Source organism: Sus scrofa, chromosome 18 (assembly GCF_054392235.1).
Source record: "Sus scrofa isolate SSC_HxYL_T2T_F1_AM1 chromosome 18, Sscrofa_HxYL_maternal_Yorkshire_Landrace_v2.0, whole genome shotgun sequence".
Classification (NCBI taxonomy): domain Eukaryota; kingdom Metazoa; phylum Chordata; class Mammalia; order Artiodactyla; family Suidae; genus Sus; species Sus scrofa.
Window position 1 is genome coordinate 41,971,578 of NC_139400.1, and position 932,765 is coordinate 42,904,342.

The following is a 932,765-nucleotide window of genomic DNA, read 5'->3' on the forward strand; positions in this document are numbered from 1 at the left end:
CCCTGGCCTCACTTGGTGGGTTAAGGATCTGGGTTTCTGTGAGCTGTGGTGAAGGTCATATACATGGCTGGGATCCTGCATTGCTGTGGCTGTGGTGTAGGCTGGCAGCTATAGCTCTGATTCAACCCCTAGCCTGGGAACCTCCATATGCCATGGTGTGGCCCTAAAAAAGCAAAAAAAGAAAAAACAAGTAATTAGAGAGCCTTACCATCCCATTCAAAATTCCCTTGTTTTTCCTAAGGCATCAGCCAATTCTAGGTCAGGACCTTTCTGAGGAATTGAATAAGTAAACTTGAGTGAAAAGTGTGTCTGAAGTTCAATAATGAAGACTTACAGTGGTTGGTGGGGAGAGGGGACACAGGTAAATATTCAGGCGAGTACTGCCACCAGGATATGCGTAGAGAGTAAACTTCGTGTGTGTCTATGTTAGTTAGAATTAGGCATAGCTATAAGAAATGTAAATGTAAAATTATAGTGACTTTAAAATGTTAAGAGGAGTTCCCGTCGTGGCGCAGTGGTTAAAGAATCCAACTAGGAACCATGAGGGTGCGGGTTCGGTCCCTGCCCTTGCTCAGTGGGTTAACGACCTGGCGTTGCCGTGAGCTGTGGTGTAGGTTGCAGACGCGGCTCGGATCCCGAGTTGCTGTGGCTCTGGCTTAGGCTGGTGGCTACAGCTCCGATTCGACCCCTAGCCTGGGAACCTCCATATGCCGCGGGAGTAGCCCAAAGAAATAGCAAAAAGACAAAAATAAATAAATAAATAAATAAATAAATAAATAAATAAATAAATAAAATAAAATGTTAAGATTTTACTTCTTTCCCTCTTAAAGCCTGAAGGTAAACTATCCAGAGCTGAATGGTGGCTCCACAACCACAAGTCTCCTGTCCTATTGCTCCACTGAACTCAAGACATAGATGCCACCTCACGGTCCAGGATGACTGCTGAGCTCCCATCCCAATCAACAGGAGGAAGTAATGTGAGAAGGACATACTCCCTCTCTTTAAGGAAACTTCCTGAAGTTGCACCTAACACTTCCGTATACATAGCATTGACTAGACCTGGTTATATGACCACAGTCACCGCCTAAAGAGGCCAGAGAAATTAGTCTTTATTCTAGACCGTCCTGTGCCCAGTTATAAACTGGGAGCTTTATTACTAAGTAACAAGGGAATAACATATATTGAGGTAGTTAACTCACATTCTTACTATGCTATGAGACTTTTCTCAAGATTCTCTAATTCTCTGCAATATAGAGACACCATGGCAACATGAAAATAAAAGGGGAAAAATCAATATGTTTGCTTGTCATGGGGTTTTAAGAAGCTTTCCCTTATAGGCTGGGATTTTCTATGAGCTTCTGGAGCAGGGAGAGGTCATTCCCAAGGAAACACATCCAAATCAGATGGGAGAGGACCACAGAGAGGAAGAGAAGCGTGGAACTTTATGTGTATCACAATGCTACCAAGGTTAGGGTTCTTTCTGGTAAGAGGTGAGGACACATGAGTAAATACATTTAATGTGTGGCTAAATGTACTGACAGAAATGTAAACAGTGTGCTTTGGTGGAGGGGCTTGAAGAGAGTCAGCCCTGCCTGGGTCCTTTCCTTGCATAGACACTCTCCCTGCAGCTGGAGCCATGCTCAGGCCCTCCCTCAATCAATAGAAGATTATCTTGGATCCAGAGGTTTTCTCATAAAAATGTTGAGATCTATGTCAGTATTCAAAGTCTTATTAGCATAGAGGTATTATTGGGATAAATAAGGAATGAGCGGCTATGTAGTGCAGTAGTTAAGAGCACAGATTCTAGAGCCATATACCTGGATTTGAATCTTCAATTCTCCAGCCACGTCAGCTTAGGCAAGTCACTAATGTCTGCATGTTTCAGTTTCTTCATCTCTAAAATGGGATTATTTAAGAGGGCATCACACATTCTTTGAATCTATTTGGCTCCTGAATTAAGATAGGAAGGCAAACTCTAGCATCTCCCTCATGGGGTTGTGGTGTGGAGTTAACAGGTTAATTGCACATATGATATTATTTACGCCTAGAACACAGTAAGAGCTATGCGAGTGTTTGCTGTTATTCTTAACTGTGTTTTACTCAGTGGATGAGATCTCAGCTCTCCAACATGCAGCTGCCCTCCAGCGTCTGTCTGCTGCCCGGGGGAGCAGGAAGAGCCCACATCATGCACCTGCCTAGCTGACTGTCTTACTGCTATTAACTGGGTCATGCTCGTTGGGTTTGTCTCTGAAAGGCCACTAAAGACAGAGAATACGGAGCTCCTGTTGTGGCTCAGTGGTAACAAACCCAACGAGGAACCATGAGTTGAAGGTTTGATCCCTGGCCTCGCTCAATGGTTGAGGATTCAGCGTTGCCATGACTGTGGTGTAGGTGGCAGACACGGCTTGGATCCCTCATTGCTGACATGCTGCCAGTGAAGTGAGGCCCTGAAAAAAATAAAAACAGACTCCTGCTGTACCCAAACACATTAATGGTTCAGACAGGAAGTCCCTTTTGGGGCAGGGCCCATATCTCTTCAGTTTACCCAGAAAGTAGCAGGAGGGCTGCCTGACACAGAGTAAACCCTCAACACAGGCATAACTTAAAAAGTCTCAGCAGTTTCCTTCAACGCCAGGATTTAAGTCCCAAAGAAGTGAGTAAAAACTTCAGGCTATATTCCTGAGCTTTCCCAAGTCCAGTCTGCTGCCAAGAAAGTACAGAGAAGCCTCCTCTCCAGCCTCTCACACACTAGCCTCTCTTCAGAGGAACATTCATGAACGGCAGAGATTCGCTTGGAATTCTTTGACCCTCTTCCTCGGAAACTAACTTTTTCATTTAGATTTTCTTTTCAAATGTGAAATATACTTTAATACATTTCAAAATACGATAGCTCATTCTCCGCGTGTCAACCATTTTTTCTTAGTCTTCCAGTTTTAGCAGCATAGCGTTGGTTTGTTTTTTCTTTTTTTTTTTTTTTTTTTTGGTCTACAATAACATGACTAAAGTTCAAAAAAAAAAAGATAATCCATTCTTAATAATCCTAGGGACAAAGAGTTGTTTTGAAATCTTAAAATATGTATGAAATTTTGATGTGGAGATACTGCAGAATGCTTTTAATGAAAGATTTGATGCCAGGATGCAGACAGACCATCTAGCTTAGGTCAGCCTTGCAGAACGGGGCTTCTGTGAAACAGTACAGAAAGCTACCAATTTCAGGGGATTTATTTTAGTTTCAAATCCTTAAATCAGATGAGAAGGACCCCCACACACACATTTTTAAATTGAGGTTTCTGACCTAAGTAAAAATCCATCAAAAAGCAATTTTTATACTAAAGAGAAAATAGACATATTCCATATTAAAATTTAGAACAGGGAACATCAAGCCAGCCTATATTTTAGTTCTGTCCTATATTCAGTTAAGGTAGAATGTAACAGATGAGAGAGAGAGAGAAAAAAAAAAAAGTAAAATCTAGGTAGATGAAAGTAGGTAGATGAAAATTTGGTATTCATCATATGCTGAAAGGACAAAAGTTGAATGGACTTCCCAGTATCATTTTAAGTCATCTCTAACCTCAGAAAATCCAACCTTTTTGAAATTATTTTTATTTTTCTAATTTTAAACTGAAAAACAGGATTTATACAATCTGTAACCATTGAGGGAAAAATAAACTTTAATAATATTAATAACATTACCTAAGAGGTTTCCATTTGGATCCCACAAAAATTCTGAATCTTTTGTCAAAGAATCAGCAAAAGATTTCCAAACATTATTCCAGTTGAAGTTCTAACTACACCCTCATAGCAATATTTGAACTCTAATATCTCTTTCTACATCATTTCTTCTGCTCCTTTTAGTATTATTGTAGATCATTGTAGACCATTTCTTCCTTAAATTTGGCAACATGATGTTATAAAAAATTTTTGACTCATTCATCAAAGAAGCTATATAGTAGCTCAAATTTATAAACTATAGATACACTTATTTTGATAGATAAATCTTAAACAATGTGTTAGCAAAACCAGTTTGCAGAAAGATACACACCATTGGATCCAATTATATAAAGTTTGAAATGTAGTAAACAGAAAAGCATGATAAATATATAGTTTAGGATAGTTTTTTCTCATGAATGATATATAAGGAACTTTATAGCTGAAATATTTTATTTCTTAAGGCAAATTTGGCAAAATATTAAGATGTGTCTGAGTTGTATGAAGAATATAGACATATCCTCTAAACTTATTTGTTTGCTTGATACAATTTATAATTTTAAGGAAAAAATGAATAAGTTAATTTCTCAGATCAAGTAGCTAGAAAAACAATAATAAACTATCTTCAGAGAAAGAAGAAAAGAGAATTCATAAAGATTAAAAAGAATGAAATAGAAAACAAAGTCAAAAAATTGATCAATAAAATCAAAATAAGCACTTTGAAAAGTCCCAGAAAATAAATAACAGCTTTGAATCTTTTGCTTAGAATAAATGAAAAAAAAATAAACAACATTCATAATCAGAAAAGAGATGTATCTACAAATACAGAGATTGTTATACTTTAAAAGAATACTGAACTTTCTAATAAGAATTAATTTGAAAATATAGATTAAATTGTTTTCTCTTAAAAATATAGCTTACCAGAGTTCCCACTGTGGTGCAGTGGGATTGGTAGTGTTTCTGCAGTGCCAGGATGCAGGTTAGATCCCCAGGTTAAAGTATCCAGCATTGTCATAGCCGAGATGTAGGTCGCAACTGCAGCTCTGATCTGACCCCTGGCCTGGGAATTTCCATAGGCCACAGGGAGGCCAAAAAAGAAAAAAAAAAAGAGGAAAAAAAATATAGATCACCAAACTGAACCGGAAAGAAGTAAAAAGTGTGAATATAGCAATAACTATAAAAAAAATAATTGCAAGAGTTGTCAAAGCTCTCTCCTAAAAATAGGCTCTAGTCCCAGATGGTTTTATAAATTGTACTAAACCTATAAAAGGTAGGTAATTACTATGTTATATAAACTCTTTCAGAGCATAGAAAGCATGAAAATCTTCACATTATCATTCTATAAGAACAGCCTAACTTCATATAAAAAATAAATAAGGGTGGCTCAAAAGTAGAATGCTATAGATAATCTCATTTAAAAACATTGATGTAACAATCCTAAATAAAATATTATCTAACAGAAACCAACAGTTTATTTTTAACACATCAGAACTATCAGGGACATTTAGTCATTCTTCTGGGTGACTTGTACCTGACAGTCTGTCCTTTGTTTAGGGAATTCCCAATCTCCCATCAAAATGATTCCCATGCCAACATATTTTCTTTCCCAATTTCCCTCAAAGCTAAAGTGAAAGGTACATGACCTGGGCTTTGCCCATCTGATACCACTCCAGATTTTGAGTTAGAAGCACCTGACATGAAAAGCAGGGACTGCTCAGAATCCATTGGTTGGACAGCAGAGGCTGCATCCAAGCACAAAGATGTTGGGGCAAGAGGGAGTATCTGCTGACCAGGTTAGGTGATAAAAGTCATGACATCGCTGTTCTGCAGTTTCTGCAGTGTAGCTCTGCCGGGCCAGTTCTATGAAATAATGTGAGGCTATGTTCTGGACTCTGTAGCCTACAAGCCTAATTCTTTTAACTTCCCAGATACTCCAGGAGTTCTCTGATTGCTTTCTATAAGTTGCTTTTCTGTTCAACTTAGCATGAGTGGATTTTGTTCCTTGCAACTAAAAACAACTAATATGCTAACAAAGGAGAGTTTAATGCAAGGATAACTTAACACTAATAAATCCATCGATGTGATTCACTACAAGAACAGATTTAAAAAAAAAAAAAAAAGAGGAGTCATTGATTATACAGCCCAAGATTATCTGGTAAAGTTCCACACCTCTTTCTGACTAAAAATAATTTAAAATAAAATCTTATCGGAGTTCCCGTTGTGGCGCAGTAGTTGACGAATCCGACTAGGAACCATGAGGTTGCGGGTTCGGTCCCTGCCCTTGCTCAGTGGGTTGACGATCCGGCGTTGCCGTGAGCTGTGGTGTAGGTTGCAGACGCGGCTCGGATCCCGCGTTGCTGTGGCTCTGGCGTAGGCTGGTGGCCACGGCTCCGATTCGACCCCTAGCCTGGGAACCTCCATATGCCGCGGGAGCAGCCCAAGAAATAGCAAAAAGACAAAAAAAAAAAAAAAAAATCTTATCAAGTAGGAAATTTTCTTAATTCATAAAGGATATCTACCAAAAAGAGACAACAAATATCATACCCACTGTGAACACAGTGAAAATAATTCCACTTGATGTCATGAATAGGACAAAAATGTCCACTCTTACCAGGGCTATTCAACCATGTACCTGAGATCATGCCCAACACAATTACATAATTAAATAAATGAGATTATAGAAAAGTGATCAAACTCATTATTTACAAAGAATTATGGTTGCTTAGCTAGAAAATCAAGAGAAATCTATTAAAAAAAACTTAGTTTTTTTAAAGCGTTTAATAACATAGGCATATATAAGTATTAAAAACATCTATAACATTGTGATGTACTAATCAGTAATTTTAATACAATATAAAAGCTACCATTTATAACACAAAAGAAACATAAAATATATAGGAAGACACCTATAAAAATGTTCAAAAAGTATAAAAAGAAAACTAGAAAACTCAACGGAAGGACATAAAATTATATTCGAATAAATACAGAGGCCCACCTTGTTCTTAATGGTTTTCTCCAAGTGCATTGCTATTAATTTAATTCATGTAATTTTATTCAAAATCCCAACAAGACATTTGTTGTGTATGTAATTTAACAAGCTGACTCTAAAGTTCATCCAAAAGAAAAAAATACTCAATTATATCTGGAAATGTTTGCAAATACAAAGGATAAAAGAGAAACTACCCTAACATTTATTCAAATACACTATGAAACCCCAATAATAAAGCGTTGAATTTGTTGGCACAGAGCCATATAAACACAGATCAGTGAAAGAGACTAGGGAGTTGAGAAACTGCCCTTTAGATAACTCCATGGTATTCCATTTCCATAATGAAATATGTGGTGAAGTTGATGTTTAATATCTATATGGAAAGAGGGACTTTTCTAAACACAATATGACAAATAATTATACCTTAGAGTTGGGGGAGAATTCAATCCCTTCTCTGCACCAAACATAAAATTAAATATCTAAGCATAAAAGAATTTGAAAAAAAAATGAGGAAAGATTTAAAATCTTTGGATGGGAAGGGTCTCTCTAAGCAAGACACAAAACCAAGAAACCATAGAGAAAAAGTCTAAGAAACTGGACTACGCAAAAACATGAACAAGGTAAAAGGTATCACAAAGAAAGGTGTTTTTTTGTTTGTTTGTTTTGGTTTTTTTGTCTTTAGGGCCACACCCGTGGCATATGGAGGTTCCCAGGCTAGAGGTCTAATCAGAGTTGCAGTCACCAGCCTACACCAGAGCCACAGCAACACAGGATCCAAGCCGCATCTTTGACCTACGCTACAGCTCACGGCAATGCCGGATCCTTAACCCACTGAGCGAGGACAGGGATCGAACCCACAACTTCATGGTTTCTAGTTCGATTCGTTAACCACTGAGCCACGACAGGAACTCGAAGATAGTTTTAGAAGAGGAGAGGGAGGAGAGAGTAGCAGAAAATATTCAAAAATAACAGACAAGTGTTTGTATCCATAATACATGAAAAGAACATACTCATAAAAACAAAGTTTTGGTTTTTCATTTGTTACTCCAAGTACTTCTGTATCGTCTGACTATTCAACAAGAATTTTTTCATACACTCTTTTTAAGATTAAAAAGCGCAAAAGGAGTTCCCGTCATGGCGCAGTGGTTAACAAATCCAACCAGGAACCATGAGGTTGCGGGTTCGATCCCTGCCCTTGCTCAGTGGGTTAACGATCCGGAGTTGCCTGAGCTGTGGTGGAGGTCGCAGACGAGGCTCGGATCCCGCGTTGCTGTGGCTCTGGTGTAGACCAGCAGCTATAGCTCCAATTGGACCCCTAGCCTGGGAATCTCCACATGCTGCGGGAGCAGCCCAAGAAATGGCAAAAAGACAAAAAAAATAAAAATAAAAATAAAATAAAAAGCACAAAAGAATTTTGAATGTGGAAAGTAACATCATTCTTCCCAGTTTTCTACTGAAAAATATTTCAAGTTCAAGACCTCAAAGTATATAAAAAATATGGCTCCCTCTACTCAGTTCTTTAAACTTAAAATAATCTTACTTGGGGAGTTCCTTTGTGGCTCAATGAATTAAGGATCCAGCATTGTCACTGCTGTAGTTCAGGTTGCTGCTATGGCATGGATTGGATCCCTGGCCTGGGAACTTCCACATGCCACAGGTGCAGCCAAAAAATAAAAAGTAAAATAAAATAATCTTACTTAGAAGGAGGAAGCAATGCATCATATGTCTGTGTTCTGTTGCAGCAATTAATAAAGAAAAATAACATTGCCATTATTTCCAGTCAAGATAAATTTGCACCTTGAGCTGCTTTAATATTCTTATACTAGAATTGATGAATGCTTGATAAATGGTTTTGTAAACAGTGGTGCCACAGCATCAAAATAATTTAGGATACCTGAAATAAATTGTCGCCTTGCCTCTTGTTACTATGACTGCTTAACTACCACAGTGACAATTTTGGGAAAAAATTTCCACAAACTTGGTGGCTCAAAACAACTGAATTATATTCTCTCATAGTTCTGGAGGCCAGAGTCTGAAATCAAGGTGATTTCAGGGTTGGTTTTTTTCTGGAGGTTCCAAGGGAGAATCTTTTCCATGTTTCTTCTATATTTGGGTGGCTACTGGCCATCCTTGGTATTCCTTGGTTTAACTTGTGGCTACTGTCCACTCGCCATCTTCTTCTTCATATGGCCTTTTCCTCTTTTTTTTTAGACACACACTGTGTTTGTGTGTCTCTGGGTCCTCTCCTTTTCTATCAGTTGTAAGAATAGTTGTCATTGGATTTAAGGTCTACCCCAAATCTAGAATGATCCCATCTCTAGGTCCTTACCTTAATTAAGTCTTCAAGATCCTATTCCCAAATAAGGTCACATTCATAGGTCCAGGTTTAGGACTTAAATTTGCATTTTAAGGATACGTATTTTAGCACACTATAGGCATCAAGGCAGGGGAAGCCCCTGGGCTGAGAAGACTGACGAAGGCTGAATGGAGGAGGTTGCACCTCATGTGGTCCTTGAAGTATGTCCAAGAGTTTGAGAATTAAGAGGAGCACACAGAAATTTACATGGTAGGGAAACATTAGAAAAGGTGGGCCTGGAGTCCCCGTCATGGCGCAGTGGTTAACAAATCCGACTAGGAACCATGAGGTTGCGGGTTCAATCCCTGGCCTTGCTCAGTGGGTTAAGGATCCAGCGTTGCCAGTGAGCTGTGGTGTAGGTCGCAGACGTGGCTTGGATCCTGCGTTGCTGTGGCTCTGCAGTAGGCCAGAGGCTATAGCTCCGATTGAACCCCTAGCCTGGGAATCTCCATATGCCGCGGGAGCGGCCCTAGAAAAGGCAAAAAGACAGGAAAAAAAGAAAGAAAGAAAGAAAGAAATGGTGGGCTTGGGAGTTCCCATTGTGGCGCAGAGCAAATGAATCTCACTAGTAACCATGAGGTTCGCTGCTCAGTGGGTTAGGGATCCGGCACTGCCATGAGCCGTGGTGTAGGTCACAGACACAGCTCAGATCTGGCATTGCTGTGGGTGTGGCAGAGGCCAGCAACTACAACTCTGACTCGACCCCCCAGCCTGGGAACCTCCATATTCCACCAGCACAGCCCTAAAAAAAAAAAAAAGAAAGAAAAAAAAAAGAAAGAAATGGTGGGTCTGAGTGAAGGGCAGAGTCAGGACATAGTCTTCCTTGCAGGGCAACATGGAGACTCCACTAGCTTATGAAGAATGTGCCAAATTATGTTTGGATATTTACTGAGAAGTGAGGAAGATTTTCTAAAAAACAGGATTGACTAGCTGTATCCTTTAAAATAAAGTTATCTGTTTCTAGAAATAACAAACTCTCCACATGAGAAGGCTTTTTTCTTGAAATGTTTTTTTCTATAAATTATTTTAACATATTTTAGATAGTTATTAGAGGGAAAAATCAATTCCCATGGAATAGTGAAGAAAAACCCCTGGCCCTGGAAGTGCATCACTTGAGCAGTTAGGCTCGTATATTGCAAAGCTGCACTGGAATAGCTTGCACAACCGACAACTCCATGTCATTAGCAGGTGCAGCCTAGCCGATGACCTTTTGGTAACTGGCACTGGGAAAGAATGTCAGCTCTTGCATCTGTGGGAGGCACTGAAGGTGATAGTTAAGGATAACAGTTATTACACAGCCTTGCTTCAAATCCAAGTTCTACTCTTGTCCCTTTAGCAACTATATAATTTTGAGCAAATAACTCCATTTCCTAGTCTGTAAAATGAGGTCACTGGTATTATCTAACTCATGTTTATTGAGAGGATTAAATATGATGCTATGTTAGTTTCCTAGGGCTGCCAGCAAAGGACCACAAACTAGGTGGCTTAAAATAAATGTATTGTCTTGAAGTTCTGGAAGCTGGAAGCCCAAAATTAAGGTTTTTGTGGGACCATGCTCCCCTCAAAACCAATAAGGGAGAATCCATCTTGCCTCTTCCAGCTTCTAGTGTTGGCTGGCAGTCCTCAGTGTCCCTTTGCTTATAGACACATCACTCCGATCTCTGCCTCTGTCATCACACAACCATCTTCTGCCTGTATCTTTCTCTTCTCTTCTTCTAAGAACAATGGTAAGGTGGATTAAGGGCCCACCTTACTCCAATATAAACTCATCTTAGCTAATTTCGTCTGCAACCACCCTGTTTCACGCACACACACACACACACACAAACACACACACACACACACAAACACACACACACACACACACACACACACACAAAGTCACATTTTGAGATCCTGGGGGTTAGGATTTCAAGATATGTGTTTGGGGGGGGGTACACAATTCAACCCATAAGAAATGGTATCTGAAAATCTGTTGGCACTCAATAAACATTTGCCTCTATCACAAAGACAGGAAAAGGCAAAAATTATGATCCAGGCTGACAGTGTATTATCTCGCATTTAGCAAGCACTTAGGTTGTTGATATGATGATTTTGTATGTACTTTTAGATGTCTCTGTGTGTGTGTGTTGTGTAATTTGGGGAGGGGGTATTCCCAGGCCAGGGATTGAACCCACACCACAGCAGTGACCTGAGCCACAGCAGTGACAATGCCAGATCCTTAACCCTCTGAGCTACCAGAAAACTCCAGCATTTATGTGTTTATGCTAGGAATTTAAATAAGTTCTTTGCAAAATTAGAAACAATATCCTTAAGTACAAGAAGCATGTTCTCTACTTCTCTCACATGGCCCAGAATTTACTAAGATGTAAGAATTTAAATGTCAGATGAATAAACACACCTTTATAACCACAGCTCTGTAGTTTCAAATGGATTCACAGCATCATTAAAAGTGTTATTAAACTTGTTTAATTTATGTTTAGAAGCAAAGTTAGACAGCCCTACCTTCCTTGAGGTGAGGTTAGGCTTCATCTTTTTCAGTGGCAGAACCCTCCTAACACATAGAATTTAGTATGATTTTTACAGTCCTGACAGGTTCCTTCCCTAAGACATAGCCCTCCTTATGTTGCTAATAACTTAGAATTGCTCATCTTCTATCTCCCAAAATGAAAAGGAGAAAAATGTGTTTCTTTATAAACATTTTGATAGTGATTTAAGACTACAGAAGATTGACGGGAAGGGTACCAAAATTGAATGAAATCATAAGGTTTATCAAGATGAAAATATTCCATTCAGAACCAAAAGATTTTAGGGGCTATGGAATCTGCTGTAACTAGAAAATCAGTTCAATTATCAGACTGGGAAATATACATGAAGAAACACTTCTTACTGAACTCTTATATTTCCTTAAATGTAGTTTTAAAAGTTACTCCTGGGACAAACTGCAATATTGTATCTCTAATGTCTTTCAAAATCAATCCATGACAAAAACAGACTGCAAACATTTAGGAGAGGAGCATTAATAAAGGAAATGTTAAATATGCCAATTTAACCATAATATGCTTTTTTTCTGTTTTATTTGTCTATTCTTTTGCCTATGCCACTGTGTCTTTATCTTATGATTTTTATTTTTTCCATTATAGTTGATTTACAGTATTCTGTCAATTTCTACTGTACAGCAAAGTGACCCAGTCATATACATTCTTTTTCTAACATTATCCTCCATCATGTTCTATCATAAGTGACTGAGTATAGTTCCTTGTGCTATACAGCAGGATCTCATTGCTTATCCATTCCAAATGCAGTAGTTCGAATATATTAACCCAGACTCCCAGTCCATCCACTCCTCCACCCCTTCCCTCCAACTTGGCAACTGCCAGTCTGTTCTCCAAGTCCATGAGTTTTTTTTTTTTTTTTCTTCTGTGGAAAGGATCATTTGTGCTATATGTTAGATTCCAGATATAAGTGATATCATGATATCATATGGTATTTGTCTTTCTCTTTCAATGAAACTGGAACACCCTCTCACACCATGCACAAAAATAAACTCAAAATGGCTCAAAGACTTAAACCTAAGACAAGACACCATCAAACTCCTGGCAGAGAACATAGGCAAAACATTCTCTGACAACCTTACAAATGTTTTCTTAGGTCAGTCTCCCAAGGCAACAGAAATAAAAGCAAAAACAAACCAATGGGACCCAATCAAACTGACAAATTTTGCACAGCAAAAGAAACCATAAGAAAAACAAAAAGCCAACCTAGAGAATGGGAGAAAATAGTTTCAAACAATGCAACTGACAAGGGCTTAATCTCTAAAATATATAAGCAACTTATACAACTCAACAACAAAAAAGCCAACAACCCAATTGAAAAACAGGCAAAAGACCTGAATAGACATTTCTCCAAAGTAGATATACAGATGGCCAACAAACATATGAAAAAATGCTCAACATCACTGATTAGAGAAATGCAAATCAAAACAACTATGAGGTATCACTTCATACCTGTCAGAATGGCCATCATTAACAAGTCAACAAATAACAGATGCTGGAGAGGATGTGGAGAAAAGGGAAGCTTCGTACACTGTTGGTAGGAATATAAATTTGTACAACCACTATGGAAAACAGTATGTAGGAACCTCAGAAAACTAACTATAGAACTACCAAATGACCCAGCTATCCCACTGTTGGCCATATATCTGGACAAAAGTTTCCCTGAAAAAATACATGCACCCATATGTTCACTGGAGCACTATTCACAATGGCCAAGACATGGAAATAACCTAAATGTTCATCAACAGATGAATGCATTAATAAGATGTGGTACATATATACAATGGAATACTACTTAGCCATAAAAAAGACCAAAATAATGCCATTTCCAGCAACATGGATGGAACTAGAGACTCTCATACTAAGTGAAGTATATGTTATTTTTAAGTAAATATATAATGGAAAGAAAGTACAGAGCATAGATGGAAGTGAATGTGAAAAAGAAGAAAGCATTACTGTTTCCATATGGGAAAAAAACAGGCTTAAGAATTTAAGTAGAGAAGGATGACCAAGACAGGTCTGGGAGAATTTTTAGCCAGCAAGATATCTTCCACAGAATGGGAATTTTAGGAAGGTTAAAAGGCAGAAGCCAGGGAGAAGATGCTGGAAAATGAGAAAAGAGGGGAAAATTTTACACTAAAGTACTTATATTCACTGTTGCTAGCTATTGTTAAAATACCAAGGTCAGTTAGAAAAACAAAAGCTTAAAATAAAAATGATTGAGGTCCATTAAAAGGTAGAGGGCAACTTACCCAAATATGTACACATATTTATCTTTCTTCAAACCTTGGTCTTCAATGGAAGTTATTGAGAGAAAGCAGAATGCCCTTTAACTAGAGATATGGCAGATATGGCTTATAGGCTTGATTCTGCCTCTTTTTGTCTCTCTCTCCTTGGGTAAGCCACAAAAGCCCTCTGGTTTCCAAATGTTGCCAATGATCATTTGTTTCTCTTGGTGTGGTTCAGAGTAAGTATATAGCTCTAAAATCTAAAATTATATGATTCTGAGTTAATGGATATAATATTTTTATAGAGATAGATGGATAGATGTATAATGTTGTGAATATACATATACAGGAATGATATTTAAAATATTCCACAATCAGTGCAACATCAGTTAGTCATGACAGAAGATGGCTGCAGCCAGTAGAGTCATACCAACACATGTCTCTTGGATATCAGCTGTGCAAGGAAAAACATATATAAATAGATGGACTGATTTGAGTGTAATGATGGCTATACATATTTTCATTGAACCAAATCGATATTCACATCATAAAAATGAAATCTGTGTGCTACTGTTCCACTGTTCACCTGGTAGTAATATTCCCACATTGTAGACCTAGTGAGTAGGAGAATATATACAGCTTCCATTAAGGAAGGGAGGGAGGGAAGAAAGGAGAGAGAAAGGGAGGGAGGGAAGGAGAGAGAGGAGACAGCCTACCCAAGGGAGCCAGAATTGTTCCCCATTCCCATCAAGATATCAACTTTCCCAATTCAGAAGAACAAACTGTTAGAAGAATAACTTTATAATGATTTAAAACTGCAACTATCACCACCTGGAACAGGTTGAAGAACTGGCTTGGGGATGATGCCAGGGTTGAGAAAACAAGAACCACCTGTAGAACAACTGAGGATGTGTGGAGCTGCCCAGAGTCCAAGTTGAATTCCAAGCCCAAGATTGTCACAGAAAAAGGGCTGGATTAAGTGCAGAAGTTAGAAGTTGGAAATAGGGCTAAGGTCAAAAAGAATCAGGTGCCAGATCATCATTCAGAAACAACACAGGAGTTAGCTGACCAACCCTAAAGGTATACTGGCCTGTTGGCTCCCCCAGGTGGTGGAGCCACTCAAAAAACAGCCCCATGAAAAGGGTCCATTTCATGACATAGGACTTAACTTGCCCTAGAGGATTGGGAAGAGGGAAGGAGCTTGCAGAAGGTCACTTTTAAAAGATTGGAGAAATAAAATGCTTAACTTTGGTTCAGAAGTTGATTATTTTGAGTTTTTTTTTTCCAATGTCATGCATTGATATAAAAATAATGTTAATATAGCCCAAAACCACTACTTTCAATGGTTTAAAACATCATAAACAAGTTCTTAAAATCAGTCATTCAACTAGAAACACATGTATGCTTTTATCAAGAGTTAAATACACAATTTGGAGTGAGGATATGTGGCCATAAGATATAATCACGAAAACTATTTTAGTGTGTATGAGAGGATTCTCTTTTGTTTCAGAAATGTAAAAAATCAGCATCTTCATTTTTTTCTGGTTTACTCTGTAGCCTTATGTGTTAATGAGTTTACATATAAAAGCAGTTGCCTTGGTGGCCAGGGACCTCCTTCTAAGTAGATGACACATGAGTATTAATGTTTTGGACCCATTGTTGTCAACTCTGTACCTTCTATATGTCTCTTGCCCATTAATATTACAGCATTAAGATGATCCGCAACACACTTAAACTCTTTGCTCTGACTATCAAGATGACTCAGCCACCCTGTCCTATAAATAATAAGGTTTCGACATATACATATTACTCCTGTCAACTAAAAGTGGTTAAAGTGAAAATTACCCAGTCCTGGCAGACATTCATGTGACCTAAGGTTTGGGCCTTTTCTTGGGATTTATAACCATGACAGTTAATTTTGTGAGCCTCTTTTTTAAAGCCTGTCATTTAGCACAAATTGACATTTAAGCAGCTTTTTAAAACTCCGAGTATAAAAATGTTAAAACAGCCTGGGTTTTTTCCTATTAACATTGCCTATTATTTATTTTTGTAGTCAGAGAAGTGAATCATCAATTTTCCCCTTTCAACATTTTTTCAGGAATTGGAGGCAGTGGAGAATATAGAACACCCTCAGTCAATTTTATGTCCTTCTTCAAAAAGAAAAAAAAAGCTACTTAGACAAACATTAATAACTTGTTACCACAAAAGACACTATAGAATGAAGACAAGCCACCAGCTGAGAGCTATAAAATACATTAAACAATAAAGAGTTGGCTATCACTAAAAAGACAAGAGGTAATAAGTGTTGGCAAGAATGTGGAGTGAGAGAAATTCTTGTGCACTGTTGGTAGGAATGAAAATTGGTGTAACCACTGTGGAAAACAGAATGGAGTTTACTCAAAAGAATTTTTTAAACTACCATATGATCCAGCAATCCCACATCTGGGTATTTATTCAAAGGAAACAAAACACCAATTCAGGAGTTCCCGTTGTGGCTCAGTGGTTAACAAATCCGACTAGGAACCATTAGGTTGCAGGTTCAATCCCTGGCCTTGCTCAGTGGGTTAAAGATTTGGCGTTGCCATGAGCTGTGGTATAGGTCGCAGATGAGGCTCAGATCTGGTATTGCTGTGGCTGTGGTGTAGGCCAGTGGCTACAGCTCCAATTAGGCCCCTGGCCTGGGGAACCTCCATATGGGCATGGGTGCAGCCCTAGAAAAGACTAAAAAACAAACAAAAAAAACAAAACAAAAAACCCGCTAATTCAAAAAGACCTGCAGGAGTTCCTGTCATAGCACAGTGGAAAAGAATCAGACTAGGAACCATGAGGTTTTGGGTTTGATCCCTGGCCTCACTCAGTAGGTTAAGGATCCAGTGTTGCTGTGACCTGTGGTGTAGGTCGCAGACGTGGCTAGGATCCTGAGTTGCTGTGGATGTGGCATAGGCCAGCAGCTGTAGCTCCAATTCCACCCCGAGCCTGGGAAACTCCATATGCTGCCAGTGTGGCCCTAAAAATAAAAAAATAAATTAAATTAAAAAAAGAGAGAGAGAACTGCACCCGCATATTCATAACAGCTTTATTTACAATAGCCAAGACATGGAAACAACCTGAGTGTTCATGGATAGATGAATGGATAAAGAAAATGTGATATACATACATATACAATGGAATATTATTCAGCCATAAAAAAGGAAATCCTGTCATTTGTAACAATATGGATCGGCCTTGAGTCCATTAAGATAAGTGGGATAAGTCAGAGAGAGAAAGACAGATACTATATGGTGACACGTGCAGAATCAATCAAAAAACTTACAAGAAGAAAGATCAGATTTGTGGTTATCAAAGGCAGGGGGAGGAGAATGGGGAAACTGGATAAAGGTGATCAAAAGATACAATCTTCCAATTATAAAATAAATAAGTACTCGATATGTAATATACAACATGACTGTAGTTAACCCTGCTATGTGGTATATTTGAAAGTTGCCAAGAGAATAAATCCAAAATTTCTCATCACGGGGAAATAAAAAAGCACTTTCTTTTTTTTTTTTTTTTGTATGTATGTGAAGTGATAGATGTTAACTAAATTTATTGTGGCGACCATTTCAGAATATATTTCAGTCAAGTCATTATGCTGTACACCTTAAACTCATACAGGGCTGTATGTCAATTACATATCGATAAAACAAAGAAAAAATCAACAACAAAGGGTTAGTCCAGAACATATAGTTATATTTATAGAATTACAAACTATTAGAAAAAATTTAACAAGCCAAAAGAAAATGGAAGGGAGAGTATCAGTTTTTAAAAGAGAGAGTGTAATTATATAAAAAGATGCTCAATCCTACTAATAATTAAAGAAAGTCAAATTAACACGATGAAGTGCCATTTTATGCTCATTAAGACTGGTGAACATTCAAGAGTCTGAGAGAGGAAGGTGGTGGTTAGAACTGGTCTCTATGCTCTCCTATTCACTGGCTCTCTCCTCGATCTTACAGCCATACCACTTTCCAGCCAAATGTCTCCTGGGGTTACAGGGTGTAACCCCAGGCAGGCTGCAGATCTGGCCAGTCTTCTTCTTCTTCTTTTTTTTTTTTTTAAGTTGTATTCAAGTATAGTTGATTTATAATGTTGTGCTAATTTCTGATGTACAACCAACAAAGTGATTCAGTTATACATATACACACATCCATTCTCTTTCAGATTCTTTTCCCACATAGATTATCGCAGAATATTGGGTAAAGCTCTCTGTGCTATACATTAGTTTCCCATTTTTGTTTGTTTTTCTAATGTTTCAAGCATTATTTTATTTCATTATTTTTTTGGCCACCCCATGGCATATAGAGTTCCCCTGCCAGAGATCAAATCTGAGCCACATTTGCAACCTACACCACAGCTGCAGCAATGTTCTGGATTGTCCCAGAACCTGTGTCCCATTGCTCCAGAGACACCACTGATCCCATTGCACCACAGCAGGAACTCCTGGCCACTCTGAAGGAGAGAAATGAATCCCAGAAACAGCCAGGACCAGCAGCAAAATGGCTTAGGGGAAAGAGTAGACCAGGCTGAGGATTCTAGGGAAAGCTTGGCCTGGGGAGATCCTTGCTCCCCTGGATGAAGGCTGCTGTTCTTTCTATCCCCTGAGGAACTACAGAGGAACCAGACACGTGTACAAGTCTTCCCTGTCTTGAAAGATGGAAGGCTGACACCCTTTGCTACTAGCATTTTGCTTTTTTTAGGGATTGTATTTTATTTTTTTAAACTCCAAAAACACGGAGTTAACTTGTAGGGATGCCCATCACAAAGGGCCAGACAGGAACACTGCAGAGGGACTGCAGTCGGCATAGAACCATCATCTGGGAAAGAAAAGAATTAAGTCTGGTTGACAAAGAGTGGGGAAATAGAAAAGAACTCACTATATGTAGATCCCTCTTGCTATTGTCATGTACAAAATATCATCAAGGCTGCGACACTGGTCTTTCATTACAGGATGAAGTCCATATGTGCTTTCTTCTCCATTAACGTCGTCATTTATGAAAATGGGTCTCTTCTCGAAATCTGAAATTGCTCAGGTGAAAAACAGATCCACAAGGTTGGGATAAGGTTGGACCATTACTTTTTCAATATCTCAAGCTCAGAAAGATGAGTTAACTCCTGTATTGAATTCAGCTGCTTCAATTTTAAAAGGCTCACTGGTTAAAAACAAAGATACCAGCAAAGTTTTGGATAGTATCTGTGTTCAACAAAGGAACAGTTCAGTGGGCAGATCAACAATGTCTGGGAGCTGCCCAGCTACAGAAACAATGAGATGCCGAACCCTGCTTACTGCATGTTTGTGATATTTAAAGGGCACAACTGAAATCATCTATTAAAATACAGATGTGAAGGTAAAATAAAGGCATTTTGAGACATTCAAAACCATTTCTAAGCAATTCATGCATTAAAGAAAAAAATCACATCTAAAATTACTGATAAAATGATTTTATCATTTTCTCCAGTATGGCACACAGCCACAGCATCAGCAGAAATGTACATTCTTAAGTGTATGTATTAGAAAACAAAACAGAAAATGAACACATTAAGCTTTAACTCTCAATGATAGAAGAAAAACAAACCAAACCAAAAAATTAGGAAGGAATTTAAAAAAGATGAAAACAAATAAATTAAATAGAAAACAGGCAGACTAGATTAATTAAGTATGGTTAGTTCCTTGAAAAGGGTAATAAAAATTCATAAGCCTCGGGTAATTCTGATGATAGAGAGGGAGAGAAAGAAATAACGCCAGAAATAAGTTAAAACATAGCCAAAGATACAGATTATACTTGCAAAATCAAGAGAGAATTATATCTAATACTTAAACCAATAAATTTAAAATTTTAGAGGAAAGAATTGTTTGGGACATATATATTATCAAAATAATATCAGAGAGGATGTAAAACTGAATAAATATCCACAGGAAAAAAATTAAAAACATAATTTTTAAAAAATCTACCATTTAAAAAAGGCAACAGTTCCAGACTGTTTTATGAGCAAGTTCTACAAAACTGTGAAAGAACAGATTGTTTTTTCATGTTTTATTTGAATTGTTTCAGAGCACATAACAAATATGAAACTCCCTTACTTGTTCTATAGGGCTAGCATATTACCAAATTGAGCAAAAACTGCCCCAAATAGCCTTTTCTAAATCTCATATATAATTATAAAACTAAAAGTCTTTTTTAAAAATTACAAGTCAAAACTATCGGAATTTTCTAAGAATAATATATCATGACCAAGTAGGACCTTTTATAGGCATGAAAGTGTGGTTAAATGTTAAACAATGTGATATGTATAATTCCTTGTATAAATAGAAAAGCAGAGAAATTCTATATGATCTTGTAATAGATGCTGAAAAGGAATTTAAAAAAAAAAATCCTAAACCTATTCCTGAAATAAACTATTACTTAGGAATAGGATGAGACTAGGATACCCTGTAAAAAATTAATCTAAGTTTTTTTCCCACTCCTTTAGACTGATTAATTAAGAATAAGAGAAAGCATTACCCCTTCCCGGGAGGATAGCTAAATTATGGTCTAGGTTCTCCCTAACCCCAGCTGGAATGGAGTTTTTAAGTTTCCAGGCGAGTAGAGGGAAGTGAGCACTCAAGCACTGGCTGTCCTGGAGATAATCAGGCTCTGGGATTAGAAGATCTTGTTCCCCGAGGCTATTGAAACTAGATTATCCAGGAGGCAGGCAGAAAGAAAAGGGCTTTGACTTGGTGGAATTTGAAAAGAATAAAAGCTCCACTGAGAAACCAAATGAAGAAAACCCTGCCATTTTCATAGATGTGGTGACTTGAAGGGCAAGGGATGACCAGAGCCAAGTGTCATGTTGCTCTGGCTCTGAGTTCGAAATATCAAGGCCATATAGAAACCAAGCCAGCAAGTCTGAGACCCTGGATGCCTGGTGAGGTTCTGTGTGCTCTGCAGCAAACTGTGCCTGCTCATGGATGCTTGTGTACGTATGTGTGTCCTTTGTGTGTGCATACGGTACACATACGTTTGTGTGTTTGTACATACTCATGTGTGATGTTCCGGATTTGGCCTATCAGTTATCACCATGAATATGTAACACTTGTGAAACATTTTAAAACCATGAGAACCAACAGAAGAATTTTTTTCAGATGGCCAAATATAAGATCAACACATGAATGGGACTTCCTGTTCCACATGCTGGCACTAACAAACCTGCAGAGTAATGCAGGAAATATTCACTCACATGAGCAACAAAACCTATAAAACACCTTGGAAAGAACATCACAAGATGTGTGTCAAACCTATGAGAAAAAAATCGTAAAACTTTACTGAAGGAAATATTTAAACACTTGATTAAGTGAAGTGACATATTGTGTTTCTGTATACACTATTTTTCTACTTGGATAAGTAAATTATTTAACCTATCTGTGTCTTCTTTCCCTTGTGGGTTAGACAAAAATGAATCTACTTTATTGGGTTATTAGGAGAATTAAATGTATTAATTTATGTAAAGTATAATATAATCATGATTATTAGTAATAGTAAAAACATGTCCATTTTCAAAGTAACCCATAATTTTAAACTATATAGAAACATGAAAATAATCTCATCCTGACAATAAGTAAGTAAATGAATAAAATATAGATTCATGATATTGGCACCCAGAATAATCAAAATGCAGATTATTAAATGAAAAATCAAGTAAGAGAACAATGCACCCGAATGTTCATTTCAGTACTACTCACAATAGCCAAGACATGGAATCAACCCAAATGTCCCCTGATAGATGATTGGATCAGGAAGATGTGGTATATACACACAATGGAATACTACTCGACCATAAAAAAGAACAAAATAATGCCATTTCCAGCAACATGGATGGAACTAGAGACTCTCATCCTGAGTGACGTAAGTCAGAACAAGAAAGGCAAATACCATGTGATATCACTTATATCTGGAATCTAACATACGGCACAAAGGAAACTTTTCACAGAAAAGAAAATCAAGGATTTGGAAAATAGACTTGTGGTTGCCAAGGGGGAGGGGGAGGGACTGGGAGGTACTGGGAGTTTGGGGTAAATAGAGGCAGAATGTTGCCTTCAGGATGGATCAGCAGTGGGATCCTGCTGTGTAGCTCTGGGAGCTCTGTCTAGTCACTTATGATGGAACATGTAATGTGAGAAAAAATACTGTATACATGTATGTGTAACTGGGTCACCAAGCTGTACAGTAGAAAAAATATATGTATATATGTATATGTATAAATAAATGATAAAAAAATAAATAAATAGGATCTTACTATATGAAACTGGTAAACCATATCATTAACATTCTTCCATTTTTGGGAAAGGGACTTTTAACTAGATACATTTGTTATTGACTATGGCTGTGGAACTAGGGCTGATTTTTACCTTCTTTTCTGTATTTTCCAGATTTCCTACAACAAACATTAGTTTTATAATAACTGTTACCTTTTTAATAGTCAACACCAATTCAGTCATCACTAGTTCGCTCAACTTTGCTCAACTTTGCTCAACTTTATACTTCAAGACAGCTACAAGATTAATAAATTGTATCTGTTACTGAGTTTATCATTTAATCCAAAAGGGGAATGATGTACTATTATTGATAGAATGTGGTTCTCTTCTTCTGCTGTTTATAAATGTTTGCCTCACAATAACTTTTTAAAATCTCATTCATTTAGCAGCATTTATTATGTATCTATTACATACTTAGCATCGTAATTGGCCAAGTTTGTAATAGATGGCCCTTCCTTGACTCACAATCTACTGAAGGGTAAAAGACCTGTGGTGGAATGTATACTGTAATTCCCTAGGATAAACAACAGCATGTGAATTAAGTGTGAGTGCATCTTGTAAGGAAGCCTCCCTCCTGCCTAGAGAAATGGGGAATGTTTCATGAAAAGGTAACATTTGAAATAGCTCCTGAAGAAATCATATCGCAATGCAGCTGATGGTAATTGTGATACCAGGAAATGAGATCTTTACTCACCCATTAAAGAATATGAACACATAGCTTAAGCTCAGTTTGCAATTTTTTTTTTTTTTTTTTTTTTTAGGGCCACACTTGCGGCATATGGAGGTTCCCAGGCTAGGGGTCTAATTGGAGCTACAGCAGCCTGCCTACCCCACAACCACCTCAATGCCAGATCCTTAACCCACTGAGTGAGGCCAAGGATCAAATCCGCAACTTCATGGTTCCTAGTCAGATTTGTTTCCATTGCATCATGACAGGAACTCTTGCAATTTGATTTTTAAACCAAATGATTATACAAATGTCCAACATATCAGAGAAACTTGGTCTGTGAGGAGACAGAGGGATACATGTGACTGAGCTGAGTGGGGTCTCTAGAACAGGTATTATTGCAAGTTGGGGGTTATCTAGGTGAATACAATTCTAACTCTTAAAAAGTAAGTCATGTGAAACAGATGTTCTTGTCAAAGTAAGGTAGGCAATAATCTTGGGATTAAGTTTTGAGACTTAAGTTCCTTTTGTCCTGTTTTTGTGGTTTTGGGGGGTTGTTTGTTCGTTCGTTGTGGTTTTTTTTTTTTTTTGTTTTTCAGTTTTTTTGTTTTTCTTTTTTTTTTTTTTTTTGGTCATTTTGCTATTTCTTGGGCCGCTCCCACGGCATATGGAGGTTCCCAGGCTAGGGGTCGAATCGGAGCTGTTGCTGCCAGCCTACACCACAGCTCACAGCAACACTGGATCCTTAACCCACTGAGCAAGACCAGAGATCAAACCCGAAACCTCATGGTTCCTAGTCGGATTCGTTAACCACTGCACCATAACAGAAACTCTCTGTTCGTTGTCTTTTTAGGGCTACACCCGCGGCATATGGAGGTTCCCAGGCTACGGGTTGAATTGGAGTTACAGCTGTCAACCTACGCCACAGCCACAGCAATGGGAGACTCTGAGCTGTGTCTGCCACCTACACCATAGCTCACGGCAATGCTGGATCCTTAACCCACGGAGCAAGACCAGGGATTGAACCTGTGTCCTCGTGGATCCTAGTCAGATTCATTTCCACTGAGCCACAGTGGGAACTCTGAGACTTAAGGTCCTTTGATTCAAAGTGAAAATTTCTGGTTGCTGCTGTGTCCACTCTTCATTACCCCAACAGAGATTTGAGAGTGAAGGTTAAATCAGTAGATCTCAAAATGTGGGCCTCAGATGAGAAACATCAGCATCACCTCAGAACTGGTAAGAGACGCAAATTCTCAGTACCCACTCCAGAGCTACTGAATCAGAAGCCTCAGGGGTGGAGTCCAGCAACCTGTGTTTTTACAAGCTTTTCAGGTGATTCTGATGTGCATTGTACACTCGAGCTTGAGACTCACCATGCTAACCTAAGTTCTCAATCATTGACATACAACCACAGGCTGGCTTTCATTTAACTAGCTACCTTTTCTTTACATAGCACTAGGAAGGAGGAAGCATGGACAGAATGATGAATCGAAGAAGGAAACATTTTGTTCTTTCTCTCAAATACATGTATGAAAATAATATTTAGCGGGTGCTTGAGTAAAAATAAATTTGATTTTAGAGAAAGCCCTACAAGTGGTGGGATGGCTACTTCAGTCTCTATTGTTCTTGGGCTTCAGCGAACCAGTGGAAGCTGCATCAGGACCAGTCTTTACGATGATAAAGCAGGCCATCTTGGATGTATTGTGACTTGGGGAAGCCAGGAAGATGCCCCTTGTCTCAAACACTTATCCAACCAGAGGCCATGTGACTAAAAGTCCACTATCAAAGACTCATTATTTTTCCTCTTAAGCTAAGCATTTCCCTGAGTATTGGCTTTTAAAAATTCAAATCCCTTCTTTACATTGTGACCAGTCTGATTCAATCATGAATTCATTAATCATAACCTTTTCTTCTGAAATGAGAGGTCCCAGAATTGTACACCGTAAGGCCCTGGTTTGTTGGGGTTGAATGACTCAGATAAGGGAGGTAGGTCATTAGTCACTGGAAAGAAATTTCCACTTTTTCACCCACAATAGACTTAGATTCTATGGTCTAATTCCAGCCTAACTTTAGATAAGCCCTCAATCTCTTCAATGCCTCAGATTCTAAGCTGTTAAAAGTCTCACAAGTTTAGTGCTTTAAAAATACTTGGCAGTCCTTGAGTATTAAATATGAGAAGAGAGGCATTCCTGTCGTGGTGCAGTGGTAATGAATTGGAGTAGTATCCATGAGGACGTGGGTTTTATCCCTGGCCTTTCTCAGTGGGTTAAGGATCCAGCATCATCATGAGCTATGGTATAGGTCAGAGACGCAGCTTGGATCTGGCATTGCAGTGGCTGCAGTATAGGCTGGCACCTACAACTCCAGTTTGACCCCTAGCCTGGGAACTTCTATATGCCATGGGTGTGGCCCTAAAAAGCTAAAAAATAAAATAAAATAAAAATTTTAATTTTAAAAAAATATGTGAAGAGAAAAAATATTCACATCAGTGTATAATAGACAATCATTTTGGCTAACTTTACTCATTACTCTTATTCCTAGTGCCAATCTAAAGACCATTGTGAGTTCTTGATGAAATCCGGGAAGTCACTTGTCTGGCACCCAAATACTATCTCCTGACAACAACTTATTTCACCCCAGTGAGTGAAAGGATGATTAAATTAAAACCAAATGTTAATGGATGCTCAAAGCCTTGACTTAATCTTGCGGAGACTGAGCTGTGGCAAAGATACAAGTACTATTTTTCAGTAACCTACGCAGGTATATGGCTCATTTTCTATATTTTGCTTTTTTCCCTCCTCTTCTAAGATGGAGAGAAAAAATCCCTATACTTCAGTATAGAACAGAGCTGAGTGGTTAATTAATAACTTAGACAAGGACTTTAAACCACTTCCCTGCTGCCTAATGAAGAATAAGATGTCTCAGGATTTTCTTTCTATTCCTGGCAGCAGAGTTGCTGAAGAGATAAACAACCAGAGCTGCTCGCATAAATCACTCTCGAGGAGATACGCTGCTTGACCTTTGGGGGAGCGAGTTACACTTGTATAACATTGAAACCTGAGGCGCTCAAAACTCTTGGGGAAAGTTATTGGGCATGGGCATTTTCACGTATTTACTCTTGCCGTTCCTTAAGAAAGAGATCCAAAGAGTTTGGAATATACTTTCCTGGCCCTACACACCCCAGCAGGGAGAGATCAAAGAAAGCCCCAATCTTCTCATATCCTGGTTCTGTATCTGTCAAGTCCCAGGCACTGCTCTGGGCCTCTTTGGGGCTGCCTTGCACTCCTCTGCTGAAAGTGAATGGAACACAATTTTAATCATAAAAATATGCCCGTTCACTGCCACTGGAAGAAACGCCTCACTTGAAGTGCTCAGGTGATGTCACTCATTTGTGACATGGGTGTTGCTACCGGGGCTCCCAAGGGTGCCGCTAAAAAGCACAACCTTTTCATCAAAGGTTATAGATAAACAAATCACAAAGCGACTTCCCTGAGGATAGTGGAGGAGAAGCGCCTTTACAGATATGTAAGCGTAAGGAGATAGGGTTCAAGGCCCAGGTCTGCTGTTTACAACATATGTAATTTGGGGCAAGTTACTTTATCCCTCTGTGCACCAGTTATACATCTTTTTCTTAGTTATTTATTTTTAGGGCCGCACCCACAGCATATAGAAGTTCCCAGGCCAGGGATCGCATCAGAGCTGCAGCTGCCGGCCTGCACCACAGCCACAGCAACACCAGATACGAGTGGCATCTGCGACTTAGACCACAGCTCATGGCAACACCGGATCCTTAGCCCACTGATTGAGGCCAGGGATTGAACCTGTCTCCTCATGGATTCATAGTCAGATTCATTTCCGCTGAGCCACGACGGGAAGTCCTATACCTCTTTTAAAGACAGTATCATTAATAACTTTCCTGCTTACCTCATCGAGTTATAACCATCAATGAAACAGGGCAGCTAAGAACACTCTGCGTCCTGAATATACATGTGGTTTAGGATTATAAACCCGCACGTGCTCATCTACACAGAAAGGATTACAACCAATGTTACATGGTTTATGAATTATAGTTGCCACTTAGGGGCCGTTACCTCATGTTCATTGCAAACGATTCCTCCCTAGAAGAGTAGCTGAATGTTTCCAAATACATTTGTTTGAAATAGATTTCCCCAACACAACCTCATTTCTGGAGACTCTTCCTCGATCTGTCCCTAGGCATGGGTCCCCTACCTAAAGAAGGAGTCCCAAGCATTGGAATTGTCCATCAGCAGCAGCAATGACTCCTTTCTAAAAAGAAACTAAACTCAGAACCCAGACCAACCTTCAGTTATGGCTGCAACAACATGCTTAGTGAACTAAAACTCCCCCAGCTATTACTTTCTGAAACTAAATTTTAGCCACCAGTGATGATACCAGTCAGAGAAAAACTGACACACTGAATCCCCAGTGTGAGTGCAGTATGTAGAGAGACAGGCCAGGATAGGTCACTCTGATGGAACCGTCTATGTGGATAATTGTTAGGCCTCTCTGGATGCACTGTAGATACTCATTATCAATGAACTTCTCGACCAGCATAGTTTTCCAAGCTATGGATTTAATAAAGGGGAGAGAAGAAAGTGCCATCTTAAAATTCTAAATGACTTCTTGACAAATATTCCTAGACAAAACCAAACTGTATTTTTTTAAAGCTTTCTTTTGACTCTCTTGCCTTAAAGGCTAAATCTGGTGTTCTTATGTCTTTCTAGTTCAAAGTCATTTGTATTTCATCAATTATTAGGTACCTATTTCATTTGACAATTTCTTGAGGCCCCTTCTTAATTATTTAAACACTCAGGATTATAAACTAAATAGGCCTGTGTGAACCTTGAGCTTTAAAAGACTTTTAACAATTTTTCTCAGATGGGCAGTTTTAAGAACTAGACCACAAAGGGGTTGGATATGTGTAAGGAGGACAAGAGTCTGTAAAGGAAAAAATGAAAGGTAGTTCCAGTTTAGGAACTACTAGGTATTAGGAATCACCCTCCCTTCTATCTTACAATGCTCAAGTCCATCCTCTGTGACCTCACTCCTAAACCTTGCAGAGTTCGTTTCTTAAGACACTTCTGAGTGACCAGAGTGTATAAGGAGATTCTTCGTGAAAGAAGAAGGTAGCTTCAGAATCAAGGATCTTAGCATCTACTGCTGGCTGCTGCCCCATCATAGTTCTGTAGGTGGTTTCAGAGCTTGTCTCTGAATTCAAGGTTTGCATCCAATCCGGAGCCTGTGTTGGGTGGCTGTTAATATAAACATTCAGAAAGAGTCCCAATTCCTACGAGGCCCAGAATTAAATAAGTGTGGTTTTGTATGTGTGTGTTTTTAAGAAAGTAGGACAATAGGTTTAACTAGAAACAAAGAACCGTGGATCTCCACTATCTGTGTCCTCCTGGCTTCTGCATTCTTTCTAGTTTGACTTATTGCCTTGCTTCAAACTCAAGCTTCAGGATGTGCCCAGATATAGAACCCAACCTCACTGTGACCCGCTGGGACAGCTCATCTCGTACCAGCCCTTAGCCATCCGTAGCCATCATCCCCTGGGCACTTTCCTGGCCTCACCCCTCTCCTAAGTGTCCACTCTTCTTTATATATTTTGCTATAGCTTTTGCTTTTGGTCCCAAGGCCAATATGCACATCCATAGTTCAACCATACATGCTGATCTTTAATCCAATTCTTATGATCCTACTCATTATCAAAACAACTTTCTCTCACCAATTAGAAATACATTATCCTTGGAGTTCCCATTGTGGCTCAGCCATAACGAACTTGAGTAGTATCCATGAGGATGCGGGTTCAGTCACTGGCCTCGCTCAGTGGTTTAAAGGATCTGGCATTGCAGTGAGCTGTGGTGGAGTTCACAGACACAACATGGATACTGCATTGTTGTGGCTGTGGTCTAGGCTGGCAGCTGCAGCTCCAATTTGACCCCTAGTCTGGGAAGCTCCATATGCCACGGGTGTGGCTTTAAAAAGGAAAAAAAAAAAGAAGTACATTATCCTTAACAGATCCCCTTTACTTGACACTCAATTCTATTAAAGATATATAATATCGCTATTATATATAAACCTTTATATGTAAAGTACAAGAACTTAAAGTACTTTGATACAATGTGATGGCTGGCTGTGGAACTGGAAAGGACTTTTCACTAAATGTTTGTGGTTTTAAACATAGCATAAGCCAATCAGAACAGGAGTTCTCTATTAGTATCTTGGTCCATAAATGAATTCTTAATTCTCAAGCAACAGACAGAGGAAAGAATGAGTTCTCAGGACTGGCAGATAACTACTTGGAAATTTCTAGCAAATTTCATCATTGGAGTGAGCATTTAGATGATCTGAAAGTCCTGCCTGTAGAGAAGAGCTGTTTCATTCAAAATTCAAGAAGTATACCTTTAAACTTGGTAAAAGATCTTACATCTTTGTACCCTAATTTCTGGCTTATGTATAATCTACAAAAGATATTATACACCATCACAACTAGCATTTTTCCTGAGGATAGAGCCATATTATTAGCCAATTAAAATTGAATGATATACATTGCATATATAATATAGATCTCATATACTTATAAATTATAATTGTCTTAAAATTTAATGATATCCCTGTCTATTTTAGCCAGAATGGTAAGATGGATTCCCATGATTCCTATTCCCTAGTTATTCAGTTGAACACTAATCTATGCACTGCTACAACAGAATTTTTTTTTGTCTTTTCAGGGCTGCACCATAAAAAATTTTATGCACAATTGCTGGCCTTCAAAATAGAGAGGGCACCATGCAAGAACCAGAGAGCCACCTGTAAGAGCTAAGAAGACCCCAAGCAACAGCCAGTAAAGAAATGGCAACCTCTCTCCCACCACTGCAAGAAACTGAATTCTACTAATAACCTGAATGAGTGTGACTCTGTCCAGAGCCTCCATATAAGAACTGCCCCCTCTCACAAGGCTTGATTTTTGCCTTGTGAAACCCAGAGAACTCAGCTCAGCCCCTACTACAGGTCTGTGAGCTAATAAATGAGAGGTAAGCCACTAACTCTGTGGTAATTTTCCAGATAGAAATAGATAACTAATCCACTATCCTTCTATAAACTTATATGTCATGCTTCTTTTGTATCTAATGTTTTCTTGCAGCTTTTACAAAATTCAAAATCTGAGCCACATGGAGAAACAGAGATGCCATCAGCTGACCATCGGAAAAGTTCTGTTGACCACTGTGAAAATCATTTGTTTAGTGACAATGAGCTATAAGAAGAAAATGACTCACTTAGCTACCATAGCATGCCTAAAGAGAAGAATCAGCAGAACCATCTACCCAAAATGATTTTAACCAACATTTTCAAGACTGAGATGCTTATTAGGAAGTTTTAGCAGAGGTCTCTGATGAAGTTAAATGCTTATTTTAGAACAACAATTTTCCAACAAAAGCAAGTGGTTGTGAAATCAAAGAAGCAGAACTATATTAGATGATTCCATGGAAACACACAAGTAGATTCATACCTACAGATGTGCAAAAGTAGGTTTCAACATTCTGCTACCAGCATCTCTCAACATTGCTCAGCTGTGCTTACCTTTCCCCAAGTTTCTGCTTCCCTCTCAACAGAATAAATATAATTGGAGGGTGAGGAAATTGGTAGCCCACAGGGACCACAGAGCAAGTGCATTAATCAGAATTCTCCTGGGAAAGCAGTACCGTGCTGCCTCCACTCATAGCGTGGAAATAGCTCAGCATGATTCTTCGATTAAAAATTAATCAAGTGAATAAGACCCTGCAATACAAAACTGTAAAAGAAAATTAAACATCTCCCCAGGGGAAAGCCTACAATTCATAAAAAATTAAAACATAAAATTGAATATTTACAAATATCATTTACAAACTTCAGACTGTTGATGACTCATGCTCATGGAAAGATCACAAGTGCTCAGGGACATTCAAGACTTTTCAGGGACCAAGCAAAGCTCCTGGTTGAGGGTGCCCCAGGATTGCCACCTGGGCCTTGGTAGGGGAAGATTCTTGGAACCCAGCCCCAGAGGTGCTGACTCACAATTTCTGGGAGGCAGAAGACCTGGTTTAGGTAATTGTAACAAGTTATCTGAAGGGATACTGATGGACGTCTAATCTGGGCAGCCCTGTAGAATCAGTTTCCTCCCAGCTGTGTCACACACCTAATGCCCTCACAAGGCAACATGCTGGCTATTGTTCTCCTGCTTATTCAGGACCTAAACTGTATTTGCAAACTATTCAAGCACTTTGCAATGCAATTTTCTCTCAGAGTTAACAAATGAGATCATCCTAAGCAGAACTAACTTGAGGCTAAACATGGGTGAGTAAAACTTTTCCCATGGCTATTTCCTTCATTCATTTATTAATTCAACAGAAAATGAGAAGCTATTATATGCCAACCCTGGCTAAGGTCCTGGAGATTTCATGATAAATAAATAGCCCTTCCTCTCAGGATGTTCACAGCATAATATCACTACTAAGCAAATATATATGGTGAGTGGCAGGAGGAGAAAAAAATACAAAAAGCAGAAAGAGTGTTCCTGGAAGCAGGAACCACATGTACAAAACTTAAGAGTTAAGAAGGAAGCTTAGTATGGTGGAGTGGAGTCTGTCTGTCTGCACTACAGGTGTTGGGAGGGAATAATGAAAGATGAGATAGAAGAGAAAATGGGGACCAAACTACTCCTCCTTAAAGGTAATCTCCTCTTGGCAAAAGGCACTGGTAACCTTGACAAGAGCCATTATTCACTGAACTCTGTTCACATGAAGACAAAGCTAATAAGCCTGGATACTATAATAAAGTGTGTTTTTAAGACTCAAAAATCTTCCAACAGCATGACACTTCCTGTTAGGGCAATTCCTGTGTAAATTCAGAAAGATGTATGACTTTTCTTCTTTTCCCCATCCGCCTGATGGGTTTTAGGAGAGGTTGGTACAGCAGATAGTGACCTAAAAGACAAATATTGTGTACTTTGGTATGCTACCAATATCATCATGCTTCTAACTCATCATATTCATAGACTTCAGAAGTCACGGTCCGACTGTCCACCTAAGGCATTTCTTCTTAAATTTGGGAGAAGCCACTCCATGGGAATGGAGAGAGAAGAATCAGATAGAACCTCCATTCCCATGTAGTGGCTTCTCCCAAATTTAAGAAGCCATGCTCATCCAGTTTAAGATAAAGCTTTTCTGGACTGGAATGGAAATTTGAGCTATACTTCTAGAAATAAATGACCTGGGGTGGATAAAATGTAGGGGAGATCATCCAGCATGTACCATAGGAAAAAAAAAAAAGAGGAAGTGTGAGAGTAAAAGAAACATTTGTCAAGACGGAAATAATGGGTGGCATTCAAAAGGAGTGACATTATCTGGGCCAATAAAAATTAACTGACTCCAAATGAATTGATGTAGGCCATAAACATTAGACTTAGCCTGTGAACTGCGTGTATTCACTTACTCTTCCAGAGCAAATTCACTCTCAGTGCCTCTCTTCTCTGCTTTGTGTTCTGGGGGCTGATGTGTATGAAGTGCATCAATCAGTTGTGTTGTCTTCTGGTTTCCAGCTGGGTCCATCCAATGGGAGACACTAGTACAAAGTGAGAGAGAGGTGAGTGAGACTAGGTATCTGTTCCTTTGACCTTGGTGACTCTTTCTATCTACCAAAGACCACAACACCTGCCAGACAAGATCCTCCACCTGCTTTCTCTCTCTGGGTTCTGGTGACTGCTCCCTTGTCTTGCTGCTTCAGACCTAGGAAGATGAGACCTCCCTGCAATTGCTAGTTCTGTGTATGTCATCATTCCCTGCTGATTGACTGTGACATTGACTACCTTACCTGCATCTTTGTAGCAGGCCTTTCACTAAGCTCTCCTCTATTACTTGGTTTAAGGAAATCATTTTTTTTTCTTTTTTTGTCTTTTTAGGGCTGCACTCACAGCAATATGGAGGTTCCCAGGCTAGGAGTCCAATCAGAGCTGTAGCCACCAGGCTACACCAGAGCCACAGCACACCAGATCAAAGCCATGTCTGCAACCTACACCACAGTCCACAGCAATGCCGGATCCTTAATCCGCTGAGCAAGGCCAGGGACTGAACCTGAGTCCTCATGGACACTAGTTGGTTTTGCTAACCACTGAGCAATTTATTTTTTTGTCTGCAGCCAGACTGGTAGGACCTGCCATGCTTCTTACAAGGGCAACATAGAGTTAGCCTGATAGTTAAAACAATCAGAAATTGCTATTCACTAAGTTGTCTATTTTCTCATTCTTTATTCATTACTATTAAAACTCAGACCTCGCCTGCTCTACTGAAGTAATAATTATACATAACGAAAGCAAATGTCGATATTTACTACCATATTCTTAAGAATTCCTGAACCCAAATGTTGTATAGTCTTTTAAAGTTGAATAAATTAAAGCCTCATTATATAAATTGGCTCTACGTCCTTCATCTGGGCTCCAAGTACTTTGAATTAGCTAATAGTCATTTTTTAAGCTTTCATTTCTATTGGGAAATTTCTAAGGGCAAATTGTCAGAAGAGGCAGGGTTATGAATCAGAAATTAATCATGAGCTGGTAGATATGTAAGACCATATTTTACATTGATATTTGAATCAATTAAGAATAGAAGTCTGACAAACCAGTTGTTTAGTGCCATATAGATAAATGACTGTATTAAGTGTTTTCCCTATTTTTAACCACATATTTCTTCTTTATTTGGACACAACCCAAATCTCTTTACTATGTCAGTAAAAAAAAAAAATACATAGAACAATTTTTTAATGCAAACATTTGTGATTCTAAACAGAGAAGGACAAAGAGGAAACATCTCTAGAATAAACCTGATAACCAACTTCATAGGATACTGAATTCCCAAAATAAGTAATTCCATAATGATTGTACACAAAATGGAGTTAAGAAAGATGTGAAAATGTAACCTAATATTTGAGCAGATAGTCTGTGCCTTTATAGTAAAGACGTTGTTGAAGGTTTAGAAGAAAGATTCTTGTGGTAAGAGCCAGGGAGTTTGGTGGCCCTCTAAGGTAAAAGGAAGTAGATTGGACAAAGAACTCAACTGGGATTACTTCTGCAAAGCTGGAACTTCCCCCACCTCAACCCTTTATACACAGAAAACCAGAGGGCCTGAATCATTGAATATCCAAAAATGTAAAATCTAGATTTTTTTTCTGATATATGGTATCAAATATAAAATAACCCCACCACCACCAAAAAAATAACAGACACAATAAAGACCCCATCTCCTTTTAGTAAAGAAACCATCATCATTGGAAGGATATCCAGGTGTACAAGAAATCTATGGTATAATGACTAAACGTAAGACAGAACCTCAACTTGAATGACTTGCCCCAAATTTAACAATCCAAACTCATATGGTTCAAGATAAGGTTTTTCTAACCAAGCTCATCCAGTTTGAGATAAAGCTTTTCTAGCCTAGAAGAGAGAAGTAATTTGAGGGTAGGGAGAAGAGGCAAAAATCATCCAATATATATGCACAATATGTACAACGGAAAGAAGAGAAAGTATGAGATTAAAAAGAAACATTTGATTTTCAATAAGGAAGTAATCTGTGACATTTAAGTGTACGGCTTAGTAGGGGGGAGATTATGTACCAAAAAGTCATAATGAGTGGAAAGGAAGTGAAGATAGTAATCAGAGTCCATGAAAAGAAGAAATGAAAAGAGGGAAAACAATCACTATGGTGGTTGATCTACATAACACTCTAAGCTGGTTTGGAAGATTTTTATCCCTAAGTGATTTGTCATTATAAAATATGGTCCTAGATCTATCTGCCTGCTCATGATTAATTTCTAATATTTCAGAAAGTTTGCTTATGAAAAGGGAAGAACTTGTTCTTGTGCTGCTCTGTAGCCCTAGGACTCAGTAGCTAATGCCTGTTAAATGGATGCCCAGACTCATATCCCAGGTCAGTCACTAGTTCAACCAATGATTAAAAAGGGTTCAAAGACCAAGGGAAACTTTCTTCACATTAGAAGAGGGCTGTGTATTTTTGAAGGCAAAGAAGATGAAGCCAATGGAGGGATGAAACAGTTCATTTTAAAAGGAAGACCTTGATTAAAGAGAAACATGGAAAAAAGTTCTTAGTGGTGATGGTCAAAGACATGACAAAAACCTTACCAGACCTCTCCCCACTGTTTCTAGGAATTGTGTCTGTGCCTCCTTTTCTCATCCCAATCAATCTTCCTTTCCCCTCAACTTCCTAGTCCTTATTTTCATTTCTGCTTTTCATTTCCTCTTTGCCTCTCCTCACTTCTCTCTCTCCCATCTAGCTGTAATATAGAAGCAAAATAAAAATGTTAGCTTTTACAAAATTATATTAAGTTTTATGACTGTCCTTAAGCTAAAAATAGGTGAATTGAATGTCTTATATTTATCTCTCTTTTTTTGTATGTAGCTCTAGAATAAATAGTTTTCCTTTAAATAAAAGACATTATAAAGAAAAGCCTCTCCCCAAATTAGACTCTTGGAAAAAGAAATTGATTTTTGGAGAGAGGGGTTAGTGTGTGACAGGAAGCATTATGTTACAATCATAATTTAAAGCACAGTATCCAGGGTTAAGCAGACCAAAGTTGAAATTACAAATCCACCATTTACCAGCTATGGGATTTTGGCAAATTTCGTCTATGAAGGGGTGCCATTATATTCCTTACAGAGTGATTTAAGTTGTAAATGCAGGGATGGTAGAGCTTTAGCCTAGTACCTAGCATAAACACTCAATAATGGTAGTCATTGCCATTATTAGCTGCTTTACACATCCTAAATTCACTGAACAGAAGAATTAAGCCAAGAAAATATTCTTCTAGACATTTAATTTTTCATGGCCCCAGTTTGGACTGGTAAATTTACCAATGCCACTATTCACATTATCCTCATCTTGTTTAAAAAGAAAGAAAGAAAGAATTGAAATCAAATCCAGTCTCTTGCTAAAATGCACAGAAATAACTACTGGTTGCAGCCAACTGCCCCAAGATGTAGCATTGCTGAAAAAGCAAAAGATGCATGTATTGACTTGACAGTTCAAGAGACAAATAAGCATAACAACTTTAATTTAACTCCCCAAGCTAGCTAGCTGTCATTCAAGATCACTTGTTCTACCAATTATCTGGCATTAAATACTGTTATGATTTCTGATATCAAATCCATGGTAAAACCTTATCTTAGAGTGACAGTTCAGTGGAAAATTCCCAGTACTTCCCCTCTGCAATCTGGGCTGGTGAGGTTTAATTAAAAAAGCCAAATTACAAGCTGCCTCAGAAGATTTTTTAGCAGAATTGCTGGCTGGCCTTTGGTGATAATGGTGCTACAGACCACTGCTTACTGTCACATGTGCTTGCCTAGATATGAAAGGATCGGCCATCGATTCAGTAATAGAAGCCGAGACTTTTTATTGCTGTCATTTCTGCTGCATTTAATGACAATGAAAGTAGGAAATTGAAAAGTCTCAGTTGTTCTTTTAAATATGTCCAGTCATGGAAAAGCAAAGGGAAGGGCTGATATTTTAAAGGTCAGGCATCTGAAAATCTGTTGAAGGCTAAATCATGTAAAATCTTAAGGACTTTGAACTCTTATTTCAGACACTAACAGGAAAACACAGTTTGGTCTGAGCTCAGGCAGGTCATTGTTGAGCCCTCCTGCCCCTGTTTTCCTCTGCAACTCAGGCGGAATGATTCAGGACAGAGAAAGAGGCCATCCCAAGCTTCTGTTCTGTTGAGTGGGGATGTAAATAGGGCATCAAGCTTTTTGCCTCAGCAACAGCTTATTCCCCTGTGAGCACCCTGGAATTTTCTAGCAGAGAAACCTCTCATAGGATAGTATTATTCCTCTCATCCTAGTGACATTAGCTCGCAATCTTGCTAATTAATATACACCCTTCAGCACCTTTATTGTCCTTTACACACCTCTATCTGTCTTTAGAGGCTTTGATCCATTTTTTCAAGCTAACCTCAATACTCTTCTCTCCTAATCTGCTCAGACTAGCTGCCTAGACATCAACCAAATAGCCCAGCTCCACCCTTCTTCATTTCTCTAGTTGTTATGCTAGCATCTTCCTACAGCTTGGAAACTGCATATATTTATAAAATATATGATTAAGCAATCTCCAATTCAGGTCAAAGTGTGAGAAATGAGCAAAGAAATCATATTTCTTTGCACTGTAATAAATGTATTTAATGCAACTCCCTTGGAAATATAATATATGAAAGTGGAAACTCCCATTGTTAACACTCGGGAATGTTTAAGATGGCATTATATACTTCTATTTACTCTTTTGTGGGACCTCCTCTCTTTCAAATACTTAGAATCAAACTGTGAGAGAAAAATATATTAACAGTATATCACCATACTCCTTGTTTTTAAAAAATACGTAAATATAACAGGGAGAATTGTCATAATGTCTATAAAGAGAAATTTTAGCACAAGAATCTGAAGTACTAGTGCCAAAACTTTCACCCAGTATCTAGTAAGAGTCATTCAATTATTCAGGCAGTATATGTGAAAAGATCTTTGATTGACAATGGAGAGTAAATTACCATAAAACTTTTACCCATTAGTAAAATAGTTGTCCATTTGGAGTTTCATCACCAAACATTATCCCTGTATCACTTTCTCCCCTAGTCATAAACAGATCACAGAGACAGCTCTGGAGCTGGGCTGCCTGGGGTTGAACTTGCCACTTCCTGTTAACTGTGTGACCATAGGCAAGTTTCTTAACTTCTCTGACCCTCAGATTCTTTATCTGTAAAATGAGGATGAATAATAACAGCACCAACCATAAAGGCACTTGTGGAGATTAAACAAGTCAATATGTGTAAGGCACTAGAACTCTGCCAGGCGCCTACTAAGCACTCATCAGCCCTGACTCTCTAGGTGGGAGTGCCACAAGGGTAGGAACTTAGGTTCCACTGTGTCTCTAGCTGCAGTCCTGGGATAGCACAGAGTATGCGCTCCGTAAATAGTTGCTAAGTGAAGGAACCAGAACATTTATTATAAAAGCAGGTTTCAAAATCATTTTTCATCATTTTTTCATTTATTCACTTGATATTTATTAAACCCCTTTGTACAGTTCCCAGATAAGTTTCTGTTAGTGAAATCCATAGAAACAAGAAAAGAAAGTAATGAAAATATGGACTCTACCAACTTTGGGTAATATGACAAATTGTAAATTCTGCCAGCATCTATTAATTCTATAAGAAAACTTGGTCTTTAAGCAATTTCCTATGGCTCCAAGTTGTAGACCTAATTAACTGAAAATTTTTAAAATGTATTCAAGGTTTTCCTCACAGACGCAGCTCATGTTGTGTGGCTGTAGCATAGGCCGGCAGCTGTAGCTCAGTTCGACCCTTAGCCTGGAAACGTCCATGTGCTCCGGGTGTAGCCCTAAAAAGTGAAAATAAATAAATAAACAAACAAATAAATAAAATTCTCTAAAAGAATGTATTCAAGGTTTTCCTTCCCAGTAACTACAACCTAAATGCATTTCCCCTCTATTCATCCTTGAAATACACATGTAATAGATTATTTCTATCGTAAGAATTTCCCCCAGATTTATTGAGAAGTAATTGACAAATATCACTGTAGAAGCTTAATGTGTAGAGCATGATGGTTTAATTTATATATATTCTGAAATGATTACAATAGATTTAGTTAACATCCATCTTCTCATATACATACACTAAAAGGAAAGAAAGAAAAAAGGAAAAACATTTCTTTCTGATGAGAATTAGGATTTACTCTCTTAATAACTTTCTTCTATATCATTAGCCATAGTCATCATATTGTATATTACATCCTTAGTACTTATTTATCTTATAGCTGAAAGTTTGTACATTTGACTTCCTTCTTCCAATTTTCCCTACCCCTACTCTTCATCTCTGGTAAACACAAGTCTGACTCTTTTTCTATTAGTTTGATTTTTGTTTGGTTTGCTTTGCTTTGTTTTTAGATTCCACATATAAGTGAGATAATACAGTATTTGGCTTTCTCTGTCCGACAAACCACTTAGCATAATGCCTTCAAGATCCATCAAAGTTGTTGCAAATGCTAGGATTTCCTTATTTTTTATGGCTGAGTAATATGCCATGAGTTCATTATCCATTCATCCACTGATGGACAATAAGTTTGTCTTGGCTCTTATAAATAATGCTACTATGAACATTGTATTACAGATATCTCTGAGTTAGTGTTTTTGCTTCCTTTGTTTATAGTCTCAGAGGTGGAATTGCTAGATCATATGGTAGTTTCATTTTTAATTTTTTGAAGAATCTCCATAATGTTTTCCATAGTTGCTGTGCCAATTTACAATTCCACCAACAGTGCACTGGATTTCCCTTTTCTCCACATCCATGTCAGCATTTGTTATCTCTTGTCTTTTTTTTTTTTTTTTTTTCCTCATTTGGCCACCTTGCGGCATATGGAGTTCCTGGGCTAGGAATCAGATCCGAGCCACAGCTGCAATCAGCACTGCTGTTGCGGCAACACTGAATCCTTTAACCGACTGTGCCAGGCCAGGAATCGAACCTGAATCCTGGTGCTACAGAGACATTGTCGATCCCCTTGCACCACATCACGAACTCCTCTCTTAACTTTTTGATAATGGCCATTCTAAGATGTATGAAGTGACACCTTATTGTGGTTTTAATTTGCATTTCCCTAGTAACTAGTGATATTGAGCATCTTTTCATGTACCTGTTGGATATCTTATTTGGAGAAATATCTATTCATGTCCTTTGTCCATTTTTAAATTTGATTATTTGTCTTTTTGCTGTTCAATCATATCACAAGATCTTTGGATATAACATCTGGTTGGTACACCATGATTTAACTAGACTCGTGGGTATTTCTGCATCCATATTTAAATAAGTAAACAATGGTTATGGTATTTGCTGATCATGTATGGTTGGCTTAGAAAATACACACCAGTCAGAAAGCCCTTAATTATACATAGCAGGTTAATTTAAATAGGCATTTTAATTACATATAGTTTGAGCCACAAAAAAATGGCAATGTCTCTCTAAACCATCAATGTTTTCTATCCCTCAAAAATGTGTGGATAATTTGTTATATTTTATTCACTCATTATAGAAAATATTTCTTAAGCACTCATGATGAGGCAGTTACATATTGGGGGCAAAAGACAGATATGACCTGTGCTTACAATCTAGAACATTATAATGCTCATATTATAGAGATAATTTTATATTTGTATTCCAGATTTTATAATTTTAGCTCATAGTATTATATATAATTTGATTTACCTTCTATTGTCCTAAGAATAGTAAAATAAACCTTAACTTAAACTTCAATTTACCCAACTGTCATTTAATCATTTAAAGTCACTTGAAATTATCACGAGCCTAAGGAAACTACTAGTTTTAGTAACTCACAAGCTTGAATATCTGTGTCAAAATATTATCTTACATATTTTTATATTTATGGTTTTGGGAGAAAAGAAAAACTTAAAATTAATTAACCGTAATAATCTACACTAAGTGGAAGTACATATGAGGCTTATAGCATAAGGTGCTATAGTCACATTGCTGACTGGCAGGGGAATGAAGTAGGGCTGCAGTTCTTAGTGTTTATGAGTTCTTTAGAAAATAAATAATCATTTTCCATTAACATATTCATTGGTACTGTTCAAATACTCTAAATATGGTTTTCCAAATTCTTCTGAAAATGGCTTATTGGACTAAGGGACTTCATTCAAATAATCTGTTCATTTCCTTTGTTTACATGATTAATATTCATATCAAACACATTTTTCTTAATGCAAAGATATAAAAATTCTGACTACAGGGCAGAATTATCATCAATTCCAATGAAGTCTGTTAATGAGGTGTTTGTTTTTGTGTAGCGTACTATTCAAACAATTATTAATGTACATCCCAAGTAGTTCATGTTGACTTTTTTTTATTATGCAATCAAGCATATTCACAGGGACAACTTGCCCTTGTCTGTTTACCATGTCTCTTTGTTTATTTATTCATTGATTTATGAAGGACAGTATGGTGCAAAGGCTCTCAGTAATTATGGGAAATTACTAAAGTTCCTCTGTATAGTATTTCTCATTATAAGATTTCACAGAAAATGAAATTATGTAAACTAAAGATAAACGTTTGCATCCAAATGATGACAAAAACCTTGGTAAATCCAGTCCCACTTTCAATTAATTCAGAAAAAAAAATCACTCAATGCATGATCGATCATGTAGGCCAGTGGTTGGTAAATTTTCAGAGGTTCAAAGACCACTTTGAGAATTTAATGAAAGTTTTGGATTCTCCTTCCAGAAAATCTAGACCAGGTGAAGAACTTTTGGCTGAGGAAAAAAACAAAACAGTAGTTTCTTGTGGAAATCATGGATGCAGTACAGAAACGAGAAAAAAGATTGAAAACAAATGGAGAGAGTCTCAGAGAACTCTGGGACAACGTTAAATGCACCAATTTCCATGTTATAGGGGTGCCAGAAGAAGAAGAGAGAGAGAAGGGGACAGAAAAAATATTCGAAGAGATAATAGCCAAAAACTTCCCTAACATAGGAAAGGAACCACTCACTCAAATCCAGGAAGCACAATGAGTACCATATAAAATAAACCCAAGAAGGAATACCCCCAGACACATATTAATCAAGCTGACCAAAATTAAAGACAAAGAGAAAATCTTGAAAGCAGCTAGGGAAAAGAAACGAATAACATACAAGGGAACCGCAATAAGGTTATTGGCAGATTTTTTTCAGCAGAAACTCTGCAGGCCAGAAGGGAGTGGCATGATATATTTAACGTGATGAAAGGAAAAAATCTCCAACCAAGATTACTTTAGCCAGGAAGGCTCTCATTCAGATTTGAAGGAGAAATCAAAAGCTTCACAGATAAGCAAAAGCTAAGAGAATTCAGCAAGACTAAACCAGTTTTACAAGAAATACTAAAGGAACTTCTCTCTAGACAGGAAAGAAAAGGCCACAACAGGAAACAAAAATACCAAAAATGACAAGGCTCACCAGGAAAGGCATATATAGAGTAAAGACATGAAATCATCCATGCACAATTATGCCACCAAAATCAGAAATCGTGAGAAGTGGAGGGTACAAATGCAGGACACTGAAGATGAACTTGCAATTAAGAGACCAACAACTTAAAACAATCTCATGTGTGTATATAAATATATATACTCCTATATCAAAACTTCAGAATAACTGCAAACCAAAAAGCTACAATTGATACACAAACAAATAAGAAAAATCAATTCAAATACAACACTAAAGATAGCCATCAAACTACAAGAAGAGAGAACAAGAGAAGGGAAGAAAAAAGAGCAACAAAAAAAAAAATCCAAAGCAACTAATAAAATGGCAATAAGAACATACATATCAGAGTTCCCCCTGTGGCACAGTGGAAACAAATCCAACTAGGAACCATGAGGTTGCAGGTTCCGATCCCTGTCCTTGCTCAGTGGGTTAAGAATCCAGTGTTGCTGTGAGCTGTGGTGTAGTTCACAGACACAGCTCAGATCTGGCATTACTGTGGCTCTGGCGTAGGCCAGCAGCAACAGCTCCAATTCAACCCCTAGCCTGGGACTCTCCACATGCCATGGGTGTGGACCTCAAAAGACAAAAGACAAAAAAAAAAAAAGTATATACATGTCAATAATTACCTTAAATGTTAATGGACTAAACACCCCAACCAAAAGATATAGACCAGATGAATGGATAAAAAAACAAGACCCATATATATGCTGTCTTCAAGAGAGCCACTTCACTTCTAGGAACACATACAAATTGAAAGTAAGAGGATGGAAGAAAATACTCCATGCAAATGGGAAGCAAAAGAAAGCTGGAGTAGCAATAGTCATTCAGACAAAATAGACTTTAAAATGAAGAATATTTTAAGAGACAAGGAAGGACACTACATAATAATCAAAGGATCAATCCAAAAAGAAGATATAACAATTTTAAATTTCTATGCACCCAACATAGGTTCACCACAATATATAAGACAACTGCTAACAACCTTAAAAGAACAAATTGACATCATAGTGGGGGACTTTAACACCCCATTTACAGAAATGGACAGATCATCCAGACAGAAAATCAATAAAGAAACATAGGCTCAGAATGAAGCATTAGACCAGATGGACTTAATAGATACTTATAGAACATTCCCTCCAAAAGCAACAGATTACACATTCAGAATGTGTATATGACAAACCCACAGCTAACATCATTCTCAATGGTGAAAAGCTGAAAAAATTCCCACTGAGATCAGGAACAAGACAAGGATCTCTGCTCTCACCACTACCATTCAACATAGTTTTGGAAGTCCTAGCCATAGCAATCAGAGAGGTAAAAGAAATAAAAGGCATCAAAATTGGAAAGGAAAAAGTAAAATTATCACTATTTGCAGATGACATGGTACTATACCTACAGAATCCTAAGGACTCTACCAGAAAACTGTTAGAGCTCACCCATGAATTTGGCAAAGTCACAGGATACAAAATACACAGAAATCAACTGCATTTCTACATACTAACAATGAAAGATCAGAAAGAGAAATTATGGAAGCAATCCCATTTACCACTGCATCCAAAAAATAAAATACCTAGGAGTAAACCTACCTAAAGAGACAAAAGACCTGTACTCTGAAAATTATGACACTGATGAAAGAAATCAAAGATGACACAAATAAATGGAAAGATATACCATGCTCTTGGATTGGAAGAGTCAATATTATCAAAATGACTATACTACCCAAGGCAATCTACAGATTCAATGCAAATCCCTATCAAATTACCAAGGACATTTTTCACAGAACTTGAACAAAATATTTTAAAGTTTGTTTGGAAGCACAAAAGACTCAGAATAGCCAAAGACATCCTGAAAAAGAAAAATGGAGCTGGAGGAATCAGCTCCCTGACTGCAGACTATACTACAAAGCAATAGTCATCAAAACAGTATGGTACTGTCACAAAGACAGAAATATAGATCAGTGGAACAGAATAGAAAGCCCAGAATTAAGAGTTCCCATCATGGCTCAGTGGTTAACAAATCCAACTAGGAACAATGAGGTTGTGGGTTTGATCCCTGACCTTGCTCAGTGGGTTAAAGATCCGGCATTGCCATGAGCTGTGGTGTGGATTGCAGATGTGGCTCAGATCCCATGTAGCTGTGGCTCTGGTGTAGGCCAGCAGCTACAGCTCCAATTAGACCCCTAGCCTTGGAACCTCCATATGCCACGGGAGCAGCCCCAGAAAAGGCAAAAAGACAAAAAAAAAGAAAAGAAAAAAAAAAAAGAAAGCCAAAAATTAAACCCACGCACCTACAGCCAACTAATCTATGACAAAGGAGGCAGGAATATACAATGGAGAAAAGACAGCTTGTTCAATAGGCGGTGCTGGGAAAACTGGACAGCCACATGGAAAAGAATGAAATTAGAACACTCCCTAACACCATGCACAAAAATAAACTCAAAATGGATTAAAGACCTAGATATAAGACCAGACACTATAAATCTCTTAGAGGAAAACATAGGCCAAACACTCTCTGACATAAACAACAGCAACATCTTCTCAGATCCACCACTTAGAGTAATGACAGTAAAAACAAAAATAAACAAATTGGACCTAATTAAACTTAAAAGTTTTGGCACAGCAAAGGAAACCCTAAACAGAATGAAAAGACAACCCACAGAATGGGAGAAGATATTTGCAAATGAATTGACTGTAAAAGGAATAATCTCCAAAATTTATAAATACCTACCACTCAATACCAAAAAAAAAAAAAAAAAAGACCGCATCAAAAATGAGCAGAAGATCTAAACAGAGAACTCTTCAAAGAAGACATATAGATGGCCGAGAAACACATGAATAGATATTCAACATCACTCATTATTAGAGAAATGAAAATCAAAACCACGAGGAGGTACCACCTTACACCAGCCAGAATGGCCATCATCACAAAGTCTACAAACAAGAAGTGCTGGAGAAGGTGTGGAGAAAAAGGAACCCTCGTACACCATTGGCGGGATTGTAAATTGGTGCAACCACTGTGGAAAACAGTATGGAGATTCCTCAGAAAACTAAACAGAGAACTACCATTTGATCCAGCAATCCCATTCCTGGGCATCTATCCAGAGAAAACCATGACTTGAAAAGACACATGTACTCCAATGTTCATTGCAGCACTATTTACAATAGCCAAGACATGGAAACAACCTCAATGTCCATCGACAGAGGAGTGGATCAAGAAGATGTGGTACATATACACAATGGAATATTACTCAGCCATTAAAAGGAATGAAATACTGGCATTTTTAGCAACATGGATGGACCTAGAAATTATCATGCTGAGTGAAGTCAGTCAGACAATGAGACACCAACATCAAATGCTATCACTGACATGTAGAATCTTAAAAAAAGGGACACAATGAACTTCTTTGCAGAGCAGATACTGATGCACAGACTTTGAAAAACTTATGGTTTCCAAATAAGTTTGGAAACAGGTTGGGGGGTGGGGGGATGCACTGGGGGTGTGGGATAGAAATACTATAAAATTGGATTGTGATGATCATTGTACAACTATAAATGTAATAAATTCATTGAGTAATAAAAATAATAATAATGATTTTAAAAATAGCAGTTTCTTTTATTTATCGTCCAGTTATTGTATATTATTAGATGGTGTCCTGCTAATGCCTTATCATTTTCTGAGCTCTGAAAATTTCTACCAGCATATTTATTAAACAAGCTCTACATGAACCACAAGTTCATAATTATAAATTGAAAATAAGTTCATGCCATAGAAGCTTGCTATATTCCTACTCTTACCTAAAATCTCCACAATTCTAAAATTTAGAAAAACAAGTCTCATAGGATGTTTAATCACTGAGGTAAGTATCAAGACCCTTTGGCCCTCTCAGAGTGCCAACTTCATACCCAAGATACTATCTCTTCCCTTTTGAAAGTCCAACACTCTTCCATGGTCATCAGCTTCCCCTCTCTGCTCAGTACATCCCTGAATCTGACCCAGTCCTCCCTTCCACCTGTTCTTCTTGAATTTTCTATAATTCCTCAGCAATAAATACTGTAACTTCAATGTCTTCTCTGAACATTCTCTTCTCTTTGCCTTAAGTGAAACCAGTCTATCTCCTAACAGCACTGCTTCCTCTGCAATCTTCTCAAGTAGAGGCTTTATTTTTTTCCCTTCTCACATCTCACGTGCCAAAGGGTTATAAGGAAATTATCCTCCATGCTTTCCATTGCAACCTCGAATCATTTTCCCCTTCCTTTTGCCTTCGCAGCTCATTCCAGCCAGCTATACTAGCTGCTCCACCTCCCCATGGCTGTCCTCTTCTTATCTCCCAGTTACTGCCCTCCTTTGACAGGGTTAGATCCTAGACCTTAGAGTCTTCCTCATCCCTCCTTCTGTCATCATTCTTGGTGATGACAACATCCACCTGGATGACCCATTATACACTGTAGTGTCTCAATTTCTCAACCACCTGAATTGCAGGGACCTTTTTCTCCACCCTATCTCAGCCAGCCACTCCCATGACCACTCCCTTCCATACTCTGTTTCAAACATTCCATTCCTAGCCCCCACCTTCTATTTATTTGAGATCATTTATTCTATTAACAACCTCCTCCACTGCCACAATTTTTGATATTGATCTTCTATCTATTGCTAACACACCCATCTTCTATCTTTTTTGTAACCATCAAGACTATCACTGCTCTGATGCTCTCTTCTTTGAGTGTGCTTATCCTAACAAAACACTGGACTGGTTCATTGAACCTGAATATCCACTCTTCCTCTATCATAATGATGCTAGAGCTCATCATTTCTATTTATGAACACAAATCTCAAATGGGCATATAACACATCCTGGAACATCTACAATGTTTCTCTGATAAGTTCACTTTCCCTCAAAAAAAATTATTTCATACCTCCTCCTCCCTCAAAAAAACCTTCTATACCCCCTTCCCTTTTCATTCTCCATTGATGCTCTTGACTCATACTTCCTAAGATAACAGACATCAATAGATGGGAATGCCCTCACTTTTTCACGTATATATGTGAAACCTGCCTGTATCAATACCAGTTTCTCTATCTTTCCTCCTGTTACTGTTGAAGATATGTCCCTCTGCCCTTAAAAGCTCATCTTTCCCTTAAACTCCAGTCCCCAGACCATCACTCTTTCAAGTTGGACAGGCTCCCCTCTCACAAATCTCACAGACTGGTGAGGATGCCTACAGGCTCATGAATCCTAAATGCCAGAAGAAGCAATGCCCCAATCCAAACCCTACTAAGCCCCCAATCCAAACCCTACTCACTCCCTGAAGGATCTTGTTTGGCTCTAATTATGGAGGCATACTGAGAAACAATCTGTGTGTCCCAGTCATGTGGCAAATCTGAATCTTTGCCGTGATTACCTTATTTTCCCCATCTTCAGACAGGTACCCATTTTGTACAGAAATGAACAAGGGAGCCCAGCATCTCCTGTGATATGGGGGCTAAGGTACCAGTCTTTTCTCCTTGCGAGGTGATGTAAAGATTTTGACAACTCTTACATTTTTTAATTCATTTTGTAGGGAGACAACCTGTCCATGTACTTTTGAAATTCTTTCAACACTTGTTAGACTAAAGAATTTTAGCATGGGTGAGGATATCAGAGACTATTCATTTAACTGCCATTTAAAGCCTCAACAAAGCGAAGTGTCTAAGCTAACGTCACACGTTAGGTAGTGGTGAACACAGTATTAGAATCATATTCTTCAGACAGAAGCTATTTCTACTGTGCTCTTTATGATCATGAGCTCCGTGGAATAAAATGCCCTTAAAGGAGTTCTCGTCATGGCGCAGTGGTCAACGAATCCGACTAGGAACCATGAGGTTGTGGGTTCTGTCCCTGCCCTTGCTCAGCAGGTTGGGGATCCGGCGTTGCTGTGAGCTGTGGTGTAGGTTGCAGACGTGCCTTGGATCCCGAGTTGCTGTGGCTCTGGCGTAGACCGGTGGCTACAGCTCCGATTGGACCCCCTAGCCTGGGAACCTCCATGTGCTGCCGGAGTGGCCCAAGAAATAGCAAAAAGACAAAAAAAAAATTTAAATAAATAAAATGCCCTTAAAGTATGATTATGTGAGCACCTGACTGAAAGAATATGAGATGGATTTATAGATTCACCTAGTGGATTCCATGTGGAGACCCAAAAGACATCCATAGTTACAGACTGGAAACCACTCACCAGTGTGTAAAAGTAACAAATTCTAGGAGTGAAACAACTGGTTAACTATTTTGTATATGACTTCTCCTGAATAGTAACCTCAACGATGGCCTTATTATGAAAGGACAATTCTAAAGAACTCTGGGAGTTCCCATTGTGGCTCAGCAGGTTAAGAACCAGACATAGTGTCCATGAGGATGCAGGTTCAACCCCTGGCCTCGCTCAGTGGGTTAAGGATCTAGAATTGCCACAAGCTTCAGCGTATGTCACAGATGTGGCTGGATTTGGCATTGCCATGGCTATGGTGTGGGCCAGCAGCTCCAGCTCTGATTCAGCGTCCAGCCCAGGAACTTCTATATGTTGCAAAGCAGCCATAAAAAAAATAAATGCATAAATAAAGAACTCTGGACTCGGAAGCTGCCTTTAGACAGCTGGACACATCTGGAGATGGTCACCCTCAATCTCCAAAGAATTGTAAAAAAATTTTTTTAATTTTATAATTCATCAACCAGTCCCCATTAAACAGCCACACAAAAAGTACGTGCTATTGTCAGAAAGTGCACTAGACTCTGGGTATAGAGAGACAACCTTGAGGCACCTCCAGCTCTTAGGGACCCATGATCCTGCAGAGGGGCACCCATAGCACATCCATGTAGTATAACCACTTCAAAGGACAAGCACGAGTGATTTGCTCTTCCTAACAAAGCACTGAAGTTGGTGAATGGATTCACTTATCCTCATAATAACTTGGTACTCATTTGCTGGCATCATGATACAAATTCTTGAGTAGGAATAAAAGGGATGGAGTTACAATTCACAAAATGCAGATAATCCATGTCCTTTGCTGCAGTTCATCATTTGGATAAGTCCAGGGGGTGTATCAGCAAACAAAAATCACTATCACGTGTCAAAGTAGAAAACATTGCTGACAAGCTCTAGCCTAGCGTTCTAGCGAGAGAGGGAGACATGCAGAAATGACTACAGGAGAGCCTATTAGCACAATCATAGGCACCTGGTGTGCACACAGGAAGCCTTGGGCAGGCGGAGAAAGAGTCAGAGAAAACTGTGCCAATAAGAGGGGGTACAGTCAGGATTAGAGGAAACTGTGCCACAACATAGCTAAAGTGGCATAAGGCTGATCAGGAGCACAGAACCAGGAGCTGGTTTGGGACAACTTGGGGAGTGCACAGATTATGGATCTTGGTCCCACCAGTCTCACATCAAAGCAGAGTTGAGAGTGTGGGTTGAACTGGAGAGACCTGGCAAGGTTCACAGTCCAGCACATAGGCTGCAGTCAGCTTCCAGACATACAAGTCCAACCGTGGCCAGGCGTGGTACACAGCACAGCCAAAATCTTGGTGGCATGAGTCAGAGTTCAAATTCAGATTCCGCCTTTGGAAAGATAATCTGGAAAAAGGCCCTCTGCAACCATCAGAACACATAGGACCATATAACAGCAGGGGCAGGGGATGAGGTAAACCAAGACAGAACTGTTTGATCTCTCTTCTAAAGCTTCAATTTCAGTATGTGGGAGGGGATGGGCCAGTAGCTGTCAAGCAGTGTCAAGCTGGGAAAAGATGCAGAAGGAAAAAAAAGATAGCATTATCTTTGCCAGTGAAAAACTCTCAATCTAAAAAGAGAGGACAAAACACAAGAGCAAACCAACTCTAGAGATGCTATGATAGAAGTTTGTATGCAAGGTACAGAATGGAACGCAAAAGCCAGAGCGGTCAGGTCAGCCTGGGAAGCTTGGGTAAAGGTATTGAAATGGAGGTGACTGGTGATTAGACTTGGAAGCAGCATTTGGATTTAAGCACATTGACAGTGAGGGGTCTGAGGGCTGGCAAGGGGAGTGGTTTGGCAGGTAGCTGGATAGAAGTCCCTGAGGTAGTAGTTCAACTGTCTGTTTCAAATATTTAAACTACAAAGAAGCTCAGGATTTGCTATTTCAAATGCCTAGAATGTGCCATCCTGTTTGCCCTTTATCATAGTAAATGGAGTTTGAAATTAGGAAATCGGTCCAGATATTCAATCAAAAGTAATTTGGGGGAGGTGTTTAGTTAAAAAAAAAAAAAAAATAGGAGTTCCATAAGGACACGGGTTGGATCCCTGGCCTTGCTCGTGGGTTAAAGATCTGGCTTTGCCCAGAGCTGTGGTGTAGGTCGCAGACGCACCTCGAATCCTGCATTGCTGTGGCTCTGGTGTAGGCCGACAGCTACAGCTCTGATTGGACCCCTAGCCTGGGAACCCCCATATGCTGTGGGTGAGGCCCTAAAAATAAAATAAAATAAAATAAAATAAAATAAAATAAAATAAAATAATAGCTATGCGTTCCCCCAGTTCTGTTCTTTGCTGGTGATTATGCCCTCTTTCAGAATTCAAATCTAATCATGGACTTTCCCCAAACCTGAATTCATTCGTTCATTTAGTCATTCATTCGAAAGAAATGTACCGAGTGCCAGGTTCTGTTCAGGTGCTCAAGATGACAAAATACATGTGGCCTCTGCCCCTCCATGGAGTCATCTCCATGGTTTTTCTCACTCAAAAGCTATTCATTTTTTTCTGGGAAAGGCAATCATTTAGTATCTGGAAATTGAAATAGGAATATTTTATTTCATGTGTCAAATAATTTTCTAATAACTGTTTAAACCACGTTAGAAAAGCACTTAAATTGTTGGCAGTTCTCTTAGGATATTAAACTTTACGAACAGCATTGAAAAAAATGGTTAAAACAGTTTAACTCGCCAAAGGATATGTTTTTAATTTAATTTTCTAAAGCAAGATAAGAATTTAAAAGCCTGGTTTAAAAGTGGAAATTCAGAATAAATGTTAACACAAGACTATAAATAGTGCAGCACTGCTTGCCCTGGCTCAAAAAGAAAAAGAAAAAATAGAGGGGTGACAATACTGATGTTTGCAAGGTTTTTTGGCAAGAAAAATCTTACTAACATCAAATTGATGGTGCAGCTTTGGTGATAAAAATGAATAAAACCCTAGATTAGCCCACTAACACCTTTTTAACCAAAGAGTAATTGCATTTGCTAAATTGTTATTGAAGTATAATTTACATACAACAAAACAGACTAATTGTGAGTATACAATGTGATGAGTTTTGACAGATGTATACAGCAGCGTATTCTTCAACACAATGAGCATACAGAGCAGCGCTGTCCAATAGAATTTTTGGTAACGATGAAAATGTTCTATATCTGCCCAATAAGGGAGCCATTCACCACACTGGTTACTTGAAATGTGGGCTTGGAGACCGAGGAACTGAATTATTGATTTTAATTAATTTAAATCTTAATTTAAACAGCTGCATGTGATGCAGGGGTACTGTATTAGATAGGGAATAGCATTTCTATCATCCCAAAAATTTCCTCTTGTGATCATCTTGCGATGTTACCCTAGTGCCCTCTATCGGCAGATCTTGGCATTACACTAACTGGCAAAGGTTGCAACTCTGCTACTAAAAAACGTGGCCTAGAAGGTTGGGTTTGGAACTCAGAGAAAACAGATGATTAATCCAATTGGTGTATGGTTAAACTTGACGGATTTCAATTTTCGGTATTTTTTTCTTCGTGCTTTTTGTGTTGTGCCTTAGAAATCTTTGACTAATGGATCATCATAAATGTTTCCTTCTATGTTTCCTTTTAGAATTGTATAGTTTTAACCTGTGTTAAAAACTTTATATGGGGAGTTCCTTTCGTTGGCTCTGTGGTTAACGACTCCGACTACGAACCATGAGGTTGCAGGTTCGATCCCTGGCCTTGCTCAGTGGGTTAAGGATCCAGCATTGCCGTGAGCTGTGGTGTAGGTTGCAGATGCGGCTCGGATCCCTTGTTGCTGTGGCTCTGCCTAAGCCGGTGGCTAGGCTCCGATTCGACCCCTAGCCTGGGAACCTCCATATGCCACCGGAACGGCCCAAGAAATGGCAAAAAAAAAAAAATCTTTATATGGTTTGAGGTTAAGATGGACTTTACTGTTTTGCATATGGGTGTTCAATAGCTTTAACATTTGTTGAAAAAATATCTTTTCTTCCCCTTATTGAATTATATTAGCACATTTGTCCAAAATCACTTGACCATATGTATAGGTCAATTTCTGGACTCTCTAGTTTATGTCTATCCTTATGCTGATTAAACTATCTTGATTACAGTTGTTTTAATAGTTAATCTTCAAATAAAGTAGAATGAGTCCTTCAACTTTTTTCATTTTCTCACTCAAAACCTATCCAATTTTGCTCACTCAAAACTGTTTCAGTTATTCTAGGTAATATACTTTCATAGAAATTTTAGAATCAGCTTATCAATTTATATTTTTAAATGCCCACTGAGATATTTGATTGGGATTTTATTAAATCTAGAAGTTAAATTTATTCTTACATAATTTATTATCTTTGCTGCTTTTATAAAAGAGTTTGGGTTTTTTTGTGGGGTTTTTTTGTTTGTTTGTTTGTTTGTTTGTCTTTTTGTCTTTATAGGGCCACACCCGCGTCATTTGGAGGTTCCCAGGTTAGGGGTCTAATCGGAGCTGCAGCCACCGGCCTACACCAGAGCCACAGCAACGCCAGATCCCAGCCACATCTGCGACCTACACCACAGCTCACGGCAATGCCGGATCCTTAACCCACTGAGCAAAGCCAGGGATCAAACCCGCAACCTTACAATTCCTAGTTGGATTCATTTCCACTGTGCCATGACGGGAACTCTGGGGGTTTTTTATATAGCCACACCCATGGCATATGGAAGTTCCTGGGCCAGGGACTGAATCCAAGTCAGAGCTTCAACCGGTGCCGGATCCTTTAACCTGTGCCTCTACAGTGATCCCTGCTGCTACAGTCAGATTCTTAACCCACTGCACCACAGAGAGGACCCCAGTAGATGCATTTTCTTTTTAAGTTTCTCTTTTAGATTGTCCATTGTTAGTGTACAGGAACACAGCTGATTTTTGCTGATTTTGTATCCTGCAACTTTACTGAATTCATTTCTTAGTTCTAAAGGTTTTTAGACGAAGTCTTTAGGATTTTCTATAGCACTGGCAAACACAGATAATTTTACTTTTCTTTTTTGATTTGGATGATTTTATTACTTTTTCTTGTCTAATTGCTCTGGCTAAAAACTCAGTATCATGTTGAATAGTTGAATATGATGTTGGCCTTTGGTTTGCAATAAAATAATTCGTAACACATGCACTTCTTTTTCACTTTGTTATATCATTGCCTACTTTTGTGTTGTTTCTGTTTTTATGTGGTGATCAAAGGGAAATTTTAACTTGGAAAAAATTACTCTCATGAAATTTTCTAAAATGTTGCTCAGAAATAGTTTCTTTTAGTCAGCATTTACAGAGTACCTACTGGAAAACAGGCAACACTTTAGGTATTGGGGAAATATTTTGATTTAAAAAAAGCTTTCAAAATCTATTCTATGATAGACTATCTCTGGAAACATAAGAAACTGTTAACAGGTTTCCCTCTGGGGAGGAGACTTAATTTTTATAGTACACCATTTTTTATTTTTTGGATTTTGTAGTCTACATATTACTTAAAAAGTTTGATTTCTAAAATCCTATAAACTTTATAATCCTCTAAAAAATTATTTTTTTAGAAAATAATTTTTAACATATTCTGTTACAAATGAGACTCGTTTCCTGTAATGAGTTTTTATATCTCATTGAAAGCCATTCCACATTGTAGCAAGTTAACAAATGCTGAAACACTTTTCTGGTCTCTTGTCTTAATTTTTTTCTAAAGAAAGGAGCCTGTCGTTGACCTCAATTTGCCAACCAGCACAGGTTGTTGTTGCTAACAGAGGATCATATGACCTTTAACCTGTTCTTAATTAACTCTGGTAGCACCATGGGGAGGATTCTAATATGTAGCATTCATCTCTACTTGAAAATCAGCCTATCTGTATTTACCACCAGCTCTTCCAAAGCTCTCCCATGACTCTCCACTAGGTCCTCCTTCTCATGGTAAGGTAGCATCTCAATCCCTGTGCTGATAGAGATTATGAGACCATTTTTCATCTAATTCCCTTGCCCCACAGCACTCATCTCCATCAATGAGAGCTGTAGCTGGGAGGAACTCAGCAGGATGCCAAGGAAAGCTGAAATGAATCCCCTGTGAATACTAAACATATCAAGACTAAGCTCTGGAAGAATGGCTGATTACCTACTATTTCAGTTGCTTAAAATGAAATAAAAGGTTTATCACACTGGGATTCCAGAAGAAAAGCAAAGAGGGGTAAAGTGTTACATGAAACATTGCTTTGAGGGTCTATAAAGGATTAGTCTGACACAGAAGGGTAAATGCCAAAGTGTGCCAGTTGGAGAGGATTGAAAGAGACAAAATGGAGCAGAGAGAGCATTTAGAGGACTGGATTACTGTAGGAAGAGTGGGGTAGAAAGAATAGGCCAAATATATCACCCATTAGGAAGAAAGATCTAAAATATAACAGCCAGGTAGAATCAGTCAGACCTGAGAACTGACTGGCAATTAAAATGGAGGGGACTAAAAGGAGGACTCTGAAAGCAGTGAATTCTGGCTCATAGTATTAATAATTACGGCTTAGCAAAAACCAACAGAAATAGCAGCCAGTGGTATTATTGTAATATTAATTGGGAAGAGTGAGAGAAAGGAATGGTTCCCAGGTTTCTAGGTTACATGACTGGTAAACAGACATGTCATTCACTGGGCTGGAAATACAGAAGGAAAAACAGGTTTGGGTGAGAGGAAGGAAAGATGAAAAAGATGCTCATTTAGAGGCGCTTGGGAAACAGCCAGTGGGGAAACGCATATATGTTATGTATGTTGCACATGTGAAAACTGGCCAGGAGAAGGGTTGAGGTCTAGAAATGTAGATCTGTGAGTGGTCACACATAATTGTTATTTTGACTCCATCGGTATAAATGAGAATGAGAGAACCAAGAGAAACATGTACAATGTCAAAATGGGGAAGTGTGGTGAGAAGGAAGACCAGAAAACTTGCAGAGAAACGGGGGTGGGGATGGGGGTGGTGGGAGACAGTGACACAGAAGAAGGAGGGGAGAGTTTGAGAAAAAGACCTGATTGGGTGTTCCTCCCTTATCAGATCAACCAAAGCAAAGTTCTGTCTAGAAATGAACAAGATTTGAGGTCTTGTCTAGAACCTCAGGCCCAAGCATCCAAGAGTATCCAGCCCATGGGGTGCAGCCTTCCTAAAATCTCCCATGACAACAAAGGCCCAGGACAGAAGAGGCCTCTGCACTTATATCTCACAGCAGCCAGAAGCCCTGTGGCTTCCACAAAGCAGAGAGAAGCATTTGTCCCATGGTTCAGCAGCTGACCCATAGTAGCTTCAGGTCAGTGGGAAAATTTTAGAAAGCATGGAACCATGGGAGGCAGACAAAACAACCTGCCTATTTTTTAAAAAAATTTTACCAAAGTATATAATTGATTTACAATGTTGTGTCAATTTCTACTGTACAGCAAAGTGACCCAGTTTTATATATATACTATTCTTTTTCTCATATTATCTTCCATCATGTTCTACCACAAGAGACTGAACATAGTTCCCTGTGCTATACAGTAGGACCTCATTACTTATCCATTCCAAATACAATAGTTTGAATCTACTAACTCCAAACTCCCAATCCCTCCCACTCCCTCCCTTGCCTTTTAGCAAATAAGTTAGAGATTACAGTTTTGTTGCAAGTATAAATTCAGTACCCTCAAATTCCTCTATGTCATTGTAGCACAAAAATGCCTATATTTGTATAAGTGAATTTTCTAGATAACGTTCACTATTTTAGGAACAAAACCTTTAATTTTAGCCACATTTTATGTCAGTCTCACTAAAACTTCCCTACCTTCCTAAAATACAGTACAATAGACATAATATAATCTTGCGGAGTTCCTGTCGTGGCACAGTGGTTAACGAATCCGAGTAGGAAGCATGAGGTTGCGGATTCGATCCCTGCCCTTGCTCAGTGGGTTAACGATCCGGTGTTGCCGTGAGCTGTGGTGTAGATTGCAGACGCGGCTCGGATCCCGCGTTGCTGTGGCTCCGGCGTAGGCTGGCAGCTACAGCTCTGATTGGACCCCTAGCCTGGGAACCTCCATATGCCGCAGGAGCGGCCCAAAGAAATAGCAAAAAGACAAAAAAAAAATATATATATATATATATATGTATATATAATCTTGCTTGCAAAGTCAGGGTCACCATTATAATCATTATTTATTATAGTAAAAGATGCATAGGATGAGAAGTAACATTTATTATGCTTCTCCTATGTGCCTGATACATAACACTTAACTTCTTCACTCATCCCATACACTAGGCACTAGCTCCATTCTACAGAGAAAGACGCTGAGATTTAGAAAGATGGACTTGTTCAAAATCAAACATGTCTTTAGCCAGAATTTATATCTAGTTGTGTCTGATTCCAAAGCCTTCCTCTTTTCCTTCCCATCCTTCCCCCGCCCCTTTTATTTTTGCTTTTTTTAGGGCCACACCCAGGGGCACATGGAGATTCCCAGGCTAGGGGTCAAATCAGAGCTACAGCTGCCAGTATATGCCACAGCCACAGCCACAGCCACTCAAGAGCTAAGCCACATCTGCGACATAAGCCACAGCTCACAGCAATACCAGATCCTTAACCCACTGAGCGAGGCCAGGGATTGAACCTGCAATGTCATGGCTCCTAGTCAGATTCGTTTCCCCTGAGCCACTGCAGGAACTCCTCCCCTCCCCTTTTGAAAGTTGCTTTTATAGCTCTTTCTTTCTGGGGGTTCCCTCAGGGACTGTTCACTCTACAACTAAACAGGCCAGGTTTCTGAGCCCTTACAAGATGATTTACCTCTTCCCTCCCTTGGTACCAATAAATACTTTCAGTATATCGGCTTCAGCAGTCACCTTCCCTGCTCCTAATATCTTTTTTTCTGAAACCTAGGCACCTTGCCAGGGAAAACCAAATTACCAATTTCATTAAATGAATAACTTAATTTAACACAGTATTTAACAATATCTTCTCACCTCTCTTGTGAAGATTGTTTTCATCCCTTCTTAGAGATGTTCTTACTGTCAGATGTATCACTGCATTCAAGAAGGTTAAGGTTAACCAAAGTCTAAATGTTAGATAAATGACTCTCTGTTTGCCCAGCAAGGCTTCCTCCCAGTCACCTGCCCATATGTGGGCCACAGCAACTGGTCCAGAGGAGGACATATACCCAAGTCAAGCAATCAGAGCCTTTCTTGGGGATTTCTCCGGATGGTGCTAGCAGGAAGAATATGCTCTCATCATTGGAGCTACCACAAGATGAGTTCAGAGCGTTCCACAGGTCTTTGCAGACAGCCCATTGCTATAGTGAGAATGAACGCCACTTACAGAGAGGGCAGAGACAAGAGATGGAGAAAAAGGGAATCAAGAGAGCTTTCATTTCTGGATCCAATTATTCCTAGCTCTGCAACCACCATGATCTTATAAACTTATAAGTCTTTCTCTTCATTATTTTTTAAGCTAGTTGGGTTTCTGTTGCTCATCACTAAAATACTCTTGGCCAACAAATGTAGGCATTGATCAAGAATAGTAATTCTCAGCTTTGGCTGCACATTAGAAGCATCAGGGGAATTTTTAAAGGTCTTGATGCCCAGGCTGCATCCCAGACCAATTAGACCAGAATCTCTAGAGGCTGGGACCAGGCATCAGTATTTTTATAAAACTCCCCAGGGGAGTCCAGTGTGCATCCAGGATAAGAATCACTGCTCTGGAACAGCTTTAAGTTTTCTATCAAAGACCAACAGCAAAGGATAAATCTTTGGAAACATTCTCATTGAAGTAAAAACTAGGAGAACAATTGCCACTATTTCCTGTACTATTCAAGGTATACTGAAAGTCATAATTGATTCAGGAACACTGAGAAATGTTGTATGAAGTTTTAAAACAGGATGTGGAGAGACAATGCTGTAATCTTTCAGAGAAAATACGGTTGTCCATGTAGATATCCTAGAGATTATATAGACAAATTATTAGAATCAGTGTTAGAAAGACAGCTGGATGTTTGTAGCAACATGGATGGACCTAGAGATTCTCATACTAAGTGAAGTAAATCAGAAAGAGAAAGACAAATACCATATAATATCACTTTTATGTGGAATCTACAATATGGTATAAATGAACTTATTCGCAAAAGAGAAACAGACTCACAGACCTAAGAGAAAAAAACTTATAGTTACCTAAGTGGAAAGGGGGTGGGATAGGGATATATTAGGAGTTTAGGAATAGCAGATACAAAGTATCGAATGTAAAATAGATAAACAACAAGGTCTTACTTATTACCAAATATTGAATATAATAAAAAAATGTTACTTCTCATCCTATGCATCTTTTACCATAATAAATAATGATTATAATGGTGACCCTGACTTTGCAAAAAATCCAGTTAACATTATTCTTAATAGTGATCTACTTGATACTTTCAGAATAACATAAAATTGTCCACTCTTGCCACTTCTATGAAATATTGTGCTGTAGGTTCTGGACAAGGAAATCAGGCAAGAAAATGAAATAAAGGCATCTAGACTGGAAATTAAGTAGCAAACCTATATTTACCAACAGAATAATCTTATGTATAGAAAATCCTAAGAAATCAATTAAAATCAATTAGGACCAATACACAAGTTCAGCAATACTGCAGAATATTCATAGACAAAAATTAGTTGTTATATACACTTACAATGAAAAATATGATAATTAAATTAACAAAACAATTCAAATTACAAAGCATCAAAAAGAATAAAACAATAATGAATAAACATAACAAAAAAGTACAAAACTTATCATCTGAACACAATAAGGTATTGTTGAAAGAGGTTTTTAAAGATCTAAATAGAGAAACATCCCTGCATTTGGAGGCTGGAAGGTTTGACATTGTTAAGATGATGGAGCTCCCAAATTGATCTAGAGCCTTAGTATTTATTAGCATTTCAGGTGACATCTTTGTAGAAATTAATAAGCTTATTCTTTTTTTTTTTTTTTTTTTCTTTTCAGGGCCGAACCCATGGCATATGGAAGTTCTCAGTCTAGGGTTCAAATCAGATCTATAGTTGCTGGCCTATGCCACCACCACAGCCACAGTCACATCAGATCCAAGCCACTTCTGTGACCTACACCACAGCTCACGGCAATGCTGGATCCTTAATCCACTGAGGAAAGCCAGGGATTGAACCCACAACCTCATGGTTCCTAGTCGGATTCATTTCCAGCTGCACCACAACAGGAACTCTGACAAACTTGTTCTTAAAGGCACACTGACTAGCAAGGAACCAGAAAAGCCAAAACTATTTTAAAGAGAAGAACAAAGGAGGACTCACACTTCCTGATTTCAAAGCTTGCTACAAAAAAGTAATCAAGACAGTGTAGTACTGGCACAAGGGCAGATAAATACATCAATGGAATAGAACTGAGTCTTGAAATAAATCCATATCTCTATAGTCAGTTGATTTTTGGCTAGGGTGCCAAGATTATTCAATAGGAAAAGAATGATCTTTTCAACAAATGGTGCTGAGACAGCAAAATAGCCACATGCACAAGAATTATGTTGGACCCTTACCTGACACCAAATTTAAAAATTAATTCAATATGGATCAAAGACATATTTATGAGACCATAAACCCTTAGAGGACTACATAGAGGGAAGTCTTTATAATCCTGAGTTATACAACAGATTCTTAGATTCAACACCAAAGTATGAGAAAAAAGAGGTAACTAAACTTCATCAAAACTAAAAATGTGCTTCAAAGGATACCATGAAGAAAGTGAAAAGACAATTGACACAATGTGAGAAAATATTTGCAAATCATATATTTGATAAGGGACTTGTATCCAGATCTATATAAAGTACATCCATTAGAATGGCTGACATTAAAAAGTCAGACAATAAGAAAAGATAAAAAAAAAAAAAAATACAACCAAGAGTTCCCGTTGTGGCTCAGTGGTTAACGAATCCGATTAGGAACCACAGGTTGTGGGTTCGATCCCTGGCCTCACTGAATAGGTTAAGGATCCAACACTGTAAGGATCATACATCACAGCATTGCTGTGAGCTGTGGTGTAGGTCACAGACGCGGCTCGGATCCCGCGTTGCTGTGGCTCTGGTGTAGGCCGGTGGCTACGGCTCCAATTAGACCCCTAGCCTGGGAACCTCCATATGCCGTGGGTGTTGCCCTAGAAAAGACTAAAAAAAAAAAAAAAAAAGTCAGACAATAGCAGGTGTTAAGATTTTGGAAAAACAAGAATTCTCATTCACTACTGATGGAAATGGGAAATGGCACAGATGCTTTTATAATCTGGTGATTCTTCAAAAGGTTAAATGTGAAGTTAACATATGACCCAGAAATTCCACTCTTAGGTATATACTCAAGAGAAATGAAAACATATGTCCACACAAAAACTGGTTCACAAATGTTTACAGCAGCATTATTTATAATAACCCAAAGAGAGAAACAACTTAAATGTCCATCAGGGATGAATAAATAAAATGTGGTTTAGCCACACACTCTCATATTATTTGGCCATAAAAAAAGGAATTAAGTACTGGCACATGGCACAATATTGATGAACCTTGAAAACTAGGCTAAATGAAAGAAGCCAGTCACAAAAGACCACATATTATATAGCTTCATTCCTGTAAAATGTTCATAATGGAAAAACCTAAGACACATAAAATATATTAATGGTTGCTTAGGATTGGGGTCAGGGCAGAAGGGTGGCAGAAAGTTCGTGGGCACAGGTTTTCTTTTTTTAGATGATGAAAACGTTCATCTTCTAAAAATCACGGCGATGGTGTGTGTGTCTGCAGATATGCTAGAATCCATTGCATTGTACACTGCCATTGGGTGAATTATATGGTACGATGAGTTATATCTCAATAAAGCTGCTAGTGAGTTAAATAATATGTAGGATATGACATTTATACTATATTTATATATAATATCATTTCCTTAAAGTTTACAAAAAAATAATGTTTGTGGATACAAATACAGTATCTTCTTAAAAGTAATTTAAGCAGGAAAACATACACATTTCCAAACAATGGATTAGCTTTGGGAAAGATTAAAAAAAAAGCGGGGGGGGTAAAATTACAAAGGGTACAAAGGGGGCTTCAATCATATCTGTAATATTAAAATATTAAAGCAAAAGCAAAATAATTATAGTAGTTTTCTTTTAAAATTTTAATGAATCTTTCTTATTGGCTCTAGTAAGGGCCAAATTGAAACAAGCCACAATTATCCTAACTGCTAAATCTATGTTTCCAAAAAACATAGAAATGATGTTTCTACGATACCCTTCTTTGTTTATTTTGAACAGAAAGAAGGACCTGGGTCTATGCATAATGAGGGCTTGCTGTATTTTACATCTTTTGACCTTCTTAGTCTCTTTTCAAAATTCTTTTCACTTTCTATTCTATTTTACTAAAGTGCTTTGACCAAAAATAAGCATAATATAACTTAATAAGTGTCTGACTAATGGAAGGATTTTGCATATGATATAGGCTCAATGTCAGCCTTCAGGTCACTCACTGTGTTGATATTTAGCCACAAAAACAACCCTGGGTATCAGCACATAAAATATCCTGACCTGTCTACTCTAAGACTCAGCATTTGCTTTGCTAGATTTCTTGTTGCCACAATATGAGAATTATAACCCTTCTAGAGTATTTGAAATGCCTCTTGTAAACAGAGTTAAAAAATCTACTCCCTGAGCCCCTGATATTTTAGCTCAGTAATTTCAATTCAGGAAACATCAAGACTTTTCTTTTTTTCTTTTTATGGAGGCACCTGTGGCACATGAAATTTCCCAGGCTAGGGGTCGAATCGGAGCTGTAGCTGCTGGTCTACGCCACAGTCACAGCCATGCCAGACCCAAGCTGCATCTGCCACCTGCACCACATCTGCCACCTGCACCACAGTTCACAGCAACACCAGATCCTTAACCCACTGAGCAAGGACAGGGATTGAACCCTCATCCTCATGGATGCTAGTCAGATTTGTTTCCACTGAGCCACAACCGGAACTCCAAGACTTCTTTTCCTTTTTCTCTGTCTCTTTCTCTCCCTCTGTTTCCGTTCCCCCTTCCCCATGTTTACCACGGTTCTCAGATGCCACAGAGCCCTGGCAGAAGAGACTCTCAACGCATGGTAGAGAATGACTTAAATGTGTTCATAATAAATACTCCTAGTTTTAGACCCAAAAAAATGAGGGGGAACAAAAGCACAATTTTCGTTTTAGGGTGCTGGCTTCCCAGACAGAAACCACAGCTTTGCTAAATGACAATTATTTAGAAGATAATTTTGCATGTAATGAACAAGATTTAAAACTCTCTTTTACAGTGACACTAAAGTATTTTAAAGTGGGCTGGTTTTGTTTGTTTGTTTGTTTCATGGCCAGTTTGCACTCTGCATGATGGAGCCCATTGTTCTTTCAGTGACTAGAAATGTACTCCCTGGTCAGTCGGGACACACAGAAGACAATCATCTGGGAAGATTTAAAGTCACCACAAATATAACAGATGTGAAATATCTCCCACCCTCCAAAAGGAATATTTCAAAATAGATCTGACTTGAGCCCACTCCTCCCCAGCACTCAACAAGATTGAAAAGAAATTAGATATTTGTGGATTTTGAAGGACATCACCTCCTGTCTTTGGATCATCCAAGAATCCCAGGCCATGGACACAAGATCTAGAAGAATGAGGAGAGGGATTTGACTCTCAGACCACGTGGGTAGGGGCCCAGGCCCCTGGAAAGGAACTGACTTCGTTGGCAACTCCACGCCCTCCATCCCACGCTTGACCAAGGAAACCTGCACCACCATCCACAGAGCCAAGTCTTCATGGGCAGCTCTCTCCGGGACCTTTCTCAGGCCTTGCAACTTCGCAAGGTGGCAGCTCTCCTCTTCTGGGCCCAGATGTTTTCCCCTGGGAGAAAAGGAAACCCTCCATTTCCCTTCTCCATCTGGAAAGCAGGTAGGTGGTTTGCAAATTTCCCTTTCAGCACTTCAACCTCCAGGGTTCAAACTTCCTACACAAAAGCTTGGTTTTTTGTTTGTTTTTTGTTTGTTTGTTTTTGTTTTGTTTGTTTGTTTGTTTGGCCACCCTGCAGCATATGGATTTCCTGGGCCAAGGATCACATCTGAGCTGCAGCTGCCACCTAAACCGCATGTGTGGCGACATTGGATCCTTAACCACTGTGCCAGGCTGGGGATCGACCCTGAGTCCCAGCACTCTCAAGATGCCACACATCCCATTGTGCCACAGGGGGAGCTCCAAGCCCATCTTGATTTGTCTTCAGGAAGGTTCACCACCCTCTGCCAAGTCTCCTCCTTCTAAGACACCCAAAGACAGATCACATCCCCTCTCCCTCATCATATCGCCCTCCAAGGATCCCTTTTTGGAGAAGTAGAGAAGGGGACAACAAAGGAATTATTTTTCTCTGGTGAGTCAACAATATGAAGCAGAGAAAAAAATTTAATAAATTTCAGTTTTAAGATACAGACTCCCCCACATCACCAAACAGCCTGAATTTTGATCCAATTCTTTCACTCGTAAATCCAGTGCTTTTAATGACAGCACTGTCTGCAGAAGGGCAGAATGCATTCATTTGCTCATTCAAAGGAGCAGCTTTAAGGATAAAGACAAAGAGTCCAGTTGGGAATAAGTTAATTTGAGGTGCTGAGTGGTGATGTGCAAGTAGGCAATTAAATAACCTGGACATAGAGACAAGCTTGGACATCTTCTCCTAGTGTGTAGAGCTATGGGCACGAATGACAGGCTATGGATTAAGAGAAGATGGCCTTGAACCCAGGCCCGAGTCACCCACCAGCAAAGCTATCTGAAAAGGAAAGTCCTCAGGGGCAAAATGGAAAGTAACTCTGTGGCCACAGAGGGCCAGAAAGACTGAGCTTCTAGAAGCAAATATGAACAGATGTTTCAAATGCAGCTGGTTAAACATGCCCTTTGGGGAATGGGAGAAAGGGTTTGGGAGCAAGCTCTTCCCCATTAAGAATTTAGCCACCATCAGAGTTCCTGTCATGGCTCAGTGGAAAGGAATCTAACTAGCATCCATGAGGACGCAGGTTCGATCCCTGACCTTGTTCAGTGGGTTAAGGATCTGGTATTGTTGTGAACTGTGGTGCAGGTTGCAAACAGGGCTCAGATCCCGCATTGCTGTGGCTCTGGTGTAGGCTGGTGGCTACAGCTCCAATTCGACTCCTAGCCTGGGAACCTCCATATGTCGCAGGTGCGGCCCTAAAAAGGCAAAAGCCAAAAAAAAGAAAAGAATTTAGCCACCATTATCACATCGAAGCAGGTTACTTCAGCAGATTATAGCTAAAGCTATTGCGAATAAATGAGACCTGAGGGAACTGGATGACATGAGTATAATTTGATGAAAGGAGCAAGGGAAAGAATGCTCTGGAACAAGCCCTGAGTGTAGACAGCCCTGGGTGGACATTCATCTACCCCCACCCCTCTTTTATCTTTCTTTATGGAAAAATGACAGTCTGGCTGTCCCGCCTTTCCCCACTCCCTGATTGGTTGTCACACGCACACGACTTCCACAGCAACTCCCAGAGGTTTCCACTGTAGTAAGGTACCAAGCCCAGAACTTAGGCTGCAGGAGTCTCTGGCTCTTCTCTTTTTTAAATTTTATTTATTTTTTAATAACTGCACCCAATGTATATGGAAGTTTCCAGCTGGGGGGCGGGGGTCAGAGATCAAACCTCAGCAGTGACCCTGTCCGCTGCAAGGGATTCCTAACCTACTGCGCCACAGCGGGAACTCTCTAAAAATTTTAAACGTTAGCAAGGTTATGGAACATCACCTGGAAACTCCCTTATACTGGTGGTGAAACTGCAAATTAGTAAATTTAGAAAAGAGTTTGGTGTTATTTTTTTTTTTAAGTCCAAACAGCCATCCTTATGACCGAACAAATACACTCCTAGGTATATACCCAACAGAAATGTTTGCACCAGAATGTTAACTGTAATACCTAATATCCCTAAATTGGAAACAATTCCAAAGTCAATTATTAGCAGAATAGATCATTTGAGGTGCATTCATACAATGGACTCTTCTGAAGCAATGAAAATGAACTGTAAGTGTACATAAGAACAGGAAAGAATTTAACAATATTGAGCAAAAGGCAGACACAAAAGAACACATACTCCAATTTACTTACATTAGACAGACAGACAAACAGACAAAGCCAGTACATGGGGTGAGAAGTCAGGAGGGCTGTGACTTTTGGACGAGAAGGTGGGGGCACATGTGAGGTTCTATGAGAAGAGTCTACTTCGCTGGCAAGGTTTTAATTTTTTGCCTGAAGCCATTAGCCACTATTAGCCAGCAGAAGTCTCCTGTGAGAGAAGAGACAACAGCCGCAAGAGCTGGAAGGAACAGGTAGGAGAGTCTTCGGTGAGCAATGCCAAGACCTGCAAAGAACACAGCGCCCTGGCCCCTCTTCCTGAAGACACAACTTCCAGATCTTAAGAGCTCTACTGAAATATTTCTTGATTTAAAAATTAAAACAAAGGAGCTCCCATAGTGGCTCAGCAGTAACGAACCTATTATCCACGAGGATGCAGGTTCGATCCCTGACCTTGCTCAGTGGGTTAAGGATCCAGCACTGGCGTGAGCTGTGGTGTAGGTCACAGATATGGCTTGGATCCCACGTTGCTGTGGCTGTGGCGTAGGCTGGCAGCTGTAGCTCCAATTCTACCCCTAGCCTGGGAACTTCCATATGCTGCAGATGCAACCCTAAAGAAAAAAAAAAAAAAACCTCAAAAAAAATGAAGATTAATGTATATATATGATATAAGTAAGTAAATAGGCCCAGAACTTCTAATGAAAAAGAAGGGTCTCTCACTAGACCACTCTGATCCCCAGTCCTGTTCCACAGAGACCACCACTTGAAACCACTTGCGGTTTGAGTTCTCTGGCTGATTACCTCCATACCTTTAAAGAATGTGTTCATACCACTATTTCTTGATTTATCAACTTTAGGCCACATGTATTTGTTGATTTTCTGCCACAGCTGGTAAGGATTCAGCTCATACCGTGGCCCACCTTCTCTTCCTCCTATCTCCTCATTTTTTATATTTAGACAACTATATTTAATCCATCCACTGCTTACCCTTATAATTTGAAATAATTTATTAAACTACCATCAACTTTCAACACAATCACTTGACTCCAGAGTTTCTAAAAGAAGGCTATTACCACCCCTACCCTGACTCCATCCTCACCATCCCCCTTCCCTTCCCACCTCTGGACAGCTCGCTCTTCCACTCCCATTTTCAAAGTTGATACCATGTATTTTGTGTTCTGTATTCACAACTGCGTGTTCCACACTCTCGAAACACAGGTTTCTTTAAATGGTTTCAAAATCAGCATGTTAGGTCAGAATCAATTTGCAATTATTTGGGTTTAGAGACATACTCTGATGTAGTCATTTGGATGGAGCATCATCAAAATGTAAAAATCTCTATTTTTTTAAGCAAGAATTAGAAAAGAAAAAGAGAAAGAAAGAAAGAAAGAAAGAAAGAGAAAAGAAAAAGAAAAGAGAAATGAATGCAACAGTCTTCCCTAAGTCCCAGCCCACGCCTGAGCCTAAGACAGTGCGAGAGGATTGAGAGTGTCTATGGCATACATATCTTGCCTGATTTTAAGAGAAATGCTTAGAGGTGTACATATTAGGCTGCCTCAACGTGCCATGTACCTTCTGTCCTCCCTGTACTCATTTTATCAAGGCCTATTTCCAGAAGAAATTATTGGAAAACTCAATTATCTCCTGAATGTGGGACAGGCTAGGCAGCCAATCTGCAAAGAATAATAGCAAAACCTCACAAGAGAGCACATGTGACAATGCAAACAGCCCTATGGGGAAATGTAGCAAAATTACGAAGAAACATGCTTTATCAAAATGACGTCTTGTCTGAAAAAGCCAGTGCTAAATCTCTTCAATAAAACATAAAACTGCGAAAATAAAATACTATAAACACTCGTTCGTCTTCGATCTTCCAAGAAGGCTGTAAAAGAGCCACTGTTCTCTTTTTACACCTATTAGCCCACCATTAATTTAAGCGAGTTCCCTAAAACTATAGCAGGGGTGCTAGAGGGTTACCACTGTAACCCAGTCTCACACAGCTTGAAAACTGTTATAAGACAAAAGTTAGTCTTGGACTCTGTACTTTAATTCTCAAATCTAAAAAATAAAAAAAAATCACTTCACTTTATTTTAATGATCCATAATTCCTTGACATACCTCCCAAAGCCAAGTCTGTGTTACAGCAAGCCTTCAGAATATTTGACAATTCACTAAGTCTGCAAATATTCAGTACTGTATTAACTAACACCTTAGTTTCGGGAGTTCCCATTGTGGCTCAGTGGAAACAAATCCGACTAGTATCCATGAGGATGCAGGTTCCATCCCTGGCCTGGCTCAGTGGATTAAGGATCCGGCGTTGCAGTGAGCTGTGGTATGTTGCAGATGCGGCTCAGATCCCATGTTGCTGTGGCATACGCTGGCAGCTGCAGCTCCAATTCCATCCCTAGCCTGGAAACTTCCATATGCCTCAGGTGTAGCGCTAAAATGAAAAAAAAAAAAAAATTAGTTTCTCTTCAGACGTGGAAGAGACTGGAAACCCCTTAGTGCAGACACCCCTCATATATAAGTTGCCAGGATATTTTTGAAAGAGAGCAGAAAAGAAAAAAGAAAACGATGAGCGCAGGAGTTGTAAAAAATAAATGAATAAATGTTTCAATTGTGATTGATTTCTAGACAAGTATTTGAGTCTGAAAATTTGGGTAAGACCTCTAAAACAGAGCCTCCTTCTGCTTCTGCTCAATCTTAAAATAAAATTTCTTCAAAATAAAAAAAACCACTTGACTAAAAAATGAGCAGAAGATCTAAATAGACTTTTTTTAAAGACAGGCAGATGGCTAACGGGCACATGAAAAGATGTTCAACATCACTAATTATTAGGGAAATAAAAATGAAAACCACAATGAGAAATCACCTCACATCCATCAGAACGGCCGTCGTCCAAAAGACAAGAAATAGCAAATGTTGGAGAGGATGTACACTGCTGAAAACGGCATGGAGATTCCTCAAAAAATTGAGTTGAACTACCACATGACCCACCTCTTCCACTTCTTAGTATTTATCCAAAGAACACAAAAACACTCATTCAAAAAGATACATGCACCCCTATGTTCACTGCAGCATTATTTACAATAGCTAAGACATGGAAACAATTAAATACTCACCAATGGATGAATGAATAAAGATGTGGTTTATATGTGTGTCTGTGTGTATATACACACACACCTACACAATGGAATATTACTCAGCCACAATAAAAGAATAAAATCCTGTCATTTGCCTTCCTTTCCATTTTCTTTTTAGTACCCACAAAGAGTGGATTTATTAAAAAGATTCAGAGATCTTGCATAGAAACCAAGGGCAGAAAGGCAGACTCAAGAAGAACTTGGAACAAATAAAAAACAAAAACACCAATTCAAAAAGATACACGTGGTGTTCCTGTCGTGGCTCGGCGGTAATGAATCTGACTATTGTCTCTGAGGATGCAGGTTCAATCCCTGACCTGGATCAGTGGGTTAAGGATCTGGTGTTGCCGTGAGCTGCGGTGCAGGTCGCAGACACAGCTCAGATCCCATGTTGCTGTGGCTGTGGTGTAGTCCAACAGCTGTAGCTCCAATTCAACCCCCAGCCTGGGAACTTTCCTATGCAGTGGATGTAGCCCTAAAAAAACAAAACAAACAAACAAAAAAAAAAGATACATGCACCTCAATGTCCATAGCGGCATTATTTATAATTGCCAAGATTTTGTCCATTATCATCAGATGAATGGATAAAGAAGTTATTGTGTGTACGTGTACACACACACACACACACACACACACACAGAATGCTACTCAGCCATAGCCATAAAAAAGAATAAGATGCTTGGACTTGGAAGGCATTATGCTAAGTCAGACAGAGAAAGACAAATATTGTATCATATCACTTACACGTGGAATCTAAAAAATATAACAAACTAGTGAATGTGAGAAACAAGAAGCAGATTCATGAATATAGAGAACAAACTAATGGTTACCAGTGAGGAGGAGGAGCAATAAAGGGGTGGGAGATCAAGAGGTACAAACTCTTGGGGATAAAGTCAACTATAAGGATATAATATACAACAGGGAATAAAGCACATTTTTTTTTGGTTTGTAAAGAGTAAGTAAACTTCAATAATATAACAAAATGTATTTCCACAAGATGTATAATTCATTTAAAATTCATTAAAATAAATATAATATTTCAAAACATCCTGCACAAAATAGCAATGTCCGGATTACATTTTCCTAATAAAATGCATGAATATAAAAATGCTTTTAATTTAAGAACATACTACAGGAGTTCCCTTGTGGATCAGCGGGTTAAGGCTATGGTATTGTCACTGCAGCGGGGCCTGGGTTGCTGCCGTGGCATGAGTTCAATCCTTGGCCTGGGAAATTTGACATGCTGCGGCACAGCCAAAAAAAAAAAAAAAAGAAGAAGAACCTACTACAAAAAAATTTTCAAAACCAAAGCAAAAAACATCAGGTAGATCACTGATTGGCATATGACATGATGATCTTACATAGGCAACACCACGGCAGATTTTTCGTCTAAGTTTCATTGAAGTGGAGTTGATTTACGAGGTTGCAATCATTTCTGCTGTACAGCAAAGTGACTCAGCCACACATATACACACACATCCATTCTCTTTCAGATTACTTTCCTACATAGATTATCTCAGACTACTGGGAAGAGTTCTCTGTACAGCACGTATTTTGCAAGAACCATAAATGGATTCCCCTTTATAAAAATTATAAATCATTGTATTGTACACCTATAACCTGTATAATGTTGTACGGCAACTATGCTTCAATTAAAATGAGGGAGTTCCCAGCGTGGTGCAGCGGAAACCAATCCGACTAGGAACCATAAGGTTGTGGGTTTGATCCCTGGCCTCACTCAGTGGGTTAAGGATCCTGCGTGAGCTGTGGTATAGGTCGCAGATGCATCTCAGATCCTACATTGCTGTGGCTGTGACGCAGGCTGGGAGTTGTAGCTCTGATTAGACCCCTAACCTGGGAACCTTCATATGTCATGGGTGTGGCCCTAAAAAGCAAAATAAATAAATAAAAAATAAAAATGAAAGACCAGGCACCAGGAACAGGGAAGTCATCAGAACTCCTGCTCTCCCTCCTTTCTGATTCTTTGTATCTGCTTTGCTCTTCCTTCTCAGAGGAGATGCATGCTCTCTGTTGTCTGGTCCACATGGAGGGTATGGCCACCCCACAGATAAACCCAAGTTCATGTGTCTCATAGACTACATCACTGGCTTTGATTCTTCTCACCACCCACCACTCACCCCTCAGGCCCCATATCCATGCAACATGCCTCATGACTGCAGTTCTACCAAGGCGCAGTGTCTTTAGCTTTGTCCTTTTTGTCACTGTTGTTGATTTTTTATCCTTCATGGTCCTTTAAAATATATGAACTGAAAGTGGTTTTTCCCTCCCCATGGAAGAAATCTGGGCAGACCCCAGGAATTTTCTGGTGGTTTTAAGTAGTAGAAAGTCCTAGAGTCACATTAAGCTCCAAATAGTCTCAACTCAGAAAATAGAATACCCAGTGTCCAACAATCCTCAAAACTTTTTTTTTATTGAAGTATAGTTGATTTACAATGTTGTACCAATTTCTGCTCTACAGCAATGTATAGCAGTCACATATATTCTTTTTCTCTTATTACTTTCTATCATATTCTATCCCAGGGGAGTGGATATATTTCCCTGTGCTATATATAGTAGGATCCCACTGCTTATCCATTCTAAATGGCTGGGTTCAACCTGTGACTTACTAGGCAAACAGAACAAGGCAGAAGTGAAAGCACGCTACTTCTAAACCCAGGCTCTAAAGGCCTGCCTCTCCACATATACCCTTGTGCTCTGCCATTGCCATGTGTCCTAGTCTGTTCAGGCTGCTGTAACAACATGCCATAAACTAAGTGGCTTATAAACAACACAAGTTTATTTCTCACAGTTTTGGGCTGGGAAGCCCAAGATCAAGGCACCAGCAGATTCAGTCTCTGGTGAGAGATTGCTTCATGGTTCAAAGACAGTATCTTTTCACTCTGTCCTTACATAGTGGCGGGGGCCAGGGATCTAGCGGGGTTGCTTTCATGAGGGCACTAATCATATTCATGAGGGCTTCACTCTCATGACTTAATCACCTTCCCACCTCCTTATACCACCCCCTTAGGAGTTAGGATTTCAACATATGAATATGAGGGTGCAGGACCATTCAGACCACAGCACCATGAGAACAGCCCAGCCTGGGCCACTGGTTCCAGGATGAGGATAAAAGGTACACAGAGCAGAGCTGCTCACTTGGGCCCAGACTAGATCAGCCAAACCCCTGGCAAGCCCAGGCACGTGAGCATGTATAAATACTGATGGTTGTATGACCCTGGGATATGCAGTTGTTTGCTTTGTGACATTATGGTTCCTAGAGTTAACTGATACCTGTGCAGTCACTGTGACTCATGGAGACTAAGTATCTGTATCTGAATCCTAAACTTACTTTCTGAAGAGAGAGACTAAGTAGATTAAGTTTGAGTCAAGCATCAAGCCCTACAGCCAGAGGAGGTAGGCAAGACTCTAAGTATAAACGTACCTAACAAAGGGTGGGGAAAAAATGTAAATGTAATGTGTACATGTAAGGATAACTTGATCCCCTTGCTGTACAGTGGGAAAATAAAAATAAATAAATAAATAAACGTAGCTACCCTACAGATCAGGGGACAGTTCCCAAATGAAGGCAGAGGTAGGGTAGTTACTGTGAGCTGAGCAGGTACCCCAAAGGAGTCCACTTCTACTTGGTTACAAAGTGCTCCCTGGAAAAAGAACTGCCTGAAGGCAAAAATTGTTTCCTGTGAGAAAATTGTCTCTGGCAAGAGAGTTCTGAATTTCAGAGGCAATTTAACTTGGAAGGATGAGAAGGAGAAGAAGAAGAAAGTGGAGGAGAAGAAAAGAAGAGGGAGGGGGAGGAGGAGAGAAAAAGAAGAGGGAGGGGGAGGAGGAGAAGAAAAAGAAGAGGAAGAGTAGGGAGAAGGAGAAGAAAAACAGCCACATTCTTTAAAAAGGGATGGTAGAAAGGAAGTGGAGATAGGATTTGGGTAGAATTTCATCAACAGTTCACAAAGAAATCAAGTGCAGATTAGGAGGGATAGCAAGTAATTTCAGCACTCAGTCTTCTGAGAATCTAGAATCTAGAAGCATCAGCTTCTCCTGGTCACTTCTTGAAACTGGCCATCAGGCACAGATCTGCGCCCAATAGGAATGAAAAATTGTCTCTTGATGAAGAAAATGGTCAAAGGCAGAAACAAGAAGTTGACATAATCACAACTATTTCAAATGTGAATACACAGGTGATGTTAATCCTTTAGTTGAATGATAAATTTTAAACCAGAGTTACTGCAAGGTAAAAAGAAAAAAATATATGTATATATATATGTGTGTGTGTGTGTGTGTGTATTCAAATTAGCTTCATGGTAACAAGAAAAATTGATAAGATTCTAAGTTGCTTTTTGCCTTAAACAGAAGATTCTCTTTCCTCTAATCACACTTTGAAGAGATATGATGAGACTGTCTGGATTTTTGAACGTTCGAATAGAAAGAAATGTTTGCAATAGTGCACATTTGCATCTAATTTTTAAATAACTCTGATTTCCGAGCCATATCTCAAAATACTAACACAAGGATAGAGATTACATTTTTCCTTTACATGTCACTTCTAAAGAAGAAATGACTGATTATGTCATTTATCTACTTATATAAAGACAAGCAAATATCCATAAATACATATTTGAAATACCATGATTATTACAGTCTCTATGCTGAAAATTTAAATTGAATAAATAACATCATATAATAAATCATGGCCAAATGGACTATAAACAGTTCTTTGAATAACTGATATAATTTTGAAAGCAAAGCACAATACTTGCCAAGGAGCAATGCTTTCTGAAAGATTCTATTTGGAAGCAATTAATTAATGTCACTAATGCTAATGAGGGTATTTGGGAGGTACGTGATGTCCCACCAATTATTTGCCAGGCAAGCAATAAAATTTTCAACAAAGAATCTAATTTAAAGAGAGAGTTACAAGAAAAATGAGAAGAAATAGAAAGCCGTTCCAAATATAAGAAATCACATTGGGACTCAAGTCAGCTAACAGACCAGTTCTTCAGTGGGTTTATGTTTTAAGGCAAAATGGAAAGAGCTGGTCTTCAGGGTTGGGTCTGTACCTAGCCAAAAATCCCAGAGGAAAGGAAATGGCTGCTACCTGCCCTGAAGGCAGGACAGGTCCATGCATCACCTCAGACCTACTGAATCTGATATCCCAAACTAGACTATGACTCTATATTTTTAATATGTTTCCTGGGTGGTTCTGTTGAGCAACCAGGTTTGGAAACAACTGCTCTGGGGGAAAAAATATCAAGCTAATGTTAACATTTTTGGGATCTCTGGTAACACTAAAGCAGGCCTTCAGAACAGTCAGGAACCACATAGTCAGAAATCGTCACTTTGGTTTAACACTCCACACTTCTCCCCTCCCTCATAGGAATTAACAATCTCCCTTTCTTGAACGCTCCTACACTGCTGGTTGCAATGTAAATTGGTGCAACCACTAGGGAGAACAGTATGATGGTTCATTAAAAAACTAAATATGGAACTGCTATATGATCCATCAATCCCACTCCTGGGCACCTATCCAGAGAAAACCATAATTTGAAAAGATACATGCATGGAACATTCTCAAGAATTGATCACATATTGGGGCACAAAGCTAACCTCAACAAATTTAGGAGCATAGAAATTATTTCAAGTATCTTCTCTGACCACAATGGCATGAAACTAGAAATTGACTACAGGAAAAGAAATGAGAAAAAACCTACTACATGGAGACTAAACAACATGCTACTAAAAAACCAATGGGTCAATGAGAAAATCAAGAAGGAAATTAAAAATACCTCAAGACAAATGATAATGAAGGCACAACTTCTCAAAACCTATGGGATGCCGCAAAAGCAGTGCTCAGAGGGAAATTCATAGTAATACAGGCCTTCCTTAAAAAAGAAGAAAGATCTCAAATTGACAACCTAAGCCACCACCTAAATGAATTAGAAAAAGAAGAACAAAAAAGACCTAAAGTCAGCAGAAGGAAGGAAATCATAAAGATCAAAGAGGAAATCAATAAAATAGAGATTCAAAAAACAACAGAGAAAATTAATAAAACCAAGAGGTGGTTCTTTGAAAAGGTAAACAAACCTGACAAACCTCCAGCTAGACTCACTAAGAAGAGGAGAAAAAGAACCCAAATAAACAAAATTAGAAATGAAAAAGGAGAAATCACAATGGATAATGCAGAAATGCAAAAAACCATAAGAGAATACTATGAACAACTATATGCCAACAAATTTGACAATCTGGAAGAAATGGACAACTTTCTAGAATCTTACAGCCTGCCAAAACTGAATCAAGAAGAAATAGACCAACTGAACAGACCAATCACTGGAAATGAAATTGAATACATCATAAAAACACTCCCTACAAATAAAAGCCCAGGACCCGATGGCTTCACAGGCGAATTCTACCAAACATACAAAGAGGACCTGGTGCCCATCCCCCTTAAACTTTTTCAAAAGGTTGAAGAAGAAGGAACACTCCCAAAGACATTCAATGATGCCACCATCACCCTAATTCCAAAAATAGACAAAGATACCACCAAAAAAGAAAACTATTGGCCAATATCTTTGATGAATATAGATGCAAAAATTCTCAACAAAATTTTAGCCAACCAAATCCAACAACACATCAAAAAGATAGTGCACCATGGGTTCACCCTAGGTTCACAAGGATGGTTCAACATACACAAATCAATCAACATCGGAGTTCCCGTCGTGGCACAATGGTTAACAAGTCCAACTAGGAAACATGAGGTTGCAGGTTCAATCCCTGGCCTTGCTCAGTGGGTTAAGGATCCGGCATTGCCATGAGCTGTGGTGTAGGTCACAGACGCGGCTCGTATCCCATGCTGCTGTAGCTTGGGCCGGGGGCTACAGCTCTGATTAGACCCCTAGCCTGGGAATCTCCACATGCCACAGGAGTGGCCCCAGAAGGGCAAAAAGCCAAAAAAAAGACAAGAAAAAAAAATCAACATCATACACCACATCAACAAAAGAAAAGTCAAAAACCATATGATCATCTCAATAGATGCAGAAAAAGCATTTGACAAAGTACAACATCCATTTATGATTAAAAACTCTCATCAAAGTGGGTATAGAGGGAACGCTCCTTAACATAATCAAATCCATTTATGACAAACCCACAGCAAATATATTACTCAAATATATATTTGAGCCTTCTCACTCAAATCTGCAACAAGGCAGGGATGCCCTCTCTCACCACTGCTATTCAGCATAGTATTGGAAGTCCTAGCCACAGCAATTAGAAACAAAGAAATAAAAGGCATCCAAATAGGAAGAGAAGAGATAAAGTTGTCACTGTATGCAGATGGCATGATACTATACATAGAAAACCCTAAGGACTCAACCCAAAAACTTCTTGAACTGATTAATAAATTCAGCAATGTAGCAGGATATGAACGTTCAGAAATCAGTCGCATTTCTGTATACTAACAATGAAATATTAGAAAAAGGAATACAAAAATACAATACCTTTTAAAATTGCACCTCAAAAAATCAAATACCTTGGAATACACCTGACCAAGGAGGTTAAAGGACTTGTATGCTGAGAACTATAAAACATTAATCAAGCAAATTAAAGAAGACGTAAAGAAATGGAAAGATATTCCATGTTCCTGGATTGGAAAAACTAATATTGTAAAAATGGCCACACTACTCAAAGCAATCTACAGATTCAATGCAACCCCTATCAAATTACCCATGACATTTTTCACAGAACTAGAACAAACAATCCAAAAATTTATATAGAACCACAAAAGACCCAGAATTGCCGAAGCAATTCTGAAGAACAATAAACCAAGCAGGAGGCATAACTCTCCCAGACTTCCGGCAAAATTACAAAGCCACGGTCATCAAGACAGTGTGGTACTGGTACCAAAACAGACATACAGACCAATGGAACAGAATAGAGAACCCAGAAATAAACCCTGACACCTATGGTCAATTAATCTTTGACAAAGGAGGCAAGAGCATAAAATGGGGGAAAGAAAGTCTATTCAGCAAGAACTTCTGGGAAAACTGGACAGCTGCATGCAAATCAGTGAAACTAAAACCCACCCTCACACCATGCATGAAAATAAACTCAAAATGGCTGAAAGACTTAAATATAGGACAAGACACCATCAAACTCCTGGAAGAGAACATAGGCAAAATACTCTCTGACATCAACCTCATGAATATTTTCTCTGGTCATTCTCCCAAGGCAACAGAAATAAGAGCAAAAATAAACCAATGGGACCTAATCAAACTGACAAGCGTTTGCACAGCAAAGGAAACCAAAAAAGAAAGAAAAAAGACAACTTACAGAATGCGAGAAAATAATTTCAAATGATGTAACCAACAAGGGCTTAATCTCTAGAATATACAAGCAACTTACACAACTCAACAGCAAAAAAGCCAACAACCCAATGGAAAAATAGGCAAAAGACCTGAATATACTGTTCTCCAAGAAAGATATACAGATGGCCAACAAGCACATGAAAAAATGCTCAACATCCCTGATTATTAGAGAAATGCAAATCGAAACTACCTTGAGATACCACCTCACACCAGTCAGAATGGCCATCATTAATACATCCACAAATAACAAGTGCTGGAGGGGCTGTGGAGAAAAGGGAACCCTCCTGCACTGTTGGTGGATGTTGGATGTTGGTGAATGTAAGCTGGTACAACCACTATGGAGAACAGTATGGAAGTACCTTAGAAAACTATACATAGAACTACCATATGACCCAGCAATCCCGCTCTTGGGCATATATCCAGACAAAACTTTCCTTGAAAAAGACATATATACCTGCATGTTCATTGCAGCTCTATTCACAATAGCCAAGACATGGAAACAACCCAAATGTCCATCAACAGACAATTGGATTAGGAAGATGTGGTATATATACACAATGAAATACCTCTCAGCCATAAAAAAAAAATGACATAATGCCATTTACAGCAACATGGATGGAACTAGAGACTCTCATACTGAGTGAAATAAGTCAGAAAGAGAAAGACAAATACCATATGATATCACTTATAACTGGAATCTAATATACAGCATAAATGAACCTTTCCACAGAAAAGAAAATCATAGACTTGGAGAATAGACTTGTGGCTGCCCAGGGGGAGGGAGGGAGTGGGAGGGATGGGGAGCTTGGGGTTAACGGATGCAAACTATTGCTCTTGGAATGGATTTACAATAAGATCCTGTAGCATTGAGATCTATGTCTAGATACTTACATCACAATACAATGGGAGGAAAAAGTTTGTATACATGTATGTGTAACTTGGTCCCCATGATGTACAGTGGAGAAAGAAAGAAAGAAAGAGGGAGGGAAGGAAGGAAGGAAGGAGGGAAGTAAACGAAGGAAGGAAAGGAAGGAAGGAAGGATACATGCACCCCAATGTTCACTGCAGTACTGTTTACAACAACCAACACATGGAAACAACCTAAAATATCTATCAACAGAGGAATGGATAAAGAAGTTTGGTACATATATACAATGGAATATCACGCAGCCATTAAACAAATGAACTTATCTGGAGTTCCCACTGTGGCGCAGTGGAAACGAGTCTGACTAGGAACCATGAGGTTATGGGTTCGATCCCTGGCCTCGCTCAGTGGGTTAAGGATCTGGCATTGCTGTGAGCTGTACTTGCAGATGCAGCTCGGATCTGGCATTGCTGTGGCTCTGGTGTAGGCTGGCAGCAACAGCTCTAAGTAGACCCCCTAGCATGGGAACCTCCACATGCCGCAAGTGTGGCCCTATAAAGACAAAAGGACCAAAAAAAAAAAAAGTGAAATAATATCATTTGCAGCAACATGGACGGACTTAGAAATCATTCATACCAAGTGAAATCAGGCAGAAAAAGACAAATATAATATGAGATCACTAATACATGGACACTAAAAAAAATGATACAAAAGAACTTATTCATAAAACAGAAACAGACTCAAAGATTTAAAAAGCAAAATTTTGGTTACCAAAGGGGAAATATGGGGGGAGGAATAAATTAGGAGGTTGGGATTAACATACACACACTACTCTACATAAAATAGGTAAGTAACAAGGACCTACTGTATAGCACAGGGAAATCTACTCATTACTGTGTAATCATCTATATGGGAAAAGAATCTGAAAAAAATAACGGATATATGTATGTGTATAACTGACTCACTTTGCTATACACTTGAAACTAACAAACATTGTAAATCAAATATACTTCAGTTAAAAAATTATTTAATCTTTTTTTTTTTTTTTTTGGTCTTTTTATGGTATATGGAAGTTCCCAGGCTAGGGGCTGAATTGGAGCTGCAGCTGCCAGCCTACAACAGAGCCAGAGCAATACAGGCTTCAAGCAGTGTCTGTGACCTACCCCACAGCTCACAGCAACTCCCTCTGGATCCTTAATCCACTGAGCGAGGCCAAGGATGGAACCCGAATCCTCATGGATACTAGTCGGGTTCATTACCACTGAGCCATGCCAGGAACTCCTAAATCTCCGTTTCTTTAGCTAGAGTAGATATATAATAGCGGACGTTTCTATCAGCTTCTATAGTAGAAAACTGTAAGTTTCTTTAATTGTTGAAAAAAATCTCAAGTTAAAATCAGATCCATTCGGTGACATGATTTGGGATTAAACTGGCACAGGACCATGACAACAGAATCTCTGAATTATTCAGGACTGTGATACAAAGAGAAACAACTGACCTTATGTGGTTTTCCTTTAAATGTGTGTTTTACATCTACTTTGGTGGTTTTACTTTTGAAAAAAAAATACACACCCTACCTAATTCACGACTCTTTTGTTCTTGGTTTATTGATCTTGTAAATTACAGAGCCCCAACTGCGCCAAATTGCCTGAGTGGGATTATGCTATGTGACAAACTGCTAATAAGTGAAAAACTACAAAGAGCCTCCATCTGTCCACCCAGCCTCCTGATGAGCAGTTGAGTGGCGCTCGTGCTAAGCTGTGAGAAGCCCTGCTCGACCTGCACGACTCCTGGCGGCCTCCGTAGCCCAGGTGCCCCCAGCACTGGGAAGGGCCGGCTCTACCAGAAACCGCACACCTGGGAGTGGACAGGAAGAGGTGGGTAGAGATTCCTGCTCTCCTCAAAGCTCAGGTTGCAATTTGCACATTTCCCTCAATGTGAATCAAGTCGGTAATGTCTGAAGAACCTGTGCTCAGAAGCCCTAGTGGGCTTTAGATTTCCCACAAGATAGGAAGGACAAAATCTACTCCTCTGACTTTGATACACGGTGTTTGAAGGTATCCAAGAACAATTCAGGACAGTCCAAAAGGAAAGGGACAAAAAGAGGAGCTTACAGGGTAGCCACTCCTGGATTTTTTGGTGTGATGCCAATAAAACGGAGAGAAGTAGGCATACAACTTGTATATAACACACAGAGAGAGACACACGAGTATTAATGGCCATGGCTGGGAAGAGGATGCTAGGAAGCAAGAGTCTGGGCACATCCCAGGAAGAAAACTAGAAAGGCCGGTGGGGGCAGACCCCTCCCATGGTTCTATTTGTATGAGGGATCAAAAAGGAGAATAAAATCATACAAACTTGACCCAAGAACTCTACTGGGTCCATATAGGAAGAGAAAGGAGATTTTGAGACATTTGTTCCTCTGAATCCCAGCAAAAGAGCCTGAAATACAAGAAAGGAAAAAGAAAAGACCTGTTTCACTAAATTTCCAGTTAGAGAACATAAAAAACAGAATATAGAGGAGTTCGCAGCATGGCTCAGAGGAAACAAATGCTACTCTTATCCATGAGGACCCAGGTTTGATCCCTGGCCTCGATCCGTGCATTAACGATCTGGCATTGCCGTGAGCTGCCGGGTAGCTCGCAGATACTCTCAGATCCGGCATTGCTGTGGCTGTGGTGTAGGCCAGCAGCGGTAGCTCTGATTCAACCCCTAGCCTGGGAACTTCCATATGCCACATGTGTGGCCCTAAAAAGGCAAAAAAAAAAAAAACAGAATATTGAGAAGTTCAGTATCTTTCCACCTGGAAAGATCTGAGAGCCATTTGAGATTCCACAATTATAGATGGGAGCAGAGCAAGAGAAAGAACTTTTTATCCTCTCTCACATTATTATGATCCCACTGTCATTGTCGCCTCCAAGAGGGCATAGCCCAGGGAAATAGGAATCATACATTTTTTTAAAAAGAATGTGATGATGTCATAAAGATGCCTCATATCTTCAACTAGCATATGGCTTTATCAGTGGATAAAAGGAGATTTTATGTGTATGTGTACAACATACATATGCATTGCAGCTGTGTTCGTGTATATTTAAGTGTAGACACATACACTCTCACACACACCTTTTTTGGCAGAAATGACAGGTCTTGCTGGTGAATTTGATGACAATCCCGGTGATGGATATTGATGTCATTTACTGAGAAGAGGAAACCAGGAGAAGAGTCAGATCGGGTCAGTGGGAGCTGTAAACATGAATTCAGCTCAGGGTGTGTTCTGTTTGAGATGAAAATGCCAAGTAGGCAGTGGATACACTCTGTAGAGTTCAGAGGAGATACTGCATGGAAATGTCAAGTTGGGTGCCATCTGCAGTTCAAGTCATGGCCCCACATAAGCCCTCCTGTGAGGAGAGCACAGATCGAAAAGAAAAGCCATCTCAGAATTGAACCCCAGGGAATGCCATTTCTGTGACTGGAGAGGGGAAATGGAAGTATGGAAAACTAAGCTCTCTGTTTAACTCAACAGAATTTCATAGAATTGTGTTTTTCCGACTCAAGTCTGTGTGATACTCAGTGGGAAAAGTGTTTTATGTTCAGATCAGTGTGTGATGTGCAGCATACATGGTCCCCCCTGGGAGCTTCAGAGTACCAGAGTAATATTTGTAGATGAAAGATTCAGAGATGTCCTACATTGAAAAACTTGGTTTAATTTTATTGAACCGAGCACTTGCTAAGTCAGAGGTCCTGGAAGTGTGGTCCCAGTCCAGTGGCAGCAGCAGCACCTGAGAACTGGTTAGAAATGTCAATTCTCCTCCCACCTGAGAGTGTTTGGGGAAGGCCCCTGCAGTCTGTGTTATGATCCCACTGTAATTGTCAAGGTGACTTCTGATGGGTGGTCTGAGGACCACCATCCTAAAATTGACTCTTCTTCTACTTTTGGCAAGTAACTATAGTTTCCAAAGTGATTTACTTGGAAAATATTGTAATTGCAAACTCTAGCTTTTAGATTCTCAGTTTAGCAAACCTTCTAATGAGGAATGCCTACGGAGGATTAAATCCTGTATCTCTCCATTTACTTGTTTGTTGCTAAATCAACATGTCACAAAATATTTCTATTCATAAAGACATTACTGGCCAAGAAGTAACAACTGGGTATAAGCTAGTCTGTGATATATTTAAAAGGTTTTTTTTTCACAATAAAAAAAGTGACCCCTTTTTGTTTTCCTAAACAAGTCAAATCATCTATCCCTATACCATCCAATAAGGAAGCCATAAGCCACATGTGGCTATTTACATTTAAGTTGACTAAATAAAGTGATAAACATAAATAAAAAATTCAGTTCCTGAACCACATTAGCCACCTCTCTAGTGCTATCCACATGTACTTAGTGGACAGAGCAGATATAGAACATTTGTTAAACAGCACTGATTTAGACAAGGGATAATGCCTTCCTTTTCTTTGTTATCAATGAATGCCTCACAGTCAACAGTTTAGGGAAGAGAGGTGATGCATAAGCATGATCCTCACGTTTCCAGACAACATCAGTCTTGATAGAAAGAACAGGAAGTTTCAGTAAAGAGCACAGGTAAGAAAAGCTGAGATCTAGAACTTTAGGCTCAAATGTCTCCCTCATTTTTTAAGATGAGTTTCCCACTCTAAGACTACGAAAGTTCTCCTGCCCAGGAAGCCTTCTCACTATACCACTTCACGACCTTGTTCACCAGCCACCCTTTCTTTTTTTTTTTTTTTTTTTGTCTTTTGTCTTTTGTCTTTTTTGTTGTTGTTTTGTTGTTGTTGTTGTTGTTGTTATTGCTATTTCTTGGGCCGCTCCCGCGGCATATGGAGGTTCCCAGGCCAGGGGTTGAATCGGAGCTGTAGCCACTGGCCTACGCCAGAGCCACAGCAACGAGACCAGCCACCCTTTCACCGCTACCGCTGCCACTGGTGTAAATTCTGGCCACCATTGCCATTCTCACCACACAGGACACTCTGGCCCCTCAGCACCTTTGGAAATTTTTCTTTGTTGGGCACCCAAGTGTATGAACCCACGAATTCTCAAAGTTGATGCCTTCTCCTTGCCAGCCTCCCTCGAAGCCTACATACAGGCATTGACCTACACTCACCAGTCAGGTGCATCCATGGAGATATCAATTTGGAAGAAAGCAACACAACTAGAAGGCAACATTTAGGCACTACATAACCAGCTGCTGGCAAGGATGGGGGAGGGTGGAAAGAGAGACTGCCCATATTCAGAGGCATGCCCATGCTCAGTGCAGGACCAGCATGGTAGGAAGACCTTCACCAGAACAAAGAACTGACATAGCATGCATCTTATTCCTTTCCTGGCTATAAAAAAAATCCAAGCCCCATTTTCTGACTTCTTGGAAATCCTGTGAGCTACCTCATAACCCTTAATAAATTCCTTTTCAGCTCAAATTTGCCCAATTCTGTTGCTTATAAGTAGCATCCAAAGCAGAAATTCCTACCAAGTTAGAAAGAATTCTCTCCATAGCATTTACTCACATGCATTGATTACATGGCTTCTCTCAGACACTGACAGGGTCCAGGGATGCCCTTACAGGGCCTGTTCTCAGGGGCCTTAAAATTCAGGGAAAGAGGAGTTCCCGTGGTGGCGCAGTGGTTAAGGAATCCGACTAGGAACCATGAGGTTGCGGGTTCGGTCCCTGCCCTTGCTCAGTGGGTTAACGATCCGGCGTTGCCGTGAGCTGTGGTGTAGGTTGCAGACGCGGCTCGGATCCCGCGTTGCTGTGGCTCTGGCGTAGGCCGGTGGCTACAGCTCCGATTCAACCCCTGGCCTGGGAACCTCCATATGCCTCGGGAGCGGCCCAAGAAATAGCAACAACAACAACAACAACAAAAGACAAAAGACAAAAAGACAAAAAAAAAAAAAATTCAGGGAAAGAGACACATTGGCAAACCCAGAAGAACTTTAAAATATTGTAGGTGGCCATGACAGAAATAAAAACACAGCATCATGAAGAACCATAGGATAGGGGGAAGGAGGGCAAGTTTGGAAAAATCTTCAAGGCCGTGGCTCTTGACCTGAGTTGTAAAATATAAACAGATGGTTGATGTGCAGGTGGGCAGTAGGACAAGGGCAATAGGACAAAGTCAAGGGCATAAGCAAGGACAAGGAGGCTGCTGTGGTCTTCCACCTCCCGGGAGGACATCAAAGCAGGAGTTGGTGGGAGAGGAAGGAGTGCTGGCTGCAAGAGAAAAGATTTCAGATATCAAATCAACACACTGGGCACTGTTAACTTACATGATGGTATGTATCAGCTATATCTCAATAAAGCTGGATAATATTTTTTAAATGTTGAAGAAATCCTAATAATAACAGCTCACATCACCTGAGTGCTTACTGTATGTGCTAAATAGCTTACACTGCCTTAACTCATCCACCGCTCACACAACCTCCCATGGTACATGACTCCATCACTCCTATTATACAAAAAATATATATACCTGAAGCAGAGTTTAAGTGACTTGTCCAAGGTCATGCACACTTCGGTAGCAGCAGAGAGGGGATTTTATCCCCAACCCAGCTCCAGTCCACACTCTTAAGCACTGCCACTGGAGTCAGGTGGGTCCAGTTCAGAGAGGATTTTATATCCCATCCTAAGGAGCTTGTGGTTTGCTTGTGTGTGTGTGTGGCTGCACCTGCGACCTATGAAAGTTCTCAGGCCAGGGATCAAACCTGCACCACAGCAGCGACCCAAACCACTGCAGGGACAATGGTCAGCAAGGACCCATTTTCTGACTGTGTACCATGGACCAGACATGGTGTCACCAGGCCACCTACCCCAACTTAAGATGGCACAAGCTCCGCCTCCTCTCCTCTCCAGCCCTCCATTCTGTTCCCTTGTCTCCACCAGAGTCTCGCTTAATCATCATCATACCATCACCATCATCATGCTTCCTTGATACATTGCTTTAAGATTTTACTTAGGGAGTTCCCATTGTGGCTCAGTAGGTTAAGGACCTGATGTTGTCTCTCTGAGGATGAGGGTTCCACCCCTGGCCTCTCTCAGGAGGTTAAGGAACTCGGAATTGCTGTGGCTGTGGCGTAGGCCGCAGCTGCAGCTCCAATTCAGCCTAGGCCAGGAACTTCTGCAAGCCACAGATGTAGCCATAAAAAGAAAAAAATAATTTACTTAGGACTCTTATGTACATTACGTTGTTTCTGCCTCACAGTCACATGGGGTTGTTCTTATTAAATCGATTTCACAGGCGAGGAAACTGAAGCCTTGGGAAGGCTATTGGTTGGTACCTATGTCTTATCCTTCTTTTCCGTGGCCATGGTCTCCTCAGCCAGCCAGCCTTCTCACAGCAAATAATTTCCAAAAAATGCTGGTTGTTTGGTGGGTAGAAGCCATGGAGACAAAAAAGAAAAAAAAAATGAAGCAAACAAAGACTTATCACACCCAGAGACCAAGCCACCAATCCATTCTGCCTGTTTGTCTGGGAGTCAAGGGGCCTCCCTGGACTGGAGATCAGGCCTGACCTGCAGGATGACAGCAGGCTACCCATCAGCAAAGAACAGGAAAGAGACTGAGGACTGGCATTTCCGTGGTCATTACCAAGGACAGAGGTTTCCAAACCTTGGCTGAGCATCAGCTGCAACCTGGGAGATTTTTTTTTTTTTGGTCTTTTTTTTTTTTTAGGGCCATACCCGCCATACATGGTGGTTCCCAGGCTAGGGGTTAAATCAGAGCTGTAACTGCCATCCTACACCATGGCCACAGCGATGCTGGATACAAGCTGTGCCTGAAACCTACACCAGAGCTCACAGCAATGCCGGATCCTTAACCCCATGATCGAGGCCAGGGATCAAACCCACATCATCATAGATACTAGTTGGATTCGTTAACCATTGAGCCACAATGGGAACTCCCCTGGGAGATTTATTTAAATCCAGATTTCCAGGTCTCATCCCCAGAGATTGTGAGATCATGGCTGTGAGGGGAAGGACAGCAACCTGCACGTCATCATGCTCCCTGGATGATTCTAACACCAGGCAGTCTTAGGACGCCATGACCTAGAAAATCAGAAAATGCAGGTGACAGAAAAATCAACTTTAAACATACTAAACTCTAATTTCCAGCAACTATAAAGTCAGTGGCCACACTGGGGACAGAAAGAAAGTGACCTAGGAATATTAATACATCCAGCTGTAGTATCTGCTCACTTGGGATAGCCTTTGGAGAAATGACACAAAGGCTTTAAGAGGGAAGCACAAAATTGTAAAAATGCAAAGCCCAATTTTGGACAGAACGACCAATAAATAGTGGGCAGCTTTGTGTGAAATTGTTGCCCTTGCCCCCCGCTCCCATGCTCTCCTCCAGCTCCCCACGGCCCCCCCTCTATGTTCCTCAGGTGGAAGCTGCCTTCGGTGGCAGGCTGACACCAGAAATCAAATGAAAAGCGAAAAATTACTTCTCTGGTGAGCATCTGTGTGGCAATATGTTTACTGCCTCTGTTCAGCCCTGAGCCATTGTCAGTGAAGCCAAAAGGAGGGCAAGAGCTCTATTCATCTAATTACTTCAGCAGAAGAAAAATGTGTTAATTAACTGACCTTAATAATTCATATATATCCCAACCCGGGGATCACTACATTGCACGCAAGGGCTGGCATCTGAAGAAAGCGTCATGGAAGTGATCTCGGGGACAGGCTCATTCTGAAGAGGTGATCGGTTTTTTTTTCTCAAGAACAAATCCACCACCTTCAAAATGATTGAGGAACCTTTCTGCACATTACGAGTTTGCCATCATACCTTGATTCCTCCGATTTCCTCAGCCCCTCCGGGGGATGGGAACTATTTTTAGAATCACAACAGCCTAAACACATTAATTGGATTTCATTGTGCTGGCTGCTGATTGGAACATTCTACCGGAAAAGGGAACGCGACTGTGTGTCCTCTGCAGACTTCCCAATCAGAAAGAGGAGGGGCAGCAAGGAGGCTTGCTTTTCTGGGGAGTTAATAGAATAATTCACATCAGAGTTTCCTATCAAATATGCTGCCGCGTAGAAACCAGCCAAGAAATGCGTTCAACAGGCCTCAGCTCTTGAAGTGAGACGAAGAAAAAGAAAGGATGCTGATAATTTTATTCTCAAAGATAATGGTGCCCCCAAGCAGGTGTACCGTTTACATGTACCTTCCTGGGATCTAAGCAGGTGGAAGGAAACGCATTTTAAGGCCACAGAGAGGAAGGGGGGAATGGATCATGGGGCACTTGCAAGTGGGACAAAGTCATTTGCCAAAAGCATTGATTAAGCAATTACATCAGCATCACAGACACACAAGCACACAGATGGAGGCTGGGAGTCTGTTTTGCAGAAGACAAACAGGAACGTGATCAAAGAGCAGGAGGTTCTCCGGCAGGTCAGTAAGACCTGATGGGGATGACAAAGGGGCAGCTAGTGGTGTGGCAGGGGAAGAACATTTGCCCCTGGCAGCGACTCCAGCCCATCCGGCCAAGGCCATCACTGCAGCGTGCATGCCACAGCTGAGCCCCAGAGCCAGCTGCAGAGCCAGGGAGACACCTGCCTCATGAGCAAAGGAAACTTTGCCAGAGACCCAGTCAGAGGAAAGAGCCGAGAGGACTGCCAAGAGGCAGGACCCCTGTGCATGGGCTCCTGGGTGTTACAATTTGAATTCCATCCCCCCAGAATCATATGCTGAAGTCCTACGCCACAGAGCCTCAGAACCTTATTTGGAAAGAGGGTGTTGCAGATGTGATCAGTTAAAATGAAGTCATACTGGAGGAGGGTGGGTCCTTAATCCCGTATGACTGACGCCTTTATAAAAGAAGAACACCCTGTGGAGTTCCTGCGATGGCACAGCAGTTAAAGATCCAGCACTGTCTCTGCAGCAGCTCAGCTCACTGCTGAGGTGGGAGTTTGATTCCTAGTCCAACACAGTGGGTTAAGGATCTGGCTTTGTCACAGCTGTGGCATAGCTTACAGCTGCAGCTCGGATGCAGTCCTTGGCCTGGGAACTTCCACGTGCCATGGATGCAGCCCCAAAAACACCACCCCTTTGTGAAGAGACAGACACATGTATGGAAGGATGCCTTGTGAAGGTGTGATTGACACTGCTGAAGCCAGAGAACTACCAGAAGCTGAGACAGGCCTGGAACAGATCCTTCCCTAGCATTTTCAGAGGGAGCATGGTCCTGCTGACACCTTGATTTCTGGGTTCCGGTCTCTAGACTGTGAGACAATAGAGTTCTGTTGTCCTAAGGCACCCAGTTTGTGGGCCTTTGTTCCTGCAGCCCTGGGAAACATACACTGGGCCAAAGCCAATGATTATGAGCGGGTGGGAAAGGCCCTATCCCCTGGCACTGGGATCCAGCCACATGCTCTGTGATCTTAGACAACTGGCTGGCTCTTCAAGCCATTTCTCCAGCTACAAAATAGCCTTGCTTAGATAGTGCCTGTCTGTAGGGTTGTTATGAGGATTAAATGAGATAGTCCTGTCACATGGTTAGCCCCGTGCCTTCCACATAGTAAATATTCAATAAATATGAATTATCTCCTGTTCAGGGGCTGCAGAATCAAATTATCAAAGTATGGTGACAGTGGACATCCATCTGTCATCTTTCCCATTTGACTTTGTACACCCCATAAATTGTGACACACATTTTCTACCGTGACAGCTAAAATTATTTATCTGAATAGCTGATGCACAAACATCATAACTCTCCTCAAATCTTTTTTTTCCATATGGCTGCAGCACTAAATCACTCCTGCCTTGCAAGTCCTCCATCAGCTCCTCTTTCTGCACCTTCCTCTCTCCGTGCATCTCCATCCATCTCCGCCCACAGCCTTCCCTCCCGGGAACGTGCCTTTTCCTCCTCGCCCTTTCTGTTGGCTTCGCCCACCTCCAGCTATAAATCTTCCTTGCTCTCTAGCTCCTCTGCCTGGAGCAGTCTCCCAGGTAGGCCCTCCCCTCCTTTCCTTAAACCCCCTCCCATCCCACCTTCGCCTCAAAAACCCATCCACCACCAGTTATAGTGAATGGAAACAGGAGGCAGGTTACCACTCCCCCCTAAACATGGTCAACTACCTTCTAACTCCAACTCACCCACAGCTGATAAAAATAAGCCTTTCAAAAACAGAATGAGTCAGATTAATCCAATGTCTCCTTGTTGCACCAGGAGGAGCTCTGTCTCCACGCCCTGCATAAAAACAGCCTGTGCAAGACAGGGGAGGTCTGTGTGGGTGAGGGAGGTGGCTGGGGCCCCTGACCTTCCCTGCCCTGTACCAGTGTCTACCAAACACTCCCAGGGCAAAAGCAGGACAAAGCGCCCAATAATTCATTTGCAAACCCATAGAAGGAGAGCCAAGTCACACAGGCAGTCTCTCCCACCCTGCACCACTCTTATCACCACAAGTCCACTTTTTCGATTTCCCACCACCTATTTAGAGGCAGCATCCAAGATACCAGTTGAATCAAGAACAACAGTGCACAAGGCAGTAGTGAGAGAAGCTCTTCTGCTCTTTACCCAATGTCTTGCTATCAATCAGCAAAGGTAGATGTTTTTTATATTTGCCTGCCAGGAACTCTTGATCCCGTTACTACTCCATATGAGCCTCCCAACAATCAGGCAGAAGCACACACGGAGTAACAGAAGTGATCTCACCCGTCTGGCAACAGTGATTAGACTAGGAATGAGCACATGACCTAAGATGGACCAATCAGAGTCTTTCCCTATGTTAACATATACATGGGGTGAAAGAGGTGCCTCTTCCCATTGGAATGGCTCAACAGGAAGGATGTTTCCATGGTACTTGCATTCTATCTTTCTTACTACATTGAGAGCCTGACTTCAGGAGGCAGCCAAATTGCAGAGAGAAGTGAGAAGAGACTGACAGGCATACTCAGAGCCCTAAGAGCACTATTTGAGCATGTAAGCAGCTACACCCAGCAAAGCTTAAGCCATATGAAACATCCACCCTAAAGGGTTGCAAGAGCTCTTTTTCATTTAACCCAGTTGGAGTTGGAGTCCTAGCTCTTGCAACCAGAATTGATATTTAGCTAACTTACACCTGTCTAGCATTAGCTATGGTTTATGGTCATCAACTGACCTGATTCTTAGTGGTTGCTGATTATCGCCTTTGTTTTTAGCAAAAAAGTGAGTGGTTGCAGTGTTCTCTAGGCTGCAGGGAAGCAGCTTCCATTCCTTGTAGGCTGTGGCTGCCTCCCCCATTCCCACCTCAACAGGGTATGAGCAAGACTGAAGACACTCTTCTCTTCCCCGAGGTGTGGAGAGGAGAGCTGCTGGGGCAGAATTAAGTCTTTATTCTTTTTTAATCATGACCCAGTCCCTAGCTAGAGGGTCTCCACAAGAGAAGATGCAAGACCACAGGGAAATGTGCCTTAAAGAGATTGGAGGGCTGGGAAAATCCAAATCAAGGAAAATAAAAATGATTGTTTAGAAGAATGAATCTCAGAGAAAGAGCAGATGCTTTCCCTAGGAAGATGGCCCACTTAAAAGTGCAAGAAGTGGGAGTTCCCACTGTGGCCCAGTAATAACAAACCTGACTATTATCCATGAGGATGTGGGTTCTATCCCTGGCCTTGCTCAGTAGGTTAAGGATCCAGCATTGCCATGAGCTGTGGTGTAGGTCCAAGACATGGCTCACATACCTGGGGTTGCTGTGAGGGTGGTGTAGGCTGGCAGCTACAGCTCCTATTCGACTCCTAGCCTGGGAAATTCCCTATGCTGTGAGTGCAGCCCAAAAAGGCAAAAAATAAATAAATAAAGAGAAGGAAGGAAGGGGAAAAAGAAAAAAAGGAAGGAAGGAGGGAAGGGAGAGAAAGAAGTGCAGAAAGTTCCTGCTGTGGCACAGTGGGTTAAGAACCTAACTGCAGCAGCTCGGGTCACTGAGGAGGCCTGGGTTTGATCCGTGGCCTACAGGATGGGTTAATGGATTCCACTTCACAGCTGCAGTTCAGAGTAAATCCCTGGTTCAGGAACGTCCATGTAATGTGGGTGCAACCATAAAAATAAATTAATTAAAAATTAAAATAGTAAAAAAAAAAGAAGAGCAGATTCTGGTTTCCAAGTAGACTGAGATGTGAGTGGAAGATTTCAGAGCAACCCATGTGTTATGAACTGAATCGTGCCCGCCTCCAAATGCATATGTTGAAGCTCTAATTCCCAAGGTGATGGTATTTGGAGATTGCATCTTTGAGAATTGATTAGGATTAGATAAGATTGTGAGGGAGGGGCCCTCATGATGCAATTAGTGCCCTTTTTAAGAAGAGACACAGAGAGCTTACTTCCCACCCTCCCTACCACTGAGGACACAGCACAAAGTCAGCTGTCTACAAGCCAGGAAGAGAGCATGCACCAGAACCCAATCACACTGGCACCTTGACCTTGAATTTCTAGCCTCCAGAACTGTGAGAAAAAGATTTCTGCTGCTTCAGCCACCTAGTCTGCGGCATTTTGTTATGGTGCTCCGACCATATTAAGACACCCTGCAACCAAGAACCTGGCTGAGTCCGTGGGGATTCTGCAAAGAAGGAAGCAACTCATGTTGAGAAGACAGTTCACCCCTTCAGCCATGCAGGTGAGAGGATGGATACCCTCAGAATTTTGCTGAATGACCCCAGGCTGCCCCAACTTTGGTCTACAAATGGTGTCCTATAAATACGTATAGCCCAATTTTTGTTGATTCTTTCCAATCAGGCAGAAATTCCAACCTCATGAAGACTCTCTCCAGCCCCTCGTGAGGAGTCAGCAAAAGCTCTCTCACACGTTCTCACAAGTCAGGCAAAGCTGCCTCCGCATGCCTGCGTCTGCAGCACCCCCCTTCCCGTGTGCCTGCAGGGCCTTGCCACCTGGTACCCTCACTCCTCCAGGTGCCTCAGCAGCTCAGAGGCGTCTCTGCCAAGGACACAGGACAAGAGGGACTTCTCTTTGGGTAACACTCAGTGGCTAAGCTTCACAAGCTCAACATGTTACAGGCCTTGGGCCTTGATGAGATCATTTCAGCTCCCTTGAAACCCTGAATTTTCCCTATAACAAAATCCTGACTCTGAGAGAGCAGAAGGGGCGCCCCCTCCACAGCTTCTATGCACACCCATCCACCTTCTCATCAGATTTTACACATCAAGAGAGAAGTTGGCTCTTCCAAGTCAGACAAAAAGTCCCCTCATCCCTTTGCCCAGAGCAGGGACCAACTTGCCTTATAGTAATTTCTTTGACTCTCAACTAAAGATGTAGTCCTGTGTGCTTCCACTCACTAGGGATATAGCTGTCCATTTCTCTCTCAAACAAAAAAAAAAAAAAAAAGGCTTAAGGATAGCACCCTTGGGGCACCTTGTGATACAAGCAGAGGCACGAGCAGAAAGGTCGTCACCCCTATGCCAGATACACATCTATTCCTGTCCTTGTGACACAGATACACAGCTACCAATCTGGTTTCTACTGTGTTGAGACCTATTAATTAAAGTGCCACACAAGTGATTCTGGGAGAAGAGTTGAGGGGACACAGGGAGGTGGTGGCACTTGGCAGAGCACAGCGAGGAGATTAAACTGGCCAAGCACCTGGAGAGTGGGAGAGAAATGGGCTTTTGGGGACCCCTCCTCAACAGGTCCCTCCCCTCCACTTAAGACTCTTTCTCAGGAATTTCTAAGAAACAGGACACATAGAGGGCTCATCTCCGCTCCACACTCCGAGAGGCGCTTAGCCAGCTCATCCCTGCGAGGATGGAAAGTGATCAACAACTCTCAGTCTTTCAGAATGAGAGGCTCCATGCATGGTTTCCTCCAGCCCCACACAGAAAAGGAAGGAAAGCTCCCCTTTCCTGGGCCTCCGCCCAGCCTATTACCCTCCTAAGAACTTGTGTGTGTTTGTTTTTCAAACACAGGCTCCAGGAACATCTGCTTGGGGCTTTGCAGAGCCCCATTTAGATCCCTGGCTTTGGCTCTTAATTTACGGTTTTGCTGCCATCATCAGGAAGGCTCTGGGCAAAGGCAACAGCATCTCAATAGCTCTGTAGATGACAGGGCCCAGGGATCTTGAGAAATTTTGCTTGGTTGAAGGGAACACAGAAAGCAGAAATATACCCAGGAAGGCATTTTAGCTCTGTTCATCCCCAAATCATCTTTACAAAGAAAAACTAAAGGCAGATTTAGAATAAAGCAAGGGATATTATAAACAGAAAGTGGAATTCCTGTCATAGTGCAGCAGAAACAAATCCGACTAGGAACCATGAGGTTGTGGGTTTGATCCCTGGCCTCGCTCAGTGGGTTAAGGATCCAGCATTGCTGTGGCTGTGGTGTAGGCCAGCAGCTGCAGCTCCTATTAGACCTCTAGCCTGGGAACGTCCATATGCCATGGGTGCAGCCCTAAAAAAGACAAAAGACAAAAAAAATAAAATAAACTGAAAGTGTTATGGGTCTGCTAGGCAAGTGAACATATGGAAGTTACTGAGAGAAGCCAGATTTGTGTACCCTAAGCTCTGGGTAAAGACTGAATTAACTGGTAAATACCACTGATATTGAAGAAATTATAAACTGAAATAGGGACAAAAATACCCAGAGGGAAACCTCAAAGATGTTACTAATATTATTGATTAAAAAATCATTCACAGCAACATGGTAGATAAAACATGGTAGATAAAAGCATGATAAGGGGAGTTCCCGTCGTGGCGCAGTGGTTAACGAATCCGACTAGGAACCATGAGGTTGCGGGTTCGGTCCCTGCCCTTGCTCAGTGGGTTAACGATCCGGCGTTGCCGTGAGCTGTGGTGTAGGTTGCAGACACGGCTCGGGTCTGGCGTTGCTGTGGCTCTGGCGTAGGCCAGTGGCTACAGCTCCAATTCGACCCCTAACCTGGGAACCTCCATATGCCACGGGAGCGGCCCAAGAAATAGCAACAACAACAAAAGACAAAAAAAAAAAAAAAGCATGACAAGATGGCCCAAACAGAGTGAGAGGTTTGTTACTGGAAGTTCCTTTATCATTTATAAAGGTGATTCTGGAGTTCTTGTCATGGCTCATCGGAAATGAATCTGATAAGTATCCACGAGAACACTGCTGACCACAAGGGTTCCAACTATTCTGAGGCTGTCACATTGTGAAGAAGCCCACAGGTAGGTGTTCTGGTTGATAGCTTCTGCCCGGGAGTCAGACATGTGAGTGAAAACACCAGTGATTCCAGCCCTCAGCATTGAGTTACTCCCCCTCCATTTGAGTCTTCTAGGCTCAGGTCCCAGCCATTGTGGAACAGAGAAGAACAGATCCCACTGTGTCGTTTCCAAATGCCTGACCAACAAATTCTGTGCGTATAATAACCTTGTGGTATTACACCACTCAGTTTTCCGCCAATTTGTTACCCAGCTCTAGAAACTGATACACATTCCTGGAGACTCCTATTCTCCAGACTCCCACAGCATCTTTACCATCCTAACTTTTCAGACTGAAATATCATTGTCAAGTCACTCATCTCTCCTCCATGCTGGGTAATATCTGTGAAATCACAGACCACATTAGGTATCTAAATCTCCTCAGGACTCTGCACAGTGTCTGGCAAAAAATAGGCAATCCATAATAATTGTCCAACAAATTTCCAATAAGAGTGTGCCATGGGAACAGCAGAAAACCTGCCAAAAATATCACACAACAGGGGAACAAAGTCCAGAACATGCACCCAGTGAACTGGATACATCATTTTCCTATATAGAGGGAAGCACCTCAGGTCAGCATGTGGGTTAATGAGAGCCTAAGCCCAATTCCACCACAAAAATAGCTTTCAATTTTTGAATTTTTCATGAAAGGAAGGCAAGCTCTGCGTTGGAAGAAAGACCTAGAGAGCAGAAAGGCCAAAAGGTTGGGACTATAGCTCTGGATGGCAAATTACACTGTGAGTTTAGACCACAAAAGGACTCAGAGGAACAATGTCAATCCAAACTTTATCTGAGACCCGAAATTAATTACTAATCACAGAGCCTGACCCAGATTTATTGAAGTGAGAGCTGAATCCTGTTTTCAACAGAGGTTTCTATGGTGTTCAAAAGATCCACTTTTGGCCCAATAGGATCAGCAGCATCTTAGGAGCACTGGGATGCAGGTTCAATGCCCAGCCTTAACTGGATCCAGCTAAGGATCTGGTGTTACCATAGCTGCCGCTTAGGTTGCAACTACAGCTCGGATCTGATCCCTGGTCAGGAAACTCCATATGCCCCAAGGAGGTCAAAAAAGAAAAATAATAAAAATAATCAATTCTGACAAATGCTGGAATGTCGTCTTTGCTAAAAACACTCAACAATCGGAGAGGACTGAAGTCTTGCAAAGATTCAAGACAGTTCTTTAAAAATTTGAGTCAAAATTTTACTAACTTTTTGAATATGTGAAAAATGTGTATGGTATAAAATTCCATAGGTATAATAAAGCCTAACAGAAAAAATATGAAAAAGAGTAGGTATGTAGATATAACTGAATCATTTTGCTGTATACCAGAAACTAACATGACATTATAAATCAACTGTACTCCAATTAAATTTAAAAAATTTAAATAATCAACAGGTGTGAAAGAGTATAAACTACAAACTAGGTCTCTAAGCGTGTTCTTTAAAATTCCAGTTGTATCCTAACAATTTAGAATGTTTCAATTGCTTTATTTGGGGCCTACTTCAAGAATAGCATTAGAAGTAATTTTCTAAGTGTTGCACAGTGGAAAGGAATCCGACTAGTATCCATGAGGATTCAGGTTTGAACCTGGGCTTCGCTCAGTGGGTGGGGATTCAGCATTGCTGTGGTGTAGGCTGGTAGCTGTATCTCTGATTCAACCCCTGGCCTGGGAACTTCCATATGCCATGGGTGCTGCCCTAAAAAGAAAAAGAAAAAAAAGAAAGAAAAAAAGTTGTCCATGTTTGCAAAAAAAAAAAAAAAATCTATTCAATCAATGTGTAGTGTCATTATTCCAGTCACTTTCTATCTTAATTCAACTCATTGATTTTAAGTTACTTTAACCTCCTCCCAGCATTTTGAGACTGATGACCATGGCAAAATCCTACCACCTAGTGGAAAAACTCTCCATTCTTTAAATACTTTCTAGAATTTAGAATACTGTTAGCCCTTAGCTACATGAGTAGGTTTTAAAGGAATGAGTTGTTTAAAACATCTTTATTCAATGCAAGATTGTGTCAATTTGGGGCTCAGAGACTTTACCACTTCTTAGGTAGGCGGTAGTTCCTGGGATCTACCGAGATCTACTTCCATTATTAGGGCTTCTTTCACTTTTTGTGTTTAGTGTTGATAACATGAAAATACAGGCACAAGTGGGTGACACCAGGCAGAGTCCTAACCTCTTGCACACGTACGTTAAGCACGATAAATACACAACCACATCTGCCTAAGGGAGTCAATCAAACTGAGAGTTAAGATAACCTTTTCCCTCAAGTCTGTGAAGCAGGGTCCCAGTCTTTAGCGATTTCAAGGTTGCACGTTTACGATGAGTGGACAACAATTCTGTTTTACTCAGAGATATGAAATTTATGATGCTTTAGTTTGGCTACCCCACCACAGGCAATAGTGTTGAAGGCACAAAACTTGCCGCAGAAATCATGGACTGACAGTCTGACAGAAACAACAAAGAAGAAAGAGAGAGGAGAGAGGAGAGGGAAACAAACTGATCAATTTTCCTGAGAGAATTCCATCCATTCCAGCACTAAACCAACATGAGTTGACATTGAAAGAAAAACAAGATATTTGTACTTCTCCACATTTCCCTCCAGCTTCCAGATGGAATCATAGTTTTAGTTCATTCCATCACTGACCCCAGCCCAAGACGACTCCAGACAGGGTAGAAGGAAAAAAAACAAATCTATAAACAGGGACACAGGAATAATACTTTCCATATTCCAACACCCTACTTGGTAGGTGTTATGCCTTGTCTGCTTACCTGTTGGAATATCCAGGTGCTTGCTCATCACTGGGCATTGGACTCATTTACCTTGGGATACCTGAACCATGAAATGGAATGTCCCCTTTCCCCAAAATATCTTCTACTTTCACATTTCGCATTCTAGAAATGATCTAACTCCATTCCCTATGCAATATGTGGGTGCCCTGTGTCTTAAACACGTCTTCCCTTTCTTCCTACCTCCTCCATTAAGGAAAATGCTGGCTGTCTCCTGTCAACAGATTTTGCCCCTGCCATTCATTTATTTATTTATTTAGTCTTTTTTAAGGTCACACCAGTGGCATATGGAGGTTCCCAGGCTAGGGGTCAAATTAGAGCTGTAGTCGCTGGCCTACACCACAGCAACAGCAACACAGGATCCGAGCCACATCCACGACCTACACCACAGCTCTGCAGCACTGGATCCTTAACCCACTGTGTCCTCATGGATGCTAGTCAGATTCTTTTCGCTGAGCCATGATGGGAACTACCCTGCCTTTTTAAATGGAGCTTTGATCTCTTCTAGATTATTTCGTCTTGATGAGATCACAAATATCCTCTTCAACTTCCCATCTTCTCAAGCCTGTGCCACACCACACTCAGAGTCACCACACCAAAGTCTATGCACAGACTTTATGTCCTTGCTTCTGACAAATTTGAGCCCAAACTAATGTTAGCTCTCCCTTCTCATCTTCTGCCATAAAATTTGGTCCCTCAATATCCATGGTGATGACTCCTTGGCATTCCTATTTCTCAATGAATTTTTAGGATTAATTCAGATTCAGAAATTTCCAAGACAAGTTCAATGAAAGGATGAGATATAAGGCAATTGAAGGCTTGATGACCTTTAGGTGTATGTCCAGCTTATAATAAAACCCTTTTTCTAAGAACTATCCCTTAAAAGTCATGCTTAGACAATATGGTCCCACACCCCAATTCAGCCACATGTGAATGGACCAGAAACAGACACCTATTGTAAGCTGGGCCACAGATGCACTTAGAATTTTGGAATGGGTTCAAAGACAGCCAGAGAATTTCTGAACTTAGGACATAAACCCAAAGCTGTTGAGAAGTTATTCCACAATAAAGCAGAGATTTGTCTGCAGAGACAAAAGAATGAAGCCGAGACAGAAGAACCACATAGACCCACAGGAAACAGACTGAGAAGATGCCTGAGCTCATCCCTTCTTTGTCCCAAGAACCTCCCACTTCCTTCTGCTGAAGGACTTTCTTGAACATTTCTTGTAGCGTGGATCTGGTGATGACGGATACTTTCATCTTTTGAGGAGTTCCCGTCATGGCGCAGTGGTTAACGAATCCGACTAAGAACCATGAGGTTGCAGGTTTGATCCCTGGCCTTGCTCAGTGGGTTAAGGATCTGGCGTTGCCGTGAGCTGTGGTGTAGGTTGCAGACACAGCTAGGATCCCATGTTGCTGTGGCTCTGGTATAGGCCAGCATCTACAGCTCCGATTAGACCCCTAGCCTAGGTACCTCCATATGCCGCGGGAGTGGCGCCAGAAATGGCAAAAAGCCAAAAATAAAAAAAAAAAAACCCTTTCATCTTTTGATTGTCTGGAATAGTCTATCTCTCCTTTGTTTTTCAAAGTTATTTTTTCAGGTACAGAATTATGGGTCGAGAGGTTTGGGTTTTTGTTTTAAATTTGGGTGCTTTAAAGATGCTGTTTCAGGAGTTCCACTGTGACTCAGCAGGTTAAGAACCTAACTATGATCCATGAGGATGCGGGTATGGGTTCGATCCCTGGCCTTGTTCAGTGGGCTAAGAATGGGCATTGCCATGAGCTGTGGTACAGGTCACAGACGCAGCTTGGATCCCACATTGCTGTGGCTATGGCTGTAGCTGTGGCATAGGCCAGCAGCTGCAGCTCCTATTCCACCCCTGGCCTGGGAACTTCCATAAGCTGCAGATGAGGCCTTAAAAAATAACTAACTAAATATACTGCTTCACTATCTTTTCATTTATATTTCTCCCAATGAGAAATCTACTGTCACCCTTATCTTTGTTCCTCTGTATTTAACTTGTCTCTTTTTTTCCCCTTAGCTTTTAACATTTTCTCATTACTGATTTTCAGAAATTTTATTATAATAAATTTCTTCATCTAGCTTGTGCTTGGGTTTTGTCCAGCTTCTTGGATCCTTGGGTTTTTAGTTTCCATCAAATATTTGGCCTTTATTCCTTCAAATATTTTTTCTGTCTTTTCAAGACTTCCAACTACACAAATATTAGACTGCTGGAGGTGTCCTACAGCTCATTGATGTTCTATTTCCTTTTTTGTTTCTCTTTTCTCTACGTGTTTCTTTAAGTGTTTTCTATGGCTATGTCTTCAAATTCACTGATAATTTCTAATAATCTGCTAATGATACTATTGATTAATGTCTAATCTGCTATTGATACCATCTACTGGATGGTATCACTGTAGTTTTTCTCTCTAGATGCTTTTATTTGGATATTTTTAATATTTTTATTATCTCTGGCTTTTTAAACATATGGAATATAGTTCAAGGCAGTACACTGAGACAGCTATAGTCTCACCTTGATTCTTTCCAATCTTTAGAGATATGTTGTTCAATGCCTGATGCCCATTGTCTTGAAACCATAGCTGTATATATTTTCAAAATGGGGTTTTGGGGTGACATCCAGTCCCAGTTACTCAGTCTTGATCAGAAACAGAAGCTCCATCTTCCATTTCCTAAGGCCTTGTTGTTCAACTTTTTTTTTTTTTTTGGATTTCATATTAATCAAGACTTTCAAAGAAATCCCCTTTTTTACCCTAAGCAAAAGTTTCTGACACACTGAACAAATGGAATTCATGTGTTTTTTAAGGAATTTTTTTCATTTTTAAAATTATAGTTGATTTACAGTGTTGTGTCAATTTCTGATATACAGCACAGTGACTCAGTCATATGTAAGATAAATATGGTTTCACATTAAGGCAGGAGGTGTTGGGGCCATGGTTCCGGTACCTGGAAAAACCATTCTTAATGAAAATTAAAAAATAAATTTAAAAAGAATAAGGCCGACACACAGAAGAAAGAGGGCCAAGAGAGGATGATCCTGATGGCTTTTGTGTTCCTATTTGCAACTGTCCCTGAGACCCAGCTTCTATGAACCAATCAAGTCCCCTTTTTGCCTTAACTGGTTAAAAAAAAAAAAAGTAAGCATGGTTTCTACTGCCATGGTCGTCGTGGTCCAGGGGAAAACTGACAACGAACCTTAAGCTGTGTTACATGCTTCCCGAATGTTATCTCCTTTCAAACACACCATGAGGTTGATGATTCATTCTCATTTTTAGGGAGGAGAGAACTAAAGTGAAGAAAGGTTAAGTTTCCTTCCCAAGGCCACACAGCTATGGAGAATTAGACCTAAGATTCTAACCCAGTGAACCCAACTCCAAGTCTTTTTGGTACCTGAAAATATTAGGGTAGGTCTCCTTGAGGTGATTAATCCAAAAATGTTTTAGAGACCACGTCTGAGAAGCCTGGCTATCTGAAGAATGGGGGTCGAGATGGAGAGATTGGAAAAGGTCCCCCACACAGAAGGGACATCATGAACAAAGGCATTGCCATGGAAACGGCAAGCTGTGAGCAGGGACCTACCAAGTAGGATCTGGGGACCATTAAACATTTTTCCATTGGGGAGAATATGGATTTCCAGTTTTATGAAGATTATTCTAATGACTTTGCAGAATGAGGACTTGCAAGAGACAAACTCTGAGAGACCAGTTAGGTGGATGTTTTGATGATTCAGACAAAGGGCGATGATGACCTTAAATAGGGCATAGGAGCTAGAGATAGAGAGGAAAGGTTGGATTTGAGAAATGACTCAGGTCAAAAAAATTTTTTTGGAGTTTCCCAGGCTAGGGATCAAATTGGAGCTACAGCTGCTGGCCTAAGCCACAGCCACAGAAATGCTAGATCCAAGCCTTTTCTTCGACCTACACCACAGCTCACAGCAATGCCGGATCCTTAACCCACTGAGCCAGGCCAGCAATTGAACCCACAACTTCGTGGTTCCTTAGTCAGATTCCTTTCCAATGCGCCACGATGGGAACTCCTGAGGTAAAATTTTTTAAAATACTTAATGACTAAATTGCATATGGTAAGTAAGGAAAAGGGAGCAATCAGAGCTGACCCCCAGGTTTTCAACTTGAGTACCTGGGCAAATGGTGATGCCCCCAGCTGAGGCAGGGGCTACAAGAGGAGGAAGTGTAGTGGGGAATGGGTGATTTTTTTTTTTTTTGTATTGGACACATTGAGGTTATCTCCATCCAGATACTCAACAGGCAGTTAGTTCTATATCTGAAGCACATTAGAGAGATCTGGATTGAATAAATTAACATGGAAGTCATCTATGTATAACAATCACATCTGAAACCATAAAATGAACTAACCCAGAAATAGTGCGTAGAGATAGAAGAGTAGGAACAGCTACCCTGAAGAGGCAAGCAGAGCAGGAGGGGCCCTAGAAATAGAATAGAACCCCTAGAAATACGGAAGGAAACCCAGGAGACCGCTGAGCTGGGGCTCAAGAGCGTGAGCGTTTTGGGAAGGGAAGGATCAACAATGTCAACTGCAGCAGTGACAAAGGCAACAAAAAGTCCATTAAGAACAAGTTTGGGAGTTCCCGTCGTGGCTAGGTGGTTAACGAATCCGACTAGGAACCATGAGGTTGCGGGTTCGATCCCTGGCCTTGCTCAGTGGGTTAAGGATCCAGTGTTGCCGTGAGCTGTGGTGTAGGTCGCAGACGCGGCTCAGATCCCAAGTTATTGTGGCTGTGGTGTAGGACGGTGGCTGCAGCTCTGATTCGACCCCTAGCCTGGGAACCTCCATATGCCGCGGGAGCGACCCTAGAAATGGCAAAGAAGACAAAAAAAAAAAAAAAAAAAAGAACAACTTTGAGGAGTTCCTTTCTTGACTCAGTGGTTAACAAACCCAACCAGGACCTATGAGGTTGCGGGTTTGATCCCTGGCCTCAATCAGTGGGAGGATCTGGGGTTGCCATGAGCTGTGGTGTAGATGGCAGACGAGGCTCCAATCTGGTGCTACCGTAGCTGTGGTGTAGGCCAGTGACTACAGCTCCAGTTTGACCCCTAGCCTGGGAATCTCCTTATGCCACAGGTGGCCCTAAAAAGTAAAAAAAAAAAAAAAAAGTTTGAAAAATGGTCACTGGATCTAGCCATAAGGTCGGCAGTTATAACTTTAGCACAGACAGTTTCAGTAGACAGGTGAGGGCGAATGTCACGTTGCAGCCCACTTTGAAGAATGGACAGGAGGTTAAACAATAAGAAACAGTGGTAGAAATTCTTCTACCATTTTGAGAAATCTAGGCGAGGAAAGTAAGAAAAAAAAAGATAATGACTAGTAGGGGTAAGGGGAGAAGGATTCACAAGGATGGGAGAGATGTAAGTGGGCGTCTACAGAAAAGGAGAAGCTAGTGGAAAGGCACAGAAGGACTAAATAGAACATGGTACCAGGCGAGGAAAAGAGATGGAATGGAAGGCAGTTCACCTTGGTCTGAGGCTTGGGGGAAGCCACAGCTGGGTGAGGTTGTAGGTAGGTCTGTGGAGAGAGAAGGCGGGCATCCAGAGAAACCCTCCCGACTACATCAGTCTTTGCTCTGAAAGTACTAAGACTGAAGATTCGGCTCTGCCCGGAATTAGGGGCTTTTCCCAGGGCAGGTGGTCAGCCTATTGTCTGCTCAGGGGGATGCCTTCCCTCCCCGAACCTTTCCAGCTCTTATTCTCTGGACCACAAAACTGGGGATTTAACCATGCCTTACGTCTCATTTTGCCACTGTCGGGGAATCCTGTCTTCCCACTTAGGGGTAAGCTCCACAAGGGCAGTGTGTCCGCAGGGTGAAAAGACCCTGGAGCTTAATAAGTTCCTACTGCCTCATGGGAAGATGCTTCCTAACAGAGACCTGATAATAGGTTAGCTTGTGCGGACCTTCCCAAAAGTGGGATCTGAAAGGCCCCTTCCAGGGAATTTCTCCAAATCCCAAAGAACTATCAGCCCCTCACAAGAGCCAGCAGAAAACCTCTCCTTCACTTCAGACTCTCACCTTCTTCCCGTAAATAAGTAATAGCCAATCTCATTAATTAAGGGCTTGCCAAGGGCTAGGCATCACTTTGTCCAGTCTTCACAACCACACTGTGAAGGTTGGTATTCTTCCCGTTTTGTAGATGAGGTGACCAAGACTCAGAAAAGGTAAGTAGCTTAATCAGGGCACACGGCTTGTGAGCAACAGAGCTAGATTCAAAGGCAAGACCCTAGACTCCGAAGCCACAGTCTTCACCACCACCTAGGTGGCCTCCTAGCCTGGTGGGATTCCTCCCAGATGGAGCCCCCAGCTGTCCTACGTCTGATGCGAACATTCACTTTGCCTCCAGCATACACACTATATTTTAACTCTTACCTTCTTTCTGCTTTTCAAATTGACCTTCTTCCCCTGAAATAATCAACTGCCACCAGGTGTCCCTGCTGGCTCATTTGCCAGCGCCATTTTCCTCTATTGTAAATCAGAGACAATGCAGGCAGCCTGCAAACCCATCCTGGCTTAATTCAGTTATACGAATTCCCAATATTGAGCCATCACTATACCCAAGGAAACCCAGATGAGAGCATCATGCAAAGGGTCCAATACAAGTCCACGATCACAAGGCAAAATCTGAGAGATTCACAGGCAGTTCTAGGCTCAAAAGGAAGGACAGACTGCATCAAGGCCGTGGGGAAAACAATTATGAAAAATTCCTTTGTGACGTCTACAGGTAATAGGGAAAGAACCTGGCTTTTCTATCATCTGTACTAAATGAAGTTTAAAAATAAGTCTGAGGAGTTCCCATCGCGGTGCAGCGGGAACAAATCTGACTAGGAACCATGAGGTTGCAGGTTCGATCCCTGGCCTTGCTCAGTGGGTTAAGGATCCGGTGTTGCCATGAGCTGTGGTGTAAGTCGCAGACACGGCTCAGATCTGGCATTGCTGTGGCTCTGGCGTAGGCTGGCAGCAACAGCTCCGATTAGACCCCTAGCCTGGGAACCTCCGTGTGCTGCAGGTGTGGCCCTAAAAGGACAAAAGATTTAAAAAAAAAAAAAAAAGGTCTAAGAATATATCTTAAAGGCTACCTGTCTCTTCCATCCTTGTTTTTTTCTGAGTTTGTAAGAAACTGTTTTTGAGCCCCTAAATGGATTTACAGTAACTCAGAAGTTGACCCCAACTCATCAATATTAAAGAAGTTGGGGGGAGGGGGGAGGATGTGGAACGGAATTCTAATTTTCGTCTGTCTATGGCAATATTTAAAATCACTTTAGGGCATGGAACACCAGATATTTTTAGCATTTGAGAAGACATAATTAAATTATTAACTGGTTTTTCAATTGTTTGACCTGCCCCATCTGTTCATCAGACTAAATGCTCTTTGGCTACAGGGTCCCACATTCAGGAAGGATACTCCTCATGGAATAAGCTTGTTACCATCCATTTCTTTCAGGATTCATGCATGAAGACTGGAAATCATGTTTCACAATTTAAAAGAGGATTGAGAGTCAAAGGAGACCAAGAAACAAAGAGAAATTAGGATTTCGACTTCATCTTCCACAGCCCATCATGTATCCAGGAAGATGCGGAATAGCTTCTATTTCCCTCCGTCCAGGAAGACTTAAAATGGCACAGCCTTACAAGTGGGCTCTAGACTTCACTCCAGAGCTGCTTTCTCTGCTCTTACTTTCACATATTACCTCCCCCCCCCCCACACACACACATGCAATCCTGGCCTAAAAGCAAATGTCTACGGAAAAATCCCTGCATATTTTATTGGCCAGACCAACTTTGACGAAAAGCAAAAGGGGGGGACAGAAGAAATAAAACCAGAGTAAAAGTGTCTTTGATTTCTTTTTAACCAACTATGTGCCTTTGTCTAGGTGCAATTTATTTCTCTTAAGTGGTGAGGAATTCAAGGGCAACACAAGTTGTGTCCAAATGAACTCTTACAAAGACAGAAAATGCAACCAAATCGAAGACAGGTTTTTAATCCTTGCACTTTTTTTTTTTTTTTTTGCTTTTTAGGGCCAAACCCATGGCATATGGAGAGTCCCAGGCTAGGGGTCTAATCGGAACTACAGCTGCCGGCCTACGCCACAGCTCACAGCAGCGTTGGCTCCTTAACCCAATGAGCGAGGCCAGGACTCGAACCCACAATCTCATGGTTCCTAGTCGGATTTGTTTCCACTGTACCACAATGGGAACTCCTAATCCTTGCACTTTTAAGAGTTATATCTCACTGCCTAACAGACGATCACAGTTTTAACAATCTGTTTGCAACTCAGTGGCTGAGAATTGAGCTAATCCCTTTGCCACGCCTCATGGCCCATGATTGTCATGGGTTTCAGTTGACTGTTGAATATTTTGGTGTTGATTTTACTCATCCCACCGACTCTGCAGAGTAGTTTCTAAATCACTTATAACAGGCATATCAAAGAGGAGGGACATCTGACTGTTGCTGGACATGCTTCTCAACAGCCAAGGAAAGTCACAATTCCTATCAAAGGATGCAACTCTTCAAGACAGCTTCCTACTCCAATCCAAGAATCCAATGATGATGCTGACAGTAGTACTGTGGGTGAGGCCAGGCCACTCGCAGGTAGGGCCCTGGGCAGCATTACTTTTCTTAAAAACAAAGCTGAAATCTGAACCATTTGTGTCTTGAGATCAAAGACAAATCTCAATTTTTCCAACATGTGAAAAGACAAACTGCCAGACAGTCTGCCAGCCTGGCCAGGCCTGCATGTCTGGCGTTTCTGGGAAGCCCGCAGGGGGTGTGACCACAACGTTTCTATTACAAGAATTCTTCCCTGCTCTCCTGGCAGCAAGTGGAACAGACCCCTTGTCTGGCTTCTGCCCGAGGTTTCCTACCCTTCAGGGTTCCCAGGTTCTCACTCACACCTTCTGCTACCAGAATGGCCCTCAACAGCCCTTCAGACCATGGAACAGCCCCTTAAACTGGAGGCTCACCTGAGCACCTGAGTAGAGAAGGGGCAGGAGAGGGGAAAGGGAGGCTAGTGAGAGGAAGCAGAGTGTTCTTCTGGAGACTTTTGTGGGTCCTTTAACAAAAGGTTTATAGTGTTCCCTGGAGATTAAAAATAATAGCCACTGATAATCAGATGCCCCCCCCTTAATGTATAACTTATTAGTGACTTATGAACAACACAGAGCCTAAAGAACTTTCTATCAACTTCACTGTTCTCACCAGCAGCAGCAGCAGCATTCCCACCTCACAGAGGGAAAAAATTCCTGAGAGTCAGGGAGTCAAGGAACAGAGTCAGGAGAGGTGAAGGCCTCAATGGTTACTCGTGCACAGCACCGGAATCTAAATACAAGTTTACTCCGAAGCCATCATTTGTCCTGTCACTCAACCAAACCAAGACGCGGACCCATCACAGCAGCTTTTTAAAATCATGAATTCCCTATCCCACCCCCTGCCTGCTAAAGCAGAATCTCTCAGAGTAGGGGTCAGGAATCGGAATCTTTCCAAGCTTCCCAGGTGGTCCTTGGAGAGTCACACTGGGGAGCTGCTTTCTCATGTTCCCAGTGATAGTCCTTACTAGCTTCTCACCTGTCTTGTTTGCGCAACCAGATCAGAAGCCTGTTGGCATCACGTCTCTGCCTCCTCTGAATGCCCTGCAGAGGCAGCCCACACGTATGCCCAATACCCACCTGCTACATGGAATTAAGTTTGTTCTGAATTGCTTTTCATTGCTTTTATAAAAAAATCCTTTCCATCTTCATAAAAAGCAGAATTAAATTTCAATGAGGTTTTCCCTATAAAAAATATTTACTGAGAGGTTATCTTCACCAAACGAGAATAAGTAGACACCTGGGTTCCAATAAGAATGTTTTTAATTTCCCCTTTAAAAAAAAATACACTTCCTAACTCCGTGGAAAGGTAGCTCATCGCCCTAAGGCTCTCTCTCCTTTTCACAGCTTCTTCTGGGCAAACTCATTCACAGAGGAGACAGAGGACCAGTCCTTCTGATGATCTGTTTCCTTTGCTCATTCTCTACCGAATTTAAATGGGGTCATTATTTTAAGCTGGAATAAAGTTGTTTTATACACCAGGACTCAGAGAGATCTTGTTTCCCCTAGAATTCTCTTTCTAAGCAATAAAAATGGGTTATAACACCATGGTGCGTGCAATATTTCCCAAGACACCTCAGTCCACATGTCACGCACACCTAAATTCTTCTCTTCTCCACCACGGACTGCTATTAGGAAAGAAAAGCAATTGTTCTGTGTTGTTTTAAAGCCTCCTGGTTTTCTTGTTCTTACCCCAGAGCCTTGCTTCAGAGATTGGTGTTCACTGGCAGAGTCCTGGCCGGATGACCCTGGTCTTTTCAGGAGAGAAAAACACCCCATGTGCCCTAACTGGTGGCTGGGCAGCCACACTGAGAGGCTGAAGCCTTCTCCTTCCAGGTCGTTCCACACCCCAAGGGCCTCCAGGTGTCACAGCCGAGCGTGGTGGGCAGGGCTTCACCGGGCTCACCTGCAGAGGGTTACCAATCATAGCACCTAGAGGGGCTACAGGAAGGCTCTCCCAGGGTCCTCATGGTAGAATAGGGCATGCATGGCCTCGGCCCTGGGGTCAGAAGATGTGTGTAATCCCTCCACCACAGCAATGCCAGGGGCATGCCGGCAGAGCCCACTGCTGGAAAATATCTCTCTTTTAGCCCCTTATGAACATAGACAAAGTTCTAAGAAAGATGCAAAACTTTCTTTTTCCTCCTATCAAGTCATGCCTGGGTTCGTGGTCCCTTCTCTTTCTCTACTCGGCCTCACACCAGCATTCGGCTCCCTCCTTCCACTGCACCTTGTTTGTGGTCAAGGCATTGGGCCAGGACACACAGTTCCTGGCTCCACCGCAGGGAGGCACATGTGGACCCTTATGCTCTTCAGACTAGATCAGCTGAAAACAACAAAGCCTCCTGCTTATACTGATCACCTGTTGTACCCAAGCCTCGTAAGTTATTTTGCCAAAGGCTCTTACCCCACCACCCCCGGTCAGATCAGATTAGGAGGCACAGGAGAAAAATATTTAGCCCTAGTCCCTGTCAGTTGGGGATTTTTGTTGTTGTTGTTTGTTTTGCTTTTTTAGGACCACACCCATGGCATATGGAAGATCGCAGGCTAGGGGTTGAATCGGAGCTACAGCTTCTGGCCTACACCACAGCCACAGCCACAGCAACGCAGGATCCAAGCTGCATCTGCTGACTGCACCACAGCTCACAGCAACACAGCTCACAGCAACACGAGAACCTTAACCCACTGCGGGGCCAGGGATGGAACCACATCCTCATGGAGGGATAATAGTCGGATTCATTTCCGCTGAGCCACGATGAGAACTCCCTCAGCTGATGTTTAAATTTAGTGGGATTATATAACACTTACTACTTTGGACATCAATAATGATAATTACAATAACAACTGGCATTATTGAGTACTTTGTTTCTGACACTCTCATCAGTCATTTATCACCCCTTTTAAGCCTCCTAACTACTAAAAAATTGATTTTTTTTATTTTTTTATTTTTTTGCTTTTTAGGGCTGCACCCACAGCATATGGAAGTTCCCAGGCTAGGGGTCGAATCAGAGCTGCAGCCGCTGGCCTACACCATAGCCACAGCAATGCAAGATCTGAGCCGTATCTTTAACTTACAGCACAGCTGGTGGCAATGCTGGATTCTTAACCTACTGAGCGAGGTCAGGAATCGAACCCACAACTTCATGGGTACTAGTTGGGTTCATTTCCACTCCAACACAACAGGAACTCCAAAAGTTGATTTTATAATTATCCAGTTTTTACTGATAGGAGGAAAGAGGTCAATTTCCCCAAAGTCACAGTAAGTGGCAGCATGAGGACTTGAACCAGAAAGCTGGGTTCCCCAGCCCACGTCTCAAACGCTGTATATGAGGGCCATGAGACTACATGGCAACCAAAGTGAATGAAAGTTCAGCTATGTGAGACGAACAAGGTCTCAGGGCCTAATGTCCAATACGGTGACAAGAGTTTAACAATACTGTATTACATACTCGAAATTTGCTGAGTTCAAATCATAAATCTTTCCATCCACACTACACACAGAAACACACTCATACAAATAGTAACCACGTGGAGGAGATGAATATGTTAACTAGCTCATTCATAGTGGTCATTTAACAATGTACACGTAGATTGAAACATCAAGTTGTACACCTTAAATATATATCATTTTTGGGAGTTCCCGTCGTGGCGCAGTGGTTAACGAATCCGACTAGGAACCATGAGGTTGCGGGTTCGATCCCTGCCCTTGCTCAGTGGGTTAAGGATCTGGCATTGCCATGAGCTGTGGTGTAGGTCGCAGACACGGCTCGGATCCCACGTTGCTGTGGCTATGGTGTAGGCTGATAGCTACAGCTCCGATTAGACCCCTAGCCTGGGAACCTCCATATGCCGTGGGAGCGGCCCAAGAAATGGCAAAAAGACAAAAAAAAAAAAAAACAAAAACATTTTTATGTCAAGTATATCTCAAAGCTGTTTTTTAAAAAAGAAAAAAAGGATGATTTCATTAAATAACAATCTCCAAATGTTAACATTTACCAGGGGCTTTATACACATATACATCCTTATTTTCTGAGCCATTTTGGAATTGAAGATATTATGTCCTTTTATCCCTAAATGTTTCCATATATATTTCCTAAAAACAATCTCTTATATGACCATGATATTTTATTAAAATCAGGAAATTATTGCATTGATAGAATGTCATTATCTAATTTATAGATCTTAGATTATTCCAATTTTTCCAATAGCTTCATTAGCAAATTTAAATCCCTGTTTTGCCAGAAGGAAAAAAAGACCAGATGTAGCCAGTTGATATTTTAATACAGAGTCGATAGAATAGATTTGGTTCACCTGTGAATCCAAATACCAGGAGCTGTGGTGCCTGGTGTTCTCCAGGCTGTGTGTGTGACCATGGCTCCATCGATGCCACACAGGCAGGGCAGTGAATGTCCAACAGGATGGACCCAAAAGGTGGATGAAATGATTTGTCAGACACTGTACTACTTCAGATAAAAATCATAAACTTCTTGGAATAAAGATTATTTATTACTGAGCACAAAATACATCCACTGTGCAGGTAAAAATGAAAAAAAGTATAACAAGAACAGATTCAAAGGAAAAAAATGGGTGTTTTTTTCAAAGAGCCATTGCATCAGCTATTCTGTGGTTTCTGAAACAATGTTGTAACAAATCTTGACTACAGGTTATTTTTACCCCACCTCCTATCAGGTCAATGAGAATTTTTCAGACAAATACAAATTTCAGTTTTAAAATATCCTGCAAGAAAGCAAATAAAAAGATAAGTATTCAGTACAAATGTTTTCGAGTGCAAAAATGGATAGGTGAAATGTGTTTATTTTATTAGCTATTGAGTGTTACATAATGTGTTTGTATATGTGTGTGTAATTTTGGAATAAACCCAAATGTTTTTGATAAACCCCAAATGATAGCTTTTCAATGACTTCACACAGTAGACCTACACAGTATATTTATCTTAAATAAAAGATTTTCCAAGACTCATCCTCATTTTTATATTATACCATATCTAAAAGGTGTGCCTTACTTTTGGGGTGAAACAAGGCAGGTTTGAAACACTCCAAATAGACAGTTTCCCACTGTAGTTTAGTAAAGTCTAGACACAATTTATTTTATTTTATTTTATTTTATTTTATTGCTTTTTAGGGCTGAACCTGCGGCATATGGAGGTTCCCAGGCTAAGGGTCGAATCCGAGCTAGAGCTGCCGGCCTACGCCACAGCCACATGGGATCAGAGCTGCATCTGCAACCTACATCACAGCTCACAGCAACGCTGGATCCTTAACCCACTGAGCGAGGCCAGGGATCGAACCTGCATCCTCATGGATCCTAGTCGGGTTCGTTAACCACTGTGCCACGACTGTGCCACGACGGGAACTCCTAGACACAATTTAGACTTAAGTTCTTCACAATTAATCAGCAGAGTACTGAAGGATCTTTCCCCGTAAGAAACAAAGTCAAGAAGTTTATATATCTATATACAACTATACATCTCCTGTGTTCCCCACTTGAATGTAAGCTCCTCTAGAATATGGTTGTTTGCACAAAGAAGCTGCTCATTAAACATGAGCTGAAAAATCGGGCTCTCTTTTGACCTGCACCCCACCATACACACGAAACTACTATTAACAAATACCAGTAGGCAACTAGTTCGGAGTCGGCCCTCTCCCTGTCCTTGAGGAAGTGAATCAAACTTTAATCACTCGAGCAGAACCTCTTTTATTGAAAAGAGTTATCGCCTGATTCCTTTGAACACAAAAAATTCAGTGTATTCCTTAGGCTTCTGTGGAAGTTCATAAGGGTACATGAGGTGCCATGACGTCCACTGGCCACAGTGAACTTATTCTGGTGACAAAGCTCCGTGTGTAAAAGAAGCTGTAAGTACAGAGCCAGAGTGCCCTTCTTTCTTACTGTTGGTTCTCCTCGGCGCCAGCCACCCTTATCCCCATGAAAGCCCAAGGACCTTAACGCAAAACGAGCCTCAGCCCCTTTCAGGCAGCTGTCCCCACCCCACCCCGCTTGCCTCGGCGTTGCTCCCATCCTTGTGGTAGGAGGTTGGCCTTTAGTTGCCTGCAGAAATGCCCTTAGTCGGTTCTCATCCCTGTAAACTCCCAGTACAGCGCGAAGCTCACGTGCCGCAGTTGCTCTCGGAAGCCCATTTCCTTAGTTCCGTTCCAAGTCCAGTTGGTTGAGTCGCTTTACAATTATGCTGTTCATTTGCTTAAGATCATCGATGTCCTTTCCCTCGGCTGCTAGTCTTCTGGACACATCTTCCATCTTGTTGCCAGTTTGCACTTTAAAATGAAAACACAGTGTTACCCGCGTTTCCAGCATGTTCCCTCGGGGTGCTCAGCAGAGCCCTCTGGGGGGGAGGGGAGAGGCTGGGCTGAGCTAGAGGCCTTCTTGGCAAACCCCCTGCTCCAGCAGCCCACGCAGCCCAGGAGCCGCGGAGAGACACTGCTGAAGTTACCCGTCAAGTGAGTGATTTTTACAACTTCTTAGTGCCAGACTTGATTAGCTCCAGCAGCTCTGCACAGATTTTGGCAGAGAAAGATGTGGCTGTGAGCAACCAAAGGAAAGTGCCAGCACGTGTGATTATCCCCAGAGAAGTGACTGCTACATCGTCTCATTGTGAGACCCATTCTCAGAAAAGGTTCCCTCCCCCCTCCTCATTTGGGAGGTGAGATATTTTGAGTTGCAGCCTATTTTGACATAGCTCTCTTGGTCCTAAATTACCAGCCCAGGATGAATGTATAATAATCTCCCTCAGACCACCCTGAGAGGAGAGAGATCATGTTTCCAGAATAAACAGAACCTTTGGGTATTAAGTCAGTCAGGGAATGGAACACTCTGAGGTCTGCTTATCAGAGTCCAAATTTCCAAGAAAGACAGCACAAAATCAGTTTTAACCTCTGGGCTTCTTATCATTTCTATTTTAGGCAAGTTTTTTCCAAGACAGCTTTCAGGAACCAGTGATGATTATAAACATGCCATGGGGTTTAGCTAAAAACTAATGTGGAAGTGTTAGAGCTTCACCTTCCAGCCTTGGGACAAACTGTTGCCCAGAAGCTGCTGCTACCTCATGTCTGGAAAACTGTGTTGGATGAATTATAGTCCAAGACATGAGGGGAGGGTCTTCACTGAGCGTGGCCACACACTGAGGCAGAGGTGTCGGTTGCTTCTGAAGAGCAGTGTGAAACAAGTAAATCCATAGCTGGTGACATCCTCTTCCCTCTAAGGAGCCGCCAACGTTAGTCAAACAGAGGAGGAAGGAACAGCCACGTTGGACGAAGTCTGTTCCCCAACATGCTGGTTCCAAATTAAATTCCAAAAAGGAAAAGGGTTCCATGTTCAGAAATGTTAGAGAAAAATCATATAATGACCTGCCTTTTGGGATTTCACCACACACACACCTTGAGCCTTACCTAACAATTCTCAAACTCATTCAACTATAGAAACCTTTTCGTAACTAAGGCGACACTTAGGAACATTCCACATGCTTAATATCTATACTGCTTGGCCCCTGGAAACTGCTTCCGGAGCGGGTAGGCCCTCGTGGTAATCTTTCCCTGCCGTCCGTTCCTCCTCTTTAGGTCGGAGACTATGACACAAATATAAAGCCCCACGGCTTAATCAATGTCATCAGTATAAAACAGCCCTGTTTCTCCTGGCTAAAAATTCCAGAGTGTTGGAACTCTAAATGTAAGTTCTTGCACTTGGTTTAAAATGATACAAACTTGCTAGATCCCATTAAGAGCAAAAAAGCTTCCTTGATGAAGATGAGCACAGGCCAGGTTCATTGACAGATGCCTATGCCCATTCTGGTCTTCAGTTGGGCTAAAGTCTATCTGGAAACCCCAGGAAACCTCTAGTATGACTTCAACGCAGGCCGTGGAGTGCTGGGGAGCTCTGGAGGCAAGCAGGGCAGGGTGCAAATCCCAGTGCTGCCTCTGCTTAGATGGATCAACAAGGAGAGTTAAACACTCTGGGCTTTAGTCTTTCATCAGTCAATCAGAAATAGGAGACACTACCTTGAAGGGAAGAGTACGGATTTAAGATAAAGAATTTAATGTGTTTGACACCACGTCATTGTCCAATAAAAAGACATTCTTTATTCATATCTCCTTTCTGTTTTTTTCTTTTTCTTTTTATTGCCTCACTTACCAGGGCATCGGTCAAGGATGCAGCTTGAATCCAGCGTTGCCGTGGCTGTGGCATAGGCTGGAAGCTGCAGCTCCGATTTTACTCCTGGCCTGGGAACTTCCATATGCCACAGGTGCAGCCCTAAAAAGAAAAACAAAAATGTTTAAAGCCCCCATTTGTGATCTTCTGGCACTGTGGGCTTGTCTGCAACCTGTCCCAGAGCAGCAGGGTATCCTGGGCGTGTGTTGGCCCTCCCCTGTCCTTCAGTGTGAGCCCTGATGCCAAGAAGCCTTGCCTTATTGCAGGAGCAAAGTCAAACACCAGCTACGAAGGGCACGGCCGTGATGAGAAACATCTCCAAGGGACTTACCTATTAGGAATATCACGAAGGAAACCAGCGCCAGGCTGACAACCAGCACAATTATCAGCCCCACCAAAAACAGCCCGTGGCTTCCATTTCCTGAGTTACTGCTGTCGGCTGGGATTTTCTCCTCCAGAGCTAAGGCAAAAACAAACAGCAACAAAGACAAAAACTCCTCAGCAGACAGCTTCACAGGGAACTGAACAGTCCCCAGCATTAGAGGCATGCGTGAGAGATATGTCCATTTTGCCCTCTGATCACTCTAGAAAGAGACTTGTTTTAGGAATGTCTTTGGGCCGGGTGGTCTTTGAGAATTTTTCATGCTCTTCTCTATTAGTATTCAAAGAACAAGCCGAGTCCAGTTGTCTCCTTAACCCTTACTGGGAAAATTCTTTGCAGATCATGTTAACAACTGACGTAGCAGGACATGGATTGTTCTTTTGGAAGGTGGGTGAGGGGGATAAAGAAAGGTCAAGGTGATGGAGGTGCTATTGCCCTTTTCCCAAAATGATCCAGGAGTTACACAAAGCTGGCTGTGGGCCACTTACTCCAGGTGACATGCTGAAGGCACTGAGATATCTCCCAGAAAACTTTGTTTCCTATTAAAAAAAATAACCTATTATGGGGAGTTGCTGTTGTGGCTTGGCAGGTTAAGAACCCGACAGAGTGTCCATGAGGATGTGGGTTCGATCCCTGGCCTTGCTCAGTGGGTCATGGATCCAGCACTGCCGTGACCGTGGCTGTGATGTAGGCCAGCAACTGCGGCTCCAATGTGACTCCTCGCGTGGGAACTTCCATATGCGGCAGATGCAGAAGCCAAGGAAAGAAAAGAAATAAAATAACCTGTAATGCCTACATTCATTTAAATAACAATAACAAAATACCCTGATATACTTTGGTTTCTTAAAACTGTTTTCAGGATGGACACGCTCGGAAAGCAAGGTTTTCTTAAATGTTGTGCAGCTGAACTGAGAAGGCAACCAAGCGTATAAACCAGTTCGGTTCACCCAAACCATGAATTGTCTGCACTTGGTCACCATTTTGTAAGACCTATTTGCCTAATAATACCCAAATTAAATTGAAAAAGAGATACAGAAACTGGATTACCTTCCATATTCTCTCCTACTTTATATCAGCCCACAGCCTCTGCTACTTGCTTATGGACAGATGGGTGGTGTAGGTCCCACACTTTTCAGGGGCATCTTATGTCACAGCCTCCACAGCCTTTGCTTCCTAATCAAAGCCTTGGCACAGGCCAGCACCCAAACCCCTATGCTTATTGAGACCGACTGCAGTGAAAACAAGCGAAAGTCTGAACAAATCAAAATGAAGAGAAAAACAAGAATTCAAAAAAGATTTAGGGAGTTCCCATCATGGCTCAGTGGTTAACGAATCCAACTAGGAACCATGAGGTTGCAGGTTTGATCCCCAGCCTCGCTCAGTGGGTTAAAGATTCAGTGTTGCCATGACCTGTAGTGTAGGTCCCAGACGCGGCTCGGATCCCGAGTTGCTGTGGCTGTGGCGTAGGCCGGCAGCTATAATTCTGATTGGACCCCAAGCCTGGGAACCTCCATATACCTCTGGTGCAGCCCTAGAAAAGACAAAAAGACCAAAAAAAAAAAAAAAATTATTTAGAAGGGGAATAATAGATATAAAATTGAGAGAGTAAGAGTTTAAGAGTGTTCGCGAAACAAACACCAAGGGGGCATTTATCACCTGTGCTGGAAAGTCAGCACTGAAGCTAGAAAAGATGGGGTTCTAATAATCTTGGAACTCATTTGTAATATTTAAGGGACAAGACATACATTTATAGTTTGTTGGGTTTTGGGGGGGCGGGAGGCACACCCACAGCATGCAAGCATTCCAGAGATCAAACTTGAGCCACAGCAGTGACAATGCTAAATCTTTAAACACTAAGCCACAAGGGAACTCCCACATTAAGTTATTTGGTACTTAACAGATTTTCATTTTAGTCTCCCCCTCTTTTTTCTAATACTTTAATTGGGGCAATCTGCGAATTAAAAAAAAAAAAAAAAAAAAAAGTTGACTCTTTTGCCCAAAAAACGTTAATGATTTTTTCAAAAACCAGGTAAACGCGTGGAACATTTTCTCAGCAATCCGCTCCGAGTAAGACCTCTCTAGGAAAGCGGGCACCACAGGTGACCTGCCTGTGGTCACTAGAAGGCACGAAAGCAGCCAGGAGGATGAGTGAGCCTCTGGGGGCCCATCTCGGCAGCCTCCACCCCTTTCCAGGGGGAGAAAGGCCACAGGGACTTTTCGGGACTTTTGCAGACAAGAGTTCAAATCTTGCCACGAGCCAAGAAGGCCCATAAGCCTGGCAAGCATTCAGAAAACAAAAGCACAAATTGCCTAATACGAAACAGCATTTCTAACGCGGAGCCGTCCTAATGCCCACCCAGCCCCCACCACGCCCACAGGTCTGGCTGGACGGTGGCTATTTTTAGGTGGCCTAGAAGCCAGGACGGGCCGCCAAGCCTGGGAGGGCTCACGTACGGAACAGATGCTGCGATCCGGCAGGACAGAGGTTTAGTCTGTTTAGGTCATTTATGGAATCCACAACGTAAAGCTTTCTTTCTTCAGGAAGGCCGCGAGAGCCGGTGTCCTGGGAAGAACGATTCATTGTCCCCGGAAGAAAACGCGGACCTTAAACGCAGGACGCTGGGCTGGGGAGCTGGACTTGGCCAGGATCACAGTCCACAGGAAGCTGGGCAGGCACTTGAAGAACCACCCACACGAATTACTTCCCAATGAAGGGCCAGAAAAGCTTTGCTTGTCCAAAAGAAAATACTCCCTTGTGGGGGCAACTCTTGTTTTTGCTTTGCTTGCCAGGAAGCTCAGCGTCTGCCGTGAGGCCCATTTTTAATGCTTTAATACTCTGCTTACATGCATATGTGCTTTCCTCCTCAGATTTCTCACTTCTGCCTATATTTCCCTTGGGTCTCTTTTTTAATTTTGTAATTGACTTTTCAATATTTCTCTTTTATCACATTGTTCATACGCTAGTGAGATGCCTCAAATCTTGTGTGCAAGACGACTATGCATAAACACCCAGAAAGACAAAATTAAGTGAGGCAGCCTGTGGCCATAAAGATGCTGAGGGGAGAAAATATTACTGAGAACCATTCTAACTGATGAGGCCTTAATACAAAACTGTACTTTTGTGCAGTATAAAGGTCTAGAAGCCAGTGACTTATGTTAAGGTGGAACACATAAAATATTTTATTTAGGGTTTAAATCTTCCTATTTCCAAAAGAATTGGAGGCAGTTAATAGTACACTGACAAATAAAATTGAGGTAAAGAGCCTCATGTGATATCTAGATCTTAGTAAAAGCAATGTAATAAACTTCATACCTGCCTTTAATGTGACAACACACTATTTATTTACTTCCTTTAACATTTTTAAAATTTCCTTTAATACACAGCTACAGAATAAACAGAAATATGACCAGAGTTAGGAGAAACCAAATACAGAAATAAAAAAATAAGAACACCTATAGAAGATCTGAAAAAAAAAAAATCAGCCATTTACTAAACAGACTAAACTGCACTCTAAAATATTAAAACTCAGGAGTTCCCATTGTGGCTAAGCAGTTAACGAATCTGACTAGCATCCATGAGGACGCAGGTTCGATTCCGGGTCTTGTTCAGTGGGTTAAGGATCCAGTGTTGCAGTGAGCTGTGGTATAGGTCGAAATCAGGACTGGGATCCCGAGTTGCTGTGGCTGTGGTGTAGACTGACAGCTACAGTTCCCATTCAGCCCCTAGCCTGGGAACTTCCATATGCCATGGGTGCAGCCCTAAAAAGACAATAAATAAACAAACAAACAAATAAAATCTTGAAACTCAGCAATTTCCCAGTAAAACCTAAAACCTACTAGCATGTGTAAAAAATATGCTTCCAGAACCCTAAGAAAATGTGAGTTCAAAAAGTAATGAACTAGTTAATTTTTTTCAAAGTTAAAAAAAAAATTTTAAAGGGTGTTTCAGTTCTTCAGAAATTTTAATTAACAAGAACACATCACCCCCTGAGTATTTTTGATGAGATACTACTGAAGCACTTCAGACATTGATATTACCTAATTCCAAATATACTTCAGGGAGCATTCCTAAGGGACTGACTTTAAGTGATTAAAATAAAAAGAAGAGCAGAGGGGCCTTAGAAACCCATCAAATTCTCTTACAGATAAAACCCAAAGTGTTGACTGATGTATGGTCACAGATTTCTAAACTATCCTTCGAGAAATGTTTTCTATTTTGTCTTCTCTTTACACTTTATCATCGCAAACACTAACATTTGATGAGGCATAACGGTTGTGTCACATCAGAGGATCATCGTTCCAAACACGGCTTCTATTTTAGGCTTGGTGGCTGACACATGGTTCATTTTGGCATCTCTCACTTGACATCCTTGAGCCTTGCCTTCCCCTGCAGGAATGCAATTACGCTTGCTTAAATTTCATACGGAGGCTTAATCGTGGATTACAAAGTGGACGGCTAGCTAGAAAATTACAGCCACAAAAAAACTGACTTAAGAGCTGGACAGCTAATAAAATCTCCAGGTTACCACTGGCCTTGCCGCGAACTCAAAAGGCGATTCAATGCAGCATCGAATTCAAGAGCGCTAAGATAACAACTTAGAGTGAGCTCCAAAAGGAAATTTCTTCATTTGGGTAAAGTCACAACATAAATAGATGCTATTTCAAAATGCATTTGAAATTAAGTGCAGCAGGCAAATGGAAAAGAGCCAGCAGAGAAAAATGAGCTGAGTGTGGTTCATGGCCACTAAGATCCTGCAAATGACCCTGTGAGCAAATGGATTCAAGATCACATGGCCCTGGAACCCTGGACCCACAGCTGTTTGATGCCCAGTTGTTGCTATCTTTGGCATCTCCATATGAGGGCATCTGGGAACAACCAGCCGTGTTGGAGAAGCCGGTGTTACTGAATTCTGCTCGCACTAACTTGACTCTCCTTCTCCACTGCTGTGTACAGATTTGCTCATTAAGATGGACCAAGGCAGCATCCTTTTCCGGGAACCCTTTCTAATACCTTGAGCTGAAAAACATAAGTAATTGCATTTTCTTCTGTTAGATCAGTGCTAACAGCTGATTCCTTTTGTCATTTATGAATTTTTGACTGCCAACAAATGAATATTCTGACCAGTATAGTTATCTATGAAAATTCACTTTGCTCTCTTTTTTTTTCCCCCCTTAGGTGCTTGGTATCAAACTACAGAAATAACTTACACCAGTCTTGCTTGCCACAGAATCAGAATCGTTATAATAGGGCTTAATTCAAAGCTAATAGGAAGCTTTATTGAGTGAGTCATGGTAATTTGTTCTTTAATTCCATTTCAGTCAGTGCCTCTTCACATTCAGGAAGTAATTTTTAAAATCAAGTCTAAATCATTTCTATCTAAAGTTAAAAGCACAGAGCATATGTGACAGAAAAACACCCCAGCCTCAAGAATCATAATTCCGTCTCAGTAGGGCAATAACATGCAAATTACTTACAAAAATGTGAGCTTTAACTGCTAGGTTACCAGGAAAAAATTATTCAGAAACAGCTATAATAAAACTTTTTACAAATTCTATAGTTCTTTGCCTTCCTTCAGCACACAGGTGCTCCTATAAGGCCCATAAACCCCAGCATGAAACTGTTGGTCTATATTTAGTGTTAACTTAGCCAAGTAGTATAAGATTCCAAATAGTAACTTTTCCATAATGCCTAAGGTTTTTAGTAAATATGTTACTGAAACTATGCTTTAAAAAGAAACGGGAAAAAAAAAAAAAAAAAAAACAAACCCACCGTGCCTTGATTCAACTGGTAACTGATGAGATTCTTACTAGATTGAGATTGATGTCCTTATTTGGCTGATGTGATTTGTAAACGGACACTTTTCCCCACTTCTGCCATGATGAGCTCACATACATAAATACCGGGTAGCAGGTGGAGCTGCCACTCTGACAACTAACCTGCCCAGGACTCCAGACCAACCAGAGAGTTATCAGGACAGAATGAGGTTGTGACACCCGAACCAGGATGAGGGCTGATCAGAGGACTCCTAGAGCTTCCTGTAGCTGCAAAAGTGGACTGTGCCTGGGAGATCGTATGGCTACAGACACGCTGCCCCCACTGCCAGTGATGGACGCACTTTATCTCTTCACCTTTCTTTAAAGCTTTATTCTCTGAGTTTTTATGCATCCTCCTTTCTTCGGAATGCCTGCCTCTTAACGTGGTTCTCACACACACATGCCAAGGAGTCTGCCCTCTGGTGGACATAAGAGAAACTACAGTCAGGAGACCAGCAGTCCCACAAGCCCACTCCGCAGATCGCAGGGCATTTACTATTCCAGCAGGACACCAAGAGTTAAGTGGCGAACTGGTCTGTAATCCTTTATAATCCTACCCTCCATGGCCATGACTAGATGTACATTTTTCACCCCTTGAAACATGTTGCATGTTGTCAATTGGAGAATGTTTGCCCCCAAAATTCCTTTTACAACTTGTATTCAATATGGACCTCATTCTACTCTGGGGGAAAAGGAATGCCTGTCATTTTTTTTTTCTAAAAAACTTCAGCTATACCAGAGAACCACTTCATGAAGAAGCATGATATAACTAATAACTGTTCTCTCAGAAGCACATGACACATTAAAATCTATGCCAAATTTCTTGAAAACTGAAAATGCTTGTTAGTTATTATCATGCTCAGCTTTTATTTCCCAACTACCCGATCTGTTTTAAACCATCTATTTTTTGAAGAAATAATAGCCTCAGTTTGAACACTATGTGTTTTTCTCTCTCCTGTAAACTTCCAACCCTGTGAAGTATGTATTAATCCCTCAAAGATGTGGGAAATGGAAACCCGACAATTCTTCACACCAGTCTGAATTCAGCCGTATTTTACACCAGTGAGGGAGGTGAGGTTTTTTTTTTTATGGTGTGTGACCACTTAGACTTCTGGAGAACCACTTCAGAGCAAAGCAAGATAACCTGCCTCCTTTTAGCTATTATGTAACTGAAAGGTCACATCCAGAAGTTTTGAGTCACAAGAAAATAGGTATTCTCCCGTGAATTATTCAATCCGGAGATATTCTAAAGTACTTCTGCCTTTTCCTTTCAATTATTATATCTCATTCCCAGGAAATTAAACTATATATCGTCAATGACTTGAGTCGAAGATGACAGTTGGTTCAAAATTAATGCATGAACCTCAAAACCAAGAACTTACTAGGCAGGGACCATTTTAAAGTCCTTTAACCCACCAAGATTAACCAAGAATCAGGGAATGAATTGGTCTATCATATGCTATTTTACTTACTTTGAAGAAAATTCAAGCATTCTTAACACATTGAATTCCATTATCCTATCCAGCAACTACCCCACAATTTCATGAGGAATAAGGCATTTAACATACAAATTAACACTTGCTTATCTCTTCTTCCCCCTAAAATTCCAGTAAAAAGGCAAAATAAGGAGAGAGTCCTCCTGAGGCACAGCAGGTTAAGGATCCACTGTTGTCACTGCAGCAGTTCACTGCTACAGCACAGGTTCAATTCCTGGCCCAGGAACATCTACATGCTGCGATATGCAGCAAAGAAAAAAAAGAAAGAAAAAAGAATAAAAAAGAATAAAAATTACAAAACCTCAGGAAAATAGGAGGAAACAATACTGAGCAAGATGTCAACAAATGTATTCAACACAAAGAGAGTGGTTGGTATGTGCCTTGGCAGACCCATCACTGATGAGTGAGGGGACAGAAGCTGTAGAACTCAGGCAGGCTTAGGAACTGGATGGAGGTAACGTACACAGCTAAATACAGGCAGTTAATTTCATGTTAGCCAAAAACAGAAAGCAAAAGAAAGACTGGAAAGCCATGTCACAGAAATCTCCCAGAAAGAGAAAGAAAGAAATAAGAAATAAGGCCAGAGGCTCAACCCAGCAGCTGTAGGATCTCAGAGTTCCAGAACAAAGAAAATGTGTCATGTGTATGGCTGAGGAGGGCAGGAGCTTAACATTTTCAATTGCCACAGTCCACCAAAGCACAGTAAACCACACGTCTAGAATAGTAGACAGAGATTTAAAGAACAAAAACACATTAGAAGTGAAAATTGCATCAGACATCACCAACACTTTAATCACAACAGAGCGCTGCCTTCAACTCTGAATTTGGTGTTCTACCTAGAATGTTATATCCCAAGACAATTTACCTGTCAGGCATGTGAAATTTCAAAATAACTGACCTCCCGCACACTCATGCCCAGAAGTCAACCGAAGGAAGTGTTCCACTTTAACAAGAAAGTAATCCAACCACCAAGACATAGGGTGCAGATGTGGAATCCAGCTCAAAGAGGGAAGAAAACAAATTCCAGGACGATGAAATCTCAGGAAACAGCTGCGAACTCAGATGTGAGAGAAAAAAAGACACAAGTATTCTGTTGGGCCCTGACCATGTAGAAAATAGATCAAGATTAGTTTTACAAATGTATGTGGGACTGCTGGGGAAGAATTAGTTATGTAAAAGCAAGACAAGATGTCCTGTGTGTGGGAGTTCCCACGGTGGCACAGCAGAAACGAATCTGATAGTTAGTATTCGGGAGGATGTGGGTTCCATCCCTGGCCTCCCTCAGAGGGTCAAGGATCCAGTGGTGCCCTGAGCTGTGGTACCGCCACACCTGCAGCCCTAAAAAATAAAAGCAAAAACAAACAAAAAATTCTGATTCAGAAATGAACAGAAATAGGCTCACTATAATGCAAACATGGATGGTGATTTAACAACAAAAAAAAAATTGGGAGGAGAAATCTTTTTAGGGCCACACCTGCGGCATATGGAGCTCCCCAGGCTAGGGGTCGAATCAACGCTCTAGCTGCCAGCCTACACCACAGCCACAGCAACGCCAGATCTGAGCCGCATCTGTGACCTACACCACAGCTCACGGCAACGCCAGATCCTTAACCCACTGGGCGACGCCAGGGATCGAACCCGAAATCTCATGGTTCCTAGTCAGATTGTTTCCGCTGCATGATGGGAACTTCTCTTCAGTTAGCAAATAAATAAATAACTGTATAAACATATTACTTAGAAATCTGAAACCAAGGTGCTAGGAAAAACCTAAAGGCGGAAATGAAATGCCTCCTGAGAAATAAATGAGAAAGGATGGAGCAGGGGCTACCTTCCTTATAAGCTTTGAAATACTACTAAACTATGTATGTTACTTTTATAAAGATTATTATTTTAAAACACACATATATGAAGTTGAAAGTGTAGGAAAAAATACTGCTTGAAATCTCTTCTCTATAGTTCTAACCTATTTGGAATATAAAGAGGTGACTAACATGCAACCCCAAGTTCAAGATTCCAGGTCGGTTTTTCAAGGCACTGTATGAGAGATGGAACTTATCCTCCTAGCAGCAGCAGCGACTCCAAAGGCCAGTCAGTGATTTCCAATTAAGGGGCACATCAGACCTCCCAGTAGCTTAGAAAAAATACCTCCATTGATTTTGGTCCTTATTTATATGCCTCCACAGCCCCCTTCTGCTTTGTGCACCAATATAAATAAACCTTATAAATTCTAAACTGCAGATAGATTTGTGCAATATAGTCTTAACATAACGTATAACAGTAACAAAATCCTAATGCACTGTCAAAATGCTTACAAATTGTAAAAAAACGATCACCACATTGGGGGAACAAACAGCAACAGTTTTAAAAGTAGTTGGAATGCCAATAATATATTGCTATATCTCTTCATTTATTTTCATGTTTCCGAATATACAGAGTAAGTTGTTTCAGGCTCTCCCTACCCGACTTGGTCATTGTGAACTCTGAACCTCAACCCATAAATGTTTCTTCTATTAGAAAAGAAGCACTTTCGGTGTGAAAAGATCTTTATTTCAAAAAAAAGAGCACAAGGTCTTACACAGCAAGTGAAGTTAGTGTTAGTGCCCTCAGAGGTCAAGGTCAGCAACCTTTCTGGCAGATACTAGTTCATCCTAACTCCCAACAGATGGACTGAAAGGCCTCATGATATAATTCCCTTTGATGATCCCAGTGACAAAATTATTAGGTTCCATTTAAAACTGAAAATAACAGCAGCTTTTCCAGAAGAACTAGCTCCCAAAATTATATCTGGAACTCATTTGGCTAAGATCTTAAGTTATCTATACCATTCTAATCAATTTTTCTGACAACCACACCATAAGAAGTTTAACCTTGGCTAATAGTTTTTTGTCATGAAATCAAGTGAAATACCATATTTTCGCTCTCTTCATAAATAGAAAATGACCAAACATTACAAACACTTCATTCAAGTTTACTGATTATATATACAGAATATTCAATAATCAGAACTCACCATTTGCAATACTATACATTAAATATAACCCCTACTACAAAAGCTGTTGGCCCAAGATAAAAACTGTCTCTAGAGTAAATACATTAGAAATTACAAAAAGGGGAGGGGGGTGTTTACAGGTCTTCAAATGCTAAAAATCTAGAAGAATTCTCCAACATCTGCTCTTTTATCTCGACATTTGCTTCGAGCTTTTGTTCGAGCTTTGAAGGCTGCAGAATTGTATAAATGCTGCAAAGAGGAAAAGGCAAATACATGTGAGCTACTAAAGCTTAAGATATTCTTATAATAAGTAAAAAAAAAAAAAAAAGGGTAAATTAAAAAATCACAAAGGAGAAATGAACTAATTTGGCCCTGTAAATATTTTTAACATTTATAAAACACACACAAAGAATGAAGGGAAAAATTAACACATAAAAGTTCATGGCTACTTTGTTTAAAGAAAACTATAATCAAATATGTAAAAATACCAAGAAAACTCCAGGAAAAAAAGTTTTAAAAAGTGTATCAACATTAAATTTGATCAAGGAAAAGACAAATCATGAATTAATGTAAACAAAATATTCAATTTTGCTGTTAATTAAAATAAGGAAGAAATTAGGTCTCATTCAAACTAACAAATTTTCAAAATTATGAAACCCAATGCTGTCAAATAGGTACATGCAATAGCTACGCGTCACTGCTGAAAACAATTTAAAGTCACAGAATAACTTTGGAAGGTAATTTGGCAAATTTTTTTTAAGGACAACTTTTATTGCTACCATTGCATCATTAAGACATGGGTTCTGACTGCAATGGCATCTTCAGACTGCACAGGGAGCTCATTAAGAGAAACACAGGTGGGCTGGAGAGGCAGGGGAACTCACTTTTACGGAGAAAATCCTAAGAGCTCCACATATAACTAGGGTACTGGATTCAGTTACTACACGTTACACACCTGAATCACAGCTGCCCTGACCTCGGACAGTCTCTCTGACTGTAAGTGAGTGAACTGATCAGTTTTTTTTAAAACCTAATTTCAGTTGTTAGATACTTCCCTGGTCAGCACCTTGATGTATTAACTATATCAAACTGTTTTATACAAATGTCAAAAATGCTTTCAACAAATCTAAGAGTGTCCTAATCACATGGCCCTTTTAAGCTTCAACTTAAGACAAACAAAAATGAAACAAGTAATTTTTGTTCCCAAACTCCAGCAATTGAAAGGAGACAAACAAATCACCATGGTAAGGGGAGTCCTTTTTCTATGACCACCTAATGCAGGTGGGGCAGTTGTGAGGTACCTTTTTCAGATTAACCTGCATTTAAATCATGGCCATGGCCTGTCACAGTGAAATAATCTGTACTAAACTGCTAAGAAACTTTTTGAGGGTTTCCTCATCAGTGGAAGACAGGCTACAGATCATCTTAAAAAATCATAATCCAGCCCTTAGTCCCATGCAGGGATTTCTTTCAAGAAATTTAAAAGAAAAAATGTAGGCAAAAAATTAATATTTATTAAAAACAGTTTTAAAGTACTAAACAGTCAATTATGTGGCCATCAAAATGGTTCCAGATTCTATAAATAAACAATTCACTTCTACCAAGATGCCTATAACTTAAAACAAAAATAAAAGCAAAGAAAGTGTTGGCAAGGATGTCAAAATCTGAACTCTTCTACTGCTGGTGGGAATGTGATATGGTACAGTCACCATAGAAAACAGGTAAACACAGAATTAATCACATAACCAAACAGCTCTAGTCCTACAAGACTGGAAAACAGGCAAAAATGTGTATTGTTATCACAGCACTATTTAAAAGGGCCAGAAAGTGCAAACACCAAAAGTTCACCATCTAATGAATGGATAAGCATGTGGAGTGGCTGCACAGTGGAGTATTATTCAGCCCCAAAATGAGTGAAGTATGGATACATGCCTGTATCACAGATCAACCTTGGCAACATTACGCTAAGTGCAAGAAAAAAAAAAAAAAAAAGTCACAAAGAGTCATGTTATGTGGTTCTGTGTATACAAAATATCCAGAACAGGAAAACCCATAGAGAAAGAAGGCGCACTCATGATTGTCAGCCGCTGGGGGGAGGAGGGAGTCGAGTAAAAAGCGAATACTTAATAGACATGAGTTTCCTTTTGAGAAATGTTTAGAAACTAGATAGTGGCTGGTAATGGCTAAATGCCAGTACACTTTAAAAGTTTATTTTACATTATGTGAATTTTTCCTCAGTAAAAAAAAAAAAATACAAATATAAGGATTTTCAAAATGTTAAATGAAAATACTATTAGTCACTATTTAATGTTACAAACTCTCTGAGCACATGTTTCCCTACTTATAAAATCAATCTGGAACTTACTAAATTTAGGCTCAGTGATCTGATATGAAAGAAGCATTGGAGTTCCCGTCGTGGCGCAGTGGTTAGCGAATCCGACTAGGAACCATGAGGTTGCGGGTTCGATCCCTGCCCTTGCTCAGTGGGTTAAGGATCCGGTGTTGCCGTGAGCTGTGTTGTAGGTCGCAGACACGGCTTGGATCCTGTGTTGCTGTGGCTCTGGCACAGGCTGGAGGCTACAGCTCTGATTAGACCCCTAGCCTGGGAATCTCCATATGCCGTGGGAGCGGCCCAAGAAATGGCAAAAAAACAAAAACAAAAACAAAAAAAACAAAAAATGAAAGAAGCATTGTATAAATATTTGTTCTTAAGTATATAAACTTCATGGAGTAAAAGCAAACGAAAAAGGAAAATAACTTCTATGATCTATGATAATAGGATTATGGATAAAGAATTTCTCATCGTATTCTAAATACAGTAGTTTCTATGCTTTTGGTGTAGCTATTCTGTCTGAAACATCATGAACTAAAACCTCACACACAAAGCTAAAAACCTATCACCTGGCACAATCAAAACTTTGGCTCTACTTTTCTCCCATGTACTTAGTTCTATTGAAAACAAAAACAAAACCTACCCTTTCGAAACGAGAAATCTTCATTGTTTTAAGTGTTGCAGCATCAAGCATCACTGGGGGTCCAAGTTCAAACACATTGCGAAGGAATTCATTTGACTTAAAAGAAAAATGTAGTAAGACTCGGTATTAAAAATCAGCTCTTTTTTTTAACTACATAAAGTGAAATCTGCGTGACAAGTTATGTGAAGTTTATAAATGTGAACTTAGGTCACATATTTTCCCTCGGTTTCTCATAAAACCAAACTGTTTTCCAATGCCTTACATTCAAGAAAGCTCTAGCAAACTATTTGCTTTCCAACAAAGATACCAATAGGGCTCCAACAGCTTTAGAGATGCTCCACCAAACCTAACACAACACAAAACAGGAAGGACAGTTTCACATTTACTCAATTTAATTTCCAAAAATAAAATTTCTACTTTGTATTATCACTAAGCTGAAAATCTTCTGTATACTCAAGCTTCAAAAGCCAATTAAGTGAGGTACATTCAAAACTGCTCCCTTAGCAAACACAGGAGTTCTCTGATGGCCTAGCAGTTTAAAGATTTGGATTGTCACTGCTATGGCTTGGGTTCAATCCCTGGCCCAGAAATTTCTGCATGCCATGAGCTCAGCCCAAAAAACAAACAAACAAACAAACAAACAAAAAAGCAAACATAGAGAAAGATGTCACCGACTCACCTGCAAGTGGTACTGCATCCCTGATCCAAGAATCTCCTTAAATGTGTCATAAGTACGTTTTTTCACCCAGCAATCAATATACATGCGTTCAGGACCAAATTTAACAGTTTCTGTTGGAAAATCCCGTTCCTGGTCAAAAAAAGGACAAAAATTACAAGAGGAACTAAAAGGACCTAAAGAGAGCCTACATAAACATAATTTCTAAATAGACAAATACATGTTAAAATGAACAGCATGGTCTAAAGCCACATCTCCATCCCTGACATACGTAGGAATAGACTAGAAAGCAGAAGTACTATCCTAAGGGCGTAGAATTAATTTGTCTCACTGTGGTAGACTTGAAGGCACAACTAAGTTTGGGTAAATATTAATGGCAAAACCACACTGTTGTACATGTTTTTACATTTCGATGGCACTCAGCAAACTTGGGGGGAAGTCAGATACTGTACGGGTCTAGGATTGGTGCAGCAGGGGAGAAGGCTGCAGGACAAGTCAGAAAGCCAAGACATCCCTACAAGTCAGCAGTGGAATTCAGGGAAGCAAAAAATCTAGGAAAGTGAAGATGGGGTTGATAGGCCAACCAAAAAGGAGGATGAGCAACCAGAGGGTTGCCAAGGGCCTAAGAGGAGTCTTATTAAGAAAATGAGGGATAATGTTTGAATTTAAGGCTTCAGAGAGGGAACAGAATTTTGCCACAGGATAATTTCTAAAGCATAACCACAAAAGGGGGGCCCAAATGAAATGGAAATTCACATTCCCAAACACATGGAGAAGTCACCCAGAGTGGTGACAGAACGTGAGATGGGGGGGGGGGGGAAGGCTGCTCCACTCTTTGATGACTCACGATATGGAAGAGCAACCGGGAAGGGAAGGAACAGGGGCTCTTCACAGAGACCACAGAAGTAGGGGGATGCACCTGAGAAGTAAGACCACGACGAGAGGAACCACCACATGGACCTAGCCCACCTCTCTCGGCAGACACAGCAGCTTATGCAGAACAGAATGTGCATCTTGGGACTTCGTGAACATGCTTAGTGGTTATGCCCCTCCCTGGCAAGTGATTTAACCTGTCTGGGTGTGTTCTCTTGCCTGTAAGATGGGGCTATCGAACCTCTACGACAGAGAATCAGCAGAGGTCTAAGACAGCATGTCTGTGAAGCACCTACAGCAACCGGTCTGTTAACAGTTCAAAAAAGACCAGTGGGATTCTATTATTTCAGCCTTTGTTATTTCAGAAAACACTGAGACACCAGACAGAACTCGCAGCATCCTTGCCTATTCCATCCTCAATCAGACAGACAGGCCCTCCTGCCCTTCGATGTTAGTTATTACTTTTCAACCACATCACACTCCCAATCTTTCGCTTACACTTCCAAATGCTCCTTTCTCTATCCGTTCCTTCTCCCATAAACTGTCTCCAGCAGCTAAAACAAAACAACAAACCCTCCCACAATCCGGCTATCAACTCTCTTCCCGTTCCCATTTCAGCCACATTTTTAAAAATAATAGTCAACTCTTCCACTTCCCATTCACTTTCAAACCACTTCAACCTGCCTTTGCTCCATCGCTGTACTGAAGCTGCACTTGGTCACCGATGACCAAGCTGACAAATCCAATAGACATGCTTCATTCCCTCTCACCTGACCTACCTGCAGCATTTGGCCCTGCTGAAAAGCAGCACAGGACAGTGCGTTCAAATTCCAGCTTTGCTACTTACTGTCATTTATTCCTTGGGTCTTCATTTTTCCTTAAAAAGATAATTCTATTGCTTGAGAGTTGTAATGGGACTGAAATAAGATAACTGTATGTCCAAGCACCTAACATATTAAATGTCTGCTGATTTAACACATGAGCTTCAAGAAGGGTTTTCGGATGTAAAGAAATGGTGAGGCAACAGCCACCACACCCCAAATGGACAATTCTCTGTAGCAGTTGGACCATCTTTCTTTCAAAGATCCATCAAAGAAACAGAGTCCTTCAGAGAGCTGGGTTTCAATGAAAGAAGAGATAAGAACACTTAGCACAGCTCTGAGACTAGGCAGGTGCCCTGAAGCAGAGCTGGAGGAACAAGGAACCGAGTCCAAGAGCAGAGAAGGAACAGAAACTGAGATAAGGAGGTGAGGGTGGGTTAAGGCTGGGAGCCTTACACTAGAGGAGAATGAAGCAAACAGAGAGCTTTCATTTTCAGCAGTGCCTAGAGGGCTAGCGGGGAGGCAGGGAGGACACAGACGGACACACCAGGAGGCTTGTGAAAGCTGGTGCAAGTTCAGATTTCATCTGTACCTTTCTCAGGAGAGTCAGGGCTATGTGCTGTGGCCGGCCCAGGCTGAGGGGGCCTGTATTCAATGGGGCCTGTTGGGTCCTACCAACCCTTAAAACCTATTACCTGGAGAGGATCATTCAAGACAGAAAATCTGAAATCAGGTCTAATCCAGAAAAATCTAGGACATCTCATTTTATCTTTTGGAGGTTACGGGGTCCAAATATTGGATTCCATGATAAGAAAATTTTTTACATTAAAACTTTTTTACGCTTACATATATTTTTTTGGGGGGCCACACCTGTGACATACAAAGTTCCCAGGCCAGGGACTGAATCTGTGCCACAGCAGTGGCCTGAGACACAGTGACAACGCCAGATCCTTAATCAATAGGGCACCAGGGAACTCCTTAAAAATTGTATTTATTTTTCTTTAATTTTGATTTTCAGTGCTGTGTTAATATCTGCTATATAGCAAAGTGATTCAGCCACACACATACACATATCCATTCCCATACGTGTAATTATGACACAGTTCCGAGTAGAGCTCCTTGTGCCACATACAGCAGATCCCAGGGATCACCCATTGCATACACAAAAGTGTGTCTTCGCCATTCCCAAACCCTCAGTCCATCCAATTTAAAATTGTTAAAATCCCCGCCCTAAAATTTCACGTACATGTCACACTGAACAACGCCTTGATAATATTCTTTTTGGGTTTTTTTTTTTTAATTTATTTATTTTTCCCACTGCACAGCATGGGGACCAAGTTACACATACACGTATACATACTTTTTCCTCCCATTGCTGTATTGTGATGTAAGTATTCAGACATAGTTCTCAGTGCTACACAGCAGGATCTCACAGTAAATCCATTCCAAGAGCAATAGTTTGCATCCATTAACCCCAGGCTCCCCATCCTTCCCACTCCCTCCCCCTCCCCCCAGGCAACCACAAGTCTATTCTCCAAATCCATGATTTTCTTTTCTGTGGAGAGCTTCATTTGTGCCTCATATTAGATTCCAGATGTAAGTGATATCATATGGTATTTGTCTTTCTCTTTCTGACTTATTTCACTCAGGATGAGAGTCTCTAGTTCCGTCCATGTTGCTGCAAACGGCATTATGTTGTTCTTTTTTATGGCTGAGTCGTAATTGGTAATATTCTTTAATGGACTGCCCTATCAGATAGCATGAACCTGAGAAACTTATCCTTTATATCCAAGAAATGTTTTTACCTGGCCACACACAAAAAATTGCTATTCTCCACAATAAGAGTGCCCTTGTCCTAGAGTCACTTTAACCGTATGTTCTGATCTCTAAAGGTTTCTAAATCGATGTACTGGCCAGGGAGGCTAGGGCAGGTTAGAGGACTACAGTAGGGATTCAAGCATCAAAAAATGATTTCTAAGTGACCCTGCTAAGATGCTGGGGGGTGTTATTTCAGTTTAGCAACTAGCCTTCCTGGGGAGATCACAACGGTCTTTGCTTAAAGGGACTAGGCAGTAATTTACTATTCACAAAAAATAATTCACTATCATACACCCTTGCTTCAATGGTGGCAACACCACCAAAGTGAAACACATTTCTATCACATTAACCTTTTTGATTGTCTTAACATTAAAAAGAAAACTTCTATAATATCTGAATTAAATTTCCCTTTCTTTAAAAAGAAATTTTTGTTGTTAAAAACTTGTTCTGTCTTAAAATGAGAGAAAGATTTTAGTCAAAGGCGAAGTTCAATCAGCAAAACCACCCAAATGTCAAGCCTGGTATGCAAGAATCGAACTTCAAAATTTCAGCATTAAGAGGTCTATCTCTCGAGTTCCCGCTGTGGCACAGTGTGTCAAGGATACAACTGCGGTGGCTTGGCTTGGGTTCGATACCCGGCCCAGCGCAGCAGGGTAAAAGGACCCAGCGTTGCCAAATCTGTGTGGCTCAGATTCAATTCCTAGCCTAGGAACTTCCATATGCTATGAGTGTAGCTGTTTAAAAAAATAAATAAAAATTTTAAAAATCAAATAATTAAAAAAATTTTTAAAGGCCTACCTCCACCGCCCTCAGGATGTCTCTGAACACCGACCGCTGCTTCCTCTTATCGACTTTGGCCCGGTGTTTATTTCCATCTGTAGCCAAAGTCCTCAACATCTGAGTCAAAGACTCCATGTCTTCATAAAAAAAGTCCTGGTCAGGAGGAAACACACACACATGTACATGTACACAAAACATGACAAAAATAGTCCATAAACAGCACCCAAAAGCTAATTTACCGGAGTTTGGGATAATTGTATAGTAAAATTACGCACTTAGGGACAAATGAAAAAGGGGTTCTTGGAGGCACAATTAGGTCTTATCAATAATGAAAAGAAAATTGCATAGTTATTACCACACAACAGGGTCCAAAGTCCTGGATCAGAATCTCAAATTTACTCCTCACTAAACCAAGTTTTAAAAATTATGAATGTGTTTTGTCACCTGTAAAAAGAAACTATCTACCCTCACACATGACAGTTTTAAGGATAAGACAATAAATATAAATGTGCCCAGTAAGTAATAAAGTCTACTATGTCAATATTCCAGATTTAGAGGAACTTAAATAGAATTGGACTTTAAACCATCAGGGCAGCAATTACCCCTGTGTGAGGATGTTTACTGTCAAACAAAACATGAGGTTCTGCAGGAAGAATATCTAAGGTTTGAACCATAAATATCCATTATTTAGACAGATAGATAGATAGATGAAAAAAACCTTGGGCATAATTACATTAGCAATCATGCTACAAAATCCTAACTTTAAATCAAACTATGGTTTAATTAATTTTCTGTACACCTTACAACTACCCAACCCACCACTAGACACTCATCTCCCTTCAAAAAAGTTACTCAACGAAAATAGCAACCCAGTTCATTTCTGTCTTTGACAAGGACTTAGGTCAAATTAAACATGTCTGGATGAGTTCTCCTGGCTATCACCTATGATTTATTAAGTCAGAAAACATGATATGTAGGCAGTAATATATTTACACAACTTCAAACAAATTCAGTATGTATAATTTAAATTGTTCACTTTTAAGATGCATTTCCAAGGAAGAAGAAAAGAATTACCATTTCCAGTCAGAGGAGGAATACAAGATTAAAAACTGGAACATCTGGCTTCTGTGCCTTGAGGTTAAGGAGCCATTAACTAGCTCAATAAAATTAAATTTATTGCTCAACGGTTGAGTCCAATTTCTCACATAAAGAGACTTCATTATATTAAGGCTGACAGTATTATTAACTTACTTTTAATTCATACCTATCTTTCAAAAAAAGCAGGGGTGTGGAGTTCCCATTGTGGCTCAGCGATTAACAAACCCGAACCTGACTAGCATCTGTGAGGACATGGGTATGATCCCTGGCCTCGCTCAGTGGGTTCGTGAGCTGTGGTGTAGGTTGCACAGACAAGGCTCGGTTCCTGCGTCTCTATGGCTCTGGTGTAGGCCAGTGGCTACAGCTCCAATTTGACCCCTGGCCTGGAACCTCCATAAGCCATACATGCAACCCTAGGAGGACAAAAAAAAAAATATAGCAGGGGTGGAGGGGAGCAACAAAACACAGGCCTAGAATGGAATATGAAGAACTGAGGCAATCCAGAACACATGTTAACCTTATGTAGAGTTAGCCACTGTTAATAACTTCCTTGATTGCAGAAAAATTTTCATTTCAGAAATACAGTCTTGGAGTTCCCATCGTAGCACAGTGGTTAACGAATTCGACTAGGAACCATGAGGTTGCGGGTTCGGTCCCTGGCCTTGCTCAGTGGGTTAAGGATCCGTAGTTGCCGTGAGCTGTGGTGTAGGTTGCAGACGTGGTTCGGATCCCGCGTTGCTGTGGCTCTGGCGTAGGCCAGTGGCTACAGCTCCGACTGGACTCCTAGCCTGGGAACCTCCATATGCCGCGGGAGCGGCCCAAAGAAATAGCAAAAAAACAAACAAAAAAAAGAAATACAGTCTTGCTCTTAAATTAAAAATCAGCTGTTAAGTAACCCAAGATTCTCTATGACAGAGATCACAAAGCAGGGTGATCAGCTGTCCCACATAGCCTACGACGAAGGGTTTCCTAGAACAAGACTTTTCAGTGCTAAACCTGCAACAGCACCAGGACGATGGAGCACCTTCCACAAACTCAAATACCTCTGAAAGCCAAAGTGTGGTGAAAAAGACAACCATGAGCAGACAGCGGTGAAGAACTGCAAAGCACATGTCCCAGGCTAAAGGGCCATGTAGCTTTTCCATCTTTGGCTTAGAAAAGTTAGACAGTAACTAAGCTCATCTTAGTCCCAAACCTACACTGACTTAATATTTCATCCATTTTGTCTGACATTTATTATAAAGCATCCAAGCCTGATTTTTTTTTTTTTTTTTGGTCTTTTTAGGTCTGCACCCACGGCACATGGAGATTCCCAGGCTAGGGGTCAAATCAGAGATACAGCTGCCAGCCTACACCACAGCCACAGCCACACCAAATCCGAGCCACATCCTCAATTTATTCCGCAGCTCACGGCAACACCGGATCCTTAACCCACTAAGCAAGGCCAGGGATCGAACCTGCGTCCTCATGGATGCGAGTCAGATTCACTTTCCCTGAGCCATGACAGGAACTCCTCCAAGCCTGATTTATGTTAATGCATCTCATGTCTGAGAAATCCAAGCAGATCCACAGATAAGAAAGGACAACTTTCTCCATGAGTAACACAGTTGTACCCAAACTTCAGTTCCAGAGGCAGCAACAATTAAGTATATAATGAACTACATTCAAAGACTGCCCTACAACGCCTACTACTTTATGCTCTTAGAAGTATTCTATCACCACGTCCAAGAAGCAGGACAATCTCACTAGAGTCTCAAGTGTGCCACACTCTCAAGTTATCACCAAGCTCTTAATCGTGAGGGTAACGACGGATTAATGGTCCTTGAGACACAAGTTTTTTGCTTTACGAGCCAGATACTTACACTCTCCATTCCTCTGGCCAATTCAAACAGAAGCGCCAGAGATTCACCCGCAGCGATTCTCATGTTTACATCATCAGAAGAGAGGAGGCTTGGAAGTTTATGGACATGCCTAGAAGAGAGTCAGTCATTACCATATGAACACAATCCATCACATTTTCATAAAATAAGAAACGAGAAATACATACATCTCGAGCTTTTTCTTGACTTCACTGAGTGGGCATATGGTCAGTAACAACGTCCACGCGAGAAGCGAGCTGATGTGAAGGGCTGTGTTAGGGGTGCTGCAAATTACATTAGAGTCCTTCTCTTTGAGATAAGACTTGGTGAAGATATTTTCCAAACACTGCAAAGTTGAATACAGCTCCTGATGCGTAAGAACAGGAAATACGGTGACCATCTTAAATGACAAACGTGCAAAAAACTGGAACAAACAGCTGTCTACTTACAGTGATGTCATCTGTGGCAATAAAACAGCAAACACCAAAGCAAGTTGCACACTGAAAAAAAGCAAAAGGAAAACGGACATTAGTGTTTGTCATTTTCTTATGAATTCTACATCTTCCTACTTTACTAATTCAATGTGAAAAGTGTCTCGAGTACATGACTACATTAGGTCTCAAGCAAAACACAAAAATACAGGAATACAGGGCCAAGAGTTCAGGGCTAAAACCCACGTGGGTCTGCGACTAAACTCAGAGACGGCTTTAAAGAAAGCTACTCTGCTTCTCTCGGCTCCTCCTTGGTTCATCTAGCAGATCACCTCAAACGTCAACTCCAAGTCAAAGGCATAGATGAAGTCTGGAATTGGAAATAAAGACACCTACTCTCTCTACTAAAAACCTTTAAAACGCAAATCCCCAAAAAATTTAAATAACTGTCCTCACACTTGTCACTTAGAGAAAGATCTCTCATTAACTCAGATTTTACTTCTTTTGGAATATGCTGGAAGGCGGTTAGGAATCCTGTAATTGCTTTTAGGAGGTGGGAGGAAGGGCTAAACAAGTGAGTACATTCCAAGATGACCAAGGCAAAGCTTACCTAAAAAAACAGGTCAAGAATATTTACATGCAATCTACTTGCAACATAAATCAATTCACAGAACACTGGCTCAAGGAATTTCATCACATAAAAACAGAATTGGAAGTTTGTAAGGCTTTATTAGTCTTCATTCCCTTTGTCTCTGTTATCACTGAAACTCCTTCATGCGGTTCCAAGTACCACCAAAGCTTTTAAGTTTCTAATCTTTAAAGTCACCATTCACACGCCCAGGTTTCAGCCAGTTCTGTTCCAGTGCTGTGAGGGCACTTGTAATACTCATCCGCTTGGTGTCACTATTTTATTTTCAATTAGTTCATCCTGGTAAAAACTGGACACTGTTAAAATCCAAAAGTAGCTGAAGCATTATTCTCACTAAAGGAAAACTCCCAACTGTAACCCCATCTCCTGAGTAAGCAGCCGAAGCAAGCCCACCTCTCTCCTTTTGATTACTAAGAGAAATGGCAGATTAAAAATTAGGACTGCCTGCACTTAGTAAAGATTCCTTCTGTTAATATGCAGAAAAATGGTAAGCTGTCTTTTTTAAATTCACAGCAAGAGTGAGAGGTATGAAGAAAGTGCCTTTAGAGGACAACAAACTCACATGCAATCAAAATTGCCCCAAATATCTAATCATTTCAAATACCACTACAGCCCTGAATTATTTAAATAAAAGTTGCATCACAGTGCCCCAAAAGGAAAAACAGTTTAAAAGCAAAGCTTCATTCAACATTTTAGGATTACTAACTATTGGAGGGCAGAGATTCCTATAAGGTCACCAAACTCCTATTCCTTCGCCTCCAGGAGCAACAGCTCAACCATACCCAGCGTGCACACAGTTGGTAAACCAAGGAACTCTGGGCAGACGTGACAGGCCTCTGTCCCCTGGCCTTCCCTATCCAGCTGCCATAGCTGCCATCTGAAAAGGACCCAGAGGCAGGGCAGAGCTGCAGCACGGATGCCTAGCAACCCTGCTGATTGGACTGGGCAGTGATACAAACATGACATAAACTTTTATTAAGCCACTAAGATTTCAAGGTTTATCTGCTACAAAGATTAATATAATTTACCTCAGGTAAATACTAAAGAGGAAGCTAATTTGAATAATCAGTATTAAAAAGTTTTAAACTTGAACTGGTTTTCTTGTTAAGGCAAACAGCTCAAGATGCAAACCCACTAAGATTAAATTCTTAGCATCTATTAAGATTAAGATTCCAGGAGTTCCCGTCGTGGCGCAGTGGTTAACGAATCCAACTAGGAACCATGAGGTTGCGGGTTCGGTCCCTGGCCTTGCTCAGTGGGTTAAGGATCCGGCGTTGCCGTGAGCTGTGGTGTAGGTTGCAGACACGGCTTGGATCCCGCGTTGCTGTGGCTCTGGCGTAGGCCGGTGGCTACAGCTCCGATTCGACCCCTAGCCTGGGAACCTCCATATGCCGCGGGAGCGGCCCAAGAAATAAAGAAATAGCAACAACAACAACAACAAAGATAAAAAAAAAAAAAAAAAAAAAGATTAAGATTCCAATCTTTTTTTTTTTTTTTTTTTTTTTTTTTTTGCTTTTTAGGGCCACACCCACGGCAATACAGAGGTTCCTGGGCCAGGGGCTGAATCAGAGCTGTAGCTGCCGGCCTCCACCACAGCCATGCAGGATCCAAGCCACGTCTGCGACCTACACCACAACTCACGGCAATACCAGATCTTTAACCACCCACTGAGCAAGGCAAGGGATTGAACCCACAACCTCAGGGTTACTGGTCAGACTCATTTTATGCTGCGCCACAACAGGAACTCAAAGACTCCACAGGAACTCAAAGACTCCAATCTTAAATTCTACTAAGATTCAAACGCACTTTCCAAATCCACTAAAGCCACTTTGTATGTTTCTGTGATAAAGCAAAACATGTTCATGTGGTCATTTAAATCACTTCTGAGCACACCAAAACCAACCAACACTCTCCCCTCCGCCAAAATCCAGAATTAAGTCACATGTCATAAGTGGTAAATATCCCTTAGAGAAAGAAAGCTTTCCCAAACCCCCAAACCAGATGAACATTTCACAAGTCAGAGCTTCAGAGTTTTCTATATCTATCAAATCTACCCACATAGCCATAGCATTCAGCTTTCCCCTAAGAACTTGTAGGCCACAGCAGCCAAAAACTTTTTTGTTCAAACACTCCATTACACTTACTAGAATAAAAAATAACCGCACAATAAACAATGTCTAGACCATTGAAGTCCAATAAAAACTAGATCATTCTAAACTGAACATAGCACTGTATTTCCTATCAGCATACGATTTTCAATTCCAAATATGTAGAAATTTGCTCTATCTGGGATGCTCTATTGAGTCTCAGAAAATTTAAGACAACTGTCATATTGAATCCACTCACTAAAACGAAAACCAAATGAGAATAAAATGGTAATAAAAGCAACTTTCCTAGAACATTTCTCACAAGGTGTGAGTGTCATGCCTAGATCGATCTAGAAATTTAAAACTTCGATACTTACAGTTTGCCTAGCCTGGATACTAGCTGTTCCATCACAAATGATCTTCTTCAGGACGGGTCCGAGAGTCTTTAAGACCTCTTCACTTTCAATTCCAGGACCCAACTGAATACAAAGAACAGACGCCAAGGCTGCAGCTGCACGCTGCTCATCACTTTTACCTGCAAAAGAAGTCACAGTGCAACTCTAAGTCGTTAAGTAGACTTATTAAGGCAGCAATTTCGCAAATTTGTTTAATTTCGAAGTAACACCTACCATCTATGAAACCCACAATATGCTTTAAGTTTTGACAGAAGCTATAAACCTAGCAAGGTTAAAGACCTCAAACTCTGGAAACGGACCTCACTCAAATTCTAGGTCTACCACTTACCAGCCAAAAAATTCGAAAAACCAATTTCCTCATCTATAAAATGTAAATTAACACCTACTTTTTTTTTTTTTTTTTTCTTTTTAGGGCCTCACTTTAGGCATATGCAAGTACCCACGCTATGGGCTGAATCAGAACTACAGCTGCTGGCCTACGCCACAGCCACAGCAACCAACATGGGATCTGAGCCCCATCTGCGACCTACACCACAGTTCACAGCTGCCCGATCCTTAACTCAGTGAACAAGGCCAGGGGTCAAACCCGCATCATTACTGATACTAGCTGGGTTTCTAATCTGCTGAGGCACAATGGTAACTCCTAGGAGACAGTTTCAATGTAAGCACCTTCAACAAAGTCACTGTAACCTCTCAAAAAAGTTGGCTCTACTAACAACTAGACCTCAAGTTATGTAACTTTAGACCAGCCTGTTTCCTAGGCCCTTCTTTTTTTTTTTTTTCCTCTACATTGAGTAGATTAGACCAAAGATTTCCAAACACCCATTCCCGACAAAGCTTTCAACAGAGGCGAAATGAGAATAAGGACATAAAACTAAGCTCATTCAATTTAAATGTGCTTCTACATTTTTGGTGCTGCAAATACTACTTTTTTTTTTTTTTTTTTTTTTTTTTGCTTCTTAGGGCCACATCTGCAATATATGGAGGGTCCCAGGCTAGGGGTCCAATTGGGAGCTATAGCTGCCGGCCTACACCACAGCCACAGCAATGCAGGATCCTTAACCCACTGAGCGAGGCCAGAGATCGAACCCACAACCTCATGGTTCCTAGTTAGATTTGTTTCCACTGAGCCACCCGGGAACTCCAGTGCTGCAAATACTTTGTTGCTAAAGTGAAAATGATAGTAGAAGCTAATTATTTTCATAATGTTCTTACTTGGCCAAACAATTAAGCTGGCAGCCTCAAATCTTTTTAATTCTAATGGTTCTCACAACTGCAAGTCTGATGATTCCAGACTTAATCTTTAAGGTCTCTTAAAAGTTCTATGATTGTAACAATATGAATTCCAGAATCTCTATTACAAAGTTCTAGAATTCAAATATTCCAAAGGATACCCTGAAATGATGTCACCATCAGGTATGACTGATGTTTTAAATAAAAAAATGAGGTAAAAAGTTATGATACTTTTCCAATTTTAGAAAAATAAAGTAGGATGGCTTTTTAAAAAAGACTTTTTGTTGACATCTGACACAAGCTTTCAAGCCTTTCTTATATACAAAGAGAATGGCAATCATCTCTTCCGATACAAGAAAAGATGACACTCCACCCCAATCTTCCTAGCTTCCAACTGTAGTAAACAAAAACAAAGCTTCTAACAAGTCTGATTTTGAATTCTAACAAGTCTGGCATATTCCCTGCCAATTGCAAAGTTATGAGTGAAACAGCCTTCTGGTGCTATAAACAAGTAGCACTTTACAGGGTGGCACATTTTCCAGTTCTGTGACTGAAAAGTAAGGATATTACCTTTCTTCAGACAGCGTTCAATGCTATCAGTTAAAGTCATTCTTCTTTCCAGAATAAACTCATAAAGCATCCTTGAAGCCAGTGCATTTTTAATACCTTCAAGAGCTGCCTGCCTTGTCTTCGCACTATTTAGAACAAAACAAGAGAAAGAGGATCCAGTTGGAGTGTACCATTAGTCAATGAGACTTTTAAAAATTTAGCTTATTTCCCTCTCAATTTTTTCTGTTTACAGATTTTTTTAAATCTAATTTTCATCAAACTCTCACCATCTTTCAATAAATTAATTTTCATCTGTAACGCATTATTACACAGAAAATTTTCATCTGTAACGCATTATTACACAGAAGATTTTAAGCTCCTTTATATCATACCATTTTTCTGTTTATTAGTTTAATAACCACAGCTTTAGATGGCAACATAGTATTTTACAGTTTCAATGTATAAGACATGTTCTCCTACATTTCATATTAAAGTAAACTCATATTTTTTTAACACTACAAAAGTCTAGAGTTCTTATTTACATCTTCTGGGCTTTATAATTCCATTTGGTTTAAGTTGGTTTTTACAGCTACTGTTATGTAAGAAAACAATTTAACTTTGATATTTTGCAAAGATTAGTAATCCCTTCTAGTTGAAGATTAACTTTTTAATTGAACAAATCCATTTCAATTATCAAATAGTTACGTGCTTTTATGCTGGAACAGTGACTAATCTGAGTCAAATAATCTAAATTCTAGTGGCATGTTTCTATCTACATTAAGAGTCCAAAGGTATAAGAAACATTAAAATATCCAAAGTAAATAAGGCAAGCTTTAGAAAAACATAATGTTAAAGGAAAGAAGTGCCCATATTTTAAATGAAAAGTGGCTGACAGAATCACCCAGAACAAAGAGCAGTTCCAGTATTTGCTACCTCTTATCCAGGGTTAGGTCAATCAATCCCTTCAACTTGTACTCTAAGTCTTCTTGAGTTCCTTCCTCATCCAGGACCTCTGGTCCTAGGGAATAATAAAAACCAACCACTGTAATTTAAACAGAAAGCAGCAGATAGGAACAGTAACAGTACACTTAGTTACAAGAATTCCTCCCCCTAAAACATCCTTTGATCTAACACTGCAAATCTAAACCGAAAACTCATACCATCTTCAGCAAAACTGGAAGGATCGCTGTAACCACTGCAGTGGCTCATTGTTTCAATCGATGCATCCTCATCACTAAAAGGTTGAACGTTTCGATGCTGGCCACCTGGCAGGTAAAGGAGAATGGAGGTAAAAAAGTTTGTTGCCATTTATATGCAAATATTTACCTTGGGAATTTAAAAATTTACTTAAGAGAAATCCAATAATAAAAACCCAAACTCACTTGAGAGATGATTTTTTACAAGAGAACACACTTAACTATTTCTAATATAAGCCAATTCACCTAATATGTATTTCAGAGCACCAACTATATTATTCACAATATATATCAACTTCAGAAATATATCAATTATCCAACATGCAGCACCATTTTTGATGATAACAAAAACCGGTATTACAGATAAAAAAAAAAAAAAAAAAACCTACTTCCACACCATTACTTCAAATCCTGAAGACAATGAAAAGAGATCCAGTAAGATGTCACAGATCATCATAAGAGTAAGACAAATAGATTTTCCAGTGGAAATAACTGGGCTTAATAAATATTAAATGCTAAACAGGTTAGTGTTTAGATTACACATCTTACATGAAGGGGTATTTATGGAGTTATGGATGGGTTGTTTTTAAAGACAATTTGAACTGAGGTGGGAAAAGGCTAAAAATAGGTGTTGAGTGAGGATGCTGACAAGTGGATCTAAGATGGCATAGAAAGTAATGACGGAATTGGATGAAGTAATTATCACTAAAGAACTACAGTGGGAATGAGACGTGTAAGAGATTATAAAGAGCTCCGGTGGGCTATTTGGGTGATTCCCAGTGCAGTGAACTACAGGATGGATTTCTGTTCTGGAATCGTGGTAGGCAGAAAAGCTGAGAAGTCACGTGAACAAGTGTGTGAATCACTTAAGAGGTAGGACTACAAAAAGGCCCTCCAGCACCGACGGAGGCCTCCCTTGTCTCAGCCAGTCCTCACTGGCAGACGTCACAGGGCCGTGTCCACTGGAGACAGAAAGCATCAAAACTGAGTCTTCTTTACAGAACTCCCTCATTTCTGTATATGAAAAATAATGAGCAAACTGATGAAGACTAGGCATGCTATGTTTAAAATCAGGACTTTTGCTTCTAAGATTCTGAATTATTTAACTGAGCAGCATTTAAGATTTGACTTTTTCCCATGCCAATTTCACAAGCGGCTACTTTTAAAAAATCCACCTTACTGTGACCAGTGGCTAATTTGTATGATGGCTTTCCTACTGCAATGGGTGTACATGTGAACATGAGTTCCTAGTCACAAGTGTTGACATTCCTGTCACTCCTTTGGGAAGACTCACAGTGTCCTTTTAAAGTTTGTGTAAGAGCTCCCCTTACGGCTCAGCAGTAACGAACCCGACTAGCATCCATGAGGATGTGGTTTAGATCCCTGGCTTTGCTCACTGGGTTAAGTATCCAGCATCACTGTGAGCTACGGTTTAAGTCACAGACGAGGACCCCATCTTGCTAAGGCTGTGGCGTAGGCCAGCAGCTGTAGCTCCAATTCAACCCCTAGCTTGGGAACTTCATATGCTACAGGTGCAGCCCTAAAAAGAAAAAAAAAAAAAAAAAAAAAATGGCTCTTCATTGACTGAAAATACACGAACTTTATTTGTGTATTTATTTACTTACTTTTTAGGGCTGCACCTGCAGCAAATGGAAGTTCCCAGCCTAGAGATTGAATTAGAGCTGCAGCTGCCGGCCTATGCCACAGCCACAGCCACAGCAACTCAGGACCTGAGCCTTATCTGTGACCTACACCACAGTTCACAGCAAGGCCAGATCCTTAACCCACTGAGCGAGGCCAGGGATTGAACCTGCGTCCTCATGGATACTAGTCAGGTTCATTGCTGCTAAGCCACGACAGGAACTCCCACCAGAGAGCCAAATTTTAAGAACCAAAAAAACAAAAAAAGTTTTGGTATTTGATATAGCATAAAAGCCTGTTAGATAAATTACCTTTAAAAGAAAGGTTCTAACATATCCAACAGTTTTAAATATCAGTGCTGTTAGGAAAAATCTCCTTTTTAAAAGGGGAAACTTTCTTTCAACTTCATTAACCTAAGCAATAATTTATATTCACTAGCCACTTTTGTTTCATAGGAATTTCACATTAATAAAAGGATTACTCAGTCAGCAATTACCCTGAGCTCTGAGTTAAAATACGCCCCAGATTCTGCCCCAAAAGTCATCTTGAGTCACCTGATTTACCTCTGAGCCCGAACTGATTGACGATTGCACTAGATATCACTAGGTCCTTATGTTTAAGAAATTTGTGTCATATATTACAACTTAAGACAGTTTTTCAAAAATCCTCTAAGTTTAATTAAGCCTGTTGCTGATTTTTTTTCTTTTAAAAAGACAACAATGGGGGGTTGTCTTTTTTAAATCAAAATAGAGAAATGAGCAGATTTTACAATCAACCAGGAAGCAAGTGGCTTTCAAAGCTGCTGCTACTCAAAAGAGAATAAAATGTACCAAAGTAGTAAAGTATAAAGAATAAGCAAAGAAGCCAAGAGCCCAAAATATCTTAATCATAGTGCTTAGGACAAAAATAAACAAATAAACAAAGATGTATGACATCATACTCTATTTCTAGGTCTATCTTCATGTGTTTTCATGATTTGAAGTTACAGTAGTAGCTGAGAGTCATCTGCCTAGCTTTTACTAACATTTATTCACAAATCAATTTACATTTTTTTAATTTTTCATACTCAGCCTATTTTTAAACTGTCAAGAAGAGTTTCCTATACAGGTCTTACTCAGGTCCCTTCTGTTTCAATGATTTCCCAAGGCTCAAGGGAAAAAAAAAAAAAAAAGAGGGAGAGAGATTTAAAAAAAAAAAAAAATCAAGAAAGAGAATGTTTAAGTGTCTGACAGCTAAGAGACACTCACCCACCTTGTGATCCTAAGTACTATTAATGAGGCAGCACTCTAGACACATGAAGTCCTTATTTTTTAGAGGGCTTACTTACCAACAAGGTTTTATTCTTTCCTAAAAATGCTCTTTTCAAATTAAGTGCTATGACAAATATGCATACTTGAGTAATAGGTCAATTATTATTAACTTCCTAGACCCCTCCACTAAAACTAGAGAATTCAAATGGGAAACCTATTAAGTGATGAGAGAAGTTGGTTATCTTTTGGTTGTACATGACAAGATATCGCTTGAATCCCATTCTTTCTGGATGTCACTTAAAAAAATAACAGTAAGGTAAGGGACTTTTAAGTACAAGTTTATGACAATTTGTCTTCTTCTGCTCTACTACTAAGGTCTTCCAAAACAAATCTCACTTCCAAACCCCAATTATCAGAGGTAAGCACAGCTAACAAGTTCTAGTATAAAGTTATAAAGATAGTCAAAGCATGTTTGGTTGTATAAACTAATCAAAGAATTATTTTCCTGCAGATGAAAGGTCACAAATGAGCTTTGAGGTAAGACAATCTCCCACTGCCTCCAGAGATGATTCTTTAAGTACCAGGAAGGAAGGAGGCTGGGCAGGAAGCTTCAGAAGGGCATAAAGGTTTGTCTGTGATTCAAGGAGGCCATTAGTAATCACTACCATTTTCAAAATGACTTTGCTTGGTACATCGCCATAACTTGTTTCATCAACAAAAGGTAAACTTAAAGAATAAAATTAATATAATCCTTGAGACAGAATTTGAATGTTCACTTCCTGGGAGGAAAAGCTCAGGCAGAAAGAGGTAACTTCAATTCACACAAAACAACTGGATCCCACAACAAACTATGTATTTTGTATCTTGATCAAGAATGAACTTCATAAACAGCAAGAGCATTCAATCAAAATAAAGAACAATGTAAAAGCTAAAAAACAAAAAAAAACCCCTGCATTCCTATTGTCAATTGTTAGATTTTAATACATGATCACAAGTTTTCGTGCAGCTATAAATCCTACAGGAAAACTTTTTAAATAAATACCAGTTTCCAATCAACTTTAACAAGAAAACTGGCCTATTTACTTGCACAACATTCTGAGGGTCAAAGTGGATACTGTGTTTGTATGGCTAGTATTCCGATATGATAACATCTGAGAATATTCCGATATTTAATTTCAAAGTCTCAAAAAAGGATTAAATGAGATGACTTTTACCCAGCTTAACACTAGTTTTTAGTACGGTGTCTCGTAGGAATTTCTGCTTTCAGTCCGTTGTTCTTAACCGTACAGTGAGGAATAATGTATCATTAATTCAGGTAAGCACCTACCCATCCGGGAAAAGCTTCAGCTTTGCAAAGAGAAGACAAAAACCTAAACTTCTGGCCAACTGCAATCTGAGCTCTCCACCCCCAACCCCCCACCCCCGCCTAACACGGGCTCCCAGCAGAGAACCTAGAGAATACTGCACAAAGGAGGACGAGGTTTCGGCTCAGGGAAGCAAGAGGTCACCTCGACTGGTCACAGAAGAGCTGGGGGCTCGGGGTCAGGGAGGGGTAGGAGCAGAGCCTAAGCTGGGACAGTGGCCCCCAGCATCCGACATCTCCGCCGGGCCACGTGGACACGCGGGATGAGCAAGAAGGCAGCGGAACGGGATGCCACACGGGCGCCTACGCGTCACGCCTGCCCTACAGCGCAAGGCCCAGGCCGCGTGACGCAAGAGCCGGTCCAAACCCGCCGGACGTTTGGCATTCCCGAGAACTCCATGTTGGAGCCGGGTAGTCAAAAACGACCAGTGACAGCAGGACACAACTCCGAGCTTGGCCCCCTCCGTCTGGGAGTGATCTAGAGAACAGACACCAGCCTTTGAGAACAGTTCCCATCTCCCGGTCACCCTCGACCCTGACCCACTCTCAATCCCAAGGACCCATTCGTCCCCTCCCTGCCCCCAAGGCGGGTGCCCAAGAATTCGGGTCGCACGCCAGATCCAAATCGCGCGAGGTACGGCCCTCGGGGCACACTGGGAAGTGTAGTTCCCCCGGCACGCCAGGCGCCCCGCCGACGCAAACGTCTAGAGGAAAAGAACTACAACTCCCACGGGGCCCAAGACTAAGAGACTCGCTAGCCCGGCCGGCAACTGGGATGCCGGTGGCGGGGATACCCTCCTACCTGCCGTCGCCGCCGTCGTTGCGGCTGCCCCTGAGCCGCCGCCACCACTGCCACCACGGTGGGGTGTGTTCCGCTTCTTATTCTTCGGCATCGTGGGACGCCCGGTGCCGCCTAAACTCGGAGCTTAGCGAGGATCAGCCAATGGAGCTGCACTTTTTACTCGTGCGTCTGTGCGGCGGGCGGCTGAGAGGCGATTCTTCGGCTAACAACAGAGGCGAGAAGCGGCGCGGGTAAGAGTGGGCGGTGGCGGCAGCAGAAATCCCCGTGAAGAGCTGTGATCGGAAACGATACATGTTTCTCTCTAGCGCAGGAGCTAAGGCGGGGCGGTCGCGGCCACGACGCCTTAAGTACAAGACAGCTGCCTGTCGTCACCATATATGGGCGGGACTCGAACTCTCACTAGCCAATCCCTATAGATTCCCCCACCGAAGTCTACTTCGGGCGGCCGAAGGATGTTGACTACCGATCCCATGCCACAAGTCTTCCAGCGGCGCCCAGGGAGCCAGGCATAGTTGCCGCTCTGAAGTCTGGGAAATGTGGTCTCACGGGGGAGCCGGCTCCCAGCTCCTCCCAACTGGCTTTTGTACGCACTTCCCTTCCCGTAACCCCTCCCTTCTCTCCCCGCAGCCCCGCCTTGGAATTGACGAAGGTGGTCATGGATGGTGAGCAATGCCGCGGGTATGCTGGATGACGACAGCCCGCTTCCAACTGGGAGCTAAGCAATCCGCGTGGCTGGTCTGTCTCCAGAGGATCGTGTTCTTCTCCTTCACCTTTCCCCTACTTGCCTGCGTCCTCTGCCCCGGCACAGCCATACCCTCTCCTTAGGAACGTTCCCATGGTTTTAGTCTTTTAATTATTAGTTTAGAGATCATCAGTATCTACCATTGAATTGTGGTTCAGGGCTCTTGTGCCCCCCAAACCTTCAGAAAGGTGTGCTTTAATCTACTTAGTCGTGTAGTTCGTGTATTTCTTCTATTCTGCACCGGAAAGATCTGGCGATTCAGGTTTCTGTACAAGAATGTGTCCTTTTGACAATTCTGCCTGCCAGTTAGGAGGTCAGCCTGGGATAAGAATTGGGTTTGGGTAACTTAACAGCTGATAAAACAAACATGGGCTATGAATACCAATAATCGCACTGTTTTTTATTTTCCCAGGTGCTCCTAAGAGTTCTGTCTTCCTTGTTGCATTCGTCAGGTATTTAGGACCTGTTATTAAGCTCATATCCTTATGACAGACCATAGTGACTGATTCACCTCAGTGTAGGTGATTCATCCCCCACTCCACCTCTCTCCTGAGCTCCTTCTCTTATTTTCTTTTCAATTGCATTGTAGCACATTTACACCTGCATGTTCCATATGCATCTCAATCCACCATCTCTAATACTGTATTTCTCTCTTAATGCCTTCCTTTTGTATGTTCACAGTACTACTATCTTCCCATATGTCCAGATTCAAAGACTCAAATTCATACATGGTTTCCCTAAAACCATCAGTATTACCATAAAACTCTGAAGTTCATGTGCTCTTTTCCAGTCACACATGACCTCAGCTGGTGCCTGGGCATTTTAAGGGATCTTGCCAGTCATTTCACCATGTTTCATGCATAATAATGTTGCCAGATTTATTTGTGTATCCCTATTTTGCTAATTCACATGGTTTAGTAGTTGTTCAGAAACATTTCCTGGGTCCCATTACCAATATATTAAATGTCAATCCTCCCCTGGCCTGGACTCCCTTTCCAGCCCATCTTTCACTGCTTCCCCGGACACACGGACGTGCCCTGTGCTTCGGCCACACTGCACTGCTCTTCATTTCCAGGACACAGCCCTGCTCTCCTACCTCCTGTTGTCCCCTCATCCAGCGTTCTTGTAACGTCCTTCCTCCCACATTCACCTTCGAAAAGGGTATCCGTCTTCCAAGATCTCACTCAGATTCCACTTCCTTCATGAAGCCTCCAACCAGAATTGTTTCTTTTTCTTCACAACTCTTAAAAAACTTTTTGTTATGCTCTAATGGCACTTACGACATCTCCCCAGACCTCACGGCCTATTCCAAGGGCAACATTGCAGGGTTGCTTTTACTTTGTTTTCTCCTGAAACAGCATGTATACCAGGATGCAGGTTGGTGGACATAGCTCCCACCGATGCCCCTGTATGATCTCTTCACATGACTGTGCATCTGAAGCCCAGTGGCCTTGACTTGGCCCACACTGGAGGATCACAGAACTGTATCTTTCATGCCCCCAGGCTCTTTATCATCCAGAAATACTGTACTATACATAAGGCAACACTTTTGCTGCTGTGAGCCACATCACCCAGGTTCAGTGTCCTGCCTCCAGGCCTTGAAGTTTGTGCTTTGCCTGCATGTGGGGCACGCTCCTTTTACCTGCATCCATCCACGTCCACTTAGAGGCTTTTCCTGGGCAGGCCTGACCGTGGCCTGTCACATCGCATACATACTCGTTTGACATTTATTTGTAAACACATCTGTCGTCTTAAGGAATTGTTAACTCCTCAAAAACAAGAACCTTATTTTCATCATCTCTGTCCCTCATGGCACATATAGAAGTGTTATCTTTGTAATGATAGGTGTCAGTGTATGTTAAATGAATGTTTGAGAAATACTTGTTGACTAGATTTTTCTAGGTCAAGAAAAGGCAGCAACATTACGTACATGAAGTGTTGCTTTTAGTATAATGAACTCTGAGAGGAACTTTTGATAAAATCATCTTGCTGCCTTTTAACATCCACAGCTTTTTTTTTTTTTTCTCTTTAAGGCTGCACCTGCAGCATATGAAGTTCCTGCACCTGCAGCATACGGAAGTTTCCAGGAATCGGAGCTGCAGCTGCTGGCCACAGTCACAGCCACTCCAGATCTGAGCCACATCTGTGACTTACACCACAGCTCATGGCAATGCCAGATCCTTAACCCACTGAGCAAGGCCAGAGATCATCCTCGTGGATACTAGTCAGGTTCATAACCCACTGAACCACAACAGGACTCCCTACACCACAGATTAATTCCAGATCAGTATAAGCACCAGAAAGTTGTAGCCAAAGACTGCAGAAGACAGTGGTCTCTGAACAACTCAATGTATGTGTTTTGCAACACATTTGAAGACTCCAAACACCACCACGTAAGTCATGAAATAACTGCAAATCCCAAGAGGAAAAGGGAACAGGACCAAAGGGCTTTCTCCTAGCCAGGCTTTGCCTCTGCAGGGACTCCAGCCTATTGTCCCACTGGCTATACTTTTGTCTTAAATCATTCCTAGTCACAAGGGAGTCTAGAAGGAAAATATTTTTAGTTGAGCTCACTGATAATCAAATCTGAGGTTCTGTTGTTGATGATGCAGATCATGGATATAAGCTAGGCAGCTAGCAGCGTCTCCCTCGGGGGAGGCAAAGGTCCCCCTTGAAATGCTCAAATAAATGTCACGTATTTGTTAGCATCTTGACATTATGTGCTGCCTCTTACCTCTTACTCATGGGAAAATGTATCCGCCTATAAAACACAACCTACCCAGTTTATCATTCCACCTAACAGGTATCATCACCATCATGGTGAGCATATTCGGATGTTGCAGAAATAAACTTTACATTAATCTGAATGTACGGAGGAGTTCCCATCATGGCTTAGTGGTAACGAATCTGACTAGCGTCCATGAGGATGCAGGTTCAATCCGTGGCCTTGCTCAGTGGGTTAAGGATCCGGCTTTGCTGAGAGCTGTGGCTGTGGTATAGGTCACAGATGCAGCTCGGATCCTGCGTTACTGTGGCTGTAGCATAAGCCGGCCGCTGTTAGCTCCAATTTGACCCCTGGCATGGGAGCTTCCATGTGCCACAGGTCTGGCACTGAAAAAAAAAAAAAAAAAGCGGGGGAAAAAAAAAAGCGAAAAAAAAAATTTGAATGTGTGGACACAGCTGAGAAGAGTTCTAACCTCTCGTGGGGTTTATATATTGAGAATTTGGGTTTAGTAACTAGTAACACAAGTATGACTTGGTATTCCCACATCCCTTCAAGACAAACATGCAAGGATTTCCTTGCCTGACTTAGTCATGGCTTCCTTGGGATTCTTTCCATAGCTTTAAGCAGAAATAAATGCCTCCCAGACCCTCCACCTAAGACTTGTCCAGTCTGGTTCCTACCTGTTTGTCCCAGCTTCCCTCTCATCCCCTAACAACACAGGCCCCTCCCTCTGCCATGTGGGAGGCCTCACAGGCCTGGGAGTTCCCCAAGCTCCAGCTTCTGGGCCTCACACAGGTTTGGTCTCCATCTCCCCTCCGGCGCCTCTTCTCACCCACTCATTCCAGCCACCTCAGGAGTCACGGTCATTCCCTCCTTGAGGCTTTTGTAACAGCCCCTCCCTCCTTCTGATGTGATCCTCCCCTGAGCTGCTCAAAGCTGCCATGCAAACCTCAGCTTAGACTCCTCCCTGATGACACCTGCCTGACTCTCCATGCTCCTGTAGCCACCTCAGCCACCTGGCCCCACCCATCACCACCCAGCCTACAGTATTCTCCCAAGGCTACCTAGTCACTACCTAATGTTTTGCTAGCTCCGTTTTCATGTCTCTCTGCCCTCATGGAATGTTGGGATTAGGAGAGGAGATTTTGTTTTATTTACTGCTGTGTCTTCAAGTACTGGAACTTGATAGCTGTTCAGTTCGTGTGTACTTTGTGAATAAGTGGATGCATAATTAATGTCACTGCTCTGCCCGGAATCTTCTTCTCCACAATTTCCCCTGTCATCCTTTAAAGTCAGAGATTCTGAACACCCTTGTCTCATTAAATGTCTCTCTTCTGTGTGCTTATGGTATTTTCCCTATAATACCATTAGTTTTACATATCATAACCCTTGATTACTTGTCCATTTCCCATCAGTCACAAAATGGGCAAAGTTCAAGTTCATTATCTCTGAGTCAGATACCAGAGCTTTACAAGCACACGTAGCACCTTTATGCAAATTAGGAAGAGAGGCCAGGGCACCCAGCTTGATGGGTGCTAATGGGCTGGAATTCACCTCCTACAAACACTTCAGCAGGGAACAACCTGTGCACCTGGACATACTGGCCCTGGTAGACACTCACTGTTTAATGCAATGAGGGAGTGAATTTCCTCTGTATCTTAGTTTCTTAAAGGCAAGGAAAGTCAGGTCCAGGAATGGATGAGACTTAACAATTTTCAAAAGTCCACTCTGTCAGTGGTACTGTCTAGGTTATTTTGTTTCTTTAAAAAAACCACTTTATTGGGGTAAGACTGACATACGAAAAAGCTGTACATGTTTAATATACAACTTGACGAATCTGAAGATAAGTGTATATGTGTGAAACCATCAGCATAATCAATGACCTAGACATAACTGTCAAATCTGAGTTTCCTCCCACCCGTGTGTGTGTGTGTGTGTGTGTGTGTGTGTGTGAAGAACACTTCATTCTAGGTTCTTTTCACATATCTCACAACACCCCCGTGAAAGAAAGATTAGTCTTTCCAACTTTGTGGATGAAGAAATGGGCTCAGAGAAGTTTTGCAAATTCCCCAGCCTTGTGCCATTGGTAAACAGTGAGTCTGTGATTAAATCCCAGGCCCTTCTGATTCCAAGGTTGTCCTTGGCTGGCCTTGGCCACACAGGAACCTGACTGAGTGTTCCCAGGAGTCATGGGTTACATATGCAGTTCTACTGGGACAGGCCCACCTGGGCAAAATCTTGCCTTGTTCCTTTTTATTCAGTTCCTTTGTATTCTCTTGACCCCTAGTTTTGTTGACTTCCTGATGACTCCCCTTTAGGAGTTTTAGCTTTTTCTAATAGGTCTCAGGCTGTAACAGACCTGTATAATCAAATAGCAACATTATTCAATCAAATAATTTTAAAATGGACTATCACTTATGTTTTGTTACACTGCTTTCTTAACATGTTTTCAAGTTTTGTTTTATTGCCAGGAATGGTGATAATGCTGCATGGTAAATGTGAGGTCTGTATTTGTTCCTTTTCTTCCCCCCCCACCCCCTTCTTTTTACGCACTTGGGGCATATGGAAATTCCAGGGCTAGGGGTTGAATCCAAACTGCACCTGCAATCTACGCAGTGGCTTGTGCCAACGCCAGATCCTTAATCCACTGAGTGAGGCTAGGGATCAAGCCCACACCCTCGCATAGACAGTGGGAGTCCTTAACTCACTGAGCCACAATGGGAACTTCCCAGTTTGTTTCTTTTAAGCAAAGATACAGTGACAAATTCGGTTAGAACTCTTAAGCCTGAAAATGTATTTTGTTTGCCTTTTTTCTTATGTAGGAGACATTTCCTTGTGGGTTTTTTTTTTATTTCCCCAAGTTAAAATAATCAAGTTTATCAAATAGGCCAGTGCCGTGGTGGAGGGAGAACACAGGGTTCTTTGTGGTTTTCAATCTTGAAATTGTATACACTTCCTCTAATGAAATTTCTCACAAATAAAACAGTAAGTTCAATTGTCTTTTTCTAAAGAGAATGATGCCTATCTCACAAAGCTATGGTATTAGCCCCAGTACAGTATGAAGCTGTGTTAGAAGAGTACTGTGAGCTATAAGGCAGTAACACTTATGACATACGGTGTTGGAAAAGCTTTTCATACCAACAGCCCATGTGTGAATTATCTTTTTTTTTGGCTTTTTGCCTTTTCTTGAGCCGCTCCCGCGGCACATGGAGGTTCCCAGGCTAGGGGTCGAATCAGAGCTGTAGCCACCGGCCTACACCAGAGCCACAGCAACGCGGGATCCGAGCCGAGTCTGTGACCTGCACCACAGCTCACGGCAACGCTGGATCCTTAACCCCCTGAGCAAGGCCAGGGGTGGCACCTGCAACCTCATGGTTCCTAGTAGGATTCATTAACCACTGTGCCACGACGGGAACTCCTGAATTATCTTTTCTTTGAAGAGAAAGATACCGTTGGACTTTTCCGTTTGGATATCCTCTGACACTTCATATCAAACGTAATCAAAATCAACTTGTTCTCTATCCTTAAGCCTACAACGGTTCTCCTTCCCTACTTTCTCTCTGTGTGTGGTAGCACCAACCTTCTGGCCAAACAACCAGAGAATCTCAAAGTTGAAAAAGACTTGAGAGGTAATCTGCTTCAAACTCCTGTCTCATCTAGAAGTCATTGGACAGCATGACTGAGATCCAGATCTCTAAGTCAGTCTTCCAGGGTTCAAATCCTGACCACACCACTTCCAGGGGATTCTTGAGCAAGTCACTTCACCTCTCTGTGCCTTGGCTTCAATGAGGATAATAATAGAACCTGTTTCATGGAGTCGGAGTGAGGAATACATGAAACAATACCTGCAGAGCACTTCAAAGTGCTCAACACATTATAAATGCTCCATAAACGTTAGCCTTTAATATTAGTAAGCAGATACGTATCCATCTTTTTTTAAGGTCTGCCATTGCTAGGAATCACCCAGTTTTGAAGGCAGTTCATCCCAGTATTGAATGTTATCATTTTTAGGGAAGTCTCATATTCCTCTAATAAACATTCATCAAGTGTCTTCTGTGTACCCAATACTTGAGAACAAAGAGATGGCTAAGAACAAGGTATCTGGCCTCATGAAGTCCCCAGACCAGCAGCAAAGCTCAGGACCAAATGGCCTGTGCCTGTCCTGCCCTCTCAGCCCACTTGGGTCCCCCAGGGACATGACCAAGGAGATCCTTCATCTATCCTGAATGACTAGTCCACCTCCCCAAGGAATTCAGTCCCCTCTTCTAGAGCAAATCACCTTGCCCCTGTGAACCTCGACTTCCTCATCTGCAAATGGAAGTAAGTAATTCTAGCCTACTACATCACTGGACGGTTGTAAAATAAAATCAGATCATTATGGGAACTTTGTAACCATCACACACTCTGTAATGACAAGACACGCCTTGGGTTGAGCCAAGGAAAGAAATGGCTCCTCTAATGATGGAATTTTAGACATCAGTCAGCAAGGGAAGATCTTTTGGCTGGGAGTTGATAGAGGCCGTGAGAAGAGAAACTGAGCAAGCCCCCGAATCAGGCTTATGAATAGGCACAAGGCTGGACGGAGCCGACAAGGTATTCTGCTCCTGGAAATCTCGCTGGCGCTCACATATTTTGTTGGAAGGTCACCAAGTTTTAGTTAGACCCAAACAGACCTAGAGTCAAAATGCCTTATCAGCCACTTCCTAGTTGGGGGACCTTGTGCAAGATACTTCCTCTAAGCCACAGTTTCCTCATTTGTAAATCAGATTCTCTCTCCTGGGGATTCAGATTTAGAACTGAGAGACACTCGGTCTGGAATAGTCTTTGGAGCAGAGGAGAAGTAATAAAGAAATAAAAATTGGCTCCCATCTGCCAACCACAGACTGGAAAAACGAGAACATGTCTGCAGAGAGAAAAGAGCTCAACAGGTCTGTAGTGAGAAGCAGAGATGAGAGATGGAACATCTTAGCTCCAAAGAGGCTTCCACTTTCAGGCAGCAGAACTTCCAGACTTGACTGAATTCTTGCCTTCAGGTTCCAGGATTCACCCTTGGAACTGTTAAAGGAAACCCTTTTCTGTATGCTTGAGTTAGGTCTAGTCAGTTTCTCTCTCTTGTGAGGCAGAGCGACTGATAGTTTCTTGTTGGACATTCCCCTATTATCTTGAGTCTGCTATCTCTGGGAAACCCAGGAAACTGTCCAGGACATTGCAAATGGGATTTGCAAAGCCTATATTTTAGTCTCAGATGAAAGGCAGTAGGAAGTAGGAACAGATTCTCCAACACTAGCATTTTTCTAAATTATGGAGAATGAGTGAACTGCCAAATTTCATTCATCATCAGTGATATTTACCATGAACCAGCCCAGCCAAAAGAATTCTAAAAGATGCTTTAAAAACTTTAGCCAAACTGAGCTGATGGTACCAGGTTTATCACACTAAAATAAAAATTAAGTAGTTCTAAAATTATCATTTAAACTATTTTACTAAAAATAAGAGAAAACCAGCCATTGAACAAAAGCTAAAAGACTAAAAATTTTATTAAGATACATTTAATAAATACTTTGTCATTCCATTCAAAAAAGGCTTTTGTAATTAATTTGTAACAGATATCATTGATGGCCTACCCAATAGCTGTCCAACCCTCCTTCATTCACAAAACCCCAATTTTGTCCAGATTTCCAACTTGCTTTGAGTGGCCATGTGCTTCGGGGAAGGCTGGACCTAGCCTCAGCTCCAGGAGCGGGGTCATGATTGACTCCAAGACTGATCCCCTTTACAAATGGTCGGTTTAGTCTTAGACAAGCAGCATAATTCTAGCCAACTAAGTGTAAGAGTTTAGGGGTTTTACAGAATGACTTTTTCCTTTCCACAAGAAATACAAATGAAGAGATGCTTTTCTCTTTCTCTGGATGATGTCATTTGTGACCATGAGGGCCAACAAAGCTAACAAACAAGGAATGGCAAAAGGGAAGGATTAAATAATTTGTATGAGATTTTGGTGTTTTTTTGTTTGTTTGTTTGTTTGTTTGTTTTTCTCTTTAGGGCCACACTCGCATCATATGGAGGTTTCCAGCCAAGGTGTCAAATTGGAGCTATAGCTGCTGGCCTACATCTCAACCACAGCAATGCAGAATCCCCTCCATGTCTGCGACCTACACCACAGCTCACGGCAATGCCGGATTCTTAACCCACTGAGCAAGGCCAGGGATCAAACCCGCAACCTCATGGTTCCTAGTCAGATTTGTTTCCACTGCACCACAAGAGGAACTCCAGATTTTTGAATCACTCAGTTCCCAACTGGCTCCACCAACTATCTCTAGTCCATCCATTGTGTGAGATAATAAAGGCTCTTAATATTTAAGTGAATTTTAACTAGAGATTTCTGTGACTTGGGGCTGATATATCAGTATTTCCACTGATAGCATTCTATTTCACAATCCCTTTAAAAAGATGGTAGCATATTGGCAATTTCTAACATTCTTATATGTGTTCAAAAGCAAGTTGAATAAAAATAATCCCCAACTATTCCCCTACAACCCTTAAAAGTCCCATATGTTCTAAGAGAGAAAATGTCTTTGAAACCTCATTCCTCTCATCTGCTGTTTTGTACATAGAATGTACCAACATAGCGGCACTGCCCACTTCATGCCGCCTCCACAGAATCCTGTCCAAGAACATCCTGTTAAAACTCCTTCTTTGCATAATTTCCTTTCCTCCACTCCCACTATTATTGTGTACCAGTGTTTTGGAGACTTTTTTCCCCAGTATCCTTCTCTTTCTCCATCTTTGGCATTCCTAATTAAGAGTTTTTATTTACCTTAGTGGTTCTTAATAGGGTCGTTTGTTGCTGTTGTTAATTGGCATCAGAATTTCTGTAACTGACACAGCTTCCAATGGGAGGAATCAATTTCTCTGTCAATAGTATCCCAAGTGGCTAACTTGCATTATGCTTAAGTTGATGATTCATGAATGGTAGTTTTCCTTAAACAAGGGGTGCCACGATGGGTGAACAATGGTGTCTTCCCTGCGTTCCAAAGACCAAGGGAATTCGATGTATGATACCCACATGATTATAGGATTTATTTAATTCCATATATATAGAATATATTTTTAATTCTAAATATAATATATAACTTATTTCTTTGAAGATTATTTATTTCTTAGCTTGATTTTCATAGCCTAGTCTTTTTTGTATAGGAGTTAGCTTCTAATCTCAATTTATTTCCATTCATGCAGCCATTGAAACAAATTTGCTTTTGTCTCCTAGTTCTGTTTCCTAGGATGCATTTTAAGAAGCCCCAGGCTGATTAAGGAATGCTGAAAATAGGAAGTGAACCAATAACTTATATGTTTGTACTCTCCATATGCTTAAGGCAATGTTCAGTAATATTCTTCCCCTGCTCTTGTTCTCTGAAGTTCTACCTCTTATGTCTTAATCTACCTTCTCCTCTTCCCCAGGGCTTCCCTGCCCAAAGAGTACACAGTGCTAAATTACCATTTCTTCACAGCCCCATAAGCTAGAATAACTGCCTACATGTTTTCTTTAAAATTGGGTGGTACATTTTGCCAGCTTCACTATTTACTTTCTAGTGGTATTATCCATTTGTTATATTTGACACAATTTTTTGGATAGAATCTATAGTTATAATTTGACACTTAGGGAGATACCGTCAATTAACGAATACATTCATTACTCATTCTTAAATCTTCAAAGATGACAGTCAATGTAATATCTAGCTTTGATAATTCTTCCTAAACTCCAGAACTACATATCCAATCACTGACTTTTACTATCCTGCAGACTCCAAAAATTCAACAACTTTCAAACATACATACCTCCCCCCCTCCATGCCCACCTCTTTCTCCTTTGGCTTATAAATCATGATTAATGGCTTTACTATCCATCCTGAGAGCCAAGTCAGAAACCTAACTTCATCCAGAAAAATAAACCATTTCACATCTAAAATATCTTTGGGAGTTCCCACTGTGGCTCAGTGGTAATGAACTAGTAACCTTGAAGATGCAGGTTAGATCCCTGGCCTTGCTCAATGGGTTAAGTATCCAGTGTTGCCATGAGCTGTGGTGTAGGTTGCAGACACAGCTTGCATTTTGCCTTGCTATAGCTGTGGCATCAGCAGGCAGCTGCAGCTCTGATTCAGCCCCTAGCCAGTGAGCTTATATACGCTGTACATGCAGCCCTAAACAATTAAAAAAAAAAAAAAAAGGCAAAAAATAAAATGTCTTTGGATTCTATCCTCTCCTCTCATTTGCACTGATACTACCCACTGTTACCTAGCTCCTAACTCACCTTCCCACTTCTGGTCTTGCCCAGCTCCAAGCTGCAGAGTGACCTTCCATAAGGCAAATCCAATCATTATCTTCACGAAGACTTTCCAACCTAACCTCTATTTCTGCAGAATGTATAATGTAGCGGTCTTGGAAATCAGAGAGAGTTCTGTCATGGGGAAGCAACATAGTTCTTAGTGGTAAAAAGCACATTTCCTGGAGTCAGATCACTAGGATTTGGACAACGGCCCCACCACTTACCAGAGGCAAGTTCCTAGACGTCTGTGCTTCAGTTTTCCTCTTCTGTAAAATGGCACTAATCAATAGTGTTCCTTAGAGTTATTGGGAGAATTAAATAAGATGATGCATTTTAGCACTTAGCAAATGCCTGGAACTTAGTAAATACTAAATAAATGTAATAATAATGTTATTAGAGAAAGTCTATGACTTTCATTGCACTAACTTGTTTATAGTTTTCTTTACTAGGTTGTGAGTTGCTTGTCTCTAATTCATCCTTGTAGCTCAGCCCCTAGCACTGGTCTGAAAAGTAGCAGACACTCCATAAATACTTTTTGATTGAATGACCGTGTTACTGCCTGGCTCATAACCCTCCACTGGCTCCCGATTGCCTGCCTGTCATATAAAATCCATACTCTTCAGCATGGTTCACAAAACCTCTGAAACCTGGCTCCTACCCATCAATTCTACCTCATCTTCTCCAGCTAAACAGGATCACTCACAGTTCCCCAAACACACATGTTCTTTAACCAGGAATGTCTTTCCAGGCCCTTTCCTCAAACCTGGTGAACTTCTTTTGATATTCAAGACCCAAATCAAGTATGCTTTCTTTAACGTCTTTCCTGACTTTCTCACTGATAGCCAGCAAATCTAAAAACACAGGCAAATGCAGAATAAGGGGCTTGACAGTATTATATTCCAATATAGGATGGAATAATGTATCTTCACTTCCCAGACTTCATGGCCACCCTGCAGCAAGAACTGATCCCTCCCTTCTTCATGTTCCCACATGGACCTCTGCCTGTTTGGCGACACACAGATTTCTCCAGGACTCAGCATGCAGGGGCTCTGCCCTATTCATCTTTGTATTCCAACCACCCAACTGCAAGACCGACACAGATCAGGCACTCACCGAATATTTCTGAATGAATACAATGTCAACCAATATTTATGGAGTATCTATGTATAAGGCAAGGAAAACGGTCACCCACCGAATCATTGATGGTGAATATTCCCAACCTACAACCTCCCTCCCCACCATCCCTTTCATCCTGCTGTTCTAGATGGTGAAGAAAAATGTTTGGCATGTGGTCTGCTGATCTCATGCTGCATTTCTTGCCTTCAGCTGTCATTCATGATCCCTAAAATTGTGTTCAAAGGAGACACATGTCCTTTGAACAAATATCCCCATTTTTTTATAAAGGAAAAATTTAAAGAAATAAAGTCTACTTTTTTTTTTTTTTTTTTTTTTTTTTTTTTTTTGTCTTTTTTGTCTTTTGTTGTTGTTGTTGTTGTTGTTGCTATCTCTTGGGCCACTCCCGCGGCATATGGAGGTTCCCAGGCTAGGGGTTGAATCGGAGCTGGAGCCACCGGCCTACGCCAGAGCCACAGCAACGCGGGATCCGAGCCGCGTCTGCAACCTACACCACAGCTCACGGCAACGCCGGATCGTTAACCCACTGAGCAAGGGCAGGGACCGAACCCGCGACCTCATGGTTCCTAGTCGGATTCGTTAACCACTGCGCCACGACGGGAACTCCAATAAAGTCTACTTTAATGAGTCACCATTATTTGATATCTTCAAAAAGATAAACATTGATAGAGAATAAAATAAAAAATTTCAAAATGACTGACACATTCAAGTATGACTGTTCATATTAATGAGTCAATTTAAACTTTATAAGGAGCTGGTCTCTGGACTAGATAAATATATTGCTGTTAAGGTGAACTTTAACTCATACTGGCTGATGGAGCTCATGTATGTGGCTGCTGTCAGACTCAAGGGGCATTTTCTTTTTTTTTTTTTTTACCATTTTAATAAATATCAACTTTATTTATGAATCAACATCCAAATGTGTGATCTATTTAGTCTTAGAGTACAATGCCTAGAGTTTTTATAAAACCCCAAAATTACCACCTCCGAGAATTCCATATCCTAATCTTTTTTTCAGTATGACCTGTTTTCCAGATTCTTTTTAATTTAAAAAAAAAAATTTTCAAGTTTTGCTGAAGTACAGTTGATTTACAATGTTGTGATAATTTCTGCCACACAAGGAGATTCTATTATATATATACATCTATCCATTCTTTTCCAGATTCTTTTCCCACATAGGTTAGCACAGAATATTGGGTAGGGTTCCCTGTGCTATATAGCAGGTCTTCGTTGACCATTCATTCCATATACCACGATGTCCATGTGCTCCTCCCAAGTCCCAGTCCATCCCTCTCCCCTACCTTTCCCCTTTGGAAACCGTAAGTTTGTTTTTGAAGTCTGTGAGTCTGTTTTTTCTGTTTTGTAAATAAGTTCATTTTTATCATTTTTTTAGAATCCACATATAATCAAGGGGCATTTGCAACCAGTCAACTAGTTAATGGTCCCCCACCCCTTCCATCTGCAGCAGATTTCTTCTGGCTCACAATAAAAATCCAATCCAATCTCCTCTCAGCAAACTCGCCAGTGATATAGTTCTTGAAGATGACATTTGGTCAGGAAAATAAACACTTAACATGTCAGTTTCCTGACATAGTCTGTGACATGAAGACAGCCTCTGGCTAGTGGTGATAACCACACTGTCAGATGCAAGTTTTACAGTCTCACACTGGCTCTTCTAATAAGGGAGGCATTTAGAGGCGCTCTCTGCTGTAACAATAACTCATTGTCCCAGGAAACCTCACTTTCGATGAGAATGAGCCCTGGAAGAGCTCATAATTTCATGATCACTATGACAACTCTGAACCTTTCTGAGACCCTGGGGATCTGATCTTGAGGGAGTGCTACAGTGGCGAGGTAAGGTCACCATCACTCATTGAAACCTAAAGTAAATTTATAGTCACCCAATAAAGCATATTCTGTTCACGATGAATCCAGCCTATAAGAGCCTTACAAAGTGAGCCTCGATAAATACATATTCAAGGTACAAGAGCACCCCAAACTAGGAATGCTCAGTTGTCATTTAAACCCGCTCAGAGGAAGTTGTTAAATAACAGAGCGATTCAAAAAGAATCGAACATTTACAGAATGGACGACTCGGGCATTAACCTGTAAATAAACACCATGCATGTGCCAAATTGTGGATGACCTTTTATGTATCTAGCCAAACGGAAAGGATTAGATTTTGACATGTTTGTATTTGTTACAAATAAATGCCACAAACATATAAACACCTTTTATTTGTCAATTCTCTTTGAATCATTCTGTACCATAACATGGGTTAGCTAATCTGAAGTCCAAAAATAGGATTCAAATGCTTTGTGAAATCCCTAAAATTATGTGCAAAAATATCATGGGGTTGAGAATTAAAGTCATTACATTTTATACCACATTACTATTTGTTTTTATGCAATAACATGGAATCAGTCACATTTTTCACTAACGGATTTTACAATGTTGTTAGTTATTACTTACTGACGGAAATTTAATTTTGAATTTAATAAACTCCTACAGGATTTTAAAGTCTGTAGTAGAGATAGGAAACACTGTCCTATTAAACACCACCTTCAACCCTGGCTGCTACAAGCGCTGTTATCATTGCTCTCACTGTAGGACCCAGGGTCACTGCTAGCCTACAAACAATCTTTTCTAACTCCTACAAAATTTAAAAAGGCACCAGATGGCCTTCCTCTTGGGAGGAAAGCAATCTTGCAATGAGGAGCATTGTTTGATGTGGGAAATGCGGACTGGATTTCAACCCCTTTGCTGGATGCTTTAGTGTAACCCACAAATTGTACAACTGCACACAGCAGTCCTGCTGGGACCTCAATGAAAATGAAAATATATTATGCCTTGTCTCTGCTTTCTCTGCTTAGAATATCTTGAACATAGACCAAGACATAATCTTATTGCCAAAAAACTGTATTTAATTGACTTGAATATCTACAGGTTTTTAGCAATGTAATGCCACCGAAATTGTCGTTTCTTTTTTTTTTTTTTTTTTTGTCTTTTTGTCTTTTGTTGTTGTTGTTGCTATTTCTTGGGCCGCTCCCGCGGCATATGGAGGTTCCCAGGCTAGGGGTTGAATCGGAGCTGTAGCCACCGGCCTACGCCAGAGCCACAGCAACGCGGGATCCGAGCCACATCTGCAACCTACACCACAGCTCACGGCAACGCCGGATCGTTAACCCACTGAGCAAGGGCAGGGACCGAACCCGCAACCTCATGGTTCCTAGTCGGATTCGTTAACCACTGCGCCACGACGGGAACTCCGAAATTGTCGTTTCTTACAGTGCTATACCCAGGCAGCCATTCAATACATTTTATATAATACATATACCTACTAAACAAAAAAAGAGAAGTGAAACAATCCTAACTTCTATTTATTATATTTTTCACTAGAATAATGGATTTTTCTTCCTGCTTGAAGATGATACCCTGTAGATCTAATCGAAGAGAGCTCTTTCCCTGTCCTCTGTTTTCAAGTGCTCCTTAGACTAAAATAATCCCTCCTCAACCCCAAAGCACTTTGTTCATACCCTCCTTATGGCCGTCTTCCATTAGTCTTTTACTTAAGTGTATTTTATTTCTCTCCTCTGCTGTCGGGTAAGCTCCGGCAGGGCCGGGCCTATGGATCTTTGTCTTCCCTGCTACAGGGGGCAGCAGCATGGGCAAGTGGAAGCGGCATGGGCTCTGGAACCAGGTCACCCTTCACACAAACCTTGGCCCCGCTGTCCCCCAGCTATAAGATCATGAGCAAGGTATTTAACCTCTCCAAGTCCCATTTCCTCGCTTGTCAAATGGAGATAGCGACACTTAACATATGAGATTGGTCTGAAGGCTTGAAAATGAGTGAGGTCGTGAAGGAGCAGCACTTTCTTTCTAACCACCTCTCATTACGGAGTCAGCATGAGTTTTGGAATCAAACAGATTCAAATCTTAGCTGGGTCCCTCAGTGTGTCCCCTCACCCCAAGTTACTCCTCTAAGCCTCAGTGTCTTAGCACCGTGAAGGTTAAATTCTGTCTACCTCATGGACTGATGTGTCCTCACCACCTAACACAGAGCCCAGCAGTTGCCGAATGGACCTCTGAATGACTTAAAAAACCAAGATCAGGGAGTTCTCTTCGTGGCGCGGCAGAAACAAATCCGACTGGGAACCATGAGGTTGCAGGTTCGGGCCCTGGCCTCGCTCAGTGGGTTAAGGATCCAGCATAGCCATGAGCTGTGGTGTAGGTCGCAGATGCAGCTCGGATCCTGTGTTGCTGTGGCTCTGGCATAGGCCAGTGGCTACAGCTCTGATTAGGTCCCTAGCCTGGGAACCTCCATATGCCACAGGTGTGGCCCTTAAAAGACAAAGGACAAAAAATACCCCAAAAAGCCAAGGTCATTTCTTACAGTACTACTGCAAGAATTACAAAGAATGGAAATACATAGTAGGCCACAATAACTGATTTTTGATTGTCAAAACAAATGGTTATGAAAAATAGGATCAAAAAAATGCGATGGGCATCATGCCCATGTCTTTATCACAACAGGAAGAGGTAATAAGAGGACATGCAGTGAGGCTGGCTGATGACTAATACCCTCTACCATTAAACTGTGCTCATACCTCCAACACCACACTGATAGAGATAGCAAGCATCATTTGTTTAGTAAATAGTGAGCACTTTAGGATGGGGAGAACACCAAAATGGATACAAATATCCAGGGACATGTACATCTTTGTCAGGGACAGAACATGGCAGTGCTCGCTGTTCCAGAATCTGAGATCTCAGATGACCAGGATTTCCATGTAAAAAAAGATATTAAAAAAAAAAAAAAAAAGAGCATAATGAACAGATAGGAATGCATCTTTTCTCTATTTCAAATACTACTTTCCTAACTGTGACCTTTCTGCTCCCTCTCACTTGGGCAGAGGGAGGTAGCCCCTCTAACTTTAGTGGCAAATACAGACAGTACAGAAACACAGAGTATGGCGGTCAGGACAAGGGAGTTTCCTGCTGCCCTGGATAGTACACTCCCACTGGTACAAGATGGAACTCTGCAGGTATGAGAGGTGCATGGAGGGCGGGTAAATCAAAGCTGTGAGTCTACAGAGATTTCGAAACCAAATTTATGTTTACCAAAGGGGAAACGTGGAGGGGACAGAGAAATCAGGGGTTGGGATTGACATATGCACATTTCTATGTATACAATGGATAGGTAACAAGGACCTACAGTATAGCACAGGGTAACCTACTCCATTATAAAAATCTGTATAGGAAAAGAATCTGAAAAGGAATGGATATACCTATAACTGATTTACTTTGCTGTATGCCTGAAACTGACATGACTTTGTTAAATCAACTATAGTCCATGAAATTTTTTTTTTTTTTAAAAAGCTGTGAGTCTAAAGACAAATGACTAAATCTCATCTGTAACCTGGCTTCTAGGTGATCTCACTTAAAACAGTCCAAATCAATGCTTGTCACTCTTTTTCTCCAAGATACGAAAGTAGACCCCATAAACCTACTGGGGTACCAGTGATCAAAGAAGAGGGAAAAGTACCCAGGCCTTTATGCTGAGTTGCCAGTTTGAATTTTACATGTCTATATATTGAGATTCTTTTTTTTTGTCTTTTCTAGGACTACAACAACGCTGGATCTGAGCCTCGTCTGCAACCTACACCAGAGCTCACGGCAACACCAGATCCTTAACCCACTGAGAGAGGCCAGGGATCAAACCCACAACCTCATGGTTCCTAGTCAGGTTCGTTAACCACTGAGCCATGATGGGAACTCCTACACTGAGATTCCTAATGCAAAATAAATAATAGGAGCTAGAGTTAAAACAATGTTACAGGTCTTTACCTAAATCATTTCTAGGCAAAAAGGTCTAAGCAATAACCTAGAGGCCTAGGCCTAAGCTTCCTCAGGCCCCTCTTGGTTTCTAAGCCTTTAATGATGGGAGCAGCCTTTGGACACTGCAGAGAACACATGATGCTGGGAGTAAGTAGCAACACTGCTCAGAAGATAATGCGCAGACAACTTCCTAGGACCAAAGATGCAATAAGGAAAGAAGGAAAGGCAGAGAGAAGGTGGAAGGGAGAGAAGAAAAATGAGAGAAGAGGGAGAAAGGAAAGAAATAATAAATGAACCTAACAAGTTCCATCCATCTCAAGGATTAATTGTGTAAAACATTGAGCTGAAGGAGCTTTGAGAAATGGCCCTACAACTCCCAGTCAAGGGGTTGTCTGTTACCAATTATCTGAGCAACATGATGCTGACCTACATGAAACAGGCTGCTGGGAGAACCCTTGGTTTCAGACAGCAGGCTCCCGGAGTGTCCAGGGCCACTTCTTGGGGTACCAAGCTGCAAACAGGTGAGACGGGTCTTTGACATCCTCCTCACTCCCTTTATGTAAAATACCTTCTAGTTTGCTCCTCCCACTTGGGCAGCCCCCATTGAAAGAGACAGGAGGGGCATGAAAGGCAGCTAGAGTACGTGGGTGTGTGTATTAACAGAGGGGGGATGTGGTCCCTTCCGGGTCATGGGCTCATCGATGTTTCTTCTGGGCAGGACAGATGTCAAAGGCCTCTCTAACCTTCCAGGGGCAACAAGGATCAGGGCTCATGTCATGTGTGACAAGAGGAAGTTTATCTTTTACCAGGTCCCCCTTCCAGGTATTTCCAAGAACCCTTGAGGTCAGCTGCTTACATGCTCCCACCTCTGCACTGGCTACTGTCTGTTCCCTGAGAACAGGTCACCTCTCTTGCCTCATAACCACCTGCCCCAGGCTGCTGCCAGGCTTCCCTTTTTCTGCTCTACTACAACCACCCACACATACCTATCCCCGAGTCCTTCAAACACCACCGAGATCAGAAGGCTTGGGCCAAGAGAAGAGAATTACAATACAGAAAACAGCATTTTCCCCAAAAACAACTGGGCTTTCCCAAAAAAGAATCCTCTTCCTGCCCCAGGTTGCATCCGTCCTATATCACTTCGAATCGTAATTTTTGCTTTCCTTGGCTCATAACGCCTTCTGTGGAATTTTAGTGGGCAGATCCAAATCCCTTTACCCAAGAGAAGGCCTCGGGCCTCCGCAGGTGCTCTCAGCCTCGCCACACTTTGGATTTGCATCTGCCAATGTATAACAGAGAGACGGAGAGGCCGAAGCATCACAAAGGCGCTGGGAAGAAGGAACAGGAAAGATCCAGCATGAAATATCAGCACTGTGCTCTATGGCTCAAAACTGTTTCCCAGTAGTAACATTCTATATTTTATTTACATAACAACCTTTCTCCATAATAAGTTATCACCTTACAAGAAAAACTGAAGGACTACCAGTGGAAATTCTAACCAAGCTGCAATTCTTGTAAATGAGGCCATATTGTATATTCCTATTAGGAAGATGCTAGGCCTTCCTTATCCCTGAAGAAAAAAGAACATAGTGAGACTGTCTTGTTTACTGAGATTGCTAAGATAATCGATAGTATGAGTCCCACTTTAGTGTGTCTGAGTGAGAACCTGTTCTCAGCAGAAGGGACATTATGGTAGAAAAGCTTAGGAAATAAAGTGAGATTTTTCACACCCAGAGTAGGAATTGCACAGATAGCAGAAAAAGCCTACGAAGTCATTCATCAGGCATCAAACAAGGAAAAAGACACTTCCTTCAGATGAGAGGATGGTCCAGCACAGCTTTGTGACAGCAGGTGACAGTATGTCATGTGTCTGAGCAGAACTACTGAACAACTCCTGCTCAAAGGTTTACAGCCTAAAATGAACATTTTAGAGTGCAAATTGCCTTTGACTCAACATTATCAAAAGACAGAATTTTAGGAGTTCCCATGGTGGCTCAGCAGATTAAGAATCTGACTAGTATCCATTAGGAAGAGGGTGAGGGTTCAATCCCTGGCCTTGCTCAGTGGGTTAAGGATCTGGTGTTGCCCCAAGTGCAGTGTAGGTTGCAGATGTGGCTCAGATCCAGTGTTTCTGTGGTACAGGCCTGCAGCTGTAGCTCTGATTCTACCCCTAGCCTGGGAACTTCCACAGGCTGCAAGTGTGGCCCTTAAAAATTTTTTTTATAAAAACCCCAACAAAACCAGAAATTTAAAGTGTCTCCATATGTTGAATATACACCAGGGTCATAGTATGGAGTGATGTGTGCTTATTTATGCCAGAGGCTTTCTGTGGGTATGAAACATTCCAGAGACCAGCGACCACTGAAGGGCTGAGTCAAAGATTAGATACATATTTAACACAGAAAAGCCACAACTGGCCTAAAAATAAAGCAAGACGATTGGTAGCAAACAAAGTTCAACAGAGCACAGCTGGCCTTTGCACAACGGGTTTGAACTGTGCGGGTCCCTGAGACGTGGATATTTGTCAGTAATATAAACTACGGTATCACCTGATCGATGGTCGGTTACATCTGCAGACGCTGAGGAAGTGAGGATACAAAGGAACAACTATAAATTATGCACAGATTAAACCGCACGTCATTCAAGGATCAACTGTAATTGCGACTAAAGCAGCTTGACTGGGAGATAGGTCTTAAGGGAGCAAACACTTGGAACATTTATAAATGACACCCTTGCTCTTTGGCAGACAGGTCACGTTATTTTTCTGAGACTTTAGACATGGTTTCAGAGAGGACGTAAAAGGCAACCCCAAGGTAAAACTGCCGAGCTGGTAAAGGGCTAATGTCACCACAAGAGCTTTCGAGAGGATTGACACGATGTCAGTGGCTTTCTTACGAGGATTCATCTAGGGGCCATAAGCAGAGGGCACCGAAAGAGCATGGGCACAGGGGCATTCAGGTTGTGTGTGTCTGAAGCTAATACCAGCTTAAAGAGGGTGTGGGCCCTCTTCGAGAAAAAGAATACAGGCTGAGGAACACACAACTGTTAGGGGAAGCCCCAGAGCCTTTGAATGGGCCCAAGCACGGAAGGAAGCCTGAAGGTTAAGCATCTCACCTTCACAACAAGCTACCTCCTGAGTAAGCAGACACCTGAAGCCACTAATCCCGTCACTCCCATCTACCCAGCACCCACACCAGAAACCCAGGAGTCATCTTTGATCCTTCCTCTTATTGTCTCTTCAGTCACCAAGCCACGCCCATTTTATTTCCCGACTCTTTCTCAAATTCATTTCTCCCTTCATTTTTCCTGCCAACATCTTGCATCGAGCCATCACCACCTCTTGTCTATTCCACTGCCAGCGGCCTCCAAACCATTTCCCTGTTGCCACTCTTCTTTACCTGCCAGGCATCCATCCTTCACCCAACCACCCCGACCACAAAGGTGGATCTACAACTTCACACTTCAGCGGAGTACCCTTTGGGAAGGGCTTCTCAGGAGAACGCTGGGAGGGAGCTGCTTTAGCATGACAAGCAACGCTTCCATGACCTTGCCCTTTTGCCCCCTGAACCCTCAGCAAAACCTCTCAGAATCAACACCATGTGGCCTAAACACCCTTGCAAACACCCTGAAGGTTTGCACACCCAGGCTTTTGGTTTCTCCCTGAACTAAGGGCTTGGAATCAACTCCCTTTCTCCTCATTCCTCCTCCTTTCTGCCCTTCTTTAGCAGGCTCACCTTCTCCTGGTGGCCTTCATCAACACCAGCCCTCTGCACCAACAAGCTGCTCAGATTCCCTCCTCTGGAATCCCACATACGGGGCTCCATCAAGATACTCAGCATGCGGAATTCCTGTTGGGGTTCAGCGGATTAAGAACTGGACTAGTCCATGAGGATGCAGGTTTAAGTTTGATCCCCAGCCTTGCTCAGTGGGTTAAGGATCGGCATTGCCATGAGCTGTGGTGTAGGTTGCAGATGCTGCTGGGATGTGGTATTGCTGTGGCTGTGGCATAGGTCAGCAGCTGCAGCTCCAGCTGGACCCCTAGCCTGGAAATTTCCATCTGCGACAGTACAGCCTTAAAAAGACAAAAAAAAAAAAAAAAAAAAAAAAAGATACTCAGCACATTATGTTCTTAATATGACAATATGTTCACTTGTTTATAGTTCGCCTTTCCTTCTCCTCTCCAGCTTGTGATCTCCTTGGGGTTAGGAGACATGTCTGATTAATTTTTAGCAAAACATAGCTCCCCAGCCCTTAGCAGAATATATGTCCTCATGAGATTTTTTTGGAATGAATAAACTCAGGACTAAATCAATCACTTTATAAGCCATTCTCTGAGACACACAGGCAAGAGAGCAGAGAAGTTAGTTCTGGACCATACCCAGGATTGTAGGTGGGAGAAAGAAAAGAAAATTAGGCATAGGCTACTGAGAATAATCAATCAGAAAGGTGGAAGGATTTGATGGGGTAGAGTAGGAGAGTCACAGAGGTAGCTGTGGAAGTCCCAGCAGGGGACAGGAGATAGAGCAGGAAACCCAGGGAACTTTGGGAGAGCACTGTAAGTTAATGATGGCTCAAGAAAGCCCTCAGTGCATCTGGGAATGACGCAGCCTTGCTTAACAATAAGACCGTAAATAAAAGCACAAGATATACTTCAGGTCGTTAAGTGAAAGATAAAATGAGGCCTGCATTCAGGTGCTGCGAGATAATGATCCTTAAGACCCAGGACAGGAATTTAAGGGAGCATAGCATTCCAAAGAGGCAACCCTGATTATACAGAAACCTGAGAGGATTCAGCATATTTTAGCACATGCTACCACCCTTCTGCTCATTTGAATAAGCACCCTGACAGTCCTAGTTTGACCTCATAGGGTCAAGTACTCTCTTATCTGATATGAAGGAGAAGCTAATGATGTAAGCCTGGTGTGTATCTGAAGAATGGGGAAGAAGGTGGCTTTTCCTGCTCCTGCACTCCCCTTGGATTCTAAAAATGTAGCCCACTTAAAGCTAGGGACAGAGCCTCCTCACCTGCCCGCTTTTATCCCTCACAAGCATCCTATCTTAAGAACCCTATTTCTTGCCTATCACTTTGTCTCTGGCTGAATTCCTTCTGTTTCTGAGACACAAAGAACCTGAGGCTCCATAAGTTTAGACACTGGGTGAGCAATTCTAATTAAAAAAAAAAAAAAAAAAGTGGGGGATTTCTCAGGGTGGCTCAGGGAGTTATGAACCTGACCAGTATTCATGAGGATGTGGGTTCAATCCCTAGCCTCACTCAGTGGGGTTAAGGATCCAGCTGTGGCGTGTATGGCAGATGTGGCTCGGATCTGGCATTGCTGTGGCTGTGGCGTAGGCTGACAGCTGCAGCTCCAATTTGACCTATAGCCTGGGAATGTCCATGTGACACTGGTGCAGCCCTTAAAAAAAAAAAGGAAAGAGAAGAAAACAAAACAAAACAAAAACCTCGTGGGTTCAAGTTCCAATCTCGGTTTAAGCTGGGTTCAAGTCAGAGGTGTTTCAGTTTCAGATCCACAGGAACTTTTGCCATATTCTTTCTACTTATCATTAAGTTTCTATGCATATTATTTTTTAAATTAACAAAAGGAGTTTATTAGAGTACATGCTAAGTTGTTTAACAAAAAGACCGTGAAATGGAATGATTAAAATACAGTGTAAGTTTATTTCTCTCTCGTGTAAAGATCCAGAGAGGATCTGTCCAGGGCTGGTGGACAGCACTGCTGTCCTGAAGATGACCAAGCTGACTGACAATTTCCAAGGCTGCTTCTCTAAGGAACAGTGGGAACAAAACAGGAAGGACAGGACAGTTGGCTTTCAGGGAAGCAGGAATTTGCCCTCAGCTTGTGGCCAATTATCCACATCCAGCTGCAAAAAAAGACCAGGAATTGTGGTCTCCAGTGGGCACCCATATGCCCAGCTAAAGCTCGGGAGAGCGTTATTCCTAAAAAAGAATAGCAAAGGAATACCAGAGACAGCTAGTGTTCTGAGGTGGTATTCTGTTTTTTGTTTGTTTTCTCTTTTTTTGGTTTGCATTTTTTTCTTTACTTCTCTCTTTTTTTTTTTTTTTTTTTGGTCTTTTTAGGGCTGCACTTGTGGCATATGGAGGTTCCCAGGCACCATGACAGGAACTCCTGTGTTTTTTTTCTTTTTACCATGCGGCACACGGAAGTTCCCAGGCTAGAGGTCGAATTGGAGTTACAGCTGCCAGCCTACACCATAGCCACAGGCATAGCAATGCCAGATCTGAGCCAAGTTTGTGACCTACACCACAGCTCACGGCAATGCTGGATCCTTAACCCACTGAGCAAGGCCAGGGATCAAACCTACATCTTCATGGACACTAGTCAGGTTCTTAACCCACTGAGCTACAATGGGAACTCCTGTTTGTTTTCCATAAAAGAGAGAGATAGAGAAAGATAATGTTTTAGAAAAGTAGAGAGTTCCCTTCGTGGTTCAGCAGTTAACAAACCCAACTAGAACCCATGAGGATGTGAGTTCGATCCCTGGCCTCGCTCAGTGGGTTAAGGATCCAGCGTTGCTGTGAGCTATGACATCGATGGCAGACAAGGCTCGGATCCCACATTGTTGTGGCTGTGGCCGTGGCCGTGGCTGTGGCCGGCAGCTGCAGCTCCAATTCGACCCCTAGCTTAGGAACTTCCATATGCCGCGGGTACGGCCCCAAAAAGAAAAAAAAAACAGTCAAAACAGAAGGAGAAGCCAGATTTCAAGGGACTAAGAGTTTTGGGGAGTGGATAAATAAAGATTAAAAACTACAGGCTATTTATTCAAGTTTAACAGTAAATGGAGGCAGAGAAATAGGGTATTAGAGGCAGAGAAATAAAAAGAAATACAGAGTCAAACAAGGTTTGTTTTTGTTTTGTTTTTCTTGAAGGAGGACTACCTGTACTACTTTGAAGGCACCCATAGAAAGATTAAAAAACGCTGGAAATGCTAGTGATTTAAGCCTTGGTAAATCAGGATTTGGCTCCTGAAACTGAAGGAAGAATGACAGGAGAGTGTAGAGACATTGATATTAAAGTGCAGAGGAACGTAGGTTGGCAAGGTGACAGGTGCCACCAGCTCGCCAGTACCTCTCTTCTAGAGCCCCATGCCCCAAAGTTTCCCACCCCTAATCCTACCCAAGCACACCTCCACCCAGCCTACTACCTGTGACCCATTCCTCCCCATTCTGAAAGCAATGAATCAGCTAGATCAGAGCATCAGCAAAGGCTTCAGGGGACACTGCCTCCTGCTCACATCTCTAATTCATTTATTTATATATTCTTTTTTTTTTTTTTTTTTTTTTGGTGGCCGCACCTGCAGCATATGGAAGCTCCCAAGCCAGGGATCCAGCCACAGCCACTGTAGAAGCAACACCATGTAATTATGCTGTGAGCGACAAGGTAAGACCTATTTCTACATTCTTAACTCAGTATGTAAAAATCCCCTTCCAAGCCCTTAGAGGTAGGAGGCAAACAAGACAGAATCCTTGCCTTCATGGATGTACAACATGGGCCTTTCAACAATAACTTTCAATAACTGTCTTCAGCAATGCCCAGCGTCTGCTGCCTCACCCAATTACTTTGGCAGTGAAGTTTCCATCCACGGTGAGTGGGCGAGGGGGCAACAGTGTGACAACTGCCTCTCCGGTGACACTGAATACACACTGGTCCCCAGGTGGCTGGAAGAATACAGATCTAGGTAATAAACCCATGGAGTGCATACACGGAAAATGGAGATGATGAAACATGTCCATCTTGAAGTCATGTCAACAAGGTAAACAAGCCTCCAGGTAGGACCTTACACAGATATAAAGAACCAGTGTTTTACCCACCTTGACTTTCAACCAGCAGCTTAGGCTCCCTTCCTTCCATCGGTCTCTTTTCATCTATTCCTGGCCCACTGTTTGCTTTTTATTTTCTCCATGCTCTCCCGCCTATGATCGCCTTCTGACTTGTGTTTAAGCTCCACAAACCACCTCTAATCTCTGCCAGGCAGCAGAGGGTACAGGTAAAGCGCGCAGACTCTTAAGTGAAAAGGCCTGAGTTCGGCTCTCAGTCCTTGAGCAATTAACATCTCTAAGCCTCAGCTTTCCCATCTGCAGGTAGAGATAATACTACTCACCTTGTGGCCCGCTTCTGAGAATGCGAAGGGATATTCTTGTCAAGTTTCCTCAATATGTCAGCATCCAGCAATCCCTGATAAAGGTTACTTACCATTATGGGACAATGCGATAAGATAAGGCAGCCGATGTCAGCCCAAAGCCTGACCAGATCAGGCTATTGGTTTAAGTAGAAGACACAGTAATAAAAGAGCATTAAGTACCAGGATGAATTACACACCCCTTCTGGAACAGCCTTTTTACTCTATGGACCTAGAATGAACCGAGGGCCAGAAGGAGAATAGCTCAGTTTTAACAGCAGTCAGCCTTGCTGGGGCCTCTGGGTTGGCCTTAATAATAGTAATAATAGGAAATGCTGAGTCACCCCACCCCCGGGGTGGGGTGGGGACTGAAATCCTCTGGGGGCAGGCCTCCCCGCTGAACCTTCCAGGGCCTACTCGGTCACTCAGATCTCCTGACCCACTTGAAGCTGACCTTCTCTTTGTCTCGGGCCTATTTCTGCTCTCCTCTCTTGCCCACTGATCCAACTGGTTATTTTCCTTCCGTGAGCAAGCGCTTCCTGACCTCAGTTCTTGAGCCGCAGCCAAATGGGCAGGTGCTTTTACCTGGGAATTTCCACCTGCTAATCAGGGGCGGCCCTAAGCAGAGAAAGAGGCTGACTTTCTTCATGCTCAGGTGCTTCTTTTAAGAGGGTTAAAGGAGAGGGAGGAGGAAGCAAGCGAAAAACTTGCTCATCGTGGAACTGGATCAAAGTGAAGGAAAGGGCAAAAGCTAGATGTGTTTTGCAGAAGATAGATGGGTGCAACTACTTTATTAATTTCCCATCCTATCTGTGCAGTCTGAGAGTGCTGCCAGAGTTAGAAAGATGACTTGCCATCTCTTCTGTTATAAATTCTCCCCATAATAAATATCAGTTTTGGTGACTAACCCTTGCTTTATGCGGTAGGACTGTGAGATGAATGGTTGGTTCTGATTTTCAGGCTGCAGAGCTTGGCAACAGACAGCAGATGTCCAGAGTTAGTGAGCTGGTCGACACTCTGTAAAAGAAGCCACATGGGAAATGCATTTCAGCATCTTCACTTACCGGACAACCTCTCCTGACAAAAACAAATTGCCCTTTGAAGTTGTGAGTGTACAGCTGCCAGCCCCATGTTCCCTTCTAAGGCTCCACTTCCTATTTCCTCAGTTGTGAAACGCCAGTGGTTAGACGTCTCATGCCTGAGTCCCCATTGCCTCCTCTGCCCCCACTGTTCCTCTTGCAACCTTGACCACAGCCCCTGCAAGTGACAGGAGGTGGGAGTGGCTGGCAGGTCCGAAGAGCAGCAGCCACCAACTCTGCCACTTCCTGCCCTCTTGGGTTCCAATCTCTGATAACTGTCCTCACCCCGCCTCCCCACCACCAAGTGATACAAACACTGCCATCCCGTTGTGGGGGCATGCCCAACCCGCTGTGACATCTTTCTCCATGCTGGCCACCGAGGGTGGCTGTAGCAGGGCTGAGTGCTGCTTGCCTCCCTGCTCCACACATGACCTTCCAGAAGGGCCAATGAAGAGTCTGCCTTCCCCGCAGAGAGAGGGAGCTGCTCTGGACCTGCACCCCGACTCTGCTCTCTGGCTCACGAGGGCACTCTCCTGAGCCCTTCCCTAATTTTGAGATTGTTCTTCATGGAGTTCCCATCGTGGCACAACGGAAATGAATCCAACTAGGAACGATGAGGTTGCGGGTTCGACCCCTGGCCTTGGTCAGTGGGTTAAGGATCCAGCCTTGCCATGAGATGTGGTGTAGGTCACAGATGCGGCTTGGATCCTGTGTTGATGTGGCTGTGGCAAAGGCCAGCAGCTGTAGCTCTGACTCGATCCCTAGCCTGGGAACCTTCACATGCTGTGGGTGCAGCCCCCAAACCCAAAAAAAGATTGTTCTTCTTGACCAACACTTTAAAAGAGACATACCATCTGCTCGCTAGGTCCTAAAAGTTCTGACTTCAACATCTGTACCAAAAATCAAGTCCTTTTTTCATTCTTACATTTGTTTGCAGACTGATTTTTTTTTCAGGCCTTGGGTCTGTGTGCTTATATTAATTCTTTTGGTTTGTCATGAGATGAACCAACACAAATTCTCTTATTTAGTTTGATTTTGGTTGTGAGTTATTATTGAGAAATGGGATGGAATCATGGAAAGAGAACTGAGAAATTTTTTATCCATGAAGGATTATACAAGTTATCATTTTTTTTCATGTTTTCTGATTATAAAACTACTATATAATCATTTTACAAGATGTGACAAGTCCAGGCAAGTTTAAATCACCACGATAAAAAGCACAATAATCTCGACACCCCACAGTAATGACTATGAACATTTTGATGTATTTCCCTCCAATCTCTTTTTCCTACAATTTTTAGTGGGAATAGGAGGGCTGTTTTTATTAACAGCGCTCCTCAACCAAGAACCAGCGCTGTACTGGGAGAGAGACATAAATATATGCTAGTATTACCAGCAACTCAGAAAGAAAGGTGTTGTTGAAACTGTGGAAACTGAGCCACAGGAAGGTGGGCTAGTTCAAATCCACACCTCTCACTCCAGGGGAGAAATTTTCTAAATGGACTCCAAACTGAAGCCTTTTAGCGGATTATATGGAGAAAAGGAAATGAGGAGAGAGGAATGAGGGAAAGTTGATGCTATTCTTAGTGAGAGTCAGATCTATCCAATTTATTATGAAATCTGACCTACGGAAAGAAATTTCTTCATCTGTATATAGTCATTTTAAAGAGATTTGGGGAGTTCCCGTTGTGGCTCAGTGATAATGAACCCAACTAGCATCCATGACGATGTGGGTTCAATCCCTCGCACTGCTCAGTGAGTTAAGGATCTGGCTTTGTCATCAGCTGCGGTACAGGTCGCAAATGTGGCTCGGATCTGGCATTGCTGTGGCTGTGGCATAGGCCGACAGCTGCAGCTCTGATTTGACCCCTAGTCTGGGAAGCTTCATATACTGTGGGTGCAGCCCTAAAAAGAAATAAAATAAAATTTAAAAAGAGAGATTTATTTCTTCCTGAATCCAAAACATCACTGCTTGTCATTATAAGCTGACTAGAAAGAAATGGAGAGAAACCTCTGAAACATCTACAGAGCAGCTCAGCTGGAAGTCTGGACATTAAAGTAAGAAGGAGAGTAAATCTTGGGCAGTTTGGGCCACAGTCAACACAGCACGAGGCTGGGCAATGTCTTGACTGCCAGGGACTGCCAGCTGCAGATAAAGTCACAGCAGCAGGGTCCCAGGCTATTGGCCAGACATGAAAAACGACGGTGCGGATAAAACTGTAGTTGGAGTTCTGCTAAAAACAAATGGGCTCCGATCAAAATATATATTTAGCAATTCCAGTGCTAGCCCACTACTCGCTTTGGGGCATAAAGACAGTACATATAAGAAATAGCTTCCTTCATTTGCAGTAGCATGGATGGACCTAGAGATTATCATATTAAGTGAAGTAAGTCAGACAGAGAAAGACAAATACCATATGACATCACTTATTTGTGGAATCTAAAAAAATGATACACATGAACTTATTTACAAAACACAGACTCACAGACACAGAAAACAAACTTATGGTTACCAAAGGGGAAAGCAGGAGGAGAGGGGAAGTAAATTAGGAGTTTTGGATTAAAAGATAGATACTACAATATATAAAAAAGATAAACAACGAGCACCTACTGTGTAGCACAGGAAATATACTCAATATTTTATAATAACCTGTAATGGAAAAGAATCAGAATATATAGCTGAATCACTTTGCTGTATATCTGAAACTAACATGACACTGTAAATTAACTATCCTTCAATTTTAAAAAATGGCTTAAAAAATGGTTTAAAAAAAGGAATGGCTTCCTTGCTCACAAGGAGTTTCATTCATTTAACAAATTTTTATTGAGCACCTACTATGTGACGGACACTGTGTAGGCTGTTTAGATACATCAGTGAACAAAACCAATACAGATCCCTTCCCTGAGGAGCTGATTGTTCAGTGGGAAAATACAGACAACAGACAGGAAGCATAACTGAGGCACCTTGTACAAATTCCATGGCATTCCGTGGTTTGGGTATGAAGAGCAAGCCTAACTGGGGAAGCTCACAAGTGGAAGGGCAACAAGAAGAGGCGCTGAGTCCCTCAGTCAGTTATTCACGTAAAAAGTTTGTCTTCAATGTTAGGGTTGCTTTTGTTTTCGTCTTCCATTTTATTTTATTATTTTTAAAATCTGTAAAATGTGGGAGTTCTTTTGTGGCACAGCAGGTTAAGAATCCGGCATTGTCACTGCAGCCGCTTAGGTCGCTGCTGTGGTTTTGGTTCAGTCCCTGGCCCAGGAACTTCCACATGCCATGGGCAAGGCCCCCCAAAATCTGTAAGATGTTTACAGTGTTCAATACATTTAGAGAAGTGTCACCTCCATATCTGTCTTCTCAGCCCCGTTTTCCTGCCCCATCTAGGAAACCGTATTTACTCATTTTTTACTTATCATTTGAGGGCTTTTGTTTTGGGCAAAAATAAGCAAACATTCTTATTTTTCCTTCTTCCATAAAAAAAGATAGTGTTCTATACATGCCTTTTTTTCTGTCTAATCTCTAATCTTGGTTCTTTTTTTTTTTAGGGCCTTGGTTTAGTTTAGGGCCTAGGACTGGTTTCTGCTGTGCCACAACAGGAACTCCTACAGAGCTGTTTCTTTTCTTTTTTAACAGCTGCTCTGTTTTCTACTTTAGGTAACAAGTCCCCTATTGATGGATATTTAGATTGTTTATAAGCTTTTGCTACCATAAATAATGTCAGAATGAATAACTCCCTGCACATATGGTTATGAATTTGTAGAGATCCTAAAGTAGAATTGTTAAGTCCATAGGCAAATGCACATACAGCTTTATTAGTTATTTCCAAATTACTCTCCATAGAGGCTGGACCATTCCGTACTCCCCAAAATTATGACAGCACCTGTTTCTCCACAGCCTCATTCACTGAAGGTACTATCAAACTTTTTGAGTTTTGCCAATCAGGTAGGTGAGTATTCATATTTTAAAACATTTATTTACCTTTCTCTTAATGTAAGCAAAATTGAGTAGCCTTTTTAGATATGTAAGTGACATTTTCTTTACTTTTTAAAAAATTTTTTTCTTCTGCTTTGGACAGCCTGTTCATATCTTTTGTCCATTGCGCCTCTTTTCCAGGGTTTTCCTGAGTCTTCTTGCTTGCTCACTTTTGTTGGGTACTTTAGAATCAACTTTTCTGATTCCAGGGGAAAAGTAAATGGCCGTTTTTAACACAATCTCGATAAATGCGTATTGGCTTGGGGAGAACCAGCCTCTCCTTGGGGCTGCTTTGTCTAATCCAAGAACATGGTGTGTCTCCCTCTTTGTTCAACTCTACTTTTCATGCCTCACAGGAGTGCTTTGAAGTTTTCCTCCTGTTCGATACGTTTGTTTGTACTCATCCTGCAAAACCACAACAGGAAGCAGCGAAATTGAACGTGGCAGGAGAAAAGCTGTGATCATGCTGACTGGTCTTCCTTTAGATTTATCACCACAAAATTCGAGTGGTGCCTCTGTGCTGTTGGGCAGTCAGACTGCCCTCTCCTCCAGTCTCCAGCTTCTCGGGAAAGCTATTCACACCCTCTGCCCTCTCCTTCCCCAGCCTCATTCAGCGGATGGCTTTGTTTTCTACCTCAGTGAGAAAAACAACACAAAAGAGCTTAGAAGAAATCAGAACTCCTGCAACTTTCCCATGGGGTAATAATGCCAGCCACCCAAACTCAAATCTACGCACACACCCTCCCTCTAGGAAAAAAAAGGACAGATGGAGAGGGGGTCATGGGGGAGGGAGCTTGCATCTTCAAAATAACCAGAAGACAGAGAACGATGGGGGGGCAGGGTTGGCCTCACCCTCACCCACAGCATGAGGAAGTTCCCAGGGCCAGGAATTGAAACGGGCCACAGCAGGGACCCAGGCCACAACAGTGACAACGCCGGAGCCTTACTCCCCCGCGCCATCAGGGAACTCCCAGATTGCAATCTAGATGTAAATGGGAAAGTAGAAATCCAAGAGCAGCAGTCCCTCTGGAGTCTACCCTAGAACATCGGACTTGTGAGAATTAAGTGAAAGACAGGAGAGAGCTGTCTCAGGAGCGGCAGAACCTAAATAACATCAGCTGAAATTCACCACTGGCAGGAGACTCGGGGAATTGGGTCTAAGACTGAGCTGGTTCATGCTTCTCCACTGGGCTCACCTGACCTTACTCAAGTGTGTGCCCTCCACCTTGGTCCCTGCAAGTAGACTGGAGGATGCCTGGGAATGGCAGGTCACAGCAAGAACGAGGGCCTCCTCATCACTCCATGAAGGTTGAGGGGACATGTGAAGGCTTCGTTTCCACGGCTGAGACCTCTTTTAAATTCAGTTCATGGGGTTGAAGGCCTAGAGAACTGGCAGTCCCACTGGGAAAACAAGACAAATACCAAGTAGTTAACAGCCAAGACAGATTGATACAGCTTGTATTTACACACTGATATATCTACTAAATGATGCAGTAGAGCCAATTCAGGAATAGTGGAGTAGATAATAAGGTGCTCATCATGGGATGCTGGTGGTAAATACAAAAGATGCTTGAGAACGGATAGTTCTCCTGAGCTGGAACCATCAGCTCATGTGTATCTTGATGAGAGGTGTGTGTGTGGGGGGGGGGTCTAAAGCTAGATTTTTACCTCTGGCATAAAGACCATTAAAGAGGCTTTTGTCAGACCTAAAATTGAGCAGGACAGAAGGTAGCTGATTGACATGCTTCCAAGGAAGGTCTCGATTTAGCCAGCAGAGGGCGAGAGAACACAGAAACCATTCCAGGATTTACATCTCAGAAATATTTGGAATTAAAGGACTGGTTAGATGCAAAAGCAAACAATGAAAGCAGGGACGAATGTGGTTCTTTTGTTTTGTTTGTTTTGTTTTTGCTTTCTAGGGCCGCACCTGCAGCATATGGAGGTTCCCAGGCTAGGGGCCGAATAAGAGCTATAGCTGCAGGCCTACGTCACAGCCATAGCAATGCAGGATCCAAGCTGAGTCTGCAACCTACACCACAGCTCACAGCAATGCGGGATCCTTAACCCACTGATCAAGGTCAGGGATCAAACCCAGAACCTCATGATTCCTAGTCGGATTAATTTCTGCTGCGCCACAATGGGAACTCCTGTGGTTCTTTTGAAAAAATATATTTAAAAACTACATGCCTAAAGTGGGAATTGATTACTGTCATCATTGCAACAAATTCTTACTTTTTTACAAGTCAGGATCTCTTTAATGATGCATACATTTCTTTATAGATCCTTAAATGCTGAACCAAAATATGGGAATATGTGTGAATAATTGGACCTCACATTTTAAGAAACACTTTTATTTGAAGATTCCACAGAAATGATAGTCTCTAAAACTTTAATAAGCCTAGACGGCAGTGATTAATTTTACAAATCTCAGGAAGAGATTTCTCTGAAGAATGCAATGCTCTCGTCAATATAGCATGTGACGATGTTTGTTAAATGGAATAACAAATGTCAAAACAGTAAATAGATTGTTTATGAAAATAAACATTTATTTGATCTACCAGGTAAGTAAGAATGGAGGTAGAAAAAGTGAGCACAGGACTGCCCTTTTCAGTAGATAGAAGGCATGAGCAGGCTTAGACCTATGGCACAGGTTTGATCCTTGGTCCAGGGACTTTGGAAAGCCTTGGGCATGGTCAAAAAAAAAAAAAAAAAAAAAAAAAAAAAAGAAGAAGGGAGGACAGCCAGTTCTAAAACTCCTCTAGGCTGTGGTATAAGGAAGCATTACTTCCTACCCAAACTCTTGACTGTCTATAGCAGCTGAAAGGCATTCAGCTCCAGTGAACAGAACAGTCAACCACAGAAGCTTAAACCATAAGGAAGAAGAAGTTCAGAGCCACCTCTTCCGTAGTGGTCAGCAGTTCAATGGTTTCATCCAGAGAATTAATACCTGATGGTTACCAGCTGTCTGCCAGGCTCTAGGCAGACCAACCTCACATAAAAGCTCCATCAGCAGGAAGGGATGAGGGAGCAAGTGTAACTTGCTTCTCCTGCAACTCTTGTTCTTCCTGGGGAGGAAAATCTTTCCCTTACACTTGCTCTTACATTTCAGTGGCCAGAACTAGATCACAGGCATCTCTCACAGTTCTGGAGGCTGGGAAGTCCAAGATCAAGATACCAACTGAAAGCAAAACCTCAACAAAATACTAGCAAACTAAATTCAGCAGCATTGTAAAAGGATCATGCACCATGATCAAGTGGGATTTACTGCGAGGATGCAATGATGGGTCAAGAATCACAGATCAGGAGTTCCCGTCATGGCTCAGTGGTTAATGAATCCAACTAGGAAACATGAGGTTGCGGGTTTGATCCCTGGCCTTGCTCAGTGGGTTAAGGATCTGGCGTTGCCATGAGCTGTGGTGTAGGTCGCAGAGGCGACTCGGATCTGGCGTTGCTGTGGCTGTTGCTGTGGCTGGCAGCTGTAGCTCCGATTAGACCCCTAGCCTGGGAACCTCCATATGCCACAGGTACAGCCCTAGAAAAGGCAAAAAGACCAAAAAAACAAAAAAAAAAAACAAAAAAAACAAAAAAAAAAAAAGAAGAAGAAGAAAAAAAGTAAAAGGAACCACAGATCAATAAATGTTGATATACCACATTAACAGACTAAAGGGGAGTTCCCGTCGTGGCGCAGTGGTTAACGAATCCGACTAGGAACCATGAGGTTGCGGGTTCGGTCCCTGCCCTTGCTCAGTGGGTTAACGATCCGGCGTTGCCGTGGGCTGTGGTGTAGGTTGCAGACGCGGCTCGGATCCCGCGTTGCTGTGGCTCTGGCATAGGCTGGTGGCTACAGCTCCAATTCGACCCCTAGCCTGGGAATCTCCATATGCCGCGGGAGCGGCCCAAGAAATAGCAACAACAACAACAACAAAAAAAGACAAAAAAAACCCCAAAAAAACAAAAAAAAAACAACAGACTAAAGGATAAAAATCATGGGATGAGCTCAATAAATGCAGAAAAAGTATTTCTTTTATAAAAGCACTAACCCCATACACCAAGACTATGCCTTCATGATGTAATAATCTCCCAAAGACCCCACTCCAAATGTTATCACATTGGGATTAGGGTTTTAGCATATGAATTTACAGGGGATACAAACATTCAGCACCCACCAAAGGAGATTTAACCTACTTTGTTTCTTAGGTTAAAGAAACCTAAGAAACCTGCTTAGCTTACTGGGTTTCTCTTGCCCTTCAGCTGAAAGAAGAGTCTCTGTGTTGAATACGCAGCCAGATTATTCCCAGGGAAGTGACTGGAGACATTTCCTTGGGAAGACTTTCTTGGCAGACAAACATAATTTGTCCTGCACGTTTCCGCAGCGGCCCAATAGAGAGCAGCACTGTACCACTCACTCCTGCCTGGGGACTGAACTGTACCAGCTGTCAAATTAATTTCTTTCTTCCTTCTGAAACATAAACACAGTTCATTCTGGGTTTCTATCTATTCTTTGAGAGGTTAGAGCCATTAATTGCATGCTGATAAAATGTCAGAAATGATTGTGCCTAAGGTAACTGTGCATTTTTTAAAAACAATGCCTCCAGGATTACAAGAGAGATTTGCGTATAACTGGCTTATAACTCATCAAAAAATCTTGAATCTATGCGCAAAGAGGGAATTCTCCTCTACAAGCCATTAGGCTGTGTCTTTCTACCTTTCACATTGCAAATTGCATCGTTAATACAAAACATTAAACGATTGGTCAACAAAGTTGGTTAACCTATTTTTAACTTGAAAGGGTGGTTTTTACCTCCCTAGGAAAACCTTAAGGATGAATGAGGGTCGCTGTTTGGGAAATGCTTATTTCACAGACTACAGCCGGTGCGCCTCATGTTAAACCACGAGGAGCTGTATCCGAAGCTCACTTGCTCTAACAGTCTTTTTTACTTTAAAAGGAAACACTCAGGAGTTCCCGTTGTGGCTTAGTGGAAACAAATCTAGGAACCATGAGGTTGCAGTGTTCGATCCCTGGCCTTGCTCAGTGGGTTAAGGATCCAGTGTTGCCGTGAGCTGTGGTGTAGGTCGCAGAAGCAATTCGTGTCCTGTGTGGCTCTGGCTGTGGCATAGGCCCCTGGCTTCAGCTCTGATTGGACCCCTGGCCTGGGAACCTCCATAAAAAGACAAAAAATAAAAAATAAAAATAAAAGGAAACACCCAAAGATGACAAGGACATGGCTTAACTTTCAAGGTCATCCAATTAGATAAAGAAGTGCTGCAGGCGAAGGCAGAGATAGTCAAGCAAAGCATGGTACCACCTCTGGTACCCAAACTCCCAGGGTTCACAGGTCAGCAGCTAAGACAACTGCTAATACCTATGAACACAGAAGCATCTTCCCAGAGGGAAGATTGTATTTTAGTTCAGGTAAGACAATTCTCTGAGAGAGTGATTGATGAGAGGCAAGATACAAAAGGTGGGAGTTTCCACTGTGGCTCAGAGATTAAGAACATGACATAGTCTCTGTGAGGATGCGGGTTTGATACCTGGCCTCGCTCAGTGGGTTAAGGATCCAGTGTTGCCACAAGCTGCAGCGTAGGTTGTGGATGCAGCTCAGATCTGGCATTGTGGCTGTAGCACAGGCTGGCAGCTGCAGCTCCAAGTTGACCCTTAACCCCAGGAACTTCCATATGCCACAAGTGTGGCCATAAAAAAGATAAAAAAAATTTTTAAAGATACAAAAGTTCTAACACATTTGTCACTATCCTCAGTATTTAAGCAATAAAGCAAATATATGTGTGTGTATGTACATACACACACATATATATAGAAGTATATATTTCTATTTTAGGGGATAAAGCACCCTTCAGTCACCTAGTTTACTCTTCAGTCCAACTGCCTCTTCTTGAGTTCAATACAAGAGTTCATATACATACACATCTCAACTAAAAAAAAAAAGACCTGATCAACAAGTCTGAAGTTTCAAAACAAAGAAACACAAATACTCCCATATTCTTGTTATCGAATCACAAAACTTTTAGCTGCTGGAGTTCTTTCAATTGCAGCTCACAACCCTTGGAAACTTCTAATTCCTCTGTTCGACTCTCCAGGGTACACAGACAACACCTCATTATTTTGGTTAATGGTGATTGCAAATGACCCCCTGGGTCCCATAAGTACACTCACCACCGCTTCAAAGAAAGCCTGAGGCAGGTCCTCATGTAGCTACAGACACTGCCTACACTCAGGTATGTATTCCTAAGCTTGTCAGGGCTTGCAGCTAAGCAACTTGAAGCTGAGTCATAATTGCCAAGGCAAGAGAAATTTTTTAATGTTTAAATAAACATACGTGCAGAAAATTCCAAAAAAAATATTAAGAGTACCGCTCAGGGAAGAGTTACTATCAAAGAGAAATTTTCTGGAAGAGCTGTCAGCCTACAAAGAAATGCTTTAGGATTAGAGAGAGAGGCCAGTGAGTGAGACCAAAGTAAGACTGTTTGACATGTGTTCCCCAAACTTTGAAGGATGTGGCAATTGGTACTTGATTTTCACCGGCAAGGATGTAAGTGGATGGGCTGGGTAGAGCTCCCAGAACAAGAAAAGAGCAGAGCAGAGGAAGCAGCAATAGTTCTACCAACGGTGGACAGGGCTGCCTGTTCCCCATGGGCCAAATTAATACCACAGGGGACCACCACACCATACTCATCTTCATAAGACCCCAGAAGAATGTGTGGTGGGATGAGGATGTCAACGAAAAAACTAATCAATAGTCAATCTAAGAAACAGAAAACTTTAGTTGTGCCAATCTGAGGATTATAACCCAGGAGACAGTCTCTCAGAGAGTTCTGAGAACTGTTCCCAGGACGTAAAGGGGAGGGGGCCAGTATAAATGTGATTTTGGTGAAGGGGGTACAGGCAACCAAGCACATATCTTGGCAGGAGGTTGCTGCTGAACAGATATCTTAGTTAATGGTTTCAGTACTTTTCCAAATATGGGAAGATACAAGAATCCAGGTTCCTAAATCATTTCTCCTGAAAATATCTCACTATCTGAAGGCCTGTTCTGCCAGTTTGCCTAGAATATAAAGTGTTTGTACTCTTAGGCAGGATTTTAGGCGAGATGGAGAAGCATTTTAACTAAAGTCAGATGCTAATAACAGGTGACATCAAGTTTTCCCTGTCACTTAAAAGCAGGAAGATGAAAATGACAGCTTGGGAGTTCCCGTCATGGCTCAATCGTTAACGAATCCAATTAGGAACCATGAGGTTGCAGGTTTGATCCCTGGCCTTGCTCAGTGAGCTGTGGTGTAGGTTGCAGACGTGGCTCAGATCTGGTGGCTCGGATCTGGCATTGCTGTGGCTCTGGCGTAGGCTGGCAGCTGTAGCTCCGATTAGACCCCTAGCCTGGGAACCTCCATATGCCTCGGGAGCGGCCCTAGAAATGGCAAAAAAAAAGACAAAAAAGAAAAAAGAAAATGACAGCTTGGATACCTTAACCATCCTACGAGTAGACTACAGTATTTATTGGGTATAGTCTAGATTTTCTCAACAAGCTTCATGAGTAGAAATAACCTACCTGAGTGGTTATCATTTATCTGCTGGCCCTGTCACTACCCACCTGGAGTCAAGGATTTCACTCCACTTTCAGAGGCAAGTGGCCCAAAGGTAATAGACGAATTGTAAACAGGAGAGGAAGAAGATTCCAAGCCCTAATAAATAAGCAAGGGGAAGGAACCTGGGAGATGGAGTCACAAAGATACTTAACGGATCCATTTTGAGGACCGTGGCCTGTCTCGTGGTAGCAGTCATAGGTGCCTCCAGGTGGCACAGCAGCCACTGTGTTGGCAAGTTTTGCCTTAGGAACCTTTGTGTCAAATTGACCATGAACCATCTTTCAGGGGAGATGGTTAGCCTAAGACCTAATGGACAAGGTCATTCCCTTCTGGTGAGCCCCTCTCCCTTGAAATGCCCAGTGTCAACGACAGAATAATTCTTCAGACATGGAACTAGAATTTAAAGGTGGGCTGAGAAGCAGGTAAGGATGGAATCATGTATCTTAGGCCTTGTTCTCATTGGTCTGCATCTCAAGGAGGAAAAACATTCCGAGTTGATTCCTGGGGGAGAATGGGAGAGATTCTGGCCTCTAATCCATAATGAGGTTAGCATTCAGAATGGAAGAAAGAAATCTTAGTAAATTTAAACAGGTCAAATAGAATTTGATTTACTGATTTCAGGTTACTTTCAAGGCCCCCCAATCCCCATATGCCCTGTTGATATTACCAATTTGGAATTCCAGAGAAATATGGGGGGTTCTGGTCCCACAGCTCCTTGGCCTTTGGGAGTGAATGTTGGACGGGAGCCAAGCAGAGGCCCTGGTGCCAGGGAGGACCGTATGTTTTTCTCATCAGCCACTCAATTAACTCCAAGCTGTTGTTATTAAGACCTGTGGGACACAATTTTGAAATATAAGAAAGCAAAGACCAAAACTCTTTGGCAAGTAATATCATAAATCTCATCTAAGAACTCTTGCCTCCCACTTCTTGTCCTTGTTTTCCATAGCATCTGTAGCATATTTCAAGAACAGGCATGAAAAATAAACTCCTTCTATGCTCTTAAGAAGAATCATTTCAAAACCTGTGGGGTATATTAACGGCAGTGACTTAAAATGGACTGCCCACCCTCAACCACCTCATCTTTTGGCGCAAGGGTGACCCACTGCCATTATCACGGGATCCTTGAGCTGTTTGTTTTATTTTAGTAATTTGGAGTGGTGATGAGTTTGAATTGATCTACTCAACACTCTCCTAACGAACACATCCTGCAAGGTAGGCATCTAAGCTTAGAAGTGTAATCAGTCCACAGAGGGGAGCAGATACACACAGATAAAGAGACAATCGTTATAAATAATATTTATTGAATGCTTGGTATGTACCAAACCCCATTCTAGTGTTTCATTCACATACATAATATCATTTCATCATCATAGTAGTCTAATGAGATAAGAACCATCATGATCCCTCCTTCTATGGAAGGAACCCAGACAGGTCAGGTGACTATTCCAAAGCCAAACAGTTTGTAAGGGCTGCCCTCTAAATGCTGGCAGCCAGGCCTGTTATTTTGTATTCACACAGTAACATCATAATTCCATGCTCCCAAGAACAGCACTTTCTGGACACAACCCATTTGCTCTGATAACATGCAATTCTAAAATTTCCCCAAATACCTGCACCTCCTGCCAAGCATTTAGCCTTTTGAAAACAGAGCCAGGTGGGTCTGATTTAATGAAAATCTTGAGAATGAGTTCAAGGTTTCTCATTAATATTTCTGAGCATGCACCTGATCTGTTTAGCATCTTAAAACAGCACTTGAAAGTGTGTCTTAAGGGTGTGTCCATTATGATATTTTTCTCTTGAAGATAAATGAAAAGTCCAGATACATCAATTGTGGGCTGTCACTAAGATCACTGTTCAGGAGTTCCCATTATGGCTCAGCGGGTGAAGAATCTGACTAGTATCCATGAGGATGCAAGTCTGATCCCTGGCCTTGCGAAGTGGGTTAAGAATCTGGTGCTGCTGCATAGGTCACAGACATGGCTCCGATCTGGAGTTGCTGTGGCTGTGGTGCAGGCCTACAGCTGCAGCTCCCATTTGACCCCTAACCTGGGAACTTCCATATGCCGCAGGTGCAGCTCTGAAAAGGGAAAAAAAAAAATCACTATTTGGTTTCCATGGAAGACAATATGCTTTCCTGCTTTATAATATCCACTCCTCATTGCTGGTTTCAATCTTGGCAACATTTACACCAAATACTACAAGTCTTCTTGCTCTGCCCCTTGGGATTTTATTCTTCCCACTTCACCCCTCCCTCTGTCCATTTGACCCAGCTTGGGCCAGGAGAAGGGGTTCTGGCATATTTTAAATCGATTGGGACAAGTTATAGTTAAGAATCAGATTTCTGGAGTTCCTGTCGTTGCTCAGTGGCAATGAACCCAACTCATATCCATGAGGACGTGGGTTTGATGCCTGGCCTTGCTCAGTGGGTTAAGGATCTAGCATTGCCATGAGCTGTGGTGTAGGTTGCAGACATGGCTCAGATCCCATGTTGCTCTAGCGGTGGTGTAAACTGGCAGCTATAGCTCCAATTTGACCTCTGTCCTGGGAACTTCCATATGCCCAGGGTGTAACCATAAAAAACAAAAAAAAAAGAATCAGATTTCTGAAACAATAATGTGCACATAAAAAACAGGCTGTTAGGGTCAGATTGCTACACATAGGGCAGAGAGAAAAATGGAAACTGGGCAGGCCTTCATGTTTGTGGGGATGAAGGGTCTGAGCAAAACTGAAAATTATTCTTTTTTTTTTTTTGCCTTTTTTAGGGCCACATCTGTGGCAAATGGAAGTTCCCAGGCTAGGGGTTGAATTGGAGCTGCAGCTGCTGGCCACAGCCACAGCCATACCAATGAAAGATCCAGGCCCAACCTACACTGCAGCTCACAGCAACACCAGATCCTTAACCCACTGAGTGCGAGGCCAGGGATCAAACCTGCATCCTCATAGATACCAGTTGGGTTTGTAACCCACTGAGCCACAACAGGAATTTTTATTTTTTATTCTTGTTTCAAAATGTTCTATTAAAATGAAAAGGTAAAATACTGATTATAGTGAAGGATTATAAAAATGTGTTAATTGTATAAAAATTGTGCTAAAAAAACACTTAACATAAAATTTACCATCTTAATCATTTTTAACCATATACCTTGCTGTACAGCTGATCTCTAGAACTTTCTCATCTTGCAAAACTGAAACTCTATACCCCATTCATCTCCCCGCAGCCCCTGGCTACCACCATCGCACTTTCTTTTTCTAAGAGTTTGACCCCTTTGGGTATCTCATGTCAGAGGAATCATGCAGTATTTGTCTTTTTGTGGCTGGCTTATTTCACATAGTGTGGTGTCCTTAAGGTTCAGCCTTGTTGTAGCATGATTATCAAAAGTCTTAATCAAAATTATGTAAACAAAGGGATGTTTCAGTTGAATTTTTTGAAAGCATTATTAAGTCTCCATTTTTTCATAAAAATGAAATGAGTCACAGCTTTTACCGGTCATAAAAAGGAGTCCCTCAGATCTCCCTTCAAAGAGAAAAATGGCCGTGAGGTGTGCAGTTATCTATGGCCTCCAGCTAGAGCAACTTCAGGATTTGCCTCAGTGTCCAAGCTGAGGCTATCCTCTCACCAGGAAGCTCTCAGAAGCTGCACAGTAGGGCGATGATGGCTTAGTCATTTCTGCTTGAGACAGGACTCCTCCACTCTGGTACAATCTAAGCTCCAGAGATCTCTACGGGCTGGTCAAGATTTTCTCAGAGCTGTGCTGCCATCTGAGACTCCTCCTACCCAAACTTCCTTCCTTTCCACTCTCCTTTCATAAGAATTAGACCTACTCTGTGGTCTGAAGGCTTTTCCTGCCCACTCCTGCTCCCTCTTCCCCATATCCTTCACAGCAATTTCCCCCAAATAAATCTCTTACAGTTCTGACCCTTTTTTGGCATTTGCTTTCTGAAAAACTCACACTGGCATAACAGTACCCATTTAGTCAACAGTGTTCAGAATTGGTATTGCATTTCACTCATGTCAATATAGGCCTACATATAAACAAAATTTAAGATAGTGTGAATTTAATATTGCAAAGTATTTCTTGGTCACTATATGCAATGGTTGTGAATGCTCTGCTCTGGAACCACAGATTGGAACAGGAGGAGAACATAAACACTCAGCACTAATGGAAAATGACATTTCATTGTGCAAGAATCTGTCGCGTTCAAGTCATCCTAGAGGAGGCAGTCAACATTTAATTCGTCTTCTCTATACTAAACAATTCTGCTACTCAAATGCTCATGCCAAAGCAGTGTCCATTGCTCATACAGACCCTCAAGATGCTCAGATGTCATCACCTGTTGTTTAAAAGGACTTTGATGGGGGGAGTTTCCATTGTGGCTCAGTGGACGAATCCGATTAATATCCATGAGGATTTGGGTTCCATCCCTGGCCTCACTCACGGGGTGAAGGATCTGGTGTTGCTGTGAGCTGTGGTGTAGGTTGCAGACACAGCTCAGATCCCGTGTTGCTGTTGCTGTGGCTGTGGTGTAGGCCAGCAGTTACAGCTCTGATTGAACTCCTAGCCTGGGAATCTCCATACGCCACAGGTGTGGCCCTAAAATGAAAAAAAAAGACTTTGGGGGGAGAGAAATATTAGGAGTTTGGGATTAGTAGATGCCAACTATTACATATAAGATGGATAAACAACAGGGAACTATATTCAATATCCTGTAATAAATCATAATGGAAAAGAATATGAAAAAAATGTATGTATGTGTGTAGCTGAATCACTTTGCTGTACAACATTACATAGAAATTAACACAACATTATAAATCAATTATACTTTCAAAAATTAAAAATAAATAAAAATAAAAGGACTTTGGACAAAAGTTGTGGGTAAGTGTTTCCTTGAGTCCTGAACAGTATTAGTCATGAGAATAGCTGTGTAACATCACATGTTATACCACACCAGAGCTGAGCTGACTGGACATTGCGTGTTTTTAATAAAGTTATGTTTTCTGCATTTGTGAAATAAAGATGTCTAAAGCACAGGGCTCAGGACCAAAAACCATCTCGCCTGGATCTAAGGATGGTGCTGACCCTTTAAAATGGCATCCAAACCACTATGGAATATAGTATGGAGGCACCTCAGCAAATTAAATATAGAACTACTATATGACCCAGCAACACTACTCCTGGCTTATATCCAGACAAAAGTTTCACTGAAAAAGATACATGCACCCCTATGTTCACCACAGCACTGTTCACAACAGCCAAGACATGGAAACAACCTAGATGTCTATCCACAGATGAATGGATTAACAAGATACAAAGTGGAATACTACTCAGCCATAAAAAGGGACAAAATAATGTCATTTGTAGCAGCATGGATGGAAATAGATATTCTCATACTAAATAAAGTCAAAAAGAGAAAGACAAAGAAAAAAAAAAAAGGCATCCAAAGGACTAAAGGAGGGAGGCAGCCAGCAGCTCCCAGGCACCGGAGGATCACCTGGAAGTCAGAAGTTTCCAGCTGCACTTGCTGCCCCTGCTCATTAGCTGGCTCTGCCCTATGGAAAAACCAGGATAACAAGTACTTGGAAAAAATATTTGTTGAGGAGTTCCTGTTGTGGCGCAGCAGAAACGAATCCAACTAGGAACCACGAGGTTGCGGGTTCAATCCCTGGCCTTGCTCAGTGGGTTAAGGATCTGGCGTTGCTATGGTGTAGGTCACAGATGCAGCTCAGGTCCCCTGTGGCTGTGGCTGTGGCGTAGGCTGGCGGCTATAGCTCCAATTCGACCCCTAGCCTGGGAACTTCTATATGCCATGGGTGTGGCCCTAAAAAAATATATTTGTTGAGGGAATATTTGCTGAATTGGGGAACACAGTCAGTGCAGTAATTCCCTTGACATGGTGTCTTCTTCCATGCTCTCCTTAACATTTTTCCACTCTTTCAAAAACCTCCTACACATAATCTTCCTGGGTGAACTCCTTTCTATTCAAGAAATAGAAAAGCAACTGCACCTGAACAGTTAGCACGAGCTTCATATTTGAAAAGAGGACTAATAACAGTTCAATTAGACATAAAATGAACATTATTCTATATTCTAAAATGTTTTTTAAATTCTGCATTTATTTTAGTTTTATCATAAAATTAAGCCAAGATGGAATAACAGAGACCATATGTATTCTCTTACCTTAAACAGCTAGGACAATAAAAAAACTATTTTCACACATTGGAAAACAGGCAGAGCAGATCCATGACCTCTAAAAGAAAGGAAATAAACAAGGGCAGCCCTACAGCTGTACCAGTTTACAGCCTGGAGGTAGTTTCAGGCTACGGTATGAAGAACAGGGAACCCACACAGATTCCAGAAGTCTTGCTGAGTTGAAAGGCAGGTATTGGCCATGGTAAGTAGAATTTTCAAGACAAATTACCAGAAGGGAAGGAACCACTGCGAAAGAGAGAGAGGATGAGAGAGAGCCGGAGATCTGCAGAGAAATATCCTCAAGTATTTGGCTGAGTTCTACTGTTTGCTTGTGTGAAAGGAAACTACCCAAGGCAAGGAAAGGGAGCACTGGAAATGAGAAGGCATAACAATTCCCAGAACTCACACAGGCTGGGAATGCTTTGTGCTGCTCAAACTGGAGTGGAAAGGTCTTTTAGTACATGGGGCATTGTGAAGAAGCCTTGAAAGTGTGCCACCTTAGCAGAAGGGCTAAATTATCTCCTGACTGAAGGCAGCTCTGGACCTGTCCTGACAAAACTTCAAAGCCAAATTTGAAAGGATTCAACTGATCCCAAGTACCTAACTGTGTGCCAGAACAAAACACAACACAATTTAAGGGAAAACAACAAAACCAAACATTCAAAAAAGTAAAATTCACAATGTCCAAAATGTAATCATAAATCACCATGCATGCAAAGAAGCAGGCAATATTTTCTATAACCAAGAGATACTTTGATTAAAAAAAAAGAAAGAAAAACAGAGCCAGGAATGAAAAATATGATGGAATTAGTAAAGATGTTGAAAAAGATATTATGAATGTGGTCTGTATTCCAGACGATGGAGAAAAACATGACCATTGTGACGAGAGAAATGGAAGCTTTTTAAAAAGACTCAAATGGGGGCGGAGTTCCCGTTGTGGCGCAGTGGTTAACGAATCCGACTGGGAACCATGAGGTTGCAGGTTCCATCCATGCCCTTTCTCAGTGGGTTAAGGATCTGGCGTTGCCGTGAGCTGTGGTGTGGGTCACAGACGTGGCTTGGATCCCGTGTTGCTGTGGCTCTGGTGTAGACCAGTGGCTATAGCTCCGATTCGACCCGTACCCTGGGAACCTCCCTATGCCACGGGATCGGCCCAAGAAATGGCAGAAAGACAAAAAAAAAAAAAGACTCAAATGGGGCTTTCAGAGATGAAAAATACAATATTTGGATGGAAATTATACTAGATGAGATTAATAACAGGAGAATAAAAGATAACCGCAGAAGAAAAAATAACTGAAGTTGAAGAAATAGCAGTAAAAATACCTGTGGTAGGCAGAATCCTAAGATGTGCCTCCAAGATTTTGTGCCTCTGGTATGCACACCCAACATATTCCACAAGACTGTGCATATGATGGATTCCACAACGGTGACTGCTATGTTCCAGGCCACAGTGATGTTAAGAAAGAGAGATGATCAAGGTGGGCCTGACCTGAGCACCAGAGCCCTTTGAAAGCAGAGACTTTCTCTGCCTGCTCAGAGGGATGAAGTCAAGGATTAAAAGCAGAAGTGTTCAAAGCACTGCTGCTGGCTTGGCAATGGAAAAGCCCATGGGTAAGGGAGGTGGGCAGCTTCCAGTTGCTAAAAACAGAAATGAGTTGAGAAATAGCAAGAGAAATGGGGACCTCAATTCTATGACACCAAGAAAATGAATTTTGTCAACAACTAATGAGCTTGCAAGAATTCCTGTCGTGGCTCAGCAGTTAATGAACCTGACTGGCGTCTCTGAGGACACAGGATCGATCCCTGGCCTTGCTCAGTGGGTTAAGGATCCGGCATTGCTGTGAGCTGTTGTGTAGGTTGCAGACGGGGCTCAGATCCTGCTTTGCTGTGGCCCTGGAGGAGACTGGCGACTAGAGTTCCACTTGGACCCCTAGCCTGGGAACCTCTGTATGCCGCAGGTGTGGCCCTAAAAAGAGAGAGAGACAAAAACAAAACGAAAAAAAAAAAAGTAAGTTTCATTAGAAACCATGCAGGCCAGAAGACACTGATACAATAGCTTTAAAATACTGAAAAAAAAAAAAAACAAACAAAAAAACAAAAACTGTCACGCTAGAATGCTTTACTCAAAGAAAATATCAGATAAATAAAAGCTGAGAAAATTCATTGCCAGAGGATTTGCACTGAAAGAAATATTACATGAAGTTCTTCAGGCAAAAAGAAAATGATATTGGTTGGTTTTATCATAGCATATCTTCTTCTTCCTTTCTTTCTTTCTTTTTTTTTTTTTTTTTTTTTTTTTTTTGTCTTTTTTAGGGCCGCTCCCATGGCATATGGAGGTTCCCAGGCTAGGGGGTTGAATCAGAGCTGCAGCCACAGTCCTACGCCAGAGCCACAGCAACCCGGGATCTGAGCTGCGTCTGCGACCTACACCACAGCTCACGTCAACGCCGGACCTTTAACCCAGTGAGCAAGGCCAGGGATCGAACCTGCAACCTCATGGTTCCTAGTCAGATTCGTTAACCACTGAGCGACAAAAGGAACTCCTTATCATAGTATATCTTCTACTAATTGACATAAGTTCTTAGAAATTAAAGTCATTAACACACACACTTGTCTTTTATTTAGGAAGTATGTATAATGTTTAGCCTGATGATGCCAAATATACAAGCCACATTCTTACCATGTAAAATGTACTTCCTGTTCATTAGGTTTTAAAAAATTGAAATTAGTTTACTATTTAATTTACTGAAAGATAATTTACTAGATGAACTGTAATGAATCTATAAAAATATTATGTAGATTTTATAGGCTCAGTGCCTGCAAATAGGTCATAAAACTTAACCTGACATTATGCACAGTCTAAGATATTATCAGCAGATATCTAACCTCACAAAACTTTTTCATTAGCAAATATCTAATATTAGCTACTATGTAAAAACAAAATAATTTGTTAAAATGAAGACCATCTGTGAAACCATTATTTAGAAATTGTGAAACTCTCATGCCATTGTTATAGGAAGCCACTCCGATAATCCCTAATGATCTCCACTATCTGACATTCATGCCCTGTGTACTCCTCCCAGTCCTGTAGACTGGACTTAACTGGCTCACTTTCAATGAATGAAACATGACAGAAGTGGTAACACGTTACTTTGGGGATTAAGCTTTAAAATGACTAGCTTCTGGTTCTCTCTGATCACTGGCCCTGTGGAAAACCAGTTGCTAAGTCATGACACAGCCCTGTGGAAAGGCCTACATGGCAAGGGATTGGGGCCTGTCAATGACCATGGAAGTAAGCTTTAGGGTGGACTCCAGCACTAATACCAGCCGAGCTGCCAGATGAGATCACAACCCTGGTTGGTAGCTTGGTTGCGAATTCCTGACATGCTTTGAGCCAGAGGCACCCAACCGTCCTGTGCTCCCGAACCACAGGAATTCTTTTAAGCCTCTCAGGGTTTAGGTGATTTTTTTACACAGCAGCTTTTTCTTTCTTTCTTTTTTTTTTTTTTTTTAATGATTTTTATTTTTTCCATTATAGCTGGTTTACAGTGTTCTGTCAATTTTTTTTCTGTACAGCAAAGTGACCCAATCACACACATATATATACATTCTTTTTCTCATATTATCCTCCATCATGCTCCATCATAAGTGACTATACAGCAGGATCTCATAACTTATTCATTCCAAAGGCAATATTTTGCACCTATTAACCCCATATTCCCAGTCCATCCCACTCCCTCCCTCTTCCCCTTGGCAACCAGGAGTCTGTTCTCAAAGTCCATGAGTTTCTTTTCTACACAGAGGCTTTTATTCAGCAATTTCACTCTCTTATTCACTAAGAAATCCTGAAGACCCTTTCTTCATAATATATATATTATGTGGGGAAATAATTCTCTTGCTACTTTGTATACTATGGTATTTTCATGAATCAGTCAACACATCAGCATGTGGTAAGCTATTACACGGCCATTACAAATCTGGAATAATTTGGCACTCTGCTCTATTCAACTATTGTCACCAAAGACAATGTGGTAAGAAGACAGAGTTTACCAGGAATCAAAGTAACACTATTATTATCCAACTCCTATTATCATTTTATAATCTCAGAGAATTATTAGGTTGTTTTAAGAGTGTTCCAGAGAGATATCTTTAATTGCTGATGCTAGGTTCAAATTAAACAACTTTCTACCCACACTAAATGATTCACTAATTCTCCCACTGAACAGAGCTGCATGCAACCTTTCAGCCATCTGGCTAAGGAGGCACCATTGGGACGAACAACCTAGGACTCTCTGGGACCTAATACTTATATCAGATAGTACATATAAATCCTGCTATCTAAGTAATGACATCTGGGCTGGAGCCGAAAGACAAAGAAAATGATGATTAATAACATTGGTGGGGCAGTTTAAAGTTGAAAATATTCTTTCTCATTCACAGTTTCATTTGTTTCTCACCAAAAATCTTATGTACTGGATGCTATTTTTACTGTAAGCCCTTTTCATCATGCTACGTTCTTTGCCATGTATCCTAGACAGGGCTTCATAACTCTAGAATTCAAAGACAATTTGCCACAAACAGTAGCTGTTGATCCCTTAAGTCACGAAATGCCTATATAGGAAGTAAATAGATCCATCATAATGAGAAAAATCCTACTACCCTACTGCCTGCCTACCCAGCCTACACTTGGCTGGACTTCACAATTGTTTCTATTCCACATTGCTTAAGATTTTTTTTTTTTTTTTTTTTTTTTTGGTTGCTTTCCTCTGGCTTAATGAGCCAAATTCTTTGAGCCAACAACTGCCTTCCCTACCAGCCCCATAAACAAAATCGACCATATTTGTTACGGGAAAAGGCAGCCCAATGACATGGTAATGAGTGCCTACTGTGGGATTTTCATCTCCTGCAGAAATTTATGGCCCCATTCACTACAGCATCATATGCCTCCTAGAAAAAGAAGCAATGGGTAGTTTATTTCTGTCTAGAAATTGATGTGTAGCCAGGGGTAACATGTGCACATTCACATCTGCCTAAAGCAGGGCATAAAATGTGCCCATGAATCAAAGATGCTCTAGAATTTTTAAATCAAAGAAAGTCAGAATTAGTTGCAAGAGGCAGGCTTTTGCAGCCAGGCTGCAGTCTGCTGAAATATGTGCCTGGATCTGTCACTGTGCTATTTCCTAGACTGGATATCCTCTACAGGTCCTTTTGATTCTAACGTTGTAAGATTTGTGGACAGGCCAAGTTGGTTTACAAAATCTTCCTAAACTCTGTTAGCCATGTGTCAGATCCTTGATGTCATCTAATATTTTTCATGCGTGCTTTGGATTAGAAGTTATAGTACATACATGGAAGAGTATTACAATATAGCCATGGCTGGGAAAGAGTCATCAAAAATTGGAAAATTTTTTGAATGAAAAAGAAAATAGGTTAGAAAGTAGTATGTCTGGCAAAGACCACTATTGGTGTCCCAATTTTCCATTCTCCCATATTTTCTTTATATTAGAACTCCTGGTTTTAAGCTGGGTACATGACGATCTGACATAAAGATATTGCTCAGTAGCTCACCAGTAGATATGGTCATGTATCTAAGCCCTGGCCAGTGAGATAGAGGCCTAAGTGTTACGTGCAATATCTGAAAAATGTCCTGTTGGCTGGAATGCAGACGAGATGGCTGGAGCACAAGTAGCCATCCTGAACTATGAGATGGAAATGGTATGCTGAGGAAGACAGAACCGCAAGACAAAGAGCCTTGATCCCTGACACCAAGAGTGCTATCTATACCAGCCGTGAACCATCTCCAAGCTCTGCTATATGATGGAGCAATAAACTGCTACCTTGTTTATGTTACTACTATTTTGGATCTTCTGACACTCACAGCAGAATTCATCTTTCTGATAGAGCAGAAATATTTATATCCTATTATAATAAACTCATATAGATATGTATGTATGTATGTGTGTGTTGGGATGTGTGTGTGCATGTGTGTGTGTGTGGGGGGGGGTTCCAGATACCCAGGATCCATTCTATCGTTTAATATTATTTTGATTCTCCTTTGGTGAATTACCCTCTCTTGTTGTGTGATGCCGTGGTGAATGGTCTAGACTAGGAGCCTATTCACCCTTTAATGGAGCCAAGGGAGTCCCCAGGGGCTCCATTCATTAGGTTCTTCTTCTCATTGTTCTGTTTCAGTAGGAAGCAAGGTAGGGATTCTTAAAATGTCATCCTAAACTCTCTCCACTTCTTGACTGCGCTCCCCAACCAAGGAATTTAACATCCACCTCAGCTTCTGCCACATCTATAAACAGGTGGTTCACAAAATACATCTCCAGCCTGAACCCGTTCTTTAAATTCTGTATGCTTGCATCAGTACAGATCCTGGCAGAAACAAGTGATACCCTCAGATCGGTGCAATTTGAGTGAGTAGACAGAAAATAGGAACATTATCCAAGATATAGCACAGTATTCTGCAACAAGCAAGAGTGTAGCCAGACCCTGCAGAGAGAGGGCGTGGAGGGGAAGGCTTTCTGACAAGAGCATGACTTTGGTTCAGGGTTGCAGCCAGCCCACAGCAACTCTGCAGGGAAGAAACCGGGAAAACAAAGACCCACCTCACTCCTTTCCCTCCTCTGATCTCCTGCCATTGCTCCCCACTGAACTAACCCAATCTGAGGCCAAAAGCAGAGGGAGTTTGTTGATGCAGGTCAGCTTCCCAGGGTGGAGAGGAGATACGGAGATGCAGATAGAAAACCTGCAGCACAAACCATGTATCCAGTTGCCCATGGAACATGCTTTGGATGCTTCGAGGCACCTCAAATTCAGCATGCCCCAAACCAAACCATTCATCTAACCCCTTCTGAGACATAGCCAGCCCGGTTCTCTTTCATGTTCTTAATCTTAGGAACTGGCACCATTAGCAAGGTATTTATGGAAGCCAGAAACCTGGAGAACATTCCTGGCCTCTTTCTTTCTTTCTATCACCAAATCGAGATAGTTTTATGTAACCTAAATTCAGCAAAACAAAACAGGAACCATTCTCTCCTAGTACTTTGATTTTTTGAGAAGAGACAGACAAGTAAGGAAGCAAGGCCAGGCCAGGACCACCAGATCCCTGTCCATTATCAGCTCTGTTCTTCAGCTTCCCTCTAATCTCATGAGACCCCTATATTTTGCTGGTAAAACCTCTTTTTACTTAGTGAGAGTTAGTTTCTGCTGCTTGAACAAAGCCTTAATGAATAAAGCAAAATGTTTAATTAGGAAACTAACTGAAAAAGTACTTGCTCCTCAAGCATGTCATCACCTTTCAGAACTTACAGGGTGTCTGAAACGATTCACTATTTTTAAAAACCTTCTCCAAAGAGAAGCAATAAAAGATAATTTTGTTAATGAAAAAATGTAAAGTACTGCAACGTATAATGCAATTGTAACACGCAGCTTATGTGAACAACAGGCGTCTCTCGGAGAAGGGATTGGAGGTAATTTGTAGTTTTCTTTTTGTCTTTGGTCCCGGGTTTTTTATTCTGCATACATATTATTTTGGTAATTGGGTTTTACAAAGTAAGTAAATGTTATCATAAAAATAAATTAAATAAATTGTGGTGTATTAATGCTGGAAAAATAGAAAGCTTGATACTGCATACCAAGGCAAGTAGCAAGAAACAGCTATTATAGAACTGTATTAAAAAACCAAACTAGGAGTTCCCTTCGTGGCTCAGCAGTTAATGAGTCCGACCAGGATCCATGAGGATGCGGGTTCCATCCCTGGCCTCGCCCAGTGGGTTGGGAATCTGGCGTTGCTGTGGCTGTGGTGTAGGCCAGCAGCTGCAGCTCCGATTCAACCCCTAGACTGGGAACTTCCATGTACCATGGGTGAGGCCCTAAAACGCAAAAAACGAAAACAAGCTAAAGTTCGGGTTTTAGATAGGTGTTCCCCAAACACACATACATACGCGCACATATGTAGTAGCGGAGGCCGTTCATTCAATAAACGTGTATTCATTTATTGAGGGTCTGTTTATACGCTCTTATACTTCAAACAGGTCAACTGTTTGACTAATGGATTTTACCTTTGTTTTGTACCTGTGTAAAGCACATAGTCTATACAGGTCTTGGAGACGCAAATAAATGAAACATGACCTTCATTCTTGAAACACTTAGAGTCTTGCGTGGGGTAACACAAAGTGTAGCCTGTGGACCTGGACCACCTGCATCAGTTGCATGCAGCATCACTTCCAAGGAAAACACCTAGGTCCTTCTCTGGGAATGAGGGAAGATAACACAGTGAAGGTGACATTTAGGTTTGACGTTTAATAATATAAGGAGTTAACTGGGTAAAGAAACAGGGAACTGGCATTCTCATTAGTATAAGAAAAAGAATATTCAAGAACATAATTCTAAAGCTTCTCAATTTATCAGTTTGTAAATAATATGTTACAATATCATAGACTCAATTTTTCCACCATAAGAGTTTATATGCTAGAGTTAAAAGCAGAATGCTGCCAGTGTCCATAGCCTGAAAGAAGAGTCAACATATTTATTAATTACCTTCCTGCTTATACTTCAAGTAGGTAATTGTTTGACTAACAGATTGTACCTTTATTATATGTCATGTATGGCCAATGAGCTGGACTTTACAGCTATCTTTGAGTTAGAAATGTTTTATATCTCACACCTGGAGCCAAGTTCAACTGGCTCTATACTAAAACTGCCTTTGAGTTACAAAACATCAAGAAAACGTACGTTGAAGTTGTTTTCTAAAAGCCAAAGGATTATTTAAAAAAACATAACCCCCTAGGCTGCTCTTCTCTTGACTTGTAGTTTATTCATTCATCCATTGATTGATTTATTGATTCATAAATTCATTCACACATACATAGTACATGCTATACATGTATGAGAAACTGAGGGTTAAAAGATTACTAAATTCCAGAGTTCCTGTCGTGGCTCAGTGGTTAACAAATCTGACTAGGAACCATGAGGTTGCGGGTTCGATCCCTGGCCTTGCTCAGTGGGTTAAGGATCCGGCATTGCTGTGAGCTGTGGTGTAGGTCACAGATGTAGCTTGGATCCCGCGTTGCTATGAATGTGGTGTAGGCCAGCAGCTACAGCTCCGATTAGACCCCTAGCCTGGGAAACTCCATATGCGGCGGGAACGGCTCAAGAAATGGCAAAAAGACAAAAAAAAAAAATTACTAAATTCCTTCCTTCATAAAAAACGTCTATAAATAAGATGTGTGAAAAAACAAACATGAGAGATAGTATGTAATAAATGCCACAGAATTGAAATATACAGGGTTTAAGAAAGCACAGAGGTGAGAGAGCTGACTGCCAACGGATTTGCCAGGATGGCCTTGTCACTGAGAGATCAAATAATTAGGAGGAATATGACAGCCTCTGCAGCAGTTTGGATGCAGGAATCCAAAAATCAAGTGAAGTAAAGAGAAAAAGCATGTTGATTTTATTATTTATTTATTTTTAGGGCCACATCCATGGCATGTGGAAGTTCTCAGGCTAAGCGTCGAATCAGAGCTGTAGCTGCTTGCTATGCCACAGCCACAGCAATGCCAGATCTGAGCCATGTCTGTGACCTGGACCACAGCTCATGGCAATGCTGGATCCTTAACCCACTGAGAGAGGCCAGGGATCAAACCTGCATCCTCATGGATCCTAGGCGGGTTTGTACCACTGAGCCACAATGGAAACTCCGCATGTTGATTTTATAGAAATATTCTGTAAATTATTCAGGCAGCAGACTGCTAAGTTGGAAATTTTGAAGATAGTTTGCAAATGATAAGTTTGGAAAACTAAGTTTTAGGTTGTCCAGAAGGTGCTTCATACTCAACAGTCCTAAATTCTCTCTAGGTTTTATTTTCACAGGTATTTTCACAGATGGAAGTGGAGGAATAGGTACAGTCATTAAGGAAGAGTATGTAAAAGGAGAAAGGATTCAGGGCAGAGTGTCGGGGGTCCTGCAATGAAGAAATGGAGGGGAGGAGGAACAGGACAGGGTAGTCCTGCTGGCAGGCTTGGATGGAGGTGGGAGTGCTACAGGCAGAGGAGAAGGAGGCAAAGAGGAAAGGCAGGGATTTATGCCTCTTTCTTTACTCCTGGAGGTGGGATGCAGGAGCCTGTCCTGTGTAGAGGGGGCAGAGAGGAGAGTGGAAGAGATGGGCAGTTACTTGCACTGAGGATGCCCCCGTGCCAAGTGGAAGTTCTTGGACCCTCCTACTCAGTGTGCTCAAGGAGAAGGACAGGGACATTAGCAGTACACAGTAGAACAACCAGCCCGATCACACTCAGAATCAAACTCCCACACTCTTGTCTGCACCTACAATCTGTGCAATTCTTCCCCATCAGACATTTAGCTGGTGACATTTCAGACACGATTCAAGGTGGCGGGAATTCAGAAAGGATGGGATGAGACAGAGTCACTGCCCTAGAGAGCCTACAGCATAGAAAGAAAAGCAGACAGGTTCATAAATAAATTAGAATTCAGGGTGATGAGTCCAAGTAGAAAAGTTCATGCAATGAACATCAGTGGCAGAGAAGAGAAAGTTAGAACCTCCGCTTGGATGAAAGCAAGAGAAGAAAGGAGGTGATCGGGGAAGACCGCCCAGAAATAGGCGACCCTGAGTCACAGAGGAAACTTTGCATTTTATATCACACACTCCAAGATTTATTCATTCAAACAATATTTATTGAGATCCTGAGACAAGCTGGCAGCATAGAAGGACTCAAGCTCACCTCCTCTTACAAAAACACCAAAATTACCACTAACTGCTGAATAACCATCAATAAAATAGACTGGAAATTACCAAAAAAGATATCCTACACCCCGAAACAAGGAAGAAGCCACACCAAGACAGTAGGAGGGGCGCCTTTGCGATATAAGCAATCCCGTACCCACTGGATGGGCAAACTGCAGACCGGAAAATAACTATAACGCAGAGGCTCACCCGCAGGAGTGAGAGTTCTGAGCCCCACATCAGTTCCCCAACCTGGGGGTCTGGCGTTGGGAGGAGGAGACCCTGGAGCATTTGAAGGCCAGCAGGGCTTGAGCACAGGGGTTCCACAGGACTGGGGGAAACAGAGACTCCATTCTTGGAGGATGCACACAGGCTTTCATGTGCACTGGGTCCCAGGGCAAAGCGAGGACTCCATAAGAATCTGGGGCAGACCTACCTGCAGGTCTTGGAGGCTCCCCTGGGAAAGCAGGAGGCAGCTGTGGCTTGCGGGGGCAGTTGGGGAAGGACATTAGAGGCTGAGGTCCCAAGAATGATCATGGGTGTGAATGCCCCTGGAGGCTCCCATTTAGGCAAAACCTGGCCCTAAGCATCAGGGCTGGGAAGCCCCAGGCCAAACCACAAACGATGCTTACTGAATGCCAGGCACTAATCTAGACACTGGGGATAAAGCAGCAAACACAAGTGACAAAAATCCCAGCTCTTACGGTGCTTATTTGAGGGCACCATCCCTGAGCTGAGCCTCCAGAGGGAACTGCGGGGTTACTCCTAGAACTAAAGAGAGAAACTGTCAAATGCAGACAGTGTGATCCATGGCAAAATCTCAGGAGAAGACTCCTCTGCAGTGAGCTAATCAAGTAATACCAACCTGGTAGCACTAGTTACACAACAACAGTCATGCAACTTTCTAGAAACTACTTATTAAATTTAATAACTTTATACTTATTAAAACATATATTTCATGTTTCCCTACCCAAATGAGCAGTTTCACATACGGGTTTTAATTGCTAAGGTAGAACATTTGCCTCAGGGAGGAAATCTGTGAAAAAAAATTAAGTGTATGCACATGCATGCATGTGTGTGTGTGTGTGTACCTGCATGTGCATTGCCATAGAATTTGGCATTGTTTTATCATCCACATTGAAATGCCTAGGCAGACGGCCAAAAACTTCAGAGTACGCTTTTTTGGCTCAAATAAATAATAATAGTGGAAAATTTGAGTTTATTACGTTGAATTGCAATCAGTACTAAGTATGAGATTATGTTAACATAGTTCATGCACTATTCAATCAACTCCTTTAATTATAATTTTAGTTATGTTTTCTGCAATAATAAAAGACAAATATGACATGTACTTGTGGATTACACCAATAGCAATGTTAAAAAGCAATGAACTGTTGAGTGCGAATCCATAAAAAAAAATTTTATGTACTGCAGTCTAAGAACAATTTAGAAAATAATGCTTCCATATGTATTTGAATGGGCTCATAATAATAAGCAAATAAATAGTAGCATAGAAACCAGTATTCCCCTACTTGATAAAACTAACAATACAGTGTCGACTAGTAAAAACCTGAAGGTGGGGGTGGGGGGGAGAATCAGGAGAGAAAGAATAAGAGAGAACAGAGAGATGCTCAAAGATAAAATTCCAGGTATCAGTTCCCAAAACAAAGTGGTCTTTAAAAGTTCTCCTTTCCAGATATGCCTCAAAATTCATAATTATATCAATATACAGTAACTCATACTGCTATTTTAAATTTATTTTCATTAATAATTGTAACCGTTAAACCTCTTTTCCCTTAGCTTTAAGCACTGTTGGTGAAATGTTAGCAAACCCTACCTTGGAATGCTATGTGTTGGGGGAATGGCTGGTTCTTGACAAACTTACATCCACAGGCCTTGTATCACGTGACTATACTTACGAAGGACAAACGTGTTCCGAAGGCCTCCTCTGATTCATGGTAGTAACCCTATGTGTTGCGTACAAAAGATCCTTGACCAATGAAGATGGAAAGACACAGAGATTTGTCGCACGCGCGCGCGCACACACACGTAACAAAGGTCAAAGGTTTTCTAGAAATCAAGAGGGTTCCAGGCAGAAGGGACCCCGAGTGCCTCCGAGGTGGGAGCATGCCTGTCACGCGCAAGGAGCAGCGCGGAGGCCAGTGTGCCGGGCAAGTAAGCAGGACAGGGAGACTGCGGAGCAGAAGGCAATGGGAGTAGGTCCCGCGGGGTCTCATAGGACCTTGGAAGGACTTTAGCTTTTGTCCTGGGTGGAACTGGAGCATTTTGAGCAGAGCAAAGGCCTGACTTACACTCTGTTAGAACCCCCTGTCTGTGACGGGTCTTCCAGTCGGCCTGAGGGCGCCCAAGCTGAGAAGAGCAGGGGAAGCATGGGAGAAAAGAGAAGGAAGAAAGGAAGGGGAGGCAGGCAGCCTGAGTAGCAGCGCAAGGGTTGGGGGTGGGGTGGGGGTGGGTTGTGATGAGGAGCAGCGGAAAGAAAGCGGGGTCTATGTTTGCCGTTTGCTGACCTTGAGGCAGTGTCAGCTGTCACTGATATGAAGGGGATATAAACACACGTGTTGGATAGCAAAACCCCCTAACCCATCTTAATAACCCCAGAGGGTTCTACAGCTCAAAGTATGATTTCGACTCATAAACTTAAAATGTGAGCCAAAGAGATAAGCTGTTTTCACTTGATTGTATCGTGAAGTACCACCATTTGGGGAACATTCTGCCAGCCATGCCCCACCACTTGCAGCATCATGTTCTATGCAGTGTCTGCATAAGATACAAACCATCCATTTTATAATCAGCCCTTGGAATATTCCAAGACAGAAAAGTATATAAGGAAAGAAGACAAAGAAATTCCAAGGTCTGGTGCTGGGCAAAGCCGGAGAGTGAGAAAGGATATCTGATAGGCAATCTCAGACAGATTGACCAGTTGGACACTGGCCCCTGTCCCTGGGGCAATGAAGCAGAGACTGGAGGACAGAAAGCCTGGGCAAGGCAGGTGGGTCTTTTGAGGGCCTCCGTTATATCTTCTCTGCCTATTTCATTCCCAAACTCATGCTCATTCACTGTAATTTTTTTCCTAAAAATTAAAGGAGGAAAGAATTTAAAAATCCTTCCTCTCCAACACAGTTAATAATTTGATGTTTATCTTTTACATATTTTTCTGTGCATATACCCTACCTATGAATATACATTTCATATATACTCACATTACAGATATATAAGCAAAATTATTGAGATAATGCAAAAGGAAATATGCTTAACTTACTGTTCTCCTCTTCTTGTCCCACTTATTTCTTCGTGGCTTCCTTTCTGGATTAGGATGTATAGATCTGCTTCACTCTTTTCCTGTTTTGTTTTGTTTTTTTTAATAGATTTTATTTTAAAATTGTCTTAATATATAAATGAGCAGTTTGGTCATTTTAAGTACATTCACATTGCTTTGTGCCTCATACTTCCTAAGAAAACAGCAGAAGGGTCTGACATGGCTTTGGAATCGCATTGCCTGGGTTCAACTCCCAGCTCCCATTTCTATCAGCTGTGGCTTTGGGCAAGTTATTTCACCTCTGGATGTGACTCTTTCTACACCTATAAACTGTAACAGTATCATCTATCTCATAGGAGTGTCCTGAAGAGCAAAGGCATATTAATATTTCAAGTACTCAGAACCGGTCCTAATATATAAGAAGGTTTAGCTAGAGGACACATGATCTTTCTTTATAAGGCCATATCATAATTTATCTAACCGATTCCCTACAACTGGCCTGTTATACATTTTGGTAAGTAGTGCCTCAGAGGGAGTTGGAAGGGGGGAGAGGATACACATCCGCTAACCTCTGAGACTAGAGGGTGTTGTGGGCATGTAGCGGGGGAAGAACAGCCATGGCAAACATGCTACACTAAGCACGACAGTCATGAACCATGAAGAATTACCCCGCCCTTAAAGTCAACAGCAGAGAAACACTGCCATACCTCTTAATACTTAATTTTTTTCCCGCACATCTATTTGCACACAAATGAAATGAAAAATGTAGAAGTTTATTCAGTGTAGTTTTGTTTATAATAGTAACAGATTGGAAATAAATCAAATGTCCTTCTCGACTTGGGACTAAATAATAATTTGTAGTCCTTTATACAGTGGAATGCTATGCAGCTGTTCAAAGATTGAGAAATTTCCCCATATTATGGAAAGATTTCCAAAATGTATTAAAGTGGAAAAGATAAAGTTTAGAGTGATACACATAGTATGCAAACATTTCAGGGGTTGACAAGAAGTTATATTTACATATAGTTTTATTTGTGTACAAAATACAAGAAATTAATGAACATGGTTATATGGGAAAGGGTTTGCAGGCAGAGATGGGGATTGGGTAGATGGGCTATGGTGGTAATTAGACTTTTCAATGTTTGCCTCTTTCTTCCTTCCTTCCTTCCTTCCTTCCTTCCTTCCTTCCTTCCTTCCTTCCTTCCTTCCTTCCTTCCTTTCTTTCTCTCTCTCTCTCTCTCTCTTTCTTTTTGTCTTTTTAGGCCTGCAACCATGGAATATGGAGGTTCCCAGGCTAGGATTCTTTTTTTTTTTGTCGTTTTTTGCTATTACTTGGGCCGCTCCTGTGGCATATGGAGGTTCCCAGGCTAGGGGTCTAATTGGAGCTGTAGCCCCCGGCCTACGCCAGAGCCACAGCAACGCGGGATCCGAGCCGCATCTGCAACCTACACCACAGCTCACGGCAATGCCAGATCCTTAAAACCCACTGAGCAAGGGTAGGGACGGAACCTGCAACCTCGTGGTTCCTAGTTGGACTCGTTAACCACTGCGCCACGACGGGAACTCCCCCAGGCTAGGATTCTATTCGGAGCTACAGCAGCCAGCCTGCAACAGAGCCACAGCAATGTGGGATCTGAGCCATGTTTGAGACCCACTCCACAGCTCACGGCAACGTCATATCCTTAACCCACTGAGCAAGGTCAAGGATTGAACCTTCGTCCTCATGGATACTAGTCAGGTTCGTTACCACTGAACCATGGTGGGAACCCGAGCTTTTTTTTTTAACTAAGGAATGGCCCCGGGGGAGTGGGGTAGGCTTCCCCCAGGCATTTGTGGATGTGGGCCAAGAGCTCAAATGGAGGCTCACAGACTTCAAGTCTAAATACGCATAAGTTACGTGATGAGGGTGGGCACATTCAGGGTGGTAGTGCTATAGACTATGTAGAAATTGTAAATCAAGCCAACAAACTGTTAAAATATATTCTCTTCTCCTACCTTGAAAAATAAGCTTTCTTAATGACAAACTAAATAAATAAGTGTAGAATCGAAAGTTGGCAAATTAGCAAGCACCAAAGAATTAAATTATTGGGCATATCAGGGTGGCCCATTTGCTTGGCAAAGTTTGTAACAGTAATGAAATAATGACATGCAAAATTCACAATGCATCTTGTATTCCACATTTTTCCCTTGCCTTCATTTCAATAAAACCACTAATTATGTGGTTTTAATCAAGACCTTCACATATTTAGGAAGTCTTTTCTGGGTAAAGTTTTTAGGTTTTTTCCTTAATTAGTTTCAGTTTGAAGAAACTGCCCTGGTGAGGCAGAAAGAATTGGAATTGTCAATAACTTTTTAAAGCGATGCTTAGATTGGAAACAAACCATGAAATTTAGTTATCTTGTCCAAACATTGCAACAGGATCTTTACTGCAGAAATTAATACAAAATATTTAAATTTTATCCTATGAACCAATAGCACTCAATCGCCCTTTTCATCATCTCTCAAAACTGTTATCTATGTCAATACAGTATTTTTAAAATTCTTCTTAGAGTTGTCATTGTGGCTCAGCGGTAATGAACCAGATTAGTATCCATGAGGATGAGGGTTCGATTCCTGGCCCTGCTCAGTGAGTTAAGGATCCAGCGTTGCCTTCAGCTGCTGTGTAGGTCACAGACACGTCTTAGATCAGGAGTTGCTGTGGCTGTGGTGTAGGCCTGGGAACTTCCATATGCCACAGGTGTGGCCCTAAAAAGACAGTAAATGAATGAATGAATGAATTCTCATTTCTGAATTTTCAGTGCTGAGATAAAAGAAAGAAAGTCAGAAATAACACATCTCCTTCAGCACCCTACTTCAAAGGACTTAAAGTCTCAGTACTTGTCCAGGTTTTTCTGAAGTATGAATACCACTGGTTTCTTTTAAATAGGTAGATATGTAAATTAAAATAAAATAAATTATGAGAAAGCATCTGTAATACTTAAACACTCGAGATTGATAAGGTGGTTATGAAAAGGAACTCTGAAGTAAACTGGCACAGGTAAGGATGCGGTCACCATGGTGCAGGCAGCAATGAACTACTTTTCTTTCAAAATATCTCAAATCATGACAGAGCTGAGGAAATAATGGCAAACAATTTCACACAACCACTAAAAGCACATAGGAAAACCCAAACTAGCCATCTAAGACAGATGGAGATAGATGCTTAGGGCTAGGCAATAAAACTTTCTCTAAAGAGACTTGCTTGGAGGAGAAAAATCCCAGGTCTCAGAGGAGAAGATGATTAAGCCAATTATTTCAATAAATGTGGGCTTCTTGCTACAATATTTCTAGAATATTCATGTGACTGTGATCTTGACTGTATTATCTATTTATAATAAAGCAGTGAGGGTTTGATACAAAATTATAATATTCCAAGAGTACTTTATTACTGTAGAGAGTTGGAATCTGATACTCTGATTACTCACTAAAGGGATATATCTTAAAGTTAGCTGAGTGCAAGAAAATGGTTATTAGAGAGCAAGAGAAAAAGAGAAAACTGAAGGAGTCCATTACATGGAAAGAGGACTGGATGAGATAAGCACTGAGTGGATTGACTAATCAAGGCAGACCTATAGTTACTCGTAACCCCGATGCTCACCTCGTGTAGCACATGAATTAGATTGTGTTGCAGTGGCCTTTTTATTTGACTACCTCACCACTATATTCTAAGCTTAAATATAAAAATGGTGACTGTTGTATTCTTCACTGTCTCCACTAATCACACAGGTGTAACACACAGTAGGTACTGGTACCTGGATGGGTGGGTGAATGGATGCATGGATGGGTGGGTGGATGGGTGGATGGGTGGATGGATGGATGATGACTGGATGAATGAGGGGGTGGGTAGGTGCGTGAATTAGCTCATGTGTCTCTGGTGTTAGGGGGCTGCACAATCCTTGGCTGCAGTAGTAAATGGGAAGATTTCTTCACATCCACGGGAACTCAACTGCCAACACCACAGTCAGAAACATCTCTCATGCACCACTAACCTCTCTGCAACAGCTTTTTCAAATTCCTGGGGTTTACCTTAAAAAGGTTCCAAGTATTCAAAGAGAAATCTTGGAGATCAAAACATAAAAATTTATTTAAAAAATACTCTGTTCTCATAACTGGCCAACACCTTTCAATGATAGCTCTGCTTAGGGTCAATGCAAAGCCGTCTTTTTTTACTTGAAATCCTTTATTATTTTAAAGCTTTGTTGAGAAATAATTCACATATGATTTATCCATTTAAAGTACACAATGCAATAGTATTTTCACAAAATTGTACAACCACCACAATAAATTTAAAACATTTTTGTCATCCTAAAAAGAAACCCTGTACCCATGAGCAGCCTCTTCTCATTTCTCCTTTCCCCAACTCCTGGAAACCACTTACCTCCTTTCTGTATCTATAGATCCCCTGTCTGGATAGTTCACATAACTTGTATCAGAGAATATGCGGTCTTTTGTGCTGGCTTCTTTCGCTTAGCATAATGTTTTCAAGGTTCATTCATGTTGTAGCGTATCTGCACTTCATTCCTTTCTACTGCTGAATAATGTTCCATTGCATGCGTGTATCGCATTTTGTTTATCCATTCATCAATTGACTGACATTTGGATTGTTTCCATTTGGGGGCTATTATTAATAATGCTGCTATAAACATTCATGTGCTAGTTTTTGTGTGGACATACATGTTCAGTTCTCTTGTGTATATAACAGACTGGAATTGATGGCAAACATTAACTCTATGTTTAATATCTTGAAGAACTGCTAGATTAAAGCAGCTGCAACATTTTACAACCCATAGCAATATATGAGGGTTCCAGTTGCTGCTCATCCTCATTCAGCCCTGTTTTTTATCTGGTTTTTTGTTTGTTTGTTCTTAACACAAAGCAGTCATATAGGTTAGGCAATTTTTTTTTTTTTCTGTCTTTTTAGGGCCACACCCGAGGCATATGGAGGGAGGTACCTAGGCTAGGGGTTGAATTGGAGCTGTAGCTGCTGGCCTAAGCCACAGCAACGCCAGATCCTTAACCCACTTAGTAAGGCCAGGGATCCAACCTGCATCCTCATGGATACTAGTCAGGTTCGTTTCCACTGAGCCAGGAAGGGAAGTCCACGGCTAGGCAATTCTGAGTCCTGGACCCTCCTTTCCCCTTTTCCCTCTCCTTCTTAGCCAGGTCTTCTTCCAAGTACCAGTGCCTTTCCCAGGCAGTGCCTCTTTTCATTCTTTTTTTTTTTTTCCTTTTCTTTTTATGGCTGCACCTGCAGCTTAAGGAAGCACCTGGGCTAGGGGTTGAAATGGAACTGCTGTTGCAGGCCTAAGTCACAGCCACAGAAATGCCAGACCCCCAAGCCGCATCTGTGGCCTACGCTGAAGTTTGCAGCAACGCCAGATTCTTAACCCACTGAGCAAGGCTAGGGATCGAACCTGCATCCTCACAAACATTAGTTGAGTTCTTAACCTGCTGAGCCACAGTGGGAGCTCCCCCTCTTTTTATTCTTACATGCTGCCGTGGCCCAAACTCTAGAGCACTGATTCCACCTCAATTCTTCAGCCATTATACCTTTTACTTGAAGACTCTGAGGGGGATCACATTCAAGAAGCACAAGTTAACAAGCTGAAACATCATTTTACAATAACTCAAGTTCTTGCCTTAGCTTCTCAAGACTGAGAAAGGGGCTGTCTGGGGTAGCTACACAGATGGGGGCCCAAACCTCCCTCAAAGAAGGCCTTGCTTCCCAGCTGGGAGTTGGGGGAGGAGCCTGTGCCAGCCGGCTCACTGCTGGGAGCTGCTTCTCCTAAGTTCTCTCCCTTTTCAAAGCAGCCCACATACTCTGACTGAGCAAATTGGGGATTTAAAGGCACATTCATTTTGGTTTGGCACAGAACACTCGCTCCACACCTCCTTGCCAAATTGGCCAAGGCTATGTTGAGCCTGCATTGCAGTTCTACGTCTTCCTCTGCCCAATTCTGTTTCCTGTTTCTTCCCTCATCAGTGTTGATTCCTAATAAACACCCTGCACTTCAAATGCCATCTCAGCATCTGCTTCCAGAGAGCCCAAACTATGAGAGGTGGTACCAAGAACGGTCCAAGAAAGTAGGCAATACGATTGGTTTTCAATCACCTCTGGCTGGCAGTGAGGATACCAATTACTGGTAACAGGGGAACACGGACAGCCCTGGGCAAGGGAACAGCACAACTGTTAAAACTTTCACCTCTGGTGGATTGGGAGCATGTACTGGTAGAAGGAAATGAAACAGCTAGAATGTTACCAGGCATTTGAGATGTATGGAGAAAAGAGCAGCTGCATGGATAAGAGTATCAGAACGATTGTTAAAGGGCCAGTGATGCTCTACAGAAAGATAATGAACACAGAAGAGCTAAGAAGCAATTGAAAGCCAGGTCTGGAAGCCAGAGGGCCTCTTTCAGTGTAGGTGAAGAAACTCTCATCTTCTCTAGGAGGGTGGAGAAAGCCAAGGGCCAAGTTCAAGAGGCTTTAGCACCCAGTGAAGTCTCCTGAGATTTTGACTCCCAGACTCCCCTGAACTTGCTGAGCCTGCAGACTTATAGAAGCTGCTCACTCCACTTTCAGGGGCCATCATCCTCCCACCTCCCCACCCCAGGAGACAATGCAAAAACCTTTCCCTCTTCAAAGCATCATGTGGCATCTGCTCAGACAACTGTGCAATGGAAAAGGTGGGAGCCCCTGGACAGTAGAAGGACTGTTGGACAAGATCTGAGTAGACATTGATGAACAGAAACTTGAAGCACCACCTTGGGCCTTTGGTTACAGGGAGATGATATGGAAACTAGATAATAAATGAAATTCTATCAAATCTTGGCTTAGTGGTTTACTGTGTCTATGAATCTATTCTGTGATCTGTTCCTCTCTCACCAAATGTACAACTGGGATTGACATAGTTGACAACTGGTGCAATTTTCATATCAAGTCATTGGTCTGTGGGGTAAAAGTGTCATGAGAAAGGCCACATGGAAGTCTCTGAGCCCCTTCTCTCCTTGGGATAGATACTGCATCCTGGGAGAAAAAGTAGAAATTAGTGCCATTCTTAAGGATAAAAAAGATGCAGGGTGGTGGTCATCATAATATCTCCAGACGGATCATGGAAGACTGCTGTGGACCAGGGGTCAATGAAGTTTTTCCATAAAGGGCCAGATAATAAATATCTAGATTTTGCTGGCCATAGAGTTTCTGTTTCACCTACTCAAGTTTGCTGTTGTAGCGTAAAAACAACTACAGACAATTTGTAAAATGTAACTGGGTTCCAATAAAAAAAAAGTAACATATTTTTAAAATAAAAGTAGAGGGTTGGATTTGACTCTTAGGCTCAAGTTTGCTGACTCCTGCTGCAGACCACAATGGGATCAGCCACACAGGGGCCTAAATTACAGCCATCAGTCAAGTGTGTTTTGTTTTTTTTTTTTTTTTTTTTTTTTTTTTTAGGGCTGTACCCACGGCATATGGAGCTTCCCAGGTTAGGGGTTGAAGCAGAACTACAGCTGCCGACCTACGCCACAGCCACAGCCACAGCAATGCAGGATCTGAGCTGAGTCTGCAACCCACACCACAGCTCACTGCAACACCGGATCCTTAACCCACTGAGCGAGACCAGGGATCGAACCCTCAACCTCATGGTTACTAGTCGGATTCATTTCTGCTGTGCCGCAATGGGAACTCCAAGATGTGGTATCTTTACTAGAGAAAGAAATATGGCCTGAGGAGTATGGTACGTGGTCTTAACGTGGTGAAGGCATTTTTTTTCTATCACAGTCAAGAAAGGGGATCAGAAATGGTTCATATTCACATCAAATGGACAATAATATACATTTTAAGTTTTATCCCCGAGCTATGTAAACTTTGGCCTTCTGCATTGATATATTACAGGAGATCTCAGGGCTATCCTGGGACTCCTTAGAAAAAGGGGTATTTACCTATTTCATTATGGGCATTATGTTGATTCAATCAGATGAGTGAGAGGTGACCAGCAGGCTGGAGGTCGTGGGAAGACCTCCACTGGTGCTCCAGAAGATGAGAGATAAAGTCTGAACACATAGGGGTCTGCTATATCTTTTAAATTTTTATGGTCCAGTGGTCAGGGATATGCTGAAATCCCCTCTGAGGGAAAGACAAATTATTACATGTTTCATAATCTCTTATCATGAAGAAGGATGCACCATGCCTGGTAGGCCTGTTTGGGTTCTGAATACATCATATTTTATAGCTAGTGATAGTTTTATGATAAAGCCCAGGAGTGAGGTGAGTAGCTGCTGGATTAGAGGGCTGCAAAACAGGAAAGGGCTCCATAGCAGGTTCAGGCTGTGACATGAGCAGCCCTCGAGTGTGAGGCACATGATTCAGCAGATCCTATGGTGTTGCAAATATCAATGGGGAAAAAAGAGGCTGTGTTGAGTTTGTGGCAAGCCCCAGTAGAAGAATCATGACATAGGTTCCTGTGGTTCAGAAGCACGGCCATGCCCTTTGAGAAACATTCTAGTCCTGGCATTCTACTGGCCCCTGGTTGAGACAGAAGGCTTAACATGGGATACCAAGTGACAAGCTTCAAGAGCTGCCCATCAATAAGCTAGGTCTTGTCAAACCCACTGAGTCATTTTAGACTGAGCTAAAAATGATCCTTCACAAAGTGGAAGTGGTGTCTCCCAGACTGAGCATGAACAGGACCAGTGGGCATAAATAAGCTACATGAGGAATTGGGCTAGACTCCTGTGGCACCCACCACTGCTGCACCAGCACCCCTCCCTCAACTCACTAGCAAACTTCCTTAGCTCACATTTATGACTGCATGGGTGACCCTGGACGACAAACTGCAGAAGGACGCGAAAGCTAAAACTTAATCGATGGATGATTCAGCTCGATGTGTGTATGCAGTCTGAAAATGGATGGCAGCTGTCCTTCGGTCTCACTTAGGGGTGGCTTTGACAGACAGTGGCAAGAGAAAATTCTCCCAAAGGATAGAACTCTGGGTACATCTGGTTATTGACTTTGTATAGTAAGAGAAATGGCTCAAGGTTAGACGATCCCTGGATTCACAGGTGGTATGGGCCAGCTGCTGGTGAGGGGTGTGCAAGAAGAAAGACTGAAAGACTGGGGACAAGGAGGTCTAGGGGAGAGCATGTGGTTGGACACGCAGGTGGGGGCACAGAGCGTGAAGATCTCTGTATCACACATCAGCATCCACCAACTGTCTATCACAGAAGAGGCAACAAACAGCCAAGTGGACCAAAAGACCAGGCCAGTTCACAGCTGCCAGCCTTTCTCATAGCTCTGCCAGCACTGGTAAATGAATGAAGTAGCCGTAGTGGCAAAGATGGAGGTGATGCTTGGGCCAGCAGTACTCACCACTGGCTCCAGGACAACAGCACCCCCTGCCCCCACCCAAAGTGTATTTCTTCTTCCCCATTCACTGCCAGACCTCAGGGGAGGGGAAGCTCTGGACAGGCACACGCTATATTTTTGTCCCAATCACACATATCCTATGAGTGCTAATAGTTTCATCATGTACACCCCAGAGTTATTTGCTTTTTTAAAAAGATATTAATCCAAGACTGCCTCTCTAATGGAGAAGTTCAGGCAACAACTACATAATAGCAAGGCTGACCTTCCCTGTATCCTTCCAAATGCACCGCTACTCTGCCTGCCCACAGCCCCTTGGCTCATTCAAATGCCAAAGAGCATTAAGACAACAAAAATAACAAATGACTGAGCCTTTAACATGTGCGAGCCACTGGGCTGGGCCTTTTACATTCCTCTAAACCCCACACCAACTTCGGGTGAGATAAATAGCTGAGGCTTGGAAAGCCGAAGTGGCTCCCTGGGGGAACTCAGCTTGGAAGTGGCAGAGAGAAAATCCACTCAGCTATTTTGACTTAAGAGTGCCCAGCCCACTGGAGGACCTGGAAAGCCACTCGTGGGCACAAGCACGGCTGCCTTGGCAACAGCTCAGCAGCACACCACAGAGCGGCACGCATTTTATTGCTGAATAATGTCCAGCAGGCACTGTTCACTATTTAGGGTCTGAAACAGTATACTGGCTGCGAAGGAAATGTTTGGGCGGGACATTCTTGGATCAGTAGAGAAATTTCCAAAGCTTTCTTACTTTAAAGCAATAATGAAACCATCTACCTTTATGAGTGCTGTGAGTTAGAAACAAGTCCTCCGTGTTGGGGTGGGAAGTATCTTCAGCGTTGGCGAAGAGCTGCTACTTTCAGAGATCTGAGGCTAGATCTCCGTGAAGGTCAGTTGTTTCAGATGTGTGCTCAGGGCCAAGGAGAACACCTTGCCCCAGCCCTCCACAGACCCGGTGCTTGAGCCCCAGTGAGGGGTTTGGGGTGGTGAAGGACAGCTGACATGGTGTAGGCAAAGAGCCTACGAGCTGCCTCTCCTCCGAGGCAACACTGCCCTTCCTTGTTAATTCCGGTTCATCCTGTTGTAGCACATTTAGAAAAATGTAGACAAGTGACAGTGGGGTCCTTCCACAACCATCTCAGTAAGTACAGACCTGTGGTACCTCCCTTGTGAAAGTGACAGAGATTTAGGAGCAGGGGAGGATAGCTGTGACCACGAGTGTAGTCAAAATATTTCAACACCATGGACCCAAAGATGCCATGCAAAAGTGACTCCTGGGGAAGGCAAGCAGGATGCTGCAGCCTTGAGGGGCCCAGGGTGGGCACTGGGCAGATTTCCCTACAGGAGAACAGTCACCCTCCCAGGAAGGTTAGGGTCTGAGCGTGCTCTGGCACAGTGGGGGAAGGTGGACTGGGGAGAGGGCATGTGCCAGACAGTCTTGGGCAGGCAGGAAACTTAGCCAGGTCCGTGGCTTCCTGCCTCTAGCACCCGTCAGGGCCTCCTGGGAGCAGGGTGTCTGCAGAGGTGGAAGGGCACTCAGGACCCTGGGCCGATGACTATTCACCAACTGGTGAGGCGCATTTAACATGTTCCCAACGCTCACTGCTGCAGGGAGCAGCCCTGGTTGTGACGCACAGACACAGGATGTCTTCCTGAGCAGCACTGGGAGATCTTTGCATGGTGCCATAACCAGAACATCCCTGAACTACCAACCATTCCTTCCAGGGGCTAGTCTTCTTCAGGAGCTTTCTGGACACCTGGGGACTCACTACAACTACTCAGCCAAAATTCGAAATACGTCCCCATTGGCAAAAGACTTCCAGGACAGATATAATAATCCAGGGCTAGGTCTTAATCTCCAAGTGGACTTGAACGTTGTGGAACCAGGAGATGGCCTGTCATTGTATCAGTTCCTTCCTTCTGACAAGATTTGGTAAATAGGCATCATCTCGGAAACCAACTCCAGTTGATTGCAGGTGGCTGCCTGATGCTCTGTGTTGAGTAAGATTCTGAAGTTAAGTCCAGTCTCTGAGAGAAGGAGTCCCATGATAAGTGCAAGGTAACATCCTTACCCTAGATGAGGGCTTTTTTTTTAAGCTTTTTTGGCATGTTATGGGCCCACTGCCACCTGGAGAAGACTCTAGGCATTTTTTTCTAAAAACAAAATTAAATACAGGGGAAATCAAATATGTTAAATGTAGTTATAAAAATATTAATAAAAGTTAAGATATAATAATATATGTGCATCTTTATGAATGCATTCAACAACAAGATCCAGTGGTGGGTACGGTAACTGTTGAATTAGTAATGAGTTGTAAATGATATTTTGCAATGTCTGCAACAGCTGAATGTGATATGAATATATCAGTGGTTTCTATTATCAAAAGCACTGCTAATTCCACTGTGATTTGTTGCCTACATTCACAGTGGAAGGAAGTGCTAAATTTCACTTTAAGGCTAGTGATGATAAAGATGTCATTTCTTTCCATTCATATTCAGAGATTCCTTGAACTCTAGCCAGAGACCCTTAGGGAGAAGAGTCTGGGGATCCCAGGTCACTAGCCTCCAGTTGAGACTGTAGCACAGACCCAGCCCCTGATGTGTCATGTTCTCTTAAAATGTCCAGAACCTGTGTCCACTCAAGTCCAGAGCTGTGCACACTAGCAGCTGGTGCCTATTTATTTACTTAAATGTTTATCATGCTGTGACTCCTTGTGGGAGTTGGAGGGAAGCATACAAATGTCCTTCTGATTTTCATCAGGGTCCATATCCTGAGAAAACAGAAAACTCTCCTTCTAGTGTACAAATTCCCTGCAAAGCTCAGGTTGCCCTAGGGTCTCCGGGATAGAGCTGCAGAGACAAGGATCTGGGCGTTCAGTGAGGTGACAGGTCCCTGTTGTATCATGCCTCGGGTATGGCTGAGACACAAGAGAAGAGTGACTCCAACAGAATCCATCTGTGACGGCATCGACAACACACTGTGGAGAAGAGGGGCTGGCACCCCTTCCTCGGCTGTGTTTTTAAGAGTTATACCTGCTTGTAGTTTGATGTGTTTCTAATTATTTCCTGGTAAAAAATGGGACAAAGACAGGTTACCTCCTAGACATGGACCTTTAAGTAAAAATCAGCAGTAATAGATTTTTACAATGGCATAAATGGAGTAAGCTGGGACCAGAAAATTTTGTAATATGAGATGAAACTCAAATTTGGTCATTGCCATTGACAATATTTAAATTGTAGCTGTTATTTCAGAGAAGAAAAAAAGCAAACAGCTTCCATTTGGGACATCAAATAACGTTGCTCTGAGAGAATGTCAATCCAGAATATTGGCATAGTTGTTGATAAATACTTGGAAATTTTCTTGGCTCTTGTTAAGCCCCTCTGGAACTCCAGAAGTAGTTGTAGCTGAAGGCAGAGAAAAATGCACGCCCAGGGAGTTCCCTGGTAGTCTAGTGGTTAGGCGCTTTCACTGCTGCAGCCTGGGTTCAATCCCTGGTTTGGGGACTGAGATTTGACATCAAGCCACTGCACACTGCAGCCAAAAAAAGGAAAGGAAAGGAAAGGAAAGGAAAGGAAAGGAAAGGAAAGGAAAGGAAAGGAAAGGAAAGGAAAGGAAAGGGAAGGAAAGGAAAAAAGCAAAGAAAAACACATGCCCAGGCCTTGACCTCTGAGCTGTCTGCTCAACATTTTACTCCTTGATCTAAAGGATGCTCTGAAATTACTTGCACCATAAAATTCTCCTTTAGTCTGTTTGTTTCATTCTCTGCGCAGCCAGCTGTTGAAAACGTACCCAGTCGTGTGGCATAAGAGCACAAACCCCATTTGGCCTCCCATATGCTGAGGACCCTGTACAAGTTATAAACGGTGCCTAGGGATCCATAACTGGCTTTTGTGTGAGCTGTGGTTTTGCCTGTAGACTTGCTGACGGCCACTGCTCAACCAGTAACTCCTAACTGTGGGACAAAGATAATTTCCTTCATTTCTTTTCAAAACCCTGGAAGGCAGAAAAGATTCTGTCAGGGTGAGATTGGAACCCATTCTTTCTCACTTAATCCCTGCCTGATTACCATTTCTCCGTATACCTGGTCAACATCTGCCAAACTCAAAGTCTATAAAGAAGTAAAGAAATGAACCTGAATTAAGTGGCTGACATCAGCAGTCAGTATATAGAGAAGGAGACTGGGAGAAAAACTGGTAATTATAATCAGGCTTAGTGATGATGATGATGATGGTGCCTTTAGTAAAGCCTCCCATATGCTGGAAACTATGTTATTTCTGAGCTCTCTATTCTATTTCCTTGATCTAGGTGTCTGTCTTTATGCTAATACCACACTTTGATTACTGTAGCTTTGTGATATGTTTTGATATTCAGAAGTATGAGCTCTCCAACTTTGTTCTTCTTTTTCAAGATTGTTTTGGCTATTTGGGCCCCTCAAAATTCCATTTGAATTTCAGGATAGAGCTTTTCCACTTGTGCAAAAAATGCCATCGATATTTTGATAGGTTTGTGTTGTGGGAACCATGTGATTTATTTCTTACGACCCCTCAGGACATAGGTCCCATTATTTTATCCAAAATACATATAAAGCAGAGGCACTGATCTAATGCCTTTTTACAAAGATCTTGGGCTCTGAGTTGTGGAAATTCAGGAAAGTGCTTTAAATTTCTTTCTCAGTGGTAATAATGAATATTCATCTAGCTACATTCTTTTTATCTCATTCCTGCTATCATCTGCTTTGTCTGTGGAGTGTCCTTTTTTTTTTTTTTTTTTTTTGTCTTTCTGTCTTTTTAGGACTGCACCTGCCACATATGGAAGTTCCCAGGCTAGGGGTAGAATCTGAGCTACAACTGCCAGCCTACACAACAGCCACAGCCACAGTAACTCGGGATCCAAGCCTCGTCTGCGACCTACACCACAACTCACAGCAACGCCAGATCCTTAACCCACTGAGCAAGGCCAGAGAATGAACTGCATCCTTATGGATACTAGGCGGGTTCATTAACCACTGAGCCATGACGGGAACTCCCTGTGGGGTGTCTTGACAAGAGTTTGAGATTTGGCCCCAGGGTCCCAGACAACGCCTGGCCAACTGGATTATCCCAGCAGTGAGACCACCATAGTCAACCAGGAAACATTGGGCTCCAACAGCTCTGACAAATGGGCATGCATTGCATGTGCTGGGATGGCCGGCGTTCTTCACACAAGGGCATCCTAGGACCATGAATAAGGTTTGCACTTTATACGTATTGTTGCCATGGCAGTTCTCCAGTGATTCACATGTGGTAGGAGTTCCAGAGAAGGTACCCGCAATTCTCGGTCCAGGTGGAAATTTCATGTGCTGTTAGTCAGAGCCATCCTCAGACAGGGTGTGTTTGGAGCAGTCGGAGTGAATAATGACTTCCAAAAACTTTTTATTAGGAAAATTTCTTACACATACATAAGTAGAAAGATTAGTATCATGAGTGCTCATGTCTGTGAATACTTTTATACAGATGACATCAAGTTAAAAACGCATCAAGGGCAGCTTTGAAGAGGAAAAGATTTGAGAAAGAGGTGACAAAGAAGGGTGTAATGAAAACGGGAGGGATTGTGCTCAGACAAAGGCTCTTTATAAGAGGAACGACAAGGACCACAAAGGTGATGCTCACCTGGCCTAGGGACATTCCTGACACCTCCCACAGGATTTAGAATAAATCCATCATAAGATACTTAATATTTATTAAAACTTCCCCGTGTGCTAAGCACTGTTTTACAAACTTAGGAGGTAACCATTATTGTTGTTGTTATTATTATGATGATGCCCATTTTACAAATGAGAAAATTACAGCTTTGAGAAGTTAAATGTAACTTTCTCAAAGTCCCACGGCTGATCCATGTTGGAGGCAAGATTTGAATCCAGGATGTTTTGCCTCAAGAGCCTCTACTAACAATATGCCTGTGTTTATTAAAGCTGGTCCACCGGCTTTTTGACTCAAGAATACGAGGGCACTTGAAAAAAAGGCGGCTTTATCACTCCTACCCTAGATGAGTGTATCGGACCCCATGGTGTGTGCTCTAGGAATACGCATCTGACATGAGCTTTTTCACTAAGCCCACCCAAGTTTGAGAACTGGCCCCAGGATAGAGTGTGGGGCACAGTCGTGACCAGAGCGTCTCTGAACTTTCTGGAGGCTACACCTTTATTTGTAAAATGCTTTAAAAGACGTTCCCTCAGTGTGTTCCCACTCTCTCTCCAAATTATATCTACTCTTTGTAAATTACTCTTTACAATTTAATATATAGATGCCATTGTCCTAATGTGGTATGTATACCACACATACACACAAATACACATTTAAAAGTAGCCCCTGAGTGGATTCACGCTACCCTTCCTTTGAGAACACTGGTCTAGAATCAGCACGACGTGAATTTACTATTGTTTTATCACGTCATCCCTATCAAGAGTCATAGCCCCACGGAATTAAAAATCAGGAAATGTCATATAAAAATCCAGATTTGACTCCTTTTTAAAAAATAGTAGGTTTGGCCACCTGTGCCTGAGTTGCTGATGTAACAACTGATAGGGGCCGTTCGTTCGGGAAAATGGGCTGGAGCCTGCAGTGAGTCCTGGGCGGGAGGGGTGGGGGGAATGCCAGGTGCGGCTGGGGGTCGCTGCAATCTGCCTAGACTACCCCACTCGAGGAGATCCGGGAAAGTGAGGATTTGACATCAGATCTACTGCCCAGACATGAGGATTTCTGATTCTACCCTGACACAAACATAATCTCATCTTGGCACATTGTGTGCTGCCAAATAATTTCCTGCCCCCCCTACCCCCCGCGCTTAACTTTTAAAACCAATCTTCTTAGCTTCTTGACTCATACGAATTTGCCATTTTTAAAGGTTCCAAATACTAAGAAGAAAGTGATTTTGCAGGGGTCAACCTACTCATAAGTCTGCTCATTATGTGCACCATGGTGAGAGCCTGCTTTAATAATTTAACCCAGGCTATTTCAGTGGCTGGGGTAATCACATGCTATTGAAAGAATTTCACAAACAAAGGCATTTAAAAAACATGATTAATATTGTCACTGGTTTTGAGGGAGATTTCAAATAACTATGTTGTCACTTTCTGAGGAAAAGAAGAATGTATAAAGAAGAAAATTATCTTATAAATTAATAAGCCAGATTCTCTCCAGAGTTTAAATTATTCACTGATTGTAAGGCAGGGGCTTGGAGAGCCAAAAGAACTTTCATTAGTGTCTCGGAATTTTACTGATAACAGGATACTTTAAGTATCACCCTGAAAATTGTGTTTGTCCCTTTGTAACTGCGTTACCACAAGGCTGTCTTGGGTCCAGCTTCTGCATAGCACATCCAAAAAGAACAAAGACCAACTCCAGAACCCTTGACAAGAGATGTTTATCCAGGACATTTTTACCCAAGGTATAATGAATTTTTTAGAAGGAATAATTTCAAAATAGAACTGATAATGGTTAAAATGTCACACCATACAATTTGTTAGAGATTTTTAAAAAGATCAAAGTGTCTTGATAAAATTTGTATCTGCAAATATTTGTCTAGGGAAATTGGATTTGATAAAAAAGTGTTCACAGAAGAAAACTGACAAAGGCAGAAGCTATAATGGATGCAATCTGATAGATGTATTAAATACTTCTTGCACAATGTTCACAACACAGAATTAAATTCTTTGAAAATAATTTTAGTAAAACAAAAGTAAAAAGTATTAGATACAAGTTACAAGGCAGAACAGAACTGATCTAGGAATTCAACTGCTTAACGGAATTCACTTCAGAAAATGTATGACATCTGCATTCATAAACATGGAATCCAAGAGACTGTAGTCAAAACATTCACGTGGTGTGAATGGCCAGGGCCACACTCTGAGGAGAGAATGCCCAGTTCCCACCAGAGGCCAGTTTCCTGAACCCAGTGGTACTCGGGCACGTGTGTGCAGACAGCCTGATTAATTCTACTCAAACCCCACAGCCTACTAGTTACGACAGCTACGACTGGGCACGACCCACCTCTCCAACCATCCCTGCCTTCCCCCAACCTCCGCCATTCAGACTGGGTGATTCTTGGAGTTCTCGTCGTGGCTCAGTGGTTAATAAATCCGAGTAGTATCCACAAGGATGTGGGTTCGATCCCTGGCCTCGCTCAGTGGGTTAAGGACCCAGCGTTGCTGTGAGCTGTGGTGTAGGTCGCTGACACAGCTTGGATCCTGTGTTGCCCTGGCTGGGTAAAGGCCAGCAGCTGCAGCTCTGATTTGACCCCTAGCCTGGGAATCTCCACATGCCTCGGGTCTGGCCCTAAAAAAAAAAAAAAAAAAGCAAAAATATAAACAAACAAACAAACAAACAAACTGGGTGATTCCCCAGCCTGGGTTCTCCGCCTGGCAGGTCTTTCCAACCCTTACCTCCAGATGCAGGTCCAGCTCTTCTGCACTGCCTCCCACATGGCCTCCAATCCACTGTAATCCAGACCTTGCCCCTTGGCATAAACTCCTCCTGCCAAAGTCATCAATAACGTCTATGTTGCCAAATCCAGCGGAGACTCTCAGATTGCCTTCTCTGCCCATCACTCCTTCCTTCTGGTAACTGTTTCTTCCTGAGTTTCCACAACCCTTGTACAACGCAGCTCCATGTGGCCAATGGCAATGCCCAGAGAGGGCATTGTGGGCAATTCTCAACCGGCACCCAGGCCAGCTGGGGAAATGAAGACTTCAGTCCTGAAGGAGGGAGCTGGGCAGTACCCTCCACATGCCCCAAACTCAGCAGGTCCAAAGCCAAATGCATATTGTCCTGAGCACCCTATTTCCAATTTTCCCGTCACTGCCCAAGCTAAGTTTCTTATCGCCTCCTGACCAGAATAATGTGCCAGTCTCCTTCTTGGTAGTTTGACCTTCTCTAGTTCACTCTTTACACAGTTAGGGAATTTTATTTTTCAAAAAATCTCTTCTTTTTTGGTATTTTAGACAACTATGGTAAAGCATGCATAACATACAATTGGCCATTGTGACATCTTAAGTGGCATTAATTAAATTCACCTGTTGTGCAACCATCACCACTATTTCTAGAACTTTTCCACTATACCAAACAGAAACACTGTAACTATCAAACAGTAACTCCCATTCTCCCTCCCCCAACCTTGGTAACCTCCAGTCTATTTTCTGTTTCCTAAGGAATGTTTTCAAGAAGGACAACTGTGCACCGAGCATTGTTCATCAAAAAAATATCCTCAAAGTCCTCCTCTCTGGGGCTGAACAGCCTGCCCCTCTGACTCCTGCAGTTTCCCTCATCTTTTACTGCCTTGCTGCCATCTCTCCCTCCGCCTCCCGCTCGTGTCCCATCCCCACCAGCTTTCAGCCCAGACACCTTCTAGACCTGCACAGCCAGCAGCAAAGTGCAGTCCGACTTTTGTCTCATGGGATGCAGCCTCTTGACATTCTTGGCAATAAAATTCTCCATCTTAAATCCAGAAAAATTTGATGTTCCCACAAATCTATTGTATAATTTTCTCCCAGAGGTGACAGCAGGAGGAGAGCAAGTTAAATATTTGCTTATGGTACCCAAGACGATTTCCAGCTCTCACCCTGACCGTCCCCCTCTCCTTCTCTTACGGGGTTTCAGAACTGGAAACTGCACTGCAGGAGATGAGTTAGCAACAGGATAGAAAGTGGACAGGGCTGGTGTGTGCAGAGGATCAAAGTGAGGCCTGATAAGCTAAGGACACCCTAATGTTAATGAGCTGGGGCAAAAGTACACAGATGGAGAGCACAAAATGTGCTTGCAACACCGAGGTGGGAAAAGCACGGTCAGCTCAGGGAACAGAAGGAGGCCTGGTTGCCTGGAGAGCAGTGGGCACACAGGAGGGTGACTCGAAATGAGGTTGGAGATGTCTCTAGGGCTAAACTGTTGCGGGCTTTGGAGAGCATGTCAGAGGTTTAGACTAACTTTCCTGCTTGGTGGGAAGCTCTCACTGTATGAAACAGAAACCCCCCACTTCGAGGGTTTAAACAATAAAGGGGATTTATTGACCTGAGTTACAGAGAAGTCCAGAGGACCTTGAGGTGAGGGCTCTGGCTTCATTTCTCAGAAATTCTCTTCTTTGCTCTTCTCTAAGAGTCCTTGGTGTAGTTTCTCTCAGGGTTGCAAGATGGATTTTGGCTGCAACTAGGGTATGGGTGTCTTTTTTTTTTTTTCCAACAGGAAAGGGAGGTTCTAGCTTCTCCAAGCCACGTAGCAGAATTCCTCACCTTCACTCTGACTGGGTCAGCTTGGACCAATCACAATGTGTAGGCCCTTGCTAGGCACCTCTCTGTATAACCCAGTCTCTGTAGTCAAGTTCTTCCTCCAAACAGGATCGCCCTGCAGCTAGGGCTTGGGTCTATACCAATGGCATGGCTGATACTTAGTAAGAGTGGAATGGGTTCCCCAAATAATCTGTTAGGAAAGGAAGAGAGGGGAAGAGGAGGCTGGGTAAATAATCAAGCAAGTTCGTTATACCATTAGAAGGATTCTTTTTTTTTTTTGTCTTTTTGCCTTTTCTAGGGCCGCTCCCACGGCATATGGAGGTTCCCAGGCTAGGGGTCGAATCAGAGCTGTAGCCGCCAGCCTACGCCAGAGCCACAGCAACGCGGGATCCGAGCCGCGTCTGCAACCTACACCACAGCTCACATCATCGCTGGATCCTTAACCCACTGAGCAAGGCCAGGGATCGAACCCGCAACCTCATGGTACCTAGTCGGATTCGTTAACCACTGCGCCACGACGGGAACTCCCCATTAGAAGGATTCTTAAAGATCACTCTAGCTGCTGTGAGGACAGACTGGAAGAACAAGCCAGCAAGGAAGGAGGGAGGCCCACTGAGAGTCCAGAGATGATGGTCATAGAGACTGAGATGAATTTTGGAAACAGAATCGACTGGACTTAGTGATGGCTTGGGTGTTGGAAGAGGTAGTTTAGGCAGACTCTACAAGGTCTCAGATGCCAAGCTTTGGACTTCATCTTAGTGGTCCATGATGAAGGTGTCGAAGTGGGTTGACTTTTGTGAGTAAGAGATAAATAATTTTTATTTTTTGGTTTGCCTTTCACTTTCTCCTCCATTTTTTTTTTTTGTTTTAAAAATTTACCACTGCATATTCTTTTGTTCTTCTGTTTTCCAGATGATGAAAACACCAAAATCATAATCTTTGGTTTTATTAGCATTCCCTTTGCTGTTCACTCTGTATCCAAGTCAAGTGACTAAGAATATCCCCCCAAATCCTTTTTTTTTTGTAGTCTAATTTTACAAGCCCAAAAGGACATAGCTTCAGTTGAATCTTAGAACACTGTGAAATTAATATTAACCAAGCTGAATGTTTTCAGTTTGAATCAACATGCTTGCAATGCCATTCACTCTTGCAATTTGCCATCATCAGAAATTGAACATGCTTAAGCTTTTCAAAATATCATTTATAAGGCCTCAGAGTTCAACTGCAGCTCCTGATTTAATCCTTTAGATATCTATCTAAAAAAGCTTACAGAAATAGTTGAATTAAACTTCAAGGATGCAGGGTGGCTATTTTTGCAAACTAAGCAAATAATAGCTGCAACTTGATGCCCTTGATGGAAGTAGACTGGCATGTTAATTCTGTATATAAATTCAGCAAAGCACTTACATCAAAGAGTCTACTCTTATGCTCACTCAAGTTTGACTCCATCCTCTCAAAAAGAATTGCTATTCCTCCATTCATTAAGGAGGTCCAGGACTTGGTTTTGTCTCATTTTAAATGTCCACATATTATTTTGTCATATATTACTTTGCTGTGCTTTTTTCTTTTGGGGAAGTTCCCATCTCTCTGATCTTTAGTTTTCTCCTCCTCTCTTTACCCTTGATGAGGACAGAATTCCTGACTAGAGACCTCACAACACTGTTGTGAAGGTCAAGTGAGTTGATACGTGGAAAAGTTGTGAAGACTGCTAAGGTCTATCCAAAACCTTTTCTTTTGTGATAATGTAGCATCTATAGTTGTAGCAATTACTGTGGGGGTCCTTTTGCATTATGTGAGGGTCTTCTTCAGCCTCCCGAGGGCACTAGATCAATGTGCAAGGCAGGCTGAAAGCGCCAGAGAATTTATGCTCCTGAGAGTAGCTTTCAGACCATGACCAATGGAGATGGTGAAGAAACATTCCAGTTTCTTGCCCTTGGTAGTGCTGGCAGGTGGGGGCAACTCTACAAAGTTCCAAATGTCCTCACTACGGTTAAGACCACTTCCCAGAGCAACACCATCTTCAATAATGAACATTGTTTTGTGTTTCTGCCATTCCATTTTTTTATTCCCTCACTTTCAGAGCTGGTATTTTCTGGGCTTACCTCTCAAATTAATGACCTGCCCTCAAATACTTATCTTTAGGTCTGTTTCTGGTGGAAGTCAACCTAAGACCCTAGACTCATGGTCTTTTAAAACCTGTATGTGCAGCTAGCTCACCAATGACATTCTCGTCCAGCCTTAATCTTGGATGGAACTAAGTCTATTTTGCCTCCTGTTTGCTGGGACTTAGTGTTTAGTGGTAAACTCCCTGACAGGTAGTTTTCCTGGCTTTTCCCTGACAAACTCTGTACCTTATAGAAGGGCTAGCTGATACATGAGTCAAGCAGTCAGAGATTAGATATTGCTGTCATTGCTACCAGGATGATAGTGGAGAATAGGGCTCAAAGCTGTGGACAAATGATTTCCCTAACATTGAACCCCAACGTCAGACAGACTTACCCACACAGTTGTGGACAATGTTGGACAAGTGCTGGCCTCCAACTGCACTGGCAGAGCCTGCCACCCCTGAAATTTGCGGAAAGGAGGAGCAGAACAGGATGTGTTTTCTCTACAGACAGAGACAGATCCCAAAAAGAAAAAGGAGGAGGAGGGGGCTGAGTCACACATGCCAAACTCCTATTCTCCAAATTGCCAGTTAGAAAATTCACTCCTCCTTTGCAGGAATGAGAGGGCCAGAAAGAAACCCAGAATGTTATTGTAATAGATTCCTTCTATCATGGAAACAAGATGCTGGGGAAATGAGTTCCCCCTTTCCAACATTCCCCAGGCTTTTGCTCTCTTAGCTTCTAGGGCTTAACCATTAAACTCCAGTCCAACTAAGAGTGACCATCCCCTCTGCAGGAAGAGATCAACCATCTATGATGACAGTGCAGCTCCACTATGAGCACATCCCCCACCCCTCCCACACAAATGGCAACTACGCTTTCCTTGTGTGTTCTCTTGGTCCTGGAGGTGAAGAGTGTGGCTACTGCCCTCAGAAGGCAATTCATTGACTGAAGTAATTCTAGGCCATGCTGAACCTCGTTTTTCACTCCAAACTAAAAACTAACCACACTGTTCAGAACAGTCTATCAGAGGTTCTGCAAAGAGATTACATAACAGTGTAAGGATGTCCCCAATTTAAATTAAAGCCTCTACTGCTGTCTATTTCCCAGGGAGAAATTAAAGTTGTGAGATTAGATTCTCTCGTCTGTTTGAGTTAAAGTTAAAAGGCATTCAAGTCTAAAACTCATCCTTCCCAATTTCTGATTCTGCTTGTTCTGAACCAGAAGGGTTCTTCATATCTGGATAGCACTGTGGTTCTTTCAACAGCCTGGACAGGTCTCCCTAGAATCACTGGTGTGGCTTTTTTTCAGAGTGTCAGAAGTTAAACACCAAAATTCTGTTATACCTCACTTTTTGCTTTTTGCTTTTTTTTTTTTTTTTAGGGCCGAATGCCGTGCATGCACGGCATATGGAGGTTCCCAGGCTAGGGGTCTAATCGGAGCTACAGCTGCCAGCCTATACCACAGCCACAGCAACGCCACATCTGAGCCACATCTATGACCTACACCACAGCTCACAGCAACACCAGATCCTTAACCCACTGATTAAGGCCAGGGATAGAACCCGCAACCTCATGGTTCCTAGTCAGATTCGTTTCCGCTGTGCCGTGACAGGAATTTTTTTTTTTTTTTTATACCTCACTTTTAAAAGAATATCATCAAAGCACTCAACAACAACAAAATTAAATAAAAGAAAAAAGTCAATACCAAGATCAAGTAATTATCAAGACAAAGTGGTGCTCCCAGAACCTTGCATTTTCCAGAAGAGAGGCTAAGTGGCATCCTGATTTGGGCTTCACCCGGATGCTAGTCCATCTGTGTGAGTTATCTGAAATCCTTGATCTGTAAACAAAACCAACTGGCAGCAGCTCCTTCAAAAAGTTAATACTGGCAACACATTTTATCATTCCTGTGGAAAGAATCAACAGATATTTCTCTCTGGGTGACATATGAGATTGCAGGAGGTCAGAATACACCATCCACCATCCGCCATCCACTTATGCCACTCTTGCATAAGGATTATTTTGAGCTGAAGGCAACTGAGAAAAAGCAGACATAAGATGAGCTCTCTGCTGTCCCCTTATCTACCTGAAAACAAGATCACAAATTCCCCTTGTGAAGGTGTCTCCCTCTCCCACTGTCCACAGGAGGAAGGAAATAACAACCTCCGGTGATAGAGATGGGATGGCCCCTGAGTCAACACAAACAAACTTTACTCACTAGCCCTTACCTACCATTGATTTCCCATGTATTCGTTTTCCTACGACTTGCTGCCCTTAGAAGCTCAAAGTCCTTCTCATTTGTCTTCACACTTTTTAAATATAACGTCTTTTGTCCAAATGGTATCAAGGCCTCTAAGTCTAGCTGCTTCTTTGTGAGTTTTCTCTTTCTGGGAAGCCCCCTCAACATGTAAAACTTTTATTTAACATCTAAGAAATTTGCATGTCTTTCCTCATATTAATGTCTGTTGTCAGATTACTTTGCAGACCCAGCCAGAGAGCCTAAGAGGGTAAAAGAGAATTTTCCCCACAGGATGCTAACATTCTTGCAAGGTTTAGAAATAGCACTGATGGTGAACCCAGTCATGAGGTTTTTTTTTTTTTTTTTTTTTTGTCTTTTTGCTATTTCTTGGTCTTGGGCCGCTCCCACGGCATATGGAGGTTCCCAGGCTAGGGGTCGAATCGGAGCCTAGCCGCCGGCTTAGGCCAGAGCCACAGCAACGAGCCGCGTCTGCAACCTACACCACAGCTCACGGCAACGCCGGATCGTTAACCCACTGAGCAGGGGCAGGGACCGAACCCGCAACCTCATGGTTCCTAGTCGGATTCGTTAACTGCTGCGCCACGACGGGAACTACAGTCATGAGTTTTTTTTGAGAGATTTTTCTTTCCTATCTTGAATCTTAAACACTTATTTCCATTTCCCCTTTGAGCCCTTTGTCTCCAACACTCCTTGACCCATGGAGTCTGGGCTCTGAACAATGATAACGTGGCTCCTGTTGCTGCCTTTTGTTGTGGAATCACTTGGGTGTGTGAAGCCTGACGCACAAGGGGAGTGTCTCCTTCATCCCCTCATTTGTTTCAGCTGGAAAACATCCTCAGCAGATTCTTGAACTGAAGCTGCTGTTGACATTTCTGCAGCTTGCATCTCCAGGTATGTTAGGATTAGTTTCAGTTATGGAAATCCAAACCAAGAGGGGGAAGGTTAAAGTTTAATCTGTTCACACAAATGTCTGGGTGTAGCCTTCCAGGGTCAGGGATCCAGACTGTTGTCCACCATGTGTGGTCTGGACCTCCCTGTCCCACAGGCAGACATCTACACCTAAGCAACAGGAGGCAGGAAAGGATGAAAGTAAAGCAAAGAGTGTTTGCATTAAGGAAGACACGAGAGTATAGTCATACATTTGAGATAGCGCAGGTTTGTTTTCAGATCACTGCAATGAAGCGAGTATCACAACAAAGCAAGTCACACAAATTTTTTTTCTTTTCCAGTACATATAAAAGCTATGTTTACACAATACTGTAGTCTACTAAATATGTAATAGTATTAGGTCTTAATTAAAAAACACTTTATTGCTAAAAAATGCAAACCATCATCTGAGCCATCAGTGAGTCATAATCTTTTTGCTGGTAGAGGGTCTTGCCTCACTTTTTTTTTTTTGGTCTTTTTGCCTTTTCTAGGGCTGCTCCCATGGCACATGGAGGTTTCCAGGCTAGGGGTTGAAGTGGAGCTGTAGCCGCTGGTCTACGCCATAGCCACAGCAACGTGGGATCTGAGCCGAGTCTGTGACCAATACCACAGCTCACAGCAACGCCAGATCCTTAACCCACTGAACAAGGTCAGGGATCAAACCCACAACCTCATGGTTCCTAGTCAGATTCGTTAACCACTGAGCCACGATGGGAACTCCTTGCCTCACTGTTGATGGTGCTAACTGAGCAAGTGGTGGCTGCTCAAAGTTGGGGTGGATATGACAGTTTCTTAAAATGAGACAATGAAGTTTGACTCATGGATTGGCTCTTCCCTTCATGAACCATCTGTATGTAGTACACAATGCTTTTTGACAACATTTTGTCCACAGTAGGACTTCTTTCAAAATTGGAGCCAATCCTCTCAAATCTTGATGCTGCTTTATGAACTTAGTTTATGTAATACTCTAAATCCTTTGTTGTCATTTCAACAATTCTCACAGCATCTTCACCAGGAGTAGATGTTCACTTTCATTGCTCATCCTTAGGAAGCAACTCTGCATCCATTCAAGTTTTGCATGAGATTGCAGCCATTTAGTCACATCTTCAGGCTCTGCTTCTAATTCTAGTTCTCTTGCTATTTCTACCACATTTGCAGTTACTTCCTCCACTTAGGTTTTATACTCCTCAAACTCATTTATGAGTGCTGGAATTAACTTCTTCCAAGCTCTTGCTAATGTTGACATTTTGGCCTCTTTCTGTAAATCACAAATTAAAAAAAATTTTTTTTTTCCAGCCACCCTCAGGGCATATGTAAGTTCTCTGCCTGGGATGGAATCCAAGCCGGAGCTGTGACCTATGCCTGCTGCAGCAACACTGGATACTTAACCCACTGCACCGGCCTGGGTACTGAACCAGCGCCCCCAGAGGCAAGCCAGATTATTAACCCATTGCGCCACAGCGGAACTCCCACGAATGTCCTTAATGGTATCTAGAACAGTGAATCTTTTCCAGAAGGTTTCCAATTGGCTTTGCACGAATCCATTAGAAGAATCACTACCTATGGCTAGTGTAGTCTTTGGGCTGCAAAATGGATGTTATGTTAGCAGGCATGGAAACTTTAATCTGCTTGCACTCTTCATCAGAGTTCTTGGGTGACTAGGTGCATTGTCAATAAATAGTAACATTTTGAAAGGAATCTTTTTCTGAGCAGGTCTCAGCAGCAGGCTTAGAATATTCAGCAAACCATGTTGTAAATAAATGTGCTATCATCCAGGTTTTGTTGTTCCATTTACAGAGCCGAGGCAGAGTAGATTTGGCATAATTCTTAAGGGCCTATGATTTTTGGAATGGTAAATGAACATTGGCTTCAACTTAAAGTCACTAGCTGCATTAGTCCCTGACAGTCAGCCTGTCCTTTGAAGTTTTCGAGCCAGGCACTGACTTCTCTCCAGCTATGAAAGTCCTAAATGTCATCGTCTTCCAACAGAAGGCTGTTTGTCTACATTGAAAATCTGTTTAGTATAGTCGTCTTCATAAATTATCTTAGCTACATCTGGTAACTGGCTGCATCTTCTCCATTAGTACCTGCTGCTCTTTGCACTTTGATGTTACAAAGACGACTTCTTTCCTTAAACCTCATAAACCCACCTCTGCCAGTTTCAAACTTTTCTTCAGCAGCTTCTTGACCTCTTTCATTCTTCATAGAACTGAAGACTTAGGGACTTGCTGTGGATCAGCCTTTGTTAAGGGAATATTGTGGCTGGTTTGAGCTTCCATATAGAACAAGTGGTCCAGACTCTCAGGTACACTTGGCACCACTGTCCCACTCTTTAAAGTGCAATTCCCCAGTGGTTCTTCCCAAGGAGTCTCTGTGAGGCTCCAAGAGAGCACTTAGCCAGTTGTAGCCTTTATCTGTGCTCCCTATGGGAGTCAGTAAAGTCTGCAGATATTTTGCTTCTATTCTTGTTCAGTTTCTTTGGGACTAAGTTGTTATTTCTGTCTTTATGTTCCAGATGATCCCCCAAATATCTACCCATTTAAGAAATACCCTCTTAAATGGGTGAAACCCCAAGCACAGCACCTTTTCCCTTTTATCTGCTGGTCTGTTCTTCAATTTTACTTCCCCTTTTATGTCTACCAGAACTCTTCTCTAAAACTCAACTTTATTTCCAAAAAGTTTTCTCCTTCTCAAGCTTAATTATTCTTCATTAATTTCACTCTCAGTCTGTCAGTGCTCCTGTTCTAAGACTGAAGCACATTTTAGAAACACTCCAGACATGCCTTGATTTCCTGAAAAAATCTGATGCCTAAGGACTTAAGTTTCCAGGCATAGGACTAATTGCCTTCTTGATCTCTGGTTTTAAAACAACTTAATTGTGTCTTTAACTTAGGTAGTTTTCATTAAGTAGGGGCTCCCATTTATTGTCTGCTGGTTTTCAATTAAAAGCCTTGTATGGGTGTCTGCACAGCTGGAGGCTTGGAAATCTAATCTAAAGTCTTGGCTACAGCTCCTACAATTTACAAATCCAGTCAATTTAGGATTACATAACGGGAAATTATTCTTGAGGTTGTGGACAGGGCATATGACTTCAAGATTAGTCTTTTTTTGTTCTGTTTTCTCAGAAAATTCCTTCCAACTGATTCCCCCCACCCCCCTTTTTCAGCTGCCCCCATGGCATATGGAAGTTCCTGGGCCAGGGATCAAATCCGAGCCCCTATGCCATAGCTGTGGCAATGCCAGATCCTTAACCCACTGCGCCAGGATGGGGATCAAACCAGCAACACCACAGAGACAGAGACAAAGAGGGTCATTAACCCACTGCACCACAGTGGGAACTCCCAAGATTTGTCTTTGGGTACTGCCTACATAGCTTGGCATTAACAGTTGAGAACTAGAACTTCAGACTCCAAATGCTGTGTAAAGAACTCATTTGTAAAGAAATGACAGAATTAGAAATCAGCATTTTTGCCAGCACCCCCCAATATATATATATATATAACACATATACCAATATATACTAAAATAGTTTAATAGGGAACTCTATGATGATGCATCAGACTGACAGTACCTGAATGCACTGATCAATTCTGACACTTCTAAAGCCAGCACATCAATATGAGGGAAACTACATGCTCTCTTATGAGTTGTTCTTGTAAAAATTTCTCTGAATGCAAATTTAATGGAGCGTCTAGATCTACCACTTTGCAGGAAAAACTGGTGACAGAGAAACATGTTAAATGACACAAAGATGATACAGTATCCAAATTTAGAAAGTGAGGAAAATGATCCAGTTTCTTAACAAGCAAGTGGCAGTTAAAATGAAAGTGAGTGTGAACTGTTACACATAAGGCCCTTAAGGACCACACCAACCAAATGCAAAGTATGTATCTCGCTAGGATCCTCATTGAAACAAAACAACTATAAAGACATCCTAAAAAGTTTTAATTTTGATATGTTTTTACTTACAGAAAAGCTGCCATAGCACAAAGAATTCCCCCATACCTTTTGTTTGGATTCCCCAAATATTAACATCCTACTGGCTTTCCTTTATCCCTTTCTCTCTGTATATACCCATATTATTTTTTTTAAAGTAAGTTACCAACAAAGTGCTCCTTTATCTCTAAATACTTCGGTGTATATTTCCTAAAGACAAGAACGTTCTCATACATAACCACAGTACTATTACCAAAATTTGGAAATTAATATCTTGTGGTATCTCTTTATACTTCTTTAACTTGGAGCAGTTATTTCAGTCTTTGTTTTTCATGACCCTGATTTCTGAAGGGTAAAGGCCAATTTTTTTTTGCAGATGTCCCTCAATTGATGATTCTTCAGTATATTCACAGTATACATTTTTGGGAGGTACCCTCAAAAGTGATGTTTTGTCTTGCGCACTGCATCTTATCAGAAGCAAACAATATTTGTTCTGTAACTAGTAATGTAAAGAGATATTTTTGAGACAACTAGGGGAAACCGAAATCACATGATACTAAACTACTGTTAATTATGTTAGATGTCATAATGGTATTGTGGTTATGTTTTTTTTATAAATGGTCCTCATCTGTTTACCATACATACATTGTAGGGAAGGTAAAGTTATGTGATTTGATGTCTGTTTCTAGGGAGTTTAGCAACTTTAGGCAGAAGGCAATAATAATAATATAGTCAGACCTTGATTATTCCAAAACAGTGTCCAATTTGTGCAATATCCAGGACTTTGACCATTTTCCCTCCTCCCTGGCTCCTCTTTCGGTCACTGCATTTACGACTTACTCAGTGTAGTATAGAAAGCATACATCTGTCAAGTTTTGTGACTTGTTGGATGAAGAAAGCCTGTGGGGAAGAGATAAACTACGGATTGAAATTAGGTTTATAAATAATTTGAACATTTCATTTCTCTGTGATTTGTATGTTTTAATATTATAGATAAATATGAGTCTAATGAAATGAGATCATTTACAATGATCACATAGTAAAATTTTAGAGCCCAAATACAAAAGCCTTCATTTTATTTTCTATTTTTTGAAAAAAGAAATTCATTTTTTTAAAAAGTTAATTTTACCAAGGACTAATCCTTTGCTGATGTTCAAATTTAAAGTGTTCCTTCATGTCTGTCTCATAGGAGAAAACATAAAACGTTGCTTCTGTGGCAGTTTCTTCTAGTTTTTCAAGGACTCATGTAGTAGCAACTGGTTCAAAATACTGCTTTGCTTCAAAGCACGCAGTTTAGATGTGTCTTCACTAATGATGGCAATATTTCCATTTTGTTCCTGAGCCGTCAGATCACTTTCACTGTCAGACAGCGTACACAGCAGAGTGTCATTTTCATAGGTTGGAAAATAATACCTGAAAACAATCACAGATATATTGAATAACCAAAACTATAAATTATCCAGAAAATTTCTAAGCAGCTGAATGTACCCATTACTACAATTTTGCTAGGCTTTCTTGCCAACAATTTTAACCACATTTTGCAAAGGCTGTAAGGAAAACAACTTCAGAATTTTACTTTGACCTTTACTGACTGACATTAGTCTTCTTCTTCTTCTTCTTTTTTTTTTTTTTGTCTTTTTGCTATTTCTAGGGCCACTCCCTCAGCATATGGAGGTTCCCAGGCTAGGGGTCGAATCAGAGCTGTAGGGCCACTGGCCTATGCCAGAGCCACAGCAACGCAGGATCCGAGCTGCGTCTGCAACTTACACCACAGCTCACGGCAACGCCAGATCCTTAACCCACCGAGCAAGGCCAGGGATCAAACCTGCAACCTCATGGTTCCTAGTCAGATTCGCTAACCAGTGAGCCACGACGGGAACTCCTGACTGACATTAGTCTTAACTAGTATCCTTGCTAGTTGGCCATTCAGCCTTTGCTTGATATCTACCATAATAAAAAAAACTTACTATCTTAAAAGGCAGCTGATTTTATTATCAGGCAGCTCTAGCTAATAAATAATACCTCCTTGTATAAAGCTAAAAAAGACATGCCTCCTATTTCTACCCAAAGGTCCCAGTTTTTCCCTAGGACTAGCCAAGTTCAACTATATTGACTCTTTATACACCATTCCTTCAAATATCTGTTAAGAACAGTTTCCCCTGTGGGTCCCCCCCCCCATTATTTTTCCTATTCATTAATAACCTAATCATCACTATTTCCTTTATTATAGATGATCAAAAGTAAAAACATTTACAGAATTTTTTTTTTCTTTTTTTTCTTCCCATGGCATATGGAAGTTCCCAGGATAGGGGTCAAATCAGAGCTCAGCTGCTGGCCTAGGCCACAGCCACAGCCATGCAGGATCTGAGCCACATCTGTGATATACCACGACTCATGGCAACGCCAGATCCTTAACCTGCCAAATGAGACCAGGGATTGAACCCATATCCTCACGGGTACTAGTAGGGTTTGCAATGTTTGAGCCACAATGGGAACTCCCATCTACTGATTTTTTTTTTTTTTTTTTTTGTCTTTTTAGGGCCGCACCCACAGCATATGGAGGTTCCCAGGCTAGGGGTCGAATTGGAGCTGTAGCTGCTGGCCTACACCAAAGTCACAGCAATGTGGGATCTGAGCCACATCTGCAACCTACACCACAGCTCACAGCAACGCCGGATCCTTAACCCACTGAGCAAGGCCAGGGATCGAACCTGCAACCTCATGGTTCCTAGTTGGATTCACTAACCACTGAGCCATGATGGGAACTCCAGGAACTCCTATAGAATTTCAAATCTTAATTACTCTGGTTCCTTCTCTGGACACTCTTTGTGCTTCTGGGTTATTTTTAAAGATTTCAACCTATATAAGAAGATTATAGGAACAGGTTTCTGGTCAACTCAGGGCTGACTTTGCCTCATTTAAACCTGGAATTTTCTAAAGAGGAGAAACTTTCTAGCTTTTTGGCTAGACTACTGGGAACTCTGATTTAACATTCTCTGAGAATGGAGAAACTTCTGAGGAGCTAGAACCCCACAACTTTTCAGAGGTTCCCTCAACTGGGGTTATGCAGAGTGATCTGAGAACCATTCGAGAAGGCTGGACTGACCAGGGATACCTGAGTCTGATAACTCCTCGATAGGAACCAGGACAACGGCTTAACGCTTTTAGGTGCCAAGATGCAAACTACATAACAAAAGCCCTAGTAGTTACATACTTTTTGACAGAGTTATTTTATTTCTAAGAGTTTATCTAGATGAAACAACTGGAAAACTGTGCAATAATGTAGACATATGGATCTTAATCATATCCCTAATGTATAAGAGCAGAATATAAAATTCTAAATATATAACAAATTAGAGTATATTTATACAACAGAATATTTGACAACTATTAAAAATGATGCATTAGATGTGTACTGGATATAGAAGATGCTTATACATATTCTTAACCATATATTTTATCACTGCACCAGTGGCATATGGGAAGTTCCTGGGTCAGGGACTGAATCCAAGCTGTAGCTGTGACCTATGTCGCACCGTATCCTTTAACCTACAATGCTGGGCCAGGGATCAAACCCATGCCTCTGCAGTGACCCCAACTGCTGCAGTTGGATTCTTAACCCACTGCACTACAGTAGGAACGCTAACAAAATATTATTTAGAAAATACGCTTCTTTATTCTGTCAATATCTATCCATATCTCCACAGTATAAAATCTGAGATAGCTGATTACATCTGTATTTTAAAAATAAAGTTTTTGAAGATTTTTACTTTTTTACAATAAACTTTTTTTTTTTTTTTTTAAATTTAAGTTTAAAGGGGAGTTCCCGTCATGGCTCAGCAATTGATGAACCCGACTAGGATCAATGAGGATGTGGGTTCAATCCCCAGCCTTGCTCAGTGGATTAAGGATCCAGTGTTGCTGTGGCTGTGGTTATAGGCCAGTGGCTATAGCTCTGATTTGACACCTAGCCTGGGGACTTCCATACGCCATAGGTGAAGCCCTAAAAAAATCAAAAAGAAAAAAAAAATAAGTTTAAAGGAATTAAATAAAGGGACAAAATAGGAGAGAGGGAACAAAAAATGTATGTCTGGCTGAGCAGTTCTCACTGTGGTTGATCCCATGTCTGTCTTTCAGGAAGCAGTGAAGTATGTTTAGTTTCTTCCATGTGAGTCCTTAAGTCAGCTTTGGACTTGAACTTCTCATGGCAGCCATAACACCTACATTGGTGAATTTGCCTTCGAATGAAATTGACCAGTTTTACTTGCTGATAGAAATTCAGTCCTGAAAATGATAGCACATAGAATCACTGGGCATCAGGTCAGGCTCATTTTCTGCAATGTTACAATTTTTTTAAAAGAACCACTTCTTTTTATTAGACAACCTGAAGAGGCAGAGCAATTTTAATGTGTAATAACAGATACCAAATAATAACAGCCAATACTTACATAGGGTTTATGTGTTAGGCACTGTTCTAATTACTTTCCATGCATTAATACAGTTGATCCTCACAAAACCCTGTCACGTAGGTGTTTATATGTTAGTAAATTGTCCAAGGTTGCATAGCTAGTAAGTGGTAGAGCCAGGATTTGACACCAGGCTGATGGCTTCCCAGCCCATGTTCTTAACTAAAAGTTAAGTTATATATGCAACAGATATACATGTCTGTAAGAGCAGCGAAGTAAAGTAACACGCCTAAGAGTCTAGCAAAGGAGTCAGTGACCTGAAGTATGGGAAGTGTGTTTTGATGGTCTCAGACACATTAGCAAGTCAGTACTTTTCGTCTTCATGCCTCTAATCTATCATAGTGATCCAGCTGGTTTAATATATAATAAACACTCTAGCTACACTACCAAGCCGTGCAGTAGGTTTTTTATATATATATTATCCACTCTCTGTAATATTCTGTTGACCTGAGGCCCAACATCACACAGCCAGTAAGTGCTGAAGCTGGAATATGCACTCTTGTCTCACTTCAAAATCCATGTCTTTTCCACTAGCTCCCCCCCCACTTTATCATATATATTAATCATTAACTTGTATTTTATTTGAAGCAATCAGATATGTAGGAAAGAAGAAGAAATACTATATGAAATAAAAAACCACATTTAAAAATTGTAGTTTAAAAGGGCTGTGAATCAGTGGTTCAGGCAGTTCTGCAGAGACCATCTGTGGAGAGACACATTTTGGCTGTGTGCTCTCCAGTCATGACTGTGGAACACAGGCACTGTTATGGGATGGTGTATAGAAAAATGCAGCATCATGGAAAACAACTTCCAAATCAGACTTACCAAGTTCTGACTTTATTTTGAGAAGATCAAATTCATGTGCATCCTAAAAAAAGGAATGAATATATCTGTGAGCATATAAATTATTTAATCTTTCAGGCTGAATTTATAAACAGACAGCTCATTCACAGGAGTTTGAACACTGTAGAAACTCAGTCTCAGATCATCTGCTTTTGAAGTCTTCGAAATTTAACTGCTTCCCCCTACATCCAACTGCTTTTTAAAGCACAGTCTAAACAAGTCATGTCAATCAGTTAAAACATTTTAATTGTTCACAGCTTCTATCTACAGTTTTTACAATTTACTCTGTATGCATTCTGCAGTCTGACAAAAGTGTCTCAGTCTCTATGTAAGATGTGGCCCTACTGTGTTGTGTCTGGACTAGATTTATGAATACAGGCCCTTTGCTCCACAAGCAGATAGGTAATTTTTAAAATTATGCTTTTTGTCTTATGCTGTCAAATACAGTGTTTAAACCCGTAAGTTTCTCTTCACTCATATCTTCCCACAAATTACATGTGATTTGATTGTTATGATGTCCAGACTTACTTTTATTCTGTTCCATTCCTGCAATTGTCCACATGGGTAAATGTTTCAACTTACAAACTTACAGAGCATACATAAACACCATCTAACTCCCTGTGAAGGCATTCAGTATAGCACCATAGGCAGCATAATTAAGAATTCCATGATCTTATCACTGAAAGTGACTGAGAAGAGGCTGACACCAGTCAAGGATGCTGCAAAGGGAATTCTTATACAGGATAGGGGTACTAAGGCTCCTTTCCTTTCGAAGATACAAGGTTATTATGAACTGCATTCATAATACACACATACTAGTGGCAACCTGTTTCAGACAAACTGATTCTCTGCTTTCACAAGGAAATGCCCACAGCCCTTTAAACATCTTCCAGGTCCTTGTTTACTGAACTAAGAACAGTGTTTATGGATAAGAATGGAGTGAAGTGGGTGGACCTGGAGCCTCCGCTCCACTACTGCAGAACTGAGTGGGGGAGGGGTACATCAGAATCATCTGGTAATATTTTTCTTTTTTTTTTTTTTTTTTTTTTTTTTTTTTTTTTGTCTTTTGTCTTTTTGTCTTTTGTTGTTGTTGTTGCTATTTCTTGGGCCGCTCCGGCGGCATATGGAGGTTCCCAGGCTAGGGGTCCAATCGGAGCTGTAGCCACCGGCCTACGCCAGAGCCACAGCAACGCAGGATCCGAGCCGCGTCTGCAACCTACACCACAGCTCACGGCAACGCCGGATCGTTAACCCACTGAGCAAGGGCAGGGATCGAACCCGCAACCTCATGGTTCCTAGTCAGATTTGTTAACCACTAAGCCACGACAGGAACTCCTGGTAATATTTTTCTATCACACTCAACTCTACTCTCAACGTAATAGGAAGATAGCGTCTAGAAGGAAAGGCACAAACTGGAAATGTCCTCAAATTTCTTCTCTCCAGATCCTTGTAGTTGAAGGAGCTGCAAGACCACATCCTATACCCTCTCCACCTCCATGCTTCCCCCACCCCCATTTCCCCCAAGGGCTTTGCAAATGACAACGTTCTCTCTCGCCCAGACCTCCGTATTCACTGGAAAAAGATTCCTGGGTACTGTTAATGGTGGCTGCAGATCCCACCTCTAAGCTAGAACTATCTCATTAGCATCTCAAAGGTGGGAAGGCCTCAGCGGTTTGTGAAATCCCGAACAGTTCACCCAGGTCCGGTCAACTGTACTGAAGGCCATTTGCTCTGGTTCTCCTTTTTGGACCCTCCCTGTCTCTTCTGTTTTGCTTATAGCACAATCAGAAGGAGAAAATGTTTGGGGGAGTTCCCGTCGTGGCGCAGTGGTTGACGAATCCAACTAGGAACCATGAGGTTGCGGGTTTGGTCCCTGCCCTCGCTCAGTGGGTTAACGATCCGGCGTTGCCGCGAGCTGTGGTGTGGGTTGCAGACGCGGCTCGGATCCCGCGTTGCTGTGGCTCTGGCGTAGGCTGGCAGCCACGGCTCCAATTCGACCCCTAGCCTGGGAACCTCCATGTGCCGCGGGAGCGGCCCAAAGAAATAGCAAAAAGACAAAATAAATAAATAAATAAATAAAATGTTTGGAAAACTAAAGGTATAAAATGTTGAGTTTGCAGTCATTATCAGCTTGTCCCTGTCAGAACACAACAAAATCAAATGAATAAAATATCTTACCTTCATGTGGACACATAACTTCTCAATTGTTTCTGCTTGCTTTTCACAAAACAGGCAGACAGCAGAGATAGGGTGTTCCTCCCAATCAGACCAGTCACTGTGTTAAAAAGAAAACAGCAAACATGGAGATTCCCTTCATTTAGGAGGCGTCTTGCACAGTGACTTAGTATTTCTTCCCCCTAGGAAACCCCACCAGTCTCTTTCAATTCTGGTATTTTGTATATCATATTATGACTTTTTGATACAGCTTTTGAAATTCAAAGCAGCACCATGAAATTAATATAAACAGCAAACAGGTGCAGCCATATCTTCTTATATGTGCCTCTCTATCTGAGCAGCTATTTCACTGCAGAATCAGCTCAATGTCTTTCTGAGACAAGCAGCTTAATTTGCAGAGGAGCCATGTCAGTGGATGTGATGCTCTCTCTCATTAACCACAGCACTAAGTGCCGCTTGCTGTGAGGTGCAGTGCTGGGAGTGGGTTTCTGCATGACAAAGGGTGTATTTTTAAAAGGCAAGCTGTGTATCTTCCATGGGGAAATACTGATCGTTTTAAATGGGGCAAGTGTTAAATTTCACGGTAGACGGAGAAATCAAAAGACATACAGGGCCCTTTTTTATTATTTCCCCCCTCCTTGCATTTATTTTTTGAGATACTGTCAACCTCTTGTCATTCCTAAACAAGGAAAATCAAAATCCCAGGAGAGACAAGAGGCTGGACATCTTTCAATAAAAAGAGGATAAATAACAGGGAATCCTTTTAGGCTGAAAACACTGCTCAAACTTCTAAGTTCAAGCAAAGAAGCTATGGATGTTTTAAGTTAGTCATCAATGGGTTGAACACAGAACAAGGTTAACCTCAATTCAGTTACAGTCTCTAATCCAAAAGCGAGCAGCATGGAGAGTTCAAAGATCATGGCATTTTAAGGTCTGGGGACCAACAGACTAATAAGCAAAGCACCTTGGAATATATACATTTTTCTGAATTATGTACTACCTGTGTGTTCAATGAATAGCTTAATAGCAAAACACTATTTAGTCAGAATAATAGTTGCTTTAGTGATTTTTCTGTCAAAGTTATTTTGGTATTATGATTATTATTTTTTATTGGAATATTGTTGATTTACAAAGCTATGTTAGTTTCAGGTAAAGTGATTCATGTAAGTGATATCATACAGTCTTTGTCTTTCTGACTTACTGCACTTAGTATGATAATCTCTAGGTCTATCCATGTTGCTGCAAATGGCATTATTTTATTCTTCATGGCTGAGTAATATTTCATTGTGTATATGTACCACATCTTCTTTATCCATTCCCCTGATAATGGACATTTAGGTTTCTTCCATGTCTTGGCTATTGTAAGTAGTACTGCTATGAACACTGGGGTGCATCTAGCTTTTCAAATTAGAGGTTTCATCTTTTCCAGATACATGCCCAGGAGTGGTACTACTGAATCACGTGGTAACTCTATTTCTATTTTTTTAAGAAATCTCCATACAATTCTCCATAGTGGCTACATCAATTTACATTACTACCAGCAGTGTAGGAGGGTTCCCTTTCTCTACATCTTCTCCAGATTTATTATTTGTAGATTTTTTGATGATGGTCCTTCTGCGGTGTGAGGTGTCAGTTATTTTCAATTCAAGTTTTTGCTACATTACATGAAATGATGCATGGCTTAGAGAGAGAGTTCTCTTTCTTTTTATTCTATCTTTTCAGAATGATAATTTTAAATCAAACTAAAGAACTATTTTCCTTCTTTTAAAACAATGTAATTAAGTAGCATCAATAATAAGTCTTACTCTTCCTGATGGTCTAGCAACTCTTGATCATCTTCTAGTTGAACTTCTTCCCATGATTTTCCAAGTTCCTTTTGTAGGAAGAACAGAGGGATTAGAGATTAAGTGGGTAGGGGGTGGGGGTAAGGTTAAAGGGGAAAGAGAGGAAAGGAGAGAGAAAGTGGACACAGAACTCAAAAATGAAACAAAACAGAACTCACACTCAAATGGTTTTAAAACAATACAAGTAGGATATGTTACAGCTGTTATTTCAGGGATAAGAAAGGATATATCCTAAATAAAATTTTAGGATTTAGGGTATATCCGAAATGGTTAGGATTTGGGATATATACTAAACCAAATATTTAAAAACATTTAAGAACGTTTAATAACATTTTAATATTTCTTTTTGGAGAAGTGGCAATAACCTTTCAAACTCTTTTCTCAAATGCAGATCAGCGTTTCTCAACTCTGGGTGCACAGAAGAATATCTTGGGGTTCTTTTTTAAAAAACCACCAGTATCTTTTGAAAGAGACTCTGAAACAGACACCTAGCTGGACTCTTTTTCTTTTTGAGGTGCTGTACATTCTATTTCCCAGACAGCAGCCGCACTGAGCTTTCTAAAGGACATCTCCTTGTTTGTATAAACTTTCCCAGGGCTTCTCACACACTTAGAATACAATTCAGAGTCCTTACCGTGGCTTACAAAACCCATATGTTCTGCCCTGGTTTCCTCTCCATCTCTACACCCCACCACTTTTTCTTTTGCTCAGCTGGCTCCAGCCCAACTGCTGTTTTGCTGCTGCTTGAGCACGGCAAGTAGACTTCCACCCAGCTATTTTGGTTCTTGTTGCATTGCCTGCCTCAAACACTGCACCCTCACATATTCTCCTGTGGCTCTGTCATCCTGGCCTCTGCCTAAATGTTACAACCTCTTTTTCAGACTGCTCTGTCTAAAACACCCCTCTTTTAAGTTACTTTTAATTTCTCTACATTTTATTTTTCTTCAAAGCATTTATCACGCCCTGAAATCATTTTGTTTATCTATTTGTTTTCTTATTTGTTATCCATCTCCCCCACTAGAGAGAGTATTTGTGAGGATATGGCCTTTGATCACTGTTACATTTCTAGAGCTGGGCACACAGTGGGTACCAGAAAGTCTTTTTTGAATTGAATTTTAACTGAAAAAGTCTAAAAATGTGATGTCAATTTAGATCCTACTTCAAAAGGTTTCTGTAAGGTGATTAAATAGTTAATGTACACAAAGCACATGGTACTATGTAACTGCAGGTACTCAGGTATCTACTCAACTCCCTTTTATCTCTTACAGTTCATGGAGGAGTGACACCCTTTTATGGCTATGTGGCAAATTTAGCCATAGTTTCAGAAAAACTTTATGCATTGATGAGCAGGAATGATTTCTTTTGGCCCAGCCATGTCTCTTTTCTCCCTCGAGTAATTTCTTTCTTTCTTTTGTCCTTTCTTCTCTTGTCACTCAATCTTCCCACTGGGCTGTGCAAAAGCAGACACTGCATTAAAGGGGGATATAGAAATATTAGCAGGCATTTTTTTCAAGCAGTTAAACTCTGCTAACAGTCAAGCCCACTGTCACCAGATATAAATACAGATATCTTTGCTTGATATCTTTCCTTTGGAAAAACATTACCAGAATTCATTCTCAGGAACATTTATTTTCTCAAAAAAAGAATTCCTTTAACTAAAAACAAAGAACTACAAGAGACATTATGATTTAGAGAAAAAGAAAATCTATCATTCATCAACTTAATGAGAGGTTTTGAAGCTGTCATTATCTATCAGCTAAATGATGCATAAATTCAGACATGCAGAGATTTACCATAACGTCATTAGAAACAGTTAATCTGGATTCTATAATGTACTTCCCAGAGTCATCAGGAAGTGTCTAAGCCTCATTATAAACATCAAGAATGGCCTCGCCACTGCCAAAAGAATCTTTGTTAGGTGGAATTTCTGGTGATGAACTAAATCTTTTATGCATCACTTGGTCTCTCTGGACTTGGACTTAAGGCTACTGCTCTAAGATATTACTCAAGGATGGCCATTTAGGGTATTACCATTCTCAATGATATGGGCAAATGTTACTTATTAACAGATGGTTTCAGCCCCAAATGATTAAAAATATCCTACTGTCAAACTTCCAGACTCGAAGCATTACTTGCAGCGTTTTCAGTGTTTGGTAAAACACAGGGATTTATCTAGGCAGTGCAGCACTAACCATTTACCACTTGTGAGGAGAATGGAACACTCTGTTCAGTCGTATAATAGGAAACAAGTGATTTGCATGTGACAGTGGCTGAGACTTTCCTAGAGTGTTCTGCCTTGGTACAGTTAAATATGTGATTTATTACAGGAACAAGCCCCAAAGAGAAAAAAAATTTAGTTTCTAATTAAGACACTATGTCTGCTAATGAATCATGTCAGGAAAGAAAAGTATGCAAGAAAAACAAAGTTTGGAAGGCATGTCAGTAAAGATGTTCAGAACACCCCCTCAAACCCCTGCATCAGATGGCTATGATCAATGAGAAGGTGGAAAAAGAAAAACATGGGAAAAAAAAGATCCCTTTCACCCAGCGCCCCTTCATTCCAAAACATACACCCTTATAGGAACTTTTACAAAAAGTCCATGAGAAACAGAGACAGTGTTTTAAATGTAAATAACTGCAGTAGAGAAAACTATTAACAGAACTGAAAACAAGGTTAAAGGTCTATCTTTGTTACAAATGACGTTGTATATTATTTACTTATTTATTTATTTATAATAAATAATTATTATGTCTTTTTAGAGCCATACCTGTGGCATATGGAGGTTCCCAGGCTAAGGGTCAAATTGGATCTATAGCCGCCAGCCTACGTCACAGCCACATCAGATCTGAGCCGTGTCTGTGACCTACACCACAGCTCACGGCAAAGCCAGATCCTTAACCCACTGAGCAAGGCCAGGGATCGAACCTGCATCCTCATGGATGCCACTCATATTTGTTTCCACTGAGCTATGATGGGAACTCCTGCATATTAAAAAAAATTAAATCAAAAAATGAAAAACGATAATACCACTGCATAAAGAGTTCCCTTCAGAAAAACTCAGGGCTTGAAATATGAACACTGAAGGAAACACCGAGCTGAAGCCTCGATGATGAGGTTTCGTGTCTGCTGTCCTCTGAGGCAGGGATATTTGAATGTGAAATTGCCTGGGACCACGCTGCCTTAGCTTTCCCCACTATCCACTGAACCCTTCTGTTTGTGAGAGAACACAGCAAGAACTCTTAGGTAGATAATTTAGACTATGCAAAGACCTTTAATGCATTCATTTGGAAGTCTGTTATTTAAAAATTGACATAAGTGGAAATGAAAATTATTTTATCCAATAAAGAAAAAGGAATCTATCAATTTGCTGAGCTCAGAAGGGATTAAAAACAGCCTCTTTGTTCCTTGGCTCTCCCACCCTTTATGGCTCTCAGAGTTTATCTTGCCAGGAATATACTGGATGCTTCCATTACTACTGGTCTGGAAGTTCTGTCTAGAGATGAGAAATCTTGTGGGTGCATTACTCAATTACTGCATAGATCCACTACAGGAGAGGTCAAAATATTAACTCCATACACTCCATTATAAAGTGCTGAAATTAATGTGCTGATATGTTTGGTTCTCATATCAACTTCTAAATTCTTTGAAAGTAGTGGCTCAAATCAGCACTTTTTCTACAATATTTTTCTTTCTGTTCTACCAGCACCGGGTTCCTAGAAGGCACTCAAAAGTTTGTAGAATGTATGAAGCCAATGAAATTGCTTCTAAAGGAAAGAGGATGTGAGAAATGGACATCCAGACACTAACTACTAATACAACAATTCAATCTTCTGCCCACATCCACCTATTCATGACAGCCTTTTCCCTTAGAGGAATAAACAATCCTTTTTATTTTAGTCTTTTAAAAAGTAAAGCAACGTTTTTACTGCTTAATTAAATTTTTAGAATAATTTAGTCTTCATATTAAATACTTTTCATTAATTTGGTCTAAAAGAAAACTAAAATCAAAAGGCTTTGCCCCTCATTTTTCTCTAACTCTATGTTTTAAGAGTTCCTGCTGTCGCACAACAGAATTGGTGGCATCTCTGGAGCCCTGGGATGTTGGTTTGATCTCTGGCCAAGTGTGGTGAGTTAAGGATCCAATGTTGCTGCACTCAGATGTGATCCCTGGCCCAGGAGCTCCACATGTTACAGGGCAGCCAAAAAAGAAAAAACCAAAAAACCAAAAAAAACCCTATACATTATTAGTATTTGGGACATTTTTAATATCTCATTCTATATATTATTATACCTTTTATTTATAAAAATATTCCTAGGATGTTATTAAGATTGATACTTCCAGTAAGCACTCCTCTAGTTTAAGACACTTACACATCTTTAGAGACTTTATTAGCTTCTTCAATCCTTTCCAAAGTTAAGTTTACATCATTTCCCAAAAAAAACTAAGGCATCATAACACATTTCAGGTTTTCTTTTTTAAACTTTCTTGTTGTTGGCTTTGGTGGGAAAGCAGACAGAGCTAGGAAGGCTAAGGTTGTAGGTTAGAGCCCCTAAGGAGCTGATTAAAGTCAGCCCGACCTTGACCTTGGCTCACTATCTAGTTTGATATAAAAGATAACGGGCAAAGAGGGCTGTGTGTGTGTGTGTGTGTGTGTGCATGTGAATAGCTCATTATAAATTTATCACCATTAATGGACCAAAAAACCCAACCAAAGCATATGAGATAGGTCCTAGTATTATTTCAATTGTTAAAAACTGAGAAAAAAATGGAAGGAAACTGATGCAGAAAACTCTAGCTACGTGACCCTAGGAAAATTACTCTACTCTGTGCTCTAGTCTCCTAATCTACAAATGAGGATAATGATAAAACCTGTGTCATAGGGATGTGGCTGAGAGTAAATGACTTAGGAGTTCCCATTGTGGCTGGGTGGTAATGAGCCTGACTAGTATCCATGAGGAAGCAGGTTCGATCCCTGGCCTCACTCAGTGGATTAAGGATCTGGTGTTGCCATGAGCTGTGGCATAGGTTGCAGATATGGCTCGGATCTGGGTGTGGCTGTGGTTGTGGCTCCGATTCGACCCCTAGCCTGAGAACTTCCATTTGCTGTGGGTGTGGCCCTAAAAATACAGAAAAAAAAAAAAAAAAGGGTAAATGTCTTAATCTAAATACCTAAGATAATAATGGGCAAGTACTCAAATGCTGCTAGTTCAAACCAAACAAACCAAATCAAACCTTTCTATCAATATTATCCTAAAGTGATTTAATTTTAATTTTATATGTTATCGAAGCCTTTACATTTTCATGAAGCACTTCTCTCAAGCCGTGATTCATCCCACGTGAAATCTGGGTACTCTGTGGGCAGTACAATCTAGCACACTCATCTAGAGACAGCTGGCCCTCACAGAGAATGTCAGTTTTTATAGTCACACTACTTGATGCCCAGGGAAGGAAGTATCAAACTTTTTTAAAAGTGCCAGCAGAATCTGAGTGAGCAGGTTCTTTGAAGTCTCCTCTAAAAGGTAAACACCTCCAGCTATATACAATGTTCTGCTAGTTCCAAGCTCTTCACTATTAGTTTAAAAGAGCCCCAGAAGGAAGACTATTAAATTGCTTCCACAGCTTTCAAGAGATGAATATTTCTCAGAGTTAACACTGAATCTACTCCCTATCACATTGGGCAGGGCCCTGAAGTAGCATTTGCTCTAGGAATTAATGACTGAGTGATTTCAAGAGAAGACTGAAAGACTCAGAGTGTCTTTGCCTTTAGCTAGTTGTAAAACATTTGTAGCAAACCATGGCAACCTCTCTGAGTCAATCTTCAAACACATGCTAAACTTGTTTCTCAAGGGGAATTTTATTTTAACACGATAAGGATTAGTTAGAACAGGCAAAAATTCTAACCTAAAGCAGAGATTTCCAGCATAATTCAGCATAGGCTTGTTTCTGTCTAATAGGTAAAATGGCTCAATTATGCCTTTTGTGGCCATTGGGTTTGGATTTGAACTCTCATATTAAGACAAAAAACAATTTCCATTTGCTTAAGAAAAGCGTCAGACATAAAATTCTCAATCTTTCTTTCAATTGCCCTGGAAATTACTTAACTTTCTCTCTTTTCCTGAGTAGCTTCCCTTCTTTGTTACGCATACCTAAAAAACCCAGCAGATCAGGGGATGGTAGGTAGTACTCTCTAGTCACTGTGTCAATCAAAAATCCCCTCTTAAATTTCCAAATGCCCTTCCAGAGATGGACATCTGCCTCCAACTGAAGACTTCTTAAACAAAAGGGACTGTAATCTACAGAGGCCAGCAAGTACTACTGAAGTTTCTGAAAAACAAGAGCTTTCAAAGTATTTAAAATCCTTGACATGGTAACCCCATTACTACTTGTCTAATTAAGAGTCCTTTGGTCTAGAGAAATCACTTGGTTTCTTTAAAATTTCAATTACAAATAAGATGGCCCAAGAGAGTGGTAAAGACAATTTTTTTTTTTGGTGTGTGTGGGTAAAGGGAAGGCATTTTAATGGGGGGAAAAGGAATGAGTGAAGAGTCTGTAAATAATTATCTAGCATAGCACAACCAGAAGACAACAAATTTTTTTTTGAATAGCATACTGAAGTCCCTGGCCTCATGGTAACAGACGATACGATAAATGGGGGTCAATGTTGGGTATCTAGGTGCTTTACATTTATTTACTTATTTTAGATCAAGTGACTATTAGAGACATGATTTTTTTACTATATAAACATCTGGTAAATCAGAGACAAACCAAATCAAGTTACACTTTGAAAACCAACCATTTTTGAAGCTAATCATTGCTTAAAAATATCCCTCAATTACCTATGACCTTTGCATTAACTGCTTGTTTAAAAAAAATTTTTTTTTAATGGCCTCACCTGCAGCATATGGAAGTTCCCAGGCCAGGGATTGAATCTGAGCTCCAAATGTGATCTACGTCACAGCTGTGCCAATGCTGGATCCTTTAACCCACTGTGCTGGGCCAGAGATTGAATCTGTACCTCTCTCTTCAGGGACCCGAGTCATTGCAGTCAGATTCTTAACCCACTGTGCCACAGCAGGAACTCCTGCTTGTTTAAATATTAGATGGTCCTTAGAAAGAGTTCTGTTTGTAGATATGCAATACAATTTTAAATTATAAAGAGAAAAGAGGAGTTCCCATCGTGGTGCAGCGGAAAAGAACCCGACTAGGAACCATGAGGTTGTGGGTTCGATCCCTGGCCTCACTCAGTGGGTTAATGATCTGGCGTTGCCGTGAGCTGTGGTGTAGGTCACAGACGTGGCTAGGATCTGGTGTTGCAGTGGCTGTGGTGGCGTAGGCCGGCAGCTATAGCTACGATTAGACCCCTAGCCTGGGAACCTGCATATGCCGAGAGTGCGGCCCTAAAAAAACAAAAGACAAAAGACAACAACAACAACAACAACAAAAAAAAAAAAAAAAAAAAAAAAAAGAGAGAGAGAAAAGAAAGCCTCACCAAATAATTGATGACATAAAATCGGTCATATTCTCTGTTCTTAGGATTGATCCTACGATGCTGTTTTTTCCTCATGTGATCTTTAAGTGTATTTTTGTCCCTGAAAGTCTTCTCACAGTACAAGCACTGCAAGCTACAAAAAGATACAAACACTGAGATTAAGTAAGTCTCTGGAATAGTTGTTGCAATAGCCTTTTATTATTATTATTATTATTGGGCCTTATAATTTGTTCACTTCAGGTCTCACAGAATCTTCAAATGGGATATTGTACATTTCTCAGAACCCCTCTAACTTTATTCATTTGGCTTTGGAGGATAAATGCTGTGGTTTATTTGGTAGTTGGCTAAATTGGCCAACTTGGCTTTTTAGTTAAAATAAAGATATCAATTATCTAAAAGTTATTTTGGTGCTTTATTTATTGAATTATTTATTCTGAAAATGAAAATGTAGGTATGTTTTTCAAATAATTATAATAATGATAACTAGCACTGGCTGCCTTCATTGGGTATAACAACTAGTCCATGGTTTGGTCTATCTTGTAACCTGCTTTGCAGGGCCTGATTCATAGTTCCAGCTGTGGGACTTGGTCAAGTTACTTGCCCACTCTGTTACCACTCATTTTCTGACCTCTAAACTGAAGATAATTTCTATATTTTAGAGAATTTTTATAACATATACATATATATACATATAAATTCATATATAATAATGAGAATTTGCACACAATATGAATATATACATACACACACACACACATATATATACATGGTCAGTTTATTCATATATATTTATGAACAAAATACCCAGCACATTCACAAAACACAGTAAGTGCTATTTTTACCATCTTACCATTTACATGTACCTTCGGCTAGAATATTTCCACTGACTGGGAATTCAATACCTAATAAGGTATGATCAGTTCTTGAACAGACTATTAACAAAATATCATTCTTAGATTAAGCCTGAAAGTTGATATTGCCTGGAACCTTTACCCAACAGTCATTAGAGTTCTACTTTTTGGAGTCACGCAGAATAAACATACATGAAAACACTGAAACTGCAACCAAGCAGGGGCCTTGGGGCCTTCCTGAGACAGACCCTTCCCAACGTGTCCTCTGTTTGCCTCTTGTTTGTAGAAAAGCTGTAGTCTTTCAGGCCTCCCTCAGGTCGCAAAAGCCTGGCTCAAGACTGAAAGGATGTGAACATGTAATGACAAGAATAGCAGTTGGGCCAGGAGAACTTGTAAGAATTTAAACAGTAAATTAGCCACATGGCAGTCAGAGAATCTTTTCTTCCTCCCTGAGGTAGCAAGATAACAGTGTCTGATGCTGATGCTAAAACCCCCACCAAATGGAAGAAGTGAACTAGTGGATGACCATGAGCATATTTCTCCCAGACCTACTGGAGCCAGGGGATTGACGATGTTAACCCCTGTGACACCTGTCTGCACCTTGCCATCAATCGGAGAATTGTGCATGAGCTCATCACACACCTTTCAACTCCCTTCCTTTTCCTTGCCTTTAAAAATGCTCCCTTGAAACCCATAAGGGAGTTCTGGTCTTTTGAGCATGAGTCACCTGTATTCCTTGCATGGTCCATGTAATAAACCTTTCTCTGCTCTAAACGCCAAAGTTTTTGTTTGGCCTCATGGTGCGTTGGGCAAACGAACTTGGGTTTTGCAACAAATGACTGAAATCAGTTGTTTCTATTCCGCATTCTTTTTTGTCTTCACTAAACACCCTTTCAACTATTTCTTATGCCACAGAACTAACTATAGGTTGATTAGAGATTTTCATTACTGCTATCTTGCTAGAAAGCACAGCTACTATTATTTTATAAATGAAGGGTCATTCAATAAAAGAGTGAAGAGATTTATTTTAACGTCCTCTTGATACCAGAATTTGAATTCCAACCTTTTAATAATGGGTACTACTTTTTCAATGTTAATGCTCCAAACGTTGTGGGCTGAGATACCACATGCTCTAGTACTGTATTTAAATGAAAAAAAAAAAAAAAAAAAAAAAACAGCTTTTGCGAGTAAACTCTTGGGTCCTTTCCTAGAAATAAATGTGGACAGATTTCTGAAAGCCATTTTGGTGATGTAGAAAATTTCTTCCTTTATTTCTACAAACTAACTCTAGATACTCAAGGTTGCCAGAATATGACCTTGAGAAAAGGTAGGAATGTTATGATATATAAATGTGGATAAATATTAAAAGGTGAAATAATGGATGCAGCATGTTATGTTTAATATAGATTTGGATAATATGTAACAATTTGACAATATATTTACTAAATGTATAGAAAAATTACAGAGAAAAGTAAAGAAATTATAAATCCGAAATCAAGAATAGTGGTCCCTGGGAGAGATTAATGAGGAAGGGCACACAGGGAGATTCAAAGTAATTATTAGCAATCTCTTTCTTAGGCTAAGTAATTTTTTCATATCCCATATAACATAGCTCTTACTGGTATAAACACTGGTATATATGACAATTATTTAAAACAAAATGTAAATTCCTTCAATTTGAAAAATGAGAAAATTCCATCTTTAACTACTTCTGACTACTAAATGAATTTAAAAAATTCACAACAGAGTCCAAGATTAATATAGCTTCAGGTCATGCTTCATAAAGAAGTACTTACTTGTCAAGCTTTTTCTGCAACGTACACAGAAACTCACTGCAGTTAACAATGTTGTCTGGCAATCCAATGTTGAAAGCATGTTCTCTGGCCATGTGGTTCAAAAGAACAGATCTAGGAAGAAGTTTGAGCAATTTGCATTATTTATAAATCACCTAGGAACAAATCAGGTCAGGAGAAGCATTTGTGCAATAACAACACTAATTAGAAGTACAAGTAAAGGTTAAGCAGTGAAACACACATTTGAGTTATGTCAGAGTGATATGTTATAAAGTAAGTGCACATATAATCACATTCATTCTTTAAAAAAGGGTGTCCAAGCTTGTTCCACAATCTGCCACCACTGGGCAGCATTACACCTATAGGTGAACTGAGTGTCTGTTCTTTGAACTATTCAATAAATTGTGTTTTGCCTACCTTTCCATTTCATGAAAAAGAGGAAGAAGCAACTGTCCAAGAGAAATACGACCTGCTACAAACTGGGATCATACGCATTTAGTCAGCTCATCATTGGACAGAGACTTGGAACCCACAGTTCACACATCTAATTTCATGCAAGGGTTATGATAACCTGGATACACAATGACTATCTTGCTGCTCAGTTTATGCAGAAAAGGAAAAATTTATGTAACTTTTACATAGCAAACACCCTGTCTGTAAAATACATTCTACTGGGCCTTCACAACAACTTTAGTTCATAAAATAAAGGTGACAGTTTTTTTGGAACTCATTAGTACACATACCATTGAGAGACTACGAATAGTGACATTACAGTTTATTTTTTCCAGCTTATTTAGACACATTTCTGGCCCCAAATAAGGTGTTTTTAGTATCTCCCCCCCTTCAGAGACTGAAATAAAACAACCACCTTTATGAAGATGTTTGTTGATTTTTTTAAAACTACATAGGGGATACATTTGTTAACCTCATAGTTAATACGTCCATTTCTCCAACCAATTAACTATTCCCGATAACTTTGAATAAACCCAGTATATAGTGCAGTACTTCACAGTGCTTTCTGAGCCCTTAAGAAGATTCCCCAGGGACAGCAGAGACAGAGCTGAACTTTCCCAGGGGTTCTAGGCCTGAGGCCCAGGCTGTGGAAAGGTCCAGGCAGAAGCAAAGGTGGGGTCCTCTTGTAGGTGGTGGGGTGGGTGTGTGAGGCAGAGGGTTGGAAGGCTTTCCCTAATCCCATGGCACTCTGGGGCAGGGTATAGTGCCTCTAGATCCAGACTCTATGTTGTGCTAGTTCAAGGTCTATGGATGGACTGGGAGATTTCCCTCACCCCAGTCTTTGTTGCATCAAGGTCTCTTGATTTTAAGAGTCATACTGAATGTATTAATGGGGGACTAGTTCTGCTTTCAACCTCTCTGGGATTTAAGGCCTGGATCTACGGTCCATAAGATAGGAGACGGAGGCAAAGCCAATGTATTCTCCCCTCTCCAATATTTTTCCCTCTTCATACCTCGGGGATGAATAAAAGTTTCCCTACATATTTCAACAAGGCAGTGTGCCTGAAGCAATATCAACTGGGGTGAACAATAGGCTGGCCAAAAGACTTAAAAGGAAAACCTGAAGAGTGAGATGACCATAAGGGACTTTGAACAAAGTTCTGTCACACTCCTGGGGATCCAGAAGAACACACGCATGCGCAGGGCTGTGTGCATCCCAAGGACATCCCTGAGAAGACCCTCGTCTCTCTTCTCTGGTGGACTCTGTGACTCTATATAAGCAGGAAGTGAAGGCTAAGGCAGAGGTGTAAACTGATCGAGCATCAAAGACATGTCCCAACCCACACACAGAACACCTTGTCAAAGGCAGAAGATATATTTACTGAAGACATTTAAGTAAATTGCTGTCATGACATTAGCTGAACATTATAAGTAGATAGTCCAGCAGCCATCCTTGACAAGAATACACATTTTAGAGAATTAGTCCAGTAAAGTCACTAAATGCACAAACAGCAACAAAAACGCTGGTTGGGTAGGGGAGATAGCTAATTTCTATAGTTACCACATTATATTATTTAAAATGTTGAGTTTTCAACAAACAGTTATAAGACATGCAAAGAAAAGAAACTATATCCCATCATATGAAAAGAGAGCAGTAAATAGACACTGCCATTGAGGAAGCCCAAATGTTGGACTTAACAAAGACTTTAAATCAGATAATATACAAATGTTCAAAGAAAACCATGTCTAAAAAATCAAGAAAAAAAAGTATGAGAATAATATCTTACCAAAAAGGAAATACTAATAAAAAGATAGGAATTAGGGAGTTTCCGTTGTGACTTAGTGATAATGAACCCAACTAGCATCCATGAGGATGTGGGTTTGATTCTTGGCTCCATTCAGTGGGTTAAGGATCCAGCATTGCCGTGAGCTATGGTGTAGGTCACAGATGTGGCTCGACTGGGTGTTGCTGTGGCTTGGTGTAGGCCAGCAGCTGCAGCTCTGATTGGACCCCTGGCCTGGGAACTTCCATATGCTGCAGGTTTGGCCCTAAAAGGACCAAAAAAAAAAAAAAAAAAACAAATAAAAAATATATAAATTCTGGAAATGAAATGTGCAGTAACTGAAAAATTCACTAGAGGTGCTCAAAATAAAATTTGAACTAGACTCAAAGACTCAATTGAATTTGAAAATCAACTAAGTTCCTGTTGTGGCTCAGTGGGTTAAGAACCTGACATACTGTCCATGAGGATGAGTGTTTGATCCCTGGCCTCACTCAGGGGCTTAAGGATCCAGTGTTGCTATGAGCTGTGGTGTAGGTTGTAGGCACGAGTAGGATCTGGTATTGCTGTGGCCGTGGCATAGGCTGGCAGCTGCAGCTCTGATTCAGCCCCTATCCTGGGAGCTTCCTTATGCTGTGGGTGTGGCCATAAAAAGAAAAAAGATAAAAAAGAAAAAAAAGGGGAAAAAAAAAAGAAAATCAATTAAGATTTTTTCCAGTCTGCAGAATGTAAGAAAAAAAGAAAGAAAAACCAAGTGAGCCTCAGAGACCACATCTACCAACACATGTGTCACAGGATTCCCAGAAGGTGAAGAAAGAAGTAGAAACAATATTTGAAGAAATAATGGCCAAAAACTTCCCAATTTTTTATTTTTTGGCCATGCCTGCAGCACGTTGCAGTTCCATGGGCAGGGATCAAACCCAAGCCATAGTAGTGACAGAGCCAAATCCTTAACTGCTAGGCCACCCAGGAACTCCAAACTTCCCAAGTCTGATAGAAAACATTAACCTAAACATCAAAGAAGCCCAATCAACTTCAAGTAGAATAAATCAGAGACCCATATCAATGTGCTGAAATCCAAAGAATCTTCAAAGTAGCACAAAAGGAAGCTTAATATCCATAAAAGATTTGTGTGTGTGTGTGTGTGTGTGTGTGTGTGTGCGCCATGCCCTGTAGCTTGCAGAAGTTCTGGGGCCAGGGATTGAACACACCCCATAGCTTTACCCAGAGGCACAGCACAATGTCAGATCTTTAACTCACTGAGCCACGAGGAACTCTTACAAAGATTTTTTTTTTTCTTTTTCTTTTTATGGCTACACCTACATCACATTGAAGTTCCTGGGCTAGGGGTCAGGTCTGTGGCCTATGCCACAGCCATGGCAAAACTGGACCCTTAACCCACTGAGTGAGGCCAGGGATTGAACTTGTATTTTCGAAGAGACAACACTGGGTCTTTAACTTGCTGAGCCACAGGAACTCCCCACACAAGATTCACATCATCATCCATATTATCATCTTACTTACCAAAAATCATGGAAACTAGAAGCCAGTGGGATGATATATTCACACTGCTTATATACAGCTGAACAAGAATTTGATACCCAGAAAACCCTGTTCGAGCCCATGCACATTGTTGGTGGGAACGCCTGAATTTGTAGCTAGCTGGCCAAAAAGTGCAGGTGTCCTGGGGAACCCCTGAACTTGCGAATGGTGTCCAAAGTGGGGGTAGTCTTGTTAAGGATAATGCCCTTAAACCTAAAGAGTCTGATACTAACTTTGGGTGGTTAATGTTAGAATTAAATTACAGTACACCAGCTAGTTTTGGACGAATTGGGGGTGGTGACAGAATTACTAATCCCCCCCCCCTTTTTTTCATAGATCTTCATTATTTTTAATGTTCAAAAGTGAAACACTAAAAACTGCTAAAAGTTAATACAGTTAATACAGAAGGGCACATCTGTAGTAGTTTGCTACACCTGGTCTTGCCTGTCGGCCAATTTAAGAGGCCCTACAATGTTAAACACAAGTCTGTTTCTGGCATTTAAAAAATTTATTTCCCACTCTGCTTAGAGAACGTACATTCCATCTTTGATGTTGGTGTATGAAAAAAAATTTCTGTGGATACACGAAGGGATCGTGAGCCAATTCACAGAACTTAATCTATATAACCATTGCGGATATTTTGACAAGTCTTTGGATGAAAAACAGCAACATTTAAAGACATACTTAATAGCTACCTGTTTCCAAGGAATTCCTCATTGCAAAACATACAAATGCCATGAAAATTGTTATCATTTCGTTCTTGTTGCTGTTGTTCCAGAATTTCTTTCTGTAAAGTAGAAACATATACATAATACCATCTTTAATAAATACACAGTTAGCTAATGAAAAATGGCATAGGCTGGATGGGGGGAAATTGGGGTAGAAGCACAAAAGAAGTATGTGAACTCTGATGACATTTCAAATTTTTCCATTTTTGTCCTTGTACCAAAACTCCAAGTTTAAACTGTTAAATGCCAGCCAACACACCGTCTGGATAGCTATAGAGGAAACGTGAAGTCATCAGGGTCTCACCGTCCTTCCCTACCTTGTCTTTCCTCCCATCTTCATAAACTCCTAACCTCACTCTCTTCCAAAAGCAAAAACGTGATGGGACTGTTGACTTGTTACTTTCTGTAATTCTCAGTTTAGTTTGTAATCAAGCTCTGATCAACCTTTCACTTGAACCTTCTTCCATATTACTTCTCTCCACCATATCCAGTCTCATCGCCCTGAGTCCAGTCTTTGATCAGTTATTATGAGATTATCGTATGTGTCTCCTAGAGGGTCTGCCAGATTTCTATCCTTTTTTCTATCACATCTACCCTCTTTTTTGCTGCTAGAAAAACCTGTTAAAATTATTTTCATGTACAATTATCTTGTTACTCTCCAACTCAAATAATTTTAAATATGCACTGGTACCAACCTATTCTAATCAAGGTGGTCCTACACATTATTCTTCCTTGAGGTAATTTTATTTCTCTTGCTTTTTCACTCTTACAAGTACCAAATGTTAAGATCCAACTTGATTCCCATTTCAGTCATGTAGCCATTTCTGGACTATATTACAATAGTTTAGAGTTCAGACTCAGGAACATTGAACAGAACTACACTTGGATCTGTCTCGCACCTTTACTCAATATTTTATTTAATCTCTTTAATACTCAATTTTCTCATTTTTAAGATGAAAATATCATCTCAGAGCATTGTTTACAGGATTATATCAGAAAAATTTCTGATCTAAAAAGAATTCAAATTATAAATAATTCAAATTATGCATGGGTCATTAAATACTATTGTTAGCCAGCCAATGTCAGTTTCCCTATCATCTTATTCCCTATCATCTCTCTGGTAACTACTGCTTGCCAATGGATATGAAAACTATTTGATGTTAAGAGAAAGTCTTTATGCTCTTCTTATATTAAGCTTATATTATACTTCGCTTATAACATGGAGTACAAAATAGGAACTTCATAAAGTTTATTGCTGATTCTATAGATATTTACGGAACAGCATAAAAATGAGCTAATATCTAGAAGCTTAATAAATTTCATGTGTCATTTCTGGAAATCTATCAACAAACATCTAGAAGTATTCATTCATTGAGGAGAAAAATTAATAAGCCACTGTGATAAAAATCAATTCAATCAACTTCTGGTTTCAGCCACAATGAAATAATGGATATCACACTTTCCTTTCTCCTGTAAATTATTATAAAATAAATTGATTCATATACTTTATCTGTTTTTGGACAATGGATAATAGCACACATCTCTGACTGATCAATGAAAAAACAATACATTGTCACTCTTCTATTGTGCAGTATTTTTCAAACTGCAACACAGGGAAGTTAAAACGGAATAAATAGTATGTAGCTACCTCACCTGGTGGAGAAGAAAAAAAAGACTGGCGTTCAGGATACAAAATTGAGTGGAATTTGGGGGACAAAGTACTAGAGAGAAGAAAGCAGCAGAGAAGGAGCTCACAAAACCTGTATTGGGATTCTTTTAATCTTTGTCCAGATACTGAGCTGTACATGTACAAGGCGGTACTCTTTGAGGCCTGACAGAGGAGTTCCCTGGCGCTGTGAAGCTTAATGGGGACTCCAGAAGTTATAGCACTGGAATATGCTGGAACTCTGACATACAGAATAGAGAGACCTTGCTCAATGCTTTAGGTACACAGAAAATATAAAAGAACACTTTTTACTTCATGAAGCTTAGGACTTAACACTAGCAGCAAGTAGACAGATAAAAGCAAAAGAAATAAAGGGGAGTAAGGCTGATAAGACAATTTTAATTAAAAAAATAAAAAACTACGAGTTCCTGTTGTGGTGCAGTGGAAACAAATCCAACTAGGAACCATGAGGTTGCGGGTTCAAGCCCCGGCCTCGCTCAGTGGGTTAAGGATCCGGCGTTGCCGTGAGCTGTGGTGTAGGTTGCAGACGCGGCTCGGATCCCGCGTTGCTGTGGCTCTGGCGTAGGCCAGAAGTTGTAGCTCCGATTTGACCCCTAGCCTGGAAACCACCATATGCCGAGGGTGAGACACTAAAAAGCAAAACAACAATAACAACAACAAAAACTAGACTATATCCAAAAGTGAAACAAGTAGAACTGGTACTTAAAGTAACATGAAATTGCCCCCTATTTTCTACTGAATAAAATTCACAATCTTTCGAATGCCATGCCTATTGCTTTGTATCTGAGTTTACCCTATGTTTTTAAAGGTCTTCTCCTGCATTGCTTCCCCATATAAACTCTGTTACAGGGAAAAACAAGAACATTTGCTATAATTTATTTGTGTGTTATTATCCTCAATGGCAGTTCACAGTTACCTACCGTGACTTCTCAGGCCACTCAATAGTCTTGAATAACAATTCTTTCTTTTTCTTCACCCATTTTTGCCTACTAAAGTTCTCTTCTCTAATCCTTCAGAGCTCATCTCAAACACTACATAAATCTGACACACTACACACAACCACTACATACAACACTACATATAACAACTGATGGAGTTCCCATGATGGCTCAGTGGTTAACATATCCGACTAGGAACCATGAGGTTGCGGGTGCGATCCCTGCCCTTGCTCAGTGGGCTAAGGATCTGGCGTTGCCGTGAGCTGTGGTGTAGGTCACAGATGTGGCTCGGATCCTGTGTTGCTGTGGCTCTGGCTTAGGATGGTGGCTACAGCTCCGATTAGACCCCCAGCCTGGGAACCTCCATATGCTGTGGGAGTGGCCCTAGAAAAGGCAAAAAGACACACAAACAAACAAACAAACAAACAAAAACAACTGATGGGAACTCAGGAGACATGTATTCTTGTCCTATTTTTATGACTAACTAGTTCTAAATGTGGCCTTGAACATGCCACTTCTCTAGGACTTAGATTATGGTGCTCTCCAAGTTGCTTTTGAAACATTCTACAAATCATAAAGGTGATCCCGGCCATTGGTGTGCCAGAAGTATCTTTTTTTGCCACAGTTTGTAGTGTTCCATTGAAATCTATATCACTTGGCTTTAAAGAAAAGTGTGTCCCAACATCTCTACTAATAAAACATGAGGTCCTTTATGCCATAGGCACATAATTTACTACAGTATTGTGTTAATAAATACATGATAACTAAATTCATACCCCTGGTGCAACAACATGCACAGTAGAAATCTGAATGCTCTCCTGAAAATCAAAATGAACTTTTCAAAGGAGAGGAGTTCATACATCACTTAATGTCCCTTATTCACACAGGAATGGCACTTCTTATGTGGTTTACATTTCACATAGACTATAAAAAATGGAGAGCTTTCCACAGCAAGAGTAAGTTGATGAGATACTTAAACAAAGCTAATAGCCTACTGTATATGTAAACTATCTGAAAGAAATGAATTTACTATTGGTTATTATTTTAAAATTAAAGATTTTTTTTTTTAAACTCATCCAGGAGTTCCCTTGTGTCACTGTGCTATGGCATGGGGAATGAGTTGATCCATGGCTTGGGAACTTTCGCATGCTATGAGTCTGGCAAATAAAAAACAACAAAAAAACCCCCTCGCAGCTGATAATTTTTATGAACATGCAGAGTAACATAGAGAATTCTATAGTGCTATGGGATAAGAATTTGGAGGACAAGTTTTTACTTTTTTCAATGAACCACTTTTATTTTTATTATTTATTTTTTTATTTTTCAGCTGCACTTGTGGCATATGGAAGTTTTAGACCAGAGAGCAAGTCCAAGCTGCGGTCAGATCCTTAACCCACTGAGCCAGGCCAGGGATTGAACCTGTGCTACTCCAGAGATCACGCCAGATCCTTAACCCATTATGCTGCAGTGGGAACTCCAATTAATCACTTTTATTTTTAATATGGTATACATTATTTTAATAAGTTTATATCTTAAAATCTTTTTTTTTGTCTTTTTTGTTGTTGTTGTTGTTGCTATTTCTCGGGCCGATCCCGTGGCATATGGAGGTTCCCAGGCTAGGGGTTGAATCGGAGCTGTAGTCACCGGCCTACGCCAGAGCCACAGCAACGTGGGATCCGAGCCGCGTCTGCAACCTACACCACAGCTTACGGCAACGCCGGATTGTTAACCCACTGAGCAAGGGCAGGGACCGAACCCTCAACCTCATGGTTCCTAGTCGGATTCGTTAACCACTGCGCCACTACGGGAACTCCAATATATCTTAAAATCTTAACTACACATTTGTTACTAAGATGGCTTTCTGAGAAAAACAGGAGATGCAAATCAAGATAAGGAAATGAGCTAGATTGATAATTATTGAATCCAACAATTAAGGAAACTAAGTATATTGAAGTAGAACAAAATTATTCTTGTAGTATTATTCTTTAAAAATATTAAGAAATGAAATCGTGGGAACATACTTTCCCTTTCATTCATTCTAATAGAGCCTACTCTATAAAGTATGTCTGCACATTAAAAAAGAAATAGGAAATTATCCTTAATTCTTAATACAGGAACACCAAACACATATATACTTTTAATCAAATTTTACTTATTCATAAAATAAATCATATGAAGATGAAATCATTTTAATAATTTTGCAACTATTATATCTATAATAGCTTTCATCATCCTATTGTGATTAATTCAGTAAATTAAGGGGACAGTTCTCATTTACTTGTTGAAATTGGCTGTGCTGACAGTTAAGTCATGATATGCCAAATGAGTTAGTAAATCTGGAAGCTATTCAAGCCAAGTAACTCCATCACTTTCTCTTTTAACCTTTTTCTTAATTATGAAAATTTTCACAAACAGCTAAGTTGAAAGACTAGTAGTACAATGAACATTCCTATACCCAATATTTATATTCAGTAACTGTTCACATTTTGCAGTTTCTCTGTCTGCAAACATACACACGTGCTCGAATAGACACATACATATATTTAGCACTACACCTTTTATTTTGCTGAATCATTTGAAGGTTGCCGATATCATGACACTTAACTCTTAAATAAATACTTCAGCGTCCCTTTCTAAGAATAAGGACAGTCTTCTACATACAACAATGCCACTATCATATACCTAAGAAAATCAATAATAATTCCAAAACAGTATGCAATATCCAGGAAGTATTTTAAGTTTCTTCAATGGTCCAAAAAATGTCTTTTAATCTTCTTTTCCCCACCTCCCACCAAGACCATCCTAGGTTCACATATTTCATTTGGTTGTTAGGTTCCCTGTCTCTAAATCTTTCTTAAAAATTTTTTTTTCACCCAATTCCCTCACCCTCTAAATCATGAGCCACAAAATAATTCAGCAGCAGCCTGGGACTTAGGCTCTGATGTATGGAAGAGGGAAATTTTTCCCAACTCAGTAACAGCCTTCTAAAGTATATGGATGACTGCTGGGAAAACCTTGTTAATGTGACTTTTATGTAATGTACTGCACCAGATGAAAAGCTCGCTGAGGGGCACAACTGCTTTTTTCATCTTTGTCCCTACTGTGTCTCACCGATGGGAGCAAGCGGTAACTGCTGAATGGAGGTGCTTTGTTTCCTATGGTCTCTACTTCCTCAGAGACCTTGAAGGAGTCACACACCCTTAATTCCCATCCCATTGCTGCTAACTTGCTAAGATGTAGGAAAACAATAATGAGCTTGAAAGATTCTGTATTTGCTTCTTCTGTAGCTCACATGTTGACTGCTGCCGATCAGGCATCAGCAAGGAAGAAACTGAGTGGAAGCCACTTGGGTGATCAACAAGAAAAATTTTTTTCTTTTCCCCTTTTCCATCTTTCCTTCTGTCTTTCCCTTCTTCTTTCATTAAGCTTAGTGTCTGACAGAATTAATCACAGCATATGTTTGAAGTAACTTACAAACAGAAAAATGTAATATTAGGAGACAATCCATAGAAAGCATCACAAAGATGTGCAAATCAAAGCTTGCCATCTTTGTGCCTTTATTTTTCTAAAACATCTCATGCTGGGTAGATACACTATTTTATTCATGGATTTACAGAATAGAGGGATAAAGAGAAGGTCACAGATGTTATATGTTTGAGCTTCTCAAAGCAGCTGATGAAATCAGATAAAATTTTCATTACAAAATAGGCTTAGATAAAAACCATAGTTGTAAGAATACAACATCAGCTTATGTATTAGGCAAAGAATCATAATAACAAGCTATATGTTTGTGTAATTGGTTTAAAATGTCATGAATGGTAGCAAAGAGGTCAGTGCATAGTCTTTCATCTTTATTCATAAGCTGATGCAGAGGAAACATTAACGAAACAGCAGATACAGCAGATGGCATGCAACACAGTCATAGGGGACTGACATGTAGGTAGAAAATGAAATTTGGAGGTAGGTTGGAAATTGTAAATATCAGCCAATTTGGGAAAAAAGCAATTTAGAAAATGTCAATTTAGATAAGTATTTATATACAAGAAAGCAAAAGCTGATGCTTAACTGATAAATCCAATGGAAATAGCGTGCATTAACATAAGGAAGCAAAATTAAGGCTAATATTATTAATTACAGCTATCGAAAACATTTTACAGATACTGACATATTACATTCGCAATGGAGTTTCCCGGCTGAATGGTTGTATGAGTGACTCTGAGAGAAAATAACACACGCCTAAGGTTTGCTCCCCGCCCAGCTCAAAGGCAGCAGCATGGCAGAACCTGCCAGGAATTCTCAGTCCCGGAGCCTGGGTATGCTCTTCCAACAGTGAATATAACAAATCTCCCTACCAAAGTTAGAGCAGTGGGCCACAGGCTCCACAGACAGGCAGCAGAATCTCGTATTCCTCCTACTTTCTACTTCTAGAACCATAGATTATCTCTGAGGTATTTGGGATTATTTCATTTACATTTCTATCTTGTTCTAATGAGTATTCCAGACTGTTATAAAATAATGTAGCATAAAAATGAGTAAAGGAAGAAAGGAAAATCAGGGTAGGATGGGCACATCAATTGAAGATAAAAAATAAAAAGAAATAAATACACATGTACATGTACACACACACAAATCCACACATTCAAACCTAAAGGTGGGCCTCAAATTTAGCTATCAGCTTTCTTAGAAAAGGAAAATGGATGGACAGGAGTTTTTGTAACAAAGAATTTGGTTGATTTTGTTCCCTGTTCTAAAGCCTTGGAATTTCTTGAGTGGCTGGAGTGTCTTTGTTACTCCTGGTGGGACTCCACCTGACAGTTCATGCTAATAAGAACTCGGGATGAGAGCTGCCCTACCAGAAATACCAGCAATGTGATTAGTGGGTTAGGGCTTTGAGCCACAGGACAGCAGCATGACTTTAGGAAGGTGAGGGGAACTGGAATTTGAGCTTAGCCATGGTCAATGGGTCAATCAATGAAACTCAATGAAGCTTCAGTAAAACCTCTGGACACCAAAGCTCAGGTAATTGTTCCTGGTTGGCAATACTATGTATATTGTCACACAGGGATGTTCCAGGGGGCAAATCATCCCTGCTGATGACAGAGGCTTTGTGTTTGGGGCTCTCCCAAACCTCACCCTACATGTATCTCTCTGCATAGTTCTGATTTGTACCTACTTCTATAATAAAACTGTAATTATAAATGTAGTGCTTTCCTGAGGTATGTGAGTTTTTAAAGCGAATTGATGTACTCAAGGGGGTAGTGGGACCCCCCCCCCCTGAATTTGTAGTCAGCTGGTCAGACGTGAAGGCAGCAGCCTGGGGATCCCCCAACTTGTGGCTGATCTTTGAGGTAAGGATAGTCTTGTAAAGTCTGGCCTAACTCTGTGAAGCTAGAAGTCATTGATAACACTATGTGATCTAATGGGTGATATATTTAGAATTAAGTAGAGCAAATAAGATGGACTGTTTCTCCTACTGATTTTCAAAAGCTGACTCTCATGCCAAAGCATAACCCAAAACTTAGTGAAAGCAAGGCAGAAGGATGGGTTAAGAGCTGTCACGATACAATATAGTTACCTGCTTCCTCTAGATTGCAGGTTCAGAGTTTAAGGCTACCTAGAAAAACTATGAATTTCCTCAAACAATTTTTCCTGAACATTGCTTTTATAAATATGGTTGATAATATTCTTGACGTTGTCCTTCCATTCAAATAGCTGGAATGCTGCTTTTCTAAGCTGTTACTTGGATGCAAAGCCATAGACCTTAGAAGTAACCAAGAAACATTTGAGTTGACATCTCCCTGTTAAAAACTGTATAGTTCTAAACATGGACTGGAGTTGGCAGGGAAAGTCATTTAATTCTTTGTCAAAAATGACTCAAGGGATAGACACACATTAGACAAAAGAGTCCCCTAAAAATTCACCCTCTCAATGCCATCTACTAGCCTCTGAAGTTCTACTTCACTTATCATGGTCACAACTGTTAACATGGATTACAGTTTAAGGAAGGTGTCACCAGCTGCTTGGCCCTGATTGAGTAGGAATGTACCCAAAGAACATCTGACAATGAGTGACGATTTGCTGGTATATTCTCCAAGGAAAAACTTCTGGCAACATGTATACCAAGGTAACTAAATGTAGTAATTTACTGATACAGTATTCACTGATAACTCAGCCAAAAGGCTAAGGTTAAATACTAAAGAATAATGGGTTTGAGAATTTATTTATGACAACTAGTTAGGTCAATTGTTTCTTTTCTTAGACAAATACATTTGTGTGCGTATGTCTTTTTGAGTTCTATGAAAAGAAGAAAAGCATCTACTTTAACCAAAAGAGGCACTTTAATCACCAAAATATTAATTAAAATAAAGCAGAGGTAGAAAGGATTTCTGTCTGTTTAGGATGAGGAAAACCACAAGAGAATATCCTTACAATGAGAAAAAGCTGGATTAAAAACAAAAACCCCCAAACATTAACTTATTTTGACTCCAAAAAGCTGAAGTCATAAAGCAACCAAACTGAATTCCAGAAGGTGACAAGCTCTCCGAAGAGAGGCAGGGACACATGAACTACTTTACCTTTGGCAGAACGTGAGAGGAAAGGGGCAAGTAAGAAGAAAACAGCTGAAATTTTAAACAAGTTTTCAAGGCTAAATCTGGGAGGCCTGGACACAAAGGGATCTAGCTCTTTTCTACAGGTTTCCTCCAAGTTCTCAGGAGAAAGAAATATGAACAAGAGCCCTTCGATGGTGAACAGGCGTAAAATAAAATCCTGCTTGCTTCCTAGGACCATTCTTTAACACACAACAAAAGCGTGATATGGCTGGCTGGGGGAAGGACCCAGACTCCACAATGATACAAAGCAGAGGTCTGCTGGTGCTGGGGAAAGGAGCAAAAATGCTGAGGAAGTAAGTAGTATTATTCTTGAGTTCTTTCTGAGTGTTAGATAGTGTTCTGCGGCACAAGAGCTGGGTATAAAGACAGGCCTGGAAGATAACTAACTTAACGGTTTTAAAACAAGTTTGAAAATGCAGTTTTCTCAGAACACCCAAGAAAATTATAGGCATGTATTTTGGCGTTGAAGGATTTAAACATTAAAAAAAATTAATATTTAAGATGCTTAACATTTACAGAGATGAAGTTTGTCTTCTTAAAAGTTGGGGTAGGTCTGGCCCCAACCTGATGGAATAGCAGGGAAAGAAAGCAGACTGAGGAGACCTGCAGCACCACCCTTTGGTGATTCTGCTCCCCTGTTATGTCCAGGGACCAGTGAAAGTCCAGAGGTATTTGCTTTTTGCTTATATGCTGGGATTACAAAAGACCCTCCCAAGAAAAAAATGAGCATTCCACAATCTTAAAGGAGGAAAAACTTAGGAAGAATCAGTTCTGGAACAGTTTAGAATTTTACATTTTCAGCTATCAATAAAACTTCAGGGTAGAAAATGAAGCAGTAGTTAACACAATGGAGGTTTAAAAGAAAAATAATAAGAATTCTTAATAGGCAGATGCAGAAAAGGGTCTGTACTGTTGATACAAATGAGTCACGATGTACCAGCTTTCTTCTCAAGTCATCTGTTTACCACACCAGAACCCAGACTGCAAACCCAAATGGCAAAGCCCCTCATTCACATAGGGTGTGCTGATGGGCCTTTTCTCCCAGAGTGTGAACACTCACTGCTTTGAGGTACAGCACTGGAGATTCCGGACTGGCATTCCTTTGAGGAACTGACCTCGAGGCACAGAGAATGATTCATCAGCTATCACTGGTGATAAATAAGAAAGAGGCCAAGGAAGTTTGTTTCCTAACCATGTCCTGTCCTTCATTCCCCCACCACCTTGAGGAGTAAATGATGGGAAAATAATACATAAACGTTTGCAAGTTTTGAGTGTCTACACTGTAGCTAGTAGCTAAATCAATGCTCCACAGAAGGCAATTTTTCCTAAATCACTTCGGTCAACCACTGGAATTACTCTAAATGTCTTTACCTTCCAAAAGCATTTCCAAGACATTCATTTGCCTATAGCTCCATTCTAGAGGCTCATCTCAGGTACCACCTTCTCCAAAAACTCTTCCCCTTCAAAAAGCGATTAGATTTTAGAGAAGAGCATTCCAAGTGGCGCTGGAGAAAGCTTGGTGTGTGTGAGGAACAGGCATGGCTGGTGTGACTGGATACAGTGAGTAAAGGGAGTGGGTGAGGGAAAGAGGCACCAGACCTTTAGGGATCTTGGTGAGGAGGCTGAATTTTTATTCTAAATAAATTTGAAAGTATTGGCAAATTTTAATATTGGAGTTATATGAATTGAATAAGTAAACATGACATAAATTATTATAAATTAATTATAATTAATAATAATTATTATAAATTATTATTTGTTAACCCGTCGTGGCGCAGTGGTTAACAAATCCGACTAGGAACCATGAGGTTGCGGGTTCGGTCCCTGCCCTTGCTCAGTGGGTTAACGATCCGGCGTTGCCGTGAGCTGTGGTGTAGGTTGCAGATGCGGCTCGGATCCCGCGTTGCTGTGGCTCTGGCGTAGCCCAGTGGCTACAGCTCCAATTCGACCCCTAGCCTGGGAACCTCCATATGCCGCAGGAGCGGCCCAAGAAATAGCAAAAAGACGGAAAAAAAAAAAATATTAAAATGGGTCTTGAGATTGTTTCAAACTCACATTCAGGATAAAAAATAACGTCATCTCTTCTTGTTCTTTCTGCCATTTCTTATATCTTCTGACAGTAAGCATGGTATTTTCATCTAATCTCAGAGTTACAGTAAAAGCTTATTTCTATCACACCTTTATTTCTATCTGATGTAACGCTTACTATGAGCAAATTACAGTATAAAATGCTAAGTAACACGAATTTAAGGATTAGGGGACAGATTTGCTAATAAAGTAAAGTACAAACAAGAATAAATTTTGTGTACAGATACTGATGTCCTGTTTTAACCCAACCACTTTTGGGACAGAATCTGCTTGCACTTAAATATTTTAGAAACTCCCTGACCAGAGGTCACGTAAAAAGCTACTTTCCCCCCAAAAAATTCCCCTTTTTTTTTTTCTATTTCTTGGGCCGCTCCTGCGGCATATGGAGGTTACCAGGCTAGGGGTTGAATGAGAGCTGTAGCCACCGGCCTACGCCAGAGCCACAGCAACGTGGGATCCAAGCCACGTCTGCAACCTACACCACAGCCTCACGGCAAGGTGGGATCGGCAAGGCGGGACCGTTAACGCACTGAGCAAGGGCAGGGACCAAACCCGCAATCTCATGGTTCCTAGTCGGATTCGTTAACCACTGCGCCATGACGGGAACTTCAAGAATTCCCTTTTAAGTGTCAAAAATTGTTAGGTAGCCTCGAGAAAGACTAACCTGCTTGCCAGAATCTGATGACTTAATAAGCACATGAATTTATGTCAGAATGAAATTCATGCAATAATACTTAAACAAAAACACATCTCTGCATGTAGAGGCAGAAATAACTGCATTTAAACAAGAATTATCAATGACACAATACAGCTTCTTAAAAATAAATCAATAAAGTCCAGTGTTTTCAGCATTTTATGTGATGAGGGAAAGTTAACTTTATGACCCTATCAAGATATCTTAGATGAATAAGAAAACATATGTTTCCTTTGTCATAGAGTAGTTGGCTGTAAGTGCATGGGTTTAATTCTGGGCTTTCTATCCTGTTCCACTGATCTATATTTCTGTCTTTGTGCCAGTACCATGCAGTTTTGACGACTGTTGCTTTGTAGTATAGTCTGAAGTCCGGGAGCCTGATTCCTTCAGCTCCATTTTTCTGTTTCAGGATGTCTTTGGCTATTCTGGGTCTTTTGTACTTCCAGACAAACTTTAAAATATTTTGTTCAAGTTCTGTGAAAAATGTCCTTGGTATTTGATAGGGATTGCATTGAATCTGTAGATTGCCTTGGGTAGTATAGTCATTATGATAATATTAACTCTTCCAATCCATGAGCATGGTATATCTTTCCATCTATTTGTGTCATCTTTGATTTCTTTCATCAGTGGCCTGTAGTTTTCAGAGTACAGGTCTTTTGTCTCTTTCGGTAGGTTTACTCCTAGGTATTTTATTCTTTTGGATGTGATGGTAAATGGGATTGCTTCCCTAATTTCCTTTTCTGCTTTTTCATTGTTAGTATATAGAAACGCTATCGATTTCTGTGTATTGATTTTGTATCCTGCAACTTTGCCAAATTCGTGGATGAGCTCTAATAGTTTTCTGGTAGAGTCCTTAGGATTCTCTAGGTATAGTATCATGTCATCTGCAAATAGCGATAGCTTTACTATAGACTATACAATGGAGAAAGGAGAGCTTGTTCAATAAGTGGTGCTGGGAAAACTGGACAGCCACATGGAAAAGAATGAAATTAGAACACTCCCTAACACCATAAACAAAAAGAAACTCCAAACGATGAGGTACCACCTTACACCAGCCAGAATGGCCATCATCCAAAAGTCTACAAACAAGAAGTGCTGGAGAGGGTGTGGAGAAAAAGGAACCCTAGTACACTGTTGGTGGAATTGTAAATTGGTGCAACCACTGTGGAAAGCAGTATGGAGATTCCTCAGAAAACTAAACAGAGAACTACCATTTGATCCAGCAATCTCACTCCTGGGCATCTATCCAGAGAAAACCATGACTCGAAAAGACACATGTACTCCAATGTTCATTGCAGCACTATTTACAATAGCCAAGACATGGAAACAACTTAAATGTCCATCGACAGAGGAGTGGATCCAGAAGATGTGGTACATATACACAATGGAATATTACTCAGCCATTAAAAAGAACGAAATACCAGCATTATTTGCAACATGGATGGATCTAGAAACTATCATGTTAAGTGAAGTCAGCCATACAATGAGACACCAATATCAAATGCTTTCACTTACATGTGGAATTTGAAAAAAGGACAGACGGAACTTCTTTGCAGAACAGATGCTGACTCACAGACATTGAAAAACTTATGGTCTCCATAGGAGACAGTTTGGGGGGGTGGGGGGAATGTGCCTGGGCTGTGGGATGGAAATCCTGTGAAATCAGACTGTTATGATCATTATACAACTACAGATGTGATATATTCATTTGAGTAATTAAAAAAAAAAGAAAAAAAATTAAATAATAAAATGTGTAATCTGTCTTTAAAAATAAATAAATAGAATTCTAAAAAAAAAAAAAAAAGAAAAAGAAAACATATGTCAATGACTAAAGAAGACAGACAGTACAATAAAAAAAGTCAGGGAGAAATTTAACTGGATGATGAAGTACCCCTCCAAATCCATGAGATTTAATCTGACTAATATCTCACCTTTTTGAAAGATATCAGTATCTCCCACCTTTTTGAAATTGCAACAATAAAGGCAATAACCATCTGCTTGCTACATAGGATACAGTCAGTATTTTCCTCCTACTTTGAATCTCTGTGAGGTGGCTTTTGAAGAGTAAGGGAGAGAAACAGAACATCTTTAAAAAATTAACTAGTAGACAAAAAAAATTACATAGATCTAATCATTTACATGGAAAAGATCATCTCAATGAAAAAAAGAAGTTGAAATACAGAACAAAAAAATGCAAGAGTTAAACACATGAGAACTAGAAAAGCCTAATTTCTATTTGTATAGAATCTAACCTAAGCAGGAAGAGAACTTTTTATAAAAACTGGAAGGTGACTAAGGGAGATTGAAAAACGCTCACCTTTTACACTAAAGAAGAGAGAAGCTATGAGGATGGCATAGATCAGTATAGTATTACCTGCATGAAGAAGTATTTTATTGGCTTAACTCAAGGTCAAGTATAGCCCTATGGCTCTCTAAAGATAGAAGCAACTCTAAAAACACACTATTTTTTAGTTTTAAAAGAAAATATAAGCTTCTTAGGCCCAAAAGAATAAGAAATTCCTATCCACCACTGACTTAATAAGAAATTAGATGAAAAAATTATTAGCGATGGAAACAGAACACTATTATTTATTTACACGTGTTTTTGTTCTGTTCATCCATTTTTATTAATTCTAAAATTATCAATTTAGAAAATGTCACATGTTGCATCATTCTCTACCAGGAGGATCCTTTATCAAATTGGATCTTTGTTTTATTGATACAGGATCCTGTTAGAGAATGATGCTGGAAGTTGGAAAACAGGAGTTTGAGTTCTTTCCTCCCTGTTTATTACAGTATATAACTGTGGCCTTGAGCATATTTCCTAACATTCAACCCTGTTGTTTCATCTAAACAGAGACAATAATAGTGCCTTAGAGATCTCCTAGAGCCAGTGTATATAAAAATAGCCATGTAAATTTTAAGTTTCTGTTGAAGAAGTTCTAAGTGGTAAACTTCAGGATTCAGCTTAGTATTATTTCAGACTGGGTTTACAATGTTCCTAAATGAAAACATTAATTAATCTGAAGGTTAACATCACTCAGTGGTCACTCTAGCTAACTTGATCTCGATGGTACTGCTAATAATAACACTACATTCAATGCGTAATATCATCTTGTATTTGGGAAAGTTACTCTAGAAGCAGTTAGAGAATTTGTGCTACAAAGTTTGGGATTATGCAAGAAAGGTACAAATGTATATCGACTTTTCATTTTGAGTTTCTTTTTCTTTCTTTTTTTTTTTTTTTGCCTTTCTAGGGCTGCTCCCGCGGCATATGGAGGTTCCCAGGCTAGGGGTCGAATTGGAGCTGTAGCCACCAGCCTACGCCAGAGCCACAGCAATGCAGGATCCGAGCTACATCTGCAACCTAAACCACAGCTCACGGCAATGATGGATCCTTAACCCACTGAGCAAGGCCAGGGACCGAACCCACAACCTCATGGTTCCTAGTCGGATTCGTTAACCACTGCGCCATGATGGGAACTCCCATTTTGAGTTTCTTATTAAAAAAAATCTCTGAAATCTATAAAGAAAAGTGGCACAAAGAAGAAAAATCTTAGTGGGAGATATATAATTTCATTTTGTTATTTTGCTGTGGGGGGAGGTGGAATATATGAAGTAGTATTGAAAAACAAACACCCCCCCCCCCCGCCTATTTCTCTTCAGAGGATCAACTTGCAATATAGGTTAAATCATCATGAAATTGACCTCTCAAGCTGGCATTTATAATAGTGATTAAAAAAAACCCTTTGATGCAGATAACTGGATGTCTCCCCTCATTCCAACTTAATTAAAAGTTATATACTGCTCTGAGAGCTTATGAATGCCACTTCTACTGTAGGCAAATGTAAAAACTCATTTTTTTTTTTTTTTTTTTTTGTCTTTTTGCTATTTCTTGGGCTGCTCCCACGGCATATGGAGGTTCCCAGGCTAGGGGTCCAATCGGAGCTGTAGCCACCGGCCTACACCAGAGCCACAGCAACGCGGGATCCGAGCCGCGTCTGCAACCTACACCACAGCTCACAGCAACGCCAGATGGTTAACTCACTGAGCAAGGGCAGGGACGGAACTCGCAACCGCGTGGTTCTTAGTCGGATTCATTAACCACTGAGCCACGATGGGAACTCCCTGAAAAGTTTATTTTTAAATTTAAAAGAAAAGAGGGCAAAGAACTACTGGAGGAGGTTAAGGCAGAATGATGAAATCAGGGGAAAATTTTTAAAGAAGCAAGCTAAAGGGAGGAAGGTGCACAGACTATATTCAAACCCTCAAAAATTTTCCCTAATTCTCTAGTTTCCTTCAGAGTGCAGGTGAAGGCATTCAAAGTGCCAAGCAGGACTCTTTAAAATACAACTGGTAACACAGACAAATCTCATAAATGTCACAACAAACCAGTGAGGTCTACAAAAAAATGGAAAAAGTGGATCAATTAGACTCTATATGCTTCCAGCCACTTACACACAAACTAATTTTTTTTTTTTTAAAAGGGGTTTGGAAAAAATACCAACATAAACTTAGCAGTATAGTGAGCACTACTGAAGGATATTTGAATATAAGACATATTCCCTGCCCTCAAAGAAATTACAAAGTCATTTTGAACTAAGGCAGATCATAAAAAGGTATTTATATTAAATCCTTTATTTACAGAGTTCCAAATAAGAGAGTAAATACAAATTATATCTATGCAAGTCATCACTAAAGCAAGTCAGGAGAGCAAATGCCACTCTAATTTGAAGGCCTTCCCTCACAGACTTGAGCTTGAGTTGAGATCCTACTTACACTGAACTGAGTCATTCAAACATAGAATCGATTATATACTCATTACAATAAGCCAATTTAAGTGGTTTAAACTACATTTAAGCATCTTTCAGGAATGGTATACCAATTCGCAGTCTTTAAAGTGGCTGAAAAAGTGCTTGTCTTTTTAACACTCTTGCCACCACTTAGTATTACAGTTCTCAAATCTTGTTAACTTGATAGAACAAAAAAGGTGTATGATTACTTTCCTTGAAAGCTATCTCATTTGATCATTTGAGCTTCCTTCTGGAAATGCCTGATACTGATTTGTAGAGCTCATTATACATAAAAGAGAGACATCTTGTCTTCATTGCCAGCTCCCAAAGGAAGATCACCCAGGCCAATCTCATGCTTCCACACTACAGAGCATAAAATTGTGATGAAATGGCTGGTTGCGAATTCAGCCCATCTTCTTGCTATGTGGCAAATCTTTTCTTTCTATTGATCTTCTAGCCATCATTCCCAGTGGTAGCCTATTATAAACCTCCTTTGCTTTCCCTATAGTCCAATCCTAGCCCAAAACCCCTGTCTACATAGACATGTCAGACTATGAGCAAGTCTCAGAGCCTAGAAAAAAAAAAGAATACAAGGCAGAGTTCCCTGGTGGCCTAGCCATTAAGGACTCAGTGCTGTTACTGCTGTGGGTTGGGTCGATCCCTGGCCCAGGAACTTCTGCATGCTGTGGTAACTGGCAAAAAAAAAAAAAAAAAAAAAGTACAAGGCACTTGGTAAGCAGAATAAATAACTACTAGTCTCGCATGGGTAGCAAGGCCTGAAAAGCCATGAAAAATTTGGCTTAATTCCCCAGCTTTGCTTCTCATTCACTAAGTGCTCCTGGGCAAAATAATCTCTCTATACCAGTTTCCTCATCAGCAGAACAGCACTTCATAGCTACTTCACAGGGTTACTATGAAGCAAGGATCTACTGAAGGCATGGCATAAAGCTGGCACTCAGTAATTGTTAACTTCTTTCCATAGCTCCAACTTGGTCTGCAGTCTGTCAGAAGTTATCTAGCTTTCAACAGATTTTTCTACAGTTATATTTATCATCTTTTCTTCATTTTACTCTCATGGGCAATAAGGAGACAGACATCAATGGGTCTTTATCACTAGAAAGTCCTGGGAGTTCCTGTCGTGGCGCAGTGGTTAACGAATCCGACTAGGAACCATGAGGTTGTGGGTTCGGTCCCTGCCCTTGCTCAGTGGGTTAACGATCTGGCGTTGCCATGAGCTGTGGTGTAGGTTGCAGACGCGGCTCGGATCCCGCGTTGCTGTGGCTCTGGCGTAGGCCGGTGGCTACAGCTCCGATTCAACCCCTAGCTTGGGAACCTCCATATGCCGCGGGAGCGGCCCAAGAAATAGCAACAACAACAACAAAAAAGACAAAAGACAAAAAAAAAAAAAAAAAAAAAAAAAAAATCTTTCTACCTCAGCCAGAACAGATTTAATCAACTTTTCTGAATATAGCTTGAACATAAAGAGCCGTATCTATTTTCCTCCATTTTCCAAATACCCAAATACATCTCATTGTTAAGATACAATATTACTGTTATTTGTATTATTGGCAACATTTATTGAGTGCTTCCTATGTGGCAGATACTGTCCTAAGTATCTTACATGCATTATCCCAGTCTTCACAAGCCCTATGAGGTGCTCTACCATTACCTCCCTTCCCAAGACAAGAGCATGTACTTGCCTTTTTTTCTCTAGACTGTACACTCTTTTATGACATGAACTAGGCCTTGTGCTTTTTTTGTATGATCATCTAGTTACATAGGAATTCAAAGAATATGCATGGATGTACGAACTGACTGCAATTTCATATTTTCTTTCTTTTAAGCTGCCATAATGCTCACTTTAATCAAATCTACCACTGTGTCAGGGTATAAAGTTGGAAAAAGATGGGATGTTGTGATTTGTCAAAAGAAATAAATATTTGGCTTTAATCCCCACTCCTGACATTTAGCTTCTAAAATCCTTGGAATTTTCTAAATGTTTAGAGGTATGAAAGTGCTTCTTGTTATGTTAATGAGCTGACTTTGGAGAGCACACAGGTAACCTAGGGATGAGGGCCAAACATGTGTTTTTGAGGGTTGGAACTTTCACTCCCTCAATGGTTGATGATTTTATCAGCCATCCCTAGGTAATGAGATTTTCATAAAACCCAAAATGACAAGGTTCAGAGAACTTCTAGGTTGATGAACCAGAACACATCTACATGCTGCCTTGGTGGGCCTCAAATTCCATGGGAACAGAGCTTCTTTGTTTAGGATGTCATTCTATGTGTCTTTTCATATGGCTGTTCATTTGCATTCATTAATGTCCTTTGTAATAAACCAGTAATCTAGTGAGTAAACTAGCTTCTTGAGTTCTGAGAGCCACTCTAGCAAATTAATTAAGCCCAAGGAAGAGGGGTTGTGAGAATTTCCGATATTACAGCCAGTCAGTCAGAAATCTCAGTATCAATCTGGATTTGTAACTGGCATCTGGAGTGGAGGGCAGTCTTGTGGGACAGAGCCCTTAACCTGTGGGATCTGATTCTGTCTTTGGGTAGATGGTGTCAGGACTGAGTTCAACTGGAGAACATCCGGCTGGTGTTAGAGTTGTTCGGTGTGAGGGAAAAACCCACATGTTGCAGTTGGTGTCAGAATCTTAAAAGGTTATCTAAATCTTATAGATGTAGCTATTTCTAGGGACTTGAGTCTACCTGCAGACATACAGTAAAGACTCTTGTGTACTAAGGAACAGTAACACCGAAGTAGTAATGGTTTGAGTTCTTATAAAGAAATAGATATGGGTACTAGGATTGTTACAGTTTGATCATTCATGATTAAAACCGCTGTGAACAAGAGTGAAAACACTCATAGAAATAAAAAATTATGAGTAACCAGACAAAATCAAAACAAAATCCCTAAAATCTGACAGTAAATTTAACCTTATGCTGCAGATTTCGTAGATACTACAATAGGGAAAGAAGAGAAACTCATGAAGTCCTACTTCTTCATTGGGTTTGTTGCTACAGGAAAAGCATAATTTTTCTTATACATAAATCAATACCCAACAATATTATCTCTCCTTAGGGGAGAAATAATCATTTGAGATGTTGATAAAATATAATGTGCTTCAGGGGACTTTCCCAAATCTCATGTCTTTGGTAGATAGAATTTATTTTCCTCCTAAATCTCTTGAGGATTCAGCAGAAACACTGAAATCAAGGCTTTTTCTTACAACAAATCTAGCCAGGTTGAAAGATACGGGGAATTTTTGTAAATAACCACTAAAGGAAGCAAGTTATAAACAAGTAATAGTTGAGATTAAGTGACAAAAAATGGAAAATTGGACAATTTTAAACAAACTAATAACTTCAAAAGAAATAACCAATTTTTTGTTCAACTTAAGAAAACAAAAAATTTCATACTTGCAAATGCTGTTGTCTTTTTTAAAGACTAAACATGCTGAGATTTTCAAATTAGTTTACTTATAGTTAAGGGTAAAAATGAAAAAGGCTATTATGATCAAACTATATGCTTAATTCATAAAGGGGAATAAAAGAAGTGCTAGTGCATAGCACATTCCAGAGGGACCAAACCAAGTTAATCAATTCAACTCAATTTTAGCTGAGGGCATTTTTCCACAACTGCTAAACCCTAGCATGTGTCAGGCAGCTAAAATTACACTAAAATGTGTAAGCTGTGTTGTTATTTTAGAGATAATCCAGGAAGCAAAACAAAGCCAAAAATTTTCTCTGCATTTTTAACATGAAATGCTTTAATCTTCTATCCATGTGTATATTTAAAGTTTTAAGATCTTTATGTAGTATCTGCTTTTTTATATATGTTAGAAAGTTTCCAGAATAAAAACAAACAAAAAAAGAGCAGTAACAAAAATGATCTTGTATATTTTTCCAACACACTGTTTATCCTTTAAAATAGTTCTTACCAGTCTCTGTTTCTGAAGCTCTTCTCTAAGTACTCTATCTTCTGGTAAAACATCACATAACAAAAAATAATTGTCTTGTTCTTCTGTTGACAGATTAGGAAAATAAATGAGAAAGGGTATTTATCACTTTTTCCAAAATAGTTTTATTTCTTAAAAAATACATCTGTCTATGTCTATGACGATCTCTCTTCTGGTATATAGTTCTGTTTTAGTTTTACTGAAGTGAGGCAACATAAACACAACAGTTTAATTTTAGATTTAATTTTAGAGAATTATAATTTAATAAAGATTATTCCTTTGAATTTTTGAATTGTAGGACAAAAATGGTAGTCAAGATATACACTTACCAATTGGAGCTGTGGAATTGATTCTTATCACACTACAAAAATCTGTAATGGGCTGTTCAGTGAACCTTTTCCTCCAATATAAAATGTACCTTAGAACAATCAAAACAAAAGAATGTGAAGACTCAACACACTACTTTAGAACAATAGGATTTTATAAGAACATTTAATTATCCTAAAACAACAAATCAAATGTTGACTGAAAACTGCTAGAAAATTTGTAAATAGAAAGGCAGCAGAGCACTGTAGAAATATGAAATAAGTATTTAATGAAATGAAATTACTCTGTAAAGGCATGAAAATGATTAAATTTTACCATCCCCAAATTCAATAAACCGACATATAGGAAAGTTAAAATGAATTATTTTTATGTGAAAATGAAGTTTTTCTGAAATCACATCTAAGTTTATGTGAATTTAAAATGCAGCAATGATTAAATAGGCTTTATCACATATTTTCCAATAAAGTGAAAGCAGAGTGGTTAAAGAACAGATCATAATAACAATGGAATGAAAAGTCAGTCTAAATTCATTATCTATATAACAAGATAGAACAATTCCATATGTGCACACTGTGTCTGAAATTAGGCAAATTTACCTTTTAGAAAAATAGTCAGGCTTACAATTCCTGTATCTAATGAGCTGAGTTAGAAGAATATACTGGCTAATATAAAAGGATAGCCTAACACCCAGACCTGCATTATCTGATGAAAGAGGGAGTAAGGTGACAGGATTCAACAAGCTGTTCATCTTTCCACTTATCTAACGAGATTTATATTGACAAATGCAACTTCATTTATCAAATGGTACCAGGAAGAGAAGGTGATCTCCTTCATGAGGATAAAGGAAACAGAAAGGCTGACACCATAGCTGACAATTTATCAGGTTACATGGCTGATGTATAAAAAAGAAACTTAAAACAAAGAACCAAAACCTGTGAAAGAGATGGAACTTAGTGAAATGGATGAAGTACACCAAAAAAGGCAGGAACTTGGACATTTTAAATGGTTTGATATAGCACCTAGCAATGTTTACACATGGTCCACATTAAACGGTTTAAAGAGTACCTGAAGAGTCCTATAAGGTTCTCTAAGTAGCCACCAACTCCTAGTATTTTGTCTTCTTTTATTATTCTTACTTCCCTTTTCCTTAACATTTATTTCCCAATCCCATGGTGCTCTATAGAAAGGGCATTCATCAATTAGCAAAAAAAAATGTGAGAGAGGCAGAGAAACATGACAAGAGCTAACATAAAATACCAATGGGTGACAACACTGAGTAATAAAGTTCATAAGTAAAAGGAGTAAAAGAATAATGCATGAAAATAGAACCACTTGCTTTACTTCTTCTTCCTCATGTATAACCACACTGTCAACCTGGATGATTAAGAAGGGGCAACTCTTTCCTTATAAAACAGTGATAGGCCTTATTTTAAGAGATCTGAAAATGATGTATTTAGGCTCCAGCTTAACCTCAAACCATAAATACCATAAATGATGCACCACAACCCTATGGCTAGCTCACTGGCTTTCATATTAGAAGTATCAGAGTAAAAGGCATGTCAGATCCATCAAAGTACGGAAAGAGGAAAAGTACCCACAAAAGGCTTAAACATTATTTCCTTTGCCATCCTGGGCCAGCTTCTGCACCTTTCACTCCTCAGTATCTTACACAGCTACTCTTACTCCTTCTTTACTTCACCATTAGTTGCTTTTTTCCCCTACAGGGGAAAGAGGGTAAAAAAGAGAAAGACAAGACTTAAAGAGAATAAAAATAACATTCCTCGCCACTTTTCTTATTCTTCCCTCGGCATATTTTCTATTGCAAAGTGGTGACAGGGACGAAGGACCACAGGGGAACCACCAGTGGAAATGTAGGAACAGAAGATGGATTGTTCTTCTAAACTGACATATAGGTATCTATTTTCATGAGTAATCAAGTTTAAACAGCAGAACCAGGTGCTGAGATAACTGACAAAAAAACCAGGAGAGTCAGGTTCCTTCTGGAGGTCTGGCACGGTTACCACTAGAACACACCAAGGAGAGATTCATCCATCATTCCTGACTACTTCACTGGAGGCCATGGGGGTGATACCCTCTGGACAAAATGGAGAATGGTTGTCAGCCCTTTATTTTTTTTTTTTTTAGCCCTTTATAATATTATTTCCATTCAGAGCCTATAGTTTGTTAAAAGACAGTGATAACTCCTTGAACACACAGGCTGTTTACCTTTAGAAAATGATCACAGACTTAGAAAAGTATCTGTGTGAAACTACATGAAGCAGATAACCAGGTAAGAGCAGATACTAGTGATTAGACTGTCCTTTGAGTTGTCATTGACTTCTTCTGTAATAAAGAATCAACACCATAAGAGTCTCTTATCTGCATAGATCCTTGTGCTAGAAGTAGTTTTGCTTATAGTTTGCTTAAGACTATGGTCAAATCTTCAAAGCTGATGTTCTAGTAACTGACTCCGGCAGTCCTGCAGGCAGTAGTGAATAGAAGAGCAGGGACTCTGCATTCAGAGATGTGAACCTGAACTGTAAGTTTTTTTTTTTTTTTCTTTTGTCTTTTTAGCTATTTCTTGGGCCGCTCCTGCAGCATATGGAGGTTCCCAGGCTAGGGGTTGAATCGGAGCTGGAGCCACCGGCCTACACCAGAGCTACAGCAACTCGGGATCCGAGCCGCGTCTGCAACCTACACCACAGCTCACGGCAACGCCGGATCGTTAACCCACTGAGCAAGGGCAGGGACCAAACCTGCAACCTCATGGTTCCTGTGCCACGACAGGAACTCCTGAAAAAAATTTTTTTAACCTTTCTGAAACTCAGTTTGAGCACTTGCAACATGAATTGTTGATAATTAAATAGGATAATACATATAAAGCAGTGTTTACCATCCTGGGTGTTTAATAAACGGCAATTATTATTATAAGAAAAGTAACATATTTAGATAAGATTTAAGTAGTAAAAATTGGTTTATTCTAGAGAAATATTGTTGTCTAAAACAACAATGATAACGTTTCCTCAAACATTTAATGAACAAGGTAAAACAGTTATATTAGGGTGTCAGAGGGTACACACAGGTGGTTAAGGTGGGGCAAGAGCAAAGTGATGGTGATGATGATGACAGGGATGGCAATTATTAGCAGCTACCATTATTGAGACCCTACCCGCCCAAGGTCACACAATTAGAATAAAATTAGGATGAGAATTGGGATCTCTCTAGCTCCAAATCCAAACTCAACTCTTCTACAAAACAGTGCCTCTCACATCACACGAGGACCAATCTAGGCAAGAATTGCAGAAAAAGGCAGGAACAAGAGACAGCCCCTAGAATTACAGTTGTGATGAATACCTGAAGAATTTTTTTTCCTTAGAGACCAAGGAGAATGGTTTTTGATAGGCAAAACCAAAGTACAGAATTGAAGTAGGAAGAGAAAGGGAAGGTTTTCCTTTTTGAAAAGCACACTACCTGAAAGCAGCTCTTGTTCAGAACTGCTCCTAACTTCCTCCTCAGGTATTAAAAGTTGACACAAGCTGTCTGGGGCTGTCGAACTGGAACTGCTTGACTAGGCAAGAAGTACAAAAAGGTAACCCCTACAGAGGCGCTGATTCCTTGATGTGCTGATTCCAAAAGTCAATGGCTCTTAGTCTCCAGGCCTTCATTCTGGGTCCTATTCTCCTTGATCTTTGAAGAGAAGGTTCACATCACCTATTTGTTTTATTATAGTTTACCTCACATAGTAGGCACACAATTACAGCATCAGTTGACTTAAAATCATGGTTTTGTCTGACAGAACTTAACTTTCCTCAAACAGTTAAGGTTTCCCATGGGATGGAGGGAGAGAAGACACTGCTATATGCTTATAGCCTGGCAGATTTTACACTGGTTAAAAGTTAGTTTATTGCTCCATGAATAAGTGGTCATGAATTCTGGAAAGGATGTTTTTCAAATACCATCTCTAGGAACATCTCTGAGATATTGTTAGGCAGTTTCTGAGGGAAGGAGGATAAAGCAGGTAACAGGTCAGTCCAATAGGCACAAAGCTATCATTTCAGTGGTTTCCTCCTGACCAAAGGTTAGATGACAGCAACATCAAAGAAAAACTCATGTTACAAAAGCAAAATATGACCATAAATTATCACATAATTCAAATATATAAAATTGTGTATCATATCTTATTGTGGTATACTATATAAATAGATGTGAATTACAACATTTGACGTAAGTCTAAATTTAAGATGCACTCCAGTTAAATACATAATAATACTTCTTCAGTTTATAATTAGAATTAGAAGGTGTCAGTATATCCATTTTTCTTATGGTTGGTAAAAGCATATAGATAAACTGGATTCAATAGAGTGAAGTCTTAAAGACAGCAGATCTTCAATACATGCTCTTGAGGCATTTCTGCCCACCCACTAAAACTTACTGTTCAATCATTTAGTATTCCTATTTCTCTTCTTCATTTTTTTCCAACTTATTTAAAGTTGTGATTGCAGCCACTCAATATATAAAGGAAGCCATGAAATAATATGTGGCTATGAACCTTTTATTTGGAGGACAGTTATCATGGCATTTCATATTTTATCACAGACATAAAAATAATTATTAGGCCATCTGCAAATACTTTCTTTAAAAGGACTTCAATAATGTCTTATCAAAAAAAAAATCCTGGTAGCAGTATCTTGCCTGCTTAGTTCCCTACTTGTTACTGGTGTGCTTACTGACAGAAGCATAAAGATTTGAGATATTGTTGTTAATTAAGTAGCACTGAATGAGTAGAATTTAATATAGAAAGGGGCAAGAATCAAGGAGTTAACATTTTTCTTCTGGAAAAATTTTATCTACTGAATAAAAGTTAGCAAATAGTTCAGCATAAATAATTATGTTAATAAATGGCTCGAAGGAGAGATTTTTATTACTTTGTTCCTATAGAAAAATGTCAAATACATTTAACATGAAAATTTAGAGCTTATTTCTTAAAAAGGACAAGGTAAATCCATCTCTTACTTATTATTTATCATTTTATTACTTATTATATGGAAGCAACAAATTCTCTCTGAAGAGTTATAGCTATCTAAGAATTATTCAACCTATAAAGAAGTTCTGAGTGAAATAATTCATGCCAATTGAACCTCTCACTGCCCCTCCCTCCCCTCAATAAATGCTTTTCACAAGGTAAGAAAAAGTTATATTATGTTGAGAAAATTCCAACCTAACTCTGATCACAGGTAGTCAATGCTTGTACTGTTTTGGAGAGGAATTTCTATTTTCTCTAAATAGTAGGAGGATATGTGAAAGAATGAATATACTAAAAGGTATTTAAAAACAATAAAGTTTACTCATATACATTCCTGGTTAATTTGAATTGATCACATTTTTACTTCCTAAAACTTTATCTAAGTAGCAAGACAGTTGACAAGGAAAATCTAGGTTTCCAAATTTAAAGTACATGTTAACTACATACTTTATTTAGAAAGCATTTATATCTGATATGTATTATTTTCTTTTTAAATATCTATTTTATTACATAAGTGCATTTAGAGCATGATTGATCTCAATATTTAATTATTGACTCTTAAGCCCTGAGACCTAGTAAATAATTTGATTTTCCTGCCCACATACTGATGAGATTTATATCAATGATAAGAGAGACTGATTGGTATAAATGTAGCTACTTACCTGTTACATATTAAGTATAAATAATAATTCTGATTAAAAAATTCCTCACAGATTTTAAGAGAAAGAAAATCTTAATATCACTCAACTATCACTGGTTGACCATCTCTGTTTCTGAAATTCCTGAGGGAGAATTTGCACTTACATGGTGAATGAAAAAAAGTTTTATATCAAAGAAAAGGGATACAAGATTTGTAAAAGTAACACATTTGATAGTCCTATCAATGGTTATTTGAATAAAAAAAGAATTTAAAGTTTTGTAGCCTAAGAAGTGTGTAAAAAATCAACAGATCTGACTACATATAACTAAGTATCATATATGAAAAAACTTTCAGACTCCCAATACATATACATACACAGATATTTTAATTGAAAATAAATAATTAATGAGAATGAGAAGGCCAGAGCGCTTCCTCTGAAAGCAAGAAAGAATTAAGTTTATTCTAGCAGTTGGTGGCATATATTGTTCATTTAAACCTTCTTCCCTATTCTATTTCTGCCCCCTAACCATAGACTCCCAAAGTCCACTCAAAAATAGCAATGCTGAGTGTATATAAAGCGCCATAACACAGAAGGCACACGGCAGACATTCAGCATTGGTGCTGTTCAGCTGAGAAGAATATGAAGGGATAGAGAATATCTAATATTACCCCTGTGGGTACTGTGGCTATTTGTTCATAAAAACAAACTGTCAGTCTAAAAGTTTAGAGTTTTAGAACCCTAAATGAAATTTTCTCAAGACTAAAGTTTTACAAACGATAACTAGGTTTTCAGACCAGCATGAACGCCTGTTGAAAACTTAAGCTACAGTTGCAGAAAACTAAGAGTTTAAATATATCTTCTGTAATCAAAATAAAATAAAACATTTGGTTACCACTTATTGGGTATAAAAGATGTCTCGGACACTAGCTGGTGCTATACATACCCTTTTTATATGATATTTAATAATCTTAGGAGGCCTGGTGTTTACCCCCATCTTACTTTGAGAAAACTGATGCTTAGAGTGTTAAGTAGCTTGCTGGAATTCATGTGGTAAGGAAATCACTGAGTCTGCTTCAAACCTAGGCCTGCCAGGTTTCATAGTCCACTCTTAATATAGCTTGGTCTTGCAAGACCCATCATAAGAAAAAAGTTGCTTGCTAAGAATAATGTGTTCTGGGAGATACGGAATATATCTGGGATAGTATATCTGGGCTACTCTAATGTTTTGTTTGGAAATCAGGGCAGAACATTTTGAAATAGAATCTTACCAGATACACCAAAATGTGTGCTTTCAGTACCTATACAAAGCCAGTTACCTACTGTGATACTGTTTGTATGGAAAAAAATTCCAAATTTCAATTAATAATGACCTGAACATAACTACTCTACTACATCTGCTTAAGAGAAGGCATTTACCTCGGACAGTCACTTCCAGGAATTAGTTTAGAGATTAGTTTAGTGAGCTCATTTTAGACCCTGGAGCTATAAATCAGGTTCCTACATTTCACACATGCCCAGTGTTGGCTGTTCCTTAACTACTCATCCCTATCCACTCTTCATCTTCCTCATCCTCTTCCTCTAAGTACCTCAGTCACTGACCTTAGCAGCTGTCTACCCTTATACCCTTATGGCTCATTGAATGACTCAATTTTTTTCTAGTTTTCAACCTTATCATGGTTGTTTGGATGATACCCTTTTGGCTTAAAAGGCTCCCAGGAGCTGGTTTTTTTCCAAACACTAACACTTGGGTGGCCTTTTACTAAGTCTATTTTGGGCTTTCTGTAAGGACTCACTTGGATGGAGAAGGTATATTCCTGAAACTGAAAAGAACATCAGTCTGGAGTTTTCACTATGGTTCAGTGGAAACTAATCTGACTAGTATCCATGAGGATGCAGGTTCAGTCCCTAGTATCACTCAGTGGGTTATGGATCTGGTGTTGCTGTGAGATGTGGTGTAGGTTGCAGACATGGCTTGGATCTGGCATTGCTGTGGCTGTGGTGTAGGCTGGTGGCTACAGCTCCAATTTGACTCCTAGCCTGGGAACCTCCATATGCCACGGGTGCAGCTCTTAAAAAAAAAAGAAAGAAAAGAAAAGAAAAATCAGCCTGCTAGAGATCAACAGTGTCAACAACTGCATGGAATGTGGCAAAGGGAGTATTATCGACTCCTTGGGAGTCTGGTCTGTTTCCAGAATTTGTAGGTAGGATATTCAACAGTATGTGACATTCTCAAATACAACTTACAAACTCAAGAAGGCAAATAAGTACAAAGATTTTTTAAAAGACTAAGGCAAAACCTGAAAAAGAATATGAATTTTTGTATTTGTACATGAATAATTCTATATATATGTTATACCTTCCTTCTAAGAAATAATAAACTTAATTCTTTTATAGAGACAGATGAAATTTACCTTTGGAAATCAGCAACCAACTTGACATCAGCTATAACAATCTTATGTTCAATAATCATGTGCTTCAGAAGTTTGCCTTGTTCATCCATAGGAAAATGTTCTTCACAGAAAATACAAGGCACAGATGGAGAACCTTCTAAACTGGTGGTGCCACCTGGACTTTCTGGCAGGGAAAGTGGCTCCAGGATACAATCCTTACTGTCTGGGATAGACAAAAAGAAAAAGAAAAAAAGCTGAAATCAACTCTCTTGAGAAGGATGATTTCTCACCTTTTGCATTAAAAGGATCCTAAAGATATTTGCATAATTCCCAAAAGAAAAATACACAGTATCAGAGAGCAGGATTCTTTATTACCATTTAAAACAGCGTCTGCACTGCAGAAGCAAGGAGTATTGCAAAGCAACTCAAACTCCCCATTTGCCAGTTTGAATGGGGGAAACCCATTTGTCGGGACAGCTGTTCAGACATTCTTTTTGGATACTGGCCAATGGGAGCAATTCCAGGGGTACTTGGAGGGAGAAGGCTGCAAATGCGAGATTAGGGTTCCAAGGCCCAACTGTGACCTAAGGTTGAGAATCATCATACTGGGAAGTAAATGGTATATACTGAGGCTACAGATGATGCCAGGGCAATCTTTTAAGCTTCTTCCAGTTGCACCTGCAAACTTGTTCCTATTTCTGATTACTTGTCACACACAAAAAAGATAAGTCTCACACTGGGTTGACACAGCATGTGCTGGGTGGCCCAGGTGGCAAATTTTGATGTTGATTTATGCCTATCATTTAATTACTACACAATTATGTATCATAACTCAAGTTCCTGTGAATAAAGAGATGCTCAATTACTAGACATACATGGTAAACATTTTTCTTGTCTACACCACTCCTTTTCCTAACATCATCTATAAAATATCTAAGAAGCTGAGGTATGTAAGGTCTAGAGCTCTCAATTCACAGCCTCCTCCTACAGCCTTGTGCCGGGGGTCTCCTTCAGTCTTCTAGGGTAGAAGGCTGGACCTGTCATCTTATGCAGGCTATTGAGTAGTTAGTAACCAGGTAACTAGTGCAAAGCATTTGGCATCTGAGGAAGGGCAGGAAACCTTCTTCAGAAAGAAAGACAGCTATTTCACATGCAACAGTCTTTGGAATTTGGTTACTATTAACTTTATTGTTAAATTTTATTTCTTATTTTTATCTTACTTATCTCATTTCTAAAGGCCTTCTTAAGTAAATAATTAATGGAATCAGTTACTGGTAAACTGCTGACCATGACCTAAGAACTGGATAGGTAATTTAAAATGGCAGCATTCACTCACCCACTTAAAAAAAAATCAGCTGAGTATCTACCAAGTGCTGGTCTTTTCCCACTTGATGTTTCATGATACTGTCAAGACTAAAGTCCTTGAAATTTGTTTAAAGGTATAGATAAGTTAAAAGGATAAAAAAAAAGAGAATGTACAGGGTGAATGGGAGCATAGGTTTAGGGGAGACACCTAAGTGAGCTGGGGAGGGAAGGTGTCCCATAGGAGATGTCTTCCAATATATCACTTGTAATACTGTGCTCAGAGTGCAGTATGCGAAATCAAGCTTGTTTATAAAGTTTTTAAATACCACAAAAGGAGAAAACAGGGTACATATAACAACAGAGAGAATACTAAAACTATTTAGGCACTTGAAGCACTGTTAGTAAAATTGGTGTGTTACTAATTATTGTATTCATTAAGTTGGATAATGGGATTAAAGAGTTCCGGAATTTTACAGCCTTTAGTTGTAGGATATATTTTTCAGTTATAAGTTAACTTCTGTAGGAACTTAAACCTGCATGTGAAAAACAGGATGTGGAAAGAGCAATGTGATATGGTTATGACACTCCCTAATAATATTTTATGTTCCCTAGAATAGGACAACAAAAGGCAGCATATTCTAAATAAAGGTAATTTTAGTAGCATTACCTGCCAGCTAGGAAATAACACATACTATACATATTTTCCTCCCCAAATTCGATTAAGGTATTTGTAAATTTGCTTTGCTTGACTGAAGAAAGCAAACAATATATTAATAACAGCAAGAACTAACCTTACTAGGTGTCTGCTATTTGTAAATTTCCACTGAAGTGTTTTAGGATACTTTCTCAATTAATCCTAGCTGCCTTATTCGATTAGTACTGTTACAACTCCCATCTTCCAGGTGAGAATCTCACAGTGTTAGTAAACGGCCTAAATTTAGTAATTCGAGCCTATATTCAAATACTATATTCTTTTGCTTCCAAAACCAAAAGGCAATTCTCAATTCTGTTTCTTCTTTAAACCATTTGTTCAGTGCTGTTTTGAATTCATAGGTATTTATAAGTCATAGTGAATTTATATGTATTCTGCCAGTGTCCTGCAGGCTCTGTGATACAACCTCTACCAGCAGCTCTTCAACTGACCTCAGCAGACCACATCCTTGAAAAATCACTGGGCACAGTAATCTCTACCATGGTCTTTATTCTTTCTTGAGGCTTTACTGCACACCAGTATTCTTCTGTGGTTCTTTTCTCTTTCCTGCTGAATGTTCAATGTCAGTTTTTCTTTTTCCAAATTATTCCTTAGCGAATGAACCTAAATGTTCACACATACTAGAACCAAATTTCTTGCCACTGTCAAGGTATACAGGAACAAAATCAGGAATTTGTGAATTTCACGAACAAGGAACTTGTGGTTTGGGAGGTACTAAGTTGTATTTGGGAGCTTGAATTACAATGTACCCAGAAAATAAAAATTTTAATATTTTTATATCACAAGATTTTACAATTTTCTCTCTGATTCTCTAATCATTTAACATTGTGTTCAAATTTATAACAGTACTGACCATCAGAAGTAATTTGTTTACCTTCAGACTGTTAGTTTCTGGAAGGCAAGGTAAGTCATGGTCATCTGTATCTACCTGGCATGTACACTGTGTATTATTATCTTACCACGAGTGCCACCACCACTGTGCTTACTTCGTGCCAGCCATTGTTAAACACTTTATTTGTACAGTATCAACTCAACCCTCACTAGAACTCTATGACATAGAGTCAATTTCTACCCCTATTTTACAGTTGATGAAACTTAGGCACTGAGTGGCTAAGTGGCTTGTCCTAGACAGCTAATAAGACAGCCGGGATTTGAATCCAAGCAGTCTGGCTCAAGCATTAGCACTCTCAACCTATACATAACACTACGGAGTTCAGACCTTTCCCTATGGGAGGCGGGACCACTCCTGTTTTAAAATGACATAGGGGGAATAGATTGGCAAGAGGCAAGTCTGAAGATGGGGAGACCAACCAGGTGGGAGACTACTGCAGATGTCCAAGTTTGAGGGCTTGTCTCAGAGAGCAATGTTAGAGTGCTTAGAAGGGAGGGACAATCGACAGATGATTGGATTCGGAAGATGTGGTATTTTTACACAATGGAATACTACTCAGCCATAAAAAGAACGACATAATGCCATTTGCAGCAACATGGATGGAACTAGAGACTCTCATACTGAGTGAAATGAGCCAGAAAGACAAAGACAAATACCATATGATATCACTTATAACTGAAATCTAATATCCAGCACAAATGAACATCTCCTCAGAAAAGAAAATCATGGACTTGGAGAAGAGACTTGTGGCTGCCTGATGGGAGGGGGAGGGAGTGGGAGGGATCGGGAGCTTGGACTTAGACACAACTTAGAATAGATATACAAGGAGATCCTGCTAAATAGCATTGAGAACTTTGTCTAGATACTCTTGTTGCAACAGAAGAAAGGGTGGGGGAAAAATGTAATTGTAATGTATACATGTAAGGATAACCTGACCCCCTTGCTGTACAGTGGGAAAATAAAAAAATTAAAAAAAAATAAAAAAAAAAAGAAGGGAGGGACAGAGAAGAGGCTTATAAGAGATTGAACTGACAGTTCCTGATTAATGATTGGCCATACAAGTAAAGGAGGAGATGAGGAAGCCGCCCAGATTTCTGGCTAGAAAGACTGTATGAATGGTGCTACTAGATCTAGAAATACACATAGAGAAGCAGTTTTTTTTGGTTTTGTGAGAAGGATAGATAAAAGTTTTAGATGAGCTCAGGTGATGTGCTCAGAATTTAGAAATTCCTGACATGGCTGGTAGACAAAGGCAGCACTGACTGATGTCTCATGTGATACATGTGTGTTATTCTCTTTGTGTACCAGCCTTCCCCAACTTCTCAAGAGCTGATTCTCTGCACTCCCTCACCGCCCCACTGCCCCCAGCCCCCGTCTGCTTGTGGGCTTGACCTACTCCATCTCCCCAAACTCAACAATTGCAAATATCTCAGTTGTAATTAATTGCTTACATGCACATCTCTGCCATTAGGGTAGTCTGTGAACTCCTCAAGGTCAAGGGCGAGGGTCTTATTTTTAGGTCTCTGATAATAGATTATATAGTACCTGAAATATAGGCTGTATTTGATAAATGTCTGCAGAACAAAAAAATGAAAGAATGAATAGTGGACCAGAAGTACTTATGACTAGAGTTACACCTTTAACTCAGTTTCTGGGTAAGTTCTATTTTAGGAAGTGCCTGTGGCTGTATCTTTAGGAGCTTTCTCTGCCCTGGATTGAGAGTCCAACTATAAATATAGCCAGATTGTTAGTGCCGTGGGCCTTGGTGTAACAGGCCCACTGCTAGTTAATAAATAATGATATAAAATTTACATTGAATTCTAAAATAACAATAAATATTATTGAGTGTAATCAAAGTATTTTATCTCTAATTAGGGATTTTAAAATTATTTTAAAAATTTTAATGTAAAGGAGCAAATGGCATTTGGAATGCAGAGTAAGTTATAACCACTTCATCTGAGGATGTTTCCATGGGACAGACCCCAATCCTCAGTATACACTTTACTGTGGAGTAGTGATTGACAAACTGTTTCATCACCTGGAAGGCTTTTTAAATGTACTTTTTTCAGGACCTTATCGTATTCCGTAGAAATGTACTTATTTATTACCAAGCAGTAGTCTCTACCCTGAAGCCTGGAAATCAAGGGTTTAGAGGATGATCACATGGGGATTATGGGTCTACTGGTCACACACGAGAGTGTGGGTATCATGGACTCCCAGAGAAATCCATAAATTAGGTGACAAATTCTTTTGGCAAACCTAACTTTATAGTGTAATCTGTCCTAAAGAGAAACCCTCAAATACTAAGCACTGTTTCAGCAGAAGAAATTCAGTAATATTTGTGTAACAGTTTATTTCCAGCTATTACAATAACAATCACGTTTACATCTTACTACAGAGTAAAAAGACAATGGACATAGAAATGTATATTTCTTTGCTCTAAGAACCTTGAACTCTAAAAGGTAAGTGGAAGTAAATTATATCTCACTCTTTTCAGCAAAGAGGCAAAGCATCTTGGAAATTCCGTTTTGGCCCCAAATCTGCTTGACACATTTGTTACAAATTAACAACAAATTATCTGCTCTAGTTCTCACTGTGAACACCAACTCTCTTCAAATGAACTGTAAAAAATACTATCCCAAAAGAGCTGAGTTTTTGAGGTGATCCTATGGTGATTACAAATAATTTTTGCTGACTCTGGGAAAGATCCCCAAAGTGTCAAATTATTATTCTAGAATAGTTCTTTTCAAAGTTTAACATACTATAATCACCTGAAGGTTTTGCTGGCTGCGGTAGGTGTGGCAGCCAGGGAAATGCGGCAGTCAAATCTCCGGCTGCTATGACCACAACTAAGAGAAGGCCTCGGGTGCTGTGCTCTGAAATCCCACTTGCACTGAAGCCAAGCCTTCCATACACTGCTCTCAGTAAGGCAGACTCATTCCTGTGAGAGACGGGACTTTATGGACATGTGACACTGGCTGGAGGACTCCCCACCAGCTTGCGAGGAACCTGCTTAGATCTGTACTGTACTCTGAGATACTATACAGTCCTCCTTTCTGCCTGTCCTTCACACAGGTCGGGCCTCTCTTTTTCCCTCTGGTGTCCTTCCCAACAAATGTCCTAGACATCAAATTCCATCCTGGTGTGTGCTTTCTGGAGGACATGAACTAATAAAGTGGGCCTAGGAGATAGAGAGGCTTAAAATGCTGCAGATTTCAGTGCCCAGTTGATGCCAGCCCACTCATCCACAAACCACACTTTGTGAGGCAAAGTTCTATCTAGGGAACAAACCAGTCATGAATTCATAATATACCTATGTGCTAAAATAGGCAGCTCTAGACTTTGCAATATATCATTACTGCCAAACAGATAAAGACTGCTAGTGCTTTGAAGGAAAAATAAGAAAACTCTGAGGTTTCGGTTCTCCTTAAGTTGAACGAGAGAAAAGCCCAAATCAACAAATAATTGCTGAGAAAACTTTCGGCATTCCATTATAAAGAACTGCACACATCTCACATATCAGTTCTCCTTTAAGGAAGTCCCCCCAACCTACTTTGCACACTACCACCACGCCACTACTGAAACTGAAAAGCAGTAATCTGGTGATATACTCAACCCAGATAAACCTGGTTTAGTTGCTATCCTCGCCACACTCTGATCATCTAATTAACTGATAAACCATCATAAAAAACTGGAATATCGAGACAGGTGGAGTGTTTTTGTTTTTGTTGTTTTTATTTTTTATTATTTATTTATTTATTTTTTTTTTTGGTCTTTTCTTTTTTTATTTTGCTATTTCCTGGGCCACTCCCCTGGCATATGGAGGTTCCCAGGCCAGGGGTCCAATCGGAGCTGTAGCTACCCGGCCTACACCAGAGCCACAGCAACGTGGGATCCGAGCCATGTCTGCAACCTACACCATAGCTCACGGCAACGCCCGATCCTTAATGCACTGAGCAAGGGCAGGGATCGAATCCTAGTCGGATTCGTTAACCACTGCGCCACGACGGGAACTCCTGTTTTTGTTGTTTTAATGCTGAAAATGCGGTAAACAAACTCCTAGTTTCCAAAAGAAACACTTCCTTTACATTGGTTTGGTTATAATTTATTTGATTCTAGCTTACTTAAGTATTTTAACAACCCTGGATACTATTTTCAGGCTCGTTCTCTAAGCTTCTGTTTGACACACACTCTATCTTTCCATAGGATTCCAATGCCTATCTAGCTCATTTTTTATGTGTGGATTTTATTCAAAACAGTAAACTCCAAGAAGCTAACTTTATTTCAAAATTCTCGAGGGTATTTCTAATACTAAAAAATGGCCTTCTACATCCTAAACAAATCAGTTCTTTGATTTCTAAGAGCATCTCCCCTGCAGATGCATTTGGAAAATGGAAAAGACTAGGTCTACTCTTTTTTTAACCATAATCAATCTCTAAAGCTCAGAGTAAGAATATAATACCATTATTTAATTACCCCTGGGCTAATAATTCATTTTATAAATTAATGAGGCCCAATATTTAAAAGATTCACTATATTCCTACTAAGAGTGGGAGGGGTATGGGGTGATGGACTTAAATCAGAATTGTTACATATTCTCAATAACACATTAAGACAGCTGATGAGGCTGTGCTGGATCAGTACACTCATAACATACCCCTGGAAGGTTTGCCACTTCTTTTGGTATAAAAACAAAAACAGATTCAATCCTTAAACCTAATAAAGCCATGGTTGAAAGATTTAAGGAGATAATTTAACAGCAAAAAGATATGAAAACTTTACTACAGCATCACCTATAAAACAAAGTAATAGAAACAACCTAAATATCATGCAAATAAAAACTGTTCTATAATGTATGGCATATCTGTGCTGTGTAACATTATGTATTTGCTAACTGGCAATTATGAAAACAATGGAGAAATACTGACAACCATGTTTAATATTAACTGAAAAGAGCCTAATCCACAATTAATTGCCAACAATTCCTCCCTCAAACACAAATATACATGTATATACACCCAAATATAATATTTTCAAGAAAATATACAAAACAGAGATTATGAATGCATTTATCCCAAATATTAACACTGAAAAATTTTTAAATAAGAAGCATATTAAGGGAGTTCCTGTTGTGGCTCAGTGGTTAACTAATCCGACTAGGAACCATGAGGTTGCGGGTTGGGTCCCTGGCCTTGCTCAGTGGGTTAAGGATCCAGTGTTGCCGTGAGCTGTGGTGTGGGTCACAGATGTAGCTTGGATCCTGCGTTGCTGTGGCTCTGGCGTAGGCTGGCAGCAACAGCTCCGATTAGACCCCTAGCCTGGGACCCTCCATATGCCGCAGGTGTGGCCCTAAAAAAGACAAAAGACAGGAAACAAGCATAGTTTTATTCAATTTTTTTCTTTTGTCTTTTTAGGGCTGCACTCCACTCACCCACTGAGTGAGGCTAGGGATTGAACCTGCATCCTCATGGATGCTAGTCAGATTTGTTTCTGCTGAGCCATGATGGGAACTCCCAAGCACAGTTTTACTTAGTCACTTTCTAAGTCTTGATATCTAAGATGAAAAACTCTGATTAAATTTACCACTTAAAAATTGAATGTCTACTAAGCGGAAGGTATATTTCAGATATTATAATAAGCACAAAGATAATTAAAGTCCCTATCTCAAAGAAGTTGTCAGTCTAGAGGAAGTTTTGAGATAACTGTACAAATAATTATAAGTCAACATGTGTGAAGTGGACCATATACATCAAGGGCTAAGAATAGGAAGAAAAAAATAACTTAAATCTGGAGAAATGAAGTGTAGTCTTACAGAGGATTCTTGAAATGGTACAGAATTCCAGCAGGTATATAGTTAAAAAAGTCCAAATAGTCCAATTAGTGCTAGAGTCTAAGTAAGAAAAGGCTGCAAAGGTAGATGAATCACATGCTGGTGAGCATTAAGGCCAGGTCAAAGATTTACATTTAATGTGAAAGTTGTGAGTAGATCCTGAAGGTATTTAATCAGGGAAGATAACATATTAGCTCACAGGTCTTAACAAAATGAAAATACAAGATATCAAAATTTGTGGGATTCAGCAAAAATAGTACCTAGAGATAAGTTTATACTGGTACATGTGTATGTTAAAAGGAAGAAAGATCTCACAAAAAACAACCAAACTTTGTAACTCAAGGAGCTAGTCAAAGAAGAACAAACTAAGCTCCAAGTTAGCCGAAGGAAAGAAATTTTTAAGATCAGGACAGAAATAAATGAAATAGAGAATAGAAAAAAAAAATCAACAAAATTAAGAGTTGGTGTTTTGAAAAGATAAAATCAGGCAAGAAAGGAGATATTACAATAACACAGAAATACAAAGAATCATAAGATGACTCTGAATAATCACCCTCCAATAAATTGGATAACCTAGAAGAAATGGATACATTTCTAAAAATATACAACTTACCAAACTGAATCATCAAGAAATAGGAGAAGGAACATTTCCAAACTCATTTTAGGAGGCCAGCATTACCCTGATACCAGAGCCAGACATCGATTGCACTAGAAAACTACAAGCTAATATTCCTAATGAATAATGACACAAAACTCCTCAACAAATTACTAGCAAAACAAATTCAACAGCACATTAAAAGTATCATATACCATAAACAAGTGGAATTTTATTCTTGGGATGGTTAAGCTTATGAAAATCAATCATTATGATTTACTGCATTAAGAAAATGAAAGATATAAATCACATGATCTTTGATACAGAAAAAAGCAATTGATAAAATTCAACATCCTTTCATGATAAAAACACTCAACAAACTTAGAAAAAGAAGGACATTATTTCAACATTATAAAGGTCATATACGAAAAGTTCACAGTTAATATATTTATATATTTATTTATTTTTATTTTATTATTATTATTATTATTATTTGTCTTTTTGCTATTTCTTGGGCCGCTCCCGTGGCATATGGAGGTTCCCAGGCTAGGGGTCTAATCGGAGCTGTAGCCACCAGCCTACGCCAGAGCCACAGCAACGCAGGATCCGAGCCGCGTCTGTGACCTACACCTCAGCTCACAGCAATGCCAGATCGTTAACCCACTGAGCAAGGCCAGGGACCGAACCCGCAACCTCATGGTTCCTAGTCGGATTCGTTAACCACTGCGCCACGACGGGAACTCCTCACAGTTAATATATTTAAGTGTGAAAAGCTGATAGCTTTCCCCCTAAGATCAGGAACAAGGAAATTAAGGATGCCTACTCTTGACATTTATATTCAACATATTATTGGAAGTCTTAACTAGAGATGTTGGGCAAGAAACAAAGAAAATAACAAAAAAGGCATCCAAATCAGAAGAGAACTAAAATTATCTGTTTGCAGATTACATGGTCTTATGTGTGAAATACTATGAAGATTCTATACACAGACCAAAATGTTTAGAATAAACAAATCCGGCAAAGTTGCAGGCCACATCAACATACAAAAATTAGATGTGCTCTTCTGTACACCAACAATGAACACTTTGAAAAGGAAATTTAAAGAATTTCATTTACAATAGCTCCAAAAAGAATAAAATATGTAGGAATAAACTTACCCAAAGGCAAAAAGACTTATACACTAAAAACTACAAAACACTAATGAAAGAAAGATACAAATAATTTGAAAGATAGCCCATCTTCTTGGGTAGGAAGACATAAAATGTTAAATGGCCCATACTAACCAAAGCAACCTACTGATTCAATGCAATCCTATAAAATTCCAATTGTATTTTTTTTGTGTATGGACGCGCACGCACACACACACACGCACACATACATTCTAAAATTCATGTGGAACCACAAAAGACCATGAATAGCCAGAACAACCTTGAGAAAGAATAACAAAGCTAAAGAGCAGCTGACTTCAAAAACATCTTACAAAACTACAGTAATCAAAAGAGTATTACTAGCTTAACAAGAGATGTACATGGATAAACGAATAGAATAGAGAGCCCAGAAATAAACCCACACGTAGAGGGTCAAACGATCTTTGCTAAAGATGCCAAGAATATGCAATGAGGAAAAGATAGTTTTTTTCAATAACCATTTATTAAAGAACACTATTGTTGGGTGAACTGGATATTCATATGTAAAAGAATGAAAGTGGACCCTTACCTTACACCAAAACAAAAATCAACTTGAAATAAAGACTTAAATATAAGACCTAAACCTATAAAACTCCTAGAAGAAAACATAGGGAAAAAACTTCCTAACATTACCCTTGGCAATGACTTCTTGGATATTACACCAAAGTACAGGCAACAAAAACAATAGACTAGTAGGACTATATCAAACTAGAAAGTTTCAGGAAAGGAAATAATGAACAAAATGATCTATGGAATGGGATACAATACTTGCAAACTGTATATCTGATAAGGGATTAATATCTAAAACATCTAAGCTATTCATACAACTCAAAAGTAAAAACACATAACACAACTAAAATGGGCAAAAGACCCTAGTAGACATTTTTCCAAAGAAGACTTACAAATAGCCAACAGGTATATGAAGAGGTGCTCAACATCACTAATCACTGGGAAAATGCAAATTAAAGCACAGTGAGATACCACCTCACATATGTTAGAATGGCTGTTTCTAAAAAGACAAGAGATGGCAAGTGTTGGCAAGGGTTTTGAGATACAGGAACCCTTGTACACTGCTGCCGGGAATGTAAATTGGTACAGCTATTTCAGAAAACAAGATGGAAGGTCCTCAACAAATTAAAAATAGAACTACTGTGCAATTCAGCAGTATTTATCAAAGAGAATTGAAAACAGGATCTTGAGATTTGCAGTCCCATGTTCATCAAGCATTATTCATAATAGCAAAGAGGTGGAAACAGGCTACATGTCTATTGACACATGAACAGATAATGCAGTTGTGGTACAGATATACAATGAACTATTATTTAGCCTTAAAAAAGGACATTCTGTCATATCATACAACATGGATGAACCTGAAGGACATCATGCTAAGTGAAATAAGCCAATCACAAAATGATAAATACTTCACAATTCCACTTACATGAGGCACTTACAGTGGTCACACTCATAGAAGCATAAAATAGAATGGTGGTTATCAGGGGATGGAAGAAATCAAAATACACATTCCATGGTCCTAAAATAGATCTAAAGCATGAAATCATGTAAGAATAGAGTCCAGGCTTCTAAAAGAGAGTAAGCTAACTTCACAACTATCTATCTATCTACTCTTAGGTCCTGACTATATCATTAAAATTCAAAGGCTTTTGCATTGTCTTAATATTACATCTTGCTATTTCCTAGCATATTTTAATAGCAGAACACAGTGAGATTTTTATTCAAAGATAAGGGAAGTTGAAGGAATTTATATTAATAACCCCAATTTTCTGAACATAGGAGTGAGGTCTCCAACCATACTGAAGACAAGAACTTAAGGGAAACATGGGAAAGATTTAGAACTACTACTAACTGAAAATGCAATTTAGATAAAAGTCATTATAGAACAGTTCTGCAGGTCCAGCTGAGGTCAACAAGCTGCCTTACTCTTTGTCACTTTTATGTTTCAGGAACAGATCTGTATTGTGCCTAAAAGAATTTAACTTTTCTTATAGACATTCTGGGTTGTCAAATTATGCAGTTCTATACAAATACATACATAAATATACATAATGGTAAGATTCTTAAATAGAGTATTTCAGAAACAGAAACATCTAGCTCAGTGCTATCCCAAATCCTCTGAGACGATGGATATGTTCTACATCTGCTCTGTCCTCCTGGCTACTGTCCCTGGTGGCCATTAGCCACATCTGGCCATTGATCATTGAGAATGTGGACAGTGAAACTGGGGAACTTCAATTTTGTTTAATTTTAATTAATTTAAATGGCTAGTGTGAATTATTGGCTATCATAATTGACAGAGCAGATCTAATTAATGCAAAAGTCCTTAATCTTAGGTCCCTGGGTAGCTAGAGGAATCACAGACTTGTCTGTAAAGTTCAATGTGAAACTGTATTCAAAATTATTCCTGTCGTGGCTCAGTGGTTAATGAATCCGATTAGACACCATGAAGTTGCGGTTTGATCCCTGGCCTTGCTCAGTGGGTTAAGGATCCGGCGTTGCCGTGAGCTGTGGTGTAGGTTGCAGACGCGGCTCAAATCCTACGTTGCTGTGGCTCTGGTGTAGGCCGGCGGCTCCAATTTGACCCCTAGCCTGGGAACCTCCATATGCCATGGGAGTGGCCCAAGAAATGGCAAAAAAGACAAAAAAGACAAAAAAAAAAAAAATTATGTACGTTTGAATTTTTCTGGGAAAAAGGTCTTTTGATTTAATAGAGTCTTAAAGGGTTCTTGGGACTCTAAAAAGCTTTAAAACTATGCATCCTGTCACATGATATTTTTAATCATTTGGTCTAACATTTTTACTTATGACATGTATGTGAACAGTGTCCTTATGTTGCGATTTCATGCAACTACAAACTCCACCACTGTGGAGTAGGACTTAACATGATTTCACTTGGTAGCCAGAGCAGAAGGAGAGAGCCTGAAACAATAATTACACAAAGTATAACAGAAAAACTACAAACAAATGCCCTGGCAAAACTAATTTTTATTTTAGAAAAAAATAACATGTTTTCATATAGAATCATGATTAACAACTAACTTTCTTGCTCCCCAATGATTTTCCTTTTTACATTCCCATTCTATAAAGAAAAACTGTTTAGGTAAGCTTGGTAGCATGTTGTATCACCTCATTATTTCTAGTGAAGCAGGTTTGTTCAGTTTGCATGTAAGCATAATCAAGAGCAAAGAGGGGTCAGGAAAAGACTGAGAACCTGTGGCAATCATCCTACTGTTATATTAAAGTTATTAGCATGTCCCATCTTTCTAGAAATACTCAGAAATTGCTTTCTCATAACTCCCTGAACCACTGTATCCCATCAAATTCCCTGAGGATGGGCTGGGGGGTTGGTTATTTGTAGATCTATTCTTCTTGTCTAGAAAACTCACTTACTTTAGGAGTTACTAAAAAAATGGAACTCAAGAGCAAACCCTGTAGAAGAGAGGGTGCAGAAATGGCTTGATTTCCTGTCCAGATTATTGACTAATGAGATGAGACTAATTAGTTCCTTTTTTTTTACTATAATATGAAAGCACTGCAGAATCTAAAATATTGACTACCGCCTACCTTTCATGTTACAATTCTTATTTTCAAAACTAGTGGTCAAAAGTGACTAAGTTTCCTTTCTCAGGCAACTTTAGTGCAAAACTGGGAAACTAAATGGTACCTTGGTTTCATTTCTTGGTTATCAATTACTTGTTTATGGTTTACACACGATACCTTCTTAATCCATTCCAAAAAGAGGAAATTACTAGTGTCTACTTTAATAATGCAGTAGCAATAATGTGAAAGCAACAGCTGCTTAAAATATTTTAAGTTCATGACATTTCAGAGGGAAATAAATCCTAGGAAGAGGAAGTAAATGGATAAAAACAAACCCTTCCTTATTAATAAGATAAATGATTACTTACAGATTTAAATCACACAGAATTTCTACTGTTAAAATGTACTTTAGGAGTTTCTACTGTGGCACAGTGGGTTAAGAATCTAATTAAATACTCAGCCATAGAAAAGAATGAAATAATGCCATTTGCAGCAATATGGATGCAACTAGAGATTATCATTCTAAGTGAAGTCAGAAAGAGAAAGATAAATACCTGTGATATCACTTATAAGTTGAATCTAAAATATGGTACAAATTTTATTTCTTTAAAAAAAATTTTTTTTGTCTCTTTAGGGCCACACCCGAGGCATATGGAGGTTCCCAGGCTAGGGGTCCAACTGGAGCTGTTGCTGCCAGCCTATGCCAGAGCCACAGCAATGTCAGATCCGAGCCGCATCTGTGACCTATACCACAGCTCATGGCAACACCGGATCCTTAACCCACTGAGCGAGGCCAGGGATCGAACCTGCAACCTCATGGTGCTTAGTTGGATTCGTTTCCACTGTGCCATGACAGGAACTCCTATTTCTTTAAATTTTAAAACATTTACTAATTAATTTATTTTGTCTTTTTTAGGGCCATACCTGGGGCACATGTAAGTTCCCAGGTTAGGGTCAAATTGGAGCTGTAGCTGCCTGCCTACACCACAGCCACAGCAATTCCAGATCCGAGCCATGTCTGAGACCTGCACCACAGCTCACAGCAGCGCCAGATCCTTAAGCCACTGACCAGCGAGGGCCAGGGATCGAACCTGAGTCCTCATGGATTCTAGTCAGATTCGTTTCTGCTGAGCCACAAAGGGAACTCCAAAAATATAGCACAAAACCTATCTACAAAACCAAAACAAACTTACAGAAAAAGAGAACAGAAGTGTGGTTGCCAAGGGGGAGGGGAGAGGGAGTGGGATGTACTCCCTGGCCTCGGAACTTCTATATGCCATGGGTGTGGCCATTAAAAAAATGTACTCTAAAACACATGTGGTTAAGTATACTCATTTTTCTAGAAATATTTTCTCCAGCTCTAAAGTTTATTGGCAATGAGAGATTTAGAATCCAGAAAGAAGTGGAATGGGAGTTCCCATAGTGGTGCAGTGGGTTAGGAACAGGCATTGTCTCTGTGGTGGCATAGATTTGATTCCCAGGCCCGGCACAGTGCGTGAAAGATCCAGTGTTGCCATAGCCGCAGCTGAGGTGCAGGCTGCAGCTGTGGCTCAGATTCAGTCCCTGACTCCGGTACGTCCATATAACGCGGGTGTGGCCACAAACCAAAACAAAACAATGGAGGTTAAAAGACTTCTGCCTGTGTAATATGATTACTTTAAATATTTGCTCACATCAGTGATATTTCACATCCTCTACTGCTCCTATTCTACATTATAAAAGATATTTTAGAATATTTAAATGAAAAACTACTAAAAGTCTTTCTTTAATAGGGATGCTGGGACTCTAAATGGAATTCAAGCCTTGGTATATACATTTTATTCTACATAATGGAACAAATGGGAACTAAGTTCTCAACTTTATCTCCCCTCCACCAGTAGAAGGCAGTAGTAGGCAGGAGGCAGACATCAGGGATTTAGGACTATAAATCTGGAAGTAAACAAAAAAGGCACTAAAATTTTCAGCTCAGTTAACAGAAACTTTAATTAACCAGAATAACCTATTTCAGACAATGCTGGTGATCCTGACAGGAGGATCAAGGTAACAAAAGATACTGACAAACAGGACTTTTTGGCAGGAAAGGTGAAACAACACAAACTAGTGGATACTCTTATTTATTGAAATCTATGGGGGAAAAAGATAGAAAAGAAGAAAGGGTAAAGACCTTCCTCACTCATAAAGACCTGACTGGTTACTGGCCTGCCTTATTCTTTGTAAATAAGTAGTGCCTAGTGGAGATTTCACAGTGCATCCACAGAGGCTGGGTTTAAACCTAATTTAAATGATTTGATTTGACAGGCAATTACTCCAGAATTAGTATTCTAGTCGATATTTTAATGAAATGGGTTGGCAACTAGAAAATTGTAAATTACCTATACGATATTTTCCTATTAAGTATAATTAGTGTTTTTGACAGAATCATATATTTTCTGAGTTGTGGGACTAATATATCTCTGTTTACAAAATTAAATAGCTATGTCATCTTTTAATTTTAATGTTTAATGTCTTAATTCATCAATATAAATAATTTTTTAGTACAATGGTTTTGTTTTCTTAGAACAGATATGAATAATAATTTTTAGGCACAAAAAAGCACATTAATAAATACGAACTTTTCAAAAGTACCACACACTCACTTAAATTCCTGTTTTAGAACATTTTAATTTCTCACACTTGTATACATATGTGTACTATGTACGCATATAGCAGATATAATTTAGTTCCTTTAAAAAATTAGTTTTTTTCTTTCATTGAATGAAAAGTGTTGTCTTGGCAACAACTCTACAAATGCATTTCTCTCTTTGGCTTATGTCCTAAACATATTAATAACGTAGAATAAAGTCAAGCAGTAGTTTCAAATCGGTACCTATGCTGAATGGATTTTTCACATGTTAAAAAGGCACTGAATATGTCCTCTGCTCTTCTGACAAGTGATTTGTTAAAATCACTATGTTAAACAGTAAATACCACAACAAATTCTATAATTAAGAAGATGTGCTAATTCTTTTCTGATCTTCGGGTGACATGTTAAAGTTAACAATTACTAATGTAGTCTAACTTCTTTTTATTATTAAAACAGTGAATTTGGCTATGGCAGTGTTTACTAGATTATTCAGCATTGGGTAAGTCAGCTGAGACTCCATCTGAAGGATTTTAATTGCTGAAATAATAAAAGACCTCTTTATAACAGCTTCTGCAGCAATAAAACAGCTCTGTAATATCAAGGCTCTAAATGATTTGAAAATGAAAAATAATAACAAATTGTCTTTCAGCCCTGATATTGAAACAGAGACTTCCCTGAAGTTAAGCAAAGTCTTAGCTGATATTCATTGTATCACTAGTTTTATAAAAATATTTCCCTACAAAATAATTTTTCCTTCCAGTCCACTTTCAGGCAAAAGGCTCTGCTAGATACTAGGGAGCAAATAAGGAAAAATACAAGTGACCCTGCCCTCAAGGAACCCACATCTTTTCCACCGGGGAGCCTGGTCATGTTCACAGATGCATCTCATACAACTTAGAATGTCAGAAGCACCAGGGGAAAGAACAAAGCACAGTGGAAAGTGAGTCTACATCCATCCAGTGAAATATTCAAGCACTACATGTGCTTCCTCAGTTCCAGTCACATGCCAGACTGCTTGGGTAGTTGTTTGGTCTTACTTTGAGGTATTTTACAAATTTTTTTTCCTCAAGTTGCTTGGACCTGCTATTTTTATAAAGACACAGTTATGAGTAGACCTTTGAAGCTTCTGCAAAACACTGGAGATTCAATCATTTTTTTCAGGACATTTAAAAAAACAGAATTCTCAATTTACTTGTCTACTGACAACCTCTCTTTATCTTCTGTGAAGTTTGGTATAAATTCTGTCTCCATGATAATCTTCTATAAATGTGACAATATCACAAAAATCACTTGACTTCTGATATAGAGGATAGGGAAGTAAAAAGATGCTGAACAGGAGTTCCCATCGTGGTGCACCGGAAACAAATCCAACTAAGAACCATGAGGTTGTGGGTTCGATCCCTGGCCTCGCTCAGTGGGTTAAGGATCTGGTGTTGCTGCGAGCTGTGGTGTAGGTTGTAGGTGTGGCTCATCTGGCATTGCTGTGTCCTAGCATGGGATCCTCCATATGCTACAGGTGTGGCTCTAAAAAGCAAAGCAAAACAAAACAAACAAACCAAAAAACCCCAAAAAGATGATGAACAGTAAAACATACAACTGATTTTAGTCCTAGAATTTTACATGCAGTGTAAATTTCAAATGTTTTACATAATTATAAAAATTAAGTCAGAAGGTAATATAAGTCTTGTACCCATACAAGAATAGGTGGAAGTCAGCAACAGCAAACGCGGAATTTTGGTGGCAGTTAATCAGACCAGCACTGGCTTCATTGGGATGTCCAAATGCAATTTTACTAAAAATGATAACCAACAAATACCTTTAGTTATCTTGATTTTCAGGCAGTGATTCTCAAACCTGATGGCATATATAAATCAATCAGGGAGCTTTTTAAACATGATGTTTTTCACACAGATTCTACTGTAATCAATCACTCTACAGTGACTGGTACATGTTTTATGTGAATCCACAAACTACTGTTCCAAGGAAAATCTGTTATGATCAACTCTATAACTTCATATTTTAGTATAAGAGTAAAAAGATAGACATTTTATGGGGGAAGAGTAAAAAATGGTTTCTGGTTTGGGGAAAACAACATCTTTTCTACAGATTTTTAGAAGGGATATTTTTGTGACAGATAAAATTGCACTTTGTAGATAGTAAGCTGACTAAAACCGAAAGTGCTTTATGAAAGGTAATCAAATTAGTCATTATTGATCAAATTTTTTGTTGTTGTTGTTGTTGTTGCTATTTCTTGGGCCGCTCCCTCGGCATATGGAGGTTCCCAGGCTAGGGGTTGAATCGGAGCTGTAGCCACCGGCCTACGCCAGAGCCACAGCAACGTAGGATTTGAGCCGCGTCTGCAACCTACACCACAGCTCACGGCAACGCCGGATCGTTAACCCACTGAGCAAGGGCAGGGACCGAACCTGCAACCTCATGGTTCCTAGTCGGATTCGTTAACCACTGCGCCACGACGGGAACTCCCTGATCAAATTTTTTTAAATGTGAATCTGCTCATACACACTTGATAAACTGAAGAATACTGTCAGCCTAACACAGAAGTTGTATTGGTTTATGTGTGGTTTTTTTCTCAGCAAAATAATGATTTGAAACAGTCATGGCAAACTTACTCATTATTTAAAGAAAGCCTAAGCAATATGTAACGATATTTAACAAAGCTACTGAAAATTTTAGTTAAGTTCTTCCTTATAGCAAGCAGGGGCTTCAAGAACTGCTAGTCTTTCCATTATGCTGAGCTATTTAAAGAAGCTGATAATGCAGATGAAGAAGGTGCAACAGCATTTCTTCCTGTGTTTTAAAACATCCGATTGGCAAAGAGAGTCTTTTCAACAAATGGTATGGAACAAGGGAAAATTCACAGGCAAAAAGGGGAATCTAAGCACAGACTTTACAACCTTCACAAAAGTTAAATCAAAATGGATCACAGACCTAATTGCCCAACACAAAACTGTTAATCTCCTAGACAATAACGCCAACAAAATAATGCCACTTGCCATCCGGCTCCACAAGGATTGAATCATTTAGCCACTGCAGTGGGTGAAAGGAGTTCAGGGTGGAGATCAGGAGTGAGGCACTCTGTGCTCTGGGAAAACTGGCAGAACAGGCCTTTAGACAGTGAGGTATTTTCAGGAGAAATTTTTTATGAACCTGGGTTCTTCCATCTTCCCAGACTGAGAAAAGCACTAAAACTATTAGCTAAGATATCTGCTCCTTGTGACCAGCAGCAACCCCCTACCAAGATGTGTGCTTGGTTGCACATACTTCCTCTGTCAAAATCTCATGTATGCTGACCCCTGCCCCCACCAGCCTGCCCCTTATCTCTTTGGAAGAGTTTCTCTGAGCTGAGAGGCTGTTTTCTGGGCAACAGACCTTAGTAAGTCACTGAATAAACTCAACTTATGGCTTTTATGTTGTGCATTTTTTTTTTAAAGTCAGTAATAACGTAGTAGAAAACCTTGATGATCTTGAGCATAACGATGCCTTTCCAGATACAACACCAAAGACATGATCCATGAAATAACTGATAGCCTGAACTTCCTTAAAATTAAAAACTTCTACTCTGAAAAAGACAGTATCAAGAAAATTAGAAGACAAGCCACAGACTGGGAGAAAAGATTTGCAAAACAAACACTAGATAAAGGACTGTTATCCAAAATGTACACATAAAAAAAACCCTCTTAAAACTTGACAATAGGAGTTCCCATTGTGGCGCAGTGGTTAATGAATCTGACTAGGAACCATGAGGTTGCGGGTTCGATCCCTGCCTTTGCTCAGTGGGTTAACGATCAGGTGTTGCCGTGAGCTGTGGTGTAGGTTGCAGATGTGGCTTGGATCCTGCGTTGCTGTGGCTCTGGCGTAGGCTGGTGGTTGCAGCTCCGATTCAACCCCTAGCCTGGGAACCTCCATATGCCGCGAGAGCGGCCCAAAGAAATAGCAAAAAGAAAAAAAAAAACAAAAACCAAAAAAACAAAACAAAACTTGACAATAAGATTACGATCTGACTGAAAAATGAGCTGGAGATCTTTATTATTTTTTAATTTTATTTTTAAGCATATAGTTGATTTACAATACTATATAGGGCTAAAGACACTGACAGACATCTCACCAAAGAAGACACAGAGAAGGCAAATAAGCATATGAAAAGATGCTCCACATTATATTATTAGGGAAATGCAAACTAAAATAACAAGATCCTATACATAGGAGTTTCCCTTGTGGCGCAGTGGAAAAGAATCCGACTAGGAACCATGAGGTTGCAGCGTTCAATCACTGGCCTCGCTCAGTGGGTTAAGGATCCAGCATTGCTGTGAGCTGTGCAGTAGGTTACAGACACGGCTTGGATCCCGCCCTGCTGTGGCTCTGGCATAGGCTGGCAGCTGTAGCTCTGATTCGACCTCTGGCCTGAGAACCTCCGCGATTGAGGCTCTAAAAAGCAAAAAAAAAATCTCATATACAGCTATTGGAATGGCCAAAATCCAGAACACTGTATATACCAAATGCTTGTGAGGATGAGGAGCAAAAGGAATTCTCATTCATAGCTAGTGGGAACATAAAATTACTGGTGCAGTCACCCTGGAAGACTGTGTAGCAGTTTGTTACCATGCTGAACATACTCTTATCTTATGATCCAGCAATCATATGCCCTGGCGTTTATCCAAAAGAGTGGAAAACTGATGTCCACACAAAAAGTTGCACACAGACATTGACAACAGGTTTAATCATAATCTCTTGGAAGCAACCAAGATGTCCTTTAGCAGGCGACCAGATAAATTTTGGTCATCTAGGCAATGCATATTACCAGCACTAAAAAGAAACACAGTATTAAGACATACAAATACTTGGAACAATCTTAAATACATATTACTAAGTGATCGAAGTCTATCTGAAAAGGCTGCATGTTGTATCGCTCCAACTATATGACATTCTGGAAAAGGCAACTATGGAGATCATTATACATTTGCAAAACCCTTAGAATGTATAACACCAAGGGTATACCCTAAACAATGGACCTTGGATGATTATTATATGTCAATATAGGCTCATCCTTGGTAAAAAATGTACCATTCTGATGAATAATGTTGATAATAAGAGAGACTATTCATGTGTGCGGATAAGGAGTATATGGGAAATAGCTCTCATTTTTGTTGTAAATCTAAAACTGCATTTAAAAAAATAGTCTTAAAAACAAAATGCCTGATTGATAGAAGTCTACACATTGAGTCAGATATTTAATTTCTGTAAAACTGGTCTTCATTAGGAGTAAATGTTGCTAAGGAACACTGAAGAAGGCAGCATGAATTCTAGAGTTCTATGATGCAAAAGATTAACTGGACTCTGATTGCTCTTTTTATTAGGATTGCTCTGATTTACAAAATTCTACTGGTTTTGAGTGATCTGACCCTAACCTTATTTCCCCTGCAAGATCTCTTATCTGTATTGTATTGTATGCTTTTGTAGAATGCAAAGTTTTCCAGAAATGCATATAAGGTTACTAGAGCAGAAGCACCTTTGTTATTTATATATAACAAAATATTTTTAGGGCTGAATACACTGGGATAGACAAGGGTATCTACTGATAATACAGTTCAGCTTTTTTTTTTTTTTTTTTGTCTTCTGAGGGCCGCACCAGCAGCATACAGAGGTTCCCAGGCTAGGGGTCAAATTGGAGCTACAGCTGCCGGCCTACACCACAGTCACAGCCACACCAGATCTGAGCCCAATCTGCAGCTTACACCACAGATCATGGCAACGCCGGATCCTTAACCCACTCGGTGAGGCCAGGGATCCAACCCACAACCTCATGGTTCCTAGTTGGATTTGTTTCTGCTGCGCCATGACGGGAACTGCAATACAGCTCAGGTTTTAGACTTAAACCTTTAATAAAGCAATGTAGGGCCAGGAAATCAAAATATCCCACATACAGAAAAAGTGCTTCTGGTTAGTATGTCACAGCTTACAGCTAGCAGGGACCTAGAATACAAACTACACTTTAGGGATAAGAAAACTATAACCTAAAAGTTCTTTTCTGCTTTGCATCTTGCCACTCTAGAAGTGTTACAACAGGCCTTCTTGTATAGGCCAATGCTCATTTTATGCCAAATGACTGGCCATCTTAAGAGTTTCTGTATCATGTGACAGCCAAGTCAAGAAGGAGGCTTTGTCCTTCCCAATGCAGTTCCAGTTTTATTTTGCAAAACAATGAGAAAATAGCAGTTGTTTTATGAAAACATGCTTTATAACCAGTTTTACTGGAATAGTTATTTCTCCCAAATCCACATATAAAATTGCCATTCAGAGAGAAAAATACTAAATGGAGAAAGACAGTAAATATCACTCAAGAGTTCCAGTCTAAATTTCAGGGTATTGACTCATGGAATAAAAACACTGATATCAAAGAGATGCAGAGTCTTAAAAGTGAAGAAATCCCTCAAGAAATCTAGATTAGAACAAAACACTGAAGTGACTGTATTTGAAGTTATTAAGTGGCAATCAATGAAACCTAACCAAATGTTTATATAAACCAGTTAAAACAGGTATAAAATTAAAAATTGCAGTTTTTTGCATATCTGTTTTACTGAGAGTAATCGAAATGAGCAAGTCAAGGAAAGATTATATGCACTGACAAAATAGCAGCAACCCATCCATAGTTTCTATACATTTTACTTTGATCTGAAGGTACATAATTCCACAGAATCCTCCCACTTTGAATTTTAATTTTGGACATGCCCTCCCCCCCAAAAAAAGTTCAGAAGCAATGATCTATATCTGTGTACTTCTGGTGTTATAAAATCACTCCAAATTTCAAGTGTTCCTATGTGGGATAGAGTTCTGTACAAAAAGAACAGAGAAAGACAAAAAACCAACATGGCACATTATAAATTCCCAAGCAACAGACAAATTCATCTTCATGTCAAACTGTCATGTGGTACATTTGACCTTCTACAAATGGCATTCAGCACCATTCAAAAAATCATTTAGATGGGTCTTATCCTAGGCCAGAGTTAATCTTGGGGAAGGTCTCTGTTGGGCAAGTTGCTACCACTATTATTTTGAAAGTGCAATGGGCTCAGATCCCCTTTCTGGAATGAGGAGATATCGACAGTAAAGAAATCCTTTACTCTATGTCTATTAGGTCTGAAGACTCAAATCTCCTAGTCTTTTTCCACTCCGCACAAATTCCCTAGCAATCAGAGGTACACTAACAAAAAGGAAAGGAAAAACAGGAAAGGGGAAAAAAAATGAAGGGGACTTTTGGAAGTAGGCAAGAGATTAAGAAATACCCCCAACTCTCACAAACAGCCAGCAAAGCTAGTCAAATGCTAGTTATTTAAAGGTTATTTATCACCCTTGCTCTGTTGCCTGTATTCTCCAACCTCTTCTCATTCTCAGCTCTGATTCTATAAAGCTTTCTTATTTCCTAAAATAAGGCTTTTTGAAAAGAATGTAAAGTTAAAACACAGTGGGTAAATATTTGATAAAATCAACAAAAAGTAGCATCAAAAGACCCTAGGTTTCCCAAATTCCAGCACTCTTAAACAGTGATTATTGATCATGCACAATGGCTACCAAATAAAACATAAAATGCCAAATAAATTATTTGGCTGTATTAAATAAGCTTACAGGACAATAATTCTATTTGACATGTTCAATATACTTAGGAATATAAAAGGACAGCACGCTGGTCAAAGGAAATCTACTACAGAGCAGAAAGGTGCTTCACTCTGAATCTTGCTGCCACCTGTCATTTCTGCTATGTTCTAAACGTAATTTACAATGGGAGAAGGGGATATTGTTATAATAATTTGGGAAGCTTTGTAAACCACTCCTCCAGGTGAAAGGCATTGGGGTAAACAAACTCTTACTTAAAAAAGAATAGAGTAGAAAGAATGCTTATTAATATTAAAGAGATGAGTCCTACATCTATTAAAAGATACTTTTATGGTGACTTAAGGGATTTTTTTTTTCATTTTTTTTAATTACTCAAACGAATTTATCACATCTATAGCTGTATAATGATCATAACAATCTGATTTCACGGGATTATTAAGACACTTTAAGATGAGTTCTCTAAAATCTAACATATCTGTGACACCAACAGCTCCGTAAGAGAAGATCCAGAACTATAAATAACCAAGGGATATTAGCACTGCTAGTTTCTGGTAAGAAACTGTTTTAGGAGTACAATAAAACTTTAGAGCTTTCAATGGAGTTTTCAATGTTCAAAACACCTAAGTCTTATAATTATTTTCAAGAGTCAGTTTGTTTTGATATGCTGGTGAGGTCTTCAAATATCTTACTGGAAATTTTAGAAATTACTGCAATTCCTAACCAGAGTCCAAAAAAAAGAAAAGATCTTCATTTCTTGGTTTGGGATTTTATTGCCAGTGATAACCCTGGACCACTCTTAGTGATGTACTATATACTTATTTTAAGAATTAAAAAAGTAAATGTGGAAATGTTAATAACAGGCAGAGTTGCCTCTCTTGGTAATGAGATGACAAAGGCTAACAGCACAGCCAGCAGATATCTGCCTCCAGGAGTGTCCTTCTGGACCCTTCCGCCCTCGCTGCTAACCTTTCTTTTCCACAGAGGAGCACCCAGTACGGTTCTGGGATTTCTTACCTTTTTTTTATTCAGAATGTAAGAAAGAGCTCTCAGTTATTTTCTGTATGTCTTGGTTGACAGGTATAATACTTTGATTAAAATTCTCACTAAACTAGTTTAACTAAGTCTTATTTCTAAAACAAAATTTTCAGACAGCAAAATGAAGGGGAAAAGCACCCATAATTCCACCATTCAGAAATAAGCACCATTAATATTAGCATGATTTTACTTCATATATATATCTCAACTCATCTTTTTATTAAAAATTTAAGATATCTTCTTGACACATATCTTTTTCTCCACTTAATATGTCATAAGGTACTTTCCACACCACTAAATATCTTTCTATAAAATTACTTACATTAACCAGAACATTCTAACATTGGAACATAATTGAGCTTATTTAACCAGCTGTACACATTTCTTGGTATTATAAACAGTGAATATACTTGTGCCTAAATCACTGTTTTTGTTTTTAAGGGCCGCATCCGCAGCATATGGAAGTTCCCAGGCTAGGGGTTGAATCACAGCTGTAGCTTAACACCACAATTCACAGCAACACTGGATCCTTAACCCACTGAGCAAGGCGAGGGATTGAACCTGTATCCTCATGGATGCTAGTCAGATTCGTTTCTGCTGAGCCAAGATAGGATCTCTCACTGTCCTTTTTAAAATAAATTTCTTAGGATTAAACAGAAGTGGAATTTCTAGGTCAAAGGGTACCAATATTTTAATGTGGATCACTTACATCTTTAATTATGGAGTGGTTAAAGACAGTCTGGACACTAGCAATTAGGAGAGGTTAGCAAGGGGAACCAGATATCGTAATGGTTGACTTTAATATGAACTTGCTTGCTTTTTTTTCACCCAATTTTTTTTTTTTTTTTTTTGCCATTTTTAGGCATATGGAGGTTCCCAGGCTAGGGTTTGAATCGGAGCTGTAGCCGCTGGCCCACGCCGAGCAGTGTCTGCAACCTACACCACAGCTCACGGCAACGCCAGATTCTTAACCCACTGAGCAAGGGCAGGGATCGAACCCTCAACCTCATGGTTCCTAGTCGGATTCAGATTCGTTGATCACTGCGCCGCGATGGGAACTCCTCACCCAATTTTTTAAACATTAAAGTATAGTTGATTTTCAATGTTGTGCCAATTTCTGCTGTACAGCAAAGTGACCCAGTCATACATATATACAGATTTTTTATTTTTTTCTTTTATTCTGATATGAAAAGAGTCAGAAAAGATGGTTAATAATCTCTCTAGCCACAGGAGTTCTTTATTTCCTTCCTAAGGAAGCATAACCTAGGTAGGGCCATATTGTAAGTGCGACCGATTCCTGGTTAAGGATGCAGCCCCTGTTCAAAAGTTTTTCTCACCTAGAGTCAGGCTAGGTTCTAGAAGAAGCAATCTGCACTTTACTAAAATTTTTGTTTAAAATTTTCTTTCTGCCCTTGTCTTACTCTCTCAAGACAGAAGATATTTTTGCAATACTTTTGATTGTTAGATACTAACCAAGAGCAATTACCTCTTTCAAATGAGCTAGAGTAATTATCAATTATTACTTAACATGAGTTAACCTTATTGAGTTTGAGCAGCTGGCATGAACAATCTAGTGTCTGCGACTAGTGGTAAATGGGCCTGGAGGAACAATGATATATCAAGGTCTCAAAGTGTGGTCCATGGACTAGCAACATCAGAATCACCTGAAAACTCAGTAGAAATGCAATCATTGGGCCCCAGACCAGGACCTACTGAACTGGAAACTCTGACGGCGGGGGTGGGGTGGGGTGGGGTGAGGAATCTGAACAAGCAACCTGTTTTAATAGGTAATGCAATTTAAGAACCAAAGGCCCAAGGCCCAGCAATCTGACACCATAAAATCTTCTAGAGAAGATCTGTTTTAGAGGATTCATTAAGGTGCAAGAGGGGATAGATATTAAAAAACTGGACTGGAGAGGAAATTAGGGAAAACCTGCTGTTGCATAACGATGTTTGGATTTGATAAAGTAATTCAATTTTTCTCTAAGAATAGTTAGGACCAGGAGTTCCTGTTGGGGCGCAGTGGTTAATGAATCCGACTAGGAACCATGAGGTTGTGGGGTCGGTCCCTGGCCTTGCTCAGTGGGTTAAGGATCTGGCATTGCTGTGAGCTGTGGTATAGGTTGCAAACACGGCTCGGATCCCATATTGCTGTGGCTGTGGTGTAGGCCCGCAGCTACAGCTGTGATTCAACCCTAGCCTGGGAACCTCCATATGCTGTGGGAGTGGCCCTAGAAAAGGCAAAAAGACAAAAAAACAAACAAACAAACAAACAAAAAAAAAACTATCCAGTGCCAGATCTAACCAATAAAATTCTGGGGATTGGGGCTAGAGCAGGATCCCCATGTGTTGCTTATGTACACTAATATTCAAAGCCTAGTGCCCACTCTTCACTGTTGCCTAGAAAGGGCCACTGTGGCCTCTAAGACCTGGCATTTTCTTGTCTAATCTATTTTAACCTTTACTCTAAACCTCAATCACGACATACATTTTATGTTTTCTATCATAAAGGGCTTTTTTATTGGTATTACCCTATGTCCTACAATCAAAATCTGTGCTTCTATATATAAAGATTCTCACAGAAAACTATCTTTTTGAACAGAGATAGTGTTAAAGAACAGGGCCTGGGCCTTCATGGAATCTGACAAACCAAGAAATTGTCAAATTTTATATACAATTTTTATTGTATATAAAAATGTGTATATGCACAATATACCACTCAGGGGAAAGAATTTATAGCTTTTACCAGGTTCTCAAAGAGATCTGTGATGCTCATAAAAGCTTCAAAACCAAACCAAATGCACAAAAAGCCCAATGGTCTAGAAAGCAAATGATACCTATTTTTTTTTTTTAAGAGTGAATGGTTTTTTTTTTATTATTTTTTTAACAGTTATTTCCCCAATACAATTTTTTTCTACTGTACAGCATGTACACATGTTTTGGCAGCTGTCAGCAGCCCAAGGCTGGAGTGTATCAGCTCTGGTGGCAGCCCCATGGCCAGTGTACCAGCAACAGCAGCTCTGTGGCTGCAGCGTACAGCTCCAGCAGCTCTTTCACCTGGTGAGAAACCAAGCAAGCACTGGGAGAGTTGGAGAGCTCAGAGGAGATCGCTCTCCGGAGTCGGAGCCCCGAAGAGGGGTTTCACAAGGCTTTTATGGGCTAGTTCTTCTGGGTCCGTGCTTGGTGGACCAGATTGAGAACTGGTAAAGTAACAGATGCGGAAACAAGTTTACAAAAGCAGATGTGTGGGGGAGGGGTGGCTGGGGCAGTTGGCCAGACTTTGCTTCGTCATCATGGCTGGGGTCTCCTTTCTACATTTTTATCGGGATATTGTCTCCTACAGACATACATGTACACACTCTATTTTCACATATTATCATGTTCCATCTTAAGTGACTAGACAGAGTTCCCAGTGCCACACAGCAGGATCTCATCACTAATCCATTCCAAAGGCAATAGTTTGTATCTATGAACCCCAAGCTCCCCAACCACCCCACTCCCTCCCTCTCCCCCTTGGCAACAATGAGTCTATTCTGCAAGTCCATGATTTTCTTTTCTATGGAAAGGTTCATTTGTGCCTTATATTAGATTCCAGATATAAGTGATATCATATGGTACTTGTCTTTCTGACTTACTTCACTCAGTATGAGTCTCTGTTTCATCCATGTTGCTGCAAACGGCATTATTTCATTCTTTTTAATGGAATGATATCTGTTTAAAAGTGAAATAAACACTGCCTAAAATGTTACTGTTGTAGAGCTGTGTATTAAGCACCTATAAGAGTGAAAATGAATAGCATGTAGTATGTAACACTAGGGACTGAGGCAAGTTTAAGGTGCTACACTGCCCCGATATGATGATCTAATGCTCTAAAGCTGGTCTTTCACAGTTTAGGGGCTTTACTACTCTCTTTCAGGCCAGACTGATTCTATTAGGCATTATGCTAGGAAGATTATACACAACCTCTGATTTAATTATCAAAAATTTCTATGAGGAAGGCAGTTTTGTTATTGTTAAGTAGCAAGAGAGTCATAGTTTAGAACTCATCTCAATGGGTCAGTTACCACACTTTCGAAAGCCAGTTAACTGGCAACAGCTTCATTCAGTGACTACACTGCTGCAGCTAAAGTCTACCAATCCTCACACAGTACTGCTTCTCACAGTCCAACAGTCTTTGACCTCTGATTCCTCAAATCCAAAACAAGATCAGCAGTCTGCTTTGTTCAGAAAGACGATGATTTTCCAGCACAGGTCTCCACTCTCCAGCAGCAGTAAACCCAGCCTTCTGATTCAGAGATTGAGCAATGACCTCCTTGACCAAAGGGTAACACAGAGGATTAGAATCCAGGCAGATTCCAGGGCCTAACCTTGGAGTCACTGTATTTTCCCTTGTATTGTATTTTAGGGCAAATATCTTAATATTTGGATTATGATGGAGAGACCTGGATTCCCTCTTCCTTTCATGACCACACCAATATTGTTATTTAAAACAGTGTATAGTAACTTATTATTGCTCCTTTCTAATTTTATTTTTTTATGGGCATCATGAATGGCAAAGTCCCTATAAAGTGAGGCAGTACTATTCATCATCATTTACAACCAAAGTATCCACATATTTAATTGAAATGAATTTAAAACAAAATTACCTCTTAAATCCTAAGCTTTAAAGAGTTTCTAAATATGAGTAACAGCGTATTTTTGTACTAATAAGACAAAATGTATTTAAAAAAATAATGATTCTCCATTGTTTACAAAACATTCTAATAGATAAAGCCATGGAACAAATTTTTTATGCCATTACATTACCTTTACTAATATAATTAATTTATTAAGGTTTTAACATACTAACACAGGAAATAAATCACATGCAATAATTTTTTCATTAATAAAAAAGTAATTAAGGCAAATAGACCAAAAAAAAAAAAACCCTCTTAAAAAACTGAAGCTAAAAGTATAATTTGCCATGGGAACTTAAAGTCCAAAGTTCTCTTTGTTATGACAATACTCTTTACTTTGCTCTCCCCTTGGCTTTCTTTCTGAGCTTTAATATGAAAGCTGAAAATTCCTGGCCAGTAGCTTCGCCATTTTAGGATCCATAAATTTGGGCAAGCAGTCTATACACATGGCTCAATAATAGTCTTTTTAAATTTAATTGCTTTTTAAAATGCCTCAGTAATTTGGAAGATAGAACTTGAAGAGAGATGAAGTCTATTGAGACCACAAAACTAGAAGGGCAGATTGTAGGAAGGAGTAGAGGTATTAAATGCAGGCAGGCTGAGAGCAGTGGACAGAACTCATCGTAGAGAAATATAATGAATGTACTGAGTTAGGAAACACCAAATTCTACAAAAAATGAATATACCCCCTGGTACTCATATGCTACAAGACACTGAACAGAAGAATACATGTTTAGTAGAGGAATAGAGTCTAATTTTTAGTAAAGTGCTCAAAAAACTAAGTAGAATTTTAAAATGTTTATTGCCTTGGTGTAAGTCAAAGGATGTTATTTAACAATGAAGTAACTTTATTTGGAACAAAGGGTAGTTCAGGTCACCTTGCTTTAAAAAAGTCTTCTATTACAGACATTCAAGTAAAAGCAAGCAGAATGACACAAAAGCTTTGACTAGAGGCTTTGATATTCAAGAGGATTAAACAAATGAGCACTAGAGTCTTTTAATGGAGAGCAGATTATGAAGAAACTCATAAAAGCACAATTCTAAAGAGACCACGGAGGTTAAGGAATATAAGGATTTGCGGCAAAATGTTACATGTGGTAAAATTCAGACAGAAGCGCAAAAATAAACTCAGGGAGAGGTTGACACTAAAAAATGAGGTTTTGTTTCCACTTTCAATACAAGTTATCATTCTTTCCTCCCAGAAAAAAACAAGAGATAAGGTCTAAATGAAGTTACAGTTGACCCTTTAACAATGCAGAGATGAGGGGCACCAACACCTTCACAGTTGAAATCCGAATATAACTTTACAGTGGGCCCTCTGTATCCGTGGTTCTGCAGCAACTGCAGATTCTGTAGTACTCACAGAAGAAATCCATGTATAAGGAGACCCTAGCTGTTCAAACCCCTATCATTCAAGGGTTTTAATCACCTCTCTAAATCTGAAAAATCAAAAACACAACCAGAAAGCAGACATAGCTAGGCATATAAAATGCTATCCATAGCCTTTTATGGGATTTAGTAAATTTATTTTGCATCCTTTTTTTTAAAAAAAAAAAATAGGCAGAAAAGCTAATTGTTGGCTATTCGGTAAAACAGACTTTACGAATTGTGAAATGAGATACAGTTTTGGTCCCAGGTACATTATGACTAGTTTTGAGTAAAAAGTCAAAGCTGAACTTTCACTACAATCACCCAAGCACCTGCTCGAAGCTGACACCACCAGTCTATAGTAAAGCGGAGTAGGGAATTAAGAATGAATGAATTCTGAAAGACACTTAAAATTCATGAAGCTACTTAATGTCTCAAGTTTTTATGGTGGCTGGAATCTTCTCAAGCTGCCTGAGTAGACTTATAAAAAGGAGACCCACTAAGCCAAGTTCTACTTATAGACTATTCCTAGGGGTTATGGTAGCCTACCATCACAAACGCTAATCTCACACACATTTCTGTGGTTGTGTATGAATGACATTAAAAATCTTACCAAGTCCTTGAAAGAACTGTTAAAACTAAAAGAAAATACTGCAAATCTGTAAGAAATGAACCTCAGATGAAAAAAAAAAGCAATCACTCTAGGCTGCAACAATTCAATGCAGATGTTAAGATGGTACAGAAACCAAGGTAGGCAAAACTTTCTGTTCCACTAGCATTTCTCTATGCCTAGCCTACCCTCTTGATTTCATTCTCTTCCTGCCCTAATTTTAGAAAACTGTTGCTTTCCTTACACTCTGAAATGTAATGTGAAAATTAAACTTTAACTGGTACCCGAGGCTGATCCTTCCCCAGAAATAACTGCCCTATATAAAAGCAAGATTGGGGGGGTTTATTAAAGGATACCTATTCATGTTAAGTTAATGATAGAAAAAAATTAAAATGTCCTAATATCAAATAATAAGAATGATTAAGTGAATTACAGAAATTGAGCAAATCATTAAAAATGTTTCTTTTGAGAGTTTTAGTGGCATGGGGAAGTACTCGGGAAAAAATTATACAAATCCACATTTACATTAAGATCTCCACTTTATTTTTTTTATTTTTTAAAAGTTTTTGTCTTTTTAGGGCTGCACCGGTGGCATATGGAAATTTCCAGGCTAAGGGCTGAATTGGAGCTACAGTTACCAGCCTACACCACAGCCACAGCAACACAGGATCTGAGCCAAGACAGCAACCTATACCACAGCTCATGGGGCACCACTGGATCCTAACCACTGACTGAAGCCAGGGATCAAACCTGTACCCTCATGGACACTAATCGGGTTCCTTACCGCTGAGTCATTACATGAACTCCAAGATCCCTAATTTAAAAAAAAACACACATTTTTAAACAAAAGGAACTACTGAACAAAAAACAAAAACAAAAACAGAAAATGCTAAGCTGGAAAGGTGAAGGGAATTACTTTTGTCTTCTTCCTCCTTTTTCTCTTTAGCTACTCTACAAGGCTTTATGCCCCTATCTCAGGAAGTATGCCCAGGATGGAAGAACTTACCCATCTGGTAATTTTTTTAAAGACGATTTTTTCCTAGTGTATCTGTACTTTGCTTTGTATCTGTGTATTGCTTAATTCACATCATCTATCAGCCTGGTGTCTGGGACACTGCATAAAATCCTTTCATTCCTTTCTTAGGAGGGGCATGCTGGAGGCTGAAGCTCTAAAGCAAGGACAGTTTGTATGAGCTGTTACTTTTGTGCATGCACTAACGCATTTAAAACTTCCCCTGACAGTTTCTCTAATAAAAGTCCTGAACATTAAAATCTCTCCTAAAACTTTGCCTTGTTCTTTCTTTCTTTTTTTTTAAAGTAAAAATCTCTTTCAATACAAGCAAAACCATGAAAAGCAAACAAAAAAACTCATTAGAGTGTCTCTGGAGTTACAGTTCTTTTTTTGGGAGGGGAGAGAGCAACCATTCTTCTTTTTTTTTTGGCTGTGCCCAGGGCATGTGGTAGTTGCTAGGTCAGGGTCTGAATCTGAGCCTTAGCAGTGACAACACTGAATCCTTAACCAGTAGGCTACCAGGGAACTCCTAGAACTACATTTCTTCAGTAAAGTTTTTTTATTGCTTAATTAATTTAGAAGCTGCATTCCTATCCAAGTACTGAAAAAAAAACTTTATAATGCACCTACGGCTTAGTTTCCTTTACACAGATTTGAGGGTCACGATACCCTTAACTCCTAGACTTCACTCTTGTGCCGGTTACAGTATTTTTAGAAGGAAACTCATTTTCCTTCTGATATTTGGAATACAATGGTAAAAAAAACTCCACTGTATTAGTTAGCCTTTTACAATATATGATAGAGTAACAAATCTTGATTTAATTTATGCCAAAAATATAAAAATTCATTGTATTCTATTATATTTGGGGACAATTAAACAAAACCAGAACATCTGCTGGCATGTTAAATGTCTTTCTAATTAAACCTAGCAGTTGAATGAATCAATTCATTAGCAACCAGCCTGGTTTATTATCTCATTAATACAGATGGTTAATATTACAAAGGGAAGAACAGGAGAATCTCAAAAAGTACAAAAGCAGTTGCAAAGTGACGTGGGCATCAGGGAGAATATTATATGAAGCAAAATGCTCAGAACTTAGCTTTTCAAAGATTAAAATAAAAATCAATGTGCTAACATGGAAAGGGCATTTACAAAGATAGGGTTTCTTTAAAGGTCCTACAAAGGCAATCTGGTGGTATGGGGAGAAATACGTAGATAAAAATGTTAATTTGAACCACAGAACTATTATTTTTGTGCCAAAATAATAAAACTCTGTAAAAACATTTTTAGGTATATATATATATATATATATATATATATATATATATATATATATATGAAGGCTAAATAAGAAAGCTTCCCCTTAGACAGATTTAAAAACCAAAACCAAAACCAAACCCTTTGTATTTGAAAGTATGCCCAGCTTGGCATACAGACATCACTTAATAAAAATTGTAATTTAATTATTTAAATTATTTTTTATTTTTTACTTTTACTTTTTGCTTTTTAGGGCCATACCCACGGTACATGGAAGTTCCCAGCCTAGAGATCAACTCAGAGCTACAGCTGCTGGCCTACATCACAGCAACCTGGGATCCAAGCCACATCTGTGATCTACACCACACCTCATGGCAATGCCAGATCCCTAACCCACTGAGCGAGGCCAGGGATCGAACCTGCATCCTCATGGACACTAGTTGGATTTGCTTCTGCTGTGCCACAGTGGAAACTCCTAAGTTAATTGTTAATAAATAGGAAAAATGGTTAAATACTTCACAGATAGACCATTTATTTGGCAAACTTAAATTCAAAAATTTAATGCTAGGAATAGGGTTACCAGGTAAAATACAGGAGGCCCAGTTAAATTTGAATTTCAGATATACAACGAATACTGTTTTAGTATAAGTATGTCCCAGATACTGCATGGTATTGCATAGCATAAGCATACACTGAGCAATATTCAGGATATATACTAAAAAAGTTATTAGTTGCTTATCTGAAATGCAAATATAACTGGGTCTCAACCTTTATTTTCACTTGACTGAACTGGTAATTCTAAAAAGAAAGGAAGCAAAAAAGGCTTTTGTCTTAAAATTAGATGCTAAAACTCATGTAGTTAACTCCTAGGGAGCTCTGACTCTGAGTTTATATACTGGCAACCCTCACGCCAAATCCATCCCTCTGATACATTTTGATATGTACAGTATTTAAATTTCAATTAGCCTCCATCATTAACATTGAAACAGTATACATTAAAAGAATTTCCAGATTCTGCAAACACTGCGAGCCCACTTCCACATGTCAATAATCCAGACTGGATGGCTGGTTCCTCAGGCAGGGTAGGTATGTTCCCATTTGCCACAATCATCACTACTCCTTACAGTTCCCAAATCAAGCTGAAGGTAGCAGTGATTCAAAATGGTCATTTTGCACCCCATTTCCATCATTTCTGTTACCTGGCAGTCCATTATAATCTCTCTGAGGTTGTGGTCTGGCTTCTGCTATATAAATTCATTTTATACCCAGTTCTCTCCACCACAGATCAGAAGCCACATATTACGATATGGAGAGAAGATGAAATGCTGCTAAAGTCTACTTCTCCCACTAGTTTTAAAGTCTGAAGGCAGAAAGTTTGTCGATTTAATACATTCTTCTGGTTTTAACCCCGGCCCAGTGCCCAGCATACAGTAGATGCTAAGTGAATATTCATTTGATCAATAAGTAAATGATCAAAGAGGAAGAAAGAATAACTATGGCAACGAAAAACAAGTGAAGCTATTTAGGAATATTTGCATGGAATCAGTAGGTAAAAATATTTGCGTTTGATTTTGTTGACAGTCATCAAGACAGGATGTTTCTAGTCAGTGATGTGTGCAATCCCTTTGAAAAGCTACCCAACACAATAATTTTCAGAAACCTGGTAAGTGCCTTAAACAATTTTCAGAAAACTTAAAAAATTTTCAGAAAACTTATGTGCCTTAAACAAAACATCATATTGTTTTCTGAGATGTTGCCAGATAAATTAAAGGACATTATAATACACTAACCATGGAGAAAATCTAGTATTTCCTTTTATTTCTCAATTCTAACCACATAACACTAAAATTCTGAATTTTGGATTAACGTGGAAATGCAAAGAGAGGAGAGAACAGAAGAGGTTTTCTATAAGGTCTGGACAATTCAGTCCAAGAATTCTATTAAATAAATACCTGAAACAAGCACAGAAACACCCTAGTCCAACCTCCTACCTTAAGATTCCACTAATGGACTTCCCTGGAGATTTTCTGAAATGGCTAACATATCCTTCTGTAAAGGTAAAAATATAGTCTTCCACTTTCCAGATTCCCTGGTATATAGTAACTTTATTTAAAGCATTTTTCTTATATCTGTATATAAGACATTAAGGAGATAAATTTGGGACACTAAAACAGCTGAAGTTACTGGAAGCTGAGAAAAATGGACAAAGAAATTCCAAATAAAAATTATACATTTTCTGAAATAATTTTTATTTGGAATTTCTTTGTCCATTTTTCTCAGCCATGCCTGTTATAATATGAGAAACACTCTTAATCATTCATTCCAAAATGTTTACTGAAAATCTACAGTGTGCTAGGCACCAAGCAAAGAAAAAGGATTAGAGAGATGAAGACATGGATCCAGTTACCAAAGCACAGGTAGAGGCACAAATAATTACAATATATGGCATTGGTTATAATGCTATGTACAAGGTATAGGGAAAATCCAGGGTAAGGAGAGGATCTAAGTCTGCCAATCAAAGCTGAAAACGTTCATTATTTGAACTAAGACCTTAAGGGCAAATATGAGTATACGGCAGGAGCAAACCCACTTGGGGAGGACAGCGTGGCTGCGGGCATTTTAGGAGTCATGGGGCAGAGACAGTATATTCAGGGGACTATGAATATTACTAATATCCAGGGATCTGACCCCAACATACAACAGTCTTGGTTAGCTATTGAGACGATCTGAATTATGGAGGTGGTGATCAAGAGGAAGGAGCAAATGCCAGGTGCTGATGAGAATCACTCTGCTGCTACTGTTTCCTTGGACTAATCTCTGGATTCCTGATCAGGGGAATCTTAGTTATGTTGGTTTCTGAACCCCATTTGCCTCTTTTTAATAATGCCTCACAGCCTGGCTTTCGGACTTAACTAGATCACCAAAAAGTGCAATTTCCTTTGTGGTAAACAGCAATTTAAAATATCTTAACTTGCAGCCTCTCTACAGCCCAAATTTCTGCCTGAATTTCCCCGTTTGAGGGCCTACCTGACTCTTAAAACTTTAGATGGCATGATAAGCTGGCCCTTTTGTGAAGCTCTCTATTACATCTGCTTTCTACTTTTGTTCTCTAAACCATGGTCTCCAAAAGATTCTTGCTTGTGCAGGAATGTGCAGGTCCATTTATATGCAGATTTTTTTCAATAGTAAATACTAGTACTATGTGATCTAAGGTTAGTTGAATCTGAGGTTGTGGAATTGTGAATTTGGTTATACTCAGATTTTCAACTGCGTGAAGAGTTGGCAGCCCTAACCCCTGTGATGTTCAAGGGTCAACTGTACCCCTTTCAAAAAGGTGAATACCTATCAGCATCTACACATCAAAACATGAGACAGAATTTTTAAAAAAAATCTCATGCTTTTGTACTCTGAGCCATTACCTATTATCATAGACTAACTGGTAATTACTTGGCTTTAAAAAAAAACCAAAAAAAAAAAAAAAAAAAAACCCTGTTAATAATGGATAAATAAGTATCAGGAAACATTTATCTATAGTTGCTAAAATCAATCACACGCTCCGCTGCCATAATTTATCTTAACACAAATTGGTATTCAGCTAATATTTTATGATATAAATAAATTTAGGTGATATAAAAACAAAAAGTAGGATAATTTCTAATCATGTGAGTAGATTCCATCAAACTGGATGTGATGTTACTGCCCAGTGCAAGTCTGTTTATCCTGTACACCAGTAGTTTTCAAACTTCAGTGTGCATCCCAGTCACCTGGAGTACTTGTTAAAACAAGGACTGGGCCCCATCCTGAGTAGCTGATTCAATAGGTCTGGGGTGTAACACATGAATCTGCATTTCTAACCAGTACCCAGACGATGCGATGCTGTTGGGAAATCATATTTTGAAAACCACTTCATTCACCAACATGGAGTATGAATGTGGGGGAAGAAGTGGTATTCCAATCACCTTCGAAAAATCTTCTCTAAATCAGAGGCTTCAATTCTGGCCAGAGAATTTAGGAAGTTAAGCCTCAATCACCAGGAAAGATCCCAAAACATCAACTCCTTTTAAGCAAAGGAAATAATAAAGGCAACCGTGTTTCATGGCTATTTTAACTGAGATGCTCTGTGGGAGAGCTGAAGATGTCGCAGTTTCTTTAGCATTAACTGGTGTTGCTATGGGGACTAACTGGAGAGGAATCATCAGTACATAAGTAAATGAAAAGAAGGAATTGATGAATTAAAAAAATTTTTCTGAGAAATTAAATTCAAGTCTTATTGCCCATTTTCCGGCATTTATATAAATTAAAATTATCTCCTTTGATGATGAGATATAGCCACATATAGATCTTTCCAATTTGAGAGGATGTATAGTCCCTCTTAATTCAGGGAGGGAAGTAAAAACAAAGTCTTTTAAAAAAGAAAAGGAAAGTGGCATTATGGGGTTTATTAGGCATCAATAAAGCATGACGACCCCCAGGCTAGGGTCTATAAGCAAAGCATGTGCGTTTGTTCAACTGGATTCAGTTTTGCACAGAATGGGAGATAGAAGGCTCAGGCAGGTATGACACAGAGCACTGGGGACTGAGAGAGGAGAAGGATAGGTGGCTGGATTGCTCTCAGTTTCTCAAATAATGAAACTAAGAAGAGCCAGAGAGGAAGGAATAACTTGAGAATAAGCATCAATTCTCTTCCTAAATCATCTTGCACTTGCTGCCAATCTCCCTTCTTCAAGTCTTCTTTCATCACTTTAGTTCCTAAGATTAAAACCCTAGTGTCTCCCTATTTTCTTTGTCAACAAATCTCAACATTTCTGCCTGCTTTTCTAGCTTAGACCTAATATCTACCTACCCTCCTTACCCAACTTCATTTCTCACTACCCTCAATTGTTTATGTTTTTTAAACACCAACTTGAGAAGGAATTCCTACCTGGGATTTTCCTCTCCTTGTCAGATTTAGAGTGGATTTTCCTTTTTTTCTCAGTTTACCTCAAGTTTACATGCTGAATTTAATGATTTTTGTGTTCCCAGATGCCTTAAGATCCCAAGCGGCCCACTGGGGATGAAGGGACAACCAGAGCAGATGGCTCCCTTGGCTTCACCTCACCCTCTCTAACCAAAGAGGACCAACTTCCATAGGTTTTATGTATTGGGATTTTGTGTAAGATAACTTGGAAAACTGTTCTATCGCTTAAAAAAATTTGAGAAACATTGCTCTCTCATGTACCAAATCTTTCTCCAATCAATAAAATATTGCCGGAACTTTTGTTTTATGCGTATATGGTTAGTCTCATAAATTACACTGGAAGCTCCTTAAAATTAGCTTATCTTTCTTTCCCCATTGTGCTCAGCTCAGCCATGAGCAAAAGGAGTCCATTTTGTTGATTGACTCATTTTAAAATTCATTTTGTAAATGACCTGGTGAAATTCACACTGAGGTGACCTCTACAGAGGTGAGTGACATGATGTACTGCCTCTCTGTGATGAATAGTTCACATTTTTTAAAAAAACAGTGCTTCACAGTGGATAGTGTGTAATGAAAAGTATTGGACTGATGAAGATAATTTTTTTTATATCAGCAGCAAACGAGGAAGACAGGCTTTTGAGAAATGGAGGTTTTTCAATGCCTCTCAAATCAGGCCACCTAAATTAGCACTTAATCTGCAGCACTGGATCAGTTCTGGCACATACCGTTAATTTATCAACCCTATTTATGTCTTTTGGGTTTATGTAACTTCTTGTACATTGATGCAGAGATACATGAACTGGTACATTGTGCTAAACTACATGCTTGCAAAGACTGTTATTTATGTTTTCCTTATCTCATTATTTAAGAAATTCACAACTAATAAAACCTTCACTGATGTGGTTATTTCCTTTGGATTACAACTACATTTCAGATGCAAGAGGTTAGCTTATTGCAATTAAGGAGAAGAAAGACAAGGCTGCCAAGTGGAATACTGAACTGAGAATAAAGTGCCTTTGTCACCATAGGGCCCTGCTGTTCTTTAAGCATTTCCTTAAAAGGGTGAGTGAGTAGAGCAGGACAGCATGGTAATATTGTTCCTGCAGCCAGTACACGAGTAGAACTGTGGTTTTGAGTCACCGAGGGAAAAAAAAAAATAACAAAACTCTTTTTTGGCAAAAAGGTACATTATACGTCCACAATGTCTCTAGGAGGGAAGCAACTTTGCCTGATTCCTGGAGTCTCTGAGGTAGAAGAGGCCGCCTAGAATCTGGGGACTTGCAATGTCCTCTGCCAGTGATAGCCTTGGACCTCAGACACAACATTTGATCCTTTCTTGCTTCTGTTTGTTTCCTTACCTGGGCAGCAGTGATGAAGTGCACTCCTCGAATGTGTTTAGGCTACTGTATTCAAGTGTAGTGACAATACGAATAAGGTCCTGACCATGCAATCCAGTAAGACACTAAAGATATTCAGCATTTCAGGCTTTGTAAAGTTGGTGAGTGAGTCCACAGAGAAACAAACAAGCTAAAGACTATTTCCCAAAATGTAGCATGAGGAAGTTCCTGGGTCAGGGATTGAATCTACGCCACAGTTTTAGCCTGTCACAGCTGTGGTAATGGTGGATCCTTAACCTGCTGTGCCACATAGGAGCTTTCAATACCCATACATTCTAACAGGATTTAATGCTGATGATGGAAATGAAATGTGAGAAGAGGAAATGCTAAGTTACCTTTTGAATGGAGGCAAGGAGTCAAAAACATTCCAAAGGAAAGGTGAAGGTGGTATCTTAACTAAGTCTTAAGGCATGAGTAGGGGGTCGAAAGGCAGGGAAAAATGCTAGGCAGAGAGAATATATGAGTTAGGTCTGCACTGGTGAACTGGCTAGAAGATGACAAAATTTCTCCAAAATATGCGAGGATAATGGAAGTGAACTAACTACTCAAGAAACTTTACACATCATACTCAAGATTACAAGGTACTTCAGTGACTACAGACAAAAGTTCAATGTAGTGAGGCAGATGGGGTAAGACCAGTATCCCTAGGTATTTGGACACTACATAAAATATTTGATATGTAACCAATCTAACATAACTGCTACTAAACTGTTATTCAGGTTCAGGACTCAAGAGGATCTTGAGGAGAGGACATCCCAAGTAGGAGGCAGTTTCAACTTGTGCTCATCCCTTACAACACCCAGATTATCATCAACTAGTAGTTGTGCTATTGTTTGTGCACATACATATGCCTAAACTTTCACTAATCTCGGCGAAGTAGCCTTAATCTCAGTACTCCATTTGTAATCTGGTTTTCAAATTAATTCAAAGAAGCCCAATCAATCAACACAAAATAGGTACTGGAGTGGAACACCTGAAAATTAAGAGCATTATCCTGCACGAATTCATGTCAATCTACAAACTATCCCAGACCAACTACTCTGTTCTGTTCTGCAAATCTCAGTTTCTTCTATTGTCTAGTTGACACCTTGTTTCCTTTTTCGAGCAATTCATGTTGTCTTCCTTTGAGAATTTAATCCCAGGGGATTATACTGACTCCAAGCCCTATCTTAATTCCCCAGATCTCATTATTCACTTTTAAAATCACTGTCTAGTCTTTAATACATGACACAGGCAAAGACTTTAAAATCACTGTAGTTAAGGGAGAAAATCCTTTTATGGGGGAAGGGGTGGCAGGTAGTCCTTGGATACTGCTCCATTTTTGCCAAGGGAACTCAGTGGAGAATACAGCAGAATATTTTACTTGTCTTCTTAGGGCCACACCCATGGCATATGGCAGTTCCCAGGCTAGGGATTAAATTGGGGCTGCAGCTGCCATCCTATACCACAGCCACAGCAATGCCAGATCCGAGCTGTGTCTGTGACCTATACCACAGCTAATGGCAATGCCGGATCCTTAACCCACTGAGTGAGACCAGGAATTGAACCCAAGTCCTCATGGATACTAGCCTGGTTTGTTACTGCTGAGCCACAAGAGGAATGCCAGAATATTTTAAATTGTTACCAGTCTTTCCTAATGAGGTGGAAACTACCATTTGGTCTTTTTTTTTTAAAGAGTAGACTCCTCTCCCCCAAATTATTGATTTCAAGCAAATACACTTGATATTAGGAAGGAATACATAAAATAAGCTGTACCCTGATCTTATGGGTTACTGCTCCTAATACATGATATGAGATAGTATCATGCTGATGTTTGCTTACTTTCAGAAATGAAAGATGTCATTCATGTCTAACAAAATTGAAAGAAAAATAGCAAAAAAAAAAAATTAAGGCAATGAACTAATCTTTTAAATAATAAATTATCAAAATGGAAAAAATAGCAGTGTGGAGATGGAAGGAGACAAAAATATATAAATACATAAAAAAATGCACTCCATCATTAGGACCAGATGGCATTCGTTAGAGATTTCAGAAGTAACTGAGCTATTCTCTCACACACACACACACACACACACACACACACACACACGTGTACAACGAAGCAGTTTACCATTAAAAAGAGGTACTGCAGTGGAAGATTAAATATCTCTGAAAGGATGATCCTGGGCTTAACAGTTGTGCTAAATCAGAATAAAGGATTTGTAGTACATATGTATGTAAGTTTTCAGTAAGAGAACAATGACAGAAACAAAGCAGCATTTCTCCTTTTTGGCTAACCAGACTAAACCTCACTCCAATGAACACATCAACATTTTAAAAATGTTTACAACAAACTGACATTTTTATTACACACACACACGTGTATATGCGCACATGCACAATTTTACAGACACAATCCCTCTCCCTCCCAAATGATGTGAGGGCTTGTTTGAAAATTCTTAGAAGATTTGTATAAAGTCTAGAGCTTAATTAGGAGTATCTGGTAAACTGTGTCATGGATCAAAAGAATACAGAATCACAAAGGTATATGGCCATGTTTAATTATGAAATAATATCAACTTTTCTTAGAAAGCAAAAATTTCCTAGAAATAATAAAGAAAAATGTAACTTTAAAAATCCACTTTCATTTAGAAAATAACATTTAAAATTGCAGATTTCCACACGACAAAGTCAAGTGAGCACTCAATGACTAGGCTTTACTCCTCCATCTGTGTGCCTCTTAGATTAACTCATACCTCAAGAGTGGTTACATCAAGCAAGAGAGAAAAAGAAAACCCACAACTAACTCTGGTTGAGAAGTGGCAGATTAAATTAGTGGGGCCTGGCAAAGAGGAGTCCTGAATGAAAATATTCTTTGATTTTGGAATTTTTCCTATAGACACAGAGAAATTACAGCTGGTTCTTGAGCTGCAAGGTTACATGATGGTTTATACATCTTAGAGAGACTTATTTAGCTTGGTACCCTGTTTGGACTACATAAGAAATGTGGTCTTCCCACAAGAGCCTCTGAAGGGTGAATTCATTTTCACATTAAAACTGCCCCAAGGCTCTTTCTACCAGCAAATCTGATTCACTCACCTAAAACATTTCCTGTCATGTAGGAGATAGCCTGAGTTCTTCCACATGGCCCACAAGCTCTTTTTTAATACAGCCCGGTCTCCTTTTTACCCTTGTCTCCTACTCCACCACATCACTTAGGGTTTTGGTAATATGCAGGTGTAGGGCAACTCCAAGCCTTTCGGCCTCCTCTGTCAAGAAGACCCACCCCACCTTGCAAAGACCGCTGCCTAGGTCTCACTTCCTGGTGAAGCCTACCCAATGTCACACACTGGTTAGTAGCACAGTAGACAAAGTCATCTCATTGCTTCAGTGTGACTCTTTTATTCTGTAACATTTTCTTCTACTAGACAAGTGGCTCATTCAGGGTAGGAACACCGTTTTGTTCTTTTTGATGCCTTCAGGACCTGGCACATAATTAGCACTCAATAAATGCCTCCTGAAACTCTGAGGAAGATCAAGAGTTTCCTTTTGACATCTAAGGAGAATTGTTTGTGTGCTTTTATTCTTAACTGTGGAGGTTCCACTAACTACATTTGGAGACCATTCAGTCTGATGGAGAACAAAGGTCCAAATCTGTGAAACTCCACATCCACATAAATAAGGGCTTGAGCACCGGATGGTTTCTTGGTTTTTGTAAGATGGTTATCATATGCAGTCTTATCTCACCCTTTATCCCAGTTAATTTCCCACTACTTCTCCCTGGGGCCTGAATGTTTTTAAGTAGTTTCTACAATATGCTTGGGATGACATCTGGCTCTTTTTTCCATGTATATTTCATGCAGGCTCAGGTACTCTATCCACCTACATGCCTGCTGGAGTCCTTTCTAGCTAGTCCTCTAGTCTCACTTCTTCTACAAAGTCAACTATGATCACTTCTTTCAAGCAAGTATTTTCTCTCTCCATTTACTTTTATCCACCTTTCTAGCCACTTACTCAGAGCTTAACCTAGTTACTGTATGTGCCTTTTCCTTTAGACTATAAACTCAAAGAAGACAGAAACAATGTGTCCTTTTAAAATATTTCCCAAAGTGAATTATCCCCAGATCAAATATTCTGTGAATATTTAGCTGATAAGTGACAGTGTAAAGGGGGAACAAGCTTGTCATACTATACAGTCAAGACAGAAAGGCATTTATCAGTAAAACCAAAGCTGGTCACTTCAAGTAGGATATTAATATAACACCGCTAACCTTACATAACTCTCTGTATTTCATAAAATCACCTCCTAAACACACTAATATTAACCTGTGAAGTAAGAAAGATTATTATTTCTTAGTTATGAGGAAAAAGAAGTTCAGGGTAATTTATTTAAGGTCGCACAACTAATACATGAACTGGATTCTTTTGTCCCTAAGTTCAGAGTTCTTTGCACCACACTACGCTGTCAATCTCAGGATGAAACCAAATTTCAAGGACTGTAAGCATAAGGGACAAACGTCCAGCTATCAGTCAACAAGCAAAGGGACTTAGCATGTACCTAAAATAATAAAAGATAAGTAAAAAAAATAACAATGATGGAAAGTCTCCAGCATAAAAAGACTACACATTTTAAGTAGTAAGCTATCCAAATCCTCAGTGGTAACCTTCTAGAAAGAATTTAATATTAATGAGAACAATAAGGTAAAAAAGTAAGTCCTAGAGTTCCCATCATGGCTCAGTGGATAAAAATCTGACTAGTATCCATGAGGATGCAGGTTCGATCCCTGGCCTTGTTCAGTGGGTTAAGGATCCTGCGTTGCTGTGGCTGTGGGGTAGGCCAGCAGCTACAGCTTCAATTCAACCCCTAGCACTGAAACCTCTATATGCCTTGGGTGCAGCCCTAAAAAGACAAAAAAAAGAATAAGTGCCAATGTCCATAAAGTCAGGTAGTAGGTACTATCTGCTGTAGAGTGCTTAAACAAAAAGACAGGATCCTCCCCCTTCCCCCACTCACATTTTTATGTGTGTACTCACTAGTGCAGACACCCCCAGCCAGATAAGAAAGAAGACTATCTGGAAACAAGGGAGTATCTTTAACACATGGAATGGCTTCAATGATGACTCGCAGGACATATATTCACCTAGAACCTCAGAAAGTGACCCTATCTGGAATAACAGTCTTTGCAGATAAAATTAGGATCCTGAAACCTTAAAATCTAGAGATGAAATCATCCTGGATTAGTGTGAGCCCTCAATGAATGAAGTCATTGTAAGAGACAGAAAAGGAGATGACAAAGAGACACAGGGAAGAAGGCCACTTGAAGACTGAGGCAGACACTGCAGTTATGCTGTCACAAGTCAAGAAATGCCTGGTGCTACCAGTATCTGAAAAGAGGCAAGGAAGAGATTCTCCTTGAAAGATGTAGAAACACGGCCCTGCTGACACCTTGATTTTGGCCTCCTGGACTTCAGAACTGTGAGAATAAACTTCTGCTGTTTTAAGTCATTCCATGTGTGTAGTTTGTTACAGGCAGCCCTTGGAAACTAACATAGTGTGTATATATATGTATGTATACACACACACATATAGAACTATTAGAATTAAAATTTAGAATTTAGAATTTAGAAAACTATTAGAATTAAAATTTAGAATTTTAAACTATTAGAATTAGAATTTAGAATTTAGAATTCTAAACTATTAGAATTAAAATTTCTCTCTCTATGAGCAGGTAATGGTGTTCTCCTAGATAACTATATAGTATAATATGATTCAAGCTCCAAAGAAGTGTGTAGCTAATTCAGTCTACGATTCAAGAAGAGTTCCATAAAAAAAGTGACATTTAAACTAAGATTTGAAATACTAGTATGACTAAACCAGAAAAAGAAAGGGAGGCAGGATATATTTATACTGAGGATTATAATATTTATGAAGTGTAACAATGGGATACAACATAAAAAAATTATGAAAATGTGTTTGAGTTTCCACAAGTATGTATGCATTTCACAGCAGGGTCCGAAAAACAGCTAATAACATTATAATAATTTTTGATAAGCATCTATAAACCAGATGAGTTCAGAATATGATTTATTAAGGTATAAGGGACATAAGCAAATACGTAATTTTAGAAAAGGTGACAAGATAAAGGATGCCATCCAGTTGTTTCACTTAACACACTGCTTGCCTAAATCGGTCTACTCTGAAATCACATTTAATGTAACAGAATCCTGGAGAAATGGAGACTTGCCGGTTGGCTCTAACTACTGCTAACTAAAAGTGAATAACAATGATCCCATGAATCATTTCTAAGCTAAAAAAACCCTTTCACTAAAAAATTCCTCTCGATAACACTAGTTGTGGATTTTACATCAAAGAGATGCCTGGATTCATCATTTTATTAATAAACAGTAATTCAGAAACTCTGACATTTCTGACAATGATGCCAAACACAGGCAATTAAAAAAAACTGCAACTAACCTATATTTTTGAAGTCAATGAAAACTGATAGAGAAATGTAAATTAAAATTTTATAACCTTAAATAATGTATCAAATAGCTATGGTTACCTGCCTTAACAAGAAACACAGGCTTGTTGAGTGCTCTGGAACAGTAGATCAGAAATTGGTTACTTAGGAACAACTTCTTTTATCGGTCAATATGCAAATGTACTAAGGAAGGGACACTAAAATAAACACAAGACAAAAATTTGAAGAGTTCTCAAGCTGCGCTAAAGTGCTTATACAAATATTATTTCAATGCTACCTTGAACGTTTTTAAAAGAATTCTGGCTTTCTGGATATAAGAAAAGAAAATACTCCTTAGAGGATGTCATATGTCTGTGACATAGAACAAAGAGTTCTGGTTGTTGGTTTTACCCTGTGCTTAATACTCTATTATAGACTCAGGGTGAACAATCTTTTCTTAAAGATGTTTACAGATGAACTGTTGGGAATGTCTAAGTTCTTAATAAATATGATCTGTTTAAGGGCGAGACAACCCTGGTTAGCATTAGCATTTGCCAAATCAAATTCCATGGATACTAGCATCCCATTAAATGTTAATAGGTGCTATCTGAGGAAAAGGTAGTATAGTTAAATATTTGGGAAACTGCAATCTGATGTTTATTTTTTGTGACAGTCACAAAAATTGCACACTTAAGTCCTAAAGTAAGAAAGAAGTAACTTTATTCAATTCAGTATTTGCACATGAACATCTTAGGGCAAAGGGTAGTGCAATACTTTTTCTGTCTTAGAATTTCATGGAGTCCTGAAATACTGTCTCTAAAAACAAATAGCATACTAAATTTACATTAGTCCTACCTATGCAGATGAACAAAAAATGAGAATGCATTTTTCTATGAATGTATCTCAAAAGTATGACAGCAAAGAAATGAATTTCTTTTCACTCCACTATTTAAAAGTTTAATTCATTTTTAATTAAAATGAAAGACTAAGAACATGTAAATGTGTATGGTGTGATGTACTCTGGGTTTCACGTAATGAAAGGAAAATGGGACTGTGCTCTGTTTATGGAAACAATTATAACAACTGATACCTAAAGATACCTTATTAACAGGGGAAAATAATTAACATTATAGGTTTAATCTGTTTTGTCAATAAACTCTAAGATGTTTCAAAAGGAAAAAGATCAAGAACGGGATCTTTCTTTGTGGCATCAAATACCCATGTAGTCTAGGGGTCAAGAAAAAGAAAGAGTATTATCACCTTATACTTGAGAATTACATTACAGCTGGCTGATTATTCAGGATTAATGAGCTCAGGGTTAGGAGTTCAGTGGCCATATGAGCGACTGTAATGAGTTGCCTGGAGCTAAGCCCCTGCCAATACTGCCAATCAGCAAGGTAGGGGTCCCTACGCCCACTAGCAGTTTGGCTCTACTCCAGCAGGGGACCACCTCAAGCCAGTGGCCCAGTCTTCTTGGCTTCATCTCCATCTGGGTCTGGGATGCTAGTCATTGGGCATATGACTAATTTCTTGGAACCAAGCTTTAATGTATACCTTTTCTAGTAACTGAGTCTTCAATCTGCTGCCCTGATTCTGTAAACTGTCTGACCCCACGCCTTACCCGGAATCCCTGTTCCTCTAAATCTGTTTTCCTAAGGCCTTTCACTGATTTGAGTCCTGTCTCTAAAATCCAGTTTACTTGTGGTTGTGTTCCTGCTACAGAGACTCTCTCCTTGACCAAACTTTAGTCAGACCCCTCTCAACCCTTTTCTCAACCAGGCCTTGCTAGACCTGTACAGCCTGGTTTTAGCAAGAAACCTGCTAAGTCAGTTTGGAGAGGATCCCCGACCCTCCATCTCTGATGGGGTTCTTCCATTGCTACCATACTCCAGGTGCTATCTTACTACCCCAGCTGGCCTTCAACAAGAATCTTGTTAAGTCTGTTTAGCCCTGGAAACCATGTCCTCCTAAAATAGAGCTGCCCTGCTGAGTTTATGATTAACCTCTTTATCCAAAACTTTATTCCCTTTCTTATCCCCTCTGACCTCAATCTCCAGCTAAATGAACACTCACCATCCAGAGTCAGATGACTAACATTGCTGGTGATAACATCATTCATATACAAATTCAGATTGTTTCTCCAGGGCAAGATGAGCTAATAGATCCCCAAGCCAAGGACCACCTGGCCAGAGAATTGTAAACCAGAGACATCCTAACTCCCAAAATTACAATTAAGAAGTTAGAGTGGCTCTAAGGCTCGTCTCCCACTCCCTTGTGTGGTGCCCTGCAATAAATCCCTGACTTTGCTGCAAACTTGCACCATCAAGAGTTTGGCTTTCTGCATTGCAGGCATGTGAACCCCTGCTCTGTTATACCAGAATCCCTTGATGTTTCCTTAATTTTCCATCACCCAACTCCCCTCAACCTACTCTTTGTCTTTTTGTCTAAAAATCCCCACCTTCCCTTGAATCTGGAAGTAAGCACAGTTTTATGTTGAGATCTTTTCCCTTCTATTGCAATAGTTGCTGAATAAAATCTTTTTTTTTTAACCACTTTATTGTCCCACTCAGGTTTTCTTTACACTACCTGAGATCTCTCTACCTGTCTGTTCTCTGATGCTTGATTTATCATCTATATGGTGTTCTCTGCCTGCACTCTGAGCCGTCCTTGTAACAGAGCTCAAGTGGACCTCAAGCTATCAAAGACAGCTCTTCATAGTTCTCGTCAAAGAATCAACCAGCTCTGCCCTGGCATATTTTCCTAATCTCAGGAATTTCCTTATAGGACTGACTGGTCACCTGACTTTATCAACAAGGGCATATTATTAAAATCTAGTATGAGTCTCCATTATCTCCTGCTTTGGTAAATACCCATGCCTCCTGACTCAATTTCCCCTCTTCAGTACACTGTTACCTCATTAAACCTTGACTTTGTTATTCCCTTTCCTCAAGTCTGCAGAGTCAGGGTCTAACATCTGAGACTATATGATATAGCTTCAACTCAACTTTCTAAACTTTTCATTGCTCCTATATGCCCTCAGTTTTTTTTTGTTGTTGTTGTTCCCTCTCTTTGTCTAAGCCTAATGCTTTTCCTTATTTCTGCATATCCAAGTCTTACTCAACTTGAAGGCTCAGGACCACCTGTTCAGTACCATCTTTTTCTTGCTCAACTCCATCTTGATCACTCTGATGGTCCTTAGCACTTTCTACTTTGTAATATAGTTATTTATGCACTTAGTATCTTCCCTATTAGGCCATAATATCCTTGATGGCAAGACCTATCTTATTTTCACCTCTGTATTCTACAGTATCTAAAATACACAAGTTTGGAGTTCCCTGGTGACTCAGGGGGTGAAAGATCCAGTGTTGTCTCTGCTGTGGCTGGGATTGCTGTTGTTGTGGGGGTCTGACTGAAGGTTCGACCGCTGGCCTAAGGACTTTCGCAGGCTGTGGGGGCAGCTACGGAAGCTTGCACACAGCAGATGTTTAATAAAAATTTTTGAATGAATTCTCAGTTCTATCAAAGCTCTTTCAGATATGCATCATTCAATAAAACATGTAAAGGAGAGAGGGTGGGGTAAGATGCCATGCATTATAAGGATCAATCCATAATCTCTTGGATTAAGAGACCCTAGAAGCTATTGCCAGTGGTTCTCCACTAAATTTCTAGCTGGATATGCTTGATTAATGACATTCACATGTGCAACTAATGTGTAACTAATTCTCAAGGGAAAATCAAAATACCGTTTTTTTCTTTGCTACACAGACTCTGATATATATAATTGGACTTCCTAGCTGAAAGCCTACCTTCTCTTTCTTTTATTTAGATTTGTAAGATTAGTTGAAAGCATGCTAATGTAAACAAATTCTCTGGTTTACAAACCAGGAAATCTTAACCAGGAGTGCAAATAACTTCTTTAAAATCACAGAACCAAGAGGAAGCATGAGTGGGCTTAAAACCCAGGTCTTCTGTCCAGTGGGCTTTCCACTAAACATACTGACTATGATCACTGATGCTGGAAAAATAGCACACAGCTCCAGGAGATAATCAGCATTACTTTCCTTCATGTGGGTGCATATTTATAAAGCATTCAACAGTTACCCATCAACTAATTTGTAAGAAATTCCAATATGCTTTCAGACACCTTTTCCCCTTCCTCTTCCCTCTTCCATCTGTGGAAATTAGTTGTATGGTGCTTTAGCAAAGATAGCTTGATTGATGTTACATTACTGTTCAGCAACAGTTCCCTCTATTAATTGCTTTATAATGGTAATTACGATTTGTGGTACAAGATATTTTCTTTTCTAATTGGCTATTACTGGTGAATAGCAGCTTGTTACATAACAGAAGACTGTGTTAAATAAATAACCACAATTATAATTCTGAAGTCTTTCTCTTAAAAAACAAGTCTAAGCTTTTGGATAAAAACACTAAAAAAAAAAAAAAGAAAAAAAAAAGAATTGTTAAAGGCAAGGCCTCTGTAATTACTTGGGGGAGGGTTCATCTTTTAGTTGAGAAAAAGCATGAAATAAGGACAGTGTTAGGGAAACCAGGAGATGGAGCATGCATTTCCTTTCTTTTAAATAACCACATTTAAAAGCTTTACTCTGCTCCTCAGTCAATGAATACAAATTGCAGATCCAAATGTATCCACTTCTTCCCAGAGTGTAATATGAACAAACAAAGGGCTCTCCCATTAGCTCTGGTAAAATATGAATGTGGAGCCCCCCCCCCCCAATTACATTGAAATGTCCCCATGGATAAGGCCAGGGGTTTCTTCTTCACTTGTGGCCCACACAGTCCCCAAAGTGGAGCTGATCCACAGTTACCACTCAGCCAACACCAGATGCCATGATCATGGCACTGTCGCAGAAGTTGAGGTGAACCAAAGCACTATGTGATAGTCCCTGTCCCAAAGGGTTTACATATTATAAAACCACAGACATGTCTTTATTTATTTAATTTTTTTGGTCTTTTTGCTATTTCTTGGGCCGCTCGTGCGGCATATGGAGGTTCCCAGGCTAGGGGTCCAATCGGAGCTGTAGCCACCGGCCTACGCCAGAGCCACAGCAATGCAGGATCTGAGCCAGAGCCACAGCAATGCAGGATCTGAGCCGTGTCTGCAACCTACACCACAGCTCACGGCAATGCCGGATCCTTAACCCACTGAGCAAGGCCAGGGACTGAACCCAAAATCTCATGGTTCCTAGTCGGATTCGTTAACCACTGCGACGGGAACTCCCAGACATGTCTTGATTCAAATTCTAATGTTAGTCTGTAAGCATTTTAAAGTCATAGTTCCAAACCACTGTAGTAGCAGTGGCAGTTGTGATGAAAACAATAGTGAGGTCACATGACTTGCTCAAGGCCAAACAGGTTTTAACGGACAGCTATTTTGGAATCCAGTTTGTCCAATTCTAAAAACCCACTGCTCATGTGCCAGACCTTCATAGAATCACTCATCTCTATATTTTCATAGTGTATCAAAGTTTACAGAGTGCCTCACTCAATCTCCCAAGAATACTTAGCTACAGCATTTTTATAATGAGACTGAGGCTCAGAGGGCTTAAATGATTTTTTTTCCAAGGTTCATACTGCTACAAAGGAGCAAATTCAGTATCAGAATCCAGGTTTCTAACTCTCTCTCTCTCTTTTTTTTTGCTTTTTAGGGCTACACCCTTGGCATATGGAGGTTCCCAGCCTAGGGGTCTAATCGGAACTGTACCTGCAGGTCTACACCACAGCTCACGGCAACACTGGATTCTCAACCCACTGAGCAAGGCCAGGGATGTAACCTGCGTCCTGATGGATGTTAGATGTTAGTCAGATTTGTTAACTGCTGAGCTACGATGGGAACTCCAAGATTTCTAACTTTTTTTTTTTGGGTCGTTTTTCTAGGGCCACACCCATGATATTTGGAGGTTCCCAGGCTAGGGGTCTAATTGGAGCTGTAGCCGCCAGCCTACACCAGAGCCACAGCAACTGGGGTTGCATTCGTTTTTGCTGCGTCACGATGGGAATCCAGATTTATAACTCTTAATTCAGGTTTTCCTTCCACACATATTTACTGAATGTACTGATTAAATATATACTACACATAAAAAAGCTCTAAAGTATCCCACATTAGTTTATACCACTTAAAATAGTCTATCACTTCTCAACTGTTGACACCCCCTCTGGCTTCCCCCTGGCCCCCATTTAAACAAAGGTTTTAAGTCCTGTTTAGGTCTAAAAACTTTACTTGGTCCCTGCAGCTAAAGATAGTACTCAACCCCAGTTGTCTATCTTACAAATAAATGACACTGGTCACAAAGAGCATTGGCCGAGATGTAAAGAAAAGGCAGAAGACTGATCAGACAAATTCATCACCACTTCTGGAAAAAGCTGCCCTGCTCACCTTTGGGTCAATGAAGTCAGTAGAACACATTTGTTCCAGCAAGAGATGGTAATTCTTCAAGGCACTGTAAGTGAAGTGCCAATTCATTGAGAGTGTGATAAGTTTTTTAAATAAATCACAGCAAAACTAAACCCGAGCTCTGGCAAAGTTCTCCAAGAACAGCTAATAAAAGCATTTAACGATTCAACTGCTGGACGGGCAGTTTATGTACACTTCTTGTTTCGATGCACTTACGGATTTATGTTTAGAAGAAAGCAGGACTTTTATTATTTGAACCTGGTCAACAGCATCTTCAGTTTTTCAAACGTGTTGTGGAGGGCAGTGCTATTCTTTTACATGAATGGAAGGTCTATGTCAATCAATGAGAAATGTACATAAATTCAGTGTCTGACACTGTAAATATCTACCAGATCCCTCCACAGAAGCCTGGTCATAAAATGGAAAAGACACATTAAGGTTGTAGCACTCAAAATTATCACCCGTATCACCTTAGGCACACATGGTCTACACTTATGACTGAAATAAATGTCATCATCTATTGAAGACCAGGCATCTCATTAATCATTTCAACATTCCATCATGACAGATAATGACTATTACTTATTTCACAGATGAGAAACTGAGTTCAGAGGCTGTTTAACTTGTCTGTGGCTGGTAAGTAACCAGGATTTGATAGTGAATTGTTCCAACCTCAGAATGTACACTTACACTCTTTTCTAATACCACTTTACTTCTCTATATGAACATTAACTTTAGACACATTTATGTTTACAGAAAGTGTTTCAGACCTCATCTAGTGGAATTTAGTTACTATGAGACATCTTTGTAATAGTAAATAGGATAAAGGTTCTCTGTGACCTTGTGTAAGCTGCTCTTTGTACCAGTTTCCTCATTTGTAAATAAAAAGGAGATAATATGAGTATCTACTTCAGGGATGTTGTGAGACAAAATGAAGTAAGATCTGTAAAAGCACTGGAAATAGCACTTGGCACAGTTACTGCTCAAATGTTAGCTACCATCAGCATCATCATTGTGATAATATCTCCTTTATAATATTGCCTCTTAATATTCTACAAGTGGGGTCCCACATATGTTTTAAAGGAAAACAAAAGGATGTTCTGAAGAAGGCCCCTTCAGAATCTTATACCAAACCTAGCACAGGTAATTCTTTTTCTTCCATGACACCCTCTGGCCTGTACCTTGCAAGGCCATCCCAGTATGTCAGATTATCTGAGCTTGCTGACTCTGAATGTGGGTGTTATGTGTGAAGAGCTGGGAGCTGGATATGAGGGGGCAGTGCTGGGCAGGGGTGAGAAAGAGTATAAGAGAGAATATAAAAGGCCTTCAGACCACATAGTTGCAATACCAATATGGGGCACCAGCAGACACTCTGACAATCCCTAGGAATGCATGGGCGGACTAAGCAGTTATCACCACCACATTCCTAAGCTTCCCCTTGGTTACACCACAATTTAGATTGCTTCCTAAGTGAATTGGAGAGTAGGCAGTTTTATGGTTCAATTAGGCATATTTTTATACTGAATGTAACTGATATTTATTGAGTTTCAACTTTATAAAAGGAACTTTATGTTGGGTTTTCATAAATATACAATTCCATGAAATAATCAGAGCAACTCCGCAAGGTAGGCAATATATCTACATTTTCATAAATGTAGCAGATACGCAATAAAACTATGTTACACAGCTCCTAAATGTCAGAATTGAAATTTAAATACAGTTTTTCCAAGATAGGGTCTAGTCCTTTTTCCAATGTCATGTCAAATATATGAGACTGGACCTAAGCATTAATGTTGGAAATGAGATGACAACCTGTGGAAAGTTGGATAAAAGCCATACAGAAATTGGAAGACAGATTTCAAAGTCTCTGCAGCAGTTCACTCACAAGGTTACAATGTTATAAAGGAAAGAACTGAAGTATTCTTGTAAACATTTAATCATTATCTAAACACTAACACTTCACTTAAAAAAGACTGAAAAACTATGCTAAAATGCTAACTATGATTACCTCTGGCAAAGTATCATCTTCAAGATGCTATTTGCATCTTCCAGTTGGGATGCCTAATTTTCACAAGCATATAACATCTACTCAGTTTTTTATTCTACTCAGTTTTTTATTCTACTTTAATACGTCTGCTTAAAATACTAGTCATTTTAAGTATTTTGGATAAATTTCATACAGATCCTAACTGTTAAATTGTTATAGAGGGTTGACTACACACAGTTCTGATAAGCACTGGATGTATGAAAGTAAGATAAGATAACTCTTGCCCTCAGGAAGTTCACGGTCTATTGATGTAGAAAAAAAACTGCCAACAACTAACTATAATCTGATATGGAAAGTGTGATAATGGACACTTGGGAAGGGAAGCAGGGTATGGATGATGAGGCTTATAAAGTAGATTAGAACCTTAAATACCACATGTTAGAGTTACTCTAAAGATCTGATTAAAGACTCATGAATATATTTGAGTTTTGGAAGATGGATTAAGAGAGAGAAAATCAAGGGCCAGTGAGATCAATAGGAAGATTTTGTAATCATTCAAGCTAGAATTCAGTTCTGGTCAAACATTTATTAAATACTGCCAAGAATAGGGTCGAGCAGACAAAAACTAATGACAAGGTTTTAGTTCCCAAAAGCACAGCTTGGAGAGTCAGGACACAAGTAATTCAGCAGTGATGGTGAGGGTTAGAATAGTGGCTATTCTAAGAGATGAAGAGAAAGAAGGGATTCAAAAGATTCTTTCAGGCACAGGAAGATAAGACATGGTAACTGATCAGATTTAGGACCTGAGGGCAAGACAGAAATCAAGGGTGCTTCCTAGGTTTTTAAAGCTTGATGCTATTTATCAAAATGGGAAATATAAGAATGAGGAGATGACACCACCTGCTACCCCCATTTCTTCTAGAGACATCACAAATGAGTTAATAAGGTCTCCAGAGGAAAAGAATTATAAATCCAAAGAGGTATTACCATGATCATCATCTACTGGTCATGCATTTGCAGAGAAAAAAAGTTGACTCTGTCAGACTCTTATGATACCGATGGAAGCACAGGTTGACACTGTCAGAAAAAATCAACTTCATCGGAAAAATTTCCCCAGTAATATCCCCAAGTGTGAGAACTATTGGAAGGTTTATTACCTGTTCTTAATTTTAGGGGACAATATGAAATGCTAGTTACTGTTCAAATGGTTGGAAAGCAGTGTTGTGGAAGATTAGGGCCTTCCCTGGAAAGAGATGGTGCCTCAGGAAGTATGACACACAGACCTCAGGGAAGGTGCTGAACCTGCATGCATACTACCCAGTGACTCATTCTAGCAGAAATTTGTAGAATTGCAAGGATTCCTATAAAAAGACTCCCTAGTCCCTTCTGTTTCATAATATAAATACACAGATTGATATTTTAATTAGAGAGAAACCTGTTAAAAGAGGCATTTTTCAAGAAATCAGTGATTTTATAGGGGAAGACATTTTTGATAACTGAAGTAGTTGCTTTAACAGAAAAATATGAATCTACATTATTTCCACCAAAACCTGTATCACACTTTGCAGGCTTGTAAAAGAATGTTGGTAAAGTCACAGGATAATAAACAGGTTATTAAGAGATTTTTTTTTTTTTTTTTTTTTTTTTTTTTGCTTTTTAGGGCTGCACCCACAGCATATGGCATATGGAGGTTCCCAGGCTAGGCACTGAATCAGAGCCATGCTGCCGGCCTACACCAGAGCCACAGCAACGCAGGGTCCGAGCCACGTCTGCAACCTACACCACAGCTCATGGCAATGCCAGATCCCTAACCCACTGAGCAAGGCCAGGGATCGAACCCGCAACCTCATGGTTACTAGTCAGATTCGTTTCCGCTGCGCCACAACGGGAACTCTGAAGAGAATTTTTAATGACAACCTTAACACATATAAAAACAACATAAAAATCAACCATTAAACTTCCATTGACTGCTACAAATCAGTGAGACTACTAGGCAGTTCTGCTGCTCAATATCTTCGTTGTAAAATTGGAACCTAAAATTATGCTTCCTATCAGTTACTCAATTCAATCTAATAGTTATCTAAAAATTCATCCTGAATTAATGCTGGTCATCACAGTTTGGTAAGTATATGGAGAAAAGAATATTCATATGACTACTGGTAGGAATGTTTATATACACTCTTTAAGAGGAAAATCTGATATCTACCACAATTTTAAATGTGTGTCATCTTTGACCCAATTCCTCAAGAAATACACACCTGGTGAACAAGCATGTATGTGAAGTTGTTCGCTACATTACTGAAAAACTAAAGCTACAGTATACGTTCATTAACAGAGGAAAAGCTGAAGTAGGGTATGTCCATACTATGGAATACTACGGGCATAGTCCTTGAAAAGAATGAATCAATAAATGTACTGATGTAGAAGAATGTCTCTAACAGATCATTGTGAGAAAGAAGGTGACAGATCTTTATGCTTACACGGAATGAGCCCTTTTTATTTAAAAAAAACCCCCAAAACTATACAGATGTGTGTCACACAGCCATATATTAGAACACACACCAAACCTGTAAAAGTTGTTACTTTGGGAATGGGACTGTGTGTGATGGGGAAACTTTGAAATGTTGCAGTTTTTTACCATACACATTTCTGAACAGTTTGAACAGTTTATAATGAAAAGTTTTATAATTTAAAAACAAGTAATGATATTTAAAAGTTTTACAATGTTTTTGAAAGGCACACCATTTTCTTCTTTATGAGTTAATCTATGAGATCAATTTACAAAGGATTCCACCTTCAAATGTTCAAACACGTAACCCTCTGGAATTTTGAGAAGCTGGAAAACCTTAAGAGTATGTTACTGTTAGATAAGATCTGACTATATGGCCAACCCTGGAATGAATTGTTTAGGATGTGGATATAACTCAATATTTAAGTACGGAGCTTACCAAAGATTTCTTTGGCAGAAGTGCTGAAATAATTTCAGAGGTAGGAGGTTCCACTAGGATGGGAAGTGGGAAGACATAGCACAGTCTGTGTGCTAAGACAAAAATGTCAATTTAACCACGAATGCAAAAGCAAAGAAAGAAATTTTACAAAACCGCAATAAGGGTGGAGAACTAAAATGAAGCTCCAAAACCATGTCCATTAGAAAAAGACAACTAGCTGTGTTAAGTTACATATCAAATCAAAAAAGAAGGGAGTCAGGTGGGGGATAAATATATAGATTAAAGGTAAAAGAATTGGGCTAGGAATTCTAAAGATAATCCCCCAGCAGCTTTCAAAGTTTGATTTTTTTGCCCTCTGCACCGGATAAAAGGACAACTTGAAAGTTAGGTAAAGCCAAAGAAGCTGTGAAGATTTTCTCTCAAGCCACGAGAGCCAATTGCCGCTTCTTTCCTCTTGCTCCAAGGACCCAGCTCCACCAATCCCGGAGAATGCCAAGGGCAGTCAATGAGCAACGGGAGAAGCTCTGAGAGCCACACACTCTCCCTTCAGAGGCTGCACGAGCCAGCCACTGAGAAAATCTGGGGCGTGCAAGGCAGCGACCAGTCTGCAACTGGAAATCCGCCCGAACCCAAATAAAACTTATCTTCAGAGGCCAAAGCAAGCAAATCGAAGCGGGGGTAGGGTACTGGCGAGGAAAACGCTGCTAATCCCAGAGTTAACAGCACACAGGCCGGAACCTGACCTGACCCACGCCCACTCACTCGGCAGAGAGCGCAAAGGTGCGAGCTCCAAAGGCAGGATAAACGCTCAGAGAACTTCCTTGGCTTCGGAAAAGCCATTCCATCCCATTTTCTCTTCCTTCTCAGAAAGACCCCTTCAAGTTGCCGCCGCCCACCCCACCATGTCCCTCGGGGCCCCTCATGTGGCCCCTTCGCGCCCCCAGGTGGCCTTAGAGCTGGGGTCCGCCCCGCAGTCAGCTGCACTCTAGGTGGGAGAAAAAGGAAAATAAACCACTTGCACCTCAGAGGTACTGTACTCACCCTCATAAGTGAAAACTCCGGCTCCGCCGCTGCTGCCATCACCGTCTTCCTCCTTTTGGGGAGCAGCCCCCTGGGTCTTGGGAGCAGCCATTACGCGGCTGAAGAAAAAAGGGAGGGTCACGGGCAGGAGCGCAACCAATGGAAACGCGCCTAGAAACGAAGTCCCCATCGACGCGGCGTTTCCTCCACTCCCACGCCGTGCCGTCACGTTCTGGGCCAATAGGACGTGACGATCAGAACATAACCCCGCCCTACATGCTAGTGCCACGCCCCCTTCCGGGATGGAGAGACCCAGAACTACAATTCCCAGTGTGCTGCGCAGGCTCTGGGCAGGGAGGGCTGGAAGAGGCGCTGGCGGGCGGGGGTGCGCCCGAGAGTGCCCCGGCGTGTTCGCTTAGTTCAGTGAATCAGAACAATGACTGCGCCGCTGGGTTCCCGGGAGCGCGTCGGAGGACTGTGAGCAGCCGCCGCCTGGAGAGCGGCGGGCGGCGCAGCCTCGGCCGCGCGGTGTCAACCTCGGACTCGCGAGCTTCCAGTGCAGACCCTGCCCAGCGCCCGCAGCCCGCGCGGAGCCGCCGGGCTCCAGCGCTGCAGACGCTACTCCGGAGCTGTGCATTGTTGTGAGCTGGAGAAGGGGTGAGGGGATTACAAAGCCCGAAGACCCCGAACCCCTCTTTAGCCATGTGGATGCCTACAGAGCACGAGAAATACGGCGTGGGTGAGTCTCCGCGGGGCGAACTTTTTATTCCGCTCTGGCCGGAGCGGGTGCGTATTTCGCGTCCTTGCCCTGGCGACTCTCTCTTCTCCCGGCTGGAAATGCCTCATCCTGGCATCGCGCTGCGGGTTCGGGGCTTTACCCAGCCAGCTCCGGGCAGAGGGGTGCGCTCTGGGGTCTCGCCGCTCAGTGTCTGATGGGCGCTCCGGGCAGCGGCTGGGGGGAGCGCGCGGCCAGCCCGCCCGCTGCAGGCTCTGCCTGCGGAGTTTGTAGTGGCGACGGGGCGTGTGTGTGTCAAGTTGCAAGAGGAGAGCGAACCGCGTTCCTCTCCAGCTTCTACCTTTCCCCAAGGCGGCAAGGGCTGTAACGATTTCCCAGGGTGGAGAGGGAGACAACAACAATCGCGCTAAGTGAACAGCCCCAAAACAGAAGGGAGGCGCAGAACCTTCCCTCTGCCTCCCTTCAGCATTCCCAGAGTGCGGAATGTGGCACCGTCCTCAAAAGAGCCGCTCTGACAGAGTCCGGCCGGGGACTCTCATCCCGGGTTACCCTGTGTGTGTGTTGACGGGCGGGGGGGATTGGTAAATTTCAACATCTGCGCCGCTCTGCTCTTTGGTCTTTGGAGGGGAACCGGTATTTCAGCAATGTTTTTACTTCTGATCACCCTCTCTGCCCGGGGTGAGCCGGTGGGGGTGGTGATGGAGGACAGCTGTGGAGCGATAATGGGGAGAGGGAATCGGAAAGCTTGGGTCTTAGAGGCACGGAGACGGCTTTTGGGGAAGGACTACCCTGACACTGGTGTTTGGAGGAGAAGGAACAGGGTAACGCTCGCCGTTCTGTGCAAAGGTGAACAACAAAGGACATTAATGTTGACGGATGAATACAGGAGTCTCCCTTCCTTTCCCTCCTCCCATTTCAGGCCGATTACAGTTCCCGTTTTTGTTGTTTGATTTCAGCTGGGTCGCCCCTTGACAGTTACTCCTTTTAGGGTAGTGACTATTAAGAAGCCAGGCTCTCTGACAAGCTTGTAGCAGCCAAATGCAATTATAACCTCTCAAAAGATTTAACAGAGAGAAAGCGTTATGGATTTTACTAACAATCTTTATTTCCTATAATGCCCTGTCCTGCTGATTGGTGGACTTTTTTTTTTTAAATAAATTGAGTATAGATCTAGTGACTTAGATAATGTGTAGGTATCTGCTTATGTTCTAAATTCATTTTTCTATGATTTAAAAAATCTGGAAAGCCTTTCCAGGGAGTCATAGTCATAAGATTATTATTATTTTTTTTCAACTTAGCCAAGGGATAGGATTTTGGAGTCCTCTGAAAGGACTGTGTAATTAAACAAAGTCAATCTCCTATATTACATTAGCTTTCATTCTGGATTTTGACTGGTTGGCAAGACAATAGTTTGTCCAGGACCCATCTTTGGGAGGGAGTTCCAGCTTTCCCTGTCTTTAAAGCGTTAAGGGGAGTCTTTGCCAGGCACTGTACTGGCAAAGCATAGACATTTCCTTCTCTTCACTCGCCCCCTTTTTGGGATAGATTAGCCCTTGCAAGGGAGAGACATTGCCTTAGCTGAACTGGTGAGGAACCGAGTTCCCTTGTCACCAGGCTTAACATCCAGTGCAGGAAGCACAGACATCAAGCAACACTGTCCCGTTTGGAGTTCATCCCAGATGTTGCTTTCTTCCAAGTGTTAAATTATACAGATTATGGAGGGGATTTATTTTCTTGATTTCTTTATGTGCCAGGTCACAGCTGGGGTGCTTGTATTGATTAGTTCTTCTCTCGCCTTTCTTTGCAAGCTGTGGGCAGAGGCTTAAGACACACTGTGGGATTTCCTGGAATGGCAAACCGGATGTTATCAGTCAAATGTTTTGGGCTGCAGCCGACACCTCGCCTTTGGGTGGTTGTGATTTGGTTGCAGAGGAGGTTGGAGGAGGTAGAAGGGTGAGCACACACTTGGGAAAAAGGAGGTTTAGTGAGATGAGAGCAGAGAGGGGTCCATTGTGCTCATTTATACAATATCACACATAGAGCACTGTGTGTGTCATCTTTTACTATATTACATTATAACATGTAATTATAGTATATGAAGTTAATCATCTTTTATTAATTTTTGAACATTTGGCTTATGGAATGCTTAGCTGTTTTTTAGAATCCATCTGTTAGGTGTGTGTGTAGTGAAAATTTTGCTAGAATATTTATGTGTGGACTTTATTTCTCACCATAGCGAGCACTATTTGTAGCTGCCTATGCTGCAAGTTGTTATTTATTAATAAACTTGGGTAGTGTTTATGCTTTCCTTGCCTAGTTTTTTTTAATAAGTACTAAGAAAAAGATATATGATGGTCCCAAATGTTTGGCTGATATCAGGTATCGTCGTATTGCAATTTCTTTATTCTTTGAAATAAATTCATCTTTGTAACTTTGAATACTTGAAGTTTCCATGCAAATTGTATATTTCTAATATGATACTTCTTATCTGCCACCCATCATGTACGAAATAATTGAATGTTTTTATACATTAGTGTTTCGCTTTCAAGCAACCTACTGTGAACAAGGATGAAATTACTTAAATTTCATACCCGTAGTAGGGTATATCGGAGATAGAAATTCTTTTCAAACCTGGTATGTGGGCTCCATCTCCTTCATTTAATTGATGAACCGTCTTACAAGAATGTATATTTAGTCATATACCTGAGTGTTCTAGGGAATTACATAGGTATAATGATAAAGCTAGGGTCCAGTGTGATAAGGAACCTTGTGAAAACGTGTTAGTAGGCACAATGATAGGCATATTTTATCTTGGGAAATTCTGTTTAGCTCTTGGTCCTAGGCTAGACAATGCTGCCAGCAGTGTGAGCTTAGATGAGTCCTGTAACGTTTCAGGGTCAAATGATATCCAAGATACTTCGAAGTATTAATTCTGTAGAGCTCTTCTCAACAAATGTGTTCTTTGGTTGGAAAAACATACCCATTGTGTAGAGATTGTTCTGACAAAGACACTTTTGCTGTGACACATCACACGTGTTTTCCAACTAAGATCACAGGTAAGCAAAAGCTACCTGGCAGGCTGCCAGAACCAAGGTGCTGGCTGCTCGCTTTTGAAATCTATTTGATTCTCTCGCTCCACTAAGACCTCTGTGGGCAGTGACTAAAACATTCTTGATGGCCCCTTTACAACTTTGCTCATGTTCACTGTCTGCCTTCTGCAGGTCCTCATCTGTCATACCCCCCTTCCCTCCTTTCAAGTGGTGGGAATTAGTCACAGAGAAAGTTAAGACCATTGCAGATCTATCTCTACATTCATTTGCTCAGCAGGCTTCCTTGCAGCATTCCCAGGTGAGCCTGTGAGCCTGATTGAACCCTAGCCTAAGAGACTCAGCCAGATGTTTTACATGTGTGAACCCAGTTAAATTTTGAAGGCGAAAACAGTCTGGATTGATCAGCGCAAACATCTCCAAGGGGCTTACAAAAAACAAAACTCCAAACAAGCTTATATGAAGGTCATGCCATTTAAAAAAATGAAGTATTCTCGTATGGGTATCACTGAGTTCGCACAAATACTCATGTCCTCCATTTATCCTGAAGCGGTTTTTGAGCTGATCCATGTTGGAATCCAAGTGCCCTTTTAAAGCGCCCTGTATTTTAGGGGAAGACGTCCCATCTCTTATTTACACAGGCTCTTTAGAATGCCTTTTTCTCAGAAGCGTGCTTTAATGGTAGCCTGTGTGGGAGAGTTACAAGGGAGTGTACCTTTCCTCTTAGCTGTTTTCAGTTTCTTAGCCAGAGTCTTAAATGTTTCCTGTTTGTGGTACTATGATGTGTGGGACTATGATGTGTTATCACATGTATTGCTAAAGAATGATGCGCGCCCTGGAATTGTTTGTGGCATTTAGAGCCTGGCATGGAATTCTGAACTTTCAGTGGGAAGCAAAGGGGAGTGAGTGATTTCTACCTCCAAGTAAAGTACCATTGAAGGGCTGCACAGACAGTGGGGTGGCAGCTGATGTTCTTGATCTGGCCTCCTGTGGGAATAGCCTATGAATGTTCTCCTGAGTGATGATTTCACGAGGCCCCGCAGTAACACCGAGATGCTGCTTCTCTTCTTCAGTCTTGTTTTTCCCCCAGAAGCTTAATGGTAAGTACTACCCATTTCAAGAAATTTAAGGCTTTCGTATCTCTAGCTCCACTTTTTAGGAGACTACATTCTCAGAATGATCTTTGCTAAGTATGACCAAGTTTCTAGCATAGTGACTTTCTGTTGTGAGCATACATAGCAGAGAAACATTTCACTCTAAAGAAACCCAACCAAAGTGCCGTAGCCATAACATATGAATACAATGTTTTATAGTTGAACAAATGTGAAATTATTTTATTTTGGATGACTCTCTGAAGTAGAGTGATTAAAAAAATTTTCCATTTAAGAGATGAGGAAACAACTTGACAGCGGTTAAGTGACTTATAGGCAGACCTGGGAGATATTGTGGGTTCAGTTCCAGGCCAATGCAATAAAGCGAATTATACAGCAAAGCAAGTCACATAATTTTTTTGGTTTCCTAGTGCATTTAAAAGTTATGCTTACATAGTGCTATAGTCTATTAAGTGTTCAATAGCATTATGTTTAAAAAGCAATGTAAATGCCTTAATTAAAAATACCTTATTGCTTAAAAAATTGCAAACATCATCTGATAATGCAGGGTTGCCCCCAACCTTCATTTTGTAAAAACAAACAAAAACGCAGTATCCGCGAAGTGCAGTAAAATGAGATATGCCTATACTCTAAATTAGTGGCTTTTAATCTTGTTTAACTGGCATCTGTAATAGGAAATGTATTTTATTTCCTGACACCACCAGTACCAACCAGCACCACCCAAACACATATAAGTGAAACAGCATTTGCTCTTATTTTCTGTGATGTATTCTTTTTTGTAAGAAAAAAAAGATTGTCACTACCTTGGCTTAATGACTTTATTAATGGGTCCCAACCCATAGTTGAAAAAGCTCTAGATACCACAATTGTGGTATAGGAAGGACTGAAACTCAGACCTTGTTGGGTTTCTAGTTAAGTTCATTCATGGAGGTGGTGGTGTTTTTAACAAATATCAATTTGTTTTTATTTTAACCTAGGATTTACTTTTTTCTTTCCATGTAAGTCAAAGTCTGTCTTTTTATGTAGTATTTCTCATTAAAGACGAAACACATATCCAAAGCCATCACATACATTGTACAAATTGTCTCTTTAAGGTTGTGTGTGTCTTTTTATGGGAATCCTTTTGACATGGACTGGGATCAACTGCCTAATGACCAATTTTGGATTTTTGTCTATAATTTCCTTTGACAATGATCTCTGTCAGCTCTAACAGAAGAACAAATGTAATGACTCTAATGAGGTGTCTTGCCAGTTGTAGGGGTGCCTTCTTTTCTATCCTTTTACATATTGCTGATCCTTCTTAAAAGAGAAAACGGTAACTCATATAATTGTTTTCTTAAAAATTTGACCTGGTAAGCTTATTTGGCCAGAGTATATATAATACTAAAGAATAAAGAAATAACGTTCCCCAAGCCTATTTTTAATTAAAGCAATTTAAGTTTATTAAGAAACAAAAAATGTGTGCTAAGATACACTGGATATCTACTAAGTAAATAAGAATCACCAAAAAATTGTGTTGATGCCTTTTGGTGAAAGTTGTGGCAAAAGGATATGCATTATCCTACTGGTTGTATTGAATATGAACGTGATCCTGTATATGAAAATAGCCTTTTTGGCGTACTCGCTGCTTGCCAAGCATAGTTCTAAGAACTTGTCACATGTTTTCTCGCTGATCCTCGGGACAGCTCCATGAGGGGAGTCTCAATTATCACTCATATTTTACAGGAAACTGAGTCCTAGAGAGGTTAAGTAACTTGTCTAAGGTCACACAGGAAATGGTGGAACTAGGATTGGAACCCCAAAAGTCTTACACAGAGCCTGCTCTCTTATCCACTGAGCTGTATTGCCTAATATGACAGTTTTTAGCAGGAGTTTGAATTAGTAATCTGACTGCTCAAAGTTTACATGAAAAAAAAAATTAAGAGACAAAACACTTTATGCACAGATTTGTTCTTTGCCATGTTGTCTGTGAAAGAACATAAATTCCAATGCAGGAATAGTTTAATCACTTTTGGTTATCAGCACAGCAAGGTATTTATATGGTCATGAAATGGTGTAATTCCATAAATAATTCTATTTCCAAAATACATTCCAGTTAGCTATTGTCAAGTGACAAAATAAATCAAAGTAAATATAGTGATTGAAACTACATAAAATGTGCAGCATTACAGAGAAGATGTAGTTAACGTGTAGACCCAGATGATGTAATTAGCGCCCAGATGAGAATTGTTAGAATACAAAGAATACCAGCAAATTCTTTTTTAAAAATTACTTTGTTTGGCTATATGAATATTCAACTTTATAAAACACATATTGTTGCTCGTGGTTGAGGGGCCTGGCATAAAAATGATTAAAGAGAAATTGTTGCAATAGATGAGGTAAGAGAGAAGTACCCGAACCAGGTAAGCAATCCTGCATAGAGAATTCTTCATAAATTTAAGATATTTCGGAGATGGGAACAGAAGGGCTTGGTAATTGGACGTCAGAAGCTAGGGAAAGGAGGAAGTTTAGGATGTCTTCCTGGCTTCTGGCTTGAATGACTGGGTGAACACAGGTGCTTTTCAACAAAAGAGACATTTTTGTAAGTGGGCAAAAAATCTTATGGTATTAAGAGTTTTATTTGGCCACCGTGAGTTTGCCATACCCATCCAACATTCATATATGCCTTTCCAGGAATAGGAAGTTGGTCTGGAGCAAAGGAGAGAGGTTCTAGACTAAAGAGTATGATTAGAGGCTCATTTGATTTATGTGCGATTCACCTGGATAAGACCTTATTAATTGTATTGATTTTGATTATGCAGTCTGCTTGTCTGTTCTAAGTTTTAAAGTGACAAGTCCCAAATTTTCAAAGAGCGGTTATCTTGAAGCACTTTATTTATATGGGTAACAGGACTGCCAAATAAGAAATATTAGCTGTCCATGTGGTTGGTAGCAAACTAGATTTTCTGGTCTTTTCTTGCTTCCCATTAGTGCATTGCCTGGCTCAGGCATTAGTTATTTCTATTTCTGTGACAGTTCGCTCCCAAGCAGATACCTCATGCCAGATTGTGCATGTCTGTGAGATTTCCCCAACAGGATGTTGAAAAACAGAAACCACAAATAATATTTCAATAAACAAGATTTATATGTCCTTCAAACAGCATACAAGTGTATACACACATCCAAAAAATGGGGAAATGCTCAGATAGCCAAAGCAGTGTATTTGTACACACAGATATTTTGTGCGTGTGTGTGTGTGTGGTAAATGTGTAGTAATACTTCTTAGGAACCACAAAGTCAAATTTAGAATCCTCAAAGTGTATAGCTTTAGTATACTGTACTCCTGAAAAACATGTGATTTGAAGTAAGGGATTCCAGTTTAAGTTAGCATTATGCTCCCTTCCCCTAATGTAGCTTGTAATAACTTTCCATTGAAATTTCATAAATGCACACAAAGAGGCAAACACGGATAATATCAGAAATGAAGTTTGACAGAAAGCCTATTGGCAGAATTTGGGAGGAATATCTCCAAGGCGGGTGGAACTGCATTAAAAAAAAATGACAAGGTGGGTGGTTGAGTGAGTGGAAGAAAGTCCTCAGAAGATGCTACTTTGTGTTTGACATGTGTGTTGTGGTCTGCATAAAAAATATGATTTTTGTGGGCACCTTTGAAATTCTGCAGTAACAAAGCGTGCTGGATATTATAGTGGATATGCGGATATGATAGCACGCTGAATTGCCAAAAACCATGATGCACAGAACAGGATGACTGGAAACTTGGCTTGGAGCTGTGCTCTTGGTCCAGGGAGGCATTGAACCCATGCCTTTATTTTTAGCCCCATCTTTGTTACTGCAGGGAGGGTCAGGACCCAGGTTATATCGGTCAGTGATCACTTCCTGTTGAGGAAGGAAAGCCACTAAATCCGCAAAGAGGCATCTGCTACTCTGTAATGAACAAAAGCATGACTGCTTCTCAGCAAGGGGGGAGGAGAAAGCATGACATTCACTTGGGAAGCTTTCGGAAGCAGCTAGTTACACATGTGTGTTTGTGCTCCACCCCCATTCATGTCCCCTTGTGCACCCCAGCAAGAGAAGGTTGGTGGGATGGAGGTTGGCGAGAACCCTTCTGGATATGAAATTTGCAAGTCTTCCCCGGGTGAATTTGGTAACCAGTCCTCCCCCAAATTGGGAACGGTTTTCTTAAGCCAGGCAATTTCTTGTTCCATTTTATGAGAGTGTTAATTGGGCATTAATCTGAACATGTCTCCCAGAAATCATTAAGCAGACCTGTAGGGCTTTGGTTCTCCTTTCCTCTCCTCCGCAGTAAAGAATCCTGTCTATATTCGTGACCAAGGGGGACATGTTTGGGGACACAGGTATGCATGTATAGGAGGCAACTAAAAATAGCCCCAACTTAGCTCCTAGAGAAAACAGTACTCACCCTCTTGGGGAGAGGAAAGAGCCTGTTGGCCCTTCTCCGAGGGTGTCGAGTGGGTTGAAGGGTCTGTGAGCCTTCCTTGATAACAGATTTAGGATTTCGCTGTGCTGTTGAAGAAACAGGAAAACCCAAGCAAGCAAAGGCAGTTTTATAAAGAAGCAAGCAAGGACAAATAACTAGATTTTTCTCAGCAATCTAGACAATAAATAATTACATCTTTATTAACTGCATTGTGCATTTCATTTAATATTCCCTTCTGTAGTTTCTAGGAATTCAGAACGCCAAACATTTATGTTCTTGGCCCCGAGTTAGAAGAGGAAATATTATGTATAAATTATGTAAAAATTATGGTAATGAGTCTTAAAATGAGAAAATACTTATGAGAGGTGAAGAATTAGGATACAAATTACATGTTGCAACATGCTGTTACAATCAATTGTTGCAATTGAGAGGTGGCTCTTTTTTTTTTTTTTTTTTTAGACTTTCTTCTTTTAATTTTTTAAATTAAAAAATTTTTTTTTTTTTTTTTTTTGTCTTTTTGGGGTATATGGAAGTTCTTAGGCTAGTGGTTGAATCAGAGCTGTAGCTGCCGGCCTACGCCACAGCCACAGCAACGTGGGTTTTGAGCCGCGTCTGCGCCCCACACCACAGCTCATGGCAATGTCGGATCCTTAACCCACTGGGTAAGGCCAGGGATCAAACCCACAACTCAATACTAGTTGGGTTCATTAACTGCTGAGCCATGATGTGAACTCCCATAGACTTAGTCCTTTCCATAATTAACATAGATTTTCAAAATCAGAAATAATTATATAAAGTCTTTTGTAATCCAAACATCATTTTCTATATAGAGTTTTTCTCTCAGATTGGAGGTAAGATTGGTGGAAGTTGAGTCTGAAATGCCTGAATCTAGTTTGTCATTTATGTCTAGGAAGTACTCTGTTCCAAAGTTTCAAAGTGGCTTTCCTTGCTATACCTACCTGATTATTTGTGATGTGTCGGCTCTCTTTACTTCCCAGTAGTCGCAAAGCTGTGTTTTCAGATGGCCGTGGGGTACAGATCTTTGGAAAAGAGCCCCAATCCTTCTTTGAAAAAGAGCTTCAAAGAAATTCATCTAAGATAAAAACACTGTTCTCTCCAAGAAGTATTTGTTTAGAAGATGAATGTCGGTGTTACCGCTCACTTCTCATTGCTCTGTAAACTCTGTCCTGTGAGAGAAATTGATCACTATGGAGAGTCAAGAACTTGAGGAGGCTTTGTTTAGCAATTACGGGGAATCATTGCTTATTCGCAAGTGTTATGGATTGAGGGTTTTTGCCCTTCCAGAATTTTTACATTGATGCTCTAACCCCCACCCTGGCTGTATTTGAAATAAGGAGGTAATTAAGGTTGAATGAGGTCATAAGGGTGGAGCCCTGTTCCAATAGGACTACTGTCCTTATAAGGAGATCCTAGAGAGCTTGGGGCTCTCTCTAGGAACACAAGCATGCACACATGCACGCACCTTGGAAAGGGCATGTGAAGACATGGTGAGAAAGTGGCCGTCTACAAGCCAGGGAGGGAGCCCTCACCAGTAACTGACCCTCCTGGATCTTGATCTGCAACTTCTGGCCTCTACAGCTGTGAGAAAAAAAAGCTGTTGTTAAGCCACCCAGGCTGCAGTCTTTTATTAGGGCGGCTGAGCTGACTAGTACACTAGGCACTGTAGGAAGAGGAACAAAAGAACTAGAAGCAGAACCCTGGACATGTGTGTAATAGATGTAATCCGTGTTAGCCCTCTCTGTGGTCTGAGATGTAACTCCCCTGATCCACCCCCAGAAGCACAGACTTAATTGAATGAGAGTGTTTGATGATGGTTATCTACTAATAACTCCAGGAATATGTTTATTTGAATAATGGCATTTGTGCAGAATTGCTCATACTGACTTAAGTCATTAAATCACTTTGGGTACATTCAAGCAACCAGGTCTTGAGTCATTTTTTCCCTGCTACAATTGTTTATGAAAAACTCAGGGCAATAGGTGTGACCATTTGGGTTGGCATCTAGAACAAGTAGTTGAAGTTGTATTATATAGCAGCTTGGTTGGAGCTATCACTTCAGGTGTACTTTGTTTTTGAAAGGCTTGGGCAGTAAATGCCAGGGCCTTGAGAAGAGTAAAGCAATTTGGGGGGATTTTTTTTTTCTTTCTCATCTTATGTCCTTAAATATATGTTTCCTAATAGCCGGAAGTACATCCTTGTAAGAATTTACTTGCCACATATATATATTTTTTTCCCTTAGTGATTAAGTATAAAGGCATATCCTTTGATGAGACACTGAGGGCAAACCTGTGTTGGGTGATTATTTATTGGGTATGCCTACTGCATGTAAGGCATTGTGCTGGCTTTATAGAAGCACATGAAGAGGTATCAAACTGAGTCCCTTAAGGGAAGAAGCTAGAAATATTCCATAGTTTTCTCTCATTTAATATATGCATTTTTTTCAAGATAGGTGTTATATATATATATTTTAAATACTATTCTGTTAGTAAGGCAGCATATAAACCTATCATAGAGAAATCAGTGTGAAGGCTAAGACATCTTTCCCCTCAAATTTAAAATGAAGAGAAGGACTTGGGATGGTGATACTGTTCATTTGTGAGACCAAGGAACTAGCCCCGAGGATGGAGTGTCTCATATCCTGGAAAACTCAGAACTTGTGCAGAAGAATAGAAGTTTCATCTCAAGATACTCCCCATAGAGTGAGTCATTAGCTGCTGAGATTGGCCTGTAGAAACACTCGAGTGGAGTTGTACTTTAAATAGCTGGAAGACCTTCTTCCTCTTCCTACTGGGTAATTTCCGTTCCCCCTGGACTCATTCCTGTCACCTGACCAAAGTTAGGTGTCTTGGACAATGGATTGTCCTTTTTCGTAATTTCCTTCTAAGACTGGGCCAAGGAAAAAAGATGGACTCAGTATAACTAAAAATGGGTAGGCAGAGGAAGAACCAACTTTAAGATGCATGCTTCCGGGGACTAGGCCTGTGTGATTGACCCACTGTATACACACAGAAGCCTTAACAAACGTAGGGAGAGCAAGTGATTTGTTCAGGGTGACTCAGCTGAGATTTGGACACATCGTCTGAGTCTGAAGCCTGTCGCCCTGTCATGGTACCACAGGCCTGGGCACACACAAGCCTGTGGCCAGAATCTGGAGGCCTAGCTCCTGACTTTGGGGTTCTGTGGACAGTGGTGAAGAAATTACTTACCATACTTTACTTGTTGTATAAAACACTGGTATTAATTCCAATGTTTTATGAAATAAGTACCTGCCTTGTCTTTTGATGTCAGCCTTAGTCACTGGTGGTCATGGTCAGGCCCTGATGTGCTGCCTGTCTATGGGAGTGGGGGGGATACCGAACCCAGTGGTGCTGGAGGGGCCACAGGGTGGGTCAGGAGATGGATAGGTACCAAAATGGGGGCTGGGGAGGATGAGAGCCAAGGACCAAACAGGGCTGCATGGCAGAAAGTGGGTAAAAATAGGCATTTGGCCAGGTATGACCAGGAACATGGAGGAGCCTTGGAGTAAAGTGCAAGTTCTCAGTAACAGGGAGGAGAGCGAGAAGGGAGGGCCCATCAACACTGATGGACGAGGCTTGGAAACCCTAGGCTCTGAGGCTTGTGGTACTGATGTTGGAAGCCCTTGCTTTGCATGGACCTGGGCCCCATCTGTGCTCAGGGAAGCCTCATCCTGCAGGGCCAAGGATTTGGTGCCATAAGCAACCTGGGCATGCCGGGTAGGTCCTTCTTGTCGGGGTTACTGCAGCACCCTCCTAAGTTGTCTCCTCCCTGTGGTCTCTCCTTTCTCTAGCACATGCCTTGCAATGAACCTGAGTGATCTTTTAAATAAAGCAAATTCCAGGTGCTCCATCTGGAAAAACAAAAAATCAAATACCTGTAATGTTTCCTTGGTAGTTGGGATAGAGTGCAAAGTCAGTTGGTAGCACACTAAGTCCTTCCAAAATTGGCCCCTGACTGCAGTCCAGTCCCATGATGTACTGTTCTTCCTCCTGCACCTTGTGCTCCATCCTAGGGAACCATTTAGAGCTGTTCAGAGGTGATGTGCTCTTTGCTTCTGGACTTTTGGTCCCTGCACTTACAGTAACTCTGACTGGCTGCACCATTCTTCTTCTTTTTTTTCCTTTTAGGGCCACACATATGGAAGTTCCCAGGTTAGGGAGTCGAATTGGAGCTGCAGCTGCTAGCCTTCACCATAGCCATAGCAGCGTGGGACCTATACCCTGCACCACAGCTCACTGCAACACTGTCTCCTTAACCCACTGCATGGGGCCAGCGATTGAACCCACATCCTCATGGATGCTAGTCTGGTTCATTACCACTGAGCCACAATGGGAACTCTCCTCCTTCCCCTTCTTTACCTGAAAAACCTAACTGTGGTGTCTCGTCTCTGAGGGTTTCCATATCTGATGCCTCCAGGCAGAAATGAAAACTGCTCTTTCTTCCTCATCTGTGCCCACAGCTGCCTCCCTCGGTAGCTCTTGCTACTATCATCAGAAACTGTCTACCTTTGCTGCAGGCTTATCAAGCCCTAGATGCTGTGTTTTCAGCTTTGATTTCCCTGGAGGCTAACTCAGAGCTAACTTTTAGTAGGCTCAGTAAGTGGTAAATCAATGAATAAATAGTATCCTAGTCCATTCATGCTGCTGTAACAAAATACCATAGACTGGGTGGCTTATAAACAATGGAAATTTAGTTTTCATGGATTTGGAGGCTGGGAGTCCAAGATTAGGGTGCCAGTTGGTTTTGGGTTCTGAGGTTACAGACTTCTCATTGTATCCTTACAGGGTGGAAGGAATTAAGGAACTCTGTAAGGTCTCTTATAAAAGCATTAATCCCGTTCATGGGGGCAGTACTCTCATGAGCTAAGCACCTTCCAAAGGCTTCATCTCCTTATACCATCACATTGGGCATTAGGATTTCAACTTATGAATGTGGGAGGAGGGGGCACACATTCACTGAGACCCTAGCCAATGGGTTCCTTGGATGAGGGAGAAAACTCTCAGCCCAGTGTGTTGTAGCTATTTGTTAAGTTTATCTATCTGGTTGTCCAGACTGAATACACCAAACTCTGAGAAGGTGAGGGCAACCAGATTAGCCAGGATGTGCCTCTTACATCCTACAGAGCTGATCCAGGAAGACATATATTTGTCAGAGAGGTGACAGAATTTGTCAAAAGTGTATTAAAGTACCTACAGAAATTCTGAAACATATGGCATGGTTCTGTTTGTTCTGTGACCATATAAAATTGGCATCAAAAAATCCAGATGGAGAATAAAAACAAGAAAGTTGTGAGTGCTATTTCATGAACAAATACTGCTCACCACTAAACTCCATGAAGACAGAACTGGATTTTTTGTTTCCTCTTGTATTTCCTCCTCTTAGTGTGGTATTTGCTACATAATAAATTATAATTTATAATCAATTATAATATAAAAATAAATTTTATTTAAGCCAGTGTGGGTAGGTCCAGAGTTTTAAGAGTGTTTACAAGTGAAGTCTCCACAATAGCATGTGGCTGTTGGACCTGCTTAAACACCAGAAGATGTTCAGGCACATCTGTTTGTCACATGCTCTGGCCACCATGTAATCATCACTTGGAGAGAATCTTCTGGCAAACAGTGTATCTTAGACATTCTTCGTGCTTCCTGCAAGTTTGGGGTGCTTTTCCAACTTTTTAGTGGTCCACTTTTGCAACAAAAGTTTGCCACAGCTGCTCTTTCAGAATAAGAGTATCCTGAGATGGCAAGGCAGACTGTTATCAAAAGAGAAACAAAACTGCTACCAAATATGCATTTAGCCATTGGTGAGAAATAGCATTTTCACTCTACTGGGCAACTAAAACAAATTATAGACATATATAGCATGCTGAAGAGATAGAATAGTCATTTATGGCTTCCCATTTTTAATTTTTGTCTTCATGGGGACAATCTTATTCATCAGAACATTTTATTAAAAGCCATCTGTCATGCCCAGTGTATGGCATTACAGGATGTGCTCTGTACAAGGTGGTTGGAATTGGGAATGTCTCCACTGGGAAGGACTGTCCCTTTTCTGATTTGCATGTGGTGTGATGAGGGGCCAACAGGAACCCTGTGATCAGTGTCTTCACTGACTGACTTGATACTGAGCAGATACAAATGAGAAAATAGAAATTTTGTTAGGATAAATGCTGAATTTTATTGATGTTATATGCTGAAGTTCTATCTAAGGGTTCCTTAAAAAACCAACCAACCAACCAACCATCAAAATAGGAAAACTTTACCGTGAACACCAAATTTGAAAACCATTGACATGGGAGAATGCCTTGAAATGAGACTGGAGTATCCCAGGTAAATATCGGTTACAACAGACTTTGAAATTATGGTCCAGATTCTCCTGATGGTTGACATCTTCCTGCTTTAAGTGGTGGGGATGGGGAGAAACCCTCTGGCTTAGGGGATATGAGTTGTCATGGAATGATTGCATTTTTCAGAACATATATGCCATGTAGCACAGTTCACACCATTTATATCAATGTAATAAAACTATTCATATCTGAAAAATGCATTTGTAATCATCATGCTATAAAGTACCTCTTAGAAAGGGTTAACATGAGCTTGTCTTATGAAAGGAAGAGCCTAGGGTTCTAATTTTGGTTCCTTCATAATAACCGTATGAAAGCATTTATCTCTTAGGGCCTTTCTGAAAAATCAGAGAGTGGAATGAGGAAACTTGAGTGGATTTCCAAATTTGCTTGCAATTCTCAAATTCATTGTAAGTTAGAGATTTCCTTGGGCACTCCTTTGACTAGATGTCAGAGAAACTGTCTGGAATATTCTGTATCTGAAATATTCAGTTGTCTTTAGATAACTGAAGGTGAAGCATATGAGGTATTTACTCTTTGTGTGGTTCTTCTTCCATACAATTTACTGCGTTTGCAGCCTTGTCTATTTCTGGATGCTCTTGGGAGACTCCCTATAGAATTTGGTTCAGTGAATTTTCCTCAGTGTTGATAAATATCATATAAAACCACTCTAAGTCTTTCTATCTGTAGTAAGGCATTGCCAAGTTTATTAACATATACAAATGAATAAACTCAAGCCCATACTCTCTTTTTTGAGTCACATGTACCAATTGAAAGAAAGCAAATTGGTGAAAGGAATCAGATTTGGAAATAATTTATTTCTGAAAGGCTTCTTTTCTTTTTAGTTGTGAAGAAAGAGCTCAGGGATAGAAATACAATATTACCTTAGCCATCAAAAGGAAAAGAATCCTCTCAGATGTTACTCTACATCAAAATTATAGCATTCACATACCACACAGTGCAAGACTGGTTGGGTTCCATCGACTGGTTGTGATCACTTCCCTAATTGGAAAAAATTAGGACTATTAATCATTGTGACACAAGGCGAAATGTCAGCATGGAGTGACAATCTTATTTTCCACCTGAGAAATGGTAGCTTTGAAGGGCAAAGCCAGACTCTCCTTTCCCCACTTTCCCTTCCCATTTCCTTTCTGGCTGTAGTTCTGGGAGTAGATCAGACAAAGACTTAACAAAAGGCAGAGGGCACAGAAACAGAAGAAGAAAGCTTTCCTTCATTTTGTATTCCACAGAAACATCTGTGAAAATGAAAATGGGAGTGGGGCAGGAAGACCTCACAAACCAGGGAAATGTTGCAGAGACATTGAAAATTATTTGCATGTACTAATTGATGGAGATAAAGCCTTCTTAGGCAGGGGGACATCAAAATGACTGAACTCTGAATTTGCATTTATTCTTCCTCATTCCACTCAGAAGGGAAATGCTTTAAGCAGTTTGCTGGGATTTTCTTATGAGGATAATAATTTTCTAACTATACAAGTAATTATGGTTGTAACACATGAATTATTTTGGTATTGAGTTTTGTAATTTCTTAGTGTTTTTGGCATACTTAAAATTTACTCGGGCAATTGCACATTTTGAGTGAGATTGAAAAGAAAAAGGTAACTGACAAACGTTAGTCTGTCTCATGGTTAACTTTATTTTTTTTTATTACTTAGTGAATTGTATTACATTTATAGGTGTACAACAGTCATCACAGCCAAATTTTGCTGCATGTCCATCCCAAACTCGTGGCTGACTTTACAAACACTTTTTTTCCTTGAGGCATCAGTATGAACTTTTATTAGCTTTTTTTTTTTTTTTTTTAAAGGGAAACAAATATAAGCATAGTACAATATTGTGTAATTAGAGGACCCCCCCCCCCCCGTCTCCTCTCACCATCTATTCATTTTGGTAATCATGGGATTTTTGCTGAATCAAGACTTTTGTTTCTTGAATATAAGCAGTTTCTTTTATATGTCCCTGAGTTCTGTCCCCCTCCCATCAGAGTTCTTGGAGCACTCTAATGGAGGTAATGACCTTTTTGGTATTTTTAATGTCTTCAAGAAGAAAATCTATTATGACATGTTGGATATCACGTCCATATCCTGCACGTTTTTTGATTGTTTTGTGTGTGTGTATCTCATTAAGCACTGTGGAAAGATCTTTGCATTTATATTTCTATCTCAGTAACAGTGTTAATCTGTTGATGCAACTGTATTTTGTGCTGACATAGTCGGTTAAAGGCAGTACCTTGCTTTTATGATAATAGTAAACATTTCCTGAGCTCTTAGTATGTGACAGGCACCATGCCAAAGTTGTGTACATGGTATATCATTTCATGCTCACGGCAGCTTCGTGGTATGGTTTGTAATTTTACGCATGAGAAACTGAGGCACAGAAATGTTACAGAACCTGCCCAAGACCTCAAGGCTCAGGAGCTGTGGAGCTGAGATTTGCTATCACGCTGTCACCACTATGTTATAGTGTCTTCCCAGTCAGGTCTTTGTTGCTCATTTATCTTGTTTTGTGTTGGTGGTGCTGGTGGTGACTTTGGGGTGTCAATTAAGGTTAAGCTATCAACAAAAGGCATAGTTTTTACTGCAGCATTTATTGTTGTGTGTGTTTGTTTTTGTTTTTTGTTTTTTTAATAAACTGGCTGGTCCACTGGGATCTAGGGGGGTAAGCTAGCTACTGACACAGAGCCAAGGCTGATGGTTGGACAGCCCGTGACTTTGAAACTTTGCATTGGTGGATTGAGCCCTTGTCTGTCTGTTCCATTGAGAACCCCCATGATGTCCCAGAGAAGTTCTACAGCCCAGCCCAGCTTATCACTGCTACGGGGCTCATCAGAAATGTGGGCTGAGGCTCCGCCAATCGAGGCTTGCTTCCAGGAGCCAGGGGTTGAAGCATCCCTGAGTGTGCAGCTGAGATGGCCCCCCCCATCAGTGGGACCCCCTTCTTTCAGCTGCAGCCAGTGGGCAGGTACCCTCCTACCTTGTGGTAGTTGTCATTTGTCGGGAGATGCATAAGAGACTAGATGCCACTTAGGAAAGGCAGCTCAGGACTGTGCAGCCATAATGTAGGAAAGGCAGGTTCATCAAATAGAATGTGTGACAGTAGAGACCTGCTGGGGGCGGATCTGGGCAGTATCAGGGAAAGCTAACCGTCACCCCATGGTGCAGGTTAAGCGTTGTGGCCAGATGATCTCTTTGATTTCAAGTGACTTTTGCCCCAGATAGCTCTCTCTCTCTGAGGGTGACCCACATTCCCCACTCCCTTGTGAATTCATTGGGCTTGATGGACAGAATAGGTCCTGACTGCTTTAATCATAACTTTCCTGGGGGGCGGGGATAATACCGCATTCCACTGAAATGGGGCTTATAACTCTGTTGCCTTATTTTCTCACGTGTCCTTTTAGATCTTTTTAAGCCTCCTAGATGTGGATAGGAAGGACTTGTTCCTGTTCTAAGGGTGATTTGGTTAAGAAAAAGCAAATGAATTGACCAGTCGAGCATAAATCAAATGTGACCGGTCAGGATAGCCCAGGTCTGCTGTTCATTTGAAGAACTATCTCAGTTTGTTTCTCTCTTTGCTTATTTTCCACTCTGCAGAAATTCGATCATCTACCACATGCTTTGTGCATATATGTGTCCAGGTAGTGGGTTCAACCAGATTCTCATGAGTGGTCTCCATCGTTAGATGAGAACACCAGCGTGTAGCCTATTCTTTGCTCCTGGTTCCCCAGACCAGCCTCAGCCTCTGTACTGTCAGTCATGTGGAGTCTGGCATCTCTGTAGTTCAGTATTGCTGGTGTCCTATAGATTCTTTATAATTTTTATCTCCTATGTCATTGTTTTTTAAGTGTGGGAAAGATCCTTTTAAGGGAAACTACAGGGAAGCTTTAGTTTCTTGCTTTGTAAACAGGGATAATAATGCCTGCTTTGCTTATTCACGGTATAATTATCATGATCCAGTGAGATCATTCTTAAGAAGCCATGTAAATTATAAAGGGCTTTACAAGCCTAAGAAATGATTATGGATGACCTGGAGTTCAAGATAGAAGTCCATGCTAATTGGAATAATTGGTCATGATACCATCTATAACTCTTCTCTCAAGACCCTCTGCGAGCCCCATGGGGAGGTATGGCAGTAGCCCAAGTGTTTGTGAAGGAGCAAAAAGACTTCTAGCCCCCTTGGCGTCCCACTGCTGGTTTCACATTACTGGGAGCCAGTGTGCAAGGCGTGCGACTGTAGGAACAGAGACCCACAGTCAGGAAGGAGTCACCAGCTGATCTCCAGGCATCTCCTGGGTGTTGATAAGGAGGGTCAGTGCCATGCTGCCTGAACCAGGCAAAACAAGGGTAGTAGCTTGTGCCTTTTGCTCAAAAAAGGAAAAAAAGAAGAGAAATGAAAGACAGGTTGGAGCATGTGTTTTATTAAACCAGTTGGAGTTAGCCCAAATGCTTGGGTTCCCTATGTAATGCTCCTGTATGAGACTGAGACAGAGACTACAGTGCACCTTGAAGAAATTGCCTAGGGCAGCACCCACAGGAAGTGCCCACCGATCCTGCAGGGTCAGACGAGGGAGGAGAGAAGGTTTGGAAGACCCTGTTCCTGCCCATGCAGCTACCTCCCTGTGATGTCCACTGATCTGAGTTCCTCTTTTGCTGGATGCTGTGCTGGTGCTGGGTTGACACTGGGGAGGGGAGGGTGTTTGGACCTCAGGAAGTTTAGAAGTTCACCCCCCATTAAATATGTGTTAGGTACATGCATTAGGCCTGTGCAGTGTGCTGTGGGTGCAGAGATAAACAGCAAATTTGAAGGAACTCAGATCTGCAAGGAGAGGGCGGAGGAGTCGTGGATGGTGGGCCTGGGAGACAGGTGTGCACAGAGGAAGGGTCCCTTCTATCTGGGCAGCAAGAGTGTCCTGGAGAAGGTGACATCTGAATGGAATTGAGAAGGAGTTGTGGGAGATGACTAGGTGGAAGAGAAGGGAGAAGACTTTCCTAGATAAAGAAATAGTACAAGTAAAGGCACGTAAGCTGCGGGTGTGCGTGGAATGGCTGGGGAGCTGTGCGTAAGTGACGCCCATATAAATTGTCATCATCCTAATACTGCTTCATGTAGCTGACACAGTACCTTAGTCCAGTTTAGATCAGTGGCTCTCAACTTGGCTGAATCCCTCACCCTCTACCCCTACTCCCATGGATGTTTAAAAATGTGTTGTTTTTCATGAATAACTAGTGGCCTTCATTGGACAGAGCCAGGGATGCTACATGCCTTCGGCAGGGACGACTCTCCCATCCCGAATGCCTATGACGTACTCTTTGCAAAGCTCTGGTAGACATGATCCCATGAGGTAACAAGGTGGTGAGTATGCCTGCTGTTTTTTATTGAAGACACAAAACGCGGAGTCCACAGCTTGTAGGTCATCAGTAGAGCCTGGCGTGCTTTTTCCATTAATATGTTATGTTTGATGTTTCTGTTGCTTTTTTCTAGTTTCCATGTTTTATTGCTATTCTGCCTTAGAGAATTCTAGATAATACCTTATATTGCTAGTATCTTTGTTAAGAACACTTAGTTTTCCTTCTGTTCCCAAGTGGAGAGCTCCATTAGTGAAGCAGTCTGCTTTCACTCTGCCCCTTTTCTCTTTCCCTCCCTGCCTGATAGGATTGGCAGTTGGCTGGCTAGTGTGAGATTGGAGACCAGGTTGGCTTGGCTCAGTCCCTCCTCTCCTTTGGAATCTGCCCTCTGTGGAAAGTCTGCCTTCTGATTTATGCGGTTAGTGGTGGTGCGGGATGCCTGTATGTTCATGACTTAAACTCGGTGTAGCAGAGTGTTAGCAGGGCCCTGTGTACAGTGATGCAGTCTGTGCACTGCACAAAGGGGGAGAGTGGTATTTGGAAGCCAGCCAGAGCTCCGCTGGGCCCAGCCAGCTGTGCTGGGACCCAAGCAGTTCCTTTTGCTCATTTGAACGAGGACATTGTGTACTCCAGTGGCTGCCCTGTTGCACAACCCCAAGGGTACCATTGTGTTCCTTTGTGTTCTGTGTCTACTGTTCTAGGTCTTGTGTGCCCTCCCTTGGTAGTGAGCCAAAGGTCCACACACCAACTCTGTCCTTCCGTGTGGAGCTGAATGTCAGAAGCTGACATTATGATCCCCATTGGTTTGACCTGCTTCCTCTATCTCTCCAGAGGATGGAAGGGGTGCTAATTTTTATTTGAACTGTCTTTTAGCTTCCTTAGTGGAATGAGGCTTTAGTGCTTTGTAAGTTCCAAATTTTGTCACTCTCATGCAAATTTATGCATGAACATAACTGAACATGCAATTTATGAATGCAGATATGAAGCTGCAGTCTCCCTTTCCCTCCTTCCTCCAATCTCCTAATTTTTAGAAATTATCATTACTAATGCTTTGGGGTGGAGCCTCAGCTCTTTTTTTTTTTCCTGCAGGTGTGTATATTTTAAAAAATGTGATCATATTATTTATGTTCTGCAGCTTAAAAAAATCATATCTATCCATGTAAGTACATTATAAATCTAGCTGTTTTAAAAACTTTTTTTTTTTTTTTTTTAATAGCTTTACCTACAGCATATGGAAGTTCCTGGGCCAAGGTTTGAATTTGAGGCCCTGCTGCAGCAATGCCAGATACTTTAACTGATGGTGTGAGGCTGGGGATTGAGCCCATGCCTCCACAGCGACCTGAGCCACTGCAGTTGGATTCTTTTTTTTTTTTTTTTTTTGTCTTTTTAGGACTGTACCCATGGCATATGGAAGTTCCCAGGCTAAGGGTTGAATCCGAGCTGTAGCTACTGGCCTGCCCCACAGCCACAGCAATGCCAGATCAGAGCTGCATCTGAGACCTACACCACAGCTCATTGCAATGCTGAATCCTTAACCCACTGAACAAGGCCAGGGATTGAACCCACGTCCTCATGGATGCTAGTCGAGTTTATTACCGCTGAGCCATAATGGGAATTCCTGCAGTTGGATTCTTTAACCCACTGCACCACAACAGGAACTGTCTAAAAACTAATATATTTAAAATTGATTTATTTGAAATATTATCTCTAGTAATAATAATAACCATGATAAGTTTGAGTATGTTCTGTTGAGTTTGCACTGTTCTAAGCTCTCTGCGTGTATCAGAACAACCTTATGGGATATGTAGTGTTAGTACTATTTTCTTACTTAAGAAACAGAGGCCCAAAGATCTGGTAACTTCTCTAAGATCATGCAGGACAAGGATATAAAATTGGTATTTGAAGCCAGGTGGCATGGTTCCAAAATGCATACTCTTAAATATACTTGACAACATATGGTATAAAATTCAAAAGGTGCAAAAAGTTAGTGATAAGGTGACAGTTGAGGTTACCATCCATTTCAACCCTGTAATTCTGCTTTCTGTTAACCTTTCTTTTTTTTTTTTTTTCTTTAAATTCCATTGAAACTACCATTCTACTCTTTGCTCTAGGTGTTTGAATATTTCGTATCTCAAATATAAATGAAATCATGCAGTATTTTTCTTTCTGTGTTTGGCTTATTTCACTGAGCATAATGTCGTCTAGGTCCATCCATCTTGTTACAAATGGCAGGATTTCATACTTTTTTTTAAGGCTGAATAGTAGTCCATTGTATGTATATATCACATTTTCTTTATCCATTCATCCCTCAACATATATTTAGGTTGTTTCCATATCTTGGTTACTACTCTTTTTAATAGCTGCATACTATTCTATAGTAGGAATGTGTCCTAATTTATTTAAAACCCTTCCTTTTGTAGTTGCCAGTGTCATGTTCTTGTAAATAATGCTGCCTGAGAGATGTCAGATTTTGTATCAATATGCAACTGTATGAAATCAGGTAGTTACAATGTGTGAATATCTCTGTAGAAAATATTCTTGGAAGTACAATTGCTTGGTCAAAAGGGATGCACATTTAGACTTTTTGTAGATCTTGACAAATTACATTCCCTCAGATGTCTACCATGTTATATTCCCACCAACCTGCTTGTTTCCTCTTCCTTTGCTTGATTTTATTGTTAGGATTTTATTTATAAAAGTGATGTTGGTATACCAAACAAGCAACATCAGTAACATTTGACGTTGGTGATCTTTTAGCCTGTCCAGTCTTGCTAGGATTCACTTGCTCAAGAAGAGGATTTATGTGTAAGTTATGCAGGTGCTCCGCACGTTATTAAGAATTGACTTCCACTCTTTTTCCTTTAAAGCATAGCTCTTACATGTCATTTTCATCTCCTTCAGGAAAACCGCCTTTGCCGCATCACAACCAGGGAGTGCTTCCTCGATCAGGGCCCTGCAGTTATTGTTAATTAGGAAGTTTGCCCTTACTGCCCTGGATACAGACACCAGCCTTCTTTGTTAACCCCAGACAAAGGCAGAGAAGCAGTGTGTGTAACCACAAAGTCCCGGGTGGCACCTTGGGGACCCCAGCAACTCAAAGAAAGGATGCCAATCATTGGGACACTGTTAAACTGGCAGGAAGCTCATGCCATCATCAAGGAATTGAGAAAGCTGTACAAGTGACTCTCCAGCTTGTGCTTTTATCACTGGTGCCTTTCTTCTTTGAGCATTTTCTAGAAAAGCCAGTGCTTTTACCTACATGCCTGTAGATTCTGTTTCAGAATGTTTTGGCTCCACAGAATCAACTCATATTAACTGTCAAGCCTGGAGAGCAGATCTGCCTGGCAGATCCCAGATTGTGTTGTGTAGGGTACAAGATTGTTTGCTGAAGGAAGAGGGGAGTTTTGTGTGTCAGAGTGCGCTGTACCTCTCTTTTCCTGAGGTCTCTGATCCTCCGAATGCCTTTTAAGTGATTTGGACCGGGGTCGGTGGGGATGGGGGAAGAGGTTTTGCAGCTGCCAGGGTTCTGTTTTGGGGTGTGCTGGGTCTTTCCTTGCTGTGTTCTGTGGGCTGCCCAACCTTGGGCTCAGTGCATGCCCTTTGTCTTCTCAGTTGTTTGCCTAATGAACTATGAGTACATGATACTGACAGCTGCTCGGGTTGACCTTGAAGTTACTAAGTTTTAGTTTTTACTTTGGAATTTTGTTTGCTAGTCCTGTTCTGTTTTAGATGTGTGGACTTCATATGGAACAAGGAACTGATCTTGTGTCTCTCCACCCCCACCCCTTAAAACTGACTTGACATCTTGTCAGTTTACTAATGATGTGCCAGGGGTTTGTATAATAGAAAGAATCTAAATTTCAAAATGTTTATGTTTATGCTAAAGTGATCCAAGTGTAAGTTTAATATTTATCACACATTTCAGGTGCCTGTCTCATTGGCACATTGCTGATTTTGAGGCGTTTCAGTAAAGCTATCCTGATCTCCTAAATCTTGACAGTAGAACTGCCAGTTTTATTTCCATATTTCTAATTAAGCTAGGTTTTTGTAAGGTGAGGAAGAAAGGGTTTTGAGGCGACCTTATGTGTCGGTTAAAAATTATGTAGTGATTCTAGGAAAAACTTCCTTCAGAAGCACTTGTATTCTTGAAGGGGTTCTTTGAGTGCCAGGCATCTTTAATTCAGGTTTTTGTATCCATGTGTCCAGGCTTAAAAGACAACTCTTTGTGTTGGGTATTTTGCTGAAAATCCCTAATGAGTAACGATACATTAGTACTGTTTTACTCAATACCTGTAAGGCAGTGTTTAGAGAAGTCACATAGAAATTTTTCTCCTGTGGTCATTACTGTGTCTATTTCTGTTCCTAAATAACATTTTGTGTACTTGTAACTTCTGAGGAGTTGATTACACTCCTGCACAATTTAAAATTTTTTCATTCATTTTACCATCATAGGTTCATTTTATGCCTACAGTTGCTGCATCTTTCAGGTAACCTTTATAATGGATAGTGTCCAAATTTCTTGTGGATTGATAAATGCATTGAGATCTTACAAAAGCCTCTAATTTAGTGGCCAGCTATTCTTTGCATGTGTATTCTGCATGTGAGCTGTCCTGTAGTTCTGAACTGAGAATGAAAGGGCCAATTGAAGGGAAGTGTGATGCATGATGGATAGAAAAATTAATTTATTTTTTGGATCACTTTTTTTTTAAAAAGCATACAAACCCATCATTTCCACATGACTAGCTGCTAGCAGCAACAAAGTGATGTCCTTGTCTTTGCAGTCAGGTAGCTGCTTTGTGAGGCTAGGATTCAGTGTGTGATGTGTGTGTCTGGTACTTAGAGACAGATTTAAGGAGATGGCATCTTTTCAGTTCAGCTCTTTTCCTAGTGTTTTCCTGCAGCTTCCTTCTGGTGGATATTTCTGTTCCTGGCTAAGTTGTAGAGGCTGGAAGGAGAGAAGTGGAAGAGTTTTACAAAGTGCATCTTCTCTATAGGGCTGGCTGGGAGATAAAGGTGCTGTTGCTGCTGATTTTTCTCTTGCAGCTCCCTCATTCCCTTGCCAACATCTCCTCTCCTCTCCTCCTTGACTCTCTTCTGGCAAAGTCCTTCATTCATTTACATTATTGAATGACTTAGGACCATTCACAACGAGATAAGCAAGAAAAGCATACTATAAAGCTTCACTTCGTAAGTACGTAGAAGAGTGATATGGCCAAACTCCTTACATCTTATGGCGGAAACACTACAACTTAGTACATGCACTGCTGTAACACTGTGTTGCATTTCATGAAAGATATGCTGTGATGAAAGAAAATGAGACCAGAAGCAGCCTTCAGAAAGGTCTTAGAGAATGAAAGAATGCTTCTAGCATCAGTAAGCTTTTCGGGATTTTCTGAATCCTGATCGTAGGCACTTAAAACAATTCGTGTATGGCGTTGACCATGGTCCCACAGCTGTTGTCCTATCACTGTAAACGTCCTAGGGGATGAGTGTCTAAGGATGTGTTATGTACATGCCTGAATTTGCAAACATACACACACACACACACACACACACACACACACACACACGCACACACACACAGCTTGTGCTAAGCGGATGACAGTTGGTGGCCAGGCATGCCCAAGAGACTGCCCATCAAGAAGAAGAGCATTTCTGCAAGCAGATGTTCTTTCCTGTAAGCAAACCTAATACCATGTTGATAAAGATCTGGATATCCCCAAAAGGGTGAATCTTTTTTTTTAACCTTATAAAAAAGCTCATTTCAAATTTCTTTGAACAAAAATCAATACTCCCCTATTGTATCTGATGTATCATCTATGGATTTATTTTTAAGAGAAATTGATTTGCAAATGTGTAAGAGAATATTTTGTTTGACAGCAATAGCTATAGTTAAATGAGCAATTCTATTTGCCAGGCACCAGGTCAAGTGCTTTTAAATGCATTATTAGCTTGTCTTCTCAAAATAATCTCGTGAAATAGGTGCTGCTATCCTCCCTGTGTTTCAGGAGAGCTGTCTAAGGTTTGGAAAGATGACTTGATGAAGGACACAGAGGTGCAGGAAGGGGTGATACCAGACTTGGCACCCAGGGTTGTCTGATCTCTGAGCCTAAACTTTTAACCAGTTCTTCAGCTTGTACTAATTGTGGCCTGATGTCTTTAACGGCAAGACAGGCACCACTTTTTAGGGACAGCATAGATTCCCAGCATCTCTGCCTACCTACTTGGTCTGGCTGTGGTGGTGTGCCCCAGAGCTTAATTGTCTGACGGTGATGATTGGAATTGGAAGTTGGTTGGCAGGAGAATTCTTTCCTTCCTACCCCACCCATCTCACTCTCTTTGGTAACCTAGGCAACCTAGGTCACAAAAGGATGACCTTACCCATGGCCTTGATGGAAAATGGTACATCAGGCCTGCTGACACCTAGATGATCAACATCTATGCATCGATTTCATTAAAAAGCAAACACAAACAACAACAGTCACAAGACCGGCTTTTGTCTTATCTGCAGTCTCAGCACTGGATGCAGGGCTCTCGGAACAATTGCACTTGGTTAGAGAAGCAGGTACTCAGGAGACAGCTTATTATAATCAGGCACTTTCAACATTGTTGCTGAGCAGGACTTGGTGGTTAGAAAACTCTGGGGGATAAAAAGTGCAGTAATTAAAATGTAGTAATTGGCAGGTTTGTGCAAAATACAGGTTTTTCTATTTTGATTCTGAAAAAGCCAATAAGGGCATTGTATATATGAGGTTTTTTGTTTTTTGTTTTTTGTTTTTTTTTTTCCGGTACAGTTTTCAGTCCCAATAAACAGATGCATTAAAACTAATGTATTGTTACTAATGACAAGGTGAAAAGAGAGGTGATGCAGACAGGACTGCATTACTGTAGGAGGGAAGAACAAAGCTCCCAGCTCTGTGTTGTCTTTGAAATCGGGACCAAACAGGACATTGTGGGGTCAAGGGGAGATATTCAGACTGGCGTTTGTGGACCCATAGAGGTCTAACAAGTACGAGGTGGTGGTGGGGGTTGAGGGTGGATTTCAGGGAATCTATTTCTAAATCTCAACTTTCTTCCTTTAGTACTAGAGTCTCCTTTCCCACACACCCCCTTCCCTAATACATCTACCTCTGGACAAGAGAAAGGCTGTCGCCGACGCATCCCTGATTTTCCTAGGGTGCTTTTCAGATCCCTGTCTTAGAAAAAACTCCTGGGCTCCAAACAAAGGGCTGATTGAAATAGTGGTGTTGGTGTTGATGAAAATTAATGACTCTAATGACAGGATAGCAAATACTTTTGCAATTCAGGTGGTGTCCGATTCTTTATTTTCCTCAAATTGAAAGAGGACCTAATTGAGTTGTCAGTTGATCATTAAAAATAATTTTGGTGATAGATCACCCTGAGATGGTTTTTGGCATATGTCCCAGAAGGAATTCAAACTAGTGAGGAAAATTATTACGACAAATTTGAATTTCCATGTAGTTATTTGTGTGAACATGTTTTTCTCAGCTTTTAGATTAATAAAGGGGGAGAGACAGGAATAAACCTCTTGCCGAATTGTCTCATTTTAGCAATATTCATCTGCAAGTGCATAATTTAACTGGAAAAGGTGGCTCATTCATCTCGTTAAATGATGCATTTCTAAAAGAGCTAATTTTTACTTTGATAATTATTTATACAATTATAATATAGTTTTATCAGTTCCATATAACTAATAAGTAACGTACATCAATTCAGTTGAAAAAAATAATGAAACTCTTATGGTCACAGGAAACCTAAATGTTCACATTTGTGTTCTATGTACGTAAATTTAAAAAGATCCCGTGACCACAACATATTTATATTTATATATAAATTTTTATTTATTTATTTTATTTTATTTTGTCTTTCTGTCTTTTTAGGGCCGCTCCCACAGCACATGGAGGTTCCCAGGCTAGGGGTCGAATCGGAGCTGTAGCCACCAGCCTACGCCAGAGCCACAGCAACGCGGGATCCGAGCCGGGTCTGCAACCTACACCACAGCTCGCAGCAACAATGGATCCTTAACCCACTGAGCAAGATGAGAGATGGAATCCATAACCTCGTGGTTCCTAGTCGGATTCATTAACCACTGAGCCACGATGGGAACTCCGTATGTAAGTTTTTAAAGTTTCTTGAGACCATATTTACATATATATATATATATAATGTTTTCTATAAAATATGCAAATATATTGTTTATAATTAATTTGCAGAGATATATGACAGAGTGATAAAACTCTCAAACATAAAAATATTTTAAGTAGGCATGCTGAAATGGACGTAACAAATTCAAAGGGAATAAGGAACAATGAAAATTTTTGTTATACAAGTGCTCTTTCTTTCTTTTTCTTTTTTAAATGAATAATGGTAGACAGCAAATAGCTCTGGTATTTTGATTCACTTGGATACGTTTTAAAGAATCAGGTTACATTTTAATTTTCAAATGTCATTATACGATGTCTTGGAAATTAGATTCTTTCATACTATTTAAAATTGAGATGAAGGAGTTCTTGTCATGGTGCAGTGGTTAACAAATCTGATGAGGAACCATGAAGTTGCGGATTCAATCCCTCACCTTGCTCAGTGGGTTTAAGGATCCGGCGTTGCCATGAGCTGTGGTGTAGGTCACAGACGTGGCTCAGATCCCGCATTGCTGTGGCTCTGGCATAGGCCGGCGGCTACAGCTCTGATTCGACCCCTAGCCTGGGAACCTCTGGCCCAAGAAATGGCAAAAAGACAAAAAAAACAAAAAAAACAAAACAAAAAAAAACTTGAGACAAAAAACCTTATATGTCAACTTAAACATGTGCAGGGGGGAACACAGTTATAATTCTTTTAGCAGGCATGCAAACAAAAACTCTCTGGAAAACATTGAGATAAACCATCATCTAGTGAGAACCAGGTGCCAGTCATTTTGGAGCACAATATGGAAGTGACAGAGCCTTAAAATCAGATGTTATAAATCTCTGGAGTCTTTTAGGGTCACACGAAGAAAGGCACTGGGGAAGCATCTTATACTGTCCTAAGGTGGTGAGATCTTTTAATTAAAATAGTGTAATTATTGTTATTACTTGAGAACCTGCCTTTATTTCCTGAAATCATGTTTTCTTTCATATATATGAGTGTGTGCATGTGTGTGTCTAATTGTTTGGCGTCATGGTAAAGAGAAGGTTTTGGGGTCCTTTTACCAAAACATCAGTGAGCTTGCAATTGGTGCAGGGTTGCACCCTAGTACCTTTCCGTGATGGCATGTCCACAGCTGTCCCTGAAGCAGTGAATTAGATGAGCTTCTGAGTCGTCTGGGTCCTTGGAGGATAGCAGATCAAGGTAACAAAGGCAGAGTGTGTTTTGAAGGATTATGGCCGTCTTTTTCGGATGATGTGGGCATGTGTGAACAATTTCTGTTTTTCAGATTGTGTACTAAAGTCTGATGGGACCCCACGGACTCTCACACCCAGCTGAATTGTCAAAGAGCTTCAGCAGGTCAAGGGTGAGAGTCTGCAGATGGCATGGTCTCGGCCATGGTCCCAATGATACCTGGCAGGCCAGGGTGGAGCATAACACAGGTGGAGAACCAGGAGGGAATGGGGGGGGGGGGAAGGGAAAGAGAAAGAGGAAGGGAAAGCCTGCACTGGGAGGCTCAGAAACCACCCCCTGCACCCTGCTGTCCTCTCTGAGGTGTTTTATGGGTCACCTGCTGGGGCTGCTGCTGGAGGTCCAGTGCCCCTGTGACAGGCTGTGCAGATACCCTGCTTGATCTCCTGACTTACTTTGCTCACTGTATTGTTGGACATGATACTGTTAAGGAAACTTTCTTGGGGACCCTTTTCCACTTGGAATTGCCGATGGTAGTGTCTTGCTGTGGGGTTGTGCTTGGCCAGACCCTGCCCTTGGGCATTTTCAAGCTTTCCCTGAGCTGGCATAGCCATGACCCAGGTCTCCCGCAGGTCTTTGTAGTGTGTTCAGAGTGTGCGGTAGCCTTTGGGAGCAGGTGATTCCTAAATATTGCCCAACTAATAACTATTTGGAAAGCCAGACAAGATCCCAGTGGAACCCTTTTGAGCTAAGTGCTGCTTGCCTTTAAAAGAGCAAGGCAGGCTTCAAAGCCACTTCTGTTTGGCTCTGTTATTAATCTCTTTAGGAAATGATTCCTTAGGGAACCGGGATAAGAGGACCCGCTGCCTGCAAAACAGCTGCCTCGCCACTAAGTCTTTAGAAAGAGACAATGGAAAATAATCTAGTACAACAAGGGCTATTGTCCAGAGTGACATTTCCCTCCTTCCCCTGAGTTGAAACAGTTGTGTTGAAACACGGAAAAGTAATTATAAATTGGGGGGTGGGGGTGGGAGTCATCCCTTTTGCTGTTTCTTTCTTACACAATGCTCATGGGAGATCATGCTTTTTAGCAGTTTGTTTCCTCCCTGGTTTTTGAACAGAACCCCCCCCCCCCAAAAAAAATCTGACACTAAATTAATCAGGCAAAAGTATAGAATGTCAGAGGGATTACATTGGATTCTGGGTAATCATTGGTTGGCCTTTGAGCTGTTGACATGCCAGATGTCTTTGGCATCAGTGAAATGATAAATGTTCATGTGATCAGACTGGTTCTCGTGAAAGGCTCACAGGAGGTCATTAAGCTTCTTTCTAGTTCCCAGATTTTGTTTGGATCTGAGTCTGTGTCCTCTGGGCTAAGGTCTACCCTTGAAGATCCTTCAGGACAATAGGCTGTCATTTTTACCTGTGTATCCATATAGCAGAAAAGAAGATAACATTATATGGTTGCAAATGTGGAACTATCAAAAGTATAAAGAAAAGGGATCATCTATAACCCCATCATCAGAAATAACCTACAGTTATTTTTTAAAGTCTATCCTTCATGTCTTTATATTTTTTATTTCTGTATTTGATGTATTTTAACAACAGGATCATGCAATATTTACCATTCCGTATTGTGGTTCTTTTATTTAACGATAGATTGCAAGCTAATGAATTTATCTCTTTTGCAGAAGATAAACACTTGAACATGTGAATTGCTATAATTTTAGTTAATTAGTGTAGTCTGGCTTTGGAGGGAGCAATTGCCCTGATTTTTACCTCTGTTTTCTAACACTGGCAGTGAGTATCTAAAAGTCACTTGTTTTCTTCATATGCTGGAAATAGCCTTTATTTGAGATCTCATGCCTCTAATGATTTGCTTCCTATTAGAGGTGGAGAGGGAATAGGCTTTCTCAGAGATTCAGTCCGAACTTTCTTCTTAAAGGGACCTACCACAGGACCCCAAGAGAGAGGCAGACACATTAAAGTAAGCCCACAAAAAAAGAGAGAAAGTTTTCTTATTCTAGAAGTGTTTCTCTTGTTTTTGTGGGGATTTCTTCTGGCCAAATGAATGTTAGCTTCTAAATGGAATATTTCCTTAAATTACTATGAAGAATTCCAAGATGCACAGCTTAAGAGACTTACTGGAATATTTGCTTCAAATTTCATTTGTGCAGTGCTAATGGGATGAATTGTATCCCATACCCCCAGATTCGGGTTGATGCCCTAATCCCCAGAACCTCAGAATGGAACTCTATTTGGAGACAGGTCCTTGAAAGAGATGATTACATCAAATATGGCCCTAGAATGGACCCTAATCTGATCTGACTGGTGTCCTTATAAGAAGAGGAAATTGAGATCCATAAGGAGACTCCAGTGGTGTGAGTACGCAGAGGGCCACCACGTGAAGACATAGCGGGTAGGTAGCCTTCTGCAAGTCAAGGAGAGAGACCTCAGAGGAAACCAACCCTGCCAACACCTTGACCTTGGACTTCCAGGCTCCAGAGGTGTGAGGAAATACATTTCTGTTGTTGAAGCCATATAGTCTGTGGTATCAAAAGAAAGTACACTATTAAATGTTACAAATAATTCTTCTACCTGCCTTATTAAAATGTATATATATATATATATGTGTATATATATATATATATACTACCTGTGAAGATGAACACTGTGGGAAACAGGAGGCAGGGGTGGGGAGAGGTGGACCTGGATAGATGCGGCTCCTGAATCCTGTGGTCTGATCATTGTGTTCCATTGCATTATTATGCTTTGTACCTTCATCTACTTAATAACATGCGACTTTCCATGAATCAAACATTGTATAAAGATGAAGAAAAAAATCCATTCTATATAAAAAAAGAAAAAAACACTTATTTACAGGGATTGCATTTCATGAAATAAAATAGGACATGGTCAGAATACTTAGTAATATCATTTACACAGTTTTCTTTTCAATAGCTAGTCTGTTTTCTGAAGCAAATTGTAACAGCATTCATTTCTTTATGGGAAATAGGTTAAGTTTTTTCCACTTGAGGTGAAAATTAATATCAGAAGTATGATTAGGTCCCATTGGTTTATTTTTGCTTTTACTTCTGTTGCTTTGGGAGACTGACCTGAGACCACATTTGTAAGGTTTTGCCTATGTTCTCTTCCAGAAGTTTGATGGTGTCTTGTCTTATATTTACGTCTTTAAGTCATTTTGAGTTCCTGTTGTGTAGCACTGGGAACTATGTCTAGTCACTTATGATGGAGCATGATAATGGGAGAAAAAAAGAATGTATATACGTATGTGTAACTGGGTCACCATGCTGTACCATAGGAGAAAAAATTGTTTGGGGGAAACAACAATTAAAAATATATATATATCAGAAGTGAGGTATTCAGCCTTGCCAATGTGATGTGAAAATGCAGAAGTTGATGCCATTGAAGAATGATCCTAAAATACCTGTGCTATGAAGGACAGTCAAGACGGTTTATAAAAGTTTATTTATTAATTTTTTTTAGGGCCACACCCATGGCATATGGAGGTTCCCAGGCTAGGGGTCGAATTGGAGCTACAGCTGCCAGCCTACGCCACAGCCACAGCAACATGGGATCTGAGCTGCATCTGCAACCTGTATGACATCTCATGGCAACACCTGATCCTTAACCCACTGAGTGAGGGCAGGGGTCGAACCTGCGTCCTCATGGATACTAGTCAGATTCGTTTCCACTGAACCACGACGCTTCTGACATTTAGAGTTGAAAATATTTACCATGACCTGGAGAGGAAGGTATGGGGTGTGGGCATTTAGTGGAAAGGAGTGTAATGCACATTCATGTCAGTTCGTCGGTTTAGCCTTTTTTTTTTTTTTAAGTGCAGTGACTATAGAGATTTTTCACATTAATAGATCACATTGGAAATGCATGGCACTAGCTGCAAGGTAGAATTGAGTGGAGCTTTGTGCTGGAAAGACACCCCTTTCAGCGTATATGGTACTGCTTCTGAGTATTTTGTTCTCTGAGGTGGTAGCTGACCACAGTTCTGCATATCCCAATATCTTGATAATTATTCATAAGGAGCTTTTGGCTTTAAAATTTCTTAGGTTACTTAAGCATTTCATAGGCTTTCTGGGTCCCTAAGGTTCTCCTTTTAGCACCGGAATTAAAAATATTTCTTAGGAAAATTTGTGTAAAACATGTTAATTGTTGTGTCTCTCTTAGATATTCCGAACCTAGCCTGACCTTTTGTGTAATTAATCAAAGTCATCATTATTTATAAAACCGGTTCTTGTTCTGCAATATAATGATGGCTTTGAGCTACTGAGATCAGTAGAGTATGTTCCTACAATAAATAACCTAAATATATATGATTTTTGAATGTTTTCCTTGCCCTTCTTTTCTCTTCTCTTTTGTTAGCAGATCCTACTTGTAATTTTCTTGGCTGCTTTATTGTACCCCCTTCGCTTTGTACCCCCTTCCCTCCCTGTAGTTTGCTGCTTCGGCTTTGCTTGTGAGAATGGTGATTATAATAATTGAACTTAGAGTGCTTGTGTATAGATCAGTGACTTGAGAGGCCTAAGAAACTCTGCTTCAGGAAAAAGTGCTGATGGACCTCATGGTATCTAGTTGAGTTCCTCGACTCTTCAGATTAATGTAACTTCTACTGGGTGCTTGGTATAGGCAAGGCCTGCCCAGGGCCAGCCCTGGTCCATTCCCTGAATTCCAGAGATGAGCTTTCTCCCTACTCTCTTATCAGCTCTGACCATTTATGCAGTTGAGAAATAAATGTTTCTGCTTCACTCAGTCTTGATTCGTACTTTGAAATAGAGGCCAAAAGTCTTATCTGAGGCTACAAGAGAGAAAGGCTTTGAATGGTCCACAAGCTTAAGACCACATCCCTTAGCTATTGGCATGATATTTTCCAAAAATTTCTTCATGGAATCAACCGCCGAATACTTTATAATCTTCCTCTATAGAAGATGCTTCCTTTAAAAAAGATCAAATATTTGGGTTGTAAAATTCTCACTTTCTCCCTCCAGAGACTTAAATGAGCTTGTTCTAAGAGGCATCTTAATTTTGGTGTATAAAATTTTATCCTTCAAGCTGAGTTATTACTGTTTTACTTGGAAAGCTATAGTTTTGGCGCAGTAGTGATAATATAAAAGTATGTGTGTGTATCTTCCTCAGAAGGACCACCTAGGGTGCTGGAACTTTTTTTTAAAAGAGGATTAATGTGCTTAATTTGCAATTTTTCAGGGACTTCTGACCCAAACTGGGACAACAGATGTACCAGATTTTCCTTTTCAGTGATAGCTGTATATAATATTAAAAATTATTCTTTTCATCAGCCATGGTCAGTGTTTACCTTGCCTAATTCCTTGTATTGCTTTATTGTGTTTATAGAGGAACATCTTGTATGTGTGCTGGCAGTTTGTCCAAAACCAGAGTCACTTTCTCTAGAGACTTTAACTTACACAGCTCCAAACTGTATATCTAGATGCCACGATGGGTGTGATGCGTCTAAGATGTTACATTTAAAACTTAATTAATACTTGATTTTTTTCTTTTTTTACTAGGAAGTACTAGATAGCTTTTTTTGCAAACAGAAAGATTTTCAAATACTCATGAAGAAGAATATTTTTCTGCCAGGAAGTGTGTGGTGGATTCAATGATTAAAAAGTGTGATATGGTTTTCAAATTTTAATTCAAATAGACCATGATCATGACTGTATTTTGCATCCTAGTCAATAGATTTTAAATTGTAGGACAATTATTTAGAGTCATGGAGGGTGAGGAGGGGCTGGAGAAAAATTTGCTGGCATAGGAGAAAGTCAGGATTTTTTTTTTTCTTTTTACCACCACACCTACAGCAGCATATTGAAGTTCCCAGGCTAGGGGCTGAATCACAGCTGCAGCTGCCAACTTATGCTACAGCTACAGCAGCTTAGAATCTGAGCCACATCTGTGACCTATACTGAAGCTTGCAGCGATGCTGGATCCTTAACCCACTGAACGAGGCAGGGATCAAACCTGTATCCTCCGGGAGACTATATCGGGTCCTTAACCCGCTGAGCCGCAGTGGGAACTCTGGAAGTCAGGATTTTAATTTTGTAATAATGAAATGAAAAATCTTAAACAGATCTTGGAGATTATTTATTTATTACTCAAATGAATTTATCACGTCTGTAGTTTTATAATGATCATAACAATCCAATCTTACAGGATTTCCATCCCATAACCCAAGCACATCCCCCACCCCCCAAACTGTCTCCTCTGGAGACCATAAGTTTTTCAATGTCTGTGAGTCAGCATCTGTTCTGCAAAGAAGTTCAGTCTGTCCTTTTTTCAAATTCCACATGTCAGTGAAAGCATTTGATGTTGGTGTCTCGTTGTATGGCTGTGTTCACTTAGTATGATAATTTCTAGGTCCATCCGTGTTGCTAAAAATGCTGGTATTTCATTCATTTTAATGGCTGAGTACTATTCCATTGTGTATATGTACCACATCTTCTTGATCCGCTCCTCTGTCGATGGACATTTAAGTTGTTTCCATGTCTTGGCTATTGCAAATAGTGCTGCAATGAACATTGGAGTACATGTGTCTTTGGGAGTTGTGGTTTTCTCTGGATAGATGCCCAGGAATGGGATTGCTGGATCCGAATGGTCGTTCTATTTTTAGTTTTCTGAGGAATCTCTTGGAGATTATTTAGTATAGTACAGTTGACCTTTGAACAATGCAGGAGTTAGGGATGCTGACCCTTTGTGCAATAGAAAATCCAGGTATAACTTATAATTGGCCCTCCACATTCACAGTTCCAAATTTGCTAATTTAACCAACTGCAGATCCTACAGGCTCCTATAGTACTGTAGTGTTTACTCTTAAAGAAATCTGCATGTAAGTGGACCTGTGAAGTTCAAACTCCTTTTGTTCAAAGGTCAATTGTACATTTTTTTAAAATTATTTTTTTCTAAACAAACCATCAAGTCCCAGAGTGGGTATTTGAACTTCTTAAATTAACTCACATGTATGTCGGCCAGAGATTGAGTTGACAGTACAAAGGCCGAGAGGCATTTAAAATGAACCATGAAGTCTATAAAGGATGATCCCGTAGAGTGAAGGTGGACAGTTCGGATGATTGATATTTTAAATTCCTTGAATATGTATGACCCATTCCTTCCAAGAACATCTGTGTCTTTGCTGTTCTTCCCTTTGCCATGAGCATTTTAAATTAATGGGCTGATTTTCTAACGATCATTATGGCGCTAACATATTCAGTGTTCAGATGTGTGTTTTTTTGGCTGTGCCTTTTCTTGTCTTTCACAAGCATTTTCTTATAAAGGTAGGACTGGCCACTGTACAGCTGTGTGTTGGGGAGTCACTGGTGACCTTGACCAAGATGGAATTTATGCCATCCAGTTACTGGCCAGAAGCACTGCCAGTTTAGCTACTTGACCACCTGCTTCTGTTTTTCTGTCCCACTTGCAAATGGAGGTTGTTTATTCCTCTTCTGGCATCAACATCAACTTCAAAAAAAAAAAAAAAATTCCTTGGAAGAACTTGGAAAGGGAGGTAAAAAGTTGATTGGTGTTCCTGGTTTTGTTCTCTGAAGAATAACAACTCTTAATTGAGGACCTGGGATGCTGGTCCAGCTATAGGCCGTTTAGCTGAATGAAATTTCGTCCATTAATGAACACTTTTGTAGTTGAGCACTTTTGAAGATGTGTCTCATGGGAACCTTGAAAATTATAAACAATTTCATCTGTTTCTCTTTTATGTCTCCCTCAATAAATATGTAGAGGGTTTCATTGAAGTAATGAGAATTTCTTTTCTTTCTTTTTTTATGGCTGTGCCCACAGCATATGGAAGTTCCTGGGACAGGGATTGAATCTCAGCTGCAGCTATGACCCATGTCATAGCTGTGGCAACACCAGATCCTTTAACCAACTGCATTGGGCTGGGGATCAAACCCACGCTTCTGCAGAGACCCAAGCCACTGCCGTCAGATTCTTAACCCACTGTGCTATAGCTCGAACTCCCTAAAGTAATGAGAATTTAAACAGCTATAATTATCAGAATTTATTCTTCTAAGAAACTATTATGACCTAAGACAAGTGAATTTAAATATTTAATCTATTTTTCAGTGCTACTGCCATTATTGAAGAGTGGAATTAAAATTTTTTTTTCTAATTATAGTTGATTTACATTGTTCTGTCAATTTCTGCTGTACAGCAAAGTGACCCAGTTATACATCTATACACACTCTCTTTCTCATATTATCTTTCATCATGTTCCATCGCAAGTGAGTGGATATAGTTCCCTGTGCTATACAGCAGGACCTCATTGTTTATCCATTCTATTTTTTTTTTAAAGCCTGCACCTGTGGCATATGGAAGTTCCCAGGCTAAGAGTGGAATTGGAGCTGCAGCTGCCAGCCACAGCCACGGCCATAGCAACACTAGATTCAAGCTGAGTTTCCAACCTACACTGCAGCTCGTGGCAATGCTCGATCCTTAATCCACTGAGTGGGGGTCAGGGATCGAACCCTCATCCTCATGGATACTAATCGGGTTCGTAACCCACTGAGCCATGATGGGAACTCCATGTCTCTCCATTCTCAATGTAATAGTTTGCATCTATTAACCCCAAACTCCCAGTCCATCCCACTCCCTCCCCTTTCCCCTCCCCCTTGGCAGCCACAAGTGTGCTGTCCATGTCTATGAGTCTGTTTCTGTTCTGTAGATAGGTTCATCTCTGTCATATTTTAGATGTGATATCATAGGGTATTTGTCTTTCTCTTTCTGACTTACTTCACATAGTATGAGCATCTCTATTTCCATCCATGTTGTTGCAAATGGCATTATCTTGTTCTTTCTTATGGCTGAGTAGTATTAGATTGTGTATATGTACTACATCTTCTTAATCCATTCATCTGTCAATGGACATTCCGGTTGTTTCCATGTCTTGGCTATTGTGAATAGTGCTGCAGTGAACACAGGGGTGCATGTATCTTTTTGAATGAAAGTTTTTTTTTCATATATATGCCCAGGAATGGAATTGCTGCATCATAAGGTAGTGGTATATTTAGTTTTCTGAAGTACCTCCATACTGTTTTTCATAATGGGTATACCAGTTTGTATTCCCACCAATAGTGCAGGAAGGTTCCCCTTTCTCCATACCTTCTCCACCATTCGTTATTTGTAGTCTTATTAATGATAGTCATTCTGACGAGTGTGAGATGGTACCTCATTGTAGTTTTGATTTGTATTTCTCTAATAATTAGTGATGTTGAGCATTTTTTCATGTGCCTGTTGGTCATTCATATGTCTTCTTTGGAGAAATGTCTATTTAGGTCTTCTACCTATTTTTCAATTGGGTTGTTTGCTTTTTTGTTGTTGAATTCTATGAGTTGTTTGTATATTTTAGAGATTAAGCTCTTGTCAGTTGCATTGTTTGCATCTGTTTGCTCCCACTCCGTCAATTCTCTTTTAATTTTTATTTTTTGTGGTTTCCTTTGCTATGCAAAAGCTTGTAAGTTTGATTAGGTCTTGTTGGTTTATTTTTATTTCTATTGCCTTGGCAAAGTGACCTAAAAACACATTTGTATCATTGATGTTAGAGAATGTTTTGCCTATGTGCTCTTCTAGGAGTTTGATGGTGTCTCGTCTTATGTTTAAATCTTGAAGCCACTTTGAATTAATTTTTGTGCATGGTATGACAGTGTGTTCTAGTTTCATTGATTTGCATGGGGCTGCCTAGTTTTCCTGAGAGGAATTTTTTTTTTAATTGAAGTATAGTTGCTGTACAATATTATGTAAGTTATAGGTATAAAATACAGTGATTCATAATTTTTAAAAGTTATACTCCATTTATGGTTAGTATAAAATATAGGCTATAGTCCCTGTGTTGTACAGTATATCCTTGTAACTTATTTTATAACTAACGATTTGTACTTCTTAATCCCCTACTGCTATATTGCCACTCCCCCATTCCCTCTCCCCAATGATAACCACTAGTTTGTTTTCTATATCTGTGCTTCTTTTTTTCTTTATTAAAGTATCATCGATGTATAATATTGTGCCAATTTCTGCTGTACAGCAAAGCGACATAGTCATATATATATATATATATATATATATATATACACATATATACACATATGCATATACATTCTCTTTTTTATGTCATTTTTCCATCGTGGTCTATCCCAAGAGACTGGATATAGTTCTCTGTGCTAAACAGTATGACTCATTGTTTATCCATCCTAAATGTGATAGTTTGCATCTACTAACTCCAAACTCCTGTTGGCCATCTGAGTTTTCTCTTTGGAAAAATGTCTGTTTAGTCTTCTGCCCATTCCTCTGAAAACAGAGGAATTTATTATAGCCTAATAAGGTCATAGTTTTTTTTTTTTTTAACTTTTAGGGTTCTAGGTGGATTGCTATATCCTATTCTTTTGAGAGAATTGAGATTTCAATTTAAGTCATATCCTTTTTGGCAGTTCCTGCTGTGGCCTCGGTAGGTTAATGATCTGGCCTGTCTCTGTGGAGGCACCGGTTTGATTTCTGGATCAGTGCAGTGGGTTCAGGTGTCAACATTGCTGCAGCTGCGGTGTAGGTCACAGCCCTGGCTTGGATTCAGTCCCTGGCCCCAGAAACTTCACAATGCAGCAGAAAGGAAAAAAAAAAAAAATCACATTCCTTCTTAAAGGATTTGACTTGAAATACACTGTAGGCTCTGAAGACATCTCTAGTGACAAGATATGGCTAAAGTAATCGTTTCAGACTTCCAGAGTGGTTGCTTTGAAGAACAAAACACTTTGCTTTTCCTCTTTAAGGGCATAGTTTTATCAGCTAGGTTATTTTATACTTAAAACTTGCCTTTTTGTTTCCCAGGTTGCCTGGTTCAGGTTGTGTAATGGATAGTGGTATTTAAAAGCGCCTAACTTTCTTTGCCTCTCATACACGGAATATTAAAAAGAAGAAAGCTAGCATGTGGTTTTCCTCTTGGAAAGGGAGAAACGCTATGACAGAAATGGCTGTAGAGATGCTCTCTTTACTTTCTGAATAGCAGTAGTAGTGATAGAGTAGGTTGTGACCGTGCTACAGATACCAGAAGATGGCAGTTACTTCAAGGAGGGGTCCAGCGGCGTTCAAAGCTTGCACAGGATGAGCCGTGTGAAAGGGATGTTTAAGTAGCAGGGTTCTTTGATCACCTTTGTGTTATTGAATGATTTCTAAATATTCTCTTTTACCTTGGCCTACTTCTAACAGAATTTATCCTATGCTTAATTCAGTTTCTCAGAGAAGGATATGAACTTCTTGATTTTTTTTTCTCATGTTACTTTAAGAAATAAACTTTATATTTAAGTATCCATTAAGAGAAGGGAGTAATAATTCTCACACTGGAGTTTATTATCCAAGGAAAGAAATCCGCTTTATAGACCATGTAAGGGACAAGTTTTGTTTGTAGTCATAGACTGAAGCCCTATGATTGAAGCAGAAGCCCTAATACCCTGCTTAATATTAGTTAACATTAATTAATATTAATATTAGTAAGTTCACGTTAAAACTAATTTGGCAGTTTATGCTGATGCTAGTGTTTAGAAAGATAAAGATTTTTTTATGCCTTAACTGATAGTCCTTTGTCCTTTGTCCCAATGGGTGACATTTTCCCAATAGTCTGTAGTGGAGCTCAAGCAGATCCCAGTTTGTTTTCTGGCCTTGCCACTTACTAGGTGTTTGAGCCTTAACTTTCTCATCTGAATAAAGGAGTAATAGTACCCACCTTAGAATAGCCGTGAACATTAAATGAAGTGAAGTATGTGGTGAAGTTAGCACATTGCCTGGCACGCTTAATAGAAAGATTTTTTTTTTAAATTAATTGTAAATTTTGAGCCTGAGACAGGATCTCAGGACAGTTCCAGAATTGGACTGATGAGCTGTACATCCATCTTTTGAACTTTAGGAAGAGCACACAGGCTTGGAGCATATATGTAAGATGAAGGAATGCACACTGAGTATAGTTCCTGGCACAGAGTGAATGAATAACCCAGACAGGTTAGAGAGCAATAACTCGGAGTATTGTTTCTTACTCAGTTTTCCAAAAGTCTAAAATGCGTGCCTTATTAACATGGCTGTATATAGGCTGTACCATCACAATAAAGGTGTAAATTTAAAGGACACTGAGTATGCTGCGTAATAAAGATGAGCAAGTTAATCTTAATACAATCAAATATAAACTCCTTCAAGGCAAGTTTTTTGTGTGTTTTGTTCACTGCTATCTCCTCACAGACTAAAATGGGCCTGACACTTAAAAGATGCTCCAGAAATTTGATCGAATGAACAGATGGATGAATGTGTACTGAACTCATTTCAGAAAGTGCATTCCTAGCTTCATGCAGTCCTGATTACGAAATTTTCTGTGGCACAGTGGTTAATAGTATAAACTGCCCCCAGACAGTCTCATCTCGGTTCCACTATAGACTGCCAACCTTGGGGCAGTTGTTTACTTCTATATACCTTAGTCTTCTCATCTGTATAATGGGCTAATAATTGCACCTACCTCATCAGTTTCTTATAAGTATTAATTTAATGAATGTTTGTAAAGCACTTAGCATCTGCCTCCGCTAAGTTCTCTGTCAATGTTTGTTAAATAAATAATGGATAAACAAATCAAAGGGACCTCTCTTTGGCTACCGCTAATTGTGTTCAGAATAGACACACAAGCCAGAGATGTTCCTCTATCAGCTGATACTGGCATGATGTTGGGTTGTTGGTCTAGCTCACAAAGAAGAGCTAGATTTCATTCCTCTTCCAGGAAGTTACCCTTGGAAAGTAGGCTGTGGGAAAGATGACTCACAGCTCAGAGAAGGGTACCCATTAGAGGATGCAGGCAACAAGGGCTACCATTGGCCCGGGCAGTGGTGAGGATGGAGTGTTTTGTGCAGAGAAAAACAAAAGTGGGGTTGGGGTGGGGTGGGGATGGTGCAGAATGCCAGGGGTGGGTCTAGGCTCTGTTGGAGTGGCTGCATTTGTGTAAAGTGGACTTCCTGCCCCCTACCTCCCCATCTTTTTAGTTTATTTATCTTGTAACTTGAGTGAAGCTCCATTCCTTGTGCAACAAAGGACAGGGTATGATTAGTCATTCATAACAACTAGCTTGTCATGTCTTAATTTGTTCCTCTTTAGTAAATGGTTTCTGGTCTGTAAATGGTCTGTTGTCCTGGGATGTGGTGGTAGAAGCAGCTACTGGGGAGGATAAATTCACATCTGGTCCCTACAGGCTCAGGCAGTGTTATATTGCTTACAGTGTAACAAAGGCAGGAATCTGCTACAAAGTGGTATTGACTTATTTAGTCAAGAGTCAAGTATCCCTGAATAATACTTTAGCCCTTGAGACTATCTATGTTACTATGTAAGTGACTAGATCAATAAAAAAAGGTTAAATGATGTTTATTGTAGCTTTTTCCCCCCTTTCTGTAATGTAGAGAAGCATGCAGTTTGTTTTGGCAAGTTTTCTTGTAATACCAGGTAAACTTTAAATCACAGGAAGTCTGGACAGTGAATCATAATTCTAGTAAGTTGTAAGTGATAAAAACACATCTTGAAAACATGTAACTAGAAGTTCAAAGGCATTACTAACTTGGGGCAAAGCAGTGGTAAGGAGGGTTAGTGTAATTTCTTAGGGCTCTGTTACTTTTGCTCCGTATCTCCAAGATTGGGGCTTTTAGATAAAGAAGAAAACAGATCCTCTTCCTCCTGATGTCTGTACACAAAACTAAGTGAAAGGACACAGATCCTGTTTGGGTCACATGCCTACTTCTAGATGTACCACCATATCCAGGGGGTGCTGGCTCTGATTGGTCCAGTCTGTGTCACATGTTTCCTCTGAGGCCATGGGGCTGGGCTACCATGAGTGACAGCCCAGCCAGGACAGAGTGGAGGAGGGGAGGCCCCAGAGGGGAAGAGTGCTGGCAGGAGAGACTCTTCCACTCCAGGCAATTGAATGGCAGAGTGTTTGTTATTCAGGAAACCACTCCTCCTGAGCCACTCTCTTGATGCCAGATAAATAAGATTTCACACTATTTGGAGTTACCCTCTTTGGAAACATGCAAAATAAAAATGGCATTACATTAAAAAAGTACACTGTCATTTTAAATCACATTTTTAATACCTATAGCGTAATGGAAAGGAAACCTTTTTCCACTAGCTTTTTCACCATCACAGTGGTACCGATGTACCCTCTTTCCACCCTCCAAATCTTAAAAGAAAAGTTGAAATCAGTCTGGGTGGGTGTTGCAATACGAGTTCGATATACTGTACTCTTTAGTTAGCATGCTCAGGATGAAAGCTTTTGGCATCCTTTTCTTAACAGTCACAGAGGAAAAAATTGCTTTGGCATAAAGGTCCTCTGGTTTTGCTATGCCACATTAACCAAGATGTGTAAGTGTCGTAAGTGAACTATTGATATTGCTTAAGTGGTCCAGAGAGACTATTCCAGAGTTAAAGTTGTTATCCCCAGGAGAGCTTAACCTACCTTCCTCCCATAAATAAAGCATCCCTTCCATCACATAAATTAGCCCGGTCTCTCCAGACAGTCAGCGTTTTGTTTTACCCTAAAAGGCTCTGCTGTGTGAAATTGGAATGCAGGATTAATAAGCTGCTTTTGTGTTACACAGGTTGATACTACGATAAAGACAGATTCCAGGATCAAAGCACAATCCTCTGATTTACCTTTCTAGTCTAATTAGAATTTGTAGGAAATGTAACCTTCCATTAGTTTTCCCCATGCCAGGCATAAAAGATGTATTGAGCCTTTTTTTTTTTTTCCTTCTGTGCCTAGCCAGATTGTTTCGTGCTGTTAACTAGCAGCTTACATGGTAAAGTGAAAGAAATTGTCTGACTCGGATTCTTCAACAGGCATGTGCGCTGTTCAGTTTTCTAAACAAGACCAGCCAGCTTACTAGTTCACAGAAGTGGTTCCTTATTCTTTTCCTATGTTTTGGACTTAGAGAGGTAGGACTAAGTATGCTACACAAAGAGTCTAGAAATATTTGTGTATGGGATGTTTTTGAAGACTAGCCAGCTATCACCAAGTAGACATAACAGGAAAGGAAACAATAGGAAATTTGTCACTGTTAGGCCTTTTCTGTGCATGTCTGCCTTCAAAGCAGTTTTTTTAATTATTAAAACCCTGTGATTCACTTTACGTGTCAATTCTTTCTGTCCCCCGGCAAGAATTATTTAAATGTCTGTGTGGGAGGAAGTGCAGGATCACAGTGGTGCTCCCGATCGTGGGCCTTGGTCCTGCTTCACAGAATCCAGAGTTCATGTTGGCTTACGAAAATATCTGATAAGCTTGGAAAAAGTTGTGAAATGCAGACTGCTGAATGCAATGATAGGCTCTTTAATAGAGGCCATAGCTAAGTACAAGCAAGTCATTTAGAAGGATAAGTGTATAGAAAGCTAAAATTTAACCCATGTATTGTGGTTCCCCACTGAAGGAACATTCTGTTTCCCTTCCTGCGGTGGCCACTGGCCTCTGGCTGGGGAAATGGAGGTGCCTCTTTGAGGAGGCCACCCAGGGCTGTTGAGAAGATTTCTAAGGAACCCCTGACTGCCATGTTCGAGTTCTTGATGATTTACTAGGAGATGAAGAAATGTTTCAGAGAGACATTACCAGGCGGGCTTGGTAACATCCTCATCTGAGCTGCTCCTCTTTTATTTGGGAATCTATAGCTCCCTCAAATCCTCCTCTCTAAGAGAACTTTGCCCAGGGTTCCCATGAAGCCTGCAATGGTCCATGCCGTCCTTGAATTCCTATGGTGGTCTAGTCCCCAGAACTTGAGAACATAGGGCCTCGTTTGGGTCTCTGGGACTGTCTGAAGGCACATCTGCCTCTCCAATTACGTTATCCTACCAATGCAATTTGTAGGGTTTTCACAGAAAGATTTTATTATCCCATTTGAAATACACAAAGCCCTTTGAGAGAAGCAGCACAGGAGGGTACTTTTGCAGATGAACTGAGGCACGGAGGCGTGGTTCCTGGAGTCACGTGTTGATGGAGCACTGCTCTGAATGCAGGTGCATGGTGGTGGTTGGTGGACAGCTGTCCGCAAGTGTGATACACAATCCTTGCTGTGGGAGCTTACTGTTGCACCAAGAAGAGATGTGTGCACAGTCATCTGAAATACGTGACTTTATTTTGTGGAAAGTAGGGAAGGGATTGTTTATTGGGATAAGGAAGGCTTCTGGAGGAGGTGGGGGTCATTCATGTGCTGGATCTCAACAGATGTGTGAGACTTTCATTCACAGATGCAGGATATCATTGTCAGGGAGGAAACAGAGCAAAAGAAATATGGAAGCCAAAGGCATGTTTTGATAAGAGGAAGTAGGACAGTTTTGGCTGGAGTGAAGAGTTTGTTTAGAGAAGCAGGAAAGAAATAAGTTGGAAACTCAAGTTGGAGTCAAATGATGGAGAACTTTGATTGCCAGACCCAGGATCTTGGTTGGGCCAAGAGTGTACTTGAGGGGGAGAGTGTGATAAAGGCTGTGTGGTGGGCAAGCATCAGGGAGCTTCTGGGGAGGAGGAGAAAGGTAAGGAAGAGACAGCTGCCAGGTCTACCTGAGAGGTCCCCGAGCAGGATGATGGGAGTTGGGGGTGAAGAAATGCAGATGTGAGTGACATCATGAAGGACACCCCCAAGCAAGTGATGGTCTGGTGGTGGGGTGGTGTAGTTTGTAGAGTGGTGTAGCCTTGAAAAGGTGCTGGAAGTTCATTCCAAGGGAAGAGGACATATTTCAGAGAAGGACGTGTTTGTGGAGCTATGCTGATAGGTTGAACACCAAAAGGATTTGGTAATGTGCACAGAGCTCAATCGTGGCTGACTTCCTCTTTGGTGTCTATAATCTCCTCCATAGCAACCAACACAGAGCAGCCTACCTTACACATACATGTGGACATCAATAGTGGAATTCTTCTAGTTAGCTTGTAGTAACTTAGATGAAGCTGGGCTGAATCTTAAGTGTAAACTTTACATTGTGGTTATAGATTTTTGTTGTTGTTGTTTTGTCTTTTTAGGGCCGCGCCCATGGCATATGGAGGTTCCCAGGCTAGGGGTCCAATTGGAGCTGTAGCCGCCGGCCTACACCACAGCCACCCGCAACACGGGATCCAAGCCACATCTGCGACCTACACCACAGCTCCTGGCAACCCACTGATCCTTAACCCACTGAACAAGGCCAGAGATCGAACCCGCGTCCTCATGGATGCTAGTCAGGTTTGTTAACCACTGAGCCACGACGGGAACTCCTACACTGTGGTTATAGTAAATGAGAACTAACCAGGAATATTTAAAATATTGTGGAGACAGCTGACATTTTAAGCACTGTCAGGAGTCAGAGAAACATCTGTTTATAACTCAGTCATTGAGATACTAATTAAAAATAGTTTTCACCTATTTATTATAAAAGAGTCCCGAAAAAGTTTTTACTGGTCAAATCTTTGAACTCTGCTGAGTTTATTATAAGTGATAATTTCTTTGAAATTTTCTGTATTTGACACTGTTAGCCTTAATAGGAGAGATATTTCTTAAATAAGAATAGACAATTCAGCATCTTCATTGATTGCCCAAGTATTATTTTGAAATGTAAATGTATACTGTAAGTATTTGTCTTATATACAGAGGAATGTAACTGGCAACTTGATCATTTCCTGAATCTTAGAAAGGTTTGTAAATTAGATCAAAACAGTGTAATCCATTGTCTTTAGGAGTCCCAAGATTACAGAAAAGGTACTTAATGAAAACCCAGTGAAGGTATAACTTAGCCAAACATTAAGCACTGAACTCACCGTTGTGTCTGTATTGCTGCTTCATTTGTTCTCAAGGTATCTATTGAATTCATACAGTGCAACAAGCTGTAGGCTCTGGGGATACAGTGGTAAGCAAGCACCTCAAGAATACCAAGCCCACCTAGGTTTCTTGGCACCCTGTCTTCCTAAGTGGGTTTCCCAGACGAGCATCATCAGCATCATGAGAATTTAGAGGTGGGTCCCAGCAATATATATATATATATATTTAATTGAGATGTAGTTGCTATATAATATTATATAAGTTTAAGGTGTACAACCCAGTAATTGACAATTTTTAAAGGGTATAGTTTTTATAGTTATTACAAAATATTAGCTCTGTTCCCTGTGTTGTGTAATATATCCTTGTAGCTTATTTATCCAGCAATCTGTTTTAATAAGCCATTCTAGCATTTTTGTTATGGGCTAAAAGTTGAGAGCCCTAGATTATTAGTCAGGGCTTCCATGGAAAGTACTTCACTGGTACTAGTCTCCTTTTAATTCCACGTGTTTTATTTTCTGCACTTAAAAACACTTTGAGAAACATGTCTCAGAATCGCCGCCCCACAGGAAAGTGGTGCGGGGCACTGAAAAGCTTAGTTAGGAATCCTGTTGGCCTACATTCCTTCTTTCCTTTCTCCCTTCCTCCTTTCCTCTCTTATCAATCAGTTCATCAGACCTCTGGATTCTACTCTTGGGGGAATCTCTCCAATCTGCCCTTTCTTTTTATCCCCATTGTTGTTTGTTTAGCTTAAAGCTCATTTCCTTTTAAAACTACTGCAGTTACCACCAAAGGGTCCTGCCTTTCAGCAGGCTCACTACTCCCCATGTCCCTCTCCCCACTGTGGCCAAAGGGGTCATTCTTAGCTGGGCATCCTTTAAGGCCTTCAAATCATTAAGTCACTGATCAGATGGAATCACATTCAAATTCTTTAGAGTAGCTTGCAAGGAGTTTTCACGGTGTAGACCTTGTCGGCCTTTCTCGGCTCCCCTCTCACGTTACTCAGCACATACCTTGTAACGTAGCTTTAGCAGAAGTTACCCCTCAGTTCTTGGTCCTGTGATGTCTCCCCTTTGCACTTTTCCTGCACCTGGAACGTCCCTCCTTTCTTCCCTGCCCGGTGAACATTTATTCACACAGAAATCCTATAGCCAGGTATTCCTCAGCAACCCAGATGGTGTTTGAAGCTCTGTCCTCTGAGCTGCTCTAGTGGTTTTCTTCCAGAAGTCATTCCCCAAATTATTTGACCGCTGACTTGATTTTTTTTTTTCTCGCTTTTTAGGGTTGCACCTGTGCCATATGGAAGTTCCCAGGGTAGGGGTTGAATCAGAGCTGCAGCTGCCAGTCTACAGCACAGCCACAGCAACACCAGATCCAAGCCACATCAGCAACCTACACCACAGCTCACGGCAACACCGGATCCTTAACCCACTGAGCGAGGCCAGGGATCGAACCCACATCCTTGTGGATACTAGTTGGGTTCGTAACCCACTGAGCCACAGTGGGAACTCCCAGACTTGATATTTTTAAAATCTTTGGTACCCAAGGAAGACCTTTCGTGCAGGTTACTTCCATGTGTTGTTGCTACAGGAGAGTACTTCTTCATCCTTACCGTGTTCCTTCCTACCTCTGGGGAGCAAACCAACAGCTGGTGCAGAACCTCGTGTGTCATCCTTCAGGGCCGGGAGGAGAAGGTAGTGTGGCCAGTGGCTGCCACAGGGAGGGTGTGGGCTGAGCACTCTGTAATCACTCTCATTGCCTTGCTGCCAGGCTGCCGGAGCCAAAACACATTTGAGGTATTGTGGTTTGAGCTCTTGTCCTTCCACAGTACCGTGAGCCACTTTCAAATGATGGGAAACAAGGATGACGGGGGCCCAGCCACAATGAACAACTGGAAAAACATTTGTGTCCCACCTCCCACTATAGAAGTCATACATACTCATTATTGAAATCTAGGAAGATAGAGACGCGTAAGGGAAAAAAAATTATGTTGCTCCATCTCTTAATAAAAACGGCTTTTCCCCCCACCATTTTTCTATATTTTAAATTAAAGAATCACACTATCTATACTTTCATAACCTTATTTCTTTATTATCCTCTGAACTCATTACAAACTCTTAAGATTACACGCAATTCCATTGAATGAATATATTTTACTTAATTATATAATTCCACTGCAATGGAATGCTAAAGTTGTCCGTTTTTTTCTTTGGAAGTAAAGCTACTTTGAATATGGTGACTAATGTGAATGTGTGAATAATATTTGAATAATTTCTATAGCCAGGCATACAATTAAAGATGTCAGTAATGACGCTTGTGCTCTGTCCCTTTTACAACCAACGAAACATTCATTGAGCACTAGAATGATGCTGATAGATACTCCCTTACCCGGGAATGTAGAGAGGCTCCAGATCTGCCCCATGTGAAGTCTGCATCACAGAAAGTAATGTTGACATAACTTTATTTGGTTTTTATAGTCACTTTTATAGACTGTTACACCCTGTGAGATAAGCGAGGCGCATGCTTTTGCTTTCCAGTTCGTTAGTAAAGTGTAGTTGTGATTAAGCAAATATTTAATAAATGAGTAAAGTTTATAATTCTTTGATAAAATTCATAAATTTTTTTTTCAAGCTAAAATGTAAATCTAGAAGTTCCCTTTGCGGCATGACAGAAACAAATCCGACTAGTATCCATGAGGATGCGGGTTCGATACCTGGTCTGGCTCAGTGGGTTAAGGATCCGGCGTTGCTGTAAGCTGTGGTGTAGGTTGCAGATGTGGCTTGGATCTGGAGTTGCTGTGGCTGTGGTGTAGGCCAGCAGCTGTAGCTCCGATTCGACCCCTAGCCTGGGAACATCCATATGCCACAGGTGCAGCCCTAAAAACAAAAAATAAAAAAATAAAAAAATAAAATAAAACGTAAGCCTAAATGTGATTTTCTTTTTTCTTCCTTACCTTTACTTCTAAGAAGCTCACACATTTTTATAAGTCGTTTGTAAAATTATCTCTCATAGTTTCCCAGTTGGTCCCAAGTGTCTAGGTCTTTTGGATTGAAGGGATTGCTGAGGATGGTGGGGGAGAGAGACTAATTTTTTTTTTTTTTTTGTCTTTTTGCTATTTCTTGGGCTGTTTCCACGGCATATGGAGGTTCCCAGGCGAGGGGTCTAATCAGAGCTGTAGCCACCGGCCTACGCCAGAGCCACAGCAACGCGGGATCCGAGCTGCGCCGTCTGCAACCTACACCACAGCTCACGGCAACGCCGGATCGTTAGCCCACTCAGTGAGGCCGGGGACCGAACCCGCAACCTCAGTGGATTCGTTAACCACTGAGCCACGATGGGAACTCTGAGAGACTAATGTTTTACAGAGTGTTTTGTGTGTTAGACACAGCGGGAGGGGAGCCCTTTCCTCCCAACCATCCTGAGAAATTGGCACTGCGATTCCCAGTGTACACCCGAAGAAGCTGAGACTCAGTAAAGTCCACCTTCAACGTGGCACAGCTTCTAAGAGAGCCTAGTCTGTCAGCCTCCAAAGCCGCAGCTCGCTTTGTTACACCCAGGGGTCTGAGCCCTGTGGGGACAAATGGGGCTCTCATTCCCGTGTGGAGTGATGCTCTTACTCTAGAGAGGGGCTATTCATATGTGGGTCTGTACATGTAGTTTTAAGTAAATTTAAATAAAATGCGAAGTTCAGTCTCTCTGCTGCACTAACCATGTTTCGAGTGCTCAGTGGCCACGTGTCACCAGGGATCACTACATCAATTAGTGCAGAAAGAGAGCATTTCCCTTGTCACAGAAAGTTCTCTTGCACAGGGCTGGCCTGGAGGCCCCCTCTGGAAAAGCCCTTATAGGGTCCCATCCATTATCTTCATTGGTAGAATTAGTAATGAACCTAGAAGTATTATTTGGGACTCTGAGTTCTCCTCAGGCTTAGCCACTCCTGCACTCACATATCTTTTTAAACTCTGGAATCCACACTGGCCACAGTGGAGGAGGGGAGAAGCATTGCATAACCCACTGTGGGCACTTGAAGCATAACTGTAATACTACTGTATATGGAATATTACCCAGAGAGCGTTTTTATTTTGAATAGGTCAGACCATGGGAGGAATCATGATCTGTTGCTCTTTGCCCCATAAATGCTAAACTGTGTATCTCTCAGGTAAAAATTATTCTTTTATATTTGCTTAATATTTCCTCAACACAGGATCTGAATTCAGTTGGGAAAGAATAAACCACAATGCGTGAGAATTGAAATTCAGAATGTCCACGAGTGAATACTAAAATCCTTAGTATTCTCTTCAGGAAATTTTTTTTGTCATATAGGGAATAGATTTTTTAAGGAATTTTTTGGGGAAAGGGGTACATAAAGGGGGTTTAACCTGATGTCTGTCTGTTTTATTATTATGGCTTTTAAAAGTAGTTCAGTAAAAAAGATCATTTTGACAAGTGAGTCCGTGTCCTATAAAAGAAAAAGTGAGTTACGATGGCTCTCCAGGAAGTCATTTAACTCTGCTGAGCTTTACCAATTTCCTTGTCCATTTCTTCATCAATAAATTGGAATAATAATGTCTGCCTTGCTTGTCGGAGTCATTGGAGACTCCCATAAAGTGATGTACATGATAGTGTTTGGGAAACTGACCAGTGCTTTGCGAGTGTCCATATGGCATCATGTTGCAGTTACTTCTTTTTTTTTTCTGAACCCTTTTTGAATCTAAAGATGAACAAGATATTGCATGAGGTCCAGCTCTCCTTAAGGGCACTCCCTCTTGTTTCATGTCTCTGGCATACACTTGTGATGATAGATCTTGCTCTTGAGAGAGGGTCAGTAGTGGTTTGATGGGCATGATGAAAAATGCTTTGTGTGGGGCGGAGGAGTCTGATGCTAGGGACCACATGAGCTGTCTTCACTTTATGAACTCCTTCAGCCGGAGCCAGTGTTCCTGGGAGATGAGAGAGGCTTTATCTCCTGGAGGAATAAATACCAGTCTCCGTCTTAGCACATCTATAGCAGAGAACAGTTGTCTTGATAGATAGTAGACAGGACTCTGTGTATCAGCTGCCGTCTTTGTTCATGAAAGGGGGAAGTTATCCAATGCTTTTACTAGTTAGGCTTGGAAGGATGTTGTGACAAATGTATAACACCATTGTGGAATTGCACAGTAATCTGTATTTCAGAAAGCAAGTGCGAAGAAAAAGGAGTTGCTCAAACAAAAATCTCAGCAGTATGGAGATGTTGCTCTTAGCTGGGAAGGCAGCAGATTCTTGATTAGTGATGACTGTAACTCTCAACCCTATAATTTCTTCAGGTATGGTGTCATTTAAAGATGACTTATTCATTTCACCTAAAATGACATTAAAATATGCTACATCATTAGATTATTTTGACAGGAAGTTTGTCACCTCTATCACAATGGCTCATTTCTGTTATTGCTAGCTTTTAAACTGAAGGCTGCTGCTGCTGCAGTAGGACCGCTTTGGTCCTCCACAGTACCCAGGATGATGCCTCATACACGTTGCTTGCTGATTTGGTAGCTGGGGTTGGTAGATACGGGAGGGTGATCTCTTTGTTTCGCTGGGACAATGTGTCCTACACACATCCCACACTCTATATTGGGACTGGCAATTAATTTTCCAGTTGGAATAATGTTATAAATAATGGGTCTGTTCCCAGAATGGTCCAGCAAACTAAATTAACCCATCCCGTGGCCTAGCTGGAGAAGAAACACATTTGCTAGCATCTGAAGATGCTCTCAAAAACTGACTCAGAGCCAAATTTCACACAGCTGGTAACTTACCCTGATAAGTTGAGAACTGCCTGTTCATTTTTTTTGTAAAATAAATTACAATTAGCTATCTTAGCTGTTCCATTTTAAGTTATTGTTTGTTTGTTTGTTTGTTTTGCCTTTTCTAGGGCTGTACCCGCGGCATATGGAGGTTCCCAGGCTAGGGGTCTGATTGGAGCTGTAGCTGCCGGCCACAGCCACAGAAACGGGGGATCCGAACTGCGTTTGTGACCTACACCACAGCTCACGGCAACGCCAGATCCTTAACCTACTGAGCGAGGCCAGGGATTGAACCTGCAAACTCATGGTTGCTAGTCGAATTCAGTAACCACTGAGCCACAACGGGAACTCCTTAAGTTATTTCTGACTTCTCAGTATACAAATCACCTCCCTTCAGAGGACCTTTACCCTGCAATCTAAAACAAATCAAAAGGAAACCAAAAAGAAAACAAAAAGACAACTTACAGAATGGGAGAAAATAGTTTTGAAATGACGCAACTGACAAGGGATTAATCTCTAAAACATACAAACAGCTTATACAACTCAACAGCAAGAAAGCCAACAACCCAACGGAAAAATGGGCAAAAGACCTAAAGAGACATTTCTCCAAGGAAAATATACAGATAGCCAACAAGCACATGAAAAAATGCTCAACATCGCTGATTATTGGAGAAATGCAAATCAAAACTACCATGAGGTACCACCTCACACCAGTCAGAATGGCCATCATTAATAAGTCCACAAATAACAATTGCTGGAGCGGGTGTGGAGAAAAGGGAACCCTCCTGCACTGTTGGTAGGAATATAAGCTGGCACAACCACTGTGGAGAACAGTGTGGTGATACCTTAGAAATCTATACATAGAACTACCATATGACCCAGCAATCCCACTCTTGGGCATATATCCAGACAAAACTCTACTTAAAAAAGACACATGTACCCGCATGTTCATTGCAGCACTATTCACAATAGCCAAGACATGGAAACAACCCAAATGTCCATCAACAGATGATTGGATTAGGAAGAAGTGGTATATATACACAATGGAATACTACTCAGCCATAAAAAAGGAACTAGAGACTCTCATACTGAGTGAAGTAAGTCAGAAAGAGACAGACAAATATCATATGATATCACTTCTACCTGGAATCTAATATATGGCACAAAGAACTTTTCCACAGAAAAGAAAATCATAGTCTTGGAGAACAGACTTGTGGTTGCCAATGGGGAGGGGGAGGGAGTGGGGTGGATTGGGAGCTTGGGGTTAATAGATGCAGACTATTGCCTTTGGAATGGATTAGCAATGACATCTTGCTATGTAGCTCTGGGAACTCTGTCTAGTCACTTATGATGGAGCATGATAATGTGAGAAAAAAAAATGTATACATGTATGTGTAACTGGGTCAGTTACTGTACAGTAGAAAAAATAATGTATTGGGGAAATAAAGAAAAAAGAATGGATACATGTATGTGTAACTGGGTCAGTATGCTGTACAGTAGAAAAAAATAATGTATTGGGGAAATAAAGAAAAAATACATATAAAAAATAAAAGATATAAAATAAAACAAATCAAAATTTAGCAATGAGTGCATGGTGAGCTGAATTTAATGTTGTCTGCTTATCTGCCAAAATTTTGCTCAAAACCAGCGCTGTGGTTTTTAAGTTTTCTTCTGCCTTTTGATTAAATGTAATTTAAAAATGATCTCATTTTATTGACTTACACTGTTTTCCCTTGTAAAGAGAACAGCAAGGCAGCCCATAGTGGTATTATATGGTAGCAAAGGCATATAGCCAAGAATTTATTGTGCTACATCCTGCAAAGGTAAATAGAATTTATTATACATTAATGTTTATGTATAAACACTACTTTATAAAAGTACTTCCCATCTGCCATTCCGAATTGTAGTCTTTAAATTACCATTGAGGGGAGTTCCTGTCGTGGCTCAGTGGTTAATGACTCCGACTAGGAACCATGAGGTTGTGTGTTCGGTCCCTGGCCTCGCTCAGTGGGTTAAGGATCCGGCGTTGCCATGAGCTGTGGTGTAGGTTGCAGATGTGGCTCGGATCTTGAATCACTGTGGCTCTGGCATAGGCCAGTGGCTACAGCTCCAATTCGACCCCTAGCTTGGGAACCTCCATATGCCGCGGAAGCGGCCCAAGAAATGGCAGAAAGACAAAAAAGTAAATAAATAAAAATAAATAATAAATAAATAAATCACTATTGAAACTGACATCCATATCCTCTTTGAAGCTTGACCCTGTTTATGACATGTTTTTGAAATAGTTCAACGTGAAAATATATTTAAATTCTTATTACATCATAGACTATGTACATTTACTCTCATAGGATCTTACTTTGAGTAAATGTTGATGTTTTCATATTTTACTGCTTTAGATGTATTCTTCACTTGATGGCTGTAAACTAAAAAATACTACTGAGTCAATCTTGGGTGTGTTTTGAGTAATGAGTAAGTTTTTGGTGCTTTAAAATCTGGGGGGCCATTGGGACTGCATATATCCCATGTGTTTCTTTTCAGTTGAAATGAGTAAATAGAACCTTTTCAAGGCTGCAAGCTCAGAATTGCTGTACACAGGCCTTCCTGTGGGGCTCTGTGACGTGCTCCCCATCACACCAAGAGCTGTGTCCTTAGGAGGCATGTGGGTCCAATTATCATCCCCATGACTATTTCACTGGATGGAGGAATTTGTAGTAAATCAAGAATATTAAGTCTGTTTGTTAATATTGAAGTCTTAGAAGCCAGCTGTGTCGAAACTGTTTATTGCTTATATTTATAGAAGTTTGTTAAATGCTGATCTTCTCTGTCATGGAATGGTCTAATTGTTCATTTTCTAAGATTATTACTTACATAGTAAGTGGAAGAGTTATTTTTTTCTTCAGTTTTTCCAAACTTAAAGTTGAGCATGGGCCTTTATATAAATAGAGCATTTATGAAAATAGCATTCATTATTCATTTGTACATCTTTGAATGAATTTTGAATTTTTAGTTTTTCCTGCTGCCTCGAATGTAGCAAAGGCATCAACTTATTGTATATTAGCTTGAATCAGTTGGAGTTTGTTTTCTAACGGCTCAGCAGCAGTTTGGCGCTGGAGTTAAAGATCCATGGTCTACAGCCTGCATTTGTGTGTGACTGTTTTCTTCCTATCAAGCTCCATCTACAGCCAGACACGGGTCGTTTTTTTGATGATCAGATTTGTGTGGGTGGTTGGGTTGTAGAAACCTTTATGTTCAACTACAGGTCTACAATTTGCTGAACTTTCCTCATTATTGAAAAAAAGATAACTATTTGATAAAAATGTGATGAAAAACCAACAGAGCTCTCTGAGAAAAGCATTTAGAGGCCCACAGTAACAGAACTTTGCATTTGCAGAATTTAACCTTAGCACGAAAGTGTGTTTTGGGAAAAGATACTCCCCTCCTATGCATGACTCAGAGATGTATATTGGTGGTAAGCTCCAGACACAGGAATGTCCACCTGCATCTCGAATGTGCCTGCCTGCAAACTGAAATAAAAATGAAACGGGGAGTTTCCTTGTGTTACAGCAGGTTAAGGATCTGGTGGTGTTACTGCTGTCGTGCAGGTTTGACCCCTGGCCAGGGAACTTCCACATGCTGCAGGCATGGCTGAAAAAAAAAGTTTAATGAATGCTGTAACTGTAGGATCGCTTAGCCTTGCTGTGTGTTGGTTGTGTATGTTATTGAGTTACTCCTTTTTTTTTTTTTTTTTTTACTACCACTAGTAATTAGTATTTGCTCTTTTTTGAGTGTTAAGTACCTAATATCCATTATTTTATAGTCCTACTGTAAGGTGGGTAGTAATATTATTGCAATTGTACAGGTGAGGAAACAGGCTGCAGGAGGCGAATGTAGCTGCTGGGTAAGGGCTGCCAGCTCAGGTTCAGAAGCCACAGCCCCAGGTTTTAGCCACCAAAGTGACCTAGCTGTAAGTACAGATCTTTGCTATTGTAAAACTGCTTCAGAGATGGTGGTGGCATCATCTCTCCCAGGAGCTGGCTCCAGGGTATAGTAAAAGAATCCAGAATTAAGTTACTTGCTTTATATGTGCTGCGCTTAGTGGCGATAAAGTGGTGCGCCCACCTTCTACTTAATAGCTCTGAAAGACGCATTTTGAAGATGCTCTTTCCTAAGTCACTCAGCATCGTCACGTCTGGCTGGTGCCAAGCGGTGCCTTGTGATTAAGTTGTGAACATGCTCTTGGTCTTGCTGTTCTAGAAGAAAGTGGCTGGGAAATGGCATCTGAACAGCCGGAAGCCTGGAGAAGGTGCTGTTAGTCACCCACTGGGATTTTGGAGGTCCCGGGACGTTGAGGACAGGGATTGTTAAGTCCCTCCGGTACTCAGGGCTGTGAGGCACCCTGGAGCAGACGACTTGGTGTTGTGTCAGAAACTCGGCTCAAGGGATGAGCAGTAGGTGAGCTGAACAGATGCTGGGAAAGCCACCACTGTAAGATGGGGGGGGAACTAGGAAGCCCTGCAGCCCCATGTCAGGAGACTTGCAAGCAGGAGCAGGGTTGACTTGCTGGTGAAATGTAGACCTTGTTTCTGTTTTTGGAGGAACTAGTTCAGCGCAAGACTCTTTGAGGGGGTAAAGCAAGACAAGACAAGATTATCTCTAAGTGTGAGAGGCAGAGGCTGAGAGCCAGGGACTTGCACCTGGAACCACTATTGACAGAGAAAGTCTCCCTTTTTCTTTCTTGCTCCCTTCTTGCCTCCCTTCTTTCTTTCTTTCTTTCTTTCTTTCTTTCTTTCTTTCTTTCTTTCTTTCTTTCTTTCTTTCTTATTTATTTATTTATTTATTTATTTTGGTCTTTCTAGGGCTGTACCCACGGCATATGAAGGTTCCCAGGCTAGGGGTCAAATTGGAGCTGTAGCTATTGGCCTATGCCACAGCCACAGCAATGCTGGATCCGAGCCACATTTGCGACCTATTCCTGCTCATGGCAACACCAGATCCTTAACCCACTCAGTGAGGCCGGGGATCGAACTCATGTCCTCATGGATACTAGTCGGGTTCGTTACCACTGAGCCACGATGGGAACTACTATTTAACTTTTTCCTGAAGTAGAGTTGACTGACAATGTTGGCTTCAGGGGTACAGCATAGCGATTCAGTATTTTCATAGATCATACTCCATTATAGGTTATTGCAAGCTAATGGCTGTGATTCCCTGTGCTCTAAAGTATATCCTTGTTACTTATCTATTTTATACATTGTAGTTTATATCTATTAATCCCATATCTCTTATTTGTTCTTCTTCTATGCCATCTCCCTTTTGGTAGCCACAAGTTTGTTTTTTACATCTCTGAGTCTATTTTGTATATATGTTCATTTATTTGTTGTTTTTTTTAAATTTTACATGTAAGTGATATGTTTTTGTCTTTGATTTCTTTCACTAAGCATAACATTATCTAGATCCATCTGTGTTGTTGGAAATGGTAGTATTTCATTCTTTTTTATGGTTGAGTAATATTCTATGGTATGCCCATGCACATGTGTGTGTAAGAGTGTGTGTGTGTACACCACATCCTCTTAATCCAGTCATCTGTTGATGGGTATTTGGGTCGCTTCCATGTCTTGGCTAGTGTAAATAATGCTCCTATGAACACTGGGTACATGTTTCTTTTTGAATTCGTGGTTTTGTTTTTTCTGGATATATTGCTAGGGTGGAATTTCTGGATTATATGGTAGTTTATTTTTAGTTGTTTGAAGAACCTCCATGCTGTTTTTCATAGTTGGTAAATTCCCACCAACAGTGTAGGAGGGTTTTCTTTTCTCCATGCACTCCCCAGCATTAATTATTTGTAGAACTTTTGATGATAGCCATTCTGACAGGGGTGAGGTAATGGGTCATTGTTTTGACTTGCATTTGTCAGAAAGTCTCATTCTTCAGGTAAAGATAATTGAGAACATTGAAATTACTTACCCATAAACTACCTAATTATTGGGTAATTGTACCGTGTTACTTCTGCCAACGAGAATAAAACAATATGCATTTACCACTGTAATTGCACCATGCAGTGGTCATTTTGGGAGATGTCGGGTTAAAGAGATAGTGTTAGGGTCTTAGGAGGAGAAATTCCTTAGACAGGGAAGTATTTCAAAGCTTTGGAGTTCCACCTAGGTTCAAATCCAGGTCGAGGCTCTTACAAGTTTTGTTATTTTAGCCAAATGACTTAACTTCTCTAGGTCAGTAGTGCTTTTGTGAGGATTGGATAGTGCATGTGAGGCACTTGGTACCTTGCCTGGCCCATAGTAAGTGTTCAGTGACTGTCCGCAGCTGTTGCCTCTTGCCACCCTCCCCCCGCTTCAACCCGTGCTCTTGAGTCTGGTCTAGACACCTCTAGGGGCTGCTCTTAGGGCATATTTCAGAAGCCTTTGGGTACTTGCCTGTTGATCAGACTGGCAGATCGGGTGGCTTGGCCTGCAAGCTCATTTTTTTTTCTACCAATATTTTTCATCCTTCTCCCAGATGTACTGAGTAATGAAATAAGCACCTTAGAAATGATGTCTTCTAATGTGGGGTAAATCTTCTTTTCCTAGCTTAGGTGAACTTCTGTTCCTCTGTCTGTGATAGCGTGTTCTCTTCTTGGATAGTCTTATTTTCTGCAAAATAAGGATACTGGCTATACTTTTAATAATATTCCTTTTTTCTCCTTTTCCTTTAAATTTCTCTTTCTTTTCTACAAAGACTTTAATAAGACCCTATATTTTCATACACAGAGGAGTTATCAGAACACGTTGGCATGTGGAATCAGAAAAATGATCCCATGTGCTCTGAATCTGAAAGGCCCGATTGCTGCAAACCTGATTGTTTTACATTTTTACGCCTAGTGCTTGGCTTATATTAGTCTACAGCCTCAATGCTTAAGCATACAAGTAGTGGTATATTCCAGTGGGAAGGCAAGAATTTGTAATGATAGGAGTTCCTGTCATGGTGCAGCGGAAACGGATCCAACTACGAACCAAGAGGTTGTGGGTTCGATCCCTGGACTGCTCAGTGGGTTAAGGATCTGGCGTTGCTGTGAGGTGTGGTGTAGGCCAACAGCTGTACCTCCGATTCGACCCCTAGCCTGGGAACCTCCATGTGTTGCAGGTGCGGCCCTAAAAAATAAAGAAAAAAAAAAAGAATTTGTAATGACAAAAGGATGGCAGTGGACTCTTACAGAACCTGGGGCTGGTCCTGTAGCTGCACCATCTTTTACGCCATAGATGTTAATGAATCATAAGCCCCTGTTCACTGGCATGAAAAACTTCCATGGAGAGTCTCTCTATACACATGCCAGAAAGAGATGTGCTACCAAATAGCACTTCTTAAACTGTGAGGAAAAAAAAAAGTTGAAAGTGTTGTTCAGACAGGAATCAGGCAAGACAAAGCCATAGAGGATAGCTGAGAAGGTGAACCCTGCAGCAGTATAGCCTGGGTTGAACCAAGTTTTGCAACTTAGTAGCTGTATGAGCTTGAGCTAGTCATTCAGCCTCATCTGTAGGGTGGGGAGTGTTAGCTACTATGTCATAGGATTGTCTTGAAAATGAACTGGTTTAACATAAAGTGTTTCGAATGATAGCTGGCACTATACAAGTATTTGTCAAATATTAAATAATAGAAATGATAGTAATGGGTATTTGAGCTGATTGGTTGGCATATTTCTGTCCAAGACTAAAATACACTTAAGCATTGGTTAAATAAATTGCATCAATTCATAAAATCTAAGGGCTAATATTTTGGAATCTTATGTAACAATTTCACTTTTCAAATATCTTCAGCTTAAGAGTAGTATTTAGCATATTCAGAATAACATGAAATCACTTATATTTTTTGTTCAGTTCTAAGTCAGAGGCATTCTACTACCCCTCCCCTGATCCTTTAATATCTAAAAATTATATGTATTTTAAAATCCATGGATGTACTTAATGTTGTGTCTCCCCTGCTCCTGCAATTTAAAAACAAAACAAAACTGATCTTTGAATGGGAACACAGTGATTCATGAGTCCACACAAATGTGCTTGTGTGTCTTCAGTTGGGAAATACAAAATTAATGTCTAGAAATAAGAGAGATGCTACAGACCCTGTTGAAGGGAGGACAGCATCCTTAGTGACCAGAGCCTTCATCTCTCTTCTAGGGAATCAGACTTGAGGGCTGCAGGGGCTTCATTGTATTCACAAAGCACTGGAGTTATCGTTAGACCTTTTGGTCCAGTAGCTGTGTGCTCCATTATCACTGAATTGGATGTGGTATTGGCTTTGTATTGATGTGAACTTAGAGGTCATTCCTTTGAGACGCTTGAGTTATTTTGGGATCTGGCAAGTGTAACTGTGGCAGGGGTTCTTAATCAGAAAGCCCATGGACAGAATTCTAGTCTCTGAACTTGGATGGAAGAAAAAAAATCTTCATTTTCACTAATCCTTAAGTGAAACGTGGCATTTCCTTTAAGTATGACTGTAGACAACAATCATGATAGCATTTAACATTTGAAGTTTTAATACTTAGGAAATAGGCCACTAGATCCTGTTCTTCAATGTGTTAATAAGGGAGCACAAGTATAACTATATCAGAACTTAAAAAAATGTGATGTCTGTTTCAATCGAATTATGTTCCTTGGTAATCCTATATTTGTTATGCTTTTGGAATCGTTATTCTGAGAAAAGTTCCCTAGACTTCATCAGATTGCCAAAGGGTTCTGGGCTTAAAAAAAGTTAAGAACCCTGTGTTCTGGTAGTTTGCCTGTATGTTAGTGCTGATTTTCTTCTGTCCCATGATCCTCTGCCTGCACTCTGGGGAGCTGAGGTGTGCACTCTGAAAGGTCCAGCATCAGTCGCATCACTGGAATCTGTTCTATGTTCTTGGACTCTGGCAACAGAGATTCTTCATCTGTTTTTGTCCATGGTTCATAGGTCTTAGAAGAGCAGACTTTCTTTAGCTTTTCTGCCTCCCCAGGATAGTACTGTCTACGTAAACTTGGAGGGAAAGGTGTTGATTCAGTGACACTTTATTGGAAAGCTGGCTGCTGTGAAAACAAGACACAGAAAGCAGAGAACATTTAACCACGTGGGGAGTGGGGAGGAGGGGGTGCTAGAGTGTGTGCTTGTACAAAGAGGTGATAGGAGGCCCCAGGGGAGAGCTGGCGGAGGCTGTGAAATGAGATGGGGAAGTAGTAAGTTGGGCGGAATAATAAGGTGCAGAGGTATTTAAATTGAGGCTTTCCAGCCTGCTCCTGATAAGGGGCTTCTCCTTATCCAAATCCGCGTTTGCTCCTGGAAACCATTCTTGTGTGCTTAAGGATGGATGCTTCACCTGTGACTTCAATGACCTGAATTTGGTGTGATGCTTTTATGACTCACTGCTTTCTGTAAAGGCTCCCTGATCTCCCAGATAACTCCCTTAGTTTAGCTGGACTTTTCTGATAGGGTATTACCAGATTTTATAGTGAAGAGGGGAAAGTGGGCGAACTGTTGACTTGCAGCAAATATTGTCTGCCTTTGAGGGTGTTTGGAGGGATTGGGCATGGAAATGGGTTAAAAACCATTCTAATAGAAAATGTTTTTAGGCAGGCTATCCAGAAACAATAGGAATATTGAGCCAGAAGGGAAAGGTTACAGGTCACGAGGATGCAAGACAAAGTGTGAAGTGACACACATGCACTGATATGTCCATAGCTATGCTTAAACATGAATTCAAATTGTTTATTCTTTTAATAGCAGAACCTAGGTTCAGATCGCCTTGAAACTCCTGCCTTTTATTTGATGCTCCTGCAATGGGGGTGACCAGGAAGGAGAGGGGTCAAGTTTTGCCAGTATATGAAGGAACGCCTTGGAAAACCCCTCGCGGGATACCCGAGCTCTGGGGACCCCTGTAGCTTTGGGTTGGAGATTGGCAAACTCCTCCCCATGCCAGCCCTCGAAAAGACTGATTTTATGAAATCTTTCTGGTGAAGCATTTAAGATTCAACTGCTTCTCAAAGCTGAGTTCCTCTGTAAAGTCACCTTGAATTCCTGCTGCAAAAGCTGATGATGGATGTTGTAAGTTTTTGATAAATATTGCCACAGTGTATTTTTAGATGTTGGATTTGTTTCATGGGTTTCCCACCATTGGGAGGCACGTTTTATCTGGTTAGAGTATTATATCTTCCAGTTGCTTTCTCTCTCTCTCTCTCTTTTTTTTTTATAAGGGCCGCACCCATGGCATATGAAAGTTCCCAGGCTAGGAGTAGAATTGGAGCTGAGGCCTCTGGCCTATGTCACAGCCGCAGCAATGCCGGATCTGAGCCAAATCTGTGACCTACACTGCAGCTTACAGCAACGCCAGATCCATAACCCACTGAGTGAGGCCGGGGATCCAACCCGCGTCCTCGTGGATACTAGTGACATTTGTTACCACTGAGCCATGATGAGAGCTCCTCTTCCAGTCTCTGTCATTTTCTCCTTCGGAAATAAACATTTGAACACATTCTGATAAGGTATGCAGTGTTAGAGAAGTTAGATGACATATAATAGACTGTCATAAATACTTTTTTGCGTTAATTGCTGTCATACCCTCCCCCTACCTTGTTTTAATTTTTTCTTTCAGGAAATTCAGGTCTGTGACTTGGAGGCTGTGACCTCGGCTTCTGACTTTACAGGCAAAGTCAGATGAGAATAAGCATTTCCATGCAAATCATGTTTTTAAAATCATCCCTTGAGTGCATGTCTGTCTAGTGAAATGCAAAGCTTACTAGAAAAAAGGATGAAATTAGGTGAGCCTGAAGGAAGAATAAAAATCCTGTTTAATGACCCTGTTTGGGTTTTATTTAGATTAACTGTTATTAAGTGTGGGATCGTAAGTCCGTCTGGAATTTCTCATCCTCTGAATAGCTGGTTTTGGCTCCATAAACTGGGAAGACTTCTCTTTTATCTCCGAATATGTAGAAGTGCAGTATTGCAAGCCCTAAGGCCCATTTCGTGAACAACATACGCTTGCATGTAGCTTGTTTTTATGTGAGCCAAACCAATCTGAGGTCCAGGGTGGGAGTTTGTGTGTGTGTGCGTTGTTTAAGAGGGGTTTTAGGGCCTGGAATAAGGAGGCATGGCCATTAGACCAAAGCATTGGTTAGGGATGTGGTTGTGTGATCACAGCCTGACCCTGAACACTTATGTTTGTAAAATACCCTCATTACAGACCTTAAGTAGACAAGCTGCCTTCCATTTGCACCCGCCTTGCCTTTCCTGCTGCTCTTCCCTCCCCTCTGACACCACCTGCCTCTGACCCCCCCATCCAGCAAGGTGCCCAGTCCCTCCCTCAGCTCCTTCAGCTCCCCTCCTTCTCACCACATAAATACTGTTTCATCACAAAGGGAGCTGCCCTTACAGAGGCATGAGAAAAGGTCTGAGTTCATAGCTTACAGAGTGAAGCACTGTTTAAAATTTTAACAAGCAAAAGGTGTTTCATAACCCAGTAGGAATCAAATCTCTGATGATAAAATCCAGGCTTCCAGGAAAAGAGGTTATTGGGGGCAGGGAGCAGGTGGGATCTGTCTTTTCACCCCTTGTGCTCTCACTGTCCCCGGAGTTCCAATAGGCTCCTTGATGATGGCACGCATTCCTGGGAGAGTGAGCAGATCGTGGTAGGCTTCAGAAGGCTGGCATTTCACTGTGGTGCCTGCTTACAGGATACCTCTGATGGAAAGACACTTGGTTTCCCCCCCCACCCCCCCGTGTGTTTTTCAGCTATGCCAGGTATCTGGGTAAATGAGCATTAGATTATTAGTTTTGGCGTCATGGTGCTGAACCACCAGGCTCTGTGGCTGCTGCTCTGGCTGCTTGCTGACCTGGCATCCTGGACAGCTCCTGGCGCTCCTGGACCTGGCTGCAGCTGTGAGCCCGGGGCCTGCTGCCATCCACATGGGCAAGCGTGGGAAATGCCAGGCGGCCTGGCGAGTTTTAGTGTGGCCTTTGAATCCTCGCTGAGCCATATGGTGTGAAAATGTCAAACTGTTCCTGAGTGTGGGCCACGACTGAGGAGGCTAGAGAGAGAAAACACACTTCGGATAAAGGATCCGCTGACTGTTTATTTTCCAGCCACTGGCTTTATCAGTTGGTTACTTTAACCAACATTTGTTAAGTACTCTTTGGTTGATAGTGAGCTACTTATACTGTAGGAGGTATCAAAATGTAAGATAATCAGATATTTCTTATTGGCAGGGATTTCATCTCCCAGGGTTCGTGTATCTTGCCTGTAATAAACTGTCAGTAGAAGAAGGTGAGAATGAATGGGTGATTTATAAATAGAATCTAATGGGAGGAAATTGTCTTAGAAATGAAAGAAAGAATTTGAAGAAAGGCAGTCCTCCCAAAGATGATAATATCCTTAGGCTGTGGTTGCAGAGATCTTACTGGAAACCAAGGAGTCTCCTTGGTTTCACTTCAGCTTCTTTCTGCTATATTCTGGCACTTGCCCGTGGTGATGGATTGACCTAATGACTCAAGAAGCTTACAATCTGTGTAGGAAGAGGAAAACATAACAAGGACTTACAGATGATCCCAGTCAAAACATCTACAAGTGCTAAGTGAGTGAGGCCACAGGGAATGTGCAAGTCCAGTGGGAGAGAGGAGGAGCTGAGTGATGTGGTTCAGATGAGGTTAGTCCTGGCAGGCTTCCTAGGGGAGGTGGCTGAGCTTGGGTTTGGCCCATGCAGTTCTTGTCAGTCCCACTCTCTGGACCTTTACATAAACATAATTTTCTCATAGCACAGGGTATCTACCCGGTTAGAAAGAAGAGGAAGAAAAAGAAGAGATGTTTGGACTCAGAGGATTTTTTTTCTCCTTCATAGGTGTAAGAGGCCTCAAACTTTTAGATGTGTCCCTACATGCGTAGAATGAAACAAACACCAGATTCAGTTTAAGCCTCTGAAAAAGACAAGTCATTACATACAGTGGAGAGGTGCTATAGTTTGAGTGGCTTTTTGATTCTAATGAATCTTTGCTATCTGTTTTGATTTAAATAACTTCTTCCTGTCTGGTTCATAAATTTTCAAAGAATTGCTTTGATTTTACTTAACACACTTGACCATATGTAAGCTTAGCTATTTGAAGCATTCTAAACAGCCCTGTGCACGTGGCGGTGTTGTGACATTTCTGGGCTTGGGTGCCAGGGAGCCAGCCTCTTCCTGTTACCACTGTCTGGTATTTAGCCCAAAGCTTTGCAGCCTTGTAGAGGGATTGCCTTGAGTGGCTCCACTGTATTCTTTTTCTTTTTAAAACCTTTTTGTTTTGAAGTAATTTTAGAATTACAGACAAATTGCAAAATTATGCAGAATCCCCTTACCTCTCTCACCTGTTACCATAGTGTAACTGTCACCCCCACTCCTCTACCCCCAGAGGAAGCCTCAGGCTTGTCCACAAGAAGATACGTATAAGAATGTGCCATGTTGCATTGTGCATAATGGAACTATGTATCCGATAACAAACAAATGGATAAATACCTTGTGTTATTTTCATACAATGGAATGTTAAGCAATATAGAAAAGAAATGTCAAATGCTTCACTGTGAGAAAATAAAAGCAAGTTGCAGATGGGTATATACACCTTCTGGTACCATTTACTTCAGGCTTAAAGGCACACACAGTGGCCATTAGATGCTATACATGCACGTGAAGTACCCGGAAACACTGCCACATACATATTAATGATACACACAAAATTCAGAATTCTGGTTTCTTCTGTAAGTGGTCAAGAATACTTGTGAGCTTTCTGTGGTGCTTGTGATATTTAATTTTTTTTTTTTTTTTGTCCTTTTAGGGCGGCACCTGTGGCATATGGAGGTTCCCAGGCTAGGGGTCTAATCTGAGCTGTTGCTGCTGGCCTTCGCCAGAGCCACAGCAACACCAGATCTGAGCCAGGTCTGCGACCTTCACCACAGCTCATGGCATTGCTGGATCCTTAACCCACTGAGTGAGGCTAGGGATGGAACCTGCAACCTCATGGTTCCTAGTGGGATTCGTTTGTGCTGCGCCACGACAGGAACTGCTAATTTTTTAAACTAGTGGTAGGCACTCTGGGATTCTGTATTGTTTTCCAAGCTTTTCAATGACTAAAATGCTTAATGTGAAAACTTGGTAATGAATAATAATACAATAATAATACAATGTAATGATAATACAGTAAGCCCAGCCACATTTTTCATTAGAAATTCATTAATGGGAGTTCCTATCATGGCTCAACGAAAATGAACCTGAGGATGCAGGTTTGATCCTTGGCCTCGTTCAGTGGGTTAAAGATCTGGCGTTTCTGCGAACCGTGGCGTAAGTTGCAGATGAGGCTCGGATCTGGCATTGCTGTGGCTATGGCATAGGCTGGTGGCTACAGCTCTATTTTGACCGCTGGCCTGGGAACCTCCTTATGCCGTGGGTGCAGCCCTACAAAGACCCCGCCCCCCAAAAGAAATGCATTAGTAATTGGCTCTCTTGAGAGAATGGTGTGTCTTCTGAGTTTAAAGGCAGAGGAGAGAGGCATCAGTTGAATTACTGGCTCAGCTATGTGAGTGAGCCCTTTAATATGTCATTAGTTTCCTGTGTCACATTTTCTCCCTCTGTAAAGTTTCCATGGCTGCCTCTGCAAGCCTGTGAAAACATCCAGAAATGAAAAGTCAGAGCTTCAAGCTTTTCAATGTAAGGACTCTAGACAAAGGTAAGCAAAGTTGTCTGTGGCCCTGAATTATGTAAGGATGACGTCCTGGCCGCTCCACTTACTAGTCATGTGACCTTGACTGCTGTGCTGCAGTTTCCTCATCTGCAAAAAGGGCAGCCTAATGGTACCTGCCTATGGGGAGTAAATGAATTAATGCGTATGTAGAATTCATAGAGCCTGTTTTCCTCCTCCCTCCCATCTGGCTCACAGACTTCGTTTACTTGATCTCCGTAGAATTGGATTCCAGGATGCTTTAAATTTGAATTAGTTGCCTGTACTTATGAACTGAGGGGAGGTTACCATTAAAAAGTATGGATTTCTGGAGTTCCCATCGTGGCGCAGTGGTTAACGAATCCGACTAGGAACCCTGAGGTTGCCGGTTCGGTCCCTGGCCTTGTTCAGTGGGTTAAGGATCTGGTGTTGCCATGAGCTGTGGTATAGGTCACAGATGTGGCTCAGATCCCGTGTTGCTGTGGCTCTGGCCTAGGCCAGTGGCTACAGCTCCGATTCGATCCCTAGCCTGGGAACCTCCATATGCCGCAGGAGCGGCCCAAGAAGAGGCAAAAAGACAAAAATAAATAAATAAAATAAAATAAAAAAATAAAAAGTATGGATTTCTGGCTTCTCTTAGACAAATAGAACACCTGCTGGCACTGGTTCCCCATTGAAGCCTGGCAATACGGCTCTCCCCTGTGGGTAGAAGTGCCCACAGTTCAGTGTATTTCCCAGCAACTCCCTCATGTCTTCTGAGCACTGAGGCAGCCTGTTCATTGCTGTGTGATTAACTAACAGCCATTCTCCCCAGAGATGCTACCTACTTGGCTCCCACTGGCACTTGCTTTTACAATCTCTATTTTAAAAGGTCTGTAGTGATGTGAATAGGGAACTGGAATATGTGTCAGTAATTGAGGCTTCCCAAGAATAGAACTGGTGGGAAAGTGTGTGTGTGTATGTCTATATCTCTGTATATGGCCCAATATATATATTTATATTACAGCCCTTCCTATGTAAGGAAACCAATTCTTGGACAAGAATTGACGCTGCACTCTTGAGGCAGAATTTCTTCAGGACCTGCGTTTCTTTTTAAGGCCTTTTAAATGGTAGGATGAGGCCCCACCCACATGATCAAGCATATTATAGATGTTCCCAGTATTATAGATGTTAATCATATCCACAAAATACCTTCATAGCAGATAGTTTTGCTTAGGTTAGTGTTTGATTGGATGCTATAGCCTAGCCAAGCTGACACGTGAAGCTAACCATCACGGATTGCATTTTTGAGCAATCTTAGGATATACATGTGTCACCTATGGACTTATTTCTGTCCCTTATAGTAGAAGATTGTGCTGGCATTTAGGATTTTTTGAAGGGATTGAATATAAAGAACTGAGAATCACTAAGCTTTGCAAATAAAACTGCTGTGTCTGGGTTGGCATCTAAGAGGCTGCATGTTGGTGACTGACGATGCAGAATGCTTCCTCTGGGTAGGGGGTGACAAGGATCCTGGCTTTGGCAGTATAGGCTATGCCGTTGAGGGCTCTAAATAGTCATGTGTAGACTCTCAGGGGAGGTTTGGAGGTAGAAATGTATTTAGAAGAAACTAGATTTCCGCACCAATTGTAGAGCCTCCTACAAACCAGCTGTATAGGTGTGTGTTGTTCCTGCTTCAGGTCAGGTGCTAATGCAGATTCTGAAAACCTGTCTTCACAGCAAGCCTCATGTGGCCTTGTGCATGGAAAGGTTTCCAACAAAGCTCAGACGGAATTCTCCCAAAGCCTTCTTTGTTTCTCAGAGATTTTTGCAAAGTGGCTAAAGAGAAGCTGAAAGGCAAGGCAAAAACCATCTTCTATGTATGTTTGTCTCTGCCTTATTATTATTTTTTAATGTCTCAGGGAAAATGATTTTGAGCTCCATCTCTACATGTCTTGGGCTAATTCACAACTTAAAATCCTGAATATTTGTGTTTCATTTCTGTGAAGAATGACTGACTAGAAGAACCAAATTAACCTTAAGGAATGACACAAGACCCCCCAGCAGCTCAGCCTCAGAGTTTTAGTGTCAAGAAGTGTGTTCCGCGTGGAGCATGCTAAGACGCCGTGGAGCAAGCATGTAGGAGCCTAGTTCATGGGCTCTGGGTGTAGTCTGGACATTACCTGCTTGGCATGAGGGACCGCGTCCTACAGATGGCAGATAGAGGCACCAGCATTTCTATATGTCAGGGTTTCCTGTTCGAGGGAGAGCTTAGAGCCTTCTGTTGATTGGGTTGTTAATCTAACTGATCTTCTGCTTGTATCCTTCTTTAAAGCCATGCAGATCAGCCTTGGGTTTTCTGGGGAGAATTCCAGCTGTATTCGTTTTTATTCTTGGTCTGGGTCGGTAGGAAGGAAGAGCAGTGAATTTGGACTTGGGAGCTGGGTGTCTAATCTTGACTCAGTTGTTGGGGTACCTTAACTTTGCATCCACGGGCGGGTCATTTTGGGTCTTTTCTTCCTCATCTTTACCACAAGGGGGTTGAATGGGATGGTAACTAAAAATTCCATACATAGTGTATTTTAATTGCCCTAAAAACTGGCCCTTGGCAAAAACGTCTAGGTTGGTTGGAGCCTCTCATGGTCCCTTGATTCCTCTTTTTCCGCAGCTAACATCCTCTCTTATTCAGTGGTGACCTTTGGTCTGTGATGTCAACTGCTCTCTTATCAGTATCTCCGTTCCCTGGCTCTCTTCGAGCCCAGGACTCCCCGTCTCCCTGTGCCTCCTCAGTCAAGGACTTTACTCTCTTTTCAGTATATCTTTATGGAGTCTCTTAGCTGTATGGCCTTGACTTTTCTCTCCCAGGAAAACTTTTAATTATCACTGTTAATCTGTAAAGCACTTACTATTTTGTCACACCAGGCTACAGAATTATCAGCTGCTGCTGAATTTGTTAATTTGATACTTTTCCCATTCCCTCCTCATTTTAGGTTAGATAAAATGAGATTCCATTCTCACATATTCTAAGGCTAGACTTTAGATGGTGCCCTTTTCCTAAGCTGTGTTTTGTCCAAAGGTTGTCCTTAATATTTCAAAAAATGATAACTTTTGATGATACTGCTGCATAAAGAAGCAATGGGAGGGAGTTCCCGTTGTGGCTCAGCAGTAATGAACCTGACTAGTATCCATGAGGATGTGGGTTCCATCCCAGGTCTTGCTCAGTGGGTTAAGGATCCGGCTTTGCCATGAGCTGTGGCGTAGGTCACAGACGCAACTTGGATCTGGTGTTGCTGTGGCTGTGGTGCAGCTGCAGCTCTGATTCAACCCCTGGTCTGGGAAGTTTGATATGCCACTCATGCGGCCCTAAAAAGCCCCCCCCCCCCAAAAAAAAAAGGAAGGAAAGAAGAAACAATAGTAGTCCCTGCTGTTGGGAGTAATGGTTACTGGAACTAGAACCCCTTTTTTCTCATGGCTGATTGTCTTGCTTGGGGAATTCATGGTGGTTTTATTCAAAGGAATCACTCCCTTTGGGAGGTGGGTTGGTATTTTCATGCTTCCTATCTTACATGCAGGAGGTAGCTTCTTTGTCAGTTTGGAGGTAGCTAGACTCAGATTGTTTCCTGAATCCCTGAGGCCCTGGTTTTGAATGTGCATCAATTATAGGAGCTGCTGCTGCTGTTGGTGCTGCCAGTTTCTTGCAGGGCAGGCAGTTGTGGTGGAATTAGGTATGGCCAGAGATGCTGCAAGCGGCTCTTCTCAGAATCTGGATGTATAATGAGTCAGAAACCAGCCACGCATGGTCTCTTCCTGTGCTGTGTTCTGCCACTCTGGTTTCCATCTTTGGTCTCCACATGTGTTCCCTGAATGTATAAATTATAACATTTCTTCTGCAAATTCACTCTTGGTCATTCTGTTTTAGCTCTACCAAAGAGACCGTAGCTCGTGCTCTTTATTCAGGGTCAGGAGTAAGGGCATATCCCAGGAGTTCCCATTGTGGCTAAGAACCCAACATAGCCTGCATGGGATGTGTGGTTCAATTGCTGGCCTCCCGCTGTGGATTAAGGGTCCAGCATTGCTGCAAGCTGCAACATAGGTTGCAGTCGCAGCTCAGATCCATTGCTGCCACGACTGGGGTATAGGCCTCAGCTGCAGCTCCAAGTTGACCTCTAGCCTGGGAACTTCCATAAGCCGCAGGTGTGGCTGTAAATTAAAAAAAAAGGTGGGGCATGGTCCAACTAAACCATGAGAGCATTTTGATTTGTTTCTGAATGAAACATAGGTTGGAATAGACTCAGAAGTGGGCACGTGTCTTAGAAATGATGTCATATGGAGGATGATTGTAGGCAGGGAATTATTTAGTCTAAAGGTAGATGATGATGATAGTGGCTGACATGTCACTAGTGTTGATTGTGTGCCAGGCACCGTGCAGAGGGTTTTACGTGTGTTGTCCCATGTAGCGCTCGTCCAAAAAGCCTGTGGGGCAGGTATGGCCGGGCTGTTAGCCCCGTTTTACAGATGAAGGTCCTGAAGTACTGAGTTCCATTTTTCTCTCTAGGAAAGTTCAGACTTTTTGGCTCAGCTCTGGGGGCACTCTGCACTTGCACTCACCTCACCTCGTCTGCCTTTTTGCTTCTTTCTCAGATGCTGTAGCTGAATCCCATTGTGCTTCTCCATTGGAAAGGAATTATGAGATACCATAAATAAAAGCACATGGCCCCGTGGCAGCATATGTTCTAGCCTTCGGAGAAATGTTAGCACTCTCTTCTCATTTTTCAAATGATCCATACATCTCTGCTTTTCAAAATCCTGTCCATCCTTCAAGACCCAATTTAAATTTGATCTCCTCCGAAGGACCCTGCCTGATCACATAAAGTGATGATAATCTACCTCTTCTTGACTCCTAGGATTTTTTTTTTTAATTTCATTCTGATGGTATTTACAACATTTGACCTTGAACTCTAGTTATTGTCCCCCCACCAGGTGATAAACTCTGAGGGGCAGAGGCGAATCTTTTTCACTACATCATCCTCAAGCAGAGGGCTTGACACGTAGCAGGTGCTATGTACATATGTGAATGAGTGACTGAATTATGGCATTTCATGGCAGACTTATCTTTTCATAACTGTCTGGATTAAGCTAATAAAAATTATTTTGTGTTCGCTGAGTGCATTTTACTTGACTCTGGGAGTGGGGATTGTGGCATGATTTTAGGCTGAGTGATTTACAAACCAGCTTGGGATTGCAGACATGAAATAAACCACAGAGAAAAACCTACAAGCACATAATGGCTTTTTGTGCGTTGCTTGTTTGTCATGGTTTCTATAATTCTTTTATATATGAAAACACTTATATTAGACATAAAATAAAACAATTTTCATTTATTTTGTTCTCAGTTTCTTCAAAGCTTTGACATTTTGCCAGCTATTGATTTGGGTTATAAACCACAGTGAGGTAAAAACTTCAGAGAGTCTCTTTAATTTACAATGACATCTTTGGAAATTGGCCCAAATAATTCTCCTTTAAACCTGTGATAGTGGTGTATGACATGGGAGAAAAATCCAATTAGCTCTTGATCATTGCTGAGTACCTGGTTTTCTTCTTTTGGCTTTAGATGTAGATGATTATTTAGGGGCAAGTGGCCAGTAATTAGGATGAATGTACAGGATAGTTGATAGGGATGGTTTATATAATTTTCTCTACCCATTGGCCTTTTAGCTGGCCTTTCACGTATTCCTGGGAAAGGAAACAAATTTATCATTTCCTTGTTGTATTTTGGGGGTATTTTGGAATGGTTTAATTTTTTTGATGAGAGGAATTATTAGAATTTTATGTAATCTTTGGAAAAGAGAGAATTAGAAAAAGCTATTAGGTCTTTTTTTTTTTTTAAGTTTCTGATAGTTGAATTGCTCTTCTATATGCTCTTTAATTCCTTGCATAATAGCCTGAACACAGCTTAATCAAGGCAGCAAGCTGTCAATTGAATGGATATAAGACTGAATGCTTGGATTGGTGGCTTTCTGTCCATTAAAGGAGATAGGTTGCAGAGCTAATAATAAGAACTTGATTTAGGGAATAAAATTTGATAAATAAATAACTGTAACTGGGTATTTGAATAAATTTAATGTATCTTAGATAATCTTTCCATTCAGAATCCTTTCAGATTTTATTTTTTTATTTTTAGGGCTGCACCCACAGCATATGGAAGTTCCCAGGCTAAGGGTCGAATTGGAGCTACGGCTGCTGGCCTACGCCACTTTCCCAGCAACAGGGGAGCCGAGCCGCGTCTGCGACCTACACCACAGCTCACGGCAATGCCGGATCCTTAACCCACTGAGCGAGGCCAGGGATTGAACCTGCAACCTCATGGTTATTAGTCAGATTTGTTTCTGCTGTGCCACAATGGGAAATTCCAGAAAATAATTTTTTCTCAAGTACTCATTACATGTAAGGTACTGTGTCAAGAAAGAGACAGATGATTGATGGATAGACACACAAACTCATAGATACATAGGGATTTTAATGCCCTGGTTTTGAGAGAAGCATAAAGAAGGAGAGAAAGGAAAAGCTTAAATAGACAGTTATAAGTCATTTACTTTCATAGTTTGGGCTGTTTTTAAATGACTTAAAGTGAGCTTTTATCAATAAGATTGAACCATATTTACTTGAAAAATACACTGACTTTTAATTTAGCAATGTAAAAGAATCGATCTAAAGAGCCCTGATCAGAATAATTATGTTTTTGTTAAAGCAAATTATGTCTTAGTTAAGGCAAAATTGATTGACTAAAGGATTTAGAAAGAGTGGATTATACAGAAAGGACTTCATTAAATAAAGGTGGTATTTTTATTTAAAGCTTGCTTGTGTATATCTCTTTTAAGGGTGAAAGGAGTTTTACAGCAATTGTTAAGTACTGATTATGGACATGTTTTATTATCACGACATATTACTACTACTCTGAGATATACCTCGTTGAATCATAGGCCAGACATTTTCTTACTAAAAAAGACAATACACGTGAGAATTTTTGAAACATACCTTGATATACTTATCATTTTAGAATTTTCTTCTTTGTTTTGGAGACTTCACTATTTTATCTATTATAATTTTTAAAAGTCATTGAAAATATTAGTAAAAACCCTTCTATAATTCATTGGGTCAGTTCTTACAATTCATGGGGTCAGGACGCCAGGTCCAAGTCTAATGTCTTCGGGACAGATTACTTTAAGAGATGTAGGATCTTGATGATTTTGGATGGGGAATTTACCTCTTCTTCAAGTTGTTGGTGTTATACAGACTTTCAAAGCCTTAGGGATGAGAAGGCTCCACCCTTTTTATTAATTTTTTTTTATCTTGAGGCTAAACTGTAAAAGGTTTGCGACTTGGTCTGATTACAAAACCAATGATCCTGAAGTGATGTAATGGAGTGAAGAATTCAAAGAAATGTGAATAGTATGAATAGTGCATTTATATTTTTTGAAATGTCAAGGTGACATCATCCAAAGTAGTGGCTTTTTATCTTAAAAACCAAATCTTGGTGTGCCCTATGGTATGTTTCACCAAATAATTGTTAACTTGACAGTATGTGATACCTCCTAATATTTTCCTTTTTTTTTTTTTTTTTTTTTTTTGTCTTTTTGCTATTTCTTGGGCCGCTCCCACGGCATATGGAGGTTCCCAGGCTAGGGGTCCAATCGGAGCTGTAGCCACCGGCCTACGCCAGAGCCACAGCAACGTGGGATCCAAGCCGCATCTGCAACCTACACCACAGCTCATGGCAACGCCGGATCGTTAACCCACTGAGCAAGGGCAGGGACTGAACCTGCAACCTCATGGTTCCTAGTCGGATTCGTCAACCACTGCGCCACGACGGGAACTCCTATTTTTCTTTTCATTCTCTTCCATTCCATTGAACTTTATTCCATTCAAAATGTTGATTTCACAAACCAGTTTAGGAACCATTAATGATATGTAACTCACAGTTTGAGAAATGCCAATTCAGAATAATAAACATCTGCCTGTATATGGTGCTTTTCCAAGAAGCAGTCTTTGTCCTTTATAAGCATACATCCAAACAGCCTTTTTATACTATATTTTTTTTCATTGAGGCAAGGAGACATAAGATCCAAAGGTCAAATTATAATGTTAAACAAGAAAGCATGGCTTATTTATTTGAGAAAGTTTAAGACTCATGACAGAAACATTTATGGAATGGCAAGATAAATTCTGCCTCCGTCAGTCCTAGATTCCATTCTGGTACCTTTCTAGCTAAACAGAACTCTACCAGGACACACTTTTGCATACTGGAGGCTCAGTGGCTCCCACAGGTGCACACATGGCTGCATCATCCTCACCTACCACCACCCCTCCCTCCAAGACTTGAGAGGTAACACCTGTGTCCCTCTTCTGGGAATTAGATTGGAATGAAGATGTAGAAGTCTCCAGGGAACTTCAGTATTAGCGATGCTGATAATTCTGGAATTTAGGGGTATACGGTGATTTCGGAATCCGATAGTTCTGGAACTGGGAAGTATGGGTGATTCTGGAATTCGAGATTCTAAATTCTAAGGAAGCTGAAAACGAAATGTCTGCTTTTGTCCATTTCACTTTCATGTCAGGACATGTCTTTGTCCTTCCATCCATTGTCAGTTGAAACTTGGTAGTGACACTTGGGATTCGTGACAAAAAGTAAGAACTGGTTTGTGTGGGCCTCCCTGCTTAATGAATCCTGCAAGGGGAATGAATCTACCAAGCTAAGGGGCAGTGCCCAAGGAGCACTATAAACCAGGAGTAACTTGTCTGAAGGCCAGAGAATATTCTGCCCACCCTTTAGTAACCTTTCTGTGTCTGTCCCATGCTCCCTCCTACTTTGTAACCTAGGATATTGAATGTAGGTGAAATAGCAAAACCACAAGGTCCCCCCCTCCTTTTTTTCCTTTAAAGCATCTCTCTAAATATCTTGCTGTGTGCATGCCTGCCTATGGTCTGTAGCTTCCTCCTTTAAGGGCCTTCCTGGGGACGGAATGCCATCAATCTTTGTGCTGTTTCTAGATACCATCTCCACGTGAATGTTTGTTGATTCTATTTTTAACATTGCATCCTTTGTGCGAGCTGCCACCAGGCTGGGATGACCAAATGTCCTGTTTTTCCCCTAGGTTTTTCCTGGTCAAGTTCCATTCTTTTGTCCGTGATAGCTAGAAATCCTTTTGGGATGACAATCTGTTCTTTAACTGTGTTGAACCGCATTTCAAGCAAAACTGTGCCTTTGAAATCCTGTGGCTTAAACCTCTTAGAGAATCCCTGTAGTTCAGACAAAATGACCACGGAGAAAATGACCTCTGGCTCTGAAGGAGGGGGCAGTTTACATGGGGTTAGAGAGCCTATCAAAGCAAGACTCCTAAACCAAATGTTATGCCAGTCCACTGTTTTCCTAATGGTCTGAGGAACTGCCAGTCCCCTTGTCCCACATCCTTTTCATCTTAGCGCTCATGCGGGTATTAATAAATATTTCTGAAATGAGATTTTAATTTTTTAATTTTTTAATTTTTTTTGTCTTTTTGCCATTTCTTGGGCCGCTCCCGTGGCATATGGAGGTTCCCAGGCTAGGGGTCCAATCGGAGCTGTAGCCACCGGCCTACGCCAGAGCCATAGCAACGCGGGATCCGAGCCACATCTGCAACCTACACCACAGCACACGGCAACGCCGGATCATTAACCCACTGAGCAAGGGCAGGGATCGAACCCGCAACCTTATGGTTCCTAGTCGGATTTGTTAACCACTACGCCATGAGGGGAACTCCTGAAATGAGATTTTTAAAGCTTTCAGACCCACAGTGATGATGAGCCTGCGAAGGCCCCTTGTGTCTGAGTCTCCTGCCTCTAGACCCTGCAGGACATCAGCCTCTTTCCAGGGATGGAATTGAAAAGCCTCTCCTTTGGCCCTCATACCAATGAATGAGTTTGAAATCACGCAGTTTATTAGGACCATGCTTAGTCCTTTCCCCTCTCCTCTCTGGGTCCTGTCTTTCTCTGCTGTCACCTATTAGCCGTCTCCTACTGTCTCCTCCTCATTGGCTGGCATGGTACTTGGCTCACTACAAGCACCCGATAAATGTTTGTAACAAAATAAGTGAAGTAATAAATGATGTGTATGTTACCTTTTAACTGGTTTTTTTTGTTTGTTTGTTTTTGGTTTTGTTTTTTTGCATTGCACCGTGCGTGCCTTCATTCTGTCAGTCGCTCATTTAATCCAAAAACAGTTATCAAGTGGCATCATATTAGGGACTGAGGATGCGAAGAGGCATAAGACATAGTTATCCCCCTCAAAAAGCCCATGGTTTATTAGATGTCAACATAGTTGGTTCCTTCCTTAAAAAGCTGGGAGACCAGTAAGTACCTCACATAGGTGAATGACCCGCCCTGCTGTTTGACCTTTAAGCTGGCAGCCCTGTGTCCTGCTGGAATTGCTTGCCTCCTTTTGCCCTCCCCAGGTAGACAGGGATCACTTTACTTCATGTTCCTGATGCTCTAGTCATTGCAGAGTTGACTCGTCAATCACAGGCCAAAGGGCATTGAAAACAGCCTAAGTGCTGAGCACAGGGTTGATCTCATTCAACACACAGCGTGTATTTCATACTCGGAGTTTTAGATTAATTTGACGGGCAGAAGACACCTCAACGAATACATGAAGCAGAATCACATTTGGTAGTTTTGACATATTTATGAGATCCGGCATGCTATTTATTTGCTATCATGGAGGTTTTCACTATTAGAAAACTGGCATATTTCAGAGCCAACTTGACATTGGGAGAAATGGCTCTATTTATTGTCTAAAATATTGGAAGTCAAATGAATTTATTTTTGGTAAATTTTACTGGTGTAATGACTTAAAATAAAGACTTTGTTTCAGAGATTGTGAATTACTGCCCATGTGAATTCAACTTTGCAAAACCATTAATATTTTACTGCCACAGTGAACAAAGCTGTTAAATTTAAATCAAGAATTATTGGTTCCTTTTGGTAGGATGCCTCTGTATTTTTACTCACCCCCGTACATTTCCTCCCCCCTCCCATTTGCTGACTTAAAACATGGTTTACATTCATTTTGAGAGGTAGACAAGCTTTGAGAAAGGGCAAGATTGAGTAAAATCAAATATGCTTGGAGTAGGTTACATGAAATTCCTTTAGCTTTTGTGTGTATTTTGGGTAGTGATTTTGATAGCATTTCTCATCAGCTTAATTTTACTTCCGCAGAAGAATCTACTTGCTTTGCTTAGTCAGAAAACAAATTGACAAAGCATCACATTGTCATAATTATTGGGAGAATTGTTAGAACCATGATATCTTGTTTGTATTAACTAGCGGAGGACATGCATGTGAGGAAAAGAAATATCCTGTAGGTATTTTAACAAAATATAAAGGGAGGAAGTACTTAAGAGACTCCTGTCATCGGTAGAGTGTGGTAGGTTGGCAACCTTAAACTTTAAGACTTCATGCTTTTAACAGAGCTCTATGGACCTTTAAGACCTGGTGCCCACTCCTTTCCCATGGCTATGTTGTACTGTTGTCATACCCCCTTGCCCCTTTCTTGCAGTTCTCTTAACCTAGGGTGCTGTCCTAGGCCCGTGGTTTCTTGGAATGCCCTTTCCTTCTGGTTCTGCCAGGTGACATCCTACATAACCTTCAAGCTCAGCTCAAATTTCCTTTCTTAGAAGAAGCCTCTCCTGACCTTTTCAGGCAGAGTCAAGTGCCTCCAAGGCTAGATGTAGTCAAAGCCTTGTTCATTTGAGTAAGGATTCCCATGGACTTGACCCTGATGGAATGGCCTTAGTGAAAGCCAAGGTTATGGCTGTATGCATACATTTGTGTTTTCATTGTCTTCCAGTATAAAAGCTGTGATGGAGAATTGGATTGCGAGTTGGCGACATGGGTTCTAGTCTCCAGTCTGCTGCTGGTTCAAGGTGCTTTGGGGAAATCGCAGTCTCATAGAAGGAGGAATGTTGCTCAGGCTGTTTAGAGGTATCTCCATGTGGATGAGTTAAAAAGCTGCTTGGGATTTTTTTTTTTAAATTTTCACTTTTGAAATATTTATAATTATAGACTCAGAGAAGATTACTTACACATGAAGAGGCCCACGTGCCCTTCACCCAACTGCTACAATGATGATATCTAATGTAGATGTAATATAGTATTGAAACCAGCACTTTGAAATTGGCATATGCCTTCTTCAGTTGTATGTGCCCTAGTGTGTGTATAGTTCTGTGCAGTTTAATCCCATGGAGATTAAGGTAACCATCACCCTAATCAGCATACAGACTGTTGCATTACCACCTAAGACCTTCCTCAAGCTCCTCCTTTATAGGGAGTTCCCATTGTGGCTCAGCTGTAATGAACCTGCCTGGTATCCATGAGGATGTGTGCTTGATCCCTGGTCTCGCTCAGTGGGTTAAGGATCTGGTGTTGCTGTGAGCTGCTGAGTGGGTTGCAGACGTGGCTTGGATCTGGCATTGCTGTGGCTGTGGTTGGCGGCTGTAGCTCTGATTCAACCCCTAGCCTGGGAACTTCCATATGCCATGGGTGTGGCCCTAAAAAATAAATAAATAAAAAGTAGACTACTTGTTTATAGATTCACCTGTCTCTCCACTGTCCCTGGCTCTGGTAACTACTTGTCTGTTCTCCATCTCTGTAATTTTGTCATTTTGAAGATGATATCTAATTGGAATCATACTATACATAACCTTTTGAGATTGGCTTTTTAAAAGAACTAAGCATAATGCCTCGAGATCCATTCACATTGTTGCATATATTAATAGTTCACCAGAGTTCCCATTGTGGTTCAGTGGTAACAAACCTGGCTAGTTTGTTATCAGGTTCCATGAGGACGTGGGTTTGATCCCTGGCCTGGCTCAGTGGGTTAAGGATGCAGCATTGCTGTGAGCTGTGGTGTAGGTTGCAGATGTGGCTTGGATGTGGCATTGCTGTGGCTGTGGTGTAGGCTGACAGCTGTAGCTCTGATTCGATCCCTAGCCTAGGAACTTCCATATTGGCCGTTAAAAAAAAATGCTCACCCCTTTTTATTGCAGAGTGCTGATTGGTGGTATGGTTGTACCAGTTTACACATTCATCCACTGAAGGACATTTGGGTTGTTTCCACTCTGGAGCTATAATAAATAAGGCTGCAATAAGTGTTCATGTATAAGTTTTCATGTGCGCATTAGACACACATGCACATACTTACTGGCTGTATAATATTGGTTTATTTCATTGCTCTTTATTGTTTTCATTGCCAAACATTTGGTCTGAGATGTGTGTCAGACTCCAAGGGGGACATCCTGATCTAATGTGCAGATACAGAAGTGAGGGTCAGACACGGTGTTTAACTCACAATTCTTCCTTTTTGGCTGTTCTTAGATATCTGAGTTTTAGCTTCATCTTTAATTTGGAGATAACAATACCTAATATCTGGGCTGTTGGGAGGATGAAGTAGGCTAGTAGCCTGTTTTCCTGGCTTCTGGTCAGTACTCAGAGGTTCTCTATTTTGAAGATTTCAATGTTGTCTTTTCGATTAATTTTTATGTTGATTGGAAACAGCTAATATTTTCATTAGCTCTAGTTTTTCTTAAAAAAGAGAAACATTCACTGATAGTTCTTTAAGAATAGTGATGATGAGCCTTCCATTTATTGGTAGCATATTGAGTGTAATGCCATTCTTGAGAAGTGGGGATTACCTGTCTCATTTAAGCTTTGGAGCAGAGCCATGGCTAGGTACTCTTATAAGCCATTTTTTAGATGAGGAAGACTGAGGTATAGAGAGATTAATTAACTTGACAAAGATCACATATCTTGGGAAGCTAGAATTTGAATCTATAGAGTCTGACTCTGGTGCTCTAATCATTCATCTATACCTCTTCCTTAGCGTCAGTTGCTTTTCAAATGCAATTCTCTGCACAGTGTAGTGATAACGGAAGTGCCAGGTATACGTGCTGCATCCATTAGGAGCCAGCTCTACTAAAACTGCTTTTAGGCTTTGTCTCAAGGACAGTGGAAGCAACCACATGTACAGAATCACTTCTCATTTGAGAAAGAAAGAATCCAACTAACCTTAGTATTTTTTAAATAGCCGGTTTGGATTTTTGAGAGGCAAGATAATTACTCTAAATGACATGAGAGGGAAGGCTTGGGGTCACCCTTTGGGGGGTAGGGAATCATTGTCTCTAAAACATATGATTTTCCCCACACACTGTAATTTAAATCATAAAGATATTATAGAAAGTACTAGATATTACAATTACCTGAGAGTGAACTCACCCATCTCTTCATCGGGCACATAACTTTTAAAATAGATAATTCGTATTACTCAACCATAAAAAAAAAAAGAGTGAAATAACGGATGGACCTAGCGATTGTCATACTAAATGAAGTGAGTCAGACAGAGAAAGATAAATATCATATGAGATACTTATATGTGGAATCTAATTAAAACATGGTACAAATGAACTTATTTACAGAATAGAAACGGACTCACAGATCTCAAAGTCAAACTTACGGTTGCTGGGTGTAGGGGGGAAGCGATAAATTGGGAGGTTGGAACTGACATATACACACTGCTATGTATAGAATAGATGCAGACAAGGACCTACTGTATAGCACAGGGAACTCTGCTCAATAGTCTGTAATAACCTAGATGGGAAGAGAATCTGAAGAAGAGTGGATATGTATATATGTTGGCTGATTACATTGCACATCAGCCAAACTCCAATAAAATTTAAAAAATATATACATGTGTGTATATATATATTATATATATATATACATATATATATATATATAATTGTATCTTGTTTATATTTCAAACTTGGAGCTCTGGGCTTTCAGGTTTATTGCTTTCACAAGGAGGCTCCAGCTTAACTCACTGCTTCAGGGCTTTGCTCACCCATGAAGCTTCCTTATGAAAAAAGGTTTTGATACTAAGGGAAGCCACACTCATTTTTGGTAAGAATGTCTTATCTAAGTCTTGTTTATTTTTTTGTCATTTATCAACACACTAATAGATTCAAATACAGCGTATATTTTAAGAGATTAATAAGCAGGTTATGGTTTGGAAACTGATGAAAAAATAAACTAAATTATATGTGAGATATATCGGTGAATATATTACCTTAATGAATGTGGGTTTGTTCTTTAGACTAAAGACAGGGAAATTGACCAAGTGTTATTCATTTTTTAAAAAACAGTATTTAATGAACACCTGCCATGGGCCAGGCAGCATGCTAGGAGGTTGATAATACATTATTTCATTTTATCCTTAAAATGGTCTTATGATGTGGTTAGTGATATTATCCTCATTTTATAAATGAGAAAATGAGGAGTTCCCATCGTGGCTCAGTGGTTAACGAATCCGACTAAGAATGACAAGGTTTCAGGTTCAATCCCTGGCCTTACTCAGTGGGTTAAGGATCCAGCATTGCCGTGAGCTGTGGTGTAGGTCGCGGACACAGATCAGATCCCGTGTCGCTGTGGCTCTGGCGTAGGCCACCTACAGCTCCTATTCGACCCCTAGCCTGGGAACCTCCATATGCCACAGGAGCGGCCCAAAAAATGGCAAAAAAACAAAAACAAACAAAAAAACCCTCCAAAAAAACCCAAAAAAACAAAAAAAGAAAATGAGGTTTCCCAGGTCATGTGGCCAGTGAGTGGTTAGACCTCTCTTCCTTTATTGTTCTTTTGTTTCCAGGTCATGATCATCCCTCTTTTATGCTGGAGGAAGGAGAAATACAGCAGGATTTGGTCCTTGGTCGAAAGAGCAGTACCCTTTAATACGGCCATGAGATCACAGGTGGAATAGTCTAGTCAATTCATTTCTTATTTAAAGGAAAATGACAAAATGTGTTCCGGTTAACCACTTCTCACTTATCTGATATGTTGTTACACATAATAAGTTGAAGAGAATGTTGGCTTATGATGTCACCTAAATGTTTTCTCCATAATCAGAAAAACACTCTATTCTCATAATAAACTCCTGATGATAATTAGTACAAGGACAGATCAGTGGAGGTGCCAACTAACTGTGAGTTGCACGTCTATTACTTCTAGACAAATTCCTTCTACCCAGATGGAGTCCTTCTCTTAGGATTTAGAGCATATTCTTTAGTGTTAAAGGCAGATTTTCCTTCCCTGTTAGAGCTGATTTAGGGGAGAATGGAAATTAGTTTGACTGCCTCGAGTTATAACAGAAGAACATAAAGTAAGAAGATAGTTCAAGGCCACGCTAGATGCAGAGTGAACAATTTACCATGAGTATTCCAGGGGTAAGTGGTTGAAAACTTACTGAGTACATAGTTGATACAGTGGATGGAGTCACTTAGAAAGTTACTTCCTCTTTTCTACAGGATAAGAGATTTCCTACTTTGATAGCTAAAATTCCAGATGCTGTTGGCTTCAGTTATAGAAATGATTAATGGAAACTGGATTTAGTTGTTTAACTAGACCCTCGTTTTAACTTCGAGTTGAGGGTTCATTCAGCCTACTTTTTACAAAGAGCATCCCTCAGGTCACTCTCTTGTGATGCTAAATTTCTTATCCCAGCTGTGAGCAAATTGCAATTGATCTTGCTCTTGACTTCATAATTAGAGACATAAAGGGTGTTTTATTAGAGAAGTAAAAAGTTCTCAAATAGTGTGTATTTGAGAACTTAGAGATAACCACAAGTAAAATAAAAACAAGATTTCAGCTTACAAAATACTAAAACAAAAGCAGACAAAAACCTAGTCTTTGTAAGGAAATGGAGATCAAGTTCATGGCACATAAATATGCAAAAAGGAGTAAATAAAATATCAAAGATAAATGCAAACATCTGTCATCTTAATGAATGCATTTAGGCTAAACACTAGAAAGTTCAGACTCAGTTTGGGTTTGAAAAATCCAACTACCTAGTATCCATATGACAATTATAGTCTTAAAACATAGTGACTCAGTTCTTAAGTAATGAAATTCAAAGAACTAGCAAGCAGAATGGTGGTTTCCAGGGGTTGAGAGGAAGGAATAGAGAGTGGAGAATTGCTGTCGAATGGTATAGAGTTTCAGATTTGCAGGATCTGTTTCACAACCATATGAATATACTTCACACACTGAACTGACACTGAAAAATGGTTAAGATGGTAAATTTCATGTTCTGTGGCTTTTTTCCCCCACAGTTAAACAAACGTAATGACCTACCACAATTAAAAATAAAAAGACAAGCTAAAGTCTATTAGCAGCGGCAAGTGAGAATTCAAATGTGACGCTATTAATATTGGACAAAGCAGAATTTAAAGGATATTGGTTGCAGCGTTTTTTGCACTCAGGAATAAATGTAAATCAAATAGCACTAGAAGTGGGTGGAGAAATTGGTTAAACATATGCTAGTGGTAGCTCACTTTTATATTCTACTTTCTAATACAAGGCAATCTTGTCGATGTTAGGGGTTCAGTTATCATTTTGCACCAGAACATCATCTGGTAGCTTTGGTGAGAGCAGTTTTGGTGGAGGCGTGGAGTCAAAAACCACGTGCCTCATGTAGAGCAATGAAGGGGAACTGTGAAGAGGGGACCTGCAGGCTGAAATATATACATGTTAGTCCGTGAGTCTTCCTGCCTGGAATTAATCTCTTCTGATGCATGCAGATACAATCTAATTTGTGAACAGTACAGGTCCTCAAACAGTGTGTGTCTGTTCTCTCTCTAATCTCTGCTAAACATTTTTTCAATGCAGAGCGTGTGTGGAGCTGCCTGAGCAGCGCCAGGGCCCTGTGTTCAGCCAAACACAAAGGACTCATCGAATCTGATTTCGGGGTAAAGTCCTCCTCCTGCCCCAGAAGGAAGAGGAAGGCGTGCAAGTTAGAGACTTGATTGAAAGATGCAGAAGCTGTATATGTAATGTGGAACTGCTATTTGAGGTGGGAAGGAAGCATGAGATTGGGAGTCATGCTGACCGAGGTTAAAATCCCCGCTTTGCCATTTTGGCCGTATGTGATGTTGGACAAGTGACGTTTATCTTGCAGTTCGATCATGAGGATAGAGGGTACGTAAGATACCTCGCCTGGTGTCTGGCACAGAGAGGGTTGGTCAGTACATGAGCGCTGTTAGCTCATCTTATCCTTTGTAAGATGACTGCCTGGAACCAAGGCCACAGAGGGGTGGAGCTGGAAACTGAACCCAGGCTGTCTGACTTCAGAGTCCACACCTCATCACCAGCCCGAGCTGCTGCTTTATGAAAGGGCTGGTGATTCCAGAATTCGTTTAGGATGCAGTTGCATGGCTTTGGCACACGTGTTGCCGTAGACACTGTGTTCTGATCAGTTTTAGGTTCTCGGGCCAGCCTTAATGAGTCCAAGGCATCTGAATGCCAAAACATCAGGGAGCTTAAAGCCCTTCTGAGATCCTGGGACAGTGTTGGCTCGTTAACTTTGGAGGGCCAGAAACTACTCTTTGCACAGTGCTGTGCTGTTCTCAGGCATTTCTACCCTCTCCTGCACGCCTCCACCTGCTGCCGGGCTGGTGGTGGTCTCCTGCAGCTGATGGGTGGGGACAGAGGCTAAGGGCTCTGGGCTTTGGGGCCCGGTAGGATGGAGCCTTCTAGCAAAGCCTCTGAGATTCTACAGTTCCTTCAGTGCCCTATCATCTGCTGCCTTATTCCCATTTCTGAGTTTTCTGCTGTGGTTTCCACTTCTCTTCTTGGAGTAGAATCCCTGTCTCCTATCCCCTCCAGGCCTTGGCGGAATGACATAACTTCTTGGCTGTTGTCTAAGGATATTTTTTTCTGCCAATAGTTGTTGGAAACAGGCAGCTAACAGGAGTGACTAGCTCTGGCCCCATACCATTTCTGTTGAGATGCACCAGGTCATCAGGAAAAGATGAAGAGACATGTAAGATCTATCGGAGCATTTAGATTTCTGGGGAAATGGGCACATCTACGTTTAGGGGCAGATGAAGACTTTTGTGTATCTTCTGGGTAGTCACTGAAGCAGCTGGGCTACGAACAACTCCATGTCCACTATAGATGTAACGCTTGAGAAGCTGCAGGAGGCGGGAGCTCAGGAGTGACAATTGCCAGAGCTCTCTCCCCTCCCTGCAGCTGCCTGTGTTTGCCAAATAGACCTGTTGATTCATAGGTTGAAGACAGGCCCTGGACTAGGATTCTAAAAGTTAGAAAACACGATAGTTTTAGCCCCGTGGGCTGCATTACAGAGGGGAGGAATGTGGAAGGGGAATTGACAGTAAGCAGAGACCTCCTGGTGGCCACCTGGCGATTAGGGCTAGGATAGGAAAGCTTTGGGGACAGTTATTACGATATAATGTAGAGCTATTGAGTAGTTATTCCTCTGCTTTTTCATGAAGTATGAATTTTATTTTAGTAGAATATATGGATATGGTGAGAGGCCAAAATGCTCTTCCCAAATTAATCTGAACTCTTCAGTGGTCATCTTGCCTGTCTCTGAATGGTTTCCATTTGAAGTCGTCCAGTTAAGTCGTGTTAAGTGTGGCAATAAATTACTCAATAATTCCCATAAATTCTCTAAAATGTAAGTGGGATAACATTGAATATAGCGTAAGTAAGCTCTAGGAATTTTCAGAGAAACAATTCCTTTAATTTTGTGTCTCTGGTTCTGTTGTCATTCCTTTAAAACATGAGAATCTGCAAGCGAATCACAGATTTTTGTGGAAAATAGGGATGATTTGATAAGTGCAAAGAGAGTTTACTTCCATAGCAGCTCTGCATTTTGTGCGAGAAGTCTTACCGGGATTTTTCTGTGGAGGAGGAGGCCATTCCTACTTCTGGTGATGTGAGAAGAAATTTTACTGGGAGTTGAATGGAGAGAGGTTTTTAATAAGTGCACTGACATCTTTGTTGGGATGCCTGGAATTCACTCAAAGGAAGAAGCAGCTCATGAAAGCTTGGTCTTAGACCCAACCTTCTTTGAAATAAAAGCCATACAGTCAGTTCTGCTGTAATGCAACTTCTGCATTCCCCCAGATCATCATGCTGCACAGAATTGCATAACAAAACCCACAGCACGTATGGGAAAAATTGGGACCCAACTTTCAAAAACATAATCAATGACACATTTTTTTAAAACATAGGAACCAAAAAAAAAAAAAAAAAAATGGAGGTATGGTTTTACACACATTGAATAGTTAAGACATATAAGTACTACCAAAAAAAAAAAAAAAAATACTTTCATTTGAAAAAGACCTGAAATTTTCTTTTGAAGTTTGGCTTCCGAGGACTGCAGCTTGGGAGTTGTTGCGAAGTGGTGGAAGGAAAGCTATAAGAACTCTTAGAGAATCATCAATGTGTGGCTCATACATATCACATATTGCACAGAGATATAGAAAATATACAGTTGACTCTTGAACCATGTGGGGGTAAGATGCTTACCTTCCATACAGTTAAAAATTCTTGTAGGAGTCCCCCTCATGGTGCAGCAGAAATGAATAGGACTGGGAACCATGAGGTTGCGGGTTCGATCCCTGGCCTCGCAAAGTGTGTTAAGGATCTGGTGTTGCTGTGAGCTGTGGTGTAGGTTGCAGATGTGGCTCGGATTCCATGTTGCTGTGGCTATGGTGTAGGCCGGCTGCTGTAGCTCCAATTAGACCCCTAAAAAAAAGACAAAAAAGACCAAAACAAAAAAAAAAAGTCTTATGTAATTTACATCTATTTATTTGTCTTTTTAGGGCCATACCCACAGCATATGGAATTTCCCAGGCTTGGGATCAAATCCGAGCTGCAGCAGCTGGCCTACACCACAGCCACAGCAAAGCCAGATGTGAGCTGCATCTGTGGCCTACACCATAGCTCACGGCAATGCTCCTTAACCCACTGAGCGAGGCCAGGGACCAAACCTGTGTCCTCATGGATATTAGTCAGATTTGTTTCTACTGAGCCACGACAGGAACTCCAAAATTACTTACATAATTTATCTGTGGCGCCTCTGTATCCATGGCTCCTCTTCTGTGGATTCAGCCACCAGTTGATTGCATCATACTGTAATATTTACTATTGAAAAAAATCTACATGTAAGTGGACCTGTACAGTTCAAACCATGTTGTTCAAGGGTTAATTGTATGTAGATATATACATGTTGGCTTATGTACCATATCTGTTTATAATCCACAGAGACAAGAAAGTTGTGGTTGCAGAGGGCTGCCCTGGAGTAGGGCAGGGTATGGGGCACGATTGCTAATGGATATGGGGTTCCCATTTGGGGTGATGAATATCTCCTAGAACTAGCCAGTGATGATGATTGCAACAACATTGAGGTTGTACTTTGTGCTGCTGAATTATGTACTTTAAAATGGTTAATGGGAGTTCCAATTGTGGTGCAGCGGAAACGAATCCAACTAGGAACCACGAGGTTGTGGGTCCGATCTCTGGCCTTGCTCAGTGGGTTAAGGATCCGGTGTTGCCGTGAGCTGTGTAGGTTGCAGATGCGGCGCAGATCTGGCATTGCTGTGGCTCTGGTATAGGCTGGCAGCTGTAGCTCTGATTAGACCCCTAGCCTGGGAGCCTCCATATGCCATGTGTGCAGCTCTGAAAAAAAAAAAAAAAGTTACAATGGTGAACTTTATGTGTACTTTACCAAAACACAAACAAAAAAAAAAGGAGCAGCCTATTTTGAATCTGTGTCCTGGGCAGAGCTCTCTGAGCACGGGGAATGAAGTGACAAGTGTGGTGAGGTGCTGTCTTGAGGGATTGGGCAGATTGCTTGGGAAACAAGGCAGATGGAACAATAGCTAGATTATAAGGCAGAAATAAAGTGCACCACATAGGAGGTTTAAACAGAATGCAGGTGTACATAAAAATGCACCTGTTCTTCTGGAGGAATCTAAAGGGCTTTCCTTCAGGCAGTAGCACATAAAGTGGACTCATTGTGTCTCAACTGAGTGTCAGAAAGCTCTAAAAATGCCCATCCCCAGGCTTGACCTCATTCAAATTAAATCAAAACCTCTGTTAGGAGGGGCTTAGGAATAGACCCCCATGGGATTCTCAAACACAGCCAGGGGTGTGAGGAGCACAGGTTTAAGGAACAATGGGATATTGACAGGTGCATTCTGTGCAGAGGAAATTATAGAAGCAAATGCCCAGCTGGGAAGAACCTAAGATCTGTTTAACTGTACAGGTGTCAATGAATGCAGGAGTTGGGGAGCCAGGCAGGAAAAGCAGCTCGGTCAACCTCACCGAGCATCTTTACTGTAAAGGTGGGAATCTGCAGTTCATTTTGTCGTCAATGGAAAGAATTCAAAGGATTTTGATGGGGGAGGGAGGTACAGATATCTGTACTTGTTTTAGATAGATGAATCTGGCAGCATTTTGAGATAATCATGATCTGTCCTATAAATCACTGCAGACAGGAAGGCCTGGAAGGAATGCATTTTAATGGTCTAGACCTGAGTTTCTCAAGGTGAAATAGGTAGGTTCCTAGAGATTTCCCCGACCCTCTTGGGGAAGGTTCTGCAAAGAAAAAGCTATTTGCATAATGCTAAGATATTATTTACCTTTTTCACTGGGTTTAGCATTTGTATTGATGGTGCAAAAGCAGTGCTGGGGAAACTTTTGATGCCTTCGCACAAATCAAGGTCAAGGCACTGAGCTGTAATCCTCTTTTTTTGTTTTTGTTTTGTTTTGTGTTTTCTTTTTATGGCTGCACCTGCGGCATATGGAAGTTCCCTGGCTGGGGGTCAAATCAGAGCTGCAGCTTCCGGGCTTTGCCACAGCCACTTTAACACCAGATCTGAGCCACAACTGTGACCTACTCTGCAACTTGGAACAATGCCAGATCCTTAACCGACTGAGCCACAACAGGAACTTCCCTCCTATGTTTCACCTCCATGCACCTACAGAAAAACGTAGTTTCCTTGATGGGGCAGTAAAAATCTCCAACGAAGGATTCACATCTTTTTAATATTATGTATGACAAAACTGGAAACACTCATAAAACACTTCCACTGCATGCCAAACAGCATTGGTTGTCTTAAGCAAAAGCACTTGTGCATAAGTTTGAGTCACTGAACTACCTCCTTTTTTCTTTTATTATTATTATTTTTTGGTCTTTTTAGGGCCACACTGGCCTGTCCTACAGCCACAGCAATGGCGGATCCTTAACCCACTGAGTGGGATCAGGGATTGAACAGGTGTCCTTATGGATACTAGTCAGGTTCATTACCGCTAAGCCACAATGGGAACTTCTTGAACTAGCTCCTTTTTTTTTTTTTTTCAAGGAACATCCTTTTACATGGAAGACTAATTGACATATTACAGTCCTTCAGCCTTGGGTATTTGGCAGATACTTTCAACTGGATATGAGCAGTGCCAGCCTGTCACTTCAGGGCATTTGACAGCAGATACTGCTGATGATAACATTTGCCCTCTTGAGCAAAAAATGAGAATTTAAAAAAAAATTGTGCCTGCTAACCTGAACCTACTTGCATACCAATACTTTTTTTCCAATGAGATTTTGTGATATTTTGATATTGTATAATGAGATGCATCAGCATTTGGAAGCTCTGTATTACTGAGTGAGCCAGTATTTCCATTATTAGTCATTGGGAGTGACTGAATCATGAGGACTCGCCTGGGATGGCTCATGTATTCATGCCGTCAACCCGGGAGCACAATGAGGTAGGTCAATTTTGCAGGGTTTGCCTCCTGCCTGGGGGATGGTCAGTCAAAAAGTCAGACACAAAACAGGTGTTTTGAGGCTGATGGATTTAGAAAAAAGAAGTCTTTTTTTTTTTTTTTTTTTTTCTTTTTTATCCTGTTCTAACCTAAGAGTCTGGACACAGTTTCCTGTGCTGTACAACAGGACCCCACCTCCCATCCATTCTAAATCTAACAGTCTGCATCTACCAGAGTTCCCATCGTGGCTCAGCAGTAACCATCCCGCTAGTATCCATGAGGACATGAGTTCGATCCCTGATCTCACTCTGTGGGTTAAGGATGTAGCATTGCTGTGGGTGTGGGGTAGGCCGGCAGCTACAGCTCCCATTTGACCCCTAGCCTGGGAACCTCCACATGCCACGGGTTGGGCCCTAAAAAGACAAAACAGACAAACAAGAACAACAAAAACACTCTTCATCTACCAACCCCAGACTCTCTGTCTGTCCCCCTCTCTCCCCCTTTCCCTCCTGACAAACACAAGTCTGCCCCCATGTCCATGTTCTGTTAATGAAACATGCAGGTCAACTGAGGGAGCTGGTCGGGGAGGAGGGGGAGGTTAAGGAAAATAATGTTTTGCTTTTGGCTGGGTCCTGATATGAAATTTTCTAAATCCTTCATCAGATCTTTTGAGAAGCAGCTAAATCTATTAAAGCTTTTCTGTTTGGGGAAGACGTTATGGAGTCAGATGTGGAGAAATCAATTTTCACAGAATTTTTTTTTCCTTTTCTTACTTACCTTAACAAACATATTTTTCTGTTTTTGTTGCCTTTAAAAAATTGTTTTATGGTGCCAATCCGATCTCCTTGTCAGAACCCCTGCATTTTTGCACAGCTGCCCCTTCTTCCTCAGCCCAGCTGGTTCACCAGGCTCCCAGTTCTTCAGTTGCTTCTTCTGCTCACTTGAGACTTTTCTTCCGGGTCTCAGATACGGGTCTTTGTATTTGCAAACTCAGGAACAGATCTCTTTGGTTTTTAAATAGCTAGAACTGGGCTTACACCCCACTTTGTCTCAGGAAAGCCCCAATAATAGTTTCCTTCGCTATAGCCTAATTTGTTGCTGTTTGTATTTTTTTAAATTTGCAAGTTTGTTTTTATTGACCATCCAGTAGTCATTGTTCATTTTCCTCTTGGTCACCTCCGATTGCCTTCCAAGGACCCTTACTGTGGGAAATCCGTGGTTTGCTTAGCATAGCATCAGCTCTCTCACAGTAATAGCCTGCCATGTCCTTGAAAACAGTGTTAGGTGCTAGGTGAAGGGTATAAGAGACGAGGTAGAAACTCGGAGAGAACTAAACTTTTCTGTGTGGGGAAGTGGGAGCGGTTGAGAGGTCCCTGAAAATGTCTGCAAGGGAAGACATAAGCCAGAGAGATTCAAAGCCCTCTCATGGAAAGGCAAGAGACTGGAGCCTAAAAACAGACTTGAGAAGAGCTCTGCCTACAGGGCTTGATGTAATTGTGTGGGTGGAAACATGTTGGCACTTCTCCCTGTGAAATCTGTAGTGAAATCCACTCAGTCACAGTTTACTCAGAGGGATCTTCTCGATGAATGTGAAAGAATCTTCGTGCAGGTTGGGGCTGAGGAGGCACGTGGAGGCCCTTCGAGGGTAACATGAGGATTGTGGAGACTCTTGGCCTCTCTTCTCTATGAATGAAGAAGCCTGGACTCAATGAGAATAGTTAGTCATCTGAGGGAAGACCGGCCGGTCATACTCTGTCCAGAACAGGAGCTTTGTCCCTGACCCTTGCAGGTGGGACCAGGGGCCCTCCAGGTTAGGGTACCATCACAGGAGTTCTGAGAGCAAAAGGCAAGGATGGTAACTGAATGTCATGGCGTGATAACTTTTTCTGAATAAAAGCTTCACGAACATTAAACATTTTCAGTGAAAAATTGCCAAAGATGTCTCAATATGGAAAATAGAAAGGACTAATTGTAATTTAATTTGAGATAAAACTTGACTGGCAAGAATACCCCACATGGACAGAAGTTTTGTGTGTGGTCACTGATGTCCCTGTAAGCTGGTAATTTCCACTAAGTTGTAAAACTAAAGTGTCTTTCTCAGCCTGGTATAGACCATACTGAGACCAGGACTCCCACTTAAATCCTAAGGACAAGCTGGCAGAAATAATTGAAACTTAGGCAGTCCCTTATCTCCTCCCCACATAAGGTAGTGTCTTCATGTCCCCTGTTGACACCTCAGGATATTGCTAAGGACACTGGGACCCTCAAGGTGGCTCCGTTCTTCCCCGTTGAGCTCACATCCCCTTCCTAGTGTCATTCAGCCTACATGGATGCTGCAAGAACCAGCTATTGAGGCAAGACTAGGTGCTCTTTCAGATGAAGAGCTCAAAGAGCCAGCTCTTCCTATTCCCAGGTGACATCATCTGCTGAGGGCGCTTTTTAGAAATGACTACACCCATTTTCTCACTCGGATCTCCTGCACATCCTGCAGTCTGCTATGTGAAGACCTGAGGGTAGATGTCAAAAGGGTGAGGGGGGGTTTGGAGGGGAGGAATGGATGGGACTATAGGTGGAAATTCTCCTTGCTGAGGCAGGTGCATTCTGAGTGGGGAAGATGCAGGCAGGTGCCTCTGTATATTTAACTGTGGGAGGTGAGTTGCATGGACCTGATGGGACAGGCCCTTCCTGCAGCATGTGAGCTGCACCCATCTTCCAACTGATACCCGTCTGATTTCCCTGAGCAGAGGACCCTTGGTCTATCACGAGAGGGTCTAAAGGGTGGCAGCTGGGGAGTGCCTGACCAGAAAGGCTGCAATCAGCAAGTCACCCCAACCAGGGACAAGCTTGGCTCTGAAAATATGGGCACTGTCTTCTTGGCTGAGAAATTTTTGAATGATCGCCACTGTGCATGATGCTTGCTAGACTCGGCCTCTACCGCGCCTCGTCTGCTGATAAAGGTGGCTTGGTGGTCTGTCTGCTGTGCGGCTCTTCCCTCGAAAGGCTTAATGTTGAGGCCTCAACACAGGGGCAGTAACACATAAATGTTTCCTATCCTATTTAGTTCAGTTTCTTGACATATAATAACCCAGTCATGTCTTTGAAGCCTAAGGTTCTAAGATGGTCAGGTGGGTAGTAGGCCTAGATCAACCTGGACTCAGTCCACAGAGCAAGGCATGTGCTGGATAGATGGATGCCACTGTACATATTTATATGAAATACTCTTTTTTGCTTTGGAATTTTATTCTAATCATAACCGAGTTCTGCAAGTGTTAACAGTGTTTTTAAGACAAGCTTTTCTAGTATTTGAAATTATTTTTTACTTTTATTGGGAAGATATCTGTTAATATACTACATTTTAATTAAAAAAAAAAAAACAGGAGACTTAGAGGCTCATATTCATGTTTGGTGGTCCTTTAGCTTTTCTGGGAGGCCATCCACAAATGATGCTGCTTTTGGATACAATATTGCATTCAAAGATGATTTTTACTGCAGCTTAACTGAAAAATAGTGCTATGTATAGAAATATACCCTGGTCGCTCACATATATGTAGCTTTTGTTCAATAACCAGCCTCCCTCCAAACTTTCTTAAAACCTCAGTACCTTCCTTTTCTGCTGAGACACAATATCCCTAAAAATCAATACATTCTTATTTTTAGTTCAGTAGTTTTACCTTGAGAGAGCAGGTGGCCCAGGAGTTTCTATCATGAAAGCTGGTTGCATTTATGTGAGAGTTGGATTGTCTGACTTTATATAGTAGTTTCTTCTAAAGAACAGTCCCACTTTTTGTATTTTAAGCTTCCCACGTATTTTTTTTCCCCTTCTTGTTGTCTCATTTGGGGTTGCGGAGGAATTGCGTTGGCCAGTGGCCTACCCCTCAATGCTGCCTCCTTCATTATTCCAGCTGGATGGAAGAAGCCTGGTCAGCAGAGATCTTTCATCTCTTGTCTGTTTGGCAGTTGGGAAAGGGTCCCTTGTCATTCACCGCTGGGCGTGTGTGCGTGTGTGTGTGTGTGCGCGTGTGTGCGTGTGTGCACGCATGTGTGTGTTTTCCTTGGGGAAATAGCAGCGGTAGGTGGGAAGAGAGCTGTGGGGAGCCAGTGCTGCAGCATTCTTGGGCACCGCTCCTGCCATTCACTGCATTTGGGAAACCCTGGCCTCCTGACCACACCACGGGAATGTCGCCACGTAGCCAGGGAGTTAGTGTCTATTTCCTAAATGAAGGAAACTCCTCTTTCTGAGAGAAATCCTTCAGGAGGGGGAAAGCGCTTTCTTCTCACATCGGTCTTTTGAAATACAGCTATGATCGAGGTATTTTCTCTCTCTCCTCCCCTAAATAAAACAGGACCAGGTACTGGAAGTGATGGGTCCTTTACATCCCTGAATCCTAGCAGCATGTGGAAACAGGAGTCTGGCTTTGTTTTCTGCAAACTGAGATTCCCTACATTCTACTAGAGTATATCCTTAAAAAGCAGGATTACAGCATCCATTTTCATTGTTTCTTTAGCAATTGTTGGGTTTCTCCTGGCATTGAGATGCAGTGACCTGGGTGTTTGATATTTGTCTGCAATACATAGAAAGGTTGGCTTCTGAAGTGAGTTTTTAGTTTGTTTTGATATCAGCAGAAATTTATTGTGCTTAGCCAGTATGTTTTTTTTAAATTTATTTTTTATTGTTATTTCCCCCAACGCACTTTTTTTTTCTTCCCCTGTGCAGCATGGGGTCCCAGTTACCCATACATGTATATGTAATTTTTTTCTCCCATTGTCGTGCTGCGTTGTAAATATCCTTTTAATTGCCTGTTTGACTGGGGTCTGCAAAGTAAGGGAGTATAAATAAATGTCTTGCTGCTGGGAGAGTGATCTAACAGTATCATCAGTGGTCTAATAATAAATAGTATAGTTGATGGTGTAAAATGTTACACCTTCTTATTTATTAATTGAGGTGGAAGTTTCAATTCAGGAGTGTGACTCCTTGACTAGAAGCGTAGAGCACTTCCGTGAGGGATTTGTGTAGTTCAGTCGTTTTCTATTCAGTTTCCTAGAAGGATATGTATCACTCCAGTGTTGTGTGTGACACCTAACAGATTATGTAATGAATATGAATTTAGAATTCGGGTGAGTATCCCTTTTTAGAGAGTGGCATTTATTTTTGCAAGCTCTTCAGAATTCATATGAGCTTGCAGTGAAATAATATCACCGTCTATCTAAGGATGTAATCCCAGAAATGTTTGTATTACACTAATTTAAATTCTTATAATAGATTTGTACTTAGAACTTTAGTGTGTGTGTTAAAAAAGAAAAACGAAGAAACTTTATTAATTGCATTGCCCTGTATAAGACTCTTCTCCATATTCAGAAATAGTCATTCCTGTTGCACTCGAAGGCTGTGTAATTGACATTATTTCTCTTATGTGCAGTCCTGCCTCTACCCAATTCCGGATGAATCCCTTTGCTGTATGACTTTAATAGGATCTCACTTCCTTGCCCACAGGAAATCAGAATGTCACCAAACCGGGCAACTGGCAGCTTTCCAAATTGCTTACTGTTTGCTACCCTGGGATGTTGGCTCATTCCTGGAATGATTTCTTTCCCTCCTCTTCCCGCACCTTCATGTTCCAGAATTCCATGTATCCATCCCATGAGCTTTTCCCAGAAAATCCCTCCTGCTTCCTTTGATTCAATAAAATATCACTTTCATCTATGGTATGTATCATTACTTCCCCAACAGAGTGGCTCTATTATTAGTCTGCTAGGGTGACCATAACAAAATATCCCAAACTAGGTGACAACAGAAATTCATTTTCTCACAGTTGTGGAGGCTGGAAGTCCAAGATCAGGGTGTCAGCAGGGTTCGTTCTCCTGAGGCCTTTGACTGGCAGAGGTCCCTTTGTGTCCTCACGTGTTTGTTTGTTTTTTCTGTTCCAACCCCCCCCCCCACCCCATGTATCCTGGCGTGTCTTCCTCCTCTTAGAAGGACACCAGTCAGGTTGGGTATGGTCCACCCACATGACCTCATTTATCTTTAATTACCTCTCCGAAGGTCCAGCCTCCAAATATAGCTGTATTCTAAGGTCCTGGGGGTGAGAACTTCAAATATGAATTTTGGGGGAATACAATTCAGTCCCAAACAGTGGCTGTTTATAGACGTGCCTCTTTTCTTTTCTTGATTAGATTGTGAGGTATTTGAAGGTAGGACCTTCTATAAATGGGCTTATTGAATTTTATGTAATGCCTCATACATAATAAGTAGTCGATAAATGTCTGTTGGATATAATTTTAAATAACTCAACTGTTCCAAAGTTAGTGTAGCTATGATGTTCCCCCCACCCCCAGGAAAAGTGTAAGGATTCTGTATTTTATTTTATTACGCCCGAATTTGTTTTCTTCTTTTTTCTTTTTCTTTTCTTTTTTTTTTTGCTATATTGTTTTGTCCTAAAGAAGATTGTTTTACATACATATATATATATATTTTTTTTTCAGATTCCTTTCCATTATAGGTTCTTACATGATTTGAATCTAGTTCCCTGTGCTATACAGTAGATCCTTGTTGTTTACCTATTTTATGTATGGTAGTGTGTATATGTTAATCCCAAATTCCTAATTTATCCCTCCCTCACTACCTCCCACTCCCACTGTCCCCTTTGGTAACCATAAATTTGTTTTCTATGTCTGTGAGTCCATTTCTATTTTGCAAATAAGTTCATTTGTATCGTTTTTTAAAGATTCCACATATAATATCATCAAATGATATTTGTCTTTGATTTGCTTCACTTAATATGATGTTCTGTAAGTCCATCCGTGTTGCTGCAGATGGCATTATCTCATTCTTTTTTCATGGCTAGTACTATTCCTTTTTTTTGGTTTTGTTTTGTCTTTGTGTCTTTTATAGCTGCACCCGCAGCATATGGAGGTTCCCAGGCTAGAGGTCGAATCAGAGCTATAGCTCCCCGCCTACACCTGAACCACAGCAACATGGGATCCAGGCCACATCTTCAACCTACACCACAGCTCACAGCAATGCCAGATCCGTCACCCATTGAGTGAGGCCAGGGATTGAACCCACATCCTCATGGATGCAAGTCAGGTTCGCTAACGGCTGAGCCATGTCGGGAACTCCGTGGCTAGTCCTATTCCATTGTATATACATGCCACATCTTCTTTATCACTTTACCCATTTTTTTGTTGATGGATACTTTCTTTTCTTTCTACCTGAGTTATTGTAAATAATGCTACAGTGGACATTTGGGGTGCCTGTATCTTTTTGAATTAGTGTTTTCATTTTCCTGGACATGTATCCAGGAGTGGAATTGCAGGATCATATGGTAACTCTATTTTTGGATTTTATGAAACCTCCATACTGTTCTTCATTTTTGCTGTACCACTATTATGCTTTTATGGAAATAATCTATGGCCAAAACACGGTACTTAAAATTTCTTTACGGAATTAGCCAAATGCTGCCAAGTAATTTTTAAAACAGAACATTGCCAGAATAATATGTTAGTCTTCTTTCTTTTTCCTTCAGACTTAAGAAATGCTCATGGCTCTTTTGCACACATATTCTCTCTGTCTTACAAACTCAAGGTGAAAATAGAAGTCAAGACAGAACTTAATACATCTACCTTTTAAATCCACACATGCATCTTTGCTGCTTTTGGCAGTCATTCTCTGCATTCGACTGGCAAATGTTAAATAACATTGGTGTAACAAGCCACTTCACTCAGCTCTTTGGGGCTAGTGACATCAAAGGCCTCATCACAGAGCCCTGCCACTCAAAATTAGATGTTCCTTGGGAATATTTTTGAAGTTATCATTGGTTAGGTTAAGAAAGTGGTTATTTCCATTTTGAAAACCCATAAGGTTCACAGCATTTCTGCCATTCTCCACTGTGTGGATTCCCAGACTCGCTGGCAAATACGTGTCTACGTGTCGGAGGAGACGCTTTGCTGCTACCCAAGAAAAAAAATATCTTGTTTAGCCCATAGCCTTCTCAGCACTCCAATTCTGCATGGATGCTTTGTTTGGAAAGGTCTGGCAAAATTTCTCAATTTGATTTACAGGGTCCTGCCCTGCTGTCTGCGGGGTCTGATCTTCTGTGTACAGAATTGTCCTCACTAGCAGTTTGGAATATCAGTCTCTGGGTGCAGATTAGAACATACTCTCAACCTTTCAGACAAACACCTTTTATCAGAAACCTGCCTAGGAGGAAGGGGCGTTTGAAAGTGCATCTGAAGACCTATATCCGTTCATGCCTCGAGGTCCCAGGACCCTTTAGATTCTTTCGTCACCTCCCAAAGCTGAACCTGAACGTTATGTCCTCTGCTCTTGCAGAAGACTGCATACATGTCTTAGTCTGATCCCAGCTGCTATAACAAAACTCCCCAAATGGGGTGGTTTATAAATAAGACACGTTTTATTGTTTGCAGTTCTGGAGGCTGGGAGGTCCAAGATCAAGGTGCTGACAGATTTGGTATCTGGTGAGGGCCCAGTTTCTGGTTCATAGACAGCCATCTTCTCACTGTGTCCTCACATGATGGAAAGGGCCAGAGGTGGTTTCTCAGGACTCTTTTTTTTTTTTTGTCTTTTTGCCTTTTCTAGGGCCATTCCCGCGGCATATGGAGGTTCCCAGGCTAGGGGTCAATTGGAGCTGTAGCCGCCCACCTACGCCAGCAGCAACACGGGATCTGAGCTGAGTTTTCGACCTACACCACAGCTCATGGCAATGCTGGATCCTTAACCCACTGAGTGAGACTGGGGATCGAACCCGCAATCTCATGGTTCCTAGTCAAATTCTTTAACCACTGATCCACGATGGGAACTCCTCAGGACTCTTTTATAGGGGCAGTAATCCCAGTCATTGGAGCTTGGCTGTCATGACCTAGTCACCTCCTAACACCATCACGTTGGGGGTTTGGATTCAGCATATGAATTTGGGGGCGGGGGGGGGGGGACAATCATTCAGACCATAGCAATTAGGAACTGCCCCACAGAATCAGCTGTGGAATCCATTGCCGATTGCATGCCTTCCTACCCTTCATAGAACTGTGCAGATTCTTATAAGAAGTTTCTTTTAATGTTTGGAGGCTTTATGCTTTTGCTTCAGGGAAGCTTGGAACCAAATTTGAAACTTCCTCATGGTTACTCAGGTCAGTGCCTACAGCGTTTGCATTTTGATTTTGTTCTCATGATGATTTAAAAAGATGATTTTTAGATTATTACTAAGAAGTTGTGAAAACAATACAAAGAGGTCCTGGTACCCATTACTCAGCTTTCCTCATGGTTAGTGGAGGAAACATAGACATTTTTAGGAGACTTTTAGGTTTTCACATTGATTTTTAAATTTGTTTCCATAAGGTTATTGACATGTTCTTTATTGTAGGTTTTCCATGATTCATGGAAACTCCATTTTTCCTGTTTTTTAATGATCCCAGCGGATTATTAAGCGGATAGTGTCTACGTGATAATCTAAAGTAATGCTTTAGGAGTTCCCGTTGTGGCTCAGTGATAACGAATCTGACTAGTATCCATGAGGATGCGGGTTTGATCCCTGGCCTCATTCAGTGGGTTAAGGATCTGGCATTGCCATGAGCTGTGGTGTAGGTAACAGGTGTGACTCGGATCTGGCATTGCTGTGGCTGTGGTGTAGGCCAGCAGCTGCAGCTCTGATTTGACTCCTAGCCTGGGAACTTCCATATGCCAGGGGTTTGGCCCCAAAAAGACCAAAAAAAAAAAAAGATGCTTTGATCCCTTTCTTAAGTTATAATAGTTATTCTTTTTTTTTTGGTCACACCCTTAACCTGCTGAGCCACGAGGGAACTCCCATAATAGTTATTCTTGAACGTGTCGTCTCCCATCATTACTGATCTCATCCTTGTCTGATCCCATGTACTGCTTATTTTTTGACATATCATACCATTTGGCATTGCGTTAATTATATACTATCTTCTATTTTTCCAGACTCATTTCTTAGTCTATTCTCTTTCCCTTTCCCCAAGATTAGAAGTATTTTGAAACTTCTGCCTTATACTTTTTATATTCTTCCTATAAAATTTAAAATATAGGAGGTCATTTGAATACATAAGAGGTCATTGGATATTTTTCTCCTAAAAAGTGGTATTTTAAACTTACCCATTTTAAACGATACCGTCCAGTATAGAGGGGTGGAAAACAGATTCCTTCTGATGATTGCTTCTCCAAGTTTGTTAGCAGCCAAGGTTAATTTTAAGTTTTGGCACTTCACTTGTAATTGGAGAGCCATGTTTCACAAGCCACAGCTCACGGTTTTGTGCAAAGATGCTGCAGAGTTTCTGAGTTGGGAGCTTTTCCCTCCTTCCTCTTAGAAGGTCCTACTCTAATAATTAGTTCGCTAATGGAGAGAGCAGGGCTGGTTAATGAGGCATTCTCTTTCAGTGATGTACTTAAAAGTCACTCAGTAATAATTGCTTTGTGTTATGATTCATATTCAGAACACACAGTAGCAATGACACATCTGTTGTGAAAGTACCATTATAAGATTGAGAGGGCATTAACCTACCTAACCTGTGTTCTTTAATGACCATAATCCTAGGAAAAAATTCAGACTCAGTCTTTTAATGCACCTGCCCCACAGCACTGGCCTCAGCTGAGAGAAGAGAGTGGCAAATAGGGTGCAGGAGCTTGGATTTACTCTCTGTCCTGTCCTAAAGCTCAGGCTGGTAAGGCAGGTCCACCTCTGAGAAGCTGGCACTGCATCATGTCCCAAAGGGATAGGCAGGACTGGGTCTCTGGTCTCAGAAAAAGGAAATGATTGTTTAGGGCTATTTTTTATTTATGTATGTATTTATTTAAATCCTATGAATAGACCATCTTTCACTAGCCTACTCTACCCCAAGACTGAACATTTGGTTTTAAGTGCCATAGCCAAGTATTCTGCAGCTCTGATGCCTCTGAGTAAATAGGCCTCCTGCCCAGGTACGAGGTGGCCCTACGGGCTTTCCCACTGGCTCTCTGGGGCCTGGGGTTGGGACTAGAAAGCAAGGAAGGAGGTCACCTGAATTCGTGGTTATGACTTCTAGGATGCAAGTTCCCCTTCATTTTTTTCAGTACTTTTGTACCTGTAGTCTTGTTAGAAAAATTCTACTTTATTCTTATATGTTTATTATTAAAGTAGAGTTGATTTACAATGTTTCTTCAGTTGCTGTTGTACAGCCAAGTGACTCAGTCACACCGAGTTCCCTGTGCTATACAGTCGGAGCCCATTGCCCATCATTCCAAATGTTACAGTTTGCATGCCCCAAACCCAAACTTCCTGTCCTTCCCACTCCCTCCTCCCTCCCCTGTAGCAACCCCAAGTCTGCTTCCATGTCTGTGTTCTGTTGCTGTTTGTAGATAGGATCATCTGTGCCATATTTTAGATCCCACATATAAGTGATATCATATGGTATTTGTCTTTCTCTTTCTGACTTACTTCACTGAGTATGAGAATCTCTAGTTCCATCCATATTGCTGCAAATGGCATGATTTTGCCCTTTTTTATGGCTGAGTAGTATTCCATTACACATATATGTACCACAACTTCTTAATCCATTCATATGTCAATGAAAATTTAGGTTGTTTTCATGTTTCCATTTCCTCTCCAAAGCTTGCGGATCGTCATCTAGGAATTTACAAAATGTACTGTCTTCCTGTAGTACCTTGGGAGAAATGGGTGTAATTCATAAGTTTTAAAAATGGCAATGTTTCATATAAATGGAGTTAATCTTGTAGATATTTTAAGTGACCGTTGTTACAGGTGACCTTAGGCATGTGCATAAGTCAGCATTATCAGAGGCAGAAATCTAGGCATCTGTGGATTTCCTTCTTTTCAGTAAGACAACTCTTTAAAAATTTTTGCACTAGCTGTTTTATTAATAACTTTAAAAGTCTTATTATTTACACACTCAGTAGCCAGAATTCTTAAAGGGATAATCCACTGTGTAAATATTAATGTCCAACACTCAGAGTGTTTAGAATGCTTAAAGGTACTTTTCTGAGTGCTTCCCATATACTGACTCAGTTATTCCTCATGACATTCATAAGGTGGGTACCTTTCCTAAGGACTAGAAAGTAGCAGGCCTGGGTCTTGAACCCTGGCAGTTTGTTGGGGTGTTTTTCTTCTTAACCACTATGCTGTGCCTCCTTTCAGAGCTCACAGTGTTTGTAGCTTTCTCTTTCTTCCTCACCTACTTATCAGTGCCCCAGCCACTTGCTCACTAATCTTATATTTACTGAGACCTTCTCTTCATTGGGTGTTGGCGTTGAGTGTATGTCCCGTCCTCAAAAGCCTCAGGCTGGCAGTGAAAGACAGATACATAAATAGTCACAGAAGGAGGAGCAAGCAGAATCAGGAAGCATAGCAAGAACTAATGAGAAGGGTGGGAGGAGAAAGCCACTGTGTTGGAGGAAGAAGGGTGCATGTGGATCTCTGGGAAGACCTCGGAGCACTGGCATTTAAAGGAAAGCGAAGGATAAGAGCTGCAAAAAGACCTTAGGAAAAGTTAGTCCAAGGGCATAAAATGTAAAAGGTTTGGGAATGAGCTATAGATCTGTTTGAAAGCAAAAGGAAAAATGAATATATTTCCCAGTATAGGAAAGGCCAAATTGTTAATGGTTGAAAAGTGAAGTAGTGGAGTTAAAAATACCAAGGGAGAGGGGTTATGAGGGATTTCATTGTGCGAAGAATCATAACAGGAGTAAACAGCAAATTCAACTGAGAGAATTGCTTCGGGAAGTTGGCACTGGGTCATGACTTTTCTAGGGCTGATTGGTAGCCTTTGTAATAAGCTGTTTTATTGGTGCCATTTGTCTTTTGACATAAAAGTACTTGATGCTAAGCAACCACATGTAAAAATCAAGCCTTTCTTCTTTAGAGCACATATTTCACCCACCTGGGGACCAGAGCTATGGTGTAGGCAGGGTCACCGTCATCCTGATAGGGAGACTTTTTGAGATATATGGTATAGATGAGTTTCTTAACTAGCCTGTGAAATACTTAGTAAATCAGCATGACCTTATACCAGGATGATGAAGCTGAATTGATACCCGAGCACTTCTGCCTGTGATAAAATTCCTTGTTAATTCTTAGTAGATGATATTTTTTTGGTGGATTGCTGTTATAATTCTCATCTTTAAAAGTGATGCCAACAGGGGAACTCTCACTGTGCATGTTGCCCTATCCTCTCCTTTCATAACAGACACCTAGATTCAGTTCCTAGGAGACCCTCACAGTTTTAACAAGTGCTTTACATAGTTACCAATACCTGAACTATATCAAAACATTATACGAAATGCTTCATGCATAATACAATATCTCGTGTTCACAGTTGGAAGGAGGTATAATAGTTGGCGTATGTATGTTTGAAACACAGCTCATTTTCATTGCCAGAATTTATTTTTGTTATACTATTCCATGGAGTCTAAAAATAAAGATATGATTGTAAAATTATAATAACCTAGAATTAAGAGGATAAAATACTATTTGTGAGTCCTTGTTTTGCAGATATTTATCCGTGTTTAATTTGTACAGTAAACCCACAAAAACAAAACCTGTTCATTATTTTTTGATTGATTTTTAGTTTTTACATCTTAGCTACAATTATGTCAGTAACGATAGATTAGTGGGCTGAAATGCCACGGAATATGTTGATAAATGTGAGTGAGGGGATAGTTTTATCTGTTACTGTGTCCATCTGGCCAGTTGTTTATGTTAATGCATCTTTTAAGTTTTCTTTCCTTCCTACGTACATTTCGTGTAGTTTCCGAGCCAACTTTGTACTTGGTTGTTTTGCAAGGCAGGTTTTTCTGATTGATGTGTCTGTGTAAGTTCTGTGAACTTAAAAGGACATAGTGTGTATTCATGAATTCAGTCACTCAATCTATCAGTTTTAATGAATGAATGCCTACCATGTGTTAGAGTAGTTGCTTAGTGGTGAACAGAACTGTCACCTTCCCTGACCTCATGGAACTTACAATGAAGTACTGGAGACAGGCATTGAATGAGTAAACAAACAAGTAAATACATAATTGTTGATTGTGTTAAGGAACACAATAAACTATTTTTTCCTGTTAAAGAGAATAAGGGAGTATTGTTAAAGAGAGGCTGTATGTGGAGGATCCTAGGGTAGATATGGTTGGTTATCAGGGCTAGTGTCTGCTGCTGTTTCTGTGGACTATTATTTATTTGCCTTTTTAGACTGTAAACAGTGATAGTAAGTCTTAGGAATTGAAATCTCTTCTTCACTGTTTCTTTTTAGGTGTTTTAAAAGTATTTCTTGGATTAAAGTTCAGTGTATGTTAATTTGAGTCTAGTTACTTCAAAGTATCTTATTTCAAAGTATATGATATATATCTATTCTATTAAACTATTTACCACTAAAGGAAGTTATTATGTATGTAATTTAATTATAATACGTATAATTTATACAATGAAAAATAAATTTCCTTTAATGGTAAATAGTTTATTTTTAGGGCATTTACATAGAGGATTATGGATTATCTTTGTATTTTTTAGCACTTATGACTTACAATTTTGGCATTTGCTCACATTTAAGGAGTTTCTAATAATTGTACAGAATGGAAACATTTGAGACACAGGCAGAAGACAAGGAAAGCATTTCCTCAAAGAGTGTACTATTGGAGTTCCCGTCATGGCTCAGTGGTTAACAAATCTGACTAGGAACCATGAGGTTGTGGGTTCGATCCCTGGCCTCACTTAGTGGGTTAAGGATCCAGTGTTGCCATGAGCTGTGGTGTAGGTTGCAGACGCGGCTTGGATCCCACGTTGCTTGGCAGCTGCAGCTCTGACTAGACTCCTAGCCTGGGAACCTCCATATGCTGTGGGTACGGCCCTAGAAAAGGCAAAAAGACAAAAAAAAAAAAAAGAGTGTACTATCGTGTGTAATACTTAAAGCTCTGGTTATATAACACAATTTCCATACTGAAATACACAGTAGAATCCTTTGAGTTTCATCCCAAACTTTCAGCTTCCTATGGGCAGACCTCTGGTGTCTTAAGCCCTCTTAGAACTGGGAGTTAGTCTGGCATTCTAGCATTTAGTATCTCCTCCTGCATCTTGGCCTAATGATGGGAAAGTTATTAATAATCTGTTCTCAGCTTAAGTGGTTCTGACTGGCCTTGAACTTAATAGACCTGGAACGTTTTGAGAGTTCTGTCCGTATGCTCACCTCTGTCATCCCTGTCAATAATACGGATTAGGATAGCCAAAGTATGCATGACTACATTGCTGTAAAAATAGTGTTCAAAACATGTGTTTAGTCTATGGAAGGCTTATGGAACAAACTGAATCCTTGTCCCTTTACCTAGAGCTTTGTAAACTTTTCAGTATGTTCAGATCTTCCCTGAGATATGAAACTGATCCATTTCTAGCCAAAAAAGTGTGTGAATCTTCATTTTGATGGCTCAATGACTTGGGACTAGTACCCTTCTACCACTTCTCTTCTGATTGATTACTTGGCTTCTGTTGACTAAACTTCTCTTTTTCCCTTTGGGTGAGAGTGGCTCTAGTTGTGATTACCAGGTCCTGTGTTGAATTCCTGCACCCTCTGTCAGTGTGTCCCATTTGATACACATTCCATTTGTTCTGTATTGGTGCCCTGCTTTCTATAGACAGATCCCCATAGACTGAATCTTGCCCTTGAACCCCTGCCTCTTTTACAGACTGTTGACTTCTCTGTTGCAACACCAGTTGATTTTCTGTTCTTGTATTTTCCAGTGTGTGTCCTGTGGTCCATTGCTGGAACATCCAGTTGCCCATGTCCATGTTGGCTTGGCCAGTGTCTTTCCTGATCTTCTCACTAGGATCTTTACTCATCAGACATACCTTGGTCTTTGGGTCTGGCCAGCACCAGATCTCACTCCTTCAGGAGTACCTTAGTGACAGTTAACACAGTCTTGGCTCCTGGAGGAATCCAAAGGCACTGGAATTCATTTTGGCTAAATCAACATTTGTGGAGTACCAAGTGTATAGAAGGCAGTGCTATGTGTTGTGACAGAGAGATGAGTGAGACTGGATCCCAAGTTCTAAAACCATAATCATTGAGAGGACAAATTAAAATTGGTAATGATACATGATGAGTAAAGGAATGCCCTTAAAAAAAAAAAAAAGACACGCAATTTTATATAATTGTGGAATTTGCTTCAGAAAGAACTCATTACACCCATTCCTTTTCAGTTCTGGATTCACCTAAGTTCATGAAACTTAACTTATTCTACCTGCTTAAGGGAATTTGGTGAAATATTTTATGGTTTCTTAAAATTTGTTGCTTTTATTTTTGTCCCTCTCTACATCATTGAACTTTATCAAAGTATTTCAAATTAGCATGCATGCTTTGGAAAGAATGAAGCCATTTTTTTAATGGAGTTATCACTGTAACAGTAGGAGAAAGAAGACCCCTGTGAAATGTTGGCTGCATTTTCTATCCGTAGGATTTGTACAGCTAAGTAACTTTAAGAAGTGTCATGGGCCACTTAATCACATATTCTGTCTCTTCATAGTTTGAAACTTTGAGGTTTAACTGCCTTTTGTTTCCTAGTCACCATTTCTCCTTTGATTTTCAAGTAAATCTAAACTAAGTCTTTCTTACAGCAAATGAAATCCCTTACTCTTGTCCATTTCTTTGTTCTTAAGCCTTTTATTTTCCTTTAGCCACTGAATGCCTTTATCCATTTCACCATAATTCAACATTACCCTCTCAACTGATTGTACTGCCTTTTTTGGACTTCACCTTGTCCGAGTTGTATATAAAATAAAAGAGCCTAAATTCAACCCTCTACCTTTGAAAGATTGATCACTGGTAAGTAAAATGGAGGGATTTTTTTTTTTCCTCTTTTGGTCTTTTTTTTTTTTCAGGGCTGCAGCCACAGCATATGGAGGTTCCCAGGCTAGGGGTCTCATTGGAGCTACAGCTGCCGGCCTATACCACAGCCACAGCAAAGCCAGATCCAAGCCGTGTCTGCGACCTACACCACAGCTCACGGCAATGCTGGATCCTTAACCCACTGAGCGAGGCCAGGGATCGAACCCGCAACCTCATGGTTCCTAGTTGGATTCCTTTCCGCTGAACCACAACAGGAACTCTGAGAGGGATTTTTTTTTTTTTAATACACAATTGCAAATTATTCTTTTGCTGCGCAAAAGTTAATAATAAAGCCCTGTTATAATTGTGGACATACACTCTAAAACATTGGTCATTTTTTCCATTTTAGAACTTTGTTGCTGATGCTGTCATTTTCTATTACATGTGATATATTTTTTTATCCCTGTATAAACAGTTGTCATGTTTCTGTCATTCAAGTTAGCTACAACTAAACTGGTGTGATTTACCAAGGGTCCTTTTCTAAATGGCAGTGCTGATAAAGCCTAGAGATTCCTCAGGTGTAAACTCACAATCTTTGGAAGAAATTTTGATCTAAAATGATCTTCATTTCCTAAGACTGTCATTTGGGAAGGCCTGGGCCTTGATGAAAGGCAACTCTATTTCTCATATTCCCATTTCATCTGAATAACTTCTCATTGTGTCACCAGAGAAAATTCTATATGGCTCATCCTTGAACCCTGACCTGATAATACTGCGTTTTTCCCATTGTGATAACTATTAATTTAACCTATGAAAGACTGATGTTTCTGAAGAAAGGAGTTTATTATTTTAGTGGCATTAAATAATTGTAATTTTTTTGAGAGAAACATGGCATGGATGTGCTTTTGAAAGGTCTTGTTAATGTGTATTTTAATATAAATATTTCTAAGTCAGTTGCTGATATTTCAGTACATTTTTCTATCTGCTTCAGATAAGTCAAATGCTCTTCCAATGTCTAGGCTTAGTATGTTTTTCTAATCTCAAATTTTCAGTAGAGCTTTTCTAAAAGGCAAGCATTGTAAAAACTAACTTCTTATTAGATGGGTATAGAACCTTCTGTTCCTTAAAAATTAGGATCAGAAATCACTGGATTTTTTATACTAGTTTTTTTTTTTTTTTTGGTCTTTTTAGGGCCACACTTGTGGCAGATGGAGGTTCCCAGGCCAGGGGTCAAATCGGAGCTGTAGCTGCCAGTCTATGCCACAACAACACTGGATTCGAGCCATGTCTGCAACCTACAGCACAGCTCACGGCAACACTGTATCCTTAACCCACTGAGTGAGGCCAAGGATCGAACCTGTGTCCTCATGGATACTAGTCCTGAGCCACAACAGGAACTCCTACATTAGTCTTTGAGGTCATATATTACAGTAATAAGAGTTTCCTTATGGAAAGGTGGTTTTGCTTATACAGCATTTCTCATTTAAAAGAAACAATGTCTTTGCTGACTTCCGGCTCTACTGCAGGAATGTTTTATTTGTTTTTATTTATTTATTTATTTTTAATTGTTATTTCCCCAGTTCAGCTTTTTTTTTTTTTTTCCTACTGTATAGCATTGTGACCCAGTTACACATACATGTATACATTTTTTTTCTCCCATTATCATGCTTCATCATAAGTGACTAGACATAGTTCCCAGGGCTACACAGCAGGATCTCATTGCTAATCCATTCCAAAGGCAATAGTCTGCATCTATTAACCCCAAGCTCCCAGTCCACCCTACTCCAAGAAAACAGTCCTGCTTCTTAGAATTGTTGGCTCACATGAATCAATCAGGGGCATAGTCATCATGAACTTCAAAAGTGGTAATATTAATATAATTGTTTTTTCCCTTTATGAAACTTGTGATGACTTTTAATTTAATTGGCTCTGTTAAGTTGTAGGTTGTTTTTGTGAAGAGAATATTAATGATGGTTTGCAGAACAGTTTAAATGATACTTTTAACAGGTTAGTTGCCAAGAGAGAATTAATTACAGTGTTTATGATCAGTGATTTATGGGGATAGGAGGCAAAGTGGGCATTGAGAAAGGGCACCTGTGACAGGGACCATTCGATGTTTATTTGTGATCAGGTGACCATTAAGCATTTCCTTGTATCCTTTCAAGCAACAGGATATCTATCTGCCTACTTAAGAATTCAGTAAGACACTTTCACTGTGTTTGGGTTACATTCTTTTCTGCCTTCTGATACAATTATCTCTGCATGTGCTCAAATCTTCTATAATGACACCAATATGGGAAAGACAGAAAAGGTACATCCTTTGTTGTTAAACTGGGGTTTGATTCCTCCGGACACCTTGAGTATTTTGGCTGGTAGGGATTTCATTATTCTGTTCCCACTTCTTCCAGATGCCCGCTGAGAGCAGCACCTCTTTGACATCCTGAGGTGTGTGGGGGGGGGGGCTGTAATTTACTGGTACCCAGAACCTGCTGGCTGTGCTTTTTATTCTGTCTTCTTGGGGAAGGAAGACAGTGCAGTTTCAAAACTGGGATCATGATTATGGCTTTCTGATCTAAGGCTGCCTGCTGGGCATGTTAGAAAAGGAAGGGAAGTTTAATGCAAATCACCATCTCTTTGAGACCAGGGCATCCTTAGCTGCTTCACACTGCAGTAGCCTTTGGAGAAACTGTTTTTCACTTGAGTGCATTTAAATGCAGCTTTCAAGAACCTGGACACTTGGAGCCAAAAGTCCTCGTGCAGGTCCAAGGACAAGTCAGAGCCCAGATTCTTCCTTTTCATGTAGAGGGAGGCTGTCTCTCCCTTGGCTAGAGTTCTCTGAGCCTTGACACCAAAAGTGTACACAAGTCGGATCTGCAGGGAACTGTTTTGTGGACATATAATTGAATTTTAAAGTCTTCATCTGTTGGAAAGCGTAGGTAAAAATATCTCAGGGTTGTTGAGGGGATTAAAAAATAAAATGTGATAACTAAAGTAGTGCTCTGTACATGACAGGTGCTCAGTAAATGTTCATTTAGTTCCTTGCAGATTACAAATCCGTGTAGTGAACATATTCCGTGATGAGGGAACATGAGGCAGAATATGATATTTAGTATTCTTATTAGTCTGGTAAGAATTAGTTCATGGCAGTCCCTGGCATTTTTGTTTATTAAACAAAATAACTGCACAAGCAGCCTTGGTGAGGAGATGGGATATTAGAGAGCAGGGCTGAAAGTGGACCTGATTCCATTAATGACACACAAAAACCTCAGGCAGTGTGCTTGCGAGTGCTCAGGTTTGGTTTTTTTTGTTGTTTTGTTTTGAGAATCAGAGCATCCCACATAGGTCCAAATACAGTGTGGCTTGCGGATGCCATCAGAGGGGTGGGGTGAGGTAAGACTGATGAGGTTGCTCTGACGATACTCAGAAAGAAGGGACAGACTTAAAAAGAGGACTTTATGGGTTCGATGCTTTTCAGCTCTTGAAGCCTTCAGAAGCTACAGGAAAGATTCTGGGTGTCAGTTATGGACTGCCATTCGTTTCATTTTTTATTTTATTTTATTTTTGTCTTTTTGCTATTTCTTTCGGCCGCTCCCACGGCATATGGAGGTTCCCAGGCTAGGGGTCTAATCGGAGCTGCAGCCACCGGCCTATGCCAGAGGCACAGCAACACGGGATCCGAGCCGCATCTGCAACCTACACCACAGCTCACGGCAACGCCGGATCGTTAACCCACTGAGCAAGGGCAGGGAGCGAACCCGCAACCTCATGGTTCCTAGTCGGATTCGTTAACCACTGCGCCACAACGGGAACTCCCCATTCATTTCATATCTCAGGAGCATGGGCACTCTTAATCAAGGGCTTAGATGGGTAGGGCCCTCTTCTCTGGGTGAAGACCTGAGAAATGTCACTGAGAATGTTTTCTGCTCTTTTCGGGGCCATGGAATGAGTGTGGTGGAGCTTACCTTATCGACCCTATATACACAGGTATTTTTATGATTAAAGTAAACCTGGTTTGCAGCTGTAGATAGGCGTGGAGATAACGGATCTCTAGTTTCAAAGATCAACCTGTAGAGCAGCCTTGTCCAGTGGACACAAAATGCCATCCCACATAGTCTTTGTAAATTTTTCAGTAGGTACACTAAAAAGTTTAAAAAGCAATTAAAGTAAAAAAGGTGAAATTCATTCTGATGCTATTTTATTTAACCTGGTGTATTCAAAACATTATCATTTCAGTATGCAACAACATAAAAATTTAGATATTCTGTATTTTTTTTTTTAGAATCAAGTCTTCAAAATCGAGTGTGTCTTTTACACTGACAACATATAATAACAAGCACATTTGAGCACTTGGTACTTACCAAGCATCATTGTGAGCTCATTAAATGCATTAAGTTATTTAATCTTTTCCGTCACCTTAAATGTCAAACCCTAGGTACTGCTATTATTATTCCCATTTTATAAGAACCTGAGACTCAGAGAGGTTAAGGAAGTTTCCTAAGGTTGCAGAACAAGTAAAAGCTAGGATACAGTCTCAGGCAGCCCAGCCCCAGAATGAGTGATATTAGTAGCAGGTTATCCTGCCTCAATTACCCTGATCCTTCAGGGTAGGAAACTGAATGAGTGGAAACTTGCCATGAAAAAGAGCTATCACTGCTGGAGACGGACCTCATCTAAACTGGCATTGTGGAGTGTGAAACCTGAACTCCTGTACCACAAGCCCTGGTGTGGTGAGCTGTCTTGTCTGTACCACAAAATGTAGAACCAGGAATCCTGAGTTTCCTCTTTGGTCTCCTGATTTTTATTCCTTCTTACACTTGGTAAACCATGCAACATTCGCCATTGAAATCCCATCTATTTTGGGGGTGGTGGTGGGGTGGTGGGGTGGTGGTGGTGGAATGTTTCAGTCTTCCTGAGGGATCTTGCTTTCCTATTCTTGGTGAGCTACTGGCCATGTACACTGTGACAAACTCCGCTCTGATCTTTGAATACTATTGGATTCCTTTGCATGCGTTTTTCCTTCACAGCTAACATTTAATGAGCTTGGGCAGGAAAGCTTGGGCTCAGTGTAAACCCTGTCAGGATCAGTTAGATGTGACTTTGGAGTTGGCTTTATTGACATTATGCATGCCAGAGTTGATTTGGGAAAGTTCATCTGTTACCACATCCTTATTTCTGATCTTAATGTGGAAGCTGATATGTGTCAGATTTTTAGCAACCACTATTTTGACAAGATGGACTTGTGTCTTTGACACTGAGGGTTTCCCACAGCCTTGGACTGGGAAGGAGAAAGTAGAGAGTTAATATTTAGTAAATGAATGAATTTTGGTGCTCTCCATTCTAGTTTTTTTTTTTTAATTAAAAAAAAATATATATGTTTTTGCCTTTTTTAGGGCCGCACCCAAGGTGTATAGAGGTTCCCAGGCTAGGGGTCGAATCAGAACTGCAGCTGCCAGCCTACACCACAGCCACAGCAACGTGGAAACCAAGCCTTGTCTTCAACCTACACCACAGGTCACAGCAATGCCAGATCCTTAACCGAGTGAGCGAGGCCAAGGATTGAACCCAGTCCTCATGGATATTAGTCAGGTTCATTACTGCTGAGCCACGACGGGAGCTCCCCTTCTATTTTTTTTTTTTTTTAATTTCTGTTTCATTGACTTTCTTGTTAAAGAAAACACAACTTCTCCCAAATGTGGTTATTTAATACAAAACTATAATTTCGAAAGTAGAAAAAAAAAGAGGGACAGGCAGGTCAACACTAACTGAAACGTGACCAACAGCCCCCGGATTTAAAAGCACATTAGCTATTATGGGTTAGTTTTTCTTGATTTCTTTTTTGCCTCATTTTATTATAGAAATTTGAACACATGTTTACACAAAGGTAGTATATCTGCATATATTTTAGGAACTTCAAGAATTGGCTCTATTTTGCTAATCTTACTTACCTAACATCACATTGTTACGCCCCCTCCCCCCTTATTTTTGGAGTATTTTAAGTCAAATCCAGGATATTATGTCATTTTACCTCAAAATTCTTCAGCATGTCTTTCTGAGAAGGACTGTTTTTTTTTTTTTAAGTATCATTTCATCATCGCACCTGTTATAATGAACATTAATTTCAAGAGTTAAATTAACAGTCCATATTTCTGGTGATCTCAAGGATATGCTTTTTTTTTTTTTTTTTTTTTTTTTTTTTCAGTTGTTCTCTGACTCTTTCTAATTCAGGACTTAAACAGAGTCCACATTTTTCAGTGGTTATTGGGTCTCTTAAGTTTTATTTTATCATTGTCCTTCCCTCTCCTGCTATTTTGTTTTTTCCCCTTCATGCCATTTCCTTGGTGGCAAAATGAGCTCGTTTATAGGTTCAAATGTGCCCTATTGTGGATTTACCCACGGTGTGGTAACTTTCACTTTTTTTTTTTTTAATAACCTGTATTTTCTGTAAATTGAATATTAGGTCTAGAGATGTGATTAGTTCCAGCCTTATTTGTTTTAGTTCTTTTGGGAGAAATGTCTCATAGGTGTTGCTGTGTACTTTTACCTTCCTTCAATAAGGACCTGATGTCTGGCTGTCCCTTCAGTGGCACTGCTCTGGCTACATCAGTCAGGAAATTCAAATGCTGTCAGCCTGATTCCATTAGAAAGTTCCCCAACATCCTCTCATCTTGATGGACCCAGTATCCATTGATAGTTGCTGCCTAGATCCAGTCTTTCTCTTGGGAATTAGAAAATGGTGGCTTTTCTTTTCTTTTCTTTCCTTTTTTCTTTTTGTCTTTTTTCGGGCCACATCCACATTATACGGAGGTTTCCAGGCTAGGTGTCAATTCAGAGCTGTAGCTGCTTGGCCTATACCACATCCATAGCAATACCAGATCCGAGCCATGTCTGCGGCCCACACCACAGCTTAGAGCAACTCTGGATCCTTAACCCACTTAGCAAGGCCAGGAATTGAACTTGTGTCCTCATGGATGCTAGTCACATTTGTTTCCGCTGAGCCATGACAGGAACTCCAGAAAATGGTGATTTTTCTAATTCTGTTATTTTGTCTACATTTATTGCCCAGAATTCTTCTATAAAGAAGACTTCATGTACTGTTTGATTACCTCGACGTACAGTGTGCATGAAAACGACAAGATAAATACTTCATACTTTTCCATATTTTAAATTTGGGGAGTAATAAATTTGTGTCCTTGCAGCCTCCAATAAGGAGTAATTAACTTTTTCCCATAAGTAATATTAGACATTGGATATCTTTCAGTCCATTGTAGTCATTCTTCCTTATTCCTTTTACTCAGATTGCTCTATCTTAGGCCAGTCTGTCTGATCCCGATGTCTTTTTGACTGAATCCCATCAATCTTTGGTCAAGTACAGGTTTTTGATCTCTAATCTTGTTTACTGGTTTCTAAAGGGTATTTGAAATTAGTCAGTGGGCATCCTATTTGATGACAAGTAGGCATTTGGGAGTTACGAGGGAGCACTGCAGTAATTCCTCCAAATGTTATCACGTCAGATCCTTTTCATTTTCAGGAGAAAGGATTAGAAGGTAGCTTTGTGGTAGGATCTACAATGGCAGATTCTGGTCTTAAAACCAAGATCTTGAAACTATTCTCTCAGAGTACAGGGTGTGAGTAAGGGCACTGGTCTTGAGTAAGACGTACTGGCTCCAAATCCCTACCTGATCACTTCTGGGCTCTACAGCTTAGTCAAGTTACTCATGAGCTTTACATTTTTGCTTTTTCAGTCTCTAAAGTGCAGGTGATAGTGATATATACCTCCTAGACTGCTTGTGTGGTAACAGTGAAACACAAAGCCTGCCACACCCAGGAAGCAGTAGCAAAAAAATGGCAGCAGGTCACGTTCATGGGATTTGGCATTAAGTCTAAATCTGTTGCTTCCCTCTGTGCAGACATGAAGGAGGATTTTCTTTTGTTTTCATTATTCAGGTCTTGAAGTTTCCTGCACTGGTTTATTTGTGGGAATAGAAGAAAACATTTTCTCCGTCTGCAGCATCATGTGACTGTTACTTCTTGTCAGCGGTGTGAAATCTCAGATGGAAGTATATTAACTCAGGGTTCAGTATGACTGTTCAGCAAAGCTAAGCAGGCTTTATTTAAAGAAAGTGTTTGTTCTCTTTTTCTGGACACACAACTCGCAACAACTATATATGCATCATGCTGTTGAGTAGTGGCTTTGGGATGCTTTTCATATAAATGAATTTTCCCATCAGTTGAAAGTTACTCTTTTTCAATGCTAAACTTTAAAATATTTTCGGGAGTCCCCGTCGTGGCGCAGCGGTTAACGAATCCGACTAGGAACCATGAGGTTGCGGGTTCAGTCCCTGCCCTTGCTCAGTGGGTTAAGGACCTGGCGTTGCCATGAGCTGTGGTGTAGGTCGCAGATGCGGCTCGGATCCAGCGTTGCTGTGGCTCTGGATAGGCTGGTGGCTGCAGCTCTGATTCAACCCCTAGCCTGGGAACCTCCATATGCCACGGGAATGGCCCAAGAAATAGCAAAAAAAGACCAAGAAAAAAGAAAAATTTTTTTTCATAGCTTCTGATAAGCTATGAAATTTTACTAAATTTCATAAAAATTTACTAAATTTTACTAAAAATGTAAGTGGCTTAAACAGAGGCAATTTAAACATCTTTTAACCTTTTCTCTATGACTGCACCAGACAGCTATTGTTACATAACAAATAATCCCACAAGCCAGTGGCTTAAAAATAATTTACATTCATTCTCATTCCTCTGGATGCTGATTGGCTGGGGTTATTGTAAGTTATGTTGCAGGCTTTCCTGAGCTTGTGGTCTTACTTGGATTGGGTTTAGTCTTGGGCCCAATCTGAAGGGGCATCCAACCAAGGGAAATTTTTCTTATGGTGATGGCAGAGATACAAAATAACTTCACAAGCATGTTTCAAGTCTCCTTGTATCACATCTGATTCCATTTCATTGGTCAAAGTAGGTCAGTTAGTGACTGAGCCTAATATCAGTAGCACAGGGAGTTACAATACCTCTTTCGTGGAGGTGAGGAAGGAAAGAGTTTGCTAAACAGCGATCTGCTTTATCATAATAACCAGGGTCATTGATAAGAGTTTGCAACATGGTTTTCTGTTATGTACAGTTTTTATTTGTACCTTTGAGAACCCTGCCAACAATCCTAACTTTGAACTTGCTCATTCTGTACCACAGATAACCCAGTTTTAGGTAAGGATAAATGAATTCTAGATGTGGACTTAAGGCCTTCTCCTGGGAAGTGAAGCATTTTCATGGCTACTTTGGATACTTTGTGAATTTCTTTTATTTTCCTCTATACAATTTGTTCTAAAAAGAATCCTTGATGTTGTCAGAAATTTGACTTCTGGGAGTAAGAGGTTAACACAGTATGTAAAGGTAAACCTCTAGGAAACAGAGGTTAATTCATTTTGTTACACTAACTGGGTCATGCACTATGCTAGTAACTAGCTTTTCAGATTCTAATCTTACAGAACAACAGGGGCAAATTGCCTAGTCTCTGGGTACTTTGTGAATGTAACCAGAGGAGATGATAAATATGAAAGCTTGAGAAATTGTGATGTAATCAAATATCAAATAAATTATTGTCAGTTACTTTCAAATCATAGTAATATAAAATCCTGCTAATTCCTAATTATTTTGCCCTAGATGTATTGAAACTCACTTTAGTGCAATTAATAGAGAAAGACTTTGTCAAAAAAATTAGTGTTAAGAACCTACTGAAAAAAGTACATCATAAAAATTAGAACATTTGATTGGGAATATAATCAGTGCTAATTATAATTAGTGCTAATTTCAAGTATGCTTAATTTGTTCACAAAGCAGACCCAATGGACTTTAAATTCACAATCTCCATAATGAATTAAAAGTAATAGTGTTTTTAAATTTAAATATGTTCTACAATAAATCATATTTTCTTCAAAATTTATTTTTAACTAAATCGCATGGATAGGATTTTAGCGTGTTTACAAAATTATGTATTTTTTTGAACGCAAGAAAAGCACTACCCGTCTCATGTAGTTTTGATATGAAATGTCTCAGTAAGGGATGTGGTGATTAGTATCCTTCTCTCCCCTAACGTGCTCGCTCGCTTGCTCTCTTTCGTAATAAACCCTTAAATGTATTAAATGTAATATAATTTAATTAGGAGAGAGGTGGAGTTGCCACTCTCTGTAGGTGCCTCACTGTCTCTGTTAGCTACGGGTATAACTTAGCAGTACATTCTCCTTAGGCTTTTTCAGCATCTTAGAGTAAGAAAAAATTGTTTTGTAATAAACTACAATTAGGATGTTTGATTTGATGGGAAATCCCAGCCTGCTGAGGGCTTTCCAATGTTGTCATCCCCCAGTAGAGATTTAAATAAAAAAAAAAAAAAGGTAGTTTTTCTAACCACAGAAACCACTGCCCCTATTTCTAACCATTGTTTTGTTCCCATCATCACTGTGGAATAACGAATGCCTACCTAGCATGTTCTCAGTCTTCCAGACCCACAGATCAGGGTGTGGTGATGGTTATTATTTTCTCTGCTGACATTACAATTTAGGGGAATTTCAGGGTAAAATATCCTATTTTTGAGATCCCACAAAGCATGGTTCTCTTGGCATAGATGTTTCACCTTAGTCATGACATAGGTTTTTTAAAGGAAGTTTGTCAGTTTTCAGTATTTTATCATTTATTGAGGCTGTATTCCATGCTGGGCACTGTGATAGGGACTCTATATGGGTAGGAATCTCCTTTAATTCCCACAACTCTCTGCAGAGAGTGTTCCTCCAACACCATTGGATGCACAAGGATGCTGAGGCCCAGAAAGGATGAGCAGCCTGCCTAGTTTGTCACGTGGCTGTAAGAAGCAGAGCAGGGCTCCAGCTCAAGTCTGTGTCCCTGTAGAGGCTGTACCCTTGAGCATGATGCCATGTGCCACATTACCCTGTGATCTGCCTCCTTGGGTCTTGATGCTTGTGCATTATGACACCTCGGGTGGTTTCCCCTCTTTTCATTCTTGAGTCCCAAGTTCCCCGTTGCCATCTTCCTTTTTGGTCCTTTAAAGGGAAGAAGCATTACATAAACCTGTAATTTAATAGACCTGTGTTAAACATCAGCTGTGTGAGGAGAACTGTGTCAGAAACTGGAGCGACAAACATTTTGGTTTTCTCGATACAGTCTAGAAAACATTTGAGGTAGCTGATAAAATACATCAAATAAAAAAGGGATTGAAAAAAAAAGTCTCAAAGACCATGAAGATAGAATGAATTCCTTCCAGGGGACCCTCTAGAAGAGTTCCACTTGCAGAACATTCTTTCATGTTCTTTGTCTCCCTGGTCCGTTCTGCAGAACAGAAGGAAAACTCCCATTGGCGCTTTCCATCTTGGACTTCTTAGGGCTCTGCCGTCAACTTGAGTGTTGGGTTCAAGCCATCCGATACATGACCTCAATGACCAGCATCTCCTAAAGACTTTGTAATGTGCAGAATATTTTCACAAGGATTGTCTTGTTTGTTCCCTATAACTTTGAGAAGCAGCAGTCATACCGAAACTGAGTCACGTTAACACAGCCGGCCCGCATTCTGCCAGGCTCCTCCAACCCCACTGCTTCCTTGAATTATCCACTGGACTTGCATTCTTCTGACTTGGGGTTCCTTTTTCCTGTTTCACTTCTTCTTTCGTAGGCTTTTAGCAGCACCCCCACTCCCTTTAACATCGCAGCAGTTTTGTTACTGGTTTTACCCTTGTCTCATCAGATGGTGCCCTCTCATCCATGGTCTAGGGACCACTTGGCAGACCCTCCAGTAATGGACCTCCACAGTTATTTTTATTCTTTAAAAATGTCTTTTATATTGTTGAACACTAGCTAGAACAGGAGCTTAAATCTTTTTCATTTCTCGTATCCCACAGATCGCACAATATAAATTTTTAGTGACATAGATATAAATGTTGTTGAAACAGCAAAGTATCTTACTGTCTCCATCCTGTTACCAGTGTGTAGTATTCAGGTGATGGTGGCTCTGTTTGTAGAGCTTGAGCAAAATGTTCTTTGACAATGGTCATTTCAAATATTTGTATATATTGGCTGTGTAAATATTCCTGGAGCAGAGGATTTGTGTTATCTGTGCCTAACAGAAATGAAAACAAAAATCTCCCACCAGGTCTGTCTTCCTTTAGCCACATGGGAAGTGATGGTTCTACAAGTTGCCAAATGTGCATGGCTGATCATAACCTCCTCTTGAGCAGTTTAAGCTGGCACCGGAAATCTGAGATATGACTGAAGGATGTGTCATGGAGGAAAAATTTCTGAAATGTTGTTTAAAACAAAAAGTAACAGATACATAGCATTTCCCTATCCATGTTAGTGAACCTTCTAAATGTAAAGGGATCTTTAAATTTTTTGTTTAAAAAACATTTTCAGTTACTTTGAGTTTTGTGCACATTTAAGTAAAGTTGCCAGATTTAGCAAATAAAAATACAGGACACCCAGTTAAATTTTAATTTTAGGTAAACAACGAAAACATTTTTTAGCAAAAGTAGATTTCCCATGCAATTTGGGGGACCTTCTTATACTAAAAACTTACTCCTTTTTTTTCCCCCTGAAATTCATGTTTAGCTGGGCATCCCTTATTTTATCCGAAAATCCTACTTTAAAAAGTGTTTAATGATCTATATTTACCTAATATGTAAGATAGAGTACTTACTCTTTTTTAAATGTAAATAATGTTTACTAAAGCAATTGCTCTAAATTTGGTTCTTTTGATAGAAATTTAAGTTAGAAAACTAAAGAAGTGTAAGAGTTTAAATCTGAAGTAACTGCAATTTGATTACATTAAAACGAAGCACAGGGATCTCCAAAATAGGAAAGTAGGATTTATAGTTAATATTCCATTTTTACTTTCCTTCAGCATTTCCCCATTGCTCCTTATTCTGCCCTCTGGAGGCTCTAGAAAATAATGAAGAAGATGTTATTAACGAGAGCCAGCACTTGCTGAGATCAGTGACACGCTAGGCACTGTTGTTGTATTTGTCTTAATTTATTTAATCTTTACAACAGCCTTATGATTTTTGTATTGCAAATTAGGAAACTAAAGCAGAGACATTAATTAACTTAACCAAGCTTATCTCTCTCTCAGCTCTTCAAGTATTTTCTCCTTTGTAGCCTTTAAGTTTTCAGTTCCTTCTTTCATACTTTGTGGGACAAGGGCTCCAGACCCCTCTCTGTCTCCGTTCAGCTCTGGGGTTGCTGAGGTTTGCCAGTGCCCTTGAATGTGTTATGGCCAATTTTTTTTTTTCTGTGTCTTTTTAGGGCCACACCCACAGCATATTGAAGTTCCCAGGCTAAGGGTTGAATCAGAGCTGTAGCTGCCAATCTACACCATAGCCAGAGCAACGCAGGATCTGAGCTGTGTCTGCGACCTACACCACACAGCTCATGGCAACACTGCATCCGTAACCCACTGAGTGAGGCCAGGAATCAAACCCGCATCCTCATGGGTACTAGTTGGGTTCGTTACTGCTGAGAATGGCCAAAATTTAAAAGGCCGTGTCACATGTCATGTAACTTACAAGCAGGATGCAATGGGATTTTTAATGGCTCTCATACTGGATACTGTAATTCTCATAGTGGCCCAAGGACTACATGAGATCATGTGTTTGTTTTTGGGGTAAATACACTCCCACAGAAAACCATTGCCTCACACTGAACCCTTAGACAGGCAGACTTTCTAGGGTGTCTGCCTACACACAGTGCAAATAAGTCAAGTGTCCCTCAGTTTGTACATGTGCAGTTTTGTTTTGTTTTTTTTATTTGTATAATTTTTAGGAAGTGTTTTCCTTTACTTCACGCTTCTTGCCTGGTAGTCATCTTGTATAACGCTGTATAATATAACGATGGTAACGACAGGAGTTAAGAGCAGAGACCTGGAGTCTGCGGGAAAGCAGGTGCATGATGTGTGAGCGCCTGCATTCATCCTCACCCTGGACCATCCATAGCCTCTTCTCAGGTGGCTCACGTAGCCATAGTCGAGTGACAGCGGCGTGTATCTGCTATTTGACCATATCATCTTTGGGGAAGACGGTGGATCTATGTGACAGCATTTTTCTCGCTAATAATCTGACAAACTCTTCAGTCACTTTCCTTTGATAATCTGCAGCAATCTTGCCTTCTCAGATATACTATCCCTGAATCACCATGTCATGCTGTGCCCTGCTTGGAGCTCTAGTTTCTCCCCAGATGATAAAACTGTTAATCATAATCCTTTGCTCATAGTAATCATAGTGGGAGAGACTTAATAGGAAGATGTCCTGAGCAATTGTAGACTATTTCATGCTCGAAAACCTACCAGCTCTAGTGGTTTTAGATATAGGTGGGAGCAGTATATATTGAGAGAAATGGGGTAGAATGTGAAACAGAGGGCATTTCTCGTATGTTTGAAGGAATGCTCTGAGTTAGGTACCAATTAATTCAGCATCTTTTAATTAAAAAATAGAGGAGAGATCGGAGTTCCCTGTGGTGGCTCAGTGGAAACGAATCCGACTAGGAACCACGAGGTTGCAGGTTCAATCCCTGGCCTTACTCAGTGGGTTAAGGATCTGGTGTTGCCGTGAGCTGTGGTGTAGGTCACCGATGTGGCTTGGATCTGGCATTGCTGTGGCTCTGGTGTAGGCTGGCAGCAACAGCTCCGATTCAACCCCTAGCCTGGGAACTTCCATATGCCACTGGTGCAGCCCTAAAAAGACAAAAGGCAAAAAAAAAAAAAAAAGAAGAAGAAGAGGAGGAATTTTCATATGCTGCAGGTTTGGCCGTAAAAAGAAAAAAATATATAATACATGGTATCACCATTCATTATAGAATGCTTATAAATGATTTATTACTGAAAGGCTTTTTCTTTTTTTTTTTCTTTTTTTTTTTTTTTTTTTTTTGTCTTTTTGCTATTTCTAGGGCCACTCCCGCGGCACATGGAGGTTCCCAGGCGAGGGGTCAAATCAGAGCTGTAGCCACCTGCCTACGCCAGAGCCACAGCAACGCTGGATCCAAGCCGCATCTGCAACCTACACCACAGCTCATGGCAACGCCGGATCGTTAACCCACTGAGCAAGGGCAGGGACCAAACCCGCAACCTCATGGTTCCTAATCGGATTCGTTAACCACTGCGCCACCACGGGAACTCCTGAAAGGCTTTTTCTAAATATTTACTTCATCATTCTTAAGTACATGGCAGTATTGATTTATAATTTTCTGTTTTGTAAACAATATATTTTTTAAAGACTTGCTATTTTCTACAAATGTTCAAAATATTTTTAAGCCATAAGGAGTATAAACTAAAGGATGTTCTAATTTGGTTCCCTTTTATATAGTTTATTTTTCCCACAGTGTAGATAAGAATACCATTGCATTTTTGTCCTTAATATTTACAGGGAGGCTAACTATGCAGCATTTTTGGGCTAGTGGGATATTTGTCTAATTCTTGTAGCATTTTTCCTTTCTGGATAGCTTAATTTACTATGTAATCATCCATGTTGGGGATGAGGAAAAGATATAGCCCAAAGGTCACTTTTGTCAGAAAAGGTTTTTTTTTTTTTTGTCTTTTTGCCTTTTCTTGGGCCGCTCCCACAGCATATGGAGGTTCCCAGGCTAGGGGTCCTATGGCAGAGCCACAGCAACGCGGGATCCGAGCCGCATCTGCAACTTACACCACAGCTCATGGCAATGCTGGATCCTTAATCCACTGAGCAAGGCCAGGGATTGAACCTTCAACCTCATGGTTCCTAGTCAGATTCGTTAGCCACTGAGCCATGACGGGAACTCCAGAAAAGGGGCATTGCTCTTGGGTTTCCCACTTTTGACGACCAACAGACATTAACCTTATTTGTTGAATATCGGTTGGTGTTCAATCGCTCTTTCCCTGTCCCATTGACTTTTCTCTCCCTGTTTCTCATTTGGCATCACATGGAATAAAATCAAACGTAACTAACTACTCTATTTACCAGATGCACCTTGACTTTTATGTTTAATAGATTTCTTGGAGAAAAGAATCTTCAAACTATAATATTTTTGTCGTATGCCATTGGAAATAAGACTTGTAGTTGTCAACCTTTAAGAAAGAGTGTATTTAGTCATCTCTTGATTAACCGTGGTACTTTTTCCCTGAAAAATGATACTCTGTACAATGTTTAGTTCTTACCTATATCATACACAGAAAAATGAGACAAATTGAGCAGTTTGAAGCTTAATTTCAGTTTTAAATTAGAAATGAATTTTTAAAAATTTCATTTGGTTTCATAAAACCCTGAACAGACTTTTCTTAGAATTTAGGACTTAATTGTAATCATAAAGAAATAATAATCAAACTTCCCAGTAAGATGAGTGTTTGGGGAAATGTGAATTAAACCAGCTACCTGGAGAATGTCCAAATATTTCAAAACATATTTTGGAATTATCAAGTGGGCCTTAGGGTAGAATTCCATAAATAATCAAAGAAGCCAGATGTCTTTGATCATCAAATAATCTGTGGAAATGTGCCAATATGTCCTAAGCTTTCCTCATCTGTTTTTTTTTTAATAACCTGTTTAATATGAAAATGAGTTCCAAAAATTTTAACTATTTTTGCCAAATCCAGTTTGTCTTTATGAACCTTGATTGTTCTGATCCTAAATTAATGGAGAATTTGATTTCAGAATAATTTAATGACCCTTGATTCTCTTCCTCAGTCAACTCAAATCAGCAAGTATATCTGAGCAAGAGCTTATACTTATTTCCCAGGGATATAAAGAAAGTAAATAAATCACAGTTTAAATTACTGAGAACTGCCCTAAAAAATAATTCTACACAGTATTTTTTATAGAGTTCTTTAAGTGAATATCTGAAAATACTATATGTTTGGCATACAAATGAGCAGATGTTTCAGGAGTTTTTAGTCACTGTGACACATGCTAGGAGGACATAGCAAAAATGTCATATGTGATTCTTTCCCTTGACAAAGTAATTTTATGATCTAGCTTAAGACAGAAGGTAAAATAACAGATAATGCAAGGGCAAGTCAGTGATAATTGTATTAAAACTGTAAGTGCTACAGGAATCCAAAGAAAATGAAATTAAGAAGTCACTGCATTTATTTGGGTACTTCTTTTGCACTAGAAGAGTTTATTCCTGTTACAGTACATACTCATACTAGGGGACTTTCTTTTTTTAATAAAGGCAGAGTCTAGCCCAACCTTTTCATAATCCAGGTTTCATCATGGTCATGTGTATATGTGGGAGGGTGGTTAGATCTATGTGGAAATACTTTTTAATGAAAATCTTCAGTTCAGAGTTAAAGTTGTCTTACCACTTATTGAAGTGGACTCAAATTCCTTTGTTTACTACCAGTGAATGCGGATCAAAATCTGGGATCCAGTTGGAGTTCCCTTTGTGGCGCAGTGGTTAACGAAACCGACGAGGAACCATGAGGTTGCGGGTTCGATCCTTGGCCTTGTTCAGTGGGTTAAGGATCCAGTGTTGCCGTGAGCTGTGGTGTGGGTCGAAGACGTGGCTTGGATCCCGCGTTGCTGTGGCTCTGGTGTAGGCCGGTGGCTACAGCTCCAATTCAACCCCAAGACTGGGAACCTCCATGTGCCTCGGGAGCGGCTCAAGAAAAGGCAGACAAAAAAAAAAAAAAAAAAAAATTAATAATAAAAAAAATCTGGGATCCAGTTATATTTAATTATACAGTATTTAGTGAATTGTGTCTGGGTGTGGCTGGCCCTGCTAGTGTGGGGGAAACTGGCCAACTGGATTCCGGTGCTGCTGGAGGGACCTGCCACTGCCTAGGGGAAGACGCATTGCCTGGATATTACTCACAGGAACTGCCAACAGACAAGAGGTGGCACGAGAACATCCATCCACTAAAAGGCACGTGCCCCTTCTCCCTCTCTGATCTTCCAGTCTCTCACGACATCCTTGTTGCAGACAGAGGAACCAGAGGCTGGCAAAGCAGAAATGTGGTTTGCTGAGCCCAGCCTCCCAGAACAGAGGGTAGAAGGCAAACTTGGAACTGATCTGTGATGGCTTATTCACTGACTCAGAGAGATAAATAAACATCTTCCTCTTAGTTGACTGTGAGCACTTTGATATAGGAATAGTATATTATTTTTCTCTCATTCCCAAATCCCTCCAATATCTACATCTTTTCCTGACTTACTTGACAGTAAAATGTAATCTAATTTGTTGAGACAGTATTCATACATACTGGTGCAGAAGTATTAACACTGACCCACATCCTCCTGGGGAGGTTAGTAATAACATGATCTTTGATACAGCTTACTTAGCAAAACCTGGCAATGTCCTCGATTACACAATACATCTGAGGCTGGGGTTTCTGATAAGTGATCTTGGAGCAAAAGGGCTGAGCAGGTCGTGTGGAGGTGTTCAGTAAAGATTCAGTGAAATGCAGATAAGTCATTGGCTGACTTGCTATTACCATGTTCTTGTGCAAACTGATAATCTGGTCATGGATAGTTTTTCTGCACATGAGAATCCCCAAAGAGAAAATGAATGGGTGAGCACTTTGCACTTCCTGAGTTACAGAGAACTATTGTGGTTTATGAGAGCTTTCCAAATGGAAATGGAAGCTTTTTTGTTGGATTGAGAAAAAAGCCCGAAGGTGTTTTGGATTCCCATTCAGTATGGCATTTAGCAGAGTATGACTCAGGAATGAATTTTCACCTTGGTTTATAGAAAAGCGAGTTCAGCAGGATGAAGGGGGTATGAATTTCACTTTGACTTTAGAGAGTCAAGAAAATTCTCTGTAGAAAGAAGAGTAATTTGGGGTTTCTTCAGTCTGATCTTTTTAAGTGAAAATATGAAGTAAGGCAACGTTTACTTTGACAAGGCTCAGATGATAATTTCCTACTAGCTTTATTTCTGACAGTATTGAATATTGCTCCTGATACAGTTTTCTAAAGCTAGTGTCTTTGTGTTTTCTATGCTAAGGGCAAGGACGTGCAAGAAAGAAGATCAGTATTTGGCAGGTAATTGTGAATGAAAATAAATTCAAAGTTTAGAAGATATTTAAGAGGATTATACTTGCATTCCTTTGAGAAGATTGAAGACTGCTCTGAGAATGGAACACTTTTACACTTTGTATTAACATTCCTATTGAAATAGAATTATTCTTGAGTTCTTCCCAGTTAGAGAAGTAAAAGAACTCTAATTTTTTTGTTAATGTTTTTGCCTTCAGGTGATGGAACGATAAAGATTTATAACTTGAATCTGATGGGGTCATTTAAATTTCAGCCTATCCTTAATAATGTTGCTAAAGGAGTTTGTGTTGTGGCGCAGTAGAAATGGATCTGACTAGGAACCGTGAGGTTGCGGGTTCGATCCCTGGTCTCGCTCAGTGAGTTAAGGATCTGGCATTGCCATGAGCTGTGGTGAAGGTTGCAGACACGGCTCTGATCTGATGTGGCTGTGGTGTAGGCCTGCAGCTGTATCTCTAAATGGATCCCTAGCCTGGGAACTTCCATGAGCCATGAGTACAGCCCTAAAAAGCAAAAAAAAAAAAAAAAAAAAAAAAAAAAAAAAAAGGATGCTAAAGAATTCTTTTCTTTTTCTTTAGTCAACATGCGTTGGTCCTTCTCAAAAGTTTAGTACATTATGCCAGGCGGGGGCTATGGAAAAGACAAGAGGTAGAAGTTTCTGATCTGAAAATACTTAAAACTGCTAGTTGGGAGGAGATAAAGTGGAGAACTAAGTCATAATGGTTAAGAAGAGCAGAAAAAAAAAGTGGTGCAAGGTGCTGGTGTCAGCTGTCAACAAAAATGCTAGATATTTTAGGAGGAGAGCCCCATTGTGGGCTGTGGTAAAATCATATTATAACCGATGCTGTTCTTTTTTTAAAAACAGAATGGCTTTGGAGAACAAATCAGTTTTCCATGTGTCATGTAACCCCCTCTCTGATTTGGTTACAAGAAATTCTGTAGAGTGAGCTGTCTTCTGCCCCAGTGCTTTACTTTAAGCACTTGTATGCATGAGGGAAGCAGTTGTTGGACCATCCAGCTCCATCTTCCTGCCTCCAAAGTGGGGGAAAAAAAAAAGAGAGGCCTGTTGGCAAATGCCATCTTTGGTTTTCCCTCTTCTTTCCTGTTTGACTGTTTGTAGGCGAGTAGTTCCTTTGTGGTTTCTTCCCCCTGGAGCCTGGGACGCTTCGTCTGTACTCTGACCCCAGCCCACCCTTGCGTCTGCCACGGGACATCCTCTCTCTCTACCACCATGACTGCTAATGGCAGTCCTGTCTTAGTTGGTTCAGGCTGATGACATATTACCTTAGACTGGAGGGCGTGGACGCCAGACATTTATTTCTGCAGTTCTGGAGGCTGGCACTCTGAGATCAGGGTACCAGCAAGGTGGGGTTCTTGGTGAGGGCTGTCCTCCTGGTTTACAGAGGGCCCTTCTTACTGTGTCTTCCCGGGGCAGAAAGAGAGCTAGGTAGGTCTCTGATCTCTTCTTATAAGAGTGGTAGGTTCTATTTCCCCCACTTGTAAATAAGGGAAATGAGAATGGGAGATGTTAAGCCATTTTCTCTAAGTCTTCAGCAAGAGGTTAGCCTTCCTGTAGAGCCTCCCTTTTAACGACGACCCCGTGCTGCTTCCTCCATTAGGCTAAGAGCCTCTTAAAAGCAAGAATTGTGTCTTTCATCAACAGCTGGGTAAAGGACTGCTTGAATGAGAAGAAGAGCAAAGGTGTGAGTGTTAAAAATGTATTTTGCCTACAGCACCAAAGATAACTCATTCTTCTCACAAGAAAAGCATTGAGCCGGCATCCACCCGGTGACATGAATTTATTGGTTTATTTGTGGTCTGGCAGTACTCATGTCAGGCAACAGGTGATCATCTGGATGCTCAGAACAGCCAGTCACTGTTATTTGAGGCTCTCGGAGTGCGTTTTAAATGTCAGGCACATTTACTGCTCTGAAGGAGGCACTTTTGTGCAGCACGGAGGAATTAGAGATGAAGGTTGGGAAACCATCCTAATGATACCATTCATTAATATTGCTGTTTGTCGTTGTTTTTAACTGCTTCACTTGGATACTTTCATGTTAACTTTTGTGAATCGTTTGGGGGCAAATCCTCTGCTTCCTCTCAGAATCCACCAGAAGGCTCTTGGCGCCATGAACTTGCCCGGAGTGTGAACCTCCACCAAGTGCAGGGCCCTGCGGGTGATGTTCAGGAATTCAGGGGTGAAAAGGACACTACCTCTGTCTCTAGAAATCTCAGCCTCTCTCCAGCCGGTGGGAGGATCCCCCAAATTTTCTATCTGGGACGGCATGTCTTTCTGTAGGGTGCCTTATAGATTCATCCTTGCTTAAGACAGAGGTTATCATTTATAATAACTCGTATGTGTTTGTGATGTGTCTGGAACTTTATGTGAATTATTATTTTTTAATTTCATAATAAACCTATGGGTTAGAGATCATTATCTGTCTCTTACAGATGAGGAATAACGTGTCCACATTCGCAAACCTAGAAGGCATGGGGCTGAAAAATGCACGCCCAGAGCCAGTGCTCTTCATCACTGCACTATTCTTCCTCCTGATCTGACCCAGAGCAGTCTAGGAAAATAGAACTGTCAAGGTCATCACAGGATGCTTTAGCATCATTTGGTCATTTTAATGGACCAGTGAGGCATACAAGACACTCTTCCCATTTTGTGCTTGAAAAAAAACGGACCCAGAAGGGTTGTCAGGAGCAAAGTAACCCTCTTATTACAAACTAGTGACATTGGGTTGTGAACACAATTGTCCAGTCTTCTTAATACAGCTTCCAGTAACAATGAAACAAACTGGAACAGTGTTATTATGCCAGAACAAAGACATTTGGAGTTTATTATATTTTCCTTCATTTTTTCCTTTCCCTTATTGTGCAGGCTATGCATGATTTTCTTGGCCCCATATGTAGTTACATACCTGCTTTGAGATGAACACTCTAAGTGCAGTGAGTAACGGGCTGAGATGGGATGTGGTCGCCCTGTAGCCGAAGTCATTCAATATCTTTCACCAAAAATGCTAATAATTAAAGTGCTCGTGGCAGCCACCCAGAGTTCATCTGATAGGTGTCTGCCGTAGTTTTCCATGGCAAGGATTTGAGAGTTCCTGGGGATTTCAAGGGGTGGCCTTTGAAGGCATGTTTTGAACATCTCTGCTGCTCTGGGGAGTTTTCCTGTTCCCCAGAGGTGCTGGAGGCGAGTCAAAGCTATCAGCTCTAGAAGGGCTGGCAGGAAACCCGTCCCTGCCTGTTTCCTGCAAGACATGAATGCCTCTTCGCAGCAGGCAGCAGTCCAGTACTTTACCATGTCATTTACACTTCTTTTTTTTTTTTTTTTTCATTTTAGCCCCAGGTTATCACCCAGGGAGCATGTAAAAGACTTAATTTATTTCGCTCAGAGTATTTTCCTTTCCTTTACCACTTAGCTGAAGTCGCCCCTCCTTTGGGGCCACCTCCCTGGCTGACTCCTACCCTTGTCTCCTGCCCATCTCACGATGCCTCTCATTGCTCTGGCCAACCATTCGGGGAGCTGGATGCACTGCCTCCAGGGCCTTTCTGGCCAGGCCCGCAACAAAACGATGCCCGTGGGTTTTGTTTGTTTGGTGTCATGGCACTATCCAGTTCAATTCTAGAAAGAGGATTTTTTTTTTTTTTTTTTTTTTGTCTTTTGTCTTTTTGTCTGTTGTTGTTGTTGTTGCTGTTGTTGCTATTTCTTGGGCCGCTCCCGCGGCATATGGAGGTTCCCAGGCTAGGGGTTGAATCGGAGCTGTAGCCACCGGCCTACGCCAGAGCCACAGCAGCACGGGATCCGAGCCGCGTCTGCGACCTACACCACAGCTCACGGCAACGCCGGATCGTTAACCCACTGAGCAAGGGCAGGGACCGAACCCGCAACCTCATGGTTCCTAGTCGGATTCGTTAACCACTGCGCCACGACGGGAACTCCGGATTTTTTTTTTAAAGTAACATGATTATCTTTCCTGATTATAAATGCAGTAATATTCATTGTGTAACATTTTTTGAAGAGATGAGAAGAAAGGATATGAAATCACCCATGAACTCACCATCTGGAGATAACCAGTGTTAAATATTTTGGGCCATTTGCTTTTAGTCTCAGGTGTGACAGTCACTATCTGCGTTTATTTTGTCCTTGGACAGAAGCTCCATTCTGGATACCTGAAATTTTATCACAGGGAAATGCCATGGATCACTTTTAATTTTTTATTTTTTTGATCCTTGGACAAGAGACCCCTTTCTTCTTTCTTTCTTTCTTTCTTTCTTTCTTATTTTTTTGGGGGGGGGGTGCTGCACCTGCATCATATATAAGTTCCCAGGCTAGGGGTCGAATTGGTCCTACAGCTGCCAGCCTACACCACAGCCACAGCAATGCAGGATCCAAGCCACATCTTTGACCTACATCACATCTCACAGCAGTGCTGGGTCCTTAACTCACTGAGCAAGGCCAGGGATTGGACCCACATCTTCATGGATACTAGTTGGGTTTGTTTCTGCTGAGCCACAATGGGAATTCCAGGAGCCCCATTTTGGATGCTGGGTGTAATCACATAGTCATGGCAGTGACTCTTCCTTAATAATCCCACCAACAGTGTTTATTTTGTCTTAGAATAGCTTATATGATAACTTGAGGGGGGACAGTACCATGACACAAAACAATGACATGGAGAGAAATTAGTTTTAAAGGGGATCTTGGAAGGCATCTCGTCCAGTGACTCCCCAAATCCAGCCGTGCCTGAGAACATCTGGGGAACTTGTTAAATTGCTGTCATCCTAGGCCAGTTGAATCAGTATCTTAACGATGGAGCTTGAGAAGAGTTAAGTGCCTAGGCATTTCCTAGAGTTATCTGGGCACCGCTCAGTAGACTAGAATTTGAGAGCCAGTTCACTGATTTATTCATCAAACATCTATTGAGAGCTTAACTGGGGGCCAGGCACTCTGCTAGGCTTTAGGAACACAGTGACCAGGGTAGAGACATGGTATCCTCCCTCTTGGAGTTTGTCTTACTAGGGAAAACAGCAAAAGACCAAATAAATAAAAATAATAATTAAAATTATGGCCAGTAGTTTGAAGATAAGGCACTAAGAGAGAATTGACTGGAGATAAGTGTGGTTGGGGATGGCCTCTCTGAACAAGATGCAGAGTCTCAGAACTTGCAGCTGAGAAGGAGCCACGGCCACAACAACACCAGATCTGAGTCTCATCTATGACATACACCGCAGCTTGTGGTAACACCAGATCCTTAACCCACTGATCGAGGCCGGGGATCGAACCCGCATCCTCACACTCGCTGTGAAGAGAATGGGAGACAGGCTTCAGGCTGAGGAATGGCACATGCAGGTGTCCTGATAGGAGCAAAAACTTGGCCTTTTTCAGGAACTGAGAGAGCAGTGTGTCTGCAGTGTAGCGAGGGAAGGAGAGGGCAAAGATGATCCCAAAGTTATTTTAATTTGCTACCTGAGAACCCTACTGGCAACTCACAGAATGAAGGCCAGACCTTCTTTGGTTGATCGCATGTCCATTCAGTGCCTTTTATGCTGCTGTATTAGTCAGCTCAAGCTGCCATAACAAAAGACCCCAGACTGAGTGGCTTAAATAACATTTATTTTCTCACATTTCTGGAGGCTAGAAATTCAAGGGCAGGCTGTCAGCTGGCTTGCTTTCTCCTGAGGCCTCTGTCCTTGGCTTGTAGACAGCTTCCTTTTCACTGTGGCCTCACATATTTTTTTTTTCCTAGGTGTCTGTGTGTCCAAACTTCCTGGAAGGAAGTCAGTCAGCTTGGGTTAGGACCCACCCTGATGGCCTCATTTTAACTTAGTCACTTGCTTAAATATTCTATGTCCAGATACAATCACATGCTGAAGTACTGGGCGACTTCAGTACTTCAACCTAGGAATTTTGAGTTGGGGAAGGGACACACAATTCAGCCTCTAAGAGCTGTCTTCTTATCGTTGCCCATCCCCCATTGTCATAGGAGTTTGCCTAACAAGACAAAGCACCTGCTTCTCAGCTGCTCTTGGCACCAAGAGAGAAATCTGTGTTACTATTTGGATTGAAAGAACCCTAAGCAAGAGAGAGACAGGTTTAGTGTCCTTATACCCTCACGTGTAGACGGAGGGGTGGTAAGTGATATAAGCGGCTTATAAAATTTTTCCTTCCACTCACTGGGATCTTTTGCAGTTTCCAAACCGTTCATTTCCAGAGAGTTCTGTCTCTGCTAGGGTTCTTTGATGCAGATAATAGCATCCACGCTCGCTGGTTTAAGTGGGATTTGTTATGGGATATTAGCTGGCTTATAGACTCATGGAAAGGATGCAGCAACATGCTCTAGGCTAAATTTCCATGAACATTTCTTAGAGCCACCTCACAGGACTGGTCTGATAAGAGAACTGCTGTTGCTGCCAATCCCCAAACCACATGGCCTCTGCTGAGATCCACAGAGCTGCTGCACCCCTGACTCCTGTACCCACCCCTCCACCATCCCCTGTGCCATCGCAGTGGAGGTCCTGGGTCTCACACTGTTCACGTACAAATCAAAACTCACATCTGAGCAATAGAACCTGGTCTCATGGCTACCTTCCAGCCTCAAGGGAGGATTGACAGTGTGGGGAGCTGTCAGAAGTAGCCCTTCCTTTGAAGAGGAAAAAAAGTCAGGGAAGGAGTTCCCATTGTGGCTCAGTGGTTAACGAATCCGACTAGGAACCATGAGGTTGCGGGTTCAGTCCTTGGCCTTGCTCAGTGGGTTAAGGATCCGGCATTGCCGTGAGCTGTGGTGTAGGTTGCAGACGTGGCTTGGATCCCGCGTTGCTGTGGCATAGGTCAGCAGCAAAAGCTCGATTAGACCCCTAGCCTGGGAACCTCCATATGCTGTGGGTGTGGCCCTAGAAAAGGCAAAAAAAAAAAAAAAAAAAAAAAAACCCAAAAAACAAAAAAACAAACAAAAAAAAGTGAGGGAAGGACAAGATTTGCATGCCCCCCAATGTCATATGACAGATGTCCTCCTCTCTAATCCTCTTTTCCAAGATTGGATCACTTTATAAGTCTCCCAATCCTACCTGGGGAAAGTTGTTGAACTTGAGTAGAGGCTGTGCTCATTGTCTGTTAGTCTTTGCAAGGGTGCAGATGAGACACACAGGGCATAAAGTAGCAGATGTGACATGGAGCGATCTTAAGTGTCCCATCAGTAGTGCCGTTCATTTTTATGACCTTATTATGTGGGAGAGCGGGAAGATGGAAGGCTGTGAGCAAAAGGCTGTTGTGGAGTTCTCTGGTGGCCTAGAGGTTAAGGATTCAGTGTTATTACCACCGTGGCTCAGGTTCGGTCCCTGGCCCAGGAACTTCTGGATGCTGCGGGCAGAGCCAAAACACCCCAAACAAATAAATGAACAAAAAACCAAGAAAGGCTGGTGTGTAGTAAGTGTAAACTCAACATTCTAGAGCCCCTGGGCTTTTGTCTTGAGGCTCCTGTGGAACCACAGCTTTAATCTTCCAGATAGTCTTTTCCAGTTTGGTCAGAGTGGGAGGTATTTAGATATCTTCACCTGCTGTGATTTATTTTGAACGGAGGGATTTTTCATGCTTTGCAATTTTCAGGTGACATCTTCTTATTCATTAGTTTTCTGCTCATAACTTCCCTTTTGATGGGGGGACAGGAGCGGGGACAGTGCCGATGCGCAGCCACACCTGAGTGTGCACAGGAGAGAAAGGCAGTGAGAGCTGCGGTCCTATCTGGAAGGCCACGGTCAGACTTGCAGAATACACCCCTGTATCTATGCACGCATTTGCAAATAGAATTGTTTAATGTCGACCCTCAGCTCTCATCCAAAGTATCACTGTCTTTGGTGCTGGAGGTAGAGGAGAGAGAAAGATATATTGGCACATCTTAATGGTCCTTACAATATATTCATCAAGAGGTGCTGTATAAAGCACTAGCTAAATTTACACATGCTGACAACTGCCTTTACTTTGAAATAAAATGTAAGATTTAAGAAATTAGCCTTGCTTTTATCAGTGACAGAACTGTCCCTTCAGAATGTCCCGTGAATGTTTGTAGTGCTTTTTGCCACTTTCATGACTTCGCTTATGTTCTTTTCATCTTTGAAACTTACGTTGCTTTACACAAAGTGCATTTCACAGGCAGAAGAACTGGATGATCATTAGGCTTTCCTTTCAACTCCTTTAGGTTTAATAATTTGTAAAATATCAAGTTGGCAGGAGGAGAGATATTGGTCATGATTGATTATCAGCATTATTGTCAGGGATGAGCACGTATTAGTTAAGAGCAGAGTAAATGATTCCTACCTTATTGAATGAAAAGTGAGTGAATGCATGAGTAAATGAATGAATGAATGAACAAAAGTACCTTGCAGCCAGATCTGGGTTCAAGTTCCTGCTGTGCTCCTTACTAGTTGTGTTATGATGATTGCCCTGAGTTTCAGTTTATTCATCTACACTGTAGAATTTTACTTACTACCCAGGTTTGTTTTGAGGATTAAATAAGCTAACTTATGTTAAAAAATTAAATGATGCTGGTCTGGTTTCTGTTGAAGCATTCCAGAAACATTTCCATCACCACCACCATCATCATCACTTTATTCTCCCCTTGGAAATTCTCGGTGAAGATGAACATAACAAAGACACTGGAAAGTTCTCCAGCAAAAGAACCTCTTGACATTAAAAAAAAATCATATGCGCCTTTTTTGAGTGTTTGGGATATTATTATCATCTTCCCAGACTGTTGTACCACGAAATAAAATTTGAGAAAGGCTACTATGAATTATGAATTAAAGTTACATTCATAATTCTTCTTAAAACTTCAGTGTATTTATTTTTAAGACTTCTTAAGTGGCCAGAGAGAGTTTAAAGGCTTTGCTTGTGTGCTGACCCTCACTGAGTATCAGATGGATGGCTGGGATAGTGGAAAGCAAGTGACAGGAGTGCTGGTATGTGGCAGGCCCTGGGCTCAGCTCCCTTGAAGGAAGGCCTTGCTGGCAGCCCATCTCCTGGGCATCTGTCTTGAACTCCCTCATGAACCAAAGCCTGGCACTCGGAGACAGTTTTTTCCAGTGTGGTTCTCTTTCCCTTTGTGACGGTGACTATCTCTCATGGTTTCATTCTGCCACTCTCGGTGTGACCCACTTTTGCAGTCCTCCAGGTGCTGGGCAGGCCAGCCAGGGCAGGATGTAGCTGTTCCCCGAAGGATGCGCAGCAGTCCCTTCTGTCCATGGGCTGTAGCCTCAAATCCATCCAAAGTGGTGATCATTGAAAATGTCAATGCACCCAGGTGTGATCATCCCTTTGTAGGAAAGACGCCGATGGGTGGGGAGAGGTGAGTAGTTTTTAACTCCATCCATTCCCTTTTATTTTGGAAAGTGTTCATTTGTGTGAAATGAAGGAATGCAAGAAGAGAACGAGTGGTAAAGTAGGGCTCGAGGGCTTATTAACAGTCATCTCAGATACCTCCTTATCTTATGAACTCAAGCCATTTTTTCCCAGTTAGATTGTGCTTTTGACCTTTAAATGGCTAAAAAATAAAGGAAGTTCATCTATTCCTTTTCTCCATAACTCTCCTTGAAGGAGCTGAAAGTGAAATCTGCTGTCTGCTGAAGCTGGCAGCCCTTTGCAGATGTGTTTTCTCTCTGCCCAACTGTGAAATGCATTTCATGAACTTGATGTTCACGAAGCCTGTGAAGTTCCTAATTTGAACGCAATGATCCTTTTAGCCCCTACCTTGGAAATGATCTTAATTCCTTTCTGTTGTAACCAAGAGTTTTTCTAAGGGTTTCTCTTGAAAGTTAAAGAAATTCTTAATTTTCAAGAAACATTTTCATTGGCTCTTAAATGTATTCTCTTTCTTCTTCTGAGTTGTGTAGATTTTGACAGCAGTAGTTGTGAGTGGTTCTATTGGAACAGAGCTCTGTAGGGAGTTTGGTAAATGCCAGTATCTGAAAGGGAGGATTTCTTAATATTTTAGGTACAGCCACGGGAAAACATCCACATCCTCATGTCTGTAACTGCTGATTGGCTTCCAGGTCCCATGGTTTTCATCATTTTTTTCTTTTGATGTGTCCATGTTTATCTTAATTTTTATTATTAATGAAAAATTATTGCTTCAGCCAGCTATCTTTATGAAACTCTTTGAGGCGATAGGATTGGTTAGTCAGAGCTGCATATCTAGAATTCTCTTTGATTAATTGTATCATGATATCTGATGCTATCACTTTTGCTGCTAAATGAAAACAAAGGTAAATGGAAGATGATTGTTATCATCACATCTTGATTTGATACGTGAACAAGAATGGGTTCCTTAGTTGTGCTGTGATGATTTTATATTCACTGAAGTGAAAAACTCTGAAATGCAGTGAAACTTTATGAATGTGAAATTGTTACATGCATTCAAGAACTATTATTGTGACTTCATTCGCCTCAGAACGTCCTGAGTGGTTGAAACAAGATTGAACACCTGAATCTTCTGAATTTAGGCCAGATCAGACTAGGAAACCCCTGGTGTCCTCAGAGTGGAGCTTAATCTTTTAACCAAACAAGCTTTTCCTTCAGCGTTTTGACCTGTGACTTGGAAAGAACTTGTTTCCTTGTTCCTTTCTGGCCTGGAGTTCTTTGCCCTCACTTCCCAGTTTCCAGGACCGAGTGATCCTTGGAGAGATAAGAAGAGGAAGAGGAAATAGCCTTTGACCTTTGTCAGTATTGCCCCATAGAACCCACTTCCAGATCTGGCTTTTCTCTTTTCCTCTTCTCTGCCTTTCTTCTGTCCTGCTTAGTCTGCTGTCTTCTTACTCATGATCTGTCTATGTTCCTTATAATGCAGCAAACAAGGCTGTAATCAAGGCTCTTGCCTCACTGAAGCTCTGAGAATTGGTTACATGTGGCCTTTGCCCAAGGGACTCCATATTCAGTGTGTTCATGATTGATTGGGTTAATGAAACAGGGAGCAGGTGACAAATTTAGTTTATGGAAGCCCCATTCAGGATTGTAAGCATTTGAAAGGGCTGAAAAGACATACCAGAGATTCTAATCAAGCAGGGTGGCTTAGAAGAAAGGTCACAAATGAAATTTAATGTGAATTATGCTAGGGTGGGTAATTCATATTATGAAAATAATTTAGGCATGTGACATTCGGTTGTCACTTACTGCTTTTGGAAACTTCCTGGAGTAGAGGAGGCTGTGCTTGCTAGTCTTTATAACAGAGGTTTTAATGATTTATTTTTAAAAATTACCTAGACCATATATTCTAAAAAAAAACAATTGTCCATGGTAGAGTGAAGAGAGAGGAATAAGAAGAGGGAGGAGATGCAAAGATAAGATGCTATCACTGCTACTGGCCTTCTTTTCTCTCCAAGGACCTGTCCACACACTTTCCAAACATTTCTGCTTCATGTAATTCAGACAGTGTCTTCTATATTAGTGAAACATGTCTGGTAACAAAAAATCAGAGTCTACACTTACAAAATATGTATTTTCGTTTATAAGTTATGGACATGTACTGCCTGCTCTTATTTAACATAGTAAAAGTGCCTCCAAAACACATGTTATGAGATAAAGGTAAAATAAACTTGATTATTTAATTTTGATTAATACTGTAAAGCCCTTTTAATCATATACAAAAATAGAATTTTAGTGAGAGCAGTGTGATTAAATATGCTTCATTTGAAGGTTAGTTTCCAAGAGCTTTATTATCTTTGGCCTTATTAGCTTTATATAATTTATGTACAAAAAACTGCATCTGTTTTAAAGTATGTAGTTTAATGAGTTTTTTCTGAGTAGTTTGTTCTGATATCTAGTTTTCATAGCTTATACCTTAGAAACAAGGTATAGTTAGGACACAATTCATTATTAGTGATAATGGGCATATATATATAATCCATATTTCACAGTTTTCTTTATGATTTCAGCCTGGGTTGCAGGATTTGTTGTCACCCTCTTATTTTTAGATCTTATTAGCTCGTCAATTTTTACCTATAACATACGGCTGATTAAGGTAAATCCATAGGAGTGTCAGTTTTACCATTCTGTTTGCTTGCTCGTGCTCATGTTGTTAGCGCCATCCTTAATCCATGTTTTCTTTGCAGGAATCTTTTTAAGCCATTTGCACACATTTGTAAACGAATTCAGTTAAACTGATGTAATCTTATTTGTAAATCCACTTAGTCAGGCCCAGGTGCATGGCAGCCTTTCACCATATGCTGGGAGTGAAGAACTGTGTGGACCCTTCCCTCTGGACGGAACCCCCTCTCTTCTCTCTCAGCGCCTCACAGCTCCAGTCCCATGTGCTTTAGGGCATGCACCAGTGAGAGGTCAAACAAGACTTTAGGAGAGCTTACCTTATTTTTAAGGTAAAGCCATTACGTATATCATATCATACACATGCAAAGAAATGCTAATCCATTCTCCGTGCCTCCGTGGCTCATCTTGTGGACCTAACTCCATCAATGGTTGTCAATTTGCTGTTTAAAATAAAGCCACCCCCCACCCCACTTACTTCTTGCACAGTGGCCAATTATGTAAAAATACCCAGAGCTGCTGTTCCTGCAGCAGCAGCATTGAACGGCTGAGATCTGTCTGATCGCACCTGCTTCATTCCTTTTCCACCTGCCTCCCTTCTCCCTCCCAGCCTACGCTAGCAGACCACAGTTTAACTCAAGATAGGAAGGGAAAAGTTGTCTCTGATCTTAGTATCAGATCTCACTCTGCTTCTCCTTCGATGTCTCTTTGTTTTTCTCTCCTGGATCCTAAGATTCTTGTCAGCGATCACATTTCCCTCATGGCCTTTCTTTAGGAAGAGCTTAGCGCCAGCTCCATCTTTTGTGCTAAGTGGTACAGTTCAGTTCCATCTGTTACCTCTTTTGCAGTGTATGGTCATGCATGGGATACACTTTTGATTCCAGGCGATTCCTGCCTTTATCTTGCTTTTATACCTTGATTTTCCTTTGCTTCATATTTAATTTATATTTTCTTTTTATATTAAACACATTAAGTGTATCTAACTTCTCATTATATATATGTGTGTGTGTGTATGTAAGTACATATAATGCTATATATGTGTGTGTGTGTGTATATATAGTGCTAAATAAATGGTAGATAAGTGAATTCAAAATGGAGTGAATGACTTAGGCTTGATTTGAGAGAAGGCAAGTAAATCCAATGTTACCTGAAAAATTTTTTTTCTCCCTAAAAAAAAAAAAAGGAAAATACATCATTTTTTATTTCTTTATCTTGTAGATTTGGGGGGGTGGAGGGGTCAGTAATTCCAAAGTTCAGAGGCTCATTTAGAAAAGCAGACCATCCGGGCTCTGTCATTCTTCATTAGAAGTCAGTATAGTTATGACTTCTGTGTTATTTTGGCAACAAGGTCAGGGGTTTAATGCTGGGATTACTTGGAAAATGGAGGTCGTTTTCTCTAGAAATTGGGGTCAGTTGTTGTAGGGACAGATGGAGATTTACTAAGGTATGTAATAGATCTTGTTATTTTGGAATTGGAAAGCAATTTTAAAATAACTTTTATCTGAGGAATTCAAGATTTTGTGGTCTCAAACTAGATGCCAAGCGAGTCATTATTTCGTGACCCAGCTCCGAAGTGGAGGTTCTTGTTTTCTGAACCTCCCTGTTGTGAATGCTTTAATTTGCTCAGTGGTCCCATCGGAGGGGTTCTTGCAATTTCATACACAGAGGGAGGTACAGAAGCTTGGAGGCTGAGCTCTTGGACGTTTGTTGCTGGCCCCCCTCCGGGAGTCAGTGCCCCCTCTTCTGGGACCAGCTCCCGTCTTGGTTTGAGATTTGTCTTTCTTTACTCCTAAGTACCCAAGCGCTTGGGATAGATTCCAGCCCAAGGGATTGACTCAGGGTGTGATGCTGATGATCTTGCCCTCGATGCCTTTCCCTCAGACCTTTCCCCTACAGGCTCTGACACATATAACTGGTTTTGCAAGATCTAGTCATTGCATGCATACCATCGAGTGGAAAAACGAACAAAATTCTAGATAAGCCATGGAAACAAATCTCCTATTTTATAGTGTAAGTTGAGGATTATCAAATGTTTGGAAAAGGCCTTTTTTTGTTGTTATTAGGATGTTTGTGACACTTTGTAATTAAGCTGGCTGATGCCTTGTTGGGTTGCACTAGCTGGTGGAACTTTCATGAGACAGGGCAAAGTTACTTTTTGAACGTTTGAGAAATAGGGATCGGAATAGGAAGGAAATGAGTGGAATCTTTTTTTTTTTTTTTTCTTCCTCACAGAAAAACCCCTTTAAAAGTATGCATACAGATTAAGTCGTAAAAATGAAATGACCAAGGGTGTTTTTACCTGCATTGTGGTACGGTCTGCAGCAGTAAACTCTAATTATGCACCTTGCTTGTCCTTCCCTTGAACTTCAAACCCTTGAACTTGATCTGAGGAGTAGGCTATAAATAGCATGTGTCTTGCATGTAGCCAAACATTGTACTATAATTAGTGAGGTTTATGGCTTGCTATTGCCTCTCCAGAATGATGGCTGGTCAGTAAGAATCAGAGTTTTTATTAGCACCGGGCTTTGAATGGTTGAGAATTGAGTCTCTTTCTATATAAGTCCTTTGAAGTAACAATCATGGAAGTAAATAAACAATGGGCAGGGGAAGCTGTAGCATTTAACGGGCTTTTCTCTTGGCCTTTTGACTCCTCTAGGTTTGGTGATATAGAAAGCAGGGCAAGAAATTGGCATCATATGGGGGTAGGTTCTGTCAATTGATTCTAAAACAAATGACTTTGTATGTGGTATGAATTACATCAAGTTCACTGGGCTTTAGCTTGTAAAGCTGTTAAATAAGAATGTTGAGAGGAAGAATGAATTTTTTCAATATTAAGATTGAGGAGGAGTGTGAAATCAGTGCAGGGACATCTCAGAGGGAGTGGAGGGAGGGGGTGGGTGTGTAGTCCAGCTGCTGCTATGGGGAAACTGTAGCCATTCTTGCTCCTGTGTGAGTGGGAAGCAGCAGAGCTTTTTGTGTAATAGTGCAGGGATGGGTCTAGGGCGTTATGACAGAATGTGGAGATACAGGTGGCCAGTTGATAAGTTTGGGAACAGGTCTGACCTAACATAGGGCTGGTGATCCAGCACTGAAAGAACATGACCTTGTTATGGATTTCAAAAAAATCTAGCAGGGAGAGCTGTAGTCCATTGTATGCCCCAAAAGGGAATCAGAGGGGACATAGGAAAGAATGTTGAGTGATAACTTAAAATTCTACTGAATGCAACATGTATTTATAGAACTTTCTTTGACAGGAATATTGGAATTGGGATGTTAAAGGAGTTCCCTGGTGGCTTATGGGTTGAGGATCTGGTGTTATCACTGCTGATGGCACGAGTACATCCCTGGCCTAGGAACTTCCATATGCTGCAGGTGCAGCCAAAAAAAAAAAAAGGATCCTTAATCTATACAATTATCTATCTATATACATAATGTAAATACTTAAGGATATAGATCTCTAAATATAGATATAAATATGTAGAGATCTGTCTATCCAGATAGACCTTTTTATAGGTTTTAATTAAAAGTATGTCTTCTGAGAAATAAATTGAAATAGCCTTCGGATATAGAGTATTTTTTTTTGCCTTTTTGAAAAGTGCTTGAATAATTTTCATAGCAATATCAAATCATCTCATATAATAATACAGTATCATTTAAACAGCTCCCGAGGTTCTTTCCTTCATACTCTCAAGTTTTTATTGAAAAAATATTTGCAGCCAGGTGCAAATTAAACTTTTTCATTATTACAAAATGTCATTCTTTTCTCTGATCTTTTTTCTCTGAAAATGATTGCAATCATTTTTAAAATATATTCTTTCAGAAATTAACATCAAAAGGTGTTGACTCTACATATTCATCTCCTAATTCCTCCTTCTCTCTTCCTGGCTTCTCTTTTCCTCAGTAGAAGAGGTTATTTAAAAAGAATCTGTAGCTTCGTATGGTTGAAACTTCCCTATCTAAAAAGTATAACTAATGTGTATATAGACATTTCAAGATGTTTTGCCATTTGGTGCCACTAAATTTACCCTCCATCATATGAATAAATCCTGCCACTGAAATGTCTTACCTCATCCTTCCTGAGAGTTTTTTGTTTTTGTTTTGTCTTTTTAGGGCCGTACCTGTGGCATCTGTAGGTTCTCAGCTAGGAGTCATATCAGAGCTGTAGCCACTGGTCTACACCACAGCTCACAGCAACACCCGATCCTTAACCCACTGAGCAAGGCCAGGGATCAAACCTGTGTCCTCATGGATGCTAGTCAGATTCGTTTTTGCTGAGCCACGACAGGAACTCCCTGAGAATTTTTAACCTTTCACCCCCAAAGCCTTGAGAAAATCCCAACTCATTCCTGAAACTTTTCATTACAATCCTCACCCACCCTTATTTTGCTGTTCCATTGCTCTACTTTCCTAAACCTGAAAAATAACGTTATTTTTTTTCAAATTATGTTTATTTTTTCCATCATAGGGAAATTAGAGTGTTCTGTGAATTTTCTACTGTACAGCAAAGTGATCTGGTCACACATACATATATACATTCTTTTTCTTGCATTATCATGCTCCATCATAAGTGACTAGACATAGTTCCCAGTGCTATATAGCATGATCTCATTGCTTGTCCATTCTAAAGGTAATAGTTTACATCTGTTAACCATATTCCCAGTGCATCCTACTCCCTCCTGCTCCTCCTTGGCAATCACAGGTCTGTTCTCCAAGTCCATGAGTTTCTTTTCTGTGGAAAGTTTCATTTGTGCCCTATATTAGATTCCAGATATAAGTGATATCATATAGTATTTGTCTTTCTCTTTCTGACTTAATTTACTTAGTATGAGGATCTCGAGTTCCATCCATGTTGCTGCAAATGGCATGATTTTGTCCTCTTTTATGGCTGAATAGTATTCCCTTGTGTGTATATATACCACGTCTTAATCTGCTCATCTTTCAATGGACATTTAGGTTGTTTCCATATCTTGGCTATTGTGAATAGTGGTACAATGAACATACGGGTGCATGCATCTTTTTCAAGGAAAGTTTTGTTGTAATATGTGCCCAAGAGTGAGTTTGTTAGGTCATATGGTAGTTTTCTCTTTCGTTTTCTGAGGTAGTTCCACACTGTTTTCCATAGTGGTTGTACCAATGTACATTCCCACCAACAGTGCAGGAGGGTTCCCTTTTCTCCATACCCTCTCCAGCATTTGTTATTTGTTGGCTTATTAATGATGGCCATTCTGACTGGTGTGAGGTGGTACTTCATAGTAGTTTTGATTTTGATTTCTCTAATAATCAGTGATGTTGAGCATTTTTTTCATGTGCTTGTTGGCCATCTGTGTATCTCCCTTGGAGAAATGTCTCTTCAGGTCTTTTGCCCATATTTCCATTGGGTTGTGGGCTTTTTTGCTGTTGAGTTGTGTAAGTTGTTTGTATATTTTAGAGATTAAGGTGTTGTCAGTTGCATCATTTGAAACTATTTTCTCCCATTCCATAGGTTGTCTTTTTGTTTTCGTTGTAGTTTCCTTTGCTGTGCAAAAGTTTGTCAGTTTGATTAGGTCCCATTGGTTTATTTTTGCTTTTATTTCTGTCGCCTTAAGGAGACTGACCTGAGAAAACATTTGTAAGGTTGATATCAGAGAATGTTTTGCATATGTTCTCTTCCAGGAGTTTGATGATGTCTTGTCTTATGTTTAAGTCTTTGAGCCATTTTGAGTTTATTTTTGTGCATGGTGTGAGGATGTGTTCCAGTTTCATTGATTTGCATGCAGCTGTCCAGTTTTCCCAACACCACTTGGGGAAAGACTGGCTTTTTCCCATTTTATATTTTTGCCTACTTTGTCAAAGATTAATTGACCACAGGTATCTGCATTTATTTCTGGGTTCTCTATTCTGTTCCCTTGGTCTGTCTGTCTGTTTTGATACCAGTACCACACTGTCTTGATGACTGTGGCTTTGTAATATTGCCTGAAGTCTGGGAGAGTTATGCTTCCTGCTTGGTTTTTATTCTTCAGGGTTGCTTTGGCAATTCTGTGTCTTTTGTGGTTCCATATAAATTTTTGGATTGTTTGTTCTAGTTCTGTGAAAAATACCATGGGTAATTTGATAGGGATTGCATTGAATCTGTAGATTGCTTTGGATAGTGTGGCCATTTTTACAATATTAATTTTTCCAACCCAGGAACATAGACTATCTTTCCATTTCTTTGAATCCTTTTTAATTTCCTTTATGAACATTTTATTATTCTCAGCATAGAAGTCTTTCACCTCCTTTTGGGCAGGTTTATTACCAGGTATTTGATTTTTTGTGGTGCAATTTTAAAAGGCATTGTATTTTTTATTCATTTTCTAATATTTCATTGTAAAATAACCTTATTTTTAAATTATTTCTCCAGTTGATCTAGGTGTGAGCTTAGTACTGTGCAGTACAGTAGTATTGTATAGTACTAATATATGTATTATATAGTACTAATATAAGTGTACTGTATGTGCACCTAATACTGCCTTTTTTTTTTTTTAACTTTAGACAATAGCTGTATTTTCCTCTTAAAATTATATTCCTGGTAGGCTGTATTGCAAAGCCACAAAGGATTTTCACAAATCATTGATTCATCTGTAATTATGCCATAATCAGAATTTATTAATTGTGAAATAGTGAGCCAAACAAAAAATAGCCCATAGATATTCCAGCTTCAGAATTTGCATTTTAGTAATATTTGGCAATCTTAATTTGTCTTGACAACATGAACTCTTAAGTAGACTTTTAAATCAGTGAAAAATCAGATTTGAGATGAGCAGTTTCAAAGTTCCCATTGTGGCTCAGTGGAAACAAACTCGACTAGTATCCATGAGGATGTAGGTTTGATCCCTGGCCTTGCTCCATGGTTAAGGATGCTGTATTGCTGTGAGCTGTGGTATAGGTCATAGACATGGCTTGATCTGGCATTGCTGTGGCTGTGGCATAGGTTGGCAGCTGCAGCTCTGACTTGACCCCTAGCCTGAGAATTTCCATATGCCACAGGTGCAGCCCTAAAAAGCAAAAAAAAAAAAATAGCCTAGCAGTTTCTTTAATGTGAAATGTGAAAGTTAATGGTGAAAAGAATGCACTGCGAGCTAGAGCTCTCTCTTTTGTTTTTGTTTTGTTTTTGTTTATGATTCCCCAGTGAATTCCAACATTTGGCTTTTGTTGAAAAAAGTATTATCATGATTGTTTTTACAAGTCATTCATAGCAATAGCTCTCTTTAATTTTCTGCATAAATAGTTGTTTGACAATGTGGAAGAACAATCTGAATTCGATTCTCAAAATTTTTTCTTTCTGGATCGTAATGTTGTATAACCTGTATGAGTGTAACAGAATACTAAAAAGGCTTTTGGGCAAATAAACACCAAGTTGAGGATTGTTCTGATTTGTGTGCCCTTCATTAAAAGTCAGGGAAGAAAACCCAGTGCCCATGGCTTTGGATGGCAGCAGAGCTACCACCGCCATAGGCCACTTGCTTTTTATCTCAGTTGGAGGGTGCCCATAAAACTTAAACAAAAACAAGCCTGATCTGAAGATGACCAATAGTTTAAAGACTTTTAGGAGAGGCCTCTTTAAATTCTTGGGGGAAATGTTAGATTTTATTTGTGATGACAAATCTCGTATTTTAGACGGGAATGCTGCAATAGACATTCCAAAAGGAGGAGAGAATAACCAGTCTTGAGTTCCTGCTGTGATCAGACATGCTATGTGATGAGACAAATCCTCTTAAATCCTTAAAATAGATAGGTTTGAAGATATCTGAAGAAATGATGCTCTGAGGGATTCTGTCATTTGCCCTGGGTCACAAAATTAACAGTGGTAAGGCTAATATTCAGATTTAAGCCTCTAGGCCTCTGAATATCACACAATTTCCAACCCATCTGATATGATAGAACTCTAATTAGAGGAGTTTTGAAGTTCTGTTGTTACGCATATAAATGTTCTATTGTTTGTTCTATTCTCTTAATGAATTGACTCTTCTGTCATTATGAAATGACTTTATTTGTGCTAGTATTTTGTACTCTTGAAATTTACTCTGCACGATGGTAGCCTAGCTATTCCAGCTTTCTTTTGGTTATTGTTCCATGTGAAAATTAACTGATCCCTTTAGAGTGTAGTCACTTTCTTATAGAAAATTTATGGTTGGATCTTGATTTTTTTTTTTTTAAGTCTAACAATCCTGCCTTTTAATTGTGGTGTTTAGGCAATTTGCATTTAATGTGGTTATTGGTATGTTTAGATTTTAATCTGTTCTGTCATCTTGTTGTGTTGTATGCTATTTGTCCCATCTGTTTTTGTCCCTTTCCCTCTTTTTCTGTCTTCTTTTTGTTTGAGTATTTTTCATAATTGTATTTTATCTCTTCTATTGGCTTATCAACTATAATTTTTTGTCTTGGTTACTCAGTGGTTGCTTTATGGTTTTAGCATACATCTTGAATTTACCATAGTTTACCTTCAAGCGATTCATCGTTTCATATAGAGCATAAGAACCTTACAGTAGTACATTTCTATTCCTCCCCCCAGATCTTTGCACTGTTATCATACATTTTATTTATACACGTTTTAAACTTTAGAATACATTATAATTATTCTTGTTAAAACAGTCAATTAACTTTTAAAGTCATTTACATAATAGAACATTTTTTAAAAATTGGAGTTCCCAATTGTGGCTCAGTGAGTTAAGAATCTGACTGGTATCCATGAAGATGCAGGTTTGATCCCTGGCCTTTCTCAGCAGGTTAAGGATCTGGCATTGATGCAAGGTCACAGATGTGGCTTAGATCTGATGCTGCTATGGTTGTGGCATAGGCTGGCAGCTGCAGCTCCAATTCAACCCCTGGCCTGGGAACTTCATATGGGGCTGTGACAGTAAAAAGAAAAGAAAAGAAAAAAAAAAAGATTTGCTAATCAGGACAGAGTGGTGATTAGTCTACGATTGCTTTTGCTGTACTACTGAGGCAAAACCCTTTTCTATCTAATACTTCATGAATTATGAGGATTTCCAGTCTGGCTGTTGGGAACAGGTCTTATCTGAGTTCTAGAGAGTGTTTCTTCCAATCCTTTAGGGTGGGTCTTTTTCCAGACTCATAGTTTGAGTTTGCATGCACTGATGGGTATTCTCCTGAATTCTCGAGGTAGACTTTCTGCAGAACTTTGGAGGTCTTTCTCTGTAGAACCCTATCTCATTTCCTACTGTAAGTTTCCTGAGTGTCCCCACACTCCCATCTCTATTTCCTCAAGTCAGTAAGTCTACTGGGCTCCATTCAAGCTTCTCCTTGGGGCTCCATGTCCTGGGCCATCTTTCAAGGCAGAAAGCTGGAGCAGTCACAGGGCTCACCTCGGTGTAGAACCTCTTTCAAGGATTACTTTCTGTTGATGTCTCATGTCCACTGTCTTGAAAATTATTATTACATATATTTTAGGCTGTTTTTTTGGTTGTTTCACGTAGCAGGTGAAATCAAGTCCCTGTTACTCCAACTTGTTTGGAAACAGAAGTATCACTGAAGGATTATTATTTTTTTCTTTTCCAATTTTGTAGCTTCCTCGGAGACTATTTTTCCATACCTTAATGTTAACCTTTTTATTACTGACCTGTATCCTTTATTACAAGAATGCAGTTTCCCTAAATCTTTTTTTTCCCCACCGTTTGAGTTTTCTCAAATATTTCAAGATGGGACAAATGAGATAGACCTTTGGTCCCTGACACCGGCCTCAGACTTGAACAAAGGCGATCTGGTACCCAAAGCTTCCTGAAGGATACTGCTTTGTTTAATTCTAAGGTTGTATGGATGGTGATGGCTTGCATGGCTATGGATGGTTATTGACTTTTATGTTGTCTAACGTTGTCTGGTGCAGATTTTAAGGTATGGGATTCCTTTAAGGCTGGGATTCCTTTATTTTCACCAGTACTAGTAAAAGGTCCCAGAATCTAGCAGATAACAAGTATATCCAACAAAGAAACAAATTCAAGTCATGTGTAGGTTTTTGGTTGAAAAGTTTTTATTTATTTATTTATTTTAAAGTACAGTTGTTATTTAAGAGTCAGGGTACTGAACAGTGATCTCCCTAAGCAGTAGTTCCATATGCCATGATATAAAGTTATAAATGATAGCTAAGGGGAACTTGCTTTTTACTTCATGGAAAAAGTACTGTTATTTTTCTGTACTTCATATTATGAGGCATACATTTTAATTAATTAATTAATTAATCTATTTATTTGCTAAATGGCAATTTTCTCTCATGTTCTAAATGGTAGCATTTGCTCTGGCCATGCCTTTGATGTCTGTTAGAGCTTCCTTTTCTTTTTCTTTTTTTTTGGTCAACAGTGCTCTTTTAAACAAAACAGAAAACTTTCACCAGCTGATCAGATTTAGAGGCAAGACTTTGGAATCTATTAGTTCTTAACATGTCATAGAAAGGAGTTAGTATATATCCAGGAAAAAACACCTTTACTTATTTGATATGTATTATTGAACAATTATTATCTTTCAGGGAAATGCTAAGTTTTGGGTGCATATGGTTGAAAAGACTTGATCCTTGTCCTCAGCCAAGGAGCATTTAGTGTCAAATGATCATGATAACACATAGTGGTCATATTTACTGGTGTGCTTATTTAGTGAGTATGTATTGGGAATCTGCTATGTGTCATAGTCTGTGTGTTCTAGACAGAGACAGGGACAACAACTGGAAAAGGAGAGTATGTTTGACACTAATTGTGGAATCACAGAGAGTGGGGTGGCCAGTGGAATGAGCACGGAGAGAATGGTAGGACTTGAGCTCCACCAAGAAAAGGGAGGGGGTGAGGCACCAGATCACCTGGCTTTTGTTTTCCATAGTGGGAAGAATGTGAGCTTTCACTGTGAGTGAGATGGGAAGGCACTCAAAGATTCTGCATAATGGAGAAATCTGAGTACCTTAGATGTTAGAAGGAACCCTCTGGTTGCTGCCCTGTGAAGCAAGGGAGGAAGCTTGGCATTTTCTCCATTGATGGTGTTTATGGATGTGTTTTTAACAGAGCTCTTAATCTTGCCTTTCACATAAGCAGTGTCTTAGTTAGCTACACTGTAATCTTTCATGATAACGTGTTTCTGTGTTATCAGTGCATCATGGTATATGGATCAAAGCAAGTAAGCTCCTGTTTTTAAGACTCTATCCTTTTTAAATAAGCATTAATTTGTGGCAGTTTCTTGGGTGTAGAAGAATGTGATTAGTAGTGAATGTGAGTATTAGTGAAGCTGCAAAGTTTCCCAGAGAGAAGAATGGGATTATGGATTCGATTCTTTTTGATTGGAAAAGAGATATAATGACATCGTTTTGGTCAAGATGTGTGAACGTCTCTCTGTCTCATTGAGTAGGTGGTGATGTCTGCTTATTTTTCCCTTCCACCTGACATGCTGATTGTCATGCAAGCTGAGTGAATAGAGCCGTTACTGTCCATGGGTAATTGGTCATTCCTACAGCAAGCAGTTGGCTAGCAGAGACTTAATTTTGTAGAGCACATACATTATCAACTAAATACCTTTCCTTTCCCCTGATGCATTAGCTCTTGCCACGTGGCATTCATGGCATTTTCACTCAGCACATACTGGCCTAGCCTTTTCCCATATGACTACAAGTTTTATTTCTCTTTTTTTCATTTTGTAAAGTTTTATTGACTTACAGATGATTTACAGGGTGACAGTTTCTGCTGTACAACAAAGTGATTCGGTTATACATGTGCACACATCCATTCTCTTTCAGATGCTTTTCCCAGATAGAGTGTCACAGAATATTGGGTCGAGTGCTGTGTGCTATACAGTAGTTTTATTTATCATTACTGTCTTGGATGTGAGTTTTACCAGTGGTGTTTGGTAACTTCTTGATCCTTTCTTGTTGTCTTTGATCCACTATCCTTTCACATTCTGAACACGATTTTCCTGTCCAGGCACAAATAAGACATGAGGATAAGGTTTTCAGTTCCCCACCTTTGATTTCTCTGTACTACAGTGGTGTCTATTCCAGTGGAGGGAGTTGGGGGGTCATTACAATGATAAGTAAACATCCTCAGAGATTACTGCTCTTCAGCACCTAGTAACTGGCTGTTCTTTTTGTTCCATTGTGAACTAGAGAATATTTCACTTCGACAGCCGCTCCCCTATGAGCCTACCGGCTGGGACTCTCAGCCGAATGGGGTACAGCCTGGGTCTCCAGAAGCCAACTGTGCAGGGCAGGAAGGGGCAGCCTGCGACCCAAGCAGATGTCTTCGCTTTGCCATCAGATCACGGAATTTTAGGGCTGGGGGGTCATGGATATCATGTAGGTCTGCTCTTTCACTTTGCTGACGAGGAAAGGAAACTCATAAATGGGAAGTGTCTCTGCCAAAATGAAAGTTCATAACAGTACAGGAACCATAACTAAAAGGTCTTTTTGCTCCCATGGTTCCCTATGGTGAAATGGAAAAAAACGCAGGGTGGATAGAGTAGAAATAGCATAGGGTTTACCACCTTTTTTTTTTTTTTTGGTCTTTTTAGGGCCACACCCGCAACATATGGAAGTTCCCAAGCAAGGGGTTGAATCAGAGCTACAGCTGCCAGCCACAGCCATAGCCACACAGGATCCTTAACCCAATGGGTGAGGCTAAGGATTGAACCCAAGTCCTCATGGATACTAGTTGGATTCGTTACTGCTGAACCACAATGGGAACTCTGGTTCACCCTTTGAAGATGGGTTTTATGCCCAGGTCTGTTGTTACTTAATAGTTGCATGATTAGGAGTAATTTAATCATTTTTAAATTGTTTCTTATCCATTGAAGGTTGGATTTGTCAGTGACCTCCCTGCCTTCATCTAAAATGTATCTGTTTTCTGTTCAGTATACATAGAGTTATAGCATATTTTGATTTTTTTTTTTTTTTGTCTTTTTTTGCTATTTCTTTGGGCCGCTCCCGCGGCATATGGAGGTTCCCAGGCTAGGGGTCGAATTGGAGCTGTAGCCACTGGCCTACGCCAGAGCCACAGCAACATGGGATCCGAGCCACGTCTGCAACCTACACCACGGCTCACGGCAACGCCGGATCCTTAACCCACTGAGCAAGGGCAGGGACCGAACCCGCAACCTCATGGTTCCTAGTTGGATTCGTTAACCACTGCGCCACGACGGGAACTCCCCATATTTTGATTCTTAAAATTCATTCAGGTTTGTGATTGGATGCAAAATGTTGACTCTTCCGGAAATATACTGTGACCTCATTTTCTTCTCTCCCCCGTTTCCTTGAGGTCAGAGGAAATACATTTTTTAACTCCTATAATTGTATATTCTTATCTACTCTGACAGCTACACCTCAGGGTCTCACGTCTCCTGAAAAGAATTATAATAATTGGGCATTCTGTGACCTTCCTGTCACAATAGATGGATACTTGAGGCTCTGGAAGGGTTTTTATCAGCAGTGTTCCTCAATGTTTTGCCTGTTAAACCCAAGGAAAGTAGTTCATAAGATGTCTCAACTAACGGTTTCAACTTAGAGCTGCATCTCAGCATGAGCTGGCAGGTTATCATTGTCTTACTAAAAAATAATATTTAATCATTGTTAAAAATGGAAAAATGGAAACATAATAATTACTTCTAAATCCATCACCCAGAGATAATTACTTTAGACATTATATGTATTTTGTATCTTTTTAAATGCATGTTTATAGAACCTAATACATACAACTGTACATTGTTAATACCTTATGAATAATTATGTACATATTTTTAAAGGAGTTATGTTGTATATACTGTTTTAGAATGTGATCCTTTCCCTGAGTGATACTACTTGATCAGATTTTATACAGTTAAATTTCCTTCTACAATATGGTTCTTAATGCTAGCATCCTTCTGTATGGAGCATCGTGATTTACTTAGTTAAACCCTGCCGTTGGATATTGGACATTGGACGTTGGACATTTTAAAACAAAATTGCAGAGTCTACCTGTGCCATAATTTCCCATATTCATGACACTTAAATACGAAGACCTTTCTCTTTAGAATTCTAATCAGTTAGAAGATAAGATTTGATAGTATAGAAACTAGAAATTTAATCTCTGGCATTTGAGAATCCTGTTGGAGGATTTCCATTTAATCACTTGTTGCTATTTCATATTGATTTTATTAAATTTGCTCTGTAAAATATCTTGACCTCACTTTAAATTGGGTCAGCGTATGTATGAAATTCCTTATTTTCCCAGCTAGTGGGCTGTGTACAAGATGGCTTGAGGCTGTCACATTTTACAACATTATGAGTAGTTACCAGTGAAATACACCTGATGTTTGGTGGGGCCTGAAAATTCAAATACTTATTGGTGACAGACCTGAGTGGAAAGGGCCAGGTGGAAGTACTAGGGCTAATTGGAGGCTATCTTTTGCATCTCAATTTCATCAGCTGTTATTTAAAGCAAATTAAGTTGTTAGCATGGGAAATAAGGACCCAGATTAACTGGATTTTGGGGTTTTTCAAGGAAAACTGGAAATTAAATTTATTTATGAAAAATTCCTAATTCTTAAATGTTGGTAGTAATTATAATTGTTTTAAAACACAGTGCACATGGAACTGGAAACATCTCTGGATCTAATCTAGCCCAAAGTCTAGATGAAAGTAGCTCCTGGGGCAAGTTTTCAGCTCTTTGGAGATGAGGAAATCCTTCAGAAAGAGAAGGCTTTGCTTCCTTCATCCAGGGTTATTTTAAGGATAGGTATGAAAGCCAGAAGACTTCAAGTAGGAAATTACTTCAGATGAAAAAGAAAAAAGAGAGAGAACGAATAACAGTTTATAACTAGATTTGTGCATTTCTAAAGGCTCCCACATGAAATCTTCTTTATAACCTTCAGTTTTCTGCATAGCACAGTAAGTACTTGGTAATTCAACCTTATCAGCAGGAATCGTGGCAGGGTTCCTTACACTGTGGGTAATCAGTAAGTATCTCTCTATTGAAATAATTCTGACATCACTTAAGTGTGGAATGCATTTGAAATCTGTGTTTAAATATGCCTGATGATTCTGGGGAATCTAGGAAATTCACTGAGCCTGAAACAATAAAATATATCATGGTATATGAATGTTAACAATCCTAGCTTCTCTTTTCTGCCTATGCTGTTTAACTCTCTTTCCTATTATTTATTCTGGGTTGTGAGGAGACCAAACCACTTCTCTGAAGCCAGGGACCAGTCTAAGGTGGACATGAGCAAACTTGGCATCACTAGGCACCATTGCTTAGGCCCAGAAGATAGTGACATTGGTCCAATGTGCTGCTTTTCTAAAAAGTACCTGCTGAGTGAAACACACATGATCCTCTTCATAGGTACAAAACAGTATGGTTGGTAACTCAGTAGCAGGGGTGGAAATCGCCCTAGCTGATGCCAAAAGTTATATATCCTTTCTAAAGAACCCAGCAGGGTTTGACTCGCATCTCTGATTGAGGATTATATCCAGCTTCTACTTGGATTTTACATTTTTGTCACTTTGTCACCTGGAAAAGAAATACGGTCCTACTGGTGCTGGTTTTCAGGATACACACTCAGTGATGGTATAGGGTTTAGCCTGTCTTGAGTGCCCGTGAAGCTGCACAGCCAGCAGTGGCACTGAAGTGACAGTTCTGCCACCTCCAAGCCGTTGTTCTTGACTGCACTTGGCATATCAATCTGCAGTCCTCATCCACTTGTGTGGCGGGGTGACATTACCATTCATCACTACTAAGCCTCCTGCTCCTCCGTATAGAGTTCTTAAGGAATCAAAAGTCCCCCAGATTGAGATGACCTGTTGATATGCCTGTTAATTAATTTTTCAAAAGTACTTGTACTTCACCTCCATAGTTTTCTCTCTATGCATTTATATGGTGTCTGATCCCCAGCAAACAACAGATAGTGGCTTTATAATTTTTCTAAAATATGAGAGATGCTCATTTTCTAAAATTCAAGGAATATAGAAGAATACAAAGAAAACAGTTACAAATCACCTTAAGACCTTACCCGACTGAAATAAAATGTTATCATTTGGGGAATATCAGCATCTGCAAATTTATGGATGGAAGGGTGAGTGAATGGATATAGGTGGACAGGCATGAATAATTTTAAAACAGTGTGATCATGTTGTATATGTTATTTAAAATTTTTAAAGCATTACATTTAATGAAGTGAAACTGGAGAAATTTTGAACTTCTGATTCTTAATCTCAAAAATACGAATATCTAAGAGTGCCTCCAGGGTAAGGAAGAGAGTTAAGAAGAACCGTTAGGAGGTTGGCACCCTCGTGGTATCACCACTGTACACCCGTTAAGATGGCTGAAATTTACAATGCAAAATTTACATGAGAATGTGAAACAATTGGAACTCTCATATACTCCTAGTGGGAATGTAAAATGATACAGACCCTATGGGAAAGTGTTTCTTATGACATGGCATGTGCCCCGGCATTAGGATCCAGTAATTCCACTGTTACCTCCCTCAAATGGAAACCCATGTCCACAAAAAGGTTTGTGCAAGAATGATGTTCCTTTCACATCTATTCATAAGCTCTTAAAGGCAATGGAATAGCATCCATCACTCAACAAAAGGGGTTATTAAGAGATGCAACAACGTGGATAGCTTTCACAGACATTGTGTTGAGCAAAGAAGGCAGACTTGAAAGAGTATACACTCTTCAGATCCATTTGTATTATGTTCTAGAACAGGCAAAACGTTTCTCTGGTGATGGATCAGAACAGTGGTTGCCTATGAGATGAATAGAGTATAGACTGGAAAGGAACTTTCCAGGATTGTGTCGATATTCTATATCTTAACTGGGATATTGGTTAAACAAGTATATGTACTTGTCAAAATCTATCAAAATATACACTTAAGATCTCTGTACTTTACTATATATAACTAAATCTCAACTTAAACATTTTAAAAACAAACTAAATTTAAACATCTCAGATATTATAGATTGTCTCCCTGTTAGGAAACGACAGGATTTAACAAACTTGTGCTTCCTCCCACCTCCCCTTATGCTGCTTATATTCCTTTTTCTTTTTTCAGGTTCCATAGCATTCACACTCTGATTTGCAGTCATGATGCCCTGGTTGTTTAGTCTTGGCTCTGTATTTAAATAGACTCTGTGCTTATTACCACGTGTTCTTTCGCCACAGTTTTTCCATTTCTGAGTTCTTTATTTTGATTCATCTCTTGTTTATCCAGATTTCACGGTCAAGCAGGTTTTGTGTGTGGGTTTTTTTTTTTTTTTTTGGTTTGTTTATTCTAAAGGAAGACTCATGGATATCCTATTTCCTGAGTTTTCCAGTGTTTGCAAATATCAGCCTTTTGTTTTTATACTTGGACTGTAAATTGGCTGGATTTAATATTCTTCAGTCATGTTTTCTCTTGTAAAGACGTGGCCCCACTGTCTTCTGACACGGAGTGTTATCATGACCATGTCTGTAGTCAACCTAGTTTTGTTGTCTTTCTCCCTCTAGTAGATGACTTGCTTTTTATGCTTGATAGCTGAAACGTTTTTAATTCTGATGTTGAATAACTTAAGATATGACTTGTTTTTTTAAACTAATAAAAACTTTCTCTGGCATAAGAATGCCCTTTGGATCCACAGTTTTAGCTCTTCATTTATTTTAGAGAGCTTTTAGGGAGTGCGTTGTAAGTCTTGGTATTTTATTTGCTGAATATGAACCCTTCTTTTCTTCTTTTCTCTTTCCTCCTTGTGGATATGGTATGTGTTACTTAAAGAACAACAGTCGGGAGTTCCTGTTGTGGCTCAGCAGGTTAAGAAACCGACATAGTGTCTGTGAGGATGCAGGTTCGATCCCTGGCCTTCCTCAGTGGGTTTAAGGATCTGGCGTTGCCTCACGCTGCAGTGTAGGTCACCAGTGAGGCTCAGATCTGGTGTGGCTGGGGCTGTAGGGTAGACCTCAGGCTGTAGCTCTAATTTGTCTCCTAGCCCAGGAACTTCCATATGCCACAGGTACAGCCCTAAAAAGAGAAAGAAAAAAAAAAAAAAAAGAATAATGATCATCCTGTCCTTTGCTTTCTTGATTCTCCATGTATCACCTCTCTAGTTCCTTAATTCCTTAGTCCTTTCTTGCCCCATTCAGTGTGATATCTAACCTTTACTCTATGCCATTAATTAGATTTCATCTCTTCTTCCCCTTGCATTTTCTAATTTATTACCTACCTAATACTGTTGTTTTCTATGTAATTTCTTTATTTCTGTAATCTTCCTTTCATTTTGGCCTTTTGTTCTGTCATTATCTAGTCTTTGAAGGTTTTATATATATATATATATACAGTGTGAAACACTCCGAAAGTCTTCCCTTTCTAGGGTTACGTTCCTTAACAGTCTTAGTTCTGCATCTGTTGTTTGCAGGTGGATCCACCTCTTGCCTTTTTTTTTTTTTTTTTTTTTTTTGGTTTTAGCATAGTTTTAGACTTGTTCGTATTTCTTCTCACTCATGTATGATCTCCATCTGCATCACCTATATACTCTGATCAAGTAGAAGTGAATTCATTTGATCTTGTTTCTCCTTTATCTGGGTCTAAATTGTCTTCACAGTCTCTACCTATAATTTGAAGGCCGGCCATCAGCTTCACTGCTGTATTTCTATTCCAAGGGTATGTGAGTGGGGAGAACTCAGCTGGAGCTGTGTACAGTCTTTGCTGGAGACCTGGATCTGGGATGACTAACCATCCCAGTATGTCCAGGACGTCCCCAAATTTAGCAATGGAAGCCCCACATCCCAGAAACCCTCTGAGTCCCAGGCTTATCAGGATGGCTGGTCCCTCCATCTGGATCTACTTTCTTTTCTACTAATTTTTAAATGGTCTAGGCTCCTGTCTACTCCATGTAGCTGCAGCTGGTTCAGTTTGAGCCCAATTCTGCTTGGTTTCCTGGAATGTGGCAAGCCTGGGGCATGTGGGGAAGTACAGGACTCTAGTCTCAAGGATTTTTGTTGTTGTTGTTGTTGCCCCCTTATGGCTTCTAATTCCAATTCAGCTTCTTACGGTTGAGAGCATTTAAGTGAGATTGTTCAGAGTTGAGTCAGCTCATTCTTTTCTTCATAACCACTTCCTGGGCAGAGTTCAAGAAATGGGCTCAGGTGTGCCAGAGTCTTGGCCTATTCCTCCAGATGTCACTTATTCAAAAGATATCACATAGTTTCCTTAGTTTCCTTTCTTTGTTTAGTTACTTTAGAGAAAAATATTGGAAATTTTCCTTTTAGCCATTTGAGGAAGTAGATTTGATAATCCTGTTGGATTCCACAACTGTTTCTCAGTCCTTTCTATAACTTTGGTGAACTTGGTCAAATGATTCATCCTTGTATATTTTCTCTTTCTGCTTCTCCTGTTCTCCCCCCAGATACGCACATGAATCTCTCTTGTTTTCTTTTTCCCATTCATGGATACAAGTGAAAAATTAGTCTCTTAAATAAAAATAGTGGTTTGAGAGTGAGCTTGTAACCCAAACCCGATCAAAAGCATGATTAGTTCAGGAATTGAAAGTGTTCTCCTTTATTGAAAGATTTGTCAATTGAGATGCTGTCCTGTAAGATTTCTCTTTCTAGGGACTTTTCCAGACTGAGCAGTATATTTAACAATGAAACATTCATGCTGATGTGAGTTTTACATTGAACTTGCTCATTCTCTTAAGAGCATGTGGAGAAGATTATGATCCCCCAAAGGTGAAGTAGTGGCTCAGATTTCCAAGGACTGTGCTACTTGGGGCAGTGAGTATGAACTTTGGAAGCTAGTACTGGCTCTCTGTCCACGTCCTTTACAACACTGGTTTAATAATTTTATGTCCACTAATACTGATCAAGCAGTCATAATAAATCTGAAGTGATAGGGTCAGGAAAACAATACCACAGTGATGTAGCCTAAAAGAGGGTAAGGTTTGAATTTGTGAATGAAGGTGAGGAGGCATTGCAGGTAACTTTCAGGAGGAAGTATAAGACACACCTTGAAAGGTATTGTTGAATTTGTTAGTAGGATGTAGCTAGCATATGCCATCAGTCTAATAGATAATCACCTCTGCCCTCCTGAAGAAGGTTTTTTGTTTGGCTTTCTTTTGTTTTAAGGGATGGAGTTGGGCATATTCAAATTCCATTTATAAATTTGATAGTTTATGCTTTTTCATCATTCTCTTCAAGCCTGAAACAGTAGCTAACAAAAGAAATAATCATTTTTATATTTTCTTTTGTTAGTCTATTTTTTCTAGTCTGGAAAGGTAAAGGAGTTTGGCCTGTCTTTTAATTTTGTTGAATCTGTATGTCCGTCTGTTGTATTTCTTTTGGGGTTATTTACTTTTCAGAAATATGAGAAATATAAAAATTAATTCTAATAAAAAATTAAGATGGTGCTTTTATGTCTCATCAGATTGTTTGCTCAGATTTATTTTATTTTATTTATTTGGCCATGCCTGTGACATACAGAGGTTCCTGGGCCAGAGATCAAAGTGGCACCGCAGCAGTGACAACACCAGATCCTTAACTGCTAAGCCACCAGGGTAATCATGCTTAGGTTTATTACAGCTAAAATAAATAGATAAATTTCATGATTGAAGTCAGAGGTGATTCCAATGAGTTTTACTTTATTTACATTTGTTAGCTAAATAAATGAGCTAAATAAATACCTCCTTTGCCCTTCCCTTTGGGGTTGTTGTAGTAAAAGATTTTTTTTTTCCCCTCAGAGATTAGATTGTATTCTTTTTATGGAAAATAAAATATTTTGAGAAAACTATTCAATTAATACTTAAATGTTAACTTGAAGCCACAAATAAAAGGCAATATAATAGGCCCTCCATATCTGTGGATTTCAACCACATTTGTGATTCAACCCACTGTGGATACAGAGGACCTAATAATGTATGACTCTCTTTTATGGAAGGAACTTGAGCATCCTCAGATTTCGGTGTCTGAGGAGGTCAGGGAACCAATCCCCCATGACTACGCATTTGCTTTCACCCCTTCCCTACCCATCCTTCCCTTTTAGGTGCGTAGAGGGCTTTGGGGAAGAATGAGACAAAGGGAACTAAGGCAGAGTCACAGTAGAACAGGGTAAAATCTAGTCCACCTTTCAGCCACTTCTTTACTTGCTGTTTTATATGGTGTTGGTGTAATGCAAAGGAATCCAATTGCAACACAGTAACATACTGGGAGGAATTCAGAGTAAGACAGACCCTTCCTGAATGCTTTGGTGCCTTGTAATGAAGACCAACATACCAAAGGCCCTTATTAAAAACAAAGCCAGCAGTCCCAGACATGGAAGCAAGGATGGCATTTATGTGAGATGTCACTCCAGTAAGACATTAAAGATTTGGTTTTTTTATTTAATCAATTTTTTTTCCATTTTTTTTATTACTCAAATGAATTTATCACATCTGTAGTTGTATAATGATCATAACAATCTGATTTCACAGGATTTCCATCCCACAGCCCAGGTACATCCCCCCACCCCCCAAACTGTCTCCTCCAGAGACCATAAGTTTTTCAGTGTCTGTGAGTCAGCATCTGTTCTGCAAAGAAGTTCCGTCTGTCCTTTTTTCAGATTCCACATGTCAGTAAAAGCATTTGATATTGGTGTCTCATTGTATGGCTGACTTCACTTAGCATGATAGTTTCTAGGTCCATCCATGTTGCAAAAAATGCTGGTATTTCATTCATTTTAATGGCTGAGTAATATTCCAATGTGCATATGTACCACATCTTCTGGATCCACTCCTCTGTCGATGGACATTTAAGTTGTTTCCATGTCTTGGCTATTGTAAATAGTGCCTCATTGAACATTGGAGTACATGTGTCTTTGCGAGTCATGGTTTTCTCTGGATAGATGCCCAGGAGTGGGATTGCTGAATCAAATGGTAGTTCTCTGTTTAGTTTTCTGAGGAATCTCCATACTGCTTTCCACAGTGGTTGCACCACTTTACAATTCCACCAACAGTGTACCAGGATTCCTTTTTCTCCACACCCTCTCCAGCACTTCTTGTTTGTAGACTTTTGGATGATGGCCATTCTGGCAAGTGTAAGGTGGTACCTCTTCATGGTTTTGATTTGCATCTCTCTAATAATGAGTGACGCTGAACATCTTTTCATGTGTTTCTCGGCCATCTGTATGTCTTCTTTGGAGAATTGTCTGTTTAGATCTTCTGCCCATTTTTTGGTAGGCTTGTTGTTATTTAATCAATTTCTTGATAAATAACTTCTTTGCTGTATTTGGTGTTTATAGCCATTCACTTAGGATTTCCAGTTTTAGGTAGACAGTACCTTAAGCCTAATTAGTTGAAGTATTTTAGTTGAAGATGGTAGAATACTTCCTTTAGTTTCTCTGTTGGAGTAGGTGAGTAGGTATTTTTTGTACATGCTCTTCCTAAATATTTAATAATTTTAATGTAGCTGTGGTTTGGTCAGAATCACAAAATACTGACTTTTCCTCCAAGATGATGTACACATTGTCACCCATCACCCTTTTCTCGCTGTCAAAATTTTTTAAGCTTGCTATGACCTACTTAAGGGTCTTATGACAAGATTAAAAATTCTAGTGCATTTTGTGCTGCAGACTGCAGCGCATTCAGCAATTGTACTCGTGTTTTCCAGTCTTGTTCCTATGGAGATAATGGCCAGGCTTGTCATGCAGACCCACGGCCTTCTTTTTTTGGTAGATGTGCTTTGTGTTCCGACTCTCAGGAAGCAATATCATTTGATTTCGTCGATTTGAGTTTCTAACATACACTGCTTGTATCTTTCGATGTTTTGGTCAGCGACATTTTAGTGATCTGTTCACCTCGCTTTAATTCAGGTTTGTCAGCGCTTTCACTTATAAGTCTGTATTTTTCAAGCCTTCATCTAATGGTTTCAAAACAGTTCTTGGCGTGAAGCAAGAAGTCACCCTGGAGCAGTGAGATTAATTTGAAGAGGCTTGAAATGACACACTACGCACAGCGAGTTCTCTTTGAAAAGAAGTCAGTCCCTGAGTTCCAGCTCAGGAGAGGAAAAGGAGGAAGGTGAGGAGTGAGGAAAGAGGCTCCAGCTTGATTAAAGGTTAGAAAGCAGGGCGCACTTGGAAAGGTTGTAAAAACCAGGCTTAGTTTTCTTTGTGAGCAGTTTGTAGGAAGATTTAATCAGTCTTTAACAAAATAAAGCTCCTGCGAAGAAGGACAGCTGGAAGGAAAGGGAGAATTGTGAAGAATAAGAGTGGAATTAAGGTCTCCTAAAGAAAAAAACCCTCTGGCATCTAACTTAAACAGGCGAGAGAGTGATATTCCAGCTCCCCTGAAGGTCAGCACATGAGAGAGGGAATCCATTGCCTGCGTGGAGGGTGTCTTAGTGGGGTCAGCAGTGAATTGGGGTGAAGGCCAACCTTACTTACTGGGAATCTGTTCTTTGGGCTGAATGTTTGTGTTCTCTCCAAGTTCATATGTTGAAATCTGACCCCAATGTGATGGTATTTGGAGGTGAGAACCTTTGGGAAGTAATTAGATCATGCGGGTGGAGCACTCATGAATGGGATTAGCGCCCTATATGAAGAGGCCACAGAGCTAGCTCACTCCCTTTTCAGCATGTAGGGATTCCATAAGAAGCTGGCCACCTGCCAACCAGGAAGATGATGCTGACTCCCTAATATCAGACCTCCAGCCTCTGCAGTTACTTGTACAACACCTCTGCTATTCATGTAATACTCCTGCTATTTCCCCCTCTGCTCTGTTCTGGTTTGGTGGCACTAAATGAAGGGCACCAATAGGCATGCATTCACCATGCCACAAAAGAATATATGCCAGTACTCCTGACTTTAAAAGGCTGCATCCCTTGTCCTGTATTGCATCCTTTTCCGAGTATTTGTCATGGTATGTGGCCAGTTCTCTTAGTTACAAGGGGCAATCCCACCAAATTCAAACTAGCTAAAAAATAGTTCATTAAACTGAGAAATCTGAGGTGTTGACTTTTGTTGTAGCAATTGCTCCATCCAGGAGCTCTTTTCATCTCTCTGGGAAGCCTTCTTTTTCTAGAAGGCTCTGTCACTGGGGCTCTAGCCTTTCATGTCTCTTAAAGCTCCAAGTCCCCAAAGAAGTGAAAGATCATCTGTCTCATCAGTTCTGGCTAAAGTCGGAGGGAAGAACCTGTCCACTGGTGGGCTGAAGACGGTGTCAGATGTGTGAGGCCTTTCTCAAACTACAGGGGCCACGCAGAGTGATAAGAAATGGTGAGAGGCACACTGCACAAGTGTGGTCCCTCCAGCCGCCTTGTTAATGTTTTGTTTTTTGTAGTTACTTTGTGATTTAGAAACACCTGGGAAATGTGACTCCGGTATTGAGCTGCATTGGTTGAGGTGGCCTTAACACAGCCCAGAGGGTTCTCTATGGTAGGTGTTGGGTGGCGATGGTATTTGCACAGTGGGATGTGTGTGTCAGAGATGTGAGCAGTCACTCTTCAGACCCAGCCTGACCTCCCACGCCAGCCCTCTTCCCTGTCTTGATGTGTGTTCTTCTTAGGAAACAAATACAGATCCAAGCCCGGTTGCTAGTTTAGGCCTAAAAAGCCATCTTCTCTGGGTTCTGCAAAACCAAAGTCCTAGTCATGTGGGTTGGTCCGTATGAATCTGAGGCCAGCGTTTGGTTTAGAGACATGACATTCCACTATCAAAGTTCTTGACCTCAGTAAAGTTTTTCCTGCAGATGTAGAGGTTTACTCGCTTAAAGACTTGGCTTATATTAAGAAAGCAAACTCCTTGAGTTGTTTTGAACCCAAAAGTTGCATTTGCGGTGACTTAGACCTTCAGATCTTTTTTGGAAATATTACTGCTATTTAATTGTCATGAATGTTTAGAGAAACAATGAATCGTGATCGTGTTTAGGTTCAGCCATATTACAATTAATTTCTTTCTGTACTGCATCAGTAGTTTCCCCTTGTACTTCCAAGGATTAAGTAGGATCATATTCATTCATAATAGCATCGCCTCCCGTCGACACCAGCAGACAAAACACGCAGTGAGTACAGTTACCATTCTCATTAACACTGCTGTCTGTAGGAACTAATTAATTTCCATCCGAGTTCAAGAGTGAGTGCTGGCTGACATTTTAGATTATCCAAGCCCAAGTGACAAGTGACTGTCCTTCATATTAGCATGGGAGTTCAGGGGTTAATGAGAGTTTTCATCCACTGTCAATTTGACTTTGCAGAACATGTTGCCAACACCAACCATTGGTCCGCTGCAGAAAATGAATGGTGACATTTTATGAATTGTTTTCCCCTGCTTATTTTCATCCCTCGAGGCTGCTTAGGATTTTCCTTTTGACCTAACAGATCTATATCCTGGACCGACCTATGAAAGAAGAGGTTCTAAGCTGCATGATTTCCAAAGCGCTCTTCCTCCTCCTGTAGGGGCCCAGAGAGTCACGTGTGCTGGGTGGAAGGGTGGGGGTGTGTTCTTCACCCAGATGGCTGTAGTTGAGGTGACTGGACTCGCTGGGGATAGCCAGTAAGCCTTGCTGTACCTGCAAGTTCACAATGATTAACTCATCATCGGCTTTGGATTCTGTGGGCCCAGTGATGATGGGAGACAGAACCAAGAGATGAGAAGGCATATTTCTAAGCTGGGGCTACCAGCTCCATGACAGATTCTTCAAGGGCAGCTGGAAGGAGCTGGGTGCTGAGAGAAAGAAAGAAAAACTCAGAATGTGCTTTGCTCACATCACATCCTAATATGGCAGGACCAGCCTGGCTGGGTATCCGATTTACATTTTGGTAGTTGGTTGGAAAATGCTAACCCTAGCATTATTATTTTTAAGTGATTAGAGTTGTATGTGATTCAGTGTGTAATGTGTGTTTTCCCTGCTGAGAGAGAAATGGATGAAGAGGACCCAGGGAGGCAGTTAGACTCAGAAAGCCATTGTGACTTGCTGTGTAGCGGATGATGGGAGATGTTCAGTCTTCTCCAGGTTTCCATTTCACTTGATCCAGGTTCTTTGAGAAAGCTTTTCTTTCTGGGTTGAAATTCTTCCCGCTTGATTTCAGCCACATGAGGATTCTTTAAGAGAAGAGGTTAACTAGATCTTTTAAAGGCATTATCTGGCAATTGCAATTCAGCCAGTTACTTACACTGAGCTCCTCCTAGCAAGAGGAGGTAGTTCTGTGTTCGGAACAGTAGGGTAGCCTTTTTCCAACATACACCGATCAAGCCTTTTGGTGCACCCTCTGGCCTCCATTCTGCCAACAAAATGCTTTTGCTCTCGGGAAAATAGTATGTTGTCACAGCGTTCTAGGAAGGTTGGAATCCACTTCTTATCTTTGCTGTAACCTATTAGGTCGTCACCCTAAGAGAATGAGGACACAGCTCTGTGTATATTACTGGAGTGGGCAGGGAAGGTGGCCAGAGAGGAAGTGACACTCTTAGCTGAATTAAAAATGATTTAGCATAAAGCAGGCAGTGAATGGGCTGAAGGCTGTTCCCAGCAGAAGGACCCACATGAGCCAGTAGCATTGATGAAACAGCATCATGCGTGCGAGACCCTCTAGGGATCTGATGATACTGATGCAAAATAAAGGATGGTGAAAGAGGAAGTGTCACGGTGAGGCAGGCAGCTGGGCTGGGCCACAGAGGATGAGAACGTGATCTTAACAGTTGGGGAGCAAGTGGTGCTGCCGAGGGCTTTATGCGTGAGAGACCTAATGAGCTCAGCTTGGAGCACTAGAATGGAGGGCATCGCATCAGAGGTGCTGAGGCAACAGGCAGCATAAGGGTGGCTGAAAAAGAAGTTTAGCATTCTGGTAGAGTATGTTATCCTCTCCTTAGCTAGTGTGTTAACTGAGCACTTTGAACGGAGACAGCAAGGCCAAGAAAGATCCAAAATAACTCAAACAAACAGTGTGTCACTACTACCCACTTGAGACGAGAAGCTGGGTCTGTTTTTTTTTTTTTTTTGTCTTTTTGCTATTTCTTGGGTTGCTCCCGCAGCATATGGAGGTTCCTAGGCTAGGGGTCGAATTGGAGCTGTAGCCACTGGCCTACGCCAGAGCCACAGCAACGCAGGATCCGAGCCGCGTCTGCAACCTACACCACAGCTCACGGCAACGCCGGATCCTTAACCCACTGAGCAAGGGCAGGGATTGAACCCGCAACCTCATGGTTCCTAGTCAGATTTGCTCATCACTGCGCCACGATGGGAACTCCCTGGGTTTGTTTTTAATTCTTGTCCTCCTCCTGGGAGTCTCTGAGCTGGGTGTGATTTCACACGCATGGACTCGAGCTGAATTGGAAGCTCTGTGAGTGCTTAGGGAACTCAGGTGAGGCTAAAGTAGGAACAGCAGCTTTTTAAAAATCCATCACTGGATCGCTAGCCCCTCAGCACGGTGCCTGGCATATGGGCGGTATTGAGGCAGTGTCAAGGATTCGGCTTATGTCAGCACTTGGAAAACATCTGTACTATCATCAGTGTCACTAAATGCTTTAAGTTGGTCTTCAACATTTCAGTTGATTAGTGCTTTCTCAATGACCAGCTGTGTTATGCAAACCAAGTTTCTAAACTTGGAGATTTGGTTATTTTGTAAATGTATTTAGTAGCATGAAATACTGAGGAAGGAGTTGTATCACTTCACTAATTTTGTGAAAGATTTTGTATCACTTTGCTAATTTTACATTACACGTGGCTAAGGATACAGGTCTTGATGGCAGCCCTGTTCTGAAGAGCAGAATGTCTGAAAATAACCAATGTCAATGTTCAGTGGAGGAAAAGATTGTGTTATTTTGAGCAGAGGTGTGCCATGATCTGCCTTTGGTTTTAGAAAAATTGCTCTGGCGGCCCTATGGAGAATTGACTCTTTGAAAGTCAAGGTCTTGGAAACAGGGAGAGCTTTAGGAGTGAGGACAGTAATCCAGGCTTGAGACAATGGTGGTTTGACCAGGTAGGAATTGAATTGATGCAGAGCCTAAGAAGTGGCCAGAACTCGAGGTAGACTTTACAAATAGAGGACAGGATTTGTTGATGGGTTGGCTAAAGAATATAAGGGTAGGGAGGCAAGGATGACTCCCAGGTTTGGGCCTGAGCAGCTGGAATGGTGCAAACCATTTCCTGAAATGGTCGGCTGACACGGAACAGGTTTTGGATTGTGGTGTCGGAGAGTGTGGGAAAGAGAGATTGAGTTCCTTGTAGGAGTTCCTGTTGTGGCTCAGCAGTAACAAACCCAACTAGTATCCATGAGGACATGGGCTTGATCCCTGGCCTCACTCAGTGGGTTAAGGATCCGGTGTAGGTCGCAGATTTGGCTTGGATCCTGCTTTGCTGTGGCTATGGCGTTGGCTGGCAACTGCAGCTGCAAATAGACCTATATAGAACTCCCATATGCTGTGGGTGCAGACCTAAAAAGACCAAAAAAAAAAAAAAAAAAAAAAAAAGTGTTCGAAGGAGAGATCTCAACTAGATAGATCAGTTTGGGAGTCAGCATTTAGATGATAAATAAAGCCAGGAAGCTGAGAAAGGTCTCTTGAAACATGTGGATTATATACTCATTAAGTGTTTAAGGCAAGTTGGTTATTTTTATGAAGTCATTATATTAGAAAATTGAAAGCACTGTATCCTCGCTTATGTCTTTCAAAGATGTGCACATAAGTAATCCTTCTTGAAGATGAACCAGCATGTAAATGATAAACATTTTCTCGCCTCTGAAAGGCGTAATCAAAGCGGTTTAGGAAGGAAAGCTATTGGCCAGCCATGGCTGTCAAATCAAGGGGAAGAAACACTTGCATGTGCTGGTATCACTTGGTCTCCTGGCTAGCCGTTAGCAACATTAAATATCAAAGTTTTACTTTGTAATGACATGAAGAGAGCTGGAATATAAATTAAAGGATAAGGCTGTCTTTGAGAATTATTTTTGCTAATTCCTCAAAGGCACATCCTGAATCGACAAGTTGAGGGGTTTTTTGTGGATTTTCCACTTGCAGAAATAACAGCACACCAGTTACGTATTACCAGTATTCAGGGGCTGGGGCACAGAGTGCCTGTCTCTCTCTCGTTCCTGTTCTAGTGGTGAGATTCCAAGGACAAAGTCTGGGGCGGGGGGAGGTGTAAAAAAGCCTTCACCACTACTGATGTTAAAGATAGTAAGCGCGAGAGCCTAAGGTCTCTGTTCTCAGATTGAGAGGGCCTGATGTTATCTAACGTTTCACTTTCTTACTGAGCAGTAAATGCCAAGTCTTGAGGTGGGAAACAGAGGCCTTTGCCATGTGATCTGCAGCAGGAACTCGGCACCAAGTATGTGTCACAGCTTCCCGGCTTTGACTTCCTCCTGCCTGCCTCCCTCCCTCGGCTTCTTGGAATGACTCTGGAAATCCTGTCAAGAAGACTTCTTAGAAAAGGCTTCCCTTTGATAGAAGTTGTACTTTATTTCTGGGGCAATCTGTGGGCCGTTCGCTTTGAGTGTTTATTAATAGAAAATTACAGCCAGTAAATCTCAGAGGCTGGAAATTCAGGAAGTAAACATTCTTTGATGTGAACTACTTGCCAGGTAGGAGAGGCAACAACTGTAACGTGTAACAGCTTAAATATACTGACCGCGCAGGTGTGCCAGCCCCTGTGCTGAACGCCTGCCCTGTTCTTCGTGGACCCAGAACCCTGTGGAGCAGATACTGGTATCTCTTCACTGTACAGGTTGAGGAAACTGAGGCACGACAAGATTAATAGCTTGCTTGAGGGCCCTTGGTGGAGAAGTGGCAGACATGGGATTTGCACACGCCTGTGCAGAAGTCCAGGTGATGCCTGTCCTCCCCTCAAGCAGCAGTAAGCCCAACGGGGACATCCATCTGCCAACCAAGGTTGGGACTCTTTCAAGCTTGGTGACCTGAAGCACATGACTTCCCTTGTCTAAACTCAGCTTTCCTCCTCTGTGAGATACAAATGGAGGTGCCTATGGCAGAGAGCTGGTGAGAAGAGACATCGTGATAGGTTTGTGGCTGCTCTAGCTCAGTACCTGGAGCAGTGCCCAGTCTTTAGGAGATCTTTTTTGGTTTTTTGTTTGTTTTGTGGTAGGTGGATCTTTAATAATCATTTACTGAGGCGGTGACTCTCATGTGCTGAGCACGTAGCATAGCATCTTCTGGGGGAAACCCAGGTGGGGACAGAGGAGTGTTGCATGTGAAGAGAAAAAAGTAAAACTCTATTCTAAGGGTTTCTCATAGCATCACGGTACAGACTGGCACTAAGCAAAGTGCGCCCCTGCCAATAGCTAGTGGTCTTTCTCAGCTTCCAATTTTGACATTAAGTAGCATAGATAGTCAAATACATATTTTGTAAAAATAGGAGGTCATATGCCCTTAGCATGCTGTGGGGCTTTCTAGAGATTGTCCCAGGTGCCTGCCCTGTAGTCCGCAGGTGGTGAAGACCAGCTGACTCTAGGGAATTAGAAGGTGCTCGGCAGGACACCGGTAAGGAAGAACTGTGGTCCTTTTGTGTGTAGTCATGTTTGGCAGATAGGAATAGTTTGGGAATTGTCTGAGGAACTATTGGACCAGAACTCTCTGGTGCAGTAAGTAAATTAAGACATAGATTTTAAGAAAGCTATGAAAAGATGCAGGAAGTTTAGCTTACTGAGTAGATTTGGGGGAATTTATGGAGATGATGATGAGATCCTTTGTGGATGATACAAAATGCTTCAGATGACAGCCTCTAGGAGTTGGATTAGTCTAACTGTTGAATTAGTCTTGCCTGTTGAAGATGTTACACTCCCTTCTGGACTGCAGGTAGCCTAGGGTTTTCACTCTGTTTATGTGGGAAACCTACCTATGAAATTCATGCACTGCTTGTTTCCTTTTCTAAGCTAGTCAAAGGATTGACAGGATTGGTTTTTTTTTTTTTTTTCCACTCATTTGTGATGTGTATCTGCCCATTTTCTTCACCTGGGTGTAGGCCACTTGAGGACAGGTGCCTGGTCTTAACATCCCACGTCTCTGGGGCTCACCTCCCCTAAACACAGCAAGAACTAACAAGTAATTTTATGAACACACAGAATAGATTTGCCTAAGTCCATGCGCTAATGCTCATGATACTCATTCGAGTGGTTTAATGATTCTCTTTCATGTCTCATTCTAAAGGGCTGATTTCTGGACCAAAATAATTGGGAGGACAGACAGTACGATAGTTTTGGGTATCAGCCCTTGTCCTCTGTGTACCCTTGGCGTTTGTCTCCCAGCCTGGGTAGGACATGGTAAGGGGCCGTTTCCCATCCTCACCTGGCCTCCACATTCAGTCTAGTTGGTGCTATTGACCCTTCAGGACTCAGCCTGGCATCTCCATCCAGTGCAGGCTCTGGGCTCTTGACTCTGCAGCCTTGCAGACCTGGCAGGAAGGTGATTCTGTGTTCTCAGTTGCCTTCTGCTGCCCTTTGGAGAGGGAGAGACTGTCTTGAGGGGAGGCAAGAAGGTTGCCTTATTCAGACCATCATGAAATGTACCCGGCTGCCCCTTCTACTCTCTTTTGGCTGCTCTTCTTATTGAGGTCCTGCTCGCAGTACCACAGAGCAGGGAGCACAGACCTTTTTTACTTCGTAATTTCCAAACTCCATCAGGGAATCTGTTCAGCCTTTCTCCCCATTCCTGGTCTCACCCCAGTAGGACACCAAGCAGGTGCTGTGCTTGTATACAACCCTCTGGCTCACCTCTTCCTTTCCCTACTTGCCTTTCCCTCCCTTTCTAGATAGGTAGAGATGTTCTCCTTCCCATTTTGGGAAACCATTCTGCCTCTTTCATGCTTTGGGGTTTGTAACAAAACTCTTGGGTTCTCCAGATTGTAGTCTGGATATTTAAAGGACCGCCTTAGGAATTTAGAAAACACTTCTCCCAGTAAAGCCAAGTCCTTGTTAATGAAAGCCCTGGCGGATGGAAGCCTGGAATTTCACAACTGTTGACTAGGAAATGAGCCACGCCTGTTTGGGAAGTGGAAGACCGATCACGTCTCCTTTGTTTTGTTGTCCCCATGATAACAATGTGACTGCCTCAGTGGGAGGAGGGTAAGGAGCACCGGAAATTACTGGGAATAAAAAGGCAAATGCTGCTGTGTAAACACTGTCCAGCTAGAGAATCAAGTATGGACCTGTAAAGCCAAAAACTGTCCTCCCAGAGTTCCTGAAGTTGAATCTTACCGGTGACAATATTCTGTTGAACGACAGGAATGGAGAGGGCAGAAAGAGAGTGAGATGTTCTTTTTTGATTGTATCGAGTCAATGCCAAATGTATAAAACTACACTGCTTTATAGACCTTAAAGTCCTAGGACCTAATGTCCAGAGATAATATTCACCTCACCAGGCTCTTATGAACAGAAATTACCATACCTTCTCATTATTTTGTGCTCCCTGCCTCTATTTGCCCAGCATTTGCTCATTCATTGAATTTCTTTTACTCATAGGCTACAAGTGGCTCTTGGGCATGGAAAACAAAATCACTTTCAGCCTCTTTTCAGTCTCACGTGATCTTGTAAGGTCCTCGGGTTTGAAATACTGAAGCTTTGATCATGTAAGCCAAAGGCTGGTTTTCAAGAAATGATTGACATCTACTCATTTCCCGAAAACAAGCATAAATCCGAAATTTGATTTTCATGTGGCCAGGAGGTGCATACTTCAGACTCGATGACGGTCGTCAGGGATTCAAACTAAGATGGGTTGGTTGGTTTGTTTTTAACAACCAGAAGGTCCTGCCATAGCTAGGGAATCATAGGAAGCTGAACTTTTTCACCTTGGGGCTTGGAGACTCATGCACACACTAAGTAGCTTGACATATGTGACTTCCAGCAGGACCTCACTCCTCTTTGGGAAACTGACGGAATGATTTATTATTTCTACTTATGTATCAGGAGCTGAAAAAGGCTCAGTGTTATAGCAAAGAAAGAAAAATAGTAGCTTGATGGACGGAAGGATAGGCACATTTTAACTCCTCTGTTTTGATGTCCTTTTTGCTTACTGTGTCCAGATTGGGGTAGATGGTGGGGAAGAGACGATTGAGCAACAAGACATCTCTCTGTGGTGCAGCTTCAGCTACAGTGTAGCAAAGTTTTTTCCCTATAACGTTGGGTATTTTTAACTGTGTAGTTCCAATTTTAAATTGGCATTTCCTGGCATGAAATAATTTCGTCCTACAAAAGTCTCCTACATAAACAAACACAAAGTTGACCTTGCTGGCTGTGCATGCTTTTAGAAAGAACTCAAAGAAAAATGCAGAATTTTTTTAAACTACATTTTCTAGTAGGCAGATCTGCTCCTCTGGATTAATTGAAGATGCTGAAAAAAACCCCAAAAAACCACAAATGTTTAGTGCCCAAAAAGACTTTAAAATTGAATGATTGAAAACTCTTTGAAGAAATATCTTAATCTTTTGCCAATGTTTCACTCAATGATAAGAGCCAGAGATAGGAGAGATGGCAAGAACATTTATTTATTATTTATTTGTTTATATTTTTGTATTGGAATTTTATAAGAAGTTGATAAAGTCAGGATTTTTAAGCATATTCTTATGGGGTCTTGATAGCATATGGTCAGTTTTTTGATCCCTTCATTTGTATTTAAAAATAGCTAAATTATTTGTTTATATAGGTGAATTTATAGCTTTTTACCTTTCAGCATTCACTACACTTACCTACATATATTATTATTATTTATTTATTTTTTTGCCATTTCTTGGGCCGCTCCCGTGGCACATGGAGGTTCCCAGGCTAGGGGTCTAATCGAAGCTGTAGCTGCCGGCCTACACCACACCCATAGCAATGCAGGATCTGAGCCCCATCTGCGACCTACACCACAGCTCACGGCAACGCTGGATCCTTAACCCACTGAGCAAGGCCAGGGATTGAACCCACAACCTCATGGTTCCTAGTCGGATGCGTTTCCACTGCGCCACGACGGGAACTCCTGCCTACATTTATTATTAATAGCAAATCTTATAGTAAATCGTCAATGCTTTATAAAGCATAACTAACATATGGCTGTTACCAGAAGTTATAAAACAAGATACTTTTAATTATAGTAGTGAATAAAAGAAGAAGTAGCTGTATTTTCTTATATGTAATTTTGTTGTAGATGTCACTTCTTTTGGTGATGCTTCGGAGTTTGGCCTCCTCATTTTTCTTTTTGGTGAAGGGAATTATCCTTAAATTCACCCACACTTGTGGAAGAATTCATCGCAATTTCAATTTAACTTTTACATTGAGGTTATTTTTGGGCATTGGAGATTATCGTCAAAAAATTAAAAATGTCTGTGATGTTGGAAAATTGTTTTCTCTTTTGAACCTTATCATCTTTGAGCACTTGTTTTTTCACTCCGTGTTGGCTGGACTATTAAAGGCAGTCACTTTGTCCATGACCCCAAGGGCATTCGCATTGTCAGATTTAGTTCACCAACAGGCTGACTCACCTCCAGTGATGCTCAGAAAAATAAAAACAAATGCAAAATTACCCTTCAAAGCAAAGAATTGCAATAGATGGATTGTTCCTAATTAACATATTGTGAAACAAGGGACTGGGTTTGGCCCTTGCACCAGACCTGCTGTCTGTTTTTGAAGACAGTTTGGAAAACTTATCAAATGTGTTGGGCAAGTTCAGTTGTAGAGGGGGAAGGACAAATATTGACAAAGATTTTTAACCCTAGCCAAGCACAGTGATGTTTAATCTGAAAATTGAAAAAAACGAAAGATGAAAATGGAAAAAAAAATGAGAACAAAAGGAAATGTGTTTGGGGTGGGGGTTCATTTTTAAAAGTTTCTTTTAAATGGTGCAGCAATTCGCTAACAACGAACCCAGATTTCAGTTACTCTAGGAAACATCTGGGATCCATAGTTAGCTGAAATTTACAGTGAGGAGAAAGGCATGGGAAGCAACTGCTTCATTAGTTTATAAAATTGGAAGAGGCGAAGAACAGAGGACGTGATCCCCAGGGGAACTCGATGCCCTCTAAAAACCCCAAGGAGGGATTTAAAAGTTCATTTATAATTGATCAGTGCTGAGTCAGTAATGTTCATTTTTATCCTGGTTCCCTGATTTGGCTATTATCGTTTTATGAGTTTTGCCTTAACTTGTCATTAAAATCTCAACGATAAACTAGCAGCAATTCTTTTCTCAATATCTATTAATTTTAAAAAACAGTCATTGAGGGGAAGCAGAAGGGATTCCCCGATAATTTATAAAATAGAAATAATAGGTTAGATGAATTTCCTGGATAATATAAGCCACCTGAGTGCCAGGTTCACAGATACCATGTCTAGGAATCATCACACCTAGAATGTCCTTCCAGTCTTAATACTTTCTAAGTCCAGAGAATGGTTGGGCTGGGCTCCTGCCAGATTCCAGAGGACATGGGTGTTTATTTCTTCACCTCCTGTTGGTCAGATCGCTACTGGGTCTGCACAGCTGATTGAGGCGAGAGTGAGGTTGAGACAGATGTTCTTATACACCTGAGTTTCCTTGGGGAAAAAGGAAATGATGAAAGATGGTGTGTGGGGTGTACTGAGTAGTGTGGCTGGGTCACCAGGTCACAGCAAAGTTGAGGAAGGTGTGGTGGCCCCCACCAGGACTGGGGGTTTCTAGGAGACCAGGATGAGAAACATGGGAGGAATAAGTTTGTGCCCACTGTCTCTGCATATTTGCCAGTACCTCTCCACCTCTGCCATAGTACACCTCCCCTCCTATGGCTCCCTCCCATGCCCTGATTTTCATTGCATGTGAAAGTTTTGTTATAGCTGCTTAATCAAGCAAGTAGACTCCTATGTGATAGCTTGAGAATCCATTCATTTTCAATAACCAACTTCATAAAATGGCCGAGTTATAAGTCACTTGTAAGTTAGAGACTCTCTCTAGTTTGTAATCTATATCTTCTTTGAAGGAAGATCTTCGTAAGCAGTTCTAATACAGTCCGCAACAGAATTGATAATGTGAGCTATTGTGAACGTCAGTAAAACCTAAGACTTTAGTTAAAAATCCGTATTATTGAACAAAATTATTAGGCAAGTGTATTAGGGTTCTCCAGAGAAACTGAACCAATCAGATGGCCATAGAGACTGATCGATTAATTGAGTGTAAAGAATTGGCTCAGGTGAAGATAGTCGCAGAGAAGTCCCATCATGCAAGTTGGATGTATGTATAAAACCTATGATGTAGTTCTGACAAGTAGAAGGCCAGTGATTTAAGTCCTAGTCCAGGGCAAGGGATGACTCATGTTCCAGCTCAATCAGGCAGAGAGATCAAATCCCTCCTCCGACCTTTTTGTTGAATTCAGCCCACTGGATGAGGCTTAGCCACGTTGGGTAGGGTAGGGCTGTCTGCTTTCCTCTGTCTACTGATTTAAATGCTAATCTCTTCCAGAAACATTCTCCCAGGCATATCCAGAAATAATGTTTCATCTGGGCACTCTCTGTCCCATTCAAGTTGTCACACGAAATTAGCCATCACAGAAAGCTAGATTCCTTCCCTGCAATAAGAGAAATCGAAAATTTTAACATGGTTTGCTTATCAGTGACCCATAAGTGCAGTTAAAACAAAATGGCTTTGGAGTTCCCGTCATGGCTCAGCAGAATCAAACCCAACTAGTGTCCATGAGGGTTCAGGTTCAATCCCTGCCTTTGCTAAGGGGGTTAAGGATCCAGTGTTGCTGTGAGCTGTGGTGTAGGTCACAGACATGCCTCGGATCCTGCATTGTTGTGGCTGTGGGTGGAGGCTGGCAGCTACCGCTGATTTGACCCTTAACCTGGGAACTTCAATATGCGGTGGGTGTGGCCCTAAAAAGACAAAAAAAAAAAAAAAAAAAAGGAAAAGAAAAGGAAAGGTAGAAGGACCTCATTTGGACCTGCAGAGGGTTATAGTTAATGATAAAGACCCATTCAGTCTTTCTTCAAAGTATTGGCTGAAACAGTTCAAAAGCTATCTTTGATCAAACTCACATATATCCATTCTTTGGTTAAAAAAGCTGTATTTCAGGAGACCAAATAGTGTACTAAAAAAATTAAGCAAAAATGTTAATTCTGTTCACTTCCTGAAACAAATGAAATGTTACGGTTGAGATTTAACTTTGTTTGGTGTGACGAGTGGGTCATCTCAAGGATACCTATGGTAACGGTGGTGTTGATTTTACGCTTTGTGCTTAAGAAATCAAGGCTGAAGTCAGGATATTGGGCCAACTTCAAAAATGACCTGTTATAAATTTTGGCTTCAATGAAAATAAACCATCTGTGTGTAGATAGCCCTGTGAAAAAACAGCAGAGTTAAATTTTCTAAGATTGCAGGCAAGCATCATCACTGGATGCTATAAACTATGATGAAAATGATATATTTGCATAGTCTCAAACTCCCCACAAGATACTTGTTAATTACACAGGGAAAAATAACAGCTCCACAGTGGAGACACCACCTTAACCAAATGGTCAAGGTTAATAACATCGTCATCAGTGAGACACGTGGCCATCGTATATCTTCTGATAAGGTACACCGAGCAGGTACACATCATCCCTTCTGTGGCGGTATTCTTGCCAGAATCACAGACCCTGCATTTAATCACGAGGGAACATCAGACAAAACTGAATTTAGAGACATTCTGCAAAATAACTGGACAGTATTCTTAAAAGCAGCAAGGTCATGAAAGGCAAACTGAGAACCTGTCAAATGAGAGAAGACCAAGGAAATACAACAACTGAATGAAATGTGGACTCCTGGGTTGGATTCTTAACCAGACAGAGGACATTGGGTGGACAGTTGGTGAAACTTGTATCAACGTTAATTCCTGCCTTATATTAAGTGTGCTTTATTTAATAACATTTGCTGAAGCTAACTTAAGGGTACATTAATTTTTTGGGGGGGGGGTCTCTTTAGGGCCATACTCGGGGCATATGGAGGTTCCCAGCCTAGGGGTCTAATCAGAGCTGTAGCCGCTGGCCTACGCCCCAGCCACAGCAACACCGGATCTGAGCCGTGTCTGTGACCTACACCACAGCTCACGGCAACGTCAAATCCTTAACCCACTGAGCAGTGCCAGGGTTCAAACCTGCTTCCTCATGGATCCTCGTCAGATCCGTTTCCACTGAGCCATGACGGGAACTCTGGGTCTATCAGTTTTTATGATGTATTGATACTTTGGTGTACCAGTACTATTTTTGTAAGTTTTAAAAATAAATCTGCAATGATCTCAACATTAAAAATTTTTTTAAATAGCAATAAATTTGTTTCTTTTTCCCCCTACACAAGAATGTTAGCATGGTAAGTGTGTCATTTAAAAATCACTGGGGGTACAAAATTCAGAGCTGTATTTTGTAGGTATCAAAAGATATAGGAAACACTCTTTCTCATGCCTTATGGACTAGATGAAGTTCGTGCAGTAATTCCCTTCACCATTGTATTTCCGGAGCCTGCCACGGTGCTGGCACATCGAAGGTGAATGGAGGAGTAAGCTGTACACATTTTGCTTTCAATCAGTGTTGATTGAATACCCACTAGGCGGTGCTGGGAACATAAAGGGGCCTCAAGCCTGCAGGTGCTGGGTGAGATAAGTGTTGGCGGGATGGCAATGGGAAGGGTACATTGGAGGCGGGGAGGCTTGAGCCGATTTGGAGAATACTTTGTGGACAAGGACATAAAATCCCAAGTAGAAGGCAAAGCATTTGCAGGACTTGCTAAGCCCCATGGGAGAGGTTCAGTGTGACTGTTGAGTGTGGTCGGTAAAAGCTGAGGTTGGAAACGGGGGCAGGAACCATTTTTAGAGAACTTTGAACTTTGTTTTACTTCTGCTGAACTCTTTGCTGGCTTCCCATTTTCTAGGGAAATTGCTGTTGCGTGGTTTTCAGTGGTCAAAACTGGTGTTTATTCTAAATTGGAAATTAGCTTCATCGTCAGAGACGAGGAGGGAGTAATACCTAGTAAGAATTAGGGGTTGATTGTCTTGAGATGGAAGTTACGTAGTTTGTAAGTAATATCTCAGCAGACCTCTTGAGAGGTGAGCAGTGGGAATAGAAGGCAGAATTCACATTGGAAAAATAGAAGCCTGTGGAAGAAAAATTAAAAATGTGAGTGCTTTGTTGTGTGGGGCAGATAAAAGACCAGGTGAGACAGGACTGGATGTGACGTTGGAGAGGACCTTAGAAGAAGCTGCCAGAACAAGCTGGCCTCTTCCCATTTGGGGGCGACCCTCTGGTGTAGGTGGAGAAGGCAAAGATAACCCGGCCCAGGTGTGCTACTTCAGTTCTCCTGTGCTGTTTTGTGACTTTGAGTATTGAGTCCTTGGAGAGATAAATCAGAACAAAGAAAAGAAGGATATGACACATCTTTTTCTTCTCTTACAGCAAAGCATTAAAAAAAAAATCAAAAAGGTCAGGAAACTTAATCTTGGGTTTCAAAAATTCTCTCGAATAATATAATTGTAGTAGTAACCATCACACATTGGAAAAAGAATATATATATTTTATATAAATAAATTTTATATAGGTATATACATTTTATATATACATTTTTTAAACGAAATATTTGGTGGTAGATTTAGTATGTTTGCCTGGAAAATGGTATTTTTATTTCTCAGTGAAAAAATTTCCCTTGGATTGTGGGGAAAGCAATTATTATCTTCTGTAACTTCATTCCCCTTTGTGACATGAAGGCTGTGTTGTTAATTTTCCCTCCTGATGTTTTGTTCAGTATCCCTCAGACAAATACTGCACTCTTTGGCAGAATGAGGGTTAGAAGCTGAATCTCCTTTTCCTATCTCTGCCTTAGCACTTAAGGAAACTCTCTCTTAACTCTGTTGCTTTTTTTATCCGTCTCATTTGCCAAAGATTTTTTCCCCCTGTTTTATCAGCTTTTCTCCCTCTCTGGAGTAGTTGAACCTGAATCTTTCTAAGTTTAACTTGTTGATCATGATTTCCAAGAATCCATCATAGCAAAACAGAGCAAGGGTTTCTGACGTAACGACTATAAATGGAAGCCTTGTTTTTGGCCGTGACAGATTCATACCCAGTCTCCAAGCTTCCAGTTAGCCATGATGATGAAAAAAAAAAGCACATCCTGTATTTCCTTACACTTCCAGGCTTATATATCCACTTCTCCTCCATTTGTTGGAGCCTCACAACACCTCTGTGAGGTAGGCCGGGCAGGTGGTGTCATCCTGCCTGAAGAGGGAAGCACCAAAGACCGTGTGGTTGATGAGCAGTGGAGCCAAACCCCAGGCCTCCATCTCCCTGTTCCGTTTTGTCTTCTTCTCCTAAGTGCTGGGGTACTTCTGAGATAATTGTCTAAGTCCTGTCTCTTCCAAGATGCTCCTCTTGGCTGGCAGTTGGCCCAAACCATAACCTTTTCTATCATATTAAGGTGTTTTTAAAAGTACTGATGGGTGGATGCAGTCCTCAGTTCACAGCATTACGGTTTGACCTTCAATTGTTCTTGTAGCCACTTAGCCAAGTGCCTTTGCATTTGTAACATTAAAGCCAAGGTGAAGAGTATGTTTATGACTCTTTGGGGAGTAAAACTGGTTCATTTACTGCCACAGTGACAATGTCTTCAAATAAATCTTAATGTGGAACAATTCTCTCATGATGTTGATATGTCTTCTTGTTGGCCTCTTTTCTTTGTCTCTAAAATGGGAATGGAAAACACCTACATCATAGAAGATTAGAAATAATACCTAACAAACTTAGCAAAACCACAAGATGGTATTGTAGTTTTGCTGCTCTCCTTCTCGTTGAAAATGGATCTGGCAAGAAGTCAGTTCTAAATGGGTGACGCCTAAGCTTGGAGCAGCTTGGGCTCTCAGGCTCTCAAGAAAGCAGACTGGGAGATAGAGGTTAGCTTGCAAGATATTTATCAGGGAGGGGAAAGGAGCAGGACTGGGCAGAGGGAGCAGTTGGCCTGTGATGCCAGCCCAGTGAAACCTTAGTCGCTTCGGCGAGAGTGGCCCTCAGACTTGTACCAAGTGGTAGCCGAAGGGCCTGGCCCTCGTAGTCCCCCCCAAGTCAGTCACTGAATGCAGGCCACCTTGGGAAAAGGGCATAGCCTTGGGCAAAGCAGCTCTCTTTAGCTGAGGCAACCTCAGAAGTCTGCCCCTGGGCTGTCCACCCTGACACTCTTGGCAGCTGGGAGGATAAGTCATCCATTTCTGAAGAGGGGTCCTGGTATTGGGGCACCCACCGCCATACTTTATGTCTCCCTCAAGCGGCGGTGGTTCAAACAGAATGTGGTTCTGCAGTTGATAGAAATGTCCTCTTAACAGTCAAGGACAGTAGTATATTTTCAGGTGGTACTTGTAAAATCTCAGAAATGAATACATTTTATTCTGCCATCTAGCCCTAAAGCAAAAAATAATAATGAAATTGCACTCTCAGGGCCCTTAGGACTGAGACAATAGTATGAAACCTTTATATTTCCAGCTCTGTGAAGGGTTAATTCTCTGTGATCTTTTCTGTAGCTACTAAATGTATTCTATTTATAAGAAAACAAATCAGAAAAGGAAACCAAGGGATAAAGACAGCGTGTGGTCATGTTCAGTAAACCCCGGTATTACTGGGGGAGAAATGCCCCTGGAAAGTGTACAATGAGAAGACTTGGGTATAAAGGCAGAGTTACTTTTCAATAACTGGGGACAAGATGAATTTTCAATTATAGACTTGTTTCATGCAAAAAATGTTTAGATCTTTTTTTTTTTTTTTTACATCTGCATAGTATTCCATTACATGTATCAAACACAACTTTTTTTTTTTTTTTTTTTTTTTTTTTTTTTTTTTTTTTTTGTCTTTTTAGCTATTTCTAGAGCCGCTCCCACGGCATATGGAGGTTCCCAGGCTAGGGGTCGAATTGGAGCTGTAGCCGCCGGCCTACGCCAGAGCCACAGCAACTCGGGATCCGAGCCGCGAGTTAACCCACTGAGCAAGGGCAGGGACCGAACCCGCAACCTCATGGTTCCTAGTCAGATTCGTTAACCACTGAGCCACGAGGGGAACTCCTGTTTAGAAGATCTTAACGGGATTTGGTTGAAAAGTTATATCCAAAATGGAATCTAGAAATAACATGTGCTTCAAGTGCATTTGAAAGAAATCGAAGCTGAGGTTTCATGAATGTCTGTTTCCTTTGAATTTTGCTTTGCTAAACCAGTTTTCCTTACTTTGTGATACATTACATGCTACAACTAGTAAACACGAGTCAATCATGTTTTCAAATCTTTTGCTCTTTTGGCTGGAGCTGCTTTCCCCTTTAACGTTCTGTTTCACAACCTGAAGCATAGATAGTATAGCATTCACCCATCCATGCATGAGGTTGGTACATCGCAAAGTAGGGTTACCTGTGTAATTCAGAGATTAGAAATGGCTTGCCAGTTTAGAAGGTAAAGATCAAAGTCATACCTTGAACTATATCCTAAAAAAGTGTCATTCTCCAGTATGATCTGCAGTTTAATACTAACTTTTAGATGTTTTGAGTTATGAGAGGTGCCCCTGACAGTCGCTGAATCCATTCAAACCTGGGCGCCATTCTTCAGTGGCTTCATTCATTTCATGCCTTCCATGTGTTTGTTCATCGTCTACTCACGCACTAACACATTCATATGCTAGCTAATAGAAGATGAATTAGAAATAGTTCAAGTTCTTGGAGATCCCGTCGTGGCACAGTGGTCAACGAGTCCGGCTAGGAACCATGATGTTGCAGGTTCAATCCCTGGCCTTGCTCAGTGGCTTAAGGATCCGGCTTTGCCGTGAGCTATGGTGTAGGTCACAGAAGCGGTGCAGATCTGGCATTGCTGTGGCTCTGGCGTAGGCCGATGGCTGCATTTCCGATCACACCCCTAGCCTGGGAACCTCCATGTGCCATGGGAGCGGCCCAAGAAAAAGCAAAAAGACAAAAAAAAAAAAAAAAAAATAGTTCACGTTCTCAAGTAGAAAGATACAGATGAATAAAGTGCTAAATAGTATGTGATACTTTACACTATTTAAGATGTGGTCAGAATGCCCTTGGGAGTACAGATGAGAGAGTAATTGATTCCATTTGGATCCATGAATGGGGAAAGGGAAGGGGTGGCATCAGGAAATTGAAAGACCTAACCTTGGAGTGAGACCTTATACAAAGGCTACTTTGCAGTTCCCAGTGTAGAAGCAGTGGGGGGAGGCGGTTCCCCCAAAAGAGAATAATATATATAAAGGCCCCAAGGCTGGTGTGAAAGAGTTTGATGAGGCTTTGGGTACAGCAGAGTGTGCAGGGCAGTTTCTGCAGAGGCAGGTGGGACGGGAGCCTGGAAAGTTAGCAGGAGAGCAGAGGACCTTGTTGAAGATGCTGAGAGCAGGCTTTCCTTTCTGCTTCATCAGATGGCTGTTGGAGGTGGGGACAGATGTCCATTCCTTCAGAACTCAGGAAGTGACTGAAACCAAAGCAGGGGTGGTTTGGAGGCAGAGTTCTTCACTTATGTATTAAGCTGGGTCAATCTAGCTCAGAATTGCAAAGCCCTCCTCCAGACTCAGAATTGCAGGGCGGCAGGGACCTTTCAGTTCATCTATCTAGCTCCTTTGTTTTATAGAGGAGGCTTCTGAAGCTCAATGAGATTGAAGAACTTAATAGCTTGCCCTTAACACCTTTCAAATATTATATGGCTGAAGAGTAAAATCAGAATTCATCCATATTGACTTCTTGGGGAAGAAATGAAATGATACACACTTATGGCCTAGACAGCCTGTCATCCCAGTTTTAAACAGTTCCTATGAAAGAAGGAGTTTTCACAGGTAATATAGTTTGGTTCTTAGAATCTTGAGTGCCCTCTTAAAATAGAATTGCCAATAATAAAGGAACCTGACTGCTTAAGACCAGAACACTTAACAGGAACGGCTGTGCCCTCATTCATTCCCTCTGTGATTATTTACTGAACTCAGATTATGTGCTGGGCTCTGAGCTGAGTTGCTTATACAGTTGGGAGCTACAACCAACCTTGTCCTTATACCCACAGAACTTACAGTCTGTTGCAGAAGACATCATTCAGAAATTTGCCCAAATACAAAGGGGCCGTTCAGTGGTATATGGTGCCATGAGTTTACACGGTTGGGGTGAGGGGATGGGCATCAAAGAAAACTGTTCAGAGAAGTCACCACTGAACCAACATCCGTAGGATGAATAGAGCTGAACGTGGGGAGGGGAAGGCAGAGGATTCCTTGCAAGGTGTCCTGGGTGCAGTCCTGTGCAGGAGGGAGTACTGGCAAGGAAGGTTGTTGTGACGGGAGTACAGAAAGTCAGGGTTGGGTCGTACAGGGTGAAACCAGAGAGAAGGGCATGGTCTTACAGGCTGTGGGACTGATTTTTCTGCTATTCTCAGAGCTTTGATGTATTTAGGAGGAGGACGACATCCTCAGATGTGTATTTTGCAAAGACCTCTCTAACTGCTGTGTGAGAAATAGATTGGAGAGGACCCTGAGTGCGTGGACACGGCGCTATAAGGAGACGGCTGGAGAAGACCAGGCAAGAAGTGATAGCGACGCTGGGGTGGCTGTGGGCGTGGAGATAATGAGAAAAAGATGGCTTCGGGAGGTATTTAAGAGACAAGATCATTGCGATGTGGTCATGGATCGTGTGGATGACCCCTGGCTTTCTGGCTTATCTACTCGCTGGACATGGCACTACCATCCAGCAGAATTGGGAGCCATGGAAGAGGATCTGTTCTGGAACACGTAAGGATGGTATGAGCTAAACGGCAGCATGAAATAAGAAGAACACCACCTCATTAAGCTGTTGTCTGATTAGACCATGACATATTTTATTAACTGTTCCTTTAATACAAAAGGAATCGAACCTAATCACATTTTCCTGATGCCACATTTGCAAAAAGCCTTGAAGTACAAATGTGACAGTATCAAAGGTAACTCTGGTGGTGTCACAGATATTGTGTTGGGGAAAGACAGCCATGGAGACAAGGAGCCTTCCTGGAAGGCTTTGCAGTGGCCTTCTTGAGAGGTGCAGAGAAATCCCCTTAGGAAGAGCAAGCTAAAGCAGGACTCACAGTAGAAGTCTAACTTCTTAGAGTGAGTGATTGGAGCAGAGAAAATTGCTTGGGTTTGGCTAGGGGCTGAGGGGAGATGATGAGTTCAGTTGGAGGCTTGTTAAGTTGTAGGTGCGTAGACATCTAAATAGAGATAAACAAGTTAGAAGTCGGTGTCACCTGCTCAGGGCACAGCTTAGGCCTGGAGGGATGCTTGGCAGGTGATATTATCAATAGATGGTTCTGGAGGTCTTGGAAATCTCTCCAAATAGGGAGGATGTGTATGGGTAGAAGGGGGGGAGTAGAGTTTCACAGTTGGGGAATTTATTAAATGATCAGACTATCCCAGTCTCTGAGGTAGATCATTTCTGATAGATGTCTTATTTAATCTTCTACTACTTTTTGCGATTTCTTTACTGTCAGCTTCATATTCCTAATGAAGTCATGGAGATTCTGAGAGCTTGGTATCTTGACCAAAGTCACACAGCTAATAAATATTAAGATCTGGATTCAAACCCACAGCTCATGATGCCCAGTTTGATGTTATTTTGCTACACCCTCCAGCCTCTGTGACAGTGACATTTAAGAAAAAGACTGAGAAAAGAAGGTCAGCAGAAGACTGGAGGGGAGGGGATGAGGAAAGCAGTAGACGATCGAAGAGAGGCTGGACTCCCCAAAGGCAAAGGCAGTGAGGCACAGCGTTTGAGAACACAGTGGCGGGAAGGGCTGAGGTGTGAGGGACGGTGAAGGCGGAATTCACGAATGGTACTGCCGTGTTCAAGAAGGTGATGAGAGCTAGGAGAGAGCAGCCATCAGCGAGGGAGGTATTCATGGCAGCCTTGGAGTTACAAGGGCTTTCATGAGTGTTAACAGCTGTCGCCTGAGCTGTGCTGGGGCGCCCGTGCACTTGAACCTCTAAGGGAAGCATCAGCGGTGCGGACTTGAACCACTAGGGTTGTGAGAGGTTATGATGACTTCAAAGAGTGTAGAGAAGCAATTCCAGGTACATGTTTGCTTTGGCGTCTTTTAAATTGTATGCAACCTACTATCTGTTCCATTGTTGATCTCTTGTAAGAAGAGGTCTCTGGGAGTTATTTGAAGTAATCTGTCCAGATAAAAAAGACCTTTGATTACTGTTCAAGCAGACATCTTCTGAGACATCAGCATGAGGTCATACGGCATTTTATGGTTATAGTTAGAAAATGACATCATGGATTAGTGCTTATCTAAAATGTTCTAACTTGGTTACTATGTAGTTATTTTTATTCATCTCATGTACTTTGGGTTATGTTTTCTGTCCTGTGTTTTTATTTCTGCTGCTAATTTTGTTTGGAGATCATAAAAGGGCTTTAGTCTTCTCTGAAAGCCCATTACTTACTGGCCTGTTTCGACTTTTGACAGATTCATGTATTCCTTCAGGCTTTTAAAATACATTCATAGCAGTAACAATAACTTATTTTGGGGATGGGGTTTTATCTAACCCTCAGCCTTCTGAAAGAGAATGATAAAATTCACTTCCAGAATTTCAGGCTTTTAAAAGTCATGCAGTCAAAGCATTTACCATCTTTTTTTTTTTTTTAATGCGATTAGCAAGGTGATTTTTAGCATATGTAGTATTTAACAGGCGATGGATGTCTCTTTTCTTGTGTTGGGGTACCTTTTTAAATTTTCCATCCTTGTCTCCTTTATGACTTGAGTGTTATTATCCCAAGGAGAATCACTGTGCTTCCTTTTCTCTGTAACCCCGCAAATCGATCAGAGATGGTTAATCTACACCTGTTCTCTGTGGTAGGGTGTCCTAGTCCTGCCCAGTCCTGAGAAATGTTTCAGAAACCAATCAATGTGTAACCATTAATAAGACAACATGGGGACTCCTCTGTGCCAACCCCCCCATCCCAAATGGTCTGAGAGCTCAGGCATATGGGAATTGTCCTATGGCTCTGTGTTTAGACCTAGAGCAGAGCTCCTGTCATCACCATTGATTTTCAGAGAAGCAGAAGATTGTGCCATTTACTAGGCTAAACCCTGGGGACATATTAGTGTGCACATAGATGCAGTCTCTTCTCTTGGACCTTACAGTCTAGGGAAAAGAGCAGGAAGGTCAACCAAGCTTATTAATGAGTAAGAGATAAGTTCCTCTTATAGGGCCACAGGTGTGGCATATGGAAGTTCCCAGGCTAGGGGTCCAATCAGAGCTATAGCTGCCAGCCTATGACACAGCCACAGCAACGAGGGATCTGAGCCACGTCTGCGATCTGCACCACGGCTCATAGCAACGCCGGCTCTGTAACCCACTGAGCGAGACCAGGCATTGATCCTACATCCTCGTGGATGTTAGTTGGGTTCATTACCTCTGAGCCCTAACGGGCACTCCCACATTCCTTATTTATTATTGAACAAATATTTGTCGAGTAACTACCATGGGGCAGGCACTGGATGGGGAGTGATTGCAGTGGGAGGGGCACAGCGCCTTATGAAGCTCTTCGGGCAATACCTTTGTTTACATGTGTTATTAGGTGATATTGTTGACGTTTTGTCTACTGTCTTAGTAAATGCCACACCTTTGAAATTTGGATTAATAATGCTTATTCAACCAAGAAGTTGGCAAAGTATGTAAAATTTAAAGAATAATTTTCTTCCAGAGTGTCACATTAAAATGTGACAGCCGGTTCTGGCTATCCATGTGTAATTCCTACTCCCATTCATTTTTTCTAGTCAATAACATTTAATCGTCCGCTGTATAGCTGGCTGTAACTGATAGGATTATCTTCTATATCATTTCTTACAGTTATTGCCAGTTTTCGAGGAACTGTCCCATATGGCCTGTCATTGGAAATTGGAGATACGGTTCAGATCCTGGAGAAGTGTGATGGTGAGTAGGCTGGTGGTGGTCGTTGGAGGTTGTATGGAACAATCTCTTCAACATTGGGCCACTCAGGAAGTTTATACATTCTGTCCACACATCTCTCAGTCTCTGGAATTTTCCTAGTCGTCACTTGTTTCTTGGATCTTCAGTGTCTGGCTTATGGGAAAGCATGGTGATGTTATTTTTATGCCGATTGTCTTTTTTTCTTAATGTTATTTGCTTATATTCACGAGATGCCAACAGAGAAAGCATTTGAGACTACTGTGTCTGTGGGAGTTCATGACTCAGGGCCAAACTTAGAATGTTAAGCGTCGGGTGGGTTCCCCAGGACAGGGAGGTCCAGGGCAGAAAAGTCTTGCCCAAGGTTGGGTAACCAGAGCCTCAGGCAAGGACTCCTGCCCAGGCCAGCCCTGCTCTAGGCTTGGAGTCTTCTCCTCCCTTCTCCCAAATTTGAACTGAAATTGTTTATTGCATTTGCAGTGTTATATGAACTTACATGATTATTAACAATTTATGTAGCAGGTAGCTCATTAAATCAACCTAATACATTCTCACATGTTTCTCTTCCTGTTCAACAAAACATCTTTAAACTCTAGCCTTTGAAAAGATCCCAGATGAAATGACTCCTCCTTTGTTTCTGAACAAAATGGCCACATTGTAAAGTCCTATCAGCACATCTGAAGGTGCCTGTTTTCCTCCTAAAATGTTGTCCTTATTAGGAATTTATAATTCCTACTATAAATATTCCTTGATTTATCATATCAAGGGTCATTAATGATAAAATTGTGTTCTCCCAAATAGAACTATTACTTTTAGTTAGAGCCTGTCACTTAATGGTGGTGATACATGGACATTTATTTTGTCCAATGTAATTGATATGTTTAAAAATATAGTAAGGTTTTCTTTTTCATTGCCAGATATATTTTATCTGTTTCTACCTTGTTTACAGATAAATAAAAAATTGTTTTGTGAGTTCCCTTGTGGTGCAATGAGTGAAGGATCTGATGTTGTCACTGCAGTGGCTTAGGTTGCTGCGGTTGTCCAGGTTCACGCGACACAGGCTTGGCCAAGAAAAAAAAATCTGTTTTGAATTGGTGCATAAAAATGGGTTTCGTAGCTAATGGAAGCTGTTTTATAACCTAAAAAACCTTCCTGTAAATGTAGTTGGACAGAGACCTTTCTATGACATTTCTGCAGTTAGCAAAAAGTTTTGGCTTCTTTTAGAATAACTATTTAGGAATGGATATTTTTTTGGATGTATGTCTTTAAGGGATTTAATAAACCCTGATATTATAGAGATTCCAATTCTCAATTCATTCTGCTTTCTCCAGCCTGATTTTAAAAGGATGTTTTAACGATATATTCTTTTAAGGAAACATACGAGGAACAAAAATATTTTTAAATACAAAGCTCTAATTCTTTCTAAAAGCCAGTTAATCAAAAAAAAAAAAAAAGATTCACTTCAACAGAACGTTTGTTATGTGATAAAATCGTTTTTTTTTTTTTTTTTTTTTTTTTTTTTGTTTTGTTTGTTTGTTTTTTGTCTTTTTTGTCTTTCTAGGGCCGCACCGGTGGCATATGGAGGTTCCCAGACTAGGGGTCTAATCAGAGCTGTAGCCGCTGGCCTACACCACAGCCACAGCAATGTGGTATCCGAGCTGCATCTGTGACCTACACCACAGCTCACAATAATGCCGGATCCTTAACCCACAACCAGGCCAGGGATCAAACCCACAACCTCATGGTTCCTAGTCGGATTCGTTTCTGCTGCACCACGGCGGGAACTCCATAAAACTACTTCTTACCAATAAGCAAAACAATTTCTATGTTTGAAGAAACAATAAATTGAAAATAATACATTTGGAGTTCCCATCGTGGCGCAGTGGAAATTAATCCAACTAGTAACCATGAGGTTGCGGGTTCAATCCCTGGCCTCAGTGGGTTAAGTATATGGGATTGCTGTAAACTGTGGTGTAGGTTGCAGATGCGGCTCAGATCTGCTGTTGCTCTGGCTGTGGTGTAGGCCGGCAGCTGTAGCTCCGATTGGACACCCCCCCCCGCACCTCGCCCCAGCCTGGGAACCTCCATATGCTGCAGGTGTGGCCCTAAAAAAAAAAAAAAAAACCCACAAGAAAATAATACATTTACAGGGGACTCTATACTAACCATACAAATTCATATACATGTACACATACCTGTAATTGTTTTAAACTATAAAAATATATGTTCTCCCTAAGGGCAGAGCTATAAAATTGATTCAGAGTTGCCTGGAGGTTGAGTAATATGCATTCTACAGAATAAAAATTGTGATGAGCTCAGTTGTAGGACTTTGTGTGGATGAAAGGGTGCCATTAATTCTCTTAGTGGAGAAGACCTGGCTTCACTCTTATGCTATCAGACTGATCCTAACCCAACACAGCAGGCTGAGCACTATTCTTTGGGGGTAAAGTCAGGGCTTTGTCGTCAGACAAAGAGAACTTGGAAATAGAGTATATCTTTTACAAACGCTTGAATTTCCCTGAAACATAGTGTATGTAGCTTTTTATAAAACACAGTGAAACTGAGCTCAGAGAGGTCAGTTAATTTACTTCTTAGCTAATAAGTAACAAAGCCAGAATTTAAGCCCAATGCTGATTCCAAAGCCTTTACTTCCATTATTCGTGTTTCTATTTTTCATAGACATTTCCAAGACAGTTTTACTAGTAGAAGACTTAAACTGGTAGTCACTTGACTGTTAGTCTAACTTAATCCCAACCTCCACCATGTTTCTACCTAGAATATTTACATGTAGGATAAAATTCCATCAGCAAAGAACAGATTGATTTATAATTATATCTTTAAAGGATTGTACTGATTTACTGAAATATGACTGTGATTATTTCTCCACAGGCTGGTACAGAGGATTTGCCTTAAAAAACCCAAATATCAAGGTAAAAATTATTACTTTTAACCATAATTATGGGATTTTTACATGAAGATAGCTAATTTACTTTATTTTATTATACAATTGAAATTACATTTGGGACCCTTAGTTGAAATACTAAATGGTGATACAGATTTTCACAATTTTGGATAGTCCTTTGAACTTGGATTATAGTTAAGACATGCTATTCAAATGATAATCCTATGTAGCTCTCAAAATTTATACTGAGAAGACCTTAATAAGCTTATTATATGTAAACAAAATCTTTTTGAAATGTTAGTTCACTGAGAGTGAAATTAAAATTCAGGCAGGGGAAATATATATTCCAAAAGAAATACTGAATATAGGTATTTAATCTAAGTTTTCTATGGTATCATTTGTAAAAAAAATTGGTGTAGAGAAATAGCTTTATTTTAGGGTATGTTAAGAATCCCTTTGGGTTTGAGGAGCTGAAATATAGGAAAATCATATTGTAAAGAGTCTATCTTTCTTACGATTCGAGACAAAAACTGACTCATTATCCTTTATATATTTATATAAATCCTAAGGAATTATAGTAGGAGGTGATATGATTTTTCTTTGACCTTTCATTGGTGTAGTTTATGATTTTTGACACTAATCCTTACTGATATCTCTGTTTTTCTACTTTGTTCTAATCTCCTCAGCTTTCACCCATGCTTCACATTCTCTAATGTTTTGTTATATGTCATGACCATTTTGGGGCTTAACTCTGGTTTATTAGGATTGTGGATAAGAAATAGTATCATTTCTCATTACCAAAATATAAGTAATCTAAACTCTTTTGCTCGACTTTCTGCTTAAATATACCTTTTTTCTGGATCGTCCACCTGTGTTTAATTACTTTATTTCATTTATTGTAGGTCATGCTAAAGGAGAGCCTGATACTTTAGCCCTCATTTAAATGAATTTTTGGACATCTTCAGGCACATGCAAATGTAGCTTCAGTATTTAATTTTCATTTGGAACATGTTTGAGAAAACCTTTGTTGGGATTTGTTACTTTTTTTACTCTTCTAACAAACCTGAAGTTCTGACTTTTCCTTATTAGTTGCTATAATTACTCTATTTGTTATTCCTATCATATTGAAGTAAATTTAAATTCTAAAGGAAAAAAGTTATTTTTTATACTGTCCACCTATTTCCTACCGTTATATAATCAGAATTTGCTTGTTAAATTTTGTTATCCTTGGATTCACAATGGTGATAATGTATTCAAATGATGTTTATTTTCCTAAATATTTAATTGAATTTGTCATTTAACTGTACGTCAAAAATTATTGAGAGAATATCATCATTTAATGGATAATAAAATCGATGCTTTTAAAATTTTTTTCAATTTTTCACTTAGAATACAGAAATAATTTGCCTGCCCTTGTTTACAATACAATATTTATATTGTATTTATTCCCTACAATAAAGAGCTTTAAGCTAGCCTGACTTCTTTTGTTTAATTTTTTGTTCCATTAGAATGGTAGCCTGGTGGTGAATTGCTGCTCTGTTTTCATCGAAAAGCTTCCCCAACATGTAATATACATATTGTCTCCAAATTCATAGTCGTATTTTTTTAGGGTATATTTTTAAATAGACACATGAGTATTTTGGAGAGAAGAAAAAGAACTATAACTGAAACAAAGAAACAGGGACAAACAAACAAAAAAAAAACCTTCTTTCAAAACTCTGCAGTATATAAAAAAACTTCGTATTCACCATGCTTTGTATGTAGAATTTTTGAAAATGTAAAAGTTTTTCCCTGACATATTTTTGAGTAGGATTTAATTTTTTGATTATACTTCTTTTAGAGTAGCTCTAAATTTCTAAACTAGTAAATAGTAGAAAATAAAACGAATGGCTCTAAGCTGCAATCGATTTAGCCTGTAGAATGTGTTAGAGATTCCTTCTTCCTGGTATTGTTAGGGTTGTGTTTTCTGCACGCGACTTGTGAAACTAACCCTGCTGAAATAACTAGCACCCTAACCTTTACATTTTCTCTTTCAGGGAATATTTCCTTCCAGCTATGTTCACTTGAAAAATGCCTGTGTAAAGAACAAAGGGTAAGAAATGAGTTTTATTGGGTGTTCCCGTCATAGCTCAGCGGTTAATGAACCCGGCTAGGATCCATGAGGATGCGGCTTCGATCCCTGGCCTTGCTCAATGCGTTAAGGATCCGGCATTGCCATGAGCTGTGGTATAGGCTGCAGATGCGACTCGGATCCAGCGTTGCTGTGGCTGTGGCGTAGGCTGGTAGCTTTAGGTCTGATTTGACCCCTAGCCTGGGAACTTCCACAGGGTGTGGCCCTAAAAACCAAAAAAAAAAAAAAAAAAAAGGAAAGAAGGAAAAAGAAATAAGTTTTATTAATAGTTGGAGGATTTTCACAGAAGTGCTGTTCATTTTGGAATTTGACTTATTAATTCTCTCAAAAAATGAACTCTTGTCCATGTTGTTTGATAAAGACAAATTACACTAAGGCAGGTGGTGGAAAAAATGAAAGAATCATGTCTGTGTGTTGAACAGCAGTAGGATCTAGGGCAGATCTCTCATGGTTCAGAAATCATGGAATCTGCCTAATTTTAAGCAGAAAGATTTGCTGTTTGGAATTTCCTGCTAGGTAGGGGAAACCTGGCAAACATACCAATCAGTTACTGAATCTTAACCCCAGGAAATTCCTTGATTCACTATTGATTATAAACAGCCAAGTCTGCTGTTATTTTCCTAATTGGGATTAATACCATATCTTTGTGTGACCACTTCACAAAGCCACTCTTCCACTTTAGAGAACATCATTTCTATGCTATTTGGTTTGATTGAGCTCATTGATCACTTAGGATTTCTTATATATTTAAAAAGTTATTCCAGTCTATGTCCAAAAGGTCTTGAAACAGCTGTTAGGGAAACAGATTATTCAAATAAAATATCACAGAATAAAACAATAGCACTTGCTTATTTATTGGTTAACATAAGCAGAGTATTCATTACCAGTATGCCATGGATTTGGACCCAGGAATATGCATTGAATCAAGGAATAATTTTCATTTTATGACAAAAGAAACAATGCAGATTCCACCATAAAAGCTGCATTATTCATCAGTTAGAAAAATATAGGAATTTATTAAATTAATAAAGCAGGAGTTCCTGTTGTGGTACAATGGAAATGAATCCGACTAGAATCTATGAGGATGTGGGTTTGATCCCTGGCCTCACTCCTTGGGTTAAGGATCTGGTGTTGCCGTGAGCTGTGGTGTAGATTGCAGAAGTGGCTCAGATCCCATGTTGCCATGGCTATGGCGTAGGCCAGCAGCTGTAGCTCCAATTCGACCCTTAGCCTGGAAATTTACATATGCTGCGGGTGCAGCCCTAAAAAGCAAAGAAAAAAATTAATAAAACACATTTTAAAGCATATTAAAATATCTTCAGACTTTATCAAAAAAGTTCCATGGATGCTATTCAAATGGATGACATATATATCTGCTCTCTATAAAGGAGGCCGCTTAATCTCAATTTCGTGAAATAATTTCTACAGGTGGCTGAAAGTTTGTGATGTAACTACTTGTATGGATAAGGCTAGAATATCCTTACACTGTATGTCTTATATATGCCAATTACTTCAAGCAACATTATTATTATTTTGTTAATGTAGTAATAACTATTCAAAATAGTAGATTAAAAAAATAGAGTTGCCATATGATCTACCCAGCCCATATTTTATACTCTGATTGAGGAAGGTAAGAGAGAATGCTAGCTAGCAAGGACCATGTCAAACACGCCACCCAGTGAAATTCCTCCCTCTCAAACTGTATTGGGGTGGAACATAGCTTTAATTATAATAAATATTTAAATTTTTTTTTTTTTTTTTTGTCCCAGCCAGTAACTGGTGAATATCTAGTTTCCTTCCTTGAGTCCTAGGAAGTTTCCATTTGGATAAAGGTGTCACAGAATTTGGTGTTCTAAGTTTAAGACTTGATTGTGGGTTCTCTGCCCAACACAGGGCATGATAAGCATTATATAGCAGGAGAACTTCAGGGTAGAACCAAAATTTGTTTTCTTTAAAAAAAAAATTATTGAAGCGTTCTCGCTGTGGCGCCATGGGGTAGCATCGCCTCTGTGACACCAGGACTCAGGTTGGATGTCTGGCCCAGCATAGTGGGTTAAAAGATCTGGTGTTGCTGCAGCTGCTGCGTAGGTCACAACCATGGCTCGGATCTGATCCCTGGCCCGGGAACTTGAGGGGTGGCCAAAAAGAAAAAAAGAAAAAAAAATTATTGAAATTGATTCAGACCCTAGGTTCTAGGACTGTTAGCTGGAAGAAAACTTTGACCTTGAAAATATCTGAGAAATTATACTGTCAGGGGATTGCTTCTCTACAGAGAAACCTCTTTGGGATTTTGATGTCACCTGTCTTATTTTAAAAGGATTTAGCAACCTGATGGCTCACCAAGTTGAAATAGTTGCAGAGTACCTCTCAGAATAACGGAACAAAATGTAATTCCAGGGGCAGCTACTTGTAACAGACCATTTGAGTGCTGATTTTGGTTTTTGTGTAATTAAGAGGAAACAGCTGCCTTACCGAAAATGACAATTTTGTGCTTCTTAAAAATTTACATTTTGGTTGAACAAACCCCAAATCAACTTCCCACAGACCGAATTGCCTTTATGTTCTTTCTTGGGTCTTCAGAGCAATGGAGGACTGCGATGGGAGTCCTTAAATTAAATTATAGTTCGTGAATGGTGAGGTCATTTCTGTATTGTTTAATTCCTCCTGAAATCATGCCACTTTTTAAATGTTAAGTAAGTTGTTGAGTTTTCCTGGAAATTTATTGTTCCCTCCTCGACCTTGCATCTGATCATTTTATAGTCTCTATCTCCAAATATTCTCATGTAAATTGCAGTAGCTGTTTCAAAGGCAAAATAAATGCCCTACTGTTGGAAAATGTTGTATGAAGACTTGATAAAAGGTTCTGTATATGTCACAGTTCATATATTACTGTTTACTTTTATTTCTAGTTTTACATCCCAGCTTTACATTTTCAGCTGTGTTTAAGCTCTAGGAAGAAGTAAAATATTCACAAGGTAAGGATGTTAGCAGCAGCAGTGTGAAATGAGATGAGGCTCTGTGGGTGAAGAAATCAAGGCAAGATTTTAGTTCCCATACTCGATGTTAAGAAGGCTTTACAAAGGCAGTTATATACACTTTGGACATAACATCGAAAAGGAATGCAGAGCAGTTATTATCCTCATATTAAGGAATAATTTTCCCTTGTTGCATAACCTGGTTCAGTGTCTAATAGCCTGTTACTTCTGTATATTAGATATTGTCCTCGAAAGAAAAACCTCAAATGAAGAAAATACTCCCATCAATATAGTTGGTAGCATTCTTTTGAGAAGCTGTAATGTTAATAGCCATTCACCCATTTTAACATGCACAAATAAGTTCTCTGATGCATAACATTACTAATCGTACGAATCATTTTTCATGGTCCCATTTGCAAGTAATAAAAATGCGGTCTCGTTCAGTCAGTACTTCGGTTGTCTGGTTGTTGATAATACGGAGTTAGTTTGGGTGTTTGCAGTCATCATATCCTGATCTTTGAATGAGCCTGTCACTCCCTTTGAGTCCTACAGTCATAGCACTTGGAAGGCAAAAGCCATCTCACAGTTTATGTAGCCTGGTGACCTCATGTTAGACACGAGGACTTTGGGGCTTGGAGGAGTGAAATGAGTTGCTGTTTAGAGGTCAAACTGTGGCTGGGGGCAGAACTCTTCTTCTTCTTCTTCTTCTTTTTTTTTTTTTTTTGTGTGTGTGTCTTTTGAGGGCCTCACCCTTGGCATATGGAAGTTCCCAGGCTAGGGGTTGAATCGCAGTTGTAGCTGTTGGCCTACGCCACAGCCACAGCAGGTGGTCTACACCACAGCCACAGCAACGCCAGGTCCGAGCCGCGTCTGTGACCTATACCATAGCTCACAGCAATGCCTGATCCTTAACCCACTGAGTGAGGCCAGGGATCAAACTTGTGCCCTCATGGATATTAGTCAGATTCATCTCTGCTGAGCCACGCAGAAACTCCAAGAACTCTTTGGCTATTGCTGCTTTTCCACCACACTGCTCAGACTTGATGTGGATGAAGTGCCTGGTCATCCTGGTGTTGTCCTGCCTGCCACGACCCATGTCACATTCCTCATACAAGTTCATGGTCAGATCCTGGTTATGGGCTGCAGAACCAAAAATAACTTCCTTTCCTCGTTAGTCTTTTACAGCATTAGGAAGAAGATTGTTGTGTATGTTATTTGCATATATACTTTGCTGCTATTATTGTTTAATTTCACAGACAATTTGAAATGGTGATTCCCACTGAAGACTCTGTTATCACAGAAATGACATCAACATTAAGAGACTGGGGAACCATGTGGAAACAACTCTATGTGGTAAGTAACCTTTTAATGGCATCATTTTTTGGATAGAGATTTTTTTTTTAAGAAATATCTAAACAAGAGTAAGTATCGACTAATATTTGAGCATCTGCTGTAAGTCATTAGTGTTCCTCTGGGAATTGGGCGTTCATAGCCAAATAAGACAAATCTTGTTTTAATCCCCGTGTCCATCCAGCATGGATTTTCTAAGTTCTTTTTCAAGCTGCAGGAATATACAAGATTACTTTGCTGGCATCTCATCACATTGGATGGTTTACATGAAACTAGCATTAGGGTTTCTGAGTATTTTTAACTTTTAGGGAAAATTAAACTTATTTTCCATGCAATTTTCATATGGGTGTATGCATTTTTATATTCTAGGTCTCTATCAATTATTCAATTTTACTAAAAATGATAGGGTACCTAGAATCAATGAGAAATTCCTAAATATACAAGAGAGAGGAGTGTTTCTTGGGGAAAGAAAGGGGTCAGTGTTTTGGATGTATGTATATATGTGCCTGTTTACTTATTACACTTACCGAGAGCCTTCCATGTTGCAAACCCTGTGGGAAGTACGCTATACACAGTATCTCATTTAGTCCTTAAAACCACTCAAGGAAATAAAGGCTGATCACCGGGAGCTTACAAACAAATGAGGAACATGAGGCAGAGAGTGAAATACTTGCTCCAGGCCAAGTAGTTGGGAAATGGCTGAGTTGGGATTCAGCTGTAAATCTCGTGCCCCCAGCCCCAGCCACTCTGAACCACTTTATAAGGGGGAGTTGGGAGTGAGGTCTGGGGGAAGATGAATGCAGTTTTCTTCTTTGATTTTCAAAGGAATGTGTAGAACAGCTTAATCATTTGAAGGGATGTGCTAGGAATACAAAGGTGTACTTAGCCTGATAACGCGATTTGATACAGCCTGTCCAAGAGAAAATCCAAATTAGTGAGGGACCTGGGCACCGAATGACCATTTTTATTTTCTGCTGTATAGAACATGCGATAGGCTATTTCACTGAGGCAAGAAAATCTTGAAAAGTCCCTAATAAAACCCCTTTTGATGTTGGATTTCTCTGACTCTGCCCTCCTGAGGTTAGTGGCTTTAGGGTTCACTACTAAAATCCACCAGATGATCTTAGATGAAATGCTAGCATCTAGGCTCTGCTGGGATGAGCTAAATGCACAGTCAAGCTACCTGAACTCAGGGGCTCTGTGCTGAGAGGCCACAAAGGAAATGTAGATCTGCTTTTTAGATTTAAAAAAATGTATTGGAAAGAATGTAAAACCCAAGTATTATTTCACTTAGCATAATACTGTGCATGATACAAGATGGAAAATGAAACTGTGTGAAATGTTCAAAATACTCCATCCTAAATACCCAACGTAAGAGTTATAAAAATAATGACAGTTTAAGTGTCATTCCTTAGTTGAGCTAAGGTACCAGCACTTTTCCTTTTATGTGGCTGCTGGTGGGGAACAAAGTTGAATTTCCTCTTGATTCTGCCTCATCTAGCTATTTTTACCAGCTTTTGAGGTTGTGATCATGTTTTGGGGACATATTTGACTGGCTTGAAAATCTATGTTGTAAGCTGTCAGAGTAACCTCCTCACCCCCACCATCCTGAGAAACAGACAGAGAATTATTTCAAAATAGACTTGGATGCTGGAATGGTAGTCAGTTCTATTAGGAGCAAATATACACAACTTAACCTGGAGATACCAGATTTTTGACCTTGAGAATGAGGCTGACTTGGACCTTTTGGTTTCTCTTTTCCTGATGTAAACGTTTTGTGCCAAATGTTTTGGTTCAAGTTCATCATGCTTGCGCCTATTGGGGTACTGTCCATTTTCTTCCCTAACGGTTTTAAGGTGCCTAGCTTCTCCACTGGAAAGTGTTTGATGAGCCACTAGTATCTTGTAAACTGTAAGAGTATATGAAGTATACTTAATAAATGTAGGACATTTACCATTAAGAATAAAAGCACATGGTACATGCTTGAGAAATACTAGTTGTTCTTTTTAATAGCATTGGTAAGTGCCTAAAATATGACTTAGTAAAAAATTAATAGTCTAACCAGAAAAAGCTTAGGAGAAATAAAGCCATCTTTCACTAAGAGCTTTTGTGCAGGCCTTTGCCTGAGTGTTTTACAACTCTCTTCCCTAGGACTCTGCCAGGTAGTTTTTATTCTGGAATCTCATCAAAGATAGATTTTAAACAATTTTAGATGTTTTTAAATGTTTAATATTGTACCTTACCTTTATCATTTAACAGTAAATCAAAAGCATTTTCATGTTTCTGAAGTCTTCATAACTATCCCATTTTTATTTTTATTTATTTTAGTTTGTTTTTTGTGATTTTAATTTTTCCATTATAGTTGGCGTACAGTGTTCTGTCAGTTTCTACTGTACAGCAAACTATCCAATTTTTTTTCCTTTTTTAAATTTTTTTAATTTTTTTTCCCACTGTACAGCAAGGGGATCAAGTTATCCTTACATGTATACATTTTTTCCCCCACCCTTTGTTCTGTTGCAATATGAGTATCTAGACATAGTTCTCAATGCTACTAGGCAGGATCTCCTTGTAAATCTATTCCAAATTGTGTCTGATAAGCCCAAGCTCCCAATCCCTCCCACTCCCTCCCCCTCCCATCAGGCAGCCACAAGTCTATTTTCCACGTCCATGATTTTCTTTTCTGAGGAGATGTTCATTTGTGCTGGATATTAGATTCCAGTTATAAGTGATATCATGTGGTATTTGTCTTTGTCTTTCTGGCTCATTTCACTCAGTATGAGAGTCTCTAGTTCCATCCATGTTGCTGCAAATGGCATTATGTCATCCTTTTTTATGGCTGAGTAGTATTCCATTGTGTATATATATATACACCACATCTTCCGAATCCAATCATCTGTTTTTTTTTTTTTTTATTTTCCCACTTTTTTTTTCCCCACCTTTTTTTTTTAATTGTGGGAAAATAAAAAAAAAAGTGGGAAAAAAAAAGCTGTACAGTGGGAAAACTATCCAGTTTTTAAAGAAGCATCATTTTTTGACTAGCAGTGCAAACAGGTGTGTTCTGTTTTCATGAACTACTAGGGCAGGTCTGCTGGTCAGGGCTGTGCTCTGCCACTGTTCCTGTCCCCTTCTCAAAAGGGAAAGCAGACCAACTGGTTTTAGTTTTTATGAAGTATTTGGCTTTTTCTCATCTCACCATTCTCTTAAACTGAAATACTAAAGGTGACATTATTAGGAAAGCAAGCCCATTCTTCTGGAAAACTGCAGATTGCCTTCCCCAAGAGCAGGACAGATGACTTTCACACTGTGATAGTCTTTTCAAGCAAGAGCTGGCTCTCCTCTTGGCTGCATGAAATTTGACTTATTTTATATCTTCCTTATGTAATGTCTTTGACCTGACTGGACTTTTCCTTCGGACCATAGAGTTCCTCAAGTTTTTCTGTCTGTTTTTTTTTTCTTTTACTTTTAAATTTTAGTGTATTTTTTATTGAAGTATAATGTTGTGTTAGTTTCTGGTGTACAGCAGAGTGATTCATAGTGATACAACATCTTGAATCTTATTACAAGATACTGAATATATATATAAAACTGAATATAATGTGCCATACAGAAGGTCCTTGTTGTTTGTCGATTTTGTAGATAGTAGTTTGTATCCGTTAACCCCATGCTCCTAATTTATACCCTCCTTCTTTCCCCTTTGGTGACCATAAGTTTGTTGACTATGTCTGTAGGTCTATTTCTGTTTGGTAAATAAGTTCATTTGTATCATTTTTTTTTTTTTTTTTTTTTTAGCTTCCACATGTAAGTGCTATCATATGATATTTGTCCGACTTAACTTCACTTAGTGTAATAATCTCTAGGTCCATCCTCCTCAGGATCCACCAAAACTAATCCCTATAAATCAAGGTATTCTTTCCTTCCTTCTTCAGCTGCTGGGACTACACAGGGCAGTCCTGGCCATTGTACTTGGGGGTTTATACCAGGCGAAGAACACAGCCACTGTCCAGGGAATTGAGGGTATTGCATTACGGCACTCTTGTAATGCCTTGTGTGGGAGTGTAAAACAAGAGTCAGGAGTGAGAGGCATCAAAAGAACAGACTCAAGAGAGTGCTCTAGGAGTTGAGAGTAAGATTATTTAGATCTCAGAGGATCAGGGATGGTGTGGTGGAGAATACTTCTTGGTCAGCTGGCACATTCGTCTGACCTGCACAATCATGAGAAGGCTGCTAGTCACCAAGTATTGATAAGGCAGAAGATCCATCACTACTTTTTATAATTAAAAAAAAATGTTATGACTGATCATCTTCACCCATCACACAAACCTTGATATTTCTGGCAGCTTATCTCTGCGGAGGACTTTAGATGAATGGTAATCTCAGTACTTTCATACCCCCATTCATGTAGCCTGCTCATCATGTTTGTAGACAGTGAAAGCCTGGCTTCTGGTTAAGAAAGATGAAAGGCTGATGAAACGAAATGCTTATGAAGGGTTTACTCTAAATGTCTCTGGGTAAGAGACAGATTTTGATAAAGACACAGTATTCTAGGCGGGTTTATTCTGGGTCAAGCCCATAGTGATAACAGCATTAGTAACAGCCAATACTAACACAGGATTCATTCTGGGCCGGGCGTTGTTCTCAAAGTTTTAATATATGAAGTCATCAGTCCTCACAGCCACCTGATGAGACAGGTACTGTGATCACCGTTGTACAGATAAGAAAATAAGCACAAAGGTTTTTCAGCCGGCAAAGGGCAAAATTAGAATGCAGATTGAGGTAGTTTGTCTTTCGAGTCTATGCTCCACGTCACTGTGTTATGGGGTTCTCTTCACAAATGTTATCTCTAATCCCCGAAATAGCCTTACAGGAAGATAGTACTGGGCCTGTTTCACAGATGACAAAACTCATACTCAAAGCCTATAAAACTAGTAAGTGGCAAAACCAAAAGATTTGAAGCCAGGAGTTTAACACGTCTTTCCTTCTAAGCCTCCTTGCTTGATGAATTTCACAGGAGATTAGCTTGAATTTACATGAGTGTTTAACAAGTAAAAAAGAAAACCCTTTTTTTTTTTTTTGGTCTTTTTAGGGCTGCACTCTTAGCATAGGACACTCCCAGGCTAGGGGTCGAAGCCAGCTCCTGGCAATGCTGAATCCTTAACCCACTAAGCGGGGCCAGGGATCAAATCTGCATCCTCATGGATACCAGTTGGGTTCGTTACCACTGAACCGCAATGGGAACTCTGAAAACAATTTTTTAAAAAGTCTGAATCTGCCCAGATAATAGCAGTGAACATCCCTCAGTGAAGGAGTGTGAGGCCCTCTGTGTGCACCACTTCTAATGGAAAGCATGGTAAAGCATAATGACCAATGTGCAAGAAATGTGCAAAGCGGTGTTTCCCATTGAATGGATTTCAATTGCAGGCAGCCTTGGTTCAGAGAAGGGAGAAAGGGATATGAACAAGCATTGTCAGGGAAGATTTCCTGGTGGAAGTGGAAGTCAGGTGAAGCCTTGAAGGACAGAAGAATTGGATGGAGTTAAGGAAAGGGGATTTGAGGTGGAAAGGGAAGCAGAGTGTGGAAAGCCGGAGACCTGGCCAAGCTTGGGTGTGGAGGCTTAGGACCCTGGAACACAAGTTCTGTTGGGGAGTCTGAGGAGTGAAGTTAGATTCCTGGGCAAGAGAGCAGCCTTGTGAAATGGGACATAAGCATGCAGAGCAGTGTGTGGTTTGAGGAAGAGTTTGTTAATAGAGACGTGGTCCACAGAGTGGCCAGCACGTAGAGGGTAAGCAGGACTCGCCCTCCCCATCCCCATGGTTACCCCACGTCTCAGTGACTGACCTTTGACTCTCCACATTTGCATATTTCCTAGAGAAATGAAGGCGATCTCTTCCACCGGCTGTGGCACATCATGAATGAAATCCTGGATCTGCGGCGGCAGGTGCTGGTGGGGCATCTCACCCACGACCGGATGAAGGATGTGAAGCGCCATATCACCGCCCGCCTGGACTGGGGCAATGAGTGAGTACTAGCCACCTCGGGTCGCTGCGGTCTCTGGTAAGGTAACCAAACACAACAGATGCAATGGCAGCAGCAGTGAGCCGCTGTGCTCTGATATCTCCAAGACACCAGAGGAGATTTTTCCAGTTTTCTCCTTTAGGGGACATAGTGAAAACTGATGGTACTGAGAACCGCCTCCTCTTGGGCTGGTATGGGCTCTAGGACTTTGTCCGTTCTCTTGTGTCTTGTTTGGTCTGACAGTGTGCACATGCTCATGAAATAGGAAATGTCTGCTTGGATCAATCAATTACGGCATCTGCTAAAAATACATCTTGTTTCAAAAAGGCTTTAGGTTTGGCATGTATATCTCTTTTAAATATTTTCCTCTTCTGTATTGTGGTAATAGGTCATTAGTGTACTCTGGAGGGAGACACCGATGCTATCAGCTCTGTTAAAAGTCTCAAGCTAGGTGTGAGGAGCGGCAGGAGTGTTCCTTATTGCTCTGATTGCATCTGTGCGTATATATTAATATATATTAGGCTCTTTGAGGTGTTGCTTGGCAGAACTCCAGTCAAAAGCTCTTCTTGACCAAGATGTACTTTTAAATAAAACTGTAAGTGACTAGTCTAAAATAACAGCCAAACACTTTAAATGGCAAATCTAATCACTTAAATCTCTGATCAAGGTTGATATTACGCTAAGTATGAATGTTAATATATGGGTGAGAAATTAGAATGAGCCAGCTCTGCCTGTGATGTTAGGCTCGTATGGGCTCGAGTTTAAGAAAAGTAAATGGTCCCTCAGTATCTTTCAAGGTCAGAGCCTCCCTCCCTGTCCTCTCCCCAACAGTGCGTCCCCATTTGCTACTTGGGCCTTGAAGGATATTAGGGCAACAGAATAAAAGGGAAGCAGACAGAAAAGGAGAAGGTGGTTAAAGGTACACCACAGATAAATTTGCCTCTTACTCAATCTGGAAAAACCAACTTGAAATCAGAGCACTGCTTCCTCTAACTGTAGCAAGTTGCTTTATCAGAAGCCAGTTTTGGTTCCTGCCAAGACATCGTGTACTACAGGTGTGAAGACACAGACCTCCTAAGACGTACTATACCTCCATCTCACCCAGAGTCCTGGTATTTCTTTGAGTGAGCTGTGCCATTCATCCTTTGACAGGTGATCAGGAGAACAGCCCTAACTCATTTATCTCTGGGAGAGTTATTCCTTGGGGGGAATCAAAAACAAGAGCAGGTGTAGCGTGCAGCAAGACGCTGGGCTTGGAACTCTGCTCTTTTAGGATGGGAGGAAAATTCCTGAGCTTGACTTGGCTTCAGTGTCTTCACCTGTGGAAGGAGTAAGTTGAGCTGGAAGAGATCCAAGGCCCCTTTCGGCTCCAGGACAATGTGATTCAAAGCACAGAGCACTACCTGAGAGAGACACTTTGCCAGCTCTGTGCATGGAGCCTCTGGTCTTGCTGTGTGAAATGGGGTAGTGCTTTGAGGGGTAGATCCAAAGACTTTTTGACTGTGATCTGGGCTGTCCGTCTTTCATGTCTTTCTTTTTTGTTTTGAAAAATCTTTGAGATTTTGGCTCATAGTCATTGCGCTGGTCCTCCTTTAGAAGACCAGTTTGTCAATAGGAAGAAAGTTGGATGAAGTTAGCTTATCAAAAATAGCTTAGAAAGGTAGAGCAGGCAAGAAGATGATACTTTTTCAGTTTTAGGAAGGAAGGCAAAGACAGAGGAAAGGGAAAGGAGGGAAAAGCATTAATTATGACTGATTCATGGCTCAGTTTTGACTCACCTAAGTTCTAGCTTGTACTTCAGGCAGTTCTGTGGCTAATTTATGATAAGTTGGTAAAACATTGATGTGCGAAACTGAGCAGTGTAATTTTTTTGGAAATCATCCTCATATTCGTGTATCGAATTTGAAGCCTCATAACTGGAAGGGTTATCTGAAGGACATACCTAGGGATTAACAGAACAAGGTAGAAACAGATAAATGTCTCATTAAAAGCCAGGACTCCAGGAAGCCAAGAGAAGCTGAACAGTCCAAGTCTTACGAGACAAAGACACTTTCACATCATTGGCTTCAGGGGCCCCAAACTGAGGAGTGTTCTGGATTCCACACCTACTCCAGAATCTCTGCCCCTGGAGTTGGTCTTGACTCACTCATTGTTCAGTGATACAGATCAGCTGCCCTTCATGTTTCTCAGGTGGCTGATGCTGTGTGAACGTCCATGTTCAAATTCTCAAAGGAGACCGTCGTTGACAGCTAATATCAATTATTCCCATTCAAACTGAGCGTTTTATACTAGCCACTCATAAGCTGCTGGCCACTCTGGGCCTTATTTGTCCTTTAGTCAGGTGCCTACCTGTGGACCAGTCAGGTGTGGCTATGGAAGGAGAGATAATCAGATGGCTGGACTACTTCAGCTGTCCCCTGCCCCTCCCAGCAGAGACTGTGATAGGGCAGCTTCTCACAGAACATGGAGGTAGGTGCCCTGATTCATAGGTGATTATATACAGGCATACCTCAGAGATACTGCAGGTTCAATCCCAGCCTACCACAATAAAGCGAATATCACAATAAAGCAAGTCACAACATTTTTTGGTTTCCCAGGACATATAAAAATCATATTTACACTATACTATGGTCTGTCGAGTGTGCAGTGGCAATATGCCTTTAAAATATTCATACCTTAATTGAAAAGTACTCTATATTGTTGAGAGTTCCCATTGTGGCTCAGTGGTAACAAAACTGACTGGTATCCATGAGGACACGGGTTCGGTCCCTGGCCCTGCTCAGTGGCTTAAGGATCCAGCTTTGCGTGAGTGAGCTGTGATGTAGGTTGCAGATGCGGCTCAGATCTGGCATTGCTATGGCTCTGATTCGACCCCTAGCCTGGGAGCTTCCATATGTCATGGGGGTGGCCCTAAAAAGACAAAACAACAACAACAAAAACTCTATTGTTAAAAAAAAAAGCCAAAACAATTAAAACGTCTCAGATCACTGATCACAGTTCACCATAACAGCTATAATAATGAAAATGTTTGAAATGTTTACAAAAAGGTGACCCAGAGACGTGAAGTGAGCAGATGCTGTTGGAAAAATGGCTCCATAGAGCAGTGTCTAGACCTGGTGTCTTTGGACATCTTACATTGTGGAGCAGTGGTTCTCTCTTGATAGGAGAGATGGAGAATGGGGACCAGACCCGATCAGAAGCCCTGGTGAGGGGAGTGTCTTAGTCTGCTCAGGCTGCCATAACAAAATGCCATACATAGACTGGGTGGCATTAAACAACAGACATTTAATTTTCTCATGGATCTGGAGGTAGATGTCCATGAGCAAGGTTGGCAGCAAATTCAGTTTCTGGTGAGGGCTCCCTTGCAGGCTTGGAGATGGCTGCCTTAATATGTATTCATTCCTTACAGTCCCGATCTCCAAATTCAACCGTATCGGGGTTAGGGCATTAAAATACACATTTTGGGGGGGCACAGTTCAGTCCATAACAGGGAGACATGGGTATGACAAAAACAACAACACAGTGTTGATTAGGCCTTGAATGTTGGACAAAAATTCAAGAATGGGAGTGTGGTATTTTAGTTTCTCAAAGAGAAACATTGTTGATGAAAATTGAGAAACTGTTTTAGTATCTAAAAGCCAACTCCTGCCATCAAGAAGACCAGTCTTCTACTCTGAAGGACAGCTATCTGGTAGACATTGTGAAGCCTTTGGGATGGTCATGGATGGTTAAGAGAAGAGCAGATTTATATAGCACTGATAGCAGTGTATATAAGGTGGGTGTCAGGAGAGGAATAAATTAGGGTCAGTAGAGGGAAACTGGCAGGATTTTGCTCAATTTCCTCTGTCCGTGATAAGACATTACGCATCTGTCACCATATGTGGTCCCTCTGAGGCTGGATATCACCATAGAATATTTCTCAGCACAGTAATCCATGCAGCACCCACCGTGGCACCTGAGCTAAGAGACTAAGCCATTTTTGCTACCAGAGCCTAGAGCTATGCTGCCCTACTTTCTGTCCCCTGCCTTTACTGAGTCTCTCGTAATGACTGATCCCAGAACATGAATGACAGCCATGCACATGCTGGCAGAAATTCCCACTGGAAATGTGTTAACTCTGGATGTAATTAGGTTTTTGGTGCGAGGTTAGACTGTGAAGGCTACACTTGCTTCTCCTCAACTCTTATTTCTAGAACAAAACTATGTCCACCTCTAGTTTCCACCCTCGTCAGTGAGGAAGGGTTTCTGTGGCAATCATTTGTAAGGTGCTAAAGGCTCCGCCATGTATCACCAAGGCTCCCAAGGGCAGGAGCAGTCCACCGAGAGTGCCAGCCCACCCCTTAACCCCCGGTGTGCCTGCCTTTGTCATCTTCTGTTTCTCAAATTATGCCCAGTGTTCCGCCTGGTTGCTTACTTACTCCAACCACAGGAAGAGGTTAATATAAAGTAAACATGGGTGAGAGAAGCGTGGTGGGTGATGTAGCTAATTTCAAGGCAATGCGGTGAAAAGAGTTCTTTTTAATATATCCTATAGAGGTGGCTTTTCCCCCAAACGTTTGTAATTTGTTTTCTAGACAACTGGGATTGGACCTGGTGCCTAGGAAAGAGTATGCGATGGTGGACCCCGAGGACATCAGCGTTACTGAGCTCTACCGATTGGTAGGTATAGGAATCCTTGGCTCACAGCCTCAGTGCTAATTTTGTGGTTTCCATGACGGTCTTCATAGCTGCTTGATTTCTTAAGAACAGGATGTTCCCAGTGTCATTTGGAGCAAGTAAGGAGAATTGAGAGCTGAGGTGACCATGCCCTAAGTACAAAACAGAAACAATTTACCCATCTCCGAAGGACCTGATGTTTCCTGCTGAGCCCTCAACTCCCAGGAAGTAAAGCTCAAGAAGTTTTAAGTATTTGTGCTTTGCCTAGTCTAGTGACATGCTTACAAGTCATGCATCTTTATCTGTTGTGTTTCAGGTCAGTGTTGTGGCTAATGGGTTCCAGCTAGTGCTCACCATGTATTAGCCCCCCTCCCTGGCCCGTTATCACTGTATGCGCAGAACCCTGAAAGTGTCTCCTCCTTGGTCTCCAAATGCTGAGCTTATCCCCACTCCTCCCAGACCCCAGTCCATTCCCAAGTGCTGAAGCTTTTTAATAATCTTAAGATAGTTGACCATGTTGCCCGTCACGGCATCACCCATGGACTTGAGTTTTCATGTAACTAACTTGGTAGGTTGAAGTCCAATTATTTACTTGGCATCTAGGTTCTTCAAATCTGGTCCATTCTGTCTTTTTTTTTTTTTTTTCTTTTTTTTTTTTGTCTTTTTGCTATTTCTTTGGGCTGCTCCTGCGGCATACGGAGGTTCCCAGGCTAGGGGTCCAATTGGAGCTGTAGCCACCAGCCTATGCCAGGGCCACAGCAACGCGGGATCCGAGCCGCGTCTGCAACCTACACCACAGCTCACGGCAACGCCGGATCGTTAACCCACTGAGCAAGGGCAGGGATCGAACCCGCAACCTCATGGTTCCTAGTCGGATTCATTAACAACTGCGCCAGGACAGGAACTCCTGGTCCCTTCTGTCTTGTTCTTAACAGCATACTGCTTTTTTTTTTTTTTTTCTTCCATCTGGAGTGACTTTATTTTTTTTAATTTAATTTTTATTTTATATTGGAGTATAGTTGATTTACAATGTTGTGTTAATTTCAGGTGTACAGCAAGATGATTATTCACTTAAACATATACGTATATCCATTATCTTTCAGATGCTTTTCCCATAGAGGTTATTATAGAATTTTGAGTAGCGTTCCCTTGTAGGTCCTTGTTGGTTATCTGTTTCATATATAGTATGTATCTGTTAACCCCAAACTTCCAAATTTATCCCCCACCCTTACCTTTCCCCTTTGGTAACCATAGGTTTGGTTTTTATAGTCTGTGAGTTTATTTCTCTTTTGTGAATAAGTTCATTTGTATCATTTTTTTTTTTTAGATTCCACACATAAGTGATATCGTATATTATTTGTCTTTCTCTGACTTACTTCACTTAATATGATCATATCTAGATCCACCCACTTTGCTGCGATTGGCATTATTTCATTCTTTCTTATGGCTAATATTCCATTGTATATATGAGACCACATCTTCTTTATCCATTCCTCTGTTGATGGACATTTAAGTTGCTTCCATGTCTTGGCTATTGTAGATAGGGCTGCAGTGAATATTGAGGTGAATGTATTCTTTTCAGATTATGGTTTTCTCCAGATAAGTTAAGTTTTTGAAGGAAGCTCCCTACTGTTTTCCATTGTGGTTGTACCACTTTACATTCCCGCCAACAGCGTAAGAGGGTTCCCTTTTCTCCTCACCCTCTCCAGCACTTATTATGATATCGGTTGGCATAAATTCTGGTTTCGTGGAAATTTTCTTTATATTGAGCTTCTTGAGAGTGATGTTTCCTGCTGCTCCCCTCTATGGCATCAGTAACAAGCAGAATATCGAGGATGGAACAAGAACACTGTTAAAGGTTAGGTGGAGGGAGGTGGGCAGAGAAGGAGGAAGGGAACACAGGAAGGATATTCCAAGTTAAAGTCATCACTGACTTTTAGCTTTTATAACAATAACAACAACAAAAAATCACCATCTTTTATTTGTCAGCCACATCTTCTAGTGGGACATTTTTATTACAGATAGTTTATTTAACTCATTGAACATTGTACTTTTTCTCTCACTTTTTTTTTTTTTTTTTTTTGTCTTTTGTCTTTTTGTTGTTGTTGTTGTTGCTATTTCTTGGGCCGCTCCCGCGGCATGTGGAGGTTCCCAGGCTAGGGGTTGAATCGGAGCTGCAGCCACTGGCCTACGCCAGAGCCACAGCAACGCGGGATCCGAGCCGCGTCTGCAACCTACACCACAGCTCATGGCAACGCCGGATCGTTAACCCACTGAGCAAGGGCAGGGACCGAACCCGCAACCTCATGGTTCCTAGTTGGATTCGTTAACCACTGCGCCACGACGGGAACTCCATTCTCTCACTTTTGTTTTAATCTCTTGCTCAGTTTAAAGTTTCTTCAGGTAGGCACTATGTCTTAAACCTCTTCTGTTATGCCACGATAATCTCGTACAGGGCTTTGTGCTTAATTGGCAATCTGTAAATGATGTTGAAGTCATTATGGTATTATGAAATGACTGTGAGTATAGATCCAAAAAACTAGATTTGAATTTCATCTCTTCCTTATACTGGCTCTCTGATCTTGGACTTATTGCTAAATTTTTCAGGGCTTCAGTTTCTTAATCTATTAAATGGAGAAATAATTCTTATGTTTATTAGGAAGATTAAATAAGAGCCGCATATAAAATGGCTTTCCTTGACAGATAACATTTGCAAAGCACCTAAGCATTCAGTCAGTTTTCATTCCTTTTTCATCTTTATATCATTCGTATTAGAGATGCAAAGGAGTAAGAATGATTGCTGCCTCATATACTAAATCTTCAGATTAGATTTGGCTGTCTTCAATAAATTAAATAAATTATAGAGTCTTAGATATGATGGAAATTTATTTTTCTTTCACAGTATGTAAACCTAAAGGCAGGAGGTCCTGGGCTTATGTGTAGTCTCATGGTGTCAGAAGCAAAACAGATTCCATCATCAAGGATACTTCAAAGTACAACGTAGCTGCAAGGACTCTGGCCATTACATCTGCTCTCCAGTAGTAGAAAGCAGAAAGATCTCTCTCAGTTGACTCAACTGCCTTCCTGAGAATTTCACACATACTGGCACTTATATTTCATTGGCCAGAACACAGCCACATCTCCATATTTAGTTAGGGATGTCAGATATTTATAAGCATCTAATAGTGTCTGACACACACGCTTTATTTTCCTTAGTTTGATTTTATACGCATGTGATTTTTTTGGAGGGTCTTTTTAGGGCTGCCCCAAGGCATATGGAAGTTCCCAAGCTAGGGGTCAAAGTGGAGCTGCAGCCGCCAGCCTACACCACAGCCACAACACCGCCAGATCCAAGCTGCCACTGTGACCTGCACCATGGTTCACAGCAATGCTGGATCCTTAACCCACTGAACAGGGCTAGGGATTGGACCCACATCCTCATGGATCCTAGTCAGGTTCATGACTGCTGAACCACAACAGGAATTACCTGCATGTGATTTTATGTCTGTTTTTTTTTTTTTTCACTTAGCATCATATATAGGACAGGAAATTGATTTCATCTCTTTCAACATTCTAATTTGTTAGTGGTGGCTGCTAGGAGTGCTGTGTTGATAAGATACTGGGGTCTCATCAGGGCTGTATCTGATTAGCAATGACTGCCATTGGAGGGGGCTTTTCATATTTTACAGGAAAACATTGTGATTTTACATGAAACTGTAATGTCTCCCACATAGCGGTTGCATTTTTCTTTTTCTGAAGCAAAAGCAATAGCCCAAGAAAACCCCCAATGATTATAAGCTTCAGAAGGACGTTTCTTTAAAGCACCTTCAGGTTCCTGTTTATGTCTTGGCCTAGCAATAAGCAGGTTCTTGGTAGCACTGGCGCTTTTCTCTGTGCAACATAAACGTGGCTGACATCACCAGGGAGAGCTGACAGGCCTCACCACCAATCCGTGATGATGTGGTAGTGGTGGTGGTTTATTGTCACTCCTGGATTAAGGACTGCGGCATGGAGGTCAAATGCCCCAACACAGGATGTAGGATTAGTTGCCACTTAGCTTCTTTTATGCTATAGCCTCTGTGTCCTATTTGAAACACAGGTGTTTGCATCTTACTAAATCTGTATTGCATCATTAGGGAAAAAACCAAAATCTTGTTTGGGATTTTTGATAGCCCTGTTAGCAGATCTTTCTCACCTAATTGTGTTCATCTAAGCAGTAAAATGTGCTAAGCCTCCCAGTGTTAACATATGTCCACTTGGAACATTTGGTTTCCTGCCAACAACCAGAGCTCAGTCCTTCTCTAAATAAAGAGGACCTTATAGGCTGGATTCTCTGGTTATTTGTACACAAAGGAGTTCCTCTTTAGAAACCTTTCTTGGTTTTTATAAGATCATGTTGGCTGCTTGCTTTGTGATCCTTAGTGGGCAGGCCAGTTTTTCTCTAACAGAGAACAGGGCACACTTGGCAGTGTCTGGAGACATTTTTAGTTGTCACAATCGGGCATGGTGTGGCATGGAAGGTGGGAAGAGATGCTATGGGCATCTGGTGGGTAGATACCAGAAAAAGCTGTTAAATATCCTACAAAGCCCAGGACAAGCCCCCAGAACAGAGAAATAACTGGTCCAAATTGTCAATGCTGAAGGTGAGAAACTCTGGTGTAGACAATTCACCCAGGAATCAGCTACTAATGAGAATTAAAAATTTATATCACTTTAATAAATCTTTGGGGTGCCTCTGTTTATTTTCCTAATCAAGGGTGTATTAAACTGCAAGCACATTTAGAGTAACTGCCAGGTGCCTTTGTAACCATAAATTATTTCAGAGATGGATTTTTGTCTATGTGTGAGAAGTACCAAATTATAGCTCTTGAAGTGTGAACCTGCCTTTTTAGTTTTGTTATCATAATAATATTTTCACTGAGATATTTTTAGCAGGTCCCCAAAGTAGTGAAATACTAAGAGATGAACAAGGCATCATAACCTACTTAAGTTCGGTCCCATCTCAGGCTTGGAAGGATGGTGGGGGAGGGGAGAAGGGAGAGTTCAGTGTCATTCGTGAGCGTCCATGTCACACGTATAAAGGAAAGAATTAGGCAGGCTTATTGCTAGTAGGCATGCAAAGACCAAAGGTTCCAAGGCCGTAATTATACTAAAGCTGCATTTTGTAGGCAGCTGTGATTTTCATCGCTCTGCATATGATCTCAATGAGTGATTCTCAGCCCTCATTGCACATTAGAATCACCTGGGGAGCTTTTAAAGCTACCACTGTCTGGACCCCCACCCCCTAGAAATTCTAATTTAATTGTTCTGGGATAGGACCTGGGCATAAGTATTTTTAAAAAGCTCTCTGGGTGATTCTAAAGTGCAGCCAAGGTTGAGAATCACTGATCTAGATCTATTGAATTCTCTGCATGAGTAAGAAAGCTGTTTGTCCCCCTCCCCACCTCAGTTTTGAGTGAGTGTCATGACTGATGCTGGGAACTTTGCACTGTTTGAACTAAAGACCAGATGTCTCCTTGAGGTCTGTTCTTGTCCTAGGTTGGTTTTTGTTTTTGTTTTTGTTTTTTAATATCTGTTTTTCCAGCTCTAGCCTTTACTAGTTGTTCATTTCCTCATTGCAGTTTGTGCTTTGTTACTCTGAACTTTTACGTAAATCAGTAAATAAGGTAGCAATCTCAGAAAATGAAAAGCTGCTTTGTGAGTTAAAAGGATGTAGTGTTATGAATGTATGATGCTTCCTTTGCCCTGTTAGGATTTTGAAAACATAAAATAGAGCAACCTTCACAGAAAAAAAGAGAAGTGTGCTTTTTTTTCCTAGTTAGAGTATCTCTCCGCAAGAGGCCTTTTCTAGTAATTATGGCCAACGTAGACCACAATGCTGAGGTCCAACTATAAAAGAACATGTCCTGGAGTTCCCGCTGTGGTGCAGTGGAAATGAATCTGACTAGTAGCCATGAGGTTGAGGGTTCGATCCCCGGCTTTGCTCAGTGGGTTAAGGATCCAGCATTGCCGTGAGCTATGGTGTAGGTCACAGATGCAGCTCGGATCCTGCGTTGCTGTAGCTGTGGTGTAAGCTGGCAGCTGTAGCTCTGATTCAACCCCTAGCCTGGGAACCTCCATGTGCCAGAGGTGCAGGCCTAAAAGAAATAAATACATAAAAAGAAAAAAGAAAACGTCCTTACTCTTCACATTTACAGAGGTATGTTCAGTGCGCCTGTGGAGTATACAGTGATTATGATGCATTTGGTTAATTGCATTTTTTAGCTGTTTACTTTTCAAGTAGTTCAAATCAAAAGATAAAAGCATGAAAAACTTCTGGTGATTTTATGCTGTGGCATGTATAATGGTAAATGTAAATGACATTTTTTTTTTTTGCCCTAAAATATTATTAGTTAGCTAGTAGTTACTACACTGTACTTAGAAACATAAAAAGATGGCTAATGTAGAAAAGGGGCTTTGTACCTTAATCTCAAGCAAAGAATATGCCTTCTTTGGAGGTAATCCCTGAACCTTTTTTTTTTCAACTGTTAAGTGATCCAAAGAGGTGGCCTCATTAGTAGTCTGTGCTATGAAAGCAATAATCCTCTATACTCTTAGCACCTGTTCTGTTAATACACAGCTTTTCTGTATTTTTTCCCTGTGCTCTTACCCTGAGGCAGTTCTGCTCAAAGGGTGGTCCAAGAACTAGCTGGACCATGAACTGTTTCTAACTGGTCCAAGTACAGAAATGGCAAGTAAATGTTTAGAAAGCTTTGTAACAGGTTGACATTGCCATGACATTTTTCATTGTATTTTATGAAAATACAAGTCTGTGGTAAGTTAGGGGGGAGAGCAAGGTGGTCCTTCACTGCAGGTGGTTTGAGAAGCGCTGTGCTAGATGGTTGATAATCCCTGCTCAGTCTTTCACTCTCAGCCAAAGTGTCACTTTGTCAGGAAGTCTTCCCCAACTGTCCAGACACAAGTCAAATCCCCTTTTATAGACTTTCATGATAATCTGGTTCCTTCCCTCCATTCATCCCAGTTGCAGCTTTCCATTTGTATTTGTGACAGTTTTATTGATGTCACCTCCCTCTGGTTGATAAGCTGCATGAAGGCATAGGCTATTTCTGTTTTTAATCCATCATTGCATTCTCGGTGCTTGGCACATAATAGATGCTTAACAAATACATGTCGAATATAAGACCATTCCCATGTTCTTTTCACCCCTGGAACCCTAGGTGATTCTTGCCTTTTCCATCTTGGGAGGACTCTTAATTCAGGTCCTGCCTCTCAAGTGCAGCTTAGTCTGGCTATAATTAAGGACAGACATGAGAAATGGACACAGATGCTGTTTGTATCTTTAGATACCTTGAGGCATTCTTAAGTCGGTCTCTCTATAACTCAACTACAAGTTAGAAACACTTTCTTGTTCTAGTGATTGAATATCATTTGCCACTGCCTGCCTCAGAAAATTACCACAATTCTGCAATCTAGTATACTTAAAAAAAAAGCTTAAGTATGAAAAATGTGAAGTCATAGCCACATTCTTCAGCAGCCATTAATGAAATGACCATCAGATATAATTTAGTCTGTTTTTTTTTTTTTTTTTTAAGAGGGCGAATAATTTGTTGTCACCCTGGGTGGTAATAAGAGATCAATAGAATCTTTTGAGCTTCATATTGCCTGAATCTACTCCGTGAGTTGGTATCATTTTAACGTGACTGATTAAAAAGCAAATCTTCTTGAAGCTGGGTTCCTTGAAGGCCCGCAAACTTCACAGTTTCTTATTTTAGAAGTTGGAAGAAAATTTGGAATTTAGCATCCAGCTAGATACCAAATCCACAGCAAAAAAACCCCCCCAAACATCCTGGATATCATAATCTTGTCATCACTGACGAGCTTGTGGGGTTCCATTATCTTCTTGGACCATGCTGATGATGTTTGTTTGGGGGTGTCATACAGATGGAGCATCGACACCGGAAGAAAGATACCCCAGTGCAGGCCAGCAGTCACCACCTCTTTGTGCAGATGAAGAGCCTCATGTGTTCTAACCTGGGAGAGGAGCTCGAAGTCATCTTTTCACTCTTTGATAGTAAAGAGAATCGACCGATCAGGTAACTGCACGTGGAGGTACTGTTTGTATTGCTTCATGTTGAAATGGTGAATATTTGCAACTGGCAAGCTTTAGGATATGTGACCTTGTATACTTGTCCTCTTTCAGCCTCAGTTTTCTCATTTCTAGAATTCTGTGAATTTCCCAGGTGCCTCACCTCTGGAGGTTTCCCTGGAAGTTAGATAAGATTATGCATGCAGAAGTTTTTTGAAGAACTCAAAAGGGCTGTAGAACCCTAGTAATTATTATTAAATGAAAGTATGGTATCAATATCAGGTCTGTTATTTTGTATTGATAATGCAAGGAAGACATAGTATCTCTAAAATCTGAAGTTTGTTATCAAGGTCAATATATTCTATCTTTTCAGATTTGCAGGAAACAGTTACATTATTCTTATCCTGTGTGCAGCAAATGATACTGAGAGACAGCTAAATACTTGGAAACTTTATCATTAGAGTTTCAGAGCTGAAAAATGATAAAACAGTTTTCACATGTATTTTTGTCTTCTCAGTCCTAACTGTTGTAATCTTTAATGGCAAGTTTTTGATATTTAGGAAAAACTTAAAGTGGAATTTTGGTTGTTATCCCAAAGTCTCAACCTTCTGTGAGATTCTTTTAGGTTTGAAATCTTTTTTAATTTTAAAGTTGAACGCAGTACATACTGTCTTTCACATTTAAAATTTGAAATTTGAATTTAGAAAGACCACAGGTTATATACCCAACTGTACCACACTTTAAAAGATAATACTTACTGAAATAAATGTTGGCAATTTTCAGCAACAATGAGCCACATGTACTGTTTTATCAGCACCAAATAATCCTAGAATATTTCTTTTCTGGTTAAAAAAAAAAGTCTTTTTTGAGGAAATATGTGTAAAGTTTATTTTAATGTATTTATAACCATAAAACATTTGGTGAATTAACTTATATGTTATTCATTACCTACTAGAAAGTGTACTTTCTATTTCTTGACAGTGGACTGTGTCCATGGAATTTAAAAGTGGTATTTTTGTGCAGCAAGGACAGATTGATGAGGTGTGGAAATAACGATGGTAATACAGTTTCAGACTCTACTTTATACACTTGTTGGAGGAAATGAATCAGTGAGTTAAAAAACCTTTTCCTCTTCCCAAATCAGCACTGCTAAAAAGGAAAGATAAAGGTATGAATAAAGGATCTAAATTACAGCTTAGAAACTGGCTTTAGAAATGTGAAAGATTACTTACAGAGAATAGCTGCTTACATATTGAATTGTGTGTTAGCTTGGTTTCCAGGTAGTTTAGTGTTTTGTTTGTTTGTTTGTTTGTTTGTTTTTAAGGGTGCAGGTGCAGCATATGAAAATTTCCAGGCTAGAGGCTGAATCGGAATTGCAGCTGCCAGCCTGCACCATAGCCACAGCAACGCAGGATCTGAGCTGCATCTGTGACCTACACCACAGCTCATGGCAATGCCGGATCCTTAACCCACTGAGCGAGGCCAGGGATAGAACCCGCATCCGCATGGTTACTAATGAGGTTTGGTTCCACTGAGCCATGAGACAGGAATTCCTAACCAAAATCTTCATAACATAGTCTGTGTAATGTATGGTCTCTAAAATATTTAACAAAGAATATGGAACATGAAAGGGAGAAACCAGGTCACTCTTTTGCTACTTCCTATTCAGCTAACGTTTTTGATGAATATTCATACCCCTTTGCCACTGATGTTGAAATTGCATCCATGTAGGATTAACATCAGTTTGTCTTTCAGTTTTGTCTTGTGATAAACATTTTCATATTTTCTAAAATGTTCTTTTAGGTTTTGATCAACAGAGTTCCCTTTCTATTATCCCTATTTACTTGATGAAAGTAGGAAGATGACCTGGATGCAGAATCCCCAAAATATTGTTTGTGTGGTCCTTAGGTGGTGGCCAGGAGCTGGGCCTTTTTCCTGCTGTGACGTGACCTGGCTTGTACCTGTCTCCCCCCTTTCCCCTCTCATTTTTACCCCCTCCTCTCTCTCCCTTTCCCCTCCTCTTCCCTCTCCCACCTGTCTCCGTATCCCTCTGTGACACACACACCCGCACAGAATGCGGTCTGGCGAAATCAAGCTTGAAACCAATGACAAGTCTTGCTTCCTTCACTGCTCTGGGCATAGTTAATGGATGTAAAGTCTTTGCCTCTCCTCAGAAAAAGGTGTTATAAATGGAAGATAAGATCTTTGGGGCATAGTTGTGTTTCTCTTTATGCCCCACAATGAATGCAGTGTGAGATGTGTCTTTAGAAATCAATTCATATTTCTTTTTTAAACTTATTTTAGAAAATATCAGACATATAAAAAAGTAGAAGAGTATCATGAAGCCTCATGGACCCACCACCAATGACAGCAGTGATCCACTCTGGGCTGCTCTTGCTTTAACCACGTCCCTTTCCAGTCTTCCTCTTTTCCCCTGCTTATTTGGAGGCAAATCCTTGAGATCGAATTTTCATATGTAAATATTTCAAGATGTACCTAGCTCTCAAAAAAGGAGCTCTAAAGAAATTACCACCCCCAAAATAAATATTCTCTTAACATCATCAAATAACCATTTCTAGTCAGTATTCAGATTTCTACTATCGATTGATGGGTATTGTTTTACAGATTCCAAGTAAGGAATTTGTAATTTACAAGATCCAAAGAAATCACATCCATTGCATGGTTGATAAATTTTGCAAGCCACTTTTTAGTTATCCTTCCCGCTTCCATCTCTCTCTTAAATTCCATGTTAATTTATTTGTTGAAGACACTGTCGCATTGGATTTTTTTTTTTTCTTTTTCAGAATTCAAAGTCCAATCCAAACGATGAAATGTAGTAGACAAAAGATGGTAGAGTTCAGGGAATGCATTTGTTGTTAAAGGGGATCTTTCGTGTTGTAATTCACAACAAATAAAATACAATCTCGGGGTCATCTGACCATTAATCACAGGCTATTTTACCTTGTCTGAGTACAGGTGGAGGGGCCAAGGCAGACAAAGCCACTAGAGGTTTGATGAGGAAGGGCAGATGTTTACCCCTCTCACAAGGCAAATAACTGGTTAGGACTTTTTCATTTAATTTCTGTCCTCTAAGAAGGAAACAGCCAGCATTTTGTTGAGCACTAACCATCTGCCAGACTTTGCTCTAACTTCTCTCAATATATTATCAGCACTGATTGTCGAAGTGAGGAAGCAAGATACAGAACAGTTAGGGAACGTGCCCAAGCTTACCAAACTGGCGAGAAGCGAGAGGCGGAGCAGAGTGGCAGGGCAGCAGTCTAGCTCAGTAGCCTGCCCTCTAGACCCCACCCCATGGTCTCAGCCACATTCCTCCACCAGGGCTTCAGTATGGGTCTGCCTATTTCCATCCCTAAGCAGAATTTTATTGACCAGAGTGAGAGCTTCAAAGATGGATAGCCCTAATAATAAGTTGTTATAAATTATTGATAACGACAACACTGCAACTAATATAGGGCCTCAGATATTCTATGCCGTAGAAATGGGTTTTCCAAATTGAGTCCTTCTCAGGATACTTTAAGAATAGCAAAATAGCTTTGACTCTTCCTATGTGCCATCAATCAAAAAGCCAAGCCTCAGTACTTGGAGATGTCAAATGAGAAAGGAGCAGCGCATGACAATTATCCCCTTTCAGTTCACTTGGTGGAACAATGAAACACATGGCATTTTCTCAGCACCAGGAAGGGTATGTTTTTTGACAAAAACTTAAAACAGTGTGTCGTTAACACTGGGTGATACTTAGAAAGCCCATTAATTTTGTCTCAGAACAGTTTCAGCCTGAAGGTGACCTAGGATATTAAGCCTCTGATGCATGTTGCAGACATCTCTTACTGTACTGGAAAGATTCAGGCATATTCTGACAGCTTCTTGCTAACATACTTCTTTTCCAGTTTTCCTGTGTAACAGCACCTGCCTAGACAGAGCCCCTGGCAGGTACAGCTACATTGGACTCAACTATTAGCAAAAATAATGTACTTACATTTATTTGAGTGAGTTTTGCAGTCTTTGGCATGTAGCATTGATTTCTCACCATTAAAGATAATATATTAGTTAAAAAAATTTGTCAAATTAAGTTCTGTATGAATAAAATGTTTTTAGAGAGCATCTGCCTAGTTGAAAATTTATTTCCCTAGTCTGTAAGAGTGTAGCTAGAAAAGTCAGGGCATCGTTTCCCTAGGTAGCATCTGAATTTTATTTTAATTCAGTTCTATCCAGTTCATTTAACTAATACTTACATAGTGCTTACCATATGCCCGACAATGTTCTTAAGCTCTTTAAAAAATATTACCTTATTTTCCCTTGAAACAACCCTATGAGATGGGTACTATTTATGTTGCTTCCCTCAGTATCTGTTGGGGATTGGTTCTGGGACCCTCCTCATATCAAAATCCATGGATACTCAAGTCTCTTATATAAAAGGGTGTATCTTTTGCCTATCACCTCTGCACATCCCCCCATATACTTTTCATCATCTCTAGATTACTTACAATACCTAACACACTATAAATGCAGTGTAAATAGTTGCTGGCATGTTGCAAATTCCAGTTTTGCTTTTTGGAACTTTATGGAATTTTTTTTTTTTTTTGCAAACATTTTTTATTTGAATCTGTGGATGCAGAACCTACAGATATGAAAAGCTGACTATATGCCCATTTGTTATAGGTGGGAAAACTGAAACACAGAGAGATTAATAACTTGCCCAATGTCACACAGCTGGCATGTAATGGAGCTGTATTTTAAAATGCAGTCTGATCAGGCATCAGGACTCTAAATCACTTTTCTATACCCATTCTCAACAAACTTCAGTATTTATAGTATTCTCGTTTTTCCCCTCAACCGATTTTTTACTCACCAGTGTGAAGGAAGGGGTCCGTTGAGAGGTGGGGTTTTTTTGTTTGTTTTAAGAAACTGGAATGGAGGAGACTTGAGCTTGTGAAATTGACAGGAAGGATCCAGGAATGTGGGAGAGGCTCTACTCAGAGGAAAGGGGAAGTCATTGCTGGATCAAAGTCCCTTAGGAGGAATTAGCAAACAGGCTTGATATTGTAGGTGAGAAGATCAGCCATGGGCCAAGAAAAAGGGAGAAAGGGCCGAGTGTGGATGTGTATAAACTGGGTATAGAATTGGGAATATGGGGGAGGGGCACATAAAGAAATCGAACCTCGGTTACCTTGCTGATGTTACAGACTCAAGTCACCTAATTTTTTTGGTTTCCCAATACCTATAAAAGTTATGCTTATACTATATTATAGTCTATTAAGTGTGCAATAAAATGGTATTAAAAACAATATGCATATTTTAATAAAAAATTTTTATTGCTAAAAATACCATCCATCGTCTGAACCTTCATCTGTTTTTTTTGTTTTTTGGTTGTTTTTTTTTTTTTTGTCTCTTTGCCATTTTTTGGGCCGCTCACACGGCATATGGAGGTTCCCAGGCTAGGGGTCCAATCGGAGCTGTAGCCACCAGCCTACGCCAGAGCCACAGCAACGCAGGATCCAAGCCGCATCTGCAACCTACACCACAGCTCACGGCAACGCCAGATCGTTAACCCACTGAGCAAGGGCAGGGATCGAACCCAAAACCTCATGGTTCCTAGTCGGACTCGTCAACCACTGCGCCACGACGGGAACTCCTGAACTTTTATCTGTTTTTTGCTGGTGGAGTGTCTTCCTTCAATGTTGGTGGCTGCTGACTGATCAAGGTATTAGTTGCTGAAGGCTGTTGTAGTTGTGACAATTGATTAAACTAAGACAGCAATGAAGTTTGCTGCCTTTGTTGACTTTTTTTTTTTTTTTTTTTTTTGCTGAATGATTTCTCTGTAACATGCAGTGCCATTTGAGAGCATTTTACTCCAGTAGAAGTTCTTTCAGAACTGGAGTCAATCCTTTGGAAACCTTGCCTAATCCACTAAATTTATATAATATTCTAGATCATTTGTTGTCATTTCAACCATCTCCACAGCATTGTCACCAGGAGTAGATTTCATCTCAAGAAACCACTTTCACTGCTCATCCTTTCAAGTTTTATCGTGAGATTACAGCAATTCAGGCTCCACTTCTAATTCTAGTTCTCTTGCTCTTCCCACCATGTCTGCAATTACGTCCTCTGCTGAAGTTTTGAACTTCTCAAAGTCATCCATGCGGGTTGGACTCAACTTCTTCCAAACTTCTGTTAATGTTATTTGGTCCTCTTCCCATGAATCGCAGATGTTCTTCACAGCATCTAGAATGATGAATCCTTTCCAGAAGATTTTCAATTGACTTTGCCCAGAGCCGCCTGAGGAATCACTATCTGTGGCAGCTTACGAGATGTATGTCTTAAGTAATAAGACCTGAAAGTCAAAATGACTCTGTGATCCATGGGCTGAAGAAAGGATGTTGTGTTAAAAGGCATGATGACAACATTAATCTGGTGATACATCTCCATCAGAGTGCTTGAGTGACCCAGTGCATTGTCAGTGAGCAGTGATATTTTTAAAGGAATCTTTTTTCCCAGGGCAGTGGTTCTCAACAATGGCCTTGAAATATTTAGGAAACCATGTAGTAAACAGATGTGCTGTCATCTAGGCTTTATTGCTCCCTATGTAGAGCACAGGCACAGTTAGATTTAGCATTATTCTTAAAGGTCCTAGAATTTTCAGAATAGTAACTGAGCATTGGCTTCAACTTAAAGTCACCAAGTGTGTTAGCCCCGAACTTTGAGATTTAAAGCCAGGCATTGACTTGCCCTCTTGAGCTATGAAAATCCTATATGGCATCTTCTTCCAGTATAAGGCTGCTTCATCTACACTGAAGATCTGTTGTTGAGTTTAGTCATATTTATGGATTATCTTAACCAGATCTTCTGGACAGCTTGCTGCAGCTTCTGCATTAGCACTAGCAGCTTTACCTTGCACTTTAATGTTAGCGGAAACGGTTTCTTTCCTTGACCCTATGAGCCAATCTCCCGCCGGCTTCAAACAAGTCTTCTGCAGCTTCCTCACCTGTCTCAGCCTTCACAGATCTGAAGAGCTAGGACCTTGCTTTGGATCTGGCTTTGGCTTAAGAGAATGTTGTGACTGGTGTGACCTTCTATCCAGACCACTGTCAGCAATAAGGCTGTTGAGCTCTTATCATTCATGTGGTCACTGGAGCAGCACTTTTAATTTTCTTCTTTTCCTTTGCATTTACGACTTGGCTAATTGTTTGGTACGAGAAGCCCAGCTTTCAACCTCTAGCAGCTTTCCACGTGCCTTCCTCACTAAACTAAATCATGTCTCGCTTTTGATTTAAAGTGATACACATGCTGGTCTTCCTTTCATTGGCCTAATTTCAGTGTTGTGTCTCAGAGAACAGGGAGGCGCTAGGAGAGGGAGAGAGATGGGGAATAAGCAGTCAGAACACCCATCTTATACAGGCACGGTTCGAGATGCCCCAATAAAATTACAATAGTTACATTAAAGATCACTGGGCACAGGCCACCATGACAAATATAATAACAATAAAAAGGTTTGATATATTGAGAGAATTACCCAAATGTGTCCCAGAAGCATGAGATGAGCAAATGCGGTTGGGAAAGTGGTGCGGATAGACTTACCCGACACAGGGTTGCCACAGACCTTCAATTTGTAAAAAATGCAGGATCTATGAAGTGCAATAAAGTGAAGCACAATAAAATGAGATCTGCCTGTGGTTAAGCATCATGTACTACAAATGTTTCTTTCAGCTTGCATTGAAAATTGGATGTTGCACTCTTTGGTGATAGAAATAGTCACAGTGTTTATGCTTTTTATCGGTTGTGCAGTTATGGATGCATGTTTCTTTATCTTTCTTGTATCGATATATGTCAATCTGCAATGGAGGAGCTCCTATTGCGGCTCAGTGGGTTAAGAACCTGGCGTGGTCTCCATCAGGATGTGGGTTTGATCCCTGGCCTCATCATCCCTGGTGATTAAATACAAAAGTCTTTTCATGGTAATTAAATTTAGATAAAGTTGACATTCTTGCTGGTGCACTATGCACATACTTTCCTGAAGTTATGTATTTTTTCCACCATCACACAGTTAAATTCTCCATTTTCATTAAATGTTTCATTTTTAATTTTATACCGCCTAAAATTACCTTCTTTTCAGTATATCCCACATCTGTCATTAATAGAAAGTAGTGAATATTATTGGTGAAGTACTGATTTTTTAGCAAATATTTCATTCTAGACTAGGAAATATATCCAAATTTTTCTCCATCCTCAAGGCACATACCTTGATGTGTCTCTTACAGGTGCCACTTTGTAAGTATGTAAGTGGCCAGGCACTGGGGTCCAAGGGACTGCCTTTGCCATTCATTAGCTACATCAGCCTGGGCAAGTTAATTCATTTCTCTTTTGTCTGTAATTTATCTGCTAAATGAGGATAATAGTAGTACTTTGTTCATGGGATTATTTGAGGATTACATGAGATAATGCATATACACCTTAGTCTAATGCTTGACAGTGGTCAGTAATTATCAGCTATAATGATGATGATTTGAAAAAAAAAAACAGGAAATGTATTTTGGCATAACTAGAAATGATATGGGGTGTTTGGTCTTAAATTCTTAAAGAAATCATTATTCTAGGAAATTATTATTAATTTGTTAGGTATGTGTTACGTAAGATTTAGAGGGACTTGCTGGTAAACAGGTGGAATGGCCTCAGGGATAGGATTTGCTTTAAAATACTTCAACATAAAATAAAACAAAAAACAAAGGGATCAATGGCACATGCTAACCGAATTGAATGGTTGTGAATTCCCTGTGATAGGTGTATGAGTTCCTGGTTCAAATTTTAGCATATAGTGTGTATGGTTAATGAATTATCTGATTCAAAATCAGTAATGTTTTATGCATGGGAGAATAAAGAAATAAGGGCAGGCTTTTTTCCCCTCCAATTTCTTAAAAGAAGACTAGTTTATTAATCTGAACTAGTTACTAGCCCCATGCATGGCTTAGATTCCATTCTGCCTCAAATAATATTCATGATTTTATATGAACTGACAATGATATTTTTGATAATGTATTTGGAAGAACTTAATGTTTTCTGAAGGTCTAGGATATTCGGTATTATTATAACACACATTATAATAATATTGTCTTTAAAGCATAAGTTTTGACATGTATTTTAAAACATAGGCAACTTTTTTTTTTGTCTTTTTTAGGACCACATCCACGCCATATGGAGTTTCCCAGTCTAGGGATCAAACTGGAGCTGCAGCTGCCAGCCTATACCACAGCTGTCGCAACACCATATTCGAGCCGTGTCTACGACCTACACCACAGCTCATGGCAATACCGGATACTTTAATCCACTGCATGAGGCCAGGTCCTCATGGATGCTAGTCAGATTCGTTTCTGCTGAGCCACAACAGGAACTCCAGAAACAGGCAACTTTTGGAAGATTAATATTCTGTGAAAAGGAATACCTTGTATGCTTAACCAAAATCCTGTGTCTGTATAAAGGACCAGCTTCCCAGAAACTGAATTAATAGAGGTTTGTCCTAAACAACAAGGTCCTACTGCATACAGCGCAGGGAACTATATAGTCAATATCCTGTGATAAACCACAGTGGAAAAGACGATGAAAAGAATGTTTATCTATTTATAGCTGAATCACTTTGTTGCACAGCAGAAATTAACACAGTATTGTAAATCAACTAAAATTAAAAAATTATTTTAGGAGTTCCCGTCGTGGCGCAGCGGTTAACGAATCCGACTAGGAACCATGAAGTTACGGGTTTGATCCGTGGCCTTGCTCAGTGGGTTAACGATCCGGCGTTGCTGTGAGCTGTGGTGTAGGTCGCAGACGCGGCTCGGATCCCAGGGTTGCTGAGGCCCTGGCATAGGCCGGTGGCTACAGCTCCGATTGGACCCCTAGCCTGGGAACCTCCATATGCTGCAGGAGCGGCCCTAGAAAAGGCAAAAAGACGAAAAACAAAAAAACAAAAAAATTATTTTAACAACAAAAAATAAAGGTTCATCATGCCGAAGGCAAGGAAATTCTAGAGTTACATACATGGCATGTTACCTCGAACCACTCCTTTGTTCATTTCTCACTCATTCACACAGGGCGCAGCAGTGACAGTTGTGTTCCAGCAGCAGGAGACCCTGCTGGACACCAAAAAGTGCCTCTTGCAGCACGTGGCAGAAGGGATCTCGGACACATGTGCAGAAATCTATTTTGAGAAAGAGGAAGGTCACTTCTCCTCCTATCATGGGAGGGAGAGAGGGTGGTGAAACGGATGTAACATGTTGAAACGGAAAAGAGGGGCTGGGTTTGTAGCCTTGGTCTTTTTTAAGGAAAGTGGAGAAACAAAATGAGCTGCTGTTGGAGGACAAAAGAGAGAAGGAGAGGGAGTTCAGGGCTGAAGGTGAGTTCCAGGAACAAGGTCAGCAGCCTTGGGTCAAAAATGTGATGGGAAGTGAGTCAGGGACGAGTACCAAAATTTCTAAGTGCAGGGAGCGCCCCAAGTGGTGCTGAATCCTGGCATCCAAGTGTGTGCTCAGGTGTGCTCAGGAAAGAGGAGTCAGGTGGTAGAGGTGGCACCTAACACCTCGCCTTTGGAAAATAGCCAAGAAGACGAAGCCTCTAGCATAATGAGGAGGAAAATTAAAGAAATCACAACCATAGCTTCCAATTGGTCTCTTTAGAGGCTGACATGATCTCGTAGCCTTTCATTTTTAAGAGGAAATTAAAGACCTCGGGCTTCTTTGGAAAAGACTGAGTTACCAGGGAATTTTTTTCAAGACCTTACAGAAGGGGGCTGTTGGAGAGAATCATTATTTAGTCCACTCTTGGAAAAGACGGTAATAGTCTTGCATATATATTCCAGTCCATAACACCGTTAAGAGAGCACATATGATTTTTTAAATGCTCTGAGCACAGCACCAGAATTTCTCATTTCATACCTCATTTACAGCTTATTATCGTGTGATCACACAAGTTCAGCATCTCCGTATTTACATAAATTAGAAGCATTTGTTGTTTTGAACATAGAAAGATCGTTGGCATAGATCTCTTTTTATATTTTTAGGTGTTAAAATTAAGTCAAAATTGTATCCTCTCCAAAGGCAAGCAATAATAGAGAGGGGAAAGTTGGACTGGCCATGCGTGCAGGGAACACGACTCTATTTGAGAACAGATATAGAAGAAGAAGGCTCTCAGAGATCTTCCTTGGAATGTGGCAATATCAACCATTCCATATGGCCCAGAGCACTTCCTGCTGTGTCTAGACACGCTGGCACAGATTGCTCTGTGGGTGTCTGTACATCACTGACCCACAGTGACCTTCCCTCAGGCCTCATGTTTTAAGGCATGAGTGCTTTTCACTCTCCTTTTTTTCCCATCATTTGATTCTTTCAGCAGGTGCACAAAAAGTGAGATTGTTGTCACTTCAGAGTGCATCAGATTTTGTGGTTTGCTCCCCTTTCTGTCACAGACAACAAAACAATTGCTTTAGAGATGTGGTGGTGTTAATAGGAGAGATTCTAACAAGTGGACTGGGAAAAGGATCTAAATTAAAACAAAAGGAGCAAACACGTAATTTGATTCGTGCTGAGAATACCCAGCATAGAAGTGATCTCCTGTTTTTTTCTCTGTAGCATTTTAAGAGCCACACAATTCCAATTATCTCTGCATTCATAAATCACTCCAATATTATAATAAAAAGTGGATGGAACTTCAAAGTGGCACAAAACCGAAAACTCATAAATGGATTCAGAGCTAGCTTTCTCATCCCCTTTAGCTCCAAGCACTTAGGCAGCCAACTTGTCTTCTTGTACTTAAACAGTGCAGAGTTTTAGAATGAGATCAGAAGGGCTTTCCATCCCTATTCCTGTGTTTTAAAAGTTGACTTGATTGGTGTTCTTCCCCAGGTATCTGGTTGACCCTGTCTTTTCTCCTCTGCCCAGTGTCTCTGTTTATAGGGACTTCAGATTAATTTCGTTTTCCTGAATTCCCTACCAATTAAATTATGCTCACACATAGCAACCCGCCTTGCAAGGACTTCTTTGCTATTCACTGCCATTTGTGTTGTGAGGTGATGCAACATCGACAAAGGAGTTATTCATGATACGGTCCTCCTTGGTTCCTTTTCTGAAGATAAGGCTTTACCCTTTTGTTATCTTTATGTTCCCAGCAGCTTGCAGAGGGCCCTACACAGGCGGGGCACTGATGCAGTTAAAGGCAGTTTACAAGACTTTCGCTGTTGTTGAGGCAGCGTATTAAAAGATCATGTCATTATTGTCTTAATTTTTGCTGTCTCCTTTCCGCTCCGGTGGGATGCACTTATTAATAAGAGAGAGAACTCAAGGTTGAGTGCATCAGAAATGTGGATGGATTTGTTTCATGTTTCCCCATGTTAATCAGAACTGTACTCTCAGACATATCTCTAGGGAAGCATCATTTGCAAAACCTATCTGGCTTTAAAATAAATAAATAAAAAAGGAGGGAAAGTGGCTGATGAACAGGTGCGTAGACCGTCCCTGACTTACAGCGGTTTCACTTTATGATTTTTTGACTTTACAGTGTTGTGAAAATAGTATACATTCAGTGGATACTGTGCTTTGAATTTTGCATTTTGCTCTTTTCCTGGGCAAGCCAAAACATTCCTCAAGCTGAGTGGTTGCAGCTCTCGGTTGGCCCCGTGATCACAGGAGTGGACAACGCGTAACACTTAAAACCATTTGGTACCCACACCACTGTTCTGTTTTCACTTTCAGCACAGTATTCAACCAATTACAGGAGATAATTTAACACTTTGTTATAAAATAGGCTCTGAGTTATGTGATTTGCTCAACCACAGGCTAATGTAAATGTTCTGAGCACGTTTAAGGCAGGCTAGGCTAAGCTGTGATGTTTTCAGCTGATGGAGGGCTCCTCAAGATATAACCTCATTGTAAGCTGAGAAAGGCCTGTGTAGCAGCTTCTTTTAAGTAATTCTGTGTAGAGATCTATGACTGGAATTTAAACAGAGGCTGCGTCTTTTTATTTCCATTGTGCATTTTGGATTTCACACGATTGCTGTTAAATCACTGGTCTTCATTCTTTCAGCAAACCGTTATACTCCCCATCCCTGGGCCAGGCACTGATCTGGGCATGGGGACAGGTCAGTGAATAAAAAGTAAAAGGGTCTTACCTTCCTAGAACTTATATTCTCTTGATGTTCAAAATACTGTTAAGTTTTAAGGCAAGAAATATATCTAAAGGCTAAAGTTTCTACAATACCATCTCTTTGTATGGTAACGAATACGATGTTTTTATTTCACCAAAAATACTTGTGGTGTCTAAAGTGATGCTGCCTAAATTTTTCAGAGCCTAAAGTGCATTTCCAAACTTAGGAAAGGTATAGACCGCTATAGAAAACAGTGTACCTGTCCTCATACACACGAACCTTTACATATCAGTGTAGAGGCTTTGTAGCTCCCTTGTTAGGGGGAAAAAAAAAGCTTTTGACCTTTAGAAAGTACAATTGCATGTATCATCTAGTTAATAAATAATACTTAATGATTCAGATAATTTTTATTTTTTAATCGCAGTGTAGTTGATTCACAGTTTGTGAATCACAATGGAAATAAAAAGACGCAGCCTCTGTTTAAATTCCAGTCATAGATCTCTACACGGAATTACTTAAAAGAAGCTGCTACACAGGCCTTCCTCAGCTTACAATGAGGTTATATCTTGTTTTTGTCTTTTTGCCTTTTCTAGGGCCACTTCCCGTGGCATATGGAGGTTCCCAGCCTAGGGGTCCAATTGGAGCTGTACCTGCCGGCCTACTCCAGAGCCACAGCAATGTGGGATCTGAGCCGCCTCTGCAACCTACACCACAGCTCATGGCAACGCCGAACCATTAACCTACTGAGCAAGGCCAGGGACCGAACCCACAATCTCATGTTTCCTAGTCGGATTCATTAACCACTGAGCCACGACGGGAACTCCTGATTCACAGTTTGTGTTAGTTTCAACTGTACAGCAAGGTGATTCAGTTATTCATCTATATACGTATATATTCAAATACATATCTATCATTTTTCAGTTTATTTTCCATTATAGGTTATTACAAGATATTGCACGTGGTTCCTGTGCTATACAGTAAATCCTTGTTGTTTATTTTATGTATAGTGGTGTGTATTTGTTAATCCCATACTCCTAATTTACCCCTCACCCTTTTCCCTATGGTAACCATAAGTTTTCATCTTTTAAAGTTATAATGAACATGAAGAATCTATGTGTCAGTAAGCTGTTGGAAGGGATATTTGATTTTCGCTTATTTCATTTTAAAAACAGAATGTTTCTAAATTTTCTTTCTTTTTTTATTGTTATTTCCCCAATACATTTTTTTTTTCCTACTGTACAGCATGGTGACCCAGTTACACATGCATGTATACATTCCTTTTTCTCACATTATCATGCTCCATCATAAGTGACTAGACATAGTTCCCAGTGCTACACAGCAGGATCTCATTGCTTATCCATTCCAAAAGCAGTAGTTTGCATCTATTAACCCCAAGCTCCTTGGGGTTAAAACAAAACATTTTTTGAGACAATAAATGTAGGAAAGACACTCTGTTCTTGCAGGGCTCGAATCACTTGGATTTTTACTATTTATTCCATTTTCATTAAGGTTTCTTTGCCTTTGAAAAGAACTCCATGCTTCAACCCAGAGTAATTATAAAGAGCTCAGGTTTGCTTTACTTTCAAGATTCTTTATTATAGATACTTTCCTAACACAGAGGCATCGTTAGAAAGGTCAGAATCATTACCACATATAAATCAGAGCAATTCCTACCTCATGAAATGTCAAAGATTTAGTATTTACCATAATCAAATTATGAAAATTCCAAGAAGAATAGGCAGAAGATATTCTGCCCATAAACATTCTTATTTCACAGTCCCTGATTCCTTTGACCAGATTCTGTCATTACCTACTTGTAGTTACTTCTGTAAGAAACTTGTTTTCTAGTGAAATTCTTAATGAGTTCTCTAGAGATAGACCCAAGCAACTATTTTCCTGAGCAGCTCAGTTAAACAGTTTAGCTGTTTCTAAGGATTTTACTTGAATTCAACAAGGGACTTTTAGAATCTCAAGCCTTTAGAACTTAGAGTCTTTACTATACTCTTTGTACTCATTATTCTTTTTCTCAGGTGAACAGTTGATCCAAATCTTTTAATTCATCATCAGTCAGCAAGTGATCTGTACATCCCTTATTTTTTTATACATATAATGATTTTTTCCCCATTATAGCTGGTTTACAGTGTTCTGTCAATTTTCTGCTGTACAGCATGGTGACCCAGTTTCACATACATATATACGTTCTTTTTTCTCACATTATCGTGCTTCATCATAAGTGACTGGACAGAGTTACCAGTGCTACACAGCAGGATCTCATTGTTAATCTATTCTAAAAACAATACTCTGCATCTATTAACCCCAAGCACCCCATCCATCCCACTCCGTCTTCCTCCCCCTAGGCAACCACGAGTCTATTCTCCAAGTCCATAATTTTCTTTTCTGTGGAAAGGTTCATTTGTGCTGTATATTAGATTCCAGATATAAGTGATGTCGTGTGGTATTTGTCTTTCTCTTTCTGACTGACTGCACTCAGGGTGAGAGTCTCTAGTTCCATCCATATTGCTGTAAATCACATTATTTTGTCCTTTTTCTGGCCGAGTAGTATTCCATTGTTTATATATACCACATCTTCTTAATCCAATCAAATATCATGTACATCCCTTATTTAAAAATCATTGTACTCCTTTTTCTTTCACCTTTACCTTCCCATAAAGCGTTCTGATTCAGTTAGCTTCATTCTCTAAAAAATTCATTCCCATTCCCACAATGGGGAGTTCCCATTATGGCTCAGTGGTAACCAGCCCGTCTAGTATCTGTGAGGATGTGGTTTCTATCCCTGGTCTCGTTCAGTGGGTTAAGGATCTGATGTTGCCATGAGCTGTGGTGTAGGTTGCAGAATGGGCTCTGCTTGAAGTGGTTTTAGGTCATCGTAAATAGTAAGAAAGAATCAACTTAATGTTCAACATTGGCAACGGACTGTAGTTTAAAAAATTATCTCCCATTTTATCATCCAACTAAGGCGAAATCCCTTACTGTCCTAACAAAGCCATCACATTAGTTGGTCACTTAGACCTTCAAACTCAAATATTTGTAAAGTGAATCTGGGCTTGGGCAATTAATATCAAAAAAGAAAAGTCAAAGTCTGTCTGTTCTTTAGGTAAACTGTATCAGAACCCCTGGTGTCAAGGATTCTTGTTTGATTTCCCTTTAATCAGAAGAGCTCATGACTCTCATGTTGCTTTAGTCTTAAAATTAGAAAGTCAGGAGTTCCTGTCATGGCACAGCAGAAACTAATCCGACTAGTATCCATGAGGATGTGGGTTCGATCCCTGGTCTCGCTCAGTGGGTTGGCGATCCGGCGTTGCTGTGAGCTGTGGTATAGGTCTCAGACGTGGCTTGGATCCCATGTTGCTGTGACTGTGGGTTAGGCTGGCGGCTACAGCTCTGATTTGACCCCTAGCCTGGGAACTTCCATCTGCCATGGGTGCAGCCCTATAAAGAAAAAAAAAAAAAATTAGAAAGTCAGGATATCCAGGCTAGGGCCTGGGCTTTATACAGCTCCCTAGGAGAATGCCGTGCATACCCACCTCTAGGAGATATCTTGGGTGAGAATTCCTTCGTCTGTGCCATGGTGAGCACCAAAACTCTTGGTCCAGCAGGCACCACAGGGCAGCCAGCATATCTTCCACCCACTTCCCCAGAGTATTTTTATCTTGCCTGGTCTGCAGTAGCACCAGCCCTAGGGGACGTTACTCTGACACTTTAGAATTCTCCTTGAGCCTTCCCATTTTGAATTCTTCTTTGCCACTGATTCTAGGGAAGAACACAGTGAACAGTTCCTGGCACAAACTGTTTCACTGTTAGTCATTCAGAAAACATTTGATCCTGCTGTATAGCACAGGGAACTACATCTAGTCACTCATGATGGAACATGATGGAGGATAATGTGAGAAAAAGAATGTAAGACTGGGTCACTTTGCTGTACAGCAGAAATTGACAGAACATTGTAAATCAGGTATAATAGAAAAAATAAAAATCTTGGAAAAAAAGGAAAGCATTTGAGAAAATACAGGAGGAGCAGGGACATAGAAGCTTCGAGATCACCATGTATTCACCCTTTTGGCCGCAGGCCCTAGAGTCTGCACATCTGAACCCTTGTCCTACCTCTTCTCACTCTTCTCCCCCAGCATCTTCCTCCTGCCATTTGCTCCTTAGCTCCTGGTGCATCTCCCTGTCCTGCTCCCCAGTGTGGGAGAGATAGTAATTGTCCTCACACACAGCATAGCCCCAGTGAAGACAAGGGGCTTGGCTTTTTCACAGATGCCACATGGAGTATTTGGGGGTACAGCTGTTTTATAAGGTGTGAGTGTGAAAGAACTGGACAGTTCATTTTCTGATTAGTTTACCACAACACAGCCATCTAAGTGTTTTCTCTCTTCTGTTACGGTCACTTTGGGAGAACATAAATTTATTTCAAGGACTTAACTGTTCAAAATAATTTTGGAAGTATTCTTTGTAATTTCTTTTTGCAGATTAATCAGACTTCCACCCAAAATACTACCCGCATGTATTTATGGATAAAGTACACATGGTGTCACTTTCATGTATACTGAGAAGGCAGTTTTGCTTCTTATGAGAGGAGGCTGTAGAGTTGGTAAACATGAGTCCATGTAGAGAAATACAAACATGTCCTTGGCATTGGTCCTTCCTAACTTTAGCGACGTTGCTCTTGGAAGGCAGATGATTGTCTAGGAATACCGTATGGGAGAGCCACTTGATGTGGTCACTCAGAAGGCTGGGAGGACCCTCCCACATCTGCCCAGGGTAGGGACTTTGCTAGAGATCAACAGCTGCTTCTGAGTGTTACGATGGGGAGTGGGGGGCGATAGGAGCACCCTATCCTGCTGAGAAGGGGAAGAGAAGCCTTTAGGGTCTTCAGACCCCTGCTGTGCCTCCCACTTTATTTGCATCACTGGTTAGAACTTTTCATTTCTTTTTTTTTTTTTTTTTTTGTCTTTTTGCTATTTCTTTGGGCCGCTTCTTGCGGCATATGGAGGTTCCCAGGCTAGGGGTCTAATCGGAGCTGTAGCCACTGGCCTACAACAGAGCCACAGCAACGTGGGATCCAAGCCGTGTCTGCAACCTACACCACAGCTCACGGCAACGCCGGGTCGTTAACCCACTGAGCAAGGGCAGGGACCGAACCCGCAACCTCATGGTTCCTAGTCGGATTCGTTAACCACTGTGCCAAGATGGGAACTCCCATGGTTAGAACTTTTCTATCAAACTTGCTGTTGAGGAGTTCCCATGGTGGTGCAGTGGAAACGAATCTGACTAATATCCATGAGGACACAGGTTCCATCCCTTGCCTCACTCACTGGGTTGGGGAGCCAGCATTGCCATGAGCTGTGGTGTAGATTGCAGATGCAGCTTGGATCCCGTGTTGCTGTGCTGTAGGCTGGCTGCTGTGGCTCCGATTCTACCCCTAGCCTGGGAACTTCCGTATGTTGCAGGTGCAGCCCTAAAAAAAAGCAAAAAAAAAAAAAAAAAAAAAAAAAAAAGTGCTGTTGAAGTGCACCTTTTATTATCAGAGGTTGTTTTGAGTACATCATAAGGTCACCAGTCCTGCTGAGCAGGTTCACAGACATAAACTCTCTAAACAGAGTTATGTTTGTAGCTTTGTTACCATTTACAGCTTCATGCATTTTTGTTTGTTTGTTTATTAAAAATATTCATAATAAAAACCCTTGGTTCACAGACATTTTGAGGTATTCTGTTCTCTTAAAGACAGCACTGGATTGTGGTTAAGCGCTGAAATTTTGGCTTAAGACCCTCGAAATTAACTTCCTGGCTCCATCCTTGCCTAATCATACAACTTTGGCCATCTTACCTAATATCGTCAAGTCTCAGCTTTCTCATGTGCAAAATGGGGTTGGGGATGGGGCTCTTATAGGGTGGTTGTGAAAATTAAATGAGAAAATCTATGTAAAGCTTTTATCACAGTGCCCAGCACAGGGTATATTTTGACTTGTACTGGTTTTCCCCAGGGGCCCTCTGGGGATGCTTATGCACGCCTATTTTATTATTGTGTTTTTCTCAAATCCATGTTAGAAGAAGGCAGGCTATAAATAATAAGTAATTGTGATTCTTTATTTTTTTATTTTCAAAGAAAGAATCTGCTGTTGTCAATTTATAATAGAATGATTTGTAATGGCTCACACATGGAATTCAGGTGGATACTAAATTTCTCTGGCAGTGAAATTTCCTCTGGGAGGACACAGCAATATAAGGGGAAGTCAGATGATTTCTCTGCTGGTAATAATATCAATTCTCATTTCTCAGTGTTTCTAAAAGTGTTCTATTTGCTTATTCATTCTTTGGTCATGAAAAAGGTAATAATCTCATTTGAAACCATATATGTCACTAGATTTTTCTATTACTATATGTTTAATATAAGAAAGACATAGAATGTGCATGGGGGACAGTGTTAGATATACAATCTGGAGGGACCAGGAAGTTAATTAGGTGACTCTCATATCTGATGGTGGGACACCATTGACCGAAAGGTCTCTGGAGACTTTCATACATTTCCCTACTGTAAAGTAAAGGAGATATGGAGGAGAGAGGAAAAGTCAATTCCCCCCAAATTTGTATTTTATTGTATTATTGTATATTTTCCTAAGATGCTGTATTTGTTCAGTCTTTAAACACTAAGGAAGTACCAAATCATTGGCTAGCAACTGAGGATGCGAAGGTTAATGGTCATGGGCTGGTACTCTATTTACAATGTAGTAGAAATAAACCTCTTATAATGAGGAAAAAAGTGTACATGATGTCCTAGAAGTATGCACATCTTACGATAGACATTTTTTATTTTTTTACAGGGTGTGCAAAGAATATATATATATATTTTTTTGTCTTTTGTCTTTTTAGGGCCGCACCCATGACATATGGAGGTTCCCAGGCTAGGGGTGAATCAGAGCTGTAGTTGCCAGCCTATAGCCATAGCAACATGGGATCTGAGTCCCGTCTGTGACCTACATCACAGTTCATGGCAGAGCTAGATCCATAACCCACTGAGCAAGGCCAGGGATCCAACCTGCATCCTCATGGATGCCAGTCAGATTCGTTTCTGCTGAGCCATGATGGGAACTCCCAAGGGTAATTTTTTTTTTTTTTTTTTTTTTGGAGGAGGAGGGAGTGGGAGGGATCGGGAGCTTGGGCTTATCAGACACAACTTAGAATAGATTTACAAGGAGATCCTGCTGAATAGCATTGAGAACTATGTCTAGATACTCATGTTGCAACAGAAGAAAGGGTGGGGGAAAAATGTTATTGTAATGTGTACAGGTAAGGATAACCTGACCCCCTTGCTGTACAGTGGGAAAATAAAAAAAAAAAAAAAAAAAAAAAAAAACCAAGGGTAATTTTTTAAATTGAAGTATAGTTGATTTACAACTTGTGTTAATTTCTGGCATAAGCAAAGTGATTCAATAATATATATGGCTCATTACAGGATATTGACTATACTGTCCTATGTTATACGGTAGGACCTTGTTTATCTGTTTTATGTATATGGGTAGTTGTATCTTCTAATCCCAAACTCCTAATTTATTCCTTCCCCCTTTCCCTTTAGTAACTGTAAGTTTGTTTTCTTTGTCCACGAGTCTGTTTCTGTTTCATAAATGAGTTCATTTGTATCATATTTTAGATTCCACATATAAGTAGTATCATAATATTTGTCTTTCTCTTTCTTACTTCACTCAGTATGATAATTTCTAGGTCCATCCATGTTGCTGTAAATGGCATTATCTCTCTCTCTCTCTCTCTTTTTTTTTTTTTTTTTTTTTTTTACAGCTGAGTGGTATTCCATTGTGTATATATATTGCATCTTCTTTATCCATTCATCTGTTGACGGGTGTTTGGGTCGCTTCCATGTCTTGACTGTTGTAAAGAGTGCCACAGTGAACACTGGGGTGCATGTATCTTTTTGAATTATGCTTTTCTCAGATATATGCCTAGGAGTAGGACTGCTGGATCAAATAGTAGTTCTATTTTTAGTTTTGGTGGTGGTAGCAATTTACATTCCAACTAATAATGTAGGAGGGTTTCCTTTTCTTCACACCCTCTCCAGTGTTTGTTATTTGTTGACTTGTTAATGATGGCTGTTCTGACAGGTATGAGGTGATACCTCATTGTAATTTTGACTTGTACTTCTCTAATAATTAGCAATATTGAGTGTCTTATTATATACCTGTTGGCCATCTGTATGTCTTCTTCAGAGAAATGTCCATTTAAGTCTTCTGCCCATTTTTTGATTGGGTCATTTGTTTTTCTGTTATTGAGTTGTAGGAGCTCTTTGTATATTTTGGAAATTAATCCCTTGTCAGTTGCATTGTTTTTGTATCTTTTCTCCCGTTCCATAGGCTGTCTTCTCATTTTGTTTATGGTTTCCTTTGCTAGGCAAAAGCTTATAAGTTTGATTGAATTTCATTTGTTTATTTTGCTTTTATTTCTCCTACCTTGGGAGACTGACCTAAGAAAACATTGATATGATTTATGTCAGAGAATGTTTTGCCCATATTCTCTTCTAGGAGTTTTATGGTATCTTGTCTCATATTTAAGTCTTTAAGCCATTTTGAATTTATTTTTGTACGTGGTGTGAGGGTGTGTTCTAACTTCATTGATTTATATGCAACTGAACAGAACATTCTTAAAATTCACAAAAATTACTTCTGTTTTTAAGTCACTGCTCTTTGGCTTACAATAGAGAGTTGAAAATACCTTTGTGTGTGGTCATAGAAGTTTACAAGAGAACTTTAGAAGATGTGTCATAGTGAAATGTCTATTGATTTGTTGTTTTTTTCAACTGGTCTGGAAGGCAACATTTTGGCATTCACCAAAGGTCTGTGAGCATGTAGGTAGATGTTTATTTGTAATCCAAAGATTCAGAAACATGTTGCAATAGTTCTTTTTTTTCCTCCTCTGAAACCATTTGCTGCTTAAGTGGTTGCTGGATCACCAAAGCTAAGAGAAATTGATTAAATTTGTATACCAACAACTTGTCACCAAATGAATAAAAAAAGATTTTATTAAATTGGGCACAAAAGGTTTGTTTTCCTTTTAAAAGAAGTCTTTAAAAAAAGTTGCATATGACTTATTTTTCTGTAGTACCCATCTTCTGTATATTTTCATCTCCCCCTTCAGGCATGCTTAAGCTAAAGGATAGGACTTAGTATGTATTGGTATTTTTTTCTGAAACAGGATGTGATATAATATAAGACTTGCATAACCAGGATACTGTCTAGACTAGTGAAATTAAAATAGTGGCAGAGCAAAAGGAATCTCTGAAGTGGAATACTTTAGGAAATTTTATTTTCCAGAATATTGATGAAATATGTGAATATGGAAAAATTTTTTATATCAGTACTAGAGTCAAGGTCTCAGTATCTAGAATGCCTTGTTGACTTTTGTGTATTGATATCATTGTTATTTATCATTTTCACTGACCTGTCAGAAGATAAAGTGAAATTTGTTTGCCATGTTTTCATGGGAATAAGTGCACCTCGAAATATAAAGGAAGAGCATGCCATCCATAATCTGGAGAGAGGAAGATGCTCACACTGCTTGTGTTGAGAGCCAGAATATAATCAATGAACATTTTATTTTTGTTGGTGACTGACAACCAAGAAGCAAAACCAAATCCTGGTCTTAAAGTTCTGGTGTTTGACTATCTAGAACCAAATACTGAAATCTTTCTGGAGGTTTGCATTAGTTTAGGTAAACAGTTTACGTCCAAGGTCATTTTTCTTCAAAAGCTGCTAAGTCAAGCTTCCCACTTCTTCCATTCCTCTTAGCCCAGGAAGGGTGTGGGCAGAGTTACCTGACCTCCTGGGACCAGGCTTGACTGAGTCAGTAGTTCTCTCAGGCAGATGAATGACTTCTCCCTTGTCTCAGTATTGTCTCAATATTTGTTATTCTATGAGGCAGAAAAAGAATTTAATTTGGAACATTCACATGAAGTACCAGGGTTTTAAAGTATATGTGGCATAGAATTCCTACTCAGCCACACCCCGGCTCTGTGTGTCCCTCAGGCAAAACCATTTACTATTTCTCAGTTTTCCCAGCTGTAAAATGGGTATAATAATAATACCAACTTCCTAAGGGCATGGTAGGATAAAAGGAGTTAATCCACATGAAGTCCTTAGCAGAAAAAAAAAAAAAAGAAATAGTGAACTCTCAAAAAAAAATAGTATTACTCTGTAATATGATTATTTAAAAGCGTAATTCATTTATCCCAAGGTGGATTTTTGCACATTGCCTTTGAGCACATCTTAAATTTGAAATCACAGTGAGTGTTCTTCCACTTTGAAGACAGCTTGCAGTCCTCATCCTTCAATTACAGTAAATGGCACTCTGCATCCTCACGTGGCCTGTCATACCCAGCCTCTCCTTCAGAATTCTGTCATTTGGGAACTTTATATTTTTCATTTGAGAATTTTTACAGCAGTTGATATTCTCTTCCTTCAGATCTCATCAGCCCCTGCTTTGTGGGAGTAAGACCTAGGTAATAGGTACGGAAGTGACCCCATAGAAATGTATATTTGGTTGCCCTTTCTCCTGCGAGAGGTCCGGAAAAGAAAAGGACAAGATAAGCCAGGTGGTTGGATCTGTTAACTATATCTATCTAGATTTAGATGGCAAAAGAGAATAAAAACATTCCAAGACAGCTATAAATTCAAATCCATATGCTTCCTCAGAGATCTGATTATGGTTCTCATTTTTCCCCCTGTAGGAGAGAAGGGAGATTTTGGATGACAGCGCCATTATTTATGGCAGGAACAAAGTGACGAATAAGCATGGAAACTTGGAAGGTTCTCAGCCTCCTTTTCCCTGCTTATTCCCTAGGCTGAAGCTACACTGACCAAGGCCACCCGATGTCCTCATTTCACGTTCTTTGGATGTTGGTTGTGTGTTCTCTGCCTGAGGCCGTCACCTTTGATTCTGTCATGGGCACCCAAAGCTCAGGGTAGCTGGTAGATTAATTGAGGGGAGGGGTTGATGCTCATTTTTTAAAACATAATTAGTGTAACACATTACCTTGAATCTAAATGGTGTCCTCAAATATTTATTGACTTGAATTAGTGACTCTCATCAATAGCATTATTTGTGTTTGCATTAAATCTGGGTGTCACTGTATCTTCAAATGAAAGTTCTCTGGGCAGTGTGACAAGTCTTCTGTTTGTGGACCAAAGAAAATTCAAGTTTCATTTCTTGGTGTCTCTTCTTGTTACAGGTTTATAAGATCATGAAATACTAAGCCTTCTAAATGGATGGTTACCACTCAGAATGGTATCCTCCTATGATGTTAATTAAATACTATGACGTAAAACATGAAAAAAAATCATCTTAGGCATAAATACACAAAACATGTTTTTTAGTGTATTTGTTTCCACTTTTAAAAATAATGGCAGCGATATCACTGATATGGAAAGCTATTCTTTGAAAGTTAATTTTTTGTTTGCACGTATACTTAAGTTTTCTGCTTTTGCACTTACTTCTTTGCTAATTTTGTCAGAATTGAAGCAGATACTTACTGTCCCGAGTGCTCTCCTAGTTTACATCTGCAGTTTTGTTGTCAAATGAAAGACCTAAGAAGGATTTTTTTGCATTTTATTTTATTTTATTATTTTTAAAAAATTTTTGAGAAGTAGTTGATTTACAATGTTGTGTTAATTTCTGCTGTACAGCAAAGTGATTCAGTTACACATGGACACATATCTATTCTTTTTCAGATTCTTTTCCCACATAGGAGGGACCTAATAAGTTTTGAGCTTAGCGCTTAGGATGAAGAGCAGCTAGAAAAGTGATGAGTCCAACTATTAAGTAATTTTCAAAATATTACACTTTTTTTCTCTTGTAGTGAGAGATTTTTCTTGAGGCTAAATAGAAACGGGCTTCCCAAAGCCCCAGATAAACCAGAACGACATTGCTCTCTCTTTGTGGTAAGTGGATCTTGTTTTCTCCAGGGGGCAGATTCTTCCTTAAGCCCTTTCTCTTATTTAAGGGAAATAAATAAATGAGTGTGAGAGAACATAGTGAATTTGCTTCAACCCTGTAAATAACACACAGATTATAGTAGTGCCCAGAAAACTGAATGCCACCGTGCACAGTCACATCTTTGTCCCTTAGTGTGTATTAGCCTGTCCCCTCTGGCCAAATCACAAGGGTGACAAGGCTCAGCCTGGCATGTGGTATTTAGTATGTACTTAATAAATGTTTAAAGAATGAGTGAGTGAGAGCCTGAAATAAGAATGGGCTTTTCATTTAAGTTTGATTTGAGATCTGCAGGCTTAAAGTTGATTGGAGTGCTATTTTTAGAACAGGATTTGAACTCTATGCTTCTGCTATAAAAATTCCAGTAAGAGTGTCTAGGTTGCGAGTTCCCCTCGTAGCTCAGTGGTTAATGAACCCGACTCACATCCATGAGGTAGAGGGTTCGATCTCTGGCCTCGTTCAGTGGGCTAAGGATCTGACATTGCCGTGAGCTGTGGTGTAGGTCGAAGCCCCGGCTTGGATCCTGCATTGCTGTGCCTGTGGCATGGGCCGGCAGCTACAGCTCCAATTGGACCCCTAGCCAGGGAACCTCCATATGCCACAGGTGTGGCCCTAAAAAGACAAAAAAAAAAAAAAAAAAAAAAAAAAAAAAAAGAATGTCTAGGTTCGTCTTTGTCTTTCTTGTTCTTTATGCCTTTTAAATGGTTCTGCACAAATGATGAGTTCTCAAATAACCAGGCTTGGTTTTTTTGGTAGGACTTGGGCAGCAGCGAGCTGAGAAGGGACATCTATATCACTGTGCACATCATCCGAATCGGTGGGTATGCCGCCTGTTGGTGTGGTGGGACCAGGAGGGAGAACTGCTGACGGGTCTCCCTGTGCTTGTGACTTACGTGCTGTCTGCATCAGAAAGAAATCAGAGCCAGATTTGAATTCAGGAATTGCGGAATTGGGGCTCTGTTCCTTAGTTTCTCCAAACTCACACAGCACCTCCTAAATTACCATAAATAGATTTTGTTCTCTTCCCATATATGCCATTAGACAGTTTCTTGTGTTTCATTTTGTTTTGTTGGACTCTCTGAACATTTTTTTGAGGTTTTGGCTATCCTTTTATTGATAATTACACCTAGGTTTTTAAAAATTTTTTAAATAGATTTTTATTCAAAACATTTTTTTTTCTTTTTCTTTTTTTTTTGTCTTTTTGCCTTTTCTAGGGCCGCTCCCCACGGCATATGGAGGTTCCCAGGCTAGGGGTCTAATCGGAGCTGCCAGCCTACTCCAGAGCCACAGCAACGCGGGATCTGAACTGCGTTTGTGACCTACACCACAGGTTACGGCAATGCCAGATCCTTAACCCACTGAGCAAGGGCAGGGATCAAAGCCACAACCTCATGGTTCCTAGTCGGATTCGTTAACTACTGTGCCACGACAGGAACTCCTATTTTTTAAAAATTTTAAAGATGATCTCCATTTATAGATATTACAGTATACTGGCTATATTCCCTGGTTGTGCAATACGTCTTTGAGCCTGTCTTACACCCAGTAGTTCGTGCCTTCCACTTCCCTGTGATGCCATTCCCTCCACTCTCCACTGGTAACCCCTAGTTTGTTCTCTGTGAGTCTGCCTCTTTTATGTTACATTAACTGGTTTTTCCTTTTTTAATTCGACATGTAAGTGATATCATACAGTATTTATCTTTGTCTGACTTATTTCACTTAGCATAATGCCTTCAAAATCTGTTCATATTGCTGCAAATGACAAAATTTGCTTCTTTTTTATGGCTGAGTAGTATTCCTTGTATATATGTAGGACATCTTTATCAGTTCACCTGTTGATAGACACTTAAGTTGTGGCCATGTCTTGGCTATTATAAATAATGCATCTGTGAACATTGGGGTACATGTATCTTTTCAAATTAATGTTTTTGTTTTTTTCAGATATATACCCAGGAGGGGCATTGCTGGGTCATATAATAGTTCTATTTTTAGTTTTCTGAGAAAACTCCAGACTATTTTCTACAATGGCTGCATCAATTTACATTCCCACCAACAGGGTACAAGGGTTCCCTTTTCTCTGCATTCTTACCCACATTCGTTGTTTGTAGACTTTTTGATGATAGCCATTCTGACAGCTGAGAGGTGATATCTCATTGTGGTTTTGATTTGTGTTTCCCTGATGATTAGCAATGTTGAGCAACATATTTGATTCTAAAACCTGCTATTTGTCTTTTTAAATTCAGCATAAATTAGGAGAGGTGGGATTACGATGGCGGAGTGGAAGTACTGGAGCTCAACTTCTCTCCGAAAAACAACAAAATTCACAACTAAAGGCTGAGCAATCTACAACCAAATTCAGCATAAATTAAACTTTGGAGAGCTAGATTTCCTACAGGTTTATGAAAACTCTGTACCAATTGGCATTTTCCAAGGTGCAGAAGGCTGTAGGGCATTATTGAAGCAAGTGCTCTGAGAGTAATGAAATACTGACTGCTGTGTATATATATATATATTATATATATATTTTACTGAATACTATATATATTTTTTCACTTGTATAATTTTATCAGCTTATTCCAAGGTCTGAGAAGTTCTGCAGGGAAAAATAAAAATGCTTCTCTAACTTTGTTGACCTTAGCTTTCGCCAAATGATTTGACTCTGGAAACACTTATAACATTTTTTAACATCTGACAGGACACACTAAGTGTTTTACAATGAACTTGCACATCAGAGCCAGAACACGGTCACTGGTTTTTACACACATTAGGCCTCTGAAGGTAGGCATTTTATGGTCAAAGAACTAGATAAAAGGAGGAGTGGTGTGGACTCTATCATTTTTCTATTAAAGCTATTCTGCTGATACTGGGAACTGGTTCCCACTTTTTCACTATCCATGCTGCATTCCTTGCTGGGGAATACTTCTGCAGAACAGTAATATCTCGTTATGCAGTCCTGCACAGTGACATTTATTTTTTCTAGATTTTTATTTTATGTACACGAGAACCACATTGTGCATTGAGAGGGACTAAAACTTGTCATTTCAACATAGGTTTTCTGTATATTTTTTCTCATAAAACTGTGTTCTGAAAACCCATCTGAGGGACAATAGAAATAAAAACTAAATTGTTTTCGGTTTTAATTTACTTTTTATAGATGAGCATGTGGGGAGAAAATTGGAAAGAAGCTTTTAAAACATTGGAAAAGTCGAAATGAGTGTTGCTGTGTATTTTTGAGAACAAGCCTCTGTCTGTTTCCAGGATGGCAGGGTGTACAGTTTATGTAATTCTTTGTAGGTTTATAAAAATTTATTCAAATGTGTAATAGCAATTATTAACTCGAACTGTGGTTTTGCATCTCTTCATGTAAACATTGCTAAAACCTGAGTGTAATCTTCTACAGTGTTGAAGGAAAAAGTAAACCACTTTAGAATGTTCTTTGTTCCAGCTCTAGTAAGTATAGGTCATGCTGCCCCTCACAGGCTGCAGAGGGCAGGAGTAACAGCCCCCGCCTCGGAATCCAAGCCCAGATCTTGGATTGGAAAGAAGAGGAGGAGAAAAAGAAAAACAAATAGTGTCCTCACACCCAACTGATTCATAGTAACTGTCAAGTTTCTGTTCAACAGTGATGACTTCAACTTACATCAAAACAAATAATGGCTGTTCGTAACTGTTAAGGGCAGACCTGAGCTTCTATCTGATGCTGACACTTCGATCACTTACTTGGCTCAAGAAACCTAGTAGGTCTTTTGCCACCCACCACCCAACTGTCAGTAAGTGTAGGAGTAGCTATCCCTTTCTGAGTAGGAATGGTCATCACTGGCTTCCACCACAAAACAATAGCATCTCTAACCCATTTTCTACCGCAAGGAACACCCATCCCTTTTATCATTATATTAGTAATTACTGGAACTCTCAGCTTAATTCACCTAATCAGTAACCCTCACTGTATGACCAGTGGCTAATATTACAGCCAGATACCTACTAATTCCTTTAATTGAGGGAGCAACCCTAGCCCTATAAGTGTTGGTCCTACTAGAGCCTTCGTTACATTTATCATTCCTATTTTACTTGTTATTCTTTTTTTTCTTTCTCTCTCTCTCTTTTTCTTTTTTTTTTAGAGCTTACCTGTGGCATATGGAGGTTCCCAGGCTAGGGACTGAATTGGAGCTGCAGCTGCGGGCCTACGCCACAGCCACAGCAACACCAGATCCTTAACCCACTGAGCAAGGCCAGGGATCGAACCCCCGTCCTCATGTATCCTAGTCAGGTTTGTTAACCACTGAGCCACGAGGGAAACTCCTGTTTGTTATTCTTGAATTCACCGAAGTCAAGTTTATGTTTCACCCTCTGAATTAGCTTTTACCTACATGATATTACCTAGTGACCCACCAAGTCATGTATATCACATAGTGAACCCCAGCCCCCGACCTCCGAGAGGAACCCTCTCAATTCTTCTTACAATATCTGATCTAATATATGATTCCATTTTAACTCCACATTCGTATTATCCTTAGGACTGTTAACCAATATATTAATGATATACCGAGGATGACGAGACATCATCCAAGAAAAGCCATTTCAAAGCCATCACCCACCAGTCTTTCAACAGGAACTTCTAAATGGAAAAATCCTATTCATTATTTCAGAAGTCTTTTTTTTTTTTTTTTAAACTGGTTTCTTCTGTGCTTTCTACCACCTTAAGTGGTATTCCAGCTTCTATTTGTAAGCATTTCTCTGAAGATGATACATTGCAGAGGCAATTTTCCTATATTCCTGAAGAATGGAAGCCAAATTGGATATTGCCATCCCTCTGTTTTTTTCTATTTAACATTGGACTTGGAAAGTGCTGGAGTCATCCAGATGTGCTATAGGAGAATTTCACTCAGTTGGAAACCACTTACGGATCTGTCACTATGCCTCTGGAAACAGACTTGCCGATTTTTTTTTTTTCATTATTTTTCCTCACACTAATTTGTTACATTATAGCTCTAGTGTGCTTTCACTTTTTGTCTTCAAAATAACTCATTTGTGATTCAGTACAATGATAAATTAAAATAGGATCTCAACAACACATTTGAAAATGTATGACAATTTAAAGTAGTTGAAACTGCTCAGAGTGAAATCTATCTCAGGAGATTTCAGTCTGAGAACCAAATGAGGAAGGCACATGCTCATTTGATCCCCTGTGCTTATTTGCTATATCTTCAGGCATCTCAAACTGCTTCCTTTTAAAGGTGAAATATTTGAAATAGTTTTTTTTTTTAATATGGAAATGCTTTAAAAAATAGAATATGAAAGAGGCTCCAGTACTGCTTTTTTTTGATGCAAGCCCCCTGGGATGCCTTTATGTATCCTAGGGGGCAGGTACCCAAAAAGTGGCTTACCTCCAGTCTTCAGGTCGTATAGATGGCATCTGATGGTCAGAGTTGACACTGCATGCCGAAGGTCACAGCTAGGTGGCCGGAGGGGAGTGTCCAGAACCTAAGCAGCGTCTTCAGTTGCCCCAAATCTGTGTCTTTTCCAGCATTCAGTTACGTTTCACATGGCGCATCTTGTACCTGGATGTCCTCTGTTCAAGATAGCTTCATCACAAACCTCCATGGGCTGTGTGTGCTTTTTAATTAAACAGGTCGAATGGGGGCAGGTGAAAAAAAGAATGCCTGTAGTGTCCAGTACCGGCGACCCTTTGGCTGTGCAGTTCTTAGCATTGCTGACCTGCTGACGGGAGAGACCAAGGATGACCTCATCCTGAAAGTGTACATGTAAGAAGCTTGCGTTGGGGTGGTGGGCTGGGGCGGGTGCAGGGACACATGGGCGTCCTGTTTGGGTGTCCTGCTTTCTGCGGGTAATGGAAGAGCAAGGAAGGTGTTGAGTTTCTGAGCCATTCCTCAAAAACTCAACAATCTGTAGCTTTGCTACAGGTGAGCTCACATGTCATCATTTGCCTGTCTGAGGAATTAGGAAATCAACAATCAAGAGAATAGAGACAGTTGGGTGGACCATTCACTGCGAAGAGTACCTCCTGTGAATTTAAAACCTAACCTCTCTTTACCCTCAGAAAGTTCATTTGTTTTTAAACTAATTCGAATTAGGAAAAGGAAGTTCAGGCTGGGTGATTTCCCTCTTACTTGATGAATTACTAGTTGGCTAGGGCTGCCCTAACTCAGCACCGTAAACAAGGGGCTTAAACCATAGAAATGTATCGCCTCATGGTTCTGGGGACCACATATCCCAGGTCAAGGGGAGGGCTGCCCTTCTGAGGGCTGTGGGGCAGAATCTGTTCCCTGCCCCTTTCTCCTTGTTTCCTGTGATTTGCTGATAATCCGTGACTTGGACATGCGTCCCCTGATCTCTGCCTTCATCTCCATGTGGCTTTATGCCTGTGTGACTGTGTGACTGTGTCTGTAACCAAATTTCCCTTTTTTTATTAGGACACAGTTATTTAGGGTTAGAGCCCACCCTAAAGACCTAATTTTAACCTAATTAACTATGGGAAGACCCCATTTCCACATAAAGTCCTTAGAATGTGCTTTAGGACTTAAATTGTCTTTTGCAGGTCAGTAGGGGCAGACAGGGTTCCACTTAAACACTCCGCTAAGAGAAGCACTTAATATATTCCACATCCTAAGTGAAATGATTTTTGAAATGTGCCTGGTTTTGGAGGACCCCACCTTGAGAACCTACCGACGGGTTGGAAAACTGACAGTTGATTCACAGTGACATCCTCAGAGCAAACCCCTGGGGGGGCTGAGAAATGGGGGCGCTGGTTTCCCTATCCTAGTTTGAGGACCGTGCCGCTGCCCACCTCCATGAGTGAGCTTGCTTTAGTTTTCTCTTCTGGCCATTGAGTTGCTATACCCAGTGCTTGCCAGTAGTTTTTCCATATGTGGAGGGAATGCACGTGGCGCACTGCCTGCGGGACATATAGTTCAAATTGCTTTTTGACCACAGCTGCAGGGTTTCATGGATTTATCCCATCCTCTCCCCAGAGTCCCCAGGACCTGTGACACACGTTTGCTAATTAGTTGACAAAGGCTTGCTTGTAGCCTGTGGTTTAGGACTGGAAACTCTCTTTATCACTCCTAAGAGGGATAAAGTCTATGACCTTGATTTTAAACGTCAAGACTTCTGGTGAACCTGGTGGGTAGTAAGTAAATCATGCTACTCTTTTTATCACATGGTCGAGCTTAAATCCTTGATAATCCTCTTCCTAAATTCTGTTGGTGATCATAAAACGTAATTTATTTACACCAATACTGATGATCTGCCATTTACTGTGTGCTTGCTACTTGTGAGGAACTGTGTTAAGCACTTTGCTTATATCATATCACTTGACCCTCATGATAAGTTGGCTCCATTTTCCACATAAGGGGACGGAGAAGCTACATAATGCCCTAAGTCGCCTGGCTGATCAGAATAGGAACCAGATGTGAAGTCAGGACTGTATGTTATGAGGTTGTATGTTTCCAGGTGTTATTCCACACTGGTCCATCAAGTTAAAATGATGCTGTTAGGTAGCATTGCTTTTTAAGAAAATGAAAATTCCTTAAGAACACTATCTCACTGCTTTTTAGAGTGGTCTTTCCAGGTGTGGGTAGCCTGTGTTAGATTTATCTCACCATTGGAAAAAATGAAGGGACCCTAAGTTCCATGCATCCCCCCTGATCGTGCAGCCAGCCAAGGAAGACCCATAGCTCCAGTTCTATGTGAGACAGTTACTCTCATAAAATAAATCAAACTGCTCTTTGTGGTTGTTACTGCCTGTTTTTTCATACATGTCAAATAAGGTTTGGGGTTATTCTTGCTGCAAGAGAGATCCCTTAAAAATTCTAGTTTGGTCAATTATGAATCTATTACAGGGTGAGCACAGTCATTATAGATTAAAAATAAACTGTGAAAGTTGGTAAAACGTCTTAAGGATGTGCCTGCTAGAAATACTGCGGAAGAAATTTCTGTTAGTTAAGGTGACTGAATCCCAACCCTATCTGAGACTCAAACAGAGAACAGTAACAAATACCTTACCTGCCTAGGGCAGGCACATCCTTTAAGAGATTTTATTTTATTGGGAGTTTTACAGGTTAAAAACATGAATTCTGGAGATTTTATTTTATTGGGAGTTTTACAGGTTAAAAACATGAATTCTGGAGTCACTTCCTACCTAATAGGGAGCAAGCCATTTTTCTTCCTTCCCCACTGAGCTGAACTAAGAAAACTAGAGGCAGAATGTACTAAATGGCAGTTTGGTATCCTACAGCTGGACAGGTGGGATGGTTTCATTTCATCTTAATTTTCCAGCCGTCTAAGGTTCAGTGCTCTGTTTGGTGTCCTGCTGTTAACCTATTCAAAAATAAACTCCATCATATTCGTCCTGGAAAAGCCTATGGTGATGAAATAAATAAATATGTAAGCAAATTGTGAATTACTGGCTGTAGACAAAATCATAAGGAAAAGGACTTTATACTGAGGGACATTTTGATTGATAGTGTATAGAATCTTTGATATTCAGGACTTTTGGGAAGGAGCATTTATGGCTAATAAAAGATAGTGGTAGGAGTTCCCTGGTAGCACAGTGTGTTAAGAATCAGCATTGTCATTGCAGTGGGTTGGGTAGCTGCTGTGTTGCAAGTTCCATCCCTGGACCGGGAACATCTACATGCCAAGGGCATGGCCAAAAGATAGAAACAAAACAAAACATAGTAGTGAATTCACAAACACATCCAGATGAAGGAGACTCTCCCTGGCCTAAGTGGGGACATCCCAGCAGTAAAGAGAGGGCAGACCCAGATATTTACAAACCATCAGGAGTTACCAGTCCAGAGGAGATCCATCTGGTCATTCACACAGCTGATATCTTTTAAGTACCCACAGTGTTCAAAGTACTGAAGGGAACATATACCTACCCGTCCTAGATCCAATCCTCAAGAGCTTTCAGGGGCTCCTGGGTGAGCTATACACGTAAACAAAGATAACATGAGCCGTGAGTGGCAAGAGCTAAAAAGACCAAGGTCCCAATGGCGGTGAGGATGAGAAGATGGAGAGATGTCTTTGGGCCTAGAAGTAGAAAATTGGGGAGGGTTACTTTTAAATATCTGTCAGTGAATTGTGCCAGCCTTTTGCCAGTGCAGGTTGTGTTAACCTCAGTTGCATTTTGCTTGATTTGTTGCATTTTGATGCCAGCCAACTTGATCATGTTATAATAGGTGGAGACTCGCTAATGAGAACTAACATTTATTGAGCATTTACTATGTACCAGCCTTTATCTTAAGCCCAAGCTGGTTTAATATTCTAGTATATTATCCTGGTTTCATTGATAAAGAAATCAAGGCACAGAGAGCGTAAATAACTTGCCCAGAGAATGTTTCAGTTAATGGTGAGGATTTGAATCCAGGGAGTCAGACTCTGTCTGTGCTTCCTTCCATTGTACGCATTGTTCTCTGAGATTTGGGGGAGAGGGGGCTCTCATAATCTGAATTGCTCATCCCAGCCCCTTCTGGCATGAAGTAGTTGGTCATACAGTAGCAGATATTGTCTTTCCTGCTCATTTGGAGGCAAATAGGCCAAAAATGATCATCACTTGCAGTGGATTGTTGAGAGCTCCAAGGAGGTTTAAGGAAGTTCATTATAGTACTTAGAACAAGAAGGGCAGATGTGCTATTACGGTCATCTCCTGCATCACCAAAGCTTAACAGAATGGTCATGTTTTCCTAGGTGTAATACAGAGAGTGAGTGGTACCAAATCCATGAGAACATCATCAAGAAGTTGAATGCACGTTATAATTTGACTGGCTCCAATGCAGGTATGTGCTGCTGGCTAACTCTCTACACTTTTCATTTCAGGTGCTTTTATTATGTGTGTAGGAAGAAAATGATCAGCCCTTTGTTTTTCTCTCTCCTCACTCCCTAAAAATGCTGTTTAGTCATCATTCTGATACATCGCCCTGTTCTTTGATAGGCTCGTAGCTATAACTTGCTAAATATATATATTCTGTTCTGGTTTAATCAAGGCAGAGCATCTGAATTTGTTCCATAGTACCAAGTCTTGAGACCTCCAAGTTGTTACTGATTGCTAAAAACCACATGATAAATATGCCTGGGTTTGTGACTGTTGTATGGGCTGTGTTTGATGAACAGGAAATTGTCAGCAAGATCCAGGAAAAACATGCTTCACTGATTCTAAGTTGCAAGCAACTATATTGTACTAGAAAATAAACATGCACGTTCAGATATTGAAACTGGCTAAGAAAGAGTATAATGCTGAAGGCATTGTTATGCAGAGAAAAACATGGGCATGCTTCTTCAGCAGGAACTGAAATATAATGTAGCATTATAAGTTATATGTAACATAGTATATGGCAAATAGTCTTATACTGGTAATATACTATATACTGTACTATAACATAGCATATCCAGATTATATAGTATGCAGAGTGATGTCTTTAGGTTTGATTCGTAGACAAAAATTTCATGAATATTGTTTGCTCCCTGTCCCACCTTCAAACCCATGTGAAAGCAAAATAAACGACGGAGTTGTGTGCTTTAAAATTGACATAAAGAAACTTCAGATCAAATTAGCTCTTATTTGAACTGAATGCATTGTTTCGTATGGCTGGCTTTTTAAGTACCCCGAATGGAGATGCTTGTGTTATAATCCAGCTTGCCTGGCAATTAGATGAACCCAATTTAAATTTAGACCACGTTTTTTTTTCAGACCTGTGCACATGTTGCCAGGCCACAACAACCCACAAAGAATAAGTAACTACAGACAGAAACTGTGTGGTTTGGTTCCATTAGAGCCATACGTATCCACAGCTCACATGTGGCAGTGCTTCAGGCCACAGTGAATGGTGAGGTCTAATTTCCCCTCCGTCTCCCCAGAGTTGGGGAGGTAACTTGGCTTTTATTGGATTCACACAAAGCCCTGTATCTACCACTATTTAAACAAAAGACTTGCACTTACTGCTGAAGGCAGAGTCTCTGAAGAACCAGGAGGTTTTAGCAGTGGAATACAACACGAAGTAATAAGAACTCTTCAGACACTGCTGTGGTACACTTGTCTTTATTCTTTCTGTGAAAGAATTACAATAACACTTGCTGTGTAGGGACCAAGTGATTTATTTTAAATGTTCCTTCAGTGAGGTGGTAGAGCAGCTGCTTTTTAAAAAAAAAACTTACCTTGCCAAATTCATGGGCAAATTTCTAGCCAAATCTAGTAGTTTTGTTCAGGCCTTTTGGTGTTTCTTCCTCCCCAGTCCCCGCCTTTTTTTTTTTTTCCCCCTCTTTTCTTTTCACAGCTGTTTCTATGGCCTGTGGAAGTTCCTGGGCCAAGGGTTGAATCGGAGCTGCAGCCGTGGCCTGCAGCACAGCCACAGTAACACCAGATCTGAGCCACATCTGTGACCTGTGCCACAGCTTGTGGCAATGCTGGATCCTTAACTCACTGAGCGAGGCCAGGGATTGAATCCAAATCCTCACAGAGACAACACTGGGTCCTAACCCACTGAGCCACAACAGGAACTCCTGGTATTTCTGGATACTATGGACTCTTTTTTATTATTAAATGTATTCTGTATCTGTGCTATCCAGTTTGATGGGCACCAGCCCACCTGGCCTGTTGAGCATTAGATATGAGGCTAGTACTTGGGATTGAGGTGTTATATTGATTATATGTTCAAAGGTAATATTGTGGATATACTGGATTAAGTAAAATGAAGTTAATTTGTTTCTTTTTATTTTTTTAACAAGGCTACTAGAAAAATTTTAATTTCATTGATGCCTCATATTATACTTCTATTAGATCATGCTGCTCTGGATTCAATTTAAAGAATTTTAAGTTCTTTTGAGGCCTCACAAATATTCGTTATGCGTTGCTCTTTTCCTTCTGCTCACTGACTTTGGGTAGAGAAGTCTGTAGCTATTAAATATCATTCTCTTTCTCCCCAAGACTCCCATTACTCTTAATTTGCTTGCATTTGCCTCTATGAATAAATAAATATAAAAATAACCTTGCCCTTCTGATTTTTCCCATGTATTCCCTTCCCTCCTTATTGTCATAGATGCAACCCTGACTAAGCAGGACATGTTGGCCGGCTCCAATATACTTCTTTCCAAACTCCTTATCAAATACCTAGCCTTTTCTCTTTCCAATATGCCTTAAAATTCTTCGGTCATTGGGTTGTTTGAATATATCTTTGTCCAAACTGAGGCGATACCCAGTTGGCTCTTGAGTCATGGTGAAGTACTCGATGAGCGTTGATTTACACCTCCAAGTAGATTCTTAACATAACTGACTCTGTATCCTGTGAGGTCAGGGTCCAAGTCAGGCCAAACCACACATTTCTCTCTACTTTCAGATGGAAGACGTCTCTAAGAAAGTATCACTCCTAAGAGCTTTGCCCTGGAAGTAAGATGCCCTAAGTTTGAATCAAGTTTTACTGCGATAGTAGGGCTATCCTCCTCCTCCCAGGTTATTAGAAGGATTAAAAGAGAAAATGTATGCAAAGCATGTAGCATGGGACTTGATGCATAATAAATGTCTATTCAGTGTTAGTAGTTGTTACTGTTTACCTACTTTGGAGTCATCCTCTGAAGTATTTTACCCCTTCTTCTTAAGTCGGATCACTTTGTTTTATTTTTTCAAAGTGGATCCTGATTGGATCTTCTTAATGAAGACTTAGAGAATAGTAGAGCTGGGTTATTGGTAGGTTGGCTCATTGAACTGACCCTTCCTACTCTTTGTTTGTTCCATCTCATCTCTGCCCAGTTGATTGCTAACATCTCTTGCTGGGTCTTCTGATTGGTTCCATTGATTAGCTCCAGGAAGGAAAGGCAGCACATTCTATTTCCTTGGGAAATTTTGTGGGTGTTTAGACATGCTCCACATGTTCCATGTGCTTCGTCCATTCTGTTGACTGATTGACCACTTACTCTTCCTGGAATCCTGAATCAGGCTACTAGAAAGTAAGATGAAAACCACCCTATTCCCTGAGTGTTACCAATTCTGTTTACAGCCATTTACTGAAACAAACAGAAACCTCCTTGCTGTATCTTTGGAAAGAGTGAATGAAACTGTTATGCCATAGAGCCCTGTCTACAGGGTCCCCCCACCCCCACTTTGGTAGAGTCCCTCTTCCTTTTTGCTGCCTATTCTGATACTTACGTTGCTAGACAGCCTGATATATGCTCATTATACTTGGCTTTTGCTGCAAAGCCCAGTCTGCTGTCCTGTCTGTATGGCCCACCCTTCTTCATCCTTCTCCTTTCAAGCCTGAGCCCCACCAACTCTACACAGCCAGCATCTATCTGCCTTCTATTCCTCCATTCTCCTCCTGATCCTTCTAGCTTTCTCAAGGCATGGCCAACCCAGCCCTAAGGTTCATCACTCCAAAATACTATTTCAGAGAAAGAAAGCTCAGAAAGAAACTTTTGAAATTTAGTGAATTAGGAATTTCTGCCGTGGCGCAGTGGATTCATGGAGGCACGAGTTCGATCCCTGGCCCAGTGCCATGGGTTAAAGATCCGGTGTTGCTGCAGCTGTGGTGTAAGTCACAGCTCCAGCTCAGATTCGACCCCTGGCCTGGGAACTTCCATGTGCTGTAGGTTTAGCTGAAAAAGAAAAATTAAATTAAAAATGAAAATTAATAACTTAGCCCTTTACTCTTTCCATTTAAGTCTCTCCCATTCAGTCTTGGTAGGTCTTTGTTCTATTGTCACCTTGATCCATTCCCTGTCTTGAGAGAAGGCAGTTATAAAAACAGCAGATGGGTTTTTAGGAACTTTTTGGCTTTATCATTGGAAGAGAGGCATCTAATGACTTTAAAATAGTGGGGGAAGCAAAGGTATACAGAATTGAAGTCGGAAATTGGAGTGCCTAATGTTCAAGCTATCACAGTGGATAGGTGGGTTGACTTCCACTGTTTTCTCCTCGGACCATGGAGTAGCTGATTAAATGGAAGCAATGCATTCAAATGTTTTCAAGAAAATTAAGTTCACTCAACAAAGTATTGTTTTTTCCCCCTGCTTTCTCCCTGCTATTCCTTGGTCATTGTACTAAAAAAAGAAAAAAAAAAAAAAAAGGATAACTTTGAAATTAGCTTTAGAAACAAACTCTACTACCTAATTTCCAGGCCTTTTATGCTTCACTGATATCCTCCTGTCGCTTGGAATTGTAATCTAGTCTATTTAATAGATAAAAAGTTTTGTCTACTTAACTAGTTTTTTTTTTTTCCTCTCTAACCTAAGACTTACATAGCAAAGGTACATTAACCACTATCTTTGTTGAATTTAGAAACTGGGAGAAAATTTCAGATGATCCATTTAACCTTTATTTTTTATTTTTTAATTTTGTTTGTCTTTTTAGGGTTGCACCCGAGGCATATGAAGGTTCCTGGGCCAGGGATCGAATCGGAGCTGTAGCCGCTGGCCTAGGCCACAGCCACACAAGGCCAGGGATTGAACCTGGGTCCTCATAGATGCTAGTCAGATTCATTTCCACTGAGCCACAATGGGAACTCCCCATTTAACTTTTAAAGATAAAAATATAATTGAATTAATGTATCTCTGTGGTTAGATCTAGTTAGGTTGGGTAGTTTGAGAATTCCAAAGTTGTACTTTAGGGGATTTTTAAAATCCGTAAATAATTTTGTGAGAATTTGAAATTCTAAAAATAGTCATGAAAATGAGCCTGGTTTAGGCTTGTTGAGCAAATGATTATTATAAGCATCACCTCTGATAGACATTAGCAGTTGAATTCTAGGAATGTGAATTAGGACTGAGCCAATACGATTTGAAACACATTCAGTTCTACGACCTGAAATAAATTGTGTAAAAATCCTTGGCTCCAGTTCAGTATGTATGTTCTAAGAGAAACTTCAGAGTATTTTCGTATTATCTATGTATTTATGAACCTTATTTCCTATCATTTGCACATGTAGCTTACAACTAGAAGAATCACATTTGCTAATCAGTTCATTTCTACAATCTGCTTTTTGACTTAGTAAGCTGAGTTTTGTGGTTGCATTCGTGTCCACTGTCTGTTTTGCTGCATCTGCGACCTACACCACAACTCACCACAATGCCAGATCCTTAACCCACTGAGTGAGGCCAGGGATCAAACCCGCAACCTGATGGTTCCTAGTCGGATTCGTTAACCACTGTGCCACGACAGGAACTCCCATCCTGTTGTAATTCTTAATGATAGTGTCAATGCTCTTGATTTTTGAACATTGCATTTAGTAACTTTTCTTTCTACTGTTGTCTAAAGAACACTAGTAGTGAAGTTCCCTGGTGGCTCAGAGGGTTAATGATCTAGCATTGGCACTGCTGTAGCTGGACTCCCTGCTATGGTGTTGGTTTGATTCCTGGCCCCATAGTCTCTGAATACCAGGTGCGGCCAAAAAAAAAGAAAGAAAGAGAGAACACTTGTACTTATTGGAACCGCCTATTGGCTAGACATATAGTATGTGACCTTTTTGCTCACTTTTGGAATTTCCTAATTATTAAGCCACACTCTTTCTATTTTTAGAGTTTTTAATTTTCAATTAATTTTACTTTCAGTAAAGCTGCAAGAATAGTACCAAAAAACTCCTAAGTTGGGAGTCCCTGTTGATAATGGAAGTGAATCTGACTAGTGTCCAAGAGGATGCAGGTTTGATCCCTGGCCTCGCTCCGTGGGTCGGGGATCCAGCGTTGCCGTGAGCTGTGGTGTAGGTCACAGACACAGCTCGGATCCCGTGTTGCTGTGGCTGTGGTGTAGGCTGGCACCTGGAACTCTGATTCAGCCCCTAGCCTGAGAACTTCCATATGCCACAAATGTGGCCCTAAAAAGCAAAAAAACAAAAAACAAAAAAAAAACTCCTAAGTTCTCAGAAGTTAGGGTTTTACTGTATCTGCTTTATACTTCTCTCTCTTTCTCTGTATACAGATACACAGACACATGCTTTATATATATATGATACATACGTGTATAATTATATGTTGTATATTATATAGACTCTTTAATATTACTGAATTCTTAAGGATTGCATCAGTGCTCCTGAAGTTTATACATACATATGTATATATATACACACATATACACATACATATATAAACACCCACATACATGTATATCGTACACATGTACTTTTTCCACCTAAGCTGTTTAAGAACAAATTGAAAGAATTATTCCCCTCTGCCCCTGCTTACTCGAGGACATGGCAACATAACTACAATACAATGATCAAAATCAGGAAGCTAATATTGATAAAATATTCTTATCTAATCTATAGATCTTATTCAGATTTTGACAGTTTGCTCAATGTCCGTTGTAACAAAAGAAACTCAGGCTGTATTGCATGCAGTTGTCATATCTTTTTAATTTCCTTTCAGCCATTCTCTTTTCATGACAGTGAAGAAAAAGGATATAGTTCAAAATATGGTACTAAAATATGCTTTAATATGTTTGACTTAAAAAAGACACAAACCCAAACTATAAACTAATGGAAGTAGTGATTGGAGCCAATTTTATTCTTTTAATTATATTTTGCTAATTTAGATATAATCACTAGCAATACTATATGGAAGATTGGCTACACAGAAAAAATTTGCCGTTTATGGCAAGTATTTCAATAAGTTAAAATAATCAGATATTAAATTACACTCGTATGTTATTATGCTCTATATTCATTTTTAAAAAGTAGTTTTTAACCAATGGCTTGCCATGTGCTTCAGATCTTGAAAAAATTGCAAATAAGTAAGTAATAGTTATAGTAGAAATCAAACAAACAACTTTTTTAACCTTAATTCTCCATGTATACCACTGAAATATTAATATCTCAAATCCGAATAAAGATGGAAACTTTAAGGTCAAAAATCGCCTTTGCTAAAAGGAAATGTTAATTCCCTCTGAATGGTTTCATCCACTTCTGCAGTTAGAGCTTCCACTCTGTACCAGTGGGTCCCTCTTCATCTCTCATTTCTGGTCAATAAATTTCTTTTCTGGTTAAGACTCAGTGAAAGTAAACAATTTCAGATGTCTTGTCTGTCCCTTAGTTTGATATCCCATGACTTACATATTACTTCAGTCGTACTTCCTCAATAACTCTTAGCCACGGGCTAACCACTTCTTTTAAGCAAACATAAAAGCCTTCCCAAGACTTTGAAATAGTAGATCTATGGGCTAGTAGTTAAAATTACAGGGTTATTTGCTCATATTTATCATACCTTTTACGTGTGAGGAAGTAGGCATCCCAATGGATAGGGTTATGTATTCAAAGATCTCAGGGAAATGATTTTCAGAAGGTGAGGAAGTGATTTTCAGAGTCTTTGATTTATCCTCTGTGGTGTCAAAATTGCACCCTTTAAGAGTTAAGTTTGCAGATGAAAAAAAAATTATGGCCAGTCTAAGAAAGAAGTGGGAAATCTCCTTCAAGCCAACCAGAGGATTATGAGCCAGGAGACAGTCTCAGAGAGGTCAGAGAACTGCTCCCAAGAGGTGAAGGCAGAAGATGGGGTGAGAGCTCAGGGTGGTCAGGATCGACGTGATTCTGACAGGGGCGTGTGCAGTCAAGCACACGTCTTGGTAGAAGGTTACTGCTGCTCTTGAGGTACACATGTCTTAGGTGATGGTTTTAGAAGTTGTCTAAGTATGGAAAGATGCAAGAACTTGGGTTCATAAAATTTTTTCCTGAAAATATCTGACCCTTTGAGGACCAGTTCTGCTGGTTTTCCCAGAGCACAGAGTGCCTCATCCTGATCTTTGCTCTGTGCTGTTGTTCAGCCACTGCAGTAGCTGAGGACTTAATTCTTGTAGAACTGGATGGTGAGCAGCATTCTCTGTTTCATAATCCTTTTCCTTTTGGTCTTAATTTTGACCAGGCTTTGGGAGGTATTTTGTGACCAGTTTGTCCTATGGTGCTGAGAATGCGCATTCCCAGGTCAGGCAGAGATTTTGTTGGTAAGCCACTCAGTGTGCTCTTACTAGACAAGGTTCTGTTAACAGTAGCAAAAGCCTGTCAACTGCCTGTCTTATTAGTCTGTTGTAGTCTAGGAAATGGTTCCCCCTTGTTGCTTCTTCCCATATCTAGAGTTATACCATTACAATCATTGATCTTATGGGACTGTATATTTGATCAAGTGTTTCAAGTCACCTAATCATCATTAATTTTATCTGAGGCTCAGTCATACATTTGCTAATGCAAGAAACAATAATCCTGTACAGCTAGTAACATAAAGTTCATACGTATTTTTTTATTAATGATTTTTATATTTTTCCATTATAGCTAGTTTAGTGTTCTGTCAAATTTCTACTGTACAGCAAGGTGACCCAGTCACATGTACACCTACCTATACATTCCTTTTTCTCACATTCTCATGCTCCATCATAAGTGACTAGATATAGTTCCCAGTGCTATACAGCAGGATCTCATTGCTTATCCATTCCAAAGGCAATAGTTTGCATCTATTAACCCCAAACTCCTGGTCCATCCCACTCCCTCCCTCTCCCCCTTGTCAACCACAAGTCTTTTTTCCAAGTCCATGATTTTCTTTTCTGTGGAAAGGTTCATTTGTGCCATATATTAGATTCCAGATATGTGATATCATACAGTATTTGTCTTTCTCTTTCAGACTTCACTTAGCATGAGAGTCTCTAGTTCCATCCATGTTGCTGCAAATGGCGTTAGTTTGATCTTTTTTATGGCCGAGTAGTATTCCATTGTGTATATATACCACATCTTCTTAATCCATTCATCTGTTGGTGGACATTTAGGTTGTTTCCATGACTTGGCTATTTTGAATAGTGCTGCAATGAACATACAAGTGCATGTGTGATAAGTGAGTATTTAAGCTAAGAACCGCAAGTAGGTGAGGTCCAGTATCTCCTCAGATTATCTGACCATCTCTTAGCTATACCAACTGTTCTCTTTAAAAAGAAGTGATATATTGGCATTGTGGATAAAGTTCGCCACAGGTATTTATACATGCAAGGTGAGTGGTGGGTACCTTATAGGACTGAGAAAGAAATGTTATCTTCTAAAGAATTACATGGCTAGCTTGAGAAGAAGAAAAACCGATCTTTATGGTTGAGCAGGTATTCCTGCCATTAGGGAGGTCTGGTTAATGCACAGTGCAGATTCAACATACAAGCCAGAGGGGAGGGAATGGACCCAGAAGTGCAAAGAAATATTTTATGTTTTAAATTTGTCTTGCCTTGCCTTAAAATTTAAGTTTTTATTTCCTCAGTTTAAGGAAGTGTTTAGCAATAGACATTTCACAAATTAAATAATACTGGCTGAAAATCAGAAATCAAGCTATGACTATTTAGAAAGGAGAGTAGTACTTTTTTCCCCCTCTTAAATTGGTTTTCAAAGTGCATCCTAAAGAGGAGAAACATCACCAGATTTGAGCAGCCGTGACATTAACGACCTGAGTGTCTAGGTTTTCAATATGCCAGTGTTAAAAAAGATAGTTGTCCTGCTGGGTGGAGGCTCTGAGCCGCTAGCGCCCTGCATTGTGTAATGAGCCTACCTTTCAGAAGGCCTATAATTCTATCACGGCTCCCATTTTATTTCTTCATCTAACCTAGCCCATTTCTGCACTCTCATCTCTTCCCAGTGTCTCTGTGTTTTGCTCAGTTGACTCATTTTCCAGCAGTGTTGTCTCACTTGACACCACTCCTACTAGACATTTGGCTTCCTTTCTCTCCTCTGTTCCAGAAGCCCTGAGACCCTGCATCTGACCTCTCAGTTATAAACGCCTGGCCTGATCCTTTCAAGGTTTTACTGCTTGCTTCAGCCAGGATGTACCCCTGGAAGTTATGTATGCTTCTAGAGTTTTATTTTAAAAGTCAGTTACCTTACCTTAAAGACACAGCGTAGAATATTCTAGTACCCAAAGCAAAACTCAGATGAGCAATCTGATAAATCAAGCACATAGAAGGGAAGAGAAGTAAAAATCCCTCCTCTGATAATAATGAAGTCTGAGGATTTCAGAAATGAGTAGATTTTATTGAAGATGAATTTATGAAAAATCTAATAATATCATCTTTAGGAAGTTTTGCTGAAATCTCACTCTGTTAATAATTTGTGGTTCAAGTGTAGAAGTCCTAGCAATTAGGTTTTACCCTTCGTCCCCTATCTTTCTTTTTTAAAATATTTTTTAAAATTACAGTTGATTCACAATGTTCTGTCAATTTTTGCTGTACAGCAAAGTAACCCAGTCACTTTGCAAATTCTTATATTCACAAGAATGTGAAAAAAAAATATATATATATACATTCTTTTTCTTATATTATCCTCCATCATGTTCCATCACAAGTGACTGGATGTAGTTCCCTCTGCTATACAGCAGGATCTCATTGCCTGTCCACTCCGAATGCAATAGTTAGCATCTACCAACCCCAAACTCCCAGTCCCTCCCACTCCCTCGCCCTCCCACTTGGCAACCACAAGTCTGTTCTCCATGCCCATGAGTCTGTTTCTTTTCTGTAGATAGGTTCATTTGTGCCATATATTAGATTCCCTGTATAAGTGATAGCATATGGCATTTGTCTTTCTCTTTCTGACTTACTTCACTTAGTATGAGGATCTCTAGTTCCATCTGTGTTGCTGCAAAATGACATTATTTTGTTCTTTTTTATGGCTGAGTAGTATTCCACTACATGCATGATAGGATGCATGTATCTTTTTCAGTGATAGTTTTGTCTGGAAATATGCCTGGGAGTGGGATTGCTAGGTCATATGTTAGTCTATATTAAGTTTTCTGAGGTACCTCCATACTATTTTCCACAGTGGTTGTACCAGCTTACATTCCCACCAACAGTGTAGGAAGGTACCCTTTTCTCCATACTCTCTCCAGCATTTGTTATTTCCTGACTTGTTAATGATGGCTGTTCTGACCGGTGTAAGGTGGTACTTCGTTGTAGTTTTGATTTGCATTTCTCTAATAATTAGTGATGTTGAGCATTTTTTCCTGTGTCTTTTGGCCATGTGTATATCTTATTTGGAAAAATGTCTATTCAGGTCTTCTGCCCATTTTTCAATTGGGTTGTTGGTTTAGCCCCCTACCCCTCCTACCTTTCAAACATAGACACAGCATGCAAGGACTGTTAAGAAATAGTGTTTGTAGGGGGAAAAAAAGTTCCCATTGTGGCTTCTACATGGTGTTAATTTTTATTCCAAAATGACCATCCTAGCTGCTTTTGATTTTGTTAATGTGGCAAAATTCTTAAAAGAGGTCTTAATCTCCCCTAATAACCTCATTTCTAAGGCACTATTTTCAAGACATATTCCAAAATGTAGGAGATGTTCTTCATATTATTTCTTATATATATGAGAAACATGAAAGCATTTAAGAGTCTAACAGTAAGGCTTGAATATATAAATTAGGGCTTGAAATCTTCCAAGATGGGGCCCGGCTGCCCTTTCCTGTCTCTCCCTACATTCTGCTGTCAACCCAGTCTACCCTCTTTTGATTGTGGTATGAGTCGCCACATAGTGTTGTGATACTATAAATGAACATACCCCAGAAGTCCATGCTTTTTGACAGTTAGAAACCAAACTCAAGATACAACCTTCAGTAATTTTACTAGGAATCAGAAGACCCCAGTGGTTTAAAAAGAGAAAAACAAACAAACAAACAAAAACAGCAACAAAAGAACAGCAGGGCAGGAGTCCTCGTTGTGGCTCAGTGGTAACAAACCCAACTAGTATTCATGAGGACTCGGGTTCAATCCCTGGCCTTGCTCAATGGGTTAAGGATTCAGCATTGCTGTGAGCTGTGATGTAGGTCACAGACACAACTCGGATCCTGTGTTGCTGTGGCTGTGGTCTAGGCCAGCAACTGCAGCTCCAATTTGACCCCTAGCCTAGGAACTTCCATATGCCATGGGTGCGGCCCTAAAATGGAAAAAAAAAAAAAAAGAACAACAGGGCAAAACATTTTTTACCAATTCCATGTGTTTCTGTCTTTGGTCATACTTCCCTGTTGTATGTTGAGTCCTCTCCCTGTGCCAGCTTTAACAAAAACAAACAAAAAAATAAACAACAAAAAACCTTCTTTGCTAAACAAACCATTCCCTGTCTTTGTTTGTTTATTTAGATTGGTGGCATGTTATATACGATTTTCTTCCAAATATATATAATCTTGTTCATTTAGTCTCATTTGCTGAAATGTTTCCTTAAGTGTTAGAATATCCTGACTTGAGATCAAGAGCCTAATTCAGAGCTCTTTATTTGATACTGAGGGAAAAAGTAAGTGAAGCAGTCTTTTGGACTTTTTCTTAATGTGGATATATTAAAATGCTGAACATGGAATGAAAAGACTATTTCAGTTTAGTCATCAAACTTCATGAAAATTCTTATTTTTTTTTTTTTTTTAGTCTTTTGCCATTTCTTGGGTTGCTCCCGCGGCATATGGAGGTTCCCAGGCTAGGGATCCAATCGGAGCTGTAGCCGCCGGCCTACTCCAGAGCCACAGCAATGCGGGATCCGAGCCGCGTCTGCAACGTACTCCACAGCTCATGGCAACGCCGGATCCTTAACCCACTGAGCAAGGCCAGGAATCGAACCCACAACCTCATCGTTCTTAGTCAGATTCGTTAACCACTGTGCCACGACGGGAACTCCAAATTTCATGAAAATTCTAATGGAGGCAATTAAACGAGTAGGGATTAATAGATATATGCCAAGTATATTCTTCCTTTCCTCCCCCCATAGGTCACTTCAGGGATTTGTTTCTTAACAGTTTTGGTTTGTAATGTGACCTTCGAATACCCCGCTTGTGAAAATACTTCTGCATTACTAGCACATCTATTCTTAGCTCACATGTTTTTGGCACATTTATTTTTAGAACATGTATTTTAAAATTTATCATTTTTCTTCTGTGCTTGTATAGACACTCAGGAGAATTAAAAAGAAAAATGTAATTGTATAGTATTAAGTACTTTTTACACTTCTCAGGTACCTTATTTAATCAATATTGTGATTTTATTTTATGCTTTAATTTGGCACATTTATAAAATTTTTGGAGCAAAGTACAGTCTTTGAATTAAATATTGGTGAGATTGATAGTTCTTACATACTACACAGAGTACATTTTTGCTTGGTTAATTAATTTGCCCATTTACAGTTACAACTTAATTGTTCACTGAAGGCACACTCTTTGTTCTTCATGGACTGCTTGTGTTACTGGAAAACAGTAGTTATTTCAAGGATTTTAAAATGGCTTTTGAAATATGTAGACTGCCTCTTCTAACCTCCCCTTCCTCTACAATCACATAACAACCCAGACCTGGTAAGAAGTAGTAAACTAAGCTCCGAAGAAAGGAAGGGACATCCTGCTGACAATGAAGAGGGAGCTGCAAACCAGAGGGGCAACACTCATTTGGGTGCCCCCAAAGGGAAGGGGGACCTAACACTTGGGGACTTAAGTTTCATTTATGTATTTTTTTTTTTGGCTGCACCTGTGGCATGCAGAAGTTTCCTGGCCTGGGATCAACCCTCAGCACAACAGCAACCCAAACAGCTGCAGTGACAATGCTGGATCCTTAAACTGCTGAGCCACCAGGGAACTCCCAACACATACTTCGTTATATCTGCTCACTCGCCCTCATTGCCTATTATTTCATGATTGATTATTGTTCTTGTTATTTTATTTGTATCTTCAATAGGTGTTGCTTTTTCCATAGCAATCTCGGGTCCCGTAGGTGTGAAAGTGGCATTATGCATAAACGTTTTTTCAGGCCACTCGACTGAGACCAGTTACTTACATTGGATTTCATAGCTATGGATTTTTCCAAACTACTGAGTTAATTTAAATTCAACAGGTTAACCTTGGCATTTCTGTTTCACTGAAATGTACCCTTGTCACCTCTTGAACACAGAGAGTAGCTCTTTCAAGCCCAGTATTAGAGGACTCACTTCTAAGCATCAGTTGTATATTCCCTCAGCTGTGTCTCCCAAAATGTTTAGATAACACACTCTCAGGAAAAGACTTAAGTAAAAGGTAGAAGAATAGGTTGATAATGAAAAAGAAAATATCGTGAAAAAATGAGCAAGGAGAGTTTTCACATTCCTGCATCAAAAAAAAAAAAAAATCTGTATGTCTGCATTATTCAAGACACTAGTAATACAGCAGGTAAGAGAATAAGTCCAAATCTTCGTCCTCTTGGTGCTTAGCTTCTAGCGGTTAGGAAAGAACTATACAGAATTTCTAAAATTATTTTCAAGAAGAAGTTGTCTCAAGGCAATTAGTGGACTGCTTAAATACCAAATGAGCACAGCTGGAAAGAGAAAGAATGGTGTGGTATCATTAATAGCAGTGGTGGTGGTAGTTGTATAGCAGCTGCTAACATGTTTGAGCACTTCCTTTATTTTATGGAGTTGGTATCATTACTCTTTATTTTACAGATATGGAAACCCGAGCATAGAGAAGTTAATATTGAGTCAGGGTCATGAGACTGTGTGATAAACTTCTTAAATTGCACACTTAATCACAGCATGTATTTATCAAATCTATTTGTCACTATTTTCCATTTTTGCATCACTGTACATTTGCAGCTACGTGTTACTTGGTTCATTGGTGGCAAAATGGCTGATCTAGTCTAAAATTAATTTTGCCTGCTACTTATAAATCATGCCGTGCTTGCTACTTTTTATGTAAAAGTGCAGAATTCCATGAATTTAAAAGGAATCGTCTTGTAGAGTGAGTTAGCTTCAATTCATAAGAAATGAGAGCCACCAAATAATCGACCACATTTGGTTTAACAAATGCCAAGCCTTTCTTTCCTGTAGTATTACTCCATAAGCTGAGTTTAATCATGAAAAATATGTTTTGTGACAGACTCTATAGATGAATTCATGACTAGGCATCTGTTTAAAATTAGGTATCAAATCTTTATAATTGGGCATTAAACAATCTAGACTGATTACAAAAGTGTGGTTTAATGATTGTTTCTTTTAATAAGGGGAACATTTCTTTCTTAACTATCTCATTTTTTTTGTATTTATTTGAAGGGCCACAAAAACATTGATTGTGAAACGTTATTGATCTATTTTGTGAAATTAAAAATCCAACCTAGTTTTATCTTATTGGTTGTCATAAATCCCTGTTTAAAAAAAGAAATCTCTGAACTTTCAGATTCTCTCAATAGGTCATGTTTCCTTATTTTAATATTCTTTCATGGGAGTTCTTGTTGTGGCTCAATGGGTTAAGAACCTGACAGGTGTCCATGAGGATGTGGGTTTGATCCCTGGCCTCACTCAGCGGGTTAAGGAACTGGCATTGCCACAAGCTGCTGTTTAAGTTGCAGATATGGCTCAGATCAGGTGTTGCTGTGCCTGTGGCGAAGGCCTGCAACTGACATCCAATCCAGCCTCTAGCCTGGGAATTTCCATATACCACAGGTGCACCCCTAAAAAAAAAATTCCTACCATGCACCTAACCCATACCACTTCATGTTCTACTTACGTGTGTGCTACTTTCATTATTGGATTTATACATCCTTATATCTCATCTTCTACCTTTCTCAAAAGCTGGAAGCTACTGCCTTGCCCAATGTGGACAGTTTGAATTGTGGCAGGAGTAAGTTCAGGTGTGCAGATAAAGTTTTAGAAGTTGCTCTGCCTCTAGAGGTAGCAGATAAGGCAAAGACAGTGAAGTTGTCTGACAAGAAAGAGAATGGGGAAAAAAAATACTGCTCTGTGAACATAGTCTCTGTCATAAATTATACTCTTGAAAGCATAGGACTAATCCTTAAGTCATTGGAAAGGGTGAATATTTGAAAAGTCTCTCCTTTGTAGTGCAGAGTAGTTTCTTTGTGTTAGCACATTATGTCTTATTGTCTAGTGAGTCATTTATCCAACCTGTTCATTGTAGTCATGATAATTAAGAACCACTGTAAAAATAGGCTCAGGAGTTTGCCTCGTTGAAAATTAGATAGTATTATAATAGCTCTTGGTGGGCTGGTCCCTGTTGATTCACCGGTATATTGTGTTTCTTTGTCTTCCTGAAAGTACACCCACTCTTTCATGTTTCTTTGTAAAGTGTTGTGTGTTTTTATGGCAGTTAGTTGATTTGGGAAGACCCAAGCGCTTGGCCCAGTTGACCTTTCCAGGTTTGAATCTCTCCAAGTTCTTCTTTCTGGAGAAATTAAGTCACCTCAAAATGACCGTAACTTCCCCTCTCCCCCAAATTAGTATCAGTTGGCTGGACAAATGCAGCCATTATGCCTGGAGCTTTCATCTATATCTTTCCAAACCTGCAGATTAAAAACTACTATATCTTCCAAACAAATTTTAGGGTGCATTTAACTCTTAAATGCCCAATTTTCCTTTTCTCCCTGTTTTTGTCTTTCCCCCCCCCCCCTCGTGGCCTTCCCTTACCCGCTAGCTGGCTCCTTTCTAATTTTCTTCTACTTGGATCCCCTCTATCTTGTAGTGTCTCCTCCCTATGGCTCTTACTATCTTGAGAACATTGATGCATTTCTCTGCTCATGCTTGTATCGCCGTGTTTCCCTGAAGCATTTTTTTCTCTATTTCCTATCTTTCATTTTTGTTTGCATTCCCCTTGTCTCTGACTGAATGCCTTTTTTCAGTATCTTATCCTCTGTATTAACTTATGCTGGGGAAAAAAAAAAAAAATCACTGACGGTTAAATGAATTGTGGTTCTCATAGGGTCCAGCAAGACTCCTGATCACTTTTCCTCCTCCAGCCTCTACCTCGAACAGCGTGATCGCTTTGTAGTTTTCATTACGGTTTAGTTCTCTTCTCTTCCTTCTTTGTACATAACACATAACGTTGCTAGTGCCTCATCAGATCCTTTTCTGAGATGTTCTGGTAAAATGATCTGCACTTTCAAAACATCACGGGGCCTCAAGAATTTGGTTTGGTGCCCCTAATTCTCTGTGTGAAAGCATTGCTTGTAGTACCCAGAATCGGAACAGTTCTCCGCAGCAGGAAGGACTTATGCACCACGGCTGGCACACACTGCTAGTCTACAAATATCAGCTCCTGGTGATGGTGATGGTGTGGGTGAGTGTTTTGAAGGCAAAGGACAGAAGTAGGAGGCGAACAGAAGCACCAGTACTGAGGTGGGGGTAGCGGAGGAGCATGAGTCAGGAAGAAATAGCTGCTGGGACAGATGGATTATAACATGTGAGTTTGTCTTCGTTCGCTGACTGTGGACTCTAGGTTTTAAAAGGAACCAATAGGACCACGTTGAAATTGTCTCCATCGAACCATCCAGAGCGCTCTTTCTCCCCTGCTTCACTCCATGTGCCTTTGGAGAGCAGACTCTCCTCTGTTTCTCGCCTTCCATCACCCAACTCCTGTGGTGGGGGTGTGGAGGGAGCTAAAGGATAGTTAAGTAAAAATAGGATGAAGATTGAATTAAAGTTCCCACGTGCCTGCCAGATTTAATCTAATTCTCACAACATCTCTCTGACACCAGCCCTCTAGCAGGTCTGCACACCAGGAATCGTGAGGACACAGGGATGCGGTCACAACCCTGTGCTTCATTTCCTGTGTCCTTGCCCCTTGGGTGTGCCTCATCTAGGTCAGGTTTGAACCCCAGGAAAGGCTCTATCTTCTCTCTGAGCTTAGTGCTTTTTTCAGAGAACACATCTTTCTGATGTTTTAATCAGTCTCTTGAAAAGCAAGCAAACCAACCAATAAAGCTCTGCTCTTATGGTTGTTTCTTCACGTCACTGAAGGAGAGTGAAAGGCAGACCCTAATCGAGATAAATGCCAACTGTTTTGCATGTCCGCCTCATCCCAGCATGGTTGTGGGCGTGCTTAGGATCTGTGTTTGCCCATAGTAGTACTGAGAGCTGGGAATTAGAAATGACAGCTTGCACAATAGTATGTACGTTATTGCATGGAAAGGGTGATATGTAATGATGTAAATGGAGGACCTTTGGGCTACAGATTTATCGTCCTCTGGACTCCAACCTCCTCTCTCTTTTTTTTTTTTTTTTTTTTTTGGCTGGATTCACAACATGTGGATGTTCCCAGGCCAGGGATCAAACCCGCACCACAGCGGTGACAACACTGGATCCTTAAATGGTAGGCCACCAGGGAGCCCCCAAATTTATTTTAAAATTGAGTTCAGGTCAGAGTTCCTTTTGTGGCGAAGTGGAAATGAATCCAACTAGGAACCATGAGGTTGTGGGTTCAGTCCCTGGTCTCACTCAGTGGGTTAAGGATCTGGCGTTGGTGTGAGCTGTGGTGTAGGTTACAGATGCAGCTCAGATCCTGCGTTGCTGTGGCTGTGGTGTAGGCCAGCAGCTGTAGCTCTGATTTGACCCCCTAGCCTGGGAACCTCCATATGCCTCAGGTGTGGCCTTAAAAAGCCGGAAAAAAAAAAATAGAGTTCAGGTTAGTGATGACTGAAAGGACTTTTAAAAATAAGTCGCCTTTGGAGTTCCTGTGTGGCTCCACAGGTCAAGGATCAGATGTGTCACTGCTTTGGCTCAGGTTTGATCCCTGGCCTGGGAACTTCTGCATGCTGCAGGTGTGGCCAAAAAAAAAGTCACCTTTGACTGGTTTCATTTTCTATCATTAATGTGCATGAGGGATTTTTTTTTTTTGTCTTTCTTATTTTAAAATAATAGAAGAAAAAAGGAACAGGAAATTAAAAGGCTGAAAGAGAAGTAGCAAATTGGAAATAACACAAACCCATGAAAAAAGATAGGACATTACTTTCTTTTCGATAGTTCTTGCCTGAAAGTTGGGAAAATAAGATATGAAAAAAGTGTCACTTGTCTTATATCTGCCACTGTGGTAATGTCACTATGATTGGGATAAAACAAAAAAAGATAATTTTACTCTTTTACTGAGTAAATTCCCTTTTGTTTTTCAAAGTAGCCTGCATCCTGCTAAATTCCGCTCAGTAGTAAAGAATGGGATTATGACTTTCTACTGTGTATTATATTAAGAATATAATCTTTGTTTCATTGTAATCACCATTGTTACCTAAAATTTTAAAAAATCGCTATGAATGTCCTTAAGGTCTTTGGATTATTATATGACTTTGGTTGGTGTTTATCTTTATGATATTTGATAAATACTCATTCGCAGGCCTTATAGCATTTTTTAAAAAAATTAGACCTCTCATTTTGAGATCAGTGTCTGCTAGGGCTAGATGGCCACTGTCTGTTCCTGAAATGGAGTTGATGCAGCAGTATTTCTGTTGCGTGTGGCACCTAGAGAAGGGGGTTTTGGGAATAGAAGCCAGACATGCTCTTCTTAGTGTTCTGTTCAGGTTTTTTGTTTTTGTTTTTTGCAGTTCCTAGGAACCTTCTTATAAGTGGGAAAACTCAGGTAGTCAAGTTGGAGAAGTGTTATCTAAATATTCATCTTAGAGATTCTGTTGATTTTTGTCTTTGAAACAATGATACCATCGATTGCAGCTGGTCGAAGCAATTTCAGTGTCTGTTTATGCTCTTTCTGCCCTAGTATTTTTAACTCTGGTCTCTGATTTATTTTAGGTTTAGCAGTTTCCCTACAACTCTTGCACGGAGACATTGAACAGATCAGAAGGGAGTACTCATCAGTGTTTTCTCATGGAGTATCCATCACTAGGAAGTTGGGTTTTTCTAATATCATCATGCCTGGTAAGTGACTAAGGATGACCCAGTATGGCTATAAGTATGGCTCTTTTGTCGTTTTGTGACACTCGAGAAATTTGTCACATTGTCAACCTCGACGAGTTCCAGTGGGCCATGCCAAAGAATGAAATGAGGTATATTCATTCTTTTTTAAAAAATATCTTTACAGGCGTTCCTGTTGTGGCTTTGTGGTAACAAACCCCACTAGTTATCCATGAGGATGAGGGTTCAATCCCTGGCCTCACTCAGTGGGTTAAGCATCTGGCTTTGCCATGAGCTGTGGTGTAGGTCGGGGATGCGGCTCAGATCCTATGTTGCTGTAGCTGTGGTGTAGGCTGGCAGCTGCAGCTCTGATTTGACCCTTAGCCTGGGAACTTCTATACGCCGCAGGTGCGGACCTAAAAGGAAAAGAAAAATATGAAGTGAAAAATCTTTACATTTTGATTGCATTGCGGTGGCTAACTTGCAGGGTCTGTGATTGCATTTCATTGTGATCATAATATGAAAGAAAACTGAAGTAGAAGCCGGAAAATAGTTTGCCCTCTGGTGGAACGTGTTATTGAACTCACTTAGGGGAAATCCTTACAGGTTTTGACAAGAACAGTTATTAAGCAATGGTTTGCTTTTCTTGGAGGATTTGTCCACCACAGATATGTATATATGTATGTAAGTAAGCAGCTATATGCAAAGGTCATAGGTATTCTTACTTCTATTTGTCTATGTAAATCAGATCTATATGAGTAACCGAAAGGGACTCTGAAAAAGAGTTTGTTGCTGAGTGGAGACGGTAGAGCGGAGCAAATGCACGCCGTCAAGGGAAATGCCAAGTTATAGTGTTTCTCAGTACTCTATATCCCACCCTCCACAACCAAGAAGAAAATAGAAAGGCCAACTAGTCTCAAAGTGTTGACGGTATTTTCAGAAACAAGAGCCTTTAGAGCACCGTTTAAATCCCATGTGTAAAAAAGCAAGCAACGGAAATTGCATCTGACAAGGCCCCTGGCACGGCTGAGATGGACTGTTGTCCATAAAGACCTAACGTGATGCAGAAACTGACCAGCATTTTCTGTCGCAGCATTTTCTCTCCTGATAGAAATCCATTCATGCAAGAAAGGCTAAGCGAACAGCCTGGAACGTTTCCTGAGATGACCTGACCCAGCTTAGGGACCCCATCTGCCCAAGCATCTCCTGTTACCATTGTGGAAAATGACTGTTTATAGGACTGTTTACTTGGTGGCATGTTATTCAGGGGCACTTGCAACCCTTCATTATTTCCTTCAGTTGCTATAAATAGCTGGTATTTCCTCTTGAACAAAAAAGAAAAAAGTTTTCATCCCACTGGGAAGCAAATTGATGGGTAAATCTAATATACAAAACATATTTTAGAACAGAATGCAGCCAGCTGCTCGAAGAATTCCTCAGCTTGGTCTCTGAGCAGTATCATTGAGAAATGGAAAAATATGAAGCAACATGACACTTCACTGGCTGAGTAATTGTCTGGGCTGGGCTGTGCTCAGCAGCCCTTGTCTGGCCTTAATGATGGAAATGAACTTTCTGTGGAATAAGATGCGCCTCTGTCGCTTTGCTGGCCTATGTTACGATGTCGGGGTTCATGCTGACCAGGGACCTCCAGACACAGGTCTGCAGCACCTGCAACTGCAGGAGAGTTTTGAAAGCGCTTTCTTCTTCATCTTCCCTCATTTTTCTTCTTCAGTTTCTGAGTCATTCAAATTAGTTGGACAAGCTCCCGTCGTGGCTCAGTGGTTAACGAACCCAACTAGCATCCATGAGGACGCAGGTTCGATCCCTGGCCTGTCTCAGGGTTAAGAATCTGGCATTGCCGTGAGCTGTGGTGGAGGTCGCAGGCACAGCTCAGATCCCCCGTTGCTGTGGCTCTGGCGAAGGCTGGTGGCTACAGCTTTGATTGAACCCCTAGCCTGGGAACCTCCAGATGCTGCAGGTGCAGCCGTAAAAGAAAAAGAAAAATTAGTTGGAGAAAGCAGGAATGTGTGTGTTTACTTCAACAGCCGAAAGCAACTTTAAAACTCAATGGGATGTTTTACATTGGCAAACATAACCGTCACTGTTTTGTTTTCCTTTGTTATTTTCAGAATTTTGACTTGTCAGTTAATGCTCGCTGGTGGCTCTGATGAAAACTTGAGCTGAGTTTTCAATGAGAAAATGTATGTGGGCAGCATTTCTCATCCCAGTGTTGCAGTCTGCCAGCGTGATGGGTTTCTTTTCTTTTCTTTTTCTAGATTTGTCCTTCAGAGTTAATTTGTGTTCTGATAGAGGGCAGGATGTGGTGAGGCACATGTTTATACCTCCATCAGTATAGTCACTACCTCCCTGCAGAATGAATTAGCTGCGGTCCTGACCCTGATGGGAACATAGACAAAACTCTTCTCGAGGGTCACAGAGTGTCATCCGTGCCAAACGCTTTTTGGAATGAGAAAAACATGGACACAGAGCTCCTGCTCGTGGTCTGTATTTTACATGGGCTAGTCTCTGGAATGCCAGCTGGTGTAAGGCGGCCACCTGCCCCTGTGCTACTGAGTGGTCAGGAAGTCCTCCGGGCCCTTCTGTCGATAAGGGTCAGTCATTCAGCACTTTGTTTCTTAGGGTGCCTAATTTCCAAAAAGAAAAAGTTACCTTCTGTGAAATTCCATCCCTGCCACCTACACACCAAATAACTCTACAGAAAATTCCATGGTCTGGTCTCTGAGACCATGAGAGGGAGGGCAAGGAAAATATTTAAACCAGTGCTCTCCAATAGAAACATAAGGCGAGCCGCAAATGTAATTCTAACTTTTCTGGTAACCACTTTTTGAAAAAGCAGGAAGAAAGCGGTGAAATACGTTTTTTAACAATACATTGTATTTAACCCAGTGCATCCCAAACATCATTTGAGGTGGTGATTCATATACAGAATTGGTAATGAGTTCTTTTATACTATCAACCTAAGCCTTTGAAGGCTGGTAACTATTACACGTTTACAGCACGTCTCTCTGCAGCCAAGACACATTTCAAGGACTCAGTTGCCACATGTGGCAGTGGTTATGGTATTGGACAGCCAGGCTCTAAGTGTCTTAACAGACTCTGTGCAGAGCACAGCTTGAGCTGATCCTGAGTGTCAGGAAGGACGTAGTTTCCATCCACCAGACATTTTGGAATAAAGCTGGCTGATGTGTCGGGAAGGTCATGAGAAGTCAGGCTGTGCCTCCCGCCCCCAGCCCCCGAGGATCCATTCTAGTCTGAGTTTCTGATTCTCTCTCGACAGTCATCGTGGTCCCCCTGTTTTATCTTCCCGGCCTTTGCCCTGTCTCCCAGACTCTTGTTCTCACACATCAGCCAGTTAAACTCTCACTCTTTGCTAGGGAACCCCTAAATAGGACATTCCAGTGCATTCACTTTTAGTACATCTTTGAGGTTCCTCATCCTAAAAGGAATTGAGGAAAAGTGGTGGACTGATTGGGGGGTGGGGAGAAGGACTGGAATTTAGAGGCTAGAGGCTCAGGCTGAACATGGTTAACAGAACTTGTGTTTCAAATGGTTGCCAGCAATAGTAACTGTGATAGTGATTTCAAAATTTATTTAAGTTTATTTTACAAGTGTCTCCCAGCATAAGCCTCCTTTTTCTTTGGTCTTTAGGCAGTAGAGTCAGATTTCTGTTGGGTCAAAGTTGACTAGATAATGATTTGCAAGGCTAGGGTGAAAAAAATGTTATAGAAATGTTTGCCTTCCATTTAAGAAGATATATAGTCTTTCTTTAAATGTGTGTATATACATAGATATAATTATTTTTGCCACTTACTGCTAGAGACATGTACATTAACAGGTGGAATTGACTCAAATAATCCTTCTTTTGAAGAAAGAAGGTGGGAACTTGCTTGATTTGGTCCTCCCTAAAACATATCCTAAATCTAACCAAAGCTCTCCATCCCCTAGACCAAGTCACTGGGTCTCCACATCGTATAGACGCAACTACTCGGCTTACATCTGAAGCCCTTGATCATGCTGCCGAGGGCTGGTGGTCTTGGAACCAGTGTTTGCCATGGTGACCAAAGAGAGAGGGAGGTTAAGGGTCTCCCACACTTCTTTCCACCCTGAGGTTGGATCCCAGTCTCTGATCACATCAGGGGAGATGCTCCTGACCCCAAATTATGAAGCTTGCCTGCACCACCACCCGAAGATGTAGGACTTCCCCACCTGACACTACCAGAAATCTGTGCCTTGTCCTAGCATGTGATGGGAACCTCATTCCCGCTCCTCTCTCTATGTTCTACTGTCTGGAAAGCCCTTTGTGGCTGCTATTGTATCACTTGCCATTGCTTGCTAGATAGCCATAAAAAACAATTAAAAAGCTACCCCTCAAAAGTTCAGTATCTCAGAGAACTCTTTAAAAATAAAGCAAAGCAAAAATGAGAACAACAGATATGATTTACTAAGTGTACTTTGTGTGTGAAATCTAAGGTTAATTTTTCATCCCATGGGTAAATTTTCCCTGACTGTGGTCTGCTTTGATTTCCAGTTACCTGTGAATCTTGCCCCTATCCCTTACCCCTCACCCTCATGCCACCTCACCTTGAAGGTTTTCTGAAGTAATAGAAGCTGGGTGTGGGTAGCATGTTATATGTATTAGTTTCCTGTGGCTGCTCTAACAAAATCATGGCAATGCACATGAATTCCTTTACAGTCCTGGAGATAAGAAGTTGGCACAGGTCTTACTGGGCCAACCTGTCAGCATGACAGCAGGGCTGAATTTCTTCTGATGGGTCTAAAGGAGAATCCATTTCCTTGCCTTTTCCAGCTTGTAGAGACCATCTATACTCCTTGGCTCACGGCCCTATGCCATCCAGCCTCTGCTTCTCTCATCATATCCCCTTCTCTGACCCTGACCCTTCTGCCTCCCTGTAAGGACCTTTGTAATTATATTGAGCCCACCCTGATAATCTAAGAAGATCTCCTTATCTCAAGATTAGTATCTTAATCCCGAGGGCCAAGTCCCTTGTGCCAGGTACGGTCACAGGTTCCCAGGATCAGGACCTGGACATCTTTGGGGAGGTAAGGGGTTGTCATTTGTCTGCCTGCCACAGACAGGAAGGGCCATCCAGCTCAGCCATGTGTCCAGGGCATTAATTTCCTCCTCGGGTCCCTGAGGGTGGTTTTCTGGCTTATACTTGAATGTTCGTAATGACCAGGATCACGTCACATCTCTCATTGTCTCTCAAAGGGCCCTCTTTCATGTTGGGTGGATTTCTGTCTACCTTCTATCCAGTGGATTGAGTTTTTCTGCTTGTAACCTCAACATTTTAAAATTCAGTTAAGTCTCTTCTCTGCCTCATCTCTCCTTTGATGGGTCTCTTCTCTACTTTTATTCATGGTCTGGATGATAGCATTTCTGTGTGTCTCTGTCTAGAAATGAAATCAGTGCTTCATGACTGGTCTGACCAGTGTGAGCAGGAGTAATACCTTCCCCGCATCTTTTGAAAACAAAGGCTGAATTGCATCAGCTGATTGGATGGTTGGTCTCATCCCGTTGAATTACATTTTCCTGGGGAAAGCAGAGATACCAATAGTACATTGGACATGTCTCTTAATCTCTGTACTTTGGTTTCCTCACCTAATGGAAAAATGGAAACAATAGGGGATTTTTATAAAGTCATGTGAGGATTTAATAAGATATTCTACTTAGAGCACTTGGCCAACTACCTGTGTATCTGCTACTGTCTACTATCCTGCCATCACCATCATCCTCACAATCCAAGTTCACCAAAAACACTTAGACTTTTGCATATGTTCTTTTGGTTTTAAGGACAGGAAGTTTTCTAGTTCCGAAAATAATAACACATATTCAGCACAGAAAGGGCAGTGGAGCAGCCACTATGGCTGGGTACAGCGGTTGATGTGATGTGAAGAGCAAGCCCTCTCTGCCTTTATCCAGGGCATTCAGAGGACAGAATGAAGGAATCAAGGTTTTCAGCTGCTCATAAGGTCAAGCCATCCTCCACCCCATTTGATTGTAGTCACTGGACTCTTTTGAATTTGTTCTTATAGTTGTGGCCTTCTCGTTATCTCCTCTACAGTGGGTGTTTTGAGAAGCCTTCATGGGTAAAGGCTTCCCAACCAGTGGGCCTGTGACGTGGAGGCAAGTGTCAAGCATGTCAGATTTCACAGAGTAGTAGATCCAAGAGGTACGAGGTCTTAATACACATGGTCAGGAAAATAGCTCATCGTGCTTGGTGCTGTGCCTCCACTTCATCCTCACTCTGTATGGTTTCTCTCGTAATTACCCAGGATGCTTTCCTGACACCATTTGGGCTTATTAGTTTTCTCCCCAACCAGCCTCAAGTGTATTGACTTTAATTAGCACTCGTTTCCACTTTGTCCTTCCGCCTATTTTAGCAAACCGTGGCACCTTGCGGTGTTAGAACAGAGCAAGGTGCCGAGTCCCAAGGGGGGGGAAACGCATGGAGAATGTCATCCAGGAGAATGTTCTTCTCATGTGTTCTCTTTTCAAAGGAGTCTTATTTTAGTGTAGCATTTTTGCAAAAGATGAAGGGAGGTATAGGGACAATGACAGTTAAAGAACAGAAAAGTAAAGCACATTTGTAAGGTGATTTCATTTATGAATGTGTTATATTTCAGAAGTTCTTGTAAGCCGCAGAAACAGCAAGCCTAACACAGTCGTCATTGTCCCTCCTCCTGCCTCTCCCACCCCTACCTCTGCCTTTACCCTGTCCCCACTTTAATGATACAAAAACTTGAGGCTCTGAGGTTTATCCTCCCCTGCCTACACTGATATCACAGGGAGCAGATAATAGCAGAGAAGGACTTAAATTCAGATCTCCTTATTCCAGTTTTCCTATGACCCTCCATTTCTTAGGCTTTCCTGAATTCAGAAGAGATAAAAGAATCCACTTAAATTCTAAGCTAAACCAGCTTTGGAGGTCCCTTTGGGAAGCAAACCCCATTTTTCACCTTGCTCCCTTGTGGAAATACACCTTCTTTTTTCCTTTGTCTCTTTTCTTTCTACGGCTGTACTGGGGCATATGGAGATTTCTAGGGTAGGGGTCGAATCAGAGCTGCACCTGCTGGCCTACGCCATGCCCACAGCAACTCAGGATCCGAGCAACCTACACCACAACTCACGGCAACACCAGATCCTTAACCTGATGAGCAAGGCCAGGGATTGAACCCTCGTCCTCGTGGATACCAGTCGGGTTTGTTAACCACTGAGCCACAGTGGGAACTCCACACCTTCCTATTAATGAGGGCTTCTTCATGGCACATCCCCTCTGCCCCATTCAGCACCCCCTGCCCCCTTCTTTGTCTGACTTCTATCCAGGGCATTATTCATTATTATCATTATTCAACATGCTCCATGGTTTATTTCCTCATCCAAGACCTCCTCCTCCTCGAATCTAAGCTCTGCCGGGAAAGCATTTTTGCCTTGTTCACTGCTGAATCTATCCCTCCTAGAATAATATCTGGCACATAGCAGGTGCTCACGATGTATTTGCTGAATGAATACACTCAGAAAGAATCGCACTGTCCCCCGCCCCCGTCCCTCCATAGGCCCGGCCTGCGCCGCAGAGAGAGACGGGTTGCCGTGCAGCTCTTCCTCATCCCCGCTCGTCTTTCCCTGCGTCACAATTGCCGGTCCTTCCAGCAGACGGGAGTTGGACGTCCCCCCTCCCAAGGAACACTTACTCTTCATTTTGCAGGACAGTTAATCCCCGTGTGGTTTGGACAAGCTAATCGCTCCTTATGGGAAATTTCTAAGGTAAAAGCCCCTGTAGCTGAACTTCCCATGAATCAGTGTGCGTTTTATAGTCTGTGTGTAAGCAGAGCTACACATCATGTTTCACCTGCTCCAAGAAGCAAAGGAATTCTGCTCCTGTTAACTGACATCTCTTTGTATTGTTTTTTTAACCTGCCAAATCTGCTGGTGGGAAGACGTGTCGAGTGTTTCCTCCCAGCATATCGTTGAAATAGAACGTATGCAGACCATGAGCATGGCAGACCTGTTTTGTTTTGTTGCCATTTTTGGGGCCGCTCCCACCGCATGTGGAGGTTCCCAGGCTAGGGGTCGAATAGGAGCTGTAGCCACTGGCCTACGCCAGAGCCACAGCAACGCGGGATCCGAGCCACGTCTGCAACCTACACCATAGCTCATGGCAACACTGGATCCTTAACCCACTGAGCAAGGCCAGGGATTGAACCCACAACCTCATGGTTCCTAGTCAGATTTGTTAACCACTGTGTCATGCCGGGAACTCCTGGTAGACCTGTTCTGAATTGAAATGGATGGATTTGGAGGGTAAAGTCTGTGAGCTTATTTCTTCTGTAATGGAATTGTTCAAATAAGTAGCATTAAGAGTGTTTATATGTATGGATAGGTAGGTAGGTAGGTAGATAGATGAGTGTGTGTAATAACTAAATGAACTGCATTATAAAAAACATAAAAATACTGAAAATTTACTGGGCCATTTTCTCCTAATTTTTTTAAATGAAGATGGTTAAAACAAAAAACCTTCTAAAGCACCCAAGTATAAGTTTACATGTGTTGAAATATGTTGTTTTTCTCCTGGGAATTCCAACTTCACTGACTTCCCAAATTGATTTGTATGAGCTGTGTGCAAGTACTAAGAAATTCATAAGACAGAGACCACTGTATCAGTTGTTTCCATTAATGTCTTCATTGTATACTCTTTGTAAAGAGTGGGCGAGACGTCATCCTTTTTAGAGATTATTCATTTTCACTCTTTAGTGGCCCATCTGTTTCCAGGTCAGCCAAGGTCATTTACAAATGATGTTCCTATTAAAAGTTGGTCTTTATGGAGGAAGGTGACCAAGCAAAGTGGTATTCCCCCGTGATCTTGAAAGCTAGGGTACTTTCTTCTACACACTTTGGTCAGGAAGTTTGATAAATTTCCCAAGTGTGGCTATATTTGCATGGTCGTTGTTCCTTCTGGTGACTTGCTTTCTTAAGCAGAGGGTTTTTCATTAGGAAAAAAGAGAAGGTATTGCTTTTGACTCTTTATGTGTCTGAAAGCTGTGTGAAGTAAAAATAAATTCAACCTTGCCAACCACCACCATTTACCCTTCCAATACTTTCTAGTTGCTCTTTATGTACTTACTTCTCATGTCCGTATCTACTCACCACTTGCTCTTAATTGAATTCTTGCAGAAGAAGTAAAAGCATGCTGTCAAGTGTGTTTGCCTCACTTTGCTAGTTGGCATCAAATTTCTCTTTTTTTTTCTAGCAGGAATAAGAAAGGGGCAAGATGAAAAAGCATTCAGGTTTTATAAATAACCACTGCAGAGAAAAAAATTGATGATATATGTGTACATAGACCATGTCCGTTTGAATCCAGGGCTTTTCTCATTTGTTTTATAGCTTGATGGCAAGAAATATTAAGCCAAGTGTGTCTGTATGGCTGAATTATTCTACATCTGTGTTCAGAAAGCACTAATCTGGATTCTTCCAGCAGTGAGATCATTTTGTCCATGAATTTCGGAAAAGATTTAAGTTGTAACCGTAACCCGTTTGCAGTCCTATCATTTTCTTCCATCTAGGTATTTCTTCTACTCTAAGTGCTGGGACTGTAAAGTATTAAGACTGGTTTCTTTGAACCACCCCTGCTAGGTTGTCATTTTGGAATCACACCTCATAAATGAAATAAGGGAAATATTGAAAAATGGTGAAACTTGACAACACCTTTCTACCCAATCCCAGTATTCACCTCCTAAATGTACATTTTTCAGCATTGCTGATTCGGACTAGCAGAGGCTGGCCTTAGCTTTTCTTGGATGTTGGCAGTAAGGGTGGGGGCCTTTTTATAAAAGTATAAATAGGGTATATGTTACTTTTATATGATTGCTATAACACTTTTTTATGCGTAAAGTTTTTCTTGATAGAGTATTTACTACACTCCTACTATACATGACATGGTTTCACTTTTGCCCTCCTCTTAGGTGAAATGCGGAATGATTTATACATCACTATAGAAAGGGGAGAATTTGAGAAAGGAGGAAAGAGTGTGGCCAGAAACGTGGAAGTTACGATGTTCATCGTAGAGAGTAGTGGCCAGATCTTGAAGGTGCGTTAACTTTTTGGTAAAACAATTTCACATTGTTGCTTTGGGTTCATCTCTCATACAACTGGTTAATTTCTGAGTAGCATTATTTTCAGTCTCATTTTACTTCTCCACCCCCTGTGGTTGTTGTTGGTGTTTTTAATCATTTAAGTGCCTTTCAGAAAAGAAAGAAAAACAGAAAGGCTTTTTGGAGTTTAGTTGTTTATCAATTGTGTCAACAATGTCCTCATAAGAGCTCTTCCTTAAATGCCACATTTCTATGCGATTTCATTTTCCTCCTCTCATCTGTGATAGTTGGGGAGACGAGCATTTGGCCAAAATAGGGCATGAAGATTAGGACGTAACTAATTGGGGTGATAATAGTAGGTTCCTTTATGGAAGAAACTTTTCAGGTGAGCCTCGGGCTGCATGAGTTTCCTCGGAGGGCATAGGACAGGCTTTTGCCTGCTGCAGGTGGAGAATTTTGCCACGTAGTTGAAATTGGGCACGCCGTTGCCCATCTTGCCCAGGTTACTAAGGTCTACCCTTGGCTGAGAAGGCCCTGGGAGACCAGCCTCAGGATGTAACAGACTCAGCCTGCCAGTGTTGGTGAGGGCAGCAGTCACCTGCAGAGGACCAAGGAGGAAATTTCCCATGAAGTGCTATTTCGGGAGCAGACACAGTAAAGCAATTGCTCTGCTCCTTCCAAAATCATCTTGAAATGAAGCTGACTTTAACCTGCATGTTTCCTTCATTAGGATTTTATCTCCTTTGGGTCTGGAGAGCCGCCAGCCAGTGAGTACCACTCCTTTGTGCTTTATCATAACAACAGTCCCAGGTGGTCTGAGCTGCTGAAGCTTCCTATCCCTGTGGATAAATTCAGGGGTGCACACATCCGCTTCGAGTTTCGGCATTGTTCCAGTAAGTGTTTGGCGGGATTGTCTCTATGGCTTTGTTGTGTTGGGTGGCCTGCTTATTGAGCTGAACAACAGTGTGGACTAATCTGTAGAAAGTATATGACAAGCCAGAGACCTCCGTGCGGGAGAAATGAAGGTGAGTGAAATCCTAAGAGGTGAGTGGGCTCCCTTTCTTTCAAAGAACTGATAACCTCTCTGGAAACATAGATGAAAGAGAAGGAGGAAACAAAACACCTATGGAAATGTACAGGGGTCTTCTTAAATTGATCACTTTCATAAACATCAATTCACAATCTAGAAAGACTGTCTAAACAGAAAGGGGAGATGTGGCGTTAAAAACCTGGCTGGCTCGGGTGGTCTTTGGCAGTCCTCACCCATCTGCTCTGTTTCTGGCCAAGAGCTGATCCAGCTCTCACAAGGCTCAGGGGAACCCACGGGGACTTTCCTGGTCATATGATGTCACTAGGAAAGTCTATGATTGGCTGAGCTTCATATCTGATTTGCATAAATCTGCGTCACAGTGCAGTCTCGAGCAGTATTCAAATGAGAATCAAGTAATGTCAACTCAAACAAGCTTTAGAGATGATATGAATTCATTGCCTAATTTTAGAGCTAAAAACCCCAAGACATAGAGATATGACAGGATTTGTTTGTGAGGACATTACTAGCCATAAAGTTGTCGTTTCTTGACACCTCTATTTTTATTCTTTGGCACTCCTTACTACCCTCTCAAGCCTGCACTCCCTACCTCCACCAACCTCCAATCCAGGGATCTTCCAGTTCTCCCTGGGTCCCCAGAGGTGTGCACTTCTGGAAGTGTACGTGGTAGTCAGAGAAGATTCAAGAGCAGTATAATAATCAAGCGATAAGAATAATCAATTATTGGGGAAGCAACAGGCTCCTCTCCAGTCTGGAAGGAATGGGAGCATTGCCAGTGCTATGCAGTGACATTGCCTAGTGCTGTATAACTTACCCAAGATTCAGAGAGAGGAGAAGGACTTTGTCTTGTTGCTGAGACTGTGGTATGCTTTGGAATTGGCTGATCTTTTGTGGCTGTTTCAGAATGCAGGGTGATGGCTAGTTGGGTCTTAGCATTCTTCCAAATTCCCAGAAGCGTTACATGGGTAGGATTTGAAGTGGAAAAGCACAAAGGACTTGGCACAGTGCCCTACCATTCCTTCCACCAGACTTTGTTATCATTCTCACTTGGGCCTAATAGGAGCTTTGAGCTTTAAGCTTTAAGGTGAGAAAAAGAGGAAAGTAAAAGTGAAATGGGAGAAAGAGCATTTGGAGAAAACTATTATAACTCAAAACTTGGAAAGTGGATGAAAATTTCAGTAACACCTGTTAGATCTCTGCTTTCTTGTCCTTGTACTTCAAACATTCTTCACAGGGTTTTTTATTTTTATTTTTTTAAATGCTCATTGTTAAAATTCAGAAGAAAATTCAGCAAAGTGTAAAGAAAAACAAAAATCCCCTTAATCCCATGAACTATAATAATTCATGCAATCATTTTATCACATGAGCTTCCAAGGATTTCTTTTGGGTATACATGTAGTTATTTCCAAATATCATTTGTTCATGAAACAGATGTTTATTGAACACCTGCGTCTCAGCCATCTTACTGGTCATTGAAAATGCATCAGTTGTGAACACAACACAGTACCTCCTCTCACAGATCTTTCAGTCTAGAGAGGGAAGACAGACAAATATAAGCAAATAAATATATAATGCATCAGGTAGTGATAAGTACAGTGAAGAAGACTACATTTGCATTAGATGCTAGAAAGCAATGGTGCTAGGTTGCTGTTTCACATAGGGCAGTCAGAGTGGATCTCTCTGATGAAGAGAAGTATCAGCAACACCATAAAAGAAGTGAAGGTGTGAGCCTTTGCGTACCTGAGTAAAGAATATTTCAGGCAGATTGAACAGTAAGTACAAAATACTTGAGGTTGAAACAGTTGGCATTTTCAAGGAATAGCAAGGGGGCCAGAATGAGCAAGAGAGGTGAGAGGTGAAGCCAGAGAGTTGGCAGGGGAGCCACGTCCCCCATTGTCTTTTACGTCATGGGAAAGACTTTGGACTTCATTTGGAGTGAGGAGCACTGTTAAAGGCTTCAGATTGAAGTTAAGTCTGGCTGCTGTATGGATGGGAGATTGTAGGTGGGCCAGGTGGGAACAGAAGAGGCCATTCAGGAGGTGTTTGCAGTCCTCTGAGGAAGAGGTTTAGGTGGTTTGCATGAGGATGGTAGCGGTTTGATTCTTTTTTATAGATTTATTGACTGATTGGATGTGGAAGAAGGAGAAAAACCAAAGTGGACCTCAAGATGTTGGCCTCGGAATAAAGTGGTCATTGAATGAAGTGGGGAAGACAAGAAGGATCTGTCTAGAGAGCAAAACTCAAACAGTCCATTTTAAATTCATTAACTCCGAGAAGCCTGTAGATGTTCAAGATGTCAAATAGGCATTGAATGGGATCCAAGGCGAAGACTTACACTAGATGATGAGAACATAGAGTTCATTGGTGTGCTGTAAATATTGAACCCGCTCTCAGGGTTGTGGAGGGGAGGGGAAGCCCTAAATTATAGCATTTGTTGATTTTCTTGGGGGTAAATATTCCTACCATGTCCGTTTCAAGCTGCCAGCTTGACATCACCGATCTTGGAGTTGGGGAAAGATGCACGCTGTCAGCTCTGTGAGCCATTGCAGCTCAGTTCCCACATATATCACAAATATCGATGGTGTTCAAAGCCATGAGCCTGGATGATAAACCTAAGAAAGTTTAGAAAGCAAAAGGAAGTCTAAGGATGGATCCCTGGAGGCTCTTATACATTTAGATCTGGGGAGAATGAGAGGTAGCTCCTAAGTGAGGTTAGGAAGGAATATCCAGTAAGGTTGAAGGAAAGTGAAGGGAGAGTAGAATCCAGGAGATTAAATGAAGAAAGTTTCTCAAGAAGAGATTGATCAGATGTGTCAGGTGCCAGTGATAATAAGACACGGACAGAGAAATTACAACTCACTTTAGCATTAGGAAGGTCATTGAACCTGGGAAGAGGTTCTAGTGGGTTTGTGGTGTGGAAGGCCCGGCTGGAGTGAGTCAGTGAGTTAAGACGGAGAAAAGGAAGGGCAGAAAGTGAGTAGAGACAAATCTGTTCAGAAACTTTGCTGTAAAGAATACAGGAGAGGAAGTTAAGGATTTGCATTGTCACTGCTGTGGTTCGGGTTTGATCCCAGGCCCAGGAACTTCTTCATGCTATGGGGATGGCCAAAAAAAGACTGCAGGAATACAGTCCAGCAGAGATATGGGGTAGTAGCTATTAAAAAGAGTGGGTCACAGGAAGTCTTTTTTTTGTTTGTTTTTTCTGCTTTTTTGTTTGTTTGTTTAAAATGAAACTTTTAAACCATGTCTTTTGTGAGGAAATCATTCAGTGAAGAGGAGAACCCGATGATGTAGAAAAGTGGGGGCAACTGTAGGAGCCGTGTCCTGGAGTTGGGGAAGGACCATGGGACCCAGTGCTCAAGGTTAAGAATTGGCCTTGGGTGGGAGTGTCGGTACTTGAGGCCTCCCATAGGAGGCAGTACAGGTGGGTAAGAGGCAGATGCTGGAGTGTATGTATGGGAGGTCTCTCTATAGGAGCTGACAGTGAAGAGAGTGCCAGAGTATTGGGGGCTTGAAAGGGGGCGAAAATGAATGAGATTATTGTCCAGAAAAGTAGAGGAATGAGTTGATTAGGTACTTGCAGAAAGTTTGCCCAGCCCAGGGTGCTTTTGTGGTTAGTGTGCCCTCATTAACCTTAGATTAGTGTCGGCATGGAATAGGCCACACATTGGCTTTTACCAGGGTGCAGTGTTATTCATGGAAGCATGCAGGAGGGAGGGGTTCAAGGAAGTGATTAGAATGATGGACCATAGCAGTGGGAAGTGGGAGTGGAGGGGTAAGGGGTCAATAAATTGGAGGTGCCAGGGAGGCAGAATTGTTGGAGTTGGGGTACAAGAATGAATGAAGTGGAAAGTTAGGAGGTGGCATCCATAAATTCAGGGGTTTTATTAGCAAAATCGGAATTATGTTATGCATATTATATATAACAGTCCATTCAGGTTATTAATCTGGATCTAATAGCTTAGGACAAAAGGCCATGTACTTTAAATGGTGTTTGGTTTTTATTTCTAATTTATAGCAGGAGGCAAATTTGGGGAAATTCTTGCTTTGTTCCTTATCTTTGCTAAGTTTATTCATCTTGGATTCTTTTATCTTTCCAAATTGAATACCAAAATCCACACAGCAAAGACAGTCAAAAAAAACCTCAGGAAATTATTTTATTTATTTATTTTTTTTCTTTTTGTCTTTTTGCTATTTCCTGGGCCGCTCCTGCGGCATATGGAGGCTCCCAGGCTAGGGGTCTAATCGGAGCTGTAGTCTCCGGCCTACACTAGAGCCACAGCAACTCGGGATCCGAGCCGCGTCTGCAACCTACACCACAGCTCACGGCAACGCCGGATCCTTAACCCACTGAGCAAGGGCAGGGACCAAACCCGCAACCTGATTGTTCCTAGTCCGATTCGTTAACCACTGCGCCACGATGGGAACTCCTCAGGAAATTATTTCTAAGTGAGTCTTGTCCCCTAAATAGTAAGTTCCAGACTTAGCTTCCTCATTGACATAGAAATCTCTTCCCAGAGATCTTTGCTCTGACTTTTGTTTAACTTTAAAGAATATTGCTTTTTTCCCAGTTTCTCTCTGGGGGTTGAAATTAATAACTTGAAAAAAAATCCGTTACTCTAATCACATTTTCAGGGATGTCCTCATGCTTGGGGCCTAAGTCAACCAGAATTAATACTGTCTGCACAAGGTTCCGTGTCCCTGTGGTTAAATGCCAGAAGCAATTGGAAAGGGATGGTGTGTTTGTTGCTAGAGCCTCTTGTCTGGTCCTCAAGATCACCAATATGTGGTCCCGTTTGTGTGGGTCTTACTGCCTCCCAAAGCTGGACGTTTCTGTCAGGTATCACCTGCATTTCATGACCCTTGATATTTCTAGCCATTGTAATTCACAGTTAGGCATCTGAAAACCGCATTGCCTGTTTCTGGCTTCCAGAACCCTACTGCAGTAAGTGCATATCAAACTGTAGGTTGCAGTTTGCTTTTCAGCATGCCTATTCCAAGGAGGGGCTTCCATGTGGCTCTTTTTTTGTTTATTTTTATTTTTGTTTGTTTTCTTTTTTCTTTCTTTCTATGGCTACACCGGTGACATATGGAAGTTCCTGAGCTTGAAGTTGAATCAGAGCTGCAGCTGTGACCCACACCACAGGCACAGCCAATACCAGATCTGAGTTGTGTCTGTGACCTACACTGTAGCTTGTGGCAACTCGGGATCCTTACCCCATTTAGCAAGGCCAGGGATCGAACCTGCATCCTCACAGACACATATTGGATTCTTAACCCACTGAGCTTAAATGGAAACTCCCACAGGGCTCTGTCTTTACACATGTGCCTGTAGGAAGAGTTCTGTCAAGGACCAAGACAGAGCTAGGAGACTCTTTCCATAAATAATAAGCAAAACATTGCATTTCATGTTCATTCATTTCCCCATTCATTTATCTGCCATATATTTATTGAGAACCTGCTATGGTCTTGACATTCTTTGAGGTACCAAGTGTAGAATAAAATAAAACAAACAAGAATCCTGCCCTCCATAGAGCTTACATTTAAGGGCGGAGGGTAGGTTGCCAGGAGAAGAAACAGGAAATCCACAGATTTTTTTAAAAAAGCATAATTTCAGATAGTGAGCCCCATGAAGAAAATTGGTCAAGGAATGCAACTTGCAGATAACGACACAGGATTATGACATTAGAGGGTGGCTACTGTCTGTAGAGGTGCCAGCATACAAGCTGCTCTTCATTAGTAAAAATATCATCTGAGTACAAAGACAGTGTCCAGTTGAACAATGCTTTTTCCATTCTGGGAGAAAAGGAAGCTGGGTGTGTGGAGTTATATTTCTTGATGATCACACATCTTCACAATTTATGTCTCTGAACACAGATATGGAAGCGTACACTTCAAGAACTGACGGATTCTTTTATTTTCCCCCTACAGCAAAGGAGAAAGGAGAGAAGAAGTTATTTGGTTTCTCCTTCGTCCCCCTGATGCAGGAAGATGGTAGGACTCTTCCGGACGGCACTCATGAGCTCATTGTGCATAAGGTAACAGCAGTCAGGGGTCGGGCTGTGCAAGTCTGGGCTGAATTATTAACTCATTCTCTTATCCTCATTCTGGAAAAGACAACCAAAAAGGACTCCAAAGATACTCTTTTGGAAGTTTGCTAGAAGGAAGAGTATCTTTTTTTTTATTTTTATTTTTAATTTAATTTTTTTTTTTTTTTTTGCTTTTTAGGGCCACACCACAGCAAATGGAGGTTCCCAGGCTAGGGGTCAACTTGGATCTGTAAGTGCCAGCCTACGCCATAGCCACAGCAACACCACATCCTCTGTGACAGAGCCGTGTCTGCGACCTGCACCACAGCTCACAGCAACGCCGGATCCTTAACCCACGGAGCCAGGCCAGGGATCAAACCTGCATCCTCAGGGACACTAGGCACATTCGTTAACCACTGAGCCACAATGGGAACTCCAAGAGTGTCTTTTTGTAGAACATTGTCTCTATATTCTGTCGTATTCTAACATATTTTAAAGAATTTTTTTCTTCTTAATTTAAGTGTAGTTATGAGGATCAGTCTATATGTCGACCTTAAAATCCTTTCCATTGTTCTCAGAGGATTAGATAAACCTCAAAAAGAAGTTTGTAAATATTCCCAATATCTGCTTTCTTATCTGAAGATCTGTGTACCCCTAGAAGCACATTTAGCAAGGTCAAGCTGCACATTTTTCTGGTCTGCTGCTCTAAGCAAGCAGAAAAATGGCTCTCCTTTGTCATGACAGCTTTAGTGGTTGTTAATTTCTATTTTTGGCATCAAGAATTGTCAGACACATTTGGAATCAAGTGTAATGTAGTAGATAATAAAAAGAAAGTTCTCGAAGCAAGAGATCCTCAGAAGTTAGCTGACTCTGCTCGTGATAATGAGGGGTAGAAGTATTAGCAGCTATGAAATAGAGAACTAAAGTACACGATTTTCTCCAAAATATTTCACCTTTTCGTGTCTCCATTTCTGGAACCATATGCTATTCCAGGCCCTTGTCCACTTTCACCTGGGCTAACTAGTCCTGCCAACCTGGGCCTTAGCTCCCTCTAGTTCATTTTCCAGCCAGGCTTGAGGGTGACCAGTCTAAGGTGCAGATCTAACCAGGCCTCTTCCCGCTTTAAACCCATTGAAAAGCTCCCTGTTGCCAGGAGAGAAAATTGCAGGCTTCTGAGGGTGTGTCTGGCTGCCTCCTCCCTCGCGTCACCTCTCACCACTTCTGGTCTTTCACTTGAAGCCACAGCCACATCCAGCCCTTTTTATCTCCTCACGTCCTGTCTACTGGTTCCCCCTCCTCCACCTGGCAGTCCTCCCCTGCCTCCCCATAGCCCACTCCTCATGTGCAGAGGCTCACCTGGGCCAGAACCTTTACTGGGGAGCATGGTCCCCCAGCCTCTACTCCCTGTGTTTCCATCTGGCTAAGCGCCCTCCCCTGAGGTCCCTGGGAATCTTCACACATCTCTTACCTGTCTCCTCATTACATTGTCGCCGTCGTCTGGTGGTCCCTTGGCTTACTCTGGTTGCTTTATGAGCCCTTCAAGAGTGACAGCTGTGTCAGAGGGGTTTGTGACACATGGCAGGTTTGCAATGGAGATATAATGAATGAATGAAGGACATTACGAACAAAAACCCTCCAAAACGACCTTTTGGAGTTCCCTGGTGGCTCAGGGGGTTATGGATCCCGTATTGTCAGTGCTATAGCACAGGGTTGATCCCTGGCCAGGAAACTTCCACATGCCATGGGTGTGGCCATTTAAAAAAAAAAAAACAAAAAACAAAAAAAAAAACCTCTTTATCTTTGGATTAGTAATATTAAACTGAGCGTCCATGCACAAGACACCTGGTAATTTTTGTTTGTGCGTATGTATATGTATATTTCTTTAATCATTTATTTTTCTTGTTATTTGTTCAAGAACAAATAGCAAGACTGGGCCCAGACTGCAGGGCAGGCCCTCTTCTAGGCACTGGGAATACAGTGATGAACCAGACCGTGCTGGTCCCTCCATTTCTGGCACCTCCATTATCTCATCCTAAAAAGTGACTGAAAGGAGCTTACAGTGTTAAAATACAAAGAAAAAAATATCTTAAAGCAGTGTAACCACTAAAGCAAACAGAGGCGCTAAATGCAGCAGCCACCTGAGAGGATCTCTTTATCTCACCTTTAGGTCTGAGGCCCCTGTGGGTGAGGTAGATAACATGACAGGCAGTGTCTTCAGCTCTGCTTTTCCAGAAGATCTAAATGGTACTGGAGAGGAAGGTTTGTGATCTTGCCTCTGTGCAGCCTTAAATCCCCACCCAGAAAAGGCAGGGCTAAGATAATCATTAGCTTCCTAACAGTATTTTGAAGAATAAGTTACTTTTTTATGACATTTCACATGTGGACTTTCTCACCATGGTTCAGAAGGTGTTTTGGGGGCAGGTACTAAATTTCCAGTCTGGTCCAGGTTGACTTCCTCTAAACGAACGTGAGCAGTACCAAGATTCTTAGTTGTGATTAGAGACACTCATGTACTTAAAATGCCAGGAAGACAGATTTCTATATGTGAGTACTTAGGAGTCCAGCTACTGCTAAATCCCAGACAGAAAACCAATTCTCCTCTGTTGCAGGGGCCTGTCAAGGTGCTTTTGGCAGAAACATTTTTCTCAAAAGTAGAGCTTTGAATCATCTCAAGCCTTTGTACAAATTTTCACTGAATCCCCAGAATTCTGATCCATAAAGCATAAGAAAATATATTTGAGCATAAACGTTTTAAAGGACAGGTGTTTCCAATGCTCTTCCTCCATCACAAAGGAGGCTCAGGATGGTATCCATAGAGCATCTAATTTGGGGCAGACCTACCTTGCGTAGACCCATCAGGAAGCATTAGCTCCACAGAAAAACCCTTAGTAGCTGTGTTGCCTTATGATTAGGGTTATTCAGTGTTACTTAAAGAGGTATGGAATAGGAGTTCCCATTGTGGCTCAGTGGTTAACGAACCTGACTAGTATCCATGAGGACACACATCTGATTCCTGGTCTTGCTCAGTGGGCTAAGGATCTGGTGTTGCTGTGAGCTCTGGTATATGTCACAGATGTGGCTTGGATCCTGAGTTGCTGTGGCTGTGTTACAGGCTGGCAGCTACAGCTCCAATTCGACCCCTAGCCTAGGAACCTCCTTTTACCTCGGGTGTGGCCCTTAAAAAAAAAGGGGGGGGGGATGGACTACCTGCTAAGCATAACATTTTTTGTGTTCAATCTAGTGGATGCCATGGTTTGCTTTTTAGTAGTACTAAGCCAAGAAGGTCAGTTTCAGGTTAAGGCCACTTGCAGGTTATGATAATAAAACCATATTATGAGCATAATGCTGATCCTTCCTCTGCCATGGCAGGAAGGCACATGGCGTGCTGATGATTGCAGCCTTGAATTTATTGTTTAAAAAAAAAACAAAAACAAAACAAAGAGGAGTGGATTTCAAATTACTGCTTTAAAAAATACCCTGTTTAATAAGTGGTATTGAGATGACCACAGTAGGTGTTGGAGGGAAAAATAAAGCGCTAGATCCCTAACCTTGCTTCTTATACCAAAACAAATCGCAGATTAAATGTAAAAAATAAAACTGTAAGAGCCTAAATAATACAAATGAACATTTTTAGAAAATTCAGGTAAGGAGAGCCTTTCTAATGATGCCTCTCAAGTGTTAGAAATCAAGTACCAAAAAAATATATAAGTTTGGCTACATAAAGCTTAAAACCTCTTTATTGATAGACCCATCATAACCAAGACTAAATAAACCGAAATATGGTTGCAGCAGAGCTTACAAAGGGGGACTATTCCCAATTTACCAAGAGTTATCACAGACCAGCAGAAAAAGAATATTAGATAAATGCAATAAAAAATCTATTCAAAAATAATAAATATCAGTATATAGAATAAATATATGAGTAATCAAAGAAATGTAAGAGATTTTCAACTCCAGAACATTAGTCATATCTCCCAGTGGCAGATGGCTAAATCCAAAACCTGTCTCTGGAATTACCAATTTGCTAGTAACCATATTTAATCTTATTAAGTTTTGTTATGTTGCTGCATTCTCGTAGGATTGTTGTCTTCCTTAACTTTGTAGGGATATTTTTGGCTACTCCTCACCAGCTACCTGCTGGAAAGCAAGTTAAGAAAAGAGACTGAAATAATGAGTGGAAGAAAATTCTTTTCCCAAAAGTCAAGTCTCTTAAGGAGAATAATGTGAGGAGCCAAAAAAGGAAGATGGGAAGTTAATAGCTATGTGTTCAAGTCTCCATTCTGACTTAGTCCAGTGAAGGATTTTTTAATTCTCAAAAGTACATTCTCAAATACCCTCGGTCTAGTAGGTATGTATAAATAAGCAATAATAATAATAGAGTCTACCTTTAAAGAAATTGGGGTTTTGCAAATTCATCATTGTTGATTAATGCCACTGTGGCTCAAGCGGCCCAGCTCAGCCAGGCTGGGGTTTTGCTTGGTAAAGAATTTGACTCCTTTGACTGGAATTTATTGCATCTGAGCAAGAGAAGGGCCAGGTAAGCAATAGGCCAAATAGAGGATTGATCAGGTTTTCTGGTTGGAGAGGGAATTAATTTAATGTGCTGGCCTAGATCGCAAAAGCCTTTTGCAAATCTGTTTATTTCACTTTTGCTACCTGAGAGTTTGTTCCTAAACGCTTTGTGGCTCATAGTTCTTTTCCCTGTAACTTTTCAGTTTCTTATGCTATATCCCAGTTCCCCACCTGGTCCCCAGAAGGCAGCACAGCCCCTCGATGCACGTTACTGTCTGTGAGGTGAATTTCTCAGATTAAGTTGCTCTCTACTCATCCTTTCCTTTAGTATGTTTGTAGTTATAAGTAAAATGAAAAACAAAAATGAGAGGAGTCTGAAAAATTCAGAGAGACTGATAGGTTTACCATCCATCATGCTGTTCAGAGAGCTCTGCATATTTCCCCAATTATTCTGCGAGAGACGCCCAGTAACCATGATCACTGGCTCTTAGGCAACCACAAACATGTTTGTCCATCTGGGTTTGGGCACAGGAGAATGTGATCACATAACCTTTGTTTTGTTAATAAACACCTGCAAAATTTAATTTAAAAGTTAAGTAACCTGGAGTTCCCGTCATGGCGCAGTGGTTAATGAATCCGACTAGGAACCATGAGGTTGCGGGTTCGGTCCCTGCCCTTGCTCAGTGGGTTAATGATCCGGTGTTGCCGTGAGCTGTGGTGTAGGTTGCAGACGCGGCTCGGATCCCGCGTTGCTGTGGCTCTGGCGTAGGCCGGTGGCTACAGCTCCGATTGGACCCCTAGCCAGGGAACCTCCATATGCCGCAGGAGCGGCCCAAGAAATAGCAAAAAAAAAAAAAAAAAAAAAAAAAAAAAAAGTTAAGTAACCTGGGGAGTTCCCATTGTGGCCCAGCGGAAACGAAACCACCTAGTATCCATGAGGATGCAGGTTTGAGCCCTGGCCTCAGAGGGTTAAGGATCCAGCTTTGCTGTGAGCTGTGGTGTAGGTCACAGATGCAGCTCGAATCTGGTGTTGCTGTGGCTGTGGTGTAGGCCAGCACCTGTAGCTCTGGGAATTTCTATAGGCCACAGGTGTGGCCCTAAAAATAAGTCAATAAATAAAGGTAAGTAACCTGATAAGTTTAGCATGAAAGCATACCAAGCTGAACACAGAAGCATTTAATAGGTGGACTTGATGTTAGCACTGAAGGCTATTAACGTGATGGGCAGAGAGTTCTTTCATTCTCACTAACACATATACCACTGCATCTTTGATCTTTTTAAAATGCTCTGCCTCCGCTGAAACCTGGCTCTCCTCTGCTGAGAGAGCTTCCTGGGAGGCCTTGGGAGTAGAGTGAGCTCACCTTCTAAAGCCTTGTGTCCATTGTCTGGAGGTCAGATGTCTCTAAATGCTCCAGTGCCCTTCAAGATGCTGGTCCCCCACCCTCTTGTATTCCCTGCCCTCCATGAGGCTCATTCCACACAGCTTTCTCCCCTTCCTAGTTACCTGTGTCTTCTTCCCCTATGTGTTTTGCTGGCCAGCAGGGAAGATGGGAGGACGGGGTGGTGGGTAGCTGTGTGCTTTCCTGCTATCGGGCTAACCCCTCGTTCAAAGTTGTCTGCTCCTTTTGGTTGACCGGGCCAGTGTCCCATCCCTTGTTTCTTGGTCACTTCCACTCCAGTGACCTTCATTTGTGTTCTGCCCCCTTGTGGTCTCTCCCTTGGCCGGGATGCATGCCCAGCCAACAGGACCTGCCATGAGGGTGCTAAATAAATGCTGGACACATGCATGGATGCCTGGGTAGACAAGATCATTCAGAGCCACTTCTGATCAAAAATCATAAATTCCTTGTATACTGACCACAACCTTCCAATTTTCTGACTATACCTGTTTTTCTGTCTTATTCTCCTCCAATGCCTGACCCTTTCTTCTTTTTATTGTCCAGAATGTCCCTTGATCTTTAGTTCTGCTGTGCCTACATGGGAAGAAAAAAACCAATCTCTCACCATTGCCCCCTTCTCTCCTCCTCCCTGGGCAGCTGAATGTTAATTAGTGGAGGGAATTATGCAGTTGTTATTGGTTAGCATGAGCCTGATGGGTACAGGTGCAGGACTGTCTACACTGTAGGCAAACAAATCAGCTCCCTCTCTGAGTCCCCAAAGGAGCCATGGACAAGACATTACCATTCTGCCTACCTCACCACTTCCTGTCTCCTCAGTAGAGAAAACAGAAGCCGTCCAACAGGAACTTCCTTATCTCGCTGTGTTTTCTCCTTTGCCACCTGCAGACTTATCTGCATCCTTCCGTTCCTTCCTGCCTCCCATCTCCGGGGGGATGGGGCAGGACTCCTTGCTTCAAGGCTGATCCTTCCACCTGCTTCCCTCAGGATCTTCCTCCTTCCTGGCTCCCCTGGGAGTCCCCTCTTCTCGCTCCTCCCGCTGTGCTTCCTCTCCTCTAATAGTGGTTTCAGCTTTTCAACACACTCAAGCCTTGTTCCTGAAAAAACAAAATTGCAAGCACCACCACTCCGCCTCTGCCCTTCCCATCTCAGCCTCCTACAGGAAAGGCCAGTCGCCATTGACTGTCTCCGCTTCCCGCCCCTCTCTTCCATTTGATCCTCAGGCGACTTCTGTCCCCACGGCGCAAATGAAGTTTCTCCCTCCAGGTCACTGGTGCTCATGTTGGGGCCACAGCCTCCAGACACTTTCTCAATCTTTCTTTATTTGACTTTCCCTGTAGCATGTAACACTATTGATTATCCTTCTTGAAAATCCCGTATTCCATGGTCTGTCCAGTGGTGTTCTCCTGAGTTCCAACCTTCTTCTCCTTTAAGAACTCTCTTATATGCATCTGAGATGTTAGTGGGATCATGGATTTAACCCTTGAGCACCTTCTGTGTCTCCTATGCTCCAGAACCATCGCATCCACTTCTGTGAATTCGCTTGCCACATCTCTGCTGCTGCTGGCCAGATCTGCATTTGTAACCCACAATTTTTTATCAGCCTACCGAACATCATCAGTTGGGTTCACCAGAGACATGTCAAAACTCACCTGGTCCGAAGCCGAGTTCTCTCTCCAACTCTCTGTTCTCTCCTGCTCTAAGTAGAAATCTTCAGGCTTTTTTGACTTCCCAACACTCACACCCTGGCCCCCTCCCCATATTATAGACACCTGGTTTCAGGACCAGTCAGTGCCACCTCCTTGATAGTACTTTAATTTAGGAAATTTAAACCAGAGACAGGTATCACAGTCACCTTGAGGTTTGTTTGTTTTTTGTTTGTTTGTTTGTTTGTTTTTTCTTAAGATGTTTAGGGTAGTCCTAAGGCTTTTTTTGGTGTTGAAAAACATAACATGCTTCAGCCATACTAAACTACGTATTGCTATCTGTCTGTGTATTCTTGTCTGCGTATTGTTTATTTCCTCGTTGCATTTCCTGGACTTTTTAAAACAGTTGTTTGTCAAGATATTTTAGACTTACAGAGGAGTTGCAAAAATAGTACAGAAAATTTCCATATACCCTTCACCCAACTTCTCCTTATGGTAACATCTTACATAACCATAGCACATTTATTGAAACGAAATTAACCTTGGTATAATACTGTTCACAGGAAACGTATTTGGATTTCGCAAGTTTTTCCAGTCCTGTCATTTTCTGTTCGAGGATCCAATCCAGGATCCCTCACTCCATTTTCCGTTTCCATGCCTCATCTCCATAGCCTCACATGTGTTCTTCCCTCCCCCAGGGCTTTTGTATGTATTATTTCTTCCATATAACCTGTCTTTCTCTCCCTTGCCTGCCTGGCAAGCCTCTTACTCTTCATGACTGAAGTCAGATAGCCTGGTTCCCACAAGGCTTTCTCTCCCTTCCCTGGCAGAGCTGGAATCCAGGGGCCTTTATCACAGCTTTGTGGTCAACATTCGCAGATGAGTGCAGAGGTCAGATGAGTCACACTCTCATGGGCAGGGTCCGGGTTTATTTCCTTGTTGCATTCTTCATGTGAAGTTAAAGGACTGGCAAGTAGTAGGAATTTAATGAAGTGTTAATAATGACATTAAGGATGACTATCGTATTGGAAGAATCTCAAGATGGTATTTTGCTGCCCCAACTGTTAAAATCAATCTGGTTTTGATTAACTGGTAACACCACGTTCCACCTGGATTGTCTAACTTACGGTATTTTATAGTTTAATTCTCTACTTCCTGCAAGTTACAGACCCCTTAATTTGATTAATATACTACAAATATCTGTACCAGTTTACACGTGACTAAGTTTCTCATTTATTTATCTCAACACCTAGCTTCTGTTATTGCAAGCTCTTATAAATATCACGTTTCTGGAAGACTGTCTATGACTGATCATTGCATCTCTTTCACGTGCCTAACACACTGGTCAAAAAGTAGTCCAGGGCCTGATACCAACTGATTTTATTTTATTTTATTTTATTTTATTTTATTTTATTTTATTTTATTCTGTTTTATTTATTGGCCACACCCATAGCATGTGGAAGTTCTCAGGCCAGGGATCAGACCCAAGCCACAGCAATAGCAGTGGCAGATTCTTAACCCACTGTGCCAGCAGGGAACTCCTTGTACCACCTGATTTTAATTCCGGGCAAAGAGGTAGACCGTGAGCCACATACTATATAATCTCAAAGACCATGGAGGCTGCCACTGCTGCATCAAAGCCTGCGCTTTAATTCTTCCCTAAGAGTCTGAAGGAGCACATCTCTCCTGTCAGATCTGATTTTGGTCTTGAGTAAAGCAGAGGGCTGGCTTTCATGTCCCTCTTCTCTAATGTGTAGTGAATTAACTTCATGCCATTTTAAAATGACTTGTGCAGATCCCAGCCTATCAAAGCAGGCACAGAGAATTGTTCTTTGCTATGACAATGACATTGTTTTGTTCCCACAGTCCAGCAGCAGCCTCAAGAGGCTGTGGTCCTGTTGCCTTTCTCTCCTACAAAGAATGGCTCAGTTAATTGTTCCCTCATCTCTCTGTCATCATACATCTGCCGTGACACCAGGGACACTGTAGCTGTGTCTCTGTCTGTCGCCAGAAGAGAGGACGGTGCCTTTTATTCTCCTCTCCATATTGCCCTTTTCCGTGCCTGCACTGGATTTGATGGAAGAAAATCATCCTTATGCCAAAACCAAATCAGCTGAGTTAAAACTGTTCCTCAGAATGCAAGTGATCCATATCTAACCACCCATCCAGCTCACGGGTCTAAGTGGATTTTGCTGTGGTAGCAAAACTATCTCTCAACTCTCTGCAGAGGGAGTTGCAAAGCTGCAGGTTTTTGATGTTGAGCCTGCCTTGCTCAAGATTCACAGGTATTCAGACACCCAGCCACAACCTTAAGTACTGATATTTCCACTTCAAGCACAGGCGGTGCCAGGCTGTCCTTTACCACATTCGTTTCTGTGACTTCACGGCTCTTAGCCCTTCCCATGGGGGAGACTGCTCATTCTCATTGGTTTCCTCTGGTCTGTGCCCTGGTTCCAAGTCATACTTACGGTACAGACCCTTCTCCCACCTGCGGGAAGAACATTTGAGGAATTTCTTGCTGACTTTTCCTCACTCCCTGGCTGGTGAGCTCTGCATTTTCTCTTAAGAGTCTGGACAGGCTTTTGGGTTTAAACCCTTGTGACACCTGCCCCTGCCCCTACCTACAGGCCTGTCTTCTGGAACCCATTTCTATTATTTGCTGCTCTGCAACCTCACTTCTTGTCTGCAGGTTCTGCAGTTTCTCTCTCCTCGAGGGAATGAACCGGTGATCTCTTAAGTCATCTGTTGGGGTCCCAGGCTCTGCTGTCATGCCTCTTCTTTTCCTCACTGCTCCTCCTCCCCTTGGCATCCAGATCACGTGACCCCTTTCACTCCCTAGATGATTCTAGGCCATAGACAAGTCACTTCACAGGAGGACTCCTCGGCTGCCGATTGTGTTTATTGGTACTTTTGTTACAGGCAGGTATGCTAAGAAGAATGTCTTCTAATAATCTGATTCTGCTTCTCTAAACATGTTAGGATGTTCTTAAAGATGGATTTTTTTTTTTTTGGTCTTTTTAGGACTATAACTGCAGCATATGGATGTTCCGAGGCTTGGGTTGAATTGGAGCTGCAGCTGCGGGCCTCGCCACAGCCATAGCAACTTGGGATCTGAACCCTGTCTGCAGCCTACATCACATCTCATGGCACTGCGGGATCCTTAACCTGCTGAGTGAGGCCAGGGATCAAACCCGTATCTTCATGGATACTGGTTGGGTTCATTACCACTGAGCCATGATGGGAACGCCCCCAAAATTAATTATTTTTAAAAATAATGAAACTACTTCAGCTGCACAGACCACTCTCTCTCCCAGGATATCTCCCACAAACATACCCTATTTTTTGAAAACGAAAGTCGGCATGGGTTGCAGGGGTGGGGATATCTTTTTTAGCCATACCTGATATTTAGTATGTTACCTATAATCAATCAATTTTAAATTTGTTGTAGCAAAACTCAAAACTTGGTTAAAACAGTAGTGGAAGAGCAATTGCGGTCACAACCACTATGTTGTGTAGTAGGTGTGACCACAAAGTTTGGTTCAGGTCCAAGCTCTGACACATACCAACACTGTGACATTGAGCAAGTCGCATAAGCTCTTTGGGTTACAATATCCCGCCTCATAGGATTATTATCTGAATAAGAAAATACAAAGTGCTCAGCCTGACGTTTAGTAAGCCCTCATGAATGATGGTTGCTTGAATTGTTTTTAAAATCTCCAGAGTTGTGTGATGTGTTAAGGATGCACATGGAAAACCTCAGAGGACAAGAGAAGATAAGCAATGAGATTTTCTGTGTAATTTCTGCCTGCCCCATTTAAGTTCCTCAGAAATAGATTAAAATTCTAACCCCAATACCTAGCATATGGCCTTGATTCCTACTGGACAAAAAAAAAAAAAAAAAAAAATCAATTCTAAAGCTTTGGTAAATATTCTATCAAAAGGTTCATAGAGACCAAAGGGTGATTATGTACTTTACTGAATTGATGGGTAGAATTCCTGCCCCCTCCCACTTCCTCCCCACACCAATACTAAGATACACACAACACACATATACACACACCAGTTTTATTGGTGGAAGTTCTTAAAATAACTTTTCTATCCAAAGTGATGTTTTATTAGTTGTTGTTTTTTGTACTTGAATAAGGGTGATAAGAGTTTAGCTGTGAGAAGCTATCAAGGTGTCATACCTCAGAACCAGAGAGACTTTGGTGCTGCAGTCTTGGCCCCCACAGGCTGGGGGAGAAGTAAAGTGAACTAGAACAGATGGCAATGATCAGGTCATCAAGATTGGCCCCAGTGAAGGCAGCCAGGACTTGTGGTTACAGTGCCCCCTACAGGCACAACACAGCCATCGCGTCTTCCATCACAGAAGTGGTCAGTCCCTGACTGCCAGTTGAGCTCCATGAGCACAGCAAGCAAGAATCCTAAGACGCTTTGAGAAGTGCTCAAGAGCCAGGCCGTCTTTGGCGGGGGCAGGGGGTGGGTACAGGGAGAAGCCCTGTCTCTAGGGGCAGGACTCCTGTGAACAGATGGCGCATACCAGACCAGAGCATGCAGCTCCTGGGGAGGAAGCCTGGAAATAGCGAGACAGTGTCCAGACTGGGTTTGCACGAGCCTCCTGTCCCAAAAGGAAGTAGTGGTTCAGCCTACACAGCACAAGTCAGGCTGGGGATGGCAGACCACAGCATGTTCCTAACCCCACAGACGAGGTCCAGACAGGAAATCAGGTCACTGAGGGGCCCTGTGACGCATGGCTTGCTGTCCTCCAAACCCTGATACCACTGAACAAGACCAAGGAAAAGGGAGACAGTGTCTCTGGGTTCCAGAACACTACTTTGCCTAAGCATTTTTTCTGAGGAAAGCATATGACGTGTTCACTTTATAAATGTTCTTTAAACCATACATACATTCTTCTGTCTAAATGAAATATCTTGTAGTAAGAAAAGAAGGCATTTGGAGTCATAACATGAGAAGCAAATTACGGAGGCTGTTTGTTGTGTTTCTTGGTACTCCTGTTGGTGGGCAGGTGTGCTGGGAAGAACATCTTGTCATATCCCAGTTCTCCATCTCTGAACATATCAGGTCTTTCTTAAAGATTTACTTTTTATTATTTTTTTTTAATTTTGTAAATCACACCAAGTAGTCTAGAAAGCCAGAGGGATTCCCTGCTTAAATTCCTACCTGTTACTGAGACACTGGCCTTGAAAATATACAAAGTTAAAGAAATAACGTTCCTAAAACTATATTAATTTATACTCAAAATAAGCTAAACTATACCAGTTGTATATCTGTTAAAATATTTCTTCTCAAAGTTTTAACTTAAAATCCCCTTCATTACAAAAGCAGTATACAGATAAAAATAAAATAAAAACAGCAGACTCTCATTACCCAGATGAGATGTTTTTTGTCTTTTTGCCTTTTCTAGGGCCGCTCCCGCGGCATATGGAGGTTCCCAGGCTAGGGGTCTAATTGGAGCTGTTGCTGCCGGCCTACACCACAGCTCATGGCAGTACCGGATCCCCAACCCACGGAGCAAGGTCAGGGATCGAGCCCGCAACCTCGTGGTTCCTAGTCGGATTTGTCAACCACTGCGCCATGACGGGAACTCCCAGATGACGTTAACTGTTAACCCCTTAGTGTATATCCTTCTGGATGTTTTCCTGGATGGACTTTTTTTTTTTTTTTTTTAAACCCAAATGATATGTTTTTAATTGACTTCTGAAAAGAGCAGTTTTAGTTTACAGTAAAGTTGAGAAAGTACAGGAAATTCCTGTCCACTCTCTGCCTCCACACATTATCAACATCCCTCCCCAGAATGGTCCTTTTTTTTTTTTTAAACCAAGGATGAACCTACATTGAATTTCATCATTACCCGGAATCCATAGTTTACCATTGGGTTCACTCTTGGTTTTGTATCTTCTGTGGGTTTGGACAAATGTATAATGACATGTATTCATCGTTATAATAGCATACTGCCCTATACACGTCCTCTGAGCTCTGCCTAGTCTTCTCTTTTCCTTCTCCCAACCCCTGGCAACCACTGATCTTTTTTACTATCTCCGTAGTTTTGTACTTTCTAGAATGTCACATAGTTGGAATCATACAGTATGTTGACTTTTCAGATTGGCTCCTTTCACTTGGTGATTATGCATTGCGATTCCCCCATGTCTTTTCATTTATTTTGAGCACTGAATGGTATTCTAGTTTTCTGGATGTACAATAATTAATTCCTTTGTTCATGTACTGAAGGATATCTAGCTTGCTTCATTCTATATATTTTTTACATATCTTTATTTATATATATTTTTAGTTTACTTTTTTTGGTCAGTTATGGACTTTTCCAATCATTAGTTTTTATCTCATCCAGAACTTAGTCATTTAAATTTCAAAAAAAAAAAAAAATCCTCTTTAGCGTGTTTATCCAAATCCAGGACCACTCTGTTATATCTAGCTATTTCTCTCTTAAATGTTGTTTAATTTAGAACAGTCCTTTTTTCATAAAACTTGAAGAGACAAAGCCAGGCATCCCATGGGAAGTGCCGCCTTCTAGATTTGTCTGGTTGCTTCCCCGTAACGCTCAGCACGTTGCTGTCCCTCGTATTTCCTGTGAAGTAGAAGTTGAATCTCTAGGTGTAATAGCGTCAGGTTTCCACCGCTTTGGTGAGAAGGCAGTACAGATGATGATGTGTTTCTCTGCATTGCCCTGCAGTTGAGTGCTGACCTCCCCGTCACCCCACGTGCAGCGATATTCGTCCCCTTGCCTATTGGAGGTCACTGGTGTGTTGCTACATTGGCATCATTTGAATGTTGATTTCCTCATCAACACTTCTCCTGCTGGTTTTAGCACTAAGTGCAATCCTTGACTCAAGGAAGGATTACATTAGGGATAGGAAACAATATTTTTAAAGTTCATAATTCCTTTTACATTTGTTGGCTGGGGCATTTTCTGTACAGTAGACATTTCCCAACATAGGGGGGCTATTCAATTACCCTGCGATGCAGAGTCCTCTAATTGCCAGTTTTCAAAGTAAGGAGTTAATATCTGTCTCAGATGAAATGTTGGAAGAATTTAAACACTTTTTTAAAATGCCACAGCCACTGCAGTGTGATTTGAGCACTTTCAATGTATCAGGCACTATGTTTAAAAGCCTTATGTAATGTAATTCTTATGACAGCACAGTGAGCTTTTAGAGATAGAAAACAGAAATCCTAAGAGGTTAAATAACCTGATGCAGTTACTCATGTGGGAAGTAACAGAGATAAGGTTCAAACCCACAAGGATCTGAGTCCAAAATCCATGTGTAATTCCTTGTAGACATTTGCATTACATTTTACTTAAAAGCCAAATTCTATTTGTAATGATATTTGGAATATTTCCCAGTTCATAAATGCTAGAAATGGATATTATGATTAATAATTCTCATGAGGTCTCTCCTCCACCTCCCCCCCCTTTTTAAACTATTTTTTTTTATAGTGTGAAGAAAACACAAATCTTCAGGATACTACCCGCTACCTCAAACTTCCCTTTTCCAAGGGCATTCTCCTGGGGAATAATAATCAAGCTATGAAGGCCACAAAGGAGTCTTTTTGGATAACATCTTTTCTCTGTTCCACAAAACTCACACAAAATGGTAATGTATGATACTGTTTTTTATTTTCAAGCCTTTGTATTTAAGTACTCATGAATTTTGGTAGGCATATTCAATAAACATCAATGTTATATTTAAGAATTTTGCACTAGAAAAATCATTGATCCTTCTGTTTGTGATTTCCAATAAAATGGAAACAGTTGTGACCCAGTGATCAATTAAATGCATGTAGTTTTAAGGGCTACAGAGTTATCCCACTCTTGGAACCCAGATACACAACGCTTCAAATAAACCATCAAAACCCAGCTGCTTTAAAAAAAAAAAAAAAAAGGCAAAGATTCCCACCACTTTAATCTCTCTTGTTTTATAGCTCCATAAACAGTGCTAATTGCAGGCTTTAGAATAAATGCTGTTTTTTGTTTAATTAGATGGATATTGCTTTTCTATTCTAGCATTACTTTTTTACGTCAGTGATTGTTTAGCAAGCTATGATTAATAAAGCAAGTACTTCTCCTTGGCAAATTGTCATGAAAACATTGTCTGTAATGAAGGAAGTAAATTAAACATTTTTGAGTTCTCCATGGTGCCATGCCAGGCTTCTAGAAAGCAGCGTGAATGCCACATTAAGAAAGTCACACTCATTATGTTGAAGCGAATCACTTCATACATAATAAGGTACAGCTCTTCCTTGACTTAGGATTGAGTTACATCCTGATAAGCCCGTGGTAACTTGGATACGGTAAGTCGAATGTACATTTTATTGTCCCTAACCTACAAAACATCCTAGCTTAGCCTAGCCTACATTGAACATGTTCAGAATACTTACATTAGCTGGCAGTTGGGCAAAATCATATGACTCAGAGCCTATTTTATAATGAAGTATGAAATATTTCCTTTAATTGGTTGAACACTGTACCGAAAGTCAAAAGCAAAATGGTCCTGTGGGTACAGAATGGTTGTAAGTGTGTGGATTGTTTACTTCGTGATCACATGACTGGGAGCCGTGCCTCACTGCCACTGCCTGGCCTGTTGCTGGCCCAGGAAAAGGTCAACACTCAAAATCCAAAGTGTGGTTTCTAAATGATTTCATACCACCTTCACACCAAAGTAAAAAAACCCTAAGTCGAACCATCATAATTCAGGGTTCTGTGTTATGAGTCAGAAAATGCTCCCATGCTTAAGCTTATGTGTTATTAGTTCTTTCTTCTGTGTCATAGGCCAAGAAATGTATTTCTTTTCTTAGAACCTGGAATGAGAAAAGATGCAGATTGGGGCATTATAATAACGACCACTTTTAAGATACCACTCAGTTTCTCATGCAGTGCTACTGTTACATTTTTTAGGACATCGGCAAATGACAGTTGATTCTTATGAATTTATATTGGATTTTGTTCCTCCTCTTCCAAAAGTATTGTTGGAGAAATATTTTTAAAAAATCAACTATATAATTGATTTTAAGTAAATTTGATTGAAGGTGGCTATTGCCAAGTTATGTCATTATATCAGATTTTATCAGTATACAGTGGTTAAATAAAAGCTTCACTGAGAGAACTCTGTAATGATTATAAAACATTTACCAAACCTCAGGCATTTTTTTATGGGACCAGTCTAACCCTTTGGAGGTTGTTAAGATAATAAAATCTGCATGTTATTGACTCCCTTAGGTGGAATTTTTATTCATCTCATGGAGATTGGTTGTGTGTCTCTTAGCCTAGGTTGACATTTAACTGATTGCCTCCAATAGAATATCTTCAGCTTTTTATTAGTTATCTATTGCTGCTCTAATAATTACTATAAAATTTATTGGCATAAAACAACAATAATTTATTATCTTACAATTCTAGAGGTCAAAAATCTGAGATCAGTGGTTAAGTCATAATGTCAGCAGGGCTATATTCCTTCTGGAATCTCTCAGGAAGAATCCTTTTACTCACTTTTTCTAGCTTCTAGGGACTACCTGCATTCCCTGGCTGCTGCCCTCTTTCTTCATCTTCAAAGCCAGCAGCATAGCATCTTTAAATTTCTCTGACTCTGACCATCTTCCAACTTTGAAGAAGTCCTGTAATGAGAGTCGGGCCACTGAATCATTCAGGACAGTACCTCTTTTTAAAAGGTCTTTAAAATTTATGGTGAATAGATGCAAACTACTGCCTTTGGAATGCATAAGGAGTGAGATCCTGCTGTATAGCACTGGGAACTATATCTAGTCACTTATGATGGAGCATGATGGAGGATAATGTGAGAAAAAGAATGTGTGTGTGTATGTGTGATTGGGTCACCTTGATGTACAGTAGAGAATTGACAACACTGTAAACCAGCTATAGTAGAAAAAATAAAAATCCTTTAAAATAAAAGATCTTTAATTTAAGCACATCTGTAAAATGTCTTTTGCCATATAAGGTAAAATTACTCACAGGTTCCGGAGATTAGAATACGGACGTCTTTGGGGGCCATTATTCTTCCAATGACGCAAAGTAACAATAGGTTCTCTGCCATTAAAATATTTGGCCCTGTATCCTAATTTGTTCTAGTTCTAGGGCTTAGGATATTAGACAGAATTGTGAACTTAAGATAGAACCAAATCCTGACAATTAGAAGCTACTACTTTGTAAAAGCAGAGAACATTTGCAGATAAATATGGGTAAATAACCTATTCATGAGATCGTTGTGTTGAAATCTCACTGTATGGAAGGAAAATTATTTTCGGAGACTGATAAGTGCTTAATTATCATTTTGACTTTGCTTAACCTTGTCAATATAAGACGGCTCAAAATGAGCCAGGAAATGAATAGTGTGTTTCAAAGAGATGGGAAGGAGGAAGGAAGTTAGTTGATCTTTCTGAAATTTACATGCCAGACACACATCTCTGTGTAGAAGTAATCCAGTTCCAAATTGGAATTAAATTGCTTTGTATTCATTTTACGAGACTTGGAAAATACGCAAATCCCATTTCCATTACAGTTCTTAAGTGATGTAGTCTCTAAGAGCAGTTTCCTAGAGCAGATCTGCATTTGAGAGTCCCTAAGGTGTGTCTGTCTGCACACTTTCTCTGTGTTCCACTGTCATTCATAGATAGCCTGCCCAGGCCAGAGCGCTCTGCTGGACATCTGTGATTGCCAGATCAGGTAGCTGTTTTAAGCTATTAAAAATAGAGATCAGGGAAGAAATTACTTTACTTGTTTGTTGGCTTCCTTCAGCTGTTCAACACAACTTTAAAGAAAAAAAAAAGTAAAGAAAAAAAAATTTAAGAAAAAAATAAAAACAGTACTTAAATCCAGTCTAACATTTGAGCAGATACTGACTTCCCCACATCTTTTTCTCCCTCAACTAATGGGTGGTTTATTCACTTTCTTCCTGAAATTGTCATTAAAGAAGAAAAAAAAAAAGGATGAGGGATCATGTCATCTGCCTATTTTATAGCATTTGGTAGATTAGGCATACAGTGTTCACTTAAATGCCTATTGAATGGAATGTATAAAGTTCATGTTTTCAGTAGTAGGTCCTAGCTCCTAATTTGCCACTAATGTATCTTTTCATGGCTAACATAGAGACCTAAGAGAGGATGATTTTTTTTTTTTTTTTGTCTTTTGTCTTTTTTGTTGTTGTTTTGTTGTTGTTGTTGTTGTTGTTGCTATTTCTTGGGCCGCTCTCGAGGCATATGGAGGTTCCCAGGCTAGGGATCGAATCGGAGCTGTAGCCACCGGCCTACGCCAGAGCCACAGCAACGCGGGATCCGAACCGCGTCTGCAACCTACACCACAGCTCATGGCAACGCCGGATCGTTAACCCACTGAGCAAGGGCAGGGACCGAACCCGCAACCTCATGGTTCCTAGTCGGATTCGTTAACCACTGCGCCACGACGGGAACTCCAGGATAATTTTGACTGAATTCTGAATACATACGTGATTAATTCTGTCCAGACAACACACTACTTTGCTGTCCTTTTGGCTCTGTTGGGAGCAGCCTAGAGAGTCACCAGACTTCTCTCAGGAAAGGTGAACAGCCCCATCCTGACCTGATGGTCTGGACCACTGTCATCTGTTGTCTGGCTCTGCTGACAGTCCTGTGCCTGGTCCCCCACTGCTGCCTCTGGTGGTGCCGCTCTAAAGCCGGTGGAGCTGCCTCCTTCCTCTGCACACTCTCCACCCCCCACGTTGGGCAGTGTCCTGGATGCCCTTGCAGACGGCCTCCCTCTAAAGCGCAGGGAAAGAGAGAGAGGGGCTGGAGTAAGCGCTGGACTGGAGGTGGCGTGGGGGTGGGGAGTGAATGGCAGGGGGAGCCATAGCCGGGGTGCTGCCAGGGAAGGAAGGCATCCTGACGTTAGATGCAGGAAGCAGGGGGGAGGCAGCAAACAGACAAGGAGAATAATGGAGGCCGCCTCTGCCACCGAGGGTCTCACCCCAGAGAGAATTTAATCTAAATATAACCAATCACTTTTTAAAAGGTTTCAATCATACCTCCAGGATGTCTGAGTGAGACAGGAATATTAAACATTTTCAGGATTTTATGTTAGGAAAATAATCATAAATCTCTTTCAATGTCATTATTTTAAAATTCCCTCATTTTTTCTAATTCTAAATCCTTCTCTTCCCCCTCCTACCCCTATAGGTTATAGCTAAACATTCCTATTTTGTACAAAATGTCTTACCTTTAAGTCCTTTGTGAAGTTTTTCTCTTGAATCTGGCTTTGGTGGAGGGTGCTTCTATTTCCTCTGGAGATTCTTAGGCTTTTTTCCTCATCTTTATTTACCGCATCATATTTGCTTTCTCATCATAATTACTTTCTTGATTTCTTGAGTTGTCATTGGGTTTGGTTTGGTTTTGGTTTTGGTTTTTTTAATTTTTTGGTTTTTGTTTCCATGTTGGCCTTTCTGTCTCTCAGCAGGTCCCATTCAGGTTTCTCCTGAAACAAGTGCTTTGAAGTAGAACATTCCTCCCAGTGTCCCTCTTGGCCATTCTAGTCGCTCAGCCACATAAGCACCAGGAGACCAGCCCTGCCAGGTTCCCCGGCCCTGGGCACATCCCGCTTGCATGAGCCTTGTCTGTTCTTACTGCTGTCGTTGGCCTCCACAAGCCCCCGCCTCCCTGTTCCCTTTGGGGACAAGCAAAGGCAGACACTATGTTTGGGAGCTTCTGCCCAGGGAAGGCGAGGGAAGGATTTGCTTCCTCACCAGGTGAAGAGGTTCTCAAGGGCCCGCATGTTGCCAGTTCAGGGAGAGGAGGAAATTGAAGAGCTGGCCCCATGCTTGCCCAGAGTCTAAGATGGCTGATGACCATGGAGTCAAAGACCTAGCCCTCCAGGCCAGATGGACTGACAATTGGTTGGACTTGCCGTCACTGCGCAAGGACCTTCTAGTCATGCTAGGCTTGGGTCACCTCATCAAGGAGACCTTCATTGCCAGGTGGAATTGGTTGCTAGGCAGAGCGCTGGGGGCTAGGGGCACAAATATGAATGAGGTACATTCTCAGCCCTCAAGAATCTCCCTTTTATTTATTTATTTTTTTTCTTTTCTCTTTTTAGGGTCTCACCCTTGGCATATGTAAGTTCCAGGCTTGGGGTTGAATCAGAGCTGTAGCTGCCGGCCTAACCACAGCCACAGCAACACCAGATCTGAGCTTCGTCTGTGACCTACAGCACAGCTCACGGCAACGCCGGATCCTTATCCCACTGAGCGAGGCCAGGGATGGAACCCACAGCCTCATGGATACTAGTGAGGTTCATTTTTGCTGAGGTACAACGGGAACTCCAAGAATCTGCCATTTTAATGGGAGGAGGCAGAAAATCATTCAGCCGGTGTACACTGAATTCCTGCTGCATGTCTGCTCTGCTTATTCTGGGTGCCAGGATGATGATAGGGCCAAGTGTGGCATGATTTTATTTCTCTTGGAGTTTACAGTCCAGTGGGAGCAAAGACAGCTAAAGGATAAGTAGGAGTTTGTAATTCAAGGGCATTGGGAAGGGAGGAATAATTGGAATACACTGTAATAAATATTGTCTTAGAGGGCTAGTCAGAGGAGCCTGCAACTTGGCTCCTTGGGTGACAGGAGGCAGCATATTTAAGTATTGACTGTTTACCAGAAATACCCTTTCATGTGAGAGACTATTATCTATTAAGGCAATTAATCTTCCTTTTCTCTTTGCAAAGGTGATATGCTTGATCTTTTGAAATGGAGAACCCACCCAGACAAGATCACAGGCTGTCTCTCTAAATTGAAAGAAATCGATGGCTCAGAGATAGTAAAGGTATATGCTATTTTGTTCTCCCTCGCTTAGAAATTCCCACAATAAAGAATATTTAGAGAGGAAGGATAGAGGATGTTTTACTTATGCATTTACTTCTTTAACAGTTTCTGCAAGATACACTGGATACCTTATTTGGAATTTTAGATGAAAATTCCCAAAAATATGGGTCGAAAGTGTTTGATTCTTTGGTGAGTTTAAATTCACTTTAATTGTATCTTCATTTTAACTCTCAGTCTTTAGTCTGTTTCTGTCTCTCTCCTTTTTTTTTTTTTTTTTTTTTTTTTTTTTTCAGGGCTGCACCCTCAGCATATGGAGGTTCCCAGGTGAGGGAACAGCCACAACAACGCTGGATCAAAGCCATGTCTGTGACCAACACTACAGCTCATGGCAACGTCAGATCTTTAACCCATTGAGCGAGCCCAGGGATTGAACCCTCATCCTCATGGATACTAACCCTCGGGTTCTTAACCCACTGAGCCACATCAGCAAGTCCTGTCTCTTAGCCTTAACTCTTATAAGGCTGTTTTTAGAAATGTGCACTTAATAGCATGAGTTCACTTAAAAAGAACCTCCTCTCCCCTGCTGGAAAAAAAAAAAAAAATCTTGGTTTGCATTCAGTTTTATAAAGCTCCATTTTGATTTTTTCTTTTTTAAGGTTCACATAATAAATCTGCTGCAAGATAGCAAATTTCATCATTTTAAACCTGTAATGGACACTTATATTGAGAGTCATTTTGCTGGGGCACTTGCATACAGGTAAGGCCCTTTATCTTATAATTGGTTTAAAAGCAGTTTCTTTTGAGCCTTTTAAAGCAGAACCCGGTATATAGGAAAATTTAAACGGGAGTGTAGAAAGAAATGAAGCACAACCACTGAAGTGTCTCTTGAGACAGTATCTTCCTTTCTCACATTTTTTTTTTTTTAATGGCTAAAACTTATTTTGGTTAAAAGGGGGAAAAAAGGACTTTCTGAATTCTGTTCCTAAAACCTAAAATATAAAGTGTTTTCTTCTTGTCTCTATTTCACTTGATAGTCTTTGGTCTAAAAGGTCTGGTTATTTCACTCCAGTTGTCAAGAACCCCATTTAATCACTATACTCCTTGATGATTCTATCTGTCTTTAAGAAAAAAATATGAGGGGAAAATAGCCTTTGCCGTCATACCATTTTAAAATCATTTGTTCATTCATCTGACCGTATTTACCGAGTACCCGCTGCCTGCCAGGCACTATACTTTGTGCTGATCCTATAAAGACCTGGTCCCTAGCTGCAAGCAACTGAGGCATTGGACTCTCCCAGTTACCAGCTGCCGTTTTAACTGCTGGTCCTTTCCTATCAGCTGAGATTATGCGAACAAGGCTGAAAGGGAATGAATAATGACAGACCTTAGCTGGTACCATCCTCTGTGCCACCTAGTCCATAGTTGCCAGAAGGCCACAATGTCCCTCTTTCTACCCTGTGCTTAGCTTCTTCCTGGTTTGGGGGTCCTGCTTACACACAGCCCTGAAATGTACCCCAAAGTTCTGTCCCCCCACTCCAGTGTTGTTATTGCTATCCTGCCAGCTTTTTTACCTTGTACTTTAAGCACCTATGAGCATATACATGCACAGTTATCTATTCCCAGAGGTGGGTTACAAGAGCACAGAATCAGGGGGTTTGCCCCCCCATCTATGTGCTGTATAAAGACAGTAGGTAACCAGAGAAGCATTCCATCCCATTCTTTTGGGCATTCTCTACCCTGGCATGGTAAGACTTACACCTCTGACGTTTGAATGCATGGAGTTATTTTTGCAAGTCTGAACCCTCCCCCACCAACTTGAGTTTTTCAGAGGATAAAATGTAACAGCAGAGATAGTTCTGCAATATTGGCCTGACTTTGCCCCTTCGTCACTTGGGCCCTGATGTGAGGGGGCATTGGAAGCTAGAGAGCAGGGGTATAATTTCTAAAACTTCAGGTTGCCCCGGAAGGCAGGCTCATCAGTCCTAATATGACAAGTAAGGCCTGTGGAATCTTCTTGGTCTGTGGGTGGATGGCTAGAAACGCATGACAGATCGCCTTCAAAGTAGCTCTCCCAGCAGCATCTACCTGCACGCACATCCATGGACTCTCCCCAGACAAAGAGAAAAGGGGAGCATTTTTTTAAAAGTGCGCTGTTTCCTAGAAACCAAGAACTGACCAGTGTTAAAAGTCACATGACCACAAACTTGAGCATGGGATGAGTTGGGGATTAAACAAGGAACCTTGTTTTTTCTGGAATTTACTAAGGCACCCTTTGATAAATTGTTCTCCCCACAGGTCAGAGAACTGGCTTGATAAATCTGTGGGGGTGTGATTTGAAGGGGGAATGTGTTACTGCCAGTGATTTGAAGTGGGGACGTGTTACCACCAGCCCTCCCCACAACCCCTTTTGCCTCCCGCTGAATATTTCATCCAACTGTTTACGGAGTCGCTGGGGAGGGAATCCCAATTAGCACTTGTCCGAGGGTGACCATGACCATGGCACTGCAGGCACTCCCTGGGCCAGAGTCCTGTCCACTGATGTTTGTGTTCCCCCGTTGGAAACATTGCCAGGAACCGCAGGGCCGATGGAGTGTGTACAGATTGAGAGGAATCTCACTGCAAGTGTCCTTCCTCTCTTCAGCCTCACCAAAGGGGTAGTGGTGTTGATATGCAGACTTGGTGAAATTGTGATGTTATAGCACTTTGGCAGGAAAATGTGAGAACTGATGGGAAAAGAAGCCTCCCCATGACAAAAATTAGCATTTGATTTGTTGGCATTTAATTGAGAGCGAGATGACGTCTACCTTCTGCACATTTCTCCCTGTATTTTAGAGATCTCATCAAAGTGCTCAAGTGGTATGTGGACAGGATCACAGAAGCTGAGAGACAGGAGCACATCCAGGAGGTGTTGAAGGTAAGGCCCCGCTGTTGACAACAGATCACAGTCCAGCGGTGCTGTTGCCTGGTGATGCCTCAACTAGTTGGTTTTCTCTGTGCGGACTGTGAGTGGTGAAGGTATATTACTGACATTCCAATTCAGGGATCTCAATCAGTTTATGGCTGCTCCAGAGCTGATGAAATTTGAAAGGGACTTTGCCAGGCTCACCCCCTAGGGCCTGCTCGGCATTGAATCCTTACCTCTCTGGGTTCCAGATACTTGAACTCTAGGATGGGCAGGAGGAAGGGTTCAGAAGAGAAGACTACAGATGAATGGTTAAGCTTAGACATTCCTGGCTCTTGCTTCTACCACCCTGACAGAAACCACCTGAGGACCATTTGTCTGAAATTTTAAGAGGAAATAGGATGGCACAGCAGGGATCCCCAGGAGGAAACCAGAGGTTTTACTGGGTTTCATGGTTTAACACTGCCCATATCTCTGGGCCCTGTGTGTTTAGTATATATGGAGATGCTTATACCTTATTTGCAAATATATTCATATAGAATGCAGTTTTTTTTTTTTTTTTTTTCTTCTTATGGCTACATCTGTGACATATGAAAGTTCTCGGGCTGGGGACTGAATCCGAGCCACAGCTGCTGCCTGACCCATTGCTGCAGCAAGGACAGATCCTTCAGCCCACTGCACCAGGCCAGGGATCAAACCCGCACCTCTGCAGCAACATAAGCCACCGCGGTTGGATTCCCACGTGGGAACGCCTAGACTACAAATTCTTTTTTTTTTTTTCTTTTTAAGGCCACACATGTGGCATGTGGAAGTTCCCAGGCTCATCGAATTGGAGCTGCAGCTGCCAGCCTGCACCACAGCAGTGCCAGATCCAAGCCACATCTGTGACCTACACCCCAACTTGCAGCAGCGCAGGATCTTAACCCACTGAGCAAGGCCAGGGATCGAACCCATATCCTCACGGACACTGTGTCGGGTCTTAACCCCCTGAGGCACAACAGAAACTCCCTAGAGTACAGATTCTTAAAGGGATTGTCCAGTAACAGCCCTGGCAGTCTTTTGATTCGTATAATTGAATACACCCCATTTGAAGTTAGTAGATAAAAATGCACAGGTATTCATTTCTAAAAAAAAAGCGTTTTACTCATTATAAATTTATCATTTTGGTCTAACAGAAGGTAAAATGCAAGTGGCAAGAGTACCTACCAGCTAAGCAAAATGATCTTTGAAAAACAGACTCTCTCTGCATTAATTAAATTAAAAATCATCTGAGGATCAAAAGACAGTTAATGTTCATACCTCTTGAGAATTACATAGAATTTTAAAAATTCTATGTTTCCTCTCATTAGGCATCAGAGAAAAATGACTCTTTCCCTACGAGTAAATATTCTTCAAAAATCTCACAGGGGAGTTCCCGTCATGGCTCAGTGGTTAACGAATCCGACTAGGAACCATGAGGCTGCGGGTTCAATCCCTGGCCTTGCTCAGTGGGTTAAGGATCCGGTGTTGCCGTGACCTGCGGTGTAGGTTGCAGACGCGGCTTGGATCCCATGTTGCTGTGGTTCTGGCGTAGGCCGGTGGCTGCAGCTCCGATTGGACCCCTAGCCTGGGAATCTCCATATGCCTTTGAGAGAAAAGGCAAAAAAAAAAAAAAAAAAAAAAAAAAAAAAAAAAAAAAAACCTCACAGGGAATTCGTTATTTACATCACCAGTTTTAAAGTCTAATGTACTGTGTTTTTGTGCCATGTCAGTGTTAAATAAACACCTTTGGTTTCCTTCGAAACTAACATTTTAAAAATTTTGTTTTAAGGCCCAAGAATACATTTTTAAGTACATAGTTCAGTCTCGGAGGCTGTTTTCCCTCGCCACCGGCGGACAGAATGAGGAGGAATTTCGCTGCTGCATTCAAGAGCTTCTCATGTCAGTCCGGTTTTTTCTGTCACAAGAGAGCAAAGGGTCTGGAGCATTATCTCAATCACAGGTAATTTTTTTTTTTCATCTCTGCTGAATAGAAGCAAAATGAGTCCAATTTATTTATTTTTACACAGCAGCATAAGTGAATATTCTCTGCATCAGTCATCTGTAGCTCCAGGTTATACATTGTGGCTTAACCGACCTTGAATAGACTTTTAAAAAGCCCCCAGCTTCTGAGCTCCAGCCGAGCAGACGTTGCATTGCTCTTCCTCAGACTGAATGGAGAGCCTCTTGGTTTACATTGGTCTCCATTCCAGTTTCCAGAACACGTGCTAATGATTAGAGACACCCTGTCACCATCAGCCCGGGGGAAGGAAGGAGGGGAACGAGTTTCACGAGAGCCAATTGGCCGCGGTTGTCTTCCCCCAAGCCTTGTGCTACCTTTCAGTCTGTCGACCTGAGACTCATTATATTGGACTTGGCTAAACTGCATGTTGTTTTGTCTTCTTTAACTTGACCCTAATTGTCCTGGGACTGAGTTTATATGTCCAGTGCTGAGTGGTTGCTGCCAAATTCTATTACCAGGAGTAGCTCGTCATGTTTTGTTTAAGAGCAGCATCTATCCACTTTCCAAGTAGCGTGGCCTTGAACATGATCCAAGAGATAAGGCTGAATATCTTTCTCTACACTTTCTTAATCCTTCTTGTATATGTTTAATTCTAAAAACTTGGTTACAAGCCTGTCAGATGGAGAAGCAGCCTCTTTACTGCCATCCCCCGGAGACTGGAGACTTATTGAGAATTGGGATATAAAATGGGAGATTAGGAGACAAAACTAGATCCCTAAGAGTATCATTTTAATTGGGTGTCATTTGACATTAGGAAGGCATTACATATAATGGCAAAACAGTAGAAAGGTACCAACCCTCCAAAAATAGCATCATGCTTCTCTGACTTTTCAGGGGGCTATTCTTGTTGTTTTTTTCATCCCTGCAAAAGCGGACTGATCTTCCATCTGGGCAAGGATACAGGCTTTTTTAAATGTCATTTTGACCTCACTTATCAGCAGTACAATTACTATACTTTAGGAAACTTGCCAGAGACCTCAGTGTCGAATTGCCCACTATCCAACCCCTCTATATTGATATTTGAAAAGGCAAGTCTAGGAGTTCCTGTTGTGGCTCAGTGAAAACGAACCCAACTAGTATCCATGAGGATGATGGTTCAATCCCTAACTTTGATCAATGGGTTAAGGAGCCAGTGTTGCCATTAGCTGTAGTGTATGTCACAGATGCGGCTCACATCCCACATTGCTGTGGCTGCGGTGTAGGCCAGCAGCTGCAGCTCCGATTTGACCCCTAGCCCAGGAACTTCCATATGCCACAGGTTCAGCCCTAAAAAAAGAAAAAAAAAAAGAAAAGGCAGATCCAATACACTAAGCAAATGTTCCTTCAGAATTTCACTACTTTACAAAAGCTGTTGAAAATTTGTGTTTTCGTTTTGAGATTTTCTCTAAAAAAAAAAAACAAAAAAACAAAAAAACAACAACAACTTTTGTCAGCTACAGGGACAAAACTTATCTAATTCTTCTCTGAAAAATATTCTCTTACTCTTGAGAGTAACCTTAAGTCATAGTTTCTCCATGAGATACCTTCCTAAGCACTCAAGAGACGTTTTTTCTTCTTTAAAGTTAGAGAAATATTCTTTTACCTTTGTTATGTTTCCACCAAATCCTAGCAGTCACCCTGAGATGCTTTGGGCCACAAAATGCAGAGCAGCCTCCTGTTCTGTGTATCATACTGCCCTCCACTGCTCTTGATGCTCTGAGTTCTGCAGCTCCATCAAGATAGTGAAACAACTGCAGCTCCTTCAAAGAATCGGACTTTGGAGTTCCCATCATGGCTCAGTGGACAATAATCTGACTAGCATCCATGAGGACACAGGTTCAGTCTCTGGCCTTGCTCAATTGGTTAAGGATCCAGCGTTGCCATGAGCTGTGGTATGTGTTGTAGACACAGCTTGGGTCTGGTGTTGCTGTGGCTGAGGTGTAGGCCGGTGGCTACAGCTCTGATTTGACCTCTAGCCTGGGAACCTCCATATGCCATGGATGCGGCCCTAAAAAGACCAAAAAAAAAAAAGAAAGAATAAAGAATCAGACTTTGTCTTTTTTTGGCCCTTAGCTTTTTATCAAGAGATAATAAGATAATATATAAAATGTGTACATAAAGTTTCTGAGTATCTTCATAAACTCTACTAAAGTCCTTCTGTATTATTTTGTTCATTATCCCATGTTTGTTAAATTCTGATGTGGTACTTTTGTTTGGGTTGATGCTAAGGGAAATTTTATATAAAATGAGGAGGTGCTTAGTTTTCTTCACTAAGCAATGAGGACATTGTCCCTCCGTATCTTGGGAGGGGGAGAATGCTACACGTCTCGCCATTCCAAGTCCCCCTTCTGACCCCGTGCCTTCATAGCTCTCTTCCAAGAAGGAAGGTGTCACCATTCTGTTCCACGGTGTTAGTTTTCTATTGCTGCAGAAGGAATGACCATAATGGCTTTGGATGACACCCATTTCTTAGCTCAGGTTCTGTAGGTCAGAAGGCTTGGTTGAATTTTTGACATAGGCCAAAATTAAGGTGTTGGCACTGATGGCTTATTTGGAGGCATCGATGGCTCACTTTCTGGGTCTTTTGGCAGTTAGCAGTTTCCCTGTGAGTGAGATTCCCATCTCCTAGCTGATGGCTATCAGCCGAGGCAGGAGGTGGCAGGGGTGGGGAATAGAGTGGTCTCGGCTCCTAGAAGTCACTGTCATTCCTTGGTGTGTGGCCTCTCCATCCTCAAAGCCAGCCATGGTATGTCAGTCTCTTCAGGTCTCTATGCCTTCTCCCACCGGGATCCAGAAAAAACTTGTGATTTAAGGGCTGTATATTAGGTCAGGCCCATCTAGATAAACTCCATAGTTTAAGATCAGCTGATTAGGAATCATTACATGTGCAAAATCCCTTTTGCTGCATAGCATAATACAATTATGGGAACCACATCGGGGGACCAAGTTCATGGGGATCTCTTAAGACATTGCCTACCATGTCCAGAGCCATATCCACTGGTCTTGCCTTTTGCCTTAAAGACAAAAACCCACTTTCCTTGATCCATTTTGCACATTTTCCAGATGGGCTACAGCTCAGGGCAAATTCCTTCTCCTAGAGGCAGAATAGCCAGCCCAGCAATCCTTCAGGTTGAATCAATGGATCTGCTATATAGATCTGGCCATCTTGGTCCTAGTAGAGGTTAGTCCACCTGGCCTAAAGCCAGTTCTTTGGGAGTCTTGCCCTGGGCAGGACTGAAGGCTAACTTAGTTGTATGCAGTGGATCTTGTTTTCCCAATCCATGGACAGTTCCCTACCATGGAAACCCCAAGCAAAGAAGAGGAGTGGCAGAAGGAGTTGAGGCCCAAGACTCTGCCTCTAATTCCTATTAATTATCCTTCTCTGTTTGTCTTGGCTACCAGGAAGGTCAAAACAAAATTGTTTTTATTGTTATTTGCAGTAAAAATTTTTATCTTAGATGCATGTACAACTTTTTGTCTGCCCTCATCACAAGGTCTGTGTTCCTTTATCCTTTTTAATAAATGTGTCTTCCATTGTAGGCCCATTCAAATACTTTTTGAAGCAAAGAGGTAAAAATAGGTAATGATTCCTGAAGAAAATCAACTTAGGTGACTTTATAGTGAACAGAGAGCTGGCTTCATTTTATTTTATTTTTTTTTTAAACTTCATCTGTATGACTCAGCTCTTTGCAGAGTGAAATGAAGTTCTATAAATATAGTCTTTACCAGGAAGTATCGGGTTATTAATTTTAAATGCATTCAAGTAAATCTATAATTTCTAAGAGTCAAAGGAAGAGCATAGCTCTTGACCCCAGCACCTTAAGTATTCTAATGGTTCTGACATCAAAAATAGATTTTGGCTCTTTTAGATATTTTTGTTGCTGCTGTATAGATAAACACCAAACTCCATGAATTTGAATTTGATTCTGTGTTTGAATCATCAGCACACGTAGACTTGACCTACTTTCTGCTGGTGTCAGGTCTCATTGGTAAGCCAGCCTGCCCTTGAATCTCAGCATATTAGAAACATGTGCCTCCTTTCTTCACCAGGTGGTTGAGGCTGATCGACTTTCCTTCCATTGCCCTCCTTTTGTGAAATTTTAAAAGGCTGAGTTTGTTTTGCTGTACCGTCCTAGCCCAATTTTTAAAGTATGTCCCTCAGGATTTGATGCTAGCATCTTTTTTTTTTTTTTTTCTCCCTTAGAAAATAATAATTGGGTTTCTTTATGTAAAGAATATTCTTAGTACAGACCGTTCTGGGTTTACAATAGCTCTTGAAGCAACCTAAGGGGTTGTTCTAATGATCTTGTCATTTGAGAGGTGATGAAACCGAAACCTAAGGGTTTAGACTGATTTGTCCAAGGTCACAGAGTTGATTAGAAGCCAGGCTAGTCCTACACATAATTTAGGTCATCTCGGGCCTTCTGATGTCCTGTGTTTCTTTTCTTTAATCATGAATTGTGTGCTTTAGGGAATACATGTGTTTGGTTTCTTAAAGGTAAATGAGATTTAAATGAGCACTTCAGAAAGCTTCTCCCAAAAAGAATGTAACATAACTAATTAGAGTTCAGGTCTTGGTTGAGCATTCTTTCCATTTGATCATGCTGTATTCCACTGATTCTTTGATGGTTTTGCCCATCATTCTGCTAATGTCAGTTGTTTTCCAGAACTGCCCAGTTTTCACTGTGTTACGCCTTTGCATGTTTTGAAAAATTGCTCTATCCTGGCACACTTTTTTTTTTCCCCCTATAATTTGCCTTTTCAGCCTTTTTAAAGTTTTAGGTACCAGAAGCATTTTACATTCATTTTCCTACCATTCAAAAATATTTGTCACAGTCTTAAACTCACTGACATTTTATAGCTGATTTCTCAGGGCTTATCTGGGGGTTGATTTAAGTTTCATCTTTTTAAGGCTGTGTTTCTGAGCTCCTTCCCAGCCGTGTACTCAGAGCTGCTGAAGCTCTTTGACGTCCGAGAAGTGGCCAACTTGGTACAGGACACCCTGGGCAGTCTGCCCACAATCGTGCACGTGGACGACACCCTGCAGGCTGTCAAACTTCAGTGCATTGGCAAAACCGTGGAAAGCCAGCTCTATACCAACCCAGGTAAGGCGGTGGGTCTCTTGAATGAAACAGTGTCCCTAGAAAGCCATTTTTTACATCTTCCAGCCATAGGTCAGCAGAAGCAATTTTAAAAAAGGAAACTAGAAACTGCGTTCTCAAAGGCATTATTTATTTGGATCGTTAGAATGCACGTATTAAATAGCCAGATAAAAAAATATGACTATTAAAAATTTATTTCTAGAAAGAGTGAAACCTCTAATGATTAAATTGATTCTAATCATAACAGGTTGTAGCATAGGGCATGATTTTTTCCTTGTTAAGAGAGGGAGGGGAGTCCTGCCTCTGGAGTTCCCTGGTGGTCTAGCGGTTAGGATTCAGCACTTTCACCACTGTGGCCATGGTTCAGTCCCTGGTCTGGTAACTGAGATGTCACATCAAGCTGCTGCACACCACAACCAAAAAATAGAGAGAGGGAGAGGGAGAGGGAGAGGGAGAGGGAGAAAGAAAGGAAGGAAGGAAGGAAGGAAGGAAGGAAGGAAGGAAGGAAGGAAGAAAGAAAGAAAGAAAGAAAGAAAGAAAGAAAGAAAGAAAGAAAGAAAATAGGCCCTCCTGTGTATACTTGCTTCCCTCATAGAAATTTTCTCTATTGGAGTTCCTGTTGTGGCACCATGAGGTTGCAGGTTTGATCCCTGGCCTCGCTCAGTGGGTTAAGGATCTGGCATTGCCATGAGTTGTGGTGTAGTTCGCAGACATGGCTCAGATCCAGCATTGCTGTGGCTGCGGTGTAGGCTGGCAGCTGTAGCTCTGATTGGATCTCTAGCCTGGGAACCTCCATATGCTGCAGGTGCGGCCCTAAAAAGCAAAAAAAAAGAAATTTTCTCTATCAGTATTTCATTCCTATTTCCTATGTCTTTATTCTATAGAGATGAAAAATACTTTTTTTAACCCTTCCGAAATTTGTTCATCTTTTTAGTCTTTATATGATGACATTATGTTGAATGTCGTTCTGTAGAGTGCTTATTTTTGACAAATATTACAATTTTATATTAATCCATGCTACTAGATATAGCTTTAGAGTTTTCTTTGACTGTTACATGGTATTCCACTGGATGAAATATTCATGGTTAATTTATGTTTCTCCTCTTGATAGACTGTTAATATGTTTCTTCTTTTTTTTTTTTCTGAAATAAACCGCACTTCAGACATTGTGAAATAAAGTTCATCCTTCTGATTTTTTCCACATAAAAACACATCCTGGCGATTTCTTAGAGTAGTTTTCAAACTCTACCCCTAGGAGCCCTAGAGAGTCTTCTGTAGTGATTAAAGCTGCCTCTGGGGTTAGGCGCAGGGGGTATGAAGTGGAGAGCATAAGGGTTCAGACCAGGTACCAGGTACCAATTGGCTAGACTACTAATTCTGTTTTTACCAACCTAAGAAGGGTTCGTTCCCCTCTCAGAGAAATCAGTAATTTCTACCATAGTTCCTGCTCACTGACAAGATAATTCTTTATTAGGTTCAAGTCTGAGCAGCATGAATAATGAAAACTGTTTTCAAATATGAGGAAATTATTTGGGGAGACCCTTCATTACATATATATGCCCCTGGGAGATGTGTTCTGTCTGCGGACTCAGTCCCTTGTTGATCACTGATGTTCATTCAGTAGGTGGTAGAGACATGAGGACCTAGGAAATATGAAAAGAAGTGGCTACAATCCAGGAGAAAAGATAGTGGGTTTCTGTGGGAGGTGGTGAGATTATTTATCGGGGACAGGGTGGAAGAGACCCAGGAAAACGGGACCTTCAAGGGCCTGAGCTGGTGAGCTGGGGGAGAGGTTCAGAGCCAGTGCTGGGAGTTAGTTAGTGATGGTGACACTGGTATGGAGGAGGAAGAGGGGGAGGGGAGACCCGCCTCCCGTGTTACCTGGGACACTCCCCAGGGAAGATGATTATGGGGAAGCATAAACTTTGGAGAAGAAAAGCAGCTCCCAATCAGTGGACCAGTTAGAAGCTGCACCGTGTGCATATTGGTAAGAGGATCGACTTCCGCCAGTGCCCCAGGAAGATGCCATTAGCTTGCCATTCAGTGACTCACCCACCGAGGAATAGACCATCATGTACAAGTGACAGGGCACATCTGGAAGGAGGAAAACAGCAGGTCCTTCCACAACTCAAACTACCCTGCATTTAAATCATGTGGGATCCCACAGTAGTGTTAGAAAAACCTGGAAAGTGTTTCTAGTGTCTCTGAAATGCTAAGTCAGAGACTGTGGACTTGGGGAACAGATGGGGCATATCTGTGTTGTCCCATTCAAAGATGAGCTCTTGTAGGAAAAGACGTGCAGTGCAGATAGTTGGCTTCATAGATCGTGCCAAAGAACTGGGTAGGATACCTTGGCTGGTGGTTAAGAGGAGAGTATGATCCCTACAAGGGCCATGGCACACCTCACAAAAGTAAGCAGATTCTGTCTCACTAGAGGAAGAAGAAAAGGGACCATATAAAACTGTAAGGGCTTGGTGTGGATGCAGAGAACATAGATTCCAGCAGTCATCCACTGAGAATAACAGGTAGAAAAATAAAGTCTAACACATTTGACCTGTACTTAAAAAAACACAAGTGCACAGGGACACACACACACACATCCAAACACACACACACAGGCACACACTTCTTACAATAAGGAATGGATTTTTTTTTTTTAATGGCCAGACCCACGGCATATGGAAGTTCCCTGACCAGGAATTGAATCTGAGCTCCAGCAATGCCAGGTCCTTAACCCACTGCACCAGGATGGTGATCGAACCCGTGCCTCTGCCGCAACCCAAGCCTCTGCAGTGGGATTCTTAACCCACTGCTCCACAGCTGGAACTCCAAGGAAAGTTTTTTTAATGGGAGTTTATAATTCGATTGCCACGCTTTTGTCATATTTCCCCAGAAGTAACGATAACTAAATGATGGAAAATGGTCAAAAACAATTATCAAGGAACCATAAAAAAAAAAAGAATAGCATCACAAAAATACAGTGATATCAGATTTACATTTTAGACTTCGTTTTGGTGTATTAGTTTCCTACTGATGCTGTAACAGCTACTGCAAACTGAGTGGATTAATGCAACACAAATTTCTTATGTTACATTTCTGTAGAGCAGAAGTCCCCAAAAGCTTCTCACTGGGCTAGAATTCTTCTGTCTAGGTATCATTCTTCTGTCTAGGGGATAATTTTTTTCTTGCCATTTATATCTTCTAGAGGCCACTTGCATTCCTTGGTTTCAGCCCCTCCTTTGTCTTTAAAACCTGCTGGGTAGTATCTTCACATCCCTCTATGTGTCTAGATGCTTTCACTTGTAAGGACCCCTTTGTTTACACTGGGCTCACCTGGATGATCCTGGATAATCTCTCCATCTCAGCATCCTTAATTTAATCACCTCTGCCAAGTCCCTTTAATCTAGCATCTTCTTTTCACAAAGCATATTCATAGGTTCTGTGAATTTAGAGGTCTTTGAGGAGGATGACTATTTTTGCCTATGACATATGAGTAAAACAGATTCAAAGACAGTGTGATGACATAGCTCCTTGAAGGTCAAAATCCCTCAGAAATCTATGAAATTTGGTGTTTATTGGAAGTAAAATACATGGCACACAGAAGAGCTGTAGTTATGTGAGTACATGCATCTTGGCTAGGTGGAAATTACAAATGACAATTTCCTGATTAAAAGTATAAAGCTGAACAGGGCAAAAAAAGGAGTGATAAGTACACTACAGGGTATCAACTGGGTATGTATTCAGCTGAAGACAAAGTGCTTAATTCTTGACTGCCTTCATGACAGTTCCATTTCTCAGAACACTGAGTATGGCAAAGATAACTGCTTCTCTAAGCTGAATTCTGTTCAGCAGAAATGAACTGGTTAGTGATGGAGAAGTGAGAAGAATCTGAGGAAGTGACCTCATTTTCTGGGGGTTCATGTTAGCCAAAAGGAGGACAGAGAACATGTGGCCCACACTTTAAGAAAATAAATCTCAAGACATTCTGGAGAAAACGATCTTAGATGTTACAAGCCCCTTAGGAGGGATAGAAAATTCTAAACATTGTCTTTGTGCTGGAATCCTGTATTGCCCAGTGTTGCACAGAGAAGCAACCCAGTAGTGTGTGTGTGTGTGCGCGTGCGTGTGCGCACATTTATGTGTGTAAAGAGATTTATTATGAGGAATTGTCTCATGTTATGAAGGCTGAGAAGTCCCAGTGTCTGTAATTGGTAAGTTGGAGACTCAGGAAAACTGGTGACAGAGATGCAATCTGAGTCCTAAGGCTTGCAAACTAGGAGAGCTGATTGCATAAATTGAGACTAAATCTGAAAGCAGGAAAGGACCAACATCTCAGCTGAAAGACAGGCAGAGAGGGAGCTCTCTCTTCCTTCACCTTTTGTTCTGCTCAGGACTTCAACAAATTAGATGAGACCCACCCACATTGGAAAGGACAGTCTGCTTTACTTAGTCTAGCAAATCATGGAATTCTCATTATCCAGAAACAGTCACACAGACACACCCAGGATAATGTTTTAACCAAATATCTGGGCTTTTATATGTCAAGTGACATATAAAATTAACCCTCACATGGAGTTCCTCTTGTGACTCAGTGGGTTAGGAACCCAACTAGTATCCATGAGGATGCAGGTTCGATCCCTGGCCTCGCTCAGTGGGTTAAGGATCTGGCATTACCACAGGCTGTGGCCTGGGTCACAGATGCAGCTCAGATCTAGCTTTACTGTGGCTCTGGCATAGGCTGGCAGCTGCAGCTTTGATTCAACCCCTAGCCTGGGAACTTCCATATGCTGCAGGTGTGGCCCTAAAAAGCAAAAAAAAAAAAAAAAAAAAAAAAAAAAAAAAAAAAAAAAAAAAAATTAGCCTTTGCAAAGCCCAAGGAGATAAAGTAGAGTGGGCAGGCAAAGGAAGCAGCATGGCTGCAAAATACTTGAAGTTGAGCTTAGATTAGAAATTAATGCATACAGAAGACAGAACGAGTACTACATACTAAGGCCAACACAGCAGAACGCAGTGAAAAAAGTCACAGGGAGGTTCAAGCCACATTGAGTTAAAGGCTACTGTGCAGCCTCAAGGCTGGAGCCTTTCCACAGCCAGGCAGGACTGAATCAACCCTTGTGGTTGCAGCCCCCCCCCCACCCCCATGATCAGAGTCTAGAGCGTCTGGCCAGGCCTGAAGGACTTACCTAAGATTTGGGATCTCCGTATATTGATATTCAATGTCTAAATCATCTGGAGTCCAGGCAGACTTACATAACGTATAAAAAGTTGAGCAATTCACTTTTCCCTTTCACCACCCAATTCTTTTCTTGCTGTTTTTTGAAGGCTGGAAAAGGGTCTAAGGTGTTGGAGAAGACAGCCTTGGCAGTGGCAAAATGAGTAGACTTGAAGTACAGAGGTTGTGGTATAGGGAGGTAGAAGCATGGAGAGTGGGATCAGAGGGTAGTTTGGGCAATGGTAGCGAGAGGCTGGACTCTGGGGGACTGTGGTTCTTGCATCAGCTTTGCCCTGGGCCCCCATTGCTTGGCACTTGACTGGTTCAGCAGAGGTCTGCTGAACTATTGCAGAGCTATTTGCTTATTAAGAAAAAGTCATATATGTTTCTAACTTTGGGATAATTGAGCAGTTTATCAGGCAAAACTCCACGCAGAAAATAGAAGTGAGAATAAATGCCCTGAGTGTGTAGTGATGAGAAACATGCTGATGCTACTTTCTTTTGCCTACAAACCGAAAGAGCAACTATTTTAGGGTGGGGATTTCTTAAGAAACTAGCCGGAAGTCATTTTTTTTTCCCACCCCCATTTTAGGTCATAATATAAAGGAGGGGTGTGTGATGGTTTATCCATTTGACAACTTTAAGAATAAAATCTTGGAGTTCCTATTGGGGTGCAGCAGAAACAAATCTCACTAGTATCCATGAGGATGCGGGTGCGGGTTTGATCCCTGGCCTCGCTTAGTGGTCCGGGGGTCTGGCATTGTGGATCCCAAGCTGTCGTAGCTGTGGTGTAGGACAGCAGCTATAGCTCCGATTCGACCCCTAGCCTGGGAACATATGCAGCCCTCAAAAAAAAAAAAAAAAAAAAAAAAAAAAAGAAAGAAAGAAAAGAAAGAATAAAATCTTAACTACAGTTGATGGGTGCCTAGTAGCTTTTATTTCTTAGAGCTACGGTTAAAGCATACTTGAGTGTTGACTTTGCTTGCACTGCCAGTGATTACATTTTTTTCACATTGGAAAATGCCATTTGTTTCAAACATTTCTGCTGGCCAGAGCTTGCAAAGTAGCAGGCGGACCTTATAAAGATGAGCAAAGTTGCGTGAATACTGGCTGCTCCTTTCCCCCCTAAAAATAGAATAATAATGCAGGACCATTAGAAGAAGTATAAAGACCTTGTTTTTTTTTTACTGTAGATTTCATGTTGTTTGACCAATATAAAAATAGTTTTTTTTTTAAAGAAAAGTCCCCTGAGACCTCAAGAATGCCTTTGTTAAAATAGCATGTGTTCTTCCCCCTCTCATCTCAGACCCTTCATCCCCGCCCCACCTCCTTACCTCCTTTCGCGGTGTTCCCCCCAGGCCCCCCCCTTCCCAAAGTGGAAAAAGGCCTTTCCGAGTAGCCTCCACCATCAGGGAGCTCCGAAAGCACTTGCTGAGCGTCTCCTAGTTTTCACAGTTGTTCAGTCTCTGTTCTTGGCTTTCATTAAAGATCTGCGTGCATAAAATTATTAAGGTGTATATATTAGTTAAAATCATGTTAAGATGTAGGTTCTTAAAGAAGTACTTGGAAAGAGCTTCTTTGGAAACTAATTTCCGCATCTTTCCCTAAAAAGAGACAAAGGTAAAATTAGGAGTTTTAGGTAATGCGTTACTTTGAACATAGACCCTAATATGAAAGATAGGCATCACTGAATTCGTAGTTGAGTTTTATGAGTTGAGTTGTATCTGTGGTGTTTGAAAATAAAGGTAAATATACATATTTTTGACTACTCAACATCTAATTTTAACTTTGTTCTCTGACCATGTTTCTGATCTTTTCAGTACAGATTGACACGAGCAAGCATGCTCCTCCTAGGGAAAGAGTGAACCCATATCTTTTCATTTCTTATCTGTCACTCATCCACATTTGCAGATTTTCAGGGAGTGGGAAGTGGAGCCAGGATGCATGTCTTTTTTCTGATGCCACAAATAGTTGCTGTGGTTTGTGTGGAAGTACGATGCTGGGAAGAGCCACTTTCTCCTGGGGGCCCAGGGTGTGCACCAGCATGTGCAGTCACTGCAAACTGGGCTGTGATAATGTGTCTCCCACTTGCTTCCCACGTAAGCTGTGTTAAAACATTAAGACAAGAAATGTTGGAGTTCCCATCATGGCTCAGCATTGTGACCAGGATCCATGAGGATGTGGGTTCAATCCCTGGCCTTGCTCAGTGGGTCAAGGATCCAGCGTTGCCGTGAACTGTGGTGTAGGTTGCAGATGTGGCTCGGATCTGGTGTTGCTGTGGCTATGGTGTAGGCTGGCAGCTGTAGCTCAGATTGGATCCCTAGCCTGGGAACTTCCATATGCCGCGAGTACAGCCCTAAAAAGAAAAAAAAAAAAGTCAGGTCAGGGAGTTCCTGCATTGCTGTGGCTGTGGTGTAGGCCAGCAGCTGCAGCTCTGAATCGACCTCTAGCCTGGGAATTTCCGTATGCCACAGGTGTGGCCCTAAAAAGACCAAAACAAACAAAAAAAAATGTCATATCAGACAAGATTGGGTGCATTCAGGGTGGTATGGCTGTGCAGTGCATGGACCTAGAAATTGTCATGCTAAATGAAATTAGTGAAAAGTGAAATACAAGCATCATATGATATCGCTTATTTGTGGAATCTAAAAAAAAAGGATACAAATGAACTTTTTTGCAGAGCAGAAACAGACTCCGAGACTTTGAAAAATGTGTGGTTACCAAAGGGGACAGGCGGGGAGTGGGGAGGGGCGGATTGGGAGTTTGGGATTGGCATATGTGCACCGAGGTATGTGCAATGATTGGCCAATGGGGACGGGCTGCATAGCATAAGGAACTCTACCCAATGTTCCGTGATCATCTATGGGGGAAGAATCTGAAAGAGAATGGATGTGTGTATATGTTTAACTGAATCACTTGGTGGCGCAGCAGAAGTTATAACAACCTTGTAAATCCACTATATGTCAACAGAACTTTACAAAATGAGAAAAGAAAAGAAACAAAAAGAAACAAAATGAAAAAAGAAAAGAAAAAAAAAAAAAAGAAACCATTTTACTTGCAGTTCACATCCAGTAGAATTCACCTTGTAGCTCATTCCTTCATTCAGCAGATGTTTATTGCCTGCAGACCCCACTCCAGGAATTATGTTAGCAACACTGCAGCAAATTAAACAGATACATACTACCTGCCTGTAAGCTGCTTCTCCTCTAGCATGAAAGCAGAGTTTGAATGAGTAATTATGCTGTGGTTAAGTACCTTAGCAGTTGTGCTGGGGGGAGTGGATGAGGTGCTATTGACCAGGGAGAAATGAGTGAGTCTTGGGGTTCATCCCACCCACTTGACCTCAGGTAGTCGTCCATATGCTAACATAATAGGCAGGTTGGTATTTCTAGGCCATATCTCTCCACTGAGCTCCGAACATGAAGAGCCATCTGCCCTCTCCACAGCTCTACGTGGAGGTCTCACGGGCTCCTGACACTCAGCCTGCCTAAAATGGAAATCTCAACATCTTTCTCTCTAAGCCTGCTCTTTCCCATCGTAGCAGATGCAGCGCCATGTGCCTGGAGAGCTCAGGGGTGCTCTTGAAACCCTCTCCTCCCTTTGCCTTTCATCTCCACCCATCACCACCCCCGCCCTTGGGGCCTCCCGAGGGTTCCCCATGCCTGGCCACTTCGCCTCTCCCCCACTCCCACTTCTCCCTCCGAACTGCCACCTGGTCTGAACTGCCTCAGACGTTCCCCCAGTATCTCCTTTCTCCTGTCCATCTACAGAACCAAAGTTCCCTTTGGAAACTCATACCAGATGTTGTCACTCCTAACTTTTCTTTTTTTTTTCTTTCTTTCTTTTATTATGTATTTATTTTGTCTTCTAGAGCTGCACCTGAGGCATATGAAGATTCCCAGGCTAGGGGTAGAATCAGAGCTACAGCTGCTGCCTTATGGCACAGCCATAGCCATGTGGGATCCAAGCCATGTCTGTGACCTACACCACAGCTCACAGCAATGCCAGATCCCTGACCCATTGAAGGAGGCCAGGAATCAAACCCACATCCTCAAGGATGCTAGCCAGATTCGTTTCCTCTGAGACACAACAGAAACTCCCCCAGCTTCTTTTCTTACATCCTAGATGTTTGGCTCTGTTTTGAAGGTACATTCCAGAACTGCTGTCCCAGGCCCTGTGCTCTGGCCCTGCCCCCTGCCTGGTCCCATCACTGTATTACTTCACTCTCCTAGGAACCTCCTTTCTCCTGTTCCTTTCTGAACCTTGTTGACTCCCATTCATCCTTCAGGGCTCAGTTGAACTCTTATTTTCTCAAGAAATTTCCTCTCTGCCCCGCCTACGCCATTATAACTCTCATTCCTTAGCTTTTTACTTCTTGGATAACCTAACGCGTCTATAATAACCAAAGAATTGGTGATTTAGTGGTTTCGTGTCTACCTCCCACCCTGCCCCAAAAGGAAAACCCTGGAGGGCAGGGGCTTTCTTTCTTTTAAAGGCAGTTATATCTCCAGCTTCCGTAACAGTGTCTGGTGCAAAATAGATGCTTGATAAGTGTTTCGTGAATGCTATGTACTGGGTCACGGCTAGAGATCAGGATGGAGCTAAGAAGGACCATGAATATGACAACAGAACAGTGTTCAGTGTGAAAGTCCCAGACCAGGAGCAGAGCAAAACTGACAAAGGTAAGAATTAAGGCCAGACCACCTTGTGTTGGTAGCCCAGTGGCAGTCATTAAAAGAAATATGCAGAATTTCCTGGTAGCTCAGTGAGTAAGGATCAGGCATTGTCACCTCTGTGGCTCAAGTTGCAGCTGTGGTGCTATTTTGATCCCTGGCCTGGGAACTTCCACATGCCACAGGTGTACCCCACCCTCCAAAAGAGACTCCAAACCTCATTCCCAGAAGAAATCGAGAAGAATAAGAGAAAGGCCAACAGAGATAAGGCACTTCCCCACTTATGGACACGTGGCATTGCATTCCTTAGGATTTAGCTTTAGGACAGCTACTCCCTGGTGGAGGCACAGGGATGGGGAGGTGGGTGTGGGTGGATTGAGTCCACTGGGTAAGATCCTAAGCCACATTCAGAAATCACCCTTAGCTCTCCCTCCTCCACCCCCCATTCCTTCCATCTGTGATCCTGATGTTGTCTGCATGGCATGGAGCCCCTGAATCACTTGGGGACCTTTCCACCTGTCCTCCAGTGTCCGAAGGGCTTGTTTGCAGGTTTTGTTGCTGTCTGTGACACTTGCAGTTAGTTCCTGGTGGCTTTGGTCACAAATCCCTAATGCAGCTCTGATTTAGGCTTTTCTGTCCAGCTGGTGCTTCCCTCCAGTCAGCAACTCTGCTACCTACAAAGCTCCACCACAGTGTGACCCCTGCGTACTGGTTTCCCATCTCCCCATCCTGACGCTGCCAAGAGCATCTGGCTTGGGTGTCCTGCTGATGTCCAGCCCATGCTGGGCCAGTTTGTGAAGAGTGGCTGGCAACCCTGTGTGGGGGGAGCTCCACAGGACTCCCAGATCTCACTCCCTTGGGGACAGATGTTTTGTTGATAGAGGAGACAGAGGTTATGACACTCCTTGAAATTAACCTCACGGAGGAAATTGATTAGCATTTCTTAATAGCTTCTCCTCCTTCACAGCCCCACACCCATTGGGAATTGCTAACAGGAGCTGGTTTTATCCACGCAAATGTGTACAGGCAAAACAAAAAGTTTTGAGACACACAATGCATTCAATACATGGAGCTCTACCTGAGATATTGAATATGAGTGTATTGAATCTTTCAAGGATGGAGCCTGCATAACAAGTCTTTTGTTTAAATGTATAGAAAGTTAGTGTTTGTTCAACTGTGGCTTTTCTTTTTTTCTTTGGTCCTCCTTGATGAGTCCAGGTGTTTTCTTTTAAAGGTAAGAATTAACATTTTAACCAGTCAGCTTGTTTGGCATTTTCCCACCGAGTCTATCATTTGCATTAGCTGATGCTGCCCTAGTAATGGAAAAGAAGTAAATCTGCAGGCTAGTGTTATTTTCTTTTTACCCACACCACATACAATTTTTTTTTGTATATCTTAGTTACTTTTTTGAAGTAGAGATTTTCTTAACACTTGGTTGCAAATTGAATTTTTAGAGATTAAATCCCAGTGGCTGCAGGAACATATCAGATAAGCTTTATCTTCCTTTCTAATTAAACATCATTAGGTAGTGACTTCTGTCATTTAAGCTTCCAGTTTCTTTTTCTTGGTTCTTTTTGTCAGGTAATTGATTTATAAATAAGTATTTAGGTTTCCTGGTCAGGCTTCCTATTGAAAGGAACCCTGCAGTTAATTTTCACAAGTTTGGGTTTTAATACTCTGTGTTTGTTTTGTTAAAGTGTCTTATGTGGTTTGCTTTGATGGTAAACCTAAGGCCAGTCCATCAGGCTTGTTGGGAGCCTGATAGCCGGCATTAAAAGAAATATGAGACTCCCAACCTCACTCCTAAAAGAGAAAACAATAAGAGAAGTCAGGTAAACACTAAAAAAAGCACTTTCTGAATTGTGAATACCTTACATTTCTTATGATATCTGTTAGAACACAGAATTTTGTATAAATGTATATATTTTACCTATAGATGTACCTTATTTATACTGGCTAGGAATCCAGTGCAATGTTGAATTGAATAGGTGAAATTGGCAATCCTTGCCTTATTTTTTATCTTAAGGAGAAAGCATTCAATCTTTTACTCCTATTATGTGAGCTAACAGCAAGCATTTCATTAATTCCCTGTATCAATTTGAGGAAATTACCTTCTGTTCTTATCTTCCTGACAGCTTTTATCATTAATGGACACTGAATCTTGCACATTTTTTTCCTACATCTACTGCTAATATGGGGAATTACATTGATTGATTGAATATTAAAGCAAACTTGCATTCCCGGGATAAGCCCTCTTTTATCATATTGTATGTGTGTATTTTGCTAAAATTTTACAAGCATTTTTGCATCTGTGTTGACCAGAGATATCAAATCTAGCTTTCTTGTCATGTCTTTGGTTGATTTGGGCATAAATAATGTTGGCCTCATAAAATGAATTAGTGATATTCCCTGTTTATTCTATTTTCTGGGAGGATTTGTATAGAATTGATATGCTTTCTTCCAATGAATACTTCATAAATTCATTGAAGCCACCTGGGTCTGGATTTTTCTTGTATGCTCTTAACAGCAAGTTTAATTTCTTTAATAGGTATAGAATTATTTAGTTACCCATTTTTCCTCGAATGAGTAAAGTGGAATTATAATTTATGCAAACTCTTTATAAGGCACATTTTTAAAATAATTTATTTATTTATTTTTACGCTGTGCAGCATGGGGGCCAAGTTACATGTATACATTTTTTTTTTCCCACCCTTTGTTCTGTTGCAGTGTAAGTATCTAGACATAGTTCTCAATGCTACTCAGCAGGATCTCATTGTAAATCCTTTCCATGGGTTTACACATGGGTTTTTATAAACCAAGATTAATCTATTTGAATTGTTGCACAGGTGACATCTTTTAGAAAATCAAGCAGAGAGGGACAGGGACTAGGGGATTTGCAAGTGGGCATGTCCCATAAGTAATAATGCCCATTATAATAGACAATAATTTTGTACTCTTAACATCATGTTGAAAAACTAGCACTCAGGACAATATGCGTACTTAATTTTACTTTTTCAAATACTGCTTAAGTTTTTAGATTACCTATCACCTTACTATTTCAAATATTAACAACAAGTTAGGGATCAATATAAGACTTCCAGTTAAGGGAGAAATGACGCATGTGCAGTCAAAATTCATTATTTGTGGATTGACTCAACTAAAACTTATTTGTAACCCCCACATCGATACTTAGGGCACTTCAATGCCCATTCATGGACACGCACAGAGTAGTGAATCCGACAAGGTGCAGGATGCATACATTCCCAGCTGTCAAACATGACGATGCTCTATCTTCATTTCCACTCTCACACAGGGATGAGCAGAGGGTGGAGGCAGCAGAGGGCAGGAGGCTCTAGCTCTCAGGCAGCTGACAGTTTGAATCCTCCCTCTGGCCCATGTTTGTGGGACTCCCTCAGGCCGGCCCCTTCGTACTTCTGAACTTCACTTTCTCTTTGTAAAATAATGAAAATAAACTGCCTGGATGAGTTATCTTTGGGAGTTCAGATTGTAAGCTCTGTGAGATATGCACAGGTACATAGAGGTTTCCCCTAGGAAGGATGATTCAGTATTCACTGTTTGATCATTCCCAGTGACTTTTTCGAAATTCACTTCCATGAATAAAATCAACTGTATTTACTTTTCTTTCTTGATGAAAGTAGATGAATATGAGTTTCAGGTATTAAAACTTCCTTTTAGGATGAACCTCATTTGGTCCTAAAGTCTCATTTATCTATGGCTGAAATTGATTTCCTAAAGTTTTGAAAAGGGTTTTTGTATCTATGGACATTAAAGGAATTTTTAAAAATTATGTCTCAAAAAAAAAAAAATGAAGTTCCTGTTCTGGCTCAGTGGTTAACAAACCCAACTAGTAACCACGAGGTTTCGGGTTCAATCCCTGGCCTTGCTCAGCCGGTTAAGGACCCGGCATTGCCATGAGCTGAGGGGTAGGTCGCAGACACGGCTCGGATCCCATGTTGCTGTGGCTCTGGCATAGGCTGGCAGGTACAGCTCCAATTGGACGCCTAGCCTGGGAACCTCCATATGCCATGGGTGCGGCCCTAAAAAGATAAAAGACAAAAAAAAAAATTATGTAATCTCACAAATTTAGGACAGCAGGAAAGATGACAACGCATAAGAGCTATCAACAGTTTTTATGAAGAGTTCCCTTGCAGTGCAGCAGGTTAAAGATCTGATGTTGTCACTGCAGCAGCCCAGGTTGCTGTTGTGGCACAGGTTCGATCCCTGACCCCGAAGCTTCCACATGCCAGGGACGCAGCCAGAAAAGGGGGTGGGGGGTGCAGTTTATTTGCTGGAGAAAATGAATGAGATATGCCTGTATTCAGGAAAACTAGACAATGCTAAATGCAGGGATGAGGCACCGCACTGTAAATAGGGCCTCATTAAACAGGTTAAACAGAGAGGCTTCTACTAACCACTTCTTGTGTTGATTTCAAATGGCCAAAAAAAGGATGAGTTCATGCTTGCCAGAGGGGAGACTGGCAGCTTCCTCTCTGGAGAAACTGACCAGCCCTAAAACAGACATCTCAAATTTGGAAATTTGGAGGTCCCCTCATGAAACATCTGTATGTCTGTCCTCCCTGTGGTAAAGCCTCGTCCGTCCACAGGCTTGCCTAGGCATACAGGTTTTGGGTTGTAATTTTTTTCCCCCCTAGTTAGCATTTTAGTACCTCACTTATAAAGCTGAATGGACAATGAAAGATCACCAGATGTTGGAGAAAAACCTCTAATGTGAAAGGCAGAGACCTAAAGGAAAAAGCAAGCAAACTAAAAGAACTTGAAAGGAAAAGATAAATTCAGGGAGAAAAAATAAAAATAAAAAAATTGTCTCTGATTTCCCCAGAGAGAGAAGATAGTGTATCCATGAAACAAGAATGGGAAACTATAAAAAGAGAAATAAAGAATATAATAAATAAATATAAATATAATAAAGAATAAATAAAGGAATAAAGAGGAATGGCTGCATAATGAAAATGCAGCACCTCATGTTTGAAAATACTGAGTTTCATGATGGCTGCAGTAGAGCCTTAAGGTGTGGGACCATTCTGGGCACAGGGACCCGTGTGACTGCACAGGTTGAGCAGCTGCAACACTGGCCTTGGAAGTAAGAAGGACTCTTGGAGATTAAATATATGACAGCATAAACAAGGATATTGAATAGAAGCTTTGGAAGATAAAGTAAGGAAAATGCCTAGAGTTATTCAAGTAGAAGACAGTTTGAGATTGATAATGTAGGAGTTCCCACTGTGGCACAGTGGGTTAATGATCTGGCTTATCTCTGTGTGGTCCTGGTTTGATCCCTGGCCCCATGCAGTGGGTTAAGGATCTGGCATTGCCACAGGTGTGGTGTAGGTCAAAGCTCCAACTCAGATTCAATCCCTGGCCTAGGAAAAGGGAAAGATTCATAGTGAAAATGTAGTAAAAATTTCAGGCAGAGGACATAGAAATACCAGGAAGGAGATAATCCCGGAAGTAATTCAGAGCAAGTCCCCAGAACTGAAAGACATGAGTTTATAGAGTTAAGTAACCTAGACAAGGGACATAATTATGAAATTTTAAATTACCAAGAATAATTTCCTGGAAGCTTTCAGAAAGAGAGAAACAAAAATAAAACAAAATCCAGTTATAGAGAGTTCTTGTCGTGGCTCAGCAGTAACAAACCCAACTAAGATCCATGAAGACTTGGTTCAATCCCTGGCATCACTCATTGGGTTAAGGATCCGGCATTGCCATGATCTGTGATGTGGGTCACAGACTCGGCTCAGATCCTGTGTTGCTGTGGCTGTGGTGTAGGCCAGCAGCTACAACTCTGATTCGACCCCTCGCCTGGTAACTTCCATATGCCGCAGGTGCAGCCATGAAAAAAAAAAAAAAAAAAAAACTGGTTACAGACAAAGGTTTTGAAAGCAGAATGGTAGCAGCCACAAAATGTTAATTTAGTGGGAAATTGTGATAGAACTCTTTTGAGAGGCTGTAGGGACTAACCTGGGAACCTTTAGTTCCTACTGTGGCTCAGTGAAAAGGAGTCTGACTAGTATCCATGAGGGTGTAGATTCCATCCCTGGCCTCGCTCAGTGGGTTAATGATCCAGCATTGCTGTGAGCTGCAGTGTAGGTTGCAGAAGTGGCTCGGATCTGGCATTGCTGTGGCTGTGGTTGTAGGCCGGTGGCTGCAGCTCCCATTCAACCCCCAGCCTGGGAACCTCCATATGCCACACCTCTGGGCCTAAAAAGCCAAAAAAAAAAAAAGGGGGGGAGGGATAAAAAGCTAAATGCTAATCTGTCATATTGGAAAGTCAGTAGATGATCTGTCTCAATGATAAATCTGGAAATAGCAAGAGAAGCTTGCCATTTAGGTCTTTGGAGGTAAAATGAACAATTTTTTTTTTTAATTTAAAAAAAAAACCTATCTCCATGAAAGAGTCAGAGGCCTTGCAAGTGCAGGAATCATAGTTTGGGGAAGACACTACTGTTTTTGAATATTAACCATGTAGAACTACTATCTTTCTAACTACACATGTTAATAATTTAGCAGTTACAGTTAGATTAAAGAGTAGATCAGGGTTTGTGTGAGGTTATACAGGACTGTTCGAAGTGACACTAATGCTTCTTCTCCCTCCAGATTCCCGGTACATTCTCTTACCTGTCGTGTTGCATCACCTCCACATGCACCTGCAAGAACAGAAGGACCTGATCATGTGCGCGCGGATCCTTAGCAACGTATTTTGTCTCATCAAGAAGAATAGCTCAGTAAGTAAATACAGGTCATAGGAGGCAGTTCCCATCATATGGCTCCTGGAAATAAAATTTTATAAGTCTTCAAAGAAATCCCACCAAAGAGTCATCCTCTGAGAGAGTCTCACTTTTATTTCCAGCTGGGTTGGACTTTTTGCTCTTCTTCTGAGGGAAAAAAATTTTTAGCCTTGTGGGATAGCCATAACCCCAAATAACCTGGGTTTCCTAAACTTGTATATCAAGGAAGAACTGAATACCCAGTGGGAAAAATTAGAAATCTCGAAGCCTCCCACATGTGTCTTTAATCTTGATGAGTGCTCTGTGGCAAGAATAAATTATTGCTTGCAAAGATGGTCTGTTTTGGTCCATTCTTTGAAAGTTTGCATGATGATGGTCAGAGCTTGGCCAAGGCCCTTGGCCCCGGCCTGTAGAGACAGTGGAAGCAAAGGAGAGCCCCAGCAGCCTGGAGGTATCTTGAACCCAAACCATTACTTACCTGACAGTAATCACTCAGTTGTTTTGGCTTTAGGAATTCCTGTCCATGTCCCTGACTCTTGAGGCAATGCAGTTGCATTAGGTGATGTCCTGTCAACAGAGAACAATCGCATGCTTGCTTATAAATGGAGACAGCTTGGCGTATGCACCGTCATGCACATAGGAAGGCTGTCTTGTTCTAGTTGTGTCACTGTCGCTGTTTGTTAGGCAGTATCATATGCTTCTGTAACAACTTTTACAAAGCAATGAGTGCTGACACTCCTGTTTCTTCCTCTGTTTCCCCATTAACTACGGTGCTACAGTTTCCCCATTTTTGACATCTGGTCCCTTCTGGAGAGCTCAGCAGTCAGCTGGCATGGGCCCCCAGTAGAAGTAATGGAGATAGGGCTCCAGCACTGTAGGAGCAGAGTTGGCACTTGAGAGAAAAAGGTCAGAAGCTCTGTTGTGGGTCAGAACCCAACATAGTCTCCAAGAGGATGCAGGTTTGATCCCCAGCCTGGCTCAGCGGGTTAAGGTTCTGGTGTTGCTGCCTGCTGTGGTGTAGTCTGCGGATGCAGTTCGGAGTCAGTGCCTGGCCCAGAACTTCCATATGCTGCAGGTGCAGCCATAAAAATAAAAAAATTAAAATTAAAAAAAAAAAGTGTAATAAGACAGACTTGCCTGGAGAAGGACCATGGTTTTTATACACCCAGTTGAATAAAGCCTAGTTGTGCCTAGTTGGAATTTTTTTTTTCTAACTTTAATCACTGAGACTAAAAAGTAAGTTCACTGCAGAACACTGAAAACATCAGGTGGTAGTAGAGGTGATTTTTTTCCCCCTACTATTTCAGTGTTGAAGTTGCAATCAATTTGGGGGCTTATCAATGAGGAATTCAGGACAGAAACTCTGGCTTGGAGGAAAAAAGCCTTAGTAGTGTTCTTGCAAGAGTGTAAGGAAGTTTATCATAAAATCCTAGCCAAAAAGCTCTTTCAAACTCATAGTTTCTTAAAGTTTCCTTTGCCAAGGCAGTCTTCTTGGTACACAAAGCATTTGTAATCGTAGTGCTTCGTCTTGTGAAGCTATAATAGAAACTCAAATCCACTACATACAATCAGTGCAGAGCATATTGGGTTTTTCTCTCAAGTCCTGGGGGCCTAGATAGGATTAATTTTATTCTGGAAGAGCGTTCCCACCATAGCCACGGACGTCCAGCCTGCAGCTACCAGTATTCACCTCAATTGAAAGTGCTCTTTGCTAACCTTTAATGTAGGAATTTTTTTTAAGGTCATTTTTATAAGAATACTCATTTGCACTTAAAATAGATTTTTGGAAAATAAGCTGTGCAACTCCAGTGATGAGAAAAGTTAAATGTAAGCAAAATCTGAAACCAAAACACTGTCGATTCTTAAAACCAAGAGGAACACTTCCTGAAGAATCAGGCTCAGAAGGGCAAACTGACTTACTCAGGGCCTCCCACCCTATCAGTGGCATTGGTTTTTGCTCCGAATTAGTCTGCGGTGCTTTTCAGAACATCACCCCACATTTTTATTTGTATCTCCAGGACCCATTGCCTCCTTGGGTAGAGCTGTCAACATTTTCTTTCCCTTTGATTTCTAATAAAAGAAGGTCATTGACTTAAGCGAGTTAGGGTGGGTCCCTAGGTCTGTCCAGCTCTTGAGTTCTCTGACTCTGATTCTAGATTTGGGCATGTGCTTTTCCCCCTGTTGCACCAAAGAGAGATTAATGTACACATTAAGCCCCTATTTCTTAAACGCGGTATTTTTTTCTCTCTTAAGGAAAAGTCTGTGCTGGAGGAAATAGACGTGATAGTGGCCAGCCTGCTGGACATCCTGTTGAGAACCATACTGGAGATCACCAGTCGACCCCAGCCGCCCGGTTCCACGATGCGGCTCCAGTTCCAGGATGTCACTGTAAGGCCATAGCGCAAATGGCGTGCAAGGAGCAGCAGAGTTGTGCTTGTTAAAGCCTCGGTTGCTCGGAGGGTGGGTTGCTGTAAAAATCAGGGAAATCTGGCCTTGGGAGGTCGTTTCACATGTATGTGAGTTTACCTTCATTTTAGCAGAGGATGAGGATACGATTCAAGTTTGTTAAAAGATCTTGGATTGCGATGTTTTTAGTTACAGAAGGACCACATGTGCCCAATTTATCTTCACTTTGCTCAGTTTAAGTTAACCTGTGATTCTATTGCATCAGTATTCTCAATACCTTTTGATTCTTTTCTCAGCGATTGGATTTTGATTGAGGAAGTGAGAATGGTCAGATAGAGCAAGAGCACCCAGGGGTCCTGAGGGCTCCTTTTAAATTTCTCACTGTGACTAGTAAGGATCTTTGTTTGGGGTGAGGAAGAGCTGTTTCCTCAGCTGTGAATGGAGAAAGTTTGATGATTTCTAATGTGTATTCAAACTCCACTCTTTTATGAATCTAGTATGACATGATTTATATAAAATCTTAAAAAATAATTTATGTGATAGGTTATATGTGTGTATGTGTGTGGAGAGAGAGAAAGATGGATGGATGGATGGATGGATTTCTATTTAAAACTCACATCCAATTGAGCAAATATGTGTTTTTTTAGATCTAAGAACATTCTTCCATATACCATTTGCTGTAGTTTTCACATATTTTTATTTACCAAAATGTCAGCCTTTTGACATTATTTTTACATTATTTTGTAGAACCCCATCTTAAGAATTTTTGCCTAGCCCCTGAAAATAATTTTTGCTTTTATTTAAAACACATAAAGAGTCCACCCTGGCTTGACTGTTTCAATATGGCCATCTTGTGTTGAATTTTATTTTCTCCGCTTTCAGAACTGAAATTTACTCAGGAATCCAAGCCCTGGGTTTGGGAAGTAAAGTTAAACTCTTCCTTTTTAACAAACTAATGCTAAAGATAGTATGAAAAACACTTCTTAATTGTATGTTTAATAGTGGTTGCAGCCTCATTTAAAGAAAAGAAGGGCACACAGTTAATTTCTCAGGGTCTGATGTAATTTCATGTGTAAAATGATACCTACCTCATTAGTACACCACTTGGTTCTTAGTAAATGCTCAAAACATGTTTTTTTGTTTTTTGTTTTCTTCCTAATGCTTCTAGAGTTCACTATGGGTCTGAAAGTTTGGGAATTTTTGTTTTGAATTTTTGTATTCTGTATTTTCGTGTTTTTATGAACTTTTTTATTTTGTAGTAATTGTAAAATCACATGCAGTTGTGAAAAATAATAGAGATATCCCATGTAGCTTTTATCCAATTTACCCAGTGGTAATGTCTTACAGAACTATAGGATGCAGTCACAACTAGGATATTGATATTAATACAGTCGAGACACAGAATATTTCCATCATCCCAAGAATCCCCCTTGTTGCCCTTTTATAGCCAAACCTGCTTTCCTCCCATCTCCACCTCCTCCTTAACCCTGGCAACCACACATCTCCTCTCCATTTTTGTTATTTTGTCATTTCAGGAGTTTTATATAAAATGGAATCATGCAATATGTAACCTATTGTGATGAGCATTTTTTTTTTTTCTACTCACCATAATTCTCTGGAGATCCATCCAGGTCACTGTGTGTATTTTTTATTATTTATTTATTTATTCCCCTCCCGCCCCCCACCTCACCCTGCGCTCAGTGGTTTTCATGGTATGGACATACCGTATTTAACCATACCCAATGAAGGCCGTCAGAGTTGTTCCAGATTTTGCCTTTACTAACAAAGTTGTTTTAAACATTTGAGTGCAAGTTTTTATGTCAGCCTAAGTCTTCGTTTCTCTAGGATAAATGCCCAGGAGCGTGGTTGCTGGGTTGTACAATAGTTTTGCATTGTTTTGTTTTGTTTTGTTTTAAGAAACATACTGCTTTCCCTAGTAGCTGTATTATTTTATATTCTCATATACACAGTGTTTAATGAATGATTCAATTTTGCAATACCTTTATCAGCATTTAGTGTTGTCACTTTTTGGGGAGAGGGGAACATTCTAATAGGTGGGTAGTGATATCGTATGTGTTTCAATTTGAATTTCCTTAATGGCTAATAAGGATGCACATCTTTTCACATACTTATTTGCCATTTATATATCCTCATTGGTGGACTGTCTCTTCATGTCTTTTCCTCATTTTCTAATTGGACTACTTTTTACTCTTGAGTTTTGAGAGTTCTTTATATATTCCAGATTCTTGTCCTTTATTAAATGTATGGTTTAAAAATATTTTCTCCCACTCTGTAGTTTATTTTTTCATTTTTTTCCTTTTTCATCCTATAGGGTCTTTAGTAGAGCAGAAGTTTTTGATTTTGATGAAGTCCAACTTATCAGTTTTTATTTTTATGAATCGTGCTTTCGATGTCAAGTTTAAAGAACTCTCTTTGTCTAGCCCTATATCCTGAAGGTTATCTCCTAGACTTTTTTTCCTACAAATATTAATAGTCTTATATATTGTATTTAACTCCATGTACCATTTTGAGTTAATTTTTGTATTAGCTGTGTCAGAAAATTTTAACGTCTCTTATCACCTCAGTATTAATGTCTGTTGTCTCTTTTCATTCAATTTGAGATCTTTTTGGGTTTGGGTAGGATGAGTGATTTGCAGTTGAAATCTGGACACTTTTATTTTATAAGACTTGGAGTATTATTTAAACCTTCTGTTTTAACTGGCTTTATGTGACACCACCTGACAGGTGAAGGGATTGGGTGCCAATTCATTATGGCCAGATGAATAAAGACGTCCAGGCTCCCCACTTTGTCTCCACTGACACTGAGCAGTAGTCGTGAAAGTACCTGCTCTCTGTTTGGCTCTCCACTCTGGAGAGGGATATTGGGGTACCTCATCAAAGCCTTGTGAACATGGATGTCTGGGCTCCCCATTTGGCTTTTGCAAGTGTGGGAGATGCTGGAGTTTTTGGTAGTGTTTCACTGCAGTAGAGCAGTGATGGCTGAAAGGTTTGTCTTATTAAACTGCCCTTTTCTTGGTCCTTTGGCGCAAGTTTTGTTGGGGGTTGGGGGGAACTGCTGTTGCAGTTGATGGTGTTTCAGCTCCAGAGGAGGGGATGTCTGAGGCTAAAAGAAAATCCCAAGAGTTCAACGCCATGTCCTTCCCTTGGTTCAAGGTGCCTAGCTAGTCTGTTCCAGAGTCGTCTTCTAGCGTTTCATATCTAATGGAGGGATTTTAGTTGTACTTGGCAAGAGGAATTGGGAAAAGCATATATCCTCCATCTCCCCCAAAACAGAAGGTCTCCTTCATTTTGGTTTTGATGGTAACATCTCAACTGCTTCCTGGCAATACAGCTCAGACACAGTTCTAAAATTATAATGGCCTCGTAAACGAAATCATAGCAAGTGCTCCGTGTGGTCAAAGACTGCCTGAGGTCAAAAGCCGAAACACTTTTTCAGACTGCTTTGTATCCATAGGCAAGGTTGTCACTGCCAAATTTCTCTGGGATATGGTTAGCCTGTAGGCCTTCACAGTTGTAATAATCAGAGCAAATTAAGGGGCTTGAGGAGGCAGTGGGTCAGGTTTCTGGATGGCTTTGGGGGTGGGGTGGGTGGGGTGATCGTCTGGCATGCTGAATTTTAGGAAGATCGCATCAAGTGAAACCTTGTCCGGGGAAGTTGTGTTGTGTGCTTTGCTGTGTGAAAAACCAAACTTTCTCAAGGTATGTGTGATGAAGACGGCAAGAAAACACACATTTAAATTATTTGGCACCTTAGATTTCATGCTTTAATATGTTTTTTTTTTTGAGTCCTCAGCCAACCTGGTTTGAATCCCACTCTGCCACTTGATGATCTGCCTATGCTCTTGGGCAAGTTACCTAATATCTCTAAGCTTCAGTTTTTTTAAAGTTTCTATTTCTTTAAAATAGAGAAAATAATTGTACATATCCCAAAGTTACTGTGAGGATTTCATGAAATCTATAAAAGTGTTTAAACAGTATCAGTACACTTTAGCAATTAGTAGTGGTGGTAGCAACAGTAGTCTGGATTTATGATAATTACAGAAGCAGTACTCATACTGTTGTTGTTACAACTAACTTTATAGTGAAAAGTTTGATCTGGTCATTGACAAGGTCATTTCTCGGGGCGCTGAAGACCTGCTGAATTTCTTCATCCTTTTCTCTTAGAATATAGGCTGTCCATATGCGGAAAGAATCTGAAAAAGATTGGATAAATGCATATGTAGAGCTGAATCACTTTGATGTACATCAGAAACTAACACAACATTGTAAATCAACTATACTTCAATAAAAAATTAAAGTTAAAAAAAAAGAAACAAAACAGGCCAAGTAGGGAGTCTTCACACGGCAGTTTTGCACTAAGAACTTTTCAGTACTTACTGAAAAAGTGCCCACAATTAGTGGATATACGGTAGATAGAAGCCATTCCCACAGTGTGTGGTGGTGAAGCATTCAGCTCTCTATTAGTACCACGTCTGTCACCCTGCCTCCCAGGAACACCCATCAGGATGACTATATAAGAATTGCAGATAACAACAGCCTTATTTTTACTGTCTCAAAGGATTGTATTTCTTGTTCTTCTACCAACTGTTCTTCAAACTTTAAAACTCTCTTTATAGCGGGGGTGGGGAGGGGGAAGCACTATTGTAATTGATTCCTTTCAAAAGTCTAAATGTACATGGTAGCAGATTTTATAAAGAGGCATATGTGGCCATCCGTTCACACCCTCAACTAATTGGACTCCAGAGTCCCTTATGGTTGATAAATACTTCTTTGCTTTGCACGTAAATCTGTTCAGCGCCATGTATAGTGCAGATGACTTGAGTTCAGCATGAATGTCAAAGGCATACTCTGCATTTATCTGAACTTTTTGTGCATTGCGGGCTGTGGTTGGGGAAAAGAAGGCTGGAGAATTCTGTAAGAAGTTTCTGGGAACAATTGCGTATGTACAACAGAAGGCTTCCAAAAGACTAACTTGTAGCCATCTAATAATATCATTCACACTTACTGGGGAAAATGCCCATTATACTCAATCTAGTTGTAAAATGGATACAAAGTATTGCAGCACAGAATTCTTTTTAAAGGTGATTTGTAGGTTAAAAAAAATTCCGACACTAAAAGGAAGTGAATCTTGACCAACGATGGATTTTTATTTATTCTTTTTAACAAACTGTGAGTCCAGGATTTTCAGGTAAACACTTGAAATCTTCTATTTATTTTTTGTCTTTTTGGGGCCATACCCACGGCATATGGAGGTTCCTAGACTAGGGGTCAAATCAGAGCTATAGCCACCAGCCTATGCCCACAGCCACAGCAACGCCAGATCCAAGCTGTTTCTGTGACCTACACCACAGCTCAAGGTAACACCGGATCCTTAACCCACTGAGCAAGGCCAGGGTTTGAACCTGCATCCTCATGGATACTAGTCAGATTCATTTCTGCTGAACCCCAGTGGGAACTCCGAAAATCTTTTAAATAAAACAAATAAAATTATATTACTGATGAAAAACATGTCAGTAAGATACTGGATGTCTAAGCCTCTTAGGGTTAAATGTGCTTGGAGTGCCTGAATGCATTAAGTGAATAAATAAAATGACATTGTCGAGTAGACATTGGTGTGTCTCAAATGTGCCAACATTAGACATCGGAATGACAGGTTGTTTGCAATGGACCTAAACCTGATGTGAGAGTTATAAATAGTTAATAACCTGGATTCAAAAGAGGTACTTGCCTAGGTACAGTGACTCTAAGACTTAATGAAAGTCTACTTATTTTTTAATAATTTTTAAATTTTTACTAACATCATTAAAAGTAGTGTATCATTGGAGTTCCTGTTGTGGCACAGTGGGTTAAAAACCCAACTAGTATCCATGAAGATGCGGGTTCGATCCCTGGCCTCGCTCAGTGGGTTAAGAATCTGGCATTGATTTGAGCTGTGGTGTAGGTCTCGGATGCAGCTCAGATCCCACATTGCTGTCGCTGTGGTGGAGGCCGGCAGCTGTAGCTCCCATTCAACCCCTAGCCTGGGAACTTCCGTGTGCTGCAGGCGCTGCCTGTAAAAAGAAAAAAAAAGACTTGTCATTTATGATACTTCACTATTCACAGGATTTATGTTGAAATAAATATTTTAACAATATTAATCTAGTAGCTACATTGGAAATAGTGTAGATATATATAGAAAAATGAGATAAAAAATTGAATGCATTTATACCAATTAGATGTGCATTTTTATGTCAAGATGTAGAAGACGCTACAAAGTACTAGCATTGGTTAACAGAGAGATTTTCATATACCTGCTTATATTTGAAATATAAGCCTCAAGCTTATATTTCAGATGTATTTCCCTATAAAATAAGTCACTCTGAGCAATAGGAAAAAAAGCAAGAGATACCTGGGTTTACACCCCAGCTCACCATTTTCTAGCTATGGAATCTGGAATAAATATGTTATTAACTTTAACACATCTCACTGTAAAGTGAAGTTATTAGTGTCTATGCAACAAGGTTGTAGTAAGGAATAAAATTAACAATATAATCAAAATATAGCAACTTATACGTAGTGCCATTCCATAAATGGTGGTGTTGTCACTGTATTTTTTTAAGTTTTTTAAAGATATAATTGACAAAAGATTATGTGGATTTTTTTCCTTTTCTTTTTACTGCTGCACCTGCAGTATATGCAAGTTCCCAGGCCAGGGCTCAAATCGGAGCTGCAGTTTCAGGCCTACACCATAGCCATGGCAACACCAAATTTGAGCCACATCTGTGGCCTGTGCTGCTGCAGCTTATGGCATCACCAGATCCTTAACCCACTGAATGAGGCCAGGAATTGAACCTGCATCCTCACAGACACTAACACTAACACATAACTCTTAACCCACGGAGCCACCGCAGGAACTCCTATATGTGTTTTTTAATTTTATTTTCTCTTATTGAAGTATAGTTGATTTACAATGTTATGTTAATTTCTGCTGTGTAGCAAAGTGATCGGTTATTCACATTTATGTTCTTTTTTTTTAATAGTCTTTTCCATTATGTTTTATCACAGGATGTTGAATATAGTTCTCTATGCTATACAGTAGGACCTTGTTGCTTTTCCCTTCCATGTATAATAGCTTACATCTGCTAACCCTAACCTCCCACTCCATCTCTCCCCCAGCCTGCTCCCCCTTGGCAACAGCAAGTTTGTTCTCTTTGTCATAGATAGATTCATTTGTCTCATATTTTATTTTATTTATTTTTAAAATACTCAATGAATTTTATTACATTTGTAGTTTTACAATGATCACCACAGCACAATTATATAGCATTTCCATCCCAAACCTCCAGCTGATCCCCCCACCCCCCAACCTGTCTCTGGAAACTGTAAGTTTTTCAAAGTCTATGAGTCAGTATCTGTTCTGCAAAGAAGTTCATTGTGTCCCTTTTTTAGATTCCACATGTAAGTGATAGCATTTGATGTTGGCATCTAATTATCTGACTGACTTAACATGATAATTTCTAGGTCCAGCCATGTTGCTGCAAATCTGTTATTTCCTTCCTTTTAATGGCTGAGTAATATTCCATTGTGTATATGTACCACATCTTCTTTATGCATTCCTCTGTTGATGGACATTTAGGTTGTTTCCGTGTCTTGGCTATTGTATATAGTGCTGCAATGAACATTTTCGAGTCATGGTTTTCTCTGGATAGATGCCCAGGAGTGGGATTGCTGGATCAAATGGTAATTCTATTTTTAATTTTCTGAGGAATCTCCATACTGTTTTCCACAGTGGTTGCATCAATTTACATTCCCATCAACAGTGTAAGAGGGTTCCCTTTTCTCCACACCCTCTCCAGCATTTATTGTTTGTAGACTTTTTGATGGTGGCCATTCTGACCAGTGTAAGGTAATTTTGATTTGCATTTCTGTAATAACTAGTGATATTGAACCTCTTTTCATGTGTTTTTTGGCCATCCGTATGTCTTCTTTGGAGAATTGTCTGTTTAGATCTTTTGCCCATTTTTTGATGGGGTTGTTTGTTTTTTTGGTATTGAGCTGCAGGAGGTGTTTGTAAATTTTGGAGATTAATCCCTTGTCAGTTGCTTCATTTGCAAATATCTTCTCCCATTCTGTGTGTTGTCTTTTGTTTTGTTTAGGGTTTCCTTTGCTGTGTGGAAACTTTTAAGTTTAAGTTCCATTTGTTTATTTTTGTTTTTATCATCATTACTCTAGGAGGTGTATCTGAAAAGATATTGCTGTGGTTTGTGTTGGAGAGTGTTTGACCTATGTTTTCCTCTAAGAGTTTTATAGTATCAGGTCTTATATTTAGGTCTTTAATCCATTTCGAGTTTATTTTTGTGTATGGTGTTAGGGAGTGTTCTGATTTCATTCTTTGACATGCGGCTGTCCAGTTTTTCCAGCACCACTTATTGAAGGGACTATATATTCTTGCCTCCTTTGTCATAGATTAGTTGACTGTAGGTGTGTGGGTTTAATTCTGGGTTTTCTATCCTGTTCCACTGATCTATATTTCTGTCTTTGGTGCCAGTATCATATGGTTTTGATGACTCTAGCTTTGTAGTAGAATCTGAAGTCAGGGAGCCTGATTCTTCCAGCTCCATTTTTCTTTCTTAGTACATCTTTGGCTATTCTGGGTCTTTTGTGCTTCCAAACAAACTTTTGGAAGTTTGTTTAAAATATTTTGTTTGAGTTCTATGAAAAATGTCCTTGGTAATTTGATAGTGATTGCATTGAATCTGTAGATTGCCTTGGGTAGTGTAGCCATTTTGATAATATTGATTCTTCCAATCCAAGAGCATAGTATGTCTTTCCATCTGTTTGTGTCATCTTTGATTCCTTGCATCAGCATCTTATAGTTTTCAGAGTACAGGTCTTTTGTCTCTTTAGGTAGGTTTATTTCTAAATATTTTATTCTTTTTTGATGTGACGGTAAATGGGATTGTTTCCCTAATTTCCCTTTCTGATCTTTTGTTGTTAGTATATAAAAATGCATCAATTTCTGTGTATGAATTTTGTATCCTGCTACTTTGCCAAATTCATTGATGAGCTCTAACAGTTTTCGTGCTTATCTCTGTATGGGAAGTATAAGAGTCTGGGCTTGGTGAAATTGTTCCTTTGATATTCATCTTAACTATCTAGGGCCTGTATCCTGTTTTCCTCCATCCTGAATTCCTCTTAGGGGGCACCTTCAGTGGTTGCTTCAGTGGCTGATGGCTTTATGGCCATAGCATCCTTTGTTCACTGAAATGGCAGGTAATGTCCTTCATCCACAGTCCAATCTGCCATTAGTCCCCCCACTTAGTGAATTTTCATATCACACATGATAGTCTTCAACTCTGGAGATTTAATTTAGGTCCTTTTGAAATCTTTCATGTCTCTAATTAACATGTTCAGTCTTTCCTCAGGCTTCCTAAATATATAGAATACACTAATAATAGCTATTTTAATATCCATGACTGCTAATTCTATTTTTGTGTCATCTAATCTGTTTCCATTGATTGAATTTTTCTTCTCATTTGTATCATCATTTTTTCCTGCTTCTGTGTAAGCCTAATAATTTTTTTTTGAATGCCAGGCATTGTGCTTTCTGCCTTATGGGAGGTGGATTTTTTTTTTAATTTCTAAAAATATCTTTAATTTTCTTGCGGAATGAAGTTAAAATTTTTAGGAACTGTTCAATTGTTTTCACGTCTTGCTTTTGAACTTTCTTAGGTAGGTTCAAAGCAGCATTTGTTCTAGCAGCAGTTTTTCCCCACTACTGAAGAAAGGTTCTTTTTAGTACTCTAACTGATGCCCTGTTAGTAGCATTTTTCAGTCTAGCTGGTAAGAAAAGGCACTCTTCCCAGTCATGTGTGAGCCGCAGGCACTGTTCTCCCAATCCTTTTGAGTAGTTTTTGCTTCGCCTTGGTTTATGTCCTCATACACACATCCATTAAAATATTCATAATTGTCCCCTTACATTTTCTATTTCTTGTGTTTAGTATCAAGGATTCCTTTTTTTCATTATCAATGTAATACGTTGAGCTTAGAGGGTATTTCTGCTAGGCTGTACTGGTTAGTTCTTAAGTATTTTCCCTAAAAAGTACGTAGGGATAACTATTTGTTGTATCTCTGTGTTACAAATAATTATCCGTCCATGTGCAAGGAGTCGGCCTGCATCTCTGGTCACCCTGATTTGGCCACTAAGCAGCATCCTCAGGCTTCCTATGGCCTTAATGAGGATGTGTTTAACTGTCCTGACTTAGTTGTCAAATCCCACATCTCAGAGCTTTTAGTCTCAAATTTTACATCTGAGCCTATAATCTTTTTCCATGTAGATTCAAAGAAACCAATTCCCAATTAAACTGCATTTCTCTAAATCCAGTCAGTTACTACTGACTACTTATCCTGTTGTGCTTGTCTTGTTTTAAATGTAATTACAAGCAGATAAATTCTTTGCTGGAGAAAAAAGTTTGTATTGAAAACAAAAAAAAAAAAAAAATATTTTTATGACCACACCTATGGCATATGTTTCCAGGCCAAGAACTGAATCTGATCCTTTTTTTTCTTTTTCATTATTAATTTTTAAGATTTGAACTTTATAGGAGTCGGTCACATAGTGCCCAAGCCAAAAAGGATCACAGTTAAATTTCACTGTTCTTAAAAGGAAATGGAAACCAACATTATACGATGTATGGCTTTCTCTATACCCAGCAAGTCAGCAGCTAAGCATACTGATGAGCAGGGGAAGGGCAAGTAAATTCAAAACTGGAGCGTGAAGTTACAGCAAGAGGTTTGGAATAGAAAAATCTAGGAATAACTCCATCTTTACCAGTTTCTAGCTGTGTGATTTGGGGCAAGTCTTTTAGCCCACTAAACCTACGTTTTACCTTCTTTGAATTAGTGGTATACCCCTACCTTATAGCACTGATATGAGGCTCAGATGATACTAATGAGAATTCCTGCTGTGACACAGTCGGTTAAGAATCCAATGCAGTGGTTCAAGTTGCTGTGGAGGCATGAGTTTAATCCCCAGCCTGGGGTGGTGGGTTAAATGATCTGACATTGCCCCAGCTGTGGCATAAGGAGCCACTTGGATTCAGTCCCTGGCCTGGAAACTTCCATATACTGCAGGTGCAGCCATCTAAAAATGATAAAAATGAACAAAGGCCTAGTAAATGCTTAATACATGCTTGGGGGCCTCGTTGCCTTACCTTCTTGAAGTGTGTGGAGTTACTTCCCTAGTGAAAAGCTTCCACCCAAGTTTTTTTTTTTTTTTTCAAAAAATCCACTCTAAATTTAAAAATGCGTGTATACCAAGTAAATGGCAATCATCACAGGGAGAAATGTTGACTGTGATACTGTGATTTAGATTAAGACAGCATTATGGGGTAAATTCCATCACAGTGGAGTCTTTTTTCTAATGTTCTATTTGAGGGCAGTTGAAAGTAAGCTACTGATGTCTGTGATATACTTACCAAAAAATGCATTTGCTTTTTTCTTTCTTTTTTTTTTTAATTAATTAGGGGGAGTTTGTTGCTTGTCTCCTGTCCTTACTACGGCAAATGACAGATAGACACTATCAACAGCTTCTTGACAGTTTCAATACTAAAGAAGAACTAAGGGTAAGTATCATTTTTTAAAGTGCCCTTTAATGTATCTTTTTAGTTGCTTTTATTTTTATCCATCATGGTTCAGATGGTTCTTGGACAGTTGCTTTACCTGTTTCAATTTAATTCCATTGTTCCTCAACTTTATCCACAGGTTTGCTCATCCGTATTGACGCTTTAAAATTCCTGTACTCAGTCCAAGCAGTTAACTCTTATTTTAGATAAGGATGTAAGATTCGAAGTCCCTATCATCAAAGTCCAGTGACCTAGTCATGGACTAACAGAACAAGGCAAAAGCAAATAGACTAAGCTTAGTTAAGTGGAATTAGAAATACCGCCTTAGGAGTTCCCGTTGTGGTTCAGCGGAAATGAATCTGACGAGTATCCATGAGGACATAGGTTCAATCCCTGGCCTTGCTCAGTGGGTTAAGGATCCAGCATTGCCATGAGCTGTGGTATAGGTTGCAGATGCGGCTCGGATCCCATGTTGCTGTGGCTGTGGCATAGGCTGGTGGCTATAGCTCCAATTTGACCTCCATATGCTGTGGGTGCAGCCCTAAAAGACAAAAGAAAAGAAGGGCTGCCTTCATAGAAGATAAGGAAGAATATATTACTATTTTCGCTGATTTCATTACACTAAAACCACAATGAGAAGTTATGGTTACAACATTCTGATGAGGGAGGCAGAGTTGTTGGCTATATTCTCATCAATGTGCTGTGCTAGTTTGGTAACAGTCTGATGTTGCATAGAAAATATTGACGCAGGATTTGTAAAAATCCAACTTTGCGAAGACTTAGGGTACTTTAATCTTTCCTTCATAGTGTTCACTAAAGGCTTAGGGGTTGATTGTCCTCAGTCGGAGGAATGACCTGTCATCTGTCCTTAGTTCCTTTTATTTCTCCTCCATTGCTTCAGCTTCAGACAGCTTCATATGTAAACTATCAAAATGGAAGAACTACTGAAGTGCTGAGGGGTGGAGAATTATAGGACAGGGTTATACTCACATTTTAACATTTGCATGATTGGAAGCCTTCATGGGGCCTTAGAGGAAGATTTGTAGATTTTTTTAAAATATAGATAGTGCATAAGGATCGCTTGTCTTTGACTTTTAACTGTTATATAGTCTCAGAAGTATCTTTCAGTTACCTTGGATCAGTGGGCAAATTGAGTCGTATAAAACAAAGAATAGGTTTGGCCAGATGTAATCTAATAGTCAGTTGGTTAGCATGTGCCCAAGCTGTAAAAATATCATAGTTTTATGCTTATATTCAATCTTGAGTTTAGAATTTAAAATGGATATGTCTTAGAACTTACTCTACATACAGAAATCCATATGGTTAAAAAGGAAAACAATCGTGCAGTTATTAGCTTTCATCAGAAGTCGAATATTTAACACAGCTGAGGAACTGTTAGGTTTTACTTAAGAAGCTACAACCTCAGGAGTTCCCGTTGTGGCTCAGTGGTTAACAAATCAGACTAGGAACCATGAGGTTGTGAGTTCGATCCCTGGCCTTGCTCAGTGGGTTGAGGATCTGGTGTTGTCTTGAGCTGCGGTGTAGGTTGTAGATGCAGCTCAGATCTGGTGCTGCTGTGGCCCTGGCATAGGCCGGCGGCTATAGCTCTGATTCAGCCCCTAGCCTGGAAACCTCCATATGCTGCAGGTGTGGCCCTAGAAAAGACAAAGAGACCAAAAAAAAAAAAAAAAAAAAGTGTGACTTCATGTTTCAAAATTTCATGTAGGAAAAGATTACACATTTTCACAGGGCCTGGGAATAAAAAAAATTAGCAAAAAAGCATAAGCTGAAGAACATAATTTATTTAATCTAGGTGTTGAGCTTTATACTTTGATATTCACATTAACAATAATAAAGCAAATGAAAGCAATGAATAAAGTGTTTTATGTGGCTTCCCTTATTTCAGTCAACCACATACCTTTTCAAAAGACACATATTTCCCCTTCAAAATAGCTAGGCCTAAAACAAACAAACAAACAAAAACTGGGTCTTCAAGCCAGGAAAATTATTTAACAATATTAATGACTTTATCTGTTTTTCAGGAAATATAGATTGAGCAGTTCAGGCATACCAAGTGCTACCAGGGCTATTATGTAATGGGAAATAAAAAGGCCAGTTCCTGTACTGGGAGGAGTCAGGCAGGTAACGGCCAATAAGAGTCAGGTAAAGATGACGAGTGCAGAGTAAGCACCCAGTGCTTTGGAGCATCTAGGAAATGCTGGCAGCCCAAACTCAGACAAGAAGAAAACTCTTGGGTTAGGGTTAGGGTTAGGGTTAGGGTTAGGGAAGTCTCTCAGCTGAGAGCTGAGTTGGGAGTGTGCTGGTCATCGTTGACTGAGACACTCATCTCTCTCAACTAAAATGTCACCTGAATACCCTGCCTGGCCTACCACACTGCCATTCCACCTTTCTAATGGTTATTAGAATCTGGAATATTTCAGTTTATTCGTTGATGTATATCCCCAACTCCTAGTTACTAGGTTATAAGCTTGATGTCTGGAAACCATGGCTGGTTCCCTGCTGTAGCCTCAGATCCCAGAACTTACCTAGAACGTTTTAGGCATTCAAAAAACATCTGTAGATTGATGGGCTGACTGTAGAGTATGAGGAAGAGAGTTCTAAGACATAAGGCTCTGTGAACGTGTGACTTTATTTTGAGGTCATTGGGAAGCTATGGAAGTTTTAAAGAAGGGAGAGACCTGATCACATTTGTGTTAAGAAAGACCTATCTGGTTGCACTCTTGAATTATTGAATATTGTTGGTGAACTTGATGAGCAATTTCAATGCTGGCGATGGTGGAAGCCAAGATGTCATAGATTGAGGAATGGAAAAAAAAAAAAAGAAGAAAAAAGAAAAAGATTGGTAGATATAGACAGTTTTAAGAAGAGGAGCAACTTGGGATGTCAGAGGAATGTTTATTATGGAGGAGATTTAAACATATTTAAATATTAATGATCAGAGCTGGTAGAGAGGAAGAAGCTAAAGATAAAAGAGGTGCTAATTTACTGGGTGAGGTCTCTAGGAAAACAGCAGGAGGGAACTAATTAGCCTTGACTGGGAGAAAGCTCATCTTCCCCACTGTCAGAATGGAAGGGGGATAACTGGTGTGAGACTGGAGGTCATTTATTTTACCAAAGGCTAATTAGCCTTCTGGTTTTCATCTGTATTTCAAAAGTTCAGAGGTCACCTTTTAACAAATACATTTTTTTCTCTTCTCAGTTTTCTTCAAAGTCAAATACTCGTATTTGTGCTACCGAAACTCAGAGTGCAAGATTTTCCAAAGACAATAGCACTGGTCCAGAGTCCTTTATCTAAAGTTCATATAGCACATGTATTTCAGAAATTAAAGCTTTTGAAATTTCAGAAAGATGATGTGGCACATATACAGTATAGTATAGCACGTTTAAGGGTAGCAACTACGGTTGACCCTTGAACAGCACACAGTTGAAAATCCACATATAACCTTCAGGCGGCCCTATGTATAGGTGATTCCTCAGTATCCACAGTTCTGCACCTGCAGTTCAACCAACTTCAGATCATGTACTGTTGTATTTACTATTGAAAAAAATTTGTGTATAAGTGAACCTGCACAGCCCAAAGCCATGTTGTCCAAGGGTCAACTGTACAATCAAGTGTCTCACTATTTCAGCAGCTAAACACAGTATTCCTTCTAGGTGGAGTAAATAAAGACTGGTAGTTTGGGTCAGGTTTTGCTGCCAAATGGATCATAAAACTGAAAACCTTAAAGAAGACTTTGGGATTTGGGTGTCATGGTAAAAGAACTGAGGACCTCAAACAGCAAACCTTTACATAGAACTTGGTACCTGTCAGATACTAAGAGGTTGATGAATGTTAACTCATTTAATCCTGCAAAGAACTCTGTGAGGTAAACACTGTCCTTATTTTATTGTGTCCATTGTTTGACTCCGCAGACATTTGTTGAGCACCTTGGCTCGACATTAGGGATAGTGGGGCTAAAAAAACCCATCTCTGTTAATACCTTCGTGTTATTAGGGGCATCTAAATGATTATGTTACAAATGAGTGTGATGTGTATAAACAACAACAGTGATAATGGGTAACAGGTGTATCACCTCACCCCCACCCCCACCCCCACAGGCGCAAGCCGGAGGCAGCGCTAAACTCTGTTCTTGCAGCATCTCATTTCACTGTCCCCTGCGATGCAGTTTGATGTTACCCTCCTTTCCAAGTAGTTGGGAGGGCTAGGATTTCTAGCACCATCTCAGCTCTTTGCTCAGGCAGCTGAACTCAGCTTTTGCCTAAACTTTAATAAACGTTGCTAAACCACCGCTTTTGCTATCACATCGTGTAACATTTCATTCACCACCTCTTTAAAAGGAATACGGTAATTCTTGTCAGGAAGTGGGAAAATTTTAAGAGGCAGATGGGCAGAGGGAGATTGGCAGAGGGAGAGTTATTTGGGAGATTTTTGTATCTACGTGTAGGTTAGAAATGGAATACCTAAGGGAATGATCAGTAAGGAAAGCGACAACTTGATAGAGTGATGTTAGTGAAAAATCATAACTGATATTGGGATTTGACAGTAAAAATCCCATGTAACCCGACTGGTGTAAAGTCATAAACCAAAGCACATGTCCTCTTTTCTTCCGCATGCATGCATTCTAATCCCAGGAGGTAGCTGCTGTTAACACATAGGGGTGCATCCTCACAGGCTATTTTCTGTGCTATCTACACAATTTTTTAGTGGAATGATACTATTCATATTGGTTGCACATATTTTTTCAACACAGTAGTATATCATGGACATTATATAACCCACTACATCATTCCTTATTCTGAGTCTCATTATATGATGCTCCAGAACTTAAGTATTCCCCTTTTGATGGGCCTTCAGGATGTTGATGATTTTTGCCATTAGAAAGCATCCTAATGGCAATATGAACATGGCACTATAAACTGGTACAGCTTCTCTGGAGAATAGTATAGAGGTTCCTTTGAAAATTAAAGCTAGAGTTACCATATTACCCTGCAATCCAACTCCTGAGCATATAGTTGGAGAAAACTCTAGTTTGAAAATATACATGCACCCCGGTGTTCATAGGAGCATATGCAAGGCAAAAAGACACACACACACACACACACACACAAAAAAAAAAAAAAAAAAAAAAAAAAAGAAGAAGAAGAATCTGCTAAGACTTATGGTATTTTACCCCCATTCTTGCTTGGAGAGCCTGGGCATCTCCAGGGCTACTGCTGAAGTAGCTTCCGGCCTCGTGAACACCAGGCCACTTCTTCTCCTTGGTCCTCAGGTAGTTGTGTGTGAGTCACAGTGTCAGCTGGTGTGTAGGAGCGTGGACCTCAGCACTGGTACTCTGCAGTGTTTCTTTCCTTCCCTAGAACATGCCATTATTTTAGAAACAAACAAAAGCAAAAACTAAGCAGTGATGAGGGTTTTTTTCTCCTTCTGTTGTCGGTAATGTTCTATTACACACCCACCTTCTACTGGGGGCTAAGGTTTTGTCCACGTCCCTGCCATTTTATGTAGAGAGAGCGTTGTTGCTCCAGCCGCTTAAGATGACCATGATTATTTTCTATTCCTAAGAAAACATAAAATTAATTTGTAATTCCTCTGCATCAGTTATTTTTGTCTGCCTGCGCTGCCCATTCCACCACCACTTTACTTCCACTGCCTGTTTTGTACCCCTATTGATTCTTTCCCTCATTTCAGCTCCTGCTGTAAAATCCAGCTCAGGTATCGCCTTTTTGAATGAAGCCTTCGCAGACCACAGGGCCTGCTCTGTGATAGCATGTGCAACAATGCATTGAATTACTTATTGTTGTTTCCTTGTATCCTTGATAACTATGGGCCTCCTGAGAGTAGGGACTCTGCCTTTTGTCCTAAGCACAGAGCTTGGAACACTGAATCTCTGTTGAATGAATCAACCCTCCTTATAAATGCCTGCCTGCTTCAGAAGCCATCTTTTTCCATCTAATTATTTTAACTTGTAGTCTTTTATTACAGAAAAATAGTTATATAGCTCTTAGAGATTGAGGATCATTTGGGAGTTACTTTTGCATAATGCGCATAAGTACTCAATTTTAAGGATATAAATTTCAATGTGATAATGATTATTAACATTTTTAATTGAACTCAAATTCTATAACAATGGTGTTACACATTTGAAACTTGTGGCATGTTTTAAAAATAACATTTGACTGTATTTTAAACCATAAGAGAAGGACATGCATACCTAGAAGGTACTGTCACATTCATTGCTCTTGACATAAGCAGACAGTGTCCTGGCCTGTCAACTACTCATGATACTTTTTGCCCAGATGTCTTAACTCAAGTTTCATGATCCCAGTATGTGCTTCCCCAATTCTGTTTCTTATATCTCATATCTATCTTGTGCTATTCTGATACCATGGTATGTGTCAACACAAAACAATATTTTATGTGTTGTAGTCAGAAACTGTGTAAAACATGAATTTGATCCCCTTACCTGTCTGCGTCAAACCCCTCAGTGTCTCCCTATTGCCCTGGGGATAAATTTCCAAACTGCTTACCATGAAGAGTATGAGATTTATTTACCTTTATCTGTTATATACTTATTTATCTTCTGGGTTTTTTTGTTTGCTTGCTTGTTTTTGTTTTTTGTTTTTTATGGCTGCACCCGTGGCATATGGATGTTCCTGGACCAGGAACTGAATACAAGCCACAGCCAAGACCTTTGTGGCAGCTGCAACAACAGCCAGATCCTTTAGCCCACTGCGCCGGGCCAGGGATCGAACCTGCACCTTTGCAGCGATCTGAACCGCTTCAGTCGGTGTCTTAACCCACAGTGCCAGCAAGAACCCCTACTTATTTATCTTCAGTTGGCCCCTAGTGATCATTATCTTCCTGTCTCCCTATCTTTCTACCTACCTCTCAATCTTCTGTTTAGTCCTAGTTACCGACCAACCCCACTTCATATCACTCCCCTTTGCAGCTTGACAGCCCTGTGTTCTGTCTTGCCTCCGAGGAGGCTTGCAGGTACCCTTCCCTCTGGTGGAATACCTGGCCCTCAGACTTAACCTAGGTCCTAACATGTACAGACATAGATTAGCATTCATCTTTCCCACAAAATTGTGAGCTCCCTGCAGGCAAAGGTCACTTCAGTTAGCTCACTCTGGTGTGGCATGTTGCAGGCCCTCTCTAAAATTTCTTCCATGAACAAATTAAAGAATATATTTTACCCCACTAGATGTCCCCAGCATCTAGCACAGTGCCTGGTGCATATTAAAGCAGCCATTGTTTATGAATGATTAAATGTTAATGATAATCTAAACTCTTAGCAATTGTTTCTCCTTTGCTATTTGAATATGAGATTTTTTTTTGTTTTTTTGAAAGTTTTCGCATAAACTTTCCTACTTGAACCTCTTGCATGGCAGGAAAAGTGTTTCTCTGAAGTAATGTCTCTGTTTTTTTTCATTTTGAACCCTTGTTTGAATAATAACCAGGAATGCAGTTAAGGTACCATGTTGTGCTATTTGAAGTAAACAATCAAAAAAGAAACTACTCCCAGGCTGCCGATTTTAATATGGTGGCATATGAAGCACTTATTTCTGTGTGCTTTCCAAACAGGAGTATTATTACAGCAGTGTTCTTTTTTAAAATTATAAAAAGAACCTGTTAACTTTCTTATTGTTGGGTATGCAAAATAATTTTGCATATCCTTGCAGAAGCACTTGTTTAGTGAAATAATCAGAGCTGAAAAGTACTTAGAAAGGATAGCCAAAAAAATCCCACCGTATTTGGGGAGGGAAGGGACAAGACAGTGAGTCTAGCATTTGGATCTTTTTTTTGTTTGTTTTGTTTTTTGTTTTTTGTTTTTTTGGGGGCTACACCTATGGCATGTGGACGTTCCTAGGCTAGAGGTCGAATCGGAGCTGCAGCTGCTGGCTTATGCCACAGCCACAGCAAGCCACGTCTTCAACCGACACCACAGCTCACGGCAGTGCCGGATCCTTAACCCTCTGAGCGAAGCCAGGGATCAAACCGGCATCCTCACGGATACGAGTTGGGTTCATTACTGCTGAGCCACAATAGGAACTCCTAACATTCAGATCCTAATGATTTAAAGAGTTTGAAATGTAACCTGTCACATGACAGTTGACAAGAAATACTTGCTGAACTAAATTACATGTTAAGTACCACAGTGGAAGGTGTTTGTGTTAACATCTGCTGAAACATTAGCCCATAGTTGAGAAATAAGAAAAGATTTTGCGTATTATATGAATGACTAAGTGATTGTATTAAGTATTTTTAATCGCCTCTCATTACAAGGGACCTTAAAGCCCCTGTGTTAGGAAGCCTCAGGGCTCAGTTCCAGAGAGGTTACATAAATTACCAAGGTCACGGAGCTAATAAATTGCAGGGGTAGGATTAAAATCTAGGTTTTCTGACTTCTCAGTATAATGTTCTTTTGTTTTCATTATCAGGTTTCTACAGATTAATGTGTTTGGTTCTATAAAGGTAGATCAAGCTTGAGTAGACACCTCAGAAGGTTCCTTGAGACACTGAGAAGTCTCCTTAGGAGTAAAAAAGACTAATGTCAACACCTAGGCACTGGCACAAGGTTCACGCTGCCACGACTTTTATTTTGTGAGATCCATGGGAATAGGAAAATGAGATGGCACAGAAATAGGTAGTCTGTCCCTGACTCGTACACCTGGAATAACTTTCCCTTTGTCCCCAGCACTGCAAAAGAATCACCACAGTTGCTAGCCCAGAAGATAGCTCTCTTGCCTCCAATAACTGGAGTTTCAGCCAATTATTTCCCAGTGCAACTGACATCACACCCTTCTATTCCCCACCATGAAGGATGCCGCCTCCAATTTCCAATTATTTTAAAAGATTGGAGGAGAAAAGATGAAATGTCAGTATTTTAGAATGTATTTAAACTATTCCTAAATATTTGTTTACCATGAAAAACAAGTGACTCCCCCACCGTTAGGTATTTCTTTAATATCTATCTAAGCAAGCGCCACAAGATAGGAAACTGAAGGAGTTCCCATGTGGCACGGCGGGTTAAGGATCTGGCATTGTCACTGCTGTGGCTTGGGTTGCTGCTCTGTCACAGGCTCTTTCCCTGGCCCAGAAACTTCCATATGCTTTGGGCATGGCCAAAAAACCCTAAAAAGATAGGAAACTGAAGTGGAGCATGACATTTTGAAAGGTAATGCAGACATTCATTTTTGCAGAAATTATGTGTGTTCATGTCTGGAAATCTCAAAAGAATCAGCCTCAAAACCATTTGGAATAAGTTTTAGAAATGCATTAAAAAGAGCTTCTCTCAGTTTTAGTGTGCTAATGACGTCCTGTCCCAGGGGAGGGCTAGCGTGTGAGATGTTTCCCAAAATTTCCTGACCTGCAGTGGAATACATTTGGGAAACTGTCTCCAGTGATTCTGCCAACACAGGGAGAATCTGTCTGGTCATTTAAAGACAGATGACCTAGTGGGCATGTTTCCACACAGCACGAACTGCATATCAACATATGTGTGCTGGTGCCAAAGAAGCTAAAATAAATTCTTGTCAAAATATTTATGGGTTTGATCAAAGCTGTGAGAATATATAAACACACACACACCCATACACACACACTTCCCACATGTTGCTTAGTTTTTTAGATTCTATCTTCTGATGGTACGAGTGACAATCATAATCTTATATTCAAGCAACTTATGTGTTTAATATGATGTGTTGTTGGGTTGGATAAATAAAACCCTGTTGTCGTAGGGTTTTTTTTTTTTCCTAAGCAACACTATACTGTTGCCCTCAGTCAGATTGTTAGAGATGTTTTCTTAGCAGCACTGAAGGTTGCAAAACAGTCTTTGTTTTCTAGGTAGTAAATCCAAATCAAAGCTAGACTGAGCCCAAGTCGTTTTGAGTAGGGCAAGCTCCATTTCATTCATTACCTGTGGTATGTTATCTGTGATTCTGCATTACGTAGACTGCACCACAGCACTTTGGACCTATTGCTTATAATGTTTTAAGAAGAGATATTTCCATGCTTGACAATTGATTCTCGTCAGGAGTATTTCTAGGTGATCAGTTTAAAGATAACATTTCAGTAAATACCACTGCCCTCCGTATGGCATCTCTGAAGAATACCTTGACATTCTCTTAGCCTCTAAGAACTTGTCACTGAGCTCAGCTTAGCACATATCTTTACTTCTATTTATTCTGCACAGGACACTTAGATTCTATCAACCTACATGCATCCCATTAATACTGCACCTTCAGAATACCCTCTAAGAAACATGGGGTTTTTGTTTAAGATGCTTTTTTTCCTTTTCCTTTTTTATGGCCACACCTGCAACATATGGAAGATCCCAGGCTAGGGGTCAAATGGGAGCTGCAGCTGCTGGCCTATATCACAGCCCCAGCAACACCAGATCTGAGCCGTATCTGCGAGCTGATCTGCAGCTTGTGGTAATGCCACATCCTTAACCCACTGAGCAAAGTAGGGATGGAACCCCTATCCTCACAGAGACTACATCATGTTCTTAACCCACTGAGCCACAACAGGAACTCCTTAAGCTGCTTTTTAATGAACGTAGCTTTCTAAATGTTGCCACCCAATTAAAGGAAAGCGGAACTGAGCCAGGACCATGTACTGTTCTCTTGAGCTGAAAGTTCTGATGTTTAGGACACTATAATAGAAAAAAGAAAATATATTTATTTCCCTGCTTATCTTCTGTTATTAGTTTGCTATTTTACTTCCAAAGCCTAAATTTGTAGAGCTTGTGAAGAAAAACAAAAAGTCATTTCCACTGTGCATAAGAAAGAGAAAGAAAAGGGAACATTTGGGCTGGGTAGCAAACCAGCGGGCTGCTGAGAATGGAAAGGTGATGATTCCTTCTCCTGGGTAAACTATGGAAGCATAGCTCCTTCCCATGTGATTGCTGTAGAAATGGTAACGACAGCAGTGTGTGTGTGTGTGTGTGTGTGTGTGTGTGTGTGTGTGTGTGTGTGTGTGTGTGTGTGTGTGTGTGTGTGTTTGCAGGTACAATAACTCAGTAAAATGCTCTCTTTCCTCCTTATCCAAGGATTTCCTGCTGCAGATCTTTACTGTGTTCCGAATATTGATACGTCCAGAGATGTTTCCGAAGGACTGGACTGTCATGCGCCTGGTGGCTAACAAGTAAGACATTTGCATTGATGATAATTGAAGCTGGTGGCAGAGAAGGAGAGGAGAATGCAAAACGCTCTTTTCACTCGATCTCAAGTTTGAAACCTACAAGTCCTGGTATTCTTTTTTTTGCCTCTGAGTTAACTTCTCTCACTCTTTTTCTTTAAAGATTACTATTTGTTTTAAATAGGTAATAAGTTAATATAGTTCAGAAATCACACAATATAACAGGGTATGCCTGGAGAAGTCCCACCTACCTTCTTTATCCCTATCCAAGCCTCCAGTAAACACTTTTATTAGTTTCTTGCACGTCCTTCCATTGTTCCTTTATGCAGAACCTAGCAGGTAGCAGAATAAATAAACTGTCCTGTGCATCTCTCTTTCACATAAAAATCCTGGCAGTCTTTCTAAGACAGTACATAGAAAGCCCCTCATTCATTTATGGGCTTTTATTCTTTCATTGCTGTGTAATATTCCCTTGATTAGATGTACCATTGCTTATTTAACCAGCTCTGTTGCTGCACACTTGAGTCATTTCTGATCTTTCTTCACTCATTTTAACTCAGCAGAATACAGTAAGCATCTTCCATGGGCTGAACATTGGGAGTAAGATACGACCTCTGAGTTGGATGCATGAAGAATGAAGTTCCTTTTATACATCTGTGTGATATGGCCAGCAGAAGGCTGAAAAGAGTGCTCTGGAGGACGTTCAGGACTAGATGCAGACATTTGGGGAGTTATTGGCATAAAAGAAAATCTCTGGGAGTTGATCAAATTAGCTTGTGTCAAGCATGTCTGGAAAACAAGTAAAATCATTTGCAGTCAATCCTTGAATGCATAAGAGCCAAGAAAGGAGAGTAGCGGGCAGTCAGAATGGTAGGAGCTATCCCTGGAGAAAGCAGTATCATGGATTTACCTGCTCTCACACTTCGTGTCTCTGTTATCTCAGGATGCAGAGTGAGGATGAAGTTTTTTCAAGAATTCGGCCTGGTCTTTACCTCCACCCTTGTCGTTTACCTTATTTCATAAGCATCCTTTCCTTCAAGCTCACATGGGCCCACTTCCCCTTCCTCCTCTTCTCCCATCCACAACACCCTCTTGCTCAGGGTGAAGGTTGATTCTCCAGGTATCTTATTCATTGGCCAGGGATGCCATATGTCCTCTGCAGAGGCCCAGACATGATGGTGCTAAGAGCCCCAGGAAAATAGGGTTTGGTTTTGATCAGAGATGCCTAATATGGCTTCTGCTGCAGTATACATTTATAGACGTGGAGGTGTTAAAACGATGTGTTAAAAACTTTGTGCAGTAACAAATATTATAATATGGCATATTATATTTTACATAAGTACAGAAACAGCTTTTCCATTTGGAAGAATAATTGAGCTCCTGAAATAGCTCTCTTTAGAGCTTACTTAGCATGTGTAGCTTAATATCTGTGAGTAGAAGCAAATATCTCTTCATCTGATATTCAGATGCTACAGGTTTAAGTGGGAGCCATTGGTCATGTACGAGCCTTCTTACCAAAGATCAAACATTCCAGGTACCTGTCAAAGGCTATGAAGTGATCCAGGGAGCCATGTGGGCAGGGGTCCAGGCTGCTGACGTCACCATCACACAGTATCGTCATTTTGTCATTCTGTTTGCCCTGTGTGCAGAGGGATATTTTGACCTGAGTTAGAATTTTCAGTGGCAGAAATTCAAACTGAAAGCACATTGGACATTTTGTTCCTTACATACATAGGCTGTGCTTCAGCCTCTGAAGATCATGACAACCACGTGGCTTTTGCCAATAAATACCATCTCGCCCTGCCCCACCTAAAAATCTTTACTACCTTTGTAAAGACTTCATGGTCACGTGAGTGGGTAGCCGACTTAGCAGTCTAGATTCTGCTTTTGAGTAAACACATGATGTTCAGGATTTTACCTATAATGTTACCCACAGAAGAACATGATTTTGTTACAGTTGAGCTCTGTGTAACACATTTAAAGAGAAGATCAATCCCATAGCAAACCTGAGAAAAAGGCCATAAGCCTTTGCAGAATGCAGTAATATCATTCCACTGCCCTCCAAGTCAGTGCTGATAGGAATCTGGCTGCACATTTCCACTGGGGATGGCTGCTAGTGGTGGGCCCAGCCTAGTTCATGGACAGGAGGGCATGAACTAGGCACCTGCTAGGTTGGAAACTGACCACCTGCTCTCCACTGTTCCACTTCCCTCTCCTCTCATCTCCTCATTTAACTGTCACAGTCATTCCCATTCCAGTTATGAAAGCATATGGGATTTTTCTTGTGTTATCATTGCAGTACACAGTTGAGAAAGAAGCCTTCAACTCTTTGTGCCTTATCTGTAAGAGCTGTTAACCTCAGTAATATTCATCGAAAAATCATTTCTAAAAGATGTTAAAGATAGTATACATATGTTAAAAGAGCCTACACCATAAAGAAACAGTTCCCACTTTGTTAAGTTATATCAAAGCAAGTTGCAGGAGCTAGATCGAGGTCTCTGAAGCAGACCACCTTTGTGATACTAACTTTCTTAAATATTTGATAAGGGCCCCTCAAAGCAGCATTTTCCCCCAAACTCCCACTGTTATGACCCACTCATGTGCTTAATACATGTCAAATTGATAGTATTAATTAAACTGGCCTAGAAGTCACTATTGCCCTCTGCTTAAATGCAACTGAATTGCTCATCCTGCAAAACATATATTCTTTTATGGGTTTGGTCCTTCCTTCTCGTGTTTTCAAATCAGTTAAATGCCCTTAACTTTCATCTGTAAACTGTGCTATCCCAAATCCTGAAGCCTCCCTGATTTACGTGAAGTCCCACCAAAAGCTTTGACTGTCAGTTCCTGGCAATGAGTATGGTCTTTGTTTCTTTCCACCTAAATGTCTCATATCATGTAATATAGTCAGTGTGCCCAGGCTGAATTTCATGAGGACAGGAAACCTGCCTTTTCCTCCTTGCTTGCAAAGCTAGATTGTGCCTGCCCACTGTAAGTTCTTGGTAGATCTTTCTGATGAAGACAACTGCTCAATCTGAGAAAGAATGAACATAAGGAAGATGAAAATTAAGTACCACAAATACAGGCCACGTTGAGACAAGTTTCTCTCCACCCTCTTCCCATAAACATTGCAAAATATAGTACAAAAATAAAGTCACAGCTTTATACATACTTTCAAGGAGATAAATCTTTTAACAGACTTGCCTACCAAGGAAAGCAAAAACTTCCTGGCCCTGCAGTTGAAATTTCAGGCCCTTATTTTGTTTATCTTGAGTACTTATTGGCTTCAGACATATCATGCTTTTTCTTTTGTGTTTTTTCCAACCAAACACTGGATTATTTAGTTGATTATTACCTTAACCAGTTTAGTATCCACATGAGATCTGTATAGCAAGTAAGTGATTTATGGAATCAAAGATTCTTAGGGGAGGTCTTCCATTAGCAATCCATTTAGCAATTATTTTCCAGTGCTTCACATGTAAAATAAATGTCATAAAGATAAAAGCACAGTTCTACAAGAGGGGCTATACAAGGTACTATGTTCTGGACTGGGATAGGAGGGATTTTTTTTATGAAGGAGTGAAACTTGAGCTGAAAGCTAAATCAGGCATTAACAGGCAGACAGCAAAGGAAGAATGTTCTTATCATCAAGAATAGCATATGCAAAAGCCCTGTGGTCAAAGTGAATATGGCATATTTGAAGAACTGAAGGATTATGTGGCTGAAATGTGAGAAGGAAATGAACCAGTAAAAATGAGGTTAGGAGAGCAAGACAGGATCAGGATATTAGTAAGCAGAGAGATAAAAGAGAAGCCAAGAAGGACCCATTAGGAACTTAATAAAGCAATCCAGGTAAGAGATGATGATGGCGTGAACAAGTAGCAAAGGTAGTGAGAAGATCAGTTTTGAAGACAGAGATGACTTTTAGATGCCCAGATGTGGGCAAGAGGAAAAAAAAATTGAAGATGGCTCTTAGACTTTTGACCTGAACAGAACTTCAGGTGGTGATGCCATACACTTACATGGAAGAAACTGAGGGAAGAGTAGCACTGGGAGTGGGAGAGGTCAGGAATTCTATGGTGAGAAGAAGTTTGAGGTGCTTTGAATAGAAGTTTTAGATACCCAAGTGGAGATGTAGGAGAAGCAAAACATACTTGCATGGAGCTCAGAGAAGGGGTCAAGGCTGGAGACATATGTATGAGGGGTATTAGCCGGGATGGTATTTGATGCCATGGAATTGAATGACAGCACCCTGGGAGAAAGTATAGATTGAAAAGAGAATAGCACTTGGAGTTCCCCACGTGGTACGGTGGAAACTAAGAATCATGAGGTTGTGGGTTCGATCCCTGACCATGCTTATTGGGTTAAGGATCCAGCATTGCTGTGAGCTGTCGTGTAGGTCACAGACGAGGCTCAGATCTGGCGTTGCTGTGTTTGTGGCATAGGCCAGTGGCAATAGCTCCGATTGGACCCCTAGCCTGGGAACCTCCATATGCCGTGGGTGTGGCCCTAAAAAAAAGACAAAAAAAAAAGAGAGAGAGAGAGAAAGAGAATACTACTTAAGACTGGGCCCTGGAATGTGCCACCCTTTCAAAGGTCAGGATGTCAAGAAGCAACCAGCAACACAGACTGAAAAGGGACAGCCTGTAATGTAAGATGAGAACCAGAAGGGTGTCGTATCTTGTGAAGAAAATATTTTATGAAGGAAGAAGTATGAAGAGCTGTTGGAAGGTTGGAGGATAAGAACTGACAGTTATCCTTGGGTTTGGTCATGTGGTGTAGGCACTGGTGACCTTGACAAGTGCTGTTTCAATGGAGTGGTGGTGATGAAAGTCATTAGAGTAAATTCAGGAACAGATGGGAATTGAAAAAGTGAAAGCAATAATTACAAGCAGCTCTTTAGAAGATTTTACTGCAAAAGGGAGCAGAGAAATGGGGCTATATCTGGAAGGAGATAGGAGGACTAGGATTCATTTCTAAATGTGGAATATTATGCATGTTGATTAACTGATAGAGCCCAGAAAAGAGAAATATTGATGGTGCCAAAGAAAATAGAGGTGAAGGAGCAGTGTCCTTGGGTAGGCAAATAAGCATGTGATCACGTGCCTGAGAGCCTTTCTGTTCTGATACCTGTTCACCATCAGCTTGCACTGGAAATTAAATCAACTGTGTAAGCGTGCAGTTTAGTTCTGCTGCCATTGTTTTTTGTGGTGAGACTTTCTCAAGAAGGAAGCTCACCACACTTAAGAGTAGTGCTGATTTAGTGCACACAAGGAAGCTTGGCCTTAGCTAGCAGCGTTGATGGTGTATCCATGGTAACAGGAAGAAGGACCTAGTGTGTGATACTTACCATGAAAAGTTGGATGTTAAGAGTAGCTAATCTGTTGAACAACCGTTGACACACCGACTACTTTTTTTTGTTGATGATGGTGTTTTTTTTACCCTAATAGGGTAATTATCTTTAAATCCTTTCATTGTTCCGGGAGGGGGGGAAGATAGTGATTTTTATCAAAACTTTATATTACTAAGATGAATGTGCCAAATGTCTGCAGTTATAGCAAATATTTACAGAAGAATTGCCTATATATTGCATCTCCCGGTAAGGAGAGAGGAAAGAGAATGAATCCGTAAAGAAATGCAATGATGTTAGGGTTTAAGCCTAAAGGTCAAAAAAATTGAGGCTGTTGCCATGCGAGTGATTTTTCTGCCAATACTGCCCAGAGGAGGAGGTCAAGGGATTTTTAAAAATCCTTCCATTTCAATCCTTGTTCATTCCTTTTACCTCACCCACACTGCATGCTTCTCTATTCAAAGCAAAATCACTCCTTTTCCTGCTTCCCTGTTTTGGCTCCTGCTGTGCCCTCCACTGGGAATGCCTTTCTCCATCAGCTTTGACTATCCAATTTCAGTCTCTTGTACAAAATACCTATTAAAAAGTATTTAAAGTTTTACAAACTTTGCATTTTAGAATTATCTAGTCTAGCAAGTAATTCTCACAAAGCACAGATTTAAATATAGTTTTGAGGCTATAGTCATTCAACAGATACTGGGCTAGGCCCTGGACAATGCAATGTTTAACAAGGACACATTCCCCAAATGTCCTTGCTTTCCATGTTCCAACCTTGTCTGTCTTCTCTTCCATCTGTAACAACCAGTTTTCAAAGTGAATGATCACATGCATCAGAATCACCGGTGGGGCCCAGCATGATCCCACCAAGCCACAGGCACTGGTGAGGCCCTAAAGTCTTAGGTGTCCTTCGGGAGTTGCTCATGGACTAAAATTTGAGGACTACTTCTGCCAGTTTCCTTGGTGGCCATTCAGGGTTTTTATCTGCCCAGAACATGATGACTTGTGACTTCTTCTGCCCCAGTAATGGGTCTGCTTGTACTCCAGACTTAGAATGTCTTGTACCTGTTTTTCAAAGTACAAACATCAGCCTTGTTGATGCCCAGTTTATCCAAAAGGTGCTTCTCTCAGTCCAGGTATAATTTATGGAGATGGGCTCTTGCTTGAGCAGATTATGAGGTTGGAGTCGTTTTCAAAAGGACAGTCTGTGGGAGATGAGGTTTGTATAGGCGGGATGGCGTGGCTTTAAAAAATACTTTCTGAATGCCAGAACCAAGTGGCAAGTGGAAAACTTGAAGAAATAGCTTTGATTTATTTCCTGTGCACCACTTTCTCTTTTATGTATACACTTTATCATGCTGTGCCGTAGATTATGGTTGTCAGAAGTGATCCTTATGGCCACATTATGGCAGACATCAGTAATTTGACCATTTGTAGTAACAGATTGCAAACCTCTCTTGGCTATTGAATTGCAGCACTGAGATTTGAAATGTCCCTGTATTCAGAAACTGAGTCATGAGTAAAAGAATAAAGCAAAAGAGCCACGTGGTTTTGGATAAATTAGAACAAGCAAAGAAAATTCCATAAACACAATAGGTATCCACTACAGTGAAAGAGCCATAATGTGTACATGCCTTTGACTGGCTTGGGGATCTGTGTGCCAGGAAACTATCTTAGTTCTGGGACATAAAGAGCTCTTGGAGCTGCCTATGTGACTTGGGTTGAATGTTATAAGCATAAATGAAAAGCAGTGGATGTGGAGTCATTTTAAGATCTTTCTAGCCCTGGGAAGCCTTATTTTTGGCAATCTTACCCCTCATCATATCAGACATATTAAACAGACCCACATGCCATATGCCAAAGTAAAAAGCACTTTTTACATTTTGCTTTTTAGATTATCATCCTGTGGAGTAAATCATTTAATTCCAATTGCCTGTGATTTCTCAGCACTTCTGTATATTTAGGAATTCTTGTGAAGTTATAAAAAGTCACCCCTGATTTTTAATATATGTGGTATGAATATGGGACAATTAATGAAAATGACAGTGTTGCATTCTGTGGACCTATAATGCACCTTTTTTTTTTTTTTTGTCTTTTTAGGGCTGCACCTGTGGCATTTGGAGGTTCCCAGGCTAGGGGTGAAATAGAAGCTGTAGCCACCAGCCTATACCACAGCCACAGCAACACCAGATCCGAGCTGCATCTGTGACCTATACCGCAGCTCACAACAACGCTGGATCCTTAACTCACTGAGCAAGGCCAGGGATTGAACCTGTGTCCTCAGGGATACTAGTCAGATTCGTTTCCACTGAGCCATGATGGGATCTCTGAGCCTTTTTTAGTTTTCATTTTGCAGTTTTAATTTTTGATTCCATAACATTTTTTTTTTTAGGGTTTAGGGTAGTTCAAAGCCCCTAAAAAGGTCCTATGTCCTGTGCCTCTTGCGCCTGATGATAAAGCATCCTTGAGAAGAGGGTGAAGTGTTCAGTCTAGAGCAAGGATGCATAGCCTGTTAAAGAACCACAGTAGTTATTGGCCCAAAATTCTAGAAGGCAGGAGAATGGAAAGCAGAGTTGGTTGGAATGTGTTTATGACTTGGACGGCTCTAGAACCTTGCGTTTCAAAGGGTGGATTGTGAATCAACATGAGAGGATGCATGAGCATCTCCAGGAGCTTGTTAGAAATGCAGCACCTCAGACCCCATCTAAGGCCTGCTGAACCATCGCCTGCATCTTAACTCGATCACCAGGTCCCCAATAAGGGTTGCCAAAATTTTAAAGTCTGGAATGGTGGTTCTCAGCCATGGGTGTTCCCTAAGAGTCATCTGGGAGCTTTACTGATCCTGATGTTCAAATCACACCCTAGTCCAGTTATTAAATCTCTGGGGGTGTGATCCAAGGTCTGTGTCTCTAAAGCTCCCAAGTGATTCCATTGAGTGTGGCCAGCATGAGCCTCACTGGTCGTTCCTAAACCAGAGAGACTCCATGTTGTTTGCCAGAAAGCACAGTTCAAGAAGCCATGAATTTTGTTTGTGTGTTTGGGACCTAGCATGTAAATAGCACATGGGTAGTCTTTGCCATTGAATAAATAAGCTCTCTCACTTGGAAGACTGAGTCTGTTGGCTCTTTTTCAGGACATTAGGCCTAATAACCCAAATCCCGGATAGGTCATGATTCACGAACACTCTTTGTGAACAACAATGCAAGCTAGAGTTTGGGGCCAGAAGTGGGTTTTTATGTAAAACTGAGGGGCAATGGGACCATGTGTATTTCTCTATTGAACAAATAAATCAAATCAGAACATTTGTTAAGGATGTAAGGTTTTCTTCTTTAAACCTAGAAGCCTGACAATCCAATAGATACTGGGCAAAGAGCCCTTTCCTTGCCTGTTAGCATTCCATTTTCTGATAATTAAGCTGTAGCTCCATATGGTAAGATTTAAATTAACTACTTTGTGAACTTATTATCATCATTGTTTTCACCAGTGTATATGGAAAATTGCCACTTTTTACTTTATTTGCCAGTGATTAATCTCTTTGATGTGAAATTCATTGTTGATGTCTGCCCTTTGGGAGACAGAAGTAACCACAGGACTTCTTACTCTAATAGGTTTTACTTAACCTTCATAGAAGGATTCATTGAAAGATGTAAATGACATATATAAAAGGCACATTACATGTAATGCAGTACTTGCTCGTGGTAGAGCAAGTACCCATGAAAATGGTGCTTTTCTTCTGTTTTCTTTCTTTCTTTCTTTCTTTTTTTTTTTTTTTTGGTCTTTTTGTCTTTTTCGAGGGCCACATCCCCAGCATGTGGAGGTTCCCAGCCTAGGGGTCTAATCTGAGCTGTAGCCCCTGGCCTACACCAGAGCAACAGCAACGTGGAATCTGAGCCGTGTCTGCAACCTACAGACCTACACCACAGGTCACAGCAACGCTGGATCCGTAACGCACTGAGCGAGGCCAGGGATCGAACCCGAAACCTCATTGTTCCTAGTTGGATTCGTTAACCACTGAGCCACGATGGGAACTCCTGTTTCCTTTTCTTCATTTGAGCTTCCGCATTCAACCATCCAACACCTTAGTCTTATTAATGCTCTCCTGCCCCACAAGAAGACTCTAACAGTGAATTTTCCAGCAGATCACAATAATGGACATTTATGTTCTAAAAAGACTCTAAATACTCTTCTAATTAATAAATATTCTTCTAATCTGTATTTTACCGTGGTGTGAGGTGGGTGAGGTTTCATGTTGTTTTACCTAGGGTCATTCAAGTGTATTCTTCAGTTACAAATCCTGTAATGAGAACTGGGGCCTCATCACATCACAGCACTTCCTTACCGGTGCGTCTTAGAAAAAGCCAAAGAGGTGGTAAATATCAATCATTTATACATTGGTTCTTGGTTTGAGGTACTTTAGGGAGTGACCTATTTCAGTATAAATGCTGTATCTAACATGTAATGACCCAATTGGAAATGCACTCGATTTTGAGTGTCTACTCTTGCAGCTGTGAAAAGGAGCATATTTTGAACAAATTATATCTCAGTAGTTAACCAAGAGTGCTCACCAAATTTTCTATAATATTCACTACCAGTTTCACCCAGCTTAGTACTGGGTTATAGACAATTTCACAGTCTGTAATTGTTTCTTTAGTGGCATTCTTGAGGCCCTGAGAGAGGGAAATCTGACTTCTGCAGCAGCTCTTATATGCCCCCTAACATCTTAAATGGGAGAAAACAGACATATAATAAATATTCAATATAGTCTGTCATTTTATTGTGTCTACGTCATCTTTAGGCTCCATTTCTTTTTCTGTCTTTTTAAAAAGTTTGCTTTTCTTCAATGCTGATCAAGTATGGAATATTATGGTTGTATTAAATCATGTTTGCTTTGGAAATTTTAAAAATTACAAATATCAACATATTAATATAATTCTGAGCCATGAATTCATGGATTTTTTTCTACATGTCATTTCAGTGATAGATTTTTTTTTACTATTAAAATTTATTTTTATTTTTTTTTGCTGGGCGTCTGTTTTCTTTTTTATTTCAAATATGATATGAATTATCTAATTTTGTTCCACAAGCTTATTGAAGAAGGTTTTCTTTTGTCTTAGTTGCTTTATTCTTATCTAATAACTGATTTTCACCAACGTGGAGTTTCCAACTTAAAGTGTATTCTTTTTCATCTCTAGCGTTATTATTACAACAGTTCTGTACCTGTCAGATGCACTTCGTAAGAACTTCTTAAATGAAAACTTTGATTATAAGGTGAGTGTCCATTTAGAGGACTGTTGTGCTTGGGCTAAAGGTTTCACCTTGTCCTTTAGGGAGTTCATGTATTTTCTTTCTCTTAATAATAGGAAAATAAATTAATTCTGGCTACCTCAAATTAATCTTGGGCCATATCAATTTTATTTTATTTTATTTTTTTGAAAAAATGAGGCTTTTAAAAATTTTTTTATTTTATGATGTTTATATTTTCCATTATAGTTGATTGACAGTGTTCTGTCAATTTCTACTGTACAGGAAAGTGACCCAGTTACATATATATTTTTTTCCTCACATTATCCTCCATCAGTTTTGATTATGAATAATATTAGAAGAGTTTTTCATTACATTTGTGAGTAAGTGGAGTCTATAAATATAAACTATCAACTTGGTAGAAATCATGGTGCTTGATCATAGTGCTTAACGTCATTGTTACTGTGTAACTTTTTTTTTTGGCCATACCTGCTTCATGTGCAAGTTCCCAGGCCAGAGGCTGAACCTGTGCCACAGCAGTGACCTGAGCCATAGGATTGACAATGCCAGATCCTTAACCCACTGAGCCAGCAGGGAGCTCCACAATATACTATTGTTTAAGTAAAGATGGGCAGTGTGTATCTTGGCTTCTGTTCTTAATGGTGTTTCATGTTTTCAATAGTTTTATTTCTTATTATTTTAAAAAAACTCTTTAATGTTAACTATTTAGTAAAATTTCCTTATTGAATGACTAGGAAATACAGAAAAATACAATAGAAGCCAGTGGAATTTTAATGGTTGCATAACATGCATACCTTATAATAATATGTCAAAATTTCATAATCAGGGCTCTACTTTTTAATATTCAAGTTTCTAGTTTACTGTTTTTTCAAGTTTCTAGCTTCTTATAAATTATTCTTTTTATGTGTATTCTTACAAAATGAGACTTGGTATGTGTTCCTAGTTATTTCTTTGGATAAATATTTATAAGTGGCAATGTCGAGTTAAAGATTGTACCAATTATATTCTATTGCCTTTTTGTATGACAGCACTAGAAGAGACAGGTTTTTTTCGACAATTTGAAAGGGCAACAACTTTTTGCTTTAATTTACATTTCTTACTAGTTATGTTATTATTCATTATGCATTAGTTATTAGTTATTGACTAAGTAAAATTCATATTTTCTGAAGGATCTATTCTTGACTTTTTATTATTTTGGAATTTTATCAATTCTTTTATATTTCTAAGAACTCTTTATGTATAAAAGATATTAATTCTTTATAATGTTTCTCCTGTTTATCTTTAGTTTTACATAGTGTCAATAGAAAAGTAGTTTTTTCCCATGATGTCCTGCATGTTTTTGATTACATTTATTTCTGGGAATTTTATTCTGATCTCTTTCTGATGCTGTTTTTGGTATGAGAGAACTTAGAAGATTTATATGGGTAGGGAATTTTTATATATTCACCAAGTTTAAAGCAATTAGCATATCCAAAAGAGGGCATGCATCTTTTTTTTTTTTTAAGTTCTACATTAAAAGGGGCTCCAAAAATAAAATCACACAGGAATAAAGTTATCCAGCTTATACCTCAGCCTCCTTTGGAGGGACACGGACATGGTATAATAGAAACAAAGCCTCTACCATTTAGCATGTACCAGAGAGCTCATGAAACTTGGCATACAGCATTGTAGCAATTTAAAAGTAGATAGTATTTTAGTTAAGTTTACTTCTTTGTTGTAGAAAATTTCACACCTATATAAAAGTCAAGAGAATAGTATGCGGAACCCCCATGTAGCCATACCCATCACCTGTAAGTATTTTTTGTAACCCCATAGTATTTAAATATGTTGTTCTCATTTTAGATCTGGGATTCCTACTTTTACCTCGCGGTCATTTTCATAAACCAATTGTGTCTGCAGTTGGAGATGTTTACACCTTCCAAAAAGAAAAAGGTGTTAGAAAAGTAAGTACCGGTGTATAATCAGATGCAAGAGTATGAGACAAATCCAATGTTGTGCCTTTAAAGGGTATTTTAGTTCAAATGATGCATAAATCATATTTCCATAACTGGAAATCATAGTGGAAAGGCAATGGCCAAGGGGACAGCAAGCAGTCTTTTCTGGAAATGTCACTATTTTCAGAACTTATTTAAACATTTTTATCCTCAGCCTTTCAGGATTCAAAATTAAAGAGAAGTAAAAAATGACGAGATGAATCTGTTTTACTAAAGGATTTATGTGAAGATTTGAACTTGCGGCATCAAGACATACATTGTACAAATTTCTAGTTATAAAGTGAATGTCATGGGAATGTAATGAATGTAATAATACTCTATTGCATATTTGAACGTGGCCAGGAGAGTGAATCTTAAGTTTCCATCAAAATAAAAAAATACATAACTAGGTATGGAGATGGAAATTAAGTGAACTTATCGTGGTGACCATTTTGTAATATATGCAAATATTCAAATCATTATGTTGTACACCTGAAATCAGTATGATGTTGTGTCAGTTATACTTCAGTAAAAAGACATGTACTCTAAACATCTTTAATTTAAAACATATTGCCATTTAACATGATGATAGATTGTATCCTAAAGAAACACAGATAGGTCTTTGTTGTGGAGGCTTTGTATCAAGTGTAATTTTTGTTCTGTTTCAGGTATGGTGACATGAGAGTAACAATGGGTTGTGAAATTTTCAGCATGTGGCAGAACCTAGGTAAGTAATGAAAAAAGAAGCCACCTCCATTTTGCAGCTCATCACTGTCCTTTTAAGTGAGCAAATGAAGAAGGACAATTTACCAATGACAGCATTTGAAGCAAAATGTCTAAGTCAATAAAGAAATCTATACAGAATAATTGACACTTTGGCATTGAATAAGGTTACAACAAATTCTTTAAATTGGGGTCTTTCTGAAACATCACCTTTCTGTTGTGTGTTTCATTATTATTGAATGACAAATTTTATAATCTAGCATTGTTCCAATAATATATACAGTTCTAGCAATGAGCTAACCTTTCAGGATTTTGGAATTATAGCAACTCAAAATTTTTATAACTCTTAATTGAGGCTATGATTCATAACAAATTTGGAATAAACTTCATGAAACAATGACTCGAGCATCTGTACTCTTTTTTTTTTTTTTTTTTTTTTTTTTTGTCTTTTTGCCATTTCTTGGGCTGCTCCCGCGGCATATGGAGGTTCCCAGGCTAGGGGTCAATTGGAGCTGTAGCCGCCCACCTACGCCAGAGCCACAGCAACCCAGGATCCGAGCCGCGTCTGCGACCTACACCACAGCTCACGGCAACGCTGGATCGTTAACCCACTGAGCAAGGGCAGGAATCGAACCTGCAACCTCATGGTTCCTAGTCAGATTCGTTAACCACTGCGCCACGACGGGAACTCCGAGCATCTGTACTCTTAAAAACTTGAAACCAATGGCCTATATCATAAAGAGTATAACCAAAGGACTTAAAAGCATCTGAAATTGCTAAGAAATGGTTCAATCTAATTTTGTTAATCTGCCACAGCAGATAGAGCATATTATTCAGCAAATTGATAACACAGACCTGGTTACACAGAAAAGGATAATATTGAGAAAAGAAATCATTTTAAAATTTCCTTGGCACAGAGTTTTGTAGAGATTCGTAACTTAGTTTAGTGTGTTAATTGTGCCAGTTTATAGTATTCATTTAGTATTACTGCATTGTAATTCCTCCTCATGATTTATTAGAGTGATAGACCTATTTGAGTTGAATATGCCATGACCTGGAAGTATCTTTTCTCTTGAGCTTCTCCAAACACAACTTGGAGATGACAGCATTTGTTTACTGTAAGTGAAAATAGAACCTTTATCATTTTACTTCAGTTCATGTTGTTACAGGGTGATTTTTGACCAGGATATCCCTCAAATATGCAATATATACAAGGCAGTTCAAAGAAGCCCGATTATATATAGTTGAGCCCAATATTCAGTGCTTGCTGGTAATTTCACACACCAGAGGATGAGTTAGAGCCTTGAAAGCAACCTCTGACTGTCTAAAACCAGCTAGCAGAAGTCCTTGAGTCGTCTTTAGATTCAGCTTAAAAAGAGCATCCATTGGTCTTATTTGGAAATCAATCCTCTCTGTCTTCATGTTTCAATGATCATTTGTGTCTTTGTTTTTCAGAAACAGATCAAGACCCATAGAATGTCCATATTGCTTTTGGCATTAATTTAACAAGGTGTTTCCCATAGAATGCTGTTGTGGTTTAGGCCCTTGTTGGAGTTCAGATAAGGCCAGGACAGATCATTTGGTTTAACAAAATGTTAAAACACATGGCAGGTCAACTTCTTCTAGATACATCTTAGCATTGCCGTGTATGGTAATTTTGCGTAAATCATTCTCCAAGCCAGGATACCTGTGCACTCAGGCCCGTGACCCATGGCTTGCTAAATAAAGCTGGCACCCTTTGTCTCACTAAGGATGTCCTTGTATATTTCATCAACTTTTCTCCTCTACTTTGTCTTTAAAACAGAAATATTTCTATCCCTCTGGGTTTTATGTTAAATTATTTTGTTTTCCTCAGAAAACTAGATACTGTGAAAAATCTCTGGAGCCTACTGATCCCTGTAATGCATTATGATGTCTCTGCTCTTTAGAACAGTGGTACTCAATAGACAGAATCACCTGGACGCTTGTAAGAAATGCAGATTTTTGGGCACCACCCCAGGCCCATTAAAACAGACTCTCTGACAGTCTCTGAGAGAGGGTACAAAAGCCTCAAGATGATTTTTTAAATAATTTTAATTTTCCCATTATAGTTGGCTTAGTGTTCTGTCAGTTTTCTACTGTACAGCAAAGTGACCTAGTCATGTATATATACACACACACACATTTTTTTCACATTATCCTCCATCATGCTCCATCACACATGATCATTGCTGTACAATAGGATCTCATTGCTTATCCATTCCAAATGCAACAGTTTGCATCTGTTAACTCCAGATTCCCAGTCCATCCCACTCCCTTCCCCTCTGCCTTGGCAACCACCATTCTCTTCTCCAAGTCCATCAGTTTCTTTTCTGTAGAAAGCTTCATTTGTGTTGTGTATGAAATTCCAGTTTTAAATGATATCATATGGTATTTGTCTTTCTCTTTCTGACTTACTTCATTTAGTATGAGAGTCTCTAGTTCCATCCATGTTGCTGCAAATGGCATTATTTTGTTCCTTTTTATGGCTGAGTAGTATTCCATTGTGGATATATACCACATCTTTTTTTTTTTTTTTTTTTGGTTTTTAGGGCCACACCCATGGCATATGGAAGTTCTCAGGCTAGGGGTCAAATCAGAGCTACAAATGCCAGACACACAGCCACAGCAATGCTGGATCCCTGACCCATTGAGTGAGGCTGGGGATCGAACCTGCATCCTCATGGGTACTAGTCAGATTCATTGCCTCTGAGCCCCAAGGGGAACTCCCTATACCACATCTTAATCCATTCATCTGTCGATGGACATTTAAGTTGTTTCCATGTCTTGGCTATTGTGAATAGTGCTGCAATGAACATATGGGTGCGTGTGTCTTTTTCAAGGAAAGTTTTGTCCAGATGTATGCCGGAGAGTGGAATTGCAGGGTCATATGGTAGTTCTATGTATAGTTTTCTAAGGTACCTCCATACTATTTTCCATAGTGGTTGTACAAATCTACATTCCTGCCAACAGTGCAGGAGGGTTCCCTTATCTCCACACCCCCTCCAGCATTTGTCATTTGTGGGCCTATTAATGATGGCCATTCTGACTGGTGTGAGGTAGTACCTCATCATAGTTTTGATTTGGCATTTCTCTAATAATCAGTGATGTTGAGCATTTTTTTCATGTGTTTGTTGGCCATCTGTATATCTTCTTTGTCTATTTAGGTCTTCTGCCCATTTTTCAATTGGGTTGTTGGGTTTGTTTTGTTTTGTTTTGTTGCTGTTGAGTTGTAGAAGTTGTTTGTATATTTTAGAGATTAAGCCCTTGTCAGTTGCATCCTTTGAAACTGTTTGCTCTCATTTAGTAGGTTGTCTTTTTGTTTTTCTTACAGTTTCCTTTGCTGTGCAAAAGCTTGTCAGTTTGATTAGGTCCCATTGGTTTATTTTTGCTTTTATTTCTGCTGTCTTGGGAGACTGACCTGAGAAAACATTTGTTAGGTTGATGTCAAAAAATATTTTGCCTACATTCTCTTCTAGGACTTTGATGGTATCTTGTCTTAGGTTTAAGTCTTTAAGAAATTTTGAGTTTATTTTTGTGCGTGGTATGAGGGTGTAGTCCAGTTTCATTGATTTACATGCAGATGTCCAGTTTTCCCAGCACCACTTCCTGAAAAGACTGTCTTTTTCCCATTTTATATTTTTGCCTCCTTTGTCAAAGATTAATTGACCGTCAGTGTCTGGGTTTATTCTGGGTTCTCTATTGTTCCATTGGTCTGTGTATCTGTTTTGGTACCAGTACCACACTGTCTTGATGACTGTGGCTTTGTAATATTGCCTGAAGTCTGGGAGAGTTAGGCATCCTGCTTGGTTTTTGTTCCTCAGGATTGCTTTGGCAATTTGGGGTCTTTTATGGTTCCATATAGATTTTTGGATTGTTTGTTCTAGTTCTGTGAAAAATGTCATGGGTAGTTGGATAGAGATTGCTTTGAATCTGTCAATTGCTTTTGGTAGTATGGTCATTTTTACGATATTAATTTTTTCAACCCAGGAAACATGGACTATTTTTCCATTTCTTTGAATCCTTTTTAATTTCCTTGATGAATGTTTTATAATTCTCAACATATAAGTCTTTCACCTCCTTGGTCAGGTTTATTCCTAGGGATTTAATTTTTGGGGGTGCGATTTTAAAAGGTATGGTATTTTTGTACTCATTTTCTAATATTTTATTGCTAGTATAAAGAAATGCTACCAATTTCTGAATATTAATCTTGTATCCTGCTGCTTTGATGAATTTGTTGATCAGTTCGAACAGTATTTGTGTGGAGTCCTTAGGGTTTTCTATATGTAGTATCATGTCATCTGCATACAGTGACAATTTTACCTCTTCTCTTCCAGTTTGGATACCTTTTATTTCTTGTTTGTCTGATTGCTGTGGTTAGGACTTCGAATACTATGCTGAATAGCAGTGGTGAGAGTGGGCATCCTTGTCTTGTTCCAGATTTCAGCAGGAAGGCTTTCAGCTTTTCTCTGAGTATTATATTTGCTGTGGGTTTTTCATAAATGGCTTTTATCATGTTAGGTATGTTCCCTCTATACCTACTTTGGTAAGAGTTTTTATCATGAATGGATGTTGGACTTTGTCAAATGCTTTTTCTACATCTATTGAGGTGGTCATGTGGTTTTTGACTTTTCTTTTGTTAGTGTGGTGTATGATGTTGATTGATTTGCATATGCTGAACTATCCTTGTGAACCCAGATGAATCCCAGTTGATTGTGGTGTATGATATCTTTTATATGTTGTTGGATTTGGTTAGCTAAAATTTTGTTGAGAATTTTTGTGTCTATATTTATCAAAAATGTTGGCCTATAATTTTCTTTTTTGGTAGTATCTTTGTCTGGTTTTGGTATTAGAATGATGGTGGTGTCATAGAATGTTTTGGGGAGTGTTCCTTCTTCTTCAACCTTTTGGAAAAGTTTAAGAAGAATGGGTATAAGTTCCTCATTGTATGTTTGGTAGAATTCACGTGTGAAGCCACCTGGACCTGGACTTTTGTTTGTAGTGAGTGTTTTTATGACATACTCAATTTCATTTCTAGCGATCAGACTTTTCAGTTGATCTATTTCTTCTTGATTCAGTTTTGGCAAGCTGTAAGTCTCTAGAAAGTTGTCAGTTTCTTCTAGGTTGTCGTATTTGTTGGCATATAATTTTTCATTGCATTCTCTTATGGTTTTTTTTGTATTTCTGCAGTATCCAGTATCCACTGAGATTTCTCCTTTTTCAGTTCTTATTTTGTTTATTTGGATTTTTTCTCTCCTCTTCTTGCTAAGTCTAACCAGAGGTTTGTCAATTTTGTTTACCTTTTCAAAGAACCATCTCTTGGTTTTATTGGTTTTTCCTATTGTTTTCAATCTCTATTTTATTGATTTCCTCTCTGATCTTTATGATTTCCTTCCTTCTGCTGACTTTAGGTTTTGTTTGTTCTTCTTTTTCTAATTAATTTAGGAGGTGGGTTACGTTGTTGATTTGAGATTTTTCTTCTTGTTTTGAGGAAGGTCTGTATTGCTATAAATTTCCATCTAAGCACTGCTTTTGCAGCATCCCATAGATTTTGAATGGTTGTGTCTTCATTATCATTTGTCCCCAGGTACTCTTTAATTTCCTTTTTTATTTCCTCATTGACCCATTGGTTTTTTAGTAGTATGTTGTTTAGTCTCCATGTAGTCAGTTTTTTCTCATTTCTTTTCCTGTGGTTGATTTCTAGTTTTATGCCATTGTGGTTCAGAGAAGATACTTGAAATAATTTCTATACTCTTAAATTTGTTCAGGTTAGTTTTGTGCCCCAGTATGTGTGCTTGAGAAGAAAGTATATTCTGATCTTTTTGGGTAATATCCTGAAAGTCAAATTAAGTCTAACTATTCTACTATGTCATTTAGGATCTCTGTTGCCTTATTGATTTTCTGTCTAGAGGATCTGTCCATTGATGTGAGTGAGGTTTAAAGTCTCCTACTATTATTGTATTTGCATCAATTTCTCCTTTTATATCTGTTAGTATTTGTTGAATGTATCTGGGTGCTCCTATATTAGAGGCATAAATATTGGCCATTGTAATATCCTCTTCTTGAATGGATCCTTTTATCATTAAATAGTGTCCTTCTTTATCTTTCTTTATGGCCTTCATTTTAACGTCTGTTTTGTCTGATATGAGTATTGCAGCTCCTGCTTTCCTGTCTTGTCCATTGGGATGAAATATCTTTTCCTGTCCCCTTACTTTCAGTCTATACGTGTCCTTTGCCCTAAGGCGAGTTTCTTGTAGACAGAATATTGTAGGCTCTTGCTTTTCTATCCAATCTGCTGCTCTACATCTTTTGATTGGAGCGTTCAGTCCATTGACATTTAAGGTAATTATTGATAAATATGTATTTATTGATACTTTAAGCCTTGTTTTCCAGTTGATTCTATATTTCTCCTTTATTCCTTTTTTTTTTTTTTTGGTTGGATGATGACCATTTTTTTATGTTTGTGTAGTTTTCATTTTAGTTTTGTGAATGTGGTGTTTGGTTTTGATTTGTGGCTGCCCTGTTTTTTAAGTATGTTAATCCCTTCCTATCTCTCCTTGCTTTAGCCTGATAGTCATATAGGCTCAAACACATTATTTAAAAAAAGAGCCAAGGAGTTCCCATTGCAGCTCAGTGGTTAATGAATCTGACTAGGAATCATGAGGTTGCAGGTTTGATCCCTGGCCTTGCTAAGTGGGTTAAGGATCTGGCGTTGCCGTGAGCTGTGGTGTTGATTGCAGATGTGGCTCAGATCCCGCATTGCTGTGGCTCTGGTGTAGGCCAGTGGCTACAGCTCCGATTATATCCCTAGCCTGGAAACCTCCATATGGCACTGGAGCAGCCCTAGAAATGGCAAAAAGACAAAATAAATAAATAAATAAATAAATAAATAAATAAATAACTTAGATTTTCTTACTTTCCTTCCCCACAAATTTTGAAGTCCTTTTTTAACATCTTCATATTCATCCTTTTGCTGTTCCTTGTGTTTATTGTCACTTTTACAGTAGGTTTTTTTTTTTTTTTTCTTTTAGAACTGTATACTGACTTATTTAAGTGATGGCTTTCTAGTTGTGATTTCCTCCATCCTATTTCTTCTTACTTCTTTTTAATTTAGAGAAGCCCTTTCAGTATTTCTTTTATAGTGGGTTTAGTATTGCTGTATTCTTTTAGCTTTTGTTTGTTGGAGAAATTCTTTATTTCTCCTTCTATTTTAAATGATATTTTTGCTGGGTAGAGTATTCTAGGCTGCAATTTTTTTCCTTCCATATATTCCTTTGAATAGATCTTGCCACTCTCTTCTGGCCTGTAGTGTTTCTGTAGAGAAATTAGCTGATAGCCTTATGGGGGTTCCCTTATGATTAATGCCTTGTGTTTCTCTTGCTGCTTTTAGAATCCTCTTTATCGTTGCCATTTTATTATAATATGTCTTGGTGTAGGCCTGTTAGGGTTCAACTTGTTTGGGGCCCTCTGTGTTTCCTGTATCTTTATTTCTGTTTTTTTTTTAGATTTGGAACATTTTCAGACATAATTTCTTCAAATATATTTTCAGTCCCCTTTTCTTTTTCTTCTGCTTCTGGAATTCCTATTATGTGTAGATTGGCCTGCTTTGTATTATCCTATAGATCTCTTATATTGCTTTTGTGTTTTTTCATTTGTTTTCTGTCTGCTGTCCTGATTGGGTGATTTCCATTTTTCTGTTTTCCAAGTCACTAATTCATTCCTTTGCATTATTTGTCTGCTCTTTGGTGCCTTTAGCTCAGTTTGCAACTCTGCAAATGAATTTTCTAATTTTTCTTGTTTCCTCCTTATAGTTTCTAGTTCCTTTCTAAAGTAATCTGCATTACTGTTTATATCTGCTCTTAAATCCTTCAGTATTTTCACTATGTCCCTTTTCAACTCAGTGTCTACTAGACTGTAGAGGTTCATTGTTTGCTGCTTCAGGTGAATTCTCCTATTCTTTTCACTGGGAATGGTTCTGAGTGTCTTCATTTTGCTTATATTTTTCTTATTCTGTGAGTTTAGGGAAACCAAACTGTAGTCTTGGAGGGCTATTTCTGTGCAAGAGCCCCTCCCCTTTGTATTTTGTGGAGGTTGCTATTTATTTTTGGCGTGGGAGTTTGGATGTCTGCTGTCTCTTTATTCAGGGTGAGCAGGCTGTTATCCCTAGGGTGCTGAGTATGTTTCTAGGGAGAAGGAGGCAATTGGTAGGGCTAATAGTCAGTGCCTGGTCACTGGACTCTTGACAGTAGCCAGGGCCTTCAGGGAGATGACGCAGGTTACTCCTAGTTGCAGGGCCTTGGGAAGTGGTAATGAGCCTCAGGCATTTAGGAGGTGCCCAGAGCATTTGGCTGTGCCAGTGGAAAGGTGTGTGAGTTCCCAGGGGAATGAGAGCAACAACAGGTGGTGTTGGGTCACAGTGCCCTCCTCTGTGGTGCCCTCTGAGATGATTGGGGCTGCAAGTGATGCCTGTTCATGGACCTCTAGTGGTAGCAGGCCTCGTCCACCTCTGGAGTCAGAGATAACTGCAGTGGTTTGCCCCACCACCTGTAGACCACGCAAGAAGCACCCTGTCCCACTTAGTCCATGCAGGAGGTGCTGCACAGGCTGCTGCTAGTTGCAGGGTCCTTGGAAGCGACAGTGATCAAGCATGTGTAGGTGCTGTCCAGAGTGTTTGGCAGTGGCAGCAGCAGGGCGGGTGTATTCCTAGGGGAATGAGAGTAGCAATGGGTGGTGCTCGGTTGCAGTGACCTCTTTTCTGCCAACCTCCGAGGTGAGTGGGGCCACAGGTGGAGCTTGTTCACAGACCCTTAGTGGTGGCAGGCCATGCCTCACTCTGGTTTCTGAGATGACTGCTGTGGTTTGTCCTTACTGTCTCCGGACCCTGGGTCTCAGCACCCAAGTGTCTCGGGCTGTGGTGTCCAGTGCAGTGGTGCAAATGATCTGTGCAGCTCTCCCTTTGCTTTGCCCTCCTTGGTCTAGCTGATGAGCTTTTCTTGGAAACTTGAGGTCTCTGCATCGTGGCTGATCTCCCTACTGGTTATGTAGCTTCCCAGGGTGTGGGTTCCTTTTTTCATTCACAGCTCCCTCTCAGGAATACTAGTCCCATCCTGATTCCTTTTCTCTCTCTCTCTTTTTTTCTTTTGTTCTACCCAGTTATGTGGAGGGTTTCTTGCCCTTTTTGGAGGTTTAAGTTCTTCTGCTAGTGTTCAGTAGATGTTCTGTGTGTGTCGTTCTACATGGAGATGTGTTTTTTTTTTTATGTGTTTGTGGGAGAAGGTGAACATGACATCTTATAGCTCCACCATTTTAATCCTTCCTTCTCAAGATGATTCTTAAATGCGCTTGGCTAAGGATCGAAAAGCACTGCTTCAGGCAACACTGTCCCCTTTCTTTGTTTTTCCAGCCCTAAAGACTAGCTCTAGCACTCTGTTAGAAAAGGCTCATTATACTCAAGTACAAATTTCAAGCATGACATAGTTCACCTAAAGAGTAAATTTTCACTTCATTCCTTGGTTTCTGCATTATATATGATCTGAGACTTCCCAGATATCAGGTGACTTTTAAAGGTCATTGCTACTATACAACAACTGGAATTGGAGAATTTCAGAGATACTAAATCTTCTCTTCAAAGATATACTTTTACAAAAATGGTAAGATAAATTAAGTATTCAGGGTGCTGTTTTAACAGTCCTTATAGAGCTTAAGTAAGCTTGTTACTTAAGAATATCAAAATACATCAGTTATAATTTTGTTTTTACCTATAAATATGTCATAGTGAGCATTTTGAATGCCAAAGGAGAATTTATTCAGATAATTATAGATTTACATTTTTAATGGAACAGGCTAATAGATTCAGTTTAACTCTGTTCACAAAGGACTGGCCATGTACAAGTTATTTTGAGAGTTCCAGCAAGTCTTCTTCTGGGTATTTATCCGAAGAATACCATAACAACTTCTTTGAAAGGATATATGCACTCCTATGTTCACTGTAGCATTATGTAATGTGATAAAACAGTGTTACCTCAATAAGTAAAGGGAGGTGGGAAGGCATGAATTTTCTCCCTCAAATTTATACATTTATACCTATGCTGGCAAGAACAGTCTACAAAGGGGAGTTCCTGTTGTGGCTTAGCTGATTAGGAACCTGACTATTATCCATGAGGATATGGGTTTGACCCCTGGCCTCTCTCAGTGGGTTAAAGACCCAGCATTGCAATGATGCGATGTGGTGTGGCTCACAGATGTGGCTCGGATCCTGCATTGCAGTGGCTGTGGCCTAGGCCAGCAGCTGCAGCTCCAATTTGACCCCTAGCCTGGAAATTTCCATATGCCACAGACACTGCCCTAAAAATCAAAGAAAATAAATAAATAAATAAAAAGAATAGTCTATGAAGAAAAGGGTTAGCCTTTAGTGCCATGTCCAGTCCTTGCCATCCATCATGCTGCAAGATTAAACTTTTTCTTTCTATTTTTAGTTGAACTAACATTCTTACTAAATATAAAGTGGGCTCTTTCTTCCACATTTGCAAACACAGTGTCTTATAACTGCTGTAGAAAAATCAATACTTCCCTAACAGGCTGCTCTGTGTGCATAAATATACAACTCCGACAGCCCCAGTAGCAGGTGCCCTAAATACCTCAAAACAAGCCCATGTGGCTGACAATTAGAGATGGGAAAAGTATACCAAATCTGTGATTTAAAAAGAAATATTCTAAATGAAGTTTATTTTGCTGTTGCCGTACATAGCTTAGGATTTTGCTTTGCAGCATGAGTAGGAATAAAATTTCTATGGTGGAGAGCTTGTGCAAATTGCACAGCTTCTTTGTTCCCAAAGTGTGTTTTCAGTAAAGAAAGACTATCCCCATAAATTCCTGAACAATGATTTAAATATGGATATGACCTCTCTACTGTCATAGAAAATCAGGCTACAAAAGAGAGTGTATAGATTTTGTTTGGGTTATGGTTGAAAGACACTAACTGTAAATGACATAGTTTAAAACCATTAGGAAAATTTTAATAGAGGCTGGATTTAGATTAATTTAAGGAATTACCGTTTGCCTTTTTTAAAATGTGTGGTAAAGACATTGTAATTCTGTATTTATAAAATGGCCTACCTGTTAAAGATGCTTACTGGAGTTCCCGTTGTGGCTCAGCAGTAACAAACCCTACTAGTGTCCACAAGGATGTGGGTTGGATCCCTGGCCCTGCTCAGTGGGTTAAGGATCCTGCATTGCCATGAGCTGTGGTGTAGGTCAAAGACTCAGCTCAGATCTGGCATTGCTGTGCCTGGGGTGTAGTCCAGCAGCTGCAGCTCCCAATTGACCCCTTAGCCACCCTAAGAAAAGAAGAAGAAGAAGAAAAAAGATGCTTACTGATATTTGTACAAGTAGAATTATATGATGTTTCTGACTTGGTTTAAAATTTCCTAGGGGAGGAGTTCCCCCCCCCCCCCCCGTCGTGGCTCAATGGTTAACGAATCGGACTAGGTACCATGAGGTTGCGGGTTCAATCCCTGGCCTTGCTCAGTGGGTTAAGGATCCGGCATTGTGTAGATTGCAGATGTGGCTCGGATCCTGCGTTGCCGTGGCTCTGGTGTAGGCCGGCGGCTACAGCTCCTATTCGACCCCTAGCCTGGGAACCTCCATATGCCACGAGAGTAGACCAAGAAATGGCAAAAAGCCAAAAAAAAAAAAAAAAAAATTTCCTAGGGGAAAAATAATTGGGTTGATAGGTGAAACAGGATTAGCAAAAAGTTGTTGATAATTATTGAAGCTAGGTGATAGGTATGTGGGGATTTATTTTACTATCCTCTGGAATCTTAGGTGCATTGGAGATTTTTCATAGTAAAAAAATTTTTAAAGAAGAAAAATCACATTGTAAGATGTCTATAAATGGAAGAGATTTTTTTCAAAAGAGATACAAAAATACTGAAGCAAATTGTGGAAAATAAAATAAGTGTATGCTAACGATGTTCTTGTTAGAGAGGTCAAAGGATGCCAGCTCAGGAAAAATTAAAAACAAAGATTGTTATATAGCAGCCCTGAATCTTGTTCCACCAAAGCAGGTATAAGAGGACTATCCAGGCTGGCAGGAATTTCATTTTATTTTGTATTTCCTGCCTCTCTCATCCTCTTTTCCCTATGCAGACCCAAAAGCTGTGCAAAGGCTTCATGTCTCTTTGGTGTCAAGGTAGCAGGGAGAATATTCACCACTTGCCAAAATGGCCCTTGTCCTGTGCACAGGCTCCTTTCAGTTCATGGTTGTGCTGGAGCCTAGCATCTGTGGCTAGACTTTAAAGCTATGCAGTCATCTCCTAAGGCAGGGTCACCGAACAGGTGTAAGGCTGGCTAATTTCTGGGCTCGCCAGCCTTCATCTCTGCAGGAATCTCCTCTGCTTTTCTTTTTCTTCTCCTCGCTTGCTGGGACATCTTGAACAAGCAGTGAGTAGGTTTAAGCTTTTACAAATGACAGTAAGAGTGATTGAGTTCAGGTTGCTTCTGCTTTCTGCCCTGACAAAAATAACTGCAGAAAGGAATTGCAAATGCTGGTTGCTAGTTACCCATTTGAAATGTGTATGTTGGGAAGATGGGGGAAATACAGGGCGAAGAACTCTGAACTGCTGTTTCTGTATGTTCTGCCACAGTGAGTTTGTTGGTCTTGGAAGTACTCATTCTTTTGGGGAAGATATACACGGGTACACTGATAAGGAAGTTTCTTTTTTCCTCAAGAAGGAGATGTTCTTGCTCTGATGTGAAATATTAAGCAGTCTTTTGGGAAAGATAAAATATTTACCTAGGTCAAAAATAAAGGTAGGAAAGCAAAAGGAATTAGAAGCCAAGTGTATTCCTCACACATAATGGGTATAGATAAGCAGTTTAGAGATGATAAGAAACAATGAAGTTACTTTTTTTTCTTTTCAAAATTTATTTCGTTGACGTATAGTTGATTTACAATGTGTGAATTTCTGCTGTGCAGCACGGTGATTCACCTATATACACACACATATATAAATATACGCACATTCTTTTTCATATCCTTTTCTTTTTTTCTTTATAGTTTATCACAGGATACTGAATAGTTGCCTATGCTATACAGTAGGACCTTGTTGTTTATCTACTCTGTATATGATACCTTAGGTCTGCTAACACCAACCTCCTGCTCCATCCCTCCCCCCACAAAACAGTTAAGAAATAAGCCTTGGAGCCACTATGGAAAAGTGCGGAGGCGCCTCAAAAGAACTAACTAAAGAATTGCCATATGATCTATAAGTCTCCTGGGCATATATCTGGACCAAACTGCAATTCAAAGATACATGCACCTCATTGTTTATTGAAACACTATTTATAATAGCCCAGACATGGACGTAACCTAAATGTTCATTGACAGAAGAATGGATAAAGATGTGGTACATATATACAATGTAATGTTACTCAGCCATAAAAAAGAATGAGAAATGCCATTTTCAGCAACAATGAAGTTACTTTTGATGAAACCTCAAAAAAAAAAAAAAAAAACAAGAGGAAAGAGAGAATTCCTGCTGTGTCAAAGTGGGTTAAGAATCCAACTGCAGCAGTTTGGGTTGCTGTGGAGGTGTGGGTTCGATCCCAGCCTGTTGCAGGGGCTTACAGGAAAGGGTTTCGGTAGATGCTTCAGTATCATATGCTTTCATCCATGGCGTGAAGGGTTATACATGTAATGTACATACATGAAATGTACAATAGTACATTTGTCACAGCATGCCCTTTTCTTACAATAAAAATAGAAACTCTCTGAGATTTAACATGGATGACTGGAGTAATGGACCAAACTCAATATTCATCTTCTAGACAAAATCATCTGTGTCCACCCCACCCTCCATCTTCCTTTCCTTTGAATTATGGGTACCATACCTTTGAGCACCTATTAAACACCAATTTGAGTTCACTATTATCATATTGTAATCTTTTCAGAAAATTGTTCTTTGTTTGTTGGTTTGAGCCACCATTTAAATTTTTACTTTGGCAATATGTTTACTATGTAATAAAACAAGAAAAATTATATAATACACTTAAGAACAACTTTTAAAAATCACCAGGGATATCATCACCCAGAGATAACCACTGTGGATTGTATTAGGAAATATTATATTCTAGCCTATCATATATATTTTCTTTTTAAGTGAAAGTGCTACTTGTGCATAATGTACTTGTACCTTGCGTTTTCAGTTAATTATATTGAAAAAGTTCACCTGTATTACTCTTCTTCAACCTCATTTTTAATGACTGCATAAAAATTTTAATAAGTGAATGTACCATAGTATACCTAACCAATTCCTAATGATTTATACAATATTTCATTGTAACTTATGGCTTTTTAAAACTTTGAATAAGGTAAATCCCTAGTTTTTAAATTAAAAATGATGGAGAAATATTAACACATGGAAATTTACTGTTTATATATCTGCTTAGGGAAATATTTTCTTGCTTGAGAAGACAGCTACAGTTGAATGTATATTTGCAACAGTAGTTTTAAACAAATTTTGTAACATTAATTTTCTGAAATTTTATTAAAACTAAATATACTGAAATGTAAATATTTCATTCAATTTAGGAGAGCACAAGCTTCATTTCATCCCTGCCCTGATTGGCCCTTTCCTAGAAGTGACCTTGATACCCCAGCCAGATCTCCGGAATGTCATGATTCCTATTTTTCATGATATGATGGACTGGGAGCAGAGGCGGAGTGGCAATTTTAAACAGGTAGGTGGATGTGCTGCTCCTCAGAGCAGCTGGAAGAGTTGCAGTTCTCCTTGAGCATCTCTGGGCCTCCACATTCAACTCTGAGTTAGGGAAGGAGCACCGAACCTGCCGTCAATGAACCCAGATTCCAGCCCGGGCTGCCTACTCCTGAGCTATGAGCTACATAGCCTTGGACACCCTCTGGTACTGTGTTTCCCAGAGCCTAGGAGAAGCCCCCCAAAAAACATTTCATTCTCTTTCAGCTAAAAAAGTCCTGTCTGTGTTTAAGAACTGGCAGACGTTTTATTGGCTCCCAGCTGGACACAAGGCAGAGGAATGAGAAGGTTAATGATTCTTAAAATCATTGACCTCTCAGTGGTCTGCATATTGTGTTTGGGGAATGGCTTAGCTTTGAACATTTGATGCGCAGTGTGTTTTATTGCTCTTTGCTTGAAGCATGGAGAATTAATTTAAAGGGAAAAGCAGTAGGGATGGTCATAAGGGAAATTCCAAGGAGATGAGCCCATTATTTATCTTTGACACAGGATCTCACAGTGCTCCCTCAGTTTTGGAAAGACAGTTGTTCTTATTACAGAACCAGATCTCATAGCAGAAATCGGCTGCTTTTGCCATGCCGAGTCATTCATGTTGGAGATTGCAGGCCTAGTACCTGTTCACACAGTCACTTCGCTCACCTGTGGGAAGGAGCTGGGTCTCCCCCTTGCTTCTCCAGATGAAGCCCTTCTCAAGTCTTAGAAATGATCATCAACTGTATGAACAAGCTGAATGCATACATAGAACCCTTCCATTCCCCAAAACATGGCATTTCATCTGTACTAATATCTGCATTTATTTTCAAGAAAGCTAATAGCTGAATGAAAGGCTGTTTAAAAATTGTATTGGGCAAGACCCACTTGCCGTCTCTTTTAACATCTTATGAAGTTTGATTCAAAGAGAAAAATCGGGCTTAGTCCTTTGACAAAGCCAAATATCCCTCCCAGCTCCTAGTTGTTTAACTCTCTCTGGCCAAGCAGATTCTTCATTTTCTGTCTCTTGCTGCCTCAGAGAGATGAAGGGATATTCATTTCTGCCTTTCTGATAGTCAAGTCCTAAAGGATTTACATTCTTGAAAATACAAATATTTTGACTACAGTTTTCAGGAAATATGTCCTTTCTCTCTCATGCTGCTTATTGCTGACTTAGAATATGTGTATGGATCTACCATCTGCACATGGTTAGGACAAATTCTCCACTTCAGCAAAGTTGTGGCGCAACCTCGAAGTGTTTTGAGAAAGAAAATAGAGACAAAGCACATCAAATATTTAAATGAATATTTAAGGATACATTAGTTTGCTGATGTTCTTATATTTATCGTGATTTAAAAAAAAAGACATTGGGCTTGCCAGTTTTTACAGCTCCCAAAAAAGGAATTCAAACGTTTAAGCTGGGCTGAAGGCATTTGTGTTTGAATCAACAAATAAGAGTCTTTGGCGGCAGCACCTGCTACCCCACCGGGAGTTTGGAGTCATGTTGCTGCATCTAAATTGGCCCCCTAGAATTCCAAGGGGGTGTCTCCTGTTAACCAAAGCTGATAATGCCGCTTTCACAAAATTTACTGTGGCTTTCTCCCTTACAGAAATAAATAGGTTTCAATTTGCTTGGGAAAGCCTACTTGAGAAGGGGAGGAAAGAGAGAGTAACACTTGGATATGTTTCAGGTGGAAGCCAAGCTCATTGACAAACTGGACAGCCTGATGTCGGAAGGCAAAGGTGATGAAACATACCGTGAGCTCTTCAACAGTATGTGAGTAACATGTTTATCTCAAGTTGCTTCTACTGGGGGCAGTTGGTGTCAGTGATAAGCAGCGGGAGAACTACAAAGACAGCTTGGGTCTCACAGGAGTGCTTTGTCTTTGTGGAGTGTGAAATAAAGGATAATTGCCTAACTCTGGCAAATGGATCTTATTATACTGATAATTAGACGTATCTCAGATTAGTCTGATTAGGACAGATCACAAGTGTTATGTAACACAGCTCACTCTCTTCATGCCTAATAATTTTAAAACGGGGGTTACGTGATAATGCTTTTAAAGAGGCTGAAGAGGGAGAGGAAAACAAATGGTATGTTGGTCATGTTGGTACGTGGTGCTTTCGAAAGCAAGACATCCTTGGCTGATGTGCTGTTGGGATACTTCATCCAGTTTGCATCTATTCCTCAACACTTGATTTAATTTTTCAGTACCGATTGCTCATTCAGCATTGTTCACTGCTTCCTAAATATTTCTTATTGGAATATCGCAGAAGCAAATCATTTTTAGTCAATTCTACGATTAGGATTTGTCTAGAGGATAGAGAAATAAATGGAGTGTTGGAAGGGGGCTTCAAGGTTGTCCTTATTCATGTAAGAATGTGAGGTTGTCCTCACTAATGTAAGAGTGTGATCACCGGCACAGGGTGAATTACTCGCATCAAGGATTCATCCACCGGGTGAAATGGCCAGAGGACACATAAAGGTTTTAGCGCTTTCGGAGTTTAATTCTAGTGCTTGTTTTCTCTACTGCTTTCTATGGAGCTTAGTCATTTTTCAAACTTTGTGTACTTATGAAATGTTTCTTCCTGAAGAAAGAACCGGCTCACTGGGCTTGGGAAATGTTCACAATTCTTTCAGAAGTACAAAAACAATTTAGCAATATCTTTGTCTATTAAAATTTTTTTTTGCTTATATTTACACCCACGTGTCACCTAAAACGAAATATGAATGCTTTAATACTGATGGCCAAATTTAAAATTCTGTAATTCATGTCACGATCATAAATTTAGACCTGTAAATATATTAGTATACAGGTTTGAAAAGTATTATTAGCGACTGATAGATTTCAGCTTGCCTGGTTCAGAATCATTCTTGAAGCTTTTAAGAAAATTATATTGAAAGGAACAGCCAAGAAGGGGGCATACAGATTTCTTGTGGTGGTGGTGGGTGATAAAATATATTCTTTTGTACCGAATCCTGAACAATGCCATTTTCTTCTGATACCATAATTAAATTGGAACTTTTAATAATTGTTCACCAAGTCCTTGTTCATTCTAATATACAAAGCATCTGTCTTTCATGACAGCTGGAGTTTAGCAAGAATTCTGATTAAAACCTCATCCACTATAATAAATTGCATTTGAGAACCACTCTCAGTTCAGTTACTAGTCCTTGGCTTGAACAAAGAACTAAAATGAGAAAGCACTCAGTGAAATGAATCTCTTGAGATTTGGGATTAATTATTTATAATAAATTCACGAGATTAATAAACACTCACATAGCTCTATAGTGCCTCTTATCTGCTTTAATAAGGGCCTGATGGCATGCAATTTGGACTGCTTGTGTATAAATAGGGCTTTGAAATAGAAGATGTACCTTGACATTAAAAGCAAACCAATAATTAACATATTAAGCCTCTATAATTAGGACTATTTTAAGGTGCCTGATTCATTCAATGGAGATTTTTAGTCTTTTGTTGATTCTTAGCATATTACTAGAAATGTTACTATAAATATTTTTCTTTCATGCTTTTATGATCAGCATATGGGGAATAAATAAAACATAAAGTGATAATTAAATGTCATTACTACCTGGGCTCAGGAAAGAAAGTGAAAAATCTAACTGTATTTCAGGAGACAATAAAATACCTTTTTGGTACTAGAAATCACAGGGAATTAGTGTAATCCCGATGAGTCATTGCACACATTATGAATTAGGAACACATGCCGTTATGGTACAGATTTTCATTTACTCTCTGTAACTCATGGCCAAAATGTCTTTAAATTTGTTCAGAAGCTGAAAGTAGCACACTGCTTCCCAAAATCACCTCTTTAGAATGATACTGTGGATTCGTATCCTATCTTCCTTCTTAAGAACTCATCTTTCCTTAACCCTCTCCTTTGCCCACACAAAATCTTTTTGAAATAAATAGAGTTCAGGATTCATTGTTTTGGATAATACTGAAATAGTGGATCATTGCCGCCCATGCACTATCCAGAAGAGAGTATCAGAATTAAATTCTGCTTCTCTGGGATCACTTAATTCTCTCACTGGGCTTCATTTCTTGAGCATCTCCCTGTGCTAGGTGCTCTTCTAAGGCTGAGGATACAGCATGACTGGGCCGTAGCAGCACATGGTAGAGGTACTGACACCCTCAGAGGCTCTACCCTCCAGAAGAGAAGAGAGAAACTCCACATCAGTCCTCTACCATGCTTTGTAAATATTGCTCTAAATAATTCACTAAGACCCCAAATTATTTCATAAATCTTTGTTTAGTGATCACACATTTAATTATAGCAGCTACATAACAGTATTTTAGGTCTCTAATGTTTCTCTTTGAAATAACAAGAGCACACACAGACACAGGTGTTTTATATAAGCCATGGCCTCTGAACAATCCCACTATGACACAGAGAGGTCAGACGAAGGTCAAATCGTACACCCTTCATATGCTTTCATAGAGTAAAAGCCTGGTGAGCGATGTGTCATCCTACAGGACTGCAAATTATCCTGCTCCTCAATGGTACTGAGTCCCATTGCCTATCAATAAGCAAGAGGATCTCACCTTTCAGGGGTGGGGAGGGATGAATTAAGAGTTTAGGATTAACATATGCACGCTACTGTATATAAAATAGAAACAACAGGGACCCCTTGTATAGCACAGAGAACTATATTTAGGGCTTTATAATAACCTATAATGAAAAGGAATCTGGAAATTCCCACTGTAGCCCAGCCAGTTAAGAACCTGACATAGTGTCCATGAGGATGTGAATTTGATCCCTGGCCTTGCTCAGTGGGTTAAAGATCCGGTGTTGCCACAAGCTGTGCCATAGGTCGCACATGTGACTCAGATTTGGTGTTGCTGTGGCTGTGGTGTAGGATGACAGCTTTGGCCCCAATTTGACCCCTAGCCTGGGAACTTTATGCTGCAGGTGCAGCCCTAAAAAAAAAAAAAGGAAAGAAAAGAATATGAAAAAGAATAGATATTGATATTCTTCTGTATTACTGAATCCTCTTGCTGAAACTAATGCAACATTACACATTAAGTGTACTTCTAAAAATGGTTTAAAAAGTTAAAAAAGAATGATGCATAACTTATGCTCTTTTGACATGTACGTAAAGTTTAGAGCATTAGTTTATGTAACAGCCATTTATCACTTTATTTCCCCCCCAAAAAAGGAAAGGAATCATCTTTCACCATTATTAGATGAGTTCCTTGTGTACTCAACATGAGCACGTCAACACAATTACAGACCAAATGGAAATATACCAAATGGTAGGCCAATGTCACCCAAGTGATCTAGACTCTCCTCCTCTTGCCTGAGAGCCTCTCCTTGTTGGTGTGTATCAGGTAAACTGGGAGGTCTGGCTGCCCCACAGAAAGAGCAAGCCTGGCAGAGAAGGCAGATGGTTTGCATTCTAGGCTTGGTCCCGACATTTGGGTCTTGAGTTACTCAGGAAAACAATCTCTGCAAAGCTGTGCCTCTTTTTACAAGAGGATTGTGTAGCTGAGATTTCCTACTGCATCTGGAGGCTGTGCTAATTAATGAAACTCATGCCTGTAAAAGAAGTCTCCATATATTTTTAGAATTATTACCTAACTTGAGTTCTTTGTTTTTCAGCCTCAAAGTGTATGAGGTGTGGGCTGTCACTTGGGAAGATGTCTCCATCATCCTGCATTGCTTTGGCAGGCAGATTTGCATTTGAGTACTTGATCCAGTACCAGTTTGGCATTTAAGCTTGAAACTGGTGCTTTTCAGAGGTTTTTTTGTTTGTTTGTTTGTTTTAAAGAAAACGCATTTAGAACAAACGAGGGGTCCTTTCCTTGGGGGATTAGTCCGGGCTAACTCCATCCTTTCATGTGCTTTGTCTCCCCCTTGCCCTCCTCTTTAACCTAGGAAGTAGCTCAGAATAAACAGGAAAAACAAATGATCAGGGATGCTTGGGCAACAGATGAGGAGACAAGACTGGGCACTGGAATGGCAATAGCAAGACAAAGTTGAGAGTGGGAAGGAAAATTGAGAGCGAATGTAGCCACAGAACAAAAAAAAAAAAAAAAAAAAAAAAAAAAGATTTGACAAAACAGCTTTTTTTTTCTGCTAGGCACAGTATATGCGAGGCTGAGATGGTGCTTGTAAGAAATGTTTTCTCCCTCTGTGTTATTCCTGAAACCAAGATGAAAGGGAAACAAGATTTTAGGCAGAAATAATGATCACTGAATTTAGGAGGGGAAGGGAAGCATCTTTATATCATCATGCCTATGTTTTTACTTCTATCTTCTGGGGACAGTTCAACCGTAAAGGTTTTTGCCAAGTATATGGTGAATTTGTCACAAGGTGGGAGGGAAAGTCAAACAGCCCCTAATTACTATGATTGTTACTGTTTTGTGTTTACATAGCAGTGCCTCTGCTCCAAGGTGCTTAAGTGTAGGGAAAATGTAGGAGGAGAGATGTGGTTTGGTACTTGTCATCAGTCTGCTGTAATAACCACATAGAAAAAGCCTCTGTGATTAATGACAAAATGAATGAAACTGTTGAGTGAGCGCACAGATAGTACAATATGTATTGAGTGGGCAAATGTTAAGTGAAAGGAAAAAACGCAAAACGTCATACCGTCTGTACAAGGATTTTCCTGTAGCAGTTGCATTGCAGTAAAACTGCTTGGATGAAGATGCATTCCACTGAGAGGTAGGAAAACGTTTTTATGTGAATAAAGCAAGCTCTTACTTAAAAGTAAACTTAGAGGCACTCCTGTTTTCGCTTTTCGCAGTGTTATTTGATGTGGTGGGGCGCGAGCCTCTGTTAGTGGAAGAGAGAAGCTAGGAAACAGTGTCTTTGAGCTGTGAGGTGCTTGCATATTTTGAAAATATGATTATATGCATGTGTTCGTATTTGATGACTTGGATAATCTGAAAATCAATTTGCTTTGTCAATGCTTCCTGGATTAGAATTCCACTATTTGGTCCGTATCCTAGGTAAGACATTGTTTGCAAATTGTGCTACTTGTGAGATGTTGCCGTGGTTGCTAAGGCATTTAAGGTACTGATGAAAGTAAAATAGTTGTCATGGTGACTGATAAAAATAAATGTTGAAAATGCCCTGGGTTCTTTCTTTTCCAGTCTACTAAAGAAAATTGAGCGGGAAACATGGAGGGAAAGTGGTGTTTCATTAATCGCCACTGTAACTCGACTCATGGAGAGGTTGTTAGATTACAGGTAAGCCGAGTCCCCCATTTTCCAGATGTGCTGCGCTACATTTAGAAAGTCCAGGAGTTAGAACAGAGTCAATGTTCCACTTGAGTTAATCACTCAAAAGAGTTAATCATCAGAGAGTGGAACTTTGTGCAGTAAATGATGGACTTCTAACTAGCTGGTTCAGAGTTATTTGTTTTTCCCTATGTTTTGTTCTGGGGTTTTTTGGCAGTTCTTTCAAAGTCTTAATGAACTAAGAGGGTTCTCAGAGTCCTGTCTTTAAAGAAAAAAATTTTTTTTGTGTGTTTAGACTCGTCTGTTAGAATCAGTAGATCCATTTGTCTTAGGGGGACAACAGAGTAACAGAGAATTGTACAGTCATGCTGTTTTCTTACCAAAGGGGAGGGGAAATGAAACGCACACTGTTACCTTTCATAGACATCATTTTTTGATTTTGAAATGACCTAAACTGCTAAAGCAGTTCATCCCACTTAAACGCATGGCATTTTAAGAATAAAAGCCTCATTCTCACTGTGATGACCAGCTCCTTCTCCTCCCAGTGCAAGTGTATAATATGACACCTTCAGTATACTGTCCGCCTGAGCCCCTGGTCTTTTGAAAGGAAGCGCAATCTACCTGGAAGTGAAAATTCTCAGTGGAAAATGGGGCTCAGGAGGGTCTGACACCCCCAACCCCCCAGCCTCCGCTGAGCTCACACCTCCCAGGGCCCTTCCTCTATTCCACTGAGCCTTTATCCCAGCAGCAACCTGCTCATTGCTTCTAGTCTCTGATGGGTTTTTTGTTTTTGTTGTGTTTTCCCCTGAAAGAACAAACTATGTTTGCCCCTAGGAAGGAAGTTCTAAGTTCTGACTCTTGCTTTTTGTTTTTAGGGACTGCATGAAAGTGGGTGAGGTAGACGGCAAAAAGATTGGCTGCACAGTTAGCCTCCTGGTTAGTAGACGCTTCCCCTTTTCTTCCTTATATTCCTAATGTGTGTTATTTCACAGAAACACTAGGCTTTGTTTGTTTTTCACCCACAATATGTCTTGAGCTGGGTGTTTCTTAGAAGAGTTTAGAACTGTTTTGGCTTCAAGTTGAATTAAAAGCTAGAAGATTCTCAGCTCAGAACATTGCAGAACACACCCACTCGAAGATCCCAGGGCAGTGCCTCCCTTCTCCTGCTACATCACTCTTCTGCTCTGGAGTCTTTTGTGCTCTCCTAGGAAAAAGCACGAGGTCCCTGGAGAAGGGGACACGTCTCACCTCTGTGTGCACAGTTTCTGTCCTTCTTACATTTATTCTAGATTTTAATAAATATTAACACTCTTCTTTTGTAAACAGACCTGTTTCCTGTTTCACACATGAATTTCTACTCTCTGGCTTTTTTGCAGATTAAATCCTTAATACCACTATTGTTAAAGTTTGGGTTGTAACCAGAATGACCGTATAATATCTCAGCCAAACAAGACATTTTTGAGAACAAAAATAGGATTATGTAAGGATAATTGGCTACACCAGAACTGTGGAAGTAAAATAAAATTTATATTGAAATGTCTCATAACTAACTATTAAGTAAAATGGTAATCTCACTACAGAGCAAAAGAATGACCAGAGGTTTACATTCCTTTTTCAAATTATAATATGGATAAATTGATGCTTTAAATAGTTTACCTTAATCGGATTTCAAATACAGGAATGCCTTGTGACTGCTTCCAGTTCTAAATTTGTGAATATCATGGTCTCTTTTTCTTGTTCTGCAGAATAGTTGAAACCTCATCATCTATTCTAAGTACTTGCACAGACAGAATTCCAGTTCTTACCCTGATCCATATGAGTCTCTCACATGTCTTTTGCTCTATTTGCCTGCACCTTTGAAATTTTATTTTGTCCCCCACTCTGATGCTGTCTTGTCCTAGCTCTCTGATTTCAGTTTGTTTTGTTTTGTTTTGTTTATTCCCCTAATAGCCCCTCTTCAGCGCTCAGGATTTTGCTGTCTGATGACTGCCTTGTTAATCTGATTCCCTAATGTGTTTTCTCTCTGCGCATTTCTTCATCTCTGAATATATGACTTTATCCTTCTTTACCACACCCACCACTTCCTCCTCATTTTTGCATTTAATTGTTACATCTCCACCTCCGATATCAGTCACTAAAAATAGCACAGCCTGAGCATCCTCTGTCAGGCCACATCTTATTATGCAGTTTCTTCCATAATTTTTGTCATCTGACCCAACAGTAACCTCCAGGCCATCAAGTCAAGCTCACTGGGTCAGCCCATTACCTCTCCTCTTAGCACTTATTTCTAACCTTGAGCACAGTCATTCCCACTTTTAAATTTCCTATCTGTGCTTCCCCAGCTTTTTGCCAGCCTTTCACCAGGAACAAGGTCCCCCACCTGATCTCCTTCCATGTCCCTAGTTGTACATCAGTATTTGGGGAGAAAAACAAAGAGCTGTATAAGCTTCAGGTTTTCTCAGTCTGTCTCCTGGTTCTGCTGCAACTCCAGGAACGAAGTCTCATAAATGACTTCAAAGAAAGCCTTGGCCAGTGTTCCCTGGTGGCCTAGTGCTTAAGGATCTAGCATGGTCCCTGCCGCAGCTTGGGTGGCTGCTATGGCTCAGGTTCCCTCCCTGACCTGGGAACTTCTGCATGCTGCAGGTATGACAAAAAAAGAAAAAAAAAAGAAAGCTTTTCCCTTTTCCTAAAGAAATCATCTTCTATTGATTATCTCCGTCTTCTCTCCCAGGGCCCTCCGTGTGGAGGTACACAAACAAACGTAGACCCTGGATTCATTTCCTCATTTGCTCTAACAGATCATTTCTTTGGATGAAAGAATGCATATTCTGACCTACATGTGTTTCGCATAGTTTTCCAGTGGGAATAAGCCCGAGACTTAATAAAATCAGTGGCCCCATCAATGGTCACTTGAGACAAATAATTTATCCTGATAGTTTGACACAAGAATAATCTTTATAGGAAATGCTCACATTTTGAAAGCTGTTCTAATTTCAACTAGCATGAGAATACTTTTTATTAAAAGACCACATATATAACGTTGAAGCTGATCTTTTTAGATTCTACTCCATATGGAAAGTTTTTGATGTTTTCTAGCTGCAGTATGGTTCTCTTTAACCACTTACTTCCTCCTAGAGCTCAGTCTTAACTCTTTGAAAAGATCAATTCCAGATTTTCTGCAGGAGAACTCTGACTTTCTTTATAAGATCAGAGTTAAACTGTAGTGCTAGATGGGTAAAAATGTGTAATCTTTGACATAACTAATACTAGGAAATGGAATTATTGTTTTGTTCTTTGTGTCACTCACTAGTTTTGCCAGACATACCTGACAGAGTCTCATCTGCTGCCTGGAGAGATCTTTTTTGTTGTTGTTAAGAACTCTTCATTTACAGAGTAATAGCTTGTTTTGTTCCTAAAGAAATCTTCTTAGCAGAGAAGTATGAAAGCAAATCATCCTTCAATAATATAAAAGCCTGCTATGGAGCTGTTAGAGTTATGTTTATGGTACAGCAACTCTTGCTAATGAAATGATTTTGGTTCTAATCAGAGAGATGTGAACAGCATTCTTTACTTAGCTTTTTAAAGAATGCCAAGATCTCCAGGACACAAGAGGAAGGGGTTGGATAATGGTGTCAATTAGAAAAAATATTGTTTATGATGCATTCAACTAAGTTTCAGTGCCTCAAGGTTAGACGAGTCCTCATATTGAAGAATGGACACCTGTTAGGAAGTGGCCAGAAAATTCATTGACAGCAGATCCTTAGGCTTCAAGCCCAAGTTACAGTTTAATTAGCCACATTGGCTCGTTTGGTCCATTATCAAAGCTCTTTCTGGCTAATCAGCTTCAAAATTTTTTAGAATTCCTGGCCTTCCCCCCTTAGAAAAACCTGTCACTCCTTCAGGTCGACAGACTTATCATCACTATTCCTTTTTCCTTCTTTTGTATACGAGCTAACATCGGTAAAGTGACAGCAGCAAGGCTGATAGTAGTTAATATGGCTTAAGTCGGGATTTCATAGTGTATCATGATCCACTCACTAAAAGTGTCTGAGAGTCTCAGAACATCATGCTTATGCTGGAATCCAACTTATTACACATTTGCTCCTATGTTTACCAAGTTCAGTCTGGACTAATATGTTTTCTGGTATGGTAAAGGAATGGATGCCTATAAAATATACCTTTAAAATGCCAACATCACATGTCCAGGTCAAAGTTGAGTTTTTGATGACTAATGTTAAAGCATTTTAGACACGTATGGTAAGATCCAGATACTTTTTTTATAAACAAAATATTTTCAATAAGCTCCAAAACAGTAATCTGAAATAAAATCTCTCATTAATCCTTTTATGTTCTGGTCATAAACTGGAAACCTTTCATTTAAAACCAAATAAGTTTAAAATTAAAGAAACTATCCTTTGAATATCACTGATCAAATTTAATAAACAGGTTATTCTCTTACATGCATTTAATATTTCTGATTGAATTAACTGATTGTCCATTGGCAGTTGGAAAACAATATTAAACTTTGCTGAACAGCAGAAATTGACAGACCATTGTAAATCAACTATAATAAAAATTTTTTTAAAATCTATCACTGGGTCTCCTTACTTGATTTTTAAAGTACATTTGTATGGAAAAATGTATCTGTTCTCTTGGTGCAAGACATGGAACATCGAGCAGAGTAAAGAGCAGATACTTGCCAGCCTGATTGTTGAAATATCCATATTTATGCTCTTTTTTATAGAACTTCTATAAGACTGAACTGAACAAGGAAGAGATGTATATACGCTACATCCACAAGCTCTATGATCTGCATCTCAAAGCTCAGAACTTCACAGGTAATTGTGTCTTTTCTCTCAGGCCTGGGGTAGTGGGCTGGACACTGGTATATTCAACATAATAACTCCTCTATTTTTTAATCAGAGCTGAGAACTCAAGCATTTCTCCTTTAAAAATGAAATGGGGAGTTCCCTTCGTGGCTCAGTGGTTAATGAACCCGACTAGCATCCATGAGGACACGGGTTCCATCCTTGGCCTTGCTCAGTGGGTTAAGGATCCAGCATTGCTGTGAGCTGTGGTGTAGGCCTCAGACAAGGCTCAGATCCAGCGTTGCTATGGCTGTGGCGTAGGCCAGGGGCTATAGCTCCGGTTGGACTCCTAGCCTGGGAACCTCCATATGTCATGCGTGTGGCCCTAAAAAAACAAAAAAACTTAAAAAAAATCAAAATGTATTTTTTATTAAATTTATGTTTTCTAAGTACTCCATTTTATTTTATATATTGGCTTTTTAAAAAACTGTTATCTCTTTGCATAGTTTTTTAAAGGTCACTTTTGGGATTATAAACTACAGACCTGGCTTTTCACAGTCTACCTAAATTTAGCATTTCACCACTTAAGGTAAATATAGGAAGTTAAATATAGGAACTTTACAACCTCCCTACTTTATGTTGTAGTTATCATAGGTATTACATTTGTGTACCTTAAAAACTCCTTTGGATAATGTCATAATTTTCAAGTCATACCTATTTTAAAGAATTTAAGAGGATAAAAATAATCTATTGTATTTATTCAGATAGTTACCTATTATTCTGTTGCTCTTTTTTCATTCATGAAAATCTCAGTTTTCCTCTGTTAACGGTTTCATTCAACTCAAAAAACTTGTTTTAGTATTTCCTTTTTTTTTTTTTTTTTTGCTTTTTAGGGCCACATCTGCAGCATATGGAAGTTCCTGGGCTAGGGGTAGAATTGGAGCCACAGCCGGTGGCCTGTACCACAGCCAAAGCAACGAAGGATCTGAGCCGCGTCTGCAACCTACACCACAGATCACAGCAATGCTGGATCCTTAACCTACTGAGCAAGGCCAGGAATCAAACCCGCATCCTCATGGATCCTAGTCGGATTTGTTAACTGCTGAGCCGCGAAGGGAACTCCATGTTTTAGTATTTCTTTTAGAGCAGATCTAGCAGTGAAGAATTCTTAGTTTTCCTTAATTTTTATTTCACCTTCATTCCTGAAGGAAATGTTGGCTGAATATAGAATTCTAGGTGGACAGTTTCTTTGTTTCAGTACGTAGAAAATGTTGCAGTTCCCCGGTGGCCCAGCAGTTAAGGACCTGGTGGTGTCATGGCTACAGGTCGTGTTAACTACTGAGGTTGGAGTTCGATCCCTGGACTATTGTTTTACTTTCTTCTGGCCTCCATTGTTTCTGATGAGAAATTTAAACAGTTTAAATTGTTATTACCTTGTTAGTAATTTGTAATTTACCCTGGTTGCCTTCAAGACGTCATCTTTGGTTTTCAGCACTTCAATTATGATGTATATGAGTACAGTTTTCCTTAAGTTTATCCTGGTTGGGTTTGCTGAGTTTCTTGGATCTATAAACTCACTTCCTTATCAAAATTTGGGAAGTTTTATGGCATTATTTCCTCAAATATATTTTCTTCTCTCTTTTGGGACTCCACTGATATGGAAGTGAGGCCTTTTGGTATTATTCCTTAAGTTTCTAGAATTCTGTTCTTTTTTTCTTTTCAAATTTTCTTCTTTCTGTCTTCAGAATAATAATTTCTGTTGATCCATTTTCAAGTCCATTGTCTTTCCTTTGTCATTTCCATTCAAATACTGAGCCCTTCTAGTGAAATTTTAATTTTTGTTATTTTTTATTATACAGATCTAAAATTTTTATTTAACCATTTTGTTTAATAGCTTCAATTTCTTTGCTAAGAGCCCATAACTTTCTATTTGTTTCACAAGTGTTCACTTTTACTTCAAGTGGCATGGTTATAATAGCTCTTTCATAGTATTTGCCTGTAATTTCAACATCTGAATCATCTTCAAGTTGGCATCTGTTAATTGCCTTTTCCCTTCGAGATTCATTTAGTTTTCCTGGTTCTTTGAATGTGAAGTAATTTTGGATTGTATCCCAGATATTCTGAATGTTATAAGATTCTGGCTTCTGTTAAAAATATTCTGCAGAATATTGACTATTTTTATTTTAGCAGAAAATCAATCCAGTTAGTTTCAGATCTCAAGTACTGAGCCATCTTCTGAGGGTCAGTTTAGTTTTCAAAGTCTTTGCAAGTACTTTTCTGGTCTTTCCCACATGTTTGTCACCCAGGAAGAGTCTGGGACCTGGAATGTTATCTATAGTTTAGTTCATTTGTCAAAATCTTTGTTTTGTTGATTCTAGTTCATTCTATACATGTATAGCCTGGAGTGAGCCCAAGAAGTCCTATACAGAATTTTAAAATCCCTTTCAGGAGTTCCCTACTGACTCAGCGGAAATGAATCTGACTAGCATCCATGTGGACACAAGTTCAATCCCTGCCCTTGTTCAGTGGGTTAAGGAAGTGGTGTTGCCTTGAGCTGTGGTGTAGGTCGCAAATGCTGTTGCTGTGGCTGTGATTAGACCCCTAGCCTGGGAACTTCCATATGCTAGGGGTGCAGGCCTAAAAAGACAAAATGAAATGAAATGAAATGAAATGAAATGAAATGAAATGAAATGAAATGAAATGAAATCCCTGTCTTCCTCTCTCTGATCTTTCTCGCTCTTCCCATCTCCTGGAGGCTCCCTGTCCTAGACTTCTCACCTGGTTAGAGCCAAGGCTTGAGTCTCCATGCTGTGATGCACTATATGACAGTTGGTCTCCCTGGGAAAAAATGGAAGCTGCTGCTGCCGCCACTGTGGTTGTCCTCACTGTCCCACTGCAGGTTTGCAGATTTGCAGTTAGTTTGTCCTGGGACTCGAGTGGTCCCAAAGAGTCCAAAGTGTTCCATCCCACAGAAGGTCCTTTCCCAGTCCTCTGACTAGAGGAGCTTTTCTTGGAGCTTTTTCTGTCTGTTTCCATTTCCAGTTCCAGGAGACAGGGAAGGCTAAGCCAGGAGATGTAAGGGGCAAAAAATAAAACCAGAGAATTCACCACTATATGGCCCTTCTTTGAGTATTGATGTTTCCTACCTTCTCATTTATGTTTCTGAATCCTCCAATAGTTGATTCATATTTTCTGTCTAGGGTTTTTAGTTGCATCAGTGTGAAAGATAGGCTAGAATGTGCTTACGACACCTTAACCAGAATGAGAATTCTCTAACTAGATTTAGGAATGACCAATCTTAGTCTTTTGCCTCAGTGTTCTTCCAAAGAACTTCTGAATCATGGTTCCTCCATCAGCTTGAAAAGAGTATAGGAACTCTCTCTGAAATGGTGCTCAAAGTCCCAGAATTTAAGCATGCGCCTCTAGCTATGGTTCCCCTACGTAAATTAAAAGCATCAGTGTTTACTAGGTCTGGAGAACTTCGTGATAGCTTTGAGTGCCCTCATTCATGAAGTGCTATTAATTCTGCTTCCTAAAAATCAAAACCACTTCCTTTACATTGTTTCTGGTTTTCCTGCCTCAATGAGGTCTTCCTCCTCTCTCACCTGGACTGCTTCTTAACTATCCCCAAAGTTACTCACTAGAGCTGGAGTCAGGGAACTTCAGTCTGCAGGCCAGCCACCTGATTTTGTAAAGAAATTTCTATTAGAACTCAGTTACACCCACTTAATTACATGGTGTCTACGGTTGCTATTGTGCTCCAGTGGCAGAGTTGTGTCGTTGCAACAAAAGCTGTATGGCCTGCAAGCCTAAATTATTGACTGTCTGGCCCTTTGAGAAAATTTTGCAAGCTGCTTCTCTAAATATAACTGTCAATTCATGTGTTCTGCAAAATAAGCTCAAACTCTTTATTCAAGGACCATCATTCATTGAACCAACACATGTCTGTTCAACCTCATCTGCACTCTTGTATTACAGTCCTTCTTTTTCTCCTTCAGAGCCAGCTCCTATAGCATCTTTTCCATAAAGTCCTGGCCTCCCCTCTCTTTCCCTCGCAAACTCCATGACCCAGCACCCCTGCCTTGATGTTTCCAAATCTTCTTCTAGTTAATGTTTCCAACTCTTTTCTCATTGCAGGTTTTTTTCAGACTTCCATTAAAGCATCCATCTATCATGGTGTTTGTTGTGGTGGTGGTTGTTGTTTTGTTTGTTTGGGTTTTGTTGTTGTTTTGTGTTTTTTGGTGTTTTTGTTTGTTTGTTTTGTTTTTTGTCTTTTCTAGGACTGCACTTGCGGCCTATATAGGTTCCCAGGCTAGGGGTCGAATTGGAGCTGTAGCTGCCGGCCTGTGCCACAGCCACAGCAACATCAGATCCAAGCCATGTCTGCAATCTACACCACAGCTCACGGGAACGCCGGATTGTTAACCCATTGAGCAGGGCCAGGGATCAAACCTGCAATCTTATGGTTCCTAGTCGGATTCGTTGATCACTGCGCCATAACGGGAACTCCTGTCATGTTGTTTGTATTAATAGGTATGTGTGTGTGTGTTGATAGGGAGATAGGTAAATAGACAGATTTTTAAAGTTCTGTGAGGATAGAGGTGATGTTTTCTTCTTCTTAATCTTCTCATTCCTTAGACTAGTGCCTAGCAATGTGTAATTTAAAAAATATATATCACTAATGAATGCACGCAAGGAAATGTTAACACCTTGAGAGCAGGCTTTTCTCCTCAGTCCTGGTAATCCCTAGTCACTAAGGGAGCCCTGGTGTCTCTTCACACAGATGTGCTGATAGTTTTTATTTAAAATAAACTAAGATTTCTGAGCTGATTCTGTTGTCTGGGAGTTTTAAAGTAGTTTGTAGCCAGTTTTTGAGAGAAATGGTGAACCTAGTTTTTCTAACTGTGTAAACAACCTCGTAGACTTGTTTTATTTGAAAGATCATTTAAGAAAGAACTGAGAGAGGAAAGTGAGGACAAGCCCTTGAAGATACGTAACAGATATATTTTGGTTTTCTGAAAATCCAAATCTGTCTGATTATATTTTGAAAACGGCTACATCTTTTTCTTTAATTTGTTTACCCAGCTTGCAGTTTTTATGTTCCCCAAAGTCATAAGAAATACGTTCTTTTCCCGTGAAGCGTTTTACTCATCTCTCCTCTGTCCTCATTTTTGTGTGTCCTTGAAGAAAGTGAAATTGATGGAGACACTTTTCTGTCTTTGTAAGATTTGGTTTAAGAGACTTCACCCTTTCCAGCTTTTTGTGACGGGGCCCTTCTTTGCTCAGTTCATCTCCACCCTTCACCTGTTCTTTCTTTTTGTTTATTGGTGTCTTCCCTGTACACAAATGATGACATGAGATGGCCTATCATTAATTATGTGACGATGGCTTTTTCTCAAAATCATAAGCACTTTTAAAAACATTGTCTGTTGGAAATTTGGGATGGGATTCATTTTTCCTTTTTCAATGTGTAACATTGTCTTCTAAAGATGCAGAAAAATAAAGCTACAATGTATTGTAACAAAACATCTATAGTTTACTATTATGTGTCACCAGCCTCCATAGTCTGCAGTATTGTCCATGCCACAAAGGTATCCATGTTTCCTTGAATGAAACTTTTCTACAGCTTCCTTCACACACCCTGTTTTCCCAGATATACTCCATCATTTTCCCAAATCCATTTCTCAAACAGGTGTAATTTGTTCTCACAACTTTCCCACGTCACCATTCAGTCACCTGTCAGCTTCCTCTGCTGGCCCACCATTGCTTACTTCTCAGGGGCAGCCCACCCCCACCTGACTTTCCAGCCATCCCCTGGACATCCCCAGGGCAAGAATGATTTGGAAAGCAGTTTAGGGACTAGAAATGCTTAATTGCTCCCCAACCCCACCCCCCTTTTTTTTCATTTTTTTTTATTGTCGTAAAATCTACATAACGTAAAGTTTACCATCTTACCCATTTTGTGTACAGCTCAGTGGCATTAGGTATACTCACATTGTTGTGAACCGTCGCCTCCATCCGTCTCTAGAACTTTCTCACCTGCCCAAACCAAAAGCCTATAGCCATTAAATAATAACTTCCCATGTCCCCCTCCCCCAGTCCCTGGTACTTTCTGTGTCTGTGAATTTGACCTTCATTGCCTTTTACGTCCCTCCCTGTGGGCAGCTGAAGGCTTCAGCTGTGGGGTGGAGTTCCCTCAGCCCTCACCCCTCTTCCTTTTCACTGTGACATGCTTAGTCTCAGGGATGTTTTTTGAGTACTCTGTGCCCACTGAAAAAAAAAGGCACAACTTTAAGGTTGAGAGTTATGTTTTAGGCAGTGGACAAATCTGAGGACTTAAGCCCACAACACAGCAACTCAGAACCAAGGGACGGCTCAGTAGAAGAAAAGGGGGAGGGGGTAAGCCAGGGTACACATGAGTTTTTGCAACAGAAGCTGGGTAGCCAGAACATCAGAAGATTACTGTTAATAAAAGAAAACCAGATGATCTCAAATTAAGGAGTTAGTGCTTTTCTATCTATGGGAGGGTCTAGGCTCACTGAAATCATTCAAAAAAAAAAAAAAATCTGCAAGAGTCTAGGCTCCCTGAAGTCCTTCCTTTGATATGCACCTTAGCTCTCTGGGGCCAGGATCCTGTGCCCTCTCCTTCTGAGTCTCCTCAGGCGTGGTCTCGGGGTGGCTGCAGCCCTTGACTCCTAGATGGCCGTATTCTTTGTTTCCATCCCAAGGTCCCTCGGGGCTCACTGTTTGGTCAGCTATAATGTGGTAGCCTGGTGGCTGCAGCATCCTTTGTTTAGTGATATGGCAGGTGGATGTGTTTCATTCACATCAGGGAGACACAAAAGAAATCCGAGAGACAAAGATGATAATTCCTGCTCTGTCATTAAGAGGATAGGAGTTATTCAGTAGATAAAAGGGAAAGGCTCTGAAGGGCCTTAGGTGTTAGTTGCTGTGGTAAGTGAGGGGAACCATAGTTTGTTCCCATGGCAGGAGCAAAGCGTGTGGATGGAAGAACAAAGACACACGTGGGGTTTTCTTAGACGCTTCATGTGATAAGATGTGTGGGGAATTAGAAGATTAGGAAATGATCTCAGGAGACCTTAGAAAAAACTAGAAGGCTCTTCAAGTACAGCACAGCTATGATGTTCTGGTTATTATCATCATCATTCTTGTGCTGTCTCAAGCAGTCTGCCATGGCAACCTACACTGCGGCAGCATGGCTGTTTCTGCATCCACCAATTAAGCAACACCCTCTAGGGATGCTCTGTCTATCTCACTGTATAAAAGAGTTTGTCCAGAGCTCAGGCAGCACGAGGCGCCTCTGTCCCTGTTAGGCAGCTATGTCTGGATCAGGATGCATCTTGTTTCCTTCAGCAAAACTTGATGATGTGATAAAAGGGGGCTCGAGGCGTCTTAAGGGAGACAGTGGTGGGCTCCTTCTTACCTGTACTCTATGGAGCGCAGCCTTCTCTGTCCCTTTAGGAAGTCGAAATTTATCCAATTAGCTATGGAGAATTAGTATTAGTATTAGTGGCTAGTCTTAATCATGGGAGCAGCATGATCGTTTGCAGTGGAGGAGATCGTATCGGTAACAGGGCACAGACTGAGTGGTGGGGAGCGAGAGGCTGCTGGTGGGCGATGAACGCTCTTGCAACAATCACTGAAGCCACAGACTGGAGCGTCACCAAAGGTAATTACAAAGAAAAAAGGCCAGAGCCTGTGCCTACTGGCCTTCTACAATTAGAGATGAGAAAAGTGATAAGAATCCAGACCTTTCTTATCACAACTATATTTTATACATTGACGGAGCTAAATCATAATACTAGGACTTAACATGTTCCTTAAGAGCTTTATGTGTAGTGACCCTTAAGGCAAAGAAATGAGGAAAAAGGATTACCATTTATTGATAGTGCGTTGAAAGCTACTCCTGTGTCTTTTGAGACACATGGAGGGATTATAACATAAGGGCTTGTTCATTTTATTCATTTTGTTCATTTTATTCAGTTTAGTAAATGAGTTGGCTATTGTTGTGTCGGAGGGGAAAAATTACTCTAGTCCTTCATCAATGGCAATGAATTCTGGTTCCTCTTCTTGATCGATTTGGCCATATTAATGGTTCAGGAAGAGACCTGCAGAATAGCAAGTATTCTCTTAAAGACATTACCTGTCAACTACGCTTAAGCTTATGTGTCACCATTTCTACATGTATGTTTAGAATATCATCTCTTTACATGTTTTCCCAAGAAATCCCAACCACCCTGAACAAGTCCTGATTTGAGTAGCCTTTGCCAAAGATTTGTGAGGCCAACCAGGGGAGTCATAATGAGACAGGAGGTAGATGGGTCCCAGGCAGAGCAACTGTAATCTGTTCCCTGTGGACAGATAACTTCAAGATGAAAGATTATGCCAGGGGAATTACGGCGTGGCTCAGTGGTAACGAACCCAACTGGTATCCATGAGGACTTGGGTTCCATCCCTGGCCTCGCTCAGTGGAATTGGGTGTTGTCATGAGCTGTGGTATAAATTACACACATGGCTCAGATTCCATATTGTTGTTGTGTCTGTGGCCTAAGCCGGCAGCTGTAGCTTGGGTTCAACCCCTGACCTGGGAACTTCCATATGCCACAGGTGCAGCAGCCCTAAAAAGCAAGAAAAAAAAAAAAATGATGGCAGGAGCAAGGATAAGCTGTGTCTTGCTTGAATAAACTATGGAGACCACCTATTTCTCATTCTTGAGGTCAAGGATAACCTCCAGAACTACATGCCACAGGAAAGTTCCCAGGGGTCAGAGAAGAGAGGGGCACCAGACCATATACATCCTGTCAGGTGCCCAGAGACCCCTGCACGAGGATCCATCCTGGGCTAAGAAATGTGCTTGCACACAGGGGAAGGCCCCGAATCAGGCCACATGTGTGCTCACGGCCAGACAATGCAAGCTGATTGGCCAGAGGAGGCCCAGAAGGACTGTCCCCATACAAGTGATTTAAACCACCTCCAAAGCTCATGGCACTCTCTTCCTCTCTTTCTGTTTCTATCTCTCTGCTCACCACCCCCGAAACAGGGCCTGCCTGTGCTTCTCCACACTTATTTTCTCTCTCTTCCCTCTTAATAAACACTTCTTTGCCTCCCTACTCTCAGTCGCTTTGTCGAATTCTTTCTCCAAAGGGACAGGTACTGGGGACCTACATCAAGCGGCTAAGATTCAACCTTCTCATCTCACAGCCACCTGAGAACAATATCACACAGCTCTCACGGTGCCTTCCTTCCCTCCTCCATGTCTCTCTGTCTGTCCGTCTGTCTCTCTCACTCACACACACACGCATGCACTTCTCATCCAACACTTTTACCCTTTCTAATCCCTCCTCTGTTGCTGAACTTAAAAAATTTTTCTTTCTCCGAACTCAGGTCCTCTTTAGCTTTGCGCCTCCTACATTCTGCCTCTGCCCTGACACACACGCTCCCACACACAACTTTCAAATTTTTTAGTTTTTCATTATCCAGAAGAATTTAGCTATCATTCTTTGTTTCCTGAACACGCCCTTGGGAAGATGCCCATAGTCCCGCCCCAAGGCTTTACCAGGAAACTCCCCTACCAGGCAAAGGCATGTCTCCCCTACATCTTTGAACCAGCTACAGAAGACTTTTTTTTGTCTTTTTAGGGCTGCACCTGCAGCGTGTGGAAGTTCCAGGCTAGGGATCGAATTGGAGTTACAGCTGCCAGCCTACACCACAGCCACAGCAACGTCAGATCTGAGCCAGGTCTGTGACCTACCCCAGAGCTCACAGCAACGCCAGATCCTCAACCCACTGAGTGAGACCAGGGATCAAACCTGCATCCTCATGGATAGCTAGTCGGGTTCTTAACCTGCCGAGGCGCAAAGGGAACTCTGATATCTTTAAACATTTTTATGACACCAGTAGCCTATGAGCATTGTGGAAAAAGAAAGAAGGAAAAGGAAAGAGAGAAACCGCATGATTATACACAAATCTCTGATAATTCCATCTCCATGGGGAACTCAACATTCATTAACTTTCTTGTGCAAATATTCTAGACGTTGTTTTCTTCAGGATCATGAAATTCAGAAAGTAGTATTTTCTGCAGTTTGTCCCAAACCAGGCCCATTTGAGGGGAGTTGTTTGGGGTCCTGTGTTGATCTCACTTCCCACTTGACTTTCAGAGGCTGCCTATACTCTCCTGCTATATGATGAGCTGCTGGAATGGTCTGATCGGCCCCTCCGGGAATTCCTGACCTACCCCATGCAAACTGAATGGCAGCGCAAGGAGCACCTGCACCTGGCCATCATCCAGAACTTTGACAGAGGCAAGGTGAGCGGCACCACCCACCTGTGGCCCCACCCATGGCTATTGTGTGGGTGTCACATTCCCCCCCCCTTTTTTTACAGCCACTCCTGCAGCGTATGAATGTTCCTGCGTCAGGAGTCGAACTGAAGCTGCAGCTTCAGGCCTATGCCACAGCCACAGCCACACCAACTATAAGCCGCATTTGGGACCTGCGCTGCAGCTTGTGGCAATGCCAGATCCTTGACTCACTGAGCGAGGCCTGGGATTGAACCTGTATCCTCATGGACATATGTCAGATTCTTAACCCACTGAGCCACAGTGGGAATGCTTCCTTTATTCGTAGTTCATAGATGGTCACCACTCCCATGATTCCTTTAACATGTATTAAAGATCCCCAAGAGTTTGTTGAAATTCAGATTCCCAGGCCCCACCCCTGGCCATTCTGATTAAGTTGGCCTGGCTTTTTTCCCCCCCTGCAGCCACAGCCACAGCATATGAAAGTTCCTAGGCCAGGTATCAATCCAAGCCGCATCTAAAGCCTATGAAACAATTGCAGCAACGCAGGATCCTTAACCTGCTGCACCAGACTGGGGATTGAACTAGCAATGCCACAGAGGCAAGCCAGGTCATTAACCCATCACGCCACAGCAGAAACTCCTGGCCTGGCTTGGAGCAGGGAATTCTGCTCTTTTAACGAGAACGCCAGGAAATTCCACTCTGTATGAACATTGAAGCCCACTTTGAGAAACACTGATCTAGGCGTTTGGATACCCAGACATTTTATCACACCTTACTCAACTCCCCAAATGTATATAGTATTTGGCTCCATTCTACTTTTTCTCAAGGTAAAATAAATGAAACTAAATTTGTTTACAGAATCTTATGGCATTGTGTCATATACTTGAGGTTGTTGCCATGAGGTGTTAAAAAACCTCACTGAGCTAATAAAGCAATTCAGCTCGTGACCCCCTGCACCCTTTTCCCTCTTCAAGGGTTTTTTCCTTTTATTCTTTAGGGAAACATAATTGCGAATCTGACCCCAGTTGAACACTTGGCTGCTTTGGTGATACATGTCTTAAATATATCTTCCAAAGTGCCAAGGTTAAACAGGGAATAAACATACAACCAGTGACTGTCATTCTTTTACAAAACGTAATTGGGTACACCTAAAAATTTGATGCAAATGCATGGCTTCTTTCCTACGTTCCTCTATTATTTATCAAACTATGCTGACATAGCATTCTCTACATTACCAGGAAAGAAATGCCTCTGTACCTCTCTGCAGTAAAGTTGTCACCTGTAGAATAAGCTGTTGCAAAACCTCTGGTTCTGCCTTTTGGCCCAGTCCCACGAGCTTCTGCTGGATCAGGGCTGGGAGACTACAGCCCATGGGTCAAATGGTTCGCTGCCTGTTTCTGTTCGGCTCACAGTCTAAGATTCACTTTTACATTTTTAAATGGTTGGAAAAAATCAGAAGAAGAAAAAGTTTTGACGTGAAAATTACATGAAATTCACACTTCATTCTCTATAGATTAAAGTTTTCTTGCAACATCCCCAAGCTCATGTGTCTATGGCTGTTTTAATGCTTTAATGGCAGTTGAGTAGTTGTTTGTGACAAAGGCTACATGGCCCACAAAGCCTACTGTCTTTATTGTTTGGGGAAAAAAATTGCCAACACATGAGTTGATCAAAGGCTAGGGTTTTTGCATTTCTATTGAGAGTAACCAGCTTGGCTAGACCTTCACAATTTACAAGTACAGTTGGGTCAAACAAAGAATCCACTGTGCCAGTTGTGGATAATTGGGCCTTAGGGGTCAGTGGCAGTTCCCTCTACTTCAGAGCTGAGGGTCTGTGGACTCCTTACCTTGACCGTTGTAGAGCTGCCGTCATTTCAAGGTGATAATTCTGAAATGACACCAGAAAATGTTATTTTTGCACCATATGTTAATGACTTGTGGTGGTTTATCATTTCCAACTTTCTATAGATTATTAAGAAATTACATGTTAATTACATGCTGTTTTCATGCTGAAAATTGCAATGATACTGTTAAGGGTAGGTTATAAAGGTTAAGAAGTGAAGCTTGATCAGCTGCAAGCGGTCACCTCCTGACCTCTGGGTGGAAGTTAGTAAATGTTGTGCCATCGTTAACATTTCTGTCATTCACTGGTCCACAGTGTTGGGAGAATGGTATCATATTGTGCCGGAAGATTGCAGAGCAGTACGAGAGTTACTATGACTACAGAAACTTGAGCAAGATGAGGGTAAGGTACCAGGATGCATCCTGATTGGGTTTTGGAATCCTCTTTCGATTAGCTTTCCCTTGTGATGCTGTGAAATTAACTCTGTGATCATCTTGATGGGTATGGTAGATCGCTTTTTAAGGATGCTTTTCCTCTGAAACAAACTCCTGTTTATACCGAGACAGAGCCCGATGATCTTTGTGATGCTTCTGATTGGTATACAAAAAGCGTCAACTATATTACAATTAAATTTTTAAATAAAAAACCATTTGTCTTAAAAAAAAATAAAAAGTAAGCCCCTGTTCCCTTCCAAACTCTACATCTGACCTCTGAAATATAAAATGTAACCCAGAATTAATACTTCCCATTTATTAGGGGGAACTCTGCACACTGTTTAAAGAGCTTGCCACTGGTAACCAAATCTCTATAACAGCATACCATTCTTAGTCCCATCATCTGCCCAGCAAAATAGTAGAAATAGCTCGCTGACCCATTTTTAAATATTTGGGGGCTAGCTGCTATAGGTGTCAAATATTTTTAGCTTCAGAAATATGTTTTTATCTGCTAAACTGAAACGAAAGTCTTAGTCCCCAAGAGCTCAAGGAGTTTAATATTCTCTGTCCCTGAACCAAACGTTTTATACCCTCTTCAGGTTCAAGCCAGTCCCTCTGGTCCTCAAGTCTGTATTCTTTAAAGTCATGAACATTTTGTGTCATCTTGTACCACTTTAGGGTTTCTAAAACAGAATCATCAACTTTGCTTTTTCTTTCTTTTTTTCTTTTCTTTTCCTTTTTTTTTTTTTTTTTTTTTTTTTCAGGGCTGCACCTGCGGCATATGGTAGTTCCCAAGCCAGGGGTCGAATCCGAGCTGCAGCTCCCACCACAGCCATGTCAGATCTGAGCCTTGTCTGCGACCTACACTGCAGCTCATGGCAACACCGGATCCTTTGCCCACTGAACAAGGTCAGGGATTGAATCCCATGTCCTCATGGATCCTAGTCAGGTGCGTTACCACTGAGCCACAATAGGAACTCCAGGATCGTCAGCTTTTATATATATATATATTTTTTAAAAAAGATGATGATGTTGCCTTTTAATTCTGAGATAGCAGTTTAAGAGATGATATCATAAAGCTTTAACAGCTCAAAATCCCTTACACCACAAGTCACTTATTGAGCTGCTGGGAGCTGGCCTGGTACGTTTGACCTCTTATTTCACGTCTGTACTTCATCAGTACCTCTCCTAACATGAAGACCAAGGAGGAAAAAAACTTGGTCTTAACTTTGGTCCATCCTGCTCGCTCTGGCAGGCCCTGCAGTTTTATAGAAAACGTTGCTGTGCTTCTCTTGGCATCCTGTCCCCAGAACAGAAGCGAGGTTACAATGTTTACCCGTGAGAACCCTTGGGTGCCATAGATGCTAAGATTTTTATAAACCCAAAGCATTACACTTCATGCCAACTGCTCTTTTGGGTGCTGTTACCAGGGGCGGGGGAAGGGGGGATGTTTTCAAGTGCAATATTAGTCTTTCTCTGGGAACCCTGGGGAGGATAATACCACGGATGGGAAACCATAAGCTTTACGTACTTCCTAGTTCCAATGTTGTGAGAGACACACTTAAGAGCTTTCAGCCCAGATAGCACTTTGCACTATGGGCCCCCTTTGGTTTGGTTTGTCACGTTGTCCCTGTCCACCCTGTACAACGTTGCACCTGCCACATGTCCTGAAATAAAATAAACACCGTGACCCAGGAGAACTGAATTCACAGGTGACAACATCTAGCATGAGAATGCTCCAGAACGGTTTTGCCTCTAAGAGGTCAGGTTCTTTTTTATTTGATTGTGAAGAAAATATTTCCTCAATAGACTGCGGAGAAAACATGCTCTGGATGAGAACATGTAATAATACACTCAACCCTTTAAAGCAGGGTCAGGCAACTACAGCCTGTGGGCCTCACAGAGTTGAGTAGTGGTAACAGGGACCATGTAGCCTGCAAAGCCTGGAATATGTATTGTCTGGCCATTTGCAGAATAAGTTTGCCCATCCCCACCTTAAAGGATCGAAAGGGAATCAAACCTTTTCTGCAAACCTAATTAAAATGACCTTCTCCTTTGTATAGAGGAAATGTCTTCTTCTATAAAGTGATGGAGCTAAAAGATGAGGTAAGATGATTAAAACATCTCCTGTGCTTTACTAGATGATGGAAGCCTCTTTGTATGACAAAATTATGGACCAGCAACGTCTTGAGCCAGAGTTCTTCAGAGTTGGATTTTACGGGAAAAAGTTTCCATTTTTCTTAAGAGTAAGTAATTTACTGTTTAATTTGCTTTCCTACTTCCAACATAGGTATGCCAGTCAAAAAAACTAAAATATTAATGACATTGTATCCTATAAGATAGACAATCACATCATGAGATTGTGTTTTAACTTCGTCGTTTGCAAAGACCATGCTAAGCTAGAAAGCCTTCCTTGTTTCTTTTTTTGTTTATTTTTTTGTTTTGTCTTTTCTAGGGCCACACCTGTGGCATATGGAGGTTCCCAGGCTAGGGGTCAAATCGGAGCTGTAGCTGCCGGCCTACGCCAGAGCCACAGCAATGCGGGATCCGAGCCGTGTCTGCAACCTACACCACAGTTCATGGCAACGCTGGCTCCTTAACCCATTGAGTGAGGCCAGGGATCGAACCCGCAACCTCATGGTTCCTAGTCAGATTCATTAACCACTGAGCCATAACAGGAACTCCAAATGCCCTGTCATGTTTTGAATAATTTCCCAAGATTTGAATAATTTCCGAAGATTTGAAACAGTCATTTTATTTTTCTTCTTAAGTTTCTAAGCTTCCTGTATTTTATGAGCCTTCTTTGGTAATTGCAGTTTTTTCTATGTGTATGATTGGTGTTGACTGTCCTATTCGGTGCGATTCCCATGGAGTTAGCATGAGAGAAAAATGGCAGGTGTTGCAAGGTCTGAGAATTGCAGACGATCGAAGACATTGTGGTTTCACATCATGTGGAAACTCTCCCTCCAGAATCATGTGAACAGCCTTGCTTGGCCTAGTTGTTTTTGTGACACGGTAAATGTCATCCACAAGGAGATCCAATTCATTGCTATAAACTGTTTCTACAAAAGAAAAATTTCCAGATAGTCTAAAGTACTACTGGATAATAAAATACTTGACTCCATTCTTACCATTGTTCACCTTGTGGCCAGGTAGTAGGACCTCGTATGCTTAAATGCTTAGGTCACACTTCAATATGTAACATCGCTCGTATGCTTACTTACATAAAACCATTGGTTGGGAGCAGAGATGCACCATCCCAAGCAACTAAGAAGTGCCTGGGATAATTTGTAACATTGAGTGAACTCACTGCAAACTTTATTTATTTATTTATTTTTATTTATTTCTTTTGGGGGTCTTTTTTAGGGGTACCCCCACGGCCTATGGAAGTTCCCAGACTAGAGGTCGGATCGGAGCTGCAGCTGCCGGCCTACACCACAGCCACAGCAACGTGGGCTCCGAGCCACTTCTGTGACCTACACCACAGCTCAAGTCAACGCCAGATCCTTAACCCACTGAACAAGGGCAGGGATCGAACCCACATCCTCATGGATACTAGTTGGGTTGGTTACCACTGAGCCGTGACAGGAGCTCCTCACTACAAACTTTAAATCTTAATATTTTGGTATTTGTTTTGCCCTAAATATTTTGCTTTAACTGTCAGTACATATGAATGGATATAGGTTAGGGGTACTTGAAGGAGAAGAGAAAGGGGAAAGATTTGACTTCATTGTTTCTTTAACAATAACTTATCTGGCTTGCATAATAATGGCTTCGTGTGTGTGTGTGTGTGTGTGTGTGTGTGTGTGTGTGTGTGTGTGTATGTATTATCCAGACACCATGGGCAAAGATTCATTAAGTATTACATAGAACAAACACTTAAATAACAAATCAGTCTCTTTTCTTCCCAGCCACACCTATGGCATGGGGAAGTTCCAGGGCCAGGGATTGAACCCATGCCACAGTGGCAACAACAGCAAGTCCTTAACAGGCTGAGCCACCAGGAAACTCCCAAATCAGTCATTTTTAATTGATGGAAATGACCGTGTATTCAGGTGCCACACAGACACAAGCAAACCCTCTTTGTTGTCTTAGAAGAGGATCCCCACAACGTGTGTGGTCACAGTGTTGGCTCTGCAGGTGGACCTGCCTGAACACAGAGGAAAGCTCGATTCCAACTCAAAAATAATGGCAAGTTTAGAACACTTGCCGAATTTGAAAGACGAAGTCTGAAAGAGGGACATGGTGGTCCTGGGCTGTCATTAGCCACCCCCTGCAGAGTGCATGGGCCTGGGTCCAGGTTCTAAGGGGAAGGTCGGGCATTCTAAAGCTGTGGGCGGCACAGAGAGCCAGAGACCCCACAGGAGGGTGCAGGCATGACTGTGCTGCAGGAGACCCCTTTTCCCCACTTGGCTCAAAAATCATAACATAGATTACGTTTCCCTCAATGCTCAGGGCTACCTCATCCACTATGCATGGTAGGTATAATGTTTAGAGACTAATATTTTTAGATAGCCCATAAAACTGTTTGAATTTATTTTAAAAACCAGAAGAAAAGAGTGGACTTTTAGGTTAAAGAAGATATTAAAATATATATTATAATGAATATTATACATTATTATTGGTATATTTGTCTTTCTATCAAATCAGTCATACAATATGATTTTTATGGATAAAGAAGCCCACAAAAGTCATATTATAGCCTAGATCAAATTCTAAATTCAACTGGCAACTATATTATGAAGTATCCTAGACGTCTATCTAGTGTGTGCAATTAGTGTAAAATAAAAGTGTAAAGATTTTTAAAAATCAGGGAGTTCCCATCATGGTGCAGCAGAAACGAATCCAGCTAGGAACCATGAGGTTATGGGTTTGATTCTTGGCCTCATCACTCAGTGGGTTAAGGATCCGGCATTGCCATGAGCTGTGTAGGTCACAGATGCGACTTGGATCTGGTGTTGCTGTGGCTGTGGCGTAGGCCGGCAGCTGTAGGTCTGATTTGACCCCTAGCCTGGGAACCTCCATTTGCTATGGGTGCGGCCCTAGAAAGCAAAAAAAAAAAAAAGATTTTTAAAAATCAGAAGTAGTTTAGTAGAGCCATAACTTTAAAGTAAATTTAGCAAACCAGAAGACAGCATCAACTAATAAAATAAATTTTATTAAAAATCAATTGGAATAAATCAATCTCTGTATCATCATTCTTTTGAAACAGATTTTTAATAAATAAATGGCATTTTCTTCCAAATGAAAGGGAAGGGTCACCCTCTATTGGTTTCTAAAGAGCACTGCACCCTTCAGAAGCATGAGGATTGACCTTTATTTAGGAAAGCAGATTATAATCTGTTCTTTGATTTAAAAAGAAACAATTACCAACTTTAATAATTTCCTTTTGTTGTTTAGCATATTTCCAGTTAATGTTTAAAGCTCAAATAAATGAATACATGTATATAATTGTATGACCAAAGTAGTTTTTTTCACCCTCATGGCAAGTGGGTTCTTTATTGACAATGTTTTATATGCATAGAATATCTTTAAGTACTGATTTGTCTGAGGACAATGACTGAGGTCAGGGATGGGAAAGAGATTCACTTTTCGTTGTATGCCCTGTATTATTTGGGATTTTTTTTTTTAATACCATAAGGATGTATTTGCTTTCCCCCAAAAAAGGCAATTTAAAAATTAAGCGTTAAAAATATGACCCAGAAATTCCACCTAGGTATATATAATCAAGAGAATTGAAAACATAGGGCCACATAAAGACATGGAAACAAGTATTTGTAACAGCATTATTCATAATTGCCAAAAAATGGAAGCAGCCCAAATGTCCATTCACTGATGAATGGATAAACTAAGTATGGTATAGCTGTGCATTGGAATATTCAGCAGGAAGAAAGGAATGAAATGCTGATTTATGCTACAAAATGAGTGAACCTTGAGACTATTATGAAGCCAGTCACAAAAGGCCACATGTTATGTAATTCCATTTATATGAAATGTCCAGAATAGGCAAATCCATGGAAACAGAAAATAGATTAGTGGTTGCCAAGGACTGAGGGGAGGGGGAAATAGGGAATGACTGCTAATTAGTACAAGTTTCTTTTTGACATAGTGAAAATATTCAGAGATTAGGGCTTGATAGTTACTCACCTCTGTGAATATACTAAAACCAACTTAGTTGCATACTTTAAAAGGGTGAGTTTTATGCTATGCGAACTGTATCTCAGTAAAGCTGTGTTTTTTTTAAAAAAAATGGTGGAAATGCTTAATTCCTTTTTATTTATCAGCAATTCAAATATCAGACACAGGAGTTCCTGCTGTGGCACAACGAGATTGCCGCCAATACGCTGGGATGCAGGTTCGATCCCCAGCCCGGCACAGCTGCAGCTTAGATCACAACTGTGGCTTGTAACTGATCCCTAGCCCAGAACTCCATATGCTACAGAGTGGCCAAAAAAATTTTTTTAAATAAATAAGACCCCAAATTTATATTTATTCCAAAATGATTTTTTTTTTTTAAATCTTTTCTAGGGCTGCATCCACGGCACGTGGAGGTTCCCAGGCTAGGGGTCGAATCGGAGCTGTAGCCACCAGCCTGCACCAGAGCCACAGCAACGTGGGATCCAAGCCATGTCTGCTACCCACACCACAGCTCACAGCAACACCAGATCCTTAACCCACTGAGCAAGGCCAGGGATTGAACCACAACCCCGTGGTTCCCAGTCGGATTCCTTAACCACTGAGCCATGACGGGAACTCCTGAAAAATGATTTCTTAATACCAGCGAATGACTTTGTGCTTAGAGTAACTCCTTTGATTTTATAAACTGTTGCATTGCTTTAAAGCTGTTTCAATTTTGGGGGTATTCTAACATTTATTGGAGGATTTCTGTAATATGCAGGAAGGTATGTATTATCTTATTGTATAAAGCAACTTTATTATCTTTGGAGGTGTGGGTTCAATCCCCGTCCTGGCACAGTGGGTTAGAGAATCTGGCGTAGGTCGCAGCGGCTGCTCAGATTCAATCCCTGGCCTGGGAATGCTGCAGGTGTGGCCATTAAAAAAAGAAGAAGGGAGTTCCCGTCGTGGCACAGTGGTTAACGAATCCAACTAGGAACCATGAGGTGGCGGGTTCGATCCCTGCCCTTGCCCAGTGGGTTAATGATCCGGTGTTGCCGTGGGCTGTGGTGTAGGTTGCAGATGCAGCTCGGATCCCGCATTGCTGTGGCTCTGGTGTAGGCCGGTGGCTACAGCTCCGAATGGACCCCTAGCCTGGGAACCTCCATATGCCGCGGGAGCAGCCCAAGAAATGGCAAAAAAAAAAAAAAAAAAAAGAAGAAGAAGAGAAAGTTATGACTTCTATCAAGAAAGTTTTGAAGAGAGGATTGTTTGGGGGACCTGATTTCTAGGGAGTACTGTGTCAGCTTGTGTCTTTCAAAGGATCATGATTTATTTCGAGGTTTGTGGAGAATTATGGCAGGTTCACCGAGCCCAGTCCTGCTGTTGTTTCCTCTCCTTGTCTGCAGGGGCTTTTTCCCTGCCCACGGGTGATTTCTGACTTCCTCGCTTTGGCCCAGAGTTCTTCCTCTGTTGGCATTTGGCACAGTCACAGAAACCTCCCAGAGCTGAGAAAGGCTGAGAGCCTTGGTTCTTAATTCCCCAGACCACAAATCACTCTCCTTTGTTCTTAAAGATCTTCAGGGCATGTTCTCTCACAATCTTTCTTGGTGTCAGCAGCTCTGAGGAGCTTTTCCTGGACAAACGAGGCCACATTCAGAACAGAGAGAGCTCAGGCTTTGCACGCAGACCTGAGCGTGAATCTAGCACACGTGGACAAAGTATGAAGCACTCTTGATCCTCAGTTCCCAATTATAAATTGGGGGGCGGGTGGAGCTCTCAAGTTCACTTGGGTTAAATAAGATGCGCAGAGTGCCTAGTCAATGACGCTGCTCAGCAGTTATAATCTCATCATCATTAAACTGTCAGAAAGAGTTCCTGCCAATCTGTAACCACATCATAAAGGCACTTGTTGAAAATAGACCTCTCTTTCCAGCTCTGTAGCCTCCATCAAGGAGAACCTTCACCATTCTTACCTGGATGAGAGAGAGTCCTAGCCCACAGAATATTTCTACATATTGCAAAAACAAACACAACAACCAGACAAAGATTTGTCCAATATTTAGCAAGGCCTCAAAGTCCTAAATCTTAGCTTTGGCCATTCAACAGAATTCTGGCTACAGGAGGCTGAGTTGAGCTGGTGATGCCAGCTCAGCTCCTGTGTCAGCCCCATTGAGAGCTGGAATGCGGGGGGCTTAGCCTTCCTTTCCATGGAAGGATCTTGGAGTGAAAGTGTTAAGGCTGATCTCTGTGGCCTTTATAGAAAATGTACTTAAAATGTTTTTTTGTTTTTTTTTTTTCTTTTTGCCTTTTATAGGGCTGCTCTCGCGGTATATGGAGGTTCCCAGGCTAGGGGTCCAATTGGAGCTGTAGCCACTGGCCTATGCCAGAGCCACGGCAATGCAGGATCCGAGCCGCGTCTGCACCCTACATCACAGCTCACGGCAATGCCGGATCCTTAACCCACTGAGCAAGGCGAGGGATCGAACCTGCAACGTCATGGTTCCTAGTCAGATTCGTTAACCACTGTGCCACGACGGGAACTCCCCTAAAATGTATTTTTAGAGATTGCGCTTACTTTCCTTTCTTCCAAATTGAGAATTTACCCACTCAACTTTGATGTCTAGTTTATAAAAATAATCTGTAACACATGTTTACTAACATTTAAAGGAAAGACGATTGCTTTGTTTTGTATTTGGGTGGTCTAAGAATCAGCCACCCCTTTGCACTTCACACAGGAGAAGCAGAAGAGTGAGGGGTGTTGCTGGGACTTATTAAAAGCAATAAAGGAGTTCCCATAGTGGTTCAGTGGGTTAAGAACCCAGCACCGAATTGTGAGGATGTGGGTTCAATCCCCAGCCTTGCTCAGTAGGTTAAATATCTGGCATTGTCTCAAGCTGCAGCATAGATTGCAGATGCGGCTTGGATCCAGCATTGCTGTGGCTGTGGTATAGGCTGGCAGCTGCAGCTCCAACTTGACCCCTAGCCCAGGAACTTCCATATGCTGCAGATGTAGCCATTAAAAAAAAAAAAAAAAAAAAAAAAAAAAAAAAAAAAAAGGAGTTCCCGTCGTGTCTCAGTGATTAACGAATCCAACTAGAAACCATGAGGTTGGGGGTTCGATCCCTGGCCTCGCTCAGTGGGTTAAGAATCTAGCATTGCCTTGAGCTGTGGTGTAGGTCACAGACTTGGCTCAGCTCCCATGTTGCCGTGGATCTGGCGTAGGCCAGCAGCTGTAGCTCCAATTGGACCCCTAGCCTGGGAACCTCCATAAGTCACAGGTGCGGCCCTAGAAAAAGACAGAAAGTCAAAAAAAATAAATAAATAAAAAGCAATAGGGAATGAAGCTTATGACCTTTGCTCTGCATTTTTAGTTTTTGGACTGTTCCAGTTTATTTATTTATTTTTTTTTTGGTTCTAGTCTGTTGAAGTTGGGCATATGCTTGGTTACTGCCAGTGCCATATTTTTTGGCTTTTCTCTGTAATTAATGCACTCATTATATAGTCTTTTCTTTTTTTTATGGTTTCACCTCCAGAATAAAGAGTTTGTGTGTCGAGGGCATGACTACGAAAGGCTGGAGGCCTTCCAACAGAGGATGCTGAACGAATTCCCCCATGCCATCGCCATGCAACATGCCAACCAGCCCGATGAGACCATCTTCCAGGCCGAAGCTCAGTGTATCCACACCTAGAAGGACTGGATCCCAGTTAGATCACCCTGGCCTTTAGCAACAGAGGAATTTCATGCGAGTGGTTCAGCCACTGGCCCCTTTTCCATAGTCCTCTTCTTCCTCCCCCTCTTTCTTGTCATCTTAATTTTAGCTTAGCTCCTTCTAAACTGAATTGCGCTAGTTATTATTATGGTATCATTTGAAAAGGAACCCCTTTAGTATTCTGTTAGAGAATTGTTTTCCTTTTAGTTTCAACTTTTCTGTATCTCACCCCTGCTTTTAAAACCCCTTTCTAGCGATTTCCCTTAGAATAATTTTCCTGCTATACCCCATAGAAACTCCTTCAGTTCAAGGAAACGATATAGCATTATAGTTACTGGCACATATCATTCAGCTCCTTTTCCCTTGATGTTTTTATTCTGGGTGAAGGGAAGAGAGAGAGGTACCCCCTGTAGCTTTCGGGGCTCTTAGCCATGGTGTCCTGGGCAGCATTTAATAATTGCTGTATAATTGACACTCCCATTGTCTAAACATGAGCAATTCAACTGAAATTACACAGGCATTAGAAACAAAGAGATTTCATCCCAGCATTCTTTTCTGAATTCCTCTGTCTCTTCCTGGAACTGAGGATCTTAAAGAAAACCAGAAACTCCCACTGAAAATTACGGATGCCATTTCATAGGAGAAATTGAAAGGGAACAGAAGCCAGAAATTATGTAAGGAAAAAGATTTTGCTATCTTTCTTTGAATGAGAAGAGGGGAAGGTAAATATACAAGTAAATGTACCCTTTTGATGTAATTTTTAAAAACATCACATACAACTAAACACTCTGCTTATCATTACAAGATTTGGGAGGGTGGCTACTGTAAATATGGGAAGTCTAGAGACGAGGAACTTAAAAATTACTGTTGATACTGGGTACTATCTTTGGTTTCATGGGTATTTATACATTATTTGACACCAATTTTAAAAAGGCTTATGCATGAACTAAAGATAAGAGTGTCACATCAACAAGGATTAGGGTACAATCCTCAGTACCCAAGATCTAAGCCATTCTCGCTTATCCCATTAAAAAAAAAATCATTGATAAATAAATTCGTGGTCATGGAAATTTCAAACTGATAGTTGGTCAGCATTGCCTCCATAAATCTACTTCGAGGCCTGTAGTCTGAGAAGTGATGTGCTGTGAACTGAGTTCTTGGTACCTTGGTAGTTTTTTAAATGACTTTGCCCCAAATAGAAACACCACATTGTTACCCAATCCCCTTCTCTCTGCCACAGCTCAGCTGGAGCAGGCCTCCGTGGAGTTTGCCAAGTCGGGTTTCTCCTTGACTCTTTAATCCTAGATTTGCAGATATACGCTGTGACTCCCATTCCGGAGAGCCAGGAGGTCCTGCAGAGAGAGGGTGTTCCAGACAACATCAAAAGTTTCTACAAAGTGAATCACATCTGGAAATTCCGCTACGACAGACCATTTCACAAAGGCACCAAAGATAAAGAGAATGAATTCAAGGTACTGGGCAGTTCTTATGACATTGAAGTTTCCTCAGATAGACTTTGAGCTCCTCAAGGCAAGATGTTTGATAAATATTTACTTAGAAGAGAGTCAGGTCTAATATCATATGATATCTCTTATATGTGGAATTTTAAAAAAAGATACAGGGAGCTCCCAGCGTGGCTCAGAGATAACGAACCCAACTAGTATCCATGAGGACATGGGTTTGATCGCTGGCCTTGCTCAGTGGGTTAAGGATCCAGTGTGCGTTTCAGAGCTACACTGCTTTTTGCCATGAGCTGCCGCTTAGGTTGCAGAGGAGGCTTGGATCTGGCATTGCTGTGGCTATGGCGTAGATGTTCTTAGCCTGGGAACTTCCATATGCTGTGGGTGTGGCCCAAGAAAAAAAAAGGAAAAAAAAATTTTTAATTAAAAAAAAATACAGATAGGAGTTCCCATTGTGGCGCAGCAGAAACAAATCCAACTAGGAACCATGAGGTTGTGGGTTCGATCCCTGGCCTCGTTCAGTGGGTTAAGGATCCGGCGGTGCCATGAGCTGTGATGTAGGTCACAGACTCGGCTTGGATCTGGCGTGGCTCTGGCTCTGGCGTAGGCTGGTAGCTGCAGCTCTGATTCGACCCCTAGCCTGGGAACCTCCATATGCTGCGGGAGCGGCCCTAGAAAAGGCAAAAAGACAAAAAAAAAAAAAAAAAGAAAACAAACAAAAAACCAATTCAACAGTTACCCAAGGGGAAGGAGTGCGGAGGGACAGATTAGGAATTTGGGATTAACATATACACACTACTATATATGTAAATTAGATAACAAGCAAGGACCTATGTATAGTATAGGGAACTATACTCAATACTTGTAAAAACCTATAAGGGAAAAGAATCTGGAAAAAGAATATATATATATATATATATATATATATCTGTATATCTGTATAACTGAGTCACTGTGCTATACACCTGAAACTAACACAGTGTCCATCAACTGTACTTCCATAAAAAGTAAATTAAATGAACAGAATAGAATCTAGTGATAGAACTAGAAGGGACCAGAAATGATTTGGACTAGTTGTTCTCAAACTCTGTCCTGAATGACGGTGACATGGGGTGCTGTCCAACCAGGCAGATTTCTCAACCCAGGAATTCTGACTCAGTGGGTCTCAGAGGATGCCCTGAAGTTATGGCCCTTTCAACAGTGGTCCTCAGTTCAGTTTTTTGAGATTTCCTGGTTCAGCTCCAGTCCTCTCATCATTCATGCTGAACCAACGGTGGGAAGCTCAGGATATTTATTCTCAGGTGCAGGAGACAGCCATGCATAGACCAGAAGGAACAGGAGATTCTGAGACAGACGTGGTGCGTAGACTGCTGGTGCAGTGGGAGAGTTCTGGACTGTCTTCCACTGCTTTTTTTATTAGAATGGTGTGTGATAGGACTTCTGAGAGGACCCGAAGTAGGAACAAACCATAGACTCTTCACATGCATTGAGTTCTCTGTCTCAGTGCTTCTGAAATGCCTTGCTAATTCTCCCTAAGCCCAAAAGGCCAAGGTTTCTTACAGCCCCACTGGGGGAGAGGGGTAAAATTGTTCCACAGATAAATCATAATCTGCTCTTTCCTTGATAACAGGGACAGACTGAGACTGCACATCCCCAGTTAGTATTTTCCCCCTAGCAAAGAATGTAAGGGTCTCTACTTATGCTGGGAAATGTTCTCCTGACACCATCATCAGAGATTGTCTGATGTGTACCCCCCATGTCACCCTGCCTAAGTGTCATTTCCCGGTGCTCCCAGCAGTAATGTCAGGAATTACTCACAGCCAAGTGATCAGAGGGAAAGCTGTGGCAGTTCTGCAGTGTTATGATGGGACTGAGCAAAGCATAATCCTTTGGAGTTCCCTTGTGGCACAGTGGGTTAAGGATCTGGTGTTGTCACTGCAGCAGCTTGGGTCACTGCCGTGGCATAGGTTGGATCCCTGACCTGGGAACTTCTGCATGCCTGTGGGCATGGCAAAAAAAAAAAAAAAAAAGGCACAGTCCTTTAGGTAAGAAGGTTGACAGGTTGTATATCAAGGCCAGGAAACCATTGGAAAATAGTGCTGGGGTGTAAGTTACTAAAAAGATCCATAATCATTTTCTAATTCTTTTGAACACTTGGGTTTTTCTTTTTGGCTTCCAAGTAAAGATCATTAGTATATACTGTAGTTTTCATTGCCTTTATTTGCAGTGAAGAAAAAAGTCCAAGATCCACCAGAGTCAGGCAGGTGACTTGCTCAGAGTCACATTTTCATTGTCCCAGACCCTGCACTGGAACCCACACCTTCTGATACCTTCTCCATGGCTCTTTCTGCTGCACCACATTTCCTCTTGGCCGTCACTTTAAGTATTTATTGGTGGTGTAGTGTTTCCCCCTTAACATTTTTAAAAATCCGGCTCCTTATTCCTGGGCTCACAGCCCTCAGCATCTGGCTCCAAACCGCCCCTCCAGGAGTCTCATCTCCACCACAGCCCACTCGCCCACCCTCCCCTTGGGCTCCTGCAGCACCAAACGTCTCCATCTCTTGCCCTTTCACAAGCCCCTCGCATCTCTGTGCCTGCTGCTTCCTGCTGCCTGAGCTGCCTCCTCCACTTGCCGCCTGGCAAACTCCTACGCACTCTTCAAAATTCCACTCACGTGTCACTGCCTCTAAGAAGCACTGTCCTCCTCCCACAGGATGCTGTGCCCACCTGCTTCCTCCTCTGCTTTTCCTCAGCACCTGTAGCCTTCCTTTCTCTCCTCCCTGATTCCTTCTCGGTCTGCTTGCCTCCATGTCATCAGCAGAGTGTGCATAGCTCCTGCCCCAGGGCTTCTGCCCTATTCCTTTCAGTAGATCCTGGCTGGCACAAAGAAATCCTTTCCTTTGTTGTTGTTGAATAAATGGCACTATTTCAGGAATTCTGTGAAGTGCTTTATCCACATGGGAATATGCTTGGTTTAAATAAGAAACATGAAGTGGAGATGCGGAAGCCTGGTTTGACAAAGGAGAACCTCATTCCCAACTGCAGCTCTGACCAAAGGCAGTTGTGGTTTCACGCTTTGGGGGCCGGGGGAGGCTCATCCTGGCCAGAGGGAGCCCTGGCTTGTGAATACAGATTCTCCTGGATTAGAGCAGTGCAGATCAGCACGAGAAAGTATGCTATAGTGGCTCTAGCCATGGAGAAGTTCTAGTGCAGGGGTTCCAGGGCTGCCTCCACAGGTGATGAGACTGTTGCTTTGAGGAGATCACATTGCCTCTTGGAGGCTTAATATCATCATTTTTAAAATGGAAATATCAGGCTATGTGATTCCTAAAGCCCCTTCCTCCTTGAGGATTTTGTTAGTCTAATCTCGTGTTGACTAGCTGATACCACTACCCCCTCCAAATAAAAACAGCTAGACCCCCCTCCCCCGAGGAATGGAGAGTGTTTAAATGAGAAATTTAGAGAAATAGTAAAGAAAACAATGTGATGGCCTGTTTTTACATTTTGAAGCTTGCTGCCTGAGGTAGATCCTGTATTCTACCCCGAAAAAAAGTTCCAGATGATATGCAATGAAATTAACATACGCTTCCCTGTCTTACTGTGATAGCTTCCCGAGTGCAAAGGGATTGCCGAGTGCTGGAGTGCATACTAAAGAAAAGCTGGCAAAAGCAGAAAACGTGATAAAACTCAATGGCAGACATGAGTCACAGCTCAGTAATCAGAAGGAAGGGTAACTTGGGATCTTCCTCTGTTTTGTTTCTCGTAGAGTCTCTGGGTGGAGAGGACATCGTTATACTTGGTGCAGAGTTTACCTGGAATTTCCCGCTGGTTTGAGGTGGAGAAGCGTGAAGTGGTAAGGATCAGAGCTTGTTCTCATGTACTTTCTCATCACAGTTGTTCTACATGGGAGTCAAACCATGTAGACATTGCTTCTGCTTTGGACTTGAAGTCCCTGGAAACACTTACCGTAAGTTAATGAATGTTTGCGCGATGGACCGCTATGACCAGAGCTGGCAGGGCACCGTACCATTGACTTAGCTCAGCCAGCCAGAGGGATTCCTCAAAAACAGCTTTGACAGCAACATGTAAACAGCGTGGGCCCTTGCGTTAGAAGAACTGGAATTCCAGCTCTCCTAACTACTCTAGCTATGCAACCTTCACTGTGTGCCTTCAGTGCCAGGCCAGTGGAAGAGATGTATCACATTATCTTATTTAATCACCATATCAAAGCTATGGGGTATGTATTCGTTTTGTTTCTTTGTTATAATGCATTCATTTGTTTTTAGATTCCACATTTTAGAGATTAACAAAGAGTGTTTGTCATTCTTTGTATTATCTCTCTAAGTACAATAATACCCTCTAGGTCCATCCACGGGGTTACAAATGAGAGTTTCACTCTTTTCTGTGGCTTAGTAATATTCCTGTGTGTGTGTGTGTGTGTGTGTGTGTACACTTATGTATTTATCACATCTTCTCTATCCATCTGGGGTTTTGGGGGGGAGGATTATTTTTGTTTTTGTTCTTTTTTTTGGCTGCACCCAAAGCATGCAGAAGTTATTGGGGTAGGGATCCAGTCCAAGCCACAGCAGTGACAAAATCAAGTCCTTAACTGCCAGGCCACCAGGGAACTTCAATCCATTCATCGGCTGGACACTTAGATTGCTTGCATATCTTGGCTATTATACTCAGTGCCGCTGTGAACATTGAGGTACACATGTCTTTTTTGAATTAGTATTTTCATTTTCTTTGGGTATATATCCAGGAGTGGGATTACTGGATCATATGGTCGTTCTGTTTTTAGTCTTTTGAGGAACCTCCATTCTGTTTTTAAGGTGACTGAATCAGTTTATTTTCCCACCAACAGTGGACTAGCATTCTCATTTCTCCCATATCCGAGGTATGCTTATCCATATTTTCTTAAGTTATAACAGGAGGTTAAAAGCCTTTGCCAGAGGTCCCAAAGCAAGATATTGAAAAAAGGGTAGACTCGAACCCAGATTTTACTGACTCCACCATCAGCTGTTTATCTCTTCCAGCCTTATGGCAACATGAGGCCAGCGTCAAGCGCCAGGATGGTATCTGACATGCAGTAGGTCCATCCTGTCACACTTCACAGAAGGGATGCTGCTCTCTCAGCCTCACTGAGCACCAGCAGAAGGGTGGGTGTTATTCTAGAACCTGGAAACCTAGCACCCAGGAAGCCTTTAGGTTGTAAAACATGCCCCCAGCTTCAGTTCCCAGATGTGGGAACAGAGAGCAGCTGCTGAAGGCAGCCACAGCCAGAGTGAGACTCTGCCCTTCTGTCTAGGCTGCTCTTCAAGCTGACAGCCACAACAGCCCTGCAGTCTTAAGCATCCCTCTCTCACCCTTGGTCCAGCTGTTAGGGCTGGGGCCAGCCTTTCGATTGCTTCAGTCCTCTGGCTGATAGAAAATGTGCCAATTGTGAAAATATAATGTAACCCCTTCCTTCTTTAGGTAACAAACCCACTCTGTCCACGAATAAGTAAGAGCAGTTCCTGCCCAAATTGTCTTCCAAAAATAGCTTGTCCTCCATGAAATCTCTCTCAGCCTTGATACCACCCTGAACTTGGGAGTTTTCATGTGGCACAGCGGGGATAAGGATCCAGTGCTGTCACTGCAGCAGCTTGAGCCGCTGCCGTGGTGTGGGTTCAGTCCCTGGCCCTGGGGACTTACTTCCATATGCTGCGGGCATGGCCAAAAACCAAAAAACAGCAACAACAAAACCCACTCTCGGCTTATCTTGTTTAATCATGCCAAGGATTTAATGACATTATCACTTTGCAGGACTGAAAAATTCACATAGCTCCCTTAACAAATTGAACTCCGTTCAGCAGATCACATCAGCACGGTTGGGTTCTTGTCAGATCTGAATGAAGGGGCCACAAAGCTGGTTGCTTCCATGGTGGACCCCATGGCCTTCCGTGGAAGAGGAGAGGGTGATGAAGGCAGGGCTCCGAAAGTCTAAGTGATATGCTTCCTGCTGAATGGCGTGGACCCAACCCACAGACGAGTGCTGAGTCCCCCATGCTGCATGAGTGATTCAGAGCACCTTCCCAGCCACTCATTACCCAGAGCATTCAGTCCCTTGAAGTCTCACCATGTTCCTAACCTTGGAAATATGACACACGCTCCCAGACACCCTGCTAATAAAAAGTAGCATGCGGATAACGATGAAAAGAGCATGACTGAACACAGTCTTTTCAACATGAGCTGCCTGTTTTATTAGGGTTTGCCGTCTTGCATTCTGCCGAACAGAACAAATCCAGCCGGGCCGTTTTGTTTCCTGAACGCAGCCCACTTCTGATAACCTCGCGTCTTTCTCTTGTTCCCACTGCCTGGCCTGTCCCCACCTGCTGTGAAAGCTGTTGGTTGACTGCTTTAATTCCTGGTGCAGAAGGTCCCGAAGGTCGGAGCACAGAGTAGGTACTCAACACAGAGATGCCACACGGAATTGAAAATCCCCTAGGTCCTCTGCCAAAATAGAGAAGATTCTGGATACCAAAAGATGTTTTCATAAATGTGGCTCCAGAATTCAGTTGATAAAAAGCTAACCTGACCTAAGGCCATCGAAGATCTTTATCTCAGTATGACTACGTATATGTTTTACTACAGAAATATTAATGCATTTGATTAAAGGGAACTTTCCTGGACCCTGCTTGAGGATTACCTAGTAGAACATAGGTGCCTTATATCACCTTTCTCAAATCTGAAAAACTCTGAATTCTGAAACCTCCTATCCAAAGATTTCAGATATGGACCTTTCTTGTCTAAATTGTAACCCCAGAATATAGTACTGCATGCTTTCAAAGTTGAGAATGCCTTAGAACTACTGTTTCCTCATTCATTGTTTTTGTTGTTTTCAAAGCACACAAACAAAAAATATATTTTTTTGTTTGCTTTTTAGGGCTGCACCCACAGCATATAGAGGTTCCCAGGCTAGGGGTCCAAGCTATAGCTGTGGGCCTACACCACAGCCACAGCAACATCAGGTCCGAGCCATGTCTGCAACCCACACCACAGCTCATGGCAATGCCAGATCCTTAACCCACTGAGTGAGGCCAGGGATCGAACCCACAACCTCATGGTTCCTTGTGGGATTTGTTTCTGTTGCGCCACGATGGGAACTCCCCCCCCCAAAATCTATTTTTGATTAAAAAGGCAGCTTACTTAAAAATTTTTAAACAAGATGAAAAAGTTATAAAACAGAATGTATTGATAATTATTTTTTAAACTCTAAAGATAACGACAGTATTATCACACCTTACATCATATCCATCAGAAAATCCTGTGGCTGTACTTTCAAAATGACCCAGATTATTTCGGGTCATTATCACCGCCCTCCTGATAGCATCACCTAATGCCTAATGTCTTCACTAGTCTTCTAAGGGGTCGTCTGCTTCTGCCCTTCTGCCCTTTCCCTGTGCAGTCATTTCTGTGCACAAGAGCCAGTGTCCTTTTTAAACTGAAGTTGTATCATAGAAAAATAGGGAACATATATAATTAACCTGGTTTACCCATCATTTTACTTCAACACCTATCAAAAAGGCCCATTTTATTTCATTTATACCTCTCTCCATTCCCTTCCACAATGGATTATTTTGAAGTAAATCTCAGACATCATTTCATTTTATCTATGTAAGAATATTTGTCTGTATATTAACGAAAAATGTCCATCTAAAAATTTTCATGTTAATTCCTTGATCATAAAATATCCAAGTCATTCATACGTCTCCAAGTTTTATAGGTTTTTCTCCAACCTATTTTATAGGTTTTTGTTTGTTTTTGCATTTGTTGTTTTAATTGGGGCCTAAATAAGGACCACACATTGTAATGGTTGAAATACCTCCTCAGTCCCATTTGATCTATAGGTTCCCCCCTGAATTACTTTTTTTTCCCCTTGCTTTTTTTTGGGGGGGGGTGGGGTGAAGGGAAAAAAAACAGGTTGTTTATATGGAAGTGTTTCCCTAAGTCTGGATTTTGCAGACTATAAATCAGTGGAGTCATTTAACATGTTTCTTTGTTGCTATTTTTTGTAATTTGGCATTTAGACTTAGAAGCTTGATGAGGTGTTGTTTTTATTTTTATTTATTTATGTATGTATTTAATTTTTTTTTTTTTCCTGCACCGACTGCATGCAGAAGTTCCCAGGGCCAGGGATCAAACCCATGCCATGACAGTGACCCAAGCCACTGCAGTAACAACACTGGATGCTTAAGCCACTGAGCCACACAGAAACTCCTATTGTTTTTATTTTTTGCAAAACTACTTCATAGGTAGTGATATATGCTGTGGCAGCCAGTGATGATCATTGCGTCTATCCAGTAATCTATTAGGGGTTGCAAAATGGTATTTTATCATTCTTTGTTGATTGGAATGCTTCTATAAAGAGAAATATACCTTCATCAACCATTTGATGACCCTGAGGTACAGGAAAGGAAGGATAATGCTCTATTCTTTCCCTTTATTTAACAGTTTTCAGGATAATAATTTGGTTCCCTAACACCCTATAAAAGTGACCAGGGAGGGTTTTGTTTGGTTGGTTTTGTTTTTAGTATCAGTAGTAGCTCATGGATTTAAATATATTTGTTTTGTTTCAATTCATCACAATTATTAGTCTCATTACGTTTCAAATTGTTCCATTTTGCCCTTTGAGAGTCTCTTCAAATTGGCTTCTCAGTCTTTTTGACAATAAGCAAGTTGTCTTTATTACTGAGCTAACACACAGGATTGGATTGTCAAATCAAGCATAGGAATCAGCATCAAGCTTTACTAACAATTTTAAGGCAATCAAGAGGCTTGGATGAGCAGAGAGATGAATGAGACCTCAAGCCTTGTCCTCTAGGTCCTTCTTTCTCACATCAATAATAATCCAGATTAAAAGATGGAGTCTCTAAGTGAAGTTCATTGAGTTCCCCCATACAGGGAGTACATTTGAATTATGAAATTTAAGCTGTGGAATATTCCATTTTATATTCCAGAGAGTTATCACACTTCTCTGGGGCATTCTCTAGGGAAGCATGCCTTATGGACTCTGGGATTATGGACTATAAGCAATCCTTTAGCTTGGGACTTCCTGCTGAGGGCATTCTTTAGACACTACCTCTTCCTCCTAACAATTAGTCTATTTATTTGAAGGTTAAATTAACTAGGAGATAAGACCAAGTCACCTACTTTCTTTTCTGTTCCCCAAGGACATCCCTCCAGTAAAGACAGGGAATGGACCATAGACCAGCTGTTTTAATGCATTCCTCCAGCTGCCTTCCTTGCTTACTGGTATAAGTAGGTAGTGCAGGCCCATGTGTACGGTCCTACCCCAGACCTGAAAGGAACCATTTCTCCAATGACTCCTGATTATTTTTAGAAGCAAAAGCAGTATTTAAAGATCACAATCTAGGACTAAAAGAAAATAATTCCTTGGTGAGCATTTTTTACACATTATTCTTTGTACACTTCTTTGACCATCCCTTTAGAATAATTTCACTAGAAGTGAATTGAGCTATCAAGGGGTCTACAAGGTAACCTTTGATTCATGGACCAGCAATGGCATGTATCAGTTTGTGCCCTGTCTGGAGGAGATGATTGTTCTGGGAAATATCCAATTTCCCAGCGTTCTCCCCAACACTGGTTGTTGTATTTTATTTTAATCTTTCCAAAAAATAGACCAAAAATGATCATGGTAGGTTGATTTTTTTTGGCATTTGTTGAGTGCTAGTAAGATGATATATTTTCATGAATTTACTCTCTTTTTTTGTGAATATACTGATCATATCCTTTGTCTAGTTTTCTTCAGTATTTTAGATATATGGATAATTCATCTGAAATACATGCTGGAAATATCTTCCCAAGTTATATGTCTTTTGTCTGTACTTTCTGTATTTTATTTCATTTACATTTTTAATTTTTTTTTCCTGGTCATGCCTATAACATGTGGAAATTCCCAGGCCAGGGATCAAACCTATGCCACAGCAGCAACCTGAACCACTGCAGTGACAATGCCAGATCCTTAACCCTCTGCACCATAAGGAATACATAAAAGCTACCATCCTAACCATTTTTAAATGTATAATACAGCGTATTGAGTATACACACATTGTTGTACAATATCCATTGAACAACAATTTCCCTTTTCCCCTACCCCCAACAGCTGGCAACCACTCTTCTCCTCTCTGTTTCTAAGATGTTTTGTTCACTTTTTTTTTTTAAGAAAGTCTCTTTTCACCTCTTTTTTTTTTTTTCATTTTTAATTTTTAAAAATTTTTGTCTTTTTAGGGCCCCACCCAGAGCATATAGAGGTTCCCAGGCTAGGGGTCAAATCAGAGCTGTAGCTGCTAGCCTCCACCACAGCTACAGCAATGCAGGATCCGAGTTGCATCTGCCACCTACACCATAGCTCATGGCAACACCAGATCCTTAACCCACTGAGCAGAGCCAGGGATCGAACCTGTATCCTCATGGATGCTAGTCAGATTCATTTCCACTGAGCCATGACAGGAACTTCTGTTTTGTTCACTTTTTAACTTTCAGTTCATCAGAATCCTCAAACTTCTTTATGGTTTAGCTTTTGTGATCATAAAACCAAAGTGTAATGTCCGAAGTAATTGGAAAATAAAAACCCCTTTCCTACCACTCAGGTAAAGAAACAGAACACTGCCGGAAGTACCCTATAGACCTCCCATGCCTCCTTTTCCAGTTACAATTCCCTCCCTTACCCTGACTCTTATGGTATCCATTCACTTGCTTCATTTATGGCCTATATATATATGCCTCTTTAAAGAAGTCAGTTTACTTTTGCCTGATTTTGAACTTCCCACAAGCATACCTCAGAGATATTGTGGGTTTAGTTCTAGACCGTCACAATAAAGCATGTTAAACAGATTCGTTGGTTTCCCAGTGCATATAAAAGTGATGTTTACACTATACTGTAGTACATTAAATATGTCATAGCATCATATCTTAGAAAAACAATATACACACCTTAATTTTCAAATATTTTATTGCCATAACAATTACAATAGTGACACCCAAGATCACTGATCATAAACCACCATAACAAACATAATAATAATGAAAAAGTTTGAAATATTGTGAGAATTACCAAAATGTGACACAGAGACATGAAGTGAGCATAGGCTGTTGAAAAATGGCAACAATAGACTTACTCAGTGGAGGGTTTTGTGAACCTTCAATTTGTAAGAAGAACAGTATCTGTGAAGCACAGCAAAGCAAAGCATAATAAAATGAGTTAGGCCTTATATAACTGTATCATACTGTATATATTCTATTGTAACTTGCATCTGTCACTCAGTATTATTTGTAATATTATTCCATGTTATTATATGTGACTTAAGTTTGTTTTCATTGCTGTGTAGTATTCTGTTGTATGAGCATTCTGCAGTATGCTTATGCATTCTGTTCTTAATGGACATATGGATTTTGGAGCTGATTATAACAATTTTTGTCCATGTTTCCTAGTATACATGTATACACATCTCCTTCACTTTTCTTGAGATATATGCCTATAAGTAGAATTGCTGGATCATAAAATATAATATATAGATATCTTCATTTTTAATAAATAATTCCAAACTGCTTTCCAAAGTGATTGAACCAGTGTGAACTCCCAACAGCAGGAATTGAGAGATTCAGTTGCTCACATTCTCTCTCTTATTTGCTATTGCCATATTTATTTTTGCCATTCTGGTGAGTTCTTGATAGTATGTCATTGTGGTATTATTTTTAACTTCTTTGATCACAAAATGAGGTTCAACACCTCTTCATACATTTACTGGTCATTTGGGTTTCTTCCTTTGTAAACCAGCTGCGTCTTTTGTCCATTTTTAATTGGGCTGTTTGCCTTTTTTCTTTTGTAATTCTAGACACAGACTCTTTGATGGTTTTACATGTTGCACATATCTACTCTTTCTAGCTTATCTTTCCTTTTTTTTAGTATCTTTTGATGAAGGTACATTCTTAAGTTTGACATAGTCATATTATTCTAGTACTTTTCAGTGTTGGTTTAAGATGGTCTAAGTGACCTTTAAAAACTCTATAATTTGTTTCTTTCACTGAAAGAACTGATATTTAAATGTGCTTATTGTAAGCTTGAATTATTATACAGCTGAGAGCTTGGCAGACCTTCTCTTCAAAGAGAAAGTCAATGACAGTAACAGTCACAAAGTATACATTTGAAGAGTACTTTCATCATTTTCACAATGAGGTCTCCCATACAACCTAGAATTTTTAAGTCATTATGATTCTATTTGGCGCTCCTTCAACAAATAGATCCTACAGCGTATATGATTATCTTATTTTCTATAAATTCCCAACTGGGTTCCCTCCTGTGCCACCTTATGGTGCTGTTACATATGCAAATGAGGTCCATATGGGCATGTGTCCCATCTTTTCAATTGGGTTGAAATCCCCTTGACATCAGATGATCTGTAAATACATCTTATGCATCTCTGTACCTTCTGTGGGACTTTGCATTCAGTATGTATCTAGAAAGGTGCTAATGATATGCAGAGCCTTTCAATACTTAGCCTTCTAAAGAAAAGAGGAATACATTTTATAAGACATATGCTTGTATTTTCTTTTAAGGGTTAAATTGATTGTTGCAGAGCTAGTACATAATTGATGATCACTGATTATCCAAACCACATTTCAGCCAATGAATATAATCACCTTCTCTTTCCAGACCTTACTAATGAACAGCGAATTCATCTTCCACATCCTTGTCTGTTCCACTGGGTGGCTCCTGGTCGAGATATTGATGAGAGCCAAGGGGGAGCACAGATCATTCCGAACATGGATAATCTACTGTGTCTTTTTTCTTGAATGTCACAAAATCCAATATATATTTATGCTCATTTGTTCTCAGGTAGAAATGAGTCCTCTGGAAAATGCAATTGAAGTATTGGAAAACAAGAATCAGCAGCTGAAGACTCTGATTAGTCAGTGTCAGACCAGACAGATGCAGAATATTAATCCCCTGACCATGTGCCTGAACGGAGTTATAGATGCTGCGGTTAATGGTGGAGTTTCCAGGTATCAAGAGGTGAGGATTAGGTACTGATGTCTGAAAATTTTTATATGTGATGTCTTAAGGTTTCAGAAGTATTTTTTTCAAAATATACATGCACATCAGCCTGTTAACATAGGGCTGCAGTTAACGCAAACAGGTTTATTTTTTAAATAGAACATTAGTCATTTGTAATGCACACTTACTCCTTTTTTCAAAATGTGGTATTTTGAGGATAAAAGTGTGTGTGTGTGTGTGTGTGTGTGTGTGTGTGTGTATGTTTTATTGAATGAAGAAAAGTAGTGAGGGTAGCAGGATTGTTTAATAAATGTCTATGTACAACCATTTCCCTGAGCAAACAGTGGTTCTTGGACATAGAAAAATCTGACCCTGTTTGGAAGATACTGGACTTTTCACCTGCTGTCTTAGTTTTAAACAGAAAGGTACAGTAGCTTAGAAGGTGAGGCCACCATCTTGATCATTCAGAATCTTGAGGCAGTTTATTTTAGGATATAATGTCATAAAGCTTATTGATTTGCATTTGCTATTTCTTTGTTTTACCAAAATGCAAAGTGTGTATAATCTCTGATCTCATTTCAACAATAGTTTCCTTCTATTCCTATCTGACCAGCTGACCACACTCAGAATCACTGCCTCTGCCCCAAAAGTGACGGATAATGGTGTCATTTCTTTAAAGATGTTTTTAAACACAACTGTGTCTTTCACTTCCTTTGTAACACTCTTGAAGTAAACTGACTGTCCCTTCTCTTACTAGGCATTCTTCGTCAAAGACTATATCTTAAGTCACCCTGAAGATGGAGAGAAAATTGCACGGTTAAGAGAGCTGATGCTGGAGCAGGTAAGGGGGACAGAAGCCCATCGCCTTCCCCCCTCTTCTCTGTAGACATGTGTTTGCCTACCCAGAATCCCACCTACATGGCTTTCTACAATGCTAGCTTCTCACTGAAGCTAGCAGTCAAGGGTTATAGATTTGCTTGTAATATATCTCAATTTGCTAATCTCTACTTTTTCTTCCCACTTTGATGCAAACAAACACAAGCAAAAAAAAACTGTGAGTTGACAACAACAGCTCCTTCTAACAACTTCATGAAGTCTCTTCTTTGCATGCTCTTTCCCCAAGGACTTGGTGCCCACTTTTCACTCAAGATTTGGGGATCGAATATGTTCAGGCCAACTCAAAATAAAATGATGTAATGAATGAATGAAATTCTTACTTAAACGTCACCATAAGGAAGTAGACAATCAATACCCTTTGCTTTAAAACAGTACCATGTTGTGCAGGCTAAGCCTCTAGATTAGATGATATAGACAAAAACTAAATACAACCTCATCATTTTCTGCTTCAAGAAGCATAGTTTGTTTTTATTTCTTTGGTCCCATCAAGTATGAAGAACCAAAGTGAATAATCTGTTGCCTGTTGTGCCCCTACTAATTATTAGCTCTTGGCCTGAAGATGGTTTGAAAACCTCTGAGGTGTGAGACATTATGGTTGGGAGGCTGGCTTCAGTAGGAAATGAAGATATTTTATACCCATGAAAAATGGAATATGCATGATAAAATGTGAGAGAAGCGTCTCTTTCCTTGATAGTACCAAATACTACTTGATAATACCAAATTAATAAATAAAGCACACTCTTTTGGATTAGGAAATAACAAGGTCGTATCTAGTTTTATTTCACAGTTTATGCTCCATAGGCTTAGTCCTCAAACCTGCATACTGAAGGGAGAGAAATGGCCATGGACAAGGGCCATGGCTGGAAGAGGGTCAGTGATACCGCTTCTGGAAAAGAGAGAGGAATTACTAGACGCTGACCTGCAAGGAAATAGAGAATAAGTTAAATTCTCATTCTGGCCCTGGGGGTGATGTAGATTCTAGAAGTGAGCGGCTTAGGTAATCCAGTACTTGGGATTATGGAATGACCTTGGCCTTCGTGGATGTTTAAAAGTTTGCCCCACCCCAGGATTCTTACCTGGTGTATTCAGTCTGACTGAATTCTTTCCCTAGAAAAATCAAAGGGATTAGGAAACCACTCAAGAAAAATAAAATCGAGAGACCTTTGTTTCCTCCACATCCTGCCCGATTGTGTCCCTGGGGACTTGTGGCAAGAGCCAGGGCCTCAGAAGCATTAAATCTCCATCGCCTTGTGGTGGTGCAGGTCACCTTGGGCGGTCCACATCGCCTTTGTGGGACCGTGGAAAGCGGCCTGGGCTGGAGAGGGCCTGTCCTTCTCTGGACCGCCTCCTCTGTGAGCTGGTTCAGAGAACAGTTGTGGCGAGGCACTGCCCCACGGCTCCTTCCACAAAGGACTTGTGGCCTCCCAGCTGCTGGAAGCCACCTTGGGCTTGGGCTCAGGTCCTCAAGGATTGCCTCTGCTGCTGGGAGCCACCTAGCCTGAGTGGCCTGCATCCAGGGACTGAGGAGGGGACACCGAGCCTGGCCACGTGACAGACCATTAAAGGTTCAGCGCTCCCTTGGGGTCATGCCGTTGAGTTTCTTTTTTGGTCACGTCCCATCTCTGCCCTCCCTCCCTCCCACAGGCAGCGACCCCAAGGATCCATCCCATGTCAGATCCATCCCATGCCTAATCTCCATGTCAGAGCCTGCTTCCGGGAGAAGCCAACCCAACGCTATCTGGGCCAAAGGGAGGGCCCCTCCCAGCTGGTGTCAGCGATGGAGGAGGCCCCTGCCCTTGGGCTCACCTGCTCCATCCCTCCTTCCCTCTCCACACACCACACTGGCCCTTTATGCCTTACACAGACACGCCACTCAAGCTGTTCCTTTCAAGGTGTCCTTGATGTTTATTTCAAGGCATTTTTATCTTTATGCAAATGTGCTGGTGGTGGTGGGGCCTCCAGAGCAGAAGGTGCCACACTTCTGACCCCTCAGGCAGGTGGCTGGGTGCTCTGACACTCCAGGGTCAGTCCTGTTCGACCTGAGCTTTCAACCTTGAATCTTCACAGGCTGTAAAGATAAAGGACTGTCGTGGTGATGTGTGATTTGTTTTCCTGTCAGCCTCTGGAATTTGTTCTTTTGACCACTGTAGTGCATTTTTTAAAATGTAAAAGACAGCTGCTACTCAAATCAAAGGAATTAAGCACTATTGATAGTTGAACAAAGCAAACTTGCAAGTTTATAGTCATCTCGGTTTAGGTCCTCACAGCAGGAAGACTTTTTAAAATAGCAGCTCTATCTTTTTGCATTATAATAAGTGAACAAGAATAATGTAAATTTTTTTTTTTTTAACAAAAACAACTGAAGCATAGCAACTGTCATAGAATTCCTGTTCTCTTGTTACTTCCTCCCTGACAGATTTTGACAATCTGGGAGAGGAAGGGATGAGCACAGAAGAACCAGATGGGAGAGAGAAGGGTAGCATGGCAAAGAGGGTGCCACCCAAAAGGCGATCCCTCCAGGAGAACCACCTGACTTTCCTAACGGGAAGCCCCAGTTCCCTGCACCATCCTGAGAAGTGCAGGAAGGGGCCTCAGGGACACTTAGCTGTTTAAAAGGTTGTGGTTATATGGAGTTCCCTTTGTGGCTCAGCGGAAGCGCATCTGACTAGCATCCATGAGGACGCAGGTTCGATCCCTGGCCTTGCTCAGTGGGTTAAGGATCCGGCATTGCTGTGAGCTGTGGTGTAGGTCGCAGACACGGCTCGGGATCTGGTGTTGCTGTGGCTGTGGCGTAGGCCGGCAGCTACAGCTCTGATTTGACCCCTAGCCTGGGAACCTCCATATGCCTCAGGTGCGGCCCAGAAAAGACAAAAAAAAAAAAAAAAAAAAAAAGTTGTGGTTATAGATGAAAAACACGTGGGAAGAAAACTTGGGGTAGTAGGAAAATCCAATCTTTGGAATCAGAGAGACTACGTTCAGATCCTCATTTGTCCTCGAGTACACTGGAATTTTCGGATGCTCGGTCTCCTCACCTGTAAACTAAGGATTGTTCCTGTCACGTCAGATTGAAAGATTAACAATAACGTGTACAATGTGCTTGGTCCTGTGCTTGAATTTTCCCAGCAGGCACGTAGCAGAGGTACTCATTGATGTGGATTATTTTCCTTATATTACTATCAAGGCACAGATTCTGGAATTTGGCTTGGCCGTGCATGAGAAGTTTGTACCTCAAGACATGAGGCCCCTTCACAAAAAGCTGGTGGACCAGTTCTTCGTGATGAAGTCCAGTTTGGGAATACAGGTACATTCACCAAGTGTCCACGGGGGGGCAGTCTGACCTCCGCCTGTTGCCTTTTGTCAGAGAGACGATGCAGTGTCCAATAGTGACATCTTTTGGTGTTTCTACCCAACTGCACCACTGTACCAGAGAGCCCTCACATATTCAAATTGCAGTCACTTTTATTTGCCATGCTCAACTTGTATGAAAACAAAAACAGTAAATGAGAGAAAACCTTCTCCTACTGAAACCTGACCTTGATGGGTCCCTGTGTAAAGGTTTCGTGGCAATTAGCCTGCACATGTAGTACGTGACTGATTGTGCCCATATCATTACTATTCTGAAATGTTTTCTTTCCTGTCTCTTCAGGAATTCTCCGCTTGTATCCAAGCCAGTCCAGTCCATTTTCCTAATGGAAGCCCTCGCGTGTGTAGAAACTCCGCACCTGCTTCTATGAGCCCAGATGGCACCAGGGTAATTCCTAGACGCAGGTAAGTCATATTCTGAATTATCTGACAATTGGCATCCCCACTAGATGATTTGGAACGATTCTCTCGTTCTTTATGGCACCATTTGTCAAATACGCTATTTCTTAATGAAATAATCAACCCTCGAGGCAGCTGCAGACATCTGCCACTGGTACAACAGCAGCAGCATGAGAAATAAATAAACTCAAACATGTGACTATATTGAGGCAAACAGGAGACGACAAAATGGGATGTCTATTTTCCCCCCTCTGGTTTCATACCGTCCCAGCATGTGCTAAAGCATAATTCAGAGACTGTGAGTTAACGACCATTTTTTTTTTCCCCCCAAACAGCCCATTAAGTTACCCAGCTGTCAACCGATATTCTTCCTCCTCACTGTCCTCACAAGCTTCTGCTGAAGTAAGCAATATTACAGGGCAATCAGAAAGCTCTGATGAAGTCTTTAACATGCAGGTACTTGATTAGCTTTTTTGTCTGGTCGTGTGTAGTCCCTTTCTGTCTCGATCGTGAGAGTTTCTGTTCCGTCTGCTCCTCTGATGAACAGCCCCATGAGCAAGCAGTTGACTTAAGGACACACCTTTAAACCCTCCTGTGGCCTCATTGGTCTGTGGAGGCTGCAGAGATGATTCTCTGAGAACTGCCCCCTCCGCTTGAAGAAGACCTGACTGAGCCGTGGGCAGTGTGTGTGCTGGGGGGCAGAGGGGGGAGGTGGGGAGCACGTGGAGCTCTGGCTCCGATTCTGGCCTTCATTTGGGACTCAGATAAGCTTGTCACCACCAATGAGGGTTTAAGTGTTTTGGTTTTTTTAAGAAGATAAAAACCATATTTAAGTGTTTTGGGTTTTTAAGAAGATAAGAGTTTAGGAGTCCATTGTAATATCTCTGTACTTAGGTACATGTTGAAAATTTTCCCTAATAATTTTTTTTTTTTTTTTTTTTTTTGTACAAAAGCCAAAACATAGTTTGGAGGGATTTGAGAGTCAGTGTAACCCTTGCCACAAAAAATTGTATGTAGACCCAGTGAGCCAGGTCTAAATAACTCAGTAAGACTCAGGTGAGGAGTCCCCGTTGTGGCTTAGCATTTCCTCGTGGATACTCTGACTAGTATCCATGAGGATGCAGGTTCGATCCCTGGCCCGGATCAGTGGGCTAAGGATCCAGCATTGCCTTGAGCTGTGGAGTAGGTCACAGATGCGGCTCCGATCTAGTGTTGCTGTGGCGGTGGTGTAGGCCAGTGGCTGCAGCTCAATTCAACCCCTAGCCTGGGAACCTCCATGTGCTGTGGGTGTGGCCCTAAAAGGACAAAAGAAAGAAAGAAAAAAAAAAAAGAGAGACTTGGCTGAAATTTTCCTCACCAGTCTTTGGAAAAGGGGCGTGATACATACTGTCGGATTCATGCTTTGAATACGTACATTGGAGAACGTGCAAAGGCACATTCTCTGCCTTTCAAAGGACTCCCCTCTTTACCTGCCCGAGGCTGGGAGTCCTTCTTCTTGAGCTTGAGTCAGGCAGCCGCTGCTAACTGGTCCTAAGTTGTAGGATTTATGTAGCTCAAAGGGACACTAATGCATTTCTTTGGCGGGAGTCAAAATCTCGGATTCTTGATTAATTCAGACCAGTGCCTCCTTATTAGTATGAGTTAGTGAGATTTTTTTTTTTTTTTTTTTTTTTTTTTTTTGCTAATTTGGAAAAAAAAAACCTGGTGATTTTTTTTCAAATGTGTCAGTGTTGTCTGCAGCCTCTAAGCCTTGTGTGATAACAACTCCCATGTATTTCCAGCCAAGTCCATCTACCTCAAGCTTGAGTTCTACTCACTCTGCCTCACCTAATGTGACAAGTTCGGCTCCATCGAGTGCCAGAGGTCAGTGCCAGGGTCTGGGGTGGACTACAGGTGCCCAGAGAACCTTCTAGCCCCCAGGAGCCACGGCAGCTCCCCCACACTCAGGCTTTCCCCTCCACGCGGACTAGTCCCATCACCCCGCTGACGGGCCTTTCTTTGCTTCTCTTCCCAGCTTCTCCTTTGTTGTCTGACAAACACAAACATTCCAGAGAAAACTCTTGCCTGTCCCCAAGAGAGAGGCCGTGCAGCGCCATCTATCCGACCCCCGTGGAACCTTCTCAGGTAGTCCTTGTGGGATGGAAATATTAGCAGACAAGGAATAGTCTGGGTGTTGCTTACATCTCTGCAGAAACACACCTTAGCTGCCAGGGGCCGCCCTGTGGGCTGTGTTGATGGCAGGTCCTGCCAGGTGGCGAGCAGACCTCTGCCCTGGGTCTGCTGTTAGGAATTTTTGTGTGAACCATGGATCTGATGTGGATAGCTGGGTAGTTGGCAGAGCAAAGGCTGAGAGGGAAATGGGAAATGATCAGACTCTGCATTTTGTTGCTGTTTCTGGAACACTAGGAGGGGTGGGTGAATGAGTTGGGGGGCGCGGGTGTGTCCATGCGCATGTGTCTTTAGCAGAAATTTGGTGGAACATCTTTTTTTTTTTTTTTTTTTTTTTTTTTTTTTTTTTTTTTTTGTCTTTTTGCTATTTCTTGGGCCGCTCCCGCGGCATATGGAGGTTCCCAGGCTAGGGGTCGAATCCGAGCTGTAGCCACCGGCCTACGCCAGAGCCACAGCAACGCGGGATCCGAGCCGCGTCTGCAACCTACGCCACAGCTCACGGCAACGCCGGATCGTCAACCCACCGAGCAAGGGCAGGGACCGAACCCGCAACCTCATGGTTACTAGTCGGATTCGTTAACCACTGCGCCACGACGGGAACTCCTGGTGGAACATCTTATATCAGCCAAAGAACCTGAGGGGCTTTCTTTTTACTTCTACCCAGTTTGTGAGAACTTGGGTTCCTTGGGCATGTCTCTTGGCCTCTGCCAGTCTCCTTTCGTGCACTGAGGAGGAGGCAGCCAAGTCCTGGGGCCTCCCTGGCAGGCCTCAGGAGGAAAGCACCGTGGCCCTCCCCCCTCCCCCCCACTTGATTTTGAGGTGACCCCTCTTAGTCCAAGGGAGAGCAGGGCCGGCCAGGTTTTGACCCTCTGGGCCCTTTAAGCACTTTGAAGGGGGGGTTCAAAGTTGAAGGTTCATATGGAGCCCTGAGTTCCGGTGATTACTGGGGAATACCTTAGGAGCAGGGAAAAATGGTCACCTTTACTCCAGCTCATTTCTGTTTTTCTACACCCTCCTGGCAGAGAAGTCTGTAGCTGCATCTGGAAATGTATAAGCATGAGTGGGCTTTGGCTCCATTGGTTTATCTTTGCTGATGTGTGATCTTCCCCCAAATCCTAGGATGCCTCCTCTGAACAACACTGCTGTCTCCCAGAAATTAAAGCTGGGTGCATTTGGCTGAACCAGCTAACTGGTCTAATGCCCTTCTGTCACTTGATACTGTGAAGGAACTTCGCAGTTCCATCTGCTCCTAGAGAATGTGTCGCCAGCACGAGGGACTCTGCAAGACTTCCTTGATTAGCCGCTCAAGTTTTCTGCTTTGGATACAATTGCAAGCAGTGTGTATGTTGCCAGCATTTCAGGGGGTTCCCTGGCGGCCTAGCAGGTTTAGAATCTGGAGTTGTCACTGCTGTGGCTCAGGTCCCTGCTATGGTGCAGGTTCAGTCCCTGGCCCGGGGACTTCCACATGCCACAGACGCAACCAAAAATAAATAAGAGCAATTTTTCAAGTACACACTCTGGTGTATCTACCTTTAAGGACTTAGTGCCTATTAGGTAGAACCATGTAAAACTGGCATTTGTGTAGGTTAAAAATTGTAACATGTGGATCATTTCATATGTTTTAACCTCATTTAGGACTTAAAATGTAAAGTCAGTTCACCAGGGTTTTGGAGCTAATATTTCTTAATTCTTACTTGCATTTTGTATTGCCAGCCTAGCATTTGTATTTATAAAGAACACCATAACTTAACTGCTACTTACTGTTTATTTTTTTCCTAGCATTTTATTACAGAAGCTTATTTGCCATTTATATAGACTTTTAAAATACTCTTTCAGGAATTCCTGTTGTGGCGCAGCAGGAACTAATCCGATTAGGAACCATGAGGTTGCAGGTTGGATCCCTGGCCCCGCTCAGTGGGTTAAGGATCTGGTGTTGCTGTGAGCGGTGGTGTAGGTCGCAGACACAGCTAGGATCCCGCGTGGCTGTGGCATAGGCTGGCGGCTACAGCTCCAATTTGACCCCTAGCCTGGGAACTTCCATATGCCACGGCCTCCATATGCGGCTCTAAAAAGCCAAAAAAAAGAAATTACTGTTTCAAACCTAAGGCTTTTCTCCCCTTTTCCCCTTAAATATAATTGAATTCTTTGCTCTTAGGCTCATCATACTATACAAAAAATTAACACAAAGGTTCAGTCATGAGCGAATCATCTCATTTTCGAGAAGGTCTCACATGTCAGCATATTGCACCATAAAAATAGATTCCTGTACCTTTCCAGAGGCTGCTGTTTAATCATATTGGAGACGGGGCCTTGCCACGAAGTGATCCAAATCTTTCTGCGCCTGAGAAAGGTGAGTGTAGAGCCAGCCCCTTCGTCGTCCTGGAGCATGTGAGGGTTTGTTTTGTCCTCATTTTCTCCAGTCTCCCATGTGTCTGTGTGGAAGGCAGAGCTCCAGGCCTTTAACGATGGGGACTGATTTGCTCTCACGGGGATAAAGGAAAGGCAGTGATTCCTGATGTCGTCTCCACAAACTGTTTTCTTGTAGGATTTAACAGCAGAATCAGAGCAAGGCAGGGACTCCTCTGTCTGATGGCTTTTGGTGTCATTCCATGAGTCATGGAGGCACTTCCTGTGCTGCCTGAAACCAAGTTGCCAATGAGGCTCCTTGTTCAGCACAATGAAAACAAGTACCTTGAGTCCCTGGTCCCACTTTTTGTCTGCCTCACCAAGCTCATTCTGCCAGCTCATCTGTTGTTTGTGGTGACTCAGATGCTATTTAAGAATGGCAATCCAGTGCATAATGGAGTGTGCCCTGCCTCAAGGTCACATGAAAACTAAGGAACAAACACATGCATAGCAGTTAATAGCTAATTAGCATCAATCTGTGCAACACAGCAGAGGACAAAGAGCCAATTAAATGTGGGGTCCTCAGTTGGGGGAGGAGAGGTAGGGGTGGCAGCAAGGCACCCACTCACCTCCCAGGGTCAAGCTTCAAAAATCAGAGCAGTCACCAAACTGGTGAATTAAGAGCCAGTAAAGAAATGTCCGTGTTAAATGCATTTTAATTGCCATCATTAAGAGCTAGATGGCGTCGTCATTTGACTACACTGATACATTAAACCTTTCCTTGGGAGATAGCCATCAGCGAGACTGTGGCCAAAAATTATCATAGAACACACATTTTGCTTTAAAGTTGCAAAGCAAATATTGATCTTTGTCTGGGGAACTTAGGAATGTGGTCTTTTTCTCACCTTTTCTACCAAAGAAAACCACAAAGCCCATCTAAAAGGAACAGAGGAAAAGTATCTTACCTGTGCCAGCTCCATCCAATGAAAGTGGTAATACAAAGAATGATGAAATGTTGAAATTCTAGATGCAGCCATCAGGTGGCAGTGTCTGTTCAGGGAGCAAGCTGTTGGCACTCTCTCAAGGCTTGGTTTTGTAAACCTCATCTGCAAAGCGGCTATTTATAACCTTGTGTGTCTTGCCCTTGTTCCTAACGGGGTTGTTCCGTATTTCTGCATCTTACTGAAGCATGGCGCAGGCAGATCACAAAAAAAGGAATGATACTGTCAGTATTCCAAATTATTTTCTTGAGGACGTTCTTCCGTACAGCCGATAGACTTCAGGAACAAGGGCCCAGAGGCCGGTGTGGCGGGGCTGTTCCTGCCCAGTAATTCTGCCAGACAGTGGAAATATGGGCGTGCCATGGTCTTCCCCCCGTTAGGGTGCACTTGTCCAGAAACTTCCACTAAGAATCAAGTTTTAAAAGAGCCCAGTGACAACATCTTCCATCTGTTAGCCAGCATCTAAACACGTTTGTCATTCTCCAAAAGTTTCTACCCCTTCGTGTAGCGATTTGTAGTTCGGTTTGACTGCTTGAGGAAAAGACAGAGACGTGTTATCACCCAATTCAATGTCCACTGTCACTGTGAGGTAGGCAATTAGATAAAGTTTGGGTATGGAGGAGGGTTCCTTTTTTTTTTTTTTTTTAATCGAGTTGATTTCTTTTTTCCTTCTGGAATGGTTCTTTCTTCTAAAATGTCAAGCGTTCGAAGAGCAAAGTAGACCGTGTGTTTTTAGCTGTGTTATTCCCTTCCAGCTGTGAATCCCACCCCTAGCAGCTGGAGCCTGGACAGTGGGAAAGAAGCCAAGAACATGTCGGATGGTGGGAAACTTATCTCTCCCCCTGTCCCTCCAAGACCCACACAGACTGGTGGGTATTTGAAGCATTTAACAATCACTTCTTTAAAATAACTTTTTTTTTTTCCCGACTACTCCAACCTGTCCTGATTTCCTCAAAAAGGTAGGCATTTGATGTCCAAGCTAAAACCCTTACCAGTAGCTACATAATGCGTTTGCAGGGTTCCCCCTCTTTCCTGAACTTCTGTTGCACTAAGTCAAACAGTGCACCATTCCTAACAAACCCCACAGATTGGGTCGAATGTTCTTTTCCTGGGTACCATCCTCAGGATGGGGGGGGTACCCTAACCTTGCTCAGCCATTAGCATCTTCTCCATTGAATGACCTCATTCTTACCAACCTCTGCTGATTCCAGCCATTTTACTCAGGACTGACGTCACGGGTTCAGGTGGCCCCCAAATAGGACTGACTGGCTGTAATTTTGATAGGCTTGTGGGGAACAAGTAACCTTGCATCTGCAGTTATGTGTGCTCAGAGGGATCTGTATCAAAGGGTCATAGTCTCAAAGGGCTCATTCAAGGCATTGCATCCCCTATGGCCTAGGCCACACCCACAGCAATGCAGGATCTGAGCCACATCTGTGGCCTACACCACAGCTCACAGCCACGCTGGATCCTTAACCCACTAAGTGAGGCCAGGGATTGAACCCACAATTTCATGGTTCCTAGTCAGATTGGTGTCCACCATGCCCTAGTGGGAACTCCTTGAAAAGCATTTTCTAAAAAACAGTAGTATCTACGGTACGTTGGTTCTTGGGCCAATTCAAACTTGTAGGTAAGGATGCCGATAGCTCTATTCTAGGTCTCTGTGGGAGAACATCTTTCCAGGGAAACATGGCTGTGAACATGCAGTGGGTGCAGGGGCTGCTGTGGCGTCCACCGTGATGGTGTCAGGGGACACCTTAGCCAAGAGGAAGAGGGTCCCAAGCACCATACGCCTTGACTTCTGCCAGAAATGCCATTCCCAGTCAAGGTCTGCTTCTCTACACACACACATGCTCCTCTCCCAAACTCCACCCCCACAGTGGATGGGCTAGGAGAAGCCATGGGGGGGATGGAACATGACACGTGCTGCCGGCCATGCTGTAGCCCAGGATGGAGGCTGCACAACCCCGCAGTGTGGGAACCCAAGCTCAGGGTGCCTAGGCGACCATGTAGCTCCCCCGTGAACCTGGCAGGGCTGCCTTCCTTTCTGCACTGATTGCTGTCATGGTCTGTCCTCATGTCCTCATGTGTGCTCACTGTTGGGGGGGGTGGGTAACTGCCTTTTTTTCCCTTCAGCCTTTCCGTAGCTTTCTTACATTTCACACCTCACTGTGACAGCTGGGAGAATGGCAGCTCATCACCGAGCCAGAGACGCTGAGCTCCCTGAAACCTCTGTAGGTGGAACCGGGAGGTCTGGCTCATCCTCACCGTGCTGACGATGTCACAGCAGGGTTTTAGTGTGTGTGGTTATGCCTTGGAGAGCTGGATTTGACTCACAAGCCACACACAGAGCAGTGCCACCACCCAGGCTGTGTTCTTGATGTAGGGCTTGAAAATCGGTGGGGGGGGGGGGTGTGAGGTAAAAAGAGGGTTCTTCTTTGCCACAATGATGAAATGCATAGGGCACCATCCCCCAGAGAGAAAGGGAGGACTCAAGCACAGACATTAGAGGGAGAAATTGACAACTTCCCACATCTTGTGTGGACATGGTCAATTTCAAGAGCCTAAGGGCTGTGGAAGGGGAGGCTGATGTCAGCATATTCCCATGGACCTATCCTCGGCTGCCTGGATGACCTGCCTCTTCCTATTCCTGCTCAGGCCAAAATGAGCAACTATTTCCCAACATCTGCTCCCTGGCACCTCACACCTAAAAGTACCTTTTGAAATAGACCAAGTATCTAGACTTTGAGGAAATGGAAAGGAGGTTGGACCAGTTTGGGTTAAGGCATCGTGTGTGCACTGGTGACTTTTCACTAAGTTTCCCCTGTCTTGGAGCCGCCGCCCTTTGTGAGAAGTCTGTTTTGGGTGGGCATCATTTAGTCTCTCCCCCAACCCCCTGGCCTAGGAAGTCTTGTGCACTGGATTACCTGTATGGGTTTGTACACATAGAGGGCTTTTGCAGGTAGTCAGCTGTCTGGTTTTTCTGACTTGAAATGATCTCCCTCTGTTCACAGCTTCACCAGCAAGACACACGACATCCGTATCATCCCCTTCGCCTGCCGGGCGATCTCCATTGAAGGTACAGGTTCTTATGAGACTGAAGCTAGAAACTGGCCTCATATTACTTTTTTCCCCTAAGATTCATCCCTGCTCCATCAATGGGTTCCTTTATCTGGACAGACTAGGCAGAGCACATATAAAGAGGGGGGAGAGGAAGAAGAATAAGAAATCCCCACACCAGGCTTGCCCTTAGGGGAGTCTCCTCATGAATGAGGCCATTTATTTTCAGATTATTAGCCTTTTTCTCCAAATGGTGGCAATGAGCAAGTACCAACTAGAGTGAGGAGATACACTGAATTAGGAAAGAAATGGTCCCTGTGTCTCTCTCAGGGCTGGTCTTTTGGTTTCAGAGACATCAAAAACAAACTCAATTTAAAAACATCAGCAATCAAGATCTAGTAAGTATTCTCCAATGCCTTTTTCATCAGCCTCACCCATTTTGAAAATGTCAAACCCAACTTTTTCTCTTTGAATATTTTACACCACGGCTTTCATTTACATTTGGAGACACATCCTTGATAATGAAAAACAAGGCCAGAAAAATTCTGGGAAACAAACTGGAAAGGTTTAAAGGTCAGATGTTTGATTTGGTCTGTAGACATAGGCTATTTAACACCTTAAATGCACAAAAATCCCTCTTGAAGGTGAAGAATAACATTTAGTCTCTATCCAAATGAAATCAGGCTGGAAGCAAGGATTGTCGGTCCATTCAGAGGTAGGTGTGCAGCGTTACTACATCAGGGGCTGATGTGCGGTTGAAGTGAGTCTTCAGAGAATGATTTTGTACCTGAATGACTTAGGATTTACATGCACCATGTCCTTTTGGTGGATGAGACATTTCTAACTAATGTGAAAGCAAAAGACAAATTAGCTTCTGCAAACACACAGGGGCAGGTTTTGATCCAGTGCATCAGTGGTGCTAAGGATCGGTGCTGATAGAAATTGAGAATCTGGAAGGAAAACTCCCCAAATGGAGAAAATTACAAACCAGGTGTGATTTGGTTTGCACTGCCAGCGTTTCTGATGTCAAAATTTGCTGGTGGGTGCAAACGGTCTGCTCGTTTTGCTGTCAGTCTGCTGTACGGCCATTAATCAGAAAGCACATGGGACTGCACCCAGCCGGGAAGCCACAGGCTGTCACCTTGATGTGATGGGAACAAAGCAGCACGGGCGTTTCCACATCTTTCCCTCTCCCTCATTTGCCTAGAGCCCCCATGTTGCTGTAGATGTAACACATGCATCTTTTCAACTTGATGGTACAGAGTAGTCATAAGTCTTAGGAATTGATTCCGAAGTAAAGAACCCAAGGGCTACAGTTGTGTTCAAGTAGCCACCAGATAGTCCTGTCCCCAGATTTGCCTGTGCTCCTACTGGCCGCAGGTAGCCTTGCAGCCTTTGCTTTACAGGGAGGTTTGAAGAGAAAATGGATGGAACGTTCCTGTTCTAACTCCTGGGTTTCATTAGAGGGCATCGCTCTACCAAGTACAAGCTTTGCTGTGCTCGGAATGCAGAAAACTCTACCTGATAGTTTTTTTTTCCCCCCCTGCAATGAAAAGATGGAATAAACCCCATGGAGAAGACTGAGCTTACCTGCCTTGTTTTGAACTTAGGGTCTAATATGTAACAAAAACAACAGTGAAGCTGGATCTCTTAATTGGCCATGCTTAATTTTAGGCTCCTGCTAAATGAAAGGATTTGTGTCTACCAACGTTATTTTGTTTAAAAAGAGACACCAGGGTAAAGTTAGTCTAGGATAGCATTTCTCAACGTTTGTTCCAAAGAACATTAGTTTTATAGGCCATTATGTGATAAATGAAGGAAAAAAAAAGTCTATGGTCAAATTAGGTTAGAAAACACTGGTCTGAATAAAGTCATTTAGGTTTCTTTTTTTTTTTTTTTTTTTTTTTTTTTTTTGGTCTTTTTGCCTTTTCTAGGGCTGCTCCCGTGGCACATGGAGGTTCCCAGGCTAGGGGTCCAATTGGAGCTGTAGCCGCTGGCCTACACCACAGCCACAGCAACGTGGGATCTGAGCCTCGTCTTCAACCTACACCACAGCTCAAGGCAACACTGGATCGTTAACCCAATGAGCAAGGCCAGGGATCGAATCCGCAACCTCATGGTTCCTAGTCGGATTCGTTAACCGTTGAGCCACGACGGGAACTCCTAGGTTTCTTTATTATAAGACTTTAACAAGCTAATATGCTTTGAATGGACTCAAGGAGGACATAGGATACGGCCTTTCCCAAGGGAACCCTCTTTTCACAGAGCCTCTCTTGGGACACCAGTTAGGCAAGTAGCAAATGCCGATGCCAGCAAGGCTTAGGCAGCCACCAAATGAGGGAGGCGGCCAGGAGGACTCAGTGTGGTGTGGTGAGGACTGAGAAAACTGAGGAACTCATGCCCGCTCTGAAGGGGACAGCCCCTGCTCAGCTTCAAAAGATTATCTCTAGATAAAATATGAGCTGGTGTTGCTAAAACTTCCAGGGCTTAATGAAATGCTGGAAATCTGGAGTTCTGTAGGAGATCGTCCTATCTTAAAAAATTAACAACTAAGGCTTTTTAAAAAACACTGCAGATGAAACAGCTTATCTCTCACACTAAAACCTGAGGGCTGCCAACATGCAGCTTCAGCCTGAGAGTCGGGACTGGGTGCTGAAGACTCCAGGGCAGGGCCGAGGGGCCTCCTGCCCTCCTTCTGAGGGCTGTGGTGGGATTCCCACCCCACTTCCAGCTGCCCTGCATCCTTCTCTGCAGTTCACATGCCCTGCAGAGCTAGAAAGGGAAATGAGTCCCTGGATTTTTTTTTTTTTTTTTTTTTTTTTTTTGGTCAGTTTTCTCTTTTTCTAAACCTGGGACTAATATGTTCCTGCATTTTCCCTCTGATTATTTGAACCTTCTTTCTCTCCTGCCCATGCTGAGGAGTAAAGTGAGGGGAACTGAATGACTGCTGGGCCTGGCAGATCAATGCCTGATGCTAAGTCCAGTCAGCTCACACATTGGACTCTGGGTGTCTGCCTGTGCCTTGCGGGGCTGCCAGAACAAAGCACCGCAGACCAGAAGTTCTCTAGGAACAAACGTGTTCTCTCCCTGTTCTGGAGGCTTCAAGTCCAAGATCAAGGTGTCACCAAGTTTAGTTTCTCCTGAGGCCTCTGGGCTTGCTTTGCAGCTGGCCACCTTCTCCCTTTGTCCCCAGGGTCATTTGTCAGTATGCATGCATCTTTCGCGATTCGGTGTCCAGTTTCTTTTTTCCTGTAAATCAGATTGGATTGGGGTCCGCCCTGAGGATGCGTTAACTTAGCGCCTCTTGAAAGGCACTGTCTCCAAAAGTGGGGGGCTGAGGCTTCAACCTGTGGGTTTCTGGGAGACTCCGTGGCCGCTCATCGCAGGGCAGTGAACTCCATGCTTTGCCCCCGCTTCTCCTCCTCTGCGCAGGGCTCGGTGCAGTCCTTCACCCCCTCTCCAGTGGAGTACCACTCCCCGGGACTCATCTCCAACTCCCCCGTCCTGTCGGGCAGCTACAGCAGTGGGATTTCGTCCCTCAGCCGGTGCAGCACGTCCGAAACCTCAGGTTTTGAAAATCAGGTGAACGACCCGTCGGCGGGGCCGGGCCTGAGCTACAGCGGCCCGGAGGAGCCGGTGCGCAAAGAGAGCAAGACGCCGCCCCCGTACAGCGTGTACGAGCGGACTCTGCGGCGCCCGGTGCCGCTACCTCACAGCCTCTCCATCCCGGTCACGGCCGAGCCGCCCGCGCTGCCCCCCAAGCCCCTGGCGGCGCGATCGGGCCACCTGGAGAATGGGACCAGGAGGACGGACCCCGGCCCGCGGCCCAGGCCCCTGCCCCGGAAGGTCTCGCAGCTGTAAGGCCCTTTTCGATTTCCCCGCGGTGACTCCTTGGCCGTTTACAAGCAGTGAGACGTATGGGGAGAAGACATTTAGTGTAGGCACTTTAATAACTTACTCAGATTTGTCTTTCAATGAATGGAATTAAAACTCGCTTATTGAATAAAATGTTGCACAATATTAAAAGTTACTGATCTCAAACGCCAGATGTTCCAAGTATGGCTGAATTTCATTACAACGTCTCTCATTTGAAAATGATAAATAGTGAGAAAGACTTCTTTTCGATCTTTTTAGGTTCACTTTTTTTTTTTACATAGTTTAATCTTGAAACCCATACGATATTGTCGGACAAGACACACCCTGAAAATGTTGTATACTTTTTACTGAATACTTGATACTTCTTGAAAGCTTATTAAGTGAATGCACATCCTAACAATGGTCCTTACTTTAGAAGACTTCTGTAAATAAGGTGAGATTTCCAGCTCTTTGGATGAGCAGACTGATGAATGCCCCCGCCATCAGAATTAACAGTTAAAGCAGGCAAGTGAGACGAAAAGCTTAAGGGGTTGCAAGGATTGGGACTGGAAGTGGTTTTGTTGTTGCAACAAAAATACTTCTTTGAAGTTGCTTTTGACATTTGACTGACGTCTGCATTCTTAGAACGCTACTTTACCAACCGGTTGGTAAATCCTTTAGCACCCTGACACCGTGGGATCTACTGTATTTCTTTTCAAGGTGCAATGTACTTCCAGAGTTCCAATAGGGTCGATTCAGCAAAAGCCCCCTGGAGAAATGTTTACTTGAATCTCGTGCTTCCTTTACTTGATAGGTTCCTCTACCAAATTTGTCATTGAAGAAGAGCAGGTGTTCAGGTAGGCACAAATTAATGTGTCCCATTAACAAGAATTCAGGAATCAATACAGGACAGTATTAAATCAATAGAGTAAATGAAGAAAAAAAAGAAAACGTAGAGGAAATATATGAGCATGATTAAATGGCAAAAGGACTTTCAAAAAGGCAAGGGCATTAATTCTCAATCCTGCACAACATACAAAATTCCTCACAACTCTCCAGTGTTACCAGTGGAGCTTGTCTTCTGAGCTAATCCTATTGTCCTTTTATTGAAGGATGGCTGTAGACTGCTCTAGCTTGAATATTGCAACATAGCATCTTAGATCTAGATAGGGACGCTAATGCCACAGTTGTAGGAGTGTGAAAAAAAGCACCTTGTATGTAGTAATGTATTTTGTATCTTTGTTTTCTTTACTGACTGTTTATAACACTCAACTGACAATAGCTATGAACTGTATTTTAAATCATACTGTTGAATATTTTCCCTCTTTTGTTGGGAAGCGCATTTTAGTTTAACTGTGTCTGTTTTTGTTGATAGCTTACCTGGAAGGCAGTGACCACTTTTTTATATTCCCTTAATGAAACCATTCAGCAGGGATACGCTGTTGAGGCTGGTTATAGAGGTTTTCTATAATAAATGTTCAAGTATTTTTGTACATAACTGGTTAATTTTAATAAGAGATACCATTATGTGTAAAAAAAAAAAAAGTAAAAATAAAAGCAAACAATTGTGGATGCAGTATGATTGTTATAATTATGCCAAATACTTTATGTATGGAAAAAGAATATTTGTACATATGTGCTTTTAACAATAATTCTGCCATATTGACTTTACAATTTTGAATGTCAGAAAAAATAATATATGTTAAAATATTTATGTTTAGTGAAAGTATTCATAATTGAGAAAAGGAACATATGAATTTTAGCTTTGTATCTTGCAAGTTTTTCAGTTAGAAATTTCTTGAACTAGCTTTTACTTTTGATGATAACACCTTGTGTTTGTAATCACATCCTCAAATATATCTCTCTCTATATATAGGAAGATCCATATTTCTGTTGCTTTAAAAAAGTAAAGCCTTCCTTCCATTTAAATAAGGTGACATGCATAAGATAACAAAGCTTCTTTGATTTCCTTTTCCTCTGTAATTTAATAGATTTGTTGACTAGTGCTTGGGCACAGTATAAATTGGTGTCATTCGCTCTTGAAGCCATTTTTTAAAAAAATTTTTTTGGGCAATGAGCAGTTGATCATGTGTGTGTATTTCTGAAGCAGCTGTATAGCAGAACATTTTCAAGAGATTCTGTTAGCTCGGATGTTCACGTTGGTGGCTGCTGACTGGTAAATATTAAATAAAATGACCTGATTAATCTTGATATTTCTATCTTTATTCGTGTCATCAGCATATCTTTACCTGGAACAGAAGCTGTGTACATCACTGCCAAGTGTACAAAAGGAATAGGTGAGAGTTGCTTTTGCCAGCTAGACAAACTATCTGCGTGCCAGCTTTCTCCCTGATTTTCATAAAACATGAAATACCTTTAACGCTGCAAAATCCATTGACTACCAAATTTGTTAATAAAGTCAAGCTGTTAATTCTGTGAGATTCACCTATGCTATGTTAGACTTAGAACATTTATGTAACTCAGTGCTAAGCAAGCCCTTGTTTAAAGCCTCTGTCCCATTAAATACCAAAACCCTTTTAAAGGTCATTGTTAGTGTCCTCCTCATTATTTCACAACATGAAGTGATTTTTTAGAGCATTCTTGGATCATTTTTATTACCACTGACCCCACAAGTATTTCAATTCTACAAGCCTAATTACAATATGAATAGCTCCTTTTCCCACCTGAGTTGTCTTCTCTCTGGATTGATATTGATTGTTCTACAAAACATGACAAAATAACCAGTTGCACAGGTTTGCCTTTATTTGATCTTTACACAATGAAAGATGGCTTGTGCCAAAACGAAGTCTTTAGGCATTGATGGAAACAAACCTTGACCTCATTACCCAAGAATATGGTTAAGAAGACTTGAAAATTTGATAGAATGCTAATCCCCTGACATTACTATTATTTCACATATTCCTTTTGTCTTTTTCTCTAGGCATATACGACAGTTCTCCTACATTGTTGAGGGCTGGTTCCCCAAGTATCCCAGCACAATCTGTTCATAGTACTGGGCTGAGTTCACTGCTCACTGACATAAAGGAGAGCATCACCTAGGGTCTCAAAGGGTCAAGGGCAAGATCAGATTTTATTGAAATTCTGGGCTTCTATTTAAGGTGGCTCTTTCCATGAGCAGGCCTTAAGATTGGGTCAAGATCATGATATCATTGTTGAGGGTTCGTTACAAACAGCAGGGCAAGGATTTGGGGTGGAGGGGTTCAGAGAGGCTTAGGACCTAAACTGTAAGTTGATACTTGCTATTGACAATTGGATGGGTCTGTTGAGAAATTAAATTATGAAGAATAAAGTTATTCCCCTGGCAAAAGATTCCTGGAAGAGTGAAGTTATGCCCGCGAACTTCGGAATAGTGAAGTCATGTTCACGTAGAAAGAAGTTGTATGGAAGCGACAGTCTCAGTGTTCAACGTGTATGTTGACATCGAGGTCATCGCAGTGTACCTGGAGGGGCTATCTTTATTTTTTGTTTAATGTTAAAGTATTTTCATACTATTGCATTGTACGTAAAAAGCAAAATAGATATTCCCGCCATTTACTTAGCCATTCCCCAATTAACAGACATGATACTGTTTCCAGTTTTTCACCACTGCAAATAACACACTGCGACTATACTTTTGCACCGCTTTTCCCATGTTTTGGATGAGTTCCTTAAAATGGAGACCTAGACTAAAATTGCAAAAACAAGGGAAGGATGCCTTTGTAGTTATTTCACATATTTGGGCAAATGATTTCCCCAAATAACTTTAGTGCCACCAGCAATATTTTTCCCAGATTGGATATTTGATGCAGTCATTTGGTGTGTGTATGTGCGGGAAGAAAATACTGCCCCACTACCTAAGATTTGAGACAATGTTAAAAAATCAATTATGTAAAGAATTTTGTGCAAGGAAATTGATATCCTTATTAAGTAAATGAAAAGGAGAGATGAGGAGACATTAAAGGAACTGGCACTGACACTTAGAGGGTGCCTTCTGAAAATACCTCATCCCAGAGAAGAGATTGCTAGGAAGGTATGTTAGATCCTCTCTCTGTATAGAATACGAGAGCAGCCCCAACATTCTGAACACAAGTACCCTCTCACTTACCCAGCCTTTACCCCTGTCATTCATAATCAGTGAAGGAGCCAAAAGGCTAGAAGAGAGAAGAACACCGACCTCAACAGCCATCATAAATGCCACCGGCAGCTGAATGGAATGTCCCAAAGAAGATGAGGCTGATGAAATGCCTGATGTGTTGGGACTTATAATCAGGAGATTGTACTTTTGGAAGAGACTTGAGGGATGGATGAGAAAGATACCTAGACAATTACGTAAGTGAAGGGGGAAAAAATGAACTCCAGCGAGAACAAAAAATTGGTTAGATAAGTAAATATAATTAGACTATACTATGTGGGTCAGCTACGCATACTATTCACACAGTCAGGGAAATATAAAACATAGATTCATCTAACCACAAATTACTATTATTTTTGTCTTTTTGCCTTTTCGAGGGCCGCTCCCACGGCATATGGAGGTTCCCAGGCTAGGAGTCTAATCGGAGCTGTAGCCGCCAGCCTACACCAGGGCCACAGCAACACAGGATCTGAGCCGTGTCTGCAACCTACACCACAGCTCACGGCAATGACGGATCGTTAACCCACTGAGCAAGGCCAGGGATCGAACCCACAACCTTGTGGTTCTTAGTCGGATTTGTTAACCACTGAGCCACGAAGGGAAATCCTAACCACAAATTATAATTATTACATTGGAAGGATGAGAGTAAGGAAGGAGTTTGTGTACAGGCAGAGTAACCAAGGTCCTATCTTCCATATAGGAATGTCAATCGGTAATGCCTAGAATGTAAAGACTGTCACGCAGCAGCTATTTAGGTGTATGAGTAAGAGTTAAGAAATAACTTAAAAATTGAAGATAATGGCCTTTCTGGAGTGAAACTGGTTGGAGGACAGGAATGTTGCAAGGAACCTGTTTTTCATAATGGTTTCGACAACTACCAGCATGTTCGACTGTGATATATTTTAAGAGATTAAAAAATAATTTCTCCAACATTCCTTTAGGTATCACCACACTGGTTTCACTTCTCTTCCTTGTTCGTTTCCCTTCCTTTATGTGACAGAGCAAATCTGGATTTGAGCTCCTTGAGAAGTACATCTGGAGTTTGCAAGGAGATTTCTGCTTAAAAGGAATGGGTGTGGCAGGTGGTGGCCCATGAGGAAGAAAAGTTTCTGGTGCCTTGTTGGACTCCTTGGAGAAGTGATTGGCAGTAATACAAGCAAATTTTAATCCTGTTCGTTACTTAATCCTGTTTGTTAAGTCATTTGCAGTAGATTAAAGAGGCTGACTCCTCTTTAATAGCACTGAGCAGCCAATAGAAAAATTTTAGTCAGGTCTGAAAAGGACTTTGCAGGTAAAAGCAGTTTACAAGTTCCCTTTGCATCAATGATGTGAATTTTCTTGTCCTGAAAAAAGCACACACAGGTCTTGGTGTGACTGACTTGAGAACAACCGTCAACAGTCCTGGGTTATTTCTCTCCAAGAGGGGAAAATGATGTTATTAGCAAATAATTCATTAAAAAAAAAATTAGTGAACACACGGTGAGCATTACAAGAACTTCAAGCCTGTGATGGAGAACAGACTTGTGGCTGTCAAGGGGGAGGGGAAGGAGTGGGATGGACTGGGCGTTTGGGATTGGTACATGTCAACTATTGCATTTGGACTGGATAAGTAATGCAATCCTGCTGTATAGCACTGGGAAGTGTATCTAATCACTAGTGATGGAACATGATGGAGGATAATGTGAAAAAAGATTGTATATAAATGTATAAATGGGTCACTTTGCTGTACCGTGGAAATTGACAGAACATTGTAAATCCACTGTAATAAAAAATAAAATTAAAAAAAGGAACTTGGCAGAGGATCTCCTGGTACCCTCCCCATTTTTCCCCTCACTGTACCTCAGCCTCTTGTCACAACTTCCAAATCTTTGTTCCAAACCCAGACAAAGAAGGGCTCCCCTCGTGAGTCCCCCATGAATCCACTCCACCTCACCTCCCTCTTCTGAATCCTTCCTCACCAAAGAGGAAGTGTGGGGGAATCTAGTTGTGATTTTTGATTGGGTTCATCCAGATCTGAGAGCTGGGCTTGAAGAACAAATAGAACTAAATGTTTACTAATTTCAGGTAACTTTTCTTCTTTTTTATTCATTTTGGTCTGACTTGAGAATTTACAATTTGGCATTAAATTTCAAAACATAGTTCAGAGAAAAATATAGCCAAGATAAAAGGGCAAGCAGACTAAAAAAAAAAAAAAATATATATATATATATATATATATATATATATTTGCACCAAATATAACAATATTAATATCCTTATAAATAATTCATATAAATTGATCTTTTAAAAATGATAATTAAGTCTGTTAAGAGGGGAGTTCCCTTTGTGGCTCAGTAGGTTACAAACCCAACTAGTATCCATGAGGATGAGGGTTTAACACCCGGCCTCACTCAGTGGGTTAAAGGTCCTGCATTGCTGTGGCAAAGGCCAGCAGCTGCAGCTCTGATTTGACACTTGGGAACTGTCCATATGCCACAGCTGTTGCCCTAAAAAGCAAAAAAAGAAAAGAAAAAAAGACTGTTAAGAGGCATAAGGATTGGAAAGGAAGGGAGAAAATATACTAATAGGCAAATAGATAATTCACAAAAGATAAACCATAAACAAACATATGGTAAAATAATTATCTGAATTACTAATCAAGCAAAACAAATGAAAACAACAATGAAGTAACATTTGTTGCTTATGAAATTAGCTGAATGTATAAATGACAGAACCAATTCTAGGAAGAGTATGATGATAAGTTGTACTCCTGGACATGGCTAATGGCACTAAATTAAGATAAATTTTTGGTTTTTTTTTTTTTAATGGCCACACCCAAGGCCATGGAGTTTCCAGGACAGGGACTGAATCCAAGCCGCAGTTTCAGCCTACCCCACAGCTGCAGCAATACCAGATCTTTTAACCCACTGCACCAGATCAGGAATAGAACCCATGCCTCCACAGTGACCCATGCTGCTTCAGTCAGATTCTTAACCCACGGTGTCATGGCAGGAACTCCAGGATAACATATTGAGATGCAATTTGGCAATATGGATCCAGAGTCTCAAAAAATGGTCATGGTCCTTTGAGCTATAACTCCATTACTGGAAATCTATGAGAAGAAAATAAATCTAAATGTGACATGAGTCTATGGAGAGACAAAAGGCAAAACTTTCAAGTCATAGAAAGGTCAGTATGGAGATGGTTACGTAAAATGTAACAGTCAGTGGAACAGTATACACTATTTTTAAAAATGTTTTTGAGGACTGGTAGCAAGCACTTTAAAAAATACACCAAAGTGATAGTAGTAAGAGTTGTTTCAAAGTAGTGAATTATGGGTGATAATTGTTCTTTAAATTTTCCAAATTTCTGAACAAATAGTTTTTTGTTTTTTTTTTTTAAGTTTTAATGGAATTAGACAAGAAGGCCAAGGATCAACCAACTGAGAGTATTAGCTAGAAGTAAGAAAACCCTGAATAAGCAGGAGGAGCAACCTCAGGCCTGGGTCTGGTTTAAGTTTATTAGTCTCTCCAGAGTGAATGGGGTGAACTGATCCCTCCTACTCACCAATGCTGGAGCCCCCAGGAATGGAGTGTCGTTTTTTTGTTTTTGTCTTTTTAGGGCAGACCTGAAGCATATGGAAGTTCCCAGGCGAGGGGTTGAATCAGAGCTGCAGCTGCTGACCTACACCACCTCCAGTAGTGTGGGATCCGAGCTGCATCTGCAACCTACACCATCTCGCATGGCAACACAGGACTCTCAACCCACTGAGGGGGCCAGGGATCAAACCCTCATTCTCATGGATATTAGTCAGATTCATTACTGCTGAGCCACAGTGGAAACCCTGGAATGGAGTGGATTTGGGGCATCTGGGATGCAATTTCAAGGTGGGAACTGAGGAACAAAAGAAGTAAGAAAAAGGAGTATTGGCCTGCCATGGAATCAGTGCTCCATCGGGTAAAAGAGGGGTGCGTGTCAGCAGTAAAAAGGCTTGGGGAGTGAAGCAGGTGGAAAGAGGTAGCCTAGAGCAACAGCCTGGAAATAACAAGAAGGGACCGTGAAGAGTGTGGTTGGGAAAAGTGGCAAACCTGACTGCGAGGACTAAGGGAGTTCCTCGCAAGCCAGTGTTGCTCTGTTTCGGAGTTTTCACACATTTTTTCATAAGATAAGAAAAATGAGAATAATATGACTCGCATATATTGACTCAAATATCTAACGGTCTTTACTTGGGAAGAACTTTTCTTTGATCTTCTTTATCTAGGGGTTACAATAATGTTCAGTATTTGAACTGCTAGTGGTAGCAGATAGAGGTTTTCCCAGTAATTTGCAGAGTTAAAAGCGAACAACTTTATAACTGGCATCCATTTTTTTGTTTTGTTTTTGTTTTCGTCTTTTAGGGCCACACCTGCAGCATATGGAAGGTCCCAGGCTAGCGGTCCAATCAGAGCTGCAGCTGCTGGCCTGCACCAAAGGCACAGCAACTCGGGATCCAAGCCACATCTGCGACCTACACCACAGCTCATGGCAATGCCAGATCCTTAACACAGTGAGTGAGGCCAGGGATCAAACCTGCATCCTCATGGATACTAGGCGTTAGTATCCTTGGGTTCCTTACTGCTGAAACACGATGGGAACTCCACTCCATTTTTTTTCATTGTACTGCTTCGTGAAACCTCAAAGCCTAGGACGCACAGTAGGAGGAGTGGAGGTGGAGGGCCAGCTATCTGAATGGAGATTGTGTAGGTGCTGGGGCTTCCATCACTCTTGACAGATGCAGAAACTTGTAATACTCCTATTGCAAGAGTCTAAAAGACTCAGCATTTACAGGAATGCAGTGATTAGTTCTCACCTTGGCTTCGAGTATTGAGTGAGATCTAGTCCTTAGTAGTCATTTTTATGCCATTTAGTAAGTTTCAACCTGTTTTACTTCCTCTCTACCTCATCCTACTCAGCTGTGATTTCAAAGACTTTCTAGGCGAAGAGCCTAGGGTTCATTTTGAAGCTTGATTGCTGCAGAATTCACGTCGAAAGTACTTAAGTGACCGGGTGCGTGGGTAATGGCGGCCAGACACTGATTTACTTTTCTCCCGCATTTCTGCTACTGGCTTTTAAAGAACATCCCCATATTCTTTAAACTGGTGGAAGACTCTGTTATTCAGAAAATTTGCTCAAGTCAGATGCATAAACTGTTAGGAACACAGTACTGAAAAAACGGATGTGCTGAAGGTTGGGGCTAGGTGGCAATAGTAAGCATGCGTTTATTTGAGGTGCTGAAATGGTCCTGGACCTCCCATGGGACTCCTAGGAATGCCCACCAGCTGCCTCGGGCAAGAGCATCCACTCATTACCACCTGTCAGTGATGCTGAGCAGAGTCATCCATTCATCTATATTTAATGAGTGGGCTGAGGCTCACTGCGGAAGGCAGTTCATTCTCTTATTTGGCCCTTTATGAGGGATGGAAACTATTAGCAGAATGAGGCCCATGTCCCTCCCCTTAGCAGTTTCTAGATCAAGATTAGATTTATCGGGGTGATTAAAAGTATTTATTGAGGGCCTACAAAGAACACAAAATTATGTGTATACAAAGTTTTATAATCATCGCCATTTTTGGAGAATTTATTCCCAAGGAAAAAAATGGAGCTATGTGTATTAACTAGTGAAAATATCACAAGAAATGCCATCAAGAGAATGGCCAAATGATTAGTCACCAAATGAGGGGCACAGCCCATAAATGCAGACTTTACATGACACATAACCCATCCAAAACCTAGGTTCAAACACCCTGCGTATCATGTCATTGGGTTCATTTATTTTCATGGAAACTCTGGAACAAAGTTTGTCCAGGACTCATGATCCTGATGCCTTTTGTGTTTCCTTAGTCCTAGAAAAGGGCCATCGGCTAGATGGCATGAATCTGACATGTTTGATGTGAGGCCGTGATACTCCCAGTTGTGGTCCTGGGGACATAGGAAGTAACAAGACAGTGTTTCCACCTTGTCTAAGAGTCTCCACCCTGATGGAAAGGAAGATAAACAGACCAACACTTAAACACAGCATTATTCTCCTATTGTGCAAATAACTACCAGCCCTCTCTAAAATTCTCCTTGACCCAGAAATTGAACTTCTAAAAATTTATTCTAAGAAAATACCCTTACCAGAAATGTACACAAAGATTTATGCATAATCATTGCATTATAATCATTTTTATAATAGTAAAAAATTTGAAATATTTTAAACAGCTAACAGTAGCCAATAGATTTAATCAAATATATATACACTAATTCCCATCAGGTATTAAAAACTATGACCTGTATGTATATTTTTTGACCGGGTAATTTATTTACCACACTGCTAACTAAAAACCTTATGATCTAAATTTTTTATTTTTTAAAGTCTAAGTGGGTATAATATAAACCCTTTATCAAACAATTATATATACATACTTGAATATATGCCCCAATGTTAGTACTAATTAAATCTAATTAGAGGAATTTTAGGTTTGGGTTTTTCTCTTTTTGCTTATATATATTTTCAATTTTTCTATGCTTTTTTTTTTTTTTTTTTTTGCGCGCTTTTTAGGGCCTCATCTGTGGGGATATAGAAGTTCCCAGGCTAGGGGTCGAAGCGAAGCTACAGCCACTAGCCTACACCACAGCCACAGCAATGCAGGATCTGAGCCAGGTCTGCGACATACACCACATCTCATGGCAACTTGGGGGTCTTTAACCCACTGAGCGAGGCCAGGGATCAAACCCCCATCCTCATGGATCCTAGTGGTTTTCGTTAACAGCTAAGCCATGAAGAGAACTCCCTAATTACTTTTGTAAATAAAGAAATAACTAGCTAAGAAGATGAATAAATGATAAGACATGAAAAAGACTATAAGAGAATGGTGAGAAGGATGCCATGGTAGTATTGAGGCATTTAACCTAGAGTGAGGGTTTGTGGGTAAAGTGGGACAGAGAAGACATCACAGAGGTGGTAGACCTCGGTCAAAGACTAAAGAATCATCAAGAATGACACAACAGGGAGAAGACATTCCAGGAAGAGAAACTCATAGAAGCAGACACCTGGAAGCAAGCATGCAGTGTTTAGAGGATGGTAAATGGGCCAGCTCTGATTGCAGGAGCATCTGGTGGCAAACAGAGAGCAGAAATGGAACTCAAGAGGTGAGCAGAAACCAGGTCAGGAAAGGCATGGTTTGGCATGCCAGGGAACTTAGACTTTTTTTCCAGTGGTGATAAAGCCTCTAAAGCATTTTAAGGAGGAGGAAAGCATGCTCAGGCTAATGTTTTAGAAAGATTGCTGTGCAAGATGACTCAGTGGTGAGGAGGATAGATTAGAAGAAGCCAAGATTGGGAGAGGCAGGAAGACAAGCTAGGGGTGCCCATGGGTTTGCAGTAAGGGCAATGAAGGCAGAGTTGTAGAGAGCAGGAATGACAAATAGAACAGATCTGTCTGCAGCAGAAATAATAGGATTCATCCAGGAGAGAAATAGCCCGTAGGGAAGGTGAAACTGTTCCTGAGGATGGAAAGGGATCTAGAGGATGGATGAAAGGAGGGATGTCTATTTATCTGGGACTCGATGCTCAATATAGAACAGTTGTGTTTTAGAGATATAGTATGACTTGATAAAATTCACTACTAGTGGCCCTATTTTATCCATATATCAGAAAGAGTTATTTGCTGAAAGTAAAGACAGTGAACTGGTAAAGTAGACCTCAGGAGAATTGTGAAATTTTGGCCAAATTTGTTGGAGCTAGTGATGCCTAAATACATATAAGAATGGAGTTCCCATCATAGCTCAGTGGTAATGAACCCCACTAGTATCTATGAGGATGTGGGTTCAATCCCTGGCCTCACTCATTAGGTTAAGGATCTGGCATTACCATGAGCTGAGGTGTAGGTCACAGACGTGGCTTGGATCTTGAGTTGCTGAGGCTGTGGTTTAGGCCAGCAGCTATAGCTCCTATTCAACCCCTAGCATGGGAATTTCCATATGCTGCACGTGCTGTCCTAAAAACAAACAAACAAAAAACAGCGATTACTAGGCAGTGAAGGCTGTGCTTAGAATACAGATCATGAATTTGTGATGGCACCAGTTGGTACAACTTTGTAACTTTCTCTAAAACATTCAGTGGCCAACATCCAGTACCTAGGAAGGCAAATAAAAGTTGCCTTCATCTTGATTCACTGTAGTTGAGGAGTAGTAGGGCTTGAAGGACCAAGGCCCCAAGACAGATGTAAAGCACTGGGGCTTCGGCTAGGCGAGGTAGGGGAGGAAGTAAAATACCCACTGGGGGTCTAACAGTCTTGGAGGAATGTACTTAGAGTATCGAATGAAGCTAAAGAACGCGTTTGGAAGAGAGAGAGCTGGAAGGAGAGAGAGCAATGAGCTACAAGTAGGGTATTGTGGATTATTTCAGAGCAGTTCTGGGGAACCAACAGTCTATGGGGTGCAGTGGAAGTGAGTGGTTGTTTGTTTGCCATAATGCAGATTTGATGTAATGGCCCTTGATGCATTCTTCTTTGGAATACTTTAGCTATTTTATTATTTGTACAAATAATTATTAATACAAATAATTTTCTACCCCAAATATACTATCACTCATGTCTTTAGAGGACTTTGATTTTCCATTGGTTAAAATACTTGATTATTCTATTCTGTAGATAAGAATCCACCAGGGTTGGGGGAGTGGAGGAAGATGGGGTGCAATCTCCTGGCTCTCTCACCGGCCCACGCTGTAGAGTATACTTCTCCAGACCTTTCCCCACATTTGGGACGTTTCATTGTAACACCTTAACAGATTCATCACGAGAAGCTTTGGACTCCAAGACCCTTGTTTGGTACGCTCAAAAACTCTTCTTCAAATATTTCTCTCTCCAAAGCACTGGTAGGGAATCAAATGAACATTTATGGCCCCAAGCCCATGGAGGTACAACTTCAGAAATCTTTCTTCATGAACGGCTCCTAAATGAGCCCCCCCAATCATATTTTTAGTCTCCAGATGGCAATTTGCCCTTCCTTTGTACCATCCTTCTCATGCTTTTCTTCATGCCCCAGCACTTTCTCACTGACTAGTCATCACTTCAGATATAACCCCCAAAATGTTGTTTATACAAACAGCAATGAGAAGATGAAAAGGTTTGCTTCCTCTCTATATATAAAAGAAGTCCAAAGAGGAGTTCCCGTCGTGGCTCAGTGGTTAATGAACCCAACTAGGAACCATGAGGTTGCAGGTTCGATCCCAAGCCTTGCTCAGTGGGTTAAGGATCCGGCGTTGCTGTGAGCTGTGGTGTAAGTTGCAGATGTGGCTCGGGTCCCATGTTGCTGTGGCTGTGGTGTAGGCCGGTGGCTACAGCTCCGATTAGACTCCTAGCCTGGGAACCTCCATATGCCAAGGGAGTAGCCCTAGAAATGGCAAAAAAAAAAAAAAAAAAGTCCAAAGAGGCTGAGTTTCAGAGCCTTGGGAACTCTGTTAGACATAATGAGCCAACAAACATCTGGTCAAACAGACACATGCATTAAAACTAGGTTGTGGGGCGTTCCTGTCATGGCGCAGTGGTTAACAAATGCTACTAGGAACCATGAGGTTGCGGGTTCGATCTCTGACCTTGCTCAGTGGGTTAATGATCCGGCAGTGCCGTGAGCTGTGGCGTAGGTCGCAGATGAGGCTCGGATCCCATGTTGTTGTGGCTCTGGCATAGGCCGGCAGCTACAGCTCCGATTCGACCCCTAGCCTGGGAACCTCCATATGCCGCGGGAGCGGCCCAAGAAATGGCAAAAAACCAAAAAACCAAACAACCAAACACAAGAACAAAAACAACAACAACAAAAAAACTAGGTTGTGGTGCCCAACAGATATGAGTAGATGCTGAGGAGCAGAGGTGGCCACAAAGACCTCGAAGACTGAATTTCACAGTAAGTATTTTTCATCTTTTCTGTTTTCTTTTTTATGGTTGTACCCTCAGCATATGCATATAGAAGTTCCTGGGATAGGGATAGAATCCAAGCTGCAGCTGTGACCTATGCCACAGGTGCAGCAATGCTGGATCCTTAACCTACTGCACCAGGCTGGGGATCAAACCCATGCCTCTATAGCAACCCAGGCTGCTACAGTAGGATACCTAACCCACTGCACCACAGTAGGAACCCCATTTTTCATTATTTTCTCATTATTTTCTACCACGAATAGTGTCCAGGTCATTTGTGTCACATTTGGAATAACTAGCTTAAGTACTGAGATAATCTTTTTCCCATGGAACCACAGCCATAAATTGTGGTTATCAATCAAACAAGACAGCACCGGAAAGAATTAAAGACCCCTATCTTCCTTATCAATTACAACCAGGCCAATCTCTCTGACGCTGTTCAGAAGACAGATTCTCAAAAAAGCACTGTTGTTATTTTCACCTGTGGGTTTCCCTTGCTTAGTGACTCATTATCCATTCATTTAACAATTATTAGGAGGATGTTATATGTTCAAAAATACCCTCTCAGAGGTCATTTTTTCTTTACTTTAAAAAGGAGACCTCACCAACCCTCAGGGCTTCAGTGGTATTGTTAGAAGAACAAATCACAAACCCCTAAATAGTGAGAATTGTACCTGAGGATTTGTGGCTGAGATGGAACAGTTTTCCGGTAGTGAGAGCAGCGAAGTGGGACCGGCCTGGCACTAGACTAATCTATAAGGTCAGACCTGCTGCTGGAGTTCTGATCAGCTGTGGGGACTAAGAGCTGACATTGTTCCACCAAGAAAAGCACAAGGTCCAAGTCTTACAGGAATCTTCTATCATGGCTTAGGCATGACTAATCCATGCCTAAGCTTGGGCAGGGGAAACTCCACAGGGAAACCAGAAGGTAATGGAGGCTTAGGAGCCTGGTAGGTAGTTCTACTGGAATCTATGAAGTCTTCTCAGAGACAACAGAGTGCCAGCCTCCAGACCAGGGGCAGGGACAGCCAGTGTCCATCAGAGTTCCAACCAGGAGTCAGGGTGGGGAGTGGAGAGCAGCCCAGTTGTGTAAATTGACATTTACATGGAAGACTTGGGCTTAATAAGATTCTAGAGCCCACTGATATAAAATGACAGTAGGAAGCGAAGTGATAGATAGCAGAGAGCAGTTCAGAAGCCCGCAGCCAGCTCTGGGATACCACATCTCAAATGAGAGACAAAACCCCATATACTGAGGATACAATTCCAGAACCTCCTGCAGAGCACTGGGCAACCAGTACCATGATGGGTGAATCAGTAGTCCAAGTCAATGCTGGAGTCTGGAGGTGAGCTATGGAGAATTTTAAATATTTTCTGCTTCCAATATTATTATCTCTGGAACTGAATAGGACACAGCTTTCACCGGAGGTGGGAGAGATACAAGAATAATGTGGAATAATTACCATCATGTTGCTAGAGAAAACAAAGACACGAGAAAGGAAGAGTTGGATAGTTGACATTGGTCCGGCTGCCTAGTGATGCTAACAGGGCTCTGGTCTTTCTGCAGTTCTGTGACACCATCCTTAGGGATTTGGTTCCTTCTTCTCGAGTGTTGCTTTATGGGCACAAGGTAACTGCTGTAGTCTCAGACATCATGTACAGATTATAAGGGGGAAAGAGGAAGAAGGGACAATTACAGCTATGTCTTCCTCATTTATTAGTAAAAGTAAAAGTTTCCTGAGTCTTAAATAGACATCAGTACATCTCATCAGCCACAGCTGTATTGCATGTCTCCCTGGCTTCAAGGTGGGCCAGGAAAGTAGATTTCTTTTTTTTTTTTTTTTTTATCCGAGTCTGAACAGATTGCTGCCTTGGATAAAATTAGATGTTGAATAATAAGCAACAAAGGGTAATGGATATTTGAGAGGCAATTAACACTGCCTATCAGAAAGACCAGAGGGCCACATCAAGTGGTACAAAGAGGGTAGTAAAATGGGCATCTATACATGCAGGGAGCTTGAAGTGTAGGAGCAGAGGCAGTGGACAAGGGTTGCCCGAGGGGAGATTTGAAGTCAAAGTTTATACAGTTCTGAAAATGAATGGTCTAGAAGTGGTTTGAAAGGAAGAAATAGAATGAGCCAGCACACAAAGCAGCAAGGTGTTGGGAATGGAGGAAAACTTTCAGGAGGAGGAGAAGAGATGAAGCTGGAAAAGTTCTAGAAGATAAGAGGTGAAGAAGGCAACCAAGTGTGGCCATGGTTGCGCTTTGAAAAGTACAGCCCGTGTTAATACAAACAATTTCAAGATATTTTAATAATTGAAAACATCAGCTAAAAAGCAATTAATTACCCCCCGTGGCTACTAGAATATAAACTAATATCAATTGAATCATGCCATATAACCCAGGCACTGTTCCAAGCCTTTTCATCCTTATCACCCTCATAAGGAAATAGTGCACAGAAAAGTTGTCATTTACTCAAGAGTCCCAGAGCCACTACATAGCAAAGCTTGTAGTTCCCATGTTCTCGAATCTAATGTTTGTTTCTTTGAGTTTTTTTTGCTTTTTTTTTTTTAAAGGCTGCACCCACAATGTATGGAAGTTCCCAGGCTAGGGTTTGAATCAGAGCTACAGCTGCCAGCCTACGGCACTGCCACAGCAGCTTGGGATCTGAGCCTCATTTGCACCCTGCACCACAGCTCATGGCAATGCCAGATCCCCCACCCACTGAGCAAGGCTAGCGATCAAAACTGCATCCTCCTAGATACTAGTCATTTCTACTGTGCCACAGCGGGAACTCTAATTGCTTCTTGCCTTTAAAGAGCAGAGTAGGAGTTCCTTGTTCAGTTCTACACTCCTCTCTGCACTTTATTGTGGCAAGGATTGAACTGACTATAGAAAAACTGAGAAACTTTCACATATTAGCTGTCCCCTGATTTGGCAGAAATTGCTCAACTCGTATCCATTTGTTCTTCTTAAGGTCTAGAACGTGTTTGTTTTAGCTGGGCTCAACACAAAGACGTTTCCCAGCCCCCTTCTCAGCTAGGAATGGCCATGTGACTAAATTGAGGCCAATGGGGTGTGATCATAAGTGAGGTATGCACTTTCTGGGGCAACTCTAATGCAGACAAGTTGCTGGCCCTGGACCATAGCCTTTCCCCCTTACTGCCAGTTGGAAATGGGATGAACCAAAACAGTGGCCTTGGGCCCAGAGATGGAAGCCACACATTCAGAGTGAAGATTACTAGGTATGGAGCAGAGCCATTTACCCATCCTTGAACATGTGGATTATTGCGTGGGGAAAAAGAAAAAAACTGTCACATTTAATCCACGGAACTTAAGCAGCTTAGACTGAACCCAAACCAACACATGTAGAATTTAAATCAGCAAATTGATGCAAGTGTGTCAGTAAAATTAAACTATGTTTGCCAAGGGCTTCTTGTTGGATTTTATGCTGCAGCAAGCAGCCATAGGTAGAAGAGGAAAAATCAAAGCAGATGCCTAGCATATTTTTACATATACAGGAAAGATTATTTTCATGAATCTTCTTTATATGTGCTTGTGTTGAAAATACTTTAACTCTAGAGTTCTCGTCATGGGGCAGTGGAAACAAATCTGACGAGTATCCATGAGGATGAGGGCTCGATACTTGGCCTCGCTCGGTGGGTTGGGGATCTGGGAACCTCCATATGCCTTGGGTGCAGCACTACAAAAAAGAAAAAGAAAAAGAAAACACTTTAACTCCAAGAATGTATGATGCATTAAAAATGCTTTTGAAGACTGCACTCTCTTGAAAAAAAATCTAGGCTGATCTAATCCATACCTCAAACCATCTAGACCAAACATATTGTTAAAGGTGACAGCACATCAGCTGTTTTTATGTGAATTTGATTCAGTATTCAATCTTCGTCACCTAGCCAGGAAGATTTTATCTAAAAGAGTCTTTTAAAATAGACACAAAAATTTAACCAATAGTCTATATAGCATATTTTTGAGTTGGGGATGAACAATAACTCAGAATCTCATCTCTATTCCCAAGTTAGAGATGCCTCCCCCACAGGCCATCTTGGTAGGAGGCGGTACTCAAATTCCCACTAAGTCAAGAGAGCTGAACTTCATTTCTCTCTGCTCCCTGGGAAAAAGAGGTCTCTAATTGGATAGATGACCTCAGGATTTTGAATTTGGGTCTAGTTTTGCAAAGACAAAGGGTCGATTTAGAATTCATTCCAGGCTTCCCCTCAAAGTGGCCCTATCTACCACTCACACCCCAGCCCATAAACCTTCCCTGTGCCCTAACATCCCAACACTAATCAACAAAGTGGCTGATGTTGGGAGTTTCCCTTGTGACTCAGTGATCATGAATCTGACTAGTATCCATGAAAATGTGGGTTTGATCCCTGGCCTTGCTCAGTGGGTTAAGGATCTGGCATTGCCGTGAGCTGTGGTACAGGTTGCAGACATGGCTCGAATCCCACAGCATTGCTGTGGTTGTGGCATAGGCTGGTAGCTGCAGCTCCAATTCAACCCCTAGCCTGGGACCTTCCATATGCTGCAGATGTGGCCCTAAAAAGCAAGAAAAAAAATGGGGGGTTGATGTTGTTAATCTCTTTCCTGAACATTCCCTTGACTCCCTGTCTTAACTAAAAGGTAACATTTCTGAGGACATTTCCCTTGCAAGTTGCAGCCCTCTCAAGTGGAAGCTGTTTCCTCTCTTGTACCCCAGGTCTTTGAGGACTAGGAGTTGGCTCAGGCGGTCTCCTTAGTCCTTCACAATGTACTCCAGCAGAAGTCTAACCTCAACATTCTAGAAACCTTCTTCCAAGGTCACGAATGACTTCCTTGTTGCCAAACCTGTGGATAGTTCTGTCTCTGTTTCAACTGTGCTTTCCCAGGAGGCAAAGCACAGTTGACCATGACACCGAAAGCATGAGCCACCAAATCTAAAACACCTAAGATGGACTTCATCAAAATTAAAAGTGTTTATGCTTCAAAGTACATCACTAAAAAAGTGAAAAGACAACACACAGAATGAGAGAAAACATTCACAAATCACATATCTGGTAAGGGACTTGTCTACAGAATATATAAAAATATTCTTACAACACAGAAATAAAAGACCAATACTCCTATTAAAACTCTGGCAAAGGATTTCTCCCAAGAAGATTGACAAATGGCCAAGTAGCACATGAGAAGATACTCAACATCAGTAATCCTCAGAGAAATGCAAATCAAAGCCACTTTACTTAGACTGGGATAGCCACAATCAGAAAGATGGTTGGTAACAAATGTTGATGAGGATGTGAAGAAACTGGGGCCTCATTCATTGCTGCCTGAGAGAATAAAGTAATGTAAATAGTAAAATAGTGAAGTTATTTTGGAAAACATTCCAGCCATTCCTCAAACAGTTACATACAGAGCTAGTGGATGACTCAGCAATTCCACTTTCTCTCTCTCTCTCTCTCTCTCACTATATATGCTAACATCAACATTTCTTCTCCAAGTTCATGGCTGGTTGATCAAATAGCCTACCTGAAATCTCTTCTTGAATATCTTAGAATCAACTTAGGTTTAGTTTGCCCAAAACTGAACTCTTGAAGCACACAAAGTACACAGACTATATTGGGAGCAAAACTTCAACTTAGGAGAGCTGCTAGGAGTTCAAGTAAATGGCCATCTGAGAGGGAGGAAATAGACGGATGCTCCCTAGAAATGGACAAGTTGTAGACAGGAGGCATTTCAAGGTCAGCTGATACCCTTGAAATCCTTGAGTGACTGCGTGAGTGCTCAGTTGTGTCTGATACAACTTACACAATGAGAGAATGTGTATGAATCCACATAAGGTTAGCCCTCACCATACTGTATTCATAACAAGGCACATAATAAAGCCACATTCTCTCTCTCTCTTTTTTTTTTTTGTCTTTTTTTGCCATTTATAGGGCCACTCCTGTGGCATATGGAGGTTCCCAGGCTAGGGGTCTAATCAGAGCTATAGCCACCGCCCTATACCACAGCCACAGCAATGCCAGGTCTGAGCTACGTCTGCAACCTACACCACAGCTCACTGCAACCGCCGGATCCTTAACCCACTGAGCGAGGCCAGGGATCGAACCCGCAACCTCATGGTTCCTAGTCGGATTCGCTAACCACTGAGCCACGACGGGAACTCGGCCACCATCTCTCTTACCCATAGGGTAGAGACAAAGAAATGTGGAAAAAGTCTTAGGGCTGAAAAACGAAATCAGCCTGGTCCAAGTCCACCATATGCCTGCAAGCAAGGCCTTGTGACATAACTGTATGCTATAGCTGGGTGTCCAAGAAACAGACTCTGGGAAAGAGACTAAGGTTTAAGATTTTATTGGGGAACTCAACAACATTGTAAGGGGTAAGGGATGCAATATTCCTCAGAGGGAGAAGCGGAACTGAGATGCTCTTGCCAAAGAGCCTGAGCTGATGCCACAGGGAGCTCTGGAGCAGAGGTCATGTAACAGGAGTCAGGCATTGCCCTTTGACTGAGGGCAATTCCTGCAGGAAGGGGAAGACAACACCTGTGAGCTCAGTCCTGAGGAGGATCTGAGTTGCAAACGGCAGCTCCACTACTCTGCCTGCTTTCTTATATCACTGCCTTTATGAACCATGTCACCATAGCTGCCACCAGCCATCACAACAAAGCAAGCACTTCAAGCCACAGAATTCTTTGATGTGCAACTATTCATTGACTAGATAAAACACAAAGGGGCTTAATTTATTCCCTTGGGTTTAGATCAAGAAAGGAACTGTTTAGACTCCCACCAATTGATTTTGGAAAATTGTTTTCTGCTTAGGAGACCATAAATAGGTTGAGAGGTACACAACTAGTCACTAGACTGGTAGATAAGTTGTAAATGAGGCTGTTCGAAGGGACCTGCACTGAACAGGGTTAAAGTTTCATAGGCAATGGATGAAATGCTCTACCCAAGAAGAGAAATGACAGCAGATGGTGAGGTCAGCTTGTTAGCTATATTTATCTAATTAAAAGCTTTACACGCATTGTCAGGTAAAAATCTGCTGTCAAATAGTCCACCTGGTCATCATTGATCATCATTAATAAGTCTGTTCTAGCTACTGTTGCCAAAATCTTAGTTATGATCATATAATCTCAATTAATTAAGAAAACAACCGAATAACCGAGCTTGGCATTACTTTCCCAAACAGGAATGATGGACAGCAAAGAGCAAGTTGGAACATGTTTGTCAGGTGAATATATCTTGATTCTAGAGCCAAGTACCATTATAGATCAGGGAGCTATGGTCAAGCTTCTCTGCTCGGACTGAATTTAATTATGACGTGTGTTGTGGGTACAGCAAAATGCTGATGAAAACAAATGAGTCTGGAGTTCCTATTTGCCCTTTGAAACCAAATTCAGTTTAGGGCATCCTCTTGACCTTTACTTTAGGGTATCTTCATCTAAAATATCCATTTGCATAAATCCACTGAGTGAAATTAGCCTTGACTTGCCGAGAAAGTCTGATACCTGCTCTCTCTTTAGAGGCAAGGAGGACTGATTATCCATTTTCATTTGAAAGAAATTTGACGAGCCAATGGGATGTATGTCATCAATTTTTAGAAATATGCAGTAAGAGGTGAAATTCAACCCTTTGGGATAACTTCTCTGCCCTCTTATATGACCCACACGTGCATTTCAAAAGCAACTGACTAGGTCAATAGAACAGAAACAGGACACATCTGTCCTATCTGTTCATTCCACCAATGATGTGGACTCTATGTTGCTTATATAACACATACCCTAGATTTCAACTACATGCTGATGCATTTTGAAGTTACTATTTATTATAATGCACAGTTCTCAAGAATATGCCAACCGAATTTTTCTTAAAAAGTATGTAGTTGAGGCAAAGGGGAGTGACAGTAAGGCAAACTCGCATGGGAGTTGCACCTCTCCATTAATACCCAGTCCATCAGAACTTTCAGACATCAAGGAAAGAAAAAGAAGGAAAGAGAAATGGGAGATCATATAAGGGTAATATGCTTAGAAACATGATCCGGTTTCTAAGATGGGCAAAACTCTCTTTGAAGTCAAAAAGAGTTTTACTTACCCAAGAAGCAAAGGATTTAGTTCTCAAGGAATATTATATGAAATGATGTTAGCTTAAATTAGCTCTCAGTAAGTAGAAAGCAGATACGCCTATAATTGGCTTTGTCGTATAAAAAAAATCACACCAACTCAGACCTCAGAGCTCCAGAAATTATATTTTCTTGTAAAGCAAATTTCCCAGCCTCTGGGCCTGTTTTAACCCCATTGGGATAGTTTTGATATTCCCAATGAAAGTTTCACTAAGAAGTGGGAGATGATTTTAAGTAAAAATATCAAAGGTTACCCAATACTTTCGAAAAATGACTTTAAAGATTTAATATATTCAACAATTCTTCTTGTTGCTTTTAAACTATTTTTTTGGTCACTATGTGGGAGCAAACTCAAAATGTTCGAGGAAGTAGCTTGGCTCTATCTTATTTGACCAAAAATCAATGTTACACATTAGAAACAGCATATTGAGCTCTTGGGTTTGTTTCTTTTTATAAGTGGGATGTTTAAGAGGGAATTATAATAGAGCTCTGACATTTCCAAGTTTAAAAATCACAAACGACTTTGTGAGGGAGCTGCACCCATGGCATGCAGAAGATCCTGGGCCAGGGATCAAACCCACACCACAGCAGGGACAAATCTGGATCCTTTAACCACTAGGCTACCAGGGAACTCCCAAACTTGACTTATTAATAGTTATCTTGGAAGTTTGTGATTTTATAAATTATAAGTCTCGGATCAACTTTTTTTTTTTTTTTTTTTTTTTTTTTGTCTTTTTGTATTTTTAGGGTCGCACCTGCGGCATAAGGATGTTCCCAGGCTAGGCGTCTAATGGGAGCTGTAGCCGCCAGCCTACAACACAGCCACAGCAATGTGGGATCCAAGCCGCGTCTGCGACCTACACCAGAGTTCATGGCAACACCAGATTCTCAGCCCACTGAGTGAGGCCAGGGATCGAACCTGAAACCTCATGGTTCCTAGTCGGATTCGTTTCCACTGCGCCATGATGGGAACTCCTCAGGTCAACTTTTTAATTTTCTAAAATTGTAATTCATCTAAATCTAACAATTATTTAGCAATTGCTCTGTACCAAGTACTGTGATCAAACTTTCTACCACTTCGGTATTTGCCCATTTATACCACCCACCAGGGACCACAGACCACCCAGAGCAGGTATGGATACCTGATCCAAGTTCAGCCGATCAAAACTCTTTGCCAGAAATTTAGAAATGGCTTTAAGCTTGCATGTAGACCTGTGAGGCAGCACCGTGTGTGGATAAGCCAAGATAGCTCATCTGCAAAGAGAGCAATGAAGCTGATAGGCTGATTACAGGTATAAAAAGACCACGTGGCCACATAAAGGGTGTGACTGCCTGATGGAGTCTCTCAGACTTGATTGTACTTCCTGCCTTGGATTTTGTGCAATAGCTCAGTTAAAACTTCAGGTAAATTCTACAGTTTCCCTGTGCTGGTTTGAAGTGGATTTCCAGGATTCACAAATACAAAAGCCTGATTCTCCAAGCAGGAGGTTACACGGCCCCAGCTGCAGTGGCCAGGAAGCTAAAGTGTTAGGGCACTGGGTCCATGCTCACAGAGGTCTCTAACGAAGGTGTCAACATTTTTTTTCCCATATTCTGAGTTACAGCTAATATACATCACAGAACAGAGAATGTATAGAGGGAGTCCTTGCTGAAACTTTAGTGTTTAACATAGAATAATTTGTTGACTTAGTTGGTAAGTGTTGTCACCGAGTCAATGAGTCATTGAGTCTCAGCGCTGGAAGGGACTTGCCCATGACTTCCTTAGCAGATGGCCACCCAGCCTCTACTTGACTCACCTCCACCCCTCATGAGACATTGTATCCTCTTGCTGAGGAGATTTGGGGCGGTTTTGACAGAGCCAAAGGCTTTCTTGCTGCAACATTAGCCCACTGAGGTCTAGTTCTTTGAGAAACAAGTCTCTCTTTGCCCAAAGACAACGCTTCATGTGTTCGAATACGACATAGCTTGCTATCGGACAATACATTCCTTCCAATACCCTGTGTGCCACGGGTCCAGGACCCCTAACTCCTGTGAGACAAGCTCTAGCAGTCTTCTCTGCAGCTCTCGGAGGATCTGGAGTATCGTATAAAGTAGGGGGCATTTTAAGAGAGACCATTATTTACAACAGTCTGAACTCCAGACATACATGCAGCTTAGAATGCCTTAATTTTTTTCTTCTTTTTTTTCTTTTTAGGGCTGCACCTGGGGCATATATGGACGTTCCCAGGCTGGGGGTCAAATGGGAGCTGCTGCGGGCCTGGACCACAGCCACAGCCATGCCAGATCTGAGGCACATCTATGACGTACACTGCAGCTTTCTCTAGGCCAGATCCTTAACCCACTAAGCAATGCCAGGGATTGAACTTGCATTCTCTTGGATACTAGTCAGGCTTTTAACACATTGAGCCACAATGGGAACTCTACCCTAACCGTTTTTTAAATGTACTTATTTTCTTTAATTAGTTAAGTGTTTAGTTTTATTGTGGTAAAAATATATAACATGAGATATACTCTTAAATTTTGAAGAATAGGGTATGTTAACTATAAGCTCAAGGTTGTACAGTAGACTTCTAGAATTTTTTCATCTTCTATGACTGAAACTCTAAACCCACTGAACAGTAAATTCTCATTTCCTCCTTGCCCCAGCCCCTTGCAACTACCATTCTCTGTTTCTCTGAGTTCAGCTCTTCTAGATAGCTCATATAAGTGATATCGTGTGGTAATTACATATAATAGAATATTTTCTGACCATATAAAAAAAATTCTGTCACACCCTACCACATGGATAAATCCTGAGGAAACCTCACTAAGCGAAACAAGCCAGTCATAAAAGTACCCCATGCACAAAATTCTTTCACTGGTGAATTCTATCCAACAATTATAGAAGAATTAAATCTAATCCTCCTCAAACTCCTCCAAAACATTGAAGAGGAGGGAATACTCCAAACTCATTTTATGAGGCTAGCATTACCCTGATAGAGAAGCCAGATAAGGATAATACAAGGAAAGAAAAGTATAGGCCAATATTTCTGATCAATACAGATGCAAAAATTCCCAACACTAGTAAACTACAGTCAACAGCACATTAAAATACCCTATACTTTGATCAAGTGGGATTCACCCCTGGGATACAAGGATGGTTCAACAAGTGCAAATCAATGTGATGCCTTACTTAATAGACTGAAAGATAAAAATCACATCTCAATAGACACAGGAAAAGCAATTGACAAAATTCAACTCCATTCATGATAAAAGCTGTCAAGAAGGCTACACAAAGAACATACCTCAACATAAGGCCATGACAGCCTACATTATACTAGATATGCTATGGTCTATGACTTGAATATTATACTCAATAGCGAAAGGCTATCTTTTCCCTTAAGTTAAAGAACAAGGCAGTGGTGCCCACACTTACCGCTCCTATTCAACATAGTGCTGGAAGTTCCAACCAGAACAATCAAGCAGGAAAAAGAGATAAAAGGCATCCAGTTAATCAGGAAAAAGTAAAAGTGTACCTATTTGCATATGGAATAATCTTACATAGAAAATCGTAAAGCCTCTACCAAAAAAAAAGTTAGAATAAATTTAATAAAGTTGCAGGTTTCAAAATTGATACACAAAAAGCAGTTGTTTCTCTAAAGAAAAATAAATTATCCAAAGATGAAATAGAAAAGCAACCCCATTTACAATAGCATTGAAAACAATAAAATACTAGGAGAAAATTTATCCTGTGAGGTGAAATATCTATACACGAAGACTTTAAGACATTAATGAAAGAAACTGAAGAAGACACAAATAAATGAAAGGGTATTTGCATCTTGCTTCTTCAAGAAGAGTGTCAAAGAATTTGTGGCCAAGTTTCCAAACTGCTACAATTGGCCCAACAGCCCTAAGTATTTACATTCCTCCCACAGATGAAACATACTCGCTCTCTGTGAAGAACTCAAAAAAGTACCAGGATTCTATAATATTAAGTTCAGGTTTGAGGTCCAGGATGTTATCATCTAAATCAGGTCCAGATGTGAATGAGACCCCTGGGGTATATTTCCTCAGATATAATCTCTCCTGATTGAAAAAGCTGGGAACTAAAGAAACAAGTTACCTGCCTGATAAATAGCAAACATACAGGGGCAGGACAGGTCTAGAATTACTGACTCTGGATCAAAAAGAGGAGAACCAGTAAATAAGCACCATGGATATGCTGTAGAGCTCAGGGAAACATAGCCATTGCTTTGAAGTAACTTTATTTTTGGCCACACCCATGGCATGTGGAAGTTCCTGGCCTAGGGACTGAAACCAAGCCATAGCAGTGGCTTGAACCACAGCTGACAAGGCCAGGTCCTTAACTACTAAGCCACCAGGAAACTCCGATAATAACTTTAAATAGAGTGTTATCTATAAAAAAATTGAATCACAATATTGCATACCTGAAAATAATATAAATTGACTACATTTAAAAAAGGGGTGGGTGGGGGGAGAAGCAGAGGCACACAGCAGTCACTGGTCCATAGCAATTCTGAAATCAATCAGGCCCATGTTGCTAATTTCTTCATCAGAGCCTTCCTGGATATGGTTCCTCCCAGCTCTAGGCCCCACACTCTGGGTTCTTGGTTTCACTTTCAGTGAGGTCCTTCTTTTCCCAAAAAAATCACCCATTTTTGCACTGGATAAGTATTCTCAGTTTGCTTCCTGCCCATAGAAGTTCAGGGGTCCAAATCCTTTTATTTTATATTATTTCTGTCCCTTTCATTCCAAGCAGACATAATTTCTTTAAAAATTGTTTATTATTTTTCCATTTATAGTATATTTCATTAGACATATCTAGAAATCTCTTCTAAAAGACTTTCTACTTTGGACCTCCTCTGAGCTTTCTGTGAAACAATGCCTTTAAGGTTCTTACATTTGTCTGCCATATGTTCACCTGTGGTTCTTAGAAAGGCTATTTTTGTTTCTTTCTTTGTCTGTTTCTATGGCCACATCTGTGGCATGGGCCAGGAATTCAATCTGAGCTGCAGCTGAAACCTCCTGTGGCAACACCAGATCCTTTAACCCACTGTGCCAAGCCAGGCATTGAACCAGTGTCTCAGCAGTGACCCGAGCTACAGCAGCTGGACCCTTAACACTCTGTGCCACAGCAGGAACTCCTAGAAAGCCTATGTTTAAGGGAGAATGTCTACAAGGAACACCCTTAAGATCCTTAGAAGATTTTTTTTTAAAGAGCCTGTGAGGCCCCACCTTACATTTTTGTGAATTTTAAACGCAGGTTTGTAAATCACACCCTAAGTACTGCCCTTTCCCCCAAGTCCCCATTTTCCTAACAGCGGCTAGGATCTGATCTTTCTCCTGAGGTCATTTCTTACTTTGAGAACATTTTACTAGATGGGAAAATTCACTTGGGCCATTTTCCTTTTTTCCAAACTCTACTCTTTAGTGCATTCTTCTTCTATCACATCTTTTAAACTAGGCAGAGAGATGAAAACAGGAGAGGGTTTTGGTGTTTGGCACAGAACTCTTCGGCTAGATCATGGAGTTCTTAGGTATATTTTCCATTGTCCATATTATCACAGGTGACAGTGTTACCAGATTTTCCACTGAGACTAACAAAAATCTTCTTTCCTTCTACTTCCCCAAACATCTCTATTTCTTTCATTATTTCACCTCCACTCGTCAAGGTACATCACGCTTCTACCTGCTGCCTGGCCCCCAAATCAGTGCAACATGTTTTATTATGATGGCACCCCTTTTGCAGGGACTAAGCTATGTTTCAGTTATCTACTGCTGAATAACAAACAGCCTTAGGACCATCACCTTTTATTGTGCTCATGGATTCTGGAAGGGAGGATAAATTCTCTCTTTTCCACAATGTCTGGGGCCTCCAATGAGGACATGTGAATAGCTGGGGGTGACTCAAAGCCTAGGGGCCCAGCATCATCTGGGAGGCTCTTTTACGCATGCCTGGCACCTTTGTGCCAAAGGCGGGAAGGCTGGACCCAACCAGAACTGTCAGCTAGAAAATTTACATGGGGCTTCTCCAGCCTGATGCTCTCCAGGTAGCTGAACGTCTCACGTGTGGCTTAGGGCTCTAAGAGCAAGTGTTCCAGCCAACAAGTTTTGTGGTTTTCATAGATCAATTTGTGTGACTTCGGCTAAGCTCTATATGGTTGAAGTTTTCAAAACCTACCCAATTTCAAGGGGAGGGGTGAAAAAAGGCCAGGATGTTTAAGCTTTCTAAACAACCACAAGCTTATTTTATGTAATCAAGTTTGCCATAGTTCAGAAGCTGAAGTCTTAAGTTTCTTTACTTGCCTCACACATGCTCTTATTTCGAAACACAATTTACTAAAACATATCCAACTACTCATGAATGGAATAAGATGTTGTGAATTGGAATTTCAAATGAACAGTTAAGTATCATCATGTAGCTGGAGGAAACAGTTCAAATAACTTTAAGGAGCTGCTGAAATTAGATCTTGACTCAACATTAACCTCAATAAAAATGATATATAACTTGGGGAACAATTGTATTTAACCTTATGAAGGAAGATCAATGCAATTAAAATGAATTTTCTCTGGAGACTAACATATGACTGTGCTCTCATTTCATTTGCCTTTGGTTGGGATGCTTGAGAAAAGCAAAACTCTCAAAGAAAATACTATAATTTGCAGCAGGTAATTTTAGTTTCCAGGACCAACATTTTTTTTTTCCACTAAGAATCAGTATGCAAATGCTAAACTTGGAATAGTCTAATTATGAATAACTCACAAAGATGAAACAGTTCTTAAAGTTTATCCTCTAAATTATGAGTAAGACAATTTTTGTAAGGAAAAACTACTATGTTTTCCCCTCTCTAGAACACAAGAATTTTAAATTTAACCATAATAATGTATATGTTTTCACTTCTTTTTCTTCCATACTTACACTTAAAAATAAAAAAAAACCAGGAAAAAATTTTATTTTCTTTGTGTGGATATTAGAAAATATGACCTCAGATACTCATTAGAAATTTATTTTCAAACTGGTATCTGGAGACTAGTTAATTTTAAAAAGGAAGAAAAAAATGATAATTTGGTGTTTTAAAAACCCTAAGTTTTCAACTTTTCTTTCCCCCTCCCGCTCTCCCGCTCCCGCTGTGCCCGTGGCATATGGAAGTTCCTGGGCCAGAGACGAAACCTGTGCCACAGCAGTGACCAAAGCCACTGCAGTGATAATGCCCAATCCTTCACCCACTGCATCACATGAAAACTCCTTAAAATCATAAATTTTAAAAATCACTTTTATTGAATTCCAGCTAGCAAATTAAGGGATAAAATTCTTAAGACAAATAACCCAATTTCTTTTTGAACCCTTAAACTCATCCTCAAAGTTGGGACAATTTGTTCTATGAAATTGGAAATGAATTATGTAATCCACTTTATTTTGGACTTGCTCAGTCAGAGGCAAACAATTTTGGATTTAAGAATCACGAGCATGAAAATTGGCAAAACCTTATTGTGTATTTTGTGAAATTTACTTTTACAGATTATGAAATCTCATGAAGACATACAGTTCTAGAGGCAGTTTCTGTAAAATGCGTAGGGGAGGAAAACTTGCCCTTCTTCCTTTTGTAGGGGAGCAAAATTTGCCGCCCCAAAAACGCTTATTTGGCATATTCATTATTTTAACCTATTTTCTTTTCTTTTCTTTTTTTTTTTTTTTTTTTGGTCTTTTCTAGGGTCGCACCTGCAGCATATGGAGGTTCCCAGGCTAGGGGTCTAATAGGAGCTGTAGCCACCAGCCTACACCCCCGCCACAGCAACGTAGGATCGGAGGCTCATCTGCGACCTACATACACCACAGCCCACAGCAACACTGGATCCTTAACCCACTGAGCGAGGGAAGGGATTGAACCCACAACCTCGTAGTTCCTAGTCGGATTCGTTAACCACTGAGCCACGATGGGAACTCCATGAGATAGCTATTTTCTAAGAAACAGGAGACATGGGAAAATCTCTGATAACCAAGTAGGAGTTACGGTTTTATAAGAATCCATTACATTTCTCAGGGAAATTTCCATTTGTAAGGGCATCTCCCTCCTACCTAGAAGAGGAAAAGGACTAGATCTCCAGGAACTTAACCTGGAGGAAGCCATGACTTAAATCCGCATAAGAACCTTCCCCTCAGGTACCTGCTTTTCCTGTTAACCTTCCCAACTGACTCCCCATTCTCAACACCCTCTTTTGTTGGTAGCTGAGGGTGGCATTTAAAGTGAGGGCTTCAGCCACCAAACATTTTCGTGATGTTTCTGTTTCCTGGGTCTCTCCCATGGATCCATGCTATTAAACTTCTGTTTCATTTTCTCCTATTGACCAGTCTCATGCAGATTTAATTCATAGACCGGCCAGAAGAACCTTGTAGGGGAGAGGGAAATTTCTTCCTCCCGACACCTTGTAGGTTCTTCGGCTGGCCTAGTCATTAAATTGACATAAGACACATTAACAGGAGGAAAAAAAATTCTGTACATACAGGAGTCCCATAAAAACTTCAGACTCAGAGGCAGGCAGGCAATTGATTCTTATGTGCCATCCTGAACTAAAGAATGGGAGAGCGGCTTGGGGCCTCAAAGAGAAGGAAGACAAATCACAGGCAGATGACAAGAGCAGATGCTTGGGAAACAAGGGTGTGCCAGGCCGTGCAGATGAGCCTTTCTAATAGACAGCTGGTACTAGCTCTCTCTTGGTCCAGGCCCTCTCTCTAAATTCTGTTAGGCAGTTAAGAGAGAGGCAAAGAGGCTTTTCCTGAGTCTGCTGGGTCTCCATTTCCTTTAGCTCAAAACAGTCCCTGTGCCAAAGAGGCACATTTTGGGGTGTCGTAGGCAGCTCCCTCTTAGGCCCCTCTATTGGTTTCTATCTCCTTAGGTGAGTAGATAATATTGGGTTGCGTAAAGAAGAGAAATAATGAGGTTTCCCAGCACCTTCACAAAATTGAATTTAAACGTTAAAACTTGGGCAGCCCATGAAGTAACATGAAACCACAAAGACAACTGCTACATGATACATCAAGGGAGAAAACAGGAAGCATGTAAATGCTAACTGGGCAATGACTGAGGCCATACGTACTTCCAGAAAAGATTACAGCAAGCATGGCAAATGCCTGGTACTCACGCTGGCAAGCCCTGGTCCAGAACCCATGGGAGACATTTCTAATGAATCCTTTCCTCTGAAACAGTCTCCCAGTGCAGAGCCCCAGACAGCCTCTGCCTGCTGTTCGCCTCGACATTCAGATGAAACCTGTCTACCATCTCTGAATGAAATGTTCACAGTGATCCCAAACTGAAAACGAGGCGTAGGCTTTATTACTCAGAATACAGCAAGGAGGAAGCTCAAGGCAATGCTACAGTGATGCTGAGCCATGACGCGACTACTGAAAAAACTGCAGCGCATTCAAAGAGGTGGCACTGAGTAGGGGTGAACAAACAGGCCACTTAAACCGCCAGCTCATAATGGTCAGCAGAGTTGTCCCATCTGTGAAATAGGGATCCTGATAGCTATTTTCTCAAGGTTGTTATCGAGATTAATAGACAGAGACCGTGTACATTACCTTTAAAAAGGTGCTTGCTAGATGTCAGTTTCAAATCCTAACTGCCTTTTTTTTCTTTTTTTTTTTTTTTTGGCCATACCCATGGCATGTGGAAGTTTCCAGGCCAGGATTGAAGAGGTGTCATACAGCAACTTGAGCCATAATGGTGACAATGCCAGATCCTTAACCTGTTGAGCCACCTGAGAAATCCTAAATACATGATTTTTTTTTTCAGTTAAAAATTTTTTTTTCTTTAATTTTATGGCTGCACCCATGGCATATGGAAGTTCCGGGCTAGGGACTGAATCTGAGCCAAAACTACAACCTACACCACAGCTGTGGCAATGCTAGATCCTTCAACCCACTATGCCAGGCTGGGGGTTGAACCCATGCCTCCAGAGTGACCCGAGCTGGTGCAGTTAGATTCTTAACCTACTGCACCATGTCAGGAACTCCTTAACTGCACGTTTTTTATTTTTATTTATTATTTTGTCATTTTTATTTTTTGTCTCTTTGCCTTTTCTTGAGCCACTCCCGCAGCATATGGAGGTTCCCAGGCTAGGGGTGTAACGGAGCTGTAGCTGCCAGCCTACGCCACAGCCACAGCAACACAGGATCCAAGCCATGTCTGCAGCCTACACCACAGATCGTGGCAACGCCGGATCCTTAGCCCACTGAGCAAGGTCAGGGATCGAACCCACGACCTCATGGTTCCTAGTCGGATTCGTTAACCACTGAGCCATAACGGGAACTCCCACTGCATGTTTTTTAAAAGGATACCAAGAGGGTCCCAGAGCCACACATTTCAAGTGGTTAAAAGTGTTGGAGAGTAAAATAGGAAAGATGTTAAAGTAATCAGAATTTTTTGTGGTATATAAATGAGGGAAAAAAAATCAGGAATGCCTACTCAATGTAGATAGTAGCAAGGTTTTCACCTATTTTCATACTGAAAACTTCAGCAATGTCATCCTAGGTGTGGAATAGGTATCAGCCATGGTCCATGATGTCAACGAAAAAGTTAGTCAATAGTCAATCTAAAGAAAAAAATGCAGGGAGCTTCTATTGTGGCTCAGTAGTAATAAACCTGATTTGTAACCATGAGGATGTGAGTTCAATCCCTGGCCTTGCTCGGGGGGTTAAGGATTCAGCATGGCTATAAGCTGTGGTGTAGGTCACAGAAGCGGCTGAGATCTCGAGTTGCTGTGGTTGTGGTACTGGCCAGTAGCTGCAGCTCCAATTCGACCCCTAGCCTGGAAACCTCCACATGCCACAAGTATGGCCTGAAAAGAAAAAAATGGAAATTTTTATTCAAGCCAAACTGAGGATTATAACCTGGGAGACAGTCTCTCTGAGAGTTCTGAGAGCTGTTGCAGAAAAAAGGGTTGGGGGCGGCGGGGGTGTGTTCTGGTGTATGTGTGATTTTGGCCAAGAAATATGTGCAATCAAGCCCCCGTCTCAGTAGAAGGTTGCCTCTAGCCACTAAAAACAGATATCTTAACGGTTTAGTGCTTTTTTGAGTATGGTAGGACACAAGAATCCAAACGCATAAAAATTATTTCCTGAAAACATCTAACTCTCTGAGGACCAGTTCTGCAAGTTTTCCTAGAGCTCAAAGTGCCTCATCCTGATCTTGGCCCTGAATTCCTGCCAGTGTGTATCATAGGTCAACAACTGCAGTGGTTAATGGCTTGATTCTTGCAGACCCAGAGGGTGGATGACATCATTCCATAATCCCTTCCTTTTCTGCCTTAAGTTCAACGAAGACTTCAGAGGCGTTTTGTGACCAGTTCATCCCACGGTCCTAGGAACGCTCATCCCCAGGGCAGGCGAAGACTTCATTGATAAACCGCTCCGGGTGCTCTTACTGGACTAGGTCCCGTTAACAATTACCAAAAGCCTCTCAACCACCTGTCTTATGAGTTTGTTACGGTCCAGGAACTGGTTCCCTCTTGTTGCTTCGTCCCATATCTAGAATTACACTATTATGACCTTGATCTTATAGAACTGTATGTTTGCTCAATTGTTGCAAGCCACCTCATCTGTCATTTTATCTGAGGCTCAGTCACACATTTGGTAATGCACGAAATAATCTTATAAAATAGTCAGAATACCAGTCATATAGCTAGTAACATGACTAGGTCATAAGTAAGTCTTTCAACCCAAGAGCTTCCATTTGGTGAAGCCCAGGACCTCCCCAGGTCATCTGACGGGTCTGTGGTGCACCAGGGGCTGATTTTAAGGCCATGATGTATTGGCATTGTAAGTTCACCAAGGATGTCTCCACATACATGGTGAGTCATTGTAACCCTTACAAAACTGAGAAAGAAACCTTATCTTCTGAGGAGTTACATGGCTGGTACCAGGAGGAGGAAAAACTGATTATCCTGATTGAGCAGGTGTTTCTGCCATGGGGGCTGCCTGGTGAACCCATAATGCAGAGAAGCACACCACACGTTAGAGGGGCAGGAGGAGGCCAAAACTGGCAGAGGAAAAATTTATGTTTGAATTTCTCTTGCCCTAAAATCTGAATTTGTATCCCATCAATGGGTGTCTGGCTTTAGATAAGACCCGCATGATAATTTCAAACACAGCCTTTCAACTCATACAAAACCGATAAAATCAAGGAGGGAGGCCTGTAGAGGTGACCAGGATCCTTTAGAGCGGCTCTTTTTGAATTTTTCTGTTCCATCAAGGTGGAGCAGGATATGCTACATACATGGGGGGTGAACTTTGGCTCATGATGAGTAATACTGTCTACTGTTTAAGGTAGTCATATCAAGTTTGCCTTTTGTGCTCATTAAGAAAGGACATGAGCTACATAAAAATATTAATGGGACATAGAAGTGGCAGAAATTATTAAAACTATCCTCTGTCATAATGACTAAAAGTTGGGAAGAGTTAACTAAAATGTAAAAGAGAGAAAAAAAAAAAAAAGAAAGAAGAAGGGGAAAAAAGACAAGTAGGGAGGCATCTTCTCATTTAAGTGGCCCAAGATTTCCTTCGGTGGGGTGGGAGCTGCTTTTGACATTGGGTACCTGCCCTCCCCGCCTCATCCAGAACTGAGGCCCGAAACAAACTGAGGGTGATTCTAAAGATTCAGCATGGGTCACTTTAAACAATTATCACATCATTTAATTCAATTGCTTTCTCCCTTTAATTAAGACAACTCGTTCTTTGCAATTTAGTCACTTTTGACATTTAATTAGGGCTCCTAATCGGTAAAGGGTGAGGGCTCTCAGTCACATCAGAACAGAACAGCAGCAACGCTCATTTCCACATAAACAACATGGAGGTGGTTATGGCTATGGATGGTCCACTCTAAACCTTTGATCATTTAAGCAGGTGGCTTCTTTCTCCAGCAAACATTAAGTCCTTTCTCACCCGGCACTGTGTACCTCAGAGTCTACAAGGGTTTTTCCTGTTTTAAAGTAAATAAATGGAGAGTTCCCTTTGAGGCTTAGCAGTACCACCCAACTGGGATCCATGAGGATGTGGGTTTGATCCCTGGCCTCGCTCAGTGGGTTAAGGATCCAGCTTTGCTGTGGCATAGGCCGGCAGCTACAGCTCAGATTTGACCCCTAGCCTGGGAACCTCCTTATGCTGCGGGCGTGGCCCTAAAATAGCAGTAAATAAATAATAAATACATGGGAGACTTCTAACATAGCACATCCAAACTAGTGATAAATCAACAAAATGCTGTCAGTTGTGGAGGTGGTTAAGGAAATCTTCCAAAAACAGGAGATAGCGGAGTTTGGTTTTGAAGGATGATTGGGGACGAGCTGGCAAGATGAGGTGAGCAAAGAGTTCTGCCCAGACGATGCAGCCTGTGCAAAGGCAGCTGACCCAGAAGAACGTGGCGCTAACAGTAGGGCACAGGTGGGCTGTGGGGCTGGAGGACAGAGTTTGTTGCAAAAGCAGCAAAGGGGGAGGCTGGGCTTAGACCATGAAGGGCCTTCTGTGAACTGCCAAGGAGTGTGGACTTGTGAAAGAAAATGCATCCAACAGTTAAGCAAATGATTTAATTCAGGGAATTGCAATAGAGAGAATATTCATTAACAAGTACTGTCTCAGAGAGGGCGGACACCGAAGGTTTTTTAAAACAAGCCAAGTCACCAAGGAAAGGTGGAGTTGAGTCTTGTCTGGGATTATTCGAGGTCAGGCTGGTCCTTTATGGTGAGTCTTTTCTCAGAACACAGGGGGATCACAAGGATGAGGGGTGGTTTCTCTACCACTGCTGCCTCCTATAGCAAGGGACCCAGCTAAAGTCCAAGACTGTCAGACTTCATCCTGGTCATACCAAAGAGGATATTCGAGGTACTCGGTGTGTGTAAGCAGGAGTGAGGCCTCATCAGCTGAGTGCTCCAGAGCAATGGTACACACAAGCCAGCTGCCACCACTTCCCCCTGTCCCAGAAGAACTTGCCTCTGGCCCCTGTTCCTGGCTTTTGAAACCAAGTCCCTCCCACACCCCCTGACCCATTCCCCTGTAGAGTTTATGATTAATTTATCATGAGAAGTAATGATAACAGTTCAGCAATAAAACAATCCTAGTTCCTCCTCAGGGAACATACACAGCAATCTGATTCCTATCTTTGAGCTGTTTTGCAGAAACTAAGACCCTCGTGCAGGTGGAAGATGGTGACGACATACTGACCACAAGCCTGTAGGCTCCAGACTGTTTGGAACCAGAAGGTTGATAATAAGGATTCCTGAAACAACACCCTGTTATCTCCCCACCAACCCATCAGGAGGAAGTCATGCATCCTGCAACCCTCACTTCAAATGTTATCTTTAAACTCCCTTCCCTGAAAGCCATCACGGAGTTTGAGCCTTTTGAGCATTAGCTGCCCATCCTCCTTGTTTGGTGCCTGCAATAAATGCTGTGTTTTCCTTCACCACAACCCAATGTCAGTAAATTGGCTTCATAGCGAGGCAGGGGAGCCAGACCCAAGTTTGGTTCAGCCAGACTTTCATCTTTGCCATCATCACTGGATTCTCTGGATCCCAGTCCAACCATCATGTCTTAGTTTGATGACCAGGGGTCTTTAGTTCCTACCTCTTGCCCTGAGACTTGCACATACCTGAGATCTCAATGCCTAACAAAATCACCACCATATTTTGGCATGTTTGCTTGGAGAATTTATCTTTTCACTCCTGCTCCATCTCATACCTGGCCACAGCTTCTAATCCATTCTTGGAATGTCTTGAGTCAATAGCTCTCTCTGGGTAAAGAAGGTTACTGGCAAACTCTGCATTGGTGCAGCAACCCAGCTATGTTCTCAACAGCTGGAGTGTTGTCCCACAGTCTGGGCAATGGCTAGGCCTTGGGATCCAGTCCTCAGCTGCTGCAGGTTGGATGTAAACAAAAGCAACTTTAGACCCATGAGCTAGCACAATTCTGTATCGGGCTACTCAACTCCTGGCCATTCAATCCTGAGCCACACAGTAATTGGGGTTTGTAAACCTTAGCTTTCATGAATTAGCTTCAAATTATTATTCTACTTAAATCATTAGCCCTGAAAAGGGAATCAACAGCTAAGAATGACATTATACCATAAGATGGACTGAGGGAGAATAAAACACTACCAGTTACACTGAAATTGTGTTATCAGATAAACATGTTCAACTCAGCTGTTATGCTTCAAAAAAGCTCTAAAACAAATAAAATGCAAGTCCTTTCTGAGGCTGCTGAACTTTCCCAAGAAGTAACCCAACCAATACAGTAAACAGCTCCGACAGGCATCCAAAAGAAATTTGGAGAAAGAACGATCTCAGAATAAATCCAATTAGCATCTTGGTGGCTGGGGTATGTTTTCTCATTCAACTTTACAGAAAACAAAACGTCCTTACCCATAAGGGCTTTTTTAGGAGACAGATATCATAGGAACAGCAGATTTTAATCTCTGTAACAAATGGTTTTAATGTAGGTGGTTGTTTGTACTCGGATTATGAATTTAAACAAAATTATACTGAGCCATGAAACTTAATACCTTGGATTTATAGACCACTATTCTTAAGATAACGCCCTTTATTCCTGGGTGCTTATAAAATCAATTCGCTTCTGTCTGAAATCATTTTCTAAGGAAAACATAAGATTTACCAATTAAATTCTCTTCCTCTCCCAATAAATTTTACTAGCATTTCCCCTCACAGTAATCTTCTGCAATTACATAGTAATTTCTACATAAGGTCCTCCAAGTGTTTTGCAAACATTAATTAAGTTTGCAATACCCCAGCAAGGAAGACCAGCTTTATACCCAGGAGTCTTCCTCCTGCAGAGAGGGTGGTTGGAATGACATTTGTTCCTGTCACTCAGAATCAGCACATGGCGCTCTAACCTGTGGGGGGAGAGGATGTGCTGATTCTGCCAAAATTACAAATGACACTGTGATGCCTCTGCTTGCTCTAACAAAGCAAGATGGGGTGACTTTTCCTATCAAGTCATTTCAATTTTATAAAGATGTATTTGTAGCTCTGCTTCTGAATAACTGATCTGATTTTTCATTAAATTAACGTTTTGCAATCATCTGAAATTCAATGTTCTGCCATTTCTGTTCTATTCATAAATACTGTTTTAGTAGCGCTGTTTTAAACTTTACATAACCAACAATTAGAAAATGAGAAACTTTACAGGGAATAGTAGAAATGTCTGCTGCTAAACACACATGGACCTCATCCCATCTTCTAAAGGCACATACACAACCTTAGTTTAAAAGGCACGTAGAAAAATAAAGAAAAGAAGGTACTTTTCTCCAGCCATGAGATGTGAACTGTGGAGATCAAGATGCTTAAAAATTAAGCAAATAGATCCTTGGAGTTCCTGCTGTGGTGCAGTCGGTTAAGAATCTGACTGCAATGGCTCAGTCGCTGCAAAAGCATGAGTTCAATCCCCTGCCCGGCATAGTGGGTTAAAGGCTCCAGCATTGACACAGTTGAAGTCAGATTCAATCCCTGGCCTGGGAACTTCCATATGCTGCTGGTGCAGCCATTAAACAAACAAACAAACAAACAAACAAGAGATCCTGAACTTGTTAAACTAAGCTAAAATTGACCCAGGAATTTCTTAAATCGACTTTGTTTCGCAGGATACAGACAGCACGGTTGGTCTAACCAAGCCACCAGTGGGGTCTTGGGGTGTAACCCTGGAGGAGTCTGCTTCACCCTCTCATCCCCCCTCCAGCTGGGGCCCCTTAACTGCTATTAAAGCTCCAGAGGTGGACAGTGTCTGCGAAGTATGATGCCCTCTTGGTTCTCAACTCTGATCACACCTCATAACCACTTGGGGAGCTCTTTGCAAATACTTCTGCAGGTACTCCGCACCAGTTAAAACCGCCTCTATAAATGAGGCTGGTTGTGAGGGGTTTAAATGCTCCAGGAGTAGTTGGCTACTTGCAGCCCTGCCTAATGCCTTGCGGGGAGCAGCTGGGGAGCTTCCCAGGAGTCAAGTGAAACTGCTAAGCCTTCCTTAAAGGATAAGAACTATGTGACCAATTTCTGCCAAATTCTTTTAAGAGTCTTTGCACTTGCCACACTACCTTTTATGATTTCTGCCTTTCTCATGTTGCAGGTACCTACTGCTTGGTTTGAAACATTGTGGTAGGAAGGGATTTCCTGGGCTCAATCTCTTCTCACTTTTGAGGTCATTGTGTGTTCCTGTTTAAGTGCTAACCCTGGTACCTTGCCTAGTGCCCAGCTCAGGCTTTGCTGGCCACCCCCGTGATGGTATTCCAGGCTTGGGTGCCTAGAGCCCCTGCTGAGCCCTCGTTGAACCAAACGAGTACTGCAGAGGGAGAATGAACTTAGCTTTGAAGAGCAGGAGGAAGGAGCTGTGATAATATACAGGCCAATGGGTCAGGGAATACAAACTGTAAACATAGTTTGTAGACATTTTGCAAAACAGGTCAGCTGGGATGATACCAAAGATGATACCTAAGTTAGCACTGAGTAAAGTAAGACTTCTTTTACTCCTATTCCCTACATGAATCTTTTGATAAGGCGGATTGTCTACATGAATTTTAATAAAGGAATACATACAATATTAATTGTGCTTTACTGCCGTGTTTGATACCCCTGATAGTTTTAGGTTGTGCCACAGAAAGTGCATTATGTCTATGTAGAATTACTCTAAGAAAATAATTTTTTCTATTCCTAAGTTTTCTTAATATTTAAAATTCTCTTTTAATTTTACCTCTGAATATACCAAGGTGAAAGTCTCAGTTTGGTGTTGTTAATAAGCAGTTTTTGTTTTTTGGGGTTTTTTGTTCATTTGTTTTTTGCTTCTTAGGGCTGCAGGGGCAGCTTATGGAAGTTCCCAGGCTAGGGGTCAAATCGAAGCTGCAGTTGCTGGGAAGCCACAGTAGCAAGCGATCCGAGTTGCGTCTGCGACCTATACCACAGCTCAGGTCAATGCTGGATCCTTAACCCACTGACTGAGGCCAGGGATTCAACCTGAATTCTCATGGATACTCGTCAGGTTCGTTACCACTGAGCCACAACAGGAACTCTCATTTTTAACATCTTTCTGGTACTGATAATATCTCTTTTTAACAAAGAATGGAGGAACAGTGGCAACCAGCTGAAATTTAGTAAGAGGTTTTTTTTTTTTTTTTGGATGAGCCCTCAGCATACAGATGTTTCCAGGCTGGTGATCGAACATACACCACAGCAGTAACCAGAGCCACAGTAGGGACAATGCCAGATCCTTAACCTGCTGAGCCACCAGGGAACTCCAAGAAGAGTTTTTATTTGTATTTTATGTGTTACTTTTACTCATGACAAGCAACAATGTTATCCAGTTTACAGTAGTGATTTAGAGCTACTTCACAAATTACATTCAAGAAAAATATGACTTCAGACATGGAGAACAAACTTGTGGTTGCCAAGAGGGAGGAGGGAGGGAGAGGAAGGGACTGCAATTTTGGAATTAGCAGATGTAAACTATTACATTCAGAATGGATAGTTTCCTACTGCACAGCATAAGGGACTGTATCCCATCTCTGGAGATAGAGCATGATGGAAAATACAAAAAAAGAATGTATATGTATGTATGACTGAGTCACTTTACTGTACAGCAGAAATTGGCACAATATAGTAAATCAACTATAATTTAAAAAAACAAAGAAAATGTGAGTTGACTTAAGGAAATAACACGCACCCATATATAGCAAAAAGTGTGAAGGGGATATATAACTTTTGCTGAAAAGTATGCCCCCACCATGAATTTTTTTTTTTAGAGGTGAAAATGTTTTGAAAACAAACTTCATTACCAGCTTGATCCTAAGGCAAATGTAAAAAGCATTATGCCTGATTTTTAAAAATTCATACTTGAGGAGTTCCCATCATGGTGCAGTGGTTAACGAATCCAACTAGGAACCATGAGGTTGTGGGTTCGATCCCTGCCCTTGCTCAGTAGGTTAACGATCCAGCGTTGCCATGAGCTGTGGTGTTGGTTGCAGACACGGCTCGGATCCCGTGTTGCTGTGGCTCTGTTGTAGGCTGGTGGCTACAGCTCTGATTTGACCCCTAGCCGGGGAACCTCCATATGCTGCGGGAGCGGCCCAAGAAATGGCAAAAAGACAAACAACAACAACAACAAAAAACTTGAAATGCCCCTTAGATGTATCCGGCACACCTATTCCTAACTTTGTTATGAAGGGGAAGCCCTTAATAGTATCATATCGTATTTGGCCACACGAAAATCCCCAAGAACTGGCAAACTGAATTCAGCAATACATTAAAAGCATCATACACTGTAATCAAGTGGTGTTTACTCCAGAGATGGAAGGATGACTCAACATTCACAAATCAATAAATATGACACAACATATTAACACAATGAAGGGTAAAAAGTCCTGTGATCCTCTCAATAGATGCAGAAAAATATGTGAAAAAATTTAACACCTATTATTAAAAAACCTAAGTAGGTACAGAGGGAACTTACCACAACATAATAAAGGCGATAAATGATAAGCCCACAGCTAACATCATACTCAATGCTGTAATGCTGAAAGCTTTTCCTCTAAAATAAGGAATGAGATCAGTGTAACCACTCTTACCACTTTTACTTAACATAGGACTGCAAGTCTTAGCCAGAGGAATCAGACAAGAAAAGGAAACAAAGACACTCAAAGGACAAAGAAAAAAGTAAATTATTTCTGTTTGCAGATTACATGACAGTTAATACAGTAAGCTCAGAAGATAACACCAACTGTTGGAATAAATGAATTTAGTAGAGTTGCAGGATACCAGGTCAATATATCATTTGCATTTGTATACATCACCAAACTAACAGAAAAAGAAAACAATTCCACTTATAATAGCATCAAAAACAATACCTACAAACAAATTTAACAAGGAGGTAAAATATCTGTATTCTGTGTTCATCATCATTGACAAAAGACATTGAAGAAGGCAAAAAAAAATGGAAAGATTCTGTGTTGATGGATTGGAATAATTAATAATTAATGTTAAAAGGGCTATACTACTCAAAGCTATATACAGATTCAATGTAATCACCATCCAATTCCAATAGTATTTTTTCACAGAAATAGATAAACAATCCCAAAACTTGTATGGAACCACAAAAGACCTAGAAGAGCCAAGGAAATCCTGAGGAGGGAGAATAAAACTAGAAGTATCATACTTTGATTTCCAACTATATTTAAAAGCTACAGTCATCAAAACAGTATGGCACTGGCATAGAAACAGCCACATAGACCAATGGAACAGAATAGAAGGCCCAGAGATAAACCCATGCATATATGGTCAATTAATTTACAAAGAAGCCACGACTATACAATGGGGAAAGGAAGTCTCTTTAATAAATGGAGTTGGGAAAACTAAACAGCCACACGCAAAGGAATGAAACTATACCCATACCTTATACCATACACAAAAATAAACTCAAAATAGATTAAAAACTTGAAACTCTAAAACTCCTAGAAGAAAACAGAGTTAAAAGCCTTGAGTCAGCCTTGACAATTTTTTTTTTAATTGATACCAAAAGTAAGAAAAAAAAAATGGAGTTCCCGTTGTGGTTCAGTGGGTTAAGTACACAACATTGTCTCTGTGAGGATGTGGGTTTGATCCCTGAAATGGCTCAAATGGGTTAGGGATCCAGTGTTGCTGACAAGCTGTGACATAGGCCTCAGATGTAGCTCCAATTTGACCCTGAGCTGGGAACTTCCATATGCCCCAGGTGCGGTCATAAAAAGAAAAAAAAAAAAAAAAAAAAAGCAAAGGTAACTAAAATAAAATAACCAAGTGGGACTGCATCAAACTTAAAATCTTCAGCACAGCAAAGGAAGCCATCAACAATATTAAAAGGCAACCAAGAAATGGAAGAAAATATTTCCAAATTACATATCTGATAAGGGGTTAACATCCAAAATGTGCAGGGAATTCATACAATAGCAAAAAAAAAAAAAAAAAAAAAAAAATCAAGTAACTCCATTTAAAAATGGACAAAAGATCTGAATGGACATTTTCTAAAGAAAACATAGCCAAGAGATACATGGAAAGGTGTTCAACATCACTAATCACCAGGGAAATGCAGAAGAGAAGCACAGGGATATACCATCTTACACCTGTTAGGATGTCTGTATTTTATTTTTTTGGCCATGCCCATGGCATGTGAAAGTTCCCAAGCCAAAGATCCAACCCAAGATGCCACAGTGACAATGCCCTTAACTCATGTGCCACAAGCGAACTCCTAGGATATCTATTATTCAAAACGATATTAAGGCAAGAATGTGGAGAAAACGGAACACTTGGTAGGAATGTAAACTAGAGTAGCCACTATGGAAAACAGCCTTGAGTTTCCTGAAGAGATTGTATCTAGAACTTCCATATGATTCAGCAGTTCCACTCCTGGGTATATATTTAAAAGAAATGAAATCATCTCAAAAAGCTCTCTGTACCTCCATGGTCATAGCAGCATTATTCACAATAGACAACACCTCAAATCTCCAGCAACAGATGAATGGATACAGAAAATGTGGCATATAAATACAATGAAATATTATTTAGCCATGAAAAGCAAGAAATCCTCTCACTTGCAGCAACATGGATGAAACTGGTGGGCATTATGCTAAGTGAAATAGACCAGGCAGAGAAAGACAAATACCAAATGGCATCACGTTTCTGTGAAATCCAGAAAAAGTCAAGAGTAGAAAACTAGTTGTCAGAGGTGGTGGATGGGAAAATAGAGGTTTATAAAAGGGTACAAACTCAGTTATACAGTTATACAATAAATAAGATCTGAGGATCTAATGTATCACATGGTAACTATAGTTGATAACACTGTATTATTATGTAATCAAAACTTGCTCAGAGAGTAGAGCTTAAATATTCTCACCAGAAAAAAAAAGTATATATGTGACTTGATGGATCCAACAATTAACTTATGAGGGAATACTTTCATAACATATACATATATCAAATATATCAAAGCATCACATTGTACATTTTAACTACCTTACCATTTTATTTGTGACATATAATTCAATAAAGCTGAAATTTTTTTATTTCCAAAACAAAATTAAATAATCATACCTTTTGTAGAAACTGAAGTTTTTTAAGTTTTGTTTTTGTGATATTAGACATTGAATTGAATCAAAAAGTATGCTTTAAGTAACAGTACTCTTGGAATTTATCTCAGAGTAATGAAAACTTACTCCATTCAAAAGCCTGTACATATATGTTGAGAACAGCATTCTTTTTAATAGCCCCAAAGTGGGAACAACTCAGATGACCTTCAACAGATAAGCAGTCAAACAAGACATTATATCCATGCAGTGTAATACTATTCGGTAATAAAAAGGCATGAGCTACTGATACATGCAAAAACCTGGATGGACCTCAAGGTCATGTTGCTGAGTGAAAAAAGCCAGCCTAAACAGGTTATGTTGTGTAGGATTCCATTTATGTAACATTCTCGAAATCACAAAAACCATAGAGACAAAGACTAGATTAATGCTTGTCAGGGCATGGGGACTGGGACTGGGTGATAGGCAGACAGAATTCTTTTGTGCTGATAAATATTTCTCTCTCTTAATGCTGGTAATGATTACATGGGATAAAACCACATAGAATTACACACACACGCATATGAGTGCAATCAAAAATGTCAAAGAAAACTCTCTTTCCTCGACTCTCCCCATCACCTTTTTAAATTTAACAATTATTTATTTTTTTCCATTTTTTGAAGTTTTGTTGATGTGTCGTTGATTTACAAGGTTGCAATCATTCCCACTGTACCACAGCGTGATTCGCTTATGCAAACACACCCATTCGTTCTCGTCCAGATTTTTTTGTTTCATTACTCCATGAACTTATCACCCCTGTAGTTGTACATCCCTGTCACTTCTGATGTCAAAGAGGTGAGGGTGTCCCCCACCCCAACCAATTCTTCAACTCTCTGGCTACCAACGAGGTGTCCTTCAGTTCCATTACACAGAGGGAAGTAACACAGACCCAGTAGGTGAGGGACAGCCTCACAGGACTGCCCCCTCCCTCAGATGCCAACGGCAAGTTGTCAGTCCCCAGGGTGCCACACTTCTAACTTAGCCATAAATTGTTAATGCCCACAACCCCCCTTCAGGTTCAATAATTGACTATGATTCACAGAACTCAAGGGAAAGGCTCATATTTACTGGTTTATCATAGAGGACATAGGATTCAGAAGAACAGCTAAATAAGGAGGTGCAGAGGGTGACACGTGTGCCTTGATGGATGTGTGACTGTGTTGGGGTAGGAGGGACACATTTTCCTTTTCTCCCTTGGGAAACTGATGACAAATAAATAGGCATCAACCACAGTGAAACGCAAGATGCCCCCATCCTGATGCAACCAATTTTCCTGTTTTCCTTCCATGTCCTTTGTGTGACAGCCACTCAGCATGTGGCACGCTGTGAGATTGGAAACAGGCATTCTCCCTCCCCTACCGTTAACCAACTCGAAAATTCTTTTCATCTAAAATCCCAGGACTTCAAACTCAGCAATCATGTCTGAAGCAAAAGTAACAAAGGAAGCTTAATTTAAAGACAGATTCTCCTCTTTTACAGGTGGTGCCACTTGCAAAACAGAGGGAAGAATCTCGCATGAGCTTTGTTCTGTGGCATGAACTGTACACAATTCTGCAGTTACGAAAGCACCAAAATATCCTTCTTGTGGCTGTTCTCCTTAGGATGCTTGAGCACCTGAGGGCCACATTCTCATAAACATCGAGCCAAGAATTAAGGTTTATACCTGGATAATTCAGGTTTTCCCCAAATCCCTCTTACCCGTATCACCCCTCAGGGGGCTTAGGCTTAAACAACTCAATTTACACTTCGTGTGTGGCTACATAAAGCCATTAGAACCCTCTGGGTGCTTTATTATCTCCACGATGGACAGAATGATCAGGAACCCCACAAACACATGTGCGCAACCCAGCAATGACTTCAGTACAAACATGGCATCCTCTAAACTGACGGCCTTGTGGTTAACTTGGTGGTTTTTAAAAGAGTTTTTTTCCCCCCACCTGGAGCATATGGACGTGCCGGGGCCAAAGATCGAACCCACGCCCCAAGAGCCCCCCATGCCACAGCAGTGACAATGGTGGATCCTTTACGTACTGAACCACCAGGGACCTCCTTAAAGAGTTTTGGTTTTTCGGCTTCATATGGCCAGGAGTTAGGCCACTAGCACAGGCTCCTCTCCCCTGATTGTTTTCTGCCATCAAAAACAAAACTTTTTCTAATGGTGAGGCAGGGATATTTGAAAAAACAAGTGTAAAGATCAATATACACTCAAATGACACTAGTGTGCAACTGAATACAGCTTCTGCCCTAGAATCTGAATAGATCCAGTACTTGAAAATGAATGTTTGGGGCTTATTGAACAGCTTGAAGTATCACATAGCCAGAAATGTATATACTGAGAGGCTTTCTTTCCAATCTGAAACAGAAAGACGAATGGCCTGGCATTACTTTCCTATTTCTGCCCAGCAAACAACTGTAGCAGCTTAAAACAACAGCTAATCTTACACTCCCGTAGATCAGAAATTGGAGTCACTGTCACTGGGCTAAAAGCAAGGTGTTGGGAGGCCTGCGTTCCTTTCTGGAGGCTCCAAATAGAATCTGTCACCTTACCTTTTCCAGCTTCCAGAGGCTTCCCACATTCCTCAGCTCGCGGCTGCCTTCCTCTGTTTTCCAAACCAGCAAGAGGGGTTGAGGTCGCTCCCGTGCTGCCATGTCTCTGATTTTCCACAACTGAGAGTGCTTCTCTGCTTTTAAAGACACATGGGAGTAGATTGGCTCCACCTGGATAATCCAGATTCCTCTGCCCACCTCCAGGTCGACTTGAATCACAGAATCACACCTGCAAAGTCTCTACGGCCGTGTAAGAAAAGTTCACATGTTCTGGGGATTTGAAAGTGGGCCTCTTTAGGGGCATTTATGATGCCTGCCACAAGCCTCTAAGAGAAGCATGCCAGGCTCATTGCATACGCCATATGTCTTCGTTCTGGCTGCTACCACAAAGTGTCATCGCTTTAAACAAAGGAAAGCTACTTCTCATGGTTTTGGAGGCTGGAAGTCCAAAATAATGGTGCCAATTGGGTCAGATTCTAATGAAAGCCCTCTCTTGGGTTGGAGACAGCCAATTTCTTGCTTCCTCACACAGTGAAGAGCAGAAAGGGGGAAGAAACAAGGTCTCTCCTGTCTTCTTATAAGAATACTAATCCCATTCACGAGGGCATCACCCACATGAGCTAATTATCTCCCAAAGCCCCACCTCTTAAGATCATCACACTGGGGCTTAGGATTTCAAAGCATGAATGGGGGTGGGGCAAGTGTCCAGTTTACAGCACCTGGTGCTCCTTTTCTACCAAAACACAGGTCATTAAGAGTTTATAGGGGAGTTCCCGGTGGTTGACAAATCCGACTAGGAACCACGAAGTTGCGGGTTCGATCCTTGGCCTTGCTCAGTGGGTTTAGGATCTGGTGTTGCCATGCCCTGTGGTGTAGGTTGCAGATGCGGCTCGGATCCTGCATTGCTGTGGCTCTGGCGTAGGCCAATGGCTACAGCTCCGATTAGACCCCTAGCCTGGGAACCTCCATATGCCACAGGAACAGCCCTAGAAAAGGCAAACAAACAAACAAACAAAAAAAAAGGAGGGTTTATAGGATTACTGAAGCCTCCTTTCATCAGCTGTTCCTGTTAGAGATTTACATCCCAGATCATGCACAGCCTGATGAAAGCCCTGTTTTCTTGTGGACAAGTTTATGGCCCTTCTCTCAATAGCAGTGGGAGCCATTACAACCCCCAGGCCTCCAGGGCCAAGGGTAGGGGCCACTCCTTGGAACGTGGGGAGACCTGTAGCCATGGCAGAGGGCATTCCCAACAGAAGCTGCCATCTTAGGCCCAAAGGGATGGGACTGGGCTTTTTAGATCATGTGTTGGGAAACTCGCAATGCACAACCAGAGAAGTGGGGTTTGCATTCATTACGTTTCTCCTCTTAAAAAAGGCTTGCTTTGGATTTCCCATTGTGGCTCAGTAGGTTAAGAACCTGGCATAGTATCTATGAGGATTCAGGTTTGATCCTTGGCCTCCCTCAGTGAGTTAAGGCCCTGGCATTGCCCCAAGCTGTGGTGCAGGTCATGGATGCAGCTCAGATCCAGGATTGCTGTGGCTGTGGCTTGGGCCAGCAGCAGCTACGATTCAACTCCTAGATCAGCAACTTCCATATGCCTCAGGTGTGGATCTAAAAAGAAAGGAAGAAAAAAAAAAAAAAAAGGCTCACTTCTATGGATTGTATGTCACAGGTGACTTTGGGGTTTCTTTTTGTTTTTCATTTTTGGTCTTTTTAGGGCGGCAACCAAAGCATACAGAGGATCCCAGGCTAGGGGTCAAATCAGAGCTACAGCTGCCGGCCTACACCACAGCCACAGCAATCCCAGATCCGAGCGGTGTCTGAGACCTACACCACAGCTCACAGCAAAGCCAGATGCTTTACCCACTGAGCGAGGCCAGGGATCGAACTGGCAACCTCGTGGTTCCTAGTCGGATTTGTCTCTGTTGCGCCATGATGGGAATGCCACAGGTGACTTGGCTTTCTACCTAAGGTTGATTTGGACAATGGGGTGCAATGGCAGACCAGAAAGATGCTGAGAGCTGGGGGAATTTACTCTGTCAACCCCATCCCTTTGGGCCTAAGATGACAGCTTCTATTGGGAATGCCCTCTGCCATGGCTACAGGTCTCCCCGAGTTCCAGGGAGTGCTCCCTGCCCTTGGCCCTAGAGGCCTGGGGGTTGCAATGGGTCCCACTGCTGATCCTGCTTGTTCCAGCCCACACCTGGACAAGCACTTCTTTCGTGAAACTCTCACTTAAGTGTCCCAGGACCCTGTCTGATACCCCTGGCAGTGCCAGCCACTACTGATTTTGGGCAAGTTACTTGACCTTCTCAAGCTTCAGGATTTTCATATCTGAAATGGAGATAAAAAATAGCTCCCTGACAGGGCAGTGTGGATGAGTAAATTATTTAATTCATTTACACCTTGACACAGTGCTCAGCACACAATAAACACTTAAACGTATTTTTTTGCCAAAATAGAGGAAATGGATTGTCTGGGGAACTGAAGGCTCCATCTGGATCCACATGTTCCACCAAGTCATTTCTTAAAATGCACTTTGCTCCAACAAAGACAAGTTCTTCTGAGCAACTACTAAAACCTTTGGATTTACCAATAGCCAACTGTTAGTGATGCTGCTGGAGGTACCTAAACTGTCCCCACATACTGAGGGCTGTTCAAATGCAAGCATATTTACTTGATAATTTCAGGTCTCTGAAATTTTCTAGGCTGACACTGAGGCTCTGCTTTCTAGTTTTCTGTATACAGAATAATTTAAATAATGTAGGTGGAGAAACATTATAGCCGAATAGGTAATATTTGTGAAATAAAAGTCTGTAAATCAGCTCAGATGCACTAATTGCTTCTCAGCTTACAAAGAGTTTATACCATGATCTGCTTACAGGTGTAAGAATATAAATGGAGAATTTTGAATAGCACATTCATCTTTAGTATTTATTTATTTAATGGCCACACCCATGTATATGGAAGTTCCCAGGCCAGGGACTGAATCGGAGCTGCAACTGTGACCTACACCATACTGTGGCAACACTGGATCCTTTTTTTTTTTGCCTTTTCTAGGGCCGCACTTACGGCATATGGAGGTTCCCAGGCTAGGTGTCTAATCGGAGCTATAGATGCAGACCTACACGACAGCCACGGCAGCGTGGGATCCGAGCCATGTCTTCGACTTACACCACTGCTCGTGGCAACGCTGGATCCTTAACCCACTGAGCAAGGCCAGGGATCGAACCTGCAACCTCATGGTTCCTAGTTGGATTCATTAACCACTGCGCCATGATGGAAACTCCAACACTGGATCCTTTAACTCACTGTGCTGGGCAAGGATCGAAGATCAAACTCACACCTCTGCAGCAACCCGAGCCACTGCAGTAAGATTGCTGTGCCACAGTGGGAACTCCAAAGCTGAGTAATTTGTTTTTTTTCTTTTTTTGATAGGAAGATGGGAGTTTATTTTTGCCTCTACCTTCAGGGGATAGTTCTTTCTTTCTTTCTTTCTTTCTCTCCTTTTTTTTTTTTTTTTTTTTTTGTCTTTTTGTCTTTTGTCTCTTGTTGTTGTTGTTGTTGCTATTTCTTGGGCCGCTCCCGCGGCATATGGAGATTCCCAGGCTAGGGGTTGAATCGGAGCTGTAGCCACCGGCCTACGCCAGAGCCACAGCAACGCGGGATCCGAGCCTCGTCTGCAACCTACACCACAGCTTACGGCAACGCCGGATCGTTAACCCACCGAGCAAGGGCAGGGACCGAACCCGCAACCTCATGGTTCCTAGTCAGATTCGTTAACCACTGCGCCACGACGGGAACTCCTCTTTCTTTCCTTTTTTTGCCACACCCACAGCGTATGAAAGTTCCCAAGCTGGGGATGGAGGCAATGCTGGATCCTTCACCTGCTGTGCCATAAGGAGAACTTCCACATTTAAATTTTAAAAGGCAATGCTTATCATGGAATCAGAAAGGTGAAATTGCAAAAAACTACAGGAAGTCTGGTATTTTTGTGCATGAAGATGCAAGTTCAGAATCAGAGGTAGATTTGGAATTGGAACTTCCCATGTCACCTTTTCAGACATAGATGAAAAAATGAATATAACAGCTGGCACCAGACCCTTTAGGCAGTATTGCTGTTGGTTTAAGACTATATACTGAATGATCACTCCCAGAGGGAAGTAGAGCCCTAAGGGTTGAATCTATGAGAAGAATGAACTGCTCTGAATAAGAAATGACAGAAATTTGGTTGTGAGGGAAGCAGGGAAGGGGAGGGAACAAAAGTGTGGGTAGGAGACATAAGAGGAAAAAGCCACGCTTTTGTGTGGATGGCTCCAGCTGTGCAAATTTTAAGTTGCTTGCCCTGCTGTGGTTTAACCATTGGTTTCCCCAAATCTTGGATAAAGACTGCTACACATACCCAAATTTCCAATGTAGGGGATTTTCTCAAGAGGGAAATGGGGTCCATCCCTGGTCACTACTCAACAGAGGTAGGTGGAGTAGGGGTGAAGGTGGGGATCAGACAAAAGAGACACTAAAATTCGGCACAAGTGGGAACTCCAAGCAGCGGTGTCCATAGAAACATGAGATCTAAGAACTTTGTGAAAATATCAGGGAAAGAATTAGACTTCCCACAGGACAGAAGGGAGACTTAGGCCAATTTTATTTAAATCTGAAAGGCCAGGACAACCTCAGCTGATATCTGAATTACAATTTATCAGGGATCCAAGTGAAAACATAGAAATATAAAATTGGAGCTACTGGTGTCAGTCTGTTAAGACAGATGTGTTTTTATGGCTAGTATTTTCTTGAACCCACATTTGGTAGTTCTTGCTGAATCTATACTAAAAAGAGAGGAAGAGTTTCAAACTTGTTAAATGATCACTCACACTTTTTTCCTTGATAAGAGACAGCCATTGCTAAAACACATTACCAGCAGCTGGGAGAAGGAAGTTAATAGCATTAGATTTAAACACATAGAGATGTTAAAATGTTTTATTTAGTTAGTCGTTTACTGTCAAGCATCTATTGACTTTCAAATCTAAGCTAGGATATTGACTGATTTCAAACCATGGCCTTATCCTGTGACACCTCACCTCACCTTTTCAGGATTAACTGCAAAATCCCACACAGCATCAATGCTCAGTATTTGATAGCCCTGTTTTCAATAAAATAAAAAGACACGTGTCCATCATAACACACACACACACACACACACACACACATACACAAACACACACACACATACACACACATTTCTTGTTTTCTGAATCAACATGTTTTACAATGATCTCCAAACCAGTTGTAGTTTGCATTGATCACAACAGTTGCTAAATTTTTGCAGTTTGCAAAGATCACAAGCCTCTTCGTGCATATTTTGCGGGGCTAAAGACTTCTGCCCAAGGGCGTATGGCTTCACATTTTCCTCCAAGCTGAGAAGAGCTGCATGTAGCAGCTGATGTTCTAGACCACTGTCAATCAAAGACCCCGGATTCTATTGGGCCACCTCCAGTGGAAATGTTGATGTTGGAAGACTTTCCATCTCACTTTTTATCTTGTTTAGAGGATATAAATAATCAAATATGCCTTGTTTAGAAAAGCAACTGACTGAGCAATTTAGCAGGAGTTTCCCCAATATGATGGGGACCCTTCCTGGTGAAAGTAAATTTTTGATTGTTCCCTTGATCTCATTGTAAGAAAGTCCCCTCACATTTATCAACCACCTGCTCTCCTGAACACCGCTATGCCCAGGGACCTCATAGATAAGTGAAGATACAAAGCAGGCAAGGCCAAAATAATGTACGTATTTGGAATAATTTACCTGTGATGTCTAATTTTATGTGTCAACTTTGTTGAGTTACAGTGCCTAGATTTGGGTCAAACATTATTCCCAATGTTTCTGTGAAGGTATTTTGGGGGCGAGATTAACATTTAAACTGATGGATTTTGAGGAGAGCACATGATCCTCCATAGTGTGGAAGGGCCTTATCCGAAATCTTAGGTCTGAATAGAACAAGGACTGACCTCTCCTGAGGAGGAAGGAATTCTGCCAGTAGACCACAACTCAAACTACAACTCTTCCCTGAGTCTCCAGCCTACTGGCCTCCCTCATAAGATTCTGGACTTGCTAAGCCTCCACCGTCACATGAGCCAATCCTTGAAATAAATCTGCCTCCCTCTCTCTCTACACACACACACTCCCTCTTGGTTCTGTTTCTTCTGGATTAACCTAACGAATATATTATGACAGCCACTTTTATATTTTTGTAGAAAGCAATATTCACAACAAAAGTCTTGGTCCAGAATTCACACTTACTTTGCAGAATTATTCTAGTGGAAAATGTGGGTGTTATTGATGGATTGTTAAAGTAGTCTAAGTAATCATTGCTTCAACTCAGTCTCCTGAAGCAAAGGTTGCAGCTACGAGCAATTGCACCTGGCAGTATTTATGCAACAAATATTTGGGTGGGTACCTATTTCATGCAAAACACTGTTCTAAATGCTGAGGATAAAGCAGGAAATGAAAGAGACCAACATCTCTGCTTTCATGGAGTTCATATCGTGGTGGAAGGAGATAGACAGGAAACAAATAAATGTGTATTAGCCGGGTAGTGATGAAGTACAGAGAATTAAACTAAAAGAGTTCCCCTGATTTAGGATGGAGAGTGATGAGATAAGGTGTGTCTTGGAGTTTTATATCAGGTATCTGTAGTAAGTGACATTTAAGCAGAAGTCTAAGTGAAGTGAAAGAGAGTCATGCAGATTCCTGAGCAGAAAAGGATCCCAGCCCAGAGAGCACCAAGGGCAAGGGCAGTGGGGCAGAAATGTGTCCAGGGTGTTAGAGAAACACAAGGAAGGCAGTGTGTCTGGAGAGGCGTGAGCAGGGGATAGTGGCAGAAGATGAAGCCGGAGAAGCTCCCAGGACTTGACCGTGTAGGCTCTTTCCTGGAGAAGACAGAGGATTTTGTTCAGAATGAAATGGAAAAAAAAGGGAATGTTTCAAGCAGAAGCTTTATATAATTGAACTTAACCTTTGGTGGGCTCCCTGAGCTGCCTTGGGGACCAGAGGTTGGGTGTGTAGCATATATGCAAAGGTGAGAGGGAGAAGCAGTGGAAGTGGGAGACTGGTTGGAGACTAAGGCAGTGATCCTACCCGGAGATGGTGATAATGGAACAGTAGGGTTGGATATCATTCAAAGGTGGAGGCTGACAAAACTGAAAAAGAAAGGGATGAGTCCGGGATGACTCTGTGTTTCTCGACCTGAATAACTAGAAGAATGGAGTTGACTTTATTAAATGGAAAAGTCTGAAAGAGGGGCAATTGGGGGGGGGTGTGCAGGGGAGTGGATTAAGCATCTGGTTCTGGACATGCTGCATTTGAAATGTCAATTAGACAATTAAGTAGAAGTGTCAAAAAGACAGATATAAGGAGTTCCCGTCGTGGCACAGTGGTTATTGAATCTGACCAGGAACCATGAGGTTGCGGGTTCAGTCCCTGGCCTCGCTCAGTGGGTTAAGGATCCGGCGTTGCCGTGAGCTGTGGTGTAGGTCACAGATGCGGCTCGGATCCCCCGTTGCTGTGGCGCTGGCGTAGGTTGGTGGCTACAGCTCCGATTGGACCCCTAGCCTGGGAACCTCCATATGCCGCAGGAGCAGCCCTGGAAAAGACAAAAAAAAAAAGAAGGCATATATAAGTGTGGAATTCAGTGGTGAGTTCCCTGCCAAAGATAGTGGGAATTAACAGTTTAGGTGGTTATAAAGGCTATGATTGGATGAAATCTCCCAGAGGGTAAATATGGACGTTGAAGAGAAGTCTGAGGACCAAGTCTTGGGACCCTCTGGTGTTTAGAGGTCAGAGGAAGAGCTGCATCAAGTCAAGGAGAATAAGGAGCAGCCAGTGATGCAGAAGAAAAACCCAGAGAGAGTGAGATCTTGGAGACCAAGTGAAGGAAATATTTCAAATAAAGGAAAGTGATCAACAGACACATCAAGTATAAGGAGGACTGAGAATTAATCACTGGATTTGTCAATCTGGCAGTTTATTAGAATCCCGCTAATAGGACTTTGTTTTTGTTTTTGTTTTTGTTTTTTTTTTTTGCTGTTTTTTTTGTGTGGGTTTTTTTTTTTTTTTTTTTTGGTCTTTTTTGCCATTTCTAGGGCTGCTCCCATGGCATATGGAGGTTCCCAGGCTGGGGGTCCAATCAGAGCTGTAGCCACTGGCCTACACCAGAGCCACAGCAACTTGGGATCCGAGCCACATCTGCAACCTACACCACAGCTCACGGCAACGCCGGATCCTTAACCCACTGAACCTCATAGTTCCTAGTCAGATTCGTTAACCACTGAGCCATGATGGGAACTCTGCTAATAGGACTTTGAATACAGTGGTGGAAATAAAAGCCTAGTCAGGAGTGACTTCAAGGAGAAGAGTTTAGACAAAAATACAGGCAACTCTTTTCAGAGTTTTGAGGTAAAAGGGAACCCAAAATGGGGTTCTGGCAATGTTAGGTGCATAGGGATCTAGGGAGTGTTTTTTAGAAAAGTGGTTTTGGGATTTTTATTTTTATTTTATTTTTTTAGCTGGAGATGTAATGACATGCATGTGGCCTAAGGGCAATGATTAGGGTGAGGACTGGGGGCAACCGATAAGGCAGAGGTGAAAAGGAATAGAATGAGGGTGCAGAAGTTCCCATTGTTGCTCAGTGGGTTAAGAACCTGACATAGTGTCCGTGAGGCGGTGGGCTCGATCCCTGGCCTTGCTCAGTGGGTTAAGGATCTGGTGCTTCAAGCTGCAGTGTGGCCCACAGATGCAGCTCGGATCTGGTGTTGCCGTCTGTGGGGCAGGCTGGGAGCTGCAGCTCCAATTTGACTCCTAGCCTGAGAATGTCCATATGCTGCAGGTATGGCCCTAAAAAAAAAAAAGAAGAAGAAGAAAAAAAACGAGGGCACGAAGTTGGATTGCATAGGGAAAGAGGCAAAGATGCAAACAGGTCTGTGGTGGCAGCGTGGGGAAGCTCTCATGCGACTGGCCAGTTCATTTCAACGAAATAAAGCAATAAGCCGGGAATGAGATAGAAGAAGAGATGTTAAATTTCAGAAACTTGCTTTTCTGACAGTGGTTCTCTGTTTGCCTCTGTTGAATTTAAGGAATTGGGGTCAGGAGACTTTCTCTTATCCTCTACAAGCCAAAGGTATTTACAGTTGAGGACATCTCTGAGTTTATTTTGGAAAGAGATTAACCAACACCACCTAGCTGCTTTTGCACTGCCTGCCCTGCCCTTCCACTGCTCCAGGCCCAGGGTCTGTCTGGGGACATTCCTCATGGGGATACAACCTTGACTTTTTCTATCTCAGCCCCATGAGAATTTAAGAGTAAAAACTGTGTTCTAGGTGTTGCACTGGCTCTTGTTCCTCGTTCTCAAAGGAATGTCTGGTTCCCAGAGGGGTTCAGAACATCTGCTTTGGAGTTACTAGTAAGCACCGATTTTTTAAAAACTCATTTCCTCTGACAACTTACAAGGCAAATAAAACAAGCCTCTACTGAGTACCCGTTGTATGCAAGGGACTGATCTTTTGTTAAGATCCATGAAGAAGCAAGAATGCTCTGACTCCTAAAATTGCTGAAGGTTAATTTTTTTTTTTTTAATTCTTACAACCTCTCATATCATTTTGAACCATCCTTGAAAAAGGATTCTACCTTATGGTTAAAATATGATTAAGGGGTGACATTTTGACATGTCAAAGGGTGCTTTAAGGTCTAATAGCAATATTTTTGTTTTTTTTTGGAAGATCCTTTTTTCCTTTTCAATTTATATATTGAATTCAGGGCTCTCCCTTCCCAGTGCTGGTCCCACTGTTACAAGTGGGGGGAAACAGAGGAAGAAGGAAACTAACATTTAGCATTAATATGTCAGGTGCTTTCCGGGGGTTATTTAAATCTTAAAGGAATATCGTGAGAGGCGTCTTTGAGTCTCCCTTTTGCAAATTAGGAAACTAGTTATCATAAAAGTAGCTCTAAACCACTTGACATCATGGAGAGTTGTTAATGACAGTGTCTCAGAATATTTTGGAAATAAAACAGTGCTGTGTTTTACTGCAACATGCCATAAGCCCTCCTGCGTAGAAAATCTGCCCTCTGTGTCTTGGCCTGGCATCCTGGCTTTAAGATTGTCCCACTCCACCAGCCCGAGTTAATCAAGGTCATTGAAAACGATTCCCATCTTGCCAGGTGTGGAAGGCTGCTCCAGATTGGTGTTATCAGTAAATTTATTGAACTTCCACTTGCTTCCATCACCCAGTGGATGCCTCAGGCCTGAAGGATGGACACCACTTGATAAATGTCCTCAGGGTGACAAGAAGTCACTGATAGCTACCCTTTGATTGCAGCTCTTCAGCCACTTGACAGCACTGTGATCCAAGCTATGTATTACTGGCTTGTTGAAAAGAAATGTCATGTGAAATGGTACCAGAAGCCTTACTGAGGTCTGGATATATTATAGCCATTACTTCTCCTTTGTCAGTGTGTCAAAGAAAGAAATTAAATTCACTTGGCTGGCTCCTTCCTAAAGATATGTAGGTGACTACCCAACACCTCTTATTTTGTTAATTTGCCCATCAGTGGATTGTTCATATCTTGCCGTGAGTTGAGGTTTTTGCATGTCAACTGCAAGCATTCCTAACGGCATGTTTTAAAAATCTTCAGACACTTTCCGATTGCCTTTCACTCATTTTCTTCTTCTTTTTTTTTCTGCAAAAGCTTTATTGTTTCCATTTGGTCCAAGCCTGGGGAGAGGGCTCCAGGGTGGTTAAAAAGCTGCCTAGTGGCTGCAGACGAGGGCTTGAGTCGGAAGACCTGACCCCAGAGGAGCTCCTCAGAGGAGGTGGGCTCCAGAGGCTCCTTGTCATGTTTGAGAATGAGCCTTTTGAAAAGATACATGCCCAGTCCTGCCTGGGGGTTGCCACGTTACAGAAGTTGGTCAGGTGATTGCCCATCTTCTTGATGAGTTTCACCTGCCCATCCAGGAAGTGGCTCTCCAGGAAGTCACAGAGGCGGGGGTCTGTACGGGCAGACCCCAGGGCATGCAGATCCAAAAGGGCCTGGGTTAGGTTCTTCTCCATGAAAAGGGCAGCTTCCAGAGCATCCTGGGTTTTACCCCCCTCATCCTCTGATGGCTTCTGCACGTCCTGGAAGAGAGCGTGGTCGCTGCGCCGGTTTTGCATTTTCAAGAGGGGCTCTGTGCCTTTGCGCTTCTCAGCCAATCTGTGGAAGAAGTGGCCCACGCCCTCCAGAGCTTCATCAACGCAGTCCAAATAGAAGCCCAGAGAGAGGTAGGTGTAGGAGGGCTGTAGATGCACCACCAGGTGGTCGACGTCGGCCTCCACCCTGGTGGAGTAAGTTTGACGAATCTGGGAGCTCCTGGTTGACAGGTAATAAGGAGTTTAACTCAAAAAATGGTGTTGGCTGGTCCCGAGGATAGCTGAGTGGCTGATTCTGAAGGCTGCGACTACAAAAAGGTTTGGGGGGGCGGTGGTTGGAGGCTGGAGCAAGGGTTGCCCCTGGGTCTGTTCTATCCAAACACTTGAAGCCAGAGGCAGATCCCTGGAACTGAGAACCCACTGCCTGTCTTTCATTAGATTCTATTCTAACTTTATGAGATACAGGAGTAAGCCCTTGGGGTCCAGAGAGTCGTGAAAATGTTCTCTGTCCATTTATAAGTACTGTGCTTAAGTTCAGTGCAAACAAATAAGTATTGGCCACTAGGAAAGGGCTGTCTTCATCTTCCATTCTGACTGCAGCATCTCATGGCAAAGAAGTATCTACTGGTATGAAATCAGCTAGTTCTGTGAGATGGGAGGACTGAGGGAGGGTATGAGTGGTTGTGTGTGTGTAAAAGACGGTATAGAGGGAGTTCCCGTTGTGGTGCAGTGGTTAACGAATCTGACTAGGAACCATAAGGTTGAGGGTTCGATCCCTGCCCTTGCTCAGTGGGTTAACGATCCGGTGTTGCCGTGAGCTGTGGTGTAGGTTGCAGACGCGGCTCGGATCCCAAGTTGCAGTGGCTCTGGTGTAGGCAGGTGGCTACAGCTCTGATTTGACCCCTAGCCTGGGAAACTCCGTATGCTGTGGGAACAGCCCTAGAAAAGGCAAAAGGACAAAAAAAAAAAAAAAAAAAAAAGATGGTACAGAGGAAAGAAGGAGCCCTGCACTTTTAAGGAGTGTTGACTTCTTTCTTATCACTGTGCCCCTATGCCTTGCTTCTTTCCCTTAAATAAACTCAAGTTTTCCTCCAAATTTTCTGTATCACCAAGAAGTGTAATTCAGTCCAGAGATAGAAAACTAAACTTAGTGCACTTACATTTTGAATGACAGATTTGGTTTTGTAAGTTTTCTGTTACCCCCAGTGACTAGTCACCTCTTTGCCCTGACGTCACTTCCTACCTCCTTGCTACCAACTCTTTTGACATCCTATTCAACACCCTCCTGTTTTGGGTGATCCTTAGGCTCTGGGTTTGATGCTGAAGCTACTCTTTTCCATCTCATGTTTCCCATCATGCGGTTCTGACTTCCGGAAAGAGAGCAGAGCAGGGCTGATAAATATATGGCGACTCCTCCTCCATGAACATAGCAGACATAAAAAGTCAGTCATAGGGAGGTCCCATTGTGGCATAGTGGCAACGAATCCTACTAGTATCCATGAGAATGTAGGTTCGATCCCTGGCCCCGGGAATCCGTCGTTGCCATGAGCTGTGGTGTAGTCGCAGATGTGGCTAAGATCTGGCATTGCTGTGGCTGCGGTGTAGGCTGGTAGCTGTAGCTCCAATTCGATCCCTAGCCTGAGAACCTCCATATGCCGAGGGTGCAGCCCTAAAAAGAAAAAAAAAAATATATATGAGAAGAAATGACCTGAAATACTTTGAAGTCATTTCCTTGGAATAGGTACTTTTATACATGCAGTTTGATCACCAAAAGCTTTTCCCCACAGGATTACAAAGAAGGGGAAAACAAACAAACAAACATGCTTAAACTACATTATAATGGGAGAGGATGAAGTTGGCTGCAGCCTAGCAACCATCAATTGTATCTCAATTATTTATGAGATTTAAAATGTGTGGAAGTAATTTAAGTAGTCCTTTTCCTGATTTCTGTTTGCTGACTCCTTAGCCAAATGGATATTTGAAGAGAAGTCTTTGAAAACCTAATGGGATATTTCAGGCAAAAAATAATGTGAAATTTAAAAGATATTTGAAAAGAGAGAGATTTATTTTTCCCAGAAGAATAGTGCTTGAATGGAACTTATCTTTTATTGTCTTCCAGCAAAGATAATTAACAAGCCTCTTAGAACTGTTAAATATTATGTAGTACATCTTTGTATTTTCAAAAGAAAACTGATTTCAATGATAGAATGTTAACATGGGCCCTCTCTGAGGAGGTGGTTTAAGGGACTTCATTCTGTCCTCTCAGGCTGGCACTTATCATCTACATGATTTTACTCTTCTCCCCACATTACTGCCAGCAGAGATCATAAATGTCCTCTTCTCAGATTCTTATCCAGAAAAAAGTACAAAAGACTTCTTCTGAGTCTTTCAAGCCGGAGATTATTTGAAAAGACAAGAAACCTATTTTTATATCTGCTCATTACCTTCAAACGCTTCTTTAATGCAACTTTATCAATTTGGACAATAAAATCTCATTAATTAGTCCTTCATCACTTTGGGTTTTGAGAAAATTTGAGCGGGGCTAGCCTAAAGATGATTGGTTCAGTATTTACGGGAAACTAAAATTATTCATGCCGCTGATTAATGCAAATAACTTACCAAAGCAAGTGAAAAGTTCAATTTAAATGTTAAACTCTTTGGTAGACTTTCAAGGCCCTCTCTGAACTAACCAGAACAAACTCCAGTTTCAGACACCAACTCCATGTAGTTTCCACTGTTGCGGGACTTCTGTACAGAGAGACGGGACACTGAGGCTTTTTGCTGGGAAGCAGCACTGGCTCAGCAGATTCCCAGCCAAAGGCTGAGCCTGGAAGGAAGTGGGGCGTTGCCTTATATACCCTGTTAGGTTTCCCACTACACTTTGGTCCCTTGTCCCCCCCTTATAAGGTAACATACTTTCTGTAAATTCTGATTGGATAGTTCATGTTACATAGTTGCACCTGCGCACAAGGATACCGATTATGTTGTACTGCCACAGAGCTGCGCATGTGCTCAGAGATGCTGGTGGTGTTGTTGGCTTCCCTTTGTTGTGGGAGGTCCCCCCTCCCCCACTACATCACCACAGCCAAAAAGCCAAAGGTCATCCTGTATTACCTTATCCTTTTTTATGCCCTATTTTGCTGTTCTCTGCATTGGGAATGCCTTTTTCTTCCAGTTCTCCATTTCAAAAGTCAAATCCTCCTCTTGAAGCCAAACTGACATTCCACCAGCATTGTGAAGCCTTCTCCAATATTTTGGCCAAGATCAACTCTCCTCTAGCATTTTGGGACACGGGAGTATAGTGGGAGGTATAGTGGGAAGTGCTGATCTACGTGTGTGGCTGAGTCACTGACTGTGACTTCACATATTGTCCAAACATTTACTTCCTTATGCTTTTATGTGGTCATGCCTGAACATGAACATATGAATGTAGATATTCTGTCCTCAATTTCTCTCCTTTTATTTATACCTTATCTTACTGTTGGGCCATTGCATTAAAAGTTTAAAAATCCTATATGTGAGATTACATTATCCACAATTTTCAGTGTATGCAGGGGATAATTACATATTTTTTGATATAAAAAGAGTGTGTTGGGTCTTGATAAAGTTGAGAACATGTGAAAGAGATTCTGGAAAGATCTGTTCCCCTTTCATTTAATTCCTATTTCATGGGAATATTGTTTATAATAGTAAAAAACTGGATAGATAAAAATAAATTAAACTTTAGTGCACATGTATAATGAAATACTATGCAGCAGTTTAAAAGAATGAGGTGGAGCTCTGTAGAGAGGTTGAGTTATACATTGGAAATATGGAGAAAAGTAAACATAGTATGATTCATTTTCTGGGCATGCTAAAAGGATATGCGTATACATGCAAACATTTTTCTAGGGGATAACATGAAATTGATAGCGGTTATTAAGAAGAGCAGGAATTTTTTTTTTTAATTTTTTTATTTTCCCACTGTACAGTAAGGGGGTCAGGTTATCCTTAGATATATACATTGCAGTTACAGTTTTTCCCCCACCCTTTGTTCTGTTGCAACATGAGTATCTAAACAAAGTTCTCAATGCTATTCAGCAGGATCTCCTTGTAAATCTATTCTAGGTTGTGTCTGATAAGTCCAAGCTCCCGATCCCTCCCACTCCCTCCCCCTCCCATCAGAAAGCCACAAGTCTTTTCTCCAAGTCCATGATTTTCTTTTCTGAGGAGATGTTCATTTGTGCTGGATATTAGATTCCAGTTATAAGTGATATCATATGGTATTTGTCTTTGTCTTTCTGGCTCATTTCACTCAGGATGAGATTCTCTAGTTCCATCCATGTTGCTGCAAATGGCATTATGTCATTCTTTTTTATGGCTGAGTAGTATTCCATTGTGTATATATACCACCTCTTCCGAATCCAATCCTCTGTCGATGGACATTTGGGTTGTTTCCATGTCCTGGCTATTGTGGATAGTGCTGCAATGAACATGCAGGTGCACGTGTCTCTTTTAAGTAGAGTTTTGTCCGGATAGATGCCCAGGAGTGGGATTGCAGGGTCATATGGAAGTTCTATGTATAGATTTCTAAAGTATCTCCAAACTGTTCTCCATAGTGGCTGTACCAGTTTACATTCCCACCAACAGTGCAGGAGGGTTCCCTTTTCTCCACAGCCCCTCCAGCACTTGTTGTTTGTGGATTTATTAATGATGGCCATTCTGACTGGCGTGAGGTGGTATCTCATGGTAGTTTTGATTTGCATTTCTCTTATAATCAGCGATGTTGAGCATTTTTTCATGTGTTTGTTGGCCATCTGTATATGTTCTTTGGAGAAATGTCTATTCAGGTCTTTTGCCCATTTTTCCATTGATTGATTGGTTTTTTTGCTGTTGGGTTGTATAAGTTGTTTATATATTCTAGAGATTAAGCCCTTGTTGGTTGCATCATTTGAAACGATTTTCTCCCATTCTGAAAGTTGTCTTTTTGTTTTCTTTTGGGTTTCCTTTGCTGTGCAAAAGCTTTTCAGTTTGATGAGGTCCCATGGGTTTATTTTTGCTCTAATTTCTATTGCTTTGGGAGACTGACCTGAGAAAATATTCATGATGTTGATGTCAGAGAGTGTTTTGCCTATGTTTTCTTCTAGGAGTTTGATGGTGTCCTGTCGTATATTGAAGTCTTTCAGCCATTTCGAGTTTACTTTTGTGCATGGTGTGAGGGTGTGTTCTAGTTTCATTGCTTTGCATGCAGCTGTCCAGGTTTCCCAGCAATGCTTGCTGAATAGACTTTCCTTTTCCCATTTTATGTTCTTGCCTCCCTTGTCAAAGATGAATTGACCATAGGTGTCAGGGTTTATTTCCGGGTTCTCTATTCTGTTCCATTGGTCTGTCTGTCTGTTTTGATACCAGTACCACACTGTTTTGATGACTGTGGCTTTGTAGTATTTCTTGAAGTCTGGGAGAGTGATGCCTCCTGCTTGGTTTTTGTTTCTCAGGATTGCTTTGGCGATTCTGGGTCTTTTGTTGTTCCATATAAATGTTTGGATTGTTTGTTCTAGTTCTGTGAAAAATGTCATGGGTAATTTGATAGGGATTGCATTGAATCTGTAGATTGCTTTGGGTAGTATGGCCATTTTTACAATATTGATTTTCCCAATCCAGGAACATGGAATATCTTTCCATTTCTTTACATCTTCTTTGATTTCTTTGATTAAAGTTTTATAGTTCTCGGCATATAGGTCCTTTACCTCCTTGGTCAGGTGTATTCCGAGGTATTTGATTTTGTGAGGTGCAATTTTAAAAGGTATTATATCTTTGTATTCCTTTTCTAATATTTCATTGTTGGTATACAGAAATGCAACTGACTTCTGAATGTTAATCTTATATCCTGCTACTTTGCTGAATTTATTAATCAGTTCAAGTAGTTTTGGGGTTGAGTCCTTAGGGTTTTCTATGTATAGTATCATGTCATCAGGAGCAGGAATTTTTAAGTATGTGTTGGGGAAGTGTTGGTGATAAAAGATGTGGCAAGAGGGAGGTTTTACCTCTAACTTTCTATTTTACTAGAATTATTTAATGTGTGTTTTAATTTTTATGATGAGTAGAATTATGGGCCATTTTTACTTTCTTATACCTCTGTATTAAAAATATGTATGAGGAATTCCCATTGTGGCTCAGCAGAAATGAACCTGACTAGCATCGATGAGGATGCGGGTTTGATCCCAGTGGGTTAAGCATCTGGCATTGCCACTGGCTGTGGTGTTGTGTCACAGACGCATTGTTTGTTTCTGGCGTTGCTGTGGCTGTGGCTGTGGCTGGCAGCTATAGCTCTGATGTGACCCCTAGCCTGGGAACTTCCATTTGCCATACCTGTGACCCTAAAAAAAAAAAATTACATATGCATGAAGGTTACAGTAAAAATGAACACTCTCAAGTGATTCTCAAACTTTGCTGTGCACCAGAATCACTTGTGCTTATGAAAATGCAAATTTCAGATTCCTATGTCAAACCTCTGAATTAAAATCCCTGCATTTGGGAGCCTAAAGAAATGAATTTTTAACAAGGATCTCAGGTGATTCTGGTACAGGCAATCTGAGCGACATGCTTTGAGAAATACTGCAGAGCAACTCATGGATACTTCACATTGATAGTTCTGCATGTCTAGGACCTCTCCCTTAGCAGTAATAATGATAGTAAGCTGCTGTGAGGATAGAATTAGATAATCAATGTATATCTCTGCTTTTGTGTTTTCTTCTTCCTTTTTTTAGGGCTGCACTCGTGGCATACAGAAGTTCCCCAGGCCAGGGATTGAATCTCAGCTGCAGTCACAACCTACTCTGAGACTGTGGCAAGGCAGGACCCTTTAACCCACTCTTCAGAGCTGGAGATCAAACCCTCACCTCTGCAGTGACCTAAGCCGCTGCAGTCAGATTCTTTTTTTCTTTTTTTTTTTTGTCTTTTTGTCATTTTCTTGGGCCGCTCCCGTGGCATATGGAGGTTCCCAGGCTAGAGGTCGAATTGGAGCTGTAGCTGCTGGCCTACACCAGAGCCACAGCAACGGGGGATCCGAGCCACATCTGCAACGTACACCACAGCTCATGGCAGTGCCGGATCCTTAACCCACTGAGCAAGGCCAGGGATCAAACCCGCAACCTCATGGTTCCTAGTCGGATTCGTTAGCCACTGAGCCACAACGGGAACTCCATGCAGTCAGATTCTTAACCCACTGTGCCATAGCAGGAACTCCAATCTCTTCATACGTGCTTTGCCCACAGCCAGTACCAATGAGGGCTGGGGGCTATGTGTTGTTTGGTTTGGTTGGGATTTTTGTTGTTGGTGGCTGTTATTACTTTAAAGATTACGGGAAGGAAACCATCCTATTTTTAAAAACTGAGACAAGAAAGTGTACACTAAGAAAAATTGTTCTTTGAAAACTTTTAAAAAAATGCTTAATGTTCTCTCCTATTCTTCACTAACAATAGCTACTTTTTCCTTAGGTACAGCAATTATATTTAAAATCTTATTTGATTCTTTGAAGCTATTATTTTACTGTAAAGTTTTGTTTTTCCATTAAAAGAGGAATTTTCATGATGTTTTTGAAGTCAAGATTTATGGTGTGTGGGAATACATATCTTAAAATGCAAAAAGTCAGTGGGCAGAATATTATTATTATTATTATTATTATTATTATTTTGTCTTTTCAGGGCCACACTCACGGCATATGGTGGTTCCCAGGCTAAGGGTCTAATCAGAGCTACAGCTGCCAGCCTACACCACAGCTACAGCAATGCCAGATCTGCGAGCCACGTCTTCAACCTACACCACAGCTCATGGCAACGCTGGATCCTTAACCCAATGAGAGAGGCCAGGGATCAAACCCGCCACCTCATGGTTCCTAGTCAGATTTGTTTCTGCTGTGCCACAATGGGAACTCCCAGAATATTATTTGATTTATAAGAATGTGGTTTTCTTCAAACTTTTCAAAATGTGTTATTATGTAAAGTAGGATACACAGGACTGTGGGGAAGGCCTGGGTTGGTTCTCTGTATTAAGATTCATCCTGTGTTTGCCATTTCTCTGGCCTGGAGGTTGTTTGTGAGTCCTGTGATCAAAAGGAAGGCAGTAAATACACTGGCCAACATAGTAGGCCAGGCTCCACACCTTCCAGAAAACTGACTTAGCAAAACACAGCTCACAGCCCAAGAGCCTGCCGGATTTGTAGTGAGTCATAAATCCTGATCAGCTAGGTCCACTAAATGCCATCTCTGATGACATATTTTGGAGTCCAAGGGACAAGCAGAAAAGTCTGCTACGTATAACCCAGTCGATCCTTCCAGGCATTGCACAAATGTTATAGCTGTAAAAAAAAAAAAAAAAAAAAAAAAAAAAAAAAAAAAAGAAAAAGAAAAAAAAAGGGAGGGGGCACAAGCCACCCCTTTTCTTCAGGGCTTCCTAACTTTTTTTTCCCACAGCTGCCTGGGATCCCTTTCAGTGGTGCCTTACCTGAGGCTCCCCTCCACAAGCATCCCAGTCTGGGATGTAGCCCAGTTTCCTCATCAAATGTTAACCCTGCTAGGGGTTTGGACTCATCTGATAAACTAGAACCATTAAAGTCCCAGTAGCTAAAGTATATCCTAACAGGAACCCTTTGTTACCTCAATCCAAAGAGTGAACGAATGTGGACATTTGAAGCTCTAAAGCCATTTGGTGGTATTAAAAAAATTCACCTGAGTGAATTTTAAAGATTTTACTGGCTTTCTGAATGATTCATGAATCAGGTGGCGTCCTGTATGGAGAGCAGACGGAAGCTCCAAAGGCTCCAGAAAAGGAGACGGGTATAAGGGCAAGACAAGGAAGCCATACACAAAGGAGATTATTTCAGGCTTGGGTAACCCACCTACGGGTGGTGGAAGGGGTCAATGTGGCAGATTACTTCATCATCCTTTGGGGAATGGAGAGGGCCTATGTGACAGATCACTGCATTAGAGCTGACCAGAGAGTTCCCGTCGTGGCGCAGTGGTTAACGAATCCGACTAGGAACCATGAGGTTGCGGGTTCGGTCCCTGCCCTTGCTCAGTGGGTTAACGATCCGGCGTTGCCGTGAGCTGTGGTGTAGATTGCAGACGGCGGGAGCGGCCCAAAGAAATAGCAAAAAGACAAAAAAAAAAAAAAAAAAAAAAAAAGAGCTGACCAGAAAATTCCACACTGGCTGACCCGGGAGGATTGCATTCCTGACGAAGGTTGCAACAGTTAGGTGAGGTAGTCAGTCTTTATTTCAGCACAGGTGACTCCACATGGGGCCTGCCAGTTCTTTTTTAACAACTCCCCCCTTTGATCAGACTCTCAGCTGAAGTGGGAGATGTGATCAAAATGTAAGGCTTTAGCGTCACTCTTGGCTACAGCTCTGAGGTTCTTGCAGCCTTGCTGGTCTTTGTGTCATAGTCACAGGGCATGGCTTCAAGTTCATAGACCTTAAGCTGGTCCTTTTCTTCATTCCTTTTCTGACATTCCAGTCTTGAAGAGATATTTGCTTGGTGGTTATTGGCTATGAACACACATTTAAAGCTGTTGAGAGAATACGATGCACCAGGATAATTCCCAATGTTCACAGGGCACTTTGGAGCCATGGTCCTCAAGACCTAAACCAATCAAAATTGAATAAGTCCAAGACAGACCCCACTGAAGGAGTCACCTTTTTAAGCCAAGATATTTGTTCAAGGATCTTATGTAAATGAGTTTCAACTTCCCCAGATGGGTTAATCCAGGTGTAGCAGATGGTACTGGCCACAAAACAGACATCTTGCTCCACTAGAAGATACAGGGCCTATCCTATTATCAAGGACAATTTTGGTCACAGAGTGTAAGGATTTTTGTTGGGCAGAGGTTGCTTTAGCAGCAGATTCTGGAATGTTTTCAAGAATTAAGGAGAGATTCCTGATCATAGCCTTATTGCATTTACTCCTAACCAGGAAAGTAGGGAATCTGCCAAAGGGAGCTAATTTTCTTCTCTTTCTCTCTCTCTCTCTCTCTCTTTTTTTTTTTTTTTTTTTCTTTTTTGAGGGAGCTAATTTTGAATCATGAATGTCTCCTGCCTGGAAAGATCCCAAGACACACAACTGGTTTTGTTCCAGTTACTCTTCTTGCTTTGTGTTTTTCTTTACCTGGACATAATATTCCCCTAGTTCTGGGTGTTAACCAGAGACAGGGAAACAGACCAGGGGATCTCTAGTGTCATGGACAGATCAGAGCTTTTGATGACAAATCTAGTCTGAAAGCCTATTTCCCCCCCGCCCCCACCTTAGCAATAGCCTGGGAGATGTGGATGATGGCACTATCTTTCCAGGCCAATGCCAGAGTAAAGAGAAAAAAAAGAGAAGATCTTTTAAACAAGGAGTTTCATGTTTAAAGTCTTGATCTGCTGTCTTGGGAGAAAGCTGCCTACCTTGATGTCAGATTCTTCTTTACCTAGTCAATTTGGTTTGGAGGTCTTCAGCATGTGTGTGAGATTAGATATCAGAGACAGTCTTCCTTAGCTGTGAGCTGTGTATCCAAGGCTCAAATCCCAGAAGTCTGACTGCCATCTGGACAGAAAGGAGGACGGGTGTCATTCCTTCCAAGGAGATTCAAGGGCAATGTTTATTCCTGTCAGTTCAGTTTTATGATTTTAACATTATCAGAAACTTGCGCTTGTCAAAAAGCTCATTCCCTGAATTTTTCTGAAGATGAAACACCTTTACAGGAATACCTTTCCAAAGCATCAGAGTAAAGCAGTAACTCTCTGTAAACGAAAAAAAAACGAAAATGCCCATTATTAAGTATCTGATGGAATTGACAAGGAAATTTGGTTATTTCTGACACACCACATTTTGGTGTAATAACTGGAATTACATCTAGTAACATTATATCAGGCCATATCATATTTCTAGGAATTTCATACAATTTCAGAAGTACTTATATACCTATATAAGCACAGCATGAAAACGGATTTGTAGTACTCCTTATTCAGCAAGGCTTCCCATATAATTTAACATACCAGAGAAGCCTAATTAGCTTAATAGCTCCCTTTTTTATAAGAGGGAGAACGAATCTTTTGAAATCTTCCAGGGGTCCTGTGGAAAATTTCAAAGTTAATTCAAGGTCAAAAGAACTTTGCTTAGAATTTGATTTGGGGGAAGTGTTTCAAAAATATCAAAAAAATTTATAAAACTTGACCAAATAGGATCATACATTACTGTGGAACAATACTTAGTTGTCTATGTAATTAAAATAATAGTTTTAAAGACTTCATAGCATATACAGAAGCTTACAAATTCTGAGCAAAACCTAACTCTTTTAATATTGAGAGGACTGGGTTTATTTAAGTAGTACAAGATCTAATAAAAAACATAGAGCATAAGTGATTATTTTGATAAGATACAAGATCTTTGTTTTTTTTTTTTTAGGCAGATTACTTAAAGGCAAAGAAAAATCTTCCATAATCTCCTATTACCAAGAGGAGACCAAAACAAAAAACAAAAAAACAAACTTTGTCCTTTCAACAGAGATAAAAAGAAATTTCCATTTTGAATCAGATACATTTTGATATTAAAATCCATTTCCTTAATTAAATGTATTCCAATCTTATCTAGTCCTGACCACACATAAAATTTCTTTTCCTTATTATTTATGGTAATTTTAATTACAAGTACTAGGACTTTTAATTCTTAGAAATTTTTAATTTCTAGTAAAAACTAAGAAGTAGTCAATTGTGAACTGTCTTTAGCATTCTGAGGATTGGCATGCTTATATTTTTATAATTTCTAGAAACATGCTTCTCAGCATGACATAAAATGTGTTTGCTAATAGACCAAAGTATCTTTAATTTCTCCATAAAAAGAAGCAAAAGTGGATAAACCTATGTTCAATAATTAATGTTTCAGTATTTTATCTCCTTTGGAAATCAATATGAATATTCAACGAACATCCATCATTTAATTTAGCAATACTTAAAGGTTTCAGGTTACCAAAAAGATGTGGGGAAGTGATTTATAAAAATTCATCTGGAAACTTTTATCTCACATTCATTTAATTCACTTATTTTCAAAAAGTATGGTTAAACCACACGCAAAAACATCATGACACATTAGACAAAGTCAGTTATCATTCTAGGTTATTTATCTGCTAGAAAATTTTGTAGGAGATAACAAATTTATATGACTACTTAACCGGGTATAATAAAAAGTTGCATGTCTGCACTATATTCAATTACGGCAATTCTAAGTGTATCCCTCCTTTAATTAAAGCAACAAAGTTAAACTAACTTTTATTTACTAAGGGTTATCCCAGATCACATGAACTTGAAAGGCATTTGGGTCAGGTTGTTTTGCTTTGTTTTGTTTGTCTTTTTAGGGAGGCACCCAAGGCATATGGAGTTTCCCAGGCTACGGGTTAAACAGAGCTACAGCTGCTGGCCTACGCCACAGCCACAGGAACACTGGATCCTTAACCCACTGTTCAAGGTCAGGGTTTGAACCCGCATCCGCATGGATATTAGTTGAGTTTGTTACCGCTGAGCCACAATAGGAACTCCCATGGGTTAGTTTTAATACTAAATTTATAAAAGTTCTTATTTGTTCAACCAATAAAATAGAGCTCTTTTACAAATTAATTTTATCAATACCATATGAAGGTAGAAAAATACCACATATCTACAACACATATATAGAGACACACGAGCATACAGACAAAGGTAAAAAGAGATCTTACAATTTTTGATTTAAAATTTTCTTCAAACTAAATTTTTGGGTAGGGTGTTTCTATAAAAGTTTATATTTCTTAAAAGTCCCCTTTTGGAGTTCCCATTGTGGCTAGGTGGTAAGAAACCCGACTAGTATCCATGAGGATGTGGGTTCGACCCCTGGCCTTGCTCCATGGGTTAAGGATCTGGTATTGGTTTTTTTTTTTTTTTTTTTTTTTTGTCTTTTTGCCATTTCTTGGGCTGCTCCGGCGGCACATGGGAGGTTCCCAGGCTAGGGGTCGATTCGAAGCTGTAACCACCAGTCTATGCCAGGGCCACAGCAACTCGGGATCCGAGCCGCATCTGCAACCTACACCACAGCTCACGGCAACGCTGGATCGTTAACCCACTGAGCAAGGGCAGGGACTGAACCCGCAACCTCATGGTTCCTAGTCGGATTCGTTAACCACTGCGCCACGATGGGAAGTCCCCGGTATTGTTGCGAGCTGAGGTATAGGTCACACAGATGTGGCTCGGATCTGGTGTTGCTGTGGCTGTGGTTGTGGCCAGCAGCTGTAGCTCCAACTTGACTCCTAGCCTTGGAACTTCCATATACCACAAGTGCAGCCCTAAAAAAAAAATAATAATAATAAATAAAAGGGAGTCCCCCTAATCCTCCTTTCCCTTTTTTCTTTTGTGTAGTCCTCTAGAGCTATACTTTTAGGTTCACAAAGATGTATAAGATAAGGACATTTGCTCTCAGTTCCTCAAAGAATTGGGTTGAAGCCTGGATGCTAAAGAACTGACATATCCACCCACCCATGTTGGAATATTTCCCTCTGGTTTCATTTATCTCAGAGGGTTTGATCAATTTTTTTTGTTTTATCAGCCTCTGAATATCAGTTTTCAATTTGGCCAAACCTCTGATTATAAAGTTAGTAAATCGTTTCATATATCTTGTCAGGTCTCAGCTGGGACAAGCAATGACTATCTCTGGCAATGTTATACAACCTCTTGGACTCAAGCGATATCCCCTCAAAGTGTATGAAATATATTAGCTTTTGACCTAGAGTCACTAGAAATAATAAATAGATGATCTAGAGTCACTTCCAAAGACAATCCAACGACAGAACTGACCACTTGTGGGGCCGAGACAAGTAGAAAGCCAAGCCAGGTACTTCGGATGTAAAACAAGACAAGCAAGAAGGTGTTAGCTTATCCCTAGGAGAGAAGGATCAGTAACTGACGGGTTTGGATTTGGAAAGGGAGGGACAGCATGAACTTTTAGTCCCCTCTCGCAGCTGGGCATGACAGACAGAGGTTTGGGTGAGCTGGCTCTGGGAAGCATTTTCACTTTCACTGGCTTCTGCCAGTTTTCCCAGGATCCCCTCTGCAGGCTCTGTTTTTTCATTAAATTTAATTTAAGCTCCCTTTGGCTGTTTAAGGGAAATAATGTCGCAGTTTACTAGAAAATTCTTCAGCGTCTCATCATTTCTGGGAGGGGCCCATACAGGGGGTGTCTTGTAAGGCTATTAACTTCACTTTTAGAATGTTTCTCCAAGGAACTTGAGTTGAGGAGTTCTACTTTTTTAAATAAAGTAATTTACTACACCATAGCAAATTGTCCTGGGGAAAAATCATACCTCTCTCAAAAGAGAGCGATTCACTGGCTTCTTACCAGCAAACTTGAGCTGACCTCAAATGTCTTTTGAACCTGACAACACATAAGTGAGTGATTTCTTGATTGATTTTTAGACTTCTAACAATACCCTTTAATGTTCCCATTCACTCCCTGAAATGTCACTAACCTTGGTGCTAAATTACTGGGAAGTCTATTAGAAAAGTAATCTAGAAAATGGGATTCTTGTAGGCTGCAAGAGTTAATGCAATACTAAAGAGGAGAAACTTAATTGCCTCTCATCTACGGATATCTTAAACTTTTAAATGTTCTTCAAATTTTAGCAAACTACCAACAAATAAGGCAAAGATATCAAAGGCAAAAAACATAAGGAGGTTTGTTGTATTCTCGAGTAAGATTTACGTCTGAAGATATACATTGTTAATTAAATATGAAAAGGCTTAAGAAAATACGAAAAATTGTAGATACATCTAAGAGCATTTTGCATTGACATCTTAAGCCATATATACATGTGTACAATACTGTTATATATATATACTTATTAGAAATAAAATAAGTCAACAGTCATTATCTGATTGTTTAGAAACACACGAGAAGAAATTGTGTTCTTTCTTCTTGAACACTCTTGACAGTATGGGAAACAGTCTTTCAGAGAATAATTACTTTTTTCTAGCGTTTCTAAAATGCAGACGTAAACAAAATTTAAAGTTGCTCTCTAATAACTAAAATATTTTGACTGTTTCGAACTGTGTTGTTTCCATGAAGATCTGAAACTATGCAGCTGGAATACTATGGAACAGAATGCTTAAAAACATCTGCAGTGGAAAGTTAACTCCAAACACAGTTATAAGGGGTGACAGATACACACCCCTTTCTCACTATCAAGAACTTCAAGGTAATCGTCTCCCTCTTAAAATCCTTCATCCAAGAAGAGACGGGATCATATACTGCTGTGAACACAAACATCTGGGCATTTCCTCCCCTTGGCTGACATATTAAATAATAAGAAACCAACATAACATTACAAATGAGTGCTTCCCTAACTGCTTCCAGGAGTCCAAGCCCACCAGCCTGCCTGATAGTCTGGAATCATTTTGATGTAATTTACAAACACTCTTTCCTGGGAGAAGATAAATTGAGGTTAGCATTGAGCAACCTGAGATAAATGGCAGTAGGGCTGAACACTATTGTGTTTATAATGCCTTTCTGTTAAAGCCATTTTATCTGTTATTTTCCTTTCTTCTTCAGCATTTGGGCAAAGACTAGTGGGTGTGTTGGTAAAATACTTTTCAGATTTTCAAATGTGCTATCAATATCTCAACAAGTCCATCACCATGTTCTAAGCTGAAGTAGGGCTCTTGTCCTTAGCTGTACCTCAGTCTGTGGATATTTTACTCCAGGTAGCACAATCTTCCCAAGTTCCTGCAAACTGGGACAGATTTTATAAGAAGTGCATCTCAGGACAGTATCAGACACCCACAAGGATATAAAATTTTCTCAAAAGATAAATTGGAAAAGTTTTTAGAGAGGAGGATGAGAAGAAGGAAAGATGGCATTGAAAGAACTTAGTAATGAGAAAATCGCTGTGACTCAGGTTCTAAACTTCTTTTTGAGCCTCTGAAATTTTTGGCACTTTGTGAAGCCTATGGATCCCCCTTTTGGGAAAACTTTCAGATGCAAGAAGATAGATTTCTTTCCCAAGAAAGTTCACTGAACTCTTCTTCCCCAGGCTGAGAATCTCCTGAGAGTGGCTGAACACTGGCTCTGGATCAAAGTGTAAAGCGGGCTAGGATTGCTTTGGATGCTCTAAAGGCTTTCTCTTTCCATGTGCCCCTCCTTCTCCCGGGTTCCAGGGCCATTGAGCCCCCTCGTTTGGATGTCCTGCTCTCAATTCTATGTGCTCCTCTCTCAGGTTTTATTCTTACTGATTGGAAATTCTTAAGAGGGGATTCATTTTCTCGCAAAGCATATCAGATTGAATCACATACACTTTTCACATCAACATACATCCCCCACACTCCATGAGTGTGGGGCGAGGGGTATCCTTGGCTTCCACAGCTGGTCCCTGTTGAAAATGAGTCAAGGGAGCAAGAGGCGTGATGATTGCCTTGTGTGAGGGACCTGTGTGGAGGCGCAAACAAAGCCTTGTGGCCTCAAGAAAGTTACTGGGGCTTGTTAACTATAGGTGAATTTATATTCAAGTGCGTCCAGCATGGAATCCACTTTATTTAAAACAAGGTTGCCTTTTAAAGATAGAATTGATTTCAGTGCTGGGAATTGAGATAGCACTGTCAGGCCAACATTTGGAGACACTCTTGCCACTTAGCAAGAGGCCAATGGCCTTACCCCTCACATCAGGAGGAGTTGGCCATCGAATATGGGCTCACACCAAGGACTAAGCTTCCCTAACAAGAGAGAAAAAAACAAAAACAAGGAAACAATAAAATTCCTGCCACAACCCACACAACAATAAGCTCCAGATTATGGGGCGAAGAATGTCTCTTCCCCAAGAGAGGAGAGGTGCAATTGGAGAGTCTCAGTCAATACATTGATATGTACTTGGTTTGGATGCTCTCCTGGGTAGAGACATGGGAAGAAGCAGAACGTGATGCACTTTGCCCCTGGTGCATCTTTTGCCCTACCCCTTCCCACCCTCCCACTCCTCAAATCCTGAGCAATGGTGATGGGTGCAAGTTGAAGCTAGAATAAATAGGCCACATCTATTAAAAAGCTTTATTATTTATTTACAATTTGATGGGAAGCTATTTGAAGACTTTAAACTATGTAAGTGATATCAAATTCAAATTTAAGGATAAAATCACTTTAAAATGAGATATTTAACTTTGTGTATGTGTAATAACTAGTAAATGTTGTTAAGTTGGGCACTGCTAATTAATATTTTAATTTCAGGAGTTCCCGTCATGGCTCAGTGGTAATGAACCCGACTAGTAACCATGAGGTCATGGGTTCGATCCCTGGTCTTGCTCAGTAGGTTAAGGATCCAGCATTGCTATGAGCTGTAGTTTAGGTCACAGATGTGGCTTGGATCCTGCATTGCCGTGGCTATGGTGTAGGCCAGGAGGTATGGCTCCAGTTGGACCCCTAGCCTGGGAATTTCCATATGCTGTGGGTACATACCTACAAAGACTAAAAAAAAAAAAAAAAAAAAAAAATTAAATTGAAACTCATTCTTACTAATTTTCTATCTTATTTTTAATATTTTATTTGTTTCTTTTTAGAAAATTTTTTTATTAAAGTATAGTTGATTTACAATGTTGTGTCAATTTCTGCTATAGAGCAAAGTGACCCAGTCATACATATATATATATATATATATATACATTCTTCTTCTCGTATTATCTCCCATGATGTTCTATTCCAAGAGATTAGGTATATTTCTCTGTGCTATGCAGTAGGATCTCATTGCTTGTCTATTCTAAATGCAATAGTTTGAGCCTACTAACCCCAAACTTCCAGTCCATCCCATTATTATTTACATCAGCAGTTGACAGTGATAGATTTTATCTTCCTTTTTGTCTACTCCATTCCAGAACTTTACTCTGATTCCAAATGTTCAAAATATTCATCTTTATTTATGTTTTCAATACAACTCTTAATCAGAAAATGATCACTACTGGCTGAGCGGTACCAACAAACAAACTGAGATTATGTTACTTCTCTTCCAGTGAGCAATGAATTAGAACTGGAGGAGATGGGTTGGAATTTCAGTGCTCTGTTTTGTTCTGTTTAAATGTTGGTAGGAGGAAACCTAGGACTGCAGTGTGACAGAGAAAAGCAAAGTGTAACGGGCAGGAGTGGCAGAATTAGCCAAGAGGGGATGGGAAGGGCAGGCAGTGTACTTATTTGCATTAAAAATTTCAGAGAGGTTGACTGGAGAGTAAGAAGAAATAAGGGATGTGAGTCAAACGGTAATTTTTCTCAGAACTGGCTAAAATTTGACTGGGATTTATGGCAGTTTAAAGCTCTTTCTCTATGGCTGCTCCACGTTTTTTGTATCATTTATTTTTTCTTTCTGATTTACTTTTCTTCTTCTTTGAATCATGTTACATTTAGAGTTTCCTTAGAATTAAAGTAAACCAAATAAAGATTCTTAGAGTAGGATGTGGGGGCTGAGCATTTAAAGGATTGATGAGTAATTCATGTGACATCAGTGTAAATGGAAATACGGTCACAGGTTGGTTTTTATTGTCAAACTAGGAAGAGCCCTCGCCTGAATAAGTGATAGCAGACATTATACCACACTTGCTAAACTATCATTTTCGAAAAGGTAGAATTATGACTCTTACACAAATATAAAATGAACATGTCAATATTTCCTTTAACTTATTAATTGGTAAAGGAGAAAGTAAGATGTTAAAACCGGTGCAAAAATTTTTTTGAAGTACAGACATGCATAGACGCTACCAGAAATGCAGAAATGAACTTGTTAATAACTGCAAACTAATTAATATTCCATAGGACAATAACATGTACTATTTGGAGGTCATCTTTCCTAAAAGGTGGAAATCAGTTACAACTCTCCCAGACAAAAATTATTTGGATTTTTGAAAAAGAATCATTTGCAATATTATAGACAAGAAAATTGGTGTTGTTATCCATTTTCTACAACTTAACTGCTTTCTCTAGAGGTTGTAAAATAGTCTAATCAAAGAAAAAGATACAGTATTTTATATCAAGTGTCATCAGTTCACTCTGGCAGAATAAGTGTTCAAAGCTTAGGACATGCTTACTTTTTTACCTAATTCTTCCCCAAACGATTTAATACCCCAGACTTCAAATCATCTCTTTGTTTTCCTTTCCTCTCTATCACACTTTCCATTTTCACCTTACACAACCTTCCAGACCACCGAGGCTAGTTCAAATTTCCTATGTCATTTGCTCTCAAAACACCCTGTACTTACTTTTCATTCTTCTCAATTTCCATAATTCTGTTTGATTTAGAAAACTACTTGTTTAATATAGGTCTCTCCACCGAAGTTTCATGAGGTCAAAAACTCTTCTCTGTTTTATCCATAATTATCTACTTAGTCCCTAGCAAAATGCCTAGAACACAGTAGCTGGTTAATAAATATCCATCCACGAAGGAATGTATGCATTCTCTCAGTACATGTTCTCACAAGGAGGAAGTTTCTGAAGGCAGTATAATGCATGATTTTTTAAAAAGGGCTTTAATGCCTGACTCTCTGGGCTTGACTTCTAACTCTACTTACCACCTATTATCTATTATAAGGACAAATACAAATTAAAAATAAGAGGCTTAATTCTCCTGGTTAAAAATAAGAGATTTCCCTTTCCTCTTTTTTTTCTAGAAGCATTTACTTAGAAAACTTTTAATCAGAAGTACTTTCTCCTCTCTGTTTTTTGTTTATTTATTTATTTTTAGGTTTTTTGCTCTTTTTTAATTACTCAAATGAATTTATCACATCTGTAGTTATATAATGATCATAACAATCCAATTTCACAGGATTTCCATCCTATAACCCAAGCGCATCCCCCCACCCCCCCAAACTGTCTCCTCTGGAGACCATAAGTTTTTCAATGTCTGTAAGTCAGCATCTGTTCTGCAAAGAAGTTCAGTCTGTCCTTTTTTCAGATTCCATATGTCAGTGAAAGCATTTGATGTTGGTGTCTCATCGTATGGCTGACTTCACTTAGTATGCTAATTTCTAGGTCCATCCTTGTTGCTAAAAATGCTGGTATTTTGTTCTTTTTAATGGCTGAGTAATATTCCATTGTGTATATGTACCACATCTTCTTGATCTGCTCCTCTGTTGATGGACATTTAGGTGGTTTCCATGTCTTGGCTATTGCAGATAATGCTGCAATGAACATCGGAGTACATGTGTCTTTGGGAGTCGTGGTTTTCTCTGGATAGATGCCCAGGAGTGGGAATGCTGGATCAAATGGTAGGTCTATTTTTAGTTTTCTGAGAGTTTCTCCTCTCTTTGAAATGAGTATAAATCCTTTTGAAAATTAGATAGGCTTTTTGTCAGCCTTGGGACCCAGTAATCCTTTCTGAGGATTTCCGGGACCACCTCTTTGACATGTAAACATTAAGAGAGCGGCCACTATCTTCTAATTTCTTTGGAACATGCAAGCCTCACTGATTTAGGCACTTTGCTCCAATTCTCTCCTGTCATAAAGATATGAGATGTTTGTATTTCCTCTGAATAAAACTGAACAGCTAATACAGATGGCCATCCCAACCACCTGGTACAGCTAAGATGAGTTATGTATCAAAAAAGTGCCCCCTAAGGCCTCTTAGTTGAGAACTAGTTATTGCTTATCTTGAGAACACACATGTCACAGGTTGTATTTGTCTGGCTACCAAAAAAAAAAAAAAAAGTAAGACTTCCTTCTGTGTTTGCAATCTCTTTGTGGATTGCCTATGAGGTGCCTCCCATTCTGGTTTGATGCTCATTCGATAATAAAACTGAGGAGAGATTTTCTGGGTTGGCAGACTTCATTTTTAATTATATTTCCCCATCATTCTGTAACCTTAGGCAAGTTACTTTTGATTGTGAAACTGTGCCTCGATTCCTTTGTCTATAAAAAAAGCATCCTAGTTGTATTATCCATGGTCACTGTGGGGTCACTGGGGAGATTCAGTGAATTAAGACCATAGTGAACTTAACACAAAGCCTGTGGGAAGCAGCAGGTGCCAAGCTCGGCTGCCAGGTCATTGAGAGGGTCCTGGAGCTGCAGCTCTAGAAGGAAGGAGCACACGTGGGGTTTTCCATTGTCTGTGACCATCTTCCGTGGTCCCTCTGCAAGGCATGGAAATCCGAGGCAGGGCAGAGTCCGCCTACTGACACCCATGATTTCACTAACACTCTGGGGATGGACCTGGACATGGGTCAAGGGGCCAACCAGCTGGACTGGGGAGCAGGTCCAGGCAAAGGTGAAGGGGCCCAGGGACCTGTCATCCATCCCTGGACACGGATGCGGGCAGGGATGGTATATTCTGAGCACCTACCCTGTGCTGAGCACTGTTCAAGGTGAGTCCTTGCCCTGAGGGACAAAAATCACACAAGAAAATAAGGGAATTTGAGGTGTCAGTGAGGGCGGCAAAGAAGACAAATTAGGTAATGTGGTGAAAGGTATGCAGCCGGGCAGTTTTAGATAGTTGGGTAGGGGACAGTCCCTGAGCCGGGAGCCCACTGAGACACGGTTCAACACTATGCTGTTGTGCCCTTGAAATGAGGCCAGTCCAAAGTGAGATGTGATGTGACACTCACATTGAATTTTGAAGATTTAGTGTGGAGAAAAAAAAATACCTCATTAATAATTTTATATTAATCATAGTTAAACTAATAATATTTTGGATATGTTTAGTTAAATAAAATATTTTTACTGACATTCCCATTGTTGGTTCAGTGCGTTAAGAACTTGACATAGTGTCTGTGAAGATGCAGGTTCAATCCCTGGCCTTGCTCATTGGGTTAAGGATCTAGTGTTGTAGCTGCAGCATAGGTTGCAGATGTGGCTCAGATCCCACATTGCTCTAGCTGCAGTGTAAGCCTGCAGTTGCAGCTCCAATTCGACTCCTATTCTGGGAACTTCCATATGCTGCAGGTGCAGCAGTAAAACGGAAAAAAAAAAAAAGGTTTTTACAACTTCAAAAATAAGCCCCACCAATGCCTGCTATCTATCAAGAACTTAAAAACTGTTGGCTATTAATATCACACAATTTCACCATAGCAGCTTCTGGAGTTGGTGCTGCAAGACAACTGCATTTAGAAATACTATCCTGGAGGCCACAGTGTTCTAGATGGACAGACTGGGGCGACTTTGAAATGTCCCCACTTGTCTAATATCTTAACTTCATTGTATGTCGGCTAACTATCTAGCCAGGCTTATGGGCATGTCTGGGTACATATTTTCACAGATTCTATAGCTTAACTTTTGGTTATGCATTTTTAAAAGGCCAGGACAGAGTTTTTATTCTATTTGTCTTTTCAAACTTATTGACTCAATGTTCTCTCTGGTTCCAAATTACCCCTTTTGGTTACCTACTGATTCTCCATTTAGCCGTTTCTGTTTCAGCAGCATTTTCAATATTCCAGTCTTGTACTTTTAGCAGTTCTCATTCCATTATATTTCTATTTTAAATTTCTTCTCACCCTGGTATTTAAAAATACATTATTAAGTAGGAGGCAAGGCAATCCGAAGGGGAAAGCAAACTATTTTAGTGATAATACAATAATAATAATTGGCAACAAATTACCCCTGTGGGTTACATGACAAATTCTAAAGCAATAAAGTGTGTTAGCTGCAAACATGTGCATTAAAGCCCGTGCCAAGTGCATAGAGGTTATTCCAGAAGTTGTAGGTCAGTATTAGGGCTGAATTCAGCTCACTGGAGGCAATCCCTTAACATTTTGGCCGATAGGACCACATTAGAAGTGCTGTTGTGTGATCACATTTTAGTGCCTATTATGTCTTGATTAGGACTCCCCTGGATATTCCCTTTTAATGGAATTTGAAGAATTAAAAATGGCTTCACAAATCACTTTTTAATCTGGTGAAGTAAGCAGGGAATGAGGAACACCACACTGTCATCTTCAAGTGCAAGGAAAGTTGTAAATAAAGAAAACAAATTAGTGGCTGGTTCACACCTCATCAGCTACCTAACAACCTGTTACCAGTTAATTACACACCTTTAAAATGCGTGTACAAGAGAAATTATTCAGAAATCAGTTTCTCCAAAGGGGAGGGTGGCGGACAAGCTCAGTATTAGAAGAGGCTATATTTAACTCTTTAGATAACTAACCATGAAGGGGGACTTTTTTTTTTTTCTCAAGAATTACAGTCCTGAAAATGTCATCTATTACTGGTCTGGCCTCTGTGCCCCCCAACACCAATAATCTACTCTAGACAGATAAATATTTGTTGAGTACCTCCAGGGAAAGAATCTCCAAGATCCCACTGACCTATTGTAATTTCCTAGATCCATCATTTGCATCCACTGGTTGTTTACTGTGTTCAGAGCCCAGTCCTGAGCTTTGTGAGAAATTAGACCACAGATGACAACACCAAACACCACCAGTGTTAGAAGTTTGAATAGTCTGCTTGTGTGTTTTTCATTCCACAATATCCCCCATTGCCTCCTGTTTTAGCTTCAGCGTAAAGAGAAAGCAGTTGGAAATTATGTATATTGAACACCAAATAAAGTTGGAATGGAAACTGTCTAGGACTATTATGTTATCTTGTCTAAAGCTTGTTGAGGGACTTATGCAAGATTGTATTTGATTTATTTTTCCAAAATTGTTTTCAATAACTAAAAGACTCCAAACTGTGGCTTTGTAAATACTAATAATGTTATGGTGCTATCCTCCAGGGTATTGGTTTGCATACCGGGTTGTCTAGAATCAATCATTTTCTCACCCTCTGCCCCTAGTTACCCTCTGTTAAACTAGGATAATCATAGCCTACCTCACTGGGTTACTTGGGGGTGTAACTGACAGAAGTAATTTCAATGCACTAAGCCTGTGATAAATGTTAATTACTCTTATTTGCCATGGTATTTATAGATAGTGAACCATGACATTGGTTTGGTTACCTGATCAAATTTATTTCCTATAGCGTTTTAGTGTAACTTATGATCCAAATTCTTAAAATGATAATATGTCATGCATCTACTAAAAGGTCAGCTTCAAATTATCCTCTTTTAAAATTGGAAGGATATGCAGTTTGAAATCAATTAACTCCGTAAATATCTTTTAAAGTATGTTAATTCCATTTGAATTATATTCACTTGGAAGTAATTATTTACATGATGGGTATTCAGATCTTTTAGCATTAATTCATCTTCCACTTAATTCTTCCCTGGGTACTATAATCAAAAGACAGCTAGTCATTTCCAGTTTAAAAAATACACACACACTCATACATATATATTCCACGGTCCATAAATTGTTCAAAATCACTTAGGTAAAATTCTCATGGTTATTTGCCCAAATACAGATAGGTAAAGGGTATGATTGGTCTGGGCAAGGCGTATGATCTTTATTAAATCCTAGTCTTAATGTTGTGTGCATCCATAGAAAAATCTTCTCAGAGAGTAATGACCTCTCTCTACTCCATGTAGGTCAATTCCAGAATGCTGTTCTACAACCTTTCTCATTCCTGCTGATACACTGAGTTAATTTATATGATGCAGCCCATTCCAGAACAGTGGAAAAGACACTGACTGTATCAAGCTTAAAAGATAGGATTCTCTTACAGTTGTATCTTCACTATATTATTTTTGCAGATTATAAAAGTAATATAAACATATAACACAAAATGTGTAGTGGCGGGCTTCCATAATCCCACCACTCTAAGAGAACTACTTTATATAGCTATGGTTTTTTAAAAATTATTCTACATACTCTTTTCTGAAGCAACCCCTTACTGATGGAAATGCAGAGTGTTTCAATTTTTGCATTATAGCAATACTAGAAATAAACATTCTTGAACAAATATGATCCCATACTTTTGCCAGTCTTTCACTGATTAAATATCTAAAAGTAGAGTTGCCAGGTTAAAGAGTAGCTGCACTAAAAATTCTAAAAAGTGTTACTAAATAGCCTCCTAAAAAATTTATAACTTGCACACTTTTAAGTTTTTACCACTGTCTTAGATAAGAAAAGATAGTTCATGGTGTTCTTTTTTTTTTTTTTTTTTTTTTTTTTTGGTATGGGGATTTTAGATGATTATGAGATTAAATGTTTATTCACATGTTTTGGGTCACTTTAATATCTTTACCATTAATTATTGTTTACTATTTATCATCTTATATTCATTTTCTGGTTCTGCTGCTTTGAGCAAGTCAATCTCCTTTAGGCTGTGTGCTGTCTATACATTGTCCAAATGAGACGCATTCAAATCTACACATTTTTTGTCCCTTTCTCTCTACTTCAAAATGGATTTCATCCCATTTTGAAATGTATTGTTAAATGACAATTTTTTTAAAAAAGTAAAACTCATGATTCTCAAGCAGATATAAAAATGAACATGTGTTAAAGATTTTACTTTACTCATTTGATGAGAAAACCAGGCAGATGTTGTGCCATTTCAAATATAACAGTTGAAAAGCCACATACAAAAGAATAAAGTTGGATGGATACGTTCCTTACACTATATACAAAATTAATTCAAAGTGGATCATAGACCTAAATATAAGAGATAAAACAATAAATGTCTTAGAACAAGATATAGGAAGTAAATCTTTGTGACCTTTGGGCTAGGCAAAACCTTCTTAGATACAACATCAAAAACCCAAGTGACCAAAAAATATTAGATAAATTGCATTTAACCACAAGTGTGTTTCAAAAGATGCCATTAAGAAAATGCAAAGACAACCCACAGAATGGTAGGAAATGTTAGCATATCGTATATCTGACAAAGAACTTGTATACCAACTATGAAGTAGTCTTACAACTCAATAATAAGAAGGCAATTCAATTTTTAAATGGGCAAAGGAATTGTATAAACATTTCTCAAAAAAAAGATATGAATGGCCAATCAATACAGGAAAAGATGCCCCAAATCATTACCTACCAGTGAAATGTAAATCAAAATCACAGTGTGATACCAATTCACACCTATTAGGATGGCCATAATCAAAAAGACAGACGATAACAAGTGTTGACAAAGATGTGGAGAAACTGGAATTCTCCTACACTGCTGTAAGTAATGTAAAATCGTCCAGGAGCCATCTGGGAAAGCAGACTGTCAGGTCAACATCACAAGAGTTAAACATAGAGTTACCATATGACCCAGCAAACCTACTTCTAGGTATACCCCAAGAGAAGTGAAAACATGTCTACACAAAAACTTATACATGAATGTTTATAGCAGCATTCCAAAAAGTGAAAAGCAACTCCAAATGCCCATCAACTCATGAATGGACAAGTGAAGAAAGTAATATCCATACAATGGAATAATATTGGACAATAACCATGAAATCCTGGTATGTATGACCACATGGATGAATCTTGAAATGTTATGCTAAGGGGAAGAAGTTAATTACAAAAGATCGTGTATTATATGATCCTATTTATGCAAAATTTCCAGAATAGGCAAATCTGGGTTGGTGAGAAAAGGGGAATTACTAATAGGTACAGTGTTTTGTTTTGTTTTTGAGGTGATAAAATTGATCTAAAATGGATTGTGATGATAGTTGCACAATAAACCAAGAACCATTGAATTATATACTTTAAATGGTTGAATTGTATATTATGTGAATTATATCTCAGTAAAGCTGGTATATAAAAAAATGACTAAAATTATGACTGACGACACATGTTGTCTGATATTAGGCAAAGTAGCACCAGGACTCCAATAAATAGAAATCTACCATCAACAGGGGAGCATTAACAACTCTCTAGAAACGTCACATTTAGACTTCGGTTTCTGAAATGTTTGTATAATGAGATTTTACTCATACAAATTTAACCTAGAGCAGGCTAAATGTCTCTTCTGAATTGATAACTCTTTCCATTTAATTCATCAACAATAACATATCAAATAAACCTAAATTTTTTTTTCTAGCACCTCTCTTTTTATAAGATGAAAGAACAAATCTTTGTGATTTTCAAGGAGACTTCAGGGGAGTTTCCACTGTGGCACAGCAGGTTAGGGATCCGGCATTGTTCCTGCAGCAGCTTGGCTTTAATCCCTGTCCAGGTGCCTTGGGTTATGGATCTGGTGTGGCTGCACTGGTGTCATAGGTTGAAGCTGTAGCTCACATTCAGTCTCTGACCCAGGCACTTTCATATGCTTCAGGTGCAGAAAAAAAGGGGAGGGGGAGAAGAGAAAAAGCAAAAAAAAAAAAGTATTTTCTGGAAAAATCTCAAAGACAGTTTTAGTTCTCTGTGGTCCTCAATAAGCTTGATGATCCCTGAGGGGGTCAGAGGCCAAACATGCCCCACTCAGGACAAAATTACTCCTTTTCTCGAAAAATGGAAGCATGTATAATGGCTGCATTTCTCTGAAGCTATGGCTCCTAAGTATAGTCTACACTGGTTATAGCACTTATAAATTTTACCCAAAGTATAGCTAACTTCTATTTCATAGAGAAAACTGGCGAGTAGATAATTGTTGGTCTGTCACACACCAGATTCTGCAGCACACTTGCAGAGGCCATGAACACACCCAACAAACTTTCTGCTACCACACACATCATTGACGTCTGCTTCTCCAAGTGGCGGAAATGAGCCCCTTCATTACAGACTCAAGACATGGGGTCGTAAAAATAAAAAGCAAGAGGATATAAAGTTAAAATTCTGATTAGTAATCAGCATTTCAGTATTCTATCTTACTGTCTTAAGATACTTACTATCATGCTAATTAATATTAAATGTCCACTGATTAACTTAGTGTCAGCCCAAAGTTTTTTTTAATTTAAAAAAAATTTTTGATTGATTGATTTATTTTTAATTGTTATTTCCCCAATACAGTTTTTTTTTCTACTGTACAGCATGGTGACCCAGTTACACATACATGTACACATTCTATTTTCATACATTATCATGTTCTATCAAAAGCGACTAGATTAGACATAGTTCCCAGTGCTACACAGTAGGATCTCATTGCTAATCCATTCCAAAGGCAATAGTTTGCATCTATTAACCTCAAGCTCAAAATCCATCCCACTCCCTCCCCCTCTCCCTCGGCAGCTGCAAGTCTATTCTCCAAGTCCATGATTTTCTTTTCTGTGGAAATATTCATTTGTGCCATATTAGACTCCAGATATAAGTGATATCATATGATATTTTTCTTTCTCTTTCTGACTGACTTCACTTAGTATGAGAGTCTCTAGTTCCATCCATGTTGCTGCAAATGGCATTATTGCATTTATTTTTATGGCTAAGTAGTATCCCATTGTGTATATCATATCTTCCTAATCCAATCATCTGGGACATTTGGGTTGTTTCCATGTCTTGGCTACTGTGAACAGTGCTGCAATGAACATGCAGGTGCATGTGTCTTTTTTAAGGAAAGTTTTGTCCAGATAGATGCCCAAGAGTGGGATTGTGGTCATATGGAAGTTCTATGTATAGATTTCTAAGGTACCTCCATACTGTTCTCCATAGTGGTTGTACCAGTTTACATTCCCACCAACAGTGCAGGAGGGTTCCCTTTTCTCCACACCCCCTCCAGCATTTGTTTTTTGTGGACTTATTAATGATGGCTATTCTGACAGGTGTGAGGTGGTATCTCATGGTAGTTTTGATTTTTTTTAAAATTCAATGAATTTTATTGTAGTTTTAGTTGTACAACCAACATCACAATCTAATTTTAGAACATTTCCATCCCCAATCCCCCAGTGCCCCCCTTACCCCACCCCACCCCTTGCCAACGTGTCTCTTTTGGTAACTGTAAGGTTTTCAAAGTCTCTGAGTCTGCTTCTGTTCTAAAAATAAGTTCATTGTATCCTTTTTTTAGATTCCACATATAAGTGATAGCATATGATGATTGTGTCTCACCATCTGACTGACTTCACTTAGTGTGATAATTTCTAGTCCATCCATGTTGCTGCAAATGCCGTTATTTCATTCATTTTTATGGCTGAGTAATATTTCACTGTGTTTATGTACCATATCTTTATCCATTCCTTTGTCAATGGACATTTAGGTTGCTTCCCTGTCTTGGCTATTGTATATAGTTCTGCAATGAACATCAGGATATATGAAGCTTTTTGAGTGATGGTTTTCTCTGGATAGATGCCCAGGAGTAGGATTGCTGGATCATATGATAATTCTATTTTTAGTTTTTTTGAGCACTTTCCATACTGTTTTCCATAGTGGTTGCACCAATTTACATTCCCACCAACAGTGTAAGAAAGTTCCCTTATCTCCGTACCCTCTTCAGCATTTATTGTTTGTAGATTTTTGATGATGTAGTAGTTTCGTTTCACATTTCTCTAATAATTAGTGATGTTGAACATCTCTTCATGTATTTTTTTGGCAATCTGTACAGCCCAAGGTTTTAAGTTATCTATCGATTTTAGAAATTGTCTTTAAACTGACTTATGACAAAATGTAATTACTGTTGACAAAAGTTTATCAAAATAACTTAATCTAGATAAACACAAATGTACATTTTTCATAATCTTGAACATTAAGTAGAAGTAATGTAGGTTTATTTAATCAATATATCTATTTAAATTTAAGAAGTACATATCCAACTAAAATAAAATTCTATAGTTATGTATTATACTTAACTCTGGCAAATCATAGATGACATAACTTTTTTAACAGAACCAGTAACGTTAAATTTGTCTTGTTTACTAAATTATGTGAAAGTGAATTCTTAAGACATTTCTGAGCTGAGTACTTTTTTAATTTGGCACATTGAAACTATGAGAAGTTCAATTTCCTTATTTTCTGAGAATTTTAGGAACATTCTATCTGTTCTTATTTATTTCCATAAGCCAATCAGAATAAAAAATTTTAAGATACATTTTATAATTTAATTTATTAGTACTATTTGGAAGTAAGAAAATATTACACATTCACCTGATGAAGAGGGAGAAAGCTTATAGCTTCCATTCTAAAATTTTAGCTGTAGGTCAAAAGTAATCAAGGGATTATAAAACTCACCAGTGGGCACAAAATTCTTAATTGATTTGATGTCAAAATAAGCAAACAAAAAAGACTAACACACTGGATTCTCTGCTGTCTCTCAGCCAGCAGAGTTTTCTGTTAACTCTTAATCCATGTACAGAGATCATCAAATGATTTGGTCATAAAACCAAATGGCCAACAACTCCTGGGAAGTAACTTATTGGCCCCAAAGCATCCAAACACAAAACATAAAATTGGTAGAGAGGAAACAAAATTAGAAAAGCAGAGAGGGAGCAAAGTTCTATTGCCATTTTGGATTCACCTCTGGGAGCCACGAGAAGATGACCTTGGGCATAAACTGCTCATGGAGTGTGCGTGTCTCCTAATGAACTTTTCCTGCCCTGGCATGTGAATGCAGTGAGCATCTCAGTGGAACCTCCAAAACTATTAAAGGATGATTTTCTAGAAAAGGTAAAATTATGACTCTCGTATGGATTTAAAAATGAACATGTGTTGTAGATTTTATTTTACTCCTTTGATGAGGGAACCGGGTAGATGTTATAATTGGTTTAAAGGAAAAGTCAAAAGACACAAATTTCTATGGAGTAAAGGAATAGGATGCAAATGGAGGGAAGTCAATTGAAATTCTATCAGACCAGACAGAATATGCATGTGCATCAATTTACAAAGAGTTGTAAAATAGTGCAAAGTTAATGAAAGGCTAAAATCTAATAATCCAGAAGGATATGTTGTGTGTAGATAACGCATAGTTTTCCATTGAAACACAAATTAATTTTTTTCTACAGTCTGTTCTTTTGAATGTCTTTATATAGCATCTGTTCATGTCTCCCGTAGACCCCATAAATGTTTAATTGCTCTGCAAATAAAACCCAGCTCTCCTATGACTGGCTGTTGAGACAAGATTCCTTCTTATATGGTAAATGCAAAGCGGTTTGATTCTTTTCCCCTTTAAATAATATTGAGTTACTGGTTCAACTGATTTTTTTCATTTTTATATTAGTTTTCTGGGCATCATTTGTAGATAAAATACAAAAGAAAAGATACTGCTCATAGTTGGGAACAATTGAATTTATAGGCTGAAGGGGAGGGGCTCAGAGCTCATTTAATTGATTGATTGATAGACTGATTTAATAATCACTTAAGGAGTGTTCTCCATGGGCTAGACACCATGCTATAAGAAAATACAGTTTTGACTTTCAAGAATTTAAAATGTATCCGAGGCAGTAAACAAGGATGTATAATTTCTAAATAGTGGTGAGAATATTTTAATGCACATATACAGAGGGTGTCTTAGGAGCACAGCCTGGGAGTCTAAGACACCTAAACTGAGTCCCGGGGAGTTAGCAAGGTCAGGGGTGTTTGTAGGTCTCAGGCACAATGAGTAACACGTGCATGGGTTGGAAGGCAAAAAAGCAGCTATCATTTTGGAAATGATGATTCCCTCCATGTAACTGAAGAATAGAACGTGAGAGGAGCAGATGGCAAGAGATGAGGGTGGGAGGAAAGTTGGGGTCTGCCGTGGGATGAGCCAATTCGGACACGCTAAAGAACCAGGGCCCTCGTTTGCTGCAGGTAGAGCATTTTAAGCTAGAGAGCTCCGCACTCAAATTTGCATTTTAGAAAGTTCTCTCAAGCAGCAGGGTGGGAAATGGATTGTTAACTCCGATGTTTCTCAGTGTATATTCTATGAATAATTTAGCAAAGATTTTTAAACCGATTTTCAGGTTTCCCCCCTGCAATCTTTGTTTACGATGTTTGGTCTGTAGCCACGGCTTTGCTGCATTTGGAGTGCAAGGCTGTGACTTTGAGATAGAGGATGAATGAAAAGAAATGAAGGGGAAAAATTGATGATATGAAGCAGGAGTCAGCAAACTGTGGCTTGCAGGCCAAAGTCCGTTGCTTGTTATTGTAAAGAACCCTTTATTGGAACCCAGCCACGCCCATCTGCTTCCCTAGAGTCAATGGCTCCTTTTGTGTCACAGCAGCAAAGCTGAGGAGTTGTGACAGGCTGTCTGGAATGCAAAGGCAAACATATTGACTCTCTGGCCCTTCAAGAGAAAACGTTTGCCAACCCCTGATATGAAGAGTTAAAAATTTGTATGTTAACTTATTTAGTTTATTTGATCATTTTTTATTTATTCCCTGTATTCAAAAGGATTTATGCAAATGTGTGTGGCCAGCCCCATGCAAAACCGTGAAAGCTGTGCTAGTAATGACACTTATGAAGATGACTATATTAACCCCATGTAGAAAATCATCTTTATGACATTAATTCTTCTCAACATCCTCCAAGAAGGAGCAGAAAGACCTGGTTTATATACTATGGTGCTTGATCTATTTTTGTTCAAGAAAAGATATTCGATTACAGGTAACATTTAAATATTCTGCCTAACTTTTAGGACTTTTAATTCTGCGTAACTTTTGTGAATTTGAAAACCTCACAGAGAGTAAGTACACGTATACCACAGAATAAAGTGTAATAGCAATGAGTTCCCCTGGATTCCTGGTTTAATGTCTCTGGCCTTAGCACAATGCCATTATGTGTGGGAGAAAAGCAGAGACATATTTTGTCATTGACTAATTTTAGCGCCAATCTAAGCAAGACTGCTTTGGATTGCACCAAATAGGCACCTTACAGGGAGGATGGGACTCAAAGAGGTCAGACACAAACACTTCATAGCCAGTGTTTCACAAGCTGTCTGCTCAGCCACCCTTGGCTAGAACACCTTGAATATTTGAATATTTAGAAAAGAAGCAAAAACCTGTTTCGTGGTTAAATCTCCTGTAGTGTCTCAATACTCATCTCAGGAGACCGACTGACACAATGCTTCAGTAGCATTTACTTAATAAGAAACTTCTTTGAAGATTTTAAGTCCAGAGAACAGTGATGTTAAAAAAAAAAAATGTATTTCAGCCCTTGATTGAAATTATCCAACATTTTGGGAAAAGTCAATTTGCATAACAGTTGGTGTTTCACCTCCTGGTGTTAAACCCATCTTCCCTACGCTGTCTTTTTGGATCTGTTAATCAAGTTTCCTGCCTTCTCTAGACAGCAGCCTAATTGCTTATGTCCTGCAGAAACCCCTCACTGAGAAAGTGATTTAATTTGTAGCTTAATCCAATATTTTTTATGCAGTATGGTGAAACACTATCACTTGTTACAGTATTTTGTCAGCTTCATCATTAGTCTCCTAATAGAATCCCTTCCTTTGGATCTTAATCTGACTTCTCTTTTTCTGCTACCTTCATCACAACTTTTGGCTTTCTTTTTTTGACCCAGAATATCCCTTCCTGCCTGAGAAAAATCATCATCACCTAAGAAATACTGATTGCTCGCCCATGGAGTGCATTGCTCTGTACCTGCTTTCTTCCCTGATGCAGCAGAAAAACAAACAAACAAACAAACAAACAAAAAAACCCAAAGAAAATTCAAAAAGCCAAACAACTACAAAATACAAAGAAAAAGCACCCCACTTTGTGGCATTCTATATATTTGGAGAAAATGAAAAGCAGTATCCCAAAGTGTGAACCAGGCTCTAACAGGAATCTCAAAACCAGGTGACTTAATTAGAAATGTATTCAAGCCTGTAAGTATATTAGGACCGACCTTCCCACCCTGTTTGGTTTTCTGTTTCTTGCCAGCATGACTTTCTCTTCCATCTACCTTCTTCCTTTTTGCCCCCATCTGGCCTTCTGACAGCCACAGAATGAGTGTTAGCTATGTACTATTATTTGACATCCTTCTTTTTATAAAATTGAATTTCTTTTGATAAATGTCAGAAGGGGACACACATTCTTCAGTAAAATGAGCTAAGCCTAGAACAGATTTGTCACTGCCACCTCTCCAGTCATCTCTTTTGCTTCTGACAAATACAGTATGTCCTGAGCTTGTCTGTCCTTGGTGACCTTAAAGAAATGGAAAAGTGATCCCATCCTTTCTGATTTCAGCACTGTGAATTGTCACAGAGGGCAAGTTAGAAATGATTAAAATGTTTACATATTCTTCCTCTGTTACTGTCCCCTCTGGGCAAATGTATAGAAGGACGGCAGAACCAAGCAATGTGAAAAGCCTTCTGGTAAATAAGGTTATTCTGGATTTTGGTTTGGAAACTTTTAATTCTCTGAAGATTCTATTAGTTTTTATTTCACAAATCCTTTTACTGTCCTGATAGAGGGATTGATTTTAAAAATAACCAATTCTTCATCATTGATTTTCCTTTTATGGATCATATTTTTAAAAAAGAAAGTCACATCAAATAAACTTTAGCTTTATTCCAGTGGAAGAGAGGAGGAAAAGCATGTTCCTCTCCCTTTCTAAGTTCTCTGCTGGGACACCTATGACAAAAGAAAGGTTAGCAGAAAAGAGCATGGCAGGGAGCTCCCTCATGGTTCAGTGGGTTAAGGATCTGGCATTGTCACTGCTGTGGCTCTGGTTATAGCTGTGGTGCATGTTTGATCCCTAGCCTGGGTACTTCTGCATGCCACCGGCAGACAGCCCCCCTCAAAAACAGGAAAGCAGAGTGATGCATTTAATGTAAGTTTTAGGGGACACAGAAGTCTTTATAAGGAAATGAAGACTCAAAGAAATGGTTAAACCTGAGTTTTTTTACGTTAGCTTTGATGAAGAGAGGAGAGTCCTGGAAAGATGTAACAGGATAAAGAGTATGAGCTATATAGTAGCTATATAGTAGCTACCGTATAGCTATATAAAAGGGGTGGGGGAGGGATTTAGAAAGGACTGTCTACTCAAATTTCTCTCTGTGTCCCTTTATCTTTGGAGATAAGAATACTTCTTTCCTCCAGGTAAATGGAGGGCACTTCTCACATGAGGGTTTTATGACATACTTCAAGGGGAAGGTCAAAAAGTCCTTCCTTTACACGCCTTTTCTCAAATTTCTTCAGCTTAAAATATTTAATATGCTCAGGTGCTATATTTGGTAAGTGCCCTGTGGTGGATGTCAGCTTAAAGAAAAATGCACAACGTAAGAGCTGTGTGTGAGTTAAGTTTTATTCAGGATTCTACTGAGGACTATAGCATGGGAGACAGACTCTCAGCTGCGCAGAAACTGCTTTGAAGTGGTAGAGAAGCTAGTTTACACATGATTTTTTGGGCTAAGAGATATATTCAGGAAAACATGTGTATTTTGGTCAAAGATTATTGCTAATCACAAAGAACAGATATCTCAAGTTAATGATTTTAATGCTTTTCCAAGTATGGAAAGATGCAAAAATCTGGAGTCATTGAAATTCTTCTGAGGTATGCATCTAACTACATAAAGCCTATTTATCCAAAGCACAGACTTCCTCCTGCTGTTTTTCATTATTAATTCTTCCCAGGTTGCACTGTGCATCCTGACTACAGTGAGTTAGGACTTAGTCCTTATAGAACTGGGTGGTGAGCAATATTCTTTTATTCTTTGTGCACATGGGGAAGAAGAAATTTTCCTCTATCCTTCTAGGGTCTTCACCTGCTCTAAGAATGAAATTGATATGGGATGGGTTAATAGCAGAAAATCAAACAAAAGCTTAGTAACATGCATGCATGGGCGAGACCCAGGAAGACAGTAACTCGCCCAAATGGTCAAAACCCTTACCTTATGTACCAAACTGAGATGAAGACAAAAGAGGATGTTGGGATAGCGGACTGGGACTTCAGAGGGGAGGAAGGCAAATCATATGAAGATGAAAAAGCAAATCTTCGGTAAACAAATATTTGCTGGGCCATGCAGAGACAACCAGGACAAAGAAAAGGATTTTACAAATAGACTTTGCTTAGTTCCTCTCTGTCTACTAATACCTACCTCCTACTGTAGTTTTCTATGGTGATAACTTCCTTCCTGCAAAAGATCTTCTATCTACATTCATTTAGGCACCTAAGGGGAAAGTCAAAATTTCTTCCTGAGTCTTTTCAGCATTGACTGTTTTCATCTTAAAATAATCTGCATGACAATGAGTTATTTTGGGGTGGCAAATTTTGCTCCCCTGCACCTGTCCTGAACTCTGTTACAAGCTAGTGATCAGTCCTTCTCTAAAAACATGGTATTAGGTGTTAGTTATGCCAATGTCAAAACTGCCCCGAAGAGCAGAAACAGGAGATAAAATGAGCATGTTACTGTATTGAGATGAGATATCATCCTATTTTCAGGCAGTTAGTTCTAGCAATGATAGGAAACCCTTCTTTCTCAAATCTGCCTGAAAGTCTATAGGAGAAAGATTCTAGTTAGATTTTACACATCACAAATGAAGTGGATCATTCATCAATTTATTCTTTTAACAAACAGTTAACTAATCTCTATTGTGTGCAGATGAGGTGTTAAGCATGGAATGGGTGAAACTGAATAGACAAGGTTCTTGCTCTCATGGACTTGTCAGTAGACAAGTGAATTAATCTATAGATTATGGTATTGTCATGAAGGAAATAAGACGTGAAATAAAAAGTTAAGGAAGGACTACACTGGACAACAGTATGGAATATTGGAAGGCTTTATTTATTAAATAATTCAACAACACTTGTGGATATTGATCATGTATGGAGCATTTAAGTGTATGCTTAGTAGTCTTCTAAGTGCTTTAAATGTACCAATTAATCATCACAACAATTTTATGATGGAGGTTTTCTTGTTATTCCAGATTATGAGGAAGAAACTGAGGCACAGAGAGGTTTAGTAATTTGCCCAAGGTCACAAAGATAATGTGTAAGAGCCAGGACTTATCTTAGGTGGTCTAGCTCCAAAGCCTGGCCCTTAACTACTATTGTTAGTGTGATTTATGCAATAATTATTACATAATTTACCTAAAGTGTTGAATGTTGCCCAGTGTTGTAACTGAGGTCCAAATATGGATGAAAACGGTGCATTGCTCTCAGAAACTCACAATCTAGAGGGGAGAGAGAATGGTAATTACAAGGCATGGGGATAAATACAGTACTAGAAATATGAACAAATTACATTATGAGCACTGAGGATATAACAACACCATGGTTAGTGCTTATTGTTTTCTTCTTAAAAAAAAAAAAAAGCTAATAGACAGTAATCCGCGGTGAAGTTTAGAAAAGGCTGCTAAATTTGCTGCTAAAGCAAATGGGAAATTAAAGCGCTGCTAATGACTCTTTCCAAACTTGTGGAAATGTGTTGGTCCTTATAAGCCAAGTTCATTAACCCTCAGTGATGCCAACTTTCTCTGTACCCCTGCCATACAGAAACAGAATTTGGAAATGGGAGGAAAACAACTGTGTTGAAGTGGGCAATTAAGCCCTGCAATTATATTCTAAGTTATAGACTATTTTTCGATGAAGTTTACTTTTCTTTGTCCAGCAGTCTCTTTATTCTCCACTCTTCAAACCTATATCCATAATCCCAATCCTGCCTAACATCCCATATGAGTATTTCCCATGTTTCTCATCGTCAACATGTTCAACCCACGGTATTGATGTCTTCCTAGGCTCCTATGCTTGAAGCTTCTCTCTCCTTTACCCTGTAGATGAGTTTCCTAGAGCTGCTGGAACAAAGTGCCATAAACTGGGTGGCTTAAAACAACAGAAATGGATTTTCTCGGAGTTCAAGAGGCCAGAAATTCAAAATCAAAATATCAGCTGAGCCATGCCCCTTCCAAAGGGTTTAATAGAGTCTTGCTTCCTGCCTCTTTTGATGGTTCCTGGTATTCCTTGTTTTTTTGGCATCGTAACTCCAGTCTCTGCCTCTGTCTTCACGTGGGCTTCTTTAGTTTGTGTCTGTATCTTATAACAAAGATTTTCTTTGACCGAACTCTAGTCAGGAGTTCTCTAAACCCTCTTCTTGACTAGGCCTCAGCCTTGGTTTCTTAAAAACTGCAGACTCAGGAGTTCCCCAGTGGCCTAGTGGTGAAAGGATCTTGCATTGTCCCTGTTGTGGCTTGGGTAACCCTTGTGGCATGGGTTTGATCCCTAACCCTGGAACTTCCACATGCCACGGGTATGGCACAAAAAAAAAAAAAAAAAACCCAATGCAGGCTAAGCACAAATGATTTTGTCCATCCTCCCCTCCTGCTTACACATAAAAAGACTTGAATAAACATTAGCATAAACAGTTCAAGGTGGAATTTCTAGGCTGACTAGTCCAGTCCTCTTAAGTTCCTATCTGGGAAAACTCCAGGCTGCCAAAAGAATTTACTGTCTATTCCAGCCAAGATCTGAAGATAGGGCCTTATCTACCAGTCTCTGTGTGAGGGTAGAAGCTAACTCTGATAGTGCCAGATTAACAAACCCAGATGGATTTCATGTGGACCAAACCTACTCCTGGCCCACTTTCTGTAAATTTCCACTTCCTTGACTCTGCTCAAAGCCCTGACCTTTCTCCCTCCCCACTCCTTCATTTTCCCTTTAAAACACCAAGTCACTTCTGCACAAATTGAAGTTGCACTCAGTTCATGCAAGAGCCTCTTGCCTGTTCTGATAGTTTATTACTGATTAAGACTTGTCCTTAACCCTTTAACTAGTGTCTGGCTCTCTCTTTGACGTTTACAAAGACACTCATTGTATCCAGGGCTCATCCTAATCCAGTCTGTTCTCATCGCAGTCATCACCGTATTAACATCTGCAAAGACCCTCTTTCTAAATAAAGTCATGGTCTCAGGTTCTGAGTGAACAGAAATTTTAGGGGCACACAATTCAATCCACTAGTATCCAATTAGTCACTATGGCAGACTCATCATTCACCTAATATCCAACGTCTAATTATTCTGTGCTTTTTTTTTTTTTTTTTTTTCTTTTTCCGAAAAGACATTGTGATCAGCCTCTAATTAGTGTTAGGCATCCATGGTCAGTCTTAGATGATGAAGACACTCCCATCCCCCACTTAACCAGCCTCCCCTGCATGTAGAGGCTGCCATGTGAGCCAGCTCTGGCCAGTGACACCTAATTTTGCTTTCAAGGAGAGGGTTGTTCAACATCTTGGGGCAAAAACCAAGAGAACTGAGAAATGTCCCTGACATTGGCAAGCTTCTGCACCGACACCAGCAGCCACCTGCATTTACTTGAGTAAAATAAGTCCCTACGTGTTAAGCCCTATTCAGCAGATATTCTGTTTGTTGTATTCAGATTCATTTCTAATTGATTTGATCACCAGGCTCAGTTAATTTTCTTTTTGAAATGTCTCTCCTATTTATTGCTTCCTTTCCATTCAATCAAGTCTTCGTCATTTCTCACTGGACAATTATAACATCCTAATTAGCCTCCGAGCCTCATTCCAGTCTCATCTATTTCCTGTGGGCTCACCAGAGTAATTGTTCTGAAACACAGATCGTGCCCTCTGCTCAAATACGTTCCTCAGCTCCCAATTATTTAGAGAATAAAGTCTAAAATGGTTAGCACTAATGATCTGGCCTCAATCTATTGTTTTCTAGTCTCATTTACTTCCATATCCCTCCATATCCCTCTATCCTTTGCACTACCAAATTACTTTCCCAGACCCGCCACTTATTTTCACATCTCAGCCTTTCTCCTCCATCTGGAAAAAATTGTGGGAATCCTATTCGTCCTTCAGAATCCAGCCCAAACATAGTCGTCCTCATGAGGGCTTCTGTAATCATCTAGTAGGAATTCATCTTTGACCTCACACAGCATGTTGTTCCCCTGTATCAGGCAGTCCTAGGCTTTAGGATGCTTGACTTACAGATAACGTGGACCTCCATTCACCGCGCATCTACACAGCTCATCCTCTTTCCTATGCAGAGTGTAGACTTGCATCCTTCACTGGTAAACATTTCACACCGTCACCAGGGGCTTCTGCTAGACAGCGAAAGGTTTTACCTTGGCAGCTTCATCATCTCCATCCCTTTGTAATGTTCATGGAATTATCTGAATGTCCTAATGCATTTTGCTCAATATTCTATAAACATGAACATGGTCCTACTAATGAAAATATAATTGGGGCTAGCAATAAAATCATGAGATGGGCTCAGTTTTGCTGTATCTTTGGCTTTGATCAGATACTCATTCTACTTAAACTGGTCTGCCATGTTTAATTATGAAGAAATGGTACAAAATTTAGAGAATAGGTAGAAAATGTGGGAGTATACTGTGGAAGGTTATGACTGGAAGTCCAGGTCTAGCAATGGGAGAAATGAAGACATATTTTAAGTTACAGATTAAGAATGAGCTGCAAAATACATTGCAATTGTCCAAAGGCATAGAGACTATCGCAGGTCCTTACAGCTGTTGATTGGAAGACAACTTAATAGGAATATTTTCTTTGAAGAAAAGAATGAGGATTGGTGATTTATTATTTTTTTTTAAATTAAAACATGTTGAAAATTTACAGGCCACAAAGTCAGCATTACATTTTCTGCAAAATCTCCATTAGCGAGTCCTTCTCCCCAAAATGGAAATAACTTTTTAAATAGGATATTAAACGCCATCTACGAGAGATAGAGAACTCTAAATTGAAGTAGAAATTACTTTAGAAAATTGCTTTTATTTTCTCTATTTAACATTTAATCTACATTTAGAAGTTTCTTAAATGTTAAAAATAACCGTGTACACATGCCAGAACACTTAGGGATAAAATAAACTGCACATTCATATCCTAATTACTTCTTGCATAACATGTTTAGCTCTGTCTAAAGAGAATCCCCCACATAGCTGGTCCCTGGTAGCTCAGTTTCTGCAGGCACAGTCCAAGGGAGATGTTAATTGAGCTCCAAAAGAAGAAAGACTTCCTGATCAAGTAAGTCTAGGAATGCCTTTACTACGTCCCTGTCTTGGCGGTTCAAAATACACATTAGTGTATTAAAGAAGTCCCACAGTTAAAAAAAAAAAAAATCCATTTAACTTTTTAAAATTATTTATTTGTAAAAAGGAAGAATTTTCCCCCTCGGAACACTAACAAACAGCCTTTTCCCAACAAAAGAGAAAACAAAACTGTGTAAAAATTGAGTAGCTTTCCCTTATTCTCAATTTAAGAATCCTAAACAATTGATTTCAGGGAAAGAGGCTTTATTTTGAATTATCTGCTGTACGTAGCACAGTGTTTAGTATAAAAGCTCTCAATAAATACTTAATACTTAATTAACGGGAGGGAGAAAGGGAAGACATGGTATGTCTGGAGCTCTGAAAAACTTTCAACATGCTTGACTTTCAACCAATAATCTTTTCTGGTGTATGTGCAGTAACATACACCTAACATAAAGTTTACAATTTGAACTTTTTAAAGGATACCATTCAGTGGCATTAAGTACATTCACGTCACTGTACAACCACCACAGCTGTTCATCTCCAGAACCTCGTCATCATCCCAAAAAGAAATTCTATACTTACTGTAGAGGAGGAATAAAGTTTTCTTCAACCCTCTTAGAGTCCCTGGATGGGTCTGGAAATTTTTTCTTTGTTGTTGTTCTTTTTTTTGTTGTTGTCTTTTTTAAGGCCTAACCTGTGGCATATGGAGGTTCCCAGGCTGGGAGTCCAATCAGAGCTACAGATGCCAGCCTATGTCAGAGCCACAGCAGTGCCAGATCCAAGCCACCTCTGTGACCTATATCTATACTGCAGCTCACGGCAATGCCAGATCCTTAACCCACTGAGCAAAGCCAGGGATCGAACCCGCAACCTCATGGTTCCTAGTGGGATTCATTTCTGCTGCACCACGACGGGAACTCTGGGTCTGGAAATTAAACTGAAAAGGACAGATAAGCAGGAGAAGAGCATACAAATTGATTTAATGTACGTTTTACATGACACAGAACCTTCATAATGAAATGAAGACCTGAAGACATGGTTAAACCTAAAGGTTTTCATGGCAGGTTTGATGAAAAGTGGAAAGTTGTGGAAAGGTATTGAAACTGACAGCATTAGCCAGAATGCAGATTGGGACTTGAACCCACATGCCAGGACTCGAACCCAGCCTAAACCCAGGTTGGGACGTAAACCCACGGTTTAAAATTAGAATCACTCACCCTGCGTCTGGACTCACTGAGGTTCAGGTTCTTCATGTCTCTGTGCAGAAGGAATTCAGCGAGAGACAAAGTGATAGGCAAGAAATAGGTTTATTAAGATAGGACACTTTGTGAGAGGTGCAAGTGGGCAGGCACAGGAGCTTTGCCCGGAGGATCTGGTGGGCTGCAGTTTTATCCTCCAAGGGGAGTGGGGGTTGGGGGCTGGAAAAGCCCGCCTCTTCCTTTCCGGGAGTAGCAGCTCCTCCTTGGTATCTAGTAAGGTGTGTACTCAAATCAGTAGAAGGGCAGTCCTCAAACTCCTGCCCTTGCTCTGGATCTGAATGCAGGCTTCATCCTATCCCCTGCCCAATGACCCAAGGCAATGCTAGCACTTCCTTTAGTCAAGCAAGCCTGCCTTGCTCTGATGGCTTTTTGAGCAATTTATTAACTTAGAGTGATCTCCCAATGTCCCTTAAATTTCCCTCATCGTCTATGATCCTCTACTGGGACTTCTACAATGACCTGTGCCTACTCCATCCCTATCAGTATGATGGGACAAAGGTGGGTGAAGTGCACTAAACTGGGGGGAACCTGGCAAGGCCAGCTGGTTTAGATTCTTCTAGATGTCCCTCTGAGGCAGAATATTAACTTGGGTAGTCAGTGTAGGAGCACGGGCTTCCAAGCATTCTTTGACACGGCTATTGATTAACATTTGTGGCTTAAGGGCTCCGCAGTAACATCCCCACAGGCCTTGTTTACTGTAGGGAATGTACCTATGTCCAGATGGACAATAATCCCTAGTCCCCTGTGACTCAGTTTATGGGAAGAAAAGGGCAAAGAAATGATGAAACCTACAGGACATTTCCACTCCTAAAACCCCTATTGGATAAGGACTGATACAGGTGATTGAGCAAGGCCAATGGAGAAAAAACACATCTTTCTGGACCCCACGTGGGCATCCCCCCATCTTTGAGAGATAAAAAACCCCTATAAGACAATAGAAAGCAGGGGATCTTTTCCCCCCTCCCAGCAGCCCTGGGAGCTATTTGCTTTCCTTTAATAAAGACTTTGCTTGCTTGCTGCCTGCGTGTTCAAGGAGTTCATTCTTCGACTGCGTGAACAAGAACCCGGATTCCGGTGACATCTTTGCTGCATCACCTCCATCTTAGTGATAAGGATGCTCCTTTTCTCCAGATACAGGTGTGGTACCTCTCACATGGGGTTTTATAACGTGCTTCTGGAGGTCAGAAAGTCCTTCTTGCACATGCCATTTCTCAATTCTCTCAGCTTGAAATATTCAATATGCCAAGTTGCTATACTTGGGAGTAGTGTGTCCTGAACCCCATCACTATTAAACAATAACCCCATTCTCCACTTCCCCTCAGTCTCTGGAAACTTCTGTCCTTCCTTTCTGTTTCTACACATTTTAGGCACCTCACAGAAGTGGAATCATACAATATTTCACTTCTTTCACTTAGCATAATGTCTTTAAGGTTTACCCACATTATAGTACATATCAGAATTCCATTCCTTTTTAAGGCTGAATAATATTCCATTGTATTGAAGAGGCTCAAAGCAAGCCTCCCTAAAATGAGCCACTCTGGCCATGTGGATTACTTTGAGCTGAAGGTAATCAAAGCCCAAAAAACTCAGGATGCTTTTTTGCTTTGCTTTGTTTTGTTTTAAACCTTCTCCTGAACTACCTAGAAGAATTAGATAGGGGGCTTGGATCAGAGAGAGAGAAGGAGAGATTACCAAAGATAACTTTTTATCTGAATGACCTATGTGTATGGCAAGGCAAACATCTAATTACCAAAAGCCACTCTTTTTTCAGCCTCCTGTGAATCACCTTCCTTCCTACGAAGCCCCAGGCCCCTATACTTTTCCTTAACTCAGGATGGCACATAAACCTCTTCTTGCCTGACTTGCTTTTGGGGACTCCTGTTTTATGGACTCCTGCATATACAAAAGTAAATTGCTTTTCTGCTATTAATCTGTCTTATGTCAGTTTGATTAGTAGACCAGCTAAAAAACTGGGAAAGGTAGAAGGAAAAGTGTTCCCTGCCTATAGTGTCTGTGTTCTGAAGGGGTTCAGAACATGCCGTCCCAGTATATGCCACTTTGGTATATTGATCATTTTGAGCTCGAAGGCACTTGAGAAACAACAGATGCAGGAATGATCTCTCCGTTGATACCTAAAAGCAGACCATAAAATTTCACATGAGAGGGGTGCCCTCTCTGTGCCAGAAAGAGAAGAAACTTCTTATCACTGGAGCCTGAGAGCCTTCACCAAAATGGATCTACAAAAACAAATCTACTAAAATAACCGATTAGTGGAGTTCCTGTCATGGCTCAGTGGTGAACGAACCCGACTAGTACCCATGAGGGTGAAGGTTTGATCCCTGGCCTCACTCAGTGGGTTAAGGATCCGGTGTTGTAGTGAGCTGTGGTGTAGGTTGCAGACACGGCTTGACTCTGGCAGTGCCTTGGCTGTGGGGGGTGTCTGGTGGCTGCAGCTCCGATTCGACCTCTAGCCTGGGAAACTTCATCTGCCGTGGTACAGCCCTAAAAAAAAAAAAAATCTATAGATATATATCCTATTAGTTATTTTAGTACGAACCTACCAAAATTAAACAAACTTATTAAAATAACTTCCATTAGTTTCCCACATATATTTTTTAGCCACTGTCTGACAATTTACTGTCCCAACCCCAAACCCCTTTGTCTCATCACATCTGAACAATTTCCCATTCTTTGATTAAAAGGTACTCAAGGTTTGGGGCCTAAGGGTTTCTTTGGGTGTTCATTTTCCTTTTGGAGATTTCCTATGTACATGGGAAAATATTAATTAAAATTGTATTTTTTTTTCTCCTGTTGATCCGTTTTGCCGGTTTAATTCCTAGGCCCAGCCACAGAGTCTACAAAGGTAAAAGAAGTTTTCCTTCCTGTTTAATACACATTTTGTTAGCCGTTCATCTGTGGAGGGACACGGGTTATTTCCACTTTTTGGGTATTATGAATAAGTCTGCATAAAACAAAGGATGTTGCTTACCATCCAGTCGTGTAAGGATACAAGGATCAAGTCATTAGCCACTGAAATAGCTGACTGACAGTACACCCTGAATTTCAGGATGAAAAACAAGATAAAGCACTCTGTGCTTTGGAAAAGCAGATCCCTTAGAGATATTTGGAAAATACTTTAATGCACCCAGATTCTTGCGTCTTCTCATACATAGACAGCACTGAAATCATTAAGTGAGATAACTGATCCTTGTGACTAGAAATAGCCTTTTATTAAGATACAAGCTTGAGGGAGTTCCCGTCGTGGCGCAGTGGTTAATGAATCCGACTAGGAACCATGAGGTTGCGGGTTCGGTCCCTGCCCTTGCTCAGTGGGTTAACCATCCGGCGTTGCCGTGAGCTGTGGTGTAGGTTGCAGACGCGGCTCGGATCCCGCGTTGCTGTGCCTCTGGCGTAGGCCGGTGGCTACAGCTCCTATTCAACCCCTAGCCTGGGAACCTCCATATGCCGCGGGAGCGGCCCAAGAAATAGCAACAACAACAACAAAAGACAACAAAAGACAAAAAGACAAAAAAAAAAAAAAAAAAAAAAAAAAGATACAAGCTTGAGTGAAAGCACTCCACAGCCAAAATCACATAAATGTATATGGTTGTCCCCCTACCTCTTAGGAGAATTTCCTCAACTCGACCTGAGAGTCTATTTCCTCAGTAAGGTCTCCAAATAAAACTGAAACTCCTTTGGATTTTGTCTTTTTCTTTCAGTTGACAGTTTCTATACCCATTGGCATATAAGTGTTTGAGCTCCTGCCTTCCATTCTTTTGGGTATATACCTGGAAGGGAAAGGCTAGATCCCACATTCACCTTTATGAGGAATCACTAGCCTGTTTCACACAGCGCCTCACCATTCCCCTCAGCAAAGTGTAAAGGGCCCACTCTCATGGATGTGAAATAATATCTCATTGCAGTTTTGATTTTATTTCCCTAGTAATTAGGGATGTTAAACATCTTTTCATGTGTCTATTGACCATTTTAATATTCCCTTTGTCTGTTTTTGAATTCCAGCCAATCCTCTTTTAACACAGTAAGATCAGGGAAATCTCCAGCTTGGTGATCAACTGGATATGTAAGTGTCATAAGTGATATAACACTTCTTTTCAATATAATTTTTGGCAGATGAATGAGAAGGTATAGGAATACATTTAATTAATTAATTAACTAATTTTACTTTTTTAAACTTTTATTATTATCATTATTTTAATAGTTATTTCCCCAATATTAATTTATTAATTTTCTTTGCCTTTCTCTTTTTTCCAGTTCCTATCTGACCTTGTATATAGTGAATAACTAGGTTTATTTAAAGAATGTGACAAAGAAGAATCTAAGAAAATAATTTTATGATTTTTCTAGATTATTCTGTCTCTCATAGATTTTCATATGTTTTTTTAAAAAAATTATAAAATATTTCAAATATTGTAAATTTTCATTTAACTCAAGATTCTCCCAGTTTTTCTTCCTTCCTGTCCTATAAGGAAATCCCATCAGGAAGAATTGTGCAAGATTTTCAAATGGGCGCAATTACTAGGTGTCCTTTCATTGGAATGTCTGACACTGCCCGTCTCTCCCCTCAGGTTCTCTATTCTCTTGGGGCCTCTGCTTTGAACTGTCCTTGACTTAACTATTTCACCACTCAGAACTTTGTAGAAAACTCACTGATAGTAAAATGCAAATTATTATTGTCCATGGACATGTAAATAAATTTTGTCACAGAGACACAGTTGATTTCTTCTCTGTAGAAAAGATGATTAAAACATTATAATTTAGTGCCTATAGGATCTATTTTTTTACATCTATTAGCAAATTTACTTCAGGATTCCTGACTGCCTTACGTATGTCTGTTCTGATTCTTTTTTGAACAGGTGACAGTATCTTACTGGCTTGCTTATTAATTAATGAGTGAAATAAAATCTTTAGCCTATGTTCACTTAGTATTCGTATTTCACCATTTGAAAATCATTCTTTGACAACTTAATTCTCAGGAGTGTTTATGTACATAGTTCTCTGGTCACCTTAGGCAAATTTTTAATGTAAGCAACACTTTGTCTTTGAACAAATCCAACTTTTCCCACTTAGAAAGTCAACACTGCCTATTTACCTATTAATAAAATATATTCTTATTAATTTTAAGAAGTATTATTTTAATATCCTCTCATCTTTTCTTCATCCCCATCTCCCAATACATTCTAATTGTCTGTTGCTTATCCAATCTAGGAGGGGTTTCCTTTTTTTGACAAGATCATTCAACTAGTAGATTAAGGAAATGTTGTGGAATTTAACTGTATATCTGGACTTGAGTATTGCATTTATTCTTTTCTGATAATTTTCCGTATAGAATTGAGAAGTGCAAACTGGGGGAGACTACAATTAGTGCTGTCCCTATCTTAATGAATATTTTACCAATCACTGTTATGCTCATTGTGGGGATGATTTAAATTAATTTTTCTTGAACACATACTGTTTTCAGGCACTTTTATTGTTATCTAATCTATGAAATATTATATTTATCTTATGTATGTTCAAGGACTAAATTAAGATCTGTAACTGAAAGTTATAGGGAAAATAATTTTGCTGAATATACAAGAGCAATTTTTTAGTTGTTAAAGCTCTCTGAAAATGGAAAAGTATGTTTTATGAAGCAGAAGGTAGTGGAGTGGCTAAGAACATAAAGTTTGATGTTAGGCAAACCTATATTTGTGTGTTCCAGGTCCATCATATACTAACTTCATGACCCTAGGAAAGCTCCTTATTTTCTTAACTTGTAAAATTAAGAGATAATAGTACCAATTATTAAATCAATAGTACCTAGTGTTCGCCCCCCCCCCTTTCTTTCCTAGCAGTTAACAATGTCCTCTCACCTCTCCTCCCATAGCGTGTGCCTTCACCAAGTTCACTTTGCTGAGGTGGATATTCTAGTAGAACCAAAGGCAACTGGCACTAGGATTGGAAGTCAAGTTACTTGACTTTATTAGTACTTCAGAGGTAGGTTGAAATGCAGCTGGAACTTCCTGGGAATTTTCATCAATGGACATTTGAGGAGACTCCAGGATCCAGGTTGGGTTAAGCTCTGATGAGTTCTTTTAGAGTCTAGTTACAGCTTGAAGCTCCTCCTAGATCTTTGGGTTCCAGTGGAAGATGATGCTTTAGATCCTAAATTGATGCAAAGTAGCCTGAAACAACTGTAGAGCCAAGAAAGAGGAAGAAAAATTCAAACGTTGACACACTGTGGTGAGAGAAATATCCAGTCTCCTTCATAGTGTTTTTATGAGGAGTAAAAAGGATAGCATTTTAAAGTGTTTATAGCACAGAGTCAGGAACATAGTAAGTCTTCAACAAGTGGCAACTTTAAAAAAATACTGGAATTGCTATTTCTTTCTTTGTGATCCAAGGAGAATGAGAAACATATGGAACAGAATCAGTTCAGTTGAGCCCAGTCTAAGTCAGCCAATCCTTAGCTAGTCCATAGCCAGGAACAAATATAAATGTTCATTGTTTTAAGGTACTGAGTTTTAGGATATTTGTTATACGGCAATGGCTGACTAATATACCAAGATCTCTTTCAGTTTCAACATTCTACCATTCCATGGGAGGGTATCGGGCCTGTTTGCCCCCGCTTATTTGGAAGCTGAATTACAGACACTTTTCAAACATGAAGTGAAGAGTAAAATGCATCTGTTCTCATCACAGATGCTTATCTAGGTTTCCATTTGCTACACAGTTACTGTCTCAAGAATCTACACTTGATTGCTAATCATACTTCATGTTTCTTTTACAATCCTCTCATAGCTTATCTCTCAGAAGAACAGATTATTGTTTGGTATATTACTACAAAAAGGCCAAAGTCTGTATCGCATGCACACAATGACTTATTAATATAAAAAGGACTGCTTTGTGTGTCCGAAATCACTGAAATGTGTTTTCACATTAATTCCTTATGATCTGTTCCTGCCATTGTTAGTGGAAGAATAGGAGAAATCTTTCTAGACTTCAAATAACCTCCTTCACAGCTTCAGGAGCCTAGGAGTTTATTTAAGATACTAGTTAATTTTAGTTATTTATGCTCAAGGATAATCTCTGTGCTTCATATCTGGTTTACTTTGAATTGTTAGTTGAATCTTAGCTATGTACAGGTAAAATACAAATAATAACTTATTTGGAATTGATTATTCAAATCATTAATTCATTTTTTTATTTTGTTGGATTTCAAAAATTACCTCCTTCACAGAAATTAAATAGATCACTAAAAGGAGATAAACTCAGACCACACAGTTTTATTTTATATTGTATGATGTAAATTATTAAAATATTTTAAACATAATTTTCAATTAAGTATGTGTTTTATCAGCAATTCATTCCTTTGTCCCATGTTAGCATACCAGTGTCTAGGATATGCTTACACAGTTTAAAAGAATAGTAACTTTTAATTAGGTAACCAGTTATTTTGAAAGAACTAAGTTGTTGAATTTAGCTCAGCCTTTTCATCTTCTAAATAATCTTCTAAGTTTTGTGGAAGAGTAAATTATTGAGACTCTGAAATGTTTATGTTGGTCTTTATATTCAAAACCTTAGTTTTTGCTACTGATTATTAATTTACAAATTAAAATTAATCCTAAGCATAGAAGAATTGTCCCAATATTTATTGCTAAGACTTTTTCTTTAGAGTTCTGATATTTAATCTTCTCTATGGCCTTGGGCAACTCACTGGAAATCTATGCAGAAAGATGTTTATTTCAGAGTATTTGCCCATCCTTTACTTACTGGGAATTGCTCCTGCAGTTGAAAGGGATGGACTCTGACAATCAGATTTCCTCTACTAGGGCCTGACCAACTGGTACAGCTAATTGCGAGACAGGTAAGTTCTTAGCTGTACAAAGTGATTCTAGCATATTTAAAAAGAAAAAATAATTATTGAAATAATTTAGGAATGCTCACAGCATCCCTGAGAAGAGCTGAAGCACTGGCCTTGGGGGGAAAAAAAAGCAACAACTAAAGGAGACCATAACATAGAACAGCCAAAGTCCTGCCACGCAAGGAACCTTGGGAGCATGTGCCTGCTTTCATTGCTCAGCAGTCATCACTGCTCACCACACTGGAAGCTGCTACTGTACTGCTACCACAGAGAGGTAGATGTTAAAGTCATGGATGCCACAGTTATAGAAAAAAAATCCCAATTGTTTGTATTCCTTGCTCCAGATTCAAAGTTCCAGACAAGAGGATCAGACTGGTTGAGCTAAAGGTCACATATGTTTGTTTTAGGAATCAAAGAGCCAGGAGTTGGAATGTCTGTCCATCCATCCTGAGATTCTCTTTAATTAGACACTTTTGGATGTTGAATAGATACCACTATTCAAGGTTCCCTGGAAGGATAAACTGGGCCAATCAGATTTTCTCTAAATACAGCTAATCGAAAACTCTTGATTTCAGCTTACCATCTTTGGTCTCTCAAATAAAAGATGGCTGTGATCTACCCAGCAAGTGGACTGAGAGGCAGAGAAAGCCTATCTTCCAAGAGAGAAAAATAAAGTAAACATGCAGAAGAAGTTATGAGAGATAAAGTAAGACCTGGTAACTTTTTAGCTCCTTCTTTAGGCTTGACTCTTTTCTGTATCCTGTTTAAAAAAAATTGAGTTATTTTATTTTATTTTCATTTTTGGCTACCTTGCAGCATATGGAGTTCCCAAGCCAGGGGCCAGATAGGAGCTGCAGTGCCTGGAGGGGCTTGAACCTGTGTCCTGGTGTTGCAGAGACACCACTGATCCCATTGTGCCATTGCAGGAGCTCCTCTTGTGTATTCTTTTTTTTTTTTTTTTTTTTTTTTTGGCTTTTTGCTATTTCTTTGGGCCGCTCCTGCGGCATATGGAGGTTCCCAGGCTAGGGGTCGAATCGGAGCTGTAGCCACTGGCCTACGCCAGAGCCACAGCAATGCAGGATCCGAGCCGCGTCTGCAACCTACACCACAGCTCACGGCAACACTGGATCGTTAACCCACTGAGAAGGGCAGGGACCAAACCCGCAACCTCATGGTTCCTAGTCGGATTCGTTAACCACTTCGCCACGACAGGAACTCCCTCTTGTGTATTCTTAAATGACGTTCTTGCTTGGGAAGGCTCAATATAGTTTCTGTTATCTATGACTAGGGGCAATAGAGAAGCCTATTTAATACAAAGTGGGTACCAGGGGCAGGTTTTTAAGAGATTCTTAAGCAGGAAAAGTGGAATTGGTGAAGTCAAGGTAGGATATAGGGTAAGAAGAGAGGGGAGGCATAAAGTCTTGGCATAAAAATTTATCAATTTCCTGTGAAATCAAGTTAGCGGGGGATTGGTTCCACAACAAAATTCACAGATGCTCAAGTCCCTTATATAATGACATAGTACAACCTGCCCTCTGTATCCGCGGGAATCCACATTCGAGGATTCAACCAGTGGCGGATCAAAATTCTATCTCAAACACAGGGTCCCCTTGAGGGAGAAATGCAGGCCAAACAAAATGTCTGAGACTTGAATTTGGCTCACAGGCCGCTAGTTTGAGACCTCCCATGCATTTCATCACATATATCTCATTATATTTTTTTCACTGGCCTTCCTGTGTGCAATCTGTCTTCATCCCTCCATAGCTGCTACCAGTCATTTAGACCTCCTTAACTTTGCTCAAGAACCTGCCATGGCTCCTCACATCTCCTAGAATGAACTCCTATTGTTTGCCATTCTTCAAGGTCAAACTGAAATACAAACCATTTTCTCAAGGGTCACCTTTCCAGTTCTTTCCCCAGCATTCCTCTATACACTATTTTGTTCCTTACTTCTTGCCATTCCCAGCATTCTAGTAATTTTAAAAAATTGATATTTAATTTGCAGTTTTTTGAATCTGTGGATGCAGAACCCATGAATATGGAAGACCGAGTGTGGTTAAATTTATGATGACATACAACTGACACCATTGTCTACCAAACCAACAGAGAACTTGATTTAAAAAAAAATATTGTATCTATTTTTTTAGCTGTCAGTAAAAGATTCAACAGCAGCAAAAGAAAATCAAGTTGCATTTGCATGACTAAACGCATATAGAGAAAATCTGAGCTTTCAAATCCATTGCTGAGGTTCAGATGAAGAAATAAATCAAGGAGGTTTGAACTGCAGTAGTCAAGTCCTGATTTGACTCCTCTTTTTTGGTGGATAAGATAAATGTCCTGACTGGGAAAGTGCAGGATCCTGGAAAGAAGAATGATGCTATCGTGGAGGAACCAGAAAAATTGTGAACCATTGACACTACTCCCACCTCCTTACCCCCATCGCTAAGATAAAATAGAAGAACAGGGACACCGCACCACAGCTCAACAGAAAGAAGGAATGCTGCTATTCTTACTGCCTTCCGTTAGGCCAGAGTTTATAATTTCTGTCCTAGGGTGCAGTGAGGATGGCAGAACCTTCAGAGTTGCTTCAGAAACAGTCAAAGGAAGGCCTGAGTGGAGTGGCCAAATCCTGGTTATTCTGTTGAGAAGGTAGAAAATTTTCAGCACATGACATAGTAAGATGCGTGCTGCTGGATTTTAGCACATGGAGTCCAAAATAATGTGACACATAGCCAGAAAGACCTGTAGGAGTTGAAATGCTGTTAAAAAAAAAAAATCTAGTGAGGAGTTCCCGTCGTGGCGCAGTGGTTAACAAATCCGACTAGGAACCATGAGGTTGCGGGTTCGGTCCCTGCCCTTGCTCAGTGGGTTGACGATCCGGCGTTGCTGTGAGCTGTGGTGTAGGTTGCAGACGCGGCTCGGATCCTGCGTTGCTGTAGCTGTGGTGTAGGCCGGTGGCTACAGCTCCGATTCAATCCCTAGCCTGGGAACCTCCATATGCCGCGGGAGCGGCCCAAGAAATAGCAACAACAACAACAACAACAACAAAAAAGACAAAAGAAAAAAAAAAATCTAGTGAAAGGAACCCTTAGTTGATGCAAACCAGAAGGGAAGGAGACTCAACTCTTAGGAAATTTTCAGACCCAATCCAAAAGACAGTAATACCAACTGGAAGCTCACTATTGGATCACTGAGAAATTTTCCAAAGGATTTATGGCAAAATTATGCCTGGGTAAGTCATAGATAATTTTGCTTTTCAGTCTGCCACTGGCTAGCAGAATAAATCATATGTTCTGAACCAGTGACCACTATGTGTTTTCTCCTTTTGCTACTTCTCTGTATGAGAATTTCCCTCCAGTATTATGTATTAGATATATTGGAGGTGGAGGTGGTTAAAAAATTGTAAGAAGATAGGAACTAAATTAAAATTAAATTAGAGAAGGAAATAGACATCACCAAGAAATCACATATGGCCCCAGGACAACATCATTTTTGGGTATGATATATCATCCAGTCATTACCTGGGGTAGCCTTCTGCTTCAACGCATTTGAGTAGGTATGTGTGCATGTGTATTTGCACTTGAATATGGGGTGCTTGGACCTTAATACCTTTGTCATATAGAGACGGCAGTGTGTGTACTTCTTAATATATGTGTGCACGTAGAGTGTGCTGATCCCCTAGATGCCTTCCTCATGGAATAAGTTGAGTGTACTTATCAGGATATCTGCCTAGCCATCTTTTCCAGGAATTGTCACATCCATAATGGCGATCCACTGACATCCATGTTTTTCCCTTGAGTAACTCAGCTAGAGCCATGATTGATTGGACCTAGATGAATACCTGTCTCAAAGTGGGACAATGAGTTTTTCTATCTCCAGAAAAAGGAACTGGTAATTGAGGGAAGGGTATCCTCTTCCCATCTCCACATTTCTCCCTTACGCCATCATATAACATTTTTAATCTCTTGGCAATATTATGGAACGTTTCTGCCCTTCTTTCTCCCCTTCATCCTCTCTTATCCCCTTGGAAGGTGGTGGAGAGACATAATTGGGAATTTGGGGAAAAGGTCCTTGAGCATTTTCTGACCAGGCTCTTTTTTCTCTTCTTGCATGTGTGCAAATAGAGTATGCTCACCTCCAGGATGGCTTCTCCATGCAGAAAAAATCACCAGATCTGGCCGGCACCCAAGATGGAAGAAATGCAGTTGCTTGATGATCTGCCTTTGATGGAGTGAGTTCAGTTCAAGGGGAAGTTGTAGAAAACTCGGTTTCTGCCCCAAGTTCGAGTCACCTTATCCAATCCAGTTTTACTGTGATTATTTATCAATTGGCATAGAAATCAGAAGAGAGAAGGATGTGATGAATTGGTAACATAAAGTCCAAAATAATTGAGGGAGCCAGTCATTCTGGGCTGGTCTCTTGAATGATAGAGATGTAAACTAGGGAGCTGTGGAATAAATATCTCCCACCTATCACGCAGCTGAGTAGCACAGAAAATACATTTGTAGAAATAGAGAACAAAGCAATTTATAGAGAGAAGCAGAGTCAAGACAGAGAGAGAGTTCTGCTGGCTTCTGTCCCCAGCTGCATTATGCTAGCCTTGGATTCTGTGAACCAGCCCTCAATCTTATACTGTCTTTCATTTTTGCTTAGGCTGGCTCAAGTTGCTTTTGTAATTTACCAAGAGTCCTTCCCAACACATTCTCTGAATTTCATTATTCTTATCCATAAATGGCAATTTTAATACTTGTCCTAAGTATCTCACGAGGAGAATAAAGTGAGATAATAGAGATAGAAAGAGTCATAAACTCTTAAGAGTCCCTTTGATAATATCCCCAATAAGTGGTTGTCCAGCCTTTCTCCTTGACAGGAAATCACTATTTCTTGAGGCAATCTGTTCTTTTTTCAGAGTTCTCTAGTTGCTAGAAAATGGATATTTATGAAATCAAAATTTTCTTCCCTATACCTCCATCTCATTTATCCTAATTCTATCCTCTTGGGTCTCACAGAATAAATGCAATTTCTCTTGTTCAGGACAGCCCTTGAAGTTTATGAAGCTAGATATCAAATTCTCACCTGAGCCTTTTCTTCTGAAGGCTGAACGTTTTCAAGTTGTTTAAGTATATGTCATTATTTCCCTGCATCTGAGTGCCAATAGTGACCAAGTTAAGTCTGGATGTATAAGTGAGAGAGAAAAAAATTTTGATTAAGGCCTACATCTTTGAAAGAGAAAAAAAGACTTTGTTAATAAGGCAATTGGTCTGCGCATTCATGTTTTTACAGTGATTTTCAATCCCCAACAGATATCTTCATGATTAAGGGGAAAAAAAAAGGAATGCCAGGAACCGTAAGTTAATGTTTTTTTTTTAAAATCGTACTTTTGTTTTTAGATAATGATGGGTGACCATAATAATAAGCAGTGTGTCATTTTTGATAATACAGTTATTCTAAAAGTTTCAGAGTTTTCGCTGGAAAAAAAATGAAAAGACAACAAATACATGAGTATATATTTCAATAACGTGTAAAAATGATCTCAACCTGGTAATAGAAAAAGTTAAGAAGAGAAAATTAACACTAAATGAGCTCCAAATAATGCTGATTAAAAAGCTGAAATTTATTTCAAACTTATCATTCTTATTTGTTTGTTTGCTTGCTTTTTAGGGCCGCACCTGAGGCATGTGGAGGTTCCCACGCTAGGGGTCGAATTGGAGCAGCAACAACAATGCAAGATCCCAGCCGTGTCTGCAACCTATGCCACAGCTCACAGCAAGGTTGGATCCTTAACCCACTGAGTGAGGCCAAGGATCGAACCCACAACCTCATGGTTCTTAGTCGGATTCATTTCTACTGAGCCACAATGGGAACTCCTTGAACTTATCATTCTTCAAATAATAATATTAAAATACAAAAAACACAAACTGCCCTGATAATCTTGATCTCTGTTTTGTAACAAAAATTCTACATGTAGAGAATTTTATCTGGCATTGACTCTTGTGGAATTGTTAAGTGTGTGTTTAAAAGCATCTTGAAGTGAGCATTATAGAACATATCATATAAGTGTCTTTATTTTTATTTTGTCTGCTTGCCTTGATTTTGGAAATTGATATTGCTTTTGATAATGAAGATATCAGATCAGCTTCTTTTCACGTTGTAATGTTCCCTAACAATTCATATTTTGGCATGTCTTCTATTAGACTAGTTACAGAGCTGACTTCTGCTTCTAGCCAAATTAAAGCAGCTTTGTTCCTACTGGGTCCTCCTTCTTAGAATTAAAAGGCCTGGGCATAACTCCACAAACAAGCATAGGAAGGCTCTGAAGTTTCAAAAGAAGGTGGCATATTGGGACTTGTGGATGGAGGTGGCAGTGGGTCATTCCCTGGATTTCCAAGTTGCCTCCCTTACATCCTGGATAGGCCCCTGCAGAAGCTTCTAACCGGGAAGTACCAAGAGACGTACACCCAAAAACTCCAAGAAAGGCCTATTTGGCCACAGATTTTTGGTAATACCTGTTCTCCTCCAGTCAAACAACAATGGAAAAACTACACATCTCTCTCACTGGAGGTTTAATTGAGGCCAAACAGAAAGTTGACTTTCTATCCCACTCACTGGAAGCAGGCCACAGCTCTCTGGTTCCTACACAGGGTGGTGTTGACTGGCTGAGGGGCCAGCTGATCTTCCATCATCAGTCTGGCAGAAGCAGGTCTTCCCCAGAGTTTCCTGGTGGCTCACTGGGTTAAGGACCTGGCATTCTCACTTCTGTGGCTCTGGTTACTGTTGTGTCATGGGCTTGATCCTGGTTACTGTTGTGTCATGGGCTTGATCCCTGGCCCAGGAACTTCCACAAGCCTCAGGCTTGCCCCCAAAGTCCCCATAAAAGAAGCAGGTCTTCCCCACTTCCTGCCAGGATAGTATTACATCCATCCTTGGTGGCAAGCAGACTTATTGAGGCAGTAGGATGTAGTGTCACGACCTTGTCTCAGTTCCCACCCACTCCCTATCCCACCCCCAGTGTCGGCATCAACATCCGACACTTCATACCCAGCCAGCATCAGTAAGACTGAAAAAGAAAGTGTGATTCAAGTCTTGTCACATTCCACTCCCCGTGGAAGCAATGGGTTGGGCCAGTGGTTTACCGAGCCTCCACTCCGAGGCAGGGCTAGTTGGCACTCTGCTTACCTCCCTGCCCTCCCCTGGTGTCAGCAAGTCTCCATGAAAAACTGAGAGCTAAGATTCCACCCAACTCTGGCAGCAACAAAATGGTATGAATAGGCTGTCTGCTACTCTGCTCCCTGGTTATACGCCCACTCCGAAGTGTCTAGACGGTGGGAATGGGTGCCTTACTTTCACCCAGTGACATCAGGGGAGAATGAGTGAGGGGTTCCATTTTTGCTTGAGTGCTGTTGGTGGGCCCAAGGTGGGTTAAATATGCAAAATTCCCTGGCTTCCTGCTATACCTCATAGGGGATTTGTTTAAAAAAGTGGAATTCTACGTCTTATAATAGCCACAACATCCAGGATATAATTGAACATTTCCCATCATATGAAAAGCTAGGAAAGTCGCAACTTGAATGAGAAAAGAAAACCAACAGATGATGCCAAACCCAAGATGAATTAGATGTTGGAATGATCTTATATAGATTTTTCTCAGGGCTGCACCTGCCACATATGGAAGTTTCCAGGCTAGGGGTCCAATTGGAGCCAGTTGCTGGCCTATGCCCCAGCCACTGCAACACCAGATCCCGAGCCGTGTCTGTGACTTATACTGCAGCTCACGGCAACGCTGGATCCTTAACCCTCTGAGTGGGGCCAGGAATTGAAACCTCATCCTCTTGGATACCAGTCTGGTTTGTTACCACCGAGCCACAATGAGAATTCCCTTGTTCAGCTTTTAAGGCAGGCGTTATAAAAATGCTTCAACTAACAGTTACACATTATCTTCATACAAATGAAAACAAATCTCAGCAGAGAAATGTTATTTAAAAAAAACAACCAAATAAAAATTATAGAACTAAAATATATAAAAACACAATTAAAAACGTGTTGGATGAGTTCAATTGTAGCGTGGAGATGACTATAGATTGAACTAGTGAATGTGAGGACAGATCAATAGAATTCACTCAACCTGAACAACAGAGAGAAAATTAGCTGGGACAAAAAAATGGACAGGGTCTCAGGAACCTACAGGCGATAACAAAAGAGCTATCATTTATATCAGTGGAATCTCAATAGAGAGGAGAAAGAATGTGAGATTCAGAAAGTATTTGAAGAAATAATAGCTAATAACTTCCAAAATTTGGTGAAAGTCATAACCCTGCTAATTTAAGAGGTTGAACAAACCCTAAATAGGAACAAAAGAAATCCATCCAAAATATCCCAATGCTTCTGAAAACTAAAGATAATTTTTAAAAAATCTTGAAAGCAGCCAGAAGCAACATATTGCTTACAGAAGAACAGTGATTTCAATGAGAACGGATTTCTCATTTGGCAACAACGGGGGCCAGAAGGAAGTGGCACAACATTTTTCAAATACCTTCAGGAATGGGGGAAATAAAGATATTCTCAGATGAAGGAAAGGAGAGAATCTGTCAATTATACATTTTAATCATATGCAGTTTTAGCCATTGCTGCATCATTTAAAAAATTGTTTCTCTTTTATTTTTATTTTTAAATTTATTTTTCTTTTTTTTTTCTTTTTTTTAAGGGATGCACCCACAGCATGTGGAAGTTCCCAGACTAGGGGTTGAAACGCAGCTGTCGCTGCCGGCCTACACCACAGCCCCAGCAACATGGGACGCGAGCCCTGTAGGCGCATACACCACAGCTCAGGGCAACACGGGATTTTTAACCCACTGAGCAAGGCCAGGGATTCTAGTTGGGTTTGTTACCACTGAGCCATGATGGGAACTCCCTCTTGGTTCCTAGCCGAATTCATTAACCCCTGAGCCACGACAGGAACTCCTCTTTCTCTCTCTTTAACATTAAAGTTTAGTTGATTTACAAGGTTGTTAATTTCTGCTGTACAGCCAAGTGATTCAGTTATACTGAATATTTATACATTTATACATTTTAATGTCATTTTCCATTACGGTTTATCATAGGAAATTGGATAGGGCTCCCTGTGCTGCTATGCCCTAGGACCTTGTTGTTTGTCCATTCTCTATATAATAGTTTTCACCTGCTAACCCCAACCTCCTACGCCATCCCTCCCCCACCCTCTCCCCCTTGGCAACTATGTCTGTGAGTCTGTTTCTATGTTACAGATAGATTCATTTGTGTCATATTTGAGAGTCCACATATAAGTGATACCATACGGTATTTTTCTCTCTCTGGCTTCACTGAGGATGATCATCTCTAGTTACATCCGCGTGGCAGCAAATGGCCTTGTTTCATTCTCTTTCGTGGTTGAGTGGTGTTCTACTGTCTTTTATGTGTCCATCGTCTTCATCCATTTATCTGTCAAGGACATTTATGTTGTTTCCATGTTTTGGCTATTGCAAATAATTTTGCTATAAATATTGGGGTGCCTTATCTTTTCAAATCATAGTTTTGTCCAGATGTATGCCTAGGAGTGGGATTGCTAGATCATACAGTAACTCTCTTTTTAGTTTTTTAAGGGGCCTCCGTATTGTTTTCTCTAGTGGTTGTGCAAACTTACATTCCAACCAATGGTGTAGGAGAGTTCCTTTTCTCTACATCCTCTCTGGTGTTTATTTGTAGACTTTTTAATGGTGGCCATTCTGACTGGTGTGAGGTGGTTCCTCACTGTAGTTTTGATTTGCATTTCTCTAGTAACTAGTGTTGTTGTAGATCTTTTCATGTGCCCATGGGTCATCTGTGTTTCTTCTTTATATGAATGTCCTTTTGGGTCTTCTGCCCTTTTTTCTATTGGGTTGCTTTTTTTGTTGTTTAGTTGTATGAACTGCTTGTGTATTTTGGAAATTAAGCCTGTGTCAGTCACATCATTTGCAAGTATTTTCTCTGATTCTGTAAATTGTCTTTTGTTTTGGCTGAATCGTTTCATATTGATTATTCCTACTAAATCTACAATTCAATGTTTTTAATTTTCAGAGTTACCAGCAAGATATGGATCTTGGATTTTTTCCATTTTAAAAGACTTTTACTATATGCAGTTTTATTTGGAATTGTTCATTCCATTAGTAGTTATTATGGAGTGCTGGTTTGTAATTATTATCTGGTTAATTCATCAGAGAGAATTTAAGCAATTCCTTCAGATATGTCAGAATTGTCAATCAAAAGCCAGTGAAAAGAACTGCAAAATGTGAGGCAGGCCAGAATCTTTCATGTAACTGTTTCCTTCCTTCATGAATCTAAGGCTTTGGTTGATAGAATTATTTAGTAAGGCTTAAGGCAATTCTAATCCCAAGAGTTAATTTACATAAGTTATTATAAGGGAAAGAAATGAAAAAGATGAGCTATTTTCTGGCTTTTATATTTTGCATTATCATTTGTTGTTTTCCTATTTACTGCTTTGTTTTAGCTCTATAAGAGAATGGGGGGAGTTTACATTGTGTCTCAGTAGAGACAAATCTGACTAGTATCCATGAGGATGCGGGTTCAATCCCTGGCCTTGCTCAGTGGGTTGAGGATCTGGGGTTGCCATGAGCTGTGGTGTAGGCCACAGACATACCGAGGCTTGGATCTCCCATCACTGTGGCTGTGGTGTAGGTCAGAAGCTGTAGCTCTGATTTAACCCCCAGTCTGGGAACTTCCATATGCTGTGGGAGTAGGTCTAAAAAGCCAAAAAAGGAAAAAAAAAAAAAAAAAAGAAAAAAAAAGAAAAATCGAGAGAGAGAGGGAGAATAGGGGAATGCTGCCTCTCGTTATACCAGATAAGAAAGGCAATGTCTTCACTGGATGGCATTATTGTCAATTATCTTGTGTGTAAAAGAGGGATGCAATCACCTACCTGTAAAAAACTGAGTAGGTCATGTCCCTGGGATTTGATTTTTGATACTTCTCTCTTATCTAGCATTTACCAGACCTTTGGAACTCATTATGAGTAATATCAAACCATAAGGAGAAAAAAAAAGAACTTTGTGGATAACTCTTCTAACTGATTTAGGTTTTAGAAGTCTGAATCTTTATACCTGGGTGATATGAATATCCTCTTAATTAACAGGGAAGAAAAGTAAGGAGAAGGAAGACTTCTTTGATTTTTGGCCAAAAGTGATCCTATAACACTTAGAGCATGAATAGTGTTTCTGAAAATGTGAATCTAGGTCATTCCTATCTTCTGGTCAGTTTGTGTACTGGGGGCTTACTATCCACATTGCAGGCTGACTAAAGACCAAACAGCAGAGAGTAATGACTCTTTAGGGTTAAACCAAGTCACATACTCCTGCTTAGAATTTGTCAAAACGAGGCAAAGCTAACAGATTTGGACATGAAAGGAACAATGAGCCTTTTTTTTTTTTTTTTTTTTTTTTTTTTTTAGATGGGATCAGTTTATTACTTACTTAGCAAAAGCAAGAGTAGCTAAAGGTGCCAGCTCTCTGTATCTCTTACATAGGATGACACGGAAACAAAAGGGGCCCAGATGACTGCAACATGAATGATAGGACTCCCTTTTGTGGCCAATGCCAAGCTTCAGATACATAGTTTTATAGTCTGCAGCTCTACCCTAAGGAGGGTGAGGTAGAAAGTCTCATACCTCATCGGAGCCCAGGAGACAAGGAGAAACTGTCTCGTGATAGCCTTCACAGTAGATAGGGAGGGAAATGAGAAATAGCCTGTTAGCAGCTCCTCCAAAGCCTCCCACGGTTTTTGTGTTATTAAAGGGCATTTCACCAAGATTGAGATCAGCTGTGGTTGACTTGCTCACGTGGCCTGTGTGGAGATGTGCAAGGATGCCAGGGCACCAAAGTAGAGCAATTCGCCGCTCTTAGTTTCTTCCGCTATATGTGCAATTGTGATTTTGCTAATTAATAGTAATGACTTGGGTCAATACATTCTTTTTTTCTTCTTTTCCGGTTGTACATGTGGCATATGGAAATTTTCAAGCAGGGTCAAACTGGAGCTGCAGCAGCGACCTATGCCACAACTTGTCACAGTGCTGGATCCTTAGCCCACTGAGTGAGGCCAGGGTTCAAACCTGCATCCTCGCAGACACAACATCATCTCCTTAACATGCTAAGCCATAGTGGGAACTCCTGAATAAATTATTTCTTGAGGTAAAAGACAGATCAAGTAGGACAATTATTTCAGTAAAAAGAAGTCAAAATAATCTAATATAATAGCTTAGTCTTCACTAAATCAAAGTCACTGATTGGTTTAAATTCTAAATTGTTAGGATGAGTCAATCTGCCACTCTATGAGGCTGTTAATTGCCTCTTCATTTCCACTCTCCTGTCTCCCACCCATGTTTGCCCTGTTTTGTGGAACAAATATTGACCAGTAAGAGACAGAAGGCAGGAAAGAGTCCAGTAGAAAAAAAAATTGCAGGTCCTTTCCCTTCCTGGAGGATGGTTCTGTTATGTGGCACTTTCATGTGGCCTTCTTGAGCTGCCCCATGTGTTGAAGCAGCCAACTGCATACACTGTGGGGCTCTGATCAGCTTGTAACTTACTCCCCACATTTTCCTTCCCACTGTCCCTGCCTCACTCCCCTCTTTCCTCACTTCTGCTCTTTTAGGACTGTACCCAGCCCCTTCCCCCTGCCCCCATTTAGCATGTATACTTTCTCTCAGACATTGTTTTCCAGGAAATCTTAGTGAAAGCAGTTACTTATATTTATTTAAAATCTTTATTATGAAAAAATTTTGAACATACAAAAACAGAGGGAAAAGTATAATGAACTCCCACCTAATCATTAGCTAAAATCATAATTATTCACTTTTGTCAAATTTATGTCATCTATCCCTTTTTCTTTCTTCTTCCCTTTCTTTTTCTTTTTTGGTTCAGGGTTTTTTTTTTTTTTTTTTTTTCTTCTTTTTTTCCCCCAGTTTTCTTGAGAAATAATTGATGTACATCACTGTATATGTTTAAAATATACAGCACGATGATTCGATTTCCATAGATTGTGAAATAATTATCACAATAGGTTTAGATAACAACTATCATCTCATATAGATACAATAAAAACAAAAGTGAAAAAAAATTCTCCTGGTGATGAGAACACTTCGGATCTATACTCTTAACAAATTTTCTGTACAGGAATACCTCAGAGATATTCTGGGTTTTGTTCCAGACTACTGTGATGAAGTGATTATTGTAATAAAGCAAATCTCACAAGCTTTTTAGTTTCCCAGTGCATATAAAAGTATATTTTCACTATATCGCAGTGTATGTACAATATCTTAAAAATGTGTATACCTTAGTTAAAGATGATTTATGCTAGAAAATGCTGTCATCTGTGCCTTTAGTGGGTTGTAATAGTAAGTCACAGATTACTCATCACCAATCACCATAACAAATATAATAATAATAATAATAACATGATGATAATAATAATAAAGTTTTGAAATATTGTGGAATTATTAAATTTGTCACAGAGACATAAAGTGAGCAGATACAGTTGGAAAAATGGCACCAATAGATTTGCTCAGTGCAGGGTTGCCACAACTTTTAATTTGTAAAAAACACACAATCCGCAAAGCATGATAAAGCAAATTGCCATAAAACAAGATGTGCGTACATATCATCCAGCAGTGTTTACAGTTATCATCCCTACCTTCTTTTCCTTTTATTTTGGCCACACCCACAGAATTCAGATGTTCCCAGGCCAGGGATTGGACCCACATCGTAGCAGTGACTCAAGCATTGCAATGACAATGTGAGATACTCAACCCTCTGAGCCACACGGGAACTCTCCACTTATTTTCATTTAACTGGAAATTTGTACCTTTTGACCACCTTCCTCCAATTTCTCCTCCCCCCACTCTCTGCCTCTGGCAACCATAAATCTAGTATCTTTTTCTATGAGTTTAGAGCTTTGTTTTGTTTTGTTTCCTTTAGATTTCACATATAAGTGAAATCTATACTGTATTTGTCTCTGTCTGACTTATTTCACTTAGCAAAATCGTTTCAAGTTCCATTCATGTTGTTGTAAATGGTAGGATTTCCTTTTTTTGGGTGTTTTTTGTCTTTTTAGGGCCACACCCATGGCATATGGAGGTTCCCAGGCTAAGGGTCCAATCAGCGCTATAGCTGCCAGACTATGCCACAGCCAGCAATGCCAGATCCAAGCCGCGTCTGTGACTGACCTACAGCACAGCTCACAGCAACGCCAGATCCTTAACCCACTGAGGGAGGCCAGGGATGGAACCCGCCTCCTCATGGATACTAGTCAGGTTCGTTAACCACTGAGCCACAGGGGGAACTCCGGATTTCTTCATTATTTATGGCTGAATAATATTCCATTGTGTGTGTGTGTGTGTGTGTGTGTGTGTGTGTGTACACTGTGCATGTGTGTGTATGTGTATATATACATTTATATATATAACAACTTTGTCCACTTATTTATGGATGGACATTTAGGTGCTTTTAATGTTTTAGCTATTGTAAATAAAGCTGCTGTGAACATGGAGGTGCAGGTATCTTTTTCAGTTAGTGTTTTTGTTTGCTTTGGATATATTCGCAGAAGAGGAATTTGGCAAGATCGTACGGTAGTTCGATTTGCAATTTTTTGAGAAACCTCCATGACGTGTTCCATAGTGGTTGTACCAATTTACCATCCTACCACTGATGCACAAGTGTTCTCTTTTCCACACATCCATGCCAGTATTTGTTCTCTTGTCTCTTTGATGACGGCTGTTCTGCAATTTGAGGTGATATCTCAGTGTGGTTTTAATTTGCATTTTCCTAATGATTAGTGATGTTAAGCATCTTTTCATGTTCCTGTTGGCTGTTTGTGTATCTTGTTTGGAAAAATGTATATTGCCCATTTTAAAATTGGATTATTTGCTTTTTGCTATTGACTTGTATGAGTTTAGATATTTTGGATATTAACCCCTTATCACAAATACGGCTTGCAAATATTTTTCCTCATTTTATAGGTTTTCTTTTCACTTTGTTGGTGATTTCTTTCGCTGTGAAGAAGTTTTCAGTTTGATATAATACAATTTTTCTTTTTCTTTTTTTTTTGTCTTTTTGTCATTTCTTGGGCCACTCCCATGGCATATGGAGGTTCCCAGGCTAGGGGTCGAATTGGAGCTGTAGCTGGCGGCCTACACCACAGCCACAGCAACTTGGGATCCGAGCCACGTCTGCAACTTACACCACAGCTCACAGCAATGCCGGATCCTTAACCAGCTGAGCGAGGCCAGGGATCGAACCTGCAACCTCATGGTTCCTAGTCGGATTTGTTAACCACTGAGCCACGACAGGAACGCCAATCCAATTTTTCTATTTTTGATTTTGTTGCTTGTGCTTTATGTATGGCTTCCAAAAAATCCTTACCAAGACCTTTGTCAAGGAGCATTTTACCTGTGTTTTCTTTTAGGAGTTTCATGGTTTCAGGTCTTATATTTAAGACTTTAATTGGTTTCAAGTTAATTTTTGTGAATGGAGTAAGATAGGGGTCAAGATTTATTCTTTTGTATGTGAATATCCAATTTTCCCAGCACCATTTACTGAAGAGACTATCTTTTCACCATTCACTATTCTTGGCCCATTTGTCTATTTTTGTTTTTATGTGAAAACCACACTGTTTTACTTACTATAGCTTTACAATATAGCTTGGAATCAGGAAATGTGATGTCTCCTGCTTTGATGTCCTTTCTCAGGATTTCTAGATTTAAAATGTATAGAAACACTACTGATTCTTGCATGCTGATTTTGTACCCTGCAAATTTACTGAATTTGTTGATTAGGTCTAATATTTCTTTTTTGGTGGAATCTTTAATATCATGTCATCTGGAAATAGACACACTTTTACATTTTCCTTTCCAGTTATGATGTCTCTTATTTCTTTTCCTGCCTGACTGCACTAGCTAGGACTTCCAGTACTATGATGAATAGGAGTGATAAGAGTGGGCATCCTGTTTTGTCCCTGATCTTAGAGGAAAATTTGATAATCTTTCACTGTTGAGTGTTTTGTTAGCTGTGGCTTTGTCATATATGGCCTTTATTATGTTGAAATATGTTCCTTTTATACCTAATCTGCTTTTTTTTAAAAAAAAAATCATGAATGGATGTTGAGGTGTGTCTAAAGCTTTTTCTCTTTCTATTGAGTTGATTCTTTTCTTTGATTCTATTAATGTGATGTATCACATTGATTGATTTGTGTATGTTGAACTATCCTTGCATCCCAGGGATAAATCCCACTAGTTCAAATATCTTGAAGCAAATCCCAGACAGTGTGTTAGTATTTATTATTATCTTTAAAAAAAAATTTTAGGGCCACACCTGTGGCATATGGAAGTCCCCTGACTAGGGGTCGAGTTGGAACTGCAGCTGCCAGCCTATGCCACAGCTTGTGGCAATGCTGGATTCTTAACCCACATTGTTGTGGACACTATGTTGGGCTCTTAACCCACTGAGGCAAAAAGGGAACTCCCAGACAGTTTGTCATTTAACTTCAACTACTTCAAAATGTTTCTCCAAAGATAATGGACATCTTCCTAAATGAACACAATGCTATTACTATACTCACTAAAATATCAGTATTTCTTCGGCATTATCTAATACCAGTCCAGAGTCAAATGTCCATGAATATCTTAAAGCTTTTTGACTGTTGCAGTGTTTAAATTAGGACCTAAACAGTTCACACCTCGCATTTTGTTGCTATATTCTCTTTATCTGGAGCTCCTCGTCTTTTCCCTCCCCTTTTTGCCCTGTTATTAACTTGCTGCAGAAACAATGTCTGTTGCTTTATACAGTCTGTCACATTCTAGCTTTATCTGTTACCTTCTTTGTGGTGTCATTTAACTTGTTCCTTTTATCCTCATGTTTCCTGTAAGCCTTTAAGTGGAAAGTCACCTCTAAGCCTTGATTAGGTTGTTTTGCTTTTATTTTGCTTTGTTTTGTTTTGGCAAGAACACTTCATAGGTGTGCTGAGTGCTTCAGATGGCATTAGACGAGGAAGCACATGATGTGTGGAGTCCCATTCGTCGTAATACCTAAGAGTATTAGGCTGAGGTAGTGACACTGGTCTCTATTGTAAAGTACTCCATTGACCTTTCATTTAATTGTTTATTCTATTGATGATTATTGTTTGAATCATTTATTTCACAAAAGATTGCTAAATGGCAATTTTCCACTTCTGATACTTCTTCAATACATGTAAAAAACAACTGACCTTCAACAACGATTTGGTTTTCCGAAATGCAGTTAAATCAGGAAAGGCACTGCAAGTTCCAATTTGTTTCTTTTAATTGATGATTTTAGAATAGGGAATTTGTGTGCTAGTTACTTGCAATGGTGTCCAGTGAATTGTTTTGTGTTTCGTGTTTTTGTTCATTTTTGTCTCCCTTCTTTGGAACATCATTAAGAACTCTTGGGCCTTGGAGTTCCCGTCCTGGCGCAGTGGTTAACGAATCCGACTAGGAACCATGAGGTTGCGGGTTCGATCCCTGCCCTTGCTCAGTGGGTTGGCGATCCAGCGTTGCCGTGAGCTGTGGTGTGGATCGCAGAAGCGGCTCGGATCCTGCGTTGCTGTGGCTCTGGCGTAGGCTGGTGGCCGCAGCTCCGATTAGACCCCTAGCCTGGGAACCTCCATATGCCACAGGAGCGGCCCAAGAAATAGCAAAAAAGACAAAAAAAAAAAAAAAAAAAAAAAAAAAAAGAACTCTTGGGCCTTAATACATTTAATGTATTTCAAACAACTGCATTCCTTACTTTTTTTGATTTTCAAATTGTCCCATCTTTGGCCAAAAGGACTTTTTGATTTTGGTTTCTGTCACCTTTGACACACTTATTTATTGTGGATGGATTCCTTGTTTTGTGTCACAAGATATTCCACACTTGTCTTGTATATATCCTGCCCCAGACCTGAAATCAGACACTCCTTTGAATGGCCCTGGTTTCTCTGAGTTGGAAATTGTATTTTAAATCCAATACTGAATGACTTAAGTTATCTCATTTGTAATAAAAATGAAAACTTATAAAGTTTGACTTCAAGGCAGGAAGTTTAGAAACTAGTATTTGTTTAGGTAATAAATAAAACTGTAGTTGCCTGTTTTTTTTTTTATGTTAAGCTCATTTTAAAATTATCCATGTAAAAGATGCACCTCATTCATTATAAGTAAACATAAAATTCATTAATAACCACATTTCATTTTCTCAGATGGTACAATTTATATTCAAAATTCTCCAAAAATATTTGAAATGATGGCTATAAATGAAATCTCAATTTTTTTTTTTCGGACTTTTTGTCTTCTAGGGCTGCATGCGTGGCATATGGGGGTTCCCAGGCTAGGGGTCGAATTGGAACTGTACCTGCCGGCCTACGCCATAGTCACAGCAACGGCAGATCCGAGCTTCGTCTGCGACCTACACCACAGCTCATGTCAATGCCGGATCCTTAACCCACTGAGCGAGGCCAGGAATTGAACCCACATCCTCATGGATCCTAGTCAGGTTCACTAACCTCTGAGTCATGATGGGAACTCCAAATGTTGTCTATGTATTCAAAGAAGAATATCAATTTCATCAGAGTTGCTATAGTAAAAAGCTTTGAAAAAACTTTCAGAAATGTGATAGTTTGATATCAGCTGTTAAGTTTGAGTTTTAGCTTAGAATAAGTGAAGGACTGTAATTTCAGGTGTTAGAAGACTTCCGTGTGGGAATGCACGATATTCAAGTAAATGAAATGCAAAATGCAGCAATTCTCAAAGTGAGATCTGAGGACTCCTAGGGATTTCTGAGATCTTTTTAGGGGGTTTGTAAGTTGTCTCTTTTTAGCCATGAATTTCAATATGGGCCAGTTTTCTCCATCATATTTTAGTTATAACAACACATCACTACAGATTGAATGCAGAAGCAGAATGTGAGCTCTGTTAAGCCAGACCAAAAAAATGTGAGAAAGGCCACTTTTCTCACTAAAAAAAAAATGTAGTCATTATTCAAAATATTATTAGTAGTAAACATGAGATGGGTTTATTATTTTAAAAATGAGTTAATAAACATTAACATAAAAAATTTTTTTTTTCCCCCTAGGGCCTCAGCTGTAGCATATGGAGGTTCCCAGGCTAGGGGTCTAATTGGAGCTGTAGCTGCCAGCCTACGCCAAAGCCACAGTAACGTCAGATCTGCATCTGCCACCTACACCACAGCTCACAGGCAACGCCAGATCCTTAACCCACTGAGCAAGGCCAGGGATCGAACCCACAACCTCATGGTTCCTAGTCGGATACGTTAACCACTGAGCCATGATGGGAACTCCCTAAATTTTTTTTTTTTTATTTTATTTTTTTTAATTTTATGGCTGCACTGTGGCATATGGATGTTCCCTGGCTGAAGACTGAATCCAGCAGCTGTGGCAATGCTAGATCCTTTTAACCCACTGCACTGGGTCAGGGTTTGAACTGCTGCAGTTGGATTCTTTACCCACTGTACCACAGTGGGAACTCCCTGTTTTAATTTTTAATACAGTAAGTATGGACATATATAAACCTCCTCAGTGACCCGAGCTGCTGCAGTTGGATTCTTTACCCACTGTACCACAGGGGGGAACTCCCTGTTTTAATTTTTAATACAGTAAATATGGACATATAGAAACCACATAAACAAAAGCTGTTTAAAGTCATCAACTTTTTTAAGAATGTAAGATCTTGAGATGAAGAATTTTGAGAACCTTTATTCTATGATATCTTGCACTATTTGCTTACCACTTGTAAGTATGTATGAATAGGGATATATTCAAAATATAAATGTGTACATAGAATTTGTAAACTTTATTTCAAGTTAACTTTCTTATATATCTCCCAGAAAAATAGACATGATATCTAACCATAATTTAATTTTGTAACTTAATTAAAAATATGATTCATTTGTTTTCCTGAAGAAATTAAAATTAATTTTAAAATTAATTGTAAAATTAAAAATTAATTAAAAATATATGATTCATTTGTTTTCCTGCAGACATTAATACCAGATGGAGGGCTGCTCTAATATAAGGAGACAACTCATTATGTTTCCATTATGCATATAAAGCCAAGTATTCAGTTTAGAATTTATGAATTTGAAAAATGAATTTATGAATTTGAAAAATATGGGATATTCTGAGGTTTACCCAAGCTTCTTTTCCCTTCTAGGGCTGCACCTGTAGCATATGGAAGTTCCTGGGCTAGGGGTTGAATCCGATCTACAGCTGCTGTCCTACACCACAGACACAGCGAAGCCAGATCCGAGCTGCGTCTGCGACCTATACCACAGCTCACGACCTATACCTAAGGCCGGATCAGTAACCCACTGAGTGAGGCCAGGGATCGAACCAACATAGTCATGGATACTAGTCCGATTCGTTTCCACTGAGCCACTAGGTGAACTCCCTTCTTTTTCTTTAATCCACGATTTTTTAAAGAAGAGTTTTAGGTTCACAGCAAAACTGAGCATAGAGTACAGAGAACTCACACTTTTCCAGCCTCCCCCACTATCAACATCCCGGCACCAAAGCGGTACATCTGTCACAACTGATGGAGCCACACTGGGACATCGTTATTAGCCAGAGTCTATAGTTTACATCAGGGTTCACTCTTGGTGTTATTCATTCTTGGTGTTATTCATTCTATATATATTCTATATATTCTATATCATACAGAATATATTTTCAGTGTCCTCAATATTCTCTGTGCTCTGCCTATTCTTCCCTTCTTCAATCATAACCCTTGTCAACCACAAATCTTTTACTGTCTCCAGTGGAGAGACTTTATGCTTTTTCAGATGGTCTCAGCTTCTTAAGTACATTTGATGAAACTTAGTGACAGGCTGGTCAGATTTAGCAACTCTTTTTGTATGTTTATTTATAAACATTTAATTAAGAAACACACATATCTGTCTTTGCTGTTTTTCTAGATACAGTCCATTCCAGGCTGCTCAGCTCCTAGTAGCCCAAAATTCCATCTATTTAATTTAGGACCACCTAAGTTAATTATTAATTAATTATTAATTACTAGTGCCAAGGTGTCCCAGTCCAATTTACAAATCGATTTCCATTGCTATTTGATGAGGGTGCTCTTATTAGCTGAGTGCCCTTGGAATTAAATCCTAAGCATTAGCAAATAAGAACTTACCTTACAGTAATTCCTTCAGTGACAAATAAGAAAAACTACAAAAACTGGTACATAACCCCTTCACAGGTGAGCAATTTTACTCTCTTCATGTCCATTTAAGTCTCTGAGTTTGTTTTGAAACCTTTAGAATTATTTTTAAACCAAAATACCAGAGCATCTGGTACTTACATTTGTGTTAAATGATTTGAAAATGCAGAGTAGTTTGTTAGTAACCAGAAGGACAATAAAAACAGACATACTCAGGGACGTATTTTGGAGAGGGGTATAAAAAAGTAGCTCTAGGTTACACTTTCTTTGAAGGTTGAAATAACCCAGCTTAGAGTTTGTGCCGTTTGAAGGCAAAAGCTTTGATATGAAATTCCAGTTTCTCCAAAGTAAACCACCTGTTCTGGATTACTCCCTTTGGCGTATCTAGAAGCAGCAAAACAATAGTTTTCCTGTGCCCACTTCAGCAGAAAAAACG

The 932,765-nt window shown here is 40.7% G+C and overlaps 5 protein-coding genes and 4 long non-coding RNA genes across 35 annotated transcripts; 3 read left to right on the plus strand and 6 right to left on the minus strand.

Moving 5' to 3' along the window:
• Positions 1-110,957: 110,957 nt before the first annotated feature.
• Positions 110,958-116,474, minus strand: LSMEM1 (leucine rich single-pass membrane protein 1). The gene is made up of 3 exons (XM_003134769.6): positions 116,277-116,474; positions 113,772-113,900; positions 110,958-111,552 (listed from the first exon to the last, which is right to left on the minus strand). Exons 1-3 carry the CDS (start codon positions 116,401-116,403, stop codon positions 111,422-111,424), a joined length of 387 nt encoding a protein of 128 aa, XP_003134817.2. The 5' UTR covers positions 116,404-116,474; the 3' UTR covers positions 110,958-111,421.
• A 7,183-nt stretch (positions 116,475-123,657) lies between these two features.
• Positions 123,658-174,081, minus strand: IFRD1 (interferon related developmental regulator 1). Of its 4 annotated transcripts, none has more exons than XM_013985699.3 (12): positions 173,540-174,081; positions 141,547-141,651; positions 141,320-141,404; positions 140,408-140,532; positions 138,566-138,723; positions 135,471-135,521; positions 135,210-135,388; positions 135,025-135,133; positions 132,083-132,217; positions 127,776-127,904; positions 127,097-127,192; positions 123,658-124,370 (listed from the first exon to the last, which is right to left on the minus strand). In XM_013985699.3, exons 2-12 carry the CDS (start codon positions 141,593-141,595, stop codon positions 124,281-124,283), a joined length of 1,206 nt encoding a protein of 401 aa, XP_013841153.2. In that variant the 5' UTR covers positions 141,596-141,651; positions 173,540-174,081; the 3' UTR covers positions 123,658-124,280.
• Positions 174,082-235,302: 61,221 nt separating this feature from the next.
• ZNF277 (zinc finger protein 277) lies at positions 235,303-348,015 on the minus strand. 8 transcript variants are annotated; one of them, XR_014834206.1, is made up of 13 exons: positions 347,903-348,015; positions 288,452-288,649; positions 280,379-280,467; positions 280,032-280,114; positions 259,245-259,336; positions 254,777-254,887; positions 252,130-252,262; positions 244,600-244,667; positions 242,798-242,894; positions 240,602-240,644; positions 239,420-239,594; positions 236,440-236,723; positions 235,303-236,210 (listed from the first exon to the last, which is right to left on the minus strand). XR_014834206.1 is itself a non-coding variant. In XM_021079287.2 (12 exons), exons 2-12 carry the CDS (start codon positions 288,538-288,540, stop codon positions 236,537-236,539), a joined length of 1,167 nt encoding a protein of 388 aa, XP_020934946.1. In that variant the 5' UTR covers positions 288,541-288,649; positions 347,903-348,015; the 3' UTR covers positions 235,303-236,536. The 8 variants fall into 8 exon arrangements, 3 of the variants coding, with proteins under 3 accessions (XP_020934946.1, XP_005673296.3, XP_084861883.1); XR_014834204.1 differs by having other exon boundaries at positions 288,452-288,653; XR_014834205.1 differs by having other exon boundaries at positions 235,303-236,970; positions 237,858-239,594; positions 288,452-288,653.
• Positions 305,307-308,889, minus strand: LOC146395003 (uncharacterized). Its single transcript, XR_014834225.1, has 2 exons — positions 308,179-308,889; positions 305,307-307,592 (listed from the first exon to the last, which is right to left on the minus strand). It is a non-coding gene; the product is annotated as an uncharacterized LOC146395003 (long non-coding RNA).
• Positions 348,016-348,288: 273 nt separating the features above from the next.
• On the plus strand, positions 348,289-805,535 carry DOCK4 (dedicator of cytokinesis 4). 16 transcript variants are annotated; one of them, XM_021079277.2, is made up of 54 exons: positions 348,289-348,620; positions 535,838-535,921; positions 538,805-538,845; positions 540,854-540,909; positions 545,180-545,276; positions 551,140-551,288; positions 555,860-555,944; positions 563,883-564,034; positions 589,050-589,131; positions 589,940-590,000; positions 594,810-594,942; positions 598,889-598,977; positions 618,643-618,768; positions 628,744-628,868; positions 629,603-629,765; positions 635,852-635,958; positions 650,979-651,135; positions 657,241-657,338; positions 657,443-657,526; positions 657,994-658,094; positions 660,170-660,251; positions 662,050-662,220; positions 667,172-667,364; positions 683,886-684,013; positions 686,270-686,404; positions 697,948-698,046; positions 709,122-709,216; positions 719,750-719,825; positions 721,662-721,762; positions 722,461-722,519; positions 737,124-737,272; positions 738,969-739,054; positions 744,228-744,254; positions 744,399-744,494; positions 745,361-745,421; positions 749,230-749,323; positions 759,472-759,620; positions 761,772-761,858; positions 764,032-764,136; positions 771,541-771,682; positions 773,023-773,189; positions 776,944-777,030; positions 786,076-786,252; positions 786,992-787,075; positions 790,313-790,432; positions 790,778-790,899; positions 791,229-791,349; positions 792,675-792,756; positions 792,908-793,017; positions 795,340-795,412; positions 797,165-797,278; positions 799,424-799,488; positions 799,820-799,867; positions 802,902-805,535. In XM_021079277.2, the coding sequence occupies exons 1-54, from the start codon at positions 348,584-348,586 to the stop codon at positions 803,328-803,330; spliced, it is 5,961 nt and encodes a 1,986-aa protein (XP_020934936.2). In that variant the 5' UTR covers positions 348,289-348,583; the 3' UTR covers positions 803,331-805,535. The 16 variants fall into 16 exon arrangements, 15 of the variants coding, with proteins under 15 accessions (XP_020934936.2, XP_020934939.2, XP_084861877.1 ...); XM_021079280.2 differs by having other exon boundaries at positions 791,229-791,295; XM_085005751.1 differs by lacking the exon at positions 802,902-805,535 and adding an exon at positions 800,876-801,053.
• On the plus strand, positions 429,565-436,643 carry LOC146395004 (uncharacterized). The gene is made up of 2 exons (XR_014834222.1): positions 429,565-431,946; positions 432,247-436,643. It is a non-coding gene; the product is annotated as an uncharacterized LOC146395004 (long non-coding RNA).
• Positions 458,593-462,427, minus strand: LOC146395005 (uncharacterized). The gene is made up of 2 exons (XR_014834230.1): positions 460,872-462,427; positions 458,593-460,587 (listed from the first exon to the last, which is right to left on the minus strand). It is a non-coding gene; the product is annotated as an uncharacterized LOC146395005 (long non-coding RNA).
• On the minus strand, positions 635,325-647,403 carry LOC146395006 (uncharacterized). 2 transcript variants are annotated; one of them, XM_085005761.1, is made up of 3 exons: positions 642,655-647,403; positions 642,347-642,434; positions 635,645-635,845 (listed from the first exon to the last, which is right to left on the minus strand). In XM_085005761.1, the coding sequence occupies exons 1-3, from the start codon at positions 643,137-643,139 to the stop codon at positions 635,780-635,782; spliced, it is 639 nt and encodes a 212-aa protein (XP_084861887.1). In that variant the 5' UTR covers positions 643,140-647,403; the 3' UTR covers positions 635,645-635,779. The 2 variants fall into 2 exon arrangements, with proteins under 2 accessions (XP_084861888.1, XP_084861887.1); XM_085005762.1 differs by lacking the exon at positions 642,347-642,434 and having other exon boundaries at positions 635,325-635,845.
• A 1,310-nt stretch (positions 805,536-806,845) lies between the features above and the next one.
• On the plus strand, positions 806,846-809,246 carry LOC146395007 (uncharacterized). Its single transcript, XR_014834221.1, has 2 exons — positions 806,846-807,653; positions 808,457-809,246. It is a non-coding gene; the product is annotated as an uncharacterized LOC146395007 (long non-coding RNA).
• Positions 809,247-932,765: the final 123,519 nt, after the last annotated feature.

What these genes read in the sequence shown, in the direction of transcription:
- ZNF277 (XM_005673239.4), bottom strand. Translation starts at nt 347,993, where the DNA reads ATGGCTGCTCCCAAGACCCAGGGGGCTGCTCCCCAAAAGGAGGAAGAC. An exon ending in CGGAGTTTTCACTTATGAGG is followed by an intron (nt 288,654 to 347,902) that starts GTGAGTACAGTA and finishes TGTCTATCCCAG; the next exon opens with ACAGTAAGGATTGTATCCTG. An exon ending in TTGCTAGACCATCAGGAAGA is followed by an intron (nt 242,895 to 244,599) that starts GTAAGACTTATT and finishes TTTTTAACACAG; the next exon opens with TGACTGGTCTGATTGGGAGG.
- LOC146395006 (XM_085005761.1), bottom strand. Translation starts at nt 643,139, where the DNA reads ATGAGCACCAGTGACCTGGAGGGAGAAACTTCATTTGCGCCGTGGGGA. An exon ending in AGGAGACAGGAAGTGGTGAG is followed by an intron (nt 642,435 to 642,654) that starts GTAGGCAGAATG and finishes CTTCCCATGTAG; the next exon opens with GCACAGCAGAACTAAAGATC. An exon ending in AGAATAAGACAGAAAAACAG is followed by an intron (nt 635,846 to 642,346) that starts GTATAGTCAGAA and finishes CCTTTGCTGTAG; the next exon opens with GGGGAAAATAAAAGAATCCG.
- DOCK4 (XM_021079277.2), top strand. Translation starts at nt 348,584, where the DNA reads ATGTGGATGCCTACAGAGCACGAGAAATACGGCGTGG. An exon ending in CCAGCTCTATACCAACCCAG is followed by an intron (nt 667,365 to 683,885) that starts GTAAGGCGGTGG and finishes TTCTCCCTCCAG; the next exon opens with ATTCCCGGTACATTCTCTTA. An exon ending in GGAGTGGCAATTTTAAACAG is followed by an intron (nt 737,273 to 738,968) that starts GTAGGTGGATGT and finishes GATATGTTTCAG; the next exon opens with GTGGAAGCCAAGCTCATTGA.
- IFRD1 (XM_085004852.1), bottom strand. Translation starts at nt 141,694, where the DNA reads ATGGCAACAAACTTTTTTACCTCCATTCTCCTTTACCTGCCAGGTGGC. An exon ending in TGAACGCTGTCTGAAGAAAG is followed by an intron (nt 138,724 to 140,407) that starts GTAATATCCTTA and finishes CTTCTTTTGCAG; the next exon opens with GTAAAAGTGATGAGCAGCGT. An exon ending in TGGCCAGAGGAATGGAGAGT is followed by an intron (nt 132,218 to 135,024) that starts GTAAGTATCTGG and finishes CCTCCTGACCAG; the next exon opens with GACTTTTTTTATGAAGACAT.
- LSMEM1 (XM_003134769.6), bottom strand. Translation starts at nt 116,403, where the DNA reads ATGAATCGTTCTTCCCAGGACACCGGCTCTCGCGGCCTTCCTGAAGAA. An exon ending in CGGATCGCAGCATCTGTTCC is followed by an intron (nt 113,901 to 116,276) that starts GTACGTGAGCCC and finishes TTTTTGCCTTAG; the next exon opens with CTCTGGAGGAGAAAATCCCA. An exon ending in CTTCGTGATATTCCTAATAG is followed by an intron (nt 111,553 to 113,771) that starts GTAAGTCCCTTG and finishes TTCATTTTAAAG; the next exon opens with TGCAAACTGGCAACAAGATG.